The 1,053,121-nt window shown below is 46.0% G+C and overlaps 1 protein-coding gene across 3 annotated transcripts; it reads left to right on the forward strand.

Annotated features, from left to right (window-relative positions):
* The first annotated feature begins 334,167 nt into the window (after positions 1-334,167).
* Positions 334,168-974,319, forward strand: FGD5 (FYVE, RhoGEF and PH domain containing 5). 3 transcript variants are annotated; one of them, XM_069643415.1, is made up of 22 exons: positions 334,168-336,080; positions 403,606-406,552; positions 622,057-622,186; positions 722,931-722,989; positions 723,087-723,117; positions 782,369-782,520; positions 795,021-795,177; positions 814,450-814,537; positions 821,657-821,707; positions 825,465-825,523; positions 853,852-853,923; positions 857,059-857,127; positions 882,460-882,543; positions 884,462-884,541; positions 918,722-918,821; positions 920,544-920,681; positions 923,601-923,703; positions 924,050-924,186; positions 945,406-945,534; positions 948,277-948,431; positions 949,982-950,044; positions 971,988-974,319. In XM_069643415.1, exons 1-22 carry the CDS (start codon positions 336,071-336,073, stop codon positions 972,022-972,024), a joined length of 4,851 nt encoding a protein of 1,616 aa, XP_069499516.1. In that variant the 5' UTR covers positions 334,168-336,070; the 3' UTR covers positions 972,025-974,319. The 3 variants fall into 3 exon arrangements, with proteins under 3 accessions (XP_069499516.1, XP_069499519.1, XP_069499517.1); XM_069643416.1 differs by lacking the exon at positions 949,982-950,044 and having other exon boundaries at positions 334,169-336,080; XM_069643418.1 differs by lacking the exons at positions 948,277-948,431; positions 949,982-950,044.
* Positions 974,320-1,053,121: the final 78,802 nt, after the last annotated feature.

The raw sequence follows: 1,053,121 nt of genomic DNA on the forward strand, positions 1-1,053,121 counted from the left end.
ATCGTTTTGCACAGTAAATACAAATATACTTGAGCCTTTCAATTCGCTCATGCGCACACTGGATGGTAGGCAGGCTCCCCTGTGATGAAATCCCTGCCCAGCTTCCACGTACGCTCTGTGGATGGAAGGCAAAGTGGTTGGATTGAAGGAGGAGTCGATACCGAAGGCCTTGAGTCGATTAATGAAGGAATGGTGAGTAGACTAAGGGGAATGGCAAATGAAGGGGATGGGATTGTGATAATATTTAAGTAATGGGAAATATTGTGTGAAGAAAAGGTAGCGCCTAGGAGTCCTCACTCAAGGGAGTTTCAGAAGGAGACATTTCAAATCCCAACGGGGGTGGAGCAGAAACATAAAACACGTAATTAGAATTACGTAAGGTGACGACTCAAACCCTGTATAGGGTATAAACTAAAGGCGAGAGAGAAAAAGGTGATCACAGTGTTCATTAATGTGTAGTGTCGACTAGTCTGTATGTTGTTTGTTGAGTAAAAATATCGAAGAGCGATACAAGTTGTAAAGAAATTGAAAAAGTTGAGGAGCAACAGTGATAGAGCATAGCGAAGTGATTGGTACCAATGAAAAGGTAGAGATTGCTAATTAAGAAAATAGAGCAGCAATTGATGGTGTGTGCTCCTATTTGTTGCTTTAAAGACGATGAAAAGTGGTGATTTAAGCAGAAATATAAAGTCTATTTCATAAGTCGGGTAAGTATTGACAGTCAATTGAGACTTGCCATTATGGGAGATACTCCTCTGATGCACTTATGAAAAACATTAGTAAAGCACTGCCCAAGCAGAATCAGTATAGTGCGGAATAGGTGAATGGCATGGCAGATAAAATGTTCATGCCATGGCCACAAGGGGGATGATTGTCACAAGCCGTATTGCAAAACATGACCACAAACTTGCATGCTGCGTACACGTGGAAGAAAATATTAGAGATTTTAGAGCTCTGGAAAATGTACCAAGAAGAAAGTGAAGACCCTTCACCTGAGGAGTGGATGCTTAGTCAGCAAAAGGAGGAAGGTGTTGAGCCTTCAGCTCCCCTTACCTCGCCCGAAGTAAAAAGTGCTAGCAAGGAAGAAATAGGGTCGTACCCTTTAAAGCAGTGACAGGGTATAGTAACCCTATATACAATCCCCCAGCTGACAATAGTGACAATAGTCCAGAGAAAAATAAGAAAAAAGAAGAGATCTATAACATCATACAAGACAAAGAAGAAAGGAGAGAGCGTTCGAAATTGTCCACGGAAATAGGAGAGCAGCATTAACCGGACAGTGAGAAGAAGTTGTGATAAATGCAGAAAAAGAATGCAAGGATCAATGGCTGAAGATTGCAAGATTGACGACAAAGGGGGTCCATTGCAGATACTGCCCCTGAAGGATGCATCCTTATGTTTCTGAAATAATGATATGAGGAAAGTTGGAGAGAATTTCCAGTGTGGCTGAATTTTTGGTGTACCAGGCATGAAGGGAGGAATAGCAGTACTGATGGATCATTATTGGGCCTGTGGGTCCAGAGCCTACATGAAGTTGCCCAAAGATTGGGGAGAAACGTGCACCCTGGTGCTTATCCATGTTCCAGCATTAGTGATTCCTCAGAGTGACCTGAAAATTGGAGAATTTCCAAAAGCAGATGCCCATTTGAGAAGAAGATCACTCGAATTCCTCAATCAAACCAAGTGAGAGAACTACTTTTCAGCAAAATCAATAGAAGCATATGAGGCTCTCCCGTACGAGCACAGGTTGTTCAGCAAAACTGCTTCAATCTTCAAGACTATCTTTATGCCTGGGATCCAGACGATGGCAAATGCTAAGTGGTTGCAAATCACTCGCTGGGAGCCTCTGCAGACAATCAACACTACCATAAAAGGATTCAATGCTACCAAGGAAGAATTGAGGGCCATACGATTGATGACCCTGCAGAACAGATATGTCAATGACATGATTACAGCGATGGAAGAAGGAGTTTGTGCCAAAATGGGGCCATCATGTTGCACATTCACACCTTCTCGCGATGACAGGAATGGGACCTTGACAGAGGCTCTAACGTTGCTGACGAACCTGCATAATAAGATGGAAGATGAGACAGAGGATGTTGCAGACGATAGTTGGTTTGAATCTATCTTCTCATGGGTCCCACAGTGGATGGCAATCATCTTTAAGCAATATTGGTGATGGTGATTATTGGATTCTGTGTGATCAGGATAATAATTACACAGTGTAAGAAGACAGCCAAGAAAGCAGTGGGAATGAGAATCATGATTGATGTTGAATCAGGATTTGTACCGAAGGAGTTGACTGATGAAGAAATCAGATGATATATAAAGACCAGCATTGTATCACCTGAAGGAATGAAGCTCCTGTATCCAAAGAATCATAAGAAGTACGTGGGACGATGGGTCTATTGTAATCTGAATGGACAGTGCAGTTACATTGCCTCGAGTGTTGATGAACATGTAAAATCAGCAGGATCTCTGAAGAGAGTAATGAAGATCTGGACTCCAAAGAAGCACTTCTTTAAGAGAAGTTATCAGGATGTGGAAGCTGAAGAAGGTGTGGTTGATGACCCAACCATAGGGGGAGTGTAGAGAAGGAGCCAAATGCCTCTACAGGAAGTCCCACCCCCTTAGCAACCAGCCGTCAACCAGCAGCAACCACCAAAGTAAGTGTGGCATGGGTGGGGAGTAGAACAATTACTCTACTCCGGAAAACCCTGTCACTCAACATTATCTTACCTAAGAACTGTGATTGTTAGTAAGGCCGCACTTAGTTAGAATTGTGATCATTAGCCAGCGCCAGATCCAATCTGGATTGTGAATGTTAGCAGTGCCGCACTTAGTTAGAATTGTGATCATTAGCCTGTGCCAGACCCAATCTGGATTGTGAATCTTAGCAATGCCGCACTTAGAATTGTGATCATTAGCGTGCGCCAGACCCAATCTGGATTGTGAATGTTAGAAATGCCGCACTTAGTTAGAATTGTGATCATTAGCCTGTGCCAGACCCAATCTGGATTGTGAATGTTAGCAATGACGCATTTAGATTTGTGATCATTAGCCTGCGCCAGACCCATTCTGGATTGTGAATGTCAGCAATGCCGCACTTAGTTAGAATTGTGATCATTAGCCTGCGCCAGACCCAATCTGGATTGTGAATGTTATCAATGCTGCACTTAGTTGGAATTGTGATCATTAGCCAGCGCCAGACCCAATCTGGATTGTGAATGTTAGCAATGCCACTAGGTAAGAATTGTGATCATTAGCCTGCGCCAGACCCAATCTGGATTGTGAATGTTAGCAATGCTGCACTTAGTTAGATTTGTGATCATTAGCCTGCACCAGACCCAACCTGGATTGTGAATGTTAGCAATGCCACTAGGTTAGAATTGTGATCATTAGCCTGCGCCAGACCCAATCTGGATTGTGAATGTTAGCAATCCCGTACTTAGTTAGAACTGTGAACATTAGCCTGTGCCAGACCCAATCTGGATTGTAAATGTTAGCAATGCCACTAGGTTAGAATTGTGATCATTAGCCTGCGCCCGACCCAATCTGGATTGTGAATGTTAGCAATGCCGCACTTAGTCAGAATTGTGATAATTAGCCTGCTCCAGACCCAATCTGGATTGTGAATGTTAGCAATGCCGCACTTAGTTAGAATTGTGATCATTAGCCTGCGCCAGACCCAATCTGGATTGTGAATGTTAGCAATGCCGCACTTAGTTAGTATTGTGATAATTAGCCTGCGCAAGACCCAATCTGGATTTTGAATGTTAGCAATGCCACTAGGTTAGAATTGTGATCATTAGCTTGTGCCAGACCCAATCTGGATTGTGAATGTTAGCAATGCTGCACTTAGTTAGAATTGTGATCATTAGCCTGCGCCAGGCGCAAATTGGATGGTGAATGTTAGCAATGCTGCACTTACTTAGAATTGTGATCATTAGCCTGTGCCAGACCTAATCTGGATTGTGAATGTTAGTAATACTGCACTTCATTAGAATTGTGATCATTAGCCTGCGCCAGACCCAAACTTGATTGTGAATGTTAGCAATGCCACTAGGTTAGAATTGTGATCATTAGCCTGCACCAGACCCAAATCTGGATTGTGAATGTTAGCAATGCCGCACTTAGTTAGAATTGTGATCATTAGCCTGCGCCAGACCCAATCCGGATTGTGAATGTTAGCAATACTGCACTTAGTTAGAATTGTGAACATTAGCCTGCGCCAGTCCCAGACAGGATTATGAAGGATTATGAATGTTAGCAATACCACTAGGTTAGAATTGTGATCATTAGCCTGCGTCAGACTCAATCAGGATTGTGAATGTTAGTAACGCTGCTCTTAGAATTGTGTACATCAGCCTGCATCACATCTTGATAGGATTGTGAATATTAGCAATGCCGCATTTAGTTAGAATTTTGAACATTAGCCTGTGCCAGACCCAGACAGGATTGTGAATGTTAGCAATGCCACTAGGTTAGAATTGTGAACATTAGCCCGCGCCAGACCCAATCAAGATTGTGAATGTAAGCAATGCCAGATCACGGGTTTGGCGGAAGGGTTATTGCCCATTCCCCATTGAGCCCATTCGGGAATTCCTCATTCCACATTGGGCCCAATGGGAACATTTGCGCTATTACCGCCGGCGGATTTCCCGCCGGCGGTAATTGCGCTGAAAATCAGCAATTTTGCTGCGGTTTTCCCCCCAGCTCAGAGCTGGGGGAAAATCCGCCAAAGCCATGATCTGACGGACCCTTAAATGCGGCGGTAATAGCACTACCGCTGTATTTAATGGTTACCGCCAGACTCGTGATGAAGCCCCCAGTCTGGATTGTGAAAGTTAGCATCGCTAAACTGAGAGTTGTGAACTTCAGCCTGCATCCCATCTAGATAGGATTGTGAATGTTAGCAATGCCACACCTAGTTATAATTGTGATCATTAGCCTGCGCCAGTCCCAGACAGGATTATGAATGCTAGCAATGCCACACCTAGTTATAATTGTGATCATTAGCCTGCGTGAGTCCCAGACAGGATTATGAATGCTAGCAATGCCACACCTAGTTATAATTGTGATCATTAGCCTGTGCCAGTCCCAGACAGGATTATGAATGCTAGCAATGCCACACCTAGTTATAATTGTGATCATTAGCCTGTGCCAGTCCCAGACAGGATTATGAATGCTAGCAATGCCACACCTAGTTATAATTGTGATCATTAGCCTGCGTGAGTCCCAGACAGGATTATGAATGCTAGCAATGCCACACCTAGTTATAATTGTGATCATTAGCCTGTGCCAGTCCCAGACAGGATTATGAATGCTAGCAATGCCACACCTAGTTATAATTGTGATCATTAGCCTGCGCCAGTCCCAGACAGGATTATGAATGCTAGCAATGCCACTAGGTTAGAATTGTGATCATTAGCCTGCGTGAGTCCCAGACAGGATTATGAATGCTAGCAATGCCACTAGGTTAGAATTGTGATCATTAGCCTGCGTGAGTCCCAGACAGGATTATGAATGCTAGCAATGCCACTAGGTTAGAATTGTGATCATTAGCCTGCGTGAGTCCCAGACAGGATTATGAATGCTAGCAATGCCACTAGGTTATAATTGTGATCATTAGCCTGCGTGAGTCCCAGACAGGATTATGAATGCTAGCAATGCCGCACTTAGATAGAACTGTGAACATTAGCCTGCGCCAGACCCAGACAGGATTATGAATGCTAGCAATGCCACTAGGTTAGAATTGTGATCATTAGCCTACGCCAGTCCCAATCAAGATTCTGAATGTTAGCAATGCCGCACTTAGATAGAACTGTGAACATTAGCCTGTGCCAGACCCAGACAGGATTGTGATTGTTAGCAATTCCGCACTTAGTTAAAGTTGTGAACATTAGCCTTCATCACATCTAACCATGATGGTAAAATGTCGGCAAGTGCCACACCTAAATAGAAGAACAAATTGTAACAGTAGCTCCAACCTAGAAATTGCTCCTCCCTTTTTGGCTCATAAACCCACGCAAACACTCCCATCCCATATCATTATTCTTACTCTCCACTCTACACCATCACACAATTAGAATGCAGCTATACGCCTGATCAATTGGGCCTATCTGTTCACATACGAACATTACCCCATGAACACCTCATTACTCTAATAAAAAAGGGCTATACAATGTAATTCTGGCCTAGCTGCTCACATAAGCGTCCTACAGGCCTAACGCAGCCAGAACCCAGTCTGGTTGTCCACCCAACAGACTGCACACATTCCACTAACACCTTCTCCACCTAACACTAGGATGCAGCTACCATCTGACAATTACATCCGCTGCACATATAACTGGTGCACCCAGGCACCCTACAACACCTTCTCTCTCTACTGACCTGGACTGTGGTCCCCAAGGGCGTTCAACCCACCAGCGCTTTGAGGTCATACCAATGATAGATGGAGCGCTATATAAATGCCAAATAACATAACATAACATTATTGCCTGTATGTTGGAAGACTGAACCTGCACTATCCCTGACTCCAGTGGTTATGACAAATCCCTGACGAGTGTTCGAGAAAAGGTATCCATTAAGAAAGCCATACAAGATGTATGCTCGAAGAGATGGTAATCTCTTGGAAGAGGTCCCCAAGGGAATATGAACGTGAAAGAAAGAGAAGCTGGTGACATCACAAGAAGTGAGCGTGATGCACTAAGAAGATAAGCTGAAGAAGATGTATAGGCCCTATAGAAACTGATAAAAAAAAAAGTAGGTGCACACAACCTGGCTATTAAGACAATTGACTTTGTGTATGAAAATGTATCTGCATCACACTACCTGTTTATGGAAATGGTTAAGGAACTACTGAACTATGTACTTGAAAATAAAAATGTATATTTAATGAAACCTTATACCAGTTAATAAAGGGCATAGCTATGGGCACCTGTTTTGCGCCATCTATGGCCAATCTCTCCGTAGGTGAATTTGAAAGGAAGCATGCCACTAAGTACCCAAACCCTTTGCACAAAGTGATTAGATGGCAACAATACATAGACGACATTTTCATAATATGGAATGGCCATGAATCAGAGAAATCAGCATTTTGTGACTACCTTAACAAAAATGACTATGGACTAGAATTTACAATTGAAACTAGCAGGACAGAAGTAACATTTTTGGATCTATGAATATATGTTTAGGGCAACAAACTAGAAACAAGAACCTACCGCAAAAAGATAAAAGTGAAAGCAACATTACAAGCAAACAGTTGCCATCTCCAAAAACTATATGTAACATCCCCATTGGAGAATTTACGAGGGCCAAAAGAAATTGTAGACAGGAGAACACATATAGGTCAGAATGTAAAACCATTGAAGACAGATCTGGCTCAAGACCTTATAACAAAAACTGCATACAGAATGCCAGAAGCAAAGTGGACAGTGGGACCAGAAATGACTACCTCAAGCCCAAGGACAACTGTATACCCAAACAAACAGACACAGTAAGATGATTACGCAACATACTGGGAACAATACATTAATCCGTAAAATATTCCCAAAAGAGTGGCACCTTCTAAAACTCGACTCTGACCTAGGGGAATACCTACCGGACAAACCAGACATCATCTACCCTAAAGCGCCCGCATTATGCTCCAAGCTTAGGCCAAGCTTTATGGAAGGTGCAAAACAAAAATATCAGACTAATATCTTGACTTGCAAAATACTCAAAGGTTTCTTTAAATGTTCCAACTGTAGCATGTATAGATATGCACTGAACAATATACAGAGTTACAGAACTGTGAATGGAAGAAACGTAATAATTGATGAATTTATTAACTGTAAAACTACCTTTGTGATCTACGTGATTATTTGTGTATTTAACAAAGTTTATGTTGGAAGAACCATGCGTGAATTGAGAGTAAGGATGAGAGAACCCCTTGGAAGCATCATGAACGTAGAAAACCCATCAACACTATCGGAACACTGGAACAAAAACCATTGAAATGACAAAAAAGAAAATGCAAAACTGCACTATCTTTATGAGTAACAAATATACAAAAAACTAATGTAATAGTGCCTTGAAAAAGCCCAAGGAAGGACAAAACGCACGCACGTGCCACCTAGTTATGTTGGCACCACCCTAGGCACAATCTATGACATAGACTCAATGCTGTTATACATCTGTGAATAAATACACTGAAACAAATTAATTAATCTGACTAGTTTTATTCACTAACAAGTGTCCATTGTAAAGTATTGCAGTAAGAAATTTGAGAAAATTGTTTACATTAAAGCGCAGAGGCTAACATAGAACTTCAACCTACTACTAAATAAACCAATAGACTGGTCGGTGAATACCATTCTCTATGTAGCCAGGCAGCCACTGACTTCCACTTAGCTTGGAACAGTCCGAAACTGAAATAACGAACAAAAACAAACACGTGGATAGAGTGCACTGATTAAAATAATTCACCAAACTCAATGGTGTACCGTGTATCCAATAAGTGTTGAGGATGACTTGCACTAGAGGCAGCCTTAAGTTGTCCACGTGATAGTAGATGTCTTATCACAATCCCAGCACTTATAGAAAGTATATTCAGATGTTCCCCTTGAGTCAACCACAATTCCCCGTAGGTTTTTCTTATTTGCCACGTAGTATGACATCACGTATGACACTTGTTTTGTATATAAATGTGTTTTTATGTAAAATGTATTGAGAGCTCGAGTGAACATCTGTTGATTTCAGTTGTAACTCTCTATTTTAGACAATTGATATTAAAACAGTCAAAATTAGACTTTGCCAACTTCCTGAGTCGGTCGGATTAGTTGGTGTAAGAGTTATTCTGCATCCCATCCTGTGCATGAGATGTTACTGATTAAGGACTTTATGTTCAAGCTTCATTATAATTTCCCCAGAGATACTGCATATGCTTTCATCTCTAACCATCCGGGCAACTACAACTGTAGTGAATTGAAAGATAAACTGCTAAGAATACTGACGGTGTAAACTCTAGTTGCCTACATCTTCCTGAAACTAAATCTCTGGCATAATATACCCCCCAACTTTTCGATCATTGCCTTGAGGTCGAATGGGATGCAGGCTTTGCTTCAAAGATCTATATCTTTTTACAGGGCCTTTCTTGGTGCAAGGTCGACATTCTTACCAGAAACTTATTTTCAAATCAATCTCTGAGATGGCTTTGCTACTCCAACAAGTGCCTGCATTTGATACCATGTTTGATACTAACTAGTTGCTGAGGTCACTTCTTTTCAGTTCTGACATTTTCCATTTGAAATTTGATTCTTACACGGCTGTTTTAAAATCAAGGTGTACAGATTAAATCGTTCTTGAATCTCAAATGTCTACTCATCATCATCATCATCAAAACAGGCTTTATTCAGCAATAAAATATCATAAAAGCAATAAAATAGAAGCGTAAACGTCACATTAGAATCTATGATATAGAAGATATTACAATCACGTTTAAAAATCATCAATAAACAGCTTGAACCATGCTAACATGGATTCGTTGTAGAGAATTTAAATTGTAGGCACATGTGTGCAAAATATTCTGTCCCCACTTAGCTTACATTTTAAATGAGGAACCTTAAGGAGACAAAAGGGGGTCATTACGACATTGGCAGTAAGGGGTTAACGGTGCCGGTAATGGGGCCGGAGCCGTCAACCCCTTACCGCCCCATTACGAGTCTGCTCGCGGGACACGCAAAGGGCGCCTGGTAAAACCAGGTGCCCTTAGCGGGTCCCGCTAGCTGACCAGGGAGCTAACAACGGGCCCCTTATTAACGGGCCCGTTGTTAGCTCCATCCCCATTCCCATTGAGCCCTATGGGGGCTCGAATGGGAATGGGGATGTACCGGGTCCGGGTTCCTTGAATGAGGAATTACCGGGACCTCCAAGGTTGGACGGGCCAGTAATTCCTCATTCATGGAACCTGGACCCGGTACCCGGTAAGGGGGTAACCATGCCGCAAATTACAGCATGGTTACCCCCAAGGTCGTAATGACCCCTAAAGGCTTGGGTAGTGTAAATCTCAGGGGCACATACTGATGAGGTTTTGCCATGAGACTGTGAGGGGCCAAGTTGTGGAGACATTTAAATAGCAGCAGCAGATTTTGAAGAGTATTCTACTCTGCAAAGCGATGAGGCGATGGCTGAAGGTTTTGAATAAAGCAATAATCTCAGAGGGGGGGGCATTACCGCTTCAAGTAGTGTCCCGGAGCCCATAGTTAGAGGCCCGAGCTAATTACCCTGAAGTGGTAATGATCCCCCTGTAAGGGCATCATTGCTATTAGTACCACGGCCCGTAAGACCGGGGTACTAAAGCAATTTATTTCTGCCATTTCGCAACTGAAAAAAGAAATTTTTCTAATGGTGGCCATTGGAAAAAGTTTAAAAAAGTAAACAAACACGTGGTCCCTTATCCCTTTCCATGGCAGGCATCAAAAAGAATGAAAAGAAAAGTAAACAAAAAAAAATTCCACCATGGAATGGGAGAAGGAACTATACATAGTCCCTTCTGCCTTTCCATGTCAGTGTGTTGAAGAATGGACGTGGACGCGCTGGGGACAGAAGGGTACCCGGCACGTCCGCGCCAGATCAGGACCAGAATGAATAAAGTAAGTGGGGCAGGGTAGGGGGGAAATATGAGGTAAAGGTGAGTGGGGGGAGCATAGGGAGGGGGGTACTAATTAATCTGAACCTCTGGCATTGCTCTAGGCAACCCTCCAGAGCATTGTTCTCCACCTGCCAAGCTATTACAGAAAGGAAGGGGAAAGATTATATGCAAATCAAGCTTGATCCCACCCCAAAGGGTGTCGAAACCCAAGCTACACCTGTCTGATGATGCCTAATGAGGCCAACATATTTCTGCAGTCGCTTGTGGTCTCTTGAAGCAGGGATGTAACCTAGCAGTTTGGGCTGGGCTGCCGCTTTGTACTAGGTGTTACACAGGCAGATCCCTGAAGAAGTACTGAGTCCGAAATGCATTGGATGGCAATGTATATTTAAAGCCTGTGACTGTACGAAAATGAGCGTCACAGTCTCCAGCACACGAAAAGAAACATGATATTGTGTTTACAATGCCTCACTTTGCCATAAGAGAATAGGTGAGTGTTTTTTTTTTCATTTTGCGTTTATGCAGCTACCGACTAGAGGTAGTCAGTGTGTATCAGGTGATTAGAAACAGGGTCATTGCCAATTTACCACCTGTTCTTCCCGCACTGCGTACTCGGAATGAGGCCCATTGCATACTCAATCTAACTCATTACATTACATATTAGTGTCAGTGAAAACCTGTGTGTCCCAGCGACGCCATGCTATGTTACCACGAACTGGTACATAACTATACTTTGCAGTGTTCTGGAAAAAGAGGCTCTGTTGACCCAGATCCAACAAACTATGGAAAAAAATGCAATCGCACGATTGGTTTTGTGAATAAATGCTCCCCAACCTACCCAAATAAGTGGTGTTTGCTGATTTAAGCTTGTGCGTCACGCGCCCACACGGCTAAGCCGAGGGAATGAGATTTACAAGGCATTGTGCCGCTGTAAAGCTGCATGTGCAGAATGAAACGCACACCCACGCCTCGCATGTCAGCAAAGAAGGTATTGATCTGGCTTTATCAGGGCATTAATTTTTTATGAATTCACAAGGCGTCCAGGCCGTATAATAGGAGCATAGGACTGGTACTCGCCATGTCGCTGTCCGGACCCAGCACCTTTTGCCCAAGTGGAAAGTTTCATGGGCCCAAGTGGAAGGCTTCATGTGCACAAGTGGAAGGCTTCATGTGCTCAAGTGGAAGGCTTCATGTGCCCAAGTAGAAAGCTTCATGTGCCCAAGTGGAAGGCTTTGTATGCCCAAGTGGAAGGCCTCAGGTGCCCAAGTGGAAGGCTTCATGTGCCCAAGTGGAAGGCTTCATATGCCCAAGTGGAAGGCTTCAAGGGCCCAAGTGGAAGGCTTTGTATGCCCAAGTGGAAGACTTCATATGCCCAAGTGGAAGGCTTCGTATGCCCAAGTGGAAGGCTTCATGTGCCCAAGTGGAAGGCTTCGTATGCCCCAGTGGAAGGCGTCATGCACCCAAGTGGAAGGCTTCATATGCCCAAGTGGAAGGCTTCGTATGCCCAAGTGGAAGGCTTCATTTGACCAAGTGGAAGGGTTCATATGCCCAAGTGGAAGGCTTCATATGCCCAAGTGGAAGGCTTCATGTGCCCTAGTGGAAGGCTTCAAGTGCCCAAGTGGAATGCTTCATGTGCCCAAGTGCAAGGCTTTGTATGCCCAAGTGGAAGGCTTCATATGCCCAAGTGCAAGGCTTTGTATGCCCAAGTGGAAGGCTTCATGTGCCCAAGTGGAAGGCCCCAAGTGCCCAAGTGGAAAGCTGCATGTGCCCAAGTAGAAGGCTTCATGTGCTCAAATGGAAGGCTTCGTATGCCCAAGTGGAAGGCTTTGTATGCCCAAGTGGAAGGCTTCATGTGCCCAAGTGGAAGGCCCCAAATGCCCAAGTGGAAAGCTGCATGTGCCCAAGTAGAAGGCGTCATGTGCTCAAGTGGAAGGCTTCGTATGCCCAAGAGGAAGGCTTCATGTGCCCAGGTGGAAGGCTTTGTATGCCCAAGTGGAAGGCTCCATATGCCCAGGTGGAAGGCTTCATATGCCCAAGTGTAAGGCTTCATATGCCCAAGTGGAAGGCTTCCTATGCCCAAGTGTAAGGCTTCATGTGCCCAAGAGGAATGCTTCCTATGCCCAAGTGGAAGGCCTCATGTGCCCAAGAGGAATGCTTTGTATGCCCAAGTGGAAGGCCTCATGTGCCCAAGTGGAAGGCTTCATGTGCCCAGGTGGAATGCTTCATATGCCCAAGTGGAAGGCTTCGTATGCCCAAATGGAATGCTTCATGTGCCCAAGTGGAAGGGTCTGTATGCCCAAGTGAAGGCTTCATGTGCCCAAGTGGAAGGCTTTGTATGCCCAAGTGGAAGGCTTCATGTGACCAAGTGGAAGGCTTCATATGCCCTAGTGGAAGGCTTCAAGTGCCCAAGTGGAAGGCTTCATGTGCCCAAGTGCAAGGCTTTGTATGCCCAAGTGGAAGGCTTCATATGCCCAAGTGGAAGGCTTCGTATGCCCAAGTGGAAGGCTTCATGTGCGCAAGTGGAAGGCCCCAAATTCCCAAGTGGAAAGCTGCATGTGCCCAAGTAGAAGGCTTCATGTGCTCAAGTGGAAGGCTTTGTATGCCCAAGTGGAAGGCTCCATATGCCCAAGTGGAAGGCTTCATATGCCCAAGTGTAAGGCTTCATGTGCCCAAGTGGAAGGCTTCGTATGCCCAAGTGGAAGGCTTCGTATGCCCAAGTGGAAGGCTTCATGTGCGCAAGTGGAAGGCCCCAAATTCCCAAGTGGAAAGCTGCATGTGCCCAAGTAGAAGGCTTCATGTGCTCAAGTGGAAGGCTTTGTATGCCCAAGTGGAAGGCTCCATATGCCCAAGTGGAAGGCTTCATATGCCCAAGTGTAAGGCTTCATGTGCCCAAGTGGAAGGCTTCGTATGCCCAAGTGGAAGGCTTCATGTGCCCAAGTGGAAGGCTTTGTATGCCTAAGTGGAAGGCCTCATGTGCCCAAGTGGAAGGCTTCATGTGCCCAAATGGAAGGCTTCATATGCCCAAGTGGAAGGCTTCGTATGCCCAAGTGGAAGGCTTCATGTGCCCAAGTTGAAGGCTTTGTATGCCCAAGTGGAAGGCTCCATATGCCCAAGTGGAAGGCTTTATATGCCCAAGTGTAAGGCTTCATGTGCCCAAGTGGAAGGCTTTGTATGCCCAAGTGGAATGACCTCATATGCCCAAGTGGAAGGCTTCATGTGCCCAAGTGGAAGGCTTCATATGCCCAAGTGGAAGGCTTCGTATGCCCAAGTGGAAGGCTTTATATGCCCAAGTGGAAGGCTTCATGTGCCCAAGTGGAAGGCTTTGTATGCCCAAGTGGAAGGACCTCATGTGCCCAAGTGGAAGGCTTCATGTGCCCAAGTGGAAGGCTTCATATGCCCAAGTGGAAGGCTTCGTATGCCCAAGTGGAAGGCTTCATGTGCCCACGTGGAAGGCTTTGTATGCCCAAGTGGAAGGCTTCATGTGCCCAAGTGGAAGGCTTCGTATGCCCAAGTGGAATGCTTCATATGCCCAAGTGGAAGGCTTCATATGCCCAAGTGGAAGGTGTCATGCACCCAAGTGAAAGGCTTCATATGCCCAAGTGGAAGGCTTCGTATTCCCAAGTGGAAGGCTTCATGTGACCAAGTGGAAGGGTTCATATGCCCAAGTGGAAGGCTTCATGTGACCAAGTGGAAGGGTTCATATGCCCAAGTGGAAGGCTTCATATGCCCAAGTGGAAGGCTTCATGTGCCCTATTGGAGGGCTTCAAGTGCCCAAGTGGAAGGCTTCATGTGCCCAAGTGCAAGGCTTTGTATGCCCAAGTGGAAGGCTTCATATGCCCAAGTGGATGGCTTCGTATGCCCAAGTGGAAGGCTTCATGTGCCCAAGTGGAAGGCCCCAAATGCCCAAGTGGAAAGCTGCATGTGCCCAAGTGGAAGGCTTCATGTGCTCAAGTGGAAGGCTTCATGTGCCCTAGTGGAAGGCTTAAAGTGCCCAAGTGGAAGGCTTTGTATGCCCAAGTGGAAGGCTTCATATGCCCAAGTGTAAGGCTTAATGTGCCCAAGTGGAAGGCTCCATATGCCCAAGTGGAAGGCTTCATGTGCCCAAGTGGAAGGCTTCATGTGCCCAAGTGGAAGGCTTTGTATGCCCAAGTGGAAGGCCTCATGTGCCCAAGTGGAAGGCTTCATGTGCCCAAGTGGAAGGCTTCATTTGCCCAAGTGGAAGGCTTCGTATGCCCAAGTGGAAGGCTTCATGCGCCCAAGTGGAAGGCTTCGTATGACCAAGTGGAAGGCTTCATGTACCCAAGTGGAAGGCTTTGTATGCCCAAGTGGAAGGCTTCATATGCCCAAGTGGAAAGCTTCGTATGCCCAAGTGGAAGGCGTCATGCACCCAAGTGGAAGGCTTCGTATGCCCAAGTGGAAGGCTTCATGTGCCCAAATGGAAGGCTTTGTATGCCCAAGTGGAAGGCCTCATGTGCCCAAGTGGAAGGCTTCGTATGCCCAAGTGGAAGGCTTCAAATGCCCAAGTGGAAGGCTTCATATGCCCAAGTGGAAGGCTTCATGTGCCCAAGTGGAAGGCTTCATATGCCAAAGTGGAAGGCTTAATGTGCCCAAGTGGAAGGCTTCATGTGCCCAAGTGGAAGGCTTCATGTGACCAAGTGGAAGGTTTCACGTGCTCAAGTAGAACCACCAATGAGCCTAGCTTGAAAGCATATAGTCAGGCCCTGGAGCAAAGGGATTTGGTTCCTGTGCATGTATGCATCCTGACAGAGGCATTGTGGGGGTTGTACAGGGATGTCCTCAAGCAGAGACATGTATGCTACCTGGCAGAGGGATGGCGGTGCCTGCGCAGGGATGTCCTCAAGCAGAGTCATGCATGCTACCTGGCAGAGGCATGGCGGTGCCTGCACAGGTATGTCCTCAAGCAGAGACATGTATGCGTCCTGACAGAGGCATGGCATTGCCTGCGCACGGATGTCCCTAAGTAGCGACATGTATGATACCTGGCAGAGCCATGGCGGTGCGTGCAGATGGAATGTCCTTTAGCAGAGACATGTATGCTACCCAGCAGAGGCATGGCTGTGCCTGCACAAAGATGTCTGAAAGCAGAGACATGTATGCTCCCTGGCAGAGGAATGGCAGTGTCTGCGCATGGATGTTCTCAAGCGGAGACATGTATGCTACCTGACAGAGGCATGGCAGTGCCTGGTCAGTGTTGTCCGTAAGCATAGACATGTCTGCTACCTGGCGGAGGCATGGCAGTGCCTGTGCAGGGATGTCCCTAAGCAGAGACATGTATGCTACCTGTTAGATGCATGGCAGTGTCTTCACAGGGATGTCCTCAAGCAGAGACATGTATGCGACCTGGCAGAAGCATGGCGTTATCTGCGCAGGAATGTCCTCAAGCAGAGACATGTATGCATCCTGACAGAGGCATGGTGATGCCTGCATAGGGATGTCCTTAAGCAGAGGCATGTATGCTACCTGGCAGAGGCATGGCAGTGCCTGCACAGGGTTGTCCTTTAACAGTGACTTGAATGCATCCTGACAGAGGCATGGGGTGCCTGCATAGGGATGACCTTAAGCAGCGACATGCATGCTACCTGGCAGAGCCATGGCGGTGCCTGCGCATGGAATGTCCTTTAGCAGAGACAGTTATGCTACCTGGCAGAGGCATGGCAGAGCCTACGTGGGAATGTCCTCAAGCAGAGTCATGCATGCCTCCTGGAAGAGGCATGGATGACCCTGAGCAGGGATGTTCGAAAGCAGAGACATATATGTCACCTGGCAGAGGCATGGTGGTGCTTGCACAGGGATGTCCTCAAGCAGAGACATTTATGCTACCTGGCAGAGGCATGGCAGTGCCTGAGCAGGAAGGCCCTTAAGCAGAGGCATGTATGCTACATTTTAGAAGCATGGCAGTGCAGGAGCACTGTTTATATTTCTGTTTAAAGAGGGCCCATTCATCGAGCTGCTTGAAGGAATGCATTTGTTTTGTTAAAATGTGCCTGCCTCTGTTTTGTCCTAGAAGAAGAGATTTTCAATTGTGTTTTTTTGAGAGTGTAGATTTGTAAGTTTAAGGGCAGGGGGTGTGCTGTACCTGGACATATGGAAGCACAGTCATTCTGCTACTTTGGTAGTGGGAGCTATGTCCTGCATGTTACACACATAACTCCTGGAGCTAGTGAAGAGAGCGATGTGAATGTGCCCTCATTGCACGGTCCCTCCCTCGTCTCGACATCACAGAAATTAAAGGAGAACATTGTTCCTGGCCTCCTCCTCCCCATCACCGCTGTCCCGCAGATGTGAAAAACGCTATTCACTCAGAAAACCATATGGACCCTATCCTGATAACTTTGTAGAGGAAATGAGCTAGCAGCCGATGGAGCAATTAGAGTGATGATGACTGTGTAAGAGCCAATGACGTCACACCCAGGACCACGACATAGGTGCATTAGACATGAAGCACATTTGCATCCCTGCATGAAGCTATGCAGACAGTTTGGTTAAAACTTCTTTACACATGAAGAACATGCTTATGACCCTTTTAGATAGAGGACATATACACTTCTGCTATGCTGTAACTGCAAGTCGCACAGGAATATATTTAAACTGCTTTCTGACATCGAACGCAACTAACATGTGCAGACATGTAAATCAAGATGGAAGCTGCAGCCACATTGAAGTGCATGGAAGGAACTGGGAAGGCTTGCGAACACAGGGAGGGGCCAGACTCGCTGATTTAGCAGGGAAGCGCAGATCAGACTTGTTGTGCAGCCATTGTAAATATTTCTGCCAAGGGCACCAAGGCAGGGAGAGCCTCACATTTACAGAGCGGATAGACACCTGCATGTGTAAAAGCTGAAAATCCTTATAAATGTTAGTGGTCTCTACACATGGGACCTGGAACTGGAAGACAAAGCCTATTCATTCGAGGCAAGCAGAGATGAATGTTCCCATCGAGCATAGGAAAGATGAAACCAAAAATAATACTAGGTTGAAAGCTAACTGTTCTGTTTCAAGGCCCAGAGGATCAGAGATGGTAACCTCATTGGTACAGACAGCACCTTTGGTGCCGTTCTCATCACCTTGAATTGTTTCTCATGGGCTGGTAACCATCCAAAGTAACAAGGCTGAGAAGACCCTCACTAACCAATTCCGACCCACCTTCCACGCCAGTTCACAGTTTCTTGGATTGTCCGATTATCTTGCACTAATCTGACATGCCAGTATTTGCAACATTTAGTAGGGGGTCACAGGTGAGACATCAGATAGTGTGTAGCCAATGAAAACACTAACCATAGCTTCTATGTGTAGCCTATCTTACTAACCAATCCCAGTCTACCTTAGGTTTTGTAGAGTATGTTTTCATCTCTGATGTAACACCCATTAAAACCTGCAAACAAGCCTATAACCAGTCGAGAGAGCATAGGAAATCTTGAGATGTCTGTGTTTTGACCCTGTTTTAGAGATCTCTTAATACATGTTTGGACATTTCCATTTTTTAGACGTGGGAATTTCCCCCTGAACCAGTTCCTCTTGTTTGTAATTTGGGGGAATTAACCTACCTCTCCACTTCAGGTGCTAGCAGAGGACGGTTTTCCAAGACCCCAGACAAATACCGTTTTTTCCCGCCGCGTCCCTGAAGGTATGGGTCATGAACCTCGAGGACCGGATTGTTAATCTTGTGTGAAAACTGAGACGGTCGTCTGAAGCCCCCTTGGTGTAAGTCCGACCCGCTCCCCGTGACACGCCCAGCATACCAGAAAGTGGAGTGGCAGACTGTGGGAGTGATGGTGTCTAATGGCTTCAGCAGATCCATGGAGTGTAAGTGTGAGTCCAGTAATCTGACAAATGCAGCCGGAGGGAAGTGTTTGCTATTTTTGAGATAATCCTTGTTTCCCAGTGCTAGCTGAGGCCACTGAAGATGAAAGAATCCCTGTTTCCAGGCGATAGCTTAGTTTAGGGATGAAGAGAGGAATCCCTGTTTCTAGTCACTAGCTTAGGTTATGTAAGGCAACTGAACCTGAGTAAGGGGGATTTGGGGTGAACTGTGAGTCACCCGAGTAAAGATTGTGGTACAAAAGGGTACAAAAGGGCACAAAAGGGCACAAAAGCGGACATGAGCCCGGCTGAGGGGGATCCAGGGTGAAGAGTGAATCGCCCTACGTGAATACTTGGAAAGGAACATTTTTTTTTGTTTGACACATCAGGCCCTCTGAATCAAGAGACGTTTTGATGACTTAAGAGACTTGGGCATAAAAGGCCCTGATGCTTGTAATAGAACTATATCCTCTTGCCGAAGAAGCCCAAGAGTGTGCTTTGCTTGAGTGAACCGCTTTGTCCCATGCTTAAATCTTGGGGAAGGGAGGCCAACTGTTTGAACATCCTGACTTATCATTTTGTGAACACTTCTTTCTTGTCCATGAACATTTCCCCACACTATTTGTAATTTAGAAGTAAGGATTGGCAATAGGTTTTTTAGTATAGGCCCTTTTATTTTGACGAGACTTCAATAGGACTGCATTATTATTATTTGATGGTCGTAGCTTGTGTGTCCCTTCTTAGATTCAGGTTTAGATAGGCTTTTATCACACCCTTGATAAGATTCAATAACCACCCCTGAACTGTGGTCACTAGTGTCTGTCTTACTTTGATACCATGCCTTCCTTACAATCTCCTGTGAATGAAAAGCAGGATGACAGCCATGGGGTATTTGTGTTGAGGTATTTTTGAGTATTGTGGTGGTTTAAGAGTGCCTGCAATTGATTTGCATTCATAGTGGTTGATGATGTTACAAGGAGGTTCTGAATAGGACAGTTGGTGAAGAAGAGTGGAAAAGGGTGTTGTTTTGTGGTGGAGCAAGGTGGCTTGAGGTTTTGGAAAACTGAAAGATTGTCGTACCATTGGGTTGAGCTTTGGGAGCAGTTGGAGGTATGGCTTGGCCTTTAAGGGCAGAGGTTAGAGAGTGGGCAGTGTGTGGACCACACCCTTGTCAGTGTTGGTGAAGCCAAAGAGGCTGGTGGATTAGATTGCAGACTGTTGCATTTTGGAAGAGTTGATTTTATGTTGAAAAGAACTATAAAAATAAGATTGTCATTATCTGAAGTGTGCAAAAAATGGCGGTCAGAAGGGGATATGCCATCATGGGGGACACTCCCCTCAAACATTTGTGCAAGTCCCTTCTGCGCTATAAGGACAAAATATGCAAGTATAGCGCGGAATGGACTCATGACACGGAGGTTAAATAGTTGAGGCCATGTCCCTGTGAGGGCCGTCTTTCGAAATTTGTGCTGCAACACATGGCCACATATTTGCATGTTGCATACAAAGGAAAGAAATTGAGCAGCAGATTAGTGAAATTGGAGCTATGGTTGATGTTTTAGGACAAGGAAGAGGACCCACCCAAGAGGGAGTGGATGCACAGCCAGCATGATGTGGGAGGGGGGTGCCAACGGCTCCTCCTCCTCCTGCTCACACAATGAAAAGCAGTGTCAGGTTTCACTAACGCTGTGAATGCACCTCCTGCATATAGTGGCAAAGATACACTTAGCGCAGCTCAGCTGGTGAATAAAAAGGTGGCAACTATGACTGATGAATGCAAAGAGCGCAGCGAGTTATGGACAAAATTGACAGGAGGTGACCCAGAGATGTAAGAGCGATGACAAGGCAGCCGTTCCATCGAATTCGTGGGTTGAAAGACAAATATTGCTTAAACTGGATGGAAGGTGTGTAACAGAGCCCAGAGACCCAGAGGTGGAGGCTAAGAAGCAAAGAAAAAAGTGGAAGAGGAGGAACGAAAGAAAATAGAGGAGGAGGAAAGATAATGGGCAGAGCGAATGGAGGAAGCAAAGAGAAGAGACAGATAGGAGAAGAAGGAACAAGAACAGCTCAGGAGGGATTCAGAGAAAGTAGAGAAAGAGAAGGAGAGAGAAGAAAAGGAAAGGTGGAGGAAACAGAAAGAAATAGAGGAGAGGGCAACAAGAAAGGCTGAAGAGGAAAAACAGAGGCAGTGCATTTGAGAAGGGAGATGAGAAAAATGGAGATTGAGAGGATTGTCAAAGAACATCGGCACAGCGAGGAGGAACAAAGGGACAAAAAGCTGGAGCGGGAAAGAGAGAGAAGTAGGGAGGGACGCCATAAGGACGAGGAGGATATAATGACGGTTCCCAGACTTTCAGAAAAAGGTGGGGAAGCAGGAATATGCAAAAGGATTGAGACATTAAACCTGCGCAGGAGGGATAGTACTGCTGCCCTTAAGGCAAGCAGAAGCATAGCGGGATACCCGCAGAGGGTAAGAAGTGACTCACTGGACAGAGCAGTGAGGAGGCGACAGGGAAAATATATGCTGAGACGACTTAACTTTGAGGACGAAGGGGACGGAGAAAGTGATGACAGTTTAGGGACAATGGGGTCTGATGAGGAACTGGGGAGAGTGATGATGAAGAAGGGAGGAGTTCACCCTGCCCCTGCAAGGGAGAAAGCCCAGAGCGGGAGACACAGTGGGACAAAGAGGAGGAAATAGGAAGAGGGAAGCTTGAGCCTGAAGGGCCCACTAAGTGCTTCAAAGGCTGATCACATAGCACAGCTGAAGTTACTCTGTATGCACAGAAGTTGAGAGCCTTACCAGGACAGGAGCATTTACAATAACGAAAGACATAAGGAACCCCAACAAAAATGTGGGGCTGACACACTTTCTGCACAAGTTCTGCTGTTAGAAAAGGGTGGAAAACCACAATATATACCATGGCAACACATGGACAAGGATAGTTTGAGATGTAAATAGCCATCATTGGAAAATGGATTTGAGTTAAAAAGGTTGACAGCAGGCACAACATTAGCAGTGGGTGACATGAAGAGCTTACTCTCTGCCATTCTTGGGGAGGTAGCTGACGATGTTTGGAAACGAGCAGGGTATGCTGGAGTGATGGCACAAATGACAGCACATGATGGGGCACCTTTTTTTAAATAACTGCAGGGTGGCCGTATGGCAGGCCCTGAGAGTACAATACCAAGACACATGTGACATAAGCACGAATATGGCATGCAAAATGCATGAGAATGAAGACCCAATTCAATATATTCAGGAGATATGGCGTCTTGAGAACCGTGAACTGTGGGACAAAACTGTGGGTTTATTTTACCACATAATAAAGTCAGGGACTATCAGAGAAAGTACAGAAGCAATTGAAGAAATTAGTGGGGTTGGAGGCAAAGCTGTGGTCAGAAATTCAGTTGACTACAGTACATTATTGTCGGCTAATGCAAGAGAACGCGAGAAAGAAACGCAAGGAAAGGAAACAATAGAAAGTTAGTTCAGAATTTATTTTCAAAATATTCTATGGAAGGGGCAATGTTGTCAAGTGGAGAGGGAGTGGTTAAACAGAACACACAGTACAAACAGCACATGGCAGGGGGAAGTTTCGCAGAAAGAGGGGACTCTAACTTTTGGCCACAGGGAAGAGGAGGCATGCCCAATGGGAGAGGAGTGGGTTACCCCATGCAGCACGAAGGAGATGGATTTAATGGGGACAGCCCAGGTTTATGGGATCCCCACCACAATTTTGGACATGTAGGAAGACTGGCCACATATCCCAGGTATGTAGAAGCAGGGGAGGGATGCAACAGAATTGGCAAGACCCAGCAAGGGGGACAACACATCCAACAGCAAACAATGCAGAACCACATGACTATTATGCCCAGAATCAAACTGCACCGAAAATATCACCAGCACAACACGCATCTGCAATGTTGCAACAACCCATGACACATTCACTGCGAGCACAGGTATACATACAGTCATGGGAAGCAGCACCACAAGCACCAAAATAACAGACCACTCTAGCCACAATACATTTGGATACCACAGTACAGACTCCCGCACATAGACTAGGGAATGTGACTGTAGTGGGAGGGAATCCTTTCACAGGGACAGGGATGAGCTTATACTCACAATAGGACAGCCCACAGACTGACTTGTTGTGTTCAATCCTATCTGTTACACCTGACCCGAAAGAGGAACCACAAGTGGGTGTAGCTATAAGTGACAAGACTTTCTCCTTTCTGATAGATACAAGGTCAACCAGGTCCTGTGTTAGGGAGGGGAGATACCCCATGTCAGGCATTCCCATGAATGCTCTAAGGGGTTTCTGGGGCCACAGATTTAGTTCCATTCACTGGCGAATTGCCAATCTTCATTGGAGAGCATGACCTTACTGTGCCACTATTATATTCTTGCCAAACACCAGTTAACATGATGGGAAGAGACATGATGAGTAAACTCAACAGGACCATCTCATTCAATGAACAGGGGGATAGTGAGCCCCATAATATGAATGCATGAGAATGTATTCAAGCATTCTGCAGCCAGACTGTACAGAGGGGGTGCCCTTAGATCACGAGCTATTTCAGTATGGGGTGGACATGATGTTTACATGGCTCCCAGGGATACAGGGAAAACTACTTTGCTTGCCAAATGGGATTCTGTTCAGATCAGAAATTCCCTTGGATAAGGTGGAAGGGAATGTACTACCATTATAATTGGAAACAGTTATAGTAAGGGAAGAGGGAGTAGTGATCCACAGGACTGATGATACAGAGATAGCTTGGAGAGCAGATATCACAGTGGAAGGACTCAGACTGACTGACTTGACAGGTGAAGAACTGTTCTGGGATGACTATTCAGATATTGAGACAGTGTTTTTTATGAGCATTACTTACTGAGTGAGAATAACATACAGGAAAGTCCAACAGAGGATGGCCCTAATGAATTAGACACCACCACCATTTCACGAGGATGACCTAGCACAGGTGCCAAGCATATTATGGACAAACAGTCTGTATGACAGTGGTCTGTTGAAAGGGGTAGGAGCAGTTAAAATCAAACTAAAGCCAAGGGAAATTCAACCAAGGGCAAGGCAATACACCCCATTCAAAGAGGTGGACAAAGGCATTTTTAAGACAATTTCCACACCAGTGCCGCAGGGAATCCTGGTACCGTCAGAATCTCAATGTAACATGGCTGTGTACCCAGTGAAGAATGCGATGGAGGGATCATGGTGTTTTATTCAGGATTTTCGCCCTCTGAACAGTACAATATAGTTGAAGCAGAGTTTCCCTTAATTTCCAATCCAGCGACAATATTATGCAGTGTCCCATCTGAAGCCACACATTTGACAGTAATAGACTTGAAGAATGCATTCTTCTCAATTCCCCTTCATGAAGAATCACAAGTGTTGACCTTGTTTCAATATGGAAAACAGAAGTGGAAACATACAAGGTTGCCACAGGGGTACTGTTAATACTCTTCCATCTTCAATAGGGTCCTTCAAATGGACCTGGGGACTGTACATTCAGATAGCGCAGTGATCCAATACGTGGACGACATTTTGACATGTAGCAGGTCAAAAGAGCTGTGTCGCAAAGACTCAGTACAGTTGTTGACAGTTTTGGCAGAAAAGGGACACAAGGTGGACAAGGCAACATCACAATACTGCCAGGAAAAGGCTCTACACATTGGACAGGAAGGTAGGAAGGCGCATACGAGTGTGCAGTATGGTACTGCGAGAAGGGTAGAATCATTGCCCACTACCCATATAACTGAGCTACAGGGACGAGCACCAGCAGAAGAGAAGGAATTGTGGATGAGGAGGTGGTGTTCAGTATTTCCCACGGATGCAATTTGGAGACAAGAGAGCACCGGAAAGCCAGTTATTCCCCTCTCATTATTACAGATATCTCTAACATAGCTCCATTACCCGACCCACATAAGTAAAGAGTGTAATGCAGCGCATATAGCGGAAGATTAGTTCTGTCCCAACTTGGCGGAGCATGTTGCCGCCTTCATGAGTAATTGTATTATTGCCAAATATTCACAGCAGGATACTTGTTGCGAGTAGTGAGAGGAGCAATACCCCACCCTACTGGACCATTCCAACATTCACATATAGACTATATGGACATGGTCCAGAATTGCAATGGCTACAGGTGCATGCTAGTGGTCATGGGCCCATTTTCTTGCTGGATCGAAGCTGGTCCATGCTCCCATCCGGATGCCGCCTGTGCAGTGAAATTCCTCATCAGAGAGGTATGACAATGGTGGGGGGTGTGCGAGCATATCATAACCCTACTGGGGATTAAGCATATGTTTTTCCTGTGCTTATCACCCACAATCGAATGGGATTTGTGAATGTCTCAATGGCCTGCTCAAAGAAAAGATTGTGAAAGTGAAAATGACTCTGAAAAAGGGGTGGCTTAATTGCCTGCCCATAGCGCTATACACATTGCGTAATCAGCCTGCATGTGACCACCATTTAACTCCTCTGAAGTGGTGACAGGACGATGCATGCGCTTTCCACTTGCTCCTCCCACTAGAGCACTGACGGATGCCCAGAATACTGCTACTTTTTTTGGTAATGAGATGTATGTATATCTTGCTTCGATAATGGCTAGTGCTTCTTTTATCTCTCAACAGCTACTTGCCCGGCAGTGGAGGTCAAAGAAGAATGGTGAAGATGACACATCAGTAGAACCACACAAACTACTCAAAGCCCTTCCTCTTTACCCAAGGATCAAGTCTGGTAGCCGGGAAGTCAAGTGCTGGCAATTTCATTAATCCCCATTCCCATAGAGTCTCATAGGACTTTATGGGAGTGGGGACACGGGAGCACTGGCACTGTTAACAATGGTGCTGGTGCTCCCGTGACAATTCTGCCTACCATGGCCACTTCACCCGGCAGGGTCAGACCTGTCGGGCACAGCAGCTGTGGCAGGCAAGACTTGTAGTTTGCCGGTCCAGAAACAAGGGTGCTAGTGAGTTTACGGGCACCCTTATTTCCAGACCGGCAAACTTATAATGAGGCCCAGTGTCTTTTCTTACAATAGGTAACCAGAGCATCTGTATGTTTCAACAAGTAATGTTATACTTGCACATTAAAACAGAAAAGCACTTTTTGAATTTACAGGGACAAGAACCAAATGGTGCCATAAAAACTCCTTGTTAAATCTTTCCTTATTTACGTTTCAAACAGCTATCCAATACTGAAAATGAGTGAAACGCCTATTATCACCTTGCTGAGTAACCCTAAGGTTCAATTCATCTTTGAGAGACTCTTTGTTGCCATATTAGCACAATACTTTCACAGGAGAGGTTGACCACGTTTCACAATGATAATTCCAAAGATGGCGAATTTTGTTAAACATTTACTATGAGCTAATGGACGTACATACAAGCAAAACCTGGACACTGCTGCAAGACTTTTGTTGAAATTGTTTGCATTCTGCTGCCTCTATCTCTTCACCCTCTTTGGGCCACAACAAACTGCATTTTATTACACACACACACTCAAGCATATGCCAAAACAACACCTGTTCCCTTAATAACTGAAGCTATGCCTGAGCTGTTCACCAACGCTGCCCGAGAGGTAAAAAGGCTATTTTGAACATGCAAATGCTTATATGTCAATTTTGGCCCATATCACCAATACCATGTGGTGCCAGCACATGACCAAGGTGGGGAGAGAGACCAGAAGTGAGAGCTGGTATGTATGCTCTCTCATCCCCATATGTCATGAGTGCCTACAGAACATTCAAAGTGACAGAAATTCAAGAAGCAAGAACACAATGCCTCATGCACTTAGCACTCTGTACTACAAGGGGCCAGTTTCAAGGGAGATGGGCCACACTGTGGTGGATGTCACCAAAAAAAGTGTTCCCTTATGAGGACAGCTACATAAAGAATCAAACAATGATAGAAGACTATTGGAGCTCACATAAAATGATACAGTGCATACTGGATGGCCCAAACCAAGGGGAAGCCAGAGTAGTAACACTAAAGGAATTGCAGTGTCCAACAACAGGGAAAATGGAAGTAGGGAGAATGCCAGGATGCTGGGAGAGACCTCAATTGTTGGTGTATGGTCAAGTATTCACAGGATAAGGATGGATGGAGGGGATGATGGGGATCAACAACGAAGCAGACCATTTGCCAATATTACCAATTGAGAATGCTTCACTGTGGTTCCAGAATGATGTCCCAGTAAAGTTTGGGGTGAACAAAGGAAGCAAACAAACATAAAATGTAATGAACATAAAAATACCGGGTATGAAGGTCGGCACAGCAGTACTAATGGACCACTATCGGGCCTGAGGTTCCAAGGTGTACATGCAACTACCACCAAATTGGGGAGGGATTTGTTCCCTAGTACAGCTGAACACACCAGGCTTAGTAGTGCCTCATAAAAACATACAAGTAGATGGTTCCACCAAAATGGGTTGACACCAGAGGAAACGAAAATCTGTGGACTTGGCCAGAGTGAAGAGACGAAATTATATTTCGACCAGTATGGAAAAAGCCTCGATGTAATACCAGAAGAGCATAGGTTGTTTAGCAGGACTGGAATGTTCTTTGCTTCAGTTGTTGCAAGGGCCCAGCCAATGTGAATGCCAAATGGCTCCAGATTACCAAATGAGAACTGTTGAAAACAATCAATTTAAAACGGTTAATGGGTTCAGCTCTATAAAGGAAGGACTCTTAGGTGCAGCAGGATGGCCCAATCTTTGCACAAACACCGCCCTCCGTAGCTGTGAGGAGATCTAAGACGTATTTATTTTGCAGAGTCATGAGTCTCATGACTCTTCAAAATAAATACGTCTTAGATCTCCTCACAGCTATGGAGGGTGGTGTTTCTACAAAGATTGGACCATCCTGCTGCACCTGCGGGCCCACCCAAATTAGAGATAATGGGAACCTTACAGACACCATAATGCAGCTTTCAGACCTGCATGCCCAGATGGAAGAAATATCGAACTCAGCATGGGAAGATGATGATTGGCTGGCGTATATCTGTTCCTGGATCCCTTCATGGATGGCCAATGGACTGAAAGTATTCATAGCGGCCTTAGTACAAGTACTATTTACCTTCTGTGTTATTAGAATAGCTATAGCACAGTGAAAGAAGACTACCAAGAAGACAATAGGGATGAAAATATTACTAGATATAGAGATGAAAACAGACGAGGAAACACAAACATTTGAAGTGCTGGAGTCACACTTGAAGCAGTGTTCACTATTTCCTCCAGGCATGAAGTTCTCTTTTCACCCAGATCCACGCAACTACGTGGGACATTGCATATGGTGCAAACTTGACGGAGACTGCTACTATAAAACCTGGAGTTTAGACAAACAGATGAAGTACCAAAGCCACCTGGGGGGGGGGCGAATGTGTGGACTCCAAAGCTATACGTCTGCAGGGAGGACATTCACAGAGGTGTGGGCAATATCTTGACCAGAGGGGGGATTGGAAAAAGCGATATGAATGTGGCCCTTGTTGCACCGGTCCCTCCCTCATCTCGACATCACAGAAATTAAAGGTGTGCATCGTTTCTGGCCCCTTCCTCCCCATAACAGCTGTACCACAGATGTGAGAAGCACTATTCACTCAGACAATCATATAGACCCTATCCTGATGTTGTAGAGGAGATAAGCTTGCAGCCGATAGAATAATTAGTCTGACTATGACTGTGTAAGATGCATCTACCTCTAATTGATGAAAGACTCATTACTATGAAGAGAAATACTAATGAATAAATAATATTTAAGTTTTTTCACTTGGAATTTCATTGCTCACTTGTGTAAAGAACTTTATAAACCACTAAGTGGATTTTGGGAGTGCAGCCCACACTGCTGGCTTTGTAGCCAAAGTCTTTCCCCTTACTTGATTTGCGTTTGCTTTACACAGAGGCACCTTTTACTGGGTTTGAACCCCATGCAGAGAACTTAATCAAATCTAATCTCTTACCTAAGTGTCCATTAACATTAGCAGTGCGCACTCACCGCTCGCCGCCAGCCTAAAAGCTAAACATCCTCATAAATGTTGAGCAGGAGACTCAAGTTAGTGGTCTCTACATACGTGACCTGGAACTCGAAGACAAAGCCTATTCATTTGTACCAGACAGCAAGTGTTGTTCCAATCTAGTTTAGGACAGATGATACAAAAGTAATACTAGGTTGAAAGATAAATGTTCTGTCTCAAGGCCTAGGGGATCATAGATGGTAACCTTATTGGTACAGACAGCACCTTTGGGGCAGTTCTCATCACCTTGAATTGTCGCTCATGCCCTGGTAACCCTCCAAAGTGCCAAGGCTGAAAAGACCCTTACTGACCAATCCCTACCCACCTTCCACGCCAGTTCACACTTTGTTGCACTGTACAATTATAAAGCACTAAACACTAACCTCATATCGCTTCTATATGTAACCTACCTTACTAACCAATCCCAGCCTACTCTAGGTTTTGTAGAATATTTCAACATATCTGATGTCACTACCCATTAATAACTGCGGACAAGCCTGTAACCAGTCGAGAGAGCATTGGAAATCTTGAGATGTCTGTATTGTGTCCCTATTTGTTAGATCTCTTAATAAACAGTGTTTTTTGTCACACTTCTGAACGTTTCCGTTTCTTGGGCGTGGGGGTTTCCTCCTGAAGCAGTTCCTCTTGCTTGTAATTTGGGGGAAATAACCCACCTCTCCACTTCACTAGCTTGATGTGATGGGAATTTCTTATCTGAGGATGCACTAGGCCCATTTCGAAATGAGGCCTAAGGGAGCCAACTTGCCTATATCTGGGAAAACCCACCTGCATAGGTCAACAACAAAGGTTCATTGATGCAGTGTATGGTGTAAGGTTTAAAAATGTAGAAGGGCACTGGAAAAATTCTGTATTCATTTCTTTGGAGAGAAGCAGTTTCAATTGCTGCATTTTATATCCCTGGTGCTCGTATCTTGCTACAGAATAAATATATTATAAGGAATGGGAACAATTATTGGAATAGTATCTGTTTTGTTTTTCAAACTTCTCCAGGTTTGACATGTTTCCTTGCTGAATTACATGTCTCCTAGATCAGAACTATGCTAAATATGTTATTTTCTGTTTGCCCGCAGAGGTGCAAGAGTGACATTCTACTGAGCCACTTTTGAGGGTGGGGTGCTCTCACACCCTTCTGGTCTGATCTGCTGTGAGACCCCTCTATTCAGAGGAAGTCTGATTATGAGACCCTGCTAGCCTGAAAGTTGCTGACTCTCTAATCATCTTAGTCTGGGCTGTTCCTACATAGAGACCCCCGCTAGTCTGAGCGTGCCTTGCACTCTACTACTCCGAGACGCCCTTATGCTGCCTTAAGCACTCGGGCTTTGGCACTGAGACCCTTCTTGTTTTGCAGAGTCTGACCCCCTTGTAATATTGAGGGCTGCAACCTTGATGTAGTCCTAGTTTCAGGGATGCCGGCACTCTCCTAGTCTGGGGAATCTCCTCCTCATTGACCCGGTGATTTTAGGAGGCTCTGAATCACAAGCCTTCATAGAGTGAGGCAATAGGACTCTGAGACCTGCATTTTAACTCAATGGCCCTCCTAGTTTGATGGCCTTTGATTTTGTGATGACTCTCTCTTTGTCTGAAAGACGCTGATACTGAGATTGTGCTAGTGTGATAGGCTCTAACTCCGAAACATTAACTATCTCAGTGTCTGAATGCAATTTTTTTTTTCATTTTTATTTTTGTGTAATAGTTCCAAAGAACTTTTCATAAATATATCAAATATCAGAACAATTAAAAGGAAAAAGATACATATAACCATCAATTCATGCAATTTCACACTAGAACTTTTTAGAGGAGATTAAAAAAATATAAAATGAGGATATAAAATATAAAATGTTCTTAGCAGCTCGATTACACAGCAGCAAATAGTCTCAGATTTATTAGAACTGCAGAAGGACATATCAAATAGGTACTTAGAATAAACTTAGAACATAAAATATAGAACAAACAAAAGACAGCATACCCATAAATCAAGACATACTTATAAATCAGATAATAGCTTCACATTGGCCCTCATTACGAGTTCGGCGGTAACCATGGCGCTATTGGCGGCATGGCTGCCTCCGAAATCACGTCGGGGTCCGGGTCCTCGGAATGAGGACTTACCGGGCCATTCCGAGTTCGGAAGGCCCGGTAATTCCTCCCTCCAAGGACCCGGACACGGTCCTTCCCCATTCCCATTTCAGCCCCCATAGGGCTGAATGGGAATGGGAGAGGGAGCAAACAACGGGCCATTACGAGATGGCCCGTTGTTTGCTCCCTCTTCCCCTCGCGGGACCCGGTAAGCACGCCTGGTTTTCCCAGGTGTGCTTACCGTGTCATGCGAGGGGAACTCCTAATGCGGCGGTATGGAGTGAACGACGCCGGCACCTTTTACGGCGCCGTTCACTCCGGTCCGCCAGGGTCGTAATGAGGCCCATTGACTTCAAATGCATTTAAATCTTAACCTCTCAGCGTAAGTGAGGTGTTTTGTCTCAAAAGATACCATCTTTGTCTGAGGGGCCAGACATTGCCATCGTCCTGATCTGAGCTCTCAGGCTCTCTGATTGCAATGCCTATCACTCAGTGACCCTGTCTGAGTACAAAGGGCCTCATTATGAGGTAACCGTGCCGGAAATTCCGGTAGGTTACCGCCAGACTCGTATTACCATTCCGCCCCCGTGATTGCCAGAATCACCAGGGCATTACAACCCCGGTGACCCGGTAATTCTGGAGGCGGAAATCGGTAAATTCCCATTCCCATGGAGTCCCAGACTCCATGGTGATGGGGACCATGGAAAAACCGGCTCCGTCTATGACAGAGCCGGTGTTTCCATGTCTGCCTGCAGGCGGGTGGTGTTAAACCCGCCAGGTCAGACCTGGCGGGAGTGCCACCTCCCGCCTGCAGGACTCTTAATCAGCCGGTCCGGAAAGAACGGTGGTGGCGGATTTACCACCACCGTTATTTCCGGACCGGCAGGGTCGTTATGAGGCCCAAAGAGTCACTGCATTCGAAGTGATCAAACTCAAAGGCTCTCACAGTTTGAGAGGCTCCGACTCTGTAACCCTCCTAATCTAAATGTTGCTGGCACACAGGTCCTACTAGACAGAGGGTCTAGGACTACCAGACCCTCCTAATCTGAGGGTCTCAGTCTCTGACACCCGTCTAATTGGCTGGAAATATAATCTTGCAAGGCCCTTGCCTCTCTCGGGCTTCTAACTGTCCCAGGCATTACCTGGCCCGGTAAAGGCCCCGCTCATCGGTGTTTATTGCTTAAATAATGGTGGGCTACATGTGCCGGAATGAAGACAAACAATGAAGACTGGAAGCGCAGGTAGAGATCTCTGCCCGCTTGTGACTTACATTCAGAGCCAGTATCGTCTAGCGGCATATGTGAATATGTACATGCTCACAGATTCACCTCATGCCTCGATTCTCTGGTCAAGTCCTAAACAAGCAATTCAGGGGAGAAGTGCGTGAAGATTGTCAAGGGAATGTATATTGCCCCTCAATGGCAGAACAAAGAAAGGCAGCAGCGGGTGGCGCTGAAACACTCAATTACAACATAGGAAAAATGCTGCTTGTATTAATGAAATGGGTGCCAATTTCAGTAGAAATGGCTGAAATGCCTGGACACTAGCACTTCATGCAGTATATACTCGAGTGCAGCAGACACTATAATACCCTGGGCTACCTTCCATGAATTAGAACTGCACTGACCTATTTTGATTTGAACTTTTTTTTAATACATTTGTAATAGTAGATCTTATGGCCTACTGATTGATCATGTTAGAATTACCCAACTTCTTAGCTGTTTCTCCCTTTCATGCCAGGTATATTTTCTAATTGGCACTCGGGGAAGGGCGTGGAGCCAATCAGGTGGCTGGAACAGCGGGCGAGAATGCACAATCCCTGCCCGCTGTCCCAGCCACCCAAGGCCCTTCCCTTGGTGGAGCTTCTTTACCCTATTTTCCTTTGCAAAGAAGCAACAGGGAGCCTCTCCCTTTTGAATCCCCACCCCCTCCACCTACCTGCAGTTCCAGAGCTCCTCCGGTCTGGTCACCATCATAGACATGGAAAAGGGATTTTAATTTTTCATCGGGAGATTGGCTGCGCTATCAGCGTGGATCTCCCGAGGTAAAACTGGGAAAGCCATTAGCACCCAGGACAAACCCCGGGGTGTGCATGGCTATCATGCCCTGCCAGTCATGCGGACATGGCCTTTAATGTCCCACAGCCCGAGCTGAGGCCCTCGTTCGGGCCTGCCTTAGCTCGCGTTGGTGGGCCGTTAAAGGTCATGTGCGCCTTCGTGGCAGGGCATGTCAGTCATATTAGTCAACCCCTTCAGTTACTTATCTGTACAAATATGTTGTGTGGGTCGAATCTTTCTCCCCCTTTGCCCTCTCTACTGCTCTTTTTTAGTCTCTGGCCGACCAAGCTCTTGGATAATATGCCCTTCTCCAGACAAGCCTTGGTGCTGTTTGACCACCACAACAGTGAGACTGACACAGTATCAAAAATCTCCTAACATGACATAGCATCACACAGGCCACACCTCTCAAAAATGATCCTTAGTTACTTGCGCGTTATGGCCACACGCAACATATAATATTGCTTGTGTTGTTTTCGAGTCCCCCACAATCTTTCATCCCCCTCAAATCACTGGGCCCTCTTCTTCATTTGATTTGGGAAGTCTCAGCACATTACTGCTTCCAGTTTCATATGATCTCATGCCCCGTTAACATTCTACCCGTGTACCCTTTCACATTCCTCCAGTGCGCCCTTTCCCATGCATTCAGTGCACCCTTTCCCATTCATTCAGAGTCTTGCTCATTTTTTGGGTGCATTCTTTCCCATTCATTCAGTGCACCCGATCACATTCTACCAGGCACCTTTCCCCATTTATTCAGTGCACCCTTCCCTATTCTTCCAGTGCGCCTTTGCCATCTGTACCAAAGAAACCTTTTTTCATTCTAAAGTACCTTTCCGGTTTATGGTCAATCCGTTAAAAAAAAGCATCTTTATACCCAACCATCTAATGCAAAGCATCGTCTGCCAAAGCATCGACAGGCTATCTTTAACATGTAAAAGTGCACTTCCATCTAAACCAGTCCATCGAAAATATAAATGGACTGGTTTCAATGGAAATGCACTTTTACATGTAAAAAATTGCATTTCAATGCTTTTTTTGTAACTTTAAAACGTTACATCGAGCTGTCCAGTGCGGAAGTTTCGGCACTGGCCAACTACTTGCAACGTTTTTAAGCACTCCCCCCTAGCCCTAACCCTAACATAAACCCTAACCCTAACACTAACCCTAACACTAACCCTAACCTAATTTAATCCTTAATCTAACCGTAGCTCCAAAACTAACCTTAACCCAAACCCCAACCCTAACCCCTAACCCGAACCCAAACTCTAACCCTAACCCTAATCTAACCCTTAATCTAACCCTAGCCCCAACCCTAACCCCGAACCCTAGCCCCAACCCTAACCGTAATCTAACCCTAAATTTTAACCTAGCCCCAACCCTAATCTAACCCTTAATCTAACCCTAGCCCTAACCCTAACCCCTAACCCTAATCCAATATAACACATTTCGATGGATCCATCGAATTAAAGACAACGAAATGGTTATTCAATGGAATGGCATTTCGATGCATATAATGCGATGGAATGAGGTTAGATGCAATAGCATTCAACAGATTTACCAGGTACTGCCCTTTTCCCATACTTCCAGTGCACCATTTCCCATTCACTTAGTGCACCCTTTCCCATTCTTCCAATGCATCCTTTCCCAGTCATTCAATGCACCCTTTCCCATTCCCCTTCAACCAGTGCTACATTTCCCTTCCTACCAGTTCACTCTTCCTCATTTATTCATTGCACCCTTTCTCATTCTCCCAGTGCACCCTTTCGCATTCCCATTTTACCAGTGCAACATTTGCCATCCTACCAGTGCACTCTTCCTCATGTATTCATTGCACCCTTTCCCATTCTCCCAGTGCACCCTTTCGCATTCCCATTTTACCAGTGCAACATTTTCCATTCTACCAGTGCACTCTTCCTCATTTATTCATTGCACCCTTTCTCATTCTCCCAGTGCATCCTTTCTCATTCCCATTTTACCAGTGCAACATTTCCCATTCTACCAGTGCTCTCTTCCTCGTGTATTCATTGCACCCTTTCCCATTCTCCCAGTGCACCCTTTCACATTCCCATTCTATCAGTGTGCTGTTCGCCATTTATTCAGCGCACCCTTTCCCATTATTCCAGTGCACCACAGTCCATTCTATGAGTGAAACAATTTCCCATTCTACCAGTGCTCTCTTCCTCATGTATTCATTGCACCCTTTCTCATACTCCCAATGCACCCTTTCGCAATCCCATTCTACCAGTGCACTGTACCCCATTTATTCAGCGCACCCTTTCCCATCATTCCAGTGCACCACAGTCCATTCTATGAGCCATTTCCCATTTTACAAGTACGACCTTTGCGATTCTTGCAGTGCACCATTGCCCATTCTATCAGTGCACCCTTTACATTGTGACAGTCCACTTAGGTATGCAGTGCTGCAGACATGATCCCAGTTGCACGTAGTTTGGACCACACAATCCACGCGTTTTTTATGAGCTAGCAAGGAAGAGCATACCTGATCACGTCCTGTACTTAATCAGAAATTTCCGATTGGATAAACTCTACAAATTAATGGCCCTCTCTGGTGCGTCCCTGGAGCGTCTTTAACAGTCCCTGAAATGAGAATTCTAAAAGCGCTGCCATAAAGCACCATCGGACCCCCGCGGGGGTCACTCAGGAACGCATCCCCAAGCGGCAGAGAAAAGAAAGATGGTCGCCAGATGGGCCCACTTTAATGCAGGTTAGGCAGGATAATGAGAGCGGTTAGGGGGTTTCATTAAAACAATGGACTGCTGACGTCAGAGAGGGGAGGAGCCCCGGTAGCGCAGGCCTGGAATACCAATCAGTCAAAGGGCTTGAGAAGGAGAAATTACATGTGTGACTCATTGTGGCTTCAACCAGTGCCATCTGTTTGTGTTACAGTTTAGTGTATTTTTACTTATTTACAATGTTGGCAAAGTGCTCATGCTGCGGTCAAGCCCTAACAGGTGAGGATGGTCAAGGGGTGGTGGTGAATACAAGGAGGTAGAGCAGTCTGTTGGTAAGGCGAGATACATTCAAGAGTGGCTCACTGACCACAGAACCACAGGAGGTGAGGAACACGCGAGTTTCAGGTCTCTTCCTCGTTCAAGTGAAGGGGGATAATCCAAGAGAGAGTCAGTGACCTAGGGACCACAGGCGGTGAGAAACCCGAAAGTTTCAGGTATCTTCCTCGTTCAAGTGAAGGGGGGATAATCTATGAGAGAGTCACTGACCTGGGGACCACAGGCGGTGAGAAACCCGTGAGTTTCAGGTCTCTTCCTCGTTCAAGTGAAGGGGATAATCCAAGAGAGACTCAGTGACCTAGGACCACAGGCGGTGAGAAACCCGCAACTTTCAGGTCAACTTTCAGCATGGGAGGCGGGGCACCCATGCTCTGGACTCTGTTTTCACCCCTACCCCAGAGGACCCGGAGGGCCCCAACAAGCATAGCATCAAGGACTCGAAGGGGGGGATCCTAACACTCTTCTGGGGCTGTTGGCCCTGCCACAATCCCCAGTGCCCCACACAACGCCGTTCCAGGCCCTAGGGAACAGCCTATAAAGCTTTATGTGCTACTAAACTGCCCTTAACCATCAGCGGCCTACGGAACACCTTGTGCCAAACTCCCTTTCCGCCCACAGGGCTGCAGTACACCATCCAATGACGCTGAAGCACTAGGCATCTCCTACAAAGGAACTGCTGATCCTCGACGCCAAGCTGGAAGAAGAAGACTTGCTGTTGCATTTGCTACGAACTAATCTGAAAGCTGCTGAATTCGTCGAAGACTGATCGAAGAGAGGACCTGGTAAGGCGCCCTCTTCCTGTGCTCCAAGGGACCATCGAGCACCGCTGACCTTCGCCGAAGCTCCCTGGAATTCAGACCCTCGAGAGGCTGCCAACTGGAGACGGGACTGCCGAGGAGATCGAAGTGAAGCACCTGGACTTCGCCGCCGTCAAAATCCATTGCCGTCGACCAGGGTTTGCAGGTTTATGTAACCGCTGGAGTCCCGTCGAAGTTGTGTTGCCCCAGAAGAGGGGGGCACTTTACGCCGTGCTGCCGACGACCGGAGCTGCCCGCTCCTTTGCCTAAGAACATTTGAATCGAAGGACTCCCTTGTCCGCACCGACGACCGCTTTATCCTGCCGGAGAGAGTGAAGGCGGCCGATGCACCGAGGAGAATCCGCCGGTGGGTTTCCCGCCACCTGAAGGCCACAAAGACTTCGACGACTCAACGCCCTTGCTGGACCACAGTTCTTCTGAAACTCTTTGCGGTCCAGAACTATCAAACTCCGAGGTGCCCCGCACACCTCATCCTCGCAGGATGTAACCGGCGAGCACCACCTGGATCAACGGCGTGGTCTCGGCACCCTCAAACTTCTCATTGACGCCGTCAACGCCAAGTTCACTTTCTTCGATGCCTCTCAACGATCCGTGACTCCTGCTTGAAAGGGGGTCACTCAAGAAGGATCCATTGACGCTTCTTCGAAGAACTCTGCTCCACTAGGTACATTGGGGTGGGTAAAAACATTCTAGGAGTAAATAAGACTATTGAGCAATAAATGGACTGGGCCTGTGCTATATCTTTATTTTACAGGTTGCCCAGGTGGGGGGATCTCCACACAGAACTGTGTTTAGGTAACTGACTTAGTATTCTGCCAATTGTTTCAACCATCTTGCTTTCCCTCCTCTCTCTATTGCTGGTTCCCTTTTTATGGATCTGTGTGACATTTTAACAGTATAGTTGATGCACTTTAAAGAGGTCTGAAAATATTGGTGGTACCACTTTAGAATTGTATATATTTGCCATTGTTGACTTCTGAATGCAAAGTGAGTTATTGTGATAGCGTACATACCTTTGAATATTAATTATATAAAGACTGTGTTTTCAGTAATACAGTGTGTGGATATTCCTTTGTGGGGGGTTGGGGACTACACTGTACTTAAGAACCAGCCTGCATCACCTCCTGAGAAGCTAGGCCTTGATTGCTCGACCATGTACCAATAATAGAGAATCTTGGCTGGGGTCCTCTGTGCCTCTCCTCTGCCATATAGAGAGCAGAAGTACAGACACCCCCCTCCAGTCTTTACACTTACGCAAAACTAAAAGAAGTTCAGAAGCCAGCTGAAAAAAAAACATCAGTCCAGACTAAGGAAAACTTCAACATTGCCTCCAATGCATGCAAAGCTGCTATTCTGAAAACTAAAAGCGACCCTTTCAATGATAGATTTCAAAATGCCAAGTCTAGTTCCAAAGAGCTCTTCTCCATCTTCAGAGTTGGAATCACCCATCCCCCCACCAGATGTGTGCAATAAAGATGCCCTCTGATGTGACAACATCCAAAATGCCTTATTAGACAAAATTGCACTATTGCAAACTAAAACTTAAGCTAAAAAACTCAGCCTCGCATCAACTGCCAAACTGAGCGCACCCCAACCCTCGCCATCCAAATCTTGCAGCCTCTTCGAATTCACCCCAGTTACACCCAAAGAGGTTAAAACTATAATTGCAAGCGTCAAGCCATCTAGATGCCTGGGCAACATCTGCCCTGCTACAATCATAAAGGAGGGGGCAAAGGATTTTGCTCCATTTATCAACTCCTTCAGTAACTCCTCTTTTGCTTCGTGCTCTGTTCCTAAAAATCTTAAAGATTCCTTAAAGATTGCCTCTCATCAAAAAACCCAATCTCAACCCTAGCATCCCAACCATTTACAGACCCAGAACAACTGTGCCTTTTCTTTTGAAAATACGATTTAAAGTAGCCTACATCCAAATACAGAACCATCTCGAAGCCAACAATCTCCTGAGCCTCTGGAAATCCGGATTCAGACCCAGACATGGTACAGAGACAGCCCTTCTGGATTTAAAAATCCAGATGGATGAAGCTAAAGACAATGGAAAGCCATCCATAATCCTCCTGCTCGACCTATCAGCAGCTTTCGATTTAGTTGACCATAACATCCTAACTGCTCATCTAACCACAGCAGCCTCCTTTTCCACCAAAGCTGCTGCCTGGTTTCATTCCTTTCTCTCAGACAGAACCATGAAGGTGTTTGCACCCTCAGCAGCGGCAGAACCCTCTCCAATCACATGTGGAGCCCCACAGGGCTCCTGTATCTCTCCAACCCTTTATAGCATCGTTACGAAAATGCTGTTTGACCACTTAGACGATATGGGCATATCTTATATCAACTATGCGGATGATACGCAAATTCTCATCACTCTCTCAGGCACATATGACAAATATTCCAGACTCATAAATGAAATTTACAGCACAATCCAAGCATGGATGGCCCAGCATGTTCTTTGTCTCTATGACGACAAGACTGAGCTTCTTCTCATCGGCTCTAGGCAACGTCTCAATAAACTAGATCTTCAATATACCACTTTTAACATCGATGGGAATAATATCAAAGTGGCTAAGGATACCAAAACGCTAGGAGTCGATCTCCACTCCTCCCTCTCCCTCTCTAGACAAGTAAATACAACAGCCTCATCAACGGCATACACTTCCAAATTAATAAACACTTCCAGGCCCATCTTGTCTACCAACAGTTTTATCACACTGGCAAGAGCACTCATACTCTCGAAACACTTGTAACACTTTATACCTAGGCACCAGCAGGCGAAACCTTAATAAGTTACAAGTGTTGCAAAACAATGCCCTCAGAGCGGCCCTAAACATTCCTCGCTCCAACCACATCTCACAAGCTAGACGTAACATCAACTGGCTCCCAATACATGATAGGATCACATTCTGAACCTTAATGATCACCCACAAATGCCTGTCAAACTCTGCCCCCAAGTATCTGGTTGACAAAATCTCCAGAAAGCAATCCTCTATACCTACCAGAACCAACTGCCTACACTGCCTCAATATATCCAACTCAAATTGCATAAAGCCAGAGGGTATACCTTCCCAGTGCTGGCAGCCAAGACTTGGAATTCTATGCCCCCTTCTCTAAACCATCCTTTCCATCCTTCAGAAACAAGGTAAAATCTTGGCTCTTTTCCCAGATTAGTTAATGATGCCACCACACCTCTGTTTTCATACTGATCCCTATACTTTGTGCCTTATTAGGAACTAAGCCTAGATGTGTAACACTAGGCGTTTGCCCTCAGAGGTCTCACTCTGGAACTCCATCCACATCTGTGTAGAACATTGTATATAAATGTATATTACTTTCCTGTCAAGTATATTTATGTGACTTGATCTGTAACACAAGTCAATGCCCTTCCAAGTTTCGCACTGCATATTTATGTCAATGGACCTCATTACAAGTTTGGCGGTAGCCTTGCTGGTAAAACCGGCAGGCTGCTGCCAAACTTGTGATTTTTTCCGGCACCCGCGAATGGGCAATTACCAGGTCATTACGGCCCGTGTGGAACCGGCAATTGCCATTTCGCGGGCGCCGTAAAAATATGCTCACCATTCCCATTTGAGCCCCATAGGAGGGCTCAATGAGAATGGGGATGTCGGATGGAACGGCACCATTCAGAATGGTGCTGGTGTATCCGACATGCTCTGGTCTAACCGGGCAGGTGGGAAGGCACCCGCAAGCAGAATTCGTAGTTTGCTAGTCCAGTAACAACAGTACCGGCAAGCTTACCAGTACCATTGTTACCGGAACGGAAAACGTATAATGAGGCCCAATGTATGTATTCATCTGTCCTGGTAATATTATTACCAGATTGTAACAATTGTGTAACAAGCAAAAGCGCCCAGATACCTTCGGGTTGGGTGCGCTTTACAATCAAATAAACTAAACTAAACTAAAAGGAGCAGGCAGCAATTTGAGGAGGCATGGTTTCCAAAGAAGCAGAGAGGACCAATGAGATCCATAGTTGTTTACCACAGCAATTTAAAGCAAGATTTTACTTGTGCTCAGAGCGAGAGGGTTACCCAGCTATGAGGCCTCACAAGACTTGACTTCATTTTCATATAGAAATACGCACCTGAAACATACTCGTTTGCCTCAAGGGTACTGTGAGCCCCCCTCAATCTTTAACAGGGTCCTCCGGGTGGACATAGGTAATGTACAGCTTCAGAGTTCAATAATTCAGTACGTAGATGACATATTAGTGTGCAGTGAGATGGAGGAAAGATGCACATAAGACTCAGTTTGACTCATGACCATATTAGCAGAGAAAGAGATATAAGGAAGACAAGGAGAAGTTAAAATATTGTCAGCAAGATGTCCTGTATATACGACAGTTAATCTCTCAAGAAGGGAGAGAAGTGACACCTGAAAGGGCAGAAGCAATTATGAAGACTTCAGAACCTAAAACAGTGAGGGGAAATGCAACAATTATTAGGCCTAGTCAACTATTGTAGGGCCTGGGTATTCGATTAAAGCACATATAGTTGACCACTTTCAAAAGGACTTAAAGAAGCAAAGGTAGACAAAAGTAAGATAATATGGACAGAGGAAATGATTGAAGGATGTGTAGGATTAAAAAAGGCAATAAGTACAGCCCCTGTGCTAGGAATGCCAGACTATCATGAAGAATTGTATTTATTTTCTCATTCAAATGGAGAAGTTATAGCAGTCCTCACACATAAAATGGCATTAGTACATGGACAGAAACCACAGGCATATTATAGTGGGATTTTAGATCAAGTAATGAAAGGGCATTACCCTTGCAAACAAGTGTTAGCTGCGGCTACATTGGCTATTGAAAATGCTTCAAGTATTACAATGGGGTGTTCAGTGACATTATTTATTGAGCATGCATTATTTTCTGTTCTAGAGAAACTCAAAAGTGCATTCACTACACAAAGAGTATCAGGATATGAGGTAATTATTTCAAACCCAGCAACATTCATAACAGAACTAGTAGGAAATGATGACTATGTACATGACTATACAACAAATACTGAGTTTGATGATGACATTGCCTGTGTAAGAGGAAATGCTCTCGGTTGGGGGAAATTCTCTTTATTGATGGTTCTTCAAAAATTGATCAAACGACTGGCTAAAGGCATACTGGATCAGCAGAAGTGAAGCTGAACCTTCAGGGTAAATTTGAAGTAGTAACAAGTGAGAGATTGCCTTTGCATTGTTCTGGAAACATTGCAGAATTAGAGGCGGTTATTGCCGCACTTCAAAGATATGAGGATTGGGAAGTGACGGTGTACTCTGACTTCCCCTATGTGACGTCTCATGTACATGTAGGTTTGTCACACTGGAAAAAGAGGAGCTTCCTCCACGCAGACGACACACCAGTGCAACATGCCTCCCTTTTGGATAAGCTTATTGAGGCACTAAGACTCCCATTGGCGATTTTAGTCGTGAAATGCAAAGCCCACACTAAAAGAACATACATGAATTCTCGATGTAACAAAAGCTGTAGATGTAGAAGCCAAAAAGGCAGCATATTTCCCAAATATTTTGGTTTGTGAAGTATAAAGTGTTAAACAGATGTCAGGATGGTGTATGATGGTAAAAGAGGATTTTAACATGCTGTCTATTGTTCAGTTAATTGAGTTATAAGGTCGAGCCCCACAAAAAGAGAAATATTTATGGAGAAAGCGGGGGTGTTCTTTATCCCCCACCAAGGCAATATGGACTCAGGATAGCACTGGAAAGCCAGTTATGCCTCCAGCATTATTGAGGATAGTGCTGGAGCAGCTTGACTAGTCCGCGTATATGATGCGAGAGAGAGTCTTGTTGATATGATTGCAGAAGATTGGTTCTCACCAAATTTATTGGAACATGTGTTACAGTTTATTGTAAATTGCATTGTGTGCCAGAAATGTACAGCAGGGCACACTTTGCGAACAGTGAGACAAGCAATCCCTAGACCCATTGGCCCGTTTTAGTATCTACATGTAGATTATGTAGATATGTTGCAGAAATGCAACTGCTATAGGTACATGCTGGTGTTGGTATGTCCCTTTTCCAGATGGATTGAGACAGGGCCATGTACGCACCCCGATTCCACATGCGCTGCCAAGTTCCTTGTACGTGAGGTGTTCTCAAGTTGGGGTGTGTGCGAAGTCCTGCGGTCTGACAATTGACCAAATTTTGTAAATGAACTGCTTGAGCAGGTTACTCTTTTGCTAGGTATAAAGCATAAATTCTCTTCTGCCTATCACCCACAGGCGAATGGGGTTTGTGATTTAAACTGACTCCTCAAAGAGAGGATAGCTAAAATCAAGTTCTCTTTAAAGAAGCGGTGGTTACATTGCAGATCAAGAACCAGAGGGAGGGGTCAAAGATGATGGAAGAAGACAGTCAACCAAAAAATGGTCTACAAATAATGGGGTTTCAGCCAAGGCCCTGCTGGGCCCCCCATGCTCCACCACACCACAGCGGGATATTATCCCACCACGACCGCAGCCTTGACGGGACATTTGCCCACCACCATGATGAAGACAGGCAGCTGTGACTAAGAGAAGTGCCAGTCACAGCTGCCCAGCCCATTTAAAGCACTGGACTGGAGTCTCACTCATTCCCACCATGTAATGCATGTGACTGGAGTCTCACTCCTCCAACCATGAAATACACATGATTTGAGTCTCACTCATTCCCACAATGAAATGCACGTGATTGGAGTCTCAATCATTATCACCATGAAATACATGTTATTGGAGTGAGACTCATTCCCACCATGAATAGTGCATAGCTGGAGTTTCTCTGCATCCTGCCATCAAATGCGATTGATGTTTATCTCATTTGTACTGCTGGAAACCATAAGCATTTTCAGCCTTTCTGATTTCTCCGTATGGTATCAGTAATTACCGAATGTGGAAATCGGATAAACAATCACACGTCCTATGATGAAGACCCTTGTGTCGGGTTGGCTTGACTGTATTTCTCATGTTAAATTTTCACATTAAATTCCTGTTTCCGCATTCCTCCCATCAAGTACACATCTCTTCTCTCTTGTATTCTTAAAATCTGTACTATGTTACTTTTTGTAGAAGCTTTCAATTTCCAGCGCCGCTGCTGCTATATGATGCAAGGCGGCCCAACACAGGTCCTTCTGCACTCTCTGATCATAGATTCTAACCCACCTACAGGAGAATGGCTTCATTAGTGAACCACATCCACAGTCTTTTGGGCCAGTCCCGGATTACCAAATAGGCAAAGTAGGCACCGGCCTATGGGCCCCCCTCCTTTTAGAGGCCACAAAGGATCAAAATAATATTGATTTGATCTTGAAAGAAAGTATTAGGAGTCCAGTCCATTAATGAAATAGGTGTTTGACCCTATCGGCTGTCACTTGCCTTTGGGAGCCCTAAATAAGACTTCAGAGCTGAGCACTTTAGTCAGGTCTGCGATCAAGCTCTTCTGTTTGATAGTGCCACACAGATGTGCTCTTGATTTTAGCTGCAGTAAGTAGCCCTTGCAAAATACAGGATGCATGCCCTGTGCAAGCATTACCAGCTTTGCAGTCTCTACACCAGATGGTATAGGATAGCCTTCATGTGTCATATTTGTATCTGACTATGTTTTGTGTTTTTACCTAACCGACTTAAGTACTAGCGCCGTGATATCTCTTTAATAAATAAATAACTGAATTCCCAAACAGGTATGGCTCACAAGATAGGCAACATTTGATTATGATATGTTATTGGGACTCATAGGGCCTCATTACGGTTCCGGCGATAACAGTGCCAGTAAAACCAGCAGTTAGCCGCCGGACCCGTAAACAGTTACCGGCTCCTGGCTTGCCGATAAGACAGGGGTATTACAACCCTGGCAGCCGGAAAGTCAGGTGCCGGTAATATGTTGTTCCCCATTTCCATAGAGTCCCATAGGGCAGTGCGGTATTAAAATGCTGGTATTAATGTATACCGGCATGATACTGCACCGGCCAACTATGAGCTAAAAGCTGGAGGTCATTACGCCACCTTACTGGCAAAAAAACCTGGTACAGGCAATGCTAATAGCGGCGCCTTTAATACCGGCAAACTCCCCCATGGAGTCTTATGGGACTACATGAAATGGGCAGTTACCATAGTTACTAGCACTCGGAATCTGGCGGACATTCCACCAGACAGAGTGCTGGTAACTGTATTACTGTTTGCCGGTATCCTGGCAGAATTACTGCCAGGATACCGGCAAACGTATAATTAGGGTCACATGTCTCTAGAACTATCTATGGGTCAAATTGCACTTATCACGGGCACATTTGCACTGAGGATTGACAATTTGGCATCAATATCTGCACAAACAAAAATAAAGTGCAAAATGTGGTTTTTGCACAGCACTACTCATTCAGTGCAGATGCCTTTACGGCACTAGACACTCAGTTCAGTGCCAATTTCTGCACTGGTAAGTCTGCTGGGCTAAAATGCACCTCACTGTTACTCTTTCTATGGTCTGGGTCTTGAGGACACATCATATGAGTATAGTGCACTCACCCACTGGTGCAAGCCTCGAATGTTGGTGTCCTGCCTAATGTAATCGCTGATGACGCAGCTGCACTCCTCACCACGGAAGACATGAGCTGTGAAGCAGCATAGGGCATCCAGGCCACCACCCGTCTTCGGCCCCGATCGAGGAATGATAACATGTCCGATCCACGACTACCCATACATACTCACGCAGAGCCAGGGCACTGAACTAGCAGACTCTTCCGTGAGTCTTTGGTGTCAGGATTTCCAAGTCTGTCTGCACCCACACCGGATTCAACCCCTATCACACAACTCTGCTGTGTGCCTATTGGATCACCGACCTCAGTGTCTATGCCACCTGAACCCTGGCTCATTTTAAAAGTCAGATGGGTAACCCAGCTCTTGGTGTCAAGGCCCAGATAGAAGGTTTGTCACAATGCACAGGGTTTAAATGTATTGTTCGTGTAATTAAATGACAATAAGACTTTTGCAATATCTACCCAATAAGACCCCTCTGGTCTACAAAGGGACCACCGTACGCGCCAACAATCAGACCAGCTTCAATCTCTCTCTGCATTTAACAGCAAATAGCAAACATCTCCAGAAACATTTCAGAACCACCACGTGACCCCACTCAGCCTACTGTGCATATGCACACATGTCATGCCTCGCCCACTTTTATAGCTTGCCCACATCTCCCTCTTCTAAATTACATGGAATGTCGTTTTGTAAATTGATGAAATTTCATAGATCAGTCTGCAAAAATTGCCATGATGAGGAAAACCCCATGAAGTGCAAAAACATGCCTAAAAACCATAGCAAACCGTTTACACATTTTGTACTGGCATGCCTTTAAACTCTGTGGACTTTCAAAATGAGCCCCAGAGAGTTACCATAAGAAACAATGGCATCTGTTCACAGAATCTGCTGGGTCTGTGGCTCAGTGGACTAATGCATCCATTACAGAGACCTCTGTTTGACCTCATGGTCACAGGTTTGAATCCTGGCAGGTCCACTTAGCCCTTCATCCTTCCGAGGTCCAGAAAATGAGTACCATTAAGTTGGGTAACAATAAACATCTGTTATCCTGTGAGGGTGAGCGTGTGCTTTACAAATACGCCTGTTATGATGGACGCTGTATCCGAAACGCATTGGCCATACATTCTGCCACTTGAGTAATGGTGAAAGGACAACACCAACAAATACGCTGTTCCAGAAAATGAAGAAACCAGGATCTGTATTTGTCTATTAATGTATTGAATTGCAGTTGCATATACTACAAGCCTGTTACCAATGCTGCAGTATATATATATATATATATATATATCTATATATCATAAAAAGCATTAACAGATATATACCATTAAAAGCATTAACAGAAATGGGAGGGGCTTGAGGGCGTGGCTGAACCAGGAAGAGTTGAGGGTGACTAGGAAAGGTGGCGTCTGGGGAATGGAATCAGGTGGCTGATGATACGCAGGCGGGTACACTGACAGGTCACGCCCTGCAGCCACCTGATTGGCTGAGAACCCTTCCTGAATGGCTGAAAACACTTCCCTAGGTGCGAATGTGTCGCCTATAGCAAAGTCAAATATTGCTACATTGTAAAAAAAACAGAGCCACAGCAGTAATATGAAGATAACAAAGAGATGGAGAGATTCTTTGTAAAAAGAGAGATTTTCCCAACTAAAATTATAGAATTTGTGTTCACGGTAAATATGGTTACTGTACAAAAAATAGTGGCTGTTCAAGACATTACTCATCTTGTTGTCCTTTCTCAAGATTACTGTGGAATAGAATACCCAGAGTCAATCTATGATTAGAGCTGTCCCAATTTGTAGCCATGTGCTAGGGACATACCCAGAGAAATGCAGACTTCCAGACGCTGGATTTAGAAGAGCAACGATATGTTGAATTTAATACAAAAGATAGGCAGACAATGAAGTAGAGAACAGAAAGTCAACAGGTGACGGTCATTTCCTACTGGTTCCATTTGTAGCATCTGCATGTTTGGACTTTAAGCCACTAGTAACCAGTCCAATCCACAGGACACTTCTCTATGGTAGTTCGCTAGATGTACACAAAATAAACATATTCTGGTAATTGGATCCAGTGGAAACACATGTGATCTTGTCAACTGCAATCGCCAGCAGCTGAAGAGAAATGGAAGAGGATGATGGCTCACAGGCCATTGGCCAATCAAGTAGCGAGTTACCGTAATTTGTTTGGTGATGCCCCACAAACAGCGATGCTACCCTGTACACTGCTAACATTAGTGCATCCAAGCACGCGTATACCTTTCTCTATACAGTCGGCTGAGTTGATGCAGACCCTGTGTTCAGCGCTGCGGCCAGGTGTTGACAAGTTTTGCCTTCATTACGCACTCTCTGTTTATAAAGTTTCCATCCTAGATAGCTTTGTTTAAAGTTTGTTTTTAGCACTTCTGCGTCCAACTGTTGAAAACATGTTTTGCCTCCTGTTCACCTCCAAAAGGCTGGGGTTAAAAAAAGAAAGCAGAGTAAATATTGCTCTGTGCAGTCCACTCACCCAGCACTGTGTGTAAACTGAGGAAGTCACTGCAGTGTCCTGCAAAACATGTTTTCCCCTCAGTTCCTCTGCAGTGAGATGCATTCACAGGCCATTGGGAAACAGCAGCATGATATCAGAGCGTGTCCCGGTAGTGGGGGTGTAAGTGATGCCCCCGATATGACTAGAGGGAGTCCAGGCAAAATCAAATTGGGCAATTTACAGTTCATCATTGGGTTCAATTAGATTACAAAAAATCCTCAGAAATGTGTTCGGGCAAACCGGTACTTGGCCGGTCTGGTAAAAGTGCTGGTTAACAGTATTACTAGCACTTGTACCGTATACTTTTTCGGTCAACTTATAATGAGCCCTATGGTATGCTAACATGAAACACCATGGGCCTCATTACGACCCTGTGTCCGGGTTCCCTGAATGGGGAAATACCGGGCCATTCCGACCTTGTAGGGCCCGTTATTTCCCCATTCAGGGAACCCGTACCCGGTACATCCCCATTCCCATTTAGCATTTAGAATAGTCCCCATTCCCCCGTAGGGCTCAATAGGAATGGGGAGCATGCTAACAACGGGTCTGTTAGCAATCTGGGCCGCCCGCGGGACCCGCTAAGGTCGTTGGGTAAAACGAGGCATCCTTAGCGGGTCCTGCGAGCGGGCCTCGTAATGAGGCGTTATGGGGTTCACGGGGCCGGTAGAGCTAACCCCCTAACGCCTTCTGCGTAATGATGCCCCATCTTTCCTATGTCCTTGTCGTCATCAAAAAGTTCTTAACCAGTCAAGTTAGTCAAGTGATGGGTGGGGTCAATATACAGGACAGTGCACCATTCAATACCGTCCTCAACGACTCCCTGTAAGATCACCTTGTCCTTTTGTGTTATTACCACATCTAGCTGTATTGTGATAACAGTTCCTGGTGCCACCTCCTTGTGCACTGCTGGTATGAACAAAAATTCTGTGTGCAATTGGAATGTGTGGTTTCTTGGCACTGCTGGTGGTGAACATATGAAATATTAAAGTACTTCAGGTACCAGATTCCCTTGCCCTTTGTTTTCCCCCATGTCAATCTAGTGATCACCTTTTGCACCTAATGTCACACTCGTTGCCACAAAACTGCCCATAGACCCTGCTTTTACCATATGTCTCTCTACACGCCCTTCTTGGGCCACATGTCACTCCCATTGCCCTCAAACCTGCCCAATAGCCACTTATGATGCCCTATGACACTATAATCACTCCCAGTTTTTCCACATGTTACTATGAATGCAAAACTAGCAAATAGTTTTGCAGTGTTTTCTCAGATCACTCTCATTGCCCCCCAACACAGCCCCAAAGCCCCTGGGTCCAACCCATATCACTCGGTTTGTTCCCAATATTACCACACATCATTATAAAGCTCAAGGCTTTGACCCACATCACTCTCATTGCCCCCAAAACTGCCTGATAGCCACTGAGTTTGTCCCATGTCAGGCTAATTGCTCACAGTATTGGCCCACCCCACTCTGCACACAAAATTGGCCAGTACCTTTTTGATTTGCACCAGGCCAGTCTCATTGCCCCCAAAACCTGACACACAGCTGATGGGTCCAATCCATGCCACTATCATTGTCCCAATATTGCCTCACAAAGTTAGAAAGCTCTCAGCCTTCAGCCATGTCACTGGCTGGCATCTTGTCACTCTCACAACATATTGTGCCCAACGTAAACCCATTGTCTTCTGAACTGCCCCATTGCCCATCATTCTGCATCCCTTTGTCATACACACGCACACTCAGGCACCCATGCACACAAACATGCCTTTGTTGAAGTTTACTTTTTCACCTCATCCCCAGCAGCCCAGCCTCTCTGTACTCCTCTGACTTGGATTCTGGTTTTGCAAGGACACCAACATGGAGTGAACTGATTGACAGCTCTCTCCCTGAGACCTGCCTGGCCTTTACCAAGGCTTCTGGAAGGCTCTGAGAGTCCCAGCATGCACCGCTCTGAATTTCAGATGTCCTCAGAGTCGACTATGGGCAGGTACACATCAGTAATAACCTGGCATCTGTAGGCACAGTGTCTATGCAGGCAGGGCCATCTATGTCCTACTACACATGCAAGCCTAATAGGCACGAGCTGCCCTGCAGGAGCAGACTGGTACTGCCTGCGAAGCCACGGCTCACCCTACCGCGGAACAGTTTAGATGACTAACGTGAGTGCTGCTTGTCACACCCTTGCCCCATGGTAATTAGTTTGGCACTCACCCCTTCCCTATCAACCATTATGGAAGGTTTGCCACTGTGTTCAGGAAAACTAGGCTCGGGAAAAACCTAAAGATGTTACAAGATCGTATTAAAGACTAAAGGCCTCACTACAAGTACCGAGGTGTTGTTAAAATGGTTGTAAATTGGCAGTAATTCCATTGCTGCCACTTTACCACTGCATTACTGCACCAGCATAAAATGAATTTGGCAGTGAGGTTGAATTTTTACTTCGAGCAAAAAGCTGGAGGTAAATCTTCCACTTTATTGCCAAAACTCAGTGGATTTATTGTGCGCTATTACAGCTTGCGGTAAATCCATTTTGAAATCTTCACGGAGTCCTCTAGACTCCAAAAATGGGGATTTACACTGTTTTACCACCACACGTGATCCTGTCGCAATGCCAAGGGATGGAGTAGTTGTAACAGTAACTGAGTTTTGCAGTCATTCTATAGATTTACCACCAGATAAGAGGTGATGAGGCCCTAAATCTGCTAGATTGTTTCTACATGCCCTTCTAAAGTACTTAGGGCTTCATTCTGAGTATGGTGGTGCAGGAATTGCCACCACTTGTCCTGCTCCAACATACTGCCAGTTTGACCCTGGAGAGGGAGATTTACCTCCAGCGTCATGCTGGAGGTAAATCCTCCCACTTTCCGCTGAAAAATCAGCAAAATCTGCAGAATTACTGCAACAGTAATTCCGCTGACGATAATTCTGACATAATCTCCAATGGAGTCCAACGGACTCCAGATGAATAGGTAGTAAGACCGACACCACCACTTGTAATCTGGGGTTGAATCCGCCAGATGAAGTGGCAGTAACAGGGCCTCATTAGGACCCTGGCGGCCACGTAATGAACGGTGCCGGTAAGGGACCGGCACCGTTCATTACGGGCCGCCCTATTACGGGCCGCCCTATTACGATGTCTGCTGCGGGTCCCGCTAAGGAACGCCTGGTCAGACCAGGTGTCCTTAGCGGGACCCGCTAGCAGTCCAGGATACTAACAACGGGCCCGTCATTAACGGGCCCGTTGTTAGCATCCTCCCCATTCCCATTGAGCCCTATGTGGGCTCAATGGGAATGGAGATGTACCGGGTCCAGGTCCCACGAAAGGGATTTACTGGGCCCTCCAAGGTCGGAATGGCCCAGTAAATCCAATTTTGCCGGACCCGGACCTAGAACCCGGTATGACTATCTCCATACTCGTAATGAGGCCCATTGAGTTGGATGATTTTCTTTCAGATTTACCACCGGAATACCGCCCAACTCGTAATGATTCCCTTAATGCTTAAGGATTAACTCTCAGTGACACAATAATGCCGTTTTGAATTGATGCTGACTTTGACAAGTTCCAAAAAGATGTGAAAATATTTTCTGTTAAGCGTTGGATCCAAACGCTACCTAGTTATTAGGTTAACACCTTTCCAACCCAACTGGAATCGCTCACTACAAACTCTGCTTAAACTGCACCATGGACATGGGCTGCCCCAACCACAGGTGAGGGGGCTTTTGTGACGGGGGAGAGGACATTCATTATCATTCTGTTACTGTGTGAAGCGTGTGGGAGGCATCATGGCGACACCGGGGTATACTTTGTGGAGAAATGATAAGGGATTCGGATCCATGCCCTTCCTTGGCGAGCACAGCACCTGAGGAAGTTAGAGTGAGATTTCAGACGGCTCTTAGCCTGCCAGCCAACATACTATCGACTTTGAAAGGAGTGCCACAGGGCTTCATATTCCAGGCAGCCCTTTCAGCGGCTTACATGTGGTATCTTCTGATTACCCCCTCGACTCGTTTTCCAATTTCTAGATCCTTGTTGCACAAGGTGTGCCATGTATCTATCTTCAACCTTAAACGGGTGACTCAGGGAATTTCAAGATTGCCATAAAAGGTGAGTAACACTCTACTAGATGACAATTTAGCGTTCCAAGAAGTGGCAACGGATATACATGAACAACCACACCTTCAAAGTGTGATTTGGTGAAGTTAGAAATACACATCAAAAGCTGGGTAACGTTGCACAGCATAGCATAAATAGCACTTAAAACTCATTTAAGATGACATTAGAGAGAGCTACAAAGTGTCCTCTCACTATCAGCGAAGTCTACCAACGAGAAATGACGACTTAAAAGAGTGCTTTGAGGAAGTTCAAAATTCACATTAAAACTGAGTAATGTAATGTAATGTACAACTGTACAGCAAATTGACATGTCAGAGGTACAGAAGTGCTTAATTCCAATCAGCAATGTATACTGATCAGGAAGCTGCCTTCAAAATGTGATTCGTGGAAATGTGCAATGCACATAATTAACGACGAGGTGGAGATATTATATTAAAGAATCAAATTTCTCCAAATGGGTCAGACACACTATATTCTCATAGAGAGAGAGGTATATAGCCTCATTGCCTTAAATTGCATAGATGTAATTTTCACGTGGCAAGTTCTTATATCCACCTGCTCATATAGACCTTTTGTAGTTACTATTGCACAGCCTTATAATCGGTTTGGGCATAGCTTCAGGGGATGATGAGTCTCGTGCCAGCCCTTATGTTAATGCAATGCCCATGGGAGACCTCTTGATATTGCATTACCAGCTTTAGAACGTCATGTGTTTCATGACTTATTCATACTTGGTGCTCCATTGCCCGTCTTTGCCCTCGGATGACTTCAAAATCTTAAATGTATTTGCTGGGCACTAGGCACCAGTATAAAGGTTAAATTGGCACAAATGTACGATTTATCTCCCTAAAAGCCACCTCCTTTGAAGATGTCATTTTACCATCAAGCATCATGAAACCGCTCTCCCAAGAGCCTGCACTATGGTCTTTAACATAAATGCTTCCCTCACCCCTAGACACCTTCGCCTTTGCCATCAATGTACAAAATAATCTATCCTTGCACTGATGCAGATGCACACATTGAACACTGATGACCTTGCCAATTGATCACTTATCAATCTTACACCCTTTCTTTGGAATATAATCACGAAAGCAGACAGCATGCAACTGAACAAATGCTCAACAACATTACTAGCGGTTTGGCATCAGTTACACCACTGAAAGGACGAACATACCGATCATTGATGGCAGCCTCCACTAAATGGATGAAGGGGACCCCCATGCCTCCTAGTCCTTCTCAATGTCTCATCATCTCTTATCAACTTTCAACACTGGTGGTCATCAAGACCTCAAAAGAATCAATTGGAAGACACTGTGAGAATTGTATTTCTTCCTAGCTCATTAACCTATATGAACTCTTCAGATGGACATCTGTACAACCTAGTGGTCCCCAGTAAATTTAATGTTTCCCCAAAGAGTTGTTTTGTATATGTATGTATATGTATATACAGGAAGAACAATGCTCTTTTGGTAACAAAGGAACGTACAATAGAAAGGAAATGAAATTGGACGGGAAGCCGTGAGCTTCTTACAATGGGGTGAGTTTGAGGGACATTCTGACCAGGTTGGGAAGGGGAGTAAATGGAAGCATCACTCGGGACAATACATAAGTGGACATACCTAGATTAAGGACAATGAACATTGGTAATTTTTAAGTGCATTGAGGTGGTACGGCCAACTGTGCTCGGAATGTGACCATGATGGCTGAAGTGCTAGAGTGGATGCAGAGGAAATGAGGGACAGAGGCAGGTTAGAGGCAAGGGAAATATGTTAGCTAGTAGGCAGATGAGAGTTAGGTTATGAGGGTAACTCAGAGACTAAGAGGTGGACTTTTAGTTTGGTTTTGAACAAATCCGTGTGGACTCTTTCTCGATGTCCAGGGAAGAGATTTCCATGCAAGTGGAGCAAGAAGAGCGAAGGAGCGGAAGCGAGGGGAAGCACAGAGAGGGCGAGGAGCCACAAGGGTAGTCAAGGAGGCAGAACAGAGATTACGAGTTTTGTATAGCTGGAAAGAGGAAGATAAATACAGTGGTCCTTACCATGGATAGATGTCTGAACCAGGAGAAGAAATTAAAATCTGGCGTGGTTTTGCATAATCAGCTATCCAGCCTGATGATGGTATGAGAAAGTAGATGTGAAGTGAGGAAGATCAAAGAGAATCGTGGTAGAAAAGTTCATGATCTTGTCAAGAGGACAAAAAGCATAATTTGGGAGACCAAAAATGCTGGCACAGTAGTCCAGTTTAGAGAAGACAAGAGTGGTTAAGAGATGTTTGGCAGTGTTGAAAGGAAGGAGGTGCCCGATTTACCTAATAGCATGGAATAGATAAACGGCACTCCCACCTGCACTCCATTTTCCATGCCAGGTGTTAGCAGGCCGGGCAGTGAGTGATAGCTGTGCGCTTTTGTGATGTGGGTGGTGAGGGACTGGGTCAGCTTTCAAATGGGGTGAACATTTAGATGAGGAGAGCACCGACGACAGTGTCTCTCACCTGCAGAGGAGCAGCGCTCAGAAACCAGTACAATCTGGAAGATGCAAGGGCAATCTCGGGCTATCAGGGTGAACCACAGGGATTTGGGGCAATCTGAGCCCTCTTGAGAAGCAATTTGAATAAGTAAACCCGGCTCATTGGCGCGTGGCGCTACACTCCATGCTGGATTATCTGTTCTGGCGACTTGTGCTCACTTGACATTTATAACAATTGAATGCATCTTTGTTTGGAATCCTGTTTGTATAGCGTCAATTAATTTAAGACCTTGAATGCACAAATTAAAAAAATAAAGGGTGTCTTGAGGCCACCAAAGCAGTGAATGCAGTACTTCATGATGAAATAAGAGTGAGCAACAGAAGTGCCAGAAGAGTGATGCGGTCCAAAATGACCATGGGGCAGATGGGAGGCATGGGGAAATTAAAATACCCCAAAAAATATAAGATAATAAGGGCATGAAAGGTATGAGTGATAGAGGGGTGCATTAACCCACTGACCTGGGCAGATACTGGCATCTCTACACCCCACCCATAGGTACAAGAGGGCCAATTCACAAAGAATTCCCCAGGAGTGACTCTGTGCCCCTGCCATGCCAGAAGTAAACCAAGAGTACGCCAGAATGATTTGCAGCACGTTCTCGGCGAAACCTAATACCCTGCCTGGGCTTAAATCAAGGGTAAGTCAGAGTCACTTCTATGTGACTCAGCCTCTGTGTCTCCGGGAATCGCAGGCTTTCCCATCGATAATCCATACTTATCCAGGTCTGCTTGTCTAAATGCTAATCTCACCACCAGATGATGCGCTGCTGAGCCAGCTTATGCAGTGATAGTTTTATAAAAATACTGCTTGCATACAGCGTAGTTCAGTGCTTTAAAGGAGCAGGTATTTGCTTGTCCTGAGTACCTGCACTTTTTGTGTTTGAAGGACTGTAGAGGAGGTCCCGAGCATGGCCTGCACCCCTGCCCCCCCAGTTCGAGGTACCAAGAGCATACTCGCCAAGGTATGTGACGTATGAAGAGCAAATGAACCAACAGAGAGACGCGTTGGGACTCTGCCCAGTGTACATCAGAAGAGCCGTACCCGTTGAAGCACCCATAAACAGATAGCCATGGGCTGCACAATACCCTCTTAGACAACCATACCAGCAGCTGAGACGAAATGAAGAGTACCTACACACGGTCCACGAAGAGACCCAAAGAGCCTTAATGGAGGGCCAGTGGAAATGACACAAGGGCCTGGACAGACTCGCGAATGAACGAAAGCGGCTATCCAGGATAGCACGCCAGTGCGAGCAGCTATGAAAAATAGATGTAATGGACACAGGAAAGAGATGATGTTAAACCATAAGGAAACGTTGTGATGAGACAAGATGGAAGTAACCAACCAGTTAACGTGTGTAAATAGGCTTGAAACGCAAGAAGCTAAGAGAACGATACAGCTTGCAGTGCTTAGTAGAAGAATAGAGCGGCAAGCGCCAACCATATATCTACCTCAATAAGGCACATTATACAAGTGCGACTCCATTTTTTAAGCAGAAGTATTCCCAGGCGGCCAGAGGCCTACTAGGCCAGGTTTCATATTCCAGCTGAAGCCAGAAAGAAGAGCGGAATCGAAACTCAACAAAGAGCAGCTCATGCCTGGGAATTCAAGGTCAACCCAAGGAAAGGGGGAGAGCGGCAATGCTAGAGAATCGAAACTTCAGAGCATACCAGCCTGCCCCGTGAAGGTCAAGATAAGAGGGGCCCAGGCAGGTGGCAAGACTAAAAGAAGAATCAAATACACGTAAAGCTGGAAACTGAAGCAGATTCAGGGTGGACAGACATGTGACCAGTCAGGCGCGAAGAATTACCAGTGTCTGATGTCACCCAGATCCAAGGGTGCCATAACTTCTCCAGATAAGAGGCTACAGTTTTGAGGCCATACCCAGCCAACTAATTGACACAAAGCTCAAAAGCCCTGATTAATGGAAGGGTGGCAGGGTGAATCTTGGGACACTAGGCACCTGGGTGCTCAGTCTGCATGCTGCTAATTAAAATGGAGATTTACGTCTAGGGGTGTAACCTGCCCAATCACAATGGACCAAGTTATCTAGGGTCCTATATATAGTAGAACCAATGGGACGTCGTAGTTGTAGTGACGTCTACCACGCGTGATGTAGAGAGTTGGGCGTAGATGCCCACCCGATAAGAGTTATCCAATCTGCATGCTCTGTTATCTTATACAGATATAGCACCTATACTTAAGTTACCTTTTCTAACCAATTATATTGCATGACAAATTTGTAGAGTTAGACGTCAGTGATGATAAGTTTTATGTATAAAAGTTGCTGTTCAACTGAAGTTCGAGGAAGTTGAAGCGAGACAGGCGATCACCATGATGCTGATTTCCAATTGTTTCCCTGTTTGAGTTACTTGTCATTAAACGGACTTCCCTTTGCCAAACTACTGAGTCCTCGTTATTGAGTCGTGTTGGAGTAAGTGAATACTGCACCCCATTCCTCACATGGTGCAGCTATATTATTTTACAGGTACTAGAGGGTGAGCACTGACCTATGGGCCCGTCAGTGGACAAAACCGCCCTCCTATACACTTGGTAGCGTGAGGATGGTTTCGCCCATCAATTATTGATTATTGATTATATAATTCTAAGACACCTATAGACCGACGGCACAAAGTAACTCTAGGCTTTCGGCAATATCACAAGTCTTTTCGCCATTCCAACTGAGTAGACTGAGAAGCTTCCCGTGGACAATGATAGTGTAAGTCCATAAAATCTGCACTGGGTGTGAAGGAACCCGCCTTTCCAAGCATAACCCTTCTCATTCCCACGGGCAGCCAATCGGACGAAAAGACCGCAAGAGGCTGAAGAGGAAGGGGCAGTGATCCCGAGGTTCCAGAGAGGAAAAGATACGAGTGGTGAGTGAAACAATAGACTCGGTACTTTGGCAAATGTCTTGTAGGCATTAGAACAAGCAATGGAAAGGTAACGGAGGGTGGCGGAGAAAAAATAAAATAGTCAGACGTAGAGAAGACTGTATATATATATATAACGGGTAATGACTCGAGCATAAGAGATAAAAATGGTTACCGGGATAGACACCCGAGATAAAAAGTAGTTACCAGGGGGGCACCCGAGGGAAAAACGAATGGTTACCTGGGGGGCACCTGAGATAAAAACGAAAGGATTTGCCTTGTTCCTGCGCTTTAATACAGCAGTCAGAACAAAACGTGAACTCATAGCCCACATAATGAGGGACAATTAGACTATGGTGACGTTTAAAGGTGCATCAAAGGAGTTTGTTTAAACCCCATGTCGGGGTATTAATTAGAAGGCAGGTATATGTATGACCAGCTGGTGTCCGTCTAGTCTGTCAAGTGTCTGTCATATGTGTTCTGTTGTACGTCAAATGTAAAAGAACTGCATTATTGGTTGTTTGAAATTAAATTTGGTTTTACGCGATTCCGTAAGTAAGAGGGAATCGCCAATGAATTGATGTTTTTGAGTAAATTGATAGTATAAATTTTGGTGGGAAAAGAATGGATTGCGTATTTGGTGCTCGCTAATAGGTAAAAGCTGCATAAATACTGGTGGTAACGAAAGTGAGAATGGAAGAGGTTACCCCACTTGCACATCTGTGTAAGCAGTTACCTAAACATGCACCTAAACTTAAAAAGTACAGCATAGAGTGGGTTAAGGGTACTGCCCACAAGATGTTTGTGCCTTGGCCACAGAATGGGTCCCTATCTAAAGCCGTTTTACAACATATGATGACTTACCTGCATGGCACATATATGGGAAAAAAATTAGAGAAACGCCTCGCTGTTCTAGAACTTTGCAAAATGTTTGAACAGACGAAGGAGGAAGAACCGCCCGCAGACTGGATACTAAAAATATGCACGGAGGGGGGTGAGACGCCTACCGCGCCACCAGCCCTGCCTGAGCCAGTCATCGAGGGAAGCAAGTCAGAGGGACTCTACCCGCTAAGACAACTTAAGGCAGCCACAGGGAATAGCAATCCCGCATATGAGTCGCCTACATACAGTAGTGACGACAATAAAGGAAAGGAACAGGAAAACAATCTTGCCTCCGCAGTCCCGAGGGACAAGGAGAGACGCGATGATGAAAGGAAGGACCAGGCACAGAGTTGTGCACCTCTCATTAAGGAGAGAGAGGGAAAGAAATGGAAAGGAAGTGGAGACAGAACTGATGAGATAGCATTTGCAAAAGACGAATGGATGGGAGGACAAATATTGTTGAAACTTGATGGAAAAGGAAGTGATGGTGTGAGACCGAGAGAGAGGTCTGATGAGACGCAAAGGAGGGAGAGAGGAAAAGAGATGGAAATAAGGGACGAAAGGATAAGAAGGAAGGATAGGCTGAGGCGAGAACAACCATATCGCGACGAGCACGCTTGATCGCAAACAGGAGGCAGCCTATGACCAGCACAAACAGAATAAGCAAAGGTTGGAAGAAGAGCAAAGGGTACGTGAGAAGAGAGTGAAGAGAAGAGAAGATGAGGAAATTAGAAGGGCAAAGGAACGTAGAAACAAAATGATGAGGGAAGTAGATAAGGCTAGAGAAGAAGCGAGGAAGCGCAAGGAAATAGATGAGGAAGTAGAACTTAAGCGCAAACAGAGGGCACGGGATCTTGAATATTTGGAACGGGAAGTTAAAAAACCCAATCCTGTTGTATAATGGGAAGACATAGAAGAATTCTTTCCTGCGAACGACTCAGTGCAAGGTACAAGTGGGACAAATATTAAAGATGACTGCGACATCAGAAGCATCGGGGAAATGATTGATAAAATATATGATGCGATGGGGCTGGAACAAATTTCCCAAGGGGGAAGGGAAGACGAGCGATTGGAGAGCACTCAGCTGTATGACACTGAGGATGTCACTCGAAGTAGTGGGAGCAGGGGACTGTCCCTAGACAGGCTGGAGATTGGGCAGAATGAAGATGATGCAAGGAGTTGTGTAAACTGGGAGTATTCAGAATCTGACTCCGGTGGGGAAACGGAGGATGAGGCACACGAAGAAGGGAGACGGTGCAAAAAGCGGCTCCCAAGGGACCAAGGGGTACGATGGTCAGACGCCAGTGAGTCCGCACCTAGGACACCGAAGTCAGCCGCACAGTCCGGCCAACATGAAGGAACACCCCACGGTCAGAGGGGGGCGTCAGCACCTGCCTATGCAGACAGATTGAAGGCATTGCCAGGTATACGGCAAGGTGGGAATGCTACCCCAGCGGTAGACAGGAGAGCTATGGGAAGAGAGAAGGAAGACTGCGCATTCAAATTTCTGCTGCTAGAAAAGGGGGCAGCAAGACCACAATATATTCCATGGCCACACACGGATCGAGAAAACCTGAAAAACAAGCTTCCAATGCTGACATCAGGAGCCGGGAAGTGGATACATGAGTTAGAGAAAATGACAGGGGGCGTCACCTTAGCTATAGGTGACATTAAGGGCCTCTGATCACCATACTTGGTGAAAGGGCAGACGATGTATGGAAGTGGTCAGGGTACCCTAGGGTAACCATAATTAACACCTCCTATGACGGAGCGCCATTTAACAATTGTAGAGCAGCAGTGTGGAAAGTGCTACGAACGTTATACCCAGACACTTCTGATATGGGAGCTATAATGACTCGAAAAAAGAAAGAGTCAGAGGATCCGTTGATTTATATCCAGAATTTTCAAGACACGTGGGTGCTCGAAACGCATGAGTCTTGGAAGAAATATATCCCTGTGTTCTACCACATATTGTGTCAAGGGTTGCCCAAACCGGTGCAAAAACAGCTCAAGAAATTAGTGGGTGTTGAAGCTAAACCTTGGGCCGAAATACAGTTAACAATTGCACACTACTGTAGATTGTTACAAGAAAAAAAATGAAAAAAGGAGGCAACTCGTAAGGCTGAGGAGGCGAAGCTGGTGCAAAAGAAACTCTCAAAGTATGCTCTCGAGGGAGCCATGTTGACGAGCCCAGGTGAACCAAGCACACAATCAACAGTTAACCCATCCCAGAATAACCAGGGTAGCGCAGGATTTTACCCGAGGGGTAGGGGTTTCGGAGGAAGAGGATAGCAGAGTAACCAGGGAGGGTTTCGAGGTAACCAGGGAGGTTTTCAGACCAACCAAGGTGGATTTCAAAACGCGCAGATTGGCAGTTCAGCTACGCCAGATGGACAGATGGCCTGACCACCGCCAGTGTGTTGGCTGTGTGGAATGACAGGACATGTGGCACATGTGTGCAGAAACCAAGGCATGTGGCAGAACGGCCAAGGAATGGGAACAGGCATGGTGAATCAGCTTGCTGTCCTACAACAAGGCGGTGCGCAGAATCACACAGTGCAGCAAAGTGCGCAGCAAGGGGTTCAACACTCGAATGTGGGGAACTTGCCACAGGGACAATCCCAACAGGCACCGCCGCAAATGCCTCAGGGCACTAACTCCGGAGGGGGAGTCAACCCTGGAAATGGGGGAAATCCACAAGTATACAATGGACCCAACTTATACATGAAATAGGACAGCTCACAGGGGACTCTGATGTACTCTATCCTATCAGTGACACCAGACCCTCATAGGGAACCTAGGGTGAATGTCATAGGGGGTAAAGAATATTCCTTGTTAGTTGACACGGGTGCAACGTGCTTGTGCATACGAGAAGGCAAGTTTTCCTTGTCCGGCGAGGCGATAGATACTCAGAGTTTCACGGGAGCTCACAGTAGAGTTCCCTTTATGGATAATCTCCCAGTCTCTGTAGGAGAGTGCGAAATGAGTGTGCCCTTATTGTATTCACGTCAGACCCCAGTAAACGTCCTGGGACTGGACTTGATGACAAAGTTGAATATGACAATCTCGTTTACTGAGAATGGTATAGTGTGCTCTACTCCTGGAATGCATTATTCAAACGTGTGCGAAATGATCAGAGCATACTCAGGACGTGTAGCCATGAGAGCTATACCGTTAGAGCCAGAAGTCTTCGCATATGGCGTGCGGTTGCTCATGGCGCGATTGCCAGGCTTCACATATAGAACTATGAGGACACCTGATGAGTTCCTATTCAGACCAAGAATACCGATGCATGAAGAAGAGGGACAAGTATTTCCCTTAATGATACAATCTGCCGCAGTGCGAGGGATAGTGGTATTGGTCGAAGGATACGATGACGGAGGTAGACAATGGTGCGCGATTATCACCATCGAAGAAGGGTATCGAGTGACTGGCGTCACCGATGACGATCTATTCGAAGAATACCATGACCTAGAAGAGACAAGGAAGGAAGTGAGTCTCATATTTTGGGTCAAAATGATCAAACGAGAAGTGCCACAAAGAATGATGTTGGCACTGATACGTACAGAATACTTTGATGATGACATGGCCCAAGTACCTGTCACAGTATGGACAACAGTGCCCTATGACGTGGGCCTCTTGAAGGGGGCAGGTGAAGTGAAAATTAAATTGAAACCGGGAGCAATTCTACCAAGAGCGTGACAATATCCCATGTCTAGAGAAGCAGATGAAGGGATCGCAAAGACAATTTCCGCTATGATGGAGCAGGGCATCCTAGTGACGTCAGAATCACCTTGCAACACAGTGATTTACCCCGTCTAGAAATCGAAAGGAGGGTCCATCCACAATTTTATGCAACATACCCACTGAGGCAAAATATTTCACGGTTATTGACTTCAAAAATGCGTTTTTCTCAATCCCGTTGCACCGTGATTTGCAAGACCTGACATCATTTACTTTCAGACAAATGCGTCTGAAAAGCACAAGGTTGCCACAGGGGTATTGTGAGTCTCCGTCCATTTTCAACAGAGTCCTGCAAATGGACCTAAGCAATGTTGCGGTAGAAAGTGTCGTTTTGCAGTATGTGGACGACATTCTGATCTGCACCGTCAATGAGGAACAATGCAGGCACGACTCTGTCCAGCTACTAACTATCTTGGCTGAGAAAGGACATAAAGTTGATAAGGAAAAGTTTCAATACTGTCAACAAGAGGTGCTGTACATAGGCCAGCTAATCTCACATGAAGGGAAAAAGGTAACCCCAGAAAGGACTGAAGCTATCATGAACACGGCTAAGCTGCTCACGATAAAACAAATGCAAAGCTTCTTAGGCCTGTGCAATTATGTCAGAGCATGGGTCTTCGATTATAGCTCATATACCAAGCCCTTGCTTCAGGCCCTAAAAAAGGCACAGGCGACAAAAGAATAAATGGAATGGACTGAGGCAATGGAGAAGGGGTTTGCAGAACTCAAGGGGGTGATTTGTAAGGCCCCAGTTCTAGGGATACCAAATTATGCAAAGGAATATTACCTGTTTTCACACACCGATGGCAATTTTATGACGGCAGTACTCGCTCAGCGATCCTCGCTGGGGTATAAGCCCTTAGCGTATTACAGCGGGAGTCTGGACCCGGTTATGAGAGGCCACTTCCCATGCGAACAAAATTCCCCTTCGAGAAGGCATAATCCATTGTAATGGGGTGCTCCATGACTTTGTACGTCGAACACTCATTATTCGCCATAATAGAGAAACCAAAGGGCACGCTGACATCTCAGAGAGCATCCGCATATAAGGTGATCATCTCTATCAAAATAGTTCGATGTAAAACAGTAAACCCAGCTACGTTCATAGCTGAGCCAGTCACAGAAGGAGAACCTGTACATGACTGTGCGAATTATGAGGAATTCTATGATGAAATCCCCAGGGTAAAGGAAAATGCCCTGGCAGGTGGTGAGATCGTGTTCATTGACGGTTCATCAAGAATCGACCAAGAGGATGGACAAAGATACACAGACTTGGCCGTGGTGAAACACCTAGCAAATGGAGGGTTTCAGATACTCGTCAGTGCACGAATACCATCTCACTATTCAGCACAAGCTGCAGAACTAGTGGCACTAATACTCGCCATTGAGAATCATGTAAACCAAGATGAAGTAACGGTGTACAGTGACTCCGCCTATGTGACATCTACTGTGCACACAGGCCTAGCACGTTGGAAAAGGAGGGGCTACCTTTGGGCAGACGGCACGCCAGTGCAACATGCAGCATTATTGGACAGCCTGATAAAAGCACTACAGCTCTCAGTGGGCATAGCGGTCGTGAAATGCACCGCCCACACCAAAGGGATGGATTTCGTGTCACGTGGAAATTGTGAAGCCGACACGGAAGCGAAGCATATGCCATCCAAGAGTGAAACAATCATGGACGTAGAGGTGGCACGTACCCATGAAAGGATGATGGTAACACGAGACACACCCGAGGCCTATAGCAACATGGGGCAGACTCAGCTGATGGAGCTCCAGGGGGAGGTACCTCAAGAGGAAAAGAATTTATGGAAGTGTCGAGGGTGATCTTTAAGCCCCTCTGACGGATTGTGGAGGCAAGACAGCACTGGTAAACCAGTAATGCCTGTCTGCCCTACTGAAGGTAGCATTGGAGCAATTACACTACCCTATACATATGACAAAAGTAAATCTCGCTGCAACGCTCGCAGAAGACTGGTTTACACCGAATTTAGCAGAGCATGTTGCATTTTTCATGATGGACTGCATTATCTGCCAGCAAATCACTGCTGGGCACACATTAAAAGTAATGAGAGGAGTTATCCCCTGGCCCAACGGGCCATTCCAGCACTTGCACATTGACTATGTCGACATGATTCAAGTGTGCAATGGGTACAGGTATTTAATTGTGGTGGTGTGTCCATTCTCTAGATGGATAGAAGCAGGTCCCTGTACACACCCAGACTCTACCTGTGCTGCCAAATTTCTGGTGAGGGAAGTGTTACCTAGATGGGGGGTGTGTGAGGTAATGAGATCAGATAATGGGGCTCACTTTGTCAATTCAGTGTTCGAGCAAATCAGCTTGTTGCTTGGTATAAAGCACAAGTTCTCGTCGGCGTATCATCCGGAGGGGAATGACATATGTGAGAGGCTCAACGGCTTGCTAAAAGAGAGAATAGCCAAGTTGAAGCTCACATTAAAAAAGGGATGGCTGCGCTGTCTACCACTGGCATTGTATGCACTTTGGAACCAACCCGGTTCTGACCATCATCTCACGCCGCACGAGATAGTCATGGGCAGAAGAATGAGGACCCCTCGTACCCCCTGAGAAAGAGCTATATGTGATGCCCAGCCAATAAAAGAGGTCTTGGGGACAGAGATGCAGGATTACTTGAACTGTGTGACATCCAGCATCTCTGTCATTTCAGGCCAGCTGCAACGACGGAGAAAAGGGTGTAGCGCAGCACAAAACACAACAGGAAGTGCTAAAACAGACCCCGTTCAAAGTCTATGTGCACCTCTCATATTCCCTGGTGATGCTGTACTTATAAGGAACTTTACAAAGAAAAGGTGGGACGAGCCACGATTCAATGGCCCTTTCATCGTGGAAGACTGCACCCCTACAGCCGTCAAGCTTCAGGGAAGAAGGGCATGGCTCTTCCTAAACGACATTAAGCCATACATAGGGGAGAGCACTCCAACTGCATCTAACCATGAAGAAACCACAGACGACAGGGAAGAACCTCAGCACGTGCAGAAAAGGTCCATGGCGAGGAAGAAGGACGCATGAGCAGCAAAATAAAGGCAAAGGAACTCTGTTATAAATTGTGGCTTTTAAACAAGACATTTCCTCAAAGCATAGAAAGGTGAATAAGAACAATAATACGGACACTCTGTGCATCACAGTTGCAGGGTGAAGAAGAGAACTACACATACAAAGCCACAACAACGTTGATAAAATGAACTTTTGAAATCACGTCACGCTCAAGTAGTAAAACCAGTGTCACAGACTTTATTCAAGATCTTGCTAACAAGAAAGCAATCTGCCAACTGCTGACTGTCATCGCGGAAGCCGTCACCGAGCTACCAGAGCACAGCGAAAAGGACACAAATGCTTCCACCGCCGGTAGACATTGATGAACTCACCTTCACACTGTTCTTTCAAATAATTGAGAAGTGTCTGGCACTTGTCAGAAGAACCATGGACACACGCACTTTCATCAGAGACCCAAGAAACCTAGCAGAATTGAACCAGCTGTGGACTAAACTAAATTACCTAGTGGTAATCCACGCAACAGGAAAGTGCAGAGTCTGTTCGAGTCAAAAGAAAAGCTTGTGATCAGGACCCAGCATAACTGGACAAATGCCCCTATCGTCCGAGGACACCTAGCTGGCCCATAATGTCCTATTCAGACTAATCACAGACTATCCGGAAATGGTGGGAAGGCCTGCAGATGTTGACGTCATCACCTTCCTCAGAGATCCAGCCAATATCCCACACATGGGCACGCTCCTCCATGGCATAACGCTCCAGGTAGAGCTGTCCACTTTCCAGCGCGAATAACTAAGGAGATTCCAGTGAGACTTTCCAACGTGGGACAGATCGAAGAGACAGAGAGACAGTGCTTTATCTTTCCGCCATAGGACAGATCGAGGATATAGAGACACAGGTCATTGTCTTTTTCACCAAGGGACAGATCGAGATGAGCAGAAATGAGAACTACACCATCTGATTTTTCTTTATGCTTTTATTTTTTCTTCTATTTTTCCTTATTTTTATTCTTATTTTTCCATGCTTACTTTTATTTTTATTTTTGTTTTTATTTTTACGACATTTTATTTTTGTGTGATTTTTAGCAGTTCCATATTTTCATTCCTTCGCATTGAATAGGTTCAAGCAGGTCCTCAGGACCAAAGCAAATTCGAGGACTGCACCGGGATCTTACCTATCATAGATATGCATAATGAATGTGACGTGCCAAAAATGCAAGCCTAACCTTTTTCCATAGTCTAGCAAAAGAACCATACTCTATATCCAGAGACTACCTTCATCACTTACAAGATGGGGGACACTTAAGGGGCACTCGTCTCTTTAGAAATTCACGAACTTTTGAGCAACAAAATCAGAGTAATAAAAGAAGTAAACGCTGAAAATAGACTTATGTTCGAGATGGGGGCACGGAACAGTAACTTGGTTTTACCACCAACAGAAGGGCGCCCCCGCTTCCCTGGAAGGTAATGCTGCCAACTGTCCTACAAGTCTATAATGTGTATATGCGTAGTCATTATCATTGAATTTCTGTCTTTGACTATAAGAACTGCATTTTTTATTGGAGCACGAAGTGTCCCAATTTCAGTGCACCCGCCAGATAATGAACGCCTGGGTCCCACGAAAGCACCCAGACCCTATATAGTTATTCCAGTTCCAAGGAAAACTGATGGTAAAGTTAACAAACGAAAATGTAATGCAATTCGCAGTGACACATACACACTCGAGGTGATGAATAAAGAGAAAAGCTGGAGACAAGGTCAGCACAGAATGAATGAAAACATAGCAATGTCCACTACACACGCACACACTCTGAATACACACAAACACGGGCAAGTGTCAATGGCTGCAGAACCTCGAACAATGGCAACAGAAAATAAGAGACTGCCTACCGAACAACCAGTTCCAGAAACTAATGGAAGCAACCAAGAGGATCCAAGCGAAAATCCAAAGAGAGAGGGCATCGCAAAATCCCTCAAAAGAACAGAAGTAACCACAAGGGAACTCACAGAGAAAACACAATTGCTGATAAATCATTTGTTCCCGTTCATAATTAGAGCAAAGAAACTGCACAAGGAGCTGAGAAATAAAACTACAGCGACTTAACAGCAAGCATGCCAGCTCCAACACAAGGAACAAGCACCAGTACTACAACACAGCCACGCGTTGGGAAGTTGGTGAGCTAATGGTGGTTAGAGGAAGTCTATAAAAAATTCCAAAAGAGAAGGAAAGGGAACACAAAACCTTCTCCTACCACAGTGATACAGCCAAGGCAACCGGCTCCACCGAGACACCCAGAGTGGAAAAGCTGCACAGACGCATTTAAAGATATAGCCATAGCAAACTACAGAACAACGCTGAGAATCAAGAGAAGCCCGCATGAAGATAACAACGAACTCAACGATTACCTGGACAGCACAGCCCATCTCAGAAATAACATATGGTATCAGCACATGAAGGAAGTAGGACAAAGGCAATCAGAAGGAAAATGCTTTGTCTGTGCACTCCTACCGTACAGCATGGCAAAATCCAAGATCTTCGTGGCTGTAGAAATTGATGTCCCCAAAGCACACTGTATGTCACATGTAGCAATGTGCAACACCAGAGGACAATTTATGGGAAGAGACACCTCACTGATATGCGCCAACGAAAAGGATCACCCAGATGAAGATGGCTACGTCCAGGACATTAAAACATGAAACAGGACACACACTAGGAATCACGTGATCAGATACGAGAATCCTGAAGTTAAAGGATCAGGAATAAGATGGGAAATAAACCCGAGACTGAACGTTCAAGGAAAAACTGCAGAAGAGGCTCAAATTTGGAAGAACAGAGGCCAAATGCAGATTTGGGGAACAGTGGTTTCCCCAGATGGATAGGAAGAAGGAGTAGTAATCTGCCGAGCTTTGATGGTCTTTGGAGCCTGCCGAGAAGCAATAGAGAATTCGCAGAGGTTATGCAAACCTCTGTGGCCAAAGTTGGTAAAACAGCTGACATGGGTCAAGGACAGAGGAGGACCCCTGCAAATAGTACCACTGGAGAGCCCAAAACTATGCTTCAGAAGCAACGGCCCAAGAAAGATGGGGAAGAATCAAAACTGCAGACGAATTTATGAGGCCCCAGGAATGACACAAGGAACCCAGTTATTATGGACCATTACTGTGTGGAACCAAGGCATACATAAGATTGCCGAAAAATTGGGGAGGCATATGCACACTAGTGAACATCCACGTTCCTGCACTAGTGATCCCGAAAATTGACCTGAGTATTGACAGGTTCCCGAAAGCAGATGCTCATCTAAGGAAGAGGAGATCTGTGGGACTGGTATCCCGGATGAAGAGAGAGAATTACTTTTCTACCAAATCAGAAGAAGCATTCCATGCAATCCCTTACGAGCACAGACTGTTTAGCCTCGCCTCAACAGTATTCACAAACAACGCCTGCCCCACGTCCAAGTTGGTGTAAATACAAAATGGTTGCAGATAACCAGATGGGAGTTATTGCAGACCATCAACTCTACTATAAAGGGATTTAACGCGATCAAAGAGGAACTCCAGAACAGATATGTACTAGACATGATCACTGCAATGGATGGAGGTGTTTGCGCAAAAATCGGAGAATCGTGTTGCACATTTACACCATCGTACGATGAAGAAAATGGAACCCTAACAGAAGCCATAGGTATGTTGACAAACCTAAAGAACCAGATGATCGATGAAAGTGATGAGGTGGACGACGACAGCTGGTTTGGAGCCCTATTCTCATGGGTCCCACAATCGATGGCAGATATATTCAAGTTTCTGGGAGTCTTACTAGCAATAATACTGCTAGGATGCTGTGTTATCAAGATAATCATCACACAGTGCCAAAAAACCTCGAAGAAAGCCATTTGGATGAAAATAATGGTCGATGTCGAACCAGGATGGAAGCCCAGAGATTTGACTGATGAAGAAATAAGAGACTTTGTGAAGGCTAGTGAATTTGTGCCAGAAGGAACAAAGTTTACATATCCCAGGAAACGAAGAAAGTATGAAGGGAAATGGATCTACTGCAGCCCAAACGGACAATGCCAGCTAATGACATGGAACAAAGATGAACATGTAAAAACAGGAAGTTTGAAGGGTGTGATAAAAATATGAACTCCAAAGACGCACACATTCACACCATCATGTACAAACCCTGAAGACGATGAACAAGAATCTAAAGAAATAAATACAAAAGAAGAAGCAGAAGTGGACGATGAACCGACCACAGGGGGAGTGTAGAGGAGGTCCCGAGCATGGTCTGCACCCCTGCCCCCCAGTTCAAGGTACCAGGAGCATACTCGCCAAGGTATGTGACATATGAAGAGCAAATGAACTGGGACTCTGCCCAGTGTACATCAGAAGAGCCGTACCTGTTAAAGCACCATAACCATACAGCCATGGGCTGCACAATACCCTCTTAGGCAACCATACCAGCAGCTGAGACGAAATGAAGAGTACCTACAGACGGTCCACAAAGAGACCCAAAGAGCCTTAATGGAGGGCCAGTGGAAATGACACAAGGGCTTGGACAGTCTCGCGAATGAATGAAAATGGCTATCAAGGATAGCACGCAATTGCAAGCAGCTATGAAAAATAGATGTAATGGACACAGGAAAGAGACGATGTTAAACCATAAGGAAACGTTGTGATGAGACAGGATGGAAATAACCAACCAGTTAACATGTGTAAATAGGCTTGAAACGCAAGAAGCTAAGAGAACGATACAGCTTGCAGTGCTTAGTAGAAGAATAGAGCGGCAAGCGCCAACCATATATCTACCTCAATAAGGCACATTATACAAGTGCAACTCCATTTTGTAAGCAGAGTATGCCAAGGCGGCCAGAGGCCTACTAAGCTAGGTTTCATATTCCAGCTGAAGCCAGAAAGAAGAGCGGAATCGAAACTCAACAAAGACCAGCTCATGCCTGGGAATTCGAGGTCAACCCAAAGAAAGGGGGAGAGCGGCAACACTAGAGAATCGAAACTTCAGAGCATACCAGCCTGCCCCGTGAAACTCAAGATAAGAGGGCCCCAGGCAGGTGGTGAGGCTAAAAGAAGAATCAAATACACGTAAAGCTGGAAACTGAAGCAGATTCACGGTGGACAGACATGTGACCAGTCAGGCGCGAAGAATTACCAACGTCTGATGTCTCCCAGATCCAAGGGTGCCATAACCTCTCCAGATAAGAGGCTACAGTTTCAAGGCCATACCCAGCCAACTAATTGACACATAGCTCAAAAGCCCTGATTGATGGAAGGGAGGCAGGGTGAATCTTGGGACACTAGGCACCTGGGTGTCCAGTCTGCATGCTGCTAATTAAAATGGATATTTATGTCTAGGGCTGTAACCTGCCCAATCACAATGGACCAAGTTATCTAGGATCCTATAGATAGTAGAACCAATGGGACGTCGTAGTTGTAGTGACGTCTATCACGCGTGATGTAGAGGGTTGGGGGTAGACGCCCACCCGATAAGAGTTTTCCAATCCGCATTCTCTGTTACCATATACAGATATAGCACCTATACTTAAATTACCTTTTCTAACCAATTATATTGCATGACGAATTTGTAGAGTTAGACGTCAGTGATGACAAGTTTTATGTATAAAAGTTGCTGTTAAACTGAAGTTCGAGGAAGTTGAAGCGAGACAGGCAATTGCCATGATGCTGATTTCCAATTGTTTCCCTGTTTGATGTACTTGTAATTAAACGGACTTCCCTTTGCCAAACTACTGAGTCCTCGTTATTGAGTCGTGTTTGAGTAAGTGAATCCTGCACCCCATTCCTCACGTGGTGCAGCTATCTTGTCCTACAGGTACTAGAGGGTGAGCACTGACCTATGGGCCCGTCAGTGGAAAAAACCATCCTCCTGTACAGGACATAGTACCGGCACTTCTCAACAGTAAGAAGGTACTCTGGTATTAAGGGCAGAGTCTAGCACAGTGATCTAAAAGTTTGTTCCCCAAGAACCAAATCCATTCCGTGTCATCAGGATAGCCACACAAAATGCATATGGAGTACAGTGCTTCTAAACGGGAGTTGTTCACCCCTCCAGGGTTTATCCTAAAAATGTGGTGCGGTTCTCGCTCTCGGGATCTGGACTAAGCGGGAGTAGAGTAGGGTGATGTATGGCATAGCAATATACTGTTCACTACAGTGGCATAGCAACATGCCATGATACAACATACAGAACAAAAGCATATAGGGCATAGACACGCCTACGGTGAAGTAAAAAAGCATAGTAGCAGGACAGCCTACAACATCATAGCATAGGGCAGAATAACTAAACTTAGATTAACAGAAGAAAATATAATGCAGATGAGACTTAATATTTATTTATTTATTTATTTATTTATTTATTTATATAGCACACCTAACCCGAAGGTATCTGGGCGCAGGATCACAGGTTGCATTTGACGTGCAGGTAGTTTCATTTACATTTGATAGTACATACAATGAAGAGGTGACAAATTGAAATACAACGAAGATAGGTAAAGCTACTGTGCAGGTATATACAAATTCTGGTACAGAGCATCGCACAATTGCAGTCTACATTCAGTTCCCTGCATGTGTCAAAAATCTTATAATTGAGTTATAAATATAATATAAACCAGGAAGACGCAATAAAAGGACATCACCCTTCATCTCTGCATGGGTCATTTTCTCGACTTGCCCCATTAGAGAGAAGAGATTCACTCAAGAGGAAAAATCACAGATCCGGGCGGGAGTGTATTTGGGCATAGGTGGTGGAGTAGCAAGGAGGGGTGATGCCAGGACTGAGGGGCATACAAGTGGGTGCTGAAGGTCGGGATCGAGGTGCATCAATAGAGCTGGGATTGGGTCCCAGGTCTGGAATAGAGCTGGGAGTGCTGGATTAGGATTGAGGTGCATTAGCTGAGCCTAGTGTTAGTCTCAGTGCTGGAATAGAAGGGGGCGGTAGGGGGACTGCAGGTCAGGAATGGGGTGCAGGAGCTAAGCTGCCTTTGGGAATCCATACTTGAATAGCAGGTGCACTGTTAGTCGAGTGGGGTGCATTAACAGAGCTGTGTGTTGGTCCCAGAACTGGAATAAAGTGAGTTGCACTGCGTTGGAATTGAAAGGAAGAAGCCGAGCCGCTTTTGGGTCCTAATGCTGGAATAGGAGGGGTGCTGCTGGTCAGGATTGAGGTGCATTGGCAAATCTGCGTGTGGGACCCAGTACTTGCACACCTGATTTCATATCTGCACAAATGACAATTTCACAGGGAACTAAGCTATCTCCGGTCCTCCCTGGAGGCCAGTCCGCCCTGTCTCCTTTGTGGGCCCACAGATAGTTACACAGCATTCTGCAACTGGACTTCAAGTGATAGATCAGCAAGAATTATTGAGGCTTAGTACCACCACAAATGAAATCCGCCAGTCACGAAGTCAAAGTTATATAAGTATAACTTTTACTCTGTACAGATACAAATATGAAAGCAGATAGCTATCTGGCTCTCAAGAGCCTCACAGTGTGTACCTGAAGACACTGTGAGGGGAGAGAGTCCTGAACATTACAAAGCATGCCTTATTTATACCCAGTCCTGGCCATTGCCAGAGCCAATCTCCAAACTAATAAGTTACAAAATAGGGTCCATGCCCAGTTCACATGGCAAATATGACAATATTGGTTTACACTTTTGACATGTTGTCTTGCCCTTAAAGATACAATGCTGGCAAACTTTGTTGTAGTCAGCTGTGTGGATCTTTCCTTGTTCACTAAGCTTTAGGGTAAGACCTGTTCCAAGAGATATGCACAAACGATTCCTCCCAAAGCACACTCTTTAGTTACTTTGCATTGTGTGCCATTGTTTGAATGAGGATGAGGCTGTAGACACAGATAACACTTTGAATGGCAGTTCATCTTGATTACAAGGTCTCTTTGTGCAGAACAAACATTCTGCTCTTGGCAGCCCTAATGTTGACATAGGCTCAAAGGCTTCTCTGCTCAGGGCAGCTGAAAACACAGTAAATCATTTCAGAACAGAAAGCAGGAGTTAGAATCAAAATGGCAGATGTTTCTAAAATGGCAGCTCTAGTCAATTCTATTCAGGGCATTTTAGGCACGGTTTTCTGTACAATGCGAATGTCCTTGGCCAATGTTCATAATCAGGCGGTATTATGCAAATATGGTTTAACAAACCCTTCTTTTGGCCTAAGCCAAGAGCATTACTCAAACATTCGTATTATTCAAAACCCATGCATTGTATCATTCAAAACCCTTTGGCTGAGAACCTTCTCTTTGTATGCAGAAAAGACGTGGGACTATGGTTGATAGTATAAGAAGGAGGCATGGCATCCCGCGTTGCCTACGGGAGCCATTTTGAAGGAGATCAATGATTGAAAAGATCTAGAAATTCTATCAGAAGGCCTAATAGAAGCAACATTGAGCTTTCTCCTATTTGCAAAGAGAGAACATCCTACAGGTGTTAAGACTCACTTTTCAAATTCATTAAGATTAGTCCCATCAAAATTTCCAGTAATACTATTGTTCCAACGACCAAAGAATAGTGCTCTAAGTGAGGCATAGCAGGCAGTGGTTAAAGGAAGAGGATGAATATACCACCCCAGTCCCTTTTCCCCATGTTGCGGCAGGTGTGAAGTATGGTAGTGTTCATAATCATTAAGAGAGTGTTATTATGGTAACCCTGTCTATGTTGGAAGTCTTGAGGAGGAAGAGTGTACAGATGCACGAAGGGTGGAGACACAGTGGAGATACTTGCAATTGGTAACAAATTATCAAGCAGATGCATTTCTTCAAGGCACCAAAGCACAAATGAAAATACGGTGACTAAACACACTAATACTGCAACCAACAAACATTTGGTCATCGTGGACCATGACCCTTGATGGGTAGATTCATAAGAGGAGTGACCAATATTCATCTTTGCACAAGCATTTTTAAAAATATGGGAATTGTTTCTCTGTTAGGCTCTTTTAGTTCATCCGACGGTGGCCCCTGACAACATGGCCTATCTTGATTGAAGGTAACTTTGCCGGTCCCCGCCTCTTATTTATTTTCAGCAGAAGAGTGACGAGTGACTGGCTCAATGATGGTCTCTCGTAGGCACAGCCAATGCCGTTCTGTAAGTTTTGTTCCTTGGTCGAAGATAGTAGATCAAGACTCCAGGTACGGTGTGATCTGCAAACAGAGTGTCATCGCTTCCTGAAGGCAATGAAGACAATAGAGGAGCAGAAGCAAGATTGCTCGATGGTGAAGAAGATCTTGCAGAACGAGCAACAATCTCCCTAGGGCCCACGGGCTCAGGAAGGGTTTCCGTTGACAAAGCAGCAATGACCCCAGGCCCCGCGGGCTCAGGAAGGGTTTCCGGAACACCCTCGGTGTCGGTTAGAACAGGCTTGTTGTGAGCACCAAGGTCAACAGTTCCCTTCTCCTTGGCACTGTCATAAGCCAAAGGAAAAGGAATCTTCTTCACGTGTGTCACATGGATCCAGTTACTTCTTGTCGGTCACTCGGATGGCAGTCTGTGTGGCCAGGAGAACTTGATGTGGTCCTCTCCAGCGTGGTGCGAGACAGGAAGCTCTTTACTTTCATGAGCACCCAGTCACCAGGTCGAAGTCGATGACCTGCACCCTCGTACTTTACTGGGAGGGCTTCTTGCACCTGTTGATGAATCAAAATACAAGTTCTGAGTTAATGTTACGCTCACCTGGTCTCTGCAGAGGCGTTGGGGCACAGTTGCAGCCCTCCTTGGAATTAGATCACCTCTTCTGGCTTCGTCCCCTGCGGAAAAGCTGTGGGCCGTGACAATCGGTGGTACTGCTCCTGTGTGGATATGGGGAAATGAGAGTGCGCTGATAGGTGACTGTGGTATCTCCCTAACCCTTCGACCCAAGGTGCGATTTCAGTGGGCACATACCGGCCCATAAGGCTCACCTGGTAAGTATGAATGATGAGCTCTTCGTCCTGCTACTTCTGGCAGGGGCGCTTGTTAATGGAATCGAGTTCCTTCACTGATTGCAGAGTATTAGTCCAGCCCAGCTGCGACTAAGCTCCTCTTTCTGCTTTCTCTCAATGTCTCTTGTCTTTTCCCCTTTTTCTGCTTTCTCTCAATGTCTTGATGTTTTTTGCTCTCAACGTTGTTGATTTGCCCTGAATAACATTCCTCTCTGTTTTCTGCCAATAGAAGGAACTGCAGCCTAACTACGGCGGTGGAGGCGTGGAACACAGCTGAACGGAAGATTGATGCAACTGCAAATGTCCGGCAGCAGGTGAGTGATGGCTTTAGGAAGGCGCAAGGTTAAATGGCAGCGCACCTTTAACAAATGTCTGTTATGTGTCTAATGTTTTCTTTTGCCTTTCTTTTGCAGGTGCTGTGAGTTCGGAAGAAGCGCGTCGTGTTGCGGTGCCCAGATGATGCTGTCTACGTTCCGAAATGTTTACAGGTGAGTCACGGTGCCAGGAAGAAAATGACTGCGTTCCGACATGTTTGCAGGTGAGCCGCGGTGCCAGGAAGAAGATGACTGCGCTCCGAGATGTTTGCAGGTGAGCCGCGGTGCCAGGAAGAAGATGACTTTGCCCCGATATGTTTGCAAGTGAGCCGCGGTGCCAGAAAGAAGCATTCAGATGAGAGCAGGATCCTCCTATTGGTGAGTATGAGTGCAGATGGCAGGATCTCTTCAGGTAAGTTGAATCCCAGGTGACAGTGAGTGTTACGGTGCACGGAGGTGCAGAATAACGCGAAGCGTGTGCCTTGGGGATGGGCTGGCTTTTATAGCTGAACTCTTAAGGCCACGCCCCCTGGTACAGGGCTGCATGTCACACCCTGCCACTCCTAGAAGTTGCACGTGCAGATGCAAATGGAGACCACACCGGACTAGTTATACTCAAATGAGAGTTCTTGAGAGTATTCTTGCCCATAAAAAAGAGTTACTGATCCATTCTAAGCACTTCTGCCCATAATGAAAGTGTCTTGTTTAAGTTCTTCCATGAGCCTGGCGTCACAGGCGCCAAGACTGTGTCCAACCAGACCCTCCATGTATAAACGTCCCAAAGGAACGTGCGTGACCCATGATGCTCCCTGCTCCCTCCACTTGATGGTGCCACTCCTGTGATCCTGGGCAAGTGGCCATGACAGCACTCCCCCTCAAGGCCCCTCTCAAGGGTGATCCTCCTCCCTGCCCCGGTTTGGTGGGGTTATTACGATGGAATTATCTGACCAATCGAGGGGCATGAACATATTCGCTGGGTTCCAAGGTTCGGTCTTGAGGTCCGTATCCTTTCCAGTCTTTTAGGTAATACAGTTTGGATCGAACCACCTTGGAATCCAAGATAGACTTAATTTGTGCTCCCCTTGTGGTTCCCCTTGGGACTTTTCTCACCTGGTTTTCGTTAAGGTGCGCTCTCCGCCTGCCATGCTGGGCAGGGGTGCATCGTCGCTGGGCACCGTACCACTGAGTTACTTCACTGGAGTGTGCCTGGAGTCCAGACCGGCTCCGACTCCACTTTTGAGGTAAGTCTTTTGTATTAAGAATGAATGTCTGTATTTGTAGATTCCCCGAATAACCTTCACCTTCTTTCTTGCAGATGCCGAAGGGATGATGGAGAAGTTGAGCAGATGCAGGAGGCTGAGCTGGAGAAGGCAAGGAGCAGCGCTGAGAGCGTCCTTGAAAGTTGGCTAACCTGTGCTGTTGTTCCTTGCAGGTTGTGGGAGGAATCCTGGAAGATGGTGATCGAAGAAACCTGACGCCGGATGGACGATGTTCGAGTGGCAGTGGACTTCCAGGAGAACTTGGTAAGTAAGCTTACTTAATGTCTTATTCTCGTCCTTATGTGGAAATAGGTAGCGAAGGTCCAGGAAGACTCCGGATGGATGGCGGAGATGGAAGACTGGGCAGGTAAGGATGTTCTTCTTCTCTCGCCCGTGCAGGCCATGATGCTGAGCAGGACCCGGTGAACATCACGCTGCAAGAGCAGAATAACGCAAAGCGCGAGCCTCGGGTAGGGCGTGGTTTAAATACCCAGCAGGTATCCCAGGTGCTTCAGGGCGGGCCCCGGGCGGGCCCCGCCCTGGATGCTAGACTGCTTGTTGCAGTTCCCCATTGATCCTAGTGGGGGCACACATGTTAGTCCATTGCCCATTGGAATCCACATCTGCCATGTGAGTCTGATGCCAACGGCGCCAGGATTGACTCCAGGGCACCCGAGAGGGGCAGAATTGGGCCCTTTTGGCCTTGTTAAAATACTGTGGTATGGGCCAGAAAGCCCGGGTTCCTTGGCCTGGGGCCAAGGTGGTGACTGCACTCCCCCCTAAGGCCCCTCTCAAGGTGGGTCTCCTGTCCAGACCTGACTTGGTGGGGTACTCTCGATCGAAACGCTGAAGCAGGCGCGCAGCATGGATACACTCGCTGGGTTCCCACATTCTGTCCTGTGGACCGCATCCCTTCCAGTCCACCAAATAGTAGAGTTTTGTTCTCACATTCTTGGAGTCCAAGATGTCCTTTACTTTGTATTCCGGTTCCCCTTGAATGATAACAGGCCCTGGTGGAGTAGTTACTCGGGTTCCCGGCTTCACTGGTTTCAGAAGAGATACGTGAAATACCGGGTGTATCGCCATGTGGGCTGGCAGCGTCAACTTTACTGTAGCTGGGTTAATGATGGACTCAACGTGGTACGGCCCTAAAAACCGTGGGCAAAATGTCCGAGTCCCCTTTAAAGGTATTTGTTTGGAGGCTGGCCACACCATATTCCTTATTTGGTAGACAGGGGCTTTGGAGCAATGCTGATCCGCGTACCTCTTCTGGCGCACCTTGGCTTGTTGCAGGTGTTCTTGGGCTCTCGTGAAAGCCTGCGAGATGGTCATGTGGAGAGTTGTGACAGCCAGCATTTCTAGGGTCGTAGGGACATCTGACTCGGAGGTGCGGAGGGTGCCTCCCATATACCGCAAAGAACGGTGTTTGCCCAGTGCTGCTGTGCAACAAGTTATTATAGGCGTACTCGCCAATCCATAAGAGATCCTTCCAATCCCCTTCCACCTGGTGAAGCATGCAGCGCAAGTATTGATCGAGAGTCTGATTCGTTCTCTTCGTTTCACCATCTGTTTGGGGTTGATGGCTTGTGGACAATCAAATGTCTATTTGGACCAACGAGCAACACTTTCTCCAGAAGTTGGACACAAATTGGGTACCACGATCCGAGATCAAAACTGATAGGAATCCGTGCAATCACACCACGTGCTCGAAGAAGTTTCTGGCGAGACCGGATGCAATAGGCAGACCCTTGAACGGGAAAAAGTGGGCCATTTTGGAAAACAAGTCCATGATTACCAGAATGGTGTTATAACCTTGACAGGAGGGTAGGTCGGTAATGAAATCTAGTGATAACGTATGCCACGGGGCCGGTGGGATGTCCAAAGGTTGTAAGAGTCCAGCGGGTCTTTGCTTGGAGGATTTGCCTGGGCACAGATACTGCAAAAAGAAATGAAGTTAATTACATCCTTACACCACGTTGGCCACCAGTAACTTCTTTTCACCTTAGCCAAGGTCTTAGAAATCCCCGGGTGGCCTTCCATGAGGGAGTCATGATACTCCGAGATGACCTGTTCTTGAAGTTCTTTCACCGGTACGAACAGCCAATTTCTGTAATAGGCAATTGGTCCTTAACACAGTAGTGTTGTCCTCTGGAACCCCACTCTCGTAGTTGTTCCTGGGTTAAAACTTGCCAAACTTCATATAGCAGCTTGTCCTGAGTCATGGTGGTTGTGATGGCCAAGATTCTGTCCCCTGGAATGATGGCCACCGGGTCCGGAGGTATATGCGCCACCTCATCGGTGCCCATGCAAGAGAGAGCATCAGCCTTACCATTTGTAACCCCGGGTCGGTATGTGATCACATAGTCGTACTCTGCAAAAAAAGGGCTCAGTGTAGCTGCCGCGAATATTGAGCCTTTGTATCTTTTAGATATTAGCGGTTTCGGTGATCTGTTATCACGGTGATGGTGTGTCTGGCTCCCAACAGGTAGTGCCACCAAGCCTTGAAGGCGGCCTTAATGGCCAGTAACTCTTTATCTGTGATGGCATAATTGAGCTCCGGCAGTGAGAACTTTCGTGACCAAAAGGCCACTGGATGTAGCTGGCCAGTGTGTGGGTCCCTTTGCGATAATACCGCACCCATTGTCATCCTGCACGCACCCGTTTCCACTACATAAGGAAGATCTGGACGTGGATGTCGCAAGATTGGAGCGGTGGAAAACTTCGCCTTGAGTTCCTGGAAGGCCTTTTCATCCTCTTCTGTCCATCGAAACTTTTTTCTGCACTTCCTCAATAACGAAGTAATCGGGTGTACAATTTGGGAGAACCTGGGAATAAAACGGCGGTAAAAGTTTGCAAAGTCCAACATAGTCTGGACTCCTTTGATTGAATTCAGAGCTGGCCAGTTGAGGACGGCGTCGACCTTGTGAACGTCCATTTGTATGCCTTTACATGAAAGGATGAAGCCCAGGAACTCTACTTCCGTAACATGGAATGAGCACTTCTCCAGCTTGGCGTATAGATGTTGTTGACAGAGCTTGGCCAAAACTGCCGTACGTGCCCAACGTGATCTTGTTCGGATGATGAATACACCAAGATGTCATCAATGTAAACCAAAGCGCAGACATCAATTAGCTCACTCAGGACATTGTTCATGAAGTATTGGAATGCAGCTGGGGCATTACACAGGCTGAAAGGCATCACTTGATATTCGCATGAGCCGTACTTGGTACGGAATGCCATTTTCCACTCGTCCCCTTCTTTAATGCGCACTAGATGGTAGGCACCTCTAAGGTCCAACTTGGTGTAAATCTGGGCTTCCTTGACCTGATCTAATAACTGCGGGATCAGAGGCAGGGGATACTGGTTCTTGATGGTGATTTGGTTCAATGCACGATAGTCGATACACATTCTCAATTCTCCTTCTTTCTTCGGTACAAAGAATAACTGAGACGCTGCCGATGACTTAGACGGGCAAATGAAGTCGTTGGCTAGGTATTGTTTCAGGTACGTTTTCAGCTGTTGGTTTTCAGGTTCAGTGAGTGCGTAAATTTGCCCACATGGAATTCGGGCTCCAGGTAACAGATCGATCTGGCAATCGTAGGGCCTGTGGGGTGCAAGGTGTTTGCTTGCTTCTTTTAGAAAACATCTTGAAAGTCCTGGTATTGCGTTGGTAGAGTAGCGACCCCCACCAGGACACTTACAATACCCTCTTGAACAGAAGAACTAGCATGATTCCATTTTTGTCCTGCTGGATAGCAAGTATGCATGCAGCCATGGGCGAAGACCAATTCGCGAGCATGCCAGTTGATCCGTGGGTTATGTGCGACAAGCCACGGCATCCCCAAGATTAGCCAGAACTGCGATGCTTTACTAAGATCAAAGGTGATGATTTCGCAGTGACCATATTCACACAGGAGAGTGAGTTCTGTGGTGCATTCAGACACAGGACCCGAGGCGATCTCAGTGCCATCGACAGTGGTTACAGTCTCTGTGGTTGGCTTAGGGAAGAGTGATAGCCCCATCTTTGCTGCAAGGTCCTGATCTATATAATTCCCCACTGCTCCGCTATCAATATAAGCTTCCAATGAGTGCATGTTTGATGGCTGCTGGTGGGTGATTAAGATGACGGGTAGAGCAAAATGGGAGGTCTGTATTTGTATCCCTTCGCTCGACAATTGGACCCCTACAATTGCCGGGCTTGGCAGTTTTCTGACTCTTCACTTGGGGTTTCCTTGTCTGTAGCTCCAACGGTTCTTCTTGGCGGCTTGACAGGACATTCCTTAAGGAAGTGTCTGGCTTTCCCGCAGTATAGGCACAACTGCTGCTCTCTCCTCTTTTCTCGCTCGGCTCTGGTCAAGGGACGCCTAAACCCTCCTAGTTGCATGGGCTCAGTGGCACCTTCGGATCCGTGCTGGGCTGGATCTTTGGGCCGTATGAACATGGGACGAGAATCCGGTTTGCTACGGACACTTTTCCTATCTTGCAATCGCCGGTCCAGTTGCACCACCAAGCTAATGAACTCAGCACAGTCCCGGGGTGGATCCACCACTTGGGCCAAAACGTCTTTTAGCTACCCTCAAAAACCCCGGTGGAACAAGGTGGTCCGATTGTCCTCCGGCCAATCTGCTTCGGCCACCAGTCTGTTGAAAGTGCCAATGTACGTCAACAAGTCCTGGCTTCCCTGATGAAAGGACACAAGTTTGTTATTCAAACCCTGCCCATGGGCGCGCCGGGCGAAGAGCTTTTCCAGCTCCTGCTGAAAACCTCCAAAGTCTTGTAACAGGGGATCATTCCGGCTGATAAACGGCACTAACCAATCTGCAGCACTTCCACTCAGGTAGGATAGAACGAAGGCCACACCCGATTGGTCATTGGGAAACGCCCCAGGTCTGCACAGGAATTGGAGGCAACACTGATTCATGAAGGTCACGTATCGTCGAGGGTCCCCCGAAAAATGCTCCGGTGGGGGTAATGGCACTGTTCCAGGCAGATTGATCTGGACCGGATTGCTCGTTGGAGTTGGTGTTGAGGGGTCAATTCTCGGCAACGGGGCTTGCCTGGCCTGCGATTGAAGGAGTTGTCTGCCAAGATCATCAGTTCGGTCTTTAGCCACTATTAGTTCTCTCCGCAAGGCGTTGGTTTCTTGTAGGGCAGAGTGAACCTCTGCATGTAACTGCCCCAACAATTGGGCCAACTGGTCAGTTTCCGGGGTTTCCATACTAGGCGCCCGGGTGGATTATTATGTACGGCTTTGCGTTCTGTAACGCTCACCTTGCATCCACAGGGACACCGTTTGACAGGTCTGGACGCTTCTGGAAACACTGCACCTTCTCCGGGGTGCATGCTGCCAAGGGCCAGTTGTAGAAGACAGGAGGTGGGTTTTAGCTACTACACTTTCCCTCATGGCCCACCTCCCCGTACTCCACTTGCGGTTCCCCTTGGGACTTTTCTCACCTTGGTTTTCGTTAAGGTGCGCTCTCCGTCCTGCCGTGCTGGGCAGGGGCGCGTCTTCGCTGGGCTCCATACCGCCGAGGTACTTCACTGGCGTGTGCCTGGAGTCCAGACTGGCTGCGACTCCACTTTTGAGAAAAGTCTTTCGTATTAAGAATGAATGTCTGTATTTGTAGATTCCCCGAACAACCTTCACCTTCTTTCTTGCAGATGCCGAAGGGATGATGGAGAAGTTGAGCAGATGCAAGAGGCTGAGCTCGAGAAGGCAAGGCGTGCAAGGCGCGGCGCTAAGAGCGTCCTTGAAAATTGGCTAACCTGTGCTGTTGTTCCTTGCAGGTTATGGGAGGAATCCTGGAAGATGGTGATCGAAGAAACCTGACGCCGGATGGACGATGTTCAAGTGGCGGTGGACTTCCAGGAGAACTTGGTAAGTAAGCTTACTTAATGTCTTATTCTCATCCTTCTTCCCAGGGATGTTGCTGTAAATAGGTAGCGAAGGTCCAGGAAGACTCTGGATGGATGGCGGAGATGGAGATTGGGCAGGTAAGCATGTTCTTCTTCTCTCGCCCGTGCAGGCCAAGATGCTGCTGAGCAGGACCCGGTGAACGTCACGCTGCAAGAGCAGAATAAGGCAAAGCGCGTGCCTCGGGTCGGGCGTGGTTTAAATACCCAGCAGGTATCCCAGGTGCCTTTGGGGCAGGCCCTGCCCGGGCCCCGCCCTCCACCCGCCCTGGATGCTAGACTGCTTGCTGCAGTTCCTCATTGATCCTAGTGAGGGCAGCCATGTTAGTCCATTGTGCATTGGAATCCACACCTGCCATGTGAGTCTGATGCCAACGGCGCCAGGATTGACTCCAGGGCACCCAAGAGGGGCAGAAATGGGCCCTTTGGGCCTTGTTAAAATACTGTGGCGTGGGCTAGGGAGCCTGAGTTCCTTGGCCTGGGGCCAAGGTCGTGACATCGAGACATGAAATACCGGGTGCATTTTCATGTGCGATGGTAACTCCAATTTCATGGCGGCAGGGTTGATTATCGCCTTGATAGTATAGGGGCCCAGCTATCTGGGGCAGAAGGCCTGTGGTCCTTTCAAATGTATATCCAAACTTTATCTCCAATCTGGTAATTGGGAGCTTCTTTTCGGTGCCGGTCAGCAAACAGTTTTTGTCTTTCTTTGCCCTTGTGCAAGTGCTCTGTCACTTCTCCAAGAACTTGAGTGATGGATTTATGCAGAGTTTTTATTGCTGGCATTTCCAAAGTATCGGGTAGATCAAACACTCATGTCTGTGGGTGTCTTCCGTGTAGACTATAGAATGGAGTTTGTCCAGTCCTTGTATGAACCAAATTGTTATATGCATACTCGGCTACCCAAAGTATGTTCTTCCAGGAGTCTTCGGAGTGTTGAAGCATGCATCTTAAATACTGTCCTAGCGTCTGATTGGTTTGTTTGGTTTGTCCATCGGTTTGAGGGTGGTGGCTAGTGGATAACCAGAGATCAATTTTGGCAATTGCACAACACCTTTTCCAAAAGGCAGAAACAAATTGAGTTCCACGATCCGATATCAAGATTGATGGAAATCCATGTAACCGGACATTTTGTTACAAGACCACGGTGGCAAGAGTTGATGCATTTGGAAGTTCTTTCAGAGGGATAAAATGGGCCATTTTGGAGAATAAATCCACAATGACTAGGATGGTGTTGTAACCATAGCAGGGAGGAAGATCCGTGATAAAGTCCATTGATAGTGTATGCCAAGGTGCTGGTGGAACCGTTAACGGATGTAGCAGTCCAGCAGGGTTTTGCTTCTGAGATCTGTGCTGAGCACAGACACCACAGGTTGTAACAAATCGGGCAATATCTATTTTTCCAAGTGGGCCACCAATAGTTTTGGTTTACCTTAGCCTGTGTCTTGGCTATACCAGGATGTCTTTCTACTAATGAGTCATGGTAGTTTGCGATGATTTCAGTTTGCAGTTTCTTGTCCTGGATATATAATCATCCTTGAAAATATGGCAGGTTGTTCTCGATGGTTTACCAGTCTCCACTTAAAAGCCATTCCTGTTATTTTACCTGATTCATCTGGGACTGTAAACTGGGTTTTAAGTCATCTATACACGTGGTAGCAGCAATCGAGGTTTGAATTCGTTCTTCAGGAATGATGGCCACGGGATCAGATGCTGTAAAGGCGTCTTTCTCCTCACTCATACGTGATAATGCGTCTGCTTTTCCATTCCGCACTCCAGGTCTGTAAGTAATAGTAAAGTCGCATTCTGTGAAAAAGAGCGCCCAATGAAATTGGCATGAGGATTGCGCTTTGGCGGTATTTAAATACTGAAAAGTACGCTGATATGTAATGACGGTGACCGTGTGTCATGCCCCAAGAAGGTAATGTCTCCATGCTTTAAATGTAGCCTTAATTGCCAGCAGTTCCTTATCCGTGATTTCATAGTTCAGTTCGGGGGCAGAGAATTGGCGGGACCAGAATGCGACGGGGTGTAACTGTCCTGTTTCCGGGTCTCTTTGGGACAACACCGCTCCCATGGCTATGTTTGATGCGCCTGTTTCCACTGCATATGGTAGGTCTGGACGGGCATGTTGAAGAACCGGTGCTGTGGTAAATGCTAGCTTCAGTTTCTGGAAGGCTTCTTCAGCTTCTGTGGACCAATGGAATTTTTTGTTCTTCCTTAGCAAAGAAGTGATTGGATGAACAATTTGCGAGAATCCAGGAATGAATCGTCGGTAGAAATTAGCAAAGCCGAGCACACTTTGTACTCCTTTCGTGGAGGTTGGTGAGGGCCATTGGAGGATTGCGTCAACTTTCCGTGTGTCCATATGCACTCCCTGCGGTGTGAGCATGAAACCAAGAAATTCGACTTTGGTTACATGGAAGAAACATTTTTCCAGCTTGGCATATAATTGGTGTTGTCGAAGTTTCTCCAAAACTGTTCAGACATGACCAACATGTTCTTCCTTGGAATTAGAGTAGATGAGAATGTCATCTATGTAGACAAGTGCACAAATGTCCAGCAACTCACAGAGTAAGTCATTCATAAAGAATTGAAATGCCGCAGGGGCGTTACATGACCCAAAAGGCATGACTTGGTATTCGAAGAGGCCATACTTCATGTGAAATGCCGTCTTCCATTCATCTCCTTTTTTACTCTCACAAGGTGGTAGGCCCCTGCAAATCCAACTTGGTGTAAATCTGGACGTGTTTCACTTGGTCCAGGAGCTCGGGTATAAGTGGCAAGGGTGTCGGTTTTTAACAGTAATCTGGTTGATTACTCTGTAATCAATACATGTCCTCAAGTCCCCCTCCTTCTCAGGTACAAAGAAGAGGGGCGAGGAGGCAGGAGACTTAGATGGGCGGATAAAGCCATTTGCCAGATACTGATCCAAGTAAGTTTTAAGATGTTGGTTTTCTTGCTCCGTTAAGGCATAAATCCAGCTGCAGGGCATTTGGTCTCTGGGCACGAGGTCTATTTGGCAATCGTAGGGTCTATGCGGGGGCAAAACATTAGCTTGTTCCTTCAGGAAGACATCCTGGTAACAGTGATATTCAGGTGGTAAAGTGCCGGTGAGGCCCAGCACATTACTTTTCTTCGGTTTTTGGTTGATGATGTCTCTGTTGTAACAGGTGTCGGCACAGTCTTGAGAAAAGGTCAGAACCCGTTTTTACCAGTCGATTTTAGGATTATGGTTCTCAAGCCAGGGCATTCCCAATATCATCTGGAACTGAGGAGCACCGATGAGATCAAGGGTGATGTCTTCTTGATGCCCATCCTGCAACAGAAGCTTAACTTTCTCGGTACATTGTGTCACCGGGCCGGATGATAACTGTGATCCATCCACTGCAGTGACATGTTCCAATCTCTGCTTTTTTTGAAGAGGAAGGCCTATTCGTGTTGCTAGATCTTGGTCAATGTAGTTTCCTACTGCCCCACTGTCAATGTATGCCTCCAAGGCATGTATCTTTGAAGGCTGCTTGTGATTTACCAAAAAGTAACGGAAGGACTAGATGTGAGGTCTGCATGCATTCCTTTTTCTCGCTCGACAAGTGGGCCCCTTCCTCATTGTTTTTATCTGTTGCCCCTACTATTTTCTTGGGAGGTTTCACTGGGCAGTCTCAGAGGAAATGGCCTGCTTTCCCACAATATAGACAGAGTTGTAGTTGTCTTCTTTTTTCTCTTTCTGCTTTGGTCAGAGGGCTCGGTAACCCACCGTTTTGCATTGGTTCTGAGTGTTCGTGTGGCTTGGTGTGGGTCTCGCAGGGTCGCACAAAAACTGTCCTACCTTCTGTCCTAGCTCGATCCATTTTCCTATTCTGTAACCTATGGTCGAGTTGCACTGTGAGGTCTATGTAGTCTATACATCCCTCGGGTGGATTCACAACTTGAGCCAACACATCTTTAAGTTCCCCAAATAGCCCTCGATAGAAGAGTGTAGTCCTTTTCTCTTCTGGCCAGTTGGTTTGAGCTACGAGTCGATTGAAAGATGCAATGTAGATTAATAGATCTTGATTTCCCTGTCTGAGTGACAGTAGCTCATTGTCCAGGGCTTGTCCCTGAGCATGTTGGGAAAATAATTTCTCCATCTCGTATTGGAAACCCCCAAAGTTCCGAAGCAAATGTTCATCTTGGGTTACTAATGGTATTGACCAGTTCGCCGCATTACCCCCGAGGTATTAGAATACAAATGCCACTTTGGCTTCATCATTTGGAAAGGCTCCCGGTCTGCATAAGAAATGTAGGTGACATTGGTTCATGAATATGGTGAACTTGTTTGGGTCGCCATTAAAGCGTTTGGGCGGAGCTAAGGGCACTGCCCCTGGAAGGACTATTTGAACCGGTGTGGATTGTTGTGACAGGAGAGCGTGGCTTATCCCAGGCAAGGGAACCTGTCCTGCTTGTGCCTGTAGCACCTCTCTGGCGAAATAATCAGTTCTTTCACGAGTTACAATAAGATCCCACCTTAATGCACTGGTCTCTTGTCGTGAGGCGTGTATTTTGGCCCGTAACTCCCCTAGTAGTTGGGCCAACAGATCTGTCTCAGAAGTTACCATAACGCCCAGGCAGAGAGTTGTTGAGGCTTTGCATTCTGTTATGCTCACCTGGTCTCTGCGGAGGCATTGGGGCAGAGTTGCAGCCCTCCCTGGAATTAGATCACCATCTTCTGGCTTCGTACCCTGCAGATCAGCTGGGGGCGGTGACAATCGGTGGCACTGCTCCTGTGTGGATATGGGGAAATGTGAGTGCGCTGATAGGTGACTGTGGTATCTTCCTAACCCTTCGACCCAAGGTACGATTTCAGTGGGCATGTACCGGCCCATAAGGCTCACCATAAGGCTCACCTGATAAGTATGAATGATGAGCTCCCCGTCCTGCTACTTCTAGCAGGGGCGCTTGTTAATGGAATCAAGTTCCTTCACTGATTCCAGAGTATTAGTCCAGTCCAGCTGCGACTAAGCTCCTCTTTCTGCTTTCTCTCAATGTCTCTTGTCTTTTCCCCTTTTACTGCTTTCTCTCAATGTCTCTTGTCTTTTCCCCTTTTTCTGCTTCTCTCGATGTCTTGATGTTTTTTGCTCTCAACATTGTTGTTTTCCCCTGAATAACGCTTTCTCCCAATAAATGGAAATGCGGCCTAACTATGGTGGTGGAGGCGCAGAACGCGGCTGAACGGAAGATGGATGTGACTGCAAATGTCTGGCAGCAGGTGAGCGATGGCTTTAGGAAGGAGCAGGGTTAAATGGCAGCGCACCTTTAACGAATGTCTGTTATGTGTCTAACCTTGGCCCTCATTACACGGATGGCGGAAGGGATTTAACGTTACCGGTAATGTATTACCGGTAACGTTAAATCCCCATGTGGATCACGACCCAGCACACCGCTATTAGCGGCACCGCTAATTACGGTGCCACTAATAGCGGGCAGGACAAGTGCGCGCGACCCTCCATCCCGTTAATTACGCCATGCCGCTATTAGCACAGCAGCACAAGGCCAGTGCACATGCTAATAGCGGCATGGTAAATCCCCCCAAACCCCTTACCGCCATGGTGCAAATACCGGCATCGCGGACCACCCGTTAAGGGAAATGAGCAGTGTTCCCACCTGCCACAGGTGGACAAAATCAGCACAGGTGAAGGCAATGGAGACTGTGGCAGCTGAAAAGGAGCACACCACACCCCTTCCCACACCCTTCCCCACACCAAGATGGTTCCAATACTGGCAGCATTACATGGCCTGGAGGACCTCATTGCAGCGCAGCTGCTACAACAACAGGCAGCACGAAGGAGACGCAGGAGGAGGAGGAGGGCAAGACAGGCACAGCAAGCACCACAACGGCACCTAATCATACCACAGAGGCACCCACCAATACCCAGGATCAGAGCCAATCCATTCAACCTAACCCCTGAGCAGATACACACCCTGTACCGTCTGGACAGGGCTACCATTACCAGCATCGTGGACATGATCCACGACGACATTGTGAGCCTCATAGACATCAGAACTGCCATCCCCCCGCTACTGAAGGTGGTGAGTGTGCTCCACTTCCTGGCCACAGGCACCTATCAGCATACAGTGGGACAGATGCATGGCATCTCACAACCAGTATTCTCACGCACGCTGAACCAGGTACTCGATGCACTCCTGAAGCATGCACCTGAACACATATCCATGCCACAGACTGCCCAGGAGATTGCAAACACAAAAGTTGGCTTCTATTCACTGGCAGGCATTCCAAGTTGCATCGGGGCCATCGACTGTACCCATGTGGAATTGGTGGTCCCACATCACAATGAAGTAGTGTACCGAAACAGGAAGCAATTCCACTCCATCAATGTCCAAATGGTATGTGACGCCAACAAGATAATCACACATTGCTGTGCCAGATTCCCAGGATCAACACATGATTCCATGGTTCTGCAGAACTCAACTATCCCACGCTACATGGAGCGACACACCGGACAACGTTCGTGGCTACTTGGTGAGTAGCAGGGCAAGCACATGGCAGTGTGATTTGGGGGGGGGATACATACTCCAACTGGGTGTGAAGGGGGGGGAGAGATACATACTCCAACTGGGTGTGAATGGGGGGGGGGAGAGATACATACTCCAACTGGGTGTTGACTGGCGTCCGTAGGGAAAATGGACATACAGATGTACGCCAATGTCCTTCAGGGAAGGCCACGATGTACTTGAGAAGAACCCACATGCAATTCGAAGGTGCACAACATTGAGAATAATGCAGGTTGCAAAATATCACACATCCATCCACATTGCACATCATGCCACGCCACATATTACACAAATCAGCAACATGGCGTCAAGACAGTAATACAGAATCAGTGCAGCACAACATCAATCCAGCAACGCGCCCTTGAATGTATGCAAAGGGATCACCCCTAGACATAGCACTGAACCACACACCTATGGCACCACTGAAGTGATGCTTCACAGCATGGCAACATCGGTGTCAGGATGTCAGTACACTAGCAGTGTGGTACCTAATTTGGATGGGCCAGGGACACCTAAGACCTGGCCTCACCCAGGACATGTCAATTACTGTTGGAGGCATGAATGTGGCATTTCTACTTGCAGGGTCGACCTCCCCCTTGCACGTTGCTGTCACACAGACCATCTGCATGTATGCTGTCAATTCAGTACTTGAATCACAATGCAATGTCAATTTGTGTGATGTGAACAGGCCGATCTTGAGGTGAACAGTAACAGGACCCCGTTCATTCCCCCATAGAGGTGATGCGGGCTATCCCCTGAAGACCTGGCTCCTCACACCTGTACGGAACCCACAGAACAGGCACGAGGAGGAATACAATCGTGCACATACCCGTACCCGCATCGTGATCGAGCAGACTTTTGGACTTTTGAAGTCACGTTTTAGGTGCATTAGCAGGTCTGGGGGTGCTCTCCTGTATGGACATGAGAAGGTGGGCAAGATCACCATGGCATGTGTCATGCTGCACAATAAGTGTATCAGAGGGAATGTGCCACTGCCCCCTGACGTTGAAATAGAAGCACCTGATGAGGATGATGATGGTGATGAGGACGGAGGTGAAGGGGATGCAGGTGTTGCAAGAGGGGATGGCCAGGAGGGACGTGCTGTGAGACAGCATCTGATCAACCGAATATTCTGAGGAACATGTTTCCGTACTGTCACATGGATATGGGGGGTAATGCACTGGTGTATGTTTTGAAGCACGCAATGGACCCTGTCGCCAATAAAGTACACATACACAATGAAGATGTCCAAGCCTGTGTTTTGATCAGAAACCAGTGTATTGAGTGACATAAAGGTGTAGAAGTGCAAGCCCAAAAACATCCCACCACCCTTCCCCTCCCCCACAACAGACCCATAACACCCTTCCCACCACCCCCCACAACAGACCCATAACACCCTTCCCACCACCCCCCACAACAGACCCATAACACCCTTCCCACCACCCCCCACAACAGACCCATAACACCCTTCCCACCCCCCCCACTACAGTCCCTCATGTGTCTGCCATGTATTCCCTGGACAATGCATACAGAGGAATCTCCATCAACCCCCTATTTTCCATTGTCCTTGAAAGGATCTTGAGGGTTGCCAGACGTGCGCCTGGTGGTGCGCGTTGAGCGCCGGAGGGGGCTTGTTTGTCTCGACCCGGAAGATGAGGACGGGGCAGACTGGCCTTGTTGGGAAAAGTGGCGGTCCATAGTGTCAGCCATGCGGACAAGGACCTCCCTGAGCCTCGCTATCTCATTGCATAGCCTGTCGGTGTTGCCGTCCATCCGCTCAGTGCAGTGCCTCGCCGCCTCGACAATGTTCTCTCTGAGATTGGCAGCCTCCTCAACATGCTGGCCGACCAGCACAGTCAGCTCGCTATGGCGCTGCAGGATGGTGGTGCGTTGGGGGGCAGTGCTGGGTGACCGTGCACTGGATGCTGTGCCCTCCGATGTATCCACTGCAGCAGGTGATGGTAACATGGGGGACATGATTGCAGGGTTGGTATCCTCAACAGTCCCATCATACCCAGGGGTCTGGAATGGCACAGGCGCTGGGGTTCCAGGGGGGCTTGGGGTGTGCATCTCCATGTGCTGGCCTAGGGTGTCCTCCGGATTGGATAGGGGGGTAGTGGCGGCTGCCTCACCAGCGGAGCTAGCCGCAGCTGATGGTGGTCCCTCGGTGGCTGGCATTGGTGCCAGTGGGTTCACCTCCGGTGGTGGGGCCGCAGTTGGTGGTGCAGCTACTACTGCCCTGGCAGTGACACTATGACGATGTTTCCTACCCGTCAGGTGTGCCCATACCCCCTTGCCCCTGGATGTTGCAGGGGTTTCCTCCGGCTCCTGTGCCCTTGGCCTCTTGCATGTAGCTGGTGCCTTTGATGCATCAGCGGCATCCTCCCCATCTGTATGTGAGCCTGTGAGGGACGAGAAGGGGGATATCATTGGTTGCGATTCAATTTACTTAATGAAGATTACATGAATGATGCAGTTGTGGCCATTGGGACTCAGTGGTTGTGGATGCAGGTGATGTGCCAGTTCAGTGCCTCATCCATGCATGGTTGTGTTTGGGACTTGTCTCTGGTGATGTGTGCATGTGTGTGTGTTTGGGTCTGACACTGACATGGTGAGGGATGGATGCATGTGTGGATGTGTGTCCATGCATGAGAGGAGTCTGTGCTCACATATGGGGGTAACAGTACATTCACACCGCATCCTGTCATGTGTACACTCACCTCCATCTGAAGTGGTAGCCACGCCGATCTCCATGCTGCCAACTCCCTCAATGGATTCAACGGCAATCATGTTTGCGCATGTCTCCTCCCATTCCTTCATCCGGATTGGTGAGCCATCTCCACCGGCACTGGCAATGCGGTGGTTCTCAGCCAGGATGCCCCTCACCCGCAGCCTGAGGTCGTCCCACCTCTTCTTGCATTTGCGCACGGTGCGCATGCTGGTGCCCACAGCACTGACTTTGAGAGCTACCTCCTCCCAGATGGCTTATTTCTTCAGCAAGGTTGGCCGGCGCATATCATTTGCAAAGACTACCTCCGCATTCTCTGCAAGGGTCTGTGTTAACATGACCAATTCCTCATTGGTATATTTTTCCTTGCGCTGCCTGTCACTGGTTTTCTTCAGAACCTTGGGCATGATGCAGGTGTCCCAAATGAATTTGCACTGCTCCCAACTCAAAACAGGTCCAGGGTGCAGAGGATGGCAATGGATTGTGTTTTTAAAGATGGCCGCCGTGCTCTTTCCCGTTCCTGTGCGATGACGCTATTTCCGGTTCCGCAATTTAACAGTCACCGCTAATAGCGGTGACCGCTAATGGCGCGAGGGTGGAGGTGCTATCTGCACTTTCGCGGAAGGCGGTAAATGACTTTTTGGGGACTTTAACGGCATGGCGGTAGGGTCATTAACGGCATGGCGCTATGCTCGTGTCCGCGTACTCGTAATGGTACGCCATTAGCGCCCTCTTGCGAGGGTGGACACGTTAATAGCGCCATGCCGCTAATTTGCAGTTTTTAGTGCACAACGTGTAATGAGGCCCCTTGCTTTTGCCTTTCTTTTGCAGGTGCTGCGAGTTCGGATGAAGCGCATCGTGCCACGGTGCCCAGATGATGCTGTCTGCATTCCGAAATCTTTACAGGTGAGCCGCGGTGCCAGGAAGAATATGACTGTACTCTGAGATGTTTGCAGGTGAGCTGCGGTGCCAGGAAGAAGATGACTGCGCTCCGAGATGTTTGCAGGTGAGCCGCAGTGCCTGGAATAAGATGACTGTGCTCCAAGATGTTTGCAGGTGAGCCGCGGTGCCAGGAAGATGACTGCGCTCCAAGATATTTGCATTTGAGCTGCGGTGCCAGAAAGAAGCGTTCCGATGAGAGCAGGATCCTCTGGATGCTGAGTATGAATGCTGATGGCAGGATCTCTTCAGGTAAGTTGAATCCCAGGAGACGGTGAGCGTTACAATAACGCGAAGTGTGTCCCTTGGGGTTGGGCTGCTGTTTATAGCTGAGCTCTTAAGGCCACGCCCCCTGGCACAGTCCTGCATGCCACACCCTGCCACTCCTAGAAGTTGCACGTGCAGATGAAGATGCAGACCGCACCCGGACTAGTTGCACTCAAATGAGAGTTCTTGAGAGTATTCTTGCCCATAAAAAAAGAGTTCCTGTTCCATTCTAAGCACTTCTGCCCATAATGAAAGTGTCTTGTTTAAGTTCTTCCATGAGCCTGGCGCCACAGGCGCCAGGACTGTGTCAAACCATGTATAAGCATGTATAAACGTCCCAAAGGGACGTGCGTGAGCCATGATGCTCCCTGCTCCCTCCACTTGATGGTGCCGATCCTGTGATCCTGGGCAAGTGGCCATGACAGTTAACTGGTCACAATAGTCAGAAAGAAGTATATTTTCAACATCTTCAGTAATTTGGGCTCTGGTATCCTAAAAAGGGCATAGAAGGGAGGCCAAAACTACCCCTTGGTGTCAAAGTTCCTCTGCCACTATTGTGCTGCAGGCATACTATGCAACTTTGGACAAGATGCTCAGCAGTCTTTGGAATATTTACATTAACCTAGACAGGTTCTAACATTTTGCAAATCTTTTTTTGGTACATATGTGAGTTGGACCATGAGTCATTGTCACCATAGCGGTAACATAAGCATTGGGCAGCATCCATTTTAGTTTTTCAGTATCTACCCAACAACCCTCATCGTCTAAACTTGCTGGACCCACAGCGCACTGTTTCATTTCATCTGGAGTAGCATCAGCCTGAATTTCTTTTATGCAACCAATCCCTTCGTCTATCACAAAAGTGTTAGTGACCCCTTTTATAGGATCCAGTTCATACATTTTAGAATGTAAATCAATGGCAGTTTGTTTGGCTATCCTGTCAACAAAAACGTTTCCTTTTCCCACATCGTCTGTTATTTTCTGGTGTGCTGCTAACTGAGTAAGTGCTGAAAGTAACTAAACTATTAGAGTGCCATGCTGTATCTTAGTTCCTTGCGAGGTCAAGAAACCTCTCTCTGCCCATAATCGACAAACCTTGTGAACCACCCAAAAGGCATACTGACTGTCCGTAAGTATATTCACGCTAAACCCTTTGGCAAGTTTACAAGCTCTGGTCAATGAAATAATCTCTGCGGCATGCGCAGAGTTATGCAGAATTCTTTTGGTTACCCAAATAGTGCTTAATGGAGTGATTGCATAAGCAGCAGTGGATGTACCATCCAGAAGTTTGAAGCAGGAGCCATCGCAAAACAGCTCCCCTTGTGGTTTCTTTAAGGGTGTATCATTTAAATCAATTCTGCCTTTAGTTCAATTTAATAGAACATCTACAGAGTGAGGTACCATCACGGTTAAGGAGTGACCCAGAACCATACACTCACTTTGTTTTACAGCAGCAACAGCTCTCAAACATCTCGGCAAAGCGCATGCAACAGGGTCAAGCGTGGAGGAAAAATAACCGCAGTCTATTTTTCCCCCATGTTCCTGTGTCAACACAGCCAAAGCGCATCCATCACATTCATACACATACAGTAGGAAGGCCTTTTCGTAATTTGGTGTGCCCAAAACCGGTGCTGAACACAACACAGTCTTGAGCAAATCAAAAGCTTACTGGCAATCCATGTTACACGCTAAATGCAAAGAAATGTCCTTCTTTGTCAATGCCAACATAGGTTTTATCATTAATGAGGAAATAGGGATCCACTGTCTACAGTATGAAGCCATGCCTATCAAGGCTCTGACCTCCTTCTGTGTATTTGGGACAGACATGCTAGAGATGCTTTGTATCCGTTCAGGTGTCAGTCTTCTCCCCTCCTTTAACAGGAGATAGGCTAGATAGGCGACCTCCTGGTGACAATATTGAAACTTTTTAATGAAGCCTTATGCCCATGTTCTGCTAGATGAATAAGCAGCAACACAGTGCCCTCCTTGCAAGCAACTTCAGAATCTGCAGCTAGAAGATCATCGACATACTGCAACAACGTGCAGGTGGAAGGCAATTCAAGCATATCAAACTTTTCCTTCAAAGCTCTACTATAAATACTTGGACTGTCAGTGTACCCTTATGGCACACGAGTAAATGTAAACGAGCGCCCCCCTAAGGTGAACGCAAACAAATATCTACTGTCAACATGTACAGGAATACTAAAGAAGGCGTTATTTAAATCCACAACACTAAAATGAGTAGCTGAAGCTGGAATCATTGTCAATATTGTAGTCACATCAGGTACAATCGGAATCTGTGGGGCAACAATCTTATTAATAGCGCGCAAATCAATAATAAAACGAAAAGGAATCACATTATCCCCTTTCTTATACAAAAGTAAAATCGGACTATTACACACAGTCCCTGCAATTTCCTCAATCACACCAATGTGTAAAAAATCAGAGACAATACTCTTCAAATCCTGCTCACCTTCAACCGATTTCTTATATTGTGGAATATGTGGTAGTTTAACACCTGGTTTAGACACTATTTTAACTGGTTCAATTTGCAAAATGCCAACGTCATTGTCATTAACTGCCCATAGACATGTCGGAATTTTATCTAATTCAGATGGTAAAGGTCTAGACAAAAAAAGAGAAACAGAAGTTTGTTGAGGCAAAATCATTAAATGCACTCCATCCGGAGAACAGTAAATTACAGCATTCAACTCTTTCAACAAATTAAACCCCAACAAATGTTCGCCTCAATCTGTCGTCAAAAGAAATGGATACGAATCAGTAAATGGCCCCAGTGCAATTGGTACCGGCTGAGAAACCGGACTAACCACTGGCATACCAGAAAAACCTACAGAAATGTTGTTCTGCCCTGACAGAGGAATATCCGGAACCCGTGAATGATCAATGGAACACTTCTGTGCTCCTGTATCTATCAAAAATACATGCGTCCTATTCCCCACCTGCATCTCAACGTAGGGACCTTTCTGATCGACGGCAATAGGCACTGGTTCCAGACTCTGCTTCGGGCTGTCCTAGCAGAACAGTATGTCATCAAATGCAAGCTCCTCAGAAAAATAAACAGTCGATTGATTATCAAAAATGTTCCCACTATTTACACTATGTTGCTGAATATTTTGTGAAGATGACTGTTTATTCTGAGTAAACTGATTTCTACCAGGACCCCTTATCCCAGGACGGCCTCTGGATCGTCTACTCATGGCACCATATGTGCTATTCGATCTCTGCTGAAGGATTGGGCATTGTGCTCACCAATGACCTTCTGTCAACAATATGCACATTGGTTCATGTGTACAGGACCCAGTTGCGCATTACTCTGTGGTGTAAATTTGCCTCTAAAGTGCGTATTCCCACCTTTGGCCCCTCTAACAATCTTTTGCAACAGTACTTTAGTTTTCAAGTCTCCCTTCTTTCTCTCCACTCTCTCTTTCTCTGAATGACCTCTATTTTCATAATACTGAGCCATATGCAATACTTCAAATTGTGATTTTGCTTGCCATGCACTCCCAGAAGTCATCATTTGTGATTGGATTTCAGGCAACAATCCGCGCACAAACTTGTCTGCAAACAGCCTTTTTCCTGACTCTGTACTTAAGTCTTGACCACTGAAGTGTGAAAATACCTTGTTCAAATTGTTTAAAAAATTCAATAGCACCTTCAATTTCCCTTGGATGCAAGCTGTAAGCGTGTCCCAACTATTCTTCTTTCTGGAACCAAGGTTTTCAATTTAGTTACTTTTCTGTCTGGCAACGCCAATATTACCTGTGGCGGTTTCTCACCAGTGTTCCTCTCTCCATCTATCCGTCCCAAGTTAACCCATGTGTCACCCAGTCCAGCCTGATCATCTGCAGTTCTAATCTGTTTCCATAAATCAGCAGGTAGGATCACAGAGAACATCAAATCTATATCACACAGCGTGAAAACTGACAAATGCAAGACAGATTCAATTTCTTTATAAAATCCTGTTGGATTCTTCCTAATATCTGAAATTGTTTGTCTAATGGTATTCACTTCCTGTCTAGAAAATGGGACATGCACAAACTGTGACACATAATGTGCTTCAATAGTAGTGGCTGCTGCGCCTGTTGCAACATTAGTTGGAATATCTACTTTAGGAACAAATGTCGGAGAAACCTCTTTCATTGGCAATTGTAAAGTAGGCAATTCTGAAGGTTCATTAAGCAACAAAGCTAAATCAAGTGACAAAGTAGTCAAAGCAGTATCAGGCGAAAATGCTCTCTTATAAATGATCATCAAATCTGTGGGACAACAAACCTTTCTCTTCATAAACTCATCTTGTAGATACTCTACCATCATCTGCAACACTTTCCTTTGCATTGCGGGAGCATACTGACTAAACGTTTCATGCACTTCAATGGGAGAAATTGAAACATCTGAAATCCATCTAAGAGCGTCCCTTGTGCAAATGCACGTTTCTTCACTCATTGGTTTCAATGAAGGAAGAAATAGTTTCTGCACATATGAGGCTTCCAATCTTTTACCATCTAATTCATCATTCTGTAACCAATCTAGCTACCGAAACCTTCTCAACATGCTCATGTACTTTATACGCAGTGTCCCTTGAATGGGCAAGGGCATTCAAATCCCTTAACTGCTGTGGGACATTCATGTCTGTCAAATCACCCCAAATATCAGCTAAGTGCGTTCCCATCCCCTCTATCAAAATAGCCTTTTCGGGAATACTTTCTTGGACAGAAATTGCACCTAAAACAGCTGATTCTTCACCCTCTTCTATATATTTCTTAGCCCATGCATATAATTCTCTTTTTCTAGCTTTGTATACTGTGCTACGAGTTAATAATCTTGAATCAGCACTCGCTCCTTCAATCACTACAGGTGGAGCAGAACCACTTGGAAAAGAAAGTTCAGGCAAATCTTGTTCAATAGGTAGTGGAGACACTACCGCTGGTGGTGGAGATGGAATTAAGGGAACGGTAACTATCAGTAATGGTAGAGGTGCAGGAGGAGGAATAACAACAGGAAGAACAGCAACAGCAGGAAGAAGAGGAACAACAGCAGGAAGAGCAGGAGGTGCACCAGCAGGAGGAGGCACATAAGGAAGAGGTGACGTTGCAACATTTCTACGCTCATTTAATAGCTTATTAAACAGTTCATCTGAGGTATGAAAATCCTGAGATGGATATATTTTCTGTACTCCAAGTTGAAAAGCCCTATCCATACTTCTAATGGATTCAGACTATTTCTGTTGATCATACATTAATGCTTTTTCAATATTGGACATGTGTCTATATGCATGTTTTTCTTTACTGTTAACTTGCTGCATAGCTTCCTTTCTCCAATCTTTAATTACATCAAATGCTGAAGGCCTAGCCTTTTTCTTCAACAATATAGACTCTAAATACTCTATGTGAGCAATTTCAAAACTACCATAGACTGGCCACTGTTGTGTGTGCTGGGTGATGTAATTGGCCTGATACTACTTCAAGCAATCCAAAGGACATGACTGGTTTCCTGGTCCTGTCCTGCCACCACATTACATCTGTGGGGGACAATGAGCAACCCCTTTGTTTCCATAATGTCATAATTCTTGTTTTTCTAGTGGTCTCGTCCCTGTAATTCAGTTATTTGGGCTATTAGTAATGTAGTGAATCCTTCCTTCATTACTATGTTTTGTGCATGTGTGTACTTATTTGATGCAGTGTGAAATTCAGATATTTCAGAGAAATGTACTGCTGTTTTTGCTTCTAAATCAGCAGCCTCATTGTCACGAGAAATTAAATATGTACCTTTAGTGTGTGCTACGCACTTCACCATGGAGATGGTTGATGGAAGTTAGAGTGTGTTTATGAGTCTGTCCAATAGTGGCGCATGTTGAACTGGCATGGCGTCTGCGACTAAGTAGCCATGCCTCTTCCAGCATGACAGTCCTGTGTGTATTGTTGACATCACATAGGTGGAGTCAGAATACACCATTACTGCCTTGTCTTTGTATGTTTCAAGTGCTAAAATTAACGCTACCAATTCGGCTGCTTGTGCTGAGAAATGCAGTGGCAATCTTGCATTTATCACTGTCTCAAAGCTGTCATCCAATTTTGCTTTCACTACTGTCTTCCCACTGTGTTGTTCGCACATGCTCTGATCTATCGACAAAGAACCATCAATAAAGAAGATTGTCCCCCCCTACTTAGCATTTTTCTTTAATGTGTGGTATCTCATCATAATATTCAGTGTACTTGGTGCAATGATGCACATTGGGCCTCATCATGAGGCTGGTGGTCTGGAAATAAAGGTGCCGGTAGCAGTATACCAGCACCATTTCCCGACTGCCAGACTACAAGTATGCCTGCAGTGGCCATTCCAGAGACCCTGCAGGAATGGCTGTCACAGATGCATCGGCACTTTTAGCAATGGTGCTGGTGCATTCATGTCCCATTCCTTTGAAGTACAATCAGACTCCAAAGGAATTTTCACTGCCTGATATCCCCGGCCACTGGGAATTGTCCAAGTGGCACCAGGATATCAAGGCCTAATGGAGTTACAAGTTCGGCGGCAACCCGCCGGTGCTACCAGCAGTTTACCACTGAACCCATAATGAGGCCCATAGTTTCCCTCTTTTACTGACTCTGCTATGAATCGGGCTGGATTCACTACTCTGCATCTGACAATTTTGATTGATGGGTTCGATATAATCACCTCCTAGCCAGAGGCTCTCTGTGTGGTTAATGTGCTTTTAGGCTTTTCAGGATTAACAAACAGGACATGCTCGACAAATAAGGTTGTGCCCTTTGTGATGCTAGCAGATTTCTCAATCACAAAGGCTACTACCGCCAATGCTTGTTCACATAGATAATGACCTCTCATTACTAGATGTAAGATCCCACTATAAAATGCTAGTTGCTTGAGTGGTAATACCCGAATTGTTCGTTTACAATTGTTCGAATGACACAATTGTTTGAATAATAGGGGTCCTAATTGACCTTCTGCACAATTGACCGTATGGTCATTTTAATATATATTATGGGTTGGGTTGGTGTAATAATAATATAAGGGGATTGCAAGGGGGGTTGGGGTTGGGGTTGGATTGGGTGGGGGTCTGCGGGGGTTTCCCCCCGCATATATATCCTAATTGACCGTTTAAATTCGGTCAATTGTGCAGAAGGTCAATTGTTATTCGAACAACTGACATTCGAACAATTCGTATACAACCACTTGAGTCCCATGGTAGTTTTTTCAGCAAGGACAGCTGGCATCACTACTCTATTTGAATGTGAAAATTAAAAGAATTCTGCATTGTAATCAGGGATCCATAACACGGGTGCTCTGCTTATTGCCATTTTTAATTAATCTAACGCATGTATCATTTCACCTGTCCAGGCTATGTCACTGTTGTCCTTCTGTGCTTCCTTGAGTCTTTTTAAAAGTGATCTGACCTCCGTGCTGTATTCAAAGACACATCCCCTGCAGTAATTGCAAGGGCCCACAAATTGCTGCAATTTCCTCACTGTTTGTGGGCTGGTGGTCTTCAGAATTGCTCCTACTCTCTCAGGATACACTTTCCTTCCTTCTTGGGATATTAGCTGATCTGTATATAGGACTTCTTCCTGCCAATGTTGCATTTTATCTTTGTCAACCTTATACCACTCTCAGTCTCTGCCAAGACTGTCATCAGCTGTACAGAGTCTCTCCTGCACTGTTCCTCCATTTCGCTGCACACTAAAATGTTATCTACATATTGTATTGCTCTGCTGTCAAGTTGTACATTTTCCAAGTCCAGCTGAAGTACTCAGTTAAAGACTGAGGGTGACTCACAGTACCCATGAGGTAAACGGGTATGTTTTAACTTGTTTACCTGTGATAGGTAGACAAGGTCAAATTCTGGCTCATGAAGGGGGATCAAAAAAAGAAGGTGTCCTTTAAATCAATCACTGGAAAATATTTAGCTTTGAGGGGAATATTGCACAATTATTAGAACCAATGGGAATTCTTCTTCAACAATATTGTTTAGGCGGTGTAGGTCCTGAATAAATCTCCACGACCCCCCTGTTGCTATTTTTACTGGATACACAGCTGTGTTACATGGGGATTCTGATGGCAACAATATCCCATGTCACAGCTTTGTTACATGGGGATTCTGATGGCACCAATATCCCATGTCACATTAGAGCGGCAATGGTGTCATAAATACCTTCATCAGCTTCTTTAGACATTGGGTATTGTCTCACCAGTGGTAAAAAAGCTCCTTGATTCAATATAATTTTGACTGCCCCTACAGCTTTTAATAGGCCCACATCATATGGACTACTGGTCCTCAATATTCTCGGTACTTGTGCAAATCTTCATGGAGAAAAGATGGCAACTTTCTTAGCAATTAAATTCTCTGAGGTATTTCTCTGTTTTCAATTTTTAGCTGATAAATGAGACTTCTGTGAAACATTATTTCATCGTCTATGTCATCATCTGTAAACAAGTCTTCATCTGTTAGATTAATCAGCCTATGTCCTTTATCAAGTGCTAACACTGTCCTCCAATGCATCACCTATTCCTCTGTCTTCCCTCACTATTGCGCCTTCTAGAGCAATTATAATCACTTCTCGTTCTTCCTCATCTATGGCTGCTTCTGGCCTGAACAAAAACTCTGTGGGCAGTTGTAATTGTCTGCCTTGTATTCTTGGAACCCACGCTAAACGTATGTGTATGATTTGATTTTGATTTTGTTCATGTATATAGCGCATATCATATAGATCCAAGCAGATTCTGCATCTGGGTGCAGGTGATCAAAAATTTTGAAAAGAGATCATCACAGGTTATTTGATATGAAGAGATACATCTTCAATGTATTTCTGAAAATTGGAAGAGTCAATGCTGTGCAGGTCAAATGGCAGCAAGTTCCAGGTGTGTGGTTCATAATTGGAAATGCGTCTGTCACGCCAGGTAACAGCCCTTGATACAGAGACCACCAGCAGGCATTTCCCCGTTGGTCAGAGACATCGATTGGGGCAGAAGGTAGTGATTTTAGAGGATAGGATCATCCCAAACCATATACACACTTAAAAACCAAGCAAAGGACCTTAAACAAGACCCTCTGCTTAACTGGAAGCCAGTGGTGATCTCTGCGAAACTGCAAAATGGGATTTCCAAGGCAGTGACAAGATCAGCCACTGAGCAGAATTTTAAGCTACCTGAAGTCGTTGTAGCTGATACTTAGGAATGCCCATGAGTAAGGCATTACAATAACCTAACCTTGAGTTGGCCAATGCTCCCACAACCGTTTGGTGGTCATTTTCCGCAATGAGAGGTAAGATGGGCTTCAACAACTTAAGTTGACCATACACTGATTTATTAACATGTAAATTGCAATTCAGGTCTCATTGCCAAATACAACCTAAGTTCTTTACTTTTGACGCAAACTTTGTAGGTAGCCCAAAACCACTGTGCACTGCTAAGACTAACACCCAGGACATCCAAGATGACATCACAAACATCATTGATGACATCACATGTCCAGCCCCTTCTTTTTTGTTCACTGCCATATCTAGGCCAGGTGGGTCTATTTACTGACAGTCAGAAACTTAACTTTCTAAAGGTATTACATTTATAGATATTCCTATTCTCACATGTTCTTACACTACTTTCCTTAGAATTTAATCACATTTTATGATGTACATATATAGGGGTAGAAGCAGGCCCGAAACAAAGGAATCATTTTTGTGCGTGAATACAATCATGTAGATTATACACAATTGCTAATGGTACTGCCTCTTGTTTGCTTACTTTACTATACATATATAAGCCCCATATTTGTATGCCTTGTAGTGTATTTATGTTTTGTGTGTATTAGTAGAAATATGTAGTAAGTGATGCATTATTAGCTACTTAGTACATGATTCACAGTACGGAAAAGTCTGACACAGAAGCATTCATCGTTTTATTATATAACTTTGGAAAATTAAAAATATAGCACCTCTGTGGTGTATGCTGCAGCCAATACCTACATTTCTGTATGAGTAGGTTCCTGTACTAGAAAGAACACTGCAATGGAATGTTCTTTATAATGCTACATTGTGTGATGAAGTATGTAGTTTATTACACATCTCCCGATAATCCCTGATACTTTTTTGCCAACATTACATTCACAACCCCTTGTATGAAAAGTAAATGCACATGTGATGTCATCAGTGATGTCATCAATGATATTTGTGATGTCATCTTTGATGTCCTGGGTGTTAGTCTTAGCAGTGCACGGTGGTGGCACAAGTTATGGTTGCTTAGCTTACCATAACTGGTGAATTTCAGGGGTTTTTCGATTTTACTTGTAACCATAACATCCTTTTAACAACATTTTTTACTGAATTTCATAGGTTTTTATTAGTGCAACTTTACCATAAAGTCCCTTTAACAAAGTATTTTCATTGAATTTCATAGATTTTTATTAGTGCAACCTAACCATAACGTCCCTTTAATAACGTCTTTTCATTGAATTTCATAGGTTTTTATTAGTGCAACTTAACCATAACGTCCCTTTAACAAAGTTTTTTCACTGAATTTCATAGGTTTTTATTAGTCCAACTTAACTATAACGTCCCTTTAACAAAGTTTTTTCAGTGAATTTCATGGGTTTTTACCAGTGCATGCTATTTTCCTACAACTTACTAATATCATACTTACCAAATATAACAATATTTGTGTCCAATTTACAAAGTGTCATGTTGAAACTCTGCCATTTCCCACCTTCTAGTATCATTGTTAACACTTCTATACACTTTTTGCAACTATTTCAACTAGTTTTGCATCCGCAGATATCTACGAACATCTGACTTCATTGCGGACCTTCCGGACAGTGCCACATGATCATACGCTGGCACGCGGGATGATGACGTGTCTGAGAACCCGTCTGCACTTCACAATAAGATCCGTCCTTCGCGGACAGTTTGGAACTGCATTTTCTACTGATTAGGAACTTTCAACTTCAAACTTTCCCTTGCACACCTCTGACACCTTTTCGTACTCATTATCCATTACCAATCTAGTACACAGTACATACTTGGAAGAATTTTATCAAAACTGCTATTTATCTTAAAAATGGCATCAGTTATTGCCATCCCTCATCCCCAAGAGCCACCACCAGTTGGAGGACCTTCACAACACAAAAAAGCACAGTACTTTCAAAGACAATGAAGAGGACCAAGAAGATGAGGTAGCGGAAGTGCCTACTTCTAGCACCAAGATCGAATCATGGGTGTACCAATTCTTTGCTACTGTTGGGAGTGTACCAAAGGCTAAAGCTACCAAAGTGAAATGCACTGAGTGCAATTTTGTACTCAGTCACAGACTACCTGGACAGTACTCCTACGGGACCACCTCTATGCGCCGCCACACCAAAACCAATGATCGCAATGCTCTCAGAAAGGTTATTCTTTTCTCAGCAAGTAGTAAGCTGTCTTCCTCCACCTTATCTTCCTCAACAAATACTGTAACCACAGAGTCTGATGTCTGCGGGCATTGGTGCGTTATAAATAAATAAATAAATAAATAAATAAATAAATAAGGAGGGCTACAAACCATTATCATCCATTGCAGCCCCTGAAATGGGGGATAAAGGCCATTAAAACCTCTGGTTCCCAAAGCGGGAACCTAGGCTGCTAAAACATAGATTTTTCTTCCTATAGCGGGACGCCTGCGCGTCCCTCTGTAAGAAGGAAGTATTATTCTTCCTACAGCGGGACGGCGGCGGCGTCCATCTGTAGGAAGGAAAATCCTTTTCCAAGACAGCCAACATGGAAAGAGAAGGCAGGGCTCCATAGAGAGCCCCTCTTCCCTTGCCATGGTAGCCTGCAAAACCCTATGAACATATTACATATATAACCACACATATTACCACAAGCACTTTTTTTCCCTTTCAAACCTATCCTACCTTCGAATATCTTTACCACATAGCCGGTCCCAGGTAGACATAGCCACTTTAACACCATGTTTCGCCCCTAGCGGTCATGGCCAGTAGCCCGTGCAATAACCTTATGCCATGACCCAGACAATCTGGCTACTGCCCACTGCCACAGGCTATACCTTAGTCACCAAAGGTATATGACTATTTTTTGTACCTACATTATTATACTTGTCAAAAAATAAAACACGGGCACATTTGCAAAACCATGCTTTAATGTCCTTGCCAATGCTCCTCACGAGTTTGCTCGAAATCCGCCCATGTTTTATTTTTTAAAAAGTGTCAAAATCTATGTACATACAATAGTCAAATAACTCAGCCCACACTCGACAAAATCCATTCAGTCTTTACACAAACATTGAAGGTTTGGTCTATAATCTTTCTCTTTTGTCCATGTTGGGTGTCCTGACCCGCGTTTGAGTTATCATGCTGCAACATTTGGTGCTGTGGGCTTAGAAAATCCAAGATGGCCAAAAAGCCCACATGTGCGCCAGAATCCAGGAGAACCACGCAGTTTGTGCGCACACCAAAATGGTTACCTAACTTGCCACCCACCAGTGTAAAGAAAGATCTTTGTTAAAAAAATCCACTGTTACTGATGTCAAAAAGTTGCTGAAATCGTGGCTCAATGGACCACTTTAAAGATTCAACCCTTTTGTGGGGTTCCACATAACCATTTTACTGTAAGGAGCCCCATCAAAACAATGTCAAGCAAGGATTATTTACTACCATGTAAGAACTATTCCTGTTTGGAATGCATTAATCCAAGAAAGATCCCAAAAATGGATGCAGTACCAACAAAATCCCCAAGGCGGCGCTAGCGGTCTAAACTCTGACAGGAGAACTGAGTGCAGTTGCTGACAAAGGAATTTGACTCAGCTGACTTCAAAGGCTGCATTTTAATCAAAAATTAGCCACCTGCTGTTCCCAGAGGCCAGAAGCCTGGGAAACCCTCTCACCTCAAGAGATTCACACCACAGCCCAGGATATCACATGGTCATAATAACCAAATGCAAAGTGACCCCCTGGTCTGCTGACCTCAGCCTCCTGGAGACCACACAATAGGCTCTTGCACTTAAATAGAATATGTTGATTTTGACTGTTTCCTGTCAACAAAGGCCTGCCTGCCAGCAGAGGCATGGTCACTGACCCACCCAAGTCTTGGAGGCGGACTCCAACACTCTGAGAACTGAATTGAAAGCAAAATATATATTTTACAGAAACACTGATAACTCTTTGTAATCAAATGACAGGAATGTATAACTTTGAGAGCCTTAATTTAAAAAATGTACCTTCGATTCAAGTGTGATGTTCCGGGGCAAAACCCTGCTATTTATTGACACCACATACTCTGTGTTTAAGCTAGAGATATGGGAATTTACTGCAGTAGGTATGGACAGCCTGTGTATATGTGTATAACTTTTAATGAAGAACCAAGGTTGCATAACCCACTAAAATCAAAAATAAGTTGCCATTTTTGAATGCAAGCCCTCAGGAAGAGCAGAGTTTGAACAGAGTATACCTCATGTGATATGTGATGGGTGCATGTAATTTTAAACAACTGTGTATCTGTGCAATATGTATTTGAATCAAATATAGATTTGTGGGCAAACTGACCAGCGGAGGATCCTCTGACCCATAAAACCTACAGCATCACTCTGACTCACATTTCCTTCCCCCAATCATGGGAGAGGGGAGAATTGGGCCAATGACAAGTAGAAAGGGGCAGGCTTAGCTAGGCCCAGGCACACACACCCACTTTCAAAAGACATAAAAAGAGCCACTGGAAGCTAGAGAGGACATTCAATTCCATTTGCTGCGGAGCATGCTGACCGACGACTTCACATCCAGAGATCCAGACTTCAAATCCATCAATCTCCAGAACCTGTAGCAGTACCCAGAAAGCAGAGCAGTATCCAGAATCCAGAGAGGCTAGACCAGCAAAGCAGAGCTGACCCAGATCACTGTGAAGTGCCGAGACCAGAACCGGAGTCCAGTCCAAAACCGGACCAGATCCGTGGCGAGGCCTATTTCAAAAATATATTGTGAGTACCTAGCAGAACTGTGCAGAACCAATCTCTTAGTTAAAATAATCTAATCCAAACTATTTTAATCTAACCAGAACTGCCTCCTAACTGTCACCTGTCATTTGTAAAGCTGCACCACTGTCATTTGTCAATTCTGCAGCTGCAAAGCTGTAACCTGTCGCTTTGAACTTTTAAAATTTTAAATCCGAAAAACAACCTTCACAAAACCGTTCATAACTCTGTAACCGTTTGGGCTAGGAACTTGGTTTAACTTTCCTCTGAAAGCTTAGAATTTTACCTTTCCAACAAGCCTAGAACCGACTTCCTACTCCTTATACTCTCTCCGCAATCACGATTCACGCATTCGCGAATTTTGCAGCGATTTGCGATTTGGCCCGATTTCTTTACTTGTAAAAAGATAGCTGCTTTTGCATGAACTGCTAAATTTCGTTTGCCTCTTAAGAACCATCCCTGAATCATTGCTAGAGTGAGCCTGAACTAATATTAATTAGATACCACTCACCCTGAACCTCCTGAAGGGAATTAAAAGCATTTTCAGCATATTTCTCACTGCATTGTCACCATAGTCAAAGCATTTTGCCTGTGTTTCAAAACTCCTATCTGTTGTATAAGCTGCTGAGGGGGAATTGAACTGAATTCTATTTGATTACATTCCTAAGAACTGTGTGCTCTCATCTTCATCTCCTTACATTGCATAAAGGGGGGGTGAATTGTCCAAGAAAGTGATTACATTGTCTTTTGCTGAAATCCTATCAAGTTATTTTCTGTACTGCATTTTCATTCCACATTGCATCTATTTGAAACCATAAAAGTATTGTTGCTATCTTATCCATCCTATACCCATTCATTATTGATTATAAAGAAGTGTGCTAGTGCCAGACTATCCATTATTGATTACTGCTCAGATTAAGTGTGATATTCAATTATTAATTTCTTATAAAGTGTGATATATATATATATTGTTTAAATTCTCAAATAAACCTTTTAAACTTGCAAAACAGAACTACTTCTTGGCTCACTGGGGTCAGGGGGATTCCAAGAGAGGGGTGTTATATAGGGGTAGTCATCGAGAACTCATGAACTGGACACAAAGATATATCAATTAGGGTTTCCATTCAGTATCCCAGACTAGGCATTGACTTAGCTGTAGTGTTGAATTGAATCCTCTTACAAATTGGGGGCTCGTTCGGGACGTCTGGGTTAGATCTATCACTTGTGCAGATTAATACAGTGTGCCAGCTGACCAGATACACATATCCGGTCGGATCACCACGCTGTGTTACGCTGTAAAGCACTCCTCAAAGGAACGCTCTAAGGAAAAGGTCTGTTTTGCAAAAATAAAATACAAACTTCTGTAAGTCAGGAAGGAACTCAAATTCCAGAATGACGACCTTGGTAGATATGAAAATAGCCAGAGAGCACTTCTTACATAAGCTATTTGTGAGAGGTGAGTGGACTCATCAGGACAAGACGGTCTGGTTGCAGGCAATCGCACCCCAGATCACTGAAACAGGGTCAGATATATGGAGAGACCAGTGTCCCTTACATGTGGCCCTGAGTGAACTATATATGTCCCCTAAGGCCAAGGATGAGCACAACAAGATTGCCAGGGTAGCGGCATATTTATATTTACATATGGGAGCCATGCAGGACAAATGTGCTGAAGGCCAAGATCTGGTGAGTAGGCAACTGCTGGCATTACAGAAGGCCCAATCTGATCTGGACTCTTCTGAGCAGAGGCTGCAGAGGAGCCAGGAGTCAGAAAATGATAGTAGGCAGTACATCATTAAAATAAAAGAGGACATGGATATACTGCAACAGGAAAAGACAGACCAGGATACCAGAATTCTGGCCTTGCAGAAGGAACGCCAAGACAGTTTGGACTCCCTACTGCAGAGCCAGAAAAAGCTGGAGCAACAGATCAATTTCAACAGGGCATGCACAGAGCAGGTAGCCACCCTGCAAATCCAACTAGACAGAGAGAAAGAGGAGAGCAATAAACTGATCCTGAAAGACCTGGATACCCAGGCAGAGTTTGATCAGGAGCGCCAGAAAGCTGGTGCCTTCCAAAGGCAAAGGGACGACCTGGCGTCACAAATTCAAGCTCTTGGTCAGGAAAGGGACACCTTAGGCCAGGAAGTCTGCCACTTAAGAAGAAAAATGGAAGAAAATCACCTGGCCCACCAGGGACTGGGTGACCTCCAAAAAGAACACCAGGACTTGCTAGAGCACACCAGGAGGGTGGAGGAGGCTCTGGGAAGACAGGAGCAGGTCAATAGGGACACAGCTCAGGAGGTAACCCTCCTGCAGCAAAGACTGGCCCAGTGCTCCAGGACCAATCAGGAAACGCAGAGAGAGAATGAGGCTCTCTGCCAGCACAACAATAGGCTCCAACAACAGGTAGCGATGCAGGAGAGACAGATAGAGTCTAGTAAGGCCTTAACTGAGGAACTGAAGGCGCAGGCTCTTGCATTGCAACAGGGAGCAGGGGCGGATAGAGACCAGGTTCGCTGGGAAGGGGAAACTCCTGAGCATAACCTCAGGAGCCCTAGTACCAGAGGCCTTTATCTCTCTCAGTCCCTGGACTCTGCCACCCCCATGTCCCCTGGCGCACATGAGCACCGGGCCACAGGGATGGCAGATTACCATCCAGCCAAAAGCATGGGGCTCATAGGCCAGTACCACCCAGGTATGGAGGGGCGGGCATCTGGATATGGGCACCCAAGCACAGTGCAATTTAGTGGGGAACCCCAGGAGAGTAGGCCCATTAAGGGCATCCTGAAAACCTCTGCCCAGTTAGGTCAGTGGGGGGGGTACCCATCAAATCCTGGCAGCAAGGAGGGATCTGAAGACTCCTCTGAGCGGTACAGGACACAGGAGACCAGGTCCCCACATTCTGCCAGCCACTCCCAGGCTCGCAGAATCTGGGAAAACCTGGAAGATCAGACAGGAACCTCTGGGAGCAATGCCTCTGAGTCAGAGGATGAATGGACCAGGGTTACCCGAACCAAAAAGGCCAATAAGGCAAAAAGGGCCTTGCTTAAGGACCCATTGAAACAGATTAAGGCAATCAGGAGTGTCATCACGCCTTATCATAAGAACGCCAAGTATTCTGTTTGGGAACACTTGGAGCTCTATGAGCAAATGATGGAGACCTTTCATTTGAAGGACAGCCAAAGCTGTATTCAGTATGTAAAGTGGACATTCTCCCCAGAGTACTCCAGTTTCTTTGCGGGGCTGGAGGACCAAAATCATTCAAGGTGGTCCACCTATAGGGCGGCCATCTTGAAACATTTTTCTGTGCAAAGAAATCCCCAAGAGGCTCGCAAGGCAGCCTACAATTTGCAATGTGGGGAGGATCAGGCCCCACAAGAATTCGTGCAAGAACTGAAACGTGCCTTTGCGCAGACCACCAGAAGGGTGCGCACAGACAGCAGAGAATTTGTCAATACATTTTTCCATGCCTTGCCCAAATACATAATGACCCAGCTCGTGAGAGATTTTCATGAGAAAAGATCTTTAGACTGGGTCATTGAACAGGCTACCCGGATCTATGAGGTTCAGAAGCCTATCGAAAATAAAAATAAAGCGCCGAAAAACCCCAAAACCAACAGCACCCCTGCTGCTGCCAAGGTGGCAGAGGTAAAGGTCGCCCCCGTTTTAGATTTGGAGATGGGGGGCCTAAAAACCTGCCTGCACCAAATAATTCACAGCCCAGAAGGCCCTCGGGCCAGTCACAGACAGGGAGTCGAGGCGGTAGTCCCACAAATGGGGTGCCCCGCTCCCCTGACTATGTAAGTCCCCGCTACAAGGGAAACCGACCAATCCTGGGCTATGTGTGGACTCCTCCAGCCCAAGGGGGGATCCAGCCAAGCACCTGACCCGGGGAACTTCCCTCCTAACTTCCCCCACAGGAGGGCAGAAATTCTCCAAATCCTGGGCAGAACTTTTTCCCCAGGTATCCACCCAATTTCCAGCCCCAAAATCATCCATCCTTCTTTCCCCAATTCCCTGAGCCCAGACAACCTAATCCGGGAGAGGGGAGGCCAAGGGTGGAGGGGTACCAAAATCTTCCCAACCAGGGGTACTACCAGAGAAGGGATAGCTACCCTTCCCGGGATCAGCCCAGGGGAGAAAATAGAGCCCCGTATCAGCCTGAGCGGGTTTCCCAGTTAGAGCGCTAGGTCCAAAATATGGCACGGGATCTGGGTCACATACTGAGGGCTCAACAGAACCCTCAGATGAGCATGCCACCGCAGAATGCCCCATACTCTGGACCTGGTGCTCCAGAAAAATGACGGGGGCAGCACCCCGATAACACACCGGTTCCCAGGGAGGAGGCACAAGGGGAAGGGGGGTGTAAAGCCTTGGAGGAAGCTTCCTTCCCAACTTGTAAACAGCCCCTGGAAAACCAGGAACCGGAAACAAAATCTCCTGCCCCTGAAAGCCTGCCTCCCAAGGAGCAGAGGGGGGTAGGAGAAACAAAGGACCCAAACAGACCCACTTTGTGGAGGAGGTACAGGTCTTCCAATTTGAGAGAGAGGGATCCTCAGAAGATCCTGGGAAAAGGATCTTCTCCTTCAGAGATGGGGGAACTCCTCCAAAGGAAAAATGGGTCCCAAGGGATGTCAATTCAGACTGGGGAGATATGGAGACTGAGCTACCGCCGCCCATCATCTCATCCCAGAACCCACAATACCGAAATCCCCTGGTTCAAACCCATCCTGGTGACTGCCTCCAAGAAGGGGGGGGCGGCCCAGAACCGGAACCAGGGGAACCCACAATGGCTCTGATCTCCAGTTGCCAACTTTTTCTTTCAGATTCCCAAGGCTCTTCACAGAATTATGCCCAAATCTCTTCGCTAGCAATGTCCAAAACCAGAAAGTTAGAACACCAGTTGTCCAGAAATGTGCATTATCTGTGCCCCCTTGAGGAGAAGGAGGGAAGATACTATGCCCCGGTACAAGTACAGGGGCAGGGTACAAATTTTGGCACTGGTGGACACTGGATCCCAAGCTACCCTTCTGTCCAAAAGGGCCTTTGAGGAACTAAATGCAGGAAAGGGGGAGAATTACCGAATTCCTGTTACCTCTCTTCCTGGACAACTGCAGAACTTTGACGGGAAGGAAATTCCCGTTGAGGGGACTGCAGACTTGGACATTAAAATTGGGCGGCACAAGGTGAAACACCCGGTCATAGTAGTGACTCCAGAGGGCACCCCTTGTTTACTAGGGAATGACCTCCTGAGAAGGTTGTCACCCCTAATAGATTGTGTAAACAAGGTCCTCTGGACCCAGACTAGCCGACCAATAAAATTAAAACAGAGAGTCAACCATGTTAGTTTAAACGGCACCTGCCACATGGTTGAACAAAAATCTGACCAAGTAGAATTTCACTTCAAGAACAACCAAACTCCAGACGTGACAGTAATAGCAGTAGGACAACAGACTGGTGATGGGGGGTCCTCTCAATTTCTGAAAATCAACCTTCCTTCCAGTTTAAGGTGGTATTCCACACTGGAAGGAAACACTCTGAAATTCTTCACCAATCCACAATCAGAAACTCCCACTCCTATAGTCCAGAAAGATGTGAAATCAGCTCAGAGCCTGGCTGATATTCAGCAAATTGACTCCAGAGGGCACCCCTTGTTTACTAGGGAATGACCTCCTGAGAAGGTTGTCACCCCTAATAGATTGTGTAAACAAGGTCCTCTGGACCCAGACTAGCCGACCAATAAAATTAAAACAGAGTGTCAACCATGTTAGTTTAAACGGCACCTGCCACATGGTTGAACAAAAATCTGACCAAGTAGAATTTCACTTCAAGAACAACCAAACTCCAGACGTGACAGTAATAGCAGTAGGACAACAGACTGGTGATGGGGGGTCCTCTCTATTTCTGAAAATCAACCTTCCTTCCAGTTTAAGGTGGTATTCCACACTGGAAGGAAACACTCTGAAATTCTTCACCAATCCACAATCAGAAACTCCCACTCCTATAGTCCAGAAAGATGTGAAATCAGCTCAGAGCCTGGCTGATATTCAGCAAATTGGAGAGCTTGTTCATCCCTGTTCAGTTAAATGATGGGAAGGACTCTGTTCTCGCTCGAGTGTGTGTGAACAACGGTAAGAGCTTCATCAGCGAAGCCATGTTCCGCCAACTCCCAAAAGATCCAGCCATTCCCACATTCAAACTGATGGACGAATGGGAAATGGACCTGGAAGCACCTAATTCCAAACATCTCCTGCCAAGCAGGTGTATGCTCAAAATCTCCATTGGCAACAAGAGCATAGTCCATAATTGTTGGGTCGTGCGAGACGTCACTGCCGCCTTTTACTTAGGCAGTGACATTCTCAATCGCTTTGCCATTAGTTTGGACCTAATAAACTTCAAAGCTTGGTCCCGATTAGCGGATAATCCCATGGGCTTTAATGATCCAGAAAAAGCATTTAGGTCAGCTCAATTGCTACCTTATGCAGTTGAAATTCAGATTAAAGAGGAAGTCACCATCCCAGAAAGGACCCGACAATTCTCCATGGAAGTGAAAGTTAAAAGAGGACAACATTTGAAAAACCCTGATGCTTACATACATCTAAACGCTTCTCTCCAACAGCAAGGGTTGGGGGTAAACCCAACTCCATTAGTCAACATAGAACATAACACCATTCCAATAGAGGTGGATAACAGCGACTTAAAGAGTATTACTCTAGCCGCAGGCACCATTATTGGAATGGCGATTGATGACCAACATTTCTCCATTGATTTAGGAAATGAACTGTTAGGACCAATCCCCAAGGACTGTTTTGACAGTGACAGTGAGGACAATACAACACCAGACAGGATTTTCACCCGGCATGGGGGGAACTTCCTGGTGTACACGTCTTGCCCTTATGGTAAGGAAGATGTGACTTGTGACTTCAGGAGGGATGAGGTGATTTTCCAGGTCCATGAGGGCTGCCTTTCCCACCTGAAGCCTCCAGTCCAAATCAGCACTCTGACCAGGGACTTCTCCACCAAGCTGGAGGAGGCCGCTGAGATAGCCAAACCAGAAGTCTTTCCAGGCTTCAGGCAGATGGTGGAAGAGAGAGTCAACCTAGCTGATGCCTGTGTGACTCTGGAACAAAAGCAAAAGTTGAAACAAGTTTTCTTGGATTTCCAAGATCTCTTTGCGGTAGACTCATATGACTGTGGCCGCACCGACATCCACACAACAACAATCCCCATAGACCCTGGAATGACTCCAGTGTTTGTGAAGCAATATCGCTTGCCTCTCGCATCCATGGAGTCCCTTACTGAAATAATTAAGAACCTTGAGTCCCGGGGAATAATCCGTCCAGTCCACAGCACTTTCAATAATCCGTTGCTGGGAATATTGAAGCCAAACGGCCAGTGGAGACTCTGCGCTGACCTCAGGGAGCTCAACAAACGGGTCCATACTTCCCGATGGCCTCTGCCCTACATTGACCAAGGGCTGGCCCAGATCCAGGGGTCACAGGTATTCACTGCAATAGACCTGACCAATGGATACTGGACTGTGCCTGTCAGTAGGGAGGACCAATACAAGCTGGCTTTTACCTTTGGGGGCCAGCAGTACACAGGGACCCGGACTCCCTTCAGATACCTCAACTCCGGCAATGAATTCAACATTTTCCTACACAAGGCCATGCCCGACCTGGGTGCAAGGGGTAACCTGACTTATGTAGATGATGTCCTCATCAAAAGTTCATCTGTGGAGGAACACATAGCGGAGATCCGTTATGTTCTGACCCAGTTGAGGGCCGCCGGAGCAAAACTTTCCTTTCAGAAAGCACAGTGGTGTAGAACTCGTGTTAATTTCTTGGGGCATGAGATTACTCCTCAGGGTCTCTGTCCCCAGGAAAAGAAAGTGGAAGCACTTCAGAAACTGAAAGACCCCACAACTCTGCGGGAACTAAGGAGCCTCCTTGGACTGACTAATTACAGCAGAAAGTTCATTGAGGGCTACGCAGAGATCACCAGACCCCTGATTCATCTCCTGAAGGGGGGGTCAAGTGGGAATGGGGTCCAGAACAAGCCGAGGCAGTAAGACAACTCAAAAGAAGCCTCTCACAAGCGCCCTGCCTAGCTTACCCTGTCAGAAACAAGGAGTTCTTTCTGGAGACATGGTTCTCTAATACGTGCTTGACGGCAGTATTATACCAAAAGCATGACAAGGTCAATAAAGTAATCTCCTATGCGAGCAAAACTTTATCCTCTGTGGAGGAAAAATTCAACGATTGTGAGAAGGCACTCCTGGCAACGGTGTGGGCATTGAAGAATTACTGCCCGTTTATCCATGGGGAACACATCATAGTGGAGACTCCACACCAGCCTCTGCAATATCTCCAAAGTGACAGAATCCGGGCCGGAAATGTGAGTAATTCCCGAATTACTTCCTGGATTCTGTCAATGCAAGGCTTTCCTGTGGAGGTCAGATATGGCCAAAACAAGAAGAGTCCCCTCGCGCAAGGTCTGGCTGACTTGCATGATTGTGCCAGAGAAAATTGTCTCGAGGACGAAAGTCTAAAAATCAAGGACAACACGGAGGCATACCTTAATTCCCCACACAAAGTCTTTGAAGAAGACAAGTGTGAGGGAATGCCCACTGTCTATGTGGATGGATGCTCTTACCATGTTGACAACAACGGGGAGAAATAACTGGTGGCTGGCGTAGGGAATGCATGGGTGAAGGAGTTCCCAGAACCCTCCGCTGGATACAAAATTGGTCCCCGAAGTAGTCAGGTGGCAGAATTGATGGCTGTGCATCAGTCCATCCTCACTGCTGTCCAGCATCAACTCCACGAACTGGTCATAATCACAGATTCGGATTATATACGGAACGGGTTAGTGGAGCACCTGGTTAATTGGAAAACCAGAGGCATGTTATGTGCTAACAACAAACCCTTGAAACATGGGAAGTTGATCCAAAACATTGATGATCTGGTCACCTCGAATGAGATGACCATCTATTGGAAAAAGATCAAGGGTCATTCCAAAGTAGAGGGACCAGACAAAACTGGAAATGACTTAGCGGATCAGCTGGCCAAAACCGGGGCCATCCAAGGGGATCTAATCGAAATAGAGTCCCTGTTGGGGGAAATCCAGGTCACTGCTATCACTAGGTCCCAGACAAATGCTCACAATGATCTTTCAACTGCACAATGGAGTAAGGAGACCCCTGATGCTGATTTAATTACAGCTCAGAAGGGGGATCCAATTATTGGTAAGTTTTACCAACACCTTGAGGACCCTGAGAACTTTCCCATGACGGATACCGATTACATTGGGAAAGAGGACCTAAGAGTGTTGATGAAATGTCCAAAAATGTTCAGAATCCAAGACGGTTTGCTGGTAAGGAAATCCAAAGCTGGCCACGATCAGTGGGTGGTTCCTACCTCATTCCGAAGCCTGATGTTAAGTCACGCCCATGATGCGGCTACCGCCGGTCATAGGGGGTTTCATACAACACTTGAGATCTTAAGAGAGGTTGCCTATTGGCCACACATGGGCCAGGACCTCAACCAATATTTGAAGGGTTGTCTTGTGTGTGCACAATTTCAGCCAACATCCCTCACACACCGGGCGCCTCTCCAAAAGAGGGGAATGACACTCCCATGGTCAGATTTACACATCGACTTTGTAGGCCCCGTGATTCGCTCCACTAGGGGGAATAAGTACATGTTGACTGTGACATGCTTGTTTACCAAGTGGGTGGAATGTCTCCCAGCCCCAAACTGCAAGGCAGAAACGGCCGCTGCCTTGATGATTAACCACATCTTTTCCCGTTTTGGTCTACCTCAAAGGATTGAGTCAGACAGAGGTAGCCACTTCACCAGTGAAGTGATGACAAAGATGTGGGAGATACTGGGGGTCAAGAGAAAGCTACACATTGCTTACAGGCCAGCTTCTTCTGGAGCAGTAGAACGCTACAACCGGACAATTGTGAGCATCTTAAAAAAGTTTGTGGCAGATTCTGGGCCAAGTTGGGATATCCGATTACCTCTGGTCCTAATGGCCATCAGATCTACCCCTTCATCTGCAACCAAAATGTCACCATTCGAGTTGATGACTGGACGCAAGATGATGCTTCCTCAGCATTTGCTCTACAGAACCCAAGAGCAGACCTTAATAAATGCCTCCACTACTCATGAGTATGTGGAGAATTTAAGGAAACACCTTCAACATGCTTTTGCCTATGCTCAGCGGAATCTAGAAAGATCAGCCGAGAGTATGAAGACCCACTATGACCTGAAAACTTCCAGGAAGGAATATAAGGTGGGTGATTGGGCCTATCTATACAATTTCCAAAGGAACCAGGCCAAACAGCGAAAATGTTTGCCTACATGGAAGGGACCCTTTGAGATTATAGACAAGATCTCCCCTGTGGCCTACAAGATCCGCATCCCCAAAGGCGGTTTGGCAGAGGGGGAAGACAAGTGGGTACATATAAATCAGCTAAAGTGTTGCCATCCCAGGCACACTCTGCAGCAACTGGAGGAGTCCTCTGCAATACCAGAGGGGGCCGCTCCAGAGTAATTCAGTTCCAACCCTAAAAGATCCTACATATAGCCTATCAAATTCTGTGTTTCTCAAGTTTATGTGTTCCTGTCTCTTAATTTAAAAAAATGTGCATGTTCATATCTGTTGAGTTCTAAAATATATATGCCACCCCACTATATCAATGGTGGGGGAGAAATGTCCAGAAATGTCCATGAATAGGTATTGCCGCTTTTCCTTTGTCGTCCTAGGAGAAAGAAAACCTGGAGACTGGCCAGGGAGGACGATCCGGAGACCGGAAGCAGAGACCCAAGGGGCGTGGGGTACCGCCCAATATTCCCATGAGGACCGGCGAGGAGAACCGATCGATCAGTACCGGATGGAGGAAAAGATGCTGAACTGTGCCATTTGCAGAATTGGGAGAAGATTATGCGGACATACCAGTACGTGGGTCAAAACACTCTTTGCACCTGACTCCCCATCGACTCAGATTTAAAGAGAAGTCAGGTGGGGGGGCCTTGTTGGGTGTCCTGACCCGCGTTTGAGTTATCATGCTGCAACATTTGGTGCTGTGGGCTTAGAAAATCCAAGATGGCCAAAAAGCCCACATGTGCACCAGAATCCAGGAGAACCACGCTGTTTGTGCGCACACCAAAATGGTTACCTAACTTGCCACCCACCAGTGTAAAGAAAGATCTTTGTTAAAAAAATCCACTGTTACTGATGTCGAAAAGTTGCTGAAATCGTGGCTCAACGGACCACTTTAAAGATGTAACCCTTTTGTGGGGTTCCACATAACCATTTTACTGTAAGGAGCCCCATCAAACCAATGTCAAGCAAGGATTATTTACTACCATGTAAGAACTATTCCTGTTTGGAATGCATTAATCCAAGAAAGATCCCAAAAATGGATGCAGTACCAACAAAATCCCCAAGGCGGCGCTAGTGGTCTAAACTCTGACAGGAGAACTGAGTGCAGTTGCTGACAAAGGAATTTGACTCAGCTGACTTCAAAGGCTGCATTTTAATCAAAAATTAGCCACCTGCTGTTCCCAGAGGCCAGAAGCCTGGGAAACCCTCTCACCTCAAGAGATTCACACCACAGCCCAGGATATCACATGGTCCTAATAACCAAATGCAAAGTGACCCCCTGGTCTGCTGACCTCAGCCTCCTGGAGACCACACAATAGGCTCTTGCACTTGAATAGAATATGTTGATTTTGACTGTTTCCTGTCAACAAAGGCCTGCCTGCCAGCAGAGGCATGGTCACTGACCCACCCAAGTCTTGGAGGCGGACTCCAACACTCTGAGAACTGAATTGAAAGCAAAATATATATTTTACAGAAACACTGGTAACTCTTTGTAATCAAATGACAGGAATGTATAACTTTGAGAGCCTTAATTTAAAAAATGTACCTTCAATTCAAGCCCAAACTCCAATTTGTGTGATGTTCTGGGGCAAAACCCCGCTATTTATTGACACTATATACTCTGTGTTTAAGCTAGAGATATGGGAATTTACTGGAGTTGGTATGGACAGTCTGTATATATGTGTATAACTTTTAATGAAGAACCAAGGTTGCATAACCCACTAAAATCGAAAATAAGTTGCCATTTTTGAATGCAAGCCCTCAGGAAGAGCAGAGTTTGATCAGAGTATACCTCATGTGATCTGTGATGGGTGCATGTAATTTTAAACAACTGTGTATCTGTGCAATATGTATTTGAATCAAATATAGATTTGTGGGCAAACTGACCAGGGGAGGATCCTCTGACCCATAAAACCTACAGCATCACTCTGACTCACATTTCCTTCCCCCAATCATGGGAGAGGGGAGAATTGGGCCAATGACAAGTAGAAAGGGGCAGGCTTAGCTAGGCCCAGGCACACACACACCCACTTTCAAAAGACATAAAAAGAGCCACTGGAAGCTAGAGAGGACATTCAATTCCATTTGCTGCGGAGCATGCTGACCGACGACTTCACATCCAGAGATCCAGACTTCAAATCCATCAATCTCCAGAACCTGTAGCAGTGCCCAGAAAGCAGAGTAGTATCCAGAATCCAGAGAGGCTAGACCAGCAGAGCAGAGCTGACCCAGATCACTGTGAAGTTCCGAGACCAGAACCGGAGTCCAGTCCAAAACCGGACCAGATCCGTGGCGAGGCCTATTTCAAAAATATATTGTTAGTACCTAGCAGAACTGTGCATAACCAATCTCTTAGTTAAAATAATCTAATCCAAACTATTTTAATCAAACCAGATCTGCCTCCTAACTGTCACCTGTCATTTGTAAAGCTGCACCACTGTCATTTGTCAATTCTGCAGCTGCAAAGCTGTAACCTGTCACTTTGAACTTTTAAAATGTTAAATCCGAAAAACAACCTTCACAAAATCGTTCATAACTCTGTAACCGTTTGGGCTAGGAACTTGGTTTAACTTTCCTCTGAAAGCTTAGAATCTTACCTTTCCAAGAAGCCTAGAACCGACTTCCTATACTTTCTCCGCAATCACGATTCACGCATTCGCGTATTTTGCCGCGATTTGCGATTTGGCCCGATTTCTTTACTTGTAAAAAGATAGCTGCTTTTGCATGAACTGCTAAATTTCGTTTGCCTCTTAAGAACCATCCCTGAATCATTGCTAGAGTGAGCCTGAACTAATATTAACTAGATACCACTCACCCTGAATCTCCTGAAGGGAATTAAAAGCATTTTCAGCATATTTCTCACTGCACTGTCACCATAGTCAAAGCATTTTGCCTGTGTTTCAAAACTCCTATCTGTTGTATAAGCTGCTGAGGGGGAATTGAACTGAATTCTATTTGATTACATTCCTAAGAACTGTGTGCTCTCATCTTCATCTCATTACATTGCATAAAGGGGGGGTGAATTTTCCAAGAAAGTGATTACATTGTCTTTTGCTGAAATCCTATCAAGTTATTTTCTGTACTGCATTTTCATTCCACATTGCATCTATTTGAAACCATAAAAGTATTGTTGCTATCTTATCCATCCTATACCCACTCATCATTGATTATAAAGAAGTGTGCTAGTGCCAGACTATCCATTATTGATTACTGCTCAGATTAAGTGTGATTGTAATATTCAATTATTAATTTCTTATAAAGTGTGATATATATATATTGTTTAAATTCTCAAATAAACCTTTTAAACTTGCAAAACAGAACTACTTCTTGGCTCAGTGGGGTCAGGGGGATTCCAAGAGAGGGGTGTTATATAGGGGTAGTCATCGAGAACTCATGAACTGGGCACAAAGATATATCAATAAGGGTTTCCATTCAGTATCCCAGACTAGGCATTGACTTAGCTGTAGTGTTGAATTGAATCCTCTTACATCCACATTCGTCAAATAGCAACAATGTTATAAGCCATCAAAAAATGTTGAGACCCACGCTGTAATTTCACCCCTTCTTGAGAAAATCCCACCAAACTTTAGAAAACCATTTATATCTAGATCCAAAATTGTTTCGCCAAATGTTGTGCAGATTCATCAAATGACACCACATTTATATGCCTTTACAATATTTTGGAACCCCCCCTCTAATTTTGCCCCCTCTTGACAGAATCCCAAAAAATTTGCAAAAACATTCAGAATAAAATTGCAAAATTACATGCAGTTTCATTGAGTGGCGCAAACGTTATAAGCCATCCAAAAACTATTTTCCCCCAACCCTGTAATGCAGAAATAGGTACAGATGTTCTACGACATCTGAAGTGTCCGCGAACACCACAGGATTGTCCCAGGACATCCAGAGTAATTGCAGACCTTCAGGGGTGAAACAACCAATTTTTGGGCTTTTTATGGCCATATCCAATCAAATCCTCACCCCCCCCCACCTCCCCAGAGATTGTTTGTCGAGTTTGACAAGTGAAATGCTGCTTTTTTTAAAAACGTTTTCACCGCTCTGTTCGCAGACCCCAAAAAAGTCAGTGAATCCATGATGGTGGGTGTTTCAAGAAAACAGACGCATTTCACGTTTTCTCACCATCCAATCAGCGGACGCGTCGTGATATTCGCGAACTACGCAAAAGTCTGTGAATTTTTCTGGCCAATCAGAGGCCAGTCCGCAGACAGCACAGCCAATCAGAGGCCAGTCCGTGGACCGAACAGGGAAGTGAGTCCGCGAAGCGGACACAGATATCACTAATTTGTTTGCTTTATATTTTGGTCATTTAAAAAGAAACTACTGGATGGATTTACACCAAATTAAAAAAAAGCATGCTTTCGGGACCAAGCCGCCGCTCCTGCCGCAAATTTGGTGTAAATCCGTCCAGCGGTTTGGGCTGTAGGCGTGAGCAAAGTTTTTTCCCATTACGTCTATGGGAAAAAAATAAAAATACATTTTGAGACCCCCCCTATAACTTTGCCCCCCCTGGACCAAACCTCACCAATCTTTGCAAAAAAAATTCAGAGTAGGCCATATACTTTTTTTGCAAACTTTGGTGAGGATTCGTCCAGGGGGAGCGAAGTTATAAGCCGCCCAAAAAGTGCTCTTCCTATGGAAACAGTAACTTAACCATAACTACACAGCCACTACCGTGGCTGTGTAATATATATATATGTATGTACGTGTATACGTACAAATATGTATATTTGTTATGAAAAGGGATAATTTTTTTACTGCTTAGTACGATGTCTAGCTACTGTAGATGTATCCCGACCTACATTTTTACAACTGCAGGTTGACATAATGAACCCCTTCCCAACTTCCACTATATGGGAGGGTCCCCGTACCCCACATGCTTCTCCAATCCTTCTGCCTCCCCAACACCTCTCTAACCCTTTCACAAAAAGATCTACTTGCCTATTTTCACCAAATTCGTTCATGTTAAAGAATTGAATTCTTCGATAACTTACCCTGAAATGCAAGTCGTTAACGTTTTAGAGTGAAAACGACAGCATGTCAGTCTGGCCACTGAGCCACGGTGAATATTCTACTCCTGCTGGCTGATCATCTCTTGAGAGGAGCAGATATGCAATGGTCACTCCTTCTGGTGCCCAGACATTAAACAATGCATGACAAATGTGGTGTTCAAGCTCAAAGCGAGAGAAAGATTGGCTACATATTGTAAGCCCTACTGAGGTCACCACAATACACCTAACCAAACCATCCCACCGTTGATGTTATTTGTTTAGATATTTATTTATTTATTATGTACTTGGAGTTCTAAGTTGCTTGGAAGAATTGGACGGGGAAGGAGGTATATGGTCAGGGCCATTTGAGGTTGCGGAGAACTACCTGGCAAAGGGGGTGAGAGGTCAAGGCCATTTGCATCTATGCATTTAGGCCATAGTGCAAAACATCACAGTAATAGAGGGGAAAGATAAGAAGTCAAGGGACCTTTGCGCCTTAGCCATGCGGCCCCATTTCAGATGTTGACCAAAGAGGAGGGATGAGGAACCAGGAAGGGGCAGCTATGAAGGTCAGATCATGTGAAAGTCACAGGAATGCCGCTCCAGCAGAGCACTCAGGATTCGGCCTGCCTTTCTTTCCCTAGCCTGTAACTCCTGTGAACAAACCTATGTGCCCTTCCTTTGCACAAACTTGCAAGTGTACCCTTAATATTGTATCCCTCTAACTGTATCCACGGGTATGTGTTGCGTTGTTGTGCAGCCCTCCATTGCTTCACCGCTGTGCTTGCATTGCACAGAACTCACCACACAAATACATGCATACATTGTTTATCCATACAGATATAATCAGTGCTCAAGTCCTAAGAAAACAAGCATTGGCAATGCCAACAGTTTAGGCTTTTGCATATGCATGGCAAAGGCACTTGGCAGGCACTGCCTCAATGGTATTAACTGGCCATGGATGGGAGCAGGTGCAAAATGGTGCGAGTACCAAGGAATCTGACAGCAGTGCCTGGCAAATGCCTAAAAGGTGTACACAAGCAAAAACTGTTGGTTTTGCCAATGGTTGTTTTCAACAGGACTTCTGTGAAAAACATGCATAGTGCTTAGGAATCAAGTGGCTGAATGCAGATCTGGTTAAGACATTTGTATTACACCAGTAGCATGTTTACAGCTCCAATTAAGTCATTAACTCTCAGAAGCCTGCGTTGAAAAAACACTGGCAGTCACTTTGAGTGCAAAGTTTGATGGAAAGGCTTGAATAAAGTGAGATCAAAGAATTCAAATGAGAAGGTGTTTTGGGCAGAGAGTGGCAGGAACTGAGTGGGAATAGCCATAGGGATTAGCATGGCCATGGAAAGTCAATGGGTGGGCAAATAACCAAACAGCACCTGTAAGCTTTGTGTACCTCCTCATATGCCACGAAAACAAAACAAATTAGAACAAATATTATTGGTATAAGTCTTAATCACAGTGGTCACAACTTGCCCTATCCACACTTGCCCATAAAGTTGTTACTCACAGATAAAGCATGCGTTAGTACCTTTTCATTACACCTGGTGAGTTGGAGAAAACCTGACATCTAGACAAGACACCAGTGCTGGACCAGTTGTACACCATTCCACACATCATTATCAATTAACTAAGGCAAAGCCAGTGACATCAACCACCAAGTTCAATGAAAGCACAACTAATGTCGTGCATATCACGTGCATGGGCCACTACTCCCCAGACCAGACATCAATGCTACTGATAGCCCCATATCCCTTCATGGTCAGCCATGTGTGCAACATACTACTTATCAATACTCTGTTAGTGCGCAATTAATCCCAATTTTACATATAGGGAAATCTCCACCTACTAAATGAAAAGAGCATGATCACATTTAAAAACATAAATCTTTTTCCAAAAGAGCCAAACGTCTAGAACTGTGCATATGCTAGTAAATATAGATTCAAAAGCGACTTAATGGAATTGCATGAAGTCAAGAAATTGACTGGAGACACCGTCCGTTGTGCAAAATGGAACTTCCCAAACCTCACGGTTACAGCAATTAATAGTAATTAACAGACCTAGAAACCAACGACAGAAAAACATTGCTGCTAACCTCTTCATAGCCGAAAATGCACAACAACCACTTGACTTATATTTAAAGCGGCTCTGTGGAAGCCCACTGCCTCAGTAAGCGAAATGCAGCTTTCTGCAAATGAGCAGAAACCCTTGTTCTGAGCACAATGCTAAATTGCCATAAACCGGAAATTACAAGCTGCTTGCTCACACGCACGCACGCTTGACGTGCGATCAACCAATCACAATCACTACGTCTCGGGACTGTCACCTAGCCCGCTAACATAAACACATAACTGGATCGCCTAAATGGTTCAAAACGTGTACTTCGTTAAAAGCAACTCCATCATGGAGACGCACTCTGTTGGTGATGGTGCGCTATATAAATACCTTTAACATTAACATTAACATCTTAAAAGCTTGAATGCTCGCACCATGTTTAGTAAAGCTGGCAAAACTATACTGTAGGCCGGGATCTTCATTAATAGCGCAATTCATTAAAGCGCACAAACGCTGTTCACTAAATGTCACAGTGCGATAAATATATACAGCATGCAACTCTCAGCGAGCTTCAGCTGAAGTTCCAGGCTCGTACTTAAACGGCACCAGGCGATTACTATGATACAATGGCACACGTGAAAATCTGATCATGATCGTGTTTCCAAAGTGCCAGGGCACCAAGGAAAAACATGCAACATATTTGTCACTGCAACAACAACAAAAAATCCCAAAATGTCAATTACTTTATCTATTTTAAAGATGCATGATGTTTGTCACTGCAGTCATCCAAAATGGCTGCCTCATTGAAGAGCTCAGAAAGAGTTCCGAGATGGACAGGAATGGGTGGGATTAGCCATAAGGATTAGCACGGCTCGGGGCAGGGAAAGCGGAGGATTCAACAACCTAACAACTGTGTATCCCTCCTCAAATGTCATCTCCATTGAAAAAGCATTACAGACCCTCATTGATGTTCTTATATTAAAGCTCTTATTTTAATGACAACAGTTGTGGCTTAAAGGTAGCGTGTTCAGTGCCACCTAATAGCCCAAGCTAAAAAGTTGGAGAATCATTAACATGCCAAATGGGCAGTGACGTCACCACAAAATAGCAAATCAGTGAAATATGCACATTTGATTTAGTTAGCTTTGCATAGCCGAAAGTGCAATGTGAGAATATGCATTTGCCTTTCAGAAAACCAACACACAAAATATAACCCCGAGGATTTTTCTTCTAATAATATTGGAAATGTATGCGACATTTCATCTGTAGTCGTTTCTCTTGTGTCATCTGGTCCTTTGGAGTAGTGGTGAAATGCCCGACCTGGGAACCGATTGAATACGGTTCAAATCCCAACAGTGAATTCTTAAAATTCCCAAAACATAGTGCAAAGTATCTCATTTTACCTACCGCTTTTAAAATACCCACGGGTACGGCATCTGCCCTCTGAAAAAAGTGGACGGACGCCATCCACCAGACGAGCCCTGGAATATATTTAAAATGTTACAATTGTTACTGCTTATGTTAACTGAAGTAGATGTGTCATGTGAGGAGGGGGTAGTGCCATACTCAGTAGTTTCATGTGTTCCTTTGTGTTGTGTGTCTTAATTACGGAAATGCATTATATGCAAAGATCCCTTTGTGTCTCACACAGAGGATCCAGCTAATGCCAAACGTGCTGTTCCAATGGTGAGCCATATTTCATGCTTTGAACATTGCACCCTTTAGTCTTTCTCTCCAGAGCGTTACAGAGGAATGGAACGTTCTCTCCGCATAGTCTAAGGTTGCTCGAGAGAATGATAACTTCTCTTCCAAGGCTGTTTCCCAGAACACCTGTAGGCCTCGCCTCCTTCCTAGCGTCTCCACAGGTTTGGAATGTGCTACACTCTGGTTTAAGATGCACATTGTCCGGGGTCAATGCCTGACCGATATTGTGCATTCGGTGCTTCCATCCAGAGGTTTACAAAGCACTAAACTGCTGCAAGATACAAGCTGACCTCATTATGAGTTTGGTGGTATCTCGGAAGTGGATCCGCCAAGATACCACCAAATGGATTTACCGTTACCACCACTTGATCCGGCAGATTTAATGTCGAATTACAAAGTGGCAGTATGGCGGTGTTAGTCCCCATTTATGGAGTCCATAGGACTTCATGGGGATTTTGTTGGAATTACAACCAGCAGTAATTCCGCTGGCGGTAATTCTTCTGAAATGACAGTTTTCTGGCAGTAAGGTAGTGGAATTACCTCCAGCATTTTGCTCCACCTTATCTCCAAACTCATAGTTCGGCTGTGCTGTAATGCGGCAGCAATGCAGCGGTAATTTGATTACCACTGCACTAGCACCCATTTTGGCCACAGCAACAAACTCATTATGAGGCCTAAGTGCTTCTATTCACGAGTTTGGAATGTGGTACCCTGTGCGCTCGGGTGCACATTGATCTTGCCCCAGTCCCTGCATCAGCGCAGGACCTGCATTGTTGCATTCGGTGCTCCCATCCAGAGGTTTGGAATGCACTAAACTGCCGCAGGATACACTTAGACATTGGGCCTCATTATAAGTGTTGCGGTAAGGCAACAACGGCGCTGCTAGTGCTACCGGCACCGTTGTTATCTCACCGCAACATTACGAGTTCTGCTTGCGGGGGCCGCTCTTCACGACTGGTCAGACCAGACGTGCAGAGCTGCACATGCTAGCAGAACATGATGGTAGCAACGGCCCCGTTATTAATGGGACCGCTGCTACCATCCTCCCCATTCGCATTGAGCCCTATAGTGGCTCAAATGGGAATGGGGATGTACCGGGTCCGGGTCCCACAAATGGGAATTACCAGGCCCGCAAAGGTCGGAATGGCCCAGTAATTCCCATTTTTCGGGACCCGAGTTTAGGGGTAGCCATGCCGGTAGAAACAGGATGGCTACCTCTAAACTCGTAATGAGGCCGATTCTCCCTTTCTAAGAGTTGATGAATTTGCTCTTTTGGTGCTTCTATCCACGAGTTTACAATGTCGTACTGTCGGTTTTGAGATGCGGATTTTCTTGTCCCTGTTTCGAGATTGTTGCAGGACCAATTTTGTTAATTTTCTGCTCCCATCTTGATGGTATTTTTATGTTTGTTTTCACATAATGTTTACATTTTTCGAGGTACTCAATTTCCTGTTCCTTGCAACTGATTTCCTAAACTGTTACAACATATGATGTGTTGTAACAGTTTAGGAAATAAGTAGTACATTTTCAAAATAATTCTAAGAAAGGTCTTAAAATATTCAGCTGACCGTTTTGTATAAGTATGCATTTTGCATGTCGTCCTTCAGGATACAACCAAGTCCATCGACAGCTATCGAGGTCCCAGCCACCAGAATGCGAGTGAGAGTTCCCAGGGGTCCCAGGAGTTCAGAATTAGACGCCACTGTCACCCATTGTCCACATCAGGCAGCAGGTGGCATTAAGGATTATTGAACAGTTTACAACCAAAAGACATTTCAAAAGGAAGCACAAGAAGAAACATCAAAGCAAGAGCGACGAAGCCCAGGACATTTCATTTATCCCTGGGTGCCCGATCAATTGTAACATAATCAGCAGCGCGGAGGTTCCGCCAGAATTTGTAAACGACTAAACAGGAAATTGATTACCTCGAAAATTATTGCAAATGTTTCATGTTCTTCTTCCAAAGGGCCGCAAACTGATGCATCAGCACTTTGCGCCCTGTCACGTGTTAACTGCATGCTGGCAGATGATTGGAAACAATGAAAGAAAACAGTAAGGAAATTCATAAAAACAAAGGTAGAGAAAAGTAAGCAGATGCATAAACACAATGGCAGAGAGAAGTAAGGAGATGCATAAACACAATGGCAGAGAGAAGTAAGGAGATGCATAAAAACAACGGAGGGGAATAGCAAAAAGATGCTTAAAAAGAAGTAAGGAGATGAATAAACGCAATGGAACAGACGAGTAAGGAGATGAATAAACATAATGGCAGAGAGGAGTAAGGAGATGCATAAAGACAATGGCAGAGTGGAGTAAGGAGATGTATAAAAACAATGGAAGAGAATAATAAGCAGATGAATCAAAACAGTGAAAGAGAGGAGTAAGGAGATGCATAAAAACAATGGCAGAGAATAGTAAGGAGATGCATAAAAACAATGGCAGAGAGGAGTAAGGAGATGCATAAAAACAATGGCAGAGAGGAGTAAGGAGATGCATAAAAACAATGGCAGAGAATAGTAAGGAGATGCATACAAACAATGGCAGAGAATAGTAAGGAGATGCATACAAACAATGGCAGAGAATAGTAAGGAGGTGCATATAAAAAATGGCAGAGAGGTGTAAGATGATTCAGAAGAACAATGGAAGAGAATAGCGAGGAGGTTCATACAAACAATGGCAGAGGGGAGTAAGGAGATGCATAAAAACAATGGAAGAGAATAGTAAGGAATTCATGAAAACAACGGCAGAGAGGAGGATGGAGGTGCATACATTCAATGACAGAGAAGAGTAAGGAAACGCATAAATCAATGGAAGAGAGGAGTGAGGACTTGCATAAAAACAACGGAACATTACAATAAGGAAATGCATAAAAACAATGTAAGTAAATAGGCTATGGTTACACACAAAGGAACAGAACAGTAAGGAGATGAATAAAAACAATAGAAGATTACAGTAAGGAGGTGGATAAAAACAATGGAAGGCAACAATAAAGAGATGCATAAATATAATGGAAAAGAGTAAGCAGATGGTTAAAAACAATGCAAGAGAACAGTAGGAAAGGTGGTTAAAAACAATTAGCACCCAGCCGGGGTGGGCACTGTAGCCATTCAGGTTGCTTGGAGCGTGGGTAGAACCTCAAAGTATAAGCCTGTGTTCCAAACAAGCTCAGAGCTGTAAGCACCCGCCCTGCCATTTTTCCTCCCAGACCCCTCCCCACTTACTTGAAGGGGAAGCGACACTCTAGCACTACGGCACTGCTCCCCTCATGTCCACCAGGATCGCCATGGAAATGGAAGAGGGGCTTCACATGGAGCCCCGCCTTTCTAGCTCCATGGCGGCCATCTTAGATAATTATTGTGTTTGAATGAACGGGACGACATGAGCATGCAACCCATTCATTCAAACTAAAGAGATTGATATCAGCACCCTGGGCTAAAAACCCAGGGTGCTAATAGCTGTAATTCCCTCATCAGCAGACTGGAAAGCGAGAACCGAACCCGCCCCCATCATTAAGATCAGATAGATTAACTTGGGCTCCGGACCACTACCTTCCAATCCAGACAGTCGGCTTGAGTAGTATAGTCTAATGAAAGAGAAAAGTAAGGGCATGCATAAAAATAATGGTAGAGTATAGAACCAAGGAGATGCATAAAAACAATGAAAGATAACAGTGAGGAGATAGTTACAAAACAATGGAAGAGAACAGTAGGAAATGCATGAAAACAATGGAAGAGGACATTAAGGAGGTGGTTAAAAACAATGGACGAGAACAATAAGGACATGCATGGAAACAATAGAAGAGAACAGTAAGGAGGTGGTCAAAAACAATGGACGAGAAAAGTAAGTAGGTGCTAAAAACAATGGAAGAGAACAGCGAGGACATGCATAGAAACAATGGAAGAGAACAGTGAGGACATGCATAGAAACAATGGAAGAGAACAGTGAGGACATGCATAGAAACAATGGAAGAGAACAGTAAAGAGGAGGATAACAACTAGGGAGGAGGAAAGTCACATACTGTCTCACAGAAGACATTGGGTTCTGTGATAACTCTACAGGGCATGAAGGCCATCCCAAATACTGTAGTAGGCTGAACGTTGACTTCTGTTTGCATTTGTGTTTATTGCAGAAAGCGAAAAGATGGGATTTGGAGCAAAAATACTTTAAATATGACAAATAATGATGACAGCAATGCCTTTACTGGTTGTCGTACAATCCGTAGAAATTGGAGTTTAGAATAACATCCAAATGGAATATGGATATAGATTAATTGTAATAGCAACAGGAGGAATGGGATGGAGCATCTAGAGCCATCTAGTAAAGATGGCGGCAGGGGAAGGGACGCCATGTGCCAGCACAGGGGGCAAGGGGCAAAAGCACCCAGAATCAGCCTGAGGGACCGAGGGCACCCAGAAGTAGCAAAGCAAATGAGGGTGTGGGGCATCCAGAACTAACCAAGGGGAGCAACGTATGAGGGTACAGAACCAGCCAAGTGGAGGGGGAAGTGCCCCCAGAGCCAGTCAATAGGGATAAAGGGGAACGAGTACTAGTCCAGGGAGGGGAGGAGGTTGCGCTGAAACCTAGAACTAACCCAGGAAAGGAGGGAGATGGGGTACCCAGAATCAGCTTGGGAGAGGAGGAAGCGGGGCACCCGGAACCACCGTGAATGAGGGACTGAGGGCAGCCAGAACTAGCATAGGAAATGAGGGTGTGGGGTACCCAGAACTAGCCAAGGGGAGCAATGTATGAGGACATACAGAACCAGCCAAGTGGAGGAGGAAGTGCCCCCAGAGCCAGTTCATAGGGATAAAGGGGAACGAGTACCAGTCCAGGGAGGGGAGGAGGTTGCGGTGAACCCTAGAACTAACCCAGGAAAGGAGGGAGGTGGGGGTACCCAGAATCAGCTTGGGAGAGGAGTGAGTGGGGCACCTAGAACAAGCCCGGTGTAAGAGAAGTCGCTTTAGAATCAGTCCACATTACCAGCCCAGGAAAAGAGGGTGATGGCTGTACAGACAATCAGTTTGGCAGAGGAGGGGGAGGGGCACCGGGAACCGGCCTGGGGAAGACAAGTCTCCTTAGAATCAGTCCACACTACCAGCCCAGGAAAAGAGGGTGATGGCTGTACAGAGAATCAGCTTGGGAGAGGAGGGGGAGGGGCACCCAGAACCCGCCCGGGGAAGACAAGTCTCCTTAGAATCAGTCCACATTACTAGCCCAGGAAAGGAGGGTGATGGAGGGACCCAGGATCAGCTCAGGAGAGGCAGAGGAGGGGTGCCCAAAACCTATAAAATCTACCAAGGGCGGGGGGTGGAGGGGTCTCCAGAACCAGCCCATGGACCCCGAGGTCTTCATACACCATCGTCCTCGGTGAGTCCATCTCTGCTCACTGCAGATTGGCCCGGGGTACCATATTATGACGATGGGCCTGGGAGCAGACAGGCGACACCAGCCCCCTCAAAGGGCCACCTATAAGGGCCTCTACCTACTCTGCCTGGGCCACCTCTTCATCTCCTTTACCTGTTGCTGGGTTGATGACTAACACCCATCTCCCTACACGAGGGTCATCCGAGGTGCTGCGCTGGTTATCCTCCTCACATTGTAATGTAAGGATGCCTCCCTCCTTCCTTTCCCTTGTCTGTACCTCCTAGTCTTTCCATCTTACTATTCCACCCCCCCCCACTGCTGCATATAGCAGGCTGCATGCACTCGTCTGTATTCCTCACCTAACCTGCCACTATTTCACCCTTCAGTCGTGAGCCCAACCTCAGTGCCCTTCAGACCGGCCGCAGCCTCCACACGCTGCAGTATCAGTGTCCTCGCCTCCCTCCTGCTATTCCCTACCTCTCTGCTTCACCTCTTTATTTTCGGGTGCAGTCGTGGCTTCCACTGGTTCCCTCTTCTCATTAAACTGCCTTGGGCCGCTCGCCTGTCCTTTCCACTTCTACCTTCTCCACTAGACCGATCTTGCTGGCTGCCCATTTTGTTACTCTCTCACATGCCCTGGAAACACTGCCCTCCACTGATTCTACCAACTATTATTGTCTGTTACACTCTGAAGTTACCCCTCTGCATGCGGTGTGCTGTACCACTGGTTTGGCATTCGAATCCTGTGCTGTGGCTTGCATTTTACCAACCTGTGCCTACTGGATCGACATGCACTGCCTGTGCTATTTTGTTCTGTACCCACCTGCAACCACTGGTTAGACTTCTCTCAGCCATTTGCTGTGTTCTGCTTTTTACCTACCTGTAACCACTGCACCGGCATTGCAGCCTGTGCTGTGATTTGCATTTTACGCACCTGCAACCACTGGTGTGACTTTTCTCAGCCCTGTGCTGTGTTCTGCTTGTGACCTGCCACATCCTCTCACATGAATCAGCACACACACTTTTCTAAAACCCTTTGAAATGCATTTATTCACACACACATCTGCGCACATGCTCACCCAGACACACATGCAGACTTACGCATACACCAGCACACTTTTACACATGGCATTTTTCCTGCAGGCTCTCTCTGCTCCACCCCTGATGCTCTGTCTCCAGCCCTGCGGAAGTCTGCCAAGGTGCACAGTGAGGCTGGAAACGTATGCAGCAGCTTCCCTTCAATATACAATGCCACCTGAAGGTGCCAGGGTTTACACTGAACACTGACCACCACAAGTCGGTGTCCTTTTACATGCTCATTACCTCGTCATTTCTCTGGTGCCATCATGACGTCCCCTCTACAGTCTGACTTAATCGAGTGCCTACCTCGCCTAGCGTTGACATTGGCGCTGTACAATCCTGATGGCTTTCCAAGACCTTAAAGACGTGCCGTGTCAGCATCTCTGGCAAAAAACTAATCGAAAAATATACCTGCGATGAAACAACTGTATATCCCTGGAACATGGTGGTCAAGCACTCAGCACTACTACACAACACAATGGGCCTGATTCTGAGATTGGAGGTAGCCATGGCGCTAATAGCGCCATGGCTGTCTCCAATAACGGTACCGAGTCCGCCCTCATTCAATGGGCACTTACCGGTCTAGTCAGACCTTTGAGGGACCGGTAAATCCTCATTGAAAATACCATTCCCCATTCCCTTTTGAGCCCCCATAGGGCTCAATGGGAATGGGGAAGGTGCAAATTTGGTCCCGGGACCCGCAAAGGGACCTCGGAATAGGGCGCAGAGGGATTACCATCACTGGTGTCCTTACCGGTGCCGGTAATCCCTTTGCGCCAGCCTCGGAATGAGGCCCAATATATGAATGCTACGTTTTTTAGATAATATCCCCTTATATTCAAAAGAATTGTGTATGGAAATGTGGTTGTTTAGCAACACGAGTCAGGCGGTAGGGAGTTAACGGGGCCAGCTGAGCTCCTGGCCCCGTTAACCCCCTACCGCCTCATTACGAGTTCCACTCGCGGGACCTGCTAAAGACGCCTGGTTTATTACCAGGCGTCCTTAGCGGGTCCCGCGAGTGGTCCAGCATGCTAACAACGGGCCTCTTATTAACGGGCCTGTTGTTAGCATGCTCCCCATTCCCATTGAGCCCTATGGGGGTTCGAATGGGAATGGGTTCCTGGAATGGGGAAATACCGGGCCCTCCAAGGTCGGAATGGCACAGTATTTCCCCATTCTAGGAACCCAGACCCGGTACCCGGAATGGGGGTAGCCATGCTTCAAATAGCAGCATGGCTACCTCCAAGGTCGTAATTACCTCCTATGTCTTTAACTTCCGGCCTGTAAACAGAATCTACAAAGGTGGAACATTGACGAAAATTCCACAGGTGGTTAGTGATGATCTCGCCAGAAATCTTCCGCAACCACTGGAAAGAGCAGCCAGCCCAAAGAGATTCATGTCTACCGCATGGTGTCAGGCGAAGCTGCACAGATTTTGAAAACGAGAAAAGATAAAGAGAAGCATTATTAGAACAACTTTGAGGAACCCCTAAGTAAGAATAAGAAGAAAGACTTTACAAATGGCTCCCCAAGAAAAAAGGAAAATAAGGAAGCAAACTATATGACGTAACTAGGAACTAGGAAGTATAGACGTGCTGAAGATATGATATGATATATGATAGTTTATTTATATAGCGCCTATACACAATCAGCCTCATTCCGAGATTGGAGGTAGTCATGGCGCTATTTATACCGGTGTAGTCCGCCCTTTGCGGGACCGGTAAGTCCCCATTGAAAAAGCCATTCCCCATTCCCATTTGAGCCCCCATAGAGCTCAATGGGAATGGGGAAGTAGCTAATAACGGTACCGCAAATTGTGGTACCGTTATTAGCTCTGAAGTCCCTTAACGGGTCCCGTCCATAACGCCCGGTTAGACCAGGTGTTAAAGGAAGGACCCGCTAAGGCACCTCGTAGTAGGGCGGTAAGGGATTACCGGCACCGGTCTCCTTACCGGTGCCCGTTATCCCTTACCAGCCTACTCGGAATGAGACCCAATGTGTTTCAAAGCGCTTCAAAGTAAGGGAGGGAACAAGGGAAAATACAATGACATTCTTACAGGGCATGAACAGTAAGGATGTGAAAGATTAAGGAACTCATTAGGAAACCTAAGAGCCGCAGGTAGAGGGTCAGCGCGATCCTCCGAAGAGGCACGTGAGGCTGATATCCTTCCAACCAGAATGACACTGAAATCAGCGAGAAATCACAAACAGAACCGGAGGCGAAGGAACATTTCCTGAGAGCTGCAGTCCTGGAGGACCATGAGGATTCACCACAAGAAATGCATGCCCTGTGCTAAGAACTCAAGCCCAGGGGCCGCCGCCATTTCATGCTTGGAGACTAACATGACGAAGTTGCTGCAGAGCATTGGCTAATGCGGATGCCACTAGCCCAACTGTAGTGTCTCCCTGGCAACAAGGAGAGGGCCCCAGCAAGGACCTGTCCAAGGGGACTCTAGTTTGTGGTTATGCCGTTTTCCATTTTAACCATAGAAATACAGCAGCAACTACCTTCAGTCTCTGTGTCTCACTGTGAGCCTCACATAATAATAATAATTTATTTTTTGTATAGCGCTTTAATCTAAAGTGCTTTACATAGGACATATGTTCATACATTACTATTATTACCCAATCGAAATTAGTACTCATTTATCGACCTCAATAGGATGAAAGTCTGAGTTGGCCTTGCCAGGATTCGAAACCTGTGACCTGCAGATCAAACACAGATCACAGCAACGAGCGCCCCTTGGAAAAGGCATACATGCCTCTGGCAAGGTCAGTGATTATCTTACGACCTAAGACACTCAAAGGCACCCTGCCCTCCCTCGTTCCCTCCTCTTAGCAAATACCAAAACCCAGTGCTTAAGGTGGCCTGCCAAATCGAGCAAGGGCTCCTAGTGGGGCGTGGCCAAAAAGTGGCATGGTCTAACGGGTTCGGCGACACAAATAAGAGGCAACGCTTGCTACCGTTGAATGCCGTCTGTTGGGCTATGCCCCCATGAGAGACCCAACTCGAATTTGCAAAAAAGGAAGCATTCAAATCAGCTAACAGTTGTCGCCTAATTGCAGCACCAACTCCCTGCCAGGCACCACTGGATCGTCACACCTGGGGCACGAGGATGATGATCCCTGCATTTCTAATGAAAGGATAGCCTTGCAGGGGGTTGGTTCCGGAATGAACAGGCAGGTGAGACTGATTTTCTAAAGTTTGAAGCTCTCCCATATGCTGGAGAACTTCAGGCTTTAGAAAGAAAGCCTTGTCTTCTAGTGGGCTGGTGTAAACAGGGGATATTAGGGAGTCCCGGTACGACCCTGTCTCAGACACAACTGTCGGAGCCTAGCCAAAGCCCACTTAAAGCCCTGCAAACCTACTCTTCAAAGAAGACATGCAATTCCAGGATTCGATCTGGGTACAGATGGTCTGTTACTGACCCCCATTCTAAAGCCAGTCCTTTTGCCATGTGATACCACTAAACCAGTTAAAGATGTTAAACGATCTGGGATACAGGATGTGTGTTCACTTTGATGATGTGAATTCCGGTGATTCTCATCCAGGACAGCATTTTGCAAGGAACTTGGGGTTGGTCACCTTGAGTTACCTGGGGAAACCCAGACATGGACACCCTGCTCACTGTTCTCAGAGAGGCACAGCTCCACTTCACTGATGAAGGCTGAAACACGTGTCTGGGGTTGCTGTTGGTACTCCTGTTCAGAAGGGAATTGCTATAGCATTTGGTGCTGGACTGCCCATGTGGGCGGGACAAAGACTGATATGCAAATGGCGATTTCCCATCTGTCTAATGTACAGTGATCAAAAAGCAATTGCTGCGGACTCTCAAAGTGGGAAAAAACACAGAACAGGATATCATGCCATGTTCTTTCTAGAGAGGGGGGTCTGCTCTATGATACTGATTCCTCTAATGGCGTCTGAATTAAAAATCAAGGAATGTCATTTCTTTTGATGATGCTGTAGTCAAATGGTACATGCAGACACTTGAGCTTAGCTTTGTTTTTGGTGAAGGTGTGTGTGTGTGTGTTGTGTGTACGTGCTATGTTGCTGTTTTGCGGTTGGAGTGTTACACATACATACATACACACACACACACACCATCACCAAAATCAAAGGGAAGTTACACCTATGCCATTTCACCAGAGTATCATCACAGGACGTGACATCACTTAATATGTATTCGTGTTGACGATGTACATCTGTTTCAGAGGAACTGATGTGATCAGTGCAGTAATTAACAGGCGTTGCCCTTCTTAGCCCAAAGCATTCAATAGCAATGCTCGAAGGCGAGCTGACGCAAACTGTGTGCCATCTATATCTATGAATGTAAGTGTGGAACGGAGCCTCACATTGTGCCTCTGGGATGGGAGATGGGTCTGGACACTGCCGGAGGAGGTGTTGCAGCTCATTCACACGTGCATTCAAGGAGGACACGGGGCAACGGCTATTCACATCTTCCTCCTTTAATCTCCATACAACTTGTGTCCCGTCCCTCCCATGTCCCCTCCCGTCCCCCTCCTCACCAGCTCCTCTCCTCCTGTTGCAGTCCCTCCTTCTCTTTTCCTCTGTCACAGGAGGTGACACTGATTGCATGACTTTAGTAGTGTCAAATGTCTATTCAAATTCAGCGTTCGTGAACAGCTCTGATTGGACCGGTGATGATGTGGTGCCGTAGGGTGTATGTACATCTTATCCTCGTCGCCACAGTGGTAATCTGTGTTTTCATCGATGGCATTGCTCACTTTCATGGAATAAAGATTAACTTTCAGTGGATGTTGTAAGATGTTTCTGTTTTTTAGTTGGTAGGGTACAGCAGCACCATCCGTTGATGCAGATTCGCTCCCAGCCTGTGCCACATTTGGCCCACTTGGTACCCGGCTCTCTCACACGTGTGCCATCATCCCCAGCATAATGCGGGTGTGGGCAGAGTGAGGCGTGCGCGCTGATGATATGATATGGCATTTGTAACGCTCCTATACACAAGTCTTTCAGCACTTTAAATGGATATTAAACTTTGGATGCAGACGTCTGAACTGTTGGTTCTATTCAACAGACCAAAGGGCCAAGTGTGCGTTAGGAGACCGGTAGCATCCGGACTTCGAACACGGTTCAAGCAAGTCTCTTGAAATGGATGGTGTGCACTGTGATGGGGCCCGCTACCGGATCACCGGGGCGGGCCGCCACGGATGTCGGGGTCACCCGACATGCACTATGAGGCTGCATCCATGCAACGGACACCAGGTAGGGGTCACCCTGCTATCTCCGGATCCCCAGAGTAAGAGACGTGGGCTGGGGGCACCCACCTCACCGCAGCCCAGGCTGGGGTTGCTCCAACAGCCATGGTCACACGGCGGATGTCATACAGGGGGACGGTGTTGCCCAGCAGGGGCACCGTCCACGTGCAGGGCACCGTCATTGGGCCTCGTGCATGTGGCGTGGCACCAGCATGGTGCCTGAAATAACGACACCGGAGTCAGCTTCGGATCTACTGACTAGCCGGAAGCGGCTAGTCCTTTTTATTAGCCTCGTCACATGGATACCCTCATGTCACCCCGACACAGATCCTAGGAGCTACCATGCTCCCCAGGAGGGGAGACATACTTCACTCACCACCCACTTTATGCAAGGGGAGATGGACCCCAATGATGTTGTTTTGGCTTGTGGCGATGGGCTCCTGGAAAGGGCTTTATTTAAAGCATTGCTAGGAGGATGGCTTGGTGACTTGGACCCTTTACTCAGCCTTTTTGCGAAGTTCGTGAAATGAAGATGGCGCCTATGCCAAGAAATGATCGCTAATTGTCAGACTGCTTCAGTGCTGACACTATGCTCTATTCAACTTGATGCAAACAGTGCTATTTATAGCAGACAAAGACAATGATGCCTGCCTCCTACTGGCCCCGCCAGTAAACAGCATCTCTGCTACACAACCCACAGCAGCAGCTTGCGTTTTCACAAATATTGATCGCCTTTGTTGTGTGAAACCCATAAACCCAAATTTAGTTGCCTGTCTGTAAAAATATTAATCATACCAATTGAATGAAAAAAAATGTCCTGCGGCGGTGGTGCGGAAGACATGATGTGTAATCAATGGACGTCGCAGCACCTGTGGTTTCCCGCACATGAGTCTCGTGAACTTGGTCTGTCTGCTAATTGGTGCGAGAACAGAGCCCTGCTTTATCCGTGACACTGAATGGGGACCCCAATGAATGAAGCAACTCACTGGCCGAGGAGAATAGCCAGACCCGCGAGGCTTCGCTGTTGCTGCTGCCGGGAACAACATGGCTGCATTTCCTGTTTAGTGCCTTCAGCTCTTGCAAACAGGAAATCCGCTGGAATGTGCGCCTGACGGGGATGATAGGACGAGGCAGATGTAGGAAATCAGTCGCGCTCGTGTCCACAGATTCTGAACTACTGAGATTCAGGGAAACAGACAGTCATCTGACAAAAGAGGACATTAGATTCACAGATGTCTCATTTCCCTGCAAAGATGGAAAACAAAGAGTCTGGCTTCTGCCTTATCTTGGTCCGTATTTGCAACTAGCTCTGGAAAATGGGTGCTTTTAAATGAGATTCTCAAATCTGCAGATATATTTGCCTTAATGTTCATAATTTTCTCCCTATCAGCAGAATAACGTCTGAATATCTCTAGTGTGGCACAAGTGGCAAGCCTAGGTGCTCGGATTCTACTACGGTCACATAACATAACCATACATGCCAACCCTCCAGATTTGGGTGGGAGACTCCCGATTATTCAGTGAAAAATACTGTTATTTTTCACCTACTCCTATCTAAAATAATTATTTCCCCAATACATTCCTATGGGGAAGTTGTTGTATCCCGGTTTCTCTGAAGAAATCTCCCTCCCAGGTGCGTCAGAATGTTGACATGTATGCATAACATATGAAATTCTGTGTTTGGCATGTTGCAGCAAGCTACTCAATCAGTGTTTCGGTACCAACCAATTTTCGAGGTGACTGTGTTGCAGCAATGGTTGAGAAGCATAGCTGCCAAACCTCCAGGTTTATCCCGGAGGCTCAGGGTTTTCACGCTCTTCTCCGGGTCTCTGTGGAAGAGCGGGGAGTCTCCGGGTTTTCTGCCTCAGACCCAGTGTTTAAATAACAATGCACATGTCATCTGCAGGCATATCGAGTTCGTTGTTAGCTGTGGCTCGTGTGATTAAAAGCAGCTGTCAGACAAAGTGCCCTGTGATTGTCTGTCCATTCACATGGAAAACGGGTGCCAGTGACGGACACAGCAGAGACCGAGACGTGTCACCCCTATGCAGTGAACTAATCTATCCAGCTTGAACCACATCGAGTAAAAGGACTCACCGCAACTAAGAGAGGACAAGCGAATTGAAATTAGAAGTGAAATGCTGCAAGTGCAGTGACAAAGAGTGCATATCCATTTAAACTAAAAATGTATTGGTCATTTTACGTGCCAAATATACAAATGGAATTCACTTCAGGGAGACACAATTAAGATCCAGGAACCCAGGGAAGCCTTTTGCAGCTTCTATTCACATTACACCAGTCCAATTGCCTCAGCAGTCATAGTGGTTCCAAAAATGGAAGAAACTACCGCTGGACCATTAACAATAGGTAGATATGACTTGGAAAGCAAATGCCTGGCCCCCACCTTGGGAGGTTCCCACACATGGCTGCCTGTTTCAAAGAAGTCAGTGCTGTTGATGTGCTGCACCTGCGTGCAGCGTGTGAGTTTGTCGTGTGTGGAGGAGTGTAAGGTTACCAAATGCGAAAGGGCACTCCAAAAATGGTAAATGCATTTTTGGAGGGCACAGTTTCATTTAGTGCAGTTTTGTGCACAAAGCTGATCACACAATCAATATCGTTTAAGGAACTGAAAGAATGAATTTAGTGCAACATAGGCAAATAACTTTCTTTTGGGGAGGCAGTTGTGTGGTGCATAGATTATAATAGAAATAGGGATTCTAGTACTGCAAACATGTTTCTATGGCAGCTACAACCACTGAGTTGACCTTTTTGACATGTGGGTGGAGCCTTGTACAATTAGGTGGAGTCTTGTGTGTCTATGGGCGGGGCTTAAATCTCAGGGTTTTTGATCTTCAAATGTAGGCAGGTATAGAGAGAAGGTGGCTTACCCAAGGCAGCACAGCCGTCCAGCAGTTAGGCTGGTGATTGAAAGCTGAGTCCCATATTACCCTAATTCTTAATGCTCAATATTGGACTCCTCTTGTTCTCAGCGTCAAAACTAAATTAGTCATTATGGCTATAAAAGCCAAGTGGATCACTTTATCAGCAAACGTGGATGATAAGAGAACTATACTGGCGTGTGATCCCGCTGTCCACACTGTGAAGGTGAGTTGGCATTCTTGAATGTGGACCCTTGTACATGTAATGGTCTTGTGAATTGATGAATGCATGAATGGATGAATTTGTTGATGTATATGGGGGCATACTACCCAATCAATAATATGTATGGTGCACTTCTAACTGCTGATCCCCATGAAGCTTGAATCACTGGGAGATAGTCCTAACCTGGAACACCGAGCATATACCTTTAGTGAAGTGACCCACACAGTCTCCTTGAGAAATCAGTCACTGTTTCCCAGAGGAAGTGAATGGCGGAGTCATGAATCCGGCCCATTTAGAATTTACTTCCATCAGTGGGACACTGCACATTTGAGTTGGATTAGCTGATAACAATTACAAGACTATGGGGTAGCAGTAGAGGGGCATTTTTTATGCGAGAACAGATCCTTACTGAAGGCAGGTTGTAGGATTACATTGCCCCTGGTTATATCCACGGTTGTGGTCGTAACAAAGGAATCTGGTGTTTTCGATAATTACTTGAAGTCTCTATATTTCTCCTTTCCCTCCTTCACCCCAGTCATCTCAGAACAGATTTTGAACTGTCTCACTGAAATTCTTCACTGGATGGCTCGCTGCCGCCTCATGTTGAACTCTTAGAAAACAGAAGTAGTCTTTCTCCAGTGTCCAATGCCAACCCTACTCTCTGCTCCCCTATCTCATTCAGTCCTGACCTTCTTGGTCCGTCACCCACGTCTTGCAGTCTTGGGGTCCCCTATGATAGAGACCCACGACTGCAACAATTCATCATAACCACTGCCTCTGCTGCTTGTATTAAGCTTTTGAACATTTTGAAAATTCATCCTTTTCTTACTAACCACTCTACAAAAACTCCAATCGCCACTATTGCGATCAGCACACTGGAATATTGCTCAAGCCTCTCTTCTTGCCCTTCCTTTCTATTCCTTCCTCTCTCTAGAGAAGATCCTCAACATTGCTACCTGCACTCCCTACAACCTAGCCAGTTCCTGCCCAACTTTGACCTACTGACAACATACCGGTTGGCTCTCCATGCAAAACGGCTCTCTTTTCAAGTTCCTTCTCGACTAAAAAGCTATGAATGGTCTTGCTCTTCTATACCTGATTGTATCACAGTTTACTCACCACCCTGCTCCCTCTGACGCTTCTCTATAGTCAACCTCACTAGCTCACTGTCCATACCCTCCATGTGCCTCCTCTCTCTTCCCCTCTTTTTCCCTGCCCTCCCCACTCCACACAAACCCACTACCCATAACAATCAAAGCTGGTCACCCCAATTGTGGATCTATTCAAACTTGGCTTAAACTTCAATTACTTGCTAAAGAGGGAGCTCCCCATGCTCCCTCCCCCATCCACCAGACCTGACCCCACAACTACCTCCAGTGACAATTAATAATGTATTTTGTATATTTAATTAGTCTTCCTTTTTTTGTTTAAGGCACTTGCCCCCTTAGGTTAATGTTACCTTTGTCAGCCACCTGTTTTTTGTTTCTGCTTTTCTGTTTTGTCTCTGGTATATGTCTTAAACTTCTACACCATCATAAACTGGATCACTACTTGTTCTCATCTGTATGCTGTTGTCCAGGCAACCTTGTTATTGCGGTTCATATCTGATTGAAATTGACATCCCTGTGCTTCAAATAAATACAAATACAAGTACAACCATAGAATAGTCAATTTCAGCTAACAAGACACACATGCTACAGGTTGATCTAATATTGCTGCCTGTAAGAACAAAGACAATCTTCTGGAGCACAATGCATGCTTTTGAGCAAATGTGCATGGTCACAATACATTGTTTTGCTCTTCTGGACTGGAAGTGAACTTCCAGGCATGGCTACTGGGTAACATGTGTGGCATGAAATGGCCTATTCTATTTTCAGTACATATTTTAGTCACAACATGAATGTTGAATAACATGAATAAACCAATCTCATACTAAAAACCTAGACTAACCATATAGATAATTTTCTGATAAAAGGTTATGAATCCAAGCTGGAGAGTGAAGCCTTGTTGGTGAACCAGCCCACAAATCATACATTTGTCCAAATGCAACTTTCATTATATCTTGCCTATGCCCGTCAAAATGCATTTCAGATTTGTTTGTTAAACTTGTAGGCATAAATGGTTCATTCCCTAAGCATTCTGTTAGGATAGGAACTCTTAAAATGGCAACGTTTAGGTTTAAAACCTTTACTTTGTATATGCAGCAAGCATTTTAAAAGCCTACATTTTTAATTTGCCTTGTCATTCGACATGCTAAGTGTTACATGTGTTGGCAGCATGTAGGAATGTAGCATTCTTCACATTCTGGCAGAATACCCAAATACAAATAATCAAACATCACATAGCAATCTTATGTGAACAGGTGTGCACACTCCCCAAGAAAAACTCAGTAAATTATAAAATGATCAAAATTAACTTTAATAATGATCAGTTCATGAAATAAAAATGTTATCCTATTAAATGTAGGAAAACAGTAAATTTATTCACAATACATCTTGTAATATAAATTAATATATTCAATAAAGATAACAAAAAACTCTTGATCATTTTAAAATGTACTGTGAGTATTATTTGAGGAGTGTGCTACACAGTTCACATACGATTACTCTGTGACATTGTGTTACTTGGGGTCATAGCGGAAGACCAAAAAGTGTTTGCCCAAAGGTCTTAGGACCCTTATACTGTCCGCTCGGTTCAATTAATCTTGCAGGCTGTCAGTCACACAGAGAAAGCAAGACGAGTACACTTTTGCTTCATTGCAACACATATGACTTCATTAAGTTGGAGAATCTACATCAATTTCAGTTTCTTTGAGCCGGCAGGAGATGGCAGTCTTTTGGGCTGTTTTCCGCTATTATTCACATCACAGCCTGCAGATTATTTATCTCATCAGAGGTCTCTAGCATCATGACTATTGGGAAGTGTCCCAAGAGAAAAAGAAGGACCATTTAGATTGGCTGGCCATTTTGGACACCTGGAACTTAGCTTTCAAGCTCACGTACAGGTTTTTAGACCATGCCGAAACTTTTTTGGGATATAGGTGTGAACTCTGCTAGGTGGTGCACTACATCCTACCTACATACACTACAGGTGGATGTTAGTCAGTACGGTACATGTTCATGCACATTAGTCCCCTGGTGCTTCTCACACGCTGCTCCTCCCTAATAGTCTGGCCAGTGATAGAATGATTCCATGATTTTGTTGTGCAAGGACAACAAATCATCATTTTTTATATCAACCACCAAGACGAGACATGTTCTTATGTCTTAGAAAGTAGCACTGATTCACCAAAAGGATTGGGATAGTGGAGTTGGTACTACATGATGTTTTCAACCCCTGATTACAACATAGGAAGTGACATCAGAGGAAATGACAAAAGCAGATGTTACAGTCCTTCTCAGACACCCTTCAATCATGTGTTTACTACACGCTGATATACACAGAACAGTCTATTTTCTAAAGTTATTCAGCTAATATGGTAAGACATTAGACTGTTAAATAAAAAAGAAAGCAAAGGAGAGCCCTGTAGAATAGACATGAATTGGAATAACTGAAACTGCCAAGGTACATGCTCCATCGCCTCGCTCCCTGACTGCAGTGCTAGATCAGTTGCTTGGGCTTCTGTCTGCCTCATATGCCAGAGCCATCATAGCCACATACAACATTTACAGGATGAGCGTCTACTGAGCTGGGCAAGAGTGGCAAGATACTGGGTTGCAAAGGTTCAGCGTCAGAGTAACAAATGCTACCAATGAATCATATTCCTGGGCTTAGCATAGCTGGCATTGCAGCGCTAATCCTTGGATCACAGTACTGTGTGTGTTAAACTTTATTTCCATCTCAAAAGTCATATCCAATAATTTACAATCCCATAAAACACTAAAAAAGATAAGTAATTGACATGGTTAAAATTCTAAACATACAACATTAAAACTTCGAAAAAACAGATCAAGGGAGAAAAACAGACAGCTAACCAACCAAAACCAGTACTTCTGGGGAAATCCGGCTTTGGGGTGGACTGACAGTCGGCCGGCCTTCGAGAATGCAGTGAGTCAAAGTTACAGATGCAGGTGTTTCATTCCCTTCAGAAGAAGTGGGGTCCTTCCGTTATTGACGCCTTTCTACTGCGTTGGACCCACATAGCACCTCTGGCTTTTCCCTGCTTTTTCTTGGTGATCCCCAAGCTCGTCATCCAAGACTTGTGTTCAATAATTCCAAGGTTGTTATTGGACCGTTTTTTAACCGGTGTAGTCTTGATGTCATGGACTTTTTATGCTGGATACGACTGTGGCATTGCTACTTCTGCACCACCCAGAACATTTGATAATGCAGTGGAGACCCACCCACTTGCAGTGCATGTTGCAATGTCTTGTGTGGATGGTTTCATGTGTCCTTGAGAGCTCTAAGATCTTTTGTCTGAGTCTTTAAGTCTTTGCCAGCAGTCATAGGCCCCAGGCACCAGGAGGGGAAATTGTGCAGCATTGTCAGTCCTGCTTAGTTTGTGCCTGGAGCAGGAATTGGATCCTGTTCAAGAATATGTACAAGACGAAGCTAACCTCGTGACTGCTCTTTTTCATGGTGGTATTTGTTACCAATGGCCAATCGGTAGGTTGAAGTCATTGTTCTGCTGCCATGCTAGAGATCAAAGAATATTCTTCATTTTAGGGAATAGGTCCGGATCTCCATATTGACTCTGCTTGGTCTCCTATAAGCAGGCATTGGTCCTCATTTAAAGTTGCAGGTAGGCCGCCGGTGCTAACGACAGCCTACCGGCACCATCGGTTTACCGTTTCTGCCATCCGATATCCCAGTAATACCAGGATATTACAGGCGGTGGAGGAATGGCAAATTCCCATTCCCGACTCCACCGGAATGGGAAGACTGAAGCACCAACGGTGCCAGTGCTTCAGTGATTTGTCTGCCAGTAGGGGCCCGAACTAGCGGCAGGACAGGCCTGTAGTTTACTGCCCCTACCGGCAGACTCAGAGTAACCATTGGTACCTGCACTTATTTCCATACCAGGTCACTCATAATGAGGGGCATTGTCTTTCCGAGCTCCCAGTCTGTCCCATCCCATTGGAACTCAATTCAGATTCTGAGAAGGAGCAAGACATCTTTTACCTTTCAATCTCATCTCAAGTTATGTTTGGCGAGTTTACGGGACCAAGAGGGCCCCGTTCCATCCAAAAACCGCTGATCAAGTATTGATCATGAATTCTGTTGCAACTGTGGACCATTGGGTATGTTCTTTTATGCAGAAGTCTGGCATTGACCTTTATGTTTTTGGATCTCATTCAGCCAGGGACATCATGGGTTCTGGGGTTAACATTTCAGGGACTAGACGGACTAGAAGCTCCATTGCTTTCTAACTAGGCTTGCACTATCTAGATCACCTATATACATACATATATTTGAGGACATTCTAAGGGCGATCTGTTTGTTTCAAGCTTCTGGTTTCAGATCCTTTGAGTGTTTGTCCTTGGCACTTTGTTGTAGGTGGGCTTTGGACTTCCCATAATGCCAGCCTCTTCAGATGTTCAGATGTTAGAAGAATCAGGGTTATATTCAAGATGTGAGGCGTATCCGGCACCCTTCTGCTGGGTTCTTTTAGTTTCTACTTGTTTGTGGTGTCTGTTGCATGCAGTGTCAAAGGGTATTTTCTCTCTGTGCAGCATTCGGAGTATGTTTTGTGGTGATGGCAGCCTTAAGGAGTTGAAGTTCTTTGCACACTGAGGGCCAGATTCCAAAATGTTTATGGCACAAGTGAGGAGATGTTCAATTCACAAAGATGCACTTTAATTCACATGCCCTTCTCCCACTATGTGCATTTGTGCATTTTATAAGGGGGATTTAAAATACATCCCAAATGTACAAAGGGTGCGCTTATAAATTAGCAGAAATGAGTGTCATCCCCTCTGCACCTTTTGAAACAGGCTTCGCAGGATGCGAGAATCTGACACTGTCATGATTATTTATTTATTTTTTATGTGTGACAGCCTGGTTCAAACATTTGCATTTCAATCCACCAAATAAGGATGGAAATGTTGTTTTGGAGCATTTCATCAAGACGGTCCATTTAATGTCCTGTCTCTGTGAAATGCCGGGCCTCTGTTGTACATTCGTGTTGGGAGCTCTATATGCACGTCCACCAGAGAGCACCTCTTTGCACCACTGTCCAACCTCTCCTGAAAGAAAAAGGTGACATGCTAATTTGACCAATGCGCGCAAATGAAAAAAGTGCAAGCTCTGCGCTTTTCTCTTTCCAGTTTTTTGACAATTCTGGCCCTTTGTCTGAGTTTCACCAGAAAAAGAGGCTGTTTGAATGGGATATGTGCACCTCGTAGAGGCATTTAGCCAATCAGGGTGAAAGTGTGAATTACCCTTTTGCAATGAACCGCATTCCAAACCCTCAGATTGGCTTGGCAAACCACCCGGTCCCTCCGCCTCACCCTCTCTGCCGGAAAGGCCGTTCCACCAAATGATAATTATAACTGGATCATAATAATTATGACCTAGGAACATCTTCCTTTTCTAGCAGCTAAAAAGAACCTACCTAATGGCAATGCTTTCCTTAACACCCCCAACGTTATAGTGGTCCAGAGCAACACAAGATGTGAACAGATAATAGATGCTTTGCCATTTTACACACTCTAAATCAGATTTCTCTTGACTATATCTCGGCCAATTCAATCTCTTTTCCAAGCGCAGTCGCTAAATGCTGATACTTTGCATTTATGCTAGAGCAGTGAAACTGCTATGCCTACAGTGATATCTGCTGGACACCCTGGGATAGACTTCTGGGAGAAACGACCATAGATTCTGGCCCCTACCATATCACGTGAGGAACACTGTTCTTTGCCCACGAGGTGATGCCCCGATGAACTATATTCCCAGCAGGCCCCACCTGGGCCCCGCACAAGAGGAGGTCTGAGTGAGGTTTGAGACGGGGCACGGCATGCCACCCCACATATGAGGAAGGTGAAATGAGCCTATGTCAGGAAGCTCATGCTCTGACCAAAAAGATGCAGGTCTCCCATCATCCTTATGTAACACAGTTACTTTTACTCTGGCACACTGAGTGACCTTTACCACAAGGTCAGGGGGTGCTAGCCTGCTGCTCAATCACACAAATGCAAGAATTGGAAGGTTACCTAAGGCATAAAGCATAATGGAATAGGGAAAGCAAACAGTTGAGGTGTCCAGCTATGAAGAAGCATGAAGGGTTCATCCAGTCCATCTGACATAGGGATACCTGTTCAAACGTCTACCTACTAAAGATATAAATAATGAAACAGGAGTGAGCTATGGCCCTGACAGCTTGAAAGGACTACCGCCCCAGGAAACCGAAGCATGAGGAAACCCATTTAGTTAGATCAGGCAAAAAATAAGCATCACAAAACACTTGGAGACATTTTAGTCCCACAAAGGGGAAGTCCAATGTTATTTATTTATTTACTTATTTGCATTTGTATAGCGCACTTACAGCCCAGGGGCATCGAGGGGCTGTTACATGAAGTTTGTAAGAAATTTTGATTAAGTGGATACAGGCGACCAAGGAGGTCTCTTGGGTACAGGTGCAATAAAGGTAGGTAACTTCATACATGACAGGTGAGCAAACAGTCAATATTGCAGCAGTTATAATAGAGCATATAGAAATTAGACAAACAATCAGACAAAAAGCTTGGTTTTGATTGCTTTGCGGAATGCTTGGTGGGACTCGATCATTCTTAGGTGAGTAGGAAGAGCATTCCAGTGTGAGGCAGCCATCGTGGGGAAGCTCAAACCCCCGGCGCAGTCTTTCCGTGTTTTGGGAATGAGAATCGTTTTAGAGTAACCCATTCTGAGAGGTCTTGTGGATGTGTGTTTAACAATTCCTTGGGCAAGTTAAGGTGGTGCCAGATCATGGAGGCATTTATGTGTAAGGGAGAGGGTTTCGAAAATGATTCGCTCTTTAACTGGTAGCCAGTGAGCCTGACTCCTCACAAATGTGGTCTTTCCTCAATGTTCCCGTGGCAGCCCTAAGGGCGTTGTTTTGCACCAATTGGAGCTTAGCCAGGTTTTTGCAAGATGTCCCCACGAGGAGGGCATTGCAGTAATCAAGCCTTGATCCAATTATTGCCCTAGCGATGGTAAGGCAATTCTGGAGGGATAAGAAGGGTCTGACCGCGTTAAGAACTTTGGAATAATAGGCTGCTGAGGAGGCAATGGCGTTAACCTGCCTGTCCATGGTCAGATCCGAGTCTAGGTAAACTCCAAGCGTCTTGACATTATTGGATACCTTCATGGGAATGTTGTCTATGGTGAAGGACAGGTACAGCTGATCCAGATTGCTCAAGGTAGTGGGTGAGCCAATTAAGAGGATTTCAGTTTTCTCACTATTGAGGCACAACCAATTATCTACCATCCAGGACTGGATAGTGGAGTATATGGTGGTGAGGGTGATCATGTCCTCCTCGTCGTTGCCGGTGAGTGGGATAAGCACCTGTGTGTCATCTGCATAGTTGGTATACGAGATGCACAAGGAGTCGAGGATGCTGAATAGAGGCCTCGTGAAGTGGTTGTAGAGAGTGGGCGCGATGCAGGAGCCTTGAGGGTCTCCACATTTCATATGGTTAGGGGTGGCACAAGCTGAGTCGGAGAAGACTTTCATGGCTCTCTCTTGGAGAAAGGATTTGATCCAGGCACAGGCTTTGGGGGAAAAGTTGGCTGCAGTCAAGAGGTGGCGGCAGAGGGTGTTGTGCTCCACCAAGTCCAAGGCCGCAGATAAATCAAGGAGCAATAGAGCACAGGTTTGCCTGAGTCTCTAAGATCGTCCATTTGATTCTTTAGGTCTATAAGGGCCGTTTCAGTACCATGTCGTGGGCGGAAGCCAGACTGCCACAGGCTGAGGAGACGGTTATCTTCCAAGAATTTCTGGACTTGCAGGTAGGCTGCTTTGTCCAAGAACTTTAGTAGGAAACGGAGGGTGGGGATAGTAGCCTACCACCTTGATGGCAAAAAACAACTTAGTGTGGGCAACAAACAACAGTGCATCTGCAGTAATGTCCTAGCAACAATATCCCAGCAACAATAATTCTATGACATCTAATATAACCACCACCAGAAGCTTGCAACTCCCATTCACATTCACACCTCAAAGTGAAGCTTGAAAAGAGTGAAGGGGGATGGACTGAATGAGGTTTGCTAGATGCACAACGCCCCATGCCGCTTTAGGTTTGGGTTCTTTAAGTGAGGCATGTTTCGGTATATTCGTCTGCAACTGACATTGCACACAACTTATACTATAGCTGTGGTCCACCCATTCCCTACTCTTATGAGCTCGATCATACCATTTAAGAGGTGACATGCGGTCCATCAGATCAAGTTACTGCCCCCACCAATACATTAGAGGATTGTTTGCTATGCAATGATAATGGCTTCTCTGATGAATCCAATGGTGTCATCACTACGTTCCCGGTGACTTCTCCCCATGTGGCTAGGAGACGGCAGCCGCTACCTGACCCCACCCTGGGGGAACCCTGATATGAGGGATCATCGGGTGAGACATGGTATCCCCAAGTTTCTTCTGAGCATACCACATCCATTCCCAATGCCTTCATGGCATATGGTCATACCTCCCCTCACCCAACTAGGAAGGTTACTGAAAACACTTCCCCATACTCTGTACACATGTCACAAAACCTTAACTTCCCTTTCAAAACTATTTTTACAGACTTTTCATGCAAGAACGGACTTCCTTTTTCCTAAATGTGGAAGTACTGGGATGAGGAAGATGTTTTGAATAATGAAGATCAATGGAGGCCATGGGCACAAGCTGCACTCTAGTGTTTGCAGGGAAAGGCAAATTGCCGAGAGATTTAAACCATCAGACTAGCTGACAGAGAGATGCTAGCTGGAGAACTCTAGTCCTCTTGGTGTCAACCGAGGGCCTGTGAGGCTGGTGCGAGGTTCGTGGAGCCAACCGGCTCACCGAAGGAACCGAGAGGAGCGGACTGCATGCTGCAAGGATGCGAAAAGCATACGAGAAGCGTCAGAGCATTCGCAGGTGCAGAAAGGCAGCCTCCTCACCGCCCATGCCCAGAGATATGTCAAACAGAAGAGCGGGAGCCACAGAGGCTCCAAGGCAGAGGTGGTGAGAAGGAACAGGATGCCGAAGAGCTGCAGGGAAAGACTATACATGCCATCAAAGCCAGTGAGTCCACCCAAGGGAAACAGGGACACCGGGGCATATTGGCAATCTTCCCAAAAGCAAATAACATTGAATTAAGTGTATGATAAAGAACAAGCAACTTGATATAACTTAAAAGTCAGAACAAAAGAAATTTAAGAGACTGTTACATTTGTGAGTGTATGTTGCATACCTATAAGGAAAGCCCTAGAAGGATAGTATACCAGACAGAGGCACGAGAGAACAACATAGATATAAGAGACAGTTAAGTCTGTGTGTGCAGTGCACATATGAAGAAAGCCCTGGTAGGAGAGTATAACAGACAATGCAAGTTGCACTCCATGTGAAACTGCTCTCTTTTCAAATTCCTTCTAGAATTAAAAGCTATCAATGGTCTTGCGTTTCTATACCTGATTGTATCTCAGTTTACTCACCATCCCATTTCCTCTGATGCTTCTCTGCAGTCAACCTCACTACCTCACTGTCCCATATCCTCCATGTCTTGGGAGGATAGCTCAGGGACAACATGCTCACCTTGGAAGCAAGACGACATGGAGCACCACAGGTGTAACACCCAATGCCTCTTTATTGAGAACAAGCTCTATCCTAACCATGGTTAGCTGCAGTCCATGACAGTCTGTTAGCATTTAGGTCCAACTAAATTATTTGATGCCCCAATAACTGTGACTGTCTGCCAATAGCCCTTTCACACCCTGGCACCCGGCTCAGCGCTGCCTTGACGGCATGCTCCTCATGACAATTAGCAGCTGTCTGCAGGTCTCAGAAGTTGGAAATGTGTGTCCAAGATGGGCCTCCCAAACTGATATGCAGTGCTATCAGAGGCGTTGCTCGGAGGGGACTGAGGGGGCTATAGCCCCGGACCTTTTAGATGTAGGCCTGGATAGAACTCTGGGGCTACAACCAAAAGGCTAGCCCCAAGTCTCGACACAGGGCATGAAGCTGTGAGAGACCAAATTCTCTGCCTCTTACCACCCACCCACCCTCCAGGCCTGTCTGAGGATGTCTTTATTGTGGGTGTGAAGCATAGCGGGCCGCACGTAGCCATGACACATAGTCCCTGATCCTCCAGTCACAGCTGCTTTGTGGGGAAAATGTCCAAATGCACACGTTCTCTCTGTAGTGTGGTAATATTACCACACATATGCACATGGTTTACACATGTGTGGTAGCGCTGCATGAGGCTGTAGAGAAGGAGCCAAGTACCCCCACTCCAACTGCCCCGCCTCTATTACCTATAGAATGGGAACCAAAGTATGTGTGGGTTATGATGTGGCTTGGTGCATTGATATGATCTGGCATGGTACACTGGGTGAGTGCCTGGAATGTTTGCCTATGAGCTTCGCTCCAGAGTTCCAATGCAGGCAGTTGAGCCTGGGTGATGGGACCCGGTGGTCTTTCTCATAGTCTCTCTAAGCTAAATAGCTCATGTAACTTATAATAAAGTCTTACAAGCAACATAAGGTGACTACTGAAGCCACTTTGTAACAATGGCGACAAGGATTTTCAAGAACCTGAGCAAGAAACAGAAGAAAGCTGTGGTGGGGGAGCAGCAGATGAAGGAGAGAGACCACTGCCCCCAGCTATCCTGAAGTAAGTCCCATTACCTAGGGGCCCTTAGCGCAGGGGGTTTGGAAGAGAGGGTATGGGGGAAGATAAGAAGAAGTGAAGCCCCAGAGAAGAATAACACCTCAGAGGCAAAGCACAGGGCCCATAAAGCTCAAGGACGTGGGTCTTGAGTAGTTAGAGTCTGCGACAGCTTTGAAGCCCCAGCAAACTCCAGTTTTATTAGGCAGTGATTGGGGAAGGATGGGAACCCCAATGAAGTGTCAAAGTGTGAAATGGAGCAGAGATTAGTGTAGCATGTCTGCACAAGAAGGGAGCGTCCGATATCCAAGGGGCGGGGTGGAGAGCTTTGGAGGAACACCTGCATATATGCTGGTCTGGAAGCAGTGATCGGCTCTTATTAAAGGCAGAGACATAATTGTATTGTTTGGTAAAAGCAACGATTCAGAGATTACTGTGTGCATGAGGCATGTTTTGAAACTGGTAACATAGCGTTCTAGCTCCAGGAGTTGGCGGAGCAAAGGAATACTGTGATGTAGTAGTTAAATTGGAGTATGGTAAGACAGAGAGATACGTACGTGAGAAGAGCACAGCGTTCTCTCAAAAAGGAATGCTTTGACGTAGTAGTTAAATTGGATTATGGAGAGATGGGAGGCTACGTACCTTTGAAGAGCACAGAGATCTCTCAGCAGCCTCCGAACGCTGCTCATCTGCGGATTAGCGTGGAGTCTTTCGGTAGCTGAGCCTGCGAGTAAAGGACCCAACTGCGTGGGGTTGCGTATCTCAACATTAGCGTACGCACCTAAAGAGGTCATTGTTTTTTTTTGTTAAGTGCGAGCCCATATCGGATGTTGGTTTACACTTGAACTGGTAATGAATCATTCGACGAGGAACAACAGTATCGTTAGGTCGGTGTCTAGAAAAATGGATCCGTCAATAGACTGCGGAATATGGTCATTAAAGTCTATGAGGTCAAAGTACGGTGAGGTTGACGAAGCGTCTACGTGGGACAGATTGCACTAGAGTAGGAAGAAACTTGTTCTGTCATGATACCTGCCCCCGAGGTGCCAGGTCAGGCCCAGCGTCCCTGGAAGCAGACTTCAGCACTCACCAAGCAGGACCCAACAAACCCTTATAGGGGCTCTTTGGACCTTGTCCTGGCGCCTTTGGCGCCAGGCTCATAAAAGCATCTGTCCTGGCGCCATAGGCGCCAGGCTCATCATGGCAGAACATATGGTGGTGCTTGGGTGAACTCACCTGAGGCAGACCATGCTGCATGCTCACCCGAGGCAGACCATGCTGTCTGAAGCTCCAAGCCAACTAAGGCTGGGGAGGAACTATTTTCTTTCAGGAACTCTTTTCTTACTCGGGTGGGGCCAGTGGAAGAACACTCACCTGAAGCTCTTCCAAGGCTATTTAAACCACGCCCGGATGGCCACACGTGCTTCGCGTTATTCTGCATCTGCAGCAGGACGCTCACCGAGTCGGCTCCTGCATCCTGGCTCCTGCCACGCCCGCCAGCACCTGGAACACCTGCAAGGAGAGAAAGGCAAGCATTAGGAAATTACCTACCTTCATCCAGCATCCTGATTCTACACTCCGTCGATCCTGCAAAAGAAAGTCAAGGGTTAGAAACGCATCTCATCGCTCGCTGCAGCGCTGCTTCCACTTACCTTCACGTGGCGCTGTCTAGCTCTTCAGCGGTCATAGGCGACATCGGCCGCATTCCAGCACCTACGGAAAAGAAAGACAATAGTTAGAAACGCTCCGCTTCTCACGCTGCCGCGCCGCTTCCACTTACCTTCACGTAGTGCCGGCAACCTTTTCAGCGCCCATAGGCGACATCGGACGCATTCAAGACCTACGGAGAAAAAGGACAAAACTAGGTGAGCAACGAACTAATTGCAAAAGGACAGATTACTCACCTTAAGTCTTACCTGAATTTTGTTGGGACCTCAGTTCCCTTTTCGGAATAAGACACACTCATTAAGGTGTCGGAGCAAACCACTACGGCACACCTTCATTAAAAGTACTCACCTGAGTTTACCTCGGCGAATCCATTCCTCCACACGGATTCCTCACCTAGTCCCTGAAAATTGAACAAAGGCCAAGGGACAAATAAGACTTGATCTTTTGAACTATATACTTACGGCAGCATTTTGGTAAAGGGAAGCAGACATCGAACCCTCGCCAAATCCGAGATCCAGTGAAGTAACTGGCAATCTACGCGCCCCTGCGTCAGAAGCAGGATGGAGAGCTCGTTGATACAGAAATGAAGGTGAGAGTCTGCGGAAGGCACAGCTAGGGTTCGATGAGGGTGAGAAGGGGAAAATGGGGGGAATCTCACACACAATCTAGCAGACAGTTAACTCCCTTTTCCCATCTACAGAAGGATTATTCTACGGGCCAGACAGACGAGGTTTGGGGGTCCAGTCCAGTCCATCTTCCAAGCACTACGCTTTACCATGGAAGAAGTTGTAGCAGTCCAGAACGGGTCGGCGCCTCCGTGGGAATCAGGTGAGCGTTACAGAACGCAAAGCCTACCAATAACTTCCTACCCAGGCGCCATGGAAACTTCCGAGACAGACCAGCTGGCCCAGCTATTAGGGGAATTACGGGCCAAAGTTCATTCCGCTCGCCAGGAGACGAATGCCCTCAGGAGGGAGTTAATTGTGTCAAAGGAACAAACTGATGATCTTGCCCGCCAGCTGTTGCAGAGTCAAGCTGGTCAAACTCCTCTACCAAGTTCAGGGGGTAGTTTCACCCCCGTGGCGTCAACTAATCCAGTGCAAATCAATCTACCTGGAAACGTGCCACTGGCCTCGCCTGAACGTTTTGCTGGAGATCCCAAAAGATTCACAGTATTTATGAATCAATGCCGATTGCATTTCCTCTGCAGACCTGGGGCCTTCCCGAATGACCAAACCAAGGTAGCCTTTGTACTTTCTTATCTCAGCGGCAGCGCAGCTGATTGGTCAATCCCATTGGTTACTCAAGACGACCCGATCCTTCAGAACTTTCAAGCCTTCCAGACAAGTATGGAAAGACGTTTTGCGAGGCATTCTCAGGGACAGGCCCTGGACAACGAACTCCTATCTCTACGACAGGGTAATCTGGACCTCTTAGCTTACATTGCGACCTTCAAAAGGTTAGTTGTGGAAACAAGATGGCCCGAGGATAAGAGAATTACGCTATTCCATCGAGGTCTACGTGGAGAACTTAAAGATGTCTTGGCCCAGGTCGTAAATCCACCCCAGGACTGCTCGGACGATATTGACTTAGTGGTCCAACTGGATCACAGGCTTCAAAACAGAAAAGCAGATCGGTCCAGGTTTGAAACCCAGGTTTTTGCCAAAGCCCAGGTTCACCCCAAGGGTGATGATGCTACTGAACCTATGCAGATTGGAGTAGTCAAGGGACCTTTGACCCAAAGGGAGCGTGAAAGAAGATGGCAAATGCAATTGTGCCTCTACTGTGGAACTTCAGGACACTTCTTACGAGACTGCCCTGTAAAACCGCCCAAAAAGGCGGTAGGAGCCACGGATAAAGATCTTGTAGAATCTGAGCCGGGAAACGACCACGCCCGACAAGCGTAGATGTCCGCTTGCCGAGCTTAAAAACCAACTCTTTGACCTCGCACTTCGCCACGCCAATGGTCCTCGTAAATCCAAAGCAGCCTGAACGGTTGCACGCAATTAAGCCATACATCGATAGTGGGGCTATAGGAAACTACGTGGATCGTGAATTGGCTTCTAGGATGAACCTCCCTCTTTGCCCTAAAACCAATATAGATGTTATCACCACTGTGGATGGAACCGAAATCGCCTCTGGGCCGGTAACTCACTCCACCACGGAAGTGACATTGCTGGGTCAAGACGGGCATCGGGAGGCAATGGTGTTTGACGTAATAAAGGCTCCGCAATTTCAAGTAATTCTAGGAATCCCTTGGTTGGAAACACACAATCCTCAAATTGATTGGCGAGCAAAGAGGATAACCTTTCCAGAGTGTGTACAAACCTGCTATCCACGAAATACAAGCATTGGCCTAGCTACCGTAACTCCTGTCAGTTTGCAAATACCGCCAGAGTACCAAGAATTTCAAGACGTCTTCCAAAAGGAACAGGCCAATACTCTACCGCCCCACAGGTCATACGATTGCCAGATAGATCTACTACCCGGTGCAACACCCCCTTGCAGCAGGATCTATGCCCTTACCGAACCCAAGAATCTTCATTTACGACAATATCTGGACCAGTACTTAGCCAATGGTTTTATTCGCCTGTCTAAGTCTCCTGCATCCTCTGCTTTATTCTTCATACCAAAAAAAAAAGGCGATCTCAGAACTTGTATAGACTACCGCGCACTGAACCAGATAACTGTCAAAAACAGATACCCTTTGCCTTTGACCCCTGAACTCCTTGACCAAGTGAAAGATGCCTGCATATACACCAAGCTAGATCTCCGGGGGGCTTACCATCTAGTGCGAATCAAAGAAGGCGATGAATGGAAAACTGCCTTCCGCACTAAATATGGGTTGTTTGAGTACCAAGTTATGCCTTTTGGACTGTGCAATGCACCGGCTGCCTTCCAATATTTCATGAACGATGTCCTCAGGGAACTCATCGATGTTTGTGTTATCGTATACATCGATGACATTCTTGTATACTCCTCTTCAGAATCTGATCATCGAAACCATGTCAGGGCAGTCCTCGAGAAATTGCGCCAACACAAACTATTTGCTAAACTTGAAAAATGAGTTTTCCATGTCACTGAAGTCGAATTTCTAGGTTTTATCCTGACACCTAAAGGAGTCCACATGGACTCATGAAAAGTGGATGCTATCCTCAAATGGCCATCCCCCAGCTCTGTAAAAGGTGTTCAAAGCATGCTTGGCTTTGCCAATTTTTATCGCAGGTTCATTCCGGAGTTTTCACAGGTGGTTCAACCCATCACTGCACTCTTAAGAAAAAATAAACGTTTTGAATGGTCTAAAGAAGCTGAGCAAGCCTTTCAAGAACTAAAAGCTAAATTTACTTCTGCACCCATATTGAAACACCCGCGCCCGGATCTCCCTTATATCGTCGAAACCGATGCATCCAGTCTAGCTATGGGAGCTGTCCTTTCTCAGACGGACCCAGAGACTAACCAACTGCATCCCGTTGCGTTCTGGTCCAGAAAATTCTCGGCTCCCGAGATTAACTACGCCATCACGGACAAAGAACTGTTAGCGATTAAATCTGCTTTTAAGGCCTGGCGACATTATCTCCTTGGCGCAAGACATACCATCACGGTGATCACCGACCATCGGAATTTACAGTACTTGAAAACCGCTAAGGGTCAGTCATCTCGACAACTCCGTTGGGCTCTGTTTTTTGCTGAATTTGATTTCATAATCACCTACCGTCCTGGCTGTAAGAATGGCAAAGCGGATGCTCTATCCCGAATTGGAATGGGGGACACAGTCACTAACTCAGAGCCTGTGCCGATAATTCCCCAACAGAGGATCTTAGGTATGACTTCTTCACAATCGCTAGAAAATATCCAAAATAGAGTTAAGCAACTCCTGGACCCAACAGACTTGCAGGACTGGGTTCAAAAAGAATCTGATTTTACTATAGATAACGATTTACATTATTTCTGAGGACGATTATTTCTTCCACACACGGATTTACAAAAGCTAGTTGTTTCTTGTTATCACGATACACTAATAGAGGGAAACCCCGGCATTGCCAAAACTGAGGAAAAGGTGAAAAGACAATTCTGGTGGCCTTCTTGGCGAAAAGATGTAAAATCATTTGTGATGTCCTGTGGTGTGTGCGCCCAAAATAAAGGCCAAAAGAAAAGACCAGCCGGTCTTCTTCAACCGTTAGACATTCCACCATCGCCCTGGCACACCCTGTCATTGGATTTTATTACGGACTTACCCCCCTGTTCAGGATATAACACTATTCTTGTTATTGTGGATTTATTCTTCAAGATGGCACACTTCATTCCATTAAAAGGTTTACCTTCAGCTTTGGTTCTAGCTAAAGAATTCCTTGAAAATGTTGTCCGGTTACACGGATTTCCGTCTGTGCAGACCGATGGTCAAACAGAAAGAACGAACCAGACTCTCGAACAATATTTACGTTGTATGCTGCAACAATCTGAAGGTAACTGGAAAGACATTCTTTGGATAGCTGAATATGCATATAATAATTCTGTGCACTCTGGAACTGGGCAAAGTCCTTTTTACACTTTATATGGGCTTCACCCTCGAACCTCTGACCTGGATCCACCTCATGATCTCGGAACACCCGCAGTGGACCAGCTGCATACCGCAATTACCAAAGCCTTCAAAGAAGCAACTGAACATTTACAACAAGCCAAGAAAAGATACAAGAAAAGTGCTGATCGGCATCGAAGTGAGGCACCTCAGTACCAGATTGGGGACCAAGTCTGTCTGGCTACCAGACACTTATCACTCAAAGGACCTCGAACTTTTAATCCCAAATACCTGGGACCATATTCCATTACGGCCATAATCAATCCTGTGGCCGTTAAACTGGATTTACCAGCTCATATGCGAATACATCCTGTTTTTCATGTGTCACTTTTGAAACCTGTGCAACCTGGAACCAGACTAATCAAGCCTCCAGAACCCATTCAAGTGGAGGGAGAACCTGAGTTCGAGGTGAAGAACATTTTAGATTCTAAAATGATAAGATCAAGGCTTTTCTATCTAATCGATTGGAAGGGTTACGGGCCTCAAGAGAGGTCATGGGAACCCCATGACCATGTACATGCTCCTCGGTTAATTAAAAAATTTCACCGGACCTTCCCAGACAAACCAAAACCCCCGGGGAAAACATCCTTGGGAGGGGCCTTGGGGGGGAGTGCTGTCATGATGCCTGCCCCCGAGGTGCCAGGTCAGGCCCAGCGTCCCCGGAAGCAGACTTCATACTCACCAAGCAGGACCCAGCAAACCCCTATAGGGGCTCTTTGGACCTTGTCCTGGCGCCTTTGGCGCCAGGCTCATAAAAGGCATCTGTCCTGGCGCCATAGGCGCCAGGCTCATCATGGCAGAACATATGGTAATGCTTGGGTGAACTCACCTGAGGCAGACCATGCTGCATACTCACCCGAGGCAGACCATGCTGTCTGAAGCTCCAAGCCAACTAAGGCTGGGGAGGAACTATTTTCTTTCAGGAACTCTTTTCTTACTCGGCTGGGGCCAGTGGAAGAACACTCACCTGAATCTCTTCCAAGGCCATTTAAACCACGCCCGGATGGCCACACGTGCTTTGCATTATTCTGCATCTGCAGCAGAACGCTCACCGAGTCGGTTCCTGCATCCTGGCTCCTGCCACGCCCGCCAGCACCTGGAACACCTGCAAGGAGAGAAAGGCAAGCATTAGGACATTACCTACCTTCATCCAGCATCCGGATTCTTCACTCCGTCGATCCTGCAAAAGAAAGTCAAGGGTTAGAAACGCATCTCATCGCTCGCTGCAGCACTGCTTCCACTTACCTTCACGTGGCGCTGTCTAGCTCTTCAGCGGTCATAGGCGACATCGGCCGCATCCCAGCACCTACGGAAAAGAAAGACAATAGTTAGAAGTGCTCAGCTTCTCACGCTGCCTCACCGCTTCCACTTACCTTCACGTGGCGCCGGCAACCTTTTCAGCGCCCATAGGCGACATCGGTCGCATTCAAGACCTACGGACAAAAAGGACAAAACAAGGTGAGCAACGAACTAATTGCAAAAGGACAGATTACTCACCTTAAGTCTTACCTGAATTTTGTTGGGACCTCAGTTCCCTTTTCGGGTCGGAGCGGATTTTCTGGCTTTTCTGTACCCCGGCCCCTATGGGGAAATAAGACACACTCATTAAGGTGTCGGAGCAAACCACTACAGCACACCTTCATTAAAAGTACTCACCTGAGTTTACCTCGGCTAATCCATTCCTCCACACGGATTCCTCACCTAGTCCCTGAAAATTAAACAAAGGCCAAGGGACAAATAAGACTTGATCTTTTGAACTATATACTTACGGCAGCATTTTGGTAAAGGCAAGCAGACATCGAACCCTCGCCAAATCCGACATCCAGTGAAGTAACTGGAAATCTACGTGCCCCTGCGTCAGAAGCAGGATGGAGAGCTCGTCCATACAGAAATTAAGGTGAGAGTCTGCGGAAGGCACAGCTAGGGTTCGAGGAGGGTGAGAAGGGGAAAAAGGGGCAATCTCACACACAATCTAGCAGACAGTTAACTCCCTTTTCTCATCTACAGAAGGATTATTCTACCGGCCAGACAGACAAGGTTTGGGGGTCCAGTCCAGTCCATCTTCCAAGCACTATGCTTTACCGTGGAAGAAGTGGTAGCAGTCCAGAACGGGTCGGCGCCTCCGTGGGAATCAGGTGAGCGTTACAGGTTCCAAAGTGACTTTCAGAGCACGTGTAATATTAGGAACAGGCCCTTGTATCCTTTTTATTGTACTTATTGTCACTATGTGTGTTTTATCCATATGAATAAGAGAAGTTGTAATTTATATTCTGCAATATCTGTGTATGTGAGCAAAAGAAGGCGTGTAGGTGCTGAGTGGTAGAGTGCACTATGATTGCATTTAAGCATAGATTTAATTTGAAAGAAGCTTAACGTTTTGAGGATTTACAGTTAGAGATGGACTATAATGGACCTAATAGAATTCAGTAGTTGTCTAGGGAGAAGTGTGGAAGTATCCTATGTGAGGTAGGGTGAGTGAGCTAGATCTAATGTTTTGAGGCATTTCAGGGGAAACAAATACAGCTTCATGGAGAATTAGGTCTTTAAGGTGCCACTGTTTTATGTGTACTACTGAAATGTTGAGTGTTCGAGGTGATGGGTCCATAGTGCAAAGTGCTTCTACGTCTTTGCGGGTGAGTGTCCAGAGTGTTAGTGGGTGAGTGGCACAAAGAATAAGGAGGTAGCGACTCCGTGTGTTGTTGGTGAGTGCCACAAAGTGTTAGGAGGTAGCAACTCCTAGAGTGTGGGTGAGTGCCACAAAGTGTAAGGAGGCAGCGACTACGAAGGTGTGGGTGAGTGCCCCAAAGAGTATGGAGGTAGCGACTCTGAGTGTATGGGTGAGTACCACAAAGTATAAGGAGCTAGCGACTCCAAACGTGTGGGTGAGTACTTCAAGGTGTAGGAAGGTAGCGACTCTGAGTGTGTGGGTGAGTGCCACATAAGTAATAGGAGGTAGAAACTCTGAGACTGTGGGTGTGTGCCCCATAGTGTATGGAGGTAGTGACTCTGAGTGTGTGGGTGAGTGCCACAAAGTATAAGGAGGTAGCGACTCCGAAAGTGTGGGTGGGTGCCCCAAAGTGTATGGAGGTAGTGACTCCGAGTGTGTGGGTGACTGCCACATAAGTAATAGGAGGTAGCGACTCCGAGAGTATGGTGTGTGTGCCCCAAAGTGTATGGAGGTAGTGACTCTGAGTGTGTGGGTGAGTATCACAAAGTATAAGGAGGTAGCGACTCCAAACGTGTGGGTGAGTACTTCAAGGTGTAGGAAGGTAGCGACTCCGAGTGTGTGGGTGAGTGCCACATAAGTAATAGGAGATAGTGACTACGAGAGTGTGGGTGTGTGCCCCAAAGTGTATGAAGAAAGCGACTCTGAAAATCTGGGTAAGTGCCCCAAAGTGTATGGAGGTAGCGACTCCAAGAGTGTGTGGGTGACTGTCATCATGGTGGTAAGTGATGTCGCCTTAGATTTTGTTTTTGAGTTGCATCATCTCTAAAAGATGCCTGGCATATCTATCCAGAGTGAATTTCCCCTTGTGAGCTTACCCTGGCATGGGCGTTGCTTTCTTGGTGGGGTCATGCAAGGAGAGGTATGTATAAGTTGGAAGGGTTCAGTTGGTCCTCCACCACAGCGCTCTTCCTTGTTAGGGTGTCTGTGCGATGAAGGAGTGTGAGTGTGGTGGACATGTCATTTTGGTTTTTCATCGGAAAGGGAGGAGATGTGTTATGATGTTGACTGTATTGGACATCTCATGTTTGGCATGTCATCGGAAAGGGAGGAGATGTGTTATGATGTTGCTTGGTGCTTTGATATGAGCTGGCATGGAACACTGGGTGAGTGCCTGGAATGATTGCCTATGAGCTTCGCTCCAGAGTTCCAATGCAGGCAGTTGAGCCTGGGTGATGGGACCCGGTGGTCCTTCTCATAGTCTCTCTAAGTTAAATAGCTCATGTAACTTATAATAAAGTCTTACAAGCAACTTAAGATGACTACTGAAGCAGCTTTGTAACAGTGGCAAATGCTGAACAGTTGAACCAACAGAGAGCAGAGCGTGGACTCTGTGAAGTACCCATAAGAATACCAGTACCTAAGAAAATCTGGGCGGCAAGGTACCCATTGAGCAAACCATACCTACATACAAGACAATATGATGGCCATTTGAATAAAATTCCTGGAGAAGCAAAGCAGATGAATAACGAAGATGAATGGTGATGTCACACAGAGCTGAACTGACGCATATAAAAGAGATACAGAGACCAGAGAATGCAGATATCCTATAAGGCATCAAGAAAGCACCAAGGGATATGTGACATCTTGGGATCAAGGTGAAGAAGCTTATACCGCAGAACTGATGAAGATATTTAGTTAGTTTAAACGTGTACAGATGCAACAGAAACGCAAGCAGCAAAGTAATCATGAAGCTAGCCTTATGCTTTTTAATAGATAGATTACGGCAAGCGCCAATATATGTATATATAGAGATACATATGGACAAGTAAAGGATGGATGTTTCCACTATGCATTATAAGCAGTACTGAACAAAAACAAGAAGGCCTCATTTCAAGTGTGTCGGAGTTAAAAAACACATTGAAATATCAAAATGGATCTCAGCAAAAGGAGTTGACTGAGCCAAGAAAGCCATGGTCTTATCAAACTAGATTTGGCTGTTCGTGGTGGCCATTTTGAGGGGAGGGCTTAGTTGCCCCACCTGATGTTAAGTATCCTATCACCTTCCTCCACTGTTCTATACTGATATAGAACTCATACTTAGATATTCACTTAGAGCCTTTCACTTCCTCTGGAAGGTTTTGTAGTTTGCCACATTGGATGGCGCTGGTAAGTGACGCAGGTCAACACGTCACTGATGAGGATTTTGTCGGATAAAACCTTTCTTTTTTCTAGAATGCATTGAGTAAAAAGATCGAGCGAATGCTGATGTTCGTTGTACTCCCTGTTTTAGAGACTTGTTAATAAAACGGACTCCCTTTTGCCAAACTACCTGAGTCGTCGTGATTGTTGATGTATGAATAAACTCTGCATCCCCATCCATCTCCAGGGTATTGCTACTCATTTAAAGGGCTGTTTTGATACACCCAGCTCAAGGCAATGCACAATGCCTCCGAGTGTGCCACTATGGGTTTGGCAGTAATGGAAAAAACATGGGTAAAATTTCACTTGATAATGATTTATTAGTTATATAGCTGTTTCACCAAAGCACTTTATATAGAACATATTTACATACAATCGAAGTTGGTACTCATGTATCAACCTAGGAAAGCTGAGTTGGCATTGCTGGGATTTGAATCTGCGACCTGCAGATCACACACAGATCACAGCATTGAGCAATCAATCCACAGACCAGCATTTGATTTTACTGCCAGCCCATAAGATGATATCGCATTTGAGACCTACTATATATGGCATGCAAGTAAAAAAATGCATGCAGTATTTACCACATGATTATAGATGAGGCTACTTCCCATAAATACACTAGATGTATGCCAGTACCAAGTGTTGGAGGTAAAAATCAACTGTAATCAGTGTGGGTGTCTTTAAAAGCATTTTCTCCCAACAGTGGATCAATGAAGTGCCATGCATTGCACAGAAGTTTCTTTACTAACCCTTCTGAACGTTTGTTCACCCCGTGCTTGAACCTCAGTGCAGTCTGATATGCATTAACCATCCCCCAAAACGGGATGGTAACACATCTTTTTTCACCATAAATGTGGACTCCTTAGAATACTGAATGCAGTGACCACTGTGATGAAGTGACTACTGCTCTCTAGCAGAACAGCACCACGCTACTACTAAATCAAAAAGTGATCCAAATCCTAAAGATGAAACAGGCAGAACCCAACAGGTATTCCTCCTTTGCCACGTTTGTTAACGTGGGCTGAGGGTAGGCTATATCTTCATAGGCGGCTGAGGTGATAGTAAGCTGATGCAGTTGCAACACAAACAACAATAGTATGATCGTGTAGAGGAGCATCTGTGTACATCTGCAGGAGATCCTGCCCCCCAAACTCCCCTGTATTGGAGACATGAGATCGTGCCTTGCCTAATGCCAGCTATTATACCAATACTCCAGTGAGTATTTAAAAGAAGATACCCATTGAGACAACCTTATCGAATGTACCCTGAAAGTGATGACAACCTGCGCCAAGTGAACCAAATGATGACAAATAGCCCAGAAAGATACTGTACTGTTTGAAATGTTCAATCTGACGGTATCCTCTAATAGCTGCATGGTCTGTTCATGTGTTCTGCTGGTCACAGAGGAGAAGTGTGCAATTTTAAATGGAAGCTGTGGAACCTGTTGAGGGCCTTAATGGAGTTTGACCTTGACTTCCTCTGGGTTTTACCGGATATCTTGATATATAACATAGTCAGCCCAATATATAACATAGTCATTTTACTGGCTCCAAATGTTCGTAAGTAGGGTATGTTGAGGACTGCTATAAAAGCATGAAAATTCATGCAGTAGTGCAATCTTTGTTGGGTTTTGCTGATCATGGCCTCATATACTGTAAAGGAGTAGTTCAGCATAGGTATCTTAAGGGTTTAGCAAAGATTAAATCACTCAAATTAAATGTCCCATTTGTAAAAACTGTAGGTGGGTATCTGTAGTTCTGTCCCCTATACAGTTAGGGTATAAGCACAGCTTTCGGATTGCTTGAATGTGTGCAGCCTTGGACCTCCAGCTGAATTCCAGGATGCAAACCTAAAATGACTTCACCACACTGCATTGATTCCAGTTTCAGTCAAGGCTGACTCTGGCATTATGCCACACAACCAAAACCAAACATTGACAACGTATGACTGCTCACTCCATTCAGGTAGGCTCCACCTCAAGGTTGTACCCACAACAAGCAGCCCCTGGCAATGCGCCAGCCAATCTGGTAGGAGACAGTCCCAGAGCCATACATGGTCTTCCACCCAACAACCATTCATTCAGGGCAAGGGAACAGAGCCAGGGCTTCTCAGGACTTTGAGAAACAAGGGGGTAAGGCAAAGGAAACCAGACCACCAGGGGCCATCTTGGAGTTGTGGAGGAATCCATTGATTCTTATGGCAGGACCTGGGTATCCCACAAATGGAGGATACCTAGAGCCACTGTCACATCAGCATGTAGCTGAAATCAACCTATACCCGGCTATGTAGGCAACACATGTGTGCCCAAAAACATACACTAGGGGTACAGGGTTCTACCCCCTACCCATGGGTGCGCTAAAGGTACACCAAGAACAAAATTAAGAGCTCCTCTGCCAGGGGTCCAAACTGGACTCCTGTACAGAAAATAAGGTGAAGACACAGTTTACGGAGGTATAGGAGGCCCTGTCCCTCCAATGCATTTCCAGCATCACACCATTCCATAGTATGTTGCCCCAAGAAGCACATGTACTTTTATGGCTATTTTGGAAAAATGATACTGAAATATGTGTGAATCTCACGAGGGAGAACACACTCTTTTCCCCCATGGTTAAGTTCAGATGTGCTTGCCGTGCTCACTACATTATATAATTACATTAATTATGTCCCACCACTTTTTAAGCCCACTAGCTACCCTTTGTTAGTTCTTCAGCCCAACAGCCAGCAGCAAGCGACTGCGTGGCTAATGTGACAAACAGGAAGCTCTCCAGCTGCTGCTTAAATACAATTACTCAATCCACAGCAAATCTTTGCCTGTCCTGTCCAAAGGCTTCTCTTTGTTTTATATAACCTTATAAAGTATTACCTAGCACTAGTGGATGAATGCTCATACTTTGGAGTGGCAGTATAGCTACATATCAGCAGCACTTCCAAATGAGTATGAGCTTTATAGTATGCAAAAGTCATAGTCGAAAGTGTGACGCGGCAAGCACATTCATATGATACAAATGTATGTCTAAAGTTGCCATGGCATGTGCTCTAGCCCCAGATCTTTTACAAACCTAGCAACGCCCTGTGGTGCTTCCTCAAGATGCCATGATGGGTTTCCTGCATAAGAGCTCTGACTGGCTATATGGTGTGAATTTACGTCCACCCATGGTGCTTGCACAGCACCTAGACTGAGCCCATTGTGTATCCTCTTTGCCCACTCTGCTCCCTCCCCCACAGGGTACACTGGACATCGCTCCTCAATGCAGCCACGCCATCTCCATGCCTGCAAGACCATGTAGGTGCCCCAGGATACACTGATCTCCTCTCCAGTCAGTGGCATAGGCCTGCTGTGCCCCGCTTTGGCTCCAGGACCCAACCTGTGTCTTTACATGCTGAGAAGGGGGTGAGTGTAGAATGGAAAGATGATGCTGTTATTAAGTTACACGAAGATCAAATGAGTTATTCACCCTGCACTAATTGAACATACTTAAAAGGGCAAGAAAATCTCCCAAAGAACAGAAGGCAGCTCAAAAGGGAATGAAACATGTAGTGCTTCATCAGCACCAGGTAAAAGTGATTTATGTCAGCCCACCTTGTTTAATTTTGTACAACACATGTTGGCCTGAAATATATTCCTTGGGTTTTGACACAGAGGGACCGTTTCCCTTTTCCAAATTACAATGCCTTGAGTGACCAAAACAAAGAGTGATAGGTGCAAATATTGGCTCATGGTCATAATCAATCTGAAATGTGTACACTGTATCACCTAACAGGCAAATGTTGTTGCTTTAGTTATAAGTTTGTATACTTCCAAGTGCGTTTCACATTTATGTCCATGTTTGCAGTTCTGTTAATTTGCGATTTTTCAAATGTAATGTGTGCCTTTTAATTGGAAACTTTGCAAAGCGCTATCTTCTGTGAACTGTTGTACATTTCAGAAATAACTTGTATATGGTACATAGAAGTGTTATGTTGTGTTATGTTACGGACAATTGTTACGCGCACGTACGCCCAAACGCACCTTGGCGCGACGTAGAACATGGCAGGGCCACCGAGAAGGTACCAAAGAACTGGATCAGCAAAAAAGTGTAGTCTTAAGTAGACGGCGGAAAGCTAGATGGTGCTCAGTGGACTTATGCTTATGGGGAGACTATTCCACAGCTTACGCACCACTACAGAAAAAGCTCTGCCACCCACTCTCTGAAGACGAAACTTAGGGACCACAACCAAATCGCCCACTACTAGAACGAACGGTCCAGTTGGGGACAAAAAGCAGAAGCTTATCATGGAGAAATTCTGGCCCAGCCTTATAAACTGCCCAGTGAACAATACATAAAGATTTAAACGTAATCCGCTGGTGCACTGGAAGCCAGTGCAGGTGACGCAGTACCGGACTGATATGTGTGCCGTAGGGAGTACCAGCAGCAACTCGAGCGGCTAGATTTTGAAGAAGTTGCAGGTGGCGGATCAAAGCAGCTGGCTGAGCCAGGAAGAGAGCATTGCAATAGTCTATCCTGCTCGGGACCAGTGCAGCCACCACCGGTGGGCACAAACGAGCAGGAAGAAAGGGCAGGACTCTGCGAAGAACTCGCAACAACAAATGACCAGACTGGCACACTGCACTAACCTGTGCCGCCATAGAAAGTGATGAAGACAAGTAGACCCCATGTTCTTCACCACTGTCACCGGAATAGGAAGAGCACCCAACGAGGTAGGCCAGAAAGAGGAAGACCGTGATTAAGGAGTAGCCGAAGATCCCACCACCAGGACCTCTGTCTTGTCCCCATTCAGCTTGAGCCACTGGTACCCATCCAATCCCCCACGACCAAAAGGCACTCATACAAGCGAGACGACAACTCATCCCGGACAAGATCTAAACGGACAAGGATTTGCGTGTCGTCTGCATAAGAATAGCACCTAAAGCTGTGTGAGCGGATGAGGGCAATCAGTGAACAGATGTAGATGTTAAATAACATTGGGGACAAGACGGTGCACTGGGGGAACGCACAGAACAGAGAATAAGCAGAGGACAGAAAAGGAGGAAGAGAGACAGACTGATCTTGACCAGCTAGGAAGGAGGTAAAACAGGCCAGCACAGAGCCTGATATCCCTAAAGCCGCCAGCCTAGAGAGGAGGAGGGGATGATCAACCATACCGAAAGCTGCTGACAGATTGAGTAAAATCAGGGCACCCACTCCGCCACTGTCAGCCAGCCTAACGAGATCATCCATAACAGAGACTAAAACACTCTCTGGACCACTTCCCGGCTGAAATCCAGACTGAAAATGATCAAGGATTTCAGATGGCTCCAGAAAGGAGGAGAGAAAAGGTGAGATCAGAGTTTCGAGAAGCTTCATAAAGAATGGCAGTAGAGAAATAGGGTGGAAATTGGGCAAGATAGAAAAATTCAAAGATGGCTTTTTAAGCAAGGGGACCACAGTGGCTTGCTTTAGCTCAGCTGGAACAAGCCTGTGACTGCAGGAGAGGTTTACAGCCTGGGGAACTATAGGAATAATCCTAGGAAAAAGATCCTGCAGGACAGATAGAGGAACAGGGTCCGACAGAGCTGCTGATTTAATACGAGAAATGGCAGAGCCTCATCAGTGAACACCGTAAAAGTGTCCCAGCTCACCATAACTGGAGAGCTGATATCAATCACCAGTGTAACAGGCTGAGAGGTCTTAATGTTATCCCGAATAGCAATGATTTTAGAATGAAAAAAGTCTGCCAATGCATCACACTGAGACTGGGAAGGCGACGCCATTGGAAGAAAGCGTGCAGGAGAGGAAAAGGATTTCGCAACCGAGAAGAGCTCCTTAGACTGATTTAGCGCATCTTCTATACTGTTTGTGAAAAACTGCTGTTTGGTAGTCTAAATCAGCAGATGATAGTTTCTAGACAGAGAAGAAAATATAGCTTTGTCAGTGGGTTTATTTATACGCCAGGCGCCATTTGCGCTCGGCTGGACGAACCTTGAACTTAGCAGCCCTGAGGTCGTCAGAGAACCATGATTGGGAGGGGCGGCTGTGAACCTTTGCAGGCTCCAAAGAAGCAAATAGGTCTGCAGCTTGCAACAAAGATAAAGTGGATAGATGAACAATACTCTCTGTACTGCAACTTGCCCTATCGGTTGAAGCAACGTGAGACATATCAACACTGCGCCAATTCCTCCTAAAAATAAAGCACTTAACGGGAGGAAACGTGCATGGAGATGTCTCAGTGAGTTAAGTGCTTGCTGCTTGAAACTGTTCGCATTCTACAGCTTCTCAGAGGTTTGAAGGGGCTGTTATTTACAAGGCTTCTCAGAGGTTTGAAGGGGCTGTTATTTACAAGGCTTCACAGAGGTTTGAAGGGGCTGTTATTTACAAGGTTAAAACATTGAAACATTGCGTCAGAAAGTGCTGTATGGGGAAATGAATAGAATACATCATACTTGTTACAGAATATTAATTTCATGAGCATTAATTTTATAGATTCAGTTTAGTATAGCACGTGGTGTAGTACTTTGCAAATCTGCTTTATTAAACAAAGAAAACTGCTTGGACCCTTGAAAAACTACATTTTAGGAATTGTTCTATGTTTGTGTAAAACTAAATGTGGTATGGGAGGAATTATGGCCTGCTGGTTAGAATGGAACCAGTACATCTGAGCACAAATCCTGGCTTCTCCACTTGATCAAATAGTGTGACCCTGTGCAAATCACCTCACTTTACCTGAAATTGGATCACCTAGAAGTTACTCAATGTGTTATTCACTATTAAAAGACACCAACAAGTTGAATCACTTACCCCCAAAATGCACCATTGTTACCCCAATACAACCCGACATCTGCCTACCTCAAAACACATCCCATCATCAGCCCCACATTCTCATCCAGGGCCATGTTTGACATTCTTGCACATGGGACAATGTTTTCTTAAATCTGCTACAGCTGGTGAAATATGGGCGCCAACGGATACAAGTCTGTGCCTTGGCAAACAAGCCGACAGCGTGCATCATGACTGCAGAGCCTTGGCGTGTGGGCCTGTACCTTTCATATGAGGACTATGCCTGACATAAGATGGCATTAGCATGTGTTTGAGGTTGCAATATGCAATAATTTGACCTTAGAGGATATAGGCAGAATACAATGATAACACCTAGCATATGTGGTCCACCATTATATAGGATGTCACTAATTGGGCATGTGTGGCAGCGCTCATCATATTTTGGGAGCGTCTGCACATGTGATGTCCTAACGGAATATTAAAGAAGTTCCTCTCCTTATTAACGGTTCTATTGTGCCATTAACATATCATTACTCTAGCCACATATTGAGACGGCACTGTAATTAGTATAAAGATTCAAACTAACACAGACTTGTGTCTGCATTAGTACTTTTTCCTGCTTAATTAATATCACACTGCATGTTTTGCATTTGTGATGTCACTTCCTGGGATGTTTTCATTGCGAAAGGCCATGTGTAGTCACATGCTGTTAGGTCAGTGGGGTCAAAGGTCATGTAATCAAACTTCCAATGATATCATCACGTCTGTGATGTCACTTCTGCTGCGTCACCCCTGACACCAGTACTCTGTTCTGCAACTCAGTTTCCTACAAGAGATTCAATACAATAACCTCACTTTTTTCCTGTTCCTTGAAAAGGTGCAAGTAGAACCTGTTCACAGAATTAAAACACATGTCGTTTACGGGGTTGCCTGTCTGGAGGCTAATGGCGGAGCAGCCCGTGATCTCTGCAGCCCTGAGAAGAGGAAACGGTGATAGAACAGCCTCATCAGTGAACACCGGAAAAGTGTCCCAGCTCACCATGACTGGAGAGCTGATATCAATCACTGGTGTAACAGGCTGAGAGGTCTTAATGTTATCCCGAATAGCTATGATTTTCGAATGAAAAAAGTCTGCCTTTGGTGGATGTATGGAGACACCTTCACCCTCACGCTCATGACTATTGTCACTTTTCGTTATGTCCATTGCAGTTACTCTAGAATTGATTATTTCTTAGTATCGCGCCCTGTGCTTTCGGGGATCACCTCAGCCACTACAGAGTTAGCATTTATATCAGATCACTCCCCTATTACTGTACAACTAGACGGCTATGGGCTAGGTGGTAGGAAGTCCACAGGGTGGATATTAAATGACACTTCTAGCTGACCCCGCAATATGCACCACCATCTCTGAAAGGATCACTCAATACTGCCAGGAAAATGTTACAGGGGAAGTCCCTATGGCGGGAGTATGGGAGGCTCTCAAACCTACACTAAGGGGTGAGCCTATTAGTCTGGCCTTGGCACGTGAAAAGGTTCTTACCGCTCAATGGGCTCAGGCTGAGGAGAGGGTTCAGGAGTGGGAAGCCAAATTGAACGGGATGGGGCTAGGAAGACTTACGGACAGCTGTAAGTAGCTAGAGAGGAACTGAAGGTACAATGGGTGGATGACATTTCTTATAAACTGCTCAGCATCTCTATTACAGCACGTCCACTAAAGCATTGCGTATCTTGGCATACAAACTCCAGGCCCACAGAAATAGTACTGCAATTGGGGGACTGAGGGATGAGGGAACCCAATTACATGATGATGAGCCTGCCAAAATGCCTATACTGACAGTATTACTCAACACTGTTTGCAGTGGACTCTGTTACATGCTTGCAGCAGAATTAATTTATTCAAGAGGCTATTCTCCCCTGAATTTCCGTGGATAAAAAACAAAAGCTGGATTTGCCCACAACGCTGGAGGAAGTTGCCCAAGCTATTCAATATCTCTCCGAGGAAGCAAGGCCCTGCGTCCCGACAGGTCCACCGCCCCTTTTTATACAAACTTCTCAGGGATGCTCTCTCCTCACATGCGTCCTTGTTCAATTCCTTCGCTGACACAGTGTCTATTACACCCTCCATGGGGGAAGCGACACTTACATTGATGGTTAAGCTGGGTAAGGACCCCACTTTATGTTCCTACTTTCGGCCATTTGGAGTCCCTATTTATGGTTCTAGTATATAGTCAAAAGTCTTGGCCACACGTTTAGTAGTGTGGTAGTGGGGGACCAGGCTGGGTTTGTCCCAGGACATGAAGCATTCAACATTATTCAGCTTACTGTTGATGTCATGACCTGGGCACGTAAGCATAGATGGGAAATGGCTTTACTTTACCGAAAAAGCATTTGATCGCGTAGACTGGACATACCTATACAAGGTATTAGCCGGGTTTGGGTTTGGCCCCATTTTTCTTAAACTAATACTTGCTAATTTCGTGTTCCCATCTACTCAAATCAAAGTGAATGGTGTCCTATCGGCCCAGTGAATCTATGGCAGGGGACTCGACAGGGATGCCCGCTATCCCGGCTTTTGTTTGCCTTATCTATGCAACCTTTGGCTTATTTAGTCCGTTCCTCTGGTGACCTCAATGGATTAAACATAGCGGGACATGAGCACAAAATGGCATTGTACTCTGATGACCTTCTCTTGTATATGCGGGATTCCCATACCTCCTTGCCCCGCATAGTCTCATTGCTAGAAAAATGTCACTGTGTCCAGGGTCGGACTGGGACAAGAAATAGGTCCACTCACTCAAAAAGTGGCCCACCCCTAGCCTCAACAAAGTGGCCCATCCCTCGCCTCACGACCCTCTACCTCTGATGACATCACCAGAAGTGATGTCATTTGACCCCACCCCACGACCTTTCACCCCTTGACAAAACAGGAAGTGGCATCAAATAGCATTGTTCCTAAGTACACTAAATTACTGTGAATCCAAGCAGACGTCTAAGACCAAATGATTATGTTATTGTATAGCACTTACACTTAAGCTATTTTTTATAGAACAAATATGCATACACTATCACCCAACCTGTGTTGGTACTCATTTATCGACCTAAGAAGAATGAAATTCTTGAAAAAAAAAACATTGAAGAGAACAATATTATTTTTTTTACATTTTCTTTTTCTTCCAAACCGGCCCAGGCATGGCTAGAAACCGGCCCCCACTCCCCAGGGACGATTTCGGCCCGTCCACGGGCCGAAAGGCCGAGGGGCCAATCCGACCCTGACTGAGTCTCAGGATCAACTATACGAAATCGACCATTCTTAATGTATCGGAAACACCAGAGAATGTCCTGCGTTTAACGGCTGATTTCCCATTCTCATGGGCCTAGTGATCCCTGAAATATTTGGGCAACCATTTAACCGCACACTATACCGACCTATACGGGGCCAGCATACTGCCACTCTTCGCTGTGGCCAAACAGGACCTGGCGCGATGGAGGGACTCCGAAATATCTTGGTTGGGGAGAGTAACAGCGATTAAGATGACTCAACTACCGCAGCTGTTATATACATTTCAAGCACTCCTGATCTGAGTCCCTAGGGTGGCGCTCAAGGACCTACAATCCCACATTTTTAGATGTATTTGGGCCAGGAAATGTCCAAGGGTCGCTAGACACACACTTATGGTGGCTGAAGGTGTAGGGGGTTTAGCGGCACCAAACATCGAGAGCTACTTAAATGCGGCCAACTCGCACCCATATTGGAAAGCCAGACAACCACACAAAATCCTACGTATTGGGTTGATATATAGTGGGACATCCTGGTAACTAACTTGTATCAATGGTGCTGATATTCCCTGGTGATGCGGAAACCGGAGGAATGGGGACACCCAACGACCTACGATGGAGTTCTAGGATAAAGCTGCCTGGAGATATGCCATAACCACCTTCCCCTGCCCCATGACGGGTATATGGAAAAATGGGGAATTCCCTCTAGGACATGACATGGGGTGATTAACTTGTTGGATCGAGGGGGGCTTACACAGATTGGGCCAGTTGTTTGTGGAGCACCATCCTCTCATATTTCGAGCAATGAAAGCAGGCCTACATGGTGGAAGACGCTGATAGATATGGCTATATACAGCTAAGGCTTCGGGTAGCCCGGACAAATGCAATCAATCAGGGGCGGCGAGAAATGTCCCAATTTGAGTACCCAATCATAGGGGATCCCCCGGCAGCCAAGGGATCTCTTTACAGGGTGCTGAATTCCAGTAGGTTTAAACCGCTGCATGGGTGCATGCCTAGGTTGGAGGAGGATATAGTTAGGCCTATAGATGACCTGGCCTGGTACAATATCTGGACAAGGGCTGGTAAATCATCTCAGTCAGTTCAACTTAAAGAGAACAGCTTCAAGCTGCGATGTCATTGGTATCTTACCCAAGAGCGCCCTTGTGTTGGAGATGCAGGGCAGCCCCAGCCTCTTGTTTCCATACGTGGTGGGTATGTCACCAGATCCAAGTGTTCTGGAAGGAGGCCTTAGCTCAGATCAAGGGATATATGTGGAATTGAGTTTGAGTTGGATCTGCTGGTCTTGCTACTGTGGGATGAGGACTCACAGGGCCATTACAAACTAGGGGCCAGAACCTCCAGATTGATAACGCACTTCCTGGTAGCAGCGCGCTTGGTGATAGCAAAGAATTGGAAGTCCTCTGCTGCACCCGACATAAAGCAATGGTGGGCGAAAGTGTGATTTGTGGCTTCCATGAGCAAAATCGATGCAGCACTGATTGTGGGGCTGGCGCAATTTTTGACTGACTGGGGTCGTGTAATCGCGTTTGTTGAGAATCATGATAACCCTAACATCCATCATAAGCCCCACGAGATGGCATCTTTTTGGTCATATTACCTGCGAGATACGATCTGTGATTTCCACCGAATATCGCACTGTATACTGTACTCCGCATTCTGAATTGAATTTTATGTTGGTTTCTGTTTCATAAAATGTGACTTTTATTTTGGCAAACAGTGTATATGCTTCATACCTAAAGAACTGTGCCAATTGTGTTGTAGGGGCCTTTTGGCAAAGTAACTATTGCTGCAATGGTTCGCTTTTTTCAAGAGAACATGCTACATAATTGTACGATACTTTGTGCTTTACTGACATTTAAATGACAAAAAAACACATCTTGTGTGGAAATATTGCCCTTCTCTGACTCCAGAACATTGTTGTATGTTCATTCTACCATGTACAAATGCACACATCTCTCTTCAGAGCTATTTCCTGTCTGGAGATCTATGTTGATTAGAAAGGAAGTTGGGACCTCTGCAGAAGTGCTCTAGTGCTAAAACAAGTACAAATAAAGGGTACAACGTCCTTTTGCAGACAGTCGTCTTTTCGATGGAATTTTTCCCAAAAGAAATCCATTGAAAAAACTCATCAAAATACATGTGGGGATAGGTGAGAGGTTAAAATGGGTCGGGAGGGGGCAGGTTGGGGAATAACATTGGAAAATGACGGGGTTGGGGGGACTCCCTCAAATTAAATTAAAAATGTCGATGAGTTTTTTCGATGCCATTTCTTTCAGTAAAAAATCGATCGAGAAACGAGTTTCGGTAAAATAACAAAGGACCAAATAAAGGCCAGTAATAACTGTGATATTCCTAGCTCATATCCAAGCAGGATGCGGTCACAGGGCAGGGCATCTGTTGAAAGGAGTATAGCACCTTTATCAACAGAGTTACAAATGTTATCACATTATGCAACATGCCAAGTTTCTCACAAATCTCAAACAATGACTATAAGTAGTTGACTATCACACAAGGTCTTCTGTACTATGTGCAAGACGGAATTAAGTGCATCCATACGGACAGTAGTTACAGGCCCAGAGATCTCAAGTGCTGTGGCAGGTTTGAAGAAATAAACCAGTCCTGTCTTCTAGCGTCATCTGATACTGCATGTTGGTACACATAGTTCTGTATTTATAATAGTTGAAGGAATACTAAAGGACCTCTGATGCAAATGCCAGGACTTCTAGAAAATGATATAAGAGCACTGTGTTGGGTTATTTTTAAGAAACATAAATGTACATTAAGTAATCAAGCAAGGTGAGAAAGTTGGATTTTGCTTTTCTGTATTACACAACCATAAAAACACACACCTCCACAAACCATACTCTGGGACCAAAGCAAACATGGGACAATCCTGATTTAAGAACCAACAATAAAACCACTCCATGCCCAGAGGAATATCATTCCTTGCTATATGATGCTCCTTGTTTATTTACGCCTTTCACTAACCTGCTCAGCATTCTATTTTCCACCATAAACTGCACAAATCAACTAGCCACTGGCAGACTGCATGTGAAGGCCCCTCTCATCGGTACAAAACAACACTCGACCCATCCACACTCACGGGATAGACCTTGTTATTATCAAACGGAGAGGGATGCCAACACCTGCAACTCATTTTTGGATTGATACCTCCAAAGCGTCCTAGCAGCACACATGCATCAACTCAACAGCAATGCAATCCTGCACTGCTCCTTTTGCTTCGACAAGCAACACCAACTCGTTTCTCTGCAGGTCCGAAACTGGCAATCTGCCATTCAAGTGTTCCGATCAACAAATCATTGCAGATTTCTATTGTTGCTGCACTTTTAAATGCAGTGTGCATGCTTCTTGCACTGATGAAATTCCTGATATGAATGTCTTGAGTTCATCGTTCATCTTATGAAGGTGGAGAGCCCCAAGATTCCTTTAGTTCAGCCGGCATTCACCCTTCCCTAAAAGAGTGCTCAGTAATGATGGTGGTGACTGATTGTGCCAGGGATCTAGACATTCATCATTGCCTGTGAAGGTACACATTGGATGGAGAGAAGGTGTTCTGTGCTCTTCTAAGCTGATCGCCATGGTACATGTCTGTTTGGTCCTAGAAGCACTGGTGATCCTTCCGGCTCAGGACACTTTTCGCTTTGGCCAGGATGCCTTATGTATTGCTATATTTAGAGACTACGCTGAACATGGGGAGTTAATTGCCCTCCCAATTAAAGTGCCACACAATATATCATTTGTATGATTCAGTGTAGCCCTGTCTGTGACTCATAGAGACACATAGATCCCGACCCTTGTGCTACCATTAAGTCAAGATCCGGGCCGGGGTACAGAAAGAATATATATTTTTTAACTAATAGGTTTCATGAATATTTGCATCAAATGATTACACGCACCACCTTCTCTATGGCACAAAACGAAGCTTCAAAACAAACTCACTTTTTGGGACTGTAAATTTGGGTCTCATGTACATGGAACACAGACCAAATAAACAGTTCAACCCTCCTATCCCACAAAACCCCCTGACTGTCAACATTCAATATTACCTTGGAACATTACAAGATCATGAGCATAAGCAAGCCTTGATTAGGTTTAGATTTAAACCAACTGCAATATTTTTCTATTTTCAAAAGCAATTATACACATGGAGCGTTCTGTACATTTATTTTCCCTTCGCACTTGAAAATGCTAGCGGTTTTGAAAGCACAACAGACTTTTGATAATACTTTGGATTGATAGAACCATTCTTCCGTTGCCCCTATGCAATGTAGAATCTCTTCTACCAGGAGTCACTTTCTCACTCTCCCTAGAGAGTGTCCATTGCAATTAGAGACCTCACATTATTTTGTGTAGCAAGACACATCTCTGCCCCGGCACCAAAAGACATTCAGTGTACATGTATAAACCCTCTGCTTTAAGGTCTGGTCTGAGGAATTGTAAACAATTAGAGATTACATTTTTAGACAAGGACATCATTCCCTTGAGGTAGTTTTCGGGTTGGGAATGAAATTAGGAATAACAACTCACTTTAAAGGACTATATTTCTAATACGCACTGGGAGTGTGTTTTTGTTAATTTTGAATGTTAACAAAATCAGCCTGTGTTATTTAGCTGTAGGGGAATTAATTGAATTATTATTTATCAAAATATACTAATGGTCTACTTCCATAGCCCCCACCCATTAACTAAGGGGAAGGTATTAAATAAAACAAATCCTGACACTTGGCTCTGTAGGAAAAACTACTTGCATTGGATTTCTCAGTTCGGTGCTCAGGAAAGACCTCAGAATTTCAGGACCCTCTCTTGGGGGAGCACAGGGATCTGGTCAGGCACTTCAGACATAGATAGCCACCAGCATTCATCCTTCTTTTTTGATCTCCTTGCAATGATCCCGGCCTCTTTAGCCTTCCCCAATTGCTGTCCCCCAGGCAATATTAAGTCTGCAGCATTTGTTCAATAGTTACACCCAGATGATTTTAGGCAGCTCTCCTCTCTCTGGCATGTTTACCCACTTTGAAACCTCAAAGCCTCATTTCCAAAATATTAATATTAGGAGGTGCTAGCTTATTAACCCTGAATTTTAATTGGACCCCTATGGTCCTCTCCACTCCCGAGGCCTATCCCCTCTCTGTGGATGGGTCCCTGGGGTTATGTAGTTGAAATGATGGGAGGGATGAATGCACCCACTATAGTTTTCATTTTACATGTTTCAATTTTTCACCTAAAAAGTCTCTATATGGCAACCTTCTTAATTTTACACATAAGCCTAACAACAGTTTTGGGTTCTGCTAATCATGCCACTCGTAATGAACAAACTCCCGTCCAGGTGCGAAAAGTGATTTTTGCAGTTCATAAAAAAATTATAATAGTTATGAATGTGAAGTTCTCTACCCAGATATCTAATTTATTAAGTTATCACATACCCAAATTTCTGCTTTGTGACATTTACTAGGGAGTTATAACATATTTTAGGTTGTAACTCTGGTCCCCAATGTTGAATTTTGATAAGGGTTACATCAATAAATAGGCATGTTCAGCAGCAAATTAGTGATACTTGAACCATTATGGTGTGACTTATGATTCTTGAGAAAATGAACAAACTATGATCGTCCAGTTAAACTAATGGGAATCTTCAACAATTTATGCAGATCCTGACTTTCATTTGACAGTTAAGTTTAATTTCTCCTCGGAGCACCTGCTCCAGTCACTGCTGCTATAGTCTCTGCTGCTATGTTGTTGACTTTAGTCTGCAACTAGCCCATCGGCCTTTCTTCTCTCAGGGCTAATAGTCATCTTATTGCTTATCTCAAAGCACACCTTCCAATGAAATTCCTTCCTGGTCACTGCTGGCGTGTTCTGAATAGAAACTAAGCCCTACTCAGGAAATAGAAATGGAATTATCTGCGCTGAGAATATGGACTTTTTATGCCAAACTGTGTGCGAAATCCCATTTGTTGATTAATGGAATCGACTGTGCAGCATTTGTCCATACATTGTAGGGACTTTGCGCAGGCTCGGCATGTCTCTGTGAGTGGCCAAGTGCCTTGCACGAGACACCATGAAGAGCATGGGCGTGGCTTGCGCAGAAGTCAGGGAAGGGAAAGAAACTCATAAAATGAGGAAATTAAAAAGGGAAAATGTGGGCATCACAAGGGACATCCCGCAGGCACGCCATCACACGTCCACTATTGCGTGGCACAATACGTATTTATGGATCCGACCGTGCAACCTCTCAGCAGGGAAATTGCCATGCAAAGCCCTCATTCGATCCGCTACGCAAAGGCAGGCATACAGACACTTGCGCATAGGAAACACATTTTGCAGAGGTAAGAGCGGGTGTCGTGTTTAGGGGTGCATGTACGCAACTGGAGCTCCAAATTTTCTTAGGGGTGGACGTTCAAGTGTAGTGGGGTGCACAAATGGTTTACAGGGGTTTTGCATGCAGATTTTCTGAGTTTTTCTGGAGTTACAAAAAATCGTACGCCTGTCATCGGTTTGCTGGTAACAGTTATGAGGGCACCCTGTGCACTGTTTTGAGGGTGCATGGATTTGTGCCCGGGGAGCATGCATATGTTGCTGTTCCTGGCTGTTTCTGCTTTGCGTAGGGGTGTATTGGAGCGGTGCAGCCACGAATTGTGTACATGGTTACTTTGCGTGAACAATTCCTTTAATACACAGAACACGCAGATGTACTTCTGCACACAGGCTTGCGCCCAGTCGTTCTCGGCGTGTGGGTTTTGCATGATCAAAGCTCACTTTTCCATGTATTGGGTTCTTAACCTCATGACTCTGGACACAGGCACTTATATTTGTGAAGGTTACAGTTCCTTGGGCACACAAGGCCTTTTTAATATAATTGCGTCTTGACCCCATTTGTTCATTTTCTCATCATGATATGTTCCTTTTGGCAAGGGCAATTTTAACTCCATGTGTTTATTATTTCAGCTGCAAAATGCAACCATTTCCATGATCGCAGTTTCTCTGTTGTAAATGCCATGCTTTCAATGTAGAATAAGCATTTAATTTGTCCTTGCTTTATCAATCACCTGCAAGGCCCAATGAGTATGTGGATTTCTCTTTATTTGAAATAGCCTTATGATGTGTGGCAGATGCAAATGAAATACTGCCTTTACAGTTTGGCATTCATCTTGCCATGTTTTCAATGTCCTGCATTATTTTGGGCCCAAAATGGCTAAATGCAGTTTCCATCTTCCTAGGCAAAATATATCCCACACTGGCAAGCAAACACTCATTACAATATGGCCACTGGTTGTAATAAGTCTGCTACCATTTCTAAGATAGCAGTTCACCCCCAAAGAGCAATTGTCCTCCACCTCCAAGATGTCAGTGGAGCAAGAAGAAACGTAAAACGTAAAGGAACTTGGAAGGTGATTGCCTACATTTTTGCACTGCCACTCTCAACCCATACTTAAGAGGCCAATGTAATAGCTGGTAGGTTCTATATGAGAAAATATATTTTAAAAAATGCTTGGCGGGCATCGGGGCATTTGAATTCTTTCACAATGGACTCCCTGTTGTGCTGACAAACACAGTTTACATGCTTTTCTTATGTAGCTATTTAGTGTTTCTGCAGAACGTCACGACAATGCACACGTCCCTTGATAGTCTGCTTGCCACACATCCCCTGCACTGCTTTATCTAGGATTGGCACACAAATGCCACAAGCTGAGGCTGTTGGCTGAGAGCCTGTCAATCACAAGCGTGTCTGCAACATACAATGATACGTCCAGGAAAATCCCCCGTTGGAATGCTTGTTAGGAAACATATTTCCCAATACCCTCTGACATTTGAAAACCTGCAGCGTGCTGACGGCTTTGGGAAGAGCAAAGGTGGCATCTGGGACTCCTGTGAGTGGGGCGTTGACACAATCCGGGTGGGAGAAGCTGTGATCAAACTCTCTGTGGTAAAACAATCTGCGGGTCTCCTTACAGGCTGTGGCCACGAAAAGGCCTGTAGGCCTGACAAGAGTCAGTCAGAGAAGGCCGGCACATGACTGCCTCTACATCTCGTATCTCGGGAGGATAGCTCAGGGGCAACGTGCTCGTCTGGGAAGCGAGACCACGCAGAGCAACACAGGTTCCATCCCCGGTTCGGTGCTTAGAAACCTCTGGGTATTAAGCGCGTTATAAATATCATATCATACCACTATGTGACGCTTGGGATTGAACAAAACCTCCCTGATGCAAATTTTCTTTATTAAAGAAAAGGAACAGAGTTTTGACATAGGCTCATGTATAAGTGTTTAACAAGCTGCATAACATGCTGGCCACCACAAGCATCTGACTTCTTCTTTGCCCTTCCCCACCTTCCGCAGTGCATCTACTGCGCTTTGGAGTAGCCAAGAGTGAAATAAGCACCATAGAAGAAACGAATGCATGATTGCTGGCTTTTCCCTCTGTGCTCACGCTCAGAATGGGATACAATATTAGACTAGGCACCAATGGAAAGGTGGCCCACAATAGCACATGTCAATGTTGGCCAAAACTACCAGTTGAAAAGTGCAGTAGCGCATCAACCTGGCCCGTTTTGGCCCAAACACAACCTTCCTCTAGCTTGTTGGGCCGGCCCTTCGAGCCTTGCCCTATAGGGCAATCCGAGCCTGCCTGTGCTGTCATATCAGATGAGTAGTCTGTAAACAGGATGGCACTCGAGGGGTTAACCGAAGAATCGCATCGTGCAGGAGTTGCCAGGGAGACTGTTCCTGTCCTTCAGGAAGCAGGGAGAGCAGTTTCCTGTTATGAACTAGGTCTGAGGGCTGTTTTTCTCCAATCACACTGTCGGTGTATGAGCAGGAAACAAGGGCGGACACTGCCTGACCTGCCAGCGGCAACCCTGCTCAGAGCCCATCCTGCAGTGAAGTGCCCACTGACCAGCAAGCAGAGCTGGACTGGCCTATAGGGACCTCTGAGATTTCCCAGTAGGCCTCGGCACCCTGGGCCTCTTTCGTGTGGTAACTGATTTTATTTCCAAATGTTTTCATAGAAAAAGCGTTGGGCTTGCTGAAAATGTGTAATATGGGGCCACTTTGAAAACTATTGCAGGGCCTCTTTTGGTTCCCAGTCCACCCCTGGCATCAAGCCAAAAGCAGGCCAAGCTGTGTGCCACGCCGAGAGGCGCACAGGCAAACTAGCTCTTAAATGAAGCCCAAGGTGCATCTGAAGTTATTATTAATTAGGCAAAATACCAATGCGTGAATTTAGCAGACATCACCACACCACCTCTCCGAACTTGAGATAAATAACATTTAAAAAAAACTATTGTTTAAAAACACTTTTTAGCTAAATATGTACTTCCTGGTTGGAATGTTCACCCCTGAACATGTTTAATAGCATAAAAATCCAAATTCTTGGATAGCTCGTATAACTAAAACAAATAGCTTGGTTGTGTTATGAGAAAAGAAATTGCCTTACGATTTAGAATATATCCAGAAAATGTAATCTCTGTGCGAGATTTGCATGCAAACATCAGCTACTAAAGAAATAAGAGGCCATTTCATTTGGAATTTCTGAAACTTATAAAGTGTGTATTCAACTACACATCTGTCGGACAAAGCCTTTGACTCTTGAAAATGTGCAGGTTCTAACTTTATTAATGAATTCAATTTTGTTATATTATGTATTTCTTAAAGCGCTGTGTGACTCCTTTTGGGCATTTCAGTGCGCTTTGTGATAACAGCGTAGAGGTCAAACAAAGGTAATCTCTAGAAACCAAGAAACGCTATGATATCCCAACAGCGTCGGCCCTGATCATAACTGGCTCAAGCATCAATCACAAACAGGGCCACAGTCTCAAATGGCAGTTCATTGTTTTTGTGACAGAGAGCTTGAGTATCACTCAAGGGGAGTATTTTGGTAAAATGTATCTAAACGACTAGGTGCATAGTGAAGAAATTCATCCAAGTGGCACGCTTTGGCGAGGCCGGACATTCCGGCGCAGCCGATTAGGCGTCAGCCGTTTCGGCGCAGTGCCTTCGGTGCAGCTCTCATTCAGGCGCACTCTCTTGGCCGCGGCCAACAAGGCACAGGAAGCTGTCTGCGCCTGGATGGCAATTATAATAGTAATGTAGCGGCGCAAAGACCTATCCTCACTGGGATATTACTCTTTGCTGAAATGTATTGTCACCCAAAGCACTAACAAATGCAGTGCTTATGGTGACTATATTTAAGCCAAATGCCACACTCTCCGTGCCCGGAACTGTAGCTCCATGTACTGAGCGCTTAGAGTTTGGTTTAAATATATTGTCGCCCCAAGCACTGATTACTGTTAGAGTTGCTATTCTGGCACAGACAGCTCCCTACGCTCGGTTGGCCGCTGTGGCGCTGCCCTTTGAAGGGACGCGCATGCGGCGGCGTGACGTTGCACGCCGCCGCATGCAGTATAAATAAACGGGGCATTCCCCGCCGAGGGAGTACGACCGGGAAGCCCGAGCAGCACAGACGTGTGTGTGTGAGTCTGTGCGGGCTGAGGGGCTTACGGGTATCGCTGGGGGTCAGGGCAAACCCCCAACAGTGGTGACGAGGATGGGATGATGCCTGGGCCCAGCGGTGATCATATCTTCAATTTTTTCCCTGAAGCGGAATCTTGATGAGAGTTCGTTTCATGCCGTAGGCCGTGCCTCAGCCACGCGGCTGGCGGCCATTTTGGATTTCGGCCGTGGAACTTCACTGAGCTCCGGTTTTGACGGTAAGTGGCATCCAGGCCCAATTTTTGGACACACTGCTAGCAGGCAATTATACCTGCATGCCCATGCCCGATTTTTAATTTTTTTTTCGAATTTTGGGTCTTCTACGTCGAGTGTAAGCGAAGAGGAGGGCTACAATGGCTGGGCCTGCATAGCCCAAATCGTTTCCTCAACTCAATTTTTGGAACATCAGTGCCCACAAGGTGTTGCTGCAGCTGGGGTTTTGGTTACTTCATCATCCCCTTCATCATCAGGCTGGAGAGTTCTTCTTCTTTACCCTCTTCATCATCAGTGAAGACTGCTGCGCTGTGGACCTTCCATTTCTCTTCATCCTGTTCATCATCATGTCCAGCTGCTGTGTCTGTGCATGAGGCAGTCTGTGGAGGGGGATACTCTGCCATCATCATCTTCGCCCCCAGGTTGGACATTTCATTTTTCCTGGGTGTGTGTCAGGACTGTGTTGTGGTGGTGGGAGTTGAGTTGCGGCCCCCGAATTCCAAGCCGGGGGTGCCTGTGCACTCAAGCCCATGAGCGGGGCTTGTGGTCAAGACGGTGGGCTGCCAGCAGTTCAGCAGCCTCCCCAGGATGGCAGACAAGCAGCAGATCAACAGCTGCCTCCTCAGGCTCAATCAGGAAGGAGGTCAGGCTCCATTGCCCCAGGCGCCGGCAGTGGTGCAACCGGTTGCTCAGCCAGGACTTCCCGTCATGGCTCAAGCACAAGCCCATGCGGCCCTGCAGCCAATCCCTGAGTTTGACGTATCGAGTCCGCCATCCAGCCTTGGGCCCAGATGGAAAAGGTGGCTCGATATGTACTTTAGGGCCGCACATGTGACGGTTGATGACAGGAGGCTGTATTCGGCGGGACCTTCGGTCCAGGATATATTTTAATCGCTTCCACCACGGGATGGCTCCTATGCGGCGGCAAAGACTGCACTCCAGGCTCACTTTCTGCCCCTTGCCAACTCGGACTATGAAAGATTTGTGATGCTGTCTGCAAGGCAAAAGGAGGATGAGACTTTGGACACCTTTTATGGATGCCTACGGCGCCTGTCGCTGGCATGTGCGTGGGGCGATGCAGAGGACATGCTAAGAATTATGCTCATCCAGGCGTGCTCCTCAGGTAAACTCAGAAGACAAGTTCTGAGAGAGCCGGGCACCACACTGCCCCGCATCCTTGAGCTGGGGCGGTGCCACAAGGTGCCTGAGGCTCGGGCAGCTAGGATGGAAGCTGGGTCCCGCTCAGTCAAGACAGAGGAGGTGTGTGCCATGTGGCAAGGTGGAAGAGGCATCAGAAGACCTGGTGCTGGGCCCCGTGACAGGGCTGGAAGAGCTGGTGAATCTTGTCAGAAGTGTGGGTACGATCTTCCCCACCCGACTGAGTGCCCGGTGGCTGGAAGGACATGTGGTAGGTGTGGGCTGCCCGATCATTTTTCTCGGGTGTGCAAGGCAGCCCTGCCCGTGATGGTGCCTAGAGGCCCAGCCCGGGTTCCTGCGCCAGAATCGCCCACCAAATGTGGCCCTGGTGGACCAGAGCGAGGAGGATGCCCCAGTGGAGGAGGCAGATGAAGAGGAGGAAGAGAACATTTTCTTCGTCTCCAGTGTGGGGGCCCTGAAAGGGAAGAGCAGGAGACAGCCGAGGTGTGTGGTGGAGGTCAATAAGTCATCAGTCCCGGTCCTAGTAGATACGGGAGCGTCAGTAAACCTGATGGCCCATGGGCATTACGACGCCATGGACACGCCCCCCAAGCTAGTCACACCGAAAGCTTGCATCTTTGCATTCGGGGGGCTGGAACCCATTCCGCTGGATGGTGCCTCTGTGGCGAAGGTCGAGCATAATGGCTCGCAGACCACGGCCCGGTTCTACATGACGCCGGTAAGCACGAACACTCTGTTGAGCTGTGCAGCAGCTGAGGCCCTTGGCATTGTCAGTTTTGCTTACTCGGTGTACCTGGAGGACATTAACGACCTGCTTGACAAGTATGCCTCCCTCTTCAATGGAATTGGACAGATGGCCGGTGACCCCGTGAGGTTACATATAGATGAGTCCGTGCAGCCCATCGCCCTAAAACATCGCAGGGTGCCCTTTCACCTTCGGGAGCAGGTGGACAAGGAGCTGGACAATCTTGTGAACCTCGACATAATCTAGAAGGTGGAGGGACCGACCCCCTGGGTCTCCCCGATTGTTGTGGCGAGGAAACCCAAACAACCCGACACTGTCCGCATTTCCGTTGACATGAGGCTGCCGAACAAAGCCATCAAAAGGGAGAGGCACCTTACCCCAACAATTGATGACATCATTGCGGAGGTGCAGAGTGCTCGTTTCTTTTCCAAGCTGGACCTCCGGACGGGCTATCATCAGGTGGTCCTACACCCTGAATCAAGGTACATCACCACATTCACCACCCACCGGGGACTCTACCGCTACAAAAGACTCAGCTTTGGAGTGTCCTCGGCAGCAAAGGTCTTTCAGAATATCATCCGAGGCGCCCTCGCAGACCTAGAGGGCGTTTTGAACATCAGTGATGATATATTGGTGTTTGCTAGGACTGAGGTGGACCACCTGCGGAGGCTGGCAAAGACTCTCGAGAGACTGCAGTCACTGGGCCTCACCCTTCAGAGGGAAAAATGTGAGTTCCTGCGCCCCACCATCAAATTTTTTGGTTTTGTTTTCAAAGAGGGGGGTGTGTCGCCGGATCCCGAGAAGGTCCAGGACATCAAGAAGGCACAGCCACCCGAGTCGGTGTCCGATGTGAGAAGCTTCCTATGCATGGTCACTTACTGTGGACGGTTTATTCAAAATCTTGGCTCGAGATCTGAACCCCTCAGGGCCCTGACAAAGAAAGAATCTGCCTGGCACTGGGGCCCGCTTGAGCAGGTTGCGTTCGAGGACATCAAGGGTGCGCTGGCGGCTAAGCGCACCATGGCATTTTTTAACCCTGCTCTACCATCGGAGGTCACCATGGACGCCAGCCTGTTTGGCCTGGGCACCGTGCTAACTCAGATAGATCGTGACGGGGGTGTCCACCCGGTAGCCTACGCCAGCAAGGCACTGTCTGAGACAGAGCAGAGGTATTCGCAGATTGAGCGCGAGGTGCTGGCGGTGCTCTGGGGCTGCAGGCACTTCAGGCTCTATGTCCTGGGATGCCCGGTGACGGTCGTAACGGACCATAAGCCTCTGCTTCCCATTCTGGCAGGGTCGTCATCCAAGCCACCGGCGAGGATTGAGCGGTGGATGCTCGCTCTCCTGGAGTACAGAGTCACCTTGGTGTATCGGCCGGGGGCGAACAACGCAGACGACTATCTCTCCCGGCACCCGGGTGCACATGGGGGAGTAGAATATGACACATGTGCTGAAGAAGCGGATGATCATGTCCGAATGGTGGTGGAGGCGGCCTTGCCCAATGCAATGCCCCTGGGGGAACTCGAAGCAGCAGCTGCAGGGGACGAGTATTTCCAGATCCTGAGACACTGCATGCAGCAGGGCTCCTGGAAGTCGGTGCTGGAATCCCTGGCGGGGCGTACTCAAGAGGCCAAGACGGGACTGGAGCAGCTGTGGAAGGTCAGGGAAGAACTATCATTCTCGGCGTCCGGCCTGCTGCTCAGAGGTGACCAGATTGTTGTTCCCCAGTCCAAGGTGAAGGGCGTGATCACCCTTGCCCACCATGGAGACCAGGGCGCTGCAAAGACCAAGGCCAGGCTACGGCTGAAGGTCTGGTTCCCCGAGCTAGAGCTCAAGGTGGACGACTTTGTGGGGGCTGCGTCTGGTGTCAGGTGGCATCTCCTATGCAGCGAGAACCGGCCATAGAGGCGATGCCTCGAGGGACGCGACCCTGGGAGGTGGTCCATGCGGACTTTGGATTTACAACAATGGGCACCCACTTCCTAGTGATCATCGATGAATACTCAAGGTACCCGGAGGTTGCGTTCATGGAGTCGGTGGCTTTGAACACGTGGTGGTGGCCGTGGAGAAGGTGTTTGCGGCCCATGGGTTCCCCCACACGTTGTGCTCTGACAACGGGGCGCCATTCCAGAGCGAACGGTTCTCGGAATTGATGGAGAGCTGCGGGGTACAGCACCGGAAGATCACCCCCTTGTGGCCCAGGGCAAATGGAGAAGCCGAGAGGCTGATGAGGACACTGAACAAGACCTTCAGAATTGCCCAAGGCCAGGGACAGTCCCTCCAGAGAGCTCTCTATCAGTTTCTGCGGGTGTACCGTACCACCCCGCATGCCTCCACGGGGGTGGCCCCGGCCGAGGCTCTATTCAAGCGTTGCCCGCGGGGTTGGCTGCCCGAGGTGGGGGAAAAGGTGCCGGGGGTAATTGATAACCAACAGGTAGAGGGTGACCTGCGATTGAGAATTGAGCAGGAAAACATGAGAAGGGGACTCCGCCCGCAGGGCCTGGAGCCAGGCGATGAGGTCCTCATCCACAACAGACACCCCCATGGAAAGCTCTCTCTTCCATACGAGCCGGAGCCGCTGGACGTCGTGGCCGTCAAGGGGTCTATGGTGACTGCATCAGATGGAAGGTCTGCCGTGACCCGGAATATGAGCTTCCTCAAGAAGGTAGGGGACCCGAGAACCGACCTCCCCCACTGGAGCCGGACTTAATGGAGGTGCCTGACGACGGAGGAGTCCACTCCGGCACACCTGAGTCCCCTGCCCGGGGAGTGCCTGTGGATGGATTGCCCGTGCCGGAGGTGAGCAGGAGGTACCCCCAGAGGGCTCGGCGAGGGAAACCCACTTACCTCAGCGATTAAATGCTGGGACACTTGTCGGATCGACCTGAGTCCAGGGATTGTTGGGTAAGGGGTCAGGACAAACCCCCAACATCCGCGGCTGACAGAGTACACATGAATGGGAACCGCCATCGCCTAATTGGCTGCGCCTAAACAAGGCAAACTACGTTTTGAAGGGAAAACAAGGTTCACTTTCTCAAAAAAACTGAGCATGTTGGGATACACTTCGGCCATATTTGATAACAGACGCCATTAAAGGGTACTAACCCTCAGCAATACCTAGGCAGGGGATGATTGGAGAATGTTTCTGCCTTAGACTCAGATTCCTTGTAATTGCTGCTCGAAATACTTGCACCGTTCCAAGATGGCGTCTCTTTGAATTCTTACGATGTCACTGATTAGTCGCATTGTACTTCTGATGACTCCCACGTGGTATTTCGGATGCAGGCTCAGTTTCCCTTCAGTGAGAGCAACTCCCAACGTGCTGACCCATTCCAACTGTGACCCCACTGCAAAGAGGATGGTTCTCACTGCACTGACAGGACACCTTCCGTCGTGATGTCAGGACTGAATAACATGTGCTGTCAGTACAGTCCCAGTCACAGCAGCAAGAATAGTTTCTGGTATGATGCAATTGTGATTTTATATACCAAACTATTTGCAAATTGCAATGTCTGCCATTTGCGTGTCTTCTTGGCTCTAATGGGCGCTGTGAAGCACTTGATCACTCTTATTGTGATGGGCTCCACCTCTGGACACATCCCTGCAGTGGGGGCTCATGTCCCTATATGGTACACTTTGGTAAATGTACGTTAATATTTAAGCCATACCGCTGTCACCCACTTGCACAGGCTCGAACCCACAACCTCTTAATTTACATCCACGTGCATTACAGGATTGTGTCACAAACAATGCAATGGCAAAGACGTTCTAGCAAGGCCTATAATAGCAATCTGAGTAAAAGAGTGACTCTGACAGCTATTTCAATTCAGGCCATGCTAGGAAGCCCAAAGCATCTCTGTGGCACATACAATCACTGTCAAATAGTAGTCTATATCCAGGGAATGTCTGTCCCCCAGTGCACACTTCCATGTTCACACAACTCAAGTTCAGTCGTGGTAGTCACTGTTGGTTGTAGTCCTTCTACGCTGGTTTCTGTCCCAGTTTATTTTCGAAACATGGACAGTGTAAATAAATCATGTTCACTGAGCTTAATCTCTCCTCTGCCCCCTCTCGCAAGGGTAAAGAGAAAAAAAGAATCAAGAACAACACAGGTAGGTGAGCCCCTAGCACCTCATTCCAAGGGCCAATATCTCTAAACTCAAACACAGTACACTAATGAGGGTTCAATAACAGTAGAAACATGCAATTTATTTAAAGATATGCCATATTTAAAAGCCGCCTCAGCTGCCTCATGAATTAGCAGAACATCATTGTGGGTAACATTATACATATAAAAGCCATCACAATCTATATACAAACAAGCATCATAAAGTGCAATGCGCAAAACGTGCTATTAATGTCAATATCCCATATAGTGGTCATAGAACCTAATGTTTAAATTATGCAATCCCCACCTAATGGATAGAGGAAGGTCTCAATTGATTCTGAACTGATAAATAAACAATGCTGAATCATGTGGTGGACAAACATACAAATAGATATGACATATTTAATTAAGCCACCTCTCCCAATGGTAAACATATATTTTGGCCCTAAAGGCAAACACTCAGAATACCCCATTTCCCATCAACCCCGTGTTTACCAGACTGCCACCGTCACATACACAAGGCACCATAGCCATCCCTGTTCCACATTCCTCCAATCCGATAAATCTGCCCAAACCTCATCTTGCACCTCTCCCGCCCCCTTCCAATAATGCAGCCACATGTACACACACCCACACACGCACATGCACTCCCGCGCACACACACACACACACACACAATACAAACTCCACCCAACTCACATGAGGCATACTTGCTCTGCCCTGCCCCACACACCTTTCACCACATATGTAGACCACATCACGCCTCCTAAATGACACGCAAGACAACCACTCCCCCACCTGCCCTAATCCACCAGTACAGACGTTCATTGCTGCACTCACATCTGCTTATGACACCACCCAGGATCTTTCTGTGTTAGAAGCAGTGCCTGACCCCATGCACCTGCACGAATATTGGCTCACCCCACCACACGTACCCTTTTCTCCTCATGCCCTACTCACCCACTCCAGGGGACACCGACTACATGAGCGCCCCCAATCCTACCTCCATTCGGATACCAAGTAGTACAGGAATGTTGGCCACAAAAAAGGCGGTGGGGTAAGAATGGTAATTTCACTGCCAACAGGGGCCCGCCCCATAGGGCAACTCCTAGCATGCAGTAGCGCGAAATGCGAATTGGCTGCGCACATTTCAAATGTTTTCTGTATTTGCTGTGTAATAATTGTGCCCCATCCAGTACCAGGGTGAGTGATTGCACTTTTAACTCTCTGCGAGATAGGGTGATTATGGGCCCCGACCATGCCTTCTTGCTGGCCTGTAGGCCATGAAAAGGAGATGTTTTAGCCTAAAAGTCTTCAGAATCTCTACTGGCCATAACCCCAGCGTTCCTTTCCCTGTCTCTCAGACACTCTACCAGCAGGAATTCAGTGTCTTCCTAGTCTTGGCTACTTGCCCAAAGGGAAATCGATTAACATTGTCATGCAGACTGCATCTGAAAAGCCCAAAGTAGCTTTTAATTTAAAAAAAGAAGGTCTTCTTGACATAGAAGAAGTGTTTTCAATCCAAAGACATTTCAGCTCTGTGTTTTTCATTGCATGATTTTGTGGGAGGATGGGTCTTCTCATTTCAATTGGCAGATAAGAAGATACACTTTGACAAATCAAGTATTATAACAGATCCCGAGTCAATCTGAGATGTTGGCATGTTCTGAGCATCTTGAATCTGAAAGGAATGGAGAACAAGCATATGACCAGGAAAGACAATAATCATATTTACTACACGTAAGGTCAATAATGAACAGAAAATGTAAGATCAAGGAAATATGGACATGTGGGCATAGGAATGTATTTATTTAGGGGTTCTGTGAAGGCGGCCATGTCCACCTCTGGCATCGGGTGTGTGGGTGAACCCAGTTGCTCTCTAGGGTCAGGGAGCCACTTGGCAGCATGATGGAAAAAGTTGCCAAAGACAATGGTAGAGCCTCCAAGACAATCTGGTGAGGGCAACTCAAAGAGGTCCATAAAGAACTCTGTAGATGTTCCTTGGTCATCCTTGGGTAGCGTGGCCAATGCCTAAGAGTCCTGCAAAGGAGATATTGCAATCAATCAAGAGTCATAGATCTAAACCAACTGCATTATATTTCCTGAAAATGTATTAGCTCATTACCACTAAAAATATGGTGAATCACGAAAAAGGGAAAATAGAAATACATTTCAAAAATGGACTTGAAAGGAGAAAACACATGACAAGAGAAAAAATGCATGTGGGGATGAAAAGTCTCCAAAGCAAATAATACCAAGGAAAAAAACAAGAACAATTGCCATATAAAAGAACGTCTGAACACTAGATGGCATATCAATGGGCCGTGTGTACGAGGGGGGATTGAGCACATGCTGAATGGCGTTAGCCTATTAGGCTCTCCGTTCTAATAGTGGACGTTGAAATCTCTGTCAATCTTGTGATAGATCAACATGTTGGAGGGATGAGGGACTTCAGTACATCAAATGTATTGGATGTATACGGTTTGGTCGAGGCACAATTTTCGCGGCCGAATTGACTGTGGTCAATTCGGCCGTGAAGCCAATTTTGCCACGCCCAAATCTTCCCAAATGAAAAACCACCCCCTTACACACCCCCACCCAGCCCCGACTTACCTTTTTGCTGTCTGCTCATCTTGTTACCCTGCGGCATCGGATCCATCCCTCCTACATGGGTTGGATCCGAGGCCGCGGGGTCCTCTTTTCAATTTTTTTTTCCCGTCCCCCGCCTCCAAACCTCCAGAAGCGGGGGACACCCCTGCTACCCCCAAAAGCCATCAATACTAAACATGGGGAGCGGGGGACACCCCAGCAACCCCTGCTCCCCATGTTTGGTAATGATGTTTGGTAGTGATAACCCAAATTGATCGTTTACAAACAATCAAATGGTGATGGCCTACTTTGGCCAGATTCACCATATGATCATTTGTAAATGATCAATTTGTGTAGTACCAGATGTACCTTATTAGTGTAACTTAACCATAAACTCCCTTTAACAATGTTCTTTCACTGCATTTCAATGTTTTTTTTAACTGAAAATGTTTTATGATGTTCCAGCACTGTATATAGGTTATTAATAATTCCCCTTTTATCATATATAAATGGACTATAACACTCCTTTAACAACTTTAGCTGCAGGGTCCGTTTAAAAAAAGAAAATATTTCTTTGTCCCCCGCTTTCTTTTTTATGGAAGCGAGGGAAACCCCTGCCACCCCTTTCATCGACATTAAGGGTATTCGAGGGTGGTGGGGGTTTCCCCGCTTCCATAAAAAAGAAAGCAGGGGACAAAGAAAGAATATATTTTTTTTAAACTGACCCTTCAGCAGATTTCCAACCCTCAATGGGGAGGCGGAACTCGGGTTGCGGGGAAGAACAGAGCCATGGAGAGGAAAAGCAGGTAAGTACACCACAGGATATACGTTTTAAGGGTAGGGGGTGGGGAGATAGAAGGTGGGGGTGATGTACGTGATTATTATGTGAATGCCATTTCAAATTCATGATTTTCGGTTTCTAAATTTTCGTCAACTAATTAATCTCGTACATCCAAATATTGCTCCTTGCTGGGGTCCAGGCATTCAGCCCAGGCACCAAACTTATATCATAATTTTTTTGTACCTACATTTTGACACTATTCAAAAATTAAAACAGATTGATTTGCAAAAGCCTGCTTTCAGGTCCTTGCTGATCCTCCGCATACAATTTTAATTCAAATCCATCCAGGACTTTAGGCTGTAAGGCCCAAAGTTATATCACTAATTTGTGTACCTCACCTTGCCAGTGGATACAGCCGCTGCACACTTTATCCGCATAGACGGTTCCTGGTGGCCACGCTCACTTTAACCCCATAGTGGGTCGCTGGTGGCCAAGGCCACAGACTATGGCTCAGACACCAAAGTTATATCTCTATATCGGGTACCTATATTTTGACACTTTCCAGGAAATAAAACACAGGACCGATTTGAAAAAGCAAGCTTTTGGGTCCTTATTCCTCACACACATTTACTGCAAATCCTTCCGGCACTTCAGGCTGAAGCTGCAAGCAGGATTTATTTCCCCATTCAAGTCTATCCCAATTTCGAAAATCTTGTGTCCCCCTACAAAATCGCACCAAACTTTGCAAAAAAAATCAAAGTTAAGTGTAAAATGTTTTTTGCAAATGTTTGTGCGGATTCGTCCAAAGGCACCAAGCCGTCCAAAAATTAATGTCCCCCCCTTCCAATTTTGTCCCCTCTTGGCAAAATGGCACTGGGCTTTCTGAAAACATTCAAAGTAGGGTCTATATTTTTTTTTACAAATGTTTGTGCAGTTTCGATGAATGGTCCCAAAGTTATAAGATGCCCAAAAACTACTATTCACCTACTTTGCTTGGATGTCCTCGACCATTTGTTTAGTTCACGAACATCGCATGGGCAGTCAAAGAAAAGGGCAAAACCCGTTTGGTCCTGTTTGGTCCTGTGAGGTCCTGTTAGGGCCTGGTAAAGGACATCAGTGAGTAACTCTGAGTGTGCTATACACCAGGTAAATAACACCAAATGTCTCCACTTACCACAACCTATTCCCATCCTCTCCAGAGATCGTACAGTTAAATGCCCGAAGCAGCACTGGATAGATAAAATGGCAAACCTCATCAAAATTCCCTCTACACCCGTACAACATGTGCCTTCTATTCACATCAGCACGGTTCGGATGGTTAACGATCGTTCAGCAGTCGCACATGCTGCCGATATCGCCGACCGCATAAACAAAAATTCTTGATGCCGTTTTCATTACTGAAACGTGGTTTACACCATCCTACCGCTACATCTTTGATGTCCTCCTTCCCCATAGCTGCAGTATCCAATATACTGATCGGACATGAAAAACTGGAGGTGGGGTGGCACTCATACATAGGATCGACTGACACTGCATGGTAATCCCAACCCCCACACACTGCTCATTTGAATCCCTGTCATGCCGGTTCTCCATAACAAGTAATGACTCAGTTACATTCCACCTTATTTACAGACCACCTCAAGGGAGTGCTAACTTCATCGATGATCTTTCTAACTTTCTCTCCGCTTTAACAGTTTCCTACTCTAATAATATCCTCCTCAGAGATTTCTACATCCTAGGGCCCAAACAGCAGAACACCTACATGACTCCCCATTCTCCATGGACGTTAAATATAGCATAAACTCTCCCACGCAAGTCAAAGGTCACATGCATGGCCTAGTCTACACCTCCTACCTGATCCTCTCATGCTCAAACCCCCTCTCCTTCGACTAGACTGACCATGCTGCAATCCCTCTTCTCATATTACGCACAAAGCTGACCCACAAAGGTCAGGCCAAAGGCCATGCTATTGAGCGCCGATCTTTCAAGAATTTCCCACTAGACACACTAGAGGCAATGTTTACAACATTCCCTACCACAGGGAATGCCTCTGCCCTTCTGGATACATTTAACCATCTTTCCAAAGAACTAGAGGATGTCCACCCACCTCCAAGGTTTAGTCTGCACCCTGGTACGCACCCAAGCTCGCCAAAAACTAACGCTCTATCAGATCCCTTGAAAAGCGGTGGTGCAAGGACTGTGGCCTAGAGGATCTCTCATCCCTCAAATCCCTGCGTACCCAATGCAGACACATGGTCTCTGAGGCTAAGGCAGCTTATAACACTTTCATCATTGTAGCAGCCTCTAACAGAAGCAAAGCCTTATTTAAAGTAGTCAAGCACTGCGCCAAGCCTTCCAAAGGACCCCGAAGTGCCAGCATCACAAGAGAAATACAACAGAATAAAAACCTTCATTAACAAAATTGATAAAATCAGAGGTCACATAAATGCTTCAAAACCAAACAGAGACCTGCTATCCATACCCCCGCCCTCCGGGCACCACCTCCTGGACAGACTTCACACCCCTCTCTCCTAAGAATGTCTCAGACGCACTTGCGTTATAAACTGGGGACACCTGGCTTCTTCGCTGATCTACACAGGTACCAACATATACAACAAAAAGAAACATGATGATCCACAGGATTTTAGATAGACCTTAAACCACTGAACCTTTTTAAAGTAAAAAAAATATTTTTCTCTTCTCTTTTTTTTACAAACATCTCAATTCTTATATTCAAGAAACATTTATACACATTCACATAAGACACTCTACAGCACAATATTTTGGTATTCACTTAAACAGAGGACTAAAGTGCAAAGCATTACATGTCTTTCTTGTTAAAAATTCTCATTGTTCCTAATCTAACATTGAAACCCTTCCTATTATATTAGAAGCTTTCTTGTCAAATATGCCTTCTCACTTAACTTAGTGAACAGGGTGTCTATATCACACTGCTATATTCAAAATTATGTCGGCCTCATGTACTAATGTGAGTTGCTCTTGTTCTCACAACCTTCATCAGGACAAAAGTTAAAAGTAATGAGGAACCTTGAGGTGAGTACTAACATATGAATCCAAGCACCCAAACCTGCAGTGTTGCATTCATATGAAACGTGGAACGGAGAAAGTAGGTTCCTTAACTCTGTTTGAGAAAAATAGTGCAAGCTTGTTTCATACATTTTTGCGCCACAGAAATATAATAATAGTGTCACACTGTCATTTAGGTACATCCACTCCAAATTTTTATTAAATAGGTGGCTATATTCTTTCTTGAAAAATGCCCTTTTTGATGACATGTGTTTCAGCGATTCTAGCGCCTTTCTCAAATCAGGGCTGATCTTTTAACCAACCGCACAAATTAAATACATTGATTCTAATTGGTTAACAGAAGAAAAAATGTAACATCGATCATACAATCAAAGGCATTGTTAGTGTCCAACAGATAAAACAAAAAAATCTAGACAACAATGTCATTTCATATTAACATTTGTGGTTATGTCGGATTGTAACCCATATGAAATACAAAATAGTGTTTTACAGTTCATTTCAGTTTATATTGTTCACAATGTCACAGATATGAGTGATGGGAAAAGGGAAGGAAGGTTAGGAAAAGAAAAGGAAGACAAAACAATTGTACAGTTGGAGAAATGAGAAAACAAATAAAAGAAAAATTAAAAAAATAGGTAAGTTTCTTTGGTTTAAGCCAATGTCAATTTTGCACAGAACGAAAATAGGTACAAACACCTTAATACTAGTGTCTCATAAACAGATCATCACCTCTTACCTATTTCTTTACGTCTGTATTGCCCAAGTCTTGTGAATTTAGAGTCATGGGTTAAATCCCCACCTGGTGAGTGAAAGCGTACTTATTAGTAATTATACTCTTTTTTGTCATGTTAGCAACATTCTGATTGCTGAGTCCCTATCCTATTGTCTGAACTGTGATCAAAACCTTGTTTATCATCCACAAATGTACATCAGTACTTCGTGCAAATTCGCATAAGCGATCGTGTACATTCTCTGTTGTCTACGTATCTGAAAAGTATTCCCTGAATGTCGTTCAAGGTCTTGTCTGAACTTAGGGCTGAAAAGTTCTAGGTGTTTGCCGTCTCTGGTCTTGCTACCGCATTCTTTCGCGGTCGAAGGCATAATTTATTGAGTTTGTTGAGTGCTGTCATGGAAACAGAGGTAGTCCTACCTCTGTCTCTATTACGGCTGCCATACTTTGGGACACTTCCCATAGCTGTGTGTTGTAATACAAACGTATATATGCACTGACGCTTGGTTTCAAAATAGCCAAATCTTTTAAAGTGATTGGGGAGCATTGTTAACGCTGTTGTTACAGTCTCAACAATAAGAAAAAGAAAGACCAAACTATAACCGATTTCGATCACTATTTTACGTGTCAGTCCTTAACGGTTATTAATTACGAATGAAAACTGGTCTAATTAAGTACCATTCTTATGACTGGTTTGACTCATTGGACCCAAGCACGCTTTCTCCTGACCTGAATAACTGTGAATTAACGATCTTGATAGATCATTTCGCATGAACAAGTGATAGCCTTTGTTAACAAATTACATATTCTTTTCTTTGTTGCAATTAAGTTCATCCCTTATCTGGGTTCAGTATAATACTCATAGCTTACAAAAAAGAGGACATCTCGTTATCTGAATTTACGCCTCTCTCTATAGTTCTATATTTACAGATTAATTTAGCCTCTTATTGCCTAAATCTCAGTACTTGGTTACCCCCTCTGGGTCCTACTGTCACCTTTTTAAGACCAACAAACCTTATGTCCTTTTTATCACATAATTCGTGGTTCAACTGCCAATTTTAGGCTAAGGGCAATGTTATGTCTTGGCTCCCAATGAACGACATGTGTTCCCATATCCTCGTCCTCATTTCTCTGATGGTACTGCCTATATAGACAAAATTACATTTACATTTTATTGCATAAATCACAAATTTCGATCTACAATTTATGCTTTCAGTGATTTTGGTCTAGATTCCATTGGAGTCTTTGAATAGATCCGTAATGTCTAGTGCATATTGGCACATGGAACATGTCCCGCACTTTCTTAATCCAACAATTAGTTGAGGCAACCATGTTGTTCCAAGTGTCTGTTCAGGGTCCTGAAGGAAAGAAGGACTTACACTTGTTCTTAGTGTTCTCACCCGCTTAAATATGAATATAGGGTGTTCTTCGACAAAGTCCTTTATATGTGGATCAAGTTTAAGCAAATGCCAATTTCTTTTCAGAATCTTCTTCAGTTGAGCATTTTTGGCACAATATGTTGTAATGAATCTTACTTTCTATAATGTTTTCCCATATTCGATTTGGGTGTTAAAGTTACTTCTCTTTCCAATTTGTATGCCTTAGCTTGTGCTGTCGTTATACATGTACTAGAATACCCTCTAGCTTTAAAACAAGTTGATAGTAGACCACATTAGTCCTCAAAAGCTTTTTGTTCTGAACAATTTCTTTGAGCTCTGATGAATTCTCCTTTCGGAATGTTCCTGATCACTGGGTTATGGTGGCAGCTGGTCGCAAAGAGTGTCGAATACACTTCTGTTTCTTTTCTGTATGTTTTGGTAATCAATTTGTTGCCAGATATGTATATGGTTAGGTCCAGAAAATTGACTGTATTTTCACTGGTTGTTCCAGTAAATTCTATACTGAGTGGATTTGAATTTGCCCTCGACATGAATTGGTCCAGTTCTTCTTGAGTGCCTTGCCAGATCATTAAAACATTATCAATATATCTGATCCATTAAATGCTGTTCGTTTCATATGCTTCATCTGTGTAGATATATTTGGCCTCAAACATTGACATGACTAAATTAGCAAGGATAGGGGCCTATTTTACGTCCATTGCAACACCTCTAATCTGCTTGAAGAATTCTTTATTGAACAGGAAAACATTGTTCTGTAGTGTTATTAGTAGCATCTCCTTTAGCATGTTGCCCGATTGGTAGTTAGATGCTGAGTCTTGTTGGAAAATGTATTGAATTGTTTCTAATGCTGTTTCATGTCTAATTGAGGCGTAAAGAGCTTTGACCTCCCATGTTGCTAGTAAGTACCCCTGTTTCCACTCTACTTGCAACAATTTAGTGATTGCTGATGTTGTATCTTTGAGGTAGGACTTGATTTTAGATACTCTGGGTCTCAGGATATTGTCTATATACTCTGCCATGTTCTCTGTTGCCCACCCAATATCGCTTAGGATAGGTCTTTCTTCCGGAATTTTCACAAAGGCCTTATGCACTTTCGGTAAGAAATACATTGATTGATGCTTTTAGTTCCAAAACAATTTCCAATTTAGGGTTTTTGGAAAGTTTGGTGTAGCCGAACAGAGTTAATAGGTGGTTGTTAGCCATTAGTATGTAATCCTCTCTATTCATCACAACAATGTTCCCACCTTTATCAGCTTCTTTTATTATTTTAGGATCTCTTCTCAGATTATTAAGTGCTTACCATTCCATTTGCGTTTAATTATTTTGGCCGATTCTAGAAGTTGTCTTTGAAGAAATTTGACTTTTATGGTCCATTATATAATTCAGTTCCTGTGTAACTTCTTTGTAAAAAGCATCAACTAAGTTTTCTGGTGCTAGTTGCGGCGTGGATTTTGATTTCACTGTGAGTTCTTCCTATGTTAGGCTCATTTGTTGAATTTGTAATTCATGTATTGTATGATGCACCGAAATTTCAGTTGTTTCCTGTAACGATATTAAAAGATAGATGTTGTTTAAATCTTCAATTGTAAGTTCACTTACAATTACGCGGTCTTTCTTTAGGGTATGTTTACTTACTTGAGTAGCAAAGATTTTTTTCAGTTTGAGTTTCCTTACAAATTTAAATAAGTTTATATGTACTTCGGTCATGTTATATTCAGTAGTTGGGGCAAAAGTTTATATGTACTTCGGTCATGTTATATTCAGTAGTTGGGGCAAAAGAGAAACCTCGGTCTGTTAGATTCATCACTAGATCCTCTATTTCATCTTCTTCGCTGCCTCCCTTGCCCCTGCTCTGGTTAGTCCTCTGAAATCCTCTAAGGCATCTGGATTGCCTTAGTCTTCCACTGCCTATCCTCCTCCTCCTCCAGACATGGGTTGTTTCTGATTTGTTGGTGTCAGTAATAAAAAATGTACTTGTTTCTGATAGTTATTTCTGTCCCTTTTTTATACCTCCTAATTTGATTAAGAAAACCCTGTCCTGGTGGATCCTCACTGGTTTTGTCGGTTTGGTCAGTTATTTGATCGCCTTCTGACTCAGCATCAGAACTACCCAATGAGGTATTGGGGGGTACTACCTCTGGAGACTGGTTTGGTAAATTGTTTATATTTATCTTGGAAAGTATAGACTTTATCATCTTGATAATCTCTGTCATCTCTAACAAATTTTCTCAACTTTCTTGTATCTTCTAGTATTTCAAAATTTTTGTAGTTTTTTTCTTTGGTTACTTCCAATGCCTTTGCTTCTGTAATTTCTTTTTTGATTATTTCAGTTTGTTCAGTTATCCTCTTGTGTTCTCGAGTCGCATGCTCCACTAATAATACTAACATATTTTAGAGCTTTGGTTTAGATTTTTCTAGCAAAAGTCTGCCAGATCCTTGTCATCATTCGTGTAAAATCCGGGATTATCAAAATCCATAAGCCTCTTGATATTTGTTGTTGGGTTACGTAGTTTTTTAGGGAAATGATTTCCCAATACTTATCAATCTCTTTGCGTGAAGCTCTTTCAAGTTTTATGAATTTGTAGTGCAAGTCTTCTCTAGTTTTAGAAATGGTGGAAGCAAAAGCATGCTCATTGCTTCCCTTTGTTGTAAATAGTTTGTTTGCTACTTCTTCACGGTTTTCTAAGTACTCTGCATTGTTGTTAGTTGAGAGGTTATTTAGGTCAGCTCGGTCGTTAGTACCAGATTCAAAAGTGAAAAGTAATGAGGAACCTTGAGGTGAGTACTAACATATGAACCCAAGCGCCCAAGCCTGTAGTGTCGCATTCATATGAAACGTGGAACGGAGAAAGTATGTTCCTCTACTCCGTTTGAGAAAAATAGTGCAAGCTTGTTTCATATATTTTTGCACCACAAAAATATAATAATAGTGTCACACTGTCATTTAGGTACATCCACTCCAAATTTTCATTAAATGGGTGGCTATATTCTTTCTTGAAAAATGCCCTTTTTATTGACACGTGTTTCGGCGAAATAGAGGATCTAGTGATGAATCTATCAGACCAAGTAATGACCAAAGAGGAGATCTCCTTACTGAACAAAGGTTTCTCTTTTGCCCCAACTACTGAATATAACATGACCAAAGTACATATAGACTTATTTAAATTTGTAAGGAAACTCAAACTGAAAAAATTCTTTGTTACTCAAGTAAGTAAACATATCCTAAAGAAAGACTGAGTAATTGCAAGTGAATTTACAATTGAAGATTTAAACATCCATCTTTTAATATCGTTACAGGAAACAACTGAAATTCTGGTGCACCATACAATACATGAATTACGAATTCAGCAAATGAGCCTAATATTGGAGGAACTCAAAGTGAAATCAAAATTTTACAAAGCAGTTACACAGGACCTGAATCATATAACGAACCATAAAAGTAAAATTTCTTCAAAGACAACTTCTAGAATCGGCTAAAATAATTTTACGCAAATGGAATGGCAAGCACTTAATAATCTGAGAGGAGATCCTAAAATAATAATAAAAGAAGCCGATAAAGGCAGGAATATTGTTGTGATGAACAGAGAGGATTACATACTAATGGCTAACAACCACCTATTAATTCCGTTCTGCTACACCAAAAACCCTAAACTGGAAATTGTATTGGAACTAAAAGTTGTATCGCCAGGGACTTCTTTCAGATGAAGAAAGCACATTTTTGGAGATCAAACAACCTGTGTTACCCACAATGTATTTCTTACCGAAAGTGCATAAGGCCTTTGTGAAAATTCTGGAAGGAAGACCTATCCTAAGTGGTATTGGGTGGACAACAGAAAACATGGCAGAGTATATAGACAACATCTTGAGACCCAGAGTATCTAAAATTAAGTCCTACCTCAAAGATACAACATCAGCAATCACTAAATTGTCGCAAGTGGAGTGGAAACAAACGTACTTACTAGCAACATGGGATGTCAAAGCTCTTTACACCTCAATTAGACATGAAACAGCATTAGAAACAATTCAATACGTTTTCCAACAAGACTCGTCATCTTACTACCAATCGGTCAACATACTAAAGGAGATGCTACTAATAACCCTACAGAACAATGTTTTCCTGTTCAATAAAGAATTCTTCAAGCAGACTAGAGGTGTCGCAATGGGTGTCAAATATACCGCTGCACTTGCTAATTTGGTCATGTCAATGTTTGAGGACAAATATAGCTACACAGAGGAAGCATATGAAACAAACACCATTTTATGGATGAGATATATGCGATATATTGATGACATTTTAATGATCTTGCAAGGCACTCAAGAAGAACTGGACCAATTCATGTTGAGGGCAAATTCAAATTCACTCGATATAGAATTTACTGGAACAACCATTATTGACATTGGCTTAAACCAAGGAAACTTACTGATTTTTTCATTTTTTTGTTTTCTCATTTCTCCAACTGTACAATTGTTTTGTCTTCCTTTTCTTTTCCTAACCTTCCTTCCCTTTTCTCATCCCTCATATCTGTGACATTGTGAACAAGATAAACTGAAATGAACTGTAAAACACTATTTTGTATTTCATATGGGTTACAATTCCGATTTAACCACAAATGTTAATATGAAATGACATTGTTGTCTTGATTTTTATGTTTTATCTCTTGGACACTAACAATGCCTTTGATTGTATGATCAATGTTACATTTTTTCTTCTGATAACCAAATAAAACCGATGTATTTAATTTGTGCGGTTGGTTGAAAGATCAGCCCTGACTTGAGGAAGGTGCTAGAATCACCGAAACATGTGTCATCAAAAAGGGAATTTTTCAAGAAAGAATATAGCCACCCATTAATAAAAATTTGGAGTGGATGTACCTAAATGACAGTGTTACACTATTATTATTTTGTGGTGCAAAAATATATGAAACAAGCTTGCACTATTCATCAGGACAAAGCTCATTATTTTCATCTCCCCATCCAGATTCCTGTGCTCCAACAATCTATTCTGTTGCATGCCTTGCTATTAGTCTCATAGGACATTGTTAATTGCTGCACTGTGTTGTATCTCTTCTCTCCCTGTTTTCATGGCCATTTCATGTGTTTAGCCTCAGGTCTGCATTTCCAGTGCGACTTATATCACAAAGCTGAGCATATTGGTGTAAGCCACTTAATGGTTGGTCTCCGGGTACTCGAACTCTTGTGTTCTGATCGTGTTTCGATATCAAACATGCCGCACTGGGTACTGAGTATTCAACCTCTTGCTTCACTCAAACCCACTACTTACATGGAATGACTTGATCCCAGCCTCCCTCATTAAACAACTCTCTGGCCCAGCACTTAATGCACTCCCAGTGGCATAGCATAAAATGTGGGGCCCCCCCTGTGGGTCATGCTGTGCACGCCACAACCGCTAGCTCAGAAATAAATCACGGGTCGCGCCACACTCTGTGCTGTCCTAGACTAGCACAATTGCGCAATACACACAATCATGCTGCTGCAGGGGGATGCTGCACTAGAAGAAAGATATAAATATGTGTTTTAATGCATTATACAGCACACTTTCTAGGAAGGTTGGCTAACAAGCCAGACTGTTTGCGCACAGGAACATTAATGCTTTAATTAATGTAATGCTTTGCTATTAGAAATGCCATGCCACAATGAAAACATGTCCAGCTGGCTGCACAATGTAGACCGCTATAGACATATAATAACATATTACAGTAAAACATGCTATGCCACATTAAGGCCTATCTAGTCTGGTTGCACCAAAATGCCAGTCAAAGCAATAACACTTACCAAGGTTATTTGATCACAATTGCACAGAAGAAATATACAATGCCACAGTAAGAAACGGCTAGACTGGAAGCAGCCAAATGCCAGTCTAGCCAGGTAATTACACTTAGCAGGACTGCTTTAACAGAGATGCCCAGTTAAAAGAAAAGTCAAGCCAAAGTAAGAAATGACTAGTCTGGCTGCACCAAAATGTCTGTCTAACCACTAATAACACATAGCATGCCTGCTGAGCTTGGACATGGATGACCATTAAAATGTAGTGCACAACGCCACACATCCCCTCTCCCTCCCAGCCCATACCCCAAGCTCCAATATCAGTTCTTCTGCCCAGAGTTACCTCCACATACCTCTTCCTTATCCCAGTGCTTTTGTATGAGGCATGTTGCATCATAGGTAAGTACAGGGATGAGGAAGAGTGGGAGTAGGAATAATGAGGATTACAGGTAACTAAGCCAGGCATTACCTCCATGTCTCTCTACCTCATCCCAGTATTTGTGTATGAGGCAAAAAGTAGGGTTAGGCTTAATGAATATTTCCAATATGTAATCCAAGCATTAACACGAGCACACACACAATTCACCATACACTCACACACACCCAGCCACCCATACATTTACATGTGTACCCTTCACCATACACTAACACCCAGACTGCCACCCATACATCATACACTCACTCATTCACAGACGTTACATTATATACATACACATACACACACATACATGTCCTTGCCGATCTTCATCATGCTATCACTAACACTTTTGACATTCTTGCCTCTGTCATGGGGATCCACCTGAAACCTGCCTCCAAGCATAACAGCTTGTATGTCTCTGATCTAGCCACTCTGACACGCATGTGCAGAGTTCCTGAACGGAGGTGGCAGACCTCAGGCTCATCTTCTGACAAACTGGTCTGACATCTACTCCAGGAAGAGGACACATATCCAGGCCTGTATGTCTGGAGTCTCTAATAACATGGCTGAACTCTTCCAAATTGGCAAGGAACTAGCCAATCCATCTGCAGTTTCTATCTCTTCTCTTCCTTCTCAGGGGCTCTGTACTGCACTGGCCACCAATTTCACCTCTAAACCCCAGGACATTCTGACCTCTCTCTCTCTCTTCTTCCCCGCCCTCCATCCTCCCCCTGTCCCGCTACCTCCCTTGGCCTTTCTTCAACCCCCACCCACTCTCTTCTCCTTCTCACCTATCACAGTGGATGAGATCTCTAGAGTAATCCGGAATATAAAGGTCTTATCCAAACAGATGTCTCCCTGTTCTTCCGGAACCATTAAGGACAACATCTCCTGCCTCGCTCTGGCTCTTGCTGACCTTTGCAACCACTCCTTACCATCTGGCTCTTTCCCTTCTTCTCCCAAGCACTCCCTTGTGCACCCCATCCTAACAAAAGACTTCAGCCAACCCCTCGTGTCCGGCCAGCTATCACCAATCTCTACTACACCCTTCCCTGGGAAACTTATGGAGAAGTTGGTCTTCCCCCAACTGACCCAGCACACTGAACCTGTTGGTTGTTTACATGACCATCGATCTGGATTCTGAGCATCCAGAGGCACGGAAACTGCTCTTCTGAACATGCATGAAGAACTGCTTGCAACTCTTGACCCTAACTCTCCTGCTGTTCTCATTCTCCTTGACCTCTTTTCTGCCTTTGACACAGTAAACCTTTCTATTCTCTTAAAGCAGCTCGACGGGACACTGGATTGGTGACCTCCTTCCTCACTTGACCACCCGTCCCAGGTGCTCCTAGGCTCCTTCTCCTCCTCCACCACTCTCTCTACATGTGGTGTTCCCCCGGGCTCTGTCCTCTCACATTGGCTTTTCAACATCTACCTTGCACCTCTAGCTCACCTGATCTCTGCCTTCTCTTCTCATTTCCAGTGTTACACAGATGGCACACAACTGTTCGTCAAGCTCCCCTCTTCCTCCTCCTCCTCAAATTCCTCTATCATTTCTGACTGCCTGTCTGCTAATCAGTCTTGGTGCACCATCAATGATCCCTGTCTTAATGCCAGTAAGACGGAGATCCTTTCTATCAGGACACCTGCTCCCCATTTCCCTCCTGCACGCTAGCCGTCCTCTATGGGCTCACCTCTCTCTCCTTCCTCTGAGACCAGAAACCTTGGGGTCATCTTTGACTCCTCTCTCTCCTGTACTGCTCACATCTTGGACCTTGCCAAAAAGGACCACTTTCAACTTCACCTCCTTAGAGGCATTCTCCCTTTCCTCACCTTCCCCCAGAAGCTCAATCTCAAGAGCTCTGTTTCTCTCCAGGCTAGATAACTGTAACAACCTCTTCCTCCGCCTGCATCTTTCTTCACTCCATCCTCTTCAACTAATCCAAAATAGGGCTGTGAGATTTATCCTTGGACTTAAGACCAGGGACTGTATCTCTCCAGCTCTAAAATCTCTCCACTGCCTCCCAGTTGTTACAAGAATCAAATGTAAGACCCTCTGCATCGTCCACAAGGCTGTCTGGGACCTGGGACCATGTTACCTGCAACTTTCTTTTACTAAATACTCTACTCTCGTTCCAGATCCCTTTGTTCTTCTTGCTCCAACTCTCTGCTGATCAAATACTTCTCCAAGCAAAAAGCTGGGGGCAGATCCCTCTCCTCAGTTGGCTCCCTCCTATGGAACAATCTCCCTCTCTCTCTCTCTGTCTTGAACCGGACCACTTCAAGTTCGGCAAGCAACTCAAGACCCTTCTCTTCTCCTCCTCCTTCCCTCTCCCTCTTCCGTGCTAACCATCCCCTCTGTCACTGAGATTGGCGGCCTGGTCCCACCAGAGACTAATAGGGTCCTGGCCTTCTACCCAATCTCCCCGAGTACCCCTTCCCCTGCACTGCCCTCTGGACCCACACCCACCTGTCAGGTGGTTTGTCTCTGCCATGCACTTACCAGTTGGGCAGTAGACCTCCCTCTTCGCATGGGATGTCTCTGCCCATGCACTTACCTGTTGCTTCCCCAGCGGGCACCTCAGGCACTTTCTCCCCTAAGAGGAAGTTAGTAGCACTTACCCCTCCCCACAGCCCCTTATTTGGCTTTTTCTTTTCACTGCACTTGCACGCTCCATATGTCACAAGACCTACAAGGACTGCTGTATGTTTCTATGTATTCATTGTCATTTGCATTGTTTATTTGCTCCCTTGTCCCCTTCCCTTGTACCTCGTGGTGCTTTGAAACACTGCCTTGTTGTGCAAGCGCCTTGTAAATATCCAATAAATAAATAAATAAATGCACGCGCGCGCGCGCACACACACATTGAAGCAAAATACATTTTCTTGCATTTTTTGTATCGTCCATGGAACAAGGCCTCCAGCTCCCTTGAGCAGTCAGGAACGTGTGTTCCTGTCAATTGCAGCCGATCTGGAGGCCTCCATGTTATGGGGTCGGGGAGAGCCCTATGATTTCAAAAAGAAATAGTTTATTTTTGAAGTAACTCTGACTTCATAAAGAAGTTATTTACGTTACGGGAGCGACCCGTAATGGAAATAATTTCTTTATGAAGGCAGAGTGACTTCAAAAATGGCCTATTTCTTTTTGAAGTCATAGCGCTCCCCCCAACCCATGACATGGATGCCAGAGGCTTCCATGTTATGGGGTGAGGGGGAGTCCTTAGACTTAAATGGAAATAATTTCCTTATGAAGGCAGAGTTCCTTAAAAAAGAAACTGTTTCTTTTTGAAGTCCGAGGGTGCCCCCAGTCCAGGACACGTGGCAGCAGTGCGCCCCGCACAGGGAGGTCTGTGAGGGCCCTCGCTACGCCAGTGTGCACTCCTCGATATTGTGAACGCATCCCTCAGCATCCCAACATTCCCAGACATGTTGAAGGCAGGTCTCATACGACCCCTTCTCAAGAAACCCTTGCCCCAGTAGTCCTGGAGAACTACAGACCCATCACAAGCCTCCCTGTCATCGGGACGCTTATCGAGGAAGTTATTTTGACTCAACTACGTGTCAAATTCGACAAGCTTGACCCCTTCGTAGATTACCCGTCTGACTTCCCAAATGCAGCACTGAGACTGGAACCATAGAAGTGATGGACGATGTACTCAGAATCACTGACACTAGGGACTTGTGTCCGCCAGTCTTATTAGACCTCTCAGATGCCTTTGACACATTTGATCACTGAATGCTTCTCTCCCTCCTAGCTGACAGAATGAGCTTCTCTGGAACGGTCCTAAACTGGCTTGCATCCTACTTATCCAGTAGGCACCAGGTCGTACAGATGGGCTCATTCAGATCCGACCGACTTCCAGTCACGTGTGGGGTCCCTCAAAGTTCCATTCCCTCCCCAGTCATCGTTAATCTGCACATGGAATCCTAATACTCTCCTAAATGACCCAAACATAGCCATTCATCAGTTTGATGATGACATGACACTCAGCTGTACCTTAGGGCCAGTGGCCCAGAGGACATTCCTCGCTCTGCAATCAATGGGGTAAATTCATGCCTTACTGGGCTTACAGCCTCACACCTTGACTGCCCTCAAAGCAGCACAACACGCTGCAGCCCACCACATTACAGGTTCCCGCCAATTCGAACGTCTCGCTCCAACACCATGCACGCTTCAGTGGCTCCCCATCCATGCAAGGATCATATTAAGAATTGCATGTAACACCTACAAAGCAGTCTCAAACGGAACACCAACATACTTGGCGGCTACACTCCACACCTCTGGAGGCTCTCGCACCTCACATAGCAAAACTATCAAAAGGTTACAATCAAAGCTAGCCCTCAAAGAGAAGGCCCGCAAGCAGTCCTTCTCCTGCCACGGCCAGACCATCTGGAACCCAATCCAGGTAGAGGATCAAATGCCACTACTATCCCCCAGTTCAACAAAACACTAAAATTGTGGCTCTTTCAACAATACCTACTGGACGAATAAAAATCCCTCTCTCCCTCCACCAACAGTACTGCGTTACTGTATTAAATGCCATGCCGAATACTGGCACAATCCTGTTGTAAAGTGCTCTGCTGCTCTTGAGCTAGGTTTGCGCTATTATCAATAAAATTAAAAGAAAATTAAATACATTTGTACAACTCTTTACATGGTAGACTATGAACTCATAAACTGCAGGGAAAACCAGCTCTACAACACTAACACCGTCCAAACTCTATATCCTCATTACAAGTTGGTGGTAAATCTGTGGTAATTCTGCTAAATTACTGTCAAAATTGTTTACTGTTACCGCCACTTGGTCCTGTGTGGTTACCATGGAATTACAAGTGGCGATAGAGAGTGTAATCCCGATTTATGGAGTCCATAGGAATCCATGGGATTTTTTGCTGAATTCACTGCTGGTGGTATTACTGTTATGCAATACTAGAACCTTAGGCTAGTTACAATAACTCCCGATTGAATAGGTTTGGAGGTCTTACCTGAGCAGACTGATATGTTCAACGGGAAAGCAAATGCTGAGCTCAAGAATCTCCCCGACCAATGCGTCAACCTCTCAACCGGTAGGGAAACTCAGCGTGAGAGGTACGCACCAGTCAGGGAAACCCTCTGGGGAAGAAAACCCTGGTCGAGCGCAGGATCCGAAGATTGGAGTGTGGTTTGAGTGTGGTTCGCAGGCTGATGACTCCTATTCGATCATGGCGTTGAGTATCGGAAGACTGCTTCTGGAGAGGGGAGAGATGAGAAGCGAAGAGATGAATAGTAGCAGTACAGGAAGGGAAATGGGTAAAAACAGGCAGGAGACTGATTTCCCTGACCTCTTAACCAGCCGGATTAGAAATACCAGGAGAGAAGCCGAGAATACGGGACACAGAGAGTGGTAACTGGAACACTAGTCTGTAAGAAGAAAGTAAAGGTAAGTAGAATCAGATCCTAAAATACTCGAAGAAGGAAGGGACTTGGACGAGAGTTTTTGTTAATACCCAGAATGCAGTAACTCGAGAACTCTGAGGCAGCGTTTCAGAATGAGACGCTAGATGAATCCGGGGAATATGTATCTGCCAAGAATGCTGGATAGAGGATGGAGCATCCGCTAGCACAGTAGCGACGCGAAGAGCTGGAAGTCTCCATGGCCTATGAAGAGTCACGTGAGCGGTACGCCGTACCTCTGGCGAACGTGAGAGGACTGGAACGGCAATAGCGGAACCGTTCGTACTGCGATCCACCATCTTGGAGGTACCATTCCGAACGGAACCGCAGAGCCGGCTTCTAGACCAAAGGGACCAGCGCTTCGTGAGTGTAACAGTATGCCCCCTTCTCCTGGGGGGCGACCCTGGTTTCCCTGGATGCAACCTAAAGAATCGTCGGACCAGACGTGGAGCATGAACTCCAGAGGCCGGCTCCCACGTTCTTTCTGCAGGGGAGTACCCCTTCCAGTCCACCAAGAACTGTAGCCTCCCCCTCCGATAACGGGAATCACAGATACTGGCGACTTCATATTCTGGACCAGTATCGGTAGAGATAGGAGGAGGAGGGGTACAATCCGACCGGTGAAATCGATCCGGTACTGTCAACCGAATCTGGGAGAGGTGAAAAACAGGATGAATCCGGGACCATGACGAGGGCAAATCGAGCTTGACTGCCGCAGAACCCACCATCGATAAGATCCTGAATGGACCGAAGAACCTAGGGGATAACTTGGAAGGGACCAGATGCCGGGGAAGAAAGCGAGAAGCCAACCAAACAGTATCTCCCGGGCTCAAAGGTGGGACGTCTTGGCGATGTTTATCAGCAGTCCGCTTGGCCCTATCTTGAGCCATTCGTAATGAGACTCTAGCCGATTTATGTCCTTCTTGTATTTCGGAAATAAGGCCATCCACTCCTGGACAACTAGAAGGGGATAAAGGGACAGAAGGAACAAAGGAAGGATGGAATCCATAAGTACAATGGAAAGGGCTAGTATGAAGGGCCGAATGAAGGGCATTGTTATATGCAAATTCGGCTAAAGGCAACAAGTCCAACCAATTGTCTTGGGCGGCTGATGTGAAACACCGTAGATAGGCCTCCAAGGTTTGGTTAAGGCGTTCCGTCTGTCCGTTCGTCTGTGGGTGATATCCCGAGCTGAGAGCCCGCTTGATTTCTAAGACTTGGCAAACCTTTTCCCAAAACTTGGAGGTGTATTGAGGGCCCCTATCGGAGACCACTGTGTCCGGTAGGCCATGTCTGGAGAAAATTTCAGAAAGGAAAATCTTAGACATTTCCCCAGCCCCAGGCAGCTTGTTCATGGGAGTGAAATGTGCCAATTTCGTAAGATAATCAATGGTGACCATTATGGCGGTCTTGTTGCGTGAGGGAGGAAGATCTACTATAAAGTCGGTAGAGATCACTTGCCAAGGTTTCTCTGGAATCGGCATCCGGGTGAGCAGCCCCAAAGGTGGAGTTCTGGGATTCTTGGATTGGGAACAAACGATGCAGGCTGCTACATAGTCCTGTACATCCTTGCGGACTTCCGGCCACCAAAAATATCTTAGCACTAGGTTCAAAGTGCCTTGAACGCCTCGATGCCCAGCGGCCCGAGAGTCGTGACACATTCGTAATACTTCATGCTGCAACTCTGAAGTAGGGATGAAGACTTGCGATTTGTGAAAGAAAAAGGAATCGTCCTGGGAAAGATGGTAAGTACTGGCTGTCTTCTTGCAGGCGTCAAGGTTAGAAACCGATGCAGTCCTCAATTCGCTTAAGAAGTCGGTGATGACAGCGATGAATCTTGCTTTGGGGAACAATTGTTCAGAGCTGAATTGGGAGACAGGAACGTCCTTACGAGAGAGAGCATCCGCCCTCTGGTTTTGTTTTCCTGGAAGAATAGTGAATTCGATCCGGAATGGAAGGAAGAAATACGCCCAACGTGCTTGTCGGCTGTTGGTTGTATGTGCATTCTGTAGGACCCTGAGATTTTGATGATCTGTTCGTACCACTACAGGAAAGGGTGAACCTAGTAACAAGTGTCTCCACTCTTCAAACGCCCTTTTTATAGCCAACAATTCTTTTTCGAGCACAGAGTAGTTCTGTTCCGAAGCATTGAAGGTTTTAGAAAGATATGCAACTGGTCTTTCATCTCTTTGGTCGGTTTGTTGGAGTAAGACCGCGCCCAGAGCATGATGAGATGCATCAGTTTCCACAAAAAACTGTTTATTCTGGTCGGGGGTAATCAAACAGGATGCAGAAGTGAACAAGGATTTAAGTGTTTGAAATGCAGAATCGGTGGATTTATCCCAAACAAACGGAATTCCCTTCTTTAACAGTCGAGTCAGGGGCAGAATAATATCCGAAAAGTTAGGGATGAATTTCCTATAGAAATTAGCAAAACCTAAAAACCGTTGGATCTCCTTAACGTTAGAAGGTATGGGCCAATCAACCACAGCGGAGATCTTTTTTGGATCCATGGAAATGCCTTGGGCTGACATCACAAACCCGAGATAGGTTACCTGTCTTTGGTGAAATTCACATTTAGATGCTTTACAGTACAGCTGATTTGACTGCAGTCGTTTGAGTACAGTTTCTACATGTATCAGGTGTTCTTCTTGAGAGTAGGAGTATACTAAGATGTCGTCTAAGTAGATGATTACAAAATGGAATAGAATATCTGCGAACAGATGGTCCATGAAACGCTGGAACACAGCAGGTGCGTTCACCAATCCAAAAGGCATGACGTGATACTCAAAATGCCCAAATGGGGTTCGAAATGCTGTCTTCCATTCGTCTCCAGGGGCAATCCGGATGAGATGGTATGCTCCGCGAAGGTCCAGTTTAGTATAAAAGGAAGCTCCTCGGACTGCCTCCAAGATGTCAGGGATTAAAGGCATAGGATATTTATCTGCCACTGTGATTTTGTTAAGACCCCTGTAGTCAATACAAGGTCGAAGTTCATTAGTCTCCTTCTTAGGAATGAAGAAGAGAGAGGCTCCGGCCGGGGAAACCGACTCAGTAATGAGCCCGTTCCTTAAATTGGTTTGGAGATATTCTTTGAGGACTACCTTTTCTTGTTGGGAAAGGACATACATCCTCCCAAACGGGATAGGTTTGTCCGGAAGAAGTTCAATGTGACAGTCATCTCTTCTATGAGGCGGTAGAGTAGGGAACTGGGGATTGGAAAAGACAGACTGATACTTAGAATAGCATTCCGGAACAATCTCCAAGTTGTTTATTGAGGATACTGGTGAAGGGATCGAGTTTTCAGTCGGGATGTAGATGCCAACTGATTCCTTGGCTAAACAATGGCTGACACAGTATTCCGAGCCGAGGAAAAGAGTACCTGCTGTCCAATTTATAAAGGGGTTATGTCTCCTTAACCAGGGGAGACCCAATATAATGGGGAAATGGGCTGCCTTGATTAAATCGAAAGATAAGGTCTCTTTATGAGAGGCAATTTGACAGACAACAGGTTCTGTCTGTTCTCGGATAGGACCAGAACTTAGTGGATGTCCGTCCACTCCTTGAATAGGAGTGACCATCGCTTTGGGTATACAGTTAATTCCATGTTTATTGGCCCATTGGTCATCAATGAAATTCCCTGCAGCACCGCAATCTATCAGAGCAGGTATGTTCTGTACCATCTGAGTGTGAAAAACAAGAGTAACAGAAATAATAACCATGTTTTGAGTGGTTGCTACTGAGTCCAGATTTACAGGGATTCTCTTCGGGGAATCAGAATCTTGCGCCCCTACCGTTGTTCCCCCTGCGGTAGGGCTTTGAAGTTTCCCGACCCCTTGGCTGGAGTGCGTCGGGGGGGAACTAAAGGACAATCTCGTAACTTATGAGACGAAGCTCCGCAATACATGCATAGTCCCATACTCTTCCTTCTCTCTTTCTCACCTATCGATAGGGGCCCTCTCACTGTTCCTATTTGCATAGGCTCGTCTGAAGTGATAGCTTTATTTGTTACGGGGGGATAATCGAGTTGAGATCGTATGCCTCTAGTTTTCTTCTTTTCAAAAGAACGTTCATGTAAGCGGTAATCGATTTGCATGATGAGTGTGATCATATCCGCTAGATTTGCCGGACGCGGAACCTTAGCTACCTCATCCTTTAATTCGTCTGAAAGTCCTCGTCGGAATAAGGTGAGCAACCCATCGTCTGGCCATCCTGACTCAGAGGAAAGCTGTTTGAAGAGAGTGATATAGGTAAGTAGGTCTTTGTTACCTTGTCTAAGATCTAACAGTCTTTCTTGCGTGGATACCGAGATCTCTTGTCTACTAAACATTGCTTTCAAACTGTTGGTGAAAGCAGAATAAGAGTCCAAGATCACATTATTAGAGGTCACTAAAGGTGTAGCCCAGGCCAAAGCAGGTCCGGCCAAATGAGAAATCACAAAGCCAATCTTATCTTTGTCTGTTGGAAAGAAGCGGGACTTGAAGGTAAATTGCACAGTGCAGCTATCAAGAAACTCCTTGAGTTTGTGTGGGTCTCCGTCAAACTTGCCTGTATTCAAACATACTGGAGGAGAGTCTGAGAAGGCACGAGTAACCTGTTGTCGTAATTGGGCATTATCCTGTTTAAGAGCTTGTATCTCTAGGGACATTGATTGCATGGCGGCAATTAGTTGTTGCATTTGCTGTTCCATTGAATCACAGTCTGCCGTAGCCTTATTTTATATTTTTATTTTTGGCGTCGCTAACTGTTATGCAATACTAGAACCTTAGGCTAGTTACAATAACTCCCGATTGAATAGGTTTGGAGGTCTTACCTGAGCAGACTGATATGTTCAACGGGAAAGCAAATGCTGAGCTCAAGAATCTCCCCGACCAATGCGTCAACCTCTCAACCGGTAGGGAAACTCAGCGTGAGAGGTACGCACCAGTCAGGGAAACCCTCTGGGGAAGAAAACCCTGGTCGAGCGCAGGATCCGAAGATTGGAGTGTGGTTTGAGTGTGGTTCGCAGGCTGATGACTCCTATTCGATCATGGCGTTGAGTATCGGAAGACTGCTTCTGGAGAGGGGAGAGATGAGAAGCGAAGAGATGAATAGTAGCAGTACAGGAAGGGAAATGGGTAAAAACAGGCAGGAGACTGATTTCCCTGACCTCTTAACCAGCCGGATTAGAAATACCAGGAGAGAAGCCGAGAATACGGGACACAGAGAGTGGTAACTGGAACACTAGTCTGTAAGAAGAAAGTAAAGGTAAGTAGAATCAGATCCTAAAATACTCGAAGAAGGAAGGGACTTGGACGAGAGTTTTTGTTAATACCCAGAATGCAGTAACTCGAGAACTCTGAGGCAGCGTTTCAGAATGAGACGCTAGATGAATCCGGGGAATATGTATCTGCCAAGAATGCTGGATAGAGGATGGAGCATCCGCTAGCACAGTAGCGACGCGAAGAGCTGGAAGTCTCCATGGCCTATGAAGAGTCACGTGAGCGGTACGCCGTACCTCTGGCGAACGTGAGAGGACTGGAACGGCAATAGCGGAACCGTTCGTACTGCGATCCACCATCTTGGAGGTACCATTCCGAACGGAACCGCAGAGCCGGCTTCTAGACCAAAGGGACCAGCGCTTCGTGAGTGTAACAATTACTGTATGGTAAAGTCACCAATTTTGGGAGGTAAAGAATCCACCACTTTTCCTGCAGAAATTGGTGGATTTACCACGTGGTAATACCACCTGCTGAAAATTGTCCAAAATTTATAATTTGGTGTTGCAGGAAAAAAGGTGGTAAATCCGCTACTGTCAAATAAAAGTGACAGAATTACCACCACTTTTTACTACTCCACAACGCTTGTAATTAAGCCCTATATCTTTCCCACTGGAAAGCTTGACCTCTTTAGTAGCAGACCGAGTGGCATAGCTACATCAGGGGCTCCCACCTGGATACACTTACTCCAAGTGGCCTCACCAGAGCTCACTAAGATATAAACCAGCACCATGAACCTGTTTCCTGCATATCTGCACACATCCTGTCCTCACTCTCCTCCTATCCCCTCCCTCCTCCTACTCCCTGCTCTTCCTCTGGCCCTTTTGCAGCCACCTCTCCTCCCTCCTTCTCTGCCTTTCCCCTGTTCTCCACAAACAAGGTTTCTAAACAAGTCCGAACTATGAAGTCTCGTCAAAACAGGTTCACCCTTGTTCCTCCAAAACTGTCAAGGACCACATTGACTCCCTGTCTCCTGCCGTGGCTGATTTCTGCAATCACTGCTTCGCCACTGGAGTCTTCCCATCCCCCCTGAAGCACTCCCTTGTGCACCCCCTTCTTATGAAACCCTCTGCCGACCCCTCCTACCTGGCTAACTATCGCCCAATCTCCATCACTCCCTTCCTGAGCAAGCTCCTGGAGAAGCTGTCCTGCTCCCAGCTTAATCTCCACATTGAATCTGTTGGTTGTCTTCATGACCATCAGTCTGGCTTTAGAGCTTTCCTGAACATCCGTGAAGACCTGCTGTCCAACCTTGACTCTAACACCCCTTGCGTCCTCATCCTGTTTGATCTCTCTTCTGCCTTTGACACTCTCAACCATGCCATCCTGCTCAATTGTCGCCATGATAACCTGGGTATCACTGGTCAGGCTCTGGTGTGGCTGACTTCTTTCCTCTTCGACCGACCCTCCAGGTACAACTTGGGTCCTTCCTCTCCGCTATCTTTTTCTCTACTTGTGATGTCCCCAAGTGTCTAATCTCTCTCCCTGGCTGTACAACCAATACCTGGCACTCCCTGCCCACCACATTGCCGCTCTCTGCCCCAACTTTCAGTGCTATGCGGATGACACCCAGCTCATTTTCGGCTACCCTCAGCCTCCTCCTCTACTTCCCTGATCTCTGACTGTCTGTCTGCTATCCAGGAGTGGTGTGCCGCCAATGACCTCTGCCTTAATGCCAGTAAGACTGAGATTCTTCTCATCGGCACACCCACTCCCTCCTTTCCTGTAGCTCTCTGCCCGTCCTCTCTTGGCCCTCTTCCTGCTCCCTCCGGCTAGGCTAAAAACATCGGGTCATCTTTGACTCCACGCTCGCCTTCTCTCCTCACATCTCTGACGAAGAAGTCACACTACCAGCTGCACCTTCTCAGAGTTATTCTCCCTTTCCTCTCCTTCCCCCAGAGGCTCACTGTCTCCAGAGCTCTGGTTCACATTAGGCTGGACTATTGGAACAGCCTCTTTCTAAATCTGCCTGCTTCTACTCTCTGCCCTCTGCAACTTATCCTGAACAGGACTGCAAGACTTGTCCTTGGCCTCAAGACCAGGGATCGTATCTCTCCAGGATTGAAATCTCTGCACTGGCTCCCAGTGGCTGCAAGGATTAAGTTCAAAACCCTCTGCATCGTCCACAAGGCCTTCTGGGGCCTCAATACCTTCAACTGTCTCTTCCTAAATATCTTCCTTCTCGAGCTCTTCGCTCATCCGCCTCCAACTCCTTCAGAGACAGTCACATCTCCAAGCAACGAGTTGGTGGTAGATCTCTTGCCTCGGCTGGTGCCTCCCTCTGGAACAGCCTCTCTGCCTCCCTTATACTTGAGGAGAACAAACTCTAGTTCCGGAAGCACCTCAAAACCTTTCTCTTTGCCTCTTCTATTTCTCCTCCTCTCCTCTGCTGACCTCCTGGCTGTAAACGGAACTGCACTGCCCACATGGCAACCCCCGCACTTGGGGGCTGTTTCTGTATACCTACAGTCCCTATCAGCCCTTGACACCTGATGCCTGCACTTACCCATGCACTTGCCACATGCTGGCCGTTACTTACTTATTGTTATCATCTTTTCCCATGTACTGCACTGTCCCTGCCCCCTTCCCATGCACTTGCATGATCTGATTGACACCTGGCCTAGTAGGATCGTTGTCTGTCCTCCTTTTGTTCCCCTCCCTTGCCTCGTCGTGCCTTGAAACACTTGAGTATAGGCGCTTTATAAATGCCATATCGTATCATATTATAACATATCATATCATAGACACACAACAGCTGAGCAATCCTGCACTTATTCTTCTACTCCTACTTACCAAACCCACCACATTTTCCAGAAAGTCAAAAAGTGCTAAACTGGTCATGAAAATGGCAATAGTGCCCTTCTTGACAACCAAAAACATAACAAAACATAACGCACCCTTGCCACTTTCAACACGCGAATTAATCAATATAGTATTTGCTGAGTAGGTTCATGTGTAAAGTGTCTGGTGAATGTCCTACCTATATTGATTAAGGGTATATCTGTGTTGTGTATGTAAACAATTCCCCATGCCCAGTTATGTTTGGCGTTCAGGCATACCCATATACAAGTTATTTGATGCTGGTTTGGGCATAATTATTTAGTTATTCATGTCATGATGCCATGGGTGCCTTGTTGTTAGCATTCATTCCTGAACATCTCTGGATGGCTTGTCATGCTTTCATATCAAGTCTTGTGTCCTCATTGAAGCACTTTTACCAGATGGCGTGGGCATTGCACACAAGTTATGCACTTATCACATTTTGTTTGCACTACATGGTTCCTGACAGAGACACACTGATTCCTCCTTCCACCCACAACATAAGTGATTCCTGCTTGGGGTGGTGGATGGAGCGTTCAATGCAACTCTAGATGTAGGGCCTTTCACATAGTGTTGCTATGCACCACAAAACACGTGTGCACTGTGTATACGTGTGTCAAGCATGTTCATCTAGCGGGGGTAGCCTTCTGCTGCTGACAGTTTCTTCTTCTACAGTACTACTAATTCAGTTGTACAGAGTGGTGCAAATCTATAAGACTTTACTCTTTCTGCCACTTTTTTTTCAAATACTCTCTCCTTACAGCTATCTGCGCTCCTTCCATAATCACGTGATTCACTCTCTCCACTGCACCATTTGCTTCTGGGTGATAAGAGAAAATTCTCCTGTGAATAATTCCAGTCTACTCCAGGATATCCGTGATTTCCCTAGAGGCAGCTTAAGCTCCACTGCAAGTAAGAATAGATGTGTGATAACCTCCCTAGAAACCTCAAGACACGCAATTGTTCCTCACTTCCCTTTGACTACAAGCGCAAATTCAATACTGTCCCCCTGCTCTCAATCAATGGGACCCAAAATATCTAATGTTACGTCCCCTCGTAAACTTGGAAATTACGGCTGGTCTTACAATGGTGGGCAAGTTTTATAATCAACCTCTGAATCCACGCGCTCCACATACGCTATGATCTCCATCTCCAGCATGCATTCCAGCGTTGCATTCCCCCAGCACCACTTTTCAGTTTTAAGGAGCGCCTGTTACCTCTGATCAGCCAGATTCACTAACTCAGTGGTCTCCAAATTCGATAATCTAGAGCCAAATCCACCTCACGTTTTGAGGATGTTCATGCAATGCAAATTTCAGTACAGTGAATCGAAATAGAAGTTATTTACATACTCAGTGGTTATCTTGAATTCCTGGTGTGGTTGGTGCTCTCACAGGCTAGAATTCAAGACCACTGCACCAACCTCTTAAAACACCAGGGATACAGCTCTAGGAACACGAGTCTTTCTCCCTTCCTGACAATTAACTCCTTTGTAACACTTAAGAAGTCGTTAACTTAATCCTCTACAAATCTAGACTTAGTGGACCATCCGCCTTCCATCCTTTTCATGATCAGTGTCTTTTCTTTTGCTCACTCCGTCTCCCGCTCTTTTAGATGAACTACACCAACCAACACGCGGCCTACTACTATACAATAAAGATCTGAATCGTTCATGATTTTTGGTAGGTGCACCATTTAAATTCTGTTCCGCAAAGTAAAAGGGTCACAGTTTTCCACTGCCCACAAATTCCACACTCGTCAATATTACATACTGGTAGTGCCTCCCACACCGCACCCCAAGCATCCTAGTGGTACACAGTGATTGTATACTCACAGTTCTGCAAACAACACAACACCAAGAAATATTCACTGGATTCCATTATGATGGCACATCAGGATCAATTGTGTTAAATGTGCACCACCACAAATTTCCATTGCATCAGCAAATTCCTTCTCCCAACAATCTGTCCATCACTATTCAACATTTTATTTAAGAAAATCCTGCACACGATTGGAAAATGAGGTATCTCAATTACAAACTTAGCAAATATTAGGGGCCTCATTACAACCCTGGCGTTGGACCATGGTGCTATTAGCACCATGGTCCATGTCGGATTCCGCCATGGTGGATGGCGGATTTACCGCCCCATTCCAAGGTTGGCGGGGCGGTAAATCCCCATTCACCATTGCCCCTTCCCCATTCCCATTTTTGCCCCATAGGGCTCAATGGGGATGGGGAAGGCGCTAATTACGGCACCGTAAATTACGGTGCCGTAATTAGCACCAAGGTCGATTAGCGCCTTGGACTTTAATGCCTGCAAAAAGCAGGCGTTAAAGTGGGAATCTGGCGTTTAGGGTTTAACGGCGCCGCAGCCTTTTACGGCGCCGTTAACCCCTTAACGCCAGGGTTGTAATGAGGCCCTAAGTCTTTAAAACAAGAACACTTGTTTTTAATGATTTGTTTGTTTACTCAGATCGCGGAATTACCAATACTATGGGCCTCATTACGACCCAGGCGGTAAGTTACCGCCTGGGTCGTACCCTTACCACCATGGTGTAAAGTACGTTTACACCATGGTGGATGGCGGATTTACCGCCCCATTCCAAGGTGAGTGGGGCGGTAAATCCCCATTTCCCATTTTACCCTTCCCCATTCCCATTTTTGCCCCATAGGGCATAATGGGAGTGGGGAAGGCGCTAATTACGCCACCGTAAATTACGGTGGCGTAATTAGCACCATGGATGCAAAAAGCAGGCGTTAATATCACCATGGCGCTAACGGACCTTGTAATCAGGCGTTAAGGGTCGGCACCATTTACGGCGCCAATAACCCCTTAACGCCTGATTCGTAATGAGGCCCTATGTAAATACAATAGGCCCTCCATCGTTCTAGTATACATTTAATGAACGCTGTTCATGTACAATTTACATGTCTTGATAGTGAACCCACTTTTCTATCTCTCTTCTATGTGAAATACCTGCTCGTCATTGGCCTCTATATCTTTCCCTGCTATGAGACTGAATTATTATAAAATTGTATATGTTTACACTGCATCATTAGAATGTGGCCTTTTGCCAAATTGTTGCTTCAGGAAGTAAGCCCAAAGGCTAACAGCATGGTGGTACACCCCTTCCTGCGCAACAAAAAGAAAATATTCTTGTATTTCTGGTGCAATTTCACCTGATGGGGCAAGACCAGAAGCAGGAACAATGAGGGATACCACTATCTTCTTAACCACCAAGGACTTTGCCCGGCTCTATTCTGCATCTCAAACATCCAACCCCTCTCATGGGCTGACCCCACCCTGATCATCCTTACAATGCAGGATGAACTCTGCCTCCTCACATGCCCACACCAATTGTCTCTGACACTCATTGTCCGGAAGCCTCAAACGGATAAACCAAACCCCTTCTCACAAGGGCCCCAAAGATCGACTTTCCCCCAACTGCACTTCCTCCTCCGCTTGACATGATATTGAGACAGCTGTGACTCAAACCCTCAAATGTCTATCCCCAGGCCAAAGTCAACAAGGCTTCCTCCCAAACAGCTTAATCACAGCGCTCATGATAATCAAATGGAAAGAGAGGCAGCGAAACTGGCATGTCCAATGCCCCGCTGACCACGTGGCCTGCCGCACTCACGACAGAGACTGTAAGCATTTCCTGCAGAGAGCAAAACACTAAAACGGTCAACTCTCCCCATTTGCTTTTCCACCTTTTGTGGGAGCTAGCCTTCGTACATAAAGGTAGATCCTTCCAAGATCCCACTCGACAAATCGATAAGGATCTACATGGGCAATGGTTAGTGTATTCACAGAATAAATGTTCGTGGCGTGTTTGCAAAATAATCCAACTGTGTTAACAGTATGATCCAGCAATGGCATACTGTAGTCTTGGGCGAGATATACATGATCCAGCCATGGCATACTGTAGTCTTGGGCGAGATATACATGATCCAGCCATGGCATACTGTAGTCTTGGGCGAGATATACATGATCCAGCCATGGCATACTGTAGTCTTGGGCGAGATATACATGATCCAGCAATGGCATACTGTAGTCTTGGGCGAGATATACATGATCCAGCCATGGCATACTGTAGTCTTGGGCGAGATATACATGATCCAGCCATGGCATACTGTAGTCTTGGGCGAGATATACATGATCCAGCCATGGCATACTGTAGTCTTGGGCGAGATATACATGATCCAGCCATGGCATACTGTAGTCTTGGGCGTACTGTCGTCTTGGGCGAGATGTACGGGGGTAGTGCTGCTCTAGGGATCATACTGTCGGTAACCCACCCTTAGTCTACTGTAACACGTACATTATACCGTGGTTCATATGTATTGTATCGACTTACCTTCCGTCCGCCGGTGTTTCACTGATAATGTACCAGATGGAAATGTCATGCCCAACCTTGTCAAGTAGAATCGTATACTTTGTAACCTATAGAGGACCCTTGTACTGAACAATGGTTTAGCTTTTTGGGTTTTCCAGAAATGCACTGTTGTTGCACCTATGCTGAAGCATTTTCACACTCACTGATGGCATGCATCGCTCAATGTTTCTTCCAGTGTGAGCAGACACCTTAACATGCCTGCAGCGATATTTATCTAAATATCTCTCCCGATAGATTAAATATGAACCAGATGTACTAAGGGACAGAACAAACACATTAAAAACTTTTCTGACCTTGGGGAACACCACCTCTTAAAATAGGAGTGTTTTTTCTTTTTAAATCATCCGGGCATACAGAGTGACCAACAGCAGGAGCCTCACAAAATTGAAGGAATTTGAGCTTTTTGGGCATGTTTTCCATACTATATAGTGAGAAAGAACACTGACAAGTCTGCCATTTATAATGTTGAGACATTTGGTGTACAGAAGAAAAAATGGACAAAATATTCGCCCCCAGAAGAATGTTCTGCAATAAATAGGGAACAGAAACATGTCGGGGACATGAATGGAAATCATTGTGTAGTTGCTGTGTTCATTTTTTAGATTTTCTGATTGGTTTCTATATATCGTGAGAGAATTTTTTTCAATTCTGGACATTTAGTTATTCTACTTTAGCTATACTGTTTTCTCCCCTATATATAATTGATGTAATTGTGTTTTTTTCTTTTTTTTTAATTAAATTTTCTTACCTTCATAATGCATTTAAAGTTTCCTTTGGTAACTAATTGATGCAATAAAATAAAAAATAAAAAATATATATCTTTTTTATCATAAATATTAGTTTTTTTCATCTAAAGTATTGAGTTTCTCTTTTGTGTTCAACATGTGGTCAATGTGAATGTACGGTATATTTTTTTCACTTAAGTCACTTGGTGATTGTTTACTGGTGCTATGACTTTAGTGATTTGATTTTTTGATCAATGTTTTTTGTGGCATTTCTCTCAGGAAATTCCAATAGGTGGTATTATTTGCATACATTCATGTGTGTTGAAACTCTCTTTAAACAATCTCTTTTAAAAAAAAATCTTATCTTTTTTTTAGCTATGGATATAAACCAAGGCTGATGTATTTTGAATAAAATGCATACACGTATATATATATATATATATATATATATTCAGAATTTAAGAATTTAATCTGGAAGTGTTTTATTATGTGCAGGACATACTATCTAACAGGAAAGCGTCTTGATGTGGTGTATGTTTACCTACATTGTACCAGTTGCAAATGTCATGCCCAAACATGTCAAGTAGCTTTGTATACTTTGTAAATTATAGAGGACCCTTGTACTGAAAAACGGTTCAGCTTTTTGGGTTTTCCAGATATGCACTGTTGTTGCACCAATGCTGAGGCATTTTCACACCAGTTGATGGTGTGTATCATTCAATGTTACTTGTTCAACTCCAATGCATGTTAGTCCTCCTCAACTTGGAGGGCATATGTAAAGATACCGGAGGGGGAGTCTGTACTTCTACTCTCTATATGGTAGAGGAGAGGCACAGAGGACCCCAGCCAAGATTCTCTATAAGGTAGCAATGGACGAGCAATCAAGGCCTAGCTTCTCAGGAGGTGATGCAGGCTGGTTCTTAAGTACAGTGTAGTTCCCAAGCCCCCACAAAGGAATGTCCACACACTATATTACTGAAAACACAGTCTTTATATAATTAATATTCAAAGGTATGTACACTATCACAATAACGCACTTTGTACTCAGAAATCAACAATGGCAAATATATACAATTCTAAAGTGGTACCACCAATATTATCAGATCTCATTAAAGTGCATCAACTATACTGTCAGAATGTCACACAGATCAATAACAAGGAAACCAGCAGTAGAGAAAGGAGGAAAAGCAAGATGGTTGAAACAATAGGCAGATTACTGGCCTCTACCGTTAAGCACAGTTCTGTGTAGAGAACCCCCCACCTAGGCAACCTGTAAAATAAAGATATAGCACAAGCCCAGTCCATATATTGATCAATAAGTCTTACTTTCTCCTATAATGTTTTTACCCCCCCCAATGTACCTGGTGGAGCAGAGTTCTTCGAAGAAGCGTCGATGGATCCTTCTTGAGTGACTCCCTTTAAAGCAGAAGCCACGGATCGTCGAGAGCCGTCGAAGAAGGTGAACTTGGCGTTGACGGCGTCAATGAGAAGTTTGAGGGTGCCGAGACCACGGCGTCGATCCAGGCGGTGCTCGTCAACGACGTCCTGCGAGGATGAGGTTTGCGGGGCACCTCGGCGATTGATTGTTCAGGACCGCAAAGAGTTTCTGAAGAACTGTGACCCAGCAAGGGCGTCGAGTCATCGAAGTCTTGGTGGACTTCAGGTGGCGGGAAACCCACTGGCGGATTCTCCTTGGCGCGTCAGCGTTCTCGTCTTTCTCTGGCAGGATAAAGCAGTCGTCGGTGCGGACAAGGGAGTCCTTTGATTCAAATGTTCTTAGGCAATGGAGCAGGCGGCTCCGGTCGTCGGTGGCACGGCATCAAGCGGTCCCCTCTTCTGGGGCGACACGGCTTCAACGGGCCTCCAGTGGTTACGGCGATACTCCGAACCCTGGGCGACGGCAATGGACTTTGATGGCGGCGATGTCTGGGTGCTTCACTTCGTTCTCCTCGGCGGTCCCATCTCGGGTCGGCAGCCTTTCGAGGGTTTGACTTCCAGGGAGCTTCGGCGAAGGTTAGCGGTGCTCGATGGTCCCTCGGAGCACGGGAAGAGGGCGCCTTACCAGGCCCTCTCTCGGATCAGTCTTCGACGAACTCGGTAGCTTTTTGATAAGGTCGAAGCAAATGCAAAAGCAAGTCGTCTTCTTCCAGCTGGGCATCAAGGATCAGCAGTTCCAGTTACTCTTCAAGTGTAGACACAGCTTCTGAACAATTTCCAGTGGTGAGAGGTCCCCAGATATACTATCCTGTCTCTCATCCACACTGCTGTGTCGCACTCAGCAGCCAATCATCAGGCACACAGTGCATTCAGGCCATCCTCCTCCCTCTCAGACACTCACAACAAGGAATGTGGATTGGGACAAGTACCCAGCCATTCAACACTACACACTGCATTCAGACCAGTTTCGGGCAGGGCTGTCTCAGTCTTTGTCTCTCATACCAGAAACCAGACAGCCACAACAAGAAGTGCATATTGGTCAAACACACCATTCACCCAGGTCCCACCCACAGGGTGTACCCACAACATACAGACACTGGGAAGGCTCCAGCCAGTCTGGACTGGACTTCACAACAACACCATATATGGGACTTCCACCCAACAGCCAGGCAGGGGGAAATGACAGAGTCAGGGCTTCCCAGGACTTTGGGAAAACAAGGTAACAGGCAATAGAAAGCAAGAGGCCACAGGGGCCATCTTGTTTTCCATCAGGAATCAACTGATTTCAATGGCAGGGCCTGGGTATCCCAAAATGGAGGATACTCAGAGCACCTGTCAAATTCAGCATGGAGCTGCCACCAGCCCATACCCTGCTCTGTGGGCCACCCACAGGTGCCCAAAAACATACACTAGGGGCACAGGGTTGTACCCCCACCCATGGGTGCCATAAAGGTATCCCATGGGTCTGTTCACCAAACCAAAAGAGAGAGAGCTGCACCGCCAGGAGTTCCACATGAACACCTGCGCGGAAAACACGACAGAACACACAATGAAAAGGCAGTAAAGGACAAGGATACAGAGGCCCTGTCCCTCCGATGCATTTCCAGCATCACAGTATACACTGTACTGTCCACAAGCTATACCCATTATGATAAGCAATACCCCTATTCTGCCACTGTGAACAGAAAGCAAATGTATTTCTCTCTGTAGCAGTTTTAGAGGGAGGGCAATAATGTTGGGGGGTCTTAGAGCAGAATGTGTCTGGGATTGAGGATGCTACAACCATGCACCGTGTTGCTCTATGTGCATAGAAAGATGCAGGGGACAGGTATGCTCAACGGTACAGTATCTTTTCTTTAGAAATTTAGTGATTTTGATGGTCACTTCTAATGTTAAATGCTAGGCCCTTTTTTGATTTTCATTAGGTCAGACCCACTAAGAGAACACATGCAATGTTCTATTGTTTGTTTTAATGTGTTATTTACATTTGTTGACTCAAAATGTATTCCAGAATAAATAGATGTGTTATGAATTCACATATTGCCACTGCTGCATTTATCTTATTCTTGCAATTCTTGATGTGACCACTTATGAATTTTGAGAGGACAAAGGATAGAATGGTTGACAGAGGATTAAGGGGCAAGGATGCCTTGTTGTCTGTCCCATCAAAGATTTCTTTTTAAACCAGTGTCACATCTTACCTCTAATGCTGGTTCATGTGGCAGCATTGGTGACATTTGTCAGAAGGGTGAACTAAGAGGTGTGGAATCCTGCTACTCTGGAGTGGGTGTCCAACCCTCAATCAACCTGTCTTCAAAAAGAACTTCCACAAAATCTTCAGGATGCTTCAAGAAGTGGTGGCAAACCCCTCTTTTTAGGTAAAAGTCCCCAGGTTATTGAATTAAAGCTAGCCTGCTTTAGGGGTCCAATCCCTGCTCTTGAAATGAGTAGACTTTGCCCTTATGATATCACACACCAAGTGCTTTGCTCTTCAGGAAGTGGAGGGGACAGGAAAGAGAAAGAGAGGCAGAGAGAATAAAGATTGCAGAATCCTCCCAAAACTGTGCAGAGCCCTGTCTGGCTCACCCTAACTCTGCTCCCTCCCCTCTCAGTAGGATCAAAGGCCTTTAGAAATGTGGACCCCTGGTGTGAGGCCTGGATCTCAGTGAATTTGCTTCTTTTGTTTCTGTTCCCAGGCCAGTGTCCTGTGGAGTGGCTGTCCTGGAGGAAAGGGTGTTACCTGCCCATTACAAAGGAACAAAGAGACACAATCCCCCAAGGCTAGTCCTCTCAGTGGACAAGGGTGGGCCATGTCTGGAAGGAATACCCATAATCCTACCACAACTGACTGGGCCGGCTAACTCATGCACAAAATCAATTTAATGTGGCTGGGATAACTCTGGGAGAAGCTGACCACCATACCCTAACTTAGCTATGATTTATATTCAGTTTTATGTGCCACCAGGACAACATCTTCAGGGTAATGTCATTTTTGGAATAGGGATGCATATTTTAAATGAACCACCTGCACTGCAGATACTTGGCTATCTCTGGCGCTCTCAAGAGGACTCTTGTGGTCTTTGAACCTGCTCTTTGCCACTGGTAGAGCATGTGTTGCGAACTAGTATACAGATGCAGCAAGGCACAAGTGCACACAATTCTTTTTGCACAGAGCTTATGAAAGTAGAATCTGATTAGCAGATTTCCCTTTCAGAGAAGGAATTTCCTGAAGAAAAAAAACAAAGGCTTTAACCAGGTGGAAATTCATCACATTTTATTTATTTATTTATTTAGATTTAGAAAGCGCCCAGCAGCCCGGAGGCATCGTGGCGCTGTTACAGAGTGTTAGCTTCTTACAGTTTATGAACAGACATTTCAGAGAAGTGAATATAGAATGGTACAGGTAATTTCCTGGGCAATGAATACAGGTACATAAGGTTGTAAAAGTACAGGAGAGGTATACTTGGGCATTGATATAGGTACACAGACAATGATAGACTGGTATTCCTTGTTACAGAGGAACGGTGTCAGGATCTGTGATGTGTTGAGGGGTGGTCTATTTAAATAGCTTTGTTTTTAGTGTCTGTCAGGAGTCAGGTTGCCCACGTAGTTTAGCCGAAGAATTCTTCTTCCTGATGTACCCCTCTGTCTTAGGTGTGAACAAGAAACCAGAGCGGTCAATCAGGTAAAAGAAAGGATGCCAATGGAGTCCCAGGTGCTGCGGAGGATGCCAGATGCCAGCTGAGAAGATACGGGCGAACCGGATGATGACACAAACGGTGTAGGTGCTGGACCTGCAAGTGAAGTGGTCTTATTAACACAACACCAGTAGCAGGGTAGCCTATGTGAGAAGAGTGCCAATTGCCCAGACCAAGATAAAGACAATCACATAGTGTTTTCCCTGAATGCGGGTATACTCCAGTCCCCCCTCCCCTTCTTGTACACTCAATGAAGGTCACAATGGCTTACCGTAGTTTTCCTGTTTCTTTCTTTAGGACAGAATCCCTGCAGGGGGAAACAGGAAGGTCCAATGTAGCAATCCAAAGGAGAAGAGGTTCAACCTGTTCCGACGGCACGAGGACGCCTAACGAGCCACCTGACCCGACGGCACGAGGACGCCTTAGTGCACACTGGAAGTCTCTAGTCTGTGTACTGAACAAACAAAGAAGTCCCAAGTCCCAATAGTTCAACAAGAATGACACACAATCCCAAAGTCCAGAAGCGATCCCACGATGGGAAGCAGCAGGCAGACGGGGTCCGGAAGCAGCCAAGGTAACGTAGTTCAAAAGGGGAAGGCAAGAGGAAATCCGATAGCGGTCCGAGGTCAAAAACACGAGTCAATGCAAAACCAAAGTACAAAAACGTTCTAAAGAGCAGTTCCAAATCAGCGGTCCGGGTCGAAGAGCCAGGAAGTCTTGAAGTCCAACGGGAAAGGGGAGAGGAAGGGGAAAAGGGCAACAGGGAACAAGATACAGGAATAACAAGGTGCAGGGTACGAAGCGCCACTAATTTACAATCAGAAGCACCGGGCAGAGTGAGGGAGGTGCTTATGAAGGGCAGGTCATGTGACAACGCCGTGTATTGCTCGGCGTCGAGCGAGAGAGGAAAAGAGAGGACGCCAGTGTTGCCATGCCAACTTCCAGGCACCTGGCTGCAGAGTCCTTAAAGGGCTTTGACCCCGTGTTTTGATCGTGCCGGTACGGCCACACATGACAGTATCCTCCCTCAAAGGGGCCCTTACCCCCCGAGCGGACCAAAAACGCGACAAAAGAATGGGGGCATGAATGTTCCCAGCCGGTTCCCAGGTGCGATCCTCGGGACCATAACCCTTCCAATCAACCAAGTAGGGACGCCGACCCCTACGTACTTTGGTATCCAGAATCGCAGCCACCTTGTATTCATCGAATCCATGCACCTTAACAGGCGAAGGCCGTAAAGGTAACCTAGCCGAAGGATGACAAGGTTTTACCAAGGAGACATGGAACACCGGGTGTATCTTCCAACTCGAGGGGAGAGTCAGGCAGACCACAGCAGGATTTATGACCTGCAGGATCTTGTAAGGACCCACGAACCGAGGTAATAGGGTTCGTCGACCCGGCAAGCGTAGGTTCTTGGTGGATAGCCAGACATTCATGCCTGGGGTATAACGAGGGGCCGTGGAGCGGTGAGCGCCCACACATTTCTTGGAATGTTTCTGGGCCAGTAACAATTGGCTCTTCACTATAGCATGGGTATCTGAGAGATTCTTAATACAGCTGAATGCGGCAGGGTTGTGAGGCGGCAATTCGGCACCAATAGGTAACGAACCTGGATGTCTGCCATACAAAACAAAGAACGGGGACAAACGGGTCGCAGTGTGGAGAGAGTTGTTGTAGGCGAACTCCGCCAATGGCAACACGGAGACCCAGGTACCCTGACGTTGGAAGGTAAGGCAACGCAGATATTGTTCCATGGTTGCATTCAGTCTCTCAGTTTGCCCGTCGGTTTGGGGATGGTATGCACTGGAGTATCTGCCATCTATACCCAAGGTCGTGGTTAAAGACCTCCAAAAGCGAGACGTGAACTGTGGTCCCCGATCAGTGATAATCATAGGGGGCAGACCAAACCTTCTAAACACGTTCTTTAGGAACAATTCCGCTAAGACTGGAACGGTAGGGATACCACGACATGGTACAAACAGAGCCATTTTAGTGAAGTAGTCTATGACTACCCAGATAGTGTCGTAACCGTCTACCAGGGGAAGCTCAACAATGAAATCCATCGAGATCATTTTCAATGGAGTATCTGGTACTGGTATGGGTTGAAGTAGGCCCACGGGTTTTCCATGTCGATGTTTACACTGGGCACAGATGGTACAGGCTGCTATGTATTCTTTTACGTCATGGTTCATGGAAGGCCACCAGCACCACCTTCTTAAAAGGTCTATGGTCTTCCCTATTCCTGGATGAGCTGCTATGGCAGCATCGTGACACCACTGCATGGCGGTACACCTTGTATCAGAGTCAGGGATATATATCTTACTCTGTTTATAGGGTAGTGAAAGAACAACCTCCAGCCCAAGGCTAGTTACTTCAGAGGGATGGGTACTCAGCCAATCCTCGATCAAGACCCTCAGAGAGGGGCGTAAAGTACAACCACACACCACTTGGTTAAGTAGCTAGGTAGCAACAGGGCGCCCTGGAGATTAGAGGGATTTGGAACCCCATGGAGACGGGAAAGAGCATCGGCTTTCGAATTCAAGGGGCCAGAGCGATAGGTGATGGTAAAATTGAACATCGCAAAGAATTCATGCCACCTGGCATGGCGAGTGTTAGGAAAGATTTCGTTATTGTAGGGAACTTTCCTTCCATGTGGCAACCCCTAAACTTTTTGCTATTGTTTTCAACCTGTTTTCTTGACTTTGCCAGAGAAGTGCAGCCTTCTGCCGTACTCCTCTGGGCTTTCGCTCCTTTCTTACGGGGAAACTGACATGCCCTTAAGACAGTCAGTACCGGGGAACGCTGTTTCCCGTAGTTTCTTTTATCGTGTCGCTATTTTAGTGCAACACGACACAAGAGGGCACTGTAAGCTAAGTTACAGCTCTCTTGGGTCTCTAGCCTTCTACAGACCCTAGACACTCTTATAGGATGGTTTTTGGATCGGTGCAAGTCATTCAGGGACTGGGCTGGTGGCAGCGATCATTTGGTTTATTTTGAGCTCCTTTTGCCGTTCTGAGCACCTTTTTGCCGCGAACACAAAAGGGTGGCCCGGCTACCCAAAATGGCCGGACCACGAGGCTCCTTTGTCTAGTCCACTGTCCGTCTTGCTCCCTTTACCTTCCCCCGGGTCAGGCGACCCGGGGCCTTCCTTATTTGGGCATGTAGTTTCCCGCGAAACACGGTTGCTTTCGCGGGCTTCTACATGTCGTTTGAGTGCCCCCAGGATGTGGGCTGGGCTGTCTGGTCCCAATACACATCCTGGGTGCCAGAGAGTCTAGGGTGGTGTGAATGCCTGGGACCACCGTGGTCCGTGATTGGTCCACGTATGGTATGGGTGTTGATGAGCGGATCTCCCATTGGCTCCCCTCCGTTTTGGCGCGAAGGGAACCGTGGATAAGAGGGAGCTGGAAACACCACTACCATGTCGATCTCCTGAGTTCTTACGAACCCAGGGATACAGGAGCCAAGTATCCTGCGAACACGAGGCTGGACCGAGGAATCACTGGTGACCCCCTGAAGAACTTCTGCTCCTCATTGCTGTCGTCCGGTGAAGCCCTTTCCACCTAAGATCGAACAAGAAGGCCTGTACTGGCGCTTCGACCTATTGGAATAGCAGGACCAGCTATTCCCGGCACCTTCATCAACTCCTGCTGTAAGCCTTCGGAAGTGTCTCTGGGCCATCCAGTTGACTGACCAGCTTACTAAGGAGGCCTGCTCTGTAATCGCCGACAGGTTGGGTGGTGTTCTGAGTCCGGGGCATGCTCACACGCTTCGTTTGCTTAGCAGTCCTAAGCTAGAGGTGAGCGGTGCTCGTTTGGCTTGAATACACCCGGCCGTTCCGTTGCCCTGCTGTGGCGACAAAACTGTGCTTGTTTCTTCGATCGGGACGTCTTTTTACTCTGCACGACGACGAGACGTTCCCTGCTCTTCAGAACCTGCCAGAAGCTGTATCTATCGAGGAGAAGCTCGGGCCTGCTTGCTTCGGGGACCGGTGAGTAGATTAGCTAGGATCTGGTCGCCCTCCTGCAGTGCCCCTTGCTTTTCCCCGCTGTAAATACAGCACCCCTTGTCCGTACTCGCGCCCTGCTTCTGCCTCACAGTGGAGGCTGCGCTAGAGTCGCGGACCGTGTTCTCCTTCATTAGAGCTCCCTACAGAGCTGTTCAACGTCCTCCGAAGAGCTTCACCTTCTGCCCATTGGCACCGGCGTGTGCAGGTACTTTTGAGCGCTAGGCTCCACTCTTCGTAGGGATTGGACTACCATCTAGTTAGGGGCCTCAGAAGGCGGACATATCACACGCATTGGTTCGCACTGCCTGTTTTCCTTCCCCTGCAGGTGGATAACATATTTCGTGCTGCTAATGCTGTGAAACTGTGTATTCTGTATATATATTGGGTGGATAGTGTATGTGTTGGTTTAATATCGTTGTATATTGCTGCTTTTACTGTGGTTATTAGTTTCAAGGCCTTATAATAAATGTGTATCTATTTTTGATATAAACAACTGTTTGGAGTAGTTTGTAAGCGCTCTTGCTTTGTGTGCTCATTGCGGGCTTTCAGTCACCCTCACCCCTCTTGAGACCTAGTCTTGACCGCCGCGATCGCTACCTTGATTGGTCTGGCTTGTCCAGAGGTTACCCTGTTCCAAGTAATTAGGTTGGCCTTCTGAACCTCTGCGCCACCAGGACAGAGTTCAGAAATCCGTCTTAACAAATTGGTGGCAGCGGTGGGATACGACTGAAGGTATCCAGTGTTGCGCACGAGCTAAGGCGTTTTCAGGTTATTCCAACCAGGACACGCAGTATAGTATTTAATATAACGTTAAAAAGGCCATAGTCCTATCAACAGTATGGAAACGAATACTTTATTAACCTTAAATGCTTCGAAATCTGAAACATTGAAGAAGATGTGTGCGGAGAGAGGGGTTTCCTCTCAAGGCACTAAATTGGAAATGATCCAGAGAATCGTGGCGTGGCAAGAAGCGCAGCTTGACGCTATAACTTCCGAGGACAGTGCAGAAGGTGGTGGGGCTGCTCTCACTGGCAGAACCGACGGTTCTGCCGCTGCACTGATCCATCACGACCACGAGGACAGGGAGGATGTAATGTCTAATGTTTCCTCTGCCAGTATTGATGGGGAGGCTATGCTTGAATTCAAGAAGCAAGAGCTGCGGTTTAGGCAGCAGGAGCTTGAATTCAGCATAGCCAAACTGAAAATCGACCAGGCAGAAAAACAAAAAGACAGGGATCACCAGTTGGAACTGGCCAAGCTTCAGTTCGCAAATGGGTCCAAGGGTCCTGGACATGGTTCTGGGGCTTCCTCTCATCCACGGTTTCCAAAAGATCTGCTCAGTGTGTATGAGGAACGAAATGACATTATGGACTGGTTAAATGCGTTTGAGTATGCATGCGAGGTTCAAGAGGTTGATAATGCGGATAAGATTGCATGGTTACTCAGCAGACTGCCCCATTCTGGTTGCAGTGCCATTATGGAAATGTCGAAGGCTGAGCGCGCTGATTTTGCAATGTTGAAGCAGACTCTCATTTTAAAGTTTGGGAAGACTCCGACCCAATATTTGAAAAGGTTTAGAGAGTATAAGAAAAAGGAAGGTGGTACTTGGGTGTCGTATGTAGCTGAGTCCCTGAAAAACTTGACTGGCTGGGTTGAAGGTTATAAGGTTTCTACCTTCGAAGGCATGATCAATCTGGTCATGCTGGAACACATTTTTGCTTCTTCTTCCCCGGAGCTTAAGCAGCATTTGGCCGATTCGAAGGAGATAGATCCTAAGAAGCTGGCCATTGCAGCAGACTTATGGGTGTCACATCGAGTGTCCCATAAGGACAAAACTCATCCTGGTAAGCAGGAGGAAGGGAAAAAGTCCAAAGATGTGGAGGGTGGGGAATCTGCTAAATCTTCTTCCCATAAGGGCCACGAAAAGAAAAATAAGGGTAAGCCATCCGAGAACTCACAGGGTAGCGGAGGTTCGCCTCCGAAACAGAACTCTGGTTATAATAAGCCTCCCTACGTAAACAGACCCAATGGGGCTTGTTTTTCTTGTGGAGCAACTGACCATGTGAAGGGGGATCCCCGTTGTAAGGTTAGACCTTTGGGGGTCCACTCCGCTAATCTGGCCTTCTCCTCCTACGAGGAAGAAGAGATTACAGGAGCATCCTTCTCCTCAGACTCATTTCCCAGCGGAATAGAGGCTGAGGTAGTTTTAGTGTCCCTGGGTTCCTGGGAGCCTAAAGTCGCAGAGGCGTATGCTAGGATTCCGGATAATACCAAGCACTACTTTAAAGACAGTGTGCTGATCAATGGAGTGGATACTCCAGCTCTTAGGGATAGTGGGTGCAGTCGAACTGTAGTGGATTCTACCTTGGTAGACTCAGAGAAAGTTGCCAGAGCTACTCTGATGCCCACTAAGTTGGCTGACGGCCCCCTCCGTATGTTTCCCGTGATCCCTGTTAATCTAACTTTAAATGGTACAGCAGTTAGGATTCCAGTGAGCATTCAGAGAAACGTCCCGGGAAAGGTCTTGTTGGGCAATGATCTCAGAGCTCTAGGGCTCGTAGGAGACACTGCCGAAAGACCCTACACACGGTCTCAAGCACGGGCAGCATTGGCCAAGTCCAATACGCCGCCCCAGCCGAAGGGGAAACCCAAGGCGAAAGGAGTCAACAAGTCCCGACGGGGGAAAGAGAATATTCCCCCGAGCTCGCCTACCACTGCGGTGGAGGGAGTTGGTCAATCGCCCGAGCCTGACGAGGAGGTGGCGATGCCTGAAGTGTTCGACCCCAACGACCATCCTGAACTAAAAGACTTGTTAGTTGAAGGAGGTCCTGATAGGGACGACTTCAGTAAGGGCCAACGTGAGTGCCCATCTCTGGAAGGCCTAAGGAGACAGGCCTGCTCCCAGCTTGAGGGTGAACCTCCTGGGTTGCAAAGGATTTACCAGGAAGGTGGACTCCTGTATAGTGAGCCCACAGAGTCTACAGAAGGAGACCATAGGAGGTTGGTGGTTTCCCTTGCTGTTAGGCCCTTCCTCCTGCAGTTGGCGCATGTCGTTCACCTTGCTGGTCACCTTGGTATGAGGAGGACCAAGCAAAGGTTATCCATGCACTTCTACCGGCCCAAGATGGGGGAGCAAGTAGAAAGTCACTGCAGGAGTTGTGCCACCTGCCAGTTGGCTGGTAAGGTTGGCACGACAATCCAAGCTCCGTTGGTACCGCTCCCAGTTGTGGGGGTACCATTTGAAAGGGTAGGGATCGACATCGTTGGTCCCCTTGACCCGCAAACATCCTCAGGCAATAGGTTTATCCTGGTGCTGGTCGACCATGCAACCAGGTATCCTGAGGCCGTCCCATTTACAACTGTAACTGCCAAGCCAGTTGCAGAAGCTTTACTCGGCATGTTTACTAGGGTTGGCTTCCCTAAAGAAGTTGTGTCGGATCATGGCAGCAACTTTATGTCGAAGTATAGGCAGGATATGTGGAAAGAATGTGGGGTCACCTACAGATTCTCTTCTGCATACCGCCCCCAGACCGATGGTCTGGGGGGGCGTCTTAAAAGGACGTTAAAAAGCATGATTGGGGCTCTGGAGGAGCCTCAGAGAAGAAAATGGGATCTTCTTGTTTCATGCTTACTGTTTGCCTACAGAGAGGTACCACAGGAGGGTGTTGGCTTCAGCCCCTTCGAACTTCTGTTCGGTCATCCCGTACGGGGACCCTTAGCCATTGTCAAGGAGGGATGGGAGATGCCCACTCCCCCTGTTACTACCAATGTAGTTGATTATGTGCTAGGGCTCAGAAAACGGATGGTACTTCTGATGGGCTTGGCTAGTGATAAATTGAAGGCAGGGCAAGCGCTGGTGAAACATTGGTACGACCAGAAAGCTTCCCTCATCAACTTTACACTTGGTCAGCAAGTCCTGATCATGAATCTCATAAGGCCTCGAGCTTTAAAGAACAAATGGTCAGGCCCTTACCCAGTGGGTGAGGTTAACTATTCAGTGGACCTTGGAAGGCCTGGACCGGCTCCCAAAGTGTTTCACATGAATAGGCTGAAGGCTTTCGGCCCAAGCGTCGAAATCGCAGCACTGCTACTGGCTTCAGATGTTGAGGAAGAGGAGTCTGAACCTCTCCCCGACCTGTTCCCAAGCAGTCCTTCAGTTAGCTCTTTTGAGGGTGTCCGAGTGGCCCCTCACCAAAATGGACAAGGCTCTGTGGTTTACCTTGACCATGAAGTAGATGGAGGGAGGAGACAGCGTCTACACAGTCAGGTACACGCAGTACAAGACTGGCCTACCCCCACTACACAAACCCAAGTGAGAGCCTTCTTAGGACTCACGGGTTATTACCGCAATTTTATGGCAGACTATGGCACCATAGCTGCTCCTCTGACTGCCCTCACAACTCCGAAGAAACCCAAGAAGGTAACTTGGACTGACGAGTGTGAGAAGGCCTTCAATGGCTTGAAAGACTCCTTGTGCCAGGCCCCTGTGCTCAGGGCCCCTGATTATCAAAGACCTTTTATCGTGCAGACGGATGCCTCTGACACTGGGATAGGAGCTGTACTATCACAAGTAGATGAGAAGGGTAAGGAACACCCTATCGGTTTTATTAGTCGCCAGCTTAAGGACAGAGAGCTCAGATGGTCCACGGTAGAGAAAGAATGTTTCTCTGTTGTGTGGGCCCTAAGGAAGCTGCGGCCCTACCTCTATGGGACCCACTTCACTGTGCAGACTGACCATAAGCCGTTAAAGTGGCTAATGAACATGAAGGGGGAGAATCCAAAGTTGCTTAGGTGGTCCATAAGTCTACAAGGCTTCGACTTCACTATTGAGCATAGGCCAGGTGTCCACCATAGCAATGCTGATGGGTTGTCCAGAATGTTTTACCGACCTGAACAAGAGACTCATCCAGGGGTGGATTAGTTCCCCCTGTCCATAGTCTGGGAGGGGCGAGTGTTAGGAAAGATTTCGTTATTGTAGGGAACTTTCCTTCCATGTGGCAACCCCTAAACTTTTTGCTATTGTTTTCAACCTGTTTTCTTGACTTTGCCAGAGAAGTGCAGCCTTCTGCCGTACTCCTCTGGGCTTTCGCTCCTTTCTTACGGGGAAACTGACATGCCCTTAAGACAGTCAGTACCGGGGAACGCTGTTTCCCGTAGTTTCTTTTATCGTGTCGCTATTTTAGTGCAACACGACACAAGAGGGCACTGTAAGCTAAGTTACAGCTCTCTTGGGTCTCTAGCCTTCTACAGACCCTAGACACTCTTATAGGATGGTTTTTGGATCGGTGCAAGTCATTCAGGGACTGGGCTGGTGGCAGCGATCATTTGGTTTATTTTGAGCTCCTTTTGCCGTTCTGAGCACCTTTTTGCCGCGAACACAAAAGGGTGGCCCGGCTACCCAAAATGGCCGGACCACGAGGCTCCTTTGTCTAGTCCACTGTCCGTCTTGCTCCCTTTACCTTCCCCCGGGTCAGGCGACCCGGGGCCTTCCTTATTTGGGCATGTAGTTTCCCGCGAAACACGGTTGCTTTCGCGGGCTTCTACATGTCGTTTGAGTGCCCCCAGGATGTGGGCTGGGCTGTCTGGTCCCAATACACATCCTGGGTGCCAGAGAGTCTAGGGTGGTGTGAATGCCTGGGACCACCGTGGTCCGTGATTGGTCCACGTATGGTATGGGTGTTGATGAGCGGATCTCCCATTGGCTCCCCTCCGTTTTGGCGCGAAGGGAACCGTGGATAAGAGGGAGCTGGAAACACCACTACCATGTCGATCTCCTGAGTTCTTACGAACCCAGGGATACAGGAGCCAAGTATCCTGCGAACACGAGGCTGGACCGAGGAATCACTGGTGACCCCCTGAAGAACTTCTGCTCCTCATTGCTGTCGTCCGGTGAAGCCCTTTCCACCTAAGATCGAACAAGAAGGCCTGTACTGGCGCTTCGACCTATTGGAATAGCAGGACCAGCTATTCCCGGCACCTTCATCAACTCCTGCTGTAAGCCTTCGGAAGTGTCTCTGGGCCATCCAGTTGACTGACCAGCTTACTAAGGAGGCCTGCTCTGTAATCGCCGACAGGTTGGGTGGTGTTCTGAGTCCGGGGCATGCTCACACGCTTCGTTTGCTTAGCAGTCCTAAGCTAGAGGTGAGCGGTGCTCGTTTGGCTTGAATACACCCGGCCGTTCCGTTGCCCTGCTGTGGCGACAAAACTGTGCTTGTTTCTTCGATCGGGACGTCTTTTTACTCTGCACGACGACGAGACGTTCCCTGCTCTTCAGAACCTGCCAGAAGCTGTATCTATCGAGGAGAAGCTCGGGCCTGCTTGCTTCGGGGACCGGTGAGTAGATTAGCTAGGATCTGGTCGCCCTCCTGCAGTGCCCCTTGCTTTTCCCCGCTGTAAATACAGCACCCCTTGTCCGTACTCGCGCCCTGCTTCTGCCTCACAGTGGAGGCTGCGCTAGAGTCGCGGACCGTGTTCTCCTTCATTAGAGCTCCCTACAGAGCTGTTCAACGTCCTCCGAAGAGCTTCACCTTCTGCCCATTGGCACCGGCGTGTGCAGGTACTTTTGAGCGCTAGGCTCCACTCTTCGTAGGGATTGGACTACCATCTAGTTAGGGGCCTCAGAAGGCGGACATATCACACGCATTGGTTCGCACTGCCTGTTTTCCTTCCCCTGCAGGTGGATAACATATTTCGTGCTGCTAATGCTGTGAAACTGTGTATTCTGTATATATATTGGGTGGATAGTGTATGTGTTGGTTTAATATCGTTGTATATTGCTGCTTTTACTGTGGTTATTAGTTTCAAGGCCTTATAATAAATGTGTATCTATTTTTGATATAAACAACTGTTTGGAGTAGTTTGTAAGCGCTCTTGCTTTGTGTGCTCATTGCGGGCTTTCAGTCACCCTCACCCCTCTTGAGACCTAGTCTTGACCGCCGCGATCGCTACCTTGATTGGTCTGGCTTGTCCAGAGGTTACCCTGTTCCAAGTAATTAGGTTGGCCTTCTGAACCTCTGCGCCACCAGGACAGAGTTCAGAAATCCGTCTTAACAGCGAGCCGTGGTGCATTTCACTGACTGCAAGGCCAAGAGGTTCCTGTGATCAGTGAACACTTGGACCGGTTCAGGAGACCCCAACAGGTGATGCCTCCAAACCATGAAGGCATCTCTAACAGCCAATAACTCACGCTCTGTGATCGTATAGTTTCTTTCATAGGGGGTGAGTTTTCTTGAGTGGAAGGCTACTGGATGTAGGCAATTGGTCTCCGGACAATGCTGAGACAAGATAGCACCCAAGGTTATATCAGATGCGTCTGCTTCAATGACAAAGGGCAAGGTTTGATCTGGATGTTGGAGCACCGGAGCTGAGGTAAATGCAGACTTCAAAGCTTCGAAAGCTTTCTGTGCCTCCGTATTCCACTTAAATGGACGTTTAGTCCTGGTGAGTACAGTGAGTGGAGATGCAATGGCAGAAAAGTCTTGGATGAACCTTCTGTAAAAATTGGCAAAGCCAAGAAAAGATTGCAAGGCCTTTAGAGTGTTGGGACAGGGTCAATCCAGAATCGCCGATACTTTGGAGCGGCTCATCTGCACACCTTGATTAGTGATATTGTAGCCCAGGAATTCCACCTCCGTTACGTAGAACATACATTTGTCTAACTTAGCATACAGATGGTTTTCTCTTAATCGTTCCAGCACGTTAGACACATGAGTAACATGGGAGTCAAGCGAAGGGGAATAAATCAATATATCGTCCAGGTATACGACAACATATTGGTCCAACATGTCATGAAACACCTCATTGATGAAGTATTGAAGGTTTGCTGGAGCGTTACATAAGCCAAAAGGCATAACGCAGTATTCGAAAAGACCATACTTAGTTTTGAAGGCGGTTTTCCACTCATCGCCCTCGCGTATTCGTACAAGGTTGTATGCGCCCCTTAAGTCTAGTTTGGTGAAGACCTTTGCGGAACCCAACTGATCCAGCAAGACCGTGATCAAAGGAATCGGGTATTGGTTTTTAATCGTGACTGTGTTTAATGCACGATAGTCAATGCAAGGACGAAGGTCCCCTTCTTTTTTAGGAACGAAGAACATGGTGGAGGCAGCCGGTGAATGTGAAGGGCGTATAAAACCCATGTTCAGTGACTTCTCAATATAGTCCTTCAATATCAGGTCCTCCTTTGGTGTTAAAGAATAAATACGCCCCGATGGAATCTTAGCTCCTGGAACCAGTTCAATGGGGCAATCGTAGGGTCGGTGTGGCGGGAGCACTTCCGCCCCAGGGGCGTCAAAGACATCCTGATAATCCTGGTATGCCATAGGAAGCGTGGTGTTAGTGATGGCTCCCACGATGTGGGCTGTCTCAGAGAGAGCATGGCTAGGATTAGTGGTTACCAAACAGGTTGTCAAACACTGGCTTTCGCAATGAGCCGAGAGAAAGCACACATCCCCTGAATGCGAATCCACAGAAGGGTTATGCAGCTTCAACCAAGGTAGGCCGAGAATGACCCTAAATTGAGGTGCGGCAATGAGGTCAAAATATATAGTTTCCTGATTACCACAATCTGTGGTCATGACAAGGTCGATAGTGCGTTCTGTCACTAAACCAGAGATCAGGGTGGAGCCATCAACCGCGTTCACCATTTCAGGACATGGTTTGGGGACAACCGGAAGACCCAACTCTCTGGCATATGAAGCATCTACATAATTCCCTGTGGCTCCCGAATCCAGAACCACTCTTACTTCCTGTTTCTCGAGACCAAGTGCTGCAAGTGAAACAGTTAGACAGTAGGGGCTACAGAAAGGGGGATCAAATGACGAAAAACCCAGGGTCTGGATCCCCTCAGTCACCGGGTTTTGGCGTTTCCCTGTTTCTTGGTGGGTTTTTTGGAACACTCCCTAAGCAAATGATCAGATGCACCACAATAGAAACATAGTCCATTCTTCTTGCGGTGTTCCCTTTCCTCTGCCGATAAAGGGGCTCTAAGTGCCCCTATCTGCATAGGTTCCGTGGGTCCCGAAGCAGAAACAGGAACAGAAAGGGAAACCGGAAGGGCCGTTCTTTTTTCACCTTTCCTGGCTGCCTGCCGGGAATCGATCTGGAGAACTAAATCCAATAGTTCCGAAAAGGCCGTGGGTATCACAGGAACTGTAGCAAGGGTGTCCTTCAGGGAATCCGATAAGCCCTTATAGAAGAGCAAAGCCTTCTTTTCTTCGGGCCAGCCGGTTTCTGCCACCAACTGATTAAATTTGGCTAAATAAGACAAGAGGGGAAGGTTGCCCTGCTGGAGACCGAGCAATTCCAAATCAGTGGCTTGTGTGGCATAACGTGTGTCAAACACACGACCCATGGCATCTATTAAAGCATCGCAATTATACAGAAGATGACTACCTCCTTCCAACAATGGATTGGCCCAAGCAGCTGCAGTACCCCCTAAGTGGGACAACAGGAATGCAGCTTTAGAAGTGGCATCTGGAAAGGAGGCAGGGCGACATAGAAAATGCAGCCTACACTGGTTCAAGAAGGTCCTGTATGTCTTAGAATCCCCATTGAACCGCTCAGGCGGGGCCAAAGGAAACTGGGCCGTCATATAGACGGGACCGGTACTTTGTTGAGGAGGAAGAGAACCAGCCTCAGACACACCCGCCAAAGGAGACGCCTCTGCCCCTCGAGGTGGCAAACCTGCCTGCAAATCGTCTATGCGACATTGCGTGGCTGTATGGGCAGCAGTCATATCATTGCGTAGTTTGACCACCAACTGCAAGATGGTGGCCAATGTCTCATTGGCATCCATTGTAGGCTTCTGATTCTGTCAGGAGTCAGGTTGCCCACGTAGTGTAGCCGAAGAATTCTTCTTCCTGATGTACCCCTCTGGTTTAGGTGTGAACAAGAAAATAGAGTGGTCAATCAGGTAAAAGAAAGGATGCCAATGGAGTCCGAGGTGCTGCGGAGGATGCCAGATGCCAGCTGAGAAGATGCGGGCGAACCGGATGATGACACAAACGGTGTAGGTGCTGGACCTGCAAGTGAAGTGGTCTTATTAACACAACAACAGTAGCAGGGTAGCCTATGTGAGAAGAGTGACAATTGCCCAGACCAAGATAAAGAAAATCACATAGTGTTTTCCTTGAATGCGGGTATACTCCAGTCCCCCCTCCCCTTCTTGTACACTCAATGAAGGTCACAATGGCTTACCGTAGTTTTCCTGTTTCTTTCTTTAGGACAGAATCCCTGCAGTGGGAAAGAGGAAGGTCCAACGTAGTAATCCAAAGGAGAAGAGGTTCAACCTATTCCGACGGCACGAGGACGCCTAACCAGCCACCTGACCCGACGGCACGAGGACGCCTTAGTACACACTGGAAGTCTCTAGTCCGTGTACTGAACAAACAAGGAAGTCCCAAGTCCCAATAGTTCAACAAGAATGACACACAATCCCAAAGTCCAGAAGCGATCCCACGATGTGAAGCAGCAGGCAGACGGGGTCTGGAAACAGCCAAGGTAACGTAGTTCAAAAGGGGAAGGCAAGAGGAAATCCGATAGCGGCCTGAGGTCAAAAACACGAGTCAAGGCAAAACCAAAGTACAAAAACGTTCCAAAGAGCAGTTCCAAATCAGTGGTTCGGGTCGAAGAACCAGGAAGTCTTGAAGTCCAACGGGAAAGGGGAGAGGAAGGGGAAAAGGGCAACAGGGAACAAGGTACAGGAATAACAAGGTGCAAGGTACGAAGCGCCACTAATTTACAATCAGAGTGAGGGAGGTGCTTATGAAGGGCAGGTCATGTGACAACGCCGTGTATTGCTCGGCGTCGAGCGAGGGAGGAAAAGAGAGGACGCCAGCGTTGCCATGCCAACTACCAGGCACCTGGCTGCAGAGTCCATAAAAGGCTACGACTCTGTGTTTTGATCGTGCCGGTACGGCCACACATGACAGTGTCCCCTCCAGGAGTTCCTTCTCCTCAAATTTCAAAGATGAAAAAATCTTTAAATACTCATCCCCCAAACCTCAAAGTTAGATCATTTGTAACACGGAAATAAGTAGCCTTGGTCTATCATTGATCTCGTTTCACCCCATCCCCACCGCATCAATCCTACTATTCAAGCCAGGATGGTCCCTTCCAAGCTTCATCGTGCAATCCTCACGCTTTCTCCTGAAATGGAGGCCGGAGTCTCGATGAGGGACTTTATCGAGGTGCCTAAGAGGAATTACGTTCTTCAGATGCTGCTTTTGTCTTTTTTGGTTCACTTGCCTTCCCTACGCACCTTCTTCCTCCCTACCATCTCCCATCCCCTCTTGTCCTTTCCTTTGCTTCTTTGGTCTCTTCCTCGATTCTGGCTCTCGTGCTTCCCTACATGTCTCCGTCTATGCTGTGCGGGTCTATTCTGCTCAGTAGTCAGTGAAAACATCCTGAATTCAGTGATCCTAACTCTGAATTAACTGTGCTAATGTTAGTGCTTGGCTACACACTGCCAGCCTATCACTGCTTCTTCACATGGTGGACTTTTGAAATGTGTCACTATTACAAAGAGATCCCACCCTCTACCTTTTGTTTTGTTCTTTGGGGGACAATGGTAGAGGTGGTCTATCTCTGCCGCTAATGAAGCATCCTAACTGCAATTAGTTGGAAATCTCTGCTTGCAGGGCTCAGAATGGATAATTACGCCTGTTTCTCTTCCCTTTGGGGTATAATTAATGCCACCAGGGGGATTGTGATCTGTTAGCTCCGTTATTCATCTATTTTTAGCTAAAATATGCCCAGGTTTGGAAGGCATAAAAAGAGCGCTCGTGAGAGCACTGTTGTCTTTTTTAAGAAGTTCAAATCGTACCTCATCCTTTTATGATTGTAAACTCCCTGGTTAGGAATGTTACTTCACCATGAAGGCTAGTATCAGAATTGATATCATAAAATGGGACACCGCATGACCTTTGACCCCAATTGTGTAACAGGAAGTAGCATCACATGACCTTTGGCCCGAATGATATCACGCGAAGAAACATCCTCGATGTAAAAACAACGTACAGTACACATGCGTTAATAAAATACCAGCCACTAATGCAGACACAATACTATTTTAGTTAACATTAGATTCACTTCTTTGCTTGCTAGATATTCCATGGGTGCTGTCAAACCAAGCAGAACCATCATAGGCCAAGAGGCGCAAACTCCCTATGCCAGTCCAGCTCCATTTGCCAGACCAACTCCATATGCCAGTCCAACACCATATGCCAGTCCAACTCCATATGCCAGTGCAGCCGCGCAGACCCATGTGCTGGCATGATGGGTCAAATGCAGCCCCAAACACCCTCCCGTTTAATGTCCGAAAAAGCCACATGTGCTAGAAATAATGATCATATTATCATTGTTTAGCAGTTTACAAATACGCAGTCAGCAGAACAAACATGAGGTGCAGCCTCACGTGTCTGGGTAACATGGCAAGTGCAGGCTCAATGAACCCGTATACTTATGCCCGCATATGCCCCTTTTGCTTGGTATAGGCAACCTATATAAGGTACAGCCTCACAGTTCCAGTTTCTGCCAAAGTATTCCAAGTTCTGCCTTATTTACCATCCCACACACATCTTGCACAAGTCAGTGCCTGATACGCAGGGAAACGAAACTGCAAGATAAGTCTTCACATCTCCAGGTGCTGCCACAATATGCAAAGTGAAGCCCCAAATACCCCCTTACTGCCAACGTGTAATAGCAAAATACTCATATGTAGTTACCATATACAAGGCACAATCCCACATATTCGGGTGCTGACACAATTTACCTGGTGCAGTCTCAAATACCAACAAACCAGTAAACAGCTCATATGTCTGGTATAGTCACCATATGTAAGGTACAGTCTCACATGTTCCGTACCGGTCGCTATAGGGCTGGTGCAGATTTAATACCCCCCCCCTATAAAAATGAATCTCTCATATGCCTGGTATAGTCACTGTATGTAAGGCACAGCATCACATGTCTACGTGCTGCATTACTATGCCAAGGGTAGCCTCGTCCTTACTGACGACCTTGCTGGTATCCTGGAGGTAAATCCATGAGAATACTGGCAAATGGTATTACCGATTACAAATGCCGGAGTGACGGTGTAAATCCCTGTTCATGGAGTCCCAGGGATTTGCCCTAATTACCAGTGCTGGTAATAACGGTGCTTTTTGCCAGTAAAGTGCCTCCATTACCTCCAGTTTTGAGCTGGAGGTAACTCAGGTGCCCTACCGACAAACCCGTAGTCGGCTGGTCTGGTAAAGTGCCAGTATACGTTAATACTGCCACTTTAATACCGGACCGGCCAAAAAGCCTGTCCCCTCACAGTCCCTTCTCACCCATTCCCCTTTCCCTCCCTTACCTTTACGTCTTTGTCTCTGTCCTTCCTGTACTCAGGTGGGCACTAAGCCAACAGGGCCTGTGGAAGGCGCTCTCCGGAACAGGGAGGTATTTTGGGCAGCAAGGGCATGTTCCGAAGGAAGCAAAATGATGTCCCATCACAGGGGGTGGGTCATCGCAATGATGGAAGGGCAATTCCTCCTACCTGCAGATTCCAGCCTTCCCTAGCCTGTTCCCACCACTGGAGACGGCAGCTAGACTTTCAAACGCAGGCTTTAATGGCCATTAATGGGCCTCTCTACTTCTCTTGGCGAACTAACGGAAGCCAGGGAGAGGACCCTGAATGGGGCACCGATCTCAGAGCCTTGGCAGCATTACAGTAGAAGCATTCTGTACTAGTCACAGGGTCAGTGTTAGTCATGCGGGTATCTTTCAATAAAACAATTTCTCATGACAGAGACTGGGCCAATGGTGCTCGCTTATTGGACAAGAGAAAAGGGTGCCAGACTCTTGACCATCCTGAAACGGAAATACACAGCCTCGTGAGCACGGCTGTTAAGGATGTCACCAGTATGTTTCCGTACCTGGGTGACTGGAATCGGTCAAACGCTGGCATAACTCAGTGGCCTTTCTTGACCTCACAATCATTATTTCTCTATTCGCTGGATTCAGCTTCAGCCAGTCAACCTCCATCCGCGTTGCCCATCGTTCTGATGGCCGGCCGTAGTCTCGGCTGCTGTGTCGCAGGGATACCTTGAAATGTGCATAGATCCGCGTGTCAAAAGCATAGAGATGGTATCACCCACTGGCCTGATATATATAGAGTAAGAAAATGGGTTCTAGGTAGTGAACACTCCTGTGCTCAGCTCTGTGTATAGTTCTCTTGGAATCAATCTGCTTCTGCAAGGTCACAGGTTGGAAGAGGCAAACCCAATACCTCTTGAAGGGGAAGTTTCAGAGAAAGCGTCCTGGTTACCTTGCAGGATAAGTATTCGGACCCTTATTTATGGAAGGATCTCACACGTTTCTGCTGTAATTATTACATGAACGTTTTTATTTGCATTGAAATAAAGTTTAGACACAATGGGCCTCATTACGAGATTTGCGGTAAGCCAAAAATGAAGGCGGAATGGTAATACCGGCATCGACTACCGGTCCGGTCCATTACGAGTCGACCACCGGGCATTACCGCCACTGTCTGAACCGTGCCCCTCAGTACCAGCATGTGCACGTACATGTGCCCTTCGTGGCAGCAATACCGGGACGCCGATAACAGGAGGTCATCACAAGTCACGCCGGTATGCACCTACCGGCGATCCCGACGGCGGCAAATAGGGACTCTGCGATGCCGGTATTACAGGCATCACGAATTACCCGTAAATAGCAATCTGCTGTGTTCCCAACTGCCATAGGTGCACACAATCACCACAGGTGGAGGCAATGGAGTCTGTCCCAGCACAAAAGGAGCACACCCAGACACCACACCCCTTCCAACACTTGCAGTTGCAATCCTGGGGCTGGAGGACATGCCTGCATTGCTATACAAGCAACAATAACAATAGGCACCACAGAGGAGATGCAGGAGGAGAAGGAGGGTGCGACAGGCCCAGCCAGTTTCACCAGGGCAGCCAGTGGAACCACGTAGGCAGCCACCAATCCCTCGCATCAGAGCCAGTCCATACAACCTAACCCATGTGCAGATCCACACCCTGTACTGCCTGGACAGGGACACGATCACCACCATTGTAGACATGATGCACGACGACATTGTCAGCCTCATTGAAATCTGCACTGCCATCCCCCCTACACTAAAGGTAGTGTCTGTGCTCCACTTCTTGGCCACAGACACCTACCAGCACACAGTGGGGCAGCTGCATGGCATATCACAACCTTTCTTTTCACGCATGCTGAACCAGGTGCTGGATGCCATCCTGAAGCACGCAAGCATCTACATATCCCTACCACAGACTGCCCAGAAGCACTTTGAAACTAAAGTTGGCTTCCATGCACTGGCAGGCATGCCTAATTGCATCGGTGCTCTCGACTGCAACCATGTTGAATTGGTGGTCACTCATGCCATGGAGGTGGTGTACCGCAATCGTAAGCTATACCACTCCATCAATGTGCAGATGGTATGTGACTCCAGCAAGATGATCATACATTGTTGTGCCCGATTTCCCGGATCAACTCATGATGCAATGGTGCTACGGAACACCTCGCTACCCCGCTACATGGAGCTACCTGCTGGACGACATGCCTGGCGGCTATGTAAGTCGCCTGACAGGCCCATGGCAGTGTAATGGGGGGGGTGCATACTCCACCTGGGTGAGATTGGGGGGGGTGCATACTACACCTGGGTGAGATTGGGGGGGTGCATACTCCACCTGGGTGAGATTGGGGGGGTGCATACTCTACCTGGGTAAGATTGGGGGGATGCATACTCCACCTGGGTGAGACTGGAGGAGGATGCATACTCCACCTGGGTGAGATTGGGGGGGGGTGCATACTCCACCTGGGTGAGATTGGGGTGGTGACAGGACAATGGCCATACAGCAAAACACTGGGCCTCATTCCGAGGCTGGCGCAAAGGGATTACCGGCACCGGTAAGGACACCGGTGCCGGTAATCCCTTTGCACCCTATTCCGAGGTTCCTTTGCGGGTCCCGCTAAGGCCGTCTGATTGCACCAGGCGGCCTTATCAGGAGCCGAAAAGGGTCCAGGGAGCAAATAATGTTACCACAAATTGCGGTACCGTTATTTGCACCTTCCCCATTCCCATTGAGCCCTTTGGGGGCTCAAAAGGGAATGGGGAATGGTATTTTCAATGGGGACTTACCGGTCCCACAAAGGTCCGACTAGACCGGTAAGTCCCCATTGAACGAGGGCAGACTCGGTACCGTTAATGGAGGCAGCCATGGCGCTATTAGCGCCATGGCTGCCTCCAATCTCGGAATGAGGCCCACCCGTGGCCCAAAACATCCCAACCTGAACATGACACAGCAATGTCATACCAAAAGATCTATGCTGCACGCCAATGCCAATATGCCAGACTTTCAAGCAAGCCATATCCCTAAATGCGTCGACTGCACATCATTTGAGCGTACCCTCTGCAACACTATCTAGCAACATGCAGTTAGTATGTGTAACAAACATGACTACAGCAAAGTACAACACAGTACATGCACCCATGAGTGCCCACAAATTAATCCCACCAAGGGAATACACTGATTGTCACTGGCCCTCCACCACAGTCGTGCTACATGGTAGCATGGAAATATCAACCGATGAATGACAAATCATGATGAAACTTGTGCCAATGCTGCTAGTAGGAATACATACAGAGTACTATACATCACCTATATGAGGTCAAATACAGTGGTAGGCATCCACAGTACATCTGCAACAGCATGCAAATGAACACCCTGCATCATCTGGATAATGCAAACCACACCTGCAGACCATAGTACAGTGCATATTGTGACAAATGTACATGTGTGCAGACATCCAGGGACATGTGCATGTCAACACCAAATAGCTGCAGCCATGACAGTGATTTCTACAGGTGTCATGTCAGATATTGACTCACACATACCTCATTGTGCTCCCATGCAGGTGATGCTGGCTATCCCTTGAAGCCGTGGCACCTTACCCCTTTTCGGAACCCGCAGAACAGGCACAAAGAGGACTACAATTGGGCTCATACCCGTACCCGTGTTGTGATCAAGCAGACCTCTGGCCTAATGAAGGTACGGTTCCCATTTCAGCCCCCATAGGGCTGAATGTTAATGGGAGAGGGAGCAAACAACGGGCCGATTACGAGTGGCCCGTTGTTTGCTCCATCTTCCCCTCGCGGGATCCGGTAACGACGCCAGGCGTCCTTACCGAGTCCCGCGAGGGGACCTCCTAATGTGGTGGAACAGGTTTAACGGGTCCGCCTCCTTTTGCAGAGCCCGTTAAACCGTTCCGCCAGGGTCGTAATGAGGCCCATTGTGTCTAAACTTTATTTCAATGTAATTACAAACTTTCATGTAATAACCACAGCAGAAAGGTGTGAGATCCTTCCATAAAATAAGGGTCAGAATACTTATCCTGCAAGGTAACCAGGACGCATTCTCTGATATATATATAGACTGTCATTTGCATAGCCACGGCTCTGCAGGCCATAACACGGATCAGGCTGATGCATGCAGTCTGAGCAACAGCAGGGAGATGACACACCAGTGAAACCTAGGCCCCCATGCTCACCTGTTGAGTCCTGGTGTTAAATTGGGCCTAAGGATTCTGCATTCACGTGCGCATGAGCACTTTTGCAAAGTGTGCTCATGCAGCTCCCATCCTGCAGTAGGTCACTGCTGATGCTGCTCTTGTGAATCACAGCAGACCTGGCAACAAAGCAATTGTTTTTATAAATTCTATGTTTAAACTAAGCACTCCTGGCAGAACCTGGTGTCCAATAATAAGCATTATGCAAAGCAGAACAGCACGCTTCTCTGTGGGGACACATGGGGCCTCATTACAACTATTGCCGAATGGGTTTAATGGCGCCGCTAATGGTGCCGGCGCCGTTAAACCCATTCCGCAATATTACGAGGTTCCCTTGTGGGACCCGCTCTGGATGTCTGCTTTTACCAGACGTCCAGACCGGGTCCCGCGAGGGGACCAAGGAGCTAACAACGGGCCGGTCGTAATCGCCCCATTGTTAGCTCCTGCATCCATTCCCATTGAGCCCTATTGGGGCTCGAATGGGAATGGGGAAGGACTGGGCCCGGGTTCCCTGAAGGAGGAAATACCGGGCCCTCCATATTCGGAATGGCCCGGTATTTCCCCATTCAGGCAACCCAGACCCGGACACAGGACCTCATTCCGAGTTGGGCGCAAAGGGATTACCGGCACCGGTGCTGGTAAACCCTTTGCACCCTATTCCGAGGTCCCTTAGCGGGTCCCTCCTTTAACGTCTGGTCTGACCAGGCGTTGTGGACGGACCCGTTAAGGGACTTCGGAGCTAATAACGGTACCACAAATTGCGGTACCGTTATTAGCTACTTCCCCATTCCCATTGAGCCCTACGGGGGCTGAAATGGGAATGGGGAATGGTTTTTGTCAGTGGGGACTTACCGGTCCCTCCAGGGTCGGAATGGACTGGTAAGTTCCCATTGAACCAACCCGGAGGCGGTACCGGTATGGGAGGCAGCCATGGACCTAATTGCTCCATGGCTACCACCATACTCAGAATGAGGCCCACAGTTTTGGAGGCAGCCACGCCCTTATTAAGGGCGTGGCTGCCTCCAAAGTCGTAATGAGGCTCATGGCCCTCATTACAACACCGGCGCTAAACCATGGTGCTATTAGCACCATGGTTGGTGCCGGTGTTGTAACAAGTCCTCCATGGTGAAATGGGGAAATACCGCCCCATTCCAAGGTTGGCGGGGCGGTATTTCCCCATTTCACCATGGCCCTTCCCCATTCCCATTTTTGCCCCATAGGGATCAATGGGAATGTGGAAGGCGGCAATTACGGTACCACAAATTGTGGTACCGTAATTGCCTGCGAGGTCCCTTTGCGGGTCCCTACTTTAACGGCTGGTTCCAGACCAGCCTTTCAGGTCGGGTCCCGGAAAGGGACCTCGTAGTAAGGCGCTAAGTGGTAAAGGGTGCCGCAACCTTTTACGGCGCTGTTAACCACTTAGTGCCAGGGTCGTAATGAGGCCCATTTCTGTTAACCTATTTAATTAATAAAAACTGCATTTACATGCTCCAAAGGCGGGATTCAAACCCTTGTCTTGTCACATAGATTCTTTTTTTAGGAGTTGCCTTTATTTTGGTCGCAAATAGAAATTGAAATTGTTTCCAGAAACTTGTCTGAGTTAATAAGGAGTCAATAATGGGCCTAATTCCGACTTTGGGGGTAACCACGCCGCTATTTGCGGCATGGCTGCCTCCAAAATCGTTCCGACTCCGCCCTGGTGAATGGAGTAATTACCGGTCCATTCCGAGGTGGGAGGGACCGGTAATTCCCCATTCACCAGGGACATTCCCCATTCCCATTTGAGCCCCCATAGGGCTCAATGGGAAGGGGCAGGCGGCAATAACGGTACTGCTAATTACGGTACCGTTGTTGACCCCAGTGTCCCTTTGCCGTCCTTAACGCTTGCTAAAAGCAGGCGTTAAGGAAGGACCCGCAAAGGGAGCTCGTAGTAGGGTGCAAAGGGATAACGGGTACCAGTGTCATTACCGGTGCCCGGTATCCCTTTGCGCCCTACTTGTAATGAGGCCCTATGTTACTCTAATGGATTGATGCAAGAACCGTAACTTAAAACTGTTCATCCTACATAAGGGTGTAATAAATAAGCAAAATCGAATTGCAGAGGAGCATTGGACAGTTTTTATTTACTTGTTTTCATGAACAGGTGACTTAAGATATGAAGTCCCTGCTGTGTGTCACTTGGCTTGCACATGGTGGCAATGACAATAATGTCACAGACGCAGCTGAAAATGGGAAGACTTACATCCAAATTGGTAGCAGTGACTGGAAATGGGCAGTTGTCGAAGAGGAGTAGGAAAGGTCATTTGAAACGCGCTTAATATCCAGAGGTTTCAAAGCACGGACCCGGGATTCGAACCTTTGCTGCTATGTGCCTTTTTGCTTCCAAGGAGAGCATCTTGCCCTTGAGCTATCCTCCCGAGACCCTGATGGTGGCACATTACCAATAAGAAGGCGTTGCAAAGGCAAACATAGCAAAGAGGATATTCTGGGAGATTCAGCTGTCACTTCCTGAAGTGACTGAATGTGTAAAGAAGTGGCAGAAATGTGGGTACTATTGATCGGGGTATATTCTACAGCGAGGGTTCACCTACATTCTTGTGAAATGTTTGATTCACAAGGAAAAAAGTCCATGTGCCCCTTTTTCCCCTTTTGCCTCCCGAAAATGCTTCAGGGAACATCATTAAGTCAGGGAACCTGTGACAGATTGCCATCTTTTGGGGGAGTCTCACAGACTTTTTCTATATTTTAGGCCCTCTAGATATGGCTTCTGCCATGAGTTAGATCTGCTGAGCAGTCTTACTATCAGGGAGCGCTCTGTGTTCATATATAAATAAGGCTGAAAATGATTATGCTCCCCTCACAATGTTGGTCCCCCCTATGATTGTAGAGCCCTGCTTTGCTTCTGGAAGCTAGGTCTGTGCTCAATAAATACAATGATTATAATAATTCTTATTATTAATATTATAAGTGCACCTATGAATCTCTGCTGGAACTGTCTACTGGCACACACCCCACAGCTGCCACGTAGTTTGGCAACATGGCCGCCGAGGTAATGTGTGCATTGCAGGAACCAGCCTGCTGGAACCCAAGTTCCAACAGACAGGAGTCTCTATTTTTCCGTTGGTAGCCCTGATTCTATTACATATCATTGTGTGGTCCCAGGAACCAGTGGAAGAATAATAACTAAATGTAAGCCATGTCTGTCTTGACATATAGGCTTCTGGTCCTAAAATAATCATAATGGCAAAAAACGTTTGATGTCATTTTATTGTCAACTTGAGTGGACTAGGAGAAGGCTTTGCAGAGAGAGAAGGATTCCACCATATTTCGACAACTGTCTGTGCCCCTTCCAACTTCCTACAGACAGAGCACTCTGGCTATGACATCAGAAAGCGAAGAACTATTGTTGCAGATGCTTGAGCTGGCCCTTTACAGGAGGCTTGGAATGGTCTAATCTGCTGTGGCATTGTGTCTTTATTTGGGGGAGACCCAGCCCTTAGTTACCTCATCTTTAAACTACTGAGAAATAAGGATTCACCTGGGACCTGCTTGGGAGTACAGCATCCTCCAATGTTGTTTGCCATAGTGGCAAAGACCCTGGTTTCCACAAAAGAGGAAACTTATTTCCCCAATGATCCCAGGTGACCATTTGAGGTGACTGCTGTGGAGTTGAATGTCCACAGCAGAAGCTCACTGGAAACCTTCCGGGCATGGCAGTGTAGTACAAATAATTAATCCTTCTAGCCCCCCCCCCAACCCCAGATCATGGATGGTGACTTCAAGTAACTCAGTCGCAAAGAAATAGCTTAGGGTAGTATTTCCTGCCTTGAGACCTGTACTGAGGAGACCCCCGGTCAGCCCATAGAGTCGGAGTTTGCTCCAAAAGTACTTTGAGACGAGATAGCTGCACGTTGAGATGGATGGGGGGGTGCAGATTTATTACTCCAACACCAATCAATAAGGAAAACTCAATGGTTTGGCAAAGGGAGTCTGTTTAATGACAAGTGCAAAAAACGAGGAGTCATGGCAATCAGCAGTGATGCGATAGTCCGTCTCGATTCAACGAAAACGAACTTCATACAAACAATAACATTTATACTCAAAACTCATCATAATTGACGTGTAACACTCAAAAGATAATAAGCATCTCTATTGGTTAGGAAAAGATATCTTTAATATATGTGCTATATCTGTATATGGTAACGGAGTGAGGGGATTGGAGCAACACTGTCAGGTGGGCGTCTAAGCCCTTCCTTCAGATATGACTACTGTAGACGTCATTAAAAGTATGACGTCCCATTGGTTCTACTATCTACAGGACCCTAGATTATTTGGTTCATTGTGATTGGGTTGGCATCAACCCCATGCATAAATTTCCACTTTGCTTAGAAGCATGCAGAACGGTCAGCCAGGTGCGAGGTGCCCCCTAGTTACCCGGCCTCCCTCCAATTAAAGTTACTATCAGTCATTGCTTCAGGAACTATGTGTCAATTTTTCTACTGTGGTAAGTGGTAAGCCTCGAAACTGCCTCTTCTGTCTAGACAGGTTCTGACATCTCTTGTCTGGGCGGATGCCAAGCGTAGGTGTGAACCCATGCTCCTTCTCGCTGGGCTGGTCACGTGCTATCCACACTGTGAATTTGCCTAGTTTCTCTCAATTTGTGCATTTAATTTCTTATTCAGCTTGCCACCTGCCTACGCCTCCTTATCACGACCTTCCAGAGGCAGAATATTCTGTTCTTAAGTTTCAATTATGCGTAGCTACTGTTCGTTTCTTTGTTGGTCTGACCTTGGCTCTCCTAGCACAAGCTGCATCTGCTGAGTGTCTATTCAGCCGTCTCTTCTTATTTTGCTAGAAAATGAATCTTTCTTGTTTGGCCACTGGTAACCTGAATTGGTTCTGCTTTTAGTGCAAAGTGGACTCACACTTACAATATTGTGCTTCGTTTAGAGGTGGATTACGTATAATGGCGCTTGCCACTCTATTCTTCTACTAAGCATAGCAAGCCACACTGTTTTCTTAGCTTTCTTGCAGTTTCAAGCATATGTACAGGCGTTAGCTGGTGAAACATCTTCTTCCTGCTTACAGCTTAAGCTTCTTTGCATTTCAACATCGTTTTCTTCTTCTAGGTTCACGATATCGTCATTCGTGGCGTTTCGTCTCTTTGTGTCATCCTGGGTGTTTCTTCCGGGATGGTACTTAGGCAATCTTCATTTCGTCTCATTTGCTGGTAGGGTTTTCTCAATGGATACCTTACTGTCCATGGTTTTCTGGGTATTGGTACTTCAATAGGTGTTGTTCTTCTGATGGCTACTGGGCCGAGCCCTACTGCGGCTTTCTGCTGTTTTACTTGCTCATCATACATCACATATTTTGGTATAAAACGTTCCTGGTACTTCAAAATAGGCGATTGGAGGGAAGGCTCTATTTGGGACCTCTTCTACAGACCCTTTTCAAGTTGGCTTGATTGTGCTTGACTCACTTAGGGCTGCCACAGTACCTGTTGTGCTGCCTTTGGCACACCAAGCGCTTTTCGCTGATTGTACCTGTTTCAAGCTGTCTCAATGCTGACTGGACCAATCAAAGCTAATAGTCTTGACATGTCTTGAATAACAACTTGATCCATGGGGAACAACTGATTCAACCCATATCAAATGCCGACTCGACAGTGCTTGCCATCGTCTTGCTTGCTGACTCGAACCACTAAAAGCCATTGTTTCGACCTCTCTCAAAACAGCTGTCTCTACTCCTTTGGAATCCCAACTCGAATGCAGAAAAGCTTCTACAAGCCTGTCTCAGAAATGCATAGGCCTCCAAGAACAATGATTGAAGGTATTTGAAGTGGTTCTGTGCCCCTGGCCTGTCTTAAAGGGTACTAGTGAAATTAAAGACCCTGCTGTGTACCTTGTTAAGGACATCGGGCCTCATTACATGTCGCCCGGTATGGAAATAACGGTGGCGGTAAACCCGCCGCAACCATTGTTTCCATACTGGGTGATCACGAGTCCTGCAGGCGGAGGTGTCATTCCCGCCAGGTGTGACCTGGCGGGTTTAACACCGCCCGCCTGCAGGCGGACGAGGAAACACCGGCACCATCACGAGATGGTGCCGATGTTTCCATGGTCCCCATTCCCATTGAGTCCTATGGGACTCAATGGGAATGGGGATTTACCGAATTCCGCCTCCGGAATTCCCTGGTCACTGGGGTTGTAATGCCCCGGTAATTCCGGGAATCACAGAGGCGGAATGGTAAAATGAGTCCAGCGGTAACCGAGCCGGAAAAACTGGCAGGTTACCGCCGGACTCGTAATGAGGCCCACCTTCATTTGAATTTGACATTGTTGCTGAATTTGTGCTTGTTTGCCCTTGTCTTCAAGACCCACAGTGCCTCTTCTATTACAAAGTCTGCATTCTCTGTGTTCTCTCCTACACAGGTGGTTTATTAGTCATATGTACTTTTAGTTTGACTAAATGTTTGTATTTTATAGAACAGTCTGCCTTCGGCTTGAAAGGCTAAGCAGGTGTACCATTCAGGTGGTGTCACTTTAACCTTTACATTTGGGATCACTGCTGGCTTAGTGGTAGTGTGGAGCTGATTTGGTGTTGTAGTCACTACTCATACCTGTACTCCTGCAGAGCAGTTATCTTTTCATCACACTGGTGGCAAGTGGCTCATTTCTGGCATAGACTGTGCCTACCGCTAAGTCCACAAAAATAAAAGAACATTATAGGCAATGTTACAAACACTCCACTGTAATAATGAGTAAGTCAGGCAAGTGGAATGGGGTTTCTCCTAGCTAGAGAGTTGTGAAGCATGAGCTTGGTAGCATCTTGCAAGTCGGGAAAGCAGCTAATAAGGTGAGGGAGACATGGGGGGGATAGTGGCAATCACCAACCGTAAAGGACAGCAATAGTAGAGATCCGGTAAGGAAGCTAATCACAGTGGTGATAAGGGGCACAGTAGAACCCCTTCATTTCTATTGACCCACATCAGGTGAGAATAGATATTGTTGAGTGGTTTGCTTTCTCGAGGATACATTAAGGTTACATAGGTCAGCAGAATACTACGGGGGAACATCCTTTCGAGTAAGTTGTTTCAAGAGGCCTTTGTGGACGTGTTAGATTTAAGGCCCCATCAGAGGTACATCTACACTTACTTAAAGAGTACTTTGGTAGATCGCTGCAATGAAACTATGGGTCAGCCCTTTAGACGTTCTAGTGTGTTTAGGCAAGCGGATTTCCAGTTTTTTACACGTTACACTGCGATTTAACCCATTGAGCATTTGGTGAAAGGAATCAGTACTTTTTTTCGATGACTGGAGTAAGTGACACATTTGCTGAAATGACTGACACCTCCCACAGGGCCTGTCAGGGATTCTCCTGATGCAAAATACATTCCAGAGAAGACCACAACACCCAGGTACAGGGCCGAGGCCACTAAAGGGCGGTGATCTCCCAGGTTAGTAGAACGATTCTGGGAGGGACACAACCTGCACAACCGTGTGCAGATATGATATGATATGATATGGCATTTATAACGCGCCTATACACAAGTGTTTAAAAAAAGGGAAAGGCAGAGGCCCTAACTCTACATGTCATCAGAGCCCCAAAATTGAAAATGCTGAAGAAGTCAAGGGAAAGTTTAGCAGAACCCCATACACATTCAGAAGGAGATGGGTCATCCATCACATTCCAAAACACTAAAGTTGCGGCGTTGGCCAGGAAATATTCCATTACCAAGGAGAAAGGGCAGCACTTAATTTGTAAGAAAAATAAGTGCCAGCGGCCAAATATTTACTAGGACTCCAGTGACACTGTGGGTGGGCAGTTCCCCACCACTGCTGCCACCACCCACAGCTGCTCCACACAGCGTCGACATACTTGGGGTTACGCTACAGCACCCACCTGCTCATTGTGTTTGATGGGTGCACTGACTATCAGCACTTCTAAACTAAAGTGCCGGGGCCCAAAAATAAGTGACATGGCCGAGCACTGATAAATACCTCCACACATTAAGCACCGAGGAAGAGCCTTCAAATGTTCAACAAGAGGAAAAGAAACTGGTTCATGGTCCCATTCAGAGGAGCGTCAGACGCTGGCAGAAGGGGGTAGCTCTTGCCTTGTTCCCTGTCAAGGGCCAGTGATAGACTCACAGGAGATGCCAAGAGGGAGGTGGGTACTTGCCACATGACAGGCAATTGTATGTTCATCACCCATTAACTGTTGCTGAGAAGTTTAACAGTGATTTGGAAATCGCAGGTCCCATTTCAGGGTAGGTCTCAGGGGTCAGACCCTAAGACTGGGAGACGTGTGCTGCACCAAACCAAGAGGGCAAGGAATGAGAGAGAACCTGCAGCAGAATGGCCAGGCCTAGTGCCACTTCAGCTTTTATTCCAGAGGGGGAGGGAAATGTGGTCTCTGTGTTGCTTTCTCCTAAGGGAGGGCTCACAGAGCAGGACCAGACTTTCCTAGCGTCAGCAAACCAAAGAGACTCTGTTTTCACATACCTCAGCCCCCTCCATCTCTGGGAAGCGAGGACACGTTAGCATGTTCCTTGGTGCCTGCTTGTTTCAATTTCCCTTTCAACCGCCCCATTTTGTTTCTGATTGATCAAAGGCTGAGTTCATGATTGGGAACTCTACTTGGCTGGCCTTGCCCATGGACTATGCTTTTGGTGTTGGCTTCTGATCCGGTGTTCGATAATTATACACTTCTTATTGATGATGTTTACCAGATGTTTGTTTGACCAGAACTAGAGTCATCTGCTGAGGAAGCTTTATCTACTTACAGCAGACGACAACAGATGTTCCCGGATATGCCACAGTGGCCACCAGGTGACTGCTGAGGCCAGGTGGGAAGAAAGAACTCAGTGGACTTGGTTTCGTAAAAGGACTTAACTCTTTCACTGCCAAGGCTTCTAAGATGGTGTATGTGGTGAATTAGTAGGAATGTATACATCTGACCTGCAGTGTAAAGGTTAAGGGTGTTTTTAAGGATTAAATGAGTGTTGCTCGCCCTGTGACTTTTCAAGGACCAATTGAGTCAGTTCTATAGATACATGTCTAGCTGTGAATGCAGATAAAGACAATCTGAAGGCTAAGACCTTTGCAGGGTCTTTAGCAGTACCTAAGAATACCATGAGAAAGTCTGAATCTGACTTCGGTTTGACTAAGTTTTGGGAGGGGGACGGCCCCCACGTTGATTGGTTATGTCTTGGTTCACTTTCACAGAATTCAAGAGTGTCAGAAATGCCATCATGTGTTTCTGGTCTGTGGCAACAAGAGGCATTTGGTAATTGGTTACCGATTCATCCTGCAAAACCTTCAAAAAATGTATGCCCCACCTCTTGTGCAGAAGGAGAGGGTTGGTGTCAAAGTATCTACTTCAGCTAACAGTTACACTAGCCGTCCTAGCTCAGCTAGAATTGGGTCATTGATGAGGTAAAATGTATTCCTTTTTTGGAATCAAATATATGAGGCCTTGATGGACTGCAAGCCTCAAACGTGCATATGGATCAAACCTGGGCCAAGAAGGTTGGGGATCCTCAAATGCCTAAGTCCCAGATGCATGTCGTCTATACTGTGGATGGAAAAATGTAGGCTACTGGTCCTCTTGACTCTGAAACAAATCTAATGGAGGGACCAGCTTGGCAACAACATGGAGGTCTTTCCTTTGATATGATCTCTTCTCCCAACTTTGCTCAGATGTCGTTTGATTTATCCAATTCCCAGGTTAGAGAGCGATAACTCTTACATCAAATATGCTTTAATACAATACGTTTATAATACTAGTTTATTTGTATGGCAGAAGTTGGACATTGGGCTCTTGAAAGTGGATTGCATGAACTAAATCCCTGCATGAAAAGATGTTTGGAGCATGTGTGCTCTAGCAATTTGAAGCGTCTCTTGTGCTAGATGAAATTACCAATAAAGGTTTCTGACCAAATATCCATACAGACTCAAAGAATATGGCAAAGTACTACTTTATTCTCAATTTAATAAAGCAGGGTCCACTGGCAGACATCAGACTGATGCTTGCACACTCACACACAAACTTGATTACACAAAAATCCTGTACTCCAATATGTGTCCTCTATGTTATGTCAATGTGCATATTCAACAATGCATCTTGGCGTCAGGATTCCAAAGTCACACCCTTCCACAATACTAGAAAAGGAGGGATTTCATGGCCCGCCTAATGTGGAAGTGGTTCTCTGTCCCTCTCAGGGCACAAGGCAGACCATTCCACAACTTTGGGGCCGCAAAGGGGAAGGCTCAACCTCCCACTTGGGACAACCTAATTGCCAACAAATTGGCTTGACTAGAGTAAAGTAATCGTCCTGGAATATATCATTGAAATGTCTCTGTAAGGTATTCGGTGCCCTGACCACAGAAGGATCTGTGAACCAGACACAGCCTTGAACTTAATTCTCTGGGCCTCCGGAAGCCAGTACGAGGCCCGAAGCACAGGACTAATATGGACTCCATGTGGAGAGCTGGTGGCCACCAGGGCTGCAAGATTTGGCTGCAGCTGTAACTGATGAATGGAACCAAGAAGTTGTGCCAGATAAAGGGCATTGCAATAATCAATGCGGCTGGTGATAAGTGAGGCCACTACCAATGGCCGCAGATGGGTCAGGAGGAAGGGGAGCACTTTCTGAAGTACTCTAAGCAGAAAGTGCCCCATTTTACACTGCACTCACCTGAGAGGTCATAGACATTGAGGATAGGAGCACCCCAAGATTCCTGAGAACCATCACGGATATAGGAAGATCGAGCGTGGGGGCCAAAATGAAACCATCCAGAGAGCACAGTCAGATAGGGGACCCACCACCAGGACTTCTGTCTTGTCCCCGATCAGCTGAAGCCAGTTCGCACTCATCCACTCTCCCACTCCTGACAAAAACTCACACAACCCTGATGAGACCCCAGCCCAGTCTAGATCTAATCAGCTTCAGAAGCCAGCTTCAGAAGCCAGCCGCCAGATCCAGAGAGGCACTGCTGGAGCAGTGCCTCATCCCAGCAAGCTTTGGAGTGCCCCAGGTAAACCCAGGCATCTTTGCTGTGTTCCCTGCGCACCCCCTCGCATTTTTGAAAAATCGCGCCTCCAACGCGAGCGCTCTTCATAATTTTGAAGAAGCTGTTTCATTTGTATGATGCACTGAATGCAGCATCAGTGCTCCATCTATGCCTGCCAGCTCTCCCTCTCCACCATCACAGCCCACGAGGAGCCGATTACTCAAAGATGGCCGCCCTGGCTTCGGCCTGACTGCCTGACTCCCTACCAAGGACCTGCCTGCAACCGGATTGGCAGGCCTAGCGCCTTAGCCAATCCCTGATCACCGGCAGGCGAATCCGGCACACATGCACCAAGGCCCACTGTTACAAGGCCAGCACCTGTTTGGTTCCTGTTTGTGCCTGTGTCTGCCGTCAGCCAGACCCCCCATCTGCCACATACAAGGTAACCCAAGTACCTGTAGCCATGACTTTGCCATACATAGCAGACTCACAAATGCTCTTAAAATATTAAGCTTGCCTCTTAACCAGACTAATTAATGCTGTTACTACAAGAAAAATCAACATTAGGCTGCCTCTCAGCTACTGGATCTAAACCACCTAAGTAGCATGTGCCTCTCTACTGCTTACCTATCACCTGTAGCCCCGATTTCTAAAATCGTATTTAGGTGTCCCACTGCCTATCGTATTTAGGTGTCCGACTGCCTATGCACCCTGCTAGTGACCTATGCTTTTTGTGCCTGATTGCTAAAATCGAATTTAGGTGTCCCACTGCCTATGCACCCTGCTAGTGACCTATGCTTTTTGTGCCTGATTGCTAAAATCGAATTTAGGTGTCCCACTGCCTATGCACCCTGCTTGTGATCTATGGTTTTTGTGCCTGATTGCTAAAATCGAATTTAGGTGTCCCACTGCCTATGCACCCTGCCTGTGACCTATGATTTTGTGCCTGATTGCTAAAATCGAATTTAGGTGTCCCACTGCCTAGGCACCCTACTAGTGACCTATGCTTTTTGTGCCTGATTGCTAAAAATCGAATTTAGGTGTCCCATTGCCTATGCACCCTGCTAGTGACCTATGCTTTTTGTGCCTGATTGCTAAAATCGAATTTAGGTGTCCCACTGCCTGATTGCTAAAATCGAATTTAGGTGTCCCACTGCCTATGCACCCTGCCTGTGACCTATGATTTTGTGCCTGATTGCTAAAATCGAACTTAGGTGTCCCACTGCCTATGCACCCTGCTAGTAACCGATGCTTTTTGTGCCTGATTGCTAAAATCGAATTTAGGTGTCCCACTGCCTATGCACCCTGCTAGTGACCGATGATTTTTGTGACTGATTGCTAAAATCGAATTTAGGTGTCCCATTGCCTATGTACCCTGCTAGTGACCTATGCTTTTTGTGCTTGATTGCTAAAATCAAACTTAGGTGTCTCACTGCCTATGCACCCTGTTAGTGACCTATGTCTTTGTGCCTGATTGCTAAAATCGAACTTAGGTGTCCCACTGCCTATGCACCCTGATAGTGACCTTTGTCTTAGTCCCTGATTGCTAAAATCGAATTTAGGTGTCCCACTGCCTATGCAACTTGATAGCGACCTGCGCTCTTGTGCCTTGATTGCTGAAATCGGATTTAGGTGACCCATTGCCTGTGACCCATTGCCTGTGCACCCTGCTAGCGACACAGGCGTTGTCTGCCTGCGCTGGACTATTGTACCCAGCCCATGTGCCTAAATAGTTCATCGAACTATATCGCTGACTACTCAGCCCCTACCAATATAATGCTGGCGCTCCTTACCATTATCATGTTCCCCTATTGTTTAGTCCCTAATGCTACACCATGCACAAGAGGTCATTTCATCAAGGTTGGCGAAGGACTAGTTAGACCAGGCTGTCCACGCCACTTCCCCATCCCCTGCCCCACCCATTTCCTCCCCACACACCCCCCTCTCCCCATAACATCCCCTCAGTCCCACATTACACCCACCACCATCAAAAATGGAGCAACCTCAGACCACCCGCGTCTTAGTCCCAACCCGTCCATATACAATCACACCATACCTATCAGCATTCATGATATGACCACACCCATCCTGGGTAATGAAAAACTCAGTAGACTCATGTCTAGAACTAAAATGCCCGTACTACCCACCCCACTCACCACCACACCCAATACACCAACCAAACTAAACACCACGCCCATTAATCTCCAACACAAAAGCCTCCACAACGCACCACGCAAACACCTAACCAATAACAAAACCACTGATTCTTCCACCATTTTAGATAACACACCACCCCCTGCCCCCTCCTCCACCCTCAAAAGTGCACTCATCAATGCCCGCTCATTAGGTGCCCATGCCATAGACATCCATGACCTTATTGAGGACCATCACCTTGACATGCTGGTGGTCACTGAAACCTGGCTCCATCCAGCAGCAGGACCATCTCTAGCCCTTGCCATTCCCCCAGGATTCAGTATCTTTAGAACAGACAGGTCAAATACCCAAGGAGGTGGAGTTGCCATAATAGCCAAAACCACTCTGGAAATTAGAGCTAGCCCAATAGAACAGATACAAGGCTATGAACTCCTTCTAGTGAAGTACACCTCCAACCCCAAAACAACTACCAACTTATCAGTGGTATACAGATCACCCAACAAAAATACACACCCTGACTTGGATATACCGCTACTCCTAACGCCCCTCATCAAGCCTAAAACTAAATGCATAGTCCACGGTGACTTTAACCTAGGATACAATGACCCCCTGGACTCAGAAGTTTCTACATTCTATACAGCCATGTCAGAAATGCACTTCGTACAACAGATAGATAAACCCACCCACTCAAAAGGAAGAACCCTAGACTGGCTTCTCACGCTCAACTCTCTAATCACCATTGACTCCATCCTCCCAGTCAATTGGTCAGACCACTATGTAATTAACTTCACCATAGATAATGCCAGTACAGAGCACATCACCCCTAAAAAACCTGAAACATTTGAAACTAGAAACATCAAAAAACTCTCTTCCGACAAACTCTCTCCAGTCCTGAGTGCTGCCCTTGCCCTTACGGTTCTAGGCACCAACAACCCCTCCTATCTAGCAGAACAATACCAACAATGCCTTACCCAAACTATTGACCTACTTGCTCCCATCACCACCAAAACCGTAGACCTGACAAACGTTCCTGTTTTTGGTTTAATGAGGAACTTGTAGCCTTAAGACGCACAAAAAGATCACTTGAACACCTCCATAAGAAAAACAATACCCCAGAATCGGCACTAGCCTTCGCTGAAGCCAACAAAACATATAAATCAGCAATAATCACTCAAAAGCCAATGCCTTCAACCTCCGCATTACTAATGCGTCCTCCGACAGCAAAGAACTGTTTACCATCCTTAGAGAGCTCGAAAACCCCTGTCAAACTTCAGCACCTTCTAACGCTAGCAAAGACTGGTGCACCACTATACAAAACGCACTCTCATCTAAAATTCTCCTACTGCAAAACAAAATCGATAATAAAAAAACGCTCCTAGCTGACAAAACTCCACCCACTATATCAACGACTACATCAAATGCCACTATTGGCCCCCCATTTCAATTTACACCAGTGTCTAACAAAGAAGTATTTGACACCATAATGAAACTCAAAGCTTCCAACTGTAAAGAAGACCAATTCCCCTCCCATCTAGTGAAACTCTGTGCCCCCACCCTCACACCCATTATTACCGAATTCATCAATGCCTCTTTCCTCACAAACACAGTCCCCACCAGTAACAAAAAAGCTTGGATGATAACACTGCTAAAATAAACATCCCTGGACCCTTCAATACCCACTAATTACCGACCTATTACAACTGTCCCATTTCTCCTAAAAATAATTGACAAAATAGCTACTGCCAAATTCAGAACCATTTGAAACAACATCAACTATTAGGAGACCGCCAGTCAGGACTCCGCCCCAACCATAGTACAGAGACAGCCCTCCTTGATCTGAGGATCCAAATGGATGCCACTAAAGAAGCAGGCAAACTGTCTGCTGATGCTCCTGGACCTCTCAGCGGCCTTCTATCTGGTTGACCACGACAAACTCTGCAACACTCTAGCAAACAACTTCAACCTAGCTCAGAGCGCTACCAACTGGATCAAATCATTCTTGGCTGATAAGACCTCCAGAGTGTCCATCGGCAAAGAATCAGCAGACCCAGTGCCTGTCCCAGCAGGTGTGCCGCAAGGCTCTTGCCTATCCCCCACTCTGTATAATGCCTATACTAAGCTATTATTTGCAGCTTTGGATGCCATGAGTGTCATCTATACTAACTTCGCCGATGACACCCAAATACTCATTCCTCTCTCAGGCAATCATGAACAAGACTCCCTCCTGGTTAACCAAATCTACTCACTCATCCAAAACTGGATGGCCAATAACAGCCTTTGTCTCAATGACGATAAAACGGAGCTCCTCATACTAGGCTCCTCCAGCAGAATCAACACCCTGGAGCCCGCCTTCAAATCATTCACCACCGATGGAACCACAATCCCTTTTCTTAAACAAGTGAAGACCCTTGGCGTCTACTTAGACGCAACACTATCCATGTCCAAACAAGTAAACACATTAGCCTCGTCCACCTCCTACACCTCCAAACTCATCTCCCTCAGCCGTAAATTCCTCTCAGCCAAAAAGTGTGTTACTCTAGCCAGAGCACTCATACTGTCTAAGCTAGACTATTGTAATATCCTTTTCCTGGGCACGTCCAAAGCCAACTTAGACAAACTTCAACTCATGCAGAACAAAGCCCTCAGAGCAGCCTTAGGCATAAAAAAAATCTGAACATATCTCTAACACCAGAAGAGACCACCACTCGCTCCCCATCCAAGCCAGAATTCTATTTAAAACCCTGAGCATCACCCACAAATGCAGGGCTAACAAAGCTCCCAAATACCTCAACAACACAGTCACGATGAAGCGCCAGACTAGACTTCTCAGGTCCAACAAAAACGCATACCTTGAAACCCCCAGATACAAAAGAGAGAAAGCAGGGGGTAGTAGCTTCAAAACACTGGCACCTAGACACTGGAATGCACTACCTACCCACATTATGAACGAAACCTCCTTCCCTAAATTCAAAAGCTTCCTGAAGACTTGGCTCTTCAATAAGTTCTAACTGAACTAGAGCACTAATCCGCTCCAATTAACTGTACATATCTGACTGCTTTGCATTTTGCTGTATATTATTGACTGCCTTGCATATTATTGTATATTATTGACTGCTATTCCTGTGTTCCTCTGTGTACTTTCTAAGATTGCATTGTCCCATTGTCTGTAACTACGCTGTGATACCCCCGGGTCTGGGCGTATAACAAATGTAATAAATAAATAAATAAATAAATAATCGGACCAGAACGTGGGTGTTGTCGGTGTAGGAGTAGCAGCAGAACCCATGGGAATGGATGAGGCGACCAGTGGCTGAACGTAGATATTAAAGACCATAGGTGACAAGACAGAGCCTTGAGGAACACCACAGGTTAGAGCACCTGAGGAAGATAGGAAAGGTGACAGAACAGTGACTGGCTCCTATTAGTCAGGAAAGAGGGAAACTACACTAGGACACACACAGAGAGGCCTGCCGCTATTAGCCAGGACAACAGGATCAAGTGATCGACAGTGTCTAAGGCTGCTTACAGATCAAATAAAATCAGGGCTTGGGTTCCACTCCACCCTCGTCAACCAGCATGGACAGATCCTCGACCACGGACACCAGGACACTCTCTGTGCCCCACCCCGGGAGGAATCCAGACTGAAAGAAGTCAAGGCGTTTCCAGAAACAAGGACAGAAGAGGAGAGATAAGAGAGTCGAGCAGTTCATAATAAACAGAAGACGTTAGCCAACATTGATGCGTCCAGTGACAGTTTCTTCGGGAGCGGGATAACCATCACTTGCATAAATTCAGCAAGAGTGCAACCTGACTGACAAAGAAGGTTCACAGCTTCAGTGACCAAAGGCATCAAAGCTGGTGTGATTGCTTTAAGCATGACAAATGGGATCTGGTCAGAGGGAGCAGCAGATTTGAGTTGAGCGCCTGCCTGTGCAAACTCACCTACCGAAAAGACAGAAAAATTGGCCCACATCTTAACGGTGGCCTCGGAGGCCATTGAGGGGTGGGGGAGGACAACCCTACGCAAATTCATCATAGAACTAACTCTTACTATCTTCCACTTTAGCGACAAAGAAATCTGAAAGGCAGTCACAGAGCGTGAGTAGGCAGGACCCCTGGTAAGAAATGAGTGGAAGAAGATAAGGATTTTGCCACCAGGAAGCGCTCCTTTTACTGATTCAGAGCACATTCAACTTTCTGGATATAAATTCTTTATTTGGCAGCCTGAATAGCCTGATGGTAACTTTTAGTGATCTGTCGACATTTGAGTTTCTCTGCCAAACTATATGAACAGCACCATTTTTCCACTCAGCCTGTTTTACAAGTATGCAAGAAGCTTTCAATTGGTCCATGAACCATGGCTCAGAAAGGCACCTGCGCACCTGTACAAGTTTGAGAGGAGCTACCCGAGCAGCTACCTCGCTGAAAGCATGTGGGAGAAAAGACCGAATAATACTTGGGGGGGCTCTTGCATTTGTCCAAAATCATGGACAGCAGCCCCTGGGGATCTATGATGTCACCCTACGTGGCAAACAATAAAACCTATTAGTGGGAGGGATTGGTTAAGGGAACATGTCTACTAATAGAATAATAGGGGTTAGTACACCATTGGCTGTCTCTTATCTACATACCTCTGAATATGTATAATACTGATCATAGCAAACAGAATGGCAGTGGATTGGTCTATATGTATAACAGGTTTCCCCTTACACCCACTGATTGGTTGGCATTTTCACCCAACCTAGCAGCATGTAAACAAAACGAAACCCAGGTGCTTGAATCACGTCAGATTACTCCCCACTTTTCCAATTAGTCCATCATCTCTCATCAGTCCATCCATGAGCCAATGTTTCCCATCTGTAGTTTACCTTGTAGCCTGCTCTCTGTTCTGAGACATTCAAGAGAGTATAAGCACATCACTATCTTCATACGAGGCTTAATGAATAGCCCTTGTTTTTTTACTTCTGAGTCGTGTGTGATGAGACCACGAATGAGTCCATTTTGGGCTGCTAATTAATGCTTTTTGATTTAACTATACTGAGTGTCATTGCTATTCTTGGCCTCTAGAGACTTTATTGCTGTACCTTGTATAGACTTTATACACGTTCAGTTGTCCAATACTTGGCTCTTGCAGATGTTTTCTTGTTCTTTAATCAAAGAGAGATATATCTCGCCCATGGCTTATCTGTCTGCCTCGCTTCATGCTTTGTAGCTATTCCTTAAAAATAGCATCCCTGATCCCAAGCCAACATAGACTCCTCTTTGTTTTGTACTCGAAGCTGTTCTTCCAGCGTCTCCTGATTCTGCAGCCTTCATCTGTTTCTAGCGTAGCTGAATTGAATCTTAACATGAGCCGGCGTCCATTTTCCAATTATGGCCGTCCTAGCCACGCTATATATTCCTCTATAGTAAGCTTCTACGTGTCTCATCTACCTAGTGTGGGGTGCATTGAAAGGTCACAAACAGAAGTCCCTTTCCATGAATAGCAAGATTTTAAACACTAAAACAAAAATGGGCTGGCCTTTGTTGATTTTCAAGTAAAATTAAAGCGCCATGTGGACAGGAGCCTTCCTGGCATTACCAATGGACAAGAAGCATTATAACTTACACAAGGAGGAATCAAAGATCCCTGTAACATGGAAAACAGTAAAAGTGAAAATTATATCATTGCTCACAGAAACACGTCAGGAAAACAAAACATGATGTCTGGGTTGAAAAAGAATAATGTATATTATGTTTCACCCAAAAAAAACCTAGTGACATTTGAAGAGCCAATTTGTCTTCATGTAGAAAAACATCAGCCCGAGGCACACCCTTTTGCTGGCTGTGGGCAAAACCTCAAAAAGACATCTCCCACTTCCAGCCTGGATGTCACATCTCTCATCTAATGACCAACAGCAATAAAATGTCCTGTTAAAAGGCGTCGAACTTCAGTGTTCTCCAGACCTGCTGACTCTGAATGTGTTGACTCCATGAAAAGTTACCGCTTGGCTGGAGCATGACTAAAATGTGTGAAAATGGGGGCACCCACTTCAAAGAGCCAGCTTCCAACACAAAGGAGACTGATAAAGCCGCAGGCTAATTCAGTGAAAACAAATGTCCCACATGAAGTCTCATAATTTATTATAAAGGACTATTATCATTTAGGACCTATTCTCAGCCATCATAAGGCAGATGGATTTCATCTATGTACCATTTTTCATGTAGTTTTCAGGCGATCTTGGGAATATAAAAATCAAACTGTAACTTTGGGAAATGTAATGGGCAGTTAAACTATGTTTCTGGCTGATCTGAAAATTTTCCAAATGTGACAGTTGGTGAGCGGGTGGAAAATGAAATTAGGGATATACTTAATAACTTACATATTCATGACTGTTGTACTTTTATGCAAACAGCAGAAATGTGCCACATGGCCGTGCTACATCATACAGGTTTGGTGGTCAGCTTATCTAATTCTCTGTGATTAGTGGTGTAGCGGAGGTCCCAAATATGGCCTGCACTCCAGCCACTCATTTTGAAGGGCCAGGAATGTTCACATCAAGATATGTGACGTATGACGAACAAATAAACAAACAGAGAGCCGCAATAGGGTTGTGTCCAGGGCCCATCAGAAAAGCAACACCCATTGAAATGCCAATAACCCGACAGCCATGAACAGTAAGGTATCCATTAAGGCAACCCTACCAGCAAATGACACGAAACGGGGATTGTTTAAATACTGTTCCAGCGGAAACTCAAAAGGCCTTAATTGAAGACATGTGGTGACGTCACGAGGGCCCGGATAGACTCACTAATGAAAGAAACGACAATCAATGATGGCACACAGAGACGAAATGTCATGAATAAGGACAGCATGAACTTAGAAGGAGAGACGATGTTGAAATATAAAGAAACTTAACTGTAACGCAGGATGAAAATATTCAACCATTTAACGCCTGTACATATGCTTGTAACGCAAGAAGCTAAGAAACCGGTGCGGCTTGCGATGCTTAGTAGAAGAATAGAGCGGCATGCGCCATTATATATAATCTACCTCAACGTAGCACATTATATAAGTGCGAGTCCACTTTATACCAAAGCAGAATTAAACCCAGGTTACTAAAGGTTAGACAGCCCAGGGTTCTTTTTGCAGCTAAAACAAGAAGAGAAACAGCGGAATCGAAACTCAACAAGGAGCAGGCCGTGCTTGGGAAATCAAGGTCAAACCAAGAGAGGGAGGCGGATAGGAACTTCGGAGAATCGAAACGTAAGGAGCAGAGCAGCCTGCCCCGTGAAGGTCGAGATAAGGGGGCCCAGGCAGGTGGCGGCCGAAAGTAAGAATTAAATGTACAAATAGAACGAAAGCAAAGCAGATTCACAGTGTGCTAACATGTGACCAGCCAAGAGCGAGGAGGTACCAACATCTGATGTCACCCAAAACAGGAGATACCATAACTTTTCCTGACAAGAAGATACAGTTTTGAGGCCAATCTCAGCCAACTAATTGACACATAGCCCTAAAGTACTGATTGATGGAAGGGAGGCAGGGTGAATCCTGGGGCATACTGCATCTGGGTGACCATTCTGCATGCTGCTAATTAAAGTGGAGATTTATGCTTAGGGTTGGAGCCAGCCAATCACAATGGGCCAAATAATCTAAGGTCCTATGGTTAGTAGAACCAATGGGACGTCGTACTTTTAGTGACGTCTACATGAGTAATGTTAGAGGGAAGGGCGTATATGCCCCCCTGATAGGATTTAACCAATCCTCACACTCCATTACCGTATACAGATATAGCACCTATGCATAAGTTACCTTTTCCAACCAATAGAATTGCATGACAATTTTATGAGTGTTACACGTCAATGATGACACATTTTGACTATAACTATTGCTGTTTGAATGAAGATTGCTGAGAGTTGAAGCGAGATGGACCATCACATTACTGTTGATCTCAATGTTTCCCCGTTTCTTGTACTTGTCATTAAACGGACTCCCCTTTGCCAAACCATCGAGTTGTCCTTATTGATTGGCGTTGGAGTAGTACACCTGAACCCCCATCCACTTCAAGGTGCAGCTATCTCGTCTTAAAGTATTCGAGAGCGAGTTCTGATTCTATGGGCCAATCAGGGGTTAATCGCCCTCGTTTACACTTGGTAGCAGAGGATGGTTAGAAACCATCTATTATTGATTATTGATAAGACACCTATTGACCGTCGACACGAAGTAACTCTAGGTCTTCGGCAACATCACGAGTCCTTCGCCATTCGGCTGAGTAGACTGTGAAGCTTCCGGTGGACATTGGTAGTGTAATTGATCCAAAACTGCAGTGGGGCCTGAAGGGACCCATTTAAAAAAAAAGAAAAAAGTCTGAAGGAGGCGGTAACGGAGGCAGTGATCCCGAGGATCCAGAGAGGAACGATACGAACGGTGAGTGAAGCAAAAAATTGAGTGCTTTGGCAAATTCCATAGGCTTTAGAACAAGTAAAGGGAAAAGGTAATGTAGGGAGGTGGAAAAACAAAATAGCCAGAAGTAGAGAAGACTGTATATATGTAAGGGGATAAAGACTCGAAAATAATTGAATAATTAAAGGATACCAGCGTGGACACCTCAGAAGTTACATAATACCAGGGTAGACACCTGAGAAGTTAGAGGATACCAGGGTGGACACCTGAGAAGAGAGAGGATACCAGGGCGGACACCTGAGAAGAGAGAGGATACGCCTTATTCCTGCGCTTTAATATAGGGGTCAGAAGAAACGTGAACCCACATAATAGGGGACGAATAGGCTACCACCACGTTTAAAGACGTCGTCTACGGGGTGCGTCTGTCTTACATGTTCTGTTGTGCTATCACGTGTGAAGGAATTCCTTTGTGTGTTTTGAGTGTGACCTGATTAATATTTGCGTGATTCGATAGTTGAGACGGAATCATACAAGAATTGATGTTTTTGAGTAAATTGGTGATATAAAAGATTTTGGCGGGAAAAATTGGATTGGAGCTTGCAGTGTTTGGTGCTCGCTCATATTGTTGAAAGTGTTAAGGTTGCATGAAAGCTTTGAAAAGCATCGTATAAGAAGAATAGAAACAGATTTAAGCATGGAAGACATTACTCCATTAGCACACTTATGTAAGCAACTGCCGAAACACGCACCCAAGCTTAAGAAATATAGCACCGAGTGGGTTAAGGGTATCGCCCACAAGATGTGTATGCCATGGCCACAAAATTGGTCTTTATCTAAAGCCGTCTTACAACATATGACGACATACATGCATGCCACATATACAGGCAAGAAGCTAGAGAAATGCCTTGCTGTTCTAGAACCATGGAAAATGTTCGAACAGTCAAAGGAGGAAGAGCCATCTGCAGACTGGATATTAAATTTATGCACGGAGGGGGGTGAGACGCCTAATGCGCCCCCGGCCCCACCTGACACAGAACACGTAGAAAGTAACCCTGAGGGACTCTACCCATTAAGGGAGATTAAAGCAGCCACAGGGTACAGCAACCCCGCATATGAGTCACCTACTTACAGTAGTGACAATAATCAAGGGAAGGATAAGGACTTGAATCACACCTCCATAGTCCCGAGGGACAAGGGGAGATGTGATGATGCAAGAAAGGATCAGGCACAGACAAGTGCATCTCTCGATAAGGAGAGAGAGGGAAGGAAGTGGAAAGGAAGTGAAGACAATGGTCCTTGATTATCGCCATCAAAGAAGGGTATTGAGTGACTGACGTCACCGATGATGATTTATTTGAAGAACAATCAGAAACAAAAGAGACAAGGGTAGAATTGAGTCTCATATTGTGGGTAAAAATGATCAAAAGAGAAGTGCCTCAGAGAATGGTGGCACTGGAACACCTGGAATATTTTGATGAGGATATAGCTAAAATACCTGTCTCACTATGGACTACAGGACCCTATGACGTAGGCCTCTTGAAGGGGGTGGGAGAAGTGAAAATTAAACTAAAGCCAGGAGCAATTTTGCCGAGAGTCTGACAATATCCCATGTCCAGAGAGGCAGACAAAGGGATTGCGAAGACAATCTTTGCGATGATGGACCAGGGCATCTTAGTGATGTCAGAATCATCATGTAATACGGCAGTTTATCCTGTCATAAAACCAAAGGGAGGGTCTCGGCATTTAATCCAGGATTTACGAGCATTAAACAATATTGTTGAGGATGAGTTACCTTTAGTCCCTAACCCGGCTACAATTATATGTAATATACCCATCAAGACAAAATATTTCACGGTGATTGATTTGAAAAATGCCCTTTTCTCAATCCTGTTACACCGCGACTCAAAAGATCCGACGTCATTCACGTTCAGACAAATGCATCTGAAAAGCACAAGACTGCCACAGGGGTACTGTGAGTCCCTGTCCATTTTTAACAGAGTCCTGCAGATGGACATGAGCAATATTGCATTAGAAAGTGTTGTCTTGCAATACATGGATGACATCCTAATCTGCAGTACTACAGAGGAACAATGCTGGTACGATTCTGTTCAGCAACTGAATATACTGGCTCTGAAAGGATATAAGGTTGACAAGGAAAAGCTACAATATTGTCAACAGGAAGTGCTGTACATAGGCCAACGGATATCTCATGAAGGGAAGAAGGTGACCCCAGAAAGGGCTGAAGCAATATTGAACACAGCTAAGCCACACACGTTAAAGCAAATGAAGAGGTTTCTAGGCCTGTGCAACTATGTCAGGGCATGGGTTTTCGACTACAGCTTGTATACCAAGCCTTTACTCCAGGCCCTAAAGAAGGCCCAGGTGACGAAGGAAAAGATTTTATGGTCTGAAGCAATGGAAAAAGTGTTTTCTGAACTCAAGAGGGAAATTTGTACAGCTCCAGTTCTCGGAATTCCTTACTATGCAGAGGAATTCTACCTGGTTTCGCACACAAATGTCAGCGTTATGATGGCAGTGCTCGCTCAAAAAACTTTGTTGGGATACAAGCCCCTAGCATATTACAGTGCCAATCTGGTCACAGTAATGAAAGGTCCATTCCCATGCGAACAAAGTTTAGCTGCTGCAGCATTCGCCATAGAGTAGGCGACAACCATTGTAATGGGATGTTCCATGACGTTATACGTCGAGTACTCATTATTTGCCATATTAGAGAAACCAAAAGGCACATTGACATCTCAGAGAGCTTCCACTTATGAAGTGATCATATCAAATCCATCGATTAAAATAGTCCAATGTAAAATAGTGAACCCAGCTAGGTTCATAGCTGAGCCAGTCACTGAACAAGAGCCTATACATGACATTGCAAATTATGAAGAATTCTATGACCAAATCCCCAGGGTGAAAGAAAATGCCCTGGCGGGAGGAAAGATCATCTTTATTGACGTGTCATCGAGAATCGATCAAGATGACGGACAAAGATACACAGGCGTCACTGTAATGAAACACATAGCGAATTGGGAATTTCGAGTACTCGTAAGTGAACGAATACCATCTCATTATTCAGCACAGGTTGCAGAATTATTGGCGTTGATACTCACCATTGAGAATCACGCAGACCAGGAAGTAACGGTGTACAGTGACTCTGCTTATGTGACGTCAACAGTGCACTCGGGCTTAGCGCACCGGAAAAAGAGGGGCTACCTTCGAGCAGACAGCACACCAGTGCAGCACGCAGTCCTATTGGACAGGCTAATAAAGGCACCACAGCTCCCAGTGGGCATAGCGGTCATGAAATGCTCCGCCCACACCAAGGGGACAGATTGTGTGTCACGCAGAAATCACGCAGCAGTCACGGAAGCCAATCGTATGGCATCCAAAAGCGAGCTGATCTTGGAAGTGGAAGTGGTGTGCACCCACAAAATAATGATGGTCTCACGAACCACACCTGAAGCCTACAGTGATCTTGGGCAAACATAACTAATGGAGCTCCAGGGGGAGACACCGCAGGAGGCGAAAAACCTGTGGAAACGTTGAGGGCGTTCTTTAAACCCCTCTGGCCGCTTGTTGAGGCAAGAAAAACACTGGTAAACCAGTAATGCCTGTAGCCCTACTAAAAATAGCTTTGGAACAATTGCATTACCCGATGCATCTGACAAAAGAGAATCTAGCAGCAACGCTCGCGGAAGACTGTTTTATACCGAATTTAGCTGAGCATGTTGCATTCTTTATGTTGAACTGCATAATCTGCGAGCAATTCACTGCTGGGCACATGTTAAAAGTTATAAGAGGAGTCATCTCCCAGCCAAATGGGCCTTTTCAGCACTTGCATGTCGATTACATCGACATGATTCAAGTATGCAACAGGTACAGATACTTAATTGTCGTGGTGTGTCCATTCTCCAGATGGATAGAAGCAGGTCCATGTACATACCCAAACTCTACCTGTGCGGCCAAATCCCTAATGAGGGAAGTGTTCCCTAGGTGAGGGGGGTGTGAAGTAATGAGATCAGATAATGGGGCTCATTTTGTAAATGCAGTATTTGAACAGATGAGCTTGTTGCTTGGTATAAAGCACAAGTTCTCGTCGGCGTATCATCCAGAAGGTAATGGGATTTGTGAGAGGCTCAACAGCTTGTTAAAGGAAAGGATAGCCAAGTTGAAGCTTACTCTAAAGAGGGGATGGTTGCACTGCCTTCCATTGGCATTGTATGCTCTTCGGAACCAACCAGGCTCCGACCATCATCTTACACCACACGAGATAGTCACAGGAAGGAGAATGAGGACCCCTTTAACCCCTCAAGACAGAGGTAGATGTGATGCCCAGTCAACCCGAGAGGTCCTAGGATCCCAAATGCAAAAGTACTTGAACTGCATGACATCCAGCCTTACTGTAATTTCAGACCAGCTGCAACGACAACGAAAAGGGTGCAGCGAAGCACAAAACACAGAAGGAGACACTGCAACAGACTCAGTTCAAGATCTACGTGTTCCACTCGTGTTCCCTGGAGATAGCGTACTAGTAAAGAATCACATGAGAAAAAGGTGGGACGAGCCAAGATTCAATGGTCCTTTCATCGTGGAGGACTGCACTCCGTCAGCTGTGAAATTGCAGAGAGCATGGATTTTTCTCAATGACATTAAGCCCTGTATCAGAGAAAGCCCCATAGCTGCACCCCACCGCGAAGAGACTACAGACGACAGGGAAGAACCACAGCACGTGCAGACGAGATCCATGACAAGGAAGAAGGACGCATGAGCAGCAAAGAAAAGGCAAAGAATTTTTTTTTGCAAGTTGTGGCTTTACTTGGACACTTCCTCTAGACAAAAGAGGATAAGGACATAAAAAATGGACACTCTGCATCCTAGTTGCAGGGTGAACAGGATAATTGCGCAGATAGGCCACAGCACGTTTTGTTGACATGAACTTTTGAACCAAGTCACACTTAAACCAGTATCCTGATTCACACAGTACCAAGACTTTGTTTGGCAGCACTTATGGTGTCCCACAGTAGAGACATCACTAAGGACGTGCTTACTTATTTCCACTTAGTATTAGTATCATATCTGTCACTGGTAGGGAGGGTCACCAGTGTCACAGACTTTTTACAAGGTCCTGAGAACGAAAAAGTAATCAGACACCTGCTTACTGTCATTGCAGAAGCCTTAATCGTACTCCCGGAGTACAGTGATAAGGACACAAATGCTTCCACCACAGGTGATACTAGATGAACTCATCAATACACTTTTCTTTCGCATAATCGAAGAGTGCCCATCTATTGTCGGAAGAACCACAGACACGTTGACATTTATTCGAGATCCAGCAAACACTGAACATTTGAGCAATCTGTTAAATAAAATTAGCATATTGGTCGCACTCCATGCGTCAGGACAGTGCAAACATTGTTCACGTCAAGGAAAGAACTTATAATCCTGAACCCAGCAAGACAGGATGAATGTCCCTTTCACTAGAAGACAGCAGGTTGGTGCACAGTGTATTTTTCCGCATAGTGGCTGACTTTCCTGAATTAGTGAGGAGGCCTATCGAAATTGACGCCCCCACATTCATCTGAGATCCAGCAAATATCGCACAATTGGGAATGCTCCTGCATGGAATAATCCTCCAAGTGGAACTTTCCAATCATTGAATAGACTATCTGGGTAGATTCTGAAAAAAACTTTCCGCCGAGGGACAGATCGAGGTAGCACAGTCAAGAATTCATTTGTTATATTGTTGTGATTTTTCCCTATTTCATCGTACTGTTCAGTGTACAATATGTCCACCGGACTGAAGCAGATTAGAGGAGTGGACTGGGAACTTACGTATTTTGAACATGCACAGTAAAAGTGTCTCATTGATGTGTTATTGTAATATATGTTTCCCATAGTTTAGCAAAGGAAATGTATTCTGTGTTAAAAGACAATTACCTACCGTGAGAGGGGTGACACTTGTGAAGCACTTGACAGTTTATGACACAAACTGTTCAAGGAACGATATTGAGTGGGGGAAAACAGTAACATTGACACTTGGCGAATGATCGAGATGGGGGCCCAAAACAGTCACCTGGTCCTCACACAAGCAGATGGGCACCCTCGCTTCTCTGGAAGAAAATGCTGCTGCCCTACTTATCAAACTATAATGTACTTATGAATTGTGTTTATCATTATTTTGCTGTCATTTACGATCAGAACTGCATTTTTTATTGGTGCACAAAGCGTTCCAATTTCAGTGCGCCCACCTGATGATGTACGCACGAAACCCACAAAAGCACCCAGACCTTATATAGTCATTCCAGTCCCGAGAAAATCCGATGGTAAAGTAAATTAAATGAAAATGAATGTAATTTACAGTGATACATACATACTTGAGATAACAAATCAACAGGAAAGACAGAGACAAGGTCGGCACGAAAAGAATGAAGAGAAAGCACTGACACATACAGGTGCACACACACACAGAATGCACATGAGAATGGCCTGGTATCAATAACCGCAGAACCGCAAACAAAAGCAGCAGAGAAGATGAGATTGCCTGCTGAAAAACAGGTCCCAGGAAATAATGAGAGGAATCGAGAAGAATCAAGAAAAAGGTCAACAAAAGCAGTTATATCAGAAGCCCTCAAGAGGACTGAAGCGGCCTCAGAAAAACTAACCGCAAAGACACAAATCTTAGTAGATCCTCTACTACCGCACATAACCAGAGTAAGAAAACTACTAGAGCAACTGAAGAACAAACCGACAGAGATTGTGTCTACAAGCACGCATTGTCCAACACAAGGGACAAGCACCAGCTCTACAATACAGCCATACACTGGACCGGTGTTAGGCTGGGTGGCATGGACACTTGCACGCAGCAGAGAAAAAATACATGGGGACCAGGAAGAAGCCGACAGACGCTTGTCCACTCAAATTGCGCAGGTGAAGAGACCCATACCACGGACTGAAATACTTAAGAGTCCTCTATCAAGAAAAAGCCATACAGATGCATTTAAAGATGTAGTATTAGCAAGCTACAGGAAGACACTAAGAATCAAAAGAAGCCTACATGAAGATAATAATGAACTAAACGACTACCTGGATAGCACATCACATCTGGGAAACAACATTTGGTACCAACACATGGAAGACGAAATTCAGAAGGAGAATGCTTTGTATCTGCACTCCTACCGTATAGCATGGGGAAGTCCAAAATCTTCGTAGCTGTAGAAATTAATGTGTCGACTGCACACTGTCTGTCACGCGTAGCAATGTGCAACGCCAGAGGCCAATTCATGGGGAGGGATGCCTCATTGATATGGGCAACTGAAACAGATTACCCCGATGAAGATGATTATGTCCAGAACATCAAGACAAGAAATAGAGCCCATACTAGGAATCATGTGATCAGGTACGAGAAGCCTGGAGTTAAAGGAGCAGCAATCATATGGGAAGTGAACCCAAAGCTAAATGTCCAAGGAAAAACTCCACAAGAGGCAACAAATTGGAAGAGCAGAGGCCAAATGCAGATTTGGGGAACAGTGCTTTCACCAAACGGATGGGAAGAAGGAGTGGTGATCTGCCGAGCATGGATTATCTTTGGATCCTATAAGGAAGCAATAGAGAACTCACAGAGGTTGTGTAAACCTCTATGGCCAAAATTTACAAAATTACTGACATGGGTTGAAGACAGAGGAGGACCCCTTCAGATAGTTCCACTGGAAAGCCCGAAATTGTGTCTCAGGGACAATGACACAAGGAGGATGTGCGAGTACCAGAACTGCGGACAAATTTTAGAAGCTCCAGGAATGACTCATGGAATTGCAGTGATTAATGATCATTATTGGGCGTGCAGATCAAAGGCATGCATCAGACTACCAAGAAACTGGGGAGGCATATGCATGCTAGTGAATGTCCACGTTCCAGCGCTAGTGATCCTGAGAGGTGACCTGAATATTGACAGTTTCCAGAAGGCAGATGCTCACCTGAGGAAGAAGAGATCTGCGAAGCTGACATACTGAATGAAGAGAGAAAATGACTTCTCCGCCAAATCAGAAGAAGCGTTCCATGCAATCCCATATGAACAAAGGCTGTTCAGCCTCACCTCATCAGTGTTCACAACGATCCTCATGCCAAGAGTCCAGGTCGGAGCAAACACTAAATGGTTGCAGATAACCAGATGGGAGTTACTGCAAACCATCAACTCGACAATAAAGGGATTCAATGCAATCAAGGAAGAGTTAAGAGCAATCAGACTGATGACTCTCCAGAACAGATATGTACTTGACATGGTCACGGCTATGGATGGAGGAGTTTGTGCAAAAATCGGAGAATCGTGTTGCACATTTATACCTTCTCACGACGAAGAAAACGGAACTTTAACAGAAGCTATAGGTATGCTGACTAACCTACAGAACCAGATGATCATTGAAACGTAAGAAGTTGATGATGACAGCTGGTTTGGATCACTGTTTTCATGGGTTCCACAATGGATGGCAAATGCATTTGTACAGGAGGGCAGGAAATTCACTGACGGGCCCATAGGTCAGTGCTCACCCTCTAGTGCTTGTAAGACAGGATAGCTGCACCATGTGAGGGATGGGGTGCAGGATTCACTTACTCCAACATGACTCAATAATGAGGACTTTGCAAATGGAAGTCTGTTTAATGACAAGTACATCAAACAGGGAAACAAATGGGAATCAGCATCGGTTGCGATCACCTGTCTCGCTCCAACTTCCTCGAACTTCAGTTGGACAGCAATTCTTATAGGCAATATTCATCATCATTGACGTCTAATTCTACAAAACTTGTCATGCAATATAATTGGTTAGGAAAGGTAACTTAAGTATAGGTGCTATATCTGTATATGATAATGGAACATGTGGATTGGATAACTCTTATCGGGTGGGCGTCTATACCCCTGCCTCTACATCACACATGATAGACGTCACTTCAAGTATGACTTCTATGATATGGTTCTATGATATATAGGACCCCAGATAACTTGGTCCATTGCGATTGGGCAGGTTACACCCGAGACATAAATTTCCACTTTTAATTAGCAGCATGCAGATTAGACACCCAGGTGCTTGGTGTCCCAAGTTTCACCCTGCCTCCCTTACATCAATCAGTATCTTGGGGCTATGTGTCAATTAATTGACTGAGCATGGTCTCGAAACTGCAGCCTCTTATCTGGAGAAGTTATGGCACCCTTGGATCTGAGTGTCATCAGACGTTGGTAATTTTTTGCGCCTGTCTTGGTCACATGTCTGTTCACCGTGAATCTGCTTCAGTTTCCAGCTTTTAGTGTATTTAATTATGTTTTCAGCCTCGCCATCTGCATCGGTCCCCCTTATCTTGACCTTCATGGGGCAGGCTGATACGCTCTGAAGTCTAAGTCTTGTTAGCTGACGCACTCCTCCCTTTCTCTGGGTGACCTCGATTTCCTAGGCATGAGCCACTCTTTGTTGAGTTTCGATTCTGCTCCTTCTCTTGCCTTTGGCTGGGTTACGCAACTTGGCCTGTCAAGCCTCTGGCAGCCTTGGTACATTTCTGCTTTTCCAAAATGGATTCGCACTTGTATAATGTGTCTTATTGAGGTAGATATATGGTTGGCGCTTGCCGCTCTAATCTTCTACTAAGCATTTGCAAGCAGTATCGTTTTCTTTAGCTTCTTGCATTCCAGTCCTATTTACACACGTTTAACTGGTCAGTTGCTTCCATCTTGTCTTGTAGCAACATTTCCTCACGTTTTAACATTGTCTCTTGTCTGTGTCCATTACATCTACTTTTCGAAGCTACTCGCACTGACGTGCTATCTCCGATGGCTGTTTTCGTTCATTCGCAAGTCTGTCCAGGCCCTTGTGTCATTTCCACTGGCCTTCCATTAAGGCTCTTTGGGTCTCTTCATGGACCGTATGTAGGTACTCTTCGTTTCATATCAGCGGCTGGTACAGCTGTCTGATAGGGTACCGTGCTGCCCAGGGTTGTCTGGTTATGGGCGCTTCAACAGGTATTGATATTCTGATGTACACTGGGCAGAGCCCCAGTGCTGCTCTTTGTTGGTTCATTTGTTCCTCATACGTCACATACCTTGGTGAGTACTTTCCTGGTAGCTCGAAATGAGAGGCAGGGGTGCAGGCCATGTCTGGGACCTCCTCTACTCTCCCCTCTTTGGTCGGTTCATCGACCACTTCTGCAATCTCCTTTGCATTTATTTCCTTTGATTCTTCTGTGTTATGTTCATTATCTTCAGGGTTTGTACATGATGGTGTGAATGTGTGAGTCTTTGGAGGCATTATTTTTATCACCCCTTTCAAACTCCCTGCTGCTTTCACATGCTCATCTTTGTTCCAGGTCCTTAGATGACATTGTCCATTTGGGCTGCAGTAGATCCATTTTCCTTCATACCTTTTTCGTTTCTTAGGATATGTGAACTTCGTTCCTTCTGGCGCAAATTTGCTGGCCTTCACAAAGTCTCTTATTTTTTTATCAGTCAGGTCTCTGGGTTTCCATCCTGGTTCGACATCAACCATTATGTTCATCCCTATGGCTTTCTTCTCAGTTTTCTGGCACTGTGTAATGATTATCTTGATAACACAGAATCCTAGCAGTACCATTGCTAGTAAAGCTCCCAGAAACTTGAATATATCTGCCATCCATTGTGGGACCCACGAGAATAGGTCTCCAAACCAGCTGTCATCGTCCACTTCATCACTTTCATCGAGCATCTGGTTTTTCAAGTTTGTCAACATGATTCTCTGATTTTTGCACAGACACCTCCATCCATTGCTGTGATCATGTCAAGCACATTTCTGTTCTGGAGGGCCATCAGTCTGATTGCTCTCAGCTCTTCTTCGATCGTGGTATTGATGGTCTGCAATAGCTCCCATCTGGTGATCTGCAACCATTTAGCATTCACTCCAATTTGGACGTGTGGCAAGAGCATCGTGGTGAACACTGTTGAGGTGAGGCTGAATAGCCTATGTTTGTATGGGATTGCATGGAATGCCTCTTCTGATTTGGTAGAAAAGTAATTTTCTCTCTTCATCCTGGATGCCAATTCCACAGATCTCCTTCTCCTTAGATGAGCATCTGCTTTCGGGAAACTGTCCAACTTCAGGTCATTCTTAGGGATCACTAGCGCAGGAACATGGACGTTCACCAGTGTGCATATTACTCCCCAGTTTTTCGGTAGTCTTATGTATGCCTTGGATCCACATGCCCAGTAATGGTCCTTAATAACTACGGTTCCTTGTGTCAATCGTGGGGCTTCAAAGATTTGTCCGCAGTTTACATTCTCTCCCATCTTCCTCATGCCATTACTTCGGAAGCATAATTTTGGGCTTTCCAGTGGTACTGTCTGCAGGGGTCCTCCTCTGTCTTCGGCCCATGTTAGCGGTTTTACCAGTTTTGGCCATAGAGGTTTGCACAACCTCTGCAAATTCTCTATTGCTTCTCGGCAGGCTCCAAAGACCATCCAAGCTTGGTAGATTACTACTACTTCATCCCATCCATCTGGGGAGACCACTTTTCCCCAAATGCATTTGGCCTCTGTTCTTCCAGGTCTGCACCTCTTCTGTAGTTTTTCCTTGAACGTTCAATCTTGGGTTTATTACCCAATGGGTTCCTGATACTTTGACGCCTGGATTCTCGTATCTGATCACGTGATTCCTTATGTGCGCCCTGTTTTTTGGCTTAATGTCCTGAAAGTAGCCATCTTCATCCGGGTAATCCTTTTCGTTGGCCCATACCAACGAGGCATCTCTTCCCATAAATTGTCCTCTGGTATTGCACATTGCTACATGTGATATACAGTGTGCTGTGGGTACATCAATTTCTACAGCCACGAAGATCTTGGATTTTCCCATACTATATGGTAGGAGTGCACAGACGAAGCATTCTCCTTCTGACTGCCTTCGTCCTACCTCCTTCATGTGCTGGTACCATATGTTGTTTCCGAGGTGGGCTGTGCTGTCCAGGTAATTGTTGAGCTAATTGTTATCTTCATGCGGGCTTCTCTTGATTCTCAGCGTTCTTCTGTAGTTTGTTATTATTATGTCTTTAAAAGCATCTGTGCTGCTTTTCCACTCTGTGCGTCTTGGTAGGTTGGGCTGCCTTGGCTGTATTTCAGTGGTAGGAGAAGGATTTTCGTTTCTTTTCCTTCCCTCTTGTAATCTTCATAGAGGTTCTCTAACCGCTGTTGGCTCACCAACTCCCCAACGCATGGCTGTGTCGTAGGTCTGGTGCTTGTTCCTTGCGTCTGAGCTTGCGTGCTTACTGTTATAGTCTCTGTAGTTCTATTTTTCAGCTCCTCGTGCAGTTTCTTTGCTCTGACTATAAATGGGAACAAATAATCTATCAGTATTTGGGTGTTCTCTGTGAGTTCCTTTGCGGCTTCTCCTGTTCTTTTGAAGGATTTTGCTATGCCCTCTTTCGTTGGTTTCTTACTTGGTTCTCCTTGGTTACTTTCACTATTTTCTGGAACTGATTGTTCGGCAGGCAGTCTCCCTTCTCTGCTGCCGTTGTTGGAGGCCCTGTAACCATTGACACTTGCCCTTGTCTGTGTGCATCCTGTGTGTGGGTGCGTGCAGTGGTCAGTGCTGTGCTTTCATCCATTCCGTGCTGACCCTGTCTCCAGCTTTTCTCGTCATTCGTTGCCTCAAGTGTGTCTGAATCACTGCTAATTATATTTAATTTTAGTTTGTTAACTTTACTATCTGGTTTTCTTGGGATTGGGATGACTATATAGGGTCTGGGTGCTTTCGTAGGCCCCAGATGTTTATTATCTGGAGGGTGCACTGAGATTGGGGCACTTCGTGCACCAATAAAGAAAGCAGTTCTGATAGTCAACGATAGAAAGACAATGATAATTACTACGCATATACACATGATAGACTTGTAGGACATCTGGTAGCATTTCCTTCCAGGGAAGCGGGGGGGCCCTGTGCTCGTGGTAAAACCAAGTTACTGTTCTGTGCCCCCATTTCAAACAAGTTCATAGTCAGTTATTTATTCCTCTTCTTGTTCTGTTCTCGTAGTTCAAGAGTTCATTACTACTAAAGTGATGTGTGCCTTTTCATGTGTCCCCCCTCTTGCGGGTGCTGTCGGGTATCTCTGGGTATGCAGTACAGTTCCTGTGCTAGACTATGGAAAAAGGGTTAGGCTAGCAACTTTGGGATATCGCATTCATAATGCATATTTACAGTAGGTAAAAACCTGGTGCATTCCTCGACTTTGCCTTGGTCCTGAGGACCTGCTGGAACCTGTTCAATGCGAAGGAATGAAAAGATGGAACTGCTAAAAATCACACAAAAATAAAATGTTGTAAAAATAAAAATAAAAATGAAAGTGAACATGAAAAATAAAAAAATTAAAATAAGGAAAAATAGAGGAAAAGTATATAGAAAAAATAGGATGGTGTAGTTCTTGTCTCTGCTCTCCTTGATCTGTCCTGTGGTGGAAAATTGAAGAATTGTGTCTCTGTCCTCGGTTTGTTCCACAGCAAAAGATAAAGCACTGTCTCTCTGTCTCTACGATCTGTCCCACAGCGGAAAGTCTCACTGGAACCTCCCAAGGTATTCTCGCTGGAAGTTAGACAGCTCCACTTGGAGCATTAGGCCGTGGAGGAGTATACCCATGTGTGGGGCGTTGGCCGGATCTCTAAGGAAGGTGATGACGGCAACCTCTGCAGGCCTCCCCACCATTTCCGGATAGTCTGTGACTAGTCTAAGCAGGACGTTGTGCGCCAGCCGGGTGTCTCGGGTGATAGGGACATTTGTCCTGTTTGGTAGGGTCCTTGTCATGAGCTTTTCTTTTAATTTGCACAGTCTCTGCAACGTCCTGTTGCATGGACTACCTTGAGGTAATTTAGCTTAGTCCACAGTTGGTTCAACTGAGCTAGGTTTCTTGGGTCTCTGATGAAAGTACGTGTGTCAGTTGTTCTCCCGATGAGTCCTGGGCATTTATCGATTATTTGAAAGAACAAAGTAAATGTGAGTTCATCAATGTCTACTGGTGGTGGAAGCATTTGTGTCCTCTTCACTGTGCACGGGTAGCTTGGCGAAGGCTTCCGCGATGACAGTCAGTAGTTGCCAGTTTATTTTCTTGTTCGCAGGGTCTTGAATAAAGTCTGTGACACTGGTTTCTCTCCCTATGAGTGACGGGTATGATTACCACCAGTTGAAAGTAGGTTAACACATCCCACTTGAAGTTTGTGCTGGGAGATACCATAAATTCTGTAAACAAAGTCTTGATAGTGGTTGCTTCAGGATACTGTGTTATGCTCTCAGAAAATATTTTATTTGCAGTCTATCAGAGTCTTGATTCTTTCTACTACTTGGGCATGACGTGCCTTCAAAAGTTCATTTTATCAATGTTGTTGTGGCTTTGGATGTGCTTCTCTTTACCCTGCAACTAGGATGTCCAGAGTGTTCGTTTTATGCCCTTTATCATCTTTCACTGGTTTGCGAAAATGTCTTCTTTAAAAGCCACACTTTAAACCAGAGTTCTTTTTGCCTTAATTTTGCTGCACATGTGTCCTTCTTCCTCGCCATGGATCTCGTCTGCACGTGCTGAGGTTCTTTCACGTTGTCTGTAGTTTCTTCGTGATTGGATGCAGCTGGAGGGCTTTCTTCTATATAAGGTTTAATGTCATTCAGGAAGAGCCATGCCCTTCTGCCCTGGACCTTGACTGCTGAAGGAGTGCAGTCCTCTACGATGAAAGGACCATTGACTCGTGGCTCATCCCACTTCTTCCTTGTAAAGTTTCTTATGAGAACAGTGTCACCAGGGAAGACGGGTGGCACACATAGACTTTGCACAGAGTCTGTTTCAGCACTTCCTGGTGTGTTTTGTGCTGCGCTGCACCCTTTTTGTTGTTGCTGCAGCTGGCCTGAGATGACAGAGACGCTGGATGTCATACAATTCAAGTACTCCTTCATCTCTGTCCCCAAGACCTCACTGGTTGGCTGGGCATCAAGTCTAGCTCTATCTCGGGGGTAAGATGGGTCCTCATCTTTCGGCCAGTGACTATCTCGTGCGGCGTGAGATGTTGGTCGGAGCCTGATTGGTTCCAAAGTGCATACAATGCCAGTGGTAGACAGTGCAACCATCCCTTTTTTAATGTGAGTTTCAGCTTAGCTATCCTCTCCTTTAACAAGTCGTTGAGCCATTCACATATGCCATTCGCCTCTGGATGATACACCAACGAGAACTTGTGCTTTATACCAAGCATCAAGCTGATTTGTGCAAAAACTGCATTAACAAAGTGAGCCCCGTTGTCTGACCTCATTACCTCGCACACCCCCCATCTTGGGAGTACTTCCCTCACTAGAAATTCGGCAGCTCAGGTAGAGTCTGGGTGTGCACAGGGACCTGCTTCTATCCAACTAGAGAATGGACACACCACCACAATTAAATACCTGTACCCGTTGCACACTTGAATCATGTTGACGTAGTCGATATGCAGGTGATGGAATGGTCCATTTGGCCAGGGGATAACTCCTCTCACTACTTTTAATGTGTGCCCAGCGGTGAACTGTCGGCAGATAATGCAGTTCACCATGAAAAATGCAACGTGCTCTTCTAAATTCGGTGTAAACCAGTCTTCTGCGAGCGTTGCAGCGAGATTTTCTTTTGTCATATGTATAGCGTAGTGTGACTGCTCCAATGCTACCTTCAGTAGGGCAACAGGCATTACTGGTTTACCAGTGCTGTCTTGCCTCCACAACCCTTCAGAGGGGTTTAAGGAACACCCTCCATGCTTCCACAAATTTTTCTCCTCCTGAGGTGCCTCCCCTTGTAGCTCCATTAGCTGAGTCTGCCCCATGTTGCTATAGGCTTCGGGTGTGGCTCGTGCTACCATCATACGCTCATGGGTACGTGCCACCTCCACATCCATGATTGTTTTGTTTTTGGATGCCATACGCTTGGCTTCCGTGTCCGCTTCATGATTTCCACGTGACACGAAATCCGTCCCTTTGGTGTGGGCGGCGCATTTCACGACCGCTATGCCCACTGGGAGCTGTAGTGCTTTTATCAACCTGTCCAATAAGGCTGCATGTTGCACTGGCATGCCGTCTGCTCGGAGGTAGCCCCTCCTTTTCCAGCGCGCTAGACCTGCATGCACTGTGGACGTCACATAGGCGGAGTCACTTTACACCGTTACTTCCTGGTCTGCATGGTTCTCAATGGGGAGTATCAGCGCCAATAGTTCTGCAGCCTGTGCCGAATAATGAGATGGTATTCGTGCACTGACGAGTACTCGAAACTCTCCATTTGCTAGGTGTTTTAGCATGGCCACGCCTGTATATCTTTGTCCGTCTTCTTGATCGATTCTTGAGGAACCGTCAATGAACACGATTTCACCACTTGCCAGGGCATTTTCCTTTACCCTGGGGATTTCATCATAGAATTCCTCATAATTTGCACAATCGTGTATGGGTTCTCCCTCTGTGACCGGCTCAGCTATTAACGTAGCTGGATTCACAGTTTTGCATCGCACTATTTTGATCAATGGGTTAGAAATAATCACTTCATATGCGGATGCTCTCTGAGATGTCAGCGTGCCCTTTGGCTTCTCTAGTATGGCGAACAACAACAACCCCCCTGGTTGCCTCGAAATCCACCTTCATTACTCTGCCATCCTCTTCCTCCAAAACCCCTTCCCCTCGGGTAAAATCCTGTGCTACCTTGGTTATTCTGGGATGGGTTAGCTACTGATTGCACTATTGGTTCAGCTTGGCTTGTCAGCATGGCTCCCTCGAGAGCATATTTCGAGAGTTTCTTTTGCACCAGCTTCGCTTCCTCGCCCTTACGAGTTGCCTCCTTCTTCCGGTTCTTTTCTTGCATTAATCTGCAGTAGTGTGCAATTGTCAACTGTATTTCGGCCCATGGTTTTGCTTCTACTCCTACCCATTTTTTGAGCTGCTTCTGCACCGGTTCAGGCAACCCCTGGCATAATATGTGGTAGAATACAGGGATAGATTTCGTCCAAGACTCATGCGTTTCGAGCACCCACGCGTATTGCAAATTCTGGATATAAATCAACGGATCCTCTGACTCGTTCATTTTCCGAGTCATTATAGCTCCCATATCTGAGGTGTCTGGATATAGCGTTTGCAGCGCTTTCCACACTGCTGCTCTACAATTATTAAATGGTGCTCCGTCATGGGAGGTGTTGATTATGTTTTTTTCTCTAACTCATGTATCCACTTCCCGGCTCCCGATGTCAGCATTGGAAGCTTATTTTTTAGGCTCTCTCCGTCCATGTGTGTTCATGGAATATATTGTGGTCTTGCTCCCCCTTTTTCTAGCAACGGGAATTGGAATGCGCAGTCTTCCTTTTCTTTCCCCAAAGCTCTCCTGTCTACCACTGGGGTGGCATTTCTGCCTTGCCATCTCCCTGGCAATGCCCTCAATCTATCTGCATAGGCAGGTGCTGACGCCCCCCTCTGACCGTGGGGTGTTCCTTCATGTCGGCCGGACTGCGCGGCAGACTTCGGTGTCCTACTTGCAGACTCGCTAGCGTCTAACCATCGTATCCCTCGGTCCCCTGGGAGCCGTTTTTCACATCGTCTCCCTTCCTCATGTGCCTCATACTCCGCTTCCCCACCAGAGTCAGATTCTGAATACTCCCAGTTTACACAACTACTTGCATCTTCTTCGTCCTGCCCAATCTCTAGTCTGTCTAGGGACAGTCCCCTGTTCCCACTACTTCGGGTGATATCCTCTGTGTCATATAGTTGAGTGTTCTCCAGGCGCTCATCTTCCCTTCACCCTTGGGATATTTTCTCCAGCCCCATCTCATCATATATTTTATCAATCGTTTCCCCGATACTTCGGGTGTCAAAGTCATCTTCAATATTTGTCCCACTTATTCCTTGCACCGAGTCGTGTGCAGGAAAGAATTCTTCTATGTCTTCCCATTCTACAACAGGATTGGGTTTTTTAACTTCCCACTCCAAATATTCAAGATCTCATGCCCTCTGTCTGCGCTTACGTTCTGCTTCCTCATCTATTCACTTGCACTTCTTTGCTTCTTCTGTAGCCTTGTCTACTTCCCTCATCCTTTCATTTCTACGTTCCTTTGCCCTTCTAATTTCCTCATCTTCTCTTCTCTTCATTTTCTTCTCTCGTGCTCTTTGCTCTTCTTCCGACCTTTGCTTATTATGTTTGTACTGGTCGTAGGCTGTCTTCTGGTTGCGATCGAGCTGTTTCTCTTGCTCTTTGCGATATAGTTGTTCTCGCTTTAGCCTATCCTTCCTTCTTGCCCTTTCGTCCCTTACTTCCATCTCTTTTTCTCTCTCTCTCCTTTGCGTCTCATCATACCTCTCTCTAGGCCTTATATCATCACTTCCTTTTCCATCCAACTTCAGCAATATCTGACCTCCCATCCATTCGTCTTTCGCGACTGCTATCTCATCAACTCTACCTTCATTTCCCTTTCGTTTCTTTCCCTCTCTCTCCTTATCAGGAGGTGCACAACTCTGTGCCCAATCTTTTCCTTCATCTTCGCGTCTCTCCTTGTCCCTCGGGACCGTGGAGGCGATATTGTTTTCCTGTTCCTTTCCCTTATTGTCGTCACTACTGTACGTAGGCGACTCATAGGGGGGGTTGCTATACCCCGTGGCTGCCTTTAGTTTTCTTAGCGGATAAAGCCCCTCTGTCTTACTCCCTTCAATGACTGGCTCAGGTGGGACTGGTGGCGCGGTAGGTGTCTCACCCCCCTCCGTACATACATTTAGTATCCAGTCTGTGGGTGGTTCTTCCACCTTCGTTTCTTCAAACATCTTCCACAATTCTAGAACAGCAAGAAGTTTCTCTAGCTTCTTGTCTGTATGTGTGCCATGTAGAAAAGTCGTCATATGTTGTAAGACGGCTTTCGATAGGGACCCATTCTGTGGCCATGGCATAAACATCTTGTGGGCAGTACCCTCAACCCACTCTGTGCTATACTTTTTTAGTTTAGGAGCATGCTTAGGTAGTTGCATGCACAGATGCGCAAGTGGGGTGACCTCCATTTTCAATTCCGTTACCAACAATATTTATACAGTTTGTTATCCTTCTACTAGTATGAGCGAACACCAGATACACAAGCTCCAATCCAATCTTTTCCCACCCAAATTTACAGAATCGTGTAAAACCAAATTTCATTTCGGACTATCAACGATACAGTTCTATTACATTTGACGTACAACAGAACACATGTGACAGACACTTGACAGACTAGACAGACACCAGCTGGCCATACATATACCTGCCGTCTAATCAATACCCCGTCATGGAGTTTAAACAAACTCCTTTGATGCGTCTTTAAACGTCACCGTAGTCTAATTGTCCCTTATTATATGGGCTATGAGTTCACGTTTCTTCTGACGGTTGTATTAAAGCGCAGGAACAAGGCGAATCCTTACGTTTTTATCTCAGGTGCCCCCCTGGTAATCCGTTGTTTTTTATTTCAGGTGTCCCCCTGGTATCTCTTGTTTTTCTCTCGGGTGTCACCCCCGTATCCACTCTTTATCTCTTATGCTCGAGTCATTACCCCTATATATATATATATATTTATATATATATATATATATATATATGAGTCTTCTCTACTTCTGACTATTTTAATTTTTTCTCCGCCACCCTCCGTTACCTTTCCCTTACTTGTTCTAATGCCTACAAGACATTTGCCAAAGTAACGAGTTTGTTGTTTCACTTACCGACCGCATCTTTTCCTCTCTGGTGCTTCGGAATCACCGCCCCTTCCTCTTCAGCCTCTTATGGTTTTTTTTCATCCGATTGGCTGTCTGTGGGAATGAAAAGGGTTATGCTTGGAAAGGCGGGTTCCTTCAGACCCACTGCAGATTTTTTATGTACTTACACTATCATTGTCCACGGGAAACTTCTCAGCCTACTCAGCCGGAATGGCGAAAGGACTTGTGATATTGCAGAATGCCTAGAGTTACTTTGCGCCGTCGGTCTACAGGTGTCTTATAACTATATTAATCAACAATCCATAATTGATAATCAATGGCCGTAACCATCCTCACGCTACCAAGTGTACAAGAGGGCGGGAAATTCACTGACGGGCCCATAGGTCAATGCTCACCATCTAGTACTTGTAAGACAGGATAGCTGCACCATGTGAGGGATGGGGTGCAGGATTCACTTACTCCAACACGACTCAATAATGAGGACTCAGTAGTTTGGCAAAGGAAATCTGTTCAATGACAACTACATCAAACAGGGAAACAAATGGGAATCAGCATTGTTGCGATCACCTGTCTCGCTCCAACTTCCTCGAACTTCAGTTGAACAGCAATTCTTATAAGCAATATTCATCATCATTGACGTCTAATTCTACAAAGCTCGTCATGCAATATAATTGGTTAGGAAAGGTAACTTAAGTATAGGTGCTATATCTGTATATGATAATGGAACATGCGGATTGGATAACTCTTATCGGGTGGGCGTCTATACCGCTGCCTCTACATCACACATGATAGACGTCACTTCAAGTATGACTTCTATGATATGGTTCTATGATATATAGGACCCCAGATAACTTGGTCCATTGCGATTGGGCAGGTTACAACCCTAGACATACATTTCCACTTTTAATTAGCAGCATGCAGAATGGACACCCAGGTGCCTGTTGTCCCAAGTTTCACCCTGCCTTCCTTCAATCAGTATCTTGGGGCTATGTGTCAATTAGTTGGCTGGGCATGGTCTTGAAACTGCAGCCTCTTATCTGGAGAAGTTATGGCACCCTTGGATGTGGGTGACATCAGACGTTGGTAATTCTTTGCGCCCGTCTTGGTCACATGTCCGTTCACTGTGAATCTGCTTCAGTTTCCAGCTTTTATTGTATTTAATTCTGTTTTCAGCCTCACCACCTGCATGGGCCCCCCTTATCTTGACCTTCATGGGGCAGGCTGGTACGCTCTGAAGTCTGAGTCTTGTTAGCTGACGCACTCCTCCCTTTCTCTGGGTGACCTCAATTTCCTAGGCATGAGCCGCTCTTTGTTGAGTTTCGATTCCGCTCCTTCTCTTGCCTCCAGCTGGGTTACGAACCTTGGCCTGTCAGGCCTCTGGCAGCCTGGGTGCATTTCTGCTTTTACAAAATGGAGTCGCACTTGTATAATGTGTCTTATTGAGGTAGATATATGGTTGGCACTTGCCGCTCTAATCTTCTACTAAAAATTGCAAGCAGTATCGTTTTCTTTAGCTTCTTGCGTTCCAACCCTATTTACACACGTTTAACTGGTCGGTTGCTTCCATCTTGTCTTGTAGCAATGTTTCCTCACGTTTTAACATTGTCTCTTCTCTGTGTCCATTACATTTATTTTCGTAGTTACTCGCACTGGCGTGCTATCTTCGATGGCTGTTTTTGTTTATTCGCGAGTCTGTCCAGGCCCTTGGGTCATTTCCACTGGCCTTTCATTAAGGCTCTTTGGGTCTCTTCATGGACCGTCTGTAGGTACTCTTTGTTTCGTATCAGCAGCTGGTATGGCTGTCTGATAGGGTACCATGCTGCCCAGGGTTGTCTGGTTATGAGCGCTTCAACAGTTATGGATCTTCTGATGTACACTGGGCAGAGCCCCAGTGCAGCTCTTTGTTGGTTCATTTGTTCCTCATACGTCACATACCTTGGTGAGTACTCTCCTGGTACCTCGAAATGAGGGGCAGGGGTGCAGGCCATGTCTGGGACCTCCTCTGCACATTCAAGTTCCTGGGAGCCCTGCTAGTGATGATATTGCTAGGATTTTGTGTCATTAAGATAATAATCTCACAATGTCAGAAAACTGCGAAGAAAGCTGTAGGGATGAAGATCATGATTGATGTCAAACCAGGATGGAAGCCCAGAGATCTAACTGATGATGAAATAAGAGACTTTGTGAAGGCAAGTGAGCATGCGCCAGAGGGTACGAAGTTCTTGTACCCCAGGAAACGCAGAAACTATGAAGGAATATTGTATTGTAGCCCAAATGGACAATGCCAGCTAATGACATGGAACAAGGACGAGCATGTAAAGACAGCGGGAAGCCTAAAGGAGTGATAAAAATATGGACTCCAAAAAGACACTCTTTCACACCATCGGGCACAAACCCAGAAGACGAAAAAGAAATGGATACGGAACAACCAAGTAAGACGAATCCAAAGGAGGAAGCGGAAGTGGTCGATGAACCGACCAGAGGGGGGAGTGTAGAGGAGGTCCCAAATATGGCCTTCACTCCAGCCACCCATTTAGAAAGGGCCAGGAACGTACGTTCACACCAAGATATGTGACATATGATGAACAAATAAACCAACAGAGAGCTGCGATAGGGTTCTGTCCAGGGCCCATCAGAAGAGCAACACCCATTGAAATGGCAATAACCCGACAGCCATGGACAGTAAGGTATCCATTAAGGCAACCCTACCAGCAAATGACACGAAATGGGGATTGTTTAAATACTGTTCCAGAGGAAATTCAAAAGGCCTTAATTGAAGACATGTGGTGATGTCACGAGGGCCCGGATAGACTCACTAATGAAAAAAATGACAATCAATGATCGCACACAGAGACGAAACGTCATGAATAAGGACAGCATGAACTTAGAAGGAGAGACGATGTTGAAATACAAAGAAACGTAACTGTAACGCAGTATGAAAATATTCAACCATCTAACGCCTGACCCATATGCTTGTTATACAAGAAGCTAAGAAACCAGTGCGACTTGCGATGTTTAGTAGAAGAATAGAGCGGCATGCACCATTATACATAATCTACCTCAAAGAAGCACATTATATAAGTGTGAGTCCACTTTATACCAAAGCAGAATTAACCCAGGTTACTTAAGGTCAAACAGGCCAGGATTCTTATTCCAGCTAAAACAAGAAGAGAGACGGCGGAATCGAAACTGAACAAGGAGCAGGCCGTGCCTGGGAAATCAAGGTCAAACCAAGAGAGGGAGGTGGATAGGAACTTTGGAGAATCGAAACTTAAGGAGCAGAGCAGCCTGCCCCGTGAAGGTCGAGATAAGGGGGCCCAGTCAGGCGGTGGCGAAAGTAAGAATTAAATGCACAAATAGAACAAAAACTAAGCAGATTCATGGTGTGCTAACACAAGGCCAGCCAAGCATGAAGAGGTAACAACATCTGATGTCACCCAAAGCAGGAGATACCATACCTTTTCCTGACAAGATACAGTTTCGAGGCCAACCTCAGCCAACTAATTGACACATAGCCCTAAAGTGCTGATTGATGGAAGGGAGGGAGGGTGAATCTTGGGGCATACTGCATCTGGGTGACCATTCTGCATGCTGCTAATTAAAGTGGAGATTTATGCTTAGGGTTGTAGCCAGCCCAATCACTATGGGCCAAATAATTGAAGGTCCTATAGTTAGTAGAACCAATGGGACGTCATACTTTTAGTGACATCTACATGAGTTATGTTAGAGGGAAGGGCGTAGACGCCCCTGATAAGATTTAACCAATCCTCACACTCCATTACCGTATACAGATATAGCACCTATACATAAGTTTCCTTTTCCAACCAAAAGAATTGCATGACAAACCTATGAGTGTTACACGTCAATGAAGACAAATTTTGACTATAACTATTGCACTTTGAATGAAAATTGTTGGGAGTTGAAGCGAGACAGACCCTCACATGACTGTTGATCTCCATGTTTCCCCATTTCTTGTACTTGTCATTAAACTGACTCCACTTTGACAAACCATTGAGTTGTCCTTATTGATTGGTGTTGGAGTAGTAAACCTGCACGCCCATCCACCTCAAGATGCAGCTATCTCGTCTTAAAGTATTCGAGAGCGAGCTCTGATTCTATGACCAATCAGGGCTTAATCGCCCTCGTTTACAGTGACATCAGAAAATTTGTTTAGCATGGCAGTTGCTAGTAAAATGTTGAAGTTGTGATAGTTTTTGCCAAAAAGTGGAAAGGAGAACAAAAGGGCGATTACAAATGGCAATTGCCATATGTTGTCCCAGACCCCTAAACTAATGTGGACTTGGAGGCTGGTTTGGGAGGTGAGAGAAGAGTAACTTTCCAATCCTAGTGGCAGGAATTATTGCAGGGTCCCTCCCCAAGATTGTTAAATTGGTGGTGTCATCGCTGCTATATAAGGGGGACTGCACTAGGACAGGGAACACACACAAACAAAACGGACAGACAGGAGACAGAGAGGGCTGCTGAAACTTACTATCTGACAGCTGTAAGGAGACACCAGAGGAGATTCCTGAGAGTGAATCTGGGTGAAGCTGTCTATTTCTAGGCAGGCCTCAAAGCTGACTGGGTCATATGGTGGAGAGCAGGAGGTCATCTTTGAGAGTGGAGTGACCAGACCCCTGCCCTATCTTTCCAGATTGTCCTGAGATGCAGCTGGCTTTCCTGAACCTTAAACAGAGGCTTGATATCTAAGTAAACTGAGCTCTGGAAAACCAGAAGGAGGTGGAGTCTGCTTGCTTTGAATCCTTTCAATTTATAATGGGTGGGGGGCAAAACTGTTTAGATCCTCAGCCTATTTAACCAAAAATATTAATTTTATTAATTCCCCATTTGGCAGAACACTACGGGGTGAATTTTGTTAAAATTCAATATTAACAGAGCTCACTTCCCAGTGTGCGCTGAAAACTATACCCTATAATTTAATTGGGTAATCCTTGTTGTCCCGCTGACCCCCAAGTTCTTAAGGAAGAGGGGTATCTTTGTTCTTAAACAGTCCAACCTTTTTATACAGATCCTCAACACCGGCCTTTCAGTAAGGGGGGTCTGAAATCCAGAATTCCCCAAAGCATTCCAATTTTTCTGTTTGACAAAGCAAGGGGGGTCTTCCTTATGTCACGCTGTGTTTATTGTAAACCAAAAATATTGGCTAAATTATAATTGCCATATGTATTTTTACAAATCTTGAAATCCTACCGCTACCCTTTTATGCCTGCAGGAAAACCAAAATCACACAACATTACATAAGTGCCTTTGTTATTGATCAGTGTAATTATTTTGTGAAGTGAAATTTGCAGAAAGTAAAAAAATTTGATTGTGTTCTTTTTAACTGATTTTTGTGATGTATTTGTGCTGGGAGAAGTTGATTGTGTTGTGCCAAGGATAAAGTGGTTTTAGAAATGTTCGTGCTAATTTCTATTACTTTTAATTTAAATAAATATTAAATATATTTTCCGTACATTGGCCTGGTTCTTGGCTCATTGTTAGCTCAGGTGAGAGGGGTCCAAGGGGCATGATATGTGTCTGAGAAAGGGCTAAAAAAAAATAATCTGTTAAACAGTTTGTTGCATAACCATGTGAGAGGAGAGGGAAGGAACTCCTCATGTGGAAGGTGGCTTCTCAAAAAACCGTTACACTTGCGTTACTGCCTATTTACACTTATTGGTCAGCACGTTAATGTGTCTTCTTATGCATTCAAGATTACTTTATCGTTTCATACATGTTTCTGTTATCACTTCAGTTACATCGTTACTATTCAGTATGTTCATATCGTTTTAGTATGTCCTCAAATAGTTTCTTCATGACTTCACTCTGTCCACTTTAGATTTCACTCAACACTACATGATACCCAATGGTGCATGCTGACATCCTTCCAAATTGCATCCATCCACACTTTCAGTGCAAAGGTACATTCAATACGATTATGTGAGTGCATATAGTCTCTCATACACTTGATGCGGTATAGGCATGACACATGGAGTCCCATATAGAGCCCTTCTCCTACTGTTCCAGTAAGTTGGAGGTGCGGGCACAGGAGTTAGGGAAAATGCATCCAACTGCTCCTCTACACATTTTTTCTTTTTTCTGGGGAGAGTGGTTTCTACTCAAACGTGGCTCAGTGAGCTTGGGCAGGGCTATCAAAACATACTCAAAAAGTAAGACTTGCCTCATTTGGAGCTATCATGAGCACCTGGAAAGGATTAAATCCTTATATCCTTATGAACTGCTTCACAAGCCTGCAAGATTTGCGATCGTAGAGACAAAGATGGTGGCTGGCCTCAAGTCCAGTAAAAGCCTGCCGGAATGCGGGAACACCCGAACCTCACACCAGACATTGCCCTATGACCAAGCATACTTGAGAAGTGCCAAAACAAGGAGACTACTAAAATCAAGCCCAAGGGAACAGCCCAGCAGCCAAGGCCACCCAATCTTTGTGTAGAGGTGGAGTCGAGTACCCACCACCCAAAGCTCCTCTCCGATGTTGCCTGTATGTTGGGAGTCAAAATGTGAAACATGTACATTACCAGTAAGAATACCTATACCAAAGCCAATCCTGGAATTAAGATTTCCATGAAGGAAGACGTACATGCATACACAACAATATGATGCACTCAGAAGAGATGCAGAAGACAAGAGAACATAAAGATTCTATAAGCACTAAGTTCAAGATATTAAAGATGAGCAACATTTTGGGCTCGAGATGAAGATGTTCATGCTATGAGAATAATGGAGAAATTGAGCCATTTTACAAGTGTACAGAATCAGTAACGCAAGTAGATGAAGTATTTTTTAAAGCTGGCTATGTCTTGAATAGATTGCGGCGATGTGCCAACGTATATACATAAGTATAAGGACTCTGGACAATTCCACAGTGCGCTTTAGCAGAGCTGGATTCCGAAAGTAGGAAGACATTTACAGTGTGGCATGACAAACCTATGAGTGATGACAAACCTATTAGAAATAAGAAACTCCATGTAGGTGGATCAAAGAAAGGCTTGGTTGAATCAACACCAAGAAGTCAAGGTCGTCTTGGGCGTGGATGTGCGTACAAACAATTACAGAATGTGTGAAAGAACAAAACTCCTGTCTCAAGTGAGAGGCAAGAACATTAAAGACATCAGAGTTTCATCAAATAGTAGTATTTTAACTGCCGTAAGACTCGAAATCGTGTTCTACAGTCACGTGGTCAGATGAAAATAGACACTATGATGAACTTTATCGAAACTGAGAAGACAGAGTATGCTATACTCCCTCATATTCTGCAGCACAGAGAACATTTCCAAGGCCGAATTCAAAGCCTTAATTGACTATTAGGCTGCAAGTGTGATAAGGAATGCCAGGACTAACTGGTGGGAAGCTATGGTTGTGGCCATCCCACTGGCACCTGGATGCCAGCCTGCGTGCTGCTTATGTATATGGAATATTACAGAGGGGAACAAGGGTACCAACCAATTATTGAGGGACACGTAATAGAGAGCCTTATGGTTTGTATAACCAATGGGATGTTGTGTATTTGATGACGTGTGTAGTGACCTGCACTAGTGGAGGGCTCAGTTGCCCGACCTGATGTTAGAGACCCAATCACTTTCCCTGACCGGTATGGAACGTATACCTAGATATTACTTGTAAGCCTTTCACCATTCCAAATAGGTTTTTGAAGTTCGCAACGTAGATTGACGTCATTAGTGAGGAGTATGTAGTACATAACCTGCTGTTTTTATATCTTGAATTGAGTGTGATGATCGAACGAACATGCTGACGTTTGTTGTAACTCTGTCAATCCCTGTTTTAGATAATTGATATTAAAACAGTCACATTTTGCCAACTTCCTGAGTTAGTTTGATTATTGATGTTTGAGTAATATTCTGCAGCCCCATTTGTCTCCAAGTATTGCTATCTCATCTTAAAGGGCTGGGTCGGCTGTCCCAGTTCATGTGGTAGCAGAGCTGATGGTTAAAAACCCATCTATCTAGTAAGCTTTGGGGTCCCCGGTAATATCAGACGCCCTCCGCCATTTAAATGGAAGAATGTGAGGCTCCCTGTAGATAGTGGCAATTAGTTTTAAAAATCTTGCAAGTTCAGGTGGGACGGGTCCCTTGTTTTCAGACGGAATCCCCGCCCGACATCTACAGGAAGCTGAGCGGTCTGAAGGCTGAAGCCGCTTGTTTGAGGAGGAGACGATCCCAAGGGTCGGAAGTCGAAAACACGAACGGTGAGTAGGCTGAGTGAGGTGGCAAACTGAATAAGTATCGAGTGGGAAATAGTGATAAAGGGGATAAAGTAACAGAGGGTTGATTGGGGTATTTTATTATTTATTTAAGATGATGAGTGTCAGAGTGTGAGTCGATGAGCATCACAGTTTAAGGACCTATAGACGAAGAGCGTTCTGTGAGGTGAAGCCCGTAAACCTACGTCAAGGACATTTAGAAGGAGCTTGTCCTAAAATACAAGCAGATATCTAGGCTACAAACGACCAAGGCGTCGTTAAGGAGGACAGCTCATATCTGTAGGACTCATTTTTAGGGGCATACGTAGTCACGAGGGGCATGGATTTAAGTATATGTGGACTGGCCAGTCTGTCAATATTGTCTGTCTATATATTGCATGAGATATATGTGGTAAGAAAATGAAATACTAAGAAATAAAGAAAAAACAGACTGTGGTGGAAACAATGAGATTTGAAGAAATCTGATTTTTTATTTATTAGTTAAACTGATAATGTTCAGTGAATAAGATAGACTGAAGTAAAACGTTAGACAGAGACTTGGAGCTGCGACGATTGGTACATGCTCATATTGTATTATTTTTCTGGGAAGTATTAATTTGTAAAATAACGAAGAGTGGTGATAGTCAAATTGAAACTCGTGATGGAGGATATTACCATGCTCATACATTTGTGCAGGCAGCTGCCAAAACACGCGCCCAAGCTTAAACAATACAGTGCAGAATGGGTTACGGGTACGGCAGATAAAATGTTCATGCCATGGCCAAAAGGGGGATCAATGTCTAAAGCGGTCCTGCAACATATGACGATGTAATTTCATGCAGCATATACAGGAAAGAAGTTTGTAAAAAGATTAGCGAGCTTAGAGCTATGGAAAATGTACCAGGAGAAACGAAAAAGACACGCCTCCTGATGACTGAATACTCAACCAGTGTAAAGAGGGGGTGAGGAGCCTTCTGCTCCCCCTTCTGCGCCTGAAGTAAATGGCAATGGTATGAAAGATGAAGGATTATATCAGCAGCAACAGGATATATTAACCCAACGTATAAGTCACCTGCATGTAGCAGTGACGAAAGTCCCGAAAAGACTCCAGAAAGAGATGTGAAGAGAGGAAGAACAGAAATTGAGAGATAGAAGGATACAAAGACAAAGAGTTGAAGAAATGTGTAGAGCAAATGAGACAACAGAGATGAAAAGACAGGAAGAATAAAGGGTTAGAGAAGAAGCTAAGAAAGAAGCTAATAAATTAAGGAAAGTCGATAAAAAAAGGAACGGAAGAGAAGGCAAAGGGCACGCGACAATGATCTGTCATGATGCCTACCCCCAGGGGGAACCAGACCAGGTCCAGCAACCCCGGAAGCAGGCATCATTTTATTTTGAGCAAGCCCAAAAACCCCTGCTAGGGGCTGTTTGGGTGCGGTCCTGGCACCTACGGCGCCAGGCTCATATGGAAAGTCAGTCCTGGCGCCATAGGCGCCAGGCTCATAGAGTAGAACTTACCTGATGCAGACCATGCTGCAAGCTTACCTGATGCTGACCATGCTGCAGAGCTCCAAGCCAAAGGAGGCTTGGAAGGGACTATTTCACCTAGGGACTATTTTTTACTCGGGTGTGTCTGGAGGGGAATACTTACCTGGGACTACTTTGGAGGCTATTTAATCCACGCCCGAAGAGCAGCACACGCTTTGCGTTATTCTGCATCCAGCAGCATCTCACAGTGTCTGCTGCATCCAGTCTTCTGCCACGCCCGCCTCGAGTCTGCAGCGCCTAGAAAAAGGGAGGAACAGAAGAAGAAGAGGTTAGAATAAGAGCAAAACCTTCGATCCTTACCTGAATTCTGGATCCACCGTGCCTTCGAGCTGGAAGAAAGAAGCATTTTACGCGCGCCACCTCGCTTGCTGCAGTGCCGCGCTGAACTCACCGGCCTTCGCAGCATCCTCACGATCCACCGCATCTTTCTGCACATTCCCGCTGCACTCTGGCACCTGAGGGGAACAACAAGAACAGCAAAGGTGAGCCAAGGGAATAAACAGAGGCAATAGTAACTACCCCCATAGACTTACCTGATTACCGCCGGTGGTACTATTTCTCTTCACGAGTCGGCGCAGTCTCCATTGCATCCTCGCCGTACCCCGGCCCCTAAGGGGAACAAAAGGACAACAAGGTGAGACGAAAGGACAAACAAGGGGAACTCTTCTCACTACAATAGACTTACCTAATTTTACCGCCGGAGGCATTATTCCCCAAACTCATATTTTCTCTCCACACCTGAATAAGGGAGCAAGCCACAGGTTACATTCTGGCCTTATTTTATTGAACTGTTTAGGAAAAGCCAAATCTTTACCTGAACTTCATCAGCTACCTCGAGGAACTCTTCGCTGGGATCAAGCTGCAAACTGCAAGGAATCGGACAAGAGTGAAAGTCAGACATGTGAACTCTTACGAACTACATACTTTTCGGAGTCAATATTGTTCTGGAACTCACCAATTCCTTCGAGCCAGTTAAGCAACTGGTTATCAACACGCACCTGCGGTCAATGCAGGATGGAGAGCTCATCTTTTCAAACCATCAGGTGAGACTATAAGAGGGGACATCAAAGGTGATCTGTGGGGAGAACAGCGGGGGTAGGGGAATTTACGCTCAACTCCATGGGTGGTTCATTCCCTTTCTCCATTTGCAGAAGAATATTCCTACGGGCCAAGCAAACGAAGCTAGGTGGGCCAGTCCAGTCCGTCATCTCGGCCCTACGCGTCACATTGGAGGAGACCACAGCTGTCCAGTTCCGATCGACGCCTCTGTGGGAGCCAGGTGAGCGTAACATGATCGCATAGAGAAAGAATTTATGGAACCTAATCCAGTAGTAGCATGGGAAGACATAGAAGAATTCTTCCCTGCACATGAGCCAATACCAGGTCCACACACAGCAAATCTAGAAGATGATTTTGATATCAGAAGCATTGGGGATAAAATCGATAAGGTTTACCATGACATGAGGACCAAGAAAGAATTTAAAAAAAAGGGAAAAAATGATTGATTTGAAAGTACACAGTTGCAAGGCAAAGAGGGGAGCTTGTTTAGCCTTGAGCAAAGTTCTTTGTCTTTGGACAGGCTGACTCTAAATAGAGACGAGAAAGAAGAAAGTCACACGAGTTGGGTACAGGATATGTCAGCCGAAGATCGAGAAACTTTCTGCAGGGAGGAAGGGGCTAGTGCACATGGTCCTGAAGGGTGTTCTCCTACAGAGAAGTAAGATGGTCCGATCTAGATCTACCTAAATGTAAGGTGTTAGAGTCACTGGCACAGCTAGAACAACATAAAGGATGATCCCATAGTAAGAGGGGGGACTCGCCACCTTATGTGAGTAGACTAAGGTAATTACTAGGAAGAAGACGGTGTGGAACCATTGTCCCTGCTATGGAAAATATTGTATGGACCGAGAAACTGAAGGAAAGGATTGACGAGTTGAAAAAGGCAATTTGCATGGCTCCAGTTCTAGGGATTCCTAAATATTCTGAGGAATTCTTTTTATTTACGCACATGAATGGAACAGTTATGACAGCAGTATTCATGCAGAGAACCACATTGGGGTATAAGCCTTTAGCATATTACAGTGGGATTTTGGACCCAGTAATGAGAGGTCACTTCCTGTGCGAACAATCTTTGGCAGCCGCTGTGTTTGCTATTGAGAAAGCTGTCAGCATAATAATGGGGGGTTCTATGAAAATGTTTGTTAAACATGCATTATTTGCTGTTTTGGAAAGACCTAAGGATATGTTGACATCTCAAAGAGCTTCTGCTTATGTGGTGGTTATATCGAATCCAGAGATTAAAATAGTCAGATGTGAAATGGTGAATCCTGACATGTTTGTAGCTGAACCACTGGCAGATGATGAGCAGGCACATGATTGCTCCAACTATGAAGAATTCTATGATGAGATTCTGAGGGTGAAAGAAAATGCTCTAGCAGCTGAGGAGATTCTCTTTATTGATGGTTCTTCAAAAATCGATCAAACTGATGGACAAAGTAATACAGGGGCCACCATAGTAAGTCACATGGCTAATGGGCAATTGGAGGTATTTAATAAGTGCACGACTACTGTCTCACTTTTCAGCACAGGCTGCAGAATTAGTGGTGCTGATTGTCACGCTTCAGAATAGCGCAGATCGGGAAGTAACTGTGTATAGTGACTCTGCCTATGTTACGTCAACAGTGCATGCAGGGTTAGCACATTGGAAAAGGAGGGGCTACCTCCAAGCAGACGGTGCTCCAGTGCAACATGCCACTTTATTGGACATACTTATTAAAGCACTACAGCTCCCAGTAGCCATTGTGATCATTAAATGTGCCACTCACAGTAAGAGAGCAGACTTTATTTCATGTGGAAACAAAGAAGCAGATGAAGAGGCGAAACAAGTTGCATATTCTGAGAATATTATGAGTTTTGATAGGCCTGATGTGAATGAGAGGATGGTGATGATGATGATTATTAATGAAAGGTTCAATAGCTTGTCGAAAACAGTTAATGGAAGTTCAAGGTGAAGCACCAAAGGATGAGAAAGATCTGTGGACACGGAGGGGGTGTTCTTTATCCCCTTCTGAGGTATTGTGGTGACAGGAAAGCACTGGTAAACTGGTGATGCATGTAGCCTTCTTAAGGGTGGCGTTGGAACAGCTACACTACCCTGCGCATGTAACTAGAGAAAGCCTCACAGCAACCATTGCTTTGGTTTGTACCAAATCTGTTAGAATATGTTACATTTTTTGTAGTAAATTGCATCGTATGTCAAATGTTTACCGCTGGGCATACGCTGTGAACAGTTAGAGATGTTATTCCTCGACCAAATGGTCCATTTCAGCATTTACATATTGACTCTGTTATGCTGCATGTCTGTCATGGTTACAGATATATCATAGTGGTAGTGTGCCCCTTCTCATGGTGGGTTGAAGCTGGCCCGTGCACACATCCAGATGCCACTTGCATGGTGAAGTTCCTAGTTCGAGAAGTATTTCCTAGATGGGGAGTATGTGAGGTATTAAGATCAGATAATGGCCCCCATTTTGTGAATGAAGTATTTGAGCAGATTCGCTTATTGCTTAGTATAAAGCATAGGGTTTCTTCGGCTTATCACCTGCAAGCTAATGGGCTCTGTGAGAGACTCAATGGCCTGCTTAATGAAAGGATAGCTAAGCTAAAATTAACATTGGAAAAAGGATGGCTGCATTGCCTGCCTCTTGCATTATATGCGTTAAGGAATCAGTCAAGCTCTGACCATCATCTTATGCTCCATGAACTAGTAACAGGGAGGCGAATGAGAACACCTCTTACACCTCCATTGAGGGTTAGAAGTGATGCCCAGACAACAGCAGAATTGTTAGGAGATGAGCTACGTGCCTACTTAACATGTATGACTACAATTATCTCTGTCATTTCTGAACAAGTCAAGCGAACAGGGTGTAGGTCTCAGAACAAAAATGAAGACCATATAGCAGCTGGATCAAAAAAACTTCTACTGCCAAGACTTTTCCTCCAAGATCAAGTGCTAATCCGTAATTTCGTTTGCAAATGGCACCAACCCAGGTATGATGGCCCATTCATTGTGGAGGAAGTTACTCCATCGGCAGTGAAAGTGCAAGGAAGACACGCTTGGATATTCCTAGGAGACATGAAGATCTACAGCGGCAACACAACCACACCCCCACCCCATTCAGAAGCAAGTCAAGGAGAAGTAGTTCAGCACTTGCAGACAAGATCGATGACGAGGAAGAAGGATATAGAGACTGTCCAGTAGACAGATAAAGAGTTCATTGGACTGTGGTTTGTTCGAGACACTCTTTGTAGCTACCAAACAAGGAGTATAAGAAAAAAGCTACTGTTCTTGAGCCACAGAAATTTGCTGACCTTGGATTGAGACATATTGAAGTCTTGAAAAGAAATGCTAGACTTGGAGTTCATCTTTGACAATTGGAAACAGGAGCAATATCCCAATTCCTTTCTCAATGAGTTTCTCTTTGAAGTGTCGAATGTGGTGCCTAATGGCAACATTCAGTGGATCATTTCTGCTGTTTTTCTCCTCATTCTTCATGCTTATCCATCACTGGTTGGGAGAACTCCTGATGTTCATGTATTCTTGCAAGATCCTAAAGAAGGTCCAGTCATAAGGAGATAGGTCACAGATATAATAGAGCAAATCCTCAAGCTACCTGAGTACTTTATGGAAAACACAAATGCCTCTGTCTGATGATGACGCAAACGTACTAGTTGGAATGGTCTTTTATTTCTTGATTGAAGAACGCCTGCATCTCATTGGAAGACAAACTGATGTTCGTACATTTCTGAGAGATCCTAAGAATCAATTGGCAATCAATCAATTGCTAGATGACACAAGTGAACAAGTATGTCTATTTTCTGAGGCAACACGGCCAGCATCCTAATGGCGTTGATGAATGAAGACATTCAAAACTTACTTGCTCTAGTTTTTTATTATCTTCTGGAAGCACATCCTCATTTTGTCTGAAGAAAGGATGACTCCTTTGTGTTCATCGGGAACCCTATCAACCTTTCTGCCAACAGCCAGTGGCTTGTGGAGCTCGTGGAGCAGATCCAGGTATTGCCATAATATTTTATGAGATTACCCGATTAAAGTTTGGCTTTTATTCCTTAAAAGTAAAAGTAGAAAATGGGTAACATTGATAGTAATAACAATGTGGCAAACAACGAGAGACCTCCACGACATACAAGAGGTTATTGTTGCATCCGGATGACTTATTGGTATATTATATATACATGCATTCTGTTTATTGTTATTTTACTTTCACTCACAGTATGTACTGTCTAATATGTAAATCAAAATAAGGCAGTAGTTCCTGTGTATCATCCTATGCAGCAGGAGAGTACACAAGTGGCAAGTGTAAGACCACCGAGACCTTATGTGATTGTCCCTACACCAGTAGCACATGTTTTACTGGCAAATATTTCTATGATTCCCCCAGCAAGAAGGAACTATACAGACATACTTCATGAGATGATTATGAGAGCTCATGAGGTAAGAAGGAGACCTAAGAGAAATACAAGGGAAGATGGTCGTGTCTTGAATGATTATCTAGACAGCACAGCACATTTGGGAAACAACATGTGGTATCATCACATGAAAAAGATAGGCAAAGGAACTTCAAAGGAGGAATGCTATCTATGTGCACTCCTGCCTTATAGTATGGGGAAGTCTAAGATATTTGTAGCCATTGAAATAGATGTTCAGACAGCACACTGCTTATCTCACATTGCACTATGCCGAACGAGAGGTCAATTTATGGGACGAACAGCTTATTTAGCATGGGCAACGGAATGGACAGATCCGGATGAAGATGACTATGTGCAAGACACAAAGACAAGAGCAAGAGCCCACACAAAGAATCATGTGGTAAGATATGAACAACCTAGTGTGAAAGGGGCTGGAATTAGATGGGAAGTAAACAAAAGAAGTCCATGAGTCCAGGAAGATCTGCAGAAGACATTTGAAGATGGAAAAACAGAGGCCAGATGCAGGTTTTGGGATCAGTGCTTTCTCCAGAGGGATGGGAAGAATGAGTGGTCATCTGCAGAGCGTGGGTAGTGATTGGATGCTACAAACCAACCATTGACATTGTACAGAATGGATGCAAACCTTTTATGGCCGAGACTTGCTAAACTATTGACTTTGGTCGAAGACAAAGGAGGGCATTTGCATATAGTGACTCTGGAAAGTGCAAAGCTGTGTTTCAGAAATAATGGAACAAGAAAACTTGGAGAAAACAGGAAATGTGGTTGAATCTTTGATGTGCCAGGAATGAGCATAGGAACAGCAGTGATAATGGATCACTACTGGGCTTGTGGATCCAGAAGCTGCCCAAGGATTGGGGAGGACTGTGTTCTATATTGAATGTTCATGTTCCAGCATTGGTGATTGTCACAAAACCAGGGAGCAGAGGGTATCGACCCCCTCTCCCGAACCACAGAATCCAAATAGATCGACCCTCCCACTGTGGTTGGCACGGGCACCTGAATGTTAGTAAAACAGGTAACCGCGTGGCAGCCAATGGGGGGAGGAGGGATTATGGAGAGGTTGTGGATAAGTAAGGGGGAGTCAGGGAAACCAGAAAGAGGGTAAGGAAAACATGTATTGGATGGGTTGGAGGGATGTTAGGGAAAGAAATAACAAAATAACACACATGAAAAAAGCCCAGTCAAACTCTCACAATCCTGTACACATTAACCCTAGACTGTTAAACGGGATATCATATCGTGCCTCCTTTATTGTATATATTGGCCTAAGCCCAGTCGCTCTGCGAAGAAATCTGCCTGGCAAAGTTCCGTTCTTAGATCGACTTAGCCGCCATTTTAGGTCCATCCGCCATTTTGATTTCCATCTCAAAGTCACTCTGTGTTCTAAAATGGTGGATAGTGTTTCTCGCTTGTAACCTAGCCATCCTGACCTTCACACAAAAGTTAATGTCTAACCTGCCCGTAGGCCAAATGTTATGGTCGTGTAATGAGACCTTGTCCTATGTTTGACCTGTAGATCGAGGATTACCCGCGCCAACAAGTCCGATCCGCGGACATACATCAAATACAATGTTGTTTAAATACTAAACGTGAACACTTGTTGAACTACATTGTATAGGACTGTACTAAGGCTTAATGTTAAATCCGAGGATACACTGTTGCCATTGTGACTTGTTGTTGTACAAACTGGAAATAATCCACGTGCATATAGTTGGATAAACTAGATGTGAACTCGGCACGAACCGTAGACCGAGAATTATTAACCTGCAGAGGGGCTGGACATTACGATTGGAAGATGTATAAAAGATGTAAATGTTTAGACGTCCAGTACCTCTCATTTCTCATGAAAGGGGCCCCTAGGGGTCCCTAACGTCTATGGAAACAAGGCGAGTCACCAAGCACGATAGATACGCCAGACACGAGGTTGTATTCCCAAAGCTAGGGTTTATTGCAAAGCAAACGTCTCAGTTGGCCAACTCGGTCTCATGCCCAGCGACATGTATCTCTTGACCTCGAGGGACGCAAGAGAGTGAATTACGTACATCAGTTACATATATACAAAATGCATATCAAACAATCAGCTATGACATGTTTAACACACCCCTTTTATTGGGTTTCTTTGAACTTGGTGTGATGATGGACATCTCCGATAACTATGACACCTTCAAACATCTATTCTAGTAACAATTTGCAATTTGTGAGTAAGGAGGCATCTTTCAGTTGTTGAATAGAACACAGCGCTTCTGTTCTTGGAAGCGAGCTACATACGGGGGGGAAGAGTTGCATTCCGGACCTTGCTATCTATTAGGTGCTATTCGTGTCCTGGGAGCCGACACGCTCTAGCGGGGCTCAGCAAAGGGAGGCCATAAGAAAAGCATAATTCAAGCCTTTAGCTGTATAATTCTAACATATTCTACCATATAACGAGACTGGCTGGCAGCTGCGAAATTATTAAATGCCCTGCAGCTCTGCTTCAAGGCTACATTCGGGAGGGAGCCGGGCATTCTTCCTGGCGCTGCCTACGTTTGTGTTTCAACAAACTCTTGTTATCCTCACGGCCCTGCTGCCTTGTCCTTTTTACGTGCAGACAACAATGTTTTACAGTCGAGCAGTGTAAGCAGAAAATATACTGCGAAGCAATAGGAACAGAAAGCAATGAGCAATGGTTAGAAAACAAAATGGCGATTCTTGTTACATCAAAATGGCCGTTCATTGGCAAACTCGAAAACCTATATTCTGTCATTTCGTGCATGAGACGGTTGGCCCACGGCCACCAAAATACATTTGCGGTCCCAAAGTAGAGGTATCCATTTTTCTAGACTGACAAACCCTCCTTTGGCCGTATGCCAAACGTCTCATCTATTTATTGAAACCTCCTCTAGTGATGATGAGTCTGAAATACTTATGTCTGAATCTTGCATGCTATCGTAAACATCATCGTCTGCATCAATATCTATTGCCATCAACTCTTTTACTGTTTTCATTTCATTTGGGTCTTGGTCAGCTCGACCATGAGGTTGCTTTTTCTTCGTCATCATATGCATACATCCCTCCGTACATCCCTCAGTTACCTCAGCGCAAATTATTGGTAGGCAATGTATGCAACAACAGCACGTTAGGAATATTCCAAACACCACTACTAATATTGAAATCAACTTCCATGCCCAAGAACGTAGTATTCCCCAAAACCAAGACCTTATTCCCCAGCTTCCTTCTCCAGTAGGGAGTTCAGAGCTTAGGACATGCATTTCTTTATCGCTTCAAAGATCGTAGGGGAATAGTCATCGACATAAATGCAACACGCTGATCCCACTATTTTGCAAATTCCCCCATGATCAACCAGGATCACATTGAGAGCCATTCTATTCTGCAGCGTCATTAACCTGATTCCTCTTTCTTCCAACGTCATGTTAAATAGTATATCTGTTGTTGTGTTTATGGTATTTTTTAGTATTCTGGACAGCTGCCTTATATTATAGGAGTTCACTATCTGCCCTAAGAAGGGAATGAATGATTTTGCTACATCAGTTGCTATCAAAACACCCTCGTCAGTCCTTTTGACTCTAGTTCTGGATAGTCTGGGAACAGTAAACCTAGGTAACATGTACCTCCCCAGTTTCTGGGCAACCAAGGATATGCTTTCTCTCCACATATAAAATAAACTGGATCACCTACATATACTGGTTCTATTTCCCATTTTAATACCACTGTATTCATGCATCCAGTATATGTTCCGACTGAAAAAGAGCCTTTCTTTTTTAGACAAAAAGGGACAGTTCTTGGGCTATAATTCACCATGTAAAATGGGGGGATTGCATCTTTGTCCCCTTCTGTTCTTACACGAAACGTCATTACAGATGTTTTTTCTGGTGGGGACAATCTATCTCGTCTATTTTATTGTGTTATCTTTCGTGTACTTTTCCTGGTGGGCTCTGGGGCTATCACTTGTGCTTTATGGAAAATGGAACAACCCACAGGCTTCATTATTATCTCCTCAAACTCATTCATGTTGGTTCTGTCTAATTGACCCGTACTACTCTCATTCCATTTCCCATAGAACATTGCACCTAAAGATGCACTACATGCAGAACTTAATGGTAAAGGCTGTACATACCACCCTATTCCTTTCCCAGCATGCTGTGGTAAATGGGCACATACCCAGCAATCTGTTTTCTTCAGAATTGCATGTGTCATGTTCATGATTAATAATAATGTATTATTCCCAAAACCTTCCCTGTGTCTTTCTTCCATTGGGGGCAGGGTATAAGTAATCACCTGAACCGGGCTTTCAGTAGTGGATATATTAACTATTGGTAAAAACATTTCTAATGGGTGTATCACTTCCACATACCATAATATTAGGGCTGTCGATATCGGTGCTACCACGCTCATAAAATACATTATTATTGTCAGTGCCAGCATACAATTCGTTTTACCATGCGTTTTTCTTAAGCTTACAGTCTTTATAATTGACTCATTCTCAGGAGTGGTGGTGCAGGAGGAGGCTGGAACCGGGTCGGCATGTTACTCGTTGTCCTTCTTCTTCCTTATCACAGTTCGTTGTGGATATCTCTCTTCGTCGCGCTTGCTCTGATGTCAATCAGTTCAACGGAATTGTCACAGTTCAGTTCTGCCAGTCCTTAATAGTCTGGATTTGTTTATTCGTTTTTTTAGGCAAGATCACTTGTCCTTTCTCATACTGCTCAGAGGACCTTTGATCAGTTATCTTATTGCCTTAGTACCATGTGCGCCCAGCTTGTCCGCTCTGATTCCTGACACATGTACTTTTATGATCGCACCGAGGAGCCGTGAGTCTTAAATTGTCCGATTTGCACAATTCTCACACTTTTCTCCTCTACACCTCTAGTTCCTTCTCCGTCCATGAACTGAACCAGAGGTTGACATAAACACCAAAAAGAACTGCAGATCACTTTGTCTTTCGAGGCCGCAAGTTGTATCGCCTTACTCCTGGTATCGTGTGATCCGTGAACAGTGCCAGTGCACTTCCAGATTCAGGCTCAAAGTCAGCCTGTGGCGCTACTGCAGGTGCTGGTGTGCGCCGTGCCAATGATGCAGATCCGTTCTTTGGCGTGCTGGCAAGTGCTGGTCGGCGCCAAAGGGGTACACGATTTGATTCTGCTGGTATTTTCAAGGCAGATTTCGTGTCGGCCAGCAGTGATGTCGATTCTGCTGGGCAATGTTGGGGCACTCTTTGCCCTTCCCCCTCTTTGGCAATCGTCTCAGGCTTTGTTTCGAGTTTCACTTCTCGTTTTGGCAGATTTGGTGGCTGCTTACTGGCAACAGTTTCTTCCGTTTCTGGGAGCGTTGTCTCTTTCCGGTCATCTGGGTCAGGCAAGTCTTTCAGTGAAGTTGGAATCCTCTTGGCATGGGTGGCATGGATCCACGACTTCCTTCCATCCACCCGTATTGCCGTCTGCATCGCCAAGAGTACTTGATAGGGCCCGCGCCACCTGGGTGCTAACGATTACTTTTTTTCAAAATTGTTCAGCAGCACCCAGTTGCCTGGCTCGAGCGCGTGCCCCGGACCGGTGAATCTCACTGGTAATGCCTCCTGCACCTGCTGATGAATCAAACGCAATTTCTGCATTAAAAGGCCACAATAAGTACTAAGCACAGGATGTTCTACTACCTCACTAAGTCGTTTTGGCTGTGGTGCGCACCATACATTTGCCGGCCTCCCCATTACGATCTCGTACGGGAAGAGCCCAGTTTTAGCCTGTACAGACGTACGCATGCATAATAGTGCTATTGGTAATGCATCCACCCAACTCAACTTGCTTCCCGCACAAATCTTGCTAATCTTTGATTTAAGAATCCCGCTGTGCCTCTCCACAAGACCGGCAGAACTCGGATGCCTTGAACTATGGAATCTCTTATCAATCTTAAGACCAGCACATATCTGTACACCACTGCGCCCACAAAATGTGGTCCATTATCGGACCATAGGACACGGGGCAAGCCAAATCTGGAAAAGTATTCCTTAAGCATTACTTTTGCCGTGCTCATTGCTGTGCAGTCCGTCAAGGGATATGCCTCCACCCACTTACTGAATGCACAGATCACCACTAAGACGTATTTTAAGTTTTGGCATCTCTCCATCTCTATGAAATCAAAATGGATCACCTCAAATGGCATAGAGGGCGGGCCAAAACTGCCTATTGGAGTCACTGTTCCCTTTCCTACATTGTGTTACAAACACGTGATACAGTTCTGCACCAACCTCTCTGCATTCTTTTTTATGTTTACATTCTGCCATACTGTAGAAAGGTGCTGTAATATCTTTTTCGCACAGATGTGAGCAGGGCTGTGGGCCATTGTGACCATTGCAGTCACATACAAATTTGGCAACATCCAGTTTCTAGTTCCCTTGTCCACCCAACAACCCTCCAGATCTAACTCAGCAGAGCCCTCTGCCCACCCCTGTATTTCATTGGCCATAGCTTCGGCCTGCATTTCTTTGATAGTGACAACTCCATTTTCTATCATACAAGGTACTTCCTCAGTCTGAACCGTCATCATCTTGGTATTTAAATCAGTGGCAGTTTGTTTCACAATTCTGTCTGCAAACGCGTTTCCCCCTCCTACTTGGCATGTTACCTTTTTGTGTGCCTTGCATTTCTCTATTGCTAGGCGCTTTGGAAACATAAGTGCAGACAGTAATCGTACAATCAAAGGGCCATGTTGAATTCTGGCGCCATGTGATGTCAAAAACCCTCTCTCAGCTCAGAGTGGACCAAAGTTATGAACCACCCCAAAAGCATACTGGCTATCAGTATATATATTCACATTCAAATTTCCAGAAATCTCGCAGGCTCTGGTTAATGCTATTATCTCTGCTGCTTGAGCCGAATTGTAGGGAATTCTTTTGCTTTCTACAACGCTAGTGATAGCATATGCGGCAGTTGTCGTGCCATCTGGTAATTTAAAACATGAGCCGTCACACTATAACTCTCCATCTGGCTCTTTCTGTGGGGTATCACTTAAATCAACTCTCCCCTTGGTTTCTTCCTCAGTGACCATTAAGCAATCGTGGGGGGTAATTCATCCTCCCCAATTCCTTTTATGGGTAGTGAAATTAATTCTGCAGGATTCAAATCGCTACACCTCATAATTTGGATATGGGGCGCGAACAAGATAATCTCATATCTTGTCAATCTAGCAGAGGTGAGGTGTTGCGTCTGTGTCCTATTTAATAGAACGTCTATGGCATGTGGCACCATCAGAATTAAAGTGTGCCCCAATACCATCCCTTCCGTTTGTTTCACTGACGCAGCAGCCGCCGCGACAGATCGCAAACATCATGATAGTGCGCGCGCTACAGGATCCAGCGCAGAAGAAAAATAGCTACTTGGCCTATTTCTTCCACCTTGTTCCTGTGTCAAAACCGCCAATGCACATCCTTCACTTTCACACACAAACAGTCTAAAATTCTTCTCATAATTCGGCGTACCCAAAACTGGAGCCGAGCATAATGCAGTTTTCAATTCATCAAATGGTTTCTGACATTCCTCATTCCACAGTAAATGCATAACTGCATCTTTTTTAGTTAAATTCACCATCGGCTTTAGAATTCACGCAAAATTGCCAATCCATTGTCGGCAATATGAAGCCATGCCTATTATTGCTCTGACTCCTTTTTGTGTCTTTGGAATAGGCATACAAGAAATACTTTCTATGCGTTCTGGCGTTAGTCTTCTCCCTTCTTTCGAAAGTAGATAGCCCAAATAGGCCACCTCCTTTCGATTATATTGACATTTCTTCAAACTAGCTTTATGGCCATGTGCCGCTAGGTGTGACAGTAGTAATACAGTGCTTTCTTTACAAATCTCTGTGTCTGCAGCTAACAATAGATTGTCTATGTATTGCAAGAGTACACAACCCACTGGTAATTCTAGTATGTCTAGCTGCTCTTTTAATGCTCTACTGTAAATACTTGGGCTTTCCGTGTAACCTTGCGGAATCCGCGTAAATGTAAATGATCGTCCTCCTAATGTGAACGCGAACAAATATCTGCTGTCCTTGTCCACTGGAATGCTGAAGAACGCGTTTTTCAAATCCACTACACTAAAATATTCTGCTGAAACAGGAATCATTGTCAATATTGTAGTGACATCTGGCACTAAAGGAAATTGTGGATCTACTACCTTGTTTAATGCGCGCAAATCAATTATAAAACGGTATGGTACTTCATTGCCTCCTTTTATATAAACTGGAAGAATCGGGCTGTTGCATGTACTGCCTGTAATTTCCTCGATTACCCCTAGTTTCACCAAATCTGTAACAATACTCTTCAATCCTTTCTCACCTTCAGCTGAAATTCTGTATTGGGGAATTCGCAGTAAGGTAACACCTTCTTTCAAAATGATCTTTACTGGCTCTATCTTTAAGCATCCTACATCATTGTCATGCATTGCCCATACACAGGTTGGCACTTTACTTAGTTCCCCTGGTAAAGTTTCGGACATGAATTCTGACACAGGGGAATCGTGTGGCCAAATCGTTAGGAACAGTCCATCTGCCGTGCAATGTATAACGGAACCTAATTTTTTCAACAAATTTAATCCCAACATGTTCTCCCCACAATTTTCTGTTAAAAGGAAAGGACAATGTTCAGTAAATGGTCCTATTGTAACTGGGACTGGTTTGGACACTGGGTTTATGACTGGTGTACCCGCGAACCCTACGGAAACATTATTTTGCCCTGACAGTGGTATATCCGGAACCAAGTGGTGGTCTATTGAACACTTCTGCGCTCCTGTATCTACAAGAAAGCGGCGCTCCTCATTCCCGACTCTCATTTCTACATAGGGTCCTCTCTGATTCACAGGACTAGACACTGGTTCCGACCCCTGTCCTGGGCTGTCCTATTGGGGAAATAACACATCGTCCGATGTGTAATCATTGCTGTTACTGTAATACGTGTTTGGCTGTGTATCAAAAACGTTCCCACTCTTTCCTCTATTTCCCCCACTCTGGTTTCCATACTGTTGGTTTTGCTGTCCCTGACTCTGGTTTGGGGCATTTTGGTTTTGGCCTTGGTTTTGATTACCTCCGTTATTGTGATGCTGCTGCATACTATTCCTATTTGGTCCATTCGCTCCTGGGTGTCCTCTATGCTGTCTCCTCTGACCAGACCCATTTCTATTTTGCAGATGCGGACATTGCGCTCGCCAATGTCCTTCCTCCTTACAATACGCACACTGATTTGATCCCACTGTCATATCGTGCATGAGACCGTTGGCCCACGGCCACCAAAATATGTTTGCGGTCACAAAGTAGAGGTATCCATTTTTCTAGAATGACACTCACACACCGAAAGGGCTGGTATTCGCTGTGATGTACTGAGGGCCAGATAGCTATGTGATACTTTGTTTCTTTGTAAACTGTACAGTTATTTGAATAAAGATCTGTGAATCTTTATAGCCCATGTTTGGTGTATTTCTTTTGGGGTACTCAGCTTCGATATTTTCCTTTTGCTTTTACAGATGGCGCCCGAATAGGGACCCTCAAGATCGATGCCAGTTCGTTGAAGGTTGACGTGGCTATCGGACCGGGATCGGACAGTGTAAAAGGGGGCCCCTTTCTTGGATGAGACGCGACACCACAGCAGCGCTGCACGACCCGATCCCTGGACGGTGAGCATGCGGTCCGAGTCAGCATCTTGACGAGGGTCCATATATCGAGGCGGGCAGATTTGTTGAAATCACCAACCACGTGGGACCTTAGTTAGAACTTTGCAATCCGATCGGACCTCCTTAGGATTCGATCAGGTGAGTCGTGACCCGATTCTTAAGTATCCTTTTAATTTGTATTGGCGCATTGCACTCGCGAGTACAAATATTGACCAGGTAACACCGGTATTCTGATATGCCTGGGAAATTGTCTGCCTGCTTCAGGGCATTATTCCGCAGTGACAATCTTTGGAATTTGGCTGACCGGCGCCAATGGAGGGGTCACCGGTGTGTACTATGTACTGTAAGCACAGCATTGGTAGTATAGTATTTAATGATATTTGGCACAGACAAACTAGACATGCTTCCGAACTTCAGTGGCCAATCAATGGTAGTTTTGAAATTCCTCGTATTGAATACTTAGAATCCATATTTTTGAAGAAAAAGGCTAGACCTGCAGCATTCGATGTATTACAGCATTGGAAGAAAGAAGCTATTCAGCAGCTTAAGAGTAGAGAAAAGCATGTGCGCCGTCATATGACGAACACAACAAAAAGCGTTGTTATATGACCAGAATAAACAGTCTGAGTCAGTTAGGAATATGGATAGGGCTTTTTTCACTTGGTATCCAGAAAATGTATCCTTCCAAAGACTTTCATGTATCTGATGAACTTATTGACAAACTTCTAAATGAACGAAGGCCTGGTGCCACTGCGCCACCTCTGTATGTTCCTCTCCCTACTGTTATTCCTCCTCCCGTAGCTCCTCCTGTTGTTCCTCTTAATGTTCTTCTTCTTCCGGCTGTTGTTCCTATTCTTGTCATCGCTCCTCCACCTGCTCCTCCACCTTTGCCTATTGTTACAGGTCCGGTGGGTTTGCCTGCCACGCCAGTGATAGTACGTTTGTTTCCGGATGTTCAAAAATTGCCTACCCTCCCTCTTCCAAGTGGTTCTACGCTGCTTGTAGTGGATCGGGGAGCGGGATCTAGGGTTGTAACTCGTAATACTGTGTCTTCAGGGAAAAAGCATGAATTAACTGTGTGGGCTAAACATTGCATGGAGAGGGATGAACAAGCTGATGTTTTTGCCACACTTTGTAATTTGGACAATTTTCCTGAGAAAAATGTTTTTATTGAAGGATTAGGAATTCATTTATGTGTAATGTGGAATAGACTAAATGATATAGATCTCCCACAAGGGTTAAGGGATCTGAATACTTTAGCATTCTCTAGAGATACTGCAGAGAAAGTACAAGAGCATTTCGAGAGGATTTTTGCGTATACACACATAGACCTTATGTTAATAACTGGTACCTTCACCAAGCTTCACAACATGCTACTCAATAGGAGGGCCAAGATACACATAATAACCGGCTAGTAGCCTGGGTTTGGAAAACCCATATGATAGAGCAGACCCGTTCCAATATGGCCGACAAGGTTTTTCGACAAATAGATAGATTGGGTAGTCCTCGCTCTATGTCTGTCCACATGTCACATGAGGTATTTTAACCCTCTACAAATTTTGGGTCATTAGTTGTGAACAAGCAGTCAGTAGACTCCATCTACTATGGGCCAGCTACCTTGGGAGGGCCACAATGTGAGTGGCTTGTGAAAACTTTTTCTTGCCACGAGGATGTGCAATGATTTTATGGATTTTTCCTTTTTGATACTTAAATAAAGTGGAACAATTTTGCATTTTGGTTTCCTGATTCTGTAAATTCTTTTGGGACCAAGGAGTGCTCCTCCACCAACAGCTGAAATGACAGCTGAAGTAAGATTGAAAGGAGTTGGAAAGGTTGAAGAATGAAGATGAAGATGGTGATAGTTTGGACGCTATGTTAGTGCAGAAACGGTTCTTTCCTTGTCATAAATCGATAAACGAGGAAACACCAATTTGTACGAAAGATGTGATTAGGTTGATCTCAGACACGTTGATAACTCCTGTTGAAGTATATAACACGTATAGTCAGTATACGCCAGAAATGCAGAGGAAAGTGATACATGTAATGTTAGAGTACCTGCAGGATGAATGCGTAAAAAGAAAGATTTGTTGTCCCGCAGAGTTATTGAGTATTTATAAGAGGGCTTTTTCGTTTGACACTCCTTCAGCTGCTTTAGCGCTCGATTTAGCTCTGTTGCTTAGTAAGCGTTCGGAGTTGTCTACTTCTCAGTTGCCTATGAGAGGTTCCTCTGACATTTGTCCCAAAAGTAGAGATTCCACTAATCCTTTAACAGGTGCAGTTGCCCAAGATATTTCTGCACATTATGTGTCGCAGTTCGTTCACGTCCCGTTCTCGAGACAGGAAGTGAACACCATTAAACAATCTATTCCTGATATTAGGAAGAATCCAACAGGGTTCTTCAAAGAAATAGAGTCTGTCTTGCAGTCTTCAGTATTCACATTAAGTGATATTGATTTGTTATTTCCTCTACCCCTGCCTATTGACTTATGGAAGCAGATTAGGACTGTAGATGATATACCAGGTTTAGGAGATACATGGAATAACATGATTAGACGCGATAGAGAAAGGCCAGCTGGAGAGAGACCTCCACAGGTAATACTAACTTTGCCTGATAGAATAGTTATAAAATTGAAAACTATAATTCCTGAAAGAAGGATTATTTGGGACAAGCTTACTGCCTATGTCCAAGGGAAGTCTGAGGGTGCTACCAAGTTCTTTAACCGGTTCGACAATTATTTTCAGATTACAGTGGGCAAGATTTAAGCACAGAGTCTGGGAAACGACTATTCGTGGCTAAATTTGTGCGTGGATTGCTGGCTGACATCCAGTCACAAATTATGTCTTCCGAGAGTGCTTGGCAAGCAAAGTCTCAGTCAGAAGTACTGCACATGGCTCAGTACTATGAGAATTGTGTCAATAACGAAAAAGAAAGAGTTGAAAAGAGAAAAGGTGGCTTAAAGACAAAAGTATTATTGCAGCAGATTGTTAGAGGCCCTATAGGGGGTACTTCGCAATTTAGGGGTCAGTACGTTCCACAGGGAAATGCGCCATTGGGTCCTGTAAACATAAACCAGTGTGCTTATTGTAGACAAGAGGGTCATTGACATGCACAATGCCCGATCCTCCAGCAGAGATCGAATAACGCATTTGGGAATATGGGTATACGATCCAGAGGCCACCCAGGGGAAGGGGGTCCTGGTAGTAGTCAGTTTTCACAGGATTCACAGCAGCCTTTTCGCAGGACAATCAGGTACCAGGTGTGGATAACAGAAACATTTTTGATCATCCTTCTGCCGCTTACCTCTCTGAAGAACTTCCTTTCGACGACATTCTGTTTCACTAGGATTGCCCGATTCAGGGTTTGGAACCAACGCCTATTCCCGTTAATCAGAAAGGTCCCTACGTTGAAATGATAGTGGGAAATAGGAAACATTTATTCTTGATAGATACAGGGGCACAGAAGTGTTCCATTGATCATTCACGGGTTCCAAACATGCCACTGTCAGGGCAAACCAATGTTTCTGTAGGGTTTTCTGGCACACCAGCCGTCTGTCCGTTTTCTTCGCCGGTACCTATTTCTTTGGTCCATTTACAGACCACTGTCCATTCCTTTCGACCACGAATTGTGGAGAGAATTTGTTGGGGTTGAATCTGTTGAAAGAATTAAATGCGGTAATTCTTTGTTCTTCTGATTGAATGCGTTTGACGATTTCACCACATCAACTTTCTGTCTCCCAATTCTTAACCAGACCTTTGCCGCCAGAATTTAGTAATGTTCAGGAGTGTTTGTGGGCAATTGACTACAATGATGTCGGTGTTTTGCAAATTGAGCCTGTTAAGATTATTCTGAAACATGGAGTAAAGTTGCACGTATCCCCCAGTATAAGATCTCGGTCAATGGTGAGCAAGCTTTGAAATGCATCGTCTTGGATTTTGTGCATCAAGGGGTGATTGAGGAAATTGCAGGTAGTTTGTGCAATAGTCCGATTTTGCCTGTGTACAAAAAAGGAGATAATGCGATTCCCTTCTATTTTATTATTGATCTACGTGTCATTAATGAGATCGTTGCTCCACAATTTCCTATTGTGCCTGATATGACAACAATATTAACCATGATTCCGGCTTCAGCTACTCACTTTAGTGTGGTGGATCTAAAGAACGCTTTCTTTAGTATCCCTATACATAAGGACAGTAGATACTTGTTCGCATTCACCTTAGGGGGACGCTCGTTTACCTTTACCCGTGCACCGCAAGGTTACACGGAAAGTCCTAGCATCTATAGTAGGGCTTTGAAAGAGCAGCTTGACGCACTTGAGTTGCCCTCTACTTGTACACTGCTTCAATATGTCGACGACCTAATCTTAGCTGCTGAATCAGAAAGTGCCTGTAAGGAGGGGACCGTGTTGTTGCTTATTCACCTAGCACAACATGGACATAAAGCTTTGCTTAAAAAATGTCAATATTTTTGACAGGAGGTCGCCTATTTAGGCAATCTCCTGTCAAAGGAGGGAAGAAGGTTGACGCCTGAACGGATAAAAATAATTTCTAGCATGTCTGTCCCAAATACACAGAAGGAAGTTAGAGCCTTAATAGGAATGGCTTCTTACTGTAGAGAGTGGATCCCGAACTTCTCCTTAGTGATTAAACCAATGTTGGCTCTGACGAAGAAGGGCATTTCTTCACCATTGCCGTGGAACTTGGACCACCAGCAATCATTTGATCTGCTCAAGACTGCCTGGTGCTCGGCACGAGTTTTGGGCACACCAAACTATGAAAAGGCCTTCGTGTTGTATGTGCATGAACGTGATGGATCTGCTTTGGCTGTATTAACGCAGGAACACGGAGGGGAGAATAGGCCAAGCGGCTACTTTTGTTCCGCCCTTGATCCTTTGCATGCACTTTGCCAAGATGTTTGTGAGCTGTTGCTGCTGCTGCGTCTGTAAAACAGAGCGAGGGACTGGTCCTAGGCAATCCTTTAACCCTGATGGTACCTCACTCTGTAGATGTTCTATTAAACAGAACACAAACGCAACACCTCACTTCCGCACGATTAACGAGATATGAATTGATCTTGTTTGCACGGCACATCCAAATCAAGAGGTGTTGTGTCCTTAATCCGGCTGAACTTTTACCTTTCCCGCAAGGTACTGCTTGCTGTGACAAAGAGTCACATGACTGCCTTTACACTACAGACCAAGAGACTAAAGGCAGAATCATTCTAAGAGACAATCCTTTGAACAATCCACAAGGGGAGCTGTTTTGTGATGGCTCCTGTTTCAAACTCCCGGATGGTACATCCACAGCTGCTTATGCAATCATCACATTGAGCACGGTCATGGAGACCAAAAGAATCACCCATAACTCCGCACAGATTATAGCATTGACCCGAGCTTGTGAACTTTCATCGTAAACATATATACTGACAGTCAGTATGCCTTTGGGGTGGTTCACAACTTCGGTAGACTTTGGGCAGAAAGAGGTTTCTTGACCTCACATGGCACTAAAATCCAGCATGGCTCCTTGATAGTACATTTCTGAGAGAAATGTACTCTCAGTGCTTGCACTCCCTACTTAGCTAGTGATTATGAAATGCGCAGCACATCAGAAGATCGTAGATAATGTATTCACTACATAGCCAGCTAATGTAGAAAAAGGGAATGCTTTCACTGACCAGATAGCCGAACAGACTGCCACTGATCTCTCTTCAGAACATTCAAGCCGATGCCACATTAGAGGAATCTAACAAGTGGGCTAAGGGTTTGGCGAAATTGGACGATGGCGGTTGTTGGGTGGACAAGGTTGCAGGGAAATGGTTACTGCCCAACGCGTACATTATGATGATGGTTGTTATGGCTCATGGTCCTACCCATATTTGTGCTCGTAAGGTCACCAAAATGTTGCAAAATGTGTGGGTAAATGACAAAATCCCTAAGGTAGCTGAACGCTTCATTCAGGGGTGTATGATTTGTTTACAGCACAATGTGGGAAAGGGCACATCAGCTCCTAGGGGTAGTTTTGGTCCACCTTCTGCCCCCTTTGAAGTAATCCATTTTGACTTCATAGAAATGGACCATTGTAATAACTTCAAATACGTATTAGTTGTTATCTGTGCCTTTAGCAAGTGGGTTGAAGCTTTTCCCGTCAAAGATGCCACAGCCATGACCACGGCAAAAACCATGCTGAATGAATATTTTCAAAGATTTGGTCTGCCAAGAGTTATCTGGTCGGACAATGGTCTACATTTTATCGCTGCTGTAATTCTGCAGATATGAGCGGGATTACAGATCGATAAACGGTTCCATTCAGCCAGACACGCACAGAGTGCTGGACTAGTAGAGAGACATAACGGCATCATCAAGAACAAGCTTGCTAAGACGTGTGCCGGCACCAAGCTAAAATGGCCAGATGCCTTACCGGTCGTGTTATTGTCCATGAGGACGGCCCCTCAAACTAAGACTGGGCTTTCTCCCTTTGAATTGATCATGGGTAGGCCAGCTAACATTTGGAATGTCCCAAAGCCACGTTCTTTATGAGATGTTGAAAATGTACTTCTTTCTGATTATTGTGGCCAGTTAACAAAAAATCTGTATTTGATTTATCACCAGGTGCAAGAGGCTTTACCTGTCAGATACGAGGGCCGGTCACAGCATACAGCCGGGAGACTGGGTCCTCACAAAAGCATTTGAGTGATCTTCTTGCCTCATACCTCGTTGGAGGGGCCCCCACCAGGTCCTCCTGGTCACACAGACGGCGGGGCGGGTAGCAGGCAAGAAGCACTGGATCCACGCGTCCCACATCAAGAGAATTCCATACCCTTTAACACACGCTATAGAAGATACAGAACCCCTCACTTGTAATGCAACCAATGATCACGAAGCAGTAAACAGCATCGAGAGTGCATCAGAGACTTTCCCAAAGCCCGTGGGGCCTGGGTAAACAGCCATTTCACTTCCACACTCTCCAACAATTCCGTCTTTAGAATTTGTTCCGGATCTTGCAACAGATCTCGCTTTGGATTCGTCACTTCCATCGGGAAGTGACGACACGTTGTTCACAGATCACTCAGTACCAGGAGCCACAAGGTACGATCTGCGTCCGAGGAAATAGACCTACTGCACGGTTCAGCTGTGCCATCAAAGAAAATCATCAAATGGCTTTCCTTTTTGGCCCGATCATTTGTATATAAGGGGATTCTGTTGCTAGGGTATGTGAAAGGACTAAGAAGACACTCGGCCTGGAGGTCGCCAGCAACTAAACTTTGGTGCAGATCGTTTGAAGAATACAATGCCTGCAACCGGTCCCGCTCATACAGAACAGATAAGAGACTGTGTGACCAGCCACAAAAACGAACAATCGAATGTGTGGGCCCCGAAAATGTATTGTTGGTTAGTGATAATGTTAACTGGTTTTACAATAGTCATTGGGGGTCATTCCGAGTAGGGCGGTAAGGGTTAACAGTCACTGGTAACGAGACTGGTGCCGTTAAACCCTTACCGCCCTATTCCGAGTTCCCTTTGCGGGTTGGTACTTAACGCCTGCTTTTTGCAGGAGTTAAAAAACCAACCCGCAAAGGGACCTAGGAGCTCATTACGGCACCGTAATTTACGGTGCCGTAATTAGCGCCTTCCCCATTCCCATTGAGCCCTATGGGCCAAAAATGGGGAAGGGCCCACGGTGAATGGGGAATTACTGCCCCCGCCAGCCTTGGAATGGGGTGGTAATTACGCCATTCACCATGGCGGAGTTGGAAAAATACTGGCGTCAACCAAGGCGCTAGTGGCGCCTTGGTTAACGCCAGGGTCGGAATGAGGCCCATTGCCTTAGGATTCTGGTAAAAGGCAATGGGCCTCAAGGCTAGTGGCACCTTGGTTAACGCCAGGGTCGGAATGAGGCCCATTGCCTTAGGATTCTGGTATCTGGAAGAAGTGCATCCGCTTGAAAATGTGTTAAACACTGAAAATGTACCCGCTGTTTCTATTCCTTTCGTGCATTTGCACACTCTATCTCCTAGAGACTCTCAGCAAAGACGGAGGTACTACAACAACACTCTATTACTCATTATGAATGCTACATATGCTATTATTAATAGGTCCAAAGGTTGGGTTTGTTTGCATTTACCACAACACAGGGATAAGGGCCTAAGTTGGTATATTCATTCTTTACCTTTGACAACTGCTTGCTATGCTTCTCTTAGAGCACTATTCTTTGGCCAATGGAATGAAAGTATCTCAGGGAATTTTGATGGGACTAACTTGAAGATTTTGAAAAACATGTTCTAACGCCCTTGGGATGCTCACTCTTTGCGAATAGGAGCAAGCCAAATGTTCCTTCTATTAGGCCTTCTGACAGACTGTCCTGTCCTTTTCAATCCCTGATCTCTTTCAAGATGGCTCCTATAGGCAACAGGGATACCACGCCACCTTCTTATACTGTCAACCACAGCCCCGATTCAGTTTCTTTCTGCATACAGAGGAATGGTACTCAGTCAATGGGTGATTTCAAGGGTTGCGCCAATGTTGCGAATTTGACTAGTGAGGACAGACCTTTGTATGTAGGCGAACCTGTCTACTTTGTTTGCAGTAATGTAGCATTTCCATGGTTACCCAGGGATTGGTAGGGAACCTATTATTTAGGGATTCTGTTACCCGGGGTATTCATTGCTAGCACTATAGAAATTTCAAAGGCTTGTCCACGGCGGGACGAGAATGGAGATACTTCAGCACAAGTTTTGGGCGATGTAGCTATATCCTTTGTGCCATTTTGGGGGCAAATACTGAACTCAGAAGATATCAGGAGACTAGCGAGAGTACTGGAGAGGACCATCAACCGGACCACTGACATATGACGTTAGAACAGAAAGCAATAAGGTTAGTGGCACTTCAGAACCGGATGGCATTAGATGTCATCCTGGCTGAACGTGGTGGGGTATGTAAATTAGTGGGGTCCGCTTGCTGTGTTTTCGTGCCAGATTCCCCCCCAACTATCTTTAGGGCAATTCGAAACCTTCATGTTCTCAGTTCAGAAGTGTATGTTCCCGAGGGAAACTGGGATCTTAGTGCTTGGTTCTGGAACCTCCTACGATCTTGGGGATGGAAGCTATTTTCGGTCTTGCTGATTATTTTAGGTATTCTGGTGTTTTTCTGCTGTTGTATACAATGTCTTCCTGGTATGTGTTCGATGGTAGGAGGATGTTGTGCACAAGCGATGGGTACATTACGGCACAAGGTATACGCCCCAGAGAAAATATCTAACAAATTTGTGCAAAAGGAAATCTCAGTATCTGACCTCATGGCAATTGATATTTCCGATAGTGATTCAGGATGTATGGAAATTGAGATGTGGAGTTACTTGTAAAGTGACTAGAAGTAGTTTAGCACTTGGCTTAGGCCAAAAGGAGGGTTTGTTAAATGGGATATCATATTGTGTCTCCTTTATTGTATATATTGGCCTAAGCCCAGTCGCTCTGCGAAGAAATCCGTGTTGCAAAGTTCCGATCTTAGATCGACTTAGCCGCCATTTTAGGTCCATCCGCCATTTTGATTTCCATCTCAAAGTCAATTTATGTTCTAAAATGGTGGACAGTGTTTCTCGCTTGTAACCTTTGGTACAAAGGGGGTTTGCTCTGACGTCTGAAATTCTGGGGTCTACTAATTAACTGTAGTAGGCCTAGATTTATTCTGTCATGTCACATACATACAGAATTACACTAGATGTAGTAATACTCAATGTTTGAGCAGTTCAGACAAGAAATAGAAGTAGAAAGTTCAGCTTTTGTTTTATTTAGCTGTCAAAATGCATTTCATAGTCATGCATTTATAATCTTTTTTGATTTTTTTTTATAAAAGGTGCAGTACATTAAGGGTTTAGTAATCACAAGTCCTTAATGGAACTGAATTAGCAAGTGAATTGAAAAAATGCAAAGCTAAAACAAAGTAGTGCTTCGAAATGAATCTGTGACCACCACCTATAGTGACAAGTGATAGTACAGGTACTCAATACAGAACAACCAGACTGAGAACAATAAATGGTATATCAATTGGTTGTGTGTAGCCAGGCTAGAGGGTGACCTAACACGTGGTCGACGTCTGGATCTGAATCAAGAGGTTGGGAGGACCAGGTAGAGTCTAGGGTGCTGGTCCTTAGACGTTTCGGCAAGAAGCCTTCCTCTTGGGCCTGGAGTAGGTCTCCCTAGAAGAGAGTTAGGGGGACTCTATTAGTGCACATATCATGGAGGTTAATGCAGCATAGCAAAAAACATAAAACCTTATATGATGTGATCCAAGACATGACTCTGAGAGCAAGCAGTATGGCACAGACAAGGGAATCCCCATTCCATGAAAAACAAGACACATGGCCCTCAGGGCGAGCAACAGCAAACAGAATGTGCATTATAAAGATGACCACATTGCCTGAGGATCAACCCCTATCTCTTCATGTAATGCTTGTAATATCGTGCCCCTAGCTTTTCAGCAGAACACACAGCATGCCTTTCTCTCACTGCGTGTGTGCTTCATAGTGGTAGTAATCCGTCTGTTATTTAAAGTTCCACACAAGTTCAGTAACGTAATAGTATGCGGTTGCTGAACACTGTGTTTTAGAGATCCCTGGTAACTGCGCACGTAAGCATATGCAATAGTCTCTACACCCTCTCCTTACACCATGAACTAAGTTTCCCACACTTATCTGTACATCTGGGAGCCTCACAAGGCAACCTGGACTTTGTAGAATGACACAGAGCACCTGCCAGGGCCACTTCTGTACAATGCCATGGCCCAGGCAAACAAGTCAGCATTCCTCCAGCGTCCCTCGGCTCTCTGGATTTCCTCCAGCAAACCGCTGTGACCACCCATGCTGCATACCATCAATAATCCACACCTGAGCACGGGCGGACGGTGCGTTAAGAAGACCCTTAATTACCATCAGCTGGGCCGGCACACGAAACCCAGAACTGCATGCTGGTCTCCAGGCTGCTGGGTAATGTAGTTCTCCCAGTCATTGTCTAAATACAAGGGGCCTCATTACACGGATGGCGGTAATGGTTAACGGTCACCGTTAATGGTAACGGTGACCGTTAACCATTACCACCTTACTACGAGGTCCCTTAGCGGGTTGGTGCTTTAACGCCTGCTTTTTGCAGGCGTTAAAAACCAACCCGCTAAGGGACCTTGGTGCTAATTACGGTACCGCAAAATTGCAGTGCCGTAATTAGCACCTTCCCATTTCCATTATGCCCTATGGGGCAAAAATGGGAATGGGGAAGGGCAGTGGTGGAAGGGGGAATTTCCGCCCCGCCAACCTTGGAATGGGGCGGTAATTCCCCCTTCCACCAAGGCGGTGCCGGTATTTTACCGGCATGGACCAAGGTGCTAATAGCACCTTGGTCCATGTGCTAATACCGCCATCCGTGTAATGAGGCCCAAGGTGTCTTTTCCTGCCCCCAACCCAATTCCTGACAGTTATTCCTAAAAGTGATCTGAACATTGGCGAGTTTCCAAAAGCAGATGCTCATTTGAGGAAGAAGAGATCTGTTGAGCTCCTGAATCGAATGAAAAGAGATAACTATTTGTCAGCCAAGTCAATAGAAGCTTTTGATTCTATTCCATATGAGCACAAACTATTCAGTCAGACTTCATCGCTATTCACTATAATCTTCATGCCAAGGACCAAGACTGCAGCGAATACCAAGTGGTTACAGATAAACAAATAGGAAATTTTACGGATGATTAACAGGGATTCAATGCAATCATGGAAGAGCTGAGAGTCACATGACTGATGACTCTTCAGAATAAGTATGTCTTATAGCTATGGACAGAGGTGTTTGCGCCAAAATCGGAGAATCATGTTGCACGTTCATACCCGCTCATGATGATGAGAATGGCACCTTGACAGAAGCCATAGAAATGCTTACGAAGTTACATGTCCAAATGATAGACAAAGTAGAAGACTTCACAGATGACAGTTGGAGTGGATCACTTTTCTCTTGGGTCCCACAATGGATGGCAGATTATGTTTAAGTTCCTTGAAGCTCTGTTGGTGATGATCATACTTGGATTCTGTGTAATCAGGATAGTAATCTCACAATCCAAGAAGACTGACAGGAAAGCTGTGGCAATGAAGATCATGATTGATGTTGAGTCAGGATAGAAGACTAAAGAGCTGACAGATGAAGAAATCAGAGACTACGTGAAGGCCAGCATCTATGCACCTGAGGGGACGAAGTTCCTGTACCCAAAGAACCACAAGAAGTATGCGGGCAAATTGATTTATTGCAGTCCCAGTGTACAATGCATGCTTATGTCTTGGAATAAGGATGAGCATGTGAAATCAGCAAGTTGCTTGAAGGGAGTAATAAAGCTATGGGTCCCAAAGAAGCAGCTTTTCAGACAAGGATGTCTAGATGTGAAGACTGATGAGAGATTGGTCGATAAATCACCCAGAGGGGGGAGTGTAGCGGTGGAGCCGAGTACCCCCAACCTTAGCTCCTCTCCCATGTTACCTATATGTTGGGAGCCAGAATGTGAAACACATGCATTACCAGTAAGAATACCTATACCAAGGAGAATCCTGGAAGTAAGATTTCCATTAAGGAAGCTGTACATGCATACACGACAATATGATGGTCATTTCAATGAAATCCCATAGGAAGAGGGAAAAGCAAGCGAGAAAGCAGATTGGTGACGTCATGAAAAGCAGAGTTGACGCACTCAGAAGAGATGCAGAAGACGAGAGAACATAAAGATTCTATAAGCATTAAGTTCAAGGTATTAAAGAATAGCAAAATTTCAGGCTCGAGATGAAGATGTTCATGCTATAAGAATAATGGAGAAATTATTGAGTCATTTTACAAGTGTACAGAAGCAGAAACGCAAGTAGATGAAGTGTTCTTTAAAGCTGGCTATGTAGTGAATAGATTGTGGTGATGTGCCAATGTATATACACAAGAAGTGTAATGACTGTGGACAATTCCACAATGCACTTTAGTAGAGCTGGATTTAGAAAGGAGTAAGACGTTTTCTGTGTAGCACAGTCAGAAAATGAAAACTCAACCATGGAGGTGGATCAAAGAAAGGCTTGGTTGGATCAACACCAAGAAGTCAAGGTCGTCTTGGGCCTGGATGTGCGTACAAACAATTACAGAACATGTTAAAGAAAAAAACTCCTGTCTCTAGTGAGAAGCATGTACATTAAAGACGTCAGAAGTTCATCAAATAGTAGCATTTTAAATGCAGTAAGACTCGAAATCATTTTCTGCAGTCACATGGTCAGATGAAAATAGACACTGTATCGAAATCGAGAAGACGGTATGCTATACTCCAAAAAAAGTGAAAAAATAGTCCGTAGGCGCCCCTCTGCGAGAACGAACATGGCTAAATGACCTGTTCTTTCGGAAGGTACCCGCTCGAGAGTCCGCAGCCACACTTTAGCTCACTGTACCTTTAACAGAAGGGAAATATCCATTTGCATATCAGTCTTTGTGTCGCCCATATGGGCAGTACAGCACTGAAATGCTATGGCAATTCTCTTATGAACAAGAGTACCAACTGTACCAACAGCCACCCCATACACGTGTTTCAGCCTTGTTGGTCCTCATCAGTGAGGTGGAGCTATGCTATACTCCCTCATATTCTTCAGCACAGAGAACATTTCCAAGGCCAAGTTCATAGCCGTAATTGACTAGTAGGCTGAAAGTATGATGATGGATGCCAGAGCTAATTGATGGGAAACTATGGTTGTGGCCATCTCACTGGCATCTGGATGCCAGCCTGTGTGCTGCTTACACATATGGAATATTACAGAGGGGTACAAGGGTGCCAACAAATTATAGAGGGACACGTAAGAGAGAGCCCTATAGTTTGTATAAGCAATGGGACGTTGTGTATTTGATGACGTTTGTAGTGACCTGCACTAGAGGTGGGCTTAGTTTCCCCACCTGACGTTAGAGGCCCAATCACTTTCCCTGACCAGTATGGAACGTATACCTAGATATTTCTATCACTAGATAAGCCTATCATTATTCCAAATTGGTTTTTGAAGTTTGCAACATAGATTGAAGTCAATAGTGACGAGTTTGTAGTACATAACCTGCTTTTTTTAGATGTTGAATTGAGTGTGATGATCGAACGAACATGCTGATGTTTATTGTAACTCCCCGTTTTAGATAAATGATATTAAAACAATTGCATTTTGCCAACTTCCTGAGTTAGTTTGAATATTGATGTTTGAATAACATTCTGCATCCCCACCTGTCTCTATGTATTGCTACCTCATCTTAAAGGGCTGGGTCGGCTGTCGCAGTTCATTTGGTTTGGCAAGCAACTGCAGGACCTGTTGAGATGCACACTGTCAAGTGTGGGCACCCACCCCCACACACAAGCACATCCAATCATTACCCCAATGTCCCACCATCTCGGTTGGGCAGTTGCAGCTCCAAGCATGCTTTTGCCTAATCTGTCGTTTGCCAGAGCCGAATCTGAGACCGCTTTTTTGAGAGGGTGGACACCTTCCCCGTGTGTTTAAAATGTTTTAAATATAAATAAAGAATAACAGGCTGAAGCCGGGTTTCACACCCTGGCCGGGAATCGAGCCTTGGCCTCACATTTCTGAAACAAGAAAACAGAAAAAGTAAAAAGTACATTTCTATATGCACATGTTTAGTTAAAAGGGTTCTCATTTTTAAAAGGTGTATGCATTTTATACATAATCTGCAATCTAATATGAAAATCTGTTCCCTTGGCAAATGCTTTTTTGTCATGTGTGTTTTTTTTCAATCGTGAAATAACGAGTGTGAGGAATTCAATCATCCGTGTGGTGGGCGTGGGCTCGCCTGGGCTTTTTGAAATTTTCAAAGAAAAGGATGATGGTAGACCTGATTCAGGAAAATGTGTGGGGCTAATCCACACATATTTTCCTAGGCTCACACCACAACAAACTCATAGACCTGTGTACTCCGGCATGGACTCAGTCTATAGGTACAGTCCACCCCTGTTATATTTAGTTGGAATATAACAGTAGAGGAGAGCACAATGTCATTCCAAGGAGGGGGGGGGGGGAGCTTTGCCCTGCCATGGACAGCCCGAGCAACCAAAAAGGGCTCCGTGGAACCACCCTGAGCCTTTGTTAGCCCAGCAGCTGGTGGCAATGATCAACATACCAATAGAGGCTACTTCAAACAGGTCCCCAATGGGACCTGGATTCAGATGGCAACAAAGGAGACAGGAAACCCAACAAACCTTTCTTAAGTAACTGTGACAACCTGAAGCCAGCTCCAGCCTCTCAATATCAGTGACAGTGACAGTGAACTGACATGTCTGAGTCTATTGTTGCAGTAGACAACAACTGGTAGAGAGACCCCCATTCATGAGATACAAGAATGCGGTTTGCAGAAGCCAGAGTCTGGTCTCTCAGCATCTTCAAGGGCGATAGGTTCTGCAGCAAGCGCCCTAGACCGGGAGTGCCGGAATGTCTCTGAATCCAAAACCGTCTTGCTGCCGGATACCCGCCACTAACTCCCATCTCGGGCACTGCCGCAGAAGCCGGAAAAGTGCCCCGAAGCTGACTTGACGCTGTCGAGCACCAAGAACGACTACAGCAAGAGGTACATTGTGGTTTTGATCCCCCTGGTCCTTCCCAGAAAGCACCCAGAGACATTTTAAGGCCATTTCTCTCTTTCTGCTGAAGCCAAGAAGCCTTTTAAAATATGATTGTGGTTAATAACCATACCAACTACCCTCCTGTCAGCATCCAGAGTGCACCCCTTTTCCTTCGTTCTCTGCATTCCTTTACATGGTGGGTTGTATTTAGGTGTGTTTTTAGATTGTATACTTGTTAATCCAATCTGTTCAGATCCATTCTAGTGTATTAGAAGTGTGGGGCTGATTGATGGTTTCGAAACCGATATTCGCCTCTGTACCACTGGCACCCCAGAATATGATTCGTCACAATGAGCCTGAGAGAAATTTGCATATTTGACGATGTCCCGTGATGTCACTTCCCAATGCTCGCCAGAGGCCCATCCCCCCCAGGAAATTCTGGGACATAGTTTCCCCACACGGGATCCCACACTGTGCAGGGAAGCCAACATCTATCCAGCAGAGGTGAGTATTCCGATTCCTGGGGATGGGCTGAATTTTTGACGACAAAAAACTCACAAGTCCTTCCTGGCGGAGTCAGAATGGAAGGGTGCGCCCCAAATCTGTAAACATTGTCCCCTTTGATGGCCCTAGCGTTCATTCATGTTTTAGAGTCAGCAGAAGAGTTTGATGTTTATTTATTATATTCAACTTGTGTCACGAGGATTCTCCATTGCTTTTAAGCAATCTTTGTGTGAGCGACGAGTGCAAAGTGGCCTGGAGAGAGCTCTGGGCCCTTCGGCTGTCAATCAATTCCTTACCATGTAACCTTCGATTGATTCTGTGACCGAGGCTCTGTTCTTACCTGAGTTTATTTTCGTGGTGAATAACCTTGAAACTGTGATGAACACTTATCATAGATTATCAGCCTGGCATCCATGCCTGATACCAAAGGTAAGTTCAGGAGCTTGTTTGCTGTGATCTGTAGACTCATTGAAAAGGTAAGGTGATGGCTATCCAGCCCACCTAACTCCTGCCAACAGGTGAAACCTATCTAGTTGATAGCAAAGGTTGCTGCATCATTTATTGGAAACAGATAATGTTAAAATGGATGGATGGATGGATGGATGGATGGATGGATGGATGGATGGATGGATGGATGGATGGATGGATGGATGGATGGATGGATGGATGGATGGATGGATGGATGGATGGATGGATGGATGGATGGATGGATGGATGGATGGATGGATGGATGGATGGATGGATGGATGGATGGATGGATGGATGGATGGATGGATGGAATTAAGTAGATGGATGGATCATTCATGGATGAAGGGATGGCTGGATAGATAGATGGATGGATGGATTGATTTGTGTTGATGGGAGGATGGATGGATGGATGGATGGATTAATTTGGACCGATGGGTGGACGGATGCATGGATGGGTGATTTGTGTGCATGGATGGATGAGTGGACTGATGCATGGATTAATGGATGCATGGATGGATGGATGCATGGATGACTTGGGTGTGTGGATGGATGGATGGATGGACGGACGGACGGACGGACGGTCGGTCGGTCAGATTTATGGATGAAATTACTTATTTGGGCGGATGAATGCATGGATGTGTGGATGAATGCTTTAGGACTGATGGGTGGGGTGGATTACATTGGGTGGATGGATTGATGGATGGATTGTTGCATGGATAGATGATGTGGGGGATGATGTGGATGGATTTATGTTGATGGGTTGGTGGATGCGTGGATTGAATTAAGGTTATGGATGATATGGATGGATGGATGGAATTAAGTAGGTTGATGGATGGGTGGACTGGTTCATAGATAGATGGATTTAATTGGATGGATGTATTCATAGATGGGTGAATTGTTACGTGGATGGTTGGGTGGAATGAATGGTGACTGGGGGGTGGATGATTGGGATGGCGAATGGATTTATAAATGGGTGGATCATGGATGAATTGATGGATGGAAGGATGAATGGGTGGGGGATGGATGAGAGGGTGAATGGGGGGTGGATGGATGAATGAGAGGGTAAATGGATTTATAAATGAGTGAGTGGACCATGGTTATGGATGGATGGATGGATGAACTGGCAGGCAAATGAATGAACTCACAACCGGTAGGAATAGTCCTTTCAACGGGTTCATAAGGGTATAATTCTACCGATGGGGCGCGTGGTGAAGTGGGTAGTGGTAGTGTTTTCTGGTTTCCACAGGAAGGCATGGTCCAAGTGATGCTTCTGTCACGACCATTGTCACGAGCAGCTCGTGCGCTCAGAATCAAGGCTTCCTGTAACATCAGTACCGTCACCACGCGCCACGAGCTCTCTAGAAAGTGTCGCCTCTCTGCCCCCGGGGCTCAGTGCGCCTGGTTATTATTCCTGGCCGGCCGGCCCTTGATGAATGCCTGCTCCATTCTGCGCTGTCTTCAATAACGCCTCGCTTTAAGGGAAGAAGGAAACGGCACGGGAACTCGCGCAGGCACGGGGGAAGGAAATGAACGTTTCAGCAGCTGAGCGCAGCCGCAAGCGCTCAGTTGGGAGCAGCCCGTGCGCTGGAACACAGCAGCCCTTCAGGGGAAGCCAGGGAGCCGGGGCTGAGGAAGGCAGGATCCCGGCTATTCCGCCCTCCCTGGAGCGAGGCGGCAAGGACCGCTCTCTATAACGCTCTGACTGGAGCAGGGAATAAGGAGGCAAGGACCGCTCTCTGGAACTCTTTATACCGCTCTCCCTGGAGGGGCCAGCAAGGACAGCGCTCTATAACGCTCGCACTGGAGCAGGGAATAAGGAGGCAAGGACCGCTCCCCGCAACTCTCTATACGGCTCTCCCTGGGCAGGGAGAGAGGGGCAAGCAAGGGAAGCTCTCTATAACTCTCTGACTGGAGGGAAGCTCTCTGGAACTCTCTATACCGCTCTCCCTGGAGTAGGGAGAGGGGGCCAAGCAAGGACAGCACTCTATAACGCTCTGACTGGAGAGCAAATCTCTAAATTGCTCTCCCTGAGAGGGGGCAAGCAAGGACATCTCTCTATAACGCTCTGCCTTGAGGGTAGAGCGAGGCAGCAAGGGCCGCTCTCTGGAACTCTCTATAACGCTCTTCCTGGAGCGGGAAGTGAGTGGGGAAAAGTCGCTTTCTATAGCGCTGTGACTGGAGCAACGTGTGAGGAGGCAAGAACCGCTCTCCAGCACGCTCTCCCTGGAGGAGAGACGAGGAGGCAAGAACCGCTCTCTATAACGCTCTCCCTGGAGGAGGATAGTAAATAAGCAGGAGCCCCGCTCTGGATCGCTCTCCCTGGACCAGGAAGCGAAAAGGGTAGAAGTCTCTCGCTCCAGCGCGCTGCGTCTGGAGCCAGGAAGAAAGAGCCGCTCTCTATACCGCCGTCTGTGGACCAAGGAGAGGCGCCGCTCAGTATAACGCTCTGCCAGGAGCAGGGACTGAGACGGCTCTCCCGTGCGCAGGGACCCAGGAGAAAAGGTTGCTCTGTCTGGAGTGGGCACCAAGTGAGGAGGAGAGAGAGCCTTGACAGCGAGAAAGCATCCCTCTGTTTAACGCTCTCATCAGAGCAGTGACCGGGCGCAAGATCTACCCTGTACCGGGCTCCCCGTGGAGCAGGGGCCGAGGGTCCAGGAAATCCTGTCTGACTAGCTGGCTCCTTACCCACGGGACACGAATCCCCCTCCACACAGCCCCCTCCCCCACGAGCAGGGGCCCCCACCTGCATCGCCCCCTCTGGAGCATCGCTTGCTCGCGGGCTAGTTCTCCTCCTGTGTGTTATTTAGGGGGAAATAACAATACTTCGAGTGACACCGGGCTGTGTGAGCTGCCCTTGGACGCTGGGATGATGCTCTGAGCACAGCGACACTCGGCGAAAGTTGGGGTGACCTCAAAAGATGAGCACAGGTAGGTGTGACTTCAAGGAGCGGGGTGCGGCTCAGATGGGTGGGTGGACGGGCGGTTAAGAGGGAATAATACATGTTCATGGGGGTCCCGTGGAGCGTGGGTAAAGCAAGGGTACTGGAAAATGGTAGTGGGGGGGGCGGGTTGATAGACAGGAAGTGGATGGAATGATGGAGGAGAATAGTGGTAGTAAGGTTCTCAGAACATGGACTCGTAAGAGATGCAATCATAAGTGTCTCCCACATTATACACGTTTCACACCCTTTTCCCAGCTGAAGATCGCTGAATGTTCATTTAGAATGCTTCATTGCGGATAGCTCGGTGGGATAGTGTGCCTCATGCCGAGACCTCCGCGTGACATTCAATTTATATAGTGTGCTAAGTCTGGGGCCAAAGCTCGCCAGCTACACATTGGACTACTTCTGCTCCGGATGAAAATGTACCAGGGCCAAGTGAGGTGCTATCGGGCAGAACCGGTCAAGAATGAGACTAAACGCAATATTCTGCAGCTGGGGAAGGGGCGGGTGGGACCTCCCGGATACACTGAGCAGGCTGTGCTGAGGTCTCGAGAGGTGGCTCTGCTGGAAACCAAAGAGATGGGGGTTCTGACTCTGGGGTTCACCCTAGAGAGGGCTGTGAGAGGAGAGAAGCGTTGCTTCTGCCATTACCAGGGTACTCTCTTTTTAGAAACCCTAATATCGGAGATCATGACATTGGCATATGTGATTACTCCTTGCAGGTGGTAGTTTAAAGTAGACTAACATGGGTGTGTTGGCAGTGCAGCTAAAAGCCCATGTTCTAATTCAGTGTGCGCCACTTGGACGAATGGTGTGATTCTGGACACATTGTCAACAAAGTACTGTCACGAAAATTACGATTAGGATTAAAGAAACCAACCCATTTATAATCGAAACATGACTTCACCCCCATGCCTCAATTGCAATACCTAATTCAGTATTAAAGCCACACGGCCAAATTGTGTGATCCTGGGCAAACGACATCACATGTTTGTGCCTGAGTGCTACTACTATCTTTAAAAAAAAAATGGAGCCCTCAAAACCAGCCATACAGTAGAGCATATCAAGTGCTATACATGGGGGGGTGGGGAAACATGCTCTGTTAGACCTCATAAGAGCGGTTGAGAATCCTGCTTTGCTAAATGGTTTTCCAGAAAGTGCTGCACCCTCGCTGGTTTCTGCGGCGTATCGAAGGAGCAGTGTTTTGCTCTGTGCTGAACGCCTTTTGCCATGTCCTGGCCTCCTCAGATATGCATTGACTGGTGCCATGTCTTGAAGGTCATCGTTTGTCCAGTCCTTGCTGTTCGGCCACGCTGGGACTTGTAGTTCCACGGAGCACATAATAGGTATCGACCTACATATGCAAAGGGCTGCTGACTAAAATCCCAGGACTGGATAAAGGGAACCCCCCCCCCCCCGCCCCCTCCCCGACCCCGTGAGATGGGCCTGGCACGCAGAAACGAAGCACCATTCTGAGGTGACTGTTTTGAAAATCGTAGTGTTCGTTAAAACACGGCACCACTCGTAGCAATGAAGTGTATTATTGTAGACGAGACACATGTTCCACAACTTCAGGAAGCCCCCCTGCTTGGCCAGCATAACATAGGAAGTGCGTTTACAGAGCGTCCTTTGTGTACTTCTAGGCGCTGATAACAGAGGCGGGTTTTTACCAACTCAATGCTACCCCAGCCCACATTCCCCTTCTCCCCTCGGATGGGTGAAGGGCTGAGTGGACCTGCGGGAGACGGACCTGTGACCACGAGGTCAAGCACAGACCCCTGTAGTGGATGCACCAGCCACTGCCCACCGCCCCATAAACCCGAATGCTTCTCGGCTTCATTAATATTTGCATAGGATCTTCCTGAAATGGGTGCACACGAGGGAATGAAACATCTGTTTGCAATGTCATTATTTATACATGCACGTGTTTAATTTCAGATGGTTTGTATGGAGCCATGGTGCCAGGCGCTGGCCAATGCAAAGCGCCTCGATTCTCTGTGATCATGATAATATGTCAAATGAAACACAAAACGCAGCCAATACTGTCAGGCACAGCAAGCAGTGTGAGTGGGCGCCTCGTGCTACAATAGACGTCTGTAGGGCGAGGCTTCAAGTGTGCTATGATGCCTTGGCAGTCTTGCTTGGCCTCACAGAAAGCGGGTGGGGGGCAGCGGGGGATAAAGCGGGAGGGTCGGAGGGCTACACCCACCCTTTATGCCTATTGCCCCAGGAAATGTAGCGCCTAGAATTCCTATTCGTTCTCTGGCTGTTCTAGTACTCTGACTGTCCGACAGGAATGATTTGCCTTCAATAATATAGTTTCCTTGTTGCCCACCAGTTGGATGTGTTCGTCTCCTGTTTGCCAAGGACAGTCAGATAGTCTCGGGAAGATAGCTCAGGGGAAACGTGCTCGCTTTGGAAGCAAGAAGACACGGAGCAACACAGGATCGATCCCCAGGTCTGTGCTTAGAAACCTCTGGGTATTAAGCGCATTATAAATAACCCATTATAATTATAGTTCTCAAGCAAGGGTAATGCAAGCAGAGCACGGAAATGGATTGTGAGCCCCCTGCAGGTTTAGCGGGGCGGGGGTTCCATCCCCAATTGCCTAGCCAAGGGAGCAGAGAGTAGTGTCCCATAGGAGCACAAGCCTGTGGAGGCATCAGGTAATAAAGTCGCTGGGAAACGGCACAGGCGACATTATGTATGAGGACAATATATGGGGTAAATGGGAGCGGGGGCCGTTCTTGCATGGCGATATTTTTGCGGGGACATTGTCACATGGAACCCCTTTGGATTAAGCCTCAAAGTGGTGTCGCATACTGGGCTGCAATCACTTAGCACCCTCTCAAAGCCCAGCCCCATACTGCTCACACTTAACTGCTGCAGATGTATCTGCAGCAGGAACTAAACATGGGGCCACATTCATGGAACGTTTAGCGCAGTGCAAGGTGATTTTGCACTGCAAAAATACACTTTGCACTGCTCTGTGACTCAGGGTGTTTGTTGGCAGTGCAAGGTCACCTTGCACCGTGCTAAAAGTTCCATGAATCGGGCCCTGGTAAGGTGCATGTTCAATTCCCACGATGGCAGCTTCTATGGCCAGATTAATGGAACTTTTAGCGCAGTGCAAAGTGACCTTACACTGCAAAAATACACTTTACACCACTCTATGAATCAGAGGGCCTGATTCATGGGATATGTAGCATGGTGCAATGTGGCTTTGCACTGGTGCAAACTGAGTTTGCACTGCCAACAAACACCCTGCTTCACAGAGCTATGCAAAGTGTATTTTTGTTGTGCAAATTACTTTCCACTGACTTTGCACTGGGGCAAAGTCACTGTACTGCAAAAATACACTTGGCACCGCTCTGTGAATGAAGGCATTTGTTTGCAGTGCCAAATCACTTTGCACCACTAAGAAGCCATTTTGCACCACTCTAAAAATTCCATGAATCTGGCCCTAAAACTCATTGTGCATAACAACAATCTGCATGTTTCTGACAAAGATTGACTAAATGCAGGTGACTTTATCGCATGCTCTTTTGGACAGTATGTTTAAGTAGTAGGGGAGGTTACATATATCTCACATTCACCCTTGTCAGGTATACACTGTTTAGCTTGTCCTGGCTGTTGAGCTGACGTCAGTTGGCATTAAGGGCCTTAAAGCCGGTCAAGTGGCACAGCGAGTAGAGCGCTGAATCCCGGCAGGGGCCAAACTCAGCCTTTCATCCTTCCGAGGTCGATAAATGAGCACCACACACCGTGGGTAATAATAAGCAGCGCTCAGATACCTGAGGGTTCGGCTCAGATACCTGAGGGTTCGTAGCGCTATATAAATGCCAAATCAAAGTCTCACATATATTGTGAAAATAATATATTTGGAATTCAAAATGACATGAGCTTAACTAAATCTGCATGTGCAGAACATCTGTCGAATAAGCGTGCATGGCCAATGAGTGATGTTAGGTGAGAACAGTGTGCATTAGTGTGTCAGCAATACGGGATGTAGTGGAATTCAGCTTTTCATCCTCAGAAGTACTTAGCTTGCAGCACCCTACTGAGTGCCAAATAAGAGGGCGTGCTATAATGCCAATCCAGTAATGTTTTTTGTCATTTGTATGGCAGCTTTTTCCATTGTATGGTCTGAAAGCGCTGTGGTGAGCGCCCTCGGGGGTCCGAAGTCCAAGTATGGGAAATTCGTCAGAGAGTTATAGAATGCATGTGTGCATTTTAGCCAACACGAAGGTAGGTAGGGGTGGCCGAGTCCCTGCTAGTTACCCATGTAGAGCTGGCATGTGGATGGGTGCTGTGAAGTCGTCTGGAGAGTAGGCGAGAACATGAGAATCATTATGCGTGCAGCTCTAGGCTGACTCTTTGTCATGGGGTAGCTGGATTCCTATGGCAGAGGTGTTGTGTGATGTGTCTTAAGTAGTGTGTGATAGCAGATGCGTGCAGCTGGGTCGCCATGCCTTCCGCCATCTTCCATAAGCATGGCGTGTGATACGTACCCTCTGGCCCCTGGCTGGATTCTTGGTTTCATAGATGCGGCTGCATTTGCAATGCATCCTAGGGGCCATACGCACCTCCATTTACTGAAATGCATTTATTATGTGTGGCATTTATAAAGTGCAATCTGAGCCTGGGGGCAACACAGCACTGTGCATACGGGGTGCATCAAGCGGATTTAGGGTGCATGAGCAACAGAGGAACTGAGGTGGATAGGGTTAGGTGAGGAATGGTAGGGCAATGGGGCTGGGGGGTTAATTGATTTGGTAAGACATAAGGCCCTCTAAATGCACTTCATGTGGTCTCTCACCTTCTGTATGCGCATTAAACCCCTAGAGGCCCTACTAGGTCTGTGGCTCAGTGGACTAATGCATCCACTACAGGGGCCTGTGTTTGACCTCATGGTCACAAGGTCGAATCCCGGCGGGTCCACTCAGCTTTTCCTCTTTGCAAGGGCCATAAAATGAGTACCATTAAGTTGGGTAACAATAAACATCTGCGTCAATTGCGCCAAGATGCCCCTCTGAGGGTGAATGTGCGGTCTGCAAATGCATGCTGTTATACTATGTTACTGCACTATGCTGTCTGCGCATGCATCAGTCTTGCAGACATGGTGTGTGTGCTCTGATAGCACTGTTCCTGGTCTACATCGTAGTGATTGTTTTGATCCTTTCCAAGAGTCTCCTCAAGCTTTTGGGAGAGTTTCACATTGTACATTGCTTGATACACTCTGAGCAGGTGTGCCCTTGGTGCTGCTGTACTGTTCCTCATTGAAAGCCAGTGGCAGTCGGCCCTGGAGCATTCAAAATGTGAGAGCAAGTTGCACAGTTTTCAGAGTGAGAGAATTAAGGGAAGGCGAGTTTGAACATGGGGGTGGGAGGGCAGGGTACATTCTCTGCATGACCCTCCCACCAAAGCCTCCATCATTTAATCCGAGCAGCGACAGTTCTAGAGATGTAAGACCCAGTTGTTAACGCCCCATAGCCAGTCTCCTACATAATAAGACATCTCAACGTCAGTAAGTATGGAGAACATTCTGGTAGGGCACACATTTGGATTATAGAGAATTGAGGACTTTTCCATAGTGTCAGGAGATACAACTGAAAGAGTGAGTGACTCTGTGGGCCTCATTACGAGGTGGGCGCAAAGGGATACCGGACACCGTTAAGGACATCGGTGCCGGTAATCCCTTTGCGCCCTATTCCGAGGTCCCTTAGCGGGTCCCTTCCTTAACGCCTGGTTTTTCCAGGCGTTATGGACGGGGCCCGTTAAGGGACTTCAGAGCTAATAACGGTACCACAATTTGCAGTACCGTTATTAGCGCCTGCCTCCTTCCCATTGAGCCCTATGGGGGCTGAAATGGGAATGGGCAATGGCCTTTTCAATGGGGACTTACCGGTCCCGCAAAGGTCGGAATACGTCGGTAAGTCCCCATTGAACGAGGACGGACTCGGTACCGGTATTGGAGGTAGTCATGGCGCTGATAGCGCCATGACTACCGCCAACCTCGTAATGAGGCCCTGTGAGTGTCTGGGTACAGACATTCAAAGAGGCCATATTCAGACTGATTCCCTTCAAAGTGCTTCTCTGAGTGAACTATTCCTGAAAGAGCCTTTGATTACACCGAATTAACCAACCCACCGGACAAGAGGGAACTTAATAGTTAACCTTTTCACAAAAGAGGTAAAATACATAACAGTGGATTGCACGATTGCATTGTATAGTTTTACACTTGGATCAAGGATTTTCTAAGACGTCATCTTTGGATCTAAAATACTTCCTGCACAAAAACATGCAGGTGCTCTGACACAGGTAGTTGGGGGATAGTTCCTCTAGACATTCAAGAACAAGGCATAAAGCTTTGAGTAAGGTCATGTCCGCCAACTCCAACACTTCTGGAAGCCATTGGGAGAACTTCAGAGTAGCTGTGGCCTGCTCACTTCTTTGAAGGTTCCTACTAGTAAATCAGTGGCATTTGGAGTTTTAGAAAATTATCTTGAAAATCCCACCAGGCATAAACCATATTAGTACCCGTTGAAGGACAATCAGATTGTAACAATCAATCTGATTGGTCCTCGCTAGATCGTTGCCAGCCCCACTAAGACTCAGCTGTCATAGTTTGCCTTTGCGCGTCCCTCAGAGTTCCATCCCTTTCCTTTCCATCCCTTTCCTTTTTAGGCCACCATGGAAAGGAAGAAGGGACTACATGTAGGGGTGGTCAATAAAAGAGAAAGTCTAAATACAATATTCACTATAAAAGATACAGCAAGAAAACATCTAAAATAATTCAGGTTACAGTGGTTAAAAGTAAATTTCCTTCATAAAAAGCAATTAAAAGAAAAAATCAATTGAATTCATTTCATTTCTTCAGCGGAACTAATCTTTGGCACACTCAGTTTTTTTAAAATCTTCAGCAGATGTGATACAGCATAAAATGTAACATAGTACTATTACCAGAATATGAAAGGCTCCACATTTGATCCGAGCCTTTACTGTAAAGGAATGACCTCCAATGGCCTTATTTTCGCCAATGTGGGAAGCAGTTACAGTCTAAATTGAATAATACAACTTCTCACGTTGATATTATATAGATGTTTAAGATGGGAGCACAGTTTCTCCACAGGAAATCTCTGCATCACATAAAGGTGATATTTTTTAATTTTTTTAAAGAATTGTCACATTATCATTTCTGTCCCAAATCTTGGCCAATTTCTTTATATTCTTCTCCACTAGGACATATTAAAATCCATATGGCAGTCAAATCCAATTTCATCAAACAATACATGGTTATCTCTGGTCCATTCTTCCAGTGCTTTAAGATTTAGGATTTAAGATAAAATACCAGTAAAATTAGCCAAAAATGTTTGGTTGTCAGATTGTAACAACATTTTCATAAAAAATACTCCAGTTAAAATCTTTTTCTGAGTAACCAAAGATGTAAGACCTAGCTCACATCTTATCGCCTCAATGGGAGCAGAGTTCTCAAGACCCAACGTTCTACGCCATAGTTTACTTTCCAATGTTCTCAAACAATTAGCTTCCCGATTGGTGAAAATCTCTAATCCGTGCAACATAGTAGGAACTAGACTTGTATTATATAATTTTAGGAAACCGATTGAATAACCACCTTTAAATTATCTGATAAAATTCCTGTTTGCATACAACTTTTTTTCAGCTTTCACTGTAAAACATTTCTCTAAGTCACTAATTCTTAATGAATCAGAGATTAAGACCTCTAAATAAGTTTAAGAGTTGACAATCTGGATGGTCTCATTATCCATATTCTATATGTATTTTGAGTGATTTCTCTTCTTGCTACCCACTTGTAACACTTTCATTTTCGGATAATTTATAATCAAGCATGAAAACTTCATTGGGGGTTAATCTCTGTTCTATGAAGCACAAGGGTGTCACCCACATAATCCAACCAAGTGATAGCTTAGTGGCCTATCAGAGGTGGAAAGTGTGACAGCCCTCAAAGGCAGTTCCAACATCCGCCACATATAGATTATAGAGTTTTGTTTAGGACCAAAATTGGTTTCTATCTTTTTAGACAGTAACCTTGTGATAATCTTAACTGTACAACAGTATCAGAATAAAGCGTTTTGACGAAATGGAGAATCATTGAACTGAGATGCCATTTCTCTAATTTTCCCCAAAGCAACGTCCGGTCCACTGCATTAAAAGCTGCTTTGTAATCTACAAAGAGAATGTACAAAGCAGCATCTTTATTAGTCCAAGTAGTCTGAATTAAATAAAAAAGCGACCAGACGTTAGTAAGGGTACGCAGGCCTTTCCAGAAACCTGATTATTCGATCCCAATAGTTTGTTTTTAGTAGTCCAAATGTTAGTTTCAGATAACAGTAACTGAGCAAATAAATTGTGGTTTATTGGACATACCATTGTAAAAAGAAGCCAAGCCTTTTGTGACATGAAGCCGGATAATGTATTCCCCAAAAATAGAGAGAAATACCCAATACATCTCATTGTTGTTTGTGGTTTTGTGTGGGGGCTATAATAAGCGAAACCTCTGTTTCATTCTGGACATTATGCAACTCTATACCGGATCAAATTGTAGACCTTTACCTGTAGGTTGCCCTGATCTATGCGGCACAACCCTCACTATAAACAATGAAGAGGCATGGATGTCATAAGGCTAAAATAAAGTCACTAAATCAGGAGGTACATGTAAGTCCTAATGGCAGTGAAGGGATGTCAGTCTTTTTTCAAGCACCTGGATTTGAATTTCATCAATAGGTTCTCCGAGAACTACCGCCTGTCTATCGATTGCAAGCAAAGGTGATCTGAACATCTTCAGCATCGGACTCAGCTCGAAGACCAGGGTGACTAACAAAGTGAATTGCGCTGAAGAAGGGAGAGGATGTGATTGCATAAAAAGGATATGGTAAAGAGCAGTGTGGTTCTGGAATAATCTTAACGCTGAAAGAAACAGGAGCCCATTGAAAAGAAAGCAGGAAGAAGGCCGCATAGGTGTTGGTCGGAGAGTCAAAAATGTAAAGCCTGGGTTGTTGTATTGTGTACATAGATGCATAACTTCCTGTTCACTTTGTATTGTCTTGTATTGTGTTGGCACGACACGTGTGATCTTTTTCAATTGCACCAGGGCAAACTCTGGTGCTATGGGGCAGGAAGAGCAGTTAGAGAAACTATGCATGCCAACATGCTGAGGAGATGGTCAACCAGTCCCATTCTGCCCAGCCAGAGGATTAGGGTTTGGAATTTAGGCGGGCACAAAGATGATCACAACGCCAGGACAGCCAGAGTTCAAGTAGGTGGTGTGAGAGTAGTGCTTCATATCATTGCCTTTAGAGTGGCAGTGTAGACCGATGATAGGGTGTTGGGCCATGTTAAGGGATAGTTGAGGGACCTTGGTAAAGCAGCCGCTTGGAATCGGTGGGAATGCTGCATAGGGGACATTTTGCACTACACAGTCTATGTGGGATGACCGTCCTCTTACTAGACATGTGCCCAGATTGAATCAATGGGATAACAACATAGCTGAATCCAACCTGCTTTGTGAAGGCTCCTGCCCTTAAGTCGAACTATGAGAAAATGAGAACTAGAGCTCTGGGGAAAGCTTGAATCCTAGTTAAGGGCTGTAGAATAATGGAGGTCGTGTGTATGGACAGGTCATCCTCTGTCACTAATTCAGCTGTTGGGTCCAACAGCGAGGAACATTGATCGGCAGCCCTCGATCACATCTGTGGAAGATGGTTAGTCATAATGCTTGTGGTGGTCTGGTACCAAGGGAGGCTGCTTGATGGTACCAGAGTGCTTGGATTAGTTATCTACAGTTGGGGGTCAGAATGGAGGGTGTCCATAGCATAAATGTGGTGTATTTTTCCAAGTTGAATTTGTATGCCATATTTGATTGGCGCAAGCCATTACTTGTTCATGTTTTAGAGCGGTTAATGGTGAGGAGAATGAGCCTGTCACACAAGAAGGTCCACAAGGTGGGGATGAAGAATGTAGAGAAGAAGGCGCCATCCCATGTAGACAGGACTGTGTCGGGGAGGCAACTGTAGAGATCAAAGATGAGGGGATGGTCTTGCAGCGAGGTTTAAAGATATCTGCCTTGAGCTTCTGCCTATCTCTTTTGTAGCACGTAGTGGCAAGGCATCAAACTCGATTCTTCCTGCTGTTTTGACTGGGCGTTTGTCATACATTCTGGGTGTTGAGGTCATGGTAATATAGGTGCTCTGGGATTGAGCACTAAGGAAGCAGTGCTAGTCCCTCAACTGGCACCACATGAACATAGGAGTCAAGAACTTGTGTTCAACCTACAGATACATTCACAAAAAAACCTAAATAAGTTACCTACCAATAAAAGTCATAAAACCCCAGATGCTCTTACCCTCCTCCATTCCAGGAGAACACTGCACATTCAAACGTAGACCTTGCATCTAAATTCAGGGACTGAGGTTCTGGACCACACTCCATGGCAACACATTATCAGAGGAAAAGCACCAGCTTTCAGAAAACATGTGAACATGCCCCTCGTCAAACCCTCTTGGCACTACTTGATCCACCAGCAAAATTCCTGAAGATTTGGAGATTAAATGACCCGATATCACTGTACCACCAACTTTTCAGCCCTAGGCTATCGTTTCTCATGCTAATGCATTGTGGAAATTGGAGTATTAACGTCTCAGTCTGTGTCGTCCCTCGCAATCCCTGATCGTGTGTGCTTCTGCGATGCTTCCATCCTTGCCTGTTCGCGTTGCACACCGTCGCCCTGCATGGTCCCTCACAGTCCTTGATTGGGTGCGCTTCCGTGCCCTTCCACCCGTGGCTATCCATCACGCCCATGCGTCCTCACCACGTGTGTTCCCTCGTAATCCTTGATCGTGTGTGCTTAAGCACCCTTAGATCCTTGGCAATGCCCGTGCCCGCGCGTTCTCTGCCCGATTGGGCCCTTCGAATCCTTGATAGCGTGAGCTTCCGCGCCCCTTTCATCTGTGGCTACACTCGCACCCTCACAGCCTCGCCTGTGCCATTCCCTCGCTATCCTTGATCGTGTGAGCTTCACGCCCTTCAAATTTTGTCTTGCTAGCACCCACACGCCCTCTGCGCTTCCTTGCCCTCCTACAAGCCACGTCCTCCCCCCACCTTTTCTCCCTACCGGACCCTGTTGCTACACTGTGTTGCTCTGTGTTCTTCTTCTGGGCCCCTTTGCTTATTTCACTGTTCCTGTTTTGTTTTGCTTTCTTGACTACTGCTATTTGTACTTTCTACCTCCATTTGTTTTCTCACACTTCTCTGTAGGTTCACTGAACACTTATCTAGTCCTAGCTCTGCCTGGTTGTCCCCCGTTGTGTCCTTTTCTTTCAGGTTCCCATGTTCTTGCCATATACAGTACTGCCTACTTCTATATGTTTTTTCATTCTTCTCCTTAGTTCCCTTGATCTTCATTACCAGCCCCTGCTCTGCCTGGTTGTTCCCCTGCTGTGTCCTCTTACTTTCAGGTCCCCTCATTCTTACTCTGTAAACTGGTTTTTTTCAAGCCTTTCGTTTAAATTAGTTTACTTATTTACTAACTTGTTCGGGTCTCATCTGGTCTCACCTGCTTGCACCCCCCCTTGTGTCTACCTCCAGTGTCTCCCGCCCTTACCGTTCTCCCACTCCTCACCTACCCCCTTTTCCTCTCTCCTCTTTCCCCCCACCTCTGCATCCTCTATGGTGCTCTCTGTTTCTCCTATCTCCTCTAACTGCTTCTCTATTGACTATCCTGCCCTTCTCACTAAGTTTGGTAGGTAGAAGTTCAAAAAGGATATCCTGGTCTCCAACCCAGGCCTCCCTATCGCTGACACCTATACCAGCACTTTCTCCAGACAAACCCTCACGGACATCCTCTTTGTCGTTCCTTTGCTAGACCTATGGACTCCTCATATGGTCTATGTGCTCTCTCCTTTCTCTTCCACTGCCATTAATGGTGGCACCTGGTGGGAGGGCCCCCTGGCCTCCTTCCGCGCCTCTAAGGTCATCATGACTTTTTACCTGAATGGCACTGTCTTGGTCCAAGGCCCTTAGGCCAACCTCCTCCTCTTTAATCGATGCTTCCTGCACCTTATCTATTTCCTTTCATCTCCTGCTGTCCCTTCGGCTTCCTTGCCTCCTTCCTGTGCCACCTCTCTGGCACCCTCATCCTCCTCCTTGGCTATCTTGCCGTCTCCTCCTTCCTCCTCTGCTCTACCTCAGGCTCCTTCTACACTTCTGCAGGGAGTACCTCTGATTTGTACACTGCCCGGAAGTCTTTCAAGGGTGGCAACATTTTCCACATTGCCACAATCAACTCTCGCTCAGCAGTCAAAACCCTCCTCTGACATCTGCCGTCTGCTGGAAGAACAAGACCTTGATGTTCTCTTTCTCACGAGACATGGTTCACGTGCCAGTTCTGTCTCAAGTTTTGACACCCTCCTCCCTGATGGCTACCAGATCCTCTCAGCACCCAGATCCAATCGTTCCAGTGGGGGTGTTGCCTTGCTCTTCCCAGAGTGGATTCCTGCTGCTATCATTACTATGCTGGCCTACTCCTCCTTTGAATGCCGGGTTTCTCTCTCTCCTGGCCACTCTCTCACTGTGGCTACTATCTACCGGCCACCTGGTCAGATAACCTCCTTCCTCTCCGAGTGGTCAGACCTCTCCTCCTCCCTCCTGGCCTCGACCACTCAACTCCTCCTCCTTGAAGACCTCAACATCCACCTGATGCTTCCTGCCCCTCGTCGGGACTCTTTCGCAACTTCTGAGAATCTCTCTCACTCTCTCAATTCTTCCCTCTGGCCTGACTCAATCTGCAGGGCACACTCTGGATGTTCTGATATCCTCCTCTCTAACCCTTTCACCACTCCTCTCGCCTGGAGTGACCACTTTCTCCTCTCCCCTCTCTCTCTCGTCCCCTCAGGCCGAGCCAATCCCCCCACTGCACCCACCTTCTCGGTCATTCGACCCATGAAGCGTGTATCAGTTGAGCCTTTTGACATCACTTTCCCCTCCTGCACATCTGGCTGAATCACATCCTGACACAGCCCTCTCCAAGCTCCACTCTTCTATCTCTGATACTCTTGATGTACTTGCCTCTGTCATGAGGATCCGCTTGAAGCCCAAAGCCAAGTGCAACTTCTGATACGACTCAGACCACGTCACCCTTAAACGCAAGTGTAGGGTGGCTGAGAGGAAATGGCTGGCATCTTGTGCATCCTCTGACAAAGAAGTCTGCCGCCTGCTCCAAAGGCAATACCGACTTTCTGTCCTCACTAAAAAGAGAGCTCACGTCCAAGCCTGCATCTCTGCGGCATCTAACAACTCCGCAAAACTCTTTAAAATCTGCAAGGACCTGGCCAATCCTGCTGCAGACTCTACCTCTCCTGCCTCTTCCCAGGCCCTCTGCACAGCCCTAACTTCTCATTTCATCTCTAAAATCCAGGACATCGTTCCACCCTCTCGTCCCCTCCTCCATCTCCCTCTACTTTCTCCTCTACCTGCGGACTCCCTGTGGCCCCCTTTCCTCCACCCTTCTCAGCCTTTGCTCTGTTCACCCATGACAAGGTGTATATACAAGTACGATCTATTAAAAGTCTTGTTAAAACACGATTTTCCATGTTCTTCCAAAACCATCAAGGACCACATTGACACCCTCGCTCCACCTCTGGCTGACTTCTGCAATCATTCTTTCGCCACTGGACCCTTTCCTTCCCCCCTGAAGCACTCACTTGCACACCCTCTTCTCAAGAAGCCCTCAGCCGACCCCTCCAGTCCGGATACCTTTTGCCCAATCTCCATTACTCCTTTCCTGGGCAAACTCTTAGAAAAGCCGGCCATCTCCCAGCTTAATCTTCACACTGAATCTGTTGGTTGTCTCCATAACCATCAGTCTGGCTTCAGAGCTGCCAGAAGGATGGAAACTGCTCTCCTGAACATCCATGAAGACCTGCTCTCTAACATCAATGCCAATCACCCCTCTGCCCTCATCCTACTCGATCCCTATTCTGCTTTCAACACGGTCAACCACGCCATACTGCTCCACCGGCTCCATGATAACCTGGGTATCACCGATCAGCCCTCCCAGGTACAATTTGGGTCCTTCCTCTCCTCTATCTCACTCTATACCTGTGGAGTTCCCCAGTGATCTAATCGTTCTCCCTGGCTGTTCAACCAATATCTGTCACCCCTCACCCACCGCATTGTCGATACTCTGCTCCAACTTTCATTGCTAAGCAGATGACACTCAGTTCTCTTTCAGGCTCTTCTCTGCCTCCTCTTCTCCCTCTCTCATCCCGGATTGTCTGACTGAAATCCAGGAGTGGTGTGTTCAGCCAATGATCTCTGCCTTAATGCCAGTAAGATGGAGATCCTCCTCATCGGCACAATTGCACCTTCCTTTCCTGTCACTCTCTGTCCAGACACTCTTGGCCCTCTTCCTTCTCCCACCTGTGAGGCTAAGAACCTCGGGACCATATTTGACCCCACACTCTCCTTCTCTCCTCACATCTCCGATGTTTCTAAGTAGTCAAACTACCAGCTGCACCTCCTCAGAGGTATTCTTCCTTTCCTCACCTTCCCCCAAAAGCTTACTGTGTCCAGAGCTCGGGTTCTCTCTAGGCTGGACTTCTACATCAGACTCTTTTTAAATCTGCCTGCCACTACTCTCCTTCCTCTACAACTCATCCAGACAGGACTGCAAGACTTGTCCTTGGCCTCAAGCCCAGGGATCGTATCTCTCCAGCCCTGAAATCTCTGCATTGGCTCCCAATGGATGCAAGGATCCATTTCAAGACCCTCTGCATTGTCCACCAGGCCTTCTGGGGCCTGGGACCAAATTACCTGAAACTCTCTCTTCAGAAATATCTTCCCACTCGAGATCTTCGCTCCTACACCGCCAACTCCTTGAGGGTCAGTCACTTCTCCAAGCAACAAGTTGGGGGCAGATCTCTTTCTTCGGCTGGCGCCTCCCTTTGGAATAACCTCCCTACCTCTTTGAAACTTGAGCATCTCCGGTTCCAGAAGCACTTCAAGACCTTTCCTCTTCCTCTTCCTCTCCCCTGCTGATCTCCTGTCTGATACTACACTGGTCAGCTGGTTACCCTCTGAACTCAGGCCCAGGTCCCTGCCTGCCCAGCTGCACACCTGCATTGCCCCCTGGCAACCACTGCACTTGTGGTCTATATCTGTATCTGCAACCCTACAGTCCCCTTACCTGCACTTATTAGACACCTGGTGTCTGAACTTTTAACACTTAGCCATATCACTTGTTGTTTTGATCCCATGTCTGGCACTTGCGCTCCTGCCCTCCCCCCGGCACTTTTCCCATCCCCTCTCCCCTGCAATTGCGCAATCTCAATGTCACTAGGCCTATTAAGAGCTTTTGTCTTTGTCCTCCCTCTGTTTCTCTTCCTTTGCCTCATAGCGCCTTGAAACACATGTGCATTGGCGCGTTATAAATGCCATATCATATCATCACATTAACTAAACAAATTGGGCATAAGCACCCTATAAAACTGATATATAAGAGCGTGTTACACAACTGGAACGATGGTGCCCCAGCAAAAAGCAGTCCTCTGGTCACCCTACTTAAAAATAAAGCACTCCACTCACTGAATCACGAGACGTGAAGTTCTTTTTTCCTCAGAATTTCCGAAAAATAGAACATAACCTGCAGTGTTGTACAGGCACTAGCATTTGATTGGCACGACTGTAGCAATAGTAGCAGAAATCAAAGGTAAGTCTAAAGGCAAGAGTGGTTATATAGGATCAGGTAAAGGTAATGACTGAGCAGGTGGCATGCATGGGCCTGGTGGCCCTCGTTTGCCACCAAGTTCTATCTTATTGGGCATCTACTTCTTCTCTAGCACCTTGAAGCATCTTGTGTGCTAGATAGAATTACTAATAATGATCTCAGACCGAAATAATGATCTAGACCCAAATAACCAGCCAGACTCAAAAAATATGGCAAAGTACTAATTTATTGTCAGCTCAGAAAAAGTAGGGCAATCTGGCGAACAACAAACTGTAGTCCACACACTCACACTTCAATTTTGATTACATAAAGGGTTTAAACCTCAATGTACATCATCTGCAATGTCATCCTACGTGACAAAACTATAATTCCTATTGAAGGGAGGGATTAGTAAAGGGAACATATGTACCTATATATCAAATAAGTATTAGTAATATTACTGGATGCCCCTTAACTGGTAGACATGCCTTGAACCACCTCTAAATAGCAGTGGCTTGCCCTGTTCAACATTGAATAGCATGTTGCTACATAGACCCTCTGATTGGTTGGCAGTCTCTCCCAACCTTGGACTTTCAGCTTGTTAGTGGAACATAAGCAAAACAAAACTCAGATGCAGAGAGCAACATCAGACTATTACCCACTTTCTCAATGAGTCCATCATCGCTCATCGGTCAGGCCCCAAGCCAAAGCTTCTTCTTTAAAGTTGACCTTGCAGCCTGTTCTCTGTTGTGGCACTTTAAAGGGAGTGTAGGTACACCATTATCTTCATCTAGAGCTTAATGAATAGCTGTCACAGATTAGACAAATTTTGTAAAGGATACAGTCGTGTAAAGGATACAGTCGGTATTCACTTTCAGGGGGCCCTTCCGTTCTGGGGTATCTTGAACGTGCAGCGAACCAGATTCTTCCGGGACACCTTGCGCGTGATGCTAAACAAGACTTCCCCCCCCCAAGAGCGTAGCCTGTAGGAATTTGAATAATAACTAACAGGCCAGGGGCTTGGGCGAAAAGGCAGGAGCAGCGACAACAGAGCTAAGGGAACAAACAAAAAACAATGGTTCAAGAGAGCAACTATGTTTTACCCGAAATGCAGCAACCAGCCACCCACAATGGCCCTCTCTTACCTGCTGATCTAGAGAGAAATCCCACAACCTATTTGTGGGTCCAAGGCGCTCTACGACAACCAGGCGATGCAGGAGAATGGTTTCCAGTTGGTAATAGTTAGTGTAGATGTCCGCCTAACCCGAACGGCAAGAGGGCGCAGCTAATGTCCAAAAGCAATCCCTGAAAGCATTCAGCAAAGCGTCCTTGCATTGAAGGTGAGCGATCCAAAATAGTGACCAGTAGAATCAGGATAGCGTCCATATAGTCACGTTGATGCGTGGAAAGGAAGGGGGAGTAGGAAGTCCGTGAAGATAGGGATAGGGATCCGATGGGACAATTGGAGCTTTATCTGGAAATTCAGCGGTGAGAAACAAATCCGAAAATGTCACAACAAACAGGAGTAGGAGAGACCAGTCCGTTATACAAAGCCAGGAGTTCGAGTACCAAGGGGAAAACAGGAGGGGGTTTTGTCGCCGGAAATAGTAAGGGTTAAGACGTATAGGATAATCCTTAAAGCATAAGCCGGGTCTAGGAGGTTCAGGAAACAGGATAACATGAATCGGGCGCTTAAACTAACTGCTTAGTTTTAGGAGCACCTATTGCATGGACCGGCTTAGTTAAGTACGATTAGTATTCCCAGGACGTGAGACGCGTTGCCGGCGTGTCACATGATCGTAAGAAGTGGAGATGCTGGGAAATGTAGTGCGGCGTGTCCCGCGGCTTGGATTTAGTCGCCAGGGCAACTTCCACTTGGAAACGGACGGCCCTAGTCGTCCGTGTGCAGGAAAGCGGGGCATGACAATAGCCCTTGTTTTCGACTTCTGAATCACATGTGAGGAGACCACGATTTTGTCCATTTCAACCTTTTATTTACTGCTATTTGATTTAATTAAGCTTGGTGGCATTACTCCTCTTGGCCCCAGGAGACTTGCATATGCTTTTCACATCTTAGATTGTCCTACACTTGGCACTTGCAGATGTTTTAATCTAAGAGAATTTTGTCTTACTACATGGCTAATCCTCATGACTCCCTATGTGGCTTGCAATTATTCCTTGATGTGGCATCCTTGATCCCAGGCCAATACACTCCTCTTTATTCCTCAGATGAAGCTGTTTTCCAGCATCTCCTGACTCTGCAGCCCCGCTCTGTCTCTGAGGTAGCTTAAGGTAGCATGCACTAGACAGTCTATGTGGGATGGCCGTCCTCTTACTAGACATGTGCCCAGATTGAATCAATGGGATAACAACACAGCTGAATCCAACCTGCTTTGTGAAGGCTCCTGCCCTTAAGTCGAACTATGAGAAAACGAGAACTAGAGCTCTGTTTTCCGACACAAGTCCAACATCCATTTTTCCATCATGGCCGCATTAGCCATGTTATATTTTCTTCTGCAGCAAGCCTCTATATGTCTCAGCTACCTTGCTTTTCTGCGTATGTACAATTACTTCATCTCTTCTCACTTATTCCTTTGGTGCATGAGATTTCTTCATATTCAATTACATGTTTCTCTTATTACTCCAGTTACATCTTCATTCTTTAAGTATTCGCATATCGTTTCAGTGTGTCTATGTGTCTTTCCTTCATGACGTCACTCTGCCCTTGGTCGATTTCACTTATAGCTCTTCGATGTCCAATGGTGTGTGCAAACATCATTCCACCCTTTCAATGCAAGGGCACATTCTATACAGTTGTGTGAGTGCATATCGTCTCTCATACACTCGATGCAGTATTGGGACAATACCTGGTGTCCCACAGAGGGCTCTTATCCTGCTGTTCCAATATGATGGAGGTGAGGGGGCAGGGCTATGGAAGACATGTCCAACTGCTCCTCTACATACTCGTAGTGTCAATTGTTTGATTGACCACTTGGACTTTGCAGTCTTGAAATGCCATCTCATTATACGTCAAAATGCTGCTACTCAATGATGGGAAAAGGTAATGCCTGTGCAGGCTTTGTGGGCCTGGCAGACCTCATCAGTCATCAAGGCCAACTTTACTATGCTTCTACACATAGAGTCAGGCAAAGGCAATAATTGGGCAATGCACATGCGCCTGGCAGCTTCATTTATCCTCAAAGTCCACCTTACAATGCTTCTTTTCATGTTGTCAAGTAAATCCTATGATTGGGCAAGGCGAATGGGTCTCGTAGTCCTGATCTGACATTAAAGTCTATGTTACTATGCTTCTACTCATGGTGTCAAGTAAATGCTATGATTGGACAAGGCGCATGGGTCTGGAGGTCCTCATCTATCCTCAAAGTCTATGTTACTATGCTTCTACTTATGGTGTCAGGCAAAGGCAATGATTGGGCAAGGCGATCCTCGTCTGTCCTCAAAGTCTATGTTACCATGCTTCTACTCATGGTGTCAAGTAAATGCTATGATTGGACAAGGCTCATGGTGTAAGAGGATTCAATTCAACACTACAGCTAAGTCAACGCCTAGTCTATAATACTGAATGAAAACCCTTATTGATATATCTTTAGGTCCAGTTCATGCGTTCTGGATGACTACCCCTGTATAACACCCCTCTCTTGGAATCCCCCTGACCCCACTGAGCCAAGAAGTAGTTCTGTTTTGCAAGTTTAAAAGGTTTATTTGATAATTTAAAATAGATATATATATCACGCTTTATAATAAATTAATAATTGAATAGCACACTTAATCTGATATGATAAAGATCAACAACGGAGAATCTGGCACTAGCACACTTCTTTATAATCACTAATGAGTTGACATGAAATGGATAAGATAGCACACTGGTAAATAGGAACAAAAGTATAATGTGGTAGAGGATGCTTTATGTAAGCTCAGGTGGATGCAATATTCAATGAATGCAGTACAGAAAATACTCAATATGATTTCAACCAAACAATGTAATCACTTTTCTCTGGCTATTCACTCCCCCCCTCTTTATGCAATGCAAGGAAATGGGAGGAAAGCACACAGTTCTCAGAAATGCAATCAATGTAATCAGTTCAATCCAGCAAGCTTAGACAACAGAAAACAGATAGGAGTTTTGAAAACACAAGCCCACATTGCTTTGATATGTGCTGGCAATGAATTAAAAAAATATGCTAAACGCTTTTAATTCCCTTACAGAGGTTCAGGGTGAGTGGTATCTAGTTAATATTAGTCCAGGCTCACACTAGCAATGATGCAGGGATAGTTAGCAGGTCAAACGAATTTCTGGCAAATGGAAGGCAAGCAGCAGCAGTTTTTACATGTGAAGAAATTGCAAATCGCGGTAAAATTCGCGGATGCGACTAGAAAATGACAAGTGACAGCTTTACAAATGACAGGTGACAGTTAGGTGACAGTTAGGAGGCAGTTCTACTTAGGTTAAATAGATTGAATTAGATGAATTTAAACTAAGAGATTGGTTCTACACGGTTCTGCTGGGTACTCACACTATATTCTTGAATTAAATGGGCCTCATCACAGATCTGGTCAGGGTTTTAGACTGGGCTCTGGTCACTCTCTCTGCTGGTCTGGGTCTCTCTGGTCTGGTCTCTTAGTACAGCACTGCTTTCTCTCTGGTCTGGTCTCTTAGTACAGCACTGCTTTCTCTCTGGTCTGGTCTCTTAGTTCTGGATAGATTGATGAATTTGAAGTCTGGATCTCAGGATGTTGTATGGTCCAGCAGAGTGCGTTGCAGCAAATGGAATTGAAGGTCCCTATCTGTCCTGTCTGTCTGCTTTTATGTGTTTAGAATGTGGGTGTGTTCTAGCATCACTGACCCTACCTCTCTCTCAGCTTCTAATTGGTCAAACTTTCATTCGTCCCCTGATTGGCGAACTAAGTTGTGTCAGAGTGATGTCAGCCATTTATGATCTCTTGAAGAACCTCCCTTATCATCTGTGCACCCAAATCTATATATGATCAAAATACATACTTCAGAGTTACACAGTTGCTTGAAATTACATATACATGGTGTGGCTGAATTTAGCCATGTCTCTGTCCAAATCTGCTGTTTCTAGGAGCTTGCATTCACAAATGGCAACTTCTAGCACTTTTTAATGTGCTAAACAACATTGGATCTTCATTAAATTTTATACAACTGTTCCTCACATATCTACCTACATACCAATGCATTTTCGTTTGTCTAGCTGAAACAGGGAGTCTGTAATATTAATAAACAATGGGGTTTTGCCCCAGAACATCACACAAATTCGAGTTTAGTCTTGAATTAAAGGTACATTTTTTAAATTAAAGCTCTCAAAGTTATACATTTCTGTCATTTGATTACAAAGAGTTATCAGTGTTTTTGTAAAATATATATTTTACTTCCAATTCAGTCCTCAGAGTGTTGAGGTCCGCCTCCAAGACTTGGGTGGGTCAGTCCTCTGGGCAGGCAGGGCTTTGTTGACATTAAACAGTCAAAATCAACATATTCCTTTCAGAGGAAAGGGGCCATTGTGTGGTCTCTGGGAAGCTCCCAGCCAGTCTGCCTTCTATCAATCAAGAGGTCATGTGAGATTCTAACTCCTGGTGTGAAGCTCTTGAGGTGAGAGGGTTTCCCAGGCTTCAGGCCTCTGGGAACAGCATGTGGCTAATTTTTAATTAAAATGCAGCCTTTGAAGTCAGCTAAGTCAAATCCCTTTGTCAGCTACTGCACTCAGTTCTCCTGTCAGAGTTTAGACCGCCAGCGCCCCCTTGAGGATTTTGTTGGTACTGCATGCAATTTTGGGATTTTCTTGGATTAATGCATTCTAAACAGGAATGGTTCTTACATGGTAGTAAATCCTTGCTTAACATTGTTTTGATGGGGCTCCTTATAGTAAGATGGTTATGTGGAACCCCACAAAAAGGGTTGAATCTTTAAAGTGGTCCAATGAGTCACGATTTCAGCAACTTTTTGACATCAGTAACAGTGGATTTTGTTAACAAAGACCTTTCTTTACACTGGTGGGTGGCAAGTTAGGTAACCATTTTGGTGTGCGCACAACTGCGCAGCTCTCCTGGATTCTGGGATGAAATGATGGGCGGCGACAGCGCATCCCCATCTTTACGCACTCCAATGATTTATTTTTGTTCTGGGGCAAAATGATGGGCAGCGACAGCTTAATCCCCATATTTACCCCGTCTAATGATTCCACATGGGTCAAAACCCTCCACAAACCCCCCCGCCCGACTGCGCTTTGACTTGAGTCGAGGGGGAGTCGGTTGCAAGGGAGGTTTTGAACCCTGGCACTGGTATGTCCACATTATCTTCTTCCAATTCTGTAGATGGCACAGTTCAGCATCTTCCTCTCCATCCGGTCAGATCGATCAGTTCTCCTCGCCGGTCCTGATGGGAAGATTGGGCGGTACCCCGGGCCCGTTGCGTCTCTGCTCCCGGTCTCCGGATCGTCCTCCTTGGCCCGTCTCCCGGTTTTCTTTCTCCTAGGACGACAAAGGAAGAGCGGCAATACCTACTCATAGACGTCTTTCCACCACTGTTGAGATAGTGGGGCGGCATATGCATTTCATCATAACGAAACATTACATTCTTATTTTGATTTAATAAAAACAGTATAACTAAGAGACAGTTTCATACAAATCACAGTATGTTAGAGACTAGATGTGGTATGTTTTATGATTGGAACTGAATTAGTCTGAGACAGTACCCGCTAGGATTCCAGAGGATTCCTCCAGTTGTTGCAGAGTGTGCCTGGGATGGCAACATTTCAACTGGTTTATGTGGACCCACTTGTCTTCCCCCTCTGCCGAACCGCCTTTGGGGATGCGGATCTTGTAGGCCACAGGGGAGATCTTATCGACGATCTCAAAGGGTCCCTTCCATGTAGGCAAAAATTTGCGCTGCTTGGCTTGGTTCCTTTGGAAGTTGTATAGATAGACCCGGTCTCCCACCTGATATTCCTTCCTGGAAGTTTTCAGGTCATAATGGGTCTTCATGCTATCAGCTGATCTTTCTAGATTCCGCTGAGCTTAAGCAAAAGCATGTTGGAGGTGTTTCCTTAAATTCTCTACATACTCATGAGTAGTGGAGGCATTTATCAGTGTCTGCTCTTGGGTCCTGTAGAGCAAATGCTGCGGAAGCACCATCTTGCGCCCAGTCATCAACTCAAATGGTGACATTTTGGTTGCAGATGAAGGGGTAGATCTGATAGCCATTAGGACCAGAGGTAATCGGATATCCCAACTTGGCCCAGAATCTGCCACAAACTTCTTTAATATGCTCACAATTGTCCGGTTATATCTCTCTACTGCCCCAGAAGAAGCTGGCCGATAAGCAATATGCAACTTCCTTTTGACCCCCAGTATCTCCCACATCTTTGTCATTACTTCACTGGTGAAGTGGCTACCTCTGTCTGACTCAATCCTTTGAGGTAGACCAAAACGGGAAAAGATGTGGTTAATCATCAAGGCAGCTGCCGTTTCTGCCTTGCAATTTGGGGCTGGGAGACATTCCACCCACTTGGTAAACAAGCATGTCACAGTCAACATGTACTTATTCCCCCTAGCCGAGCGAATCACAGGGCCTACAAAGTCGATTTGTAAATCTGACCATGGCAGTGTCATCCCCCGCTTTTGTAAAGGTGCCCGGTGTGTGAGGGATGTCGGCTGAAATTGTGCACACACAAGACAACCCTTCAAATATTGGTTGAGGTCCTGGCCCATGTGTGGCCAGTATGCCACCTCTCTTAAGATTTCCAGTGTTGTGTGAAACCCCCTATGACCGGCGGTGGCCGCATCATGGGCGTGACTTAACATCAGGCTTCGGAATGAGGTAGGAACCACCCACTGATCGTGGCCAGCTTTGGATTTCCTTACCAGCAAACCGTCTTGGATCCGGAACATTTTTGGACATTTCATCAACACTCTTAGGTCCTCTTTCCCAATGTAATCGGTATCCGTCAGGGGAAAGTTCTCAGGGTCCTCAAGGTGCTGGTAAAATTTACCAATAATTGGATCCCCCTTCTGAGCGGTAATCAAATCAGCATCAGGGGTCTCCTTACTCCATTGTGCAATAGAAAGGTCGTTGTGAGCATTTGTCTGGGACCTAGTGATGGCAGTGACCTGGATTTCCCCCAACAGGGACTCAATCTCAATTAGATCCCCTTGGATGGCCCCGGTTTTGGCCAGCTGATCAGCTAAGTCATTTCCAGTTTTGTCTGGTCCCTCTACTTTGGAATGACCCTTGATCTTTTTCCAATAGATGGTCATCCCCTTCGAGGTGACCAGATCATCAATGTTTTGGATCAACTTCCCATGTTTCAAGGGTTTGTTGTTAGCACATAACATGCCTCTGGTTTTCCAATTAACCAGGTGCTCCACGAACCCGTTCCGTACATAATCCGAATCTGTGATTATGACCAGTTTGTGGAGTTGATGCTGGACAGCAGTGAGGATGGCCTGATGCACAGCCATCAATTCTGCCACCTGACTACTTCGGGGACCAATTTTGTATCCAGCGGAGGGTTCTGGGGACTCATTCACCCATGCATTCCCTACGCCGGCCACCAGTTCTTTCTCCCCGTTGTTGTCAACATGGTAAGAGCATCCATCCACATAGACAGTGGGCATTCCCTCACACTTGTCCTCTTCAAAGACTTTGTGTGGGGAATTAAGGTATGCCTCCGTGTTGTCCTTGATTTTCAGACTTTCGTCCTCGAGACAGTTTTCTCTGGCACAATCATGCAAGTCAGCCAGACCTTGCGCGAGGGGACTCTTCTTGTTTTGGCCATATCGGACCTCCACAGGAAAGCCTTGCATTGACAGAATCCAGGAAGTAATTCGGGAATTACTCACATTTCCGGCCCGGATTCTGTCACTTTGGAGATATTGCAGAGGCTGGTGTGGAGTCTCCACTATGATGTGTTCCCCCTGGATAAACGGGCGGTAATTCTTCAATGCCCACACCGTTGCCAGGAGTGCCTTCTCACAATCGTTGAATTTTTCCTCCACAGAGGATAAAGTTTTGCTTGCATAGGAGATTACTTTATTGACCTTGTCATGCTTTTGGTATAATACTGCCGTCAAGCACGTATTAGAGAACCCCGTCTCCAGGAAGAACTCCTTGTTTCTGACAGGGTAAGCTAGGCAAGGCGCTTGTGAGAGGCGTCTTTTGAGTTGTTTTACTGCCTCGGATTGTTCTGGACCCCATTCCCACTTGACCCCCCCCTTTAGGAGATGAATCAGGGGTCTGGTGATCTCTGCGTAGCCCTCAATGAACTTTCTGCTGTAATTAGTCAGTCCAAGGAGGCTCCTTAGTTCCCGCAGAGTTGTGGGGTCTTTCAGTTTCTGAAGTGCTTCCACTTTCTTTTCCTGGGGACAGAGGCCCTGAGGAGTAATCTCATGCCCCAAGAAATTAACACGGGTTCTACACCACTGTGCTTTCTGAAAGGAAAGTTTTGCTCCGGCGGCCCTCAACTGTGTCAGAACATAACGGATCTCCGCTATGTGTTCCTCCACAGATGAACTTTTGATGAGGACATCATCTACATAAGCCAGGTTACCCCTCGCACCCAGGTCGGGCATGGCCTTATGTAGGAAAATGTTGAATTCATTGCCGGAGTTGAGGTATCCGAAGGGAGTCCGGGTCCAGGTGTACTGCTGGCCCCCAAAGGTAAAAGCCAGTTTGTATTGGTCCTCCCTACTGACAGGCACGGTCCAGTACCCATTGGTCAGGTCTATTGCAGTGAATACCTGTGACCCCTGGATCTGGGCCAGCCCTTGGTCAATGTAGGGCAGTGGCCATCGGGAAGTATGGACCCGTTTGTTGAGCTCCCTGAGGTCGGCACAGAGTCTCCACTGGGCCGTTTGGCTTCAATATCCCCAGCACCGGATTATTGAAGGTGCTGTGGACTGGACGGATTATTCCCCGGGACTCAAGGTTCTTAATTATTTCAGTAAGGGACTCCATGGATGCGAGAGGCAAACGATATTGCTTCACAAACACAGGAGTCATGCCAGGGTCCGTGGGGATTGTTGTTGTGTGGATGTCAGTGCGACCACAGTCATACGAGTCTACCGCAAAGAGATCTTGGAAATCCAAGAAAACTTGTTTCAACTTTTGCTTTTGTTCCAGAGTCACACAGGCATCAGCTAGGTTGACTCTCTCTTCCACCATCTGCCTGAAGCCTGGAAAGACTTCTGGTTTGGCTATTTCAGCGGCCTCCTCCAGCTGGGTGGAGAAGTCCCTGGTCAGAGTGCTGATTTGGACCGGAGGCTTCAGGTGGGAAAGGCAGCCCTCATGTACCTGGAAAATCACCTCATCCCTCCTGAAGTCACACGTCACATCTTCCTTACCATAGGGGCAGGAAGTGTACACCAGGAAGTTCCCCCCATGCCGGGTGAAAATCCTGTCTGGTGTTGTATTGTCCTCACTGTCACTGTCAACACAGTCCTTGGGGATTGGTCCTAACAGTTCATTTACAAGATCAATGGAGAAATGTCGGTCATCAACCGCCATTCCAATAATGGTGCCTGCGGCTAGAGTAATACTCTTTAAGTCGCTGTTATCCACCTCTATTAGAATGGTGTCATGTTCTATGTTGACTAATGGAGTTGGGTTTACCCCCAACCCTTGCTGTTGGAAAGAAGCATTTAGATGTATGTAAGCATCAGGGTTTTTCAACTCTTGTCCCCTTTTAACTTTCACTTCCAGGGAGAATTGTCGGGTCCTTTCTGGGATGGTGACTTCCTCTTTAACCTGAATTTCAACTGCATACGGTAGCAATTGAGCTGACCTAAATGCTTTTTCTGGATCATCAAAGCCCATGGGATTATCCGCTAATCGGGACCAAGCTTTGAAGTTTATTAGGTCCAAACTAATGGCAAAGCGATTGAGAATGTCACTGCCTAAGTAAAAGGCGGCAGTGACGTCTCGCACGACCCAACAATTATGGACTATGCTCTTGTTGCCAATGGAGATTTTGAGCATACACCTGCTTGGCAGGAGATGTTTGGAATTAGGTGCTTCCAGGTCCATTTCCCATTTGTCTATCAGTTTGAAGGGGGGAATGGCTGGATCTTTTGGGAGTTGGCGAAACATGGCTTCGCTGATGAAGCTCTTACCGTTGTTCACACACACTCGAGCGAGAACAGAGTCCTTCCCATCATTTAACTGAACAGGGATGAACAACTGCTCTCCAATTTGCTGAATATCAGCCAGGCTTTGAGCTGATTTCACATCTTTCTGGACTATAGGAGTGGGAGTTTCAGATTGTGGATTGGTATAGAATTTCAAAGTGTTTCCTTCCAGCGTGGAATACCACTTTAGACTGGAAGGAAGGTTGATTTTCAGAAATAGAGAGGACCCCCCATCACCAGTCTGTTGTCCTACTGCTATTACTGTCACGTCTGGAATTTGGTTATTCTGGAAGTGAAATTCTACTTGGTCAGATTTTTGTTCAACCATGTGGCAGGTGCCGTTTAAACTAACATGGTTGACACTCTGTTTTAATTTTATGGGTCGGCTAGTCTGGGTCCAGAGGACCTTGTTTACGCAATCAATTAGGGGTGACAACCTTCTCAGGAGGTCATTCCCTAGTAAACAAGGGGTGCCCTCTGGGGTCACAACTATAACCGGGTGTTTCAGCTTGTGTCGCCCAATTTTAATGTCCAAGTCTGCAGTCCCCTCGACAGGAATTTCCTTCCCGTCAAAGTTCTGGAGTTGCCCAGGAAGAGAGGTGAGAGGAATTTGGTAATTCCCTCCCCTTCCTGCATTCAGTTCGTCAAAGGCCCTTCTTGACAGAAGGGTAGCTTGAGATCCAGTGTCCACCAGTGCCGAGATTGTACCCTGCCCCTGTACTTGTACCGGGGCATAATATCTTCCCTCCTTCTCCTCAAGGGGGCACAGATAATGCACATTTTTGGACAACTGGTGGGCTAACTTTCTGGTCTTGGACATGGCGAGAGAAGAGATTTGGGCAGAATTCGGGGGAGAGCCTTGGGAATCTGAAAGAAAAATTTGGCAACTGGAGATCAGAGCCATTGTGGGTTCCCCTGGCTCCGGTTCTGGGCCGCCCCCCCCTTTTTGGAGGCAGTCACCAGGATGAATTTGAACCAGGGGATTTTCTTGCTGTTGGTTCTGGGATGAGATGGTGGCCGGCGGTAGCTCAGTCTCCACCTCTCCCCAGTCTGGATTGGCATCCCTAGGGACCCATTTTTCTTTGGGAGGAGTTCCCCCCTCTCTGAAGGAGAAGATCCTTTTCCCAGGATCCTCTGAGGATCCCTCTCCCTCAAATTGGAAGATCTGAACCTCCTCCTCAAACTGAGTCTGTTTGGGTCTTTTGTTTCTCCTACCCCCCCTCTGCTCCTTAGGAGGCAGACTTTCAGGGGCAAGAGATTTTGTTTCCGGTTCCTGGGTTTCCAGGGGCTGTTTACAAGTGAGGAAGGAAGCTTCCTCCAAGGCTTTACACCCCCCTTCCCTTTGTGCCTCCTCCCTGGGAACCGGTGAGTTATCGGGGTGCTGCCCCCGTCATTGTTCTGGAGCACCAGGTCCAGAGTTGGGTGCGTTCTGCGCCGGCACGCCCATCTGAGGGTTCTGCTGAGCCCTCAGTATGTGACCCAGGTCCCGCGCCATGTTTTGAACCTGGCGCTCTAACTGGGAAACCCGCTCAGGCTGATACGGGGCCCTGTTTTCTCCCCTGGGGTGATCCCGGGAAGGGTAGCTGTCCCTCCTCTGGTAATACCCCGGGTTGGGAAGATTTGGGTACCCCTCCACCCTTGGCCTCCCCTCTCCCGGATTCAGTGGTCTGGGCTCAGGGAATTGGGGAAAGAAGGATGGATGGTTTTGGGGCTGAAAGTCGGGTGGATATCTGGGGAAAAAGTTCTGCCCAGGGTTTGGTAAATTTCTGCCCTCCTGTGGGAAGCTTGGAGGGAAGTTCCCTGGGTTAGGTGCTTGGCTGGATCCCCCCCTTTGGGCTGGAGGAGTCCACACATAACCCAGGATGGGTCGATTTCCCTTGTAACGGGGACTTACATAATCAGGAGAGCGAGGGACCCCATTTGTGGGGCTGCCTCCTTGGCTCCCTGTCTGTGACTGGCCCGAAGACCTTCTGGGCCTAGCATTATTAGGTGCAGGCAGGTTTTTAGGCCCCCCCATCTCCAAATCCAAAACGGGGGTGACCTTTACCTCTGCCACCTTGGCAGCAGCAGGGGTGCTGTTGGCTTTGGGGTTTTTCTGGGCATTGCTTTTATTTTCTATGGGCTTCTGCACCTCATAGATCCAGGTAGCCTGTTCAATGACCCAGTCTAAAGATCTTTTCTCATGAAAATCCCTCACGAGCTGGGTCATGATATATTTGGGCAAGGCATGGAAAAACGTATTTATAAACTCTCTACTATCTGTGCGCACCCTTCTTGTGGTCTGTGCAAAAGCACGCTTTAACTCCTGCACAAATTCTTGTGGGGACTGATCCTCCCCACATTGCAAATTGTAGGCTGCCTTGCGAGCCTCTTGAGGATTTCTGTGAACAGAAAAATGTTTCAGGATGGCCGCCTTATATGTGGACCATCTTAAATGATTTTGGTCCTCCAGCCCCGCAAAGAAACTGGAGTATTCCGGGGAGAATGTCCACTTTACATATTGAATACAGCTTTGGCTGTCCTTCAAATGGAAAGTCTCCATCATTTGTTCAAACAACTCTAAGTGCTCCCAAACAGAATACCTAGCGTTCTTATGGTAAGGCGTGATGACGCTCCTGATCGCCTTAATCTGCTTTAAGGGGTCCTTAAGCAAGGCCCTTTTTGCCTTATTGGCCTTTTTGGTTCGGGTAACCCTTGTCCATTCTTCCTCGGACTCAGAGGCACTGCTCCCAGAGGTTCCCGTCTGTTCTTCCAGGTTTTCCCGGATTCTGCGAGCCTGGGAATGGCTGGCAGAATGTGGGGACCTGGTCTCCTGTGTCCTGCGCAGTTCAGAGGAGTCTTCAGATTCCTCCTTGCTGCCAGGATTTGCTGGGTACCCCCCCCACTGACCTAACTGGGCAGAGGTTTTCAGGATGCCCTTAATGGGCCTATTCTCCCGGGGTTCCCCACTGAATTGCACCATGCTTGGGTGCCCATACCCGGATGCCCGCCCCTCCATTCCTGGATGGTACTGGCCTATGAGCCCCATGCTTCTGGCTGGATAGTAATCTGCCATCCCTGTGGCCCTGTGCTCATGTGCGCCAGGGGACACGGGGGTGGCAGAGTCCAGGGACTGAGAGGTATGAGGGCCTCTGGTACTAGGGCTCCTGAGGTTATGCTCCGGAGTTTCCATTTCCCAGCGAACCTCATCTCTATCCGCCCCTGCTCCCTGTTGCAATGCAAGAGCCTGCATTTGTGCCTTCAGTTCCTCAGTTAAGGCCTTACTCGACTCTATCAGTCTCTCCTGCATCACTACCTGCTGTTGGAGCCTATCATTGTGCTGGCAGAGAGCTTCATTCTCTCTCTGTGTTTCCTGATTGGTCCTGGAGCACTGGGCCAGTCTTTGCTGCAGGAGGGTTACCTCCTGAGCTGTGTCCCTATTGGCCTGCTCCTTTCTTGCTAGAGCATCCTCCACCCTTCTGGTGTGCTCTACCAAGTTCTGGTGTTCTTTTTGGAGGTCACCCAGTCCCTGGTGGGCCAGGTGATTTTCTTCCATTTTTCTTTTTAGATGGCAGACTTCCTGGCCTATGGCGTCTCTTTCCTGACTAAGAGCCTGCATTTGTGCCGCCAGGTCATCCCTTTGCCGTTGAAGGGCACCAGCTTTTTGGCGCTCCTCATCAAACTCTGCCTGGGTATCCAGGTCTTTCAGAATTAGTTTGTTGCTCTCTGCCTTCTCTCTATCTAGGTGGCTTTGCAGGGTGACTACCTGCTCAGCACATGCCCTATTGAAGTCTAGCTGTTGCTCCAGCTTTTTCTGGCTTTGCAGTAGGGAGTCCAAACCTTCTTGGTGTTCCTTCTGCAAGGCCAGAAATCTGGTATCCTGTTCTGACTTTTCCTTTTGCAGCACATCCATATCCTCCTTTATTTTAGTGATGTACTGTCTGGTCTCATTTTCTGACTCCTGGCTTCTGTGCAGCCTTTGCTCAGAAGAGTCCAGATCAGATTGGGCCTTCTCTAACGCCATCTGTTGCCTTTTTGCCAGATCATGGCCTTCAGCACATTTATCCTGTATGGCTCCCATGTATAAATATAAATATGCCGCTATCCTAACAATCTTGTCGTGCTCATCCTTAGCTTTAGGAGCCATGTATAGTTCACTCAGGGCCACGTGTAATGGACCCTGATCTCTATATATATCTGACCCTGTTTCAGTGACCTGTTGCGTGATGGCCTGCAACCAGATTGTTTGGTCCTGGTGAGTCCATTCACCTCTCACAAATAGTTTGTGTAAGAAGTGCTCTCTGGCTATTTTCATATCTACCAAGGTCGTCATTCTAGAGATTGGTCTCTGTCCTGACTTACAGAAGTTAGTATTTTAGTTTTGCAGAACAGAACTTTTCTTGGAGTGTCCCTTTTGAGGAATGCTTCACAGCGTAATGCAGCGTGGTGATCCGACTGGATGTATGTATCCCGTCAGTTAGCACACTGTATTAAGCTGCACAAATGGTAAATCTAACCCAACGTCTCGGCTCGAGCCCCCACTTTGTAAGAGGATTCAATTCAACACTACAGCTAAGTCAACGCCTAGTCTATAATACTGAATGAAAACCCTTATTGATATATCTTTAGGTCCAGTTCATGCGTTCTGGATGACTACCCCTGTATAACACCCCTCTCTTGGAATCCCCCTGACCCCACTGAGCCAAGAAGTAGTTCTGTTTTGCAAGTTTAAAAGGTTTATTTGATAATTTAAAATAGATATATATATCACGCTTTATAATAAATTAATAATTGAATAGCACACTTAATCTGATATGATAAAGATCAACAACGGAGAATCTGGCACTAGCACACTTCTTTATAATCACTAATGAGTTGACATGAAATGGATAAGATAGCACACTGGTAAATAGGAACAAAAGTATAATGTGGTAGAGGATGCTTTATGTAAGCTCAGGTGGATGCAATATTCAATGAATGCAGTACAGAAAATACTCAATATGATTTCAACCAAACAATGTAATCACTTTTCTCTGGCTATTCACTCCCCCCCTCTTTATGCAATGCAAGGAAATGGGAGGAAAGCATACAGTTCTCAGAAATGCAATCAATGTAATCAGTTCAATCCAGCAAGCTTAGACAACAGAAAACAGATAGGAGTTTTGAAAACACAAGCCCACATTGCTTTGATATGTGCTGGCAATGAATTAAAAAAATATGCTAAACGCTTTTAATTCCCTTACAGAGGTTCAGGGTGAGTGGTATCTAGTTAATATTAGTCCAGGCTCACACTAGCAATGATGCAGGGATAGTTAGCAGGTCAAACGAATTTCTGGCAAATGGAAGGCAAGCAGCAGCAGTTTTTACATGTGAAGAAATTGCAAATCGCGGTAAAATTCGTGGATGCGTGTTCCGCGATTGCGGTAAAACTATAAGGGGTAGGAATGCGGTTCTTGGTGCGATTCAAAGCTACGATTCTAAGCTATCAGAGGAAAGTTACTGCAAGTCTCTAGCCCAAACGGTCGCGGGGATATGAGCGATTTAATAAAGGTCGTTTTTCAGATTTGAAATTTTAAAGTTCAAAAAGACAAGTGCAGCTTGCGACTAGAAAATGACAAGTGACAGCTTTACAAATGACAGGTGACAGTTAGGAGGAAGTTCTACTTAGGTTAAATAGATTGAATTAGATGAATTTAAACTAAGAGATTGGTTCTACACGGTTCTGCTGGGTACTCACACTATATTCTTGAATTAAATGGGCCTCATCACGGATCTGGTCAGGGTTTTAGACTGGGCTCTGGTCACTCTCTCTGCTGGTCTGGGTCTCTCTGGTCTGGTCTCTTAGTACAGCACTGCTTTCTCTCTGGTCTGGTCTCTTAGTACAGCACTGCTTTCTCTCTGGTCTGGTCTCTTAGTTCTGGATAGATTGATGAATTTGAAGTCTGGATCTCAGGATGTTGCATGGTCCAGCAGAGTGCGTTGCAGCAAATGGAATTGAAGGTCCCTATCTGTCCTGTCTGTCTGCTTTTATGTGTTTAGAATGTGGGTGTGTTCTAGCATCACTGACCCTACCTCTCTCTCAGCTTCTAATTGGTCAAACTTTCATTCGTCCCCTGATTGGCGAACTAAGTTGTGTCAGAGTGATGTCAGCCATTTATGATCTCTTGAAGAACCTCCCTTATCATCTGTGCACCCAAATCTATATATGATCAAAATACATACTTCAGAGTTACACAGTTGCTTGAAATTACATATACATGGTGTGGCTGAATTTAGCCATGTCTCTGTCCAAATCTGCTGTTTCTAGGAGCTTGCATTCACAAATGGCAACTTCTAGCACTTTTTAATGTGCTTAACAACATTGGATCTTCATTAAATTTTATACAACTGTTCCTCACATATCTACCCACATACCAATGCATTTTCGTTTGTCTAGCTGAAACAGGGAGTCTGTAATATTAATAAACAATGGGGTTTTGCCCCAGAACATCACACAAATTCGAGTTTAGTCTTGAATTAAAGGTACATTTTTTAAATTAAAGCTCTCAAAGTTATACATTTCTGTCATTTGATTACAAAGAGTTATCAGTGTTTTTGTAAAATATATATTTTACTTCCAATTCAGTCCTCAGAGTGTTGAGGTCCGCCTCCAAGACTTGGGTGGGTCAGTCCTCTGGGCAGGCAGGGCTTTGTTGACATTAAACAGTCAAAATCAACATATTCCTTTCAGAGGAAAGGGGCCATTGTGTGGTCTCTGGGAAGCTCCCAGCCAGTCTGCCTTCTATCAATCAAGAGGTCATGTGAGATTCTAACTCCTGGGGTGAAGCTCTTGAGGTGAGAGGGTTTCCCAGGCTTCAGGCCTCTGGGAACAGCATGTGGCTAATTTTTCATTAAAATGCAGCCTTTGAAGTCAGCTAAGTCAAATCCCTTTGTCAGCTACTGCACTCAGTTCTCCTGTCAGAGTTTAGACCGCCAGCGCCCCCTTGAGGATTTTGTTGGTACTGCATGCAAATTTGGGATTTTCTTGGATTAATGCATTCTAAACAGGAATGGTTCTTACATGGTAGTAAATCCTTGCTTAACATTGTTTTGATGGGGCTCCTTATAGTAAGATGGTTATGTGGAACCCCACAAAAAGGGTTGAATCTTTAAAGTGGTCCAATGAGTCACGATTTCAGCAACTTTTTGACATCAGTAACAGTGGATTTTGTTAACAAAGACCTTTCTTTACACTGGTGGGTGGCAAGTTAGGTAACCATTTTGGTGTGCGCACAACTGCGCAGCTCTCCTGGATTCTGGGATGAAATGATGGGCGGCGACAGCGCATCCCCATCTTTACGCACTCCAATGATTTATTTTTGTTCTGGGGCAAAATGATGGGCAGCGACAGCTTAATCCCCATATTTACCCCGTCTAATGATTCCACATGGGTCAAAACCCTCCACAAAGGGTCTGGAGCTCCTCATCTGTCCTCAAAGTCTATGTTACTATGCTTCTACTCATGGTGTCAGGCAAAGGCAATGATTGGGCAAGGTGATCCTCATCTGTCCTCAAAGTCTATGTTACTATGCTGATGGTGTTAAGTAAATGCTATGATTGGTCAAGGCCCATGGGTATGGTAGTCTTCATCTTTCATCAACGTCTACGAGGTCCTCATCTATCCACAAAGTCTATGCTACTATGTTTCTACTCATGGTGTCAAGTAAATACCATGATTGGACAAGGCGCATGGGTCTGGTAGTCCTCATCTGTTATCAAAGTCAACGAGGTCCTCATCTGTCATCAAAGTCTACGCTACTATATTTTACTCATGGTGCCAAGTAAATACTATGATTGGACAAGTCGCATGGGTCGGGAGGTCCTCATCTGTCCACACAGTCTACATTACTATGCTTCTGCTCATGGTATCAAGCAAAGGCAGGGGGATCTTCATCTGTCCTCAAAGTCTATCTTACTATGCTTCTACTCATGGTGTCAAGTAAATGTTATGATTGGACAAGGCACATGGGTCTGGTAGTCCTCATTTTTCATCAAAGTCAACGAGGTCCTCATCTGTCATCACAGTCTATGCTACTATGCTTTACTCATAGTGTAAAGTAAATGTTATGATTGGACAAGGCACATGGGTCTGGTAGCCCTCATCTGTCATCAAAGTCTACAAGGTCCCCCATCTGTTATCAAAGTCTACGAGGTCATCATCTGTAGGCAAGGTCTATGTTACTGTGCTTCTACTCATGGTGTCAGGCAAAGGCAATGATTGGGCAAGGCGATCCTCGTCTGTCCTCAAAATCTATGTTACTATGCTTCTACTCATGCTGACAGGCAAAGGCAATGATTGGGCATGGCGATCCTCGTCTGTCCTCAAAGTCTTTGTTACTATGCTTGTACTCATGGTGTCAAGTAATTGCTATAATTGGACAAGGCGCGTGGTCCTCATCTGTCATCAAAGTCTATGTTACTATGCTTCTACTCATGGTGTCAAGCAAATGCTATGATTGAACAAGGCGCATGGATCTGGCAGTCCTCATTTGTTATCAAAGTCTATGAGGTCTTCATCTGTCATCAAAGTCTATGTTACTATGCTTTGGCCATGGTGGCAAGTAAATGCTATGATTGGACAAGGCGCAACAGTTTGGAGGTCCTCATCTATCGTCAAGGTTACCATTGCTAGGCTTATACTCATAGTGTCAAAGGCAATGATTGGGCACGTGGCTTGGGTCTGCCAGTGCTACGTTACTATACTTTATTTATCAGATTCAGTTCTCAAAATATGTTCATTCAAGTGAGGGAAAATCCCTTCACATACATGACAAGAAATGGTGTGTGCACTTTCAGCTGCTCTTTTTGGTCACGTGGGAGCCATTGCACAAATCAGGGGGTGACAGAGAGATTTCCGTGCACATAAAGCTCTTCCTGCATGCTTACATGCGATGCGCTTAATTGAAACGTGAAGAAAACAAAAGCGTTCTTCTGAAGTGTTTGGAAAAGGTGGCTGGGGGTGTGCAATGCAAAAGAGGGCCATTGTTGACAATTGTATGCACTATTTTACTATTGCGTTTCAATTTTCTATCCCTAAAAAGGATACAATTCCATTTTCTTTATGTGACATTTCACGTTAGCGGGTCCTTAAAAGGCATGAACTGCGCTCCCAGGGCCCATATTGGTGTTGCGAGCCTGCCATAGGCTCCTGACAATGCATGAAAGGGGGCTGGTCAGCGCATCATTTGTAGTGTTGTACAACCCTTTGGATATCTGCAAGTCATATTTGCAGGTCAGCTTTATGAATATGGCGACCTCTGCCTTTCCAAAAATATAGGCCCACTGTGTCAGGCACAGGCAATGATCTGGCCAGCCCCCACAGTCTGGAGGTTCTCATCTGCAATCAAGTCCCACATTACAGGGCTTCTACTCATTTTTCAGTACCAGAAAAAAAAATTGCATTTCAACTCTGACCCTGAAACATTCATCTTCTGGAGTGGATTTCAATGGGAAGTTAAGGCTGGAGCTGCATTTTAATGTTCAGCAACTCTCATGTTCAGGGTTGCGTGCGATGCAGCAATGGGATAAGGCAGCTTCATCGGTCTTTGCAAGCGATGGGGATGTTTGCATCATGTGGGCTGGGACAAGGGGGCCGAGCTCCCAGAGAAGGTTTCATATGTTATGTCAGCTGCAGAGGACTGTGCCGAGGCACCATGCAAAGGACTGTGCTCTCCCTCGGTCCTCTGGTATCTCCCTTGGTTTCTTCCTCCTCTTTGCCATTTGTGGTTGTGTGCGCTCTTGGGCCCATGGGCATGCAGCGCCTTATTAAGAATTAAAATAAATTAATAAAGAAACACATTGCCCATTTACATAGCACACACAATAACCTGATTTCCATAATGAGGCCCGATTCACAAAGAATTAGGCATCTAAGCATTGCACATAGGATGCACTTTTTCCCATTTCTCTGACATACTTAAGTCCCTATTTTCACAAAAGTGATCTGCACATTTCAGGGGAGCTATGCGCCAGTGACAGTGAAGTGCTGGCTTACTGTATTGGATGCTTTATAGACAGCAATGCAATAGAGCCAACACTGTCTCATGCTGGTGAAGGGTCAGGAATCACCCTTCTATATATCGCACATCCCCATGCACCCGGTCCCAACAGGTGTATGGGATTGTTTTACTTTTTCTCTCGAACATAGGGCCTGATTCATAGAAAAGTGCGCATAGAGCCCGCAATGCCTGCGCACCGAGAAAAAACCTGCACGGCCCATCACGCATAAGAAAATCTGCATTCCACGTAGGGCCTGATTCATAGAAAAGTGCGCATAGAGCCCGCAATGCCTGCGCACCGAGAAAAAACCTGCACGGCCCATCACGCATAAGAAAATCTGCATTCCACGTGCATTCATGGAATTGTCCACGCAAAGTAACCCCATGCGCAAGTCACGGCCAGAACGGCCAGGACATGCTCACACCAGAGGCGGATCTAACGGTCGCCAGGCAGACAAATGGCGACGGGGCCCCCTGTGCCAGGCCACGCCCCTTCCACACAGCACAGGGCCCTTTCTGTTGCGAAGTCACTCCAGTCCAGCTGATAATGAGCACCTGGACCCAAGCCTGTTTCATCTTCTTTTGAAGACACCATCCTGCAGCACCGTCCAGCCCACTTCCAGATGAGGGCCGCCATCTCCCTAGTGCAAATAAAAGCACTCTTATTGGAAAGAATTCTGGCGCAGTGGGAGACCCTGCTGAAGTGGCGGGTCCCCGCTGCCCCTCTCATGCCAGCTCTGGATAGCCAGTGGGAATGCTGCAATCCCAGTGCACGTCCGCATTCCCCACCAGCCCACGTTACACAGGAGGCCTAAATGCCGGTGCAGGGCACGGGCGAAGGTCACGCGCCGCAGAAGTGGCTAATCTAAGGGGCCAATTCATAGAATTCGGCGCACAAGTGGCGCACGCGGCTGGCGCACAGTGTGCGCGTGCGGTAGGCTGCGCCAGCCGCGTGCGCCGAAACACATTCAGGCGCACAGCGTATTCATGGATTCCAACATCCACAACCAGCCGTGGCGCAGAGTGGCGCAGCGACCCTGCAGCAGCGTCAGTTACGCCCCCAAGAACGCCCCTTGCGCAGGAAAAAGCCATCAAAATCCCCAATCCAGCGCAAAGGGCAGCAGCAAACGCAGTGCGGGGAGCGTGTATTTCAGGGGTGTGCGGGAGTCCCCACACGCGATAGGCCTGGGTACGTGTATTACAGGGGTGCGCGAGAAAATCTACACGCGATTGGCCTGGGTACGTGGATTTCAGGGGTGCGCGAGAAATTCTACACGCGATTAGCCTGGGTACGTGTATTACAGGGGTGCGCGAGAAAATCTACACGCGATTGGCCTGGGTACGTGGATTTCAGGGGTGCGCGAGAAAATCTACACGCGATTGGCCTGGGTACGTGGATTTCAGGGGTGCGCGAGAAATTCTACACGCGATTGGCCTGGGTACGTGGATTTCAGGGGTGCGCGAGAAATTCTACACGCGATTAGCCTGGGTACGTGTATTACAGGGGTGCGCGAGAAAATCTACACGCGATTGGCCTGGGTACGTGGATTTCAGGGGTGCGCGAGAAATTCTACACGCGATTAGCCTGGGTACGTGTATTACAGGGGTGCGCGAGAAAATCTACACGCGATTGGCCTGGGTACGTGGATTTCAGGGGTGCGCGAGAAATTCTACACGCGATTGGCCTGGGTACGTGTATTACAGGGGTGCGCGAGAAATTCTACACGCGATTAGCCTGGGTACGTGTATTACAGGGGTGCGCGAGAAAATCTACACGCGATTGGCCTGGGTACGTGGATTTCAGGGGTGCGCGAGAAAATCTACACGCGATTGGCCTGGGTACGTGGATTTCAGGGGTGCGCGAGAAATTCTACACGCGATTAGCCTGGGTACGTGTATTACAGGGGTGCGCGAGAAAATCTACACGCGATTGGCCTGGGTACGTGTATTACAGGGGTGCGCGAGAAATTCTACACGCGATTGGCCTGGGTACGTGGATTTCAGGGGTGCGCGAGAAATTCTACACGCGATTGGATTTCAGGGGTGCGCGAGAAATTCTACACGCGATTGGCCTGGGTACGTGGATTTCAGGGGTGCGCGGGAAGTTCCACACGCGATTGGCCGGGGTACGTGTTTCGGGGTGCGCGGGAAGTTCCACACGCGATTGGCCGGGGTACGTGTGTTTCGGGGTCCCGTGAACTTTCACACGCGATTGGTTGGGATCCACGTGTGTACTGTCATCACGTGCAATGAGGGATACTCCCTCGCACGTCACGTCACAGACGCGCTCACGCGCTGAGGGCCTTTGGTCCAATGAAAATGCGTATGCGTGCAGACGCGCTTACGCGCTAAGGGCCTTTCCTCGAATTACACGCTGACGTGCAGAATTTTCACGTGCCTAATCACTCCGTATCAAGCTGGCCACGCGTAAGCACACGGAAGACCACGCTCCTGCCCAGAAGGCCGAACTACTGCCCCCCAGAGCCCCGAGCACGCTCCCACCTGCCATCTGCTGCTGCCTGACTGCCTGCTGCCCACGTGCCCTGCCATTTGCTGCCTGCACATCAGCCAGGGGTGCTGTTGGTGTGACCACCCCTGCTGGAACCAAAGACTCCCGACTGGGATTCCATCGCTCCACAGCCCAGCCCCAGGACCCAGTTGCCCACCCACTCCTGCCTCTGGGGTTGTCATGTCGGGGCCAACTCCATCTGTGACCACTGACAACCCCCGGCCAGAGAGGCAGAGGGGCACCAGCTTCAGTGCCACCGAAGTTGGTGTCCTGGTGGAGCAAGTCCTGGGCCAGTATGATGCCCTCTTCGGAAGTTGCCGCGCCGACAAGGAAGGACGGACTCGGATCTGGACTGACATCGTGACTGCCATCAACGCGGAGGGGGTGGCAGTCCGCGACTTCCAACATGTCAAGAAGCGCTGGGAGGACTTCAGGTCCAGGACCCTGACCAAGGCCCGGCGCCTCTTGAAGGCAGCGGATGCCAAGGGGCGCCGGGGCCACTTGTCGGAAGAACAGATGAGGGTCCTGGAACACATATCCCCAGCGCTCCACGTCCAGGTCCTTGAGAGGCAGACCCGTCTGGAGTCGAGCGGTGAGTGTACATGCATCCTGATTGTGAGCAGTGCGTGTGGTGATTGTTCAGTAGTGTGCAGGTTGCACATCTGTTTGTATGGGGTCGAATATGGGTGCGGGTGTACAGGGCCGTGGGGCTGACACATGCGAGGGCTGTAATGTGTGAGACATGGATGGTGCCTGTGTGTGTGGGCTTGCATGCCAAATGCAGTTGTGTGGGCACACAAGTCTGTATGAATGTGTATGTGAGTAGACATGTCCGTGATGTCACGCATGTATGTTGTTTTCAGCTGATTGTATCAGCGCTGTGTACATGTGCATGTGTGTGTATTTGACAAGGGTGCAACAGTGATGCAACATGGATGCATGTGACAGCGGTATGTGGAAGCCTGATTGGCAGATGTGACATGGATGCCCGTCTGAACACTGCGACACTTAGCAGAGGTGTACACATGCATGCAAGTGTGGTGGTGTGTGTACATGTGTGGTGCACTTCCTGTGTTGCATGTGATGTCTGGCTCACCTTTGCCTGCTGATGCTGTTGTATGTGTATGGATGGTGTTGGCAGTTGCAACATGGCTGTGGTATGGCTCGTGTGTGCAAGTTGTAATGACATGTGTGTTGGGGATTGTGATGACATGTCAGAGGTTTGCCAATGCCACTCATGTACAACTGTCATGTGTGTATGTGTACATTGTACAGTGCCCTGATGCCTGTGTTTTGTTTCTCCCTGTCTGCAGCGTCAACTGATGAAGAGGGCGGAGAAGGTGCTGTGGAGCACAGCGGCGGGGATCCGACCGCCAGCCGGAGACGCAAGGCCCGGCTCCCCTCCCAGGTTGTCATCTCGTCGGGGAGTGAGGAGTCCGGTGCCGCGTCCCAGGCCGCAGCTGCCGGGGGGAGGTCCAAGAGGCGGAGGTTGCAGTTGGACTCCTCGGCAGCAGAAGGGGCAGCTGGGACCCCACAGGGCCCAACGGGGGAAGATGGCACAGAGTCATCCAGGTTGGTGGGGGGTTTGGTGGAGGAGGAGGCCGTGCAAGCACCGGAGACGGGGTCTGGGGGTGGGGATCCCACTGGTGCTAGTGGTGCAGTGCAGGACCAGGGACAGGAGGCAGCACAGGCCGCCGCGGAGGTGCCTGTGTGCAATCCTGTCTCTGATCCTGTCCCTGCATCATCTTGCACCAGCAGGGATGCCCATGTCCAGACCAGTTTTCAGGCAGGGGATGAGCTGACGTCAACTGGCCTTCCCCTGCCTGCGGACGTGGCTATCCAGGCCCGGGTTGAGCCTGTCCTGGCTGGAGTGGCGTTGCGTCAACGGGCCATGCGAGGCGACCTGCAGTCTTTTCATGAAGAGACTGCAGGTCATCTCGAATGGCTCGTTGACCACGTCAGCCTGCTGGGACAGGTCACCCAGGCCGGATTCCTCCGTCTGATGGGGCTTGCCACGACCCCCTCCTCAGCTGGACCCCCTACGCGCCAGTCGTCCTCTGTGCCATCTTCCCACCCATCAGTCACCTGGGTGCCCTGTGGAGCTGCCTCTGACGGTGCGGCCAGGCTGGTGGAGGAGGCATCCCTGCCACAGTCGGGAGTCGGACGTCCAGCAGGGGTGGCCACGTCAACGACTGCACCCCAGCCGGCGGAGGATGTGCAGGCAGCAGGAGGCAGTGCAGGGGCAGAGGCACAGCAGCAGCAGCTCCATGGTGGGAGCCATGAAGGCTCGGGGCCTTCGACATCGGAGGGGCAGGCATCGGCCGGAGGGCAGGAGGACCCAGGACAAAAAGTGTCTTCCGTGTGGCAGCGGTTGGGCCACGCCATAGATGCGGAGCGGCAGCGGGCGGAAGAGGCACGGCTCTCAATGGTCAGGGCGGAGAACTCCATGCAGAGGGCCCTGAGGCGGGTCGAGTGCCTCGAGGCAATCCGCAGGGCTTTGGAGGTGGACACGTCGACGGCCCTGCGGACCCTCGGGGCCATGGAGGTGGACCGCCTCCGGGACATAGAGGAGGAGTTCGATGATGCCCTGGCCCGGCACATCCAGAAGTGAGCCGTGGAACTAGCCCGCTGCCCTTGTACATAGTTATGTAGGTAGTGTTAAGTTTCATTTTTGTTTTTATTTCATTTGGACCTTTTGGACATTGGCCACATTTTTGTATATAGTTTTTTTTATTAGTTAGTGTAGTTAGTTAGGTTTCCTTTATTTTGTTGGGATGATGGACCCTGGCTTCTTGCTTTGTACATAGTTGTGGACTTGTACATATTTTTTTTTTTGAATTATCCATGGATCAATGGCTTATGTTTTTTTTTCACATTGGATTTTGTTTGGTGGACATTGACTTTGTAGTACATTACTTTGGATTTCTATATTCTTTGATTTTTTCTTTTTTTTGGACGGACATGCTTCTTTTCATTTTTTTCCATTCACATTTCAGTTTCTTCATTTTTGTTTCTATTCATCTTTCCTTTAATACATTATTTATTTGTTGCACTTCAATGTGTGGTGTCTCATTGTTTTCATGCATTTCATGTTATGTGTTTTGAGATTCACTGACACCCATTGGGTGTATGTGAGGGACATGTGTTTGTTTTGGAACTTGCAATTGGTGTTCTGTGGTGTAATTGCAGATTATGAGTGGGTGGATGCAATACTCGGGTGGGTGTTTTGCATTTGGGGGCTGACCATAGAGACCAGGGATCTGGACTGTGATGACATGTTGGGTGGGGAACATGAGTTGGACATGGGTGGGGGCCTGCTGGCAGGTGCCCCACAGTGCTGGGGGGTGGGAGACATGAGTGGGGGCCTGGTGGAGGGTGCCCCTGGATGCTAGGGGGTGGGGGTGCAGGGGGACATGAGTGGGGGCCTGTTTGAGGCTGCCCCTGCACTGCTGGGGGGTGGGGGTGGGGGGAGACATGAGTGGGGGCCTGGTGGAGGGTGCCCCTGGATGCTGGGGGGTGGGGGTGGTGGGAGACATGAGTGGGGGCCTGGTGGAGGGTGCCCTGCACTGCTGGGGAGTGGGGGTGATGGGAGACATGAGTGGGTGCCAGGTGGAGGGTGCCCCTGGATGCTGGGGGGGTGGGGGTGGTGGGAGACATGGGTGGGGGCCTGCTGGCAGGTGCCCCACAGTGCTGGGGGGTGGGAGACATGAGTGGGGGCCTGGTGGAGGGTGCCCCTGGATGCTAGGGGGTGGGGGTGCAGGGGGACATGAGTGGGGGCCTGTTTGAGGCTGCCCCTGCACTGCTGGGGGGTGGGGGGTGGGGGGAGACATGGGTGGGGGCCTGCTGGAGGCTGCCCCTGGTGGCTGGGGGTGCAGGGGGACATGCGTTGGTGGGCAGTAGTGCTAGTTGATATGTGGGTTGGCTGGTGGGCATGGCCATGGTGGATGGGGTGCCTGCAGGACATGTGCTGGGTAGGCCCCTGTGGTGTAAGCCACCTGCAGGGGCCGTGGAGGGTGTAGAGGGTACACTGTAGAGGGTGTGCTGCTCCCCGCGCACCCCCGAAATACACGTACCCCGCTCAATCGCGTGTGGAACTTCCCGCGCACCCCTGATATCCACGTACCCGGCCAAATCGCGTGTGGAACTTCCCGCGCACCCCTGAAATCCACGTACCCGGCCAAATCGCGTGTGGAACTTCCCGCGCACCCCTGATATCCACGTACCAGGCCGAATCGCGTGTGGAACTTCCCGCGCACCCCCGAAATACACGTACCCCGCTCAATCGCGTGTGGAACTTCCCGCGCACCCCTGAAATCCACGTACCCGGCCAAATCGCGTGTGTCACTTACCGCGCACCCCCGAAATACACGTACCCCGCTCAATCGCGTGTGGAACTTCCCGCGCACCCCTGAAATCCACGTACCCGGCCAAATCGCGTGTGGAACTTCCCGCGCACCCCTGATATCCACGTACCCGGCCAAATCGCGTGTGGAACTTCCCGCGCACCCCTGAAATCCACGTACCCGGCCAAATCGCGTGTGGAACTTCCCGTGCACCCCCGAAATACACGTACCCCGCTCAATCGCGTGTGGAACTTCCTGCGCACCCATGAAATCCACGTACCCGGCCAAATCGCGTGTGGTACTTCCCGCGCACCCCTGATATCCACGTACCCGGCCAAATCGCGTGTGGAACTTCCCGCGCACCCCCGAAATACACGTACCCGGCCAAATCGCGTGTGGAACTTCCCGCGCACCCCCGAAATCCACGTACCCGGCCAAATCGCGTGTGGAACTTCCCGCGCACCCCTGATATCCACGTACCCGGCCAAATCGCGTGTGGAACTTCCCGCACACCCCCGAAATACACGTACCCCGCTCAATCGCGTGTGTCACTTCCCGCGCACCCCCGGAATACACGTAGCCCGCTCATTCGCGTGTGTAACTTCCCGCGCACCCCCGGAATACACGTACCCCGCTCAATCGCGTATTTTACTTCCCGCGGCGCCACTTTTTTGATGCGCTGGGACTCTACCGCCTGCCTTCGTGTGGCGGACGTGTTTCAGCTTGTGCGCGGCTTTGGCTGTGCGTGGGTTTGCCCTATTCCATTCCATGAATACGTGTGGTTCGTGTGCGTGTGGGCGTTACCTCTGCTTCCGTGCAGTGCATCCCCAGTTACGCCCTTATTTTCGCGTGTTGTTCCCCATTCCGCGCGTTACGCCCCATGTCCCGCCCACTTTCTGCTGTGTGCGCTGAGGTTGTGCGCTTTCACTGTGCGCGTCGCGCACCGTCGCGCACGCCTTTCGCGATGTTGCAGTGACTTGTGCGCCATGCACGGGTTTGGCGCACATCGCGCGGTGAACACGCGCAGGGACTTCCATGAATCGCGCGCGTGCGCGTGCGCCTGTTTTTTTCCGCTTGCGCCTGCTTGCGCCTGCTTGCGCCTACTTGCGCGTAGATTTTCGGCGCACGTTTGTTCCATGAATCGGCCCCTAAATCTTGGCCTCAGTCAGTAGCAGTTGTTGTTCCCATGGTTGGGACATCACTTTGTGTAATTGTATACAAGTAGTTGCATCACAGAGACACAAAAAAACTGCGAATGCGATGTTGTAAGGACAAGCCATACCGACACGTTAAAAAAATACACTAAGACCCACACACAGCTCCTGATAACTATAATGTGCTCGTCGTGTGTGGCTTTTTGTTGTAAATTGGCCCTATGCGTGTACAGTGCGGTCCTCCTTTCGATTTCACCTCCCAACAATTTCACGGTGACAGTTGCATCTTTTTACTCTTGTTACAATTCAAATTCCAATTTCGTTTAAACGAGATTCATTTTTTTAAAAAAAATGTTACGTTGATGTGAATATTTCACCAGTCAAGCGCTGGTCTCTGACGTGGCTCCAGCCTGCACTGCAGGGCTGTCATCAGTGGTGTCGCCAGGAATCACATTTAGGAGTGGCACAGAGGGTGCCAAAGACAAAAGTAGGGGGGCACAGACAAAAGTAAGGGGAGAACACGGTCACTGCTCGTCTTAGGTAGGTGAGGCACATGGGGGCCACAGGGTGTCACGGGGAGGGGCCTGGCCCCCCAGTCCTCCTCTAGCGACGCCACTGGCTGTCATAGCCTTTCATCCTTTGGAGGGTGATAAACTGATACCATTACATGGGTCAAGGGAACCTGTTATTACAGTGTTATATATGAGTGGGGTGTGTGTTTATCAACAGGCGATGGTGGAAGCTGTTTGTGTGGCTTTAAAAAAACACACGCATCGACAGACGATTTGCATTGAAAGGGGTGAATTGTTGCCATGAAGAGGTAAATAGGCTACGAATACATGAATTATGAGCAGGGCTTTCAGTGGGGTAAGACATCGAGGGGGGGGGGCTCATTTGGGGGCGTGGCTTGTGGGAGGGGCGTGGCCTAAAAAGTACGCAAATCGTAAGGTATGCACACAAATATATATAAATGTTATATATTTGTGTGCGTACCTTACTATGGTTTGTGTACTATGCCAGCCATCTTTTCTAAACGTAGAAATATGTAACATATTTCTACGTTTATAAAAGATGGCTTGCAAAGTACACAAACCATAGTAAGGTACGCACACCCTACGGTTTGCCTAGTTTTCAGGCCATCTTTTTTAAACATTTCGGGTTTATAAAAGATGGCTTTGAAAGTACACAATTCAAGCCATCTTTTATAAAGCTTTGACTACGGACAAAATTGTCCGTCGGCAAAGCTTTATAAAAGATGGCTTGAAATGTGCACTTTCAAAGCCATCTTTTATAAACCTTGAAATATGCTGAGGAATACCCAGGTCCGCCGAGGGTTAAAGACGCCTCGCCGACCTGGGGAAACAAAGGGACAGTAACTGCCTCTGATGACATCTCGCGCGAGGGGTCACCAGATGCAGTTACTATGACTGACGGAAGTGGCAGCCAGTCACAGCGTCGCTGGGGCTGGCTGCCACTTCTGTCAGCTCGCCTGATTTCATTGCAGGCGCATCATCCCGTCGCAGCTGCGACCGCGACGGGATAATGCATCCCGCCAATGTTGTGGTAGGACGGGGGCCCCGGCACAGTCCCACTTTTTGGAGACTGCCGGGGCTCAGCCCCGGCAGGCCCCGGCCCACTTTAAGCACTGGTTATGAGCGTGATGCAGGGGAGTGCAAGAGTGGGGGGCCAGCCACTAAGAAAGTCCTGCTACTTTTCCCCCCCCAAATGCAGGACGCACAATTCCCTAAGGTCTCATTTGCGCCCCCAAACTGCCCACCCTTGCCCCATTCTACTATGGCAGATGGCAATTTAACACACAAGAAAAAAATGGCAGAATCATTACAGATGCAGGAAACTCATCTATTAGAGCTCTGTCCAGGCGCTCTGGGGAAAAATACATGCAAGCCTCCTAATCTGCATATGGGTTGCGCCAACAGATGTGACTTCACAGAAACGGTCATTGCAAGGAGCATCATTAGTCTTTGATACTTGGAGGCACCATAGAAGTGCCTTTATAATAAGTTGCCATAAGTAAGCCAAGTGGCAAATAACTTTATTATAAATGGAGCAACTGTATAGTCATCAGGCTTCTTTTAATTAACAGCATGATATATTAACATAAGGTCTGAAGTTAATCAATTACAGAGCTGCACATAAAACAGTATGATTAAATGATTTGCCCAGGATCAAACACTTTGGTTAAATGGTGAAACCGGGATGTGGACAATTTAAGCAACTGCGCACATCTTCCCAGGTTTAGTTGATGTAGATATTTATTAAGATTTTGCTTTGCATTTCATGTGCTTACATAACACAAGGTTTTTATCAGGCTTGCGCAGTGTTGGGCTAGGGAAACCAGTTGAACTCCTCCTAAAGAAATATTCTGTCTTCAGCCAGGAGCTACTGGGCAACCTGGTCTTATTCAAGACCTACTATTTTGAAGTTCAAAAACATGTCAAAACTAGGAATGCATGCCCCACGAGCACAGTGCTAAACTACCTGCAGTTTCTAGTCTCCTCTTCTCTGGAAGATGTCTTACCAGAGATGTCCATGCTGTGCAGGATATTTTTAATCCTGCCAAAAGGCATTGCAAGCGCAGAGAGGAGCAAGGCGTGTGAAAAACTACATGCGCTCTACCATGACACAGAAGCGTCTAAGTGACTTGACGCTTCTGGCAATTGAACAATATACTGTGTATAATTTAGATTTATCAAAACGGATAGAAGCATTTGCAAAGTGAAGGGCACGAAGCAGTGTATTCCTATAAAATTTGGGGTCCTTTGGTTGGATCTGGCAATTTATTTACTTCTAGCATTCCACTTTATTTTTTTATTTACGCGTTGGCCATTATTTTATGAAGCTTAGCTGGCAATTGTGTATTTACTTCCCTTATTGCACAAGAATGTCTATAAAGGAACTGTTTTTTGGTTGCAGAATGCTGAATGTATTGTACTGCGAAATGTGTACTTATTAAGGACATATTTGCACAAGGATTTGGATTTTTGTGAAAAATGTCCAGAGTTGTAAACAAACATTGGATCCAACTAGGCTTCTTAGAGCCGTCTTTCTAGGAAATTGTGTGCTCTTGAAAATCTTGAAGTAATTCTCCTTCGCCCTTAGCCCTGAAACATGTTCATTTCCAACATTAGCTTCAGGCTTGATCCCCCAATATTACCACTGATGGCAAAGCCTCCTGAGGAGGCCCAGCTGTTTCCAGTTAGTCAGACCCCTCGACACAGGTAACGGTAATAAAGACAACTTAATAAAAAAATAGCTTTTATCCCTAAAGTTTGCCATTGTGCACTTTTGACCACAGTTAACCCGGTCCACCCACCATGACCCGCCCACCCAGGGCCCTGTGTCCGGTGCTGCCCACGGGGCCCTTTGCCTGAAATCTGCCACTGGCTCACACACAGAGCCATTCCAGCCATGGAAACAGACCTTTGCGCACTCCTCTCACGTGTAGTAATGCACCCCTGAAAAACAACCTCAGAACCCCCCAAGCAGGCCAACCCCACGGCGGGGTTGCATGGGGTCTCCGTTAACTATTCCCAACACACCCTCACATGCATATCACGTATCGTAAAAATCAACATTTTCCAGTACACATGTGTGCAAACCACCGTAAATGGTTCCTGCACCACACTACACTGCTTACAAGCACCCCAAAGTGCAATCGGAACCCCGACTGCATGCACGCACCCCTAAATGTGACACCCAATCTTACCTCCCTGTGGAGATCGGCCTTTGGGTGGCAGATAGTTCTAATGCATTGTGTGGCCATTTCTCCACCTAGAGGTTGCGTGGTCGGATCCATGACTACGTATCGTTTCAAGCAATAGTGGGCGTGTGATGGACGGCCTGCAGGCTGTCCCTTGCACTGCCCACATTTTCCCTTGTTCTTCCCCATTTAATGCGTTCTGCCCCTAGCCCCGGTCTATAAACAAGCCACCACCTCGGTCTGCGAGAAGTCATGTGTAAGGTGCTCAGCCGCTCGCAGAGACATGGCGAGCCTGCGCGAAGTCCCCGCAGAGCAGAAAAAAGTCCTGCGCAGACGATTCCATGAATCGACAAACTTAGTTGCGTGCAGGGTTTGACCAGCAATCTCCTGGTTTACCGTGCAAATAATTCCATGAATCAGGGCGTAAATGTGCACCTAAGACGTGGGGGGCTCTGAATGTGCATGTATATGAGGCGCATAGTCAGAAGCTGATAGGGAATTGTGCACAACTTTTATATAAGTTTTGTGACTCGAGATACATGATCAATTTGTATTAGGTTATTCAGACGTGGGAAAGAAAAAGTAGGCTGAGATTAGGACCTGTGAGCCAATCGAAGCACACGGATCTCTATAGCAGGCACATTCATTGGCTGAACTCATTACCTATCCTTCAAAACGGTTCTATTCTGGTTACCCACAGATCACAGCTGCAGGTCCCAACAAAAAAACTTGATCTATTGTCTCAAAAACGTGGACTTCCCTTAACATTCAACCTGTGCATCAGGCGCACACACCCACTGTACGTCCTTATTGGGAATAATGCTTGCCTCCTTCTAGTTAAACACAGTCCTCTGCATCATGCACTCCACCTGATCAGCATCTTGAGATGCTAACCTGTGCTTGCCACCTGTGGTTGTCTTACACACACCTGATGAAGTGTCAGGCGGGCCCTAGTAATCTGGCACTGGGCACCTTTCTCAAGACACCCAGCTCTGTGCGAAATGAGTTACATTGCAGGTGAGGCACATTCCCTCCACTCTGCAGTGTGTTTTTATGCTCCTTCGCGTGGTTTCCCCTGGTGAGGGGAACCAGAGATACGCTGTTTCCATGGTAGACGAGCACGGGGAAGCAGAACTGCACTCTTCTGTTGTCCAACAAATCTTCAAAAGGAAAGGAGACTATTCGAGTTTGATTCTTTTTTAATGGTTGCATTTTATCGTGAGCTTTAATTTAGGCTAAAACATCCCTTGTGTGACTGTGGCGGTCTGTTCTCAGCTACCGGTGACTGGAATGCCCCCATCTCCTGGGAGCATTACTACTAACATGTTACTATTACCAATAGACGTGTTAACACTCATAGTCGTACCGTCAGTACTGGTAGCAGTCTCAGTAGCAGTATTACTACTAACATGTTACTATTACCAATAGACGCGTTAACACTCATAGTCGTACCGTCAGTACTGGTAGCAGTCTCCGTAGCAGTATTACTACTAACATGTTACTATTACCAATAGACGCGTTAACACTCATAGTCGTACCATCAGTACTGGTAGCAGTCTCAGTAGCAGTATTACTACTAACATGTTACTATTACCAATAGACGCGTTAACACTCATAGTCGTACCATCAGTACTGGTAGCAGTCTCAGTAGCAGTATTACTACCAACATGTTACTATTACCAATAGACGCGTTAACACTCATAGTCGTACCATCAGTACTGGTAGCAGTCTCAGTAGCAGTATTACTACTAACAATAGCAGTACTAACACGAATAGTATTGAAAGAACGAATTTTCAAGCCAGATCTACTTATAGCAAATAGAATAGGTGAGTGCCATTCCAACATTTGTAAAGTTGTTTGCTTTGCTGATTTATTGTTATATCTGAAATGCAGAGATAAGAAAAAGAAAAGCCATCAGGAAGGCTTAAAGTTTGCTTTGTGTTGAAAAAGTTTATATGCAAATGTGATTGACAAAAGAAAAACCTTAATGATGTTCAAATAGAAAATGTATTTTCTTTCCCTTTTGTTCTTACAAAATGCACCTTATTGTTTTTTATATAGCAAAAAAATCTGTCCTGATGATCCCTTTTGATATAAACAAGGGTGAAACACGTGTAGAGAGTTCACTTATTCAAGAGTCTACACGATTAAGGGATTAAGAACCCAGAATGTAAAATGAAAAGACACATTCTTGAAAGAAATTTGGAAAGTGTGAAGAGTATTAATTTGGCACTAGCAACTATAAACTGAAAATAGAAATTGGAATGTCGACAGTGGACATATATATTTTCAGAAAAATACTTTAACACGAATAGTAGTACATGCTACTATTACCAATAGACGTCCTACCACTGATAGACATACTCTCCTGTTCTGGTAGAAGTCACATTAGTACTATCAGTGGAATTATAATAATATTGATGCTACCATTAGCAGTAGTATGATTCCTAACAATAGTAGATGTTCTACTAACCGATAGTGCAGTGCTAGTAGCAGTAGGGTAGTAGCACTGCACTAAGAATATGAGTAGTGCAAGTAAGGACAGTAGGACCAGTAGTATTGGTATAAGTGGTCAATTCTGTAACATTAGTCATTGTTAAAAGGGGGAAAGGCTATGATGGATACAAGCATTGTCACAGGTGAGTGGCTTTGTGAATTGGGGCAAGATTGACAAGCGTATGCTTCTCAATGGGGCGGGGAAGGACAAGCAAAAAGAGGATTGGATATCCAAATTGACTCGAGGGGTGGATTACACCAAATAAAATATTCTTGGCAGGAATTGAGAGAGGGGGCAACGTTTTACTTGCTTTCTTCACTCTTATAATCGATAGTCCTGAGTTCATTTCCTCTACTCTTCTTATGTCACTTCCTGTTTCAGAGGTTGGTGGCATTTCATAAAACAGAGGACAGACTAAGCCAGCCAAAGGCTTAAAAGTGTAAAAAGAGCTTGGATGTAGTTTTTGCAAGGGAAGTTGGCCAGTAGAACGTGTTTCTTCTCAATTCTCTTCAAGTTCTTGGCTGGTATTTTAAGTGCTGTGGTTCTCATTTTCTTTAGGTTCTGCATTCCAAAGTGGTGTTTCAATGTACATAGTACGTTTCACACGAATGCACTTATATGTAGATGACGAAATCGCTCTCGCATCTATCACAGGGGATGTCAGTCTTTTGTGACGTCACCGTTATTTTACAGGCTCTTTAATATGGTCGTTTTTTTTCTTTCTCTGTAACACACTGGACTTCAGTGGCCTATCACAAATAAAAAGAATAGTAGCAATTAATCTTGTCTACCGCATAATTGCCTTACGACCTGTGACTCACCTTGTCATTGTTCAGTACCCTCAAAGCGTCTCAACTAAAGCCCACTGAAGAGCCTCAAATATGTTCCAACGTGTCTGCGATTATTGAAGATTGTTGAGAGCTATGTGAGTCTAGATTACAGCATACCAAAAATATACTCACGGGGAACCCCTGTGAGAACCACAGGCTCTCTTCAATGCCCCTATAAGGGGTCTAATAAATCGTTCTCAATTTACAACACGGTCACTATTTATATAAACTCTATTATGTATATCTACAAGAAAAACTCTAGTCCACAATCTTGACACAGTCGTTTTTGAATGTTAAATACATGTATAAAGCAACAAGGCAGTGCTCTGCTAACATGGGTTTATTCACTGCCTTTGCATTTCGGATTTAATCCATCCTCAGGGACAAACCCTACATAAATCACATATACAATGGTACATAAAAGAAAAAAAGTACAGCATAATAGATGGCATACCAGTAATATATAGAAATAAAATGATGAGGATACAAACAAACTAGAAAAGTATCAGGTTACACATAATAACACAACAACAAGAGTAAACAAAGAATATCAATTAGTAATGTCAGTTCAAAACTTTAAGCAAGTCTAAATGCATATCTTCAAATCAAAACAAAATCACATTTACCTTATCCACCACTGCTAGGTCCAACTGGAAATAAGCATAAATCATGTCACAAACTACTAGTCAGAAAAGCCCCTGGTTCACCTATCTACACCATGAGCTCCCACCTGTGTCATTATTCAGTCACTCAAAAACAAAAGAGGTTGAAAAGCGCTGGTCAGCATCTGCAAAACAATAATGCAAGTCTGTTGGCCCCAGTGCGGTTCCTATCTATACAAAAAGAAAATGTGTCAATCATCAAAGATGCGCGCTAGTGTGGACCCACTCTTCAAACGCAAAAAAACGGCACTTCCTTGCCTATACTCAAACTGAAATGAGCATCGGGTACGCGTGACGTCTCGCGTTGCGGAACGCAGTGACGTCACATGACCAATGACGGAACGCTGTGTCGCAGCGTGGTTTGCGGGCTCTACACATCCCTTAAAGGGATAGTGAACACACCACAGCTCGTAATGTTAGGAAGTGTTCTAAATAAAGTTATCAACATTGTGGCGCTGCCCGTAATGACGGGTTTACGCGGCGGCGTGACGTTGCACGCCGCCGCCGAATGTATAAATAAAGGGGCGTTCCCGGCCGCGAGCGGAGCGACCGGGAAGCCCGAACCGAAAGGCTGTGTGCGTGTGTCCTTTCAGGTGGGGGGGGCTTACGGGAACGCAGCGGGGGGGCTCAGGACCGCCCCCCAACAGTGGCGACGAGCGAGTGCGGATGCCCGGGCCCGGCAGTGCAGGCTTCCGAATTTTTCTGCATATACGGAGCGCCTGGATGCTCCGTCTTACGCCGTGGCTGTGCCTCGTACACGCGGCCGACGGCCATTTTGTCTGACAGGCCGCGGATGTTCTCCGAGCTCCGGTTTGGCGGGGGAAGTGAATCCGGGCCAAATTTTTGGCAATTCTGCTTGCAGGCAGCTTGATCTGCACACCCATGTTTAGATTGTGAATTTGTATGTAGTTTTGGTGCAACTACGTCGTGTGAAAGCCAGGAGAAGGGTTAATATGGCTGGACCTGCTTAGCCTACTCCATGCTCATGGCTTAATTTTTGGGACACCTATACATTGGTGGATGCCAGCGGATGGAGACAGCAGTTTCCTTCGTTCCCTTCATCATCAAGTCGCTGTGGTATCTTCTCCATCCTCTTCATCATCGGAGAAGGTTGTGATTGAGAGACATTCACGCCTGCATGCTGTGTTCTTGGTCCTTGGAGCTGGTGCCCGTCCCAGGTGAGCTGTCAGGCTCGTAGTGTGTACCTGGTATCGGATTTGACTGTTAGATGCACTCACACTGTGGTTGGTGAAGGGTGGCTGAGTTGCGGCCTCCAGAACAACTGGTGGGGGTGCCTGTGCGCTCAGACCTATGCTTGACTCTGAAGACTCGGATGACGGGGCAGGGGCTGCGCCGATTCCTCAACAGCCTGGGCAATAATTTCAATGCAACAGCCGGTACCGGCTCCACAGCTGCCCCTGCAAGGACCTCCCGCAGTGCTGCCAGCTGCCCAACCTGGAATCCCCACCATGGCTCAGGCGAAAGCAGCTGCGGCCCACGCTGCTCTGCAGCCCATTCCGGAATTTGATGCATCGGGGCCACCTTCGAGCATGGGCCCCCGGTGGAGGAGATGGATGAGTCGCCTTGATATGTATTTCAGGGCCTCTCAGGTGACGGACGATGACAGCAGAGTGGCCACCATGCTGTATTCCGCAGGGCCTGCGGTCCAGGAGATATTTGAATCCCTCACACCTGCTAATGCCTCCTATGATGCGGCCAAGGCGGCACTCCTTGCACATTTCCTCCCCCTTGCTAATGTGGACTATGAGAGATTTGTTATGCTGTCGGCCAAACAGAAGGATGATGAGACACTGGACACCTTCTATGGTCGTTTGCGCCGCCTCTCCCTAGGATGTGCGTGGACGGACGCAGAAGACATGATGCGCACAATGTTAATCCAGGCATGCTCCTCCGGCAAACTCAGGAGGCAGGTCCTCAGAGAGCCAGGAATCACTCTGCCCGCATACTGGAGCTCGGCCATTGCCATGAGGTGGCAGAGGCTCGGGCCAATAAGATGGAGGCAGGATCCCGGTCAGTGAGATCGGAGGAGGTGTGCGTTGTGTGGCGAGGTGGCAGAGGCATGAGACATCCTGGTGGGGGACCCCGTGACAGGGCAGGCAGAGCCGCGGAGTCGTGCCAGAAATGCGGGTACTACCTTCCTCACCCGACAGAATGTCCGGCGGTGGGAAAGACCTGTGGCAGATGTGGACTGATCGATCACTTTTCAAGGGTATGCCGTGCAGCCCTGCCTGTGATGGTGCCGAGAGGCCAGCCACGGTCGTGGATTCCACGCCAGAACCCGCTGCCGAATGTGGCCCAGGTGGATCAGGGAGAAGTGGATCCCCAGGTGGAGGGTGCCGAGGAGGAGGACGAGGAGAACATCTTCTTCGTCTCGAGCGTGGAAATTCTGAAAAGGAAGAGCCGGAGACAGCCCAGATGTGTGGTGGAGGTCAACCACTCCCCAGTCCCGGTGCTCATGGATACGGGGGTCTGCGTCAATGTAATGGCCAGAGGACATTATGACACGCTTGAACCCCTCCCAGGTCTGGACACACCGAAGGCTCGCATATTTGCGTTTGGAGGGCTGGAACCGATACCACTGGATGGTGCCTTTGTAGCCTGTGTTGAACATGACGGCTCACAGATCAAGGCTCGCTTCTATGTGACTCCTGTGAGTGACAACACTCTGCTCAGCTGTGCCGCTGCCGAGGCCCTGGGGATTGTCAGTTTCGCCTATTCAGTCTATATGGAAGACATCAATGATCTCCTAGACAAGTACGCAGCACTCTTCAGTGGGATCGGGAAGATGACCGGCGAACCGGTTCGGCTTCACATTGATGTGTCGGTCCAACCGATTGCCCTGAAACATCGTAGGGTACCGTTTCATCTGAGAGAGCAAGTGGACAAGGAGCTGGACAGTTTGATAAACCTGGACATCATCGAAAAGGTGGAGGGCCCGACCTCCTGGGTGTCTCCGATCGTGGTGGCCAGAAAACCTAAGCAACCTGGTTCGGTCCGCATCTGTGTCGACATGAGGCTCCCTAACAAGGCAATAAAGAGGGAGTGGCATCTCACACCCACGATCGACGACATAATTGCGGAAGTACAAGGGGCTCGGTTCTTCTCGAAATGGGATCTCCGAGCAGGTTACCACCAGGTCGTTCTCCACCCTGAGTCCAGGTACATAACAACGTTTACCACCCACCGGGGGTTGTACCGATACAAGAGGTTGAGTTTTGGGGTGTCATCTGCCGCCGAGGTGTTCCAGAACATCATCAGGGGCGCCCTGGCAGATATCGAGGGCGTCCTCAACATCAGCGATGACATTCTGGTGTTCGCAAAGACAGAGGTAGCCCACATGAGGAGGCATGGTAAGACCCTGGAACGACTCCAATCACTGGGCCTTACCCTTCATAAGGAAAAATGCGAGTTCATGCGCACCTCCATTGAATTCTTCGGTTTTGTGTTCAAGGAGGGAGGGGTATCGCCCGATCCAAGAAAGGTCCAGGACATCAAATCGTCACAACCTCCCGAGTCGGTGTCTGATGTGAGGAGTTTTCTTGGGCTGGTGACCTTTTGTGGACGTTTTATCCAAAACCTCGCCTCAAGGTCGGAACCACTCCGGGCCCTGACGAAGAAGGAGTCAGCGTGGCACTAGGGCCCACTTGAGCAGGCCGCTTTCGAGGACATCAAAGCTGCCCTCACGACGGAAGACACCATGGCATTCTTCGGCCCAGCCCTGGATTCAGAGATCGTTGTTGATGCCAGTCCTTTTGGCCTGGGGGCCGTGCTAACTCAGGTGGATCGCAACGGGGGAGTTCGGCCAGTGGCATATGCCAGCAAGGCACTCTCAGAGACTGAGCAGAGGTACTCCCAGATCGAGCGGGAGGCCCTTGCGGTGCTGTGGGGATGCAGACATTTTCGACTCTATGTCTTGGGTCGTCCGGTGACGGTGGTAACTGATCACAAGCCGTTGCTTCCAATCCTGGTGGGGTCATCGTCAAAGCCACCGGCAAGGATTGAGAGGTGGATGCTCGCCCTCCTTGAGTATTCTGTCACCCTGGTGTACCGGCCTGGGGCCAACAATGCAGCGGACTACCTGTCCCGCCACCCGGGGGTTTGCGGGGGAGAGGGGCATGATGTCTGTGAAGAAGAGGCTGACAGCCATGTACGGATGGTGGTGGAGGCGGCCACACCAAACGAGATGCCGCTGGCGGAGCTGGAGGCCGCGGCGGCCCAAGACAAATGTTTTCAAGTACTGAGGCACTCGATGCAACACGGCTCCTGGAAGTCCGTCCTCGAGGCTGTGGCCGGGCGGACACATGAGGCCAAAACAACACTTGAGCAGCTGTGGAAAGTGAAGGACGAGTTGTCGTTTTCGGAGTCGGGCCTGCTGCTCCGGGGTGACCGGATTTTCGTCCCCCTGTCAAAAGTGAGGGAGGTCATCACGTTGGCACACCATGGACATCAAGGCGCAGCCAAGACCAAGGTTCGACTCCGGTTGAAGGTCTGGTTTCCTGAACTAGAGAAGAGGGTTGATGACTTTGTAGCGGCATGCGTGTGGTGTCAGGCAGCCTCTCCTCTGCAACGGGAGCCAGCAATAGAAGTGATGCCCCGAGGCCTTGGGAGGTCGTCCACGTGGACTTTGGATCGACGTCGGTGGGCACCCACTTCCTGGCAATTGTCGATGAGTACTCTAGATATCCAGAGGTGGAGTTCGTCGAATCCGTGGCGTTTGAGCTTGTGGTGGTGGCGGTGGAGAAGATCTTTGCAGCCCACGGGTTTCCCCACACCCTGTGCTCAGACAATGGGGCTCCTTTCCAAAGTGAGCGGTTCTCCGAGCTAACGAAGAGATGCAGGGTGCAGCACAGGAAGGTGTCACCGCTGTGGCCCCAAGCCAATGGCGATGTGGAGAGACTCATGCGGACTCTTAATAAGACATTCCGGATCGCCCAGGGACAGGGTCAACCCCTACAACGGGCCCTGTACCAATTCCTGCGGGTGTATCGAACCACCCCGCATGCCTCAACTGGAGTGGCTCCTGCAGAAGCGCTGTTCAAGAGATGTCCCCGGGGTCTGCTACCTGAGGTTGGGGAGAAAGAACCGGGAGTGATTGACAACCAGCGGGTTGCAATGGAAAGGCGAGTGAGAATTGACCAAGAAAACCTGCGAAGGGGTCTCCGGCCTCAACGGCTTGAGCCGGGAGACGAAGTTCTAGTCCGCAACCGACACCCCCATGGGAAACTCTCACTCCCCTATGAACCCGAGCCTTTGGATGTTGTGGCTGTCAAGGGATCCATGGTGACGGCCTCGGATGGGCGATCTGCCGTCACCCGGAATGTGAGTTTCTTCAAGAAACTGGGTGATCCCCGGACTGAGACTCCGCCTGAACCTGACCCACCAGAGGACCCCGACGCTGGAGATTTCCGGGACGAGGTCCCAGACTCCCCAATCCGGGGACCCGCGGCTGAGGGACACCACGGGCCGGAGGTAGGCAGGAGGTACCCCCAGAGGGCTGGGCGAGGGAAACCTGCTTACCTCAGCGAGTATGTTCTTGGACACTTAGCGTGTAAACTGTGATGAAGGGATCCGGGTGGTTGACAATAAAGGGGTGTTGGGTGTGCAGTGGTGGTTTATAGTGTAGCTGTGTGTTAAAAGTTATGATCATTAAAAGTGCCGTTGTTGTGGTTCCTCCCGAAAAAGGAGTGTGGCGCTGCCCGTAATGACGGGCTTACGTGGCGGCGTGACGTTGCACGCCGCCGCCGAATGTATAAATAAAGGGGCGTTCCCGGCCGCGAGCGGAGCGACCGGGAAGCCCGAACCGAAAGGCTGTGTGCGTGTGTCCTTTCAGGTGGGGGGGATTACGGGAACGCAGCGGGGGGCTCAGGACCGCCCCCCAACAAACATGATCATTTTGCAAGGTCTATATCGGCACGGAAGCTTTATATATTTATTTAACATAAAAAAAAACTACTGTGCCAAGACTGTGGACTAGGGTTTTTCTTGTAGAATAGTGACCGTGTTGTAAATTGAGAAAGATTTGTTGGTGGCCCCTGTAAGGGCAGTGAAGAGAGCGTCTGGCTGTCACAGGGGTTCCCCTTGAGTACATGTTTTGTGACTGATCACGGCCTAGTGCTGTGTTGTGGGCCACAGAGCTCCACATGACATACATTTGATTGTGTTGAACTTCATGCATTGAAGAGTTTTCTAGGTTGTTAGAATACATATTTACCACGCTCAGCAGTGACAACCCATCACTCCTATTCTAGATGACAGCATCCCATTCAAAGTGACGCCGCCTTCAGATGACTGCATCACGCTAGGCTTTGGAACGTTAAGCACTAGAAGGTGTGAGCTCTTATGCGCACGGTTCCCAGCCTTGAACGATTTCATTTCACCAGGCAAAGCATCGATTTATCAGGTGCAGTAAACTCTTATACATTAGTAGTACGGTTGAGGTTACTAGTCATTTTTGCTCGACACACGACCAGGTCTGTTTTGTAAGAAACACAGCCGGATGCCACACACCTGGCCTATTAGAACCGAGCTGCATTTAGCGCATCAAAGATCGCCAATCAATAACTCAATAGCCCTGCAGCGATCCACTTAAGCTGGACGGGGACCCGTGAAAGGTTAATAGGGCGCATACGGGTCGCCCAACAGCGAGATAGCTCAGGCAGGTCACGAGTAAAAGGGCTTCCAAACAAGATAGATCCACGCCTTTCATTCTTCCACGGATGATAAAAGGAGTACCATTGGATTGGTGGAGAGTCACCGCCATAATGCTGTATCTTCCTTTGAATAATGCGGCTCCCTCCCGAGTTCCCATGTCCTTGGTCTCTTTTCCCCGGCCGGCTATCGAGCTTGGACGGCGGTATATTTGAAGTGCTGGCTATCGAGCTTCTCTGCAGGACGGCGGTATATTTGAAGTGCCGGCTATAGTGCTTCTCTGCAGGACGGCGGTATATTTGACGTGCCGGCTATAGTGCTTTTCTGCAGAACTGCAGTATATTTGAAGTGCCGGCTATAGAGCTTCTTTGGAGGACTGCAGTATATTTGAAGGGCCGGCTATAGTGCTTTTCTGCAGGACTGCCGTATATTTGAAGTGCCGGCTATAGTGCTTCTCTGGGACTGTGGTATGTTTAAAGCATCGATTGCATGGCTTACCTGCAGGGCTGTTCTAGATCAATGATCAGCATTGGTGCTGGCCTGCATGGGCTGCAGTTTGTTTGAAAGCCAGCATTGCGCCCTCTTCGTAGGACTTGGTAACTTTATGAACTAGAATTGATACAAAGAGCCAGTAGTGGTAATTATCTTGACTGCAGTTTTTTAAAGAGACCATGCTGATATTTGAGTGAATTGCGATATCAACGACATTTATATCATCTATCCTCTCAATACAAGCCCAGGGGTCTTGCTAGGTCTGGAAAAGATCCAGGGATATGCTAATGTCAGGACTGTCGGGACTAGGGGCTAGCTAGCCTTTTGGTTGTAGCCCCTGAGCTTCTATCCAGGGCTACAACCATAAGACCCAGGCCATAGCTGCCACAGCCCCTCCTAGTGACGCTTCTGGGTCAAGACCCCTTGTCTATGCAAGCAGTCTCGGGAGAGTTTATTATTTGTTTCCATCACTGATACGACTAAAGAGAAACTGGTATTGGCATAACTGACCTGAAAACATTTGACCAGATTTATTTGACCTTTTGTTCAGTCAAATTGAATTATATATATATATGGGGGTGGGTTAGGGTATATATAAGGTTGAGGGTGGCTGTGGCGGGTCCTCCCCGCCACATTTTAAACAGAAAAAAAGTGATTAGGTCAAATGTTTTAGGTCAAATAGACCCAAACTGAGAAACTAGTAGCACCTCCCCACAGTGTAGACTCTAGACAGACATGTCATTGCCTATGCACACGTTTCCCTGAGAAAATATGGATTTGAAGCAAGTGTCTGGTATGGGCAGAAATGTACATCAAAGCGTTGACAGCTGAGCGGTTTCTGCAGCTGCCTGTGCAGCAACGTGTGGCCATTTCAGGCAGTCTGCCTTGGGATCAGCCTGAACAGATTGTGAAACCCTTGGAATTTCTTTAAATTAAACCCAAAGTACTAATAGCTGGAATTTTGAAATAACCCATAATGCTTTCAGCAGAGAAAACTGAGCCTAGGCCAATTCTGGGGCTAACAACAAAATATAACAGCTACTGTTAAACATCGGAATCGTACCAAAATGTCACCCTGACAATTACGACAGCCAGAAATCCAGACTTTCTGTTTTTTTTATATATGTGGGGGTATAGAATATAATATTAATATGGGGTGGAGCTGCAGGGGCTACCCCCGCATATATATATATGCAGTGTAATTGGGTTTAAAAGAAAAATTCGGCATTTTCGGCCGGCGCAATAATCACATAGATCCTTAAACATCTGGCCTCTGCTTAACCATCCCCAGCTGCCTCTGCCAGGTGCAATACGGTGTGTGATGGACCAGTGTGTCTGGTGACTCTGGGTGTGGTGTGATGTCATGATACTGATGTCAGCACTGACCGGGCTAAAACTGTATAATCAGGTTTTCACCTCCTACAAACAGTCCGCCCAGCACGCCATGGAGTGCTGGGGTAAACACCAAGATCACCGGGTTCTCGATCATATATTGTAGAACTAGAGCAGGCCGTTTCTCTGCTGCAGATGGACCTGTGTAGGCAGTGCACTATGCTCACGTTGCTCCATTCGCACAGTCTTCCTTAATAACACCATTGTTCCTTAGGAGGCACACATTCCTTCACAGAACACAGCGTGCGGGGGAAGCCTTGCAGTTTGCAAGCTTGCTTGTGGTCACCAACTGTCCTCCTTGTCTCCAGAGGATAGCTGAAGGGCAACGTGCTCGCCTTGAAAGCAAGACAATGCGGAACAACACAGGTTCGATCCCCGGGTCCGCGCTTAGAAACCTCTGGGTATTAAGTGCGTTACAAATAACCAATCACTATTCATGTGAACGACTTTCATCCACTTCCTTAACATCAGCCTCACAATCAAGATCATGGACAGGGTCTGACCCCTGTGCCTACGTCCACCTGAGGGTGCCCTCCGCTAACGTCTTATGAACTCATTCCATCTCCACAGTGTCACGATTGTTGGTGGGTTGGCATTGCTGACCTTTCATGGCTCTATCCAGACAATATAGAGCATATAGCTTTTTCATTTCATGTGCCCTCACAAACGGGAAGGCCACGACAGACAGCGCTGTGACCCCCACACAGAATCGAACACATCCAATGGTAATAGAAATGAAATGAGACACTAGTAATCTGAAGGCCTTCAATGGGCTGTGAAGACAATAAGACATCAGACAGTACTTTCCCACATGCCTTCTCGCACCCTTCACATGCCAGTAGCCAATGCAAGAGGCAGTCATAGTGGCAAGAGCTGTAATTGGCAAGAACAAAGCAGACTATGCCGTTCCCCAGACAATACCAATACATTCTACTGCCAATGCAGAAATGAACAATGTAATAGTTTACAACAGGCCAAGAGGCAGGAACGAGACCCACCAAGCAGCACAGTGCAGCACTTATCCAGGGCAGTAAGTGGGCCGTGTTCCCCAGGGGAGGTTCTCAGAGTGTCCTGATCTTTAAGGGCAGAGGCAAATTCTCCTTCACCTTTTGGGGTCTTTTCCGGTTCATGTGAATGGAGGATAGCACAGGGGCAACGTGCTGGTCTTGAAAGCACAACCTTGCAAAACAACAGAGGTTCGAATCCTAGAGCCGTGCTTAGAAACCGAACTCGAGTATTAAGTGCGTTATAAAAAAACGATTAACTGGAATAAAATAGGAAGCCCCTGACATAGCAATGGTGGTCTCCAGATGAAAGGGAATTTGATCTGCTTTTTTGTAGAACCTGGTCGATGCCATCTGACCAGCTCAAGTCTTGGCAAATACTATGTTCAGAACTGAATAAACAGCCTCACCTTGAGGTTGTTGATTCGCATTACCCAGGAAAGGAACCACATTGAGCAGCGCAGAGTACCCTTGATGGCCCGATGGGTTAAAAACAGAAGGCCGGGGCACTCCATCCTGTATGAACGCGTGAGGGGATAGAGGAGAGGGATTTTTGGGAAACTGTTTTCACTTTTGTATAGAAAAACCATTTATTTTACATTACACGTATGCACAATCCTTCTAAATCTGGTCCAGTCCAAACAAGTTTCGGATTAAAATGCTTATGTTATGTTATGTTAACATGCTTTTATACTGCGCTAAATCATCACTGTGGAAGTATCAGAGTGCCTAGGCCAAAGAAAATCTTGTCATTTCAATTTTACACGATGAAACCACCTTTCATTTTCTAAATCCTTTTGCGTATTTACTTTACTCATTGTATAACTATTCGTTGTTACTGCACCATCACAACCCCAAAACCTACATTGCTTTTATCGCTATGTGCAAATAGCCTTCAAGAAACCTGGTGAGATCATTTGCACTTGACCCATCACCAATTTATGGGGCTTTCGCTTCTTTTCAGGTTATCACTTTGGGGTTGGTCATTATACCACGATAATGACCCCTCCTGAAATCTTTACAGCTTTATTATCCTTGCCAAGAAGGATAAAGACCGAAAGTAGCTGTGTAGGAATTTCTTAGTCAATGCCAAACAATTGGAGCAGGCATCACATGTGCTGAAATATTCATGAGCTAGGATTTTATTGACTGCCACCCAGAACAGTGACACCGCCTTGAACATAGTCCATTTCAAGAGAGGCGCTCCCATTCCACTGATAAACGGCTGCTTAAAATATAATGACATTTCGAAACAAATATGGTCACTTTGTGTTGGATTTAAACACAACTCTTGGAGTTACTGGAGATCTCAGTGGTTTATAAGCATAACAAATTAAAATACGTTCAGCTTTGAAGACGACATTGGGTATGAATTACCTTGTTAACATCTTAAAGTATATTTCTAAAGGTGGCGTCAACACAGCACATTAGACTTGAATAAATCGTAGGAATAATAAACTGAGTTGTGAATGAATTATCATCGAATGATTTGCCAACTAGGAAACTATCTGGATATTCGCAACTAAAAAAGGGAGGTGAATTGTTAGGCACTTCTGCTCACCCTACTATGCACATACCTTCTAGACGTCTACGGTACATAGATAGTTTACGTCCGGGCAATTCCCTGAAATCTACAAGGCCCTTCCTCAGCCACTAAAGTCAAGAGGCTTTGATGTGAGTTGTCCAAGGCTGCTTTGAATTTTGGGAAAGCAAGATGCCTGTGCACACTACCCCTGCAGTGCACCAGATCAGAGGCCCACATGTTTACTCCAGACATTTTAAGATGGCTCATCTTACAAAATACTTTGGAATACCAATACCCTTCAGAAGTAAAGTTGCCAATATCGATAACACTTGATAGATTATTGACCTTCTTCTCAGACTCAGTTCATCATTGAATCGATTTTCTGTTTTAATTGATCAGATCAGCTTGGACACAGGTTTCGTTTTCACTGCAAGCTTAACAGTCAGTGTTCAGGTTTTAGGTTGCACATGATCTTGGAACGTGTTTGCTCAGAGGGCGGAAGGTTTCAACTTCAATGGGTACTGAGTTAATATTGGGGGGCAAATGTCCCTATCCGTATTTCGCTGGAGAAATAGGCATGAATTCCCGCAGTGGACCTACCCTTTTGAAGATCTGATCCTCGCTGTCTCACATACAGCCAACACCTTGTTCTTCTATCTGTCGTCTTTAGGAAGAGAGCGGCCATTTGCTCCATTGATGGTGCAGAGTCCACCAGTTCCTTGGGCGTCATTCACAGTGATATCTGCGCCCAAATTAGCATTGAATGTTATGCACAAACTGCAATCCCTCAAGGTTGTATGTTAGCAGCGAGAAGTCACGCTGCATGTGAATAGATAAATAAGGGCATAAATAAATAAGTCTGTTGGCAACATTTTAGCTGGATGAACTAGAAGTTGATTTATACTTTTGTATGTTTGCATCTATGCCCATGTCTTGGCAGGATAGCTCAGGGGCAACGTGCTGGCCTTGCAAACAAGACAACACGGAGCACCATAGTTTCAATTACCCGGATCCGCGCTTAGAAACCTCTGGGGTATTAAGCGCATTATAAATAACCTATCATATCATATCATAATTCTCAAGCTGACATTAGGCGTCAGGTCAACATTTGGACTAGTTCGTCCAACGTTGCTTATGAGTTAACACTTTACCATCAGTGCAAGCATCTGTTTCCATAGTTACCCCACTGGTTTCCAATGCTATCTCTCTTACATCATGCCTTTTTTGTTTCACCTGGATTGTCTGAACAATGGCAGTTCTTAATATGTTACTACTTAAGGTAAAGCATCCTAAGTGCTGATGTGCCAGAATTAATCAAATAGGCAAGTACATTTATCCGAATAAATAGGGTTACAGTTAGAGATAGGATAGGAAGTTGGGGTTCGGCTTGGAGATGGAGGTTCCATATTGGGTTAAGTGGTTGGGGTTAGAGATTGTGTTTAGAAGTTCGAGGTTTGTGTCAAAAAGATAGAGGTTCAATATTGGGTAAGTGGTTGGGATTAAAGAGGTCTCGGGTGGATAGCTCAGCAGCAACGTGATCGCCTTGGAAGCAGGACAACACGGAGCAATACAGGTTCGATCTCCGAATCTACACTTAGAAACCTATGGGTATTAACTTGGTGTCAAAGGATAGAGGTTCGATATTGGGGTAAGTGGTTGAAGTTCAAGATTTCATTCCGAAGGTCGACATTGGCGTTCAAGGGTAGAGGTTCGTGATTGAGGGTTAGGAGCTAGAGTTTGGATTAGAGGTAAGGTTTAGAGTTTAGGTTAGTGTTGAATTTTGAGGTTCAGGTTAGAGGTCCGGCTTAATGCGTAGAGGTTCGTGATTGAGGGTTAGGAGCTAGAGTTTGGATTAGAGGTAAGGTTTAGAGTTTAGGTTAGTGTTGAATTTTGAGGTTCAGGTTAGAGGTCCGGCTTAATGGGTAGAGGTTAGGGATTGAGGGTTAGGAGCTAGAGGTTGGATTAGAGGTAAGGTTTAGAGTTTAGGTTAGTGTTGAATTTTGAGGTTTAGGTTAGAGGTCCGGCTTAATGGATAGAGGTTCGTGATTGAGGGTTAGGAGCTAGAGTTTGGATTAAAGGTAAGGTTTAGAGTTTAGGTTAGTGTTGAATTTTGAGGTTCAGGTTAGAGGTCCGGCTTAATGGGTAGAGATTCGTGATTGAGGGTTAGGAGCTAGAGTTCGGATTAGAGGTAAGGTTTAGAGTTTAGGTTAGTGTTGAATTTTGAGGTTCAGGTTAGAGGTCCGGCTCAATGGGTAGAGGGTAGGGATTGAAGTTAAAGGTAGTCTGTGGTTGATGGTTTTGGGTTACATATTGGCGTTTGAGCTTGGGGTGAAAGTTAAATGCTTGGGCTATAGGTTGGTGTTAGGAATTAAAATTTGTGGTTACAGGTGGGGGTTAGGATTTAGAGTTTGAGGTTTCAAATTGTAGTTAGAATTAGCAGTAGAGGATGCAATTAAGGTTACAGGTTAATGCTAGGAGCAACGTTTAGCATAGGAACTGAGGGGGAAGAGAGCTGAGCAAATATGGGAATAAAAAGGGAATGGGCATTGGGCAAAGCCCCTTAATATGAAAACAGCATATTATATCAACCGAAGGTTAATTCTGGAAAGGGTCAGCCATCAGTAATACATTGTTGGTGTATTTTCATTTCTAAAATAGAAAGTCAACTTTAGAGAGTTTCAGATTTGGCAGTTTAATATTATGGAGAATCACATTTGAAAGTTGACAATTGGGCCCTGTGGCGTGTACTGATAGTTATACTGACAGACACCAAGAATAAAGTTCACCAGTTGTATTAGCAACTGTGCTCGGACGTCAGAACAAGCAGCATTTTCCAGCTCTTGACATGTGATGTCTGCACTTACCCTAGCACTTGCCACCAGCTGGCCGCACTTCTTGTTTATTGTTTTTATTTTATTTATTTACTGTTTATCCTATGTACTGCACGACCCCTCCCACCTTCCACCTCGCACTTTTCCCTTTCCACCTCCCCTGCACTTGCGCAATCTCATTGCCACTTGGCTTAGTAAGATCGCTGTCTCTGTCTACCCTCCGTTCCCCCTCCCTTGCCTCGTCACACCTTGAAACACTGTGTATAGGCGCGTTATAAATGCCATATCATATCCCAAGATTCACTTTCTCAATGTTCACTTTCATAGTGCTTCTAGGAATTATGCCTAAAAGTTCCAGCAAGCAGCACATTTTCTGGAGATTCTTTCTCACAATGTCCACATTTGTTTTAGTTCGATGAACTATGTCTACGGGCTCCTAACCATGCACAAGCTAGCCACTCATTAGCAAGGCTGCAGTGTGGTCGTCCCTCAATTTCATGTTGTCAGATGGAAGCGGGTCACACCTAGATTCCAAAGATTGAATACATTTCACAGTGTGGCTGAACCTAAGCCTGTCTGGCCCTTCCAGCACATTTCTGCATGTTCAATTACAGATGTTGCCACCCTCAGAATATCTAACCAACTCTATCAACATGGGCAGCAATAGGTCACCTGTCTTATTTGCAATACTTGTCGCTGTGCCTAGTTAACCAATACGTGCTAAAGTCATATGTTTTTGACCTGATTGACATCGGAAATCATACTATAGTAAGCCATGCCCGTTCCCGCACTTAAGCCTTAAAATGTCATTTTAACTGCATTCTTGACTGTTATATAAAGTGGGCAAACACTGGAGGACGCTAAGACAAAATATTACATTGTTGCATGCTAAAATGATTACTACATGGTCATATGTTAAAAATGATCTAATATGTTGCCTTTGTTGTTGTGTTTTTTTAGACTTCCCCAAGCCGCCACTTGCACCAAAACCGAGCCTTGATCAAGTTGTGCCACTGATTGTTTGCAACCACCCTTCTCTGGCTTTGAGACCCAGTCTTCATCAACATCCAAACCTTATGTCTAGGGGGCCCAAACCACCACTCGCTCCCAAGCCAGTTATTCTTCTCACCGCCGAGGGGCGATCTAGCATATACATCAACAACAGTCTGAACAGCTGCGCTAATGGAGAAATGATCTGCTACGACACCTGTCTGGCAGCCGAGGAACACGAAGACGTAGAACATCAGTGCAAGTGTTTAGAATTCCCTCCAGGTGACTGTATCCTAGATTCTCTAGCAGTTAAAGACACAGGGAAGGACAACAGTGTTGGCGGTGATGGGTTGACCCAAACACCGGTAATAATGACGGTGGAAGATCATGCCTCTTCAGATGTCGCTGAACCTGTAGACACTGGCTTGGATGAGTCAGCGGGAAGTGACGGGCGGTGCAGCCCCGGAGGCTTGTGTGAAGTATATTCATCGAAGGTACATGAAGAAGATGCATCATCCCAGAATGAGGATGAAGCCACTGACTTTGAAAATGATGAGGATAAATCAGACAATGAGTTATCATTTTCTATTAGAGAGGGGTCACAAGATATAGATCTTGTCAAATGTAACAATGAACATAACCTTGAAAACGTTTCTGCCTTCTATGTCGAAGATGGCTTGAGTAAGAACTGTTGTGATGAGGATGTTGTCCAACTGATACCACTTGACGAGGAAACACCTAATATTAAAGAATCTAATGAGGAAGTAGATCTGCCTTCAAATTTGGAGAAGGGCATAGCATATGATGTTCCCGAAGTCTGCTCTTTAGATGATGCACTCAGTGATGCTGATGCAGACGACCTGCTGGAGAAGGAAAGTGACTTATTGAATGATGACGTAGTGGACGTCTGCGTCGATGACAACCCAGTTGATGAAGAAGCAGACGATGGATTAGAAATGCCTGAAGATGCTGGAAGTCATGCAGAGATGCTTTCTGATGAGTCCCACAATGAATCCTGGAGTGAGGAGGTGGACCCACTACCAGAAAAGGTCAATGCTGATACCACTAATTCTGAGATTTATGGGAACATTGAACAGGAAAACAATGTGGATGATGGCTATGAAACTATTGAGATCAAAAGCGAGGAGGAGTCATCAGAGGCAGCGCATGATGAACGGGAATGCTCCAAGGATGACAGTGCCGAGAAGGATGATAGCTTAGATGACAGCTGTCAGATTATTCCCTTTGAGAACGATTGCAATGAGGATTTGGTTGATGTGCCTCATGGATACTTGGATGACTTTTTGCACTTGGATGGTGGTTATTCATTTCAGGAGGCTGCCAGAGAAGCAGAGATGAAGTTTATCATAAAACGCAATGGGGTGAGCGAATGTATTCTGGAAGAGGAATATGAGAATGGCGAGCCTGACTCAGATGGTCAGCAGTTTGGTGATGGCAAGCCTTTATCAGAGGATAAAGAATCAGGTGACATTTCCACTGAAGAAGGTGATGAAAACATAGACGATGATGTAGCACTTCAAGATGGGGCGCTAACTGAGGAAAGAGATGCTAGTAGGTTTGGGGTCAACTATGAATGTAAATATGGATCTATTCACTGCTTATCTCTTACAGACGAGGATGAAGAAAACCCTTATGTGCTGGAACACACAGTGCACTCAAGAGGCGAAAACAGTTTGTATGGAGAAAGAATGGGGCTAAATAGATCACCAGATACCGCCATGAGTGACCAAAGCATGATAGGAGATCTAAGTGTAGACATTGACAATAACTTGTTGTCCGTTGATCGCAAAAATATTGTCACTAGATCAAGATCACTTTCTGGAAAAATAACTGGGTGTGTACCAGAGACAGTCCCAGAGGAAAGTGGTCCAGAGTCTGACTCTCAGTTCATCAACAATGACTCTCTGGTGGACATAAATACCAATCAATTACATAATTTGGAAGGGAAACATTCCGAAATCAATCGATTACTACCAGCGAAACCCCGACGTTTTATTCAGTATCCACGCTCCTACTCAGCAGAAGGAAGGGATAGTCCTCTTTCGATGTACAGGGAAAGCAATGGTACCTCATTTGAGCACAGCCTGTTCAGAAGAAAGGATGACAATATTTCATTACCTTGTGTTCTGGCGTCTTCAGGTAGCTTTTCTCAGAGAAGTCATATTTCTTCAAGTGGTGTGTCCACACCAACATCTGGAGTTGACATACCACCTCCTTTTGAACTAGCCACCATCACCAAGAAGCCAATCACAAAAAGTTCCCCATCACTTTTGATTGAGAATGAATCACCAGATAAGTATTTTAAGAAGAAAAAGTCCTCATTCAAACGATTCCTCACACTGAAATTCAGGAAGAAGACAGAGAACAAAATTCACGTTGATGTCAATGTGTCATCTTCTAGGTCTTCTTCTGAATCAAGCTATCATGGACCCTCGAGGCTAGTAGAAATGGACAGGCGGAGTTTGGGAGGATCACCTCAGCTGAAGCCACACTCTGGGAAAATGCGTGCCTGTGACTCTCCTTCTGCCGTTCTGATCTACAAAGACGGCAAGAGGAAAGCAACCCCAAAAACCTTCAGCAGGAGCGTGGCAAGAGTTGAGTCATTTGAAGACCGGTCCAGACTCCCATTCATGCCTTTGCCCTTGACCAAACCAAGATCAATTTCCTTTCCCAATGCGGACACGTCTGATTATGAAAACATACCGGCCATGAACTCTGATTATGAAAACATACAAATCCCCCCAAGGAGACCAACCAGGGCCGGAACCTTCACAGAGTTCTTTGAAGACCCCAGTCGGGCATTGGCCTCAGCCAATGAAAATGATGGCTACGTGGACATGAGCAGCTTCACCACCTTTGAGATGAAACAGCAAACACCAGACCAAGGGGCTGAAAGGTACTGTAAACTCATATGTAAAACCTGCTAGCATTGATCAAACAGGTGAACCTTCCTCGTGTATATTTGATAGACTCAGACAAGGTTTTGCATGGCTAGTCCCATTTCAGAGAGATGCTTTTTAAGAATGATGAAGAATAAGCAATTTTCGTGGTCAAGCAATGGCCTTCTTTGTATTTGTGATGCACCAAAAACAAGTGGCACAGAGATCTGGATGGCTCATTCTAAAAGTGATGTGGCTTCGGGTAATGCAGTGATCTGAAATATCTGATTGATTTCCTGCCAACTGTGATATAAAGGAAAGGCCACGAAAACTATTTATGTGTGAGTGTGTATGTACATATCTATTTAAGTATAGATACCCATACTCCAACACATACATACATGTCTGTATATGGAGAGAAAATAACAGCCAGTGGAAATTGAAGTATCCAATTTGTTTTACGGCTCACTGATGGCAGGGCGGTGGATCCCAAGTGGCGTATTCATATTGCGAACTAAGTGACCAAATTTCTGCCCAACATCTGAATCCACTAACAACATTTTGGAGCACTCTTATTTTCATCAATATGGAATGCACTTGTCCTTGTACTGGAAAGAAATATTTCACTGTCCATCATCATCAAAGCATCTTCTGTACTTTTGTCCCCTCCGAACTGTATTTTTATGTCATGCCATGATGCCTGTATTTCTTTTCTCAGCTTTATCACCTTTGTGTTTTTGTCTCATCTATGCCATAATGCGTCCATATATGTTTCAGCCACATTACTAACAAGTGTCATCATGTACCAGCATTCAAGAAGAAATATTTCTTCCCTCTACAACGTAAAGGAATAAGTCACATAAAAGGAAATACATTGACTCAGTGGAAACTTGATTTATTTTTCTTTGTGCGTGGTAAGATAGTGAAAAAGGAATGGAAATTACAACAGCAGTTGTATAATGGCAAGTAAAGTTTGTTCCGGTTGTTGTGAAATGTCAACATATGGTTAGATCTGACTAGTGTCCATTTCTGCAATTAAAGATTCCAAGACCCTATTTTGATAGATGCTGTGAGATAGGATGGCTAGAACAGGACCATCTGTGTCAGACCCAATATACATTTGTTGTTCAACCAACTTAAATGCAGGTCTCTTCCATCTGTGTCTTTGTTTTGGAAATAATATATATACTTTTTCACCACCCCCCCCCCCGCTCCATCCAGATAGTTTTATGGTCTTAAATTGTCCATTTCGGGCACTTGCCTCACACTTCAGTGCACATAGACCATTATGTGCAGACTTTCACACTACAATTGAGTGCAGTTTACACACTGGGCTTTTCCTCATCCTACCCAACGTGGATGTTTGCTTATTAAAGGTACCACATTCCCGGTCCAGAAGAAGGCCTTCCAATTTAATTTGCTGAAATGCCCAGAGGAGACAGGACCACCACTAATGAGTACCTGTCATTACCAATAGCTATCATATAGCGACATAGACCAGAAATGGGTCCCATGACCGTGCATGAAGAAATTACTGTGATATTTGATCTCACAACAAATTAGCACACTTTAATAATTGCTAATCCTTAGGAGCATAAGCCCATACGATTACATAGGACGAATGAACACCCAGACTATAGAGGCATCTTGAGTTTTGTGGCACACTAATATTTAGAAGAAAAAAAAAATTGTTTGCACCATTCACACTAATTCATGGCACACTCACTACACCTTGTTCACCCGAACGCCAGAAATGGTTTGGGTTCTTGCACATGATTTTCTGTGTAATCACTGAATATGTTACTTAAACAGAGGGAATCAAGGTTAGCATTACATGACTTTTATGCCTTTGACTTTGTGGTCCACGTTTCAATGCTATTTGTTTCTGTATGTCTTTTGATACAGTATGTCAGCCATAAACAGAATGAGCACAAAAGTAAAGTTAGTAGAATTATTAAATCAGTACCATTGTAAAATAATGCAAGATATGATCAGTACACAATGTATATATTAATAAAATAAATAAAACATTAAAAAATGATGTGTGGGTAAGGTACAAGCCCACCAGCTCACTGAAAGTTGTCATTGTTGTTGCTTGGACTGATATAAAAATGGGACATTAATTGTCATGTATAGTCAGACAGTAATGCACACAGTAGTGCATATACATTATTCTGTTAGGACACTATTTTGTTATATGAGTATCTATAACCTAGGTCCTAGCACTCAGGGGTCTTCCCTTCCATTCAGTACTTCATATTATTGCACACCTATAAAAACATGCATCTCTTCATCCAGGTTATGTCCGCTGGGAGCCTTTGTGTCACAATCTATAAAGTCCCCTTTTGCGGGACCCGGACCTGAGTTTGGGGGTAGCCATGCTTCTTCACTCCAATTTAGCCCAACAGGTATCCGTTAAATTCACAAAAACATATTTTCGAAATGTCATTTTGTCAACAAAACAAAATGGCGAAAATTATTTTTTCGAATGTTTTCATTTTTATTTTATGTTTTATTTTTGTTTTGTTAGTAAAACAAAGGTCAATAAAAAACAGCGGGATGGGGGAACCCCCCCATTTAAAAAATAAAATGTAAAAAAAAACATTTAAAAAAAATGGCAATTTTGTGTCGACTAAATGGCATTTCGAAAATATGGCGTTCGAAAATATCACTATAAACCAGCCCAACATAGACCAATGCTTTCACTTTCAGATAGGGAAACCATTGACTTTTAGATTACACCTAATGCATGGTTATGGTAAAACTGCTGCAGATCAATCCAGTTAACAATTAAAATGTTTACCCTTCAAAACCTTTTGTTATGACATCTATTTTACTAACATGTTTTGTGTATTTACTCACTGCTAAACTATTTTCTTTGCTTCACCAGTACAACTCCAAAACCAATAATGCTCTCACATTATCTATAATTTACCATATAGACCTCAGGAGGGTTATTATCAATTGGGATAATCCCCTTTCTCCAATTTATGTTCCTCTGCTAACTTGGCAGAGGGTCATTATCCCATGTTAAGTACCCCTGCCTCAGTCTATGAGGCTATGTGATTGTCTCCCTGCAAAATGTTATTATATATTTGCCCTAACAGGATTGTTTCTAAAGTATTCATGCTTATCTCCTTGCCAGATATCATATTATCCTTTCCTCTCCTTCCCCCAGAAGCTCACTATCTCCAGAGCCCTGGTTCTCTCTAAGCTGGACTATTGTAACAACATCTATCTAAATCTGCCTGCCTCTACTCTCCGCCCTGTGCAACTTATCCAGAACAGGACTGCGAGACTTGTCCTTGGCCTCAAGCTCAGGGATCGTATCTCTCCAGGACTGAAATCTCTGCACTGGCTCCCCGTGGGTGCCGAGGATTAAGTTTAAAACCCTCTGCATTGTCCACAGGGCCTTCTGGGGCCACAATACTTACAACTCTCTCTTCCTTCCTATCTATCTTCCTTCTCGAGCTCTTCGCTCATCTGCATCCAACTCCCACAGGGTCAGTCGCTTCTCCAACCAACGAGTTGGTGGTAGAGCTCTCTCTTCGACAGGGGCCTCCCTCTGGAACAGCCTTCCTGCCTCCCTGAAACTTGAGGAGAACCATTTCCGGTTCCGGAAGCACCTCAAAACGTTCCTCTTTCTCCCCCTTCTCCCCTGCTGAACTCCTGGCAGACACTGCACTGGTCACCTGGCCAACCTTTCTGATTCCCGGGCCCTGCCAGTTGCCCACCTGCACTGCCTCCCGGCAACCCCTGCACCGGGGGACTGTTTTCTGTATCCCTACAGTCCCCCTCCTAGCACTTATATCTGCACTTACCTTGCACTGCCAACAGTGGCTGTCTTTATTTTTCTTATTTATTCAATTATCCCATGTACTGCACTTCCCCTCTCCCTGCCCCCATGCACTTTTCCCATTCCCCCTCCCCTGCACTTGCACGATCTGAATGACACATGGCCTAGTAGGATCTTTGTACTGTCCTCCCCTTTGTTCCCCCTCCCTTGCCTCGCTGCGCCTTGAAACACTTGTGTATAGGCGCGTTATAAATGTCCTATCATATCATATCATAGTTCAAATTGGGAACTATTACTTCCATACCCAGAAATAAATTATTCTTCCTCCAGTCTCTTCCTCAAAGGAATCTGGCTACCCCACGTGATTTATTTGAATGCAAAAATGATCTGCTTCACTTTAGTTCCCAGAGTGCAACAATTCTTCAATCAGTGTCTTCCACAAAGGAATCTTCAAACTTTAACGTTGGTTCTCAGCAGTGGTCGAGGTGTACGAAAAGAAGTAGTGGAAATGTGTTCCCTGCTGGTCTGCCCTACTCCCACAATCCAAACACCCAAACAAGCACACCTGCTATTTATGGGAATGTGCAGTGCACTGAAGTGCAAGCTTCTTCTTCTTCCTACACTTTTATTTTGAAACTAAACCATTCCAGAACGTTCTATTTTTAAAATAAAAGTATAGGAACTGTGAAACTTAAAAATAAATATTATGGGAGCACCGCTCCCGACCGCTCCCGCCCACTTCGACCTCTGGTTCTCAGAATGCAATGAGTCGCCATTCAATACCGATATTGCCACTCATTGGCATCCGGTCTCCATCGTGTCTTCTCCCCTCTTTATTTGCCTCATTTATTCTTCTCCCCTTCATCACTCTGCAATGCTCTCACCAGGCTTGCCCCCAGTCTTTTCTCCAGCTCTACTGTCTGCTTCTCTCCGCTCTACTGTTTGTGACACATCTTTCTATCCACTTCTGTGTTCACAGTTTTCATGGCTTGTGTTCACACCTCTCAGAGCTTAGTACGCTCTGCGTCTCCGTCTGACCCCCAGTGGTACTTCTGCAGTTTCCATCTCCTCCACTGGTTGTCTCCTGGCTGCTCCTCATCTCTGCCATGTCTACTATTCTCCTCTGTGTCCTCAACACTGCCCCTCTGTTTACAACTCCCTGGATCTACCACATATCTCCAAGAGGATGCATTTCCCTAAGATACTCGGGACTCCTCTTCTGGCTCACATGGCACAACCTCCCCTCTTTGGTTTGTCCTTTCTCGTTTCTCCTATGCTGCACAGGGAGCCATTTAACAATTAAAGTTAAGAAATACTTCATTAGTTGTTCATAGGCTTTGGGGGCATGTCATATAAGTTGTAGATGTGGTGAGATCAGTTAGAAGGCAAGGAGAAACATTGAAGCGAGAGACCCGCAGTCGGGGAAGTCTTTTGCTTGATTAATTGGGTCAAAACCTATGTATAGGGCCACAAGAACTAGATCGCTGACACCAATGCTGAATTTGTGAGCTATGATTCTGCACAAACAGGAATTCTAGCATATGTGATTCAAAAGGACATAAGTTGCTTGAAATTGTTAAAACAGAGAAATGTCCTTACCAACAGTATACTAATTATTTAGTCCCCCCAAGGACCCAGTGGTGGGCGGTGTGACAAGGTCCTTGGTCTACCTTAATTTTTTTGTTTTATCGCATCCCAGAATAATATGCTTTCAGATCTGGTTATTTTATTGAAATCCCCTTTGTTTATAACTTCCCAAAGCAACCTAGGATTATTAAGATCCCTGTGTGTGATATATTCTAAGAGACAATTTGAGTGCTAATTCCTGCAGACATGTGAGGAATTTGACCACCCGCATGTGGAGTGTGCACTCGCCTGGTCTTTTTTGAAAATGTGTAAGGAATAGAATGATGGGAGACCAACCTCAGAAAATGTGTGGGGTTAATCCGCACACATATTCCTATGCGCGCCGCACAACAAACACTTTCAAGTGTTACTCTGGGGGGACACAGCCTGCAGGAAAAGTCCTCCCTGTCATGTTCAGCAGCAATGTGACGGTGATGGGTACATCAAAGAATCTCAAGAAGGGGGAAGGCGACACCTTCTTCCGGCCATGGCCAGCCTAATTAAAATATCAAAGGCTCTGCCCTGTTCTTTTGTAGTTCTGTGTAGCCCTCAAACCGTGCCCATCTGCACCACTGACTGTTCACATGCTGCAGTCACTAAAGTCATCATAGACGCCTCCAGATCCGCAATCAGCACAGAGACAATACTTGACCCGAGGCCGCCGTGTAGGCCAGCCTGCATCTATCCGCCCAGCCTCACTTGGTGAACTGCCTGCCGGCTGATACCCGCAGCTGTCTCCAGTCTCAAACTCTGTTCCCGGAGTTGCACAGTGTCCTGGAACTGACTCAACACTGTCAAGCATCAAGATCATCTCAAGCACCAGGTACACTGTGGTTCTGTCCCCCAGGTTCTTCTGAAGGCGCCTACTGACATTTATGACCCTTGCTCCCTTGGCGCTGAAACAATATAACCTTGAACAGTTAAGACTGATTGCTTTACCGACTACCCTGCTGTCAGTATCCAGAGAGCTTCCCTTTCCTTCATGAAAATGTCTGTCCTCTGTGTTCCTTTACATGGTGGGTTGTATTTTGTAATGTGATAAGTCTGTTGCAATAATAATAGAGTAGATATTTTTATACCACCTTCACTGGACAGTCCCTTTTATCATTGGGTAATAACTGTATTTTCGCTGTGTTACAACTAACCAACAATCCACGATCTTGTGCGGATAAGCCTGCTGTTCTGTCCACGTTACCAAGATTGGACAAGGAGGTTTATAATTTACTACTGTTTTCAATCTGTTCAGGTCCCTTCTGGTGTACTAGAGGTGTGGAGCTGATTGATGGTTTAGAAACCAATTGTCATCCCTGGACCACTGGTCCCCCGGAAGTTGATTTGTCACAAGACATAAACCACATGCAAGCATACATCCTGTTGCTCACCACTATTGTCACCACTGTTACAGTAACAAAATTCCAGCACAGCCCCCATTCTCTTTGCCTCGACACTGGAGCCTTTGCCATGCAAGATTAGGGAGGAGAAAACTATCATTGGCATTCGGACATGGTGAGGGGTCCCTGTTCTTAACCTACACTTTTTACGGACAATATATCCTTCACGCTGGCAGCTGCAAAACGGGAAATAACAAAGATTTTAGACCTAACATCAGAATCTTGCCATCTTTCAGGATGTAAAATCACTTAGGGAGATCCCTCCAGATATCAGCTCCCTTTGCTCTCTATTCCCGATATCCAGATATCAGTTATCTTTGCCCTCTATTGCCGATATCCAGACAGCTGCTCTCTTTGCCTACCATTCACGATATCTAGATATCAGCTCCCTTTGCACTCTGTACACGATGTCCAGATATCAGCTCCCTTTGCCCTCTATTCCCAGTGTCCAGATATCAGCTCTCTTTGCATTCTATTCCCGAAATCCAAATATCAGCTCCTTGTGCACTCGATTCCCGATATCCAGATATCAGTTCCCTTTGCCCTTTACTCACAATATCCAAATATGAGCTACCTCTGCCGTCTATTCTGGATATCTAGCTATCAGCTCCCTTTGTACTGTATTCCCGATATTCATATATCCGCTCCCTTTGCCCTCTTTCCCCGATATCCAGATATCACCTCCTTTTGTACTCTATTCCCAATATGAAGACATCCGTTCTCTTTGCCCTCTATTACTGATATCCAGATATCAGTTCTATTTGCCCTCTATTCTCAATATCCAGAAAGCTGCTCTCTTTGCCCTCTATTTCTGACAGCCAGATATCAGCTTCCTATGCACGCTATTCCAAATATCCAGATATCAACTCCTTTTGCCCTCCATTCCTGATATCCAGATATCAGCTCCCGGTGACCTCTATTGAGGATATCCAGTTATCAAGTCCCTGTGCCCTCCATTTCAGATATCCCGATATCACCTCTCTTTGCCCTTTATACACAATATCCAGATACCAGCTGTCTGTGGCCTCACCTCTAATCTGGATATGCAACTATCAGCTCCCTTTGTCCTCTATTCCCGATATCCAGATATGAGTTTTCTTTGCCCTTTATTCATGATATCCAGATATCAGCTACCTTTGTACTCTATTCCTAGTATTAAGATATCAGTTCTCTCTGCCCTCTTTTCCCAATCTCCAGACAGCTCCACTCTTTGCCTTCTATTTCCGATATCTAGATATCAGCCTCCTTTGCACTGTATTCCCAATATCCAGATATCACCTCTGTTTGCACTCTATTACTGATATCCAGCTATCAGATCACTGTGCCCTCTATTCCAGATACCCTGATGCATCCTGTTTTTGTACTGTATAACCGATATCCAGAAATCAGTTCATTTTGCCCTCTATTCCTAATATCCAAACAGCGGCTCTCTTCGCCCTCTATTCTTGATGTCTAGACATCAGCTCCCTTTGCACTTTTTTCCTGATATCCAGATATCAGCTCTATTTGCACTCTATTCATAATATCCAGATATCAGTTCCCATTGCCCTCTATTCCTAATATCCATACATCAGCTCCCTGTGCCCTCTTTTATGGATGTATAGATATCAGCTCCTTTTGTACTCTTTTCTGATATCCAGATATCAGTTTTCTTTGCCCTCTATTCCCTATATCCAGACAGCTGCTCTCTTTGCCCTCTGTTCCCGATATCCAGATATTAGCTCCCTTTGCACTCAATTCCCAATTTCCAGATATCTGTTCTCTTTGTACTCTGATCCCGATAGCCAGCTCTTTTTGCCATCGATTTCAAATATCCGCTTTATTTTCCCTCTATTCCCGATATCCTGATATCTGCTCTCTTTACTCCCTATTCCCAATATCCAGATGTTGGAATGTGTGAACGTTTGTGGATAAGTCTCACCAATTATATTTCTTCCATAGTTAAGACCAACTTGAAAAGAGTGTGAGCCAGTATTGAAAGTTATTTTAAAGGATGAAGTTCCTTATGGGTCTCATCTAAATTGTTTCCCAACCTCATATACTATGTATTCTTTTTTACCTATGCCTACATTTGAATAGCTGGCAAATTACCTCAAAAGATCAATAAAAGAGATAGTGATTTCTTTTGTGGCAGGGTAAAGTAAAAAGTCTAAAACTAAACTACAAAATCTCCAAAGGGTTAAAACCAAAGGAGGCCATTAATAGTGCCAACATTTTGGGCTACTCACCTGGCACAAGTAACCATGGTGGGCATCACGGGCTGGTAAGTTATTTACTGGGTCAGTTACGAGGATTCTTTGTTGTACTCACATGATACTTTGGAATGTATGCATCAAGGCTCACCCGCGAAAATCGGAATGTTATAATTATTTTTACGCTTGTGATATGGAGAGCTATACATAGGTCAAATAATATTAAGGTGGGCCTCTCCTTGGGGCCTATTTCTTACTTATTTCAAAATAACCTTTTATTGGCATTCCATGACAGAGGGTCAGCTCAGGTAGGTCAATTCTTCTCAGAGTGTTCAATACCTTCTTTTAAAAATGTATCGGCCAAGTGGTGGCATCCCAAGAAGAGATTTTTAGAGCTTTTCGCGATTGAGGGCCTGGTTCAGAGGTGCATGTTAAAATGGAATAGTGCCCTGAGATACTTTTTCCATGAAGACATACATTCTGATGCATTACAGGAGTTACAGAAATAAAGAAAGACCGCCACTCCTGCACAGCCATGATTTCCGGCATGGCAACAGCCTTGCCAACCACATCACATGCGAGGTCCTGGCAAGGACTGCATTCAGAGGCCAGAACACCCTTCCTGCACCAGCCAAAAGATGCAGACATTAACGTTATCATTGGAGGTGCCGTTAAACCCCACAACAGAAATTCACCCATTAATATAGATTTATCAGACTGCAGCACCACTTTTCTAGTTCAATTAAAGTTTAAGAAAACATTTGTGAATGAGAAAAGTGGCAGTGTTTTGAGACATGCTCGCTAAGCCACTGGAGCACATGTTGCCCCTGCAAAGATAGATTATAGCGGCTTCTGCTGTTTCTGATATCATCTTCAGGTGCAAGAGATATGGGGCTTGTGTCTTCACCATTTGAAAATGTGTTATGTATTTGTGCAAACAGGAAAATGTCAATTTCAGGGGAACAACATTTGTGGCTGGATAAACTATCAATGGCCCGGCAGGAACTTAAAGCATAATGGTAAAAATGAATGCACACTGTATTTATTTGACAACTAATCGTTGAGGGATGGTCTTATGGAATTCATGGAGCCAACACTTGGTGGATGCCCTGTAGACGTTTACACTGGTTATACTGGTGCCTATCTTATCTGGAAACCATTAACCAGGTGATGCAAGATGTATGCCGGAGGGGACGTGGGCCGAACGATTCTTTGAGTCATATGAATCGGGATTGTCCTAAAATCTGCACTTTCTGGTATAACGGCCTCATTAAAAGTTCAGTGGTGCAGGAAACAAGTGGTGGTAGTTCCACAACCACCAATTTATGTGGCAGTAACGCAATTACTGACAGTTTTTTGGCACCACCAATTTATACTTTTTGATGTAAAGTGAAGGATTTACCTCCAGCAAAAAGCTGTCAGTGAACCTGCAACTTTACTGGTAAAAATCGTCTGATTTACTGCACGGCAATTCCTCCAGCGGTAAATCCTGAGCCAATTTTATGTCCCAGTCTGACTCCGCATTAGTCTGGGTAGAGAGACAGGGGCCCGCTCTTAACTGGTGCAGGTCTTGGTTGCTATGGAGCTTTACAACTCCATGCGCTGCCTAAAGTGATGCAAGACATCACCCAGGTCCCCTCCATCTCTTCACTCTCAATATCTTGTTCCGAGGAAGAAAGGGAGCTCCCGGACACGGAGGAAGGTGCAGCATCCCTTTTCCCAAGGGAACAGGTTCTTTGGAGCTTGCCTCGCTTACAATCTGCTTGACCCAATCCTCGGACATGAAGGAAGACCTGTGTCCTGGATCTTTTGGTGTCGGAGGACGGTGAAGGGGAAAGTAGACAACCATATGTCCTTTTAGAGGGATTTCTCCCCCTGGCCCCTCATTCATGGTGCATCTAAATGAACTGTGCATCAGTGAGAGCCAGAGGTATTGCATGGGGGGGTGCTGAGGGGCATACAGCCACGGGTCTTTTGGTTGTAGCCCCGGATAGAAGGTCAGGGGCTACAACCAAAAGGCTAGCTAGCCCCAAGTCCTGACAGTCCAGCATTAGTGTAGCCCCGGATCTTTTCCAGACCTAGCAACACCCCTGGTGAGACCTGCAACAAAGTAGCAACTGGCAACATACTCCGTGAAGTGTTTTGGGCAAGCATGGCCTGCGTGGTCCTTTTGGGTAAGTCAAAATGAATCCAGAAGAGAGAAACTCACTGCTTGGTCCTTTCCCCGCCCAAACACCCTATAACTATCATCTCACAGGCTGTTTATTATGATATTATATGATAGGTTATTTATAACGCGCTTAATACCCAGAGGTTTCTAAGCGCGGACCGGGGGATCGAACCTGTGTTGCTCCGCGTTGTCTTGCTTCCAAGGCGAGCATGTTGCCTGGAGCACCTCATCTCCAGCAATCCAGTAAGTGAGCCACACGGGCTGGTAGTTGTGCCACCTTTACCACTAGTTAGACCGGTATGCCAATTTCTTTTGTCCCACTCAATTTGGCACCGACACACAGTAGCGCTCCAGGGCATTGACTCATCTGCGTGGTGATACCCCTCGCCCAACAGGGATTGACAGCACCAGAGAAGCCCATTTAAAATGGAGAAATCCCACCCAGCAGGATCCCTTGGGTTCATCTGCGAAGACTGACATGAAAACAATGGGAGTATTTGGGGGAAAGCGAGTGACTGATTCCTCTTTCATTTTGGGGGCGAAGGGGAGCAAGCAAATTAAATTTAAAAAGAAAGGAAATTAAGATATGGGTTGAAGTTGGTATGATAGGCATCTCCAGAAAGTAGGACGACGAAGAGGGACATGAGGTAATGGCTTTATAAATGTCACATAAAACAAAGCATGTGCACGCTTTTCACTGTAAGAGTGACAGCCAACTTTGTGAGAGGTTCTCTATAGCGAAGGCCCCTTCCTTGGTACTGTGGGCCAATCCAGTAGCTCTACCTCTTTTGATTGGCAGAAAAGGGTGAACTGTCTCATTCAATTTTCTTCTTTGGAGTAATGCATTCTGCAATAATTTAACAAGCTGAGCCAAACAACCAAAGCTAAGGTTTAGAAAGAAGCGTACATAACTAAATTAATCGTAAGCTATAAGTGGCTACACACTTGATATGCATAAATCACAGGGGTGTTGCTAGGTCTGGAAAAAATCCGGGGCTACGCTAATGACGGGACTGTCGGGACTCGGGGCTAGCTAGCCTTTTGGTTGTAACCCCTGAGCTTCTATCCGTGGCTACAACCAAAAGACCCGAGCTATAGCCCCCTGCCCCCCACAAGCCCTCCCCTAGCGATGCCTCTGGTAGATCATGACAACTTAGTCTGCACAACTGCTGATGAATTGCACAGCTGTCAGCACACAAAATATGCCCAGTATGTTTCAAAAAGCACATAGCGTCTGTTTGCACACAGTGCATTGTCAGGTAAGGCCTATCCGGGCTTGGATTAAGGCCCCTTGCTGGGTGTTGATTGGAGTATCTAGTGCAGAAACAGCATGCAGGATGCCAGGTGTTAACAAGGCGACTGGTCCACTATCCAGACAGCACCTGTGAGCTCCTGCAGAGTTGGCAGGGCTCCAATCCCCTGAGTTGCCAACTTGCTGTGAACTGTAATGTTGTCTGTGTAAGTGCTACTTCTAAAGAAGAAGAAATTATGATTTATATGGGCTCCAGATATATATTACCCATATTGCCTAAATCACCAGAAATAATTTGGGACCACTTTGAACATATTATTTTTTAATATGTTATAAGGTCATAGTTTTTAGCACACCTTGGCTTGTCATAATGGACTTGTAAAGCACTGTTAGCAACCAGCGCTGTCCACCAAAGTACATGCCACAGAATGAAAGGTTATAAACACAACGAGCAATGGATAGTACGTTGCAGCAAGTGCACACTGAGCAGTTGAAGTACATTAAGATGCCAACACAGATGGAAGGCTGCAGGTAGAAGGCGGGTGCTAGAGTCTAAAGTCTCCTGTGTGAGTCCCCTCATACTGTCATTGTGTGTACCCCACGCCTGATCATAGGGATCAAAGACAGATAAGTGTACACTCAGCCATGAAGAGCCTCGTTAAAGGTATTCCCTGCCTCTTCCTCACCCGGGAGAAAGTGGCATACCCAGTGCCGGGCCCAGGTTTACGAGCACCTTGTGGGAGAGTTTTAAGTGCGCCCCCCAGAGGCGTGGCTGGGAGGGCGAGGGGGCTATAGACACGGGTCTTTTGGTTGTAGCCCCGGATAGAAGCTCAGGGACTACAACCAAAAGGCTATAGCTAGCCCCGAATCCCACCAGTCCCGACATTAGCGTAGCCCCTGATCTTTTCCAGACCTAGCAACACCCCTGGCGCCCCCCAGGGCAGCAGGGACCCCGCCCTGTTTCGCCCACCCATAGACCACATACTCACCATCATTCCCCTCTCTGCAATTCAAAGCCGTACCTGGGACCGTCTCTTCTTTCACTCTACTATACGACACAGCGTTTTACAAAAGTAAAATTCTAAAAGTCTGGGGCATAAGACTGGAACCCAAAGCGCGTGTCAGTACAATGACCTTCTTTGGGAATTAATGATATGATTATTGAGTTATAATTAAATACTGGGATAAATGTAACTGCAGCAGGCAGGGGTGGACTGGGAACTAAAAGAGGCCCTGGAAATAAATACTGGGGACCGAAAGAGGCCCTGGAAATAAAGTTCAAAGTGGCCCCATACGACACATTTTCAACGCCCAATGCTTTTCCTATGAGAACATTTGGAAATACCACACAAGAGGCCCAGGGTGCAGAGGCCCACCGGCAAATCTCCAGAGTACCCTATAGGCCAGCCCACCCCTGGCAGCGGGTGGTTGTGTCAAAATGGACCCTATACCCAGTGTATCCAGTAAAACAACCAACACACCACACTGAACATGTACAGTTGATATGAAATGTATCAATATTTAATAGGAATAACACAGCCGACACGTGTTTCGACCAGAGGTCCTTTTCCAGTCTGGTATCTACATACCAAGGCACAATAATATGATAGTCATGACACATACATGGAATCAATGTACAATTGTTAGAAAACACCGGAAAAAACAACCGGTATAAAGTTGCATAAAAAAAAGAATGCATTGAAATGAGCCCCTCTACCCACACAGCGTGCAGCTTTGCACAGTCTCCCTCTTCCATTTGCCCAGCCATCTGCACCTCTTACAGGATATCATGCCCATGACTATAGCCACACACACACACACAACCCTTCCATTACCTGCAAAGACTGCTGTGATTAGCCATCCAAAGGCAGATCCCTGCCGGGCAGGGCTTTTTTTTCCCCTTGTCAGGGGTGCATCCAACTTCAAAGTAACTTTCTAGATGCAGCGCAACTCTAGAATGTTACTTATGAAGTTGGGTGCACTATGGCTTCAAAAAGGGTGTCCTTAGCCAGTTTAAGGCGTGAAGCGGTGTGCCCCGATGCACTGTTTATTGTGTGTGCGCCTGTGCAGATGCACCACTCGACCGGCCCTGGGCATACCACATCCTACTCTACCATGGCTGGGGAGGAGGGGAGACAACCTGACATTCCTCAGCTCTGGAGAAGTTTAATTCAAAGTCTGCCACTATAGAGAGTATTGGAAACTGCACCGGTCGCTGCTGGTCACGAGAGGGAGGCGTGTCCTCCATATGTAAAACATCTGCTCAGTGGAGGGCAAAGGAAACCATCCTGCTCCTCTTTACTCAGGATTGGCTAGTGGAAGCCAACTCCTAACCGGAAGAGAAATCCATACGAAATCTATTTCTGTTTTCCAGAGAGAACAGTGGAAATAATCTCTAGGCTACAGAAAGGAGAGAACAATAGAACCCACATTTACCCTGCCAAGTAGAGAACATTCAAGCCATACCCGGCATGGGAGAGACTAATGAGAATTGTTCTGCCCTCCGTGGGAGAGAACGGAAATCCCCTGGTCTACCCTACCCAGCAGAGAACAGTGGATCCCATCTGTGCGATACTCGGGAAAGAGCAATATATCATATATCTATGCTACCCAGCGGGGAACAGTGGGTCCCATCTGTGCGATACCCAGGAAAGAGCAATGAATCCTATCTCTAAGCTACTCAACAGTGTAAGTGGATCCCATCTCTACAATACTCGGGAAAGAGCAATATATCATATATCTATGCTACCCAGCAGAGAACAGTGGATCCCATCTGTGCGATACTCGGGAAAGAGCAATGGGTCATATCTCTAAGCTACCCAGGAGAGAACAGGGGAACCCAGCTCTCCCCTACCCAGGGCAGAAAGGTGGAACTAATCGCTACTCTTCAATGGAGGGAGAATAGTGGGAACTCCCTTAAGCATTCCCGAATTAAAGATATGAAACCCAACTCTAATCTGCTCATGAGAGCCAGCTCTACCCACCACAGAAGAGAACAGTGGACACCAGTCTATCGTACAGAGGACAGAACAGTGGTGCCCAGCCCTCTCCTACCTACAAGAGAACAGTGAGGTCTGTCACCCCCTATCTGGGAGAGAACAGTGAGTACCAGCTCCACGTCACCCAGAAGAGAACAGGAAAAGCCATTTGAATCACTTCTCGTGCTTACCTAGAAGAACGCCACGGAACACCCCCTAAACTCTCCTACCTGAGAGAGGTATGGAAGCCACCCTGTGCTCTGCTAACTAAGAGAGAGCCATGGAAGAATCCTGCACCCCCTGCTAAGGACGGAACTGCGAAAGCCACCCAATGCTCGTTTTCCTAAGAGAGAGCAATGGAAACGATTCCACCCTCCCTAATGCGGAAAGAACCATAGAAGCCAAGCACCTTGGTAGCCATTCTGCGCTCAGCATCCATGGAGTGTCCAAGGCAAAGGTGAACGCTGTTCCTTACTCATCCCCACGGCACATTGGGTGTGACCTGCTACTGGAACAAGACTTGCATCTCTGCTAGCCACACTGGCCTCATTGCATCACACATCGATCCTACCTAGCGGTTACTACAAGTCTCAAACCGGCTCGACTTCGAACAGATCCTGGAGAGCGCTCCGGCCTGCATTGCATAATGTTGCATTCGAACCGCTGTGAGCTACTGCATTCAAACGGTCTCATGGCATGCTTGCTTATTGGGCCAACACGATCTGCCGTACGCGACCTGAGCTCAATCCGCTCAAACCACAGCTGAAAGCCTGGTTTCATGCTGATTTTGATTTTGATTCATTTCTAACGCGCACCAAGCAGCAATTGCATTCAGGTGCAGATGTTTACTATATGTTATAAATTTAGCTGTGGAGGCTTAGGGTCACCATAATTACTTGGGTTCATTTAAATAGGAATGTTTTTAATTCTTTTCTAAACTTTGTCAGTGTGATGCATGAACGAATGCCGACCGGCAGTTGATTCCATAGCTTAGGGCCGAACACCGAGAATCTCCTGTCTCCTTTAGAAGTGAATTCTGTCCGAGGGACACATAACAGGAGTTTGTCTCCTTAACGGAGGTCTCTGGTCGAGTGATATTGGTGAATTCTCATATTCAGGTATCTGGGTGCGAGTTTGGGGTAACATTTATAAACCAGACACGCCACCTTAAATTTAATACGGTCCTCTAGCATCAGCCAGTGGAATGTTTTCTGAGATGTGGAAACGTGGTCTCTTGCCCAGGTGGGCGGTTAACCTCACTGCCGCATTCTGGGCCTTTGTAGTCTTGACATTTGTTTCTTAGTGATCCCTGTCATGAGACTGTTACAATAGTCAAGATGAGCATTTACCAAGGCTCCCACCACCACTGGCTGATCTTTGAGTGTTAAAAAAGGAAGTACATTCCTAAGCAGGCGCAGGGCATAATATACCGCTTTTATTTTTGCCCCTACTTGTGCTTCACTAGCCAGGTGTTGAACCCTCATCAGGTACTGTTGATCTTTAACTGCCCCCCTGGTCCACTTTGGCCCCCTAGACTGGTTAGGTCAATTGTGACCCAACCGTGACCCTTTCTCGTCTAAGACAAAATTCTTTTCAAAAGAACATTGGACTTATTTTTTAGTCTTTAACCTCAATATTCTTGCCCAGAGTACTGCATTTTATCTTTTCATAGGTTTTCTCTGTTCTTTCCACGGGAGTAGGTTTTGTACAGTTTTCCTTTTAAATTCCTTGCAGGTGGTGTTTTTAATTTGAAGTATGTATATTTGTATAGGCATATTGATATATATTTTATAGAAACCTGATTGAACAGCCCTTTATTTTGGACCGTGATAGCTTAATGTTTGGTTTCTACTCAATTACATTCACACCCCTCATGAGAGCTTAGCCTTCCCTTGGCCCGCATTGCTGCAACATGTGAAGGAGGTATATCATAGCTATGCCTGTTTGCAGAAGTGTGAGGGCTGAGTAGGTGGTTGTACTTCTATCCCCCTGTACTCCTGTTCATCACATCGTCCAAGTGGAATTACAAATGAGGGAGAGTGCGATATCTCAGCCCAGGAAAGTAGATGACAGCGGAGGGAGACGCGATGGAAGAAACCCTGGCTTGGTGATTTGTAATGTACTATGCATCAGCCGGGCTGCAGTGTCCTTGTTTTAGGCAAAGAGGGGTGACATTTCACATGAGTTTCCAAACCTTTATGACAGTGCAGCGCGTACTACATGGTAATTGCATTTATTCCGTTCCAAAATGCCAAAGCAGTCTTATTTCTGCTGTTCTGGAAAAAATATAATTGAATTTTTTATGGTAATTCTAAATGGAGTTTTAGTTTGTGCAAAAAAAAAGGCGGAGTAGCAGTACTGCAGCGTGCATGCAGATAGCGACCTGATATTCAAATTGGGACCCCGATGCGCCGTGCGTCCCCTTCAAATGCCCCTCTGAGGGCGCTGCCTGCGTCAAGTTCCAACCTGAGAGAGCCCAGAGAGTTCCTAGCGGACGCTGTGAGCAAAAGGGGACATGGCACAAGTAGCAAAGATGTGTAGTCGCACAACCTTCTTAGGGAATAGTTGTGGCCTCGGGGACATATTTAGGATGGTTAACCCAGGAGGCTTTCTCCTGACTTTATCATTTAACCAAATGTTGTGATCTTGGTATAATTATGAGCTGCTTGTCGACCGCACTTTCCTGAAATTGCTAGTGTTTAGAGACCGGCCTGCTGCTGTATGAAAATAAAGATGATGACCCTTTATGTAGTGCACACCACCAACTTGAGATGTCTGTACAAGAGGATACTCACTGTTGTGATTGCGCACCCCCAAGGGACTCAATGTATACAACTGGAAGGATGTGGGGCTTGTTCTGTGCTGCTGGCATCCACACCTAGAGGTTAAGCAGAGATGTCAGAGGCGAACTCTTAACTCGCTGAGCTTTACTACCTGCTATATTAAGCCCTTTAGACGAGCTATGTCAGGGTGGATATCGGCGCCATAAATAGAAGCCTCCCCAAAAAATAATCTAATTTTACCAAATGAAATGCCTTCGAAAAAGGAAATAAAATGCGTTAGAATTTGAAGCAACCATTATCGATAAATAGATTAACAATGGCAACTTTTATTGCTGAAGTGATTGACTTCTACCGCTACAGAGATTTTCTTAGAAGGAAGGTGTGAGTGAACGTCACTTCTATTGCCCAAATGATTGACTTCTACCCCTACAGAGACTTTCTTAGACAGAATGAGTGACGGTCTATTTGATAGTCCAAATGGTTGAATGACTGTCTTAGAAGGTGAGTGGAAGTCACTTCTATTGCCCAAGTGATTGACTTCTACCCCTACAGAGACTTTCTTTGCAGGTTTGAGTGATAATCCGTTGTATGGCCCAAATGATTGACTTCTAACACTCCAATGACTTTCTTAGACAGTGTGGGCGATGGTCACTTCTATTGCTCTACCTTTGCAGAGACCTTCTTAGCAGCCATGTGTGATGAAGACAACTGCTTATGAGTGTAAGGTGTTTTTTTTTTCCTGAATGAGTGTCACAGAGTGTCACACTGTGTGATCTTGAGCAAGTTCCTTTAAGTCCCTGTGTTTTATGTTTTGGTCACTATGGTTACTGACTAGAACCTATTTGGTAGACAGCAGTCTTTTACACCAGGTAGCCCTGGCTCAAGATAATGTACATGGTGTTACCTTAAAAAGTTTGTCCAAATAGACTTCAGTACAGGTAAAATAGAAAATTATGGAATCCCATAAAATCACAGTTTACCAAATTAAGATCTAATGATTTAGGGAGAATTAAGTAAACAACCTGCTCGACATCTACATGGGTGCCCAGCCCGTCCTAGTACAGTAGCATAACATCTCATCCTTGGGGTATTAAGAAGGCTCATAAAACTAGAAAATAAGGTATCACCTGGAGACCGATAACGTAGGGCAGACAGAGGCACCCTGGATAGCGGTGGCAGCTGATTAGTCAGATACACTCATCTGGAACATAACAACTCGCTGAAAATCCTCAGAAGGGCAGGATTCAACCAGAGTCATCGCGTCGGCCACTCAATCGCAGCCAGCCATCATGAAGTCCCTGCAGCTCTGCTCCTCGGCCACCGCGGCCTCACAGCACAACAGTGTCCAAAGGGGTACGATGGCTCCCCTTCTCGTCCTTCTAACCCCTTCAATGGCAGACTCGTCCCCTTGGAGGAGCATCATTATTTCAGGAAACAGCTCCAAAGTGCACCAATCGAGTCATATTCATGATGAAATGGCAGCTTAATGTGTTTTCTAGGATTGCACGATCATTGCGATGTTGACTAAAGTAGTCATGACAGTGATTTCGACTCATGCAACCTTCCATAGCGGGTCCAACAAAGGACATAATTCAACCCTTTGCCACGGGCAGTTTGTAAAAAGTCCTTACTACTTAAACGGGAAAACTGTTTTTGGCCTCATGGTCATGTTAAACACAGATAACTGCAGCCAGCAAATAACTGTTTAAGCTTTGCTATTGGGATCAGAAATCCTGAGCTGCAGTGTCCAATGCCATCTCTGCAGCCGGCATCTAAACACCCTGAGCTATCTTCCAGGGATTGGAACCAGCCTTGTCATATTTTTATTTGATCTCTTTTATAGATTGTTTGACTACTGGTTAAATAACTCATATTTAGCACCCTTGTTTAAAAGATATGTTTTTTCCTTTAATGCCAGATATATATTTTAATATCTTAAAAGCTCGAGCACATCTCTTTCATCGGCGACACCCCCTTCAATGAATTATTTCTTTATTTATATTTTTTATTTTAGAAATGTGTTAGGTACACATATCACAATGGAGCCTTAGAGAGCAAGGCAGAGTGGAAGAATAAGCAGGGTCTTGTTTTCTTGCTCTTCTTCTGGCATAACAGGCACTCCTCAGGTCCTACCCCAAATACTGTTTCATGACTCATTATCTAGCCCCACTTTTTTAGTTATCATCCCTCCACTTAAACAGCATAAAAAAAATTGGATCCGAGTTTTGACTGGGTGCCAGCTGGAAACCCGGACCCACTGCGGTGCGCTCTCAAATGGATCCGGGCCATTGCTCCATGGTAGATTCGAGTCAATGCCTGATTAGTGAGTCTCATCCCAGGCCCCTCCACGGGAGTTTTGTCAAGTAGAAGAAGACAAATGGATTGTGGGTGTGTCGCATTTTATTTTGTTATGCACGACTTGTTGCGGTGGCTTCGTTGATCGATCACCCCAGGCTGCGGAAGTCAATATTGTGGCCTAAAATTAATGAAAAGGCATATCTTTCAATCCTTCATCCATCATTTAAAGCAGGATAATCAACTGGAGACGTGCATTTATGCTGCGATGGCAAGAGAATGGATGGCTCACAGGAATAGGAAAGGGATGACTTTCACTGGCACATGATAACTGACCCAATTCTGCATCCAAGGAAATAGAAGCCCAACAATGTCTCTCATCAAATTGCATTGCTAACCGGTGTGTCACACATGGCTGAACACGGAAGTGCTGGTACCGTTAAGTATTACACCAGTGTAATTCACAGTAATACTGAATATTAAACATGAACATGTGTGTCACTGTGTGCTCTATTTTGCTAATAAGAAGTTTTTAAGTTTATAATTGTAAATGCTTTGTGTTGCGCTTTTTCTTCTTCCTTCTTTGATGTAATGTTTTGTTGAAAATTATTGTGAAAGGTTTATGATATAAAATCGATACACAATAACAAAAACATTAAAAACATGCGCATGTATGATACACGACTACATGGCACGACAACATTAATCATTATATTATACCAACAAAGAGCCCAGAGGTAAAAATCAGACAACGAAAAGCGTTTCCTCAAATAGTTGTCCACTTAGGACGGTAATGTACCACGACACCGACAACCTGGGTTTGGTATTTTATCTAGGAATACAAACTTATGTCATATTACAGTTATTATGCAGACGCGACATATGTGCTATATGGAGGGCAAATAAACCCACAAATTCTCAAACAGACAAAGCGCACAAATACAAAATCACATGAAAATGACCTTCACAATTTTTTTACTTGGGAAGACATCAAAATTTTCAATCATTTTTACTTAGGACGACATCAAGTTTGTGAAGAGGACATTGCGAACCTATATTGACTGTGTAATCGAGCGTCTGCAAGTTCGGATTCTTATTTGTTGGGCCGATTGTTCTTTTAGAGATATCTTTTTCCGGCTCTCTTTGGCGTAAGATAATATAACATAACAGAACTGTTCATTCGCAGATCTAAGGCGTGCTTAATATATGCTGACGACACTGAGGAATGTCAGACAGGCTGGTTCTAAGAAAAAAACAAATGTACAGGTGGAAATATGGTATCATTAAACACATGGCAAATCCAGGAATTGTGAAGATTTAGATTGTATGTACGAAGCGAGACCCTCCACCTCTAATGCCTCCCCCTCCACCTGATGGGCTGAATGCATCCACTCTTGTGCCCTCCGCTTTCTAATGCCCCAAACGTCATGAGTACGGGTTTCTCGGAGCCCTGCTCCATCTACTCATATGTTCAAGGAGAATCTAGCCCTTCTTGAACATTGGTGCATTATATACATTTCTTCCATCAATTGACCAATCACGAGTCTGGAGTGAGGGCGAGCTTTAGGTGATCATGGGAGACCCACACATGCTCACATCTAAACAATCCTACAAGTTAACATAAATAAGCACATTAGAGTACAGGACAAAGACTAGGCAATGAAAGGTGGTTTGGATATACAATGCAAAACAAGGTGCTTTCTTTTCACAGCAAGTTTTACAAATATTGCCAAAGTAACTTTTCTAGTTCCTCCTTTGTGGTTTTCATTTTTTCTAAAAGTCCATATTACTTTATGGGCTGTGACTTCTTTGGTGATATGCATAGAGATATTTTTCTGGTCTCACTGCTCATTCTAGTGGTTGTCCAAGGATGACGCACAGATGTTCCTGTCCTGTTTTGCTTGCAAAGACTTCTTAATTCTCACAGAATGTGGGGAAATAGGTGTCCCGAATGACTTTGTGTGAAGGGCAGTGCAGGGGAAAGTGTCTCTCAGTCTCTAAGCTATTTCTCCTAAGTTACGCTGACAGATGTTGTCCTGGTTGAGCATCTTGTTTGAGCTGTGTCAGCCAGTCTCTTTATTAAATCTCTGATCACCCAATGTGTATTTGGTGAGTGTTTGCCTGTGCTTTGGTTTTTTTAACCAAATGTAAGCACTCTGCAAGTTTAAGGTTTTTTCCCCATGGAACTGTAGCATTGTAGTTTGTTGTGTTGTACAGAACTGCTATCCAGTATGTTCTATTTATCCTTTGACGAGCCTGTCCCATCTCAATCATGAAGGGTGGCATAGGCAGTGCTTGCTTCACGAAGGGATGAGAAGGAGGACGTCATATGTTGGGTTTCAACCCAGAGACTCTCAAGGTTTGCAGCATCAGGTAGGAGATCACCAGAAGTATAAGGTCACATGGCTCACACATTAAATTTAAAACGAATGCACTACTGTCAAATTCAGACTACTCACAAGATACTACTTAAATGTTTCCAGACCAACTCAAACTCTGTTTAGTCAGGTAGGAATTGGTGAGCTCAAACAAACTTTGATTTTGATGGTGGAATTGGATGATGATTAACAAAAGAGAGAAATGTACTTTATCGAACAGCAAATGACAATATGCAACTCTAATCAATACTAGTACAAATGGGTGAGAAAAGGGGGGTGGGCAGGCATTACCTGACTAGACAAGAGAGAAAGACAGAGAGCAACAGAAGGTGCCATGACTAGAGGTAGTGTAACTCTAGGGAATACTTTTCATATGTCTGCACAGTCTGCACTTCCATAGTTACAGAGGAGAAATCTGCCGGAACAATGCAAACATTTGGAAATCTGCAGATGATTTCTAAAATATACATAGAATTCTGTGATCATTAGAAATCTATATTTTCTGCAGAAAACTTTCTTCTAGTTATGTCTCTGCATTTGGGAGTACAGTGGTTGGACTGTGCTGAGGCAGAGGAAGCTGCTCAAAATATAATGTTATATTACCAGTATTTTTATTGCCCGACAGCTGCCATTTCATTAAGTACTCTACAATAAACCTCCATTTGAGACTGCCATCTCTACCAGCAGGCAGGCTTGACCACCTAAAGACAAGCATGCACGTGTGCTTGACCTTGGTGGGCACACAAATAGTCAACTTAACAAGTCCCTTTCCTACAATAACCGTTACCATCCTGTAGTTATATCAACAGAATGACCAGGGACATAACCATGCACACTATGCGGTTATTATTCTATGGCACTGCAAAGGCGTTGCTAGGGGGTGCTTAGTGGGCTATAGCCGCGGGTCTTTTGCTTGTAGCTCTAGATAGAAGCTCAGGAGCTACAACCAAAAGGCCAGCTAGCCCAGAGTCCCGACAAGCCTGCCATTGGTGTAGCCCAAGATCTTTTCCAGACCTAGCAACACCCCCATTTGACAGCAGGAGACACGCGTATACACAAGTGTTTCAAGGTGCGACCAGGCAAGGGAGAGGAAACAGGTGGAAGACAGAGATAATGATCCTACTAGGCCAGATGACATTGAGATCGCACAAGTGCACAGGAGGGGGCGAAGGGGAAAAGTGCAGGAGGAAAGGGGAGGGGGCAGTGCAATACGTAGGATAACAGTAAAATAAATGAAGACACTAGATAAAAGTGCAGCCAGCTGGTGGCAAGTGCAAGGGTAAGTGCAGGCGTCAGTGTCAAGTGTTGGTAGGGGGCTGTAGGGATACAGAAACAGCCCTCAGAGTGCTGGGGTTGCCAGGGGGGCAGTGCAGGCGTGCAATTGACAGGGAGGGGACCAGGGCCCGAGATCAGAGGGTAGCCAGGTAACCAGTGCAATTTCAGATTCAGCCAGGAGATCAGCAGGGGAGAAGGGGAGAGAAAGCAGAAGCAAAGAGGAAGGTCTTGAGGTGCTACCAGAACCGGAGATAGTTCTCCTCAAGTTTCAGAGAGGCAGGGAGGTTGTTCCAGAGGGAGGCCCCAGCATAAGAAGGAGATCTACCACAAACTCGCTGCTTGGAGAAGCGACTAACCCGGAGGGAGTTGGAGGTGAATAAGAGAAGAGCTTGAGAAGGAAAATATATAGGAAGAGAGAGTTGATGGTATTGAGGTCCCATGCCCCAAAAGGCCTTGTGGACAATGCAGAAGGTTTTGAATTTAATCCTTGCTGCCACTGGGAGCCAGTGCAGAGATTTCAGTCCTGGACAGATACGATCCCTGGGCTTGAGGCCAAGGACAAGTCTCGCAGTTCTGTTTTGGATGAGTTGCAGAGGGCGGAGAGTGGAGGCAGGCAGATTTAGAAAGAGGCTGTTGCAATAGTCCAGCCTAGAGAGAACCAGAGCTCTGGAGACAGTGAGCTTCTGGTGGAAGGAATGGAAAGGAAGAATACCTCTGAGGAGGTGCAGCTGGTATTGTGACTTCTTAGAGACATCCGAGATGTGAGGAGAGAAGGAGAGTGTGGAGTCGAAGATGAAACAAAGGTTTTTAGCCTTGCAGGTGGGAGCAGGAAGAGGGCCAAGAGAAGCCAGCCAGAGAGTGACAGGAAAGGAGGGAGCCGGTGTGCCGATGAGGAGAATCTCGGTCTTAGTGGCATTAAGGCAGAGATCATTGGTGGCACACCACTCCTGAATCGCGGACAGACAGTAAAAGATGAGAGAAGGAGAAGAGGTGGCTGAAGGGAGCGTGAAAATTAGCTGAGTGTTATCCGCATAGCACTGAAAGTTGGGGCAGAGAGCGGCAATGCGGTGGGCATGAAGTGCCAGGTATTGGTTGAACAGCCAGGGAGAGAGGTTAGACCCCTGGGGAACACCACAGTTAGAGACAGAGATACAGGAGAGGAAGGTCCCAAGTTGGACCTTGGAGGGTCGATCAGAGAGGAAGGAGGTCAGCCAAGCCAGGTCCTGGTCAGTGATACCCAGGTTACCACAGAGACGGTTGAGCAGGATGGCATGGTTGACTGTGTCAAAGGCAGAAGAGAGGTCGAGTAAGATGAGGACAAAGGGGGTGTTGGAAATGAGGTTGGAGAGCAGGTCTTTCTAGATGTTCAGGAGAGCAGCTTCCATACTTCTAGCAGCTCTGATGCCAGACTTATGGTCATGAAGACAACCAACAGATTCAGATTGAAGATTAAGCTGGGAGATGGCCAGATTTTCCAGGAGTTTGCACAGCAAAGGAGTGATGGAGATTGAATGATAGTTGGCCGGGCAGGAAGGGTCGGCAGAGGGTTTCGTGAGAAGAGGATGCACAAGGGAGTACTTCAGGGGGAGGGGAAGACTGCAGTGACAAAGGAGTGGTTGCAGAAGTCAGCAAGAGCAGGAGCCAGGGTGTCAATGTAGCCCTTGATGGTTTTGGAGGAACAGGGGTGAACCTGTTTTCCAAGACTTTCATAGAATGAACTTGTCTAAAAACTTTGTCTGAGGAGAACACGGGAAAGACAAAGAAGCAGGGAGGAGAGGTGGCCGAGGAAGGGCCAGGGGAAGAGCAGGCAGTAGACGGAGGAGGAGGAGAGGAAGGGAGAGAGGACAGGATGTCCTTGGTTTTAGAGATGAAATGAGAAGCCAAGGCCATGCAGAGGGCCTCAGAGGGGAGATGAGAGGTAGATACTGCAGCAGGGTTGGCCAATTCCCTGCAGATTTTAAAAAGTTCAGCCGAGTTGTTAGATGCCGCGGAAACGCGTGCATGGATGAGGGCTCTCTTCTTGGTGCAGACAGAGAACCGGTATTGCCTTTGGAGCAGGCGGCAGGCAGTTTGTCAGAGGATTTACCAGAGGTGCGCCATGTCCTCTCAGCCACCCTGCACTTGCGTTTAAGGATGGCAAGGTCAGAGTCCTACCAAGAGTTGCACTTGGCTTTGGGCTTCAAGCGGATCCTCATGAAAGGGGCAAGATCATCAAGAGTATCACATATAGCAGAGTGGTGCATGGAAAGGGCTATGTCAGGGTGTGAGTTAGCCAAGGGAGGAGGGGGTGGTGAGAAAGTGGTGGTGAAAATCTCAACTGACACACGCTTCATGTGGCGGAAAACCGAGAAGGTAGGCAGCAATGCTGGAGTTAGCTTGGCCTGAGAGGTAGAGGGGGTGAGATGGGAAGAAAGGAGAAAGTGATAACTCCAGGAGTGATCACTCCAGCATGTGATAATCACTGTGAAGAGACAATGCAGTGGTATTCCAATAAATAGTGCTGTAAATAGTCTTGTAAACAAGGGCCATGTGTGCGTCTTCATATTTAACAGGGAGTTTTATCATTTCAGTGTTTTCTCTTACATTAGTCAAGTAAGAGAAAGACATTTCTGGGTTAAACCCTTAATCCATGCTCTTGTAATGTCCTTAGGGCTCTGATACAGCTGTGAGTGACCCATACTAAGCAAACCTTTCTTGACATATACTAGCCAATCACTGCTTTAGTTAACATCAGAGTTATGTTAGTCTCAGATTAAAATTTGAGTAAAACCAAGACAGTCATTGCATAATACATGGTCCCAAAAGCAAGGTAATCAGATCCCCAATGCAGCCGAGATAGCATCCTAAATGCATTGAGTATGTGGGGCAATCCCTGGAAGACCAAGCAAAGTCTTTCACAGCTGGCTTTCTTTAACCTGTTTCAATGATGGGCCACAGTAACCACACACCCTAGTGCCATATAGTGTCAATGGCACACACCTGGACCCATTTATCCACGAAAGAAAAGCTCTGGAAAGAGGCCACTCAGTATCCGCCCATATCTTAAAAAGAAGCCATTCACCTGGGCATTCTACGTAGATGGGTTTTGAATGTGCGTTTCCCACTTTAAGTTATTAGACAATGTCACACTGAAATTATACGTCTAATTCACCTATTGCAATCTCCCTCCTAACGCCTGACTTTGGCACATTTGCTGGGGAAATATTCCAAAGTACATCACATTTGACTCAGCAATGTTAATGGCAAATCTCACAGAGCCATAAAATCAACATATACATTACCCAGGTCATGCAATGCATGTAGTGTTTACACCAACAAGACCGCATTGTCTCAATAGAACAGAGCACAGATGCTCGTATTTCTCAGGTGTTAGTGGTAATTTTGTTTAAGTCAAAATATAAAAAGTGTACACATAATTTAAAATGGAGGGGTGTTAGCATGCACTCTAATCTGAATACCTGGTTAGTACGAATGGATGAATTGTGTTTGAATGAGTGCTTGCACCAGAACAACTTCAGTGTTACTACAAACATCATCTTGACATAGAAAACGCTGTCAAAGATTTTTGCGTGAGATTTCTACATTCATAAAGAAGTTATGTCAATTCATAAATGTCAAAAAAGGTTATGTTTATTATTACAGTCTATATTTTATGCTAACACTGGCCTACACGTGTTTTGATCTTTGTTTGATATTCTTAGGGGCCTACATTATATCAGCATTACATTTAAAATAGATATTTTAAGAACATACAGAAAAAAGCAGAATTAAAATCAAAAATAATTCACAAGAGTTACAGTGAGTACAAACATGAAAAAAGGTAATATTAAAACTAAAGTCTAAGAAAATGGGGTCATCCTGTGAAACAATTGTATTTTGAAACTAGTTAGAAGACGCATGAGATTGTCACACCTGAGAAAGAAAGATTGGAGGTGAGAAACATACCAAAAAAAATAGTTTTCAGTTTCATTGATTACATTAACTATATCTCAATAATATAATATTGTCCTTCAATTTCATAGTAATTTTATTTATATCAGTCAAACACCCATCCTTTGAATGTTTATTAAAAGGGATAATGAATATGCATTGAAAAGGAAATTGACTCGCATGTATGGCAGACATATTTTTAGTTTTGTCTTCTCAGAATGCAGTTGGCCTATTGTACTTGCGATTGCTCTTAGTTTGCTTCTGAGAAACTATAGATAAATAGACATATTTGAAATACATTAGTCAGTTATCTAATCATATGTTGTGGTTAATATTCGATAGATCGTGTGATGATTTTCGAAATATGTGCAATGGACTTCCTCATGTGACTTTGACAGGGGAAGTTAAAAAGATGTCAGATGAAATTGCATCTCTCTACATTTAATGTTGAGGTACATATTAGATTTCAGTGTTTTTCTACCTTTTTCATTAATTCTTTTTAAATCAAAAAGATAAAAGGCAAGTGTTGTTGCTGTAACATAGGGATGTGACTGAATGTATTTTATGAGATAGCATGTATGCAGTATAAAATGATAATGCTTATATATGTTGATGAGAGTTGGAAATTCCAAAAATGTTCCCGCTAGGTAAGTGGATGAGCGTCTGGATAAAGACACCTGTATGGGCAAATGCTGCCCGCCAAATGTTTTTTCATATAAACATAGTTACGTTAGTACATATGAGTTGGGTGTCTCAACGCAGGAGTGTGGTGATCGTTTTACGTTATGACATGCTTATGCTTTTATTATTGCAAGGTAGTGGAATGTTATCGGCAGAGGTTGAGAAATAACATGGGCATCTTGTACCATCTTTTTACCTTAATGATTGATATTGCTAAATAGATATTTTGGGTAAAACAAATGTACATGTTTTATTTAGATAGAAGTTATATAACCAAAGTGTTTGGTTATTCATTGCTGAAAGATTTTCATTATTAAATGTTGTTATTAAAAACTAGTTCTTGGTATTGCAAAGTTGACAATTCTTGGTAAATTCTCAAGAGATATCGCAAATTACAACTAATTTATGAAATGTTGTATGGTGCCTCAAATGAATTCCTATTGGAGCCCAAATGATCAATATTCTTATCAAAAAACAATGTTGCCTTTTTCATTTGCTCATATGTCAACCATTTATTTATAACATAGATAATGAACAATCCGGTTGGGTAAAATGTTTTTTTGTTCATAGAAACACACGTAACTCATGGTCAGTATTAAGACCCTTGTGGATATTATTTCTGTAGAAAATTAGTTTACATTCTTTTTGACATTGTGTTCATTCTTGATCCCCTCCTCTGTTTTTATTTAAATGTATCTTCATCGAGCCAAACTAATTCTTTACCCCAATTTAGCTTCTGGTAGTGCAGTGTACCAATGTTAACTTAGTGGTTGTTTAATGTTTGTGTTCTTGATCACTCGTAGGTCTTTTGTGATTCTTATCCATGGTTGTCTTATAGTGCTGCCTATGTGCTTCTTGCTACATACATAATTGATTGCATAGATAACATAACTTTTGCAATTGATAAAATGCTCTATCTTGATGGTGAATCATTCATAATAAATATGTGCATTTTATCCAAAGCAAATTGGCAGATCTTGCAAGTACCGCAATGCAAAAAATGTATGTTTTATTGTAATCACACTCTTTTACGGTGTTTTCTGCTTTCTTCAATGTTACGTATCATTGGTGGTTTTTTGTAGATATATCTAGACGATTTGTTTAGATAATTTTCTAAAATGGGATCTGTGATTAATAAATAGCAATTTTTCTTCAAACCATTTGAATAATTTGATTGTTGGATAAGTACTGTAGAATCCATTTGACTACATCAATATCACTCCCAATGGTCTTGTTTTGTTGATCAATTGAAAAATCAGTTTTATGCTTTCACCATAGTAGCTGCTGTTTCAATTGATTCAACACCGTGGCCCCTGTTTTTAAAGATTCTACCTATTATTTATTTTTCTTGAGATTATAGACACTTGGTAAACTGCAAATTCTCTTTACCCTAATAATTTCTCCTTTAGGGATATTTTTCTATAATGTTTGTATGGTCACACCTGTCAGCATAGGTAAGATAAGATAGTATCTATATATCTGTTCCATGAAATAAAATGTTTATTGTGTTGGCTGTCCTTTCTCTGGGAATACTGGTTTTCAAACAGAGGCCAAGTAAAGATTGGCCAAAGCGTGGGTATATTTATTTCCCATAGCTACTCCAATATTTCATCTGTTTAGTTGGTTATTGAAGAGGAAATAGTTTTTATGGATATATTACATTCCAACAAAACCATGACCATGGAACATTGTTTAAACATGGTTGTTGTTTTTTGTGTGCATACAAAGTATTTAATAGCTTCTAATGCCTTTAGGTGATTAATGGATGTACATAGAGCACGAACATCCAGAGTCACTAAATTGTAATCTTGTTGCCAGAAAATAGATTTTAATATAATGTGTTGAATATGTGTTATATGAATTTAAAGTAATCAATATTTGTTGTAGACATTATTTGGTACATTGTGACATAGGTTCTGTAAGTCAGCCTATTTCACTAACTTGCCATAAATCATATGTTTTCTGTATTTTATGTAAGAAATATATTGTTGCTATCAGTGGAATTTTGACTTCAAGAAAAGTTTTTTCTTCCTCATTGATGAAATCACCATTGTACCATTTTAAATAGGTTATACATACTGTTTTTGTCTACATGGATCACATATGTTTGAACTTTGTCGTAGCAGCCTGGTACATGTTCTAAGGCTAATTTCTGATAATCTGATTTGATTTGTTTAATTCAACATTACCCCCTTACCAGTGGATTTAATGACTGTAGGCCTCATCACGAGTTGGGCGGTAATGCCGGCGCTAATAGCGCTCGCGTTAATAGCCCTACCGCCAAACCCACCGGCGCTATTAGCGCCGGATCACGGGTTTGGTGGAACAGGTATTGCCCATTCCCCATTGAGCCCATTCGGGAATTCCCCATTCCCCACTGGGCTCAATGGGGAATGTTCGCACTCTTACCGCCGGCAGATTTCCCTCCTGCGGTAAACGCACTAAAAATCAGCAGCATTTCGGCAGATTTTCCCCCAGCTCAGAGCTGGGGGGAAATCAGCTGAAGCCGTGATTTGGTGGACCCTTAAATGCGGCGGTAACAGCGCTACCGCCACATTTAAGGGCTACCGCCAAACTCATGATGAGACCCTATATCTTCACCTTTTTGTACAAACCTTTTCTATTCAGCAAATTTAAATTGGATTTAGCCTTAATGAATATATGTTGTTTTTTATCAATTGGTTTTCTTATGTGTTTGATGAGAATTTAAACAAATAAATCAATATGATTCATTGGTGGGAAATAAGATAAATACTGAGAGACTGGTTTAAAATGTGTGTTGGTTGGTTTGTCTAATGAAATATTCAACTGTTATGTTAGTTGAGGTGTTTGAAATATTGTATCTGTTTCCAGCTCCGATATGATATGTTATGATATGATATAATATGATATGATCTGGTATTTTTAACACACCTGTACACAAGTTTTTCTAGGCGCCACAAGACAAGGGAGGGAAGAAAGAGGGAAGGCAAGACAAATGATCCTACACGCCCTTGTGTCATTTGGATCGCGCAGTGTGACAATGAGAAGTGCAAGGGGAGGGCAGAGGGGGAAGTGCAAGGGAGAGGGGAAAGGGAAGTGCGCCCAGGGCAGCTTGACTCTGAGTAAGTGCAGCCAGTGCAGCGTGGCTCTAGGTAAGTGCTAGGAGGCAGGGGAGCTGTACGGGTTACCACTTACAGCCCCTAAATGCACAATAGGCCAGGAGGCAGTGCAAGGAAGACTAGTCTAGGAGGAGCCTGGTACCCAGTGAGACTCTGAGGGTACCAGGCAACCAGTCGGCGCAGCAGAAAGGTAAGTTAGCTGGGAAATGAAAGGGAGAAGGCAGAGCCAAAAAGTAAGGTCTTGAGCCACTTCCAGATCTTCAGATGATCCAGCTCAAGTCTGAGAGGAGCAGGGAGGCCGTTCCAGAGTGAGGCACCTGCAGAGAAGATAGATCTATCCCCCACTCTCTGTCTAGAGAATTGGCTGATCCTCAGAGAGTTGGAGGTAGCAGAGTGAAGAGCTCTAGAAGTAAGGTATTTCAGCAGAGTGAGTTGGATGTAGTGTGAGCACCGGCCCCAGAAAGCCTTGTGGATGATGCAGAGGGTCTTGAACTTGATCCTTGCAGCCAATGGGAGCCACTGGAGAGATTTCAGGCCTGGAAAGATATGGTGCCTGGCTTGAGGCCAAGGATAAGTCTTGCAGTCCTGTTCTGGATTAGTTGCAGAGGGCGCAGAGTAAAGGCAGGTAGATTGAAAAGGGGATGTTGCAGTAGTCCAGCCTGGAGAGAACCAGGGCTCTGGATACAGTGAGCTTCTGGGGAAAAGTGAGAAAAAGTAGAATACCTCTGAGGAGATGCAGCTGGAAGTGGGCCTTTTTGGCTAGGTCTGTGACGTGAGGAGAGAAGGAGAGAGTGGCATTGAAGATGACATCAAGGTTTTTTGCATAACAGGGAGGGGAGGGTAGAGGGCCCATGGAAGGCAGCCGGAGTGAGAGAGGGAAAGTGGGATCAGGGCTCCCAATGAGAAGGATCTCTGTCTTATTGGCATTAAGGCAGAGATCATTGGAGGCACACCAATCCTGGATCATGGATAGACAATAAGGAATGAGCGTGGGAGATGAGGTGGCTGAGGGAAGCCGGAAAGAGAGCTGAGTACGACCCGCATACCACTTAAAGTTGAATGAGTAGGTGGAGATCAAGTACGCCAAAGGGTCCAGAAAGATATTGAAGAGCCAGGGTGAGAGGATAGAGCCCTGGGGGACACCACATGTGGAGAGGGAGGTGGTGGATAGAAAGGACCCAAGTTGGACCTACGCGCGTCGGTCCAGGAGAAAGGAGGTGAGCCACACCAGGGTCTGATCTGTGGTGCTCTGTTAGTAAGGTAGTAGTTATCAGATACTGAACTGAGTACTCTGGTGGATGGACTTTTCGTATGGTACATTTGTGTACCTTGTATGTGTTATGAAACCATTTCTTCAGTTTTAATACATATTTTTGCAATTTTACAAATTTTATTTCATACTGATAATGTTTCAAAACGTTGTCTAATATGCCACAATGCGTTTTGTTGACTTCTTCTTCACCTAATTCTGCATTCTTTGATTTTATTTTAGTGATTTGAATTTCTAATGAATCTAATGCATTGTCTGCATGTTCTATTACTATTTTCATCATGTTGATGGATGCATGCTTTACATTTTCCTCCCATATAATTAAGAGATTCCTGCCTTTTCTCTCCGGTGAAGTTTGGAAAACCACATAGTCTTCAACCTCTCTGAACTCTGTCTGCCTCTAAATATTTGAACATTGTGATTTTCTCCCAGAAAAACATCTATTTCCTTGAACGAAAGTCTTCCTAGACATTCAAATTTTTGGCTAATGGATTTCACAGATTTCTGAGTTACGTTAGCATATTGAATTATAATGTAATATAAACAGACTGTATTTATAAATATAACCTTTATTTTGACATTTTCAAATTAGTTGTGAATGTAAAAATGCATGGAAATTTCTCTTGAAGCTTTTTCTAGGTCCAGATGGGTTTTCTGGCGCATCAGTCCTTCTGTTATCTTCAGACACTAGTGTTATCAGTGCTACAGATGACTGGCTACCGCCTAACCTTACTTTCATGACTTAGCAGGCGCAACACCTGGTGTTCTCTCATTGTACCTATGTATGAAAGGAGACAGATCATTTGTCTGAGCTGCCGTAGAGAACTCATTCTCGCATTTAAAAAGGAATGACTGTAGCAGGGCCTACATTCCCATAGTTTTAGGGTAGCCCACGATGTTGACCTATTAACACTGTCCAATGCAGCTGTCAGATCCATACCATCCAAGTAGTCTACGCTTTTATAGCCCATGACATACTTGTTGAGACTCAATTTTAAATGCAGTATTTTTTATTTTGTTTATTGTGCTGCAGTATTTGTTCAGTTGTCCCCAGGCTTTCCTGAAAGCCACACTGAGTGTCAGCGGCGACATTGTGATCCCTAATTAAATCATGACGCCATAACAAATCACTCTTCCAAACCACTTGGTTGCAGAGACCAAGAAGGAGACAGGGCAGCAGCATTTATCTGCTACCATACCAAAATCATAACAAGTGTCAGCTGATATGCTATAGGTGCTTATCCATTCCATGACACCGTGATAAATCACTCTTTCAAATCACTTGGTTGCAGAGACCAAGCAGGAGATAGGGCAGCAACATTATTTTGCTACCCTACCAAAATCATGCTGTGTCAGCTGATATGTTGTGGGTGCTTATCCAATCCATGACACCGTGATAAATCACTCTTTCAAATCACTTGGTTGCAGAGACCAAGCAGGAGATAGGCCAGTAGCATTTTTTTTCTACATAACAAAATCATGCCGCGTGTCAGCTGATATGTTGTGGGTGCTTATCCAATCCATGACACCGTGATAAATCACTCTTTCAAATCACTTGGTTGCAGAGACCAAGCAGGAGATAGGGCAGCAACATTATTTTGCTACCCTACCAAAATCATGCTGTGTCAGCTGATATGTTGTGGGTGCTTATCCACTCCATGACACTGTGATAAATCACTCTTTCAAATCACTTGGTTGCAGAGACCAAGCAGGAGATAGGGCAGCAAAATTATTTTGCTACCCTACCAAAATCATGCTGTGTCAGCTGATATGTTGTGGGTGCTTATCCAATCCATGACACCGTGATAAATCACTCTTTCAAATCACTTGGTTGCAGAGACCAAGCAGGAGATAGGCCAGTAGCATTTTTTTTCTACATAACAAAATCATGCCGAGTGTCAGCTGATATGTTGTGGGTGCTTATCCAATCCATGACACCGTGATAAATCACTCTTTCAAATCACTTGGTTGCAGAGACCAAGCAGGAGATAGGGCAGCACCATTTATTTGCTACCATTCCAAAATCATGCCTTGTCAGCTGATATGCTGTGGGTGCTTATCCATTCCATGACACCGTGATACATCACTCTTTCAAATCAGTTGGTGGAAGAGTCCAAGAGGGAAATAGGCTGGCAGAATTTGAGGTCAGACCTGACTCCCTTCTAAAATGTTGGGACGACCATCGTCTCCTTCCAGCATTAAAAGCCAGGGTGGTGACAAGGCCCAAGATTCCTGCCACATCAGGGCCTTTCCAGGGCAGACTGGTAAAAAGATTCTTGCACCCTCTTGAGAGATAAGGTGAGAGGGTCTGGCAGGCTTAATACAAATAGATTCTCCTCTGGTTCCTCCATACGAGCACCATTGAGTACTTTCAAGCCACTAGCCTTGGGATTGTACAATAAAGTCAAATGATCAGCCCACCCAGACACACTGACAGAGCAGTCCCCTTTAGATGAGTGGACGAGGGGTACCAGATTCCAGAAATTACTGATATTGTTGCAGATGACCTGCTCAAATAGGTCCCAGGATTACCTTTCAATACCATTTCTGTTGAACTATTGCATGTTAATACTTTTGTATGTGAGCAGCAACAATGGTGGGATCTCAAGGAAGTTGTGGTCAGGAGTTCTAGAGGATGTTGTGCAAATGTACACTCTTGATTAAACCACCCCCTAGCAGCAGGCGTGTTATTCCCATTACTGCGTAGGAATTTGAGGGATTTCATTGCTGTCTCTAACATATTATTGAAGGCAAGAAATGAAGCTTCAGAACTTGAAATCTTGACCAAGCAAATTTGAACTTCTAGCAGTGCTGCAAAGATGATAAATGTGGGCTGTTCATGGCGAATAAAGCATTCCCAGTTGAACCATCTTCGGATGTCGACATTCACATTTTCCATATTCCAACTGGCATCCCAGTGAAGGAAGAGAAGTAGAGGGCCATGACCACCCTCATCCCTGGCAACAACCAAAAAATCATTTATCAGATACCAGTTTCATAGTTGGACCATAAAATAGTCAAATGAGGATGTGTTCCTTGTTCTTCATTAGAATTCCATGGGAGATATCTGCTGATCCGGGTAGTATAGCTCACTGTCAATGGCTTGTCTTGGAAGCAAGCCGACGCAGAGCAACACAGGTTTAAATCCCGGATCCGCGCTTAGAAACCTCTTCGGTATTAAGCGGATTATAAATAACCAATTATACATACATAATACATCAAAGGTACGAATACTTTGCCTCTCTGGTTTCGTCTAAGTGTTGACTTCATTTAAAGGGTTTTTTCCTTCTCCACAAGGATATGTGATAATAAGCTAAGGGGGGAATTGATTGTCGCAATCTTTAAGGGTGTTTATGTTGTTTTTCAATTTTTCTGTTAGACCTTTTAGTATAGGGTTCAGACCAGAGTGATGACCGGAATTGTAAAAATGTAGCAAAAACCCCATAGTGCCCCTAATAAGTCAGCAGAGTGTCTGAAGTAAGGATCGGGAATTCCAGTTAAGTTTACAGATGCTTTATTGTCCAAGTCATGTACCTTCACCAATACACTAGGATCGTAGGGAACATGATGGGCAAGACAGGAAGGAGAAACACTGGGCCCCACACCACTGAGGGACCCACTAACACTAGGATGGGAAACTATCAACCTAGCTAACACCACCAACAACCACCTCCACACTATTCAGAAATCTCACCCACTGCGATTGAACTAGAAACCTAGGCATCTTGACAAACCCAAACGCCCGGATAACAACAATTAGCATGTAAACCCTGGGGCACATATCAAAATACAACTCAACGGGAACACCTACCACCACTAGTATGGAGCAACAACTCTCAGCGTTGACCATCTCATAACAGAAGAACAAAACGCCAACACAAACGTAGAGGCGTACTATATCTATGGCGCAACTTGACATGTTAAATCCATTGGTACTTCTTGTAGTGTCCCGCTTCCGGGGCACTGGCACGGGACACTAGTTCCAGGATCACCTGGATCTACTGCAGACGCTCAGTAGGTAGGACCAGAGGGGGCACCCTCTGTCAGCTGGATCACCAACGGACATTCCTGCACTGGGGGCACCCATCACGATGATGCCTCGGCACTGTGGGCTCACATGCCAAGGCTTAACCAAAACAAACATTAACAATGGCCCTATTGCCGAGCCTGCAACTTTGGTGCATTCAAATCCACGCGCCCACACTAAAATACGGCAACCCACAACAAAAGTTTTGGCACCTCAAACATGAGTGTTTCCCAGTCTAGAGCATCCACTTGAGGCCCGGCGGCCGTTCTCTATATTCCTGGGTCAAACTGTCCAGCCTGGGCGACTGCGTTCCAGTCATCAATCCTTTCCCGGGGCCGCCTCTGGCCACTTGTAGTGCCACAGGACAGGAGGAACACTGCCTCTCCATCCTCCTCCTCCTGGTGTTCGTACTGCTGCCGCTGATTTTCTGCCACCTGGACCACTGTGGCTCTGGGCGGTTTCCTCCCCATAGTCTGTGTTAGTCTCCCTTCCTCCTTGGGTGCTGGACTCACTTTGCTGGCCGGGGCTAGGCACACCCATTGAAATGACCCTCTTTTCCGCACTTCCCGCACGTGTGTCCTTTGACCAGGCACTCATTTGCATGCGGCAAGTCCCTTCCGCACTGAGGACACATGGTGCCATTCTCCTTCTGAGGCCACTCCCCTCTTCTGTCTGGTCTACTTTCTTGTCATTTGGCCATGACACACGCCCCATCCAGCTTCACCCGTTGCAAAGGCTCTTCCAGCTTAATATACTGCCTAGCGCTGTCCATTACAGATGCACGCACTTCCGCCAGCTCCCTGAGACCCTGCATGCGCAACTTGGTAGAGCTACACCCATATATTATCTGGGCTCTCACCTCATCTTCCTCTAAATTGCCCAAAGCACAGGACAGCGCGATGTAGCAAAGCTTGCCATGAAACGCGTCCAGGCTCTACCCTTCCTCTTGCCTCGGACACTGCATCCTGAACCACTCAAAGTCCTGATTCACCATGGGCATAAAGTACTCATTCAGTGCATCAATGGCTGCTGCATACATTAGGTCTCTAGGCCGCAACATCTTAAACAGTCTCTGGACAGCTGGACCAGCTGAATACAGGAAGGTTGGCCATTTTGCTCAGTCTTTTATTTCCACTGCCTCGAAGTAGAGCTCAAGATTATCCACCCATGCCATCCAACGATGTCCCAAACTGGCAGGTGCTCCCACCACATCGAAGATATGTAAGGCGCCAGCTTTCCATTCTGCCTATATACCCCGTCACCTTCCTCATCGCCCATGATGGGCACTTGATGCCTCGAGTGGTGCAGTCTGTAACATTCACTGATGGACACTTGATGTAGGCCACCTAGTCGTCACCCAGGGCACACCCGCACTCTTCGAGGAGCCACTACCCTTCTGTGTTCTTCGGCGTCCTCCTGTTCATTCCTTCATTGAGGCGTTCCATCCACAGACGGGCACTTGGCGTAGGCTACCAAAGTGTTGTCACACAGGGTGCACTGGTCCTCCTGTTTATGCTTTCATTGAGGCATCCATGTGACACCCCCTTGCCCTGAACCTGTGCCGGTATTCGCACCTTCAGTCCTGCTCCTGTTTGGGGCTGTCCGTCACTTGCGGTGCCGGTGTCCGGGCAGTCTATGTGCTCCTTCTACTTTAGGATGTGTGGGAGAAGCGGGGCACCATTGCTCCTCCTTGCCCCCTTGCACCCGTTACTTGTGGTGCATGTATCAGGGCTGTCTCTGTGCTACCCCTTCTTGAAGCTGTGAAGGAGAAGCGGGGCACTATTGCTCCTCCTTACCCTGTTACAGTCTTGGACTGGGGAATGGCCCCCCGCAACCTCACCTTCTTTTGGTCTGGTGGGCCAGGAGAATGCGGCCCCCTGTTGGTCCTCTTGCGGCCACACGAAGCCCCTCACTCTAGGGCTGCCTACGGCTACCGGCAGGGATGTCGCACACACGCCGCGTGTCCTGTTTTTTTTTCTTTGGAGCGGCCGCGCTGGTGTTCGCAGCACCTTTCCCCTGCCTCTGACTCCATCCCTCCGGGAACTGAAGGGAGTCAGCAACTCATCCGCCTGAGCTCGCTCTGAGCCGTCACCGCCAGGGGCCCAGCCTCGTTCTAGTCCACACCCCCTCTCTCCATACGGCCGACACTGTTCGCTCCTCTCCTTCGACAGGCAGTGAAAACAGCTCCTTGGCCGCCCGTGCCATTTGATAGCACGTGGGCCCTGCGCCACCTCGTCGCCAATGTAGTGTCCTGTTTCCGGAGAACCGAAGCAGGACACTAGTTCCAGGATCACCTGGATCTACTGCGCATGCGCAGTAGGTAGGACCAGAGGGAGCACCCTCTGTCAGCTGGATCACCAGCAGACGTTCCTGCACTGGGGGCACCCAGCATGATGATGCCTCGGCACTGTGGGCACACAGGTCAAGGCTAAACCCAAGGCTGTGATCACACGGCAATCAAGCACAGCAATAACGACAGGAGACAGGAGCTGCCACTAACTGGTTCTCCACTGCAGTGCCGTGGCGTGCCTGCAGTGGCCCCTTTTATTAACATGCATGACACGGCATGACACGTTTCCAGTAATGACCAAACACACACCCATTTAAGAGGGCAACACATTACACTTCTGAGTGCCCTCACAAGGTGAACTGGTTTAAATCTTCAGCTCGTTGTTGTTAATATTATACAGGTATCCCCTAAACAGCCGTCTTGTCTTTTGCAGTCCACTTCAGAGAGGGAGCTTGTTCTCGGCTCAGCAAATAATGGAGCCCGGGTAGCTGATTCCGCAGTCTAGGCATTACCTTGCTTGCTCAAGAGTCACTGGTCAAAGAATCCTACCTGGTCTCTTGCTAGAGATGTCATTGATTTCTCGCAAGCCCTGGAGCCTCACTCAGATGGCATTCACAGTCCATCTCTTCGTCAGCAGTCTTGGATGGTCAGTGCATACACATTATCTCCCAGCCCATGCCTCGCTCCTTCCTAGTTGATAATACAGCTTCTGTATCACAGGAAAAAAACAAAAAGTATGTCCTTCAATTAGCCTTTTGAAACCTATATAGGGCCCGATTGATAGAAAATGCACAAAGAGCCTGCAAAGTCCGCTGTGCGTAACGGCACTTGAGCCTGCATGCAAAAGTATGTGATGCGCGATCCGCGTATTCATGGAATTTGAACTACAAAGTAACCCTAGTCACAACTAGCGGCCAAATCACGGACTAATGTCTGGCAGAGGGACTCCCAGGACCCCCCTTATTAATTTGCATATTCAAGTAACTTTGGGTCTCGCCCTAAATTACTAGGGGAATCCAGACGTGGACCCCTTGCTCACTACTCTTAGAGAGGCACAGCTCCTCCCTACTGATGAGGTCCAACCAGACGGAAACACGTGTCTGGGGATGCTGTTGGTACTCTTGTTCAGAGGAGAATTGCCTAGCATTTCGGTGCTGGACTGCCTCAGGGCAGGACAAAGACTGATATGTTTGGGATATTTCTTCTCTGTGAAAGAAAGTGAGCTAAAGACTCTGGGCAAGTCTCTCGTAACCAGGACTAATGTCTGGCAGAGGGACTCCCAGGACCCCCCTTGTTAATATGCGGCCAAAACACGTACAACGCGCCCCCATGCAAAGCAGATCAAGCCACATATACCAACCTATGCGGCTGTCCTCGTCCACAAAGTTATGCAGTCCACCAATACAGTGTGCCATCTCCCCGCAACCAAAGCACCATACCGACAACAATGCGCAGGGTACCCGTAACTCATAAATGCACTTTGACATTATGCGTTGCATGATTCATAACTCAAGTCATCCCCCAGTAAATCTGCGTGCGAACCCCTGTAATCTATGGCTGCACTCCGTTAATCTGCATACGCGTACCCCTAACTGCAATTGGCAGCCTGACTGCATGCCCCCACCCCTATATTCCTGACTTTAGCTTTGCACATTGATTCTGATGTGATTGGGACTTTGTGAATGCCTTCATGTGGCGGTGAGATCGCAAGCTTTAAATGCTGAATTCCACAACGTGAGGAAGCGCAGTCAGATACATGAATACGCTTGGTTTTGCACAGTGCTTGGAGTGCGATTTCCTTGCTTAGGCTGTCCTTTGACATGCCCATGTAATGCCTTGGTCTTCCTCATTATGCAAAGGGGATGGGGAATATGCATGTTCCTCCCCCTGTTTACTTGATTCCATAGGCCCCTCCCACACTTTGCATGCGGTCTCACGCAAGTCGCTCGCCTGCACACAGAGACGGGACTGACCTGCACGAAGTACCCGCAAGGACCCAGAAAAGCGTGCCAAGTGAGTTCCATGAATCGGTAAATTGCACTGATTAGTGCGCAAAGTCACTTATCAGTATGCAGAAAATTCCATAAATCAGGCCCTTAGTCTGTACTCTGGGTCACATGGCAGTTGACAAGAAAGAAAGACTTTAGTACAATTCCACAAACAACTAAATCAAACGTCAAGACCTTGTGAAAACAATTATTTATTGTTATTTTGTGCTCGCCACAGAACATTTGTGGTGGTCCAAAAAAGGCAGGGAACAAAAAGGTTAATTCACTATTTTTGGAGCATTCGGACGCCAAAGGGAAAAAAGGTAAGGGGATCAATAAGCATCGAACAGATGAACTGACACAACAAAAAAGAGCAGCAAAATTAAGAAATGTCATTAGTGCAGGAAGCCATCAGGGAAGACAGCCAGTGATCAGGCCTAAGTGCAGCCAATCATCCCAGTGCAGGGGCCGGTCAGTGGGATGAGTAAGGTGAGAAGTCAAAGTACAAGCTACCGCCATAGACAACAGCACCAAGACTGGTAATACCCTCACAATGCAGCATTATTGCATGAATTCACTCAGAAATTATCAACTTCAGAGGCAGCCAGTATACCATTACCATCCCCAGATTTGTCCATAGGGCGTGTGACGTTATCAGCCTGAATGACATCAGAGTCGTCAGTGGAGTGTGACATTACTGACATCAGAAACGTCAGTGGAGTGTGAAATTACTGAAATCAGGAGCTTCTGTGTATTTATTTATTTGTATTGCGCACCTTGCCCGGAGGCTTGCGGGCGCATGTTTAGTAGGCAGTTACAAGTTGCAGAGGAGAAGTTACAGGTTCCAGGAGAAGAGGTTAACAGTTACATAGGTAGTGATATATGACAATACTGGGATCCCTTACCTGAGTGAGTGAGGAATTACCAGTACCATGGAGCTCGGAGCCTCTGACCCCTCTACTCAGAGACTTCATGGCGTATTCCATTATGATATGATATGATAGTTTATTTATATAGTGCCTATACGCAATGTGTTTCAAAGTGCTTCAAGGCAAGGGAGGGAACAAGGGAAGATACAATGACATTCTTACAGGCCATGAACAGTAAAGATGTGAAATTAACTATCGTACTCGGCCTGACAACATTTCTTAGCAAGAGCTAAGACATAGATAAGGAAGGGAGGGGGAGAGTGGGAAGGAAATGGAAACAGACAGGCAACTACTGTACTAGGTCTGATGCCATTTCTGGTAGAGCCCGAGAAAAACAAAAGGTGAGGGAGAGGGGTGCAGAAAGGGAGGGGAGGAGCAAAACAAGCGACTATCGTACTAGGCCTGACAACATTTCAGATAGTGCTGGAGGGGTGGGAGAAAGTACGGGGAGGGGGGAGGAGACATACGAGGTTGCTATCATACTAGATCTAGGGACAATTCTGATAGAGCAAGTGCATAGAAGAAAGTAAGGGGAGGAGGGAAGGGATAGGAAAAGGGAGAAAGGGAGAGGAGGAGAGAACAGAGAGTAAGCAGTCAAAAAGAGTGAAGAAGGGAGAGGGAAAACAATTGCAGAAGTCAGTAGTAACACATAATGTTGCAAGCCAGGTTACAAGATAAAGATGAGAACAGCATGAATCAGGGCCACCATGAGTACAAGATGAAAAGGAAGTTCAGCATGAGAGTTGAGAAAGGGTGACGCACCGTGAATCAATGAAGTCCATGAAAGTCAAATCCAGCATTGGCCACAAGACGGTGATGGTGAAACGAGAATGTATCAGGACAGACTCCTGAAGTCACTGAAGTCATTCACTTCAAGGGGCTGTATTTGTATTTGTATTTATTTATTTATAATGCGCACCAAATCCAGGGGTAGCCAGGCGCAAAGGCAGCAAGAGGGTTGCAAAACTTAGTTACATACAGTAGGGTGAGGTCCAGCTGCGGTTACAGTGCCGGACGTATCACGCCAAATAGGAAGGGTAGAACATAAACACTATAGGCAGTACTATATACATATTTACATTCAATGAGGTAAGGAGCCACATGGTAGTGGCGCATCTGGGCATCGGAAGGTCATTATGAGTCGAGAGATTTGAGCCAGTGGACGGTCCTGGCTCTGAACTGGTGGTAGGGTAGGTCCTCCCTGCAGGTAGGAGGAAGGGAGTTCCAGAATTGCGCTGCTTTTACTGGGAAGCTATTGCCTCCAGACATTGTACGTTTGAACTTGGGCACCAGAAGAAGGTTGGAATTGGCCGTTCTCGAGGGGCGAGAGAAGGTGGGTCTAGTAAATCTGGCGATGAGGTATTGAGGGGCCGCTTGGTGGAGGCATTTATGAATCAGAGATACCGATTTAAGGAATATCTTGTCCTTGGTGGATAGCCAGTTGACAGATCTTCTGGAATCTGAGATATGGGCTTTTTTCGGGATACTGAGGGCCGCTCTAAGGGCATTATTTTGGAGGATTTGGATTTTATTTGAGATATATTTGTTACAACCTACATATAGAGTGTTCCAGTAGTCCAACTTGGACAGGATCAGCGCCCTGGCCAAGGTGGTACAGTTGGTGGGGGAGAGAAAGGGTTTGGCTGCCCTAATGAGTTTGCAAGTGTAGGAGGTGGTGGAGGCTATTGCATTCACTTGTTTGTTGAAGGTAAGGGTGGAATCTAGATAGAAGCCGAGGGTTTTAACCTCCTTAGCTACCTTGATATTGTTATCGTCAATTATGAACGATGAGTATTTGTGGCCCAGCTTGTTGAGGTAGTGTGTAGAGCCTAGAATAAGTTGTTCCGTCTTGTCATCATTCAGGCATAGACCGTGTGAGGCCATCCATGCCTGGATGATGAGGTACACTTTATTAACGAAGGCCAAATCCTTGTCGTAATCCCCCGACAACAGGATGAGGATCTGGGTATCATCGGCGTAATTAGTGTAGGTGATACCCAGATCGTCTAGGTCATCGAAAAGGGGCTTTGTGAAAATGTTATAAAGTGTAGGGGTGACGCAAGATCATTGAGGCACGCCGCAAGTGATAGGTGTAGGGTCGGCTGCTGCTGACAATGAGAAGACTCTCATTGTGCGGTTATTGAGGAAGGATTGGATCCAATTGGTTGCTTCTTGAGAGAAGTGGGCAGCTTTTTGTAGGTGGTTGCACAAGATCTCATGGTTGACCAGATCGAAGGCCGCAGAGAGATCAAGGAGTAGCAATAGTGCTGTCTTACCCTGGTCTCTCAGCTCGTCTATCTGTGCCTTGAGATCTATAAGTGCAGTTTCGGTTCCATGCTGTGGCCTGAAGCCCAATTGTCGGACGCCTAGGAGATGGAAGTGCTCAAGGTAATGTTGGATCTGGTGGTATGCTATTTTGCCGATGATTTTAAGAAGGAACGGTACTGTGGTAATGGGGCGGTAGTTAGTTGGAGTGGATGGGTCTAAATTCGGTTTTTTAACCAGAGGGAGGACCCAGGACTGTTTTAAATTATTAGGTACGGTGCCTGAAGTGAAAGACGCATTTATTAGTTTGGTAATAAATGGTGCGAGATCACCGGCTGCATCCTTAATCAGTTGAGCGGGGCATAGGTCTCCATGGCAATTTGAAGGTTTGAGGGTGAGAATAGTATTTTCTACCTCTTTGGTGGATACTTTATGGAAATTAAAGGGGGGGTTGTGCGCTGGGGGATGATTGAGTCAGGTGAGCCTTTTTATGGGAGGCGGTACTCGGCTTAGTAGAGGAGAGCAGAGATTCTTTTTTAATGCTTATCTTAGTCTTAAGGGAGGAGATTTTGTTCGCTAGGGCATTTTGTATGCACGTGCACCAGTTTTTATCTTTGATACACGAGTCGGGCACTTGGATCAGGGATTCAACCTCTTTAAGTATTGTGAAAAGCTCTCTAGTGTTAGATTTAGCTTGTGAGATTGGCGTACTATAAGACGTTTGTTTGGCCAATATAATTTCTTTTTATATTGGGAAGCTAGACTGCTCAAGTTTTTTTTGTTATTTTCTGAGGGGTAAGCTCGCCAGATTTTTTCACAGCGTCGCTTTTCCTGTCTGAGGGCTTTAAGAAGAGGCGAAAACCAGGAGTTGATGTTTTTCCAGGGCTTGCTCTTTTTTAGCTCCAAAGGGGCTATGGCATCAAGGGATGAGAGCATGATTTTATTATAGATGCCACCATCGTGAATGGATCTGTATGATCCGGGATGGCATTCAAGGTTGGTGTGATTAGCGGGATCAAGTTTTCGGGGGTGATGTTTTTTTTATTTCGGGATTGGACAGCTGGAGCTGTGCTGTTAGCTTGTGCTGAGGTTGCCTCTAGGGTGAACAAGATCAGGTTATGGTCTGTCCAAGGCTGCGGGAGTATGGCAGAGACTAGGACTGGGCAGTTGTGCACAGCTAGCCAGTCCAGAGTTCTCCCTTTGATATGGGTGGGCTCAGTGATCTTCTGGTTGAAGCCCAGTTCCTTTAGGGTGTTATTGATTGTACTGGCATTGGCGTCTGCGGGGTCGCTAAATCCTAGGTTAAAGTCCCCTAGTAAGATGGATTGTGAGGAGTTTTTAAGATTGTTTGATATGATGTCTGTGAGGTCTTCTTCAAATGACCCTAGAGGGCCCGTTGGTCGGTAGATAAGGTGAATGGAGATGGATTGAGTATTAGATAGTGTTAACTTGGCGGTTAGAGATTCACAGGAAGTAACATTAGTGGGTGATTCAATTGTAATAGGGAATTTAGTTTTGGCTATGATGGCAAGACCTCCACCTCTAGAGGTGGTACAATCAAGTCTTAATAGCGTGTAGTCATCTGGTACCGCTAGCATAATTGCAGGGCCTGCCGTCGGGTGTAGCCAAGATTCGGTGACCGCTAAGAAGTCCAAGTCTTCGTTGTGTAGCAGGTCGGCAATGTCTGATGCATGGGCTACCATGGAGCGGGCATTTATTAGTGCACCCTTAGTCCCGAGATCTACTGGGTTTAGGGGTGGTGGCACAGATTTGTGCGTACTTTTCTGGTCACGGATGGGCTCACGGTGGAGTCTGCTGTTCAATTGAAGAGGGTGTAGGGATGGATTCCTAGTCACCTTATTGTGGGCTGGTTTAGATAGAGGGTCATAGAGCCTTGGGAGCCTGGCACATAATCTAAGGTTCCTCATGAGAGCAGGGCAAGGTGTGGAGGTCATTTCAGTTAATGTCTATGGGTTATATGCGGGCTCAAGTGCTGGTAAATTGGGTAACATGGTTAGGTATTGGCTGTTCAAGATGTGCAGTATTGATCTCAGTAACACTGTATAAAGCGCATGGAGATACATTGTGATATTGGGCAAGATAGGGCTAGTACAGTGTAGTTGTTGTCCGGTAGCGTAAGGTCTAGTCTAATGGGTCACTTAAATTCGATTTTATCAATCAAGGCACAAAGGCATAGGTCACTAGAAGGGTGCATAAGCAGAGGGTCATCTGAATTCGATTTTAGCAATCAGGACACAAAAGCATAGGTCACTAGCAGGGTGCATAGGCAAAGGGTCACCTAAATTCGATTTTAGCAATCAAGGCACAAAAGCATAGGTCACTAGCAGGGTGCATAGGCAAAGGTTCCCCTAAATTCGATTTTAGCAGTCAAGGCACAAAAGCATAGGTCACTAGCTGGGTGCAAAGGCAATGGGTCACATAAATTCGATTTTAGCAATCAGGACACTAAAGCATAGGTCACTAGCAGGGTGCATAGGCAAAGGGTCACCTAAATTCGATTTTAGCAATCAAGGCACAAAAGCATAGGTCACTAGCAGGGTGCATAGGCAAAGGGTCAACTAAATTCGATTTTAGCAATCAAGGCACAAAAGCATAGGTCACTAGCAGGGTGCATAGGCAAAGGGTCATCTGAATTCGATTTTAGCAATCAGGGCACAAAAGGAGTGTCATGTATGAGGCAAATGTAAGGCACAGGGAAGTAGGTACAAAATTAGGCAATACATATGTGCTAAGGCTGGTAGCAATTGAGGGCGAACAGACTCAAGTTCAAGTTGTGAGGCACAACAGAGTTCGGCTATACAGATATCCTAATGTTAGCATCAGATGTGGGCCTAATAGGTAATGGACAGTGCAACATATACAGGATTAGTTCAAGTGTCATTGCATGGTGATCATTAGTGGGCAGAGCAGTAGTTAGTTAGCGGGGCTGGAATGCAGTGAACAGTAGGACAAGCATTTCAGGTTATCAATGAAAGCTGGTTTTAGGCATAGCGTCAACAGCAACTGACTTTGAATGGCAGATGCAATATTACAAGAGTTGCGGGTCAGGTACAGTATAGTGATATGAGTCCTGCAGTAAATGCCCCTAGGGCCTTACAGTGAGAGTCTCAGTGGAGCCGGAGAGGTAGATAAGGTGCAGCGCCTGTGCGCTACCATTGCGCTAACAGGCGCAAACAGGGCCTTTGTACGGGCTTCGTGCAGGCCGGCGTATCCGCCTACCGGCGGAAGCAAGGGGCTTTGAAGTGCCCGGAACGAGGCTCAGCCTCGCTGTGGTGCCGCTTCGCGCCCGGCATGGAGGAGTCAGGCAAGCGGGAGGGACACGGTCAGGCAGGCCGCCGTGTGCTCTGCAGCAGGTCTGCAGTTGCTGCGTGGGTGGTCTGCTGGAGAGGGGGGGGGTCCTGCCCTCTACCCTCGTCGGAGGTCGTCTGGAAGGGGCTGTGAAACAACCACCCTCAGATGTCAATGAACTATGAAATGACCACCATGAGAAAAGTAAATGGAGTGTGACATTACATACCTCCAAGACATCAATGGCATGCAAACAGTACTAGCATTTCCTGGCCTCAAAAACTTGAAGTAAGTCTGGAATTGCCAGCAGCACTGAGTTCAGACACATCAATGAAGCATGTAATTACCAGCGTCATCACCCTCAGACATTCCAATGGCACTTCTGATATAGCCAGCACTATCATGCTTGGAGAATTTCATAACCATAATGAATGATTTCTTCGAACACAATGTTTACATCTCATACAATTCTAACTGTTATCAGTGATGTCATTTCATAAAAATCCTAGAGGTAGTGGAAATTACACTGCATGCCCTTTGACCCCAAGGGCATCACAGGAATTGAAATCAAACAGCACTTGACCCTAAAGATGGGCCATTGTGCATTTCCTTTTAAACAGCCTGTATTGTTAATAAGCAGTGTTTGCTCACATAATTCCAACTACCAACTACCAACAGCTAAAAGCATACTTACTTAAAAAACCCAGACGACAACTTGATTAGATGACAGGAGCGGTAAAGAAGTTGACAGTAACATGCAGTGGGTATTACAAGTCTTACCACTAGCTAAGCCTAAATAGCATAGGTGACTTGATATCTCCTCTTTCCACTCAAATATGGGCCTTCAAGTTTTACTTTCTCAACCCATTGTTGTCCTCAACAACTAATCAGTTTGAGGAAATTGATCAAAATCACCAGCCAGTGCCCATCTGGTTATTGACTGGCAAATGAAGGACCACAAATAAAGTCAGCTATTCCGCGCCACAGCAGGGACTTGGTTCTACATCCTCTTTACTCCTTTAGCAAAAAGAAAGGCTGCACACTCATAAGGAATACTTTTTCAAAAAAACACATTGAAGACATTGAATGAATGGGTATATGTACTCATTACAACATTTAAGTTAAATCCTAAGGTGAGGTTCAATTCAATTATCTGCTAGATTCAAGGCATCTTAGACCCTGGGCTGTGCATGCACTAAACCGCAAAGTTCATGAAGTACGTCCCGTAAAAATATGAGAAGGCTTCAGTGAAAACCTCTGTGTGATCGTTAAAAACTAAGTTAGGAGTGCAGCGTGGCCTCAAGAGGAGTGAAGAAAGAGCAAATTTCAGCAGCGCCTAAATTCCCCCCCGGAATGACAAAATAATGAAATCTGAGCCTTCCTTATATATGCAAAAGACAGGAAGTGCTTCCTCAAGGACCAACATATAACCGCAAAAGATGCTATCGATTCACTGTGCATGTGCTGGTCAAGCAGCACTGCTCCTCTTCATACTCCACGCGTGATCTAAAAACAGCCCGCTGCCATCTTGGAACCACAAAACTCAGCGTTTGTATTTTATGCCTCACTTTGGATTTGCGTGCAAACATTGCGACAGTGTTCATCAACCCTGCTTCCAAGAACGTAGATATCGGAAGATACAAGCGGCTTAATTCTGATTTAGGGCATAATCCCCAATAACGCTTTATTGGTAGCACTGCTCCTGCTATCTTGTCTTTACCTATAGCCCACAGATCGATCCGGCAGTAAAACAGGCTGGTGAGGAAAATGCTCACCTCTGAGAGAAACCTGCAATATGAGGTTAAAGACCTGGCATTCCCGCCTCATTTCATCATCACTCTGAGCTCCATAAATTGATTGCCGTTGAGTTTCGCAATAATAAGACCTGTGAAGATTGCCAAGAGGCAATTCAGTTTGTGGCATGAGCTATACAAATAGTCATCTGTACTTGGTAGAAAATCTTCATGTTCTAAAATGTGTTCATCGAATAAACCTAAAATCGCCATGGTACATGGAAACCGCTATGGAATGCATAATCATGGTGAGGACCAGAGAAGGCTTTAGATCCGTCCATTGATCAGAGTTTCTCTTTTGACATGTTTGCCCCTAAAATACTTTGTATAATGTTCCGTCTTCCTGCACGGATTAATTTCTCCAAGTCAACCACTGCAGTCACCTAAGATCCTCTTGCAGAACTGGGTTGAATGCTTCCTCTACAACTGTGGCACTCGAGCGAGCAAAACTATCGATTATTCGGGATGACCACATTATGTGTAAGTTATTTCTCATCTGGATCTACTGAACGTAAATTTATCTCATGACTATTCATGACTTGTATCCTAAAAACTGGACCGGTTGGTGATCCTCGAGGACCAGAGTTGTGACCCCTTTGCTATGCAAAGTTATCACCGCGAGAACCATCATTTCCCAACTCTAAGTAATTCCCTTTTCAGACTCTAACTTTGGGAATACAGGTGCAACCCTCATCTCAAATGAAAAAGACTGAATCACTTCACCACTGTGGCAATAAGCCATGAGACAGCGGGCCAATACCGCCCCAGGTAATGCCCCCGGGGCCCATAGTTACAGGTCCGAGCGCAGCAAGGGCCTTAACGAGGCCCCGGGGGCATTACCGTGGGCGATATTGACCCACTGTCGAGGGGCTTATAGCCATTAGTACCCCGGCCCGTTAGACCAGGGTACTAATAGCATTTTTTTCTGTTCCGAAATGCTGCTGCGTTTCGGAACAGAAAAAAAATTCAAATAAAACGGCCGCCGGGAAAGGGAAAACGTAGTCTGTTTTCCTTTTCTATGGCAGCCATTGAGAGCGGACGCACTAGAACTTCTGTTCCCAGCGCGTTCCCTACCTGAAAAGAAAAAAAAAGAAGGTAAGTGGGTTTGGGAGGGCGGGGAGAGGATAGTTTGTATGGGAGGGGGTGGAGCGGAAAAATAAACGTACCTGAGTCCTGGCGGGGGACAAAGGCAGCCTCCAGCCATGGGGAGGCTCGGAGCGGGGATTGCCTGTTTCAAGCCTTCTCATTGGCTTAAGGGCCGCCATGCCCCTCGTCGGGAACAAAAGGCACGTACGTACGTGCAAGGGATTCCCGGCCTGGTAATTCCCCGGCGAGGGACAATCAGAAAGCTTGTTGCATTCTGGTTGACCCTCGCCATGTACTAATGTCTCGTCAAGCCCTCTTGCCTCCTATGACCCTTCTTCGAGGTTTGAGGACCTAGGCACGGTGTAAATACCCCACTAATAGCACGCGAATATTGAAGCCACTAGACAAAGTGGTGTCTCTGCTAGATGACGGATCCATGGCCCTTCTCCATGTTCCGCCACCTCCCACAAAAAATGTCCCTTGCCAGGAAAGCAGGCAACCTTTGGGAGAAAGACCACTGGTCGGCCATGATGGACCGCCCGCTATATCTAATGGTAACTGCTGGTGGTGTCACCTCCTCGTTCATCAAATAAGCGAGACCTTAAAATCTCAAAAAGTTCCAATACTGGAGTTTTGTGGGGCTACCAAAGGCCTGGCAATGTCTTCATGCCTGACTTGCATGCCATCATCGAGCCATCTCTTATGTGGCAAACATAGAACACCCTCTGCTGGGGTTTTTGTGGTTCTCAATTTGCCTGCACAGAAACTGATAAAAAAAACTAAATGTTTTCTTTAATACTCTCCACCATTCGTAAACTACAATGCACATTAGAGTACATTTTCATAAGCCAACCATTGAAGAAAGCCGCGGCCCCCATCATGGAATATTGCTATTTTATGCATTTTCAGCCACTTCTGGGTAACAAGGTGTAAGTGCTCCGGCTCAGTGCATGCAGCGTCTTTGATGGATGGGGCGGCGTGCCGGCTAGCATGATAAATCTGCAGGCTAAGCTCTGCTCGGCACAATAATGTGCTTTTTATCAGGAATACAGGCTCGTCATCTGTTTTCGCATTTCTTACCCCCAGCCTCAGAGCAAAGCTCCAGTGCCCAGCCTCTTGGGATGGCTGATAATAGAATACGCTCGGTCTTGGACCGGTCCAAGTCCCTTCGCCGAAGACTGCCCGGGGAGAAAGGAAAATCTTTGCCACAAAATGGACTCCATTTTTCCAACCACCATAAGAAAAATATCAGCAATCGTGCTTAGTTAATTGCCAACAAGTTGGCATCCAACCACGTGGGTTATCTTGGCTTCCCAATAACATGATGTGGGGATCAATGTGGTGGGGGGGTCAATCAAAAAGTGCTGTACCAGGTTCTGGAAAGATTTAGGGGGCTTTCTTTAAACAACATTGCAATTAACGAAATGGAATTTAAAAACAGTTCAGCATATGGCAAATTAATCATTATACCGAAATATGATTTGCGCCGTCATTTTTATTAGCTGTTTATAACCTATGTAACCGATGTATGGCTTATGTATGGATTATGTATGATATCTTTAATACAATCTTTATAGAAGAAATCTGTATTAATATTCCCCTTATACCTGGACCTGCCAAAGCCCCTGCCACCCACCTCCACTCTACCGCCAACTCCCTGCCAACTCCCTGCCATCCACTGTGGCCCTCCTTCCTAAAGCAATACCATTTTTTCAGCTTGTTCATACATAAGCAGGTCTGCTTATGTGTATGGAAAAATACTACTGCCAGTACCCTCGGTGCCAGAATAACTGCTCCGTACTTAGAAGTACCTGTATTAAACTGCTGCTGCGGAGTGCTGGTAATCTTCCGATTGGAATGACTGGACTAGTGAAGAAGTGTGCCACTGTTGAGAAAGTACGGTATTCTCGAATTGAAAGTGTTCTACCCTTGTTACAACAATATTGTAAGTGCTGCACCTTATTAAGAAGTACTGGGGCCAGTACTCACCCAGTGCTGTACCTTTGTTGAGAACCCCCCCCTATAAGCCTATAAGTGGACTTACTGTACCTTTTTGAACAAAGTGCCGGTGCTCGCTCGTTGATTCTTCTGTCTCTTTTCAAGTGTTGTGTTCTTGTTCGGGAAGTGCCAGAACTCTCCCATAGGATGCATTGTGTCGCTGTTAGAAAGTTCTGGTACACTGCCTTCTAAATAGAAAAAGTGTTGGCACTTAGAGGATGACTTACTTGTCTTTTTCAAGGCCTGGGGGTCAGCCAATAATTTGTTAGCTTCTTTGTTTTCGCTTAGGGTCGTGATCTGTTTCGAAAATGTGTAGAATCTGTTGACTCACTTCACTTCCCAAAAATAACAAAGAGAGTAAATTTAAGTAAACCTTTATATTTCCCGGAAAGAGGATAACAGGTATGTCAGTGGCCCTCTGCTTGTTATAATGATTATTTCTGGTCATGTGTGTATTTGAGGGTCGGAGTACAGGGTAACATGTAGTTGTACGCCTATTATCTCAAACATTCCTTAATGCCGTCCGCCAATATGCAAGGGCATTGTATTCACTCTCCCCTCTTGCTTCTCCACTCTTTTAACTCATAACTCTCTGTTCTCTCCTCCTTTCCCTTCCCCCTTTCTCTATCTCCTCCCCTTACTTTCTTCTATGCACTTACTCTATCAGAATTGTCCCTGGACCTAGTATAATAGCAACCTCGTCTGTCTCCTCCCCCTCCCCTTACTGGTTTTTCCTCCCCACCCCCTCCAGCACTATCTGAAATGTCGTCAGGCCTAGTATGATAGTTGCTCGTTTTGTTCCTCCCATACCTTTCTGCACCCCTGTCCCTCACCTCTTGTTTTTCTCCGGCTCTACCAGAGATGTCGTCAGGCCTAGTACGGTAGTCGCCTGCCTGTTTCCATTTCCTTCCCACTCTCCCCTCCCTTCCTTATCTGTGTCTTAGCTCTTGCACCAACTGAAAGGTCGTCAGGCCGAGTACAATAGTTAATTTCACATCCTTACTGTTCATGGCCTGTAAGAATGTCAATGTATTTTCCCTTGTTCCCTCCCTTGCCTTGAAGAGCTTTGAAACACATTGTGTATAGGCGCTATATAAATAAACTATCATATCATATCATCTCAAATATGAGCCATTACCAACCGGGACGGGGGGGATGGGTGGGGCGCAGCCTTAAGGTTCTGCGGATGGCGGGCAGAAACTGCTGCTCTCAGCCTGCATTCCACAGAACCCACAGGCTGCTTCCCCCACCCTGTAGTACCATCTTCCCCCACCCTCTTGATTCTTTTATTTCTATTTCCCAATCACCCCTGGCCCCCCTTACCTGATTGTTGCGGTGGCGCCACCCAACGCCGCCAGAGTAGCTTCCCTCCTTTTCGTTTTGCTGACCGCTATTGAACTGGGAGAGGGGCTCCTTATGGAGCCCCCGCCTTCTACAACCATGGCTGCTATCTTAGCAAATGATTTGTATTCATTGAATGAGACGCGGGCAGTGTCCTGTTCAACGAATTAAACTACTTTATTTTTAGCACCCTGGGTTACCGCTTTGGTAGCCCGGTGTACCAATGGCATTGTGTACCCGTTCAAATGGCAACACTAAGGGGTAATGGCCCGGGGCCCCCGTTAAGCGTCCTTGGTTAACTCAGGCCGCCGGGCTGTTACCTCACGGTGTCGCACGTGGATCAGGTGCACAACGCCACACTTCTGTCCTACAAAAGCACCTCTACAATGGAACTCCCTTCCTCTTACTATACGTTCTTCCCCCACCTTCACTTCATTCCGCACTTCCCTTAAATCTCTCCTTCTCCATTCTCCTCCCTGAAACCCCTTCCCCTTCTGCTTTCCCCCTCCTCACTCTTTTCCCCCAACTTCGTCCCCCTTTGCTTCCCCTCTTCCACCCATCCCCTTTCCCCCTCCTTCTCCTCTCCTCCACTCCCCCCCTATCCAGGCCCATCTCCCTTTCCTTCCCATCCCCTTCAGTTAATTGCTCTTCTCACTGTTTTATTGTTTGATTGATTCATATTGTAATCGCTTCAACTGTTATTTCGTTTATGTTTTATGTATTCTGTTGTTCCACTGTACAGCGCTTTGGTGTAAGGCGCTTTATAAATCAATAAATACAAATACAAATACAAATACAAAAGAATGATATTTCGAATTTAGAATTTAAATCTAGAGCTTTGCTCTGCCATGAAATTACTATCTGGACATTTTTCAGGGTCATTGGAAATGACTGCAAAAGTATTATGTATTTGTGCGTTTTTAAAAGAATATTCAATGGAAATCAGAGAAAACAGGTGTGTATTATTAGCTAAGGGCGCAGATAAAAGGGTACATTCCGAGCATGGTTCTATGTCAAAACGTAGAAAGCAAAAAGCAAGAATCTGTAAATCTGGAATGAAAAAAGCGAATCTGAAAGAACAGAATTGCTCTATTTTGCAATATCGGAAAAGTAAAATTGAAATTTTTAGCTAGGAAACAAACTGTCATGGAATAGTTTTTCTGAACACATAATGCATCACCTAACCCTCTACCATGCTTAACATATCCCTCCCAGAACTTGTTTTAAACCAACAACTTCTTAAATTGAGGTTTGCCTAACACTCCATACATCCCCCACCTCACACCTAACCAACCATACTGTCCCCGGAGGGCTCACCATCCCCCACCCCCTTCAGCCAGCATCTGTTTTTTGTTTCCAATTTCAACTTTGCTGCACCTGCATTTTCAAATTGGAGTTTAATCATTTCACTTACTGAGCATTGGTTCCTGTTCATTGTATATTTCCAGTGGTTGCCTTCTATAATGGGAGAGATGTGAGATTAGCAACACAGGCGGTGCCCAGAGAAAGAATGCACAGTGTCTGCCTGCTTGCAGGCATTTACTGCACAGGCTACATAAACTCCGGCAATATGGAATGGAGCACAGTTGGAAAACCTAGAAAGAATATAGAATCGTTGAATAGATCACTTGTGTCTTTCTCTCAAACATTCCTAGCTCATGCAGAAAACAAAACACCGTTTATGAGAAATTGAAACAGTAGCCTGTAAAATGACTCCACGCGCACTTTTTTGGGCCACATCCTGTATTTTCAGAGGATCCTGTGCACTTTGGAGAATCCTGCCTAAAAGAAAAGCTCCCAAGGCCTACCCTAAGAGCTCTCAATGGCTCCGAGAGGGTCATGTGAATGCATCATCTGGCTGGATTTCCATTTGAAAGTCATTTTTGCCACATGCTCCATTTCTAGTCGATACTGTACACCATCTGTCAGTCGTGCATCAAGAACAAAGCTCCCCTGGGCTATAACACCAAGGACCTGGCTTGCATCTTGAACTCTGGAGCCTATCGTGAGCACTGTGATTGGTTTGCAGAGGATCATGTGACACAATACCTCACTTATGTTTCACTGCACCCTGGTTGCCCATCCTTGGTGTGTGCAGTTAAGGGCTAATAGTGGCAAAAAGCAACCACATGTTTGGACCTGTAATGGGATCCTTTGATTTAGTGACTCTCCGTTCACCATGGAGCTGCCATTACCTCAAAGAACCAAGGACCATCCTTGTCTTGTGCACAATTAAGAGCATAGGACTGTTCCTTCTCAACCAACCTTTCCTTCCTTCCGTTTCTGATCTCCCGCCTACCTTCTCCCTCTTGGGTCGCATCCTTCCTTCACTGCATTCACTTCCCTGTTTCTTCTACCCTTCATCCCTAAGCTGCAAGTCTTCATACATCACTGACCAGAGGGTCAGTGATCACTGACCAGAGGGTCAGTGATGTATCATCCTCAACATTTGCCTCCTGCCATTGACTGCTCCACTAGCGGATCTCCATAATGATGCTACTATCTTCTCCCATTCTCCCCAACCTTTGGAGAAGTGGAGCAGTGTGGGGTTCCCCATCAATAAGGCCATCTCCAATTCCCCTCTTCCCCGCTCTGATATTACCTCTTCCACTTTTGAACAAGTCACTATTCAACTTCTTGCTCCATCTGCACTCACTGTTCTGGATCCCTACCAACCCCCTGGTCCTCTCTCCTCCTTCTTCCCTGACCATAACCTTTTTTTGAATTACTTCATACTAACATCCACATTGTCATGCTGGGGGACTTTAATGTCCCCAATCCTTCTGCACTCACCTGCATTGAAATGAACTCCTATCTAACCACTCCCTCCACAACCAGCCTATGCACTCTGGTGGAAACACTCTTGACCGAGTCTTTCCCTCTTTGCTCTTCTCCTCTGACCTCTCCATTGACCGCTATACCGCTGATCACTCCATTGTTCACTTTAACATATCGGTCCCTCCATCCTTTGTTGCTCTTCTTTTCTGTTCAATGACTTAGAGGAATTTCAAACAGGAGTCTCTTGCCCCTTACTTTGATCAGATGAGCACCTCTCTCCTGTCTCTCTTCCCTATGCAAGCTTCTTCTATTGACTGTGCTTTTTCTGACTTTCATTACACACTTCTGAATCCCTTTGCCCAGCAGTAGTATGCATACACATTTGAGAGTTCCGTCCCCGTTCTCAGCCCTGGATCACCTCTGACATCCAGACCCTCCAAACAAACCTGCTTCATGACCTATACTGCTGCCACAAATCACCAACCCCCACAATTCTCCTAACCTGCAAAGGTTCCCGTGCTGCTCTCAGTTCTGCACTGCAGTCAAGTAAATCCTCCAACTTCACAAACCTAATCTCATCCCTTCGCAATCGCCCATGCATTCTTTCGCCCATCCTCAAAGCTTTGTTCACGCCTCTCAAGCCAATCTCCATTGCTTCCTCCCTTTCTGCGAATGACTTTTCGAGCTACTTTGTGTCTACATTTTCTAAAATCTGTGTCCCCCTCACAGGCGGACTCTCTTTCACTCACCCACCCTCCTTCCGTGTAACAACTCTCTCCCACCTCCTTCTATTGTTAACTACTTTTCCTCTACCTCTACGGGCAATGATGCAAAGCATGTCTCCACTAGTGCAGCCAACTTTCACAGTGCCAAACCATCTTGTGCTCCTGTGAACCGGTAGTATCCTCAAACAAAAACATAGTCTCAATCACATGGCCTTATCTCGCTGAGCTCTTAAACCCATCTCCCTCTGCACCTGTAGAAAAAACCCTTTACTGACCCAAATGTACCGGTGAACTATCGCCCAGTTTCCACCCTTCTCTATTATTCCAAGGTCCTTAAGTGACTGGCTCCCTACCTAACTTGAGCATAATTAGATCTACTTGGATCTGACTTCTGTATTAAACATTCCACCAAGACTGCAATCACGGTGTCTCCAAATCTCTCTTTGGTCGTCACCACTCCAAACAGGTCCTCTGGTCTTCTCTGCGACTTTCAACATTTTTGACCAATCTTCTCAGCCACTCACTCACCAGGGTCCTGGGCTCTGTAAATCTGCCCTTGACTGAATTGCCTGCCTCATGAAAGGAAAGACCTTTCAAATCTGTCTGTGTCCCCAAGGATTAGTCCATGGACCGCTGCTCTTCACTCTCTACACCTCTGCCCTGGCAGTATTAGTTCATGCTTTGGCTTTCACTTTCACTATCACATTATCGCTGATGACACTCAAATCTTTTTGCCTTTTCCCTCTTTCTTCCCACCAAACTCAGAACTGATTACAAACTCTCTCACTGCAATCGGTCACTAGATGGGTCTCTGCTGGCTCCTGCTGAACTCTTCAAAACAGAAGCCCTCTTTTTCTTGGCTTCCAATGCCATTGTATCCCCCCAAATCCTATTGCCTCCTGCCGCACCTTCCTGCTACCTTGCCTAAGACACGCAACTTTGGGGTGCAACAATTTGTCAATACCACCACTTCTTCTGCTCGTATTGCTCTTTTCAACATTAAAAAAATTCAAGCATTTCTTACCACTCTGTGAAATCTCTAATCTCCACTCTCATGCTCAGCAAGCCTACTCCTTAGTATTTGCCTCTTCTTCTAACTCCCGCTCCTGAACTTCACTAGCCACACTCGCTACAACCTACCCAGATCCTCTCCCACTTCTACCTACCAACACCGTGCTTGTTGGCTATCCAGGCACAACTGCTGCCCTCAGAAGTATCTTCTCCTAGTCTACACAGCAATTAATTGTTTTGCTGCTTAGTTCTTATCTGATTGTATCTCTAAGAACTCACCACCTTGGTCCTTCCACTCCTCTTATGCACTGAAATGTTCTGTACCATTCTACCTCTGTGTCTCCCCCTACTCACCCTACTCCTATGGAACTCCTGTCAATTGCAATCAAAGCCAGCCTGACATTGGATCTCTACAAAACGCAACTTAAATGTCTCTTACTTGTCGAAGAGGGAGCTGGGACCATAAGCAATCCAACAACACCCAACCTGCCAGCAACTACCCCAATGACAACAAAAGGCACCCAAAAAAGAATCCACAGATACGAACAAAGTACAGGGGACAGATCTGCAACACTAAGTCACAAATCTGCCCAAGGTCAGTGAGGTTTGTGATGCAGCCGTACAGTCTAGCAGGTGCAAAGAGATCTTCCTGGAATACAGCATTATACGCCCAAAGTGCAACTGGAATGCAGCCATGTGAGCACCAGCTCACAAGCATGATCAAAAAGGACGAAATGTCATTTTCTTAAACATATGCAACTGAAGATATAAACGAATACAATAGGCTAATAGCAAATGTAGTTAATTTAAAATGTGTGCATTCAATAATTCTTTTGCAGGTGGCCCTTACAAATAGTTTGCTTTGCTCATTGAAAGGCATGTTGTTATTTACATCCAGATTCTAGGTGGCCCATGCCACTATCACGTGATCTATCCATAAACCAAGCCAATCTCCTCAGATTATAGAACTTTAAAATGCCCCCGGCCGAAAGGTCAAAGCCTGAGTGAAGCAAGGGCTTTAACGTAGCCCTGTGGGCATTACCCGACTGGTTACCCGACTGGTAGTGCCCCCCTCCTCTGGTTCTATTGTTAATAGTACCCTAGCACCTCATACCAGGGTACTAATAGAATTTTTTCTTGAGTTTAGAAACGAAGTTGAAACCGTTTCTCAATTCAAGAAAAAAAATAGACGGCAAGGATGGCGGAGAAGGGACTAAATGTAGTCCCTTCTCCCTTTCCATGGTGGCCATTAAAAATATAGAAAAAGTAAACAAACAAAATAGCTGCCATGGAAGAGGACGAAGGGACTACATGTAGTCCCTTCTCCCTTTCCATGGAGACCATTGAAAAAAGAAGTAAAAAGTAAACAAAAAAGATGGGCACCATGGAAGTGGGGGAAGGGACTAGACATAGTCCCTTTTCGCTTTCCATTGCAGCCACGACGTGTACGACACAGGCCCAACGTCTTTTACATTACACTACATTTAGTCCCTTCTCCGCCATCCTTGCCGTCTATTTTTTTTCTTGAATTGAGAAACGGTTTCAACGTCTTTGTCAGGCTGGTAACGACCCGGTGAGGGCTTATGAGGTTGCTTGTTACAAGTTCATTGAGCCTTGCCGGATACTAATATGCATTCAGGTACTAAATTTAGAAATCTACAGAAATATGAATGCAAAAATAAATATTTACGCACACTTGAAAATGTTCATGATTGTACGCATACACATGTTAAATTACAAAAATGTACACACATATGGGTGTAAATATTATATACGCACACAGTATACATTCCTCATACAAATGTTTAAATATGCACACCCATATTGAAATACATCACAACATGTATAAATCAACATGACCAGTAAAATATATTTTAATGTTGTTGTTCACGTTGTTACGACTGATTGTCAACATACAACTAAGAGCCCAGAAGTCTAAGTTCAAAGGTTTTTATTTTATTACAGGTGCGACTTTTTTGGTACTTGTCAGGAAGTCGCATTCAGCTGTTGAACTCTTCACCGCCTCCAGGCTGCAAAGCTCTTGGATCCTTAGTCTGTCCTTCAAGCCTTGATGATCTTGCTGTGGTTCAGGGGTTTGTCAAACCCAATCCCCCGGGTGCCAGCGGCATAATTTGCAACATTCTCTCAGTACGCGGTTGGTAGGCTTCCCATATAGCTCCTTCCCTTTCTCTTGAGTGCCTCGTCATACTTCTTCTGGCCTGTCTCTCCTTCTGTTTTCTCCTCCACTGTCTGACTCACCTGTCTTTCACCGTCAATGAATTGCAATGCTCTGAATCTCTCCTGTCTTCCCCTCCTGTTATTATCCTTTATTTATTTATTTATTGTTTGCTTGTTATGCACTTATACAATAAGAATATACTGTTTCAAAGTGCCAACAGGGCAGGGAGCGAGGCAGGGTGGGAAGTACATCACAACACAATATTTAAGAGTAGAGGGGGACGCGGTAGCGTAATAAACCTTCTATGCCTTGTGCTTATTAAGAACGTGCAAGTGCATCCTCCTTTGCCTTAACTGGCACCTCCCTTTCCTCACTCTCCACTCCCTCTCGATGTCTTCCCTCCATCAGCAACTACTCTGCTCTCATTGCCGTTACTTCCTTTCCCCCTCTCGATAACTTCTCCCTTCACCTCCTCTCTTGTGTTTGTCTCTACTCCCCTTGATGTTATCTCCTTCCTCCACTCTGGATGGCTTCTGTTCCTCCTTCACCTCGACCTCTTTCCACTTTCCATAAAGTTATCTTCCTCCACCCCACTTCAGTTCTTCTGCTGGTTTTCACTCGGTTTGATGCATGCTCTTCCCTCCATCTCTTCCTGATGAGTCCCTTCTTCCACTTCTCCTCTCCTCCCTTGACAGAGGCGTGGCCAGGATTGTCTAACAAGTGGGGCCTGAAGCTAATGTATTTGGACCCACTGCAGTGACATTAACATCTGCAAATGCCCACACAATGCTGATGAGTAGGCATTTACAGATTTTGGGTGGGCCATGCCCGCTCAGTCCCTACCCTGTCTACGCCTCTGTGGAGGCGTAGAGCAAAAGATGTGTAACCCCTTCATCGCTGACAGAGGGAAAGCTACAAACGGTATTCAAACAGTGGTCATGTCAAGCGGAACAATACAACTTAATGCATGAGGAAAAAACAGACTATAATGAAAGAAACCCCAAAACAGGCACAACAGATCAACCCAAGAAAGACATTGTTTTAAAAAAAAAGACTGTGTTTTAAAAAAAAGACTGTAATCATTTTATTATTATTTCAACAAAAGATAAAAAATGCATATTAAATCTGCACGGGCCCATACTGAAAAGGGGCTTGTTAATATCAGAATAAAGTAAATCGCAATTAAAGTGCTTTAATTATCATAAACTTTTAAAGGAACTGTCAGGACGGTCCTCTCTGCTGACGCAAAGCTGTAACGCCTGGAACCCCAAGTGAGTGAAGGGAATCACTCAGGAGGGGGCCAGTGCTCACAGGTGCGTCTGGGGATGACTGACCAAAATCTCAGCAACATACATTCGAACAATAGTAATTTGCACAAAAGTTGACAATGGGGTACCGTTCGTCGACTACTCTAGTGTCAGGACAGCAGAATAAACTGGTGTCAACCTGACAATAATTGTTAGTGGTAGTTTCCATAGTATAAAACATCTAACTGTGCTTCATTTGATGCCTGTCTTCTTCAGGACGGCGCACTCCCTCCGCCAACATGTCCCATAATGGTCAAACCTCATTTCTGCACTGTTCTGTACTCTCCAACTCTATAAGCCTCCACATTCTAAGTCACACACTTTTCCTCGTGAGGTGTGCATGTCTATACTTTAGTGTGTCTGATTGGTGACACAATGATTAACAGTTTCTTTGTAGTGTTCGAGCACAGGGATTGACTCCCTCAGTTTCCATCGTGGCTCTGTGATTGTTCGTACACACGCATGGCTCCGCAGACTGAACCCATTTTAAGGTTGGTCCACCATCTTGAAAGTTTGCTTCATATGACACAGCCAGGTCCACATCCGAAAGGTCCCCTAGAGACTGATGTGAGGGGGTTCTATGTACACTCTCCTTTGGAGTCTGAGAACCATCTGGCTCCCGGCTCGCAGGTGCCTGCATGAGCGGGAGCAATTTCTTGATAGTTGGAGGGGACCCACGGTTGCTAATCTGAGGCTGGGTCATGTCCACTGTCTTAGTTACCATCTTGAACTGTGGTCTTGCTGATGAGAAAAAACACACTCTTGTGTACTTTGGGAAAAGGGCCTAGATCTGCATGGAGAATTTGCCCTCACCTGACTGTGGCATACATCCTGGGATGGGTTAAGCAGTTAGTCATATTTGACGGCTGCTTTTCTCAATAGTAGGTGTTTCCCCTATTTCCCACCCTAGTGTGTTAGTACTGGTGTGTCCCTGTCCATAAACTATTCATGAAAGGTAACCAGAGATTATGGTTCTTTCTACACAGCTACCTTGCTACCAAGAGCACAACTTCGGGTTTCGTACACTTGGGCTTCTCAATGAATGTGCGGCGGTCAGAAATCCACAAGCTGATAACGGACTCAGAAGCCTGCATGGTCTTCTATTTATCTCCTCTGGGGTCTCCATTACAGAGTGGGTGTGGTGCCAGGCCCCTATGGTCTCCACGGTGCAGTCTCACAGCTTCCAAACCAAACCATTAACATCAGCATCCAAACACACACACACACATCCATAAAACGATTTGCTCTGGGTTTATGTACATGAAGTAACATCCACAATGTCTCTCCAAATTCTAAAATAATTGACCTCATTACGAATTTGGTGGTGCAGGAAAAATGTGGCCGTATTTCTGCTACCTCAATTTTTCCTGCACCTGGAATTACCACCAACAGAATTACTGAGTGGTGATTCCGATGATATCTGGCAGTGAAGTGTAGGACCTACCCCAAGCTTAATGCTGGAGGTAGATCCCTACCTCCAGCTTCTTGCTGGAGGTAGATCCTCCTCTTTTCCTCCAAGAATTGGCCGAAATTACAACTCGGTAATTCCGCCGTTGGTAAATCTGCCAAAAATCACTAATGATAAAATGGGGATTTAAACTGCCTACCACCACGTGTAATCCATGGTAAACCGACTGGACCAAGTGGTGCTAACAGCAACTCCATTTAATGGTATTCCAACAGATTTACCGCTGGAATACTGCAAAACCTGTAATGATGCATTAATAACAAAGATTAAAAATCAACAGTTCAGAAAACATGTACACCACTCTTCCTATCTGAAAACCTCACCAAAACTGCATATGGTTCACAAAAATCAAAATACAAATGTCAATAAAATGTATGTTTACCTCTTCACCACGGTGCCTGTTGAAATCTACATCCTAGCGTGGCCCTCTATTGTGACGGGCCTACAGACAACAATTAAGTGAAATTGCAACAAAATACTTCAAAATCACAAAGGAATCAGCAAATTTAAGGATAACTTAAACAAAATATATGATCCATCAAATGAATAGCATTAAAAATACAGATAACTATCCACAATACAGAAAATTATCAAAGTAACAAGAAGAATTAGTCTTCTACTAGCAACATATAAAAGCAATCAGGGAGGACATTTCATCCTGGCCGTTAATTGCCTGGAGGGGACCTCTTCCATTTACAGTTATGTGCAAACAGGTCCCCGTCAGACATGTTTTGTTATTTACACTGCAGTGTACAAAAGGAAGGTGTGCTTCCTTTTGCACTTGAGAGTGCAAATTGAGTAAAAGCTGTCTGCCATTTATGCACAGCAATCAGTGTTTACAACGGATACCTACGGAACCCACCCGCTTCTTGCTTGTTTAAAAAGCAGGCCAATGCAATAGGAAGCCATTGGTTTTACAAGAGCATGAAAATGTGATGCTGGTATGAAACCAAGTGGGTTTTAAAGGCAGAGCGGAAAAAGGGACGCAAAAATATACCTCCCATGAGGACTAAGACAAACATAGCGCGACAAATGATTCTTGCTCGGTGACCAACGCTATGAGGAAACAGGTCACAGACACGTGTAAATCAATGCGTTAAAGTACATAATTATGTATCCGTTTTATACTCGTTGATGTAAAAGTTGATATATTTTTTTTTCAATTTCTATTTTTGAAGTGTAGTGTGGAATATCTTTGTTTTTATTAATTGTATAATACAATTGAGATTTTTTTGTTTTGAAAGAGATTGACAACATTGGAGAGAACTATTATGTGTTTGAAAGCTCACTCTAGAGTTATATGAGGACACTAGTAGTGACATTTACTTATAGACCTTTCTTTGGTTTACCCAACACATACATTCCCACTTAGTAGGAATGTCTATTACCCCCTACTGGACAGTAACACCTGTTACGCTGTTGTCAGCGCCTGCATTTAGACTCTGGGTACTTGGAAAACGAGTTGTTTTCTGATCCTATTCATGGTTACAAGACTATAACAATGGCAAGTATCCACGCATATACATCATTTACTAAAGGTTGGGATAAAATAACCTCTTATTGGAAACTATATCACGCTCTTCCTTTCTCTTTATTAACTTCTGGGAGCATCCACACGTTCATTGCATCATATCAACTCAAAACAGGAATAAACCAATACAACACGAGGAAACAGTCCAATAACTAACCACAAACTAAGAGATTTTAGTAAAGGGGGAGGAGGGGAGCAGAATGTTCTGGGCAATAGAGAGATATTAAACAAAGGGGGTTCATATTATCCGTACTCTCTACAACCATAAATGTAGACTGTAAAGAAGTATAAGCACACCCTAAAAAGTAAAGAAACATACATTGGAAATGGCAACGTGAAGGTTAGGACACTCATTTGACAGCACTGTGCGAACATAAAATCATATCGATCACCCTTTAAGCACTATGCACAACCGCACAGCGGCATTGGTGGAGCCTTCATATGTTTGTGGTATCCCACAGCCATTTTCTCCCAAACAATTTGTGATGATAGGGGAGTTGGCGGATGAGCAATCACACTAGTGACTGCACAAATACGGCACAAATATATTTTCATTGGCACAAGCTGCATTGCAGAAGCACAAAAAGGCAGGTCTCTCGTTGTTTTCTCAAAGTAAATTAGTTCGTTGTAATTCACTTTGTGTATATTTCTTCGAATTCCTTTGAATTTGTGTAAGTATTTGTGGGTTAAGTGACAAAAGGGCGGGTGAGGAGATTGGGGGTGAGGGTGGTAGTGAGGGCAATGGTGGGATGGAGGGTACCCCCCCCAAAAATTCAAATATCTTTCAAATTCAAAGTAATGTGCACAAAGCAAATTACAACTAAGTAATCGTTTTTGTTAAAATGACAGAACCACACAAACTTTGTGCATGTACTGATGTTCCATAATCCCACCCAAGGGAGGAAGGAAGCTCAGGGGCAGTGCATTTGTCTTGGAAGCAAGACAATGCTGCACAACACAGGTTCGAAACCCGATCCCGTGCTTGGAAACCACTTGTTTATATTAAGTGTGTTATAGCACACACCGTGGGTAATAATAAGCAGCGCTCAGATACCTGAGAGTTCGTAGCGCTATATAAATGCCATATTATTATTATTATTATAAAAACACAATTGTACTTACAAATATCTTTTTTACAGAAAGCCCGCTCGAGTGTACATCATCAAACACAAATGGAAAGCACATTACATTTTAAAAAGAGGAATGAAGAGAAAGCTCACTGTAATTTACGGGAGCGGAACCTTCCAATGAGGCAAGTGGATTGAACTAGGGTTCTGGCAGGGTTGGTCTGGGGCATAAAATTGGCTCGGGCACCAATGAAAAAGTGGCCCACAGTTGCAAATGGCAATTCATTCCTTTTGTGACAGACTGTTTGAATAATACCCAACGGGGAGGTTTTTGATAAAATGTGACACAAATTGTGCAATTTAAAGAATATGTATAGAGCGACAATGGTCAAAAGTATAGCCACATAGTGAAGTAACTCATCAAACTGGCCCACTTTGGAAAGAAAGTGGCCAACTTTGACCCAAAGAACTGGCCCACACTAGCATGTTGCGTTTTTGGTGTGGGCATTGCCTTATTGCCCTATAGGTCAGTCCGAGCCTGAGGGACGATCTTTGATACTTCCTGGTGACCCTAACAAACACCAACACACTTGTGGTGCAGCGGTGAGACGAGCAAAGTACTCGCCCCCAATTTTAATGCACAACCTCATTGTGCAGCGACTGCTTAATCGCAGTACAAATAGTGTCTTCCAAGGTCTCCCATGTGATTTCGCAAATCTTACAGATACGGACGCTTTGCAGGTGCCAGAATTCCTCATCCTGCAAAGCGAGCCATTCCATTAGTTGGAAGTAGAATGGAAAATGTAGCGTCATCCCGCCCATTAAAGGCCAGCGATGATGGCGCGTGCAGTAAACGCAAGACTTGCAATCAGACCCGATGCGGAGGTCTATTCAACTCGGCCCAGAAGCACGGACCCTATCGGAAATGGATCTGTCTGCAACCTTTGGCCCCCCGGATGTTTTTCAGTACAACGCCCATCCATAGATAGCATACACAACAGTGAGAGGTCATGGGAGTCGTAGTTCAAAACAACTGGAGCGCCACGTTGCAGAACCAGGCTATAGCAGGTCACTATGTTTTCTGGTAAGATATAATATTGGCAGAGGCGTTGCTAGGGGGGGGTGGGCGTGACTGAGGGGGTTATAGCCCCCAGTTTTTTGTTTGAAGCCCTGGATAGAAGCTCAGGGACTACAACCAAAAGGCTATTGCTAGCCCCGAAATACCTCCAGTCCCAACATTAGCTTTGCCCCTGATCTTTTCCAGACCGAGCAACACCCCTGAATATTCATATGTGCACACCAGACATGCGAGGCCACGGTTCCTAGTCAGATTTTCACTGGTATGGTACAGTATGGTATGGTATGGTTTCCCATACTGAGGTTGCAGAACATCTTAGATCACAAGAAAACCATTCCTTAAGTGGCCAGTCCTGACATGGTTCTCCGGGACACCCCACAGCACGGACGCCATTGTTCATCGTGCCCAGTCATGTCCCCCTGTGAAGGAGGGGGGATACCAAAGCGTAAAGGAGGTGGTTGGCATGGCCTTCTTGAACGGGGCTGCTTTTCACTTTCTCCTTGACTGCTGGCAGGTTGGGTGGTCCCCTCAAGATAGAGACCAGAGAATTCCAGAGGTGTGTGCCCAGCATAGGGGTGGTTGCTTCTTTCATCTAAAGCAGGCTTGCTACAGAATCCTGGTGTTGCATGCGGTCAACGCCACCTTGAGCAAAGCCAGTCTTCGGTGCTACTCAAGTCCTGCTCGGTATGAACCCTACACAAACACTTCATCTTGATTGGCTAGTAAACCAATGCAGGGGTGATGTCACCCATGATCATGGAGTATGGATGATCCTGGCTGCTATGGAATACCTCTGTGCTTCATTCTTGGCGGTGCCCGCGTAGAGCATGTTGCACTTTAATATGTTTATTTATTTATTTATTTATAACGCGCCAACCGTCCGGAGGCATCAGGGTACACACCAACACATCAGACAAAACAGCTAGCACGGGACATCAATGCCAATGTAATAAAGAGAGGAGATAGAATAAGGCTTTGGTACGTTTGGCTCTACAAATAGACTGGAGGGTCATCCTGAGCAGAACAGATTGGACGAAAATGAATATTAAATGGGACTTGGCATGCAAAGACAGGCTTCTTTCAAAGATCATTATTATGCCTAGGCAACTGTTTGAAAATGGTCTATTTTGGTGAGGAAGTCTTAATTCCAAATGCTACTGCATTTATATAATACATTTGTAGTGCTTCATGTCGGATTCCCTCAGCTTCTAAGCGCTGTAATAACAGGTGTTATCATGAACTGATTTTTTTGTGGTACCCAATTAGTCAACCTCAAATGGGTGAACGACTAAGTTGGGCCTGTCGATCTTACACACAGCGTGCTGCAAGCTGAGTTCAAAGGTCAGACGTAATCGCTTAACTCGCTGAGCTATATTTACCGGTTCATGGCGACCTTGCTATTTTCCTTGGACTCATGGAATAGTCACATCCGGAGTTTCTGTTTGTGCCTTGCCTTGTTGTTGGATCCCGCCTTTAGGAGCAGCAGGAGGGCCGTAGGCTCCGGGGAAAGGCATCCTTCGCAAGCCTTTCTGGAAAACAGGATATACACCACGACCGGAAAGATGAGTAGGTTCTGATATTAACTGTTGGCAGCGTGCATTTCAAGGGCACTACCGGCAGCGTCAGCTGCTGGGTCCCTGGTGGATTCTAACCAGAGATTTAAATCCCACTATATTAGCTTTTGTCTGAAGAAGTAGGGAGTGTTCCGTCAGGTTACGAAACCTGTCAAGTCATTTCTGTTTGAGGCCAGGAGGTCTGCAGCAGGCAAAGGAAAATCCGAACGTGAAACGTTGGGAAGTGTAGAATATTTTCCAAAAGTTTCTTTTCTGCACTGTCTTTAATATGTAAAAATGAAGCATGCTCTGGAGTGCCAGGTCAGAGGCGCTGGGATCAGTAATTGGGGAAAATATAAGGTGATGGATGAAAATGGTAATAAACAGTGGAGCCAAGAGGCAGAAACTGTTCCCCAATGATATGATTACTCACTGATACTGAAACGTTGTGTAAGTGTTGGCAATGAAAGAGGTCCCAGGTTGTGTCCCTGGCAGCCACACCTTTTGGGGTTTGGTTACCTTCGGGTTTTCATTGTTCCTCTTTTTTGGGGCCTTTGTTTGGTAATCTGGTGCATCCACTGCTGCTGTCTCCCCCCCCCACATTTTGTGCAAGCATGCTTATAGCTGCACTCCCTGCCCCAGGAGCAGTACCCTTTGTCAAATTCCCAACATGCAATGTTGCTCCTATTGGTGTTTTGTGGTCTGATTGCATTCTGGCTGTGGGTATTTGACCTAGCCTGAATGTATAGGCTATTCTGTACCTCATCCCATTCTATTTCTGGGCATACTGCAATGCCCTCCTAAACTGCTCGTGGTGAGTGAGCCATACTTTCCCTCCAAAAACTTCCCTAATTTCCCTTATTTTGTCTACATAAGCAAATAGTGCCCTGACTTCATTAGGCTTTTTTTTCCAAAAATTACTGTTGCCATTATGTTGAAAGCCTTTAACCAGCTATCCCAACTGTGTTCAACCTGTGATTTCCTGGCCAACATCTTCTCCTTGATTTTCTTAAGATCCCTAAACACATTGAAACCTTTCTGTTGGGCCTCTAGCAATGAACAAATATCTATGTATCCTTTCTTGCATATCATTTCTTTAGCCACTTGCTCAATATTCCAAGCTTAAGATCTCGTAAACCTGTTGTTTAATACCTGTTTTTCCAGCTCCTTTAGTGTCTCTAGTAACTGCAGGGTTGTGACCACCGAGCTTTGCTCTTGCAGGGTTTTGTGGCAGCGTCATTGCTGTTGCTTTCTGGTGTTGGTCCCGTGCCTTCAGCTGCTGGCTCTGATATTATGGCCCCTTCAGAGGTGTGACCTGCTGTGTCGCTCTGGACGGTGCTGGGACTCCCTACCCATGCCCTTAAATTACCATTCGCTCTTATTCCTTGTTCAACACTCCCATCTCTTCTATGCCCTTTAGCTGTTTTACCACCAAGTCAGTCACCATTTTCTTTAACCTATCAAATTTTGCATTTACCAACATTTCTTGTTGCATGAAATACTTGTTCGCAAAATTGTCCATCATTTCATTAATGTGTTCTTCTTTTTTACCTTTCTTAGTGTTCTTATTCCCTCCACCGTCTGCTGTCACTTGTTTCTCTGGTACAGCTGGGCTATTGGTTTCTTGGGTTTTCTTTCTCAGCGGTTCCTCAATCTCCTTGAGTTCAACAATCTCATCCTCCTCATCCTCTGAATGTTCTCCTAGTCTTTTTCACACCCAAGCCCAACCGTGCACATTCTCTGCTGCTGTTGCCTGTTCCAGTAGCTTTGAGCCCTTCTTGTTGGCCATTCCTTTACCCTTATCGGCCATTTCTTTGTATTATCCAATTAAACGTAATGTGTGCCCTGCTAGAACCCGTGCAGGTTTTTGCAGCAGTTGTCCTTTGTGCAATGTCCCTGGTTGCCACTCTTTAGCATGTACCTTCCCTTTTTTTTTGTTGCAAAGCTTGATTGGATAAAAGCCAGCTCCGTTGGGTTTAAAAGTACAATGTAGCCCTCATCGTGCTGGTTGTATATTTCTTTCCAACTCCAAAAACGTTTAGTCTCATTTCTCACTGGCCTCCCGAGTGCATGCCGTTGCCTTGTCGCAGGTTTTTCCTTGCCCTGCGAGCCATTGCCGGGCAACGCTAAAGTGCGCCGTTCCTGAATGAGAAGGCATATTTCTCACACGTTGCTGGGTCGTTTCACCTCACCAACAGAACTCTACAATCAGCAAGGGGCACTTACTCTGTCCATCAAACCCACGGACCGTACAATCAGATCCAGTAACCTACTGGCCTGGCTGCTAGCCGCAGTGTCTCAGACAGGAGATTTGTGTCCATTGATATACACATGTTCTCAGAACAGTTGACTATTATTGGGAACTGAGATCTCTTCTGGAGACAAGGTACTGTTCCCACTCAGTGTAACCAATCCACATTCAGCCACTCCTTGGCCTAGTTGGAAGTCCTCCTCCAGGAATCGCACACTAATGATGGCCTCCTCCAACATTCACTATGGTTTGCATGGGTAAGCCCTTACAAGCAGGATCCTCTTTTCTATGGCCCAGCTGCATACACATGAAACAACCTTTAGGTTGTGAGAAGGTAGGTGTCCCTGTGTTAGCCCACTGTTATGGGCTACTGGGCTCTGCTTTTCAGAGTGCGCACCTGAACTAGAGCTGTGGGATTTTCCATCATGCCTTTGGGGACCTGACTTCGAAGAGGAGTGGGTTCGACCTTTGTCCTTCCTATCCTTGTTACCTTCTTTGTCTGAGGATTTCTCTTCGGGTTTGGGTGTGCTCACCTGGGCCTTTTTCGGGACTCCAGTACTAACAAACCTGTCAGCAGCCTTCGCAAGCTCCCTAGCATCTGTGATAGTCTTGTCCACAAGATGCTGATGTAGGTCAACTTCCCAATTCTTCAAGACATGCTCACATGCAATCACATTGTACATCCCTTTAAATGTGTCAACTTTGTTACCAGACACCCACCCTCTCAGTTATTTCAATGACAAGTGTGTGCACACTTCAAATGTCTGCCCACTTTTCTTTCCGAGCTCTCTGAAACTCTTTTAGATACTGTTCTGGTATCTTACAGAACTTCCTGAGAAGGGCAACCTTCACGGTCTCATAAACCACCCTTTCCTCAGGAATTAACTCAAGAACTGCATCAGTCCCCTGGGTCGGTAAGGAACTCATCAAGGTAGAACCCCACAGTTCCTCCTCCACCTCCTGCAGCTGAAAAGCCAGCTCGAGTGCTTCAAACCAATCACAATTTTCCTTACCCACTTCATAAGCCTGCACTGAGTCTTTTGGGATGTAGCGCCGGGGCTTATCACGGTCACCCTGGTTTGCGCCACTACCGCTACTTTTGCTAGAGGAGGATCTGTTTGCCTCCTTCTCTTCAAGTGCCAGCTTGCACAGCTCTATGGTGGCCTTGTGCCGCTCTATTGTGACTTTGTTGCACTGTTTTTCTTCCTCCAGCCCTAGTCTCCTCTCCTACAACAGGAGCTTTCTAGCCACTACATTGTTAACAGCCGGAACAATTACTGGGCCACTTAGAGCTGTGTCAAGGCCTGAGACCTGCAGGATGCTACACTACCCCCTGACCTCCCTGACACTCTATAGTGTTAGGAATCCACACTTGCCCCTCGCAGGGATGGATGGTGAGAAACGCTGCTCATGCTGTCTTCCTCGTCATCTTCCACTACCCCTCCTGGAACATCTTTCGGGTACACATGGCCTTGTCTGTCCCCTGTGGTCTCCTCCCCAGCTTCCCTCAATTCTACCCAAGTTTGGAGGCTGGTCAGCAACTCAGGTTTGTTAATCCTGGTGCTGTGGGGAAGTCCCCTCTCTTGACATAGGACATGCAGGACATCCTTGCTCATGCCTTTCATAGTCTCTGTGTCAAGATCCATGATTATTGACAAATATTTAGCAGTGTCTTAATGTTGCCTGCAACATTACTTTTATAGTTGGGTGACTAAGCTGTGCGCAAGGCTTCAACTAGTTCCGACCGTCTGCCACCAATGAGACAAATCAACTTCTGGTCGTCCAGGGGTGAATATCTGATTCTAAACCATCAATCAGCCCCACACTTCTAATACACCAGAATGGATAAAAACAGATTGGAATGACAAGCACATTATAAACCTCCTTGTCCAATTTTGGTAATGTGGACAGAACAGCAGGCTTATCTCCAAAAGGTTGTGGACCGTTGGTTAGTTGCAACACAGCAAAAATACAATTATTACCCAATGATAAAAGGGAATGGCCAGTCAAGGTTGTATCAAAAATTACCTACCCTTATTTATATCACAACAGACAATTCTAGCAACACTACGAAATACAACCCACCCTGTAAAGGAAGGAATGCAGAGGAGAGACAATTTCAAAGAAGGAAATGGGATGCACTTTGAATACTGACGGAAGGGTTGTCATTATGGTTAATAACCACAACAGTTTAAGGTTACTTGGCTTCATCACAAAGGGAGCAATGGGTCTTAATATGTCTACATGGGCCTTCGGGGTAGGTCCAGGGGGACAGAACCACAAAGTACCTTGTGCTGTAGTTGTTCTTGGTGATAGACAGGGTTGAGTCGGCTTCTGTGACAGAGTTCAAGATGGGAGGCAGCTGCGGGTATCTGGTGCTAAAACGGTTCATTGAGCAAAGTTGGACGAACGGCTGCAGGCTGGCCTACACAGTGGCTTGGGGTCAGAAATCATTGACTCAGTGTTGATCAGTGGTTCTGAAGCACTGGTCCAGACGTTTTGGATATCTTTAAGTGACTGCGGCTTGACAACGTTCAGTGTTGCAGTCGGTGCAGCTCGGGGGAACACGACTGGTTCGAAAATGTCCTTCATGGCGGACAGCGGTAGATGCCTTTCGAGACACTTCTCCGAGCTTCTTCCATGTGCTCATGTCGTCCTTTAAGGTGGACGGCCCACAGATGTGGAGTGTATTGCAGGCAGCTGCCTTATCCTTACCTATAGGTTCCGAGATGTTCGGGCACTTCCTACCTAGGAGGCTTGCTACAGAGCATAGCAGGGCATGCTGTGGGTTGGCTGGGAAACGGTTCTGGAGTGGCTGGAGGGTCCTCTGAGTTATGGATCTCCCCCTGTTCCCTGGGAGAAGGTTAGAGTAGGGATCTTGCTTCGGAAGAAGGTTAGAGTAGGGATCTTGCTTCCCTCTTTGGAAATCCTGGCCTTCCTTCACTGGCAGAAGATGTAAGGTAGACCGTACCTTCAGCCAGGGTCCAAGGTTGAGTTATGTATTTTCTGCTTCTGGTGTAGCCCTTGGATGATCTGCCAAAAGAGGGGCTTGGCCCTCTTTTAAAGCCAAGTGAGCCACATTGATTGGTCTAGGCTAAGCCTACCTTAATGAACCAATCCTGGGGTCCCTAACAACAATCTCCAGTATGCAATAGGAAAGGTAAAGGGTTGGAAACGTGTGATAGTAAGTCCCACCCATCTTCCTGTCTATTGCTGATCAAAGACTCTCTATGGTTAATGGATCTCTCTGTGGTTTCTAATTAAAGTGGCAGGTCTCCCTTGAAGCTGCTGTGAGACCAGACTCTCTGGCTCCTGCAAACCACATTCTCGTACCTTATGAATGGGATCCTCCTAGCGGAGTGGCCTACTGTAAACACCAGCCCCACGCATGACAGTTCACTGTCATTGATACTGAGGGAGGGAGCTGGATTCAGGTTGACACAGTTATATATGAAAGGTTGTTGGGTTTCCTGTCACCTTTGATAACCTCTGCAGCCAGGCCCTATGCATGCCTGTTTGAAGTACACTCTGTCAGTATGTCAATTGCTGTCACCAGCTACAGGCCCTAAGAAAAGAGCAGAGAGGATCCATGGAGCCTTTGTTAGTTAATCATGCTGCACTACCCCTGCTCCGCTGAGGAATGCCCTGCCAAACCAATGCTAAGGGAACACACTCTAACACAGGATAACTGGCCTTCACACTAAGCAACAAATACATAACGAAAATATATGGCAATACAACAAGACATGAACAAGATTCACAGTTTCGGAACATCCTTCTAATGTCCTGGGTAATTCCCTTTCCCAGTATGGATTCAAGGTCAATTCTGTTTATGTTGAACCGTAGAAAGTAATGTCTCAAATCAGTACTTGATTGTTAACAAAAGTTCCAATGATAGCAAGTCTCTTCTCCTTGGCGAAATATCCACTTTTAACTTCCACCAAATAGTACCAATGGTAATCCCAACCACGATAATGTGTCACTTGCTCAAGAGGACTTGTGGCAGTTCAAAAGAAATGCAAAGTTTACAACTATTAGTGATATACAGTTCTTGGTTAACAACTTTAGAATTCACAATGGTAAATGTGTCAGGATGACTACTTAGTACTGCTGCTTCCACTTCAACAGCTTCACTTCTACTTGATTCCCTATGTGAACATTCACCTTTGTCTCACAGTGATGCACTTGGTTTAGACTACAATGTTGCATCCATTGACAACCAGATATACCACCACTGTTTCAGTACTTGGAACTATTACCATAGCTTCTGGTGTTTTGTACTTCTAGAAAGGCTTCAACAAGATACACTACAAAGTACTTCCGAAACCTCAAGTAGGCAAGGCACACGTTCTCTGAACAACTCTTTTCAATAGGGGCAGCCTATTTGCCTCTCTTATCTGTCTGCCACCTTAACAACCTGGGATTGCCTTTAAGACTCACTTTTCTCTGTCTTCAATGGCCTCTGGCACTGCAGGCTGTGTCAACTTCAAAATAGTCTTTACAAGCAGCACGTTTCCCTTCCCCAACTTCACCTGCATCTTTGAGACAGTTATCAGCCCAATTAATCATCCAGAAGGCTTGGTCCCACTCTCTTAGATTCAGGTAATATTTTCACACTTGTATCTTAGAATAATAAACTGTTATCAACTTCACAATACAGTTAGATTGCTTCGTAACTCTGGGAAAGGTTGTTTTCAGTGTGAATACGGGGAGACTCTAGGCTTGGGTAATGATTGTATTCTTCAACTGTTACACACTTCTGTGAATGAAAAGTATGCAGTGTTAGGATAAAGAGTAGAATTCAGTCTTTCTTTGCAAATCAGAATTAGGCAGACGCAAGAACTTCTTGATATAGTTTTGAAGGTTTAAAGATTGATATATAATTGTATTCTCATGTGAAAGTAAAGGATAGAGTTCAGGCCTTCTTTGAGAATCACTCTTAGGCACATGCAACCATTCTTGGATATAGTTTTCACAAGTTAAATATTGCAACTCTGGTATTGGCAAAGTTAGGTTTTGGTAATGGTCTTAGCAGCGACACGCAACCCCTCCTTCAAGCAGTAACAGTCTTGTAACAATTAAACAATGGGTTTTAGTAATGTTAGCTTCTCATGCGAGTAGAAGACCTTTTCACGTTATACATGAGTGCTATATTCCCATTGCTCATGGTATTTTAGATGCAATAAACAACTTCTACTTGATTAAATTCTTATGCAAGTTAACAGGGATCTGGATACTGTTGACAGCAATGCTTGAGCAAACTGTGTTTGAATGCCTCACCAGCTTCTTAGGCACTTGCTCTGCACGTCGCATTGCTTTTCCAACTTCTCCCACACCTTCTACTTCTTCTAGCTCTCTGGGGACCCACACCATTATCCTGAAAAGGTATCTCCGGTCGGGCCACATGTTTGGGGATCCCTCTCGTCCCTGAGATCCATGGCTTGACTTCTGTTTTTGCCTCGGTCTCTTGCACGGCTGCAGCTCAGCAACCACAGCAATCGGGCTCACATGAAAAAAGACAGCTCTCCTTCATGTCTTCTGCTGCGCAGCCTCTGCACTTCAGAGTTTTGGGGAACAGGACCCTTTCAGAACAAGCAGGTGAAATCTGCTGTTTCCACATTCCATCATCCCTCTTGTTCTCCCACTTCTGCTTGGTTTCTCAGCCCTGTGTCTTCTTCATCTGCTACTATGGCTACAGCTCACATTCCAGTCACAGTTCCAGCTCTTCCTCTCCTTCCAATTGCCTGTACCTGAGGGGGCCATTTATGCCTCCCAGGTTCCTTCAGGTGTGGGCTGTTAGAGCTCTTCAGCCCAATTGCATGACTGCTGCAACTGTGGTTAGGCTTAATTGCTTGATTACTGCAATAGCATACCTCTTCAGCCCTCTTCCTCACTCGAGTACTCATGGGATTATTACCCCATTAATTAAATCAGTTCTTTCAACTTCTGAGTTGATTTTAAGGGTTGGTTTATTTCCCTTAAAATCTTTAATATAGAGGAAGACATTTGTTTTAAGGCATTTTCTCTAAATCCGTTTGCATTATACCTTTCGGAGTAAGGAGGATGTTTGTCTTGAGATACTTTGAAAAATGTATCTGTTAATAAGGCTTGCCCAGTTTTAGCATGACTTGTACCCTCGGTCACAGATCTTATATGTGGGCCAGGGATATTATAATGGCAATATGCCATTACCTGTTTTGGCAATCCAGCAATGCACTTTCTTTCAGATGAAAAATACTGTGTCCCATCCCATGGGACCTTCTCACCACCCTGGGCCATATCTCCTCCCAGGTGATCATCCCGCAGTACACCACCCACAGGGTCAGTATCAGGAATCGTCTGCCTTTCCCATGCCACCTGGGAGGAGGCTTTAGGCAGGGTTTTAATCAAAGATCTTTAGGATTCTTCACAAAAGGATGCCCCTCCTTCCTGGAGATTACATGGTGCACTCCTGACTGTCACATTCCAACTAAATATGGCAGGGTGGACTGTGCCTGTAGGTCGTGTCCACCCAGATTTCACAGGTCTATGCGTTTGTGATGGTGTGAGCACAGGACAATGTTTGTGGATTAGCCCCACGCATTTTCTTGAGGTTGGTCTACAATCATTTCATTTCATTAAACATTTTAAAAAGTCCAGGCGAGCGCACACCCACCATGCGGATTGTCGAATTCCTCACAATTTCTATCAAGACCCATACAGAATCTGTAGGTCTTCACATTTTCATTGGGAGACACCAGTCCTTTGTGGCTACAAGTACAAATCTGCAAATCTTCTGCTGGTGATTTGAGGTTCGGATATCACCCCTAAAATATCATGGAATTAACCTTTTATTACATCACCAGATGAGAGATTTTTACAGCTCCATGTGTGCATGTTGCTTTCATTTACGTTGATTGCTATTATTTCTCATTAGCGCTGGAGGCAGTGTGAGCAGCCAATCCAGTTGCATAGAACACAAGCCTTACGAATCTGTATAAACCTGCTTTCCAATCAAGCTGTTGGTTGCTCTCAGCCTCCTCCACTCAACTCTCACCCCACCTGCAACTTCCTGCTGTCAATGGTAAATGCCCTTTCTGCGCTCAGGGCTATAAACTTGGGTTGTGGACCATTACCACACTGTCTAGACTATCATTGAAGGGTTTATTGACTAATTAGCACCCACCAAGATGCAAGCAGCCAATCTGGTTATAACAATCGTTGGCTTTACCTACTTGTTTAGGCCTTCGCTCTGAGCATACTGGTGGGCTGTTGTTCCCTTAAAAACTAATAGCAATAATCCCTTTGCCCTGGGTGGCAAATGCACGCCAGGTTGTTGCTAGGGAGACTGGCTGAGCTTCAATGAATCTTAGAGGAGGCCAGAAGTCGAGTTTATCATCTCATGTGAAGACCTGGGTAGGAGTGTGACACGACTTAACCTCAGACTCGGTCCTGCTTTGTGGATCCGCACTCTGCCCTCTCTCTGTAGTCTGGTTGAAGACCCCAAAATCACGCATTCTACAGAATGCATGTCTCTGTCAAGCCAGGTGCATACCTCCCAAGAAGAGAGTGTATTCCTTTAAGGAGCCCAGAGCCACAGGCATCATTCAGGCTCCCTACTTGCAGATGACAAATGGCAGGTGCTAATAACAGGGTTTCATATTATAATTCGATGCACAGGAGCTAAAATGTGCTCCTGGGTAAAATTACTTCTAGGTATCGGGATCACCAGGAGCTACCGCTAGGGAACCAGGAGCGAGCACACAGTGAGCTGCAAATATAACTTTCATATGAAAGGCCCGCTTGAACTTTTTTGTCATTATGTATGATCCATTATATTTAAATGTGTCCGAAATCTTCTCTATTTACATTCTGAAATGTTCAAAGTTAATGTTACATGCAAGTTTGTAAAGGCACTAGTTGGCCTGGTGAGCCAAAGGTAGCTTCTGATGACTGTTGGTTTTAAACCAGACAATGTTGAACCCTGTAATAAGGACATACTGATGTCACAATTAGGGGCGGGCATATTTAAAAGGAATTATACCATATCCTGTTCACAAGAGGATGCTCCATTTAAGACATTAAATTTAAGACATTAAGACATTATAACTCAAAGACCTTCATTCGGCCCTAATTCTGAGCTCGCAACATAGCTTTGTTTGCTGTACTCAATGAATCCTGCGACCTCCCAAATTGATCTGGCTGCTGAGCTCAAGTGCGATCACTCTGTGCTTTCTCCTAAACAGGTCTAGAAACTTGATGCTCAATCATGCTATGAAAATGTTACATGTGTGTTCCCTGCAAGATGTCGGACAAAGCCTCAGGTGTGCTGGAAAGTGCTGCTTTTCGCTTGCTTTGATATCCCCTTTCATTTTATCAGGATTCTTCATTGAGAGAGACTGCGCCCCAAACTATAGGAATGTATACACGTTTATCGCCCAGAAGGTTGCAGAGTTTCTTACACGTGCAAAAGGTATGAAGCCAAACAGAAGTTAAAACATGTTCTCAGGATAGGATAGTAAGATTAGGATAAACAGGTGATAGCAGGGGAGTTGGAGAGGTTGGACTAGGTATGGGAAACATGTATGTTTTAAAAGCTTTTCAGAAAGTGATGATGGAGGGTGCAGTTCAGATGTGAAGTGGTAGGGTGTTCCATGCTCTGGCTGTCCACAGAGTAGATGCTTGTTTTTGTGTGCGTGTATATTTTCAGAGGAGAAGGTGTAGAAGAGGCTGGCTAGCTGTTCTGGCGTTTGTCTGGGTGATGGGTTTCAATCTGCAGAGTTGATGTCAGTTCTCTCGGGTACGAGGAGCAAGTGGGGCTGAGCGAGATCTGGGGATATCTATGAGTGCTTGGGTAGGTAGGGGATGAGTCCCCGCAACAAGAGGCGAGCTTTCAAAGTATGTATTCACTGCACCTATCATATCCCGTATATGTACTCCTGATGCAGCTCCCGCAACAAGAGGCGTGCTTTCCGAATATGTATTCACTATACCTATCATGTCCCATATATGTTCCCCAGACACAGCTCACTGCAATAAGAGGCAAGCTTTCCAAGTATGTAATCACTGTAAATATAATTTCCCATATGTGTACTCTTTACATAGCTCCCCGCAACAAGAGGCGAGTTTCCCAAGTATGTGTTCACTGTACCTATCATGTCCCATATATGTACTCTTGACGTGGTCCCCCGCTACAAGAGGCGGGCTTTCCAAGTATGCATTCAATGTACCTATCATGTCCCATATATGTACTCATGACGTAGCTCCCCGCAACAAGAGGCAAGCTTTCCAAGTATGTATTCACTGCACCTATCATGTCCCATACATGTACTCCTGATGCAGCTCTACGCAACAAGAGGCAGCTTTCCAAGTATGTATTCACTGTACCTATCATGTCCCATATATGTACTCATGACGTAGCTCCCCCCAACAAGAGGCAAGTTTTTCCTAGTATATATAAGCTGCACTACCCAGGTCCAATGTATGCCTGGTCTGTAACTATTGTAACCTGTTGTTTCCGGCACTTACTGTACCTGTATTCTTAAGCGAAAAGCGCCTAAGTGCCTCTGGGCTTTGTGCGCTATATAAATGACAAAATAAATAAAAAATAAATATGTCAGAGATTGAGTCATGTTTGCTGTGTACTTCTAATAGCTGGTTAAATAAATGCTTTATTCATGTACCAGTTTTTCTTATTTCCTGCTGAACCCAACATGAAGTAAATGGAGGCACTGTCAACCTTAACAAGATGTTCATAGGGCCGTGCCTTATCCTGTTTACAACCAGGTGTGTTATTTACTCTACAACAAGATCAGCATTTACCACCTAATCACCTCTGAAATGCACGAGATTCATATGGGCCTAATTTAAATATTGTTCCCTGCAGTTGTCGGTGCTGAAACCTTCAAAAGAGAATTTTGCTTAGCAGGAGCCTACCGCTGTTGAGGGATTTTTTATTGACTATGACTAAGTCCCTTACATTGCAGATGCACCAGAACTCAAAAATTCGTTTTTTATACAGTGCTTTAATCTAAAATGCTTTACATAGGACATACTTACATACATTACTATTATTACCCAATCGAAATTGGTACTTAAAGAAACAAGGGTCAGGAAAATAGTGGACGAAAATGGAGCGTAGTCATCTCATTAAAAAACCTTTTGGTTCACATTGCTGCCAACTGGACATTGGTTCTGAAGTTTTCTTTTAAAGAATCTGACGTTAGAGTAACAATTTGGTTGCATGCTGGGACTTGCAGTTCTGCTTTATCCATTGTAATTAAAAGTGATGTGTGAGGGAGATGACTGAGAAGCTAGAAGGTGGTGTGAGGAGGTGAAATTATAAATATTCTAAATGAAGATTGGTGAGTCAAGAGCATTACTGAGAAGATAAAGTGAGGAGAGGAAATCAAATGGTCCTAAAATATACATCACTTTTTTATACGCCCTCATTTCATCTCTTAAAACCACCTTGTCACTCCTCAGTCATGTGCCTTACTTATCAACCTTCCTTTGTATTCTTAAAGAGTACCTTCTTCTGACTCCACAGTAAGGTTCCTCACACATCAATCTTAATCCATGAGCCTAAAGTGTACCTCCTTCTCAATCCTTAGTCAGGCTCCCCACTTATCAAACTTCATTCATATTCATAAATAGTACCTTCTTCGACTCCTCGGGCAGGCTCCTGATGCATCAATGTTCATTCATTCTCCTAAAGTGTACCTCATTCTGACTCGTTAGTCGGCTCTTTACTCCTCAATCTGCATTCATATTCCTAAAGACTACCTTCTTCTGACTCCTCGTTCAGGAACCTCACTCATCAATCTTCATATTCCTAAAGAGTAACTTCTTATGACTCCTCAGGCAGGCTCCCCACTCATCAATCATTATTCATGTTTCTAAGGTCTCCCACATTCTGACTCCTCAGTCAGGCTACTCCCTCATCAATCTTCATTCGTATTCCTAAAGGTACCTTCTTTTGACTCCTCAGTCGAGCTCCCAACTCATTAATCTTCACTCATGCTCCTAAAGCCTACCTCATCTGACTCCTCAGTCACGCTCCTTACTCATTTATTTTATTTATTTATATAGAGGAGGAACATTCCTCTTTTGATCACAAAAGAACGTACAATAGATAAGTAAATCACGTTTAACAGATAGCAGTGAGCTTGTTACATGGGATCAGTTTGAGAGACATTCTGACCAGGGTGTCGAGGGGAGTAAATGGAGCAATCACCAGGGACAATACATAGGCGGACATGCATAGATTAAGGACAACCAACATTGGACATTTTTAAGTGCAGTTACGCGGTATGGCCAGCTCTGCTCTGAATGTGACCATGATGGGTGAAGTGCTAGAGTGGGGACAGAGGAAGTGAGGGAGAGAGGCAGGTTGGAGGATAGGGGAACATGTTAGCTAGCAGTCAGTTGAGAGGTAGGTTAAGGGGGTAACTCTGAGGCAGGGTGGTAGGCTTTTAGTTTGGGTTTGCACAAATCTGTGTGGACTGTTAATCTGATGTCTGGTGGAAGAGAATTCCATGCACGTGGAGCAAGAAGAGAGAAACAGCAGAAGCCAGAGGAAGCACAGGGAGGGTGAGGAGCCACAAGGGTAGTTGGGAAGGCCGAGCAGAGATTACAAGAAGGTTTGTAGAGTTGGATAGAGGATAGATACTGTGGTGCCTTACCGTGGATAGATTTGGGACCCAGGAGAAGACATTTAAATCTGGTCTTCTAGTACATCATCAGCCATGCAGCCTGTTGATGGTACGAGGTAGTAGGTGTGAAGTGAAGGAGGTCAAAGAGAGTCCTGGTATTAAAGTTAATGATCTTGTCGAGAGGACAGAAAGCATAGTTGGGTAGACCAAAGAGGATTCTTGCACAGTAGTCCAGTTTAGAGAAGACAAGAGTTGTTAAGAGATAATTGTTGGTGTTGAAAGGAAGGAAGTGCCTGATTTTCCTAATATTTAGCAGGTTGAGGCTAGCTGCCCTTGTGGTTTTGAAGATGAAAGTAGAGAAGGTGTGAGAAGGGTCATAGATGATGCTGATTTTTCTAGCTGTAGAAGACATGGTGAGAGTATAAACTGGGAACTGCATAGGCAGAGAAAGAGATTAGGGAGAGCTTTTGAAAGGGAAGAAGAGCACCCCTGTTTGGGTAGGGGTTAACAGAGAGTGCAATGCCATCCAATATTTAATGGTAGAGAGTCAGTTGGACATTTTGATAGAGAGATCAGATGAGAGTTTAGGAAAAGAGAAGATTAATTTGGTGTCATCCACAAAGAGTGGGAACGAGAACCCGAAGGAGGAGATTAGTGCCCCAATAGCAGAGGTGTAGAGTGTAAAGAGGAGCGGACCCAAGAAAGAGCCTTGTGCAACACAAACAGTTAGAGGAGTGAGTTGAGAGATGTTGTTGCTCCAGGAGACAGAGAATTGGCGAGGTAAAAGGTAGGATTCAATCCAGGCAAGGGCTTCATTGCGAATCCCAAGAAAAAAGAGCGTATTAAGGAAATCAGAGTAATTGACAGTGTCAAACGCAGCAGACAGGTCAAGGAGAATTAGGCTAGAGGATAGGTTGAAGTGCATAGCAGAGGCAATTAAATTGGACACATTCATGAGAGCAGTTTCCTTGGAGTGACAGGAATTGAAACCTGCTTGAAGGGGATCTAGAAGGTGTTGGATGTCTACGAAATTGGTAAGACGTTGAAAACAACCCTTTCGAGCACTTTAGAGTAGTGCAGAAGGAGAGACATTGTGTGAAGGTTAGCCAGAAGGTTCGGGTCAGCCCCTTGCTTTTTTGGAGGGGGTGGCCATGGCTGTTTTGAAAATACAGACACAGCAGGCGGAGTCGAAAGACAGGTTGAAGAGTTCAGCAAGGTGAGGGGCTACTAAAGGGGTGATAGGCTTGACTAGTTGAGGAGCAATAGGATCTGATTGGGCACAAGAGGGGTTAGCCTTCATCAGTAAAGATAGCACTTTGTCAGTATTAATGTTACTAAAGTGGGAGATAGAGAGGCAGAGGATGATGGTAGAGTTAGCAGATTGTAGAATGTAGGAGGAGGGAGTGTGAGGAAGGCCAGGAGAGAGTCTCTAATTTTTGAAACATTTGTAGTGATGTATTCTGCAAGGTCATTAGCTGTGAGTGTGGAGTCGACATTGATAGAGTGAGAAGAGATTGTAGCCGTCGAGCATGGTTGGAGTGAGAGTCAATGAGGGTAAGACAGAATTCCCTTTTCGCTATATCAGGAGTGGACTTGAGCGAGTTCAGGGTAGTGCTGTAGAGTTGCAGGTACTCATGCAAGTGTGTATGCCTCCATTTGCGCAGCAGCCGACGCATGTCTATGCGGAGAGCGAGCACATGAATGGGGTGACCCATGGTTGAGTATGATGATACTTAGGGGTGAACCTAAACAGTAGGAAATGAGAGGAACATGAGTTAAATAGTAGATATTTGAAGCTGGAAAAGGCAGTGTTCGTGGAAGAGGCATCGGGTGTGAAGGGGAGAGTAGGGACTGTAGGTCAGAGAGAAAGCAGGGAATGGCAAAAGGTCACTGGTCGAAGTGGGTGGGAGAGGTTGGGAGCAGTGCTCTTCTTCTTTATTTAATTACATTGTACTGTTCCTATACTTTTATTTTAAAAAGAAACCATTACGGAATGGTTTAATTTTTTTAAAGAAATGTACAAAGAAGTTGTAACTTGCACTTTCAGTACACAGCACTGAACGTTCCCTTAAACAGTAGGTGAATGTATTTGGGGTTTTGCATTGTGCGTGGGAGGGGGCATGATGATGGTGCTTGTGGGTTGGGGGTTAGGCCAGTAGGGAACATAGTTCCACTACTTCTTTTCGTACACTTCGACAAGTGCAGATCTTTTAGTAATAGGTGAAGCAAGAGGTGAGAAAAGGTCAAAGGGTGGAAAGGAGATGTGTTGGAAAGAATTGGGGGATAAGATATGGATGATGAGACAGTGGTATTAGTGACTGAGAGAGAGGTGGAGATGAGGAGATGAATAAGAGATCCAAATAGTTCCCCCCTCTGTGGGTAGGTAGGTAATGGATAGAGTGGAGGGCGTGGTCACTAAGAAAAGAAAGATGTTCAGATTTCTGAGAAGTGGTTGGAGCGGGAAGCTTAAAGTCACTTAAGAGAATGAGGCGATGTTTAGTGGAAAGAGAATCAAGGAGTTACTCAAGATCATCAAAGAATGGTCCTGTGGCACCAGGTGGCCATAGATGGGGATGATGTGAACCGAGTGAGGCAGAGCAAAAGTACAGAAAGTGAATTCAAAAGAGGTAGGAGAAAACGTTGCATTGGAGGTTTGTGAGGCATTGAAGCAGGAAGAGAGTAGATGTCCGACACCTCCATCTCTGGCAGTCAGTTGAGGAGAGTGAATGAAGGATAGTTTGGAGTTGTGTAGGGCCGCCAGAGTGGCAATGTCTGATGGAGAAATCCAGGTTTCAGTGATAGCAAAAGGTCTAGGGGAGGAGAGCAGGAGTGAACAAAGTCAGTGATAAAGGAAGTTTTTTCTTGCATACAGACTGAGCATTCCAGAGTGAAATATTCAGTTGATGAGGTAAAGAAGAGTAGAGAAGTTGCAGAGGATGAGAGTGAGGTGGATAGGTGTTAGCAGTGCTTTAAATGGGCCAGTCCTACCTTGCCCTCTGTACCTGCACTTCTTATTTTTGAGCATTTGAATACCTGCACTTCTCAACCCCTGAAAGAGAGTACCGGTACTCAACTATGCTGCCAGATGAAATTGAAAGCTTTTCATTTCACTTTATCGCATCTTAAAGGACTAAGCTTCTGCAGCCTTTGCAGGGAAAACAGCGCCCTCTCCCTCCTCCTCTCTTCACCACCCACAGTGCCCATAATGTCTCCTTCAGGGTCCACCCTGCAGAACAAAAGGAGAGACAATCATGCACCTACTCTGCTCTCGGCACACGAGGTGCTGAACACTGTTTCGCAAAGTGAGCTTCACCTGTTGCCATTTGTCTCCTTGGATGGAGCAGGGATTTATTTGGAAAGCCTGGGAAATTACTTTTTTAAGATGTTTCTTTGTTATTAGCAGTGCCTATTTTAATATGTAAATGTTAAATTAATTGGAGTTGTGATGGAACTTTTTCGATGGAAAACTCGCACACAGCTCCAGTTACCTACCGAATTTCTTATTGGGCAATAATAACACTCCCCTTCTAAAGCTTAATTTACAGCTATGATATCTGCTAGTTTGATATGCTAGTTTGAGTATACATAATCAAGCTTTCTTAATACAGGAGTGTCACCTTCTGACTCCTCGGTCAGTTATTCCTAAAGGGTGAGGAGTGAGATGTTAGCAATATCAATGAAAATTGGAGGGAGGAGCATGATTGCAGAGTGAGGAATTGGGGGGGGGAGGTGAAATGAGGTTGTCCTAAAATGGATGCTCTATAGGGATTGGTGATAGAATTTCTTTAGACCCTTTTTCACAAATGAATAATTCTCCAAATGAAGCCAGCAAGCACTGTTCCCCGTAGCACGTTAATAATACACAAGCCCAGCCAGACGAGAATCCTCCAAGGGGGGCGGGCCTGACTGCAGTAACCTTTCTTTATCAGCGGCCCATTGTCCTTTTTGGCGGGCTGGGTGTGGTGCCCCTGGAACGCCGGCTCCCGCAAGTTCACGGCCAGGTCACCTCGAGGGAGGACCTGCTCGCTGTTTACAGGAAATGCAGGACAAGGCTTTCTGAGCTGGGCGAAACGCAGGCTGGAACTAAGAAAAAACCTGTGGGTGTGGGCTCCTTGGCGGGGGACCAAGGACACCGTTATTCATAAAGGAATGTTGGCTTTTTTAGCTATACAATACGATCTCTTAAAAGAAATCTTAACTTGCCAGGAAGATGAATCGGTTACAGGGATTTTATTGGAAGTTGGGGAAATTCACTGATGAATTATTTTTGGGCGTTTTCTCCTATTCCCAAGAAAGAGTCAGTGTTTCTCAGCGGTGCAAATAAACTACACCAAATGGCCCTTTAGTGCAATAGTATAAAAGATGAAAGTGCATCTAAAGTGCATCTAAAATGCTACAAAATTGGTCTGAGACATACAGGGCGGTAGTCAGTGGTAGAAGTGTACCGAAAAAAGTCATGGCACTGTGGTCTCAGCAGGGGAGGGGGTAGGTGGAAGCACAGTGCAACATGTGACAAATGTTGCGGCCGGGGCATTGCAGTAGTCTAAGTGATGAGTAACTAATGCTCCCATTACAACTTTACAACTTTACACTTGCAGAGGGACATGAATGGACAAATCCTTTCTATAGAATGTTCAATATGGTCTTAAAAAGTAGACGAATGGTAAGCAGAAAAAAATAAAAGTAGTGGAACCCCGCTCCCGATCGTTCCCGCTCACTTTGATCACTGGCTGTAGTGATTCTGCCTGCAGGACAGCATGGGACATTATAGAAGCGATGGCTCTCCCTGCCCAACGATTCTAATTATAATCCCGATTTCTGATAGCCAAATGCAATTGCAACTTCAAATTTGAGTAACAGCCTTCCGGCAGACGAATGATTAATGATTCGTCTGCCGGAAGGCAGTTGCTCAAATTTGCAGTTGCAATTGCATTTGGCTATCAAAAATCGGGATTATAATTAGAATCATCCTTACTTCAAGGAATTGCTCATCCTAATTGGACAAGGAATTCTGGCCTCAGAGGAAGAGCTTTCGCTCGAAACACGTGTCAGGCTGTCCTGTATTAAATCTCAAAATACCATACCAAATCACTTTGGTGTAATCCTTGTAACTTGGTGCAATTCACGGTTTAACTTCCTTACCTAATTGTTTCTGTGGGTAAAGAGGTCAAGGTACCCGCAACTTAATAGTTGAACGCTGCCTGTGTTACAACCTTGATACTTTTGGCATTAGCACTGGGTCCTTTTGTGGCCTTTTTGACCGTTTCCTTTGTTGAATATTTAAAGCAAGTAAAAGCTGAAGGTTTCTGATTCAGTCAACAGAAGTACCTAGGAAGTACGCTGTTGCATGACAGCGAGGCGTGCCCTGTAGAAGACTGCATAGATGCATCATCCTGGCGGCTTCAGGTTCATCGTCACATCTTCTCTCTTCTCTGTTTCCCCCTCCAAAAACAGTGGTGCAGGTTTTTTAATTTCAAAGATCGTCAGGGCTGGCGCTCAGTCAGAGCACTGACTGAGCGCCAGCCCTGATGATTTAAAAAAATAAGTGTGAGTGATGCAGCATAGAGGGCCACTCACAAGGTTACCGTGGCAACCACAACGGCACTGCTGTGTGTGCAATACTATCTGAGTGTCTGTAGCTGTGCATGTATATTTGTATGTTATGGTGGATCAGAGTGTTTCTGCGTGTGTGTCTGGTCATGAGTGTGTGTGTGTTTATCATATTTGCAAGGGACTGTAAATCCCTTGCAGAGACTCCTGGCATACATAGGTAAAGTGTCAGCATCTAGATGCATTTGATTTACAGTGACCATTACTGGCATAGATAGGTAAAGTGTCAGCATCTAGATGCATGTGATTTACAGTGACCATTACTGACATATGTTGGTTGTGGTCCACAACCTATCTGTGCCAGTAATGGTCACTGAAAATCCCTGCAGAGATAATACAAGCACATGCACACAGACACACCCACGTCCAGATACAGGCTTAGACAATCTGTGATCCATCCTAACATACATCTATAATACAGTGCCTGCGGTAGTAGTCCTGTAGTTATGGTTAAGTTGCTCAACTCGTGGCATAGGACCAGCAGTTTTGAGGAGGCTTATAACTTCGGCACCGCTTGATGGCTGCTCACGAAAAAAGTATATGGCCACCCCTAAATGATTTTGCAAAGTTTTGCGTGGTTTTGTCAAGGGGGATGAGGGGGGAGTTATAGGGGGAGTCCCAAAACTTATGAAATCCACATAGACATACATTGAAAAAAAAATGTTGCTCATACCTACAGCCTAAACCACTGAACAGATTTCTGGCAAATTTGGGTGAAGATCGGTGGCCTTTTCCCAAAAGTGTTTGTAATGTCATCTCTGACGTCCTGGGTGTTAGTCTTAGCAGCACATATTTGTGGTGTAGGTTATGGTTGCATATCTTACCATAACTGGAGAATTTCTTGGGTTTTTCAATTTTACTTGTAACCATAACGTCCCTTTACCATTTTTTCTCTGAATTTGATATCTTTTTATTAGTGCAACTTAACCATAACATCCCTTTAACAAGGTTGTTTCACTGAATATATACATATATGTATATTCAATTAAAAAAATCCTTGGTTAAAAGAGAGTTAAAGTGATCAGATTTAACGCCGTGAAATTCAGCAATCGCATTTTGAGCAAGTCTACCTTAACTGCGTTCCCCCTGGTGTGCAGCAAATGACCACAATGATGACATCACTGATGGTATCACTAATTACAACATACATGACATTACCAATGAGATCAATAATTACATCAAATGTGACATTATTGATTAAATAAGTTAATATTTTTGTTGACTTCTTTTGATGCAAATTGTATCTTATTACACTTAACAATAATAACAAAATGACGTGGAACACTACACTGATACAGAAGTATGATATGATTACGTATGGAGCATTCCTTTGTAGTACTTATCAGCTTATAAACTTTAGAATTAAAATATGTAACATTAAACAAATGGTTTGAATTTCATGTATTTGTAAACAATTGCAATACTTCATGACAGGGTAAGTACCTGATTCTGGTGAATCTATTTCAGGTATTTCAAACATAATATATGTAGTTGTAAAACAAAATTAGAATAGATAGAAGTAGAAACATGTTTAATAGTAAGTGTTATGAAAATAGTTAATCTTCACATTTAAATCTACAGTTATCCTTACTGTTATAACATTACCTGAACACATTCTTTTCTATATGACAAATTATATAAAACATAGTCACATACAAAAGAAAGTACGTGCCTGTGTGCATTGTCATAATATGTAATCAAAGAATTCAAAGTTTATTTAATATGCACAAGAATCAGATACTTATTACAACATATTTACATTTAAAGAAAAGAAATGATTTGAAAGTAAATATTTCATTATAGACATAGCAATGTTATTACTAATATTTTTAGTAATTTCTTGTGAAAATAAATTATGAATTTGTATTCCAATATAACAGATTACCTTCCAAAGTACATAAATGCTTACATAATATTCTTCTTTGTAATAATGTCTGTATGTAATTACAATTGTTTACCTGCATTACATTTAGAGAAACAAGGGCTAGAATACATTGTACTGTGTAAGTATGAAATAAGTACATATATGTTATGTTAAAAAACAGAGTTGTCATATTTCAAAATGCAATTAATGAAATCAGTGACATCAGTGATGCCATGCATGATATAATTAGTGATGCATCAGTGATGCCATCAGTGATATCATGTATGATGTCATTAGTGATGTCATCCATGATTTCCTAATTTGGGTCATACACTGTGCAACAGAGGGCACATAGTTAAGGGGGGCTTGCTCAAAATGTGAATGCTGCATTTCAGGGGTTTTGTTGCTATTTATTATCACTTTAAATTGGATTACCCTAACTCTCTCCTAACTAAAGTTTTTCATCAAATGTCAAGGGTTTTGTTGTACTACAGTTTCTTCAGGACCCACTAATCACAGCTTTCGGCCATGGCCAGTGGCATGACCACTGTATATGTTGCACCATTAGGTTTCTTTGGGGCCCACTCGCCATGGCCTTCAGCCATGGCCATTGTCCATGGCCTTCGGCTGTGGCCGCTGTACATGTTGCACCAATAGATTTCTTCAGGCCCACTAGCCATGGCCTTCGGCAGTGGACACTGTACATGTTGCACCAATAGTTTTCTTTGGAGCCCACTAGCCATGGCTTTCAGCTGTGGACACTGCACATGTTGCACCAATAGGTTTCTTTGCAGCCCACTAGCCACAGCCCTCTGCCATGGCCAGTGGCCATAGCCTCTGCCATGGCCAGTGGCAAGGGCCTTCAGTCATGGCCCCTGTACATGTTGCACCAATAGGTTTGTTTCGAGCCCTCTAGACAGTGCCTTTGGCCATGGCCACTGTACATGTTGCACCTATGGGTCACAATGGGGGCCACTAGCAATGGCCTTTGTCCATGACCTCTGTAAATGTTGCACCAATAGGTTTCTTTGGGGCCAACTAGCCATGACCTTTGGTTCAGAGGCCCATTACACCCTGCCAAGGATATGTGATCATTGCAGGTGTAGAATTACTTTATCTTTAACCTCTGCCCATTCTTGCAGGTTTCACACGATATTCCTCTGATAAAGGCAACGAACTACACATACAGCGCAATAGAATTACCCATCCCCGCAAGATTCCGCCGGTATAACACTGATAACACCAGAAAATCCCAACCTATTCCCTGTCCTAACAGGCACTCACCAAGTGCCCCCTCCTCTTTCTATGGCCCCTCCACTCCCCTCAATTGATTTTTCCTCCTTGTTCCTCTCTTGGGAATTACTCCCAATCACTGTTTGGTTTGTGTGATGCATCTACTACTCCGAGATGGACTTGATTGAAATGCGAGTGCTGAATTTCATGTGGTTTGTTTAGTTAAATTTGATCACCTTAACTCTCTCTTAACGAATGGTTGTTCACTGAATTTCAAGGGTTTTGTATACATTATTTTCCTCCTGGCCTATTACCATGGCCTTTGGGCATACCCACTGTAAATGTTGTACCAATAGTTTTCCTTTGGGCCCTCTAGCCAGTGGCCACGGCTGAACATATTGCATAGTTTCTTAAGGTGTCAATTGCTATGTCCTCTGACTATGGCCTCTGTACATGTTGCACCAATGTCTTTCTTTTGGGCACACTAGCCATGGCCACATCTCAGTAGATGTAGGCACTGCAGATGTTTTTTTCTAACTCCTTATGCCAGTGATAATTTCAAAACAATCAGTGTTCCCCTAGGAGTGTCTACAGAAATAGAAGAGTTGTGAGTCTCTTTCTGAAGTCAAGAACGTTATTAGACTTTGCAAGGTCGTAGGGGAGTTCATTCCAAAGTTTTATGGCGTCCTTTTTCCTCCTCCAAATAGCATTTTGAATTATTTCATTTGTGGCTTCTCCCAGTAATATCACAGCAATCATTTGCATTGAACAAAAAGAAATTGCGGCTTTTCATTTCTAAAGCATCAAGTCCGATATATAAATGTTTTAAGGAACATCGGGCAACCACATGTCTCTGTCAAATATTTAAAAACTACTGATGGATATACCTCAAACCAGTCAGGAATATTGGAATATTAAGTCAATGGTTTGTGCTCTAATTGTTTCTTATTTGGTCCAAATCAGACCAGCGTTCTTTGCACTATGGCTGTTCAAAAACGGCACCTTTTCTCTACAGGAAATTGAATGGCCTGAAAACTGTAGCGTTTTGTTTTCTTTTTAGCTTTTTCATTTTATAAAGTATTGTTCCCTACATTTGCAGTTTGTGGGGTGGGGACCTTTCACAAACCTTTTTGTTTTCAAAATGTTATCCAAATCCATCCAGCAAGTCAAAGGTTATTAGCAATAGAATTTGGGGGGCAGAAATTCCTGTTTTTTCATTTCTGAGAAACCTCTCACCCGCTCTGCCGCAAAGCACCATGGGAAATATAGCAATTTTTTGGGAGTAGTGGGAGCCCCCTGCCCCGTAAAATATTTGTAAAACTCCTGCATGGAATAACCCCAAACCTGTCTCGGAAATTAAGTCAACACTTCATGCGCAAGTTGTTTCTTATTTGGTCCAAATATGTCCTGCAATATTTGTGATTCTTCTTTACAAAATTAGGCCATTTTCGTTATGGGTAAATGAATGGCAGTAGGGCGAAATAAGCGTTTTTTACTTTCTTAATAACTTTTTCATTTCCTAACATATCATTCCCAAGGTTTCCAGTTTGGCAGGCAATGGGAGCCGTGACAAACCTGTTGTTTGGAAAATATCAGCCAAATCCATCCTGCAAGTCAAAAGTTATTGGAAATAAAATTAGTGGATTTCTTATGACTCAAGTTACTCACCTTAACTGTAGTGTGCTCACTTCCAAAGATTAGGCATGGAATTCTAGATTTCCTCACGCCAAAACAATAAATGGTGCTCTGGCTGGTGGATAACAAAGTCTGACTATATGAATGGGATCCTTGTGGCATGTGGTGTCCTAGCTGCTATGACAACATTATAATTAATTAACTGCCACAATTTCTGCCCTTGACCCTCAAGTTACCCTCTTTCAGAAAACCGTCAAACTGTGTTCCTCTACGGGAACCTCCCTGTCATTATTGTACATGCTCTTCCTATCTACTGGAAGCCACACTTGCTTCATATGGTAAAGCCAAGAAGTCCCATCCAGTTCTAGTTATGTCAACCATGTAGGTGCATTCCGGGTGTTGTAGTCTGTACATTAATTTCAGGACTGCATGCCTCAAAACTCTGCCTTCCTAAAGTGAATGACAAGAGTTGTCCACCCCAGCTATCCCTCAACTTGTCCTTCTTCCAAGAGTTCTGACTGCTACTGTGACCAATCAACTTCCGGGTCACCAGTAATCCAAGGATTAATATCGGTTTCTAAACTATCAATCAACCACACACCTCTAGCACACCAGAAGGGATCCGAACAGATTAGAATACAGGTAAATTATAAGACCTCCTTGTCCAATTTTTGGTAATATGGACGGAATGGCAGGCTTATCTCCACAATGTCATGGATCATTGGTTAGTTGAAACAGAGCAAAAATACAATTATTACCCAATGATAAAAGGGACTTTCCAGTCAAAGCTGTATAAATATCTATGTTATTATTACTACAACAGACAGTTCTAGTACACTACAAAATACAACTCACCCTGTAAAGGAACATAGAAGATAGTCAGTTTCACGACGGAAGGGGATGCACTCTGGATACTGACAGGAGGGTAGTTGGTAAAGTAATCAGGTCTTACTAGTCTCGCGAAGATAGCTCAGGGGCAACGTGCTCGCCTTGGAAGCAAGACCACACGGAGCACCACAAGTTAGATTCCCGGGTCCGCGCTTAGAAACCTCTTGGGAATTAAGCGCATTATAAATAAATAACCTATAAGGTTATTTGGTTTCAGCACCAAGGGGTCAAAGGGTCGTAACTGTCTCTAGGGGCCTTCGGAGAAGGACCAAGGGGGCAGAACTACAATGTACCTGTTGCTGAAGACATTCTTGATGCTCTTCGCAGCCCTTGAGACAGAGTTAGTGGCGTTAGACAGCGGGTACCAGGCGGCAGGCAGTTCGGCAAGCGAAGCTGGACGGATGTCTGCAGGCTGTCCAGTGCGGCAGCTCAGGGCCAAGAATCGTTGTCTCTGTGCTGGTTGGCGGATCTGGAATGCTGGTCAAGGTGGGCTCGGATGGCTCTTGTGACTGCGGTGTGACAACAGTCAGTGGTCCAGTCAGATGCAGTTCGAGGACTTGACTGTCTCAGAAATGTCCTTAAAAGATGGACGCTGGATGATGCTTGTGTGGCACTCCTCCTGGCTTCTTTGCAGGGATTGTGTCCTTTCAAGGCTGACGGCCTAAAGCTAACAAGAGCGATTGCAGGCAACGGCCTTGTCCTTTGTCCAGGGACCATCCGGCACTTCCCACCTATAAAGCTTGGTGGCAGAACCTAGCAGGGAACGCTGTGTGCTGGCTGGATACCAGTTCTGGAGCTGCTGGACGGATCTTCTGAGTCTGGTATCTTGGAACTCCTGGCCTTCCTTCACTGGTGGAAGAGGTAAGGTAGACTGTACCTTCAGCTTGGGCCCAAATGGGTCCTTCTTCTTACTCCATTCGAAGTAGTCAGATGATGTGTTAAGACTTGATGTGTTAAGTGAGGGGTTCAGCCTTCTTTTAAAACCAAATGGGCCCCAGTGATTGGTGCAGGCCAAATCTACCTTAATGAACCAAGCCTGGGTCCCCACCAACAATCTTCTGTTATGCATGAGGTCAGGACCACAGTTCTCTGCAACAGGAGAGACAAGTGGGTGGCAACATATACATAAGTCCCACCCATCTCCCTGTCTGTTGCAGATCAAAGTGTCTCTCTGGTTAACTGAGCCCTCCGTGACTCTTGATCATAGCGCAGGTTCCCCTTGATGTATGTGGTGGGAGCAGACTTCCCTTCTCCCCCAAATCACATACTTCTCCCCTCTGAAAGGGGTCTGCTATGCAGGGCCACCGGTGGTAACTGCTGGAACCAGACAGGCCATTCACTGCCTTTCATACTGAGAGGTGGGAACTAGCTTCAAATGGACAAAAGGAATGCAGATCCATGGAGCTTTTGATATTTAAATTAGACTGCTCATGGCGGGAGGAAGGTGTGCCTTTCCCCTTCTTGGAAGGCTTTGATGTACCCGGAGCTGTCACATACCAGCTGAATATGACAGGGGAAGACAGCGCCTGTAGACTGTGTCTTCCCAGAGTACATGCGACTATGCATTTTGTGTGGGAAACAGATGAAATGTGTGTGGAATGGCCTCACACCTTTCTAGGAGGCTTAACTCCCATCATTCATTTTCATTCTTAAAAATCCAGTTGTGCGCTGTCTCCCCATGCGGATGGTCAAATTCCTCACAGATACCCCCAACTGATCACACCTCTGCTGCTGTAAACATTGCCAATCACTTGCAATGAGAAGCCAATAAATAGTTCTGGGCTAAGCCTGTAGTCAATGGCAAGTTAGCCAGACTAAGATATCCAGAGGCCATGCCTCACCACACGATTCAACTCAATGTTCTCCCTTCGCTCCAAAGCAACAGCTAACGAAACACTGGCACTGAGCCAGGGAACTCTTTGGGCAGGTGGTCACTTCATTGGGGAGACATCAAATGCCTTTTCCCAAGCAAAGCAGTTTGAAATCAATGGTTGGCAGTGCATTTTGAGATATTCCAGCATTTGGTTTTTGGCTGTAACAAACCTAAAAACAATTGATGATGGTTATAAAACACCCAGTTCTTTGTGGCAAATTACCATTAAAAAAAAGTATGCGTTCCCCCCTTAGACTTTCCAGGAATATTACTGCTTGTCTTTCATTTGAAAGACATTGGATGATTGTGTGCAAGTTTTTTCCAATTGGAAAATAAAGAGGACATTGTGTACATAAACCAGCTCTTTTATCAACAGTAAATGATGGTAATTCTTTATATGACAGACTAGCGCTATCACCTCTTTTCCCCCTGTGGGCAGTAATGCAGTCTATTGTGAGGTTAATTTTCTCTTCCCGGATTTGCCAGCATAGTCTGCATGTGATGCATCATAGTCACTATTGTAGATTTACTGTCCATATTTTGTGTGAAATGGCCTCCTGATTACCACAGTCAAAATCTAAAGGTGTCAAGGGGAACACACGGGGGGGGGTCATTTCGAGTGAGGGGGTAAGGGGTTAACTGCACCGGGAATGGTGCTGGAGCCGTCAACCCCTTACCACCCCATTACGAGTCTGCTTGCGGGACCCGCAAAGGGCGCCTGGTAAAACCAAGTGCCCTTAGCGGGTCCAGCTAGCAGACCAGGGAGCTAACAACGTGCCCGTTATTATCATTAATTATTCATCTGCCGGAAGGCAGTTACTCAAATTTGCAGTTGCAATTGCATTTGGCTATCAGAAATAGGGATTATAATTAGGATCACCCTTACTTCAAGGAATTGCTCATCCTAATTGGACAACGAACTCTGGCCTCAGAGGAAGAGCTTTCGCTCAAAACACGTGTAAGCTGTCCTGTATTAAATCTCAAAATACCATACCAAATAACTTTGGTGTAATCTTCGTAACTTGGCGCAATTCACTGTTTAACTTCCTTACCTAATTGTTTCTATGGATAACCAGGTCAAGGTACCCGCAACTTAACAGTTGAACGCTGCCTGTGTTACAACCTTGATACTTTTGGCATTAGTGCTGGGTCCTTTTGTGGCCTTTTTGACCATTTCCTTTGTTCAATATTTAAAGCAAGTAAAAGCTGAAGGTTTCTAATTCAGTCAACAGAAGTACCTAGGAAGTGTGCTGTTGCATGACAGCGAGGCGTGCCCTGTAGAAGACTGCACAGATGCATCATCCTGGCGGCTTCAGGTTCCTCGTCACACCTTCTCTCTCCTCTGTTTCCCCCTCCAAAAACAGTGGTGCAGGTTTTTTAATTTCAAAGATCGTCAGGGCTGGCGCTCAGTCAGAGCACTGACTGAGCGCCAGTCCTGATGATTTAAGAAAATAAGTGTGAGTGATGCAGCACAGAGGGCCACTCACAAGGTTACTGTGGCAACCACAACGGCACTGCTGTGTGTGCAATACTAGCTGAGTGTCTGTAGCTGTGCATGTATATTTGTATGTTATGGTGGATCAGAGTGTTTCTGCGTGTGTGTCTGGTCATGAGTGTGTGTGTGTGTATCATATTTGCAAGGGTCTGTAAATCCCTTGCAGAGACTACTGGCATAGATAGGTAAAGTGTCAGCAGCTAGATGCATGTGATTTACAGTGACCATTACTGGCATAGGTTGGTTGTGGCCCGCAACCTATCTGTGCCAGTAATGGTCACTGAAAATCCCTTGCAGAGATAATACAAGCACATGCACACACACACATACACATGTCCAGATACAGGCTTAGACAATCTGTGATCCATCCTAACATACATCTATAATACAGTGCCTGCGGTAGCAGCCCTCTAGTTACGGTTAAGTTGCTCAACTCATGGCATAGGACCAGCAGTTTTGAGGAGGCTTATAACTTCTGCACCGCTTGATGACTGCTCACGAAACTTTGCAAAAAAAGTATATGGCCACACCCAAATGATTTTGAAAAGTTTTGTGTGGTTTTGTCAAGAGGGGGACGGGGCGGGTAGTTATAGGGGGAGTCCCAAAACTTATGAAATCCAGATAGACATACATTGAAAAAAAATGTTGCTCATACCTACAGCCTAAACCACTGAACAGATTTCTGGCAAATTTGGGTGAAGATTGGTGGCCTTTTCCCAAAAAGTGTTTGTAATGTCATCTCTGGTGTCCTGGGTGTTAGTCTTAGCTGCACATGTTGGTGGTGTAGGTTATGGTTGCATAGCTTACCATAACTGGAGAATTTCTTGGGTTTTTCAATTTTACTTGTAACCATAAAGCCCCTTTACCATTTTTTCTCTGAATTTGATATGTTTTTATTAGTGCAACTTAACCATAACATCCCTTTAACAAGGTTATATGTATATTCAATGAAAAAAATCCTTGGTTAAAAGAGAGTTAAAGTGATCAGATGTAACGCAACAAAAGCCGTGAAATTCAGCAATCGCATTTTGAGCAAGTCTACCTTAACTACGTTCCCCCTGTTGTGCAGCATATGACCACAATGATGACATCACTGATGGTATCACTAATTACAACATACATGACATTACCGATGAGATCAATAATTACATCAAATGTGACATTACTGATTAAATAAGTTAATATTTTTGTTGACTTCTTTTGATGCAAATTGTATCTTATTACACTTAATAATAATAACAAAATGACATGGAACACTACACTGATACAGAAGTATGATATGATTACGTATGGAGCATTCATTTGTAGTACTTAACAGCTCATAAACTTTAGAATTAAAATATGTAACATTAAACAAATGGTTTGAATATCATGTATTTGTAAACAATTGCAATACTTCATGACAGGGAAAGTACCTGATTCTGGTAAATCTATTTCAGGTATTTCAAACATTATATATGTAGTTGTAAAACAAAATGAGAATTGATAGAAGTAGAAACATGTTTAATAGTAAGTGTTATGAAAATAGTTAATCTTCACATTTAAATCTACAGTTATCCTTACTGTAATAACATTACCTGAACACATTCCTTTCTATATGACAAGTTATATAAAACATAGTCACATACAAAAGAAAGTATGTGCCTGTGTGCATTGTCATACTATGTAATCTAAGAATTCAAAATTTAGTTAATATGCAAAAGAATCAGATACTTATACTACATATTTACATTTAAAGAAAAGAAATGATTTGAAAGTAAATATTTCATTATAGACATAGCAATGGTATTACTAATATTTTTAGTAATTTCTTGTGAAAAAAAATTATAAATTTGTATTCCAATATAACAGATTACCTTCCAAAGTACATAAATGCTTACATAATATTCTTCTTTGTAATAATGTCTGTATGTAATTACAATTGTTTACCTGCATTACATTTAGAGAAACAAGGGCCAGAATACATTGTACTGTGTAAGTATGAAATAAGTACATATATGTTATGTTAAAAAACAGAGATGTCGTATTTCAAAATGCAATTAATCAAATCAGTGACATCAGTGATGCCATGCATGATATAATTAGTGATGCATCAGTGATGTCATCAGTGATATCATGTATGATGTCATCCATGATTTCCTAATTTGGGTCATATGCTGTGCAACAGAGGGCACATAGTTAAGGTGGGCTTGCTCAAAATATGATTGCTGCATTTCAGGGGTTTTGTTGCTATTTATTATCACTTTAAATCGGATCACCCTAACTCTCTCCTAACTAATGTTTTTCATCAAATGTCAAGGGTTTTGTTGTACTACAGTTTCTTCAGGACCCACTAACCACAGCTTTCGGCCATGGCCAGTGGCATGGCCACTGTATATGTTGCACCAATAGGTTTCTTTGGGGCCCACTAGCCATGGCCTTCAGCCATGGCCATTGTCCATGGCCTTCGGCTGTGGCCGCTGTACATGTTGCACCAATAGTTTTCTTTGGAGGCCACTAGCCATGGCTTTCAGCTGTGGACACTGTACATGTTGCACCAATAGGTTTCTTTGCAGCCCACTAGCCATAGCCTCTGCAATGGCCAGTGGCCATAGCCTCTGCCATGGCCAGTGGCAAGGGCCTTCAGACATGGCCCCTGTACATGTTGCACCAATAGGTTAGTTTCGAGCCCTCTAGCCAGTGCCTTTGGCCATGGCCACTGTGCATGTTGCACCTATAGGTCACAATGGGGGCCACTAGCAATGGCCTTTGTCCATGACCTCTGTAAATGTTGCACCAATAGGTTTCTTTGGGGCCAACTAGCCATGAGCTTTGGCTCAGAGGCCCATCACACCCTGCCAAGGATATGTGATCATTGCAGGTGTAGAATTACTTTATCTTTAACCTCTGCCCGTTCTTGCAGGTTTCACATGATATTCCTCTGATACAGGCAACGAACTACACATACAGCGCAATAGAATTACCCATCCCCGCAAGATTGCGCCGGTATAACCCTGATAACACCAGAAAATCCCAACCTATCCCCTGTCCTAGCAGGCACTCAGCAAGTGTCCCTCCACTCCCCTCAATTGCTTTTTCCTCCTTGTTCCTCTCCTGGGAATTACCCCCAATCACTGTTTGGTTTGTGTGATGCATCTACTACTCCGAGGTGGACTTGATTGAAATGCGAGTGCTGAATTTCATGTGGTTTGTTTAGTTAAATTTGATCACCTTAACTCTCTCTTAACGAATGGTTTTTCACTGAATTTCAAGGGTTTTGTATACATTATTTTCCGCCTGACCTATTACCATGGCCTTTGGGCATACCCACTGTAAATGTTGTACCAATAGTTTTCCTTTGGGCCCTCTAGCCAGTGGCCACAGCTGAACATATTGCATGGTTTCTTAAGGTCTCAATTGCTATGGCCGCTGACTATGGCCCCTGTACATGTTGCACCAATGCCTTTCTTTTGGGCCCACTAGCCATGGCCACTGGCCAAGTCAAACCATTAGTCTGTTGCCAAACACCAATTCCCCCTGCTCAGTAGATGTAGGCACTGCAGATGTTTTTTTCTAACTCCTTTTGCCAGTGATAATTTCAAAACAATCAGTGTTCCCCTAGGAGTGTCTACAGAAATAGAAGAGTTCTGAGTCTCTTTCTGAAGTCAAGAACGTTATTAGACTCTGTAAGGTCGTAGGGGAGTTCATTCCAAAGTTTGATGGCATCCTTTTTCCTCCTCCAAATAGCATTTTGAATTATTTCATTTGTGGCTTCTCCCAGTAATATCACAGCAATCATTTGCATTGAAAAAAAGAAAATTGCGGCTTTTCATTTCTAAAGCATCAAGTCCGATATATAAATGTTTTAAGGAACATCGGGCAACCACATGTCTCTGTCAAATATTTCAAAAACTACTGATGGATATACCTCAAACCAGTCAGGAATATTAAGTCAATGGTTTGTGCTCTAATTGTTTCTTATTTGGTCCAAATCTGACCAGCGTTCTTTGGACTATGGCTGTTCAAAAACTGCACCTTTTCTCTACAGGAAATTGAATGGCCTGAAAACTGTAGCGTTTTGTTTTCTTTTTAGCTTTTTCATTTTATAAAGTATTGTTCCCTACATTTGCAGTTTGTGGGGTGGGTACCTTTGACAAACCTTTTTGTTTTCAAAATGTTATCCAAATCCATCCAGCAAGTCAAAGGTTATTAGCAATAGAATTTGGGGTGTGTGGGGGGTGAATTGCTGTTTTTTCATTTCTGAGAAACCTCTCACTTGCTCTGCTGCAAAGCACCATGGGCAATATAGCAATTTTTTGGAAGCAGTGGGAGCCCCCTGCCCCGTCAAATATTTGTAAAACTCCTGCATGGAATAACCCCAAACCTGTCTCGGAAATTAAGTCACACTTCATGCCCAAGTTGTTTCTTATTTGGTCCAAATATGTCCAGCAATATTTGTCATTCCTCTTTACAAAATTAGGCCATTTTCGTTATGGGTAAATGAATGGCAGTAGGGCGAAATAAGCGTTTTTTTTACTTTCTTAATAACTTTTTCATTTCCTAACATATCATTCTCAAGGTTTCCAGTTTGGCAGGCGATGGGAGCCGTGACAAACCTGTTGTTTGGAAAATATCAGCCAAATCCATCCTGCAAGTCAAAAGTTATTGGCAATAGCATTAGTGGATTTCTTATGACTCAAGTTACTCACCGTAACTGTAGTGTGCTCACTTCCAAAGATTAGGCATGGAATTCTAGATTTCCTCACGCCAAAACAATAAATGGTGCTCTGGCTGTTGGATAACAAACTCTGACTATATGACTGGGATCCTTGCGGCATGTGGTGTCCTAGCTGCTATGACAACATTATTATTAATAAACTGCCCCATCACAATTTCTGCCCTTGACCCTCAAGTTACCCTCTTTCAGAAAACCGTCAAACTGTGTTCCTCTACGGGAACCTCCCTGTCATTATTGTACATGCTCTTCTTATCTACTGGAAGCCACACTTGCTTCATATGGTAAAGCCAAGAAGTCCCATCCAGTTCTAGTTATGTCAGCCATGTAGGTGCATTCTGGGTGTTTTAGTCTGTACATTAATTTCAGGACTGCATGCCTCAAAATTCTGCCTTCCTAAACTGAATGACAAGAGTTGTCCACCCCAGCTATCCCTCAACTTGTCTTTCTTCCAAGAGTTCTGACTGCTACTGTGACCAATCAACTTCCGGAGCACCAGTAATCCAGGGATTAATATTGGTTTCTAAACTATCAATCAACCACACACCTCTAGCACACCAGAAGGGATCCGAACAGATTAGAATACAGGTCAATTATAAGACCTCCTTGTCCAATTTTTGGTAATATGGACGGAACGGCAGGCTTATCTCCACAATGTCATGGATCATTGGTTAGTTGAAACAGAGCAAAAATACAATCATTAACCAATGATAAAAGGGACTTTCCAGTCAAAGCTGTATAAATATCTATGTTATTATTACTACAACAGACAGTTCTAGTACACTACAAAATACAACCCACCCTGTAAAGGAACATAGAAGACAGTCAGTTTCACGAAGGAAGGGGATGCACTCTGGATACTGACAGGAGGGTAGTTGGTAAAGTAATCAGGTCTTACTAGTCTCGCGAGGATAGCTCAGGGGCAATGTGCTCGCCTTGGAAGCAAGACCACACGGAGCACCACAAGTAAGATTCCCGGGTCCGCGCTTAGAAACCTCTTGGGAATTAAGCACATTATAAATAAATAACCTACAAGGTTATTTGGTTTCAGCACCAAGGGGTCAAAGGGTCGTAACTGTCTCTAGGGGCCTTCTGAGAAGGACCAGGGGGGCAGAACTACAATGTACCTGTTGCTGAAGACATTCTTGATGCTCTTCGTAGCCCTTGAGACAGAGTTAGTGGCGTTAGACAGCGGGTACCAGGCGGCAGGCAGTTAGGCAAGCGAGGCTGGACAGACGTCTGCAGGCTGTCCAGCGCGGCAGCTCAGGGCCAAGAATCGTTGTCTCTGTGCTGGTTGGCGGATCTGGAATGCTGGTCAAGGTCGGCTCGGACGGCTCTTGTGACTGCGGCGTGCCAACAGTCAGTGGTCCAGCCGGATGCAGTTCGAGGACTTGACTGTCTCGGAAATGTCCTTAAAAGATGGACGCTGGATGATGCTTGTGTGGCACTCCTCCTGGCTTCTTTGCAGGGATTGTGTCCTTTCAAGGCGGATGGCCCAAAGCTCACAAGAGCGATTGCAGGCAACGGCCTTGTCCTTTGTCCAGAGACCATCCGGCACTTCCCACCTATAAAGCTTGGTGGCAGAACCTAGCAGGGAACGCTGTGTGCTGGCTGGGTACCGGTTCTGGAGCTGCTGGACGGATCTTCTGAGTCCGGTATCTCCTTCTGTTCCCTGGGAGATGTTTAGGGGAGGGATCTTGTATCCCTCTTGGAACTCCTGGCCTTACTTCACTGGTGGAAGAGGTAAGGTAGACTGTACCTTCAGCTTGGGCCCAAATGAGTCTTTCTTCTTACTCCATTCGAAGTCGTCAGATGATGTGTTAAGACTTGATGTGTTAAGTGAGGGGTTCAGCCCTCTTTTAAAGCCAAATGGGCCCCAGTGATTGGTGCAGGCTAAATCTACCTTAATGAACCAAGCCTGGGTCCCCACCAACAATCTTCTGTTATGCATGAGGTCAGGACCACAATTCTCTGCAACAGGAGAGACAAGTGGGTGGCAACATATCCATAAGTCCCACCCATCTCCCTGTCTGTTGCAGATCAAAGTGTCTCTCTGGTTAACTGAGCCCTCTGTGACTCTTGATCATAGCGCAGGTTCCCCTTGATGTATGTGGTGGGAGCAGACTTCCCTTCTCCCCCAAATCACATACTTCTCCCCTCTGAACGGGGTCTGCTATGCAGGGCCACCGGTGGTAACTGCTTGAACCAGACAGGCCATTCACTGCCTTTCATACTGAGAGGTGGGAACTAGCTTCAAATGGACACATTGCATACTAAAGGGTTGTTGGTCCTACATTCCTGTTGTCTTTTTCAGGAACCAAGCCCCTTCAGACCTGCCTCAATTACCTTGTTAATATGCACTGCCACCAGCAGAATTTAGACAAAAGGAATGCAGATCCATGGAGCTTTTGATATTTAAATTAGACTGCTCATGGCGGGAGGAAGGTGTGCCTTTCCCTTTCTTGGAAGGCTTTGATGTACCCGGAGCTGTCACATTCCAGCTGAATATGACAGGGGAAGACGGCGCCTGTAGACTGTGTCTTCCCGGAGTACATGTGACTATGCATTTTGTGTGGGAAACAGATGATATGTGTGCGGAATGGCCTCACACCTTTCTAGGAGGCTTAACTCCCATCATTCATTTTCATTCTTAAAAAATCCAGGCGTGCGCTGTCTCCCCATGCAGATGGTCGAATTCCTCACAGCTACCCCCAACTGATCACACCTGTCCTGCTGTAAACATTGCCAATCACTTGCAATGAGAAGCCAATAAATAGTTCTGGGCTAAGCCTGTAGCCAATGGCAAGTTAGCCAGCCTCAGATATCCAGAGGCCATACCTCACCACACGATTCAACTCAATGTTCTCCCTTTGATCCAAAGCAACAGCTAACAAAACAGCTGGCACTGAGGCAGGGAACTCTTTGGGCAGGTGATCACTTCATTGGGGGGACATCGAATGCCTTTTCCCAAGCCAAGCAGTTTGAAATCAATGGTTGGTGTGCTTGCAGTGCATTTTGAGATATTCCAGCATTTGGTTTTTGGCTGTAACAAACCTAAAAACAATTGATGATGGTTATAAAACACCCAGTGCTTTGTGGGAATTACCATTAAAAAAGGTATGGGTTCCCCCCTTAGACTTTCCAGGAATATTACTGCTTGTCTTTCATTTGAAACACATTGGATGATTGTGTGCAAGTTGTTTCCCATTGGAAAATAAAGAGGACATTGTGTACATAAAAAAGCTCTTTCATCAACAGTCAATGTTGGTAATTCTTTATATGACAGACTAGCACTATCACCTCTTTTCCCGCTGTGGGCAGTAATGCATTGTATTGTGAGGTTAATTTTCTCTACTCGGATTTGCCAGCATAGTCTGCATGTGATGCACCGTAGTCACTATTGTAGACTTACTGTCCATATTTTATGTAAAATGGCCTCCCTGATTACTACAGTCAAAATCTAAAGGTGTCAAGGGGAACACAAGGGGGGTCATTTCGAATGAGGTGGTAAGGGGTTAACAGCACCAGGAATGGTGCCGGAGCCGTCAACTCCTTACTGCCCCATTACGAGTCTGCTTGCAGGACACGCAAAGGGAACCTGGTAAAACCAAGTGCTCTTAGCGGGTCCCACTAGCAGACCAGGGAGCTAACAACATGCCCATTATTAACGGGCCCGTTGTTAGCTCCCTCCCCATTCTCAAAGAGCCCTATGGGGGCTCGAATGGGAATAGGGATGAACCGGGTTCCTCGAATGAGGAATTACCGGGTCCTCCAAGGTTGGAATGGCCCCCATTGTCTTCCTCTCAGGAAATCCCTGTGTCTTTAGGACCCTAGAAGAATAGAACTAGAGGTAGGCGAACTTTAAAGTGCTCAAACTAAATCATAGTCCCAATAAATAAAATGGCAGTTAAGATCAGTTTGGCTTCATTGATCCCACCCCTCAGTCATATGAGTGCTATGAGTTGCCCTCACTGTGGCATATAGTGCTGTAAAGAGTGCCATAGTCACATGATAACAGTCAAAGCATAGTCACATAACATAATAGAAGGGTGTCAGTTTGTCACTAAATACAGAATGGCAGACATCTGGCACTTCAACCTTTTTGACATCAAGGTGCCAAACCTTATTGATTTTAATCTACCAGTTTGACCACTCCATTTCCTGACCTGTTACCAACAACATTAACCTATATACACAGTCTATTGACTGTGCCACTCTTATCTCAGGCTTGGCAGTCCCAGAATTAACATTCTGGAGTTTGACCTGGGCCAGCAATTATAGAAATGCCAAGTCTATGACGGAGCTGGTGTTTCCATGTCCGCCTGCAGGCGGGTGGTGTAAATCCCAGGGGAAAGTCACAGACCTGGCGGGAGGGACACCTCCTGACTGCAGGACTCTTAATCATCCGGTCCGGAAAGAACGGTGGCAGCGGTTTTACCACCACCATTCTTTCCGGACCGGCAGGGTCGTAATGAGGCCCATTGTGTATTAACTTCTTCTCCAAATCTGCACTTGAAACGCAACCCAATTATCAAAACACTTTAGGACATATCTGCCTCTTACCTTTTGCAGAGCCATGATCGACTGATACGTACCCATGGTGTCACAACCATTCTTCCCCTCGCTGTGGTTCTCCCTCCATCTGTTTGCAGTATCTAATGCCCACTTTCCCATCCTCTTATCTGCCCTTGTTCCTTATCTTTCTTCCAGCCGATTAAGGACCAGATAGTGCTGCGGTGGCGCAGTAGGCCACTTGGCAGACAAGCCAAGCTGCTTTGATACTACTGTAGTGGTGATTTGGCACAGTATGAAAGCATATTCACATAACATACAATAACCACCATACAAATGATTTCTGACCGGAGTCGAACAAAGCCATAGAACGTGACTATTTGTGGTTTGAATAGGTTCAAACCAGAGACACCTATTATTTTCAATCAGGTCAAATTGATTTGAATGTGAAAAACAAGCTATTATAATTATGAAATTGAATCAAATAAAAAAATAAAAATGAAAGAGAAATTAAAAATAAATTAATGGACAAAGTAAAACAAAATTAATTAAATGAAAGAGAAATTAAAAATAAACATTTACCTGTCTGTTGTATATGGGTTCCATTAAATCCAATGAGCCAAAATACATCAAACAAGGAGGGTAATTCATAGAATTTAATGCAGAAGCAGCGCACGTGGGCAGCGCAGAGAGGGAGCGGGCGCCAGCCGCGTGCACCAGCCGCGTCCGCCAGCCGCGTGTATCAGCCGCGTGCGCCAGCAGCGTGCGCCAAAACCCATTTTCACGCACAGCGTATTCATGCGTACCCCGCTCGCACCAGCGAAATCGCATGTAAAACTCCCCGCGCACCCCTCGGATTACGTGTACCCCGCTCGCGCCAGCGAAATCACAAGTAAAACTCCTCGCGCACCCATGGAATACACATACCCTGCTCGCACCAGCGAAATCGTATGTAAAACTCCCCGCACACCCCTGGAATACACGTCCCCACTTGCGCCAGCGAAATTCCTTGTAATTCTCACTCCTGTACCCCCAGATTCATGCAGCAGTGTGGTGAGAAGCCACATGCACCCCCTGAAGCCAGACCATGCCACAAGGGTCCACCCTACACCCCTCCCCATGCCCTGCAGGCAGCCCATCCACCCTGACCATGCCCCGCAGGGAGCCCATCCACTCTGACCATGCCCCACAGGCACCCCATCCACCCTGACCATGCCCCACAGGCAGCCCATCCACTCTGACCATGCCCCGCAGGAACCCCATCCACCCTGACCATGCGCCACAGGCAGCCCATTCACTCTGACCATGCCCCGCAGGCAGCCCATCCACCCTGACCATGCCCCAGAGGCAGGCCATCCACTCTGATCATGCCCCGCAGGCAGCCCATCCACCCTGAACATGCCCCGCAGGCAGCCCATCCACCCTGACCATGCCCTGCAGGCAGGCCACATGGCACCATGCACTTGGGAGCCCCGACTCATGTCCCCCCCACCCACCCCCCATTGACAGGCCCCTGCCAGCAGGCCCCGACTCATGTAGCCCCACCCACCCCTCATTGACGGGCACCTGCTAACAGGCCTGACTCATGTCCGTCACCCCCACCCCCCATTGACAGGCACCTGCCAGCAGGCCCCAAATCATGTCCACCCCACCCACCCCTCATTGGCAAGCAGCTGCCAGCAGGCCCCCACTCATGTCCCCCCACCCCTCATTGATGGGCACCTGCCAGTGGGCCCGACTCATGTCCCCCCCACCCACCCCTCATTGACAGGCACCTGCCAGCAGGCCCTGACTCATGCCCCCCCAATTGACAGGCACCTGCCAGCAGGCCCTGACTCATGTCCCCCCAAACACCACGTCATAACTATACAGACCCATGGCCCTTATTCCAACCCAAATCCCACCACCACCCACCCCCAGTACAAACACCCACGATCCACTGCACCCACTCCCTACTAAATTACCCATTCCATGATAGTCTGAAAAGAACCAGCATGCCCATCAACAAATGTCCTACAGAGCCACACAGTGGCAACACATGACTGAGTCAATGCTCATGGAGACATGCACAAATGAAATCATAGTAGACCACACCAAGAATGAAGAATAATGAAATATATTAAAAATAAAAACAAATGACAAAATGATAATCACACATGCAAATAAAGAAATAATGATTGCAATATGAAAAAGAAAGTGAAATCCAAGGAAAAGTAAAAATCCAAAACATGAAAAAATAAAAGTGGTCCATCCCCAAAGTCCATAGAAATAAATCCCAAGAAAAAGCATAAAAAAACATTACTCCACGTGAATATAAAAAATAAAGTATGTACACGTCTGTAATATTGAAAACAAAAGTCTGAAGGGTTCATTATCCCAAAACAAAAGGAAACATACCTAAAAGCCTATCTAAAATACAACTATGTACAAAAAGTAGAGCAGAGTCTGTGAACTCCAAATAGTAATAAAAGCCAAATGAAACCTAAACCTAAATAACTATATACAAAGGCAGCAGGCTAGTCCGACAGCTCACTTTTTGATGTCCCGGGCCAGGGCATCATCGAACTCCACGTCAATGTTCCGGAGGCGGGCCTCTTCCCTGGCCTTGAGGTCTTGCAGGGATGCAGCCATGGCCTCCTCCAACTCCCTGCAAGTTGTCTCGGGGCACTCAGCCTGCCTCAAAGCCCTGTGCATGGAGTTCTCCGCCCTGACCATTGTGAGCCGTGCCCACTGCGCCCACTGCCACTCCGCACCTATTCGCTGGCCCAGCCGCTGCCACACGGAAGACACTCCCAATCCTTGGGGGGAGACATTGAACACAATCATTAGGGTACTGTACAATAGTCCCCTAGACACAAAGCAATAGCACATGAGTGGCACTGTCAAACGGCACTTCCATCATGTCCCTACACAACACATGGGTCAGTACAGGCAACACACATGCAGGAGGAACAGGCATGGCACATGCAACAAACATTTGCATCCATGTCCAAGGCACCGTTGAAACATCCAATGGTGGGCTGAAACTCACATGCATCATGGGGCATGCTGATCACATGCACACACATCACCGGAGGGTCATACATCTGGCCCTGTATACCCCCAGACATAGTGGATACAAGGATGACCTGGCTGTATCAGTGAATCAACACATCGTCACACACATGTGTCATGCATCCATGGTGTTTCCCAGTCACTCACACACGACTCAGACACACGGACATGTACACCATGCATGTCCATGACAGCACCGCCCATCTATCACACCCCAAACATGTCCAAGTACAGAGACAGGCATGCATACATGTGTGCATTCCGCATACTGCTCCGAATGATGCATTGTGACACATACACTATCCATGTGGGTCACGCCTGACTGGACTCACATGCAGCACCATCATGTCCCTGCACACACACATCCATACATGACCCATGTCACACATACAGCCAAGTAGCTAACTACCACCGCACTGCAACATGCACTGTTTTAAACGGGAATGCATGGGCACTTACTGCTCGACTCCAGGCGGTCCTGCATCCTGAGGATCTGGTAATGAAGCACTGGGCGAATGTGCTCTAGGACCCTCATCTGCTGGGTGGTAAGGTGACCCCGGCGCCCCACTGCATCCGCTGCGTCCAAGAGGCACTGGGCCTTCTTGAGCGTCCTGGTCTTGTAGTCCTCCCAGCGCTTCTGGACGTGTTTGATGTTGCGGGGTGCCACCCCCTCCACGTTGATGGCACCCACTATGTCCTTCCAGATCCTCTTCCGTCCTTCCTTGTCGGCGCGCGATGGTGTTAAGAGAGCATCATAATGCCCCAGGACTTGCTCCACCAGGATGCCAACTTCATTTGCAATGAAGCTGACAGCCTTCTGCTTTCCTGCTGGGGGGTTGCCACTAGTGCCAGATGGTGTTGCGGTGGACATGGCAACCCCCGAGGCAGGTGTGGGTGGGCAAGTGGGTCCTGGGGCTGGGCTGTGGAGTGATGGAATACCAGTTGGGAGTCTTCTGTTCCAGCAGGGGTTGTCACAGCAACTGGACCCCTGCAGATGGCTGATGTGCAGGCACCAAATGGCAGGGCACTGTTGGCAGCAGGCAGGCAGGCAGCAGATGGCTTGTAGGAGGCTCCCGGGGATGTGGGGGGCAGGAGAATTGCCTTCTGGGCAGGAGAGTGGTCTTCCGTGTGTTGTCGCGTGGCCAGCTTGATGCAGAGTGAATTGGCACATGAAAAACAGCACGTCAGCGTGTAATTCGAGGAAAGGGCCTTAGCGCGTAAGCACATAAGTGATGTAATGCACAGGAGTATCCTTCTGCACATGTTAATGGTCCGTGCGGGTCTGCAGCAGACTGTACGTGCTTTCAGTAGAGACCGATGCGTGTGTTTTTGCTACTTTGGGGTTCACACGCAGTTACAGTGCCTACGCGTATTTCTTTTCTATGCAAGGCAGACGGTGAGTCGCGCACGCTATTGCATGCTATTTTTCACACTGCGGGTACCCCTGTTTGTCGGGTACAGCATTTATTGAGGTCATAGTAGCCCGCGTGTTAATCGCGTACGCTTTTTTGTGTTCCTGGGTGCCACAGCATACTGCGTGATGTTTTATTACACGCAAGTGGGCTACAGGGGTTGAGTATATGTTTTTCTTGTATTTTTGGGGTGCCTGAGCATTGCGTGACAGTCATTTATCCCCAGGGTCCACAGGCAGCCTTGCAGGAGCACAGGGGTGCATCTAGCATCACGTACCCTGCCCCCTTCATCCCAATTGACCAGGACAATTCTTCAGTGCAGCTCCCATTGGCATTAGTACATCCGTGCCATGGTTGGGAGGCCACCAAAGTTTAAGGGGGGCTCAGCTGGGCGTCCTGCGAGTGTTGGGAGTGGTCAGGCACATGGCCAGGGTGACCAGGGAGTATGTGGAGTCCAGGGTGGCCAGGGTGGCCGTAGAGCAGAAAGAGGCAGGGGTGCACCACAGGGGCAGGATGTCCAGCCACGTGCTGGTGCAGCCATGCCACCACCCCCTGCAACTCCAGGTGATGCTGCTGTTGCATCCGACCCTGGCACCCTTGCGACCTGACAGTAAGTAACATATGCTGACACGGGTCCACCGGTAGTGGTAGCTGCAGGTGCAGCTGTGGCGACCACCACACAGCCCTCCGCCCGCCAGGGTTACTTGTAATGTTGCGGTACGGTATGGACGGTGCCAGTGACGCCATACTCATAATGACCACCTTTGTATGTGTGGGAGATTTTTGCCAAGACAGTTTATCAGGTTCCATGTCACGTGTGAATGTCTCATGCCTGTTTACATTTCTCACGTTGCACTTAATGACGATAGTGTCATGTGTTGTGCACTTGGTTGGCTGTTCAGCTGTTGCATGCCATGGCATGGCATGGAGGACAGGGGTCATGGGTTTTGGGAGTGTTTTGGTGACATACCAGTGATTTACATGGCCTGTTTTGCAGGTGGGGTGGTGGGATATGCACCTTGCATGTGTTCTTTTTGGTCACACGGCATTGGTTATGTTTAAGTAGCTAGGGATGCACACAATGTAGCACTTCCGTATAAACATTCTCAGGGTGGTAAGGTTGTGACAGCTGACTGTCTCTTTGTCATCCTCGATTGTCACCTGGTATGTGCCAGGCCTGTGTGCACTCCGCAGGGGTGGGAGTTTAGGTGCAAAATGTGGCCACAAGCTGGGTCCAGGCTGCCTCGTCATGTACCCTTTCCCCTCCCATGAGCAGCGCCTGTGCATGTGGTTGGGGATGTGGGGGCACCACCATGTCCACCGGTACGCCCCGCCGTGTTGCAACATTGTGCAGGACACATGCTGCCACAATGATCCTGCACACTTCTGGGGGTGCATATAGTAGCTGTCCGCCAGAGCGGTCAAGGGAGCGTATGCGTGACTTGAGCACTCTGAATGTGCACTCCACTATGGCCCTGGTTGCAATATGGACTGCATTGTATCTTACCTGGGGTGGTGTGTTGGGGTTCCAAATTGGCGTCATCTTGTGGGTGCTCAGAGGGTAGTCACTGTCCCCTGGGGAGGTGATGATGGTTGTCATTAGTTGGGTTTGTCTGTGTGACATGCATGCATGTGCACAGGCATTTATACTCACCTCTGAGCCATGTGTCGCCATGCTTCCCAGCTTCCAGGGCCCAGCTCAAGGCGGACATTCTGTACATAAAACTGTCATGGGTGGACCCTGGAAAGTTTGCATAGACAGAGGTGATGTTTCCCTTGGTATTGCATACAACCTGCACGTTCATGAATGCCAGTGCTTGTGGTTGTGGTAGATGTTTTCAGTGGCCCTAGGTGGACGTAGGGCCACATGGGTGCAATCTATGGCACCAAGCACTTTGGGGAAGTGTGCCACCCTGTAATAGTCCTGGACCACGGCCTGCCTTTCTGCAGGTGTTCTGGGCATGTATATGTGCCTGCGGACTGAGGGGCACGCAGTGATGATTGCCAACACCTGGTGTAGGCAACGTGACTGCATGGGCTGTGAGACGCCCCCCACTATGGCAGTTGTCCGCTGAAATGACCCAGTGGCCTAAAAATGCAGTACATTGAGCCCCTTCTCTAAGGGGCTCAATGCTTGGGAGCACAGGGTGGGTGATGTGAGTTCATCCTCCCACTCAGTGACCAGGTCTAGGGGCCTGGCTATTCGCCTCCTGCTGCGGTGTCCCACGATCACTGTTGCGAGGAATGGGACAATCATCGTAGCTGTATTTGCTTGTTTGTTCTTTGCGCGCACTTTTTATGCTGCGTGGGGGTGCTTCCGCCTGCTTTCGTGTGGCGGATGTATTTGTGCATGTGTGTGTGCTTTGACTTGCGCAGGTTTTCCCTATTCGATTCCATGAATACGTGTTGTTCACTAGCGTGTGGGTGTTGCGTGTGTTTCGCATCGGTACTTCCCATGTTACACCTACCTTTTCATGCGTTGTACCCCATTCCCCGTGTTCCGCGAGAAGTTATGCGCTTTCCCCGTTCCTGCCGCGCACGCATTTCGAAAGTCACAGTGACGTGTAAGGTAAGCGCTGATTTGGCTCACATCCTGAGAAAAACACGCGTAGGGCCTTCCATGAATCTAGCTTTTTCATGCTTGCACCAGCTTGTGCCACACATTTCAGCACACATGTATTCCATGAATTACCCCCTAAGTGTTTTAAATCAAATAACATGATTTTCAATTAAACGATATTTATTTTTACATACATTTTCCAGTTTTGGCCAGCCTTTTAGTCTAAGTTTTATTATTAACATTCATTTTACCCTTTTTGATAGGTTTCTTAGTTTTATTATTAACATGCATTGTTCACCTTAAGACAGGCTTCTTACTCTTAGCCATAGTTTTATTATTAACATTAATTTATCACTTATTGATAGATGTCTTAGTCTTATCATTATTTTACCTTTTGACAGGTTTCTTAATCTTAGCCATAGATTCATCATTAACATTCATTTTCAGACTTTGCTAGGCTTCTTAGTATTTGCCTTAGTCTTTGGTGTAGTTTGAATTTTATTATTAACATTCACATTTCCCTTTTTGCCAGCTTTCTTAGTCTTAGCCTTTGTCTTATTCTAAGCTCTTAGTCTTAGTTTTAAATGTTAACATTCATTGTTCACTTTTTGCCAGGCTTCTCAGTCTAAGTGTTAGTTTAATTATTAGCATACATGTTACACCTTCTGCCAGGCTTCTTAGTCTATGCATTTCAGACCTTTTCTGCGTCAGGTTTGGTCATCAAGCTGACAATCTTTTTTAAAGGATTTTGTTATTGCCTGATTTATTTCCAGAAAGATCTCATCACAAACGTCTTCTATGATCCAATCTTTAAATTCTTGAACTATTTAGCCTACCTGATTTGCCAACAAACTGGTTCTGTTTTCTATTCCGCTCACAAGTGTTGTTATGGGTGAGACTTTACAACCTTTACCTCTGGTTGTAGACTCCTTTCTTGGACTAATCGCCTTTATACGATACTGGTATAAGGATGTGTTCACTTGAGATAATTGCCGGTGAGGGACCCCACATAGGCAAGCGACAAGAGAAGGCAAAACACTTCTGCTCTACCCAACAGTCTTGTCCAACTTCCTCCTGGTAGAATTCTCACATGCACACGTTCTACTCCTGCTACACCATTTCACACAAACCAGGCCCAGCATCCATGCATCGTCCCTCTTTATTTCAAGCACATTGAAAACGTCCTACTGGGGGCAATGTCTCAATAAATCTGGAGCCCTCAATCCAAAGCTGGCTAGTAATGTGGCCTGTTTATTTAAACTCAACAAACCAATGGGGTAGGAAAAGGGCAACCTGTAAGGGGGCAACAATAGAATTTTTATCAGGGTGAAAAACAAGCTGTACCGAATTGTTAGGTAGAAAATATGCTTGAGATATGAATAGCAAATCTATATTTCATGAATATTCAAAAAACAGAAAATTGGCTATGATACATACAAGAATACAAATCTACAAAATACAAATTTTGAAAAACACAGAGACTAACCAAACACAGTAAAAATACAGTGTAAACAATCAGGAGGATGTGCAAAATATGCAAAAAAGTGACTTATGTACTCATGAGGTATAAATAGGTTGTAATATAAAAAACCTGAATACTGTTAATAAAGTCGTATGATTCACGATCTTAAAGAGTTATTATGACTCAATGTAACAGGATTTATACATATGCCTTTGCAATTCAGCATCGACCAACGCTTAACATGTTTCTGTTCATAATCCCATGTGTGGTGAACATTCTTCAGGAGTAGTTTAATTGGGTCACTTATAATGCAGAGAATCTAGAATTATGACACCCTTTAATCACTCTGGATTAAACTCAGAGTGAATGTCTCATGCAGACAATTAACTTCTTCCACACTATAGGATGCCAAAGGAAAGAAACAAAAATAGCCATTAGTGCTATCATAAATATAGGGAATTAGTTAATAAAACCCTGAGGGAAAGGGGTAAATTCCAAAATGTACCGCGGGTGGATAGTGGGGTAGCAGAATTTCACAGGAAGGACCTATGTTCTTAAGCCATAGCCGTGAACAATCTGTGGAAACACACAAAGGTGTTTATAAACTACAAACTACCCTAACATGTTTGTTTTCAAAACCTGATCACAGTTCAATAAATAGAATAATGTAACTTCACATAGTTGTTGATGTAGAATACAACTTACAGTGTCTAAATCTTATGGGATTCCAATGGGGAGTATGCCAAAGGTCCAGAAGAGTCCACTTCTCAATGCACTTGTTATCATGCTGGGAGCAAACGACACACTATGCTCTGAAAGCTAACTCTAAATATAAGCCAAGCCTGATCCCATTGAAAAGGGAATGAGGCAGGGTTATTTTAGACAGGTAGAGCTCTGCACAGTTGTGGGAAGGTTGCATCATCTTGTTTTTCTCTGCCTCTCCTTCGTGTCCCCTCCACTTTCCCAAGCACAATAAAATTTGAGTGTGATGTTAAAAGGGTAAAAGTCCACTTCGTTCAAGAACAGGGATTGATCCCCTAAAGCAGGCTACCCTTAGTCCAATCACTTTTGGACTTTTACCTTGAAAAGTGGGGATCTCACACAACTTCTCTGGATCATCTTTTGGGCTTCAACCATTCCTGAAGATTTCATTGGATCTCTGTTGGGAGAGTTGATCTCTCCAAAATCCCACATCAGTGAGCTCTGTCCTCTAACCATGTCCAGGGCCCATTAGGGATTGCCTGCTGATGGTACAAGTCCTGCCTCTCTGCAACCCATCATGGTACAGAGGACTTCACTGTGCTGTAGGACACCTGCAGTTGTGGACCAACCTCCCTAGTGCTTGGTATTATGAGAACAAGGACCAACCTGTATCCTTGCGTCCCTCTGTGTGGACTCACATCAACCAGAGGACCGGGCCAGCCAGTACACCTTTGTTCACAAGTGAAACTCTTTTGAACTGTGATTCAAGCCTGATTCGATGCCTTCAAACCTACAGGACACTCCGTCTTTACCACCTCTACCACTTCAAACCACTTTGCTGTGTGCGCAAACAAGTTTGCCACTGCACAGCGTCAGTTGTTCATGTCATTGCTTTTGCTCAGTACAGAAGATCTTCATTGTAGATGCAGCTTTCAAACCGACATCGAACCGCCAGCACCTTCGTTGCCAATCCTCCTCGATAGTCGCCAGACCCTACGGGACTCTTTCGAACAGCAGTCTTCAAACACCACCCCAAACTGCTCAAACTTGGCCTCGCATCCAGTCACCAGCATCCTCGCCATCACATGATGGTCAAACCGACACTTGTGGCCCTCATTATCTACACCTCTTCAGGCACCATTTCTAACAGCAACATATTTCTGTCTCGACTTGGCTTGACATAGGCTCGCCATTTAGAATAAAGCAGCTGCTGCCATTGAACTCTACGAGCCTGCGCACCTGCACCTATCGGACCACCTCCATGCCGCTGCAATACCGCCTCATAACTCCCTGAGCCCATCACCTGGCCAGCTCGAATCAACTGCTATTTGCCAGCTCCCAATTTTAACCGCTGGGACATCACTCACTGCACTGACTTCCTCCTGGCTGTTACCAAACGATTTGATCCTGCTCGACCTCAAACCCCCCCTAACCGAACGGCATACTAGAATATCAAGGTCACCACTTAGAGCCCATATCGGACCTTGATGCGAACAGCTGGAGCATTACTCATTAATTCAAACCAGCAGACACACCCGCCTCGAACCAGTTCGACTTCAAATTGACCCTGGTACACATTCCAACCTGCATTGCTCGAGTAACACCTTTGAATTCCTGAGCTCCCATATTCGATCCAGCTCGAAGCGCACTTTACGCTTGGATGAACAACGATGGATAGTCCTTGAGCATGGTTCACCCCACTCGCACAAGTATGGACTATCAACTACTCCTTTGTTTCAGCTCTGAGCCCTAGAGCTGGTTAAGTCACTAATTTGCTTTTTGTATCATGCTACCTTTACTTATTCTCTGTGCTCTCCTTAGGGGTGGGTTTTGTGCAGTGTTTTTCTATTTAGTTGTTTTACAGATGGCGGGTTTTATTAAAGTATATCTATTTTAATAGAATCTTAATTGGACATTCCGTTTATTTTGGACTTTTATGATGTGCTGTTTGGGTCGCTACTGAATCAGATTCTCACATTCTCACCCCTCTTGATAGCATATCCTTCCCTCGGCCCACGTTACCACAAAAGGCAAAGGAGGTATATTTCTTAACTGTGGCTGTTTTATCTTTATGATTGTGCTGGCTCTTGGTTTGTAGAAGTGTGAGGGCTGAGTGGGCATTTCAGCAGCTACTCACCCTTGTACTCCTGCAGGGCAAAATCGAATTGGTCACACTCACCAGAGAGACTTTGAAGCTGTGGACTAAGAGAGGGGCAGAGCTAGAGCTGTCAGAGAGCACAAAGGAGCTTTAAAAAGTATTCCAACATCTTGCTTTGCTATGGGATTTCCTAATTCCCCTGCCCCTACACTTGCTTCAGAACGAAGCACTCTGGGTATGACATCAGGAGGCAAGGGTAAATTGCCTTAAAAACAGGGATTGGACTCCTTAAAGCAGGCTTGCTTTCATCCAATCCCCTGTCATCGTTTACCTATGAAAGAGGGGGACTCTCTCTCCTCCTTTGTTTCTTTTTTGGACCTTTAAGGACATCAGGAGGAATTAATATGGATCCTGTTGGGAGAACAGTACTCTCCAAAGCCCTTTGCCAGAGGTGAAGACAGGTTTTTCAAGTAGGGTGGCCAACTTTGTGGGATCCCTTTGCGGGTCACAAGACGGTGATGACATCACAGTGTCATTCACCGGGCAGAATCAATGCATTGCACCCACAGCTGCTGACGTGGCATTCCTACAGGCTTGCCACGTCAGCAACTGCAGGTGCAATGCAATGCAATAGGACTCTTATTCACAGATTAGCTGCCACTTGCCAGCCACTGTTATTCCCATTTGCGGGAAATGTATGTATATGACCCCCTCCCTGCTCCTATTAGAGGAGCAAGTCAGGAGTTACAATTAGGCATGCTAGGGGCTGGGGCCAGCCGCTGCAGGGCGCTGTCTCACAGACTAGCTGCCACTTGCCAGCCAGTTATTCCCATTCGCGGGAAATTATGTATATGACCCCCTCCTAGACCCAAGCATGACGAATTGTGACTCCTGACTTGCTCTGTTCGAGCACAAATTGTGCTCGAACACAGCAAGTCGGGACAACCCGCGTCCTGCAGAGCCACTCGGCAAACTGCGGGACACAGTACCCAATTATGGGACAATCCTGCAAATTATGGGACAGTTGGCCACCTAGTTTCAAGGCAGAGGCTAGCTATGCTCCCTTCCCATCCCCGAGGCACATTGGGGGTGAACTGCCTCTCTGCCCGCTCTACTGGTTCCCAGGCCTTCACTGGAGGAGTAGGACCCCTCTAGGCTCTAGCTGCCCTTCTCTAGGTGGGAATGTAGAGAACAAGGACTTATCTTGTACCTAAGGCCATGGATTGGGATTTACAGTACCAGAAGAAGCAAAGCAGCTGGTTTCCTGCATTCTGTCCCGAACACAACTTGACCGTGTTTGTTGCTACATTCGTCGAAGCAGTTTGTTGGTGCCTCGTATCAAGCAGAGCCTGCCACCTGGTCAACCCAATCATTAACTCGCAGCTGCGGACGACTTTGGACCACACCCTTTTCATACAGCACATAGGACCATACATAGACCTCAAATAGAAGCATCACATCACTCATCAACCTAAACCAGCAGTTACCAATGTCTCGAACTAGCTCGATCCTCGAACCGACACTGGTAAGCCCTGTGAACTGCAATGCTCGAATGCCACCTTCGAACCACAAAAGAGATGCTGCCTTCAACTGACTCAATGCCAGAACGCCAATTTGGACCAACACGAGTTGCCGAATTCGAACCCGGTTTGAGCCGCAATTATGGCACCTCAAAACCTGTTTGAATAAGAAAAGGAATCAGGTACTAATGAGGGAATCTGTCCCCTTGGTCCATTGGTGGGTCCTTAGAGAATGGTTGATGGCCTTGTTACATCTTTTCCTGAAGAACATTTCCTCTGTTGCAAATGTTGCCTTTTTCCTTCCTGCTACAGTATCCAGAGTGCCTACACGTATTGGGCCTCATTACGAGTTTGCTGGTCCGGATACAACAGTAGCGCTAAGCTTGCTGGTACCGTTTTATCCGGACCGGCAAACTCTGAGTTATGTTCGCGGGTGCCTTTCATTCCGCCAGGTCTGACCTGGAGGCACCCGCGCGATCACAGCATGCCTGTAGCACAGGCACCGTAATGATTGGTGTTGGTGCTAGAGGCATCCTCATTCCCATTTGAGCCCTATGGGACTCAAATAGGAATGGGGATGACCCGATTCCGGCACCCGCAAAAGGGCAATTACCGGGTCCGGCGGGGCCGGAATATCCCGGTAATTTCCCATTTGCGGGTGGCGGATTCTTTAGCAAGTTTGGAGATAGCCTGCTTGTATTACAGGCATGGCTACCGCCAAACTTGAAATGAGGCAAATTGTTTTTGCATTTGTTTCGCCTTTTCTGACTTCTGTTTATAGGGCTGGGTTTTTATAATGTTTTTTAATGTGTTGTTAACACATTATTTGAGGTACAGCTCTTGTAAAAGCAAGCAGTAAAAATCATATTTTGACTGCTACCACCTCACTCATAATGAGAGCCTAGATGAGGCAACATAACTGCCAAGCCTCCCAATGGCATCTGTGACACCCTGAGCCAGTCCTTACTTTTTTCAGCCACCAGCACAAGCATTCTGGAACTTGTAGTTCTGCTTCCCATACTTGCCAACTACAGCAGGGCTTGAGCTTTGCTGGCAGGGATATTTCAAACCTCCCTCTCACACATCAGGCTGGAAAGGCTTGAGGCATTCGTGTTAGAGCGTGCATTAGGAAGGCGTGTTCCCGCGTGGCAGAATGCCAGTTCCACGTGACGTCAATCATTGTTTGTGGTAGTTCATCGCACGCGCTTCCCCCGATGGCTCTGCGCGTCAAACGTTTCGCCCCGTGACTCGAACGCTCTCCCGCGATGTTTTTCCTCTGGCGGGCATTTCTCCACGCTTCCCAGGCAGCGCTTGCGAGCGGGTATCATTTCTCCCGCCCATTAGTGCCAAGCGCTTCCATGGGAGGGCTCTACTTTCAGGCCAAGCGCGCGCGCAGAAGACTCTGCTAAGCAGAAACCGCGCGGCTAATTATGATGTAAGCGCTGCGGAAGAAAGCGGCTGCTTGCCTCGATTCAGCCCTTTTGCGGCCGGCAGCTCCCAGCGGGGCCGTCGCTTCCTCCCGCGCGCTGGCTGCCTCCCAGAATGATGGCTGGTGGAGCCGGGCAGATAATGGCTCTGCAATCTGTTCTCCTTCAACCGTATCATTGCTACAAGCGCCGGGATCAGTCTGGGAGCCCAGGGCCTGCTGAGGGATGGCTTGCCCGAGGAGTCTGCGGTTGCTTACTGTTGGCTTTCCTTTCCCCAGCCCTCCCCAGTCCCAAGAGTAATGCATTCATAAGGTGACAAGTTAAGGCCGAAATGTAGAACCCCCCCCACCACTTGCGTTCATGTGCAGATCATTGCTATTAAGTGGGTAAGGGAAGTGTATCACCTTAACTAAGCAGGGACTGCTTGCTTGTTTAACTCCTTAACTGCTGGGCTATTTTGCATGTCCTCAGCACTTAAGACCACGATTGAAAAATAAGGGCCTGATTCATGGAAGTGTTTTATAATGGCGAAATCCCCTAGGAAATCATTCCATGAATCAGGTCCTTAGTGTCAAGGGGCCATGAAGTGACCTGGTCACCATTCATATTGGGACTGGTTTACAAAGCGTTTTTCAATGGTGTAGTGGCCCACTAACCCAGTGCAGCGCTCTCACGCTTCGTAAGGCCACATGTTAGTGTGTTCCATGGGTGCCTGCTTTCGATTTTCATTACGGGACAAACATCATATAATATCTCTGCAACAGTCGCCTAACCTGCTGTGCTACCTTGCATGTTTCTGCTTTAGGGATAGTCACTCAGCATGGAAGTTGGATACCTAATACTGCTCAATGTCGCTGTATTACCAAAAGTGCGGTTCATGTACATGGCTTACAAGCCGGATGTATTTTATCTCCTGCAGCGTGACAAGCAGGTGTGGACTGGTCAATAGGGCAATGCCTGAACCAAAAACGCAAAATACTATTGTGGGCCAGTTTTGTGGCAAATGTGGGCCAGTTTGATGAGTTACTTCACTATGCGGCTAGTAGTTTTGACCATTGGTGCTAAATAAATATCTTTAACATGCAAAATGTGCATCACATTTTATTAAAAAAAAACTCCCCCTTGGGTACTATTCAAACAGTCTGCCACAAAAGGAATGAATTGCCATTTGCAACTGTGGGCCACTTTTTCATTGGTGCCCGAGACACTTGTATGCCCCAGTCCTACCCTGGTGACAAGGCGTGCATCTCATTTGGGAAGTATAGTTGACAGCTGAAAAGTTCCTGCATCTCGTCTAACGTTGCTGATGCATACATGAGTCACCCTCTGGAAAATAATCGTCTGACTCCATGGTGCAACTCTTCTAGGCACTATACTTTGAATCTGTGGTGCTCTCCCTAGGTAAATTGCAGCAGCGGCATACCCTGCTGCTATCCCACTCAATAGGGCGGGTCTGGGTGCTAAAGGGCCCCCTACCAGTGGTCTGCAAACTGAGGACATTCCTCTTCAACTCACACATGTAACTAGCCGGCCAACCGTATAGGGTGGTTAAACCGGTAAGATTACAGAGGCTTCGTCTGCAAACTTTGGCTCTCCAGATATTTTGGACTACAACTCCCATCAACCCTAGCCAGCATAGTCGAAGGCGAGCGAGCCTGGGAGTTGCAGTCCAAAACATATGGAGAGCACAGGTTGCAAACTCCTGCACTACATGGTAGAAGGTGCCGTAAGTGTAAGTGTACCCATGTGAAATGTCCTTGCAAAACGTTAACCGCTCTTATCTCCACTTTGTTTTTCATGGTGGTGCACTCCAATGGTACACATAAAGAAACCAGACACCTGGTTAGAATATGCACTACTACCCTGGTTGGAGTACAAAGGGCATTTGTATAATAGGAAACACACATATAACACAGTGGAGGCAGTCAAGTATGGAGGACATTTCACAGGACTAGTAACTGCGAAGGCCTGTATCCTAACCATACAACTTAAATGTTCTCACCCACCAGCCTCAGAACTATTCATAGGGAGTGCCACAATCAACATTTGCCCTCCTATGGGAGAATGTGACTGTCAGACGTACGGGAGTTCAGTGGCTCCCCCTACCCAATCCCCTCGCTGTAGGGTGATGTGCCTGTCCATAGAACATTGTGAACTGTGGCTTCCCATTCAGTGTGCCTGCCGAACCAGCATCTCCTAAACCGTTGGGTCTCCAATGTTTTGAACTACAACTCCCACCAACCCTAACCAGCATTATCATTGACGTGGGGCAATGGAAGTTGTAGTCCAAAACATCTGACAAGCCAAAGGTTACAGACCCCTGCCCTAAAGTAACATATGAAGTGAGAATTGTCTTTTCTCCCTCATGCAAATCCGATGTAATCTTACCTGTTTAACCACCCTATCTGGGGGGCCGACTAGCTACTGGTATGAATTGGTGAAGGACCGTAGATCTATAATGGACAGGCTCCCTGGGCAGAACTTAGCTTTCATCCAGTGTCCATCACCTGATGTCCCACTGGATCTTCTCCAACTGGCCCTGTGGGTGTCAACATGCCAACTTCTTCCACAGTGGTATATTGCAGCACCATGCACCCTGATGTTTCAGTGGCTGTGCAATGTTGGATTCAAGAAGAGCCTGGTGTCAACTACCCCCATTCACGTCTTATGTGATCGCATGGACCGCAGGGTCCCTTGGTAGGGTGCATAGCCGTGGCAGGTCCCAAGAACAAGGGCCGAGGGCAAAGTAGACTTGTCACTCAAGGATCACTAATACCTGTTTGGATCACGTTGCCTATGATGTCAGCATTCTGTAACACTCACTAACCAATCGTATTTGCTCTCAGCCCCATTCCCCAGGGACCAGCACACTCAAAGTTACCCCATTTCAATTGGTACTCATCGAGGAGAGGAGAAATGACACCTCCCATCCGGAGAAGCCCATCGGGGGTGCTACATTATGAAAACGTGCAATATAGCAAAATATAAGAAATAAGTCTTCACATACAAGGCACCCCAAATATGGAAGAGCACCTCGTCACACATCAGACTGATGTGTGACCTCGTCTCTTGCAGGGATGCCTCATCCTACACTGCTGTCACCCTAGCCATGTGCCTTCCCACCAGCACCCTAAAATGTAGTAATACCCTCAACTAGTACACTAGTTATTTTTTTTATTTGTTAGATCATTTGGAAACCTCAAGGCCTAAGAATGACTACTTTATTCCCTTACTCCCGCCTTGAAGTGCTTGGAAGCACTTCACCTGTGTATAAGCGCTGTACAAATAAACAATTACAATATACACAACCTCGAGCAGTTACCAGATGTCTTCATGTTCCTGGGGACACGTTGCCCCATTCCTGGGCTTTGATTTCCCCATCACTTGCATTCTGGTAGTTGTTGTCTTTTGTCATTTCATTGGGCTCAATGGGCCTTCCGTAAAACTGATATTGAAGGAAGGGCCAGGACAGGAGTAGGGGTGACATGGATCTATCTGGCACCCTTATCCTGAAACCTAAAACTAGAACAATGGTTCGATTGGCCAGTAGGAAGAAAGAGCTGAAAGTCGAGGAGGCGTTCGGCAAAATGGAAGAAACGCTTTGCGGAGCCAACGGGTTCAGAAAGCAGGGGTCTAGACTGGAAGCTCCTCGCCATGGGAACTTGGAAGTATGAAGTGGGCGAGGGGCCAGTAGCCCGCAGTGGGTGGATTGTATTATGGAAGGGGGTTAGGGTTAGAGAATATGGAACTGGCTGATGAAGCCTTTCTTCTGTGAGTCCATGCCAGGCAACGTTTGCAAGCTCGGTTCTGTCACATTAAAGCAATATTATAGACATATGAGCAGTGTCTGTTGTGGCCAATGCACCCGTTTGTTCGCCTTGTCATGTGAACCAAGACTGAGCCTGGAGGGGAGTTTTCAGCGAGCTTGCTCTGGTTTTGCCTTTGACCTTTACTCCCTAAGGCAGGGCACGTTGAGGTCACGTGCAGTATGCACGATTTCCATTCACTGTTTTTTTGTGTGCCATTGACAGTTCAAGGGCAGGATTGTCAGGAGACTGGAGTGCTTCTATGAATGATCATCGGTGTCTGGAAAAAGTGCTTTACTCGCAGCCGTGCTCATTGTACCATATAGACTATTGTTGGAATGTAAAATGGTCTTCTATTGCCAAGTTGCCAACATTTTCCAGTCCAATCATTAGGTGCTTACCCAGTCCTGTTTTATTCTTTGCATTCTGATACTTGTAATCAGAGCTTTCCCATGGGAAAAGTAGAACTACAGGTCCAGGAATGCTAAGGAAAAAAACAGGACTGGATAAGCACCTACAGATTGGAATGGATCATGTTGGCAACTATGGTATAGAGCGCTCCTCCATATGTCATGCTGACGCTGAATGTGGACCTGCAAACAAAGAAGAAGGGGTTTGTTGGTGGGCGAGAGGGGGCAGCAGAGGCCAATCTTGTGGTGTTGATGCTTGCAGGCTGGAAGTGCCCTAGACCACCTGAGTGTCAGTGTTATGCTTGGTGGATAGTGGCTGAGAAACCTCGGGTGACTGTTTTATTCATAGGGGAGAGCCCCTGAACAGTCAGTTGGTGTCACTGCTGAGAGGACCTAGTGAGTGAGGGGGAAGGGAGATAGGGCTGGAAAAGTGAGTGGTGGCGCGGTGTTATGTCGCGTGTTTGGTTGCTCCAGTCCTGGCTTTTTGACTCTCAGTACATGCATTCTGTTGGTACTACTTGTAGATGTATTTGTATATTATAAATCCATTCCTGCCTGTCCGGGGCATGTAGTGTGATGAGGGGAAAAAAGCCAGCTACAGCCTATCACGGTCATTATGCAGCACCTGTACAGGGCGAGGTTCCGGTTGACCAGTTACAGATGGGTTCTACTGGTACCAGTTGTGTAATATGGGGGTTTCTATGTTAGGCTGTACATGTCCAGTAGAAAAAACAAGAGAAATTGTACTGGGTAAACAAAACCGAAACCAGTAAGATGCTATTAAATGTCAATTAGAAGTTGTAATATGCCACTGAAATAGGCTGAGAGGTCTGCAACCTGTGGCTCGCCAGATGTTTTGTACTTCGATGCCCATGATCCCTCACTATCGATTAGGCTGGCTAGGAATGATGGAAGTTGTAGTCCAAACCCTCTGGGGATGCAATGCTGCAGACCCATGCCTTAGAAGATGCCCAAGGACACTCATACCAGCTACTGCATTAAGACGTGAATGACTGGTCGAATTCCATGCAGAAAAAAACTCATGGATTTCAAAGGGCAATAGGACAGGAAAGGGGCTATGACAACACAAAAATGAAGAGACCAACGCGCTAACGAAATGCAAGCTAGATGGCCTTCTATTTTCCAACAAAATCCAGGAAGGTTAATCGTGTTCCTTATGTCAGTCAGCACACATCTAAAAGGTCCCATTTTGGGAGGGGGGTCAGATGATTCCAGGCCACTTGGTAATAATGTTTTCAGTCCTGGCCCTTTCTTTCACAAATCACTTACAACTAGTCCTTATGTCAAATTGGTTACACTGAAAAAACCTGAAACTACAATTCCCAGAATGCAGCGACTTCTTAAATCAAAGCTTGGGACTGGCAAACTGGTGTCATCCGATCACCCAAGGCATAGAGGCTGGTTTTGTAGTTCTGGTAAGGAAGATTGAAGTCAGGGCTTTCTTTCATTAGATTCTCACCATGTACTTGTCAATATGAAAAGGAATGCATTTTTTGTATGAAGTGAAAAGGGGGTCACAGTGATGGTCGCCAGAAGACTCCTTGTAACCAGGGCATCCCGTGTTATCTGCCCAGGCCTTTTCTTTTGTAAATCTTTGGCATCAGAAGCACGAGGCATAGTTACATTTACATATCCTAAGACTTCAACTTCCAGAATGCATTTGTTTGCTAAACGAAAGCTGCGGGCTGTAAAAGTAGTGACATGGGGAGATGGATTCACCTGGCCACCCTAGCATGTACTGATGTGACCTAAACATGCCCTGCTCCGGACACGTTCAATGCTCTTCCAGATTCGGAGAGCGCACATCTGTTTCTTCGCTCATTGACACGTGTGTCTTTGAAAGCACATGTGCAAGAGGGCCCTGCATCCATCAGCCGACAAACGCAGAACAGCTGTTGCACAGCTCATGCTGCTGGTCACTCACTTAAACAAACCCTGCTGCCATAGATCTTACTGTCACTTACCGGGACTCATTTCCATTTTAAAGCATTTTAGAAGATGGCATTGTGCAGGAAGTTCGTCCTCTGAAGCCTTTCTCTGTCTACGTTTCGAGGATTTTCAGTTACTGGCTGATGTTGTGATGTTAAGAAAAGGTTACCCTAATACTGAAAACTTGTTTTCCACATAGAGCATTGGCCCAAACTCTTTATGCAGTAGCTTAGCATAGCCAATGGCCCTCATTACAAGTTTGGCAGTCCGGAAACATACCGGCACCGTTGTTTCCAGACTGCCAAACTATGAGTCTGCTGGCGGCGGGTGCCGTTGCACCCGCCAGGTCTGACCCAGGTGGGCGAACCGGCACACGCCAGCAGACTTTCACGGAAGAACCGGTACCATTATAAACAGTGCTTCCGTGGTCCCCAATTCCGGAGAGTCCTATTGTTGGGGATTAACAGAATTGCCGGTGCCGGATTTATCGGACAACCGGGCCTCTAATGCCCCGGTTAATCCGGCAAGTCCGCCGTCGGTAAATCACTACGGGTCTGGCGGCAGCTTGCCGGTTTTACTGGCACGGCTACCACCGGACTCGTAATGAGACCACATAACAGTTCTACCAGTCTCTCTTTCTCATCCCAATGCTGAAGAATTGAGGCGTGTCTGCACCCTTGAAACAGGCATTTGTACAGGACACCCTCCTTGAAGAAAATAAAGTGGGTCTTAAGGACCTCACCCCTGGCACCATAGAGTTCACGTGCACACAGGCTAGGGCCTGATGAAGACTAAATACGTTGGATACAATAAATACATGGATAAATGGATAAATACACTGGCCCTCATTACGACCCTGGCGGAAAGTAACTGACATGACCGCCATAGCGTAAATAGCGTTTCCGCCACTGCACGATGGAGGAAAGTGCGGCTAATTCTGACCCATCGGGCACGAGCATTACGCCATGGCGGAAGTGCAAAGTCCGCGATGGCGGAAATGACCCCAAAACGCCCCTTACCGCCGTCGTACGTCGCCCTAGGTGCAATTCCGCCACCCATCTTAGTGGTCACCGTAATTAGCGGTCAGCGCAAAATACGGTCACCGTAAATATACGGAAACGGAAGTAAAAACATGGGGCCGGAACGGGAAACAGCACGCCGTACACCTATAAAATCAGAATCCCAACACAACCATAAAAAATCCGACCCTGAGACACATCCCAACCCGATAGCCACCCCATTTCAAAAACTAAAAATGGGAAAAGTTGCTAAAAAAGCGTGCGACCGCAAGCGGCAGGTCCACTTCTCCCACGAGGAACTCACCGTGCTCACAGAGACCCTCCAGGAGAATGCCGCCGTCGTCTTCTCGACGCAAATGACCAGGACGGCACTTGCGAACAAGAAGGCCATATGGGCGCTGGTGGCACAGCGGGTAAGTGCGGTGGGGACCGCACCCCGCAACCCACAGCAATGCAGAAAGCGATGGGACGACCTACGGATACGCGTCCGGAGCATACTCTCTGCCAACCGGAACATTGCCACAGCTACCGGGGGAGGATCGGAATCACCCGTCAAGTTGACCCCCTGGGAAGAAATCTGTGCCTCCACCATTGGAATGGAGAGCATAGAGGGAGTCGGAGGGATGGAGAAAGGAGTGCAGACATCAGAAGAATCAGGTAAGTGGCCCAAATAAAACTATGCCAAATCCACAATTACCAACCATGTGAAGTACCATGTCTCCCCATAGTGCAATAGAAACACATGTCCAGGAGAACGACCACATACATTGCCATGACAGCGCCCCTTAAAAGTCAGATTAAATAAATAAATATTTAAAAATCCCAAAAACACACTCTACATGTGCAGCATGCACACCCTAACTGCAGACTGCAAAATAACTGCATCCCCAATGCACACAAAAATGAGACCACCTCCAAGGCCCTGACCCAAATCACCCCCAGGTACCACCCCAATGCATGTGATACAATTGCCATTACAATTACCACAGACCCATGAATAACGCTCGCCCTCCTTTACTCCACCACAGGGTCCGATTCCAACGACGAGCTGCAGGACACCCCTACCAGCACACCTGCAAAGAGGGCCAAGACCAGCGGCCTAAGACCCTCCACCTCAGCTGCACGGATCAAGACACGGCAGCTGCACGAATCGAGTGGCAGCACACTGGAGGGGACTCCAACAGGCACCCCAGCAGCCAGCATGTCCACAACAGCAGCACCACAGGTCCCCCCAATGGATGCCACAGAAGGCACTGCTTCTGGTGGCAGCAGCACCCTAGGTGACACTGCATTCATGCCAGCATGCTCCGACACAGAAAACGGTGCTGCCGAAGTAGGACACATCCATGACCTGTATCAATCCCCCTGTCTGTATCATCCCGTACACCATGAGGAAACCACGCAGGGGCACCCACAAGACGACGACTGGCTAACCCCCACAAGGCCTGTTGCAAGGCAACATGAGGCGTCCAGCCCCTCCGTGACACCACTGCAAATGGGCATGGCCCAGCAGAGGCAACAGTCCCTCGAGCAGATGATAGTGCAACAGCAGCAACTGGCCACGCTCCTCAAGGAGCATGCTGCTGAATGTGGGGGTTCTAAGGCAGCCATTGAAACATCTACTGAGACACTTAGGGCAGAAATGGAGCGAAGTACAGAGACACTAAGGGCACAAATGGAGGGAAGCACCGAGAGCCTGAATGGACAAATGGAGAGAAGCACCGAGAGCCTGAGGGGGGAACTGCATGCGACGTCCAAAGACGTATGTGGTGAACTTGCCGCTGTGCGCCGTGTGCTCACTGAGCTCTCACAAACCCTTAGGGACATGCATGGACGTGAGCAGGCAGAGACATCATCCGTTGCAAGTTCCGTCCAGGGCAGCCCCCAACGTAGATCTGGGAGGAACCGCCGCTCCACAGGCAGGGGTGCCCCTGATACCCAGAGAGGGGGCTTGCAATAGCGTCTGCCCACTGACAATGAGCGTCATTGGACACTGGTGTTCGGGGGGGTAGGAGGGTGGAGGGGGTGTGTTGTGCTTCTTTGGGTGGCGGGTCGATTGGGTGTGTAATGTCATTTCACATCTGCAATACAATTCTTCATATTCATCCAATGAGATGTGTGGACATTGATCTCTGTGTACGAGGCCTATCTTGGCGTACAGTCCACATTGTGCATGTTCCAGACACACACAGTGCCACAAGTCCCGTGTCCATGTAACAGCCACCAGGCGTGAGTGCTAGAAGCATGCATCTATGAGATTCTGACGTAATTCACGGGCCTCCTGTGCCTCGCAGACCCCTTGAGGTGCTGCCACATCCCCACCCTCATCATGACCAACTTCAGGTGCTAGCAGTTCTGCGTCGGGGGGCATGGCCACATTCCTACGTACGCACATGTTGTGTAGCATGACACATGCCATGACCATCTTTGCCACCTTCTCATGGCGGTACAGGAGTGCCCCGCCAGACCTGCTGAGGCAGCGGAAACGAGCCTTCAGCAGGCCGAATGCCTGTTCTATGACCACACGGGTACGTGAGTGGGCATGGTTGTAGTCCTCCTCATGCTGGTCCTGTGGGTTCCGGATTGGTGTAAGGAGCCATCTCTTCAGTGGATACCCGCAATCACCTGTATGTGGACAACAAAGGATGTTTGTGGAATGTCATTGCTACGTACACACCCCCCCCCTTCCTGCCAGGTCATTCACGCATCACCTACCCCACATACTCATGCATTAAATGAGACTCACCGAGTAGCCAGGATCGGCGCCCTGCGTGTCGCTCCATGTAGCGTGGTATTCTAGAGTTCCGCAAGACCATAGAATCATGTGTTGATCCTGGAAATCGGGCACAACAATGTGTAAAGATCCTGTTGGAGTCACACACCATTTGTACATTGATAGAATGATATTGTTTCCGGTTGCGGTAATGGGCCTCCATGGCATGTGGGACAACCAATTCCACATGGGTGCAGTCGATGGCACCAATGCAACCCGGTATGCCGCCAAGTGCATGGAATCCCACTTTTGTGTTTGTAAGCTCCTGCTCCGAGCGTGGGAAAGTGATGTAGTCGTCTGAGTGCTTCAGGAGGGCATCAAGCACTTGGAATAGTGTCCGTGAGAATAGTGGCTGTGAAATGCCATGCAACTGTCCGACTGTGTGCTGGTAGGTGCCTGTGGCCAGGAAGTGGAGTACAGACACCACCTTCAGTAGGGGTGGGATGGCGGTTGGGCTATCTATCATGCTGACAAGGTCAGCGTGTGTCATGTTGACAATGGCGGTTATGTTGTCCCGGTCCAAACGGTAGAGGGTGTGGATCTGCTCAGCTGTGAGGTTGAACGGATTAGCTCGGAGGCGTGGGATTGCGGGCTGCCTGCGTGGTGGTAGTGGCTGTGCTGGTGGGGCTTGCTGGCCATGCCTTGCCCTCCTCCTCCTCCTGCGTCTCCTCTGTGCGGCCGGTTGTTGTAGTAGTTGGCGTTCGTCTTCTTCTTGAAGTTGGAGTACTTGCAGTGCAATCAGGTCCCCCAGGCCCAACATCGCTAGTCCTGCCGGTAGCATTCTGGAGTGGGTGTGGTTGGGGGAGGGGGTTGGGTGTGCAATTTATGTGTTTTCAGGCTGTATAGCCTTCACCTGTGGTGATTCATTCCACCTGTGTCAGCTGCAATGCCTTTCGTGCGAGCACGTCCCGCACACAACGCTGCAATTCGACGCATGGCATCTTGCATTTACATTCATGTTTCTAATCCCGATGGCAGTGATATATTGGTTTATATGTTAATTCTGCTATGGTCCCATTGTTTCACATACTATATTTGCATTCGCGAGCAGACTTGTGAAGGGTCAGTGGAATGTAGTACTCGATCAACGGTGGACCCTCATGCAGCACTGTACCGACGTTCACCGACGGCGGGGAGTCCCATCAGTGATTGAGGCCAGTTACCATTTTCACACACAGCCGCACTGCATAGATGCATTTGTGAATACAAGCGTTCACAGATGCCTTTTCGACGTGATGTTGCAAATTAGGAATTCGAAGGACAGCGCTTTCGGTTTTCAACTAGCGGCGTGGAGACGCCCACAGGTCTGACTGGAAATGTAACGTTCTATTGTTGAATGTCCTTGGGACAGGGCCCATGACGGGAATGCAATGATTGATATGATTTGAATGGGATGCGCTATAGCGTAGTGGACGATAAGGCAGGACGTTCCCAAATACATGTGACTTCACTACACAAGGAATCCGGGCAGGAGCACAGTGGATTTTGAAGGCTGCATTACGCACAGACTCAATGGAAATTCCGAATGTTATGTGAGTGAATATTCAGGCGTTTTCATAACGGGATGAGGGAATGATGAATGGATGCATGGAAAGATGATTTAATTGGGAGTCTGCCATGTACATGGCTATTTGGAATCTATCCCCTTCCCCTGCGCTATGTGATGCAAGGCTGCCATAGTGGGACCATCGTCTGTCTGCCCTTGTTGAACCCTCCCTGTCTCGACGCGCCTTCAATCACTTGTGTCTATGCACGTTGATGATCCCATCTGATGGATCCTGTTCTGACAGGCGCATGCACACAGACACTCGTTTGAGATAGTGTATTCACCTCGATTTGTGTCGTAATAATTCGCAAGTGATTTTTGGGTGCAATTGATCCTTATGAGTGGGATAGCATGCATATGGTTGTAGGTTTGGTGTGTTGGATGAAGTGAGTAATACATATGAAGTTCGGATGCCCATACTATAATTTTTTTCATTTGGGTGACAGGTATCTCCTCCCCTTCTGCCGCTGCCATCTGTACGCCACTCCTGCAGATGGCTTCTACAGTCGACACCTGCAGCTTCGAGTTAATCAGTGGAGCACCATTACGATCTTATGGGACGATCGCCAATGGCCCACATGCCCTTACGCAGTACTAGTGGCTAGGTGCAGCATACCTAGCTTCCAGCTGGACTAGTGCCTACTTCATGGGACGGCCCTGCTGTCCTAGGCGCTTCCATGTTGCCTTTTTGGACGTTGATGTAGCCCCTGTGTGCCATGAAGGTACAGGGCGTCACACATGGGGAAGCTGGTCATTTATTGCGGATGCAGCCCACAGTAATGCTGATCATTTGTGAGTTTATGTTCAAATGGCTGTATGGGCTTGGTGATTTTGATGTGCATTAAATTTATATTCAGATATTTACCGTGTAGCGTTATTCTTTGCTAGTAATGTGGCATATTCAGATTTGTGGCGCGATGTATTGTGAGGTGTTCTGCATTGGGTTCCGGCTTCTGGGTACAGTTGTGTGGTACGTGCTTATGCTGATGGTTGGTTTGACTACTGGCATGTGTACAGGGCTGGTGCAGTCTCCCTCAGGTTACTGCTTTGAATGTTGATTTACACTGGTGGCAAGCGATGGGGGACTGTTGTTGTTTTGTGTCATGGAATTTTCTGTTCATTTTGGTGTACTTGCACCTTCAGATGCCTGTGCTGCATCAGTACGGCAATGGTGTGTTGCCAATTGTGGATGGCCACTCACAGGGCACTTGGGGCCCCTGCATGCATTTGTTCGTTGGCATGCATGGGTGACTTCTACATTTCACTGGTTGCATGGTGTGACGCATTGCGCCTACGAGGAGTTGTGCAATGTGGCCAGGGAGTGGAGTACAGGCACTCAGTAGGGCCATTACGGTTGGTTCGCGATGCCGTAGTTCTCGTCATGGCGGAATGGTACTTTCCGCCATGCTTGATGGCATTAAGTGAATGTCCGCGGGGGTCAGCATTCGCGTACCGTTGCGCCATGGCGGATATTGCGGTTTTGCACGGCGTGCGTGCGCGTACTTGGTGCAGTTAGCGTTGGCGTTCACTACGGTGTCGCTAATCGCATCATACTTTACGGTGACGGGTCATGATCGCAACGGGCGGTATTCGATGGCGGTATTACATTTCCGCCATCGTTTTTCGTATTCCGCCAGGGTCCTAATGAGGCCCACTGTCCAGTTTGGGGACACATACCAGGTTTGGGGACACACACCAGGTTTGGGGGCACACACCAGGTTTGGGGGCACACACCATTTCTTGGCTCTCATGTCCTGTGGGCTGGATCTGTCATTTCTATCACTACTGGTGGGAGGAGTGTCCCTCTGCACTTTGAACCCTTGGGATCTACCCACTTGAAGATCTACCAAGATCTCCTTTTTTGGTAGCGGTTCTCTGGGGTGAAATCGGTACCCTCATCTTCAAAGCAGGGGGTATGACTATGAATTTGAAGTGGGTGGGTCCATGATTGCGCGTCATGTCTGAATGTGAGCCCCAGAATTGTTGTATGATGACAGAGACAGATCCGCCTCCTCTGATATAATACCCTTTCTTGGGGATAGAGAGGCGACTTTCATCTGCAGAGCACAGCAGTCCACTCAGCGTGAGGATTTTGAATTGTGGAATCTGAGATTCCAAACTATGAGAGATTTCTGCATAATTATAATTGATTATTTATAATGCACTTAATACCCAGAGGTTTCTAAGCACGGACCCGGGGATCAAACCTGTATTGCTCTGCGTCATCTTGCTTCCACAACAAATGCATTGCCCGCAAGCTCTCCTTACGAGACCATGAGGCAAGCCATTGCCCCCGAGCTCTCCTTACGAGACCATTAGGCAAGCCATTGCCCCCGAGCTCTCCTTATGAGCTCTCCTTACGAGACCATTAGACAAGCCTTTGTCCCCGAGCTCTCCTTACGAGACCATGCGGCAAGCCAGCAGGGAGGCCCTGATATAGACGCTATTTGCATTTATTTAAGAACAGGATGTCTTACAGAGTAGGCAATAGCAAGAAGCAGGGGCAGTCTTAAGGCAAGGTGCTTTCACCTAGTCTAGATGGTGAAGGGGAAGGATTGGAACAACAACCAAGGGCAGGAACTAGACGACATTACAGCAGCTTTAACATTGAGAGTCCAAGCCCAGTATTTACATATTTACTCATTTCATAGAGAAGTCCTGAGAGTAGAATGCAGGAGAAATGGGTTGGGTGTTTGCTTTGGGTAGGAGGGTGTAGGGATTTGGACTTTTCATTGCTAGCCAGTTGAGTTTGTATCTCAATTTGATGACTTTCACTAGAGAGATGGCTTTCATGGCCAGAGGGATAGCATATCAGTGGAGTGAGGCAAGTAGGGAAAAGGAGCTAAAACAGGAATAGGCAGAGGAAGTGCAGAGACTTATATGTTGTGAAGAGACAAAGCGTAGAAGGGTTGAAAAAGAGAGAGGGAGAACGTACTGAGATGAATTCAGTGTGGCAGTGGGTGGATAGACTATGGATGTATTTATAGACAAGTAACAGGAGTTCAACGAGAGTGTGATTTTTCATGGAGTGCCTTCCAGTGGTGGTGGTAAGCAGAGGCAGGGGAGGATCTGTGTATCTTGAAAAGTGGACGTGTCAGAAAGTTGAGACTTTGTTGAGGTAAGCAAAACGGTAGAGGGTTAGATGAAGAAGTCCAGTTTGAGATGCAGGTTGTGTAATGTAATGTGATGGATTGATTGTATTGTTGTATACATTTTGTTAAAGGTTTTTTCCTAACCAAATCTTTATATATAAAGCTGAATGTATGTATGTATGTGTGTGTGTGTGTATGTTTGTCCGGCTATAGAAATCCACACAGTTGAACCTACGTCTACCAAATGTTGCATTGATTACTCTTTTGTCTGGAACAAAACCGTAGTCTATGTTTGGACGCAAAGATCTTATATGCAAACAAAATATTGTATGTGTATGTCCGTCTATACAAAACTTACACCATTGAATCCTCAGCTTATACATTTTGCATGGATGCCTCTTTTGTCTGGGGCAAGATTGTAGTCTATGTTTGGATGCAAAAAATGTACTCCGTAGACACCCTAACTTATTGATGCTCACCCCGATTCACTACAGTAGGTACTAGAAGGAGGCAAAATTTGGAAAAGTGTCTGAAGCAAAATGTTCGATATGTTGATTAATCCTTTAAAATGTATTACTACTGTATACAGTTCGAAACTGTTTATTAAAGCATTTTTAAAGGGAATTACATTTTATTTTTATCACGCCACTCCAAATATGGGAAATGTCAAGGTTACAGTTTACATAAGTTCATTCATGAGAAGAGAGCACAATCAATCAATCTTTCTTGGACATTTTCTCAAATGTGCTGAAGCCATTAAGTAACTGAAACATGCTGCACAAAAAACGATCATCACTTGGAAAAGCTCCATCTAAAGCAAAGTGAAAATCAATATCAAGAGCTTCTGAAACGCAACAACAAAGAGCAGCATGACTTGCCGACCAGAGCACAAGAGCAACTTTCTCCAGGACAAATGAGACGCCAGAGCAAACTGAAGCAAGACTTGCTGTCATGAGGACAAGAGCAACATCCTCCAGGGCACATGAGACACCTGAGCAAACTCAAGCAAGACTTGCCGACAAGAGGACAAGAGCAACATCCTCCAGGACACATGATCAGGACACGGGCAATGCCGAGTACCCCAGCTAGTAACAAATAAATACAAAATAAATAGATGAGGGATTTAGTTGTGTTTCATGAGTTGTGGCCATATTTTTGTATTGTTTATGTGGTTAACATTGCATGTAGTAGAAGTGGCCATGATTAACTAGTAGAGCTTCAGGTCGCTGTCAGAGAGAACCGCAAGGTTGTAAGCCATTTGTGAGAGGTTGAGAAGGTCATGGGGAATGAAATGGAAGAGGGTGTGGGCTGTCCATCGAGGCAGGAAAAAAGATGACATCCGTCTTTAAGAGGTTGGCATGATGCAACGTTGAGCCATCCGGTGGCAGGTGGGGGTTGGACTGTTGGTTGTGCATCGGAGATGAAGAATATCTCGTTATCTTCTGTGAAGAGGTGATAGTTAAAGCCAAAAGAGGAAATTAGTGTACTTAGGGAGGAGATGCACAGGGTGAAGAAGAGTGAGCCTAGGATTGATCCTTGAAGATCACTCACAGGAAGGCATTTTGGGGAACAGGTGGTAGGGTCCCAGTAGATGAATAAGGAGTGGTCAGATAGATAGGCAAACAACCATTTGAGTACTATGTCCTTGAAGCCAGGGAGGGACCAAGTGTGAAGGTGGGAGGGATGATTCACTCTGTAAGAGGCACCTGAGAGGTCTAAAAGAATGAGAATGAAGGAGAGATGAGAGTGGTGGGCAGTGTTAATAGAATTGGCGACGTGAACGAGCACAGTCTCTTTTGAGTGTTTTCAGAGTAGAATCTTGATTGAAGGGGGGAGGCAAGTGAGTTTCCCCCGAGACAGTTCACTGTGTGGTTGATGGCAACCCGCTTGAGGATTTTGGACTGGTAGGGGTGGCGAGAGACAGGTCTGTAAAAAAAACGGTCTGTTTGGGTCAACAGTTGGTTTCTTGAGGAGGGATGACTGCCTGTGGCTGTTTTCTAACAGTCTCGGAAGATACCACATAGGAGGGAAAGTTGAATGGAGGAGATAGGGGCAAGTTCTTTAACAATCGGATGCAAAGGGATGAACTGGAGCGATGCATCAATCTGATGCAAAGGGATGACCTGGAGCGATGCATCAATCTGATGCAAAGGGATGACCTGGAGCGATGCATCAATCTGATGCAAAGGGATGAACTGGAGAGATGTATGGGTAGATATTCAGTGCAAAACGTCGGGTGGAAGCGAGACAGAGAGCAGAATGTGGAGGAGATGGTGTGAAGGGAGAATGAGGAAGAGAGTGGGAGAAATAGGAGGATGGACTAAGTGTCCTGTATTTTGGTTATTTTAGTAAGTAGGATGCAAAGTCATCAGCAGTGGCAGAGAAAGAAACAGAGCAATACTTGGGCGTGGGGGCCATGTCCTAGAGGGTGATGGATAGTTTGGGAGAGTGTGAGTGGGGAGAGAAACAAAATTAGTAGGCGGTGAGAAAAGTGGAATTGATTTTTATATCAACGGCTTATGCAGTGACACATTGTTGTCCTCAGCAGCTGAATGGCAGGGGTAATCAGAGGGATCCATAGTTGAGAATGCGGGTGGGAGGTGTTGAAGGAGTGGTCAGAGCAGTGATCGTTAAAAAAGCGTTGACAGATCCAGAGACATAGGGTGAGGTTAATATAGGGAGCAGAGGGAGAGGAAATAGTTTCTTGGATAAAGGGAAGCTGGTAGGGTAGATGAAGTTGGAGTTGGTGGGATGGGAATGGGAGGTACGACCTGAGTTGCGGTTGGGAAGATTGTGTAGAATGAGCATTACGAGGCCGGAGAAGAGGAACCGGAAGGTGGAGAAATGAGGTGGGTGGGCAGAGTTCATGACTGAGAGAGAGGTAAAGAACAGTAAGGAGGAGTAATACGATTGGCAGGAGATGGTAGGCTAATGAGTGCTAGAATCCATGGTATTTACATGGATGTATTTACATCTGAAAACCTATTGGCGGCACAGCCTTATCAAGCACTCTCACTTGGCAGACGAGGGGGATTGTTACATTGTGATCAAGACCTGCGCTCAATGTGGCGGCCATTCTTCATACACGACAAGCAGGAGGAAATCTCTAGGTGTGAGAGCATGTGTAAGGGTTTACTATTGGTGTACCCAATGGTCACTCATTTAAATAAATATAAAAACAATTAAGAATAACATGAAATTATTTTAAAACTGCTTTTTTAACAAAATCAGCATTAGTTTGCCTGTAGCAGTGATGCTGTTTGAAGTCAACAATAATATTATTAAACTGTTCAAACATCACCACTTGGCAAAATGTGAAAATTCCGTGACATGAATGCTCATCTATCTATATATATATATAAAAGTCAAACAAATGTTGTGGTGGGATTTGTGGTAAAGCGTTGTTCCTTATACAATTCCACACATTTTGACCAATCTGCACCACATTTTGCATAGTTGCGTGTTAGGACCCTCCGGACATTACTGGCTACATGACATTTGAACACCCCACCCCTTTCCCCGGATTTTGGCAAAAGTCAACCTTTGTTTGTGAGTTTGTGGCAAAGAGTTGTTCCTTATACAATTCCACACTGTTTCACCAATGTGCACTAAAATGTGCATAGTTACCTCTTAGGACCCTCTGGGCATTACTAGCTACATGACATTTGGACAGCCCACCCCTTTCCCTGGATTTCAGCACCTTCACACATTAAACGGTTGCCTGAAATCGGCAAAGCATCAATGTGGTCAAGCTATTGTAGGAGCCAAACTTGATTATCGCTGCAGTCTGCTAGCAGGCTCCAGCAAATCTACCATTAATCGCCTTCAGGTGGTTCAGAATTGTGTGGTTAGAGTTGTAGCTGGCCTCTCTTATAGGTCCCATGTTTCGGAAGCACGTCGAGCCCTGCTTTGGCTCCCTGTGGAGGCTCGGATATCTTTCAGACTCCTGGTTATCACCTTCAATTGCCTCATGGGTACTATGCCACCTTACTTACAAAAGTACATAGGAAAAAAAACATGACTTAGAAATCTACGCTCTAATAACCAAAATCTTCTTTACCAGCCAAGATTTAAAACCAAAAAAGCGCAACTGGGTGCCTTTGCATTTGTGGCCCCGGCACACTGGAATGCTCTGCCCAGCCATCTGAGAAGCTCTTCAGTTCTGACCATCTTTAAAAAGGGTCTTAAAACCTTCCTCTTTAATTAGTACTTCATCTGCTATCCTCTGTCTGGCAACTACCTGGTTCTAGGACAGCCTATGCTTGTTTTTTGTCACATTTGTCTATTGTCCGCGCCCTCACACCCATGGGTCTATGGATGTGCATTATAAATGTAATAAAGTAAAATAAAGAAGGACCATTCATGACACAAGGAACAAAACCCGAGGTCCAGGCCCTAGGATGCAAGGTTTCCAAGATATTGCACCGAAATGCACTGCAACCAACTGCACCAGGCCAGTTTGAGGCAATGGGTGGCAGAAAGCATTGAAGATCCCAGAATGCAGCAGCACACCAACTCTCACCTCCCCACAACGTCTGCTCCGGTGTATGTAAGCCAGCCACACGCGCCCATTCTCGGTGCGGTTTACTTCAGTCTGCAAAGCACATCTAGCAATAAGCGAATCGGAACAGCGACCTACATGATCAGTGTTATCATGTTTGCCTACAGAACCTATTCGGAGAATGGGTACTTCTGCTAGTGTTATATAAAATCGAAATTCTGGGATTAATGTGTACCAGGCAAAAACATAGAAGAAAAGAAGAGGGAGAAATGTAGAAATTAGCGAAGAGGCATGGATGGGCTGATTCACAAAATGCTTTCGAGGCATATGTTGATGACATTTATTGTACATACTCCACATACCCAAAAGTATCTAGGCGCGATAGATTGCACACACTTAAATCCCGATTTAAGGCGAGAAGATTAACAGGAGAAATGGGTTTTAATGTCTTGCAAAGTCATGCGCGTGGTATTTCCCAAATGTTCACAGGCAAGGCATTCTGGGAGTGTGGACCACACAATGTCAATCTTTGCTCCCTCTCCTGGACTTGCATCTTGATTCTAGAATGATAGGTAAAGCCTTAGTGGCTGCTTGAAGCTTTTGAAGGGGCACTGCCCGAGTCTTCTCAGTCAGACTGAAGGCCAGTCAACACATGAATAGAGTTAAAGGTAAGACAGAGGGACTCATTGTAAGTTTGACAGTGCGGGAAAAGTTGCAGTAAAAGTGGTGGTTATTCCGTTACCGGTGGGGGTTGACTGGAGGTAAATCGGGGCCTCACCAGCAAAAAATAGCCGGTATTACTGGCACCCGTATTACAGTTGCAATTAATACTGGCAATCCCCCCATGGAGTGTACGCCATGGAATGGGGATTTACCTATCGTTGCTGGCACCTGTAATATCCCAGAAAACCTATAATGACCCCCAGAGTATTCTGAACACAATACATTGATTTACCGGTAACCAGGGAAGGGGTGACTGAATGGGGAGACCGACGCCCCTCTGGATCGTCTGCAGACAAGGCTCACTCACACATTTTGTACAGTCTGAGTCTACTGAGACTGATAGACTGGCAGTGCAGTGTATAGGTTATTTGCCTAGTCCTTGACCTTCTTTAGGCAAGAAGGGGAGAGTTTGACAGAATGAGATCTCTCCAGGACTGAAAGTGGTGTGATTTAAAATTGGAATAAGTAATCATAAACACATATGTACATTAGACATGCTTCACAAACCGTAAATACCATTTGCATAAGTGTTATTTATGAGGGTGTACTGTACATGCAATGTGCCCAGTACTCACACGCAAGTCACGTATTCATATGTGGACTTTCTGAGGGGATTATTTGGGAAAAGCCAGAAGAGTGCAGACGCATTTGAACGGCTAACTTACAATTGAGTGGTCTAGGCGATAAGTGGAGCATCACAGGTGGGAAAGTGCACCACTTGGTGTAAAAGTCAGCGCATGTGTGTGGAAAATCGCAGCTCTTGAGGGAACATTATTATTAGGAAAGAGGATAAAGTAACTCTAAAATGAATTATTCATAATTCTGTTTTGTAACCTTAAGTATGGACAGTATGCCTGCATGGAACCACACATTCGGACATAAATAAACTTTCTTGTGACATATGCACTTTCTGATATACCCAAAATCCACATACGTTGCACATGGTTTTCTGTAAATATCATGCTAAGATGTCATTTAAGACCACACTTATCCAAAATAAATGCATGGTGTACATTATGCTTTGTATCCCTTGCCTTAGTGAAACGTCCTTATAGAAAGTATCCAGGGTGGGGGTGTTCGCATTGTATTATACATTGATTAATTGATTGATATTTTATTTCTATTGCGCTCATACACAAGTGTTTCAGAGCGCGACAAGGCAAGGGAAGGGGAACAGGGGAGAACAAAAACAACGATCGTACTAGGCCCAGTGACATTGAGAACGCGCAAGTGCATGGGAGATGTGGAAGGGGAGAAGTGCATGGAAGGGGGGTAGAGTGCAGAGCGAGAAGAAAAAAACATAAATAAAATATAAATAAATAAATAAGAAGGCAACAGACAATGGTAGTGCAGCCAGCAAGTGGCAAGTGCTGGGTTTAAGGCAGCATGCTGGGTCGGTCTGATAAGTGGGGTGGACTGTATGGGTACAGATACAGACCCCAGTGCAAGGGGTGGCCCAGAGGCAGTGCGTGAGGGTGCCAGGAAGGACAGGGACCTGGGCCCAAAGGACAGAGGGTGGCCAGGTGCATGATGCCGAGAGAGAGCAGAATCAGCAGGGGAGAGGAGGGGCGAAGGCAGAAGCAAAGAGGAAGGTCTTGATGTGCTTCCGGAACCGGAGATGATTCGTCTCAAGTTTTAGAGTGGCAGAGAGGCTGTTCCAGAGGGAGGCCCCAGCCGAAGACAGAGATCTTCCCCAGTTTGTTTCTTTGAGAAACAACCGACCCTGAGGGAGTTAGAGGTAGAGGAGTGGAGTGGTCGAGAGGGGAGGTATTTGCGGAGGAATGGCTGAAGGTATGTTGGACCCAGGCCCCAGAAAGCCTTGTGGACAATGCAGAGGGTTTTAAATGTAATCCTTGCATCCACTGGGAGTCAAATGGAGGGATTTCAGAGGTACAGAATAAAGTGTCCCCAAACGCAAACATGACAAAGGCAGTAATAAGTAACTTTCAATCCAATACTCTTCTCTCTTTTCATTGAATGTCTCAGAGGACCTTTTACAGGCTTCTTTATTAACACCCTAAAGAACCTACCTACCGGAAGGAATGAGAAATCCCCACCATTCCCAATCTCCTTACTCTGAATGTGGTGTCTTTTCATGGGTCACATTAACTCATCCTGCCTTGTGGATTATCTATGAAAGCCTTTCCTTTGAATTTCAAGCAGCTCTTGCGGTCTGTGATTGCAATATTCAGACATGGAGGACATTTACAAACAAACTAATAGTAACTTGCGAAGATTCAGGTAAGTCTTTTTTGTGACAAAGCCACCAAACCAATGGCGGTCCGCAACTGTGGGCTGGAGTGTTCGGCCCCCCTGCCTGAGTGTCAGACTGTGCAGTCCACAAGTGTGCTTCATTTGCTTAAAGAATGTGCTGCCTGCATCTGAACCGGGCTCAGCAGAAAGTGTAGCACGAAATACTGAGGTGCCAGCAGGGCATCGGAAGCCTAGCCCTGCCACCTCACATTATTGTGCTAACACCATATACATGCTGACTGACAAAAGAGGAGTCCTCTTATGTCAGTCAGTGCATTCGCGTTTGGGAGAGAGCACAGCCATATGGTCCTCTAGGGTAGTGTGCCTCGTGTGGAGAGTGCGAGCAGGTAAGTTAATTTTTATTCAATGTGTATTTATGTATGTGTGTGTGTATGGTGGTGCGTTTGTTTTTATGAATGTATGCATGCAAGCAGTTGTTTGAATGGTGCACAAATGTTTGGGTAATGTAGGCCATCCTAGACACTTAATAACACTTATGTGCAGTAAGGGTAAAGCAAACATTATAAGTGAATTGCTATTACTTGCCTAACCTGGCCTACCTGAATGTAGGCAAGTCTATCCAAGTAATAACACGTATGTTTGAATTTACCCAAACTGTCTAGCCAAGTAATAACACTTATCATATTTGCTTTTCCCTTGATGCACAGTAACTGTACATCAAGGGTAAAGCAAATAAGGTAAGTGTTATTACATGGCTAGACCAGCCTACATTGGATGTAGGCCACTCTAGCCACGTAATAACACTCATCATGTCTGCTATACCTTTGATGCACAGTAACTGTGCATCAAGGATAAAGAAAACATAACTGTTATTACATGGCTAGACTGGCCTATATTAGTTGTACCAGTCTCCATATACTTTCTTACTGTGGCATGGCATTTGTTTCTGAAGAGTAATTCAAACATAAGTGTAATCACATGGTTAGACTGGCCTACATTTTCTGTAGCCTAGTCTAGCCACATAATAACACTTATCATGTTTTCTTTACCCTTGGGGCCAAGTAAAAATTGCAATGCCACATCAAGAAAGTATCTGCTGACTGGCATTAGTAGTGTCACTCTGCATATACTTTCTTAATGTGGTGTCACATGTTTTACTTGGCATCAAGGGTAAAGTGTAAAAATATGATAACGTTTATTACATCTCTATCTTGCCGACATTAGTGGTGCAGTCTCCATAAACGTTCTTACAGTGAAATGGTATTTTCTTACATGGTATCAATGGTACTGTAAACATAATAAGTGTTATTATGTAGCTAGCCTGTACATTTACTGTCTTACTGTGGCATGGCATTTGTTACTTTTTGCTTGGCATCAAAGGTAAATCAATGAATGATGATGAGTGTTATTACCTGACGAGAGTGGCTTACGTTGGTGGCTCCAATCTGGCCATATATTTTTTGTGTGTCATGACATTTTTTTACTTTGCACCAAGGGTAAGAATACGCTTATGTGTGATTATATGGTACACTGGCCTATGTTGCCATAGCCTATCTAGATATGCTTATTCTGTGGAATGGCATTTCTTTACTGGATGGGATTCCTTATACGGTAACAAGGGCATTTACCGGTGCAACCTGCATTTACATTTATGGGCAGAGCTAGCATGAAGAGGTTTTATATACTGGCATATGTTGAGAGCAAAGGCATCATGAAAATGAATTGGTAAATGGTTATGTTCACTGTTGGTGACTTGCATCTGTTGGGCTTTTGCATGTTACCAATTTTTTCACAGAACCTGTTGTAAAATGCACCATTTGAACCCATTATTTTAAAAATGCACTTGGGGGAGATTGCTGTTGTTTTATTCCGACACCCTTGCTGTGCTCCATTGATCCCGCATATTAGGCACACCCTCAGTTCAAAAATTCACCAGCTACCACTGCAATAACCTTCCAAAATAGGATCCAGGAATTCAAAACACGACATAGATTGCACTGTGTTTAAAATACGACTTCTGCTATGGAGCCTCAACAGTGTTCCTAAACATGCTGTTGCCCAGTTGTTCACTAAAGAACGTCTGCCTAAATGACTCTTTCCACCCCAAGCACCAAGACTGGAACTATTACACTTCATTTTTGTCACAGATCTGAAAACAGAAGTCAGGAGGGGTCTAAGTGGCTTTTTACCTAACTTTGGACTTCAACATTTTTTAAAGTTATTTTGTATGGACACCTGGCTAAAGAGCACGATTCACTGCGCCAAATGAGGACGCCCATGCTCCACCAGTATTCTCAAGTGGGCCTGGGCGTCCTCGTAGTGCACGACAGTGCACCTTCAGTATTGTGCCTGTTTTAGTTATAACGGGTGCAATCCTGAAGTCTCGGCAGCAGCCGAGAACACAGGTGTATGAACACTTTCCTATACACCAAAGTAAGCAGCTTCAACGTTATATACACCCGTGTTGTGTATATGAAAGTGTTCATATACACAACACGGGTGTATATGAACAATTTCATTTACACCAAACAAGACTTCTTCCGGCACTCCTCCAGTATAATGGCGTCAAAATGGTACTGTATACGTGCGTGATTTCAGCGTACATCTAAAACTGGAGGAGTGCCAAAAGAATACCCTTCTAAAAAGTCAGGTAACAAATGTGGCGGTTGCTAGGTTGGTTTCCAACCCGTCCTAGCAACCGCCACATGTATTCCAAAAGTGGCGCATTCCTACTGACTTCGGAAGAATGTGCCACCTTTAGAATAGGTCTTAAGTACCGAAAAGGTTGTTAACCCTTTTAACGGCCTATTCGGTACTTAAGACCAGGTTGAGAATCGGGCCCTGAGCCTTTCATCCTTCCGAGTTTGATAAATGAGTACCAGATTCGGTTGGGTGATAATTGCATGTAAATGTGTTCTCTGTACAGCACTTTGGGGAAAGCGTGAAATAAATAACAAATCATTATCATTGCAGCACTTAGCAGCTGAAGGAGTCTGTCATTAAGTACTATATAAGAAGTCATTATTATTATAGTGCAGGAGTCAATTATATTGTAAGCATGGTAGTGCTTTAATTCCAACAAAATGAAATGCCTTCCAATTCTTTTAATTTGGAATTGCGTGACTTCCTCAAAATGGTAACTGTGATTTTGCGTATACGCCACTTTTTGTCCAACTATGGTATGGAGTCTCTAAACGTGGGATGACAAATATGTCTCTTAATTCAGGGTCCATCTTCTATCAGCATAAAGCTTTGTCAGCCAAACAGAGTGAAGGCACAAGCACCGCATCCAATAGTGCTTTCTTAATTAACATCAGCAGCCAATTTGGTAAATTAGGCAGACAGCCCTAGCAGTCAATTATTCACAGGTTTACAGGAAGCTACTGCTGCCAAGATATAAATAATTGGTCTCAGCCACAATGCCCAACTATTGCACCTGTACTACAAGTGGGCCATTTCAGGCTAGCGTATTCCCCAGTGTCTCGTGCAATAATTAACTCAGCTGGCATGCGTGATGTAGAAAAATATGATTAACAAACTGGAGGTGGTAAGGGAAATTAAAGATTTGAAATGCAAGGGTACCCCATAAACATTGCTGCGCTTCTAAGTACAGTACGGCTCACTTTGCTGCTTCTTTCTCGATCCATCTATGTATCTTCTTCCAAATTCACTGACCAGCAAAAGCAGTGGCATGCATATTTATCTGGTGGGCTGCATCGCGTCAAATGCGAACAAGATGCTCGAAGCGCCTTACCAATGTGCAGCATACCGTATGCCAATGCACCTCATGATGGGTCCCACGGAGCTCCGAATGATGTATTGTGCCTCCGGGTGCCACCTGAAACCCTGCACCGGTTAGCTCAATTAGATCTAGCAGTCGTTGCTTCTAGATGCCACCACTTACACTACGAGCAAGAAAACAAAAGTGTGTTTAAGCGCCAGATGTCAGATTCCTCCCGCGTCTAAGCACTGTAATGGTACGTGTTAATATCACCCAATTTATTCCTACACAATTTATCAATTGCGGAGGATGAAGGGCTGAGTCAGCCCTACTGGGGTCTGAAACTGCGACTGCCTGTCCGAAGTGAGGGCTGAACCCCTTGATCTATTTTACTGACTGTCTAGAACTCAATTAAATCCTGGAATGCTTCACATTGGTTAGGGGTGCTGCCTCTAGATCCATCGCCCAGAGCTTCTGCATCGGTTAGGGATGCTGCCTCTGGATCATCACCCACTGCTTCCACATTGGTTAGGGACGCTGCCTCTAAATCCATCCCCCAGTTCTTCCTCATTGGTTAGGGATGCTTCCTCTGGATCCCTCCACAGTGCTTCCACATTGGTTAGGGATGCTTCCTCTGGATCCCTCCCTCCAATCTTCCATATTGGTTAGGGATCCAGCATCTAGATCCATGGTGTTTACATACTGGTTAGGAATGCCACCCCTGGATCCATCCACAGTGCCTCCACATTGGTTAAGGATGCTGCCTCTGGATCCATTCCCTGGTCCTTCCACGATAATTAGAGATGGTGCAGCTGGATCCATTACTCAATGCTTCCACATTGGTTCGGAATGCTGCCTCTAGATTCATCACCCAGTACTTCCACATTGGTTAAGGATGCTGCCTCTGGATCCATCCTGCTGGGGTTCCACAATAGTGAAGATGCTTTCTCTTGATGCATCTCAGTGTGCTTCCAAATTAGTTAGGACTGTCACATCTTGATCCATTCCCTGGTGCTTCCACAATGGCGAGGGATGCTGCCTCCATATCCACCCCCTCAGTGCTCCTCAGTGCTCCACATTGGTTTGGGATGCTGCCTCTGGATTCATCACCAGGTACTTCCACATTAGTTAAGTAAGCTTGGATCCATCCCTCATTGCTTCCACAATGGTAGGGGATGCTGTCTCTTGACCATCCCACAGTGCTTCCACATTGGTGAGGAATGCTGCTTCCAGATCCTTCACCAGTGTTCCACGTTGGTTAGGGATGCCGCCTCTGGGGTCCTATCCCTAGTGTATCCAAAATGGTTAGGGATGTTGCCTCTAGATTCATCCCTCAGTGCTGCTTCTACATTGGTTTGGAATGATGCCTCTGGATCAAGACCTGGTGCTTCATGCTGCCTCTGGATACATCCACCAGTTCTACCACATTGGTTTTGGATGCTACCTCTGGAGCCCTCCCTCAGTTCTTCTACATTGGTTTTGGATGCTGCCTCTGGATCCATTCCCTGGTGCTTCCACAAGGGTTGGGGATGATGCTGTTGGATCCATTCCTCATTGGTCCCACATTTATTTATTTATGTATTTATTTTGCATTTTTAAAGTGCTCACGCAGCCCGCAGGCATCAAGGCACTGTTACAGGAATTGTTGCTTTTTAGTTGCGTAATTGTTTTTTTTCTTAGTTGCGTATTTATAATGCACTTAAATACCCAGAGGTTTTTAAGCACGGACGCGGGGATCGAACCTGTGTTGCTTCGTGTGGTTTGCTTCCAAGGCGAACACGTTGCCACTGAGCTATCCTCCCGGGACATTGGTTCGGATGCCTCTGGATTCATCACCCAGTACTTCTACATTGGTTAAGGATGATGCCTCTGGATCCATCCCTCTGTGGTTCCATAATCGTGAGGGATGCTGTCTCTTGATCATCCCACAGTGCTTCCACATTGGTTAGGAATGCTGCTTCCGGATCCATACTCAGTGCTTCCACGTTAGGTAGGGATACCGCCTCTAGATATTTCCACTGATGTATCCAAAATGGTTAAGGTTTCTGCTTTAGATCCATCTCTCAGTGCTTCTACATTGGTTAGGGATGCTGCCTCTGGATCCATCATCTGGTACATCCACATTGGGTAGGGATGCTGCCTCTGGATCCATCATCTGGTGCATCCACATTGGGTAGGGATACTGCCTTTGAATCCCTTCCTCAGTTCATCCACATTGGTTAGGAATGGCGCCTCTTGATCCATCCCCCAGGGCTTACACATTGGTTAAGGATGCTGCCTCTGGATCCATCCCTCTATGTTTACACATTGGTTAAGGATGCTGCCTCTGGATCCATCTCTCAGTGCTTCTACATTGGTTATGGATGCTGCCTCTGGATCCATCATCTGGTGCATCCACATTGGGTAGGGATGCTGCCTCTGGATCCATCATCTGGTGCATCCACATTGGGTAGGGATACTGCCTTTGAATCCCTTCCTCAGTTCATCCACATTGGTTAGGAATGGCGCCTCTTGATCCATCCCCCAGGGCTTACACATTGGTTAAGGATGCTGCCTCTGGATCCATCCCTCTATGCTTACACATTGGTTAAGGATGCTGCCTCTGGATCCATCCCTCTATGTTTACACATTGGTTAAGGATGCTGCCTCTGGATCCATCCCTCTATGTTTACACATTGGTTAAGGATGCTGCCTCTGGATCCATCTCTCAGTGCTTCTACATTGGTTATGGATGCTGCCTCTGGATCCATCATCTGGTGCATCCACATTGGGTAGGGATGCTGCCTCTGGATCCATCATCTGGTGCATCCACATTGGGTAGGGATACTGCCTTTGAATCCCTTCCTCAGTTCATCCACATTGGTTAGGAATGGCGCCTCTTCATCCATCCCCCAGGGCTTACACATTGGTTAGGAACGCTGCCTCTGGATCCATCCCTCAGTGCTTCCACATTGGTCAGGAATGCTGCCTCTGGATTCATCCACGTTGGTTAGGGATGCTGTCTCTGGATCCTTGCCATGATATTGAGTGCATTCTCCTCCAGATTAACAGATCTTTAAACCTTTGGATCTCTCCCACTCTCAAGTCTTAGAGATTGGATTCTCGGTTCAGGGTTTGGCCACCTTTACCTTCCCCATTTGAAGAGTAATAGAAAGTGACTACTATTGCATTCCAGCGGGAGAGTCACTTCCACACACGCTCTGACTTACCCAGAGAGCAATAGGGAAAATCAGAGAAAGCCTGAGGCAGCAAGCCAACGCTGACCAGTTTTTGGGTCAACGTGGGCCTGTTTCATAATTTAGTAAACTGTGCAGGTGGCAATTTTGACCTATACTTATGTCCGTGATTTCACAGAATCCACTTCACCTAAAGGAGAAATCTTCGATTTTTTTTTTCTTTGGATTTATTTTTATTATGCGGAGGAGACTCCCCGCCCCTGCAAATCTCCCGACCTTATCCTATCCCATTACCCAACCCCATCTAAGTTTTAAAATGTATCTACTTACCTTGAGTCTTGGGACGATAGCTCAGGGGCAGGTGCTCACCTTGAAAGCAAGATAACACGGAGCAATGCAGGTTCTATCCCCAGGTCGCACTTAGAAACCTCTGGGAATTAAGTGCGTTAGAAATAACCAATCATGTCATGTCATACAAAACCAATTCAAAGAAAAAAAAAATTGAAGATTTCTGAATAGGTGAAATTGGATTCGGTGAAATCTAGAATATCGGACCTACACTGGCAAAGTCAGCTTTGAAATGCTCCATTTGGTGAAAGTGTTCCTAAAAATACACCCCAGGTGTGTCTAACTCAGGCATTGCAACTCTTTAATGTGTATCTTCTAGTGACCTGTTCTTCTAATGACCTGGATCTAGTTATTCGGGTGCTGTTCTACACTTTGCACCTGATGGTGAAATTCATCATTTGGTAAAAATGTTTCTAAAAACACAACCCAGGTGCAGCACAATTTTGATCGAAGTCACATATTGCAACCCCTGCCCTGGTTATATTCAATACGCTCATGTTTCTCTTCTGTTTTCCATCAATGTTTTAATAATAAGAGTGCAGGATATAACATATGTTTTCCTGCAAAAGGAACAGCAGAGCAAATAATATAATTGTATACAGTGATTAGTTCTGTAAAATGTAAAGAGGCATCTAAAAGAAATGTGGAAGGAAGAGGTTGGATAAATAGCATTAAATGCACTTCATACATTTGCCCCAATTAACTCTAGTGAGATGAACATATGTGCACCAAAAAGGCCACCATTCATCATGGTGTTCTGGGTCACTTGTCTACGTGCCTTTGAAAGAAGGCGAGAGTTTCTGGTTTTCGCTTTAAGCGCACTATGTGCCTGCCGGTTTTCTTGGTCCTGAGAACCAATTATAAGTATCAGCCGCTATTAGGGTGACCAGACGTCGTGGTTTTCCCGTGACAGTCCCGGGAAATCGCCCTCCGTCCCGGGGTCCCGGGAGTTTTTTAATTTTACAAACCCCATCCCAGGTTTGTAAGGGTGGGTGGCAATGGTCCCGGTTTTTGCGGGATCGATTTCGAAACCCCGAAATCGGGTCCCGGCCCGACTCTTCATGCCACTGGCGTAACAGGGGCCCCTGCAGCCCCCACGGTGCTGTGGGCCCCACTGGCAAATGTCCTGGGAGGGGGCCCCACTTGAAAAAAAAAACTTTTTTTTTTCTGAAAAAAATATATTTTTTTCTTTTTGATTTCACTTTGCATTCATAAAGAAATTATGAAGGAAGAGTGGTTAGAAAAAATTAAGTTCTTTTTGAAGTACGAGGGATACCCCACCCCATGCAATGGAAGACCCTAGGGTGAAGGCCTCCATGTCATGGGGTGGGGAAGCCCTATGACTTCAAAAAGAAACACTGGACCTCATTATAAGTTTGCCGGTCCGGGAACTACAGTACCGGTAAGCTTTCCGGTACTGTAGTTCCCGGACCGGCAAACTAAGAGTTGTGCTCACGGTGCCTTTCTGCCCACCAGGTCTGACCTGGCGGGCAGAGCGGCACTCGCGAGCACAGCATGTCAGATGCACCGGCACCGTGTATAATAGTGCCTAGTACATCCAACCTCCCCATTCCCATTGAGCCCTATGGGGCTCAAATTGGAATGGGGAGCATTCCGTTCCAGCACCGGCGAATGGGAAATTACTGGGTCCGACAGGACCATAATGACCCGGTAATTGCCACATTTTGTGTTACGCCACTGCTTCATACGCGAATGGGGGCACAAAAGGCTTTTCATGCCATTTCCTCCCACGTCCCCTCCCCAGCACTCTCCTCCAATGAGAGGAGTGTGCCTGTGAGCACATCAAATCCCCTACTCCCTCCCCCGCAACAGGCCAGCGACATAGAAGTAGGACTAGCGCTGTATTTGTGTTTACTTTAGTCCCACTTCTATGTCTATGGTATGTCCCGTTTATTTATTTATTTTTTACTGGTCACCCTAGCCAATAACCAATAATGTCTAGCTAGGTAGATTTACTGACAGTGTGCTGGGGCTCTTTAAAATTGCCTGATGATCAAAAGTGATGTTCTAATGTGATTGCTTGAGACCAGTCCAACGAGCTGGCCTTTAAAGAAGTTGGAATATGTGTTCTATGCTATTTACATCCAAGGACACCTTCGCCGTATTATGATTAGTAACGCGTCATTCCTCTTGCAAGATGCATATCCAATTATTTCTTTCAGCATTATGTGGTATTTCTCATTTTGACACTGTTGTGTGGATGTAATGACCTACCAGCAGCATCCGTATCCATGGGAAGCAAATTAGATTATGCATTTGTTGCTGGGTCTCTTGAAATTGTATTTCTTCTGTCGTTCCTGGTGTCAAGGTGGATCTGCTTTGGCGGATGCTTTCTGCAGTGCTCTGCCTCCTTCCCAGTCTGGCTTAATGTTTCTGTATCTCTGCTCTCCAGCAACATGTGCATAAGGCCCCTCCTCTACCGGAGTAGCCAGATAAAGTGTTGTGTATCCAGGAGACAGGAGGCCCTGTTGCAGATAGATCAGAGAGACTTGTGTTAAATGTTAAATGTTAAAGGTATTTGTACTGCGCACTGTCACCAACGAAGTTGGTCCCCAGGTGCTCTGGCGGATCTGTAAATTAGAAGGTGAGATGGGTTAGTAAGGTGAAGAGGGAGTAGGATAGTGGGAGGAGTGGTGTTCTGTTGGCAGCTTCAATTCGGTATACACCTGGTTGCTGAGTTTTGGTGCGAGTATTGGATCGATGTCAGTCCGCGTGTGCTGTTGGTGCGGCTTATGTGTGTTTACGGTGTGGTGAAGTGTGTGTGGCTTGTTGTGCGAGAGATGATTGTGTGAGTTTTTTTAGTAAGATAAGTATGCAGAGAGTTTGAGATTATATTGGTTAGTGTGTTATGTGACATTTAACATGCTAACATTCACAGTTCTCTCCAAGAGTGGCACTTGCCAACCTTCACAATCCTATCTAGATGTGGTACAGGTTAATGTTCCCAATTCCATCTAGGTGTGGGGCATGCTAACATTCCCAATTCCTTTTAAGTGTTGCACTTGGTAATCTTCATAATTCCATGTAAATGTGGCACATGCTAAGATTCACAGTTCCGTCTAAGTATGGCATTAGCTAGCCTTCATACTTCCATCTAAGTGTGGCACCTGCTAACATTCACAATCTTATCTATGTGTGGCATATGTTAATATTCACAATCCTATCTAGATTTGACGCAGGCTAATGTTCACAATTCTAAGTGTGGCACATGCTAACATTCAAGTTCCATCTAAGAGCGGCAGACGCTAACATTCACAATTCTATCTAGATACGACTCAAGCTAATGTTCACAATTCTATCCAAGTGAGAGACTTGTGTGTGTGATCGAGCTGTACATGTGGCATGGGGAAGCTTGGTTAGGCTTCCTAACCATACAAGGCAAAGAGCTAGAAGATCCATGTTAGTGGCACAGTGCAAAGTCTTGCCTAGCGTGGAAGATTGATGACATTGGTGTGTTGTGTCCGGGGTCTCATCTTTCAACCACCTTGATGGAACCTATTGCAGAAGTAGAAATTCAAACAGTTTCCAGCATGGGAGAGTATCCTCTACCATAATTGATATGGCTTAGGCGGGTATCTTCAGCCTGGTGCTTCTTGAGTGGTAGAATAAAATGCTGTGCCAGGATAGCCTTCTACATTATCTGAGCCAAACAATCATAACTGTTGTCCCAGGTTTGGGCAAGGTGGCCAGCTTTTGGTTTGGAGTGCTTCTATGAACAAAGAGTTCTTGAAAGAATCCATGCATCCAAAGACATGACAAAATTAAAAATGCTCTTACCCCCAAGGTGACTACATACCCTACTGTGGTTCTTGGTAAGTTTCGCTCCTACACAGTTTCCAGACCCACATCTGCTCAGAACTGCCCCAGACACTTTGCCTGCCACTAGTCCCTATGGGCTGGTCATGTTCAAATTCGACCTTAAGAAATTCTTGACCAGGAAGATTGAGTCCTCCCCATGTTAGGGCCATTGCTGCAGCCTTTAAGACTGGGTATGTGGTTAGCAGCCACTGCACCAAGGGAGTGTGTGGCCTACCCTGTCCTGACCCCAAGGATCAGGAGAAATTCAGTGCATCGTGGAATCAGATGAGTCCCCACCAAGAAGGCTTGGAGTCAAATAGTCATCTAAACTGTGACTCTTTAAGAGCAGTGACTGAAAACCTATAGGCTGTTTGTCATAAATTCCCTTTTCCCTTGAGAGGCCTAGCAAGAGTTGGAAAAGGTCCCTTGCAAGTAGAGATGCCCCTTCAGGGTCTTGCTAATCCCCTCCTCCAGAGGTTCATAGACAGTGGCTTGACTGTCCTGATCTCCCTCAATGAAGTTGGAGACATTGGAGTGTTGGAGGGTCTGGTCCAGAGAGGATCTAGCAATCCACCAACTCTCTAAGCTTCATGGGTGATAGACCGTGCGTTCTTCTGCAGAGCAAATGTGAATGGATCTGCAGAACACGCGATGCACATCATTTTTGTGACGCGTGCTCCAAGCCTTTGTTGGGGATTCCCTAGGCATTGACTCATCCCTCCCTGAAAGGTCAGAAGGACATAGTTTATCTTCTGCTTCATCGGTATGGACCCAATCCAAGGATTTGACAGGGTACTGGGTGTGACAGGTCCCTTGTCAATATTTTCGATGCTGCAGAGGAAGTAGTCTCCCTCAATATTGAATTTACACCCACCATTCCAAGGGTCTGGGCACAGTAGAGAATTGCCGCCTGAGTAATGCTGTATGGGCCATTGTGATGCCACGTGTTCAGCTCGATATGCACTAGCTTAAAAAAAGCGGTTAGGGCTTCAATGAGCTAGCAAGCAGCACATTGCATCCTATCTGGTGGGTCCATGCAGAAACCATGGGCATGTATGTAAGTACGGCAGAGGAGGATGTTAACTGCCATGTTTCAGGCATTTCTCCAGCTCCTACCCTTAGCAGGTAAAAGGCGACCAGCTTTTAACAGGTCCCAAGTGGCCACAGGGTTCTTCCGGCAGCATGACTGCATGCGTACCCCTAGGAGGGACAGACATAGAACAAGTGGCACTAACATGAGTCTCCGGGAGGGATGTAAATTCCCTTAACCCTGGGCAGAACACTGGCAAAGGTTTCAGCGAAATTGGAGAAAAGGTTGAGGTTAAATAGTCCTAAAATCTGGGATATGAAATTACTTCTCAGAATAGTACGGATAACGAGACTCAATACCACTGAAGATGAAAGGAAATCCTGTTAAATTAATACAATACTAAAATGTGTATATTGTACTTGGGCTGGAAAGCACATAGGAAGAGGTGGCTAAAAAAAGAGCATTGTGTCAGCTCAATCCTCTACATTTCCCTGGCTACTATAGCACCAGGAGGTCCTATTTAGGGTGCCATTTTGTAGGAGGTACTTCCTATTATTAAAATACAACATCATTATGATATGGATTCTTTCTTTCTCTTTTGTATGTTTTGCGGATTCTGTGTTTTAATCTTTCTATTTCTTTTTGCTGACTTGATTTTATGTAAGTTATGATTTTGTGAAACTTGACTATAACATAATAAAAAACAAAAAAAAAGCACACAATAAAAGATACGGAATTGCATTAGATATTCACTCAATGGGTAAATATGCTGTATTTGTCCCACACTGAACATTTCCAATGCAAGCCAAACTGACAATGAAGAGCTCTTTTTGGTAACATTGAGAACGCCAACTGGTCTGGCTTTGGTGAATGTCACTTGTCATCTCATATGCCTATCACAAGTCTTTGAAAGCCCAGGGCCAACTTCATAGGTACAAGTGCTGCTGTCCTATGATGGGTGCAGCATCATATGGTGGGGTACTTCCATCATATGATGGGTGCAGCCTGGTTTGCCCTGGTGAAAAATACACCCATCTGCAGTCAGCCCATGCCTTGAATGTAACGTATAGCCATCATGTAGTCAGGTGTCACACATATGTCAAATTCGGCTTTGTATGTTACACACAGCTTCTAATGATTATTAGGTTTGTTTACTTGTATAGAGCAGACCACAAATATATAGTTACTAGTGCTAAAAGTCACCATAAGGCAACCACAAGGCAAAGAGCGAAGGTCAGGGAGAGAGAAGGGTCATGTGCAGAGAGAAAAATCTAGCAGGTAACATCAACAGTCTTATTTTTTTTTTTATTTTCATTGAGCCTTTGTTAGGCGCCTATGCATCAAAATGGTGTTTCAAGGCGCCACAAGGCAAGATGGGGGTGGGGGTGGCCAAGGAGAGTAATTAACAATGGCAACAACAGTAAATATACAATCATGGTCCTACCAGGCCTTGTGGTATTTGGACGTGCAAGTGCAGTGAAGAGAAGGGCAGGAGATGGGGGGTTGGAGGGACAGAATATGGACAAGTGCTGGTAGGGGCCCGGAAGGGAAGTGCAAAGCGGGCCAATGCGGGGCCTGGCTAAGTGCTATTGCAGAGGAATCCCAGTGGTGGTATGCGCAGCCACCAAGCAGTGGGCCCGCAAGGACAGTGCTGAGGAGAGCCCTCAAGGACAGTGCTGAAGGGGGTGAGAGGCTGGTGTCAACTGGTTAGAGGGCCTGGTGACCTGTGAGATTCATGAAGGACCAGGCCGCCAGTCTCAGCGTCAGGAGGGTGATTAGCAGGGAAGGGGAAGAGGTAGAGAAGAGCAGAGTTTTTAGGTGTTTCCGGGAATTTAAGGAGGTCCTGGTCAAGTCTGAGAGGGGCAGGGAAGCTGTTCCAAAGAGAGGCACCAGCCGAAGAGAGAGCCTTGCCCACCCACTCTTTGCTTGGAAAAGTGTTTGACAAGCAGAGAGTTGGAGTTTGAGGAGCAGAGGGCTCTAGCAGGGGAGTATTCAGGGAGAGAAAGTTTGACATGGTGTGGACTCGGTCCCCAGAAGGCCGTGTGGGTGATGCAGAGGGTCTTGAATTTGATCCTCACTGCCACCGCGAGCCAGTGGAGAGATATTAGGGCTGGAGAGATACAGTCCCTGGGCTTGAGGCCAAGGATACGTCTTGCAGTCCTATTCTGTATTAGTTGAAAGAGGTGAAGGGAGGAGTTATGTAGATTGAGGAAGGGGCTATTGCAATAGTCCAGCCTGGAGAGGACCAGAGCTCTGGAGACATTGAGCTTTTAGGGGAAGGTGAAGAAAGGGAGAATGCCCCTAAGGAGGTGAAGCAGAAAGTGGGCCTTCTTGGCAAGGTCCAGGATAGCAGGGGTGAAGGAGTGAGAGGAGCCGAAGATGACCCCAAGGTTTTTGGTCTCACAAGATGGGTGAAGGTAAGGAGACCAAGGAGCGCGGTCAGAGGGTAGGAGGGAAACGGGGTGCAGATGTCCCTATAAGAAGGATCTTCAGCTTACTGCATTAAGACAGAGATCGTTAGCCGCACACCATGCCTGGATGGCGGTCAGGCAATCAGGGATGAGAGAGGAGGAGGTAGTAGAGGGAAGTTTGAAGGAAAACTGTGTGTCATCAGCATAAAACAGGAAATGAGGAGAGAAGGAGGAGATCAGGTGAGCAAGAGGGGCGAGACAGATATTGAAGAGCCACGGCAATAGGATAGAGCCCAGAGGGATGCCAAAGGTAGAGAGTGAGGTGGTGGAGCAGAAAGGGCCCAGTGGCAGCTGGGAAGGGCAGTTAGTGAGGAAAGAGTACAGCGAGTCCAGTGCCCGGTCCGTGATGCCGAGGGTATCATGGAGCCGTTTTAAGAGGTTGGAATGGTTGACTGTGTAGACGGCAGAGGAGAGATCAAGGAGAATAAGAACAGCAGGAGAGTTAGAGTTCATATTTGTGGGCATGTTTTCATTGATGTTCTGGAGAGCAGTTTCCATGCATCTGGATGCCCGGAATCCAAGTTGATGCTCATGGAGGCAAACAACAAGTTCAGTACGAAGGGTCAATTGGGGAGGAACCAACTCCTCCAAGAGTTTAGTGTAGATAGGGCAATCATTAACTGGGGAGGGGTCAGCACAGCAGAAAGCTTTTTTAAGAGAAGGTGGAAAAGGAGTGCTTGAGGGATAGAGGGAAAGAGCCAGTGGTGAAGGAGTGGGTACAGAAGTCAGCAAGAACCAGGGTGAGAGAGGAGATTTTATAATAATTATAATAATTGGTTATTTATAACACGCTTAATACCCAGAGGTTTCGAAGCACAGATCCGGGGATCAAACCTGTGTTGTTCCACATCGTCTTGCTTCGAAGGCGAGGGTGTTGCCCCTGAGCTATCCTTCCAAGTGTCCTCAATGGTTCTAGAAGAGCAGGGGAGCACCTGTTTGGAAGAGACCTTCATGGAGCGGACAACTCTAGAGACCTCATAACGCGTTATGTGCAGGAGGGAGGGGAGTGCGGGTTGGAGGTAGTGGAGCCAAGAGAGGCAGGGTAGCAGGAGTGGGAGTGGAGATGTGGGTGGTGGAGAGTGGGGACAGGATGTCCTGAGTTTTAGATGTGAAATGGGAGTCCAAGGCAGCGCAGAGGGCATGGGAGGGAAGGAGAGAGGTGGAAACTGCAATTGGATTGACGAGTTCTTTGCAGATTTGGAAAAGTTCAGCCATGTTGTTAGTGGCTCCAGATATGCAGGCTTAGATGTTGGGCCTTTTCTTGGAGCGGATAGAAAAATGATATTGCCTTTGAAGCAGGCGACAGACCCGTTTGTCAGAGAAGGAACCGGAGGTCTGTCACTTCCATTCAACAACTCTGCAGTTACGATTCAGGGAAGCTCGATCAGAGTCATACCAGCCATTGCACTTGGAGGCAGGCTTCAGGCGGAACCTCATGACAGGGGCAAGGATATTGAGAGTGTAAGAGATGGAGAGGTGAAGGTTAGCAGAGACAGAGTCAGCGGGAGAGTCAGAAGCAGGGCACTTAGCTAAATAGGCAAGTCTTTAGGAGTTTTATGAACTGCAGTAACAATGTGGATTCGACAAATGAAGTTGGGAAGGTGGTTACATAATGTAGAAGTCACAACTGAGAACCTTCTGTCTCCTCAGCCATCGTACCTGAAGATGGAATACTTTAGGGACAGTTGGACAGCCCATGTTTATCATCTTTGGTTATTTTATTGGTGTTTTATAGAGTGCACAATTACAAGAAGTTATTTTAAAGAAGGGTGTAGGTTAGAAGGGGACCATCATAGATGAAAGGGAGCGAGTAGTAAGGTTAGTAAAATATTGTAGAATTGGTGGTACAACAAATAATAAACAGCAAAGGTAGGGAGCAGTGCATGAATGTTATAAACATTGCATGCATTAGGGTGGCGGGTGTGTTTCATGGCAGGGTATCCTAGGCATTGTATTCCTGTTTGTTAGGTCAGAAAGAGTGAAGAATATGCTAGGTCAGATCTCAGGTCCATGCAGGGTCAGGGACCTCATTTAGGGGTCGCCAGTGGTCGCACTTGCGACCCCTGAGGTCTCCCTTGCTACCCCTAATAAAAATATGTTTTTCTTTTTTTTTCTTTTTACATATTGAAGCTCCGGGGCTGTGGCCAATGCCATGTGACTATTTGAACTATTTGTCTTTCTGGAATTCCAGACAATAACTGCTAGACTCATTAAAGGTTTTTTCATAATGTACTTAGAAACAATGCTATGTGATGCCACTTCCTGTTTTGTCAAGGGGTAAACAGTCGTGTTCCATCGCTTCCTGTGATGTCACTTCAGGGTGGGGTCAAATGACATCACTTCCTGTGATGTCATCAGAGGTCAAGGGGCGTGTGATGTCACTTCCGCTACCCCAAGCATTTTGGTAAAATTACGTCCCTGTGCATTGGCAAGGAAATTCCTGTGACAGGGGCTGCTATGGGCACTAGAAAACCAGCTTAGAGCTTTAAAGTGTGATCGGAAAAGCTTTTCCAAGCTTGTGCAATTTCAGTGCCTGTTTAAATCTGGAGGTCTTTTCCTATTCTTACAGGTTTAGGTTATTCATTCCAGGGTCAGGAGGCATTTATCTTCAAGGTCCTACCATCATGATTGCATTTTTTATTTTTTGGAGAAGTCAGACAAACGGATATTTGGTTCGTTCTTTACAAAAACTGTGATGGGTTAGGAGAAGTATTTTGAATGGGAACCATGAGCCAATAGAATGCCATCTCAGTGACCGGTGACCTGGGGTTATCCAGTCCCATGCTTTGAGCCCAAGATAGTTCTTGCCGCTCGGATCTGTACTATTTATAGTGGCTTGTATTCAAATCTTTCAATATTCCATGCAAAAGAAAAATTCCAAATTCATCACATTAGTACTATTACAATAACATTATACAAATGAACAAATACTTGATTAAAGTAATGATTCTAAATTCATCACATTCATAGTTTTACATTGGTGGTGTTAAGTAATCATTTTAAATAGTTAAAATGCAATGCACAGAAAAGAAAGCTAATTAGAATGATTTTATACACCACTTAAATGCAAGAAAGATATCCATGAAATACCTTATGATGGCTAAAATAGGAGACACTTGCAGACCCGCCAAGAGCCTATTTCAAAGGTCGATTGAGGTGATAAAATGAATTCCCTGAATAAATGTGGACAAGTATAGCTGTCTTTTCCCCGCTAAAGATGGACACTCTGTCGCCACGTGTTGGAGGGTTTCAACGGTCCTACTATTCTTACAAAATCTACAAGATTTTACAGCTCTTACGACTTTCTTGCAAGTCCCTAAGATTTTGTTAGTACGAAGCAAGTTAAACCTCAAGCGCATACAATAGGCTCTGTACTTTTCCCCAGGAAAGCTTTTCAAATAAAGCAATATTTCAATTTTGCTTATTTGTGAATAGAGTTTGTACCTCTTTGTGCCTTCTCCATGGAGATCCAATCCATAATATAATGTTTATTTACCTCATCTACAAAGTCAACAAGAGCATCCACGGGTTCCAACAAAGATTCTCTGTAAGACGTCCAAAGAAGCAATCCTCTATCGAGTTGCCCTTGCACAGTTTAATGCACTAAATAGTGAAACTTGAGGAGGATCAAAGATCTTCTTACGTAGGGATAGTTATTGCCAATGTTCGATTGCTAACAACAATAGCAGCCCCAATTCGTATCTTGTGATCATTATTGGGACGAAGTTGGGCAAATTGAGTACACGCCTCCAAAATATACCTTCTGGTTTATCCCCAAAAATCCCCAGACATGGGTCGCATAACCTCAGCTCCATAAGTGAGGGTGGGCACAACATTAATTGTAAAAAATGTCACGACTGGTATTGATGAACAATATCCGCACTGAATGTTGATTGACTTGGCTTGACTAGCTAGCATAATACATTTGTCACAAAGCTTCTCATAGGAAGCAGTTGTCTTAATATTAGTCAAAATGGAAAACCCATGACAATTATAATTGTTCTTTTACATCGCACTTAATAACGAAAACCAGTTTTTAAGTGTGAGACCGGGATATGAACCCGTGTTGCTATGCATTGTCTTGCTTCCAAGACAAATGTGCTGCCCCTGAGCTATCCACCCGGCCCAATAAGAAAAGGTCTCAGTAACATTGTGTGGAGAATTGGACAGGCTCCATATAAACCTACATGAAAATCTATGTTTCTTAGAGTAGAGCAATATCCTAGTCTTAGCTGCAGTGACTAAAGTAGTTTTCCAAGGCATTGAGTAAACATTGAAGACCAGCGGGAGTGTAATCACAAATGACTGATTGATCCGCACAGGCCTATTTCCCAGTTTAGGAGGGGAAGCTCTTACTTTATCTAGGGTGTGTCATAAGTCCTATATGAACATGTTAAAGAAAAACGGAGGAAGGACAGCCCCTTTACCTAGAAAATTATTTCGATAGAGTAAACTGTGAGTTCAGCCTGATTTGGGCCCGGGTGTCCTTGTGGGGATAATGCAGAGTATTCAGAAGAGTGCTTGGACCACCACAATTGTAGAGCTTTGACTAGGATCGATGTGAAACTGTCGAACACAGCACTGAGAATCCCGAAAACTTCAGAGGGGCTCTCGATTGTTTGCACTTTTTTACACAAAATATGTGGGGGAATCCCCCGGCAGCCCACACCCCCACTTCCACAATTCCTATTTAATACTCTTACCCCACTTACCATCTATATTTGTGTTAAAAAGTGAAAAAAACTCAATTTACGCACTCACAGTAATGGAATTCAACATTTTCGTCCTATCCCCTTTGCCTAAAGCAGAGATCTCTTGACACAATAAAATGCCATGGAAAGGTCTACAAAGGGCACATAAATAGGTTTATTTTTCGACAGTGATACTTTGAAGTAAGGACAGAACTAATCCATTCAACCAGTTACCCAGTTGTTGCTTAAACCCTGAACACTTTCATAACTGTAGCCAAGCCTTCTAAATGTTTTAGCAATATAGCAAAAAGATCTTACTAGCCACATCTAGTAAGGCTATAGGGCAATATTTTTTAAGTAAGGTTCTATCACCCCTTTAAACGATTGAGACTATGTGAGAGAGTTTCCATGATGGCGGTGTGGAGCGGGATAAGAGTATGTGGTTGAACAGCCCTCCTAGGATATAGTTGTTGGTTCTGGAACGTGTTATGCCCAATGTAGATACTGTTACTGGAGTCAAGCTTGGATAAGACTACATCTTTAATTAGAACAGTTTTCTTAATCACTAAAGACAGACCTTCCTCGGGATCTGCAGTTGGGAGTGTGCCTTGCTCACCATACCTTCAATCTGGAAGGAGAAGGCCATGATATCATTGAAGGTGGTTCTTAAGTTTCTAATCATCTTGGATAAAGGAAGGACTATGTCCTAAGGAGACCTGCCCTTTGAATGGGAGTTTGAACGAGACTTGGGAGTTGTAATAGAGCACATCCATTTAAAGGAATTGTGGCATAGGTTATATTACTTGTCATCCATTCCTGGACAAGTCAGAAACATTTAGAAATATGAGTGAGATTTGTTTATTTTAGTTGGGTTTTCTGTATCGTATTCACAGGGCCAGATTTCTGGTTTTTTTTTTTCTTGATGAGAGATGCTAATAGTTTCATGTAGCTATTAAAAAGCCAGCAGGATAGGGGTGAACCTGGATAGACCCATACCTGTGATTTATTTGGGCCAGCCTGAATCTCCCATCTTCTCGAGGCAGTTCAATGACTTAGGAAGGACCCCGTCAGTTTAAAGCTCTTTTCTCATTGGTCATTATGGTCATTATGGTTTGGAGCTTGTTTGGCAGAATGTTATGATCCACAGCATCAGTGCTGCAGGTAAGTCCAGGAGTATCAGAATCGACTGGTAGATCACCATCCATTGAACATAAGAGAACCTCTCTTGTAAAGATGATGCCTTCTCTGCGTTCCCACCCTATAACATATCAAGTTAGTTTTGCCATCACATGCCACCTTGCTTCTTCCTTTACAGAATACTCAGGCACAACTGCACCATGCCTACTGGAATACACTCTGCTCACTAAGTGCAGCAGTTCAGACGGATCACGTTTGTCACTCAGCTTTGAGATAGGACTACTTGTCCAACTCTGACAGCGGGCATTTACCAAACCCCGTGCAGTATAGATGCGTAGTATAGCTCAGTGGCAACACTGGTCTTCAAAGCAAGATGTTGCTGAGCCACACCGGTTTGAATCCTGGGTCCACGCTAAGAAAATTCTTTGGTGTTAAGTGTGTTATAAATAACCAATTATAATTACTGTAGTTCCCATATTATGTTTATCTCACCCTGTACAAATTCCACCAGACACATGCATATCCCAGAATGCAATCCCTTGCTCAGTTCTGAATCCCTAATAGTGCTCTCTAGGCCCCTGAACACACTCTACCTCACTGCAGCTGTCACCACAGTGCCGTAGTATTTTTATTTATACAGCGCAAAACAAAGACCCTGAGGCATAGAGGCTCTTAGACAGGACAAGACACAGCAATGCACAGGTAATCTGGTACATCAAGAGGAGTATTGTTAAGTAAATCAATACATCAGTACCCTGAATACACTTTGCCTCTCTTAGTGCAAATAAGTACATTCAGTGACTTAATACGACTTAGTGTATTCTAGAATAAACTGCAGCTCACTTGATATAATGCCACCATAAAACAGACCATTGGTCCCATTAATCAGCTGACCTCCTTCGATACAGTTGCGTCAACAGGGCTACATGTCACAAGCGTCTTTGATACAGGTGACATGTGTGCCACCCGCTACAATTCATGTCAAGAAATTCAGTTTACTCTACTAATTATAGAAACACTCAAAGGACTACATTTCTACAAATACACACTCCCCTTGCACTCACTGTCCCGGAACCTCCAAACGACTGCATGCACCAGAATGCCCTTTGCCTTGCTAAGTACAGAAGCCTCTAAGGAAATACCATTCCAAATGCACAAACTATGTCAGTGCAGAACCCTACTCAGAGTCCTAAATATCCCAGAATAACATGTGGCACAATAAGTACTCAGACGGGTACCACTCTATACATATAATAATCAACTCAGGTGCCCTAGCAAGAGCCTTTCGGAGCTTTCTTACAGCAGTACAGACAAATATATTACCGTAAACAGTGTCTTATTCAGCAATGGGGGTACCGTATCACAGAATGCTTGTTTTGAAGAAGGGAAACTAAAAAGCGAGTCCTGCTTTAATTAAGTACTCCAGTGGCACTGCTCTGGCTGTCTTAGGCAGTAGCATTGTGATGTCACAGCTCAGCTGTAATAAATTCATCAAATTGGGTCCTGAGGCCATTTGTTTGTTACAAGTGAGTAGTGAAGTCATATCTACACTGTAGTAAGAAGGTTACACTTTTGTATATGTTTTATGTGCGCGTGCTTCGCTCTGTAATTCCCACTTCAGACCTAGTTTGAAGTTCATTCAATGAACAAATATAGATGATGATGTTTCATGGTTGTTTGCGGTACCCGAATAACAACGCAATCGATTCCAGCTTCTTAGAGTTGGAGAGTTAGGATTACGCAGAGCAACTTTATTGTCCCGATCTAGAGCCAGGCAGCAGCGACCTCAACATAAGTGTTTTACGTGTAGGCCTGAAGCATGTAAGCTTGAAGTGCCGTATCCGTACGTGTACGACTGAAGCATGTAAGATTCATATTGTTGAGATGGCACGCATTCACCAACTCCCGTGGGAAATTAAGTTCCTGTAATTATCATGAGAGATTTGCCACGATGTGACGGACAACATCGGAGCAGACACTATTAAAGAGACATGCGCCGTTTCCAGGCAAAAATATGAAAAATATATATTTTACACTTTTTACATTGTCTACACTATGGAACCTGCTCACATGACAATTTTCAGATTTGTAGCATGTTGGGAAGTATACTGAACAATGAAAAAAGGCACACACATGGCAGCAGTAAGCATTGCAGATCGCTTAAAATAAAATAGAAACATGTATATGTTATACATTGTACATTGTCTACACCATGAGACCTAACCACATGCCAAATTTCAGGTTTGTAGCATGTTGGGAAGAATGCTGAACATTTTGAACGTACACATAGACATATCCACACATTTCCATTATATATATATATATATATATATATATATATATATATATATATATATATATATATTTATTAGTTATGTCCTGGGGGAGTGACATTACACTCCCCCATTGGTGAATTTACGGTCCATACGAGCTGGTATGGCGCTGAATATATAGCCTGGAAATTGGCCAGTACGGAGATGCCACGTCATTCCCCCAGGTAGGAGTAGTGCTAACAGCAGGGTTCTAAGCGTGGGGATCCTTCTGATTATGAGAGCACCCAGCTGAGAGCCCTGCTACCAGCACATGGGCTTTCGGTGCAGTGCTCTCTCTGGTTATAGGAGCACCGTGCTGAGAGCCCCGGTTGCCGAGTCAGGGCTCTTGGTGCGGCACTCCTCTCCCAGGCCACACCTGACAGACACAGCTGGGACAGAAGTCAACCCCACCCCTGCTGCTTACTATACATGGGGGTGGGGCTGTTCCCTGCACCCCCCATACAATCTTCACTAGGCCGCACCCGCAGACGCGGCCCCGCATCTTGTTTCAATGACTCCCCACCCCTCTCACTGCCACTCCAAAATGTTGCCAGGCTGCTCCAACAGTGGGTCAACTCCTTTGTAAGTCCCGCCCCTCACTCTGCTTCACATTGTGGTGGCGTAGGTGGTTGCTAGGAACTGCATTTGAAAATTCCATGGCACCTAGCAAGGTTTATTAATCTTGTGCACAGATCTTGAATTCTGTGTCCTTTGGGTTTTATCTAAACTGCACATTATGGATATAATCTACAGAAGATCAATGGGTGGATGCAAGGAATTAGGCGAACGTAGGAAAGAGGGGAGTAATGCACTGTCAAGATGTCATAAAAAGAACGTCTATTAATCCATCCCACAAAATGAGGGCAGGTCTCCCCATCTCGCGCCCTGGAAAACTGAAGAGCCGTGCACAGAGCTATTGACACACCTGCAATTGTTCCAGCTCATGTGCACCTGCGCGCTCTAGTAATTCCTGTCCCCGCGAGGCGCCGATGTTCTAATGCTGCGGTGGGGCTTTCGTGTCGCGCACACTCAGCTGTTACACTCATCTGGGGCCTGGCTGCCGGTTCGGGGTGACTGGGCTCGCGTCACCAGGGCAGACCCCATTGCACATCTGTTCTCTAGAAGCTGCCTCCATCCCTCGGGATAAAGTCTCCTGCCTGCCATATTAAAAGGCCTAAGAAGCCCATTCGCGGTTTCTTACACTGCTGGCAAGTGTGACCCTGACAAGGGGGCATGTCTATAGATATGACACGGGTAGGGGCGGTGTTAGCCACGGGGTATGATGTTATGTCATGTCACACTTGCTCTACGGGGCACTGGCCTTTTTTAAATGAATATTGTCTTTGGGTCTGAATCACGAAGATTTGCATTGGAGCAAATGAGCAAACGCCCGTGAGCATCCCTGATTTTCACCTACTAGCTTGCATGTGATTCGCTTTGAAACACATTGTGCATAGGCGCTATATAAATAAACAATCATATCATATCACATCATTCACAAAGCCAAAAAATTGAGCAAATCTGGAGTTACCACTGAGCCAGTCTCTCAAATGCCCTTGTGCAAATATGATTCTGGGATATTTGCTCCGGCAGCTCAGAGTTGAAACCTTTGTGACTCGGGTATAAGGTAGCAGGTACACACCTGAGCTGCTGACCGGCATCTCCTGATTGGCTCCACTGAGCCCCTTTTTGAATGAGATGCACTGAGCGGAAGTATCTGCTACAATGTCAACTGGTCATCCTAGGCTTGTAATCATGGCACAATATCTGAGGTGATGCTATGTGGCTGTTGACAAGCAGACTCCAAAATCTCCAGTTTCCAGCTTGCCTTTTACAAATCTTTGGTATCTGCATTTGTTCTCCTCAAAGGCCTCCTGTCGTCCTCTCTTGTGCCCTTGAGAAGTGAGCCTCATTAAGGGTCTACGCATATAGGACCGCATCACCCCAACCCTCATCGACCTTCACTGCTTCCCTGTGCACGCACGAATCCCATTGAAGACTTGCTGCATCATCTATAAGGCAGTCTCCCTCAAGTCACCCAGCTACCTCACAGAGAAACTCAGCATCTCCGGCGGACAGCGCACCAACCAGAAGCCAGGACACATGCACATTTGAAGTCCACCGCTGCAAAAAAGAAAGGACCAGAAAACAAGCCTTCTCTGCCTACGCCCCAAGACTATGGAACCTCCTTCCCGTCAGCATAAGGCTCAGCCTCTCGCTGCTACCATTCAGAAAATAACTCAAGACCCACCACTTGAAAGAGTCTCCTCCTCAACACCTAGACCATCATGGCGCTCCCTGCACCACCTTACTCACTAGACCCTGTCTGCCCTTCTCCTCCCTGCCACCCTGTACAGCTGTGCCCCTCCTTTGTGCCCTTCTGTATCCTACCCCCGCTGTATATCTGTTCAGTTGTTACCTCTGTAAAGTACTCTGTTGTGTATCTGTATTGTTGTATACCTCTGTAAAGCGTGCCAGTGTTTCTCGAAGCTAGGTCCATGCTCAGTCAATAAAATAATAATAATAATAATAATAATAATAGTTGTGTAACGGACATCCTGGGTAGCAAAGCACCTCTTTATTAAGAGTTCGCTTTATATTCTTTTGGGTGACAAAATATCACGAGCCACTGACCACATTTCACAGGGGGTCAAAAGTGCACAGTGCTTAATCGCAATTGTTTCAAGCAAAGTTAGCCTAGACAACAATTCCCAGAATGCACCCGTTTTATAAATTAAAGTGTAGGACTGAAATTGTAAAAAAAGATTTGCGAGTAAGTCATCTGGTTTGTTTAATGAAGGTGTAATATGCCCCCTTTGAGTGCAATCATCTCTAGGAGTGGGGTTCCAGTAGCCCCTGCGTAGGTGAAATATGCCTCCTAAGGCCCGAAGTAAATTAATCGTTCCTGTCTCTTAGCACAGGACCGAGAATCGAACCTGTGCTGCATTGTGATGTCTGGTTTCCAAGAGAAACACGTTGCCCGTGATCTACCCTCCCAGCCTACCGAGGTTATTGCATAAGGTAACAGCAGTGGTTTCAATCAAAACAGCCACAAGGTGAATGAGGAAAAATCATTCAAAAAAACTCTATACATCACACCTGGGAGCCTAATTCTGGATGAGTCGTAGGAAAGGTTCGGAGCAATGCAAGTAACGTAGGCAAAAGTAGCATGCTTCACAAATACACATCACTTGCGTAGCTTGCACTGGGTTAGGGCATCGCCACAATCTTGCATGCCAACCAGTTTGTTGCGTTCATCTTGACTACGCGATGTGCAGTCTGGCAGCAACATTACAATGCTTCTATATTTTTCTCCTAAAACTGTGCAGTGATTGCAGAGCAGAGCTGTGATAGGTAAATGGCATAGAATTGCTGGCTCATTTCTAGAGATTTTTAAAAGAGTGCAAATAAAATCACGAATATTTGTCACTAGCTCACAAGAAAAGCACTGCTTTCCGATATGACGTCACCTTGCACCCTTGATGGGGCGATCTTAGTCGTTAATCCTTTCAAGGTTGAGAAGCTGAGTAGCATGAAATGGGGTACCGATATCACCTGTTATTATAGTGCTTGGCAGGAGGAATATGGCATAAAGCACTCAATAAGATCACATATTATTCTCCAAGGTATTAAACATTCCCATAGGAATGAAAAATAACCCAGAAACAAGTGCCCCGACTTTGTCTGAATCTAAAGAAATTAAAACGTACAGCCAATATTGATATCTCAGCAGTGCCTCCCAGGGGAGAAGACACTCAAATTAAAGATCCTTTTCTGTTTATATTCCTTATGCCAACATAGTGCTTCAAGCAGAGGCCACAGTAGGTGGACGATTATGTTGTCAAGTGCTTTACAGTAGCAGAGTAGGGGAATATGTTATGTTATATGGCATTTGTATAGTGCCTACTGCCAATGGTGTGGCGCCAAAGCGCTGTGGGATGAACGCCCCTCGGAGGACCGAAGTCCGAGGAGTGGGGCGTGAAGGAGGATTCTAAATGCACCGTTTTAGCAGGACCGAAGGTAGGTAGGGAGTGGCTAGATCCCTGATAGCAGCGGATGGAGTGGTGGGTGGGTGCTGTGATAAGGAGACTCAAGGAGACTGGCTATGAGCCCACCTGGACCAAATACTTCCGTGGGACTCGGCTGCATTCTATTGGAAGTGGTGGTGTGTTGTGAAGTCAAGTAGTGATTGTTGGAGATGTATGTGAGTGTGTGGCTGTTCCCTGGGCGGGATACAGCTATGTTCCATTGTGATGGAGTGCTAGACGTACCAGTGCCACCCCAAATCCCTGTAAGAGGAAGATGTAATGTGGCCCAGATCAACAGCAAGAGTCAAATGCGTACCCAGCCCTGCAGCCGTGAAGAAAAAAGCAATGTGGCCCACATCAACAGTAAGATTCAGAATGCATGCCCCACCCTGAAGTCCTGTGGACAGAAGTTGCATTGAGGCCCACATCAATATCAAGATTTAAAATGTGTGTGCAACCATGAAGCCCTGTAGCAAAAAATGCAATGTGGCCAACTCAACAGCAAGATTCAAAAATGCATACCCAACCTTCAGGCAGTGATGTAAAATGCAATGTGGCCCAAATCAACAGAAACATTCAAAAATGCATGCCTAGCCTTGAGGCAGTGATGTAAAATGCAATGTGGCCCACATTGTATTTATTTTATCTATTGGGTATTTATAATGTGCCTAGACACAATGTGTTTCAAGACGCAACAAGACAAGAGGGGGTGGGGGGGACAGGGATGACAAAAACAAAAAACATTCGGATAGTGCAAACTCAGTAACAAGAAGGGTGCGAGGGAAGGGTGAAATGCCGGTCAAGGGGGAAGAGGCTGTGGGATAAGTGAGTGCCAGGGGAGGCCAGGTGGGCAGAGCCAGGGGAATGCAGAGGATGCAGGGGAAGGAAGGTCCACATGCTAAGTGCGAGGTAGGTGGCTGTGAGGGCTCAAGGGGTGTAGTCCCTGCAAGGCTAGTGCAGGGGGAGGTGGCCCAGGAGGGCAAGTGCAGTTTGGGTTTGGGAGAGCAGGGGAGACCAAGTGCAGGGGTGGACTGGACGAGGAGGGCCTGCTGCCCTGTAAGAATCTGAAGGAACCAGGCAGCCAGTCAAGAGGCAGACAGGTACATTAGCAGGGGCGGGGTGAGGGAAGGAGGAGGAGAAAACGAAGGTCTTGAGAAGCTTCCAGAACCTCAGGAGATCCCACTCAACTCTGAGAAAGGCAGGGAGGCCATTCCTGAGGGAGGAATCGTAGGAGAGAGATCTAGCACCACTCTCGGCTTGGAAAAGTGTCTAATCTGCGGAGATTTGGAACTAGAAGACCGAAGGGTTTTTGCAGGATGGTCTTTTGGGTTAGAGAGTTGGATCTAGCGGGGTCCCATGCTCCAGAAACTTGTGGATGACGCAGAGGGTCTTGAATTTGATCCTCACAGCAACTGTGAGGTAGTGGAGTGAGTTTAGGGCAGGAGAGATGTGGTTCCTGGGCTTGAGGCCAAAGATAAGTCTTGCAGTCCTATTCTGGATTAGTTGAAGGGGGTGAAGGGAGGAGTTAGGCAGATTGTGGAAGAGGCTGTTGCAGTAGTCCAGCCTGAAGAGCACCAGAGCTCTGGAGACATTGAGTTTCAGGGGGGTAGGTGGGGAAAGGGAGAATGCCTCTGAGGAGGTGCAGCTGAAATTGGGCCTTCTTACGATCTTGTCTGTGATGCGTGGCGAGAAGGAGAGAGTGGAGTCGAAGATGACACCAAGATTTTTGCCTCACAGGAGGGTGAGGGGAGGGAGTCCATGGAGGGCAGCTAGAGTGTGGGAGGGAAATAGGGAGCAGAGGTCATATGAGAAGGATCTATTTCTTACTGGCATTAAAGCAGAGATCTTTAGCAGTGCACCGTACCTGAATAGCAGACAGGCAGTCAGGAATGAGAGAGGAAGCAGAGGAGGCAGAGGACGGAAGCTTGAAGCAGAGCTGCTTGTTGTCTGCATAACATTGGAAGTTAGGAGAGAAGGTGGAGATCAAATGAGCTGAGGGACCAGGTAGATGTTGAAAAGCCAAGGCGAGAGGATCGAGCCCTGCAGGATACCGCAGCTGGAGAATGAGATGGAGGAGAGAAAAGGGCCCAGTTGAACCTCGAAAGGTCAGTCAGAGAGAAAGGTGGTCAGCCAGTCCAGAGCCAAGTCTGTGATGCCATGGATATCACAAAACCAATTTATAAGGGTGGTATGATTGACCATAGCAAAGGCAGAGGAAAGGTTAAGAAGGATGAGAACGGAAGGAGAGATGGAATCGAGATTAGAGAGCAGGTCTTCGCGGGTGTTCAGGAGAGCAGTTTTCATGCCTCTGGCAGCTCTGAAGCCAGACTGGTGGTCGTGGAGACAACCAACCGATTTAGTGTGGTGGATAAACTTCTCCATCAGTTTGCCCAGAAAGGGGCAATTGAGATAGGGTGGTAGTTAGCCAGACACGAGGGTCGGCAGAGGGCTTTTTGAGGAGAGGGTGCACAAGAGAGTGCTTAAGGAGTGAGGAGAAGGATCCAGTGGCAAAGGAGTGATTGCAGAAATCAGCCAAGGTTGGAGCAAGGGAGACAATGTTGTCCTTGATAGTTCTAGAGGAGCAAGGGAGCACCTGTTTGAATGAGACTTTCATACAGCGGACTTGTCTAGTGACCTCATGAGGTGATATTGGAGGGAAAGAGGAGAGTAGGAGGGATGAGGAAGGAGGGCTAAAGCAGGCCTGAGAGTGGATGAGGGAGAAGGGAGTGGTGTAGAGGAGAGTGAGAACAGGTTGTCCTCAGTTTTCGTGATGAAGAGAGAGGCCAGTGCACTGCAGAGGGCCAGGAAACGCAGAAGATAAATGGAGACTGCAGTAGGATTGGTGAGTTCCTTGCGGATTTTGAAAGGTTTTGCTGGCTTGTTAGTGGCCCCAGAGATGTGGGTTTGGATATACGCACACTTCTTCAAGCAGATGGAGAGTCTGTATTGCCTTTGGAGCAGGTGGCAGGCCAGTTAATCCGAGGATGAACCCAAGGTCTGCCATTTCCGTTCAGAAACTCTGCATTTGCATTTCAGAGCGGCTAGATCAGAGTCATACCCAATGTTGTGCTTGGAGGCAGGCTTCATGTGGATCCTCATGACAGGGGCGAGAATGTCAAAAGTGTTAGTGATAGAAAGATGGAGATTGGCGAGGACAGAGTCAGTGGGGAGTCAGGAGAAGTGAAGCGTGGGGGGATGAAGGTGGAGGCAAACGCAGAGCTGACACTCATTTAATCGGTGGAACGACCGCGAAGGAGGCTGGCAGTGCTGGTGGAGGCTTGGTCAGCGTGCCGAGATCCCAGATGAGAGGAGAGGAGGGAGTGGTCGAACCAGGTGAGAGCGATAATGAGAGGGTTGGAGAAGGGAGATAAGCGTGGATGAAGGCATCAAGAGTGTGTCCGTCAGAATTGGTAGAACCAGAAGGGAGAATATTGAGGGAGAGAGAGGTACAGAAATCACAGAAGAGAGTGTAGAAAGGGGAACAGTAGAGTCAAGGTGGATGTTGAAGTCAATCAGAAGGAGGAGTTTAGAGGTAGTGGCCAGAAGAGAGGAGGTTAAGTCAGCCCATTTGGAAAGGTAGACAGACACAGGGCCAGGAGGTTTGTAGATAGTAGCAGTGGTGAGAGAGAGAGGTGGAGAGACACCAAGACTCTCAAAGGAGGAATAGGGCTTGGTGCGTATGAGAGAGGTAGGGACCCACTCAGGGAAGATCAGGACTACTCTACCACCAGATTGGTTGGTCCAATTCTTGGAGAGGATCTTGTAGCCATCAGGGACAAGGGAGTCAAAAGCAGTGACAGTGCTGGCATTGAACCATGTCTCTGTGAGAGCAAGGACGTTGAGATCAAAGTCTTTGAGAAGGAGGCAGATGTCAGAGGAATGTTTGACAGCAGAATGAGCATTCAGAGTGGCTTAGTGAAGCCAGTCACCACCTTTGAAGGTTTTATGAGGAGAGGTAAAGGGGGTGGTACACCTGTTGAAGGTCGTGAAGGATGTGCAGAGAGAGAGAGAGGAAGGAGGGTAGCAGGGGAACGTAGTAAATTGATGAGTGCTGGCAGGCACCGGTCAAAGAGAACAAAATTGGGTTGGGGATCCTGGACCATGAAAGTGCCATTGTCATATACGTTAATGATGCACTTAGAGGATGAGAAGTACGCCAAGAGAACATCTAGTGCCACCATTAATGGGTGAAGAGGAAAAAGAGAAGAGGGTAGAGATCAGATGAGAGGTCCATAGGTCTGGAGAAGGAACAGAGAAGAGGATATCAGTGATAGTCTGTCTGGAAGTTGCACTGACGTGAATATCAGCGATATTAGAGGCCAAGAGGTCTTTCTTGAACTTTTTTCTTCCAGACTTTGTGCGAGAGGAGGGATAGGCGATAGTGTAACAGTTAGAGTAGATGGGGTAGATGGAGAGTGCCATTGAGGTGGAGGAAAGAGGGACAAATAAAGAGGCTCACCAGGTGGCTTAGCAGCCGAGGGAGGAAGGACAATACACAGATGTAGAGCACAGCTAAATTCAAATTTTCCCAGAAGCACACAATGCAGTACAAAATGGATGATGCACAGATTTAAAGCACACCTAAATTCGAATTATAAGCATGCTTAAGGCACAGCAAGCATTCAAGTTGAGGCACACCAAGAGACAATTTCAAGTGGTGCTCAAATTCGAATTTACAGTGAGGCTAATGGGGGAAAGGAGGGAGAAGAAATAGCTGAGCAGTCAATGGAAGAGGGACCAGAGGAGGCGTGTTGGCCAGATCATTGTGATTTGAATACTTACCAATGCAATGCAGAGGCAGGAGATTTCAGGTTAGGCCAAACATAGGCCATATTGCGTGCATGGCACAGTCGCTGCAAGCTCTGCTACAGAGGTCTCTGATTCTCAGTGATATACCAGTGAGGTTCGCTACAAGTTCCACCCGCATGGGGGAGCTCAGTGCGGCCGCTGTTATCCCTCGTTCTCCGCTACACTTCCCAGATGCGACGGGAGGTGAATTTCTATGGAACATTTCTACTGATCTCCCCAGTGTCCTTTTGTGTGGTCCTTTCAATTCCTTTGGTGCACTCTCATCTTGTGGGACAACCCGCTAAACTAAAGCTCTGCTCACAGGGCTTCTAGACTCTTGCGCACAAAACAGCAAAGCCACACTAACCAGCAAGGCACAATCATCCCACATGGCAATGGAAAGGTCAGGAGGAAATTGTCTTTCCCAAGCATTAGAAGGTAATATTTAGTCCAGCAAATGCACAGCAAGCAAGGTAGCTAATCAAATGTATATCCTCAAGGGTAATCTTCAAAAACATAAGTAGTGGCACGTAGCGTGGCCTATGCATGGGGCAAATCAGTCCTGACAATGTGCAGCTTCAGGCTTACTCGGCTAAGCAATAGTCCCTGTGGCCCTGTGCACCCCCATTTTTTACTCTACAGTGGGCACCTCATGGAGTTGCCATTTTGGCACATGTAACCTCAGACATCCATTGGAGGCTGTCCAAAATGTCAATGGAAGCCCTTACTAAGAGAAAAGTCCATGTCATGGCCGTTCTTCCTGTCAAGGAGTCAGGAAATATTCTGTAGCCAGAGTCCTAATGGGGCACATTCGGCCTCTTCCTGTATGAGGACCAAGTAATTATCTGGGTCAAAAGCTGTGTTTCTCAAGCAGCGGTGCCAGCAGTCCAGAGGCAAGCTCTGAAAAGGGGTTCCACAAACGCAGGCCTAATCATTGTTTCCCTCCAAGGGGCCCATAACATTCAGGGAAACATGGCAGGAGTAGGTCTAGTGTCATGACTATAAATCACAGGACGATATACAATATATTGTGGAGCTTGCACCCAGGCACTGGTGCATTCATTGTAGACAGCATACCATGAGTAAGGGCATGGAAAAGAGTCAAGTGTTCCTGTCTCTATTGTTAGGTTATCCTTCCTAAGTTCCCTTACTTTAGACTATGCTCTGGTTATGCCTAGCGGGCTACAAAACCCCTATTTATTGGACAATGTCTTGGCAGGGTAAGAACACTATGCTGGGTCTTGGCACAGTATGAATGACTCTTAACATAATAGTGAGTCACTTTCAACTGATTGCTTCATTTAGGTAAAAAATAGACCTCACTATGGCCTCCTGGGTGCCCTCTGGCAAGCAAGCAAGTCATAGTAGCACTTCCAAAGGACTTATGCTGCCAAGTATGCCCACAGTTTGGAAAAATCAAAACCTGACATGCACACCACGTCATCAGCTAAGACTGGCATAAAGCGTAGTGTGAAAAGTGGTTCTGTGCAGGCTACCACAGGGCCATCGATAGACAGAGTCCAGGAAAAAAGCACATAGCATTCTGCAATGTGGGAAGGGAACTTCATGGCCCTCATTGCAAGTTTGCCGGCCAGGAAAAAAGTGCCGGAAACAACGGTTACCGACACACTTTCCAACCGGCAAACAAAAAAATCTGCCGGTAGGGTGTGTGAACTACCGGCAGGCCTCACTGAAGCACTGCCAGTGTTACTAACGGTGCCAGTGCTACAGCGTTCCAATTTCCATGGAGTCCACAGGAATGGGAACTTACCGGCTTTCCATTGCCTGTAATATCCAGGTATTATGGGAAATCGGGCGCCGGAAGCAATGAGTCTGCCGGTAACCCCATTGTGCTACCGGCGGGTTACTGGCAGACTCATAATGAGGGCCATGTCTTGTATGTTTCAGGGTCAGACATGGAGAACACCAAGTCAGTGGTGAGGGATGCATTTCAGAGCCAATACTACTGAGCCCAACAAAGCATATCGGAGTCCCAAAGCTGTATTTTTGTATTTTGAATGGTTAAGATGTAGGAACCCAGAGGCCTGGCTTGGAATCCATCCATTAGCGCATGGCCAAAAATAGTGGATAAATCACTTCACCCCCTTGCATCTAAATTGTAAATATGTGTAATGTAACTATGTAAAAAAAAAAAACTGTACAGTGTGTTGTCTCGTATCATTGAAATTACATAATTCATGGCATACGTCCCAATTACCATCTAAAGCCTGGTGTTAGCTGTATACACAGCACACTTTTCTATATACAGGACCACATGTTTGATATGCTCCTTCTAGAAGTGCTGGAAATGTTATGTTGTGTTATGTTATGTTATTTGCCTTGTGTGCTGTGCTCATCACCACCAAATTAACAATATTCCTGGAACCCCACCATCAGTGGCTGGGGCAGTGGTGGTGGAGACAGCTTCTTGCAATAAGGTAATACTGACCTTTAGGTAGCACTTATTGGTGTATTCCGCCCACTTCTAAGCACTTTTATTGTAGTTCCTATTACCCAGATTAACTGTAATAACTGACCGTGGCAAAATGAATGACTGAGTCAGTTTATCAGGGTATGAACCTGTGTCATGCCGTATGGAGTGAAAAAATTGCTTAAGAAAGTAAAATTGCTTAAGAAAGAATGTTTGGAGGCTGCCCGCCAGCACAATGGCTGTGGCGGGGCCCTGAAGAGGAGTCGCAGGAGTCCAGGTTTTGTGGGTGTGTTTGTGTGTGTGTGTCCGCCTGTATGGTGTGGAAGAACAGGGAAGGTTTGTTATGCAGGTAGCGGGTAAAGAAAAATGCGTGTTTCAGTGTTTTTGTGCTTCTACATATTGTATCTGCTGGCTCAAGTGTCATCCCTGCATCCTGTGTCTTCCTCCTGGAGCTGCACACTACACTTCACAAGCCAGAACTGTTGGCTTTGCCACGGCTTGTTTTTCACATAACCTCAGATGTGAGAACACCCACTGCTTGTAAATTGAGTTTCGGAAGGCACACTTAAACCATTTTGATTATAACTGTAGCACAGTTACAGTTGAAATTAAGCCATTCACTCTAAAAGACTGCTTTGAAATGACACTAGCAGGTACTCCACAGAACAAATTTGATGTTACTGCTTGATAGATCAAAGAGATACCAAGGGGGATTTTTGGGTGAGGAGGGTCAGGTTAGTGGGTGGGTATGGCAATACGGACAAGCCTGGCCAGTGACCGTGAATAGGTGGATACATAAACAAATAGGTCCCACAGGGGGTGTGCCACTCCTCAAATGTCATCACTCGCCTATCTTCACTTCCCATGAAAATAGTGTTGAATTACAGGCATCACTTTCCGAACCACCCAATGGCAAAACTAAAAAATGGGTCTGCGGATTCCCAACCCATTGACTAGGTCGATATAAATCTTAAACACTGCCCAGGTTCTCTTGGTCTCCAAGCGGTTGAGGCAAGCAACCAGATACAATGATCATTTGAGTGAATGGTGAGAGGAGAGGGATACAATGTGCAGGACTGTACATGTTATTTGAATAAACTCCTTGAAAGGTCACACTTTACGCAACATTCTGCCTGCATGGTGGCGTGCATTGACGTCTGCATAACAATGCAAACCAATGCAACTTCAGAAATCCACGCAAGCCCTTGAAATTCTAAGGGCCCATCGACTTTATATGTTGATGTTAATGTAGTTTGCATTCTAATAGACAGTGGCATTTACCTTCTGCTTTCCCAGCTTTCCAATGCAAATCAAAAAGCATTCCGGACTCACCAATGGGAATTCCATAAAATCAGAGATGGGAGTGCTCGCGATGTAGGCAAATGGAACTGGATTCTGCTCTGTTTAATTGTTTGCATATTCATAATCCTCCCACGCGGGTGGGGGCGGATCTTGCAAATAGAGCAGGAATTGTAATCTGTCCGCCCAGGAAAAAGCGCACGAATCAGGTAGTGTCGCCTACCCACCTGACTGGAAACAGTGCCTTAGCTAGAGTCCAATGTCCCCGCCCCGCCCCCCTCTGTGCTTTAGGGTAGGAGGATGAGAAAGTCATCATCTAGACTCTAGATTCTAGAGGCAAGGGACCTGCCGCTCCATTCGGGGCGCAGACTGAAGGGTGGGGTCAAAAGTTGAAGGCCTCTGAGAAACAGACAATAAACGCAGCCAAAAAAGGACGTTTCTGTTTTGACAATTCAGTATGAATTCATCGCTCGCTTTATTAAAGCTCCTATTCAGCAAAGGGCTTCATTCCCCCATGGGCTTAAAACGGGAAGCGGCCTTGTAATGAATGGGGCCCTGTGACGGCGGCGCCCTGGAGAGCAGAGAGGTCAGCGCTTGCTTTCACTGCCTCCTTCTGTTTGGATGGAATCGGATATTTTACAGACATTCTTCCATTCTTTACACAACGTTAAAGAAAAAAGGACATTTGCCTGCCCCCTGGTAGCCGTACGTGTCCAGCACTTCCTCCTCTTTTTTTACTGGACAAAATGAAATCTCTTTGGGAACTGGCTTTATGTAACATTTAGATTAAAAAAGAAAGAACCGAAATGTTGTTAAACAGAGAAATCCTAACCCAAGCTTGGTGGGAAAATGCTAGGGATGCCCTAGCGCATTATGATGACATCATCAGCTGGGCGTAAGAAGGCTCAAATATCCCTTGGCATGTTCTGATGACATCACCTGTCAGATGTGCGAGGGCTAGAGATGTAGTGGCGTGTCCCCAAAACATTCGCTGCCAGATGGGGGAAGGCTTTGCTTGCTTTTGTATGTCTTGGTAGCCTCTGTGCACGGATTGGATTAGCCTAATGTTCAAAAGAGCATGCACGTCTCATTGGTTTCCTGATTTGTGGGCGGATGCATTCCCTTCGATTTAGTACACATAGTTTATGGTATATTGTGCCGTTAGTGGTTAAATAGTCTTTGGTATGGTGTACCATTAGCGATTAGAAACTCTTTGTTATGGTGTTCCATTGACAGGTGGATTGGCTTTCGAATAGTGCACCATTGGCTGTTAGATACTCTTTGTTATGGCATTCCATGGACTGGTGGAATGTCTTTGGTATGGTGTGCCATTGGTGGTTAAATAGTCTTTGGTATGGTGTACCATTAGCGGTTAGAATCTCTTTGTCATGGCATTCCATTGACTGGTGGATGGTCTTTGGTATGGTGTACCATTGGTGGGTTGACAGTCTTTGGTGTGGCGTTCTATCGACAGGTGGATTGGCTTTGGTATGATGCACCACTGGTGGTTAGATACTCCTTGCTATGGGGTTCCATTGATAAGGGGATTGGCTTTGGAATGGTGTACACTTGGTGGTGAAATACTCTTTGTTATGGCATTCCATTGACGAGTGGATTGGCTTTGGTATGGTGTACCATTATTGTGTCGATAGTCTTTGGTATGGCATTCCATTGACAGGTGGATTGCTTTGGTATAGTGCACCATTGGCAGTTAAATACTCGTTATGGTGTTCCATTGGCTGATGGTTTGGCTTTGGAATGGTGCAACATTGGCAGTTAGATACTCTTTATTATGGCATTCCATTAACCGGGGGATTGGTTTTGGAAGAGTGCACGATTGGCGGTTAGATACTCTTTGTTATGGCATTTCATTGAGCGGTGAAGTGTCTTTGGTATGGTGTACCATTGGTGGGTGGATAATTTTTGGTATGGCGTTCCATTGGCAGGTGAATTAGCCTTGGTATTGTGCACCATTGGCAGTTATATTTTATTTGTTATGGAATTCCATTGATGGGTGGATTGGCCTTGCAATAATGAACCATTGGCGGTAAAATACTCCTTGTTAGGGCATTCCATTGACCAGTGTATTGTCTTTGGTATGGTGGATCATTGGTGGGTGGATACTCATTTGTATGGCGTTCCATTGACAGGTGAATTGGCTTTGATATGGTTCACCATTGGCAGTTATATACTCTTTGTTATTGCATTCCAAGGACCGGTGGATTGGCCTTGCTATGGTTCAAGTTAGATACTCTTTGTTATGATGTCCATTGATGGGTGGATTGGCTTTGGAATGGTGCAGTAAGATATTCTTTGTTATGGCATTCCAATGACCAGTGGATTGTCTTTGGTATGGTGTACCATTGGTGGACGGATAGTCTTTGGTTTGGTGTGCCATAGGTAGGTGAACAGTATTGGAATTAGAATTTCTGAATTTGAACTTGTATTTATAAAGCACCACATACATAATGACCTGTCTCAGAGCTCTGTATATGACTGATTGTAATCCACCATGAAGGACACATCAACAAAAAAATCCAGGTTTTCAATGATAAGTAGAACAAAAAATAATTATCTTTGTGCTTGATGAATAAAGGAAGCACATTCCAGAGAGTGAGGGCAGCTACAGCAAATCAATCGCCTCGATGTCTAGATCTGCGTTTAGGATTTGCAAGAAGGTGAAAGTCTTCAAATCGTAAAAATCGAGATGGTATATATTGATGGATTTTATTTTTCAGGGAAACGGGTGGCAGGCCATGGATGCATTTGCAGACTAAAGAGAGGGTTTTTAAAAAACAAACGTTAGTATGGTGTACTACTGCCTGGTGGATAGTCTTTGGTATGCTGTGCTTTAGGTAGGTGGATAGACTTTGGTATGGTGTAACACTGCTTGGCGGATAGTCTTGGTATGGTGCACCACTGCATGGTGGATAGTCATGGATATGGTGTGCCATAGGTAGGTGGATTGTCTTTGGCATGGTGTACCACTGCTTGGCTGATAGTCTTTGGTATGGTGTGCCATAGATAGGTGGATAGTCTTTGGTATGATGTTCCACAGGTAGGTGGACAGTGTTTGGTATGGTGCCATAGGTAGGTGGAGAATCTTTGGTATGGTGTGCCATAGGTAAGTGGATAGTCGTTGGTATGCTGTGCCATAGGTAGGTGGACAGAGCGTGGTGGCTCTGACAAACCAAGAGAACCAGGAAGCAATAATTAGTTAATAGAAGAGTTGCTTCAAACACTCATAGGATAGCAGTGATGTTGACAAACAATGGGAAGAATTGCTTACAGAGCAAGGGTAGTTTAACCATTCGTCACGATGGTAAGTTAGCTCAAACGGTTGAGCGCTTGCTGCTGCAATCTGTCTGTGATCTGCAGGTCACAGGTTTGAAGCCTGGCAAGGCCAACCCAGCCTTTTATAATTCAGAGGTAAATAAATCAGTATCTACTTCGATTGGGTGATAACTGTATGTAATTATGTTCTATGTACAGCGCTTTGACGAAAGCGCTTTATATAACAAATCATTATCATTACTCCAAGTAGTACAAGTGAGACAAGAAACTAGGTGAAATGCAGAAAGGTATTCAGAGACAGTGATGGTTCAATCTATTTGATCAGTGTGACAGCACCAACAAAGTCAAGTGAACCCAGTAGGAAACTGTGGGTAACTAGCGCAGGGTGACTAACCAAGCGAAGAGGGCCAAGCATAGAAACAAGTAAGCCAAGTTTAGAAGCACTGAAAAAGTCAAGCCAAACAGAGAACAAGTGTCTTGTGGGAGCTGTAGAGCCAACACTCCAACCAATGAATGTGACGGCACTAGAACAGCCAGGTCAACCAGAGACACATTGGGCCTCATTACAAGGTTGGAGGTAGCCTTGCCGGTAAAACCGGAAAGGCTACCTCCAAACTTGCTTGAAAGTCTGGCCCCCGCGAATGGGCAATTACCAGAGTATTCCGGCCCCACTGGACCCGATAATTGCCCTTTTACAGGTGCCGGAATCAGGTAATCCCCATTCCCACTGAGCCCCATAACTCAGAGTTTGCCGGTCCGGATACAACGGTAACGGCAAGCTCGTAATGAGGCCCATTGCTTAAGGGGGTGAGTAGCATAGGGGCAAAGGATTGAATTATTCCGGAGGAGTTGTGAGATTGAAGCCCTTTCCTGATTCAATCCACTAGCAATAATAGAGCTGATCCAGCTAAAGATTAATCACATCTTGGGATTCGTGGTGCGGGCCCTCAGATCAAGCAAAAGAGATGTGCCTTTGGACAGAAAGCATCTAGTAGGTGACTTAGCCCAGAGAGAAGGCGACCTAGGGGCAGAGATGCCACTTTAAGCCACTTCATTTAAGCCAATGAACTATAATGCACATACAATACCTTGCAGTTAAAGTGTGAGAAGAAAGACTGATCTTGACAAATACTGGACAGCTAGCTGGGATGAGAAAAAAAAACAATTTACAGAAAGTTGTGAACAAAAAAAAGAATCCACGTTTATAGTTACTGTGGTTGGCGTGCTTCATTGTGATGATGTTACAGTGTGTGAAGGGTAAGAGTTTTATTTCTGGATGCATGCGCTCTTGGTAAGTGAGCTATTTGGTGATTCAATTTGCCATGGTTAAGAGGACTGTCTTTTGGCTGCTGTGCCATTGGCAGAGAGAAATACTGACTTTGGTATGACCGTCGTGGCAGAAGGACTGACCTTTGTTTATGTGCCAAAGGTGCACTGAATGTCTTTCTTCTACTGTGCCATGGGCTCCATGTCCCTTTGGCTGAAGAATTATTTTTGGTTTGGTGTGCCATTAGCAGGAGAATTGTCTTTAGTGTGTGCGCCCCTGGTGAGTGGGTTGTCTTTGCTTTAGTGTGCCATTAGCAAGGTGATACTCTCCGGTGTAGTGTGCCATGGGAGGCAAGATTTTCTTTACTTTGGTGTGCCAGTGGTATGCAGACTTTCTTTGGTTTGGTGCCTCATGGACAGGGATATTACCTTGGGTTTTCTCTGCAGTGAATGGGAGGATTGTCCCTAGTTTTGAGAGCTTTCAGAGTGTGAATTGTATATGCGTGCGTGTCCAGTGGGTGGGAGGGTTGTCTCTGGGTTTGTGAGCCATAAGCGGGTGGAAATTGCTTGCTTTGGTGTACCACTGGTGTGCAGATTATCTATCAGAGTGTGGATTGTATGTGCTTGGGTGTACCAGTGGTATGCAGATTGTCTTAGTGCATCATGGATACTGATATTATATGGGGTTTTCTGTACAGTGGGTGGGAGGATTGTCTCTAGTTTTGAGAGCTGTCAGAGTGTGAATTGTATGTGCATGCGTGTACCAGTTGTGTGCAGATTGTCTTTGGTTTAGTGCATCGTGGACAGGGATATTATCTGTGATTGTCTATCCAGTGGGTGGGAGGATTGTCTGTGGTTTTGCAAGCCATAAGCAGGTGGGCATTACTTGCTTTGGTGTACCACTGGTGTGTAGATTATTTATCAGAGTGTGGATTGTATGTGCTTCGGTGTACCATTGGTATGCAGATTGTCTTTGGTTTAGTGCATCAGGGACACGGATATTATCTGTGGTGTTCTGTGCAGTGGGTGGGAGGGTTGTCTCTAGTTTTTTGAGCCATCAGAGGATGGAATTGTTTGCTTTGGTGTACCAGTTGTGTGCAGATTATCATTGCTTTAGTGCATAATGGACAGGAGTATTATCTGTGACTTGCTGTGCAGTAGGTGAGAGGATTGTCTCTAGTGTGGGTTGTATGTGCTTGGGTGTACCAGCGGTATGCATATTGTATTTGGTTTGTTGCATCATGGACAGGGATATTATCCGGGGTTTTCTGTGCACTGGTGGGAGGATTGTCTCTGGTTTGGTGTGCTTTGGGAGAGATGGATGGCTTTGATTTGATGTACTATGGGCATGATGGTTTGGTGTGAGTATGGTTTGGTATGCCACTGGTGGACAGGTTGTATTTGTTTAGTGTGCTGTGATGAGCTGACGATGTCATCACTCGTTTCTCAGGGGAAACCTCTCTCCATGTGGCCAGGGGATGGCAGCCACTGCCTGATCCTGACCCTGGGGGGGTGGCTATTTGAGGAAGGATCACATGGGGGGAGGTGACCCTCAGAGGGGTGATACATCATCACGTGAGACATGGCATCCCACTTTCAATTTTAGGGATACCCCTACCATTCCCCAAGCCTTAATGGCATATTGTCATGACTCCATTAAGCCACCTATGGATGCTGGATACCTTTCAAAATGATGTGCATAGGTTACCAGGACCTGACTACCATTTCCATGTACATGAAAGTATTGCAAGGAGAAAGCTGAAATGAGAACTAAAGATCCACAACTGTGAAAAACACAAGTCGCGGTCTAGTTGTTATGAACAATTTATAGGTGCCAGGACATTTAAAAGCCACATCCAGCATGGCTGGGAGAGATGCTGCCTGGAGATGTCCTGTGAAAACGTGGAGAGGGTAGGATGACAAGAGCAAGAGGGAGATCTGAGGATGAGAACCTCCTGGACACACTGCCCAAAGCAACCTCTGATAAAGCAGTGGTTTGTCTGTGGCATGGGAACGATATCCCCGAGCGAGATGCAAGCAGCGGAGATAGCCACACTCGAGAACTCGAACGTGGGTGGAGCGGCAAAGACAGCTACATCCGAGCATCCGGACGCAGGTGGAAAACCGAGTGAGAAGCAAGCAGTGGAGAAGCCGTAAAACTGCAGGGGGCATCCAACGCTACTAACCAGACAGGAGGAAGCACCTCACCCTTAGCGCTGCACACCAAAGAAACAGGTATGGGGGTGGAGAGATGGGTGCTTAAAGTCTGGGAGGTCACTGGAAACATAGAGCGAACAAGAGTATTGGGTCAAGCTACCCCAGGGGAGAAAATACACCAATAAAGCCCATCCAAGATTGCCAAAAACGGACGCTAAGTCGTTGTGATGGAAATATGTGGATGTTGGGTTTTGAACCTGGAATCAAGTACTTTTGTGAATCAAGTAATCAAATGTGTAAAGCAAGTCACATAAAAAGCTCTGGCAGGAGAGTATACCAGCACAGTCAAGTTTACAAGTGTATTAAGTGAAACATCTAAGAAAGTCCTGGCAGGAGAGTATACTAGGCAAAGTCAAGTTTGCAAGCACATCATATGAGAAAGTCCTGGGAGGAGAGTATACCAAGCAAAGTCAAGTTTTCAAGCGAAGCATATGAGAAAGTTGTCAGGATAGTATACCAGGCAAAGTCAAGTTTGCAAATTAAACATATTAGAAAGTCGTGGCAGTAGAGTATACCAGGCAAAGTCAAGTTTGTTAGTGAAACATATGAGAAAGCCCTGGAAGGAGAGTATACCAGGTAAAGTCAATTTTGGACATTTGCTAAATTAAGTCCATGAGAAAGCTCTGGCAGGAGAGTATACCAGGCAAAGGCAAATTGGCAAGTGTGTAAAGTGAATAACACGAAGAAGACCTGGTAGAAGAAGACACCAGGCAAAGCCAAGACCGTGAGGAAATGGTATATTAAAGTGGAAAAGAAACCTGGCAGGGGAGTACGCCAGGTATCCTGTGAAATTAAGACTTACAGTCACATTGTTTCATATACAAAATGTTTTTGTTGATCAGGGAAATCCAAGGAAGACTCATACCCTTAGGAGTTTAAAGGATTGTGAAGAGAAAACATTGGGAAGGGAGCAATCCCCTGGAACTGTGAACTTTACCCAATGTGAACGTTTGTGTTTGAGTTACTTCTTTTCCTTACGAATTTGAACATTATGTGCACTTCCAAGGCCGAAGATATTACCCTTTTCACCTTAGAATTAATTTTAGAAAATGAGGGACAGAATAGTATTTCGGACACAGGACATTTTTGCTTTGGACATCTTGACAATGGACAGACCCTTAGTTTTGGTTGAGGTAGGGAAACACCTCCTAAAATAGGGACATCAAGACCTTTTCCAACCCCCTTTCAATTTTAATAAAGTTTATAGCCATAATGATGAGCTCTCTCTGTTGGTATCTCATTCCTGGCTCCTCACAGTGCCATCAGTGGGGGAATTGTACATCGTTTGATGTGCCTTTGGAGATTACACTGATTTGTGTATGTTGGTTCATGGCACTGAATATGACTTGTTTGTTACCAAGTTTGCCCAAGCCTGTCTCTTAAACACAGCAAAACACACTGGGCCTGATTCATGGAAGTGTTTTATAATGGAGAAATCCCATAGGAAAACGTTCCATGATTCAGGCTCACTGTTTTTAAGCACATCTGACCTGCACGTTGACTGTATTGTGACTTTTAAATTTTTTTGAAAGTTATCCTAAAACATCACTGCTGAATGCATGTCTTATTAAAACAACAACCTACATTGACATACTGTCAACGTGTTGCCATTTGCAATTGAAAATCTTACAGTGTAACAATTATGTTCCCTCCAAACAGGGCCGCCTTTATTGCACATAAATTCCCCTGGACCCTTTCATGAGAGGAGCCTTTCAGTTTCACGTCTTCACATTGGCTGTATTTACATCTCTGTGAATGTGCAACTTTTCTTTCTTTATTTTTTTTATATGAGAGCCAAACCCAGCACCATCCCACCTTTCTATTTTTTCTAACCACTTTACCCTTTCTTACATCTGTAAATCGGTTTAGGTTGTGCACTAAAAAATGAGCAAAATCAATTTGCATACAGAAGATGCAAGTGCAGTAGAGAGAAAACCCATGAAATAAGCTCAATGCCAGGTTAGTGGTGTCCGTGAAATGCAGTGTGGATCTGAGCATCGCCCCGGGTTAGATAGAATCGAGCGCTCTGGTGAATGGGTCACCAAGAGGTTCCAAGTACACGATGAATGTGGAAGGGCGCTCCCGGTGCCACCGCAGATGAGGAACAGCTGAAAAAGGATTGTAACCATTGGTGTGGATTGACCAATAATTGCATTTGCCTGGGATGAGAACTTAGACTTGGTATCAGTGGCCCAATCCCTTAGGCTAAGATCTACAGAAGCCCACATCGATACATATGAACTAGGCAGGATCCCGTTCAGGGATACATTACAGCTTAGTCAAGCATGTAAATTGAAAATCTTTGAGGTTGGTGGCCACTATGTCACTTTGAGGGAAGGGCTGACCATTGCAACTCACCAATCATTAATAGTGGCACCCCAAACACACATAGGGATGTCACCATATCTACAGTCAACTTTACGAAATAGTTATCTACCGCATGGTGTTTTTATTGTCATTGCTCCGAACGCGCAACAAGACACGCTCGCACAATTAATTATGCATTCTTGCATGCACGTAATGTGGTCATTTATCTTTAGGGACGACGCTGCCTTAATTGTGTCGGCTGGAACAAGCGATTGCAAATTGCAAATCGCAGCGAGGCCGCACGGAAGGCGCTCCGCTGGAGAGTGATGTATCGGAGATAGGGAACAAGCGGGAAGCTGGCAGGCTCCTGTAGACTGTCGTTAGCTAATTGCTGAATTTCCTACTTCAGCATATCGGGCACCACAGGGAAATCCCAGATCTGAGAACCCCATAGTTAAGCAATAGAGAAAGACGGAGCACACGCATGCGAATCGCCGGACTGTGTTTGACGCCGGGAGCAGTCAGTTGGCATCAACAACCCCTGAGGTGCAGTCACTGCTGCGACTTCTGATCTGCTATTCATTAAACAAGCATTGTCAAAGGTAAAAGGTCTGGCTGTGGCTTTATGTTTTGGAGGAGCCCAATGTGTCCTTTGTGCAGCCATGACCTCTGAGGTCTCCCTTGCGACCTCTGTTAAAAAAAAAAGAAATAAAAAAAAAAACATTTCGTTTTTTTTTATTTTTTTTTTCGTTTTTTGTAATGCAAGGTCCTGGAGTGGCTGGCTCTCAGGTTCAGGCCCTTTAAAAAAAAATAAGAAAAATAAGAACAGGAGGGCCACAAGTCTAACACTTTCAGCACTGACCCTAAATAAGAAAGAATAGGAATGCCAAATAATGTGACTTTCTGGAATTCTGTACAATAATTGCTAAACTCATTAAAGGTTTATTTCAGGCACACTTCAGGGGGTGAGTCACTGATTTAGTCTGTTCTTAAATGCCTCAACTCAGCCTTTAATCTTTCTGAGGTCGATAAATGAGTACCAAGACAGGTTGGGTGATATTGGGTGTATATTTTTTCTATATAAAGTGCTTAAGCGTAAGTGCTATTAAATAACACATCATTATCATTTGGTCATGGACGTCTGCTTGCATTCACAGTAATTTGGTAATATGGGCCTATACACACTGACCTTAACGCTACATATGACGATCCATTCTTGCATGAAATGTACATCACATTATAGTGATATCGTAACCATATTTTTCGTAGTGTACAATGTTGTGATGTCACTTCCTGTTTTGGCAACGGGTGAAAGGTCGTGTTCCATCGCTTCCCGCAATATTACTTCGCGGTGCGGTCAAATGACATCACTTCCTGTGATGTCATCAGGGGTCAAGGGTCACGTGATGTCACTTCCGCTACCCCTGGCATTTTGGTGAAATGACGTCCCTGTGTGTATACGGGAAAACTGAGAACCTTGAATAGTTCAGAGCTCTCAAGCGTCCCATGCCCATCCAGCAATATTTGTTTCTTTCCCATATAACATTTAGGAAAAGCTACAAGTCCCAGAATTCAAAGCAAAAAGAGGACTGAATGGCCTTCTCACATGTCCACTGGAAACTTGAGAGCTCGGCATTATTTTGTATCATATGCTTGCTATGGGCAGGCCGGAAGGGGCGCTAGATCTGAGGACTTCCTGTTGTGTGAAAAGTTGCCCTTCAGGGCTTCCTGTCATGTGGTCAGATCCCCTTCCTGCAAGATTCCGGCGTATTACCTTGTTATTCGCCAGTGTAGAGGAGCTAATGGTGCTACTAACTAAATCCAAACATGTTGGAAGTATCATCGTAGGAGGCTTATGTCAAGTTTTTTTGTAAAGCCACGCACACACTAATGACCGTTTGCGCTAAAAAAAAAGTTGTAGCTAAGGTTTAATTTTGTAACCAAATGCTAAAGAAAAAGAAACAAATACGATAAAAGAATCTTTACTACCGGATTATTTTTGGAAAATGGGCATTTTATGATTTTTGTCATATTTTCAGTAGCCACGGATTTATTTTTAGGACCTGCGGGTGGTCATTCTGTAGATTAGTGGAATTGTGCAGAGCCCCGTTGAATTGTGAGATATTTTGAACAGTAAATCCCGCTGCAGTTCAAAATACGAAAATTGATATTTTTATATCAACTCTGAACTGCCTACTTTTAAACTTTTCTAAAGACTTGTTTCAGAAGTCTCAAGTAAAACTCCAGCTTCGCAGTGCACATTTTGATGTCATCAAAAACGGTAGTAGCTTTTGCTTGTTCCCTGAAAAATGAGCAACCTATTTATTCCACGGCAGTAGCAGATGAGGTGGCAAATGTTCGGTAGTCGATTCTCGCACACATTAACCTATTCGAACAGTTACAAGAGTCAGATTGTTCTCAGAGTTTTTCACAGACCTATGAAATTACTTTATCATTATCGGTTTGAAAAACCTGAATAATAGCAGTGCTTTTGGTCGCAGCAATACATAATGAACATTGACCTCCGCAGGGCTTGACATCTCAGGGGAAAATGTGCAATGCAGGGGTGTCCCTTGTGTTAGAGGCAGTGATCACACAGTCTGTTTTGGACCCATTTGCACGAATAAAGGATTCGTGACATCATTTTAAAACTAGCATAAAGCCTGTAATATTCCAATAAATACCAGAATTTTCATCTTTAGCCATGGTTAGAGTTGTGTCGCACTGCATGACCTAAATTGCACATTATAGTGCATTCTGTCATGGTAAGCTATGCTATGTTACGTTGCGATTGAAATGTCTGTGCCGGTGCATTATTTAGCATTAATAGGTTGCTTCCAAGCACTTTGAAACCCTATAGCATGCTGCAATGCGAAAAAGGGCAAAATGCAAGGAACTGCAGTAAACAGTGTGCATCATGGCTAGGGTGACCAGATGACCCGGTTTTCCCAGGACAGTCCAGGGAAATCACGCTCTGTTCCAGGGTCTCTGGATTTTTTTAATTTAAAAAACCCCATCCGGGGTTTGCAAGGTGTGTGGCTACAGTCCCTGTTTTTGCCGGGATCTGATTTCGAAATCCTGAAATCGTGTCCCGGTGCAACTCTTCCAGCACGAATGGGGGCGTGAAAAGCATTTCACACCCCCATTTCCTGCCACTCGCCCCTCCCGGTGCTCTCTTCTAATGAGAGGAGGGTGTCTGTAAGCACACACCCTGCCTGCCCCCCACAAAAGACAAGTGACATAGAAGTAGGACTACAGTTTTATTTGTATTTACGGCAGCAAAGTTGGAATGAGGCCTCATTACGACCTTGCTTGTAACCAGGCGGTAAATCTACCAGGATAGCGGCAAATGCTATTACTGTTTCCTGTACTCAGTCTGGCTGCATTATACCTGGCTTACGAGTGTCAGAGTGACGGTGCAAATCCGCATTCATGGGATTTGCTGTCATTACCAGCACCAGCAATACCGGTGCCGGTAATAACAGTGTTTATTGCCGGGAAGGCGCCTGTCTTACCTCCAGCTTCTAGCTGGAGGTAACTCTGGTGCTCCACCGGCAAACATGCAGTGGAGCAGTCCGGTGAAGTGCCGGTATACGTCAATACCAATTTCATATCGATCCAGCCGACCTATAATGAGGCCCATTGTATTTAAAGTTGTTCAGATTGCAGTGATTTGGCCAAAGTGCTATAGGAATAAATATTATTGTCATGATTCAACACCTGCAGCTGTGAAAGTTAATGGGGGGATGGGTGGACCCCAGAGCCCATAAGCTTCACTTCTGCAAGAGGGAATCCATATTGAGCTCTGCCATGCGTATGGTCGCTCATGCAGCGGAGGTCACAAATGGCGGATGTCACTGCCAATGGGTTCCTTCTGGACTGCACTTGCTTTTTACAGTCGTTGAAAAGTTGGGCATAGTCTGCAAGAATCAAGATTCTCTGAAGGGATCAGAATATTAACTTTCCCAAGGAGTTCATGCCACAATGTGGGGAATCATTTAAGAATGGAGCATATGCACTGTAAAACGTGGCTAATACCTGTTTGTGGTTTTCAGCCATGTTTGGCCCAACAGAATTGTGGTTTTGGTTTGCAAAATAAGTATGACAACAAGACAGCATTGGTTTAACACAAAACTATTGGTTCTATGCAATAGTAGAATCTCCAGTCTTGAAGAAGTGGGCTTAGGCCGGAAAAAAACACTCAGCTGAAATTGACAAGCAAAGGAACTATGTCCTTTCTGATCAGCACATCAATATGGATTGAAAGGGGATCTGGCAAAAATCGTTTGTTTGGATCAGCGATCAGTGGTGCCAGAGGAAAGAATTGAAATCCTCCCCCAGGGCTTTAAATTGTGAAAATTGTCTGTGAGCTGGGACTCTGCCCAGTGTTCCACAGCCCTCATACGTAAGCACCCTAGAGCTATTGTGGGCACATTGATTACGTACCCAATTAGAAGCCTACCTCCTCACTTCCGAGTTACCCTCTTAACCTACCTCTCATCTGCTTTCCAGCTGACATTTTTCCCTCACCCTCTACCGTGCTTCAGTCTCTCACTTTCTACTGCCTCCATGCTTGCACTTCATCCATCATGCTCACATCCATAATTTAGATTTCCGTACCACCTAACTGCACTTACACATTTTTAATATTGGTGACTTTAATCAATTTATGTCCACGCATGCATTGTCACCAGTGACTTTTCCATTTACTCCCCAAACAACCTGGTAAAAATGTCACCTGAACTCACCTCATTGTAAGAAGTTCACTGCTTCCCGTCAAATCTGATTTCTTATCTATCACCCGTTCTTTTCTTTTGTGATCAAAGGAGCATTGTTCCTCAATGCATAAATAAATAAAATTATATTTGCAGAGGCAACAGTGTGCCTGCTAAAGCAGGAAGCCAGCACCTGGCTCCTGAAACATAATTGTGTCCAGATGTGTATAGATAATCCGTGCTTTGCAGTCATTTTGAATTTAGGGTGTTATTATAAATGAAATAAGCAGGAAGGCTTGTGTGCAATATGTGTGCAGAAGGACTGTAGTTTTGAATAACTGTTATGCAAAAGTCATATTTAAAAATGTGCGTTCATTGTTATGTTCCCAAAATGCTCCTTGATTGTATGCAAAGCAGCGAGTAGCTTACATTGATGCGTTCTCACAGGTGCTCTCATAGCTGTTTTCATGTCCTGTTGAAGATGCATGGGGCTCGTGGTAGACAACCCAACCCATAACACCCCCCAACCCAGGCAGCTGTACAGTGTATAGATTATAGGAAATGCTTCCTAATGCAAACACCAATGGCGATTTCTATGGGTGTATCATAGAGGGTGATAACACGAACATTAAACTTCTTCATTCCCCAAGCAAGCTTTCTGCCCTGCACCAAAAAGCTGGAACCAGTTTAAAAAACGTCAGTGTTTAGTTATCCGATTTGTCCAGCAATAGCACGTTTAAACCTGCACATCCTTGAGTTTAAGAAGACTGGGGAATAGGTGCATACTATATCTGCCCTTCTTTGTGACTTCATACTGTGTTAAACTCCTAGATAACACAATGGAGGCTGGGAGTTACAGCTACAGATTGTCACGGGACTGACACCCTAACTGAGCACTTAAGAACAACTTTTAAGCATGCTGCACCCGGGCCATATTTCTACAGAATGAAGGTGATTTACCCACTGATTGCATTGCTCCTTTCCATTAATTTGGGCTGGGAATAGGCATCCTGTGCCCCTCTAGAAGGCGGCAGTTTTCCATCCCATTCTGGTGCTTGTCGTGAAGCTGGTGGCTTATAGCTTATCAGACCATTGTTTATGGCAGGAAGGAAGCTCCCTTTCCTCGTGTGTTTGCCTCTGTAGTTCCCTTGTGGGGGTGAACTCTTTCCTGCATTTGCCTTCTGGGCATCACGTTCCTCTCAGCTGATTTCTGCTGACTCTAGTATCCACTGTTAACCCCCTAGACTTCATTTCCCATGCTGCTCTCGCGGAGCCAGTGACTTCCTGTGCTTTTTTAACATCATGAGTAAACCAGGACTCCACACTTTCTGTTTGGCAGTAAATCAGAGGTGGACCGGCCTATATGGAACTCCAGTGCTGGAAATGGATAATAGGTTACTGTGGAATCCCACTGGCAACGTTTGGGAGTGGAGGTGTGAAGGTGAAGGTGGGGCTGGTGTGATTGTTCCCACCCCCTCTCCTATACAAATGTTTGTTTCTCAGCAGATTAATCATAAACACCTGCTAAATAACCCAGAAAAGGAGCATCTTCTATAATATTGCTGCCAAAGTATAAAAGGTGCACACCTTTTAAAACTAAGAAGCTGTATTTAAATATTTCCAGTAGAGTACTGTGCTCAAGCACCTTGAAGCGTCTTTTGTGCTAAATGAAATGACAAAATTAAGATCACAGACCAAATAACCGGACAGCCTCAAGGAATATGGCAAAACGCTACTTTATTCTCAGTTTAATAAAGCAGGGAGACCTGACAAACATTGGACTGATGCATGCACACTCACAAAGCAGCTAGATTACACAGAGGTCTTTATACCCCAATATGCGTCATCTATGATGTCATTCTACGTGGCAAAATCCAAAACCTATTGAGGGGAAGGATTGGTTAAGGGAACATATCTACTTATAGAATATATAAGGATTAGTGCATCATTGGCTACCCCTTATCTGTAGGGCACACCTTTCATTACCTCTAAATATGTACAGTACTGATTATATAGGACAAACTGTCAGTGCACTGGTCTATGCAACATTGTATGTTAGGTTGCCCCTCAAACCCACTGATTGGTTGGCACACTATCCCAACCTTGGACTTTCGACTCTTTTAGCGACACGTGAGCGAAACAAAACGTTAGTGTTTGAATCCCGTCACACTAATCCTCGTTTTCTCAATTAGTCCATCACCTCTCATCGGTAGGCCACAAGCCAAAGCTTTTCTTTGTAGTTGACCTTTTTGACTACTCACTGCCCTGGAACGTTCAAGGGAGTGTAAGCACATCACTATCTTCATCTGAGGCTTAATGAATATCCCTTGTTCTCTGCTCCGAAAACACGTGTTAGCAGACCACAAATTTGTCCATTTCTACCTACTATTTTCTGCTATTTGATTTAATTATGCTGGATGCACTTGCTTCTCTTAGCCTCTAGAGACTTGCTCACTCTATTCCATCTGAACTTTGCACACTTTTAATAGACCAACAGTTGGCTCTTGCAGATGTTTTCTTATTCTTCAATCTAGGAGGAGTGTCCCACATTCAGAGCTTATCCATGTAACTCCCTTTGCGCACTCTGTTTATTCCTTAAAATATCATCCTTTATTGTGGGCCAACCTTTACTCATCGTCAGTTCTGCACACAGAAATATCCTACTGCGTCTCCTGGTCATACAGCCTTAGGCTGTTTCTGAGGTTGCTTGGTTGTATCAGACACAAATCAGTGTCCATTTTCCTATAATGGCCGTCCTAGCAACGTTATAAATACCTCTGTAGCAAGCTTCTATATGTTTCCTTTCTACCTTGCGTTACTGAGTATTTACAGTTATTGATCAGTAAGTTACTTCATTTTCTTTCTAGTCATGATTACTTTAGCTTTAGGTACATGTTTCTCTTTGTGTTTCAGTTACAAGTATTTCCATATCGTTTCAACATAGATTCATATATCATCTTTATGACTTCACTCTGCCCTCGTCAGATTTCACTTTACCCTCCATGATGTCCATAGGTGCATGCTTAGATCCATCGACTCAGCATCCTTCCACTGACTCAATGTGAGGGTGCATTCTGAATGGCTGTCTGAGTGCATAATATCTCTCGTACACTCGATGTGGTATTGGAATGACACAGGGTCGCATTTACTGCTCTTTTCCATCCATTCCAGTATAACGACTGTGAGGGGGCGGAAACTAATGAGAAAGTGGCTACCTGCTCCTCTACAATAACAATCTAATGAGCAATTTCACAGGCATTGTGATCAGACCTACATGTAATTTTGTGGGTGTCCATTGGTCTTAGTGACCCAGGTTCTAGTCCTGAACACAATGTATGCAGCTGGTGCAATGTTCACTGGGAAAAGATCTTTGGGGTTTTCTGGAACCAGAGAGACATAAGTGCTCTTATTCTTTTCCTTTTCCCATCCTCATCTCCGCCGCGGTATTATTTGGGATGTGCCGATCTCCAGTATCACAACATAGATCCTTCATGGACCAGCGGTAGGCGCTAACCAGAGGTGTCCGATAGCAGAATTGTAACTGTTATCAAGACCTACATTTCCCCTGTTGTGTTCAAGAAGGGATGGTCTTGTCCATAACTGATCTTCCTCAGCTGCTGAGGAACAACTGCCCTGGTGTCCTAATGTACGACTTCTTGTGCCCCTAAATCAGATTAATTGCCCAATCTCCAAGTTAAGTCCTCAAGATCCAATCCATGTATTGAGGATAGGAAAACAAAATACATTTGAATATAGTAATCCTAAGTGGGAGTTATTTACAACATTGGTTATCCTGAACACGTGGTGGGGGCTCTCGAGGACCGGCCTTGCAGACATCGGAAATAATCACATTACCCCAGTAATGCATACCCGAGCACTGATTGCTGGTCTGTCAGCCAATTGATTTCAAAGCACTGTCGTGTAGTAACCAGGCTGTCTACCAATGGGACAGCCCTTTCTAATCAACCCATTAAGCCCCTTCGATGAAAACTAAGATCGACAGGTGTTTGACGCATTGGCTTCCCTCGGTATAGAGGGGTGGGGAATGATGAGACTGATGGGAGGATGTTCCTTCTCTTTATATGCTGCTGCCCTCTGGAGTGGCATGTCTCATGGCCTGAGTGCAACTGAACATCACCGGTTTTCTAAGAATGCTTGCCAAATCCTGCCGCTTCCAGCCTAACTGGAGGCATTATGAGCCATGGTTACTCAAGAGTGGCAACTGGCCACACCAGAGGTCAAGGAGTTGTATAGGTATTTATACATTGGAAAGAGAGTTGTATTGGTATTCTAGTGTTTACAGAGTGAGGTCAGAGTGAATGATGTGATGATTAGTGCAATAGAAGCATGCCTAGATGTAGAATGTGGTGTTAATATCCTGTTACAAGGGCTGGAACGGGTGGGGGTAACGGCCCTGCAGTCCAAGTTAACTGCACGAGCAAAGCGAAGGCGGTTAACGATGGCTCCAGTCCATTATCCCCATTCCAGTCCTTGGAATGGGGTGTTAACGCACGAAGCCCCTCTTCTATGAACATGGCAGCTAGAAAAGGGAAGCTGTTGAGGCAGCGACGGTGGTCGCCACTGAAAACAGGTAAGTGGGGATGGGGAGAGGGGTTGGGATAAAGATACAGGCGTGCAGGTGTGGGGGGAAGATGGAGGCCCACGGCGGGGTGGCAACTCGAGGGTTCCGTGGAACGCAAACTGAGATTACAGGTTTCAGCCCACGATCCGCAGAACCTGATTGGCTTCGCCCCAGCCCCGGATGCAAATGTTATTGTTTGTGCTGACCCAAAGTTCCACCCAGAGAGGGATGGAGGAAGGAAGCCTGCGTGGTGGCCACCGGTTGGTCCAGCTCTTGTATTCTTTATGGTACTGGACTTAGTAAGATGCTTATTAAATCAAACCTACCTGTAGTGCCATGGAAGCTACTTTACTACACAAGACCTGCCCTTTGCAATCCATACATGCCATTACCAGTGTAATTACACATGATGCTGGAGAGCTTCCAGTCGGTATCTGCCAGTCTGTGAGTATCAACATGTCTCTTTGATCACAGGCAGAGGACTGGCACTTCTACTGGGGGCTACTACAATTTTAATAAGGAGGCATCGGCTCTTTTCAGAATGAAACCAGTGCTGTGCGAAAATTAACCGTTTACCTTCAGACAAGAACCACTATTTTTAAAAGGGCAAACTACTCATTTTCGAGTTTGAAGTTCTCTTGTTATATTTTGGTAATGCCAGTAGCACAGTCCGTCGTGTCACGTGACAGAAAAAGCAACAACAGGCGCGTTAGCAGAAACGCGGACACAGCAAGGTGGAAAGAGAGATAAGCGGACATTTTCGACGGGGAAATGGCGTTTCCTGGCTTCCTCTCTCCCCGCCACCCCTGTGCTGTTGTTATGCCTGAGAGGAAAACAAGTGAGGCCTGGGACTGTCAGCCCTCCTGCGCTGCTTTGGATTCAAGCACCGTCCAAACATGAAGAATAGGCACGCAGGACGCGACGCCAGACCGCCTCCAGGGCCACACGAGGGGAATATGGAATGCGGACCATCAGTGACTGTCACTGCTCGACTGGCATCCACGTTCCCTTGAAACAAACCATGTGCCTGTCGGGCACGTATTATGCATATGATCAGGGAGCCAAAATGTTTTGCATAAAGCACCTAAAGGTGACCAAAGAGAAAAGGGGCGCTAGGTGTTGCCCGTGCTTAATTTAATGAGTTAGCTATTAGCTAATTATTCATTGTTGATTATATGTATAGCGCGAGCTGCTATCCGCAGAATGCTTCTTGTCACCCCAAGTGGGAAGAAGCACTACACAGAAAAGGGCAGTGGGATGGGCAAAAAAAAACAGTAACGTGGGGAAAGGGTGTAATATTACTGTGGGGAGAGCAAGGGAGAAGGTGGGATCAATAGATAGGTTTAACCCAGAAAACCTATAAAGGCTGCTTGCACAATCTAGCACATGGCTAGTGAGGAAGGTGTTGCCAGCATGGGGGCTCATCTGGAGCAGTGTGCCCAGCTGTCCAAGTCACATGAAATAAGCCGATCCAGAAGAAAGGCATTTTTGGGCATAAAAATACTTCTAGAACTTGGAGTTACTTGGAGCCCCCTGGGTACATCCCCTATATGCAGCACTTCAATGCTTCCCATATAGGTTCATGCTTTATCAATCACATACATACATACATACATACATACATACATACATAGATGAGGCTGTGAAGGGGGCTGCAAATGCACATCATGAAAGCCAAGCAGGACTTTAGAGGTCCCCTCGTTGCAACCAGAGAGAGAACAGATTAATATACAGCCATTGCCGAAAGCTTTAAGAATACGAAAGGCATGCCACAGAAAGAGGGCAGCGATGACCATGATATGATATGATAGGTTATTTATAACGCGCTTAATACCCAGAGGTTTCTAAGCGTGGACCCGGGGATCGAACTTATGGTGCTCCGTGTCGTCTTGCTTCCAAGGCGAGCACATTGCCCCTGAGCTACCCTCCTGAGACGCTGCATGCCCACTCATCTCAAGCTGCCCATCAAGTCCTCCTTTTCTGGTGTGCTTCCACCTGGCCTGAAATGCCCACTCCACTCATCTTCCTTGGGCTCGTCAAACTCTACATATACATCTGACTCTCCTCATCCACCATCTCTCCAACATCCAGCTGTGCCCCTCTCCTTGCCAGTCCATCCCCATGGTTGAACGTTCACCTTTGGTCGCTCCACTATCACCAATCACATCCCCCCACTTCCAATCCAGCACCTATTGCTTTTCAGTTTATAGCCACTGCAGATAATTCCAATCTGCCCATCCTCTTCTGATCTTAGGGTCACATGCACCTCCACATCTAGGTGTTACACTTGGCACAGGTATCCTTGAGCCACATACCACCCAGCCTTCGCTCAGCCCAGACTGGCTAGCCCGGCATAATGCGAGAGATGCTGTAACACTTTCAGAAAGCTCCAGTTTGCCGCCTCATTCAGCCTATACAGGCCTGCTTTTTCCTAGCTTCTCCCCCGAGCCACATATCAGCTCCAAGAGCTCCCTTACTCCCCCACTGAAAACACATGACTCTGTCTGAGAAGTTCGAACACGCACGGACACCATCTAACTGATACTCTTTACTTTCCCATTGCTAGACAAAATAAACAGTCTTTCTTCTGATTAATGATCTTACGGAGAGAGCGCATAATACAAAATAAAAGAAAGACTACGTATCTACTGATAGCGGATTCACAGCCATGAAATAGCATTTTCTATGGACAGTGGCCCGCTCAGCGCCATATTCTAGGCAGTCCTCTCTGTACAAGAGTACCAATACCAACAAGCTAGTCTCGCCTTGTTATCATCTTCGTGGAGGGTTTATCACTTCCCTTTCTGTTCTTGCGTATACCATTTGGTATCTCACCTTAAGTGTGGGAGGGTTATTCTTACGTGGAACCCTCATGCTCTGTTCCTATAGATCCAACTGTGCCAATAAGGCAGATACATGTGTCTGACATTTCAGGTTGTATTCCTGTACAGAGGAAATTGTCTAGCATGTCAGTGCTGGTTAGTGCATGTATGTGCTGGAGTGGCCTTATTGATGAGATCAGACTCGTATGCAAATGGATAGTCTCCCACAGAACAGGCTACCATAGCTTTCGCTGAACCCTGCTTCATGGTTTCTCAGACCCCTTATTTGTGTGTGTGTGTGTGTGCTATGGCTCAAGGTATGGCGTCACACACGCGTGCATCTCATGCTGACGTAACGCCATTGCAAACCTTCCGTGCTTGCTCTGTTAGGTTGCAGCGCAAGACAGCAAAGCCATACAGATAGCCCATTGTGGTTACTGAATACTCACACCCGGCTGAGATACCCCCAAAATACATAAATACATAAATCCGAGGACCATTAGGGGATACAAGATATCACAAGAGAAAAAGGTCCCTGGTGTTTTTTTAATGCAATTTAAAAATCTATTATAGCACATAACCAACTTTCTGTCCCAATTCCATTGAGGAGTATAATATATACAATTGATTGTTTTTGAAAAAAGATATTTTCATTTTGATAGATCATTATCACTAATATATATATATATATTTACTTACTTTATTATCTGAACAGTGAAAAAGACTAGTTATCACATCTATTTTGCAACTATTCTGATCCATTTATATAAGTACATATGTGGAATTATGAACAGAATTACTGCTGCTATTGCACTTGCCACTTTATATTGAAGAGTGAAGGCTGTTAATGCACTAAGCATTTTATCACGCTGAGAAGCGAGAGATGTATTTGACATTTTTTCTTTCTTCTTTTTATACATTTTTATAAATTTCTGCATACAGATGTGGACTAAGCCTTACAAAGCTATTCTCTATAGAAGAGATAGCAGTAAAAATGCACTGTGCATTCTAAGCAAAGAATTAGCAAAATATGCAGTACACAGAAAACTGTTCGAAATGAATATGTTGCCTTGAGCACATGACATTATAAAACTTGCACGATGCACTTTAGCCTTGTATAAGGGAAAAGGTTTAATATCAAACGGACTAAATAAGTCCGAGTATAATCACATCAAAAAACAGAGAAATTGTAACACATGGGCACTTGCTATTAACTGAAATTGGGTATGTCACACCGTAATAGTAGGATGGGAGGTAACAGAAATCATTGCTATTTAATGCACTGTGAAGGAAAAGCACAAAATGTAGCAGATTACAAAGTATGACTGGCAATACCTAAGATTGCATGGCAAAATGTACCGTTCCAAGATGGCCATGTCAAAGAGGCAAAGTTTGGGACAGGCGAAACTAGTCCTTCTATGATTGCTACAATTTGTGCTCCTCCCCCTCCACCTACCCCCCTCCCCCTGCTTGTCTGTTTTCCTCATGTTTTAAAACAGCTCTGTAACAATGAGGTTAATTGTTGTGAGCAAGCGGCGAGTTGGCCGCGAAACGCGTAAACGCCTCCTCATGAGGAGTGGTGCACTTGGGAGGACCTGGACACTTTGGTCTTTATGTTTGTTTTTTCCAATTTTGGAACGGATTTCCATGGATTTTTAACGTGACTTTTTCCCTGTGAAATGAATAAAGGAACAGTTTGGAATGAAAAACAACGGTTTGGATTTCAACTTCTTGCAATGGTGACTGGTTGATAAAGTTATTCTGGAGAGTGCAGCTCGAACCATCTAACAGGTAGAAGCAAGAATATCATTGAACGCCGTAACGTGTCGGCGTGGAGCTCTGCACCAGCGTGCAATTTTGGAGGAGGAGCGCACAGTTTACACGAATAAACTGACTGGATGTCCTGTTGCGGCTCGGACTGCATGAACACAGCATAAAACGCTAATGCGGCAACGGCAGCTGAAAAACCTCATCGCAACGCGGCACCGCAGGTTGGAGAAGAGGCGGTAAGGCGGAGCTGGGGTAAGTACATAGGCTGTACCGAATAGCAGGAAAAGTGTATATTAAAGTTATTTGCAGTCCTATACTCCTCGTAATAAGTAACGCGACCTGAAAAGTCTATTTAGACTTCAATTGAAAGTTCCACAATAAAGAGACCGCTGTCTAATTCTCATTATAAGGAAAAGAGACTAAATATTTGTAATATTTGAAATAGACGTAAAAAGAAGTTGAAGTGACCGAAGCTGTTGTCAACTGCCCGCCAGGGATTTGTTAAACATGGCTAACTCCCAAGTGCACAGAGAAGCAACACGACGGGCACAAGCCCTTATACTTTTTAATGAAACATTGAAAACTGCACCAAAAAAAATGATACCCACAGAAGCCACACTAAAGAATGATAGCGAGATCGGATTGCTCAAAGAGCTAGAAAAGCTACAACGCAGGGAAGTCAGCAAGTGGTGGGAAGAACACTCATTAAAGAACTATGTTGAAGATGGCAGAATACCAAGGGGTCTAACGATTTTAATAATCCCGTCCTTTGAAGAACAGGACCCCCTAATGTCAACAGAATGGAGTGATGCTACCAATGAATGTTCAAAAACGTTCCTACTCTTACTGATAAAATATGCGGGCAGTGACCGAAAAGTGTTGCTAGAAAAAATAACAGAAGTGGAAGAAAAATTGAAACTGATATCAGAAACTGGTGATGGGAAAAAACTGAGAGGCACAATGGAGAAAAATCTTGTAGAATACGAGGAAGAGATACAACAAAGAAAACAAAGAAAGTTCCTAAGGGATAAGGAAGATTATGAAACTGGGAGAGTATATACCTTCGCTAGAAGGTTTGATCAACTAAGACAAGCTTCATGCAAAGCACCGTCTACGACTATAGAAGCAAAAACAACAGGTGCGAGCGAAAACTCCTCAATGTCAGAATCTGATTTAACAGGGAGCGATACAGAGGAGCCCCAAGTACGCCTACATTTTTTAGATGAGATGCGCCTGCTGTGCCAAGATGGCAAAAAAAACAACAAACAAAAAAGAGGTGGCAGTGCAAATCAGGGCAAAGGACGAGGAGGCCGAAAAAAACAAGGAGGGGACAAAGGTGCAGGAAGTCCCAAGAACAATACTTCGACCAGATCTCTGCGCTCTGGGAATTAAACGATGAGGACACACTAAATGATGGGAGTTTCAAGATAATAAATCTGTCTGATCACACGCTAAGTACCTCGCAAGAGAAAGTCCTTAGTTTGGGACTCAATTTTTGTCCTAAAGCCAAAAATGACTATGTTGAAACAAGGATAGATTTAGACCATTTTATCAGAAAGGTCCGCCTCAGAAAGTTCTTCGCAAACAACAGTTGGCAAAAACGAAAAAAGGAAGCACAGACAGGCAAAACGGAAATCACAATAGAAGATGTGGACACACTCACTGACCTTATGGAACTTGAGAAAGGGCTCGGCATGGGAGAAGAAAGTCTGTTAATTGATCTCGAAGATGTGGGGATCAATACAGATTGAATGGCAAAAAGTAATCTTAAATCCAAATCAAAATTCAATCCAACCTCGAATATGGGGAGTAACATTGAAGTGTTTCAAAGTTTGGTCATAGAGGACTTAAAAAGCCTACGCCGGAAAACCAAAAATACAATGCCCAAAGATAACCTTTCAACGAATGAAAGAAGAGCGTTGAAAGATCTGCAGGAATTAAAGAATTGCATCATAAAACCTTCAGATAAGGGTAGGAATATAGTCCTACAAAACAAAAATGACTATATCAAAGAAGCATACAAACAACTCAATGACAGTACTTGCTATATGAGATTGAAAGACAACCCCATGAAGAAATTGGAACAAACGGTGAAGTCCTTTCTCGAGAAGTTTGAAGAAATGGGAATTATATCTGAAGAAACTTCGAAGTTTTTGCGGGTTAGTAATGCGGTAACTCCAACAATATACTTCTTACCCAAAGTACATAAGAATCTGAAGCAACCACCAGGGAGACCAATTGTCTGCCTAATAGGCTCAGCACTAGAAAATGTATCGAAATACATCGATGAGGTCTTGTTTCCGTTTGTGTCTGTGCTCCCGTCTTATATAAGAGACACCACTGACTTTTTGTGCCGAATAGAGGATATCCCCAGGGAAAAAGAATATCTAATGGCAACAATGGATGTCGTATCGTTATACAAATCCTTCGGACATGAGGATGGCAAAACTGCTTGCCTACATTACCTGAATACCAAATCATTGAACTTTCTAACCCACACCAACATGGTTATGCAAATGATCGACTTATGCCTAACGAACAATGTCTTCCTTTTTAATGATGAATATTTTACGCAGGTGCAGGACACAGCAATGGGGACAACTTTTGCACCATCGTACGCCAATTTGATGATGGGGGCTTGGGAAGAACTTGAGGCATGGGCAGATACCAATCCGGAACATACACAGAATGTGGTTTTATGGCTAAGGTACATTGACAACCTTTTTATTATCTGGAATGGGACTGCGAAGGGTTGGGCAGAGTATGTCAAAAAGTTGAACCAAAAATCTAAGATTCACAGAAACCCACAGTCGGACTTTTATTACCTTTCTAGATGTAAACATTTGAATCGTCAATGAGAAAATAACCTGTGAACTTCATAGAAAGAAGATTGCCTCAAACACTCCATTGCACGCACTTAGTGGACACCCAAAAAATGTAATTTGGAGTGTCCCCTATGGGGAATTCGTGAGGCTAAGAAGAAATAACACCACGTTAGAGTCCTACGACCGGGAAAGTAAGATCACGGCCGCAGGCTTCAAAAGACAGATGTACCCCAAAAGGTTCATCGAGAGAGCCTTCCTGAAGGCCAGACTAATAGAAAGGTCAACTCTACTAGCTGGCAAAAGAAGCAAAGAAAAATTGGAAGGGGAAAATAGCACACGATGTATACTTACGTTTGACAGCCAATCAAAAAACATCAAACACATTCTGAACAAGCATTGGAGTATCCTGTTAGCTGACCCAGACCTTGCAAAAAACCCAAACCCCATCCGGAGGTCACTTTCAGAAGAAACAGATCCTTCAGAGATTTGTTAGTTCAAAGTTTTATGGGAAGTGAAGAGAAGAAGGTACCCAAAAATTGGCTGACCGCCAAAAAGCTAGGTTTTTACAAATGCACCCATTGCAATATGTGTAAATATGCAATTACTGGCGGAACGTTTAGACATCCGGTGACAGGACAGACTGTGTTGATCCAGCAAAGGATCACTTGTGAAACGGATCATGTAGTCTATGCCCTTACGTGTGCATGCCAAAAATGGTATATTGGCAGTACGAAGTGTAAACTAAAAATTCATATACAACAGCACGTGCGTGCGATTTTACACAACAACGCCAATTACCCAATGGCGAAACATTTCGCCGAATGCCACAATAAGGAAATAGACAGTTTCAGATTCCTGGGCCTACATAAAATCGAATTGGGTCCGAGGGGAGGAGATAAGGAAAAAGCTACTCAGACAAAAAGAAACAAGGTGTATATTGGACTTCGAGAGCAAACAGCCCAAGGGGCATAATATTGATGAGGAGTTGTACACCTTTCTGGGTTGCTGACAAATGAAAAACAAAGGCTCCTGTCACTATATAGATGATGTGGTAGTAACATCAGCCTGCAACAAATTCTGTGTCGAAATCAGTTTTTACCATTATTTGAACCTTTGTTTTTCAGAAGATGTTATCGGATAAGGGAAAAGTAAAACACTAATGTCATATTCCTGTTTCTAAGGAGAATGAGAAATACCCTTGCATTTTGTTTTCAATGTTTCCAATGTTTTTAACATGTTTGGGTTTTATGGTTATTTATGTTTTGCTTCTTATACACTTGTTTTGAATGAGTAACAATTTAAACAAAAAACTTGGGTGAGGAAAGAAACAGGAGAGGCTTGTGGAGTAGATCAAAGTTGTGACGTTTCCCGAGATTGAGGTCTGGGTGAACATAGACCGTAGACAATATGACCCAGATTTGTTACAGATTTTAGGTATATATATTTTCTATGCAATTTAAAGAGAAGTATAGTACGAGTAAATCCAATATACTCTCTCTCTGTTTTAACATGTATACTTGGCAATATTTTTTTAAGAGAAATCGCTGCTACTGCACTTGTCACTTTAATTGAATAACGAAGGCTGCTAATGCACTAAGCACTTTATTATCTGAACAGTGAAAAAGACTAGTTATCACATCTATTTTGCAACTATTCTGATCCATTTATATAAGTACATATGTGGAATTATGAACAGAATTACTGCTGCTATTGCACTTGCCACTTTATATTGAAGAGTGAAGGCTGTTAATGCACTAAGCATTTTATCACGCTGAGAAGCGAGAGATGTATTTGACATTTTTTCTTTCTTCTTTTTATAAATTTTTATAAATTTCTGCATACAGATGTGGACTAAGCCTTACAAAGCTATTCTCTATAGAAGAGATAGCAGCAAAAATGCACTGTGCATTCTAAGCAAAGAATTAGCAAAATATGCAGTACACAGAAAACTGTTCGAAATTAATATGTTGCCTTGAGCACATGACATTATAAAACTTGCACAATGCACTTTAGCCTTGTATAAGGGAAAAGGTTTAATATCAAACGGACTAAATAAGTCCGAGTATAATCACATCAAAAAACAGAGAAATTGTAACACATGGGCACTTGCTATTAACTGAAATTGGGTATGTCACACCGTAATAGTAGGATGGGAGGTAACAGAAATCATTGCTATTTAATGGACTGTGAAGGAAAAGCACAAAATGTAGCAGATTACAAAGTATGACTGGCAATACCTAAGATTGCATGGCAAAATTTACCGTTCCAAGATGGCCATGTCAAAGAGACAAAGTTTGGGACAGGCGAAACTAGTCCTTCTATGATTGCTACAATTTGTGCTCCTCTCCCTCCACCTACCCCCCTCCCCCTGCTTGCCTGTTTTCCTCACGTTTTAAAACGGCTCTGTAACAATGAGGTTAATTGTTGTGAGCAAGCGGCGAGTTGGCCGCGAAACGCGTAAACGCCTCCTCATGAGGAGTGGTGCACTTGGGAGGACCTGGACACTTTGGTCTTTATATTTGTTTTTTCCAATTTTGGAACGGATTTCCATGGATTTTTAACGTGACTTTTTCCCTGTGAAATGAATAAAGGAACAGTTTGGAATGAAAAACAACGGTTTGGATTTCAACTTCTTGCAATGGTGACTGGTTGTTAAAGTTATTGTGGAGAGTGCAGCTCGAACCATCTACCTAACAGGTAGAAGCAAGAATATATATATTTATATATATTACAAAAGATATGACAACATTCATATCACCCTCTGAAACATCTCCATGGACTCACAAAGGAACCCAAAGTTATCCTACACTAAACCACACAACAATTGAAAAAACAAACACAATCAAGCATCAACATATAAAATACACTTTTTTTGCAAGAATACAGATTAATGTAAACCTGGACACTCATGATTTTGTAGTATGCCCCCGTAATATGATAACAATGGTGTGCGACATCTCTGATTGTAAAAACAGTGTTTTGCTGTCTTTTGCCGAATTAAGTTTCGGTTATAGTGGGCTGATAATTTCTTGGCCCAGCCTTCTTCAGGGCATGTTGTATTTGAACAGGGGATATCATGATGCCTCTATAAAGTAAATAATATATTCTTAGTGCTTAATGACATAAAATACATATTGAAAAACAGATTTTCCTGAATTGGATCATGCACCTTAATAGTAGAACTTATGTGGCTCCCAATGCCAATTGGGTAAAAACCTTTCAATTTCATTAATCAAGAACCAGAGTTTCCCTCAATGTGTGACCCAGGTGCATTGCCATGCTGTAATCAGAAAAGCATTGCGCTATTATAGAGGACGTATGAAGACACAAAGGAAAAGGGAAAAGGAAAAACCTTTTCCAAATCTTTTTGAAAAAAAAGCTTTCTTAAGGGGCAGTGGCCGTTGTGCCTCATGCGTGTACTGTAGCTAAGATCAACACTTAATATGTCAAAAACCAATTCCATGATCCTAATGCCTGCACTGGCATAAAATGGAAACCTATAGTGAGGCACTCATAAAGGGTGGTCTACAAAAATGCTCATTGTATAAGGCAGTGCTTAAAGCTAACTGCCAACCTAATTGTGACAATCAATGCAAAAAGTTACTCTAGTGGAAGCCTGTTAGTAGTGCCACCAGTTAGATGCAATGGCCCTGCACAATTATCTGATCTAATGGGAAACCCAGGTGTTTATTTACTTGTTACCCGTCCCACAGTCTATTGACTATGTAACAATCATGTTGGTATTCATGCCTCAGATGTCAACTCAAAAGTTCTTCCCACTGCAGGTCTTCATTTAAACCTGTTATATGTGTCTTTAAACGAAAAATCTTTTTTTCCAACTTTTTTAGCCTAGTGACCGCAGAATAATAGTGTTTGTCAAGTTTCAACAAATCAATAAGCGTCCATTTAAGATATCCATCGATGTGGTCATGATCAATAAAATGTTCAACCAGTGGAGCTGAGGCTGTTTTATTTTGTATTCTTGATCTGTGGTCACTTATGCTAATGATTATTTTGCAAGTGGTCGTCCCAAGATACTATTTCACACATGGCACCAGATTGCATATATTACGTTGTTGGTGTTGCTGTTTGAAAGGTTTCTCAGTGTCCAATAGAAATCATTATAGACACATTTGGTTCTTCTTATAGCAGACTCACATGCACAGCAATTCCTGCATGGGAAGTGGCCGATAATAGAGGTTCTCTGCAGGTTCCAACAGTCCAGGATGTTTTTTCTGGGCAGTAGTTTTTTGTTCTAAGAATCTAGAATGAACTAATCTGTCTCAGATGTTTTACCCTGCTTGAGAGGGAATACACGGAAGTGCATCAAGCATCCTGTGCATCTGACTGACTTGCAATGTTTCTTAATATTTTGATTTGTGTTGTGTGTTTCGAATATGCAATCTTATTCTATATGTCATATAGCCATTTCTTGTTCTTGGCTGCAATAGAGCATCGCTGTTGGTAAACTGTGCTGTTTTAGCTCAGCGCTTCAATAGTCTGCTAGGATAATCTTTCTTGGTTACTCTCTCGATGAGAGTATTGGCATGCACATCATAGTCTTGCAGAAGAGTGCATTTGCATCTAAAGTGCAAGAATTGACTGTAGGGTAAATTATCGTGCATCGCTTTTGGATGTTGACTTGAATATTCCGACACTGACTTGCGTCAGTCCCTTTCCTAAAAAGCTTAGTTTATAAATTCCCATTCTTATGGCCTATCTTGATGTCTAAAAATGACAATGCATCCCTATTGAATTCGCAAGTGAATTTTAAATTCAAATTGCATTTATTAAGCCAGGCTAAGAAAATATGTAGTTGCTCGACGTTACCCCTCCAAATGAGCAAAACGTCATCCATATAACACTTCAAACATCAGATGTTTTCTAAAAAAAGGGTTATTTGAGAAAATGTATCAGTATTCAAAGTCTGCCATGTATATATTGGCCAGACTGGGTGTGAAAGCTGCACCCATAGCTGTGCCCTTCCTTTGCCAGAACATCTCATCACCAAAAACAAAGTAGTTATTACATAGATCCACATGTAAGAGGCCTATTATGAATACCAAAGGTACCATGTGTGGTCTTGAACGTTCATTCAATATTTTTTCAATGATTTTAAGAGCTTTTAGTTGGGGAATACATGTCTAGAGCGGCAATGTCCCAGGTTGCCAATATCTTGTTTCAAGTTGTAGCCAAGCCCTCCTAAAATATTAATAGCCACCATTGTGTCCTGCAAATAGGATCTAGTGTCTAACACCAATGGTTGAAGAAATTCGTCAATGTATTTACCATGGGGTACTAACAAGGACCCACATACAATGCTCTGGGTAGACAATGGGTCTACCCAGAGCATTTGTGCTGTTTTTGTGTCTTTTGAACAAAGGATATATTACTGGATTCCGTATGTCTCCGTACGTAAGAAACATCGACTCGTTAGTGAGTGAAAACTTAAGTCTACCCCAGTGGTACATAATTCTTGTAGTTTGGACATCAGATTCTCAGAGGGATCTATGGGTATTTAGAAAAGCAATCAGGATTGTGAAATAGTGCTCTTACCATTGCTATATAATCTGGTGTGTTCATGATGACAATGCCTCCCTACTTATCTGCTATCTTGATAATAATAGATTTGTTTTTTGCTAGTTCCTTGATAGCTTTTTGTTCGTCTCATGTTATATTATTGTAATTTAAGGGGGACATTTTCTGAGAACAATCTTTTCAAAGCAAGGAATTCTGGTGGTATGTCGCTGTCACAAGGCATAACAACTGATTGGGCCTCATTACGAGGTGGGCGGTAAGGGGTTAACAGCGCCGGTAATGGTGCGGGCGACGTTAACCCCTTACCACCCTATTACGAGGTCACCTTGTGGGACCCGCAAAGGGAGCCTGGTAAAACCAGGCATCCTTAGCGTGTCCCGCGAGGAGACCAGGGGGGTGCTAACAACGGGCCCATTGTTAACGGGCCCGTTGTTAGCTCCCTCCCCATTCGCATAGAGCCCTATGGGGGCTCGAATGGGAATGGGGATGCACCGGGTCCGGGGTTCCTCGAATGAGGAATTACCGGGTCCTCCAACGATGGAATGGCCCGGCAAGTCCTCATTTGAGGAACCCGGACCCGGTATGCAGTAAGGAGGTAACCATGCTGCAAATTGTGGCATGGTTACCTCCAACCTCGTAATGAGGCCCATTGTGTTTTAAATGTGGTATATGCTGTTTTTGGCTCTTAATCTTGAACACTGAATAATACCTTGATTCTAAAGTTTCTAAAATAAATTCTAAATTCCACTTCTGTTCGATCCATAATGAAATTCTGGGTGGGGACAAAATGTTAGATAATATTTTTGTTTTGGCATTCTGAAAGAATGAAAGAAGATACATTAAAGACAGGTATTGTTCGCATGGATAATCCCTCTGTCTCGTACTGAACGTGCCCTGTGCATCTTGGTTGAAGCTGTTCCATGGTTGTGTTTGCCCTCTGCCTAAAAAAAAAGCAACCATAACTCAGCCACCGCCAATGAAAAGTAAGCGTAACTTGTATAACACTATGCCCTGCTCATGACGTCCCCCGTCATGGAAAGTGACAAAGAAAGTAGGCTCTTCAAAACTATCTTCCCAGTACACTTCGGTTTTACGTGTGTCTCAATTCTAAATAAGTTGGGACACACGATAGTCCGGGGTTCTCATTTTTTCATATATCTATTTTTCCTCATGTCCTGTAGGAAATGTTGGTGCGTGTGCGTCATTTGTGTTGCCACATTTGCAGCCTCGGCAGTGCACAGTAATGCTGACTTGTGGTGGCTTTGCAAAGCTGGTGGTTGCGTTCTGTTTGCTTTAGGAACTATAATTCGGAAGTGTGTGAGGTTTGGTGGTTTTGCCCAGCAAGCCTACAATCCCATTAACAATTATTTTGTTTTTCACTGCAGGTCAAATATTTCTTTTGTGTAAAAAGGAACCTTAAGCATAATGCTCCTTTAACATCTTGTGTCACAGAATTGCAAACCAAAGGACTTATAAGGATAAACCTTATCATGCTTACAATACAGATTGACCTAATAAGCACTCTGCTTAGTGCATGCCTTCACACATAGGCTCCACCTGGGCCCACATGTATGACCTGTGGCCACCTTGCATGGGTCATGGCATTCGGACATGGCCCATGCACGCCTATGCCACATAACATGCACACTTGACATGCCCAGTGTGAGTTTGGGAACAGATCCACCGAAATGCACAGGCGGCCGATGCAACCTGACATACCCAGTGGGCATGACACTTTCGGGATACCCTAGGCACCCCTGAGCCACAATATATCCCCAGTGAGCACATCACCGGCAGGCAATTTGTCTAGGGCTTCTTGGTCTGTGAGATACCACTAGCCACAGAAATCTGATCCATTCTGAGTCAGAGTCTGTCTTTGAGTTCAGGCGAGGTCCCAACCCCAGCTTGGCCCTGCAGATCAGGCCTGGACTCATGGAGAGAACCGAGGACTGGCAGACACAGTCAACGGGCTACTGAGTCCCACTGTATTGAGACCATGACGACCCGCATCAAAATGGCAGATTGCCCCTATCAAACCACGGTATGCAGAGCCTCATGGTGTTCAGCCACGAACTCGGAGCAGCTCTGGAATTGGCCATTCATGTAACCCTCCCCCAATCGCCTAGTCAACTTTCATTGCAAGGAGCTGACACTGATCTCACAATGATATGACCCGGCCTCAACCCTTGCAGTGTATATAAGCAGAGAGAAGTTGCAGGAGATTGTGGGAGTTAGACGTCGAAATTGAGAGATGCAGGAAACTTGGAGAGAGCAGTTCACAGCAAGGCAGTGGGGCAAGGAGGTGAAGAGGAGAAAGAGAGAGTAGAGACGAGGCTGAAGAGGAGAGGTGGAGAAGAGAACGTGTAGAAGACAATGGGAGTAGAAAGCGAGCGAGAGAGGGAGATGAGTTGTGAGAAGAGGTGAGAAGAAGAAAAAGTGGAAAGATGAGAATGAAAGAATAGAGGAAGAGGCGGAAAAGAGAAGGCAAGACAATATAGAAAGGTTAGTAGGTGTGGAAAGAGCATCCCAAGTGGAAGGAGGAGGTAAAATACTTGGAAACCACAGGGAAGAAAGAGGAGGAACATCCAAGGAAGTAAAAACCGCAGGAGGAGGAAAAGAGCCAGGAGAAAGTACATAACGGGGAACGAGTGGGGTGAGGAGGAGACATAGAGCAGAGAGCGGAAGAAGAATGGAGGAGAGTAGTGGACACCCCAGCAAAGAGATCAGGGAGTAAACCTTGCTAGGAAGGAAAAACCACCAAGTCCTTCACGGTCTGGGTTAAGCAGATTTTCCAGAGGTGGCTGTAGGGAGGTCAGGACTACACTGAGAAAATTAATGGGAAGCACTAGTTATGGGTTCACCCCCCTCCCACTTTGCCTCGACCCCTAATTGAACTTCACAAAAACATTCCCAAATATATTTAGAGTCAGGCCAATATTTATTTTGAAAGTTTGGTGCATATTCGTTTGATAGAACCAAAGTTATATGGATCTGAAAAAGTGCTCTTTTTAAGAGCAATGAAATTCAACCATAAAAACAGTGCGACTACTGCCGGCTCTCTTCTGATATATATAATTCAGTATATGGTCTATGGTTTTTTAAACTTTTAGGAGGATTCATTGAAAGTTCTAAATATCTCGAAAGTATTCTTCCTATAGTGAATCCAACTTCTAATACCAAAAGTGTAATACATGTATATGTATGCTGTCACTGTAGAAACGCCATAGGTTATGGGTACATGACGCATTACGTAAACAAGAGAAAACATTTCTCTTTTATATTAACATGATAGTTGATCAACTTTCATGGATGTTTTGATGTAAAAACATGTGGTGGCAAAAGATCTTTTTGCTTCAGGGTTTTCATAGACATAAAAAACAGACTCTTGGACATATAAATATATCATATCGAAATTGTTGCTTCGATTTCAAGATGTTTTCTCTATACTTAGTATTACCTGAAACTGGAAAAGGAGTGTGGGAGCCCCTCTACTGAGAATGCACATGGGTCAAATACCATGTTCTATGGAATTTCCTCCACTCTGGGAGGGTCTACAACCCCGTTTTAGCTCACTGCAGCCCTCACAGAGGAGAAATACCCATTTGCATATCAGTCCGGTCCCACCCACAATGGCAGTCCAGCACCGAAATGCTGAGCACTTCTCCTCTAAAGAAGAGCACCATCAGCAACCACCAACACGTGTTTCGGCCTTGTTAGGCCTCCTCAGTGAGGTGAAGCTGTGCCTCTCTAAGCACAGTGAGAAATGGGTCTACGTCTGGATTACCCTTGGTTACTTAGAGTAAAATCCCAAGTTTTACAAAATTGAAAAGGAGCGTGGGAGCCCCTCTGCGGAGAACTAGCATGGGTCAAATACCCTGTTCTATGGAAATTCCTCCACTGAGGAGGGTCTACAACCACGTTTTGAACTTTTAAAATCAGATCCGCCAATCTCCCTTTTTAACTTTCCAACAATATATCTATGATATCGACCTGCAGAATGAAAAATTATGTTTGGGGTGTATGAAAGTCAGCTAACAAATAGACCAGTCGGCTTCAGCTCATTCCGTTTCAGTCTCAGCCCACTGCAAACATAGCAGATCAAAGAGAAGTATAGAAAAGAGACTCCCATGCAAATACAAGAAATCATTCCACTTTCACTGAATCCACTGAAGTAAATGAAAGCAGATCAGACAGAAGACACCGTGAAGCGTCATTCTGATTGCATTCCAAACAAGTGCTGAGACATGCATATTAATGTACGCACAAAAAACACATAACATGAGCAATGTGGAATCATAGATGTGTTCAAACATTGTGTTGAATGCGGGTAATGCACCCACACACGCAAACACACACAATTAATGTATATACTCTGCTCCCTTTATTTTCTTAAAGATGGAATAAGCTGGAAAAAAACGTTTCTGGGGGAATTATAATAACTGTTCTTTTATAATAAAAATACAGCGTAAGCGTGAGCGCGTGATTCGAAATTGTGTTGCTAGGCGTTGTTTTACTTCCAAGACACACACACATTGCCCCTGAGCTATCCTCCCCTAAGCACAGCACTTAAAGAAAGGCCAAGACTATCATTTTAGTCTGCCAGCATAAAGGTTAAGACAAATCTGCCTAAAACATTTCCCATTCAAATTACAAATAAAACCTTAATTCGAACTACACCAATACTGTGCAACACCCACTTCAAATAGTAGGTAGCCTAAATCAATACTAAAGGTAAAGTGAGTTTTGTGGAGAAGTGGTGTAGTGTGTCTGAAGGTTCCATTTGTAATGTGATGGCGTGGTTTATATTTGTGAAATATAACACAATGGGGATCATTTTTAAAAAGTGGTAATTGCATGGAGAGAGCCACCTAGGGTCAACACTTGAGTACCTTCCATGAAACTTTCAACATTTCCGAAACAGAGTGCAAAAACCAAAGAGTGCAAATAGGCAAAATCGCCTTTACTTCCTGCATTTTTATATTTTCGATTTGCAAATAGTGTAAACGCCACTTGCCATTTACGCTTGGCAGCGATATTGACAGTGTATTCCTATGGAATCTGCCTGTTTTTTTTTCTCTCAAGTACTAAAAGCAGTCGGATTCATAGTCATCCGTTAGTTGTATGCTTGCATGAAAATGTCATGCAAGCGTAAAAGCGTGTTGCATTTGAAGAAGGAGCAGGAATGCATGGTAGTAGCCATGTGTCTGCTTCACACTCTGCCCCCAAATTTATAGAAAATGGTCTGGAGTGGAAAAGTGAGGCGTAAATGACTTCCGCCTTGTTTTTACACCTCATGTTTGCACTCCAGGGCATAGGATATTAACAACAATGATTGCAGTAAGCTTAACTGTGCCCATGACAATGTTTGTAGACTGTAATTTCTTGTAGATAGTAAACTTAACTTCATATAAAAAAACATTTTTCTGATTATACAGAGAGTTCATAAACGTAGTTGGCTCTATCCATAGATGTTTGCACTGGAGCCAATTAGGAGCATCCCAGTTGTGGTTCTGCTACCGTATACCTGAAGCATAGAGCCTAAAACTGGAGCAAATCTAGATTTGCCTGCAGCATCTTTGAGATAGTTATGCACAAATGGGAATCATCACTATTTGCTGCAGGGCATTTCAGAGACGCTCCAGGCACCGGGTGTGCTCCAGTGCTTGCCTTGGCGAGTCAGGCATGACAGGGCAAGAGCAAAGGCTCAGGGGAGCGCCTGAACTGCTACATTGTACATCTGTCATTTCCGGCTTTCCGGGGCAGCGATACTGAGCTTTGCGGAGTGTGGCAGACAGGGAATATGGACACTGAGTCCAAGTAAAGGCTAGAGCTGAGTTGTGGAGTCCATCCAGGTAGGCTGAGTGTCTTAGAACAGGTCTGAGAGCTAGAGCAGCATGCTGCGTTGGGAGTATTAGATCACGCGATGGCACTTGGAGCATGTTTCGGACATTTTACAGAATCCACAGCACTGCACCAGTGATATAGCCTCTCATCCAGTAGGGTTTGGCTCATAGACAGATGAGTGTCATGGATCCAGGCTCCACAGAAGCCCTGATGCTTGATGTTCCAGAGGCCCTCGTAGATGAGTCCTTGATTCCAATATTCTTGTTTTGCAGCGCCTACACGGAACCCTACAAATCTCGCCCGATCTCGATGCTGCCCGCGGAAGATGCAGTGTCTGACGAAGATGGAAGGACGTCTGCGGATGAGGGGAGTGTGCCAGGGGATGCCAGCCTCGGCCCCAAGGTAAGAACCTTGAATTATGTGCCTCGCCACCGCATTCCTGTCGCCCAAGGAGCTCCATGTCCCCCGCGTCACTTTGGTTTCTCCTGATATTAGTTCTAAATTATTGCTGAAGAGGAGATGGAATCATAGATAGAAAACGTGGTTGTGCCATCGAGAAATGTGTGTGTGTGTGTGTGTGCGTGTGTGTGTACACGTTTGTGTGTGTATGCAGTGTGTGCGTGTGTGTTTGTATGTGTGTGAACACGAGCGTGTGTTTGTGTGGGCATGTGTATGTGTGTGCACACATTTGGGAATGCATGTTTGTATGTGCATGTCCACGTGCACATGTGTGCACGTGTGTGTAGTTGTATTTTCATAGCTCAGGTGGGTGTTAGGACGTATCTGTGAAATAAATGTACTAAATGGGTTCTTAAAGGACCATATTCCCAATTTCATGAAAAGAGCCTGAACACTTCTGACTAAGCACGGAAAGGGGCCATAGGGCCGCGTGACACCGTTCATGGTAGCTGTGCAGAGGAAAAGGTGACATAGGCAATATTGGTGCACTAGGAAACGACGCTGACTTGAGTTTCTTCATGGACATATACATCTATGGTTTCAAGAAGACACAGTGCGATTTTTGCTCTTTTTGTGTCCGGTCCTCACACTTGCCAAGAAACCACAAAGACTCTGGACTACAAACAGAGGTTGGCTAGGCCTTTTCAGAAAAATAGAGAAACCTCTGGGCACTGCAGACATTTACCCCTCCTCGTCTCTATGACCTCACAGCTACCAGGCAGGTATCCAGACACTAGGGACCTATAGCAGGCAAGTTATCCACAAAAGCAGCCCAGAGACTCAACTCAGCAGCGAGGAACCTAGTTGCTCCAGTTCTTTTATGCAAGTCTTTTTTCAGCTACAAGAGGAGACATCTGATCAGGTTTTATGAAGTTAGGCACATGAAGAACAAAGGCATATGAAATGCTTATTTAAGAAATCTCGGTAACCTATTGACAATCCTGTTGATTTAAAGGTTGTAAGGCACTAAATTTGGGGCAACTGAAATCCTATTTGCCACTTCTGCCCAAATTCCCAGATGGCAGGAGCTGTCCTCGTTTGCTACCCTCGTTCTGACTTCTGTGGAAAGGCTCCTGATGTGTCAGTATCATGGAAGGACTTTATTTCCTGGGCTTCGAGCCAGCAGTCTGAACTAGCCCCTTCCAGTGTGATGACCAAGTACCAGGAGTCATTAAGAACGAAATTGACTTTCCTGACTGGGCCCAGGTGTGACATTCCAGGCGGAGCTGTATCAAGCAAGTACATTATCACAGAAATTAGCCTATTCAGCTCCCAACAAGTACATTAAGGCAGAAATTAAATTAGTCTAGTACGCCTAGTTTCAGCCAATGTTTTGTTTATTGAGCTGGCTTAATTAATCTTAATTAATGTTCGGCACTTAAAGCATAATTAAGGAGCAATGCACGACCAAAGTAATTTAATATTTAGGGTTTTCATTAAAACAACATATACGATTAGAATTTCTAGGTGTATGTAATGGGCCTCATTATATCTTTGCCGGCGCAGAAATAACATGCCGGTATTACCGTATACCGGCCGTTTCCGGAATGGCAAAGTACAAGTTTGCAGGTTGGGTGACGGAATTACCTCCAGTTAAGAGCTGAAGTTAATTCCTCCACCCTGCCAGCAAAAATAGCCGGCATTACCGGCATCGGTTCTACCTGTCAATCCCCCATGGAATGGGGATTTACAATCCTTACCGGCACTCGTAATCCGGCAGTAATACCACCGGACCGAGTGCCGCTAACGGTATTACTGTTTACCTGCACCCTGGCGGAATTCTGCAATGATAGTAATGACGGTTATCAAAATAATTCCTAATATTATTTCCCAACTTAAAACTTTTATATTTTTGTCATCAACAAAATAGTAGATTTGAAAAGTTTATTTTACCGATGCCGCTAAAACTAGCCAATTCCCCCAGGGACTCCATGGAACAGGGATTTACAACCCTTACCGGCACTCATAATCTGGCGGTAATACCGCCGGGCCGAGTACCGGTAACATAATTACCGTTTGCCGGTATCCTGATGGAATTACTGCCAGGATACCAGCAAATTTATAATGAAGGTCAATGTCTTGAGGTCAAGATAGCCCTCAACATCGGCATTTGCTTATTTTCTTTACTATAAATCACATTTTAGGATTGTCTTAATACACTTGCAGTCCTGTCTACACCATCTTCTGACATGTCAAAGCGTGGTGTCCAGAATCCTTGCTATTCCGGTTACTTCCTGTTCGTTCGACCAGAGATAGGGCGGGTGTCAAATGCAGATGTGTCTGCATTTAGAAGCTGATATAAATGGATTAACATTGCATATTTACTTTTATTAGGTGTTCCTGTAGGATTAAATGCATATTTTGGGCCTATGTGAGCTCTCCCTTAAGTCACACTTTATCGTTGACATTCGAGCATTTCTGGTTTGTGGGAAACTCACATACTGGGTCCTCTACTTTTGTTAAAGCCCCACTACCTCCATGGGCCCCTAAATACCCTCCTCTGCGCTGTTTTCTTGTAGTCAACAGGGAGGTAAACCACAACCAACCTGCAATGTGCAACTTGCTCTGGTCGAATGACAAACCTTGCTGGTTTTGACCCCAGAGGTCTGTAATTCACTCCTTGCTTCGTTATTTGTCCCCAGTGCTCTCCAGCAAGTAGAAAGTAGCCTATGAGCAACTTCAAAGCATCATAGACCATGATTCCTATGCCACTGACAGCCTCTTTGGGGAAACGGTACATAGAAGGCTCAACAACTACATTAAAGTCCTCGTTTGATGTTTTATCAAAGAATGACCGCACGAGCTGTCTTGTGTTACCACATGCAAATCCACTAGGTCAGTGTAATAGGGGAACAGTTCAGAAATGCTGCGTGACGTATATCAGAAAATCCGCATTCATTATTTTCACACTTTTTTCAACATTTGCACCCTCCTTTTGTGGGTTGAAAGTGATTGTGTTCAGTAGTTGATCATTCTGCTACTGTAAACTTTTTAATTGTGCAGAAAATTGCAATTTTCTACACTATTCTGAATTATATACGAAAGGGGGCGAGAAGGGTGGCCATCACAGATGACCACTTTATCGCCCTGTTTGAGTCTCCCCAAGCACATTTAGTTTCCTGTGACAAAAGTGTGAGCTTGCATTCCCCTTCCCTACAAGTGGAAGACTTTTAAAAATGCCTCCACCTGATATGGGCGGTAAAAACTCGGATATTCTTTTGGAATTATTAAACCTCATGATTAGGTCGCATTTACAGCATGAGGTATTCCCCGGGAGTAAATACATCAAACCCCATAATCTGCGGGGGGCTAAACCAGGTGGCATTTTCAATACCTCTTGTTTTACTGTTACCGCCAGCCTCATTTTGAGGTCCTAAGATGTTCATTCATGCCATGCACCGACTCATGCTTTGACCTCTTCCATCATCTTTTCATATGGACGCTCTTTCACGTTTTCATTCACCCACTCACTCACTCTCACATACACACATGTATTTAGTCACTGAATTCCTCATTCATTCATAAACTCCTTTTTCAAGCGCACCATCCATTCCCCGCAGCCTGGAGCTTGCTATCATGCATTCATGGAATCGCACACTCATCATTTTCTTTATTCACTCAGCAACTCATACTTTAAATGCGTCACTCACTGGTGCACTCACTCTTTCTTGCACACGCACATTCATCCACTCAAGCCTACATTTTGCAACCTCAACCCCGATTCACAAAGGTTTGCGATGGAGTTGGAAAAACCTTTTTTTTAAAATATATATTCACAATTTTTCTATAGAGCGAACATGATATGATTTGATAAGTCATTTGTAACGCGGCTGTGCACAAGTGTTTCTAAGCGCGACAAGACAAGGAAGGGAAGACAGAAGGAGGACAGAACAATGATATTACTAGGACTTGTGTCATTCAGATCGCGCAAGTGCGGCAAACAAGAGCCTCAGAACGCTTTACAATAAAACCACATACAAGAATAAAAAATTCCCAATGCAAAACACCATCATATGATAAATAAAATGCGTAAATTAGCTATCCTAAAATTAATTTCCCAAAGATACCCACAATCTAAAACCAAATTACAGTTGCATAAAAGAATTGATAAAACCTGAAACCTCTAAAATACCACAAAACCTTTTCCATAAAATAAACTGGTTTTCCACCTAGTACTCTGTTTTTTTTTTTTAAATGTATTTTTGATGGTGCATGAATACCTCATGCCCACCTTTCCCAAAAGCTCCCAATTTCCAAAGGCGTTTTGTGTATTTGTGAAGGCCAGGCCCACGGCGCAAGATGGCGGAACTAGCCCACTTTTGAATAATGACAAGCTGGGTGTGTGCCACTCTTGTTCGCCGGAGGTACGGTGTCCTATTGAAGACTGCCGGCTCCTTCACAAGGGCCACAACCCTCAGGACGGGCCGCAAAACACCGACCTGCAGAGTTTGCTTACCAAGGAAAATTGATTTTTTTTTAACAATTTTCAGAGAACAAAATAATTGTTAAGCCAACAATGCACATCCATCAGACCTGGAGTCCCAATTAGGTTGCCAGAAAAAGTAGGCATCAGCCGAGCTCTGTGCTGTTAGGGTGAGTAGGTTAATAGTAACTTTAGTTCCTATATAGTGCTGCATGCTGGAGTTGTATGGCTTTTAAACACTGTAATACTAGGTGTTTTTATTATTATTAACAATGTATTCGATTTTATTGTTTATTTCTATATATATGTGAAGTCATTTCCTAGACTGCTATACATTATTAAGAAAAATAAAAAAAAAGCAGGTGTTATTATTCCTTAATTTAATGGTACTCAACGTATCGACCTCGGATAGGATGAAGGGCCAAGTCAACCCTGCTGCGAAATTCAAACGTGTGATGTGCTGGTTTGCCCCCATCCCCCATGTCTGAGACATATTCTTAACTGTGAGCTATCTAGAAATATCCGTGATCGCTGCTTAGCAACGGAGCAAACTGCTTACTGCAGTTTGCTCCTCTTCGCTTCATTTCGAGGCATGGTATAGCAGTGAAAAGTGCTGGTAATTCCGTTATCACCACTTTTTGGTTACATATCTTTATACCAAAAACTTTTATCTTGAATGCCCATATATTGAATATTATATAATATTAACTAATGCCCAGCCTGATTCCGAGAGCTTTCCGTCTTACCGGTACTGCTATTCGGAGGTGTTATTTGTTTATCTGTGTCTTGTCTGTCTAGCGCCCTTAAGCCTCCGGGTCAGTGGCCACGCTATATAAGTTATAAATAAATAAATAAAAATATAACAAACGTTTTTATGGTGAATCCACCCAAATCCCCTGTTATCCATCCCTAATACCCCAGCCCGACCGTTTCCAGGACTATTTAACCCTTTTCTTCACCACTAAATGTATTCATGATAGAAGTTTTCGTTATAGAATATTCGATATATGGGCATTCAATATAAAGGATTTGATATAAACACAGCGTAAGCACATTTTTTGGTGTTAATGGAATTACTGCCTATTTTACTCACTCTGCCAAATCGCAAATTTGGTGTTGAAGTGGACTGCAATGGAATTACTGCTCACGGTAATTCTGCCAAAATCCTCATGGCGTTCTTCCTAACACCACCTTACCACCACTTGTAAACCCACAGGACCAAGTGGCAGTAACGCTGACCGATTTTGGTAATAATTTGGTGGAATTACTGGTGAATTGCCGCCACACTCGGAATGAGGCCTTTTAATCCTACTGGTTCTTAATGAAGGTAGACATTCTCTGATGCTTGTTGCTCAAGAGGTGAAAAGCCTCGGCTTCGGCTGAACTCTGTCCATATTGCTGCTCCCAGTCAGACGAATCCTGGCTCCTGCCTGATGCACAGACTGCCAGGAGGCAGAATCGCGACCCTCTAATGGCGCCGATGGAGCTCCAGGCAGAGACGCCCTTCAGTGCCTCGCAGAATTGATGGGCCTTGCCTTTTCTGCTAGTAACTGTTAGAAAGCAGTGCCGTGGCAGGCCTCCTGTGCATGCCTATTATCCGAGCATTTAATTAAATCGACAAAATCAACTCTAAGCTGACATTTTGCTTGTGACAGTAAGTGCCAAGGTTTTAGCAGCAGACTCCAGACTGCGGACCTCCTTGGCGAGTCCTTCGGGGGCCCTTGAAAAGTTAGAAGACTCATTTTGTGGAGCATGTTATTTTCTAGCCTCACACACTCCTCCATCAACAGAACATCACATGCTATTGGCCAAGGGTGGCGCTATTTCTAAGACTAACAAGATGGCCGGGAAAGTGTTACGAGATTGAAGGAAAAGTGAACGCAATAGACATCAGGACCAGGGGAGTGATTGAGGGCCAACACGAACCAATCAGAGCGGGCAAAACGTGCCCTCTACCTCAAAGCCCCCTGCCCCTTCTCCCATTGCCAACAACCAGTCTTCTCTCCCCAGTTTTATTTACCTCAGTAACTTCGCACTCAGGAACCGCACACCAAAGACGTGCTTTTCACAGATCACCTGCACCGAACCCCTCACATCAAAGAAATAGAAGAGGGCCTCTGTTCGGAGACCCAGCTTCCATTTCCGGGGTGGACTTGTTTTATTTTTTCAATCGAACAGTATCTACTGGCTCCACTCATGCCACAGCCCATTTTGTAAACATTTGGCAGGATCTTGGCACTCCTGTATTTTGCCTGGGTAGTGTTGTGACGTGGGTCGTCACGTTGGTCACGTGAAGACCCACGTGTCTTTAGTAATAAAAAGGAGTTCCTGCCCCGGCATGGGCAGGGAGATCTTAGATGCAACACCACCTGTCTGTGTGTCAGTCTTACGTGCACCGCGCACTGTAACAACTGGCAACAAAGTGGGGGGACTGACCTACGGCCTGCCCGACACGCACTCCGTAGCAGGCGAGGGGTAGGTCATGGCCATCTTCCGGGGAGTGAGTGCAGGAGCCCAGCTGAAAGACAAAAGAAAGGACTTTCCACAGAGCTGGAATCAACCCAGTGAGGCGCAAGCACCACGGGGTGCCACAAGTATGGTCAGGGAACTGAAGGCCGTGCCGCTGGCTGCTGGCCCACAATGCCTCTCAACTCTGATCCACAGTGAGGAAAAGAAAAAAAAAACAAAGACATAAGGATCGAATACGTGGGGTTTCAAACTTCCAACATCTGAGAGCCAGTGGCCCCTGGCAAGCCACGCCGCCCGCTCAGCCTCTCCCCAACTTAGACCTGCTAGCCGTGCTAGAAGGCCCCAGTTGGTGGAAAAGCAAGGGACGCCTGATTTTTGGGCCTGCAAGGGACCTATACTGTCGGTAGCTTGCAGCCCTCACTGGGTGCTCGTGCGGCTACCTGTTTGGCCAGTAGCTTGTGACCCTCACTGAGTGCTTGTGCGGCTGCCAGCATCAGGTTAAAGTCTACACACCCGATGCGGCGTAGCTTCAGAGGACCCAACCTATCACGGAGGAAGACTGGGAGGATGAAGAGGCAACCTCGACCCCTGCTACCCTCGTGGTAGGCACAGGCAGTGAAGTGTCCAGGTACTCTAGGAGGGCACATGGGTCGCTGAGGGGCTTTGCTGGTGTCCCGGTCCCAGAGTGTGACATTACAGGAGCACCAGCAATGCTAGGACCAATGTGGGACCTGTGGGTTGAGAGACTAGAGATGTTTTTTGCCACGTCTGGGGAGAACAACAATCAGAAAATGAAGGTAATGCCTTTCTTCTACGCAGGAAGTGAAGTACACCAGATATTCAAGTCGCTACGACCAGCAGACAATTCTTGCACTGAGGTAAAATTCTGTGCTACAGGCCTACTTCTAGGCCATGGTCAATCAGGACTATGAGAGGTTCAGGATATGACACGCACACCAGGACCCGATGGAAGAGTTGGACGCATACCATGTGTGGCTCCGACACCTGGCAATGTCATGCCGTCTCACTGATGAAACGGATGAGATCTGTGCTCAGATAATCGACTACTCTGCGGCGCCAGATCCTAAAGGAACCTGATATCCCACTAGAGCACATGCTGGAGCTAGGCAGGGCACAGCGGCTTTCATCATCCCTGCTGCCCAGGTGGAAGAGGCCTCGAAGACTGGGTAGGTTGAAGCCGTGTGTGCTGTGACGGCAAGCAGAATGCCAAAGCCGAGGGGGCAAACCTTGCGGGATCAAGAAAGCTGAGCAGACCGACTGAAGGTGGTGAGGATTGCAACAACTGTGGTGGCACAACACCCCACGAGCGGCAGTGTCCGGCGGCAGGCCAGAGTTTCGGGATGTGTGGCAAGCCTAATCACTTTGCAAGGATGTGCCCAGCACCACAGTCTGGACAGCAGGCGGCAAAAGCACCAACCACTCCACCCAGACTGCGCCAGAGGAGGGTGGCCATGCTCACAGAGGAACAAAATTCATCAATCTCGTGCCTCGAAGGCTCTGTTGACATTGGGAATGCCTTCTCCATGTCAACAATCCGCCTTAGGGGAGTAGATGCCTGCCGTAAGCCACGATGTCTGGTGTCAGTGCTGGGGATGGCTATGCCGGTGCTCATTGACACAGGCGCATGAGTCAATGTGATGCCAGTGGCGCAATTCAAGAAGCTTTAGCAACCGCCCATTCTGCACCGCCCCAAAATTCAAATTTTCACCTACGGGGGCACACGTCACCACTGCTGCTGGATGGCACATTCCACACCTCAGTGCTACCCGATAGCGGGTCAGTGGAGACCACGTTTTATGTAACCCCCATCGCAAAAGACATACTGCAGAGCTGTGCAATGGCCGAGGACCTTGGCCTAGTGTGGTTTATGTTCCAGGTATACGCTGGTGACACAGAGTACCTGCTGGATAGGTTTGCACACCTGTTCAATGGAGTTGGGTGTCTGAAGGATCAGGGGGCGTGGTTTCACATCAACATATCCGTGCAGCCGGTAGCATTGCGACACCGCCGCATACCTCTACACCTGCGTCAGAAAGTTGATATGGAGCTAGAGAAACTCGAAAAGGTGGACATCATTGAACGGGTGGTTGGCCCCATGCCTTGGCTGTCTCTGATCGTGGTTGGGCCAAGCCCAAAGCCCCAGAAGAAATAAGAATTTGTGTCAACATGCGACTGCCGCACAGGGCCATCTGCAGCAAGCACTACCCCACGCCAATCCTCAACAGCTTTCTTGATGACCTCCAGGGGTCCAAAGTCTTCTCCACCCTTGGTCTCAAAGCTGGGTACCTCCATGTGCCCCTGCATGTGGACTCCAGGCCCATCACGACTTTTCCCCCCACATCAGGCTTTTCGGGTACAAGAGACTGTGCTTTGGGGTGTCGTTGGCAGCCGAGGTGTTTCAGCACACCATCAGGGGTGTGGTGGCGGGGCTCCCGGAGTCCTGAACGTTAGCGACGATGTGCTTGTCTTCTCCAGGTCGCACAACGAGCACCTTCCGTGACTGGAAGCAGTGCTGGTGCGCATTGCCAACCAGGGCCTGATGCTCAACAAACGCGAATGCAAAATCATGTGACAGTCTCAAATGGCTTTTTTCACATTATTGTGAAGCATGGTCAATTTGCATCAGCCACAATGCCTCCATGCTCACATCCATATGTGATCAGAAAAATGTTTTGTGGACAGGGCCCTTTGTGTACATCCTTCAGCAGGGCCTGTGCTCATAAGCCCTTCTTTCAAATTACCAGTGCAGGCAAGCATGTACCAGAAGTTTGTCATTTTGATGTAAGTACAGACAGACAATATGTATAGGGGTACATCAGAATGGAGAAAGCAATCTTATTCTGTGTGTGTGCTTGCTGTGTGTGTATGTGTGCGTGCATGCGTCTATGTACGTGCCTGTGAGTGTGTCTGCATGCATGCGTTTGTGCATGCATGCGGGTGGGCATGAATGTGTGCAAGTGCATGTGTGAGCAAGCATGTGTGCACGTGCGTGTGCATGCTCTGTGTGCGTGCGTGCGTGCGTGCGTGCGTGTGCGTGACATGTTTTGGCTTTGTATGATGCGTTGGCTTCCTGACATGCTGGTAGCTTGGTGTTCCTGTCGCCTGTCGCCTTGAAGGTGATGCAGGCTGGTTTGCACGAGCTACGGGTGTATAGGTGTATGGCTGCTGTCTTCAGGGAAGCTAGGGGATATGGTCACACCTCTTGGTGCCTGAGATGAGTTGTGCTATGGTTTGAAGACCGCCTTCAGTTGAGTGATACGCCATGCATACCTGTGAGAAGGGCAGTTACAGAGCAGGGATAGCTAACGCCATGTCACGTGTGTTTTCCTGGTGATGCGAGTCTTTGATGAGAGCGCTCTGACGGTCAGAGGCATGTTCTGTGGGGAGTGAGCAGATGTGTGAATCATCGTGTTGGCCACCAAGCCTGGACTCCTAGCGCCGTGTGGAGTTCTTGGGCTGAGATTTAAGCAGATGTTTGACTTCCATGGTTGTGTGAGAGCGAGTTAGTGTTCTAGATGGAGGATGTCATTGGCTGAGGCTTTGGTGAGCAGTTTCCTTAGAGGTTCTACATATCGATTGAATTAGATCGGAGAGATAAGAGGGCTTTGGTGTATGCCACTAGGGAACACATGCTGTTGGACCTACGCACTGATAATATCATTTTTAATATCTCAGAGTGGGGGTGTGAACTGCATAGCCTCTGTCTTTCTGTACAACCAGTACCTCCCACCCCTATGCAGGTGCACCCCATCTTCAGAAGAGCGTGTGCCTCATATTTGTTAGGTGAAGGGGATGCAGAAAGACACTACTAATATCAGGTTTTTATACAGCTCCTTTTGCCGGATTCCGCATGTATTTAAGCACTGCGGTAATAGCTGTTATTACTCATTTTCCTGGTACTGAATTTACCGACTTCAGAAGCCTAGGTTTATGATGAGACCAGTGGAGGCTGGCCCACCGGATGCCCAAATCAGCGAGCAACATAGTCGTGCAGACAGAGTTCTTTATTTACTTTGCCTGAGCACCGTCCACATGTCCAGTGAAGGGCTGTTGGGATGTGACTGGTGTCAAGGTTACGACTCAAGCTGTTTAGACGTTTAGCAGGTGGAGTCCAGAAAATTACTACTGTCTGATTGGGGTGATTGTGATCTATGGGGAAACTACTTGCTTCGGTTGTCAGGGGCCTTTGGGACTTGGGGGAGACAGGCTTGATGATATATGATATGGCATTTATAACACGCCTCTACACAAGTGTTTCTAGGCACGAAGATAGTTTAGCTTGTGAAACCACTGCTAGATTCTGTAGAATTGGGTGGACTGCGCTCTACTTTTTTATTGGGGTGGCCTGAGCCTGGGGCACCAATGACTGATTGGCTTGATTGGGATTGGTAAGAGAATGGAGACTACTCTTTCATTGCTCTACATCTCTACTTGCTAGCGTTCAAGACCACACGAGTCTCTTTCATGGGGGGGGGGGGGAAGCACACCTGACATGAACTGGAAAAGAGAGAATTTCTGCATTCACCAAACATTCATTTCCATATCACACAGTGTCAGTCTTATTATGAGTTTGGTGGTGTGGCCAAAAATCGTGGTAATGAGGTACTACTACATTACCACCACATTTCCACACTGCCGAGCTGCGGGTTTGGAGTTAAGGCAGAGGAAAAACCTCTAGCAGAACGCTGGAGGTAGTTCCTCCATGTTATCGCCAATAAATGACCAAATCAGTGGAATTACTGCTGGTTGAAATAGTGCTAGGGTTATTTCCAACCAAAACCCCCATGGAGTCCTATGGACTGCAATATATGGGGACTTACACCACCTAACACCACTTCTAATCCGGCGCCGACTCCACCAGACCAAGTGGAGGTAAGAGTAAATCGGTTTGTTGGTATCTCAGCAGGTTTACCGCCAAGATACCACCAAACCTGTAATGAGGCCAATGTAACACGTAAACTTGTTTCTGCCTTTCTTGTGTTGGCCTGAGGCATCTGAACCCTTCACATGCTACAATATGAAATCGAACTGTTCTTCCATATAAGTTAAGGTTCTGTTTCAGTTCTTCTATTCCCCTCTGCGGAAGAGACCCATGGGGTCATGGAAGCTAGCATTACAAAATCAAGAGTTATGCTGATGCAGAAACCAAAGCCGTTCTGTAGTAATAGCGAATGCAGTCTTCCAAACACTTTTCATATATTAGGAGAACTTAGGGAGACTACAGGCTTATTTTAGGGAACCAGTGATGCACTGTGTATAGTACATGGCAGAATACCCATTTCATTTGGGAATGCTAGTCCAATGTAGTCCTAGATTTCCCAAATCTAAGTTCAGGACTGCATATCCCAGAATACCCCAAAAAACATGACTAGATTGGTATCTCCTGAATAGATTGGGCTTGCATGTCTGGCATGGAGATGGCTGAGGGTTAATGGCTACCTCTGAGGGCAGGGCTGCTGCCTGATAAGTATGGCTGAGGGAGCTACTGCCTGAAGCGGTGACTGCTGCGGGCTCAGGTGACTGGTGCCAGATAGGGGAGATGTGCCAAATGATGCCTGTTGGGTTTTAAGTGCCAAACAACGTTGATTTGTTTTCTGTACAATGTGCAGACGTAGAAAAAGATTTCAAGAACAGCAAGCTGCCCCTGCTCTGGGAAAATACTTGAGGAAAGCCCTCAGGCTCCTGAAATTTGCCAGACAGGATGACATTGCTTTCCCCAGGAAGAACATTTGGAAAAGGGAATCAATTTGATCGTTGCAAATGGCTGGAAGCCCCACCCAGTTCCCATTTCCAAACGCTGTATCGTCCTGCTGTGATGTCATAGCAGCGGATTATCGACGTCATCATCTGCTAGATCATCACAACAGGAGGTTACAACATTTCCTCTACAGAGTATTGTATTCCTTTATGCAGTGCTGAAGGCTGGGGAGATAGGCAACTCTAGGCCTCCAGGCAGGTTTGGTGGTGTTTTACTGTGGAAATTCTGCCAACTATTTTACCGTTTCTGCCACCCGCAATCCCAGTAAATCTGCCTAGTTGTGAGTGGCAGAATGAAAGTGTTAATGCCCACTCCTGGGGTCTATAGGATTCGATCTGGGACTTGGAGAATTTAATGCTGGAGAAGTAAATACTGCAATGTTTTTTAGTTAAAGAGCAACAAACCATAAACTGTGATGTGTGGAGGGTTATGAATTAATCTTAACCATTGAGATTGCTCCGGACATCTTTTTGAACCACACTTTTTTAACCCGTCATTGCAGAACGGGACCAGCCATATGCAAATCAGTCATGTTTCTGCCACCAATGAGAGCAGTCCAAACCTAACTATGAGTGCCACATCCCCTATGTAGCAAAACACAAGACATGCTTTGGCCATGTTGAGCCTCATCAGTGTTGTGCGGCTTGGTTCCCTATGATGCAGTGAGCACGGGAACCACGGTTTGACATACCATCTCTCACTTAGGGAGACAAACTATAAACCTCCCTCGTTTGCCTCTCTAAGGAACATCCTCTGAACTCCCACCCTTTTCTTTACCCCCTCATCCCCACTTATCAAATCTGGGGACACCCATGGAAAACCTGCCACCCCCCTACACCTACCCCTTCCCATTTACCCACTCCGTTCCCCACCCCGCTCCACAATCCATTCGCCCCTTCATCAATCCACCTTTCACTACTAACCACACCTGCTCCTCTCCCTGCCGGTCCTGTCCTGTCCCGCCCCTTTCGCTCCCCATGCATTCAGGTGAGGATGCTTATCACTGTATTATGTGAAAAACACCCTCTTCAGAATACATTACACAGGCCCCCCGCATCAATAAGCACCTGCCAATATAATTGAAACAGAATTACTGTCATTTTCATGTTAAAACAAAATTTTACAGTTTCACTCTAAATCTATAAGAAGTTGTTTTTGATTTCAAAGTAGTCTACTTCAAAATGGACACACACAACTGTTGTCTGTTAATGTTGTGGAAACACCATGACCCTTTTTAAGATTCATTATTATTATTATTATTTTTATTATTATTAGTAGTAGTATTGCACTTATCGAACACAGACCTAGTTTTGGGAAGCAACAGAGGACTTCAGAAATCATAGGACGAAGGACCCGGTGAGGAAAGCAGAGATAGGCAAGTAGCAGAAATAGAAGAGAGCAGGCCTCTAACAACAGGAAGGGGAGGGCGGGCAATTAGCAGACATAGAAGAGAGCAGGCCTCTAACAACAGGAAGGGGAGGGCGGGCAATTAACAGACATAGAAGAGAGCAGGCCTCTAACAACAGGAAGGGGAGGGTGGGCAATTAGCAGACAGAAGAGAGCAGGCCTCTAACAACAGGAAGGGGAGGGCGGGCAATTAGCAGACATAGAAGAGAGCGGGGAGCTAACAACAGGAAGGGGAAGGGGGGCAATTAGCAGACATAGAAGAGAGTGGGGAGCTAACAACAGGAAGGGTAGGACGGGAAATTAGCAGACATAGAAGAGAGCAGGCAGCTAACAACAGGAAGGGGAGGGCGGGCATTTAGCAGGCATAGAAGAGAGCAAAGAGCTAACAGGAAAGGGACGGCGGGCATTTAGCAGACATAGAAGAGAGCAAAGAGCTAACAGGAAGGGGAGGGCAGGCATTTAGCAGACATAGAAGAGAGCAAGGAGCTAACAACAGGAAGGGGAGGGTGGGCAATTATCAGACATAGAAGAGAGCAGGGAGCTAACAACAGGAAAGGGAGGGCGGGCAATTAGCAGACATAGAAGAGAGTGGGGAGCTAACAACAGGAAGGGGAGGGGGGCAATTATCAGACATAGAAGAGAGCAGGGAGCTAACAACAGGAAAGGGAGGGCGGGCAATTAGCAGACATAGAAGAGAGTCGGGAGCTAACAACAGGAAGGGGAGGGGTGGCAATTAGCAGACATAGAAGAGAGTGGGGAGCTAACAACAGGAAGGGTAGGGCGGGCAATTAGCAGACATAGAAGAGAGCAGGCAGCTAACAACAGGAAGGGGAGGGCGGGCATTTAGCAGGCATAGAAGAGAGCAAAGAGCTAACAGGAAAGGGACGGCGGGCATTTAGCAGACATAGAAGAGAGCAAAGAGCTAACAGGAAGGGGAAGGCGGGCATTTAGCAGACATAGAAGAGAGCGAGGAGCTAACAACAGGAAGGGGAGGGCTGGCATTTAGCAGACATAGAAGAGAGCAGGGAGCTAACAACAGGAAAGGGAGGGCGGGCAATTAGCAGACATAGAAGAGAGCGAGGAGCTAACAACAGGAAGGCGAGGGTGAGCATTTAGCAGACATAGAAGAGAGCGGGGACCAAACAACAGGAAGGGGAGGGCTGGCATTTAATTTAGCAGACATAGAAGAGAGCGGGTAGCTAACAACAGGAAGGGGAGGGCAGGCAAATAGCAGACATAGAAGAGAGCGGGGAGCTAACAACTGGAAGGGGAGGGCGGTCAAATAGCAGACATAGAAGAGAGCGGGCAGCTAACAACAGGAAGGGGAGGGCGGGCAGTTAGCAGACATAGAAGAGAGCGGGGAGCTAACAACAGGAAGGGGAGTGGGGGCAATTAGCAGACATAGAAGAGAGTGGGGAGCTAACAACAGGAAGGGTAGGGCGGGCAATTAGCAGACATAGAAGAGAGCAGGTAGCTAACAACAGAAAGGGGAGGGCGGGCATTTAGCAGGCATAGAAGAGAGCAAAGAGCTAACAGGAAAGGGACGGCGGGCATTTAGCAGACATAGAAGAGAGCAAAGAGCTAACAGGAAGGGGAGGGCGGGCATTTAGCAGACATAGAAGAGAGCGAGGAGCTAACAACAGGAAGGGGAGGGCTGGCATTTAGCAGACATAGAAGAGAGCGGGTAGCTAACAACAGGAAGGGGAGGGCAGGCAAATAGCAGACATAGAAGAGAGCGGGGAGCTAACAACTGGAAGGGGAGGGCGGGCAAATAGCAGACATAGAAGAGAGCAGGCAGCTAACAACAGGAAGGGGAGGGCGGGCATTTAGCAGGCATAGAAGAGAGCAAAGAGCTAACAGGAAAGGGACGGCGGGCATTTAGCAGACATAGAAGAGAGCAAAGAGCTAACAGGAAGGGGAAGGCGGGCATTTAGCAGACATAGAAGAGAGCGAGGAGCTAACAACAGGAAGGGGAGGGCTGGCATTTAGCAGACATAGAAGAGAGCAGGGAGCTAACAACAGGAAAGGGAGGGCGGGCAATTAGCAGACATAGAAGAGAGCGAGGAGCTAACAACAGGAAGGCGAGGGTGAGCATTTAGCAGACATAGAAGAGAGCGGGGACCAAACAACAGGAAGGGGAGGGCTGGCATTTAATTTAGCAGACATAGAAGAGAGCGGGTAGCTAACAACAGGAAGGGGAGGGCAGGCAAATAGCAGACATAGAAGAGAGCGGGGAGCTAACAACTGGAAGGGGAGGGCGGTCAAATAGCAGACATAGAAGAGAGCGGGCAGCTAACAACAGGAAGGGGAGGGCGGGCAGTTAGCAGACATAGAAGAGAGCGGGGAGCTAACAACAGGAAGGGGAGTGGGGGCAATTAGCAGACATAGAAGAGAGTGGGGAGCTAACAACAGGAAGGGTAGGGCGGGCAATTAGCAGACATAGAAGAGAGCAGGTAGCTAACAACAGAAAGGGGAGGGCGGGCATTTAGCAGGCATAGAAGAGAGCAAAGAGCTAACAGGAAAGGGACGGCGGGCATTTAGCAGACATAGAAGAGAGCAAAGAGCTAACAGGAAGGGGAGGGCGGGCATTTAGCAGACATAGAAGAGAGCGAGGAGCTAACAACAGGAAGGGGAGGGCTGGCATTTAGCAGACATAGAAGAGAGCGGGTAGCTAACAACAGGAAGGGGAGGGCAGGCAAATAGCAGACATAGAAGAGAGCGGGGAGCTAACAACAGGAAGAGGAGGGTGGGCAATTAGCAGACATAGAAGAGAGTGGGAAGCTAACAACAGGAAGGGGTGGAGGGCAGTTAGCAGACATAGAAGAGAGCGATAGCTAACAACAAGAGGGGGAGGGCAGGCAATTAGAAGACAGAGAAGAGAGCGGGGAGCTAACAACAGGAAGGAGAGGGCAGTGATTGGCAGACATAGAAGAGAGTGGGAAGATAACAGGAAGGGGAGGGCGATCAGTTAGCAGACATAGAAGAGAGTGGGCAGCTAACAGCAGGAAGTGGAGGGTGGACAATTAGCAGACATAAAAGAGAGCGGGCAGCTAAAAACAGGAAGGGAGGGCGGGCAATTAGCAGACAGAAGATAGCGGGCAGCTAACAACAGTAAGGGGTGGGCGGGCAGTTAGCAGACATAGAAGAGAGCGATAGCTAACAACAAGAGGGGGATGGCGGGCAATTAGCAGACAGAAGACGCGGGAAACTAACAACAGGAAGGGGAGGGCGGGCAATTAGCAGACATAGAAGAGAGCGGGAAGCTAACAACAAGAAGGGGAGGGCGGGCAGTTAGCAGACATACAAGAGAGTGGGGAGCTAACAACAGGAAGGGGGAAGCAGGCAATTAGCAGACATAGAAGAGAGCGGGCAGCTAACAACAGGAAGGGGATGGCAGGCAATTAGCAGACATAGAAGAGAGTGGGAGTTAATAACAGGAAGGGGAGGGCAGACAATTAGTAGACATAGAAGAGAGCGGGGAGCTAACAACAGGAAGGGGAGGGCGGGCAATTAGCAGACATAGAAGAGAGTAGGGAGCTAACAACAGGAAGGGGAGGGCGGGCAATTAGCAGACATAGAAGAGAGCGGGGAGCTAACAACAGGAAGGGGAGGGCGGGCAATTAGCAGACATAGAAGAGAGCGGGGAGCTAACAACAGGAAGGGGATGGCGGGCAATTAGCAGACATAGAAGAGAGCAGGGAGCTAACAACAGGAAGGGGAGGGCTGCAATTAGCAGACATAGAAGAGAACAAGGAGCTAACAACAGGAAGGGGAGGGTGGGCAATAAGCAGACATAGAAGAGAGCAGGGAGCGAACAACAGGAAAGGGAGGGTGGGCAATTAGCAGACATAAAAGAGAGTGGGAGCTAATAACAGGAAGGGGAGGGCAGACAATTAGTAGACATAGAAGAGAGCGGGGAGCTAACAACAGGAAGGGGAGGGCGGGCATTTAGCAGACATAGAAGAGAGTGGGGAGCTAACAACAGGAAGGGGAGGGCGGGCAATTAGCAGACATAGAAGAGAGCGGGAGCTAACAACAGGAGGGTAGGGCGCACAATTAGCAGACATAGAAGAGAGTGGGCAGCTAACAACAGGAAGGGGATGGCGGGCAATTAGCAGACATAGAAGAGAGCAGGGAGCTAACAACAGGAAAGGGAGGGCAGGCAATTAGCAGACATAGAAGAGAGCAAGGAGCTAACAACAGGAAGGGGAGGGTGGGCAATTATCAGACATAGAAGAGAGCGGGCAGCTAAAAACAGGAAGGGAGGGCGGGCAATTAGCAGACAGAAGATAGCGGGCAGCTAACAACAGTAAGGGGTGGGCGGGCAGTTAGCAGACATAGAAGAGAGCTATAGCTAACAACAAGAGGGGGAGGGCGGGCAATTAGCAGACAGAAGACGCGGGAAACTAACAACAGGAAGGGGAGGGCGGGCAATTAGCAGACATAGAAGAGAGCGGGAAGCTAACAACAAGAAGGGGAGGGCGGGCAGTTAGCAGACATACAAGAGAGTGGGGAGCTAACAACAGGAAGGGGGAAGCAGGCAATTAGCAGACATAGAAGAGAGCGGGCAGCTAACAACAGGAAGGGGGATGGCAGGCAATTAGCAGACATAGAAGAGAGTGGGAGCTAATAACAGGAAGGGGAGGGCAGACAATTAGTAGACCTAGAAGAGAGCGGGGAGCTAACAACAGGAAGGGGAGGGCGGGCACTTAGCAGACATAGAAGAGAGTAGGGAGCTAACAACAGGAAGGGGAGGGCGGGCAATTAGCAGACATAGAAGAGAGCGGGGAGCTAACAACAGGAAGGGGAGGGCGGGCAATTAGCAGACATAGAAGAGAGCGGAGAGCTAACAACAGGAAGGGGATGGCGGGCAATTAGCAGACATAAAAGAGAGCAGGGAGCTAACAACAGGAAGGGGAGGGCTGCAATTAGCAGACATAGAAGAGAGCAAGGAGCTAACAACAGGAAGGGGAGGGTGGGCAATAAGCAGACATAGAAGAGAGCAGGGAGCCAACAACAGGAAAGGGAGGGTGGGCAATTAGCAGACATAAAAGAGAGTGGGAGCTAATAACAGGAAGGGGAGGGCAGACAATTAGTAGACATAGAAGAGAGCGGGGAGCTAACAACAGGAAGGGGAGGGCGGGCAATTAGCAGACATAGAAGAGAGTAGGGAGCTAACAACAGGAAGGGGAGGGCGGGCAATTAGCAGACATAGAAGAGAGCGGGAGCTAACAACAGGAAGGGTAGGGCGCACAATTAGCAGACATAGAAGAGAGTGGGCAGCTAACAACAGGAAGGGGATGGCTGGCAATTAGCAGACATAGAAGAGAGCAGGGAGCTAACAACAGGAAAGGGAGGGCAGGCAATTAGCAGACATAGAAGAGAGCAAGGAGCTAACAACAGGAAGGGGAGGGTGGGCAATTATCAGACCTAGAAGAGAGCAGGGAGCTAACAACAGGAAAGCGAGGGCGGGCAATTAGCAGACATAGAAGAGAGCAAGGAGCTAACAACAGGAAGGGGAGGGTGGGCAATTAGCAGACATAGAAGAGAGCAGGGAGCTAACAACAGGAAAGGGAGGGAGGGCGGGCAATTAGCAGACATAGAAGAGAGCTGGGAGCCAACAACAGGAAGGAGAGGGCGTGCAATTAGCAGAAATAGAAGAGAGCGGGCAGCTAACAGGGACGGGAGAGTGGGCAAATTTGGCAACAAAGGATCTACAGCCATTAATTGAAAAGGAGGGTGATAAGTGACAAAACAGGCAGTAATGGATGTACTGCCTGTTTTTTCAGTCCGCCTAATTATGAGTTGGGATCCCAGAAGAAGCAAATACAACCAGCATTTGCTTGCAGGTATGTCCTATAGAAAAAAAGGCCAAATTACCACTAGCACAGTTACCACCAGTGGTAATTTTTCCAATTCCAAATGAAGCCACATGGGACTTCAACATGGGGTTTTATCAAAATGCATAATCTGGCAGATTTACCACTGGTACCTATGACGATAACGATAAGCCTTGTTGGCAGTATTAGAACTGCTAATACCAGCAAACTCATAATGAGGGACACATGTTCTATTTTGAATGTCTGAAGTCGCATCCCGATGATGTGATAAGTGGTTTTGTTTTCTGTATTGTGTGTTTATAAACCCATAGTAAAAAGCATAAACGCACATCTGCACACCATGGAAAAGACTGGTCAGGCGTGTGAGTGAAAGTTCCATCGCAAAAGAGTTTAAGGGTTTGTAGTAAAACACAAGGACATACCTTGTCAAATGCATTCGAAAATATCAATTCATACAGATTTTATGAAAATTACATTTTATTTGTGCTGGTGGCCATGTGGTTACATAAAATAACAGAAAACATAAAAGAACCTGTATTTATTTGGCCTTTATCTGCACATTGGAGAAGACTTGCTTCCGGGGATTATTAATCACTCTGCAGCGTTGGCCTCTGCAGGGGGAACTTTCGAAAGGCTAATTCATTTTCCTGCTGGAAGCAGGCCTGGTAATGCGGAACTGAGGCTTACATTCAATTATTTCTATAGATTGTAAAAATAGGGAAAATCATATCAGCAGCCATTTAATTTCATGTTTATCTACAGACTGGGCCCAAAGCAGGGGATTCAGCATATTGCCAATCCCACACATCTGGGGTCACGCTGATCATGAAATCAATTTAGGCATGAGAAATTCAGCCTTATGGAGGAATCCTCAAAATTCATGTTTGTAGAGTAAACCTGTCTTATTATTATTATTATTATTATTATTATTATTATTATTATTATTATTATTATTATTATGGCATTTATTGAGCGCAGACCTAGCTTCGATAAGCAATGGAGCGCTTTGCAGAAGTATGTAACAATACAGATACACAGCGGAGCGCTTTTCAGAGGGAACAACAGAACAGATGTAGAGCGGGTGGTAGGATGCAGAGGGGCACAGAGGAGGGGTACAGATGTACCGGGTGGCAGGAAGCGCAAATCCCTCCACGCCATCTCCTTGTGCCTTGTGTTTACATATTTCCTTCTTTCTTTTTCCTTTCTTCTTTCTTTACTTTTCCCCCTTCTGCCCTAGAGTTGAATGTCTATATACAAACCACTCCTAACCCCTGCTCGCCTTCTCCTTGTGCCATGTGTTTATATATTTCCTTATTTCATTTTCCTTTACATTTTCCCCCTTCTATTATGCATCATACTTTACCATAATTCCTTTTTTTAAATTTTGGGCAAACTATCATTTTGCTTTATAGGCACCTAACAAATGCTCAATAAATAAATAATAAATTGAGCATGGACCTAGCTTGAGGAAGCCATGGAGCACTGGACATTGTTTGGGTTAACTGGCATACATTAGAGCAGATAACTGAAAGCGTTCTCTCTCCTGATGTTCTAGGCAACTTTATTTATTTATTTATTTATTTTTAAATTTCCAGGGCTGGCCCTGCCCAGAGGGTCGTGGAGTGCATACATTGACTATTCTCGATAGAGCCACTGGAGGTTTTAGTCCAAAACATCTGGACCGCCATAGCTTGCTGACCCCCTCCGATGGTTGGTTCCAGAGGGAACTGTCCTTACAACATTGCATTTATTGGCAGAATCCCCTTGAGGGTAGGATGGAATGGCTTTACATTTCAGTTAATTGGGAACATGGAACAGTGTTAAGAGAGGGGATTATGAGGTAGATGGGGGTTGTGAGCAGTAGAGGGTGTAGTTAGGAGCAGAGGCGTTGCTAGAGGGGGGGTGTAGGGGGCTATAGCCCTGGGTCTTTTGGTTTTAGCCCCGGATAGAAGCTGAGGGATTACAACCAAAAAGGCTAGCTAGCCCCCAGTCCCGACAGTCCCAAAATTAGCATAACCCCGGATCTTTTCCAGACCTAGCAACACCCATGTTTAGGAGGGAATCTGGGCTGATGAGGATACGAAGAAGGTGCTCCTCCAAGAGATGGGTCTTGATTTCTATTGTGAATTTCATGAGGGGGCAGTGACTCTGATGACGCCCGGTATCATATTTGACAGTCTAGGGGCATAGATCTAGAATTCGGGTTGCTGTTTGTTATTTCTTCATTTATGCTGATCTTGTCTGTCCAGCTCCACACTTCTGTTGATGGGCTGACTGCCAGAGATGGTGACTTTGTCCTTCGGGCAGGAGGGAGCGTGCACGTTGACAAGTTTGATTGTAATTCGGCGGGCTTTGAAGGTGATGCACACTTGAAGTGGAAGCCAGTGAAGTTTGATGAGTGTTGTACGAGTATCTGACACATCTGTAGAGGCCATTGATGGTGGTTGTAGCAGTGTTGTGGATGCTTTTCATGGTTGCTAGGATGGTGGTGGGTAGGCCACTGAGCAGGGGATCTCCTCCGTCCAGGTGAGATGGGACATGGGCCTGTGCAGTGGATCTGAAGCTGGTGTCAAGTAGGGATGGCTTGATTTTCCACCGGAGAGATAGTTGATACCATGCATTTTGAATTTTCTCCACTCTGGCTGATTTGAAGAATAGATGTTTATGTAGGTGGAATTCCAAAGAGTTGGCACAGGGTGTCAGCTGCAATGTGAATCCCTCTGGATTCATGTCAGACAGCCAGACGTGGATGCCGGGGTTTTCAGTCTTATTGGAGCGGTTCAGTTTGAGGTAGGCACTTAACATCCACGTCTGGAATATGGTAATTCAGGCTTTAAGTTGGTGGGTGCCACTGACAGATAATAACTTCACAAAGCTTTCTGTGTCGCCTGTGTAATTTTGGATGTTGTCACTAGCAAGCAGGGCTACCAGCTACTCAATATAGAGTTTGAACATCATGGTGAGAGGATGGAGCTCTGTGATGTGGTGATATGGTGATACCCATCTGGACAAACCGAAGGTGGTCTTCTAAGTAGGAGTTGAGCCAACAGAGGACAATTCCAGTGTTGCTGCACAGTATGTTGGTATATGGTTTTATGGTCTGCTGCAGGGTTGTCCAACTCCAGGCCTCACAGGTTTTCACGATATCCCCCATTAATATTCATGAGTAGAAATGTGCATACAGGTAGAATCTTTGTATGCATATGTTACTCATGAATATTAATGAGGAGGATCCTGAAAATCCGACATGTTTCCTGCCTTGGAGGCCTGGAGTTGGGCAACCATGGTGTCGAAGGCAGTGCAGAGATTAAGCATTGGCTGCCACTTGGATGGTGGCTGACTGTGTTCTACATTTGGTTCTGAATCTTGCTCGGTCTGTAGGAGGCCGGTTGCATTGTGTGTGCTTGAAGTAAGGCAGCTGCAGCCATTCCGAGAGCCTTCTGCAACATACAAAGCACCCTCTTTTCCCGCAAGTAAAAACACCCACCTTAAACTGTTTTGTAACTTCTGCTGCCAGATTCCATTTCTCACTCGTAGGGGACAGGAGGACATGTATCCTCCTCCGAAGGCAGAATCTCTGAATGAGACCCACCCCCATTCTTGTACGCGAGAAAGGAAGTTACACCTCAGCCTTCAGTGGGTGGTGTGCCTAGTGTGGACCTCATAAGGTCATGAATGTAATAAGAGGCAGATCAGTACCTGCTAAAAACATCTCTCACATGGGTCTACCTCAACTAATGAAGGTTCTTCCAATGGGATGATACTAAAGCCAAAGTCAAATAGCTTGAAGCCAAGGTAACCAATAGCTTTTTGTTGTGGTGTAGATGTTCTTAGAGAAGCACTCCCAAATCCTATATCATTGCTATTTCAATCCCTCCTAGGCAGGCACATCACCTGCCAACTCTAGCCATTGTTAGAGCTCCTGAAGAAGGTCCTGCAATTAGACAGGACTGAAACATGTTGAGGTTGCAGTTCTGAAAGAAGACAGCAAAGGAACCCATTTGTGGCTAACACAAAAAGGTTCAGCACTGAATATATGTTGTTTTGTATGTACAACATGCTCAATGCTTAATGTTGGGTTGGACAAGAGTGGGTGATGAAGACATATGTCTGTGAGTAAATAGACACACATGGTATCTTGCAAATACATGTGTCAAACAATTTGATGTGAAAAATCGTTTGCACAGATTTTTACTGAGTCATCTAGACAACAGTGGTGTTTTTGTCTAAACAGAAGTGGGCGTAAGCTAGATTTCAGTGACGAAGGGTGTGTCCAAAAAGTAGGCTGTGATGATGCCTGCCATGTTGGCCGAGTGAGAGATTGCTTAGTTGGCATTTGTGAACATCAGATTCATAGTTCTTGTAGAGGATGCTTTGTGGGTTTGTTCGAGGGTGATGTGGGTGATGTTGCTGTGCTGTGATGTCCACGTTATCTTCGGTGGTGTGCAGTGTGTGCACTGTCTGGCCATCGTGGTGAGGGACTGTGGAGTGAGAGAGCTTGAGGCAGGCAGGGTTTAAGGACCCTGGCCCTTGCAGAACCAAACAGGAATCGACTTTCTGTTAATCTGCTTTTCACTTTGGCCACTCAGGCAAGGGACTGACTGGGGGGCTACGATTTAAGAAGGGATGGGAGATCGGGCGCACAGGTAAAAAGAGTGGGTAAAGATACTCACTGGGCCTCATTAGGACCCTGGCGCTCCCGTAATGAAGGATGCCAGTGCGCTACCGGAACCCTTCATTACGGGAGCGCCTATTACGAGGTTCCCTTTGCGGGACCCGGAACAGATGTCTGGTAAAACCAGACGACCTTTCTGGGTCTCGCGAGGGGAAGAGGGAGCTAATAACAGGCCATTTGTAATGTGCCCGTTATTGCCTCCCTCCCCACTCCCATTGAACCCTATGGGGGCTCAAATGGGAAATGGTTCCTTCAAGGAGGAATTACCGGGTCCTCCAATGTTGGAATGACCCGGTAATTCCCCATTGAAGGAACCCGATATTGGAGCCCGGCATGGAGACAGCCATGGCGCTAATAGCACCATGGCTACCTCCATACTCGTAATGAGGCCCAGTATATTGGCGTTAGGGAGAGGCTGAGGTCATGTGAATGTGCTCCAGTTTCACGGCAGAAAAATGTCAATATAAAAAGAAGACTGGAAGAGAGGGGGGGCAGCAGTTAAAAAGAACAGATACAGGCAAGCAGCAATTGTCTGGGAACTCTGACCACTAGCCATTGGTCACCTGACCCTGGTTCGCTTGCAACAGCTGAACAACTAAAAGAAAAACAAAGCTGAAGGGTAAGTTAAGAGGAGAAGGGATGGGAGAGGGACAGGCACACAGTGGGAAAAGACAAACAGCTTCTGTTCACCCATACCTGCTTCCTCTCCTACTTCCTTCCTCTCTCTATCCACCTTGGACATTCCTGATTTCTCTATCTTCCACCCAGCCGTTCGTTCGTCGCTCCTTCCTTCCATTTTCCATTTTACCATCCTATCCTCGCCCTCTGCCTCTTTCATTGCTTCCTTTCTTTGTTTCGTTCTTTCTTTCTGTTTCCTTCTTTCTTCCTTTTTTCTTTTTCTTACTTTCGTGTTTCTTCCCTTACTACCTTATTTCCTATCGTACCCACACTCCCTCACTCACTCTCTTCCTTAATTAAATAATTCTTGCATCGTCCTTCCCTCACATTTCTCTCCCTCTCCTCTATTCCTTCCCTCCGTTCTTCCTTCCTTACCGCCTCCTTTTCTCCTACCCTAACCGACCACACTCCCTTCTTTTTTCAACACTACCCTCCTTCCGTATCCAACCCCCTCACTCCTTCTCCCCCACATTCCACCTCTCCCGCTCTCTTATTTGTGTTGTCATATTGGGTCGGTGGTGCTTCTGAAGGGAAATGCCTGGTAGTCCTCAGAGGTGGCCTTGGGAGGTCATGCAGCACGGAGGCAGCTCCGAGGCGCAGACACACCTCATCATGTAAGGAAGCCCTGATCGGAGGTTAATGGGCTTCAGACGGATGCTGCTGGCTTGTCAGAGCTCACAGACAGGGAGGGAGGGAGTCCCACAGTCACCGGGACTCAGTCACTGCCACTCGACAGCTCCTCTCAGCACCGCTGGATCTACACTTTTCATTTCTTGGTAGCTCACCATCACTGGCTTGACACTCGTGCGAAATCTGGCCTTCGAAGCCTGAAAGTCAGGGCGAGTAAAGGTGTTTCCCATGGAGGAATGGAGGGCATAGAAGGATGCACTATTCACTCTTTAGGAACACGTGCCTTTACTTTTAACTTTTATTTACTTTTTCCCTAGATGCCCATTGGATCATGTCCCTGACAAGCAGTGTTGCCTCTACCACTGCAGTATGCCCCTCGCTGTGTAGCCAGGGTTGGGCATGCACTTGGCATAGCCAATATCTGCAGAGCTCTTCAATGCACTCAGTCAGGGGCCAGCTACCTGTGGCTGTCGAGATGTTTTGGACTACGACTCCCATGATCACTCACTATTCACTATGCTGGATAGGGCTGATGAGAAAGTAGTCAAACATCTGGAGAATCAAATGGTGTAGATTCCGAAATTGTCGAACTTAAAAGAATGGTGGATCAAGATGCAGTGTAAAACATGATTTTAGGCAAAGAAAGTGTGGTGGCTGAGTGGATAATTAAATAAATGTCTGCAAACTAATTGCATCTCTCAATTCGCCTGCCCGTGTATCTGGTCCCAGACTGATTGCTGTCCTTAGGAATCACATGCACCCAAGCTGCTGAGCCACTGAAGCCTAGTGAAAGTAAATTAATTGCATGCTCCCAAGCTATTGAGACACTGAAACTAAGTGAAAGTAAATTCATTGCATGCACGCAATCCACTGAGCCACTAAAACACTGAAACCCATGTGAAAGCAAATTCATTGCATGCACCTAAGCTACGGAGCAACAGAAACCCAGTGAAAGTAAATTCATTGCATGCACCTAAGCTACGGAGCAACTGAAACCCAGTGAAAGTAAATTCATTGCATGCACCTAAGCTACGGAGCAACTGAAACCCAGTGAAAGTAAATTCATTGCATGCACCTAAGCTACGGAGCAACTGAAACCCAGTGAAAGTAAATTCATTGCATGCACCTAAACTACGGAGCTACTGAAACTCAGGGAAAGTAAATTCATTGCATGCACCTAAACTACGGAGCTACTGAAACTCAGGGAAAGTAAATTCATTGCATGCACCTAAACTACGGAGCTACTGAAACTCAGGGAAAGTAAATTCATTGCATGCACCTAAACTACGGAGCTACTGAAACTCAGGGAAAGTAAATTCATTGCATGCACCTAAGCTACGGAGCTACTGAAACTCAGGGAAAGTAAATGCATTGCATTCACCCTAGCTACTGAGCTACTGAAGCTCAGGGAAAGTAAATGCATTGCATTCACCCTAGCTACTGAGCTACTGAAACTCAGGGAAAGTAAATGCATTGCATTCACCCTAGCTTCTGTGCCATCAAAGCCCAATGAAAGTAAATTCCTTATTTTGGGTCCAGATAATGTAAAATATTGCTTTTTTCCTGCCATACTTTATACATTTTACGCTGGATTAAAAGCACTGCTTGGGCACTCCTGGGACAGAATCCTACAAGCAGAAAAAAGACACTCTGGACCCGATCGTGAGTGGCATGCAACAATAGCAAAGTGTTGATCAATGAAGGATGAACACTTTCCTTAAAAGCACCATATTCTGTTAATGTGATAATGTGATGGCCCAGCCTCAAATCCACGACTTTTGCATGTGCCAGATTTACTGCTTGACACAGCCTTGTGAAATGCATAGCAGGCACTATAAGGGGATTCTCCTTTCAAAAGCACTGCTTTAGCACGTCAAAAAGAGGAATTAAAAAAACTCTACTGCACACTTTTTCCCTTTACAAAAATAACATTTCCTACACGGCAGCACCACTTTTCTAGTTTAATGGTAGTCTTTTAATAAATGCTTGCAATGCCTCTGGTACACATGTTTCTATCAAAACTATACATTTAAGCAGCTTTTGTTGCTGAAAAGCATGACATGTCCCCTCCAATTCTCCCACCCACCTTATAACAGTCGAGCTGCAAACTGGAGGGGAGAATGTCTGCTTTGTCCACTACTCTTAACACAAGCTCAGAATCGGGTCCTCAAGGGGATGGTTACCTTCTTGGGAGTTTTTTCCTGGAATTATGTGGGTACCTTTAAGGGCCTTGTTAGGGTTTACCATGGTCCTGCCCATTAGCACCGCAGGCTTCGGGTAGAGAATTATGGTTCCATCTGGTATGAGGAACATCATCCAATATTGGTATAGGCCACCCCGGCAAACAGGGGCCTGAGAGACTGAGCTACCACCATGGTGGGAACAGGCTCCCGGGTAACAAATTCAACATAGTAGATCCAGGTTATCCACATCTGACACCCACTTTCATCGATGAAACTGGAGCATTGCATATGCAATGGGCCCCTCAACAGCCCCTCTGGAATACCCTCTAGAACAACGGTTGTGTCCGGTGTCTTTTATGGAATGATGAAGGAGATGTGAGAGAGAGGATTCTAGAATGGAGATGCAGAAGGAGCAGGACAAGGAAGGGGTAGGACTTTGATTTACAGCAGTAACTAATATTTTCATGATACAAGAATAAATACTTTAAAAGGATTGGATTTGCTGTGATGAATTAATTATACGAATAAACAGACAAGAGGAGGAAATTGCAATACAAGAGGACAGGGGAGAGGGAGAAGAAGAAAACGAGGAGGGGGAAGAGGGGCAGGAAACTTAACCAACAATCTCCCCGGAGGGGTCCTTGCGCTCTGGGAAGTAGATGGCAAAACTATGAAACTAGCAAAATGAAGGTAATTAATTGTAATTAATTTATCAGTCCACATCTTCACAGATGATCAGGTACAATTATTAGAACTGGGATTAAACGTCTGCCCCAGAGCTAGTTACGACTATGTACAAACATGCATAGACTTTGACCGGTTTATGCGGAAGATACACTTAAGAAAATTCTTTGCAACCAAGGCGTATTCTAAACCCCCCAACACCTGTCCAAGAAGGTAGAAAAGAGATCACAATAGGGGCTCTTAATATTCTTTCCACCTTGATAAATTTGGAGAAAGAAGGTCAAGTGGGTATAATTGAAGAATCAGTCGACTTTGAAGAACTGCGCATCAACAAAGAATGGCAGAAGAAAAGTATATTGGGCCTCATTACGACTGAGGCGGAACGGGTTAACGGGCTCCGCTAAAGGAGTCGGACCCGTTAAACACGTTCCGCCTCATTACGAGGTTCCCACGCGGGACCCGGTAAGTAACGCCTGGTCAAACCAGGCGTCCTAAAGGGGTCCCGCGAGGGGACCAGGGAGCTAACAACGGGCCACTCATAATCGGCCCGTTGTTAGCTCCCTCTCCCATTCCCATTGAGCCCTATGGGGGCTCAGATGGGAATGAGGAATCTACGGCCCGGGTTCCTGGAGGGAGGAATTACCGGGTCCTCCGAACTCGGAATGGCCCGGTAATTCCCCATTCAGGGAACCCAGACCCGATTTTGGCGGCAGCCATGCCGCCAATAGCGGCATGGCTACCGCCAAAGTCGTAATGAGGCCTATTGAAATGTAAGTCTAAATTCAACCCTAAAAGTGTATCGGGAAGCAACAATGAAGCATGTCAAAATCTAGTCATTGACGATCTTAAAACTGTAAGAAAAAGAAATACATTTAAACATAAAGAAAACCTGTCTAAAAAGACCAGAAGTGTGCTGAATGAGTTAAGCCACCTGCCCAATTGTATCATCAAACCCTCAGACAAGGGTAGGAACACCGTTTTCATGAACAGAAGTGGCTACATTAGGGAGGCTTGCAGACAATTAAACAACATCAAGGGCTATGAAAAATTAGCCCTAAATCCCATCAGAAAACTAGAAATTGATGTACAGATCTTTCTCAAAGAATGGGAGAACAAATGCATCCTGGAGGAAGAGAACTTTAAGTTCCTCTTCACTAAACATTCTACCATACCCACAATATACTTTCTTCCAAAAATCCATAAAAGTTTGATTAGGCCACCGGGAGTGACGATTGTTACACTAACTGGCTCCCTCCTGTAAAACATGTTGAAGTGGATGAAGTACCTTTCCTCTTTGTATCTTTGCTTTCATACTATCTTAAAGACTTTAAAGTTTGTATTTCTAAGATAGATGAACTCCCTTGGGAACAAACTTGCATCCTAGCAACTATGGATGTAGTATCTCTCTATACCTCGATTCAGCATGAGTTTGGGAAAAAAAGTGGCAATATTCTTTCAACACTAGGGGCCTCATTACGACCCTGGCGGTACGGAGTGAACAGCCCCATAAAAGGTGCCGGCGCCGTTCACCCCGTACCACCGCATTACGAGTTCCCCTCGCGGGACACGGTAAGCACGCCTGGGAAAACCAGGCCTGCTCACCAGGTCCCGCGAGGGGAAGAGGGAGCAAACAACGGGCCCATTCCCATTCAGCCCTTTGGGGGCTGAATGGGAATGGGGAAGGACCGTGTCCGGGTCCTTGGAGGGAGGAATTACCGGGCCTTCCGAACTCAGAATGGCCCGGTAAATCCTCACTCCGAGGACCCGGACCCCGACGCGATTTCGGCGGCAGCCATGCCGCCAATAGCGGCATGGTTACCGCCGAACTCGTAATGAGGGCCTAGGTCACTTAACTACCTTACACATACCGAAATGGTTCTCGGTTTGATTGATTTTTGTCTCAAGAACAATTCATTTTTATTCAACAATGAGCTTTTTAGACAAATACAAGGGGTGACAATGGGCACTACATTTTCCCCTTCTTATGCCAATTTAACAATGGGATATTGGTAAAAATGTGAGGTCTGGTCAGAGAACAATGAAGCACATACTGACAATATTGTGCTGTGGCTACGCTACATTCACAACTTGTTTGTCATCTGGAAAGGGAGTGAGAAAGGATGGGTCGATTTTGCAAGACTGCTCAATAACAACGTATGCAACCTCAAATTCACAGAGAGTCATAGCCCTAATTCTACAGTCTTTTTGGACGTAACTGAAATTAGTTCACCAATAACTAACATGTGAACTACATAGGAATCCAACAGGCTCTAACACTCCACTCCATACCACAAGGCCCTAATCCAAAAACCTTATATGGAGCATCCCCTATGTGGAGTTGATCACACTACACAGAAATTGTTCTACCCTTGAAGCATTTGATAAAGCAGGTAAAACTACTGCATGGGGCTTACGACGATAGGAATATCCTAAGAGGATTATCAAACATGCCTATAACAAAGTACGATCACGGGATAGATATGTAGAACAACTGGAAGATACCAGTTTGAGAGTACCAATGAAGACACAACAAAGCTTATTCTAACCTTTGGCACACAAGCTAAATCTATTCGATACATCCTGAAGAAATATTGCAAAGTCTTAAGGGCTGAAAAAGACTTATGTAGCATATTAAACGAACATCCGGACATTAGCTTTCAGAATAGCCACTCTTTTGGAGACACTCTGGTCAGCAGCTTTATGAAACAAGATGACAATAGTAGAGTAAGCAGTGGCTGAGAACCTGTGGGGAGGGCTTCTTCAAATGTACCTTGATGTAAAATGTGTAAATATGCATATAATTGTGCCACCTACAGTGATCCTATATTAGGTCACTCTGTCACCATCAAGGGCAAGATAACGTGTGTTTCGGAATTCATGATTTATGTTCTCAGATGTCATGCAACACGTGGTATGTGCGAGTACTAGATGTAAATTAAAGATTTGCATCCTACAACACATAAGGGTTATCAAGAATAATGATGCAGCACAGTCTGTAACCGCAATCTTGATTATGCCCACCTCCTGTAAAAGCGCCTCAATGCCTGTGGGCTGCAGTGCGCTATACAAATGTAAAAATAAATAAAATAAATAAATAAATATCCCATGGCTAAACAGTTTTCTGAACTCCATGGAGGTAACCCTGTGGGACTAAGCTTTCTTGGACGGCATGAGATCAAAGCAGGACAAAGAATAGGGGTTATAGAATGCCTTCTACGCCAGGAAGAAACCCGATTTATTATAGGCTTTGAAAGTAAAAATTCTAGAGGCCAAAACATAGATGAAGAATTGTACACCTTTCTGGGAACAGAATGATCAAGTTGTGTTGAGCAGACCAATTATCTGCATTTAACACACTCCCATGCCTTATATGTCTTTTGTATGAAAGAGTACATGTTTGGGTATTCAATGCTATGCACCAGATAGAATTTTTAAACATGTTATCTTTGTCTCGATTGTATACATAATGTCTCGATTGTATACATAATGTGGTCATAATGTAGTCATGGGAGCCTAAGTTTCTAATCAGATTGTTCATTTGTTATTGACTTCTTGCTCCTTTTTTGTACACCCCTTTGTGTACATTCTTTTTTGCATTTGTATTTGTATAATTATATATTTTTCACTGTTTTAGGTGTTTTTTCATTTGGGTCAGATATTGATTGTATGTCTTTTTTTCGTATGCCTTTATCTCTGCCCCATTTTGATTGGATGGTTCGGTGAATGTTTTATTGTGTTATTAATTGTCAGTCACTGTAAGATTTTAATGTCATGCCAATCCTCCAGCTTTTGATTGTATTAGTAGACAGCATGTACATTTCTGGATTTAGTTTCTGGCCATTTTGGACACATGTCCATTAGTAATATCCAGCTGTATAACAGGCAGTACAACATGGACAGTCCTAGGCTTAGTCTTCTGCTTGTCATTGATATCATACACAGCATTTAGTATTATACATGACATTTATAAATGTGGGATTACCAATTTTAGATATGCAATACTTATTGCGATATATGCAGTCTGTGTTAAAAGGCAAGGACTGATTACCGGCAATTGAGCACTGAGCACTTTATAAGTGCACAATGGAAGATACAATGGTCATCCTGATAGGATTGCACTAGGCATTTTATCTATTGCCATATGATATGATATAATATGGCATTTATCACGCACCTTTACACAAGTGTTTCAAGGCGCGATGAGGCACATGAGGGGGACAGAGGGCGGACATGTATGCAAGTCTTATACATGTTTGATACACATGCTGCTCTAGCTGGGACGATGGACTTTTCCTACATCCTCACAGCATCAAACAAACTCTGCCCAACTAGCACCCAGGCTGCAATGATAATGTTGCTAGAATTGCACCAGGTACTTCAGTTACTAACATCCATGGGGCTATTACCCAGTCTGTTCCAATTGCACTAGACGCTTTTCTTACCGCTGTGGGATGTCTTGCCCCACTTTTGCTCTGCCATGCGCCATCCCTGTGTTCTGATGGTGCCAGAAACATCAAAATGGCAGCAAAACCCTTCTGTGCGCCAACACCTTTGAAAATCGCGCTTTGCAACACAAAAAGATGGCTGCCAAATCTGCCATGCATGTTGTCAGTGGTGGAACAGAGCTCTCACTCCTGAAACATGTCACTGAGCTTCACAACAAGTAAAAATGGAGCACAGACGGAAAAGCAGTGCTTTGCTGAAAGAAATCCAAAATCTTGCTTTGAAATCCTTTTTCTTGGTTGCTGAAACTGCAGAATGCTGGTACAAAACACCCACAAACATGCAATATTCTTGCTGGGTGCTACAATTCACTTAGTTCAAGAAATCCTTGTGAACATTTAATGTCCTGGGAAGCTGAATTTGTCATGAAAACATCCACAGCAAAAGTTGCCTGCCTATGGAATCTGTCAAAAATTTGGCGCAGTACCCTCGGCCGCCTGAATGACAGCTGTCAGAAGCCTGCATGAAAGAATTTAAACTTGTACAACTGAAATCAAATGGTTGAAAACTAAGTGACCTGTTATTGAGAGTAGCCTATGTTGTAACTGTTTAATTCCATGGTTTAGAATCTGGAATCAGTGTTCTAGCTGCTTGTTTTGAAATTACAAGTTTGCTTGAAGCAAAGGAAAAATGCAACAGAATAACATTTGCATTTAAGCCTGACTAAAAGCAACCAAACCAGTATAACAGCTTCCCCCACAGAGGCCGGGCCTCTCCCTTCTGCTTCCCTCCACCAGGAAATCAAACCTAAGTGATGATTATAGGGTGGGAGGAGAATTTGGGCTGCAGGGGGAAGGAGACAATGGATATCCTCCAGCTACAGGAACTGTCAAGTGTGAAGGGTCGTAAAATGGCCTGGGCCCAGAAGGAACTGGGAGGAGACTGCTTCTGAGCTGGCGGGAGAAGAATGAGGCGGAGACAAACAACCATTTGTTGCTTAACTAGGACCAAAAACACATTTTTAAAAAAAGACGGATAACTTACTGTGTAAAATTGTTAAAAACACAAAAATAACAGCATTGTTAATGTAAATATTGACTGCACAGTTTAAAAGGCGCCAGAACTCTGTGACATGTTCTAGGAAGAAACGGCGGGAAATGTGATATAACACTAAATGTATTTTTGATAGAAGCATGAAACTTCATACACTTATGCCCATGTTCAATGCGCACATTTGTAGGAATTTTCTCCGAAATTGGATCTTACAACGACGGGGTTTGGAGGAGTATCTGCTACACAAAACATGTAATCTATATATGTTATTGTTATAGAGGTTGCACACATGGAAATATGTATTGTACCAAAAGTAGATTTTGTGTTCAAGAGGCTATGGGTGGACTCTAGGCCTCGTAAACCCACATCATCATGGTGACGCCCTGTTCTCCTCCTATCAAGGAAGAGGGGAGACCCTGACCAATCCCTGGAAAGGGGATTCACTTAGGATAAACCAGCACACACACCCCTTTATTATAAGCATAAATAGAGACAGCTCAGCACTCACAAAAGACAGCCAGATTCACCCACTAACCGATTGCTGGCGGAGCACCCTGCAGCAGAACCATCCATCTTCCTTGCTACAGACTCCAGAAACTTGGAAAAGCAGAGAGGCCCATCATATAGCTGAACCACTTTCAGCTAGGCCTTAAAATTCCAGAACCAGAACGCCAGAAACCTAAGGGGAAATAGACAGCCGGGCTGTGCTGTACTGCTTGCCTGCTAAAATCATTATCATCAGAACCAGAGAGCCATTGCAGATCCAATCCAGTCCTGAGCTGTGACCAGAGCCATTGCAGACCCGATCCAGTCCCGTGCCGTGCTGTGAACAGACCCAGTCCAATCTGGTGTGTCCAGCGGTCTGTCTTGACCAGAATCCCTGACCAGAATCCCTGACCAGAAATCTTGACGAACCAGAATCCTGACGGTTCTGTGTAAAAACATATCTAGTGAGTATCTATAGGTAGAACTGTGTCACTAGCATATGTACTGTCCGTAGTCATTCCCTATTTGAAATCCGTCTTATCTTGTCTTCAGAACCTGAATTGTTAGAAATCATTTGGAATTGCCTGAACACTCTATCCTATCCCTGCTATCTTTCCTCCTGTACTAGTATTGTTCAAACTATCTTTGTGCTGATATATTTCATCTAAAGAAGGCGGGCACCTCGGCAGGCAGTCGTACTGATCCAGTGGCTGTGCTTCCGTGTGATATTTGTTTCTTCATAGTCATCCCTTAGTGTAAAGAAATCCTGTTTGTCTTTTAAAAGTGCATTCCTGTTTTCCCATTTTTGCACCTATCTCACCAAAAACGACCTCCACTAAAACGTCCATACCTTCTTCAATTCTTTAGCTAGAAACAAAATTTCAACGTCTGCTTGTAGCTAACATCCACAGCTTTAAGTTGCATCCCAAATCCATATAGTTCTCCCGTAATCGCGATTATCGCGCACTAAAAAGTTTGCAGCGAATTTCGATTTAGGGAATTTCTGACACATGTAAAACAGCTTTTGATTGCTTCTGACCTCAGTTTTAAGATTTCACATTGCTTCTTAGTGTTAATCATTGCCAGTGTTTGTCTGTAACTATCCAAAGCGGCTTCCATAAGAATTTAAACAATGTCATCAATTTAAATCATATTTAGTGTTTTTGCACAATCCATTCTCAAGATAACTTTAAAAACCATTTTGACAGCTTGCCAATCAATTCTGTTTTTCTCTTGTGTTACTGGGGGTTAATTGGGATTGATATTTTGTTTGAATTCTGCCATTCCTGGATACCTGCTCTCTCTCCTCCTTCCTCTTTACATTGTCTATTGGGGGGTTGAGGGGTGTGCAGGGGGAAATAGTAACCACACTGCTATTTGTTCTGAACACACACACAAAAGTATTATTTCTGTGCTGAATTATTTTGCTCATTATTACTCCTTGTGATTAAAGAGATGGCTTAGTGTCACATCACCCCATTGGGATTATTGTATACCTATTAAACATAGTGTGATTAATTTGTAACTACATAAATAAATATTTTCACTTTGCAAACCAGCCTGATTCCTGGTTCAGTGTGACCGGGGGTGGGGGGGTTCCAAGAGAGGGGCGTGATATGAGTGGTACATCGTATAAATAAGGATTTCACTTGTGCATTACACGCTAGGCTTTGACTTAGGTGAAGTGCCGGATTGAAATCACATACACCGCAAAAGACACTTGATTAATTGCTGCTTTTATTGCTGATAGGACAGCTACCATTGAGTTTAGCACTAGCCACTTTACTTATTGCTGCTTGTATCGCTGCTAGGACTTTTACCATTGCGTTACGCATTAGGCACCTTACGTATTGCTGCTAGTGTCTTTATTTTACTTATTGCACTAGGTACATTACTCATTGCTGCTGGCATCGCTGCTAGGATTGCTACCATTATGTTAAGCACTGGACATTTTATTTATTACTGCTTGTGTCTCTGCAAAGGATTGTTACTATTGTTTTTAGCACTGGCACTTTATTTAGCGCTACCAGTGCCTCTGTTAGAACTGCTACCATTGTGGTAAGTATTAGGCACTTTATCCAATTTTATTTGCTCCCATATCTAGCCGTGTTTGGGCTGCCAAGGCAGGGAAATGGGATGATTCTCTTGATTGTAAAATACCGATGGAGCTGTAACTACGCTGTCATAACCAAAACAGGAACCGTGTTTGCGGTCAGGTACACTACAGACAGTGGGCCTAATTCCGAGTAGGGCGGTAATGGTTAACGGTCACCGGTAACAAGACCGGTGCCGTTAAACCCTTACCGCCCTACTACGAGTTCCCTTTGCGGGTCCTTCCTTAATGCCTGCCTTTAGCAGGCGTTAAGGACGGGACCCGCAAAGGGACTTTAGTGCTAATAACAGTACTGTAATTTACGGTACCGTTATTAGTGACTTTCCCATTCCCATTGAGCCCTATGGGGGCTCAAATGGGAATGGGGAAGGCCCTGGTGAATGGGAATTACCGGTCCCTCCAACCTTGGAATGGACCAGTAATTACTCTATTCACCAGGGAGGAGTCGGAATGATTTTGGAGGCAGCCATGCCGCAAATAGCGGCGTGGTTACCTCCAAAGTCGGAATGAGGCCCAGTGTGGAGATAATTCGAGATGGAAACAGACTGTGTCAGTCCTACATATGGCTGACAACCAGGGAGTTTGGTTGGACTCCTTATCTCCCAACGCAAAATGGCAGACAAGTTTGCTGCATTTAAACACCCTTTTGTCTTTCCATCACTATTTAGGTATATGTTAATGTCATTCACATGTGGTTGGATATTGTGAACAAGCCATAGGATTGTGGTGAAACATGTAAAGCTGCCGGATTCTCTGGCGAACATAATCTGGGAAAATTAGGAAATGTTATTATTTCAGAATAAAGATTTGGAATTTTAAACATTTGACTCTGGTGGTGAGTGACTGGATTTTTGCCTTTGGGAACGCAACTCGCAACACGTTGCAACCGCACTGAGAGAAGTGATAATTATACATGAAGTGAAGGAGATACAATAAAGAGTGGCGTCAACGACAAAGTAGCAACACACAGGCAAATTTTCCATATAGGCTCATGGAACACCAGAGGCCATACTCATTTGACAGCACAAGGACCTATAAAATTAGCAGACTACGACCTACTCTGCCTCCAAGAAACGTGGTTAACACAAGCACCAACATTGGATGGCTACGAAATAGCGTTCTCTCCAGCAAAAAAAGGACCAAGGGGACGACCATCTTCGGGGCTTCTGATAGACTGCAGACAGGGAAGTGGCTGCACTTTGGAAAAAACCTTGATCAGTAACCCTTCTTTGCTATTGGTCAAGGCCATATGGCTAGAGGGTATCAAGAAAGGAGACAAAGGCAAGCCACCAGTAATTATAATTGCAAAGACCTATTGGAACCCGGCGACCCTCACTGATTTAGAGTACCTGGAAATGCTGGAAAGTGCAATTGACGAAGCCATAGGTGTCCATTTAGCACCCTACCTTATGATTTGTGGTGATCTCAACGCCACGTGCATACAAGATTCAAACAAGCTAGCACCCCACGATTCCATGAGCGCAACAGCTAAAAGAGGTACGGCTTGGGCGTGGGCAGCTAACAGCAGGAAGTGGAGGGTGGACAATTAGCAGACATAAAAGAGAGCGGGCAGCTAAAAACAGGAAGGGAGGGCGGGCAATTAGCAGACAGAAGATAGCGGGCAGCTAACAACAGTAAGGGGTGGGCGGGCAGTTAGCAGACATAGAAGAGAGCGATAGCTAACAACAAGAGGGGGATGGCGGGCAATTAGCAGACAGAAGACGCGGGAAACTAACAACAGGAAGGGGAGGGCGGGCAATTAGCAGACATAGAAGAGAGCGGGAAGCTAACAACAAGAAGGGGAGGGCGGGCAGTTAGCAGACATACAAGAGAGTGGGGAGCTAACAACAGGAAGGGGGAAGCAGGCAATTAGCAGACATAGAAGAGAGCGGGCAGCTAACAACAGGAAGGGGGATGGCAGGCAATTAGCAGACATAGAAGAGAGTGGGAGCTAATAACAGGAAGGGGAGGGCAGACAATTAGTAGACCTAGAAGAGAGCGGGGAGCTAACAACAGGACGGGGAGGGCGGGCACTTAGCAGACATAGAAGAGAGTAGGGAGCTAACAACAGGAAGGGGAGGGCGGGCAATTAGCAGACATAGAAGAGAGCGGAGAGCTAACAACAGGAAGGGGAGGGCGGGCAATTAGCAGACATAGAAGAGAGCGGAGAGCTAACAACAGGAAGGGGATGGCGGGCAATTAGCAGACATAAAAGAGAGCAGGGAGCTAACAACAGGAAGGGGAGGGCTGCAATTAGCAGACATAGAAGAGAGCAAGGAGCTAACAACAGGAAGGGGAGGGTGGGCAATAAGCAGACATAGAAGAGAGCAGGGAGCCAACAACAGGAAAGGGAGGGTGGGCAATTAGCAGACATAAAAGAGAGTGGGAGCTAATAACAGGAAGGGGAGGGCAGACAATTAGTAGACATAGAAGAGAGCGGGGAGCTAACAACAGGAAGGGGAGGGCGGGCAATTAGCAGACATAGAAGAGAGTAGGGAGCTAACAACAGGAAGGGGAGGGCGGGCAATTAGCAGACATAGAAGAGAGCGGGAGCTAACAACAGGAAGGGTAGGGCGCACAATTAGCAGACATAGAAGAGAGTGGGCAGCTAACAACAGGAAGGGGATGGCTGGCAATTAGCAGACATAGAAGAGAGCAGGGAGCTAACAACAGGAAAGGGAGGGCAGGCAATTAGCAGACATAGAAGAGAGCAAGGAGCTAACAACAGGAAGGGGAGGGTGGGCAATTATCAGACCTAGAAGAGAGCAGGGAGCTAACAACAGGAAAGGGAGGGCGGGCAATTAGCAGACATAGAAGAGAGCAAGGAGCTAACAACAGGAAGGGGAGGGTGGGCAATTAGCAGACATAGAAGAGAGCAGGGAGCTAACAACAGGAAAGGGAGGGAGGGCGGGCAATTAGCAGACATAGAAGAGAGCTGGGAGCCAACAACAGGAAGGAGAGGGCGTGCAATTAGCAGAAATAGAAGAGAGCGGGCAGCTAACAGGGACGGGAGAGTGGGCAAATTTGGCAACAAAGGATCTACAGCCATTAATTGAAAAGGAGGGTGATAAGTGACAAAACAGGCAGTAATGGATGTACTGCCTGTTTTTTCAGTCCGCCTAATTATGAGTTGGGATCCCAGAAGAAGCAAATACAACCAGCATTTGCTTGCAGGTATGTCCTATAGAAAAAAAGGCCAAATTACCACTAGCACAGTTACCACCAGTGGTAATTTTTCCAATTCCAAATGAAGCCACATGGGACTTCAACATGGGGTTTTATCAAAATGCATAATCTGGCAGATTTACCACTGGTACCTATGACGATAACGATAAGCCTTGTTGGCAGTATTAGAACTGCTAATACCAGCAAACTCATAATGAGGGACACATGTTCTATTTTGAATGTCTGAAGTCGCATCCCGATGATGTGATAAGTGGTTTTGTTTTCTGTATTGTGTGTTTATAAACCCATAGTAAAAAGCATAAACGCCCATCTGCACACCATGGAAAAGACTGGTCAGGCGTGTGAGTGAAAGTTCCATCGCAAAAGAGTTTAAGGGTTTGTAGTAAAACACAAGGACAAACCTTGTCAAATGCATTCGAAAATATCAATTCATACAGATTTTATGAAAATTACATTTTATTTGTGCTGGTGGCCATGTGGTTACATAAAATAACAGAAAACATAAAAGAACCTGTATTTATTTGGCCTTTATCTGCACATTGGAGAAGACTTGCTTCCGGGGATTATTAATCACTCTGCAGCGTTGGCCTCTGCAGGGGGAACTTTCGAAAGGCTAATTCATTTTCCTGCTGGAAGCAGGCCTGGTAATGCGGAACTGAGGCTTACATTCAATTATTTCTATAGATTGTAAAAATAGGGAAAATCATATCAGCAGCCATTTAATTTCATGTTTATCTACAGACTGGGCCCAAAGCAGGGGATTCAGCATATTGCCAATCCCACACATCTGGGGTCACGCTGATCATGAAATCAATTTAGGCATGAGAAATTCAGCCTTATGGAGGAATCCTCAAAATTCATGTTTGTAGAGTAAACCTGTCTTATTATTATTATTATTATTATTATTATTATTATTATTATTATTATTATTATTATTATTATGGCATTTATTGAGCGCAGACCTAGCTTCGATAAGCAATGGAGCGCTTTGCAGAAGTATGTAACAATACAGATACACAGCGGAGCGCTTTTCAGAGGGAACAACAGAACAGATGTAGAGCGGGTGGTAGGATGCAGAGGGGCACAGAGGAGGGGTACAGATGTACCGGGTGGCAGGAAGCGCAAATCCCTCCACGCCATCTCCTTGTGCCTTGTGTTTACATATTTCCTTCTTTCTTTTTCCTTTCTTCTTTCTTTACTTTTCCCCCTTCTGCCCTAGAGTTGAATGTCTATATACAAACCACTCCTAACCCCTGCTCACCTTCTCCTTGTGCCATGTGTTTATATATTTCCTTATTTCATTTTCCTTTACATTTTCCCCCTTCTATTATGCATCATACTTTACTATAATTCCTTTTTTTAAATTTTGGGCAAACTATCATTTTGCTTTATAGGCACCTAACAAATGCTCAATAAATAAATAATAAATTGAGCATGGACCTAGCTTGAGGAAGCCATGGAGCACTGGACATTGTTTGGGGTAACTGGCATACATTAGAGCAGATAACTGAAAGCGTTCTCTCTCCTGATGTTCTAGGCAACTTTATTTATTTATTTATTTATTTTTAAATTTCCAGGGCTGGCCCTGCCCAGAGGGTCGTGGAGTGCATACATTGACTATTCTCGATAGAGCCACTGGAGGTTTTAGTCCAAAACATCTGGACCGCCATAGCTTGCTGACCCCCTCCGATGGTTGGTTCCAGAGGGAACTGTCCTTACAACATTGCATTTATTGGCAGAATCCCCTTGAGGGTAGGATGGAATGGCTTTACATTTCAGTTAATTGGGAACATGGAACAGTGTTAAGAGAAGGGATTATGAGGTAGATGGGGGTTGTGAGCAGTAGAGGGTGTAGTTAGGAGCAGAGGCGTTGCTAGAGGGGGGGTGTAGGGGGCTATAGCCCTGGGTCTTTTGGTTTTAGCCCCGGATAGAAGCTGAGGGGTTACAACCAAAAAGGCTAGCTAGCCCCCAGTCCCGACAGTCCCAAAATTAGCATAACCCCGGATCTTTTCCAGACCTAGCAACACCCATGTTTAGGAGGGAATCTGGGCTGATGAGGATACGAAGAAGGTGCTCCTCCAAGAGATGGGTCTTGATTTCTATTGTGAATTTCATGAGGGGGCAGTGACTCTGATGACGCCCGGTATCATATTTGACAGTCTAGGGGCATAGATCTAGAATTCGGGTTGCTGTTTGTTATTTCTTCATTTATGCTGATCTTGTCTGTCCAGCTCCACACTTCTGTTGATGGGCTGACTGCCAGAGATGGTGACTTTGTCCTTCGGGCAGGAGGGAGCGTGCACGTTGACAAGTTTGATTGTAATTCGGCGGGCTTTGAAGGTGATGCACACTTGAAGTGGAAGCCAGTGAAGTTTGATGAGTGTTGTACGAGTATCTGACACATCTGTAGAGGCCATTGATGGTGGTTGTAGCAGTGTTGTGGATGCTTTTCATGGTTGCTAGGATGGTGGTGGGTAGGCCACTGAGCAGGGGATCTCCTCCGTCCAGGTGAGATAGGACATGGGCCTGTGCAGTGGATCTGAAGCTGGTGTCAAGTAGGGATGGCTTGATTTTCCACCGGAGAGATAGTTGATACCATGCATTTTGAATTTTCTCCACTCTGGCTGATTTGAAGAATAGATGTTTATGTAGGTGGAATTCCAAAGAGTTGGCACAGGGTGTCAGCTGCAATGTGAATCCCTCTGGATTCATGTCAGACAGCCAGACGTGGATGCCGGGGTTTTCAGTCTTATTGGAGCGGTTCAGTTTGAGGTAGGCACTTAACATCCACGTCTGGAATATGGTAATTCAGGCTTTAAGTTGGTGGGTGCCACTGACAGATAATAACTTCACAAAGCTTTCTGTGTCGCCTGTGTAATTTTGGATGTTGTCACTAGCAAGCAGGGCTACCAGCTACTCAATATAGAGTTTGAACATCATGGTGAGAGGATGGAGCTCTGTGATGTGGTGATATGGTGATACCCATCTGGACAAACCGAAGGTGGTCTTCTAAGTAGGAGTTGAGCCAACAGAGGACAATTCCAGTGTTGCTGCACAGTATGTTGGTATATGGTTTTATGGTCTGCTGCAGGGTTGTCCAACTCCAGGCCTCACAGGTTTTCACGATATCCCCCATTAATATTCATGAGTAGAAATGTGCATACAGGTAGAATCTTTGTATGCATATGTTACTCATGAATATTAATGAGGAGGATCCTGAAAATCCGACATGTTTCCTGCCTTGGAGGCCTGGAGTTGGGCAACCATGGTGTCGAAGGCAGTGCAGAGATTAAGCATTGGCTGCCACTTGGATGGTGGCTGACTGTGTTCTACATTTGGTTCTGAATCTTGCTCGGTCTGTAGGAGGCCGGTTGCATTGTGTGTGCTTGAAGTAAGGCAGCTGCAGCCATTCCGAGAGCCTTCTGCAACATACAAAGCACCCTCTTTTCCCGCAAGTAAAAACACCCACCTTAAACTGTTTTGTAACTTCTGCTGCCAGATTCCATTTCTCACTCGTAGGGGACAGGAGGACATGTATCCTCCTCCGAAGGCAGAATCTCTGAATGAGACCCACCCCCATTCTTGTACGCGAGAAAGGAAGTTACACCTCAGCCTTCAGTGGGTGGTGTGCCTAGTGTGGACCTCATAAGGTCATGAATGTAATAAGAGGCAGATCAGTACCTGCTAAAAACATCTCTCACATGGGTCTACCTCAACTAATGAAGGTTCTTCCAATGGGATGATACTAAAGCCAAAGTCAAATAGCTTGAAGCCAAGGTAACCAATAGCTTTTTGTTGTGGTGTAGATGTTCTTAGAGAAGCACTCCCAAATCCTATATCATTGCTATTTCAATCCCTCCTAGGCAGGCACATCACCTGCCAACTCTAGCCATTGTTAGAGCTCCTGAAGAAGGTCCTGCAATTAGACAGGACTGAAACATGTTGAGGTTGCAGTTCTGAAAGAAGACAGCAAAGGAACCCATTTGTGGCTAACACAAAAAGGTTCAGCACTGAATATATGTTGTTTTGTATGTACAACATGCTCAATGCTTAATGTTGGGTTGGACAAGAGTGGGTGATGAAGACATATGTCTGTGAGTAAATAGACACACATGGTATCTTGCAAATACATGTGTCAAACAATTTGATGTGAAAAATCGTTTGCACAGATTTTTACTGAGTCATCTAGACAACAGTGGTGTTTTTGTCTAAACAGAAGTGGGCGTAAGCTAGATTTCAGTGACGAAGGGTGTGTCCAAAAAGTAGGCTGTGATGATGCCTGCCATGTTGGCCGAGTGAGAGATTGCTTAGTTGGCATTTGTGAACATCAGATTCATAGTTCTTGTAGAGGATGCTTTGTGGGTTTGTTCGAGGGTGATGTGGGTGATGTTGCTGTGCTGTGATGTCCACGTTATCTTCGGTGGTGTGCAGTGTGTGCACTGTCTGGCCATCGTGGTGAGGGACTGTGGAGTGAGAGAGCTTGAGGCAGGCAGGGTTTAAGGACCCTGGCCCTTGCAGAACCAAACAGGAATCGACTTTCTGTTAATCTGCTTTTCACTTTGGCCACTCAGGCAAGGGACTGACTGGGGGGCTACGATTTAAGAAGGGATGGGAGATCGGGCGCACAGGTAAAAAGAGTGGGTAAAGATACTCACTGGGCCAATAGCGGCATGGTTACCGCCGAACTCGTAATGAGGGCCTAGGTCACTTAACTACCTTACACATACCGAAATGGTTCTCGGTTTGATTGATTTTTGTCTCAAGAACAATTCATTTTTATTCAACAATGAGCTTTTTAGACAAATACAAGGGGTGACAATGGGCACTACATTTTCCCCTTCTTATGCCAATTTAACAATGGGATATTGGTAAAAATGTGAGGTCTGGTCAGAGAACAATGAAGCACATACTGACAATATTGTGCTGTGGCTACGCTACATTCACAACTTGTTTGTCATCTGGAAAGGGAGTGAGAAAGGATGGGTCGACTTTGCAAGACTGCTCAATAACAACGTATGCAACCTCAAATTCACAGAGAGTCATAGCCCTAATTCTACAGTCTTTTTGGACGTAACTGAAATTAGTTCACCAATAACTAACATGTGAACTACATAGGAATCCAACAGGCTCTAACACTCCACTCCATACCACAAGGCCCTAATCCAAAAACCTTATATGGAGCATCCCCTATGTGGAGTTGATCACACTACACAGAAATTGTTCTACCCTTGAAGCATTTGATAAAGCAGGTAAAACTACTGCATGGGGCTTACGACGATAGGAATATCCTAAGAGGATTATCAAACATGCCTATAACAAAGTACGATCACGGGATAGATATGTAGAACAACTGGAAGATACCAGTTTGAGAGTACCAATGAAGACACAACAAAGCTTATTCTAACCTTTGGCACACAAGCTAAATCTATTCGATACATCCTGAAGAAATATTGCAAAGTCTTAAGGGCTGAAAAAGACTTATGTAGCATATTAAACGAACATCCGGACATTAGCTTTCAGAATAGCCACTCTTTTGGAGACACTCTGGTCAGCAGCTTTATGAAACAAGATGACAATAGTAGAGTAAGCAGTGGCTGAGAACCTGTGGGGAGGGCTTCTTCAAATGTAAAATGTGTAAATATGCATATAATTGTGCCACCTACAGTGATCCTATATTAGGTCACTCTGTCACCATCAAGGGCAAGATAACGTGTGTTTCTGAATTCATGATTTATGTTCTCAGATGTCATGCAACAAGTGGTATGTGCGAGTACTAGATGTAAATTAAAGATTTGCATCCTACAACACATAAGGGTTATCAAGAATAATGATGCAGCACAGTCTGTAACCGCAATCTTGATTATGCCCACCTCCTGTAAAAGCGCCTCAATGCCTGTGGGCTGCAGTGCGCTATACAAATGTAAAAATAAATAAAATAAATAAATAAATATCCCATGGCTAAACAGTTTTCTGAACTCCATGGAGGTAACCCTGTGGGACTAAGCTTTCTTGGACGGCATGAGATCAAAGCAGGACAAAGAATAGGGGTTATAGAATGCCTTCTCTGCCAGGAAGAAACCCGATTTATTATAGGCTTTGAAAGTAAAAATTCTAGAGGCCAAAACATAGATGAAGAATTGTACACCTTTCTGGGAACAGAATGATCAAGTTGTGTTGAGCAGACCAATTATCTGCATTTAACACACTCCCATGCCTTATATGTCTTTTGTATGAAAGAGTACATGTTTGGGTATTCAATGCTATGCACCAGATAGAATTTTTAAACATGTTATCTTTGTCTCGATTGTATACATAATGTCTCGATTGTATACATAATGTGGTCATAATGTAGTCATGGGAGCCTAAGTTTCTAATCAGATTGTTCATTTGTTATTGACTTCTTGCTCCTTTTTTGTACACCCCTTTGTGTACATTCTTTTTTGCATTTGTATTTGTATAATTATATATTTTTCACTGTTTTAGGTGTTTTTTCATTTGGGTCAGATATTGATTGTATGTCTTTTTTTCGTATGCCTTTATCTCTGCCCCATTTTGATTGGATGGTTCGGTGAATGTTTTATTGTGTTATTAATTGTCAGTCACTGTAAGATTTTAATGTCATGCCAATCCTCCAGCTTTTGATTGTATTAGTAGACAGCATGTACATTTCTGGATTTAGTTTCTGGCCATTTTGGACACATGTCCATTAGTAATATCCAGCTGTATAACAGGCAGTACAACATGGACAGTCCTAGGCTTAGTCTTCTGCTTGTCATTGATATCATACACAGCATTTAGTATTATACATGACATTTATAAATGTGGGATTACCAATTTTAGATATGCAATACTTATTGCGATATATGCAGTCTGTGTTAAAAGGCAAGGACTGATTACCGGCAATTGAGCACTGAGCACTTTATAAGTGCACAATGGAAGATACAATGGTCATCCTGATAGGATTGCACTAGGCATTTTATCTATTGCCATATGATATGATATAATATGGCATTTATCACGCACCTTTACACAAGTGTTTCAAGGCGCGATGAGGCACATGAGGGGGACAGAGGGCGGACATGTATGCAAGTCTTATACATGTTTGATACACATGCTGCTCTAGCTGGGACGATGGACTTTTCCTACATCCTCACAGCATCAAACAAACTCTGCCCAACTAGCACCCAGGCTGCAATGATAATGTTGCTAGAATTGCACCAGGTACTTCAGTTACTAACATCCATGGGGCTATTACCCAGTCTGTTCCAATTGCACTAGACGCTTTTCTTACCGCTGTGGGATGTCTTGCCCCACTTTTGCTCTGCCATGCGCCATCCCTGTGTTCTGATGGTGCCAGAAACATCAAAATGGCAGCAAAACCCTTCTGTGCGCCAACACCTTTGAAAATCGCGCTTTGCAACACAAAAAGATGGCTGCCAAATCTGCCATGCATGTTGTCAGTGGTGGAACAGAGCTCTCACTCCTGAAACATGTCACTGAGCTTCACAACAAGTAAAAATGGAGCACAGACGGAAAAGCAGTGCTTTGCTGAAAGAAATCCAAAATCTTGCTTTGAAATCCTTTTTCTTGGTTGCTGAAACTGCAGAATGCTGGTACAAAACACCCACAAACATGCAATATTCTTGCTGGGTGCTACAATTCACTTAGTTCAAGAAATCCTTGTGAACATTTAATGTCCTGGGAAGCTGAATTTGTCATGAAAACATCCACAGCAAAAGTTGCCTGCCTATGGAATCTGTCAAAATTTTGGCGCAGTACCCTCGGCCGCCTGAATGACAGCTGTCAGAAGCCTGCATGAAAGAATTTAAACTTGTACAACTGAAATCAAATGGTTGAAAACTAAGTGACCTGTTATTGAGAGTAGCCTATGTTGTAACTGTTTAATTCCATGGTTTAGAATCTGGAATCAGTGTTCTAGCTGCTTGTTTTGAAATTACAAGTTTGCTTGAAGCAAAGGAAAAATGCAACAGAATAACATTTGCATTTAAGCCTGACTAAAAGCAACCAAACCAGTATAACAGCTTCCCCCACAGAGGCCGGGCCTCTCCCTTCTGCTTCCCTCCACCAGGAAATCACACCTAAGTGATGATTATAGGGTGGGAGGAGAATTTGGGCTGCAGGGGGAAGGAGACAATGGATATCCTCCAGCTACAGGAACTGTCAAGTGTGAAGGGTCGTAAAATGGCCTGGGCCCAGAAGGAACTGGGAGGAGACTGCTTCTGAGCTGCCGGGAGAAGAATGAGGCGGAGACAAACAACCATTTGTTGCTTAACTAGGACCAAAAACACATTTTTAAAAAAAGACGGATAACTTACTGTGTAAAATTGTTAAAAACACAAAAATAACAGCATTGTTAATGTAAATATTGACTGCACATTTTAAAAGGCGCCAGAACTCTGTGACATGTTCTAGGAAGAAACGGCGGGAAATGTGATATAACACTAAATGTATTTTTGATAGAAGCATGAAACTTCATACACTTATGCCCATGTTCAATGCGCACATTTGTAGGAATTTTCTCCGAAATTGGATCTTACAACGACGGGGTTTGGAGGAGTATCTGCTACACAAAACATGTAATCTATATATGTTATTGTTATAGAGGTTGCACACATGGAAATATGTATTGTACCAAAAGTAGATTTTGTGTTCAAGAGGCTATGGGTGGACTCTAGGCCTCGTAAACCCACATCATCATGGTGACGCCCTGTTCTCCTCCTATCAAGGAAGAGGGGAGACCCTGACCAATCCCTGGAAAGGGGATTCACTTAGGATAAACCAGCACACACACCCCTTTATTATAAGCATAAATAGAGACAGCTCAGCACTCACAAAAGACAGCCAGATTCACCCACTAACCGATTGCTGGCGGAGCACCCTGCAGCAGAACCATCCATCTTCCTTGCTACAGACTCCAGAAACTTGGAAAAGCAGAGAGGCCCATCATATAGCTGAACCACTTTCAGCTAGGCCTTAAAATTCCAGAACCAGAACGCCAGAAACCTAAGGGGAAATAGACAGCCGGGCTGTGCTGTACTGCTTGCCTGCTAAAATCATTATCATCAGAACCAGAGAGCCATTGCAGATCCAATCCAGTCCTGAGCTGTGACCAGAGCCATTGCAGACCCGATCCAGTCCCGTGCCGTGCTGTGAACAGACCCAGTCCAATCTGGTGTGTCCAGCGGTCTGTCTTGACCAGAATCCCTGACCAGAATCCCTGACCAGAAATCTTGACGAACCAGAATCCTGACGGTTCTGTGTAAAAACATATCTAGTGAGTATCTATAGGTAGAACTGTGTCACTAGCATATGTACTGTCCGTAGTCATTCCCTATTTGAAATCCGTCTTATCTTGTCTTCAGAACCTGAATTGTTAGAAATCATTTGGAATTGCCTGAACACTCTATCCTATCCCTGCTATCTTTCCTCCTGTACTAGTATTGTTCAAACTATCTTTGTGCTGATATATTTCATCTAAAGAAGGCGGGCACCTCGGCAGGCAGTCGTACTGATCCAGTGGCTGTGCTTCCGTGTGATATTTGTTTCTTCATAGTCATCCCTTAGTGTAAAGAAATCCTGTTTGTCTTTTAAAAGTGCATTCCTGTTTTCCCATTTTTGCACCTATCTCACCAAAAACGACCTCCACTAAAACGTCCATACCTTCTTCAATTCTTTAGCTAGAAACAAAATTTCAACGTCTGCTTTTAGCTAACATCCACAGCTTTAAGTTGCATCCCAAATCCATATAGTTCTCCCGTAATCGCGATTATCGCGCACTAAAAAGTTTGCAGCGAATTTCGATTTAGGGAATTTCTGACACATGTAAAACAGCTTTTGATTGCTTCTGACCTCAGTTTTAAGATTTCACATTGCTTCTTAGTGTTAATCATTGCCAGTGTTTGTCTGTAACTATCCAAAGCGGCTTCCATAAGAATTTAAACAATGTCATCAATTTAAATCATATTTAGTGTTTTTGCACAATCCATTCTCAAGATAACTTTAAAAACCATTTTGACAGCTTGCCAATCAATTCTGTTTTTCTCTTGTGTTACTGGGGGTTAATTGGGATTGATATTTTGTTTGAATTCTGCCATTCCTGGATACCTGCTCTCTCTCCTCCTTCCTCTTTACATTGTCTATTGGGGGGTTGAGGGGTGTGCAGGGGGAAATAGTAACCACACTGCTATTTGTTCTGAACACACACACAAAAGTATTATTTCTGTGCTGAATTATTTTGCTCATTATTACTCCTTGTGATTAAAGAGATGGCTTAGTGTCACATCACCCCATTGGGATTATTGTATACCTATTAAACATAGTGTGATTAATTTGTAACTACATAAATAAATATTTTCACTTTGCAAACCAGCCTGATTCCTGGTTCAGTGTGACCGGGGGTGGGGGGGTTCCAAGAGAGGGGCGTGATATGAGTGGTACATCGTATAAATAAGGATTTCACTTGTGCATTACACGCTAGGCTTTGACTTAGGTGAAGTGCCGGATTGAAATCACATACACCGCAAAAGACACTTGATTAATTGCTGCTTTTATTGCTGATAGGACAGCTACCATTGAGTTTAGCACTAGCCACTTTACTTATTGCTGCTTGTATCGCTGCTAGGACTTTTACCATTGCGTTACGCATTAGGCACCTTACGTATTGCTGCTAGTGTCTTTATTTTACTTATTGCACTAGGTACATTACTCATTGCTGCTGGCATCGCTGCTAGGATTGCTACCATTATGTTAAGCACTGGACATTTTATTTATTACTGCTTGTGTCTCTGCAAAGGATTGTTACTATTGTTTTTAGCACTGGCACTTTATTTAGCGCTACCAGTGCCTCTGTTAGAACTGCTACCATTGTGGTAAGTATTAGGCACTTTATCCAATTTTATTTGCTCCCATATCTAGCCGTGTTTGGGCTGCCAAGGCAGGGAAATGGGATGATTCTCTTGATTGTAAAATACCGATGGAGCTGTAACTACGCTGTCATAACCAAAACAGGAACCGTGTTTGCGGTCAGGTACACTACAGACAGTGGGCCTAATTCCGAGTAGGGCGGTAATGGTTAACGGTCACCGGTAACAAGACCGGTGCCGTTAAACCCTTACCGCCCTACTACGAGTTCCCTTTGCGGGTCCTTCCTTAATGCCTGCCTTTAGCAGGCGTTAAGGACGGGACCCGCAAAGGGACTTTAGTGCTAATAACGGTACTGTAATTTACGGTACCGTTATTAGTGACTTTCCCATTCCCATTGAGCCCTATGGGGGCTCAAATGGGAATGGGGAAGGCCCTGGTGAATGGGAATTACCGGTCCCTCCAACCTTGGAATGGACCAGTAATTACTCTATTCACCAGGGAGGAGTCGGAATGATTTTGGAGGCAGCCATGCCGCAAATAGCGGCGTGGTTACCTCCAAAGTCGGAATGAGGCCCAGTGTGGAGATAATTCGAGATGGAAACAGACTGTGTCAGTCCTACATATGGCTGACAACCAGGGAGTTTGGTTGGACTCCTTATCTCCCAACGCAAAATGGCAGACAAGTTTGCTGCATTTGAACACCCTTTTGTCTTTCCATCACTATTTAGGTATATGTTAATGTCATTCACATGTGGTTGGATATTGTGAACAAGCCATAGGATTGTGGTGAAACATGTAAAGCTGCCGGATTCTCTGGCGAACATAATCTGGGAAAATTAAGAAATGTTATTATTTCAGAATAAAGATTTGGAATTTTAAACATTTGACTCTGGTGGTGAGTGACTGGATTTTTGCCTTTGGGAACGCAACTCGCAACACGTTGCAACCGCACTGAGAGAATTGATAATTATACATGAAGTGAAGGAGATACAATAAAGAGTGGCGTCAACGACAAAGTAGCAACACACAGGCACATTTTCCATATAGGCTCATGGAACACCAGAGGCCATACTCATTTGACAGCACAAGGACCTATAAAATTAGCAGACTACGACCTACTCTGCCTCCAAGAAACGTGGTTAACACAAGCACCAACATTGGATGGCTACGAAATAGCGTTCTCTCCAGCAAAAAAAGGACCAAGGGGACGACCATCTTCGGGGCTTCTGATAGACTGCAGACAGGGAAGTGGCTGCACTTTGGAAAAAACCTTGATCAGTAACCCTTCTTTGCTATTGGTCAAGGCCATATGGCTAGAGGGTATCAAGAAAGGAGACAAAGGCAAGCCACCAGTAATTATAATTGCAAAGACCTATTGGAACCCGGCGACCCTCACTGATTTAGAGTACCTGGAAATGCTGGAAAGTGCAATTGACGAAGCCATAGGTGTCCATTTAGCACCCTACCTTATGATTTGTGGTGATCTCAACGCCACGTGCATACAAGATTCAAACAAGCTAGCACCCCACGATTCCATGAGCGCAACAGCTAAAAGAGGTACGGCTTGGCTCAAATTGATAAAATCTAGAGAAATGCACAACATAGACAGTGTTTTCCCAGACCCCTCGCGCTTGCCAACTTGGAAAAGAGAGTCTACAAGGGCCACAATAGATTACATTTTCATATCCTCAACCTTGCTATCAGTTGTGACGGCATTTGAAGTAATCGAAACAGCAGCAAGTGACCACAATCTCCTCTGTGCAACGTGGCCCAGAAAAAGGACGGTAAAATCTATGGGGGAATTACTATTATGCATCAACAATCAACGCTCAAGACTGAAGCTATCAGCAGCAGCGATCTGTGACCTCAGGTCAAAGTATAACACCCAGTCAGAGCTTACCTCTGAAAAACAGATCGACTATTCTCCATTGCTACTCGTATACAGCCATAAAACTGGAAATAAGGATCCCAAAAGATCACATGTTCATAGGTATGACCTAAAAGTGCGACTAAAAAGAGTGAAATGCAAAAATTGAAACGACAAGCCAGTAAACTAGGTACACGACTCTCAATCAAGGCAGCGAACGAAGGTCAACGAGAATATAAAATCTGGGTTCATAACCATTGTTTGGCCTTATACCAACAAGACGCCGAGAACATCATAACTGCAATAACAGCTAACAATACCCGAGAGTTTTGGTCTCTCTTAAAAACGGCCTCTTCTCCATCTGTGCCAGCGTTTATCTCAAACATCGGAGAAGGGACATGGGTGAATTTCTTCCAAACGCTTTTTGAGAAGACGCAAACACGGCCAAGACCAGCTAAAGAAACCATTCCAACAGCGTGGAGACCTCTAAATGACAAAAAAGAAATAACAAGACAAATAATGAAATTGAAAAATTCAAGAGCTCCGGGTCCAGACGGCGTAACCAACATAGATCTTAAAGCCTTTCCAGCGGAGTGGGCAAGTCTCTTGAGTGATATTTTTAAGAGATGTGCAACATTACACTCTATCCCACCCTCATGGAAATCCTCAATTGTGGTACCTGTCTACAAAAAAGGGAACAAAGCCGACCCGGCTAATTATAGGCCAATAGCCTTATTGGACTGTATTGGAAAAGTCTTTGGTTCCCTGCTCTTGGAGGAATTTAACTTATGGGCAAAATCAGCTCAGTGCAGCGATTACCTTCAAACGGGCTTTAAAAAAAACCTGGGGACTTCGGCTAACATTTTGTTACTGAGCACCCTAAAGAGCAAAGTCTTAGAAGGGGGCCCAAGGCTGTTTGTCATTTTCATTGATCTTACACAGGCTTTTGATCGTGTTGACCAAATTCTTCTGTTGAAAAAACTGGAAGCCTGGGCATGTCCACAAGATATCTTGGACCCAATTAAGGCGCTATATACAGATACCACCATGAAAGTGAAGTTAACTCCACAAGGCCTCCTTTTTAAAGCTATTCCAACGGCCAGAGGAGTCAAGCAGGGGTGTCCCCTGGTGCCTGCGCTCTTCCTGGCCTTCTTGGGTGATCTACAAGAAGTAAATTTGTCGACTCGATGCTGTCCGCCCAAAATAGGAAGTGCCCACAAAAATAGACTGCTATACGCTGATGATCTGATCTTAATGGATCATACTCCAATTGGATTGCAGCGGCAGCTGAACAGTCTGGAGGAATACATGAGGACAAACAATTTGGAGATAAACGAAAAAAAAAAAAATTCATGATCATCTCAATTAGCTCCAAAAAATCGGAAAAGATATCACTGCACCTGACGAAAGAACCAATTGAAAAGGTGCCAGAATTTAGATATCTGGGAGTGATCGTGGACAGCTCGAAAAAAGAAAATGCAATGCAGATGCACTTAAAACTGAAGGTAAGAAACTGATTGGGCAAGGCAAAGCCATTAACAGGAAATTTGGCCGCTTTTCGTTACTGCCTGTGTTGGAATTTTACAAAAAAAAGGTTGTTCCATCATTAACATATGGGGCAGATGCAATGCCAACTCTTCCAACTACATTTTGGCTGAAACTTGAAGCACAATTCTGGAGATCGATACTAGCCCTGCCGGATTCCACCTCTATGGCAGTGATAAGACAGGAACTAAGTTTACTATCTCTGGAAGGCACAGTAAAAATCAATTCCTTGATGCTATTTCGCAAATGCAGAATGGCAGAAGATCAGTCAATTCATAACTTGATACTAAGAGAAATTAAAAGTGGAACCAACAAAATGTTAAAGGTCTGGTGTACCCGGAATTGTGAATATCTAGCATCAGTGGAATGCGACGAAGAAACTCTGTTCGTAAATCCAACAAAAATACAAAAGAAATTGAAAGAACTGGACTGGATCAAAACTAAAGAAATAGCATCGCAAAACAAACTAATCCAGCACTTGCCACCAAATACAAGGAGGTTAAACGAAGTGCAGCCTTACATTAAGAAATTTCCATCAAAACCAGCGAGAGACCTGATTATGAGAGCGAGATTGAACCTCTTACAAACTAACGAAATCCTATTCATTAGAGGCTTATCATCAAAAAAAGAATGTCGTTTTTGTACTGATCAGTCAGTAACGGAATCAATTCGTCACCTGATCCTTGAGTGTCCCAGTACCAGAGGTTTAAGATCATCATATCTTCCGGACATTCTAAGCGAGTTTGCTTTAAGCGACCAAGAAAATTGTTGGGCTAAGTTAATAGGGGGGGACAGAACACGATGGCAACTGGCAACCTTTAACATCGTAAAATATGTAAACTCTGTACTACTGCCACAAAACCCCCCTTGTCAGACACCTCGCAACCGAAAAGTACTTCTATTTTGCTTAAAGAATCCGTGAGAAAGAGAATCTGTTTCTCAACATGGTCACTTTGTAAAAAATCTTAATGATTAAACACAAAAAAAAAGATACAATATTTTGGTTATGAGTTTCCTGTCACAGTCCTGGACTTGGATTTGCTCAATTGAGAGCGTTGAGAGCGCTCCGCATGGACTTCATGTATGCAATCTGAAGGTCAGTGCCTCTAATGTGGATTCCCTTGCTCCCGACATTTAATATTATTTGGGGACTGCCTCAGGGCCATAGCTAGCTTTGTTTACTTTTACAGGAGTATTGAGCGCTTTCCCTGAGCATTTGCAGCACGCCAAGCATTATGTTGCTTGGCAACATTCGAAGCGCAGAGTGCTTCAGAGCGGGGGGCAATATTAGCATTTAATGTCCATTAACATTGCACTGGCATCTAACACCAGTAAGGTGAACTTTGAAAGCATTAGCACCACAGGCCCAAGTGCAGTGATTAAAGGAGGGTACTTGAGGAAAGCACTCTTTGATGTCCTGAACATGCTTTTGTGGTGCCCACGTATTCACAATTGCTGGGCTATTACAACCAGTATGAGTACAACATATATAACGATTGGATTTTCTTCATCCCAGTCGGATTAATGAATGAATATAATGATTGCATCTTTTTCGTCACTGTTGGATTAAACTACAAGTATAATGAGTGCTTATTCTCCATCGCAGTTTATCTAATCAAAATAAAAAGTACAAAGGGCATTCACCATGGCATCTGGTGTTTATGAAACATCACATTAATGGATATAATACCTAGAATATTATAGATTATTGTTACAATATATCATAATAAGACAAAATGCTCATTTGGATCCCCCAAAAACATTTTTACAAAATCCTTGGTGTCCGCCCATGCCTCGGAGATGAAGAAAAGCAGAATTTGACATCTACTTAGAACCCAGAGATGGCAATGGGCTATCTGCATCTAAAAAAAGGCAATTGTCATGCACAATTTAGGCTCAGAGGGTCAGGAAGTATGAAGACACCTTCCCCAACATTAGAGGCACAGGATCGTTATAGCCTCAATGTATGCAAAGTGGTAGTAGCTCAAATGGAGAAGCAGTACAAGACGAAGGAAAGCGTAGTGCTAGAGAGACATACATTAGATACAAGGGACCAATTACCTGAAGAATCTCTTGACGAGTTCCTAGCTTAGAGGAATTGCCACTCGTTGCAATTTTTGACAATTTCTTCAAGAAGTGTTAAGGGACAAAATAATGGTGCACACATCCAATAATCAAATAAGAGAAAGAATCTTGGAAGAATCAGAACCTACACTTGAAGACGTCATTTGCATAGTGAGTAGCATTGAAAGATCACGAGAAGCATGCAAGAAGTTAACAAAGGACAAGACAGCGGAAATTTGTGTTCTACACTAAGTAAAGGATATGCAAACAAAACCCAATACAAAAATGCAGACAAGAAATGATTGAAGGTAAGGTGTTGTAGATGTAGAGCACATGATCATATTGCTACCTTCAAGACGTTTTTTGCGATTGGGAAGATGTGCAATATATACAGAAAGAATTGCTAAAGCCTATAGGAATTATCTTTAAATATAAAATGAGCAAGCCAAATGAAAGGAGAGAAGTAGCAGCCATGAGTGAAAATGAAAGCTCCATGTGTGAAGCTGAGAATGAAGAGACAACAATTAAACATGACCACAGAAGAGATGTGTTAGTAATATGGGATCCGGACAAGGACTTGAGTGAATTTGTAAAGTTAGAGAGGCCAATGTGTGAGGCCATATCTTTTGAGAAAATCAGTGCATTGAAGGTATAGCAGCACCACATCAAACTGAAATCTGAGGCTGTATCACTCAAAAGCAAAGTGAGAAAGATCCCATTTAAGTTGGTCGGGCCACATTAAATGTTGTTGAAAAACTTAATAAAACTGAACATAATAGAGGAGATGGAGAGCTTAGAATGGATAACTCCCATAGTCATTGTTATGAAGCCTGATAACTCAATTTGGATGTGTGTGAATTTAAGATCTGTAAATGCCAACGTTGTAATTGATACGCATCCACTGTCCAATATCTCTGAGAGGATACAAGACATTGGGGATGCATGTATGTTGTTCACTATAGATTTGTGCAGTGCATATCTTTTTTGTATTTCTATTTGTATTTATTTTTTATTTTTATTTATTTATGTGCATATTTATGTTAAAAAAACATTTTAGCAAAACAATACTTAAACGTTGTCATCCATAGCCAATTCATTCAGAGTAGAAACAGTTTGTTACTTTGGCTACTTTGTTCCTTTGTGTCAGTCTTTCCTTTAAGTTAAGATTATCTAGATTTGCAATATTAAGATTTTTCCAACAGAGGGGCTAATACAGCCCAGTAGTATTGAACCAATTAATATGTGTTCCTCCTATTAATATTTGCCACCAATCATCCGCTGATAGGGTTCTAAAATTCTCTACAAAACGGCCTAAAAACTCTGTGCATTTCAGAGTGAAAAATGTACAGACAGTAAATAAATCGGCAAAAGTTTCTTTCATTTCTGTTTTTTTGTTTTACAAAACCTACATCCACAGTTACTTTTGTCTCCTTGTGATCAAATCACAATGATTTTGTTCGTTCTGCATAGATTAAAAAGAATTCTCATAAAGGTTGTCTACATTTTGGAGTTTGGGCTTTTCTGCAGGTATGACTGGGTCATCCCTTATTTTCTCGTTTCCATGGCTAATAGTGTATGCAATTTCAGATTTCTTACTTCATCCATAGTATGAATCCAGTCATATTCAAGAAGTATTTTTTTCACCATTTCTGGATTCACTAGCAGATCTTCAGTCGAGCAGCCTTTTTCTTAAAGGAGGCTAGTACACAGTTTCCTCCAAGTGCTCAAGTAATTATTAGAATTGTTCTGGAGCTCCTTTCTGATCCCATTTATCATATAAGGTGGATTAGGGCTGCTGCATTTTCGGAACAATCTTAGAAGTGTCCAATCAGCTGATTATTTTAAAGGGTGCAATCCCAGTTCTTTCCTCACCACGTGGATGTGGATTGATTGTGGGAGCCCAAGTACTTTCTTCCAAAAGGCCCCTTCCATACGTACCCACATTTTGACTGACAGATCAGCAAAAGCCACAGCACCATAGGTCAGTACCGGGACCCCTTTGGCCTTGTAGAAATCCATAACTGGCTTCAAAGTGAATTTGCAATATGTTTTCTTCAATATACTTGCCTGAGAAGCAAGCATATCTGCTTTTTGTGTTGTTGCAGAAAGGATTCAGAGTCTTTTAGACTTTTTATGATCCAAATCCCCAGGTATTTGAAGCAAGAAACCTGGTCTATTTCTACCTGTTTCAGAAACCATTGGTGTGGATTTTCCTTGCCTTACCGCCCTTACCCAACATCATGATCTTGGTTTTGCCACTGTTTATCACCAATTTATTTGCAACCGAATATTCCTGGAGACGATTTAATTTCCTTTGGAGCCCTACTACAGTGTAATCTAGCAGAACCAAATCATCAGCATATAGAAGATGAGATACTCTCATAACTCCCAACTTAGATGAAAAACTTCTGCATGCTTTCATGAATTCTTCCAAATCAGCAATGTAGAAGTTGTAGAGTGCAGATGCCAAAGCACATCCCTGCTTGACTAATCTCTACATATGGATTTCTTTAGTTAGTTCTCCTTTCATCGATAGACAAATACGTATGGCTGTATCTGTGTATAGACCTTGTATGTGTTTGAGCAGGTCGGGTGGGCTCTGTTTCTCCACCAGTTTGACCCATAGAAGCTGTCTGTCCAGGCTATCAAAGGCCTTGATAAAAACTACAAATGCCAAATGAAGTTGGATGTTATTCTTGATGGCTTTGTTCTTCAGTAGATTTATCATGAAGGCAGGTGGCACAGTTCCGAGGCCTTTGACAAATCCAGCTTGGAAACAATCATTTAGACCCTTTTCCTGTGTCCAAGTCGTTAGCCTTTTTAGAAGCAGGGTAGCATATCATTTCCCCAACCCAACCCATATAACAGCCCTATGGGTCGATAGTTAGTCGGGTCTGAATAAAAAAATTGGTATTATATTCGCTGTTTTCCATGAACGAGGAATAGATTTGGTCATGAGAACCTTTTTGAGCACCAGATTCAGAATCAGAGCCCATTGCTTAGGATTTTCTTGTAGTACGGTGTTAGAAAGACCATCAGGCCCAGGCACTCGCGAAACACTGAGATCTTTAATTAGTGTCACCAGGTCATCGTGGTCATAAGGCAGAATCCATGCGAGCAATGTTTTGACCAACTGCTTATTCATTGCCCCAGGGGAGGCATACAGAGAACCAAAAAATGTACACCACACCACTTCAGAAACACAATTTGTCTAGAGAGATACTTGGTTTTGCTTCAATGACCTTACGAGAGACCAGGTTTCAGCCGATGATTTATTCTTCAAGGAGCAAAGCATCCGTTCTGCATCATTCTTGTACATGATACATCAATGACTGATATACCAAGATTTGTAATTTATTTTCAGTTGTTTAATTTCCACATCCCTGAGACTGGATGGAAATTATTTTCTTTTCTTTAGCAGTGCGGCATCATAATAATGGTTATGTAGTTTTTCTGTAGATTGTCCTTTATGTTTTATCCGGGATTTCGACAACATGGCGGTGTAATCAACTAGGCTTCTTGCTTCCAATGTGGTCTTCTCATTCCTTTTAACTGAAAGGGACCTTAAGGTTTGCATTACTCGTTGAGTGGTCATTTTTAAGCAGGAGACATTGTTAATCACTTCAACCTGAGTGTGATTAACTATTTGGATCTGTTCACCTCATTGTACCATGATAGTTTGAGCCAATTGTGATTGTTTCGTGTCGAATGCAGGATTTCCAAGGACTTAACATTCCCAAGTAGATTTTGCGAGATAAAGATGTAGTCGATTGACTTTGAAGCCACTCTCTTCCATGTTGGATGTCTCTTTAGATTGTTTTCATAACATCTCTTTAATATATGAAGATCTCGGCTTGTCATCAGATCTAGCCATAGATTGATCTTATCAGTATAGTCTGTGCTAGATTTCTCATTCTCCAATCCTGAAGTTGTTTCATTGATGGATAGGTAGCATTAAAGTCTCTTCAAAGGATGATAGTAGAATCCGTCCACTTATAGGCTTCATCAATGGCATTTGCCAAGCGATCCCTCATCTCTTTTGGGGTAATATCTCTAACACTCCAATAGATGCTAATTAGAATGAGGTGAGCCGTCATGTTCGGTACTTTGCTAGATTCATAGGCGATGCATAGGAAAAAGTTAGAGCAAGTGGTGAGTAAGCTGAAAGAGTGGGGCTTGACTGTGAAATTAGAGAAATATAGACTATATCAAGAAGAGGTAGAGTGCTCAGGGCATACCTTATCCAAAATGGGGATTAAATCCAAAAGGTTGCTTGTGAAAAGCATTATTGCGGCCCCTGATCCAGCAGACAAATTGGAGCTGATATCATTCTGGCATCTATATGAGTTTTATACCAAAGTTATGAAAAATATTGCAGCAATTGTTGAGCCAATGAGGGAGTGGATGAGAAAGGGTGTTAAGTTTGAATGGAAGGAGGCCCAGCAAGAAGCATTTGATAGGGCAAAGGTTTGTATAATCAGGGCTTCTGCCTTAAAGCCATTCGACACTAAGAGATATTTATAATGGTTGATGCAAGTAACAAAGGGCTAAGAGCAGTGCTTACTCAAGATGATGGCAAAGAAAGGAAGGTGACAATTTCTTTCACATCAAGAACATTGTCACAGTCAGAGAGTGGTTACTCTGTGATAGAAAAAGAAGCTTTGGCGCGTGCTTGAGTAGTCCAGCATTTCAGACAACTTATTTGGGGAGCTCCTTTTCTTTTGAGGAGGGCTCATGAACCGATACTTAAAATATTGAAAGGGTGGGGACTGAAAAAGTATCACCCAAGTTTTTTAGGCTAGCATTGAATACCAGTGTATTAATAAACTGGTTTTAAACTGTGCCAACGGATACATTTATTTATGAGTGTGGCTTGTTTGGTACCCCCACCCACTGCCCAAAAGCGACCTGTTGTGTAAGTCACAGAACATTTGACTCTGTGATCAGTGAGTTTTTGTCATTCACATTTTTGGGGGTTCGGCCAGGTTTACTCCTGTGCTAGTAAGGAATATACAAAAATCAGAATGCAAAGCATAAAACCAGGACTGAATAAGCTATTCACATATGTATAATGTGATATCGACCAGAAGCATTTTAACTTGCAGAACAAATAAATACAAAGGATTTTGCTTTTAGTCATTTGCTGATAAGCAACTGGAATTATGGAGCAAGCTAGGAAAGCTGGTCAGGAAATTTGGGCATTGTTGCAACCCCAGTATTATCAAGACATGTGGGCCCTGTTGCAACCCCAGAATTGTCAAGAAATGTGGGCCTTGTTGCAACCCAGTATTTTCAAGGGATATGGACCTTGTTGCAACCCAGCATTGTCAAGCAATGTGGGCCTTGGGGTCACCACGGTCTTTGGGAGACATCAGCACGTGCCTACTGTGCCCAATGGATAATGCTGCACTGGCTCCAGTTATGCTGATTGTTTATCCCAGTGCAACTTATCCTCTGATAGGGTAGATTTACATCCTGAAGCAATGAGACTGATTCCCCACACTGTATGCCTGATTTTATCACACAGTTGAGCATTTTCTTTCACATGTTGCCGGCCTTTTCTTAAGAACGATCCTGGACTTATTCTATTACAATAAAATTACTATGATCTATGGGCAGTGATGAGTATTGCATTATAATTTGTTCTGCCACAATTAAGAGTATTCCCTGGAAGATGTGGTGTCATAGTCTGTAATATTATGGTGACAATACACGGTACTAGTACAACAGCAGATATATTCTGTCGTTCAATGAGGGCCATATTCTGCACTACAACGGTGGCCATATTCTGCACTACAATGGTGTAAATAGAATGCAGCACAATGATGGTAATATCTGCAATGCAATAATGGTCATCTTCTGTGGTACATTCATGTTTCTCTTCTGTAGAGCAGTGAATGGAATATTCTGCTGTACTATTTTCCGCACTTCATGAATACTCATGTACCGTAGTGCTTTGAATGTCATACTATGCAGCAAACGGATGGGCATATTCTGTAGTGCAATGATGCAGATATTCTGCAGTAAAGTCATTGTATAATTCTCCAGCACAATGATGGCCATATTCTGCGGTGCAATAATCCTCATATTCTGCAATACATGTAATATTCTCCAGTATAATGATGGGCATAGTCTGAAGTGTACTAATGCTAATATTGTGGAGTGCTTTCATTATAATATAGTCCATTATAATGATGGGTATGTTCTGCATTGCAATGATGCTATATTCTGAAGTACAATGGTGCTAATATTTGCAGCACAGTGATGGCAATGTTCTACAGTACAGTGATGGTCACCTTCTGTATTACACAGGGTAATATTATGCAGCAATACAATGGATATATTGTGCAGCACATTGATGATTACATTGTACAGAACAGTGATGGCAATAATAAGGGCATGTTCTGTAAGTCATTTCGCTTGGTGTTTGAAACTCTTGGCAGGCTTCATAGCCAAGCGTAGCTTTGTAGAAAGGGTGCAATATGTTATTATTATTATTTCCGGATGGCTGCGTCATGATATCAGCGCATATAGACCGCTGGCGGTGGCACCCATATGGCTGACGTTACTTTTCCTCGTGTGTAGATGAATACAGTCTTTTCGTACGAAATCATGTGTGGGATGTAATGGGCTGTCATGTGTGCCTTTCAATGTATTTGACTACTCGAGCTGTCTTCTGAGATTCCCCCCTGTCGCTGACTTGCCCCAGCTAGCAGGTGAGGGGTGGGCGCTGTGCTAAGTAGTCAAAAGGATCCACAGAGTCTTCTGTGAGGCGCTGAGGGGTCTGCAGTGGGTTCTCCAACGCACTGCACTCATCTGAAGGTCAGGCTGAGGCACCAGGATCCACGGAGGCTGACCTCTGCCCAAATTACCAAAAATAAAGCAGGAAAGGAGGTTAAAGCAAAGGTGGGGAGGAAGCAGATAGACAAGACACAGCCCAGTTTGAGAAGGTAAAATAAGAATTACTGGAAATAGGGAAAAATCTAAAAGGATTAAAAAGATACGAAAAATTATTAAAAGCTACTACCATAGGTTATTACCATAAAAGTGATGGGTGTAAAGTTTTGAATAAATCTGAACCACTGGCGGTTCTCCAAGGCACTGCACTCCTCTGAAGGTCAGGCTGAGGCACCAGGATCCACGTAGATTGACCTCTGCCCAAATTACCAGAAAAAAAGGCAGGAAAGGAGGTTAAAGCAAAGGTGGGGAGGAAACAGGTAGACAAGACACAGCCCAGTTTGAGAAGGTAAAATAAGAATTACTGGAAATAGGGAAAAATATAAAAGGATTAAAAAGATATGAAAAATTATTAAAAGCTACTACCATAGGTTATTACCATAAAAGTGATGGGTGTAAAGTTTTGAATAAATCTGAACCACTGGCGGTTCTCCAAGGCACTGCACTCCTCTGAAGGTCAGGCTGAGGCACCAGGATCCACGTAGATTGACCTCTGCCCAAATTACCAGAAAAAAAGGCAGGAAAGGAGGTTAAAGCAAAGGTGGGGAGGAAACAGGTAGACAAGACACAGCCCAGTTTGAGAAGGTAAAAAAAGAATTACTGGCAATAGGGAAAAATGTAAAAGGATTAAACAGATATGAAAAATGATTAAAAGCTCCTACCGTAGGTTATTACCAAAATAGTGATGGGTGTAAGGTTTTGAATAAATCTGAACCACTGGCATTGCTCTGGGCAACCTTCCACCCTGCTGTTTTTTAGCCCATCTGCGCTATTGCTTGCAAAAGGTGTCCAACCATATGCAACTCAGTCATGTACTACCACCAATGGGAGCCGCCCAGCCCGAATTGCTAGGCCGGGTCCCCGTTCATGGAAGCACAAGCAACCCCATACATGTTTCGGCCTTACCGTAGGCTTTGCCAGAGAAAGGCCCTAGGCTGGAGCTATAGGCCCAGGAAGGCACATTGCAACTGTCTCTAACTACGGAAGAGTACAGTTTCCCACAGAAGTATTTTTGAAAAGTCTATTTACCCGATGGATTATAGTCACACAAGTGGGTGCAAGCACAATTCACTTGCCAGAAGGGTTTATAGTCACACAAGTGGGTGCAAGCACAATTCACTTGCCAGAAGGAAGAATCCAGAAGACGAATTAGAGATACGGGTCCACTTCCGGGATGGCATATTGAAGGGAAGGAAGGTGGGGGCGGGGCAGATACTAACAAAGAGGTCCTTCAAAATTTCATGACGTTCAGTCATTGAATTGGTAAGTCCATGCCTCACAGCCGTCTCCGAGCGTGCCCTGCGGGTGGTGAGGTTGCAAAAATGCTGTACCTGAGGAAACCCACTGGGGCAGAAATGTAATGAAGGGTTTCCTGTGAGGCATAACCACTTGAGGTTCTTTGCAGACATTAAGTAATCCCAGTGTTGGCTCAGCTACATCCATCCAACTTTTGACACTCCACGCTGCACCAGAGCTTGCACAAATACTACTGTAAGAACCCATGTACACAGGCCAAAGTGCAGGGTTTCATTGACACAGCAGGACCACTATATATCTATATATGCTAAGGCAGCAGCTCCCTTGAGCGGTGACAACAGGCAAAGCTACGCGAATTGCCATTGTCTCTATATATCCAAAGGCAACAGCTCCCTCTAGCGGTGACAACAGGTGAAACTATTGCATCGAACAAACATACATCTGGCCTTTTATTATATTGTTATCTTAGATCTCCATCATGGAGAACGGCATGCCTCGCTGCCCTGCCCTTACCTATCATGCATCCAGAATTGCTTTAAGAGGGGGAATGAGTCTAACTGGTGTTTTCCTGCACGCAGGGAAAAAGCTAGTTCGGATACCACCCTGTCTTTTTGGGAGCCCTGTTCCTAGGAGGAGCAACATTGACCCTGATGTCTAGTAGCCACACTGCCCAATGAAATCCTTTTGTGGTGCACAGCTGATATGGCACCTTTGATGCTCCTGGCATCTTGCTTAAATCCTGTTGGCTGGGAAAGATTCCCAGTGCCGGTGTAATCCCTACAAACTGATCTTCCCATGGTCTGTTCTCTGCTAAAATACGCCTCATTACAAGTTTGCCGGTCCGGTAACAATGGTGCCAGTAAGCTACCAGCACCATTGTTACTGGACCGGCAAACTATGAGGTCTGCGAGCAGGTGCCTTTCCGCCCGCCAGGTCTGAATTGCGGGCAGAACGGCACCCGCTCACAGACCTTGACGGATGCACTGGCACCCGCTCACAGACCTTGACGGATGCACTGGCACCATTCATGAATAGTGCCGGTGCATCCGTCCTCCCCATTCCCATCAAGTCCAATGGGACTCAAATGGGAATGGGGAATAATGTCTTCCGGTGCCCAGCAATAAGTAATTACCGGTGTGAAAACAAAATCAAAATATCGAGGCTGAGTACCCCAAAAGGAAATACACTGAACACGGGTTACAAAGGAACATACAAAGTACTTTATTTTATACTGAATCCAGTTACAAAGAACAGAGCAAAATCAGATAGCTATTGGCCCTCAGTGCAACACAACAAACTCCAGCGTGATTCAGTGTGTTCAGTGAGAGACGCTGTACATTAGAATGCATTGGTCTTTTATACTCTTCGTGAGCACGATGTCAAGCCCTACTTCGGGGTAATATTCCTCTAATACATCACCGATCTAGGGTTCATGCCGAGTTTCGCACATCCACATGTAACTGGTTTGCTTTTAATACATATATCAACAAGCCTATACGGCAACTGTGTACTCTGGGATTTCCCATGCAGGTCTTCCCAAACATTAATACAATGTAGTTAAACAAGTGTTCTACGTTCAGTATTTGAATACATTGTTCTTAACATATGCTCATGGATTAGTTTAATTGCACGAGTAATCCTTTACACACAGGTCAACGAAGGACAAGGTCTTAGTTCATGACCTCAACAAGTGGCCTGCAGGCAAGTTACATATTAGCTACATACAGAGGTCAAGACAGCCATGTTGTATTTCGGAATGACATCGTCCACCATTTTAACTCACAGGGTGACTTTACAAAGCGAACCTAAAATGGTGAATTGACCTAAAATGGTGGCTTACATTGATTTTAAGGTCAGGACTTTACAACAAAGATTTCTTCCGACTTATAAGCAGCTTGGCTTAGGCAAATATACATATATTTATTGCGATAGGAGGCACAATATAATTTCTCATTTGACACCGGAACCGCCGGAGCTGTAATGCCCCAGCAGGTCCCCATAGCCAGGAGCCAGAAAATAAATGACTCTGACGGAAGCTGTGCCGGTATTTACTGGCACGGCTACCGCCGGACTCATACTGAGGCCCAATGTGAAAATGCAGACAAAGTAAAGGTAAGAAGAAATAACTGCATGAAGAAGTAAATGCAGGGAGAAGTAAAGGTAAGAATAAGTAACTGCATGAAGAAGTAAATTCATGAAGAAGTGAATTTCTGATGAAGTAAATGCTCAAGAAGTAAATATCTGATGAAATTAATGCATAAAGAAGTCAATTTCTGACAAAGTAAATGCTCAAAAAGAAAATGCATGAAGAAGTAAAGGTAAGAAGAAGTAAATGCATGATATGATATGATATGATATGATAAGGCATTTGTAACGCGCCTATACACAAGTGTTTCAAGGCGCGACGAGGCAGGGGGGGAACAAGGGGAGACAGACAACGATCTTACTAGGCCAGGAGTCATTCAGATCGCGCAAATGCAAGGGTAGAGGGGAAGGGAAAAGTGCATGGGGGAAAGGGAGAGGGGAAAGTGCAGTACAGGGTTATTAGCATACAGCATACAGGATAAATAAGAAGGGCCAGCTGGTGGCAAGTGCGAGGTAAGTGCAGACAAGTGCTGGGAAGGGGGGCTGTATGGATACAGACACAGTCCCGTAGTGCAGGGGTTGCCGTGGAGGCAGTGCAGGAGAGAGTGGCTGGGCCGAGAACGGTGAATGGCCCATTTGCAGATTCAGTGCAGTTTCAGTAATATTAGCAGGGGAGAGGGGGAGAGAAAGCGGAGGCAAAGAGGAAGGTTTTGAGGTGCTTCCGGAACCGGAGGTGGTTCTCCTCAAGTTTCAGGGAGGTAGGAAGGCTGTTCCTTAGGGAGGCCCCTGCAGTGGAAAGAGATCTGCCCCCAACTCGTTGTTTGGAGAAGCGGCTGACCCTGAGGGAGTTGGAGGCGGATGAGCGAAGAGCTCGAGAAGGAAGATATTTAGGAAGAGAGAGTTGAAGGTATTTTGGCTCAAGGCCCCAGACGGCCTTGTGGACAATACAGAGGGTTTTGAACTTGATCCTCGCAGTCACTGGGAGCCAGTGTAGTCATTTCAGTCCTGGAGAGATACGGTCCCTGGGCTTGAGGCCAAGGACAAGTCTTGCAGTCCTGTTCTGGATGAGTTGCGAAGGGCGGAGAGTAGAGGCGGGCAGATTAAGGTAGAGGCTGTTACAGTAGTCCAGCTTAGAGAGAACCAGGGCTCTAGAGACAGTGAGCTTCTGGGGGAAGGAGAGGAAAGGAAGGATACCTCTGAGGAGGTGTAGCTGGTAGTGTGACTTCTTAGATACGTCGGATATGTGAGGAGAGAAGGAGAGTGTGGAGTCGAAGATGACCCCAAGGTTTTTTGCCTTGCATGTAGGAGCAGGAAGAGGGCCCAGAGAGGCCGGCCAGAGAGCAGCAGGGAAGGAGGGAGTGCGAGTGCCGATGAGTAGTATCTCAGTCTTACTGGCATTAAGGCAGAGGTCGTTGGCGGCACACCATTCCTGGATAGCAGAAAGACAGTCAGAGATGAGGGAAGGAGAAGAGGAGGCCGAGGGTAGCCTGAAAATGAGTTGGGTATCATCCGCATAGCACTGAAAGTAGGGGCAGAGAGCGGCGATGTGGTGGGCGAGAGGTGCCAGATACTGGTGGAACAGCCAGGGAGAGAGGTTAGATCCCTGGGGGACACCACAGGTAGAGAAGAAGATGTCAGAGAGGAAAGACCCCAGTTGGACCTGGGAGGGTCGATTTGAGAGGAAAGAGGTCAGCCACGTCAGAGCCTGACTAGTGATACCGAGGTTATCACGGAGACGGTTGAGCAGGATGGTATGGTTGACAGTATCAAAGGCAGAAGAGAGATCAAGCAAAATGAGAACACATGGAATGTTAGAGTCAAGGTTCGAGAGCAGGTCCTCACGGATGTACAGGAGAGCAGTTTCCGTGCTTCTGGCAGCTCTGAAGCCAGACTGATGGTCATGAAGACAACCAACACATTCAGCATGGAGATTAAGCTGGGAGATGGCCAGTTTCTCCAGGAGCTTGCCCAGGAAGGGAGTGATAGAGATTGGGCGATAGTTAGCTGGGCAGGAAGGGTCGGAAGAGGGTTTCTTAAGAAGGGGGTGCACAAGGGAGTGCTTGAGAGGGGATGGGAAGACTCCAGAGGTGAAGGAGTGATTGCAGAAGTCAGCAATGGCAGGAGCCAAGGAGTCAATGTGGTCCTTGATAGTTTTGGAGGAACAGGGGTGGACCTGTTTTGACGAGACTTTCATAGATCGGACTTGTCTTGAAACCTCGTCAGCAGAAAAAAGGGGAAAGGAAGAGAAGGAGAGAGGAGGGGTGGCTGCAGAAGAGCCAGAGGAAGGGCAGGGAATAGAGGGGGGGAGGTTATAGGAGGAGAGTGAGGACAGGATGTCCTGAGTTTTTGAAATGAAGTGAGAAGCCAATGACGTGCAGAGGGCCTGGGAGGGGACAGGAGAGGTAGAGACTGCAGCAGGGTTTGCCAGTTCCTTGCAGATTTTAAAGAGTTCAGCCGAGTTGTTAGATGCCGCAGAGATGCGGGCTTGGATAAGGGCTCTCTTCTTGGTGAGAACGGAGAGCTGGTATTGCCTTTGGAGCAGGCGACAGGCCAGTTTGTCAGAGGATGAACATGAAGCACGCCATTTCCTCTCTGCCACCCTGCACTTGCGTTTAAGGGTGACGAGATCCGAGTCATACCAGGAGTTACATTTGGCTTTGGGCTTCAGGCGGATTCTCATGACAGGGGCAAGGATATCAAGAGTATCAGATATAGCAGAGTGGAGAGTGGAGAGGGCTGTGTCAGGGTGGGTGTCAGCAGAAGGGGGAGGAGGGGACAAGAAGGTGGCAGCGAAAGCCTCAACTGACACGCGCTTCATGGGTCGGATGACCGAGAAGGAAGGTGGCAGTGATGGGGGTGGCTTTGCCTGTGGGGTAGGGAGGGTGAGGTGGGAGGAGAGGAGAAAGTGATCACTCCAGGAGAGAGGAGTGGAGAGAGGGACAGAGAGGGGAAGGTCAGAGGAGATCAGGGCATCAAGAGTGTGCCCTGCAGAATGAGTCGGCCCAGACGGGAGAATAGAGAGTGAGAGAGAGTCGCAGAGGTCACGAAAGAGTCCAGTGGGGGGACAGGAGGCATCAAGGTGGATGTTGAAGTCACCAAGAAAGAGGAGTTGAGTGGTTGAGGACAGGAGTGAGGAGGAGTGGTCCGCCCACTCGGAGAGGAAGGAGGAAATTTGACCAGGTGGCCGATAGAATGAATATGATGAAGTAAATATCTGACAAAGTGAATGCAGAAGAAGTAATTGTTGAAAAGTGTTTTTGGTGAAGTAAAAGGGGATACTGTGATAGATTATATAGCTCACCACCCTTAGACAGCACTGCAGAAGGTCATGGGCGGTTTGTTTGCAGTGAAAATTAAGGTTACCCAGGAGACCTACGAAGACTATCAGTATCCCTTTAGACATATGATCACCATATCATGCCTAAACTGCTTTTTTAATGATAATAGTAGCCTTTTCGTATTGCACTTCCTTACGCTGCAATATTTACTGTCATTATATAGAAATTAATGGTACTCAAATCTTTAGAGTCAGCCATGCCACAGTTCGAACTTGTGAAGTACACGCTTCGCCCATATCAGAGCTGAGTTCCTAACCTGTGAGCTATTGACCTGTATCTATAGCTGGACTCCATGCTACTAATGCTGGAAACAGTTCTCTTGCTCTCAACTCAAGTACCATTTCATATATATGGTTTCCTGGCTGTCTATGTAGAAAGGCCAGACAGCGTGCCACGCTGTATCTGAAGACAGAGGGCTCTAAGTCCCCTTTAAAACGAAGATGTAAATGACCTCAGCCCTCCTCTCAGGAGAGTCTGTGTCTGACCCTGGAATCAGTGGGCTCACTGAGAGATCACTTAACTCTGCTTCCCAGATTCTGAAGCGGACAGCTTGTGCAGGGGGCTGGAGTTATCCTCATTTTTAATTTCTCATTTCTGAGCTAATGGTGCCATCCGCAGGCACCGGAGACTCAATACCTAGGGTCATAACCACAACCTTTGACACAGGATCAGCCCCTCCCCACCTCACCTTCTAAGCTAGTCAGATAGGCTCAATTCGCAGGTGATGATGGAATGTTACATTATTCGCTGTCTGACATTACCTCCACGTCCCTCTCCTCCTCACAGTACTTACTCTATGAAGGTGCTCCGCCTTCCGACAGAAAATGTGTAGTTCCGAGGGCGTGGTGGCCCTTTCATTTTGGGGTGTCTTTATGCCAGGTGTTTTTTTTTCCCTAAACTTATAAGTACTTCCATTGCAACCGGATGAATCTTTTCTGAGGATGGAAACAGTGTCCTGGGCAACAGTAGCATTTGCTCTTCACAGTACAAGTAAGCCACTGTGGCAGCAAGAAACATTATTAAAAAACTGGCTATTTTTTATTTGTATTATTAGGCAATGAGCTACACTAAAAAGGGACTAAAGACAATGTTATTCAATCAATCTCCTGATTAGTATTTTTTTTATACGCCCCCTGACAATTTGATCTCTTTGTACTTGTTCTTTACTACGTTGCTTTCTGTTTTGTGTTATGTGTGTGCGGCCTGAGGCCTGTGGGCATGTGGCGCAATCAACAAGAATTCAAATAAATAAATAAATTAACAGCAAAAACAAAAACATGAAACAACACAGAATGAGTATTAAACGAATCTGGATCAGCGCCCAAGCACACACTACTCTTTTGTGGCCAAGCTTTGGGATTTGCATTGAGGGGCCAGTGGAGTGAAGGGGACAAGGACGCTTAATCACCGCCTGCTTTTAGATATTCGCCCTCCTCTCCCCCAGCATTCCATAATGTACCCTGTTTAGATACTGCCGTCAGTCACAGGCGATCATATCTTGGTTAAACAAGCCATGAAAGCGCTCCCAGAAGGGAACGCCTCAGCAGCGTGCCTCGCGATCCCCGCAGCCTCAGTGTGGGCGTGTCTTCTCTTCCTCAGGACGCCTTATACAGGCCCCAGGCTGGCCTCACTATGTGTACACGCAGGCAGTAAGTGGCCTTGGCGAGTGCTTGGGGCCTGCCCGCTGTTGTCATTTTTACCAAAGTGGAAGTGGAGACGTGCTGGGACACCCGTATGTGGCCGGGAAAAGCTGGGACCGCCTGTGCCAGCTGGGCAGATTTATTGACGGTGCCAGCCTGAAGGTGGGGTAGAGCGCCTAGAACAATGGGGTCTGGGAGTTATGAGGCTGCCCCGGAAGACCTTGGCTTCCCATGGAGAAATGTGTGCAACAACTCCATCTTCACTTCTGGGAGCTGTGCAGAGGTTTAGGGATCCGAACAGAACATACATTCCTCTTTCCTAAAATGGTGGTGTTGTTGTTCTTTGGGAGGCAGAGCAATGAAATACTCTGCACCGTTTTAATACCTTTTATTTCGACCTCCTCCAATCTTATTTTTTTGGGAATGGCATATGCACAGCTCATCGCAAAGAGACATCCTTGAAATATAGGACCCCACAGAAAGCTGCTTTTCTGGAAGCGATGGACCCATGTACTTCAATGTAAGGGGTGCTTAAAAAGCACAACCTATGCCATTTTGGTGACCTCTCGGTGAATGGTTCTGAAAGGGGAGTGGAAGTTTAGTGGGAGGAGGGGGTAGTGGCATAACACGAAATGTGGGGGCCTCTATTTGAACACGGATGCATGATGGTGCTCCCACTTGCAGACCCCCATGTCAGATTGAGCCAACATGCAAGTGCAATGTAAGAGATGCTTATGCTGCTGCAGGGGTGTGCCACGCGCTGCACTAGGGCAATGATGCAAGTATGTTTTGCAATCAAACCTTATATTTGGAAGCTACAGTATAAAGAAGCAGGATGGCACCTGGCCCCTGGTGACCGAAACGTACTGGTAGCCACTGTGTATAGCTAATGCGATTTGAATGGGCATTTCAGTGGTGGATGCAGTTCTGATGGCGTGGGTGCAGGCAGCTGCTGAGTGGACGCTGGCATTGTTACCGATTCTGGGTCGGTGGAGGCAAGTGAATATGTTTACTGTGCGGGCATTAACACTTCCCATGAATTAACGCAAGTGACTAAGCAAAGCTAGGGAGAGCTAAGTAATGCAGGGCAGTTGGAAGGTGTTCACCCCCCAAAAAAGGTGTACACTAATGTGATGAAATGGTGTATTTTACAGCACAATATTTCAGATAAATGTAATAAAAAGCCATACAATTTACAATTTGTTCTCCAGGGTAACGCATGAAAAATATTCAGTAAATGCTATGTCACCAACTGTACACTGCGCGTTTTTACAACATTTTCATGATGGCTGTTTCCACAACATATGCCAGCATTGTCACTTTCGTGCAGCTGCGCCCATGATGCAAGCCACCGTTGCCTCAGTAAATCACTATCTACGGTCACTGTAAATCACTTTCATGCAGCTGCAGAGACAACCTTTACCAGATTTCCCAGTATAGCACTTTGATGATGTTGCGCATACAATAAGCCGGCCTTATCAAATAACATGAATGACGCGTGCAGCCTCCTTCAACTGCTGCCGAACACATGCACGTATCACTCTTGGACAGACACAAACACACACAATCAGTCTCTCTCTCTTTCTCTCGCGCAAACATGTACTCACAGACTCACTCAAACAAACGTATACATGCTCAAAAAAAAAAAATCTTTTATACATAAACTACAATATATTCAAATATACACACACATGCAAACCTTTCTTTCTTTAACTTACCTTACCTGGGTTTATAGGTCATTGCATAGAATTATTTCCACGAGGGACCTTTCCATCAAAAATTTTGCATCAAAAAAATGTGCATTGAATGCATTTTTTTTTTACATTTTCTTTAATGGTGGACCCCCCAACTCCCCATTTTTTACCCTTTAAAACTTCCCCAAAAAAATGAACCCTTTAAAAAAATACATTTGGTGTATATTTTTTTGATGCAAATCCCTCGATGCAAATGCATTCGATGGAAAGGCATTCGGTGCAAAGTCCAGATACCCCTTACCTGCAAGTTGAAATACTGCTACTTCTGTTGTCTTCTTTTGATCCAGACAAGGCAATTTAAGCACTCAAGTCTGACCTGGCGCTTCGGCAGGCTCTTGAATATGTAGCAACCAGTGGGGGGCAGTATGTGGCACCAATGCCATATTGCCGGCTGAGCACTTTTTGAAAGTCCGATTGCTCAGGTGCTTGCTTTAAGTGGGATGAGAGATCGAGGTGGGCGGGGGGGGGTTTAACACAGAGGATAGCCCAAACAGTGCTGGGAGTGACTTAAGGGAAGTGTGAGACACTTATTCGAAGGCTTTCTGTTCCAAACCATGCTCATGAGACCATTAAACATGTACTTTGGGTCCCTCGGCATTGCCCCAGTGGTTATCTTTATCCAGTCTGCATAATTTATATAAATCTTTCTATGGCACACTTTCTAAATAGAAATAAATCACTGTCTGTAAATAAATCTTTCACTCACTCCATTTTTAAACTGATACATTGGTGAATAGATCTTCCTCATTCTGTAATAAAATCACCTATGAGAAATAAGAGGGGGACAAATAGCACGAACGAGGGCCCCTTGCAGTTTTACATAAGGTCATTGAGCGTTTTGAGAGCAATAGAATGACTACAGATTGTTCTATTTAACAAACATGTCTGTGGTGGTGATTCAAGCATATGTCTATTTCTTTTAGCATGAAATGCTTATTGGACATGATGCTCATTGCATTGTGACCCCAACAGTAAAATGTCTGTAAACAGAAACCTTAAATACTCATTTGGACACCTTGAGCATTTGTTTTTGAGGCTTGGCCTATCCTGCTCGAGTAGAGGACGACTTCTCCTTTTCCCTGTAACTTCTCTCTAATTAGTGCGGGTCTCCTGAGCTCACACTCTGACCCATGATGCTTGCACAGGAGATATCATGTTGGGGTCCCCCTCATCAGGGGCCCCTGTTGCTATTCCCAAAGCCAGAGGGGGATCCAGGTGCAAATGCTGAAGGTTTGAGGGGTGAACTCTGGAAGTGCCTGTTTCTAAGTTGATCCTGGCGGTATTAACACTTGCTGTGTCGGTTTTGTTATATTTCAGGTGTCAGTTCGCTTCTCAATTCATTACCATTTAATATATACTGGGAAGGTTCGATGCAGGGGTGGACTGGCCTATAGGGATTTCTGGAGATTTCCTGGTAGGGATCTGCAATCTGGGCCTCTTTTGAGTGGTAACCTCTGGTATTTCTAAATGATCTCATAGGAAAAGGGTTGGACTTGCTGCAAATGTGTAACATGGGGCCACTTTGAAAATTATTTCCAGGGCTTCTTTTCGTTCCTAGTCCTTCCCTGGTTCTGTGCATTTACAACAACCTCTTATTGGTGCCAGTACATTTGGTTGACACTTGTCTGTGACCATGTTAACCTTCCCCTTTCTTTTATGGGGGTGTCTCCCTATTCCCCTCACTCTCCACACTACCACCACCCCACTCCTGCACCCTTTGCTCCTAAATGTTCCATACCCATTTGTGCGTGTGGGGAAGGTGTAAGGGGTATGTAAATTTTCGATTAAAGAAAAAACACTGAATTTAGAGCAACCAACAAGTAGTCGTTGTAATCTTGGCATAACTACTTGAAGATGGTTTGTGAATTTGTGTTAGGGTGTAGAAGTGTTGCAGAGTTGCAGCTGGGAGAGCGCCATGTTGCCCAGCTGTTGTTAGTGAGGTGATGTGAGGTAGTAGCAGGCGTTCAGCAGAAGTATGCATGGGGAACAGCTTGGAAGAAGAAAAGGTGACTCGGTTAGTGTAGGGACAGAACCTGGGCTGGCGGTATTTATCAGGTTAGGAAGTCCTAGCTATCTCTGGTTTTGCCCTTATGATGATAGGACCAAGAGTGGTTATTCAGGAAACTGCAGGTGAAAAGGTTTTGATCCCCTATGTCAGTGGTGCAGCGTGGCACCAACCCAAGATCCGGCCACCAGAACGGGCAAACACTGTGCTGCCGTAGAAGAGGACTTCAAATCCTGTCACAGTTCTTTTTTTCAATAGTCAATGCAACAGAATCTTGAAAAAATGAAGATACAACTTTATATTATCAGTGCTAATATCAGTGCTCCACAATGTAATGCTAAAACAAAATCACAATGCGCATGTCATAGAATTAGCCAATTTGATCGTTAAAAAATGATCGAATTGTACATTTGAACGATTACGGCTGGTATCAGTCGATAGATTTTTAAAACAATACCAAACATGTGGAGCGGGGATAGCGCGGGTGTCCCCTGGTCTCAATTTTCGGTCGTTTTAGGCTTTAGGGTTGTGGGGCTGTCCCCTGCTTGCTCAAAATTGGAGGCAGGGGACCGGAAAAACAGGAAGAAAAATTGACCATTCAGCGTCGGATCTGACCCACATTAGAGGGGCGGATCTGACGCCGCAGGGGTGCAGGAGAAGCAGTGGCGATCAAGCATGTAAGTAGGGGAGGGGAGGTGGGGTGGTGTAAGACACATTTTGGTTTGTTTGGCAGAGGTGAAAAGCGATCCATGGTGAAATTGACTACAGTCAATTCCGCTGCAAGTCATTTCACTTCTGTTAAACAACCCAAATCCCATGTCATGATCACGGCAAGAAAATTCACTCTGGCATTTGTAAGCAAGCACTTTGAACCCCAAAATGGCTCATGGCTGCCACTCCAGTGATTTAACAGCAGCATTCAGGCAATAGGGCATGATATTTGTGGGGGATGGAGGCAGGCACTTTATAGGTTTGAGATGTAATAGACGCATTTTATATTTTGTGAATGTAGTGCGAGAAATTAGTCTGGGGGAATGTTTTGCACCTACTTTTGGGAGTTCTAGTGTGTGCACTCTATAAAGGATGTTTGGCCACAGGTGTTCGCATCGAGACAGGGGACACAAGTCAGTTCAATGGTAGGCAAAAACACAGCTGGTACTTCCCTGAGTGCAAAGGTCTTTTGACCACCACTGCTAGACGCTAAAATGACATTCTCTAAGTTAGATATTGACACTGGCACAGTTAAGTTTATTCTCTAGCACAGTTGGGCAAATTGGGGATTTACGATGCTCACCTTCGGTTCTAGTGCCCATCAGTCCAGGATTCACAAGCTTATGAACACTGTAAGGTACTGCCCTGAGGTACTTCTGATTGGCTGCTGTTCAGCCAGGGGGTTAGCCCAGCTACCCTGATGCATGTTCACCCACTCTGTTACTTTGCAATATGACTGGTGGTTCCTCAGGGTCTTGACAAATAGGTGTACCTGATCCTCATGGCTGCATATCCACTCCCAGATCAGGCGGGCTTTCCCTGGACCAAATCCGAAGGACACACGTGCTCTTTCAGAAGAGTGGGACTCTCACACCTGTTTGAGCCTTGCCATATGATTTCTAGAGCACCATTTATCACCCCACAACATAGATCGGGTGGCATTTCCATTTATTATGATTTTGATTTGTAATTTTGGAACATTGTATAGGTAAGAAAAATAAGAAGCACAAGAGGGAAAATACAAAAACACTTGCTTCTGAGAAGTCAATCCAGTTGCAATAGCCGATCTCAAACAGCAATTCCCACCCGTCCAAGTTACTTCAAAAAGAGGGTTTTTAGGGAATTATGGAATTGACAAAGGGATTGAAGGGTTTGAACGGAGACTCTCTCTCTCTCATGCTCTCTCCCTCTCTCGTTCACGCTCTCTCTTCCTTCTCGCCCTCTCTCTTTCACGCTCGCACCATGGCGAAGGGGGGTGCAGCAGTGCTGCACAATCCAGCGTCACAGATCCTTCCCGCTGAGTTTGACCCATGCTATTAAATGTGTGCTAACTAGTACTACATCTTTGACCCCTCATGTGTGCTATGTGTCTCCCTCTATCTGCACCTTCTCACCACCTCCAATATCAACCCCACCTTCGACTTGTCAGACATACCTGCCAGTACACCATCCCATTTCCGTTCTGCTTCTCCGAGCAAGCATCAAAGTTCTAAAATGTATTATAAATTCTGGAGCAATTGTGCAGTCCTGTCATTCGACAATATGCAGTCTATACAAGCTGGTATAGCCCACAAACTCATACAGCCCCCAGATTGTCCAGCACTTCACGACGATGAGGACCCTCACTGCACCCAATTCCCTGTAATTGCCCAGGCCAGATTCATGTACTATCTGCAAGCCAGTGCACACCCGTGTTCATTCTAATAGCAAATGCGGGTCATGATTGCTTCATAGATCCAAACATCAGGCCATACTGGTTTTCTGGGCCCATGAACCTCTTTAAACACCCTAATCTCACTCAGGTATTTAATTAGGTTTCAGGGCTCATAACGCCAGATAAAGCCCCCGGACCACACCTATGATGCTTAATTTGCGTCTGTGATTGCAGTGGCCAAGCACAGCGTAGTAAATTGCATCAGAAAAATACTGACATACCATAGTGTGACACGGTCCCCCGAATGGTCTAAGAGGACCTGCAGGGCTGATCAGACGGGAGCAGGTAAGTGCTGTCATGGTGGGCGGTGTGGGGGCGGTAGGCTAGGGGGAAGGGTGTGCGGGAGGGGGCCACAAAGCAAGAGCTGAGGATTGGTGGGGACCTTCCGAAAGTAGACAGAAGGGAATGGCCTTGCAGAGAGTGGCCTTCAGCAAGGGGGCATTTGAGGCATCTGCCTTAAGAGAGCAGCAGACGGGCATAGCTCCCTTTGTTGTCTATCACTGTAGGTCCATCTTCTTTGCTCATTAAGTTCAAACCCAGGCGAAACCTTTCTTCCTCGCTCTCCAATTTCACCCCATGCCTTTAAAAGAGATCATTTTCTTTCTATCCGTCCTGTGATTTATTCATTCATTTATCACTGTTGCTTGTCAAGTACATTCCCTCAAGAGCTTTGGGAGAAGGTGATACACATACATCCATGACCTATCTGTGATCTTCTATAACAAGGCTATTTAATAGGCTACATCAATTCTTTACCCGCCTAACTGGTGCAATATATCACCATTAATACTTGGAGTATTTCACCTGCCACAGCAGTCATCCTTTCTGAATGAAGCCTTCCACGATATCTAGTTCTCGCGTCTCTCCTCCTTCCATTCTCTGCGCATTCACCCATCTCCCCCGAGTTCTCAGACACACCTGCTAATGGCTGTGCAAAAGCCTCACCTCCTTCCTCAGGACTCGAGGGTGTCGTTTTTCTGGTTCACTTGATTTATATGTTCAAACTTGAAAGCCACTTATTTGCTCTGCAATTATTTCATTAACTTTATATTTATTATTTCAGAGCTTCTTAAATGTAGTGTTTTGTGGTGAGATCTTGAAATGTGGACTTTAGACAAGCTACAAGATATATGTTCTACCGACAAACTGTTTTGTAAAGTCTTCCAAAACGCAAATCCTGGTCTTCTTGGACAGCCACAGTTCCCTCTTCAGTCTCTTGGCACCCTCAATTGGGAGATTGAAATTCAGGTACCAGGATCCAAGCCTGTTTCACAATTAGTTCTAGGTACCTGGCCCATAAGTTCCAGCAAATAACACTGTGTTGGTTGGCGGCTCTGCATTCATGTACCAGCATGCAAATGTTGCCTTTTCAATCATTTCACCTTCTTCATTGGCCATTCACCTTTAAGTTAGTTTCAGCATGCAACGGTGTTCCTTTCATTCATTTTCTACTTTAGCTTCAGGAGCTGGGCCTTCAAGTTCCAGCATGAAACAGTGCTCAGTTCAATCACTTTCTAGTTTGGCTTCAGTATCTTGGTTTTCAAGTTCAAGCATGCAACAGCGCTTCTTTCAATCACTTTCTAGTTTGGCTTCAGTATCTTGGTTTTCAAGTTCAAGCATGCCACAGCGCTTCTTTCAATCACTTTCTAGTTTGGCTTCAGGATGTTGGCCCCTCAGTTTCTAGCATGCAACAATGCTCCTTTCAATCACTTTCTAGTTTGGCTTCAGCATCCTGGCCCCTCAGTTTCCAGGATGCAACAGCGCTTCTTTCAATCACTTTCTAGTTTGGCTTCAGTATCTTGGTTTTCAAGTTCAAGCATGCCACAGCGCTTCTTTCAATCACTTTCTAGTTTGGCTTCAGTATCTTGGCCCCTCAAGTTCCAGCATGCAACAGCGCTTCTTTCAATCACTTTCTAGTTTGGCTTCAGTATCTTGGCCACTCAAGTTCCAGCATGCAACAGCATGCAACAGCGCTTCTTTCCATCACTTTCTAGTTTGGCTTCAGGATCTTGGCCCCTCAAGTTCCAGCTTGATCCGTGTTCCGGTTCCGTTCAATCACTTTCTAGTTTGGCTTCAGGATGTTGGCCCCTCAGTTTCCAGCATGCAACAATGCTCCTTTCAATCACTTTCTAGTTTGGCTTCAGAATCCTGGCCCCTCAGTTTCCAGGATGCAACAGTGCTCCTTTCAATCACTTTCTAGTTTGGCTTTAGGATCTTGGCTCCTCAAGTTCCAGCTTGCAACAGTGTTCCTGTTCCGTTCAATCACTTTCTAGCTTGGCTTCAGTATCTTGGCCCCTCAAGTTCCAGCATGCAACAGCGCTTCTTGCAATCACTTTCTAGTTTGGCTTCAGGATCTTGGCCCCTCAAGTTCCAGCATGCAACAGCGCTTCTTTCAATCACTTTCTAGTTTGGCTTCAGGATCTTGGCCCCTCAAGTTCCAGCTTGCAACAGTGTTCCGGTTCCGTTCAATCACTTTCTAGTTTGGCTTCAGTATCTTGGCCCCTCAAGTTCCAGCATGCAACAGCGCTTCTTTCAATCACTTTCTAGTTTGGCTTCAGTATCTTGGCCCCTCAAGTTCCAGCATGCAACAGCGGTTCTTTCAATCACTTTCTAGTTTGGCTTCAGGATGTTGGCCCCTCAGTTTCTAGCATGCAACAATGCTCCTTTCAATCACTTTCTAGTTTGGCTTCAGCATCCTGGCCCCTCAGTTTCCAGGATGCAACAGTGCTCGTTTCAATCACTTTCTAGTTTGGCTTTAGGATCTTGGCTCCTCAAGTTCCAGCTTGCAACGGTTTTCCTGTTTCGTTCAATCACTTTCTAGTTTGGCTTCAGTATCTTGGCCCCTCAAGTTCCAGCATGCAACAGCGCTTCTTTCAATCACTTTCTAGTTTGGCTTCAGTATCTTGGCCCCTCAAGTTCCAGCATGCAACAGCGGTTCTTTCAATCACTTTCTAGTTTGGCTTCAGGATCTTGGCCCCTCAAGTTCCAGCATGCAACAGCGCTTCTTTCAATCACTTTCTAGTTTGGCTGCAGGATCTTGGCCCCTCAAGTTCCAGCATGCAACAGCGCTTCTTTCAATCACTTTCTAGTTTGGCTTCAGGATCTTGGCCGGTCAGGTTCCAGCATGCAACAGCGCTTCTTTCAATCACTTTCTAGTATGGCTTCAGTATCTTGGCCCCTCAAGTTCCAGCATGCAACAGCGCTTCTTTCAATCACTTTCTAGTTTGGCTTCAGGATCTTGGCCGGTCAGGTTCCAGCATGCAACAGCGCTTCTTTCAATCACTTTCTAGTATGGCTTCAGTTTCTTGGCCCCTCAGTTTCCAGGATGCAACAGCGCTTCTTTCAATCACTTTCTAGTATGGCTTCAGTATCTTGGCCCCTCAAGTTCCAGCATGCAACAGCGCTTCTTTCAATCACTTCTAGTATGGCTTCAGTTTCTTGGCCCCTCAGTTTCCAGGATGCACCAGCACTTCTTTCAATCACTTTCTAGTATGGCTTCAGTATCTTGGCCCCTCAAGTTCCAGCATGCAGCATTTTTCAGTAAGTTAATCTTCTCAATGTTCCGTAGGATTTCTGATCTCAAGTTCAGAATTCAGCATTGTGCCTTATGTTCATGTTCATTGGACTTTAGCAACACTGCCGCCATTTCCAGAGTGCGTCCTTTCTCATTATTCACTTTCTCAATATGCTTTCAGAACTCTGATCGTATGTCCGAGCATGGAACATGCCTCCTTCTGTTCCCTTTTTCAGTACTTCCCTTGATCAGTTTTTGGCCCCAGATGCTTGATCTCTGTCCCGTGCTCTTCTACCTGGTTTCTCCTTTTTAGCTATTGGTGTCCACCAACAAACCTCACTCTCCTCTGAATTCCATCTATGGCTCTCGCCCTATTTTCCAGTCTGCTCCACTTTGCACACTTAGGCTGCTAGCTGATATGGTCTCCGCAAAAAATCCTGCAGCTGAAAAGACTGATTTTTTGTTGTTGCAATTTGCAACTGATTTATATGTAGGGGGAGGACCCACAACACCCCCATACTTCCCGTACAGTAAATTGTTACCCCTAACCCAACCCCCACATGTTGAAAAGTGCAGAAATCCGTTGAAATTTGGAAAAGTGATACTTGTGGTACTTTGTGAAACGTCCTGTCTCTTTTCCCAGAAGCAACCTAAAATACAGGCGAGCGCGCGCATCTAGCGCTCATTCAGCGAAGTGCTTTTGGAAAGCGCTATTAGCTGTTCGTGTGCAGTGGACAGTGGCTGTGTGATGGGTGTCGCGCATTACTCCTGCTCACAATCCCATGGTGAGGATATGAATCTTTGGACTGCTGTCTGTCTGTATGTGTTTTGCAGAGGGCTGGATTGGCCCCTCGGCCTTTCGGCCCGTGGCTGGGCCGAAATCGTCCCTGAGGAGTGGGGGCGGGTTTCTGGCCATGCCTTTCATCCTTCTTAGGTCAATAAATGAGGACCAACACAGGTTGGGTGATAATGTATGCATATTTGTTCTATAAAAAAGAGCTTAAGCATTGTGCTATACAATAACATAATCATTTGGCCTTGGACGGCTGCTTGGATTCACAGTAGTTTAGTGTACTTAGGAACAATGCTATTTTATGCCACTTTCCGTTTTGTCAAGGGGTGAAAGGTTGTGTTTCATCGCTTCCCAGGACATCACATCCGGTGATGTCATCAGAGGTCAAGGGTCATGAGGTGAGAGGTGGGCCACTTTTTTGAGGCGAGGGGTGGGCCACTTTTCTTGGGGTGACCGGGCCTATTTCTTGTCCCAGTGCGACCCTTCTCTTGTAGTGACTGTTCACAAACTGCTGCTAAACATTGTAACCAGTCTTTGTGTAACCGCATGGTTGGAGGCTATTTTTACCCTTTCCCTTTCTCTCTCATCATTCCGTCAGCGGTTCACTTAGCATAACTGGGTGTGTATGTTCTGTGACTAAGCCACTGGGCCTCATTACGACCCAGGCGGAGGACCATGGTGCTATTAGCACCATGGTCCATGCCGGTGTCCGCCATGGCGGAATGGGGAATTACCACCCCATTCCAAGGTTGGCGGGGCGGTAATTCCCATCATGCTGTCATGGCCCTTCCCCATTCATATTTTTGCCACATATGGCTCAATGGGAATGAGGAAGGTGCTAAGTACGGTGCAGACAAATTGTAAAACCAGCCGTTAAGGTCGGGTCCCACAAAGGGACCTCGTAATTAGGCGCTAATAGGTTAACGGCGCCGCAGCCTTTTACAGCGCCGTTAACCCATTAGCACCTGGGTCGTAATGAGGCCCACTCTGTGCCTACAACGGTCTTGCAGCCGTAACGGAGTAGCTCAATAGGAGGAGATACTGGACTTACTTAATACGCTTTTAGCCCTTCTAGTTTGTGTTATAACCAGAAGCTGGTGAGCCGGCTGCTCAGTAAAGCATATTACATAGGAAATGGAAGCCGAAACACTACCTAGTCATAATACCGACACAAATTATGTGGAATGCTTGAATGAAGTCTGCGATATATCTGCTCATACGGACCCTGTGTCGGGGAAATTGATTCTTGCCCCCAGACGGTGCTCTAGGCGGCCTCCTAAAGTCATCTCCCGTTCCAATCGAGCAACTAATACAAAAAAACGCATTAAGTACGATCGGAGAAGAGAAGTCTACAAAGGAGAGCACGCGAGGGCGGGAGGGAGTGGGAAGAGGGAGGAAGGGGAGGGGCGAGGGAAGCGGGATTGATTGTTGTGTGAAGAGGAATAAAGGGAAGTCGATACAGAAAGTGGCTCAGTGCTGTTCGTGGAGTTGTGCGCCAGGACCCTGAGGCTGGGCCAAAATTGTCTCTAAACTGAACCTATCTCTGAGTTATCTAAGGTCAAAATGTATTGATGATGTGATTTAAAAAAAATAGTAACAACACTACACTTATTAAAGTGATTCACACTTCTGGTGAGTCCATTGAAACTCCTTCATCTTGGATGGGAACATTAAGTGTTACACAAGACCCTAAATGCCACAATGAATGTATGGAGAACACATCTAATTTTAATAGATTGGATACACTTGATTATGTTGAAGGGGTAGAAAACAAATCTGACACTCGATTGGCCCCTCCAGCGTTGGTCAAAGTCGTGATACACAACGAGGCGACCAGCTGCCTCATCAATCTAAACGAAAATATTGGTACCCCCCATGCATGATGAGGTGGAATATCTCGGGAACGAAATTGACATCACATCAACCCCATGTGTGAGGTTGATTGATCCACAAACCTTTTTTGAAAGACCATTAACCAGCGCTGAAGAATTTGAGAGCTCAGAGGCTAACGATAGAGACAGCAATAAAGGAAAATCCATGCTGGCATTTGATAATTGCACTCTACCAGAGCCTGTGATAACACAACCTAATGCAGAAATATTAGCATCGGTGCTGTCAGAATGTAGAGGAACTAGCGTGTCGTCTAAGGAAATGTTCCTTGCATTTGAGTGCCTGTTAACAACGGTAGTGAACACAACTGTAGCAAACGTGAAAATAAACTCGACATCCAGTCAGTACTCCTGCATAAATGCATGAACAAATGTCGGAAAACTATGCAAGATCAGAGTTCCAACACTGATCCTATTGGTGATGTCATGAGCACCAATTTCATATTCCAGGCTGATAAACCGACACCGATAGCTATGAGCTTGCCACCCAAAGGCTCTAAGACATACAAAATACCTACTAGCCCAAAACACGTATCTACCAGGAAAAAAACAATGTTGTGTCACAGGCCTTCATGAATGCGCAACAGACTAAATCTATATAAAAGAACCTGCTGCATAAACATGAAGAATGTACCCGGGAACATGATGGAATCACTCGAATATGTACCTAATGTTAACAACCCACATGATGAGATAAGACAATTAATCCTCCTGGTGATAAAGTGGTACCCATAATATCCTCTAATGTGACTCACATTTCAGACACTACCCCTACGAGTGTCAAAATGCTGAAGGACCTAGAGCCCTCCCTACCTCAAATAAATAGGACCATTCCTCAGTTGAAAAAATGTCTCTCCAGATATATTAGGACAAATGAAACTGACAGACCTCTGGCCAACAAATAAACCTAAATCTGCCTCTGCCATCAATACGGAGGCGGCTAAAAAAGCCTGGCAAATAAAACTGATTATGCCAGATGCAAATTTCCCACTGATAAATAGGGATGCAGTCCTCCAAATATTCTATTCTATTATCGGACTGCAAGTGATGAGAACAGACGATTTTAGAAATGTGGGCCAAATGGAACACACCTCTGAAAGCATCTGTCATATCTGGTTCAAATCTGAAGCCACACTCGAATACATTCTGAAATACTAGACCAAACTATTTCGTCTAGGTTTTACATGCAGTATAGTGGACATCTACCCAGAAAAAGTCAGAACCTATAATACAAGTAAGAACGATGGTGATAATGTCCATGCTAATGGGAGAAATAAAGATATGATAACAGACAGAATATTTTCTAAAGTATTACCCTCTACCCAAGAAACTAATAGAGCAACCCCCTGACAGAGCAATAATACAACAGTGCAGAAAACATATGAGATGAAATCTACTACTGGTGCTGATGTAGGCTTGCCAAAAAATAATGCAGAGATGAACATAGAAGATGGATACTGGCAATGGTTGCCACTAGCCTTTAAAACACATCTGTCTGTATTGGTTCGATGACATCACCATACTGTATTGTTGGAATACCCGGGGGTTTGCACATCTGTCTGGAGGAAATGGTCTGTGGTGTAATATGGAACTATTCAGCATAATTATTCTGCAAGAGAATTTGCTCTTATATGGGCAGCAACAAAAACTGCCTAGGCCGGCCTAAAGGCGGTTTGTTGATCTTAGTTTCCCCACCCTGGTCTTTGGTTGAAATTCCCTGTGAATCACCCGTGATGTTAGTCGGGAGATTATCTAGACCAGGTCGGACTCTCATCATCATATATGTATATGATCCTCCGACCAGGGCCGCCACAAAAACGAATACGGTGTCTGTAGGAAATGTAATTGCAAAATATCAAAATTAATTTCCAATATATGTTATGGGAAATGTTAATGCAAATATTAATTTACCAGAAACAGATATGCAGGTCCATTCTCGATCTCCAAATACTCGGCACAAACCTTGTGCTGCTAGTCCATGGTCTGATATGTTTGCGATGCATGAACTGATCAGCCTTAATGGGCTTTGTCCTGGGGATGAGCAGAAAGCATTCACACGAATTAGCGGGAAGAGCGCCTCTACTCTGGATTATGTGTTTGGAAATAGCACTGGACTTCAATGGGTTCTGGATATGGGGATAGTAGTGTGCGAAAAGAGTTTTCACCTACCACTGTGCGTACTGCTCAAAACTATGTGCAAGCCAAATAATGAGACAACACATGATGAGCGTGGCGACATATTCTTGAACAAAGGTAGCAACCGTATTCAAGGGCATCCAGCAAATTTAGCTACGGGTAAAGTTGCTACTGAACAATTAATACTGGGATTTGTTGAGCTTTGCCAAGGTTCCTTGAATATTGGAAATTAGATAAGTGTGGCCTTTTCAGCTATGATAGAACTAATTAAGAATACTGTGGCCGTCAAACGAGATTATAAAACACCACTGGAACGAACAAACACTAAATAGACGGAATGACTTTGATCCTAAGATCAATCTTGCCAAAAAACGCTCTGGGACACTATCTCTACATGACTCTCTCACCACATGGATCTATGGTGCTGTTGAGGTAAATAAATAAATTAGAGCAGCTAAAATGCTGTATAGACGATGGCTGCAACAACACAAAAAAAGCTGTGAAAATGAGCGATGGTTGACTATAGCCCATTTAGCAACGTCCGACAACACAGTAGCAATATGGCAAATAATACGAGCCAGTAAAAAGAGTGACGTCCCAATTAATTGTGTGCCTGGTGAAATCTGGGTTGAACACATAATGAATACTTTAAGTGCTGGTGATGATGATACAGCAGTAATGGCAATCCCTGATACCCCATTGGATATGCAAAGCAAATACCTCAGACATAAGAGAAATAATTGAAAAGCTAAACAGTTCAAGAGCATGTGGCCCCGGTGGGATAAATAACGGTCTAATAAAGCTGTCAGCTGAGATGTGGGCAGAAGCTTCATGGCTACTCTACACGGAAATTGGGAAGCCTGGAATACTCCCGGTAACATGGAGAGCCACATTCTGCCTGTATAAAAGAAGAACCAGAGCAGCGAATTACCGACTATTAGCCATGTTGGATATTCCTGCAAATGTTTTTGCATGAATGCTCCTAGGTGAACTAGATACTTGGATAAATGAAAATGTTATTTTAAGCAAGTACCAAACTGGTTTTAGAGTAAAATCCAGGACAACTAATTATGTACTTACACTAGTTTCCTCAATTGACTATGTGTGGTTATACAGAGAAATCAAAGTGTATGGTGCCTTCATAGACTTCAGTGCCGCTTTTGAAACAGTCATAAGAAACAATCTTGGTGGAAATTAATGATATGAAAAATCCCTTTGGGCCTCATGAGAATGCTAATTCTTCTCCATTCTGAGACCAGTGTGAAAGTACGACTGAATGCTTTTGGTAAACTCTCCGTATGCATCCCTACTGGCAGAGGTGTCAAGCAGGAATGCATTGTTTCTGTCACACTATTTAACTTCTGCTTGGCTGACCTCACAATGTCTTTTCAATCAAATATGTCATGTCCTGTTAAAGTTGCCACACAGCGCATAAATTGGTTGGGACACGCAGACGATCTGTTGCCATTGGATTATACACCCAAAGGACTACAAAGCTTGACTAATGGTCTTGGTGATTTTGCTAAACAGATTGGCCTCAGGATCAACATTGAAAAGTACAAGATAATGGTATTCACGGGTAATCGCAAAAAAATGGTGAATATGAGCTGGTCTCTAGATGAGGAAAAACTTGAACGTGTATACTCCTACAATTATCTGGGTCTCATAGTAGATGATAAACTTAATTGGAGGTTGCATTGGGAGAAAACCAAGTTTAAATGCTGGAGTTTGGTTGGGGCATTAAGCGCATTAATTGGGAGTGAAAACAGTCTTACTCCTGTACTCAATGAAAATAGTACCTGTTCTTACTTATGGAATTGAGCTATGGGGGCATAGTTTTCTACTAGAGCTAAAAAGATTTGAAGCCAAAATGTTATGTAGGCTGTTTCATATGCCGCAGTCTGTACCCGTGGAATTCTTTTACCTTGAGTTCGAATTAACCTGCATCTCTCGTATTGTTGTTAACAGATCTTTCATGTGTTCAGTAGGTCTTATGACACGGAATAATAGTACAATTATGGTTGACTATGCCAAAGCCTTCTTGGGCCTAGACAATTAGATATGGATTGGCGTAATGGGGGAAAATATTTACCATCTTAAATAAATGGAATAGTGGATGTGATTTTGCCATGTATGCGATTAACACTAAGTGGATAAAATATTGCCTCAAAAAGAAACTCACCTCATTTGACCGGGACAATGATGTGGTACAACTATCTAGTAAGTCCAACAGTGGACCCTTCATTCAGTTCATAGATACTTCAAATAGCCCTCCCAAATACATCACTGCCTTCCCAGACTCGTGGGTGGTGAGACAAAACATTCTGTGAAAGTCTTAGAGGTTGAAGGCGCGAGGAAAGGCATTGCACACACTTCGCGGAACTGCCGGCTGTGTGGAGAAAACACAATCGAATCAATAGAGTACATCCTGACAAGATGCAATAGCCTTAGTCATATCAGAAATTGAATATTGAAATCTTACAATAATTGTTTATTTGTGAGGACCACCTATTGTTGTGGCAAATGTTAGTGGATGGCAACGATCAGAATTTTATTTATTTTATGGTCAAATTTTATTTGAAATGCGTTGAGATATTTGCAAGATATGAATTGTGAACTGATAGTGGATCTAATTGACATTTCTTTATCTCATTGGTTATTTGTTTTAATGTAGGCCTATGGAATTGAAATTGTAATTTTAATGTTCATGTGTTAATAGTCTATTTATGTATATATGCATCTTATGTAAGTATTTTATAGATTGTCATATTGTTTTAATATTGTATATACAAAGCATACGTGCTGTATGTATATTAAAGTGGGATTGAAAAATAAAAATTAAACAAATTCGGTCTTTTTCGACGCAGGATTTATTGTGGCGACCATATCACTGGACAGGCTTATTATTATCCTCTCGTGACTCAACATAGCCCCAGTGCATTCAATGCTCGCATGCCTCTAGCTCTCGCCTCGTCTTCACGACGACATAGGATCCTGGGCTGGGTCTCATCCTCGCTGATGCTGGGAGGATCCAAAAACTCTTGCTAGCTTAGCCTGTCCTCGATTCTACATGTTTTCTCTCCTCTACAGCATACTTATGACTCCCGTGCCAATAGCCAAAGATGGCCTTTTCCTTTCCTCTCTAACACACTTTCCTTCTGGCCATTGTGCTGTGAGCAGTGTCACCTGACCATGATCAAGGAAAACTTCAGATTCCATGCTCTGTTTGATGTTTTTGAGAGTACTTCTTCACAATGGTCACATTTTCTTACTCTTCAGCTAAACATTTAGGCAAAATATGCATTTGTTGATAATGCTGCACCCGGGTCAGGTGTAACTGGTTTTCATTTTTAGTGATGCTTGTAAAAGTTAAAGTGAACATTCAACGAGAAGAAGAATTTAGCAAGCATCTATTCATTTGGTTATTGAGTAGAAGGGTTAGCAAAACCATACAAGTACCTGGTTGATCACTTGAAAAACCAGCCGTGCAGGAGATACCTTGATTCCAATAATAGAAACTTGATCTTTCAGCCTCCTTCGAAAATTGTTAACATATACTGGTCTCAGTTTTGAATCCTGGGCCCAAGCGTATGGAATAATCTCCCACCAGCCCTATGGGACATCACCTGCCCCACACGCTTTAAAAAAGCTATTTAAACATTTCTCTGCAACAAAGGTAATGAGTAGCTAAGGACCAGAGGAGGAAACCAGGAAATATCTTGGTTTCTTCCTCCGTTCCTTTATGTGTCATTGTGTTGGTCTGGTCCTTGTCTTTGCGAGCACCCTGAGGTGGTTTGGATCAATTTGACCTAAAACATTTGACCTAATCACATTTGTTTGAATTAATTTGACCTTTTTGTTTGGTATTAAATGTGGGGGGAGACCCCCACAACCAACCCCGAATCTATTCCCTTACCCACCCCATACATATATTTAAATAAATGTGACCGAAAAAAGGTCAAAGAAATTCGATCAAATGTTTTAGATGAAATGTTTTTAGGTCAATTACGCTACTAGCCCCTGGAGGCCTTTGGGCGTGTCGCGCTATACAAGAAACAAACTAAACTGAACTAAAGGATAGCGATATACAAAGTGTAATTATCATAATGCATTATTTATAAACACAGTTGAATTTCATATTCCAAGGTAACACATACCATATTGTAAAGAGCGTTTAAGAAGTACCTGTAATTTCATTATGATCCCAAATCGCACCAGATCTACGCCACAAGAGAGATTGCGATAACTCCTTTGCTCATTATTCTTATAAAATGCGATAAGACATAAGTAAGCGGGAGATGTCTTTAACATCAATCCGATGCGGTCAATAGGGTCCATCCTCTTTCTTAATTCCAAACCAGGCCCTTGGTAGTCCTTATACAGGCAGTAAACCCCATTAACAATAAAATAAATAAGGTTTAGTTGGCAAATAAGGAAGGTCATGAAGCATAATATGTTTATTAGTAAAGTGCACAGTCTCCCATAGGTATCTTGATGGCGATAACGGGTTTATATTGGTACCAACTTCAGTGGTACTTATTGTATCAGCCTCAGAAGGATGAAGGGCAGAGTGGCTTGTTGGGATTCAAACTTGTGACCATGATGTCAATCACAGATCATTATAGTGGACGCATTAGTCCATTGAACCACACACCCGGGTGGGGGTACAATGGAGGTAACCTGGCTCTTACTGGAGTAAAGCTTGACCTGAGTCGTTCATAATGTATATCCATCTATAGTGTACTTGGATTCTGCACCGTGGAAATATACTGGATTTGTGCAAACTAGGAATAGACAAAGTGTCAAAATTGGGCTATACTGTGGTGTGTGAAACTGGGAATGTACAACTGAGATTGTATAACTGGCAACATACAGGGGTTTTGCTAAGTGGAAGAATACCAGGAATGTCAAACTGGTATACACTGGGGAGTGGCAAACTGGTATACACTGGGGAGTGGCAAACTGGTATACACTGGGGAGTGGCAAACTGGGAATATACATATAAAATGTTTATAACTAGGAATATTCCGAGATTGTGTAAACAAAGCACACCATTATTTTGCAAACTAGGAATATACTTGAACTATAGCTGAGAGTATATTGGGATTCTATGAACTATGCAAAGGTCAAGCTACGTGCCTACAGGGATTACAGGTCTGAGAGTATACTGGGATTGTGCAGCAGTGAAACGGGAGTTTAATGGAACTGTGTAATCATATACTGGGTGGAGTCTGGAATAGTGCATGCTGATATACTGAACACAATGAGAACATTTTAGAAATATTGGGGTTGCAGATTTGGAATATAGTGTCATGGTGCACACTTGGAATTGTCTAGGGCTGCCATACTGGTAGGTTACTAGAATCATACACACTGTGCACTTATTCTAAATGTCACGGTAATTGTCCACACTGGGATATACAGGGATTTCGCAAATCGAGTACCCTGCAATTGGCTAACCGTAAACTGGGAGTACCCTGTGGTTTTGCAACCTTGATGTGAAACCACTACTACACTAGGATTGAGTATATCTCAGGGCATGCATGGATTGCTTAAGTACGAGTATACTAGTGTCAAAGTGGGAATTTCATGGGGTTGTCAAACTAGAAGTATACCGGCATTGTGCAAACTGGAAACGTACTAAGATTATAGAACTTTGAGTTCACTTGAATTGTGCTCGCCTGGAGCATTCTGGGATTTTGAGACATAACGCAAAATGGGAATATAATGCATTTGAAAACACTGGATTTCTACTGTGATTGTGCAAAATGGAAATGTTTTAGGTATGTGTCAACTGGGACTGTCAAACAGGGAATATACTGGGATGCCAATCATGGGCCAGATTATCAAAGTTTTTCACTTTAGCAAAAAAAGCGGAGCAAATTAATATAGCACCGATTTCACTGCTTGGATAATTGGGAATGGAGAAAAAAGGTTTAACCCCAATTTGTATTATCTAACAATGTTTTCACAAGGCTTAAAATGAACCGGACTACTTTACATACCATGCTTGATGAGTAACATGAAATCAAACGTAGTAAATAGATTACTTTTTTGTTATGCAGAATATATAGTACTGTAAGCAGTACAATTTATTTTTTCCGTAGTGAAAAGGTTTTTAGATAATACGGATTGTGACAAAACCTGTTTGCTCCATTTTGTTTAATCAAAGCATTTGCTCCCTTTTTAAAACAGATGCAAATGTTAGATAATCTGTCCCCATATGGGGAATATATGGAGATATGAGCAAACTGGAATTATATTGGTATTGCCAATTTAGTACCTCATTATTAAAAGTGTGCCGCCTGCACAAAATCCCATTGTGCCATTTGCTCTTTAAAGTATGCAGTTTTGTATTACAGAAAGTGGTTAATTAATGACACTTCTAATACTGAATGCATGCCCGCTTCCTTTGCAGGTGTGCGTTCAATAGGGGCTTTATCTCATTTTCATGGGAGTATGTCCCCACACAAGTTGTATGTGAACATGGCTCATAGAAATAAACCAAGTATATGGGAAATCACACCCAGTGAAAGTGCATGAACTGGTATGTGGCGCACATGCACTATACACCCAAAAAGTTCCCATAAAAAGGTTCAACGGAAGCCACTACGGACGCACAGAGGGACCATTTTACCCCAGTAAATATGTCCGCTTTATTGAGGGCCACAGCTAATCTGCAGAATTTAACTAATGCTGCACTGCCTATTTGTGAAGCTGAAGCTTTGTTAATGAACCCCCTCAAATTATATTGGAATTTTGCATATTCGAAATATGCACGCATTTTGCAAATTGTGAATATGCAGGAATTGTTTTACAGTGTATTGAGATTCTCAAAACTAGATCATAAAATGGTGAATATACCGAAATTGTCCAATAGAAATGTACTTGGACTTTGAAAAGTGGGAATACATTGGGATTTTGGAATTTAGAGTATATTGGAGTTGCTAAACTTTGAATACAGCTAGGTTGTCAAACTGGGAGTTTTCTGGGTAATCTGCACGAATACATTATGTAAAGTATCTCAAACTGGGAATGTACTGGAGTTGTCAAACCTGGTACATATATGAATTGCTAATCTGGGAATATACCAGCATTTTGCACTCTGGAAACATACTGGAGTTTTGAAAACTGGAGTATACTGGGGTTGTTAAACTGGCACAGTCGATCACTCTATTCTGCTTTCCTCTCTCTCTTGTCTTGGCTTTCAGGGCTCCATCCTGAACTGGCTGTGCTCTTATTTCACTGATCGTACCTTTTCTGTTTCTTGGCCAGGTCAATCTTCTTCTGTCTTTCCCCTCTCTCACAGTGTTTACCAATTTTTGGTGCTCGGTCCTCTTCTCTTCTCTCTCTATACCCCTCTTGGTACAGTCATTTCTTCGCACAGTTTATTTTACCATCTTTATAGGGACGATGCCCATATACTAATTTCTTTCTCTTCGTTTTCTGATTCTATTCACTCATCCCCCTCTGCCTGTCTTCAATTCTATGTTGTCTTTCTCTTTCCATATTTCCTCTATCACCCTTTTACGCCATTTCCAAATGTATAACATCCGTAATGCCCACTGGTTCCTTACTTTCCATGCTTCCAAACTTCTTATATCTTCTCTTGTTTTTTCTCACCTGTTTTACTGTTCTAGGTTACTCTTTGGTCTTCCTGCTTACCATCTTGCTCCTCTTAGATCTATTTTTTCTTCTTCTATCTGTATCTTCTGATCTCTCTCTCTCTCCTCTGCACACTATTTCAACCTATGTTCGTCATTCTACAATGGCTGTCCTTTAATATCCGACTCCTTTTCATTTTCTTATGCCCTGTGTTTAAATGTCTCTATGGCCTGGCCCCTCCTTATCTTCATTCCCTTGTCTCTTTCTACTCTCCCCTGCTCTCTCTTTGTTCACAATCTCTTTTTATACTTGTAATCCCCTGGCCTCACTGTGCCCAATACTGCTTTCGTTCCTTTTCCCTTTTGGCCCCCAAGCACTGGAATGCCCCCCCCCCCTCCGTCTTCTCTCTCTTTCTCCTCTATTTCTCCCTCTATAAATCTCGGCTTAAAGACTATCTTCTCGCTCCATGACTGATATGCCGATGTTTTATTTTGACATTTATTTTCTACGTAAAGCACTTAGGCGCTATTGCAATTAAAAAATGAAATGACAAATTACAGAGGATGAATTAGAAGAGAACGCCCAGTTACTGGCTTGAGCCAGGAGAGAAAGAGAGAGAGATGGTCAAGCCTGGCTGTGCACTTGCACCCTTGACCCAGAAAGTAAGAACAGTAATACCTTGAACGTGCGGATACTGTGCTTGGCAAGAGGCCTGACAATAGTGACTGCAGTCTTACAATCCACCCAGGACATATGGGGAAAAAATGGCCTGGCAATGGCTAGACCAAAACATTGAGGTGGTGCCCGTGGCTCTTTACCATACCTTAAGCCCACAAAGGCCACCCTTTGTCACAAACACAAAAGAAATGAAATGGTGCACTTAAACTTTCAGGAAAATGTGAGATACTTTTGTGATCAACCCACAGTGATACAACCCTGGACATCAATCGTTCTATCGACTAGGGAACCTAGGCTAAGGATCATGGCCCAATGCTGTTGTTGTTTTTTATTGTATGCTTTAAAGAATGGACCTAGCTTGCAGGTATCGGAGTGCTGGACAGAGTGTGGGTAGCTTGTGTTTGGGCAGGCATCTTTTAACAGTACTGCAGTACTATGAGTTGAGATCTGTGCGTCGGTATCTGGGTCCATTAGGATTAGTCTTTGGTCAGGTTTTGTTGAAAAAGCCACGTTTTGAGAGATTTGTAAAAAAGATTGATTTTATATTTGTAAATGGCTTATTCTTTATCATATTGCTATATTGCTACTATTTTGTTTGTTTGAAGCTTATTTTATATATGTGTTTAGTTATCAATATGTGTAAAGTTTATTAAATAGACTGTATCACATTAATTAAATAAATAAATAAATAAAAATAAAAATTGAGAATTGTGGGGGAATTCCGCAGCGATACAGGATTGAGTTCCAGAAGTGGGTGCGTGACAAGAGAAGGATTGTTTGTGCATCATCTCTTTGCAGACGAGTTGTGATTCAAGCCACTTGGTCGATTTCCTGCACAAGGAGCGTGTGCCACCACATATGTGGAGCTCAGCGCTACGCACGCTGGTGTGCTGCTCGTGACTGCCTTGCAGATGATACATGCAGTCTTGAGCAGTATCCTGGCCTGGAGAAGAAGCCAATGTAGTTTTGCAAAGGATGGGGGTGATTCAATCAAATCTTGTAATAAGACAGGCTGCAGCATGGTGGACTGCTTTGGGGGGAGACAAGTGAGCAGCTGAGAGCACCGTCTGCAAGGCCATAAAGGCCTGCACTTGGTCCGGAAGCCCTGCAGAGGTATGAAGGGTTTGATTTGGTGGAGATTTGGAGCCATACTGTTGGGCCGTTTGAGCTATGTGTTTCTGGATGGACAGGCTTCTGTCAATGATAAATGGCTACATTAAGAATTTGTATCACTCATACCTGAATTTGTATTGCTCCTGAACGTATGCACTCCTATAATTGAGCATTTCCATACACATTTAGCTACACCTTATATGACCCTATAGGACTCACTCCAACCCATGTGTAATGTAGAAATGAACTGCAGTTGTCGCACAATTATTTGCTCTCAAGTCCTCTATTGATTCCCTTTGCCTTTAGTAGAGTATAGCCAGTTTGTTCAACTGGGTACTGACTGTCAAATTAGGGGTTTAGTGCCTCATGTAAACTGTGAACCTCCAAGTTATAGCTCACTGGCATTGTGCAGAGAGGCCATAGCGCCTTATTATGAGTTCAGAGGTGTTGTGAAAAGGTGGCAGTAATTTGGTTACCGCCACTGTTTTGGGTGGCAATGGAATTATAGTCACATTTTCTAAACCTCCAAATTACGAGGTTGGGATGTGGAAGTGAACTGGTGGATTCACCTCCAGCAAAAAGCTATATATGATAACATGCCATTGAAGCACTATAATATCGGCATGTGTTGGCATTCGGCCTAGTGATTTATCGCATTGCCAGGGTGCATGCTTATGAGTCAACTCTATGTGTACTAGACAACGAAGAAAGTGGATCCCTAGTTAATCCAGTCTCCATGGGCAATTTAAGGTCTATAACTGTACCCATCGTAACCATTCAATACCAAATTTGGAATAAAGTGTGGATCACTTAAAATATTTTTTGGGTGTGCGAAATGTGTATGTGGATGGGGGGTGGATGAGTGGGATGAGGAATGTGTGGAGGGAGGTACTGACAGTGTGATTCCCCCACAATAATGTCACTCTCCGAGTCTATGCGGGGAAATTAACTCTCAAAATGTTGACATTCTCTCTGATTATAATATAAGCATGGGCTTGAAAAACATTGTTTCACTGCTATCCCTAGCCAAATCTTAGCCAAATCCAACCTTAATAAACATTCTTCCCAGGCCTATCCCAGCCTCTTTCCCAAAACCCATCCCAGCCCCTCGGCCAGAGCCCATGTCTTACCAAGGCCCAGCGGGACTCGACACACATCCTATTCCGAGGCACACCCCTTCCACAAGACCTATGCATACATCAAGGCCACGCTCTGCTACTCGGCCGCTCTCCACTCCAAGGCCCGTTCCGGCCCTGAACCTAATACTGCTCTCAGGCCCATGTTTGCTCCAGTGCTCAACCCTGCACCTAATTAGTGTCTGAGTTAGGAAAGAATGGAACATGTGGCTTCAGCTAAACCTTTCCAATAAAATGAATTCATACTGTATACATGTAATTTGGCTATATGTGATCTTACCAACCATTGTGGTAAATGTCATCCTGGAAAGAATACCAAAAAACACAGATTTTTATTTTTTTATTTGGGAGGCTTCCCCCCTAAACCGTCTGCTTTTTTAACCCTTAAAATACCACCCAACTCCATCCCGACCAATTTTAACCCCTTTACCTGACTACCCTTTATTTATTTAATTAATGGCCTCTGTGTTTGCACTCTTTTTGTCCACTCTGAAATTTACCACTCTGTTTTATTTCAGATATTTTGAATGGATACCATGTAATTTATATAATGTGTTCGCCAAAGCTCTAAAGTAAGACTTCATGAGGTTGCAGGCACATCCATACAGGTTACTTTATTTTAGATGACTCAATTATGGGGCAGAGCCCCATCGAGGTCCCGCTGGAACCCACCGCCCAGGCTAACTCTCACAACTGCCTGAGCTAGAACCCTTATTCACAGACATACATACCAGGCACTCAGTAACATTCTCACAATTAATTCATACACTGAAGCGATACAGCTCTCAAGCCATAACAATTCTGTTTGTAATAGGATACAAATAAAATACAATTCTGTAGGGCTTTTCGTTCTTCTGTTTGTCTTGGTACTCCTTGGTGACTTGCAATATCCTTGTAACTTGCAGTGGCGGGCTGTTTATCCATACTCCCAAAGGAAGCGTATAAGGTTATATGAAAAGTCGCCTCGGAGTTCGGTGACCCCGGCATGGGATTTGTCTGTGGCTTTTAATATCATCATAATATACTGTTGGATTATTGCACATTACTCTATATACAATACAGCTATATTGGCTCGTAATTCATAAGAGCTGGAAATGTACATTTTATAGGACAGGGTTTATGTTGGTTTTGTATGTGAAAAGGATGGAGGAGGTTTCAAGCGGGATACTATATATTGAGTCAAACACGGTTGAATCCCATTTAGGTGTCTGTAAGCAAAGATAGAAACTATACATTAATTTTGTTAGTCACTGGATAGGTTTTTAGTGGAGACATTTTTCAGATTGTGAAACTATCGTTTTTTTTATTAGGCTGTTTTATTATTTAATGTGAAGTTACAATAAAAGAACAAAAACACAAGGTACATTGCACCTGGTTTTTTAAACGATTATGCCTGCAGGCATAGTGGGTTTCTACCGCTGCATCCTGCAGCGAACAGTGGACATCTTTGACTGTTCATGGTTATTCGTAGTTTTTTGTGTGAGGATAGGCTGCTATTAACCAAATTTGATGGATGAAATAGGTTAATAGGGCCTCTCTGCAATGTTCAGCTAACAACGCACTGCAAAGGGCAGTTCCTTGCATCATTTCTTGTATTATTCATTGAGTAGTTGTGAGGCTGAGAGAACATGAGCTGAATTGGTCCGGGTGTGGTTCAATGATGCCGATCCTTTGTACCCACTTATTTTAATCCATAATTCATGGGAATTACTGTTTTCCACAAATCATAGGAATTCCAACATTCCATTCCTCTGTTATGGGTTTTGGAGCCACCAATATTTGAACAAAATACATACTCAGGGAAAAAGTATAGTTTAGAAAGAGTTAAGATGACCCAATTCATTGCAACAAAGCCCAGGAAACTGACTGGGTGTGGGAAGTGACGTTCACCCCCCCCCCATGGAAGTGACGCATCATGTCATGCTTGAACCTATGGAATATCCCTGCTGAGAGCTCATGGACTGGGCAATATAAGGGGGATCTGAGGTAAGAAGGTCGCATGATGGAGCCTTGCATTACTGCAGTAATCATTCTGTGTAATGTTTTCCACAGTAATGCCTTGTTTGCGGCTTACGGTGGCAATGGGTAATACCACAGACATCCCCACTACCACTCCCCATGTGCACTCTTGCTGCTTTCTTGATCCCTCGCATTTTCCTCGCTCTGTGTAAATCCTCGCTGACCCTCTCCTACTATCTCCTCCACTGGCAGGGTCCCGTGATGCATTTGTTTTTCCGAGCCTGTCATGTAACGTTTCCGTGGGAATCCTGGACAAAAACTTGCCCTCCGGCGTAGCGCAAACTCTCTACCGGCACGTGTGGTCCTCCTTCCCCCTCCCCAACTCTATGCTGATGTGAAACTCCCCTTTCTCCCCCTCCTACACTTTTCTATATATGGGATTTCTATGCAGGTGTTAATCCAATGGACTCCTGTGGCATCCATCAGAATCCATTGTTCATGCCGTCCACGTGCATAATTTGCATGCAGTAATTACATTTATTCCAAAACCTAGCGGGGAAAAAAGCATAAAGACAATTTCACCTGGTTTTACTCTTCACTTAAACTCTATTTTTTAAATGTTTAAAATTACAAGCAGGGGACACAACAGCATATAAAGAATATTGTTAATGAACTCCTGAATGCATTTACTTTTTTTTGGCAAAACTATTTTTTGCCAAATTACACACTTAAGGGCTTCATTATGAGTTGGGTGGTTTTCTGGTGGTAAATCTGCTGGAATACCATCTCACGGAATTACCGTTACTGCCACTTGGTCAGGCGGATTTACTGCCGATTTCTAGTGGTGGTGGCAGTGTTATTCCCCATTCATTTGGAGTCCGTAGAATTCGATTGGGGATTTTGGTGGAAGTACTGCTGGCAGAATTACCGCCGTGGTAATTCTTCTGATTTTGCCAATTGTTCTGCGGAAGTGGGAGGATTTACCTCCAGCATGATGCTGGAGGTAAATACCCCACTCCAGGGCCATACTCGTAGCATGGAAGAGTGGGAAAAGTGGCAGTAATTCTGTTACTTCTACCTTTTCCCACACCTCCATACTCGTAATGAGGCCTAGTTTTAGCAGACATATTGAAAAGAGATCTATTTTGGGATCATCCCTTTATTCTTGTGTAAATGTACTACGAAACTACTGCAAACGTACTGCAAATTTATTGAGGAAACAGCTTGTGTCGACGTGAAAACAAGATTTTTTTTTTTTCTGGAAAGCTTCTGTTCCTGCTATGCACCGTGGGAGATATAGGCAAGTGGTTTTGTGTCAGGGGCAACCCCTTCTCCCTTGATTTTTTTAAAGAACTACTGGACGGATTTATAGCAAACCCAAAAAAGCAATAGCTGCCCGCTTTGTGCCTAATGTATTTCTTATTTGGTGCAAATATGTCCAATGGTTTTCCTACTATGGGTGTTCAATGGAAGCCCATTTTTCTCCATGGGAAAAAGACAGAGGGCCTGATTTACAAAGCGTTTTTCAATGGGATTGCGCCTTTGTAGAATTCTTTTGCAAATCATGCGCTTGGAGTAGGCCCGTGATTTCTTAATAACTTTTTAACCGTTCAACATATTTTCCCCAAAACGTCCTGTTTTGAGAGGACCATGAGAGACATTTATTGTTTGTCCAAATCCGATCAGTCAGATATACCTGTCAGTCTGTGCCTGTTTCAACTTTTTTGTTTCGGATCAGTACTAGTTTAGTACTTTGGCTTTCTGCCCCTGGACTCCATTTTACAAATCACTGCATTGAGCTTCACGCTGTCACAAAAGTTCTTGAAGCATTCAGACTGGATTTCATGAGGCTTTCATTGTAAAATGAAAGTCCAAAACTACTGATCTTGGCACCGAGGTGGCATTGGGCAGTATAGTGCCAGAGGTTCTTCTTGCATGGCACTCCATTGCATCTTCTCCAGGTTCAGGATTGTGTTCTCTCTCTCCTTTTGCAGAAAGAAGGCCAGTCCAGGGCACACATCATTGCCGAAGAGCTGCTGACATCAGAGAGAGTGTGAGTATCCAGCCGGGCACGGCTCGTCTAATGCCAAGAGTGAGATGAATCTGCCAGCCGTGGCCACACATTAATACCGTTCCATCTCTTTCCACAGCTACATGGAGCGCCTCAAGCTGCTGCACACCGTGAGTAAAGCATCTTCATTGTTGAACTGCAGTTCCTATCTACCTAGCTGTGCTTAACGAGAGAGCAGTGTCTCTTCACTCCTGCAAATCTTCTAGTGAGATTTGGGTAGGATCCTGGTTCCCACAGATTTTTCTCCAGCCTGAATCCTCCCAAATCTCCTTTAAAAGCCGTAAATCTTCAGGCAAGTTCAGGCTGATTCTTGGGAATAAATGTGCACAAATTAACTGAAATGTGTTCAGGAAGAGCGAGAACGGTTTGAAGAAAATTAGGGGACCGGAGAGGCTGGTTAAGAGGGTTTGCAAGAGGAAATGGAGTCCTGTGCATCTGTGAATGGAACCTAAGTCGGAAAGTACAATAAACTCTGCAGTAAGATATCTCAGTAGAGTAAGCCACCTACTGCAGAGAGCTATGTGTAAATTGCAGGACCCAGGTTTGAATCTGGACAAGAAGAACTCTGCCTTTCATCCTTCTGAAGTTGGTTAAACTTCTAAAACTAGCACCTCAAGACCTTCTTCTTTGCTTCTGCCTTCTCTCTTTCTCTCCCCTGCTGATTTCCTGTCTGATACTGCACTGGTCACCTGGCTACCCTCTGATCTCGGGCACAGGTCCCTGCCCGCCCAGTTGCACACCCGCACTGCCTCCCGGCAACCCTTGCACTTGGGTCTTTATCCGTACCTGCACTTTTGGACACCTGCTGTCTTCACTTAGCCTTGCACCTGCCACCTTCTGGCTTTATTGTTTTGATCCCATGTACGGCACTGCCCCCTCCCCTTTCCCCTGGCACTTTTCCACTTCCCCCTCACCTGCACTTGCATGATCTCAATGTCACTTGGCCTAGTAAAATCATTGTCTCTGTTCGCCCTCTGTTCCCCCTTCCTAGCCTCGTCGCACCTTGAAACACTTGTGTATAGGCGCTTTACAAATGCCTATCATATCATAATGAATAGTGGCCAACTCCACTGCTCACAGCGCTGGCTCGGCCTGTGACGATTATGGGCAAGAAACATCTTTCTCGGTCGAATTGCACTGGATACGTGGTCTATATGCATTTGGGAAGCAAATAAAAACTTAGTTGTATATACTTAATTTTTATCCTCTTCTTCTGCTTATTTTTCTCGCTGCCCCTCCATGCCTAATTGTTTGAGGTGACTGTTTCGCTTTCTTTATTACTTATTTGATACACGGGCAGGTAATTTGTATGCTAAGATGCCTTAGGGTCGCTGTGCCAAACTACCTCTCTCCCTGGCTGAGGTTTGGGAGGCACAATAACAATAACAAATTGCACTAACAATGTTTGTCATGATAAGAATATTTGATGTGTCTTACTGAGCAAACCACATTATCAAAACTTAGAATAGCCATGTTAATTATTTTATGATAAACGTGTATGAGGGTTGCAATCAGAAAACCCAGAACTGTTTTAATCAAAATACCAGACCCCATTCTGATGACTTTCCATACTGTCTATACACATGTATATAGTTATTATGGGACGGTAAGTAAAAATCAAAAAATAAGGTAAAAAAATAAGAAAAGGGTGTAAGAAAAGGGTAGAGGGAAGGTGAAGCAGTAGGGTAAAAGTGCGTTAAGAAATGACAAAGTTGAAAAAGAAGGCGTTTCAAACTTTTTGCTAATTTCTCAGGGTGTCATGTAAATGTATAATTCACACTTCTGACATACAACTATGTTATCATTCCAAGATTGAAAGCCTGGTACACTCATGTTGTAGTGTTTGGAAATACTTCTATTAAAAAGAGGAAGGGTACAAATAGCGCCAGTGCGGATTCCATCCTGCTTTGCATAAAATGTAAAGGAATTTATAGTTGACAAATATGTCTGAGATAAAATGGTTGTATGCTTGATTAACTAAGTACATAATGCACGCAGAACTTAGTGTTCATTTAATTCCTCACAGCATGCCCCTAACATTAAAATGTGTGTAATATTGAAGCATTTATACTGATTCAGACAGACACAGGATTTGGATGAGAGGATAAAATGGCTGCTGCAACCAGCAGATATTGAGTAAGGATAATTATGCAAATACTCAATTCACAGTGCACATACAAATATACATATATAGACCAACTATACTGCCCTGATAATCTCTAATAAGTGTTAAACCAGTACGCAGTTCTCTCTTGAGAACTGTCTGTCTTGGGTCGAAGAAGCAATGTATAAAATAGCACTGCCCTGCAAGCCAAAGTCAATTGTAAAGAGCTAAAGGCTTGCATTTGGTCAAATTAGCATACCAACAATACTTTGCTAATGTTGCTCTGACCTGGAGGTGTACTTCCAATGATGGCTGCTGGGTGGCGCTATTGCATGTATGACTTGCATCAAATGGTTTATTCTACTTACATATAGCATACACAATTGTATTATTTCCATGTGTAGATCAAGGACTTCAAACAATTATCACAATTTAGCAATATTCATGCATTTATCTTTGGGGTCGGAAGTTGGCACATCAGTTGTGCTGCAGGTGCCCAAAGTCAGACATTATGGTATGTACAATTCAACTGTAAGGGGTCAACCCTTTGCCTTCTTTTAGATGAGGCTACTTAATTTGGTACTGTAGCACAATGCAGTAGCCTCATCTGAATCCTCTTCAACCGATTTTGGAAATGTAATCCTTTTTTACAGATGATGGTCATTCCATCCATTTTGGTAGGTCCATATATCTATTCTAATGCCTGCAGAGAATTTAGGAGAGGGCAACTGGGGAGTATGAAGCCCTTTTTATAATGCCCTGGCAGCCGTCCATGAGTGCTGGTAGCGATGATGGTCAGATATTAGACTCTGCATGGCTCACAGGTCTCTCAATGGATTCAGGCCGGCACATCTGAAAATGTAGGTTTTCAGTGCAATGTATGTCACATGAACTACTGGTCCCATGATATCAAGTGTATGTAAAGGCGATAGATCACTGGCAAGCCACACTGAAGAACACACTCTCCCCATTCATTGATAACACTGAAGACAGCCAATCCCAGCTATCATTCTCTTACAAAGTGCACACACTTACATTGAGAAGCTGTCTGGGGCACTGATGCTTTACGCAACACCTAACACAACATGACATAAGTTCTTACTTTCTAAGTTAAGTAAATGGAAAGGAAACCAATGTGCATTTCCTAACTTGCATCTGGGACACTTCGGCTCCGTGACGTTAGGTTGCTAGCCAAGGGCCAGGTCCCTTTGCCTGCTAGGATTTCTGCATGTTGGTTGGTCTTGTAGCCATTGATGATAAGGAACCATTAGAACTTTCTTTCTTCCAGTGCTTGCCACATCCTAGGAATCAGGCCACAATTGCTGTTGCCCCCATGGAAGGGTTGTCGGGCTCTCTTTGTATAGAACTGCATGGATGTATGTGGGGCAGGAAATTCCCAGCACACATCTGGATCATTTGGGGATAGTGGGTGGTCATGCATCAGGTTGTACCAGGGTCACCCTAGTGCGGCACAATTTCCATTCTCAAATTTAAATGGGTTCATCTGAGCTAAGTTCAGATGCTGTGAAAAATGCAGGGAAACGGCAGCAATGAGTTGGCCTCCCATGAGTTGGCCTCCCATGAGTTGGCCTCTTATGAATGGGCCTCCCATGAGTTGGCCTCCTATGAGTTGGTTTGACATGAGTTGGCCTCCTATTAGTTGGTTTGACATGAGTTGGCCTCCTATTAGTTGGCCTCCCATGAGTTGGCATCCCATGAGTTGGCCTCCTATGAGTATGCCTCCTATTAGTTGGCATCCCATGAATTGGCTTCCTATGAGTTGGCCTACCATGAGTTGGCGTCCTATGAGTTGGCCTCCTAGGAGTTGGCCTCCCTTAAGCTGGCCTCCTATGAGTTGGTCTCCTATGAGTTGGTCTCCCATGAGTTTGCCTCCTATGAGTTTGCCTCTCATGAGTTGGCCTCCTATTAGTTGGCCTCCTATGAGTTGGTCTCCCATGAGCTGGTCTCCTATGAGTTGACCTAACATGAGTTGACCTACCATGAGGTGGACTCCTATGAGTTGGCCTCCTATGAGTTGGTCTCCTATGAGTTGGCCTACCATGAGTTGGCCTCCTATGAGCTGGCCTCCCATGGTTTGGCCTCCTATGAGTTGGCCTCCCATGAGTTATACCAGGTCAATGTAGATTCTTTAGAGACCTCTTTGCAAATCGTTTGGTCTTAGAGGCAAGGTTTTCATGTTGCTTCGACACTGAGGGAAGGAAGCAGATTATCACTGGGAGGAAAGTGGCCATATCAAACCATTTTGAATGTAACAAAGATGGTACCCTATGAGGAATTAGTACTTTATACTGCTCCATGCTCTATGTTTTGCCATTTCATAGAGGCCTATTACAGGATAAAACCTCATAGTGTGCTGACATCATTACACAGAAATCTCAGCGGTAGGCGAGTGAAATCGCAGTCTTTCACTCCTTGGTGACATTGTAGGATGGAACATGGCTTCACCATTCATCAGACAGCCCTTGCCTTTGATGAAATCATAGGAAGCTGAAAATGCCCTAGAATAAGTGTAAAAGTAGCAAACTGCATACATATCTCACAGAAGCAGTTGATAAGTAGGCCTGGGAGCTACAAAGAGGGCATGGAGTTGCCACCTCTGTCAACCCCTAATTCTGCAATCGGCTAACGTGCCTGTCCATCAGTTCTTGCTGTTACCTGCTGAAGGACATGGGAAACGCGATGCCTAAAAGAACAAATATATAAATATATATATATATATGCTTTTGTAGGGGCTCGATGATAAGAGGAGTGCTCATCTAAAAGTGGAGAGTCTCTGGATCAAACGTTGCTCAGAAAACGACAGTGGTCTGTACTGCAATGCCTATCAAATGCAGCTGCAAGATTCCCCTGTAATATCATCCAACGCCAGTTAATGCCTCATATGCGCTGCATGGGCACCGCATGTAAGGTACAGCCTCACATGTGCTGGTGCTTTTGTCATATGTCAAGCACAGCCTCAAATGCCCCTGCAATGCACCCCAATGCCAGCTGTGGGCTAACACACATGACCGTTCAGATGCCTACTCCCATGTGTAGTTGCTTAGATCATATGTCAAATGAGCTTTGCATGTCTATAATAATGTTGCCCCATGCCAAGTAATGCCTTGTGTACATGGTACCGTTATCATATGTAATATGCAGCACCACATGTGCAGGTGCTGTCATAATATGCTAAGTGCAGCCTCAAATTCCTCATGAATGTCTTCCAATTCCACTTAATGCCTCATATGTTTGGTTTAGTGGCACCCTTGCACTTTCACTTTCTGACATGATAGGTGAAATGCAGACCCAAATGCTCTAGAAATTCTGCCTGATGCCTAGATATAAATAAGGCCAGACATGCCAATCAACCATGCCTAAACCACCCACCTCTGCTCATCTGCACTCAGTTATGGGGTGGTGGCCTCTCCTTTGATGCTTGGCTCTTTCTGTGTGCACTGCATTAATAACAAACAGCTGATGTGGTGAGAGTGAAAATAGGAGGTTGGAATTCTTGTAATGTAATGTAATGGGTTATTTATAACGCACCTCATACCCAGAGGTCTCTAAGCGCTGACCAGTGATTGAACTTGCTTTGCTCCCCGTAGTCTTGCTTTCAGGACGAGCGCGTTGCCCCTGAGCTATCCTCCCGAGACTTGTCCCTTCCCTAGGAAATGGCTGAGGCTAGGAAGTGAACTGAGATCTTGCGTACCCTCAATCCGATCGTGTTTAGAGGAATCGCAATAGGATCACCAATGGTAACAAGTGAGTCATCAGGGGTAGAAACTGATGCCCCTGGCGACCAAGAAACAATGTGCCGGGGAAAGCCTCACTTTTCCTCTTTGCATGCCAAATGTCCACAGTTGAGAAGAGGACTCAGTCAATTTGAACCGCCTCAAGTTATTTTTGAAGAAACAGATGAAACCCTCCAGTGTCAATTCCCTATTGAGCTGTCGGAGTGGTTCAGGGTGCGACACTCCTAGCGCGTCGCGCGTCTTTCTCTGCGTGATAATATTGAACTATTGAGCCGGTACAGCCGACTCATACCATTGCAGTAGTTTTTGCCCATGTGTCTGGGGCATTGTATTTCTACATGAGTTATCACTTCTATTTACTGTCTACACTTGCTCACAGGAAGCTGGAAGGTGGCAAGGAAATTAAAGCTGGACTGCCCCCTAGAGGGAGGGAGGTCAAGACAGATTTAAATGCCTCTGGCCTCCTTTTCAAATAAAAAATACGAGGTAAAAAGCAATAGACTGGAATGCTACCCAGAGGACTTTCCAGTGGTTAAAAAGCATTCACTCTAGCATTTTCCTTTCTTTCATGGCTCAGAGGGTTTTGCTTGGATCTTGTAAGGAGAGAAATAGTACCTGTAAGTGGATTCCTCAAATGAAATGGGCAAATGAAGACTGCAAAAGAAAATGAAAACACTCTGGCCTCCAATACTTAAAAGCGGAAACCAATGTCCAAAGCGAGGGAGCGCTGTGAAGTAGCGGAATGCAAGATACAATAGAAAGGGGAAGTCACAGAGGGTTGAGGACTATGTAATTGAAATCAACAAGGGAAATCTAAGGAAAATGCAGACAGTCTACCGGGCCTACAATGTCCAGTGTCCAGATATCAAATGGCATGGCGGACAGGAATAGTGCCAGCTTCAACCAATCGTATGGCACAGAAAATATCAGAGCCCGCTTCCAGACCCTGCCACCCCCATTTCATGAGCGACAATGCACCCCCTGTGGGAAGCCAGAGAGGTTCCACATGCTGAGATGCACTCCCTTTCTCAACCCTATCAAATGTGTTTGTTGGCATTCCCGCATGCACAGAAAATGATTCATGGTCATTGCATCGAATTCCTTGCATATAAATGCATTTGTATCGAATTTTTTCCATCGAAAAAATGTGCCTCGAATGGATTTTTTTTTTTATTTTTTTTCAGGGCTCCCCTCACAAACCCGTTTTTTACCCTTTACAATCCACCTGAACAAAAATTAACCCTTTACCCCCTAAAAACAATAATTCGATGCACATTTTTTAAATGGAAAAAAGTTGATGGAATGGCATTCGATGGAATGGCATTAGATGCAATGACCAGATACCCAGAAAATACTTGGAAATGGCATGCATTGTTCTGGAGCCTCGACATGATGCCGGTGTCCTCTGTTGCGTTCAGTGCATGAGCAGGTGGGGCTAATCCCTGAATCCACGATTCCATTTCTGACAGTGGTAGGTGAGAGCCTAAACTGCTGGTCTGAAAGCCATCAGTGTTTCTATGATGGATATCGTGCGAGGTATACTCCATAATGAATGGGCTGAGTCCAGTTTCCTTTACCATCCTCGAGACATACTACTCTTTTTTTGTTGACTGAAAAGGCCATTTTATTGATGCAGTTGGCCACTGTTTTGGCCCCAAAATATCCCTGAAATGGCAGATACAGCCATGGTAGGCATTCGGCATCATTACGATTGTGCCATCGGGTAAAGATTCTGGAAGAAATGCTGCTAATACCGGCTCTGGAATTTTTACCGAACCTACACTCTCCGATTTTGCCGTTATGAGCAGTGAACTTCCGGCAGGCCTGACCTGACGCAAGTTCAGCCCTCTACCGGCAAGTAATTGCTGCAATCACTAGCACCGGTACTACCAGTGCCGGTGATTGCAGCAAACCCATTCCATGGAGTCCTGTGGGACACCAAGGAATGGTAACTTTCTGTTGCTACCGCCACCCATAATATCCCAGTAACACCAGGATATTGGGCACCCAGTAGCAGTAAGGTGGGTTTGCCAGTAACCCGCCAGTATTGCAGACGGGATACCGCCAACCCTCTAATGCCCCCCATTGTCCACCACTAGGTGTCTGCTTGTCTTTTAACAGTGGACAAAGCAACTGAACATGCATGCCATGTCCATTCCGCACAGAGGTGAAACAATGCCAGGCACATACGTGTTCTGGTGCACATCATAACCAGATTATTGGTGGTTAAAAGGTTAGACCTCTTGAACGGGCGAAGCGAACCGTCAAGAGTTCTGGGTTCAGCACTGAATCTCTCTTTTTATTTTGTATTTAAGTTTCTGTTTCAGCCATTTCACAAAGGCATCCACTCATAGATATATTGTTTACTTCACCTCTTATTCATATTGCAGCTTATGGAGTACTCAACTCCTGCACCGTTGCAGGATGTGCCCACTTTCCCTAAATGCATGTCGAGCTGCTGCTCATCTGCCCCTCTTTGAAACTGTGTTCCCCGAATTTGAATTTCAAGTCACTGCAAAAATCAATGTGTTTACTTCTGTGCTTCAGGCATTTCAAGAGATAGCAAATAAAGGCTCACGTTGCAGTATTTAAAGCCTGGGCCACTGTGGGAACTGGCTGAGGCTGGAACTCGTACATTTAGGTTCTTTGTGATTTCTTCACATGTTTTTCATCGAAATAGAAATCCTTGATTCTTTTTTTTAACTGAAACATTTTGCCACAAATATATGCGGTGAGAGACCCCCACAGCCCGCCACCCCTTAACACCCCTACATTAAATATTCACCTAAACCCACGCCATATGTATTTGCAGCAAATTCTATTATAAACAATTCCATGTTTTCTACCACGATGAAATCTACTGTGGCAGAAACGCCCTAACCCTACATTTACCCCATGCCCAGTTCCTGTCCACTGACCAACGCTGACTAAAGCGGTATCTGTCAAACCATCCAAAGTTCAGCCCCCTCAAAATGACCAGCACTCTTTTCCTTTCGTGTTATGCTGCTCTGTCTCACAACTCAGTAGAGTAATTCTTTAACTGTATGGCATATTATTTCTTTTAACTCCTGTACCATAAATCTTCAAATCTCCAGATTTTTTCCTGGTTTTACTCTCACCACTTGCTGCCTCCGGTGCTTGGTTTAGATGTACAATCCGCTTTTTATTTTATACCTGTTTAGAGTATTTTGTCCTTGTTTGAAGTGCAGCCCATATGTAGGCAGTGTTAGGAAATGACAGTTCATTTAATAAAGCACCGAAGGTGCAGTTCGAATGCCGATCACAGGAGAGCTCCCTTTCTTCGAAGTTGAGTGTTGAATCCTCTACACTACCATTGCTGGGGTTATGAAGCCCATATACCCTTGTGTAACTTTACCCACAGCACTGTATATGCACTGGGTTCCTGCTACAGTAACTCTACCAAATCTATATCATGAGTTGGGCGGTATTCTGGCGATAAATCCACTGTAACAATGGCCAACGGAATTACTGTTTCTGCCACTTGGTCTGCGGAATAACCACTGATTACAAGTGGCAGTGGCAGAGTTAATCCCCATTTATTGAGAGACCATTGGGCTCTATGGTGCCACTGCAGAGCTGGGGGCTGGATGCTGGTAGTGCCACTAAACTATCTCAGCATAGGCACATGTTTGGACTATAATTTTGGCACAGAGCATTTTATGAAAGTGGGGTCTGAGTCACAGACCTCTCTTTCAGAACAGAATTTCCTTTCAGATGGCACTCCAACACACCCACAAATCTTTCGAAGCCCAGGGTCTGCAAATCCTACGGATGGCTCTGCCTGCAGTGGAATTCCCATTGTACACAGACACGTTGGCGTCTGCTGCATGCCATGATTTCCTGCACAAGCCCTGATAGAACACGAGCCCAGATGTTGCTCTTACCTCGTCCTACTGCTGTGATGCTCCATGTACACGATGTCTCAACAAGGGCCCACACTTCCTTCTTCACTACCACAGATGGAACAGTGTGGCAGTGTAGAGACCATCTGGGGGACCCCAAGCCCCAGACTGAAGATTGCTTTCCACACAAGGGGGAGAAGGCATGAAGGGCACCCCCTGCGATTACTTATTACCAATTTTCTACAGAGCGCAAAGTCAGAAAGGCAGTAGATAGTCTCGTAAAATGTGAGAACTGCAGCAGAGAGTGAACCATGGCGCAAGTCAAGGGTACATGCGGGCTTAATTCAGAGGGTGGACTTAGTCGCCCCCCAGCTAAAAGAGAAACATTGGATGTCCTCTCTGAATTTATGAATTAAAGCAGACCTCTGGGATCAAACTGCAGTCGTCAGGTTTGCAGGCCGGATATTTCACCTGACCTGATCAAAATAACAAACAACTAAAGGTGAAATATCCCATTTCTGTGCTACATGCTCAAGGGAAAACATTGGTATTGGTTCTTGGAGTTTAAAACATGCACACATTTTAATGTTTTCAAAAACAATATTAGAAGAAAATATCCTGTCTTGGTTGTGTGTGTGTGTTGATTTTATGAAAGGCAGATGACATTTGTCCTGCTTATTATGGGTGGTTAAACTCAACCATCACGACATTAACAACAAATTACTGTCAAGCCAAAGTTTCGGGAAATTCAAAAGCTTCATCCAGCCTTACGGACTATTGTCCACTATTACAGCCATACCAGGTACCAAATCTGGGTAGCCCTATGAAAGTGAAGACCAACCACTATAACAATCCGACACTCAGAGATAAAAGACTCACAATGAGACGATCCCATAGAAAAGCCAGACATTTCCCTTCCATCATAAAAAGGGAACTAGCTCGGATTGCAACCAATAGTTACAAGAACTGGTTAAAAGACTTCAAACTCCAGCTCTACCAAGATGATTCTGAGCAAATGCTGAGAGTATTAAGTGGGAAACAAACGAAGGCGTTCTGGTCACTGATTGCTTAAAAAGGAGCACTAAGTGAAGATACTTTAACATCTAGTGTCCCTGAAGAAACTTGGATTTCCCACTTTTCAGCTCTTTTCGATCCATCTTCAAAAAAGACTGAACTCTACAAAGATCGAAGTACACACTGGGACATCGAACTCGATCCAGCTTGCATCGAATCCAAAATCAAAAAACTAAAATCATCTCGAGCACCTGGGCCAGATGGCTTGTCAAACATGGACTTAAAATCTGACCCTGCCAGTTGGTCCATCCTGATAGCGGAAATTTCCAAATCCTGCAGGGCATCCAGATCCATTCCATTGTCCTGGAAGACAGCTAACGTTGTGCCAATTTACAAATCAGGATATAAAAGCGATCCAAACAACTATCAACCAATAGCACTCCTTGATTGCATCGGGAAACTCTTTGGCCCTTTCCTCCTTGACAGCTTTAAGACGTGGGTGGCATCTTCAGAGGGGTGGGACAACTTCCAAAAGGGTTTTAGGAAAAATCTAAGCACCATGGCTAATATATTTACTCTTAACATCCTCAAGGCAAGAGTACAGGAAGGGGGTCCCCCTCTTTGTCTGGCTTTCATCGACTTGTCCAAAGCGTTTGACAAAGTAAATAGAGTGAAGCTATGGAGCAAACTCACCAACTGGAAATGTGCCCCCGCTATGCTAGATCCAATACAAGACCTCTATTCTGAAACATCAATGAGAGTTCGACTGAATGGCACAGGTCTACTCTCTTCATCAATTCGTACAAGCTGCGGAGTAAAACAAGGATGCCCCTTGGCACCGGCACTGTATAACGCCTATACGGGCGATTATCAACAATCCGAAAGAAATGTAAAAGCCTTCCCACCTTCTCTGGGCTCCGAAAAGATCAGTAGGCTGCTTTACGCAGATGACATTATTCTGATTGATCAAACAATGATAGGGCTCCAGAGAAAATTGGACAATTTGAACGAATATCTAAAAGAGAATGATCTGGAAAGTAATAGCCTGAAAACAAAAGTGATGTGCCTAATAAAAGCGGCTAAAAGAAAAACATCAAAGGCATGGTTCTTCAACAATGCACGTCTCGAAGAAGTTGAAACATTCAGATATTTGGGCACCATGTTTAGTAACAAGAAGAACGAATAACCAATGCAAGATTTCTTGTTCCAAAAAAATAAAACCTGAACCAACCAACTAATCATCATGGACAAAACATTTGGTCGTTTTTCAGTCAAGGCTGCAATAAACGTTTACAGGATGAAAGCGGTCCCTGCGCTCTCTTACGGTGTGGCAGCCATGCCAAATATTCCAGATTCAATTTGGCCTAAGTTGGAAGGTTTCCTTTGGAAAAAAGTACTTCGACTTCCAATCTCCACGCCATCGATCCTTATAAGAAGAGAACTTGGTTTAATCTCACTTGAAGGCACGTTATCCCTCAACAGCCTGATGTTTTACAGGGAAGTGAGACTATCTAAAGAAAAAATCTATGTATTAATTCAAGAAGAAATCGAGAAAGGTCACAACAAAACGCTCAAAGCCTGGATACATAAAAGCCAAACTCTTCTAAAAACCATAGGAAGTACGGAGGAGGAGCTTGCATTTAATCCAACAAAGATGGCAAAAAAACTGAAAGAAAATGACTGGTGTGACACACAGCTGAAAGCACTGAACTTTAAAGCTGCGGCCCACCTTCCGCCCTTCGCTCAAAAAATAAATGAGCCCATCAGTTACCTATTGAAGTTTCCTAACAAGACCTTTCGTTCGACGTTCTTGCGAGCCAGATTGAACATTTTAAAAACAAACAAGGTCTTGAGAATCCGAGGTAAATCTAGGACGGATTCCTGCTGCTTTTGTTTGGACCAAGACACGAAGGAAAGCTTAAAACATCTGATCCTCCACTGTCCTGGTACCACTGGCAAAAGAGAAATTCACCTAGGTCATTTGTACTCCAAATTTTCAAGAATGGACGAAGACTACTGGTGGTCTTTCTTGAGGAATGGGCTAAGTCGAAGACCAGTCATTGTGTTGGTAAACTTCCTGCATAGTTTGAACCTGGGCTCTCTTTCCCAACAAACGCAACCGTAAAGGACTTAGCCCAAGTCACTTCATCTGGAAAACTTTAAATGGAAAACATACATAAGACAATAGTGGAAACAAGACTTTGTAAAAACTGAAATTCAGTTAACACAATAAAAAATCAAATAAAAAAAAACAATTATGGGTGGTTATGCAAAGGCAATTTAATTAAATGTGCATATTTCCCCTTGATATGCTAATTCCTGGCGACGTCATATCCCATTGCGTTTGTTGATGAGTCCCCCCACTTAAATCTTTAGGACTTGACCCCTGGAATAGACAATGTTTCTTGTAAATGTAATATTATTCAACCCCAATCTGACCTGTGTGAAGTTTAGGCAGCTAAAAAATCTGATTGCTTAGTCGTTAAAATAACTGTCTAAAAAGATGGGTTTTAAGATTGTTTACAAAATGTTAGATAACTACTCATATGGCAAACGTTTCTGGTAAACTGGTTCCAGAGTGCTGTGACTTGCACTGAAAAGGCATGGCCTTCCTGATATCTCTCTTGTGAACTGGGTAAAGCCAACGTACGATCATTTGAATATCTAAGATTTTGGGAACATTGAAGATGGGCACACTCATTCCTATGAATGTGTGTCCCCACCTGATGAAGCGATCTATAACCCACACATAAGGCTTTGAATTCTATTCTGGCACATAATAATAATAATAATAATAATAATAATAATAATAATAATTTGTTTCGTATATAGCGCTTTGATCTAAAGCACTTTACATAGGACATATTTACATACATTACTGCTAATACCCAGGACTCAGGACATTAGTTATTTAGAGAAGCAGTGTTTCAGAAGCACCAATGTCACATGTTTGGCTACAGTTGAAGGCCCAGCACCCGCTCTCCCTAGCTTCACTGATGCAAGCATTCACTGATTGCAACTGTGACTCCTTCATGCTATTATGTTTAGCATCATGCCATCACATGTGCACATACTAAATAGAGAGCACACTTTGAATTTTTCAGGAAGAAGTGATTCTATTTTCTGGCAGCCATATTAGATTGTGATATTAAAAGTAATTCTGCATGGTGAATACTCATAATTTATTGGACCAAGTTTAATGAGGTCAAATTAACTTCTATTTGTTGTTGGCATGGGTTGGTGGCAAAACATGGATATCACCAGAAGTCCAGATGCAGTTGCACTTGCTTGTGAGCAGTGAAACTGGGTATAGGTTTGGATAGGTCCTTGGCAGATGGGCACATGGTACACCATTCAAATACTTTAACGCAGGGCTGTCCAAATACATGCCTCGAGAGCTGGAAACATGTCCACGTTTCAGGATTCCCTGCATTAATATTCATGAGATAAATTTGCATACACTGATTCTAAATGTAAGGTTCCCGGCCCTCAAGCCGTGGAGTTAGACAACCCTGCTTTAACCAGAAAGGCAGCCATCAAAACGCACAGTTATATTGCAGTGAATTCATGAAAGCCTCGCTCTGTGTTTAACTGAGCAGCACAGCCCTTTTTAGATCATTGACCTGCATGACGTCTAAAACGCCAAAAAGAACACACTTAAATACAATAAACTCAATGCTAAAAGGAAGATGAGATCTGATTCCTAAGCAGGCAGACATCATTTCTGAAAACCTCTTAATCTGATATCTAAGACAGAATTCTGGTGTTTCCTGTCTGAGGATTTAAAGCCCCGGTTCTGGAGCAGACAGGGGGCCGTGCTCTTTATCCTCATGGGTTAACAAAGTGAAGTGGCTGCCGCCTAAGGCGGGAGCTGTGTCATCTTGAGGGTAATTGCCTTTTATTGGATTTAGGAGTTGGGCAATAACAGCAGCCCTGTGTTTCCTTGCCGCCTTCAGAAGGTCAAAATGGCTGCCACCATTGCTTTAATTATCAGTTAAGCGAAGGCCTAGACCCACACAGGCACCGAGCAGCCCCATCTCCCATTGGCAGTGGACTCGCAGGCATGAAATAGAACGCAAACAGGTATGGCTTCCATAGGTAGGAGAGTTTGAGGATAAGGCTGTGTTGGCAGTGCGTGAAGTAAAAAGAAACCTCTGAAACTGTGCTCAGGTTGATGAAAGACAATGGAAGGGCTGGTCCACTGTGCAAGGCAACATTCGGATGCCCTCTGTAAAAAGTGGGGGGACTCCTGAAAAAAGGGGGCGGAACACGTCCCCCCGCATGTTCCCTTGACTTGAACCCAGGTGTCTTGACCTCTTACACAATGCTGATTTCTCCAGGTGTCTTCACCTCTTGCGCAATGCTAATTTCCCCAGGTGTCTTGACTTCTTACACAATGCTAATTTCCCTAGGTGTCTTGACCTCTTACACAATGCTATTTTCCCCAGTTGTCTTGGTCTCTTGCGCAATACTAATTTCTCCAGGTGTTTTGACCTCTTGAACAATGCTAATTTCCCCAGGTGTCTTGACCTCTTACACAATGCTAATTTCCCCATGTGTCTTGTTCTCTTACACAATGCTAATTTCTCCAGGTGTCTTGACCTCTTACACAATCCTAATTTCCCAAGGTGTTTTGACCCCTTGAACAATGCTAATTTCCCCAGGTGTCTTGACCTCTTACACAATCCTGCTTTCCCCAGGTGTCTTGACCTCTTGAACAATGCTAATTTCCCCAGGTTTCTTGACCTCTTACGCAATGCTAATTTCCCCAGGTGTCTTGATCTCTTACACAATGCTACTTTCCCCAGCTGTCTTGACCTCTTACGCAATGCTAATTTCCCCAGGTGTCTTGATCTCTTACACAATGCTAATTTCCCCAGGTGTCTTGACCTCTTACGCAATGTTAATTTCCCCAGGTGTCTTGACCTCTTAAGCAATGCTACTTTCCCCAGGTGTCTTGACCTCGGATGTCATTCCTACCTTCCCCAGGTTTATTGTCCCCATACGCAGTTACTCCTTTCATCAGGTTCCTTGACCTCTTACGCCATCACTCCCAACATTCCTTTCGCCCAGTGGCTTGACCTCTTACCCGATCCCTTAATTCCCATGGGGTCTTGTCCTTTGCCCTGCTTCCTCGTCCCAGACTCCCCTTGGCGGTCTTGCCTTCTTAACCCATACTAAGTACCCATCTCCGGGGCTTTTAAACCACACCCAGTTCCCACTGGTGCCTTGTTCTTCCCATTCCCTCCTTTCCAGGGAGGGTGATAAACAGCCCGGGAGGAGGGTGATAAACAGCCACTCCTGTGTCTGACAGTCTGCATGAACAGAAGAGGTCTGGGTGTCCTCCGCGGTAACTCCAACCTTCCGGTGCCCCGGTGAAACAGACTCAATATGCCCTAAGTTTTAATTTACCCTCTTTATAGTTTGTGCTTCCATGCAACCCCTATGTCCAACCCCCCAGATGAGGACCCAGCAAACTGGCGAGCACCCTGAGTTGAATCTGTCTTGCTTGTAGGAAGTTATTGTAGGTGATTTCTGACGTCACTCTTCCCATGACTGTGCTGAGAAGTAGCCGCAAAGTGGCATATGCGCGTGTTGACAAACCCCTCTGTATATTGGTACATTATAACCGGCCAGTCAACCCCTTGCTTGTAATAGAGAAATTGTGCACAGCAATTGTTTATGCAAATCACACCCCCACGGAGTTATTATGAAACCAATTAAAATCATATTGCAAAGAACAGCTTAACTGAGATCGGCGGCTAAGAGCTGGCAAGATAGCTCAGCACGCTAAGGACTCACTCTGGAAACCTGAACTCCGTCCTCCAGCTCGAAATACTAATATAATTACAAGATCAGTGAGTAGAATTGCATTGGGTAATAATAACATAGTATTACGGCTGATAGAAGCTAGAGGAATAATCCATGAATCGCTATATGCAAACCTGAGATTATTATTAATAGAAGACAAGAGACAAAATGGTGAATGCCATTTAAAGGCACCTTGAAGCCGCCAGCTTTGTGCAGGGGTGTTGCTAGGTCTGGAAAAGATCAGGTGCTAAGCTAATATCAGGATTCGGGGCTAGCTATAGGCTTTTGGTTGCAGTGCCTGAGATCTATCCGGGCCTACAACCAAAAGACCCGGGGCTACAGGCCCCTCGGGCCCCCCGAGTAGCATTTGGCATGAGAGCATTTACTCTGCAGCAGCAATCACGACAGCACACTACAGTGGTAGTGCCAGCCCTGCTATGCCTTTGCCTGGCTGTGGTGACATTTAGTGCTTCATTTAGGTGGGTGAGCAGGAAAGTGTTGAAGGGATTGCGGGGCTGACTGTTAACGAAATAAACAGAATCCCTCTTAAGTGATGGCTGAAAGGATCACAAAAGCTTCTCGTCCACGTGCGCAGGCAGGCCCCGCCGTGGCACTCCTGTCCTGGGCATTGTATTAATGTTCCTGTCCTTAGGCGTGCAGCCTGGCTTGGATTGCGTCTCCGCGAATATGCGGTCGTCCAGTCGTACACTCCCGCCCCATCAATGGCTTTCACAGTCCCAGACAAGCGCCGGATAAGGATAAACAACACTTTTTGTGAAACAGGAAGCAGCGTGTAGGCACGGACGTGGACATCTGCCACGCGGATTGTGCCTGGAAACCGCAGGGACAGCTTAGTCCCGTTGAATTCCGGGGGCCCAGCGGCCTGGCTTTCGCATTAGCCACTCGGCGCTTCCGTTCACTGCTCGCCGTTTCTTACAGCAAACGCACGCTCCATACACTTCCAGGTTGATTGGCAGGCCAATCAGCAGCCGCAGCCCCTTTAAAGTGCTTCCATATGGTGCAGGATAGAAAGATCAAACTCATTCTCAAATGCACGGCCAAGTCCTCTCACTAAACGCTTTGGGCCTGATTTATAAAGCGTTTTTGAATGGGACTTTACCATTCAAAAGGCTTTCGCATTCGTGTCTCGGGAGGATAGCTCAGGTGTAAGGTACTCGCCTTGGAAGCAAGATGACATGGAGCAACACAAGTTCGATCTCCGTTAAACGTGTTATAAATAATCTATCATATCAATGCAGGGCTGGAAATGGTTGACATTTATTAGGGGAACCCTCTCATCCTTGGAGGGGCGTGGCCGTGGGAAGGAGGGGCGAGACTGAGGAGCATGGCCCCAGGTCACACAGTACAGATTCTCTTCTTAAACCCAATCCTGGTGATTTGCATAAAAGCAAAGAGCATTGTGGGAACGTAAGAATGTCCATAATTTTAAACTTGTCTTATAGTGATTCAGTAAGAACCACTTTTGAGCAAATAATGGAAGTTGTGCTCTGCAGTTTTGATTGGTCACAGTACTCGCCCTAGGGGAAAAAAAATCCAGAACACACAGTAATTCCACTTGACAGCCCTGAACGCAGGGTTTAGAGATTCAAAGTTGTAGCATAATTAGTGTGAGTCCTGTTTTCGTCTTGTGTTGCTTTCTCCTTTGTAAATGCAGGACTTGGCACACTCATTGCAACTAAAAAGCCAGGACTGGACTTGCACCTGACATGCATAGCAGAGGTCTGTAGAAAGATGTGGCACCCATGATGCCAATATTGATAGCGTGACTACAAGTACCAGAATGCAAGAGGATGCAGTGAGTAGGCCAAGAGAGATGGAGTTATCAGAACTGCAATAATGCACTGCATCTGTTGCTCGCTCTCCTCGCCACACTTCCTGAGATTAAGAAAGCTGAAGGGGCATCCCTCACCATCTTTCGCTACCTGCCAGTGACACCAGGGTGACAGGGCAGTGCTGCACGCATCGTGAACCAGCCCGAGAGAACGAAGTTACAAAAGATCATGGCATTTGCCGCACCAAACTCGCAAGTATATTTTTATTGTGCTTTTTAAACACCCTTCTTGCCAGCTGCACACCTAGCCCCCTTGCCAGAGGGATTACAAAAACGAACAGGTGCTCCAAGCAGGTTAAATGGGATGTGCGGTCTTGTGGGGTGATTCTGGGCTGAAAGGTGACATAAACCGAAGCACAGGAATATTATTTCGTATCTAAAGTAGCAGGAACTCGAATCTCGATGGAAGACGAGGCATGCAGGGCTCAGCGCTCCAAGATGGTGACGGAGCAGAAGAGGATCGTCTGAAGGAAGGGAAGTATGACGCACTCCACTTTACAAAGACAATGATTGGCTGCTTGTTCCTGCTTATGATTGGAAGCCCAAGCTGTTATTCAGCTTCTGGTCAATCATAAGGATTAGGAGCAAGCAGCCAATCATTGTTTGCAATTGGATCAGCCAGGCGGTGCTTAGTCCCAACACAGTGGGCCTCATTACGAGTTTGGAGGTAGCCAAACCAGTGTCAGGGTAGTCGGAATGGGTGCTTACCGGGTCATTCCAACCTTGGAGGACCCGGTAAGTCCCCATTCTGAAAACCATTCCCGAATTCCCATTCGAGCCCCCATTGGGCTCAATGGGAATGGGGAAAGAGCTAATAACGGGCCCGCTATTATTAGCTCCCTGGTCCCTTAGTAGGTCCCGCTAAGGGCGGCTGGTAAAACCAGCCGGCCCTAGTGGGACCCGCTAAGGGACCTCGGAATGCGGGGTTAACAGCACCGGCATCCTTACCGGTGCCTTTAACCCCCTACCGCCATACTCGTAATGAGGCCCAGTGTCTCCCCGTGATGGAACATTTCCCTCTGCCATCGGGCTCCTTCTCAGGTACTCCGGATCATGTTTTTGCACAAAGCAAACAGCCAAGTGGCACAGAAGCAGTTTGGCCTACGGGCCTACACAGAACGCCGCTCCGGTAAGATTTTTTTGTCGGAACAGAGCTCCGTCTTGTTCCGGCACAAATCCTCCCATACATACATGCCAAAATTCTGAAGCACATAGGAGAGAGATTTTGTGTCGGAAAGCGGGAGAAGAAAATTCTTGAACAGGCTTGAATTAGGGGTTATAATTATTTTGGGCTGGAGAAAGCGAAGAATAGCAATATTTATCATGTAAAAATCGGTATTACCCAAATTGATCGAAAAAATTAGAACGAATGATAGATTTGACTGAATTAGGTCACTACCATTAGTTCAAATTTTTTCGATCAATTTGGTATATACCCCGCTCCCCATATTCGGTATTTTCGGGCTCGGGGGTTGCGGGGTGTCCCCCTCTTCCTTAACATTGGCAGTGGGGGACAAACATTTCTCGGGCCCCCATTTTTTTTATAAACGGTCAAAACAGGGCTCGAGCAGTTTCATTGCGGGCAGTCCACCCACAAATAAAACGTTTGCGGGCAGACAACCGTATTCCAAAAACATCTGGAGTCTCCCACCTAAATCGGGAGGGTTGGCATGTATGCTTTTGTAAATCAGGACCTTTGGGTCTAGAACAGCGGTGTGGACAGGATTTTTTTAATGATGGGCCTGATTCTTGAAATATTGGTCCCGTTGAAGAGCAACAAGAAGGCCAATGAGGTCAAGGGGGGCATAAATTGGATGCCGTACAGATGCCATTAGAAGCAGCAAGAGTAAAATGTGTAAATATACACCCTTTTCACAGGACATACTTTCAGCAAAGACATTCACATGAGGGCAGATTCACACAGCTTCATCCAGGAGCAGTTGTGGCTTACTTAAAAAATTTACAAATGTGTAACAACTAATACACGAAAGGACTTTGCCCGGTTGCGATTCACGACAGAATGTACTACGTGGGGCTTTGGGTACGTTTTGACATAGGATAATACACCCTGTTGCACTTTTTTTTGCCCTCTTGACCTGTGACTAGCCCAGTAAAATTCTGCGTTCCAGGTGCGGTGTTTGGGAGTTGTGCTTGTATGTCAAGTGTAGTGTCTAAACGGGGACAAAAGACACTCCATCAAAGTTGCGTTAGACCTTTGGGGAATACACTTAAGTTCCACCTGAACCTTGTAGGTGTTCGGACAAGATGTTAAAACGTGCCTTACTGTTTCAATATGTGAACCACACAGGCGACAGAAACGTTCTTTAAATGAGATACCCAACCAGGCGCCCAAACTCGAAAGACTGGCAAAATATCCAGACGCATTGATAGAACAAATAGTATCAATGTGAGAGAAACCCCTCATGTGAGTAAACTGTGTATATTTGCGCCTTACTTCTAATTGTGCAATGGTCAATGATCTGTCATAATTTCGGCTCCAGCACCAATTTTTCCCCAAAAAACAGGGACTTCACAGGTGCACGTTAAACTATGTAGTAATGTATTGAATTAGAAACTTTTGTAGGAGACTACCAGACTATTAGCCGGTAAGATAGCTCAGCGGGTTGAGTGCTCGCTGCTGAAATCTGAGCGTGATCTGCAGGTCGTAGGTTCGAATCCCGGCAAGGCCAACTCAGCCTTTCATCCTTCCGAGGTCGATAAATGAGTACCAATTTCGGTTGGGTGATATTGTATGTAAATATGTGCTCTGTAAAGAGCTTTGGATTAAGGCGCTATATAAATAACACAACATTATCATTAGCCGTTCTAGTACTTCTCAGTAGGGTTAGCTACGGCAGAAAACGTTCTACCCAGGTTACACAGGAAAGTAATGATGCAAGATTACAAAATATTCGGGCTACTCGAATGCCACCTTAAGTGTGGCATTCTGGTATCAGAGTGATTGGAAATGGAGGAAAAGTGCTATATAACAACGTAGGCTGGAGTAACAGGGTCCCAAGGTAAGGAGGGCAGGGTGGCCCTTATGTCGTAGCTAACCCGAATAGGCCTCCCCTTCTGTCGTACTTACTGTTAGACTGGACAAAGAGCAAGAGGAACCAGCCCAGCGCACTAACCCACAAGAAACAGACAGACATAAAGCACTTAGATGGTTTCTACAGGTGATGGGGCGTTGGGTATAAAATCCTAAGGAAACAGGGAAATTACCTGAATCCAAGGGCAAAAACATAGCCATGCCTGACCTCATGGCAGCAGGTCTATTTGAAAGCTTGAAGTCCCTAAAGTCAGGCATAGAAAAAGTAAAAAGACTTAACCAAATAGTTTATTGGACCAAAAACACACCAGCCCAGAAGGGCAAATGGGTAGAGGTCAGGGAAGGAGCCAATTCCCCTGGAAATATAAAAAGGAAAGCTCAGGTTGAGAGACCAGTGGATTGTTTTCTTTTTAGAGAATCTTTTTTTTGAATCGATTATCACCAACATCCAGCTGGGAAGAGGAGGCCTTTCTTGCTTGTTGTGGGTGTCCTAGAGCGAGGAGGAGAAGGAGAATTGGCTATCTGCTATGCCTAGCATATGTACCCAGCCTAGAAGAGAAGGACTTTGTCGCTTGTTGCAGGTGTCCTACAGCCAGGAGGAGAAGGAGATTTGGATATCTGCTATGCCATCTGTATCCGGCCTGGAGAAGGAGGACATTTTTGCTTGTCTTGAGTGTCCTACAGCCAGGAGGAGAAGGAGATTTGGATATCTGCTATGCCTACCATCTGTATCCGGCCTGGAGGAGGAGGACTTTTTTGCTTGTCTTGGGTGTCCTACAGCCAGGAGGAGAAGGAGATTTGGATATCTGCTATGCCTACCATCTGTATCCGGCCTGGAGGAGGAGGACTTTTTTGCTTGTCTTGGGTGTCCTACAGCCAGGAGGAGAAGGAGATTTGGATATCTGCTATGCCTACCATCTGTATCCGGCCTGGAGGAGGAGGACTTTTTGCTTGTCTTGGGTGTCCTACAGCCAGGAGGAGAAGGAGATTTGGCTATCTGCTATGCCTAGCATTTGTACCCGACCCTGAGGAGGAGGACTTTGTTGCTTGTTGCGGGTGTCCTACAGCCAGGAGGAGAAGGAGATTTGGCTATCTGCTACACCTAGCACCTTCTGTGCTTCTAGAGCATTGTGGGAAATGGATATCACGGAAGAGGACATTTTTGAGCTAATAATGAAGTCCTCATCCTCGAGAGCTGCTGGCCCTAGTGGCCTAACATATCAAGTTTTAAAGGGAAATCCAAAAAGGTGGGCGATTAAAGCAAAGAACAATCCCGGTGTCCTGGAAGTCAGGCATCATTGTTCCCATTTTTAAAAAGGGGGATCGGGAGGACCCAAGAAATGATAGGCCCATCACTCTGCTAGATGTGAAAAGCAAGCTGTTTGCCAGCCTGCTGCTGAAAGATCTGGAAGCAGACCGGCTTTCGGAGAGGTCATTCCACGTCCTTGAATGGTATAGTGCTAGCCACCCTCTGCAACAACAAAGAGGGGGAAAACATCAAGTGTATATGGGGGACTTTGTTGATTGCTGTGGTTGTCATCTACACCCAGCCCTAGAAAGAAACAGAGTTGAAATCTCTTATTTCCAATAACTCACGGCAGAGTTATCTAGAGATCGTTTGTTGTGGGTGAGACTGGGCTCATCTGTACCTCGTTGCAAGAGAAGGTTGTTCGGAGTGAGACTCGGCTTACCTGTCATCGTTGCAAGTGAGATGTTCCCAGAGAGACTTTGCCGAACCGTACATGCATTTCTGTTAGTTCATTCCATTTCCTCTTCACCCTCTCAGTTATGGGTCTCCCAGGCACCCCCTTAGTATTCCTATTCTTCCAGCCCAGCCCTTCCCACACCATCATTTCGGTATCAATAAAGACTCTGTTTATATCACCAATCTGGTATGTGGCCATCTTCTTTTTCCCAGGTTAGTGACACCTGCACTTCTGATATATTTGCTGGGCCTTCACTGCCAAGAATGCTTTGTTATCAAGCCATCTTTACACTAGCCCCTTAGACTTGATTGACCACAGGGGTTGCAACTGCATATTTGAATTTGGCTGTGAATGAAGGGGTGTAGAAATGTGGTTAGTAACCATTGCCACGTGGGTGCCTATACAATACAAGCCGCGTTCATAATCTTGGATGCTGGCTAAGGGTGATATCACTGTCAGTGTCATTCTTGCAAATTAGGGGGATTCTGGATCTCCTCTTGCCGGTGGGAATGGCTAAATGAACCTTGTAGCTTGTAAATTACGTGTGGTTTCCCTCCAGGATTAGTTCATCCATGTCCTTTCTGTTTGGACATGAAGTGAGCATTAATGCGAAGGCAATAGGTCATGCTGTTGCTTTCTTTCTGATCTTGAGGATAGTGCTGTCGGGTATTTAGCATGTGTTAGAAATCCTCCTACAAGACGCTATAGAAATACAGGGCGTGTTTCTTGCAAATTAATCTGGGGACAGCCTTCACACTCTTCAGGCCCTGCTTAAGCACCTTTTAAATCCATCACACAACCACGCCCAATCTGCATTCCGGGCCATGCAACGGTGGGTCTAGATATTGCCTTCACAGTCAAGCTCTGCTCTGAACCAAGCTGTACATACCTGTGACCTTCTCTAGTGCTTAGAGATAACTTACCACAGTTACCACAACCATATCCACGTCACCACCACCCGATTGTTTCACTTCTGAAATTGTTTGTTTTATTGTCAAAGCCAGAGGTCGAAGTGGGCGGGAGCGGTCGGGAGCGGTGCTCCTCTACTTCTTTTCATTAAGTTTTACTGTTCCTATATTTTTATTTTAAAAAGAAACCGGAATGATTTTGTTTGAAAATAAAAGTGTAGGAAGAAGTGAACGTTCCCCTAAACAGCAGGCGCAGGTTTTTTAGTGTTTGTATTGTGCGTGGGATGGTGGTGGCGATGGGGTGTTTGAGGAGCCGTGCAGGCCAGTAGGGAACATAGTTTTACTACTTCTTTTCATGCACTTCGACCACTGGCCAAAGCCCTCACTTCCATCACCTCTTCCCCAAACCCTGCTGTTTCCAGCTAAGGACAGGGTCACAGTACTCTACCTTTCGGACAAGGCCAGTTGTGCAAGACCAGTATGGTGGTAATGGGTAATTGGATACCATCATTTTATCATGTGGAATGTTTCTATTAAAGATAATGATTTAATGTGATTAATAGAGCTTTCTGGGTAATAAAGTTCTGGACAAGAAAATGGCTTTCTATAATTTACTTTATTTATTCAGTGCCTGCCAGTAGGATTGAAATATGTATGCAGTCCATTCCTGTGGTCAAAGTAAAACACAGAGAGTAGGCCAGGGAGGAGGGTGTGCCAGAAGCATAGAATGTATGGATTTAGTTTACCAACCATACTTAATTTGCATTACAACAGTGCTTGAAGTGGGCCGGGGCTAGCCGGGGCCGAGCCCCAACAGTCTCAGAAATGGGCTCTGGAGCGGGCACCCTGCCAGGACTCACCCTGACTAGCCCAGCAACACTGACCTCGCTAGCAGCCGTTTAGCAGAGCACTGCACGTTTAAAAGACTGCATGCAGGTGTCAGCATTTCAGATTAGAAAAAAAGGAATTGCTTTTTCTTTTTTCTAATCTGAAATGCTGCCACCTGAAGTCAGGCGTGTAACCGAGCAGCGCATCGGCTAAACCTGCTGCGTCATATCTCTTTTTTCTGAAACAGAGGTGTGCTGGGTTGGCCAGCTTCTCATTTTGTTTCTGAGTAAAGAGCTAACATGCAGCAGGAAGCCCATTAAGCGTGCCTGGTTAATGGGCTTCCACTGCATGTTAGCGCTTTACTCAGAAACAAAAGGAGAGGCTTTCCAACCCAGTCGTCCTCCTGTTTCGGAAAAAGAGACATCAGGGAACCCATTGTATTCAAGGGGCTGTGTGGTTAAAGGGCTGCCACGGAGTGTCAGCGACCCCCGCAGGCAATTCTTTACCCACGACCCCTTGAATGCGAGGGCTGGGGGGCTCTTGTTGGGGGCATGGCCTTAACACTCGTACTTAGGATACAGACCCTAACGAGAAACCCCCCTCAATTTACCATGCCATTTAAAGCACTGCTTTACCCCCGACACCAAGTAATACAGCAAGGCCATGATGCAGTCCTAACCAGGCTGTGCATTACATTTGATACAAACTTATTTAGCTTTGTGTCATGCAATGGTTAGTTGCATGAAAATATGTGACATGTGTTCCGGCGCTGCATGCATGTAATGTGCCCAGCGCTGTGTGCACACGTTGGGCGAGCAATGATGAGGTGCGCGGAAACTAGGAGCCGGATCTTGGCCAAATGAGTGTCCCTCTGTTCAACTCCTCTAAACTATTCCCTCACTGGGGGTGCTTCCCCTTGGCAAGAGCCTCAGTAAGGACTGCAAAGCAAATCAAATGTGGAGGGCAGGAAACACCCGAGTAAAGACTTCCTGTGTGCTTCGCTAGGCGAGCAGGCTGCAGAGGTCAGAGCTGTGTGGGCAGTGGGTGGCGGACATAGGATCTCTCCATGAGATGAGGGTGGGGGGTCACCCTGGAGCTGCTCCCAGTGTGAGTGGGGGGGCGGCATATTTACTCCAGGAGTCAAGGGGACATCCCTTGCTACCAGCACACCACACAAAATTCCCCGTCTGAATTAGTGTGACTCCAGGGCCCTATAAACGCCCGTATTTTTGTGGGGGAAAAAACAACATATGTTAATGTTACAGACGCAATTGCCCTCTGAGTTGCAGTTTATTTGCACATTGTGCAATCTGTAATGACAATTTTAAACAGATGTTTGTTTCATGCTTTCAGGGCACACCGCTTTCCCCGGGCCATGCATCAGAAAGTCGCCCAGTCCTGTTATTTCTTGAAATTATGGACTTTCCTAAATTTAAAATTTAAAAGAAAAACCTACAAATTAAGGGGTAACATCCGAGCACTTGTTTTTCATTCAACCATGTAATGTGTATTAGTCAAGGCAACACAGCACGCCACCTCTCTAGGCCATCATTACACATGAGGACTAGTAACACGGCACCACATCCGCACCATGCAGAAAAGGAGCAGCGGATGGGTGGGTGGGCGAATGGCTGCAGAGAGGGTCTCAGCTCTTCAGCTTGAATACAGACACTTAAAAGTAAATAGTAGGCATTGTAAATTGCATATATCCCGAATGGTGGCCTGTCCTGCACGCCCTCTAAATTGCAGGGGGGTAGGTGGGGAGCCTTTACATTGCAAAGGCTAAAGGGGATGGATCCAGATACGGCGGTTTGCCCTTGCCCATGGGTCAGGAGCTGAGAATTGAAAACCCAGTGAGCCCCTCTGCCCTGCATCCTCTGTACAGGACAATGTAGAGGCCAATTCCCCTCCTAGGCCATCACTCAATAAAGAGGGGGCTTAAGACACCCCCACAGTTCCCTCCGGTTCCTACACACCTTAAGTAATTTGGCGGCAAAGCACAGTCAGGGTGAACACAGATGAACAGCATCTTGGCTCGTTGAGGCCCAAATGAATGTGTCCTACAAATGCCTTATTCAATAGTCGTTCATTATTTGGTTGGATCAGAAAGAATGCGTCCTATACATGAACGTAGTCATTATTCAGTTAGGTCCGAAAGCAGATGTCCTTTAAATGTCCTTGTTAATTAATTGTTCATGTTTTTATTCAACAAAGGTGTCTGAAAGAATGTGTCTTATAAATATCCATATTACATTTTTCATTCATTACATATTTGGTTAGGTCAGAAAGAAGGTGTCCTATACATGTCCTTATTCATTATTAATTTATTATTTAGTTAGGTCCGAAAGAAGATGTCCTTTAAATGATGAATTGCTCATTTGGTTATTCATTATTTGGTTAGGTCCAACAGAAGGTGTCTTAGAAATATCCTTAGTCATTCTTTCATTCATTCAGTCATTCATTATTTGGTTACGTCTGAAAGAAGGGGTACTTATTCATTCATCACGCAAACACAGTGGAGGTCTCACTCCTGGTCCCTGTGACTGCTTCCTGCACACAAGGATCCTAAATTCTCAATTGTTTGTCTATTGACCCATTGCTTGCTTCCAGAAACATCCTGACCAAACAGGACACAGAGCTGAAAACCTTAACCCTCCACTTGGCATGCAATATATTGCTTTATCTATGTAGCCCTGAGAGCTTCGTTTAACTTTGGAGCAGAAGTCATAAAATTCAAGGTTAAGTAAATAGAAATCAGGCAGTTTTATTTGGAAGTCAAATTACTTCCCAGCTTAAAGATTTGGAAATAAATAACTTCCACAACATGAGAAATGGGATTCAAAGACTGTGTAAGAAGTCAGGCAGAAATGTACTGAATAGTAATTGTATCTATGAAAGTCCCAATCTGGCTATAGAGAGTGAAGGGAAGGAGTCTGGGAGATAAGCAAGGACATTGAAAGTTCGAGCAGCCATTTCAAGTTCACCACCAGGGCTCCGCATCTGGAAGCATCTGGAAGCCTCTGACTGCCTGCCTTCTATGTCTGGAACGTTGTTGACTTGTTCTCAACTTTAAGCTCCATGTTGTTTCCTCAGATGCACAGACAAGGACCTATATTTACACTTTACACCCGTGAGGCCATGCGAGGTAGCAGAAAAAATGGCTGATTCCTCTTGTGGCCCCAAGCTCACCCGAAGATCGTATAATCTGGTCATAGCTTCCATTAATGCTCCCGAACTGTGAGAGATGAAGGCTGAACCCCTACAGCCCGCCCAGAGCCGTCTGCATGGAGGGAAGGCAGGCAGTTTCAAGACCCAAAGAGCTTAAGAGTTTACTTTGGGTGTTAGCAATTGAACGTGTAGATCGGATCATGAACAGCATTATAGAATAGCCAGATTTTTACTACACCTAAAATGTTGTGTCTCCGTCCTTAACAAATGGAACATGTCTCGTCCCTGTGCACTCTCTGCCTGGTTGCTCCCCTGCCTGCAGCTCAGTGCTTGTCTCTTTGTGTATGTTTCTGTCCACTCACTGCTGAGTCTATTTCTCCACATGCAAAGGCACAGGATCTCAATTATCTTCAATCAGTCCCATGGGAAGGTTCTCAAGTTAACACCTACATGTTTCCCAACAACTGTTTAAAATGACTTCTCTCCTCGATTCCTGTAGTGCCACAAAAATATAATTCTTGGGAAAAAGAAAACGTGGACTTAACTTGCTCTTGGGAAACTAGAAGATCCAGTACATGCTACACCTCCCTTCCTCATCACTGCCATTCCAACTCATAGCATGTCCTCACAAAGGGCACTCAGACCCTCACTGAAAGGTTGTGCTTATGTTTTAGCCACAGATTGATGTTGCACCTTCCAGCATGCAGTTACTTAGGATCTTAGTCAGGTGTGATATGCTCTCACCGAAGCATACTCCACCTGTACACAAAACCCTTCAAATTTGTTTACTCTGTGAGGATTTTCAACACCATTAGAATGGCAGCTGTAAGGAATCCTTTTTGAAGAAATCCTGCTTAATTATAAGTTGGGAGCTCATGGGACGTTTACCACCAGGGTTGCATAGAATGCACTGCTAAATAGAAAGTTCCGCACAGGGTAAATATGGGTTATTTACCACATACAGAGCTTTCTATGCAGTTAACTCAACCAATATCCTAGGCAATCCCAAGTATTAATGAGGTTCTATTTTAAGAGTAGATGTTTTAAAAGTACTACATGTTTTACCATTGCTGCCATAATAATAATGAACATCAATGTGTCCAGCCACAGATCTCAGCTACCAAGAGTACCTGCTAATTTCCTGTTGTTTAATAGGAGCCTCCACAGTTTAGTTCCCAGGAGCGGGACATCGAGCCAACACCTCTGGGTTCTGAAGAGTTTCTGCTTCCAGGCTAAGGAATCTTCCTCTGTCTTGAGGACGTTCAAGGCTGAAGGCAGGCACTCAGGCTTTCCGGCAGAGATTTCAATAGCAGGCTAGAAAAATAAAATTGACATGCAAGAAACTCATACAGTAAAGCTTAGCGGCCGGTCACTAGTTCTGAAGAGACACCTGGGAATATGGCTCTCACAATGGTGGTAGACAATGCTCTGTATCTGTAAGAGGAAAACAGCTCTAATTTGGTTCATTGTCCAGAGGCCAAATTACCTTAAAATGGTACAACTTTGTGGCAGTTGTGAGATCCAGAAGGTGTCTCACCCGCTAGTCCCCGGGAACCTGTCATCCAGGTGACCAGGATACAGCCATCGCTTCTGGATCCAGTTCCTGAAGGTGGACCAGTGCGGGAGATCACCTGGATGAGGGGTCTTCTGGGAAGTGGCAGTGGGATGCTGGATGGTGAACTCACCCCCCGCCCCTATTCCCACCATGAACACTTTCTCATTGACAGCGCACTGTGAGAGAAAATGGACTAACACCCGAGACATATACCTGACATGTCCCAACACCAAGGTCATGGCTCTCCCATCCAACTGACCGATGAAATATGAATTGTGTTCCTGCAACAGGTCAAGCTCAATACTGTGCACTTTCGAAAGTCTTCGATAGCTAATATGAACTGCATTTGGTCCGAGCCCCGCTGAGGGAGACTGGTTGTGTAAGAGGAAGCATCTGAGCCCGACTGAGCGGGATCCAGGGTGAGGAGTGAATCACCTAACTTGAGCACTTGTAGGAGGAAAGGAACTTTTCATTTGTTTTGGTACATCAGGCCCTCTGCATTAAGAGACTTTGATAACTTAAAAGACTTTGGCGCAGAAGGCCCTGATGATGGTAATGGAACTGTGTCCTCATGCCGAAGAAGCCTGAGAGTGTGCTCGAATGAAATGCCTTGTCCCGTGCTGAAAACGTGGGGAAGGGAGGCCAACGGCCTGAAGATCCTGACATTTCATTTTATGAACACTTCTTTCTTTTTCATGAACACTACCCTACGCTATTTGTATTTAGTGATAAGGATTGGCAATACTTTATTTTTTAGCATAGGCCCTTTTATTTTGATGAGACTCCATTAGGACTAAATTATAATTATTTGATGGTCGTAGCTTGCTCCATCTGTAGATTTGGGATTAAATAGGTGTTTATCACATCCTTGTTAAAGTTCAATAAACACCCTTGAACTGTGGTCACTTGTGTCCGTCTTACTACTGATGCCATGCCTTCCTTGCACAGCCTACACAAATTGAGCTATATGATTGGTAAGATGTAGAGCCTCTTTGCTTCACTGCTCCTAGGTTGCCAATCTTGTGCCAAGTATATGTGTCGCACCACAAACCACAAACAGCAGTTGCCCTATATTCAAAAATGCTTCAAATCTAACAATGGTGGTCAGAGCAGCCTCAACATCTCCTGCATGCGTTAACTAAACTTGACTCATCATCTACACTTCGAAGAAAACGTTTTGTGATAATACGTATCACACAAAACAAGAATACATATATGTAATTTAAATAATATTTTGTCATTAGGGCTGTGTTGAGTTGCCACTGGCAAAGATGTGAAAGACCTGGCATGTTTTCATTTTTATTAAGTAATAAAATGATGCGGGTAATTCCTTCTCTGAAAGGAAAATCTGCTAATCAGATTGTCCTGTCATAAGCTCCATGCCAAAAGCATTGTGTGTACTTGTGCCCTGCTGCATCAGTATCCTGATTTGCAGTGCCTGATTTGAAAGTAGCACAGAGCAGGTTCGGAGAACACATGTGCCCTCTTGACAGCTGCACTGGCACCCAAGTCTCTGCCCCTATTATCTGCATTTGAAATATGCACCCTTGTTGCAAAAGCTGCATAACTATGAAGAGCCTATCCTAGTGGAATGTTACACTGGAAAAATAAGCGAAACCTAGTTAGGGTATGATGGCCAACATAAACTAAGAATTATTCCAGCCGCATGAAATTGATATTGCACATGTGTCAATCCTGTGGGCCCACTTGAGCTGTGGAAGGGTTATGTGTATTCCCCCAAACAGGCTAAACCCAGCCCTACTGGAAGGATCGTTGCCTGGTCTGATTGTCTCTCTTTGTTCCTTTGTAAGGGTAGATAACACCCTTCTCCCAGGGACATCCTCTCCACAGGACTCTGACCTTGGAACAGGAATCAAAGGGCACATCCATTCACAAAGAGCCAGGGCTCACACCAGGGGACTGCATTTCTAAAGACATTTGTTTCTATTGAGAAGGGCAAGGGGTGGGGTTAGTGTATCAAGGGAGGGATCTATGCAGTTTGGGGCTAGTTCTGAAATGTTGCATCTCTCTGCCTCTCTTTCTCTTTCCTAGCCCCTACGCTTCCTGTAGCACAAAGCATTTTGGTTCAGAAGTAAGAAGGGCAAACTACACTCATTTCAAGAGCAGGGATTGCACCCCTAAAGCAGGCTAACTGTAATCCAATTGCATGTGGTCTTATGCCTTTAAAAGAAGGGTTCCCACCCCACTTCTTTGAATCATCTATAAGCACCCTTGGATCATCACTTGAGAACATTGTGTTGAACCCTGCTGGGAAAGCAGTCATTTCCTGAGTCTTCCAGTTGCAGGTGTTCCAATGCAAGGGAGAGTTCTGTCCCCTTACAATTCCTAGGGACCATTGGGGGTGATCTGCTGCCTGAACAGGACCTGCCACTCCGCCAGCCACAGTGGTACCCAGGACCTCACCGTGTTGGAGGACCCCTGCAGTGTGCTACCAGAGTCCCCCATGTTTGGGAGCCAGAGTAAAAGGACCAATCTTGCCCCTGAATCCATGGAGAGGGACTCACAGAAACCTAAGAAGTGAGCAGTTGCTGGAGCAAGACTGCCTCTCTACCAGCCACAGCGGTACCCAGGACCCCGCCATATTTAAGGACTGCTGCAGTTGTGTGTCAGCCTCCCCCATGTTTATGTAGCATGATAAAAGGAGTCATCCTGTCCATGAGCCCCTGGACTGGAACCCACAGCACCCTGAGAGCCAAGACAGCTGGAGTCTTAGTGCTTTTCACCATTTAACTGCTTGGGGCGTGTTTCAAGAAGTGTTCACCATATTTGAACCAGCAGCACCCTCTGTTAGTGTTTTGCTGTCTCCTGCTCTTCGCACAGCACCAAGACGTCTGGTTCGGCAATGCTGAACCACCAAGAACTGCAAAGAATGTACTACTGACTGCTAACTGCTCCCTTGGTCTATTTTTGGGTCCTAGCAACTGGTTAGGTCACTTTGCACCCTTTGTACTCACAAGTGCATATCCTTTTTCAAGAACATTTGTGCATTTGCTTGCCTTTCAGCCTTGATTCATTCCCCAGAGTGTTGCATCTAATATATTTTCTTATTTTGTGTTCTTTCCTCAGGGGTACCTTTTGTGTAATGTTTTTCTAGTTAGTTATTGTTGTACATGGTGTGTCTAATTAAAGTGTATATTGTTATAGAATCTTTATTGGACATTACTTTATTTTGGACTGTAATAATTCACTGTTTGGGTCGCTACTGAAACACTGTCACACCTCTCTTAAGAGTGTAACCTTCCCTCTGCCCACATTACCGCAAAAGATGAAGGAGGTATATCTCTCGACCGTGCCTGTTTTACCTTTGTGATTGTGTTGGTTCTTGGTTTGTAGCGTTTTATCCTTTACTCATCCTTGTACTCCTGCTGGGCAAAAGTCAATTCCTTACAAAGGCTAATTTACGTTTACGTTTCAGTAGGCAGCCCTTGATTTTGATATACAATGACACAAACAGAAAGTGGAGATTCCATCGTAAAACCTTCTTGTGGAAACGTGACAAATGATGCAAAAATGCACTTGACAGAATGTGTGTTTAAAACTATAATGATATTTTTTCCAATTAGACACAATGCGATGGACGGCAATATGTACCAGAAAATAAAATAAATCAGGCGAGAAATACGTGACATAAAAGGATTTGCTACTGCTCCAATCATGACATTACATAATGTGAGAGGTTTCTGAAACGAAAACATTATGTAATGTTATGATGTTTATTATATATAATATTGTATGTAGGTAACTACAGCATCATCAATTATCATAATAACTATGATGTACCGCACTTTTCATGCCACTTGCTGTAATGTCTACTTAATTATTCTTAACTTTCAATAAAAATCAAATAGCTTAGAAATATATATAATTATAACACTGTAATTGTCATTTCCATTGAAAACACATTGCGCATCGCAGACAGAATTATCTGCGTCAAGACACGGTACACCAGTTTATCAACCTCATAGCTAAAAACGTTGAATTAGCAAAAAAGCTTAGTTGTTATAGCTTTGCAAAAGTGAAGGAAATGATCTAGCTTACAACCCTTCTACGGAAAAGATTTCCATAATCTAGCAGTGGCCAGCAAATAAAAGACAGGTCAAAATTAAGGTATATTATTCTTAGAATAAATACCAGTCGAAGTTTATGAACAAGATTCCTTAATAACCCCTTTAAAAAGAACAAGTGCTCAACAAGGGACCCAGGAAAGTAAAGTGATCATTGTAAACATGATCCCAGAGCTTACACTGGCTCTGGACTAAGCTGCTGAATAGATAGAAATGTTCTGGGGACCAGAGCTCACTGCACACGTCACCCCTCTGAGAACGTGCATGTTCTTGATGTAATAGCTTGCCCCAAACGTACACGCTTGCAGTGGGGCTGTCAGGTGATGGGTTTTTCTCTCCAACAGTAATGTTGGAGAGAAAAACCCATAGCCTGAAACATAGCATTCCCTCGGAAAGGGAAAAGTCATGATTGGAGTCAGTTCTGCCTCTTCACGCCTTCCTGTGTCCCGTTCGGAGGTCGGATGGGATCATTCTGGGTAGTAACAACAGAGTGGCGAGTAGGGAGGCCTTTATTCTCCACCCACTGGTACTAGAAGTCTACAATGACCATCTGTCATATGACACCATGAGTGGGAGAGGGAAGTAGCGGCACACAGGAGGAAAAGGTGTAGATGTACAAAGTAAGATAATGTGATGAAGGCCTCTTCTGTTCCCTTACAGCCATCATATGTCCTGAAACAGACGTCGACACGCTCCTCTCTAATTTTAAACACAACATGACCATTCTCATAGGCCACCATGTGCCACTGAAATAGCAAGTTATATTAGTGAAACTCCCGCCTCCTGGTGTAGTCAGGAGCAGCCTGACAGCAAATGTGACATCCGCGTAGCAGAGAAGATCTGATGCAATCAGATCTCGACACACTCACAAAGCGTAGCCTCATCAGCAAAAGCCATATACAACACAGGTTTTTATTTTAAATATTTTATTGTGCAAAATGTTTGTATTAACTATATGCACCTAAAATAATAATAATACTAATAATATACAACACAACAACAATACAAGAGGAGGCAAACAAAAGCAGAACCCTCTTCCAGACTGTAAAGCATTACTGCAAACCCTCTCATTACCCACAATTCCAAACTCAGTTGAACAAAATGCAGTACATCAACAAAATATGTATTGATAGTGACCTTGAACATCAAAATGCTCATTGACTACACTCCATTAACCGTGCCCTAAGCTTAACCCCCTGTAGAACTGCACCTAAATGGTCACATTTCTTTCCCATGACTCACATCCTTCAAACCCACCACATCAGAAGACATCATTCCGGCCAATATCATCAGATCAAATAAGAGGCAAGCATTATTGGCCCGGCTTCAAATCATCAATGAATCGCTCTCATAAGAATCCTTGCCCATACCACTTGAAACAAGGCTAATGTGACCACCATTAAAAATGAAAACAATCTGCACATGGACAAATTTGCAAATTACTGCGCAGCCACCAACCTCCACGGCTGAAGAAGCATGGAAAGCACGGTCTATTGCAGATCTGTGAATCATGGGACAGACACGGATGTAGCGGCCATGCACGTCACTGGTGATGCACTCTATGCCCATATCATGCCCATATCATGGATAAAAGAGATGAATTGACCTTGGTACTACTTGACCTTTCCGCAGCCTTTGACAGATTCAGCGGCATGACTCTAATCACACTACTATACTCGTGGGTGTGGCCCCCATACTGTGTGCTGAATTGCTTGCCTCCTATTGGGGGAAATTCAGAAAGATACCCCCTCCCTGTACATCAGAGTCCCCCAGGGTTCCATTCTGTTCTCAGAGCCTCTACGAGCTCTCTTCAATGACCCAGACATGACACCCCATCCATATGTGAATGACACACAATGATACCTAAAGGTCCGCAGCGCCCCAGAAGTTCCCATGACGGAAATGCTGACTAACACTTCTCCAAACCTAGATGCCAAGCAGGAGCTTAAAACTCAACCCCACCAAACTGGGGTTGTGCTCCTCAGCCACGCAGCCAAGCACTTTCTAAATCCTTGATATCATTAACCTTGAAGGGGGTCACACAGCCATTAGCCCATAAAGGCAAATTGGAGAGTTTTATCATCAGCTGCAATCTTTTTTTTTGCCCCCACCCTCTGACTTCAGGGCCCTGTCACAGCACCAGTGATGTCACTACTTGATGCAGGCCATGCACTCTTCTCAGGTGCCACCATCTCAGTCCTTGTGCCACTCAAAGCAGCACAGCAAGCCACTGCCAGGCTAATCATCGGGATCATCCTTCCCATTCTTAAAAAGCTTCACTGTCACGGTAGGGACAGCTTCATTGGTGCCACGCAGAGCTCAGTGGCAATGCTAGAGCAACACAGGTTCGAATCTCGGTTCCGTGCTTAGAAAACTCTTCGGTATTAAGAGCGTTAAAAATAACCAATTGTTGTTGCTGTCAATAGTTCTCTGCCTTTCTTTTAAAAAGTGCCTGTTCTATAGTCAAGGTTCTATAATCACAGGGACCGCTTTAACTATCTGAAAGGCCGCTGTCCACTTTTGGAGGCTAGTACCATTCCACAATCCGCAACTTTGCAAGAATGCAAAGTAACAAATGCAAAAATTAGACTCCAATAAGCAGTAATTGCCCAATTCTGCACGGATACTTTGCCCCAACATCTCATCGAGCATTCGTCCAACTCCAGCCCTATCAATCTTCAGGAAAGGAGGGAACACCCCGCTCTTCACGGGGAACCTCCTGGAGCACCAAGGGCCATAAAGCACATGACCCTGTGACACCTCGCTGTCTACTTATGTCTACAATGCGTCGTCACTCTTGTGCACCTCGCGAGCAGCAGTTTGCAGCACCCTGCCGCTTCCACTATAGAAATAGCACGTATGAATACGTATGTTATGCTAGATTCTGTTGGGGTCACTCGTAGAGCACTCATACACAATCGAGGTGGTTTCTTGGCACTAAGCGTCTGAGTAGGGGGGCGGGAGGTTATGTGAGCGTGGAGAAGAGCCAGCTGTTGAGATGGTGGCAGAAAGAGAGTTGGCTCGAGGCAGAGCAGAGGCAGCAAGAAATGAGAAAGGCATATGAGTCATCGTAGGCACAGGACTTGGAGTGCCTGTGAAGCACTGGAGGGGTAAAGACACTGATGGTGTAGGTCCATGGGGTCGGTATCCTGTGAATTGGGATCTGGTGTGGGCGTAATTATGGAGGCGGGACAAGGGTATTTGTCCCCCCCAACTTTTGTGGCACACCATTTTGTCCCTTTCATTTGTAAGGGGCTCCTTTCCTTTAGATGTCATGTCCCCCACACCATTTTCAGCAAAGTGAATCAACTGTTGGGAGGGCTGATATCCTGGAAATGTGTAGGGTCTGGTGTTGCTGGGATAGGATCATGGACCTATGGCAAGTTGCAGAGCGCGGGAGCTATAGGGGTAAGGATCATGTGAGGAGGCAAACGGGAGTCTGCATCATTTTGGATGAAAGGTGTCTGTCTGCTAAAGACCGGATGAAGGGGAGTGCAGTGCATACAGGCTTATTACCAATAGGATTTCGGTAACTCGGGGGGCTCCAGGAAAGTACTGCCCGATGAGAAAGTACCCATAGGTCACTCGTGGATTTGGAGGCTTCATACAATATGCCTGATGCAGTAAGGGGGAAAGAACGCTGAATCTCCAGTAGGAGGCAAGATCTTTGAAATTCTTGTAGTTATTCTGGTAATTAGAAATACAAAGTGCTGCTGCGCCCGTATCTGAGGACACTATTAAACAGTTGTTTCATCCAATTGTAACAAAAAGCAAATGAGCCTTCCACTTTCTGGAGCATTTCCTTAACGCTATATGTTTGCTCTGTGATTCTGTGGCTCTTAATTAACGCCTCAGTCTATTTTACGAAATTTATACTGCGCTGCTTGTTCAGTACATCTTAACTGAAAGCCTGCGGCGGCGTAGCCTGGGTGATAAACTTGGCGCGCCACCACTTCTAATGCAACAGTTCATTAATGCAAAAAGTGGCGAGGCCCTACATCAGTTTCAGATCATATCGTCAAAGCATTTGGTGCTGGCCTGGGACCCTGACTGCAAGCATGGCTAGATATTGCTAGTGTCTGCAGAACTGCAGTGTGAGCCAATCCCACAGCCTTCAGTGTAGGAGGCCTGCTATCCCTGCTCAGGGTGGACCTCTTGTTTTAGATGTTACTGACTGCTGGAAGAGCCATCAATTTGAACAAATGTTGTCAAGTTTGGCAGAGGATTGGGGTGTTAGACTGGATATACGACGACATTCCAAACATTACGGCGCTACGAGGTTCCTTTTTCATGAAAAGTAGTGTGTTGCAAAAGGATACACGCAGCATGGGATGCCATGATTGGATGATCCTTGAGACCTATCAATGCCATGCATATCTCCTAGTGAAAGTAGTCTGAAAGGCGCAGAGTGTTTCTGCGCTACTCCCTTTCCTAAATCAAGGGAGCTCCTCCACTTTGATAGAACTGCATTCGCATCAAGTCACACAACTCATTGGCCTCAAGATCCTCTTTCTAGACCAGCGAGCTCACACTGAGACAGATCCAACTTTTCTCTCAGGCTGATTAAGTAAGAGCTGCTGTCCAAACACATGCCTGACCTCTACTAGAGGGAGATGTCTTACCATCCCTCTCACCAGGCATTCTTCTTCATTGTAACACAGCCTTATGGAATGGATCTGAGCTACTGAAAACCCCCTATGATTCTTCAAACACCCAAAACGTGATTCGTTCAGGTCTGATACTAAAGCCAGATTCTTAACATATTGCATTCCGCGATCCTCAGTTCCAAGTCGCCACTAGAAATAATGTAACGTAATATATGGCACGGCCATGGGATCTGCAGAAAACTTGAAGCAAAGGTCTTAGTTCATTTATTTCTGTGACACAACAGAAACAAAAAAGAACCAGACGTTAGGTTTGACTGAGACCATGGATTGGGGCCCCTCTCTTGTCACTCTGCAAGTCTTTCTTGGCTGGGTTTGGTCACCTTCGGATGTCACTTTGGTTGACTGTGGTCACTCTGGGCTTCAGAGATACCCCTCTGAGGAATTCGACCATCCGCATGCCGTGTGTGCACTCACCTAGGCTTTTTTGATGTCTTTTTAAAGAAATGGAATGATGGGAGATCAACCTCGGAAAATGTGTGGGTTTAATCCGCACACATTTTCATATGCTCGCTGCACAACAAACACATAGTCAAGTGTACTCTGGGGGGGACACAGCCTACAGGTGCAGCCCTCCCTGTCACATTTAGCTGGAATGTGACAGCCAGGAGTGCATGAAAGCATCACAGGAAGGGGGAAGGCAACACCTTCCTCCTGCCATGGCCAGCCTAATTAAATATCAAAGGATCCATGGATTTGATCTGCCCATTGTAGTTCTATGTGGTGGCAGCGCATACTGATGAGAGTTAATTGGAGAAGGCCTGCGAAGAGGCCTAGTCACAGAATGAACAAAGGGCAGGGAAACCTAACACCTCTTTGATATGCAATGTGTCAGCTTGAAGCTAGCTCTCACCCCTCTGTTTGAAAGGCAGTGCATGTCATGTCTACAACAACTGTTTACAGTAGGGAACCCCTGTGGGGAACCCCCTTTAAGAGGGAAGAAGTATGTGTGTGATTTGATCGAGACCAAACGTCTGGTCTCACCACAAACTTCAAGTGAGACATGTGCTTTGATCAGGAGCCACAGAGAGCTCAATTAACCAGAGAGACACTTTGATCCACAGCAGACAGGAAGATGGGTGGGACTTTGTAGTACAAGTTGTCACCTCTTACCTTTCCTGTTGCAAAGCACTCTGGTTATGGCCTCACGCTTTACAGAAGAATGTTGGTGGAGAGCCAGGGTTGGCTCACTAAGGTAGGCTTAGCCTGCACCAATCAATGGGGCCTATTTGGCTTTAAAAGAGGGCTGAGCCCCTCTTTTGGCAGATCATCCAACGACTTTGAAAGGCAAGGATTTCCAAGAGGGAAGTAAGATCCCTCCCCTAACCATCTCCCAGGGAACAGAGGGAGATACCGAACTCAGAAGACCCATCCAGCAGCTCCAGAACCGGTGCCCAGCCAGCACACAGCGTGCCCTGCTAGGTTCTGCCAGCAAGACTCCTAGGTGGGAAGTGCCAGAGAGTCTCTGACCAAAGGACAAGGCTGTTTCCTGCAAACACTTTCCTCAGCTTTGGGCCATCTGCCTTAAAGGACGACACGTGCCTAGCGAAGAAGCTAGAAGGAGTGCCACAACAAGCATAACCAAGCATAAGGACATTTTCGAGGTAGTCGGGCCCTGAACCACGACCGGCTGCACCACTGACTGGTGTCATGCTGCAGTCAATAAAGCCACCCGAAACGCCTCGATCAGCATTACAGATCCGCTAACCAGTACAGAGACAGCAATTCTTGACCCAGAGCAGCCGTGTAGGCTAGGCCAGCCTGCAGCCATCTGTCCAGCCTCGCTTGCCAAACTGCCTGCTCCTTGATGCCCAGAGCTGTCTCCCGTCTTGAACTCTTTAGCAGGAGCTGCAAAGCATCCTGGGACCGACTCAACGCTGTCGAGCATCCAGATCATCTGAAACATCAGATACATTGTGGTTCTGTCCTCCTGGTCCTTCTGCGAAGGCCCCTAGTGACATTTACAACCCCTTGCTCCCTTGGTGCTGAAACCAAATAACCTTGCACAGTAAGGACTGATTGCTTTACCGAATACCCTCCTGTCAGTATCCAGAGTGCATCCTTTCTGTCGTGAAACTGTCTGTCCTATGCGTACCTTTACAGGATGGGTTGTATTTTGTAATGTGCTAGAACTGTCTGTTGTAATAATACTAAAGTAAATATTTGTATCCAAACTTGACTGGACAGTCCCTTTTATCATTGGGTAATAATTGTATTTTCGCTGTGTTGGAACTAACCAACGATCCACAACCTTGTGGAGATAAGCTTGCTGTTCTGTCCACATTACATAATTGGACAAGGAGGTTTATAAATGACTTGCGTTTCCAATCTGTTCGGATCCCTTCTGGTGTACTAGAGGTGTGCGGTTGATTGATAGTTTAGAAACCAATATTCATCCCTGGACCACTGGTGCCCCGGAAGTTGATTCGTCACAACCGCCCCACCATGGTGTCTTGAGACATCTTGATGGGTTTTGGGCGTCAGAATCTTTCACTGCTGATGGATCCCAGAATCAACATGATAATCTCTGTCTTGTATGTGGTGCGGGACTGGCACAGCTGCTAATTCTTCCAGGCCTTCAGTTGGTGCCTGATCATTCTTCATCACTGTGTGAAACTGCTTAGGGTCGAGGCTCCAGCTTCTCCCCTCCTCTGGCATTCTCTACTTTCTTTTTCCACTCCTCTTCTCATTTTTCTTCCCCTCCCCTGCTCCTCCCGTCTCCATGGTGTCATATCACTGGCGTTCTCCTATTGTCACCTACTTCCTCCTCTCTGGCCTCCTCAACACTCTGCTATACAGCTTGTTTCTTTACATCAGCTCTTCTATTTCTCTCCTTTCTGTTGACGTTGACCAGTCCTTTGCTGGTTCGACCTTCACCTCTTGGCTCACTCCTGTTGTCTTTTCACTCCCCCCCAGCACCCGCTGATGTTCTTCTTAGCCTTCTTAGACTCCTCCATCTGCTTCTTTTTTCTCTTTTCTTTTTTGCTCCCTCTGTCAATTTAAGTCCTCCAGCCTTCTTCGTCTTCCCCCCTTCCTAGTCCCTCTCCCGTTCACCCTCAATCACGTCTGTACCTCGGCCATCTGCTTCTGCACTTAGTCTTTGCAACCGTGTAACACTGGCTCCCCTTCTTTCTCTTCCACCTCTACTTTGTCCTCCTCTTCCTCTTCCTCTGTTAGTCTCTCGCTATCCCCCATAATTCTCTCTTACACTTTTTCTCATTTATACGCATGTGATCCTCTTTCTCCAATCTCTGATCTTCACAATATCTCCTTCGTCTTTCTCGCTCCTCTGCTCCTCTTTCCTCCTCGTCTCCTCTTCCTCTGCTTCTCACCTGCACTTCTCTTTCTCCTTCCTCTACTCTTCATTACTCCTCCTCCTCCACCGCTGCTTCAATGTTTCTTTACCGTCCCTCCTCGCTGTACTGCTATTCCTCAAACCCCTCCTTCTACTCCTAACTCCCACAATATTTGCCAGGTCGATCCCCTTTTATCCCTGTAGAGGCTGTAGCCTGGATTTCTAAATTGGACAATTGGGGTCAGCTATGATTGTTGTGCAAGAATCTTACATGCGTGTCCGGTACCGGTTTGAATTACAACACTGGCAGGTGAACATCCTGCAGGTCTGCACGTCGACGTAGTAAAACGTCCTGCTGCCATATTTGTTTTACTGAGGTGCATATTAATGGTGTAGCTGGGGTGCAGCATCTCCTGCTCTCTAACACAATGAATCCACAGGTTTGTGGCAAGTAGCACCAGGGGAGCCAACTTATGAATTTCCCAGGGGGGGGGGGGCCCAAATACAGGAAGTGACAACACTGGCAGTTATAGGACCGCAAATTTGCATGTAGTCGCCAACTTGGTGCAAAGGCGCGCGGGGGGGGTGGTGGCGCGCACAGCGCAGAACAGTGGAAACATTGGCTAGCCTGTACTGCATACACTAAAGTCAAGTATGAAGGAGATTTAAACCTTCGAGTTGCATTCCAGTAGGCCATCACTGCCCCTACTCCACCCCTCTATAATCATCCAGGTTGTAGTAGCCCTCAAAAGGCAGAGCAACACAACTAGGATGGGAGAACGAAATGCCGTCCCATCCTGTTAGTGTGTCAAACGTCAGAGCAAAGACTGTGCGTGTGCCTCCTACCTTGGAGCACAAGCTCACTGATTTGGTGCAAATCTCGCAAGTGGGAGCATGGGAATGCCCTGTGTGTGTGTGGGCTGCAGACCCCGGATCACATGCTCACTTCTTCAGTGTGAAACTCTGGCCAAGGCTCTTTGGGCAAGCATTCAGGATGGGTCTCACACCTATAAACAGTGTGATATATTGAGTGGGCACCTCACTCCTTGGAGCATAGTATCAACCGTTGCTGGTAATCTCACAACGGAATGTACAGTTTCACTCTTGGTCATCTCAGTGACCCCATGTATATTAAAGGAGTCAGTCTCCCATCTGGCAAGACAATTATATTTCTGTTAAAACACTCTGAATTGTCACTCCAGTTTTCTCGATCTATAGATCCATACCATATTCATTCAATGTGTGTGCAGGGGTGATAATTTGTGTCTGAGAGAGCTCATTCTTTCATTCAGGAGAGATGATATGATAATGATATGATATGATATGATATGGCATTTGTAACGCGCCTATACACAAGTGTTTCAAGGCGCGACGAGGCAGGGGGGGAACAAGGGGAAGACAGACAACGATCCTACTAGGCCAGGTGTCATTCAGACCGCGCAAGTGCAGGGGTAGGGGGAAGGGAAAAAGTGCAAGGGGAAGGGGGGGAGTGCAGTACAAATAAGTAGAATAGAAATAAAATAATAAATAAATAGGGCCAGCTGGTGGCAAGTGCAAGGTAAGTGCAGACAAGTGCTGGGGGGGGGCTGTAGGGATACAGAGACAGTCCCGCAGTGCAGGGGTTGCCAGGGAGGCAGTGCAAGTGAAGAGTGACTGGGCCCAGGACCGAGGTCGGTGAGAGTGGCCCAGTTGCAGAATCAGTGCAGTTTAGGTGAAGAATTTAGCAGGGGAGAGGGAGAGAGAAAGCAGAAGTAAAGAGGAAGGTTTTGAGGTGCTTCCGGAACTGGAGATGGTTCTCCTCAAGTTTCAGGGAGGCAGGAAGGCTGTTCCAGAGGGAGGCCCCTGCCGCGGAGAGAGATCTACCCCCAGCTCGTTGCTTCGAGAAGCGGCTGACCCTGAGGGAGTTGGAGACGGATGAGCGTAGGGCTCGGGAAGGAAGATATTTAGGAAGAGAGAGTTGAAGGTATTTAGGCCCCAGGCTCAAGAAGGCCTTGTGGACAATGCAGAGGGTTTTGAACTTAATCCTCGCAGCCACTGGGAGCCAGTGTAGAGATTTCAGTCCTGGAGAGATACGGTCCCTGGGCTTGAGGCCAAGGACAAGTCTCGCAGTTCTGTTCTGGATGAGTTGCAGAGGGCGGAGAGTGGAGGCAGGCAGATTAAGATAGAGGCTGTTACAGTAGTCCAGCTTCGAGAGAACCAGGGCTCGGGAGACAGTGAGCTTCTGGGGGAAGGAGAGGAAGGGAAGAATACCTCTGAGGAGGTGCAGCTGGTAATGTGACTTCTTAGAGACGTCAGATATATGAGGAGAGAAGGAGAGAGTGGAGTCGAAGATGACCCCATCAAATGTTGTCCCATCAAAAGTATAGCAGCCCCACTAAGATGAACTAGCATTGCCTCAACAAAAGCACAGTATTATCGCTGAGAAGATTCAACAATTATAGAAGCCCTGTTACAGCAGTACTATCCCATCAAGAGTGTAGCGAGCTAACTGAGGAGTACCAGCATTGCCCCATTTCAAATATGGCAGCTCTACTGGAAAGTGCTGGATCATACACCTCTGCTCCCCGCCCATAGCATTCACCCTCACCACGTGCACACTCAGAGACATGGAAACAGTCTCATTTGCCCTCTCCCTGCCCCTGCCCCCTCCCTCGCTTTGCATCTGTACCTCCATTTCAAAAAATCCTTCTGGGTTGGGTGTACCTCTACATCTGTTCACCCCTCTTACCAAGAGGGGTGCCCACACAAGAAGGTATAGCGCAAGAGGGATTTCCCTTAAATAGGCTATCCCTATTGGCCCTCTACAGGCGATAGAGAATGCAGTGTTACCAAGATGCCCTGTGGCTGCTAGAATGAAAATGCATCAGGACTTTGCATAGAGCTTCACACCTCATTCCTCCCACTTCTAAGCACTGTAATAATAGCTATTATTGTGCAATTGTATGGTCGCCTATTTGCATATGTCAGGTGGAAGGACTGAACCAGCCCTGCCAGGATTTGTGTTTGGCATCTGCAGGTTTATCATGTCAGCGGCATCTGCGTAACCCATGAGTTACCCATCGCCCATTCTCAATGGGTTGGGTGTAGTCTTAGCAGCACACCCGCCATATCATAGCAGCTTGAGGGCTCGGCCGGGCCCACGAGTCTAACTGCTGCCGTTTTAGAAGCTTCATGGTGGGTTTTAAGCATCAGCTCTGATCAACGACCCAGCACAAAGTATTTTGCCCAAGACTAGCTTCTAATCCCTTTGGGGGTCAGAGACACTCTACTTATGCATGTTTAAGTCTCTGCTAGCCTTTACCCAGGATCACAGATTAGTCAATGTTGAGTGACCAGATTTTAAACTGACACATCTCCTATTTTCTCAGTGTATGTTTTAGTCACTACACTTCATGTATTTCTGACCCTATGCTTGGAAACATTTTTTTTAAAACACTCTTTATTGGCTTTTAATAAGAACAGCTCAAAAACCTGCACAATGCTTGGAAACTTGAACTCGAAGTCAGAAACAGTTTGCACCATGTCACGACCAGCTAAATCTACATAGAGCATATAGTGTCTGCCTTAAAGTAAATTAACGATATAAATCCCAGACCCACACATTTGTGCTCACAGATTGTTGACCTCCCACTGATTCCAGTCTACAACCAACAAGTTAGTAGTTGCGTGGAAGGGAATAGCTATCAGGCCAGTGATCCTCAAAGTGTAGCTCCCGAGCAACATGTTGCTCAGATCATCCCAAAATGCTGCTCACCAGTTGCTTTGGGCCACTGTGTGGAGGCCAGGAAGGAGGTGCTATGGTGATGTGACAACAATGGCAGGGTAGGCCGAGACAGGACATTTTGGCAAAGCTAGCCAATCAACCTGCCATGGGAGGTAGCCAGGACATATTACTTGTTGTGAAGGCATCATTGTAGTGGCCTAAAGGGCAAGTGTTGGGAGGGACTGATGGACTAAATAGTAATAAAAACAGTGGTCAGTAAAGAACTAACTCCCTCTTGACCATAACATGTAAGCAGTAGACCTGGTAGGAGTCACTCTACATATAAACCGTTTGTGGTGCATTCAGAAGAGACCTACAGATAACAAAACATACATTCTTAGTACTACCCTATGCAGTAGCCAAGATGCCGCACAGAGCGCCACCGTAGGATTCCTCCTACACACCAGTAATGTACAATGCATATGCGCAGAACACAGTAATAATACTTCTAGAGATGGGAAACAAGGGTACACAAAGTCCAACAAGTCACAGGGGCCACCAATGTTCTATGATACCAAGCCGGGAAATGCATACGACACACCAAGGAAGGAAGGAAGGTCAAGTAGCAAGCAAGATCCAGAGGCAGGAGAATACACAGATTTAAAAAGATCTGACCATTGTAGTTGCTAAAAAGCCCAGTCTTGGTGGAAAACTCCTTGGACGAGAGTGAAGGGGGCAGGAAAAGGGTAACTTTTAAGATAATTATCTTAGAATGAAGAAGTTGCCCCATACGAATGAAGAGACATGGAGCTCATTTCGGGTTTGCCCGTAACCCGCCAGTAATTCCGGCGGGTTATCGGCAAACTCGCCTTACCGTTACCGCCACCCGATATCCTGGTATTACTGGGATTTTACGGGTGCCGGCAACAGCGGTAAGTTCCAATTCCATGGAGTCCAAAAGGTCTCCATGGAATGGGTTTGCCACAATCACTGGCACCGGTAGTACCAGTGCCAGTGATTGAGGAAATTATTTGCCAGTAGTGGCCTGAACCAGTGGAGAGAGCCCATACCGGCAAATTCAGAGTGTGCCGGTCCGTTAAAAATGCCAGAGCCAGTATTACCAGAATTTTCTCTGGCATTTTTACTGGACCGGCACCCTCGAGTCTTTAGTCAAACCCCAGTCTACAGCAAGGTAAATGATGCATGCCCAACTTTCCATGAATACATCATTTGCAAATGTCTACTGTGCACATACAAGGTTTTGTGAATTGCCATCACACGTTGTCAGATGTTCCATACACCTTGCAATGTCCTAATGAGCAAATTGCTATTGTCTGATACTTTATCCATCTGCCGTTTAGCTACTGGGAAATTAATGAGAGAAATTCCAAACCGTCCATGATTTAATACATTGCATAACTTTATTACCACCAAATGAACTTATTGTTCATTTTTTATTGAAATGTCAATGCATTCCTCTCAAAACTTGAACTCGCAAAACACTCTGCCCTACAGTCTTTAAAAGCTCCCACCTGTGACTAATATGTCTGGCCTAATGTGCTTAGAAATGCACCATTTATCATAATGTTTCCCAATTTTTTCTTGGGGATCTCACATGTTTAACCAGTGTTACTGGTAGTGTATATTGATTTAAAAAAGCCCCATTTGCCACTTACACTCTCTATAAACACCATCTTAACCTCAAATTAAGTTAAAAGCTATTGCAAATTCACCTGAACTAGAATTGCACCTCGACTGGGTGACTCTTAATTACTGCTCATTAACATGTTGTATTTGTAATATTCAATTTCTTAATGTTACAATTTAAGATGCGATCATGTTATCACCACTTGAAAAACAGTATGCTCTCTCAATGTACGGATGTTGGTCACCATTTAATTTGTTTAGCATATGTTGGTGTTTACCACAAAAGTCTGGGAATCCCAGCCTTACACTATGGTGCAAATAGTGGTATTGAAATTAGATGATGGTGGGGTGTGTGGGCACTGATCCCGGTGCTATTATTAAGACTAAATAATGGTGAGAATAAAAATAGACCAAAAGAAATCCAAGACTCGAGAGCTCTAGTGACATCGGGGGAAGCATGAAAGAAAAACAGAACAAGAAAGAGAACTAGGAGAAGGAAAGAAAGAAAGAAAGAAAGAAAGAAAGAAAGAAAGAAAGAAAGAAAGAAAGAAAGAAAGAAAGAAAGAAAGAAAGAAAGAAAGAAAGAAAGAAAGAAAGAAAGAAAGAAAGAAAGAAAGAAAGAAAGAAAGAAAGAAAGAAAGAAAGAAAGAAAGGGTGGAAGGGAGGAAGGAAGGGATGGAGAAAGAAAGAAAGAAAGAAAGAAAGAAAGAAAGAAAGAAAGAAAGAAAGAAAGAAAGAAAGAAAGAAAGAAAGAAAGAAAGAAAGAAAGAAAGAAAGAAAGAAAGAAAGAAAGGGTGGAAGGGAGGAAGGAAGGGATGGAGGGAGGGAGGAAGGAAGGAAGGAGGGAGGGAAAGAGGAAGGAAGGAAGGAAGGAAGGAAGGAAGGAAGGAAGGAAGGAAGGAAGGAAGGAAGGAAGGAAGGAAGGAAGGAAGGAAGGAAGGAAGGAAGGAAGGAAGGAAGGAAGGAAGGGAGGGAGGGAGGGAGGGAGGAAGGGAGGGAGGGAGGGAGAGAGGGAGGAAGGGAAGGAATAAGGAAGAGAGGGAGGAAAAAGGGAAGGGGGAGGGAAGCCCAGTCGAACTGCTGAACGTGTACAGCAGAGCAGTTAACTTTATGGTTTAATAATCTGAAGCAAATTGCTTCTACCTCCCAAAGGAAGAGTAGACGGAGCGCGGCCGCTCAGGCTCGCTTAGTATCATATTTTTATGTGTTTTATTGGCTGTAGATGGGAGAAGACACCACAGCTGCGCTTTGTCTTAAAAAAAAAGCTGTCAAGGGCTTTGCATCGGTTGACCAATCCCGGCTGCCTACGCGCCACATGTAGATATGAGCACGAGCGCGCCTTCCTGCTATGCAAAGTCTGCTAGTAAATAGAATCATGCTGCTGAAGGGGCGTCCCCGGGCGCCGCCCTGCCGGCATTGTGAGCTGGACTCATGGGGGCGGCGGGGCTGTAGAGGGGGAGTTTTGACGGAAAGATCCCTCTTCTGGCAGCAGCTGCTTCTTCGACGATGCTCTGGAGCTCTTTAGATTTTTTTTGGCCTTCGAGTATATAGAATCTTAGGGGCGACACACGAGTGCTAAAGGTGGTCCTCGTGCCACTTTTTAAGAAGGCAGAGGGGTTGCTTCTGCTCTGTGTAGGCGATCCGGTACAGCGAGTGGAATTTCAAGATGATCCATGTGCGGCTCTTTACGTAACATGCATCACATGTCCAGGCCGTCATGCTCAGGCAGAGTGTTCATGCCCAGGTGGGGGGTTGGGAGGGCGTAATTTCTAGGTACAATAATGCCCAGGCAGAATAGTAGCATGTAAGCATATTGATTATGCCCAGGCAGGGCAGTTTCTATCCAACTTTGTGCCCAGAGCGAAACATCAGAATGTGCCCCCCCTCCCCACCCCCGACTGGCACATGTCACTCCCAAACGACGCCTCTGTGTCGTGTGCAAACGCCTCTGTGTCGTGTGCCAAATCCCCTCCTCGATATGAGTAAATAATAGCTACATAAATTAAGCTGGTTTTATTACATTGTAATTCAAGTACTTTACAGAAGAATTCTAATGTGAAAACACAGCTGTTGCTGCCAAAGTAAATGGCAATTTCAAACTGTCTTTACTGACACACTGCGCTGTGCAGGGGTGTTGCTAGGTGTGGAAAAGATCTGGGGCTAAGCTAATGTCGGGAACGGCGAGACTCAGGGCTAGCTAGCCTTTTGGTTGTAGCACTTGAGCTTCTATCCAGGGCTACAACCAAAAGACCTGGGGCTATTGCTCCCTCAGCCCCTCCCTAGCATAGCCTCTGGCGGTGTGACCAGCCTACCGGGGTCTGAGGGCCCACTGGCCTGGCTCTGTGTGGCAGGTGTTCTGTTCTTACCACCTCACTTGTATTTCGCACGGGGCAATACTAGACTAACCATATGAATTATTTTCTGATAGAAGGTTATCATTCCAAGATGGACAGTCTGGTACACTCTTATTGTGCTCTTTCAAAATACCTCTATGAGAGTGGGAAATGGGACCAATAGGAGGACAATTAGCACCAATGAGGATTCCTGTATGCTTTGCATTTCATTCCAGTGCATTTCAGGACTACAAAAGTGATCAGAGATCTCTACATTTGATTAATAAGTCTGTGATAAAAGGATTGTACGTTTGAATCTATAAATTCATAACCAATGCATGGCGTGGTGCTCACATCACGGTTCACAATACTCACCCTAACATTAAAGTGTTTGTAACCATGAACCATACATGCTCATTTTGGACAGTTTACATTTTTGTTTGCGAGTATAAAACGGCTGCAACATCACCCACTCAAATGGGGTACAAGGGCTCTTTTGCTTCTTGTTTCTGAAGAATTTTAGATGAGGAAGGGCTGGGTATCATTATGATCATGCCCAACCCCAATACAGAAACATCTTTAGGGAATTGTATCTACAGACAGGACAGGTTAAAGTACAAGAGAGACCCAATAAACAGTGCACAGAAAGGCTACGCAAAAGGATTGTACCTCTTACAAACTTTAGCCTGACCATGATCAGTAATAAGCTGATGAAGAGTTTTAAACAAAACTGGGTTCTAATGCATGGTAAAGGGTCCACAGTTCCTCAGCCACTATCTGTGAGGCATCTGCACAGGGATTGTGTGCTCCCTTGGGCTTTTTAGATTTTTTGATTATGAAAATGAATGGTGGGAGATCAGCCTCCGAAAACGTGTGAGGCCATTCCACACGCATTTTCTCTGCTCACCGCACGAAATGCATAGTCACATGTACTCTGGGAAGACACAGCCTACAGGCTCCGTCTTCGACTGTCATGTTCCGCTGGAATGTGACAGCCATGGGTACATCAAAGCATCTCAAGAATGGGGAAGGCTCACCTTCCTCCAGCCATGGGCTGTCATGCCTGTGCCATGGGCGCACACATTGGCAACCATCATGGACTATTTGTTATTCATTTATCTTCAGAATACATTTGGAACAACCCCTATTCACACTTTGGTACTTAATTTCCATTTGCGTGACTTTGGTGCCTTCTTATATAACTCAACTAACCACATGTACCACAATTCACCTTGCTACAGCTATCAATTCCTGGCCATTCCCATTTGTCAGCATTGGAACCACAATCCCCAGAAGCCCTAGGGATCAGTGCTGCTTCCACCATCTCAGGACCAGAGAGGGAGGAGGCAGATTGTATTCAGGTGTGCGCTCCAGGTGCTGCCAATTAGCCTGCCTCAGTACAGGGCAGGGCGGTATTTAAGCAGCTGCCTGCAGGAGCTCAGTCTCTTGCATCAAGAGTCCTTCCAGCCCCTTTTTGCCTCGAATTCGTATGCTGTTCCTGCTGCTGCATTTTCCTGCTTTTGTTCCAGTGCTCTTTCTGGGCTTCCTGCCTTGCAGCCTGCTACACCCTGCTGCCTACAGCCCTAGCCTTTTGGGCTCCCTGTCTCACAGCCCTGCTCCTCTGGGCTTCCTGCCTTGCAGCCTGCTACACCCTGCTAACTACAGCCCTAGCCTTTTGGGCTCCCTGCCTCACAGCCCTGCTCCTCTGGGCTTCCTGCCTTGCAACCTGTTACACTCCGCTGCCTACAGCCATAGCCTTCCTGGCTCCCTGCCTCGCTGCTCTGCTCCTCTGAGCTCGCTCCTTGCTGCTCTGCTCCGCTGGGCTCCCTGCCTTGCAGCCTGCTACTCTCGTCTGCTTTCAGCCCTGACCCTTGGGTCTCTCTGCCTCTACGCCCTGTTCCTTTGGGTTCGCTCCTTGCTGCCCTACTCCTCTGGGCTCTCTGTCTGCCGCTTCCTACAGCTCTCAGTCCTGCTCCTCTGGACTCTCTGCCTAGCAGCCTACTACAGTCCTCTGCAATCCACTACAGTTTTTCTGTACCGTGTACCATTTGGTACTGCAGCCCTGCTTCCTTGTTTGCAGCCCCCCTCTTTCCTGGCTGCTGCTCCCTTGCTCTCTTCCTTGTTTGCAACCCCTTGTTCTTGATCCCTGTCCTTCTCTTCCTTGACTCCTCTGTCCTCCCCTTTAGTTTACCCATTTCTATTGTACTGTTTCTTCCTTCATTCCCTTCTCCTAGATTTCTCTTAGACTTCCTTGTCCCTGGTTATTTCTGTTCTTGTCTCTCTTGTGTCTTATGTTGATCCTTTGTACAGAGCTTGACTGTTGGTTTCCGGCAGGCAACCTCTGCCCCTTCCCTTGTCGCATTTTCTTTTTAACAGACACCCACAGCTGTTGTTCCCAGCCATGAGCAGACAGAGTGGGCCTCTGTAATAGTAATCCGTGCAGAAGGCTGGAGTTTCCAAAGGTCCGTGGAACACTCTTTTTCCATATCTGCATACACCCCAAGAGGGAATCCAGTTTGTTTGTATCTTTGTATTTCCTGCCCCTTTCTGTTCACAACTACAGTTGCCTACTTTTCTTTCTTGATGAGTTTCCTGCTGTGTGTGTACTTATCTGTCACCTTACATCAACACAGCCACCCAAACCCTACCTGGGGGTCCTGTGCCACTCTTGACAGAGTGCCATCCTTGACATGGGCAGCCTAATTAAAATATTAATGGCTCCATGGATCTTCATTCCTTTTGTGGTAGTTTGGCTGGTGGCAGTGCATACTAATGAGGAATAATTAAAGCAAGCCTGGAGAAGAGGCTTGGTTGCCAAACAGACAACAGGAAGGCGGGGCTATCAACCCTTTAGTATGCAATGTGTCAACTGCAAGCTAGTTCCCACCCATCTTTATGAAAGGCAGTATATGGCATGTCTGGGTCCATTAGTTGCCGCAGGTGTCCCTGCAGAGAGGACCTCTTTCAGAGGGACGAAGGATGTGATTTGGGGGAGACAGGAAGTCTGATCCCATTACAAACTTCAAGGGAGACCTGCACTTTAATCAAGAGTCACAAAGGGCTCAGTTAATCACAGAGACACTTTGATCTACAACAGACAGGAAGATGGGTGGGACTTAGGCATATGTTGTCACCCCTTATCTTTCCTGTTACAGAGCACTCTGGTCCTGACATCATGCATAACAGAAGATTGTTGGTGGGGACCAAGAATTGGTTCATTAAGGTAGGCTTAGCCTGCAGCAATCACTGGGGCCCATTTGGCTTTAAAGGAGGGCTGAACCCCTCACTTAGCAGATCATCCGATGACTTTGAAAGGAGTAAGAAGGACTCATTTGGACCCGGGCTGAAGGTACCTCACATCTTCCAGCAGTGAAGGAAGGCCAGGAGTTCCAAGAGGGAAGGAATATCCCTCCCCTAAACATCTCCCAGCAAACCGAGGGAGATGCCGGACTCAGAGGACCTGTCCAGCAGCTCCAGAACTGGTACCCAGCCAGCACACAGCGTGCCCAGCTAGGTTCTACCAGCAAGCTTTCTAGGTGGGAAGTGCCAGAGAGTCTCTGGACAAAGGACAAGGCTGTTGCCTGCAAACCGTCTCCTAAGCATTGGGGCATCCGTCTTGAAAGGACGACACATGCCCTGCGAAGAAGCTTGGAGGAGTGCCACACAAGCATCAACCAACGTCCATCTTCTAAGGACATTTTTGAGACAGTCGAGTCCTCGAAGCGCGACCGGCTGCACCGCTGACTGTTGTCACGCTGCAGTCATCAGAGCCACCGAAGACACCTTGACCAGCTCTCCAGATGCGCTAACCAGCACAGAGACAATTCTTGCCCCCGAACCGCCATGAAGGCCAGCCTACAGCCATCCATCCAGCCTCGCTTGCCAAACTGCCTGCCGCCTGATTCCCGCAGCTGTCTCCCGCCTCGAACTCTGTCTCAGGAGCCGCAAAGCACCCTGGATCTGCCTCGACGATGTTGAGCTTCAAAAACATCTGAAGCACCAGGTACATTGTGGTTCTGCCCCCCTGGTAGTTCTCCGAAGGCCCCTAGAGACAGTGCAACCCTTTGCCCCTTGGTGCTGAAACCAAATAACCTTGCACATTTAAGACTGATTGCTTTACCAACTACCCTCCTGTCATTATCAAGAGTGCTTCCCTTTCCTTCATAAAATTGTCTGTTCTCTGTGTTCCTCTACAGTGTGGGTTGTATTTGTCGTGTGATAGACCTGTCCGTTGTAATATATATTTTTAATACAACCTTGAATGGACAGTCCTTTTTATCATTGGGTAATACTTGTATTTTCACTGTGTTGCAATTAACCAATGATCCGCGACCTTGCAGAGATAATCCTGCCGCTTCGTCCACATTAACAAAATTGGACAAGGAGGTTTGTAATTAACTTGTGTTCCAATCTGTTAGGATCCCTTCTGGTGTACTAGAGGTGTGAGGTTGATTGATGGTTTAGAAACCGATATTCATCCCCGGATCACTGGTGCACCAGTAGTTGATTTGTCACACATACCAAAACATTACACTCTTTAAGCACTCTGCAGGTAAGATAGCCCAGCAAGTTAAGGCCAACATGGAACATCTATGTTCAGCCTCCAGAATAAAATATAAACAGGCTATAATCCTAGTTTGGCTGACCAGACATTCATTCATGTGAGGTCAATACATTTAAAAGTATGAAATACGAGGTAATAGCAGCATCTGTTGGTACGATGCTTAGAAGTGGGAGGAATCCACCTTGAAGGGCTATGTGTAAACGTGGCGATGTGTAAATATATGTGTTTACATACATTCACAGATAGAGGGAACTGCAAGCCCAGGTAGAGTGGACTGAACAAGCTTTCTTTCGAGGTGCTGGAAAGGCATCTAGGTAGACAGTTCAAGCATTGGCCCTGATGTGGCCTTGTACCCCTAGATGTCCTGCCATATGGAGGAGCTAGTGAATCCTAGATCCCAGGCAGGATGATATGATATGATAGGTTATTTATAACGCACTTAATACCCAGAGGCTTCTAAGCGCGGACCTGGGGATCAAACCTGTGGTGCTCTGTGTCGTCTCGCTTCCAAGGCGAGCACGTTGCCGCTATGCTATCCTCCCGAGCATGCTCCTCCCAGGAAGGACGCCAGGAAAATGGACAGCATCATGATGTGTGCTGAATTCTATATCCTGGATAAAACCTGAGTGTATCCAATTGCCGTTGTGAAAATCTTGAATTCTCTCCAATTGGACAGCAATTCCTTTTAATAAAAGGCCCTCAGTGTGGTGTTGGCGCAGGGCGGCAGATACCAGCTCAGGGAGGGTGGTGGTGCTACTTTTGTATTTCTATATCCTTCCACACAGACAGGCTCAAATGGTCCAACCGTGCAATAACGCAATGGCTGGCACTATTAGGCCCGGGTGCGCCAATGAGGGACTGTGCCTAGCTCTTTCTACACATTGGCACGCGTGAATGACGTCACAATGGGAGTAGAACATTCACAGCCACAACACGCTGAAGCTCCATAGTAACATTCCCCTTTCATAACTTCACCTCGACCAGTTAAGTGAAGAATTCCTGCTGTTCCTTCATCTTTCCCTCTACCTCTCCGTGAGCGTTTTCCCCGCTGGTTTGGGTCTGTATTTAATGTACCCTTTTACTAACTATTCTAAGTCTTGAGTGTTAGTGCTCTTGTTTTATTTCCCCCATCTGGACATTCTTTCAGCCATTTTATTTTCGTCCATTCGTGGGCCTTTTGGTTACCCCTGTCCTTTTTCCATGTATGGGGCTTCCCCTTCTTTCTGGTCCCATTGATGGCTGCGGCATAGTCCTCCCGCTGGGCCACTCATACTCCGCCCTGAGTCACGGCCTTCGTTAGAGATACAGCCGCTCACCCACTCGCTTTGACTGCTGCTGAGGTCACCACAGTTGCCCTGTGGCTGGGCCAACACAAGAGGGCAATTATAGTCGGCTGCCTAGGGTGCCACATGCAGAGGGGTGCCAGGAGGCGCCATTTTGCCCCTAAAACATCAAATCTGACCCATTTTAAGAAAGGAAAGCCATCCCCCCCCGACCCCGGCAAATAAAAAGGCATTTCCCCTGTAGTGGTGTTTAAACTATGCACAAGCCATGGCCTTGTGGTGCTGTGTGTTCGTCTATCCACAGATAAGTGTGTTTTCAAAATCCACAGTCATATCAAATTGTATGTTTCGACCTGGGTGAAATGTTCTTCCACAGGACCACAGCATGTTTACTTGTCTTAACCAATTAATTACCTATTTGTAATGTTGTATGTGAAAGATTGAGTTATTATATGAATTATTATTATTATTAGGGTATGTATTGAGCACAGACCTAGGTTTGGGACAATCATAGGTGGAAGAACACAGTGAGGGAAGCAGAGAAAAAGGGAGCAGGGAGCTAACAGAGGAGGGCGAGGGTGGGCAATTGGCAGCAAGGGATCTACAAGCAACCAGGCGAGGAGACTACGGGGAGCCGATTCCCGAGTCCCCGGTGAGGTGTGGAGTGCAGGGTGTGTGGACGTATGTATTAGGGAGCTAATCTTTAATGTGTGAGAGTACCAAACCCATAGAGGCCTAAAGCTCACTCTCTTTTTTGTGAAGTCTCCCCCTCAGGCATCGGCAGCATATCAGCACCTAGTCGGGATATTTGGGAGGAGCATTCAAAAATCTCAAATTTAAAGGGGCCCACCACCATATGTGGACTGAGATTGCTACTAGGTAGCTGCAAAGGTACCAGATCATCTGTATGGTGGCTGCATGAACCCTGAACCCGGCTCCATAATGGATTCACTCCGCGGATAGTCTCATAAGGATCAATGGCTCCACGACTGCCGCATCCGGCTGATGGCCCCACGACAGCCGAGCCCAGCCAGGTCTCAGAGGGTAGCCAGGTCTCAGGGTAATGAAGTATACCAGAATGAGCATGTGTGTGCATGTCCAGTCTCCATGCACAGGCATCCTTAGAGAATTAGATGTTCTAGAATTGAAGAGAGGATGTGCACTAACTTTAGAGCATTTCATGGATGTTTGAGCCATAGTTACAATACAGGGCTATGAACATTTCTAAATCTCAGATGCAACCTCATCATTTCATATGGGAATACAACAGGAACTATAATGGTGGTGTATTATGAACTATTTCAATATTTCAGTGGTATTTTAATAATTTTGGGATTATTTCTGAAATATTAGAAGCATTTAAGGTAACACTGTCAGATGGATACCCACAATGGCAGCAGGATACATAATGTTAAGGAAATGTTGAGGAAATTAGGGTTGCAATTTCAAGATTATGGGCCTGATTCACAGAAGCATTTTATGATGGTGCAATCCCATAGGAAAACGTTCTGTGAATCAGGGCCTATGTTGTTACTGTGCCTTTGGACAACACCGAATCACAGCCATAGTAGTTTTGCACGAATGTCACAGTGGCAGACATCTTGTATTGGGCAATTGTATCATTGAAAGAAGACAGAAATTGACGATGTCCTAGAGAGCAGACATTCTGAGACAGCAGAAAGGTGATCTATAAAACAGATTGCAGTGTTCAGTGGATGCTTCCTTAATCTGTATGCTTTTGCAGCCTTTTTAAAATCCAAGTGATTTTCTTCCATATTGCATCCACTTGTAGAGGTCATTCCAAGTTCTGCTCCTCCGTAAGCCTTGCTGTCATTTCAAATGCTCCTCAGTGACATATAGCATTCTCCAAAACACAGAAATAAATAATATTTAGGGTGGATAAGCTCCACGTATATTGTGGCGCACGCTGCAGGCGCAGCAAATTGACCAACCGGCTTGATTCACAACTCATCTGCAAAGAGAGGACCCGCAAAAAATCCTTCTCTTGTCATGCACCGAATCTCTCATAGCATGGCTCTTTCAACAACACCTGCCGAAGGACCAGTTCCAATGGATGAACATACTAATGCACAGACCTCACAGTGCTGCGCTACTGTTAAAAGATGCCAGCCTAAATGTCTGCTACCCACACTCTGTACAGCGCTCTGCTGCTCTCGAGCTAGGTCCATGCTTTAAACAATAAAATACATTTTTCAAATGTCTTTCTGTCCATGAAAAGGGCCCTAACTCCGAAAAGGATACCTGGAAACGTTGACTGCACAGGACCTCCTTCCCTCCTCCTCCAGTAGCTTAAAGCAATGCGCTGCAGAATGCACCCACCCATACACCCTGCTCACCCCACCCATACACCCTGCTCACCCCACTCATACACCCATCACACCCCACTCATACACTCTGTGCACCCCGCCCATACACTCTGCTCACACCACCCAGACCCCCTGTGCACTCCCTGGCCTGCATAGTCTCATTTTCTGTCTTCGCTGGGGGGGAGCTTATTGGACACAGCAAATCCTAGTGTAAAAAGTAGATCGCCCACCGACTCTCGCTCAGAACCTACTGCCCCCCTTTGATGGTAGGAAGTAACTGCAGCACACGGGGAGCCACTCTGAAGGTGCCCTGGGCCTCGTACTGGCATAGAGGGCAAACGGGCAATGCATTTAGGGCCGGCAAGACTGGTTAATGTGGGCTTCAAACCTGGGCCACTGTGGGCCACTTTTTTGACTGATTTGGTGCACTGTGCAGCTGGTAAATGCATGTAACGTTACTGGCCCAAAGTGCTTTAAAAGGTATTACCCAAATTGTTCGAACACAATTGTTCGAATTACCGAATTGACCGAAAGTCGAGGGTCCGAATTGACCTTTGCACAATTGACCGCACATATATTGGTTTGGTAATATATATATATATATTTGTATATATATATATTTATATATATAATGGGGGGTTGCGGGGGGTTTCCCCCCGCATATATGTAACAATTGACCTTCACAATTCGGTCAATTGTGCAAAGGTCAATTGTAATTCGAACAATTGTAGTTCGAACAATTCGTATACATCCCTTTAAAATGCAGCCTTTTCCACAAATGTCCCTAAATTACTATGGGTCTGATTCAAAGAAGCATTTTATAAAGACGCAATCCCTTAGGAAAACGTTCTGTGAATCAGGCCCTATGTCTCCAGTACTTCTGAGTTTGTTGCAAAAAGACATGGTTCTGAATCCATATTTAAAGGGCCCTCTTTTTTTCGATACTGGAGTCTATTGTGCATCCAAATCCAACCCGCTCCACGACACCACTTGAATGGGACTAGTACAAAAAGCAATTCACCAAATGAGTAGCTTTAAATTGGAAGTCCACCCTGATCTGAGAGTGTGTTCAGGACCATGTAACTATGGCACCCATGGAAAGAGAATATTTTAGGGAATTCAATGGCTTTGAGCCGCCTTAGGTGCCAAAGGGCTCGAGCGCAGGCCTTGTGTGAGAGCTCTGGGCCCCCAGATGCCGACGGCGCCAACCGAACCCCTGCGTACTGACTTTGGGCCCCCTCAGGAGCCCTGGGCTCCTGCCCAGTCCTTTTTGTTGAATGTATGTATGCTCCTTCTGTTACTGCAACTGTCTGGACCTTTGCAGCATTGCAGAATCTGAAACCACTCCCAGGCAGCATGTTAGGGCTTTAGCCGGTCTGATAGCACAGCGAGTAGATTGCTCCCTTTGACATCTGTGCAGAGCCTGCTGATGCAGGTTCAAATCCCGGCAGGGCCAAACTCAGCCTTTCATCCTTGCGAGGTCGATAAATAAACACCACACACAGTGGGTAATAATTAGCAGCGCTCAGATACCTGAGGGTTCATAGTGCTATATAAATGCTAAGTTATTATTATAGCAAAGGCACAGGTGACCATAATAGCATGAATGTACAGTCAGTGGATCAGGAAGACAGAATATTCGTTGTGTATACTAAAAACCTGCCTTGGCTTGGCACTCACAGGCTGTCGGAGACCATTCATGGCAGAGGGCACTGGTTCATTCTGGGAAGGCGGGCGGCAACTGGAACAGTTCAGTATGGAGTGCCTTGGTGACTGTGCCACAGTTCCACGATGTCAGGGTGTATTGTCCCCTAACCTTTGTTGTCGTGTCACTGTGTCCACAGGACTTCTACGGAGCCATCCTGAAAGTGCTGGGCGATGAAGACGAAGAGGCAAAAGAGGACATCAAGCTAAGGGTGGGCTTAAGCATGCTCCCCCAAATCTGCGACCTGCACCAAGATGTCCTGTGCGAGCTGGAGGAGAGGATGCAGAACTGGTAAGAAAGAAATGTGTCATCTGGCACCCTTTGCCAATTATGGTGCCAGCTAACAATATATGCCGCATAACAATGCGTCTATATTACAGTTGGCAGAGAACCAGGAAATGGAGCAGATAGTCCAGATAACAAAGCATCTTTGACTTCTGCACTATTTACTGCCACTCTTCCAATCCCGCCTGCCCCGTTATATGAACTTTTATACTGTCTTATCCAGCATTCCCCTATCGGTTATGCTGTTACTAATAGCCATGCCGGATGCCAGTTAATAGAGCGTGCCAGATAACAAAATTGCGAGGTAACAAAGAGTGTACTATAGTATTGACACAGCATTGTGAATGTACTCATCACTGTATTTTTGACTCTAACATACTGCAACATCACAAAGCAACACACTTTCACGATTAGTGGGATTATTTGTGTGCCTCCCTGAACTTTTAGGCAACAACATACAGCGAATGTGAATATTTTATTTAAATTTCTATGGTTTTTGCTCAAAATATATCATTAAAAAAAATAACTACATGAAATCAACTTTCCAATAAAGAACAATACGATTTTAAAATCAAATAGAAAAGAGAGCGGAAGAGAAAGAAACGGGGGGCACAGAGTCCTCCTCTGGGCCCCTCGGCGTAATACATATCCGATGAGCTACCCTCCCTATGTTCAAAAGAGAAGGGATTCAACCGGACAAACGGAAGAGCTTGCAAAAGTGGCTCAGAAACGTAATGTTCGAGCTCACAAAGGGATAGATGTGAAGGAGAAGGTGGCACAGACAGTGGCAAAAAGGGATAGGCAAGAGATGGCACCAGAGAGCAAAGAAAGCAAGTGGAAAGAGGCAAACAATGAGCCATGCAGGAAAACATATTGGCTAAGAAGGTGGGGTCTAACCCTAACACAGGCATTGGCAATGCCAACAGTTTGGGCTTTTGTGTAGGCATGGCAAAGGCACTTGCCGGGCACTGCTGTAGTGATATTAACTGGACTTTGACAGTAGCAGGTGAGAAAATGGTGCAAGTACCTGAGCGTCTTGTAGCAGCACTTGTCAAATGCCTAATACTTAGACACAAGCCAAAACTGATGGCTTTGCCAATGCTTGTTTTTAGCAGGACTTCAGTGAAGGACACGTATAGTGCTTATAAATCAGACCTGGTTAAGACATTTTTATGACACCAGTAGCGTGTTTACAGCTCCAATTAAGTCATTAACTCTCACAAAACTGCTTAGAGAAAACAACTACAGGCATTTTTAGTGCAATGTTTGATGGCAAGGTTGATTAAAGCAAGCTCAAAGAGTTCCCACGAGGCAGTGTTTTGGGTGGAGAGGGGCTTGACCTCAGTGAGAATGGTCATAGAGATTAGCATGGTGATGGGCGGGTGGGCAAATATCCAAACAACACCTACAAGTTGTGTGCCCCTCCTCATATGTCATTTCGATCTATCTATACTCTAAGGCGATCGTTTGGCTTATAGGTGGCGCAAGCGCTAATTGTCCATTAAAAAGAAGGAGAAAAAAACGAATTAGGTCTTAAAATAAAGAAAGTTCAGACCAGGCAAAGTTATTCAAATGGCCAGGTTTGAAATAGCATGGAGCTGACCACTATTTAGCCCCGGCTTGTAGCCTAGGAGAGCCTGGTTAGCTTGACACCAATAGCTTGACTCCCCATGCCAACTGCTGCCATGCGAACATACCCATATGGCATTACCTCTGTATATTTGGGAATGCGTATAAAGTAGAATACAGGATACATTGAAGGGAGATTTAAACCATTAATGAAACATTTATAAGGAACAAAAATATAGTGTGTGTATCTCATTAGTTTGGTGATGTGCTATGTAATAGCTCCTGGTTACCCGACGGTAACCCCCACCTACGGGGTGATGCCTGAGACCCATGGGCTGCTTTTAACGCCTACTCTCAACTATTAATTTCAATTAACTGAATTTAGAAAACATTACAGATTTAGATATTGCAAATGAAAATAATCCATGGAACTATAACAGGCATAGGGTAGGGAGGTTGAGGTGACTCTGACGGGGGCAAGAAGCGGGTGACACGGAGCACGGCAGCTTTCCATTCCCCTTTTTGAAGCCTGCAAAGCGCATCGTTTAAACCCCAGGAATGTAGAACCTCATGCCTGTCAATAACAGGCTCACCCCCAACTTCATGCAAGCCAGACAAGCAGTCAGGACTCTCCTCTTCCAGGAGCACCTTCATTGGCAACCCATAAGTCACACTGTTATATCCAACTATCCAAGTATTCCTCCTTTTGACCGCAGTCTTAAGCCCACCCCTGATCAGACCTTTACCCCCACGCCCTTGCTTCATGTTTGCATGTTGGTCACTAAATGTAAATGTTAAGTATTCCCTGCTACCCTAAACGATATTTCTGGAATACATGGTATGTTGTAAGGACTGTTCCCTCGTCTCACTGTCTAAGGTGTGCCTGTAACCCCCTCTGCTGTGCAGCACTCTCTTTGTTCCCGAAGCTCGGAGTGTTCTTGTTGGGGGAATTCTCCCATGTATATCAGAGGTCATTCGGGTGTCCGTCCGACTCTCAAGGGCCCAACACCCTTCCCCAGAGTAAACAGAGGACTCCGCCAACAGCAAGTTAGAACTGCGTTTTATTACAAAAACCAACAAGGATCATACAAGACAATCAACCTTCTCTAGTACTTCTCAGTATCCCATGGTGTGCATCCCGGTTCTGTAGACAAATTACGTTATCCATGGGTCCTTCCCCGAAAAAAATATTACCACACATGATTGGGTATCGAGAGTGGTATTCCCTATAGAACTACCCTATGGAGTTTATTCTACTGGTCCTTGCATATCAGGTGGCTGGCCTATCCTGTCCCCAAGAAACTATCTATTACATTGTTGCAGTGTAGTAGGCTTACCATTGGTTCTTGCTCCTTGCCATCCACCCCTGATTTTCTATTCTTTGATTGGCTAGAGCTGATCTCCCTAGGCCTGGGACTCGATTTGGTTCTTAGCTCACTGTGCACCTCTTCAAAGCGACGTGAAACATCTATGTGTCTGCATTGTATCTGGTAGTGTTTGTTACATGGTTCCTTATGTGCTTCTTGTAAGACATTAGTGTTTCATTTGACACACCATTTTAGAGGTGAAAGGCTGTTCCCCAAAAGGAACGTGTTAGTTCCATCTGCTCCTTCTGTGTTGCAGATGTCAATTGGTGAGAGACACATTAATGTCTTACAAGACCAACAACACAAGAAACAAGAAAATGCAGAATACAGATCGATCAAGAATAAACATATGTACCAGTCTTCCCAGCTAAATCGCAACCGAATTAAGTAAATGCCAGAATTCATGATTGATGCAGCAAACAGATACCAAACATGAAACAAGTGTTCATGCAAAACTTGCAACATAACAAATTGTAAGGACAATGAAGTTGTACTTTGAAATTATTACAACGTAGAATTTACAGATGACCCATGTTTTTTTTTTTAAATTCGAAATGTTCTTAGGCCCTGAGGAAGCTAATTAATTGAGTGAAACACAAATTGGCCAAATAACCAAAATCTACTATTCAATTGAGTCATATTTACTGAATGTATGTACCTTCTAGTATTGCTCCATTAAAATATTGTTTGAGTGTCTTATAAGAGGGTCCTATGTAGTTTTGGTTCTGGTGTTACACCTACTGAAAAACCTGACTTTAGTAGGTAGTAGGTAGGTGGCAGGAGAATCTTTATTCTTTATGTATTTTCTGATTTCGTAAACACTAAGAGGTAATGTGTTTTAATTGTGACAACCAGCAGTAGAAAGAAAAGTCACAAAGAAGTCAAACTAGCTCCAGGTCCAATGTTTTACTGTACCCCCTCCATTAAAAAAACAATCCGTTTTAGATGGAGTTAAGTGCAAAAAATGGGATGACATCCACGTTTAGATGGCAGACAGATAGGCTGAGGCCATAGAGTGTGGGGAGTCAGAGAAACAAGAGGACGAGAAGAAGATCTGGTCAGAGAAGGAAGAGAATGAGAAGAAGATCTGCGAGTCACTTGGATAAAAGTGGCAGGAAGGTTTATAGGAGAATAGTATAGACAGGAAAAGGAAGAGGCTAAGTACTGAACCTTGAGGGACACCAAAGAGAAGGGGGCAAGGAGGGGAAGTCTGATGCCAAATAGGTACACTCAGAGAGGTAAGGCTGGACCCACCAATGAACACCACCAGACAAACCGAGAGAAGCAAGAGAGGAAAGGCGAGAGTGATGATCACCTGTGTCGAATGTCCAAGAGAATCAGAATAGAGGAAAGTTTATTGTGATGGGCAGAGAAAAGGGAATTAGAGACATGAAGCAGGCTGATCTCGGTGGAACGTGCAGAATGAAACCAAACTGGACGGAAGGAAGTAAGGAGTAGGAAGAGAGAAAGACTTGGACTTGAGAGTGGACGACTCTTTCAAGGATTTTGTAAAGAAAAGTAAGAAGAGAAATAGGTCGGAAAATGAGTGGGGGAGGACAGATCAAGAGAGTGCTTCGTAAGGATGGGAATAATGATAGGCTGTTTAAAAAAAGAAGGAAAAGAGGACATAGCCAGAGAGAAATTAAGAATTCGGGTGATGTAAGGGATGGTGAGAGGATAGATAAAAGGTATTTTGTTATGTAGTTATGCTAGGAGTGTTTTATTAAAGTGCACCTATCAAACAAAGGCATCTTGGCGCTAGTGAAAGCATGCAACCATGGTCTGGATGATTGGTGAGGAATTTAGTTCTGATTAAAGAGATGAGTTTTCAGATGTTGCATGAATTTTAACAAATTGGTTTTACTGTGTAGCGAAGGTGCTAACAAATTCCACATCCTTGCCGCTTGGGCCAAAAAGGAATGCTCTCCTTTCCTTTTTATAAAGAGGGTCTGTTATTGTGTGAGAATGATTAGTTCTAAGTGCACGATTGGTGATACAGAATTTTAGCTTGTTTGAGGAAGGGGAGGAATCAGGCCAGAATAAGCTTTTAGCAAAAACAAAGAGGTGATGGCTGGAAGATTAAGAATGAATTTTAACCTCTGGCATTGCTCTGGGCCTCCCTCCAGACTATCGTTTTTCGCCTGCCAAGCCATTACAGAAGGGGAAAGACCATATGCAAATCAGCCCTGGTCTCTTCCCAAAAGGGGCATTGTAGCCCGAACTGCTAGGTCACATCCCTTCTGCACGAGACCACAAGCATCCCCAGGCATGTTTCGGCCTTTTTGGGCCTCATCAGTGAGGAGTAGCTTGGGTCTCTAGGAAGAGCAATGCCAGTGATTCAGATTAATTCAAAATCTTCCACCCATTACTTTTTTGGTTTTAGTTTGTGAAAGAGGGTATGCCCAGACGTGGATCCCTAGCTCTCTGCGCCATAAGAAACTAAGCTGCACCACCCTGAGGAGGCCCAACAAGGCTGAAACATGCCTGGGGTTGCTTGTTTTTCTGTGCAGAGGGGACCTGGCCTTGCAGTTAGGGCAGGGCTGTTCCCATTGGTGGCAGTACCTGACTGATTTGCATATTGCTCGACAACATTTGAAATGGCGTAGACGGGCTAAAAAACGGTGGTGTGGAAGGTTGGCCAGAGCAAGGCTAGTGTTTCAGATTAATTCAAAATCTTCCACCCATCACTTTTATGGTGTCAGAATAAGCTTTTAAACACAATGCACATACTTTTATAGGCTATCCGCTTTCTTACCTGGAGCCAGTGTAAGGATCTGAGGGCACGAGTGATATGGTCATATTATTTCCACTTCATGGTAGTTAAAGCAGCTGCGTTCTGGATTCTGTGGAGACATTAAGGCATAGCGTCTGATATACCTAAATAAGTAGTGTTACCCTAAATTGGTACAGAAATCCAATCTGGGCAGGATAAAAGAGTACATAACAATTACTCATTGGGGGAAAAGAGAGAAAAGAGGGTATAGGCCTCATTTTCTTAAGCAAGAGAAAGCAGGATTTAGTCACTGCGTTGATATGACCTTTAGCGTAAGGGAACTACTAAGGATAACACCCAGGTTCTTTGCCTCCTCTTTGGGTTTAGGACATACACATACCTACATTTTCTAGCCAAAAAGAAAGAGATTGCGGACTGGTAGCGTAATTGATAAACATAATCTCTGTTTTATCTGCATTGATGTTTAAGTCATTCCTATCCATCCAGCACTTTATCGCACCCAGACACTTTTTAGCCTGCTGTAGTTGGGGAGTTGTTACCTGATAGATGTCTATTAGAAATTGTGTATCCTCAGCCTAATTAAAGAACATTAGGCCATGTTGATATATAATTCTCACTAAATGGTGCATATAGAGATTAAATAAAATGGCCCACAATGCTGAGCACTGTGGCACTCGACGAGTTACGGGCACCGGAAGAGAGCAAAACGTTCCCATGCACACTTGTTGGTATCGATCAGCTGAAAAGGAACCAATCCAATCAATATGCTTTGCCTCTAAAACCACAGTCATGGAGTCAAGAAAGTAATATGCCGTGATCGATGGTATCAAATGCAGCAGACAAGTCCAAAAGGACAACAGACTGGTCCCTATCTATCTTCTCTGTGAAATGATCTGGAATAGCAGTTATAATGTATTCTGTGCTCCACATTGGCCTGAAGCCAAATTGATTCCTGTCCAAGAATCCTGTGTTCTCAGTGAAAGCCTGAATTTGGCATACAGCCGCTCTCTATAGTTGTTTGGCTAGAAAGGAGAGATGTGATATTGAACGGAAATTTCCCGGGTCATTAGCACCTATCGAGGGCTTTTTTAGCAAAGGTTTCACAAAAGCTTCCTGAGGTAATGGAGGAATTAAATATATATTAGGATCTCTTTCTGGAAGGGAGGATAAATGTCTCTAGCAGATCGAAACCCTGAACATTTGGCTGAAAGAAAAAGCAGCTGAAGGGTGTTCTCCTCCAAAGGTGCGAACGTTCCAAACATGGATAGAGGTGTAGATTCCAAGATAGTTAGATCTGGGGCGAATTAACTTTTATTGCACAAATTTGCCCAATTCATTCCTGACATTTTCAATTTTCTGTCTGAAATTAGAGGCAAGATAGGCGACAAAAGGTTGGGATCGAGTTAGTTCTGAAATTGAGGGTCCATCTGATAGTTTGTTAACTACTGAAAAAAAGACTACGATTCTGTGAACTGTTAGAGGCAGAATCAATTTTCTGACTATAATAAAAATATGTTGCCTTAAAGATTCCGTTAAGGCAAAACAGGAAGGAATCGGATTGATAGGCAAAGCCGTAGGATGGCCACAGGAAAGAAATTAGACGGTGTCAGCATTCGTAAGAGAAGAGGAGGAGGGGAGACAAGGAAGTGGGTGGACAGAGCAGAGGTGTCGCTAGTGGGGGGCTGGAGGGACTAAAGCCCCGGGTCTTTTGGTTGTAGCCCTGGATAGAAGCTCAGGGGCTACAACCAAAAGGCTAGCAAGCCCTGAGTCCTGACAGTCCCAACATTGGCGGATCCACAGATCTTTTTTAGACCTAGCAACACCCCGGCCACAGAGATAGAACACCTTGGGGGAGAAATGAGGGGAGTAAAGGAGGACCGAACGAACAAGGCTTTAGAGGTAAGTAACTAGCGAAGTCACAGTGCAAGAAAGAGAAGAAGAATCAGAAGAGTCGGTAAAGAAGGGAGAGAGCATGTTGTTAAGAAATTGGAACAGATGATGGGGGTGACGAGACAGGGGGACTGTACTGTTTGTTACCATTTAGGAGTAGGGAATCATAAGAAGAGTGAAGGGTAAAAAGAGTAGCAAGATCAAGGAGATGGTGGGTTGTCCTCCATCATTGCTTACTTTCCGGGGAGCAGATCCAAGAGAGAGCAAAAGGGAGATAAGCAGGGTTGCAGGGCTTTCCAAGAGGGATAGAAGAGACGAGGAGGGTAGAGAGAATCACGCGTGAGGGCGAAGAGTGTAATGAAAGGTAACAGCGGCATGATCAGTCGAGGAAAGGTCAGTAGAAGGAAGAGAAGAGGAAAGAGAGGAGAAGGCTGGTGGTTATGCAGACATGATCATCAGGCAGCGCGGAAAGAGCAAGTGGACATGTAAAGTCCATCCTGCTTCCCAACCAGCTTAAGAAATTGTGAAAACTACTGCCAATTTTACAATTTTCACCGATCCACTGGTTCCACAAACAGATCCCTACCTGACTTTTGCACCTGGAATCCATTGTAAATATCGGTTTCAAGCATTCATTGTGTAAAGCAGTTACCCTTTCCCACGCAGTGGAAAAGTAAGGTACAAAAGTGATTTTGCCTTTTTTTAATTATTTCACCTTTCTACTATTTGTTGGAAAGGTTTAAAATTGCTCAGAACAGGCCTTTTGTAAGGAATCGGAAACTGAGGTGGTCCCTTCCCTGCAATGTGTGTATTTCATGAAAATGCCCACGCGTATGTGGTACTTACCTTGGATGCCATCTGAGATGGAGGCATTGGTTTAATGTTACACCTTGCCTAGGAATGTTCCGGAAGAAGACTTTGCGCGGGGCCTCACTTTTTCTGCGCACGCCGGCTGCGCATGTGTTCATCCTTCCGGACTATTAACACGGTGCTTCCGCATCCACCGCTCCCGCGTCTGGCCCTCCAACCGTAGAGCGATGAAACAAATGAAGGCGCGTCGTAAATTTGCAGCCAGTTTGCGAGGCATTAATGCCCATTTGGGCCCTAATGCTACAGTGAATTAGCATATGGCCAGTTCCGAAGTCTAAATAGGCAGATCGTTCATAATGTATACGACAGTGTAATGCCATTTTAAATGCCTTCGGGGTAAACTAATGTCAGCGTTAAATTCTAAACCGGACCCCATGCCGTGCCGTTTATTGTAGACGAGGCACTGTACTCTGCGTGCCAGCTTCCACTTACAGGCGAGCATCTGTTGCGCCGTGTCTCCTATTGTATCCAGAATATGAAACTCTGTGGAATAATTACAGGAAGCAAATGACAGCGGAAGAGAGATGGGCCAAGGGTGGTAAACAAGCATTGGTAATGCCAACAGTTTGGTCTTTTGTGTAGGCATGCGAATCGCACTAGCCAGGGACAGCGGTAGTGGCATTAACTGGCCATTGATGGTAGCAGGTGCAAACTGGTGTGAGTGCCTGGCCATCTAATAACAGTGCCTGGCAAATACCTAATACTTATACACAAGTCGAAACTGTTGTCTTTTCCAATAGTTGTTTTTTAACAGGACTTCAGTGAAAGACAAGCAGAGTGCTTATAAATCGAGTTGCTGAAGACAGACCGTGTTGATACATTTTCATTGTACCAGTAGCGAGTTTACAAATACAATTAAGTCATTAACTCTCAAAAGACTGGTCTGAAAAAACACTGGCAGTCACTGCAAGTGAAAATTTGATGGTAAAGCTTGAATAACAGTTCTCATGAGGTGGTGTTTTGGGCTTGGAGGGGCTGGAACTGGATGGGGATGGCCATAGGGATTAGCATGGCCATGGCCAGTCAATGGGTGGCCAAATAGCCAATCAACACCTACAAGCTGTGTGCCCCTCCTCACATGCCACTTCTCCCAATCTGTACTGTAATGCAATAGTTATGATGATAGGTGTTGTAAGCGACCCAAACTACAAAGACTGTCCTTTGCACAGGGGTCCCGGAGCTGTAACCATTGTTTATCTCCCTAGTCCTCAAATTGTAAACATGTGAGGAAATAAGCGTTAATCCATCAGGAACTGGGGTGAATCCTAAATGTAACGAAGAAAGGGGGTCCTTTTCCAAGACGTGACACCATTATTTATTTTCATTGCCCTTCTCGCACGGGGTGAAGGAGGTAATCCGCTTTTTCACGTTGAGAAGCTCAGATGCCTTCCTTATCTACTGCCCTTCTCCCAGAGGGTGTACGAGGTGAATCCCTTTTTACACATTTAGTAGTTTGGGCTCCTCCTTTCACTGCCGCCCTTCTCCTATAGGGTGCTGCGCGTGAACAGAATGCCTTCTCCAACTACTGCTCTTCTCCCATAGGGTGATACAAGTGAATGCCTTTTCCACATTAGTACCCGGCGAGAGTGGTGTGGCGGCCACCCAGCCAATGAGGAAGCTTGGAATCGGTTCCTTACCACATAAGGAAAGACCCCGCTCCAAGCCTCATCTGAGCGGGAGGCCGACCTTTTTCCTTGCCAGGAATCAAGTAAGTGCATTCCCTGCACCCCTTTTCCCCTACCCGACTTTTCCACATATTTAAGTCCCGCCCCCTTCCCCGCTTACCTGCTGCAGCGCTGTCCCTCACTGGCACCGGGGCGCTTAATGGGTGCCATGTGAAGGGATAAGGGACTACACGTAGTCTATTCTCCCTTTCTAGAGCTGCCATTTTTTTTCTTCTATTAATATCAATGGCCGACATGGAAATGGAGAAGGGACTGCGTGTAGTCCCTTCAACCCGATCCCACGTGGCTATTTATATTTGCTTCTTTTCTAGAGTGGAGAAACAGTTTTCATGCCGTTTCTCCGCTTGAGAAAAAAATGCAATTCGTAACCCGGTATGACATGCCAGGGTACTAATAGCAATAGAACCCTCTGGCTTGTAACTGACGCCCCGTGGCATTACCAGACCGATAATGCCCCCCTCCTCGTATTCTATTCCTTAATTAGGAAACTAACTCACCTGCTTTCACTGCTTCCCTTCTCCCATAGGATAATGGAGGTAAACCATGTTTGCACATTAACAAGCCCCAGAGCCTCCTTTCACTACTGCTGTGCTCCCATAGGGTGATAGAGGTGAATTCCATTTCCGCTTTAACAAGTTCAGCTGCCTCCTTTCACTACTGCCCTTTTCCTATACGATGATGGGAATTAACACCTTTTCCACATTAAAAAGCAGGCAGGCAGGCAGGCAGGCAGGCGAAGGCAGGCGAAGGCAGGCGAAGGCAGGCGAAGGAAGGCGAAGGAAGGAAAAGGAAGGAAAAGGAAGGAGAAGGAAGGAGAAGGAAAAGGAAGGAGAGAGAAGGAGAAGGAAAAGGAAGGAGAAGGAAGGAGAAGGAAAAGGAAGGAGAAGGAAAAGGAAGGAAGGAGAAGGAAGGAAGGAAGGAGAAGGAAGGAAGGAAAAGGAAGGAAAAGGAAGGAAGGAAGGAAAAGGAAGGAATGAAGGAAGGAGAAGGAAGGAAGGAAGGAGAAGGAAGGAAGGAAGGAGAAGGAAGGAAGGAAGGAGAAGGAAGGAAGGAAGGGGAAGGAAGGAGAAGGAAGGAAGGAAGGGGAAGGAAGGAAGGAGAAGGAAGGAAGGAGAAGGAAGGAAGGAAGGAGAAGGAAGGAAGGAAGGAGAGGGAAGGAAGGAGGAAAGGAAGGAGAAGGAGAAGGAGGGAAGGAAGGAAGGAGAAGGAGAAGGAGAAGGAGGGAAGGAAGGAAGGAGAAGGAGAAGGAGGGAAGGAAGGAAGGAAGGAGAAGGAGGGAAGGAAGGAAGGAAGGAGAAGGAGGGAAGGAAGGAAGGAAGGAAGGAAGGAAGGAGAAGGAGGGAAGGAAGGAAGGAAGGAGAAGGAGAAGGAAGGAAGGAAGGAGAAGGAGAAGGAAGGAAGGAAGGAGAAGGAGAAGGAAGGAAGGAGAAGGAGAAGGAAGGAAGGAGAAGGAAGGAAGAAGGAGAAGGAAGGAAGGAGAAGGAGAAGGAAGGAAGGAGAAGGAGCAGGAAGGAAGGAGAAGGAGAAGGAAGGAAGGAGAAGGGAAGGGAAGGAAAAGGGAAGGGAAAGGGAAGGGAAAGGGAAGGGAAGGGAAAGGGAAGGGAAGGGAAAGGGAAGGGAAGGGAAAGGAAAGGGAAAGGGAAAGGAAAGGGAAAGGAAAAGGAAAGGGAAAAGGAAAGGGAAAGGGAAAGGAAAGGGAAAGGGAAAGGAAAGGGAAAGGAAAAGGAAAGGGAAAGGAAAAGGAAAGGGAAAGGAAAAGGAAAGGGAAAGGGAAAGGGAAAGGAAAGGGAAAGGGAAAGGGAAAGGGAAAGGAAAGGGAAAGGAAAGGGAAAGGAAAAGGAAAAGGAAAGGGAAAGGAAAAGGAAAGGGAAGGGAAAGGAAAAGGAAAGGAAAAGGAAAGGAAAAGGAAAGGAAAAGGAAAGGAAAAGGAAAAGGAAAGGGAAAGGAAGGAAAGGAAGGAAAGGAAGGAAAGGAAAGGAAGGAAAGGTTGAATTGACGACGAGTCTCGAGTTTTACTGGAAAAGGGGTTATCAGTAAAGGTCTTGCTTTGAGCAATCACAGCTCATTTCTTGGGCACTTGGACTGTAATGCAGGGCCTACATACTAAGGCAATCACTGCAATCATTGAGCAGCTATTTGAAGAGCTTTGCCGCTTATTTGAAAGGCACTGCGATCTGATTTACAAAGCGTTTTTCAATGTGAGTTTCCAATTGAAAAACGCTTGTGCAAATCAGGCCCTATGAATGTGTGCTTACATTTAGGCATGCACTTCTTGAGAGGGTGGAGATCCCCACTCTTGGTGGACAACCCTGATCCGGTGTTCAGTGCAATAGCAGCGAGGCTACGGGCTGTAACTCACGTATTGCCTGAATATGCTGACTGTCGTTTCAGGGAGGAAACCCAGAAGCTTGCAGACGTCTTCCTCTCGAGGGCTGCCAGCTTCGAGCATCACGCAGCGTACATCTCGCAGTATGACAGGAACCTAGCTGTGCTGGACGAGAGTTGCCTCAGGTCGCACCAGCTGGCGTCAGTCGTCCGGGAGTTTGAGGTAAGTCGCTTGCATTCCTTTTACTCGCTCAAGTGCACTGCTGAGTCTTCCAGTTTGAAGGATTGTATGTTCCCGTGTCAACGTCCGCCCTGTCTATTCCATGTGTGAACTATTACATTATTCGCACCCAGAGAATGGGGCGCTCAGCCAATCAGGAGCCTGGAAATGCAGGCGAAAACTGCCAGTGTACCGTCTGCTTTTTACATGCCACCTGACTCCCTTACCCAGGTGCCACCATTTGTTTTGGAGCTCCTGGGCCGTCTGCCCCGCCCCTAGCTAACACTGCCCCTCCCAGCCACATCGTTGTTTTGGAGCTCCCGGGCCGTCTGCCCTCCCCTAGCTAACACTGCCCCTCCCAGCCACATCGTTTTCCAACCACCTCCCACCCACTCGACCCCACTGACCTTCTGAGGCTCACGGCACCGGCGCTGCTTCCCATTAGGCGGCTGTCAACGAAATATAAAAGGGACTTGCTACCTTTTCTATTTTCTATTTTGGCAGCCATTTTGATTTCTTCCCATGAGAAATTGGGCTCACACAATAACCACAGGGCCATTGTCCCTGGAAAATGAAAACAAATAAAACTATTCACACCCTGGATGGAGCCCTGTGGTACGAATAGCTATCAGCCCATTGTTGAGGGGCATACCGGCCAGTAAAAGCCCCAATACCTCACCCTAGACTCAAGCTGGCTGGCCGTTGCTGGCCCGGTACACCCTCCAATGCCATAGGGATTGCTATATTACATTCAGTCTTTGGTTGGCTTCGGACTTGCCTTGTGTTTCCATTTCAGGTAGAGACATATATACATCACAGTGACCCGTGAAGACTTCCGACTTTATTTCTGTGACCATTATGACTGGCCACTCAAAACAGCAGTGACGTTCTACACTCCCACTTCCATTGAGGCAGTTGACCAGTTAGAAATGGTTTCTACTTGAATCTGTTGGTGGGCGTTAGGTTGAAAGTATGGTGCTGTTCAGGTGCAATCCGACCCCCTTGAGCTCTCTCCTTTCTGTTATGTCACGTTATGTTAGGCAAATGTATACAGCGTGACTTACACCCGAAGGCAACATGGTGCTATGGAGAACTAGTAGGGAACAACTGAAGCATAACCGAGCGCTGTCACTGAAATAGAACGGTTTTGAGTTGACGTCGGAAACCCAAATGAGCATTGATATTACGAGGTTTCTGAGGGAGCCCATTCTATAGAAGTGCAGCTGTGACAGAAAAAGCTCTGCCAACTAGCCTAGCTCGGCGGAATCTAGGGCCAGATATACACCAATGCCCGGAGGAGAGGAGAGGACGTTCCGACACATATCGGCAGAATTTCTTCTGCAGATATTCCAGACCATATCCATTTATGGTGCGATGAACTAGGCACAAGGCCTTGAACTCGATTCGCTGCACCACTGGAAGCCAGTGGAACCTGCGCCTTCCTATCATAACATGATCACCAGACGCAAGGCCAAGAACAGCCCGTGCAGCCATATTCTGCAGCACTTGTAATCGATCCAAGAGAAAAGCCGGCTGAGCCAGATATAACACATTACAGTAGTCAAGAGTGCTCAAAACCAGCGAGGCCACAACTGGGCGAGGAGGAAATGGAAGTACTTTTCACAGAACTTTGAGTTTGTAGTGGCTTTGTTGACAAACTGTGCTAACCCGTGCCTCCATAGAGAGGGTATTCAATATCTGAACACCCACATTTTTCAATTTTGGCATAGGCTGGGGAAAGGGGCCTAAAGATGCAGGCCAATAGTCAGATCTCCAGGTAGAGGCAGCAACAGATGGCACCTAGATTAAAACCTTGTTTTTTTACCATTCAATTTTGAAATCAAGCCAAGTTTGACTCTTCCAGGCCCCCACCACTTTCAGACAGGAATTAAGATTCCTCTATACACCTGCTGGATCTTCCAGTTTAAGTGGGATAGTGATCTGTGTGTCATCAGTGTGCATATAACAACACAGACCAAAAGACTGGATGAGATAGGCAAGAGGCTATCTTAAGGATGCCTGTCGGGTGGCAAGCTGACAATATCAGCCAGAATCGCCAGCACATAGATAGCAGCTATGAATCCACAGGCCCACCTCATGTCATTCCGCACAAAATCTTCACATCCTGGACAACATTGAAGACACTCTCTACACAGGACCTGGTAGAAACCATTGCCGCCCTCAAAGCCACATCATATACAGACAACATCCTCCCATCATCCCTCCTCAAGACTCTCCCTGCAGAAGCTCACCATCACTACCTGGAGATCATCACCAGCTCCCTAACTCAAGGCACCTTCCCATTGACCCTAAAGACAGGACAAACTCTCCCTCTACTAAAGAAACCCACTCTGGATCCCAACAACCTATGTAACTATCACCCATCTTCCATTCCTATATAAGATCATCAAGAAAGCGGTAGCAACACAACGACACCAACAATCTTCTCCAAACCTACCAATCTGGGTTCAGACCCAGATGCAGTACAGAGACGCCAACCATAAATGTGGTTGACGATGCCCTCAACATACTTGATGATGCCACCCCTGCCTCCTGCTTCTACCACACTTCTTGGCCACTTTTGACACAGTAGACCACCAGGACACCCTACATCGGTGCATGGTGATCAGCAACCTTATCCTATGCTGGTTCAAGTCCTACCTCACCAGCCACCAGTAGTTTGGTCAGATGGACTCCTTTAGATTGCCAATGCTACCCGTCACCTGTGTAGTCACGCAGGGTTCCATCCTCTCCCTAGTGATCTTCAATCTATACATGGAGCTACTGGGAACCTTCCTAGCCACACACATAATCATCTACCCCCACACACGCACCAGACCCCACTCCCACCCTCCCTACCCCAACTCTCTCCCCTACACCCACCCTGCCCCCACTTTACCACCACTCACCTACCCACAATCTCTCTACCTCCTCCCTACCCACACTCTCTACCTGCAGCGCCACTCTCTACTCGCACCCACACCACCCCTACTTTTCTACCCCATTCACCCTACAACCTCGCTCTCCTACCATTTGCCTGCCCCACCCCCTTTATCGACCCCCACCAACTGCACCCCCTCTCTCTACCCCCCCTCACCCACACATCCCCCACTCTCTACCACCACTAACCTGTCCACTCTCTTCACCCCCACACACCCTAACCCTCTCTCTAGACCCACCCAGTGATCCCCTCTATTCCCCAACCACCCATCCTACCTCCTCTCTCTATCCCTTCATCCTGTCGCTCACACTCTTGCTTTATTTCTTACCCACTCATCCTCTCCCTTTCTCGCTCACATTTCGTCTTGCTTATCATCTATGGCACCTTCCATCAATGGCTTCATCCGTTCCTCGATTCCCCTTCTCATTCTCTTGCACACCTGCATCCTTAATCACATCCTCCATTGAAAATGTGCATTCTCTTCCTTGTGCCCTGGTGCTTATAAATGCAAAATGCAAAGAACTGCTGTGAACACAAAAAATTTTGCCAGTGCTTGTTTTTAAGTTATAACTGGATGTTCGATGATTTGCTAAAACCCATTTATGTGAGTGTCTGATTACAAGTATTCAAGCATTACATGTTTCATTTAAATATATTGGGAAAAATAGTCATTGAAACGTGGTGTTATAGCAAAACATATCTATGGATAAAAACAGGTATAATGAGCCAAATAAATATAGGTAAATACAGATGGAAAACATGGTTAAAAAAAAGAAGACCATATAACAGGGAACCTTAAATGTAATTGCTTTTGTGGTCTATTAGTTTCACATGTTTAAAGATGTTTTCTTTTCTTTTTAACCAGTAGAATTTCCTTAGCTGTTTCCTCTGACGATATTCAGGCCAGTGTGCTAAAATGAATGGATTAAAACTCAGCCCAGTGGACATTGCTCTGCTTTACATTTGCATTCTGGGATTGTTAGTCTTGGATTATAATGAGGGGAAAATAAAACTACAAGTCCCAGAATGCAAATAAACTGCCCTTAACTGCCTGCCATTTTCTCTCTGGCATGTCTACGGTTAGCCAGCACTGTCTACCAACGCCTGGCAGTGGGTAGTCCCACCTGCCTGCTTATTCGGTAATGTTCCTCGCAGGCAGCCATGGTGTACAGAAACTGTTACTAACAGCAGAACAGCTTCTGATCACACTAGTCTTTCAGCTGTGCGCCCCGCTGATTAATGGCCTGTCTGCTTTTCCAGTCAGGAGGTTAATCCTCCCCTCTGTCATCAAGGTCGTAAATCACTTCCGGGTTGCTTCCCAGTCTGTCTGTGGCATTTTTTGAGACATTTAACTCCCTTTTGGCTGCAGCGTTGTGGGATGGAAATCCCCGAGGCCCCTGCGTAACCAAGCCACTTCTTCTAGAATCCCCTGGATAAATTACTCGTCTTTAATATTTCTCATCAATTTGGTGCTTTAAAGCCCGGCGACAAGCGTAGTAAATGTGGTTTTGATTTGAGCCATAAATCCGGTGGCGGGTGGTTGAGGGGGGGGGGCGGGGGAGGAATTTGTCACCCCTTAGTTCTGTATTACTCCACCACTAATCGGCCGCAATAACATGGGCGCGCAGGTGTAAATAACCATAACATTCGTGCACTTTATTCAAATCAGTGGCTCCCAGTGGCCTCGTTGGCTAATTCAAGATCCGTCTACTTTCTACGAGTGTAGGCAGGTGTGACCATGCCAGTGTCCCACTACACATGTCTGTGTCATTCAGTCTGGGCGTGTGAAGGGAAGTGTGTGTAGCAGCGAGGCGGGAAGCCATGTTTATAGCTGTTTCAGTCTGTGGGCCTCTGCGAGACCAGGCGTTGGAGGGCAAGCCTCAGGGATGTTTGGGGAGGTCCACAAGTTCTCCAATGCCCCAGGATACCTTCAAATGTCAGAATGCCAGCTCATCAAAATAAGCCAGAAATCTGTGTGTGATCTACAGGGTGCAGGTCCAAATCACTGCAAGGATGGCTCAGCCTTTCATCCTCTATCAATTTTGGTTGGCTGACAATATGTATATACTAAAATGTTGTATGTAAAGTGCTTTGGTGAAAGTGCTATATAAATGAAGCTTATTATCTTCAAAGTAATGTGAAGGGGCTCATGAGAATGCCCAGATCCACATTTGGTAGAGTGGCTGAACGCTCAGGTTGTAGTGATAGTCTGCTGGCTCAGATTACGGCACAGGGTTTTAACAAGTTACCATAACAATAATATAGATAAGCAATTGTTATAGAAAAGTATCACTTGATGTTTAGCAGATGAATTGAAGACAAAATCAAAGCAGCAATGCCCTGAATAGGCCCCAAATAATGTCAAACCTAAACATAGAACTGTGGTGGCTTGGCCCTAAAATTCCAATGTATGAACACACCTGTGATTGCATTGTCCACGAATGCCAGCATTTGTCTCTCTAAAGGCACACCTGTGATGGCTTTGCCCCAAAATATCAGATTTATTATTGTTTAAGGACACATCTGTGATAGGATCCCCAACATGCTAGCATTTGCCCCAGTAAGGATACACCTGTGATAGCTTCCCCCAACATGCTAGCTTTTTCCCCATTAAGGATAAACATGTGCTGGCATTGCCCCAACTTGATAGCATTTGCCCGTGTAAGGATACACAGGTGCTGGCGTTGCCCCAACATGCTAGCATTTGCCCCTGTAAGGATACACCTGTGATAGCTTCCCCCAACATGCTAGCATTTGCCCCTGTAAGGATACACCTGTGCTTGCATTTCCCCAACATGCTAGTATTGGCCCCTGTAAGGATACACATGTGCTGGTGTTGCCCCAACATGCTAGCATTTGCCCCAGTAAGGATACACAAGTGCTGACATTGCCCCAACGTGCTAGCATTTGCCCCTGTAAGGATACACAGGTGCTGGCGTTGCCCCAACATGCTAGTATTTGCCCCTGTAAGGATACACCTGTGATAGCTTCCCCCAACATGCTAGCATTTGCCCCTGTAAGGATACACAGGTGGTGGCGTTGCCCCAACATGCTAGCATTTGCCCCTGTAAGGATACACCTGTGATAGCTTCCCCCAACATGCTAGCATTTGTCCCTGTAAGGATACACCTGTGCTTGCATTTCCCCAACATGCTAGTATTGGCCCCTGTAAGGATACACATGTGCTGGTGTTGCCCCAACATGCTAGCATTTGCCCCAGTAAGGATACACATGTGCTGACATTGCCCCAACGTGCTAGCATTTGCCCCTGTAAGGATACACAGGTGCTGGCATTGCCCCAACATGCTAGTATTTGCCCCTGTAAGGATACACCTGTGATAGCTTCCCCCAACATGCTAGCATTTGCCCCTGTAAGGATACACCTGTGCTTGCATTTCCCCAACGTGCTAGCATTTGCCCCTGTAAGGATACACATGTGCTGGTGTTGCCCCAACATGCTAGCATTTGTCCCGGTAAGGATACACCTCTGCTGGCGTTGCACCAACATGCTAGCATTTGCCCCTGTAAGGATACACCTCTGCTGGTGTTGCCCCAACATGCTAGCATTTGCCCCTGTAAGGATACACCTGTGCTGGCGTTGCACCAACATGCTAGCATTTACCCCTGTAAGGATACACCTCTGCTGGTGTTGCCCCCAACTTGCTAGCATTTGCACCTGTAAGGATACACCTCTGCTGGTATTGCCCCAACATGCTAGCATTTGCCCCTGTAAGGATACACCTGTGCTGGTGTTGCCCCAACATGCTAGCATTTGCCCCTGTAAGGATACACCTGTGCTGGTGTTGCCCCAACATGCTAGCATTTGCCCCAGTAAGGATACACATGTGCTGACATTGCCCCAACGTGCTAGCATTTGCCCCTGTAAGGATACACAGGTGCTGGCGTTGCCCCAACATGCTAGTATTTGCCCCTGTAAGGATACACCTGTGATAGCTTCCCCCAACATGCTAGCATTTGCCCCTGTAAGGATACACCTGTGCTTGCATTTCCCCAACGTGCTAGCATTTGCCCCTGTAAGGATACACATGTGCTGGTGTTGCCCCAACATGCTAGCATTTGTCCCGGTAAGGATACACCTCTGCTGGCGTTGCACCAACATGCTAGCATTTGCCCCTGTAAGGATACACCTCTGCTGGTGTTGCCCCAACATGCTAGCATTTGCCCCTGTAAGGATACACCTGTGCTGGCGTTGCACCAACATGCTAGCATTTACCCCTGTAAGGATACACCTCTGCTGGTGTTGCCCCCAACTTGCTAGCATTTGCCCCTGTAAGGATACACCTCTGCTGGTGTTGCCCCAACATGCTAGCATTTGCCCCTGTAAGGATACACCTGTGCTGGTGTTGCCCCAACATGCTAGCATTTGCCCCTGTAAGGATACACCTCTGCTGGTGTTGCCCCAACATGCTAGCATTTGCCCCTGTAAGGATACACCTGTGCTTGTCTTGCCCCAACCTGCTAGCATTTGCCCCTGTAAGGATACACCTCTGCTGGTGTTGCCCCAACAAGCTAGCATTTGCCCCTGTAAGGATAAACCTGTGCTGGTGTTGCCCCAACATGCCAGCATTTACATATCACTTTAAACATAGATACTGTGTTGATGGTCTTTATTTAAGTGTCTTGTCAAATGACAGCACTTTCTGAGGTGACGACATCACCATTTCAAAATACCTGCTTATTATAGTGTGCCAGCACTACATTTTATGCGCCCCACCTCTCTGGCTCACCACCCATGCTATGCCCCTTTCTTACCTGTGTATGCATGTCATGGGCATGCTCACCCGGGAAACACTGCCTCCTCATAAGCGGGAAATGTAACTATCATGATATTGAATGTTGAGTGATGACGTAGGAAATGAGTAATGCACATGATCTGTTTTCATGCTGTTTTATGAATTGTATGTAATGTGTGTGTGTATTTTAGTTGAATTTATTGTGTAATGTTTAAATGAATAAACCAAATCACAATAAATAAATAAATAAATAAATAAATAAATAAATAAATAAATAAATAATTTGACAATATCCACAAAAAGAATGACAGAGCACAGGGTTCTCACAAGGCTGCACTGATCTCCTCTGGAAAGGAACAGCTCTCAATCCAAACGGCACACATTCCATTCCTCAGTCACTGGGAGCGCTTTGATACTCGAGTTTGGCTTCTGGGCGCAGTGCCACCTCACATCTTCACTTCCTGGACACCAGAAGGCTGGTGTCCAATGTGGGTCGATCATACTTTAGGCAACACACAGGATAAGACATGGGGCCTCATTATAAGTTGTGGTGAATGGGTTTAACGGCGCTGGTAATGGTGGCGGCGCTGTTAAACCCATTCCGCACTATTACGAGGTTCCCTTGCGGGACCCGCTCTGGACGTCTGGTTTTACCAGACGTCCAGAGCGGGTCCCGCGAAGGGTCCAGGGAGCTAACAACTGGCAGGTCGTAATCGGCCCGTTGTTAGCTCGCTCTCCCATTCCCATAGAGCCCTATGGGGGCTCAAATGGGAATGGGGAAGGACCGGACCGGGTTCCCTGAAGGAGGAATTACCGGGCCCTCCAAACTCTGAACGGCCCGGTAATTCCCCATTCAGGGAACCCGGTCCCGATTTTGGAGGCAGCCATGGCGGCAATAGCGCCATGGCTACCTCCAAAGTTGTAATCTTCTCGGCCACTTCACAAAGATACCGGGATCCCAATCAATATGCAAAAAGGTGTGCATAGCAGGGGGTCCACTGTAGAGAGGAAAGGTTCCAGGCTCAGCTATCTTCAAAGTGCTAACAGACAGACTTTTAGCATCTGTAGCAGGAAACAACACTTCAGATCTAGAGCAAGTAAACGACATCCAAGGATCAATAAGGCTGTTGTAGGCAAGACAACATTGTCCACTGAGTGAAACATGTTCTGGATTCTTAGGGTGTATGCAGTTTGTGGTGCTCTCACACGAATCCAAAGTGTGGACGAATGCTCCGGCTTTTACTTCAGGGCGCTGGCCTTCCAACACTGTATTAACTTGATCTCTAAAGGTGTTTGCTGACAAGGGGCATCGCAAATTTAACCAATTCCTACTTCAAGCACAGTCTTTTTCTGTATGTTAAAGATGCACAGGCAAGCCCGCCAACTGCTTACTGACAATACATAATACATCATACCAATTGCTTTCATAGGAAAGAAACCTCCCTTGAAGTACGATGTAACCGTGCTGCATAGTGTTCTAACCTGTCCCAAACGCCATGTGTCTCCACCTGTCGAGGCAAATCCCCTATAGCACCAGTATTGCATGTAAAAAAGGGCTTCCAACAGAGTTTCGACTCATGTGTTGTCGCTTTATGCATATTGATATGTAAATGCCCTTTTTGTACACGCTGAATTAAGTTGGTTATTACCTTTTTCAAAACCAATCCGTTATTCCCGTAAATTATTGCATTCAATCATCATTTTTCTTTTTTCCGATATCCTGATTTCGCGCACCTCCATGCACTAATACGTTTAAATACAAACATACCATGTACACAAAAACGAATGACCATATCACCACTAATAACGTGAATACATTAAAGACTAGTGCAAAATACACATTTTCAAATAATCCATTGGTGGTTGAGGTGTGCCTTATCCCTTTCCAGCACCCTGCAGTAAATCTAGCAACTGAAACAACGAGCCTCTGCTAGTCTCCTGTTTGTTACTAACACCTGGTGACGCGTCTCACGCTCTTTTCGTTTTAAGAAGTGATGGGACTCAGAGTGCGGCGATGAACCTGGAACGGGGATGTAAAACTGCTAGGTCTCCCCATCAATTCTCAGGCCAGATTGGTGGATAAGGGGTCCTGGAAAGGGGTCTGAACATGAGGGTACCCCCCATCACCTTCCAAGGAACTCCGCTGAGGCTTGTAGAAGTGTGAGGAGAGTCTTGGTGCTGGACAGTAGGGTTGAGGGATATACTCTGGCAATGAGGGTGGGGCTGACCCGTGAGAAAGAAAGATGATTAGATACCTAGACAGGTCTGTATGAATGGACAGACAGATGGACAGATGGCTGGAAGCACAGAAAGGCAGACAGAAAATAGAAAGATGGAGGCAGGCAGACACAGTGCTCCACTAGACAACCAGCTCCTAAATATACTCACGTCTAGCCACATGTCAACATACTCCTGCATGTAACCACTCAGTCACATCTCCCAGGTCCAGACCACCAGGCTCTATATCCCCATGTCTCTTCATTCTCAAGCGTTAGTCCACATGCCTTAATCACTAAGCAACCACGTCAGGGGCCCTGGAATGTAAAAGCTAGATCGAATCAACTTGGGGTCAATCACCAGGCCACATGACCCTGAGAGTAAGCACTAGCCCACATCTCCCTGTGTTTAATCACCACGTCAGGTGTCCCTGAATTTAACCACTAGATCACATCTACTTGTGCTCAATCACCAGACCATATGCCCCTGAGAGTAAGCACTAGGCAATATCTCACTGTGTTTAATCACCACATCGGGTGCCCCTGCACTAAACCAGTAGATTACATCTACTTGTGCTCAATCACCAGTTCACATGCCCCTGAGGGTAAGCACTAGGCCACATCTCCCTGTGTTTAATCACCACGTCAGGAGCCCCTGCACCAAACCAATGGATTACATCTACTTGTGCTCTATCACCAGACCATATGCCCCTGATAGTAAGCACTAGGCCACATCTCCCTTTGTGTAATCACCACGTCAGGTGCCGCAGCATTTAACCACTAGAACACATCTACATGTGCTCAATAATCAGGCCACATGCCCCTCAGGATAAGTACTAGGCCGCATCTCCCTTTGTGTAATCCCCACGCCAGGGACTCCTGCATTTAACCGCTAGATCACATCTACATGTGCTCAATCACCAGGCCACATGCCCCTGAGAGCAAGCATTAGGCAACATCTCCCTGTGTTGAATCACCATGTCAGTTGTCCCTGATGTTAACCAATAGATCACATCTGCTTGTGCTCAATTACCAGGCCACAAGCCCCTGAGAGTAAGCACTCAGCCACAGCTCCCTTTGTGTAATCACCACGGCAGGTGCCCTAGCATTTAACCAGTAGATAACATCTACTTGTGCTCAATCACTTGGCCATATGCCCCTGGAAGCACTAGGCCATATTTCCCTGTGTTTAATCACCACATCAGCCCCTGCATGTAACCACTAGATCACATCTACTTGTCAATCACCAGGCCACATGCACCTGAGAATAAGCACTGGGACACATCTCCCTGTGTGTAATCACCATGTCAGGTGACCCTGAACTTTACCGCTATGATCACATCTACTTGTGTACAATCACCAGGCCACATGTCCCTGAGATTAAGCACCAGGCCACATCTTCCTGTGTTTAATCACCATGTCAGGTGCTTGTGCATTTAACCACTAGATCACATCTACTTGTGCTCAATCCCCAGGCTATATGCCCCTGGGAGTAAGCACCAGGCCACATCTTCCTGTGTTAATCACCATGTCAGGTGTCCCTGAATGCAACCGTTAGATCACATCTACTTGTGCTCAACCACCAGGCCGCATGCCCCTGAGGATAAACACTGGGCCACATCTCCCTGTGTTTATTCATCATGCCAGGGGCCCCCGAATATAACCAGTAGATCACATCTACTTGTACTCAATCACCAGGCCACATTCCCCTGAGTAAGCATTTGCCACATCTTCCTGTGTTTAATCACCACGTCAGGGGCCACTGAATTGAACCGCTAGATCACATCTTCTTGTACTCATCACCAGGCCACATGCCCCTGAGAGTACGCACTAGGCCACATCCCCCTGTGTTTAATCACCATGTCAGATGTTCCTGCTTTTAACCAGTAGATTAAATTGACTTGTGCTCAATCACCAGGCCACATGCCCCTCAGGATAAGCCCTAGACCACATCGCCCTTTGTGTAATCACCACGTGAAGTGCCCCAGCATTTAACCACTAGAACACATCTACTTGTGCTCAATCACCAAGCCATATGCCCTTGACAGTAAGCACTAGGCCACATCTCCCTGTATTTAATCACCATTTCAGGTGTCCCTGAATTTAACCACTAGATCACATCTACTTGTTCTATATCGCCAGACCATATGCCCCTGAGGATAAGAACTAGGCCACTTCTCCCTTTGTATAATCACCGCGCCAGGGACTCCTGCATTTAACCACTAGATCACATCTGCTTCTGCTCAATCACCAGGACACATGACCCTGAGATTAAGCACTTGGTCACATCTCCCTTTGTGTAATCACCGCGTCAAGTACCCCAGAGTGTAACCAGTAGATCACATCTTCTTGTGCTCAATCACCTTGCCATATGCCCCTGACAGCAAGCACTAGGCTACATCTCCCTGTGTTTAATCACCATGTCAGGTGTCCCTGAATTTAACCGCTATATCACATGTATTTGTGCTAAATCACCAGGCCACATGCCCCTTACAGTAAGCACTAGGACACATCTCCCAGTGTTTAATCACCACTTCAGGTGCCCCATCATTTAACCAGTAGATTACATATACTTGTGCTCAATCACCAGGCCACAAGCCTCTGAGAGTAAGCACTAGGCCACATCTTCCTGTGTTTAATCACCATGTCAGGTGTCCCTGAATGTAATAATTGGATCACATCTACCTGTGCTCAATCACCAGGCCGCATGCCCCTGAGGATAAGCACTAGGCCACATCTTCCTGTGTTTAATCACCATGTCAGGTGTCCCTGAATGTAATCATTGGATCACATCTACCTGTGCTCAATCACCAGGCCGCATGCCCCTGAGGATAAGCACTAGGCCACATCTCCCTGTGTTTATTTATCACGCCTGGAGCCCCCGAATATAACCGCTAGATCACATCTGCTTGTGCTCATCACCGGGCCACACGCCCCTGAGAGTACGCACTAGGCCACATCTTCCTGTGTTTAATCACCATGTCAGGTGTCCCTGAATGTAATAATTGGATCACATCTACCTGTGCTCAATCACCAGGCCACATGCCCCTGAAAGTAAGCACTAGGCCACATCTCCCTGTGTTTAATCACCACGTCAGGTGTCCCTGCACTAAACCACTTGATCACATCTACCTGTGCTCAATCACCAGGCCACATGCCCCTGGGAGTACGCACTAGGCCACATCTTCCTGCGTTTAATCACCACGTCAGGTGTCCCTGCACTAAACCAGTAGATTACATCTACTTGTGCTCAATCACCAGGCCACATGCCCCTGAGGGTAAGCACTAGGCCACATCTCCCTGTGTTTAATCACCATGCCAGGTGACCCTGAATTTAACCACTATAGCACATCTGCTTGTACTCAAGAAGCAGACCACATGCCCCTAAGAGTAAACACCAGGGCACATAGTCTTGTGCTGAGCAATTATACCATGCGTCTGTGAACTTAGCCACTTGCTCCACCCATCTCTTTCTACAGTAACCACATCAGCTCACGATTAACCATTAGGCCGCGTGCCTCTCAATGTAACGGCTTGGTCTCATCTCTTTTTACTTAATCATTGAACCACAGACCTTTGAACGTATCCCTTAGGCCTCCTATTGTCTTACTATGTTTATCAGTTTTTTATTTAGCCAACATTAGTCATATTTATAGCTTATTAGCACTGCCGGTGTTCTCTGTGGACCACACAGTGTGCATTTAAGATATGTTAATTACTTAGCCTTCCGAGGAGCAAACGTGTTCAGTTAGCGTCCAGGGGGTGGTCATTTATTGGACCTGCCATGATCCTGGGTGTCTGCATTGATGTGAGTGGGAAAGCACATTTTAATAAACATTCCTTTGGGGTCGAGGGAAGGAACTAGGGGTTTCTCTTTTGCTCCTTTAAAACTTGTGTGCTCTTTTGGGCCAATTAAATCAAGATGAGTGGCAGAACCTTCCAAACCTTTGAATCCCAAAGAGAAGATGGAAAATTGGCCTTGGTTGGTGGAGGCACTGATGGGGGAGAAACAAATCTATGTAACTAGAACAAAGGGAGTTAGGATGTTCTGAACCTGGAATACGAGAGGGTTTAGACATCTTTTTTAATCTGAGAATAACATATTAACATCTCTAGTTTTTTTTATTGCAAGAAATTTGGTTTATGGATGCCCCATTCTTGGATGGATACTCAATTATTGTGACCCCAGCTTTAAAGGGCCTTAAAAGGCGTCTGACATCTGGCCTCCTGACAGCTGTCAGGCTGGGTCGAGGTCTAGCCATTCGAGAGGCCTTTCTTCAGGCCTCTCAGTTGGAATGGGATGGCTGGGGTTCTGAAAAACTAGGGGTGTGGGTTTTGATAAACTTGTACTGGAACGCAGATCGTATAGGGGAGGACGCTTTCATTCACACTATAACCCGAAGTTTTGGACGCCTCCCTGGAGGGCCCGTCTGTTGCAGCAACAGTATTGTGTGGGGTTTTAAACATTACTTGGGCCCCCTTGCATATTCATTTCGCCTTGCAAATGGGTGACCGAATGGCTGTGAGGAAGCGGGGAAGTCTATGGAGCTTTCTAATGGAACATAGAGGGCTTTGTATACTGAATGGGGCGCTAAAGGGATATAACCTGGCTATGACGACTTGGAAAGAGATTCACAGGAAACCATCTTAGATTACATGTTTGTATTGGCTAATATCTTCATGCGTGCAGCAGAATTGGAGGTAATGCCGTTAACCTATAATGATCATAGAATGATGCAGTCTATATGGGTATAACCCCCCTCCAAAAATAATGAAGGTAATTGTGGTGATGTTTTAGAAGTAACATCTGGTAGAAATCGATTCATCTGGAAAAAGAGATGCTGTGGACAGACTGAATGGTCATATCTCAGATATGTTTGATAACCCAACTTCTTGTGAAACCCCTATCGTAGATTTATATGTGTCAGTGCTAAATATCTTCTCACAAAGAAGAAGGGAATCATGCAGGCCTTGTTATAGGCACAAGCAGCACGTCTATGACGTACTAGTCCAAGGGGAAAAGAGGATCGTGAGAGCTGATATTGGAGGAGTGGCCCTCCTTGATATCCCTATTCCCTTACTACAAATTAGGACGTTAAAGCTCAAGTTTAAAAACTGGCTGCGTGGCCATTAAGCATTAATGTTACAGAAGGACGCATAAGTCATGTTGACCACTTTAGCATCAAAAAACCTTCAGAGGTATGGAAGATAATCAAGAGAAGAGATACTCCCCAGATAGCTCTATTAATAAATCCAGTGTCAGAAGATACCTGGGTAGAATATTTTGACTCGGTGTTCGCTGATGTTTGGAATACATCTGCCATAGAATTATGGGCTCTGGGTTTAGATGAAGAAGAGATCCTCTCATTGGTTAAGACGTTTAGTTCTTATTGTGCTCTTGGGTCGGATAGGCTTGTATTGTATTGTATTCAATTTTCTGCCAGGTGCTAAAAGACAGATAGATACCGGGGTCATGGAAAAAGTCAATAATAGTACCTATTTATTAAAAGGGGGATAGGACTGTTCCACATAATTACTGACCGATGGTGCGTTTAGATGCCCCTGGAAAGATATTCGCATCAGTGTGGTTGGCTAATCTTAATGTATGGGTAACAGCAACCCACCACTTTGATATTAATCAATATGGTATTGTTAAAGGACATGGCACTTCTATAAATGGGTTTATTTAAAATAGAATTAACAAAAGGGCCCAAAAAAACATATGTGGTTATTTATTTGGCTTTTATTGATTTTAAACAAGCCTTCAACAGCATTGATAAACAGATACTATTGGCAAAACTTAAAGCCTGGGGATGTCCTCCATATCTATTTGATTTTCTAAGAGAGCTGTGTACCCACACCTCCTTCTGAGTCTGCCTGAACATGCAGGGGAGCCTGTCAAAGGCAATTAAAACACACAGAGGATTGAAGCCGGGGTATATACACGTGTGTGTCCCTGCTTAGTTCAAATCTCTTAATATCATACTTTAAGGATGAGGTGGTGATGGCTCGGGCGTATCTTCCTTGAATTGATGGTTTGCCCGTCCAGTGCAGATGCAACTTTACCTCATTCAGAAAGGGATGTGATCCAGGAAGTCGGAAAAGAGGATCTGGTTCACGTGCTTGACTAGCCAAATGTGGAATTGCGTATCATGTGTGTCCTTTTACTTTTTTTGTTTTGCTGTCACTATAGCTTCTGAACTCTCCAAGAAAATGCAACATAGGAACAGCGCATCTAGAGGTGCAGATAGTGGATCTCGATTAATTGGTCCAGCTGATGCATGTATATTTTGGTAGAGAAGAGGGGGTAATGATTGCAGTAGGACTCCATGCCGCATCGTCCTCAAGGAGGATTAGGTGGTTTTAGGGGTTATTGTCTGTGTCGGGTCACTGAGGAAGGGTCTCATCCATTCTAGGGCAGCACCTGATGCTCTAGTCCAATCTTTTAGAGATGAAAATTTGAATTTCATGAATTTCATGGTCCACAATGCCATACGCAGCTGACAGTCAAGGAGGATAAAAATTGACTGAGAGCCTCTGCACACTGGCTTCAGAAGGCCTCTATGTATGTTTGCTTTTAATGTCATCGCTCTCTATGGCATCCCCGATCAGCCTGATCTTCCAGGCTACGCAAGGTTCTCCCTTTTATACCGTTACATATTCGGGCAGCTGTGGTGTCTTCTTTAGATTATTGTAACTCCCTGTTTCTCTCATAGCCACGCTACCTGCTTCTGCAGGACTAGGCAGCCAGAGTGGCTACATCGACTGCCTGCTGCAGCCACGTATCCTCTGTCTTGCGAAGCCTGCATAGGTTACCTGTGGAAAAATTCATCCAATTCAAGGCACTTTGCTTAGTGTATCGTGCCCTTAATGGGTCAGGAGTTATCAATCTCCAGACGAAATGTAGGTTTTATATTCCCCGACTGTGCAATCTTCTGAGGCTTGTTGGGTTGAGTATCCCTGTTTCAGCCTGGCTCGGTTTGGCGGTTTGTCTTTCTCGGTTGCTGCTGCTTCCTTGTGGAACTCTCTTCTGCGTACTCTTCGGGTGGTCGATGACTATATATCCCAACCCGGCTCCGCCACTGATTATAGCAGCTGTGCCACATTTCAATTGGCCACTGAGGTTGCAATGCCTTCTACCGGGGTGGGGGAGGAGTGCAGGGGGGTTTACCGAATCCACAATTAAGTTTTAAAAACACCCTGCTGAGAACAACGCTCCTCCCACTTCCTATAAACTGGACTGTATTATCTTCTTGTCAGCACATTCCATTTACTGTGCAGTCATTAGCTGCAAAGTAACACCTTAATACCATTACATTCTTTTGATGTTTTTCATGTCTTCCTTCTGAGCACAGGGCTGCAGTTGAGCACTCAGCAGCAATGTGCATATTCCCTAACATTCTAAATGAGACATTCAGACTTCAAAGCGCTCCCTACTCAACAGTTTCAAACATTCCTTCCTACAGACTGAGGGCTGCATGATTAATTGTTCTATTCGCAAATTTAAGATTCTGCATAGTTGCTTGAGGAAGCTATGCTTCCACAGACGGGTCAATGTTTAAGAGAAGGGGTACTTGGGGTTTCAGCTGTTGGCATCCTCCATGTGATCACAGAACTACAAGTAGGCTTGAGTTCATATGTTTCTTAAATTTATTTGGAAATACCAGTACCCACGGGTGTTGCCCGGGTCTGTAGCTGACATGCACTTGGGGGTCTGCTATAGCCTTGTGTATGTTATATTGTGTCCTAACTTCCTATTTTTGAAAAATCACAAAATCAGCAATCTACCGAAATGTGCCTGGCGCATGTGTGGGACTGGTCAAATTTCACCATCGTCAGTAAACCCTTGACTGGTATGCTGACCTTATGTCTTAACTTCATATTTTTGAATAAGTCGCAAAATCTGCAATTTCCCAAAATCGCCCATACTGAAAGCACAGGGCCGGACCCTGTGTTGTGCAAGGCGAATGGGTGGGGTTGGTCAGATTTCACTATCACCAGTACACCCAGACTGGTATGCCAACCTCTGGCCAAAACTTCAACCCACCAACTGTTGTGGAGTGGGGCCAACAATCGCGTAATCGCCCGAAATCGCCCATACTGATAGCACAGGGCCAGACCCCACCTTGTGCAGGCAAATGGGTGGGGCTGGCCAAATTTCCCTATCACCAGTACACGCCAGACCGCTATGCCGACCTCAGGCCAAAACTTCAGTCCACCAACTTTTATGGGGCTGGAGCCAACCCTGACCATACAAACAAACGTTCACACACATATGTATATGTATATATATATATATATATATATATATATATATATATATATATATATATAAATTACATCATCCCACATTATTATTATTATTATTATTATTATTATTATTATTACTATTATTATTATTAATAATATTATTTTGTGTTTGGCAACATGTGATAATGCTGCACTTCTCTGGCTCTTTCAAAGTAGGATAATGCATTACAGCTATAAATAATCCCAGAAAAGCAGCAGGTGTGCTGGAGTTTGGAGATGTGGATGTGTGTGCCCAGCAGCCCCATGAAAGTGTGGAGCATACCCCTTGGACTCCCTAAACTCAGGCCATAAAATCTTAGAGAGCAACTGGCCCTGCTACTCAATGCTGTAAACTGTTTTGTTTTACTTCTTCAGAGCTCAGAGGCATCAGCAACATGTACCACAATCTGGTGGTCTAGTGTCAATAGTGATAACTATTCATGTTTTCATTTACCAGAACAATACTTTGCCTAAAACATGGGTCTGCAGCCTTTGGCTCTTCAGTTGTTTTGGACTAAAACTCCAATAGGCCCTAATAAGCATAGTGAACGGTGAGGTATCATGGGACTAGTAGTAAAAAATAATCGGGAGTGACGCAGGTCTAGCCTAAAAATAAGTTTTAAGAGAAAAATGCCTGTTTCAGTTAAAATATTTGTAATTCCCTAAATATATACGCATGAATAAGAACTACTTTTTTATTTTTTTTATTCATTTAATCACAATTTCCAAAAAAATAATATAATACTAATTTATTTTCAGATTGGTATGTTTTTATGCTGTTATTCTTTTTTGTTATAATGTGCATTAATTTTAATGTTAAAGCGAATTAAAGCATACTATACTTTGAGAAAATGTGTCCCGTCATAAAATGTCATAGGAAGCCCTACTTGTCTGCTATAGGTCAGGCAAGTGACTGATCCTAAAGGGACACAGCCTATCCTGAAGTCTCCGGCTTTCCGCTTGCGCCCGCCCATCTCTGAACGTCCGCAGTTCCTCATTGGGTAAAACCTGGGACGCCTAAGCTTGCAATGTACTTACATGCATTTCTTGTCCTCTGTTTCCTTGTGGAGAGCAGCAGAACCCAGACTGGGGAAGAGTGAATGTGAAACACCAGCTTCTGAGAGTGGTGGAACGAGTCTTCCAGTATCACATGATCCTGACAGGTGAGTATCGCTCTTTTGGGCTCTCAACTGTGCTCTGGTGGAACAGAAGGGACTGGGTATGATATTATATGATAGGTTATTTATAACGCGCATAATACCCAGAGGTTCCTAAGCGTGGACCCGGGGATCAAACCTGTGTTGCTCTGTGTCTTCTTGTTTCCAAAGCAAGCACGTTGCCCCTGAGCTATCATCTCGAGACTCCCGAGGGTTACAGAGGGAATAGATATACAATGTCATGCAAAGTGTTTTTGTGTTATTTAGAGTCTGTCGTTTTGTCGATTACTTCGCCCTATATTACATTACGAAAGTATATAATAGATATATTTTTTAAAGTGCTCACTATAACTCCAACATTTCCTTGGACGAGCAATGAAGAGCTGTAAAAATAAAAGCGATTCAGATGTGACAAAATAAAATACAAAAATACTAAAAATAATAAAAACAATTGAGATATATATATATATATATATATATATATAGCACAAACACCACTTCAGAAAAATATGAAAAAAATGATAAAAATGACCTGACAGGACTATTCAATAACTTCTGCAAAAAGTAATCCTTTCAGTTTCTTTTTAAAGCTTAATTGGGAAGGATGCAGATCCAGGGAGACTGGCAAAGTCCTCCAAATACACCTGGTGTCTGTGTCAAGGGGATGTATTACGAGTTTGGCAGTAATGCTCGATTACCAATACCCCCACACGGCATGGCGCTATCACTGCCAGATTACAAGGTGCTGTATCGTGGTGCTCTGCCCCATTCATGGAGTCCATATGACTCCAAGGAGAATTTGGAAGAATTCCACAGGCCCTAATCATGCTTATAGTAATACTTCCGTTTTTTCGCATTAAAGAGGAGGATGTACCTCCAACATTTGGCAGGAGGGGACTCCTCAACTTTAATACCACTTATAGTTTGGCACTGTGGTACAACTGGTGGTACTTCAGTTACTGAAATTATTGCTAGATTGTTACCACACTAGAGATCTCAGAAGGACTCCCATTGTCTTTTTCATGAGTGATATGTAACACGGAAATCTCCCATGGGAATGGATTTTTCAGACAAATATACGGCTGTCCAAGTCAACAGATATCCACAAACCTTCAGAGAGTTATAACATGGTTGGCGTCAAAGACTTTGCATGTCCTATTCTACGCAGCCTGCATCAGATGTTTGGCCTGGGAATGTGTAGATTCACAGACTTTAAGAATTTAATAAGGCACAGGGTATCACATTCATTCTGGGCAATTGATGCACAGGCTGCAGACATTCATGGCCTGATGATATGGAGTCTTCGCAGACATTCAGGTCCTAATAATGCACCTGGCTTCAGTGATATTCAGGGTCTAATCATGCATATTGGGTCTGTAATATCCTGGGTCTAATAATGTAGATGGCTTCAGTGATATTCAGTCTCTAATGATGTGCATAGCTTCTGTGATATCCTGTGTCTAATAGTGTGTATGGCTGGCTTCTGTGATATCCTGGGTCTAATAATGCCCATGGCTTCTGAGATTTCCTGTGTCTAATAATGCACACGGCTTCAATGATATTCAGGGTCTAACAATGCACAGTGCGTCTGTAATATTCGGGGTCTAATAATACGCATGGCTTTTGTGATATTCAGTCTCTAATTATATGCATGGCTTCAGGGATATTCCAGGTCTTATAATGCACATGGCTTCAGTGATACTCACACTCTAATAATACGCGTGGCTTCTGTGATATTCAGAGTCTAATAATGCGCGTGGCTTCTGTGATATTCAGAGTCTAATAATGCGCGTGGCTTCTGTGATATTCAGTCTCTAATAATGCGCATGACTTCTGTGATATTCAGTCTCTAATAATGCGTGTGGCTTCTGTGATATTCAGCGTCTAATAATGTGCATGGCTTCAGTGATATTCAGAGTCTAATAATGCGCATGGCTTCTGTGATATTTAGAGTCTAATAATGCGCATGGCTTCTGTGATATTCAGTGTCTAATAATGCGCGTGTCTTCTGTGATATTCAGCGTCTAATAATGCGCATGGCTTCTGTGATATTCAGCATCTAATAATGCGCATGGCTTCAGTGATATTCACACTCTAATAATACGCGTGGCTTCTGTGATATTCAGAGTCTAATGATGCGCATGGCTTCTGTGATATTCAGCTCCTAATAATGCGCATGGCTTCGGTGATATTCACACTTTAATAATACGCGTGGCTTCTGTGATACTCAGAGTCTAATAATGTGCATGGCTTCTGTGATTTTCAGGGTTTAATAATGCGCATGGCTTCTGTGATATTCAGCGTCTAATAATGTGCATGGCTTCTGTGATATTCAGCGTCTAATAATGCGCGTGGCTTCTGTGATATTCAGCGTCTAACAATGTGCGTGGCTTCTGTGATATTCAGCGTCTAATAATGCACATGGCTTCTGTGATATTCAGCATCTAATAATGCGCGTGGCTTCAGTGATATTCACACTCTAATAATACGCGTGGTTGCTGTGATATTCAGAGTCTAATAATGCGCATGGCTTCTTTGATATTCAGCGTCTAATAAGGCGCATGGCTTCAGTGATATTCACACTCTAATAATACGTGTGGCTTCTGTGATATTCAGAGTCTAATAATGCGCATGGCTTCTGTGATATTCAGGGTCTAATAATGCGCATGGCTTCTGTGATATTCAACGTCTAATAATACGCATGGCTTCTGTGATATTCAGTCTCTAATAATGCACATGGCTTCAGTGATATTCAGCGTCTAATAATGCGCGTGGCTTCTGTGATATTCAGCGTCTAATAATGTGCATGGCTTCTGTGATATTCACACTATAATAATATGCGTGGTTTCTGTGATATTCAGAGTCTAATAATGCGCATGGCTTCTGTGATATTCAGCGTCTAATAATGCGCATGGCTTCAGTGATATTCACACTCTAATAATGCGCGTGGCTTCTGCGATATTCAGCGTCTAATAATGCATGTGGCTTCTGTGATATTCAGCGTCTAATAATGTGCATGGCTTCAGTGATATTCACACCCTAATAATACGCGTGGCTTCTGTGATATTCAGAGTCTAATAATGCGCATGGCTTCTGTGATATTCAGCGTCTAATAATGCGCATGGCTTCTGTGATATTCAGTCTCTAATAATGTGCATGGCTTCTGTGATATTCAGAGTCTAATAATGCGCATGGCTTCTGTGATATTCAGCGTCTAATAATGCGCATGGCTTCTGTGATATTCAGTCTCTAATAATGTGCGTGGCTTCTGTGATATTCAGTCTCTAATAATGTGCGTGGCTTCTGTGATATTCAGCGTCTAATAATGCGCATGGCTTCAGTGATATTCACACTCTAATAATACGCGTGGCTTCTGTGATATTCAGTCTCTAATAATGCGCGTGGCTTCTGTGATATTCAGCGTCTAATAATGCACGTGGCTTCTGTGATATTCAGTCTCTAATAATGCACGTGGCTTCAGTGATATTCACATTCTAATAATACGCGTGGCTTCTGTGATATTCAGTCTCTAATAATGCGCATGGCTTCAGTGATATTCACACTCTAATAATACGCGTGGCTTCTGTGATATTCAGTCTCTAATAATGCGCGTGGCTTCTGTGATATTCAGCGTCTAATAATGCACGTGGCTTCTGTGATATTCAGTCTCTAATAATGCACGTGGCTTCAGTGATATTCACATTCTAATAATACGCATGGCTTCTGTGATATTCAGTCTCTAATAATGCACGTGGCTTCTGTGATATTCAGCGTCTAATAATGCCCGTGGCTTCTGTGATATTCAGCGTCTAATAATGCACGTGGCTTCTGTGATATTCACACTCTAATAATGCGCGTGGCTTCAGTGATATTCACACTCTAATAATGCGCGTGGCTTCAGTGATATTCAGTCTCTAATAATGCGCGTGGCTTCTGTGATATTCAGCGTCTAATAATGCACGTGGCTTCTGTGATATTCAGTCTCTAATAATGCACGTGGCTTCAGTGATATTCACATTCTAATAATACGCATGGCTTCTGTGATATTCAGTCTCTAATAATGCACGTGGCTTCTGTGATATTCAGCGTCTAATAATGCCCGTGGCTTCTGTGATATTCAGCGTCTAATAATGCACGTGGCTTCTGTGATATTCACACTCTAATAATGCGCGTGGCTTCAGTGATATTCACACTCTAATAATGCGCGTGGCTTCAGTGATATTCAGGGTCTAATAATGCCCGTGGCTTCTGTGATATTCAGCGTCTAATAATGCACGTGGCTTCTGTGATATTCACACTCTAATAATGCGCGTGGCTTCAGTGATATTCACACTCTAATAATGCGCGTGGCTTCAGTGATATTCAGGGTCTAATAATGCACGTGGCTTCTGTGATATTCACACTCTAATAATGCGCGTGGCTTCAGTGATATTCACACTCTAATAATGCGCGTGGCTTCTGTGATATTCAGTCTCTAATAATGCACGTGGCTTCAGTGATATTCACATTCTAATAATACGCATGGCTTCTGTGATATTCAGTCTCTAATAATGCGCGTGGCTTCTGTGATATTCAGCGTCTAATAATGCCCGTGGCTTCTGTGATATTCAGCGTCTAATAATGCACGTGGCTTCTGTGATATTCACACTCTAATAATGCGCGTGGCTTCAGTGATATTCAGGGTCTAATAATGCGCGTGGCTTCAGTGATATTCAGGGTCTAATAATGCGCGTGGCTTCTGTGATATTCAGTCTCTAATAATGCGCGTGGCTTCTGTGATATTCAGTCTCTAATAATGCGCGTGGCTTCTGTGATATTCAGGGTCTAATAATGCGCGTGGCTTCAGTGATATTCAGGGTCTAATAATGCGCGTGGCTTCAGTGATATTCAGGGTCTAATAATGCGCGTGGCTTCTGTGATATTCAGTCTCTAATAATGCGCGTGGCTTCTGTGATATTCAGTCTCTAATAATGCGCGTGGCTTCTGTGATATTCAGAATCTAATACCTCATGGTTTCCCAGTTATTCAGGGCTAATGAAATGCAGTCTTCAAAGACCTTTTTATACACAGATATTCACTTTCTCAAAACGTGCAGAGCTTCACAGGCATTTGTGTTCTAGTAATGTGCATGGCCTGACCATGTGCACAGCTTCAAAGACTTCCAAAGTCTAATAGTGTGCATGGTGTCAGACTTTCAGTAACACGTGATGTGCAGGTGTCAGTGGCATTCATGGTATAATAATGTTCAGTGTTCGCACCTTTGTCTAATCATGTGCATGACTTAGCAGACATTTCCTGTCTAATCATATGCATAGTTTCAAAGGCATCCGAAGTCTAACAGACAGTTCCTAGCAGACATTTCCGGTCGAACCATGTGGAGGGCTTTAGAGCCATCTAAAGTCTAATAGTGTGCATGGTGTCAGAGTTGCAGGTGATCTGCAGGCTTCAATGGCATTGATGGTCTGCCGATGTTCAGTGTTCACACCTTCGTCGTCCTATAATGTGCATGGCCTAGCAGACATTTCTGGTCTAATCATGTACATAGTTTCAAAGGTATCTAAAGTCTAACAGTGTGCATGGTGCCAGATGATCCACAGGCTTCAAAGGCATTTAAAGTCTAATAGTATACATGGTGCCAGATGATCCGCAGGCTTCAAAGGCATTTAAAGTCTAATAGTATACATGGTGCCAGATGATCCACAGGCTTCAAAGGCATTTAAAGTCTAATAGTATACATGGTGCCAGATGATCCGCAGGCTTCAATTGCAATGATGGTCTGCCGATGTTCAGTGTTCACACCTTCCTCGTCCTATAATGCGCATGGCCTAGCAGACATTTCTGGTCTAATCATATACATAGTTTCAAAGGTATCTAAAGTCTAACAGTGTGCATGGTGCCAGATGATCCGCAGGCTTCAAAGGTATCTAAAGTCTAACAGTGTGCATGGTGCCAGATGATCTGCGGGCTTCAATGGCAATGATGGTCTGCCGATGTTCAGTGTTCACACCTTCCTCGTCTAATAATGCGCATGGCCTAGCAGACATTTCTGGTCTAATCATACACATAGTTTCAAAGGTATCTAAAGTCTAACAGTGTGCATGGTGCCAGATGATCCGCAGGCTTCAAAGGTAGCTAAAGTCTAACAGTGTGCATGGTGCCAGATGATCTGCAGGCTTCAATGGCAATGATGGTCTACTGATGTTCAGTGTTCGCACCTTCCTCGTCTAATAATGCGCAGGGGGCATCACAGACGTTCCGGGTCTAAAGATGTGCTTTTCAGGGTTACTCCGGATCTTGCAATGGGAGACAATGAAAGTCTAATAACGCTCATGGCTTTCGAGATGCTCAGGGTTTGTTGAGATGTTCGGTTTGCAGATTTTTCTCGGGGTGGGAGACATGTAGTGGGGTGTCCTTTCCTTGGGTTGGTTATCTGACAATTCATTTCTCTATAGGGCTTATAATGAAAAGTGTCCTGTCCCTTAATTCATATTTTCAACAACAACAATGACTGCGTCCATGGCCCGCTCCATAAGCAGACTTCTCTCCAGACATCGCTCATGGCCCAATGCTGCCCCTTTGCTCCGCATTGGAAGGGTGAACGGTGGTCCTGGCAGGATTCCCACCTGTGACCCGTAGGCCTCTGGCTGGGTGATCATCCCATTTCTCTGTCTTAATTTGGCTTCTGAAATGTCGCCCTGTTCCAAAGGAATTCTGTCCCCGAAGGAAGAAGTCACTGTGCAAAGTAGACGATTATCTCTGATGCCAGGGTCACCACGACATCACTTTCCTAAAACTAGTGTTCCTAAAACCAGGCAAAGACTTAACAATTTCTGGAGAGACATAAACACGGGAAAGGAGTCTAGTAGTAAAGATGGGGGGAGGGGCACACGCCTCACTGATATGTACGACTGCCCTATTTTTGACTAGGGTTTGGATGGCGGTCTGTATCATTAGCACGTGCCCTGTGACCCCACGCTGCCCGATCCCCCGCCCTGCAATGACGTGCGTCAGCTGCTTCGGGGCGCGCAGGGAGGCAGGCACGAAGGCGCGCTCGTTATCCCCGCAACTCGACTGCTTGTCAAGCGCCTGCCTCTGCCGCGTCTGACCTCTCGACCTTTCTTGCAGATTACTTGAATAACCTGTGCCCGGACTCCGCTGAGTACGAAGACACGCAAGGTACACGGCCATGAAAGCGCGTTGCGCTGACCTCTTTGCTTTGCATGTGTTCAGATGTGCACACGGTGGCTAGTATGGAAGCGGAAAGGGAATATGGGGGAGGGGAGCAGCATGATATTGGTGGGGCATAAATCACAAGGTCATGCAATTTTAAAAAAATGAACCAGGTTAGGGGGCATAGGAGTGCTAGGGTACACAATGCTGTGCAATTTGGTTAATTCAGGACGAGACAATGCCGCTTGCTGTACTATTTAAAGTAATGCAACATTGCACACCGGTACTGTGTACTGAGAGTATGCAGATTATGCAGCACTGTCCCCAAAGCAAAGGGCTGTAATGTGAGTCACTGGGGCTTCCCTATAAGCAGTGCCTTAAGTGGCACTACAAATCGAGCCGGGGCCCATCGAGGGGGCGTGGCCTAACAACGGGGTCTTGATGGGCCGTTAGGCCACGCCCCCTTGACAAGCCCCGGCTCAATGGGCTACTGGCACCCCTGCCAGGCAGCCTTTTGTAGAGATTAGCACCCTCTCCCCTATGGGGGAGAGGGTGCTGATCTCTGCATTTATTTTGTATAGGCTTGCCTGGCAGGGGACAGCGCCTCGCCTATTCAGCCTTAATGGTGGTGCTGCCCCTCGCCAGCTGGGGAGGGGCAGCGTCACCATTAAGGCTGAAAGGGTGAGGCCACTGGAAGCAGAGGCCTTTTTCCTAAAGACTGAAACTCTCGCGAATCCGCGGGAGCTTCAGTATTTAGAAAGCAAGGCCTCTGCTTCCAGCGGCCTCACGTTTCTCCATAATGGTGGCGCCGGCCCACGTGCATCCCTTGATTAAATGGATGCCTCACAGGTGCGGCGCCACCATTATAGCTGAAAGGCATTTTTTTCTGAAGCCTGAAGCTCTCGCACACGAGCGAGAGCTTCAGGCTGTAGAAAAAAATGCCTTTTCGTGTAGTGGCCGGGGCTGCCCGGGGAGATTAGTGGGCCCCGGCAGGGCCCCGCCTCAAAACGAAATTTCGGAGCCTGCCGGGGCCCAGCCCCGGCAGGCCCCGGCCCACTTAAAGCCCCGCCTATAAGACAAATGATGTTTTCTGGAGCCAAAAACATGCCTTTGAGCTATTTGCATACCCACAATGCTTTGCTCAGTGGCTCTGAGCTGGAGGTGAACCTCTGTGGATGGCTTCAGGGTGGTGGTGTGGTATGTGTGGCTTTACATGGCATAGTCCATCTACTGCTACTTTACCTTTAGGCTCCGATTGATTACCTCCCCTTACTGCCTAGATTACTGGTTGGGCAACCTCTGAGACATGTCATATTGAGCAGTATGGTCATTAGGAGTGTGCTGGCAATAGTGAGAGAGAATTGATGAGGGTTCGGTTGTCTGCGCTGGGTGTGGCTGAGCTGAGTGGGAAGGCTTTGCTGGGAGGTGACGGGGTGAGAGGCAGGAGAAGGAAAAGTGTGATGCTGGATTTTGTGAGGCAGACTGGGCGGTGGGAGGAGCTGTGAGTTCATGGGAGCTAAGTACTGATTGGTGGGTCTGGTGCACATTATCCTTTAGGATGGGGAAGCGCCTGCGTGGGTCCGCCCAAACATCTGATAATTAAGAAGAAGAAGGCAATAGTGAAATAGTTAGAATTCGCAATACTCCCTTTTTACTGGTGTTTCACATATGCAGTTTTCTGTGGTAAATATTCTCCTCCTACTTTTATGTCCACATACATTTGGAAACAGAAATATCGTGGGCACCGAACCCCTTGTCCCTGAGCTGCTTGAGATCTCAGTGTCCTGTTAGTGATAGGCCGCGGGGGCATGTTAATGCATCCCTTTTACTTACTGGATAAAAATATGGTGGGAGCCCTTAAAAGGATGAGAATCTATGCCTTTCAGATGCTTTCTGTCCCACTCTTGTTGCACAATGCACAGAAAGAGCCTTACTGACCCTCCTGTGCATTTGTCATCAATGGGCTGCAGAGGTGTGACTCCTGTCCTAGGTGCATTTTCAAATACAGATGGAAATGCCATGGTATTACTTGAATGCTCGCATATGACATTTTAGAAAAATTGAATTTTCGGCATGTCTTTACCACCTGAGTTGCAGTAATGTGATATTTGGTACGACCCCTTCAGATGGGGTCGTACCAAAGAAGTCCCATAAGCAATACTAAATAAGTTACAATGGCCCCTGTCTCTGGACTGCCCCAAAGAACCCTCCAGTAGTAGGAATCGCTTAGCAGATCATTAATTAATTAATTTTTACATTTGTATAGTGCACAAACTTCCCTTGGGCATCAAGGCGTTGTTACTTGTAAGGCACTTAGGTACAGGGGTAGTAGAGGTACAGGTTTATAACATGCTTAATACAAGAGACCCGTCTCTAAACATGGGACACGGATTCAAACCAGCGTTGCTCTGTGCTGTCTTGGTACCAAGACAAACACGTTTCCCCTGATCTATCCTCCCTGCCCAAACAGCCCACCTACCTGAATCCCTATGTCTAGATGTGGGATCCCAATTTTGAAAGCGCCGGTAGACATCAAGCTGCGTTGATCGACAGCCGTCCTGATGAGGTTCTTAAAGACCCTTCCCGGTGGCTTAAAGCTGAAGACTGTAGACATCAAATGCATTACACAGAGCTCCCAAGTTTCTCTCTTCCATGCGTGAGAAAATCATTCAGTCTTCTTTCTTTCTTTGAATTATCGGATTTGTAGTTCTTAATGAAAAATGGAAAAGACAAAACTACAAGTCCCAGATGTCCAAGAAATGAGAAGACTGGGTGATTTTATCACATGTGGAATGGGGCCATGTGGGCGCTCTCAATCTCTGCGGCAAAAATAGGGGTGAGAGGTATGTGTCACTTTTGACGGGTGCAGGGAACAAATAGTTAAAACAAAGATAATAGTTGTGTTTGATGTCATATCAATGATAGATGTTATTTATCATTAGAATTAAAATTGAAGGCTAGTTAAAATGATAATTGGTCATCCAGGATTTTGATTGGTAAATCTACACTTCGATATCGGCAGGTTGGAGTTCTGAATTCTAAATTTTTGGAAGCAGGAATCTAAATCAATCACACTAGCGAAAGCCTGTCCTGAAACTCCTGGTCAAATTGGGGTGATTATTTCCCTTAATGTGGGAGTCTGAGGCTGGAAAGAGTGGTTCCTTCTGAGGGGCAGCAGGGTGGCTGTGCACCGGCTCCATCTTAGCCTGCCTGGCTTTATAGAGGTGCCGAACTGTCACTAATGAAACAATCTGCCTCGGCCCACCATACGTAAGCTGTGAATGATATGCTATATTATATGATATTTTATTTGTATCGCGCTCATACGCAAGTGTTTCAGAGCGTGACCAGGCAAAAGGGAGGAGAACAGGGGAGAACACAACAATGATCTTCCTAGGCTCAGAATGACCTTTGAACCCAGAGATGATTGACAGCCACTGGAGCTTCTTTATAAGTAACGGTCACACGCTCCTTGCCCATCCAAGCTGAGAAATACAGTAGGGCTTTTATTTTTCTACTAAAATGGGGGCAGGAACAACATATATCATTGTGTAGGCGTTTCTGAGCCCGTTCTCTCATGGCCGACCTCCGGGGATGTGCCGGGTACAACGGCCTGAATCAGGCAAATCTGGAACAAGCGTCTGTTGTGCACACAAGCATGTTTTAATTTTTTATTTGAACTTGTCATAAATTTGCGTGTTGGATAGTGTCTAACTTACTAGCCTGTCAGTTGTGACATTCATGTCTTTGTCTCCTACATCAGCTGCCTTGGTCCTTGTCTCCGAAGTTGCCGATCAAGCCAACGAAAGAATGAGGCAAGGGGTGAGTACCTTCTGGAATTTTCTTTTTCTCGCTTATCGATGCCACGTGCTGTTCATCGCCATGTCTAGTGAGACTGGGCTCACAGAATAAGTAGTGTCAGAGCCTGTCCCTGTATCCCTGAATACGCTGAACATGGAAGGAAGTGTCCTATGTAACCTGTGCACTAGACACAAGAGTCCTGTGGGCTGCCTGGTGATGTACGGATCCTGCCTGTGTTCAAGCAAAGGCTTGCAGTGGTGTTTGTGATAGCAGGCTTTCCACTTGTATATTTGTACGTCGTCAGGACTTGCCCCTGGCAATGAGGGCTTTACTGTGACGGCTTCCCTGTCGCAAAGTGGCATTCATGTACTTTAACACACTGGCGGGTGGTGCCAGCCAATCAGGTGGCTAGGAACGTGGGCTTGAACCGCCGGTGCAAGCTCACGTTCCATGCCGCCTGACAGCCAGCTCCCCCTGTTGCCATCTTCCCCCCACCCTCTATCCCCATACAGAGCCCCGCTTTCCCTTTCCATGGCAGCCATCTTTGTAAAGGATTTTCCTGCCTTTAACGAGATGCGCGCAGCATCCCGTACAGGGAAGGAGAATCCTTTTTTTTTAGCACTGCAGGTTACTGCTTTTGTAATCCGGGGTACTAATGGCCTTAATACCCTCTCTGGCGTGCAGGATCGGGTGTTAACGTCACAGTGAATTGATTAGCGGTCAAGAAAAAGGTGGATTCTTCTGCCAGATTTGCCCGTGACTCAATTAAAACATCTTTCCCATCTCAATCTCTAGATGTCCATTTATTGTGTGTAGGTGATACAAGGTATGCTTTGGTGACCCAGAATCAGAGAACTTTCATACTATATAGTCAGGGGTTGCTAGCAGCCGCCACATTAACCCGACAAGTTACTTCCTATCAGCAAGGGATGAGGCCTGGCTATCGTGTTTTAATGTAAGCTGCCGAAGCAAGAGCCTGCTCCCCGTCATTCCATAGGGACTAGATGCCCTCAGTTACTGCCAGTACACACGTTTCAGCAATTTACAGGAGCTATTGCCTGTCTAGAAAATAATATGATACTTCCACCTTAGTCTTCGGGGGATAAATTAGCAGAAACCGCAATACAAATATCCTTCTTAAATCAGGAACTCGCTAGCCAACTACAGAAAGTTGACTGTAAATCAGAAATTTCTTTCAAGAGATACACACTTATTTATGTGTCTTCATGTTCAGGTTGTAAGGACAGGTTTCAAGCAATTACTTTATATAAGTGACATAACCGTCAAGTAGGCAGGTCTACAGAATAATTCTTGTTATGGGGCCATTGTATAGGCGGGCAAGGCACATTGTTCTGAAACCTACCTCTGTAAGGTAGGCCCAAAAACCTAGTAAAAATCAATCCAATGAGCCAATAAAAGTGCACGAGTGGCAAGAAAAAGAAAGTTTATTACATGCAACCTTATCCGGGAACAATTAATAAAAAATCATTCAATGTGTCATCATTAAATAGTGTTTTTTCCAGGAGTGAGTGGCAACGCAGCTCTAACAATGTTGCAAGACACATGTACATTATTATTCACATGATTGGGCAGCAATTGATGTCCTCTACAGAAATCTATGCAATACCTAGTCCTATAGGCCTATCCTATTCCTCATGACCGTATCTAATGAGCTCATCTTGACAATGACCTAACCTTCAGGTTATTCAGCTTCCCTATTCCTAATTGGATGTTGTACATTCTAACATTTTGCACAATACAAATCAGTTTCCTGTTGGCTGTCCCACCTCGAGTGTTTCATGGTGGGTTTCTTCCCCTTTCGTTGACCAATCGTTTTGTGAGGTGTAGGCAGGTTGGCAAGAAAAATAACTACTTCATCACCTTCTCATGGGACCCAAATATTGGCACCATCTGACCATTCTCAGTGGTTTGACTGCACACATGACAGTTAATATTGCAACTTCTCTTTGAGAAACATGCTTGACCTTTTAATGCATTTCCTCCCTTTCCCATGATGGGACTACATAACTTCATGAGGCTTATTTCTTGGCCCTTTACCATGTGCAAATCTGGATTGTACATCTAAATGTGGACATGTATGTATGTGTGTGTGTGGGCTTTTTAGATTGTATGTATGTAGTTGCTTATGGGGTAATGGGGTCACTCATTTCTCCCCATACTTCCATGATACTATACTTTATTCCCTGTACTTGAACATGTATCCATTGGCCTCTAGTGGACAAAGTACCTTTGTTGTTTGGTATTTGCAGCTTGAACCTAAGTGGCCATTTTCCAACGGTGAGCAGTGTGTTCCTTCTGTCTAATCATATTAGACTGGTGTACCTCTCAGCACATTACCCCAACCTCTTCATCATTCTAGTTTTAAGTGATGTCCAAGAACATTGTTTGTTATATTTTAAACTCGTTCAGGGCTTGGGAACCTGTTGCACCATCTGCTTCTAGCCAAACCCCTGTGCAGCTTTTCCCATCTTCCCTCAGTGCTCGGACCTTGTCTCTTGCGGTGTCTGAGACAAACGGGAATTAAGTGTATCTTACCACTAGAAATGTGAACGTTTCTCTGTGGCCTAGTTTTCTAACTACTGTGAAAGAATGCTTTTTATAAATGCATTTTATTTTTTCGGACGGCACAACCTCCGGCTGCATCATGCTGGCTTGGCAATGTGAATATCTATATGTTCCTTGCTATTTTCTATGAGCGTTGTCTATTATACCTCTATGAGCAACCTTTCAACTATAGGACATGCTGTATCTCTCCTACCTTTACTTAGGAGTTTATCATATTTCTAATGTACCGATGCATACTGGTCACCTACCACATTACTCTGCATGCTGCGCACTCTCAGTATGTTAAATGCTTTACATATCTAATCTGTATTTCTTCATTGATTGCTCTCAGAAATTCATCGATCCCTTTGTCAGCTTCACATAAGGCCTATATCTATGTTGTGCGAAATGGCTGACTGGCTGCCTTCTGTGTAGATCATGTCTCGTGCTAAAGATATTTCCTTAGCTGGTGCTTTATCTCATGTTTGGGGCATTGAACTTGCATCCCAACAAGTCACACACAATTTCTAGGGCTCACCCCCTGCTTGCATACCATGTGTGGTCAAGGCTCATCACTTTCCCTAGAGATCATTTGAGGTACTGTACCCACCTTATGTGAGGATCCCACGTTTGTGTTCCCATTGTAAAGCAGCAACCAAGTGTGTGTAGTATATGCTTTTCTCACCGGCTCGGCTTCTCAGACTGAAGTTCCTGATAAAGGATTACGCTTGGCAACCACACCACCCTGACTAGAAGCAGAGGCTGGCACCTCTATTCACCCGCCAAATGGGAATTGTAAAGGCTAATTGTCCTCTTTGAAGTGTTTGTTCAGAGCAGACATTGTACACTAGTTACTTTGCTAATAAACCTGCCACCAGTCGTTCTAGTACGGGGAGCTGGGTTAAAATGGATTCTGCCACCTGCTTGTGGATCACTCACATGATTAGTGTAGAATGTCAAGCTCATGGACAATACTTGCTATTATTGGTCTGCTTCATTCTAGGGACCAGTTCCTGAATGCAGATCCCTTGATCCACCTAGAGCAGCACTCAGCAACATGTGGCTCTTTAGACTATGACTCCCATGATCCCTTACCATTGATTTTACTGGATAGTGCTGATGAGATTTATAGTCCAAAACATCTGGAGAGACATAAGTTGCAGACCACTGCCATAGAGAGATGATGTCAGAACATGTTGCAAAAGAGAGCTCACTGGAAAGTCCACCAGGAAGTCATTCTCTTTAGACAGGGCATCAAATCATCAGTTCTCGTCTTAAAGGAGAAAGAGGGCAAGTGAGAGAAACAGAGGGAGGATGGCAAAGAGGGAGTGTGGCCCAAGAGAAGACGTGTGCGTGTGAGCAAGTGAAGGAGGGAGAACAGGAGCAAGGGTATGAGAGAGAGGGTGAAAAACAGAAGGTAGAGAGATTGCAATCAAAATAGGGAGAACAAGAGAAAGAAGGAGAGCGGGAGCAAACAAAGGAGTAAAGGGGGTGTAAACGAAGGAGGGAGAGTGGAAAGAAAGAAAGAAAGAAAGAAAGAAAGAAAGAAAGAAAGAAAGAAAGAAAGAAAGAAAGAAAGAAAGAAAGAAAGAAAGAAAGAAAGAAAGAAAGAGAAGAAAGTAAAAAAGTAACTCAAGAGGGGTGGATGGAAAAGTTAACCACATACACATTTGGGGGATACGTGGCTAGGAGAATTTGGAAAAAGAACATGGATGGAGAAATTAATAGGCAAAAGAAATGAAATAACATGAAAGCAAAAAACAAGGCTGAGCTCTCCTGGTGAAAAGAGGCAAAACAGCAGGGAAACCTGATGAGACATCATTAACACACACTTTTGCTAAAGTGTGAATGATCGGCAAGTGGTGTGTTGCTCTCTATGCAATTTGCTCGCTATGGATGTGTGTGCGGAAGAGTAGTGTTCTGACTGCGTGAGAGGCTACATGGTGTAACGGTTTATTGAGAGGCCACCCTCAACAAAGGGAGTTCCTTCCCTCCTCACTCAAGGTGTCACGCAACAAACTGTTTAATGGATTCTTTTATGCAGCCCTACTTCAGACACATCCTGCCCCTTGGATCACTCCCCATGAGCTACCAATGAGCCAAGAACCAGGCCGGGGTATAGGAAATATATTTATATTTATTTGAATTAGATTTTACAAAACTCACCCTAAAATGTCAAACACCACTTTTTCCGTGGCACAACACAATAAACTTCTCTCCACATAAATAAATCACACATGTGAGTTGAAAAGAACACAAATCACAATTCCTTAATTTCTACAAATTTCTCTTCAAGAAATAATTAAATGATCAATAACCCAAAACAATTATAAATGTAGTGCTGTGCAATTTCGATGTTGCTGCATGCTTAAAAGGCTTGGCAGTAGGGTTCCTAGATTGGTACAAATGCATATGGCAATTATGATTTTACCCACACTTTTGGTTTAAAATAAACACTGAGTGATTTCGAAGTTCTTCAGACTCTACTACTTTGGTCTGTGTTGGGGAAGACAGACAGAAAAAGATTCAGATTTCAGATCCCCCTCCACTTAAAGACCTGTGTTGGGGAAGCTGGATGGTTCAGGGATTTTTTTTAGTTTAGGGACCAAGACACCCATCTTCCTAAAGAAGTCGGGGTCAACAGGACAAAATGGATCACCCAATTAAATTACAGTCTATAGATTTCAGCGCAAACCGGGAATTAGCTTTGTTAATTTTGAATTTGAACAAAAATAAACCCTGTAGTGTTCTGCCAATGGGAATGAATTAAATTAATATTTTAGTTAATTTGGCTAAGGATGTACACAGTTTTTCCCCCACCCACTATAAAGATAATGCATTTAATGCGAGCAGACTCCCCCACCTTTTGGTTTCCCAGGGCTCAGTTCTACTTACATGGAAAGCTGCTATTTAAAATTCAGGACAGCCAGCTGCATGTCAGGGCCCTCTGGAAGGATAGGGAAGGAATCTCGTCACTCCTCTCCCGTGGATGGTCCCCAGCTATGCACCTTAGGGTCGAGTCAGCTTTTTAGGGTTCCAAACAACAGACAGAAACAATAGACAGCTCCACCCAAATGCAATTCCTGCAATCCCTTCTTGTGCTTCCATGATGCTGTCAGAGGGTGGGTTTTAGCAGCTCTCCCTGATGGTAAATGTAAGCAGCTCTGTCCCTTCCTTATAGTGCATGCCACCTTATATAGCAGTGATGACACCATCAAGTTTACAATCTTGGGGAAGTACCCTGCAAGAGTTCTCGCTACTAGGATTGTACAGTTACACTTCTCTCTCCTTCCGACTCCAGCCCATCTCTATGGATTGGTTTAGGATAGGAGTCTGGATTAGACATATGGCAGCTTCGTTTACAATCCCCATTTGTTCTCATGTCATATTTTTTGCAAAAACTGGTTATGTAGCAAAATGTCATAATTTGACTAGCAACTGCCATAATACATATGTTTTCCTTTTTATCTAAGGATGGGGAATCGAATAAAATAACAGCCAGGTTTGCACCATTGGAAATTATCTGCTGTTTTTCACAGAAAGCATAACAGTTATGAACATGTAATTTACTCTCCACATTTATCATTTCACCCTTCACCAGTTCGTCATCTCTTAAATTTGGGACATTTTCAGATCAGCCAAGAACAGAGGTTAACTGGCCATTACAGTTGCCTAAGTCGCAGGTGGATGTATTTTATATCACCAAAATTGCCTGTAAACTATCTAAAAGAAGAGACATAAATAATGAAAATCCAAATTATGGTTGTTGAGAAAAAAAGGCCTAAATGATAATAATCCTTTTAAATTAATAGCAAATCTTTGGGGTATGCAAATTGGAGGCCTCCTGTCTACATTGTCTCTCTGGGCCAGTGTTTTTATTAGTCCCTTTGAAGTTGGTCGTTTGAAGTTGGTTACAGCCCATAAATAGGGGCTGCATTTGCTACACAGAGATCCCCCACTGTAGATAATGGGCCGGGCCAGCCCTGTGATGTCATGAGGCCTGTCCTCTTATCTGGAGAGGACCACTATTTCGATATGAAAGGCATCCATTTCTTGTATTTCTTTCAAAATTCAGCTCCTCTTAATTGTAGCCCCTGTTTTTACACCTCCTCTCTACATTCCGGGGATGCACCAGCCAGGGCCATATGTCTCGGCACAGAGCCCAGCCTTCAGGGACAACACCTTTCAGACAGGCCACATTTTATTGCAGTTGTAAAATAGCTGCAGGGATGTAAACCAGGCTTTCCGTTGGGATGGAGGGAGCACAGCCAGCAAAATGTTTGCCTCTGGCCAACAAATATTTTCATGGAAACAAAGTGGGATTTTCTTTTCAAATGTGTTCTTGTATTTTGCATGCGAAACATAATATACATTACTTTTTGGCAAAACACACACAATGTCTTCTCCCTGGTATCTTTATTTTGGCTGTGGAACATTGTTCTCATGTATTGCTTTAATTTGCAATCACAGATGCAAAGCCGTTTTTGTGTCAGTGTTTAAAAATCATGTTTTTCACATGAAAGGGACCCTTGAATTTCTTCTTCATTTGTGAATAAAAAATGCTTCTTTTCATTTGGTAATGACAGGTAGGCATTTTTCACATGGACCTTCAATGTGGGGCCTTTGATTACACCCCACAATGGGGTTGCAGTTTGAGAATATAAATGAGTTATGGGCAACAGTAAGGAGTTCCAGTTGACTACAACTGCGGGCCACCGATACCATGATATGGTTTGGTTGCCATTTTGCACTCATCCTATATACTAGCATTGTCCATATTTACATAACCCTTTCCATGAACAAAAGCACACTCAAGATGCAGTGAAGAGAGGATCTAGACCAAACAGTGTTAGCTCACTATAGACAAGAAAACATAAGAGTGAGGCATAGCTGCACTGTCTCAGAAGAGACAAAAGAGCAGAAGAACAAGGTAGAGCTTTTCTGGATCAATAGATGAGAACATATGATTGAAGTTCAGCTGCACTGGCTCACAGCAGACAAGTAAGCACAGGATTAAGGCCAAGATTATTAAGATCACAAAAGCTAAGTGAGCATAGGACTGAAGCAGAGCTGAACTGGCCCACAGTAACCAAGTTTGCAGAGGTGTGAGGTTGAGCCACTTTGGCGAACAATTAAAGAGTGAGCAGAGGATTGAGGATGAACAGCACTGACTCACAATAGACAAGTGAACAGGGGATTAAGGATGAGCTGTACTGGCTTGCTATAGAGAAGCGAGAAGAGGATTAAGGCAGACCTAGCTACATTCACTAGCTACGTAGCACACAAACGACAAGCGAGGCTTAGCTACAATAACCTAGCGAGCAGAGGGTTGAGACTGAGCAGCACTGACTCACAAAAGAAAAGTAAGCAGATGGAACAGGCTGAGTGGCACTGGCTCACAATGAACAAAAGCAAAAGATGAGCTGAGCAGCACTGGCTCACAGTAGACGAGCAAGAAGAGTATTGAGGCTGAACAGCAATGGCTCGCAGTATATAAGATTGAGGCTGAACTGCCTTGGCTCACAAAAGCCAAGAAAGTAGGGGAATGAAGGTGAGCTGCACTAGCTTACAATATATAAGTGAACAGAGGCATGATGCTGAGCTGCACTTACTCACAATAGGCAAGCAAGCTGAGGATTGAGGCTGAACAGTTGTGAATCACAGTAGACAAGTGAGCAGAAAATTGAGGCTGAAACACGCTTGCCCACAATACACAAGTGAACAGAAGAGTGATGCTGAGTTGCACTGGCTTGCAATAGGCAAGCAAACAGAGAATTGAGGGGAGCTCCACTGGCTCAAAATAAACACGTGAGCAGAGGATTGAAGCTGAGCAGCTCTGGCTCACAATAGACACGAACAGAGAATGGAAGCTGAGTTGCTCTGGCTCTCAATAGACAAGCCAACACAGGATCGAAGCTGAGCTGCACTGCCTCACAACAGACAAGCGAACAGAAAATGGAAGCTGAGCTGCCCTGGCTCACAATTGACAAGCAAACACAGAATGGAAGCTGAGCTGCACTGCCTCACAATAGACAAGCGAACAGAGAAAGGAAGCTGAGCTGCCCTGGCTGATAATAGGCAAGCGATCAAAGGATGGAAGCTGAGCTGCACAGACTTGCAATACACAAACGACCAGAGGAGTGAGGCTGGCCACACTGGCTGCCAAATTTCAGGCGAACACAGGATGGAAGCTGAGCTACCCTGTCTCATAATAGGAAAGTGATCAAAGGATGGAAGCTGAGGCGCACTGACACTAGCTCACAATAGACAAGCGAACAGAGGAGTGAGGCTGACCTCACTGGCCGACAATAGGCAAGTGTACAGAGGATGGATACTGAGCTGCCCTGGCTGACAATAGACAAGCGAACAGAGTATGGAAGCTGTGATGCCCTTGCACACAATAGGCAAGCGAACAGAGGATGGAAGCTGAGCTGCACTGGCTGACAACAGACAAGCGAACAGAGGAGTGAGGCTATCTGCACTGGCTGACAATAGGCAAGCGAACAGAGGATTGAAGCTGAGCTGCCCTGCCTGACAATAGGCAAGCGAACAGAGGATGGATGCTAAGCTCCCCTGGCTGACAATAGGCAAGCGAACAGAGGATGGAAGCTGATCTGCACTGGCTGACAATAGACAAGCGAACAGAGGATGGAAGCTGAGCTGCCCTTGCACACAATAGCAAGCGAACAGAATATGGATGCTGAGCTGCCCTGGCTGACAATATAGGCAAGCGAACAGAGGATGGATGCTGAGCTGCCCTGGCTGACAATAGGCAAGCGAACAAAGGATGGAAGCTGAGCTGCACTGGATGACAATAGACAACCGAACAGATGATGGAAGTTGATCTGCACTGGCTGACAATAGACAAGCGAACAGAGGATGGATGCTAAACTCCCCTGGCTGACAATAAGCAAGCGGACAGAGGATGGAAGCTGAGCTGCCCTGGCTGACAATAGACAAGAAAGTACAAGATTGTAACTTGCTACACTGACTTACAATCAGGGGTGGACTGGCCTATAGGGAACTCTGGAGATTTCCTGGTAGGCCTCTCACCTAAGGCCTCTTTTGTGCAATAAGCTTTTTTATTTCCACATTTTCTCATAGGAAAATCCTGAGGCTTGCTGAAAATGTGCATTTTGGGGCCACTTTGAAAATCATTTCTAGGTGCCTCTTTTGGTTCCCAGTCCACGCATGCTCACAATAGTTGAGAAATCAGAAGGATGAGGCTGAGCTGCGCTGGTCCACAATAGACAAGCCGGCGGAAAATTGAGAATAACAGAGTTGGCTCCCAAGAGACAAGCGAGCAGAGAATGGAGGCTGAGCAACACTGGCTCACAATAGACATTGCAGCCGTAGAACGTGCCAGGGCTGCCGTGACCCTGGCGTTCGATCCTTTCACGAATAAGAATGCTCTCGCCCATAGCCTGAAACTTGCATTCTTATCTTACGATGTAAAGCGAAGACAGTTGAGGGTCTGTTGTTGACAAATACATCGTGGCGTCGCCCCCTCTTGCTTTCTGAACCCGTGCCATTCACTGTTGTGTGCCAAGGCGTGTAGTCACCACCAGCGTCTAAATGGCCACTTTTATGGGCAAACATTGAACCCTCATTAGTGAGCCTACAAGGGATGGATGGCAGGCACCAGGGCCTCTCTTCTGCACACGCACACAGTAGGGATCGAGAAATACTAACCGTATCCATTCTCCAAGGGCCGTGATCGCAAGACAGACGCTCTTGGCTGAAATGCTTGGCAGAGAGGCAAAGTCATTGCTGGAGCCCGAACACCATTAGAGGCGTCTGCAAATGTGTAAAGAGCCCTCGTTACTCTCACACTTAACAGCTTTTTCCATAGGATGGGATCCAGTTTCATTTCTGTTGCAGTCCAGTTTTGCATTTCAGAAATCACCGCTATTGGAATCAGTGAATCATGAACGCTGGGTGTCAAAGAAGCTAGAAAACAGATGCTGGTGGGATTACACCAAAAAGGATCGGTGAATGGGGACAGTTCCACAAACCCAGTAGTCCTAAAACATCTGAAAGAGCAGGCAAGCATAACACAAGCACAGTGAGTTATTCAAATGTCAGAGCCTGATTATGAATAAGCAGATGTGCTTGCTATATCACATTCACAGATCACTGATGGGCTAAATCGGTTGGGTAGATTACAGCCAATGACAGAAGAATAAACTGGAAACACACTGGAAAGGTCAAAGTGTAGAGCGTGCAACGCATTTGAAAGAGTAATACCAAGTACGGCAGTGCAGCTTTGAGTAGGGTATAATCCAGTAGAGGAGGCTAGAAATGAATGGGCAATGGGGCATCTTGGCTGTAGCAAAATGTGCCTAAAACGAAAACGTGCTGGGTTGGGGATTTGAATTAATAGTAATCACTGTCATTGCTATGGCCTACTTCAATTCCATAGTTTTATAACTTGTCTGCACCATTATAAAAGTGAACTAGTAATATGAAAATCAGGTTTGTTTCTGCCCTCATGGGAGCAGTACAACCCAACTTGCAAGGTCATGTCTTCTCTGGACATGGACATACGCAACCCCGCATTTATGTTTCATCTTGTTTGGCCTGACTAGTGGGGTGCAGCTGTAATGACTGTGGCACAATAAGCAAGGGACCCAGTTAAAGCGACAGAATAAAACCAAAATGTGATGTGTGGTAGGTTTTGATTTAATCGTAATCACTGACATTGCTCTTGGCATCCTCCCATCTTATAATTTTGCAGGTCATCTATTCCTTTGCAGAAGGGGGCCAGCCATATGTGCCTTATTTTGAAGAAGGCGAGAGTAACATGAATTGCCCTGCTTCTGTTTAGGAACATTCTGCCTCCCCCCTAAGGACTCCTTATTTGAGGATATAAGTCTACTCCATCTATCTAAATAAAGAAGGATGAACTTCTCAATTGCTGGTGTAGGAAATGTGAGGATGTATTAAGATCTATGGAATGTAATTATGATCTACTAATACAGTTTCCTGATATAGTTAAATCACAATTATGGGCGGCAGACTGGATCTCCACGCCTGATATAATCGCGATATATAGGTTATATCAGGACTTATTACTAGATCATAGAAAATGGGATCTATGCCTCCACAGTTAAAAATATTTCCTAATAGGATTTGGCACCAGGATTTTATGCGTGTGAGGATGTGATTAGCTTCTACCCTGGAAATCTTAAATATAAGGCATACAGAAGTCCACCTTACAGCGGAATGTAGATTCTGTAAACAGTCTGGATCCGTTGAGAAGCTTAAACTTATCCCATGCCACTGTGTCATATTGGGGGAGAAGAAACAGTTATTTTCTTAAAGAGTCTATATGATGAAGATGTATTGTGGCATAAGATTTCTCTCGGATTTTCTACTTCTTTTTAAAACATCTGGAATTATTATAATGATAAGGTCCTGACACTTTGGAGTTAGCAGTACAGGATTTGATAAGTCACCAGTGATAAGGAATTGGGTTAGGTAGTGAATAACTTGAGGGATTGAGTGTAATATGGCAGTATGAATATATTATGTATTTTGAAATTTCTACGAAAGAATGAATTATTGTATGAAATGTCTTAAGTAGCCTAGCAAATATCTTTTATATTTCAATTGTTGGTTGTAACATTCTTGGTTGGGTGGTTGGTTGGTTGTGTGAAAAGGTTGACCATGATGTTTGTATAATGTTGAGGTTGTGTTTATTATATGATACATTTTATATGAATTATTCTGTATGTTTTGATTGTCAATTATATTTGCAAATTATGTAGTTGTGAAAGGTGGTTTTCAACCACAACACACTAATATATACATATTTTCATATTCCACCAGTGTAAAACACTGGTTAGCAGCGAGTTGCACTCTTCAGTCAGAAGGCAATATTTACACAACATGTCTCGGTCCCAAATGAGTCACCAGTTCAGCTCCTGGCAGTCATGGGAGGCAGTGGCAAAAAATGACACGTTTCGCAACACCTAGTTGCTTGGTCACATGAGATATATATATATACTATATATTTAATTTTATTTATTATTATTTGGTTGGAAGGAAAAACAGTGTATTTCCAACCTTTAACAAAATACATTACATATTAATCATACAAACAATACAAATTTAAATATAGAATATTTCAAATACATTAAAACAATTAGTCACTCTGTAGAAATCAATAAAACATTAACATTACAGTTTTAAAACACGAAGGTTAATTCACAGTAAGATCCCGTTTTAAAGATTTCAAAAAACAGTAACCGCAATTACAATTGATGTGGTACCACGAGCTAAGCACATAGACAATATTGTATCCAATTCATCAGACTGGAAAAGTCCAGCAGTTTTTTAAAAACAGTTCTCTCGAATTCCTGAAAGCGCAGGACAGCTCAGTATCAGATGCCTAAGAGTTTCACGTTGGTCTGAATTTTTACAAAAACGACAGCTCACCTGCTCCATTGGTAGATTGCCATATCTTACCAATATCTGTTTGGTGAGAGTTAAATTCAAGCGAAACCATAGAAAACCCGATCTAGTAGATTTTTCTGGGCAGGTAGCTAAACTTGGAGCCAGAATACCTAATTTCTTATAGTCATTATATAAATGATCAAGAGAAGAATACTGATGCATAGATTCCATAGTAAGTAACCAATCATAATAAAACAAAAGCTTTGTGCTTTGGTCTGATTTTCCACCAATTCAGTAGCATTGGTACCTATCACAGGAAGGAGATTTTGAGACAAATAACTTATTTCATTAATCTTACAACTTTCCTTTTCTCAAGATGTTATTAAGATCAACAAATAATGAGCCTTCCACCAGACACAACTTTTTTCTAAAAGGTGATAATATTTGCCATTGTTCTCGCACCTTTAGGGACACCAATTCTAATTCATATTTGATAACACAGATAGGAACGGAATTAGGTAGACGTAAGTTTCTTCGCAAAATTGCTGTTTCAATCACCATTAAATGGTCAAGGATTGCTGAAGTGTAATACTTTATCCCATATAATAATTTAGGGGAACTCATTCCCAGGTAATATCGTATAACTGGCCATAAGAAGAACTTCCCATAACATGCATCGACTCTTACCAACTGATTAGTCAACAGGTAAGATCTATCCTTAATCCACACATGTTACTTAGTTCATCTGGGAAAGGATGTAACAAATAAAACAAGATAAATTAGGGATTGTGTTACTGCCAGAGGTTCTTTACCTATCCTCCAACTAAGCCTAGTTACCCTCCTCTCTTTGGTAAATTGGATGACCTTTGTTTTTAGAGGTATTCAACTTCAAAGAATGAATTTCAGCATAATCAAAAAAGGCATTGATTAAGCGCCGAAGACCAACTGGGGTGCAATCAAAAACCAAATAATCATCTGCGTAAATTAACCAATATGATTTCAAATTATGCAATTTTTTTGGTAACAAAAGTGGCTCATTTCAAATAATCTCCAATATCTGCCATATATACATTAAATAGGCAGGGAGCCAATGGCATCCCTGCCTAACTCCTCGGCTAGTTTGGATAGTATGGGACAGTTGACCAGAGTAATTCAGAAGGACTTGGAAATGAGAGTTTGCATACAGTCCAGCTATTAGTTTAAAAAATAAAACAAATTGTCTCGGGATGATAGCTCAGCGGCAACGTGCTCGCCTTGGAAGCAAGACGACATGGAGCCCCACAGGTTCGATCCCCGGGTCCGCGCTTTGAAACCTCTCGGTATTAAGCGCATCAAATCATATCAAAGCCCTACAGCTATACCCCAACAGTGCAATTATTTCCATAATAAGTTGCGATCAACTGCATCGAATGCAGATGAAACATCAACCAATGCAACATATACAGATTTGTATTCACCTGCCCATGCCAAGTGTTGGATACTATTCACTGTCACACCATTCAAAGAAGTACCAATATTATGCCAGAAACCAGTTTACCACTTCTCAATCTTATGTGTATCTTTTATCAATTTTTCAAGATGTGACAGAAACAATGAAGCAAAAACCTTGCTTTCTGTGTCAAGAATAGATATAGGTCTATATTTCAGCGGTTCTGTTCTCCCCCCCTCTTTTAAATATGGGTACTATATACGCAGTCGCCCATGTGGATGGGAAAGTATTTGTCTCAATTATGATTTTAAATAATTTGTTTGGTTGTTTGTTTGATTTATTTGCTTGTATAGCGCACCGAGCCCGAAGGTATCTGGGCACTTTACTTAAAGTACGTGTTGCAAGGTAAAATACAATATGATACACGTGGTCATTACACATTTGGAATATATACAATAATAAGCGTTTACAAATATATACATGATTATGGAATTTACAAGAAAATAGTGATAACGTTTGTGCCTAGGATCCCAGATGTTGTTTAAACAACAAATGTGATAGACCATTGGGTCCTGGGGCACGTGAAGCACTAATTTTATTAATCACTTCTCTAACCTCTGAATAACCAAAGCCTGATTGATTAAGGGTGTCATCCTTCCCTTCACTTAAAACAAACTTAGTTGATGACAACTTTGGGTCTGAATATACGGAAGTGAAGTGTGACACCCAAGTGGCTTCCTGGATTGTGTTTGTCTGCATACCAGTGTAGGAAAAAACAACCCTGTTAATATGCTGCCAAAAGGCTTGAGAATTTTTATTTTTTAAGATACACAAGATAGTTTCTGCATCTTGCTGGAGCCTGATTACTCTTGCTTGATTACGCCATTTCTTGAAAGTCTGCCAAATTCCTTTTGATCAAACTGTCTTCTGTTCCAATGAAAGGCCCTTCAAGTTCATCTAGCTCCTAATATCACGCCTCATATCTCTTTCTTCATGTGTGGCTACCTCCTCATTGTACATATGATAGTGGCGTTTTAAAATTTTGCATATTCTTATTTCCACAAATCTTACTAGAATCCAAAAGGGATATCATAAAATCACCAGAATTATTTGGATTAAAAGTGTATAATCTCCAATCATGAGTGCTAGAGTATAGCAACTGAGAAAGTTGATTATTCACCTTTAAGGCTTTTGCAAAATTCCAACTAATTTGATTACCAGATGGATTGGTTTTCAAGCTTCTGAGGCCACATACTTCTATATCATACGGCCCCAGTAGAATATCAAAACGAGCTTCCAAGGTTCAGTGATCACTATCGTTCGAACAAATAACTTCAAACTTGAAACACTTCGTAAGCAACCAACTACGAAATATATAGTCTATGGTAGAGTTAAAAAGACTGTAGGAACATGTTGGGGGATGATAGGCTGAATCAAAAAAGGTAGAGGCCAATGAACACAACCCTAGTCCGCCCAATCCTCTCAAACATCATTGCCCGTTCACGTATTTACCATTATTCTCTGACCTAAATTCTAAAATATCTTCCCATAGGCCAATATTAGCACAGTCTGAATTCAAGTCTCCCGTAATCCCAATACGGCCTTCTGGAAATGGAAGGATCAAATACTTCAGATAACTGGTAAAGCTCTCTATAATTTCAGTCAAATAGTTTATATCCGGGTATCAGTAGATGTTAACTATTAGGAGATCATAGCAGCTTTCGTTTGTCATTCCAATATGAATGGCCAAGATTCCAAAAGTCAAATCTATACTTTCTTTAATTTTAATATTCTTACAAGTTGAGGTAATCAGACCACCATGTGGCCGGCCAGCCAGACCCTTCTTGGCTGACTGGAAGGACAAAGCATAACCGTCAAATGTAGGTGGGTTCAATACCATGTGTCTTGCAAATAAATCATAGTAAATAACTTACATTTCATTCCTATTGCTGAGTTAGTGAACAGACGTTGATGTCCTTGTGTGTTCCAGGACAATAGTGAGAGTTGCTCGGTCTTGAAACCTGGTTCTTTTACTGCATTATCTATCATTGTGCTGTATCGCTTTCAGCAACCATGACCAGTCTGCTGGTTCTTCAGATGTTTTCACACTTTCCTTTAAGCAATACATCTCCTCTTCATATATCTTATTAGATTCTGAAGTCTTCATGAGGCATTTCTTATTAGGCATTCCCTTATAATGAGTGACGTCAAAGCCACACAGTCTGAGCCTCTCTCACTCCTTCATTATTGCATTAAACACCAATTGAGAATGTAAGTAGACAAGCGAGCGATTAGGTCTATGCTGATCTATATATTAGGTCTATATGATCTACTCTTTCCAAGTCAGCTGAAAGAATTCCGGCTAAACTAGGAATATCAGTAAGAAGATGCAAAATTGATGTATGTCTGAGTATCACTTATTAATTCTCTGGAAGGACACTTTCAAACAGGATCACATACAGATGTTTATCACAGTATTCCTCCCTATAACCAGCTTTACAGGGAATTTCAGTGCTGTAACTTGATTTCGCAATAGTGCCACGTGGTTCAGCAACCAGCCTGGGCCCCCAAGGCAAGAGATCAGCTGATCCACCATACGTTTGCTCATGTCTGCCCTATACCCTCTTAAAAGCAACTGATCGCTAGGATCCTTTATAGTCAATTGATTATCCTGCAAGATCTCATATATATTCACGTCATTCAAACCTAGTGCAGTTGAGCTACTCACCCCCTTTGAGACATTTACACAATAACAAGACTTAATTTGTTGTTCAACCATGATATTATTATCTCCATTACAATTATTAGACAATCCCTCAACGCTCAGTCAATGGTTTTTATCTACACTTGCCGATGTGGCAGAATTAGTGGGGAAAGCCTCCTGATAGAGGTCTGTGTGTGGTCAACAGGGTGCTATACTGGATCGGAGGTGGTCAGATCAATAATTGATGAAGGGGCCTCTGCACAAGAGATAAACCCCGCATTAACACCCTTTATAAGATCAGCCACCACCACGTTGAAGGGTCCAACATGGGAATTCCCAGAGGTCGGTTTCAAAAGAAGAGGTTGGATGTTCGGCTGCAAAAACAGGTTCCTCAAAAACCTTTTAGATACTTGATTGCTTCTTTTTGGGGCCTGACTATTGTTCTGTTTTTTTAGAATGAACACCTCTTTGTTTCCCTATAGCAAGCAACCCTGTTTTTACACTCTGGGTAAGGTCATCCTCTGTGAGTATATCCTCAGAGACGCATTGTTCTGAGTTTTCCTCATTATGAGTCACCTCTAAGAGAAGATGTTGTTTTTTCTCTTCATGGCCTAAAACCCTCCTGATAGACTCCTGAACAAGACTTACTCCTTGAGTAATATTCACACCGTTAGAGCCCCTCTTTCCTTAGATTAGAGGAATTTGTATCAACCAATATTCCCTCCCCTCTATTCGTGTCACAATTTGAAGCAGAATAAAAATAAACATGTTTTTGCATAGGTCCTGTCTCATTTGAGACCACACAGTCACTATTTAATGCCCCAGTCTTAGTCCGCGGACATATTTAATCCTGCGACTGTGTATTCTTGTCAGTCTGATTAAAAAGAAACTCTGTAGCGGCAACGTGAAGTTTTACATTGTCAAACTTGAATAACAATGATTCCAAAAGTACTGAATTCGACTTAACCTCAATTTTTAGGTTCTCATATAATGAAACTAAGATGCAGAGATCCTGATGTATTTGGTATTGATAGAAAATATCGTTAAAAAAATGCTCAGATTTCAGCTGTACAAAAATAAAGTATGAAAAAGCTGAACATTTCAACCATTCAGTTTTCATTATAGAGAACAAGGGAAGCGGAGATTGCAGGCATGTCCCCCGCACCATTGTTCATTATAATAGAATCGGGGGTGGCGGGTGTGGTGGAGGTGTCCCCTGCATCCAAATTTGCAAAGTTTTGGAGAAAAAAAAAAGACACAGCCCTGCAGCGCCGGTTCCCATCCGCAGAAGTGAAGGGAACTGGCGTTGCAGGGACTTGGCCGCACACAGCAAAGTGTGCCACCAAAAGGTAAGTAAGGGGGTGGGGGAGCAGGGTCTAAAAAAGCCAGTTAGCTGTGGGGGGTTATTTCGAATACGAACGTTTCAAATTCGACATTTTCGTCTTCGAAATGTTCGTATTCGAAATAATCACGTACATCCGATGTATTTCAGTTAATATATGATCAGGTGGAAACTCTTTATTATGAATTGTATACAGAAAGTGTAGAGAGGATCTCCTCGAGGGAACAGAGGGAGGCGGAGAGTCAATTGATGAAAGTGAAGAGTCAAAATCAGGCACATACCTTTCCCTCATAGCTGGCCGTGGGTCCACAAAACTGTCCTCATTAGGTAGTGCGCTAGGGGAACAGGGGGTTGTTGTCACCAGTCTCCCAAATTATGTAATAGTCAGCCATTGGTGAATTATGATTTTTCGTATCTGCTGTTACAGAAATGGTAACAGTGCTGTTTTCTCTAGCTGACTTTAATATCGACCTAGACTTAGGTTGAAACGCAGGCAACATTTTCCCCTTGGGCATCACCTGTACACATGTCTTGCACTGCCACTAAACTTAATGTTTTTTTTAGACTTAACAGAAACATTGTCCACTTCCAGTTGTGAACATAAGAGGGAAGCATGTTCAGGCGACTCCGAAAGGGGTAGATTTATGGCTGCTAGCATCTCTGCATCTGAAACGTAGGACCATTTCATTTGTTGACGCATTGCCGATTTCCCACTCCTCAAGTCGTACCGCTTACACTCAGTGGCCAGGTTTGAGCAAAATAACTGGACGGAGCTAAGAAAGAATGGTAGTATGATTCGGCCAGACAGGAGGGGAGGAATGGAAAGGTGATTTGACCAAAATACTACAATGTCAACTCAGTATTCACGAGTAGACAAGCGAGATAAATGTTACCTAGTAAGCTCCCATAAGGTGCGTGGCCCGCATGGACTGCACAGACTGCCACTCAAAACTACTCTGCGCCACGATTCGTGAGAGTTTTTACCACAATCCTCTGATTTCTCAACAGATACCGTAAACAGACTGATTCAGTGCCTCCTGCACAGACTGCTAATTAGAGCCCCTCTCGCCGCCGCTCAGCGGTCCGTGAGAGTTTTCATCACAATCCTCTGCCTCCTCAATAAACACTGTAAACAGACTGATTCAGTGTCTCCTGCACAGACTGCCAATCAGAGCCCCTCTCGCCTCCGCTAAGCGGTCTGTGAGAGTTTTAATCACAATCCTCTGCCTCCTCAATAAACACCATAAATAGACTGATTCAGTGCCTCCTGCACCGACCTCCAATGAGAGCCCCTCTGCGCCGCTCTGCGGTTCGTGAGAGTTTTTATCACAATCCTCCGTCTCCTCAATAAACACAGTAAACAGACTGATTCTGCCACTCAGAGACACTATGCATACCTATATGCATATCTGGTTTGGTTCTGTGGTCCAGGGACGCCAAGCCATGTTCCAGTCTTGAACTTAATTAAAATCTAATTAGCAAAGGTATCTCAGGTTAGCGCATATCGATTGGAAATTTCGGATTCAACTCTTCTTTTTTGAAAGGAGGGAATGGAGCGCTGGCAGACTGTTCTTTAGTTATATCACATGCGTGTACTAGGATTGTCATCTTCCCACCTATTTACCAACCTTTATTAAGGAGCAGGAGATAGAGTGGCCAATAGAGAAGCTGGGACATGTCCCAGCAGGCCAGTGCCTCTGGCAGACAGTAAAGCAGGAATGATATAATTGTTTTTTTTTTTTTTGTTCAAAGTGCTTATAGCAAATTACATACGTTTTGCACCCAAAAAGAAGAAAAACAACTATTAAATCAACATTACATTAAAATGACACAATAGTCATTACATTAAATCACAATTAAATATTGTCACACAGTACGAAACAGATATCTACTCTAAAAAAGCCTGAATTAATAAAAAACCCAATCCACTCTTAACCCCCAAAATGTCATCAGGACCAGCTTTATCACGTCAACAGAATTCATCAAGTAGCAGCACTATCATGTTAAGTCTGCATTTTCACTTAGTTGTTCCTACTCTAATCTTCACATTTTCTAAAAATTGTTTCCATATATAAAATGAAGCAGCAGAGATAACCAGTGGCATCCCCAAATCGATAGGCTAACATTGGTCTGACAGGTCACCGAGTTCATCATTATGAAAATTGCCATAGCCCTTTTTATACTGGAGAAGCAATTCTTCGCAACCATTAAGGATATGCCTTGATGTTGCTGTATGTGCATTGCATAAACTGCACTTTTCTCTCAGCTTCCCAATCCATGCACCTGTATACTCCAGTACTGGTAGACTATTCAAACGAGAGATATTATGCCAATCTATGCAACTTTGTACTACACATTTTAGCCAGGTAGCTCGAAGTGGAATTCAGTGGAAAGCTCTGCTCTCTCTTTGCCCCAGTTAGTTCTTCAATATTGTCTACCTTGTCCCTATGTGCTGACTTTAATTTGAGCCTCGTTTTAAAATGCTCAGTATCTTCGACCTCTGTCAGTGAAATGCAGAGGTCATTAAAGTGCTGTTGTGCAGTGAACGATAAATCTCTATATGCCAGATTTGTGCCCGTTCCCCTAGGTCTGGCTAGAATCTGCTTCACATGGTCAACCATTGTGTTCCTTAATGTATTAACATCGTCAATTTTATAATTTACTCTGATATAAAGCAGACACCCTGCAATCTTTCAAGTCCCAAGCGAGATCAAACCCAACTCGAGACTCAAGGCCTCACTTGGGACCGCCTGAGGGACTCCTAAGAGAGAGCAAAGTATTCGTCCTTCCAGCAGTCTCAACCATGCAACATATTTCTCAGGGAGAGTTAACAGTGCATATAGTATTGCTGGTACTATGCTCTTCACGTAAGGCCGCAATTGAACCCCCACATCTCCGATTCACAGACTCTCTGATGACTTGCCACCTGCCCAGAATCTTTATCTGTACCAGCCCCTTGTATAAATTACTATTTGTCTGGGAGAAAATAGGACTCCCCAAGTATGTGTAGGAATCCACTATTTCCAGTTTATCCTCACCAAAATACCAGCTAAATTTGAGACTGCAGCGTTGTTTTCCTCCCAAGATCATTACTTTTCTCTTGCTTTGTTTTATCTTTAGTCTGTTTTCCTTTGCTTACTTTTCCAAACAGATTAAGGATCTCTGTAGCCTCAGAGGTGTTTGATCCATAAGGATTGTATCATCCGCATAACATAGATAGCTCACAGGTAAGCCTGCCAACTTAGGAGGAAAATTGTCACATTTCTCAAAATCTTTATATAAGTCACTTACATATAAATTATACACCGTAGGTGAAAGTACGCATCCTTGTTTCAATCCCAGATTTGTATCTTTTAATTGATTTTGAGGGCCCGCCTTTGTTGTTCTGACTGTGACATTAGTACCAGAATACCCTTTTGACAAATAAAATTGTCTGGTCAATGTCTCAGGAACTTAACATCTCCCATAACCGTGTTCTATTTACACTGTCGAAGGCACAGCTATCGGCTGCTTGGGGTTTTCCTGTTCTCTGCCAAGAATAGCTGCATTGCCCAAATACAATGCATACAGCCACTACGAAAACTCATATGGGTCAAGTCAAGCAATTTCCTACCCTCACACCATTTGTTTAGTTGTTTCAGAAGGATTTTGTGCAAAGATTTTACTTCTGGTGTATAACATCACCAGAAGTCTAAAATTCTTTGGATCAGTTCTTAATCCCTTTTTATGCACTGTAATGAGGATGGAAGATCGCCAACTTTTCTGGGAGGAAACCACTCTCTACAATGACCTTGAAACCTTGGTATAGGAATTTCACCCACAGGATCAGATTCATTTTAATTACAATGTTTGGGAGATTGTCGGGCCCTGGTGACCTGGATGTCTTAAATTTGATGATAATCTGATAAATGTCATCCTCGTCGAAGTCTATACCGCCCAGTTCATTTTCTCCTTTCCTAGTATTGTCTTTATCTGTATCTCCTGGTTCTTTCCAGAACAATGTTTTAATGTGTTGTACCCAGATGGCCTCGGGTATGATGGACATTTCACGAGGTTCACGTTGGGCTATGTGTGTGCGATATAATTGCCAAAAAGTATTGTATTGGCATCTTGGGCCCTGATTAACCTGTAAGCCAATTTCCAGTTAATGGAATTCCTGTTTAGCTTATGTTGCTTTAGTCTTGTTTTATATTTGGCTGTCAGTTCTTTTAAAGCTGTTTTCTTCCCCTCAGATTGTAATGATGTTGTGTTCTTAATTAACCTTAGTGATTTACAAAACTGCGTGTTAACTTTGTGTATTTCCGCATCATACAATCGTTCCTTACAGTCTCATATGTAATGTGGGCATTTGTCCTGCTTCAGGGTTTCAATAATCTATTACGCCACTTTAGTCATAGAATACGTATTTCAAGTAAGATAAATGTCTCCCTGCAGGTCCAACTGGGACAATATTACATTGGCTTGATTAATATTCGCAACCGTCCACCTTATGCTGTTGCGCTTTGCATTTACAGTGGCCAAGGCAGATTAGGTCTTTTTAGATATACCCAGCCGGTATTCAAATGTGGCCACCAGAGCTGCATGATCACTTTGATCATTGAACTTTACCTTAAACTTAATCATTCTCATGGTAAGACTTTCTCTTATGAGAACAGCGTCCAGACTTAAGGTCTTCCCCTCTGCCTCGCCAGGTCTTAAAGTTTGACAACTCAGTTCCATCCAATGGCAACAATGGATGCATATTAAAGTCAGTCAGGACGTCCGATCATTTTCTTCCCTTTTCTATTAGGAGACGCTGGTGTTTATTCTGTTGAATCTCCCTACTACACATACTGTCAACCCCAAAAACATTCATATCCATTTCTTCCATGGTTAGACATTGTGCATTAAAGTCTCCAGCCACAATGGCGGCTTTCTCACCCGCCACCTCTTCCAAAAACCAATGCGTCAGTCTCCGTACTAGTCCATCTAACAAGACACTTGTAGAGTTACCATCCAGAGGGTCATACCGTGTCACAACCAGTGTCTTAACTTTAAAAGAAGGGAAATTACTGTAGGTTTATCAGGTTGCTATATTGCTTATACATAACTATCTCATATTGGGTATTACCCCGATGTAAAGGATACCATACGGGCGTCCTTCTTTTCCTTCGCGTGCTGCATTTGTTATCACCGCGTATCCATCCATCAATAATCTCCCTGTGGCCCAGGCTTCCTGCAGCACAAACATGTCCACAGAATTAATCAAGCTCCTGCCCGCCAGATTCGGCATAAAAGAAAGGTAACCCCTTGTGTTCCATGTCATGACTGTCATTTCATTACAAGAGTTGACTGGTCAATAGGTTGCCCTCTGTGGATTGCTCGCCTGTGGCCAGAATCAAATTCCACATTATCATCTTGAGAACCATAAGGCGTATATCCATTCCATATCAGAGCCGTAGACGACCCGTACATAACTGTTGTAACCTGTAACTCAAAACTCAAGTGCAAGAACTGATCAAAGTACGCATTAACATATCGAACAATCACAGTGGATAACAAAGTTGCAATGGCCCAATTGCTACCACTTTCCAGCTCAGGTAAATCCACTTTCTCAATGTCACCCCTGGTCATTATTTGCAAGTCTGAAACTAAATGAATCAATTTTGACAAATGTGTCCGGTTCAAGAAAGGGCTAACTTTTATTGTTAATTAGTCAAAACAATTGAATCTCATGTTTTTGTTTTTGTTTTTATCTCATTCATTTTTGAGAACTTGTGATAATCGCATCCACCAATATCTCAGAGGGTTCTTAACCCTTTGCCAAGGGCCTACTTTTTTCAGAATGGTGAGCCAAGAACTGCTCTTGCGAGAAGACGGGTTCTGCATGCAACCCGCAGGTGACTATTGTAGAAAGCTGTTTTGTAGGCCCTGGCCACTTATCTGGCGTCTAGCACCTAACCCCCGACTGTTTCTTAAACCATGCCCCCTCAACCATTGCCCCTCTCACGGTAAGTATCTGTTGCCTAGATGTGGCATGGATACCAGGTCAGAGATGCTCCCCAAATAACTCACATTTATCTGTCCCAGGCATTTGCAAATCGTATTTTAACCATTCGACTTAAATCCGCCCTTAACTGCAGTTTCTTTCTCATGATATAGCTGTTACCACATAGAGTGAAGTGCGAGGTAAAGTGAACTGTGAATTTAATTGGTGTTAAGAAATGTTCCATTGGCGCCTTAGCCTCTGTATTTTAACAACGTTTGACATTTTATGTGTCTGGGCAAAAAAAAACGTGCTTTTCGTAATACCAATTATAATATCACTTGAATGTTGATTTGTCACGTTTCAGACTTTTATTCTCTTTTGTAAACTTGGCTGACGTATCAATCTTGATTTTGCTTGATTTACCAGTGCAAGGGGGGGGGGGGCGTTAAAGCTGTGCAGCGGCGCGTGCAGGACATCTGCACGATGCAAATGCCGTGGGTGGGGGAATGGAGCGTGTTCCAAGTGTGTATGAGTAAAAGTTGTATCTGTAGTGTTTGCTTCTTTAAGTTGGCTATAATTATAAGGTGTGTGCGTGTGTGTGTCCGCGCGCGCGGGCGCGCGCACGCATGCGTGCGCATACACAGTATGTTCATATACATGCTTTTTTCTATACGTTGGCTATAGGTGCAGGGTGCATGCATGCTTGTGCAGGTTCTGCGTGTGCATGTTCCTATGGGAAGGCTATATTTCCAGGCAATGAGCACGGGTGTGTGGTGCGTGTGTGTGGTGTGTGTGTGTGTTTGTACGTGAGAGAGAGCTAGAGAGGGAGGAGTTCGCATTGGACGAGTGTCTGTTTTGTTCTGTTATTCTTGTGTTTGTGTCCTAAACGTGCACAAGTTGCAGATAAAGTACATTTTTATAATCTTCTAAAACTGCTGAACCCATTTCACCTTCATTGGAGCTCGCATCCGTTCAGAGATCTGTGAAAACCACATGAAGGCTGGATGAATTTGTCATTTTTCAGTGATTCTGATTATTTTTATTTATTGTGCATTTACAGTGTACATGTTTACAATAATACCAACACACCGCTCAAAACTCTATATCCTGGGGGCAAACATTTACAGTAGCCATAGTAAACATGCCAATTACAAGTCCAATTGCCAAAATCTACTCCAAATCTTCTCAAACATGTGAGATGGCGCGAATACAGGACTTTTTCAATTAGAGAGAGTCTACCAAGTCCCTGAATACATGCATGTAGCATTGATATGATATGATAGTTTATTTATATAGCGCCTATACACAAGGTGTTTCAAAGCACTTCAAGGGAAAGGGTCGGAACAAGGGTAAATACAATGACATTCTTACAGCCATGAACAGTAAGGATGTGAAATTAACCATCGTACTCGACCTGACGACATTTCAGATAGTGCAAGAGCTAAGACATAGATAAGGAAGGGAGGGGAGAGTGGGAAGGAAATGGAAACAGACAGGGGACTACCGTGCTAGACCTGACAACATTTCTGTTAGAGCCGGAGAAATACAAAAGGTGAGGGGGAGGGGTGCAGAAAGGGAGGGGAGGAACAAAACAAGCGACTATCATACTAGGCCTGACAACATTTCAGATAGTGCTGGAGGGTTTGAGGGGGCGACAAGCAAGGGGCGGGGGAGGAGATAGACGAGGTTGCTATTATACTAGGTCCCGGGACAATTCTGATAGGGTAAGTGCATAGATGAAAGTGAGGGGAGGAGATAGGAAAAGGGAGAAAGGGAAAGGAGGAGAGAACAGAGAGTAAGCAGGCAAAAGGAATGGAGAAGCAAGAGGGGAGATAGAATACAATTGCAGAAGTCAGTAGTCACACATAAAGTTGCAAGCCAGGATACAAGATGAAGATGGGAACAGCATGATTCAGGGCTACAAGATGCAAAGGAAGTCCAGCATGAGAGTTGAGAAAGGGTGACGCACCGTGAATGAATGAAGTCCATAAAAGTCAAATCCAGCATTGGCCACAAGACGGTGATGTTGAAACCAGAATGTTTCAGGATAGACTCCTGCAGAAGTAGGCTGAAGGGGGGAGAAGGGTAGAAAAATCAAGCAAAACAGTCAACATCTGTGTGCGAGAAGGGTGGGGCCACAAGGGAACATCACGGGAGGACCAGAGGGGGTGGGGATGGCCTGTGGTGACAGAGGGAGTAAACACACGTTGGTGCATGCTTAACTGCTGTCTGAGCAGGGGGTCGGGCCCTGGGTCCTCCTGGTCCGAACAGGAATTACCCTTTTCTTCGACTGCCCTTCACATCGGACGCCTCAGCGAGAGACGCCCTTGATCCAAGAGTTAAGAGCAGGAAGGAAGATGCAGAGCTAAGAAGGTGGGTGGTGCTTAGGCCAGGTGACCTAGATCCACCTGCACCTGCTCCCCATCGGCAAAGAAAAAGAGGCTGGAGGGCCCCTTAAGTAGGGAAAAATAGGAGCAACCAGGAAGGCACCAGGTGGGCAGGGCTTGCTAAGTGGGGGAAAAGAGCGGCAACATGGAAGGCGCCAGGTGGGCGGGCTTAGGCCAGGTGGCCTAGAGCCAATTTCACCTGCTCCCCGTTTGAAAAGGAAAAGAGGCTGGAGGGCTCCTTAAGTGGGGAAAAAGAGCGGCAACCAGGTGGCTGTACTGTTTTCCCGCCCCTTAGAATGTATCTTTTTGCATCCATTGCAACTCTGAACAGCCATTTCCTCTCTGGATTGGACAATTCATCCACAAAAGTGTCATGCCCTAAAATCAATGTTTTGAAACTAAACATCTAGTCCTGCCTCAGAACCTGATTCAGTATCATACATACCCCCACCCAGAATGCCCTTGCCCTAGGACAATCCCAGATCCTATGATACCTCAAAGTGCCCACAGCCCTCACAATTCAAACGTTCAAACAGGTGTCCAGAAAACCCTGTCTAAGAGCGTGACCGGCCTTGCACACTCTCCTCCATTTAGGGAAACAAGTGGTACATTACCGCGAATCCTCTGCCTTCCTGCTTCATCCAATCAGTGATTCTTGCTGCAGGAAAGCTGCACCAATTGTGAATAATGAGCTCTGTGTGCACACCAGTGAGCAGATCATCCAATATTTGCACCAGTTTAGAAAACTGAGCAAATGCTTAGAGAATACAGAATGGAGAAAACAGGTTTTGTTACAACCCGTATTATCGAAAATGTTTGCACTAGGCCAAAAAAAGAATCAGACTTTTTTTAAGTACATTTGCTGTGTACCAGAAAAAGAAATGTGTGTTTTATATTTATGTTCATGAAATGTGTTTTCTATATTTATCTTCATGTTACGCAACAAACATAGTTAATAAAACAGTCTGCATAATTTTTGCCCTACAAAAACCATTTCTAGATAACACAGGTTGGCTCTGATTCACAAATGCATTTTTGGGGGGACATTCCATTAAAGAAGATCTTGTTAATCAGGCCCATTGGTCTAAACCTGTTTGCTCCATTCCATTTGATCTAAGCAGCAAAATTGGCACCAATTTGCTAAATTTTTTGCACAAGATCAAGGTTTGTTAATGTTGCCCAAGAATAGTGAAAAGTTATGTGGATGATTTGAAGAAAGTGCTTTTTGATAGCCCCACTCAAAAACACTTTTAAATCAAAAGTGTCGAAGTCAGGCATCAAATATCATTCAACATCACAAATGCGAATGGTTGTGGCCATACTTTCTGCCATGCAAAATTTGGTGAGGGTTTGTGTAGGATTTTAAAAGTTATAAAAGTAAATGTTTACTTAAATGCTCCTATCAGAATTGTCATCTAACCTTAACTGCACTGAATGAATGATTCCTTTACTGAACTACTTAACTACTTGACTAGGCTTCAGTGGAAGGGAGACCGGCTAATGGGATTGCACTGTATCTCTGGTGCTTTTCTAACCTCAGGCTCCCTCTTTTCCAGGAAAATCTTCAGAAGCTGGTCCATATTGAGCACAGTGTCCGGGGTCAGAGCAACCTCCTGGAGTCTGGCAGGGTGAGTAGATTCTGAAGCCATTTCGAGGTTGCTATGTGGTTGACCCCGATGGTTTGTGAGAACGGAAGACAATGCTCTGATCGCACTCTTGTTGTGTTCCTGCATAACACACTCCCACCCCTATTAGAGGGCAGTAGGAAAGTAAGAACGTAGCTCTAGGACAACGGGGTTACCCACATTAAACTGGGGCCAGGTAGGCCTATCTGGTGCCCTAGTTCAGGACTGCACCCTGCAGGAGGAATCAGGGACGGGCAAGGCAGGTGAAACTGACCCTACCATCTGAAAGATTGGGCAGACGTGGCACCAACCTGGTACTTCCCCAGAAGCAGCATGAATTCTTCCACCCACAACCCGAATGGAGAAAGCAGTCATGGCGCATGCGGGCAGAAATGGTCCATTAGCAGAGTAAGGGGGTCATTAAGACCTTGGAGGTAACCATGCCGCAATTTGTGGCATGGTTACCCCCTTTCCGGGTCTGGGTTCCTTAAATGAGGAATTACTGGGCCATTCCAACCTTAGAGGACCTGGTAATTCCTCATTTGAGGAACCCGGACCCGTTACATCCCCATTCCCATTCGAGCCCCCATAGGGCTCAATGGGAATGGGGTGGGAGCTAATAACGGGCCCGTTGTTAACTCCTTGGTCTGCTAGCGGGACCCGCACCAGGTGCACTTTGCGGGTCCCGCAAGCAGACTCAGAATGGGGCGCTAAGGGGTTGACGGCTCCGGCACCATTACTGGCGCTGTTAACCCCTTACCGCTAAGGTCGTAATGACCCCCTTAGTAAGGGCAAACTATACAATGCGATGAGAGACAGGTTACATAGGTGCAACCAGTGCTTCCCCCGTTTTCCAACGTACTGTAGTGCATGTAGGGTGCATTTAGGATTCCACCATTTTGTAACCTCTGTCAACATAAAGCTTCAGGGGCCTCAATAGAACTTGAAAATTGTAAAAATTGGCATTGTGTCTACGTCTACTCCCTGGGACAAGACATTGCATCACACACTGAGTGCTAGGAGCTCCCCACTCTCTGTGGTCCTTTTACTCACCGTCGGAGGTGGACGCCTTGGCCTGTGCCTTTCAAGTGACCGCCGTGTTTCAGTTTCTTAGTTGTGATAATGTGTGATTCCTGTTTGATCCTCCTTCTTATGGGCGTTTGCCGCCACCATGGATGTGAAGCACAAAGCATTTCTTTAAGCATTAGTTCTTGAGGATGTGTGCCAAGATGGATGCTTTGTAGAGGCACTTTCAGAGGCCCTTACAGGATGCGTCCTCGTCCAGGACAAAAGCACTTCATCGCCCAGCTGGCATCAAGGTGGTGCTCATGTTTACGGTGGTGCTTCTCGTAAGACAATCCTTCGTTGCAGTTGTGGGTGTTCATCTTTACAGCAGGTGGTTGCCACTACCTGATCATGTTCTCCTGTCAATGTATTCAGGCGGTGCCATGCACCTGTGTCTAAAGTTGGCAGGCAATTTTCTTACAGTAGATGGAAAGGTGGGACTCAGTTTAGTTATGGGTGGGAAGCACCGTGCCTCCGGTGGATGCTTTTTATGGATCTGTCCTGTAAGAAGACTGTGTCAATCTTCAAAAACAATCAGAACTCAGGCGTTACTCCGTGATTGGTCAGGGCGGAAGTGCCAATGAAATACTAGAGCAACCAGCCAATATTTGATAGGTGAGTTCCCCTACAGGAGTTCACCTTTTTTCTGAGCAGCTCTGCTCGAACTCCTTGTCTGCTGGCCAGTAAAGTGACAGTAGCTTCCAGAATTCCCTAAGAACATTCAAGGCTTGTGTGGCCCAGGGAGTGATGTAGCCAGACATTTCCAGTTCACCCTGGAAGCACACACAAATGGTGACCTGCGCCTCGAAACTCATTGTGTATAGGCCTATTATAAATAACCACAATGTCAAAATATACTATCTGTGTATTATACGCCCACTGCTATTTCAGATTCTCCTAACCGATCACAGGGGTTTGGCAACTGAAAGCAGCTATACCCACTAATAATAGCATTGCGGGGACTGACCACAATTGGGACTATGAGTCCACACTCTAATTGATGAATAAAACCTGCACTTACCACTAAACGCAAAGAGCGTGGAAAATCTACTCTTTCAAAAATTAAAAGCTGCGAGGTAGCCAGGAAAATCCCCCCTATCCAATCAAACAAGGAGGTGTGGGCTTTGCCTCAAAAACAACTTGTGACCTTTCATTACCATTAAGAACAGCACATAAATAGCCAGAGCTTAGCAAAGGACGGTACCAACTCTAGGGCCCAATCTCGTTCTCGCTAATAATAGCAGGCTCCCGTGATATTAGTTGGCAACAAGGATACTTCTTTTCACCTCATTATTCATCCAGAAGGACGTCCTGCCAAGTTTTGTGAAGCGCACCCCATTCTCCCAACTAGCATCCTCCCACCCATCCCCTGTGCCCCTCTCACACACACAGGAAAATGTACCTGCCTTTTCCCGTTTGATAAGCAAGCTATGGAACTCAATCCCAAAGGAAATAAGAACGACAGAAGATCACCTAATCTTCATAAAATCACTACAAACCTGGCTGTTCAACTCACTGAGACTAGCATAAAAACGGGCACCTCCCACAACTCTTACCTCAAACCCAAGGTAATCAGGGGACAGTACGGATCCAGGAGCCAGCAATAAAGCAACCACGCTGCACTGACTAGTAACCACGCCTGCTCCCCACTTCTCTCCAGCACACCTCCCACATACCGCACACGCCCTATTGGGCCAGCCTTTCTACAAACAAAACACACAACCCACACATCCGCCAAAAGAACAAACTACTGCAAACAAACAAACCAGACACTGGACGTTGCCCCTCCGGATATAATAACCGGAGGGTACACAATCAAAGCACACTCAGAAAGCAGACATGCACAGACGACAGTTTCTCCTGGTTCTGCAAGTACCAACAGAAGAGCACAACGTCAGTCCCATCCCTCTTCCCTCACTAACCAACCCCACCCACTTTCTTACAGAGCCGTGCAAGCACCTGTTGACTATGAAAATGGTAGCGTGCGCCTTATAAATCAACATAACACATCTGGGACAGGTATAGGAGGTATGTAGCTGCATACACTAAAATCCTCTTTTATTTTTCTCACAGGAATTTGTGAAGGAAGGAACTCTGATGAAAGTGTCCGGGAAGAACCGTCTCCCCCGGCATCTCTTCTTGGTAAGGGCTTCACTCCGGGGAAGATTCTAAGTCTGGAGGAGTGGGTGGGCAACATTTGCAACTCTATAACTTTTATGGTGTATCTTTACCTGAGGTAGACTGGTCCGAGAGTAAATCTTATTTTCCAACAGGCTGGTGCTTCTAAGGACCACGAGAGCCGTGGTGTGGTGATCGTCTTGTTAAGTTCTGAATGTAGCCCCTGGCTCTGGCACACACCCATAATAAGCCAGATGAGACATGAGTTTCAGCTTCGATCAGACAGGCTCAACTTCCTGACTGGATGTTGTCTTAGCCCAGTGCTTAGGATCTAGGGAAATGTAAGATTTTAGCAATGTAGTTATTTTTATTTTGTATCATTAATATCATTAAGATTATTTTCATGAGTAATATTAATAACTTCATTGTTTAGGGGATGTTTCTGTCAGCATAGCTTTTAGCATCATGGTGCCTGCAAGATGCGCACAGCTTCTCAGAATAGTTTCATACATATTTCTTGTATCTTCTGCATGTCAAACGTCATCCATTACAAACACGTTATGTTTTGTTAACTTGGTCTTCCCAGTCATGTATAATATCTTTTAAGTCCTCTCTCTGCTGCCTGGATGAAGATGTTCTGTAGTGGTTGCATGTGATTTTAATTATAACAAAAACATTATTGTGTCAACGATACTTTTATAACCCACTAAACACTCTTCTCCACATATTTTAGGACTGGCGCAATTATATATGCAAACCCCAGTCCTAGAATATATCAGGGAAAGTGCTGGATAATGGAAACAAATATCGTTTCCCCAATGATTCTTTGTTTTAATGATAAAATCACTTGATACCATGTGTCACTAGCATGTATCTCATAGCAATTGTGTAAGATTGCTTGCATGAGGGACAGATTTCGGGGCAGCATACTGTTGTACTGTGGTTCTGCAATGAAAATTACAGAGGACATATTAAACAATGAATTCATAGATGGTAAGGTATACAAATATGTAGTCACACAAATCAAAACAGGAGACAATTTTCAGTAACATTTTCAGTAAAATGTCAGTAAAGTACTGTGTGAGATGATGTGAAACCAATGCTCAATGCTTTCCTGGATGTGAGGTGCTGAGTGTCAACACACACAGGAACTCAGATTCACAGAATCTACTAAAGATGACATGTTTCAACAATTATAGTGCATTGTGGTGTATGGGTCTTCATCAGGACCGTCCAAAAGTAACAGGTAATCATGGGTTTACAGAGCTGGGTGTTGTAAAAAGATGTGCCCATCCCCTCCCCCCATGTATGACCAAAGATTTGATGAATGATTATAGGGTACATTTTTTGTTCTCTTTCCTGTAATGATTTGCAACTATCCTTCAAAGTGTGATTTCTTAGAATGGAGGAAGGAAGGAATTAGGTGTCTGCCTGAGTGCAAAGCATCTATTTGGTGAGTTGTTTTTACAGTAAGAAAAATCATTAGTGTAGAGCTATGTGGTGGCTCCTTGATTGAAGTGTGAAAGATTGCAACTCTTTTTTCCAGGTGTTGCAAGAGTCCTGATGAATATTACACCCGTTTAAAAACTAAACTCTATGCTTTACAGAAGCTAAAATTAAAGGAATAATAAACTCCTTTAGAAGGTAAACAGTCAGTTATTGCACATAACTTGGAATGGTTATACACTGATCTGATGTAAAACCCAGGCCAGTCAAGTCCATGTTATATTGTGTGAATTTAAAAAGTGCTAAAACCTGTGCTATTCTATGGTTACTATAGGACTATGAATCCACCAGCAGCACACTGTTCTCCAGTGACATCATATTTAATATGAGAATCCCTGTGCCGCGAGACTGGGCACCTGGGCGCTTGTACAGAAAGTGTAGTTGACTCACTAAATATCCAGTTGATTCATAAGAAAGAGAAATCAAAATCTGTAAATTATCTCTATTGAAATTCATTAAATGTCAATTGTTAATACATACCCATTGCTGATATTCTGAACATCTATTTGAATTGTCTGTTTACAGTTATTATAAGTGAAGTCCTAATCCTATCTAATTTAAGGCCAGATGTATGTTTGTTAGATGCAGTCATGCGCAGTAGAGCCTGACCGCTTCACCTGTTGTCATTGCTAGAGGGAGCTGTTGTTTTAGGAAACATATGGGCCTCATTACACGGACGGCGGTGGACCAAGGTGCTATTAGCTGGGTGTTGTAAAAAGATGTGCCCATCCCCTCCCCCCATGTATGACCAAAGATTTGATGAATGATTATAGGGTACATTTTTTGTTCTCTTTCCTGTAATGATTTGCAACTATCCTTCAAAGTGTGATTTCTTAGAATGGAGGAAGGAAGGAATTAGGTGTCTGCCTGAGTGCAAAGCATCTATTTGCTATTAGCACCTTGGTCCATGCCGGTAAAATACCGGCACTGCCTTGGTGGAAAGGGGAATTACCGCCCTATTCCAAGGTTGGTGGGGCCTTCCCCCATTTCCCTCCCCATTCCCATTTTTGCCCCATAGGGCATAATGGGAATGGGGAAGGTGCTAATTACGGCACCACAAATTGCGGTACCGTAATTAGCTCCCTGGTCCCTTTGCGGGTTGGTTTTTAACGCCTGCAAAAAGCAGGCGTTAAATTCCCCAACCCGCAAAGGGACCTCGTAGTATGGCGGTAAGGTTTTACCGGTACCAGTAAAATACCGGTACCGGTAAACCCTTACCGCCGTCCGTGTAATGAGGCCCATAGTCGCCCCATGCCGTGTGAATGAAAACCTACTGTAACTTAGAGACTGCCCGCTTCACATGTTGTCGCATATAGTGATCATACTGTCCTTTCCTTACGCACTTTGGCCTGGGTGCACAGGCTTTGACACTAGTTATGGTATCAAAAGTTGAGCTGCAGAGGTGATAGGAAGAGTGTTACTGTTTATGCCCTCGTTTAGGATTCAACTTTTTCAACCAGCCTTCAGGGCCAAAGCCAGGCTTAGGTAAAGACACTGCTGGACAAGTGATGAAATGATTCGCGTTTAAGGTTGGTTACAGGAGGAGGCGAGGATAAGAGGTTTTTTTTTTACCACTTCCAGTTCTGCCTGCACTTCATAGAAAAACCACCCATCTGCCTGCAAACATCTGCCTGAGGAAAATGGGAACAGTTTGACCAATCAGGAGGCTGTGTAAGTGCCTGTCAGTCAATGAGAGTGAACACAGAATTTGGGCCCCTTGACTGGCCAAAATGTTCCTCGTGCGTCAGGGATCCCTCGCTCTTCTCCGATTGGGCCAGGTCATCTTAGAGAATTGTGGGACCTGGGTCACAGACAGGTTTGGAGCCCACTGCGAATCAAAGAAATGAATGGAAATGAGAATCCATCACTAATCCCGATCACAATCTACAGCTTGATATATACTACCTCTTTACTCCTTCAACCTGCGGGAATCAGAACCATAAACAGGTGCCATATCAAGGGCAACATGAGCAGTCTACTATTATCACATGTGTGCTGTAGCAGGTAGCAGGTAATAAAGTCCCCCTGTATATGGTCGCCATACATAATGTCGCCGTGAAAAGGTTGTGGTGGCATTAAATATGGTGACCATATATAGGGGGACAAAGGGGTGGGGATGCTGGGGTGTCCCCCACTCCTCTTGGAAACAAAAAGGGTTTGGGGGTTGCAGGAGTGTCCCCCGCAGGTTAAATGTAATAATGTCCCCGCAAAAAACAGCGACTTTTTTGCCAGGTGACATTTTTGCGGGGACATTATTACATGGAAGCCTGTAGCATTGGCACAGTGCACCTTTTAACAATAGCAGTAATGAGGGAGGTATGCAGGCTTTCTATATAAGCAGGACAACACCCAGCAGCCATATGGAGCATGTACATGTGTCCCTGCCGAGCCACATAAATCAGACTAGCATCCTCACGGAATGCCCAAGCGTTCCAGCATGGATACAGGAGACAGACTGAAAGCCACGTGGAAGGAACACATACCATAGCTTAGAGCAGTTACGCATTAGAAGTTACCAGCAAGGTACAAATATCGAAGCATACATTGAGATTTTGCTTTTTAGTGGTGCTGGAGTGAATGAGTGTAGTAATAAATGACTACATGATGTTTAATGTATCAGTGGTTACTGTTATAGTATATGAGGCAACACAATAATCCGTTAAACCATGAGTGAGGTTTTTTGAAGGGTGCACAATGAGTAGTAACTCACTTTTAGGGGCTGGCCATTTTCATATATTTACGGACTAGGAATTTTAAAAAGTTAGGCTCTATCGGTCACACTCTCAAAAACAAGTGCAAATAAAAGAAGTGCACTGGGAGCGCCTTGTTATGTGCAATTGTTTGAGAAATGTGCTCTTTTTATAGAGGGGCTCCCACATTTTGGTATATTTTGAAAGACTTGGGTCGTCACCTACAGTTACTCAGGATAGTCCAGACGTGGACCCCTTGCTCACTGTGCTTTGAGAAGCACAGAATCACCTCACCGACTTTGCCCTACAAGGCAGAAATACGTATTTGGGGTTGCTGTTGGTGCTCTTGTTCAGAGGAGAATTGGCTCCCATTTTGGTGCTGGATCGCCCTGGTGGGTGGGACGAGGCGGACATGCAAATGGTTAGTTCTCCTTTGTGAAAGGTACAGTGAGCCAAAACACGGTTGAAGATCTGGCTGTCTGGGAAACCTGTGATAGAACAGGTTATTTGACGGTGTGTGTTCTCAGTAGAGGTGCTCCCACATGTTTGTATATTCTTAAAGGTAACCTACACATTTATGGGTGGATGGAAAGCAGAGAAAAAAATGCACCATACCCCTTTCATACATTAGTACTATATTAAAGGCTCCAAGCATTCATGTGGGTACTAGACTGCCGCCCCCAGCCATGAGCGATTTTCCAGGTTGGATGCTGGCTGTTGGCTTCATTTACTCCGGTATCAGGTAATATTATCCCCAGCAATAATATCACCATATATATGGTTGTCGGGAATGGCCATAGGCAATTTTATTAGCGGGGATAATGTTGGGGATAAATGGGAGAGCAGGGGTTGCGGGGTGTCACCCACTCCCTTTAAAATAATATGAGGGTTACGGGGGTGTCCCCCGTAGGTTCAATGGGTTAATATTGCCGCAGAAATACGGCACCATTCTTGTAGGGCAATATTTTTGCAGGGATATTAAGACATGGAACCATTTAGTCCACCCTCTGCCTTGTGTTCAAAAGTTAGAAGAGCCCACTCCAGACACCTTCCTAGTTCAGGTGGGTGTTATATCATTTGAGCACAAGTTCTCAGAAAGCCCAATTGGTGCAGCCTCGTAAAGAGCCATGCTGGCTCAGGTTCTTAGTGGCTACTCCGGTTTAGGTTCTCAGCAAGCACTCCTTGCGCACACACACCAACGAGTCATCTTGGCTCAAATGAGTTCAGGCATATCTTGGTTCTCTTTCTTGGTGGGCTTGTTGGGCCTACCAGAATCTAAAATATAGCACCCAGCTTTCTATCGCTCTCTCTCTTTCCCTCATTCTCTCTCTGTTCTCTGTCGCTCTCACTCTCTCTCGCACTGTTTCTCAGAAGCAAGTCTTATTTGTTTTCCTTAGCCAGGCTTACCATTACCACCAGAATAAGGCTATGGCTATGGCTAGCCTATCTTTCTCCCAGTCTTTATAAATGCTTCTCTTTCAGTCTTTAGGCTTTTGAACATACCAGACTCTGGGCCCAGGTTACTAAGGCTTTACTAGCCCTTGTATCCTGCCTGCATCCCAGCTCTAGTCCCACTAGTCTTGTTTGTATTTTGCATTTATTTAATTTATTAAGCGGTTTCACTAAATCGCTTTACAAAATTAGTTACAGCGGTACCATTAAGATGTACCATGATAACAAAATGAACAATCAGATCTAAGAGGTGGAAAGAGAAAGAAAAAGATGTGTTTTTAATTGAGAACAGAAAATGTGATCAGTAGAAGACGCACGTATAGGAAGCTGAAGAGCATTACAATATGTAGATGCAAGAAGTGAAAAAGAACGAAATCGAGAGGAAGTACAAGGTGGTTTAGGAACAGAAAGAAGAAAAAGAGTTTAAGAATGAAGAGAACGAGGATGAGAATAAAAAGAGACAAGAGGGCAAAGATAAGAAGAAACAAGACCATAGAGGGATATATAGACAAAGCAAAGAAAATGAAAGATAAGATAGAGATCAAAAGAAAGTAAGGAAGCAGAATGAAGAGATGAAGTAACAGAAGAGCAAAAAGGTGTCTGAAACAGAAGCCGAATAGCAGAATTAAAAACGGAATGTAAAGGAGTAAGAGGCGACTTGGGAAGACCTAATACAAGAACTGAATAGTAATTTAGAGGAAAAAATACAAGTGAATGGAACAGAAGTTGAGTAGCCTGAAATAAAAGTAAAGGATGAGCACCCTAACGATTATAAAGATGAAATGAGCAGAGCGAGCAGTATTAGAAACATTTGAAGAAAAGGAGGGGGGGGGGGGTTGAAGACGCCACCAAGGTTTCGAGCAGAAGAAGAAAAAGAGAGAAAGGAGGGAGGAAAAAAGAGTCCTGAAGGAGGGGGGACAGGAGAGGATGAAGAGCAAGGAAAGAAAAGAACCTTAGTTTTATAGGGATTAAGATGAAGGATTTGTGAAAACATCCAAGACTTAACACCAAGCAAACAAGAACAAACTGTGTCCTGAAGTGAAGAAGAAAATGTAGAAAAAGGAAAGAAAATATGGGAATCATCAGCATAGAAGTGACAGGAAAGATTAAATGAGGAAATAAGATCAGTGAAATTAATGGTATACAAAGAAAAAAGAAGAGGACCTAGGACAGAACCTTGAGGTACATCATAAAGAAGTGGATGAAGAAAGCTGACCAGTCCAAGAAACAGAATATGTGTGATCAGAGAGATAGGAATTAAACCATCTGAGTACAGTCCCAGGTAAACCAAGAAAGGGGGGAAAGTAAAATAGTATGATCAACAGCGTTGAAAGCATTGGAAAACAGAAGAATGAAGAAGAAAAAGAAGAAGGAGAATAGAGGATTGCCTATTTTGCCCAGCAGAAAGTAAAGATTTATAATGAAACAGATTCAGTGTCTGATTCTCAGCACCCCTTCCAGGCCCTGGCGCCATGGGCTTGGCCAATGCTAGTTCTCAGCACTACTTCTCTGTCAGCTTCCACCACCTCTCTCACTCTCTTCCATATAACACACCCAAAGTTGGCATAATAGAGCAAGTGGCATTTTGTCCTACAGGGTCCCTCTCGACTTAATTCATGGCTTTACGCTTGTGACTTTTATAGCAAGCTCAGAGTTTAAACCATTCCAACATAATACACTGAAAATCACAAATAAACCTAAAATATTAGGGAAAGTAAGCTGCCACTAGAGACACCCGTTAGCCAAAGAAAAAAAGACAGAACACGTATCCCCACGCAAATACAACATAATGGCAGGTAATGTGGTAAAGCGTAGACCCATCACTTTCCAGATAAATTGGACAAAATGAGTACCTTTGATCCTATAAGGTAACAACAACTGCACTACTGGTCCATAAAAAGTCTGTCCCTCCAGGATAAGAATTAAAATTCTAAGTGAGACACCTGTAAGCATATTTAAAACAGTTATGTAAAACACAATGCATAGCCAACAGTCCCAAGGCCTGGACTGGAATATCAGGCAATAGAGCATAACCCAAAGGACCACAAAGACAGGCTCATATAGGCTATTTTTCGGGACAACATGGGCCAATTTATCACTAAGTCCACTAAAAGCTGCTAGTGCTTTTGACCAATGTCAGTGGCTAAGCGTGATTGAAAATGCAATAATCAACTTGTCCGGTTGCATAAGAATTCTTCCTTATGGAACAACCCGGCACTTCAATTACAAAATAGATTGATATATTAGAGAAATTGGATTTCTACAGGTGTACTGCAAGGGAATGATATTTTAGAGGGGGATCAAGGGATAACCTTTGATAGATTACGAGATAAGTACAACTTGACTGTAAGGGAGAGGAAGAGATTCTCAGACCTAAGTGCATTATTATCTTAAAGAATCCTTATGACGGAAGCTCCTCTTGCTGTGAGAATGGAGTTAGCCAGATTTTGGTTTGTCTATCCTGAATGCTGTCAACCTTTTTGAAACGTATGCCTGTTGGGGTTGAAATTTCTGACGGTTGGGATGGTTTGTGACTAAAATGGTCTACAGAATTAGGTTATTTATGAGTTATCCAAAGAAAAATGGGAGAAGACAACTAAAAAAGCCAACCTAATGAAATTGGATCTCAAAGTGCAGCTTGTACTGCAGAAGATGCTGGTCAGATTATATAGTACTCTTGACAAAATCTGCTCATTGGGTTTTCTGGATGACAATCGATGTTGTGGATGTGGGAAGGAGCGAGAAACATTGATGGATATGTTGTGGGACTGCTCAAAGGTTTGTGTATTTTCCTAGACGTCCTGAACGTACAATCTTATTGTTAGAAGAATGCAACTTGGGGATCATTTATGGTATGGACATGTGGATTGTCAGAGCATTAGTGGTAGCTACAAAAGAAATCTCAAAGCTGTGGAAAACTAGGGAAAAGCCTAGGATTGGTACTTGGTTAAATGATTTGCTTATATTATCTAACTATGAGACGATGATATATAAAAGAAGAGAGAAATCTGATTTAAATGATGACATGGGGTCATCTTTCCATTTATTGTATGGATAGCTCAGAGTCAGCAGGTGAACCCTGCCACATTGCGGTCTCTATTGTGTAGTTGTGTACAGTTGATCTTACATATTCTTTTTGTCTGTCTAGTGTTTATTCGTCATATACTTGATACTAATTTCATGGTTGTCCTCTGCCTTTAATTGGGCATGTTGTTTAATTTGCTGTATTTTAAAACTGGTTTGAAGATGGTTGCGGTTGTACTGTTCTTGTTCTTCCTTAAACCTTCATCTAAGTTTATTTTGTATTCTGATGGGAACACATTATATTTGTTATGTGTCAGTGGCTGTAAATTTGAAAATTATAACTAACGTTGAAATAAAAATGCAATGTTTGCCGCAATTGTCTCCAACGTTGAACCCTCGTGTATTTCTCAAACTGTTTCTATGGAAAAGTCAGAAACTCAGATTCACAAATATGGGCCTCTTTCTTCTGGTGCCCAATCTTCATTTTTATCCCAGTTCCACCCTGCCTGCAGCATGATTTCTCTGTAACCAACACATGGATCCACAAGACTTCACAGGAGAGCAATTCTTCTTTGTCTAGTCGTCAGTGCTGAGCCAATTTCAAATGTGGCACGCTCCCCACTTTTGAGATCTTTGACAAACCACAGCCAAGTATGTTTTCTCCATGATCAACACTGGATGATGATAATTTGCCCATGAATTTAGCCATGTTTCTGCTGAATGATTGGTCCTCGGTTCCATGTGTCTATTGTGAAATAATTCCATTTCACACCACCATTGTGCGGGTCCATAGCACAAAGAAAGTTCTGAAAAAGATTTGTTTCCTTACCTGACAGCTGGGTACCTTCCCAGTCTCTCCGGGGGATACCACCAGGACCACAGCCCTTTCCTTCATCCTCTCCCCCTGTCCCCAGTTCCCCACTCAAATTATCCTTAGGAAACCCTCAAAACCCCTGGCAGTCCTCATTTCCCTACGCACTTCCCCCACGCTCCTACACTACAGAGTCTACTCTCCCCCCTTTCTGTCGCCCTTTACTGGCTCGGCTCATAGTGCCCCCTTTACCTGTTCTCTGAGAAATGCGTGCTACACCCCTGTTCCTCAGCTGTTGTCTAACGTGTTCAAAGGCAACTTCATGAAGCTTACTGGCTGAGCTGCAAAAATCTGGTGGTGTAATTTACCCCCACAAATTAGACAAAGACACTTTTGTGACATTGTGGCGAAGATGTATTTTAGGAGAAATAAATCTTGTGTTGCCTCCCATGAAAGGGTAATCTCTGCTCAGAACAAAGCAAAGCTTCTAATGCCATTGATGCAAGGAGCTTTCCTGTCCAAGAAGTAACAGTGTTTCCTGGTTCAAGTGCTCCCATCTCCTCTTTCGAGTTACTGCCTTCCTCATCCTGACATCTGAGGAAAGGGAGATCAGGAGCGGCATGCAGAGCACCCCTCTACAAAGCTGGGCTTTAGTCTCGAAGCTTCCGTGAGCAGCTTTAACATTTTCTATGAACCCCAGATGCTGCAAATGACTCTTCCAGATGGACTCTTGATTCCACTGTTGGTCATTCTTAATGGCATTGCCTTCACTTTCTGAAATGAGAGCTTGAGAATCTGGTTCCCCCTGGATGTTTACAGAGATATTTGAAGCCCATATCCTGCTATCCAGGAGCAGTGCTGATGAAGGATGCATGGGGAAGTCTCCTGTGAAGCTTATGGGGAATCTATAGAAGACAGTTACCCTAGATACCAGCTCCCAAAAATCAAAATCATTTTTGTGGATTTGTAAAGGGGGGAGACGAGAGAGGGATCTCTAGGAATGAACGATTCCAAAAGGGAGGCAAGCCTTTTCCCTCTACCACCCAACATGCTGAAAACGCCCTCTATTGCCTGTTACTTACTTTCCCCCTTTCACCATCCAACGAAAATGGGAAGAAAGTGCATGCCTTGTGTTGATATGCAGAACCTTTGCCCCAGTGAGCCCTCGTTTCCCAGTAGAAACATAAAGGAGCCGATCCTTGGCCATTGCTGGTATATTGCTACCGATCAATCAATAGGAGCGCTCTGCCTGAAAATTCATGCACCTATGCCCAGGCCAGGTGAACTCATAAGAGCCGCAAAACTGTTCATCCAAGAAGATTTCATCACTAATCAACTGTAAGGTCCCAGTTCTCAAATCCTGCGGGAGCAGACGATGAGTCCTCCAGACCCTCTAGTTACAATTGCTGTGGTGACCAGCCCGGGGGGAAAGCGGAAATGGACCCAAAAAAAAAAGAACAGGTCCCTGACATCTGCCCTCTGACTTCAGAACCTTACTCCTTCAGGAAACCTGCAAAATAAATGCTCTTATAGTTAAATCACTTCTAGGAATCTGACACTCCTCTCAATATTATATAACACCTTCCCTTTATTACCTGAATACCTCCACTCCTAGCCTGGAGGTAAACATAAAGTATTGCGTAACTTTGTTGAAAAGAGTCTCTATTGACTCTGTCGAATTTTTTGAACTATGTCTTAACTGATAAGATCTCTTGAAGAGGCTGTTTCTATTCAGCTCTGTCTCACAGAACTATCTCCCAGCAATTACTGCCTCAAAGGTTACTTTCCATTTGTATTTCTTCTTCTGAACTATGGCCATCTACCCAGTTACAGGTAAGGTCCTACTTTTACCGCTTGACAGTTCTTAAATAGAATTTGTAATTCCTGTAGACTATCTTTACAACTTAAACTCTCAATTTCGTTTCTTTGTTAAAACCTTCCTCGGGTTGTGCTGGTAAGTATTGCAGAAAAGGTCTCATTATGAGTATGCTGGTCCGGTGACAACTGTTGTTACCAGACCGGCACACTCTGAGTTCCACGGGTGGGTGCCGTTCCACCAGCCACGTCTGACCTGGTGGGTGGAATGGCACCCACCCGCAGACTTTGAGGGAAGCCCAGGCACTGTTGCACACAGTGCTGGTGTTTCCGTCCTCCCTATTCCCATTGAGTCCTAGGGGATGGGAATGGGGAGTAATTCTTTCCGGTGCCTGTCTTTGGGGAATTACTGGGACCACCAGGTCTGGAATGCCCCAGTAATTCCCCATTGCCCAGTTTTTACCGGCACAGCTACCGCCGGGGTCTAAATGAGGCCCTTTCGCTTTGTCCCGTTATAGCTTCAAATTGGCACAAAAATAAATTTGCAAGTCTTGCTTCCAAAACGTACTTTTTCCGGCGCTGAATGAACGACTGCTCTATTCGCGTTGCTGCGCGCAAGGAGGTAATTGCTTCTGCCTTCCTTCGATCGCGCGTTCCTTAATTGAACTATAAAATCTGATCCTCAACACGCTTCAGCTTCACCGACGAAGCTTGCTAGCACGGGCCCACAGCACTCTATATCTATTTTATTTATATGTATTTATTGGTCGCTTGGTAGGCGCTTATACAGGAAGTAAATACTGTTTCAAAGTGCCCACAGGGCAACAGAGAGGGGACAACGGATGAGAAATATTACAATACAAATATACATATCAGGGAGGGGAAGACAAACCTACTGTGCCTTGTGAGTGTTCAGAACGTGCAAGTGCATAAGGGAGAGGAAATGGTATAGGTGATGGGGGTGCACATGGGGAGCAGTTGAAGTGCAATGAAAGGTAAGTGCAAGCTGAGGATGGAGGGTGAACCTAGGCAAGTGCCGAGGATAGACAGAAGCTGTGGTGATTCGGTGTGGGAGGTCAAGGCCCTGAGGATGCATAAGGGCCCTGAACACCAATCAAGCAACTGTGGCATTAGCAGAGGAGAGAGGGAGGGAAGGAAGAGGAAAAGAGGAAAGTCTTGAGGATCTTCCGGAATTTAAGAAAGTCCTGAGGAATAGAGAGGGGGAAGGTTGTGCCAAAGAAGGGAGCCAGCTGAGGAAAGGGATCGACCAACTGCCCTCTGTTTAGCGAAACGCTTTACACACAAGGAGTTGGTGCCAGAGGAGTGCAGAGGTCTAGAGATGGAATATTTAGTGAGAAAGAGTTGCAGATAGAGAGGCCCCCGGCCCTAGACAGCCTTGTGAATGATACATAGGCATTTGAATGTAATCAGTTAAGCAACCTGAAGCCAGTGAAGACTTTTCTAAGGCAGGAGAGATGCGATCCCTGGGCTTGAGGCCAAGGATACGTCTTGCTGCCCTATTCTGGATTAGCTGGAAGGGTTGCAGAGTGGATGAAGGTAGATTCAGGAGGAAGCTATTGCAATAGTCAAGCCTAGAGAGAACCAGGTCCCAGGTAACATTGAGCCTCTGGGGGAAGGTGAGAAAAGGTGGAAAAGAAGGTCTGTGAGTCCCTCTACCGGCACAAACACAGCCTATTGACCTGTTCTTGGGTGGGTGGCCCCCGGGAGAGTCTGAACCACGCTTTAGCTCACTGTGCTTTTCACAGAGGATACATTTCCATATGCATATCAGTGTTGGTCCCACCCAAACACATTCCAGCACCAAAATAGCTATGCAAATCTCTTCTGAATAAGAGTACCAAGAGCAACCCCAGATACGTGTGTTGGCCTAGTTGGGCCTCATCAGTGAAGTGGAGCTGTGCCTCTCTGAGCACAGTGAGCAAGGGGCCCACGTCTGGGTTACCCTGGTAACTTTGGGTGAGACCCCAAGTGCCTCAAAATATGCAGAAAAAGGTCAGGGAGTCCTTCAACCAGCACAAACACAGCTCATTGACCTGTTTTTGGATCAATGGCCCTGAGGAGAGTCTCAACCAGGCTTTAGCTCACTGTGCTTTTCACGGAGGAGAACTATCCATATGCATATCAGTCTTTGTCCCACCGAAAGGCAGTCCAGCACCGAAATGCTAGGCAAATCTCCTCTGAACAAAAGTACCAACAGCAACCCCAGACACGTGTTTCAGCCTATATTTACTGCGCTGCGGAGAAATGACAAACTCTGTCAACAATGAGACGTTCTTCAAACGTTTATGCGCATATGCAGGTCCTTTACTTTAGTATCGCTCGCAACAAACTCTTGCGCCTGCACTGGCGCCGGCACTGCCTTCTCTTCTCAGCTTACGTAGCATTGAAGTCCATCATTTACACTTGCCATGCTCAGCTGATTGCCTTCAATTAAACTGTTAACAATTTTAAACGTCCAGAAAATGCTTTTTACAACACTACTCAGTCTTTTCACGTAAATATTGGAGTTAGATTTAACTTTAACAGTCTGAACCTCCGGTTTCTTCATTTCTTCTTTAAATTATCTCAGCACTTATCGTAGTTCTGCAGTTTCTTCTGAGGTGACAGGACATTTTCTTGTAATCGTCTTCAAATTTTCCCTTGTTGATTATTGGAGCTCAGGTTGCTGTGACCTTCCCTGGACTTAACAGGAATGAAAGGCAGTTTAGAATCTTCAAACTTTGGCTCTTGCGCCTTCTCAGCGCAAAACACTGTTCTTCCTAAGCCAACACTTCCTCAGATCATTCGATAGGAGCGCTCTGCCTAAAAACGCGTGCACTTATGCCCAGGCCAGGTGGAAGCATAGGAGCCGCGCCACTGTTCATCAAAGGACATTTGGTCACTAGTCAACAATCCAGAGAAACATTTAAATAAATGTGGTTGTCACAGGGAAGGGGTTGGATTTTCTCACCATGGTGCCAGTGATTACTAATGAATGGGGTTGAGAAAGGGGACATGCCCCGCGGCTTTGGGCCAAATGTACTGCTGCAAGCACAGGATGTTGCTGAACAATATTGTCAAATAACCTTGCAGTGTCATGAGCATGTGCTGAAACTCTGGGACATAACCCCTCCTAGGCCCCAGTGTGGGTGCCTGGGCAGCTGTGTTTGTTGCCTCAGCTGTAATTACACCCCTAAAGAGAACACTCTAGGGGCAATGAAAGGGGGGGAGGCAGTGGGATGTGTTCTTCCATTCCACTTTTGCTTCCATCAAATAGGCAATCCTTCACGATGTAGGCACAGTCATGTCGTAAAGGAGTGGCTCATGCGATCATGTCTTAGCATGCACTAGTCCATGATCGAGCATGAAAAGTCTGTGGATGCCTAGGCCACAGGGCATTCATTACCTGGCAGCAAAACTACTTTTGAGACACAATTTGTGCCGGGGTGACACAACTCACCACCTGACCGGTTCCTTATTGTGCCTTCAACTTCCATCGGTAACATGGACAGGGACAGCAAGAATGCATTGTGGCCACCACGTGATGCAGCCCCTGACATGGATGCCTGCAACATGGAACCCCAAAGGGCAGATCACGTTGACATGCATCACTCCTTGCAACGCCTATAAATATGTCTTCCAAGGGTGGTCTACCAAATGGTCACTGGAGCATAGCCTTCAAGCCAATTAGAAAGTAGCCTCAGAAATCGCAGTGGAATCAGTCCAATTGCTACGCAATGACAAGTTCATCCCTCTGCTGAGTCTCCGTCCCAAGGTGATCGCACTGGTCCATGAAAAGCATATGGACATCATTTCGTAAAGCTCCATGAGAAGTACTCGATTAAGGCTATGAACAGTGGCGTAGCCAACTACCAAACATAACAAGCATTGGCAATGCCAACATTGTGGGTTTTTGTGTAGGCATGGGAAAGACACTTGCCAGGCACTGCAATAGTGGCATTAAGTGGCCATTGGTGGTAGGCAGTACCTGGGCATCTAATAGCAGTGCCTGGCAAATGTCCAATACTTATATACAAGCCAAAACTGTTATATTTGCCAATGCTTGTTTTTAACAAGACACAGCGAAGGACAAACACTGTGCTTTTAAATCGAGTGGCTGAAGGCAGACCTGGTTAAGACATTTTTATTGCACCAATAGTGTGTTTGCAGCTATAATTAAGTCATTAACTATCAGAAGACTGCTTTGATAAAACCCTGGCAGGCTCTTTGGGTGCAACGCTTGATGGTAAAGCTTGAATAAAGCGAGCTCAAAGAGTTCCCTTGAAGAGGTGTTTTGGGCAGGGATGAGCAGGAACTGGGTGGGAATGGCCATAGGTATTAGCAAGGCCATGGGCAGTCAATGGGTGGGTAAATAACCAAACAACATCTACAACCCCTGCCCCGCCCACCTGGTGCCTTCATGCTTGCCGCTCTTTTTCCCTTACTTAAGGAGCCCTCCAGCCTCTTTTCCTTTGCAGATGGGGAGCAGGTGCAAGTGGATCTAGGTCACCTGGCCTAAGCCCCGCCCACCTGGTGCCTTCCTGCCTGCCACTCTTTTTCACCACTTAGCAAGCCCCGCCCACCTGGTGCCTTCCTGCCTGCCGCTCTTTTTAACTACTTAGCAAGCCCCGCCCACCTGGTGCCTTCCTGCTTGCCATTCTTTTTCCCTACTTAAGAAGTCCTCCAGCCTCTTTTCCTTTGTATATGGGGAGCAGGTGCAAGTGGATCTAGGTCACCTGTCCTAAGCCCCGCCCACGTGGTGCCTTCCTGCCTGCTGCTCTTTTTCACCACTTAGCAAGCCCCGCCCACCTGGTGCCTTCCTGCTTGCCGCTCTTTTTCCCTACTTAAGGAGCCCTTCAGCCGCTTTTCCTTTGCAGATGGGGAGCAGGTGCAAGTGGATCTAGGTCACCTGGCCTAAGCACCACCCACCTTCTTAGCCCTGACCCTTCCTTCCTGCTCTTAACTATTAGATCAATTGTGTCTCTCGCTCGGGCGTACGAAGTGAAGGGCTGACAAAGAAAAGGACAATTCCTGGTTGGACCTGTTCGGAACAGGAGGACTCAGGGCCCGACCCCCTGCTCAGACAGCAGGTAAGCATGCACCAACATGTGTTACTCCCCCTGTCCCCACAGGCCATCCCCACCCCATCTGGTCCCCCCGTGATGTTCCCTTGTGGCCCCACCATTCTTGCACAAAGATATTGCCTGTTTTGCTTGATTCTTCTACCCTGCTCCCCCCTCACCCCACTCAAGCCTACTTCTGCAGGAGTCTTCCCTGATAAATTCTGGTTTCACCATCACTGTCTTGTGGCCAATGCTTGATTTGACTTTTATGGACTTCATTCATTCACGGTGCATCACCCTTTCTTAACTCTCATGCTGGACTTCTTTTGCATCTTGTACTCATGGTGGCCCTGAATCATGCTGTTCCCAACTTCATTTTGTATCCTGGCTTGCAACATTATGTGTTACTACTGACTTCTGCAATTGTATTCACTCTCCCCTTGCTTCTCCACTCTTTTGACTGCTAACTCTGTTCTCTCCTCCTTTCCCTTCTCCATTTTCCTATCTCCTCCCCTTACTTTCTTCTATGCACTTACTCTATCAGAATTGTCCCTGGACCTAGTATGATAGCAACCTCGTCTTCTCTCCTCCCCCTTCCCCTTATTGGTTTTTTCCTTTTTCCTCCCCACCTCCCACCCCCTCCAGCACTATCTGAAATATCGTCAGGCCAAGTATGATAGTCGCTTGTTTTGTTCCTCCCCTACCTTTCTGCACCTTTCTCCCTCACCTCTTGTTTTTCTCCGGCTCTACCAGAAATGTCGTCAGGCCTAGTACTGTAGTCGCCTGTCTGTTTCCATTTCCTTCCCACTCTCCCCCTCCCTTCCTTATCTACATCTTAGCTCTTGCACTATCTGAAATGACGTTAGGCCGAGTATGATAGTTAATTTCACATCCTTACTGTTCATGGCCTGTAAGAATGTCATTGTATTTTCCCTTGATCCCTCCCTGGCCTTGAAGCGCTTTGAAACACATTGTGTATAGGCGCTATATAAATAAAATATTGTATCATATCATATCATACAAGATGCGTGTCCCTCCTCATATGCCATTTCTCCCGATCTGTACTCTAGTGCAATAGTTTGGGCTTATAGGTGGCACTAAAGCGCCACCTAAGAGCCTAAACAAAAATCACCCTGCTCGCCATGTTTTTTAGCACATGCTCGAGAAGTCGTTCTTCCCACAGAAAGCGGAAACAACACATGCACTGTCACTTCCTCTTATGATGTGAAACCCTGCAGAGCACAGCAGAGGTCGCCATTTTAAACCCGGAATAGAGAGCTCCCACGGTTCTCAGGGGTGGCGGGTGGGCATTCCGATGACCTGAAACTCCACCCGAGTAGTTTGTGATGACTTCACAGCCTAGCAGGGAACACCCTTCCCATCTCAGGCCTCTTTTTTTTGCTTAGGGTTTTCTAGCCCATTCTGTTTTCAAAAGCTGCTGTTTCCTGTCAGGATGTTTGCTGTGTTCATCCAGGCGCCTGTTTCCTGAACCCAGCCCCTGTTTACAGCGATGCGGAAGTCACTCTATAAAGCTGCGGGAGGCGGCTTCCAGTGCGATAGAGCTCCCACCCCATATACTCACATATTAGTACAATAAAACTCCTCCAACCCGCACACCTCTCCCCAGCATCGATTTGACAAAGGCAGTGCCGCCCGTCTACAAACGCCTCCTTGTGCTGGGATCCCAGAAATACATGAAAGGCAGAGGTGCATTGAAAGGTTGGCGGGCGTAAGAGGAAACGGAGATGTGAAAGACCAACCGGCTATTGAAACATTGATAAACCGGGGTTCTTCTGGCAGGCATTAAATGGTTGTCACTCATGGGCGCCATGACCCAGCTTTCAGGATCGCCCCGCTGTTGCCATCTGGTACTTACTTAGTCATGACTTCATTATCGGAAGTCTACAACTATACAGGCATGCAAAACGGCATGCCCTAAAGAACATCGAACTTATGAGCTCTCTTTCTGCATGGCAGCGGTGCACAGTATACATCTAAGTATCAGACCAGGACATGTTTCAGACAAATAAGAGTGTGGTTTAAATGATTATATTAAGTGTGAAACATGCGCAGTGGTTTGTCTGCCTTACTAGCTTAAGTGGGCTTTTGAATGTTGTTAAGAAGCCAGGGAAAGGCTGTCTTCGCATTGCTTGTTTCCCATGGAGTAGCTTGCGGCCTGTACTAACAGCGCAGATACGGTGCCAGAGAGAGTCCTAAGGAGGCCTGGCACGGAGGGCAGGGTCGGACCGGGACATAAAATCATATCGGGCACCAATGAAAAAGTGGCCCACCGTTGCAAATGGCGATTCATTCCTTTTGTGACAGACTGTTTGAGTAATACCCAAGGGGGAGGTTTCTGATAAAAATGTGATGCAAACTGTGCATTTTAAAGAACATTTATTCAGCAATAATGGTCAAAACTATTAGCCGAATGGTGAAGTAACTTATCAAACTGTCCCACATGGGCCAACAAAGTGGCCCACTTTGACCCAAAAACTAGCCCACCCCAGCACTTTGCATTTTTTGGTTCGGCCATTGGCCTATTGCCTATATGCTAGACCGAGCCTGACGAAGGATCGGTCCCAATTAAAGGAATCACAGAAATGAAAAATGTTTACCTATTCTTAAAACTGGGCATTTCATAAGAAAGACAAATAAATCTAGGCTATTAGGGACCTGCTTCACAGAAGCATTTTATAATAGCATAATCCCATTCGAAAACGCTCCTTGAATTAGGCCCCTAGTGGTGGCAATTTGCATCTTTCTGCCTACATATGGTGCAATGGACATTACCGACGCGTTTGTTTTCGATGGAGGGTCCAGACTGAATGTCAGAGACAATGAAAGGGGGTGCTTTAGCTGTTTTATTTATTTATTTATTTATTGTGTATTTATAACACGCCTGTGTATCAAACGGTGTTTCAAGGAAAAAAACAGGGGGTAGGTGGTCAGGGAAGAAAACAACAATAACGGTCCTACTAAGCCCTGTGTCATTCGGATCGTGCAGGATCGTACAAGTGCAGTAACAAGAAGTGCAGGGAGGAGGGGAGTGAGGAGGGGTTGCCTGTAAGGGGGGATGGGATAATGCTAGAGTGGGAGAGAAGTGTGGGGCAGAGTGGAGGCATGCAATTGCAAGGAGGGAGTGGAAGAGGAGGGCCCCTGGGGCGGAGGCAAATGCTAAGGGGAGGCCAGGTGGGCAAGTGCCAGGGGATACAGGGAGTGCATGGAGTGAGGACCACAGGGTAAGTGCGAGGACGGGGGTGGACCATTCCGGAGTGAGGCTCCTGCCGAAGCGAGAGATCTACCCCCTACTCTCTACTTGGAAAAAGCATCTGATCTGCAGAGTGTTGGAGCTAGAAGACCGAAGGGTTCTAGCAAGGAGGTATTTAGGGGGAGAGAGTTGGATGTAGCGGGGTGCAGGCACCAGAAAGCCTTGTGGGTGATGCAGAGCATCTTGAAATTGATACACGCAGCCACCGGGAGTCAGTGGGGAGATTTTAGGGCTGGAGAGATGCGGTCCCTGGGCTTGAGGCCAAGGATAAGTCTTGCAGTCCTATTCTGGATTAGTTGAAGGGGGCAGAGGGAGGTTTCATCGAGCAGTGGATTTGTCGAGAAGTGGTTTTCATAGGCTGGCAGCATAGCGCTGATGGGGGAACTCCAGTTTTCATTCAGTGTCTTGTGCTACATGGTGCCACCTGGCAAGCACCTCACATCATCAGGTTGCCTCCCTCCACTTTCTGGAGTGATGCCTCCTCCCCAGACACTAAAAGGCATGAGTGAAATCTCAGCGCTATGGAAGCTGATATGAGGAGCATCATGATTTCAGCTCTTCTGATATCTTGCGCTGGTAATTACTGAGGGCACCTACCTGCTGTACCCCCAAGCCCAGACTTTACCAGGCCTAAGTGCCCAGATGGCTAGCGTGCCTGCCTGCAGCCTTTCATTTATAGATAGAGAAAATGAAGCTAGGATCATTCTGCTTTTGCTCAATAATAATTGCTTACAACATATTGTCAGAGGGTACATTCCCTGCACAGATCAGAGATCCTCTGAAGGGGGCAGCGTGTGTTATTTGACTGTTACCACATATGGCAATGATGCACTTGTTGCTTTTATCGCGCTTTATGTGACAGTAAGGCCACCACACAGTATTGAGGAGCAGGGAGGGAATCTTGCAGGCCAACAGCCAACAATGTATGCATCAGTGTGCCCAAAGACGAACACTGAGGGTCCCCTCTGGGCAACTAATATGTTGGGCGAGTCGAAGGTCTGAAAAGCAGTCTTGATGGGTATGAGACAGTGGATAATCTAGTAGAGGAGGGCCTTTCAGAAAATCATTGACAGTTACTGGTTGGGCCATTGGTCAAGCTCCAGTGCGATAGCATTAGGCTGGAAGATGTGACAAAATAATGAGATTTGCTGGTGCCATGATGTAGTTTGGGTACTTTGTTGTGAAATCCACTTCGTGCCTCTAGTGCTTGACCTTATGTCTGAATTGACAAGAGGAACATGGATAGTCTGTTGTGAAATTCCCCTTGAGACCATAGTACTTACCTCTGGGTGGGATTTTACAGGGAGCCTTCACTGCATTGGTGTAAAGAATGTTGGTGACCGCGGTGGGTGGATTATGTTGGAAGAAGTGAAGATTAATAGTGCAAGCCTGAATATGTCATCATGTGAATAGTAGATGTTATTATATATGATTTTGGCGATCCTCACAGTCTTGGGATTGAAGGTGGGTTTGTATGTAGCACATCAGCTAGTTAAGATCAGTAAGTTAAGGTCTTGCCTCCTGTAAATGTGTCTAGTCAAAGGTTTGAATTTCATCAGAGAAGGCTTCCCTTCAGCCCTTCACCCTTCTGAGGTTGATTAATAGAGTATCATTAAATTGGCAACAGCAAGTATTACAGCACATGAAGCCGCATGGTAAAAATCTAATATCGTGTACTGCAGAAGCAAATGGGATTAGCAAGTGTTTACAGCCTCCAACAGGCTACAGATAATAAGTGCTGCTCCACTACCAGAGCATTGCGAAGACCATGGGTTGGGTAATGTGGCTCCACTACCTCGGAGCCAACAACTTAATAGTGGGAATTGCTTTCACTCACCTTGCATTGTACCTGATAATGCATTAATCAGACTGATATATGCATTAAATTGAAGTGCATTTATTTATACATTTGTACCAAAGCTCCCAAAGTTCTTGTTATGCCAATAGAGTTTCGTCTTATTGGTGGAAATAAAGTATTCCATCTTAACAGTGTCATATTTGCATGAGTGAAGTTTACACATGTTTCGGGCAAATGCCCTTTGTCAACACTTCTGAGAATCTGTTTGCGTATCCCAGTTTCTATGGGCGACTGAAACAAATGCCTAATATCGTTACTACAAGTGTTTTAGGATTGTGGAACAGAGTGGACACTCATTTTTTTTTTTGTATTTCTGGACACCACCATGAGTAGGTATGACATTTTTTGAATGAGCAAGATCCAGTTTCTTTATGTTGTTGTGAAAGTGTAACCTCATCCTAGGGTAAGGAAAAGTTCAACGCATTTATCCCAGTGTAGTTCACCACCATTGAGATAAAAGATGAGGGGCTGAGGGAAGTTTCAACCGGAGTAATGTTTAACGCAGTACAGTAATGCTGTCTTTGGGATTGCTGGCCACGCAGCCGCTATCATAAGGATTGAAATAAAGGATGAATACAAAATAGGCTACCATTCTCTTTTTTTAAATGATATCTGCAGATTTGTATCAGCTTGAAAAAATCTCCTTTGACTGTTTCATTCATTATAAACTCACTTCTTCACTTCAGCCTTGCATGCACGTTCCCATATGAGAGAGGTTAATACTCCCACAATATTTGCATTGACTATCCAAGTAATGAGCAACCACAACCTTTGCAAGTCCATTTAAGGACAAGATATTCTGATAAATACAAACTAAAATACCAACAGATATTCAATTCATTGTGTTCACGAGATTAAGATCTGAAGTGACCAGAGAGTCAGGGCTATGGTCGGATGTCAAAGAATCCAATTAGCCACTTAGAGTGTTCACCTGTCAACACTGCCTTCCGTTAGGTAGAGCACATGGTTTTCTAATGGAATGAGAATAAATTGACCTGTCATAGGACTCAACCAATCAGTAGCTGAGTGGCTTCCTAGTATCACAAGTTTGGTAACCGCAGTAACAAAACTAAGGATGGGACTTCATAGGAAACCATGCACCATTTAAATTGACATGACACTTGCATGTAAAAATTATTTTTAAGATAACTCTGAGATCTTAACAATTTTAAACAAGCCAAAGAGTGTGTCGCGATTGTATGATCATTCCCTGTCTAAACAGTCTAAATACAATATTTCCACCTTTGTTAAAACATTACTAAAATTATGATTATTAATAACATTATGAAAAAGTATTGCACAAATTCATTCTTTGAGTCCAGGCACGTGCTTGGGCTAGGAGATTACAGACATCTGTGTTTAACCTATGTGGCATGTTGCCACAATCGAATATATAAGAATATCTGATTTAGGCTTAAAAATGAATCCAAGTAAATAGGCCTCCACCTTTCTCATATTCTGACATATGAAAATCCAATGGAGATTGGGGTGTGTGTCAGGGTGGGAGTGTTTGCCTATGAGTAAACCCAATGGAGGAACTTGGCCAATCAAAAACTGTGACATAATCATGAAATAAGCATTGGAATATTGCACAGTTTAAAGAAATAAAAACAGATAAAATAGGGGACTCGGGAATCTGAAGCTGCAGGAAATAAAAACACCTGTTTTTATTGGATGAATGCTGAATATGGATGTTATCTGGAGATGAGAAGGCTTTATCATTAAGGGAATTGGAACCAACTCAAATCGAGAGGCAGTCTGTGGCAGACCTGCTTTTCTGAAAAAGGGAGTACGGGACCAGAAGAGCACTGCTGGCTGGGAAACACCGGGAAACACTAGAAGTTCTCTGCTGGCTCAGTGCTTTGGAATAACTATTCAAAGTGAGTATCAAAATCCCCAAATATAATAAGATAATTGCCCTAGAATCATTGACCTGCCAAGTCCCTAGGGTGTGAGAAAATTGATGTGGTGATTGCCACTAAGGAGAGCTTTTTCCAAATAAAAGACCTTCAAATTATAGTAAAAAATTATTCACTGTACTTTCACTAAATGAAGGCCCATTTCAATTTGACTTTTTGTAGGAAACATAGCATGCCTACACACAGAGTGCAGTGACTGATAAAACATTATTGATAGAATGAGAGTAAGCTATAGTTGCTAGTGTAAGTTGTATCCTTTTTCATTGTACTTTATGCTGAGGGAGAGTGCATGTAAATAACTACCAAAATGCCTTTTCTGTGCTGTGTGCACTTTGTAAAGTAGGTCATGCTTCCCAGTGCAGGCAGTGCAGCATTGTATAAGTGATATTTAAGAAGTACCCTAAGCGTTTTCATGGATATAGTCCATACTGGACTGTGGTTAGGTGCCCCACATCAAAGCCAAATGAAGAAATGGTTGATAGTGTGTGAATCATAGATTTAAATAAGTGAATGGGTAGGTGAAAGGGAATTTGCCATCCAAATGCTATTTCAATGGAAATGTATCCCAGTTTAAAAATACCCTCTCCACTCTCGTGACATTACACAAAGACCCAGTTTGCAAAGTGAAGTGGGAAGGATGCTCATCCCTGTATTAGAAAATCACAAAACCATTTTCCTATCTTGGGTTAGTGGACTGACATTCTGTGCATTCCTTTGAGGGGCAAAGTGATGTAAATATATGTATATAAATGTAATGTATCTATATAACCTTTCTCTAGTACCATGACTTGTTTTGATACTGGAGGAAATAAAATGTGTAGGACAGTTTATTTATGGAGAGAATCTGATTTAATATAAAGGTGAACTGAAAAGAGCTTTATAATGACTGTAAAGTAGCATTATGGACATAGAACTAACCTCTGCTTAGCGCTGGCCTGGTTTTATTTTGGATTGGAATTGTTAGAAATATTATTAATAGTTCTGTTGTGTGACTGAATGTGTGTACTATATTAAGTGAGATTGTTACAGGCAGGGCAAGTTTAACTTGGTACATATGCCCATGTAAAGTATATCTGATGTCTTGTGGTGACTTCCATGGCAAATAGTACAGGGATCACCTTTGTATGAGTTATAACCGGTACACCAATCCTGTTCATTGTCCCAGAATTGTGAGGAGAGACTGTATGATAGGGTTTGTGAGATTGGTGGTGCCCACTTTGTGTACAGACCACACTCTTGTTACTAACTTGTGGTACTCAATTTATCAAGGGTAAAAGTGGATGAATGGCTGAGTTGACGCAACCATGATATCAAACCCATGACACACTGCATCATCTTGTTCCCAAAGCAAGCATGTGAACTTTAGATATTCGGGTAAGATATGCAGTCCATTTCATACCTTTGTGCATTATTCGGTGTGTTGTGCAGTCAGCCCTTTTGTAGCTTTGTAGTCCCCGGCTCTATACGTTAAGTTGTGAGGATGCATGGTTCCTGTGTTTGGATCTTCAATATTTAACAACCTGGCCCTAGTCACTTGGCAGTAAATCCATGCTTCATTTTTCCTCTGTCAGACCTTAAATGTGTGTGTTTTACGATATTTTACAGCTGAACACATATTTTAAATGTGTGGCTAAATGATGTATTTACAATAATTGTGGAAATAATATTTGCAATTATTTATTTTCTAGTTGTTTGTTTAATACTTTGCAAAATAAAAATGTTGTCCAAAACTATTATTAACCTAATCATGTATTTGTACATTCATGTTTTTGTGCCGGTGACAAAGTCAGCAAAGCTTTTTAGATGTTTTTGTTGTTCGAGCTACCGGGCTCCTACGTCATGACAGGGAAGAGTCATGATGCTAACGCCTCCATGTCTATGATCTAATGCAACCTTCTTCTTCTCCATGTTGCTCACAGTTCTTCAGTGTCTTTCTTTCTCTTTCAGATGAATGATGTGCTTCTCTACACCTATCCCCAGAAGGATGGCAAATACCGGCTCAAAAACACTCTCTCTGTTGCTGGGATGCGGGTAACTTTACATACGAAATAGCAGCAAGGGTCGGCAACCTGCATCTCGCCAGATGTTTTGGACTACGACTCACATGATTCATTCCCTTTAACTGTACTGTGTTTGGCTGATGGGAGTTGTAGTCTATCCCTCATCATTGACTGTTCTGGATGGGCTGATAAGAATTGAAGTCCAAAACATCTGTAGAGCAAAAGGTTGTAGACACCTGCTGAATAAAGTCAACAACCTCTACCGGTTAATCTTGTGATACCTTATTGCAAAATTCGCATGTGATGAAGTTTTGTAAAAGTTCACTGTTTTATGTATTTTCTTTTGTCATCTTTCGGATTCTGGCACTACAACAAATTATTGAATTTTAACAGCATCCTAGAGAGAATGCATAAGGCAAGGAGTGGATCCGAGTTTGGGACGTGTTTTTTTGTTTCTTGAGAATGCTTTCTAAGTCTTGTGTGTAGATGCAGGCATGGAAACCGATTAATGTAAGGAGGTAGTGGAGAGGGATGTATGGCTAATGGTAAAGGATGGCCCTGAATCGGAGGGGATAAGAAGTAGAGGTGGAAGGTTGAAGGATGAGGTGTGGCGGGTAGAAGGCGTACCAGTATTTGCTAGTAGTGAGAAGGCAGAGAGGTATTTGCTGGCATTGAGAAGTTGGTGTGGTATTTATTAGTGGTGAGAAGGCAGAGTCATATTTGCTAATGGGAGAAGGTGGGGTGGTATTTGCTGATGTGGAGAAACAGAGCAGTATGTGTTTGTGGTGAGAAGGCAGAGCAGTATGTGCTATCTGGCTGAAGGCTGAGAGGTATTTGCTGGCAGGGAGACAGTGGAGCAGTATTTGCTGGCAAGGTGAAGGAGGAGTAGTAATTGCTGGCCCGGAGAAGGAGGAGTGGTATTTGTTGGCAGGGAGAAGGCAGGGCGATATTTGCTTGTGGGGAGAAGGTGGAGCAGTATTTTCCGGCAGGGAGAAATGTGGAGTAGTATTTGCTGGCAGAGAGAAATGTGGAGTAGTATTTGCTGGCAGGGAGATGGTAGAGGAGTATTTGCTGGTAGGGAGCAGGCAGAGGAGTATTTGCTGGCAGGGAGAAGGCGGAGAGTGATTTGCTGGCAGGGAGAAAGGCAGAGCAGTATTTGCTGGCATAGAGAAGGTGCAGCAATATTTGCTGGCAGGGAGAAGGCAGAGATGTATTTCCTAGTGGGGAGAAGAAAGAGCAGTATTTGCTGGCTGGGAGGAGGAGAAGCAGTATTTGCTGGCAGGGAGAAGGTGGAGTAGTATTTGCTGGCAGGGAGAAATGTGGAGTAGTATTTGCTGGCAGGGAGAAATGTGGAGTAGTATTTGCTGGCAGGGAGAAGGTGGAGGAGTATTTGCTGGTGGGGAGCAGGCAGAGGAGTATTTGCTGGCAGGGAGAAGGCGGAGAGTGATTTGCTGGCAGGGAGAAAGGCAGAGCAGTATTTGATGGCATAGAGAAGGTGCAGCAATATTTGCTGGCAGGGAGAAGGCAGAGATGTATTTCCTAATGGGGAGAAGAAAGAGCAGTATTTTCTGGCAGGGAGGAGGTGGAGTAGTATTTGCTGGCAGGGAGAAGGTGGAACAGTATTTGCTGGCAGGGAGAAGGTGGAGCAGTATTTGCTGGTGGGGGATGAGGCAGAGTGGTATTTGCTGGCAGGAAGAAGGTGGAGAGGTATTTGCTGGCAGGGAGAAGGCAAAGCAGTATTTGCTGACTGGGAGAAGGTGGAGCAGTATTTTCTGACTGTGAGGAGGTGAAGAAATATTTGCTGGCAGGAAGAAGGTGGAGAGGTATTTGCTGGCATGGAGAAGGCAGAGCGGTATTGGCTTGATAGTTGAAAGGCGACAGACAAGATTACCTGTCTTTGCCAAAATAGGATTGCAACCCGGAATCACAGCGCTATTATTTTCTTTTAGGTCAGCCGCCCAATCCTGGAAAAAGCCCAGAACGTGCTGCGGGTGGAATGCATGGACTGCTGCCTGACCCTGTCAGCAAGGTACAGTATTGAGCCGAGCTACACTGTTCTATTTTTGTTGAGCCTCACTGAGACCCCCATGACCAAGCTACACCACCCTCCATGAGCTCAACTACCTGAACCGAGCCTCGCTATCTCCGCTGAACCGAGCCTCACACCCCTCACTGACCCGAGCCTCACTATCTCCGCCGAACCAAGCTTCACACCACTCACTGACCCGAGCCTCACTATCTCTGCTAAACCAAGCTTCACAACCCTCACTGACCCGAGCCTCACTATCTCTGCTGAACCAAGCTTCACACCCCTCACTGACTCGAGCCTCACTATCTCTGCTGAACCAAGCTTCACAACCCTCCGCTGAACCAAGCTTCACAACCCTCACTGACCGAGCCTCACTATCTCCACTGAACCAAGCTTCACAACCCCTCACTGACCCGAGCCTCACTATCTCTGCTGAACCAAGCTTCACAACCCCTCACTGACCCGAGCCTCACTATCTCTGCTGAACCAAGCTTCACAACCCCTCACTGACCCGAGCCTCACTATCTCTGCTGAACCAAGCTTCACACCCCTCACTGACCTGAGCCTCACTATCTCTGCTGAACCAAGCTTCACACCCCTCACTGACCAGAGCCTCACTATCTCAGCTGAACCAAGCTTCACACCCCTCACTGACCTGAGCCTCACTATCTCCGCTGAACAAAGGTTCACACCCTCCGCTGAACCAAGCTTCACAACCCTCACTGACCCGAGCCTCACTATCTCCGCTGAACCAAGCTTCATAACCCCTCACTGACTCGAGCCTCACTATCTCTGCTGAACCAAGCTTCACACCCTTAACTGACCCTGCCTCACTATCTCCACTGAACTAGGCTTCACACCCCTCACTGACCTATCTCAGCTGAACCAAGCTTCACAACCCCTCACTGACCCGAGCCTCACTATCTCCGCTGAACCAAGCTTCACACCCCTCACTGACCAGATCCTCACTATCTCCACTGAACCAAGCTTCACTCCCCTCACTGAGCTGAGCTTTACTCTCCTCACTGGTCCCAGTCTAATGTGTTGCATTAAGCCAAGCCCTACTGTTTGCTCAGCAACGCTTATGCCGCTAAGCCTATTTAGGCCAGAATCGCTGCTGTTATTGCTATTGTTATATCCAGTCAGGCCTCAACACTGGGCAGAGCCTCACTATTCTCAATGAACTGAGTCTCTCCTAACTCACTGGCTTTAGACCAGTGGTCAAAGTGGGCAGGAGCGGTTGGGAGCGGCGCGCCTCTTCTTTTTTTAATTAAGTTTTACCGTTCCTTTACTTTTATTTTAAAAACAAACTCGTCTGGAATGGTTTCATTTTAAAATAAAATTGTAGGAAGAAGTTGAAACTTGCACTTCAGTGCAGTGCACTAAACTTTCCCTTAAGTAGAAGGCGTGTTTGTGGGTTTGTATTGCTCTTGCAGGGGACATGGTGATGGGGTTTGTGGGAAGCGGGGACAGCCCATCAGGGAACATAGTTCCACTGCTTCATTTCGTACACTTGGACCACTGCTTTAGAATCACTCTTTTCAGGAAGTGGGAGTTAAAAAATATGTTAATGCGTGGTAGCTTGTCAGATAAACACGTTCCGGCCATTTGAAATACTTAAGATGGCCGCTTTGGCCTTCATTCAAAGGGTGAGAGAATTGCTCTGTAAAACTCCTAGATTTTCCATGCATCACTTCCTTTTTTTAAAACAATTTATTGTTTGTTTGTTTGTTTGTTTATTATTTATAATGCACATCATATCCGGGGGTAACAGGGCGCAGTAGTTACAAGTATATGCAAAACTTAGTTACAACAGAGAAGGTATAGTATCTACATACAAGTCATTAATTACAAGAAGGTATATACAGATGGTAACTATTTACAGGCGTAGGATACAAGAGGGGTATATACAAATGATACAAACATCTTACAGAAGCAGTATGTACAATGTTTAAGGTGTTTATGAGTAAAACCGAGTGGGCGGGGATAGGTACAAATATACAGTCGGTGGGTAGGGCAGTTGTAGTTACATATGTTGTAGTTACATATTACATACAGTTGTAGTTACATATATTGTGTTTACGTATATGGAATTATTGTATCGTTTGAATGTGTTATATTGTATATAGGTGCTTAAGGTTTTGATAAACCAAATGCACAATAAATGACACAAAAATATAAAACAATTTAGTAACCCCTAATGACACCTCAAAGAACAGCAACACATTAAAATAGTATATGTTTGTTTACACCAAACATTGGGTTTCCAATTGAGTAAAGGAGAAAAACCTATTGTGCAATGCACTCGAATTTTGTTGACTTTATCATGAACAATGGCCACAGGGAATTAGATTTATTTATAGAGCTCAACAGAGGCATTGTTTCCAGGGTCATGTCTGGAGAGGCACATGTTTCAGATAGGATCCCTTAAAGTAAAGTATACTGTCAGGACTTTAAATGGATCTAAAATAAGCAAAACCTTTCCTCAATTTGCAAACCTTTTTGGGGGCGTCTACAAACACATTTTCTTTTCATTAGTCCCTGCTTTGTCAGGTGACATTTGTAATTACTTGATTGTTTTGAGAAGAAAATGAACCATGACAGTTCCTCTTTGATCTGGGAATGTTCTCATCAAATGATCAGTTTTGTAATCTGAAATAATCATATTTATTCACCTTACCAGCATATTCAACCGTTTACAAAGAGGATCAGGTCAGAATGCATAAAAATGATGATCAGGAAGAAAAGTAATTTGGAAAAATAAATTAATATGCAAAAAATAACCTAGTTCCTGGAATCTCCTAGTCACATCACAATTCGACATGGCGTTAAAACAGTGTGTTGTATTAAAACAGTGTTAATACATAAAGTATGACGTTATCTTCATCACATAATTTATATATATGGGAAAGGGTGGGCCATCTCATTATAAATGGCACAAAATATGTGTGTTAAAGTACCACAGCTCTAAAGCATTTCAACAAACACTAAAGAGCTGCAATGCTGTAAAGTGCAGAGGGGTCACGTATGACATCCAGTTCTCAAGACTTACAATTTGGCCATTAAAGAAGAGTCAAGGCCACACGTAAACACAATGGGGGCATTTAAAGAAAGGCACATTTCACAGCTAGGATCGCTTACACTTACACTTGCATTGCTCTCCGTACTTTAGGTCTGTGTATCTGGGCAGTCCTGTGTTTACAGACCTAACTGCACCTCAACCCTAAAGCAATCGTAAGTGCGGCAACAAAGCCCGTGCATGGTGGACGGCATTTACATGAGCCCCTATGGATTCTGCTTGCTTTTTGTGGATGTTAGCATCTTCGCTGCATTAAACTCCGATATGTCCCAAGATACCTTTGATGCACAGAGCGGCCTGGGAGGCTAAAGCCGTTCGTATAACCTTCCCCCAGTTTCCCGCATCAAAAACACGAAAATGGCATGCTTCCTAATGTACTGTTGGAAAATAAGTCTTTGCTGGTACATTTGAACCGTGTCACCCTGGCCCGTATCCAAATAAGCCCTTGGGCCTCATTACAAGTTTGGTGGTATTTCAGAGGTACATCCACGGAAGTACCAGCAAATGGAATTACCGTTACTGACACTTGGTCCTGTTGATTTACCGTGGGATTACAAGTGGGTGTCGGCGGTGTAAATCCCCATTCGTGGAGTCCATATGACTCCAGGGGGATTTCGGCAGCATTACCGCTGGCGGTAATTCCGACGATTTTGCTGGATTTTGCCAGCATTTTGTTGGAAGAAAATCTTCCGCCTTGCCATCAAAGTTGTAGTATTGCAGCAGGTGCCACTGCATTACCATCATTTTTTCCCGCACCAGCGTACTCGTAATGAGGTCCCTTATGACTTCCAGGGCCTGTGTTTTTTCTTGCTTTCAAGAAAAGCAAAACCCCCCCCAACACCCATATTTTTTTTAAGGTAGCGGGGGACACCCCCGCACCCCCCGGTCCCATTTACCCCATAAATTATCTGCACCAGTAATATCGCCTATGGCCTTACCCACCGACCATATATATGGCGATAGTATTGGTGGGGATAACATTACGTGATGCCCGTGCTGTCTGCGCAATACTCAGGATGTTGGGAGAAACAGTAGCAGGACTGGAGCAGGAGGTGGCGATCACTACAGATGTGGGAGGGGCTTTTCACGCTCTTGCGGCTCACAGCCCCACTGAAACGTACAAGAAAACATTCCCAAATAAGGCTTTTTTGTTTATTTTGCTTTGGTGAGCTTCTAGAAAAGCTGTCTCTCCGGGGAATGACGAAATTCATAGGAAGTACAGCTGTCATTTGAACGCTGATTATACTTAACATTGCAAATAATTAGGTGCCGCCTCTACTTGTTTCCCAGCACTTTGGCGAAAGCGCTAAGAAAAAATCAATTAAATGCTAATACAAAAATCGAATTCATGGTTATGATGTCATTCTCGTGAATTATAGGAGTTTGAAACCTATGCTTAGTGTGAAATAAATTAAGGCGTTCACGTCTGTATAACTGAGTACCATTAAACTTTGTAAAAGTAACACCTAATGCAGAATAACCTGCTATATAAAACATGATTTTATTATTATAATTCCTGAAAGTTTAAAATAGAATTGTAAATTAAAAAGAAAATCCTGCTCAATGTAGCTCTGCTCTCGTCCTTTAGCGCTCAGTCTGTGAGCACCAACTATTTCTGAGAAGTTGGTGGAGGCCATGATGTGGACATTGACCCATCGTCTTTGGTCATCAAGTTCTCACCCTTGCCCTGAAGTCATTTCTCCCCTTCCTCAGTGGTGAAAGAGGGCTTTGATGATTGGCCTCAGCACCACTAGGTTAACCTTCTGTTTGAACAGCTAGGGGTCACCCAGTACGCCTGCGCGAGGTAACCTTGATTCTTTGCAAATAGGTTATGATCTTGACACTGTCCATGTGCTGGAAGTAATGATCATGGAGGTAGGAGAAGCTCAGTAAACAAACAGGAGAAAGGCAGACATTTTGTTTCTGACATGGTTTATACTGTTTGTAATTTGCAAAAGTGATTGCTTGACAATGCTGTGAAAGTTGTTTCATTGCAATTTTCCAAGCACAAGTTTTAAGATCGGCTCTTCAGCTCTTTGACCTTTGCACTGGCTAACTCTATTCCAAGAGTCATGGTTCCAAGTACCTGTCTTTGACATCATGAACTTGTATGTTGAAATGATGTTCCACAGAGAAACTGGCCAGCTCAGCTGGACTCTATAATGCCCCCTTCTGTCAATTACTGGACCTGCTCCTTAAAGGATAGTTCTGGGAATTTTTTTTTATTGTCCCTACGGTTCGGTCATGTGTTTTTAAGCATAAATCGGTAGATCGTAGAAAACTTTCCTATGGACCTTACCCGACTTTTCGTCCATTAACGCACTCGAAATCAGCCGCCATTTTGTGATAATCCTATCATTTCCCCCCATCGACCTGGCTGACCTGCGTTTGCGGCACTAAATCAAATCCCCCGTCCCTGAAACAGACTTTATCAAAACATTCATATTCCCCGCCTCTATCCGTGACGTGACTGTGCTGCGTAGGCAAACGCGCCCAGGCGTCTTCTACGCGACTCCACACAGAACCCGGAAATCAACACAGATCAGCTCACAACACAGCGGGCCACAATGGGGAATATGAAACTGTACTTTTAAATCAAACCGCAAGATTGTAAATTTGGTAAAGTACATTTATTTGACATCAAATGTTTAGAGAATATTCAGCGATTTTCATTTTTATTTGCTCACGTTCCAAAAAGTTCGTTTTGAGGCACGTGATGTTCCTTTGCTGTACACAGGGTCTTAGATCATCTCACAATACAGCGCCACAATTCGGAATATGAAACTGTGGTTTAAAAGCAAACGGCAAGATTGTACATTTGGCAAAGTACATTTATTGGACATCAAATGTTTAGAGAATATTCAGCGATTTGCATTTTTCTTTGCTCTCGATCCAAAATAGTTCGTCTTGAGGCAAGCGATGTTCGTGTGCAGTACACAGGGTGTTGGTTTACGATAAAATAAGCTCTTCGGTCGCACTGATAATCGCATGGCTGTTCCAACAATGAGGCACTAGGCCACCACAACGGTCTGTATGTTGCATCTAGCCGTTAGTACCTCGTAAGGGCATACTTGTACTTGGCGATCGTCCCATAAAATGGTCAGGGTGGTAACGTTGTTCACGCGGAGAAGCAACTGGCGGTTGAAAAAGCCATCCGCCGGTGTCTGGTACTCGTGACACATACAATAATGAAGGATGTACCTGTTTTAAAAACATAAAAAATGAAAATAGTCTCACCATCAGATCTTTATTAAAATTATTCATTTTATATATTAGGTCGGGAAATTATTTCATAGCTAGGACAGCGCAACTGGGTATTATACGTCAAGGGGGGGCTGTAGGATACTGAGACAGTCCCCCAGTGCAGGGGTTGACAGGGAGGCAGTGCAGGTGGAGAGTGGAAGGGCCCAGGACCGAGGTCGCAGACAGTGAACCAGTTGTAGCAGGGGAGAGGGAGAGAGAAAGCAGAAGCAAAGAGGAAGGTTTTGAGGTGCTTCCGTAAAAGGAGATGGTTCTCCTCAAGATAGTGCGCGGTACAAAACAATATGCCACATAGAACGAACAAGTACAACTTAACCCGTCTTTAAAGCTACTGTATAGTAATTAAATTGCGGTATAAACTCATCTAAAGAGTTACTTACATTATATTTGCATTTTCCATTGTGTCTGTGCATAGGGCAGCCCCGAAATACCACTCCTTCTATGCCGACGTTATTTCTTCTAATGAACGAACATTAAATGGCTTTCGTTTCTGAAATTATATTCATTATCGTTTCTTATGTTATTGCCCCACACCCCCAAAAAGAAGTCTTTCGGGATGGTCCCGGCCTGTCAAGGTCAAATAACAATAGAACCTTATACTGAGTCGTGGGCCATTCCGGCACCCGAGAAAAAATCAAAGCAGCTGACCTTCACTTTGAACGAGCACACATTCCTAGTTAGCTACATTCAGTGTAAGGCCATCTCACAGGACTCACAGAGCAATCACTTTTATTTACACAATACATAGCTACACATATTCAATGGGCCTGCGACATGAGGAGACTCGAGAGAACAGACAATCAAATTACAATCATTTAAACCGTGATGTGTATTTCTCAATGAGCTCTTCTTTAGGTGGACATGGAACAGAGGCAATGTTGGGTGGCAATGCAGTTGTCCCCTGCACAGGTTCGTTCACAACTCCATGTATGTGCCTATCTAGGACATCAACAATAAGTCTCTCAATAAAGTCATATTGCATATCCTCAAACACTGGTTTGATAACCCATTGTTTACTTCTTTTAGTGAAGGCCTTATTGTAGCGAAGCGTCCCTAAAGTTCTGGTCGTCCTACTTTGTTGACGGCCAACATTATGGTTATGTGTCAAGACCGCTAGAAGAGTCCGATTTATCATGCCCTCCATGCCAAAATGCAATCGTTTTGGCCTGTACTTTAGGCACATATTGTGGAACACCTCCAAATCTCCTGTGTGGCAGAATTCCGTGAGTCCCCTCAAATCTCTTGTTATAGTTTTATCAAATACAATCTTTTCAATGGCTTTGTGAGTGGGTGATGAAGGAATCAACCACTTCTTCTTCCGTGCCTCCTCTGTGGACAAATGGCCATGTTTACAATTGTGGAAATGTTGGTTTGTGGTCCAGCGGTGAACGTTGCTACAGTGTAGCATTACTGACCGCCATTTTTCCAGTAGAATTTCCAACGACCCTCCACATGTTTTTGAGCTCCACCAAAGATGGTTGCTGATTGACTTGGACCACTGTGAAATACCTTGCATATCTTTTTTTTTACCTGCAGCCGACATTTTTTTATTGATTGTTTTTGCAAGATGCCAAACGTCAAATTGGTGATTTATATTTTTGTATTCTTCTCTCATTGTCTTGGCAATTGAAACGTGTCTGTCCGTGGCTATCAGGTCGATCACCATTCCCCGCGATTGTAGTTCTTGCAATGATGCTACAAAGCCAACTTTCTCCATAGCCACTGAGGATGTACTTTGTGACACCTGCACGACCACCGAACTCACAATTTTCTTACTTTCCATGTCCTGAAAGTGGTAGGTGCAGTACTTGGCTGAAAATCCTGGGCTGTCGCACTGTCCATTACCGGCTAGCCTGAACCGTTTGCCCGCGAATGTACTATCAATAGACATTTTTTCCATTCTCCAAGCTTCGCTAATGGCTGGAAATAGATAATCGGTTTGGTATTTGTAGAACTGAGTTTTCGCAATGAAATGGATTCCCACAAACTGAAAGAAAGACTCTAACTTTTTAAAACTTGAACCACTAAAAAGTGCAGCCGCTGCACAAAGTAGATTGCCTGCTTGCAGTTGCCCCAGCATGGGTTGTGCAGACCATGAGAAAGGATGATATTTTGTACAGGTGGCATGTATTTTAAGGTTAGTGCCTCGAATTGAATAACTTAAAAAAAATAGAAAGATAATTTGACTAAACTCAGAACATGTGACTAGTTCCTTGCATGTACTGTCTTGAACGAAAAGAAATTGGACGCAAAATGATTATGGTACATGGCCTTACCTTGATGAACAAACAGTTAGATGCAGGGATCAGAGTAGTTTCTTGTCGTAGAACAGGGAGCAGTTCACAGGTTTGCAAACTGACGAGTTTCCTCGAAGTGGTCACGGAAGTTCACAGAGACGAAGAGCAGATAACCAGCACCTTCACGGGTTGACTAGCAAAGCGCAAAGAAGTTCTCATTAGAAATATGAAGTGGGTTATAAAGAATTCGAAACAGGGGTGTGTTTGTGAATGAATGACGTGTATATGTCGTGGCATTATGTGGATTGCAGGGGGCCGTCCAGCGTGAGGGGGGATGCTTGGCAGGAGACACGGGGTCTGGAGGTAGACATGGGAACAACAACCCATGCTCTATAGACCACTTTGAAGTGTACATGGTCTTTGGCACCTCTTGGCCTTTATCGCTCCCTGACAGCTCCACTTGCCAGCACAAGTACCCCGGTGCGAACTGCCTTTGACAGGGCGGGGTGGTGGATTGGGGCGGTGGTCGTGCAGACAAGACACAGGAAGACTCGTGAATGGAGACACACTTATGTGGATTGCAGGGGGCCGTCCAGCGTGAGGGGGGATGCTTGGCAGGAGACACGGGGTCTGGAGGTAGACATGGGAACAACAACCCATGCTCTATAGACCACTTTGAAGTGTACATGGTCTTTGGCACCTCTTGGCCTTTATCGCTCCCTGACAGCTCCACTTGCCAGCACAAGTACCCCGGTGCGAACTGCCTTTGATAGGGCGGGGGGGGTGGATTGGGGCGGTGGTCGTGCAAACAAGACTCGTTTGCCGCAGGGCCTCACCAAGGAGAGGCCATCTAACTGCATGTAAGAGGCAGGCTGCAGGATCTAGTACATGGAAGGCAGGGGGGTGAGTTTATAAATACCTCACCCTCCCAGGAGAATATATGGGTGCAGTTCACCATGGAGACCCTGGATTCCTAGGCAGTTAGTCAGCAGCAGGCTGGCCTGTGGTGGCAAGGCGGCACGGGCCAGAGGGGGTCATCTCTGTACCCGGTGCCCAAAAGGATGATTTATTATGATCAACCATATTGATTATTTACCTATAACCATGTTTTGTATCAATAAAATCCAACGGCCTTTTATTGCCAACGCTTGAACAAAGTGGTGTGGTAAGTATTTTTGGGGGAGGAGGCAAGGCCGGGAGGCTTGATGCCAACCCGCAAAATAACATATGTATGTCTGCTGCATATGGGTTCAACGGTTATGTGGATTGAAGGTGGGCGGCCAGCGTGAGGGAGGATGCTGGCCGGAGACGTGTGGTGTGACAAGACAAGGCACAGGAAGACTATTCAATGGAGACACACTAGATTCATTTAAAAAATCAAAACAACCATTGTTAAAATATATGTTGGGTTTTATTTTAGATCTTAATTTCAATTGAACATAATTAATAAACATTACACATTGTAAAGTTCCGGTGCAGCACATCCAGGGAAAATCTGCGGTATTGTCCACTGTCGCTGGGGAAATGTTGTCTAATGGCAAGTACCGCACAGGCAGGTATTACTCTCCGAACGCAGTGTCCGAGCCTCCCGTGAAGCCACCAAGTGAAGCAACGATAGGCCACCAGCCTGTACCACCTGTGAAAAAGAAAGATGCAAACTGTATTAAAATGACAAAACTTTCTTATCAATGTCGATTCAGGTAAAAAATGTCATTCTGCTTTGAAAAAAATTCTATCTAGAAAATGCACAATATGGAACCAATTTACATGCGTTCGAATGATATGTAGATGTAATTTTATATGTGGGAGACGACCATGAAATAGTAGTGGCATCACTGACATCACAACCAGAGTATACTTACTCGTTACTCGGATTACGCGGACGAACAGTGCCGCGAAGTTCGTGCATAAGCACCATCATCATCCTCAACACGGTCCGTGAGAGGCAGGCTTCCCTGAACTCTGACAGCTCGGTGATGCATTGCGGACTTGGCTCGCCTTCCGAAATGTAGGCCAAGCACCCGGAATTTTCACGGCAGCAGCAGTTCTCCTCCTCAGTTGGCATTAGCTCGCACCGATTGCACGTGCACCAGGTGGAGACGCCGTCCATGCGACATGGTCCAGGCTCTTCATCCGTTGACTGGTCCTCCCAACTGCCGTCCGAATCCCCATCGTTTTCGCGTGCTTGCCTTTCCAGTAGTTCCTCCTCGGTGTACTCGGGCTCGTACATATACGGCATTATTGTAGCCATTGTGTGGTAAAGAAAGTAAAATAATTTACAGAGATGGTACAGGTGTTCACAAGGCCTAGAAGCGGCGAAGGTAGCTGACCAGAGCACAGAAACGAGTCACAGAATACTCAAAGTAACACAGAGAGAGTAATGGAATCGAAAATCTGCTGCTGTGTGTTGTGAAACGGTGTGTTTATACTTATTGAGGAAAGAGGCGTCCTGCCATTTCCATGGCGACACTTCATTAGCTGAGGCGCAGCGATTGTTGACACGAAACGTGCTTTGGCGTTGGGAAATGGGCGGTACGCGTCTGCTGATGTCAGGCTCAGGGGCGGGGGATTTGATTTAGTGCCGCAAAAGCAGGTGAGCCAGGGCGATGGGGGGAAATGATAGGATTATCAGAAAATGGCGGCTGATTTCGAGTGCGTTAATGGACGAAAAGTCGGGTAAGGTCCATAGGAAAGTTTTCTACGATCTACCGATTTATGCTTAAAAACACATGGCCGAACCGTAGGGACAATTAAAAAAAAGTCCCGGAACTATCCTTTAAACCCCATACCATAGTCATAGAATAACATCCTCCATTTACTAGACCCTCTCTAATTTAGGAATGTAAAGGTTTCACCCAGGACATGCCTACTGCTATATCATTGTTCCAGATCAGAATGGGGAAGATGGAATGTGGAATGTGGGGATGACGTGAGGAAAGGATCCAGAGCTGTCCGTTGGGGGAGAGGAGTGAAGGCTGGGGTCTGGGGGTCGCAATTTGTATTTGTATTTTATTTATTCATATAGTGCACCTGGCCCAAGGGCATCCGGGCGCATCACTTAGGATACAGACATAGTACAGATTTACAAATAATGTACAGCAGAGGGAGTCATTTACAAGTAAGATACAATTTCAAGTTACAAGGACATCAAAATTACATATGCACAACAGAAATTAATTGGCCTGGACATCAGGGAGGTTAGCGAGCAGTCTAACTCAAGGGGTGGTCTTGGCCAGACAGCCACACTTTAGCCTGCGTTTTGAACACTAGGAAGGAGGGTTCCGATCTTAGGGGGGGAGGTAGTGAGTTCCAGGGTTTTGCTGCCAGGACTGGGAAACTGCTCCCCCCCATCTCTGAAGGTTGAAGTGGGGTATAGAGAGGCAGTTAGACTGGGCGATTCTGAGAGGTCTGTTAGAGGTGTGTATAGTAAATCTATTGGCCAGGTAGCTAGGTGCTTGGTTCGTAAGGCATTTATGAGTTAGTGCCAGGGTTTTTAGAGATACTCTTTGTGTTACTGATAACCAGCGGAGACTCTGGGCCTCATCACGACTTCGGCGGTAACCCTTAAATCCGGTGGTAGCGCTATTACCACCGGATTTAAGGGTCCGCCGAATCAGGGCTTTGGCGGATTTCGCCCCAGCTATGGGCTGGGGGGAAATCCGCCGAAAATTTGCGCTATTAAGAGCGCACATTTTCCCCATTGAGCCCAATGGGGAATGGGGCATTCCCGAATGGGTTCAATGGGGAATGGGGACCTCCAAGTCCGCCCAACTCGTGATCCCGCTCTATTAGCACCGGGGGCTATGGCAGTCGCGCTAATAGCCCCAGCGCTAATAGCGTTAGCGTTACCGCCGAGGTCGTTCTCAGGCCCTCTGTCTGGTGTCAGAAATGTGTTGGTTCGTAGGGATGTTTAAAGCAGCTCTAACAGCATTGTTTTGAATAATCTGTAGCTTGTTGAGGTTGCATTGGTTAGTGCCAAGAAAGAGGGTGTTGCAATAGTCAATTTTAGACATTACTAGTGTCCTGGCTAATGTGGTGCAGTTGGCAGGTGATAAGAAAGGGCGGCAGGCTGTAATAAGCTTGCAGGTATACGCTGCAGCGGAGGATACTGCGTTGGTTTGCCTAGAGAGGGAGAGGGTGGAATCGATGTAAATGTCTAGGGTTTTGGTGTCCTTTGTAACATTGATGATGTTGCCATCAATGACGAAGGATTTGAATGGAGGGTCAAGTTTGTTAAGTCTTTGATGGGTGCCTAAGATGAGAAGCTCTGTTTTTTCATCATTGAGACAGAGTTCGTGTTGCGCCATCCATCCTTGGATGACTTGGTAGATGGAGTTAACGGCAAGTGTGTCAGCTATATGATCACCAGTAATGGAATGAGTATCTGGGTGTCATCCGCATAGTTGGTGTAGGTGACACCCAGATAATACAAGATATCGAAAAGTGGCTTAGTAAACACATTATAGAGTGTGGGGGAAACGCACGATCCTTGTGGTACACCGCATGTGACGGGTGAGGGCTCCACGGCTGCTGATGGGGAGAAGACCCTCATAGATCTGTTGTCCAGGAATGAGCTAATCCAAGCTGTAGCTTTGTCAGAGAAGTGGCCCGTTAGTTTGTGGTGTCGACAAAGGATTTGGTGATTTACCAGGTCGAACGCCGCGGATAAATCAAGTAGGAGTAAGAGGGCAAGTTTACCCTTATCTTTAATGTCCTCAATCTGTGTTTTAAGATCAATCAAGGCAGTTTCCGTTCTGTGACGTGGACGGAACCCTGATTGTCTAAGTCCCAGTAGTTTGTTGGTTTCCAAGTAATCTTGGATATGCAGATATGCAGCTCGATCAAGAATTTTTAGCAAGAATGGCACTGTAGTGATGGGCCTGTAATTAGTAGGAATGTTAGCACCCAAAGAGGGTTTTTTGAGAAGCGGGATGACCCAGGCATCCTTCAGATTGTCGGGAACAATCCCAGAGCTGAGAATGAAGAGTTTATAAATGTGGTAATAAAGGGCGCTAGATTATGGGCGGCCTCCTTGATAATAGGGGCAGGACATACGTCACCTTGGCAATTTGTAGGTTTAAGGGTGTTAATGATATTTTCTACTTCAGTGATAGTGAGGGGCGAGAAGCTAAATGGTTTCTGGGGGTGGAGGTTGGTATTAGTTCTGAACTGAGGAGATTTGTCTTGTGAGTCGATCTGCAAGCTAGTTTTTTATTGTTAATTTTGATTTGGAGAGTAGCTATTTTACCAAGGAGCGCCTTCTGAATATTGGCACACCAGATGCTGTCTTTAGTACAAGTGTCAGGAGGGTGGACCGGGGATTCCAGTTCTTTTAGTATTGTGAATAACTCCTTAGTATTTGATTTTGCTTGTTCTAAGCGCTTTTTATAGATGTCTTTTTTCGCCTGAGGTATAGCCTCTTTGTAGTTCAGCGTGGCTAGCGGTAAGCTCGCTTTGTTCATTTCGGTAGGGTTACCATTCCAGCGTGCCTCAAGGTTCCATTTTTTGTTTGCGAAGGAGTCTCAGCTGAGGTGTAAACCAAGAGTTGAGGTGAGCCCATGATTTAGGTTTTCTCGATTTGATAGGTGCAATGTGATCTAAAGCTTTTATCAAAGTCTGATTAAACATGTCTACCAAGACAGTTGGGTCAGTGCAAGCGGAGGTGTGTTCATTGAGGCCTGGAAGGATTAGCAGGAGTAGTTTTTCACAGGTTATGTCTCTCTTGTTTCTGGTGGAGATAGCAGATGCTATGTCAGGAGTGGTGCGGCTAATTTTGGTATCGATACTGAAGGTGATTAGGTGGTAGTCTGTCCAGGTGCAGAGTTGATTGGAATTAATATTAATTTCGCAGTTAAGGCCAGATATCCAGTCAAGGATGCTGCCCTTGGAATGTGTTGGCTCATCGATATGTTGCATAAAGCCTAGGTTGGAAAGCAATTTATTGATATCATGGGCTGAGGCATCATTAGGGTCTCGAAGACCAAGAGTGAAGTTGCCTAGCATGATGATTTGAAATTTAGTTTTGGTATTTACAGCAAGGATATTAGATAGGTGTTCAGCAAATATAGAGATAGAACCCGGAGGCCTATAGATTAGATGGAGTGTGATAGTCTGACTAGGGGCTAAAGCTAATTTGACTGTGTTTCCGCTGACGTGATTTGTTGTGCAGTGGAAATACGGAGATGGATAGAATTTTTATGAATGAAGGCAATGCCACCTCCTTCAGTCTGATTGGTATTGCGATCACTTCTAATGATGGTATAACCTGTGAGGATAGCTACAGACAGGAGTGGTCCAGAAGCAGAGTGAAGCTAGGTTTCAGTAATGGCAATGAATTCGAGATCATCTGTAAGGATGAGGTCAGCCATATCGTGTGTGTGCAGTCAGTGACCTGGCATTGATCAGAGCCCCCTTGACCACGGTCATAGGAGCAGGTGACGTGCTTGTGTCAAGATTGGTGTTTGTAATTAGTGAGGGTGGTGGTGTACCGTGGGCTATTACGGTAGAAGGAGGTGGGTTTGAGTGCCTGATAGCATTTGTGTGGTGGTAGCAGGGAGTCTGGAGCCAAGTCTGAAGTTCCTCAAGGGTGCAGTGCATGGTTGGTTAGGTGTAGGTTTGGTGGCAAAGTGTTCAAGCCACAGGGCTGGTGAATTGAGGTGTAGGTTAGTGGAATGTGTAGGAGGAGTCAGAGCAGAAATGAGATGAAGCTGCATGTTGTTGTGCATGGTGCTCCTGGAGCTTTGTCTAAATGTGGTGGGAAGCGTGCTGAGCCTTAGTAGGGTGGCGCAGGTGGGCAAGGTTTGAAAGAGAGACCTGGTGTGTGGTGAAGTTACTGGTGTGGCGTAAATGTGGAATATGCATATGCTTTTGTGCCAATAAAGGCTTTGTTAACATAAAAGACGGTGTGCTCGACTTTATATCACCTACACACATCTGACCCTGTTATCTTGCGGATAAGGGGATTTCAACTGATACCCAAAAGAGCCATTTAGCCATTAACCACCCCTGAAGGAATTGCTCATGGTCTATTTTTTACAGACAAATAACACTGGGAGCATTTTCCCAATGGGATGGAACCGCAACCACAGTAACACGTAAATACAATTTTAGCCGGGTTACAGTTACACCATTGAGCCCATCACCAATGGCGATTTCAAACGAGTTACCTGGAAACCAGCATGTTAATTTTCTATCCTCATTGGCTCATCATATGAGCTGGATTGCAAGGCTGGCAGCCATTATGTCAGAGAGTGAATGCGTGAGTTAGTATGGCAGATATTAGGTGGGCGAGTTTCTATGGCTTACATTGAATAGACGGATGAGTGAGTCTGTCATATATGACTGAGTATGTGCTTTTGGAAGATATTGACTGACTGAATATGGTGGATCGTGAATGAGTGAGTGTGTATGGAAACTAATGGATAGGTGAGTATCATAGATATTGAATGAGTTTTAGAATGACAATGAATGAGTCAGTGAGTAATTGAATGTGTGAGTAAATGGTTATGGCAGATATTGGGTGGGTGTGTAAGGCAGACATCAAATAAATGAGTATGTGAGTGAGTATCACACATTGTTGTGCCATACTCACTCCGAGTGACTGTCTTTGGCAGATAGTGAGTGAGTGAGTATGGCAGATATTGAGAAACTGACTATGGCAGATAGTGAGTGAATGAACCCATTAGTGAGTATGGCAGATATTGAGGGACTGACAATGGCAGTGACTGAGCGAGTGAGCATTGCAGATATTGAGTGACTGAGTATGGCAGATAGTGAGTAACTGTGAATGGCATATATGGACGAATTGACAATGACAGTGAAGTGACTGAGCATGTGAGTTAGCATAGAGATAGTGAGTGAATAGGGCAGATATTGGGCTGGTGAGCAGGTGCGCAAGAATGGCAGATATTGAATGAATGAGTATTTTAAAAATAAATTGTTCTTTTATTGGGTATTTATAATGCGCCCTTACAGCACAATGGTGTTTCAAGAGGCATCAAGAGAAGGGAGGGAGAGGTACATGGAAGGAAACACAAAACAATAACGTTCATACAAGGTATTGCAACAAATCGGAGCATGCAAGTGTAGTAACAAAAGAGGGGGAGGGGAAATGTATGACGGGGAGGAGGGAGTAATGTTCAGGTGAGAGGGAAGAGAAGGGTACATTACGTGCAAGAGAACAGGTTCAAACACAGCACAAGGCTGGAAATGTAGAACGCCATTGGAAAGGGTACACAGATTGGGAAAGCCTCGCCCTATGGTGCAGGGGGCTACATCAAGTATGAAGGTACAGTAAATAAAATGCAACAATTGAAAGCCTCGCCCTATGGTGCAGGGGGCTACATCAAGTATGCAGGTACAGTAGATAAAATGCAACAATCGAAAGCCCCGCCCTATGGTGCACGGGGCTACATCAAGTATGAAGGTACAGTAAATAAAAAGCAACAATTGAAAGCCTCGCCCTATGGTGCAGGGGGTTACATCAAGTATGCAGGTACAGTAGATAAAATGCAACAAACAAAAACCTCGCCCAATGGTGCAGGGGGCTACATCAAGTAAGCAGGCACAGTAAATAAAATGCAACAATCGAAAGCCTTGCCCTATGGTGCAGGGGGCTACATCAAGTATGCAGGTGCAGTAGATACAATGCAACAATCAAAAGCCTCGCCCTATGGTGCAGGAAAGTATGTAGGTACAGTAGATAAAATGCAACAAACGAAAACCTCGCCCAATGGTGCAGTGGGCTACATCAAGTATGCAGGTACAGTAGATAAAATGCAACAATCGAAAGCCTCGCCCTATGGCGCAGGGGGCTCCATCAAGTGTAGGTACAGTAGTTAAAATGCATCTATTGAAAGCCTCGCCCTATGGTGCAGGGGGTTACATCAAGTATGCAGGTACAGTAGATAAAATGCAACAAACGAAAACCTCGCCCAATGGTGCAGGGGGCTACATCAAGTATGCAGGTACAGTAAATAAAATGCAACAATCTAAAGCCTCGCCCTATGGTGCAGGGGGCGACATCAAGTATGCAGGTACAGTAGATAAAATGCAACAATCGAAAGCCCCGCCCTATGGTGCAGGGGGCTACATCAAGTATGCAGGTACATGTAAGTAAAAAGCACAATGTATGGCAGAAATTGAGTGACTGGCTATGGCAGTGAGCGAGTGAGTGAGCATGATATGATATGATATATGATATGATATGATTGGTTATTTATAACGTGCTTAATACCCTGAGGTTTCTAAGCGCTGATCCGGGGATCGAACTTGTGTTGCTCCGTGTTGTCTTGCTTCCAAGGGGAGCATGTTGCCCCTAAGCTATCCTCCCGAGCGTGACAAATATTGAATGACTAACTATGGCAGACAAGGAGTGAGCAAATGAATAATTGACTGACTATGGCAGAACATGTGTGATAGGAGATAGGTGAGAGAGTGAGGTTGGCAGCAACACACAAGAGGTGATGGCTGGAAGGTTTAGAATGTATCTTAACCTCTGGCATCGCTCTGGGCAACCCTGCAGACCATCGTTCTTTGCCTGCCAAGCCATGACAGAAAGGGGAAAGACCATATGCAAATCAGACTTGGTCCCACCCCAAAAGGGGCAGTCCAGACCAAACTGCTTGTCACATCGCTTCTGCACGAGACCACAAGCAACCCCATACATATTTCGGCCCAATTGGGCATTATCTGCGAGGTGTAGTTTGGGTCTCCAGTCCCTGCAGAAATGGGACCCAAGTCTGGGCATACCCGTCAAACTCAGACTGAGTACAGCAACACAAAAGAGGTGATGGCTGGAAGGTTTAGAATGGATCTTAATCTCTGACATCGCTCTGGGCAACTCTCCAGACCATCGTTCTTTGCCTGCCAAGCCATTACGGAAAAAAGGGAAAAAGATATGCAAATGAGGCTTGGTCCCACCCCAAAAGAGGCAGTCTAGCCCAAACTACGTGGTTATATCCCTTCTGCACAAGACCGCAAGCATCCGAAGACATGTTTCGGCCTCATTGGGCCTCATCAGTGAGGAATAGCTTGGGGCTCTAGTCCCAGCAGGCATTAGCTATCTGCCTCCGGGTGCCATGCAGATACCTAGGCTGGTCGGCAGTGTAAATCATAGAAAGTAATCAAGCAGACTATTGGCATCAGTGTCTCGTTCCATACAGAGCATGGGGTCCCCTTGAATGCTCTGTTCACCCGCTGTCAGCCTCGCAGCCTCGTACCAGATCTGAAACATGAGCAGCTGGTGCCACCTCCCTACCTTTTCACCCTCCGACTGGTGAACTGATTAGCTTGTGCAGAAGCTGTGTCAATTTACATGGCTCCCATGGCACGCCAGCGGCTGTGAGCGAGTGATGTGTCCTTGGGGGTGTGAAACGAGGAGATCATTGCCTTTTACCACAGGCGGTTAATGGAGAGTAGAGCCCGCAGCAGACAAGACTGAAAAAACCATGTCCTGTGGGGAACATTACAGATGCACCGGCCTGGCTCAGAGCACAGGAAGTCAAGCAGGTGGCGCTGTGAGCCAGGGCCGGCCTTAGCAGCGGCAGCACCCCCGGCAGCAAAACAATAATGTGTCCCTGGTCATGCGGGGGGGGGGTGAGAGGTCACATTTTTAAATAGGTGCTTTCTCCCACCACGCCAACTCGGGGGAGACCTTGTAAGACGAGCTGGTGTGGCTGGGGTGCTAATGGCACCCTGGGCGATTGCCTGGGTGGCCCGGCCCCAAGGCCGGCCCTGCTGTCAGTAATACCTGGCAATTATTGCAGTGGTAAAAATATGGAAGGGTCGAGGGACCATCCCGGGCCACCATAAGGTATTGAAGTGCATTACTTGTAACCAACCCTGCACCCCTCCCGCCATCTAAAGGGAGCAGGATGAGTCACACAAATACTCGAGTTGCATCTGTAGCCTTGCTGGCGGCATTTGCACATGCGCACCCAGCCTCTGAGGGCAGCCTCCAGTTCCTGGTTTAAGGGCTGGAGAAGTCTTTCTGTGCTCTCTGCCCGCATTACACCCTTTTCCAGCTGGCTCCTTGCTCCCCATATTTGTATGTGTTGTATTGCTTATTTGATTCATTGACACCGTAGGACCAGTATAAATTCTAAGGCAACAGCTCCCTCTAGCGGTGACAACAGGCAAAGCTATGCAAATTGGCACTGACTATATTATCCTAAGGCAACAGCTCCCTCTAGCGGTGACAACAGGTGAAGCTATGACTGCATCGGACAAACATACAGGGACAAACATACATCTGGCCTTTTATCTTTTATTGTGTGAACCTAACTCGACAGCAGCAGAGCGCTTTTCAACAGGAGGGTGCCAGCATTAGGATTGGCATTGAATACAGTAGTGTGGTACTATTGGTGTAAGGAGGGCGGGATTTGTTTTTATTTTCCATTTTATGTTTCCACGTCTGTTGCGCTGAACACTGACGGTGTTGGTAGGCAGGTCCGGGCATCCACTGCGGCACCATCAGGGGACATATGCGCATGTGCAGAAACGCCGTGATATGGCGCAGCGCATGCACTCAGGACAACGGACCAGGATTGCCAGGCAACAAGCAATCAACAACCTCGCCCTCAATCCAGCGCCCATCAAAGACCAGCAGATGCTGCACTCAGTGTGACTCAACGCCTTTGTTGCCACAGGATCCCGTTTTCTCTCCTTTTTCTCCATGCACCCATCCTGGGTGGTTAGTGTCCTGTGCTGTAACACTCTCTGTCTCTTCTTGCATTTCTTGCTCCTGCCTCACCTTGCTTACTCCTCCTTTGCCTTCTTGTTTCTGCTCAGCCCTGTGCCCTGCTGCCTCCTCTCTGATCTGGTCCTGCCTAACATCTTGCTGCCCCAGTCCAGTGCCCTGCACTGTCCTTACGCCACGTTAATCTGGTGCCCCATCTCGTGGTGCAAGGAGAACTACCCTTTCACCTTCCCAGAGGGATTATATTCTCCGAGGGCGGGTTTAGGACGGTGCTTCGCTACAACACCCCCGTGTCCTGGACAAAGCTGTGGCTTTTCCTCCTCAACGGACCCAGAAACAGGTGCGAGACGTCAAAGGTCAGACTTATTGATAGTCATTTTCTCATGAGAGCGCCAAGACATCAGGCTGCTGGCAAAGTGTGCAGCACAAGAACCTTTAACATAACATGACAGACCCGTGACTATATTCATTACCAGTTCGCCCAGTGCTCCTGCCTCTAGGGGTTGGCCAAGCAGCACAGCGCCTTCTGGGGGCAGAGGCACCCTGGAGGCTTGTCCCACAACTGTGGTCAACTGGTCAAGTTGACTATGTGCCGAGTTTATGGCTCTCTCTGTTCTTGAGAAGGCTAGACGCCGTAGAACCCACAGTACTTTGCCATAGAGGTGAAGATAGACATGTGTCACCGCAGAGGTTTCTCAGAGTCCTACTCCATTTCAGGTTTTCCTCCCAGGTGCTGCAGGGTTCTCCCAGTGATTGGCACATGTGTAGAGTCTGCCATCGTATAGGAATATGTGGAGGGGAGTTAGAATCTGCCTTCTACTCCCAGTCATGCACCCAGGGGTGGACTGTCTGTCATATGTAGATTTCGTGGTGCGCTTCTACGAATCATGCGCCTCTCTTCGGACTCTCTTATTTTTTTTAAAGCTCTCACACAGCCCGCGGGCATCGAGGCGCTGATACAGGAATATTTTGTTTCCAAGGCGAGCACGTTGCCACTGAGCTATCCTCCCGGGACGCACTCTCTCTCCCAGGCACTACCCACCCTTCCTCCCAACTCTCCTCATCCTCCACATGCCCTCCACATGCCTGTGAAGCAAAGTGTGTTACTCCTCATGTAAACAAAATTCTAATGTCAGTTTATTTTAATACCTAGTATAGAGGAGAGACACACATGCTTTAAAATCCATATATGGGTTAATTGTTGCGCTTGTTTGCTGTTATTTGCTCACAATGTGCACTATAGGGCCACTTTGAAAAACATTTCCAGGGCCGCTTTTGGTTCCCAGCCCTCCCCGGCATTCATCTTTGGTAACTTGTCCAGCTCGCACAATCATTGGGGGCCGCAACTGTCCGACTTTCTCGGTCTTCGTCCCAGCATCGCCCACTGGATGTGGCTCCCTGGTCTTGGCCACTCCTGACTGGGGGGAACCTGAGCACGTACGACTCATCTATATACTTTCTCACAAAGCAAACTCCTTCAAGATTTCCGATGCAAGAGCCCCACCTAGTGGGCTCATTATGCCATGGAAAAGTCTACTGTTCCAATCTGTAAGGTAGTTAGTTTGCAAGCATTTCAACTTAGTGTCGCTATGACATTTTTTGAGAGCAGACACTGCTGACTGGGCACAGTGCCTTCGCCAGGGAGACATGGGATGCCTCCTGCCCCTCGCCCCCCATCCTGAGGGATTTAAGGTCTCTCACGGGGCAAATCACACAGGGTTAAGCCCTCAGTCAGATGTTGAATTAGAACGGTTGCTCAACCAATTCATGAAAAGCAGAACGTTCAGTGGGCAGAGGTGCAGAGCAGAACTTTCTGCACAACACCCGTAAATAAGGAAATATTATTGTTGCCATCAGTCACTTTATGGTGCTGAAGTGGGTGTATGTCCCAGTTAATTGTGTCCAGGCCTGGTTCTCTTGTATAGTTTAAGGGCCTCATTGCGAGTTTGTGGCAGCGGCAACACAGGTGGTATTTGAAAATACCACCTTGTTTACCACTCTGCACAATCATGGGGTTCTCGCCGATATAAGAAGATTTCACGATCTTGAAAATTGAGGTTTTACCCTACACTTTAAAATTGAGGGTTTACCCTACAATGGTGGCAATGACGTTAGCATAATAACTGCATGAGACATTCCACCTATTCACAATAGAGTCCAAAAGGACTCCAAAATTGGAAATATCCTAAACCCAATATAATGTAGACAATTGCTTTCCCCACATACGGTAATGATAATTCAGTTTCGCGGTTTCAGCCTAGGGTAATACCTCAAAATGTGTAATGAGTTCTTGAGTGTTGGTTACCTTCAGAAGGAGTGAGAGTAGGAGAAAGATAAACAAGTTTAGTCATTTAAACGTGCACATTCCATTCAATGTGCTCATCGTATTTTTTGTTTTTTTTGGGGGGGGGCCCTAAACCCCCCACCCACACTTATTCTTTGCTATTGCCCACCCGCCCAAACCCTTATTTGCCCTTTCCCACCCCCCCTAAAAAATTCGATGAGCACATTCGATGTAATGTGCACGTTTAAAAGCCTGGGGATGAAAAAGCAGGTGATGAAAGGACGTCGTACCATCTTGAACATGTATTAAGGCAGCGTCTACAGCTCAATCCAAGGCATTAGTTACTTTCAGAAGGAGTGAGAGTAGGAGAAAGATAAACAAGTTAAGTCATCATCTTGAACATGTTTTAAGACAGTGTCTACAGCTCAGTTTCTTTTTGCATGTCTAGGGGACTAGAAAGGAGTTGTACGATGTTACCCCAGAGAAACACAAACAGCTTTGGTCTGTCTAACAACAAAGCCAGGTGGCACCACTGTGACATCTATTATGTGCTTTGCAACCTCCAGTGGAACTGGCACATTAGTCTCCTTGGCCCAAGTCTATTCCATGCATTCTCCAAAGGCATCTGAATCCAGCAGTGCCGGTGCTTGAAGCATCTTCCTGCAGGGGGACAAGACCACCTTTTCCAGGAGCAAAAATCCACATCCAATGGGACGATGCACCGGAAACGTGAGCAAATGCATCAACTTGCAAGTTATTTCTGTGAAAACGTTTTTATAAAATAAAATAAATTGAATTATTGCTTATTCAATGTTTGTATAATTGAATTTTGAGATGTTAATAGTTTGTAGACCAATGAATGAAACTTAAAATGAGAACCAAGCCCAGTGTGCATCACGCATACAAACCTATAAGCACAGATATATTTGCCAAATATGAAGAACTGTGCATGTTCTTAAAACGCTCTTTGATTCTATGCAAAGCAGCCAGGAATGCTCATGGGTGCTTTTCATCCTCTCACCTTTGCTCATTGGGAATATTTCAAAAGAGTACATTAAGAATGTCCATCTTGGAATGATGACCCTCTATCAGAAAATAAAGTAGATGGTTACTATAGTTTTTGATAATGCGCTCCTAAAGGACAAGTCATTCTTATCATGACTCCAATATACACTGGAAGTGATCATTAGAAATACACATTTTTACATTTTTTATAGAAGCCAGTTTACAATACACTTGAATCTTTTCCTTTTTTGAACAGCTTCTTTTGCCGAGAATACACACCATTTGGTCTCAGAATTTCCTTCCATCTTGAAAAGGTTCACACTCACATGTTCTTCTGTGAGCCCCAAGGCAACGCTTAATTGTGCATGCTGGCTATTTAACCCACACATTTGTTACAGCATGCACAAACACTAATAATTAAGAAATACTACAACATAAATGCAGTTGAAGACCTTGTAGCCTGGTCCTCTGCTCCCTTACAAGGTCTGCCTGAACCCCAGCACTCCCCGCAAAGCCTATCCTTGTCGCCCGCCCTCCCTGATATGTATAGACAATGCACCAACAGTGTAATGGTGACACTTGTGCATGTCTGTAAATACCAGACCGGTTCCTGCCTCGGGTTGCCTCTGTCGCCGCTGCTTTCATTCTTCTGGTGGAGGATATCGGCCTTTTCCTCTGGCCAGACTGCTGTTAGCAACTGCTGGGGGGGCTCTAGCAAACGCGCACCTGACAACGCAACTCTTGCCCACAGAGAGCGAGAGAGAGAGAAATGGAAATATGCAGAGAGACAGAAAGAGACAAGGTGACACTCATCCACAGAGAGAGAGTGAGAGAAATAAAATGAGACAGAGAGACAGAAAGAAATGTGACTCTCGCCCACAGAGAGATAAATAGAATGATACAAAGAGGCAGAAAGAGAAAAGGTGTCTCTAGCCCAAAAAGAGAGAGAGAGAGAGACTGAGACAGAGAGTTTGAATGAGACAGAGAGACAGGCATAGCACAGAGAGAGAGCGAGAGAGAGAGCGAGCTAGATTAGCGTTTGATGTAGTTAGCATTTTCCTTCTTTGCCTGTACCCGGCTAATTGTCTTTCCCTGACTGTACAATATAACACTTGCATGCATCTCGTTTTCTTGCTTCTTAAACAATTGCCACCTAACATCACATCTTCATCTCTGGCTCCGAAAATGAGCTATCACCTTGGCACGGGGATTGCTTTCTCACCTTGACACTTGGCAGTGCACAGGGAATATGCCAGCAGCTGCTGCCCACCTGTCGGGGGCCTCTAACTCCAGAAGGCCCATTCGGCATTATGCTTTTTCCGCAGCTGAGAGGTTTCTGGCAGAGGGGCCTGGAGTCGAAGGCAGGGGTCAGATCATTAGATTAGCTGGAGAACGCAGGCCACAAAAGGCAGATGGCTCCCATGCGTCTTGTTCAGGGGTCAACTTGAAACCCAGGGTGGAAAAACCTCCCCTTCAGCCGGTCTCATTGCCAGTGTGCCCAGTAATGCGGCAGTCCCCCAAGGAGACAGGTGAGCGTTAAACCACGCCCCGCAGTAAAAATGATGAACTTCAAGGTGAATCTGTGATACCTTGGCGAGGAGTGAGAACGGATTCAATTAGACAGGCCGCGTGCATATTCACGCCACCTGCTTGTAATACGGAATTTTGAAAGGTATCGCCACTCTGCAAATAAAGGCCAGTGCAAGATTGTACTGCAGTGGTACATGTTGCAGGCTATGCCCGTGCCTCGGGCCGCCTCATTCACGCTTGCACACTCACTCGTACACAGAGACACAGAGATGCGTGTGTTGCTGATGAGGTCCCGGCGGCAACTGCCGTACGGGACGTCTTTATTGTATCTGCGCATGCGTGGCCATAACGAGGCTTGTGCATGAGCATTTCGTACACGCAACGTAACATCCCTTCTTTTCTTTAAACAGATACAAACATTACACAACAGTTAACCAATTGACTTTAACCAAGACTCAACGTGAGTCAAATGTCATGGCCTTATACCGGCTCAGTCTCCTGAGTCCACGATATAGTCCTTGAAACCTACCGGTGGTTGGCGTCCCCGTCTCGCCGGATACCGGCTGCTACTCTGTGGGGTCAGCAGCAGCATGACGTCGATGGGTGGTGCATCCTCCGGCCTGTCAGCATCAGGAGTGTCAGATCTCTCTTCTCTTGTCGCCGTGTCCTCCAGCTCTCCTCCGTGGTCATGCACTTCGATTTTCTTAAAGAACGACTTATTGCGAGTCACTGTTCCCCTTTCGCTGGCCGCCATTACCATTTCTCCTTTCATGTGCGTGACCGTCACGGCTGTGGCTCGTACGTGAGCGATAACTTCTCCTCTGGCCTGCGGTTCTTGACCAGGACAGAGTCTCCTACCGCTACTTGCTTCTCGAGCAGGCCTCTCCTCTCGCTCTCCTTGGCATTTTTGGCTGCTCTGTCCCGTCAAACTCGGTCATCGTCAATCACACCCGGCTCACGCCCTTCTATTTCCGGGATGAGTCCCCTCGGGCAGCGTCCGAATAGTGCTTCCACTGGCTCAACCCCGGTCGATTGGTGGGGGGTCATTCTATATTCTCGTAGGAATTCGAACATGTTTTTCTTCAGCTCCATCCACCGTTTGCTGAGAATGCGGAATACCTTATTCAATGTCCTCATGAACCTTTCCGCTTCCCCATTCGCCCGGGGCCAGAGTGGCGTGACCTTCCTATGCTGTATTCCCTTCTCCCTCATGTATTGTGCAAACTGGTTTCCAGTGAATGGTGGACCATTGTCGGAGCAGAGAACGATCGGGAAGCCATGAGTTGCGAAGATCTTTTCAAGAGCCAAGATGGTGTGATCACTTGCAGTGGAGTCCACAAGCTCAACCTCAGTGTATCTCGACCACTGGTCGACAACGGCCAAAAAATACATTCCCCTCCCAGTCGAGCCAAAATCTGCGTGAACCGTACCCCACGGGAGTTCGCTTCTGTCCATGGACTTTATGGGCGGCGCCCTTTTCGCAGGACTTGCTGCTTGACACTGTATGCACCTCCTCACATGTCCTTCCACCTGGCTCGCTAGGTCAGGGAACCACACTTTCGGTCTCAGCCGTGTTTTTGTCTTTGCGACACCTTGGTGACCAGTGTGTGCCAGCTCCAGAACTCGGGACACCAGTGCTTGCGGGACAACGATTTGTCGCCCACGTAGTAGGAGTCCATCTTCTGAGATGGAAAGCTCATCTCGTACTTTCCACAGGGCATGTAGATCTTTCTGCGCCCTCGCCTCACGCCTCGTGTTGTTGTTGAGGACCTCCTTCCACTCTCCGCTCTGTATGGCTGACCGTATGATCTTGAAGATTTCATCGTCGCTGGACTCTCGGGCCACCACCTCCCTTGATGGTGCCACTGGCATGGCCCCTTCAACGACATTGTGGACAAGTTCCTGACACTCCACCAACTCCCCCAGACCTTTTTGCTGTTCGGGTGGCGGGACAGGTAGTCGACAGGATTGTTTGTTCCGGGCCTGTACACCAACTTCACTCCGTACTCTGAGAGCCAGCATCCACCGTTCAATGCGCGGCGGGGGCTTGGACGACGCACCGGCCAGGTTTGGTATCAGCGGTTTGTGGTCTGTCACCACCACTACTGGTTTCCCTAAAATATAGAGGTGAAAGTGCCGACAGCCCCACAGGATAGCTAGCGCCTCCCTTTCGATTTGTGAATATCGCCTTTCAATCTCTGTTAAGGCCTTGCTGGCATAGGCGATTGGGTGCATGTTTCCTCTGGCGTCCGCCTGCATGAGTACAGCCCCCAACCCCACCTTGCTGGCGTCTACCACTATTTCTGATTCGGCCGTTGGATCAAAATATGTCATTGTGTCCTGATCTGAGAGTGCCTTCTTTAATTTCTGGAACGCTTCCTGCTCCCTTTGGTCCCATGTCCATGGTACATCGTTCTTGGTCAGTGCACGAAGAGGCTGCGACAGTGATGCGAGTCCTTTTATGAAGCGTCCACAATAGTTCACCATACCGAGAAAGCTGCGCACCTCGGTGGGCAATTGAGGTGCAGTGGCCTCCCGGATGTCGCAGACCTTTTCTGGGTCAGGTGATATCCCGTTTGCGTGAAAGATGAAACCAAAGAATCCAATGCGATCCTGGAAGAACTTGCATTTTTCCCGATGCAGCGTCAGGCCTGGCGCACACAGCCTCTGTAGCGTTAGTTCTAGCCGCTTCATGTGTTCCATTTGGGATGATGCAAACACCAGAATGACATTGCTCATGTTGAGCACTCCCTTTAAGCCCGTCAGCGCTTCTCTTATTGTGTTTTGGAATACTTCGGCGGTAGAGGACACGCCAAAACTGAGGCACTTAAATTGATAGAGGCCTCCGTGGGTTGTAAATGTTATTATGTATCGCGAGTCCGGGTGGAGTTCCAGCTGATGGTACCCGGACCACAGGACTAGTTTGGAAAAGTCCTTGGCCCCTTGCAGTTCGCTCACAATGTCGTCCAGTGTCGGCGTGATATGGTGCTCGCGTTTGATAGTGGCATTAGGGAATCGCATGTCTACACAAATGTGGACCGCACCAGGTTGTTTCGGCTTTGGCGCTACCACAATGGGCGACACCCAAGGCATTGGCCCCTCCACTCTTTCAATGATGTCCATCTCGACAAGCGATTGCAGTTCCTTCTCTACTTGCGATCTGAGGTGGAAGGGGATTCTCCGGTGTTTGAGTGCCGTGGGTCTGATAGTTTCATCAATGTGGAGGCGTACTGGGTCCGCCTTTAGTTTGCCCAACCCTTGGAAGAGGTTTGTGAACTTGCCCAAAAGTTGTTCAATATCAGCCTAATATACTGCAAGTGTAAAATGTACAATATTGAGTGCCTCAGATGCAGCACAGCTCAGAAGTGAGTGTGGACTGACGTCGGTGACGTAGAATCGCGCCTTGATGGCCTCCGGGCCATGTGTCACAGGTGCAACGAAAACGCCCAGTATCGGCAGAGGCGTGTCGCCTCCAAATGTGTAGATCCTCTCCTTTGATTTGTCTAGCGGCGGTGGACTGGGGATTGCCTTGTAGTGTTCCGTGGCCAACACACACACAGAGGCCCCTGTGTTGATCAGTACCAGTGTGTGGGGCCCCCTTGGATGTCGACGACACAAGTGTGTTGCCTCCTTCACCTGGTACCTATGGCAAGGTTTGAAATAAAGAAGATCTCTTCGTCATCCTCCTCTTCTTCCGTGATGTTAAGTCTCTGAGCTTCCTGTTCCAGTGCAGCGACCCTTCGCGGTCTCCTGAAACCGCCCCCACTTTTTCTTGCGGGTCCTCTGTGCATCGTTACCGGAGCTGCCCCTCTGCACATCTTTGCATAGTAGCCAGGTGTGTTACACCTCCCACACACCCTTGATTTTGCAGGGCAGTCTTCTGTGTGCGGCAGGTCATACCCGCAGTACTGGCACACTGCCGGGGAGCTTTGAGTGGAGGAAGCTTCTTGGCGCTTCTGGCTCCAGCGTGTTTTTGCTGGGGTGGACTTCCCTATGGCGAACACTTCTCCTTTGCACGGGCGTACTGCGGCATCCATTTTTGCACCTCTGCTCTCCGCGAGCTCATACACCCTGCCGTTGTCGAGGATTTGCGTTAGCGTCATGCCTGGCTCCCTCAGGATCTGCCTTTTTAGCTTGCTGGAGCTGCCTCCCTGTATCACTTGGTTCCTTATCATTACCTCCTCATTGTCCCACCTGCACGTGCTCGACAGTTGACGCAGGCGTGCGCAGAACTGATCTAAAGATTCGTCATCGTGTTGTCTCTCCCCACACATCACGAACCTATCGAAATCAACGTTGGACAGAGGGGTGAAGTGGTTATGGAGTGCGGTTTTGACAGCAGCATACGTCACCACTTGGAGGTTTAAGGATTAGCATGTGCGCAACACTTCAGTGCCTGCCGAATATAATAATGTGGCGACCTTCGCATCATCATCGTCCTCCCCTGTCGCCCCCTGAAAAATATGCCCAATTTCTTTATCCAGATGAGCCACTTGGGTCCCAGCTTAGAGGGTGGGCCTGAGGTATCAAACTCCTGCATGGGCGCTAGCGAACCCTGCTGTCGCCGGGCCATCCGTACCAGAGCGGCTGTTTCACCGTTGCTGACGCCCATCAACACAGGTCGCACAGGCACCTCACTTCAAGGTAGAGGCCGCAAACCTGGTCTTCTCCGGTCTACTGCAGACCTGGGGTAGGCCCACTCCTTCAGTGAGCTCCAGAAACTGAGATCCCAGGCTTGGCAGGCATCCTCTCCACCATGTAGAGAAATGGGGTCCTCACGGACCAAATTTGCGGCCATCCGGGGTGGGGGAGCCACGAGGATTCCAAAAATTGGCTGAAGATTTCCCCGCAGCACGTGGGTAGCCCACGAGCACCCTCACGGGCCGCAACTACGCCACGCGCCGAAAACAAAATGGCCCACCCGCTATTGTGTCGGGTACGGACTGCGTCGGAGAAAGGGTGTGAGATTGATGCACTTGTGCGCACCAATTATCCTTTTCATGGCAGCCGTTCCTCGTCGCCAATGTTGCAGGCTATGCCCATGCCTCGGGCCGCCTCATTCACACTTGCACACTCACTCGTACACAGAGACACGGAGATGCGGGTGTTGCTGACGACTTTATTGCATCTGTGCATGCGTGGCCATAACGAGGCTCACGCATGCGCATTTCGTACTCGCAACATAGCAGTACACAGTGTCTGTCATGAGAAAGTATTGGTGTGATTAATAACAGATCTTAAGTTCTGATTTCAGTGCATTTCTTACACATGGTTACATTCTTTTTTTGCTTGGATTAAAGACAGCATATTTTAGTCGAAAGGTGACCTCAGCTACTGTGTTCATTCAGAGTGAAGGAGCACCAAAAAGACATAATGGCCATACAGCTGTGCAAGTTCATATGAACAGTTTGCGAGACTCTGGAACGGGTTTCCCATCCCACTGGAGCAGTCATGTATCAGATACCCTAATATATGTGGGGTCATGAGACCAGTGCCCGAGACCTTCAGGTGAGAGTTATGAGGCCATTACCTGAGACCTTGAGATGTGTGTGGTTCTCAGTCCAGAGGGTCATGAGGCCAGTACCCAAGATCTTGATATGGGTTGTGCTCTAGTCCATGACGGTCATGAGGCCAGTATCTGAAACCTTGAGATGCGTTGGGTGTTCAGTACATGAGGGTCATGAGGCCAGTACCTGAGACTTTGAGATGTGTTTGGTGCTCAGTCCAGAGGGTCATGAGGCCAGTACCCATACCTTGAGATGTGTTGGGTGCTCAATCCAGAGGGTCATGGGGACAGTACCCAAGACCTTGAGATGTGTGGGGTGCTCAGTCCAGAGGGTCATGAGGCCAGTACCCAAGACCTTAAGATGTGTGGAGTGCTCAGTCCAGAGGGTCATTAGGCCAGTACCCAAAACCTTCAGATGTGAGGGGTGCTCAGTTCAGAGAGTCATGAGGCCAGTTCCCAAGACCTTTAGATGGGTTGTGCTTTTAGTCCATGGGGGTCATGAAGCCAATATCTGAGACCTTGAGATGTGGTGGGTGTTCAGTGCATGAGGGTCATGAGGTATGGGCCTGAGTACTAGAGATGGATCAAGTGTTCAGTACATCAGGCTACTTCTCTACCTTATTACTCCAAAAGGGTTTGTGTTTTTTCTCATTAGAGGTTGTCCGGTAGCCTTCTGGTAATAAAGGCGGGATACCGGCAACCTGGCCTACCGTTTCCACCACCTGATATATCCAGGTATTACCGGGATATTACAAGTTGCGCAAAGGGTGGTAAATCCCCATTCCATGGAGTACAATAGGGCGCCATGGAGGGGATTGCCGATATTACTGGCATTTCTTTGCTTGTGGGGACCTGATTTACCTCGACCTCTTGGCTGGAGGTACATGAATGCATTTACTGGCACTTTTGCTGGCATTTTTCTTGCACCACCGAACCTAAACCTTTCTCGTCTTCTACTTTTCTACACTGTTCGATGAGTCGGAAGGAGTCTGAGTGTCGGTCATTCAGCTATTCTCAATAGCTTCTGGAGTCTCGTGGGGAAGGGTTTTTAAGGCAGTTTCTTCTCCAACTTGGCTGGTTGGGTTTTTGCAGTCATGTCCTGGTGCTCATCGGAGGCTCAAGACCCTCACAGGTCCCCATCTTGGGAGATTGTTTGCAGGGCTTCATTGGCACTGCGGATTGGTCTCACCCTTCGCCCTCTAAGAGGTTTTATTTTCGGCATGTGATGCGCATCATTAGATTGGTGGAAGCAAGGTTTTGAAATTGCATTATGTTTGCTTCATCCCTTACTATAAATTCAAGATTTCCCTCCTTTTATGGGTCGGAATTCATAACTCTATAAAATACCCAATGGGGGTCATTTAAGACAAAAAATGTAAATTGAATGCAGGGGCTGCCAACATTATGGTCATTATGACCCTGGCGGTAGCCGTGCCTGTAAGTACCGGCACGGCTGCTGCCGGAGTCATGAATTTACTGGCACCCGGCAATGGTGACATACAGGGGCATTACAGCCCCGGCGGACCCGGTATATCCCCATTGCCGGGTGCCAGTAATTATTAGTCACCATTCCCATTTGAGTTCCATTGGACTCAATGGGAATGGGGAGGCCGGTGCATCCGTCGAGGTCTGCTCGCGGGTGCTGGTCCGCCCGCCAGGGCAGACCTGGCGGGCGGAAAGGTACTCGCTTGCAGAACTCTTAGCTTACCGGCACCGTTGTTACCGGACTGGCAAACTTGTAATGAGGCCCTATCACTTACCTGCTGGTGGGCTCCATGTATACAATTTTAAACTTTTTTTCAAACTTATTTTAAAAGTGCAGTGCAAAAGAAAGCGAAATTGCCTTTCCTCTTCAGTTTTACATTTTGTTTTGTAAAAATTGCACTTTTCAGACAGCATTTAATATGGATTCCTATGGAATCCGTCTACTTTTAGCAGGGGCTAAATGAAGGAAAAGTCTAGAGGGATCCATTTGTTTTGCAACTGCATGACAATCTCATTCAGGCGTGAAACTAAAAGCAGTTTAAAGAGAGAGGAGGAGGAAAGCATGCAGAAACTTTATTTCTGCCAGGCGCCCGTTCTCTGCCTTCAAAGTGAATTGAAATGTCCCGGAGCAGTAAGCAAAGGCGTAAACGCATAATGCCTTGTTTTTACAATGTAACTGATAATAAAATGACCCCTTATGACCTGTCCACCCTAAATGGTAATACACATGGTGATAGCCCCCTGGGTTTTACTTGTAACATATAGGGCCTGATTCATGGAATATATTGCACAGTAAATCGTGACATTGCGGGCCAAGTTGAGCGCAAAACCCCATTTGTCGAGTCATGGAATCGACTGCACAGGACTTTTCCGTACTTTGCGGGGACTGTGCGCATGCGCAGCACATTTTTGCGATGGACCGAGTGCCTTGCGCGAGACATCTCGCAGGGTGTGGGCATGGCCTGCGCATAGACCGAGCTAGAGGCTGGAACTCGCAAAATGGAGAAGAACAAGAGAAAATGTGGGCGTTACGAGGGACGGCCCACTGACAGTCCATTGCACGCCCACAAATGCGCATTACCAAGTGTATTCATTAATCTGTCCGCGCAACCTCTCGCCAAAGAAATGGCCACACAAAGCACTCGATCTATCCAACACCCAAAGGCAGGCGTGCAGACACTTGCGCATAGGAATCACTGCGCAGAGGTAAGATTGAATGTTGGATTTAGGGGTGTGTGCATGCAGTCGGGGTTCCAAATGGACTTAGGGGTGCGTGTACGCAGTGTAGCGGGTGCAGGCACAGTTTACGTGGGTTCGCACGCATATTTGCCAGGATATGGCAGCTTTTACGATACATGGTATGCATGTTCTCATAGTTCTGTGTGTAGTTATGGGGAACCCCAAGCAGGATTACCAGGGTGCATTTGTTTGCGCCCGAGGACTGCACGTAGGTAGGTATTAGTGACTATATTTGCTTTGGAAGGGGTGTGTCAGGGCGTTCCGTCCAGAATTTGCTCATAGGGTTACTTTGCAGGGAATATTCCATGAATATGCATATTGCGCAAAGGTGCCACATGCGCAAGAGGGCATGGAAAATCCTTCTCACCACGTGATCTTTGCTGGGTCAATGCGCACTTTTCTATGAATCGGGCCCATAGAGTGTTACCTGTTGACCAATGTTTTCCCACAAATACTTCAGTTTGAGCATCAATAATGGGGACGAGGCCATCCATTCACCCGCAATGTTTTTACCACTCCCTCACTCAGCCCTACAATGTTACTCAAGTCAATGCAATATTCTTTGAGGACTTCGATTTCTGCCTCCTTATTATGAAATGTTAGCTATTTTGCATTGTTTATTTTGGCACACTTTGTATTCCCCTCCATGTTTTGACCTGTCACCCCTGTGTATGGGTGCGTGTAGCCTTTCGTTCACACTGGCACACAACCATACATGGTCACAGATTTCTGGATCTGTGATCCAGAAATATGGATTACCCTTAAAGACTCCCTCCTCTTCCAGGTGAGCCCCATTAGTCTGTTCACCTTTTATGGGTAGCATTTCAATTGATTGCTGCTGTGTTTGCCTCTGCAGCTCCTGTTCTGAATGTGATGAGTGGTACAGCTGCATCAACAGGACTATCCAAGATTACTACAAAGCGCACAGTCCAGTCAGCTATCATAACAGCATGGAGGTAGGTAGGTGTGTGTGCAAGAGAGAGTGCACGCCTTAATGTGTCTAGATATCATAACAGCATGGCGGCAGGTGAGGTTCCAGGGGCAATTCCAACAGCATGTGTCCCCAACAGTCTTAGCTGTGAGCAGCTATCCAGACAGTAGTGTGGTACACACGTGTTCAGTACAACCATGTACAATATAGCAACAGTGGCAAACCTATGTATAATTAACTCCTGCTGATGGGGTCGGTGTGCTAATTTTGGAATTGGCCAATTTGACTGACAATATTTCACAGTATGGCCTAGTTGACCGAGTTTAGGCTGTACGAAATGATCGTACAACCAAACATTTGCTCAATTTAGCCATACAGTTCCATTAGAGCGAACAAGGGGATCAGGGATTTGGAGGGGTTGTCCCCTCCTTCCATTGCTCACTATATTTGGAACAGCGGTTGCAGGGGTGTCCATCACTTCTGGGACTTTGGAAGCGGGGGACTTTAAAAAAACCAACAGAGAAAGGGACCCTGCAGCATCAGTTCTGACCCGCGTTGCAGGAACGGAACTGACGCCGCAGGGTCAGATGGAAAGCGGAAACTGAAAGGTAAGTGGGGATAGGGTGGGGATGTATTGTGGGGGTGGGAGTGGTGCATGGATTAGTTGACTTTGGCCGCTGCAAAACTGGGTTTGCGTTAAAATTGACAACGGTCAATTCGGCCACAAACAATTATGCTACTGTCAAATCATACCAATTCCTAATTTCCCAGAACATCACTTAGGTGAATATTTAAGTCTACCATAATTAAACAATATATGCCACTACCATGACAAATGGCTGGGGGTGCTTTAAATGTAATGTAAAAAAATATATGTGCAGGAGGAAAATGCATAGAAAATAATTGAGGCTGATCTTGTCATTACCAGGGTGAGACTGGATGGCCAAGTCCTTGTGTCACACTATATCTTGTGTTGATTATGATGTTTTTGCTGTACCCATGTGCATCCATTGTTTTCTGTGCCTGTGCATCAGCATATCATATCAAATGTATCATTGTGGTCCACTGGTCTTCGTGTTTATTTGGCATTGAATTGAAGAGGTCTTGTGTCTATTGTAGTGTGGAGTCTATCTTTACTTTTATCTACAGGGCCATATTTTATTGTTCCCCTTTGTTTATATGCACTTAAGTCCACTGACACTCATGCTAATTGATTGTTGCTTCCATTGAGCCTTTTGTCCATTGTATCATGCTGTCTATCGTATTGCAGCATCCATTGATGTTTTTATCTAGAGGGCTTCATTATCTTTCTCAGCTGGGTCTTGAGTCAGCTGAAGCTCCTGTTCATTAGCTGTTGCTTCTGTTGGTTTCCTGTTGACTATCATTCTGTTTCTTGTACGTTAGGTTAGTAGTTATTTCTACAGTTCACATCTACCACTGGGGTGCCCGTGTCGCGCAGTTGGCTTGTTTGAGGTCTGTTTGGTACATGTGGCCTCAGCAGATAGGTCATGTGTCGCTGCCAATTGACAATCGTATTCGCCCATGTGTTTATTGGGTCCAACCACGTTTATGATCGTGTTTATGCAGCAAGATCCATGAAGTCTTCGCAAATGGCCCAATCAAAGACTGTGGCCTCGGATGGAAGCTTCAGCGAGATGCATGAGGAAAGTGTTGTTGGCCTGGAGGTCAGGTATCAGAATGTTTCTGTGGGCAGTGTATATACTAAACAGCATGTTCTTTCTTTTAGGTCCGGGAGAGATTGGGAATCTGCCTGGGTGACAAGCCACCATCTCTGGTGCCCATGTCCCACGTCATGATGTGTATGAACTGCAGCAGTGACTTCACCCTGACTCTGAGGCGCAATCACTGCCATGCCTGTGGAAAGGTAAGCTGAAAATACCCGGTCGCTGCTGCACAAGCCTTCTCTGCCAAGCAGCATTGGCTAGTTGATAGCACCACAGATAGGTTCTCTTATAAACCATGGAATAGTGGGGCTGTCTTCACTACGTCTAAAGAGGAAGTCTATCATCCTGTTCCTATTAAATCTAGGCTCCAAATTCATTTTCTTTTACAGTAATTGAATGTATTTACTTGTTATTATGTATTGTGCCTCTCGTGTCACCATAAGGCACCCTCAGGCTACATGGAGCCTATATCAGGCTGCTAATTGAGTACCTGGGTTTATATGCAAAGTACCTGCCACACAAATGTTTTAAGTAATGGATGGCAAATGCTAACAATTACTTTGAAAGATTTAACATATGAAAGGTAAATAATGACCCATTAAGGGGGACAACATTTAAGTACCTATTGTGTCACTCATGTATAGATTTATGTATCATGTACACGATTGGAAGTTCAAGGCTAGTTTATCTTCAGTTTTCTGGTCCTCTATCCAGGCACATTTATAAGGAGGCATTTATGTAAAGTTTTTATCTTCACTGAACTACATAAATTCTTCACATGGTAACCAGCAGCTTCCTTTCACTAAAGAACGAACATCTGGTTCAATGTAGTAATGAATCCTAAAATAATTTGTCTGGAAATTGATTAAAAAGAGACCAAGTGATGGTGTATGTACAAGAAAACCAATGTACTAATTATGAAATAAAATACAGGTTCCTTATCAATAGATTTCCCTGGGCCTTGTTCTAGTGCTAATTGGTCCCAATTAGTCCTCCGTGGTCATAATAAATTATCAACAGGGCTGCAGTGGTGAAGTCAAGTCCTGACCTGTTAGGATTACTAGTATGCACAAAACATCTCACAATCACTGACACCTCTTTCTGCCCCACACACAATTCTTTTACAGTCAATCGGATATTAAGACAATGGGCCTCATTACGAGTTTGGAAGTAGCCATGCCGTCATTTACCGGCATGGCTACCTCCAAACTCGTGTCCGGGTCCAGGTCCTGAAAAAAGGGAATTACCGGGCCATTCCAACTTTTGCGGGCCCGGTAATTCCCATTTTCGGAACCCAGACCAGGTACGTCCCCATTCCCATTTGAGCCCCCATAGGGTTCAATGGGAATGGGGAGGATGCTAACAACGGACCCATTAATGATGGGTCCGTTGTTAGCATCCTGGTCTGCTCGCGGGTGCCGGTAAGCACGTCTGGCCAGACCAGACATGCATACCACCACCCTCGAGCAAACTCGTAATGTGGCGGCCCGGTATAAACGTTGCCGGTACCTTACCGGCACCGGTCATACCGAGGCGGCCAGGGTCGTAATGAGGCCCAATATACTCATAACATTGACAACTCTCCTACAAATTCTTTTTAGAGAATCAAACAATGATTAATTGTCAAACAGACATATTTTACAAAATCATGAGACAATTTATTGAAAAGCCATTTGATGTTTGTCCATGGGTTTCATCCAAAAGATATTACACACGTGTTTCGTATAGCCCCTGATTCTACTTCAACAGAGGCTAAGGAGCTTCTTCACAGCTAATGCATACATTTATTGTCCAAATGTATTCTTATTCTAGGTCGATCGTAATGTTGTGTTCCAATCTTGTCAAGCAAATTCATTCAAATGTTTCCAACAACCAAAGCCTTATGCTGATTCCAACTGTATCATCTTCACACTGGTTATTGTAAACATTTGCAAAAAATGCTTTCATAAACATTTTTGAACTGTATACAGTAGTAATACATTTCAAAGGAATAACCAACACATCGAACATTTTGCTTCAGACACTTTTAAAAATGTTGCCTCCTTCTAGTACCTACTGTGGTGAATCGGGGTGAACATCAGTAAATGAGGGTGTCTACGGAGTACATTTATTGCATCCAAACATAGACTACAATCTTACTCCAGACAAAAGAGGAATCCAGCAAAATTTGGTAGACGTGAGTTCAACGGTGTGGATTTGTATAGCCAGACAAACATACACTCATACATACATTCTGCTATATATACTATTGAAGAATAAATAAGCAGTCATAGGGGGTCATTAAAGGTTTGCCGGTATCCCGCTGAGTTCTTGGCGGCAGGTAAATCAATAACCCCCAATGGCAAACGTGTGTTTTGCCAGTGCAGTAAATGTGCCAGTACCGGATTTACTGGCACTTGTAACAGCATTTTTAATGCATCAGAGAAACATGTGTTAAATAAACCAACCTTGGATGCTTTGATTTGAATGCCATGTTGCACATTGAACAATTGATCAACGTAGACAAGACCGCGTAAAGCTGACATCTTGTGTAAATATATTGTACGCGTGTCTCTGCAAACAATCCTATGTTAGTCAGCATTTGCATAGATTGTTTGTATACTGTTCTGATATGAATTTCCTAATATATCTGACACCAAAAGAAGAATGTATGCTGAAAAGAGTAGGCAGAAAAGCATATGTATACATTAGGAGAGCGACAGAAAGCATTATTATGTCCCAAGGTTTTCCGCTCTGTGATTGGACCATCTTCCCATGAGGTGGAAATGGAGCAGGTGCCATAGCACTTCAGTATGGTTTAGAAATCTGGGCATAGAAGCCTGGAAGGGGTAGCTCCACTAACTCCCAGGCTCCACCCCAGAGCTCCCCTCTGTCTCCTTCAGTACCATAGATGCTAAGGTGAGAAACCTGTATTAACTGAAGTGGTTGAGTCATTTTAGAGCAGTGAGCTGAAAGTGAATACGATAGTGACACTGCCTAGAAATAACTAAATCTGGTGATCGGTAAGAGGCCTTGGGAGTTTAGAATGGAACGGCAGAATAGAGTTGGGTAAAAAGTTGGAAGGAGGGATGGATCAAGGGAGGTTTGATTGAACTTAAAATTGTTCTGTTTCCTTGCAGATTGTATGTCGGAATTGTTCAAAAAAGAAATACCCGCTCCGGTACCTGAATGACCGCCCGGCTAAAGTTTGCGATTCCTGCTATGCTGAGCTAAAGAAACGAGGTGACTGCTCTGTAGCCCTTCAGTGCACAATCCACAACAGTAACATCTGTTTGCATTGTTTCTATGAACTGTTCAAGATCAGCTATTGCTGATCTACTATTTAAGCACCATTAAATCTGCCCGGTAAGAGTGCGGGTGTATTCCTGTTAAGCGTTATTAACAGAGATATTTTCTAGGCCCTCCACACTCTTGTCAATTACAGGAAAATGGGGAGAAAAAGACATTTATATTGTGAAGACCATTATAGACCATGTAGGTTTAGACATAGCCTTTGTTATATGTGGTGAGGTTTTGTACAAATTCTACATTTTCACTTTCCTTTCCCCATTTCACTCTTGTTTTGTAGAGTTGCCCGTGATGGTTGTGAGTTTCCCTCAGCCACCGCCCTCCAGGTTTACAGCCAACGCCTTCTCCTCCGTGCTCCACAGCATCCACCCTTCATCCTTCAAGAGGCAGAAGAAGATCCCTTCAGCTCTCATGGAGGTATGACTCTGGCTGCCTGGTGCTAGGCCTGAACATTTGGTGACACCGGCCTACCTCATGTAGCTTTTGGGTACTGTGAGGGGACAGAAATACGAGGCAATAAAGTAGAGAGAGCTTCCTGACAAGTAGCCATTTCGTTAAATATTACAGGTTAGATAAGCGCCTTGCTTTCCCTAACCTAACAAGAATTTCCCTATTTGTCAAACTAAGACTAAGGGAAAGCACTCTAACATCAAAAGGTATCTGTCCCTTGCACTTATACATACAACAAAATCATACAGGTATCATATGGTCGTTTAAACTCAAATTAACAATTATATTAAAACATAAACTTAGTAAACATGTGTCCTTGTAACCAAGGTCAGATCCCTTTCCCCAGGTTTCATTCAGGAAATAAAGTTCAAATCAAGAAATTTATTTTTCAATAGCCAAGGTCCACTCCAAATACAACACAACGTTCTTTTCATTCCATGGGTATTTCACTTGGCACTTAGAGTGTTGGATTGCTAACCAGGTTGTATCACTCTTCAAGATGATTGTCAACGTTTCCACAAGCTCTTTCTTGATAAACCAAAAATGACTTTGGGCCTCATTACAACTGTGCCGGTCTGGAAACAACAGTGCCGGTAAGCCTACCAGCACCATTGTTTCGAGACCGGCGCAGTATGGGTTTGCCTCATGGAGCCGCTGTGCCCAACAAAGCAGACCCTGCCAGACACAGCGGCCATGGTAAGCAAGCCATAAAGGAAGCACCGGCCACGTTATTAACGGTGCCGGTGCTTCCGTGTTCCCCATTCTCATTGAGTCCGTTGGACTCAATGGGAATGGGGAATTACAATTTACTGGTGCCTGACTTTCCAGAACATCAGGGTTGTAATCCCCCAGTGTTACCGTCAAGCCAGGCGCTGGTAAATCTTACAAATCCAGCGGCAACCCGCCAGTAGCACCGGCAGGTTTACTGCCGGACTTGTAATGAGGCCCTTTGTCTTCACACTTCCAGTCAGTATTCAATAATTCCACTTCTTTGAAGAACAACCACTTTCAAATTTCTTCTTCATAAAAAATAATGTTTTGTCAGGATGGTTTTACCACAGTTCATCATAACACATGAGTGGACTTGCCACTTTCTTTCCAGCACAAACTTCTTTTTAACTGTCTTCTTCCTGGTCCACTAACCACTAATAGTCCCTTTCCTGCTATGCTCGCCTGCAAGGATAATACTCCTACCACTGCTACAAGTACACTGTCGTGAGGCTTGCTTCAAACTCTCCACACCTAGATCCTCAATGTGGAAATGTAATTTTAAAAAAACTGCTTCTTGGAAAAGCCTTTGAATTTCAACAACCAAAATGGGGACACAACTTCTTCCACTATGGTACAATGCACATTGACATTATTTTTCCCACAGATTTGTTTGCCACATACAATGCAGGTTATATTCCTCTCCCCCTTGAAGATTTCTACAAGGAGGGTTTCTTTAGGTTCCTTTTACACCACCAATTAGCTGCTGGTAATGTTTATTTTTCAGTTATCCCTCATTAGGAAAGCTGTAAACCCTTTTAATTTATAATTGCCTTTTTTTAGCTTGGGCAAGGCTGGTTATTATCATCGTTTTCAGCTAATCTCCCTTAATATTCATTTTATTCGAATATTGTCCCCTCCTTACTTTAATAATGGCGGTTAGAATATTTTTCCAATCTGTCTCTCTCAACATAAGAGTTATGCCAAAATGTCTTCAGCTCAACAGTTCAGTATTCAAAAGGGTTGCAAACTCACCAGTCTTTCTTTGCGCTTCCGTTGGACCAGCTGCAGCTTTAACTGGTACTTCTGTTGGGACTGTTTGGGCATCTGACAGCTCTGGTAACACTGCCGTTGCTCACGCCTTCTGGAAAGGGAGCCTTCTTTGCTCCTTGCATACTCCAGTGAGCGCCACCCACCGGAGTAGAATGCTTCAGCAGGAGAGCGTCTCTCTCCTACAGGACAGCTAGTCTCAGCACCACTTCCCGCTGCGCGTTCCCTGCATTCAGGATTCCAAAATTCTGCAACTCTCTCTGCACCGCGTCCCACTGAAGATACAGCTCAACAATTCAACAGCATCTTCTTCCTTCTGCTTCTGCTGCGCCCACTGCTTCTTTCTAATAGCCTGTACCTGAAGGGGCTTCAAATATGGTAAAGTCCCACTCAGGTGTGGGTCTTTATAACCCCTAGACTTCACACTACAGTTCTGCAACACTGGGCTCGTCTTCCTTGTCTTAGTATTAGGAGAATTATGGGATTTGAAGTCCCGAATGTTATTATTCATTTTAACCTTATATAATTCACTCTGTTTAAATGATTTGTAGGATCTACTTTACTATGAAAACAAGCCATTAGGTATTTTTGTATTATGGAAACCTCAACCTCTGAAGAAGATGAATATTACGTCACAGTTCTTAAATAAGTAACAGCAATGCAGCCACATGTCTAAATAGGCCGGCACCTAAACCATACATTAATGCTGATCTGTTTGGCAGGTCGAAGAATAGGAAACATACCCTACATCATTATTTGACATTCGTGTTCCATCTATGAGTCAAGCATGGTTGCATGTGGACACGTGTGTTTGGTAGGTCCAAGGACTTTATTAAAGCACATATATTCCGATACATGAAGCAGACCATTAATCTGGGAGTGCTGGTGCGCATTGCGCACAATGAGTCGTGTTAGTGGATAATTCTCAGACATGCCTACAGCTGGTCATTATTAATACATGGGATAGTCCATCAGAACCCATTTTGAGCCATTCTTTGGCTCTTTGAACAACACCTGACCAAGGACTAATTCCAATGGACGCACATAACGACGCACAGACCTCACAGTACTGCGCTGCTGTTAAAAGACACCAGCCCAAATGCCGGCTACCCACACTCTGTACGCCGCTCTGCTGCTCTCGAGCTAGGTCCACGCTTTAAACAATGAAATAAAATACATTTTTTTAAATATGCACCTTGTCAGAAGTAATCTGTGCATTGCAGAATCTGGGAATATATCCAAACAGGAATTGGCAAGATTTCTAAGCACAGAATACACAGTTTTTAGGACCTGCCATTGTGGTATTAACTGCCCGTAAAATGGGAACAGCTAGAAAAAGCTGTGAATACCTCAGCATTTGATGTCAGTCTCTTGTGTAGCAAATGCCTATACATAGGCAAGCACTGCTGGCTTTGCTAATGATTATTTTAACATGTATTCACTCCGAGGAACAGATAGAAGGACACACATATTGCTTATGCATCAATGGCTAAAGGTACACTATGGTACATCATTGTTATCACATCAGGAACTAATTAACAGCTGACACTAAGCCATTAACTCTTGGAAGACTGCTTAGAAATAACGATGGCAGACCCTATGCAACACCACATTTGATGTTACTTCATGATAGAGATAGCAGAAATAGATCAGAGAAGGTTTTTTTCGGAGTGGTAGGGTACGAAAATGGGTAAAGTGATTAGCATGGACATTGGCAGCGAATTGGTGAGTAAAATGGCATCACCCACAGCTATGTATCCCACCTCACATCCCATCTCGCCCTCGTTGTACTCAAATGCACTAGTTTGGGCAAAGTGCCACTAAATAGCAACTAAAAGGACTAGTGAAGGGTTTGTATTTTCTCAATTTTGGCAGTTGGGGCACCGAATGTCTTTTCTACAAAGCTGAAAATGCCATCCTAATGTGTTGCCAGGAAACCCAGCGTGTCTTCAGAAATGTTTTCTTAAAGGTTTTCAGGCTGTTTTGGAAGATGGAGTCCGTTTAAATGGGGAGGCACTGCGAAGAGATGAAGACCAGTGGTAATGAAGAATAACCTTGTTTTCTTCCTATTGGGTGCCCGGTTGGACGGCTTGAAGTGACGCAAGTCTTTCTATTGGGTGCCCAGTCGGATGTCTTGCAGTGACACATGTATTTCTATTGGGTGCCCGGTTGGATGGCTTGGCGTGACGCAAGTCTTTCTATTGTGTGCCATAACAGTGTACAATTGCTTTGCATAATCTAGACTGTATTTCTTGCAATACTAGTATTCGCGCTCTGTTTACAGTGAGTGTGTGACCAGGATCGTGGGCTGACCCTAACTTCTGGGCATTCCGTGGGCCTAGAACCCCTTGAGCCCGTGTTTTCCACCTCCATTCCCTCCCCACTCCCTCTTCCAGTCCCTTCGAGCCCCCCCCACCCCCCAGGCCACCTCGAGCCCCGTGTCTTCCCCTCCATCCCTCCCCACTCCCTCTTCCAGTCCCTTCGAGCCCCCCCCACCCCCCAGGCCACCTCGAGCCCCGTGTCTTCCCCTCCATCTCTCCCCACTCCCTCTTCCAGTCCCCTCGGGCCCTCCCGCCTCCCAGCCCGCCCCGCACTCTGATTGGGCCATCCGCTCTGCCTTCCCGGTCTAGCGACCCGCCCCTTCCTGGTACCACCCACCCCCCACCTCGTGCCCCGCCCATCCCTCCCTTCATCACCGGTCCTCCCAGGGCAGCCCCCTGCCCGGCAGCCCCAGCGGCTAAGGGCCCCGAGGCCAAGGGCGGCTCCTACAGAGGCGGCTCCAGGACGTGTCAGCAGGTGTCCGCAGGGGACGCCAAAAAAGCCAACAAACAACAACAAAAACCGTGAGTGTGGCATGGGTGGGGAGTAGAGCAATCACTCTACTCCAGAAAACCCCCGCCACTCTATCTTACCTACCAATAACAGAGTGCCATAATACTAGCATGTCCACTCTTTGATGGAATTGTGAATGTTAGCATGTCCACTCTTTGATGGAATTGTGAATGTTAGCATGTCCACTCTTAGATGGAATTGTGAATGTTAGCATGTCCACTCTTAGATGAAATTGTGAATGTTAGCATGTCCACTCTTAGAAGGAATTGTGAATGTTAGCATGTCCACTCTTAGAAGGAATTGTGAATGTTAGCATGTCGACTCTTGGATGAAATTGTGAATGTTAACATATCCACTCTTAGAAGGAATTGTGAATGTTAGCATGTCCACTCTTAGATGGAATTGTGAATGTTAGCATGTCCACTCTTAGATGGAATTGTGAATGTTAGCATGTCCACTCTTAGATGAAATTGTGAATGTTAGCATGTCCACTCTTAGATGGAATTGTGAATGTTAGCATCTCCACTCTTGGATGGAATTGTGAATGTTAGCATGTCCACTCTTAGATGGAATTGTGAATGTTAGCATGTCCACTCTTAGATGGAATTGTGAATGTTAGCATGTCCACTCTTAGATGAAATTGTGAATGTTAGCATGTCCACTCTTAGATGGAATTGTGAATGTTAGCATCTCCACTCTTGGATGGAATTGTGAATGTTAGCATGTCCACTCTTAGATGAAATTGTGAATGTTAGCATGTCCACTCTTAGATGGAATTGTGAATGTTAGCATGTCCACTCTTAGATGAAATTGTGAATGTTAGCATGTCCACTCTTTGATGAAATTGTGAATGTTAGCATCTCCAATCTTGGATGGAATTGTGAATGTTAGCATGTGAAAGTTGCATTTAGAAAGTGCGCCCTGCAGCCTCTCTGTGAATTTAGAAATGTGCCCAATAGCCTATCTGTGAAAGTTGCATTTAGAAGTGTGCCCAATAGCCTGTGAAAGTTGAATTCAGAATTGTTCCCACCTGCATTAGAATTATACCCAATTTTATTTAGAAGCTCCGCCCAATCAGCCTCTCTGAGAAAGTTGAATTAAGAACTGTTCCTACCTGCATCTAGAACTGTACCCTGCACCCTCTCTGGGAAAGTTGAATTCATAATTGTTCCCACCTCCATTAGAATTATATCCAATCTTAATTAGAAGCTGCGCCCAATTAGCCTCTCTGAGAAAGTTGAATTAAGAACTGTTCCTACCTGCATCTAGAACTGTACCCTGCACCCTCTCTGAGAAAGTTGAATTTAGAATTGTCCCCACCAACTTTTAGAAGTGTACCCAATTGCACTTAGAAATTGCACCCAATACCCTCTCTGAGAAAGTTGAATTTAAGACTATTCCCACATGCATTTAGAAGTATATCCATCTACATTTGAAGTTGCGCCCTTTAGCCTCTCTGGAAAGTTGCTCAACTCAGTAGTAAACCCAACTGCCTTAACAAAGTGTACCCAATTGCATTTAGAACCGTACCAAGTTGCACTTAGAAGTATACCCAATTGCTTAGAAGCACCAATTAGTTCTGGACTAGTTGAGCCCAGAAGTGTTCCTATAAGTGTGAGTCACTGACCCTAGAACTACAATCAGAAAACCCTCCCAAATCAACCTCACACCAATCATGAGCGCACCAACTCCACCAGTGCCCATCAGAAACCCAAGACCACTCATCTCCTGAACCCCACTGCCGACCAACCAGCACTGCCCGTGCCCGCTCCCCCCACTACCACACCCCACCCTGCAATCACCCACCCCCCGCCTTGCCATCATACCCCTGCCACCTCCCCCCCGACCGCACCCTTCCCCCTCCCTAAAAACTGCGCGCCTAGCCCTAGCAAGAACCGAAGCTGCCTCTGTCTCCCCCTCTGACCCCCTACCCTCTCTCACACCAACCGCAGCAAAGAAAGCGTGCGGACTGGACAAGAGTGCGGACTGGACGAGGGTGTGAACTAGACGATGATAATGACTGGACGAATGTGTGGAGCGGACGAGTATGAGGAACGGACGAATATGTGCAACGGACGATACTTAATATGCTTTGGAATGAAGGAAACACTTGAAAACATACATCATACCACACCCCACGCTTACTCTCCCCCTTACACCACCACTCAACTAGAACACAGAGATACTATGACACCATTCGGTATAACTGTTCTCATATCTACATTCTCCCGCTTACTCCACATCACTCTAAGTAATCATTGCTGGTTTCACACCCCCCAGCCAGGCGTTCTCCTCAGGCCTAACGCAGCCACACTCGTCCTGGGTAAAACTGACCAGATCGAACACATACTCCTGACCGCTCAACCACCACACCTACAGCTAAGAAGCAGCTACCACTCGATTTCTGCACCAGCTGCACACATACCTGGTGCGCACACGCACTTTTGGACTCCCTCTACTCTCTCTACTGACCTGAACTTCGGTTCCCAAGGGCGTTCAACCTACCAGCGCCTTCAGACCATACCAATGGTATATAAGGCGCTATATAAATGCAAAATAACAATAACAACAATAACAATAACTATGGGTATGTATTCTTCTTTTTTTTTTCTTCTTTTGCAGCAGGTATAATTCGTGCTCCACTTCTTTTGTAGTTTGTGTCAGCAGGGCCGGCCTTAGCGGCCGCAGCGCCCTGGGCAAATTGCTTCCCCCACTCCCTCCCTGTGCACCCCTGGTCAACTAGGGGAGGGGTGGGAGGCAGGATGCGCCACATTTCTTTCTACCTCCCTGCTCCGGCGCCTCGCAAGTAATTAATCACTGGAATAGGACGCTCATGCTAATGCCTGAGCGGCCTATTGCAGTGCAAACCGCCTCACTCCCACGTCGCAACGAGGATGTAATCATGTGAACAGGGTGCTGACGGTTGCATTTAATAACAAAAGGGTGCCTGCCACGCCTTCTTCCACTATACCAGCTCGGGAAGCCCTTGAAAGACTCCCCCCAGCTGGCGTGGCAGGGGACTAAGGTCAGCCCTGAGTGTCAGCATCCTTTTAGCTTGGAATCCAGTATGAAGGATTGTTGGATTAAAAACAATTATGGGTGTCCCATAGGAAAAGGTGAGCTGGTGTCCATCCTGTTATGTTTTCCATATAGATTTGTGGGTTATCCCCTGATGCAAAAGAGCAGGGGGATCCAGATTCCTGGTGGTGGCAGCCAACCTCCGGAACAATCTACCACTCTCCCTTCGATCTGAACCCTCCCATCCTCTGTTCAGAACAAAGCTCAAGCCATACCTGTTTAACTAATACTGTACCTACCTATTGCAGGTATCTTGTCTGTAACCAGTGCCTAGATATGACGGGCTGTGACGCTGAGGTTGTTGGTAGCAGACTAGACTCTTTTGTGGTGCTAAATGTCAGTGACACTGTTGTGAACTTCGGATCCTCAGTTGGTTGTAATGAGTTGTGAATTGTTTCTCAGAAAAGAAAAGAACAATTGTGGAACACTTCTTCGATAATGGATCAGAAAGTGAGGTTCCCTGTCGTCCATGAAGTCTATGTGCAGAATGGAAGCCAGCGACATTTTCTCTGTAGGGGTCTGCAACCTGTGGCTCTCTAGATGTTTTGGCCTATAAATACCGTGATCCCCACCATTGACCGTCCAGGAAAGGGATGATGGAAGTTGTAGTCCAAAACATAGGGCATGCCAAAGGTTCCAGCCCCTGCACATCGACCTTGGTCGCAACGTTCATGAATTGAATCTAGACAGAATTTCTAACTCGTTTGGCTAAGAAAGGAACCCTTGTGATGGTACAAGGTTGTTGCATTGACAGTCCTTTTTTCGATGGGTTTTTACTGGTATTTTCTTTCCCCAAAAAACTCAACAAAAAACATATGGGGTAGTGGGTTAGGGTACGTAAGGGCTTGGGAGTTAGGGAATAATGTTTAATTAATAGGGGTTGGGGGGTTGGGGCGAGACCCCTCAAAATGAAAAAGAAACATTTGCGATTTGTTTTTTGAAAAAAAGTTTAGGAAAAAACCCATGGAAAAAAGACTGTTGGTTTAATAAAATAGAACCCCTGTGATACACCTGAAATGATCGCCTCGAGAGAGAGAGTACATTCTCTGGGAGTGGAATTATGAATATGCCGACTCACTTACTCAGAGATCCATGTAGTCCAGGAAAGGCAATTTGAGCTATTCTTATTCGGAGGCTTTTGTGTTTGTCATGTAAGAAGTCTGCGATTATTTAACTTATTTAAAGTCGAGGATCTAGGTGGGATGGGTTACGGTTCATGTGGGATGGGTTACGGCTCATGTGGGTCTAGGTGGGACGGGCTACGGTTCACGTGGGTCTAGGTGGGACGGGCTACGGTTCACGTGGGTCTAGGTGGGACGGGCTACGGTTCATGTGAGTCTAGGTGGGACGGGCTATGGTTCATGGGTTGGACGGGCTACTGTTCATGTGGTTCTAGGTGGGACGGGCTATGGTGCATGGGTTAGACGGGCTACGGTTCATGTGGGTCTAGGCGGGACGGGCCATGGTTCATGTGGGTCTAGGTGGGATGGTCTACGGTTCATATGGGTCTAAATGGGATGAGCCATGGTTCATGTGGGTCTAGGTGGGACAGGCTACGGTTCATGTGGGTCTAGGTGGGACGGGCTACGGTTCATGGGTGGGATGGGCTACGATTCATGTGGGTCTACGTGGAACAGGCCATGGTTCATGTAGGTCTAGGTGGGATGGGCTACGGTTCATATGGGTCTAGGTGGGATGGGCTTCGGTTCACGGGTGGGACGGGCTATGGTTCATGTGGGTCTAGGTGGGACGGGCCATGGTTCATGTTGGTCTAGGTGGGACGGGCCATGGTTCATGTGGGTCTAGGTGGGATGGGCTACAGTTCATGTGGGTCTAGGCGGGATGGGCTACGGTTCATGTGGGTCTAGGTTGGATGGGCTACGGTTCATGTAGGACTAGGTGGGACGGGCTACGGTTCATGGGTGGGACTGGCTGCGGTTCATGTGGGTGTGGGTGGGATGGGCTATGGTTCATGTGGGTCTAGGTGGGACGGGCTATGGTTCATGGGTGGGACGGGCTACGGTTCATGTGGGTCTAGGTGGGACGGGACATGGTTCATGTGGGTCTATGCAGACGGGCTGTGGTTCATGTGGGTCTAGGTGGGACGGGCCATGGTTCATGTGCGTGTAGGTGGGATGGGCTACAGTTCATGTGGGTCTAGGTGGGACGGGCCATGATACATGTGGGTCTAGGTGGGATGGGCTACAGTTCATGTGTGTCTAGGTGGGACGGGCCATGGTTCATGTGGTGTGGGTCTAGGTGCGATGGGCTATGGTTCATGTGGGTGTATGTGAGACGGGCTACTCTACATGTGGGTCTAGGTGGGATGGGCTACAGTTCATGTGGGTCTAGGTGGGACGGGCTACGGTTCATGTGGGTCTATGTGGGACGGGCTATGGTTCATGTGGGTCTAGGTGGGATGGGCTATGCTACATGTGGGTCTAGGTGGGACAGGCTACAGTTCATGTGGGTCTAGGTGGGACGGGCCATGGTTCATGTGGGTCTAGGTGGTATGGGCGACAGTTCATGTGGGTCTAGGGTGGACGGGCCATGATTCATGTGGGTCTAGGGTGGACGGGCCATGATTCATGTGGGTCTAGGTGGGATGGACTATGGTTCATGTGGGTCTAGGTGGGACGGGCCATGGTTCATGTGGTGTGGGTCTAGGTGGGATGGGCTATGGTTCATGTGGGTCTAGGTGGGACGGGCTACGGTTCATGTGGGTGTATGTGGGATGCGCTACGTTACATGTGGGTCTAGGTGGGACGGGCTACAGTTCATGTGGGTCTAGGTGGGACGGGCTGAGGTTCATGTGGGTCTAGGTGGGACGGGCCATGATTCATGTGGGTCTAGGTGGGATGGACTATGGTTCATGTGGGTCTAGGTGGGACGGGCCATGGTTCATGTGGTGTGGGTCTAGGTGGGATGGGCTATGGTTCATGTGGGTCTAGGTGGGACGGGCTACGGTTCATGTGGGTGTATGTGGGATGCGCTACGTTACATGTGGGTCTAGGTGGGACGGGCTACAGTTCATGTGGGTCTAGGTGGGACGGGCTGAGGTTCATGTGGGTCTAGGTGGGACGGGCCATGGTTCATGTGGGTCTAGGTGGGATGGGCGACAGGTCATGTGGGTCTAGGTGGAACGGGCTACGGTTCATGTGGGTCTAGGTGGGACGGGCTGAGGTTCATGTGGGTCTAGGTGGGACGGGCTGAGGTTCATGTGGGTCTAGGTGGGACGGGCCATGGTTCATGTGGGTCTAGGTGGGATGGGCGACAGGTCATGTGGGTCTAGGTGGAACGGGCTACGGTTCATGTGGGTCTAGGTGGGACGGGCTGAGGTTCATGTGGGTCTAGGTGGGACGGGCTGAGGTTCATGTGGGTCTAGGTGGGACGGGCCATGGTTCATGCGGGTCTAGGTGGGATGGGCGACAGGTCATGTGGGTCTAGGTGGGATGGGCTGAGGTTAATGTGGGTCTAGGTGGGACGGGCTACGTTCATGTGGGTCTAGGTAGGATGGGCTACGGTTCATGTGGGTCTAGGTGGGATGGGCTGAGGTCAATGTGGGTCTAGGTGGGACGGGCTACGGTTCATGTGGGTGTAGGTGGGATGGGTTGAGGTTCATGTGGGTCTAGGTGGGATGGGCTACGGTTCATGTGGGTCTAGGTGGGACGGGCTACGGTTCATGTGGGTCTAGGTGGGATGGGCTGAGGTTAATGTGGGTCTAGGTGGGACAGGCTGAGGTTCATGTGGGTCTAGGTGGGATGGGCTACGGTTCATGTGGGTCTAGGTGGGACGGGCTACAGTTCATGTGGGTTTCACATTTTCGTGGAGTCTTTGAGGTGATTGTTGGCTTAATAACTGGATTTGGAAATGTGCTAATTCAGCAGCTGTATTACTATGTTTAAATTGTTTTCTCAATCGACATAAAGCATTTATTTGTGTTTCATATTTTTATGGGCGCAAACCTTTTCCCTTAGGCAAATGGAGCGCTGTGAAGTCACGAAATGCAACCAAAAACTGGCAAAGTACTCACATAACAGTTAATATCGAGTGGGCCGTAGAGAAATGTAAAAAGGGAGGAGGTGAAATGCAACAATACTTATTTGCTAGTAGAGGAAATAATCCGTTTTTAGCCCTCGTGTGAAAGCCAAAAGAGAGACAGGGATGGAATTCTAAAATGGAAAGCCATTTTGGAAAAAGCCAGCCACGGAGACTGGACCTTAGTACATTCAAGAATAGACAAAACCAGAGGACCGCGACTGCCCATCGTACGAGAAAGATAGGAGGGTTTTTGGAAGCCTAGGGATTGATAGGTCAATCAGCCTAAATAGAATCCTAGTCACCAGGGATAGCCAGTGACGCACAGCCAAGGCCTAAGACATGTGGACAAACTTACACACAGATGTAATTAGTCGGGCAGCTGAATCGAAGGCTTACCTGAGGGGGAATAAAGCCCATAGGGGATACCCATTAGAAGGTCACATTCCCCCATCAACATGGGACATAAAAGCGGATGAACCAGCCAGCAAAATAATTCCATAGGAAGGATATGTTTCACCATCCAAAGAAGATGCAGCTGGTACCGGGCCAGCAGGGTCTTCTTTGCTACATGCCCTAAAAAAGGGGGTTAAGAATTAAATGAAAAGCTGAGAGGGGCGCAAGGTCAGCAAATGAATGAGTTGTGCCCCTATTTGATAGCTCCAAAAGGCAGGACTGTTTCAGGTGTAGCTTACCAGAGCTGAGCAGCATGGTTGAAGTCAAAGATCTGCATCCTTTGGCTCTCCAGATGTTTTGGACTACAACTCCCATCATCCTTAAGCAGCATAGTCAATTGCCAGATATCATGGGAGTTGTAGTCCGAAACATCTGGAGAGCTAAAGGTTGCAGACCCCTGCTTTATGTGGCAGTTACACACTCTGCATCAAGGGATATCTATTTAAATGCTTTTAGACTAAGGGGCTCATTATGAGTTATCTGGTATCCCACTGGTAATTCCGGTGCAATACCGGTGTACTACCCTTCCGTCTCCACCACCCAATAACCCTGTAATACCGAGATATTACGTGCAGCGGAGACGCCGGTAACTCCCCCATTCGATGGAATCCCAGAGGAGTCCACGGGATGGGGTTGCCCGAATCACCGGCATCGTTGGTGCTGGTGATTCAGGCATTAATCTGTCAGTAGGGGCCTGATCTACTGGCAGGTCAGGCCTGCCGGTAGATCCGAGACCCTACCAGCAGACTTGGAGTTGGCCGGTCCGTAAATTTGCCGGTATACGTTGTTACAGAGACTTTATTTCCAGTCCAGCCAACTTGTAATGAGGCCCTAATTAGTCTCTATATTAAGCTTGCTTTTGGAGATTGCAATGCGGCTTACATTTTTCAGGGTGTTTCAGCTCTCGTGCGGCTTCATGTGCATTCCAGCAAATCCAAGGCAGTACCTCTACCTTTCCAAAGATCTCTGTAGCAACAACATAAGCTAGGTTCGCTTCTGCAAGTATTCCTGGCGGAACAGATGAGATGTTTCCTTTGGCCTGTATATTCCACGTGTACTGTTTGCTTGAGCCCTGTTTACATGCAAAGTCCCGCCCCCCCCCCCACGCGTAGTTCACCTTTGTGTAAGATGTGCTACTAAGATGCTAAGGAGAGGGAGCATATGGGCGATTGAGGTACACTTAGTGCATACCTTTCCTTCCAACACAACTCCCTACTTACTGGCCCCTAGTGCATACCCCATTACCACAATGTTACCGATTGGCATAAAAACCTGTAGGGCTGTCGGTTGGCACTTTGCCAACTATATTCCAATATCAGCAACGCCTGGTGTATGGAAAGATTTTTGTGGGGTTTCCAAATTCTAAGCTTTTGCGAGATGAAGAGCAGTTTTACTGCCTTGTTAAAGTACCCGAATCATTAAGAAGATATCATTCCATATAGTGTTGCTCTTTCTGGCCACTAGGTGTCAGGAGAGTACCATAGTTTGATGTAAAATGGGTTCTACGTTGTTTCATCAAAATATATTACTTTGTGGTAATTTATTTCATGGTAAGTTGCTTCAATTTATTTAGTTTTCAAGTGGTGTTCCCCATACTTCTTACCAATCCCCTAACCGCCCTCACCCACACCTTTTTATCAATACACCCTCACCTGCTATATAAATGCCTAATGTACTCCCACAAAGTAAATTACTACATTATTATATTTTTTCGATTAAACCCCGGTGCACGGTAAATTGCAGGAAAGGCTACAGTTGGCTTAGAGACTGATGTGAATCCCCAGGCACATACAGGCTATTTTCTGAGACAGGGGACACAGTGTTGCCTAATTATGCATCCTCACCGATTGTTTGTGTTCTTTTATTTGTATATGTTTAAAAGAATTTCAGCTACAACCATCTCCCTGGGTTGTCCTACCCAAGGCCTTGAGAGCCGCTTTATTAATATTGATGAGAAAATATTTGCATACATTTAGAATCAGTGTATGCAAATTGATCTCATGAATATTAATGAGGGGCATCCTGAAAATCCAACATGGATCCAGGCCATGACTTGTTAAGGTACTTGATGTAGCACAGATCTAGCTCCGAGAAGCAGTGGAGAGCTACATAGGGAATGTTTATTGTAGAACACGAGCTGCTGTACATAAACCAGTACTAGTGGAGTCCACCTAGTTGTTTTTTACTTGCATTTCACAAATTAACATTTTCAGGTACAGAGGTTTTTAGTCAGATTGCTTAAGTTATGGCCTATCTCGAATGCGGTCTGAGGATCCCCCATATTCCAAGAGAGCACTTTTACATCTCAGAATGAAACCACAGCCAGTCGATTTGGGTATACAAAGATATTTTAGTAAATGTTTCTAAGAGAGTGTGTACGTTTAGTTAGGCGCTTTGGGGTATTTAGATCAGCGTTATTAAACATAATTTACAGTAGTATATTGATTTTTGGCAGGGATGTGATTTTGGGATGTTTTTACTTTCAGTACTGATAAGTAAAACCTGAAGTGATGGATGAAAGGTTTTGATAGAAACATTAATCGCTTCTGGCATTGCTATGGGCAAGCCGCTAAACCACAGTTTTCCACCCGAGTTGGCATGCCAGAAGCTGCACAGCCGCTTTAAAATTACGCTTTGTTGGGCCCAGAATGGGGAGTCCAACCTGGAATGTTGGTCACATTCTTTCTGCACAAGACTACAAGGAACCCCAGACATATTCTGGCCTCGCTGGGCATCATCACTGCGGTGTAGATTGGGTATCTAGGCACAGCAAGCGTAGGGCCGACGTTTGGTCACACACTGGGTGACTTAAACAATACTGAAGAGTGAGGGTTGGAAAGTCGCCAATGATTCATAACTGTTATGATGTGTCCCTCTGCGGAATGTGGAACAGGGGCTGGAATGCGGCGGTCTCTAGCCCGATGGAATGTTGTGGTTCAGGGGAAGTGTCAGTTGGAGATTGAGATGCTGGTGGATGTGCTGGAGGTCTTCTGCTGTACTACTTGAAGGCAATTAAAGACGTTTTTGTGCACTTACTCGGTGTGCATGCCTTCATCCTTTCAATAACCATCACTAAGGCGCAAGCAGGATTCAGGCATTCATTTGGCAATGACTATGAGAATGCTGATTTTTTTCCTTCAGGTCGCCAGTGCTAGAAACTCTAGAATAAGCTGTGGCTCGTCTGAACTTTGTGCAACAAATAGGCTTTGGGTTCCCACTAGTATACCACGGGGTGAGACCAAGGCATCGAAAGGGGGAATGGGCCAATCGCTGTAAGGGGTTGTAGCAATTAATGAAAATCCTATAATTTGCATTCCATTGTATAACTAGATTAATACTACCCCACCCGTACTGTTCTGCAAGATACACAGAAGAATGCTGTGTTTGATGGTCAAGTTTACACCTCCGGCATTGCCATCGTTCATGCCTTCTGATCTATTCCTTAAGCTCTTCCGAACACTGTCCCTCCCTTCCACCACAGCTTTGGCAGTTGGTCAAGGCGGCTTGGGGGGACGGGAGGGGTAGATTTGATAGATTTGATGTGGACAGCAAATTCTAGCAGAGGCCCCAATTGCTTTGCACGATCTAATATCATGTATGTGGCGCCTTGCCCGACTCTTCAACCCTTCCATCACTGGTTTCTGGATTACGTGTGCTTGATTTGATGGGGTGTGGACAGGGATGGACTAGCCTATAGGGAACTCTGGAGATTTCCTGGTAGGCATCTGCAACGTGGGCCTTTTTTGCGGGGTTGTCTATTTTTTTTCCAGATTTTCCTATGGGTTGGGCATGCTCAAAATATGTAATATGGGGCCACTTTGAATATTCTTTCCAGGGCCTCTTGTGGGTCCCAGGCACCCCTGAGTGGGGTTGTCATATCTCTCTCTGGCTCTCTATCTCACTCTGTCTTGATTTCGTCGATTGATCTCTCTAATGATCGATGATTTCAACCGCTATCCATCAATGAACATCTTCTTGTATCGTATTGGTTCCTAGCCATGAGCCTTCTGGTCTATACCGCCCTGAGTCCAGTGGACCTTTGGTCCTGAACACTGAACCTTCTGCTGCCATCCACCTTGATTATCGGCAGCACAGAATAAGGGCTTCATTCAGAAATTGGAAGAGGGGTAAAAAAAAAAAAGTGGCAGTAAAAATTGTGGTGAAAGTGGCAATAATCCCGTTACTGCCATGTTCACTGCACTGCCAAATTTACAATTCCGGAATGAAAGTTTGAAATTCCACCTTGTTTTGTGTGGAGGATATTTCCTCTATGCAAAACAATTGCTACAAAAAGTAATAACCATGTGTGGTACTTGCCTTATACAGTAATTATAACATCCCCATTGAGTTCTATGGAATTCAAAAATGGGTAATAATCGAAGGGTCTGCATGGGTTATGCAGACCCTACCACATGCAGTAGCAGTAGTCGAGTTTGACAGTATTTCCAAAGGAAATACCTCCAAACTCTGAAAGAGGTCCCAAGTGCTGCTTAATGGTACACCATGTTTAAATTATGGGTCTCATTGCAAGTATGGCAATGTTGGAAACAAATTGGTGGTTACAGAGGTAAATCCTCCGACTGCCGAAAAATCAGCAAAATTGGCAGAATTACTGTGGCAGTAATTCCGCCATAGGTAATTCTGCTGAAAAAGCCCCATAGAGTCCAACGAAATCTGAATAAATGGGGATTTCCTCTGCCAACACCACTTGTAATCCGGTGGTAGCTCCGCTGGTCTAAGTGGCTGTAACAGTAATTCTTTTGGGCGGTATTCCGGCGCATTTACAATCAGAATACCGCCCAACTCGTAATGCGGTCCATGTCATTTTGGAGTTGTATAGTGCTTGAACCCAATAGGTGTGAAAGTGATATGGTCTCTTTTGGGCAACCAGAAGAGAAAAATAGACTGTGTGCAAGACAGAGTGGTGATGTCGATGTTCGTGTATTGCTGAATAGATGTAGCGGTCCCACATTACTCTGCCTCAGCACCATACATTTGCTGATCTTTAGTTTCTGCAAATCAGTGCACGTCATATTCCCATCTGGCCTCTGGCATTGCTTTATGAATAATGATGTGATGCAGCATTTGGTCCAAGTATATATTCTCCTTCCAATTACAAGTTCAAACTCAGCCCCAGTTCAATGATATGACATGATATGGCATTTATAACGCACCTATACACAAGTGTTTCAAGGCGCGACGAGGCAAGGGAGGGGAAACAGAGGGACAACAGGGACAACGATCCTAATAGGCCAGGTGACATTGAGATCGTACAAGTGCTGGAGAAGGGGGAAGGGGAAAAGGGGAGGGGAAGGGGCAGTGCAGTACATATTGTAACATTGAAATAAATAAAGACAATAAATAAAAGCGCAGCCAGCTGGTGGCAAGTGCAAGGGTAAGTGCAGATATCAGGTGTGAACTGCTAGGAGGGGCTGTAGGGATACAGAAACAGTCTCAGAGTGGAAGGGTTGCCATGGGGGCAGTGCAAGTGTGCAACTGGCGGGGAGGGGACCAGGCCCAAGATCAGAGGGTAGCTGGGTAACCAGTGCAGTTTCAGAATCAGCCAGGAGATCAGCAGGGGAGAGGGGGATAGAAAGTAGAAGCAAAGTTTCAGAGAGGCACGGAGGCTGTTCCAGAGGGAGGCACCAGCAGAGGAAAGAGATCTACCACCAACTCGCTGTTTGGAGAAGCAACTGACCCTGAGGGAGTTGGAGGCAGATGAGTGAAGAGCTCAAGAAGGAAGATATTTAGGAAGAGAGAGTTGAAGATATTTAGGTCCCAGGCCCCAGAAGGCGTTGTGGACAATACAGAGGGTTTTTAACGTAATCCTCTCCGCCACTGGGAGCCAGTGCAGAGATTTCAGTCCTGGAGAGATGCGATCCCTGGGCTTGAGGCCAAGGACAAGTCTTGCAGTCCAGTTTTGGATGAGTTGCGAGGGCGGAGAGTAGAGGCAAGCAGATTTAGAAAGAGGCTTTTGCAGTAGTCTAGCCTAGAGAGAACCAGAGCTCTGGAGACAGTGAGCTTCTGGGGGAAGGAGAGGAAAGGAAAAATACCTCTTAGGAGGTGCAGCTGGTAGTGTGACTTCTTAGAGACGTCAGAAATGTGAGGAGAGAAGGAACGTGTGACGTCGAATATGACCCCGAGGTCTTTAGCCTCACAGGTGGGAACAGGAAGAGGGCGAAGAGAGGCCGGCCAGAGAGGGGCAGGAAAGGAGGGAGTAGGTGTGCCGATGAGGAGAATCTCGGTCTTACTGGCATTAAGGCAGAGATAATTGGCGGCACACCATTCCTGGATGGCGGACAGACAGTCAGAGATGAGAGAAGAAGAGGTGGCGGAAGGGAGCCGAAAGATGAGTTGAGTGACATCCACATAGCACCGAAAACTTGGGGCAAAGGAGCGGAGCACCACAGGTAGAGATAGAGGAGAGAAAGGACCAGAGTTGGACCTGGGAGGGACGATCGGAGAGGAAAGAGGTCAGCCAAAGAAGGGCCTGATCGGTGATACCCAGGTTATCACAGAGACGGTTGAGCAGGATGGCATGGTTTACCGTGTCAGAGGCAGAAGAAAGATCAAGTAATATGAGGACACAGGGGTGTTGGAATCGAGATTGGAGAGCAGGTCTTCACGGATATTCAGTAGAGCATTTTCCGTGCTTCTGGCAGCTCTGAAGCCAGACTGATGGTCATGGAGACAACCAACCGATTCAGTGTGAAGATTAAGCTTTTCAAGGAGTTTGCCCAGGAAAGGAGTGATGGCGATTGAGTGATGGTTAGCCAGGCTGGAGGGGTCGGCAGAGGATTTCTTAAGAAGAGGGTCACAAGGTTGAGCTTCAGAGCATCTACAACCTCCCCAAATACTCAATACCCTCATTTTCAAGTCCTGCCACTTGAGTTAACCGTAATGAAATAGGGGGGCAAAGTCTGTTGCTATCTGATGGATGGTGAGAACCGCGGTGGCCTCTGTACTTCCAATTGGCAGCAGTCCACTCCACCAAAGCCTTCCCCCATTGTTTGCACATCTGTGGGCCTTTTGAGCAAAGAGGCTGGTGAGTGAGTGGGGGTGAGGGGTCTCTGAGAGAGTATCTTGCCTTAGTGGTGAGGCTCCAATCATTAAGGAATCATGCACTGCCATTGACTAGGCAGCACTGCTTCTGTGAATCGGTGGAAGCTATAACTTTGTCCTAATCCCATTCCAGCACTGATCACGACCAATAACTGTGCACTAAAATACGTCATGTGATGTCACATTGTGTCATGTTATGGTATGTTATTTCATCTTATGCTAAGCTAGGCTAAATGTATATAGCTGAACGTCTGCAATTTCCCATGGAAACACCTTAGGGAGGTTGTCTTGCATCCTTCCACCACAATCTTTAGAGTGCGTATACAGCAAGATCTATTAGCTCTGTTCATTTGGGTTTTTCTGTGAATCGATCGTTGGACCTTGTCACCTTATTTGAACACTAGTAGATAGTTGATAGTTATTTTCGTTATGGATTATCACCTCAATGGGTGATAACAGGAAGACAAGGTAAGGTATGTCTACTAGATATGTGCAAATTTTTTCAAAGTGGATACAATTCCAGAGGTTTGAAAAATTTTACCATCACCTCCTAAGATGTTCTAGATCCGGAGAAGAGAAAAATTATGGACAAATGTTCTAGAAAGATGATGGTGAAATGTGCCAAGAAAGACAATCAGAAAGCCAAGGAAGAGAGTAAAGTATTAAGTATTAACAAGAGAAATACAAAAAAGGCTAAAATGCATATAAAACTGGAGATGTATCAAAATTAAACTGATATATAGAAATGTGGCAACTCTCCCAAATAAAAATATTGAAACTAAAAAAATAAATATATGAGATAAAATATGGGAAGGCAAGAAACTCCAAGAAATGTAAGGAAGATTAACTAAACAGGTGAATATATGCATTTGGTTAATGCTTTTACCACTTTCAGAGAAATTGTGTGAACCAATCACTGATGAAACAGGACAAAACAAAATATATATATATATACTTGAATCCATCAACTTTAACTTGAATCCATCAAATATTAACATCAGAAGAAGACACCAATCACAATGGGAAAATAAAGAACAATTGTATAGACAAAATCACTTCGTTATGTAGGGTCAAGGAAAAAAAAGAAAGGGAAGAAATGCAAACCCATCCGATGAGGAACCGAAACACTTACAAAAGGGGAACAAGAAGTGTTGGAATTGGTGTTGGATTTTCTACCACCTAATACTTTAACTATAGGCAACATGGATGAACAACTTTAAATTCCTGAGGAAATTCAATGTTCAATGCACTTTCAAGAAAGGTGGAGCTCAACAGGGATCAATCAAGAAAAGGAGAGATGAGCAGCAGGTCTATAACCCTCAGGACTCCATAGGCCGGTGTCTCAGGAAAGAGACTACCAATGCAGGAAGACAGATGGTGTTTCTCAGTTCATATAAAATGTTGTAAACTCAGCTGAGTAAAGAAAACAGTCTGAAACATAGAACACTACTTGTTCCGATGCAAAAGAAGAGGAGCCCTTTTCCGTTCATTCTCATTTGAAACGAAAAAGCCATTGAATCACTGATATTTTGTAAATATTATTCTACAAAATCTAAGATATGCCATTCCTATATTAGATCAAGATGACCACCATCAATTCAAAACACGGACCTACGTAAACCATGAATGAAAATGGATGCTATGAAAAGGGCTGGGAGGATCCTTGAAAAAGCTCTATGTGGTGCGAAACACCTTAATTCTCTTTGATGTTACCTGATTTCCAAAAGGAAATAAAGTTGACAAAATGGGTTTCAGTCAATGTTGGATTTTTTTAAATAATAAAACTGGATATATTTCTGTATGGAAGTCCCTGGTCATGAGTGGCAGGATTTCTACATTGTTTGCTAGTTAGGTTTAGCATCTTCATCTATACCGCTTTGCGGTACATTTTATCTCAAATAGCTGGTGTTTTCAGAAGGCACAGGGGCGCTGGGTGTAATTGACTGTCTTGTCTTCTTCCAGGCAGCAGCTTCAGGCGAGGACTCTGCAATCCGCGGCTACCTGCACCGATGCAAGAGGGGCAAAAGGCACTGGAAGAAACTCTGGTTCGTTATCAAGGGCAAAGTACTCTACACCTACACGGCAAGTGAGGTGCGTGTCACATTCTCGGCTCTGCATCACAGTGAGCCTGTGGACTGTTCATTTCTGATGCCTGTTTTAATAATACCTATGTTTAAGTAGTTGATCATGCACAGTCTAAATCATGTTTCTCAGCACTATAATGACAGATGTGTCACCACTTCTCTAATCAGTGGTACCCAGCCTACCTTGCTTGAAATGACTTAATGCAGGTCATCCCTCTGGGATTTAAATTAGTAACCTGATGGTCTGCAGCAGGCACATTAACCCACAAGGGCATGATGCCTCGTATCGTCAACATTGCAGCACAGCACAAGAGCTCTAAACAGTATATTTATAATTAAAAGTCAAGAAATACTTTTCGTTACATCTAACCTGGCAATATATTAGTACATGCACAAACAGGAAAATATCATTTATAATATACCTCTGCCATTTGTTGATGGTGGGTCGGATTTCTGGTTTCAATATAGTTTAAACTGTCTCAACAAAAACTGTTACAAACTATACGTGTGGGTGTACAACCTATGTGGTTGACGGTAATCCTGCAAAGGTGTTCTACAATCCTTCCACTCTAGACTTAACAACCTCGACAGAAATCTATCTCAAAAAGGTTTTGGTCCAAAGTGTATCCACCAAGCTCTCCATGCACTGTCCTGCTCGTTTTATAGACCGCCCTGGTATTGAAAAATATCTGCAAATGGATCAACTGTGACCTTATTGCAGTCAAAATCATACCATTAATAATGGCACCCAGAGTGGTGCTACAGGCACTTCCATGGCCGCTATCTCTTTTGTAACAGCCTTTTTTGCTTTCATCTTATCTCATTTCTGGTGATGACATAGCGGATTTAGTTTTACTAATAAGAATTGATTTGGATCACATGATATAGGTGGGCGGATGTACACACTGCCAATACCTTTACTTCAGCCTCAAGTACTGTTGACCTGTAACATCTCACGGTTGGCCCCACTCACCCATTGAAACATATTCTGAATCTTCCCTTTTCAAGTCAACGCAATAAAACAGTAGACAACTCTTTACCCTTACCATCTTCAGATCACGTGACTAAAGCCTTCTCCATTAGTCATCATATGACAAGCAAAAGCAATGTAGCTCCACCACTTAAAATCCCAGCACATTTGTGGAGGAAAACCTCTACTGCAAGGCTTTTACCAATACTCCATATCCTGTAATTCATGATTCGGCGGCTGTGGGATATCAACAATAGATCTTTATTTATTACAAAACTCAGGAAGGGATGCAGTGAGGGCAACTGGATATGGACGAATCTCCTTAAAAAAGTGTGTGTTTCTGTTTTTTACCTTAAAATTTTAAAAATATATCTCCTTTTTTTACTTTTTTGATGAATATCAATATTTTTAAAAAAAAATGGAAATTATGGAAATACGGACTTAAAAATCAATGAAAGATATGCAAACATCTATGTACACTGCAGTCACAACTCCTAGAGGTGATGAAAACTAGACCTTGGGTCATCAAATACTTAAGTTGGTGTACAATTAACTATGTGTGAATGACTGCACTTATTCTGGTTCCCATACATGTTGAACCATGGTGGCTAGCGTGCTTAAGGCAGCGGAATAACGCCTACTTTTAAGGAAGGGTCTGTTTTAAATGCAAGAACAGTTGTCTATGTTTCACAATGGTAGAATGTCCTTGATGATCAGTATTGGGGACAATTGTGTGGGTCAGATCTCAACTAGCCAGGCAAACAGGCATTGAAGTAAATTATCCTTTAGGTGAGAAGGAAGTGCATCCTACAGAGCCAACTCCTACCCAACTGGAAGAACAAGGAATAGAAGGCGGCTTCCAGTGTTTAGAAGGGATTATAAGAGATCAGCCCAGGTAACACAGACACGGGCAGTGGTTCTACCAGATGGTAAGAGGGCACATTAGAAAGAACTGCTATCCCAAGTTGAGGTGCCTAGTAACAAAAGAGTTGCCGCGGACTCGGCATTGCCATTGAGGAAGTGTCACTCATTTGTGCAAACTGGATGAGCGGTTGAATGATGAAGCACAAGCTCTCGCAGCTACTAGGGGCTACATCAGGAAGAATCTATAAGGTGGACATATTTACATGGCGTACACATTCTAACTTTTGACTTCTTAATGAGCTTCCCTTTGTGATTCTCAGTTATTAGCCCCCAGTTTGGAATGTCACCTGAAAAGCATTCACATATATGTACCTATAAACCAGAACTGTCTCAATTTTTTCCGTCTCTGGTATGGGAGGAAGTTCAACAGAGAAGCTGCCCACAATGGTTATGGTAGTGAGAACCCAAAGATTCGTTTCCATAGACATCCAGGTGTTAATAGAGCAAGTTCCAAACTCATGCTATCAACAGCCATCAAGAAGAATGACTTCCACAAGATGTGCTTGTCTGAACTATTGGCCCTTTGAGTAGGACACCACATCATTCTCCACGCATATAATGGCTGAACGTTGTATCAATTCAGGAGTATGGCTCAATGGCAGACCTGTGAGGCTGAGATCAGCTGTTCCAGGACCCTTTAACTGCCAGGCTATTATGCAAGTCTATGCAAAAAGGACGAGCATACTCGTCCTTGGCACTTAAGGTACCTGATCTGGAGCTCCGAGGGCGGGACGGAATGCCGTATGAAATGTGAAAGTTAGGTTTGTCTTCTTTTATTTTCTAAACGTAAAGTTGATCATTTGAGGGTTGCTATGTGTACACACTCTAAACCCGTTTTCTTTCCTGTGCTTGTAGGATAAAGTAGCCCTCGAGAGCTTGCCTCTGCTGGGCTTCATAGTTTTATCTGAGAAGGGGGAAGGAAGGACGGACCCAGGGACACTTTTCCAGCTCTACCACAAGGAGACCTTGTTTTATAGCTTCAAGGCAGAGGATCACAATTCAGCCGAGAGGTACACAGAGAAACTTGCTCTTTGATGCCGCTGCTTTCTGCAAAGCCATACTGCGATGTCCGCCAACACATCCATACATTATAGAAGCCAAAAAGCTATTTCCCTTCTAATTCTATTTGTCTTTATTTCTGACTGTACTTTGACATCTATATAGACATGTTGATCGAAGGCCATCAGTGGCATGATCCAGGAAGGGGTGTTCACATACATCAGACTGATAAACCCCATATGGAAAAAACATCCCATTTAGGATGGCTTCCCATCACATATTTATATTATGACAGGGTTCCTTTCTCTCCTTCCTCCTTCAACTCTTAAATCAAACAGGACCCACTTACCTTATGGGTTTCTGAAAAGTGCTAAGTAAAGGGGCAATTGATTGCTAGGTGATCAGAAAGATGTGAATGCAAGATGGAGCTAGACCATTACTGTTTCCAATAAAGGTAAACATATATACAAATAAATATCGTATATGTCCTTCGATGTTTATAGAATATCTTGCTGATATAATCATATCATAATAACAGCAGGTTGCAGGGGATGGAGGCCTAGTCTGATAATTTGTCTGTTCATGTAACATCCTCATTCGCTCTGTGAATCAGAGGAATTAACTGCAGGTAGAACATTAAACAATTTCACTTAGTTGAGTTGAGAAAAAAGTCACAACTAGAAAGAGTAGAGTAGAGATTGGGACTTAGCAAGGGCGAGAGAATATACTACTGGGACATGTCACATTCCTACATGTCCTTCTATGCCTGTAGAGTACTTTACTAATGTGTGGTAAACAGGAACAGGCAGTAGAGCATAGCAGGCTAGTATGATCACATGTTTGTTCTTGAAACATCTTCAGTCACTACATGACTCAGACAAGTAAGAATCCAAATTTAAAGAGTAGCCAAGAAAGAAAGACTTGGAAAATAACTTGACCGAGTCGAGTGGTGGATCACGTGTTCTGTTGATTGCCAGCTTGAATTCTGATTTTTACATCATACTTACCTAGCCACAATGCAAGTGCCAAAAAGGCTGAACTAGCGGGATCCTTCAAATTCACATATCAGATCTGGATGAATCATTTCAAATTTCATTTCTGGGAGGAGTGAAGTATTTGAGGATCTGTTTTGTAAATTAAATAGTGCCAGCTCCACCTACAAAACAATCCTTTGTAAAGCCATGCAATCATTGTTCTAGAGTACAGAAAACAAACTGTAAGCTGAAGAAATCCTTTCCACAGAAAGTATTGTTTCCTCTTCAAACTTTTGATATCGGAGTGACGAGAAATAATTTTTTGAAATTTTTCACTGTAACTTTAAAGTAGAAGGTTGAAGAACTACATTTGTGCCTTCACTCTATCTACAGGAAAGACAGACACCTGTGTAAACATAATCTTCTGACTTAATAAGAGCATTTAACCTGATTATTTCTTCTTTACAAAGTAAGCTATTTACAACCTGATGTTATTCTTTGTGGACACACATACTCTGTCAACTTTCCTTGTTTTCATCTTCCTCTCTTCCACTTTTCTTGCCAATTTCCAACATGCTCCCGCCCAGAGCTCGTGAAAAACTGATGCGCTTGCCCGAGGGGAGGGCGATGCTGAACCGACAGGGACTGAGGTAGATATATATATTCTGCTGAGTAAAAAAAAACATTTGGAAGACCTGTAAAAGTGATCTGTTTTTAGCGAGAAAGATTCAGACAAGTAGACCAGTACACAAAATAAAGAGATCTGACGATGGTTTTTACAAACAAGAGATTTTCTATTTCACTATTATCCAGCTTACACTTTAAATCTACACACAAGTGTGTGTATCTTCACACAAGATAACAAATATCTAGCTGTGAACGAAAAACCTATAGCGCCTAGCAGGTGGGCTTCTGGTGACAAAGAGATGGTGTTATAGTTTTTTTCTTAATATAGGAATGTCTTTGTTTAGTGTTGCTTAAAAAGGTAAAGTTTTGTTTCAAATGAGATCATGTTAATTAAACAGTAAGTAGAATACTAGATTTGTTTGTGGAATGCAGCTAAAAGAAATGAAATTATAAAGTTGGGTATTGTGACACGTAGTGGGTAGAGATTTTTCTTTTCATTTTCAAATTTAAATTGATTTAAGTCTTGAAACCGTGAAAGATGTTGCCACCCTTTCTAATACAAAGAGCAAATGGAATGGAACACAGCTAGGTAATGTTTATACTGAATGCAAGAATTTTAAGCAAACAAAGGGGGCTAATTGATGGGGAGGAGGAATATGAGACTGTGGGAACCCACGGGCTAGAAATAATTCAATGGAAAGGTGGCTAGCTGCTGTGAAGAATTAAGCATCTGTTCTCTTGATCATGGGGGCATTAGATCTCAGTGCCATTATTGACCTGTTACCCATTTCTCTCGTATTGCTGTGCTTCATTTTTGCATGGCCTATACTTGACTTCCTTTTCTTTACTGGAGGAATTATCCTGTATGTGCCTTTATTCGAATACCACTCTTTTCTCATTTCTCTGTTGCTATTGTTCTATGACATTCCTGATTCTCCTTGATTTTGTACTAACTGTTTCCTAAATTTCTATTGGTCGTCTGTCTACATGCAGACATGTTGCTTCACATCTCTACATCTTGGGACACATAAAATGCACATGCAGATATCCCCTGGCTGCCTAGTTGATCATTTACTATAATTAATAGATATTATTATACTCGGTTACATGAATGTTGCTTTTTCTACTACTTCTGGACTCTGTATTGTAAAGGCACATATCATTTTGTCTCTCTGTCGTGTATCATTTCCTTTGAATGCATGATGTAGTTTGTTCTCAATATGTGCCCGGGAAAAACAGTCCTTTGAATTTGTTGTCACGTGATGTGGTCAGTAAAGTTATCTTTAAGGCCATTGGTCAAATAATCTGTAATATCAGGATTCAAATCCTAAAATCTTTAAATGTTCCACTAATTGTAACAATCATTAAAACAACCAGGCTGGATGATAAATCCGAAAATTAATTTCCCTTAAAATCGCGATAATGATTCTGATAATGATTGTATAGCAGGCAGATAAGATCACGCGTGCCATATCTTGCACAGTCCTGTGGACACATTTGCATCCACAAATATTCCTCTCTTCTTTAGTCCATTTGGGTGTTTAACTCTTCAAGGCTAAAAGATGAGTTCTAAATGTGGTTATCAGAGAGCACTGATGTCTTTGTGTCACCCCTGTTAAATATGGCTCACATGGAAAGTTAATTTCAGAAGGCAATGCTGCCGCTACCTTGGCTTTACCAATTCTTGATCTTCCCTTTGTCTTTTAAAACATGCAAAATATTGGCTGTTAAGTTTGTCCGTGGGATAAACATCCATTGATTGGGGATCTATATACCAAACCAGTGAGCCCAACAGCCTTGTATTCTCTTTAACATATTTTAACCATTGAATTTGGTTTGCCACCTCACTTTTGGATAAATGATTTCACAGGTTTGGTTAAGACCTGCAGCGGGATTAGTCCATATTGCAACACATACTAAAAGGGTTTGGGGGGCGTGGCTTGGAGCCCACGCGATGCAGTCGCTCCTCTAAAGCCGCCCGTGGACTGCCCGCTGCTATAGCAAAATTTGTGCGGTTCCTCTGGCTTACACGATCCACCGACGCCAGCTATGTGGATCGGAACCGATGGGGCACTAGTAGCTCAAAGATGAAAGCCAGGAGAAAGAGCACTGTGTCCGTACTCGCCGCCTGAATCCCGGTCCCCTCCCTGCCGCTCAAGGAATTCAAGATGGCGGGCGCACGTATGAATGCGTACGCAGCCGGGAGTTGGAGGCGAGCCTCCCCGTAACACACAGGCCGTAGGGGACGGACGAGCATCCAGACATCCAGGCAAGAAGCGAGGACTGTTTCTGTCTGCCTGCGGGGGGCGGCCCGGGCTCTCCTGGGACCGCCGGGGAGTGCCGCATGCATCAAGGATTGGCGGGGGATTCCCTGCGGAGTGATCTCCTTGCCTGGCCCCCGTTTTGTGCTCCCTCTCCTCCCTCTTCCTCCTGGGGTGCCCCGGCCCACGCCGCTTTACAGCTACAAGCCCGGCGGACGGAGACCTACTCGGGCTGCATTGGTGGCTCCTCTGAGTGCCCGGTGGAGCCTACCTTCCGGTCTATAGACATTTGCAATGGCCCTTAAAGCGACTCAATTCCTTGGAGCGGGGACAGGAGACGCTCCCCCCATACAACGGTTGGCTGCGGGAGCCTTCAGCAGGAGCTCCTTGAGAGCACTCTATCGCACCTCACCGCTTCCCTGAGTCTACAACCAGTGCCCGACCCGAATCCGAATTAAAGGTAGGCTTAGCCTGCATGCTCTTCTCCCTGAGCCTTTCCTGGGGCGCCCCGGCCCACGACCCTGCTTCCCGCGGATAAGGCCTATAACCCGCACGGGTAGCGCTCCCTAGCCTCTCGCGGGGATCTGGGGGCCCCTGAGTGGCTCTCGTAGCAACTCTCCTTCACTGCTACAGTGCTCCCGGTGGCCACTGACCCGCCGTCGACAACCAGCGCAATGACTAAGCAACAAAAGACCACCAAGTCCTCGGACATAGCAACACTGCTGATCGCATCCGACAAAGCTAAGAAACAGGACCCCTGCTCCTCTATTTCACGGGAATCCCTAGACAACAAGGGACCTCTGGCGACCAAAGAAGACATACATGAATTCATGGCGGATATCAAATCAGAATTCCGCTCTTGTATGATGGAACTTACTACTAAGATGGAAAGTACGGATAAAAGGGTCTCGGAGGTTGAACAAAGAGTGGGAGTTCTTGAGGACCATATCCAAGATCATGCCTCCGCCCTAACTGTGGTCCAACGCTCAATTACACTTCTGCAAGACAAGTACGACATCCTAGAATACAAGCAGGAAGACCTGGAAGATAGGGCCCGGCGCAACAACCTCCGTATTCGGGGGGTTCCTACTTCGATCCCAGACAAGGGGTTGGCTGAATACGTGGGCCTCTTCTTCCAGTCTCTCCTCCCTGACCTTGGAGATTCACAGCTTCTCCTAGATCGCACCCACAGGCTGAACCCCCGTCACGGAGTGAAGTCAGGTGGCCCCCCTGACGTCATCACTAGGGTGCACTTCTTTACCACGAAGGACGCCATCTCGGCGATAAGCCGCTCCAAAGACGAAATGACATTCCAAGGGACCTCCCTCCAGATCTTTCAGGATCTTTCCCCTCTTACTCTCCAAAAGAGGAGAGCCCTCCGCCCACTAACCACTCTTCTTCAAGCCCAAAAAATCTGCTACAGATGGCTCTTTCCCACAGCCTTGCAATTTTCCTATAAGGGCTCACTAAGTAAAATTAGCCACCTGGAAGATACTGAAAACATCCTGCGCCGAGATGCTTCCAGGCCTTCGCCTTCCCTGCCCTCCGAGGCAACGGCTGACTCAGACCTTGTGGCCTCCCCTAACCTCACACAAAATTCCTGGTCGAGGGTTACCAGATTCCGGAGGAGGAAGTAGCCGGATGCGGTCCCATGATGGAGCCACCACTTTCTGTCCCGGCTCGTCAGTCCGGCACCATGAAGCCTATCAGCACCCACAGGAACACAGATGAGCTCCATCCCCAAAGCAGCAGGCATTATTCCACGGCCCATGCCCGGTTCCAAGGCACAGTCCACCTATGAGTCCTTGGAACGATCCACTGAGACTACCTGTAAGATTAGCCATGTTGGCTACATACTGTTCTGTGGCCCCGTTGGCCAGGGGAGGCTCTAGACCTACAAAAGGTCCGCCACCCCCAGTTAAAACTCGGCCCTCCCGTTGGCGGCCTGAGCAAAAACCCCATAGGCAGGTTAATGAATGGCCATACACTCCGCGACATGATGGCTGATCCCTCTACGTCTCCCCCTCTCCCCCAGGACTTGTCAGTGGCCCCGGAACTAGCCCCGGAACATCGGACTTTGAGGTTCGTCTCCCTGAATGTCAAGGGACTGAATTCACCCGTCAAACGCAAGTCCATCCTACAGAAGCTTCAGAATGATGATGCAGCAGTAGCTATGCTACAGGAAACCCATCTGCTGCCGGCAGACCACAGCCGCCTACGCTCCCGAAACTTCCCGAAGCAACTCTTTGCATCTGGGAACTCCAAGAGGGGTGGCACGGCTATCCTATTTGGGAGGGGACTGAACCCTCAGATTCTAGACTCCATAAACTGCCCGGAGGGGTGGTACATGGCGGTGAAATGCCTGCTGCTGGGACATCGCTACTCTATAATCTCTGTATACGCACCCAACTCAGTCCAGGCGCTGTTCTATGAGTCCCTGAGTATGACTCTCTCTCCTTTTCTGGAGGGCCAGATAGTGATTGGTGGGGACTTCAATGGGGTCCCCACGAAAGACAAGTCGCACCCGCCCAGTGCCGGAGACCTCACTATAGCCCTGGCTCTCCTGCAACTATTCAGAACTTTGGGGGTGGTGGACTCATGGAGGGTACTCCACCCATCCGAAAGAGACTTTTCCTTTTATTCTTATGTCCACAGAACCTTCTCCAGGATAAATCTTCTCCTAGTATCCCCGCATATCTTCACATTCATCAACAATGTGACAATCGGCTCCAGAATCTTGTCTGATCACGCCCCGGTGACCTAAGAAATCCGAGTGCAGGAACCGTCTAACCCCCAACAGCACAGATGGACACTATATGATCCGATTCTTAACGAGATGCCACTCAGAGACGCGATCGCAACCACGATCACCAACTTTTTTAAGGAGAACCCCAGCGAAGACACCTCCACTGCCAACAATTGGGACGCAATGAAGGCAGTAGTGCGAGGAGAACTGATTGCGCAAGGAGCGGCCTATCACAGGCATAAACAACAAACTCGCCAGGGTCTTGAGGAAGAACTTAAAAAAGCAGAAAGGACCCATAAGGAGAAGGGCTGGACCCCTAAAACTTAGCGGGCCATCCGGATAGCGCAAAAAAAGATCGAGGCCCACTACGCCGAACACACTGCCCACCAAATGGCAAAAGCTAAAGTTTTATTATGCTAAGAACAACAAAGCGAATAAGTTACTGGTGGCCAAACTTGCCAAGGCGAAGAGGAACAACACGATTGTGGGCCTGCGGGACCAACAAGGCAAGGTCCATTACGCTGACCAGGACAAACTACAGCTCACAACGACTCACCTGACCCAGGTGATGACTGCTCCGGTACGGGATATGAAGGAACAGAGGGAATACCTACGGAGGGCAGCGTTTCCCCGGCTAAAAATAACAGCCCGTGACTCTCTGGAGGCGCTGATTACCGACGAGGAAGGGGACGAGGCAATAAAAGCCCTTAAATCCCGAGCCCCCGGCCCTGATGGATATACAACCAGGTTTTACAAGATTTTCAAACCCCAATTATTAGCGCCTCTGGTACAGTTTTTTAACTCGTTCAGGAGCACGGGCACTATAACCCCGTCCATGCAGGAGTCAATTACGGTCTTACTACCTAAACCTGGAAGCGATCCGAAGAAACCTTCATCATATAGACCCATTGCCCTGCTCAACATAGATGCTAATATATACCCTAAAATCTTAGCAACACGACTATCTCAGTTCTTGCCGGAGATAATCAGTGCGGATCAGAGTGGCTTTCTCAGACACCGCTCCATGGCCGACATCATTCGAAGGGCCTTAGACCTGGTGGAACTTCCCTCCCGAGACTCCTGGGAGCTGGTGCTTCTGGCCCTGGACGCAACCAAGGCGTTCGACAAAGTGGATTGGACTTTTATGAGGCTCACCCTTGAGGTCTTTGGATTTGGCCCAGAATTCTGCACTATGACGCTGGCAAACTACAAAGCTCCCAAAACCCTTCTCAGAGTTAATGGCACCCTTTCCTCCCCTATCAACCTAACTTGCGGAACCAGACAGGGATGCCCACTGTCGCCGCTCCTCTTCGCACTAATCATGGAACCGTTTGCCCAACAGATCAGGTTGAACCCTGCAATCGAAGGCTTTCAATCAGACCCGGCACACCACAAGCTGGCCCTCTATGCAGACGATGTCCTCCTGACTATCACAAAGCCTCCTTCCCCCCTCCCTCAAGCCCTGGCTGAGATAGTGAGCTATGGAAGGGTCACCGGCTTTGCCATCAACTTCCGGAAATCAGCTGCCATGGGAGTGGGTCTGACCCGGGAAGACCGAGAAGCCCTAATCCCTCTGTGCCCAATACAATGGACAACCAAGGGAATCAGCTACTTAGGAGTCCAGATCCCGGGCAATCCAAGCTAGGTCTATCGGGCTAATTTCTCCCCACTATTTACAAACTTGGAGGCAGATTTAAAACGCTGGGCGGCACAAGAGATATCACTGATAGGCCGTATTACAGCCTGTAAAATGAACTTACTACCGAGATTTCTGTACGCTTGCTCCTCACTCCAGCCCTTCAACACCTACAGAAGAAAATGCTGCAGTTTATTTGGAGGGGGGGAAAAAACCCAGAATCCCTAAATCCACGATGCTGGGCAGCGCGAAACTCGGTGGCCTTGGGGACCCAGACCTACAGAAATACCAAATGGCAGCTCAGCTGTCCTGTATCCAATTGTGGCAAATCCTTACCAACCGCCTTAGATGGGTGGACCTCGAACAGGCGCAACTACCCCTCCCGCTGCGCTTTCTCCCACATATCCCCCCTCTGGAACGGTGACAGTGGCGGAATCTTTTGGCGACCACCAAACACACCATTTCGGTATGGGACAAGGCGTTGAAACAGAAAAGGATCCCGACGGGTCGCAGCCCCCTCTTCCTGGTGTTTATGAACCCGACCTTTTCACCTGGTCTGTCTGCCCGGAATTTTAAGTCCTGGATTGCAGGAGGCCTGGAGACCCTGGGACAACTTTTTGAAGGGGGCCAACCCTGCACCTTTGAGCGATGCAAAGAACTCTTTAGGATCCAGGAACAGGATAGATTCACATATACCCAGCTGCGCCACTGGTGCACCCATCCACAGACTCGCCAGGCAGCTATTCGCCCCCCCCCCACAGCCATCGAATTGACCCTTAATGAGCTCCCGCCCCGAGGGAGAATCACCACTCTATGCAAACGCCTCCAAATGGATTTCTTAACCTCCAAGACTCGGTATATGGCCCTATGGGAGGCGGACCTGGGCCGTCCGATTAAAGACCAACAGTGGGTTGACATCTGGTCCCGGGCTCACACCTCTTCATCCTGCATCACAAACAGAGAATGCGCCTACAAGATCTTCCTCCGTTGGTACTACCCTCCCCTAAGACTTCATCACATGAACCCCACACTCGACCCACAATGCTGGAGACAATGCGGCCAAATAGGCTCATTCTTCCACATGTGGTGGTCCTGCCCCAAGGCTCAAGCCTTTTGGAAACAATGCTTAGCGACGATAGCAGACATCACTCAGGTGCGACTGCCCTTGGACCCCAAACCTATTCTTCTTGGAGCACCGATCCCCGGGATCTACCCAAGGTCTTGTCCTAAGGCCAAACTATTAACCCAATGCTTACTGGCAGGCAGGAACGTGATAGCCCGCACCTGGAAAACAACGTAAGGCCCGCTCATGCCTTTCTGGTGGATGAAAGTCTTGGACATCTTGATCGCTTTGAAGGTGACGGCTGCCGGGGCAGGCATTTTACACAACATCTGGGGTCCGGCTTTGGACTTTGACCAAAGGTTCCCGGCCATGACATTCAAGCCCCAACTGGCCAGGAGAACTGTTCAAGATGGAGATCCCCAGCGGGGGCGTGAAGACGGAACTTAAGACCTGAGGGTGGGGTGGGAAGAGCGTCAAGTGGTATTGCTTTATGCTTCATGTCGCAAGTGATTAAGCTTTGTATTGTCATAACCTGCCTGTTTAAAATCAACATGTTTAAAAAAAAAAAGGGTTTGCGTCTATTTGACCTAAAACATTTGACCTAATCACATTTGATCAAAGTTATTTGACCTTTCATTTCGTCTAAAATGGGGGTGAGACCCCGCAACCTCCACCCCATTTCCCCTCAACCTAATCTATACCCTTACTGACCCCATATATATATTTAATTAAATTTAACCAAAAAAAAGTTCAACAACTATCGATCAAATGTTTTAGGTCAAATGTTTTTAGGTCATTTATGCTAATACCCTTAAAAGAGGCGTTAGCCACGGGTAATCAGGGAGGTACATTGTACACAACTACAAACGAACAGAAGATGTCGGAACCCGTGGTGGTAATCCCAATTATTTTCTTTAAAATGCTTTCTCACATACTCCCAATGGGTTTATATTAGTATAGCCCCAAAGACCGGAACCATATCCCACAGTTTGTACATTTTCTCTATAGACACACATTTCTTTCTCTATAGACACGGAAGTGCTTTATTGAAAAATTACCAAAATGTTTTGCAAAACAGTAACTCACTAAGGAAGACTTAATGTGGAGTTGCTCCTTGACTGTCCAAATCTTTTGCAAATGTGCCCATCAAACCAACATTACCTCACATGCACAGTCTATTTGGTGGAAAATCCTTTTTTTTTTGTTTTATTTAAATCTTTTTATTAACGAAAACGATCATACAGTAAATACAATAACACAACAAATGCAAATCGGGAGGAACAAAGCAAATCATGGGCCGGGAGGTTCATATGGAAGAGGCCTAATCCACCGGATCCCACTTATCTAGTCCAAACGTTTCAACAACAAAAAAAGATATGGTTGGACCACCCGCTGACCCCCCGGACCCTCACGGAGGCACAACTAATGTGTTGTCCCTCAAATAAAATAACAAATTACCCTAACTATTCTGGGGTACACCTGTTCTTCCCTAGCTTGTTTCATTCCTCATATCCTGGAAACGGTAAACCTGGGGTATGTGCGTGTCATGTGTGTTTGTGTTAGCCTCTGTCGTGAGATGAGTAGTGCATGGAGCTGCCCCAACCATGATTTCTTTAGGATATCCGTCCCTTTAGGAGCCACTAAGCAAATCTGCAGGGTTTTTTGATTTGTGCTAAAAAAACATGAATTCCCTTTAACTAAGGGTTTTCACTGAATGTTAATGCTTTTTAGATGGACCTAATCATGATGTCCCTTTCCCCAAGGTTTTCGGAATGATTCTATTTTAATGATATATGCTAATATACCTGCTGTTCCCACAGTGCATGGTATGTGGCCATACCCAGTGGCCATTTTGTCTTGGTCATGATCTTCAGCAATGCCCTGGGTACCGCCTCACCACTCGATAGGACCACTTTGTACAACCTGAAGCCAGTGCACACTTTGCTGAAGCCATGGCCTCAGGCATGCTCTGAGCACCCCCCACTATGACCATTGGCCTGCAGCGTTGGCCAATGTTCTGTGGCCATGCCCCTGACACACCCTAGTCATCTAGAGTGACAAATAGCAATGTCCAGTGGCCAATTTAGATAGTCATGGCTTCCAAACATGCCACCACGTGTCTCCAATCCATCCATTGTGCTCACTCCATTGGACATGGCCCTCTCCCCATCTGGTCTTGACTACAGGAAGTACGAACATCACTCAAATTTTGTAGTGTACCGGGAATCGGTCAAAAAGACCAACTTCAAAAGCCTGAATGGGAGATTTGGGGTGAATTTCTGCCATTCGAAAATGCCGAAGGGCCGAAAAGTTCTACCAAATCCCCCATTCAGGGGTGGGGACTGCAGGGGTATCGCCCGCACCCTTGCTCACTATAGTGTGAGTGAGGGTTGCGGAGGTGTTCCCTGCAGCTGGTCCTGGAAAAAATAAAAAAAAGGAAAGGACCCTGCGGTGCCGATTCACAATAAAGGAATTGAAAGGGAACAGGCATCGCAGGAACACAGCGATTCGGCAGCAAGGTATGTAGAGTGATGGGGGTGTGGTGGGGGTGTGATGGGGGTGTGATGGAGGTGTGGGCAAGGGCGGGGGCCAAGTCGGAAATGTTCAGGGGAGAAAAGACCACAGGTTTTTTCAGTAAAAATAATCTTTGGTCTTTTCTCCGTCAGAGGCTTTCAACCCAGATCCGTTTAGAGTACAGGTAGAAGGTTTGTGTATAGCCAATGCTTTTCAAACCAGGAAGCCCTGTTCCAAAAGTATCTTATTTCAAAAGGAAACCAATGAAAGGAGAACGAGATGAGGTTCATGTTTGAGTTTACCTTCTCCAAACAATCAATTCACTGCAGGGCAAGAGGCATATTTTTAAAGTGCAGCTGCATGCAGAAGGTTCATAGTCATATGCTGTGAGAATGAGCAAGCTGGTCCTTCATGGACAAATGAATCCACATGTATAGTTTTCTATGCAAAAGAAAGTGCCCAGAACAAGTCAATGAAGCCACTGTGGTGGTAATCCTCTCCTGTGATTACACAAGTAAAAAAGGCAAACCTACTGCAGTGGACCTGCGAGTCCCAAAAAGCAGGCTGCTTTTTTCTCTTATGTGGAGCTTTGCAAGTACCAATAATAGAGTGGCAGCTCCCAGGTGGTAGCCAAGCTCCAATAACAATACCTGAAGATAAAGTTGGCTATTGGCAACCTACTGGTAGATGACGACACCATATTCGGTAAACCGATCTTAAGCTCGCTCTCAATGAGGACTAACTAGCACAGGATACTGTGGCAAGGCATCAGATGCAGGAGTTGGCACATAGATGGCATGATTCAAAGTGAGATTTATTTATCCCTAACTCTAGAGGGATTCCCCTATCTAATAAACAATAATCTCGTGTCAGTTTAGCCAGAATGTCCGTTCAACTAATAAATCTGTCCTCCGTCCAAATTCCTGATCTGCTCCTATCACTACTAACAGAAAATCACTAAATACTAATCAGGCGGATGCCTCCCTCCTCCTGATTAACAAAAGGCTTTAACCTTCCAACACTAAACACTTTGAATTCAAATCAGGACGCCAGGAGAATGGCTCCCTTCTCGTGACTCAGTTCCAACAAGGATTTCCAAGGTTTTAGTTTGTCTATTACTCTAGAGTACAATTTGCCAAGCAGGAGAATGTCTCCCTTCTTCTGGTATGAATAGTTCCTTGGTACGATCAACAAACACTTTCCATCAGACGTTGTAACTCCTGCCGCAATTCCTCCAATGGGTGTTGGACATTCCTCCATTGCACCCTGCGTTATGGTCCAATGATCCTCTCTTTGGCTCTCTGATGATTTATCAATGATTCCCAACTTTGAACAGTATCCGTCTTGATGAGATTGGAACGAGGGAGATTACTTTTGACCCACAATATACAGTTCTTTTCTTCAGTAGTTTCTTCACTGCTGCGCCAAGGGAGACCGTGCCGATTACAGTTTCTTTCATAATTAGTGTTGTCTCTGCCACTGGGCAGAGGGAGATTACTCCCAATGCACAGATTGCAGTTTCTTTCCCCAGTAACCTTGTCTCTGCCACGGGGCTGAGAGAGATTACTTCCGATGCAAAGGTTACAGTTTCTTTCACCAGTAGCCTTGTCTCTGCCGCTGGGCCAAGGGATAATACTCCTGGGTTGAGGAAGAATACTCCTGATGCACAGATTGCGGTTTCTTTCACTAGCAACCTTTCACTCCACAACCCTCATTATTCCCACCACATCTCCTATGCCTCCCTTTACCTTCCTCTGGGCTGCAGCATATTGCCGGTTCTTCTTGAGACTGGGGTCTATGTTGGTGGCTGCTCTGCTTTTTCTGTTCTGTTTCTGCTGTTCCACAATGGCTCTACGGTCCTCGTCTCCGCACGGTCTCAGCGTAGGTGTTTGACTGAATGGTCTACCTTGTCGAGGTCATGGCACCGCCTCTCCTCTCTGGACTTACGCTAAGGTCTTCTCCTGCTAGACTCCCACAGGGCTATCTCAGACTGATGCCGGTGTCCTCCATTCTGCAGTCTCCACTCCTACTGATGTTTTCAGATGGACTTGACACTTTGTTAAGTCCTTTGTTTCTTTGTATACAATGATGTCAGTACCTCTCCTGCGGACTATCAGAGTCCTTTATCACTTTCAAGGGATTGATCTTCATACCTTCTCGAACCTCCTCGCCTCACTACTTGAGGAATCTACCAAGTTACAATATAACATGCTGCTACTTTGAAAAGTGTTCTAAGACTGTGGTTGGTAGCTTGGGGTTTCCGATGAAAGGGGCTCAGGGAAGGGAACCACAGAATCAAGGTTTCCATTCCCAAGATTGGAATCCTCCCCTATGGAAGGTCCTCCTGCCGCATTTTACCACCGCTAGGGAGATTATTGCTTAGCTCCCGCTCCTCCCTCGCCTTACAGGGAAGGTCTCCCTCCTGGGGAGAAGTGATGTCATCCACTGATTCATCACAATTCACACAGCAGAAAGGATGTGCATACCTCTGAACCACTCAGCAGGTCACTGGCAAGGAGAGACATGGAGGGACATGGAGAAAATCATTAAAACAGATTGACATCTGTCAGGGTGCCTCTTGGCAAATTAATTTTGTAATTCAGCTTTCATTAAATGCATAGCTTGTACCATTGAAACCTAATTCATAAAAGTATCTTTCCAAAAAGGTCTTGGAGAGCAACGCACTAACATGTTTTCATTGTTTTTTCATTATGAAATAGTTACCATACTTATGGGGTTTGCAAACCGCAGGGAGATATGGGATAATTTGCCACTGTTAGTGCATGCTCCCGGCCCCCCGTGACACCACATATGAGAATGTCCTACACGTAGCACTGTCACCAAGTGTCTTTTTAAAAACTTTCTCTACAAGTACATTTTCATAAATAGGAAATAGAACTATTCGCTATGACACGTTTCTTTTATAATTGTGTAGTTCACATAGACCTATGTACTTCTGAGCTTTTGAATGATGGGATTTCTATAGAACCAAGCTCTTCCCTCTCTGCAATGATTATGGGCAAATATACATTTGTAAAGGCAATAATTGAACTCTAGGCTCTAAATGGGCGCCTGAATGTGTAGCACAGTATCTTCATGTGTTATTATAGTTACTGGGTAAGGTGGGTCTAGTGTGTGTCCCTTGATCCACACCCCTGCTTCCCAGCGGATAACAAAATATGCATTTCCAATCATTGTGTAGGTCATTGTTTATTATTAGCACACGTAGATTGTCAAGACACATCCCCCCTGAGAGGACCTTTCTTTTATTTGTATGTTTTGCTGGGACATCCCAATTGCAAGCTTGAAAGAGAAACATGAAAGAGAAAGCTAAATCATGGGAACATGCTTTTGCTTTCTTATAGAGAAACCGTTTACTTTTACATGGCACCCAATGCATACTTGTATTAAACCTGTTTGAGTTCAACTAAGTTTGCAATTAGAATGCTTAATATATGAGCACTCTCATGTTCTGTCAATACTACAAAATAAAGCACTTTCAATTAACTAACTTAGTTGCCTATTTACTTTTCCCATTATAAAGTAAAATATGTTTCTTCGCCACATGTATTTTTGCCACCATTGTGTGCTAATAGTCTTATTGACCTCAGGAGGGGTCATGATTGCTTGGGATAGTTACACTTGCCCAACGTCTGGCCCTCAGCTTCACCTCAGGCCATAACCTGGTGGTGGGCCATTATCCCACGATATTAACCCCTCCCTCGATCTATAAGACTATATTAGCATTGTGGGCAGTGCAGCCTTCTACATCCACCTCACACACAGGCACTGCTTTCTCATTACCATTTGCTTAAAGACCCGTGAAGGAATAGGAGCATGCATGAAAGTGGTGAATTTGTGCAGCACGCAGCACCAGGCAGTGATCTGACAGACATTTTGCAGAGCATAATAGAGGACCCCATCTATGATGTGCACAGCTTTAGTACTCCATTAGGAGCTTAACACACTGCTTTGTATCCGTGGTTGTGAGATTGAGCCATCGAGTGGATATAGTCAATATAGAATGGTTCGCACAACTTAGTCATTGTGACAATGTATAGTTAGGCGCTATTGCGAGCCTAGGGGATTCATGAGATGTTGAGCATAAGCTCTCCGGAGAATGCATGGGACATTTGTTGATTGGGGGTTGTTTGTGATATAATTAATTATCATTTTATCTTAGCTTGTATGATCTGCGTATTTGTTCAGTGTTGAAATCTGAGGTTTTGGAAGATGTAATCAGTGGCTTTTGGAGTAACTAAATGTTCATGGGTAACATTTCCGGCCCCAACTCGAAAGCCATTTGTAGATGTGGGCACTGATGTTACCGAGAGACGTCGCAGTGCTAGCATCGGGGTATGTCCGCTGATGTTCTTCAAAATGTCCCCATAATCTTCTTCAGGATCTGGCTGAAGGCAACTTGCAAGAGGTCTCTGTCATTCTAGCAGTGACACACGTGGTATCACTATCCTGAATTGGATGTCAAGATGCTGGTCAGGGTTTATGTCTTTGAGAGGGATCTGGTTTGTGCCTACATCCAGTCAATAATATAGCCTTATAGACCATAGGAGGTGTCATTATTGCAGGATAATGACCCACCACCAAGTTATGGCCCGAGGCAAAGCCGACGGCCATAATTTGGAGAAAGGTCATTATCCAAGTGATAATGACCCCTCCTGAGGTATATAAGGCTAGTAGCACATGGTGGTAGTAGCAATACATGTTTTGGCGTTTTGGCGGTAAAGTGAGAAAATGTATTTTAATAGTGAGTGAAGGAAATAGACAAACTGAGTCTGTTATTAAATGTGGTTTATGTTGTATTATTTAAAAAACAATGTTATGTTCATAAATTAGGCATGTTAATTGTAAACTTGGTTAATCTGAAGCAGGTTTAACATAAGCATGAACTAGTTGTCACTTAAAACTAAACACTATTAGAAAGTGAATTAATGTTCTTATGTTTTAGCGTTCTCTTTAGTGGGGTAAATTAAATATTGCACCAAAAAAGTTCTCCCAGGAGGTGTATTGATGAAAGGAATCTTGACTGTAAATTGCATTGTTGTTTCTGTGTTTCCTTTTGGAATTCAGAATGTTCAGAGCGCGCTCAATACCATACACTTATTACATGTCACCTACAGACCGATACAAAATGACAACGTTCGAAGCCAACAGCATTTTATTTCTGCATGAGTTGTGGACATACACGAGCCATGGACAGAGCAAATCTGCAGCTTGATGACGTGGCAACCGTAGCCATAATTGGGCAGGCGATGAAGACGGTTTGTTGGCACAAACATGAGCAGACATAAGGATGTGCAAATCTTCCATCAAGCTCTGTCCAGGGGGGAGGTGCGCCCAGTTCCTGGCTCAGTGTGGAGATAAGAAAGTCACAAAGGTTAGTGAGTGAAAGAGTTCGGTTATCAGCAGAAGCACCCCATGTAAGATCAGTGGGGGATTGCAAAGTGCCTCTGAGAGGCACCCCATAGCAATAAGGGAGAGAGACCAGCAAAGGCGGGGGTTAGGGGGCATAGCCCTGGATCTTTTGGCTGTAGCCCTGGATAGACGCTAAGGGGCTACAACCAAAAGGCTAGCTAGCCCCAAGTCCTGACAGTCCCGACCAGGGTCGGACTGGGGCATAACATCGTCTCTGGCACCAATGAAAAGAGGCCCACAGTTGCAAATAGAAATTCATTCCTTTTATGACAGACTGTTTGAATAGTACCCAAGGGGGAGGTTTTTGATAAAATGTGACACAAATTGTGCCTTTAAAAAAATATGTATTCTGTAACACCAGTCAAAACTACTAGCCGTTTTCTGAAGTAACTTATCAAACTGGGCCAAAGAAGTGGCCCACCTTGACCACAAAACTGGCCCACACTAGCATTTTGTGTTTTTGTGTCGGGCATTGTGCTATTGCCCTATAGGCCAGTCCGAGCCTGGTCCCGACATTAGCGGAGCCCTGAACTTTTACAAACATAGCAACACCCCTGGAGGCCAGCAGGCAAGGTAGCAATATGCGTCCCCACTCCATCCTCTCCCAGCTAGAAGTCGAAGGTCCACACTTCCGGGACGTGAGCGCCTATAGAGCGACCAACCGCACGTGTGGGAAGAAGCGGCTTCACCTGACAGCGAGCTGGGGAGATGGCGCATCGATGAAGCGCAATGAAATATTCATGCCCTTTTTTATAGCCCAGTCGTCACATACCATGGGGGTACTAACAACTGTTATTGGACCATTAAAAACCGTCGCCCCCCAGTGCCTGCCTGTCTATGAATATTTCACGGAGGCCTTGTCAAATATTAACGCTGTGCTCACTGTAGCGTTTGCTCTTCTTTTTCGTTTGTCTTTGGATGCCTGGAATTTGTTTTATTTTGGACTGGATCCACTTCTTTTGAAGCCAAATATTCTACTTCGCTTGGGTAGTTTTAGTCCTAACACAAGTAGAAGTTTACATTCGACAAAGGCTAATTTATTTATTTAGGCATTTATATAAGCGCACCAAGCCCATGGACATCTCTGCGCTGGTTACAGAGGATAGAAACATAGGAGGAATGCAACAGAAGAAACAGTAGTATTTGATATCTTATTTATTTGACCGAGACTTTAGCCCTTCTGGGATTGATGGACGGCAACTGAATTAATGCGTTACAAGACCTATACATTATACGAGGCCAAAGCTGCCATGGCAAGCTCGAAATTAAAAAGATAAGCCATTCTAATGCCGTAAACTTTCCAAACAGTGTGTCGTGCAAAATGCATGCAAACGCATTATGGCATTGAAACACTTGTGTATAGGCGCGTTATGAATGCCATATCATATCATGTTGGGTATGAATACAAATGTCAGTGACAAGTATTGTATGTAAGAAATTGACCTGATCTACAACATATTGTAGACTTCACACATTACGGCCCTGTCCTGAACCCATTGGCCAAGACAAGCTCCCTTTTCCGCTACGTGCCCCACACCTACCCAGTCGCTCACTCTTGCTTGGCCCCCATTATAGATTCGAATCACCCTACCTCACCCGCCGACATTGACCCACCATGCAACAGAATGAAGCTTGTGGAACGCCACCAATCCGTGGGTCTACAGCTAAACATTTGATAGGCACCCATTCGCCACCCACGTGCACAGGCAGCGCGTCATGACCCACGGAGAACCAACACTCATCACAACTCAAACAGCTCACTCGAGGCCTAGCCCCACTCTCAGTCGGGAAACTGTCCTCGCTTGCCAAGTTATAGCACCCTCGGATTCGAGTTAAATTCATTCTGTTATTGCTTCTCTTTAGGGTTTTTACTCCATTGTTACAGATTCCTGGGTGTTGCCTTCAGGGTTCCACACAATTTTTGGGGTTTCTTTTCAATGTTGTTTTCCAAATAAACAATTACTTTTTTATTCGCGTTCTTTGGATTTTGCAACTGATTAAAATTAGAGTAAAATTAGAGTATTAGACCTCGATTGTAGCTAGTCAAAGATGGCTAGTAGACAGAGGTAAACTCCTATTTGTTTAGGGGGAGAATTTTGGAGATCTGCTTTAGTTATTATATATCTGTGAGCTCCATTCCCCTATCAATAAAAAGTCAGAGATCCCATCTTAATGTCGGGATCAGAAGAGGGGGTCTGATGTAGGGACCTTCCTGATCCGTATTAGTCTACTCAGATCACACGAAAAGCCGACCTGTTTCAGTGGTGTAGCAGTAAGTGTAACCACTTTCTCCAGGGCTGGAGACTCGCACTAGATGTGTGCGGTCGGATTTCTTCTGGTTATTGACTGAAATTGAAGTATTCAGGAATAGGAGAACGCCCCAATAGAGCTGTGACAACTCCCCTCTATCAGGGTAGTGGAATCGAGCTGATATTTTCCTGTCTCGAAACCAAACATGTACCATCCTTCATTGAAAAGGTGTATGTACATCAGACTGCCAGCCTATTTACACCTCCAAGAAGGCAACAGCACTACCTGCCAATTCCCCCCAAAGCAACTGCTGTGTTACACATCTTGTTACTTAAAGCATGACTGCATCCTGAAGCAACTGCTGCGGTACATGTCGTGTTACTTAAAGCATGCCTGCATCCTGATGCAACTGCTGCGGTACACATCTCGTTACTTAAAGCAGGCTGGCATCCTGCAGCAACTGCTGCTGTACATAATTAAAACGTGCCTGCATCCTGAAGCAACTGCTGCGGTACACATCTCGTTACTTAAAGCAGGCCTGCATCCTGCAGCAACTGCTGCTGTACATAATTAAAACGTGCCTGCATCCTGAAGCAACTGCTGCGGTACACATCTCGTTACTTAAAGCAGGCCTGCATCCTGCAGCAACTGCTGCTGTACATAATTAAAACGTGCCTGCATCCTGAAGCAACTGCTGCGGTACACATCTTGTTACTTAAAGCAGGCCTGCACCCTGAAGCAACTGCTGCTGTACATAATTAAAGCGTGCCTGCATCCTGAAGCAACTGCTGCGGTACACATCTTGTTACTTAAAGTGTGCCTGCATCCTCTTTTCATCCAAAAGATGTTTTGTTACATTTTGTGAATGAACAAAGCAATGAAGGATTTAGATTCAGACAAAGAGGTGGCTTTTCTGTTTGCTCAATAATTGTCTGGTGGACACCTGGATGAGGAGCACTGTGTATCGGCTAGCTCATGGCTGCCACTTTTTGTGGGGATCTTTCTCACTGAAAATCCTTCAGGCAAGCATTTCCAGCGAGAAAAAAGATCTGTCCAAATGTTGCTCCCAAGTACAGTAGCCTACAAGTGTTTGTGCGGTGTAAGATACTTGCAGCCCTGACACCAACTTTGATCATGCTGTATTCATTGAGAGCATTAGGGATCAATAACTGTTGAGCTACAGTGAGCTGTGAAGTTTTGCATGTAGTGTTAGGGTCTAGGTGCGTCAATCCTGGCCTCTGTCTGGTGTTGCTGTGTTAGGATCTAGGCGCGTCAGTCCTAGCCTCTGTCTGCTGTTGTGGTGTTAGGACCTGGGTGCGTCAATCCTAGCCTGTGTCTGGTGTTGCGGTGTTAGGATCTAGGTGCATCAGTCCTAGCATCTGTCTGGTGTTGCAGTATTAGTATCTGGGTGCGTCAATCCTAGCCTGTGTCTGTTGTTGTGGTGTTCGGATCTAGACGCATCAGTCCTAGCATCGGTCTGTTGTTGCGGTGTCAGGATCTGGGTGCGTTAATCCTAGCCTGTGTCTGGTGTTGTAGTGTTTGGATCTAGGTGCGTCAATCCTGACCTCCCTCTGGTGTTGCGGTGTTAGGATCTAGGCACGTCAGTCCTAGCATCTGTCTGGTGTTGCGGTCTTAGGATCTGGGTGCGTAAATCCTAGCCTCTGTCTGGTGTTGTGGTGTTAGGATCTAGGTGCATCAATCCTAGTCTCTGTCTGGTGTTGCGGTGTTAGGATCTAGGCGCTTTAGTCCTAGCCTCTTTCTGGTGTTGTGGTGTTAGGATCTAGGAGCATCAGTTCTAGCCTCGGTCTGGTGACGCAGTGTTAGGGTCTGGGTGCGTCAGTCTTAGCCTCTGTCTGTTGTTGCAGATTTAGGATCTAGGCACGTCAATCCTAGCCTCTGTTTGGTGTCGAAGTGTTAGGGTCTGGGTCCGTCAGTACTAGCCTCTGTCTGGTGTTGCAGTGTTAGGATCTGGGTGCGTCAATCCTAGCCTCTGTCTGGTGTCTAAGTTTGAGACTCATGCTACTGGTCTGTAGGTTTTCACTTTGCGGGTGGTGGCTTTGTTTCTGTCTTTAAATCAATGTGTAAAATAGTGCTGGCCTTTAACAATAAGATCATAACCTCAAGCAGAAATGCATGCTTTCAGCTAATTTACATACCTGGACGGCATTGCTCTGTGATCCTCACCTAGTGGTGTATTTGCAGGAAAGGCTTCTGGGTGGTCGTGGCGTGTGATTGCTTGCTGAAATGGCCTTTTCTATTCTAACATTTCAAGTAGAAGTGTATTTTTCATACCTTTTTTAAACTCACCATATCATGGATGGTGTTTGCTAAGCATACTTCAATGATCCAATCACAAGGATGTCAGTCTATACCGCAATGATAATCTCTAACGCGGGTGAAATACATGTGTGGTTTTCTGCATTCTTCAGAGCTGTATTTGTATTTTATTGAATTTATGTGGTACTTTCACCAAAGCACTTAACAAGGTTTAAACAGCGGTACAAAATCAAAAAATGTGTGTGGATTAGGAGCGAGGCGAGGGGTTTGAAAGAACGAAAACGAGATTGGGCGCAAGGAGTATTAAGGGCAGAAAGAGAACATTGAGACAGAGATTACAGAAAACGGAATGGTCTATAAAATGATGAAATATGTGAAGGATAATGTGGAGCAAGACTGTGGGGGTCATTACGACCGGGCGCAAAGGGATACCGGGCACCGGTAAGGACACTGGTGCCAGTAATCCCTTTGCGCCCTATTCCGAGGTCCCTTTGCGGGTCCTTCCCTTAACGCCTGGTTTTAGCAGGCGTTAAGGACGGGACCCGCAAAGGGATACCAGGGTCAATAACGGTACCGTAATTTACGGTACCGTTATTGCCGCCTTCCCCTTCTCATTGAGCCCTGTGGGGGCTCACATGGGAATGGGGATTGACATTTTCATTCCCTTTAGGTCCCGCAAAGGTCGTACTAGACTGGTAAATCCCCATTGAACGAGGGCGGACACGGTACCGGTGATGGTGCTAGTCGTGGCGCTAAAAGCGCCACGACTAGCACCAACCTCGGAATGAGGCCCTGTGAATGCATTTGAAAAATGTACAAAGAAAGTGAAATGGAAGACGGGAGTCTAAGGCAAATAAGAGAGGAGCATGGAAAGAGGACAAAGATAAATCAAATTGTATATTATAGGTGGAGTTAAGAGGATCAAGTTGATAATCTAGAAGACCAACTAGGAGGGAAGCGGTAGAGTCAAGATGGGAAAAGACAAAAGAGGGGTTCAAGAGTTTAGTGGCATGAAAAGAAAAGCAAGAATGAGCTTTGCCAATGTTATAGCAGTGAAAGCAACAGGAATGTAGTGTTTGACTCAAGATATGGAGAATTTTATTTATATTTTATTTGTTTATTTAAAATGCACCGAAAGCCTGCAGGCATTGGGGCGCAAGAATGTAGCCTTGAAAGTAGCAACTGGGCTCCGAGCAGAAAGGGAGCGAGGGACAGGGGGAAGGAGCAAAAGAAAGGCTATGTGCAAGGAGAGTAGGGGGAATACGTAAAGGGGGGAAGAAAAGAAACCTCAACTTTGGAAGCATTGAGATGTAGAAAGCGGGAAATCACCCAAGACTGAACAGCATTAAGACAGGCTGAGCGAGATGCATGAAGAAGAGAAAGAGATGAAAATCTGCATAGAGATGACATGTGAGGACGATAGAGGAAATAACAGACGACAGGGGGACGCTGTAAAGAGAGAAAAGGAGAGGGTTAAGACAGAGCCTTGAGGTGAACCAATACCAAAGCAAAAGTAGAAGATAATTTACCTGCCTAATAAAGAACACAACTGTACTTTTCCTGCCCATGGTACAGCAATAGATGACTAGGATGCTATCTTATAGTCTTTTTTCCACTCATCCTGTCATTTCTAATTTAGTCTTTCTACACTTGCTACTACCTTCATTGTATCCCTGCCATCCTTCTTTATTCATCTATGCCTGTTCAATGATCATGTTCAGCCACTACTTCCTGTAGAATCGACAGTCCATCTAATCATTCTTCCGTCTTCTGTGTTTTCTTGCAGGTGGATTGAAGCCATGAAAGAAGCAACTGTATTATAGCAGTTCCTATCCCCGTGATTTAGGATATAGACGGTCTTAGATTTATATACATTCCTAATATCTGCGTCGTGTTTCAAGAAGACAAGCACTACACTGACAATTTTCTGGCTACCAGCTGAACTTGGACCCAGCCTGGGTGTCTGCTGCTCTCGATTTTATTGCCATTTGATACCTTCATTCCTCAGTGGTGCACACTTTTACAAGAGGACCTTCATGCCCAAGCAGTATTTGTGAATAAAAACCTTTTTTTTATGCATAAGTGAGTTTACAATGAAAACTGCAAGGGATCCCAACTTGGAGCAGCAAGGAAACTTGATCAAAGTTGGCATAAGTGTGCAAGGCCAAGCAGAGACCAGCAAATCATAAGGACTTTGCTTTAATCATCAGTAAGCGGGCGAGTCAATGACCACATAGGAACGGAAAGAATGCTTGAAGCCAGAATTCTACGAAATATAGATTTCCCCTTTTTCAATAATGCTTCAGAAATCACGGAAGGCTGGATGGATTACTCCCAGTCAGGGGCTAAGATGCCTTGGTGCTACCGTCAAGGGACAGGCCTACAAATTAACGCAAGATAGGTTTTGCTTTGTACAGGAGATACTTGTAAAAAATAATTAAAGTATGGGCAATTCAGCCACCTTTTCTTTCCTCATCACCTATATGTTACATGCATTTTGTGTATAAAGAAAGTTATTTATGGACCATTTCCAATGGGAGCTGGAAACATTGTGAATTCTTCATCCACAGGGGAAACCGAGTTGGTGTATGATTCCATCATGGATTCAGTGGCGTGTCCAGACTCTTTGGACTGGGTTGGCCCAAGTGGGGCATCGACTTATGCAGCGGTGGTTGAAATACGCGCCCGCGAGCGCACGCACCCACACACACACATCTGGATAGGGGTCGCACATACCACCGCAGGTCACTCCCTGGACACGCCTATGGCGCCAATATGCATCAGCCTTCTCCAAATGGTGAGACAATTGTGTGTTCCCCATTCCCAGTTGAATTCTGAAGCAGGACACCCTACCACCAACATCTGGACTGAAGTCACCAACTCCTTTCAATTAGACCTATACTAGCCCACAATCTGGCCACAGTGCCTGGACCTCTTGGGCGAGACTTAAGTCGCCAAAAAACAGTTACAGGTTTTGTAACCTTAAAATAAATTACTCTTAAACCCTTTTCAGCTCCAACTCACACAGTTATATTCCTCCAACAGGATGTGACACTTGAAAAAGAGATTATGTTAATTCGGCACGTGATACGCCATAGCTTCTCAGAATTATCCGAAGCCCCTGACCGGTCAAATGAACATATTTAAGGTGGTAGGAGCGAGAAAGGGCCTTACATTATAGTATACAATCCACACAAACTTGTGCAATCTTTAGTCATAATTCATAGTTTGTTACTGTTGGAAAAACAGGCAAATTTACCGAAAAACTGCACTTTAAGTAAACAATCTGCTTTGATGGAATTGCGCGAGCGGATTATTTGCTCTTGGTTACTGCTTATCAAAAATGTCTCTTTCCCGCCTTGGTGCCCATTTCTGGCTGCTATGTGATCATCCACCTTTCAGAATTCCGGGAGCATGTTCGACTGCTGCTTGTTCTCATGGTTGCCTTAGTTGAAGTCCCAATCGTCCGCTATTCCTTGAGCTGTATAGTGGTTCCGTTGCTGGGAAAACTGGAATGGTTGTCCGTTAAACAAAATGGGTGAATGCCCAAAATTGCTCCATTGGTTTGGAAATTGCGCATGCAAGGAAGTGCTATGCAAATTCATGCAAATGAACCAGAGCATGTTTAGTAGTACATTTTTTCCTTGGACAAATTTGTGAAAACTGAGTACCATTTTGGTACCTATAAGGTATGGACATAATTTGCCCCCTTTTTTTTATCTATACCTGAATTTTCACTTCTTCAGCTCATTACACAGGTTCACTGGGCACACATGTTAGCCATCCTGTGTGCTGCGAATGGTTGCCCAGGTAAACCCCAGAGTTAATCGATGTAACCAATACTTTGATGTGAATAGAAATACAACTTCATGATATTTCAGGGAACATATTGTCATAACCAACTTGTCGTACTCTGGAGCCAAGGGCCCTATCGATGAGCAGCGAATGAAGAAGTTATTTTGGGACTGTGGGGCTATTACTAAGATACTACCACTTCAGTAAATGTTGGGTGACTCTGACCTTTGCAATGGATGCTGCCAATGAAAATACTGTAACTAGAAACCGCTCTTGTTAAGTTGTTTAAAGTTTTAATAAATATCACATTTTTTGTGTCTTGATGTCTGTCCACTTGAAAAAAGAATATGTGCTCTAAAGTTGTTTCCATCGTCAAAGAGAGACATCTTCATGCCCAATACTGTATCATCTGCTGTTTATACATTAGTGGTTTTGAACTATTGCCTATAGTTGGTGCACATTGATAGGGTGACCTGAATAATCTCTATAATTCCTGCAGTTTGGACAATGTGACAAGTCAACCCTGAGAAGCTAGAGGATTGGAAAATGGGGGCCATTGACGGTTGCTGGCCAGAGAGGCGTATACACAGGAACCACCATGGCTCCATCCCATCCCTAGTTTTCTACACTACCAGACCACCGAAGAGCCCCTTCATGGACCTAGCGCCATAGCATGCAGTTAGAAAAGAAAGACAATTGGAAGTCTGCAAACATGGCATGTGAGCATCGGTGCACTGGGGTACGAGGCAGGTGTGCGGGTTTGGTTCGTTGGCAGGACCACAGACTAAACTTGCACAGGCTTGAAAAAGCTTGCACTCAGAACTTCAGTGCATGTAGTCAAACAGGCGGGGGAACAACTGAACATGCCGCTGGTGGCTTACTGCACCGAGAAGGCCATGAGGGAAGGTCCGCCTGACTCTAAGCTGGCCGACCGTCCTTACATCTACTCGGTAGCCTGCGCCACAGCCCACTTCATAGCACAAGAGCAAACACTTGCAAGTGGTGTAGTTGGTACACATCCCCGCCAATCAGGACTCCTGCTCTCAATGTTCTGGCATCTGCCAAGGTTTTACCACTCCCAAGCCCTTTGAGGGAAACAGGAGGAAGCCAAAACCCAAGGGGACATTGGGAGTTTGTCGGCAGACATGGAGATACGTTAGGAAGGGATACAGACGAGAGAGTAGTCCATGGGAGAGAGAGAAGAGATCGAGGAACACCTAGAGAGGGGGAGAGGATTGGAAAATGGGGGCCATGCATGGTTGCTGGCCATGGAGGCCCATTGATTTACCCGTGCGTTTCTGCTAAATTTCTACCTGGTCATTATTGTGTTTTTAAAGATACGTGTTCTTAGATGTTTTGTCTTTTTAAAACCTGGCTCATATAGTATTTTAATTTGTATTATTGCCTTTTAGAAACTATTTAGTTAAGTTTGCAGCCTAGTGTGATTTAAAACAGTCATATTGACACTCTGCACGCACTTCTTAAGCTAAAACTACATTACCCAGAACCTCCTGTAGTTCTTGGGCCTATTTCCTTCCAAACCCGGCGCAAATGCATTAAGCCAGTCTGTGCCGGTCCCTTGTAGGACTGGAAAGGGCCGGAAGTGCTCCCTCGTGGATATGGGTATTGCCGAGGTACTAGCAGCAATATCAGCTGCAAGAGGTATTTTTAACTCACCTCGCACTTCTATCCAACTAATCCTGAAAATGCAGAAACCATAGTAGATTCTACTACTCCTACTAATTCACATGTTAACATTACTGCAACTAGTGTATGTGACTCTCTGTGCGCAGCAGAGGAGATAACCTCCAGCACACCAGTGTTTAATCATGAGCTCCCCCATACTGAAATAGCACACTTTGATGACAATGGGAATAACCAGCTCACCCTCACGGGTGACCTAGACCCTACTAGGACAATTCCTCCTACCCTTGCAAATGCCACACTGGTAGTTTTAAACTCTACCGCTGGGAGAGAGGCTGGGGTCTCAGTTATTAACCCCAGAACGCTACCCATACCTACTATACTCATTAGATTCCTCTTGTTGAATACTAGATCGCTTGTGAAACATGCCACAGAGGTAGCAACTCATATAGAAGAGAATAGCATAGATGTGTGTGCCATCTCTGAAACTTGGGCACATGCTGCCACAGCTCCTTCGCTTAACTTGCCCATTCCTCCTGGGTATGGGATGCTTAGATGTGATAGGAAGGAGGGTAGGGGAGCTGGGGTTGCCCTTATCCATACGTTGTCACTCGCTGTGTGAAAAACTAATGGATATATTATGGAAGGGGTTGAATCTCTCTGCGTCAAAATTGCTCGAAATGCAGAAACCACGATGAATGTGTTGTTAATGTACAGACCACCCAACCTGTCTTAAAGCTTTCTGGCAGGTATTTCCAATATTCTTCTTTCCACTAACTCTAGCTTTTTGATTATGGGTGATATTTATTTATGGCTAAATCACAAGAAAGATATTGCTGCGGTAGAGCTACAACTGGCCTTGGCTAATTTGGGCTTTGAGCAACTTATTCTTGAACACACCCATAATCTGGGTCATACCCTGGATTGGGTAGCATGCCATAAAGTTAGGACTATGGATAATTCCGTATCCTGGTCGGATCACACCTTAGTGGAATTCACTGTAATAGCTGTTTTCCCCAAGAAGACAAAATACAGAACTGGAATAGAAGTCCTGTCACGAAATTTGAAAAATATCACAGTTGATAGGATAGAACCACTACTTAATTCACTGGTGAATCTTTCTGACTTGAACTCCCCTGAGGAGCTATCAAGGGCTATATCATCCAACCTGGATATAGCTGCTAATAATTTAGCGCCACTAAAGACAAAAACGCCTAAGGAGGGTATTAAATGTAATGTTTGGTTCACATCCGAACTACAACGCTTAAAGTCTTTAACTCTTAAGTCTCTCTATGCTTGGAAAACTCACAGAACTCAGCCTTCCCTAGACACCGATAAGAATGCAGCAAAAAACTACAAAGCAGCCATCAATGAAGCCAAAAAGAACTTTTTTAATAACAGAATAAAAAATTCTCAGTCAGACACCAAAGAACATTTTAATATCTTAAAGGAACAGGAACCTACAAGTCACACCAACTCAGATAGTATTACTAAAGATAATGCTTGGTGTGATTTGATGCAACAGGCTATGCAAGATAAGTTACATAACATCAGAGAAAATATTACTGAGAAAAATAATAATCTAGTGGATAATGAGGCTGAGAAAATTTACTGAGCCCTAATAATTAAACAACTGAAGACTACTAAATGCAAAATTATGTTCATACAGCAATGGTCATCAATGCCTGCACCCCCCCCCCGGTCCCTCATACTTCTAACTGCAATTTGCAAGTCTATTGATGCCTCACTGGAAACTGGGACTGTTCCACAGGATCTGAAAAATGCCTGGGTTATGCCCATTCTGAAAAAAACAGGTTTGTCAGCTGATCTAGCCAACAACTAGAGGCCCATTAACAAACACGGCTTTACTCTTCAAAATCCTGGACCGAGTGGCCTACAGACAAATAGCTGAACATCTAAAAACTCATCCGGTCTTAAATGACCATCAGTCGGGCTTTCAAGTGTGTTTTCGGAATGGAGACGGCTCTTTTAGAGCATAAATCCAAGTTATTAGCCTGTATGGATAAGAATGAAGCTTCTCTGCTGATGCTACTTGATCTATCGGCAGCTTTCGACCTGGTGGACCATTCCATCATGTCCAACAGGTTGAATGAGGTCGCTAACTTTTCACCCTTGGCTACCCAATGGATCATCTCGTTTCTCAGTAACCGAGAAAGCAGGGTCTTTTTCATGGAGGCTGAATCTGCTCCCATCAACGTCGGTTTGGTTGTACCACAAGGTGCATGTACTTCACCTTGCTTGTACAACATTTCCACTGTCCCCTTATGTGCTATGTTAGCTCATGAGGGTGTGATATTTACAAACTACGCCGATGACACGTAGTGCATTATCCCTCTGTCCGCACTCACGATCATGATGAAGCCGTGATTAATAAGACCTATGCTCTGATTGAAACATGGATGATCCGTAATAAGCTGGTTCTTAATAAAGAAAAAACAGAGTGCTGGTGATTGGCTCACCCTATAAACTACAGAAGCTGGGTGCCAAATATGAAAGCTTCTATTTAGGAATTATCCCACTTAAGAAAGTCAAAACATTGTGAGTAATATTTGATCAGCAGCTTACCATGAAACCGCATGTAAGCAGTTTAGCATCATCCAGCGCCTACTATATAAAGCTGTTTGCTCACTTAAGGCCCCTTATTTCTCAGGACAATGCGGAAACTATCCCTGGAGCAGTTATAGGGGCAAAAATTGATTGCTGTTCCAGTTTGTTAATTGGCATTGATAGAGCTACTTGCAATAGGTTACAGGTTTGCCAAAATGGAGCAGTAAGCGCTGTGATGTGACTCGCGCGCTGAGATCACGTCACTGCAGCAAGATGTACTCTCCAATGGCTACCAGTTGAGTCCAGAATTATTTTCCGAATCTTGACTATCATACAGAAATGCAGATATCGAAAAATGCCAGAATACCTCCAGCAACCTCTGGTTACAAGAACCTGTGGTAGATCACTGAGATCGAACAACCAGAATTTTTTAGTTACCCCTAAATGTAGAACTGTGAAGGTCTCCAAGGGAGCCTTTTGTGCAATTGCACCTAAGGCTTGGAACGACCTCCCTCTGGAGCTAATAGGCATTGAATCCATAGAAATGTTCAAAAGGACACTGAAGACCCACCTGTTTGCTTTGGAAATAAGAATGGTTACCTCAACATGATTCTGCAATCCGTATATTTCTACAGATCCTAATTTGTTGTTTGTTGTTTTTTTATTGTTGCGCCCTTAAGCCCCAGGGTCCATGGCTGCGCATAATACATTTAATAAAGTAAAGTAAAGTAAAGAGGAGGAACATCCAGAGAGAGGGGAATGAAGGATGCTCACAGAAGGGAGCAGGCAATATGACAGAGAAAAGAGGAAAACCAGATACTAGAGGCGATAACTTCTACCATAGCCCAAGCAAGAGAATCTCCATTAGATGAGGGGAAGGTTGAAGTTCACCATGACTAAAATGTTCTGGAGAGTCTGACACTTGACGCCATCAGGCAACCTATGGGAACAGTGCTGGTGGTAGGCAGTAAACAGAGTTCCTAAGCGATAATGCAACATCCCGATGTATCCTGCGCAAGCCAAAAAAGAACCAGACAAGAAAGTAGTACTCTGGACATTTTAAGATTCCAGATACCATGAGTTCGAACGGTGTCCAGTCAAAGTTTCGAATACATTGTTTCAAAATGCCATAGTTTTGAAACAAAAGGACCGAAAAAAAAAAAAATCGAATGCCTTTTTTTAAATGTATTTTTTCTTTGTTGGCTTTCGTATAGGAAAGAATACTGCATTCAAATTTTTTTTTCCGGTCCTTTTGGTTCGAAACTATTGCATTTCGAAACAATGTATTCGACCCTTTCACTATAAACCGTTCGAACCACTCAGAGCAAGGCTCTGGCATAGAAAGAGAGGGAGGCACTGAGGGCTAAAATCATAAAGAGCTAGGTTAGAGAACCCACCTACTTGCTGCTTTTATTCAAAACCCCTGACATCACAAGAGCAAAAAAAGTAGAACACCAAATTTGCATTGAGCTGTCCGTTGATCGTTTGGCGGTCACACCACGCAATGGGGTTTTCATAGGCAGGAAGAGGGACTTTAGCATATCATAGAAGCACGCATGATAGAATACTGAAATCCTGTTAGCCAATCAGGGTCCTTGGCTTCAGCAATAATCGCCTTGAAAGTCCACTGTTCCATAGATTCTGTTAACTGGCGGGGTATTGGTATTCCCTCTGTGGGCCTCCTGCCTCAAACCCCATTTCTGAATTGACCTTACATCTCCTCGGCTCTTTTACTGGTTCCTCTTCTACCCCCACTAATGTCACACAGCTCTTCCTCGCCAAGAGCTTAGTTGGAAAATAGAGGGGTGACACTTGCTTTCCTGCCATAATGGAATGATTTTTTCCCATTGCTGACCCTATTTTTTCTGCTTTGTGAATGTCATGCATGGGAGAAAACGGAGGATCAAAGCTTCTCACAAGCTTTCGGCACGTGCTAATAGCATTATGTCCCCTTGACAATGCACAATACTGAGGGTCATGGGCCTTGAGCCCCCGTTATGCGCCCTCGCCATCAGCTCAGGCCCATTAGTTGGCCTTCACTAACCCCTGGTATTGCCAATGGCCATAACACCTACGCATGCTCTGATTCCCCAAAACATCTACCAGTCTGCCTCATCCATCAGGTCCCTCACACCCATGAGACACTTCTACAATCAAGGTTGCATATTGGTCAAGCTAAGATTCTGACTGCTTATAAAATAGGGGTTTTCACTGAGCTCAGTTTGAGTACAGATTCGTTTTCAAATCTATAATAGCAGCACTGCAGGTAAACACAGTCAAGAAAATGCAGAGCGACATACACATCCGTGGGTACATTTCAAATTGTGTCCTTCATCCCCTCCCCTAAAACAGCTCCTCTTAATTCCTTTCTCGCTCTTTTAGTTTCCACATAGCAAGTGGAATATTTCTGAGGTTCTCTAGCAGCAGGGAGAGGTCTTAACAAGCAGTGGATATTCATACGGTGGATGACTGCTTTGAACTTTGGGGGGGGCGGGGGGTTATCGAATTGGACTGGTTGCTTGCTCTGGAGTGAGTGTTTGGTGGAGTGGTTTTGAGTTTTTTTTCTTTAACTACTTCCGTTTAGTAAGGAAGCCGTAATACCTTTCCGAGATGGATGGGAAGAATCTAGAAGCTGATTGGTCCGCCTTCATTCAGTGAGTTAGTGTGGAACTTTGCAGGGCAGTCTAAACTGCCTTTCATTCCAAATCCTTGATCTACACGGTCCTAGTTTCTTGGGAGTCTGCCTAGATCCCCTTTTAAGAGAGTTTATGAAAACAAGACAAGAGCTAGCGCAGTTTGAGTCTCCGTGGGGCAGTTTGTGGTACCTTTGATTTATTTTATTTTCAAAGAGTAAGCTGGCAGTCAAACTCAGGCGTTGTATGCTTGAAGTCTCCTATGTGTCACAGAACTGATGGGACCACGGGGAGGTTAGTTATCTCTGAATCCCCTAGGCACAGGAGGCTTGATTACTGTGAGGGAAAATGTGTCTCACGCCCAGCCTCACACTCCGATTGGCATCTCATTAAGGAGCATGAGCAGTATTTTCATTGCTCAGCATTCAGGGCCCACAAGCTTCAGTGTGCAAGCCTTCCCAAGATGGAGTTAGCAAATACAACTCAGCTGCAAGACTAGCGCACAACTTTACAAAGGAGCCAAAGAGGTGTGTTCATCTTTATGTGAGCTTCAGATGCTCTTGACAGCAGGAGATCCTACACGCGTGTATGGGCAAACTCTTTGGATCCCAGGGATTGCTGCAGGTGTTTGTCAATAAAACTATGGCTGTGGATTCCAAGCATATTGGATAATACATTTGGGAAATTCGACCAGAGCACATCTCTGGACCCTCGTGAAAATGACACATTGAAGACTGTAGAAAAAAAACTTCAGCGTGAGAGTATGGTTGGTAGTTTTTAAGGGACATTCGCATCTCTAAATAGTAGTTCGCAAAAAAGGCCTTTATGGAATTCTCATTATTGGAGAGTGGGTCTGATTCTAGTTAGGATCCCCCCTTTTCCAGACAACTACTACCTGTAGTTTTCAGTTGGAGCCACCAGGTAATAAGGCTTTTCAGAGAGTTTCGAGTATTGGGGAGGGGAGGCAACTACAGTTGGAAGATTAGCTAACCAGGAGGTTTATGTCTTTTCAGATTACTGACCGGAGCAGAGTAAATTCAAGAAAATGAAAGAGCGAGGGTTTGAGCGAGAGGGGGCAGAGAGAGATAGAGATAGAGAGAGAGAGAGAGAGAGAGAGAGAGAGAGGGAGAGAGAGAGGGAGAGAGAGAGAGAAAGAGAGAGATTGAAAGAGAGAAAGCAATGACTTAATGAGTTAATTATGCCAGAATCTGATGTTAATTATTTTATTCACTTTCTGTTTTCCCCAAAGTGTTGTGGGTGCAGCTGGTAGAGAGGGCAGTTGCAGGTTGTTAGGCAGAAACCTGTGCAGTTCCCTTAGGGACCACTGCAAAAGATTTTAGACTACAGGTGTTGGCAGTAAACCCACTTGGTAGCAGTCTGTACCACCCAGATTTACCTGGTAGCTGTGGCTGAGCAGTCAGACTTCCCTCAAGAAGAGTTAGGCAGTGTGCAAAGTATACTCAATAGGCACTCAGATACAATAATACAAGCAAACACTGACCAGAGCTTTGGTATCAAAGTATATAATTATTTATTTAAAAACACACAGTTGAAACACTCCAGCACTCTTATTGAAAAATATTCTAAATACGGTCACTATTGTAATATATACATTCCTTTTTCCCTATCAGATGAATCACAGTAAAACACCACTTATTTTCATACAGAGGTGAGCGCTTAACTAGATTGCACTCTAATAAGTTTGTGAGAAAGGGAGGGAAAAAGACAGAATATGAAAAGGTACACCACTCTAAGATTCAGGAACACAGTTAGCAAGGCAGAGAGCAAAAAGTCACTGGTGAGCCAAAGTCCAAAGGCTGGGCCCACTCTTAGAGAGAGCAGAGCACAAATGTGCCCAAGATCACACAGTTACACTATGCTTAGAAAGTCTTGCAGAGGGTTCGAAAGAGTTTAGAGAGGCTTAGAAAAGTTTAGCCAGGGTGTCCCAGGCTAACCCAGGTTCGAAAGCCGGGGGCTAAATCTACCCCGTACAGTCGGTAGCAAGGGAAGCCAGGCGGGACACGGTATCTTAAGTGGGAAGGATCCTCCAGCGGTGGCAGTTGTTCCTGGTAGTGGGTGCAAGTTGCGTCATCGTCCAGGGGAAGAGAAGATCTCGACTTGGAGGAAAGATGAAGGTCGTTGCACTACCAGGGAAGAAACCAGCCGTGGAGTTTTCCGGTTAAAGGTGGTACCTTGGTTTCACGGTCGTGGTAAAACGTGGTATCCCGGTTGCCAGGGTGCTTGGCACGGGCAAGGCGGCCACGAGGTACGTCGGGAAAGCGAAAAGACGGTGAAAAGGGTTATCCCCACCAGTCAAAGGATGAAGACTCTCTGGCGGGAGATCTCCTCTGTCGTTGGGAAAAGTGGTGAGGCAGTCCAGCAGGGCTCCACCGGTGGTGGTGTCGTGGCAGATCGGCTCAGCTTCTCCCTAGTCGGATTCTTAGGTCCTGTGGCGACTTCTGAAGTTCCAGTCCCCAAAGCCCTGCTTTTATGCAGCAAACCCCCATTCACTCAGCCTAGCTGTCACAGCCTAGCTGTCACTCAAACATGCTAAGTGGTGAGCCTAGGCAACTCAGTCCAGGGTGCCTAAATTCCCCTCCACCCCTCCTAAGTACCCCAGACAGAGTGGCACCACTTTGGAGGGCTTCTGTGGAGAAGCCCGCCAAAAAGTGGAACAAAGGGCTCGACTTGGCTTGGAGTCACAGAAGAGAACACAAACGCCATTTTAGAATCAAGTTTTGGCAAAAAATACCAACCGGAGAATTAATATTAATTAAATAAATCGGCGGTATGTTCGAGGCTACTGTAAATAATTAAATAAAGATAGTAGCCTAAAACAATGGGAAATCCCATAGGAAAATATTCGCGGTTGAATATAAAAAGTAGTATCCACTGCCACCAGCCAAAACTCGATCAGGGGGGACGGAGACGTGCCCCCTCGACTAACAGACCCTGGGGCAATCGAATTGCCCCAGCCAGTACGTCCACAATATGATGGTTTGTACTGGTTCTGTTCAGAATTTAAGACTAGTAAAGTCAATGGTGACTTTACATGCCCTGGGAGACAGTAGTCAGTCCCAGGGTATGGAGTCTATACTGGGGGGTCACTATGACACCCCTGTGTCACTGCACTGAGGGTGCTGTGTAACACACATCACAAAAACACATGAAGCCCTATGGAGTAAAAGACCCCATAGCCCATTAAACACATCTAGATTCAAAGAAACACACTCAAATCATGTAAAAGAGTCTCACTCTTGGCAGGAGAAAAAAACATAAACCCCAAAAATCCAGCAAAGCTGCTGGGGGACTCACTAGGTTAGGAAATTCAGCCTAAACAGAGAATTTTCCCTAACACTCGCCCCCCCCCCAGACTAAGGGACAGGAGGATTTAATCCACTCCTGGATGAACCTCATACCTCTAGTCGATGACATACATCCTAGAGAGTCCATCAGCATTTTGGTGGTGACACCCTGACATGTGCTCAATGGTGAAATCAAACCCTTGCAGGCAGATTGACCATCTCAATAGTTTTGGATTTTCCCCCTTCATTTGCATTAACCATCTCAAGGGTTGGTGGTCAGTCGGAATGACAAAAGTAGAACCATACAAATATGGCCTAAACTTCTTCAGTGCCCACACAATAGCAAAGCATTCTCTTTCTATTGTTGCCCACCTTGTCTCAGGATCCTTCAGCTTACGACTGATGAAGCAAATGGGGTGCTCCCTACCCTGTTCATCCAATTGGCTTAGAACTGCACCTATACCTACATTGGAAGCATCAGTTTGTATAATGAAAGTTTGGTGGTAGTCAGGAGCTCTCAGTACTGGAGCTTGGCAAAGAGCTTTCTTCAGTTTTTCAAAGGCCTGATTGCACTCCTCATTCCATTTGTCCTTTTTAGGGAATTTTGGAGAGGAGATTACATTCAGTGGAGAAGCTATGGTCCCATAGTTCTCAATGAAATTCCTGTAGTACCCAGTGAGGCCTAGGAAGGCTCTCACTTGGGTTTGAGTAGTAGGTGTTGTCCAATTTTGCACAGCTTCAATCTTGCTGAGCAAAGGCCTTATTTCTCCATCTCCTACCTCATGCCCAAGGTAGACCACCTTACTTTGACCTATCTGGCATTTACTTGCCTTGATAGTCAAATTGGCCTGTCCAGGAGCCTGCAAAACATGTCCTAGGTGATTCACATGATCCTCCCAGGAGTGGCTGAAGACTGCAATGTCATCCAAGTATGCCATGCAGAGGTCCTCCATCCCAGCTAGAACTTGGTTCACCATCCTTTGGAATGTAGGAGGTGCATTTTTTAATCCAAAAGGCATGACCTTAAACTGGTACAAGCCAACTGGGGTGGAAAATGCAGTTTTCTCCTTGGCATGGTCCGTCAAGGCTATTTGCCAATAGCCTGACGTAAGGTCAAATGTGCTGAGGTACTTGGCTGCACCAAGTTTATCCACCAACTCATCTGTCCTGGGTAAAGGGTGGGCATCAGTCTTGGTGACTGCATTAAGAGCTCTATAGTCCACACAGAATATCAAGTCTTTGGATCCTGCCTTTGGTACTAACACAACTGGGCTAGACCATGGACTAGTAGAGGGTTCTATTACCCCGAGATCAAGCATCTTCTTGACCTCCCCCTTGATATGGGTTCTCTCATTTTCTGACATTTGGTATCCTCTGCTTTTGACTGGCAGACAGTCACCAGTGAGTATCTCGTGCTGTCCCCAAGGGGTCAAGCCTGGTGAGAGTGAGAACAGGGAGGCAAACTGATTTAACATAGATTTGCACTCCTCATGTTGCTCAGGTGTCAGATCTGAAGAGAGATTTACTCCTTCAATTTTTTCATCTAAAGGTACACCTCTGAGGAGATCAGGGAGAGACTCACTCTCTTCTTCCTCTGCTGCTGAAGCTAGAAGCAAGGCTCCTACTTCAGGTCTGGAGATGTACGCTTTCAGTCGGTTGGTGTGGAAGACTCTAGGAGCTTCCCTGGGTCTGCCCAGATCCACCAGATAGTTGACCTCTCCAAGTTTTCCCACAACTTTGAAGGGTCCCATCCATTTGTCTTGCAAGGCCCTCTGCCTTGTTGGGGCAAAACGAGAACTAGCTGGTCTTGAGTGAACTCAACCATGTTAGCCTTTTGATTATGCCAATGCTTGACCAAAGCTTGTCCAGCTTTCAGGTTATCACTAGCTTCTGCCATCATGTGTGACATTCTCCTTCGGAGACCTATCACATAGTCAGTCACTCTGACTGGCTTGAGGGGAGGAGCGCCTTCCAACCCCTCCTTAATCAGGGCCAATGGACCTCTGACCGGATGGCCATAGAGAAGTTCAAAGGGAGAATAACCTACTCCCTCCTGAGGGACTTCTCTATAAGCAAAGAGAAGGCATGGCAGTAGAAGGTCCCTTACGCTTAAGGGGTTCCTCTAAAGCACCTATCTGTAACGCTCACCTGACTCCCACGGAGGCGCTGGCATGGTTCGCGCTGCTGTGACCTCTTCTAAGGTGATGCGCAGGGTTCGGAAGACGGACTGGACCGGGCCCCCAAATCTGGCTTGTCTGGCTCGCAGAAGTATCCTTCTGTAGGCGAAAATAGGGGATTAACTGTCTGCGGGGTAATGCAATCGGCCTCCCACTTTCCCCTCTCACCCTCCTCGAAACCCTTCTGTGATTCCTCGTAGCGTCTCACCTTAGGGTCTGGAAGGACGAGCTCTCCATCCTGCTTCTAATGCAGGGGCGCGTTGGTATCCAGTTACTTCACTGGATTTTCGGATTGGTGAGAACCAAACTTGCTTGGCTTCCAGGTAAGTTTTTTGATAAGAGGTTCCCCTTGTGTCCATGCATTAATGTACTAATGCTAGTGTCTTTTTCCCCATAGGGGCCGGGGTACGGAATGCCAGGGAACAGGCACTGACCCGAGATGAGAGGTGAAATCCTTGTAGAACTCAGGTAAGTCTTTAATGAGCGTTTTTTGGTAATGTCTTTTCATTCGCTCATTAACGCTGATGTCTCTTTTTCCCCTTAGGGGCCGGGGTCCGGAAATGCCAGGATGCGGCGTGGACCCGAAATGAAGAGGGAATGAATCAACAGGTAAGTCTTAACATGGAGATTTAGCTTTCCTTATTCCCTTCTCTCTCTCACCTTTTGTTCTGGTCTTTTTCTCCCTAGGCGCTGGGGCGTGACTGCGAATCCGGATGATCGCTGCTGAACATGGAGGCGCCCTGTAAAGGTGAGTGGAATGCGGCGCTGCAGCGATCGACGCGATGAGCTTTTAAATAAAAGTCTTCCTTTTCAGGATTGTCGGCGAGATGTCTCCGGGATGCGGATTTAGCAGGTAAGGACTTTTCCTTCTTCTGTTCTCTTCTTCTCTTCCTTTGCAGGTGATCCAGGGTGCTGGCAGGCGTGGCAGAAGTCAGGATGCAGGAGCAGACACGGTGAGCGTCCAGCTGCTAGATACAGAACAACGCGAAGCACGTGTGGCTGTTCGGGTGGGGTTTAAATAGCCTTGGAAGAAGTTCCAGGTATGTATCCTTCCTCCAATCAGGTATGTATCCTTCCCCGACCACGCCCGGATGGTAAATTAGTCCCACAGGTAAAGTAGTTCCTGTCAGGCCTCAAGGATGCCGGGATCCTGCAGCATGGTCTGCATCAGGGAAGTGCACCCAAGCACTCCCATAATGAGCCTGGCGCCTATGGCGCCAGGACTGATGTCTTTCATGAGCCTGGCGCCATAGGCGCCAGGACACTGTCCAAAGGGCCCCTATATGGGGTTGCTGGGTCCTTCCTTGGGGACTGGATGTCCGCTTTCGGGGACGCAGGGCTTGAACCGGCTCCCCGGGAGCGGGCATCATGACACTATCATGCTCTTCATGGTTCGGTTGATCCGTTCTACCAACCCATTGGTTTGGGGCTGGTAGGCGGTTGAGAACTTGTTGGTAACTCCACAGGTTTTCCACATGGCTTTCATGTAGTGGGACATAAAGTTTGACCCCCTGTCGGATATTACTTCCTTAGGAAACCCAACCCTGGTAAAGATACCAAGGAGGGCCTTAGCCACAGCCAGAGCTGTAACAGTTCTCATATGTATTGGCTCAGGGTATCTAGTAGCATGGTCTACTACAACAAGGATAAACCTGTTGCCTGAGGAGGTAGGGGGATCAAGGGGACCAACAATGTCAATCCCTACCCTCTCAAATGGGACTCCCACAACTGGGAGAGGCACTAATGGTGCCACATTCTTGGCGCCAACCTTACCAGAAGTTTGGCAGGTATGGCAGCTCTTGCAAAATTTATCTACTTCGGCCCCCATTTTTGGCCAATAGAAGTAGAGTGAGAGCCTTTCCTTGGTCTTCTTGAAACTCAAGTGACCAGCCAAAGGATTCTCGTGGGCTAAGTGCAAGAACTGTTGCCTGTTTTCTTGGGGTACTACAAGGCGTTCGTAGTCTCCAGGTTCAGACTCAGTGGGTTCACTGTAGAAGAGGCCATCTTCCCAGTGCAACCTATACTTCCCAGGCTCTTTCCCATCAGCCTGAGCAGCTGCCTGTTGGCGGAGACCCTCCAGAGTTGGACATTCTCTTTGTCCCTTACGGAAAGCTGCCCTGCTGGGTCCACCTTCTGCCAGTAAAGACTGCAGCTCAGGATGCTCCTCAGGGTCTAGATCTCCAATAAGTTCTTGGCCTCCTACTAGCTCTTCTTCAGAGTCTAGTTCAACCATACAGGGTTGTACCACCCTCTCAGCCTCAGCTGGAGGTGGAGTTACAGGTGTAACTGTTGGAAGCACTGGAGTGCTTGCTGCTGACTTCTTCCTAGGAGTCGTGGGTTGCCCCTTTGCTCCTGATCTGGTAGTTACTGCAGTGAGTTGCTCCAGTGGTAAAGGAGTGATCTCTGTCATCATCTCCTGAGATAACCCTCGCAGGGTTTTCCCTCTTGCAGGTTTTGTGAGCTCCTGTAACCTTTTACTAGGTGGTCTGGGGGTATGTGACACATCTCCAAGAGCTTTTAGGTCATCACCCAACAGAACCCTACCTGGCACTTCACATTGTACACTGACAGGTATGTTTACAGCCATGTCATTACACTGGATGAGAACTGGTAACTGGGGACACATCTGCACAGGCCCTGCAGCTAACTTGGTGAGGCATTTGGGTGCCTTAGCAACATCCTCTGCCTTGAAAAATGATTCATCCACCACAGTTATGCTGGCCCCAGTGTCTCTAATGGCAGGAGTCTCGTCACCATTCACCTGGACACTGTCTTTATAATACTCTTTAGTATTATCTGGGATAGAATTATACACATCTAAATTCTGTTGTTCCCACAACCCCAGAGAGACTAAAGAAACACTGGCTGAGACTCCAATGGGTTCATCAGCCAGTAGTAGAAAGTTTCCACTTGCCATTGGGACTTCCTCTTCTGGAGCGAAGGCTAAGGAGGCAAGTTGGATCCCTGAAGGTTTACCCTTGCATCTGGGATCTCCTTTCACATGGTCAGTAGAGCCACAAACAAAGCATTTTCCAAATGCCTTCTGGAATGGAGGCTTGTTCTGACCTCCCTCTGGTTTGGCACCAGAGGAGACACTATTCTGCTGTGGTTTCCCTGGTGGCTTACCCTTCTGGTTTTGTTTGGGGCCCCCTTTGGAATTTGCAGTATTAGAATTCTCTTTGGAGTCCTTTTTAGGCTGTTTCCCCTCATCCTTTTTCTGAGTTACCCCAGAATCCTTGTGAGTGGCCCTGTTGGCAACCCACAAGTCAGCAGCCTTAGCTAGCTTTCGGGAATCTAATTCCTTTGAATCAGCCAAGTGCTATCTGAGCTCAGGAGAGCAGGCATCATAAATTGACTCCAACATAAAAAGATTCTTCATACCTTCATAAGTGTTCACTTTGTAACCCTTAATCCATCCCTCTATGTTTTTCAACCCTTCACTCACCCAGATAGCCCAAGGGGTACCATCATGCTTTTTGAGGGTTCTAAACCTCTTAAGATACTGGGAAGGGGTCTTCCCAAACCTAGCTATCAAAGCTAGTTTTACACATTCATACTCTTTCCTATCCTCCTCCCCCAACTCCATTACAACATCAGTTGCAACAGGGGTAAGCCTAGAGAACAACCAGGTGAATAAGTCATTTCCGGTGATATTCTGGAGCCCATGATTATATTCAAACAGAGACAACCAATCCAACACATCCAACTTAGGCTCATACATACCAACCAATTCTTTAGGCATCCGGGGTCTTTTAGGACTGGAACTTCTAGAGGAGCCAGAGAGAGAAGCATTTTCGACAGATAATTTCTTCATTTCTAGCTCATGTTTGAGCTCCATTTCCCTTAGCCTTAGTTCTTGATTCATTTCCTGATGTCTCTGTTCAGCCAGAGTATTCAGTCTCTTGAACTCTAGTTCAAGTTTCATTTTCTCTAATTCGAGATATTGAGGACTTAGTGTGGGACTTGGTAAAGGCCCAGTAGGTACAGCAGGTAGAGCAGACAAAGGCCTAGGGGGGACAGTCACAGCAGCCTCACCCTCCTCTTCTGACTCTTCCTCAAGATTATCAACATTTTGATCAATATCAATTTCTGTACTGTTATCTACATGTTCTGGCATGGTAGGTTCCTCAGACCCATCATCCAGACTTTGGTTAGCTAACAATCTTTCTATTAACTCCATTTTCTTGCCTTTAGTCAGGAGGTTCTTATGCTTACATAATACTCTTAAACAATCAGCAGTTTTTGTAGCAAGGGACTCTTGACTATAAGTTTCCATAGTTGACAGAAAGATTACTTTTTCAGTGCTAAGCTTTGTGGTTAGTTGTACTAAGGTATCCTCAAGCACTGTAAAGTGTATACTCAATACAAATCCCACCGCTGTACACCAGTGTTAGGCAGAAACCTGTGCAGTTCCCTTAGGGACCACTGCAAAAAATTTAAGACTACAGGTGTTGGCAGTAAACCCACTTGGTAGCAGTCTGTACCACCCAGACTTACCTGGTAGCTGTGGCTGAGCAGTCAGACTTCCCTCAAGAAGAGTTAGGCAATATGCAAAGTATACTCAATAGGCACTCAGATACAATAATACAAACAAACTCTGACCAGAGCTTTGGTATCAAAGTATATAATTATTTATTTAAAAACACACAGTTGAAACACTCCAGCACACTTATTGAAAAATATTCTAAATACGGTCACTATTGTAATATATACAGTCCTTTTTCCCTATCAGATGAATCACAGTAAAGCACCACTTATTTTCATACAGAGGTGAGCGCTTAACTAGATTGCGCTGTAATAAGTTTGTGAGAAAGGGAGGGAAAAAGACAGAATATGAAAAGGTACCCCACTCTAAGATTCAGGAACACTGTTAGCAAGGCAGAGAGCAAAAAGTCACTGGTGAGCCAAAGTCCAAAGGCTGGGCCCACTCTTAGAGAGAGCAGAGCACAAATGCGCCCAAGATCACACAGTTACACTATGCTTAGAAAGTCTTGCAGAGGGTTCGAAAGAGTTTAGAGAGGCTTAGAAAAGTTTAGCCAGGGTGTCCCAGGCTAACCCAGGTTCGAAAGCCGGGGGCTAAATCTACCCCGTACAGTCGGTAGCAAGGGAAGCCAGGCGGGACACGGTATCTTAAGTGGGAAGGATCCTCCAGCGGTGGCAGTTGTTCCTGGTAGTGGGTGCAAGTTGCGTCGTCGTCCAGGGGAAGAGAAGATCTCGACTTGGAGGAAAGATGAAGGTCGTTGCACTACCAGGGAAGAAACTAGCCGCAGAGTTTTCCAGTTAAAGGTGGTACCTTGGTTTCGCCGTCGTGGTAAAAAGTGGTATCCCGGTTGCGGGGGTGCTTGGCACGGGCAAGGCGGCCACGAGGTACGTCGGGAAAGCGAAAAGATGGTGAAACTGGTTATCCCCACCAGTCAAAGGAAGAAGACTCTCCGGCGGGAGATCTCCTCTGTCGTTGGGAAAAGTGGTGAGGCAGTCCGGCAGGGCTCCACCGGTGGTGGTGTCGTGGCAGGTCGGCTCAGCTTCTCCCTCGTCGGATTCTTAGGTCCTGTGGCGACTTCTGAAGTTCCAGTCCCCAAAGCCCTGCTTTTATGCAGCAAACCCCCATTCACTCAGCCTAGCTGTCACTCAAACATGCTAAGTGGTGAGCCGTCCGGCTCACCACTTGGGCCAATCAGGATGGAGTGCGACTTGATTTGCCTAGGCAACTCAGTCCAGGGTGCCTAAATTCCCCTCCACCCCTCCTAAGTACCCCAGACAGAGTGGCACCACTTTGGAGGGCTTCTGTTGTCGGAATTGAAACAATATCATGTCTCCTATCGCAACAATTGTATGTGTATGGGCCTACTCCAAGTTGTCTAAACATCATATGCGAACAAACTCCACGGCAAGGTCTTGACCTTAGAGAAAGCAATGTAAGTCGCCATCTTGGATTAAGCCGCCATTTTAGGTTCTCTTGTTATATGGAAGTCACCCTGAACATCAAAATGGAGGCCGAATCACATTCTGAGTAAGATTCTGGCCGTTGTGACCTCCGTACACATGAATAATTAATATGCCTGTAGGCCACTTGTCGGGATCGCGAACTGAGACCTTGTCCTACCGTTGACCTATATGTAAATGTACAACTATATCAGTGAAACTAATCAAAATGCATATATTAAAGGATTGACCTGGCAAGGAACCCATAGGCTCGGCTCACAGAATGGTTAATCCGCGAGAGGGTTGGCCAAGGGCTGGACAAACAGTATAAAAGACCCAAGTATTCCAATGTACGGTCTCTCTCACTAACGCATTGAACTCTCGTTGAAGTTCGTTATGTTACTCTGAGAGCCGAATAGCTATCCGTTTGTCAATTGACTTTGGTAACTGTTGTAGCTTTTAAATAAAGCACTTGTATGTTCTTTGTAACCTGTGTTGGTGTGTTTCTTTCTGGGCTTCCCGGCCTCATATTATTTTTCTGTTTCCACACTGTGGAGAAGCCCGGCAAAAAGTGGAACAAAGGGCTCAACTTTGGTTGGAGTCACAGAAGAGAACACAAACGCCATTTTAGAATCAAGTTTTGGCAAAAAATACCAACCGGAGAATTAATATTAATTAAATAAACCGGCAGTATGTTCGAGGCTACCGTAAATAATTAAATAAAGATAGTAGTCTAAAACAATGGGAAATCCCATAGGAAAATATTCGCGGTTGAATATAAAAAGTAGTATCCACTGCCACCAGCCAAAACTCGATCGGGGGGGACGGAGACGTGCCCCCTCGACTAACAGACCCTGGGGCAATCAAATTGCCCCAGCCAGTACGTCCACAATATGATGGTTTGCACTGGTTCTGTTCAGAATTTGAGACTAGTAAAGTCAATGGTGACTTTACATGCCCTGGGAGACAGTAGTCAGTCCCAGGGTATGGAGTCTATACTGGGGGGTCACTATGACACCCCTGTGTCACTGCACTGAGGGTGCTGTGTAACACACATCACAAAAACACATGAAGCCCTATGGAGTAAAAGACCCCATAGCCCATTAAACACATCTAGATTCAAAGAAACACACTCAAATCATGCCCAAGAGTGAGGGTAAAAGAGTCTCACTCTTGGCAGGAGAAAAAAATAAACCCCAAAAATCCAGCAAAGCTGCTGGGGGACTCACTAGGTTAGGACATTCAGCCTAAACAGAGAATTCTCCCTAACACTGGTACAACATGTAAGAGGGCCTGTGGTGCCCTGCAACATCAGTGGGACAAGGCCAACAGGGATCTGCCAACATTGCCATGGATTTGTACAGCGGGTTGCCTCGGAACTCACCAATAGAAAATTACAAAAGTAATCCAAAAAGAAGTGTACACCCAGCAAGAAGTAAGGCAATTTATTCTGGGTCCAGTCACAGCTGGGAAAGCACAATTCATACAGAATACAGGACAGAACTACATGAAAGGCGCTGTCAATAACACGCCCCTAAAAACAAGAGCTTTTATAATCATTCAAACGAATTAGTATTAAAACACATTGCAACATTAGGTTAGTCCTCCATGTGAGGCTTATTGGTAGAACTCCATCATTCCCCTATAGTGGGAGATACATTATCCTAAAATGATAGGGTCATGCAGACCTTTCCACATCACTCTCGACCACCTCTGTGACATCACAGTTCAACCCCCAAATCCCAAATCATAGTGCCAAAACATAGAGATATTTGAGATGACCAGCAGATATTTATTCATCTGCCACTGCTCATCTCTATCCGTTTCTCATTGAAAAACTACTGATCATTATACAACAAGAGCCTTGAACTACTGGCAAATTACCGTTTTAATGTTGCATTTTAGGAACTCTTCGAACCTCTTCCCAGGCTGAGATGCGCTAAGGGGTAATTTCGAACCCCACTGGGACATTTTGAAATTGTCAGTAGACCAGTTTCATAATCGAATATGCCAAATTATAAAATGATTGTGAATTCACTGCCTTTCCCTGACACCCATGAGCTTCGCTTCCTGACCTTGAAAGTATCAAAGGCTGTTAATTTCTTACCATATGATCCTGGGTACATGTAGTTTGCAATTTGCTGCCAGCCTCTGCGACTACTAAGCAAGTTAATAAAATGTGAATTTGTTTCTAGTCAAAAACATGCATGTTGTAAGGCCAGTGTATGGTGCCTCAGCCTCATCTTAAGCCCATATACTTACCTGTAACTCTATTCTACTTTATTGCCTATACGTTATTTGTCTTTAAACATAATTATTTGGGGCATTCTCCAGCCTAGTGCATAGAACTGCTGTGCTATAAACAACCACCGTCCCCTTTTAGAGAGCTAGTCCAATAGCTGATAAGCTTGTGCCTTTTTATAGCGCTAAACTTGCATTTTTAACACATTATTCCCCCTTTTATTGATCCATCAATAGCTAACTCTTTTCCTTCTCCCAGTCCCCACTGTGCTGCTCTGCTTTTAGGGATCCATACTAATTTTTAGTCTACTCATGTCACCTCCATCTTCTTCACAGTTTTCCAATGGCCAATCTATCAACACACACCCTTGCCCATCCTTATCACATGAAATCTAATAGGCATCATACTTTTCTATATCTCCGGGGTGTGTTGTAACCCAGTCAACATTATTATACATTTTTTCACCCATGGTTACTTTGTTAATGGGCTTATTGTAATCATTAATGCCATCAACATTCAGGGATAACATACATTTTCCTCTCTGTATGTTAGTATAAAGTCTCTAAATAGTTTTGCCAATGAAGAAGGTGATGAGCATGAGGACCAGCTCAGGGACAGTCACTTGAAATACTCCTGAGAGCCATATAGATGGCCAGATAGATGCTCTCAATGTTCCATTTGATGCTTTTCTATCGGAGACCACAGTGCAACAGCTGCTCCCTATTTTGGCTCACACTCCTCCCTCTATGTCAGTGTGAAGGTCCAACACGTACCTATTCTGCAGTGACAACAAACATAGCGCCCTCAGCTCCTCCTTAATTGCGTTCATCCCTTTTGCTTTTGAATTGGCCCATCACAGTAACTTGTATCTGGTTAGCTGCAGCCACTTAGAATTAGCCGCAGTTTGCACTTCTGGCAGCATCTCTTTTTTCTGTTTAGTACTCTTCACATTGTTTGCTCCTTGCTTTGCTGCACCACCTTTTCCTTCAGCACCATTGACTGCTCCTTTAACGAAAGCCCCATGTTGTTGTTGCTTCGTGGCACCACCAGGGCAGTGCTGTGCAGCGTAACAATCGCACATATCCCACTCCAATCAGAAATAAGCTGGGCATAAGCCTTTGATCCACATGCCCACCACGGGTCAATCATGACAGCTGCCCCCGTGTCAGCCACATACTTCTCATGACCTTGGCACAGCCGGTGTTAGTTCCCCTAATGGATTGACCCACTGGACCTGAAACACAGAGGGAATCGAGTAAAGCTCTTTATGTAAACTGGTTGATGAGTTTCACCTATCCAAGTGAATGCATGTTCATAGTTCCCCAAAATTGCCTTGCAGCTATTGTTTACTTTGGACACCAAATTTTGTTACAATCCCAACAACCCTTCCGCACAACATTGCATTATTCCCCACTCCCATTGGCCTCCATATTGCTCCTTTTATTCTTATTAATGGTCTTGTGTGACTCCAGGGAATGCTATGCCCCTCTTTATCTAAACACTGCAGTTGTTTGTGTTCACTAATCATTTGGTCCCCCTTTTAGAGCCTTCTGTTATATGTTCTACCATCATCTTTTTGGTTTCTCTTTTTTTGGGCCATCCTGTCAAGTTGCACATAATTATCTGTGTAAACCTCTTCTCCCTCATCCACCATTTGGACAGAAACATTTGTTCCTTGAAATAGACTCCTAGTTTTGCAGAGGGATAGGTGCATTAGGCATCCTGCTTCATCATTTGATACAGCCTGAGACAGGAAAAGTGTGGGTGCCCCTATCACGTGTGGGATGAGAGAGCAGAAGTAACATGTGTTCACCCTTTCTCTTCCCACACGTAACATTTCACCGTACCAGACATTTGTCAGTGTCATGATAGAACTCCTCTTCATTTAACACTTTCCTTGAGAGGCGTTGCTAGGGGGGCTGAGGTGGATATAGTCCCAGGTCTTTTGGTTGTAGCCCCAGATAGAAGCTCAGGGGTTACTATCAAAAAGGCTAGCAAGCCTCCAGTCCTGACAGTTCCAAAATTAGTGTAGCCCCGGATCTTTTCCAGATCTAGCAACACCTCAGCTTTTCTTTCAGCACTCTTCACACTAATGTTTGAACGTATAACACAGTTCTCTTTAAAAAGAAAGCATAACAATAATATCAATCCTATACTAATGCATGTTAATACTATTACACTCCTTAGAATATAAATGTTTTGCCGTCTGTTTATGATAACATTGTCCCGAAAACAAAACACCCTCTCCTTCTTCCCTTGTGTGAAAAACCTAAGAGATTTTCACTATACAGAACCTCGGGGAGCAGGGTAGGGGCACCCAATGATGAAATACGGTATCCTCTTCCCTTTTACACCACTTCTGCATCCTGTTATACAGGAGTTACTGATTCCCAACCCACCCCCCCTTTTTCCATCAAACACTGAGACAAGGAGATTGGGAGGATGAGGATTACCAAGAGAGATCCACAGACACAGAAGACATACTCTCCCCTTTCTAGATCAGACTGTCCCATTAACGACGTCAGGCCTCCCTTTGCAACTATGCACACCTGAATCTAATCACCACTCCCAGGAAGTATAAAAGGCGGAGTAAGAGAGCACACTTTGAGCGAGTTGGGGATGCTGGAAGGTGCCAAGAAGCAGAAGAAGAACCTATCAAGCTGCAGAGACCCAGGGAGACCTGGAGGAGGAGAACACCACCCAAAAACTGGCCCTGCTACTTGAGAGGAGTCTGCAGTGTGGGGGAGGGAACTGTACCTCCAGAAGGCAAGTCCAGGGCAGCTGAGGTTACCTGGCGGTACAAACAGCAAAACTCCTCCCCTGTGCCAGGCAGACAACCCCAGATCTCTGAGGGGCAGAGGGAGGGACCCTGACATCTGACTAACAAACCCTTTTAGCTCCTGCAGCTCCCAATGCCTGGGAAATGCCATTTCGGGGAGCTGTGAAGTGGGAGCAAAATTAGTCCAGTTCATTCTGGGACGAGAAGTCCCAAAAAACCCTTTCTTGCTGATTGTGAACTTTGAAAAGAGGCTTGAGCCTGGCTGAGGGAAGCCTTCTCAATGAATTGTGCTGAAAGAGGGAAGGCTCAAACCCGGATGAGGGAAGCTTTCATTTGTGAACCTTGAGAGTGAGCAAGGACGAGCACACGAGAAAGCAGCAGTTCCAAGGTGGCCATGTAACACGAGGAGAAAGGCAGCGAGACCGGAGAGAATATCAAGGAGGGAAGTACCCTTGAGCTCTAGAAACTGCCATTTTCCTGAGCCTTGGAAAGTGAGAAGCCTTAGACAAGGGACGGAAGCTGAGCAGACCTACGCTGTGCATCAAAGGTATCCAGGGCACTCCCGGGTCGAAAGACCTGGCTGGGAGGAGCGATTGCCATGGTGGTTCTGTCCTTTGCTCCTGCAAGAAAGCTACGCCAGTAAAAGCAGCCCAGCTGGTGAGTTGGAGAAACCAATACAAAATCACCCTATGTTTGAACCAAGGTTTCAAGCAGCGACATTGTATGAAGAATTCATCAAAGGACTGTGTTTGAAACTAATGCGTTAAGGGCTGTGAAGAATTGGAAACTAAAGGAGTGAATGACCTTTTGAAAGCTAAAGCAGATACTGTATACAGAGTGGTCCCGCACCAAGGGGGTGCTCATTCAAAGGTCTCTGTTGAGTATCTCACTGAAGGGAAACTGCGTTGTCAGAAAAGAACTTTAAATCGAAGTGGTCATGCAGCAGGTGGAACTAAAACTTGTGCACAATTGAAAGTCTTCGATACGTATAAAGTGAACTAAAATTGGTCAGAACCAGACTGAGGGAGACTAGTTGAATGTGAAGAGGGATCTGAGCCTGGCTGAGGGGGATCTGGGGTGAACTGTGAGTCACCCAAAAAGGAATAGTTTTGAAAATACACAATTGGTCCGAACCTGACTAATGGAGACTAGCTGAATGTGAAGAGGGGATCTGAGCCCGGCCTGGGGGGAATCCAGCGAGAAACTTCCAAGATCATTTGGTTACAAGAAGAAAGGAACTTTCTGCATTTTGGTTTTGTGCATTAGGTCCTCCGTAACAAGAGACTTTGATGGAAAAGAGACTTGAGTACGGAAGGCCCCGATACTGGAACTGCCATTGTATCCTTGTACCGCAAGTGCCAGAGCGTGCGCTTTGCTCAGAGGGAACCGCCTTGCCCTGGGCTGAAAACATGGGCAAGTGAGCCCAAGGCCCAAGAATCCTGATTATCATTTTTGTAAACACTTCTTTCTTTTTCATGAACTGCACCCCCACACTATTTGTAACTAGTAGTAAAGATTGGCAATAGGTTTTTTAGTATAGGGCCTTTTTGTTTGACATGACTCCATTAGGACTGCATTCTTTATTATTTGATGGTCATAACTTGCTCCCATCTTAGATTTAGGTTTAGATAGGCGTTTATCACACCTTGAACTATGATCACTTGTGTCTGTCTTACTTTGATACCATTATATCATACAAAGGCGTGCCCCTACTCGGAATCCAAAGTTAAAAAGAAATTAACTGGTTTATTTGTGGGTGTCAAATGTTCTTCCTTCCCTGTCCTGACTCCTCGTTTGAGGCAATTAAAGGACAAAGAATCTTGGGGGAGCCACTCACAATTCTCTTACAAGTATGGCCTTAATAATGTGAAGGATAAAAAGCTCAAAGCAAACATACAAATGGATTTTTAATATTACGTGTACATAGACAAATTAATAGTGTTCCGACTAAAAAGAAGACCAATCAAGAGAAATATGCAGTGCAAAACAATTATTCTCTGTGACATGTACAATTTTGTGAAAAACAATTCAGTTGTAATGCAAATCGGAATCTCATACAGCTGTTTGTGTCTAAATTTAAGTCTTCATTTTCATATCACTAAAATAATTCACTTTACGACTTTCTGTTTTAAAAGAAAAAGATTCCAAAAAATAGGATTTCTAAAAATAGGAAATTCGGAAATTATTTGTAGCTTTCAATGGAGAGACAGAGTCATTCATCAGTGCTTATACTCCATTTTAGTACAAAGTAAATGCTTGTAACTTCGCCTGGACTGTATACTCAACCAAAGTCTGAAGTCCTTTGTAGTGATTCCAGGAGTTCCTACGCTATCCTCCCGGTATTGTGATATAGAGAGTCTAGTATCTGGGTCTATAAAGTACAAGATATCTTTGCCTCGCCTTACTTTGATACCATGCCTTCCTTACACTTGTTGGTTTCCTTTACAACCTTATTGCTGAAAAAAATGTATGAGAGCTGATGTATACTTCCCATCAAGTTGTGCTCTGCCCTTCTTCTGCCAAACTATAAAGTTGTTCAAAGATTCAGACATGCATTCATGTAAATTTGACATAAATCAATCCTCACTGATCCCTGAAGCCACATGCTCTTTTGATACATGGGCAGGGTAGTGAAGTTGTTCCAGGGACACATTCAACAACATTTTTGGCATTACCACCTTGCCGGAGCTGTCTTACTGCCAAATCAAATCTGTTTGAGACAGTGAGCACCCCCTTTTCTTCCAAAGCTCTTTTTCATTATTCAGTGCTTTTCCCTGTAATTCTATTATCTGCACTATTGGTGTTCCATTAAAGCCTTCTGGCAGTGCATTCTGTTCTTTAGTTGTTTTCATCAATGGTACAAGTGTTTTTTTTTTCCTTTTTACCAAGGAACAGCACATGTGTTCTTTCTGGCAAATATGCTGCTTCGTTTGCTGCTCTGTCTGCTCTTTCATTACCTAATGAGATTCAATCTTGCCCCCCTGTATGGGCTTTGCACTTTATTTTTGCTAATTATAGTAGGAATGGTAGCATTTCCAATAATTTACTCAAAGGTGCTGCATATTGTACCTGTCTGCCATCACTTCTCCTGAATCCTCTCCTTACCCATCTTTCTAGTCCTGAATGTACTGTAGATGTGCCGTATGGCGAATCTGAAAATATATTTACTGTATGTCCTTCTGACATGTTTAGCACCTCAATTAATGCCACCAATTATGCAGCTTGTGCGGAGTAGTGTGCTGGCAGTCATGTTTGGGAAAAAAATATGAATTCCCCTTCCTTGTATGTTCCATGTTTGAGTCCTACTACTGCTGAACCGGAATGCCTCTGTCCAGAATCTGGGTCAATACTTGAGGACCCATCAATAAAGATCATGTCCCCCCCCTCAATTACTTCTTCTTTTACCAGGGGGTTCCCTTCGTTCATGTCCATGCATGCCACTCAATTATGTGTATAATCTCCCCTATTGGTTCTGCAATTAATTCTGATGGGTTTACCGTCCTGCATCTTACGACTTCTATTCTGTGGTTTGTTAGTATAATTTAATTACCTGATGCTCTCTCAATTGTCAACATTGATTTGGACTTGCAAATAATGAGGGTGAGCCTACTGGAGCAGAGCGACGGACCACGGAACGAGAGCTGCAGGTCAAAAACCCCAAGAGATCCCAACAGGAAGTTGTTGCCTTCACAAGGCCACGAGAGACATGTGGAGAAGGCCAGATCCCAATATAAATGACTGCATTGTGTTTGAATGATGTCAGCGACCCTCCCACGTGAATGACCGAGTTGGGGATGCAAGGCCAAGCCTCTGGTACTTAGCTTGACTTGCAAATTGAAAAAAGAAAGAACCGCACACAGCCGGTGAGTTGGCAAGCGACCTGAGAGACCAATGTGTGCTAAGACTGAAGTTTGCAACAATATATCGCAAGTGAAGCCTGCATGCATGTGTATGAGACACGAGGAAAGGCAGACCTGTGAATGATCTTTAAGATAAAGACAGCTGTGGAAACAGCGATACTGAGTAACAGAGTGGTCCGCTGAAAAGGAGTAGCCCACTCGAAAATCTCTGTGAAAGGTACATTATTTGAGGCAACGAAAGTGAATGAACTGCAAAAGCGAAAGTGAATGAAGTTAACCCTGAGAGAAGGGGAGAGGAAAAGCTGAACATTGAATTCTGAGTCGAGGTGGTCCTGCGGTGGTCTGTAAAGGAAGCCCTGCACATTTGAAAGTCTTCGACATCCGAAAAGCAGTCTGAGCCCGACTGGGGGAGACCCAAAGGGTAAAAAGCTTGGGAAAACGAGCCCTGGCAAGTGTTGTTGAACTGTGTAAGGACTGAGCCGTGCAGAGGGGGAGCAACGTGGAAGTGTGAATTGTCTGAGCCGGGCAGAGGGGACCAAGGTTGAACTGTTTTGGTTTTTTATAAGAGCTCTGAGCCCGACAGAGGGGGACCGGTGTGAACATTTTGTTTCGTTAGTTGGAGAAGACTGGAACAATAGCCTTTAATGTGGAAGGCCAGAAAGGCCTCGGTCCACATTCCGAACTGTTTCATTGTTAAAGCCTGAGCCAGAGTCTGTCATCCTGGCTATAAACACTGCCTTTTTCCATGCTGTCTAAACGTGGGGAGGAGAGCTTATTCAGCCGCATTTATTCTTTGTCGAACACTGATTTTCCTTTTATATACATACCTCCTTTTTGTACAAGAGATAGGGCAGCCATTAGGTTTTGTTAGCATAGGCAATTTTGATTTGACAGACACGAATAAGACTGTTTCCTGTATTATTTGATGGTCGAGACAACTCCGATCCTAGTTATACGGTAAAGTAGGAGTTTTTCCAAACTCCACAAAGCAAATAAAGGTTTTACAAAATGTATCTTTTGTGTCAGTGTCATACTTGTGATACCATCCCAGGTGTAGTGCACACCATCCCTTTCTCTGAAAATGAATTTGCGTTGTTCAATTTGGTTAACAAATCTCTTCCTAATATGTTAATAGGTGTGTCTTCTAAATACAATAATGGAACTACAATATGTTGCGTCCCAATTATCAGTGGTAAATCTTTTGTTAGAGGAACCTCTTGATGGTCCCCAAAAAGCCTTGCTTTTCCAATTTCTTGTTGGATAATGGGAACCCCCATCTTTTATACAGGATCTAGTAGCTCCAGTATCTATTAGAAAGGAAAAGTTCATCCATCCTATTTAGTTTAGTTCAGTTTAGTTTATTATTTATATGCTGCGCCATAACCTGGGGCATCAGGGCGCAAGCAGACATGGATATGCTCAACTTAGTTACAAGTACATGAAAGTAGGAAAAAATACAGAGATATGCTAAGCTTAGTTACAGATATGCTTAGCTAGTTGCAAGTACATGAAAGGAAAAAATACAGACATCAACAATGTTACAGTAGGCAGGTATGTACAAGGAGAGGTCAAGCAACAAGGGGACCAAGGTACATGCTCCTGCATAGTCATAGGAAAGTAATATACAGTTATGTACAGTGTGACATATCAGGTCAAGCAGGTCAGAGTAGTTAGCTGTCATTGGCTCTCAGCCACCTAGTTAGGTTCTGTCTAAAATTGGCGAAAGGCTGAGGTTCTCTGATGTCATGGGGGAGGGAGTTCCATAACTGCGCAGCCTTGACAGGGAAGCTATTTCCTCCTATAGTGGAGAGTTTGAAGCACAGAACTTGGAGGCAGTTTGCATTGTTCTAGTTGGTCTGGAAGAGGTTCTTTTACATAACTTGTCCATGAGGTAGGGTGGAGCTTTATTACTGAGGCATTTGTGGGTGAGGGAGGCGATCTTGAGTTGAATTTTATCAGCGGTGGAGAGCCATTTATATTCTCTTCTTATAGAGGATATATGCTCATTTCTGTTAATCTTGAGTGCTGCTCTCAAGGCATTGTTCTGGAGGACTTGAATTTTGTGGATGGTCTGTTTATTTGCCCCAATGTAGAGTCCATTACAATAATCTGTCTGTAGAGAGGAATTGTTTGCTCGCTCTGATAAGTTTGCATGTGTATGCTGTGGCCAAAGCTAGAGAGTTAACTTGTTTGGTAAAGTTCATGATGGCGTCTAGGTAGAATCCTAGGGTTTTCACTTTGTTAGCTACTTTTATGTTGTTGCCATCAATAATGAAGTTGTCATAATCAGGGCTGAGTTTGAATATATATGTAGGGGTGCCTAGGATGATAAGCTCGGTTTTATCATCGTTCAGGCATAGGCCGTGTGTGGCCATCCATGCCTGAACGATGCTATAGATTCTGTTCACTAGGGCCAGGTCCTTGGCGTAAACGCCTGAGAGCGGGAGGAGGATCTGGGTATCATCTGCGTAGTTGGTGTAGGCGATACCCAGATGATCCATTTCATCAAAGAGGGGCTTCGTGAAAACAATGTAGAGGGTGGGTGACACACAAGATCCTTGTGGTACACCGCATGTTATGGGGATTGGATCTGCTGAGGCTGATGGAGCGGAGACTCTCATAGTCCGGTTACTCAGAAATGACTTGATCCATGTTATAGCCTCTTTTGAGAAGTGGGCTGCAGAGTCGAGGTGACTACATAGGACTGTGTGGTCAACTAAGTCGAATGCCGCTGATAGGTCCAGAAGGAGGAGTAGGGCTGCTTGACCATTATCTCTGCATTCGTCTATTTCGGCCTTAAGATCTATTAGAGCTGTCTCAGTCCCATGTTGCAGGCGGAATCCTGATTGACGGGTTCCAAGTAGGTGGTTGGACTCTAGGAAGTTTTGTATTTGCATGTAGGCCACTTTATCTAGGATTTTTAGAAGAAAGGGCACAGTCGTGATGGGCCTGAAATTAGTGGGAATGGCAGGGTCGAGGGTTTGTTTCTTTAATAGTGGCAGTACCCAAGACTCTTTTAGGTTGTTCGGTACTGACCCTGTGGTAAAGGAGGAGTTGATAAGTTTGGTTATAAATGGCGATAGTTCTCTCGCAGCATCCTTGATAAGTTGTGCTGGGCATTGGATGACCTTTTCTACCTCTATGGTCGATACCTTAGAAAAGCAGAATCGGGCTTCTTGATTAGGCTGTGGTGGTAGCGCTAAGCTCTGAGGGATGTGAGGCATTAGGGATGCCTTCTTGAGAGCAATTTTAGTTTGTATATTAGCTACTTTATTTGTTAAGGCAAGTTGTATACTGGAGCACCATTTTTTGTCCTTGGTGCAGTTTTCTTGAGGTACAACGGGAGTTTCCAATTCTTTCAGAATGCTGAACAGTTCTTTGACACTAGATTTTGAATTAGATATTCTAGTATTGTAGGTTTCTTGTTTGGCTAATAGTATTTCTTTCTTGTATTGGGAGGAGGCTTTGGAAAGGTTGAGTTTATTTTCGACTGATGGGGAGAGTCTCCAAATAGTTTCAAGTTTTCTTTTGGTCAGCCTGAGATTTTTTAGATGAGGCGTGAACTATGAGTTGAGGTGTTTTTTCGGTTTGCTATTTCTTAGTTTGAGCGGGGCTATGTGGTCAAGGGCTGAGTTCATAGCTTCATTATACTGTTCAACTAACAGATTGGGGTCCACAGTGTCTGGTAGTGAGTTCAATTTAGGTATTATGACGGGCATCAGATTTTCCGCTGTCATGAGTTTTTTGTTCCTCGTGGGCAAGGGTGGGGCAAGTGAGGACAGGGCAGTAGCAGAGTTGGTCGTCACTGTGAATAATAGCAGGTGGTGGTCAGTCCAGATCTGAGGTACGGAATCCGTAATATTTACTTCGCAATTATGTTCTGCTATCCAATCAAGGATACGACCTTTATTGTGGGTGGGTAATTCAACTTCCTGGGAGAATCCCAGCTCTTTCAAGGTCAGGGCAATCGCTGTAGATTGGATATCCTTATTGTCATTGTAACCTAGATTAAAGTCTCCTAGCACTATTGTTTGGGATGTATTTTTTAGATTATTGGACAGGGATGTCGAGATGTCCTCGGCGAAGGTTCCGATAGGACCTGGTGGCCTGTAGATAAGGATGATGTTTAGGGTTTGGGAGTTAGCGATGGCTATTTTGACCGTGAGGCATTCGCAGGATTTCATAGTGGTGGTTGTGATCATTCTTATGTCTATGCTGATTTTAGCTATGATTGCTATGCCTCCACCTCGGGAGGTGTGTCTGTCCGCTCGTAGAATTGTATAGTTATCCGGGACTGCTAATGATAGGGCAGGGCCTGCCGCATCATGTAGCTAGGAGTCTGAGATGGCCAGGAAGTCTAGGTTGTCTGTAAGAATGATGTCTGATATCTCTGTAGCGTGTGCAAATAGAGACCTGGCGTTTATAAGCGCTCCTTTGAGATAAGGTTTGTGGCTTTCTAAGTTAGGGCAGGTAGTGTTATGACTAACTTTGGCTGTCTGTTTGGTGCCGTTTAGTATAGGTCTATTGGGCTTGGACTGTTTCCTGGTGGGTTCTGCAGTAACCTTCAAGGGTAACTGTATTTGAGATTTAGTAGTTCAACTTTCTTGGCTGGTGGCTCATGCAATTTGGACAGGCGAGCGCGTAGTCCTAGGTTTCTGTCTACAGTATTACATGGCCTTTGTAGAGTGGTACTGTCTGGATATTGGTTCATTTTAAGTCCTGTATTGGGTTGTTGTGTGTCGAGCATGATAGGGTAGGTAAGATGGGTGGGATAGGATGTGGCGCAGAGACTCAAAGTGTTAGCTTTGGTGGTCAAGTTAAGTGATTGTACTCCTAGTATGATGGAGAAGGTAATATACAGTGGTAGCCAGGGTGACCTGAGGCGAGACCCAGGGTGTACATGCTAAGTGGCTGAGTAGAGGCAAAATAGGTGCAATTTCAGTTGCAATTTGAAATGGCTAAGTACAGGCAGTCTAGATGCGACTATCAGGCTGGGCGCAATATCAGATAGCAAGACATAGATAGGTTGGGTCCAGTTAATGGGCTAGGTGCAATTCGTAAGTCAGGGTGCAGATAGACTAAAATTGTGCTATTAGCGGGCTAAATGCCGTAATATCTGACAGAGTGTAACAAAACTCTGTGCTATTTGGCTATAAGTATTTTCAGAAGTCACTGTATGGGCAGCAATTTCAATTAGCAAGCTCACATAGGCAGACATTGCGTAAATAATCAGCAGTATACAATCTAGTAGTCAGAGGCATAGTGACATGTAGCGGTATATATTATTGATAGTCCATATACTTGAATAGCAGTCGGGAAATATGGTCACTGAGAGTGGCTGTATTATGAGGTAGTAATATGGCGTGTAGTCAGACAGTACCTTAGGTTTCTAACTGAATTCAAGTCCAGCGATGCAGAGGTTCTGGCAAGAGGCATGATCAGGCAAGGACAGGCTAAGACAGGAAGTAGCCTTTGTTCCTCCTGCCTTTGTTCCGGATGCCGGCTCACGCCTCCCGGCTCCGGATTGGATATTTGAATTCCGTAAGGGCCAATCAGAGGGGTTCGTGGCCAGGCAAGCTGGAAGTGGAAATCAGGAAGTGAGGACCAGAGGGCTGGGTGGCCATCTTGGAATGGTCGACCCCGTGTGCATTCGTCTGGGTGCACGAGAAGGAATTAGCTAGATTGCTAATTTCGGCAGCTTTACACAGCTGGATGAGGGTAAGCACTGCCTTGGTGTGCTAAGCCACGCTTGTGTTGAATAATAGCGTAGCTGAAGATGTAGTCGGCGGTCTCGGGCGGAAATAAGCTCGGGGCTTACCTTGCTGAAGGGAAGCTCCTGCTTCACCTTCACAAGGCGGCGCACTGCTCCAGCAGTGTGGAAGGGAGCTCCTGCTCCATGCGAGGGTCAATGTGAATCTTCCCTAGGACTCCCGACACAGGATTGCAGAGCAGACCAAGGTTTCTGCGATCCCGCCGGTACCTCGCCCTTCACCAATCTGGAGAACTCCATGTTTCTCTTCACAGCATGGTTTTTTAACCATGTCGGGCCAATTGGATTCTCCCTGCGACTAGATGCAGGTGTTGGTTCTCATTGGGAGTAATCATCACTACTCCTTGCCTCTTCCTCGTCTCAGTAGTTGTCAAGCTATTCTTTACGTGATATTGAGGAATACTGGCAATAGACTTGCCAAGTGGTTGAGGGAGCTTGGTAGCTTTGAACTGCTACCTCAGGCTCCTCTTCGGGGCCTTTAGTTACTGCTAGGAATGGACACGCTCGTGCTTCCCCTGGGCACCCTTGTTGGGAAAATGTATTGATCGAAGATGTGAATGGATTTCCAACAACAACTGTGCACCCTTGTGTAATGGGGTACTTCATTTTGTCCCAATATTGTCCCTTGTCTTGTGAGTATGTCTGCGCTTGTGCCTGCCGTACGCTTACAGTACATTGCGATCCAGCTATCATTCCCTGAGGGAGAAAATCACTCTCTGGGTTCTTCATCTCGCTCCGGTGTGCAAAAAGCATAAGAGCTTGTGTGGAGCCGAGGGAGGTCCATGGACAGACAATGCAGCCTGCTGGAAGCTGGCCGTAGCTGTCAAACACGTGGACCGACCTCACAAGCAGAGGAAGTGGGTCAGGAGGAGACGCCAGCAACATCAGGTGAGTTGGCCAAGAAAACGCTGGGGCACTCCAAAATCGACTGCTATACCAGAAGCTTAAATTTGAATACTGAACAGTTAAATTCAAACATGCATAATCATTCTAACTACAGTAGAGCTTTTGAATGAGCTATCCTGATTAAGGTGTTGTTTATGAAGATGAAATGTAAAGTGTTAAAAACTGATTTGTTCTCCTGAGAAAGGAATCATTTTGTCATGGAATTATCAATTTGATATCTGAAGAAAGAGACCTTTTGATTTGCCAAGTGGAAACCGTAACAATTGTCATAGGCGTGAGAAACCTTGTGGACATAAGGAAGTCACCTTGCCAAGGGAAGGACTTATTGGATGCAAAGAACCAGGAATGGAACTTGGTGAGGGAAAATAGCTTTTCTGAAATTTAACCTGGGTTTATCTTAATCTGAATTGATCTAGGGGAAGGGAATCTAAACCTGATCATAAGAATTCATGTTTTCTTTATATTTGCATGTATTTTGAAGTTGCCAAATAATAGATACATGATTTTGTGGTATGTACTAGTGTGAAGGACAGACATTTTGTATAGGACATCGTTTTCATTTGACTTTGAAATGGGATACCTGTGCTAAAGTTCGCTCAAGGATATTCTAGCATGAAACTGAATATTTTGTGGCATTAAAAATCATGTTTTGAGGCACATTATTGTATTTTTGCACCATATTTCTTTGGACTCGAGATGACAGTGAGAGCCAGTGTGTTTGAGAGGCAGGTTTTCATTATTTGCAACTTTTGTATGTGGCCTGAGATATCAATTTAATAAAAAGAGTCCCAGATGACCAAGCTTGACAGGACAGCGTTTGCTTTGCACTACATTTTTGCTTTGATATGATATATGATATGATATGATATGATATGGCATTTGTGATGCACATATACACAAGTGTTTCAAGGCCGCGACGAGGCAACGAAGGGGGAAGAGAGGGAGGACAGAGACAGCGATCTTACTAGGCCAAGTGAAATTGATAGCGTGCAAGTGCAGGGGAGGGGGGAGGGGAAAGGTTCCAGGGGAAAGCAGAGGGGGCAGTGCTGTACATGGGATCAAAACAATAACAAGAATTGCAGCCAGCAGGTGGCAGGCGCAAGGGTAAGTGCAGACAGCAGGTGTTCAAAGTGCAGGTAGGGGACTGTAGGGTTACAGATACAGACCCAAGTGAAAGGGTTGCCGGGAGGCAGTGCAGGTGTGCAAATGGACGGGCAGGGACTTGAGCCCAAAATCAGAGGGTAGCCAGGTGACCAGTGCAGTATCAGACAGGAAATCAGCAGGGGGGAGGAAGAGAGAAGGCAGAAGCAAAGAGGAAGGTCTTGAGGTGCTTCTGGAACTGGAGATGGTTCTCCTCAAGTTTCAGAGAGGCAGGGTGGCTGTAGCAGAGGGAGGCCCCAGCTGAAGAAAGAGATCTACCACCAACTTGTTGCTTGGAGAAGCAACTGACCCTGAGGGAGTTGGAGGTGGAGGAGCGAAGAGCTCGAGTAGGAAAGTATTTATGAAGAGAGAGTTGGAGGTATTGAGGACTCAGGTCCCAGAAGGCCTTGTGGACAATGCAGAGGGTCTGGAACTTAATCCTTGCAGCCACTGCAGAGATTTCAGTGCTGGAGAGATACAATTGCTGGGCTTGAGGCCAAGGACAAGATTCGCAGTCCTGTTCTGGATGAGTTGGAGAGGGCGGAGAGTAGAAGCAGGCAAATTTAGAAAGAGGCTGTTGCAGTAGTCCAGCCTAGAGAGAACCAGAGCTCTAGAGACAGTGAGCTTCCGGGGAAGGAGAGGAAAGGAAGAATACCTCTGAGGAGGTGCAGTTGTTAGTTTGACATCTTGGAGACATCAGAGATGTGAGGAGAAAAGGAGAGTGTGGAGTCGAAGATGACCCCGAGGTTCTTAGCCTCACAGGTGGGAGCAGGAAGTGGGTACAGATGTGCCAATTAGGAAAAATCTCCATCTTTCTGGCAATAAGGCAGAGATCGTTGCCGGCACTCCACTCCTGGATAGCAGACAGACAGTCAGAGATGAGAGAAGGAGAAGAGGTGGCAGAGGGGAGCCTGAAAAAGAGCTTAGTGTCATCCGCATAGCACTGAAAGTTGCAGCAGAGAGTGGCAATGCGATGGGCAAGAGTTGCCAGGTATTGGTTGAACAGCCAGGGAGAGAGGTTAGACCCCTGGGGAACACCACAGGTAGAGAATGAGATTGAGGAAAGGAAGGTCCCAAGTTAGACCTGGGAGGGTCGATCAGAGAGGAATGAGGTCAGCCAGGTTAGGGCCTGATCGGCGTTAGCCAGGTTATCACAGAGACGATTGAGCAGGATGGCATGGTTGACCATGTCAATGGCAGAAGAGAGATCGAGTAAGATGAGGACAGAGGGGAGATTAGAATCAAGGTTAGAGAGCAGATCTTCACGGATTTTCAGGAGAGTGGTTTCCATGCTTCTGGCTGCTATGAAGCCAGACTGATGGTCATGGAGACAACCAACAGATTCAGTGTGAAGATTAAGCTGAGAGCTTTTCCAGGAGTTGGCCGAGGAAAGGAGTGAGGGAGATTGGGTGATAGTTAGCCAGGCAGGAGGGGTCGGCTGAGGGTTTCTTGAGAAGAGGGTGTACAAGAGAGTGCTTCGGGGGAAGGGTGGGCTCCAGTGGCGAAGGAGTGGTTGCAGAAGTCAGCCAGGGCAGGAGCGAGGGTGTCAATGTGGTCCTTGATGGTTTTGGAAGAACAGGGAAGTACCTGTCTTAACGAGATTTTCATAGATCAGACTTGTCTGGAAACTTTCCAGTACAGAGGAAAGGAAGAGAAAGAGGGAGGATAGGGGGCCACAGGGGCCACAGGGGAGCCAGAGGTAGTGGAGAGAACAGAGGAAGGAGGATGAGAGGATGAGAGGGTGGACAGGGTGTCCTGGGTTTTAGAGATGAAATGAGAAGCTAGGGCCGTGCATGGGGGGCTCGGAGGGGACAGGAGAGGTAGAGACTGCAGCAGGATTGGCCAGCTTCTTCCAGATTTTAAAGAGAATACCCTCAACAGGCTCCAAACAGTACAAAGCAATGCGCTCCGCGCTGCCCTATGCATACCCAAATCAGATCACATCTCGCAAGCTAGAAGAACCGCCCATTTGCTCCCAGTTAAGGAAAGGATCAACTTTAAGATCCACACCCTAATGCATAAATGCATCAACCATACCTATAAGTAACCATATCCAGAAACATCTCGACCCGCTCCAAAAGAAGCCACCATGACAACCAAAACCTCTCTGCTTTCTGACACACCATTCCCTCCCTGCTTTCTGGGCCACCACTCCCTTTCTGCTTTCTGGCACACCACTCCTTCGCTAACCCACAGCTCTCTCCAAAGGCCCACCACTACCCTCCTCTGTCCCACCATTCCCTACTTTGGCCCGCCTTTTTCTCTCTGCTTTCTTGCCAATCATTTCCCCTCTGACCCACTGCTCCTCCTTTGTCTTTTTCACCTCCTATGATAAATATTTTTGAATTTGAAAAATAAATGATTGCAGATTGTGTTATTTTTAAAAACAGCAGTTTTTCCAAAAAGCTTCACTTTTTGCATGTGTTTTTTGCAAAAATGAACGATTTCGCAGCATTTTTAGTGATCGTGAAATCGCTATAAGTTGTGTGATCTGTAAAGTGTTGGTGTTAGTTGAAAAGGAAATGTTGTCAAGGATTACAATCAAATTCTTCCACTCAGTTGTAGTCCCAAACGGGGGGAACAGCATTTCAAAGGTAAGCAGTTGGGGTTGGGATCCGAGATAACACAATCTCTGTTTTTGAGGCTGTTGTGATGTATGTGCTTAGGGGAGTGGTAGAAACTTGGTGTGGAATGTAGAGTGTTCCGCCCTCAGCTGGAATGTTATTCTTTGCCTGAGAGCAGTTGGCTCAATGTCTTGCTGGGCACAGGTTGGGGGGGTCTTTAATGTATATGTAACTTGTGAATAAATACTTCACGGTTAATCAACCAATGCGTGGAGGCATCCTTACAGAGGCATTCAGACAAAGTTGGTTGTCAATTGTCCAGTCTTCACTTTTTTGGGAGGAGGTGAGCAAGGTGCGGATAGCTTTTAATGTTTTATTATTTGATCTTTCTTGGGTTATAATGTTATGATATGTACAGATAATGGGCCTTATTACAAGGTTTGTGGTGCAGGAAATGAGTGGCAGTAATTCTGCGACTGCCACTTTCTCCACACCTTTATGCTGAAATGCTGTCATTAGAGTATTAGCAAAATACGTGGGTGGGTTTGGTGCTGTTTGTATTTTGATAAGGGCCAGTTAGCTCCTTCCAAATTTGGAAAATCTCTTTTGTTATGTAATTAGTGTCAGGGTTTTGAGGGTAGAGACGTGCCCACAATGCCGAGGGGAGAAAAGTTCACAAGAGACAGGAGTGTAAGGAGTCCTGCAGACAAGAAAGAATAGGCAATAAATACAGATAGGCAACCAAAGGCAGCGAACAGAAAGGGACAGGGAGTACAAGTAAGTCAAACATGTTAGGTTCCCACTTGGGGTGTATGCAGAATGGGGGAAGAGTTTCCCACAGGGTCAGGGGAAACTCTATCCTTCTTAGCCGGTTACTATTACAGAGCCCCATTCTAAATGCTCATGAAATGGAGCAGCAGGAGTGGTTAACTGTGTCTGGACCTTAAGGCACGAACAAGGAAACAATACTCTCAAGACTGAAGCCTGTTCGGGTCCAGCAGGAACTGAACAGTGACCGCCTCCTGAAACAGGAACCAGCACACTGTTAACAATATGGCACAAGGTACAATACTGAAAGACAAAAAAGGAAAAGGGCAGAGATTTCCTGCTGGATATCCCAAGTGAGGGCAAGAACTGTAACAGAAAAATCCTGGGAAAGAACCGGAAGTCAAAGTGAGAAAGGTTTAAGACAAAGAACAGAAAGAAAGAGCATAAGCAAGAAGACAAGAATCAAATCACAAGGGTACAGGAGACTGGAACTGCAGACTGGAATCTAAGGGCCGGAATCTAGAACAGAGGACTGAACTATTACCAGGAACAAGAAATCTGAGGATCAAAACCCTGGACTAGGATAACAATAACTGAACAGCAGACTAGTAACAAGGTATTCAAGGAACTGTAACTCGAAACTGGAACAAGGGCATGACTGCATACAGATAACAAGGAAGCTAGGAAGCTAAAGTCAGGTAACACAGATTATGGGCACAGAATAGGAAACTGCAAGCAGAGAAAAAGAGAATTGGTGTTAGAGAGCAAGGTGCTCCAGACAGGGAACAGAGAACTGCAAGCAAGGGAACATGGCAGTAAGCACAGGGCTTCAGGGCAGAAAGCATGGCAGTGCCGTCAGAATAGCAAAGCTAAAGGGCAGGGAGCACAGGGCACTGGAACCAGAGCAGGTTTTGGAAACAGGAGGGACAGGACACAGCAGAAATCCAAGGATCAAAGAATACAGTGAACTGAATGCAAGAGCCATGCGCTCCTGCAGGCAGCTGATTAAATACTGACTCACCCTGTGCTGAAGCAGGCATGTTAGCAGCACCTGAAGCACCACACCTGCAGGTAACCTGCCTCCTTCCTCTCTGGACGTGGGAAAGTGAAGGCAGTACTGATCTCTATGGCTTCTATGGAATTTCAGTCCTAAAACTACTGCATAGGAATGGCCAGGTAATGAGAACTGCCACAGGTGCACTATGGGAATTGTAGTTTGTGTAATAAAATGGGGAAATACTGAAGTGCTGCAAAGGAGAGGTAAAGACAGAAGTATGGATAAGTATTGTCCAGGATGGATTATGGCAATACATTTTGGCTAGTATCTCAAGAATAATCCAAGAACATTCAGGATTACCCTAGCTCATATCCTCCTGATTACATCCCTGCGACCATCTTTTCTAATCTCCCATAACTGATCGTGACCACTGACAACCTGCTCTGACATCTAGGTATACTACCACTCTGTCTGTATGTTCATTGTAATTACAATGTGAAATTATGTACCTCACCTATGTAATGTAACACACCTGTATTGTATCTATGACCTTGTAAACTATGTATAACATGAAATGATACACCTCACCTATTGCAATGTACTACACCTTCATGTTACCTGTAACCCTGTAAACTATGTATCTTTAAGTGTAACATGTAAACTTGCGCCCAGATACCTCTGGGTGGTGAGCGCTATATAAATAAAACAAACAAACAATTAGTCTTCAGTAGTGCCACTTAGTGTTCCAGAGGCACAGTCGTGACACTCTAAATGCACAATTCTGCCTCAATGTGCCTCTTGGAGCCCTGTAGTGCCTCCACTAGACCCGGAGTGCCCATATCTGCCGTTTCGTGGCTCCCAGCACAACGTTTTAACCTCATGTACCTCCCAGTGCTTACTTCCACCGCCATGTGGCAGTACCGCATGTGTTTTGGGAGTTGGGAGGCTGACTGACTTAGCTTAGATTTCTGTTCTCTACATTTGTGGTTGGCACCAACAACGTGCCTCTAATGTCATACTAAAGACCAAAGGCATCTCTCTAGGTCATTGCCTCTCTGATGCGGGATGTGATATTTTTAGGCATGTGAAGTCAGTAGGGAACACTGATCTGGATTTGACCTGGTAAAAGCAACGGCTCTGTCTAAACTGTCAGTTCACTGGTTCCCCATGGCTGCAAGAATCAAGTTTAAGACCCTCTTCATCATCCACAGGGCTTTCTGGGGCTTGGGACCACTCTACCGCCAACTTTCTCTTCCAAAACATCTTCCTTCTCGAGCTCTCCGCCCATCCACCTCCAACTCTCTGAGGATCAGACACTTCTCAAAGCAGAGATTTGGGGGCAGATCTTTCTCCTCGGCTGGGACCTCCCTCTGGAACAGCCTCCCTGCCCCTTTCAAACTTGAGCAGAACCACCCCCGGTTCCGGAAGCAACTCAAGACCTTCCTTTTCGCTTCCGCTTTCTCTCTTCCTCTGCCCTGCTGATGAACCGGACTGCTCCCCGCACTAGTCACTTGTATACCTTCTGAACTCTGGCCCAGGCTCCTGCATGTCCAGTTGCCCTCACACTTCCTCCGGGCTCCCCCAGCACTTAGGTTTTGTACCTGCGACGCTACAGTCCATTCTCTCAGCACTTATGAGCCACCCGCTGGCTGTACTTAGTGCGTGACCTGCACTTCTGCCTTTCCCTCCCCCCCGGCACTATTCCCCTTCCCTCTTCCCCGCACTTGCGCGATCTGAATGACGCAAGGCCTAGAAAGATCGTTGTTTTCGCTCCCTTTGTGCCCCCTCAATGTCTTGTCGCGCCTAGAAACACTTGTTTACAGGTACGTTATAAATGCCATATCATATCATATCCGCATTCATGGGCACCTGCATATATACCAAATTACAGTTGGAAACCCTTGGATACAGGAATAATCTTTGCACTTTTCAGAAACATACTAAAAGTAGATGGGGCCAAGCTAACAACACACGCTCATGGGAAAGAAACACCTAGTGACAAAACATCGGTCCCCACTTAGCTTACTCATAGATGCAGAACATAAAACCGTCACTCAGAGATGCAGGACTTACACTCTGCTGTGTCTTGGCAGAAAGACTTCTAACTCCCCTACTAGCCAGGTGGAAGCATCTCATTGGACGAGAAGCACTCAGCGGCTTCATATTCACAGGCCGAGTCTGTCAATCACGGTCAGTGATTGACTATTTAGCAATTATGTCATGGTTACTCATACACATCACCATCATTCGCTGCGGTCAGCTATTGCAACGTTCGACACCATTTACCACAGACGAGGTTCTTCTGAGTTCTCTTTCAAGGTTAGGACTAGGCCCAGAAGGTACTTAGAACCTCCATAACTTAATGCTGTCAAATACAACCAGGTCCCCACTCTAACTCCTTGCCTCACTCTCAGCCCATTTAGCACTTTGAATCAGCCTTTAGAAAGTATTAAGTGCTGGACCAGCAAACTAAGATTGATGCAGACTACTTTTCTGATCATCTTATTTTCTCTCCCTGTAACCACCTCCCCCCTTCATTCCATCTGTCTCATCCCCCACAGCCCTTTGGAACCAAGAATGTGTTATTAAGCTTCCAGTATGTCATTCCACACTCTTAGCAAATAGATGTTATAGTTCAGTCTTTTCGTTACATTTAAACACTTTTTACTCCATTTATAGGAACAACAATGCTTTAAAATTCACTATTTGGACCCATTTTCTCAATTTTTCTTGGGGGAGAACCCCCAACCCCTACTTAGAGTGATTGGGCTTGTCCACTACATCCACTCTAACAGTGTAATATGGATCCACTTTGAAAACAATTTCCAGATTCGCTGTTGGTTCAAAGCCCACCCCAAGTCACACCCAATGACAGGTTCTGCTCAGGGCTAAACTCCACTTCCCCCTATGTCAGGAAGCAACAGGTGCAGCAGATTGATGAATCCTAACAGGGCTGAAACATCTCTGGAGTTGCTTTTGGTGCACCGCAGAAGAGCTGTGACCTAACAGTTCGTACTGGACTGCCCCTTTTCAGTAGGACCCCTCCTGACTATGACATATCTTCTGTAATGCCATAGCAGGCTGAAAAAGCATGGCCTGTAGCAGGAGTCTGCAACCCGTGGCTCCCTAGCTATGTTACACTATGACTTGCATGATCCCTCAGTCTTTTCTTTGGTAGGGGTTTGCAACCTCTGGCTCGCCAGATGTTTTGCACAGTGATTCCTATGATCCTTCACCATTGACTATACTGGAGTTGTAGGTTGAAACACATGGACAGCCAAAGTTTGCAGATCTTGGCAATACCAATGCTTATGGTGGATTCAAAACCTTCATCGCTCTTCAGAATAGTGCAGTCGGACAGGTTACCCTTTCCCTGTTCACCTATCTGATATCACTCAAGGAAATTCGGTTGCCGCTCACGAGGTTTGGCCAACATTGATGCTTGCCTCACTTTTATTTCTTAGCTCATATGCTTCTGTACATCTCCCTGAATGCAATAGAACCATAAATTCTGGGGAGCACAATTACGTGCATGGAGGATAACAAGGAGCATCACTTCCTCTGCAACTTGGGAATGCGCAAAAGATATCAGGGCAGAGCCACTGCACTGGAAGTGCTATTTGCCTCAGCTTGCTGCTCACAGAAGCAACTTTTGAAATCCACCAAAGAGCAAAACAATGCCTATGGCATTTTCTACTGAGAACAAATATTGTATTCAATATTGCAATATCTGTTAAGGAGACAGGTATTACCACTGGTATAGTGAAGGGCCTTATTGCGATTTCGGCTGTACAGTAAAAAAGTAGCCCTTATGTTATTACCGCCACTGTTTTCTGCAATAATGAAATTACTGCCACTTTCACTGTACTGACGAATTTACAATTTGCAGGTAAAGTGAAGGATTCAAGATCCTCCACTTTACATACAGAGATTGGTATATTTACTGGGTGGCTCATGCTATATCTGCCACAAATCCCAAAAAAGGCCATTTAAACTACTGTCCTCTCACCAATTAAAATCCTGTGGTAATGCCACAGGACTGAGTGGCAGTAAAGGTAGGCGAGATTGGCAGTAAATCAGTGGATTTACTTACGATTTACCACCAAACTAGGAATGAGGCCCAATGTCTTATTTCCCTGCATTTAGAGACATGTAGAATGTCAGACATCCCACGTCTAAAAACACAGACCTCTTAAACCTCATTACACTGCATGCATTCAGTTAATGAGCTTAAAGAGTTGTGTTTGTATCCAGGGACCAATTACACTACAGTCACAATCAATACCTTTTTATCAGTCTCGGATTTAACACCGGTCCACAAAAAGAAAAGCTACAGAATTTGCAAAGGAGAAACATAAAAATTGATTTCAAATAGTGATGTGAAATGGGAAAATGAGAGACAATCATAAATATGCTGCAGAAAGTAGTTTAGCCAATATTTCTTGGCCGAGGGAGGTTTTGTGTAATTGGGCACTCGTCAAAGATCCGTTGCAAAACACAGCAGTTTCATCCACTGCAGGGGAACAACAAGGTACCGATGTTAATTGTAATTGCAAGTATTAGATTATGGTAGTCCAAAAATGACAGAACAGTAAGGTGTGAAGCAATTCTGTCAGAACAATTTAGTGAACCCATTACTGTCAGTAGACTTACTCTTTGAGCGGAATGGCTTCATGGCATGTTGGCTATGAATTCCCAATGGCAGGTTCCTACTTCCTACTTGATCAAACCTGCTGGTCCATATGGTACGATGATCCCAAAGGAGTATGTACAAAACAGGAGACTGCAACGAGGTACAGGCATTGAAATTAGGATTGGATAAGCGGGAGCTAAAAGCAGCTCCTGGGTATCTGGCATTAACCATTGAGCAGGAGCTACTACCCGGGAGGGAACCAGCAGCTAATAAATAGCATTTTGCAAATCAAACTCAACATAAGATGCAAATTTAACATGTTGCTTATTTTTTATGACCCCTGGTTGGCATCAGTTGGCCTGTGGAGCCAAAAGTACCTCCTGGTAGCTGTTGGTGGCAAACTGGCCAGGCTCTTCTAGGCTGTAAGAAGGAGCTAAATAGCTCTCACTCGCCTCAATTTCGAACCCTGCGGTATATTCGTGGTTTCCCTTTCACATCTAACATTGTTGAACTACATTTGCAAATCACAAAGTCATTGAGGACCATGACCTCCTCTGTTCAGTACCAGTCAAGTACCATGTGTCGTGCCATTCGTACCAGCGCTCATGGTTCCTTTGGCATTGTTGGTGTGTACGGGGCGGTCGCTTGGAGCTGTTTGCCCATGCCAAAATGGGGGTGCACCCCTCATCAAAATAGAGACTGTCGGGTGATGTTGTCCACAGCAAGATGGTGGCTCTGCTCACATAGCGTCACTTCCAATGCTCGCGTTCTTCAGCAGCAAAGATGAGGAGCAGGACACGTCACAACTGCAGGTATTCCTGTTACCGCCTGGTCCAAGTCTTCTCCTTGTCCCGCTGTTCCTGACTTCCGCTTGCTCTTGTTCTTCCTGCTCTGAATGTTACCTCCTTCTTCCTGAAACCAACTGAAACCTGCTTGCCTTGGATCTGCATCCTCTTCATCTCTGGTGCAAAACTCAATAGAGGTATTCAGTTCTCAGAAGGTTTTCCTCTGTTGTTTGTAATTCCCGCGGTCCCCTGAACGGCTTCACTATGGAGAAGTCAGGGTGGATTCTGGGAAGGACAGGCCCTATCTCCATCACTCCCGTGGGTCAAGACGAGTTTAGGTAAGGCATGTCGCCAACAAAACCTTTGGTGATTGACGGTAATGGTTAGTGCTGAGGTGCTGCATTCAGTAGTCATGGCCTATGAGCATGAAATAGAACAGACACAGCAATTTGAGTGCCTTTGAATGTACCTGCAGTTAAGGGTTATATTTTTTGACAAACTCATAGGTGAGACACAGTATTTGCGGGATTCCACACACCTCTCACCCATCCCCAACCTCCTCACCCAGTACAACTACACTCACCCATACACAGTCCATATTAACAGTACCAGACTCTGTAATTAAGCAATAAACCCCAGGTCCGGTAAAGAGAAGGATGCAATGGCCTTAACATAGCAGTGGGGCATTACCAGACTTGTGTGATGAACCCAATGGAGTCATCACTGATTTCCCGGCGGCGATCCCCTCCCGTGTGACCTGGGGATGGCAGCCACTATCTGATCCTAACCTTGGGGGTGGCTACATGAGGGAGGACCATGTGGGGGAGACAACCTCCACAGAGATGTCATGGCCTCATCGGGTGAGACATAGTATCCCCCATTTTCTCTTGAAAATAACCCTCCCATATCCAATTCCCTCATGGCCTATTGTTATGCATTCACCCCTTCTCCCATGAAGACTAGGGAACTCACTCTCTCCAGTTCCCCAATCGTTCATCCAGAACTCATTCACCATTTGAGACAACTGAGAATATTTATTCAAGTTTTCTGAGTCAGTTCTCCAAACTGGACTTCCTTACCCAGAATGACAGAAATACTGGGACGAGGAAGAAGGATCGAGCAGTGCAAACCGCAGGAAGCAACAACTCCAGTGTGCGCTCTAGTGGTTGTGCATACACACTGGTGCCCAGTAAGTTTAAAAGGCAACTGGAGCAAATAATAGAGGTCGACTGCAGCTAGCAGGAGAGAGCAAAGTCTCTCTGTGAGGATACCGAAAGGCGATCACCAGCGTGGTGGAGCCAGGAGGCTTGCCACCGAAAAAATGCAGAAGCTGCTGCGATCAAAGCAGTCATGTGAAGAGGAAGCCATGAGAGCCGAAGAAACAAGGAAGAAGCAGTCGGTAAAGGAATCCCAATGGAAACGCTTCTCCGGTTGACCATGAGAGAATTCAAAAACACCAATAAAAGCCGGTGAGTCTGCGCAGAGGCAGTGGGAATCCCAGGTGTATCGGCGGCCATATTGAATAAAACTAAATGAAACACAAGCAACCGAGAGATAAAGAGAGAATGAGCTTAATATTAAAAGGAACTTTGAGTTACAAACAAAACCCCTAAAAACACATGAATATGTATTATGCAATTATAGAAGGAACCCGGAATGGATAATACATCCAAAGGACATAGTGAAAGAGAATGTATATGTACAACTTTGGAGAAGGGCACAGAGCCTGTGTGATTACAAGTGTGAAAATACAAGAAGTCCTGACAGGAGAGTAAACCAGGCAGCCACAAGTGTGTGAATACAAGAGGCCCTTGCAAGAGAGTATACCAGGCAGTCACAAGTGTGTGAAAACAAGACACCCTGCCAGGAGAGTATACCAGGCAAAAATAATTGTGAGATGAAGAAGTCCTGAAAGGAAAGGTCACATTTCAAAACCTCCAAAAGGTTAAAGTTATTTCCCCTTTCACCTTAGAGTTTAGATTTAGTGTGATGGTTAGAAGAGAACTTTGGACATAGGACATCATTTGTTTTGGACATTCTGACACTGACAGATTCTTATTTTTGGTTTAGGTAGGGAAATTCCTCTTAGAGCAGGGTCAGAGAGGCATGTTCCCAGCTCATTTTCCTTGAATAAAAGTATTTAACCAAAAACATGGCAAACTTGTGTCTGAGTTTCATTCCTGACTCCTCATATATGGTGTCAGTAGTGAGATCGGGCTCAGTTGACATCAACTGGAGAACCATCAGGTATGAGAATTTAACAGAGCTTCTGATCCATCAGTAGCTACAGAAGTCTATTGGATTTGATTTATGTAGTAGCATGGGAGAGCTGATATAGCCTGCAGACCGAGTTCTATTGAAAACTGATTTGGTCCTAATACCCCCACCCAGAACTTATATTAGACTTGCCTCTAAATCAGGCCTAGCTTAGCGATATGACCTAGACGTTTTAGCAGGTGTCATAGATCCTGATTATGGAGACGACATTAAAATCCTGATCCAAAATAGCGAGAAGAAGGCATGTCAAGTGAAGGCAGGAGAAAACATAACCCAGGGGATTCTGGAAAGGACTCTATTTCCCAACAGAAAGGAAATTAAAGACTCTGATAAGACCGAGAGGGGAAGTAGAGTATTTGGAGAGGCAGACATAGATACCCCCACTACATCTGAGGTAGTTCCACCCAGAGCCCTTGGAGAAGAAGCTGAAATTATTCTGGACTTGCCATTTGTCCAAAGGAATGACCCCTTACTTGCAGAATCCTTCCTTCAGGTAGTGGCAGAGAGGAGGGGGTGGGCGGCTTTTTCTCTCCTGAAAACTGAACTACTACTTAGGGGAGACATTGATTCTGATTGTGCTCATAGATCACAAATAATGGTCCCTAAAAGTCATAAGAAAATAGTGTTAGAGATGTCTCACTCCCATCTGATGGGCGGTCTTTTAGGAACAGCTAAAACCCAAGCCCAAATATAGAGGCATTTTACTGCCCAGGAATCTATGCCGATGTGAAAAACATTGTACTCACTTGTGCCTTATGCCAGAAGACTAGTTTTGAAATGCCCCCTCCAGCTACATTGCAACCTTTACCAATTATTGATGTGCCCTTTTCACAGATAAGTATGGACATAGTTGGGCCCATTCAACCATCAAAGCTAGGGAACTGATATATATTGGTAATAGTGGATTATACAACCCGCTATCCTGAGGCATTCCCTTTACGCAATAATAAAACCTAACAAATGCTCAAATGATGAATCCCCTATTTTTCATGAGTTGGGTTGACAAAGGAAATATTAACATATCAGGGCACTACATTTATGAGCAAACAAATGTCAGAGGTGAAAGAAATCCTACATATAAAAATACTTAGATCTTAAATTTATCACCCACAGACTGATGGACTAGCGAAACAGTTTAATACAACTTTAAAACATATCTTGAAGAAGTTAGTTGAAGCTGGTGGCAAAAACTGGGATGTCATGACAACGTGGGCCCTTTTTATTGCTCGAAAAACCACACAGTCCACAACCGCATTCTATTAATTTGAACTGTTATATAGCAGAGAACCACAGGATGTCCTTGACATGTTGCGAGAGACTTGGGAAGAAAAGGAGAAAGACATCTTGGCCCTTTCCCAAACAGTTTAGCGATTAAACAAACACATGGCTATGGTCGGGACAACAGTTCAAACGCACATGGTCAAAGCCCAAAAACAGCAAAAAGGTTACCATGATAGGAAGGCCTCGCTTATATCCTTTTCCATCGTACAAAAAGTCCTTTTTATCTGAGAATGAAATGTTGTCCAAATGGCATGGTCCCTATGAAGCACTAGAACAAACAGGGCCTTATGATTATCAAGTATCACAACATTGTAGAGGAGGAGCCAAGTACGCCTACTCCAACTGCCCCGCCTCTATTACCTATAGAGTGGAAACCAGAGTATAAGACATACACGGAAAAGTTGAAGCATACAAAGAGCAGAGCGTGGACTCTGTGCAGTACCAGTGAGAGTACCTATACCTAAGAAGATTTGGGAGGCAAAGTACCCATTGAGAAATTCGTACCTGCATACAAGACAATATGACGGTCATTTAAATGAGATTCCTGAAGAAGCAGAGAAGATGAAGGGCAAAGATGAATGGTGGCGTCACACAGAAAGAGATGACACACAGAGAAGAGATGCAGAGACCAGAGAATGAAGATATTCTATAAGGCATCAAAAAAGTACCAATGGTAACTGACATCTTGGGATCAAGGTGAAGAAGCTTCAGAAACAGATGAAGATATTAAGCTAGTTTAAATGTGTACAGATGCAACAGAAACGCAAGCAGCAAAGTCATCTTAAAAACTAGCTTCAAGCTTTATAGTAAATAAATTGCGGCAAGCGTCAATATATATACATATATTACATGGCCACAATAGTGGCCATGTAGTTATGGTTAAGTTGCTGTTTCCAAAGAGCACTTTTTGGGCGGCTTATAACTTCGCTCCCCCTGGACGAATCCACACCAAACTTTGCAAAAAAAGTATATGGCCCACTCTGAATTTCTTTGCATGGGGGGCAAAGTTATAGGGGGGGTCCCAACATTTTTTTTTCCCATAGACTGAATGGGAAAAAAACTTTGCTCACGCCTACAGCCCAAACCGCTGGATGGATTTACACCAAATTTGGACCAGGAGCAGCGGCTTGGTCCCGAAAGCGTGCTTTTGCAAATTTGGTGAAAATCCATCCAATAGTTTTTTTGAAAATGACCAAAAAGTAGGTCAGAAAAAATTAGTGATATCCGCAGACAGGACAGGGATTGGGCAAGCGGCTTGCGTGATGTCCGCGGACATCTGACGTGCTCCCTCATTGGATGCGGTGAAAGCGTGCAGTGCGTTGTGGCTTCAGAGACGCCCGCCATCTTTCTTTCTTGCATGAGAGGCTTTAGGCTTTGTCAGGTCAGCAGGAGCGGGATCTGCCGCCTGCACAGTAAGTCCCCCACCCCCGCTTATTCCCCGTGTCTCTCTCCTGTTTCCCCCACCCCCGCTCATGCCCCGTGTCTCTCTCCTGTTACCCCCACCCCCCGCTCATTCCCCGTCTGTGTCTCCTGTTCCCCCCAGCCCCCGCTCATGCCCCGTGTCTCCTTCCTTTCCCCCCCACCACCGCTCATGCTCTGTATCTCCCCTGTTCCTATAGCCCCCGTTCACGCCATCGGCACACGGTGGCCAGCGGAGGGCTGAGGAGCGGGATCTGCGCCTGCACACTAACTCATGTCTGTGTTTCTGTCTGTCTCCTGTTCCCCCCACCCCCCGCTCATGCCCCATGTCTCTCCTGTTGCCCCCCACCCCCGTTCATACCCCGTGTCTGTCTCCTGTTGCCCCCCACTCCCCGCGCTCATGCCCTGTTTCTGTCTCCTGTTCTCCCCACCCCCGCTCATGCCCCGTGTCTATCTCCTGTTCCCCCCACCCCCCGCTCATGCCCCGTGTCTGTCTCCTGTTTCCCCCACCCCCAGCTCATGCCCAATGTCTGTCTCCTGTTCCCCCACCCCCCGCTCAAGCCCCGTGTCTCTCCTGTTGCCCACCACCCTCTGCTCATGCCCCGTGTCTGTCCCCTGTTGCCCCCCACCCCCCGCTCATGCCCCGTGTCTGTCTCCTGTTGCCCCCCACCTCCCGCTCATGCCTCGTGTCTGTCTCCTGTTGCCCCCCACCTCCCGCTCATGCCCCATGTCTGTCTCCTATTGGCCCCACCCCCCGCTCATGCCCCGTGTCTGTCTCCTGTTGCCCCCCACCCCCTGCTCCTGCCCCGTGTCTGTCTCCTGTTGCCCCCACCCCCTGCTCCTGCCCCGTGTCTGTCTCCTGTTCCCCCCACCCCCCGCTCATGCCCCATGTCTGTCTCCTGTTGTTCCCCCACCCCCCGCTCATGCCCCGTGTCTCTCCTGTTGTTCCCTCCACCCCCCCCGCTCATGCCCGGTGTCTGTCTTCTGTTCCCCCACACCCCCGCTCATGCCCCGTGTCTCTCCTGTTGCCCCCTCACCCCCCGCTCATGCCCGTGTCTGTTTCCTGTTGCCCCCCACCCCCTCTCATACCCCGTTTCTGTCTCCTGTTCTCCCCACCCCCCGCTCCGGCCCCGTGTCTGTCTCTGCTGTTCCCCCCACCCCCCGCTCATGCCCCGTGTCTGTCTCCTGTTGCCCCGCACCTCCCGCTCATGCCCCGTGTCTGTCTCTGTTGTTCCCTCCACCCCCGCTCATGCCCCGTGCCCGTGTCTGTCTCCTGTTCCCCCACCCCCCGCTCTTGCCTCGTGTCTCTCCTGTTGCCCCCCACCCCCCGCTCATGCCCCGTGTCTGTCTCCTGTTGTCCCCCAGACCCACTCAAGCCCCGTGTCTGTCTCCTGTTGCCCCCCACCTCCCGCTCATGCCCCGTGTCTGTCTCCTGTTCCCCCCACCCCCCGCTCATGCCCCGTGTCTCTCCTGTTGCCCCCCACCCCCCGCTCATGCCCCGTGTCTGTCTCCTGTTGCCCCCCACTCCCCGCTCATGCCCCGTGTCTGTCTCCTGTTGCCCCCCACCCCCTGCTCATGCCCCGTGTCTGTGTCCTGTTGCCCCCCAACCCCCGCTCATGCCCCGTATCTGACTCCTGTTGCCCACACGCCCGCTCATGCCCCGTGTCCGACTCCTGTTACCCCCCACCCTGGCTCATGCCCCGTGTCTGACTCCTGTTGCCCCCCACCCCCCGCTCATGCCCCGTGTCTGTCTCCTGTTGCCCCCCACCCCCCGCTCATGCCCCGTGTCTGACTTCTGTTCCCCCCACCTCCCGCTCATGCCCCGTGTCTGTCTCCTGTTCCCCCCACCCCCCACTCGTGCCCCGTGTCTGTCTCCTGTTCTCCCCACCCCCCGCTCATGCCCCGTGTCTGTCTCCTGTTCCCCCCACCCCCCCGCTCATGCCCCGTGTCTGTCTCCTGTTGCCCCCCACCCCCCACTCATGCCCCGTGTCTGTCTCTTGTTACCACCCACCCCACGCTCATGTCCCGTGTCTGTCTCCTGTTGCCCCCCACCCCCGCTCATGCCCCGTGTCTGTCTCCTGTTGCCCCCCACCCCCTGCTCATGCCCCGTGTCTGTCTCTGTTGTTCCCCCCACCCTCCGCTCATGCCCCGTGTCTCTCCTGTTGCCCCCCAGCCCCCGCTCATGCCCCGTGTCTCTCCTGTTGCCCCCCACCCCCCGCTCATGCTCCGTGTCTCTCTTGTTGCCCCCACCCCCGGCTCATGCCCCGTGTCTGTCTATGTTGTTCCCCCCCACCCCCGATCATGCCCCGTGTCTGTCTCCTGTTCCCCCACCCCCGCTCATGCCCCGTGTCTCTCCTGTTGCCCCCCGCTCATGCCCCGTGTCTCTCCTGTTGCCCCCCACCCCCGCTCATGCCCCGTGTTTGTCTCCTGTTGCCCCCCACCTCCCGCTCATGCCCCGTGTCTGTCTCCTGTTGCTCGCCACCCCCCGGTCATGCCCCGTGTCTGTCTTCTGTTCCCCCCACCCCCCCGCTCATGCCCCGTGTCTGTCTCCTTTTGCCCCCCAGCCCCCGCTCATGACCCTTATCTGTCTCCTGTTGCCCCCCGCTCATGCCCCGTGTCTGTCTCTTGTTGCCCCTGCTCATGCCCCGTGTCTGTCTCCTGTTGCCCCCCACCCCCCGCTCATGCCCTGTGTCTGTCTCTGTTGTTCACCCCACCCCCCGCTCATGCCCCGTGTCTGTATTCTGTTCCCTCCACCCCCCGCTCATGCCCCGTGTCTCTCCTGTTGACCCCACCCCCCACTCATGCCCCGTGTCTGTCTCCTGTTCCCCCCACCCCCGCTCATGCCCCGTGACTGTCTCCTGTTGCCCCCCCGCTCATGCCCCGTGTCTGTCTCCTGTTGCCACTCACCCCCCACTCATGCCCTGTGTCTGTCTCCTGTTGCCCCCCACCCCCCGCTCAGGCCCCGTGTCTGTCTCCTATTGGCCCCACCCCCCGCTCATGCCCCGTGTCTGTCTCCTGTTGCCCCCCCACCCCCTGCTCCTGCCCCGTGTCTGTCTCCTGTTCCCCCCACCCCCGAACATGTCCCGTGTCTGTCTCCTGTTGCCCCCCACCCCCGCTCATGCCCCGTGTCTCTCCTGTTGTTCCCCCCACCCCCCCGGCTCATGCCCGGTGTCTGTCTTCTGTTCCCCCACAGCCCCGCTCATGCCCCGTGTCTCTCTTGTTGACCCCCACCCCCCGCTCATGCCCGTGTCTGTCTCCTGTTGCCCCCCATCCCCCTCTCATGCCCCGTGTCTGTCTCCTGTTGCCCCCCGCTAATGCCCCGTGTATGTCTCCTGTTGCCCCCCACCCCCCGCTCATGCCCCGTGTCTGTCTCCTGTTCTCCCCACCCCCCGCTCATGCCCCGTGTCTGTCTCCTGTTCCCCCACCCCCCCGCTCATGCCCCGTGTCTGTCTCCTGTTTCCCCCACCCACCGGTCATGCCCCGTGTCTGTCTCCTGTTGCCACCCACCCCCCGCTCATGCCCCGTGTCTGTCTCCTGTTGCCCCCCACCCCCTGCTCATGTCCCGTGTCTGTCTCCTGTTGCCCCCACCCCCGCTCATGCCCCGTGTCTGTCTCCTGTTCTCCCCACCCCCCGCTCAGGCCCCGTGTCTGTCTCTGTTGTTCCCCCCACCCCCGCTCATGCCCCGTGTCTGTCTCCTGTTGCCCTGCACCTTCCGCTCATGTCCCGTGTCTGTCTCCTGTTGCCCCCCGCTAATGCCCCGTGTATGTCTCCTGTTGCCCCCCACCCCCCGCTCATGCCCCGTGTCTGTCTCCTGTTCTCCCCACCCCCGCTCATGCCCCGTGTCTGTCTCCTGTTCCCGCACCCCCCCGCTCATGCCCCGTGTCTGTCTCATGTTGCCCCCACCCACCGCTCATGCCCCGTGTCTGTCTCCTGTTGCCACCCACCCCCCGCTCATGCCCCGTGTCTGTCTCCTGTTGCCCCCACCCCCCGCTCATGTCCCGTGTCTGTCTCCTGTTGCCCCCCAGCCCCCGCTTATACTCCGTGTCTCTCCTGTTGCCCCCACCCCCCGCTCATGCCCCGTGTCTGTCTCTGTTGTTCCCCCACCCCCCGCTCATGCCCCGCGTCTGTCTCCTGTTCCCCCACCCCCCGATCATGCCCTGTGTCTGTCTCCTGTTCCCCCCACCCCCCGCTCATGCCCCGTGTCTGTCTCCTTTTGCCCCCCAGCCCCCGCTCATGACCCTTATCTGTCTCCTGTTGCCCCCCGCTCATGCCCCGTGTCTGTCTCTTGTTGCCCCTGCTCATGCCCCGTGTCTGTCTCCTGTTGCCCCCCACCCCCCGCTCATGCCCTGTGTCTGTCTCTGTTGTTCACCCCACCCCCCGCTCATGCCCCGTGTCTGTATTCTGTTCCCTCCACCCCCCGCTCATGCCCCGTGTCTCTCCTGTTGACCCCACCCCCCACTCATGCCCCGTGTCTGTCTCCTGTTCCCCCCACCCCCGCTCATGCCCCGTGTCTGTCTCCTGTTGCCCCCCCGCTCATGCCCCGTGTCTGTCTCCTGTTGCCACTCACCCCCCACTCATGCCCTGTGTCTGTCTCCTGTTGCCCCCCACCCCCCGCTCAGGCCCCGTGTCTGTCTCCTATTGGCCCCACCCCCCGCTCATGCCCCGTGTCTGTCTCCTGTTGCCCCCCCACCCCCTGCTCCTGCCCCGTGTCTGTCTCCTGTTCCCCCCACCCCCGAACATGTCCCGTGTCTGTCTCCTGTTGCCCCCCACCCCCGCTCATGCCCCGTGTCTCTCCTGTTGTTCCCCCCACCCCCCCCGCTCATGCCCGGTGTCTGTCTTCTGTTCCCCCACAGCCCCGCTCATGCCCCGTGTCTCTCTTGTTGACCCCCACCCCCCGCTCATGCCCGTGTCTGTCTCCTGTTGCCCCCCATCCCCCTCTCATGCCCCGTGTCTGTCTCCTGTTGCCCCCCGCTAATGCCCCGTGTATGTCTCCTGTTGCCCCCCACCCCCCGCTCATGCCCCGTGTCTGTCTCCTGTTCTCCCCACCCCCCGCTCATGCCCCGTGTCTGTCTCCTGTTCCCCCACCCCCCCGCTCATGCCCCGTGTCTGTCTCCTGTTTCCCCCACCCACCGGTCATGCCCCGTGTCTGTCTCCTGTTGCCACCCACCCCCCGCTCATGCCCCGTGTCTGTCTCCTGTTGCCCCCCACCCCCCGCTCATGTCCCGTGTCTGTCTCCTGTTGCCCCCACCCCCGCTCATGCCCCGTGTCTGTCTCCTGTTCTCCCCACCCCCCGCTCAGGCCCCGTGTCTGTCTCTGTTGTTCCCCCCACCCCCGCTCATGCCCCGTGTCTGTCTCCTGTTGCCCTGCACCTTCCGCTCATGTCCCGTGTCTGTCTCCTGTTGCCCCCCGCTAATGCCCCGTGTATGTCTCCTGTTGCCCCCCACCCCCCGCTCATGCCCCGTGTCTGTCTCCTGTTCTCCCCACCCCCGCTCATGCCCCGTGTCTGTCTCCTGTTCCCGCACCCCCCCGCTCATGCCCCGTGTCTGTCTCATGTTGCCCCCACCCACCGCTCATGCCCCGTGTCTGTCTCCTGTTGCCACCCACCCCCCGCTCATGCCCCGTGTCTGTCTCCTGTTGCCCCCACCCCCCGCTCATGTCCCGTGTCTGTCTCCTGTTGCCCCCCAGCCCCCGCTTATACTCCGTGTCTCTCCTGTTGCCCCCACCCCCCGCTCATGCCCCGTGTCTGTCTCTGTTGTTCCCCCACCCCCCGCTCATGCCCCGCGTCTGTCTCCTGTTCCCCCACCCCCCGATCATGCCCTGTGTCTGTCTCCTGTTCCCCCCACCCCCCGCTCATGCCCCGTGTCTCTCCTGTTGTCCCCACCCCCGCTCATGCCCCGTGTTTGTCTCATATTGCCCCACACCCCCCACTCATGCCCCGTGTCTGTCTCCTGTTCTCCCCACCCCCTGCTCATGCCCCGTGTCTGTCTACTGTTGCCCCCCACCCTCCCGCTCATGCCCTGTGTCTGTCTCCTGTTGCCCCCCACCCCTGCTCATGCCCCGTGTCTGTCTCCTGTTCTCCCCACCCCCCGCTCATGCCCCGTGTCTGTCTCCTGTTGCCCACCACCCCCCTGCTCATGCCCCGTGTCTGTGTCCTGTTGGCCCCCACCCCCCCTCATGCCCCGTGTCTGTCTCTGTTGGTCACCCCACCCCCCGCTCATGCCCCGTGTCTGTCTTCTGTTCCCCCCACCCCCCACTCATGCACCGTGTTTGTCTCCTGTTGCCCCCCGCCCCCCGCTCATGCCCTGTGTCTGTCTCAAGTTCTCCCCACCCCCCGCTCATGCCCCGTGTCTGTCTCCTGTTCCCCCACCCCCCGATCATGCCCTGTGTCTGTCTCCTGTTCACCCCACCCCCCGCTCATGCCCCGTGTCTGTCTCCTGTTCCCCCCATCCCTCACTCATGCACCGTGTCTGTCTCCTGTTGCCCCCCACCCCCCGCTCATGCCCCGTGTCTGTCTCTGTTGTTCACCCCACGCTCCGCTCATGCCCTGTGTCTCTCCTGTTGTCCCCTCCCCCCGCTCATGCCCCGTGTCTGTCTCCTGTTGCCCCCCACCCCCCACTCATTCCCGTGTCTGTCTCCTGTACTCCCCACCCCCCGCTCATGCCCCATGTCTCTCCTGTTCCCCCCCAACCCCCGCTCATGCCCCGTGTCTGTCTCCTGTTGCCCCCCACCCCCCACTCATGCCCTGTGTCTGTCTCCTGTTGCCCCTGCTCATGCCCTGTGTCTGTCTCCTGTTGCCCCCCACTCCCCACTCATGCCCTGTGTCTGTCTCTGTTGTTCACCCCACCTCCCGCTCATGCCCCGTGTCTGTATTCTGTTCCCCCCACCCCCCGCTCATGCCCCGTGTCTCTCCTGTTGACCCCACCCCCCGCTCATGCCCTGTGTCTGTCTCCTCTTCCCCCACCCCCGCTCATGCCCCGTGTCTGTCTCCTGTTGCCCCCCACCCCCCGCTCATGCGCCGTGTCTGTCTCCTGTTGCCACCCACCCCCTGCTCATGCCCCGTGTCTGTCTCCTGTTGCCCCCCAAACCCCGCTCATGCCCCGTGTCTGTCTCCTATTGGCCCCACCCCCTGCTCATGCCCCGTATGTGTCTCCTATTGCCCCCCACCCCCCGCTCATGCCCCGTGTTTGTCTCATGTTGCCCCTCACCCCCCACTCATGCCCCGTGTCTGTCTCCTGTTCTCCCCACCCCCCACTCATGCCCGTGTCGGTCTCCTTTTGCCCCCCACCCTCCCGCTCATGCCCTGTGTCTGTCTCCTGTTGCCCCCCACCCCCCGCTCATGCCCCATGTCTGTCTCCTGTTCCCCCCACCCCCCGCTCATGCCCCGTGTCTGTCTCCTGTTGCCCCCCACCCCCGGTCATGCCCCGTGTCTGTCTCCTGTTGCCCCCCACCCCCTGCTCATGCCCCGTGTCTGTCTCCTGTTGCCCCCCACCCCCGCTCCTGCCCCGTGTCTGTCTCTGTTGTTCACCCCATCTCCCGCTCATGCCCCATTTCTGTATTCTGTTCCCCCCACCCCCCGCTCATGCCCCGTGTCTCTCCTGTTGCCCCCCACCCCCCGCTCATGCCCCGTGTCTGTCTTCTGTTCCCCATCCCCCGCTCATGCCCCGTGTCTGTCTCATGTTGCCCCCCGCTCATGCCCCGTGTCTGTCTCCTGTTGCCACGCAGCCCCTGCTCATGCCCCGTGTCTGTCTCCTGTTGCCCCCACCCCCGCTCATGCCCCGTGTCTGTCTCCTGTTGCCCCCCACCCCCGCTCATGCCCTGTGTCTGTCTCTGTTGTTCCCCCCACCTCTCGCTCATGCCCCGTGTCTCTCCTGTTGCCCCCCACCCCCCGCTCATGCCCTGTGTCTCTCCTGTTGCCCCCCGCTCATGCCCTGTGTATGTCTCTGTTTTTCTCCCCACCCCCCGCTCATGCCCCGTATCTGTCTCCTGTTCCCCCATCCCCCGCTCATGCCCCGTGTCTGTCTCCTCTTACCCCCACCCCCCGCTCATGCCCCGTGTCTCTCGTGTTGCCCCCCACCCCCCGCTCAAGCCCCGTGTTTGTCTCCTGTTGCCCCCACACCCGCTCATGCCCTGTGTCTGTCTCTGTTTTTCTCCCCACCCCCCGCTCATGCCCCGTGTCTGTCTCCTGTTCCCCCCACCCCCCGCTCATGCCCCGTGTCTGTCTCCTGTTACTCCCACCCCCCGCTCATGCCCCGTGTTTGTCTCCTGTTGCCCCCCACACCCTGCTCATGCCCCGTGTCTGTCTCCTGTTGCCCCCACCCCCGCTCATGCCCCGTGTCTGTCTCCTGTTGCCCCCCACCCCCGCTCATGCCCTGTGTCTGTCTCTGTTGTTCCCCCCACCTCTCGCTCATGCCCCGTGTCTCTCCTGTTGCCCCCAACCCCCGCTCATGCCCCGTGTCTCTCCTGTTGACCCCACCCCCCGCTCATGCGCTGTGTCTGTCTCCTCTTCCCCCACCCCCGCTCATGCCCCGTGTCTGTCTCCTGTTGCCCCCCACCCCCCGCTCATGCGCCGTGTCTGTCTCCTGTTGCCACCCACCCCCCACTCATGCCCCGTGTCTGTCTCCTGTTGCCCCCCAAACCCCGCTCATGCCCCGTGTCTGTCTCCTATTGGCCCCACCCCCTGCTCATGCCCCGTATGTGTCTCCTATTGCCCCCCACCCCCCGCTCATGCCCCGTGTTTGTCTCATGTTGCCCCTCACCCCCCACTCATGCCCCGTGTCTGTCTCCTGTTCTCCCCACCCCCCACTCATGCCCGTGTCGGTCTCCTGTTGCCCCCCACCCTCCCGCTCATGCCCTGTGTCTGTCTCCTGTTGCCCCCCACCCCCCGCTCATGCCCCGTGTCTGTCTCCTGTTCCCCCCACCCCCCGCTCATGCCCCGTGTCTGTCTCCTGTTGCCCCCCACCCCCGGTCATGCCCCGTGTCTGTCTCCTGTTGCCCCCCACCCCCTGCTCATGCCCCGTGTCTGTCTCCTGTTGCCCCCCACCCCTGCTCCTGCCCCGTGTCTGTCTCTGTTGTTCACCCCATCTCCCGCTCATGCCCCGTGTCTCTCCTGTTGCCCCTCACCCCCCGCTCATGCCCCGTGTCTGTCTTCTGTTCCCCAACCCCCGCTCATGCCCCGTGTCTGTCTCCTGTTGCCCCCACCCCCGCTCATGCCCCGTGTCTGTCTCCTGTTGCCCCCCACCCCCGCTCATGCCCTGTGTCTGTCTCTGTTGTTCCCCCCACCTCTCGCTCATGCCCCGCGTCTCTCCTGTTGCCCCCCACCCCCCGCTCATGCCCTGTGTCTCTCCTGTTGCCCCCCGCTCATGCCCTGTGTATGTCTCTGTTTTTCTCCGCACCCCCCGCTCATGCCCCGTATCTGTCTCCTGTTCCCCCCACCCCCCGCTCATGCCCCGTGTCTGTCTCCTGTTACCCCCACCCCCCGCTCATGCCCCGTGTCTCTCGTGTTGCCCCCCACCCCCCGCTCATGCCCCGTGTTTGTCTCCTGTTGCCCCCACACCCGCTCATGCCCTGTGTCTGTCTCTGTTTTTCTCCCCACCCCCCGCTCATGCCCCGTGTCTGTCTCCTGTTCCCCCCACCCCCCGCTCATGCCCCGAGTCTGTCTCCTGTTACTCCCACCCCCCGCTCATGCCCCGTGTTTGTCTCCTGTTGCCCCCCACACCCTGCTCATGCCCCGTGTCTGTCTCCTGTTGCCCCCACCCCCGCTCATGCCCCGTGTCTGTCTCCTGTTGCCCCCCACCCCCGCTCATGCCCTGTGTCTGTCTCTGTTGTTCCCCCCACCTCTCGCTCATGCCCCGTGTCTCTCCTGTTGCCCCCCAACCCCCGCTCATGCCCTGTGTCTCTCCTGTTGCCCCCCGCTCATGCCCTGTGTCTGTCTCTGTTTTTCTCCCCACCCCCCGCTCATGCCCCGTGTCTGTCTCCTGTTCCCCCCACCCCCCGCTCATGCCCCGTGTCTGTCTCCTGTTACCCCCACCCCCCGCTCATGCCCCGTGTCTCTCCTGTTGCGCCCCCACCCCCCGCTCATGCCCCGTGTTTGTCTCCTGTTGCCCCCACACCCGCTCATGCCCCGTGTCTGTCTCTTGTTCTCCCCATCCCCCACTCATGCCCCGTGTCAGTCTCCTGTTGCCCCCCACCCCCCGCTCATGCCCCGTGTCTGTCTCCTGTTGCCCCCCACCCCCCGCTCATGCCCCGTGTCTGTCTCGTGTTCCCCCCACCCCCCACTCATGCACCGTGTCTGTCTCCTGTTGCCCCCCACCCCCCGCTCATGCCCCGTGTCTGTCTCTGTTGTTCACCCCACCCCCCGAACATGTCACGTGTCTGTCTTCTGTTCCCCCCACGCTCCGCTCATGCCCTGTGTCTGTCTCCTGTTCCCCCCACCCCCCGCTCATGCCCCGTGTCTGTCTCCTGTTCCCCCCACCCCCCGCTCATGCCCCGTGTCTGTCTCTGTTGTTCACCCCATGTTCCGCTCATGCCCCGTGTCTCTCCTGTTGCCCCCTCCCCCCGCTCATGCCCTGTGTCTGTCTCCTGTTACCCCCCACCCCCCGCTCATGCCCCGTGTCTGTCTCCTGTTCTCCCCACCCCCCGCTCATGCCCCGTGTCTCTCCTGTTCCCCCCCAGCCCCCGCTCATGCCCCGTGTCTGTCTCCTGTTGCCCCCCACCCCCCACTCATGCCCTGTGTCTGTCTCCTGTTGCCCCTGCTCATGCCCTGTGTCTATCTCCTGTTGCCCCCCACTCCCCGCTCATGCCCTGTGTCTGTCTCTGTTGTTCACCCCACCTCCCGCTCATGCCCTGTGTCTGTATTCTGTTCCCCCAACCCCCCGCTCCTGCCCCGTGTCTCTCCTGTTGACCCCACCCCCCGCTCATGCCCCGTGTCTGTCTCCTGTTCCCCCCACCCCCGCTCATGTCCCGTGTCTGTCTCCTGTTGCCCCCCACCCCCCGCTCATGCCCCGTGTCTGTCTCCTGTTGTCACCCACCCCCCACTCATGCCCCGTGTCTGTCTCCTGTTGCCCCCACCCCCCGCTCATGCCCCGTGTCTGTCTCCTAATGGCCCCACCCCCCGCTCATGCCCCGTGTGTGTCTCCTGTTGCCCCCCACCCCCTGCTCCTGCCCCGTGTCTGTCTCCTGTTCCCCCCCAGCCCCCGCTCATGCCCCGTGTCTGTCTCCTGTTGCCCCCCACCCCCCACTCATGCCCTGTGTCTGTCTCCTGTTGCCCCTGCTCATGCCTTGTGTCTATCTCCTGTTGCCCCCCACTCCCCGCTCATGCCCTGTGTCTGTCTCTGTTGTTCACCCCACCTCCCGCTCATGCCCTGTGTCTGTATTCTGTTCCCCCAACCCCCCGCTCCTGCCCCGTGTCTCTCCTGTTGACCCCACCCCCCCGCTCATGCCCGGTGTCTGTCTTCTGTTTCCCCCACACCCCCCCGCTCATGCCTCGCGTCTCTCCTGTTGCCCCGCACCTCCCGCTCATGCCCCTTGTCTGTCGCCTGTTGCCCCCGCTAATGCCCCGTGTATGTCTCCTGTTGCCCCCCACCCCCCGCTCATGCCCCGTGTCTGTCTCCTGTTCTCCCCATCCCCCGCTCATGGCCCGTGTCTGTCTCCTGTTCCCCCACCCCCCCACTCATGCCCCGTGTCTGTCTCCTGTTGCCCCCCACCCACCGCTCATGCCCCTTGTCTGTCTCCTGTTGCCACCCACCCCCCGCTCATGCCCCGTGTCTGTCTCCTGTTGCCCCCCACCCCCCGCTCATGTCCCGTGTCTGTCTCCTGTTGCCCCCATCCCCGCTCATGCCCCCTGTATGTCTCCTGTTGCCCCCCACCCCCTGCTCATGCCCCGTGTCTGTCTCTGTTGTTCCCCCACCCCCAGCTCATGCTCCGTGTCTCTCCTGTTGCCCCCCAGCCCCCGCTCATGCTCCGTGTCTCTCCTGTTGCCCCCCACACCCCGCTCATGCCCCGTGTCTGTCTCTGTTGTTCCCCCTCCCCCCGCTCATGCCCCGTGTCTGTCTCCTGTTCCCCCCACCCCCCGATCATGCCCTGTGTCTGTCTCCTGTTCCCCCCACCCCCCGCTCATGGCCCGTATCTCTCCTGTCGCCCCCCATCCCCGCTCATGTCCCGTGTTTGTCTCATGTTGCCCCTCACTTCCCACTCATGCCCCGTGTCTGTCTCCTGTTCTCCCCACCCCCCACTCATGCCCCGTGTCTGTCTCCTGTTGCCCCCCACCCTCCCGCTCATGCCCTGTGTCTGTCTCCTGTTCCCCCCACCCCCCGCTCATGCCCTGTGTCTGTCTCCTTTTGCCCCCACCCCCCGCTCATGCCCCGTGTCTGTCTCCTGTTGCCCCCCACCCCCCCGTCATGCCCCGTGTCTGTCTCCTGTTGCCCCCCACCCCCTGCTCATGCCCCGTGTCTGTCTCCTGTTGCCCCCCACCCCCGCTCCTGCCCCGTGTCTGTCTCTGTTGTTCACCCCACCCCCCGCTCATGCCCCATGTCTGTATTCTGTTCCCCCCACCCCCCGCTCATGCCCCGTGTCTCTCCTGTTGCCCCCCACCCCCCGCTCCTGCCCCGTGTCTGTCTCCTGTTCCCCCACCCACGCTCATGCCCTGTGTCTGTCTCCTGTTGCCCTCCACCACCCCCCGCTCATGCCCCGTGTCTGTCTCCTGTTGCCATCCACCCCCCACTCATGCCCCATGTCTGTCTCCTGTTGCCCCCCACACCCCACTCATGCCCCGTGTCTGTCTCCTGTTGCCCCCACCCCCGCTCGTGCCCCGCGTCTGTCTCCTGTTGCCCCCCACCGCCGCTCATGCCCTGTGTCTGTCTCTGTTGTTCCCCCCACCTCTCGCTCATGCCCCGTGTCTCTCCTGTTGCCCCCCACCCCCCGCTCATGCCCTGTGTCTCTCCTGTTGCCCCCCACCCCCCGCTTATGCCCTGTGTCTGTCTCTGTTTTTCTCCCCACCCCCCGCTCATGCCCAATGTCTGTCTCCTGTTCCCCCCACCCCCCGCTCATGCCCCGTGTCTGTCTCCTGTTGCCCCCACCCCCGCTCATGCCCCGTGTCTCTCCTGTTGCCCCCCACCCCTCGCTCATGCCCCGTGTTTGTCTCCTGTTGCCCCCACCCCCGCTCATGCCCCGTGTCTGTCTCTTGTTCTCCCCACCCCCCGCTCATGCCCTGTGTCTGTCTCCTGTTGCCCCCCACCCCCCGCTCATGCCCCGTGTCTGTCTCCTGTTGCCCCCCACCCCCCGCTCATGCCCCGTGTCTGTCTCGTGTTCCCCCCACCCCCCGCTCATGCCCCGTGTCTGTCTCTGTTGTTCACCCCACCCCCGCTCATGCCCCGTGTCTGTCTTCTGTTCCCCCCACGCTCCGTTCATGCCCCGTGTCTCTCCTGTTGCCCCCTCCCCCGCTCATGCCCCGTATCTGTCTCCTGTTCTCCCCACCCCCCGCTCATGCCCCGTGTCTGTCTCCTGTTCCCCCCACCCCCCGCTCATGCCCCGTGTCTCTCCTGTTGCCCCCCACCCCCCGCTCATGCCCGTGTCTGTCTCCTGTTGCCCCCCACCCCCACTCATGCCCTGTGTCTGTCTCCTGTTGCCCCCCACCCCCTGCTCATGCCCCGTGTCTGTCTCCTGTTGCCCCCCACCCCCGCTCATGCCCTGTGTCTGTCTCTGTTGTTCCCCCCACCTCCCGCTCATGCCCCGTGTCTCTCCTGTTGCCCCCCACCCCCCGCTCATGCCCTGTGTCTCTCCTGTTGCCCCCCACGCCCCGCTCATGCCCTGTGTCTGTCTCTGTTTTTCTCCCCACCTCCCGCTCATGCCCCGTGTCTGTCTCCTGTTCCCCCCACCCCCCCGCTCATGCCCCGTGTCTGTCTCCTGTTCCCCCCACCCCCCGCTCATGCCCCGTGTCTCTCCTGTTGCCCCCCACCCCCTGCTCATGCCCGTGTTTCTCTCCTGTTGCCCCCACCCCCTCTCATGCACCGTGTCTGTCTCTTGTTCTCCCCACCCCCCGCTACTCCCCCGTGTCTGTCTCCTGTTGTCCCCCACCCCCCTGCTCATGCCCCGCGTCTGTCTCCTGTTGCCCCCCACCCCCCGCTCATGCCCCGTGTCTGTCTCCTGTTCTCCCCAACACGCACTCATGCACCGTGTCTGTCTCCTGTTGCCCCCCACTCCCCGCTAATGCCCCGTGTCTGTCTCTGTTGTTCAACCCACCCCCGCTCATGCCCCGTGTCTGTCTTCTGTTCCCCCCACGCTCCGCTCATGCCCCGTGTCTCTCCTGTTGCCCCCTCCCCCCGCTCATGCCCCGTGTCTGTCTCCTGTTCCCCCCACCCCCCCGCTCATGCCCCGTGTCTCTCCTGTTGCCCCCCTCCCCCCGCTCATGCCCCGTGTCTGTCTCCTGTTGCCCACCACCCCCCACTCATGCCCTGTGTCTGTCTCCTGTTGCCCCCCACCCCCCGCTCATGCCCCGTGTCTGTCTTCTGTTACCCCCCCACCCCCCGCTCATGCCCCGTGTCTGACTCCTGTTGCCCCTGACCCCCCGCTCATGCCCCGTGTCTGACTCCTGTTGCCCCCCACCCCCCGCTCATGCCCCGTGTCTGTCTCCTGTTGCCCCCCACCCCCCGCTCATGCCCCGTGTCTGTCTCGTGTTCCCCCCACCCCTCGCACATGCCCCGTGTCTGTCTCTGTTGTTCACCCCACCCCCGCTCATGCCCCGTGTCTGTCTTCTGTTCCCCCCACGCTCCGCTCATGCCCCGTGTCTCTCCTGTTGCCCCCTCCCCCCGCTCATGCCCCGTGTCTGTCTCCTGTTACCCCCCACCCCCCGCTCATGCCCCGTGTCTGTCTCCTGTTCTCCCCACCCCCCGCTCATGCCTCGTGTCTGTCTCCTGTTCCCCCCACCCCCCGCTCATGCCCCGTGTCTCTCATGTTGCCCCCCACCCCCCGCTCATGCCCGTGTCTGTCTCCTGTTCTCCCCACCCCCCGCTCATGCCTCGTGTCTGTCTCCTGTTCCCCCCACCCCCCGCTCATGCCCCGTGTCTCTCATGTTGCCCCCCACCCCCCGCTCATGCCCGTGTCTGTCTCCTGTTGCCCCCCACCCCCCACTCATGCCCCGTGTCTGTCTCCTGTTGCCCCCCACCCCCCCGCTCATGCCCCGTGTCTGTCTCCTGTTGCCCCCACCCCCGCTCATGCCCTGTGTCTGTCTCTGTTGTCCCCCCCCACCTCCCGCTCATGCCCTGTGTCTCTCCTGTTGCCCCCCACCCCCTGCTCATGCCCTGTGTCTCTCCTGTTGCCCCCCACCCCCCGCTCATGCCCTGTGTCTGTCTCTGTTTTTCTCCCCACCCCCCGCTCATGCCCCGTGTCTGTCTCCTGTTCCCCCCACCCCCTGCTCATGCCCTGTGTCTGTCTCCTGTTCCCCCCACCCCCCGCTCATGCCCCGTGTCTGTCTCCTGTTCTCCCCAACCCCCACTCATGCACCGTGTCTGTCTCCTGTTGCCCCCCATCCCCCGCTCATGCCCCGTGTCTGTCTCTGTTGTTCAACCCACCCCCGCTCATGCCCCGTGTCTGTCTTCTGTTCCCCCCACGCTCCGCTCATGCCCCGTGTCTCTCCTGTTGCCCCCTCCCCCCGCTCATGCCCCGTGTCTGTCTCCTGTTACCCGCACCCCCGCTCATGCCCTGTGTCTGTCTTCTGTTCCCCCCACGCTCCGCTCATGCCCCGTGTCTGTCTCCTGTTCCCCCCACCCCCCCACTCATGCCCCGTGTCTCTCCTGTTGCCCCCCACCCCCCGCTCATGCCCTTTGTCTGTCTCCTGTTGCCCCACCCCCTGCTCATGCCCCATGTCTGTGTCCTGTTCTCCCCACCCCCCCTCACGCCCCGTGTCTGTCTCCTGTCCCCCCCCAGCTCATGCCCTGTGTCTGTCTCCTGCTGTCCCCACCCCCCCTATGCCCCGTGTCTGTCTCCTGTTGCCCACACTCCCCACTCATGCCCCATGTCTGACTCCTGTTGCCCCCCACCCCCCGCTCATGCCCGGTATCTGTCTCCTGTTGCCCCCCACCCCCCGCTCATGCCCCGTGTCTGTCTCCTGTTGCCCCCCACCACCCGCTCATGCCCCGTGTCTGACTCCTGCTCCCCCCACCCCCCGCTCATGCCACGTGTCTGTCTCCTGTTCCCGCCACCCCCCGCTCATGCCCCGTGTCTGTCTCCTGTTCCCCCCACCCCCGCTCATGCCCTGTGTCTCTCATGTTGCCCCCCACCCCCCGCTCATGCCCCGTGTCTGTCTCCTGTTGCCTCCCACCCCCCGCTCATGCCCCGTGTCTGTCTCCTGTTCCCCCCACCTCCCGCTCATGCCCCATGTCTGTCTCCTGTTGTCCCCACCCCCCGCTCAGGCCCCGTGTCTGTCTCCTGTTGCCCCCACTCCCCACTCATGCCCCGTGTCTGTCTCCTGTTGCCCCCCACTCCCCGCTCATGCCCCTTGTCTGTCTCCTGTTGCCCCCCACCCCCGCTCATGCCCCGTGTCTGTCTCTGTTGTTCCCCCCACCCCCCGCTCATGCCCCGCGTCTCTCCTGTTTCCCCCCACCCGCCGCTCATGCCCCGTGTCTGGCTCCTGTTGCCCTCCACCCCCCACTCATGCCCCGTGTCTGTCTCCTGTTGCCACCCACCCCCTGCTCATGCCCCGTGTCTGTCTCCTGTTGCCCCCCACCCACCGCTCATGCCCCTTGTCTGTCTCCTGTTGCCACCCACCCCCCGCTCATGCCCCGTGTCTGTCTCCTGTTGCCCCCCCACCCCCCGCTCATGTCCCGTGTCTGTCTCCTGTTGCCCCCATCCCCGCTCATGCCCCCTGTATGTCTCCTGTTGCCCCCCACCCCCTGCTCATGCCCCGTGTCTGTCTCTGTTGTTCCCCCACCCCCAGCTCATGCTCCGTGTCTCTCCTGTTGCCCCCCAGCCCCCGCTCATGCTCCGTGTCTCTCCTGTTGCCCCCCACACCCCGCTCATGCCCCGTGTCTGTCTCTGTTGTTCCCCCTCCCCCCGCTCATGCCCCGTGTCTGTCTCCTGTTCCCCCCACCCCCCGATCATGCCCTGTGTCTGTCTCCTGTTCCCCCCACCCCCCGCTCATGGCCCGTATCTCTCCTGTCGCCCCCCATCCCCGCTCATGTCCCGTGTTTGTCTCATGTTGCCCCTCACTTCCCACTCATGCCCCGTGTCTGTCTCCTGTTCTCCCCACCCCCCACTCATGCCCCGTGTCTGTCTCCTGTTGCCCCCCACCCTCCCGCTCATGCCCTGTGTCTGTCTCCTGTTGCCCCCTACCCCCGATCATGCCCCGTGTCTGTCTCCTGTTCCCCCCACCCCCCGCTCATGCCCTGTGTCTGTCTCCTTTTGCCCCCACCCCCCGCTCATGCCCCGTGTCTGTCTCCTGTTGCCCCCCACCCCCCTGTCATGCCCCGTGTCTGTCTCCTGTTGCCCCCCACCCCCTGCTCATGCCCCGTGTCTGTCTCCTGTTGCCCCCCACCCCCGCTCCTGCCCCGTGTCTGTCTCTGTTGTTCACCCCACCCCCCGCTCATGCCCCATGTCTGTATTCTGTTCCCCCCACCCCCCGCTCATGTCCCGTGTCTCTCCTGTTGCCCCCCACCCCCCGCTCCTGCCCCGTGTCTGTCTCCTGTTCCCCCACCCACGCTCATGCCCTGTGTCTGTCTCCTGTTGCCCTCCACCACCCCCCGCTCATGCCCCGTGTCTGTCTCCTGTTGCCATCCACCCCCCACTCATGCCCCATGTCTGTCTCCTGTTGCCCCCCACACCCCACTCATGCCCCGTGTCTGTCTCCTGTTGCCCCCACCCCCGCTCGTGCCCCGCGTCTGTCTCCTGTTGCCCCCCACCGCCGCTCATGCCCTGTGTCTGTCTCTGTTGTTCCCCCCACCTCTCGCTCATGCCCCGTGTCTCTCCTGTTGCCCCCCACCCCCCGCTCATGCCCTGTGTCTCTCCTGTTGCCCCCCACCCCCCGCTTATGCCCTGTGTCTGTCTCTGTTTTTCTCCCCACCCCCCGCTCATGCCCAATGTCTGTCTCCTGTTCCCCCCACCCCCCGCTCATGCCCCGTGTCTGTCTCCTGTGGCCCCCACCCCCGCTCATGCCCCGTGTCTCTCCTGTTGCCCCCCACCCCTCGCTCATGCCCCGTGTTTGTCTCCTGTTGCCCCCACCCCCGCTCATGCCCCGTGTCTGTCTCTTGTTCTCCCCACCCCCCGCTCATGCCCTGTGTCTGTCTCCTGTTGCCCCCCACCCCCCGCTCATGCCCCGTGTCTGTCTCCGGTTGCCCCCCACCCCCCGCTCATGCCCCGTGTCTGTCTCGTGTTCCCCCCACCCCCCGCTCATGCCCCGTGTCTGTCTCTGTTGTTCACCCCACCCCCGCTCATGCCCCGTGTCTGTCTTCTGTTCCCCCCACGCTCCGTTCATGCCCCGTGTCTCTCCTGTTGCCCCCTCCCCCGCTCATGCCCCGTATCTGTCTCCTGTTCTCCCCACCCCCCGCTCATGCCCCGTGTCTGTCTCCTGTTCCCCCCACCCCCCGCTCATGCCCCGTGTCTCTCCTGTTGCCCCCCACCCCCCGCTCATGCCCGTGTCTGTCTCCTGTTGCCCCCCACCCCCCCTCATGCCCTGTGTCTGTCTCCTGTTGCCCCCCACCCCCTGCTCATGCCCCGTGTCTGTCTCCTGTTGCCCCCCACCCCCGCTCATGCCCTGTGTCTGTCTCTGTTGTTCCCCCCACCTCCCGCTCATGCCCCGTGTCTCTCCTGTTGCCCCCCACCCCCCGCTCATGCCCTGTGTCTCTCCTGTTGCCCCCCACGCCCCGCTCATGCCCTGTGTCTGTCTCTGTTTTTCTCCCCACCTCCCGCTCATGCCCCGTGTCTGTCTCCTGTTCCCCCCACCCCCCCGCTCATGCCCCGTGTCTGTCTCCTGTTCCCCCCACCCCCCGCTCATGCCCCGTGTCTCTCCTGTTGCCCCCCACCCCCTGCTCATGCCCCGTGTTTCTCTCCTGTTGCCCCCACCCCCTCTCATGCACCGTGTCTGTCTCTTGTTCTCCCCACCCCCCGCTACTCCCCCGTGTCTGTCTCCTGTTGTCCCCCACCCCCCTGCTCATGCCCCGCGTCTGTCTCCTGTTGCCCCCCACCCCCCGCTCATGCCCCGTGTCTGTCTCCTGTTCTCCCCAACACGCACTCATGCACCGTGTCTGTCTCCTGTTGCCCCCCACTCCCCGCTAATGCCCCGTGTCTGTCTCTGTTGTTCAACCCACCCCCGCTCATGCCCCGTGTCTGTCTTCTGTTCCCCCCACGCTCCGCTCATGCCCCGTGTCTCTCCTGTTGCCCCCTCCCCCCGCTCATGCCCCGTGTCTGTCTCCTGTTCCCCCCACCCCCCCGCTCATGCCCCGTGTCTCTCCTGTTGCCCCCCTCCCCCCGCTCATGCCCCGTGTCTGTCTCCTGTTGCCCACCACCCCCCACTCATGCCCTGTGTCTGTCTCCTGTTGCCCCCCACCCCCCGCTCATGCCCCGTGTCTGTCTTCTGTTACCCCCCAACCCCCGCTCATGCACCGTGTCTGACTCCTGTTGCCCCTGACCCCCCGCTCATGCCCCGTGTCTGACTCCTGTTGCCCCCCACCCCCCGCTCATGCCCCGTGTCTGTCTCCTGTTGCCCCCCACCCCCCGCTCATGCCCCGTGTCTGTCTCGTGTTCCCCCCACCCCTCGCACATGCCCCGTGTCTGTCTCTGTTGTTCACCCCACCCCCGCTCATGCCCCGTGTCTGTCTTCTGTTCCCCCCACGCTCCGCTCATGCCCCGTGTCTCTCCTGTTGCCCCCTCCCCCCGCTCATGCCCCGTGTCTGTCTCCTGTTACCCCCCCACCCCCCGCTCATGCCCCGTGTCTGTCTCCTGTTCTCCCCACCCCCCGCTCATGCCTCGTGTCTGTCTCCTGTTCCCCCCACCCCCCGCTCAAGCCCCGTGTCTCTCATGTTGCCCCCCACCCCCCGCTCATGCCCGTGTCTGTCTCCTGTTGCCCCCCACCCCCCGCTCATGCCCGTGTCTGTCTCCTGTTGCCCCCCACCCCCCACTCATGCCCCGTGTCTGTCTCCTGTTGCCCCCCACCCCCCCGCTCATGCCCCGTGTCTGTCTCCTGTTGCCCCCCACCCCCGCTCATGCCCTGTGTCTGTCTCTGTTGTCCCCCCCCACCTCCCGCTCATGCCCTGTGTCTCTCCTGTTGCCCCCCACCCCCCGCTCATGCCCTGTGTCTCTCCTGTTGCCCCCCACCCCCCGCTCATGCCCTGTGTCTGTCTCTGTTTTTCTCCCCACCCCCCGCTCATGCCCCGTGTCTGTCTCCTGTTGCCCCCCACCCCCCGCTCATGCCCTGTGTCTGTCTCTGTTTTTCTCCCCACCCCCTGCTCATGCCCTGTGTCTGTCTCCTGTTCCCCCCACCCCCCGCTCATGCCCCGTGTCTGTCTCCTGTTCTCCCCAACCCCCACTCATGCACCGTGTCTGTCTCCTGTTGCCCCCCACCCCCCGCTCATGCCCCGTGTCTGTCTCTGTTGTTCAACCCACCCCCGCTCATGCCCCGTGTCTGTCTTCTGTTCCCCCCACGCTCCGCTCATGCCCCGTGTCTCTCCTGTTGCCCCCTCCCCCCGCTCATGCCCCGTGTCTGTCTCCTGTTACCCGCACCCCCGCTCATGCCCCGTGTCTGTCTTCTGTTCCCCCCACGCTCCGCTCATGCCCCGTGTCTGTCTCCTGTTCCCCCCACCCCCCCACTCATGCCCCGTGTCTCTCCTGTTGCCCCCCACCCCCCGCTCATGCCCTTTGTCTGTCTCCTGTTGCCCCACCCCCTGCTCATGCCCCATGTCTGTGTCCTGTTCTCCCCACCCCCCCTCATGCCCCGTGTCTGTCTCCTGTCCCCCCCCAGCTCATGCCCTGTGTCTGTCTCCTGCTGTCCCCACCCCCCCTATGCCCCGTGTCTGTCTCCTGTTGCCCACACTCCCCACTCATGCCCCATGTCTGACTCCTGTTGCCCCCCACCCCCGCTCATGCCCGGTATCTGTCTCCTGTTGCCCCCCACCCCCCGCTCATGCCCCGTGTCTGTCTCCTGTTGCCCCCCACCACCCGCTCATGCCCCGTGTCTGACTCCTGCTCCCCCCACCCCCCGCTCATGCCACGTGTCTGTCTCCTGTTCCCGCCACCCCCCGCTCATGCCCCGTGTCTGTCTCCTGTTCCCCCCACCCCCGCTCATGCCCTGTGTCTCTCATGTTGCCCCCCACCCCCCGCTCATGCCCCGTGTCTGTCTCCTGTTGCCTCCCACCCCCCGCTCATGCCCCGTGTCTGTCTCCTGTTCCCCCCACCTCCCGCTCATGCCCCATGTCTGTCTCCTGTTGTCCCCACCCCCCGCTCAGGCCCCGTGTCTGTCTCCTGTTGCCCCCACTCCCCACTCATGCCCCGTGTCTGTCTCCTGTTGCCCCCCACCCCCTGCTCATGCCCCGTGTCTGTCTCCTGTTGCCCCCCACCCCCGCTCATGCCCTGTGTCTGTCTCTGTTGTTCCCCCCACCTCCCGCTCATGCCCCGTGTCTCTCCTGTTGCCCCCCACCCCCCGCTCATGCCCTGTGTCTCTCCTGTTGCCCCCCACGCCCCGCTCATGCCCTGTGTCTGTCTCTGTTTTTCTCCCCACCTCCCGCTCATGCCCCGTGTCTGTCTCCTGTTCCCCCCACCCCCCCGCTCATGCCCCGTGTCTGTCTCCTGTTCCCCCCACCCCCCGCTCATGCCCCGTGTCTCTCCTGTTGCCCCCCACCCCCTGCTCATGCCCGTGTTTCTCTCCTGTTGCCCCCACCCCCTCTCATGCACCGTGTCTGTCTCTTGTTCTCCCCACCCCCCGCTACTCCCCCGTGTCTGTCTCCTGTTGTCCCCCACCCCCCTGCTCATGCCCCGCGTCTGTCTCCTGTTGCCCCCCACCCCCCGCTCATGCCCCGTGTCTGTCTCCTGTTCTCCCCAACACGCACTCATACACCGTGTCTGTCTCCTGTTGCCCCCCACTCCCCGCTAATGCCCCGTGTCTGTCTCTGTTGTTCAACCCACCCCCGCTCATGCCCCGTGTCTGTCTTCTGTTCCCCCCACGCTCCGCTCATGCCCCGTGTCTCTCCTGTTGCCCCCTCCCCCCGCTCATGCCCCGTGTCTGTCTCCTGTTCCCCCCACCCCCCCGCTCATGCCCCGTGTCTCTCCTGTTGCCCCCCTCCCCCCGCTCATGCCCCGTGTCTGTCTCCTGTTGCCCACCACCCCCCACTCATGCCCTGTGTCTGTCTCCTGTTGCCCCCCACCCCCCGCTCATGCCCCGTGTCTGTCTTCTGTTACCCCCCCACCCCCCGCTCATGCCCCGTGTCTGACTCCTGTTGCCCCTGACCCCCCGCTCATGCCCCGTGTCTGACTCCTGTTGCCCCCCACCCCCCGCTCATGCCCCGTGTCTGTCTCCTGTTGCCCCCCACCCCCCGCTCATGCCCCGTGTCTGTCTCGTGTTCCCCCCACCCCTCGCACATGCCCCGTGTCTGTCTCTGTTGTTCACCCCACCCCCGCTCATGCCCCGTGTCTGTCTTCTGTTCCCCCCACGCTCCGCTCATGCCCCGTGTCTCTCCTGTTGCCCCCTCCCCCCGCTCATGCCCCGTGTCTGTCTCCTGTTACCCCCCACCCCCCGCTCATGCCCCGTGTCTGTCTCCTGTTCTCCCCACCCCCCGCTCATGCCTCGTGTCTGTCTCCTGTTCCCCCCACCCCCCGCTCATGCCCCGTGTCTCTCATGTTGCCCCCCACCCCCCGCTCATGCCCGTGTCTGTCTCCTGTTGCCCCCCACCCCCCGCTCATGCCCGTGTCTGTCTCCTGTTGCCCCCCACCCCCCACTCATGCCCCGTGTCTGTCTCCTGTTGCCCCCCACCCCCCCGCTCATGCCCCGTGTCTGTCTCCTGTTGCCCCCCACCCCCGCTCATGCCCTGTGTCTGTCTCTGTTGTCCCCCCCCACCTCCCGCTCATGCCCTGTGTCTCTCCTGTTGCCCCCCACCCCCTGCTCATGCCCTGTGTCTCTCCTGTTGCCCCCCACCCCCCGCTCATGCCCTGTGTCTGTCTCTGTTTTTCTCCCCACCCCCCGCTCATGCCCCGTGTCTGTCTCCTGTTCCCCCCACCCCCTGCTCATGCCCTGTGTCTGTCTCCTGTTCCCCCCACCCCCCGCTCATGCCCCGTGTCTGTCTCCTGTTCTCCCCAACCCCCACTCATGCACCGTGTCTGTCTCCTGTTGCCCCCCATCCCCCGCTCATGCCCCGTGTCTGTCTCTGTTGTTCAACCCACCCCCGCTCATGCCCCGTGTCTGTCTTCTGTTCCCCCCACGCTCCGCTCATGCCCCGTGTCTCTCCTGTTGCCCCCTCCCCCCGCTCATGCCCCGTGTCTGTCTCCTGTTACCCGCACCCCCGCTCATGCCCTGTGTCTGTCTTCTGTTCCCCCCACGCTCCGCTCATGCCCCGTGTCTGTCTCCTGTTCCCCCCACCCCCCCACTCATGCCCCGTGTCTCTCCTGTTGCCCCCCACCCCCCGCTCATGCCCTTTGTCTGTCTCCTGTTGCCCCACCCCCTGCTCATGCCCCATGTCTGTGTCCTGTTCTCCCCACCCCCCCTCACGCCCCGTGTCTGTCTCCTGTCCCCCCCCAGCTCATGCCCTGTGTCTGTCTCCTGCTGTCCCCACCCCCCCTATGCCCCGTGTCTGTCTCCTGTTGCCCACACTCCCCACTCATGCCCCATGTCTGACTCCTGTTGCCCCCCACCCCCCGCTCATGCCCGGTATCTGTCTCCTGTTGCCCCCCACCCCCCGCTCATGCCCCGTGTCTGTCTCCTGTTGCCCCCCACCACCCGCTCATGCCCCGTGTCTGACTCCTGCTCCCCCCACCCCCCGCTCATGCCACGTGTCTGTCTCCTGTTCCCGCCACCCCCCGCTCATGCCCCGTGTCTGTCTCCTGTTCCCCCCACCCCCGCTCATGCCCTGTGTCTCTCATGTTGCCCCCCACCCCCCGCTCATGCCCCGTGTCTGTCTCCTGTTGCCTCCCACCCCCCGCTCATGCCCCGTGTCTGTCTCCTGTTCCCCCCACCTCCCGCTCATGCCCCATGTCTGTCTCCTGTTGTCCCCACCCCCCGCTCAGGCCCCGTGTCTGTCTCCTGTTGCCCCCACTCCCCACTCATGCCCCGTGTCTGTCTCCTGTTGCCCCCCACTCCCCGCTCATGCCCCTTGTCTGTCTCCTGTTGCCCCCCACCCCCGCTCATGCCCCGTGTCTGTCTCTGTTGTTCCCCCCACCCCCCGCTCATGCCCCGCGTCTCTCCTGTTTCCCCCCACCCGCCGCTCATGCCCCGTGTCTGGCTCCTGTTGCCCTCCACCCCCCACTCATGCCCCGTGTCTGTCTCCTGTTGCCACCCACCCCCTGCTCATGCCCCGTGTCTGTCTCCTGTTGCCCCCCACCCACCGCTCATGCCCCTTGTCTGTCTCCTGTTGCCACCCACCCCCCGCTCATGCCCCGTGTCTGTCTCCTGTTGCCCCCCCACCCCCCGCTCATGTCCCGTGTCTGTCTCCTGTTGCCCCCATCCCCGCTCATGCCCCCTGTATGTCTCCTGTTGCCCCCCACCCCCTGCTCATGCCCCGTGTCTGTCTCTGTTGTTCCCCCACCCCCAGCTCATGCTCCGTGTCTCTCCTGTTGCCCCCCAGCCCCCGCTCATGCTCCGTGTCTCTCCTGTTGCCCCCCACACCCCGCTCATGCCCCGTGTCTGTCTCTGTTGTTCCCCCTCCCCCCGCTCATGCCCCGTGTCTGTCTCCTGTTCCCCCCACCCCCCGATCATGCCCTGTGTCTGTCTCCTGTTCCCCCCACCCCCCGCTCATGGCCCGTATCTCTCCTGTCGCCCCCCATCCCCGCTCATGTCCCGTGTTTGTCTCATGTTGCCCCTCACTTCCCACTCATGCCCCGTGTCTGTCTCCTGTTCTCCCCACCCCCCACTCATGCCCCGTGTCTGTCTCCTGTTGCCCCCCACCCTCCCGCTCATGCCCTGTGTCTGTCTCCTGTTGCCCCCTACCCCCGATCATGCCCCGTGTCTGTCTCCTGTTCCCCCCACCCCCCGCTCATGCCCTGTGTCTGTCTCCTTTTGCCCCCACCCCCCGCTCATGCCCCGTGTCTGTCTCCTGTTGCCCCCCACCCCCCTGTCATGCCCCGTGTCTGTCTCCTGTTGCCCCCCACCCCCTGCTCATGCCCCGTGTCTGTCTCCTGTTGCCCCCCACCCCCGCTCCTGCCCCGTGTCTGTCTCTGTTGTTCACCCCACCCCCCGCTCATGCCCCATGTCTGTATTCTGTTCCCCCCACCCCCCGCTCATGTCCCGTGTCTCTCCTGTTGCCCCCCACCCCCCGCTCCTGCCCCGTGTCTGTCTCCTGTTCCCCCACCCACGCTCATGCCCTGTGTCTGTCTCCTGTTGCCCTCCACCACCCCCCGCTCATGCCCCGTGTCTGTCTCCTGTTGCCATCCACCCCCCACTCATGCCCCATGTCTGTCTCCTGTTGCCCCCCACACCCCACTCATGCCCCGTGTCTGTCTCCTGTTGCCCCCACCCCCGCTCGTGCCCCGCGTCTGTCTCCTGTTGCCCCCCACCGCCGCTCATGCCCTGTGTCTGTCTCTGTTGTTCCCCCCACCTCTCGCTCATGCCCCGTGTCTCTCCTGTTGCCCCCCACCCCCCGCTCATGCCCTGTGTCTCTCCTGTTGCCCCCCACCCCCCGCTTATGCCCTGTGTCTGTCTCTGTTTTTCTCCCCACCCCCCGCTCATGCCCAATGTCTGTCTCCTGTTCCCCCCACCCCCCCGCTCATGCCCCGTGTCTGTCTCCTGTGGCCCCCACCCCCGCTCATGCCCCGTGTCTCTCCTGTTGCCCCCCACCCCTCGCTCATGCCCCGTGTTTGTCTCCTGTTGCCCCCACCCCCGCTCATGCCCCGTGTCTGTCTCTTGTTCTCCCCACCCCCCGCTCATGCCCTGTGTCTGTCTCCTGTTGCCCCCCACCCCCCGCTCATGCCCCGTGTCTGTCTCCGGTTGCCCCCCACCCCCCGCTCATGCCCCGTGTCTGTCTCGTGTTCCCCCCACCCCCCGCTCATGCCCCGTGTCTGTCTCTGTTGTTCACCCCACCCCCGCTCATGCCCCGTGTCTGTCTTCTGTTCCCCCCACGCTCCGTTCATGCCCCGTGTCTCTCCTGTTGCCCCCTCCCCCGCTCATGCCCCGTATCTGTCTCCTGTTCTCCCCACCCCCCGCTCATGCCCCGTGTCTGTCTCCTGTTCCCCCCACCCCCCGCTCATGCCCCGTGTCTCTCCTGTTGCCCCCCACCCCCCGCTCATGCCCGTGTCTGTCTCCTGTTGCCCCCCACCCCCCCTCATGCCCTGTGTCTGTCTCCTGTTGCCCCCCACCCCCTGCTCATGCCCCGTGTCTGTCTCCTGTTGCCCCCCACCCCCGCTCATGCCCTGTGTCTGTCTCTGTTGTTCCCCCCACCTCCCGCTCATGCCCCGTGTCTCTCCTGTTGCCCCCCACCCCCCGCTCATGCCCTGTGTCTCTCCTGTTGCCCCCCACGCCCCGCTCATGCCCTGTGTCTGTCTCTGTTTTTCTCCCCACCTCCCGCTCATGCCCCGTGTCTGTCTCCTGTTCCCCCCACCCCCCCGCTCATGCCCCGTGTCTGTCTCCTGTTCCCCCCACCCCCCGCTCATGCCCCGTGTCTCTCCTGTTGCCCCCCACCCCCTGCTCATGCCCCGTGTTTCTCTCCTGTTGCCCCCACCCCCTCTCATGCACCGTGTCTGTCTCTTGTTCTCCCCACCCCCCGCTACTCCCCCGTGTCTGTCTCCTGTTGTCCCCCACCCCCCTGCTCATGCCCCGCGTCTGTCTCCTGTTGCCCCCCACCCCCCGCTCATGCCCCGTGTCTGTCTCCTGTTCTCCCCAACACGCACTCATGCACCGTGTCTGTCTCCTGTTGCCCCCCACTCCCCGCTAATGCCCCGTGTCTGTCTCTGTTGTTCAACCCACCCCCGCTCATGCCCCGTGTCTGTCTTCTGTTCCCCCCACGCTCCGCTCATGCCCCGTGTCTCTCCTGTTGCCCCCTCCCCCCGCTCATGCCCCGTGTCTGTCTCCTGTTCCCCCCACCCCCCCGCTCATGCCCCGTGTCTCTCCTGTTGCCCCCCTCCCCCCGCTCATGCCCCGTGTCTGTCTCCTGTTGCCCACCACCCCCCACTCATGCCCTGTGTCTGTCTCCTGTTGCCCCCCACCCCCCGCTCATGCCCCGTGTCTGTCTTCTGTTACCCCCCAACCCCCGCTCATGCACCGTGTCTGACTCCTGTTGCCCCTGACCCCCCGCTCATGCCCCGTGTCTGACTCCTGTTGCCCCCCACCCCCCGCTCATGCCCCGTGTCTGTCTCCTGTTGCCCCCCACCCCCCGCTCATGCCCCGTGTCTGTCTCGTGTTCCCCCCACCCCTCGCACATGCCCCGTGTCTGTCTCTGTTGTTCACCCCACCCCCGCTCATGCCCCGTGTCTGTCTTCTGTTCCCCCCACGCTCCGCTCATGCCCCGTGTCTCTCCTGTTGCCCCCTCCCCCCGCTCATGCCCCGTGTCTGTCTCCTGTTACCCCCCCACCCCCCGCTCATGCCCCGTGTCTGTCTCCTGTTCTCCCCACCCCCCGCTCATGCCTCGTGTCTGTCTCCTGTTCCCCCCACCCCCCGCTCAAGCCCCGTGTCTCTCATGTTGCCCCCCACCCCCCGCTCATGCCCGTGTCTGTCTCCTGTTGCCCCCCACCCCCCGCTCATGCCCGTGTCTGTCTCCTGTTGCCCCCCACCCCCCACTCATGCCCCGTGTCTGTCTCCTGTTGCCCCCCACCCCCCCGCTCATGCCCCGTGTCTGTCTCCTGTTGCCCCCCACCCCCGCTCATGCCCTGTGTCTGTCTCTGTTGTCCCCCCCCACCTCCCGCTCATGCCCTGTGTCTCTCCTGTTGCCCCCCACCCCCCGCTCATGCCCTGTGTCTCTCCTGTTGCCCCCCACCCCCCGCTCATGCCCTGTGTCTGTCTCTGTTTTTCTCCCCACCCCCCGCTCATGCCCCGTGTCTGTCTCCTGTTGCCCCCCACCCCCCGCTCATGCCCTGTGTCTGTCTCTGTTTTTCTCCCCACCCCCTGCTCATGCCCTGTGTCTGTCTCCTGTTCCCCCCACCCCCCGCTCATGCCCCGTGTCTGTCTCCTGTTCTCCCCAACCCCCACTCATGCACCGTGTCTGTCTCCTGTTGCCCCCCACCCCCCGCTCATGCCCCGTGTCTGTCTCTGTTGTTCAACCCACCCCCGCTCATGCCCCGTGTCTGTCTTCTGTTCCCCCCACGCTCCGCTCATGCCCCGTGTCTCTCCTGTTGCCCCCTCCCCCCGCTCATGCCCCGTGTCTGTCTCCTGTTACCCGCACCCCCGCTCATGCCCCGTGTCTGTCTTCTGTTCCCCCCACGCTCCGCTCATGCCCCGTGTCTGTCTCCTGTTCCCCCCACCCCCCCACTCATGCCCCGTGTCTCTCCTGTTGCCCCCCACCCCCCGCTCATGCCCTTTGTCTGTCTCCTGTTGCCCCACCCCCTGCTCATGCCCCATGTCTGTGTCCTGTTCTCCCCACCCCCCCTCATGCCCCGTGTCTGTCTCCTGTCCCCCCCCAGCTCATGCCCTGTGTCTGTCTCCTGCTGTCCCCACCCCCCCTATGCCCCGTGTCTGTCTCCTGTTGCCCACACTCCCCACTCATGCCCCATGTCTGACTCCTGTTGCCCCCCACCCCCGCTCATGCCCGGTATCTGTCTCCTGTTGCCCCCCACCCCCCGCTCATGCCCCGTGTCTGTCTCCTGTTGCCCCCCACCACCCGCTCATGCCCCGTGTCTGACTCCTGCTCCCCCCACCCCCCGCTCATGCCACGTGTCTGTCTCCTGTTCCCGCCACCCCCCGCTCATGCCCCGTGTCTGTCTCCTGTTCCCCCCACCCCCGCTCATGCCCTGTGTCTCTCATGTTGCCCCCCACCCCCCGCTCATGCCCCGTGTCTGTCTCCTGTTGCCTCCCACCCCCCGCTCATGCCCCGTGTCTGTCTCCTGTTCCCCCCACCTCCCGCTCATGCCCCATGTCTGTCTCCTGTTGTCCCCACCCCCCGCTCAGGCCCCGTGTCTGTCTCCTGTTGCCCCCACTCCCCACTCATGCCCCGTGTCTGTCTCCTGTTGCCCCCCACCCCCTGCTCATGCCCCGTGTCTGTCTCCTGTTGCCCCCCACCCCCGCTCATGCCCTGTGTCTGTCTCTGTTGTTCCCCCCACCTCCCGCTCATGCCCCGTGTCTCTCCTGTTGCCCCCACCCCCCCGCTCATGCCCTGTGTCTCTCCTGTTGCCCCCCACGCCCCGCTCA

Source organism: Ambystoma mexicanum, chromosome 2p, assembly GCF_040938575.1.
Source record: "Ambystoma mexicanum isolate Mex_15411 chromosome 2p, UKY_AmexF1_1, whole genome shotgun sequence".
Classification (NCBI taxonomy): Eukaryota; Metazoa; Chordata; class Amphibia; order Caudata; family Ambystomatidae; genus Ambystoma; species Ambystoma mexicanum.

Coding starts and splice junctions, on each gene's coding strand:
- FGD5 (XM_069643415.1), top strand. Junction 782,521..795,020: donor GAGGAGAGGATGCAGAACTG/GTAAGAAAGAAA, acceptor CTGTCGTTTCAG/GGAGGAAACCCAGAAGCTTG. Junction 814,538..821,656: donor GTATCACATGATCCTGACAG/GTGAGTATCGCT, acceptor CCTTTCTTGCAG/ATTACTTGAATAACCTGTGC.